The sequence below is a fragment of the Microcaecilia unicolor genome, chromosome 2 (genome assembly GCF_901765095.1).
Source record: "Microcaecilia unicolor chromosome 2, aMicUni1.1, whole genome shotgun sequence".
Taxonomy (NCBI): Eukaryota; Metazoa; Chordata; class Amphibia; order Gymnophiona; family Siphonopidae; genus Microcaecilia; species Microcaecilia unicolor.
Window position 1 is genome coordinate 551,181,913 of NC_044032.1, and position 1,087,827 is coordinate 552,269,739.

The 1,087,827-nt window shown below is 43.0% G+C and overlaps 4 protein-coding genes across 5 annotated transcripts; 3 read left to right on the top strand and 1 right to left on the bottom strand.

Annotated features, from left to right (window-relative positions):
* Positions 1–1,688: 1,688 nt before the first annotated feature.
* SLAIN2 (SLAIN motif family member 2) lies at positions 1,689–159,096 on the top strand. Of its 2 annotated transcripts, XM_030191361.1 has the most exons (9): positions 1,689–2,202; positions 46,989–47,137; positions 76,040–76,207; positions 78,812–78,973; positions 79,798–80,157; positions 89,264–89,401; positions 105,155–105,232; positions 150,632–150,923; positions 155,977–159,096. In XM_030191361.1, exons 1-9 carry the CDS (start codon positions 1,817–1,819, stop codon positions 156,041–156,043), a joined length of 1,800 nt encoding a protein of 599 aa, XP_030047221.1. In that variant the 5' UTR covers positions 1,689–1,816; the 3' UTR covers positions 156,044–159,096. The 2 variants fall into 2 exon arrangements, with proteins under 2 accessions (XP_030047221.1, XP_030047222.1); XM_030191362.1 differs by lacking the exon at positions 105,155–105,232.
* Positions 159,097–230,711: 71,615 nt separating this feature from the next.
* On the top strand, positions 230,712–262,493 carry SLC10A4 (solute carrier family 10 member 4). Its single transcript, XM_030192640.1, has 3 exons — positions 230,712–231,252; positions 232,316–232,526; positions 261,553–262,493. Exons 1-3 carry the CDS (start codon positions 230,747–230,749, stop codon positions 262,069–262,071), a joined length of 1,236 nt encoding a protein of 411 aa, XP_030048500.1. The 5' UTR covers positions 230,712–230,746; the 3' UTR covers positions 262,072–262,493.
* A 1,241-nt stretch (positions 262,494–263,734) lies between these two features.
* ZAR1 (zygote arrest 1) lies at positions 263,735–266,843 on the top strand. The gene is made up of 4 exons (XM_030191363.1): positions 263,735–264,909; positions 265,232–265,324; positions 265,412–265,486; positions 266,084–266,843. Exons 1-4 carry the CDS (start codon positions 264,166–264,168, stop codon positions 266,231–266,233), a joined length of 1,062 nt encoding a protein of 353 aa, XP_030047223.1. The 5' UTR covers positions 263,735–264,165; the 3' UTR covers positions 266,234–266,843.
* Positions 266,844–289,758: 22,915 nt separating this feature from the next.
* FRYL (FRY like transcription coactivator) lies at positions 289,759–945,224 on the bottom strand. The gene is given in 65 exon segments (XM_030191364.1): positions 289,759–291,294; positions 300,513–300,709; positions 302,205–302,315; positions 303,357–303,374; positions 317,540–317,608; positions 335,627–335,725; positions 342,646–342,795; positions 357,285–357,492; positions 362,573–362,826; positions 375,414–375,584; positions 383,349–383,549; positions 404,708–404,884; positions 405,092–405,166; positions 411,260–411,421; positions 434,700–434,897; positions 444,109–444,249; positions 455,536–455,706; positions 463,118–463,215; positions 465,104–465,711; positions 473,088–473,182; positions 492,422–492,609; positions 497,405–497,526; positions 501,103–501,304; positions 519,207–519,367; positions 519,369–519,390; positions 523,092–523,195; positions 532,569–532,719; positions 533,115–533,227; positions 553,933–554,017; positions 566,886–567,054; positions 574,295–574,435; positions 586,453–586,712; positions 596,212–596,380; positions 608,173–608,272; positions 612,357–612,408; positions 612,411–612,510; positions 613,424–613,534; positions 614,056–614,151; positions 614,153–614,215; positions 620,853–621,027; positions 634,517–634,608; positions 640,574–640,631; positions 644,752–644,876; positions 651,278–651,470; positions 651,866–652,134; positions 662,180–662,266; positions 662,361–662,546; positions 675,931–676,168; positions 676,589–676,696; positions 702,133–702,265; positions 723,527–723,698; positions 734,152–734,238; positions 741,909–742,017; positions 756,753–756,856; positions 780,676–780,777; positions 782,366–782,464; positions 801,530–801,622; positions 802,062–802,230; positions 815,455–815,535; positions 822,245–822,324; positions 834,445–834,541; positions 836,649–836,788; positions 859,719–859,772; positions 880,763–880,962; positions 944,933–945,224. Coding segments are annotated over 65 exon segments (9,324 nt in total). The 5' UTR covers positions 945,135–945,224; the 3' UTR covers positions 289,759–291,035.
* Positions 945,225–1,087,827: the final 142,603 nt, after the last annotated feature.

The window sequence follows — 1,087,827 nt, forward strand, 5'->3', positions numbered from 1 at the left end:
TTTTAAAGCATAGGTGAAGATGAAGCTGGTTGCAATTCTTGGTGAACAGACATAGGTCACTATCATAACAGACTACTGGCCATCCCACGGAAAATTTTACATCGGGGCAACTATCCACTAGATTGATAGAGTCTTTAGAGGAAGTCTAGTTGTCTGGCCTTGAGAGTGAAGGGTTCCCACACACAGCTGAAGTTCTTGCATCAGTTCTCAAAGATATTCAAACAAAGGGCCATTAGATAAAAATTTGTTAGAACAACAACCACTGATTCCAACTTTGTGAAAGTTTTCTTTGTAATGGGACAGCATGAGGATAATAATAAACATGAAGGTGCAAGAGATGAGTTAGACAGTACCACTTCTAATGCAGATGATAATGACAATAATGATGGTAATGTATTCTTTGCTATATGGAAGTCAAGTGTTTCAGAGATTTCCTTGATTAAAACCTGCAGTCCCCAGCTCAGTCAGAAGACATCAGTAATAGTGGAACCTGGCCTGATTTGAAGGAACATTTTATAAGACTGAACAATGAATCCACTTTCTGCTAATATAGCTCATGTACACTTTTGTAGCTGTGCTGCATTCGCAAGTGTACTCACATGAGTGACAGCCATTTTCAAAAATTTAGTTTTACTAAAAGCAAAGTGAATTGAATCGTAGAACAATAAAGTTGTTGGTGAAAAAAAACGTTCACAATAGTTGCATTAATTGTAGCTGTGGTACTTCTACTTCTACTCAAAAAGTATTATATTAGGCAATACATTTTTTAATGTGTTCTTCACTGTACTTTTACATGTGTTAAAATATACATTTATTTTTACTTTTACTTAAGTATTCTGACCAACACTGATAAGATGGTAGTGGTAAAAACAGACATGGTTTATGGAGGATAAGATATTTTATTGAATAAAATATAAAATCAAACCCAACATGGCCGTGTTTCGCCCAGCAAGGGCTGCTTCAGAGGCTAAAGCAGTACCTTATGGTGTGAACCTTTCACTTCATTATAGGCAATACAGGACTGCCCAACTCGGGGAGGGGGGGAAGCGGAGTGTCTCTTTCTGTCCCTGAAGCAGCCCATGTTGAGCAGAACACAACAGTAGGGCTTCATTTTATATTTCATTCTTCAATAAAATATCTTTTATCCTCCATTAACCATGTCTGCTTCTACGACCGTCCTGTTGGGACTAGCACACCATTCCTCTACCTGTTTAACTTAAATAAAAAGTATTGTTATGCCATTTCCTGAATTCAGTATACAATTATGATTTGCAATATCTTTCATAACTGTATGTCTACATTAACATGTTTCCTACAATATATAAAAAAAACTGTGTGTGTGTCTGGGGGGGGGATTTTAATTTTAATAGCTTAAAAGTCAACTACATTGACATTTTCAGATAAATATTATGCCATATGTTTTCAAATGCATAAACTATTGCTTCAACAGATGGCTTTCTGTCTGCTACCCTCATGTCCTCGCACCCCGTCATCTCATCATCGTGTGGCAGCTGTGCCAACAGCTTGTGTGTAGTCCAACTTCCCGAGGGCCCGGGGTTCTTGCCCAAATCAAAGATGGCCGCAAGCGCGCCTTGCCTGATCAGGTGATAATCATCATCACCACCCTCCTCCCTCTTTAGATCATCTCGAGGGCGTGGCCAACAGCCCTTGCGTGCTGGTATGACGTCATGGAGGGCGGGGCCGGCGCTGGGAGCCGTGGCCCCGGCTCTCTCCAGCTGCCGCTGTTCAGCTGCGGAGGTTGTAACGGGCTGGCGGAGCGGCACTGATCGGCAGCGGGGCTGCGGGCGGAGCCGTCATGGAGGACGTAAACTCGAACATTAGCGCCGACCAGGAGGTACGGAAGCTGCAAGAGCTCGTGCGGAAACTGGAGAAACAGAATGAGCAGCTGCGCAGCCGCTCCGGGGCTACCTCCGCCGCCGCTGCCGGATCGGGCCCGGCCAGCCCCAGGCCACCGCCCTCGGACACCTGCCAAGCGGCGGCGGCGGCGATAGTTGCTGGGGAGAGCCGGTGCCTGAGCTCCAGCACAAAGTTGCCGCCGTCGCCTCAGGGCGGTGAGGGGGACCCGGCGGGGCTCAGCCTCAGGCTGGCCGTGGACGGTGAGAGTTCGCTACTGGAGGACGTGGAACCCCTGAGATCCGACGAGCTGGAGCGGCTGACCGAAGGCGAGCAGGACGAGAGCTGGTAAGTGTGGAACCGGGTAGGGGAACGGGCTGGGTAGGCTGTCTGGGCTGGAAGGCAGTATGTGTGTGTGTGCATCTTTTTCTCCTCTCCCCTGTTAGGCGCTGCCTCTGCGACTGTCTGTGTATTTTATTCTCATTTTCTCAGGCTGTCTCCACGTGTCCATTTATCTGTTTTCGGATTATGAAGTGTGCAATTGGTAACTGTTCCGCCCTTCCTGGGCGAATACAATATTGTTGTTTAAAACGTGACTGTCAGGTTTCCGATTTGCGCGGTGTCTTCTTCAGAGAATGCCTTTCAAGCTGAAAACTTTAGTGGGCTGGGTTGAAGAAGGCTGGACAGTAGGCACTGAAATCCTCTTTTCGGTTGTTGATGTAGAAGGCGGAGTCGGTTAACAAGTGAATTTAAAGTACACCCATTAAGACAATACAACTTCACCTTGTTGATTGAAGGGGGTGAACTTAATCTTTCTAACTGCTGCTTTATTGGGAAGCTGATCTCCTGCTCTTCAAAATCCAGGCTGGCTGGGTAGATTAAGGTTTTTCTTTTTGAGTCGTGTTGCAGCCTGGCTAAGAGGAGTCCCAAAATAATGACGGAGTTATGCTGAAGTGCTGGTTGTAATGCTAGGGCCAATGTTCTATTGTAGGTATAAAAAATCGAGCTAGGGTTGAATCCTTCGTTTACATAAACAAGTGGTATTAATTTATAAGGTACACAAAGAACATAGAAAATTATTTTTTCTTGAGAGCTAGCTAAATAGGAAATACCCTAGAAAACTTAAATATTTAAAACAGAAATGTAATAGTAATGAATGTGTTCACTGACCACATATACTTTTTAATAGCTTATAGAGGAATATAGAAATAGTAAGTAAGATCAATTAAACCTGAGAGCATTAGATATATATACACACACACACAACTTTTTTTTACTATATATAATTACACAATGTGACACTGCATCTTAGGCAAAAGTACATAAGCATTTCTGTCTGTATTGGGACAGACAGAAGGTCCATCAAGCTCAGTATCCTGTTTTCAGTAGTGGACGATCCAGATCACAGGTACTTGGCAGGATCCCAAAAGAGTAAAATTAGATTTCCTGCTTATGGGCATAAGCAGTGGATTTTCCCCAAGTCCACGTTAATGGTTTATAGAATCTTCCAAGACACGTGACAAAACCTTTTTTTAAACCCTGCTATGCTAACCTTTTACCACATTTTTTGGCAATGAATTTGAGAAATTAAATATTGAGTAAATACTTTTTCCAGTTTGTTTTAAATGTACAACTTAGTAATTTCATTGTATGCCCCCTAGTTCTTTTACATTTGGAAAGAGTAAACAAGTGATTTTGCATTTACCAGTTCCATTCCACTCATTTTATAAATATATATTGTATCTCCCCTCAGTGGTCTCTTCTCCAAGAAAGAAGTGCCCTAACCTCTTTTGCTGTTCCTCATCCCATTTATTATAGTTGATCTTCTCTGTACATTTCTAATTAGCTATATCTTTTTTTTGAGGTTCATTGACCAGAATTACAGTATTTGAGGTGCAGTCACACCATGAAGTAAGGAATTGTCTGTTTTCCATTCCTTTCCTAATGATTACTAGCATTCAATTTACTTTCCTGGTGTTTGCTCCACACAAAGCAGAGGATTTTAGTGTATCTCCAGCAATAACACCTTGATCCTTTCCCTGGGTGGTGATTCCTAATGTGGAATCTTGCATCACACAGCTATAGTTTGCATTCCTCTTTCCTGTGTGCATCAGTTTTGCACTCACATCAAATGTCATCTGCCATTTGAATGCCCGATCTCCCAGTCTTGCAAGGTTCTCTTGCAATTTCTCACAATCCTCTTATGATTTAACAACGTTGAATACCTTAGTCATCAGCAAATTTGATCACCTCACTTGTTCCCATTTTCAGATCATTTTAAAATGTTAAAAAAGTTTCACCACAGACTACTGGGACCCCCCCCCCCCCCCCCCCCCACATACACACACTATTTTTCCTTCTCGATTGAGAAGATTGACAATTCTTTTAACCAGTTAACACAGTAGGATATTGCCTCATATCCTATTACTTTTTAATTTCCACAGAAGTATTTCATGAGATACTATCAGGTGAATTTTCGAAAGAGAAGGGCGCCCATCTTCCAACACAAATTGGGAGATTGGCGTCCTTCTCGCAAGGTCACACAAATCGACATAATCGAAAGCCAATTTTGGGTGCCCTCAACTGCTTTCCATCGCGGGGACGACCAAAGTTCATGGGGGCATGTCGGCAGTGTAGTGAAGGCGGGACTGGGGCATGCTTAGGAGATGGGTGTCCTCGGCTGATAATGAAAAAAAAGAAGGGTGTCCCTGACGAACACTTGGGTGACTTTACTTGGTCCATTTTTTTTCACGACCAAGCATCAAAAAAGTGCCCGAACTGACCAGATGACCACAGGAGGGAATTGGGGATGACCTCCCCTTACTCCCCCAGTGGTCACTAACCCCCTCCCACCCTCAAAATAAAATCTTTAAAAATACTGTTTTGCCAGCCTCAAATGCCATACTCAGGTACCTGGAGCAGTTGTAGTGGGTGCAGTGTACTTCATATAGGCGTACCCAGGCCCATCCCCCCCCCCCACCTGTTACACTTGTGGTGGTAAATGTGAGCCCTCCAAAACCCACCAGAAACCCACTGTACCCACATATAGGTGCCTCCCTTCATCCCTAAGGGCTATGGTAGTGGTGTACAGTTATGGGTATTTTTTTTTTTGGGGGGGGGGGCTCATCACCCAAGGGAAGGGAGCTATGCACCTGGGACCTTTTTCTGAAGTCCACTGCAGTGCCCCCTAGGGTGCCCGGTTGGTGTCTTGGCATGTCAGGGGGACCAGTGCACTACGAATGCTGGCTCCTCCCATGACCAGATGGCTTGGATTTGGTCGTTTTTGAGATGGGCGTCCTCGGTTTCCATTATTGCCGAAAACCGGGGACGACCATTTCAAAAACGACCTAAGGATGACCATTTCTAAGATTGACCTAAATTTCATGATTTGGGTGTCCCCGACCGTATTATCGAAACGAAAGATGGATGCCCATCTTGTTTCAATAATATGGGTTGCCCTGCCCCTTTACAGGGCCATCCTGCGAGGACGCCCTCATGAAAACTTGGGAGCGCCCGTTTGATTATGCACCTCTTTGTCAAATGCTTTCTGAATAGCCAGGTAAGCAATATCAACGTGCTTAGTCACACCTTCAAAGAAATGTATCAGACAAGCAAAGTTTCCCCGGCTAAATCCATGTTGTGTTTATTCCATTAATCCATGCCTATGTATATGTTCAGTAATTTTGTTCTTAATCTCTACCATTTTTCCTAGCACAGTTTATATTTTCCCAGGTCACTTTTTTTTTTAAAACTGGCATCACATTAGCCACCTTCCAATCATGAGTTTAAAGATAAGTTACAAATTACTAATAATAGAACTACAAAAATGAAATTGAAAATCTGTTAGAACTCTGGGATGTATACCATCAGGCTTATTTTCGAAAGAGAAGGGCACCCATCTTTCGACACAAATCGGGAGATAGGCGTCCTTCTCTCAGGGTCGCCCAAATTGGCATAATCGATAGCCGATTTTGGGCGTCCCCAACTGCTTTCCGTCACAGTGACGACCAAAGTTCCCGGAGGAATAGCGAAGGCGGGATGGGGGGCGTCCTCGAACGATAATGGAAAAAAGAAGGGCGTCCCTGACGAACACTTGGGTGACTTTACTTAGTTCATTTTTTCTTAGGACCAAGCCTCAAAAAGGTGTCCGAATTGATAACCACCTCCCACCCCGAAAAAAACAACTTTAAAAACTTTTTTTGCCAGCCTGAAATGTCATACTTGGGTCCATCGCAGCAGTATGCAGGTCCCTGGGAGGGGGGGGAGGGAGAGGTGGAAGTATGTGTGTGTCAGCAGAGGCATAGTGAAGGCGTGAATGTCTTGAACTGCCTCCTCCCCCACAGGGACGGCCAAATTTCAAGGGAGAGGAGTGGCCTAGTGGTTTAGAACACTGGTCTTGCAATCCAGAGGTGGCCGGTTCAAATCCCACTGCTGCTACTTGTGATCCAAAATCCAAATAAATAAAGGGTGTCGGAGGCATAGCAAAGGCATGGACGTCCTTCTCACAGAAACATCCAGGTATGGACGTCCTTCACCCATACTCTTTAAAAAAAAAAAAAAAAAAAGTCCCTGAGGAGCACTTGGATGTTTTCACCTGGACTTACATTTTTTAAGGTTGTAGACGGCTATTATACACGCAGCTTATCTGTGTGTATGAAGCCGTCTTTGGCATGCGCAGAGCAGCCATGCATAATGCTTGGCTGCTGTGCACTGGCTTCCCCTCCTTAGGAAGGAAATCATGTGCAAATGAGCAGCTCATTTGCATGCGATTTCCTTCATGCATGCCAGTTCCTTTCCGAATCGGTAAGGGAAGGGGTTTTTCCGTTCAGTTAGTCCACTGCAGTGCCCTCTAGGGTGTCCGGTTGGTGTCCTGGCGTGTCAGGGGGACCAGTGCACTATGAATGCTGGCTCCTCCCACGACCAAATGAGTTGAATTTGGTCATTTTTGAGATGGATGTTCTCGGTTTCCATTATCGCCGAAAACCAGGGACGACCATCTCAACATTAAGGTCGACCTGATGTTGAGATTTGGGCGTCCCCGACCATATTATCAAAACGAAAGATGGTCACCCATCTTGTTTCGATAATATGGGTTTCCCTGCCCCTGGCGGGGACATCCTGCGAGGACACCCTCAGGAAAACTTGGGCGCCCTGTTTGATTATGCCCCTCCACGTGATCTAAATTATTTGCTATTGTTTAGTTTGTTTGCCCTAATTATATCTTCCAAGTTTACAGAAATTAATCAACTCTGTTCCCAGACCAGTCCGTTGGGGGGCGTCAGTCAGACAGGATATCCGCAATGAATATTCATGAGTTAGGTTTGCATCTACTGCCATCATTGCATGCAAACCTAATGTGTGAATATTCATCATGGATATTCTGAAAATCTAGAACAGGTTTGGGAACCATTGTTACCAACCCATCAGCTTTTAAATATTTCGGGCAATTCCTACACATCTTCCACAGTGAAGACCAAAGTAAATAATTAATTTATTCTTTCTGCTATGGCCTTGTCTTACCTGAGTACCCTTTTTATCCTTTGTTCATCTAGTGTCCAATTGATTCTCTTACCAACTTCTTCAAATGTACTTTGATGTTTTTTTTGTCTTTGAGGCAAGCTTCTTTTAAATGTTTATTTGCCTTCTTTATTAGTGCTTTGCATTTAACTTACCATCCTTTATGCTGTTTCCTGTTATCTTCATTTGGATCCTTCCATTTTTTAAGAATGTTTTTTAGCTCTAATAGCTTCCTTCACCTTGCTTTTTAACCATGCTGGCTGCCATTTGCCTGTCTTCTTTTTTTAATACATGGAAGCACAAGAAGAGCACAGAGCAGTAGGATATTCAGCATACCACTGACGCATTGCGATTAAAAAAATTTTTTTTTACTACATTTTATTTTGTGTAAGATGGTCTGGGCCAGTCCACACATTAAGTAATACTAGGTGGTCAAGTAGATGGACATCTTTCTGGGAGCAGCATAGAGCAACTGTAGTCAAAGCAAATCAGTAGGTTCTGATATCTGCTCATATTTTAACCTGCATTTTTATATGATTTTTTTGTGTGGTGATCTTGATTGAGTTCAGTTATCAAAATTGTGTGTTTGTGGGGGGGGGGGGGGGTGCAGACTAGGGGTGTGAAAGCTAATGGGGGGTGGGAGCCTGCAAAGAGCTGGGAAAATGTGGGATGCAAATGCAATAAATAAAAAGGGTAAAGGTTCACCTAGGGTGCCCACTACCATTGCCATCAGCTTTGGGGAAGGTGGTGGAAGAAAGTGTTACGCTCACATTCCCTGTTTGTGAAAGTCTTCTGTAAAGTCCACTGTTGATGCATTAATTTTGAAAGCCTAACATCTGCAGAGGTTTACTTATTTTGTTGTTGTTACATTTGTACCCCGCGCTTTCCCACTCATGGCAGGCTCAATGCGACTTACATGGGGCAATGGAGGGTTAAGTGACTTGCCCAGAGTCACAAGGAGCTGCCTGTGCCTGAAGTGGGAATCAAACTCAGTTCCTCAGTTCCCCAGGACCAAAGTCCACCACCCTAACCACTAGGCCACTCCTCCACTCCACTTATCTTAACTTCCAACAGAGTAACAGGAATCTATTTGTGGTCATTTTAAAGGATGCTTAGTTTTGTTGTGGAATTAACAAAACTATTACATTCGCTGCTCTCTTAGGTTTTGGATTCCAAATTTGACAAATCTGAGTTTATTGTGCCTTTCATTCATTGTCATCATTATGGAACATGCCTTAATAGCCATTAGATTAGTAATGGAATTCAGTAGTAATTAATCTCCCATTTTCAGCAGTCGACAGGCTTGAGGGGGCGTGCAAATGAAATGGAATAGTTCAAGGTTTTAGCCAGTACTTTGCCAGTGAGAGAAGTCTTTTATGAAAAGTTCCCAACATAATTTGATGTACATAATTTGTTTAGTTTTTAGCTGGAAATTTATTAGTGGAACTTTTGTTTGACTGTAGAAGGCTCAGTTCTGTGGTGGTTAAAAAAGAACATGAACCTATATGGTGAAAATCAGTCACTGAGGCAGACTGCCTCTTTTTAGAGTTTATGTAGCAGTCAGCATCAACAAACAGCTTGTGATACTTTTTATTGGGCTAGTGCAGTGATGGTGAACCTTTTAGAGACCGAGTGCCCAAACAGCAACCCAAAATCGAATTATTTATCGCAAAGTGCCGGAACTCATGGGCGGGGTCACCACATATGACTCCACCCCTATGATAGCCACACCCCTTACACCAGCCATGGCGCATATAAACAGACATCATTGAAAATATTATACTAGTACAGGAGAAAAAATAACATGATTTTCTTCCATTATAAATCATATCTGTAAGCTGTTACAGCTCCAGTATACCCAGTGCAAAATAAGACAGCAGATGTAAATTCTCCAATTCGACATATTCCAAACACTAAAATGAAAATAAAATGATTTTTCCTACCTTTGTTGTCTGGTGATTTTGTTTTTCTATCCATATTGGTTCTAGTCGCTGATTCTGCTGCTCTCTCTCTGTTCTCTTAACTCCGTTTCCAGGGCTTCCTTTCCATTGATTTCTTTACTTTTCTCCTTTCTTCTTCATTTCTTGCCCTCCATCCATGTCCAGCAACCCTCCTCTCCCCTCCAGCCACAAATGTCCAGCAACCCTCCTCTCCCCTCCAGCCACAAATGTCCAGCCACCCTCCTCTCCCCCCTGCCCTCCCTCCCAGCACCTGGCAGCACCCAGCACCAGGCCTCCTCCCACCCAGCACCCGCCATCAGGCAGGCTTCCCTCTCACCCAGCACCCACCATCAGGCCTCCCTCCCACCCAGCACTCACCATCAGACCTCCCTTCCACCCAGCACCCACCATCAGGCAGGCTTCCCTCTCACCCAGCACCCACCATCAGGCTTCCCTCCGACCCAGCACCCACCATCAGGCAGGCAGGCCTCCCACCATCAGGCAGGCAGGCCTCCCAGCACCAGGAACCCCCCTCCTCCTAAAATTTAAAAAGCATACCTCCTTGGAGTCGGGGTTAAGGCGGCGTGCTTCGGTAGTGGCAGCGAAGCGCGTGAACTTCGCTTGAAGCGCCTTCGGCCTTCCCTGTCTCTCAAGCTCTCTGATGTAGAATGAATAGAAGTGAATCCTTTTTACTGTTTCAAAAAGTACAAAGACTAGGTGACACTCATTGAAATTACATGGAAATACTTTTAGAACAAATAGGAGGAAATATTTTTTCACTCAACAAATAGTTATTCTCCGAGGACAAGCAGGCTGCTTGTTCTCACTGATGGGTGACATCCTCGGCAGCCCCCTCCATCGGAAAGTTTACTAGCAAAGGCCTTTGCTAGTCCTCGCGCGCCCATGCGCACCCCGCATGCGCGGCCGTCTTCCCGCCCGAAACCGGCTCGAGCCGGCCAGTCTTCTTTCGTCCGCGCTCGGTACAGTCGTCTTACGCCGTTCGTGCCCCAGAGAGTCGACCTCGCGCGTCCTTTTCGACGTGTTTTTTCCTTGTTTTTCGTTGAAAAAGTTCGGGAAGCGCTCCGGAAGTGTTCCGGAAGACCCTTTCGGGTTTTCTGCCCTTCCCGTAATTTCCACAGCTTTTGCCCCGTAAGTTTTCTTTCGTTGTCGGGGTAGGCCTAGTTTGGCCTCGGTCGAGATTTTTCTCCCTTTAAATTTTGGTGCTTCAATTTTCGCCATTTCGGCCTTTGATTTCGCCGGCGTGATTTTTCCGCCCATGACATCGAAGCCTTCCAGCGGCTTCAAGAAGTGCACCCAGTGCGCCCGGGTAATCTCGCTCACTGATAGGCACTCTGCGTGTCTTCAGTGTCTAGGGGCCCAGCACCGCCCTCAGAACTGCAGTCTGTGTTCCCTGTTATAAAGGCGGACTCAGGTAGCGAGATTAGCCCAGTGGAACGTTTTGTTCTCGGGCTCTTCGTCGGCATCGGCACCGGAGGCATCGAGTGCATCGACGTCGTCAGCGTCCGGACCATCTTCCTTGGCTGCCGCTCCATCGACTGCATCGAGGCATAGGACCTCTGCATCGGCGCCGAGGCATCGGGCGACTGCATCGACGTCGGTGGTACCGAGACTTCGTCTGCTGATGTCGTCGGACGGAGGTGCATCGTCAGGAGTGCAGGTGAGGGCTGTCCATTCCCCTGCTGGTGGCGGTGAGCCTTCGGGTGGGTCTCCTCCTACCCTGAGGGCTCCTGCGGTACAGCCCCCCCGGGATCGACCCTCTTCGGTCTCGGCCCCGAGGAAGCGACGGATGGATTCTACGTCCTCCTCGTCGGTGCCGGGGAGCTCCGGTGACATGCTTCGGAAGAAGTCGAAGAAGCATCGACACCGGTCTCCTCCCCGTGTCGGCACCGAGAGCTCTGGGTCGCCGAGGGAGTCGGCACCCAGCAGGCATCGGCACCGAGAGGACCGCTCACCCTCTGTTCAGGAGGTGTCGATGCGCTCCACTCTGGACAGCCCGGAACAGCCTCCTCGCCCGGAACAGGTTCTGACGTCGACGCCTGCATCGACCTCTCAGCCTTTTTCTGCAGCCACTCTGAACGAGAGCCTCCGGGCCGTTCTCCCAGAGATTCTGGGAGAGCTGTTGCGCCCTACCCCTCCGGTACCGGCGGTGCTTGCGCCTCCGGTACCGTCGAGCGTGGCGCCGGCTGGTCCATCGCCCAGGTTGAGGTCCCCGACGTCGGTACCGCGTGCGGTGCCGACCGCGGCCACCTCCCTGGAAGGCTCCCCGACTACGTCGGCGGAGGGAGCTTCGCCGATGCGGGCGAGGGAGTCTACCTCTCGACGCCCCCATCGTGGACGTGGCTCCACGGAGTCGAGCCGGGCGAGGTTGCAGACACAGGTCCGTGAACTTGTGTCTGACACCGAGGGTGAGGCCTCGTGGGAGGACGAAGAAGACCCCAGATATTTCTCTGACGAGGAGTCTGGGGGTCTTCCTTCTGATCCCACTCCCTCTCCTGAAAGGCAGCTTTCTCCTCCTGAGAGTCTGTCTTTCGCTTCCTTTGTCCGGGAGATGTCTACGGCCATCCCCTTCCCGGTGGTTGTGGAGGACGAGCCCAGGGCTGAAATGTTTGAGCTCCTGGACTATCCTTCTCCACCTAAGGAAGCGTCCACTGTTCCCTTGCACCATGTCCTGAAAAAGACATTGCTTGCGAACTGGACCAAGCCATTAAGTAATCCCCACATTCCCAAGAAGATCGAGTCCCAGTACCGGATCCATGGGGACCCAGAGCTGATGCGCACTCAGTTGCCTCATGACTCTGGAGTTGTGGATTTGGCCCTAAAGAAGGCTAAGAGTTCTAGGGAGCATGCTTCGGCGCCCCCGGGCAAAGACCCTAGAACCTTAGACTCCTTTGGGAGGAAGGCCTACCATTCTTCTATGCTCGTGGCCAAGATCCAGTCCTACCAGCTCTACACGAGCATACACATGCGGAACAATGTGCGGCAGTTGGCGGGCTTGGTTGATGCTCTTCCCCCTGAGCAAGCCAAGCCTTTTCAGGAGGTGGTCAGGCAGCTGAAGGCGTGCAGAAAATTCCTGGCCAGAGGAGTTTATGACACTTTTGATGTTGCGTCCAGGGCCGCTGCTCAAGGTGTGGTGATGCGCAGGCTCTCATGGCTGCGTGCCGCCGACCTGGAGAATAGAATCCAGCAGCGGATTGCGGACTCGCCTTGCCGTGCGGACAACATTTTTGGGGAAAAAGTCGAGCAGGTGGTAGAGTCTCTCCACCAGCGGGAAACCGCATTCGACAAGTTCTCCCGCCGGCAGCCTTCAGCATCTACCTCTACAGGTAGAAGATTTTTCGGGGGAAGGAAGACTGGTCCCTATGCTTCTGGTAAGCGTAGGTACAATCCTCCTTCCCGACAGCCTGCGGCCCAGGCTAAGCCCCAGCGCGCTCGCTCTCGTCAGCAGCGTGCGCCTCAGCAAGGCCCCGCGGCTCCCCAGCAAAAGCAAGGGGCGAGCTTTTGACTGGCTCCAGCAGGGCATAGCCGACATCCAAGTGTCAGTGCCGGGCGACCTGCCGGTCGGGGGGAGGTTGATAGCTTTTCACCAAAGGTGGCCTCTCATAACCTCCGATCAGTGGGTTCTGCAAATAGTCCGGCAAGGATACACCCTCAATTTGGCCTCAAAACCTCCAAATTGTCCCCCGGGAGCTCAGTCTTACAGCTTCCAGCACAAGCAGGTACTTGCAGAGGAACTCTCCGCCCTTCTCAGCGCCAATGCGGTCGAGCCCGTGCCATCCGGGCAGGAAGGGCTGGGATTCTATTCCAGGTACTTCCTTGTGGAAAAGAAAACAGGGGGGATGCGTCCCATCCTAGACCTAAGGGCCCTGAACAAATATCTCGTAAAAGAAAAGTTCAGGATGCTTTCCCTGGGCACCCTCCTCCCCATGATTCAGCAAAACGATTGGCTATGCTCTCTGGACTTGAAGGATGCCTACACTCACATCCCGATACTGCCAGCTCACAGACAGTATCTGCGATTTCAGCTGGGCGCACACCACTTCCAGTACTGTGTGCTACCCTTTGGGCTCGCCTCTGCGCCCAGGGTGTTCACAAAGTGCTTGGCTGTAGTAGCAGCGGCACTTCGCAGGCTGGGGGTGCACGTGTTCCCATATCTCGACGATTGGCTGGTGAAGAACACATCCGAGGCAGGAGCCCTGCAGTCCATGCAGATGACTATTCGCCTCCTGGAGCTACTGGGGTTTGTGATAAATTATCCAAAGTCCCATCTTCTCCCAGTGCAGAGACTCGAATTCATAGGAGCTCTGCTGGATTCTCGGACGGCTCGCGCCTATCTCCTAGAGACGAGAGCCACCAACTTGTTGTCCCTCGTCTCGCGGGTGCGAGCGTCCCAGCAGATCACAGCTCGGCAGATGTTGAGATTGCTGGGCCACATGGCCTCCACAGTTCATGTGATGCCCATGGCCCGTCTTCACATGAGATCTGCTCAATGGACCCTAGCCTCCCAGTGGTATCAGGCCGCTGGGGGTCTAGAGGACGTGATCCACCTGTCCACGAGTTTTCTCAAATCCCTATATTGGTGGACGATTTGCTCCAATTTGACTCTGGGACGTCCCTTCCAAATTCCTCAGCCACAAAAGGTGCTGACCACGGATGCGTCCCTCCTGGGATGGGGAGCTCATGTCGATGGGCTTCACACCCAAGGAAGCTGGTCCCTCCAGGAACGCGATCTGCAGATCAATCTCCTGGAGTTACGAGCGATCTGGAACGCTCTGAAGGCTTTCAGAGATCGGCTGTCCCACCAAATTATCCAAATTCAGACAGACAACCAGGTTGCCATGTACTATGTCAACAAGCAGGGGGGCACCGGATCTCGCCCCCTGTGTCAGGAAGCCGTCAGCATGTGGCTCTGGGCTCGCCGTCACGGCATGGGGCTCCAAGCCACATATCTGGCAGGCGTAAACAACAGTCTGGCCGACAGGTTGAGCAGGATTATGCAACCTCACGAGTGGTCGCTCAATTCCCGTGTGGTACGACAGATCTTCCAGGTGTGGGGCACCCCCTTGGTAGATCTCTTCGCATCTCGAGTGAACCACAAAGTCCCTCAGTTCTGTTCTAGGCTTCAGGCCCACGGCAGACTGGCATCGGATGCCTTCCTCCTGGACTGGGGGGAGGGCCTGCTGTATGCTTATCCTCCCATACCTCTGGTGGGGAAGACTTTGTTGAAACTCAAGCAAGACCGAGGCACCATGATTCTGATTGCTCCCTTTTGGCCGCGTCAGATCTGGTTCCCTCTTCTTCTGGAGTTGTCCTCCGAAGAACCGTAGAGATTGGAGTGTTTTCCGACCCTCATCACACAGGACGAAGGGGCACTTCTGCATCCCAGCCTCCAGTCGCTGGCTCTTACGGCCTGGATGTTGAGGGCGTAGACTTTGCCTCTTTGGGTCTGTCCGAGGGTGTCTCCTGCATCTTGCTTGCTTCCAGGAAAGATTCCACTAAGAGAAGTTACTTCTTCCATTGGAGGAGGTTTGCCGTCTGGTGTGACAGCAAGGCCCTAGATCCTCGCTCTTGTCCTACACAGACCCTGCTTGAATACCTTCTGCACTTGTCTGAGTCTGGTCTCAAGACCAACTCTGTAAGGGTTCACCTTAGTGCAATCAGTGCTTACCATTACCATGTGGAAGGTAAGCCGATCTCAGGACAGCCTTTAGTTGTTCGCTTCATGAGAGGCTTGCTTTTGTCAAAGCCCCCTGTCAAGCCTCCTACAGTGTCATGGGATCTCAATGTCGTTCTCACCCAGCTGATGAAACCTCCTTTTGAGCCACTGAACTCCTGCCATCTGAAGTACTTGACCTGGAAGGTCATTTTCTTGGTGACAGTTACTTCAGCTCGTAGAGTCAGTGAGCTTCAGGCCCTGGTAGCCCAGGCCCCTTACACCAAATTTCATCATAACAGAGTAGTCCTCCGCACTCACCCTAAGTTCTTGCCAAAGGTTGTGTCGGAGTTCCATCTGAACCAGTCAATTGTCTTGCCAACATTCTTTCCCCGTCCTCATTCCTGCCCTGCTGAACGTCAGCTGCACACATTGGACTGCAAGAGAGCATTGGCCTTCTACCTGGAGCGGACACAGCCCCACAGACAGTCCGCCCAATTGTTTGTTTCTTTTGATCCCAATAGGAGGGGAGTGGCTGTAGGGAAACGCACCATATCCAATTGGCTAGCAGATTGCATTTCCTTCACTTACGCCCAGGCGGGGCTGGCTCTTGAGGGTCATGTCACGGCTCATAATGTTAGAGCCATGGCTGCGTCGGTAGCCCACTTGAAGTCAGCCTCCATTGAAGAAATTTGCAAAGCTGCGACGTGGTCATCTGTCCACACATTCACATCTCATTACTGCCTGCAGCAGGATACCCGACGCGACAGTCGGTTCGGGCAGTCAGTTCTTCAGAACCTGTTTGGGCTTTAGGATCCAACTCCACCCCCCTAGGGCCCTGTTTGTTCTGTTCCAGGCTGCACTCTCAGTTAGTTGGTAAATTTTTTAGGTCAATCTCAGTTATGTCCTCGCCGTTGCGAGGCCCAATTGACCATGGTTGTTGTTTTGAGTGAGCCTGGGGGCTAGGGATACCCCATCAGTGAGAACAAGCAGCCTGCTTGTCCTCGGAGAAAGCGAATGCTACATACCTGTAGAAGGTATTCTCCGAGGACAGCAGGCTGATTGTTCTCACAAACCCGCCCGCCTCCCCTTTGGAGTTGAGTCTTCCCTTGAAGTGTATTGTCTTGCTACATACTGGACTGGCCGGCTCGAGCCGGTTTCGGGCGGGAAGACGGCCGCGCATGCGCGGTGCACATGGGCGCGCGAGGACTAGCAAAGGCCTTTGCTAGTAAACTTTCCGATGGAGGGGGCTGCCGAGGACGTCACCCATCAGTGAGAACAATCAGCCTGCTGTCCTCGGAGAATACCTTCTACAGGTATGTAGCATTCGCTATCTCTGGAACTTGTTGCTGGAGGATATGGTAATAGTGGTTAGTATATCTGGGTTTAAAAAAGATTTGGTCAAGTTCCTGGAGGAAAAGTCCTTAGTCTGCTAGTGAGATAAACACGGGGAAGTCACTGTTTACCCTGGGAATGGTAGCATAGATTCTTGCTACTATTTGGGTTTCTGCCAGGTACTTGTGACCTGGATTGGTCACTGTTGGAAGCGGGATACTGGGCTAAATAGTCCATTGGTCTGACCCTGTATGGCTGCAATTTTCTTACGGTAAAACTACATAATGCCAAAAAAGGTAAATAAATACACCACATAGCTGAAGATTTTCATAATCTTGTTACACTTAAGAACATACAACAATTTTAATCGTTGCCATACTGGGATAGACCTAAGGTCCATCAAACCCAGTATCCTGTTTCCAGCGGTGACCAGCCAATCCAGGTCACAAATACTGGCAATTTTATGCTGCTTATCCTAGAAATAAGCAGTAGATTTTCCCAAGTCCATCTTAATGTCTTATGGACCTTTCTCTTAGGAAATCTGGCTACAAATTCCAGAGTTTAATTATATGTTGAGTGAAGAAATATTTTCTCCGATTTGTTTTAAATTTAATACTTAGTAGCTTCATTGCATGCCCATCTAGTCCTAGTATTTTTGGAAAGAGTAAACAAGCGATTCACGTCTACCCTTTCCACTCCACTCAGTTATCATGTCTCCCCTCAGCCGTCTCCTCCAAGCTGGAGAGCCCTAGCCACTTTAGCCTTTCCTTATAGGGAAGTCATCCCCATCCCCTTTATCATTTTCGTCACCCTTCTCTGTCATTTTATAGTTTGGGGTTTCTCTTTCCATCATGCATCACTTTGCACATGTTCACATTAGACGTCACCTGCCATCATTTTTTAGCCGATATGAAGTCCAACTCCGACTAAACTATTTGTTATAGTACAATAGGAGTTTGCTCGAGGCTTTTTCCTCCATATACACACATGTGCCATACTTAATTAGAACCCTGCTTTTATTTGATTTTTCAACTGATTCTTTTGCCAGCTTCTTGCTACTAATATACCTAAAAAATTTTTTACTATGTCTTTTTTTCAACGCAGTCTTTTTTTTCAAGCTGTCTTTGCCTTCCTTATCAGCACTGTGTTTGACTTGCTATTCCTTATGCTGTTTCCTATTATTTTCAGTTGAATCCTTCCATGTTCTGAAGTATTTTCTTTTAGCCTTAATAGCTTCCTTCACCTCACCTTTTAACTATATCAGATGTCATTTGCCTTTCTTCCTCCTTTTTTTTAATACATGGAATATATCCAGTCTAGGCTTCCAGGATGGTATTTTTGAACAGCATCCACACCTGATGTAAATTTTTGACCTTTGCAGCTGCTCCTCTAAGTTTTGTATTCTTATCATTTTATTATAGTCTCTTTTTCGAAAGTTAAATGCTAATGTATTGGATTTCCTGTGTGTACTTACTCCAGACCTTATATCAAATGTCTTAAGATGGTGACGGTGTAAGACTCACCCGAGAGAGTTCCAGGCCTCAAGAATAGTGGAAGTGGACAGCGTTGGCGAGGGACACTCTCGGACGCTCTCTGAACCACGAGATGGTCGGGAGCGGGCAGTGCATCGAATCGGCGATACTAGTGGTCCTTGCGGAGCCGGTGATCTGCATTGCGGCTGTTCTCGCTTCGGGAGAGATAATCGTGGCCTCTCCACGCGAGGGACAACACGAGCCAGCGGCCACATGCCTGGCTCTACTTCCCTGCATGTCAGCCACCAGAAACGAGACAGTTGGCTGGCCCTCCCCGCGCAGACTGCCACTAGGAGCCCGCCGCTGGTGATTGTGCTCCCAGAGTTCCCCCATTGTGAGCCACCCAGGAGTGAGGCAGTCGGCAGACTACGACGAGGAGCATACCGTTGGCGATTGCGCTCCTGGACTTCCCCCGCCGCCCGTCATGCCAAGTCTAGAGCAAAACGGCACAAGGACCACCAGCATTCAGGGGAGCTGTCCCGGGATCACAGGAGCCATGGTGGCCGAACACGCGGAGCGGCTGAGTTCAAGACAGTAGCAGCGAGATGTGTGAGAGCTTGCAAGGGCAGTACCGCGGTGGCAGCGAGCAAAGCTGTAGGCCAAACAAGAGCTTCGCGTGACCCAGCACACATCATCTGTGGTGACAGGGGGTGACAAGATGATGAGAAGATCAGGGATTGCTGCGCATGAGGTACAAAACATTACAGCCACCTCAGATCCTTAGATACCATCCTATAAACTAAACCCACATCACAGTCATCAAACGCATTCAACCATCAGCCCAAAACAAGCCAGCACCACAATGAACACCGCCAAACTGTTCCTTATAATCTACTCCCTATCTCTGATACACCATACACTAACCACCTCTCTTTTAGAGACCAACGTCATACCCACAATACTCAACCTCACTAGACTGTCCAGATACAACACACCTCACCAAACTAACAACAGCCAAAACAATGGTAGATCTCCAGTATGCGCACAAAAGCAGCACAAAGGAAAGAAAGGACACAACAAACCCACACGACAGGAGAATAGACCACTAACAAAAATCAAAATAAATTCGACCTTAAATGACCCTTACCAAACAATTCAAGTGGGATACATAAACGCCAGATCAGCAGTTAACAAAGCAATAACAGACTGGATCACATCAGAGAACTTGGACCTACTATTCATTAGTGAAACCTGGATCCATGATCAAAAGGACCCCATAATTCTAGAGCTGTGCCCCCCCAGGTTATAAAATCACTCACTGGACTAGAAAGGAAAAACGAGGCGGAGGCATAGCACTAATCCATAGATCCCACTTCGCCGTAGCAATCATTGCCAAGTCCATTACACCTCAACTTGAAATCGCCTCAGTCAGAATCCACCATACATCCTTGCTCGACCACCTTAACTGTGTCTTGTTCTACAGAAAATCAGATAACTGGCACGAATGCCAATCACATTTCATGGATTTCATATCAAACACCTTTGTGACTAACTCCAATCTAATTATATTAGGGGACATAAACTTACACCTCGAAGACCGAAACTCCAATAATGCATGAGAATGCAAAGAATTCCTCCAATTATGGGGCCTTAATTGGCCAAATATGCAAGCAACCCATGTCAGAGGGCACACACTCGACCTCATCACACACAAACTATCTTCAGACCAGAACCTAATACTATCAAATACAAAATGGTCAGATATACCATGGTCTGACCACCACAAATTAAACCTAACCCTACAATGGCGAAAAAAAGGATTTAACCAAAAACAAGAAAGCACAACCTATACCACGAGAGGCCAAGTAGACCAGGTAATTTTCTGGCAACAGATTTGCAAAAACGAATGGACTTCACAAACGGACTCGATACACTATCTACTAGATTGGGACAACAGATGCAAAAACACATTAGACGAAATAGCACCACTACAAACAAGAACCTCACGAAGGCACAACTTGATACCATGGTATAACGAAGAACTGAAAAAACTAAAAACACAAGTTAGGAGGCTTGAACGAGCATGGACGAATACACACACAACGCATGGAAACAAATGCAAAGAAATTAGAAGTATGCAATAAGGCAAACCAAAAGGTCTTACTACAAAATCAAAATAGGGCCAGACTACAAAGACACCCATAACCTTTACCAACTCGTAAACAACTTACTAGATACCACACCGGTTACTGCAACCAACACAGACACCCCATCTGCAGACAAACTGGCCAATTACTTTAACGAGAAAATTGTGAACCTACGCAATACGCTACCACAGAACACCAGTAATATTGAAAAATTCACTGACTGTCTAGACCCAACCCTGGATGAGTACCACAATGCGAACAAACCCACACTTCCTTGTCATCAAGCAGATGCAGCCATTACAGATGGGTTGTGTCCATCAACCAGCAGAGGGAGATAGAGAGCACACTTTTTTCAGTGCCTCATACCAGCTTGCTCCACTGCCTCTCTTCAGTATTCTCTATCTCCCCTAGCAGAGTGGCTGCAGCTTCTTCGAGCTCCATCTAAAATCTGCCTGGAGGTTGCTCCTGTGCTTTTGCCAGTTGTTAGCAGGGGTGTTGGAGGCTATAGCAGCTTCACTTTAAAGGCACATAGGTTCGCCCTTTCCCTGCCTTACCCATACCTCCGTGGATGTGGACACATTGCTTAGCTTTCCCTGTCCTTCCCCACCAAGAGTGGATGCAGGCACATAGGTTCGCCCTTTCCCTGCCTTTCCCACTCACCTGAGCCTCCGGAGTTCTATTTACCTCTGCTTTCCTCACGTCGTGCTTTGGCGCTTAGACGCTGGAACAGAGGTTTTTCCTTGCCTTTTTCTGTGGGACCAGAGCTGTGATTCTCGGTCCAGTGAGGTAAGAGTGTTTTCTGACTCCTCCGGGGTGGGCCCGCGATCGGGGCGATTTTGGCGCGAACTGCCATTTTGAATTTTACCGCCGTTTTCGGCTATGGCTGCGGAGACAGTAAAGCGCTGTTCCAAGTGTGGCAAGCGCAGATCAGCAGCGGGGCTCTGTAAATCGTGCTGTACAGACGTTAGAGCCGGCCCGAGCATGGCGAGCGACGATTCTTCACGCTCTGAGCTGGCAGCGGGCGCCATTTTGAATTTACCACATGGCGCGACCTCCGCTGAGACGGAGAGTCCTGAGCCCGGGGGGAGGCCTCGGAGTGAGGCTGATATGGGAGCTACTAGCCCCGGCAGAGATCCGGGTGCCCAGGGTGAGTTTTTCTCCCCTGATTTTGTCTTATTAATGCATAAAGCATACATGCTTAAAAGAGCTCTCCCACAAAGCCCAGCATGGGCCTCTTCTAATGCTCCCCCGGTGGATTCTAGCCTGGGTATGCCCTCTGAGGCGTTATTCCCTGATAATTGGCAGAATATGAAGCGCAGAAGGGCTCATTCCCCTTCAGAGAGTGCTGCACCTCCATTCCCCCCCTCCCCCCCCCCTTGTGGTCGGGCTGTGAGGATTCGGAGGACTCTGGCAGGCCTTCATGGTCTGAGGAGCCAGAGTCTGGTGCAGAAGTGACTCAGGATCTGGACGATCCCTCCGCGGTGAGGATTTTCCACCGTGATGAGCTGCCAGCGCTTATTTCTGATGCCCTGCAGGCTCTCTCTATTGAGGACCCTGCCAGTGGCACAGCCTCCTCTGTGAATCCTAGGATGGCTAGTACCAAAAAGCCTGCTCGAGCCTTTCCTTTGCATGACTCCATCCAAGAGCTTATTTCGGCTCAATGGGCTGACCCCGAGCGACCTTTGAAAGTTTCCAGGGCTATGGGGCAATTATACCCTCCGAGTGAGGAGCATATGGCTCGCTTTGCTATGCCTAAAGTGGATGCCCTAGTCACAGCTGTGAAGGAGGTGTTGCCCTGAAGGATATTCAAGACCGTAGACTGGAATCAGCACTTAAACGGTCATTTGAAATTGCAGGTCTCACTATTCGGGCGTCTGCATGCAGTTGTTATGCTGCTAGAGCCTGCTAGGCTTGGTTGCAACAGCAGAGGAACTCCTTTCGCTTGGACAAACGTTCCACAGCCGCTGGCTCAAGGCCTGGAGTTCAGGGGCGACCCTCTCAATGATGGTGTGCTGGCCCTCTCCTCGAGTCCTGTCATAGGAGGACGTCTTTCCCTCTTTGCCGAGGAGTGGGCCAACATTTCCTCAGATCAGTGGGTCTTGGACCTGATCAGAGACGGTTACAGAATAGAATTTGACGCCCCTGTAAGAGACGTGTTTGTGGAGTCCCGATGCGGTTCTGCCGCCAAACGGGCAGCGGTAGAGGAGACTTTACAAGGTCTGATTCAGATAGGGGCCGTGTCCCCGGTACCTCCCGCCGAACACGGCTGCAGCCGCTACTCCATCTACTTTGTGGTGCCGCGAAAAGGAGGGTCTTTTCGCCCTATTCTGGACTTAAAAGAATTAAACAAGTCCCTGAGAGTGCGGCATTTTCACATGGAACCCTGCGCTCCGTCATTGCGGCGGTACAGCCAGGAGAGTTTCTCATGTCTCTGGATCTGAAAGAAGCTTACTTGCACATTCCAATTTGGCTCCTGCACCAGAAGTTTCTGAGGTTTGCGGTGATGGGAAAGCATTTCCAGTTCCGGGCCTTGCCTTTTGGCCTCACCACAGCTCCCCTCACTTTTTCGAAGGTTATGGTGGTAGTAGCTGCCTTTCTAAGGCGAGAGGGTATTCAGGTTCACCCGTACCTGGACGACTGGCTCATTCGAGCAAACTCTGCTGCAGAGAGTCAGCATGTAACAGCCAGAGTGGTCTCAGTACTTCAATATCTGGGCTGGGTCGTCAATTTGGCCAAAAGTCACCTGACCCCCTCGCAGTCTGTAGAATATTTGGGGGCCAGGTTCGACACAGCCTCGGGGTATGTGTACCTACCCGAGCAAAGGCGGTGCAAGCTTCAGAATCAGGTCCGTCTGCTCCTGAGGATGCCCCGCCCGCGAGCTTGGGACATTGTCCAGCTGCTTGGATCAATGACGGCCACCATGGAACTGGTGCCCTGGGCGAGAGCGCACCTGAGACCTCTACAGTATGCTCTACTCCAAAGATGGTCTCCAGTATCTCAGGATTACCAATGTAGACTCTTGGCTCCCTGCGGCCAGACTCAGCATGGAGTGGTGGCTCTCAGACAGCATGCTGCGGCGAGGAATGCCGCTGGCGCTCCTCGATTGGTGCCTAGTGGTGACAGATGCCAGTGTGAAAGGCTGGGGCGCACATTGCAAGGGGAAGCATGCCCAGGGTCTATGGACACCCGAGGAGTCGGAGTGGTCCATCAACTGCCTAGAGTTGAAAGCGGTGTTTCAGGCGCTTCTGGCCTTTCAAGTGACCCTGGAAGGATTGGCTGTCAGAGTGATGTCGGACAACACGACAGCAGTGGCCTACATAAATCGACAAGGCGGCACTCAGTGCAGAGCTCTAGCCGCGCAGGCCGAACAAATTTGCCACTGGGCTGAGCTGCATCTACAGTTTCTGTCGGCAGCTCACATTGCAGGTCAGAGCAACGTGCAAGCCGATTATCTAAGCAGGCTTCAGATCGATCCAGCGGAGTGGGAACTTGCAGACGAAGTGTTCCTGCAGATATGTGCCAAGTGGGGCAAGCCCGTGATGGATCTAATGGCGACAAGCACCACTGCCAAAGTCCCGTGCTTCTTCAGCAGACGGAGAGATCCTCGCGCGGAGGGGTTGGATGACTTGGCTGAACCCTGGCCGCCGGGCCTAATGTATGTGTTCCCTCCGTGGTCCTTGATAGGGCGAGTGCTCCTGCGGATTCGGCTGCATCCAGGAGAAGTGGTTCGCGTCGCCCCGGATTGGGCTAGGAGGCCTTGGTATGCGGACCTCCGACAGATGCTCGTAGAGGATCCCCTTCAGTTACCTCTGGTTCCCAACCTGTTGTCACAGGGTCCGGTGACCATGGAGGACGCCGGCCGATTTGGTCTTATGGCCTGGCGATTAAGAGGGTGCAATTGAGAGGCAGAGGCTATTCCAATAAAGTAATTACCACTCTCCTGCAAGCCCGCAAGTGTTCCACTTCTGTGGCTTATGCCAGGATTTGGCGCCAGTTTGAAGTCTGGTGTGCTTCCAGAGAGATCACACCCCTGCGGGCTCCTGTCTCGCCGATTCTAGACTTTTTGCAGGATGGTGTACAAAAAGGCTTGGCGTATAATTCCCTGCGGGTGCAAGTGGCAGCGTTGGCCTCCCTGCGTGGCATGGTTGAAGGCGTGTCTTTAGCTGCTCATCTGGATGTGGCACGGTTTCTTAGAGGGCTGCTTCGGCTCCGTCCTCCCGTGCGTGTGCCTTGTCCAGCTTGGAACCTGGGGCTAGTGCTGAAGGCGCTTCAGGGTGCTCCCTTTGAACTGCTTCGGCGTGCTTCAGAGAAAGATTTGACACTGAAGGCCGTCTTGTTAGTGGCCATTACTTCGGCGAGACGGGTGTCACCAGGCACTGTCCTGAAGAGACCCTTTTCTGCAGTTTTCAGAGTCCGGGGTCATGGTTCGGACCGTGCCTTTCTTCATGCCTAAGGTGGTTTCAGCGTTTCACCTAAACCAACCTATTTTCTTGCCCTCCTTTGTCGAGGAGGAGTTTCCAGAATCTTTTGGGCAATTGCACCTGTTGGACGTGCGCAGGACTCTGCTGCAGTATCTGCGAGTTACTTACTCTTTCAGGACCTCTGATCATCTGTTTGTTTTGCTATCCGGTCCTCGCAGAGGCTTAAAGAATCTATCTTTTCAGCTTATTTGCTTGCCGGCCGGCCTCCGCCTGATGCCTTTAAGGCGCATTCCACTAGAGGAATTTCCTCTTCTTGGGCTGACACTGGAACACTCTCTCTTCAAGAGATTTGTAGTGCAGCAACATGGGCTTCTAAGCTCTCTTTTGCCCGACATTACAGGCTGGATGTGGCTGCCAGGAGGGATGTACATTTTGGAGCGCAAGTGCTGGCGCGTGGTGTGGCTTGTTCCCACCCTATCTAGGGATTGCTTTGATACATCCCATCTGTAATGGCTGCATCTGCTTGATGACAAGGAAGGGAAAATTAGGTTCTTACCGTGATAATTTTCTTTCCTTTAGTCATAGCAGATGCAGCCATGATCCCTCCCTGTCTGATGCTATCTGCTGTAAATCTATTTCAGGTTCTGTTCGTGTTTCCTGGAGATTCCGTCCTTGGGAGAAAGTCGGAAAACAGTCTTCAGGATTCTTGTTCTATTAAAGGAGGATGACTTAATTCCCTCCAGTTTCATGTTTTGGAGGATGAGTTTATTCCCTCTGGGAGGATGAGTTTATTCCCTCCAGTTATGTCTCAGTGGAGGATGAGTTTATGCCCTCCGGGAGGATGTTTCATTCCCTCCATTCTGAGTTAATGCCCTTTGTTGTAGGGCCATCGTTCGCTGTGAGGAAAGCTCATGTTATTCCCATTGTGGTTTGCCATACTGCTTTTGAAGCTTCAAATACTGAAGAGAGGCAGTGGAGCAAGCTGGTATGAGGCACTGAAAAAAGTGTGCTCTCTATCTCCCTCTGCTGGTTGATGGACACAACCCATCTGTAATGGCTGCATCTGCTATGACTAAAGGAAAGAAAATTATCACGGTAAGAACCTAATTTTCCCTTCTCCCCTACTAGTGGAGAAGGGGAGAGCAAATCCAAGGTGTATGAAACGATAATTCCTGTGTATCATAAATGTTTGAATTGTTTAGCATTTTTGAAGAGGAGTTGCTGAAATGCAAAAGGCCAGCTCCAAACTCCTCTTCAAAAATGCTAAACAATTCAAACATTTATGATACACAGGGATTTTGCACTTCAGCAAGTGGTACCACCACAAGTCAAGAGAAGGTTCAGTTTTAGATTTCAGCTTCTGCTTCTCAGGCTAGCTGTGGCTAGAGAAATTGTAGAGCTGAGTCCACAGCTTCTAGGGTGGCAGTGATAAATCTCAGCCATTTGTAAAATGGCAGCATCTAGTGTTCAGACTTGTTACACATGTATTGGATCACAGAAGGAGCTATAGTTTGTGACCCCTGCTTAAGCACTGTTAATTAGATGGTTGACCTAGACACACACTCTTGAGTTTTATAAATAAAGACAAAATCCATCTAGTTGTGAGTGAAGGCTTATGTCCTGATAGCCCATTAAAGACTGATTCTGAGTGAGCTGGAAGCCCAAAAGAACAGGAGAAAACTGGGTCAGTGCAGTGGCATGGACTTTCCGGGTGTTTTGTTTTTCCTTGTCTTTAGAATTTGAAGTCCGCTGGTTTTTGGAGATCATAATGAAAAGGCTCGTAGTCCTGTTATGTGTGGGCTGAAGGTCTGAGCTTCTTGGATACCCAGACAATGCTGCCTTTTTGTGGCCCTTGAGGACTGGGGCACTGCACCCACTGCCTCAGTCATTTCCATATCGTTCTCTTGCCAGTGTGTAAATTTATAGCAAGAAAGCTTTTCTATGACAAGTGAGGTAACTCATCAGTAAATAGCCTTAAAGTGCATATTGGCTTTTAGCATCCATTTTCCACTTGGTGCATTGCTGTTTCATCATTTTATTTAAATTGAGGAAATAGAGCAGTGACATGGAGGATATAAATTAGGACAAAGCAATCAATACAAATCTATGGACATAATCTTAATTTTAGAATGTGTTGTGTAGTTGGACCACCATTAAGCTTACAGAACTGGTCTTAGATTGGCAGTTATGTTTAAATAATGCCATTGCATTGTAATTAATGTCATTGAGTTCTGTACTTCAAAAGTGAAGTGGGGTTTAGGGGTGAGAGTTAATGTATGGGCAAACATACAGCTATGCAGTATGCACTGAATCTTATTGTTCTTGATTACTCAAGGAGTTTGTCACGAAAGACTTCAAGACCATATATTTTGAGTTTCTTTGAGTTGGTGATCTTAAAATAGATTTCATATCCATGTGTTGGTCAAGGTCTGTCATAGAGATTTGATCCCCATTTCTTATGAATTACTAGTAAAAAAGGCCTGTTTCTGTTTTAAAGGAAACGGGCGCTAGCAAGGTTTTCCTCGGAGTGTGTACGTTGGAGAGAGAGTGAATGTGCGAGTGTGTGTGTGAGAATGAGAGTATGTGCCAGGGTCCCCCCTCCCTCCCAGTTGCAGGGTTGTCACCCCCCGGGTCTGTCTCGCTGTTGCAGGGGGTTCCCCCCTTCCCCTTCCCCCCTCCCCAGTTGCAGGGTCCCTCCCTCCCTTCCTCCCAGTTGCAGGATCCCCCCTCCCTCCCTCCCTCTGAGTTGCAGGGTATGTTTGTCTCCCCCCTCCTTTTGTCCTCCAAGTTTTAAGGCACTGTCTAGCCAGTTGGAAGAGCTTTAGCCTTGTTTCAGATGGAACAACATTTTTAAAACGACAGTGTCAAGCAGCTGCACGTTTTTGTTTGTTTTTCAGTGTATAGCAATGACGGCTGCGTAGGGGAGTGGAAACAGAGATTAACCAATGGGCTTCATTGCTTACCGTAGACTTGCTTTGCTGACTTCCACTTCTGTCTGTTGAACTTGCTGCAGCATCTGATAGGTTTGCAACCTTTGTTTTAAGTGAACGGGGATGACGACTGCGCTGTAGTAGGAGCCGCTCCTCTTTGTCTCCTCCGTCTTGCGAGTCGCCAGTGGACCCCGACCCCCGTCCTGAGCCCTCACCTGCCTCCTGCAGATTTGACACTCGCCGCAGGCGCTCGCTCGCCGTGTCGCCGCCCTCCCTCTTCGTCCTCTCCGATTGAGGGCGGTTAGTGTGCAGGGGTGGTTCGGGAGGTTCGCAGGCAGTGTGAAGCAATTCCTAGGCAGGGGGAGGAGTAGGTACTCCTCCCCCTGCCTGGGTCGCTGTTTGCTACTGGCTGGGTCGCGGTTTCCCTAGGTCGCTGTTTTCTGCTGGGTGGGTGGCGGTTTGTTGCTGGGCGTCGGGCTGGACTCGGAGGCGCAGCCAATCAGTGGCATTTCTTTCATGACGTCAATTTTATCTACTCCACTCCATTAAGTAGACCCCACCTCTGGCCGGAAGCCACGGTTCCAGGCAGCCTCAGAACGTTGGAGGTGAGAATTATTATATAGGAAGTGTGCTTTCTTGTCTGAAGAGCTCCCTAGTATATGAAAAGCAACACACTAAAGTTACAGCTGTGGTTAGTTTCTAAATGGTTTTTGTTTGGGGCCCACGCCAGAGCTCTGACCAAATCGAAGAACATGTTGTGGAATACAATTGCTTTACATTCCAAGTTTTTGACATTTTTCCCTGCAGATGTAATGCTGCTTGTGTTGGAAAAACTGCAGCTCTTTCACTGCTCCTGCTAGAGCTGGAATGGGCTTAAAACTGCTTCTGCTGTTAAATTAATTGGTCTTGCCTTTTTGTTGGTACATGTTGAATGTCCTCTGGCTGTGTCAGATTTTTGCAAATAGGACAATGTGTTGCTTCTTCTACATAACATTCTTCTGTTCTAATGGCCCTGTAATAATGCATATAATTAAGATGTGGCCATACCATGCAAGTCTGGATAGAGGGGAACGAGAAAATATGCAGAGAAGGGCAAAAAAAATATGAAGGGCATATAACAATTCCCTTTATGAAGAAATAAGTTGAGGCTCTTGGACTGGAGAAAAGATGACTGAAAAGGAATATGATTAGAAATTTGTAAAATCTTAAGTGATGTGGAACTAGTTAATAAAGACGTTTAATGTGAGCAAGTGCAAGGTGATGCATGTGGGAAAAAAGAACCCGAATTATAGCTACGTCATGCAAGGTTCCATGTTAGGAGTTACGGACCAAGAAAGGGATCTGGGTGTCGTCGTCGATAATAAACTGAAACCTTCTGCTTAGTGTGCTGCTGCGGCTAGGAAAGCGAATAGAATGTTGGGTATTTTTAGGAAAGGTATGGAAAACAGGTGTGAGGATGTTATAATGCTGTTGTATTGCTCCATGGTGTGACCACACGAGTATTGTGTTCAATTCTGGTCGCTGCATCTCAAGAAAGATATAGTAGAATTGGAAAGGGTCAGCGAAGGGCGACTAAAATGATAGCGGGAATGGGACGACTTCCCTATGAAGAAAGACTAAGGAGGCTAGGGCTTTTCAGCTTGGAGAAGAGACGGCTGAGGGGAGACATGATAGAGGTATATAAAATAATGAGTGGAGTGGAACAGGTGGATGTGAAGCGTCTGTTCACGCTTTCCAAAAATACTAGTACTAGGGGGCATGCGATGAAACTACAGTGTAGTAAATTTAAAACAAATCGGAGAAAAATTTTCTTCACCCAACGCATAATTAAACTCTGGAATTCGTTGCCGGAGAACGTGGTGAAGCAGGTTAGCTTAGCAGAATTTAAAAAGGGGTTAGATGGTTTCCTAAAGAACCATAAACCACTACTAAATGGACTTGGGAAAACTCCACAATTCCAGGAATAACATGTACAGAATGTTTGTACGTTTGGGAAGCTTGCCAGGTGCCCTTGGCCTGGATTGGCCGCTGTCGTGGACAGGATGCTGGGCTCGATGGACCCTTGGTCTTTTACCAGTGTGGCATTACTTATGGACTTATGACATTTATTTATCCTTCTAAACATTGTGAAGAGCAGTGACAAACCTTAAATTAGCTTCATGGAATTTTTCCAGTCAATGCACCATTGGGATATGGAATTGTCAGAAAAGACTAGCAATTAAAAGGTTGGGCAACCTTTAGGTTAAAAAATTATCTAGCAAGGTAGAAGTGAGTGTCTCCAACTCTTACTTCAGGAGATAGCAAATACTGATAGTAAAGTTTGTTCTATAATGCTGGTTATTTCCAGATGACCCAGAGAGTCCATTGGATTGACCTAGTACCGTGTTTCCCCGAAAATAGGACATCCTCCGAAAATAAGACCTAGTAGAGGTCTTGCTGCAATTTGAAAATATAAGGCCTCCCCTGAAAATAAGACCTAGCAGGGGAGGCCTTATTTTTCGGGGAAACATCGGGGTCACCCCCCCACCCGAGATCGCCGGCTCCCCCCGCCCTCAGTCGCTCCCGGAACTAACCTCTTAAACGCTTCCTTTCACCTTCGCACTCGCCGCAAGCAGCAGGGCAGGCCACTCCTTCCTTCCGTGTCCCGCCCTCGCCTGACGTTACGTTACGTCAGGTGAGGGCGGGACACGGAAGGAAGGAGTGGCCTGCCCTGCTGCTTGCTGCGAGTGCGAAGGTGAATGGTAAAAGAAGCGTTTAAGAGGTTAGTTCCGGGAGCGATTGAGGGGGGGGGGGGGAGCCGGTGACCTCAGGTGGGAGGGCGACCCGATGTTTCCCCGAAAAATAAGGCCTCCCCTGAAAATAAGACCTAGCGGGTCTTGGGGAGCAAAAATTAATATAAGACAGTCTTATTTTCGGGGAAACATGGTATAACATTTCTTTTGCGTTTATTGTTGAAAATTTTCCCTCTACCACAAGAGCATAGCAGAGAGCTTGTGTTGGCTCTAGATTACTAAAACTGTGATAAGTGAGCAAACACTGTCACTCCTTCTGTAAGGCATGACTTATCAGCGAGACCTCCCCTTCTCAAGTGCTCTGTCAACAGCAGTTTAAGTTTTGTATAGTGAGGCTTCCTAAAGTACAGTCTCAAACCAGTGTGACTTGTATAACCCAGTACTCCTGAATCTCCCTACAGTGATCTCACCCAGTCATGTTTGTGTCCTTGATTCCCTGTGTGCTGTCAGGATTCTGTTTTTGTCCATGAGAGTATGCAGTGGTATCAAGTAATTCTTAACATTATAATGAGCTGTTTCATGAGTCAAAGCAAATCATTTTCTTCATATTTAGAGCCCCCCCCTCACCTTAGATGTGGTTAGCTTTTTAACATAAATGATTGAAAAAGCTGGTTAAGCTGTTACTGTCTAGAATTGTGACATTTTAAATCAGTTTTATAGACTTCCAAAAAGAAACTGGTTTAATAGTTTTTCCTGGTTCTGGGCTTGGCATGCATCATGATCTCACTACACCCGACAAGCTTGTTTCTGTGTAGTTGTCCCTACCTTGTAGAATGCCTCTTTTTATATATTCCTTCAGAAATTTTGTTTCAGCATTTTCACCTTCCTCTTGACTAAATTTGGGTTGGCTGCCTGTGCTTTGTGGCCATAGGCGCCAACTCTGTGAGTGCTCAACCACCCCAAATAATTTGGCAGTGGCACATGACGACGGCGACATGACCGCTCCCTCCCTGCACCGTCCGTTCCGACTCCCGACTCCTTGCCCTTCTGCACCGCTGTCTGTGCTGTCCGTCCGTCTGCCCGCTCGCTCCGCCTACTACCTGGCTCCTTCCTTCATTGCTCCGAACTGACTCTCTGTGTGCAGACACTGCCTTCGCCGTTGCCGTCTGAAGCTTTCCCTCTGGCTCTGCTCTGTTTCCGGTCCCGCATAGGCGGGATGATCAATCAATCATCATCATGCTGCAACAGAGAGGCAGAGCACAGAGGAGCTTCCGGTCCCGGAGCGGAGCCGCCGTCGCCGAAGAAGCCCGAACTTAGGCAGTGGTGGGGTGGGCCAGTGGCACCGCGCGTGACGGCGTGATCATGTCCTCGGTCCTCCTGTCCTGTCCCTCCCGAGTCCCGGGCCGGCTCCCGATCCAGTCCCTGATGCTCCCTGCCATGGCCCGCCCTGCACAGCTTCATTGTTCAACTTCCGGGCCCGTGTGCAGCAGTTTCCTGTCTCGCATAGCCGGGGATCATGGGATGCTGCAGGCAGCAGAGGGAGAGCTCGGGAACGCGAAGGCAGCGGCTGTGTGGTCAGTGGTGTGCTTACCGGCGGCCCGGATTGAAGGGCAGAGACTGAGAGCGAGCCAGAGAGGACGAGGTACAGGGAAAGGTGCCAGCCCAGTCCCAGATGACGTAGGTAAGGTTGTTTAGATGTGTACACATATAAATAAGCCCATACTACTAGTTAGTTTTGAAACAACTGTAAACAATTCTTTCATACTAGAAGAATCTTTTTCAATGGATTCATTAAAGAAAAGTTGCAATAAAATATATTAAAAAAAAAAAACAAAACAAAGGTGAATGTAGTAGTCTAAGACTGTTTTTGGTGGTGGCAAGTGGAGGGAGAAAGAGAATATTTGGTTGCATTCATTCAGCACCCCCAATCATTTTGAAAAGTTGGCTCCTATGTTTGTGGCAGTTCCCCTCTCTTCACTGTCTTTCTGCCCTGAAAAGCCAGTAACTCAAATTTTTATCAAAACTAAGCTAACTCACCAAATGTCTGTAGTTCTGTGTATTAATATGGAAGCCATTTGTTATTTGGATGTGTTTTCAAGCCTGTAGCAAAAGTTCAAAACACAGCTATCTCTTGATAAATAGAAGAAATGTTATAGGACAGTGATGGCGAACCTATGGCATGCATGCCATAGAGGGCATGCAGAGCCCTCTCTGTTGGCACGCGCGCCGTCGCTGGTCCGCCCACACTCCCTCCGAGCACCAGGCCGGCCTCCCTCCCTCCCTCCCACCAACTAAGCACCAGGCCGCCCGCCCTCCCTCCAACCAACCAAGGAAGCACCAGGCCGCCCGCCCGCACTCCCTCCCTCCCAGCACCAGGGCCCCCCCCCCCTCCGAAATTTAAAAGGTGTACCTCCGGGTTAAGGCGGCATCGGCAGCGAAAAGCGTGTTCGCATGTTCTTTGCTCGGTGCGCCTTCGGCCTTCCCTTCTGTCTCTCAAGCTCTGGTCCCGCCCTCATAGGCGGGACCAGAGCTTGAGAGACAGAAGGGAAGGCCGAAGGCGCGCCGAGCAAAGAACACGCTTGCCACTGCCGACTCCGCCTTAACCCAGAGGTACGCCTTTTAAATTTCGGAGGAGGGAGGGCCCTGGTGCTGGGAGGGAGCGCAGGCGGGCGGCCTGGTGCTTCCTTGGTTGGCTGGAGGGAGCGAGGGCGGGCAGCCTGGTGCTTGTTTGGTGGGAGGGAGGCAGGCCTGGTGCTGGATGGGAGGGAGGCCTGATGCTGGGTGCTGCTGGAGGCCTGATGCTGGGTGCTGCTGGGTGGGAGGGAGGGCAGCCTGATGCTGGGTGCTGGGTGGGATGCCTGATGCTGGGTGGGAAGGAGGGCTGCCTGGTGCTGGGAGGGAGGGCAGGGGGGAGAGGAGGGTGGCTGGAGGGGAGAGGAATGTGGCTGGAGGGGAGAGGAATGTGGCTGGACACTTGTGGCTGGAGGGGAGAGGAGGTTTGCTGGACATGGATGGAGGGCAAGAAATGAAGAAGAAAGGAGGAAAGTAAAGAAATAAATAGAATGGGAAGCCCTGGAAACGGAGTTAAGAGAACAGATAGAGAGCAGCAGAATCAGAGACTAGGACCAATATGGATAGAAAAACAAAATCACCAGACAACAAAGGTAGAAAAAATCATTTTATTTTCATTTTAGTGTTTGGAATATGTCCAATTTGAGAACTTACATCTGCTGTCTTATTTTGCAGTGGGTATACTGGAGCTGTAACAGCTTATAGAAATGATTTATAATGAAAAAAAAATCATGTTATTTTTTCTCCTGTACTAGTATAATATTTTCAATGATGTCTGTTTATATGCGCCATGGCTGGTGTAAGGGGTGTGGCTATCATAGGGGTGGAGTCATATGTGCTGACCCCGCCCATAATGAGTACCGGCACTTTGCGATAGATAATTAGATTTTAGGTTGCTGTTTGGGCACTCGGTCTCTGAAAGGTTTGCCATCACTGTTATAGGAGATATGTTAAACCTGAACAGAGTACTGTATTAGTTTTGGTCAAGAGTTACATCTTGGGAATTTATTCAGTTTTTGGGACTTTTCTCATTTACATTCTCAATAGTTACTTTGGCATCTGGTATCACCCTGCCTTCCTAACATATCTTATTTATAAAATACTTCATAAGTTTTTATATTTGACAATTTGATTATTTTATTGTATTATAACTTAGGTTATGTGCTGAGTATTTTCCCCTTTATTATTATTTTGTAACTTGCTCAGTTATCTAATCATGGGCGATAATTCAAAGATAACCATCCCTTCATCAATGGTACTGATCAACCTTGCACCCAGTGCTCAAGATGTGGTTGCTCCATGGAGTGATGTAATTACAATGTTTCTTATTTGATTTTCTATTTCTCTTCTAATAATTCCTAGCATTGTTTTTTGGGGGGGTTTTTTTGTTTGTTTTTTTTTCTTTTTGGCTTCCATTACGTCAACACACAGCACAAGATTGCAATGTATTGTGCATAATGTTGCCTAGATAGATCCTTTTCCTAGGTGGTGACTGCTAATGTGGAATTTAGTATCATCTGCCATTTGGATTAACGAGGTCCTCTCGCTAAATCACAAACTGATTGTGAGATTGCAACTTTGAATAATTTTGTCTCATCTACAAATGATGTAACTTCACTCATAGTAGGTATCTTAACTCATTACAATTGTCAGACCATTTATAAATGTTACAAAGAAAAGCACTGGTTCCAGTACAGATCCCTGTAGTAGTCACTATCTTCCATGGAGAAAATTGGCTATTTAAGTCTACTGTTTTTTTACTGTTTTTTTTTCTTTTAAACCATTTCTGAATTCACAACAGGATGCTGCCTACTATCCCATGGCTTTTTAATTTCCTAAGGAGTTGCTCATGAGGGGTTTTGTCAAGCACTTTTTGAAAATCCAGATACTATATATATCAACTGGCTCTTTATCCATGCTGCTTCACACCTTCAGGAAAAAAAGAAAAAAGTAGCAGATTGGTGAATCAAGATTTTGTGCCTAAATCTCTGTTGACTGTCCCTTTAAACCATGTCTCTTAGCTATTCGGTTATTTTATTCTTTGTAAATAGTTTCTACTATTTTGCCTTACTTTGTCAGGCTTACAGGTCTGTAGTTTCCAAGATCACTCTGGAATATTTAATGCCAGTTTTTTTTTTATGTTCAAGTACTGTTGAATTTAATGAGCTGCAGGTCTATAATTTCTAATACAGTCTTGCTTATCGGACCAGCTGACATATCTGACAAATCCCAGCTGATGTCGCGTAGCTTATTTTTCTGTTTCCTGAACCTGGGACCTGCTTTTACTTCTTTGCTTCTGCATTGCTTGACTCCTCTTTCCGTTTTTTGAACCCAGGACCCTACTTTACCACTGCTGTGAGCCAGGACCTTGCTTTTGCCGCCTTTGTTTCTACATTGTTTGAGGGACTACCATTGTTTTCCGTATTATTCGACAGCGGGTTGGTCCCGTTTAGGTCAGATAATCGAGACTTTACTGTATATCATTTGTGAGTTTGTTAAATTGTACAGCGCTGCGTAACCCTAGTAGCGCTCTAGAAATGTTAAGTAGTAGTAGTAGTTTCTTCAGTCTTCTGGGGTATATACCTTGCAGCCCAGGTGATTTGCTTCTCTTTGCCTTACATCTTACAGGTTCACTGAGATTTATTTTCTGCCATGGGTAGTTCTCCTTACATCTTCCTCAATGAAGGACAAAGCATAGAATTCATTTAGGGCTCCTTTTACAAAGCTGCACTACCGATTAGCAGTGTGCCAGATGCGAAGAAGCCCAATCTGTTCCCATGGGCTTCTGTGCCTTCAGTGCACTGCTAATGGTAGCGTAGCTTTGCAGCAGGAACCCTTAGTTTCTCCGCCATTGTCTTGTTCGCTGAGTGCCCTGTTTTACATTGTGATCTTCTGATAGCCAGACCATTTGACTCCCTCACAGGCTTCCTGCTTTGAATACACCTGAATGTTTATGACCAGCTTTTGCCTTATCAGTGTTTTACATCTAAATTCCAGTGTTTATGCTGTTTTCCCACTTTCTTTGGGAATTCTCTTATACAGGCAGTGAATTCTCCCAAATACTTGGGGATTATTTTTGATTCAATTCCATCTTTTAGGGACCGAATATTTTCAGTAATGCAGATCGGGTTTTTGGTACTTCGACGTCTTCGTACTATTCAGTATTTGTTTGATTTTACTACTACTACTTAACATTTCTAGAGCGCTACTAGGGTTACGCAGCGCTGTACAAATTAATAACTAAGGACGGTCCCTGCTCAGAAGAGCTTACAATCTAAAGGACGAAATGTCAAGTTGGGGTAGTCTAGATTTCCTGAGTAGAGGTGTTGTGATTAGGTGCCGAAAGCAACATTGAAGAGGTGAGCTTTGAGCAATGATTTGAAGATGGGTAGGGAGGGGGCCTGGCATATGTGCTCAGGGAGTTTGTTCCAAGCATGGGGTGAGGCGAGGCAGAAAGGGCAGAGCCTGGAGTTGGCGGTGATGGAGAAGGGTACTGAAAGGAGGGATTAAATATGTTACAAGAAATGATTTATTTGGGGGAAAGAGCTCTAGAGCACTCGCTACTGTTTATAATTTAAGAGCAGGCGCTGTATTTATAAGTTTTAGGATATTAATTTGTCCACCAATCACCAAAGGTGATAATTGCAATAAATTAAGTATATATAAAAGATACCATATACTCAGAACACAAAGAGACCGTATTTTTAGCTTCAAAAAGGTTGATTTAATATACAAATCATGTAAACCAAACGAGAGGTAGGTCTTACAGATCTTTACAGGTAATCTGTGCTTAAGTAAAGTAGCAAGTCTAGATCAAAAGTTAAGTTACTTACAAGTCCTTGTTACATAGTATGAACAGCATGAGGTAAGCACATGTTTGCAGAAGAGGTCCTCATAGCAGGCAGGTGGGCTACAGGTCCCAGGAAGAGAAGAATCTGTGTTGCAGTTGAAGGGAAGCATCTGCTTGTCTGGAACAGCTTCTATCTTTTATACTCTTGCAAGCTGCAGGAAGACATGCCATGTGTATCTCTTTCCTGGTTTGCACACGACCCTTGGGCATTTGCAAAGCATTGTGGTATCTTGGTCTCATGTCTTATGACATCACAAGACTTGCTGTCTGGATTTTACTGACAAATGGTTTATTGTAGTGCAGGGTTTTCTGCTTGAATTTATTCTGATAAGATTTGTCTGGGGCAGCCAGCAGGTGTCCTTTGTCTTTAGTAGCTGTATTTCACACCTTTCCCACCTGCTTGTCTCCTTGCCTCTACTGGTTTTGAAACATTACACTTGCGATTGCTCTCATTTTGTCATGATTAGATTATTGCAACATAGTTTATGCAGGGGTCCTCCAGTGTCAAATCAAGCGCTTACAACTTTACAAAACACGGCAACTAGATTTCTTTGTAATGCAAAACAAATATAATCATATTACCCCTGTTTTTATAAAACTGCTTTGGCTTCCGGTTCAGTTCCTTTGTCAATTTAAGATACTTACCCTTACCCATTGTTCTCTCTGTGAAGGTACTCCTTATCTGTCCAGTCTAATTTTATATACTATAAATCACTTTAAATCACTTTTATAGCGCTACCAGTCGTAAGCAGCGCTTTACAATTGAACATGAAGAAGAAAGACAGTCCCTGCTCAAGAGCTTACAATCTAAATCAGGACAAACAGGACCAAAAAGGATAAGGGAAGGACAGACAGAAGGATACATAAGGCTAAGATAAAAGTTACAAGTTGGGAGTCGAAAGCAGCATCAAACAGGTAGGCCTTTAGCCCGGATTTGAAGGCTGCGAGGGATGGAGCTAGACGTAATGGCTCAGGAAGCCTATTCCAGGCATAAGGTGTGGCGAGAGAGAAGGAGCGGAGTCTGGCGTTAGCGATGGAGTAGAAGGCTGCAATTAGGAAAGATTTGCCCAGTGAACGTAGTTTAAGGGAAGGAGTGTAGGGAGAGATGAGGGTGGAGAGGTAGTGAGGGGCTGCAGAGTGAATGCACTTGTAGGTCAACAAGAGGAGCTTGAATTGTATACGGAAACGGATAGGGAGCCAGTGAAGTGATTTCAGGAGAGGGGTGATATGGGCATAACGACTTTGGCGAAATATTAGTCGTGCGGCAGAGTTTTGAACAGATTGAAGAGGAGAGAGATGGCTGAGTGGAAGACCTGTGAGAAGCAAGTTGCAGTAGTCTAAGCGAGAGGTGACGAGAGTGTGGATGAGGGTTCTGATAGCGTGTTCAGAAAGGAAAGGGCGAATTCTGGCGAAGTTATAAAGGAAGAAACGACAGGTTTTAGCAATCTGTTGAATATGGGCAGAGAAGGAGAGGGAGGAGTCAAAGATGACCCCAAGGTTGCGAGCAGACGAGACAGGAAGAATGAGCGTGTTGTCGACAGAAATAGAGAATGGGGGAAGGGGAGAGGGTGGTTTAGGAGGGAAGATGAGTTCAGTTTTGGACATATTGAGTTTCAGGTGGCGGTAAAACATCCAGGTAGCAATGTCAGAGAGGCAGGCAGATACCTTGGACTGGATTTTGCCGAGATTACTGGTGTGGAGCGGTAGATTTGGGAGTCAACCGCGTAAAGGTGATACTGAAATCCGTGTGATGAGAGCAAAGCACCAAGGGAGGAAGTATAGATGGAGAAAAGGAGAGGTCCTAGAACGGTTATTCCTTATGTTGTATGCATGAACAATGTTTCTCTTCCTCCACCATTGCGGGCACATTTTAAAATCAATACGCCACTCGGCTTTTTTTCTTTATAGCTCTCCTGTGGTGAAATGCTTTACCTACAATTCTTTGTAAAGAGTTATCCCTGAATAAAATGTAAAACTTTTTTTTTATTTTTTTTTTTTTACCTTAGCTTTTAGCTCTCAGTCTGGGTGAGTAGCTTTTTGTGAGCCATTTGGTTTGATTTTATATGTTTTTAGTGGGATTGTTCTTGGTGCGAGTGTGTTCTTTTCTGTAATATTAATGGAGAAATGATTCTTTTTTTTTTTCTTTGTTGTACAAATATTGTACAGTGCCTTGACTTGTAGTTTCAGAAAAGACGGTACAGCATATTAAAACATACAACATTAAAATGTGGAAATACAAGCCCCTTGTCAACCTCAGGCTCAGCCCCAGAAACACCTCCCCTTAATCTTGCAAAAGTTAAATGCATGTTATATATACACTGCTGTGTAAGCACCTAGTTCTACCAAAAAAGGCTTTTAAGGCCATTCTTTAAACATAGTGCACTTGGCTCTATTGGAGAATTTGGAGGCAAGGGCTTAAACATGATTGTGGTGGGCATACTATATAGGAGTATGTTCTGTGTTGTGGGTTTGCAAAAGATACTGTGAAGGGGAGCAGCACTGAAGTCTGTTTTAGTAGATTCTTGGAGATATGTAGTACTGAGATGTACTGATATGCTGGGAGTGGAAAGAGGTGCCACAGTCTCAGTACAACATTTGCAGTAGTTACGTGTGTGTGTGTATATGTGTGTGTGTGTGTGTGTGTGTGTATATATATATATATATATATATATATATATATATATATATATATACAGTGGGGGAAATAAGTATTTGATCCCTTGCTGATTTTGTAAGTTTGCCCACTGACAAAGACATGAGCAGCCCATAATTGAAGGGTAGGTTATTGGTAACAGTGAGAGACAGCACATCACAAATTAAATCCGGAAAATCACATTGTGGAAAGTATATGAATTTATTTGCATTCTGCAGAGGGAAATAAGTATTTGATCCCCCACCAACCAGTAAGAGATCTGGCCCCTACAGACCAGGTAGATGCTCCAAATCAACTCGTTACCTGCATGACAGACAGCTGTCGGCAATGGTCACCTGTATGAAAGACACCTGTCCACAGACTCAGTGAATCAGTCAGACTCTAACCTCTACAAAATGGCCAAGAGCAAGGAGCTGTCTAAGGATGTCAGGGACAAGATCATACACCTGCACAAGGCTGGAATGGGCTACAAAACCATCAGTAAGACGCTGGGAGAGAAGGAGACAACTGTTGGTGCCATAGTAAGAAAATGGAAGAAGTACAAAATGACTGTCAATCGACAAAGATCTGGGGCTCCACGCAAAATCTCACCTCGTGGGTATCCTTGATCATGAGGAAGGTTAGAAATCAGCCTACAACTACAAGGGGGGAACTTGTCAATGATCTCAAGGCAGCTGGGACCACTGTCACCACGAAAACCATTGATAACACATTACGACATAACGGATTGCAATCCTGCAGTGCCCGCAAGGTCCCCCTGCTCCGGAAGGCACATGTGACGGCCCGTCTGAAGTTTGCCAGTGAACACCTGGATGATGCCGAGAGTGATTGGGAGAAGGTGCTGTGGTCAGATGAGACAAAAATTGAGCTCTTTGGCATGAACTCAACTCGCCGTGTTTGGAGGAAGAGAAATGCTGCCTATGACCCAAAGAACACCGTCCCCACTGTCAAGCATGGAGGTGGAAATGTTATGTTTTGGGGGTGTTTCTCTGCTAAGGGCACAGGACTACTTCACCGCATCAATGGGAGAATGGATGGGGCCATGTACCGTACAATTCTGAGTGACAACCTCCTTCCCTCCGCCAGGGCCTTAAAAATGGGTCGTGGCTGGGTCTTCCAGCACGACAATGACCCAAAACATACAGCCAAGGCAACAAAGGAGTGGCTCAGGAAGAAGCACATTAGGGTCATGGAGTGGCCTAGCCAGTCACCAGACCTTAATCCCATTGAAAACTTATGGAGGGAGCTGAAGCTGCGAGTTGCCAAGCGACAGCCCAGAACTCTTAATGATTTAGAGATGATCTGCAAAGAGGAGTGGACCAAAATTCCTCCTGACGTGTGCAAACCTCATCATCAACTACAGAAGACGTCTGACCGCTGTGCTTGCCAACAAGGGTTTTGCCACCAAGTATTAGGTCTTGTTTGCCAGAGGGATTAAATACTTATTTCCCTCTGCAGAATGCAAATAAATTCATATACTTTCCACAATGTGATTTTCCGGATTAATTTGTGATGTGCTATCTCTCACTGTTACCAATAACCTACCCTTCAATTATGGGCTGCTCATGTCTTTGTCAGTGGGCAAACTTACAAAATCAGCAAGGGATCAAATACTTATTTCCCCCACTGTATATATATATATATATATATATATATATATATATATATATATATATATATATATATATACTGAACAATGGTGCAGAATTGAGATATGGCCATTGGGGGGGGGGGGCATTGTATGATAGCTAAAATGAATGGCTACCATGGAGTACAGGAAAAGTACAGAAATAAATTTAGAACAAATGATGGACTGATAAAGAAATGGGTGTTTGCTTTTCAGAAGAAATGCTTCTAGTAGTGTGGAAGGGTATTTTCAAAAGAATGTCCAAGTCAAAATTGGAACATCCTACTCATAATGTCCAAAAAAAAGTCTCTCTGCCATTTTTGAACAGGAATAACGTTGGAGTTTTCTGTTGAAGAAATACATGAGAAGTATGTTCTTGCTCTGAAAATGTACAAAATAAACAGCCATTTTCCAAAGTGTAATATCCAAAATATGAACACCTATAAAGCAGGCACAAAAAAAGTCTGGCATCATTTGTACAAAGGCCATGCAGATGTCCCCCTGTAGATCAGAGGAGCAGCATAATTTACGGTCAGTGTAGTGGACTTCAAACAACGGGACCCAGGCACCAATCCCACCTTTAATTCCTATACGGTGTGAGCCCTCCAGGAAAAGATAAAAACCTACTGTACCAAAAGCTACTCTATTATAATAGCTATCATGCTCAGATGTCATAAATTCAGGTAGGTATTTCTATGTTCCAGGAGGGTTTTGCATATTTGTACAGATATAAGAGAGCTAGTGGGAGTTTCATTATCGTGCTTTGGCTGTGAGAGCTTTGGAGATTTATACGATTGTATAAGGTTGGTTATCCATAGATGCTCTAAAGAGTTGTATATTTCTACATCGAAGGGACTCCTGAGGCAGGCCTTTGTGGCTGAAACACAATTCATGTCGAGTCCATTGGATATATTCCTTGACTAAAAGTTTAGTTTTGAACTACTAGAGTCCATCATCTTTTGTGTTGCCTTCTCTGTGTCTGCTTGCTTGTCTAACTTGTGCGAGGGATTTTGTTCTGTTCCCATCAGTTACACCTGTGTGTCCCATTGTTCAAAGTCCACTGCACTGACCACTAGCCTACTCCTTATACTTGCTGTTCTGTCATAGAGCCTGGTAATTCCCTGTTGCTTTCACTTCTTAGAGGGGTGGGAGGGGGTGCGTAACCAATGGAAGATGAAGGGGTCATGTATTAATCCCACTAGTGGTCAGCTGCTCAGTCAGGGAATGGATGTGATTGAAACAGGTCTAGATCAAAACAACTTTCTTTGTTGCCTTAAATGTTTTCTTCCTGTTCCATTATCTCTGAAGGACGTCTCCTAATTTTGGTCCTGCCCAAAACACACCTCCAACATGTCCTCTTACTATTTGGGCGAACTGCAGTGCAAAACATCCAAATTCTGCCTTTCAGACATTTTCAGCAGATGGACGTGTTTTGGTGATTTTGAGATGTCTTCTTTAAAAATGAGCACCACAATGTGTATTGCGTTTTAGACCTACTGTGTGACATGCAGAATTTGGAAAGAAAAGGCTGAATTGTAGATACCTTACAGGTCTTTTTGAAGTCGGGGTCAAATATTTGCTCTAGGATAACTTTAGAATTTGTTTGTTCTGGGTGGAGCTAAGGGCACAAAATTAAGATGTGGGTGGTATAGGAGGCAATGTCTTAGATTTGTAATAGGTTTCCGGTTAGGAAATAGGTGGAGTGTACCAGGGATTTGTATTGGAACCAGTGTTTAACTTGTTTATTACTGATTCTCTTCTGATCTGATGAGAGTTTTGCCTCCTCAAGGCTAATCAAGAAATGTATTAGGTTAAGCCAGTTTAAAAAAAACAAACAAACCTTTGTTTTGTTATTTCTATGCATTTGAATGGATTAACCACACTACTTTATTAAGAATCTGGAAAAGGGAGCACTGAGTGTGAGATGAGCAAAATTGCAGATGACTCAGTTACTCAAAATAGATATGATTAAAGCCATTAGATATTCAAATGTATAGGTGTGGTTTACTACTCAAGCGGATTTTCTGGTCATACTAGATCACTGTGGTCTGAAACTTCACTTTTGCTCTGCATCTGGCTACTGTTTGGGCCTTACATGACAGCTTCACAGCATATGCTCATCATCCCATGTGTGCCAGAGACAGCTTTTTTATTTTTAATGAAAAGGTAATTATATAAAGCAATTTATGAATTTTCAAATATATAATGAAGCAAAGTACATGTAAACAGCAAGGGAACAAAGAAGAAGAAAAATTGAAAATAAAAGCAAACTGTTAACACAGTTCAAGTCCATCATCATGCATGAGGACCCAGTATTACAAGGTATAATCCAAAGAGAACTATTACCCCATAAGGGAAATTCAAAACCACATAGAAGCTGAGAGGAATAATTAGCCTCTAAATGCCCTCGGTAGTGGACACCACCATAGAAATTGTCCTTGTAGGCAAAAATGCAAAGTTTGGTGTGACGGCTCAGAAAAATACTTTTTCCTTAGTGTCAACCACACTGTTCTGAACAAATGGGTGTTCTCTCCTACGAGCAGATGGAGCTAAAGAAAAAAAAAAATCTCTTTCCAGGCACCTTGCTCAGATAAGGTCTGGTGCTGATGAAAATCTCAGTATTTTTCTCTACCTCTAGCAGATGGTAAGTCTCAAGCTGGTTCTCCAGTCCCTCGCCTAGCTTCCCACTCTTCTGGCTGTAGCCATACATCAAGGTCGAGTCTAATGGCTGCTTCCAGGTTCTCTGGTGCCAAATTGGACCTGGTCTCCCCATTGCGCTGCTTAGTGTCCAGTGGGTGAGGTGTTGGCTTGGACCTGTGGGTCCCCACAGGAATGGAGCAAGTCCGGTGTGTGCCCTGTGCGGTGTGCCCCTGCCCCACCCACTTTGCAAAGGAAGCCAATGGAAGAGGTGCAGTTTTCCCACCCCAGGTTCCCTTGTACCCTGTGTAGCTGCATCCCCCTCTCCTCCTTGCTCATATACTCTGGTTTTGTTTTTTGTTTTTTTTTTGGGGGGGGGTGTTCCATCAGGTTTCCTTGCAGCCTTCAGGCAGTTTTATTCTGTCTGCTTCAACTCCCTGCTTTATTTTTTTTTTTTTTTGGGGGGGGGGGGGGGGGGTAATGCTGTAGAAGACTTAAAAAAAAAAAAAGAAACAAACTTTATTTGGAGCACACCCAAGTGAGCAGAGTTCGCCTGAATGGACAGGCAAGCCTGCACGTGGCGGTTATGTGACAGGGCAAGCCTGCTGGCAAATGCTGCTGTTAACAGCTGGCTCTGTCTGCCCCTCCTGTAACAGACCATTTCCAACTTCAAAATATGAGGTGTCCGTTATGGCCGCAGAGGTCAGATGTTAGCTTTGGCTTTGGTCAGGTTCTGAGTTCCTTCCTTTTGGTCCTGAGCCCATTTCTTAGGGGCAGTGGGTTTTGTAACCCAATAATACAACACAAGGGTGGCTTTGCAAAAGGTATTTTATCTAGAAATAGATTTACAGCACTTAGGGCAGAAAGATAATACAGCAGTGCTTCTGTGTGTTTCAGGGTCTGCCTGATGTCTGATTCTGTGTATGTCTCTGTCGTTGAATGAGAGAGCTGCAGGTAGGAGGGGTGTGGGGCAAGGTTGCCAGGTGGAAAATTTTTTTCCCACCCAAACCAGCCTAAATCCAGCCCAAAACCCGCCCCCGCCATCATCGGACCCGCCTCCCCTGTCATCAGCCCCGCCTCCCCTGTCATCGGCCCCGCCCAGAACGTCACTAACCCCGCCCAAAATGTCACTAACCCCCCCCCCCCCCCGCGGCCGAAAAAACGCCAAAAAAACCGCCCAAAACACAAAAAAGAAGCCCAAAAAACCGCAACCCGCCGCGGGCAAAAATTTCCCATGGCGGGTTGCGGAAAACCGCCCAATTGGGCGGTAAAAACGCCCACCTGGCAACACTGGTGTGGGAGTGGCCTTTTTGTTCTTCTCTGAACTCTTTTCCCACATCCTGTCTTTCACTGGCATTCCCAGGGATCAGACAAGGAGAGTGGGGGGAGGGGTGAAGAGTGCTGCTTTCCCAGTGGTCTTTTAGCTGACATTCTGAATAGGCCCTGAAGCCTTAGTTAGGCTAACTTTGGGGGTATGACCTTGCACAGCATAAGGTAATGCTGACAGGAGGCACCAGGTTCATGTCCCAGGTTCCCTGCACAGAGGCATTGAAACCATGGTCCTGATGTTTTTACAAAGAACAGTGGCCATTTTGTCTCTGGGTTTTTTTCTCTCCTGCTGCAGTTTTGTAGCAGTAGTGTTCTCGGCCCTCAGAGCTCAGAGGGATGGGAGGGTGTTTCACTCCCACCCACCCATGTCTGTCAGCAGGGTTCCTCATGGGTCCCACAGATATTTTTCTGGCTTCAGTGCTTAGTCCAGATGGTTGACAAGCCCTGCAAGCAGAAACTGGTCCCTCAACCAGTGGTGGAGGCTCCAAGGCAGGGACCAAGTGTCGACATAGGGACTGAGCTGTCTTGAACATTTCTCTGGTAAGTGAATACTATTTTGCTTTGTGCTTTGGGAACTTAAAGATTGGGGTTTAAAGGAGGAATTGTAGGTTAGTGTTAGGCAAAATAAAAATATAAAAAGCTAATTTTATCAACTAATCTCCATAGTCTTTTCCACTTAGTTTTAAAAACTTTGTACCACAGTATTAACAGAATCTAACAGGCACTGCAGGATCTAGTTTAGTATTAAGGGGGAATAAAAAGAGAAAGAAAGGGAAAAGCAAGCAGGACCTAGTTTAGTATTAAGGGGGGGAATAAAAAGAGAGAGAGAAAAGCAAGCATCATTAACTAGTTGCCATAGTGTACAAACCCTTTTCCTATAGTATTAAACTGAAACTTTCTCTAGAAATAGGCATTTTTCCCATAGTTTTAAACTGAAACCTTTTCTAGAGGTAGAAACTAAACAGCCAAAAACTCTTGTTCTAAAAGGCAGTTATTTTCTGTTCCTTGGGGTCCACAAGACCCCATCCCTTCCAGCTTCATTAAGCGGTTTTCAGAAAATTTCACTCCTTTTCTTCTGTTAGTGTTCACGTCTAGCCTCTTGGATGGCCATGTGCTTGCGGCTTGGAAGGCTGCCACCATATGACCTAAACATAAGGAGCCCAACCAGTCAGTCAGTGACTGTGGTAATTATTGTCCCATTGCCATTCTCTCTCACACTGAAGATCTGAAATGTATTGTCCATGCTCAATTATTAGATTTCCTTGAAAACCCCCCATACCCTTCAGACCAGCTTTCATCCGCATTTCAGCACTGAAATAACCTTTTTAGGCGTTAGCATATATATCTGTTATTTAGATCACGCCAAATCTGTCATCGTCCTCTCTATTGACTTCTCTGCTGCTTTCAACCTGGTTTGGTTTCTATATCAACTCCACCAAATAGGCTTAAGGGACACTGTACTCATATGGTTGTTCTCCTTCTATCTTTTAGACTGCGGCTATACAGTCCACATAAATGGGTCTACCTCCATACCATTTCCCTTAGACTCTGGAGTCCCACATGGGTTGATTCTCTTACCCACCCTCTTCAACATTTTTCTGACTTAACAATTTTTGCCTATGCAGAAGACACACAAATAGGTCCTACCAAACCACGTTGGATTCAGTTCCTCCCTTCAACTTTTCAAGATAGGTATAAAAAGCTACTTGTTCATGTACGCTTACTCTTAGGCAGGACTCTAGGATGTAAGACTGGATCGCACAGCAACCCTTGTGTTCCCCCCTTCTCTTTTTACCATTGTAGTTCTTCCTTCCTTCCCTCATCTAGGTAGTCCTTGTCCGTCCCTTCCTTCTCTTCTTGCCCCCTGTATTAGACTGTAAGCTGCCCAGATGTTTGCTTGATGGGCTGGATAATAAATCTTTAAATAAACTTGAAACTTGAAAGATGACTTCAGAAGGTTAAATAGAGAAGTGGAGAAAAAGGAAGGTTGTATGAGGCAGGCAGGTGAAGAAGTTCTTTTCATATGTGGAAATTTCTGGGTTTTACTCATCTTCAGATTTAGTGTTCATTTGCTGGTAAAGTAGTGCAGAAATCAGACCACAGGTCCCGGTGCCTCTTTCTAGCATGTAGATGACATCAGTAGAAGGCAATGGGAAGACATCTACTTTAATGCCAACCAGCAAGAGACTTGTTCAGGTGTTTTGTATATGTGGGCAAACTTAGTGTGGTAGATATTGAGGATGGAAAAAACACTTATTCCTTAGTCATGTTACATTTTTGTTTTGTTTTGTTTTTTCTTCAGGTTATACTCATCGCCAAAGAAAAAGTTGACCTCATTGCAGAAATCAATTAGCCCTTTAGTTTGGTGCAGGCAGGTGCTGGATTATCCAAGTCCTGACATGGAATGTGCTAAAAAGTCTTTGATCCACAGACTTGAACAGACAATGTCAGGTGGGTGACAGTATATGTATTATCCTACTAACATCCACTTGTGAGTCAATATATCTTTGTATTGCCACCAGATTTTTTAAACAATCTCAAGGACTTTTGGCGTTTTTATTTGACGTACTCAATGATATCCTGCCAATTCCAGAGTAATTCCTTCCTTAGTTTCATGGCTGCACCAACCTTTAGGTTGTATCCTCTTGTACTAGCAGATGGAGGTAGAGAAACTGACTCTTCCTAGTGACATCACCAGTACGAGGGCTGGTGCTCTGTGAGAAAACTCCAGTATTTTTTTTTCTACCTCCAGCAAATGGCAGGTTTTGTGCACCTGGCCTCTGGCCTGCTCCCAGCCGTGTAGTAAAGGCCACACTGCTTTTATTGAGCCTAGTGGTCTTGGACGGGACCTGTTGGAGCTTGGCTCTGCAATTCCAAGTCATTGCCCAGGTGATGATTTGACGAGGCTTTTGGCTCAGTCCCCACAGGACACTGGCGTGTGTCCCCATCCCTCCCCATTCTGCATCTCTGCACCCTGTTGGTAACAAACCCCCCCCCCCCCCCGCCTGCCTTCAGGTTCAGGCAGCCTTAAAAAAATGGCTGGGATGCTTGGTTTAGATAATTGGGGAAGGGGGAGAGGAAGCAGGCTGCTTCTGTAACTAGCAAGGGTAATAAATAAATAAAAAGGGGAGGGACAAATGGGGTGAGACTCCTACACCTGAGAGGCAGGGGGGAAGAAAAATCATTGAGTTCCAGATAGTGGCCAGCTCTGGGTGGGTAGGTAGGTCTGTATAGGCATGCCAGCAGATTAGCACTGTGCTGCCTACATCTGCCGGCTCCCTCTGCCTGACTTGTGACACTGTTCCCTACTTTGGCAAAGGTTTGGGGGTGGAGCTCAGGAGGGTGGGGGAGAGAACTTCTGTTCACATCTGAGGCTGCCCCTCCTTCAATATCAGGACCTGTGGTCTTGATGCCTTTGGAGGGAACAGCAGCCATGTTAACTGCAGCAGGATCTCCCTCATCCCCTATTAGGACTTGGGGGTGTGGGGATTGGTGTTCTTCACCTGCCCCGGGGGGGGGGGGGGTGGATGTTCCTTTGGGGGTGCCAAACCCAGAATGGCTCCAGCAGGTGGTCCTGCTGGTCAAGCAGGCGCGGCTGATTTAGCTGGCCCCTATCCGCGAAGGGATCTCCTCCAGGCCCAGGCGGCCAAACGGTGCAGAAGTGATCGTATCCTGACAGGAAGTTCTTGAGGAGGTGGGGGAACTTTTGTACCCTCAGTTGCTCCCCCAACTCAGGTTTGAAGGTGGCGCACTCCCCAGTTATACAACTTTTTCAGCGGAAAGCACTTTCCCCAGAATCTGCCCTTTTCTCTTGTATGTTTTAAAAAAAATATTATTTTTATGAAATTCATTATAGCTGTGGTGGTTTGATGGGGCATGGGTGTGGTTTATGAAAACTCCTATATGCCTGTGCTAAAGCAGTGGAAGGTATCCACAGAACACCAGCCCTTATGATTTCACTTGGGAAGTGTCAGTTTGTCTACTTCTATCTGCTGATAGGAAGGGGTTACAATCCAGTAGTCGAGATGGTACAGCTGAACTAAAGAAAAAGAAATAACAGGTATGATTAAATTTCATCATCTTTTAGAGGATTACATCACACAAAATTAAAACCAAAACAGATATACACAAAGCATAAATACAGTTAGATGGTGTGAAAGGAGAATCTGTTTTGGATTTTTAACAGGTTTAAGTGAAGTTTTACTGTTGAGCCCAAATGAAAAAAAAGCTGTAAAAAATAGGGCTAGGGATTAGGAAACATCAAGTGCTCAAGGGCTACAAAGTTTGTTGAGTATTTTAGTTATCTATAACAAATATGCATGTGAAAGATTTGCATGCTACTGCCTTCATTGCCAGCAGATCTATTATCTGTGTCAGTGATTCCTGACTCCCTCTCGAGGGAGTAAGTAAATTCCCTTATCCTTTATTTGTCCTGTTTGTCTTGATTAGATTGTAAGCTCTGTCAAGCAGGGATTCTCTCTTAAATTTTCAGTGTACAGCTCTGTGTACATCTAGTATCGTTATAGACATTAGTAGTAGAAAAGCCAGCTGCTAGTGTTTGTGTATCCCACCATGTTAAAGAGAAGGGAAGAAAGAACCATGTTTATTGTAGAGATGTGTTCCACCATGAATCAAGTCTGAGCCACAGTTTTCCACAACCATGATTTAATTGTAGGTCGAGGCTGTTGAACTGCAATTGTGGACAGCCAGAAACCTTTTGATTTTCCGGATATCCCAAGAGCTGTTATCTTGCCTTGTACTGCTGTAAATAGAAAAGGTGGAATATAAACTTTTTTTGAATTGAGTTCATGGATGTGCATAAGGTTTACATGTACTGTACTCTCAATATCTGACTTAAATAAGACCAAAAGGTGGTCTGATAATGGAAAATGTTAGACAATACAGAAAAAGTGAATAAGAGGCATATTGAATGCAGGTTTCAAATCCTTTTTAAATTTTTTATTTATCAACAGTTTAAATTTTAATAAACCAAGTAAATAACTTGTACAGAAAATTGTAGCTATCCAAATATAATTAAAAAAAAAGAAAAGCAAACTTTTCGGGTTAAAAAAAAGTTACTCAAGTCCACATTATTGGATCTAAGACTACATAAAGTGGAACACTTTATAGGAAAAGAAAAAAAAAAAAAATATATATATATATAGGAAAAGTTACACCTGACATGCTACCGAATTCCAATATTCAAAATAAAGTGAAGTCACAAGGGTAAAATTAAACCCCTGAGACCCGTTTCCCTGCGAGAAAAACAGAGAGGTGGAAGGTTCAAAAAATACATACTTTGCAGATTGGTACCTAACTACACATTTATAAGGATAGTTTAAATAAAACGTTGCACCAATCTGAAGTTCACCTGGTTTAAGCAATAGAAACTGGTGATGTCGCTTCTGAGTATCTCTTGATACATCCGGAAAATTTGTGAATTCTGAAGCCTAAAGTCTTGTCTTTATTTTTAAAGAACATTTTCATCAACCAATATTTTATGTGGTGCAAGAACAACAGTACAAGCAAAGCTGAAGCTGTCACAGTTTCGGTGTCCGAAAACTCTAAGATAGTTGACCTCTGTATGTCTCAGCTATCTTGATTCAGATTTTGCTGACCCTCCACAGGTTTTAGTGGAAGGTAATAAACTTGGGAGAATCGAGGAATTCCCAAAACTACTTCAATATATCTTTGAAGCATTTCCCTAGGAGTACTAGAAAAAATTCTGGGAAAAATTAATAAGCACAAATTATTAACTTAACAGTGTTCTCAAATGCTTCAGCCTTCCTACGAAAGCCAATTACATCCTTTGTTATAGTAGCCTGTGTCATCTGGATGTTATCTTTCTCCTGTTGCTTATCAACCTGCTTTTTCAGTTTTATTACTTCAAACAGTCTCTATTCTTCCCTGTAAAGAATATAATCTTGCCCCAGTTTCTGAACCTGGGGGCACAAGGCCTTGCTCAGGTTTGCAATCAGAGCCCACAGATTGTCAAGTGTCACTTCAGATGGCATTTTCAAGTAAAAAAGGAGGACATTATGGAGAAAATACCTGCTCCTGAGCTGAAGAAACCACTTCTCACTCACTGCCAGCAGTACTCGGCTGTCCTGCAGGTAAAGATGATCTCACTAGTGCTACTTGGTAATCCGGAACAACCTGCATTCCCTGGTCTGGCGTTGGCTGGCTCAAAGCCTCCTGGTGCAGTGATTACACTACATTTCCTGAGAGTGGAATCAGAGATGCCAAAAACAGTGAACTGCTGCTCTGCATCTGCGGGGGAGAAGCTGTACAGTTGGGGCTCAGTGACATTCAACCTTAAGGGCGCCACAGGATCTCCACTAACCATGAGCATCTCGAGTAGGCGCTTTCCGACTAATATGGAATCCCAGGTCTCACCACAAAGGAATCCATAACGCCGGTAACCTGCAGGGGTGGTCGCAGTGAGGCTCCAGCTTCCAACTTGCCCCTGCACTTTGGCATTGCGAAGAAAGAACAGCGGGAGAAGGGAGAGACACAACACTTGGATGCATTTCGCAATCTTAGATCTGGCATTGCAGGTTTCAAATCTTAATGCCATTCAATAACTATATTGTACATGTGCTTGTACTGTAACAAATTTTAATAGATATAGTTCTTAAAGAATACCAGTGCCATATACAATAGCATATTCAAGTACAGTAGTTATTTGAACAAATCATTCTAGTTAAAACAAATAATGGAGCAAATACAAAATGATCAGTTATTTAAAATAAATAAATAAATAAATTTGAGATTAAAGTTTTTCCTGTTTACTTCTTTTCCTTGTAATGAGGTTGTGCCAGCATCTCAATAACAGTAGCAGTTTCTTCCTCTTGTTCCAGGTAAGCCAGTGCTTCCTCAAAGGCCTTGATCCAGTCACTATGACTACTTTTTCTCTGTTTTATCTATATACAGTCTCAGTGCAATTCTTTTTTTTTTTTTTTTTTTCATTGTTTTCACTTGTCCCAAATCACATACAAATCACTTCTGTCAGTCAGTTCTTCTTGCTCTTTATACCTCCATTCCTTTGTCATCTTCATTTAAGTTCTCACAGCCTTTAATTTCTTGTAACAAAGGCAGCAGATTATCTACTTGAACCGCTTCATATTCAGTCTGTTCTCCTTGTCTATTTAGATCTTCTGAAAGTAACTTTGTTCATGGTCTTTCTTAGGTTGTGTGTTTGTTTCATCCCATGATTGAGGGATCCAGTAAATTATTTTCTTCAGCATTTCCAACATTTCTGTTTCCATCATCCAGTGCATAAACAAGCATTGTTAGAAGCTGGAATCGCTCCTTAATATACACACAGATAAGTGTTTGTATTTTGAATATAAAAAATGTAAAAATAGAAAACTTCCACTGGATCCATTTGAGTCACTTAGTCACGTTAAAATAAATTGCACAGTTATGATTGCATTAACAAACAGAAGAAAAAAACACATAAAAATTGATTGGATGGTAGGGGTTGTCTATGATTAAAAGTGTCATTGAAATTAGGCATAAGAGTCACACAAAAGTGTGTTGCCTGAAATGACTGTATGAGACTTCCCTAAAACATATCCATGTTGTGATTAAGTGACTTAATCTCTACTATCAGAATTTTGTTGTGTTTATATATACACTAGCCGTTGAGCCCGTGAAAACGGGCTACTTTTGGAATGGGGGGGTTTCTGAGCCCCCCCCCCCTGGAGTCGCCGCCGCCGCCCCTCCACTCGGCTTGAGCAGCACTGTAAACTTACATCAGCACGCAGCAGCAGGCACATCAGCAAAGCTGCCGTCGGAGCGGGCTTCCTTCTGTGCCTGTGTCCCGCCCTTGTGTGACGTAACGTCAGCAAGGGCAGGACAAAGGCAGAGAAGGAAGCCCGACGGCAGCTTTGCTGATGTGCCTGCTGCTGTGTGGTGATGTAAGTTCACAGTGGTCGGGCCAGATGGAGGGGCGGCGGCGGCGACTCCGGGGGGGGGGGGGGGGGGGGGGAGCGGTTCCGACGTGCAGCATGCCAGTAGAGACTTCCCTCTCTGTCCCGCCCCCATCATCACGTATTGAAACGGGGGCGGGGCAGAGGGAAGTCTCTACTGGGCATTTGCGAGTGAGTACGGTCACTCGCCGTTCATATGTTTGATTACAAGTAGAGTGCCATCAAGATTTTGACAGTGTCCTGGAAATAAGCAGGGGATTTCCCAAGTCTGTCTTAATAGTGGCTTATGGACTTTTTTTTTAACCCTACTAATCTAACTGCTTTTACCTTATTCTCTTGCAATGAATTTCAGAGTTTAATTACACGTTAAGAAATATTTTTCCTTTTTTTTTTTTTTTTTTACTTTGGCTACTTATCTTTATTGCATGCTCCCTAGTCCTAGTATGTGTGCAGAGAGTAAATGAGTGATTCATGTCTATCCATTCATTCCACTCAGTATTTTATAGACCTCTATCATATCGTCTTCTCTAAGCTGAAGAGCCCTACCCTTTTTAGCCTTTCCTCATGAGAGTCCTTCCATCTCCTTAATCATTTTGATCGCCCTTCTCTGTGCCTTTTCCAGGTCCATTTTATATATATATATATATATATATATATATATAAAATTTTATTTTATCTTTTTGAGATGCAGCAATCAGAATTGCATGCAGTACTCAAGTGAGGCCTCACCATGTAATGATAGAGACATGACATTAAATGAATTTATTCTGTATTCCTTTCCTAATAATTTCTAACATTGTTTGCTTTTTTGGCTGTTAGCTGCTGCCATGCACTGAGCATAAGATTTTAATGTATTGTCCATGATGACCCCGGAATCCTGTTCCTTAGTGGTGATTCAGTGTGGAACCTAGTGTCATGTAGTACAACACTTTGCACTTGTCCACATTAAATTTCATTTGCCATTTGGATACAGCCTCCCAACATTGTCCTGCTGTTTCACAACTTTGAATAGTTTCATGTTATCTGCAGATTTGATCATTTTCATGGTTCCCATTTCCAGATCATTTATCAATGTTATAAAACACTGATGATCCCAGCACACTCCACTATTCACCTTTCTGCATTGAAAGAATTGTCCATTTAACCTTACTCTGTTTTCTAGCTTTTAGCCAGTTTCTAATCCACAACAGAACGCTGTCTCCTATCCCACTTTTTAATTTTCTAAGGGGTTGTTTGAGGAACTTTGTCCAAAACTTTCTGAAAATCTAGATGAGCTACATGAACTGGCTTCTATTCCATCCATGTCTATTTACACCTTTAAAAAAAATGCACCAGATTGGTGAGGCAAGACTTCTTTGGCTTGAATCCATGTTGCCAGTGTCCCATTAAAACATGTTTGTGTTGGGTAATTTTTGTTGTTTATAATAGTTTCCACCTTTTTTTTGTCCAGCACTGATGTCAGATTTTACCAGTCTGTAGTTTCCCAGATCACACCTAGAACCCATTTTAGACGTTACGTTGTCCACCTTCCGGTCTTCAGGTACTATGGATGATTTTAATGACCAATTAAATGTTACCCGTAGGAGACTTAGTTTCATTTTTTCAGCTCCTTCAGTACTTTGGGGTCACACCATCTGGTCCAGGAGATGGTGCTGCTCCTCAACTTGTCCATATGGCTTTTATTACATCTTCCAAGTTTACCGAGATTTGTTTCTTCTTCTATATCACCCTTAAAAACCATTTCTGGCACACAAGTGGCTCTTTAATCGTCCTCAGTAAAGAGCAAAGTAAAGAATTCATTTAGACTCTCTGCTATAGCCTTGTCCTCCCTGACTGCTCCTTTTATTCCATGATGATCTAACAGTCCAACTGACTCCCCCACAGGCTTTCTGTGTCTGATATACCGGAAAAAGTTTTGCTGTGAGTTTTTGCCTCTACAGCAAGCTTTTCAAATTCTTTTTGAGCCTTGCATCTAACTTGCTAATGCTTATGCTGCTTCCTGTTTTCTTCATTCAAGGCTTTTTCCAGTTTCTAAAAGATGTTGGCACTAATTGTCTCCTTCACCATACCTTTTAACCTTGCCAGTTGTCATTTGGCTTTCCTTCATCCTTTTTTGATATGTGTAATTCATATGGTCTGGGCTTCCAAGATCGTATTTTTAAACAGCGCCCATGCTGGATTTAAACTCTTAAGCTTTGCAGCTGCTCCTTTCAGCTATTTTTTTTTTTTAAACCATTTTCCTTATTTTATCATAGTTGCCCTTTTGAAAGTTAAATGCTGTTGCAGCAGATTTCTTTAGTGGCCTCAGTCCTGTTATCTCGAATGTGAGATAACTTACGTTTCTCAGCAAGTCTTGTATTCCACTAAGAACTAAATATAAAATAGCACCCCCTCTTGTGCCTGAATCAACTGCGCCAAGAAGCAGGCATTTCCTAACTTTACATTTATCCTGCCAATATTGGGGTAATTGAAATCAATTAATAATCCAAAGACTAAAATCAAGAAAATTGCCAAAAATCTGTTATGTATGTCCAAAAAAAGTCAAAATTCAAATGATGAGCAAACCTCGGAATCCCAACCCACAAATATTAATCACAGCACATGAGTCAGTTGGGGTAGAGCAATCATTGGGCTTCTGCGCTCATTAATGATCATGAAGTATCAAGTAAAAAAAAGATCAGTGCAGACTTGGCTTAGCCAAAGCCAAAAAACTCCATAAATGGATGCTCAGCACTTGATTATACAGTCAAAATAGTATCGTTGAAATTTTTTTTTTGTTTCATTTGTACCCCGCGCTTTCCCACTCGTGGCAGGCTCAATGTGGCTTAGGTACTTATTTGTACCTGGGGCAATGGAGGGTTAAGTGACTTGCCCAGAGTCACAAGGAATTGCCTGTGCCTGCAGTGGGAATCTAACCCAGTTCCCCAGGACCAAAGACCACCACTCTAACCACTGGGCCACTCCTCCACTTTGAGTAACTTGTTTAGAATGAGGCAGTGTAGTTTCCCTTAAGTTAAAATATGGGACAGCAAACAAGTTACGTAGATCAGTGTTTTTCAAGCCAATTTTGGAGTACCCCATTGGTAGTCTAGTTTTCAAGATGTCCACAATGAGTATGCACGAGAGAGTTGCATACAGTGCCTCTATGGTTAATGTACTGGGTATTGTAAGGCTTACATAGAAACATGACGGCAGATAAAGGCCATATGACCCATCCAGTCTGCCCATCCTCTGTAACCCCTAATTCTTTCTGTTCCTAAGCGATCCCACATGCTTATCCCATGCCTTTTTAAATTCTGGAACAGTCCTCGACTCCACCACCTCCACCGGGAGGCCATTCCACGCCTCCACCATAATACTTCCTTAGGTTACTCCTAAGCCCATTCCCTCTTATCTTTGTCGTATGCCTCCTCATTCCAGAGCTCTCCTTCATTTGAAAAAGCATCTCTTTCTGTACATAAATGCCCTTGAGATATTTAAACATTTCTATCATGTCTCCTCTCTCCCTCCTCTCTTCCAGCATATACATGTTGAGGTTCATAAGCCTGTCCCTATAATTTTTGCATTCAAGACTGCTTACTAATTTCGCAGCCGCCGTCTGGACAGATTCCATCCTGTTTATATCTTTCCGTAGGTGCGATCTCCAGAACTGCACGCAGTACTCCAAATGAGGCCTCACCAGAGACTTATACAATGGCACTATCACTTCCTTTTTTCTGGTCATGCCTCTCTTTATGCACCCAAGTATCCTTCTGGTTTTGGCTGACACTTTTTCTACCTGTTTGAAAGCTTTAAGCTCGTCAGACACAATCACCCCCAAGTCCCGCTCTTCCTTCGCACACTGAAGCACTACACCCCCTATACTATACCGTTCCCTCGAAGGTTTGCGACCCAAGTGCATGACCCTGCATTTTTTGGGATTAAACCTTAGTTGCCAAATATCTGTCCGTTCCTCTAGCTTCGCTAGGTCCTTCCTCATGTCATTCACACCATCCAGGGTGTTCACCCTGTTCCAGAGTTTAGTATCATCCGCAAAGAGACAAACCTTACCAGACAGCCCATCCGCAATATCGCTCACAAAGACGTTAAAAAGAGCTGGCCCTAGGCAGAGATCAACATGTTGGGGTAATACCTGCTATGATTTCATATACATGCAAAAATCATCACACAGCTGAAGTGCCCTATTCTTGTTTTTTTTTTTTTTTTTTTTCTTTTTACCTCATCTTGCCTTTTAGGAATGCATTGTAAACAGTATATTTCCTGAAAAAGGATACAGAGCTGGACCTTTAGTCTTGCACATTACGGCTGTGTGAGCTACTCCAAGGAGGATTAAGACCTGCAATACAAAGCAGCTCTATGCTTGGCAAGCCTAACTCAGTCGCGGTTGTCGATGTAATAAGGTGTTTTCCGTAGACAGCAGGATTGATAAAGCACACAGTCTCTCCCTCCCACCTCCCTGGGTTGTCTTACTATTTTATGCTTTGGTACTTACTGAGGACGACTCTGTGTGGAACGTAATAACATAAGAATAGTCATATTGGGTCAAATCAGTGGTCATCAAGTCCAGTATCCTGTTTCCAACAGTGGCCAATCCAGGTCACAGGTACCTGGCAGAAACCCAAATAGTAGTAACTAGTAAAAAAGGCCCGTTTCTGGAAGGAATGAAACGGGCGCTAGCAAGGTTTTCCTGGGAGTGTGTATGTTTGAGAGAGAGAGCCAGAGTGAATGTGCGGGTGTGTGACAGAGTGAGACTGTGTGTGTGGCAGGGCCCCCTCCCCTGTTCCTAATGCCCCTCACCCCGTTCCCTCCCCTCCTTTTCCTCCTCCTTCCCACACTTTGGGTTCCTTAAGGCTTTCAAAAGTCTGTGTACCCCCGTGGCCCTAATGGCCAGTATCCGGATACCCCAACGCTTTCCTCCTCACCCCTCTCCCAAGATGTAACACTTTCACGTCCTTCTTTTTTTTTTTTTTTTTTTAAAGTGTCCTATCTACCCTGTGTCCAAATGCCCGGCATTCAGATTGTGTTCCTCTCGTAAATTTTCATTTCTTTCATTCATTCAGAATTGCCCCCCTCCCCCCCCCCCCCCCCCCCCCCCCCGAACACTTTCGGTTCCTTCAGTCTTTTAAAACTCTCCTATGTACCCTGTGTGCTAATGGCCAGCATTGAGATTGTTTTCCTGTCCCAAATTTGCATGCCTTTCAGTCATTCACAACTCCCCCGCCCCCCTTCTCCAGTTTAACACTTTCGTTTCCTTCAGTCTTTTAAAACTCTCCTATCTACCCTGTGTCCTAATGGCCAGCATTCAGATTGTTTTCCTTTCCCAAATGTTCATGTCTTTCAGTCGTTCAGAAGTCCCCCCTCCCCCCATTTAACACTTTCGGTTCCTTCAGTCTTTTAAAACTCTCCTATCAACCCTGTGTCCTAATGGCCGGCACTCCGATTGTTTTGCTTTGCCAAACTGTCTGTCACTGACATCAGTGCGTGCCTGCCTAGCAGACCACTTCCGGCAGGCACAGTCCCAGGCACATCCTGTTGGAGGTGAGAATTATTATATAGGATATGCCATGCTACTCATCCCAGGAGCAAGCAGTGGTTTTTCCTATTTCTCTCAATAGCAGACTGTGGATTTTTCTTCCAGGAACTTGTACAAACCTTTTTTTAAATCCAGATATGTTAATCACTGTTAGCACATCCTCCTGACAACATGTTCCAGAACTTAACTATTCATTGAGTGAAAAAATATTTCCTCCTATTTGTTTTACAAGTATTTCCATGTAACTTCAAGTGTCTCCTAGTCTTTGTACTTTTTGAAAGAGTACAAGATCGATTCACTTTTGCCTGTTCTACAACGCTCAGGATTTTGTAGACCTACTCATGCTCAGAACTTTACACTAAAGTTCTGAGCTCTGGGAGACTAGTTCATCCTAGCACGTTTGGGTAATGGTATCCATGTGTGTGCCTTATTAATCCTGCTGTCTATGGAAAACATCCATTACAGGTGAACAACCTTGCTTTTTTTTTTCCTTCAGCATGTGCATTAGAATGCTATAAGCTGACTCAGTTATTATTCTTACCCATGGCTGATTACATTGATCCCATTGTATGAAAATTTTAAATGTGTATTCATTGTGGATATCATGAAAACTAAACTAGCAAGAGGGTACTCTAAAAGCAGTGATAGAGGCCTTTTTCTTATCCTAATTTAGTATGTTTCTAGCTAACTTTTGAAAGTTGCATTCCCCTTTTGTAAGGTCATTGCAAAATGAGCCAAGGATAATAAAGCCAGACTGTATATGTAAAATGAACTACCTCATAATTCCTGTGGGGCAAAATATTATTTCCATTGAAAAACTGTTTGAGAGCAGCCACTTGAATATTCTAGTTACTAGCATCATCCTTAAGAATAAGACAGTTTACTTTCTGAGGTGACTGAAGGATTACCAGCTCATTGTACCAGTGAAGTTTGTAATGAACCAGTTGTATCTACAGTCAGGATTAAAGCATATGCAAACTAAGCCATGTGCCTAGGGCCCAGATGGTTAGGAGAGATCTCTCTATAGATAGATAATTCAGCTGTGATAATTCAGCTTTTCCTAAGGCAGATATTTGTCCTGGTAAATCAGCTGCTGGAAGAAAGAGGGAGAGGTGGGAGAGGAGAGATGACACCAGAGGTCTTCCTGGTGTCTCCACCACATGTACATGGTCCTGAAGTAACTGCTATATGGCAGTGCCTGCTATATGGCAGTGCCGTAACGAGGGCAGCTGACACCCGGGGCGGGTCGCTGCTGTGCACTCTTTCCCCCCCCCCCCCCCCCCCCCCCCGGAGCGCATTCTTACATTGAATTAGAAAGCGAGGGGCGGGCGAGAGGGCCGATCCGCCCCCGAGTGCACGTCGCTGGGAGCTGCGTCGGCTCCGCTGGTTCCCTGCTCTCTCTGCCCCGGATCAGGAATTAACCTGTTCCGGGGCAGAGGGCAGGGAACCAGCGGCGCCGACACCCCCCCCAGCGGCATGCACCCGGGGCGGACCGCATCACCGTTCTCCCCCCCTTCCTACACCATTGCTATATGGCTGTTTGAGTGAGGTGAATGAAAAAGAGCATGTGCGAGCTTCACGCATGCTCAATTTCACTAAAACCGAGCATACACACCAGGGCGGGAAAGCAGAGCATACAGTGCAGCACAGAGTATTGCTACAGGAAGGTTTATGCTGGTTGGGCTGGGGGATCCCCGCCCAGGCGGGGATGGAGAGCAGCGGGGGGGGGGGGGGGGGATGTGCCCCTCCACTTTGGACTCAGGCCTCCCCCTGGAAATCGAGGTCCTCTTGTGTGGAGCCTTTGCAATGGAAGGAAAATGGTTCACTAAAGGAGAGACTTCTTATGATGCACAACCCAGAAGTTATTTGTTCTTGGGAGATGGATTGTCTTGTCACAAATGGTAATTTAATGTTATACTGCTGTTGTATGAAATCTGTTTTCTGTAATGCATATTTGTTATTCTGCCACCTGCTGGATGCAAAGAATAACATTGAACCTTTTTTCTGGTACCTGATTAGGTGGCTAGATCTTGGGTAGATTTTTCTCTTGTCAGTCAGATTGTCCATGTTTTATGAGCCAGGGCACTGAAAGCACTAAACTTTGCTTGACCTGACTTGCTATTTACCTATCAATTTAGCAATTATACTCTGTGGACCCATTAGAGCTCCTGATGGCTTGAGGATGCGGAGACTGGTCTTGATTCCATTTTATTATCCAGCAAGTTCAGTGGCATAGATTCCATCCAAGCAGCCTTTGCAGTGTAAGGGGGCTCAGCGACCCTACAGTCCAGTGGCATAGGCAGAGCAAAGTAAATACTAAATTTAAATAACTTGCTGCACTGCCTTTGTCTAGTAAAAGTACTCTCATCTAGCTGCCAGAGAACCTCCCACTGCCAAGTCTCACAATAACACCTGTGAAACTAAGCTTTGCCGACAAGCGATTATATACTTTTCTGCTTATGAGGACAAGAAGAAAGGTGATAACATTGAGAGGCAGTAACTGTCAAGGAATAGAGGATGCTGGGCGTAGTTTACCTAGTTCTGTTTGTATTTCAGCTTTTACTGTATTTTGACTCATGGTACTTATACTTGTCACGTGTCTCAAAAGCTGTTGATATAAAGGATAGAAAAACAGTTGCATCACTTCTGCTTTTGGTTTGATAGTCAGTTGTTGCATAATTAAAGCACACTGGATTTAGAGTGTACCGCTGGTGCACAGTTTTTATTTTGGGTCTGCACAGTTGCTGTGGAATTGTAATTCCAAACAGTCTGTACTGTCCTGCCCTATTGACTGACTACTAAAAGAGTAAACATAAGATGAATGACAGAAATATGTGCAGAAGCACAGTCTTTATTTGGATACTATATAGTGAACTAAATATATGCTTTGAGGACAATATAAATAAGCTTTTTATTCTTTTTGTGGACATTTTAAACTCATTCTGGTGCAGTATATAGCAGCTGTGTGATGTGCTAACAAGTACTGAATACCAGGGCTCTTGTCACCCCTAGACTTAAACTGTCACTAATCTTGAGTGTCTAAACTATGCAGGGAACTTCCAGGTACTAGGCACAGCCTCAAAGGCTATGGCAGGGCAGAATAAAGGAAACGGCTCACAAACTGCAAAGCCTAGACTTCGTTTTTTTCTTTCCTTGAGCTGGGCACAGAATGGCCATGAGAACTGCACATGCTTTGCAGAGTACGAGACTGCCAAGTCCATCAGTACATGTAGCCAGGCGTATTTATAAGGATTCTTCCTAATGTGTTATTTGTAACATCGTCATGTGAAGTAGTGCTGCTTAACTACATCTTGTAGTTATTGCTTGAATCTCCTGTCTTAGTTTTTGGGAATCCCTTTCGCTCTTGAAGTGTATGTTCCACTGTTCTCCCTGTCCATGTATACAAATGCATCATAGAAGGGCAGATGTTAAGGCTAATCTTGCCTTCACAGTTTTCTTTCTGGTGTAGCACCATAAACACTTTGCCTTCGTTTCATTGATTTTCTGATTTATTCTTGAACTCTGTTTTAGCCTTCACCACCCTACCTGTAAATTATTTCTGGGTTTTGAGTCTGCTCCTTCCGTGCTGAATGACTATTTATTTATTTATTTGTTACATTTGTAGCCCACATTTTCCCACCTATTTGTAGGCTCAGTGTGGCTTACATAGTACTGGAGAGGCGTTTGCAGACTCCGGTGTAAACAAATACAAAGTGATATTCCTTAGCATCCCTCCGGACCGGCCCAGGATTGGACTGAAGGGTTGTGCTCGTCTTCCAGCAGGTGGAGACTGAGAAAAAACTCTGACTCTAGAGAGCCAATAGGAGCCTTGGTCATGTGACCCTAGCCCCAGTATTTTCTCAGTCTCCCAGCAGGTAGGAAGTGAGCCCATTAGTCTCTCTTGGTGGTTTATAGATTTTTTCTAATTGGTATTTGTTTGGTTTTTATTCTGTGCCAGAGGAATTCTATAGAGGCTTGTTAGGCATTCTGCTTTTTCATATTTCAGCCTCAGGGGTGTTATACTCGGGTGTCCCGGGTCCCTCCCCCTTTCCTCCCCATCTCCCTAAAAAAAAAAAAAAAAAAAGTTAACCTTTCAGAGGGAAGGGCTACCCCTTTGGTAGAAAGGGGTCTTGCCTTTGGGAGAGGCAGCCAGTATTATTTAAAACCTAAGGGATAGAAAAAGCTCTGCTTTCCCCTTTGACATAACGAGCAAGCAGCTCCGTTTACTGCTCTGTGTGAGTGTTTTCTCTTTTCCTTGTCAGCTGTTTAAAAAAGAAATAAATACTGTCAGTACTTTATTATCGTTGCTCTGCCGCTTTGGGGTTATATATTTTCGTTTTTTTCGGTTTGTTGTCGGTCTTCAGAGCGGAGCCTTGAAAAAAAAAAAAAAGTGCGAACCGCTACGCGCATGCACGTGTGTCTCTGACATGGCTGAGAAGCGCAAACGATGTGCGGTTTGTCAGCGCCGGGGGGTTAATGCCTCCGGCGCCTGTAAATATTGCTCAGCGCTGGAGGGTGCGTCGAGCCTTGCCCTGCCTGCGGTCTCTGCATCTTCTTCGGTAGTTTTTTTCTGCGTCGCCGTCTCGGTCGGCTACAGTTGGTTCGGAGGTATCAGCAGCGCCCCCGGAGCCCACTACGTCGAATTTGGCGTGAACGGCAGCCATTTTGAATTTAAATCCGACGTCTCCTGCGGGTGATATTTCTGTTTCTCGTCATATTCCTAATTCAAGGGCTGCTGATATAGGAGCACTGGTGCAGTCTGGGACACCTCAGCCAGGGGGTTTTCCTCCTGAGTTTGTCCTCCAGATGTACCAGGCTTTTTTGATGCAGAAAGACGGCTTAGGGACAGGTGTATCAGGAGAAGCGGTCAGATCAGTGCCCCCTGTTAAGAGGTCTAGAGAATGTGATGTCCAACTAGATGTTTGGTTGGACCAGGATCACGCGATGCCCTTCCTACAAGAGGAAGAGAACCTGGCCGAGCAGTTTTGGGAAGATCCATCTTCTGTGGCTCCTGACACTGGGTCTTTTCCCTAAGGGGATGATCCCTCTGTAGCTAGAGTGTTTCATAAGGATGATTTGCAGGAGCTCATTTCTATGGTCTCATCCACTTTGCATTTTGAGGATGCTCCTCCAGTGTCAGAGGCCCATAAGATTGATGTGTTGATTAAAGGGTCCAGGTCTTCCGGTAAAACTTTCCCTATGCATCAGGACATTTGGGATGTGATTAAAGCGCAATGGGAAGTTCCAGATGCTGCTTTTCGTCCATCCAGATCTATGGTTGTCTTTATCCGGTTCCGGAGGCAGATAGAGCGCTTCTTAGATTTTCGGTGGTTGACGCGGTAGTTTCGGCGGTTACTAAGCGTAACATTGTTCCTGTGGACGGGGGAATGGCTCTTCGTGATGTTCAGGACAGGCGGTTGGATTCTCTGCTCAAGAATAGTTTTGATGTTTTTTCTTTGGCAGTACAGGCGACTATTTGTGGTTCTTTGGTGGCTAGAGCATGTTTTCGTTGGGCAGAGAGAGTCCTGGATAGGTCAACAGATGATCTTCAAACTAGCGATATAGAGGTGGCCAAGATTGAGACGGGTTCTGCCTTTCTAGCTGATGCTGTCTACGATCTTCTATGAGCATCTTCTAAGCCCTTGGCCTTGGGTGTCGTGGCTCGCGAATCTCTTTGGTTGAAAGGCTGGTCGGCGGATGCGGCTTTCAAGTCTAAGTAAATTTCCCTTCAAAGATTCTTTTTTGTTTGGATAAGCTGGTTCATTCCTTAGGAGATTCTAAAGTTCCTCATCTTCCAGAAGATAGGCCTCGTCTGTCCAGTTGGGGCACGTTGTTTGGTCGTGGTAGAATGAGAGGTTTCCATCTGCTTCAAGCTGTTCGGGGCATTCAGCCTCAGAGATCTCGTTTTTTCAACAGGACTCGGTCCTTTCAAGGCTCCCGCAGAGGGGAGCGGGTCTCTCTGCCGCATGTTTTCGATCCCAATCCTGTTTTTCCCAATGAAGGTGTGAGGGCCTCTCCTCTGGTCCCAGTAGGAGCTTGACTTTCTCAGTTCTATCAGAGGTGGGCCCAAATCATATCAGTGGGTATTGGAAGTTATTCGAGAAGGATATGCCTTAGAGTTCGCCAGGCCTCTTTCAGACGCCTTTCTGGAGTCTCCCTGCCGCTCTCGTCAAAAGGCGGGGGGCGGTTCGGGACACTCTACAGAGGCTTATAGATCTCCGAGCTATTTCTCCAGTCCTTCTTTCCGAACACAAGCAGGGCCGATATTCCATTTACTTTTGTGGTTCCCAAAAAGGAAGGGTCTTTTCGTCCAATTCTAGACCTCAAAGCTGTCAATCGTGCCCTCCGAGTCACAAGTTTTTGTATGGAGACCCTTCGGTCGGTCATAGTGGCAGTTCGCAAAGGGGAGTATTTAACAGCTTTAGATCTGACAGAGGCTTATTTACATATTCCTATTCGTCCGGCTCACCACAAGTTCTTGCGATTTGCAATTCTAGGAAGACATTACCAGTTTTGCGCTTTGCCTTTCGGCCTTGCGACAGCACCACGCACATTTACCAAAGTTATGGTCGTGGTGGCAGCGGCACTCAGGAAAGAGGGGATCCTCGTTCATCCATACCTAGACGACTGGTTGATCAGAGCAAAGTCTTATTGAGAGTTGTCACGTCACAGACCGCGTGGTGGCATTTTTGCAGTCCCTAGGTTGGGTGGTGAATGTAGCCGAGAATCGTCTGGTTCCTTCCCAGTCTCTGGAGTATTTGGGAGTCAACTTCGACACGGCGCGGGGGAGAATCTTGCTTCCGCAGGGCAGGATTCTAAAGCTCAGGTCTCAGATACAGAATTTGATGCATCAGAAGGTGCCGTCTGCTCGGGATTATCTTCAGGTTCTCGGCTCCATGGCAGCCACAATAGAGGTAGTTCCCTGGGCCAGGGCTCATATGAGGTCGCTTCAGTGGTCCCTTCTGTCCCTGTGGTCTGCTCAAACGGATTCCCTTCTGATGATGTTGCCTCTCCGCAACCGGGAACGCATCTCTCTATTTTGGTGGCTACGGATGAAGAATCTCACTGTAGGAATGCCTTTGGAGTCCCCTCGGTGGATACCATTAACGACAGATGCCAGTCTCCATGGCTGGGGAGCTCACTGCCTAGACAGGTGGGCCCAGGGTCTCTGGTCTCCGCTGGAAGCAGCTCAATCCATCAACTTCTTGGAGACCAGGGCGATTCGGTTAGCTCTGCAGCACTTCACTCATCTCCTGGAGGGCAAAGCGGTGCGAGTTCTCTCGGACAATGCCTCGGCAGTGGCCTACATCAACCGCCAGGGAGGCACGAGATGCCGTCTCTTGTGTCGAGAGGCGGAGAGTCTCATGGCGTGGGCGTAGACTCACCTCATGGCCATATCAGCTTCGCATGTAGCAGGGGTAGAAAACGTTCAGGCAGATTTCCTCAGTCGTCACACTCTCGATCCAGGCGAATGGGCTCTCAGTGATCGGGCGTTTCATTTGATAGTGCAGCGATGGGGTCCTCCAGTTCTAGATCTTTTCGCCTCCAGTCTCAACTCCAAAGTTCCTCGCTTCTTCAGTTGCCGGAGAGATGCAAGAGCAGCAGGGGTAGACACTGTCTTGCAGCAGTGGCCCTACGACCTTCTTTACGCATTTCCCCCATGGCCACTGATAGGTCGTTTCCTACAGAGGATCGAGGAGCACGGGGGGCGGTAATTTTGGTGGCTCCAGACTGGCCTCGGCGTCCTTGGTACGCAGATCTGCAACGTCTGACGGTGGCCTCTCCTCTTCGTCTACCGGTGCACATGGCCTTTTTGGTACAAGGGCCAGTTTCACGTCCAGACCCGGCTCGATTTTGTCTTATGGCTTGGCTCTTGAATGAGCCCGTTTAGCTAAGAGGGGTTTTTCAGCTTCCGTGATTTCCACCATGCTTCGGTCTCGTCGTCGTTCCACTTCTTTAAGTTATATTCGCACCTGGAGAATTTTTGAGGCTTGGTGCACGGAGGCTGGGATTGCTCCTTTTCGGGCTTCCGTAGTTCAGATGTTAGATTTTCTACAACGAGGTTTTGATAAAGGGCTGTCCCTTCCTTCACTTAAAGTGCAGACGGCAGCTCTTTCCTGTTTCAGAGGTCGGATTCGAGGTAAGTCTTTGGCTAGGCTTCCCGACGTCGCCCGTTTTTTGAAGGGAGTTATCCTTCTTCGTCCACCGGTCAGAGCGGTCTTTCCATCTTGGGACCTTAATCTGTTTCTTTTGACTCTAAACGAGGCCTCCTTTTGAACCATTACAAACATGTTCTCTGAAGGATTTGACGCTTAAGACAGTGTTTTTGGTGGCTATTGCATCAGCTAGGAGGGTCTCAGAGTTGCAAGCTTTTTCCTGCATATCTCCATTTCTAGAATTTTCTAAGGAGCGAGTGGTCTTTCGTCTGGTTCCTTCCTTTTTGCCTAAGGTACTCGTTTTCATTTGTCCCAGTCCGTTTTCCTTCCTGTTCTTGGATCAGCCTCAGGGACGCAGGAGCAGAGGCGGTTGCGTACTCTGGATGTTAAGAGAGTGCTTAAACAATATCTCGCAGTTACTGAGGACTTTGGTCGAACGGACCGTCTTTTCCTTCTTTTCGGGGGTCACCGTAAGGGCTTGCCAGCTTCTAAGCCCACATTGTCTAGGTGGATCAAAGAAATGATAGCGTCGGCCTACCTCTTGGCGGGCAAAACAGTCCCAGAGGTGGTTAAAGTGCATTTCACTAGAGGGCAAGCAGCGTCGTGGGCTGAGTGTTCCTTGGTGCCTCCAGCGGACATTTGTAAGGCGGCGACTTGGTCCTCTCTCCATTCTTTTTCTAAACATTACAGACTTGATGTTCTATGTCGACAGGAGGTGGTCTTTGCTTCGCGAGTACTCACAGCGAGTTTGCTGGGGTCCCTCCTGTAGGACTACTGCTTTGTTACGTCCCATCAGTCCAATCCTGGGCCGGTCTGGAGGGATGCTAAGGAAGGAGAAATTAGACCTTACCTGCTAATTTGCTTTCCATTAATCCCTCCGGACCGGCCCAGGTCCATCCCGTGTCTTATTTTCTGTCTACGTTCAGAGTTTCTGTATTCAATTGTTCCTTGGTTTGCAGAGCTGTTTTATGAGTTATCACAGAGATAGTTACATAGCCGCATTGAGCCTGCCATGAGTGGGAAAGTGCGGGGTACAAATGTAACAAAAAAAAAAAAAAAAGCTGTTTTGTTGTGGCTTATCAATTAATGTTATGTATCATTATGTAATCATATACTTCATTATTTACATACTTTGTCTATATATGGCATAAGTATACAGAAAGGCCATACCGCTGCTCTGGTGAGAGTTGCCGATGAACCGTTGTTTAAGCACGTTTCTCTGAGTGCTTCCTGGCTGCTGAAATTCCTCGGGGCACAGAAGGTCGCGAATTTTTTTTTCTACTTCTTTCTGCTTTGTTATTCAAATACTGAGGCTAGGGTCACATGACCAGGGCTCCTATTGGCTCTCTAGAGTTAGAGTTTTTTCTCAGTCTCCACCTGCTGGAAGGCAAACAGAACCCATCAGTCCAATCCTGGACCGATCCGGAGACATTAAAGGAAAGCAAATTAGCAGGTAAGGTCTAATTTCTTCTTGTAGTAAGATAAAGTTCATGTGGCACAGCCACATTAGGGAATCATACAACAGAAGAGTTGTGTTATGTCTATTACGTGCTTTAGTTTTGTTGTGTTGCAGAGATCAGGCATTTATATTGGATTGATAGGGTATGCCTTTTTAAACAGGTTAGTTTTTAGTTTTTTCCGGAAGTTTAGGTGGTCGTATTTATCATGGAGGTCTTCTTTTCTTAAGGGTAGGAGTGTTAAGTTGTCAACTGCCCAATCAAGCTGGCATTTTTCCTGTTTTGCTCCCACCCTACCAGTCTTAGATATACCTTTTGCATGTCTCCAACCTGTTTACTTGTACATGTGCCTTGGTAGTTAATTTTCATTAAATAGAGAACTCTGCTTACTCTGCATTATTATGAAGTGCTTACTGTTAAGACCCCTCTACTACCATGAGTGTGACTATTAGTTTTCAAATATCACACAAAAAATCTCTCTACTATGAAGGCAAAATTAGTACTTAAGAAGGACTACAGTTCTGTGAAGTGCATCAAGCTTTAAAAATAGGAAAGGGAAAAAGCTTCTGAAATCAACCCAATCTCCAACCCAACCAAAGAATTTTAACGCTTTCAAACTTCCTGCTATAGGATCACAGCAGGAAGTTTGAACGCATTAAAATTCTTTGGTTTACTCACACTACTGTATAGCGAAACTCTGGCCAAAGTCAGTGTGTTGGACCGATTACCTACACGTGGTTTCTTCCCTGCATTTGAAAGTTGAAGTTAAGTTTGAAAATTTCTTCACAATTTTTGGGATCTGTAGTTAGTTCTGTGAAGGTTTAGCATTCTTTGCACTATATAATGGAAGGGTATTTTATGCCAGTGATTATAAGGAACCCATGATTTCTTCTAACCTGTGCCATTAAAGACAATCATCTGGGTTGGAGGTTGGGTTGATTTCAGAGGCTTTTTCCCTTTCCTATTTTTAAAGCTTGATGCACTTCACAGAACTGTAGTCCTTCTTAAGTACTAATTTTGCCTTCATAGTAGAGATTTTTTGTGTGATATTATATACGATACTCTTTTCCTTGTTCAGATATATTACTATTAGATTTCAAGACATCTTTCAGGCTTATCCTGTTGCCTTATATACACTGCTTACATGCACATGTGCAGAGTTGCTGCTTTATTAGTGCAAAAACAAGTTTTTGGTAAATTACATGAATGAAGAGGACAGCTGAGATTTGTTGCAGCACAAACATTTAGCACGCAAATAGCATGCAAACAGTCTTTATACTGGCCCCAAGCAAGACTACCCCATTGAGTTTATACTGCAGCCTGTTGTTTATGTAGGGAAGAGAAATAGCAAGTTGGTCACTAGAGTAGTAGTAGTAGTTTTATGTAACTTTTTGCTAAACTCTCCAATTATAGTATGTGAGGAGAAAGTCACCATAGGGCTTCCAAGAATTTTTAAAAGGCCATTGTAGAGCCAGGGGGACAGCTGAAATTGTTTCCTTTTAAGTTTGTCTGCTGCCATGGTAAAAATAGTCAACTATCAAACATAGTAATGACTCATAAGTAAGAACAACTTGAAACCTTTCTTAATCAGATTAACATTCTTCATCCACATCAAGCCAGTTTTCATATTAATCATAGCACTGAAACGCTACTTGTCTCTCTGTATGACACCATTCAGGTGGCACTTGGTCAATGTTCTGCTGTAATTGTTTCGCTAGATTTATCGTCTGCTTTTGACCTGGTAGACCATTCATTCCTTGAGTGTCTCTGTACTGTTGGGATCTGTGGTTCTGTTCATTCCTGGTTCACTAGTTATCTTACAAACTGCACCTTCTAGCTCACTCATTCTGACCCACGCTCAGCTGTCCTCCCAGTTATGTCTGGTGTCGCCTCAAGGTTCAATTCTCTCCATCGCCGTGTTTAATATTTTTCTTGCCCCTTTGCTAACCATTATCCAGGAGCAAGGAGTCGGCCATTTTACTGTTCGGATGACATCCAAATCCTTTACCATACTACTAACCTTTCCTCTGCCCCTGTTGTCTTGAACTCCTGCCTTTCTTCTGTTTCTACATGGCTGAAAAATAATGGCCTCTCTCTTAACCTGACTAAATATGAATCCATTGCCTTCACTGGTCCCAATTGCCCCTTGCCCCAGTTCTGGATAACTCAGCTAATCTACAAAGATTGTTAGAATCCTGGGTGTCATATTTGATTCAAAACTTACCTTCAAGAAACAAATAGACAATGTGGTCAAGTCATCCTTTTTTGCTTTATATCGTATTTGTTCTGTTTGGCCTTTTCTCTCCCCTTAATCCATTCATTCCTTTATTTTGGTCTTTGTCATCACTTGTGTAGATTATTACAGCTCTTTATATGTTGGCCTTCTGTTATCCTCTTTAAAATGCTTACAATTAGTTCAATCCACGGCAGTGAAACTCATTCATTGTGTGCACCGTTTTGATCATGTGACCTCTCCATCTGGAGTACTGGCTCCCTGTCTTATATCGCATCTACTGTAAACTACTCATGCTTACTTTCAAGGGCTGTGCAACTAATGCTCCTGCTTAGTCCCCTACTCTCCTTCTAGACTTCTTCGATGATCTTCCAATAATCTTCTATGTATACCTTCTCCTTCCACCCTTCATCTCACACACTCATGTGACACAGCATTTAGCTACTTGGGCCCCAAATTGTGGAATGACCTCCCTTCATCTCTGAATCACTATGCCTCTTCCTTCATTCAAGGCCCTTTTGAAAACCTTTTTCTATATTCTACTTTCCTGCTGCCAGCTAGCTGGTTCTCCCACCTTCCTGGACTGGCCTTTCTGAAGGTGTGATCTTGCCCAAACCTTGATCTATATTTAAAATTGTTTCCATGTTTAAGTTTAATACGGATACCAGACACAGTGAGGAAGTAGAAATGTTTGATGGAACCAGTATTCCTCCAGCAGACACAGTATAATACTGATGACCTGACACAGCTGTGTTTTGTCACAAAGATTGACTGCATCAGGGGTCTGATTAAAAAATGAGCAGCTGATGATGTCATACAGTGTTGAAGTATGAACTGTACATCAATGAATAACCTTTCAGTGTGGAAATGACAATGAAAAGGTAAACTCCAAACGCAACTTCAGCAGTGACACAAAAGCGCTGTATGGGCCTGCTTTGGATGGTTTCCAGAAGAATGACAGAACTTGTCATTCTGACATGGAAACTGCACCTACAGCAATACAATAATGTTCTACATGGAGCTTGTTCAGAATTGTTTTTGGGGTTTTTTTTCAAATTGAATAGAGAAGAGAGCACAGTTTACGTTTCAGGCATGTTATGTGCAAGCAATAGCATGTTTTGTGTAGAATTCGTCTGTCTTTCTGTTTGTCCTTTGCATCCTAAGAGAAGGTGCTTAAAGCAAGACAGCAGAGTGACATGTAGAGCCCTCCACCAGGTGAAGCTGGTACTCTAACTTCCATGGCACATAAAAGAGAATACTACTGAACAAAATAATCTCTCTAGTATAGGTAGCGAAGTACTTTAACAAAACAATAGTCCTGTGAAGTTCAATAGAACCTTGATGAGAAAAAGGGAAAAAGCCTCTGAACCCAACCCAACCTCCATCCAAAATCAATGTTTTCAAAAACAAAGGTTGAGGAAAATATATGGTTTACTTCTCTTCATTGGTATAAACATAGTAGGTGACTGCAGAAAAAGACCTGTATGCCCAATAAGTCTGCCCAATAAGATAAACTCATATGTGCTGCTTTATATGTATACCTGACCTTGATTTGCATGTACCATTTTCAGAAAGTTGTTTTGATCTAGACCTGTTTCAATCACATCCAGGGTACAAAAAGGTTCCCTGACTGAGCAGCTGACCACTAGTGGGATTAATACATGACCCCTTCATCTTCCAGTGGTTACGGATCCCCTCCCACCACTCTAAGAAGTGAAAGCAACAGGGAATACCAGGCTCTATGACAGCTTCAGGTATTATGACCATTCCTAACAGAACAGCAAGTATAAGGAGTAGGCTAGTGGTCAGTGCAAACCTTAATTCTTTGGTTAAAAATAGCTAAACATCACAGAACTGACTGTTAATGGATCCACAAAAAAAAGTAAAAGAACTACTTAACTTAAACTTCAAATTACAGGTGAGCAAAAACGTGTGTGTGGTCGGTCAGTCACACCGACTATGGCCAGAGTTTCGCTGCTGGTAGATGTCTCAAGGCGTGCATGACCTTAAAAAAAAGTGTTAAACAAAATAATGAAGTGCAAAAACATGTGAAATGGCCGCGGCGTCTTTTCTTTATATCCTAAGATGTCATTTCCGGCAAACATCATGTGATGATCATTAGCATATTCCACATAATGGGCGTCACGTATTTTCAAAATTCAAGCTGGCCTTACAATAATGTGACTGTCAAGAATAGTATAACAGGATCAAAACAGAAAGTCCCATAATCAACTCTTGTTCATCCTGCTGAGTATTGAAATTAAAAGAAACTCCTCCATTCCAATCTCAGATTTAATCCTGAGGGTTCCTCCACTTTTAATAAAAAAAAAAAAAAAATCCAAAATTGCTCCCTCTGTAGTAATTTCTTGAGTCTGTTGGGAGAATCTACTGAAATGTGATCAACCGCTCAGACTTGCATCGAGGGAAAGGTATGCCCCATTTCCAAACAATGTTGCACAATCTGGGCTTCAATTCTGGATTTTTGTTTAAACAACTCTTCTGTTCAGAGATGCGTCTTCTTAAAGGTCGAGTAGTTTCCCCAACATAAATTTTGGGACAGGGACAGATAATCAAGTAAACCACATGATCAGATGAACAAGTAGTTTTCAAATTTAAAAAGAACTTTTTATGAGTCACGGGATGAATAAAATTCTCCGTTATTTCAAGAGTATTGTGACAAAGAAAACATTGTGAGAATTTCCTATCGCTCCCCTTCGGCCTCTTTAGATGTAGCTTTAGGAAATGTCAGATGGACTCATGTGGGAGCCTTAGCTAGTCAGGTTTTCAGGATATCCACAATAAATATGCATGAGATTTGCATATCAAGGAGACAGTGTGTGCAAATCAATCTCATGAATATTTATTATGGATATCCTGAAAACCAGACTGGCTGGAGTCCCCCCACCCCAAACAGATTTGGGAAGCTGTAAGGTATGTTCTGGGCAGGTAACTTTATTCTAGGGTGACATCTTGATTCCTGTTTAAAATGGTGTACTCAGTCTCTTGAAGACCATAAACAAATGAAATACATAAAAATCATCTTCTATACATAGCAAAGTATTCAAGAGCAAATAAAAGTAATGAAAAGAAATTAGATATCCTCTTATCTTTCTAATCAAAGACCACTAATACTGTTTTGATAGCCATATTCATCTGGCTCTCATCCCACCAAAGCCAACAAGGCTCTTTATCGGATGCTGTATGTATTATTAAATTACTCCAAAGTTGCCAATATCCATTTTTAGCATATAGAAAACTGAAATGGTTTCCATGTCCTTATAGTAATAATGAGGGTTGAAAGAAAAGTAATGCCTCCACCTCCATAATTGATGTGCAGAGAGCAAAATTAATGCACTACACATGTTCACTTGTTCTTTGAAATCTCTTCCTTCTCAGTTGGCATGTGTCTGAAGAGGCTGGTTTGCTATTGCTTGTGAAATAGAAACATGTAGTGAGTACTCAGTATGATTTAGGCAACATACTATGATTGATAGAATTTCTAAATATATAGTTCTCATAAAATTTTGCCTTTAGATAAATGTAAAAAAAAAATCCCAAGGGAAAGTTTGAAAAGTCATTTGGGAGGATTTGTTTTTGATCAATCAAGACCAAACTTACTAACCAAATGGGTCAGTAGATGTGGATTGTCTACAGTATTTCATATATGTTGGCTCAGTGTTTTTCTGCTATACATGTCTGATACTGGCCTGAATATTTGCTGCAGACTTGTCCAACACATTGCAGTGGTGGAATGGGTTGGAAAAACATAAGCTTGAAGCAGAATGGTGGGTTTTCTTCCAGTTCCGCAGCCGACCAGGGTAGAGATGGTGTGGATCAGGTCAAGCTTCTTTAACTCCATCTCCTATTGCTTTCTTGGTCTAGCCTTTTCTACTTCCATTGTTCCTGATATAGCTCCCAGATGATGCCTGTCACACCAAGCCATAAAAAAAAGGTTGGACATGATGGATGTACTCAGACAGGGAAAGCATGGAAACTGTAGGTAAGAGTAGGAGATAGCATCAGCGGAGGCAAACTAAATGCTGGCATCTCATTCCAGATGGAGGTTTGCAACAACAGGGCAAACTAAATGCTGGCATCTCATTCCAGATGGAGGTTTGCAACAACAGCATCAAATGGTCTGCCCCAACTGATAACAGTAGGATAGGTGGGAGGAAATCAACATGAGTGAAAGCCAAAATGTGAAAAAAGTTGTTGAAACAGCTGATGTGACTGAACTGTGTCACAGAGAATCCTTGTATTTCACATTCCATCAGCATCTCAGTGGGCTTCTCTGGATATGTGCCCAGAAGGCACAGAAGCATTGGCTGCTCTTCAGACAAGGGCTTGGAGATTGGTGCTGATCCTAACCCTGATTCTGGCTCACAGTGGAAGCAGCAGAAAGAAGGGAATTGGCAGCAGTTTCATCTCCTACCCTAGAATTGACACACACTTCTAAGGAAAGGCGATTAAAAATAAATACATTTAAAAAGGGGGGTGACGAAGTCGATTAGAAATGTTCCAGGAAAAATCTGGGTCAGGGTCAGTCCGTTCAGCATTGTCTAAGTGATTCTTTTGATGATGATAAAAACTTTTGTTTACAGAGGTTTTGCAGCTGTGGGTGGGAAGCCCTATCCAAATTGTTAATCTGGTTTCTTGTCTTGAGCCTCAGACAGCCTGGAAGATGGGAACAATAAGTATTACCAACTGGGACAGACCAAAGGTCCATCAAGCCCAGTATCCTGTTGCCAGCAGTGACCAACCAAGTCACAAGTACCTGGCAATATACCAAACAAGTAAAACAGATTTTATGCTGCTAACCCTAGAAAAAGCAGTGGATTTTCCCCCAAGTCCATCTTAATAATGGCTTATGGACTTTATTTTTAGGAACATTTTCAAGCCTTTTTAAACCCAACTAAGCTGCTTTTCCCCAGCAGCTACTGTTTGCTGGCCATGTGACTAGTATGTCAGCCTATATGATACCAACCTATTAAACACACCTATTCATTAAAAAAATATATATTTTGTTAAAACAAAAGGGAAAAGATATATCTTAGACAGGAACCAAGAAGAAAAGAAACAACATTTATTCCTTCTTAAACCAGAAAACGTAAGGGGTGCAGCTACAACAAAACAAGGTCCATTCAGAAAACTAACTCAAAAGCAAGGCCTTACTCGTTAATTTCCCCCTTTTCATTCAGCACGCCCATGCCCAACTAAACTTCTCCTTTTGTGATCATCTTCTTTAAATCCAAGAAGGTCTTCAACTGCTCAGGTTGGTAAAAGGTATTCTTTACACCTATTTGTTTTAAATGTTACCTTGATATAAAAATCACTTGTATTTTAAAGCAAATTGTAGTTAGTTAATTTAATGTTAACTTTGTAACAAAGTCATGTTCAGTTGAGTAAAAAAACACTATTCTGTGTCTCCAAATGCTTGTATCCTGATTCCCAATCTCAGCTCGCTTACACTCCCACACAGGGACATGGATTTTCCCAGCAAACCCTTGTCCTGTCCACTTCTACCCTCAGTAAAATGAACATGCAAGAGGTTTTATATATTCAGCTGCTTGGCACCCAAAAATGGAACAAAAGAACTTCTAGAAATGTGCATGGAAGTTTGTTGCTTTAAGAACAGAAATCCAGACCCAGGCCTTTCCCAAGATTGTCTGCAGAGATTTACTGCTTCTGTCTGCCCTTAACTGTTGTAACCACGCCTTCCCTCCCTGGGGATTGCCTTTATTCCTCATTGTCATCTCTCCACCCTGCTTTTAGTGCTCTGTGTATCTGGCATCAGTTTATGTAAAAGCATTCTGCTTGGTGTTCTTGCTTCATTTCTGTACTCAGTACATTTATACCTAATGAAGATGTGCATTGTTTTTCTATATGGTATTCATATATTTTATATAATCTGCCTTACACCTTTATCCTAGAAAGGTGAAATACCAAATGAATTTACAAAAACATTATGTAGAATTGTTTTGGTTTTGTAATTATCACATTGAAAGGAGTTGTGTCGGTTTTGTTTTTTTTCTTCTTTTAGCCAGCAAGAGGCAGAGCTTCTACAACAGTCCTTACAACGTGGCCAACTATTCAAGTTCATATAGTCCAAATGCTAGTGGCAGTCCTTACAGCAGTGGTTTCAACTCCCCCTCCTCCACACCAGCGAGAGCTGCAGGGCTGAAACAGCTCGTGCTTCCAGCTAACACAGGTAAGGCTGACTGAAGTAGCTGGGTTGCCCCTTTTTTATTTTTGGTTGGGGTGTTGCCTTAATTCCTAACCCTCTGGCTTTCATTCTCTAATTCTGAGCAAACCAGATTGGGAACTGAGAGGATCAGAAGCTGAGGGACTTTGGGCCTACCTTCACAGCAGCCAAGATCTGCGCTGGTTTATTTTCCTAACCCTCCACAATCAGTTGTTGTAATGACAATCAAGTCGCACATGTTCGGTGCGGTATTGAAAAGTACAATGTATTAAACATTCGTTAAAGTGGTGTAATCCCCGTTGGTCCCTAAAGCATGCGCAGAGCAGCCAAGCATTTTGCTGGCTGCTCTGCGCATGCCACAAACATCAAAACAACAACAACAAAAAAACACAAACACGTGGCTCCCCTCTTCCCCCTGCATTAAATAGAAAGCTAAAAACATAAATCAAAAAAGGATCGGAAGGGGGCAAAAACGCTTGTCAGGAGCGTCCTATATGGACGGCCTTGCCCCCCCCCCCCCCCCCGCTTCCCCCTGCACGAAAACTCCAAATTTTAGCAGCCCCGGCCCCCCTCCCTTCCTGTTCCTTTCTCTCTACTCTCCCACTGCTCCGCCTCCCGCCACCCTCCGCCCCGCCCCCGCCGCTCCCCTCTCCGCATTACCGGGCCTTCGCAGCACCTCTCACCTCTGTATGAAGGCGCTGCACGGGCAAGAAGACCATCTGATCGTTGCAGTCTTTAGGACGTCTCTCTCCTTTCCTGACCTGGGCCCGCCCCCGTCTGACGCTGTGTCAGATGGGGGCGGGCCCAGGTCAGGAAAGGAGAGAGACGTCCTGAAGACTGCAACGATCAGATGGTCTTCTTGCCTGTGCAGCGCCTTCATACAGAGGTGAGAGGCGCTGCGAAGGCCCGGTAATGCGGAGGGGTCCCGGTGGAGAGGGGGAGCGGCGGTGACAACCTCAGGGGGGCGGGGCATGGGGCGGAGGATGGCGGGAGGCGGAGCTGTGGGAGAGTAGAGAGAAAGGAACAGGAAGGGAGGGGGGCCGGGGCTGCTAAAATTTGGAGTTTTCTTGCGGGGGGAAGCGGGGAGCAGCGGGGGGGGGGGGGGGGGGCAAGGCCGTCCATACAGGACGCTCCTGACGAGCGCCTTTGTCCCCTTCCGATCCTATTTGGATTTTTGTTTTGCTTTTCTTAATGCAGGGGGAAGCCTAGGAAGTACTGCAGCCACCATGTTGTTCTTTATTGGTAGCGTTTTTATTTAATCTCACTTTTAAACATGCCAGCTTGGATTTGTATGTTGCAGGGGGAAGCGGGGAGTAGCGGCGTGTCTTACAGCTCAGGCCTTAACGACAGCTCTGACCTCACGTAAAATATATCGTGATAAATGATTCGGTGCAATCGTCGGTATGGTTAGTGCATCCTGAATCGTCCACATTACAATGGTAGTTACTCGTTTGTATTTTTTTTTTTGTTACATTTGTACCCCGCACTTTCCCACTCATGGCAGGCTCAATTCCGTTTTCGTTAGCTGCTTGCTTCGTCGGAAAAAGGCCTTTAATGCATGCTACAGTTTAAAATTTCCTCGTTAAAGGGTCGTTAAAGTTTTGTGCATCTGGGCCTTAGTATCCTTTTTCCAGCAGTGGTTCATCCAGGTCACAAGTACCTGGCAGGATTACAAAGATTAACAAGATTCCATTCTACTGACCCCAGGTTTAAGTAGTGGCTTTTCCCAGGTCTGCCTTAACAGTTTATGAATTATACCTCCAGGAATTTGTTCAAATCTTTTTTTGAACTTAGCTAAGCTAATTGTTTTTACTACATCCTCTGGCAATAAGTTAGAGCTTTATTATGCACTGACTGAAAAAATATGCTCTCCAGTTTTTTAAATGTAATTTCATGGAGCATTCCCTAGTCTTTGTACTTTTTGAAAAAGTAAACAACTGCTTAGTGTTTACCTGTTCCACTTCACTCAAGATTTCATAGACCTCATGGTCTTTGAGCCAGGCAATGACTGTACTGGACACTCTTGGGGGGGGGGGGGGGGGGGGGATGGACATTTTTCTCTTCCTGGTGATTTCTTGCTGCTGCTTTGGGCATCCAGCTCATTCAGAACTCAGGCTAGGATATGACATCTTGAGCCTTTGTTTGCAGTTACCTGGGAACTTTTTTCACCTCATTTTTCAGTTCGGTCATTACAGTGACAGTGCTTGGCCTTAATGTACACACCAGGGCTTATGCCACAACTGTAAATGTGGCCAATACATGTTGCCATTACATAATGATTGGCTTCTACCCCTATCACCCCAGGTGCTTTTTAAATATTGCCTCCAGATTAGTCAAACCTCGGCCACCCCAAGAGGTGGCTAACCTGAGCTGGGAAATGGACACGAGCCTCTCCATATATTGCACAAAAGCTACCTCCAGCCAGTTTATGGGCATTTCTGATTGTATATGAAATGTTAGATATTTTCTTCAATTTTGAACGAGTAAGTTGTGAGAGTCCTATAGATGATTCTTTTACTTGAGTTCAGGATAGTGATGTGTTTTTCCCCTTACATGCTGCATCTCTTTTGCCTCTTAGCAGTTTAATGGATGTTTACTTTTTTCAAACAGGATGTTTTAAAAGTTCAGCAGAAAGAAATGCACCTGTCAGTCCACAGTCTTCAGTAGACAGTGAGTTAAGCACATCAGAGATGGATGAAGACTCCATTAGCTCAGGATACAAGTTAAATGACGTTACAGATGTACAGATCCTAGCTCGCATGCAGGAAGAGAGTAAGTACCACTACGTTTCAGATATGCATGCTAATGTTCAGCAACTAGCTCTCAATTTTAAAGTCTTCTAGTGGGTATTAGTGAGAAAAATGGTGGGGAACAATGCAAAAGAGCCCCACTACATGAAGGACTCAAGAAAAAATTACCTGACCCCTGTATTTAAAAAAAAAAAAAAAAAAAAAAAAAAAAAAAACAGCTCTTGCAGACAGCAGTAGAGAGACCTTTGTAAAGTAGTGGAAAGCTTGCAGTTAGGCTTTGTGACATATAGCTTGTAAAATGAGCAAGCACTCAGTGAGTCGTGCGCTAAACATGTGAAATTATTGCATAACTTCACTGTTGTTTGTGTTATAATCTCTTTGCTTTCTATCTGTGAAAAATTATCTATGCATGTCAAACCCTTTGGCTCTGCCTGCTTTTATTGTATATAAGGCATAGGGTAAATATTGCCCCATTATCTTAATTGTAAGAGGATATTCTCCCAGCACGTTAATTAAAAAGAACCATCTCATAATCCAAATAATCCATTGAAAGTTGAAGAGAGAGGCATGTGGCAGAGAAGTGGAGCAGTATGCACAAAACTGAATTTAGTTTTAGGCACATGGGTGTCTTCCTAAAAAAGTGAAGTGTGTGGGTGTTTTTGCATGTAAGAAATGTACTTGGTAGTGACAGTTGCATCTGTTTAAATTATCACTAAAAGAATTTTTTAGGGTAGAGTGAGTTGTGTGTGTAAGTTTTTGGGAAACATGTTTTCAGTCTAGTAGATGGAAATGCAACATGGTTTAAGTTCCTTTAGCAATTTCTGGCTTTGCTTTTTTCTTCTCTAGGCCTCCGTCAGGAGTACGCAGCCACAACTTCTCGCCGCAGCTCTGGTTCCTCTTGTAACTCTTTGAGGCGGGGGACATTCAGTGATCAGGAACTTGATGCTCATAGCTTAGAGGATGAAGAAGACAGCCCTCATCATAGCATGCATCCAGTTGTGAACAGGTTCTCACCTTCACCACGCCAGTCGCCACGGCCCTCACCGAGGCATTCCCCTCGAAACTCTCCACGCTCCCGATCCCCTGCCCGGAGCCTAGAGTACAGTCGAGCCTCTCCCCAGCCTATGATCAGCCGCTTGCAGCAACCTCGCCTTTCACTTCAAAGCCATTCTTCTGAGCTCCAGGCAAACACTGTTAAAAATGAGGGTAAGAAGTTGGATGTGTGAATGTTCTGTGCCTACTGTCTCACATGTGGGAGCAGAATTTGGCATCGAACATGTATGCAATGTTTAACAGAGAAAAGCTCCATTTTGTTTATAATTAAGTTTTGTTGTGAATGAGCTGGCTACATAGACGAGCCATCTTATTTGAGCCTTTCAGCAGTACGTCAGTTTGTTTTTGTTTGGTCTATTGCTGAGCACGGGGACATGCCCTTTTTTAACGGTCTTGGCCTGGCTGCGTAGTCCTGTTTAGGTAATTAGGAGGATTTGTCCAGGATTTCTTGTTCAGGCTTTAACAGTAAGACCAGGTAACTGTTTCCACACCTGCATTGCATTCATGCTGGCCCACACACAAGGCAAAAGAGATGGCAGCAAGTATAGTGGAAATCACTCTTTATTAAAGGGGCCTGTTACAAAACCACGTTAGCATTTTTAGCTGGTGGTAAACGCTTAGACACTCATAGGAATATAATGGGCATCTCGGCATTTACCAGCAGCTGATTTTTACTGCAAGCTAAAAATGCTAGAGCGGCTTTGTGAAAGACCCCCTTAATCAGAACGTGAGTAGCAAGGAATCTAGCTCATGCCCTGGCGTGGTAACAATACCATATTTTGCGGCTGTTAATATTGCAAAATTCTTTTAAGTAGAGGTTTCAGATCCTTTATGGGTTTGAATCTGTGTGTAACATAACAAATCAGTTTAAAATGCAGTGTGCAGTACCATTTCAATTTTCTTCCTTCCCTCTCCTTCCCCTATTGCCACCCAGCCCATAAGAATTGTGGCATGTCAACAATCTTTATCAACTGAATCTTTATGCAGTTGTGTGAATAAGCTACCTTAAGTTCCTGAAGGCAGTGGACATGTCTGTCAGTGTAAATTATCCAGTTCTTAAAGCATTCACCATCTTGCTCTGCAGTCTAGATGCTAATGACATACAGTTTCCAACCCTTCAAAGATGTCTACTTTTAGGGATGCATGCTTTGAGTAGATAGCCTATCCATTTTCCATACTTTGGTGCCTTTGCATTCTCCAGTAAACTAAAATAGGAGGTGCCTTAGATAGGGCAAGCTCAAGGAGGAAAAATTCATAAAAAAAAATATTAGCTGCTGGATAGACTTGGGAGAGCCATTGCTCCTGTCTGGAAATGAAATCTGAAAAATAGATCAACTTCTGGGATATGCCAGGTTCTTATGACCTGGACTGGCAAGTGTTGGGAACTGGATGTTGGGTTCAATGGACCTTGGTCTGGCACAGCATGGCTTTTTCAGAGCTGCCAAGGTACCCATGTCAGGAGAGATACTTTTTGGCCAGTCCTGGTTTTAAACTCAAATCCTGAAGCAGTGTGTGATTTGTAGTCCCTGATTCTACTCATTGTAATCAGGGCTGCAAGTCCCATAATGCAGCAGGATGAGGTTGGCAGAAATCCAGGGCTGGCCTAAAACCTCCCTCCTGGAATTGGGTAACTTGGAAGCTCTGTTTTCTTATGTCCGTATACTCTAATTGGGTTGACAAGAATATATTTAAGTTAAGCAAGGTTTCATGACAAATACGCTGCACCCAAATTAAGATTATCTGCTATATTCATTAAGCACATTTTCTTTAATGGTAGCTTTTCCCCTAGATGTTGGGAAATTCAATAATTTTACAGTGCTTCTAGAGTTGACAGCACTATTATAGTGGTGATGAGTATTCAGATACAATCTGTCCTTTTACCAAAGAGCTTAATCTAACTGGATACCAGAGGCAGGGAGAGATGGTGATTTGCTGAAGGTCATAAGGAGTGTAAGTGGGGTTTGAACTTTGACGTTGCTGTGCAGAGATGCTCACATGCAGTGCAAATATGACCCATCCATTGCATTAAGTCTGAGGCAATTCTCCAAGTCATTACCTTTGCTTGATGATCTCAGTCTGGGTGAATATATATCCTATGCATATCTAAATTGAATGAATCACCACACAGCGCTGTCCATCAGATATATATTCTGTGCAGGCTGTTAGAGAAATATTTATTCAGTGACTATCCTTAAATCCCTCTCCCACTTCTGGGTAGTGGCAGAGAAAGTATCTTTGTCTAACAAGACACTTAAGCACATAAGAAATTCTACCCCTCGACACAGTGGTGTTTAATAAAATTTGATCATATTATCCTAAGTGGAATATATTATATATGCTCAACCAAGTCTACATAATGCATCTGCAGGAATCCATAAAATTTATATTTATTATCTAAAACAAAGTGTGCTTTAACACTGTCCAGTGCTTTACTAGGTTCCTTGTTGGGCTTGGCCAGTGCTGCTTAGCTTTTTCCTGCCGCTGAAATATTTTTGTCTGGTCTTTGCCCCAAATCTTTTATTCTGTCCTCTATTCAGGTATATTCAAATCCTTTAATATATTACGTATGATAAATAAATATGGCAGACACAGTCCAAGCTGATAAGATGATTCATCTGTGCATAACCTTTCCAATGCAATTCCTTTGCACACTGCTTCTGGTTGTGTTGTGTAAGCATTTCTTGCTTTCATGCCAGTCTGGGAACATTAGAAACTAGGCACTTCTGCCTTGCCACAAAGATTTTAGATTGCATTTAGGTTTTAGACAGTTTTTATAGCGAAAAAGGTGCTGGTACTCAAATGCCAGGCCACCCTTCAGGGGTGGGGTGATCACTGAGGGACCCACCCCATGATAGTCAGACCCTCTGCAACCAGTCACAGAATCTATGACAAGGCAGAATTGGTGTGTAGAGCCTGAGCTCTTTCATTAAAACTTGGGGACCATGGGTCAATTTTAGCAGACAGTAGAAAAGGTGCCGGTACTCAGTACCCCCAAGTACCCCCTCAAAAAAAGCCCTGTTTTTAGGTGCATTTTGTATTTCTTTTCCCCAGAGAGCTTGTAATCAAAAGGGCCTATTTACTAAGCTTTATTTGCCAGTTAATGTGCATTGTTGATGACGTGTCATTTGCCCTTACTTCATGGTTTTGATTTTTTACTGCACTTTGTTAAATAATTAGCTGTGAAACCTGTGAAGTATGTAAGTATGTCATTTACTATGTCAAGTAGGTCATTATTCTTCTTCACAAGCTGTTTTTAGATATTGAAGGTAGCATCTGCCCATTAACTTATAAGGCATTGTTCTCTGAGAACAAGCAGGCATATTCTCACGTGTGGGTGAAGTCATCCACAGAGCCCAGTGTGGACACTGCCAAGTAGCAGTCTGTCGTTTTCCACGGAGCAGAGAGGTTGCTTTTTTAAACTCTCCTCAGTGTATCAAACTTTTGCCTTTTTGGTGCCATTTCTTTTTTGGGATATTTTTTCTTCATGTTCTTTATCCACATGTTTGTTCACCCCTTCAAACAAATGTAATAGATTGGTGAGGCAAGATGTCCCTTCGCTAAATCCATGGCTTGGTCTCCTTAATCCATGCTTTTGACTATGCTCTGTAATTTTGTTCTTTATAATAGTCTCTACCATTTTGCCCGGCACAGAGTCAGGTTCACCGGTCTATAATTTCCCGGATCGCCTCTGAAAAATCGGTGTTACGTTGGCCACCCTCCAATCTTCCGGTACCACGCTCGATTTTACAGATGAATTACATATTACAAAAATAATTCTGCAAGGTCATTTTTCAATTATATCAGTACTCTGGGTTGAATATCATCTGGAATCAACTATTATATAAATATGCCCGATTGCAGATCGACTTACTATTAAACAAGACAAAGCAATAAGATCTGGTGTCAAAAAAAATGACTACTTGTAGCCAAATGGTGCAACACAGTGGCGGAAAAAGCCTCAAAAAGCTTCTGGGTCTTGAATTGACTCAAAGAAGCTATAACAGGTCAAAAGACCTCACTTTCATCACAGGCATAAAAAACCGCTACTGTAATTTTACTTATACTTAACTTATGATCATCTATGATTTATCTTATACTTTATATAAACACCACACTTATCTTTGCGGTGGGTGCTTGATGACAGAGGATAGCGTGAAAATACTGAATTCTTCTCTCTCCACAAGTGCGGGGCCGACGATGGCCAGCGTTTCGCAAGGCTGCTTCAGGGCCTCTAACGCACTGTCTACGGAAAGAAATATTAAACATTAAACACGCCAAAAACAAATCTAAAACACAGAGGATCATAGAAAAACCACACACTTACTGGGATGAGAGGGCAGCTCAAATGCTCCGCTTTCCTAGCAGTTTACTTGCTACTCAAAATGGCTGCTTTATAAAAAATTTGACGTCAGACGCTGTTAGAACAAAAGCGCCAATGGGAAAGCTCTAAAAGAAATGGCTCCACTCTACCCGATGGTTTAATCCTGTCGGGTGCAAAGAACGTAATTTAAATATCCATTTTTGCTCATTTTGCAAAAGGAGTTTCTGATAATCACCCCCTCTTCTAGTCTGATTAATGGATTGAAGTACCACACATCTAAGATCTTCAAAGGTATGTTGGTGGGTCTTACAGTGCATCGCTAGTGGAAGCCCGATCCGGTTAGTGCTGATAGAGCTTTTTTGGTGTTAACTGCTTGAAGTTGCTTTTTGGTACACTTGGATGTTACGCCTAGGGGTGCCTCTGTCTCCCCAGTTCTGGGAGTGGGGCTTTGAGTGCCCTTCTGAGTGTACCACTGGCAGATTAAAAAAAGAAAGAGCACTGAATAAAGTCAGTGAAGTGTGTGCAGGGACTTGAGAGAGCTGTACCTGGGAGAAGAGTCTTTCATTACCAGCCTGAGCTTCATGGTTTTTGTGAGGTGATCGTGCGCTGGCAGAATGTTGAAACTTGGAGGCAGGTGGAACACGGCAAGTGCTGTATCAGCTGTGGTTCTCACAAGGCCACAGGGGCAGCAGGCAGTTTATACTCTGTGTGCCCAAGAAGCTAGCAGCTCAGTTTCTACCTCTGTTAGAACCCTCAACAGTTGAGAGGTGAGCCTTCTCAGAGCATGCTGGCCTATAGTAACATACATAGTAGATGACTGCAGAAAATGACCTGCACGGTCCATCTAGTCTGCCCAACAAGATAAACTCATATGTGAGATAATTAGTGAGTCACTGTACAAACTGTGGTAATTAATATAATGTTTCCACAGAGAAACTCTCAAATGTCCCTCAATCATTGGGTGCAGGAGACCCAACCTTAGCAAGAAACTCCACCATTTTTTCTTTCTGCTGCCTGCCGGTTCTTAGTTTGAAGGGGCAGGAGCTGCAGGGGACAGGAAAGCAACAGGGTTTGCTCTCTCGCTGTAGATATGTGTTCCCCTGAGTCTGTTTTATTGTCACTCATTTTGTTTAAAAAGGTGTGCAGTGCAACCAGAATTTGGACATGCATGTGTCTGAAATCTCAGATACTTCCAAAAATTATAAAGCAGCTGTGGAAGAATAGTATGAGCTGTTAAATCTGCTCTCATGGGATGTTAAAGGACCCTGTGAATCTGCAAAGGGAGCTGGGTGATTAATTTTTAGCTGAGGAGACAGTATCCCCAGGGGAAGATGCCTCTAATGGTTAGGGTCTTTCACAAGGAAGAGTGAGTTACTGGCTATTAATCTGTAGGTGCTAGCAACTTTAAAGATTTCAGATGACAAACCAGCAGATCCTGCTAGCAGAGGAAATTGTCGACAGGAATTAGGAAGTCTTCCAGTGCCTTCCCTCTCCATAGTGTGGTCCAAGATATGATTTTGGTGGAATAGGAATCCCCAGATGCTAGTCTTAAGGTGGGCTGCTCGATGTCTAATACATATGTTGCCTGAGAAGTATGAGAGGTGGCATCTCCCTAAGGTGCCTTGGTGTCAGTTGTAACCAAAAAGATGACAATTCCAGTAGAAGGGAGCAATGCAGTAAAACTCTAGCCACTGCTAAAATACTCTGTATGATGATCCTGCAGATCCTTATTTTCTGTGGTAAAGCAACTGCCAGAAACTTCATAGAAGGATTCTTCAGGCAAATCCTCTTCTGTTGAGGGCCAAGCGTAGTCTGACCTGGTGGCTGTGCCCCATCAAATTGAGACCAAAATGGAATAGTAGTCTTCATAATTGACAGTAGTCACCGTGGATGCCAGCCTTACCAATTGGGAGGGGCACATTGTCAGGATCATCTTGCCCAAGGGCAGTGGACGCTGGAGAAGAGTTGGTCAATCCATTTGTCTGGCATTGCTTAGTTTACAATCTTCTGGGTGGCAGTGGTGTATGTAAGTTGTTAAGGAAAAATGAAGTCAGCATGTAGCAGATGAGATGGACATAGTGATGCTTTGGGGCAGAGAGTCACCTTTATTTATTTATTTATTTATTTATTTGTAACACTTATACCCCGCACTTTGCCACTCATTAGCAGATTCAATGCGGCTTACATAGTACAACAGTTAACAAATAATATAGGATGGAAACAGCTGTAATATAGTAAATAAAGAGGTGGTTGTTGGATGTGGATAGGTCAGATGGGTGAGGAGGATAATAGAGGTAGGGAATGGGAGGGTGGTGTGTATTATGATTAGCATGATATTTAGTATGAGAGAATGTATAGGGAGGGATAGGAAGAGGAATATGCTAGAAAGGATTAAGTAGGGAAGCATGTTCCAGATTCTGTCTTTATGGTCTGATCCGGGTAGTGCAGGTGGACTCATAGTTTAAGTCAAGTCATTAGTGTAGGCTTGCTTGAAGAGGTAAGTTTTTAGCAGCTTCCTGAAAGGTTGATGGTCATTGACTATACGAATGGATCTTGGTAAGTCATTCCGAAGTTGGATGTGTAATAGGTTTTGTACTTAAGTGCTTTGAGTATGGTAGCAAGTCTGGTACTGTATTGGCTTGTCAAGTCTCATACTATTTTGAAAATAAAGAGGAGGCAGGATGATTTATGTTATTCAGACATGGACACGGATGAATTTTTACATTTTTATAAACACCTGAACAGCGATGAAGGGGGTGGTTTGGCAGGAGTAGATGGATCAATATTTGCATTGTATTGCTCTGCCTTCTCTGTCAATGGAGGGTAGGGTTCCCTTGGATGACCTTAGATCTATTGTGGAAATGCAATAGGAAGTTAAGACTCCAGAATGGAAAGGCATTGGGGTTAGACTGCTTTTAGGCTCATATAGTGAGTATAGAGATTGTTTGTTTTTCACCAGAAATGCCTTGGATTTGTGGAAGTGCGACAGCATTGTGCACCCTGGAGATGTCAGATTGTGGATCTCATGGCCACCTTCCAGAATGCTGAACCCTTGAGAATTTTCAGTCAGAAAAGAAAGTGGCATTCAAAAGGGAATAGATGCACTTCTACAACTGTGGCCTGTCTGAGGTCTCATGTACACTTTTCTCTGTGACCCCTCTTGAGTAGTGTTGTTCAAAAAGATAGTCATCAAGGACTGGTGATTGACCAAAGAAACCCTGATACAGAGATTTTGTAAGACTTTTGGTGGCTCCTCATCTCCCCCTTTCAGAGGTCCAACTCCATACAGCTTGGCTATTGAAAAGATGGGACTATGCAAACAGGGGTTACTCCACTAATAAAATAGTGACTGTATTACATTCCAGAAAATCTTCCCACTTGGTTAGTGACTGGAAAATCTTTGAAGCTTGATGTGGAGTGACATGCAACTCCTTAAAGCTGCTGTTTCAGATGCTTAAGTTGCTTCAGGATGTTTTCATTAAGGGGTGAGCCTTTTCTTCCCTTAAGGTTCCGTTGACAGTGATGTTTATAGAAGTTTGGTTCAAAGTCGACTCTTGGACATACCTAGATGTGTTTTTTTTCAGGGGAGTGAAGTTTCCCTTTCCCACTTTCCTTTAGACCACTGGGATGTCTCATTGTGCCTCCTTAGGATTTTAATTTAGTTTTGTCAGCTTTAGTGCACACTCCTTTTGAGCCTATTTTAAGGACACTACTTTGAAGAGTCTCATGCTGAAAACAGTTTTACTAATTGCTATCTGCTTGGTGAGAAGGGTTTCTGAGTTGCAGGCAGTCTCCTGTCAAGATCCATTCCTAGTGTTCTTTAAGGAGAAGGTGGTATGTTGGGCCTATTCCATCCTTTCTAATGTAGTTTTGCCATTTCATCTGAATCGCACTCTGCTGGTATTTTCAGAACCTGATGAGGGAATATAGTCACAAATTGGATGTGGGACACATTCTCCATTGTTACTTGTCTGGGATGAAAAATTTTAGGAAATCAAACTTTTTTTTGTGTGTGTGTGCATGTTTGATGGTGTCAAGAAGAGTGAAGCAACCTAAAAGGCCATGGTGGCATGCTGGATTAAAGAAGTGATTGCCTCAGTGCACATCTTGGTAGGTAATTTAGTTCTCTCTGTTTTGAAAGCCCATTCTGCTTCAGGTCAGGTGTCATGGGCGGAGTATCAGTTGATACCACCTCAAGAGATTTGCAAGATGGTCACTTGGGCTTCATTGCATTCCTTTGTCAGACGCTACAGATTGATGTACAAGCCTGGCAACATGCAGTGTTTGGGTTCATTGTCATCTGCAGATATCATGTCCTGTCCTTGAGAAATTCTGCTTCGCTATATCACATGCCTCTGGAATGGTCTGGAAGGGCATCAAGGAAGGTGAAGTCCCTCCAGACCATTCCAGAACCATTCCTTCGCACTTTGAAGAAGATATTTGTTTAGCTTATCTCATCTCTGTAGTTTCCTCTTAGCTCTTTGTTAGAGCTCCTAAGAAGTTTCAGTATGTTGGTCCTTTGCTGTTCCTGAGAAATATATGAGAAGGTAGGTGTTTGAAGACCTAGCATTCCACTGCTTTAAGAACATACTGGCTGGGTCCAGGCAGCATGGGATGCTATATTCAGTAATGTCATAATTTACTAGCTCTCAGTCTCCACCTGCTGGCAGGAGAACATATACTTAAGTGTTTGGAATGGTTTGGAGAGACTCAAGGAACGGAAAGTAGGAGGTAAGACCTAGTTTAACCATATTGAAGGTTAGTGTCTTCCTAGTTGACATTATTTAAAATACGATTCAGTGGGAAAATATTTTCAACTAAAGTTGTGTCACTTAAAGGTATAAGCTACATTTCAAGTCAGCCACCTCAGTTATATTAAGAAAATTTTTAATTTTCCCCATTACATTTTGTGCTGTAACTTGTCATCTCTTCATGCAGAAAAGCTAAGGCGTAGTCTTCCAAACTTGTCCAGGACTTCTGGTATCCAAACTGCCGAGTCTGTGAAAAGTAGCAGAAGTTGTGACTCAGATTTAAAAGTGCCAAATGGAGGAGTGTCCCGACCTCAGATCTCAGCAAGTAAGTGCCCATACAGTGCTGTAGTACCCAGGAATTTCAACATGCAAGATGCTCATAGGTACTGAGGCTCCTGTATGCATTGTAACATAAAATGTGTAAATAAGTTGTGAACCACTTCCCTAGCAGTGTATGAACCACCCCACTCCCACCTCCATAATCTCATTTTCAGAGGTAGTAGGTAAGTATGAAGATTAACGCCAACCAACACAGCTTCCCTTCATTGTATTTTTGATTCTGTGAGTATTCTAGTATTCATTTAATGTGTAGAAATATTTTCTTCACATTGAATCTTGATGCTTGTTGGTTGAAACTGTGTGCTAGAGGGAATTTATTTGCTTTTTATTCCAAGCTTCACTCCTGTGGGCTTGGAGTTACATAGCTAAAAATGTAAATTATGTAGTAAAACTGACATAACTCAATTCATGCATCCTATAATATCTTACAGTTAGAACAGGCGTATATTATCTAAAGCCTAACTAAAATAAAATGCCAAGCTAAATCACCATGATTGGGCTTTCTTTTTGAACACTAAATAGCTTCTTGTTGCATTTCTAAAGAAAACAGCTCTTGAGAGGTGCAAAGAATAAACTATGTGGCATAGATGGGCAAATACTCTAAGTACTTTGGCTCAGAAGGATGCCAAACTTTAAAAATGAAAACCTTAAAACATATTCTAAATTCAGCCAGTAACAACACAAACTTCATTAGGATTGTCTTCCTGAACAAACACGTTATCTTATTCTGAATAAATTGCAGTCACCCCAACAGCTTTTTACAGAGGTCCCAATACAGACCATTAAAATTGTTAAGCCTGTTAATAGTTAGGCATGCATAAGATTAACAAAGCCCTTTTCATGTAAAAGGAATCAGATCAGCCATAGAAATCCCAAACTTGCAAAACATCGAATTGTTGCTCATATATGATGAGACTTTGATACATTAGTTTAGTATCACCCTCAAATTCCCAACTGTGCTTTAAGTTCAATCCCTTAATGCATGGAACACCTATGCCTTACACTTAAAGAGTGGCGAACACATAGCATTGTTGACTTTAGGTGTTATAGTCAATTTTTGATCATGGAGCCAATTTGCTATAGCCTCTCAAGCAGGCTTTCAGATCTGTTACAGCCAGGCACTGATACATCCCCATGGTAATATGAATCTGGATATCATCAAAGAAAATGACATCCCACACTAGACTTCTCGGTCATACCTAAATAGGACCAAGATACAGGTTAAAAAGGGAAAGGAACCCAGAGGTAAGCCATACTGCAATGTCAGCAGATCAGAGCAAACATCTTGCCAGTCCACTGATTATGGCCTGTCCTTCAAAAAGGAACCCATCCACTGAAATCCCAGCTGATGAAAGACCTTGCAGTACTAAATCATAATTAATAGTGTCTAAAGTAGCAGACAGCAAAAACCCATGAAAATCTATGCCCCTATCTGTCAACCAAATATCATTCATAAAGAACACAGGACCATCTTTGTGCCATGACACTTAGGGAAACTGGACTAGTAAGAACAAAGTGCTCTGGTTTTCTTAAAAAATCAGATTTTCGAATAGGCTAGTTTTTCAATAACTAAAGTGAAGGTTTGAAAATGGCTGATAACTTCTAAAGGCCTGAGTTGCTATCCCAGAAGTTAATTCCATTTTTACGTTAATGATGAGACTTGGATAAAAGGATATATTTTTTATTGCCAAAAGATCTGCCTAATCACTCTACAAAAGTTCAGATTTAGAATGATTCTCAGATACTAGAGAAATCCCTAACCATTTGGAATAATTTCTGTGTTGTATAGTTAATTAAAATTTACTATACCGCTAAAACTGAAATCAGAACAAAGCAGTTTACAAATCAAATATGCAGCATGAAAGGAACGCCATAAATTAATAGGAAAGTAACACAAGCACTACCGAGAGAAGTGAAATAGAAGAGCAACAAGGAAGAAAAGGCTAGAGCCTAGTCAGTCAGTGTCAGACAGTCCTAGAAGTCAGTCAGGAACCCCAATTTGTATGTCCTGTTATAGTAAGTTAACAACAAAATTCTGTTTAGCCTTTTTTGTTGTTACATTTGTACCCCGCGCTTTCCCACTCATGGCAGGCTCAATGCGGCTTACATGGGGCAATGGAGGGTTAAGTGACTTGCCCAGAGTCACAAGGAGCTGCCTGTGCCTGAAGTGGGAATTGAACTCAGTTCCCCAAGACCAAAGTCCACCACCCTAACCACTAGGCCACTCCTAAATAGCAAATGTTTCTTACATCTCAACCAATCTTCAGGAGCATTTGTTCCCATCTTTTCTGTAATTGACTCCTGTGCTGTTTGTAATCATCTCAATCCTTCATGATACCATGCTGTTCTGTGAGCAGAAACTCACCATTACTCAGTGGGACCCCAGAAGCTAAAGCCAACCTGAATCTTTCATTCCACTGGCTCACCTGCTCATCAGCTGCAAGTTTGGTCAAATAAAAAAGTTTACTTTTTTACAGTTTTACATCTGTCTCCAGTTTAGTTGTGGTGAACAGTTTAGTTTCCCTGTGGATAATAGGAATTTGATATGAGATTGTGTTCTGGCATGTGTAAGACAGTGTGATCAAACCATGCGAGTGGTATGATTTGTGTGCATTTCTGCTCATCAATATCCACTCCAGAATCAAAAACAAAATGTAAAATGCCCTCTTACATGTCGGGAGTTGAACCTTTTGCAAGATTTAACTTTTAGGTTTTATTTTAGATTTGCCACTCATTACCTCCCACTGTATTCCTGAATGACTATTTACAAACTTCCCCAAGAAACCTCTCAAACATATTACACAGGTTTCTGAAAAGTATTCTGCCTTAGCTAAAGAGCAAATGAAAGGGCCATATGACAAGTAAGAGCCCAAAACTTGCTCAGCAGCAAGCATGGCTAAGAAGTATTCAAATCCAAATCTATTAGACATACCAAATTGAAAGGGGAAAGACTGGTGAAATTAAAGCAGTGCTATACCACCCCTTTTAGCCTTTGATTGAAAAAAGAATTGTTGACTGGACAAATCTGAGACAAACTGTATCCTTTTCTACCACCCATGTTTCAGTTAAAAGATTACTCTTCAAGTACGTCTGGTACTAGTGAGGCTTTATTAACTATAGATCTACTATTAAGTAAGCCTATTACACAGGAGCTATAACACCATGAAAGATGGTGTTAGGTCATGGCGGCATCAATCACTCCTAGTCTTCTGGTCCAAGCACTTTGTGTATTGCCTCTGATGAAACATAGCCATGTCTTTTGCAGAGCAGTTAGGGAAATCAGAAGATCATTGAGAAGACCTGCAATAGAAATCTTTTTTCACAAGGTGATATCCATAACAAAAGAGAAATATACCAATGTGAAAAATCACAAATGTTCTGCTTTTAAAGGAATTGGTTGATTTAATAATTTTTGTTTGAACTTCATATTCTTGTTTTCTCAGCACTATTATATGTGGCTCTTCTATGTTGGTTTGTTCTGTGCTACTGGGTGCAACACTTCTATAATGAATTTCTGGGCATTGAGTCTATGGCTCTAGCTTTCACTAATTTTGCATTTGTTGGACTGCATGAGCTAACTTTGTGAAGTTGCTTTGGTTTCTTGCTGTGGGAATAACACACTTTTGCTGTACTACATGCCACAGTGTCTCCTGGTTGCAAACTAGCTGATTAGCTCCCTTGGTTTTGTTGCACAGCTAAGTAGAGGCTGATACAAGAAGCTTAAAGAGGCTAAGTTTTTCTAAAACCCAAGCTGGCAGACATGAGCAGAAGTTGGATCTGTATATCACTGACAGGTTAGGCTGAGAGCAAGCAGGCACTAGGACACTGAAGCAGGAGAAAACTGTCTACTTGCTGCTGGTTTCCAAAAGAGGTTTAACACAGGAGGCAGCGTGACCTTATCTGGCCCATTATCTGGGCTGAAGCCAGTGGGCGGAGCTTGATTGCACCATATTGGTTTGTGCAAAGCAATAGTAAACTTGTGAAGTGTATATTGTTTTGCATTTTCTATCTGTACAGCGCTGCGTAACCCTAGTAGCGCTCTAGAAATGTTAAGTAGTAGTAGTATTAGGAGGGGATTGGGGTGGGTTAGGGAGTTTTCGAGGGGTCTGTGAGATGCAGGCACTCGGAGAGCGGGGATGACTGACAAGCTGGACTTGATGTCTGAGCTGCTGTAGCCCGTGGCTATTGTTTTTATGTAGAATTTCTACATAAAACCAATAGCCTCAGGTTGCAGCAGCAGCTTGGATGCAAAGTCCATGTGCCTCCAGCCCAGCCCAGCTTGGTAACAGAAGCTCCCACCTCTATAACAGAGAAAATAACATGCAAATGACAACATGGATGCAGCACCTGATAGTTTTTTTGGACAAACCAAGGTGGTGGCTGCTAAAATCAAGATGGGGGCTGCTGAGGGAACATACTTCAGGTTTTTGTTTTTTTTTTTTACTTCATGTTGCCTCCTGTCATTAAATCTCTTTGCCAGTTCCCCATCACCTGACTTTGATTGGTCTTGGTCAGCAGAATGAGCCAATCAGCTGCTAGAGGTGGGGAGACATTTTCTCCAACTTTTGCAGAGACAAAGCAGGGAGGCCCAGGAGAAGCACACAATAGTGTTGTGTGAAACGAGGCAGTAAAAAGAGTAAGTGAAAGGGTGAGTGCACAGAGGAAAATGCAGGTGCAAGTCTGAGAGTTTCCTGAAGTAGGGAAAATGGAAGAAAATCTGTGCAGCCCATCCCTCCCACTGCTCTTCTGTTTCAGCCTTCCCAAGCAAGTCATGTTTCAGTCACCTAGGCATTTAAAGTGATGTTTGCCCAAGCAGAATTTCTCCTGTGGCAGATTTAATAGAAAAGAAATTAATGTTGAGAATTTCTGTTACTGAAAGCTATTTTGAATTGTAATTATGATGTGGAAACTTGTAAATAAACTTGCAAATTTCTATAGCAGAGTAAAGAAGTTTTTGTGGAATGCACTTTTAAAGAGACAGTGAAAAACACCAGGATATCTAATATAATAAAACGCACTGTGAACGTTCTGAAGACAACGTTCTGAAGTCACTCAAACACTCCCTGCCTGTAGGGTTCGTGGATTCATGGTGTGAAGCCAGCCAGCCGTCTCTGCCCCGCCCTCGCGTCAAACGTCATGACGTCGAGGGCGGAAAAAAAAAAAACAAACAGATCGCACCCACGCACGGTGTTTGAGTGACTTCAGAACGTTGTCTTCAGAACGTTCACGGTGCGTTTTATTATATTAGATTTACCTCCATGGTGGCGGTTGCGGAAGCGCAGCGTCAGGGAAGGAGGCGGCGCTCCCGATGTCTCTAGCCTTCCCTTCGCTGTGTTCCGCCTTCTTCTGACGTCAAGGATGACGTCAGAAGAAAGCGGAACACAGCGAAGGGAAGGCTAGACGTCGGGAGCGCCGCCTCCTTCCCTGACGCTGCACTGCCGGAACCGCCACGGTGGTAAATTTAAAAAGAAAAAAAAAAAAGGGATGTTGGGGGGAGAGAAGAGGGTGGGCAGTAAAGTTGAACAATGGGAGCGGGAGGGCAGGGGAGAAACGACAGCATGGATGCGAAGGGGGGGGCATGGATGCGAGGGGGGGGGGAGAAGAAGGCGGGCCAGGCTGGGACTTGGGAGAGAGAGGAGCATGGATGCGAGGGGGGGTCATGGAAGGGAGAGAGGGGAATTGCTGGAAAAGGATGAATGGAGGGGGCAGGGGACAGAGGAGCATGGATTGGGAGGGCAGGGCTCAGGGAGAGAGGGGAATTGCTGGAAAGGGATGAATGGAGGGGGCAGGGGACAGAGGAGCATGGATGGGCATGGATTGGGAGGGCAGGGCTCAGGGAGAGAGGGGAATTGCTGGATAGGGATGAATGGAGGGGACAGATGGGCATGGATGGATATGGATTGCAGGGCAGGGCTCAGGGAGAGAGGGGAATTGCAGGATAGGGATGAATGGAGGGGGCAGGTGACAGGAGCATGGATTGGGAGGGCAGGGCAGGGCTCAGGGAGAGAGGGGAATTGCTGGATAGGGATGAATGGAGGGGGCAGGTGACAGAGGAGTATGGATGGGCATGGATTGGGAGGGCAGGGCTCAGGGAGAGGGGAATTGCTGGAAAAGGATGAATGGAGGGGGCAGGGGACAGATGGGCATGGATTGGGAGGGCAGGGCTCACACTCTCTCTCTCATATACAATGTCTTTCTGACTCTCACTCTCACACACTCTGTCTCACACTGTATCACATTCACTCTCTATCTGCCACACAGTCACTCACACACTCGCTTGGTCTCATACACTCACTCTCACAGAGAATCTGTCTCACACACACACTCTCTCTCTCTCGCACACACACACACACACACTCTCTCTCTCGCACACACACTCTCTCACAAACACACTCACACTCACTCTCATACACACACACTCACACTTTCACTCTGACTCTCACACAGTCACTCTCACATACACTCTCCCAAAAATACACACTCCGAGGAAAACCTAGCTAGCGTCCGTTTCATTTGTGTCAGAAACGGGACTTTTTTACTAGTTTGACAAGAATTTCCAGTAATGCTTAAAGTGAAATGCTACTACTACTACTACTTATAATTTCTAAAGCGCTACTAGATGTAGGACAAAGTATTCTTGTTTCTTTACTCACTTAGAGAAATTACAAGGAGTCGTCTTAAAATCATACACTACTCAGTTCAGTTTTGTTCCATATAGTGATACACTGAGTCTCCTGTGAAGCTGTGGAAAGAAAAAACCTGAGGGGGGTGGCACTTCCACAGAACATGAGGGAGACCAGATGATACTTAATCTCAATATTTATTTGAACTACACCTAAAGACTCGAAACAGTACTGTATTTTGGCGCTAAGTCGCCTGTCTCATGAGTCTGAAGGTATGGTGTGTACTTGATATGTAAATCTCTGTTAGCTGGTATTCTGGCGATTAACAGTCACAAAAGCACCGCTGGATGTTTTTCATCGAGACTTGTCACTCGATTTGCTTTTGCAACTTTGAATCGATTTTTCACTCTCAAAAAGTGCAAACACCATGGGACAGTGAATGAAATTACATGGAAATACTTTTAAAACTTAGGAGGAAATATTGTTTTCACTCAAAGAATAGTTAAACTCTGAAACTTGTTGCTGGAGGATGTGGTAATGATGGTTAGAGTGTCTGGGTATAAAAAAGATTTGGAAAAGTTCAGGAGGAAAAGTCCATAGTCTGTTGTTGAGATGGACATGGGGGAAACCACTGCTTGGCCTGAGGTTAGTAGCATGGAATGTTGCTACTTACTGAGTTTCTGCCAAGTACTGAACTAGATGGACCATTAGGATGACCCAGTTTGGCTATTCTTATGTTCACCTTACAGAAACCGGCAGCACTTTTTTTGTGTGCTGATTCTAGTTAAACATAAGTGAAAGCTGTTCTATTTTGAATCGCTCTCATATGTATGCTGCAGCATTTTGCATTAAATTACTGTGATCTTCTCATTGCCTGTTTCTATTTGATCCTTGATAGAGAAAGGAGTGGGAAACGTTTTATTACCAAAGAGGGAGCTGATTACCTCACACACCATTACCTACCTACCCCCCCCCCCCCCTTTCTTTTGGCCAGAGGACGTGTCTTCTTCCTCATGGTAGAGAAGCGGCTAGGGGCAGAATGAGGAGGAAGAGAGAAATTGGAGAGAGGGAATGAAAATCTAAAGAAAGTGGAAAAGGAAAGAGCAAGAGAGAAGAGAGTAAAGAAAGCAAACAAAAACAGACAAAAAAATGGTAGGGGATTTTCTTTAGTGTCTAAAACTTTTTGTTGACAGCTAAGCTTTTTTCATCTGTGGTCATACAAGGAAAGGCGAAGCAACAAATTAGTTACTCAAAAGCAGATGAAAAGAGATGAAAGGGGTTGGTGCTACCAAACAGAGGGCAATTAAGAGCAGCAGCAGTATTCTGCTATTTCTGATGCCTCTATGTAGGCCAGAATTTGTATTTGGAGTGCGATAAGCTTTAAATCTTGATGAAATAGAAGATATTGTATAACTACAAGTATATTTGAGCCAGTTACAAGATTGCCAGAGTACTGATGCTTTCAAGTGGTAAATTTGGTACCATTTAATATAATGTATGCATGGTACATTTATAAATTTAAATAAAACCAAAAGTGTGAAAACGGAAAAGTCAGTATGGTTTTAAGAGGGGGTGATGTGATCACTCAAATAGTTTAAGGGCTTTCAGAAAGAAGCTAGAATAAAATGTCTGGAAAAGCTTAGGGAGGTGGACAAAGATGGTCATGATAGCAAAGGCACAGAGAAAGATAAAATAGCTAATGTGGTAAATTAATACTGAGGAATGTTAAGGTAGAACAGTATATTTGTACAGTATCCACTGAAGATGCTGATGAGTGATAGAATTGTCCGCCATAAAAATGGAAGTGGACTTGAATCTGTTTATAGCATGGAGTGAAAAAGTGAATAAGGCAGTGGGACAGATGAGAAGTCCTAGGATGAGGTATGGCAGCATCTTGCTTTTGTGCTAATGAAGCCCTCCCACTGCTGTGCCACTTCCTTTCTTCCTGTGTTCTGGAACCACAAGCCTTTTCGGGACTTGTGGGCTAGCTTTGGTAATCTCATACATCATTGCAAAATTTTGTAAACTTGTGTGCCTGAAGGTAGGAAAGAGCAGTGTTCCTAGCAAAAGATTGTTTATGTATCAGGCTATTTTACATCCCTCTTTAGAGATGGATGTGGTTCCAGAATGAGAGAAGCATATGTAGAGTCTCATATGAAATTTAAAAAATACATATGGAGAGGGCTGTTTGACATAGGCTAGTTAGCCTAAACTCAGATGGGAATTCTTATTAAATGAAAGAATGGTGAAACATGTTGAATTCACAAATTACGAGGTCCTAGGCATGGTTTCACCACAGAAAGATCACATCAAACAAATCCGATCCATTCTTTTTATTTGATGACCAGAGAAATAGATCTGAACAGTGCAGTCAGTGATTATTTGTATTTCAGTATTCTGTTTGAAAGTGTTTCTCACAGGAGGTTCATTAACAATCCAAGCATCCTAGGGCAAGGGTTTTCACAAAAATATTTTATGACCTCTGCAGCTACCAGCTCATGCTTGTAAATGTATTGACAGTTTGTGCTAACATACTTAAGCTTAATGTTTACCTTCATCTACAGTGGTCACAAAGGGGGGGAGGGGGAACTGTTGATGGTCACACCTCTGTGAAACACTGGCCTAGGAGATGATGGTTCCTATGGTGGTGGACAAATGGTCATTACAGTATGTGCCAAAGGAAAAAAAAAAAGTGGGTTACCTGAAGGATCCAGTCTGCATCTATTTCTGGCTAATATTTTCATTCCCTGTTTGTGGGGGGGGGGGGGGGGGGGGTGGAACTGACGAGCCAGCTCTGTATTCTCACTTTAATTGTTAGAAGTTTACTACCTACAAATGGAGATGACACCCTTATCAGGCGGCTTCTTTCCACTTCTCTAGACTTCCAGCCTGGTCCAAACCAGCCCATACAAAGGCTACAGAGTTCTGATTCTTCATAGCCACTATCTGTGGGGTTTTTTCTCCATCTTTTCACCCTCTGTGTAGCTCAGTTATCGTCACTGTAGTCCTCAGAGGCCACAGTCCATGGTCCCTTCCAAAACTCGGTATGAATTAAATGATTCTGAATTGCTGTTGTACTAGGACCATATCCCAATCCTTTGCTGACTTAAGGAACAAAAGCAAAGAATTGAATCCACATCTCCCACATTTCAGTGCTGTAAAATTTTTTGGGGAGAGAGGGGAGGGGTGGTTTTCTCCAAAGATGATCAGGACAGAGTATTCTCACAGATAGGTGATGTCACCAACAAAGCCCCAGGTTGGACGCTGCCATCGTACTGAAAATTCCTGAAGCCTTTGACAGGCCCATCTGCACATGGGCAGGTGCCTTCCCACCCGGTGTACTCGTGTGGGACCATCAGTTTGATCTTTTCCATAGAGCTTATCAGACACTTGCTTCACATCTGATGTGCGGTTCACTGATATTTTTTGCCTTCCTGTACTTGGCATGAGTAGCAGGACCCTTTATTTTTTTTTTTTATTGTATTCACTTTTTTTCCCCTTATTCATTTTGTAGATTATTGTGGCCTTTGTAAAAGTTCCTTTATTTTTCACAGCTCATCGCCTGCTTAGACCTGGCGCCTCCAGTCACATTTTTTAAAAAAGTGGGGGGGCGGGGGGGGGGGGAGGAATTTTTTCCCTTTTCTCTTACAATTGAGTCATTTAATTTCGCTTTGGCAGTTTTCCTGATGTCCCAGAAACCTTCCAGTGGTTTCAAAAAATCTTAGAAGAACATGTCTGTGACCAATAGTCACAGCTGGTGTCTTCTATGCTTCGATCCTTATCACCTGCCCTCTCAATGTAAACTCTGTGCTAAAATGCACCCAGAAGAGTAGAAGGGCCCAGCACAATAGATTTTTCAGCATGCAGAAGTCCAGTCTATTGACATTGGCATTAGGAGCTGTAATTCCCTAGAGATCTTCACCGCCCTCAACATCTAGCATCAGTAGTGCCAACTCAAGCCAAGATTATCAGACCTTATGCTGAGGACTCACAAGGATGCCACTTTGTCAGTGTTACCGGTACTTGAAGCATTGGCACAGAGAGAACCGCTCAGCGCGACGCCAAGGCTTTGAGGGTGCCAGTGCCAACTGTGATGCCATTCTGGCCCACCCTGGAGACCCATGCTCTGCCTGTTGCTCATTTGACACTGGTGCTCCCTTGAACATCGCTGCCGGCACTGACCGACTGTGGTGCTTCTTTCCAGCCCATCGAGAAAGAAGACAAACCCAGAGTCTGGGGAAGGATCTGCATCTTGGTATTCTCACCCAGAGCCTGGCCTGATATCCAGTAGACCGAGGCAGGTGCAGACTTGGACTTTTTCCAGCAGGAATGTTTTGCTGAGTCAACTGCTCCTGGGGATCTCAGGTGGAGCCAGAGGACCTCTAGGAGGAGAGACCCTTTAGCCTGCTTTTAGACTCCTTCCCACCACAGGACTGGAGGAAGTCTCCCCCAGAGGAGCTCTCCTTTTTGTAAGGGTTTTTTCTTTTTAAGGGAAATGGCGGAAGCTGTTCCATTAAGTTGGAGAGCGAGGATGAACCCAGGGCTGAGATGTTGGACATCCTTGATTATGACAGTGCCCACTTACATCTTCAAGAATGTGCAGATGAGGAATTGGGAGACCCCACTTTCTGGCCAACTTGTACCAAAGAAGGCAAACTCCAAAAGGCTCCCAGATTTGAGAAAGCACAGCTGCCGCACCATTCTATAGTGGCCGAATCCGCTCTCAAAAGAGCCAGAAGTTCAAACACCCATTACTTGGCTCCCCAGGCAAGAATGCTCACACTCTGGAGTCATTTGGGAGGAGAATTTTTCAAGGCTCAATGTTCATGTCCCACATCCAGTCTTAAAAGATTTATAAGAGCACCTACTTGAACTTGGTGAGCAGTGGGCTAAACTTTATGGATATTCTTCCCCAGGAGCAGGCCACACAGCTTTACCAGCTTGTAAATAAGCAGGATGAGTCAGAAGCATATTGCTTGGGCCACTTTTGATACCTTTGATATGGTGTCCAAACTTTCTGTCATAGATATCAGCATTCGCAGACCCTCGTGGCTGCATATCTCTGACCTGGAACCAGCAGTTCAGGAAGAGTAAGTGGAAGTCCTTGCCAAGGTGATGATCTTCTTGGGGATATTGTGGAAGAGGTAGCAGACCTCATCAAGAAGAGAACCAACACTACCTCAGCCCACTCCTGCGGCTTCCACGTCTCTGAGGTTTTCATGCACAGACCGAACAAGTGCCTAGTTCTCAGAGGTGTAAGTTCCTCCCATCCTTGGCAGCAGGCCCAGCCCCTGCGCTCTTGTCCTCAGCATTAGCGGACTCAGAAGCCTCAACCAGCTCCCCAGTCTGAGCAGGGGCAAGCTTTTAAATGGTTCCAGCAGAGCATAGCCAAAGTAAAAGTATCCATCTGGGGCAACCTGCTGGTAGGAGAGAAGTTAATTTTTTTCAAAGCAAGGTGGTCCGTTGTAACTTCAGACCAATAGGTTCTGCAAGTAGTCCGGGTGGGTTATACCCTCAGCATCAACTTCCTTAAAATTTCCCATTGAGACCAGTCAAATTTCAACACTCAGCATTGAGAAATGCTTGCAGAGGAGTTCTCACATTTTTAAAGGCCCATGCATGTGGTTGAACCCATCCCACCAGGGGAAGAAGGGAAGGGATTGTAATCCAAGTACTTACCCTTGCCTCAAAAAGGTGGGGAAGGATTCCTTCCCATCCTAGACCTTAGAGTTCTGAATATCTGGTCAAAGAGAAGTTCAGCATGATTATGCTGTGCACCCTTCTTCCCATGATCCAGGAAAACAATTGGCTATGCTTTCTGGACTTAAAGGATGCTTATACCTACATCCAGATACATCCCAGTCACAGGAAGTATCTTGGATTTCAGGTGAGAAAATGCCAATACCAGTATCGCATTCTGCTATTTGGCCTTGCATCCACTCCCAGAGTGTTTACAAAGTGTCTTGCAATATTTATTGCTACGCAGACAGGGAGTTTGTGTTTCCCTGTCTGGACAATTAACTGATCAAGAGCACATCAAAGGAAGGTGCTCAAGTATCGATGCAGAAAACCATTTGGGGGTTAGAGCTACTAAGATTCATTATCAACTACAAAAACTGCAAAGAAAGTCCCCACTTAACTCAGTTAAAACGTATTCAATTTTTTTAAAAAGGAGGAAAAAAAGGATCTCTGCAACATCGCATAGACATTGCACATCTGTGCTGCAATGGTTCCCAGTTTTAATCGTTGATCCTTAGAAAAAAAAATTCATTTACTAATGTTTACATATTTTTTTAAACATTTTATACAAGAAAAAGTTGACTTTCACTAAATAACTGTTCAAATTTAATGGAACAACTCCTTAACATCATCATGCAGCCTATAACATTCAAATCAGAAAGACAGGTTCTTAGGTTTCAGTCAAAAACCTGATCCAACGGGACCCATTTCACCAGAGAAACTGGCTTCATCAGGGTCATTCAACTCAGGATAGGGTTACCTTTGAAAGGTAATTTTAAAACATGCATTAGTCCAATAAAAAAGGTAACATCTTGTTTTCTCTTTTATTTTATTTCTGTTGATTACAACAACACAGTATCTGCAATGTAGAAAGAAATAAAAAATGTCAAAACATTCTAAAAGCTACATACGAATCAACAAAAACACTTCCTACACACTTTGAGTGTTCTGAGTATGGCTTAGCAGCAGGCTGCAATTTTGAAAATGGCATTATGAACTGCCTTTCTACAGGAAGTGACATTTTTTAAAAATCTCGTTCAGATTGTTGAATACATTTTTAAATACATAGCATTAAGAATGGTTTGATTTTTGGTGCTCGATGAGGAACTTACTGTTTGTGTTTGTGCACTATGGTGCCGACATTGATTCAAGCTGTCATTTTGAGCAATTCAGCTGTAGTTAGAAAAGAATGTAGTGAGCATCCACCAGCCTTCTAATAGTGCTGCTAACGTTTGCAGAGCTCTTTTCAAAAGAGATTGAATGGTTTTTGCTGGTAAGTTTGTGTTTTGATTTTTGAAGTTAGTTTATATGTGTTTATGTAGTAAGCTTGATGCTAAGTCGATTAAGCTATTAAAGCGCATGCGTTGTTATTTGTGTGTTGGAAAGCCATTTTCAAAATTGCAGCCTGCTGCTAAGCCATACTCAGAACACTCAAAGCATGTAAGAAGTGTTTTTGTTGATTTGTATGTAGCTTTTAGAATTTTTTATTGACTTTTTGCTATTTCTGTATAGCAGTAAGGAGTTTTTCCTTTAAATTTGAATAGTTACGTGAAAGTAAACTTTTTCTGGTATGAAAATGTTAAATATGTAAAAAAATAAGTAAATGAAGGGTTGTCTTTTTTTTCTTTTTAAAGCTCAGTGATTGAGACAGAGAATCATTGCAGCACAGACTTTTTAAGTTTGGAGTGCAATGTCTATGCAAGGGTGCTGAGATCCTTTTTTCCTCCTTTATTAAATGTATTAACGCTGAGTTAAGTGCAGATTTTCTCTGTTTTCCTGTTAAATTATCAACTGTCCTAAGTCCTATCTGCTCCCTGTTCAGCAATTGGAGTACATTAGAACCAGACATGGTGCAAGTTCGAGCCTACCTGCCTCAGGTACAGGCGGATGTTCTTTGCCATTTCCACTCTGATTCAGCGCAGCCAGCAGGTTACATCTTAGCAGATGTTGAGGCTGTTAGACCACATGGCCTACATGATGCATGTCACTCACATGGCTGATCTCCTTTTGTGGGGCATTCAGTGAACCCTTGCTTCCTATTGATGCCAGGCCACAGGGAACCTTATGGATGTCATCTCGGTCACACCAGAGTTGGTTCAGTTGCTTCTCTGGTGGACAGTTAGAACCAATTTGATTCTGGAACTTCCAATTCAAATTTCTCTACCCCAAACATCCTGACCACACATGTATCCAATCTGGGATGGGAAGTTCATGTAGACAGGTTTCACATGCTAGGCCCATTCTATTTTGTTTCAGGCTGCATTTTCACAACAGGCCTGTTTTTGTTTTTTTGTTAGTGTTCTAATTGGTCTTGCCATTGCAAGACCCTATTGACCATTATTTGTTTGCAGTGAGTCTGGTAGCTAAGAATTCCCATTTGTGAGACTACTCTGTTCTGCTTGTCATCGGAGAAAGCGAAGTTACCTGTAGCAGTTGTTCTCTGAGGACAGAAGTATTCTCACATACCCTTCCACCTCCCCTAGGATTTGCAGTTTTTTTTTACTGAGGGTCCCACGCATGTACAGTAGAGCTTGTCAAAGGCTTCAGGGATTTTCTGTACACCGGACAGTGTCTGACCTGGGGCTCTGTTAGTGATGTCAGCCATCTGTGAGAATTCTTGTCCTGCTGTCCTCTTGAGAACACCTACTACTGAGTAACTTTGCTTTATTGATAGTAGTAATCCTTCAGCTTACAAGTTTCTAAGTAGTTGGGTCTGTGAGAAACATTTTTTTGTTACTTTTACAGTTTAAGAAGCATGAGACCTTTTCACCTTATTTACTGAAGATTCTTTTTCAGTAGATAGAAACTGCAAAATGATCAAGTTTAGTTATGTCAGATTAGCATTTTCTCAGTTACATTGCTCTTGCCATTCGGCATGAAAATGTTGCTTACAAAAGTTTTTTTCTTCTAATGTCTCATCAACTTTGGAAAGAAATATTCGTTACCTTGCTCTATTATAGGGAAGACAGGAAGGTGATAAGTATGTCTGTCAGTGGATTTAGAAATAGCTGTAGCTGTGACTCTTGCTTAGCATGGTTTGCTGGTGTCGTGTTTCCACTTGCATGAGAGCCATGTTGTCTTTGGGTTTGGCCTGCAAGGAGCTTTTCACTCAAGGTTCATACATATTGTGTTAGAGAGACTCTCTTTTCCTTCACAGCACTAAGTACCACTTTTACCTCTACTATTTACAAGCTTTAATTTTCTTTCACTTTTTTTTTTTTGGAATCGTGGCTTATTTTTGAAAACACTCCTGTCGTCCTGGTTTATATCCCTTAACTTTACATTTCTGAAAGCATTTCCCGGTGAAATGTTTGAGGTTTTCAAAATAAACCATGTCTCTTTAGGCAAGTATATAACCCTGCCTTATGTTTCAACAGCTTCGAAAAGGCAGATAAATTTGCCTCGTTCTTCTCTGAAAAACAAACAGGTTCTTCAAGTGTCGGCCACTAAACAAGGTAATATATGAGCTGCTTACTAAGTTTCTGCAAAACATTTGTACAAGTTGTGGATACCAGCTGAGGATATTTCAATTGCGATATAAATAAATATGAGCTGTTAAATTGTCTGATCAGCATTGTTTTAAACCCTCCACTATAGAAGTAGTTTTTCCGAGGACAAGCAGGCCATATTCTCACATGAGTGTCATCATCCATGTCGCCCAGTGCGGAGCTTTTTTAAAGTGTATTTCTTTAAGAGCGCATGCTAGCACACCCACTATGCATTTGCAAGTGCCTTCCGGCCTGCTGTGAGAGCACGGAACCAGCAGTCTCTTCTCATCCGCCATGAGGAGAGAACACACTGTCTGCAGCTCCTCACAGCATCTGGTGCGTGAGTTTTTTCAAGCATTTTGGTGCCTTCCCTGTGGGATTTTTTTTCCCCCAGTTTTTGTTTTGTTTTGGTTAAGGAATTTTTTTCTCCCTCCCTTATTGTTAGTCCCCCCCCCCCCCCCCCCACTTTTAAGTTTTATTTTTTTTTAATGTTCTTTAGGCCCTCTTAAGCAGCTCCAGTAGGGATTTTTTTTCCTGTATTTTTTCTGGAACTTTGCCCCTTTTTAAGTCACCATCGAGTTGTTTGATTTGGCCACAGCTGTTTTTCCTTCCATGTCATGAAGGTTCCCATTCGCTTCAAGCGCTGTGCACAGTGCAATCAGACCATTTCTGGAACAGACACACATTTCTTTCTATTTTTTTTTTTTTTTTTTAACCTTCCAAAAATTTTTATTGAAATTTTGGTAATAAAAACAACGTACAAACAAGCCTAAGTATTACAATATCCTCTTCCACAACACCCCAACTGCCCCCCCCCCCCACAAAGTCCAAAAGTACACTGAGAACATAGGCATTTCACAAGGATTCTTCAGGGAATGCCCCACCTAATCAATACTAATTCCCCCCCCCCCCCCAAAAGCAAATAGCAACAAAAGAACTCATAGACCAGAAAGCATAGAAGACAAACAAGTCCACTCTTCTTGCTCTGCATTGAACTGACCACTCTAACTTGGGAGGCCCAAGATTGCAATGTAGGGCCAGCTGTTTGCTTCCAGTGAGCTGCAATTTCACACTTAGCCACTGCTAAACACTACTACTACTACTACTATTTAGCATTTCTATAGCGCTACAAGGCATACGCAGCGCTGTACAAACATAGAAGAAAGACAGTCCCTGCTCAAAGAGCTTACAATCTAATAGACAAAAAATAAATAAAGTAATCAAATCAATTAATGTGAACGGGAAGGAAGAGAGGAGGGTAGGTGGAGGCGAGTGGTTACAAGTGGTTACTAGTCAAAAGCAATGTTAAAGAGGTGGGCTTTCAGTCTAGATTTAAAGGTGGCCAAGGATGGGGCAAGACGTAGGGGCTCAGGAAGTTTATTCCAGGCGTAGGGTGCAGCGAGACAGAAGGCGCGAAGTCTGGAGTTGGCAGTAGTGGAGAAGGGAACAGATAAGAAGGATTTATCCATGGAGCGGAGTGCACGGGAAGGGGTGTAGGGAAGGACGAGTGTGGAGAGATACTGGGGAGCAGCAGAGTGAATACATTTATAGGTTAGTAGAAGAAGTTTGAACAGGATGCGAAAACGGATAGGGAGCCAGTGAAGGGTCTTGAGGAGAGGGGTAGTATGAGTAAAGCGACCCTGGCGGAAGATGAGACGGGCAGCAGAGTTTTGAACCGACTGGAGAGGGGAGAGGTGACTAAGTGGGAGGCCAGCAAGAAGCAGATTGCAGTAGTCTAAACGAGAGGTGACAAGGGTGTGGATGAGGGTTTTGGTAGAGTGCTCGGAAAGAAAGGGGCGGATTTTACGGATGTTGTAAAGAAAGTAACGACAGGTCTTGGCGGTTTGCTGGATATGAGCAGAGAAGGAGAGAGAAGAGTCAAAGATGACCCCAAGGTTTCGAGCTGAGGAGACAGGGAGAATGAGAGAGCCATCAACAGAAATAGAAAACGGAGGGAGCGGGGAGGTGGGTTTGGGGGGAAAATGAGAAGCTCGGTTTTGGTCATATTTAATTTCAGGTGGCGTTGAGACATCCAGACAGCAATGTCAGACAAGCACGCTGAAACTTTGGTTTGGATGCAAGGTGAGATATCAGGGGTAGAAAGGTAGATTTGGGAGTCATCAGCATAGAGATGGTAGGAAAAGCCATGGGATGAGATTAATGAACCAAGGGAAGAAGTGTAGATAGAAAAGAGGAGGGGACCAAGAACAGAACCCTGAGGTACGCCGACAGGCAGAGGGATAGAAGTAGAAGAGGATCCACCAGAGTGAACACTAAAGGTGCGGAGGGAGAGGTAGGAAGAGAACCAGGAAAGGACAGAGCCCTGGAATCCAAGTGAGGACAGGGTATCGAGAAGTATGCTGTGATCGACACTGTCAAAAGCAGCGGAAAGATCAAGAAGAATGAGGATGGGAATATTGACCTCTGGATTTAGCCAGTAATAGGTCATTGGAGACTTTAGTAAGCGCAGTTTCGGTTGAGTGGAGAGGGCGAAAACCAGATTGTAATGGGTCAAGAATAGCATGTGAGGAGAGAAAATCAAGGCAGCGGCGGTGAACAGCACGCTCAAGTAATTTGGAGAGAAAAGGAAGGAGGGTACTTATCCCTGGTTTACCACTGATGCCCCTTCTTATTTCCCAGCCCCAATAAACTAATGTTTAGGATCACAAGGAAAAGACCCCCCCCCCCCCAAACGATTGACAGAGCAGCCCCATTATACCTGTTCAAAAGGGTCTCAAAGATGTACAAGACCATCATATGTGAAAAGATGTATTCTTGGCAACGCCAACACAGGACCGTCGTAATGGAAGGAAACATCTGATTTAGGCGCGCCAGGGAATAATACCACCTCATAAGCATTCTCCATAAGTACATAAGTACATAAGTAATGCCATACTGGGAAAAGACCAAGGGTCCATCGAGCCCAGCATCCTGTCCACGACAGCGGCCAATCCAGGCCAAGGGCACCTGGCAAGCTTCCCAAACGTACAAACATTCTATACATGTTATTCCTGGAATTTTGGAGTTTTCCAAGTCCGTTTAGTAGCGGTTTATGGACTTGTCCTTTAGGAAACCGTCCAACCCCTTTTTAAACTCTGCTAAGCTAACCGCCTTCACCACTTTCTCCGGCAACGAATTCCAGAGTTTAATTACACGTTGGGTGAAGAAAAATTTTCTCCGATTTGTTTTAAATTTACTACACTGTAGTTTCATCGCATGCCCCCTAGTCCTAGTATTTTTGGAAAGCATGAACAGACGCTTCACATCCACCTGTTCCACTCCACTCATTATTTTATATACCTCTATCATGTCTCCCCTCAGCCGTCTCTTCTCCAAGCTGTATAGCCCTAGCCTCCTTAGTCTTTCTTCATAGGGAAGTCGTCCCATCCCCGCTATCATTTTAGTCGCCCTTCGCTGCACCTTTTCCAATTCTACTATATCTTTCTTGAGATGCGGCGACCAGAATTGAACACAATACTCAAGGTGCGGTCGCACCATGGAGCGATACAACGGCATTATAACATCCTCACACCTGTTTTCCATACCTTTCCTGATAATACCCAACATTCTATTCGCTTTCTTAGCCGCAGCAGCACACTGAGCAGAAGGTTTCAGTGTGTTATCGACGACGACACCCAGATCCCTTTCTTGGTCCGTAACTCCTAACGTGGAACCTTGCATGACGTAGCTATAATTCGGGTTCTTTTTTCCCACATGCATCACCTTGCACTTGCTCACATTAAACATCATCTGCCATTTAGCCGCCCAGTCTCCCAGTCTCGTAAGGTCCTCTTGTAATTTTTCACAATCCTGTCGCGATTTAACGACTTTGAATAACTTTGTGTCATCAGCAAATTTAATTACCTCGCTAGTTACTCCCATCTCTAAATCATTTATGAATATATTAAAAAGCAGCGGTCCTAGCACGGACTCCTGAGGAACCCCACTAACTACCCTTCTCCATTGTGAATACTGCCCATTTAACCCCACTCTCTGTTTCCTATCCTTCAACCAGTTTTTAATCCACAATAGGACATTTCCTCCTCTCCCATGACCCTCCAATTTCCTCTGTAGCCTTTCATGAGGTACCTTGTCAAACGCCTTTTGAAAATCCAGATACACAATATCAACCGACTCCCCTTTGTCCACATGTTTGTTCACTCCTTCAAAGAATTGAAGTAAATTGGTCAGGCAAGATTTCCCCACACAAAAGCCATGCTGACTTGGTCTCAGTAATCCATGTACTCGGATGTGCTCTGTAATTTTGTTTTTGATAATAGCCTCTACCATTTTCCCCGGCACCGACGTCAGACTCACCGGTCTATAATTTCCCAGATCTCCCCTGGAGCCTTTTTTAAAAATGGGCGTTACATTGGCCACCCTCCAATCTTCCGGTACCACGCTCGATTTTAAGGATAAGTTGCATATCACTAGCAGTAGCTCCGCAAGCTCGTTTTTCAGTTCTATCAGTACTCTAGGATGAATACCATCCGGTCCAGGAGATTTGCTACTCTTCAGTTTGCCGAACTGCCCCATTACGTCCTCCAGGTTTACCGTGAAGTCCATAATCAGTACACACAGAGAGAATTTCTTCACTTCATAAAAAACTCATTTCCACATACTGTCTGAAAGCTTCTCCCCCAAATCTTGTTCCCAGTCCAACATAAATTTATATTTTCGAAAAACCTTCCGAACCAGAAATCTATAAAGAATCGATATGGGCCTCTTTACTTTACAATTATCCTAAACCTAGGGCAGGGGTACGCAACTCCGGTCCTCGAGAGCCACAGGCAGGTCAGGTTTTCAGGATATCCACAGTGAATATGCAGGAGATAGATTTGCAAGCACACTGGTATGCAAATCTATCTCCTGCATATTCATTGTGGATATCCTGAAAACCTGACCTGCCTGCGGCTCTCGAGGACTGGAATTGCCTACCTCTGACCTAGGGGATACTCACAATGTAAACTAGAACTCACAATGGTAAACTAGAGCAAAAAGTAATATCAGTTTAAAAAATAAATACTCTAGATTCTTTCAAAGCAATTTTTTTTTTTTTACTACAAACCTCTTGAAATAATATCAAATTATAAATATACCATTCACTCATCCATTCATTCCAGTTATACCACGCCACCATGTGAACAAAAATATTTCCCCCCAAAATTAGTAATGTCAATAAAAAAAAATCCAATGAAAGATTAAAAAAAAAAAAACCCACAAAACTATTATTCCTCTTGTAAAAACAATGAAGAGTCCACATCAACCAAAATCCCTTTTCTATAAATCCACACAGATAATGTGCTAGAGTGCAGATGTTATAATTGCTGTATGCTTCCACTCTGAAAGTCCTAAATTGCTATATCAAGCAAAGCACTTCCATGTGTCCGCTTCCATCTTATATCAAACAAATCATTGTTCTTCACAACGCATGATTTATGTGTCCAGAACGCTTCATTATTATACTACTGTAATCTTCCGTTGCTCGCCAATGTGGGGCCGCATTTCACAAGCTGCTTCTTCAGAAGAAGCAATTATAACCCTTAAACATCAGAAAAATCTGCTTACCTCCATCATACCATGTAATATATACAGTACAAATCAAATACATTAAAATTATAAACCTATCAGTGGCTGCTTACAGGAAGGATTACATCCAAATCTGTCCCACAGAAACTGCAGGCTTCAAACAGTTAACCCTTAAACTACTTCCGGGTTTAAATAGACATCCCTGGACTAGTTTTGACAGTTACAACCAATTATCACTCATCAGTTACCACTCAGCCTCCATGTTTAATCCAGCAGAAAACACTGTTTCATTGAAATATTAACCTTTGTTCTTTAACCATTAAAATCTTTTATCTTACCGCCTCTTTGTAGAATAACTTGAAGAAGCACCACACTTCTTAAGTCATCCATTGTAGAACCCGCAGAGGCTCAATGAGATACCAAAGGAGTCTCCATTTTCTGATTTTTTTAATATTGCTGACATGTTCTTCCACTCTCAGCTTCAGTTTTATGTTAGTTTGACCTATATAATATAGGCAGCAATCATATAATGCAGTAAACAGCTTGGTGGCTATCACATGTTGTACTATATCTTAAATAAAATTTATTTTCTGTGCCTGGAATACTGTAGGTATATACATAGTAGTCAGTGAAAACTTACATTTCCACCAGGTTTATTACCTCCCACAGATTGTTCCATCCTAGGTGTTTTCAATAACTCTCCAGCATTAGATCTAAGCTTATAAGCTATTTTGGGATTTTCCTGGAGGATAGAATGTACTCCCAAAACATTTCAACGATTATGTATGTTACCATTCTGCTTTGCACAATCTGAATACGGGAGCACACACACAAAAGCTACTTGTGGCATTTTCTGTTGCGGTAAAAATAGCCGTGGACGATGAGCATATAAAGCTCTTTTATAATCCTAACTGGATACCTTCATTGAATAAAACACTCAGCTGTATGGATTGCTTGAACCTTAAACTCACTCAGTGAGGAACACAACCTTCGAAGTCTAAGGAACTGTCTGATGGGAATACCAGTTTTTAAAGTAATGTAGTAAGGTATTCCTGTCCATTGATTTCTTATATATAGTGGTATTGAGTATATTTGCAGGGAACCGTTTAATATTTATATCTAGAAACTCTTATTTCCAGGTCATCCATCCTCGTGGTAAATCTAATGTTAGGATCCACTTGATTAATATAAATTATAAATCCCTGCAAAATGTTTACCAGGCTATTCCAGATCATTATCATGTCATTGATAAATCTCTTCAACATTAAAATATATTGTGCACATCTAGAGTTGTATAAATGACTGTCTTCAAATTGTGTCATATATAAGCATGCTATAGATGGCACCATTGTTGCTCCCATGGCGACCCCTTTAATTTGAACAAAAACCTGCAGGAGAGAGACCTTGGGATGTTGGTGTCAGAGGATATGAAGGTGAAGAAACAATGTGACAAGGTAACGGCCTTGGCCAGAAGGATGCTAGGCTACATAAAGATGGGTGTAACCAGCAGAAGAAAGGAGGTGTTGATGCTCCTCTACAAGCCATTGGTGAGACCCCACTTGGAGTATTGTGTTCAGTTTTGGAGGCTGTATCTTGCTAAAGATGTAAAGAGACTGGAAGCGGTGCAAAGAAATGCTACAAAAATAGTATGGGATTTGCGTTGTAAACCGTACAAGGAGAGACTTGCTGACCTGAACATGTATACCTTGGAGGAAAGGAGAAACAGGGTTGACATGATGCAGACGCTCAAATATTTGAAAGGTATTAATCCGCAAACGAACCTTTTCCAGAGACGGGAAAGTGGTAGAAATAGAGAGGACATGAATTGAGGTTGAAGGGGGACAGACTCAGGAGTAATGTCGGGAAGTAATTTTTCACAGAAAGAGTGGTAGATACGTGGAATGCCTTCTCGCAGGAGGTGGTAGAGATGAAAACGGTAATGGAATTCAAACGTGTGGTATAAACACAAAGGAATCCTGTTTAGAAGGAATGGATCTACAGAATCTTAGCGGAGATTGGATGGCAGCGCCGGTAATTGGAGAGTAAAACCAGTGCTGGGCAGATTTCTACGGTCTGCGCCCTGATAGTTGCTGAATAGATATGGATGGGCAGGAGTGTAAATTTTAGCTAAAGGAACAGTGCTGGGCAGACTTCTACGTTCTGTGCCCTGAGAATGGCAAGGACAAATCAAACTCTGATATACGTATAAAGTATCACATATCATGTAAAATGAATTTATCTTGTTGGGCAGACTGGATGGACTGTTCAGGTCTTTATCTGCCATCATTTACTATGTTACTATGTAATTACAAAATAACTGTGACAAATAACATAGAATAACAACTGTTTTAATACTCAAATCTTTGCAGCCAGAATAGCTGCCAATTGAAAATAGTGGTATGCTATCTCCAGTGCTTGTATCTGGGGAATATTAGTGTAAAGCACAACCATATCAAGTTACTAAGATAATATCATTGTCAGAGTGTCAAGCTGTCCAACTGTTGGATAAAATGCATAGAGTCGCATACAAAAGGTTTTGCCTGAGATACAATTTACCCAGTGCTGCCCACAGATCCTCCCAGTTCTCCATGTCTTATAGATTGGCACGTAACCAGACCCTAGAAACAATAAAATGCTTAATCTGTAAATAAGGAAAAAGATACCTGGGTTGTAAGTGATTCAGATCCTGAAGTTCAGAAAAAGAACAAATCTCTCCCATATCCAGCAGCTAGTTAAAACAAATCAGGCCTACTTGCTCCCAGTGTCAAAAAGTCTACTCCCTTCCCACTCAAAACAGGGGTTCTTGCTGTATGGGTGCTAAAGAGGATACCCCCAGCCCTCTACCATAAAATCTCCTAAACCAAATGGTCAAAAGATGCTTCATATAAGGATTACTAATGTGCCGTCAACTGCCTACCATTGGAAAGCCAAAGTATCTGACTCAGAGGGAACAAGGAAAAGTGAGCTTGCTCTCAGGGTCCCTGTTTCATTAGGACTAATATCCCATTCAAGCAGTTGCCACAATTGGACCACCCAATAATAGTAGTATACCCCCCCCCCCCCCCCCAATTCCACTGACTTCCACAGGAGCTGTTCAGGTAATCTATGATGTCTACCCCCTCCCCAAATAAACCCCAAGATAGCATGCTGTAAGGAGCACAAGTCTGAAGCCAGGCCCTCCAAAGAAAGGGTCTGAAACAAAAACAGTAACCTAGGGAGAATATTCATTTTCACCACTACAATGTGCCCCCACCATGGTAGCCATAAACCCTTCTATTTGCCCAAATCCCTCTTTATCTGAATGATGATCATCCCATAGTTCTGTTTATATAATATAGCCAAATATTTGGGAATATGGACCCCTGGGTACTGGAGCCGCTCCCGAGCCCACCAGAAGAGAAAGGAGTGCCGGAGCCATGCCTCCATCTCCGCATCCATACCCACCCCCAACAATTCAGACTTACCTTAGTTAACTTTAAATACCAACATAGTCCCAAACTCCTGCAATTCCCTCAAGATGATAGGCAACGTTAAATGAGGGGCAGACACATAAGAGAACATCGTCTGTGAAAAGAGCAATTTTATGATGACCGAGCCCCATTTGATAACCTCAAATATCCTCATTAATCTTGATCCTTTGGGCCAAAGGCTGTTTGGAGAGAGCAAAGAGCAGAGGGGATAAGGGCCACCCCTGGAGTGTCCCTCGCTGAATAGGAAAATCCTCAGTATACTGCCCATTAATCTTCATTCTGTCCCAAGAGACCTCATACAGTTTATGTATCCAGGTGCAAAATGAAGCTTCTAACCCCCCCTTTCTGCAGTACTCTCCACAGAAAGTCCCAGTGAACTCGGTCAAACACTTTCTCTGCATCAATCCCCAACAAAGCTAAGGAGGATCAAGCACTTTATCCGCATCAATCCCCAGCAAAGCTAAGGGAGACCAAGCCCTTTCTCTGCATCCATCCCCAACAAAACTAAGGGAGATTGAGCCCACATAGCTCCCCACAGAACATTAAAGGTGTGTCTAATATTATCAGCCACTTGTCTCTTAGGGACAGAGCCTGATTGGTCAGTATATACCAGTTGTGGCAAGACCCGTGCCAGATGCTGGGCCAAGATCTTAGCTATCAACTTATCTATGTTGAGTAGAAAAATGGGGCAATAGGCTGCCGGGTCCCTCTCTGGTTTCAACAATACTGAGATCCCTGCCTCTGCCATGCTAGGGGGCAGAGAGTTGCCCTCCAGTAAATCATTGCCCACTCTACACAACAAGGGACACAAGACCTCCCCAAACAGCTTATAAAATTTAGTGAAAAAGCAGTCTAACCCCAGTGCCTTTCCATTCTGGAGTCTTAAATTCCTATTGCATTTTCACAGTAGATCTAAGGTCATCCAAGGGAACCCTACCCTCCACTGACAGAGAAGGCAGAGCAACACAATGCAAATATTGATCCATCTGCTCTGCCAAACCACCTCCTTCATCGCTGTTCAGGTGTTTATAAAAATGTAAAAATTCATCCGTGTCCATGTCTGAATAACATAAATCATCCTGCCTCCTCTTTATTTTCAAAATAGTATGAGACTTGACAAGCCAATACAGTACCAGACTTGCTACCATACTCAAAGCACTTAAGTACAAAACATATTACGCATCCAACTTCTTCATTATAGGCAGCCAACTTTGGAATGCCTTGCCAAGATCCATTTGTAGTCAATGACCATCAACCTTTCAGGAAGCTGCTAAAAACTTACCTCTTCAAGCAAGCCTACACTAATGACTTGACTTAAACTATGAGTCCATCTGCACTACCCGGATCAGACCATAAAGACAGAATCTGGAACATGCTTCCCTACTTAATCCTTTCTAGCACATTCCTCTTCCTATCACTCCCTATACATTCTCTCATACTAAACATCACGCTAATCATAATGCACACCACCCTCCCATTCCCTACCTCTATTATCCTCCTCACCCATCTTACCTATCCACATCCAACGACCACCTCTTTATTTACTATATTACAGCTGTTTCCATCCTATATTATTTGTTAACTGTTGTACTATGTAAGCCGCATTGAATCTGCTAATGAGTGGGAAAGTGCGGGGTATAAGCGTTACAAATAAATATAATTAACTTGCAATCTACTCAAAGCAGCCCAAACTGAAATTAATTTGTGCCACACCCGCTATGTGATCTGCAATTTACGCTGTCTTTCCAGCGAACACAATTGCTCTTGAAGTGAAAGAACCTCTGTCATAAGGCTGCTTTTTCTGTGCTATCACTCACTAGCCTGTTGTCATTCTCTTGGAGGAAACGCTGAATCACCTCTTCAGTATCATGCCTGACTACCTTATCCCCCAGTAAATTTTCATTGAGTCTCCAAAAACCCCCCATGACAACATCCTCTCTCAAGAGTTACTTCCAGCCAAATAGGTGTGTGATCAGTTATTTGAATAGGTTCAATATAAGCATCCCTAACTGAAATCCCAAAATACCTGTGGCACCAGATGTGATCAGTTCAAGCATACGTGTCTTTAGCATGGGAGTAAAAAGTAAAATTTTTCTGAGTGGGGTGGTACAATGCCAGCCATCCACTAGCTCTAGCTCCTTCATTAAAGCTGATAGAACCCTGTTATGAGAGGGCTTCTTTTTGGAGAGAAGGTGAAAGAAGTCACTAACCTCATCAAGAAACACATTGATACCAAGGATCTGATAAAAAGATATTCAAAAGATTGGTATGAAAGGGGAGGTGCTACTGTTGGAAGATTTCAGTTTGTCTGACGTGGATTGGAACGTCCCGTCTGCGGAATTGGAAAGAAGTAGGGACATTGTGGATGCCTGTCAAAGTGCCTTGCTCAGACAAATGGTAACCAAACCCACGAGGGAAGGGTCGATGCTGGATCTAGTGCTCACGAATGGAGGTAGTGTTTCCGATATCCAGGTGGGTGCCAACCTATGTAATAGTGATCATCACACCGTATGGTTTGATATAAAGAAGAAGGTGGAGTGCAGACACACAAAACTCAAAGTACTGGATTTCAGACGTACTGATTTTGATAAAATGGGGGAATACCTGATGAAGGAGCTGTTGGCGTGGGAAGGCATAGGAGAAGTGGAAAAACAGTGGTCCAAGCTAAAGGCTGCTATAAATATGGTGACTGATCTTTTTGTGAGGAAAGTAAACAAAAACAAGAGAAGCAGGAAGCCTATATGGTTCTTCAAACAAGTAGCTGAAAAAATAAGAGCAAACGAGGCTTTGTTCAAGAAATACAAAAGAACACAATGAGAGGATCATGGAAAAGATTATTTGATTAAACTCAAAGAAGCGAAGCAGGAAATACGACTAGCGAAAGCGCGAGCGGAAGAAAAAATGTGTAAAGATGTAGAGGTTGCAAGACCTATTTCAAATATATTGGAGAAAGGGGAAGAGATAGAAATGGAATTGCAAGTCTGAAAGATAATGAGAATGGCTATGTGGAGAGTGATGAAGATAAAGCGAACATGCTAAACAATTATTTCTCTTCGGTGTTCACGGAGGAAAATCCTGGAGAAAGATCGTGGTTGGCTGCCGAGGGAATGTCTGGGAATGGAGTGGATACTGTGCCGTTTACGGAGGAAAGAGTTTATAAACAGCTGGAGAATCTAAAGGTGAACAAAGCTATGGGGCCGGATGGGATACATCCCAGGATACTGAAGGAGCTCAGGGAGGTCCTGGTGGTACCTCTTAAAAATTTATTTAATAGATCTTTAGAGACGGGAGAGATTCTGCGAGATTGGAGACGAGCGGATGTGGTCCCTCTTCACAAAAGTGGAGACGGGGAAAGAAGTGGGAAGCTACAGACCTGTAAGTCTCACGTTGGTGGTAGGAAAAATAATGGAGTCACTGCTGAAAGAAAGGATGGAGGAGTAGCCTAGTGGTTAGTGCAGTGGACTTTGATCCTGGGGAACTGAGTTCAATTCCCACTGCAGCTCCTTGTGACTCTGGGCAAGTCACTAAACCCTTCATTGCCCCTGGTACAAAAATAAGTATCTGAATATGTATACCGCTTTGAATGTAGTTGCAAAAACCACAGAAAGGCGGTATATCAAGTCCCAATTCCCTTTCCCTTTCCCTTAACTTTCTAGAAGCCGACGGGTTACAGGACCCGGGGCAACATTGCTTTACCAAAGGAAAATCCTGCCAAATGAATCTTATTGACGACTTTGACTGGGTGACCAAAGAACTGGATGAGGGACACGTTCTAGATGTAATCTACTTGGTTGACCGACAGGTGGCAGAAGGTGGTGGTAAATGGAATCCGCTCGGAGGAAAGGAAGGTGAGCAGTGGAGTTCCTCAGGGGTCGGTGCTGGGGCCTATTCTGTTTACTATATTTGTGGGAGATATTGCTGAAGGGTTGGAAGGAAAGGTGTGCCTTTTTGCGGATGACACGAAAATAGCCAATAGAGTGGATACCCTGGAGGGACTAGAAACAATGAGAAGGGATCTCCGAACGTTAGAAGAATGGTTGAGGGTCTGGCAGTTAAAATTTAATCACAAAGTACTCCACTAAAAGATTTCAAACAAACATTAATACATTTATTATCACCCGTATATGCACATACATTATTCACAATAACCCTCGATTTCCATGTAACTCTCTTCCACATGCCATTCACGGTGTCACTCCCACAATCAAACCAATCTCATACATTGCTCACCACATACTGCAACCCACTCAAATTGCATTATAGTGCTTACATTTAAGTTCCAGCCCAACTGTACGCCCTTGGCTTTTGATGATGTTAAAAGTATATCCTTTAAGATGGCGGCTCGAGCTTGAGGCTCTGTGGAGGCTAACGCTGAGCTCTGTTCAATTATTACCCTTTTTCCAATATGCTGCATACAAAGCGAAAAGGTGCAGTGAAGGGTGTCTTACCGTCGGCCCAATCACTCCCTCTGGGCCAGTGAACGCTCCTACAGTTTGCCACGAGCACCCCTGTGGATACTGGCATGAGGAAACCCGCTGTTGGATCCGCCGAAGGAGCGGCGTTTCCACTAGGGTCGGAGACATCACTATCCCCGCCAGATCTTAATCCGCCGCTTTGCCCTGCAGCCCTTCGGATGAGCGATGAGGACTCGATGGGACCAGAAGTCGGTAACCAAAGGGCCTCAGACGGTAGAACTCTTCCCCAGGACGCAGATGGTTCAAACATAGAGCTTCAAGCTCCCCAAGCGGTGACTCTACACTCTATCTGGGCAGCAATTCAACAACTAACAACTACGGTCACAAAAACTTCTCGAGATACAGCATTGCTGGTGAATAAGCTTGATTCTTTAACATTAACCTTAGAAACTGTTAAGACTGAACAATTTGCTTAAAAAACTGAAATAACATCGCTAAAATCTGTCACGGATGCTTTGTTAAAAGACAAAATGAAAACTTCTTTAAAATTGGAACATTTAGAGAATTATAATAGAAGACTAAATTTGAGGTTACTGAATTTTCCTTTTCAAATTGGAGTTACTCCAGTGGATTTCCTTAAAAAATACTTAATGGAAGTTTTGGCTTACCCTCAATCAGCAATACCACCTATTAACAGAGTTTACTATTTGCCAGATAAAATCTCCAACGCGAATCCAAGTGATAATAATCAAGGTCCAGAAATAAACTTGAAAGACTTATCAGCATTTCTGGAAGAATCTATTTCAGAGATAACTTGTCGAAGGACTTTATTGATATCTTTTGTTTTCGAGCAAGATCTAAATGCATTATTAAGACTTTACTTCAAGAATGCTACTAAACTTTTTCATGGTCAAAAAATCTGGATTTTTCCAGACGTGATAAAAACTACTCAGGATCGTAGGAGAGCGTTTCTAGCTTACAGAGAAGAGGTTAAAACTATGGGCGCTACCTTTTTGCTGGCTTATCCCTGCAAATGCTGTATCAAGTATTTAGGGAATAAATATATATTTTTTGAACCAGACCAGCTAAAAAGCTATCCAAGTAAATGTGTAGAAGACATTAAGAAAATGGAAAATTGACGGGGGAATATGAGCCAGGCTATTTACTTTTTGTCTATCTTCTTTTATCTCCTTAATTGCTTTATCTCCTCTCCCTCCTTCTGATTGTTGTGGTCTAAGAAAGTAGACTATGTTTCATAGTTAATATCTGTTAGGTATATTGAAATACTTATTAGTTTGATTATGTTGAATTTTTTCATGGTAATGTTAACCTATGACAATCTTACTGCTATATTTCCATTTATAAGTCTATCTTGTAAAAATGAAAAATTCAATAAAAAAAAAAACAAAAGTATATCCTTTGTTCATTAAAGTCCATCAATTTCAAAGTGGCAAACGTGAGCCTCTTTTACTTCTCAGCCACGTTCTTGTAATCCTAAGTACAAAGTCAAAGTATCAGGTGTTTTTGAGCATTCAAACTCCAAATGCTTAGCATGAGTCTTGATGTGTATTCAGACCTCAGTTATACCATTCACGACTGAGTATCATGAATTATTTTCATGGCCCACTGCGTGGCTTCTAGAAGGCTTGCATGGAAAATCGTTAGTACGGTCATCTAAATGACTATTCTTCGATATCTCTTTAGTTCCTCAATGCGAGACCGCATTTCATGGTTTACTTCATCAGGAGGAACCACTCCCCATAACCTGTAACAATTCAATAATACATGTCCATGCAAAATCTATCAAAATTTTAACTTTGTATCAAAGTAATTATAAATGCTTAATGGCTGCTTACCATCTGGGGTACTCCATAGGCGGGAGATCCAAAGGACCGCCCTCAAACATTACACCATTCTTTCCTGTTCCAGGGATTAAATGCCCCATATGATTAGAAACAGTTGCCAAAAATTATAATCATTCTACTTCCAGATTTAAGCCCTTAAGGGCCACCGTATCCCACGTGAAAATGTAGCGCTGTTCTGTAGCCAACAGTTGCTCGCTGACGCCACCACCTCTAAAAGGTGTGACTGAACTAATGCTAAACATTTTAATCCTCAATTGCATGGTTTTGGGTGTACTTGGGATTACAAGAATATGGTCCGAGAAGTAAAAGAGGCTCACGTTTGCCACTTAGAAATTGATGGCTTTAATGAACAAAAAGGATATACTTTTACATCATCAAAAGCAAGGGCGTACAGTTGAGCTGGAACTTAAATGCAAGCATTGTAATGCAATTTGAGTGGGTTGCAGTATGTGGTGAGCAATGTATGAGATCGGTTTAATTGTGGGAGTGACGCTGTGAATGGCATGTGGAAGAGGGTTAAATGGAAACCGAGGGACCTTGGGGTGTTGGTGTCTGAGGATCTAAAGGTGAAGAAACAAGGCGATGGCCGTGGCCAGAAGGATGCTAGGTTGCGTAGAGAGGGGCATAACCTACAAAAGAAAAGAGGTGTTGATGCCCCTCTACAAGTCATTGGTGAGGCCCCACGGAGTATTGTGTTCAGCTTTGGAGGCTGTAACTTGCTAAAGATGTAAAAAGACTGAAAGCGGTGCAAAAAAAGCTACAAAAATGGTATGCTATTTGCGTTGCAAACCGTATGAGGAGAGACTTGCTGACCTGAACATGTATACCTTGGAGGAAAGGAGAAACAGGGGTGACATGATACAGATGTTAAACTATTTGAAAGGTATTAATCCGCAAATGAACCTTTTCCGGAGACGGGAAGGCGGTAGAAATAGAGAGGACATGAATTGAGGTTGAAGGGAACAGACTCAAGGAAGTATTTTTTTCATGGAGAGTGTGGTGGATATGTGGAATGCCCTTCCGCAGGAGGTGGTGGAGATGAAAACGGTAAAGGAATTCAATCATGCTTGGGATAAACACAAAGGAATCACATACCATGTAAAATGAGTTTATCTTGTTGGGCAGACTGATGGACCGTACAGGTCTTTATCTGCCATCATTACTATATTACTGTGTTACTGTGTACCGACTCAGGAAGTCTATTCCATGGCATATGGTTGCAGCAAGACAAAAGGAACGGAGTCTGTAGCAGTGGAGGAGAAGGATGCAGATAAGAGAAATTTACCCAGTGTTCCTGGGGAGGAGTAGAGAGGTACTGAGGAGCTGCAGAGTGAATGCACTTATAAGTCAATAAGAGGTGTTTGAACTATATGCAGAAATAGATAGGGAGCCAGTGAAGTGACTTGAGGAAAGGGCTAATATGAGCATAGCGACACTGGCGGAATATAAGTCGTGCAGCAGAATTTTGAACAGGTCGAAGAGTAGAGAGACGGCTAAGTGGGAGACCTGTGAGAAGCAAGTTGCAATAGTCTAAGCCAGAGGTGATAAGAGTGTAGATAAGGGTTCTGGTAGTGTGCTCAGAAAGGAAAGGGCGAATTTTGGTGTTATAGAGAAATAAACAACAGGTTTTAGCAGTCTGTTGAATATGTGCAGAGAAGGAGAGAGAGGAGTCGAAGATGACCGCAAGGTTACGAGCTGATGAGACAGGGAGGATGAGTGTGTTATCCACAGAAATAGAGAATGGAGGAAGAGGAGAGGTTGGTTTAGGGGGAAAGATAAGAAGCTCAGTCTTGGTCATGTTTAGTTTCAGATGGCGGTGAGACATCCAGGCAGCAATGTCAAACAGGCAGGCTGATACTTTGACCTGGATTCCTTCTAAGATTTCTGGTGTAGAGAGGTAGATCTGGGAGTCATCAGCGTAAAGGTGATACTGAAAACCATGGAATGAGATCAGAGTACCAAGGGAAGAAGTATAGATGGAGAAAAAAGAGGTCCCAGGACAGATCCCTGAGGTACATCAACTGACAGTGGGATAGAAGTGGAGGAGGATCCACCAGAGTATACAGTAAAAGTACGATGGGAGAGAGAAGAAAAAAAACCAGGAAAGAACAGAGCCCTGAAATCCAAGTGAGGACAGCGTATCAAGGAGTAGGCTGTCAAAAGCAGCAGATCGAGAAGGATAAAGATAGAATAGAGACCTTTGGATCTGGCCAAGAACAGATCATTGGAAACTTTAGCAAGCGCTGTTTCAGTTGAATGAAGAGGGTGAAAGCCAGATTGAAGTAGATCAAGAATAGCTTGAGATGAAAAAGTCAAGACAATGGCAGTGAACAGCACATTCAAGTATCTTGGATAGGAAAGGGAGGAGGTAGATAAGGTGATAGTTGGAAGGACAGATAGGGTCCAATGAAGGTTTTTTAAGGAGTGGTGTGACTGTGGCATGTTTGAAGGTATCAGGAACAGTCACAGTGGAAAGTACTATTGTAACTGTGTTGTTAAATGTTTATAAATAGAAAATGGAAATAAGGTAATCTTTTTCTTTGACTAATTTTGAATACATTTTGACTAACATTTGGAGACCAAAACCCTCTTCCTCAGGTCAGGACAGGATACTGTAATAGCAGTATACTGTACTTACCTGATGAAGGAGGGTTTAGGCCTCTGAAAACTAAATGTATTAGTCCAATAAAATGGTGGTTATCTTTTTTCTTATTTGTTTTATTTGTTTGTTAATTTGTAAAGTGATAATTGGTATTTGTTAGTTTTTTCATATTTACACATGCTGTCTTTATATTTTGCACAGTACTAGGGGACATACATCACTATCCCTGTTTCTGTGGTGTTGCATTGTATGCGGAGTTTGGCTTCTTGGGGATTCAGTTAATTTTTGTCTAAATATTTCTATTTTACTTTATAGTTTATTTAAAATTTGCTATACTGCTAATGCTAACTAACAGGTCTTAGCAGTTTACAATGATTAAAACCAGTTTGTGGATACTTATTCTATAGTGGATTAGGGTGTATGTATCTGTCTGTGAAAAAGACATGGTTTTCTGTTTTCATTGACCAGGATCGACGATTTGTACTATTCTGGTTGTTTTAGTTTTACAATAGGTGTATTGGTGTTCTATTGGTAATTGCAATGTTTGATTCTTCCTTTTCCTAGGTACACCTTGTCTGACTCCTAGAAGTTACTGCTTATGATATGGTAGAATTACTCTGTAGGTCCTGAGAGACATTTGTTGTGTTTTGTATTCTCAGTATGCGTAGTACTTTTTTTTTTTTTGGGGGGGGGGGGGGGGGGTTAAAAATGATCGTCTCTGGGTGTCAGATACCCTAGGTATGCTACTATGCACACTCGCATGTGAGCCTGCAGAGGAGTTGAAAGAATTTCATGAATCATGCTTGGCATGCTTTCCCCACTTGTTTGTTCAAAATATGTTCGTATTATTTACACAGAAATTGAATTTTATTTGTAATTCAGTTAGAGTGGATAATGTTTTCAAGCGTGTTGGCTTTCATCTACCTCCTGTATAACAGCAATGGTATGCAGAAGGAAGGATAGGAATTGCTAATGTTTTCTGAGCTCACAAATGCTATGAAGTAAACATCAGCCCTTGCAGTATAGTCCTACTCAGTCAAAACTGGAGAGGAAGCATTAAATAAATGGAAGATGTCATTAAAGAATTTTTTTTAAGCCAGATGCCAAGATTCCTTCTTTTCAAGTACCTCTTATCAGCCCAGGCAATTTTCCATTACAGCACTTAGTTGTGTTATCTTGCTGTCTTGACTATAGGAAATGTATGTAAAGCTTTGGCTTTTAGATATGGGGTGAAAATGAGAAATTTGAGGGAGCTATGTGCAATAACTTTCTGATGACAGCCCCACTTCCACCATTGGCCAGTACTACTGCTGGGTGCCATTGCCTCTGGCACTGTGCTTTGCAGCCCTAGTCCTTCCACTCCTTTTCATGCCTGTTTGGCCATTGTGCCTCTGGCTAGCCCCTGAAGCTGCTACTACTTTTTCCTCTTTGCTCCTTGTGCTGCTGGTGTTTGTTTCTGCCTCCTCTTCTGGCAGAAGATGCCAGACGCTGAATATTAAGTAACTAGACCCCTGGGCTTTTTTCAGCCCTACTAATTTGGATTTGGGTTTAGCCGTACCTTTTCAGTACTAGCTCAAGGCATATGTACGTTGTCCTTAGAGGTTTTACAGCCTAAGTTTGTACCTGAGGACACAAGGAGTGTCGGTGGGTTCCCTAGCTCTCAGCTGTAATCTAGGGGTTCTCAACCTAGTTCTTGGGACACATCTAGCCAGTCAGGTTTCAGGATATCCACAATGAATATGCATGAAATAGATTTGCATAGAATAGAGAGAGTGCATGCACATTTATCTCTTGCATGTTCATGGTGGATATCGTGAAAAACCTGACTCGCTAGATGTCTTGAAGCCTGGGTTGGGAACCCCTTCTCTGACTATTAGGTGGCTACTCTATTCTGTGATAGTTTAATAGATAATGGTTCAAGCTATTTTTTCTCCCTTATTTGTTATATAGTATAGCATTCTATTCCAAGTTACTGCAAAAAGAGGCCTATTAGCAACACACTATTAAATTATCACCTTTGGTGACCTTTCTGACCACCTTCCTGAGCAACCCCTTTTTTATGGTGAAATATCTATCTTCTCATATATGCAACAGAGCACATATCAATCCAAATGCTTCATGAACAAAAATGTATAGAAAGGTTAATGTGTAAACAAGGTAATGACAGAATTTCATAAGATCTCCCCCACAGGGTGGTAACACTTGGTAGTATTCACTGGGAGAGCGTAGGATAATCAAAAGGCAGACTGCACTCAGGTGATAAGTGTCTGCAAATATGGGGTCTGAGCAACCCCTTTTAACTGGGCTCAAGCCATCTCTGTTTAAGGGTGTAGCATTGGGATGGTCATGTCTTCTATAGCCTTGGCTTAGTCACTAATTGGTTTGAAGGGTAAGCCTCTACTGTGCTTTTCAGGGCTGACCTTGATTCAAACACCAGTTGGTATCTTGCTTTGACACAAACAGGAGGACCAGTTTGTTCACACAACATGGTCCTAGTGCTTTGTTTATTAAACTGTACATTGTTAGTGTGAGGAGTTATATCTGTCTCATAGTTCATACTTCCTCTGTTCTTCTAGTTCAGTTGGAAACATGGTCTTTATCTGCTGTTTTCCATATTGCTAGTCTGCCCATCTGTGCCGACAACTAAATTCTCTAATCCCTTCCTCGCCCTCTGAAATTTTCTATACTTGTTTCATTCTTTCTCAAATTGAGATGTCCTCATCTCCACCATCTCCAATGAGATGTGTTCACTGTATTCACCACCATTTCTGTGAGAAATATTTCCATTGGCCATTCCTGCTCCCTCTTGTTCAGTTGGAAGCATGGTCTTTATCTGCTGTCATTTTCCATATTGCTTATCTAGTCTGCCCATCTGCATTGACAAATTCTAGAATCCCTTCGCCCTCTCCCTCTGAAATCCTCTATACTTGTTCCATACTTCTTGAATTCAGGATGTCCTCATCTCCACCATCTCCAATGGGACGTTGTTCACTGTATTCACCATTTCTGTGAGAAATTCTTCCATTGACCACTCATGAGTGTGCCCCTTTTACTCATCCTACATCCCATCATCAGGGATTGCTTTTAATTGAGAGATGCACCTTCTGTGTATTTATACCATAGATGTATTGTAAATGTCTTTCATATCTCCAATCTCTTGTCTGTCTTCCAAAATATACATATTGGAGTTTCGAGTTTGTCCCCTTATGCTTTGTAATTACACTGCACAACAAGTGCTCTTTGAAATCGATACTATCAATAATACCACTATGGCACTTTAAATTTTTCAACACAGTCGTTTTAAAGAATATGATAATCCTGACTTCAGATTTCCGGTGTGTTTATTAATTATTTGCTTCATAAACTTCACCGCTCCGCTGTACCTTTGTTATAACAGCGGGAATCCTCATTAGTCAAGATTAATAGTTTTTACTTATTCACTTTTTTCTTCTTTTTCATCCCTTTTAATATCACTCAGTTTTACACTTATCTTATCTTCCAGGCTTTCTCTCTGGTTTTTTCTACAGTGTGCTTCTGTTTCGTAACTTCTTCTTCTGGAGCTAAACCTTTCTCATATCATTTATCTCATTTCTCTGTTCGACTTTTTCCGTCTCTCAGCTAGAAGTTACGAAACAGAAGCGCACTGTAGAGCAAACCAGAGAGAAAGCCTGGAAGATAGATAAGTGTAAAACTGAGTGATATTAAAAGGGATGAAAAGAAGAAAAAAGTGAATAAGTAAAACTATTAATCTTGACTAATGAGGATTCCTGCTGTTATAACAAAGGTACAGCGGAGGCGGTGAAGTTTTATGAAGCAAATAATTAATAAACACACTGGAAATCTAAGTCAGGATAAAGCCCCTTATGCTTTGACAAAGACCATGGACCATTTAGTAGTTTTTCCTGCTGGCCACTGTTCCCTCTCTGCTACAAACATTTTTCTAGCTTTTGCCGTTGCCTTTTCCACCTTAAGATCTATGGATACAATCGCCCCAAAATCTTGCTTTCATACAGAGTGGTACTTCTTCTATATTGTACCATTTACTCCATTGGGTTTTTGCAGTCTAAATACGTGATCCCTCTCATTTTTGGCTTGATCTTAGATGCCATACTCTAGACATCTCTAAAGCTTTGCTACATCCCTCCTCATTTTTGACTCCTGTTAAGGGTGTTTACTCTGTAGCATGTTTTGGTATTCTCTGCAAAGAGGCAAAGTATTCCGATAGCCCTTCTGCAATATTGCTTACAAAAATGTCAAGAATTGGATTTAGGATCAGTCCTCATAGCTGGTAATGTTCTAATCCTCAATGCAACTTCATTTACCACTACCCTTTGTCACCTCCCACTTAATCAGTATCTGACCCAGTCACTTTAGGGCCAGTAGCAAGGGTACTTGGTTTATTTATAAGTCACTTATGTGGAATCATGTCAGAGGCCTTGCTGAAATCTATATACACCACATATATCGCTCTTCCCAATCCAACTTTGGTCACCCAGTGAAAAAGAATTGATCAAGTTTGTCTGACAAGACCTACTCTTTTAAAACCATCCTGCCTTAATCCTGTAATTCAGATTTCAGAGACTGTATTGTCCTCTGTTTTATTTCCATTCATTTACTTACCACTAAGGTTAGACTAACTGGCCCATAGTTCCCAACCCCCTTACTTTCACTTTTGTGAAGAGGAACCACAGCTGTCCATCGCTGGTCCTCCAGGACCACTTCCAGCGCTAAAGCATTAAAAATGTCACAGTGCAATCTCCATAATAAGTTCCTTCAGTGCTGCTAGGTGTGTCTCATCCTGTCCCTCATGGACATAATGTGAAATTTTTCTGTCACCTCCATTCCTATTAGTTTTTTTTCTTCTGTCCTACTCCCTGCACGTCATCGGTGAACACAGTACAGAAATATTTAAGCAATTCTGTTTTGTGCTTATGAACCTCTACAGTGCTGGGATTTTGATGCCATGGAATTTCACTCAAAACTATCCAGCGTTTTTCCTTTATTTTCATAAACCTGCTCCTATTGTTCCTAGTTTAGTCAGTGGAGCAATGTTCTGAGTCTGGGAGCCATGCACCAGGGCTCCTAAAACTATGTCATGCACTCTGAACCTGACCTCCATGGAGCATATAATGCTCATGACTCCCCTTCCTTAGCATTTGCAGACAATCTGAGATACAGAAGAACTAATTGAGGGACTGACTTTTCATATAATAATCAACAGGATGGTCTAGTGTCTTTAAATTTGTATATATAGCTGATGGCAGCAGGAGAAGGCCACCAAGCAAGTGAATTGTAGGGGATGAGATAAAAGTGGTGGGAGGGGTCAAGATGCAATGGGAGGGTGTGTGAAAGAAGGAATCGGTATTGAGAATAAGGGTGAGAGTGTCTGTCCTCCTGATTTCTCCTATGATACCTTTCCCCTTTATGAGCAATTTACCAGCCGGCCTTAGTTGTATTCTACTTCTGATTCCCCTTATTCTCTCCTTATTTATTTTATATATTAGGATTTATTTACCACCTTTTTGAAGGAATTCACTCAAGGCGGTGTACAGTAAGAATAGATCAAACATGAGAAGGAGGCAATTAGAGCAGTAAAAATATTTGAACAACAATACAAAGTATGGCATGGTATACTACTTCTCTATTTTTCCTATAATTGGGTACCTTGGTTTACTATAATCTATAACAACCTATTCCCAAGGACTATCGTATCTGGTGAATCAGACCTCCAATGCTAAAGTGTATTTATATATCAAAATGACCTCAATACCTCCACCCCTGGTCTAACACCAATTGGTGAAACAGAACCTTTATATAAAGGATACCAGGGATTCTGTGGGGTTATTTCTTATCATAGGTCATAATTTTAATTAAAGTTAAAATACTCAGTTTATTACTTAATCAAAAAACTTATTTGTTTGCATTGGCTGACCTGAATCAGCACATACTCTTACATCTTGCATTAAAGTATCTTAATCACAATGTGTACACGGAGTCTCTTTATCTCTATACCTTCAGTTTTGTTATTCCTATCTATCCACCTTTTCCTTCTGTCTCATGAAAGGTTTACACTTAACTGAATTGTGTTTAATCTTCTCCAGCCAGCTGGTGCCTGTTCATGAGCCCTTGAAGTTTGTGGTAGTGCTTTCTCCGGTATGCAGATCCTTCGTCGCTCCGTTCTTATTTGTCTTACATTGTGTATTTCATCTTAATTTTCCAACTCTGTTGACAAGAACGTCTTGTTTCGCGATAATAATCGCTGCTTCAGGAACTTCTTTACTTGTATTTTTTACTTTCAATTCTGATGTTATCGTGCACAAAATGGCCGCGGTTTTTTTATATATGACGCCCATAGAGTCCTCCTCCAATCCCTTTGTTTCATTCATTTAAAGGGACCGCTAGTAGAATGCCTTCCATTCTACGTTCTTATTTAGTCCTCTGGGCATAGTTGTTTTAAACTGATGAATCAGCCGTTGTTCCCGCTGCCAAAGTTGTTGTTCAATATCCCCCCCTCTCTTACCCTTACTGATCACTTCCAACACAATAAATTGCATTTGCTCAAAAGAATGACCCTTCTCTGCACAGTGCTGTGCCATAGGTGCCATAGGAGAAAGCACTACCACAAACTTCAAGGGCTCATGAACAGGCACCAGCCGGCTGGAGAAGATTAAACACAATTCAGTTAAGTGTAACCTTTCATGAGACAGAAGGAAAAGGTGGATAGATAGGAATAACAAAAACTGAAGGTATAGAGATAAAGAGACTCCGTGTACACATTGTGATTAAGATACTTTAATGCAAGATGTAAGAGTATGTGCTGATTCAGGTCAGCCAATGCAAACAAATAAGTTTTTTGATTAAGTAATAAACTGAGTATTTTAAACTTTAATTAAAAATTATGACCTATGATAAGAAATAACCCCACAGAATCCCTGGTATCCTTTATATAAAGGTTCTGTTTCACCAATTGGTGTTAGACCAGGGGTGGAGGTATTGAGGTCATTTTGATATATAAATACACTTTAGCATTGGAGGTCTGATTCACCAGATACGATAGTCCTTGGGAATAGGTTGTTATAGATTATGGTATACTACTTGCAATGACAACACAACATGTACTAGAACATTATAATTGGTAGTGAAGGGTAAGGCAAAGTTGTAACATATAGATGAGTAAGAACGGAGCCAGATACTGAACTTATAATCCTAGATGCTGCTGCTCACGCTGCCTCTGCTTGTTATTGGACATAGAAGGGGAGGGAGGGGAGGGTTTGGGGGAGGAAGAGGGATAAGGAATGGGGAGGGTAGGGGAATAGTCTAGGGGGGGGGAATAAAAAGATAAAATACAAATATGATGGTGTGTCAACAGTAATTGTGGAAACAATTATGCAATGTGAAATGTAACAGCTGATTGTGTGAACTTTAATAAAAATGATTGAAACATAGATGAGTAAGAAAGTAGGAAGAATTAGAAAGTAAGATGATTGATTTGAAGAAAGTTGGACGTGAGGTCAGAGAGATGGTTAAATATTATCTCAGCTAGGGTAGAAGTGGATAAACATGTCCCGCTTCAGTATGCGCAGCCCGAGTCAATCCTTGTGTGTGAGTGAGACTAACAAGTTAGTTACTTCTTCCGTTTACTCCTTTTGGTTGAAATACTTTCTCTGAGTTCCACTCTTCTCTGCTAGGATCGCTCTTCTCTTCTCCCCAATCTTTTCTTTGTAATCTGTTCCCCTCCATCTTTCCTAGATCCAGTCACCAAGATCACTATTAACTAGGACAAGGACCAAATAAAGTAACTAGGCACACAAATGCCAGAAAGACCTATTAAACACAATAACACAGTAAAATGAAGGCAGACAAAGACCTGCATAGTTAATCCAGTCTACCCATCAAGGTGGCCAGTCCCTTGCTGATGCTAAATCCAATAAGTCTGAATAATGTATTATTCCAGCCAGTCACTAACACATTAAGAAACATGTTGAGGTTGTGTAAGCTTCTATTCACATAGAAAATCATGGAAATGTACTGTTAAAGGGGGATGGAAGTGACATAATTGAGCAAGATGGCCACTTGAACTGTCAGCTCTGCTTACTTTCAGCAGTAATCTATCCTCTCTGCTTTCCTGCACATATTGTGGCAGTTTTTCTTCAGCAACCATCTATAATACTCATGAACCAGTGGTGAGTCCAAAGTGTCAATCTGTTGACCTGACTGTTTTCATATAGTGGTATAGTGCAGGAATGGAAAGCCCACAACAGCATTGCAGCAAGTCACATTGGAGACATCTGCATCTACTGCAGCAGTGATGGGAGGCAAAGAAGACCACCTTGACTGACATGAAAGCCTGGATGCTGGAATTCAAATCAAATATGAAAGTAGTGTGTACTGAACTTAACACACTCAGAATGGATTTACAGGGTGAAATCTAGGAACCGGACCACCAACTGTAAGTTGCTGAGATCGGCCTAGATGAGTATGAGGAAGTGGTAGGTGGCCTGGAAAAGCACTATATGGACTTAAAGCAAACTACAGCAGTGTTCACAGTTAAGCTCGAAGACCTGGAAAATCATCAGGCTCTGCAACCTTAGGTTCCATGGCACACTGGATACAGTCGAATATACAAATTGTGAAGTAGTGGTCCAGAAGACTGCAAGTATACTTCTCTCGCTGGATGCAGAACCTGTCTCCTTGGACACCATAAAAAAAGTGCAAGCTTTCCGTGCATTGGGAAAATTCAGACCTAATGTACCAAAAGGAATTGTGGCTTGTTTTCACTATTACAAGATAAAAAGTAGTGGTTGCAAAGCCCGGAAAACCAGCACGCTGGAATGGGACTCTTATTATAAGATTGAAATTAACCAAGATTTATCAGCAGTCTTGAAACACAGATTATGCAGCAACTCTAGAAGGAGGGTATCTGATATAAGTAGTGTTTTTAGGCCCCTTGTACCCCTCCCAAATTAGCATGTACCAGCCATCAACAATTTGGGGGGGGGGGGGGAATAAAAGAAACTAGGGCTTACGTGCATATGAAAAAGTCAATTCTTTTTATTTACTTACCAAATACAGATACAATTATAATTTCTCATGAGAGATCAGTTCAGTTACATAAAGAGATATTCACTGTGACTGCTTCTCTGAAACACTGTTCTGATACGGCAACTTATATAGTTTGTTTCAGACAATGATTTACATGACTTTTTCTGCAAATTATCCTTCTCATAGCTTATTATCTGGTTCTCACCATCTGCTTTCCTTAACATGTTAAACCACATTCTTTCTGTTGTTTATACTAGTTTATTTCCCAAGCCTGCTTGGCCGTAAGGGTATCATAATCTATATATATAAAAGGTACCACTGAAGCCTCCAGCCGGAAGTGTGAAGCGCCAGAGATATCCGGTTTCCCCATGAGTGAAGGAAAACAGCACAGCACGAAATCCCACGAAACAGTGAAGGACTCAGAGGGGGGAGGGGAGAGAGATGCCCTCACTCTCTCTGTAACACAAACACAGAACAGCAGGAAACAACACTGAAGGACTGGACTCGGAGGAGAGAGGGCAGAGGGCAGGGACACACACACTCCCACATGCACACTCTGAAGAAAACCTTGCTAGCCCCCGTTTCATTTGCATCAGAAACGGGGTTTTTTTTTACTAGTAGACCATAAATTCCAGAGTCACACAGGCTCATCAATCTCTGGCCTTTTAACCCATTCCATAGTGCATGACTGTGCTCATAATTCTACATCACCCCCTTGAAGGCCTTGAAAGTAAGGGCTTCATTTATTTAGAATTTCAGCAGAACTTCAGTTATAATCCCATCCATTCTAGAAGGGAACCAGAAATTCTTTGTCAGGTATATATTAAGGTTCGGGAGGTTGTAGGTGTGAGTCACAATGTCAAAACAATATTTTTTTTTCTTTTGCAGGTATTGGGCTATGGGTAACAGGACAAGGTGGTTATAGTGATCTCTCTCTCTCTCTCTCTCTCTCTCTCTCTCTGTGTATGTATGTATGTATATATATATATATATATATATATATATATATATATATATATATATATATATATATATATAGCCCCTCTTTAACCTTCCCTGGCTGGGCCTTATGTTACTTAATGCCTTCCCATCTAAATAATCCTAGAGGAGGACAATGATGCAGGACAAAAGAAATCACAAACATTTTAAACATTATCTTCAACATTTTACATTTCTGCATTAATATGTAGTCTTTCATATAGAACATAGTCATGTACTATAGGTTCTTTCTTACTTAAAGCAGTTTCAATTAGGGTATTTATTACACAACAGCCAAGAAGTACAAATACAACAATAACAATTATCATTGTGGTTAAACTAGATACTATAAGAGTTTTCCATTTCCCAAAAATATTGTCCATCCACCTAGTCCAGGTGGTATCTACACCAGAATTTTCAGCAAGTTCATGTGGCATCTAACTGAGCAGCAATACCTTTAACTGTGTCTCGAGTATAATTAATGAAGCGCTGTTGATTATAATAAATGTAATTAATCCAATCAACATTTTTGTTAATAGTGGACCACCAAAACAAAGAGGATTCAAAACCTGCAGCAGTTTGGTTGCAGGCCTTGAATTCATCTGGCACCCCCCTTGGTACACCTATAGAGTCAATATAAATTCTATCATCAAAGGAACCAGGGATTTCTCACTTCTTTCTAGAAAGAACTGGATTATCAACTGATTGGGTTACTATGGTAAGTGGAATCACTAATTAGACTAGACCACATTTGCCTTGCCAGTTGGTGGGCAGTATTGAGTATAACGTTTTGGTTCCACAATACCACTATATGTCCACCCAAAGACGAGAAAAGTCAAGGTCAATGATAGAGATTAAGTTAGAGTTACATAGTGAAAGATTACCAACTAAGGATTTAGGATTTTTTTTTCTCGGGTTAGACAGATCCCAAAAATTGTCCCGGGGACTGGTTTTCTGAATAGCGGGGGTGTTTTCGCTCCCTTGGGTAAGTCAGGAAACAGTAGACTGAGGGAAAGGCAGTGTGGTTTGATAGTTTTACTGGAACCCTGAAGCAATTTTAACATGCACATGGTTCCATTATAATCATTTACAAAATTTAAGGCAAAAGGGACTGCCTGAGGCTCAGGGCGAGAAGCATAAACTCCGGATAGTATACCGAATCCAATCTAGCCACACATTAGCTTCACTGAAACCAGTCTCAAGAACAAACGTTTCCCTAAGGCTGATTACATTGAGGAGCTTAACGGGAATCTTTGCTTCTGAAATTTGAGGTAGTAAGGGATTAAGTGAACCAGTATTGGATATTTGAGGGGAAGTGACCATCACACGAAAGCGACCAACAGGATCCGTGTTGGTGGCTTCTATTCCAATACCGAAGGTGCGATTAATCCCTTCATATGCCCCTTTAAAGGTAATATGTACGGGGTTACATTTCCCCTCTTCACAATTTGTACAGTTTACTGGTTGTCGGACAAGGGTTATATTATGACGTAAGGGATTATTCCAAGCCAATTGGTGTTTTTCTGTAGGATAGTTGGGTCCAGTATACCACCATACATTAGCCCAATTAAAACAAGGGGATGCATGATGACTCATTTCAATATAAGTACACAAACATGATATTGACAATACCATCGTTGCCAGTCTAAAGATCCACAATTGGCTATGTTAGTCACATTACATTTGGATGTTTGTATCTCATTAGTTAAATTTAACTTTATTTATCGTCTTGACCGGATATCTTCCCAGAGCGTAGTACCTATCCACGTCTTTGGAATCTAAGTTATTATTGCCAAAAAAGTCCTGTAGATTGAAGACACGTGTGCTGATAGACGTAAAAGTAAGCATAATGGAACACTCGAATGTCTTTAAGGTGCATGCAAGAAGTGTGGTCCTGTAACTTCGCTGCTGTGGCTGACAGGGCCTCAATTCAGAAAGGTCCAACATAAACAGGATCCTTCCAAATTTTATGGGGATAGAGTTTCCTATAGACTAGGTCTCCTATTTTCAATGCTTTGGGGTCTTCTGTACCACTCCCCCCCCCCCCCCCCCCCCCCCCTCTGTCTGGCAGTTCCTGTGAAATGCAAGACAGAGATGTTATTACAGATTGTAGCTGTTCCCAGTACACAGAGTAAGGATCAGGCAAGTGATGGTTAGGATTACCAGCAGCAAGATGGATTCTGCATCCGGTACACAGTTGAAAATGAGTTAGCTTTAATGCAGCAGATGGAGTATTTATTTATTTTTTTACATTTGTACCCTGCGCTTTCCCACTCATGGCAGGCTCAATGCGGCTTACATGGGGCAATGGAGGGTTAAGTGACTTGCCCAGAGTCACAAGGAGCTGCCTGTGCCGGGAATCAAACTCAGTTCCTCAGTTCCCCAGGACCAAAGTCCACCACCCTAACCACTAGGCCACTCCTCCATTTGCCATCAATTGTTGAAGTTTTGTTTTTAATAATCCATTATACCTTTCAATTAGGCCATTGCTGGTAGGCTTGTAAATGCTCACCGTCCGGTGAATAATTTGTAATTTAGCTGTTAATGTATGAGTCAATTCATTAACAAAATGTGAGCCATTATCAGTTGTAATTTTACAAGGAATGCCAAATCTGGGAATGATATCATTGCACAACACCTGTGCCATCATCTGTCCAGTTCCTCGGATACAGGGAATTGCCTCAACCCATTTAGAAAAAGCATCAACACAAACCAATAAAAATCTTTTTCCTTTCACTGGGATTATCCTGTCTGTAAAATCACAGTACCAGTGCAATCCTGGACCTTGTACAGTGGGTAAGTGGCCTGGGGGAATCATGTTTCCATGCTTAAGGGGGTATTCAAAAAGCATTTATATCACTGTCGAACAATAGTATGACAAATTGACAGCATTTGTGGGGCCCAAACCTTGGAAGAAAGATTATCATACATAGTAGCAGCACTCAGATGTAAAGGGTAATGCAATGAATGTAATAATAAAGTTAAGTTGTGCTGCGCTACACAGATTTGGCCAGCAGGGTGCAACCACAAGCTTTGGGAATTCAGTGTACACCCCGCTTGCTTCCAGGATCTCAATTCAGCCTATAAAGCGTCATAAAGCACTGACCTGTCCAAATTTGGGATTTGGGAGTGTCAACAAACATAATCACTTCTTCAGTACTATCAACAACGTGACTGGGGACAGTTCCTTTAACTTCTTTAGGTAAATCATCTGCCATATGATTACCATTAATTTCAAAAGAGAACACAGTTTCCTGATGAGCTTTAATCCATTTAATGGCTGTACGTAACTTTTTCTTATGGCGCTCTTGTAACGCCTCAAACACTTTGTTCCACAAAGTAATGTGGCTCAAAGGGTGACCAGTAGAGGAAATCATACCCCTTTGATTCTATTTTTGAATATGTAAATGTAATGAGGAAAATACATAACTAGAATCTGTAACTATACATCTTCTTGCAGTGCTTTAAACTGCAAAACAAACAGTGCAGCAGCCAATTCAGCAGTTTGAGCGGTATAAGAATCCGGGAGTCGGTATTGTATGACTTCAATAGGTATTTCATCAGCAGTATAATGTACCGCAGCAAAACCTATGTTTCCATTTTGATGGGATCCATCTGTAAACCAGACTGGTCCCATTTGCAAATTTTCAAAATGAATGCTTAAAGTAGCAGGCAATGAAGGTAACTGGGCAGTGCACTGGTGAGGGAATAAATCATGCTTTTCAGTAACAGTAATCAGCAGAGCTCAGCGTTGTAATTCTGCTGAAGTGAGGGGCTGTATACGGTGTACAATACTTAGCAGTTCCACTTGATATTTATGTAATCGTGACGGGGTCATGTGACTGTTCAGAATGTATTTAACATAATGGGAACTATGAATAACTACTGGCAGATGAGGTATATAGCTATATAATTTCAAAACAGCAGTAGTGGCTGCTACAAGTCCTTTTTCCAAGGAAGCAAATCCTAATTCAACTGGGGTAAAAGTCCCAGATAAATATGCACAAGCTATATCATCATCATGCTGAGTTATTAAAGCAGCCCCTGTATTTTCATCATGAGTTATCCATAACTGTACTTCATGGGGCACATCAACTGTAGCGAGAGGGGAACTTTTCATTACATCTTTTACAAGGGTAATTAAATCTAATTTCTCAGCCTCAGTAAAATCAATTGGCGCTCGTTTAGAACTGTTTTCCTAGCAATTTCTGGTAAAATGGTTTAGTTCATTCTGAATAATTAGGTATCCACAGACAACAAAAATTTAACATACCTAACACAGCTCTAAATTCAGTAACATTAGAAGGCATATGTAATTTGCATGGGGTTCTCAGTGGCTGCTAATGGCACATATTAGAGCCACAGAAAACCCCCTCTGGAGCAGTTTTGTCACACAGCCAGCAAGATGTTCAGGCTGAGCTACAAGGCTGCTCAGTTTGACTTTCTCATTCTGCATCTATATACTGTTATAAGTTTCATTTCTTCTAAAACATGTGATTCCCCTTATTCTAACTTATTGTTCATAAAATATTTCCTGTTTTCTTCATTATACAAAAAAGGTTTCCTTTATTTTTACCATCCTCTCCTGTCCCAATACACTTTCACACTTTGTTCTCATTGGCCATTCCCTTATTCCAAACACGTGATCCCGTCATGCAGCAACAACAAACAAGTTGCATGTAACACCTGGCTGCTCTTTTCCCTAAACACATATTTGTGGAGGAGCATCTCCTTCTTTGGAGGGTCTTCAGTCTCACTCGCCATCAAGGTTATATCAATTTTATCTGCCATATATGGGTAGTATCATTTCACGTCCTCATGAGTTCCTCCTTGTCATGTGATTTACCAGAAGTGCATAACAAGATTTGCTGTTTACTGGAAAACAAACTTATACTCATGATCAGATCTGAGTGCTTGCAGACCAAGCAGAGGAAGGAATATACACTGTTTGCCCGCTATGCCTGCAATTTTGGATTTTGAGTTATGTTTTTCTTGTATTGTAGGTTGTTGGTGATTTTTTTTTGCTTGTTTTTATTGTGTATGTACTTTTAAATCTAAATATAGAAATGAAAAGCAGCAGATGGGCATGGACAGTTGGAAGTTGCATTGACCATCGAAAATGGTCACTATAGATGACTGTGTAGCAAAAATCTAATGTTTAATCTCTCATGTATTTTAGTATATTATGTGTTTGAGATAATACTAAATGTAATTGTCCATTATATTGTGACGTGAAGGGGACTGTTGCTCTACACCAATGCAGTTAAGAAATTGGTGAGTGTTGTTATGTGGTATTCTTATAAAGGGGAGGGACCACCCAAGGGTGGAGAAACAAGAACACCCCTACTGACCGTGACAGGATATTATTTGCAGTAAGCATTACAAAAAATGTTGCAGTGAATGATGGCAAGTGAGATAAAATACCACTTAGATGTCTGCAAACCATGTAAATGTGCAAAAAGAAACATCGGGCATATCATTCCATTGCTTTCTGCTGTCTAATTGTGTTAAGTGATGCCTGCAAATGTACTTTTTAAAAACATTTGGCCACTGCATTTTATTTTAATATTATGAATATTCTTGTTCACTCCCTCCTTATATTTGTGTTCTTTTGCAAAGGTTTTCTCTGCTTCATTTCACAGTACAATTACAACACAGTTATGTTTTGTTCCCCACTGCACACACAGTTTGTTAGTTTAACTTTTCCCGCATTGCTCTTCATATTTCAATTTTTACCGGACACACAGTACAATTTCAGTATCAGTTTATTCTTCCTTTATGTTTGCAACTGCACATTGCCTATTTGCTGTCTAATTATAACTCTTCTTCTGTTTATGCGTTGTGTTCACAATTCGCAATTCCTATTGTTACTACTTCTGTTTTTCCCTTTGCATATTTGTTCTCTATTTATTCTTCACAAATAATGGTTATTTCACTTTTTTTTTTTAAACTTGTTCACTCTTGGTTGCTGTTTTTTGTGGCACTATATGTTCCTTAGCATTCGTCATTCCCCTCTTCACTGTGAAGGTTTCCTAGCATCTGTTTTGTTATCCTTTTAGCATCATGTCATTTTATTATTTCACTGTGAAAGTTTCCTAACAGCTTTTCTTTAATGTGTCTCAACTGCTATATGTTGCTTAATACTTCAACGGTTACTTCTCATCAAACACTTGTTTTTTTTTTACATGTGTGCATTTGCAGCATGTTTCTCGTTTTTCTGCTGCCAGTTCTTCTTCATACTTATATGTTGGCTCTTTTCTATTGTTTTAACTTAGTTCATTAATGCAACAAAAGCACCAGGAGCCCTCAGTTCTTTATTAATAAATGTCAATTTTCTAATGTGGGTCCACATTGGAAAACTGACATTAATAAAGAACTGTGTCCCATTTCTGAGGGCTCCTGGTGCTTTTGTTGCATTTTGGACTTTATTTTGTACTTTGGACCCTCTCTGTACTGTTTCCTTAACTTAGTTCATTTTCATTAGCCTCAAGGCATTTGTTGAATACCATGTACTTTTAATTTCTTCTACGTGTACATATTACATTTAGCTCTGAAGAGTCTTGTTTCATTAGGCTGCACATCCACAGGTTAAGCCTTGTTGTACAAAAATTATTATTCAGACATTGTTAACCTTACATTTATCTCCTCGACAGAGGGACTCCCCTGTTTCCTAACTGCCTCAGGAGGACATAAACCATAGGAAGTTTTTCAAGCCTATGGTTTATGTCCTCCTGAGGCAGTTACGAAACAGGGGAGTCCCTCTGTCGAAGAGATTGCAATGTGACACAGTGAAACCTTAGACTTGGAACTTGGAAGTAAGCCCCGGCTGGATGCCCGAAGAATCTAGATGTGGCGACTACCATCCGGGTGGTGAAGTTATGCTAAGTCTATTTTGTTGGTCCTATGCACAGTCTTGCATTTTTTGATATTGTGGATTTTTCTTGCGATATATAGTCTCTTACTCATTACATTAAATACTTTGAAGATTTGATTGATCCTCCCTGTTTTTGGCTGCAAGGTTTTTTCTCTTGAAGAGTTGTTTTCCTTGCAGTTGGGTTCAGAGGGTTGCTCAAAGCCCACCGCTTCAGTGTCACCTTCGGCACCTAACCACTACACCTCAACTCAAGAAATCTAGACTGCCCCAACTTTACATTTCGTCCTTTAGATTGTAAGCTCCTTTGAGCAGGGACCGTCCTTCTTTGTTAATTTGTACAGCGCTGCGTAAGCCTAGTAGCGCTCTAGAAATGTTAAGTAGTAGTAATGGTTAGAACCCGTGATAGTAGCCGTTACTGAGGGTTTAGCCATTGTTTGGGGCACCCCAGGCAGTTGAGGTTCTTTTTGTTAACGATTTTGAATCTTCTATATGCACTGAGTAAGAGCCAATACAATAGCAAATTTTTGGATTGGTTATTTAATAGTTGCCCTTTTTATATAAGTAATTTGTGTGTGTATATATATATATGTTAGCATAGACTCCTGATGCAGGTAGAAACACGGCACGTGTCAAGTCTTAGTAGTACAATTGCTACAATAAACGCCTTGTTTTGGACTTAAGCCTCTTGTTTTTCATGGTTGGAAGGGTCATCATACACCCTACTCTTATGTGTTTTCCCATACTCTGGAAAGATCAGTGGTCAAAAAAAATATGCCCCATGTCACTTCCAGTCCTATTTGTGCTTGTCTTCTATGATCCTACTCCTAATCACAGGACAGACATATTTAAGCAATTCTGCTTCATCCTTATCAGATTCTGCATGTTTTTCTCTTGAGCCTCACAATGCCACACCTGCACTTCCTCCTATCACTAACATATATCTAAAATAAATGTCTTGTCTCCCTATTTTACCTTATTGGTTATTTTTTCTCCCATTTGTATCTTTGCTTTCCATATTACTTTACCAGATTCTCTTAGCTTTTCTAGATATTGTTGCTTATCTTCTTTCTGTGATCTAGTGTTTATAAAGGCTAACCTTTTTTCCTTCATTTTTTTAGCTATTACTTTTGAGAGCCAAACAAATGCTTTTAACTCTTATTTTCCTAACAAACAAAAATTGTTGCACTTAAAATAGCTCCTTTCTCTTTTCTTCCACTGCTGTTGTTCTTCCCTCAGATGTTCCTGTCCAGCTATCTCCTCCTTAAGGTACTTAAGAGCATAAGCATTGCCATACTGGTACAGATCAATGGTCCATCAAGCCAGTGGCGTACCTAGGGTAGTTGACACCCGGGGCCGGTCATTTTTTAACACCCCCCCCCCCCCCAAATCCAGTACTAGGCATGCCGAGAATACAAAACACTCAGGACCTATAGAGCAATTCTACCATACCATAAGCAGTCATTTCTACGAGTCACACAAGGAAAAGGAAAGCATCTTAAACACTACAGTGAGCACTAGAACATCAATTCACCTATTGTAAAACGAAACCAGACAGAATAGTACAGATCGTAGATCCTGCACAGTCAATGCCAACTGAAAGCCATGTCTTTTTCACAAACACAGATACACCCTAATCCACTATAGAATAAGTAATCATAAACTTTCTATTTAGACAAAAATTAAACTGAACCCCCAATGCCAGACTCTGCATACAATGCAACACCACAGAAACTGTCCCCAAGTACTGTGCAAAATATAAAGACAGCAGATGTAAATTTGAAAAAAAACTAACAAGTACCAATCACCACTTTACAAATTAACAAATAGAAATAAAACAAATATAGAAAGTAAAATAATACCATTTTATTGGACTAATACATTTAGCTTTCAGAGGCCAAAACCTCCGTCCTCGGGTCAGTACAGTATAGTGCTGTTACAGTATCCTATCCTGACCTGAGGAAGGGGGTTTTGTTCTCCGAAAGTTAGTCAAAATGTATTAAAATTAGTCCAATAAAAAGATTACCTTATTTACATGTTCTATTATAAACATTTAACACATCTACAATACTTTATCCTAAAGCAAAAAAAATAAAAAAATATATTTTATTTACAGTTTGTTGTCTCTGGTTTCTGCTTTCCTCATCTTCTTTTCACCGTCTTCCTTCCATCCAGCATCTGTCTTCACTCTCTCTCTCTCTCTCTCTCTCTCTCTCTGCCATCCAGTGTCTGCCCTCTCTGCCGTCCCTTCCATCCACTGCCTGCCCTTTCTCTCTGCCCCTTCAATCCACCATTTGCCCTCCCTCTCCCATCCATCCAGGGTCTGCCCTCCCTCTCGCTCCCCCTTCCATCTAGGATCTGCCCCCCCTCTCTCTCTCTGCCCCTTTTTTCAGCCCCCAGTTCCAGCCCCCTTCTCCCCTCTGAACACCCCCACCCCAGTCCCCTTCTCCCCTCCCCTGTCTGAGACCCCCACCCCAGTCCCCTTCTCTCCTCTGAACACCCCAACCCCAGTCCCCTTCTCCCCTCCCCTTCCCCCCTCTGAGATCCCCACTCCAGTCCCCTTCTCCCCTCCCCTGTTCCCCTCTGAACACCCCCACCCCAGTCCCCTTCTCCCCTCCCCCATCTGAGACCCCCACCCCAGTCCTCCCCACCCCAGTCCCCTTCTCCCCTCTGAGATCCCCACCCCAGTCCCCTTCTCCCTTCCCCTGTCTGAGACCCCCACCCCAGTCCCCTTCTCCCCTCTGAACACCCCCACCCGAGTCCGTTTCGCCCCTCTCCTTCCCCACCTCAGTCCCGTTAAAACCGGCGAAGCAGCGTTGCAGGCAGCGCCTCGTGCCCTGCTTGTAAAAAAAAAATCAAATCTTCTTCCTTCTCCTCGTCTTGACATCTTGACGTTGACTGGGGCCTTCTAATCAAATTGATTGGAAGGCCTGAGTCGACGTCAAGACGAGGAGGAGAAGGAAGGAGATTTGATTTTTTTTTTTTTTTTTACAAGCAGGGCACGAGGCGCTGCCTGCGACGCAGCTTCGCCGGTTTTTTTAATGTGCGGCGCCGCGGGAACGGCCACGGGAGGCGACGGGAGCGGAGCACCCCCCACCCACTGGCACCCGGGGCGGACCGCCCCCCCCCCCCCCCCTTGGTACGCCACTGCATCAAGCCCAATATCCTGTTGCCAACAGTGGCCAGTCCAGGTCACAAGTACATGGCTCGATCTCAGAACAGTAAAACAAATTTTATGGTGTTTCCCCTAGAAAGAAGCAGTAGATTTTCCCAAGTCCATCTTAATGGCTTATAGACTTTTATTTTAGGAAAGTATTCAAACCTTTTTTTAAACCCTGATAATCTAACTGCTGTTACCACAATCTCTGGCAACAAATTAGAGTTTAATTACTTGTTGAGTTAAGATATATTTTCTCCAGTTTGTTTTAATTCACTACTTAAGTCATTTTTTGCGTGCCCCCCTAGTCCTAGTATTTTTAGAAAGAGTAAACAAGTGATTCACATCTATCAGTTCCACTCCACTCAGTATTTTATATTCCTTTATCATATCTCCCCTCAACCGTTTCTTCTCCAAGCTGAAGCGCCCTAGCCGCTTTAGCGTTTCCTGATAGGGAAGCCATCCCATCCCCTTTATCATTTTTGTCGCCATTCTCTGTACCTTTTCTAATTCTGCTATATCTTTTTGGAGATGTGGTGACCCGAATTCCACACAGGATTCAAGATGCAGTCACACCGAAGTTGGGTTTGGAGCTCCCCGAGGTCTGCTGGTTTGGCTGGCAGAAGTCCACAAGCCTGCCAGCAGAAGCTTTTCCTGTGGCGATATTTGCCACCGCGCTGCTTGCCCTTCTTTCCCCCTCCCCCATATGTATGCATACCAGAGCAGGCAGCACCGGGGGGGGGGGGGCTTTAGGGGCCTCCCCCCCCCCCCAATTTGGGTTCGGGGCTCCCCAAGGTCTGCTGGTTTGGCTGGCATGGGTTCCCAAGCCCTGCTAGCAGAAGCTTTCCTGCAGTGATAATTGCCACCGCACTGCCTGCCCTGCTTTCCTCCTCCCCCCCGTATGCATGCATGCCAAGGCAGGCAGCTCAGTGGTGAATATTGCTGCAGGAAAGCTTCTGCTGGTAGGGCTTGGGGACCCCGCCAGCCCAATGTGTGTGGAGTTACGGCGGGGGTAGAAAGCGGTGGGGAGGTGGGCAAACTGCCCTGCCCCCTCCCAAATCAAGGTCTGGCTAAGCCTCTGCCATGGAGCAATACAAAGACATATTCTTATTTTTATTTTCCATTCCTTTCCTAATAAGTCCTAACATTCTGTTTACTTAACCACTCCTGCACACTGAGCAGAGGGTTTCAACATATTAACAGTGACACCTAGATCTTTATTCCTGGGCGGTGACTCCTAGTGGAACCTTGCATCACATAGCTATAGTTTGGGTTCCTCTTTCCCGCATGCATCACTTTGCACTTGCTCACATTAAATATCAACTGCCATTTGAATGCCCAATCTCCTAGTCTTGTAATTTTTCACATTCATCTTATGATTTAACAACTTTGAAACTTTGTATCATCAGCAAATTTAATTACCTTACTAGTTATTCCCGTTTCAAGATTATTTATAAATGTGTTAAAAAGCAGCAGTCCCAGCTCAGACCCCTGAGGAACCCCACTAGCTACTCTTCTTCATTGAGAACACTAACTATTTAACCTTACTCCCTGTTTTCTGGCTTTTAACCAGTTTTTTTTCTTGTCATCTATACCAGACCAGTCCAGACGAATGGGTTATGTCCATCTGCCAGTAGATGGAGACAGAGAAAAGTAGTGTTATGTCTGTGCTTTCCTTGCCCTCTGGTGGCCAGAACGGGTGGCTGCTATGGATCATCACCCGTTCCAGATTTTAGCTTAGTCCGGTCCGGATCTTCCAGGCTGCCAGGTTTGCTTGTGTTGTTTGAGCCTGCACAGCACCCGTAGCTGCCTGGTGATTGCAGCAGCTGAGTCTCAACTGCTTATGGGCTTATTAGCCATCTTGGAACATTTCTGCTTGCCTTTGCATCGTCTAAGGCCCTGGTATGTTGGGGTGCTGGTGCACTTCTGCTGAGTCCAGTTCTAGTTTGGTTTCCTGCCTTGATTCTTGTCTTTTCTTGCTAGTCTGTGGTTAGTTAGATTAGATTGTTTGTTTGTTTGTTTGCTTGTCTTGTCTTGTCTCTGAGTTGGAGTTCTGTGTTTAGTCCTTGTCTGTTTGTATTTTACTGGCTGCTCTGCAGCTTTTAGTTTTGTGTCTTGTTAGTATTTTGCTCCCTGTTTTAGTGGCTGTTTTCAGCTTTCCGTCCTGTCCTTTATTGTACCCATTTCTTGCCCTGCTGTCCCTGGATGTTCCTTTCCCCTTTGACCCTCAGTCCCCATGCTGCCTAACTGGGATCCTGTTCCTGCCCTGTCCTACGAGTCCTGCCAGCCACCTGAAGCCAAGGGCTCAACCCTTGGTGAAAAGTGGCCAGGTGCAGGTGAAGCCTAACTGTTCATTAAGCTCTGCCTTGTCTCCGGTGTGGGGGTGGTTTTGTCTGCCACTGCCGCTCCTCGGCAGTGGCCCAAGGGCTCACAAACCAGTTTCCAGCTTTGAAAACGTGACAAGTAGTTTCAAGTTATTCACCCCCTTAAAGATATCATGGAGCCTGGAAAACTAAGTATTTTCTCTGACACCAAGCATATGTTACATGGAACGTGCAGCTCCTTCTTGAACTTTCTCTGTCAGCTCCTGTCTCAATTTTTGCTGAGTGACAGTTGAGCATAGGGCATTGTTGGTGGTTTTGTGCTAGTTCTACTGGATGATGGAGTCTGAGCCTAGTTGATACCCAGTGGGGCCGGGTCCCTCGCCTCACAGTTAGGGTGACACCCGGTGGGGCTGGGTCCTTTCTTCCCTAGCTCCACAGCTTTAGGTGGACAGTTATGGACGGTGGATTAAGGATATGAGCACTGCTCTTATCTTTCTGGCTGTGAAATCTCTAGTGCTAGTATGTCTCTTGTTCTTGTCTTCTGGCTGAGGTAAGTGTGATGCATTTTTCTTTCCTATGGCTGCAAGCGGTATCCGCAGTATCCAAAGCACCTTTATGGAGCAGCTCGGTTCACTTGGAGCACCGCTCATGTTGTCCTTTTGCTCCAGCCATATTTCTTTTCAGTGATTTACTTCTTCCTGCCTCTTTGGAGTTCCTAGGCCACAACCATCACCCAGTTGCGCACTCCATGTTCCGGTGTGTTTTTCTGCCCTGGCTGTTCTGTGGGGCTCTGCCCTGTTTCCCAGATGAGTTCCAAAAAAAAACAAAAACCCATGACTTCGTACAGTGATCGTTTAGTTCCTTTATGTGGATGAGCTCCATTTTCCTTGTGCAGTAAGGGTTCCTTGGGGACCAGTTTCTTCCTTCAGGGAGGCAGTCCCATGATGTTGGTCAGACTACTCTGGGTTTCCTTTCATTCTTGGCTTGAGCAGCGAGTTGGCTTCTCCCGTAAGTGAGCTGACCATTCCCGCTAGCGCATTCTCTTTACAGTGTTATTTGGAGGGGTCTCCTCTTCTGCCAGCGCCCAAAGGAATGGTGGGGGGCTACAAGCTGCATTCCGGTGGAAATGACCATCTCTGAACCTCAGCTGACAGTTCTCTGTTGGGCTACATGGGAGATTTTCTCTTGGCATCCAGTCATAGCGTCTGTTCAGGTTGCATGGCCAGTAACATTTCTTCTCAGGTCTGCCTAGTTAACGGCCTCTCAAGCCGAATTTGTCTGGTTCTACTGGAAGAAGGGTAGCTGAAAAGAAGACCAGCGAGACCTGAAGTGGTCCACAACCTTGTGAACTGACCATCTGAAGAAAGTACCTGTTGGTTCAGCTCTACCGGCCAGAGAGACTGTAATCCTGCATGCTGCAGAGAGCCTGTGTTGTTTCCTAAGACGGGGACTCGCTGTGGAAAACAGCTGGAGTCTAAAAGGAAAAACCTGTGTCCACTTCATCTGAGAGACCACCTAGAGTCGGCTCGGTGAGGATTACAGAGATTTATTTCCTATAGTCGGGGATTAGCTAGTGGGTTCTTATCTCAGCAAAGGCGGGTTAGTCAGAACTTGTGATCAGGAAGATGTGCTGCTAACTGTATTACTTCATGACCTAGTCAGTATTACTAATCAGGATTGTGTAATAACCTAGTAACCAGTGATATCAGTGTTTTAGTTAGACAATACATTCTACAGTTGCTTATCAGCATAAGGGAGCTATAATTGTACAGCTGAGCTGTAGTGTAGGGTGTATTATTCTATTTTCTTACCTATATAATAAATTAATATATTTCACAGCAGTGACTTTACTTTTATTCCAGTTCTCTCTAACAGAAGAAAAGTTCTGGTGTAGGCCCAGAACAGCCAGGTTCCTTTATAATATATAACCCCTGGACAGAGCTAGGAAGTTGGTTTAGCCAGACTCCTGTAAATGGAACCTGAGAATTACTCATTGGGTAGCTTTGCCCAGCAGAGTTATTCATCCTATAAATGCTTACATAAGTGGGCTTCAGCCTTGCAGTTTAGGGTGTTGGCTTGTTGGACTGACTGTCCGCAACCTCTCAGCTTGTGTCATCTTGATCGGTGGCCATTTGGTGGCCACTGTCTTCCATAGCTTTGTGCTGTTCTTCGGTACATGCTTCCTCTTCCTGATTTTGATGGGTACATTTGGTTGGGCTGCCGTCTTCTAGGCACTGTGGGGCCAGTGGTTCTCATGGGCGTTTTTTATTGCGGTTTCCTGGGTCGGTATGAAGCTATATCAATGTCTAGCTGTGGCTGCCTCCTGGTTGTTTTTCTGTGGCCGCCTAGGCAGTGGTGTGCCAGCGAATTCCTAGTCTAGTACCGGCAATCGCTGAGGTTGCCTACACTCGGTTAAGGCAGTATTTTGGCATCCGCCCCAGATTGGAGTAGGGCTTCGAGTTCTGGACTGTTGGCCGGCAGGCTTTGGCTCTGTGATGTCCTTCTCGGCCAAATTCGGGCATTGGTCCTCTGGACTGCCTCCAGGTGTTCGCTATCCTATATTTTGGCCTTGTATTTTATTCCTTCATTTTTGGCCAGTGGGGTCCCCAGGTCTCTAGGGTTCAGCTCCATCCACGGCCTTGTGGGATTTGAACTGCTAGTTGTCTTTGTGGCAGCTTGCCTTTCCTCTGGCTTGCAGCCTATTTCGATTCTGCTTGGTGAGCTATGCCCAGTGCATCCGTTGCCTTGCAAGTGGGGCAATAAGGCCTGTTTTGCATGGGCAGTGTGACTTCATCTTGGAGTTTGGCTTGCAATTCCTTCCTGGGGAGGTGACACGTTTCTTGATCTCAAGCTTCACTTTATACAGCACAGATTTTCTTCACCTTTCATCTTCCTTGCTTCTTCTAAATCTCTATTTTATTATGGGTCATGGCTTCAGCTCTAGCTGAAAGCAGGGTTCCATTAGGTTCCTGAACTCCATTTTTGCCCCTGGCACACTCCTTTATCTGCTGTTGAACACTGTGGCATCTCCATGTGGCGCACAGTTCCATCTCTCCCGGGTCAGTGCTACCCCGTCGCTGCCAGTTGGGTGCTGCTCCATCTCTGTCTATGCAGCAGTGATCCCTTTATGAGTGTGAAGGAGGCTCTATCTCTGCATATGCACCAATACTCCTTAGTGAGTTGACTGAGATTCCGTCTTTGCGGGTGGAGCGCTGCTTCACTTCGGCACATCATGAGCAGCTCCGTCTCTGGCCATGGGGTGTAGCTCCATCTCCACCAGTGGGGTGTAGCTCCTACTCTAACTGTTCGGGGTAGTTCCATCTCAGGATGAAGCACGATGCTCCATCTTGGCACAAGGGGCGGGGCTCATTTTCCGGAGGTTGCACTTGTCCCCTCTGTGATGGTTGGGTTGGCTCCCATGTGGCTCGTAGAGCTCTACTTATAGCCCTTGCTGTGGTGCGCGGTAGTCTATTTTCACATGTTCCTCAGTCTCTTCTTGAGTCAGGAAACGAGGTTCCTTTTGGGTGGTGAGCGCAGCTTCCCCTCTGGCCCCAGCCATGTTTTGTACTGTGCAGCACCACTTAGATCCACAATGTCAACTTCTCTTTCAGCGTGTTTTCTTGTGGCCTTTCTTTTATTCTGCTGGGCACTTTCGATGTTCATACTTCTAGTGGTCAACTCTGCCTTAACTGGTTTCTTGATCTTGTTTTTCGCTTCAGGTAGGCCGTTGGAGCTACTATTGACCCTTGCAGCTTTCGGTGAAGAACCGTCACTTATTGATTAAACCCTCTTGACTTGTCGTAATATTGAGCCACAGCTTCCAGTGATCACTGGATGCCAGGTGATCAACCACAAGCACAAGGTCCAGTATGGACTTATCCAAAGTGGGTTCCATTAACAACTGCTGGAATGCCCCAGTCAACATCCAGCACATTGGAAACTACATAATAGTAGTGCTGCTTCCCCTTTCACAGCTATATTGTGAATATCTTCAGTTAAATTTCTGTCCTCTTCTGCCTGTGGAGGTCTGTATATCACCCCAGTGTAGATAGCTTTTCCATTCTATCTTTCCAGATTAACCAACAGTACCTCTTTCTTTTCCAGAAAGTCATGCAATTCTGTCACTTCAATAATATAATGCCACTTCTCCTTCCTTTCTTCCTAACCTGCCTGTCCTTCCTGAACAGATTATAATTATACTCTGGGTATAATTATATCCCAGTCATGTTTCTCTGTGAGCCATATCTCTGCCACTAATTCCAAGTCATCATCTTCCATCACAGTCTCTAGATCCAGAACATTGTTTCCTGTACTATGAGTATTAGTAAATATAGTTTTCCAAGTGTTTCCCCTTTTTTCCCTTCTCTGTAGAGGCGTTTAATGTTTTACTTACTTTGAGGGCTTTTAATTATCTGGGAGCTTTGTTCACCTATCCCTACTGATTCTAGTTTAAAGCCCTCTGCTGTGGAAGACACTTTGTCCCAGCTTTTGATAGGTGAATACCATCTCTGTTCAATAGCCCTTAAAATCATCCTGTGGTCCATGAAGTTAGAAGATCCACACATTCTTCTCTAGTATGTGAGCTTCTCTGCTTTGGCCTTTACCCTCAACAGGGAGGATTGACGAGAGTACAACCCTGTGTCCCTATCTGCTTCACTATCTCTCCCGGAGCTGTGCAGTCACACTTGATACATCCAGTGGGATACCTAGCAATATCATTTGTCCCAACATGGATGAGAAGCTTTGGATAATAGTAGGCTTGATGTTTTTACCAAAAATTGTGCAGAATTCCCCCAGCAGTAATAGAGTTATGGCATAAAAAGGTGGGGAAATAATTTTCACTACTGCAGTGCATACATCTCAGAATCAGTGCAGCAGAACAAATGGCAATCGGGTAAGTCTACAGCAGGAGATGGCAGCAGCAGCAGTAGTGCTTCTCCTGGATGTGTAAATGGAAAGTTTTCTGGGTTTTAGCCTGCTCATGCCCTGTGACTAGGCTATGTTCTAGCTCATCTGATTGACTGTTGAACGCTGAGACAGAGGCCCTTGAATATTGACATGGTGGTATTTTACTGCTCTTAAAGTAATTTCTATATTTCTTTTCTTTTTCTAGTACCTTCTCCAAGTAAATTCCGGTCTCCAGCAGCACCATCCCCCCTTGCACTTCGGCAGCCAGTGAAAGCTTTCAGTAATCATGGCTTAAGTTCTGCTGGTGGTCAGGAAGTAGCACAGGTGGCTCACAGCAATCCTTCACCAGGACTCCCAACAGCTCAGCCTGCAGGTGCAGCAAGTCCTGTCAACAAACCCACAGGGACAGGAATAAGGAGTGGCTTACCAAGACCTAGCGCCCCTTCTGTAGGGGGCGTACCAGTGCCTCGTAGTAAAATTGCACAACCTCCTCGCAGGTATGTTTAGAACTAATATCACTTTTTTTCTAACCAAAATGTAGTATTCTGTGGAAAACATACTTTTGAGGGGTATTGCGCAAACTATTCTCTTACCGACTTATTCTTTCATGGGGCTGTTCATTATATACTTATTTCAGCTGAAAAACGTGTCACTACTGGTTAGTGCAGTGGGTTGTGGACCTGGGGAACTGGGTTCAATTTCCACCAGGTTCAATTCCCTCTGCAAGCCATTTAATCCTTCATTGCCCCAGATACAACAGTAGTACAACATACTACTTAGATTGTGAGCCCACTAGGGACAGACCCAGTACTTGTAAAATGAAACTGTAAACCACTTAGGTTTAAGTGGTATATGAATACTTAAATGAAGTAGCCATTGCAGAATTTTATTGTGTCTTCAACTTTGTACAAAACCCTGTTAAATCCACAAGAAGTAGTCCTACAAGAAAAGAAATTAGACTTATTTCCTAATATATTCACTTTGCATGCACAATATTTTTGTATCTGCTGAATTTTAAAGATCAGGGCTCTGACCTTGGGCCTGCTCTTTTTAACATCTTCGTGTGAAAGGACTGTCTAGTAAGGTTTGTCTCTTTGCGAATGATACCAAACTTTGTAATAGGGTAGACACCCAGAGGATGTGAATAGCATGCATAGAGATCTAGCGAAGCTTGAAGAATAGTCCAGCAATTGGCAACTCAGATTTAGTGCTAAAAAACGTAGGGTCAAACTCTTAGGTTGCAAAACTCCAAGGGAAAGGTATCGTTTAGGGGTGAAGTACTTCTGTGTACAAAAGAAGAGTGAGACTTGGAGGTGATTGTTTCTGATGATCTCAGTGTGGCCATATAGAAAAGGTGATGGTCAAAGCCAGAAGGATGCTTGAGTGCATAGTGAGAGGGATGACCAGCAGGAAAATAAGAGGTGATAGTTCCCAAGTATAAGCCTCTGGTGAGGCCCCAGTTAGAATACTGTGTGTAATTCTGGACTTCACCTATGAAAAGATATAAATAGGATGGAGTTGGTCCAGTGGCTACAAAAGTGGTCGGTGGCCTCTTTCATAAAGCGTATGGGGACTGACAAGGCAGGAGAGAGGGGATATGATAGACATTTAAATACCTCTGTGGCATTAATGTACAGGAGGTGAGCCTCTTTCAAATGAAGAAAAACTCTGGAATGAGAAGGCGTAGGATGAAGTTAAAGAGGAAATAGGCTTAGGAGTAATCTAAGAAAATACTCTTTCATGGAAAGGGTGGTGGACGCGTGGAATCACCACCCGATGGAGGTAGTGGAGACGAGGACTGTGTCTGAATTTAAGAAAGCATGGGACAGACACGTGGGATCTCTTAGGAAAAGGAGGAGATAGTGGTTGCTGTGGATGGGCAGACTGGGTTGGCCATCTGGCTGTTATCTGCCATCATGTTTCTAGGTCAATTTAATTAATTTGTAATGATAGTTTTGTGTAGTAATACGGGTTTGAAGCCATAAAAATGGGGAGTCAACTAGCTGCGACTGGCTATTTAAGGTGAGTGGACATAAGGTTTTGTACAAACGAGTTGTCAAGTACTACTTTTGAGATGTGCAATAAACATGACATGGATATGAAATTTTTTACTTTCTTACACAGTGTAATGTAATACATTTCTAGAGCACACATCTTAGCACAACTATTGTATTATTAATCAGACCTTAATATTTAGGTGAAAAAAGCTGCTATGAAGACTACTGTCTAAAGTAGAGAGCTGCACGGGATTCCCGCAGGGACGGAGGCAGTTCCTGCGGGGTTCCCGCGGGGATGGAAGCAGTTCTGCGGGGTTCCCGCGGGGACGGAGGCAGTTCCTGCGGGGTTCCCACGGGGATGGAACCAGTTCTGTGGGCTTCCCGTGGAAGTGTAAGCTGCACCTGCACCAGCCTCTCATCTACCGAATACCAATTTATTTGAGTGCTGTCTCCTCCTCCTCTTCTTCCTTGCTTTAACAGCATAAATGTGGAAAGTCTTCCATTAAGGAGGTGGTAGAGTCACAAATGATGACGGAATTCAAAAAGGCGTGGGATGAACACAGAGGATCTCTAATTAGAAAATGGAAGTTATATAAAAGCTAACCTTAAATGGCTGCATGTGTGTGGATATGTCAAGTGACACTTAGATGGCGACTCTGGCTGTGATGAACTAGAGCTGATACCTGGCAGACTTGTATGTTCTGTGTCTCATACATGGCAATCTGGTGTAGGATGGGCTGGAAAGGGCTTAGACAGCAACTTCAGTGGCTGGAACATGAGGACAGTGCTGGACAGACTTTTACGGTCTGTGTCCCACAAATGAGAACATGAATAGGCTGGAGTGGGCTTTGATGGCAACTCCAGCAGTTGGAACATAAGGATGGGGCCAGATAGACTCCTGTGGTCTTTGTTCCAGAAACACGAAAGAAAGACCATAATCAAGTATATAATATCACACTCGTTGATTTAATGATGAATTGATCATGAGTGTGACTATTGGGCAGAGTGGATGGACCGTTCAGGTCTATTTGCTGTCACTTACTATGTTACTGTTAATCCTCTTTGCTCCCAGACTGGTGCACAGACCTCAGCTCTGACACAGGCACGAGAATCAGATGTCACCTGACCTACTGGCGCGTGCATGTGGCGGCCTCTCAGCACACACTGCCAGTGAATCAGAGACAAATCTTACATGTGCGCACCAGAGTGTTCCAAGTTCCAACTTCCATTCCTTCCTTGCCTACAGTGCTGTGGCTCAAATCCAGAAAGGGAGCTGACTGGAACTTTCTTTTATGTACTATTAAATTCTTACGGGGATGGGTGGGGATGGGTTAAATTCTTGCGGGGACGGGTTGGGATGGTTTTAATTTTTGCGGGGATGGGTGGGGACGGGTAAGATTCCAGCGGGGATGGGTGGGGAGGGGTAAGATTCCAGCAGAGACGGGCGGGGATGGGTAGGATTTCTGTCCCCGTGCAACTCTAGTCTAAAGCTTCTTATTAACTGTTATTCTGACATTGCCTTGGTATGTAACAAAGTTAACAAAAATTTAACTTAGGAATGATGACTTTCACAGAAATAAAATCTAAATATAAGCTGATTTTGTCAAAAATTTAATTTTTTAAACTTGTATCAGGTTTTTATGCAATGCCCTTCAAATATAAATACATTTTAAAAATGACGACAAAACATCTCAAGGAAATGAGAAAATAATTCCATGTGAGTAAGAACATAAGAATTGCCATACCGGGTTAGACCAATGTTCCATCTACTACTACTACTTATCACATCTAGCCCAGTATCCTGCTTGCAGTAGTGGCCAATCCGGTCACAAGTATCTGACAGAAACCCAATTAGCAACATTCCATGCTACCAATCCCAGGGCAAGCAGTGGCTTCCCCCATGTCCATCTGAATAACAGACTATGGACTTTTCTTTCAGGAACTTGTCCAAACCTTTTTTTTTTTTTTTTTTTTTTAAACCCAGATAAGCTAACTGCTCATCCTCCGTCAACGAGTTCCAGAGCTTAGCTATTATTTGAAAAAAATATTTTGTTTTAAAAGTATTTACATGTAATTTCATTGAGTGTTCCCTGCACTTTGTACTTTTTAAAAGAATGAAAAATGAATTCACTTTTACCCATTCTACTCCACTCAGGATTTTGTAGACCTCAATCATATCCCTCCTGAGCTGTATCTTTTCCAAGCGAAAGAAGCCTAACCTTTTTAGCCTTTGCTCATATGGGAGGAGTTCCATTCCTTTTTCATTTTGGTCATTGAAAAAACTGTGTTGGAGCAGCTTAGTGATTAAGTGAGTGAGCAGCAGTGGCTAGACCCTTTCCATTATGGATTTAGGAGCGTGCATGGCGTGGAGCCTTTTAGTGTCAATGATAGATGAGATGAGACACAGGATAGGTGATGGTCATTCCTACTGTTTCATCGTGTTGGATATCTCTTCAGCTTTCAATATGGTTGACATTGGGATTTTATTGGGAAGACTATATGAGATTGGATTGCGTGATAATGTGTATGAGTGGTTTGTATTATACCTGAGTGGATGTTTCTGTGCAGGGATCCATTCGTTCTGCGTTGCTTTATAACATCTATATAGCTGGGTATCACTTACAGATTTTATACTGACAACAATTTCATTCCTAAATACCATAGAAAAACTGGAATTTTCAAAATCTGAAATATTCATAGATTATGAGCCCTCAAACTGTATTTCCAAGAACACAGTGCGAGACTGGTTTAATTTTAATTGGTTTTTATTAAGGGTGGGCTATTTTAATGCGTTAATAGCGTTTTGATGCTGGCTGATTTATTTATTTATTTTTTAAACCACTGACCTGGGGCAATGAGAGAATCTGGGTGAAGACTGGGTGGGGATGCATGGAGAAACTTGGTGAAGTGGGGGCATGAGAGAATCTGGGCAAAGGCTGGTGAAGGGGGCATGAGGGAGAGAAATAGAAAGATGATTGCGTTCAATAGGAGAGAGCCAGTAGAAAAGAGTGGGGGAAATGCCCAGACTGCATGCTGTGATTAATCGCGCAATAAAAATATTTGGTTGGGTGATGAATCATGATTAAAAATCTTAATCATTGCCCACCCCTAGTTTTTAGGGTTCATGGATTCTTTTTTTTGTAGTATTGAAGAACCACATAAGTTTATTACACTTACTCATATGAACATCAGAAGGGTGCTCCGCCTTGTTGACTTAGGACAAGTTTTCTCTCTTCATAATAGTTTTTGTACTGACAGTCGCAACAAAAGTGAATGGTGTAACTGTTATTTCTGTAGCCTAAGAGATCACTGGAGGATTTAATCAGGAAACCTGGGGTTCAGTCAGTTATTTAAATCTCTTTTAGTGTTAATATGGGCTCAGCCCAGAAACCATAAAATATTTAGTTCTTCAAATAATAATAAGGAATTGCATTTATTAACTAATGTGCTACAATATATATTCTGCCGTACAGACCTGAAAAAGTGCATTTTTCTAGTATGTTAATCTTGTAGAATGAAAACTTAATACTAAAGCAAATGTTTTATATTTCAGATCATTGGTGGCTCCCAAAACATACGGCAACGTGAAAGACGAGAGTTGGAAAGATGGCTGCTACTGACCTGCAGACAGTAAACATGCCAGGCTTCCCTGCTTGATGGATGACACCCCCTCAGCAGGTGGAAGGAGAAGGCTGTGCAGACTCTTCAGACGATACTTTTGGGATTGGAAGAATCCCAGTACTCTGCTCTAGATTAGCACAAAGTGGCAGAGATGATAAAGCAGCACTTTAATGACATTCAACATCAGATATTTTGTACTCGTGTAGTCATTTTTCATATATTCATGGTCATTTTGGAGAAGGAAAGAGTTTCTGCTCGACTGAATTTCAGTCCAGTTGAACATTTATGCCCGAGTAGCAAATGTTTAAGTAAAATAAACTTAGTGAATGCCAAAGAAAAAAAAACACTTTTGAAAAACTATGACAAGCAGGCAAACTCAAACTGTCCAAATGCTGCATTTGATCAGTCATAGCTATTGAGCCATTTGTAAAATGGACATTTTCTCATTCAGCATTGATGTTTGGGTTACTGTAGGCAGTCCTATCTATTGCAGGTTATTTGGAATGGTGCTGTAACAAGGTACCCTTGGGGAGAAAGTCCATGCCGCCTGTTTTGGAGGTTCGAGACAACTTTACAGAATGGCACTGAATGGAATAAAGAGTTTGGAAGTAACTGAAAAGTGAAAATTCATATTGAGTCGATTGCATCCTTTGTTGCCATGACACATCAATTTTGTGTTCTGTTGATTGCCAAAAGGGCTTCTATTGGTTATCCAGTCTTTCTAAAGTTATTAGTTCCTGTCTTCAGGAGAGACAGCTTTTGGTAACATAGCCAAGTTCTTAACACACTGTTCTGTTCTTGGGGGCGGAAAACGGGAATGAGTAGTGGTGGGTGTGTTTTCTCTGTTTACTGTAGTACTTTTGCCTTGGAAGGAAGCAGTAAATCATTTATTTTTCCTCCTCTAGCAAAGGAGAAAACTATGCACGTGTTATATGAATAATATGGAGCAGATGTTTTTACATGTGATACCAAATGACATTCATTTAGGTATTATTTCATGGTTTGGTCAATAGGTTTCTGTATCCTGTTTATAATCAAGCCCATTTATTGTCATTTTAAATTGGATTATTTAAGTTGTACATATGAGTTTTATTTTTTCTGGAGCTAGTTTGCCCCTTTCAGTATTTCAACAGTGTAGTTTAGCTTATGTATTTTACAATGTTAAAAGAAGTGTGAAATGGGCCCCACAAAAAGCCTCAGACAGCTCCCAGAAAGTGGTATTATATATTTGCGTTTACTTTTAATTTTTCTTACCATCTTCTAATAGAAATAGTATTTCAAGGAAATGAAACCAGATTTGCTTTTGTCTTTTCTATTTTTTTCAGTCCTTTGGAGAATCTCTTGGTAAATGATCAATCCATGATATGATGAGAATAGGCCATCCCTATAAGGAAATGTCTGTTAGATTTTATTTCCATATAGCATTTGTGCATGGTGGTAAAATGCATACTAAAAATAGACCCTCTGTACAGCCAGAACACTAAATCTCAGCTGTAACTTAGTACAGAGTTTGCCCAATCTGACTTGTTGATTCCTATGCTATCCACAGTGAATGTGTGAAATATTTTTGTATGTATTGGCATTCTACTTGGGAGCACATGCAAATGTATTACCAGATTAGCTGGGTTGGCCTTGAGAGCTGGGTATGAACTTGTAGTGTCAGGTGCTTTGTATTAACAGAGTGGCTTCTAAATCCACTCTGAAAAAAACCTCAAAGGGCTTAGTTTCAGGTTTACAATAAATATCCATAAGAGATGTTTGATCTGTTAGATTCTTTTGCATATTTTGGTTACACTCCAGAAAGACTCATTAGGAGTTCTCAGGGACTGATTTTGGGAGCAAATGTGCTAACGCATTATTGAGAATGGAGTAAGTTGTGGTAATTAGACCTTGCAATTGTAGATGGAGTTTGTAGCCTCTGTTGTTTGTGGACAGCCTTGGCACACTGCTCAATAAAAAATAATGCAGAATTCATTGTTTGCATTCAAATGGCCAAACAGTAACAACCTTGGACTGCAGATCACACAATTCTTAGAGAACAGACTCCCCACGTGGGTTATATGAACATAGCTACATTTCATTACTTGTGTACATGTCCTTAGATTACTGTTGCTCTATAAAGAACAGTGCACCCTTCCAGTATTACACAGTGGCACATGCTAAATCCGTCTCTGGTAGTGTGCAGTATTTATGTTTTCCATCGGTTATCTCCTGCAGTCAGTGGGAAGTCTCAAACTGAATGAAACACTCAAATCTACTTAAAAATAAATACATTAAAAAAATACTGGCTATAGAAGTGTCCTCAGTGAAAGTGAAACAGGTATGTATCTGTAAAGACAAGCATCCATCCATATGTGTGTGTGTATATATATATACACAATATGTACATATATGTATATATGTGTGCATACACACATACTTGAAAGATTGAATTTGTTAAAATGTTTTGAAATTTCATGCACAATTATATTCAGCTTACTTGAAAAGGTTAACGTTTAAATGGTGACGAGAGGAACTGAAAATATTGTATTTGTTCTCTCTTAATCCCATTACATATCTTGAAGGCTATGCTATATCATGCTTAAGTTATTTGGCTGCATATGCCTCCTTTTCCTTGCTATTAAACTACCACAGGCATTACGTTATTGAAATATATTTTGGGGAAACAGTTGCCTGTTAACTTTATTAACTGGCTTTCATGTTTTCCAGCAGAAACCTTATACATTAGCAGTTTTCTGCATCAGGAAAAAAAAAACCTTCTACTTCTAAAGATTTTGTGACTGTTTGGAAATACTGAAAAGATAAACTAGTGCCTATGATTTACTTAACTTATGTTTGATAAAGTAGAAAAGGGGATTTTTTTGAATGTGGATTATTTTTATGCTGACGGCTCTAAAGAAAAAAATTGGTCATTTTATATGTAAGTAAAAGCAGAAATTTTAGAGATCTGCTTCCAAAGTTATTTAATTTTTTTCAGTGTGTGAATGTTTTTTATGTGTTAATAAAAGCGTATAGCTATTGTAAAAATACAGAAATATTCTTAACATTTTAATGATTTTCTGAGTCTTTCTTTTCTGTTAAGTATCTGTCTGAAATAGAGCTGATGTGAACTTATATCTCATGGGAAGTGTAAAACAATACTCCCGGCCCTTGGGGAAAGCATGTGAAAACAGTCACCCCACATATCCGGGAATAATTGTCATTACTTTTGCCCACCCTTCACCCATAACTGGTCTATCTGCAGCTACTGTCAAAAGGAGGATGATTCTAGTGACCTTGGAACACTAAAATTGATCTTCCCCTAGCACTCAAGCCTGCTTGAGGCACAACCCCCTGTCTGCTCCTTTTACCCCAGGTCCCATTGTATCAAAAAGGATTGCCCTTAGTTGTATCCTGAGCTATTTACTTGCCAAATGATGGATTCTTCTGACCAGTGTCCTTAGAAGAATGTCTTTTTTTAGTAAGGTTTAAATTGAGCGCCACATTCCATGTCCCTGCTAGTGACTTTCAATCTATAGGGGCTCCCAAATCAAGTAAGGCCATATGTAGCTTAATGATCCCCACCCACCCCTACCTCTCTGGATAGAAGAAGCACCTCCAAGTCTCTTTCTAACCGTATAACATAGCTATCAGTCTGGTGGTACACAAAAACAACCTGTCTTCCCCCCCCCCCCCCCCCCCCCAATATGGCTCTTCAGATCCCTGAAATGGGGATCATTGTCCCATCTTCAGCTGCAGGATTTGCAGAAGACCTTTTTCCTCCCATATTCTACATCTACTAATCAGCAATTTTGCTCCAGGAATGAAAATTTCCGTTCAAAGGTAACTCTGATTGCTGAGTAAAGCAACATGACATAGCTCTGCAAGTGTCATGGACTACTTGAAATGAGTCTAAATATATTCGTGCATGGGAGGAAGTGGCCATTTTAGGATTGCCTAGGCCTAGCAATAAGTAGACCCTTGAGTGAGAAAGGGGAGGCCAGCCTCCTTTCATATTCTGCCAAAGTTAGCTTCCATTTATGATCTTGTGACAACCTGCATCAAGTAACCTTGGTCAAAATCCAAACATCCATAAGCATAAGGAACAGCTGTTTTGGATAGTGGCTTTAGTAGTTTTGATAAATCTGTGAATTATTAGAAAATTGAGAAGAGACATGGAAAGTGTGTTGAATACATCATCTCAGCCCAGAGATTCTCAAGATCTGTTGTATTTGAATACTTGTTCCTTTCCTTATAATTAAGAAAACTTCAGAAAATGATGTGACCATATTAGAGCCAACTATGAGAAACTAGATACTAAGGTCCCCCTTTTCAAAACAAAAAAAGGTCATAAGGAAGCAGAGGGATGTTTTTCTTTCAAAAAAAAAAAAAGTCCAAGTTTATGATTTTCAACTCCCCGATTTTAGACGTTTTGCTCCACAATTTGTCCAGCTTTCAAGAGGGTGTGTGTTGGGCAGATCATGGGCAGCACCAAAGGATAGACATTTTTCTGCAATAATGTAATAACATGAAAACATCCAAGTCTAAAATTAAGATTTTTTTTTTTTTTTTGGGGGGGGGGGGGGGGGGGGCTAGACCTGTTTCAATCATGACTAAGTGATCAAAAGGTGCCCTAAATGACAACTGAAGGAATTAAGGCATACTCCCCTCCCAGCCCCCTAAGATGTGACAGTACATACCAGGCTTTATGACAGCTTCAGATATGATGGCCATTCCTGTTAAAGCAGCAAGCAGTTTCCAGGAGTATCCTAGTGGTTAGTGCAGTGGACCTTAGAGAATGGGACCCAGGCCCATATCCCAGTCTAACTGGTACACTTGTGGTGAAACGTGAGAACCCTCCAGAAAACACTATATACCTACTGTATCTACATATAGGTGACACCTGCAGGCATAAGGGCTATTGTAATGGTTTACAGTTGGATACAGTAGGTTTTGGGTGGGTTTTGGAGGGCTTGCCATACAATATAAGGGGGTGATGGTGAGAACCTGGGACCTTTTATGTGAAGTCCACTGCAGTGCCCCCTAGGATGCCCCACTGCTCTGCTGGGCCCTCCATACATCCCAAGGGCTTGTTTTTGTTATTTCTTTCCCTTGGACTTTATTTATTTATTTATTTTTAATGGCCCTAAAAGATAGTTGCACTGAGCACAAGAACTCTAGGAAATGGCCATTTTCAAAACAAAATGTCAAATGTTTTTCTGGTGTGAAAATTGGCTACGTTCGCTACTGGATTTTTAGGTGTTTTTCGTGAAATACCAAAATCAGATTTAGACATCATATTGAAAATGCCCCTCTAAATGTTTATAATAAAGAAGATTTGAGGGAAAAAGATGTCTCCAATGTGTGACCTTGAGTAATCCATAGATTGCACAGTCAGCAGAAATCCCTGAGTGAAAGTACATATACAAATCAACTTATGCATCCAGCTTTTCTTACTTAAGCGCACAACTATGGCACGCTGTGCCAAAGATAATAAAAACAACGAACGACCCTCTAAGTTCCGGAAAGAAATAAAAACAAACCTGTTCAAAAAGGCATACCCCACCGACCCAACATAAACTCCTAAGTTCCTATGACACTGCAAAACCAAAGACTGTAATGGACATACCTTAGCCCTCATCCCCCCTCCCTAACTTCCCCAATAGTATCTACCAAACATGGACCTTCTTTTACCACAATAACACCTGTATTTGTTCATACCACAACTGGCGAATGCCGTTGCGGTACCATGTAAGCCACATTGAGCCTGCAAATAGGTGGGAAAATGTAGGATACAAATGAAACAAATATTGAATGATTTCAGTACTCACTTTAATGTTGTCTCACAGTTTCATCAAGAAGTCTAATGGGCACCATCATGAGGATTATAAATTACTAAAATTTCCAGAACTGAGGCAAAACAGGCTTAAAAAAAAAAACAATCATAATTTTGTAAACCTAACCAAAGAGTTATTAAAATAATTCTAACAGTCCTTAAAATTAACAGCTGTATCTGCCCCAACTAGCCCTTAAAATAATCCCAATATTCTTTAACATTTATAGCCATATCTCCCCCTCCCTTAGTGGTCTTAGTTAAAAGATTATCAGGCTTATTTTCGAATGATAAGGGCGCCCATCTTTTGACACAAATCGGGAGACGGACGTCCTCTCAGGGTCGCCCAAATCAGCATAATTGAAAGCCAATTTTGGGCATCCCCAACTGCTTCCCATCGTGGGGATGACCAAAGTTCCCGGGGGGGGGGGGGTGTTGGAGGCATAGCAAAGGCGGGACTGGGGCATGCCTAACAGATGGGCGTCCTCAAGCGATAATGGAAAAAAAAGGGCGTCCCTGACGAGCCCTTGGGCGACTTTACTTGGTCCATTTTTTCTTATGACCAAGCCTCAAAAAGGTGCCCAAACTGACCAGATGACCACCGGATGGAATCGGGGATGACCTCCCCTGACTCCCCCAGTGGTGACTAACCCCCTTCCACTCTGAAAAAAAAACTTTAAAAACTTTTTTTGCCAGTCTGAAATGTCATACTCAGGTCCATCGCAGCAGTATGCAGGTCCCTGGGAGGGGAGGTATGTGTGTGTCAGCAGAGGCATAGTGAAGGCGTGGACGTCCTTTCAAACATTTTGAATGTCCTGAACTGCCCCCCCCCCCCCACACACACACACACACACATAGGGACAGCCAAATTTCAAGGGAGTGGAGGAGTGGCCTAATGGTTAGAGCATTGGTCTTGCAATCCAGAGGTGGCCGGTTCAAATCCCACTGCCGCTGCTTGTGATCCAAAATCCAAATAAATGGGGTGTCAGAGGCATAGCAGGCATGGACATCCTCACAGAAACATCCACATTTTGGACATCCTCAACTGCCATTGCAGGGACAGAGGCAAAGCGAAGGACGTCCTTCACCCATACTCTTAAAAAAAAAAAAAAAACGTCCCTGACGAGCACTTGGATGTTTTCACCTGGACGTGTGGTTTTTTTTTAAGGTTGTAGGTGGCAATTTATTTAAGGTTGTAGACGGCTATTGTACACGCAGCTTGTCTGCTTGTATGAAGCCGTCTTTGGCATGCGCGGAGCAGCCACGCGTAATGCTCTGCACTGGTTTCCCCTCCTTAGGAAGGAAATTGTGTGCAAATGAGGTAACAGCAGCTCATTTACATGCGATTTCCTTCATGCATGCCCTTTCCTTTCCGAATCGGTAAGGCTTTTTCCGTTCAGTTAGTGCATCAGTCCACTGCAGTGCCTCCTAGGGTGCCCGGTTGGTGTCCTGGCATGTCAGGGGGACCAGTGCACTACAAATGCTGGCTCCTCCCACGACCAAATGAGTTGGATTTGGTCGTTTTTGAGATGGGCGTCCTCGGTTTCCATTATCACCGAAAACCGGGGACAACCATCTCTAACGTCAACCTAAATGTTGAGATTTGGGCATCCCCGACCGTATTATCGAAACGAAAGATGGGCGCCCATCTTGTTTTGATAATACAGGTTTCCACGCCCCTTCGCGGAGATGTCCTGTGAGGACGCCCTCAGGAAACCCTGGGCACCCTGTTCGATTATGCCCCTCTTTATATCTTTGGACACAATTCCAATAATTTTGGACCAATTCCCATTTGGCAACCAGATTTTGGAAATGCATAAAAGGTTGAAATCATTATACATAATCAGACCTTTAGCACATAAGCACTGCCACGCTGGGAAAAGACCAAAGGTCCATTAAGCCCAGCACTCTGTCTCCAACAGCGGCCAATCCAGGCCCCAAGAACCTGGCAAAAAAAAAAACAAAATTTAATAACGATCAATGGACTTTTCCTTCAGGAATCTGTCCAGACCCCCTTTGAACTCAGCAAGGCCAGCTGCCGTCACTACCTTCTCCGGCAATGAGTTCTAGAGTCTAACTACGCGCTGAGTAAAGAAAAACTTTCTCCGATTTGTTTTAAACCTACCACATTCTAATTTCATCTTGTGTCCCCTGGTTCTATTATTGTTAGAAAGTGTAAACACGCTTCACATCTGTCCGCTCTACCCCACTCATTATTTTGTAAACCTCTATCATATCACCCCTCAACTGCCTTTTCTCCAGGCTAAAGAGTCCTAGCCGTTTTAACCTCTCCTCATAAGGTAGTCGTCCCATCCCTTTTATCATTTTTGTCGCCCTTCTCTGCACCTTCTCCAATTCCTTTATATCTTTTTTGAGATGAGGCCACCAGAACTGAACACAATACTCCAGGTGATAAGAATTGCCTTGAGGCAAATGAACATTCATTCACAAATGCACGGTTCAATTGCCCAATGTCTCAACTATTAATATCAGCCTTTCCTATAGCAATGCATACAACTGGTATGTGCTTCTATAGATGATTAATAAATTTTCCATTTCACTGAGCTAGGCAATTGAACCTGGTTTGTAGAAACATTAATGCAAATATAAATATTCATCGTTAATATGCTGAAGTGTGCTTGTTTGTGGTCCCTGAGAACTAGAGTGTTCACCTCCTAACATTATTCTTCACTTCCCTAATTGCAATAAACTTCAATATAAAGTAATTCCTAATGCAGGTTTCTCTTATCAATGCACTAAAAAATGGAACTCCCTTCCTAAACAACTATGACATACAAATGACTACTTGTATTTAGCAGTTTGCAAAATGTCTTTCTTAATGAGATCACCTCTCACTAAAGAAATCAATTGATTTACTGTAGTATTACTAAGATGCATTATTCCTATTGCTTAATATACTTCTATCACTGTGTTGTATTTTCTCCTTAATCTTGAATTCCTTGACTCCCTCCACCAACTAAGCTCACTGGCTGCAGAGGTGTTGTCCACTAGACTCAATGAAACTCGGTGGGGTTGAAGTTGGAGCCGGTAAAGGAACTGTGTTTTTTTACCATCAGGCTCTTCTTGGAGGCCCCAGCAGAATGTCTCTGGCATTGCCACTGCTGTCACTGTACATTGGGGCAGTGCAACAGGTACTTAATGACCATGGATCATATACTGTCTGTCATTGATGTTCTAGTTTCACGAAGGATATGTTGTGGGGTTTTTTGTTGTTGTTGTTTTTCTCTTTCTCTTGTGTGGTTTGATCCTCTGTATTTCATTACTCTTAATAAAAATATTTGAAATAAAAAAATGGATTGCAGGGGCTTCTCGGCCTCTGGCTGATCATGTGCAGAGCATAATCACCATTATGTACTTCTTTGTATCCTATTACTGGAACAATTTTCTCCTGTTGTATTATGTAATTTTCTTGTAACTTTGTTAGCCACATTGAGCCCACATAAGCTGGGAAAATGTGGGATACAAGTGGACCAAATAAATAAATAAATAAACTGCAGGAGTTTAAAAATCTCACAGCGTAGTTTGCCAAAGCTGCAGGGTTGTCGCCAGATCAGAAGGCAACGCTGGCTCTTTCCCTTTCCTTTTATTCCCAATATCAGTGAGAGAAAAAAGCTGCAAACTCTGGAGAAAAAAAACACCACACAGAATGGAAAAACCTGCGGGTGAATCTCATTCAGATGCAATCTTGGCTCCTCCCCAACCCCCTGGTACCTTTTAAGTCCTTTAGTTCTTTGCCAGCAGTGACTCATACCTGCTTCTCACTGGTCCTTAGACTTATCTCTGATGCAACTTCCTGGTTTCACATCCGTAAGTAAAAGCTGGGTCCTCCACAGACTTGACTGTCCAGTGGATCCAGCTTCTGCCTATTTTCTTCATCCATGTGCAGTTTTTCTCCTCTCTTCCTTTTCCCTCATCTCATCTCCTTCCTCACTCTTCCCTCCCCTCCATCCATGTCCAGCAACCCTCCTCTCCCCTGCCCTCCCCTCCATCCACCCATGTCCAGCAACCCTCCTCTCCCCTCCCATCCATCCACCCATGTCCAGCAACCCTTCTGTCCCCCTGCCCTCCCCTCCACCCATGTCCAGCAACCCTTCTCTCCCCCCTGCCATCCCCTCCATCCACCCATGTCCAGCAACCCTCCTTTCCCCCTGCCCTCTGCTCCATCCACCCATGTCCAGCAACCCTCCTTTTCCCCCTACCCTCCCCCATCCACCCATGTCCAGCAACCCTCCTCAACCCTCCTGCCCTCCCCTCCATCCACCCATGTCCAGCAAGTCTCCTCTCCCCTGCCCTCCCCTCCATCCACCCATGTTAGCCATCTCCTTCCAGCCTCCCCCCCCCCCAGCAGCTCATGTCAACCATCTCCCTTCTAGCCCCTCCCCTACTCAACGCCAGACATTTCTTGCCTTCTTCCAGCCCCCCCCTGATTCATAATCCCCCGCTCCCCAGGTCCTCCGTCATCTCCTGTCTGCCCTCAGCTCCCCAATAGCCCTCGTTTCCTTCCTGCCATCGCCCTGCCTTTAAATATTGTATTTTTCCTCGAGTCGCAGCACCGGCATTGAAAGCAGCAGGCTCGGCTTGAGCCTTCCCTCGCATGATTCCGCCCTCTTCTGATGTATTTCCTGTTTCCGCAAGGGCAGAACCATGCGAAGGAAGGCTGGAGCTGAGCCGAGCCTGCTGCTTTCAATGTCGGCGCCACGACTTGAGGAAAAATACAATATTTAAAGGCAGGGCGGCGGCAGGAAGGAAACGAGGGCTATCAGGGAGCTTAGGGCAGACAGGAGATGATGGATGATCTGCGGAGCGGGGGAGCCTGCAGCTCACAGGTGGGGGGAGGAGAGGCAAGCCGGCTCACGACAACCGGCTTGCAAGATGCCAATAAATTTAACAACCAGCTCTTGCGAGCTAGTGCAAGCCGGCTCCAGCACACCACTGGTTTTGTACAGTTTTGCTAACTGCTCATGCTTGCCTGAATCATTTTATGCACCTTCTGCCAAAATAAGTAGTGCTAAAGGACATCACTCATTAGTGAGAGGCTGTTAACAAGATTCGTTTTTCCAAGAAGTGATTTTTTATTTCACCTTTTTCATCTGTCTTCTTATTGGTGAGATTCTAACAGTAATTTTTTTTTTTTTACCCACAAGGCTTAAACCAAATCTCCGAGAGAAAATAAGCTCACACTTTCCCTTTGAATTGTTTGTACTTTGAGATGGGTAAAGGGTTTTTGCTATAGGAGAAATGATAGTATTGCACCATCCTATCATAATATAGTATAGAAAGAAAATCATGGAAAATGCTAAAATGGAGGAAGCAAGTTGCACAGTGAAAATCTTGTGTGTCACTCTTTCTACCTAATTAACCTCCTTTCCCTATGTAAGAACATGGGAGCCGTGCTATTATTTATTACACCAGCAGTTCATCTTCTCTTTGTCTTGCATGATACCTTATGTACAATCCAAACTATGGGCAAAACGTGAATGAATAGATGGAAAGCAGTAACGTTCTAGGTTGTATTCTAGATGTTGGTAAATATGTAGCCCTAAATACCTATTATATTTAGGATATTTTGCATATAGACAGTACTGAAACTGGAATAGGTGTATTTAATAATTGGCAAATAGAGGGGCCCTTTTACTAAGCCGCATAAACGTCTACACGCGCCAAAATGGAGTTACCGCATGGCTCTTGTGGTAATTTCATTTTTGGCACACGTCCGATACTTGCATCTGAAATAATTTTTATTTTTGGATGCGCGCCAAGTGGCATTTGATGCGCAAAGGTCATTACTGCCCGGTTACCACGTGAGCCTTTACTGCTAAGTCAATGGCTGGCAGTAAGATCACAGACGCAAAATGGACACGCGGCAATTTTGATTTTGCCGCACGTCTATTTTTGGCAAAAATTTTAAAAAGGTCTTTTTTACAAGCGTGCTGAAAAATGGATTGGCACATGCCCAAAACCTATGCCTACACTACAGCAATCCATTTTTCAACGCACCTTAGTAAAAAGACCCCAGAGTCTGTGCTTACTACATTGCCCCTGGTACAAAATAAGTACCTGAATATATGTAAACTGCTTTGAATGTAGTTGCAAAAACCTCAGAAAGGCGGTATATCAAGTCCTATTTCCCTTTCCCTTACATGCTTCCTTTTCTTTTTTTTTTTAATCTTTATTTATTATTTTAAATTATAATTAACAAGGATATCCTTGTAACAGAAATACAGGCAAATAATATTTTTTTATTACATTTGTACCCCGCACTTTCCCACTCATGGCAGGCTCAATGCGGCTTACATATTATATACAGGTACTTATTTGTACCTGGGGCAATGGAGGGTTGAGTGACTTGCCCAGAGTCACAAAGCTGCCTGTGCCTACAGTGGGAATCAAACCCAGTTCCCCAAGACCAAAGTCCACCACTCTAACCACTAGGCCACTCCTCCACTCTAATCACTCATCTTTCAACATTACATAAAGAAAAATTAAGAAGAAAAAGAAAAAGATTAGAGTTAAATCGTTCCTTAGGCAAAATATATATTCCCTTTCTTAGACCCCAAAAGGATTTGTTTCCTTTTCAATGACTATCCAGCAGAGGGTGCCAACAAACCAGGCTTCAGGCAGTTATTCTGTCTAATAAAACAAAACAAAAGAAAGGAAAATAAGGCGATACCTGTTTTATTGGACTAAGTTAGTATATTTTTGACAAGCTTTCGAAGGCAAAGCTGCCTTTTTCAGGTCAGATATGAGCAAGAAATGATATAAAAAATATGGCATATCAAATAAATTAAGCCATAAAAACCATATCTAGTGAAACATGAAAAGCATTCCAATGACGTCTCAAGGGAAAGGTGGGGGTGGGGAGGTGGGAGGGAAGGAGTAACGGGGAGAAACTGAGAGGTAGATGGGTAACCAGAAAGTGACAAGGCAATATAATATTATGGTTTGTAATGTGCACTGTGTGAGACACAAAGAAAAACACTAAGTATAATCAGCCTCTTACTCTCACACCAGCCTTATGTAACCTTTGGCAAACCTTTAGTCTCGTGTCCTTGCCTCCCTCCCCCCTTCCCTAAATTAACTTTCAGGCCCATGGCCCATTTCCCCACTCCCCCGGGAATTTTAATAATTAAATTCCACAGTCACGATGACCCCATTACAAGTTCTCCCAGAACAATCCTGTCAAAAACCATGTGCACATAGGGAAGTACAATTTTCTAAAGCCTTTTACCCACCCTAAATGTAACCATGGCTCAAAGAGCAAGTATGTCCATATTTTCCCTTTGAAACTTGATGCAAAGTCCACAGCAAAGGTACCCACACATTTTGCAGTGAAGTATAGTTTTAAAACTTGCTTCGCATACTTTTAAATATCAAACTTTGTTTCATAGAATATAAAGATACAAATGTTTTCATACACACACCAAATACATTTCAGAAATCATGTCACAGTGTCTGTATCGTCTGTGATTTTGGAGAGTAATCCGTAAAGGAAAAAAAAATCAGGAAACTGAGCATGTGGGGGCAGCAGTGGCAGCTCAGAGACACTATCGTCAACAGCCAAGCTTGATAGGAATTCTGGCTGATGGAGGAGGAGGTCTTCAGCTTGTAAGGCTTGAGGATTCCCACCAGCTAAGGTATTTATATTTTGAGTGGGGAGGGCACCAGTGGGATGGGGGGCGGAGTTGGAGAGAATATTTTGTGCCAACCCACTTTGGGCTGAAGCCCACCAAAAATTGGTGGTCTGGCTATGCTATGATAAAGAAATAACAACAAAAAAATGTATACATTCAAAGATATCGACACTACATTGACTAAAAGTGACATCTGCTATGGCTGGCTAAGCTGAACAAGGATGTTTCCTCTTACTACTTCCTATACAAAAACATGTTCAAATTTTTTAGTCACTTCTGTAACAGACACACAGATTCTCTCCATTACCATGCATATTGTCGAGTAACAGGAAAACCAGCATTCACATTCTACTTTCCCCGCTGACCATTGGCTAGTTGATCTCTCTGTCTCTCTCATTTCATGCACCCACTCAGTTTTTAAGCTCTTTAGGGAAGGGATGCAATATTCCTGAATTCTAAACTGCTGTAACCCACCTTGGTCATTGTTTAATAAGATGGGCTAAAAATCCCAAATTCTTATTAGCAAATATTTTCCTACTGGGGGAAAAAAAGCAATCTGATAATGACACATTTCCCCAAATTCAAAAACGACGCCCAAAGTTAGGTATGCAATTAATTGGGTGTGCAGTTATAGAATAAGGTCATTGGCACTAAATTGGTGATAAATACCAATAAACAGGGCCCCTGAGAGACACAGCTGGACCAGGACTGGACTGCTGCATGTGCCCCTCCCCCTCCAGCCGCCGCTCCACGCACCTTTCTGTCTCTGAGTCACTGCTACGCTGCTCCCTCGCTCTGTCCTCTCCTGTTTCAGTGCTCCTTTGTGCCGGGACTGGAGTTGGGACCAGGGGCGTATCTGACCTTCAGTGGTAGGGGGGGCCAGAGCCGAGGTGAGGGGGCATGTTTAAGCCCCCCCCCCGGCACCGCCACCGCCACCCAGCCGGTGCCGCCGCCATGATCATTGCCCACCCCCCCCCCGCCGACCCTCTCGACCCCCCCACCCGCTCGCCTGCCCGCTCGTTTGCCATCGCCGTCGCCTACCTGGGCTGGCGGGGACCCCATCCCCCGCCAGCCGAAGTCTTCTTCCTTCCTTTCAGGTTTCTGAGTCTGACGTCCTGGACGTACAACGTGCAAGACGTCAGACTCAGAAACCTGACAGGAAGGAAGAAGACTTCGGCTGGCGGGGGGATGAGGTCCCCGCCAGCCCAGGTAGGCGACGGTGAGTGAGCGAGCAGGCGAGCGGGCGGGAGGGTCGACGGTAGGGGGTCCAGGGCCAAATCTATGGGGGCCCTGGCCCCCGTGGCCCCATAGCAGCGACGCCCCTGGTTGGGACCCAGATTATTATTATTATTATTTGTAGCATTTGTATCCCACATTTTCCCACCAATTTGCAGGCTCAATGTGGCATTAATGTGCATTAACATGACATCGTGTTAATTGTAATCATCCAGGTCCTGGGTGGCACGCAGGAGCAGGAGAGGACAGACGTAGAAGCAGCAGGAAGAAGCTTGCTGGCGCCGGGCCAGGGGAATTTAGTCCCCCTGCCCTCCACCTCTTGTCGGCCCTGCCAATAATTGGCGTTAAGAAGCACTAATTGGCACTAATTTGGCATTGCACACATAGAACTTTCACTCCTATTCTAAAACTTCGTTCATGTGCAAAAGCAAAGGGGGTGTAAATGTGAGAGGGGCATTGGTGTTCCAACTATTTTTGCATGCCCGTTATAGAATAGTCAGATAGGACAAAAACTTGATGTGCGTGGCCCTTAAAACATGCCCAAAATTATTCCCTACCAACCAGTGGCGTAGCCAGACTGCCAATTTTGGGTGGGCCTGAACCCAAAGTGGGTGGGCACAAAATTTTCTCTCTACCCCCCCCCCCCCCCCCCCCAGCAAAATGTAGTCACACTCAGATGCATTTGTCACACAGGGTAAAGTGCTGCTTTTCAGTGCATCAGATTTCACACAATTTATTTAATAGCCTAATCCTTTTCAGTGAGCTTTCAGAGGCCAAAACCTCCTGCCTCAGGTCAGTATAATGCTGTTACGGTATCCTCTCCTGACCTAAGGAAGGAAGTATTGGTCTCTGAAACTTTATTAACACCATATTACTTTATCCTAAATTAAAAATAAAATTATTTTCTTTACCTTTGTTGTATGGCCATTTACTTTTTCTCATTGTGTTGCTCCCAGTCTCTAGATTCTGCTTTCCTTCGTTTTCGCTTAACTCTTCTGCCAGGGTTTCCTGGCCATTTGTCATTTTTCTCTCCTTTTTCTTTGCTTTCTTCAATATTTTTCTGCCTCTTTCTGTGTCCAGATTTAATTCATTCTTACTATCCATTCTTTAATTTCCTTCATCTACTTATGGCTTTTCATCTTTTTCTCACCCTTGTTCTCCCCATGCCCCTTCCTCTTATTCTCCAATCTTTCACTACTCCCCCTTTCCATGCAGCCTCTCCTCTTTCTCTCCCCATCCTTCCAGTGTCTCCCCTCTCTCTCCCCATCCTTCCAATAGTCTCCCCTCTTTCTTTCTGCATCCTTCCATCCAGTGTCACCTCTTTCTCCCTACCCTTCCATCCAGCGTCTTCCCTCTTTCTCTCCCCATCCTTCCATTTTCCCTCTTTCTCTGCCATCCTGCCATCTGTTTTCCCTCTTTCTCTCCCCATCCTTCCATTTTCCCTCTTTCTCTGCCATCCTGCCATCTGTTTTCCCTCTTTCTCTCGCCATCCTTCCATTTTCCCCCTTTCTCTGCCATCCTCCCATCTGTTTCCCTCTTTCTCTCCCCATCCTTCCATTTTCCCTCTTTCTCTGCCATCCCCCATCTGTTTTCCCTCTTTCTCTCCCCATCCTTCTGTTTTCCCTCTTTCTCTGCCATCCTCCCATCCGTTTTCCCTCTCTCTCGCCATCCTTCCATTTTCCCCCTTTCTCTGCCATCCTCCCATCTGTTTTCCCTCTTTCTCTCCCCATCCTGCCATCTGTTTTCCCTCTTTCTCTCCCCATCCTTCCGTTTCCCCTCTTTCTCTTCCATCCTCCCATCTGTTTCCCTCTTTCTCTCCCCATCCTTTCATTTTCCCTCTTTCTCCCCATCCTGCCATCTGTTTTCCCTCTTTCTCTCCCCATCCTTCTGTTTTCCCTCTTTCTCTGCCATCCTCCCATCTGTTTTCCCTCTTTCTTTCCCCACCCTTCCTTTTTCCCTCTTTCTCCCCATCCTGCCATCTGTTTTCCCTCTTTCTCTCCCCATCCTTCCATTTTCCCTCTTTCTCCCCATCCTGCCATCCATTTTCCCTCTCCCATTCAGGCCCACCAGCCCCAGCTCCCATTGCCGGCCACTGCTGCTTTTCCTGATGAGCAGCAGGGCCGGCGCTACAAAAAGAAGAAGCGCTCAGCTGACTGAGCTGAGCGCCAATGCGTCGCTAACCCGACGAGAAAAAATGTTTAAAAAAAACCCGGCACTGCAGGCAGCCTCGAAGCATTGGCTGCTGGCTCTGCAGGCTCCTTCCGTCTCTTACGTCACTGCCCCTGCTTCGCTACAGGGGCAGTGATGTAAGAGACGGGAGGAGCCTGCAGAGCCAGCAGCCAATGCTTCGAGGCTGCCTGCAGTGCCGCGTTTTTTTAAAAACATTTTTTTCTCGTCCTTAGCGACGCGTTGGCGCTCAGCTCAGTCAGCTGAGCGCTTCTTCTTTTTGTAGCGCCGGCCACTGCTGCTCATCAGGAAAAGCAGCAGTGGCCGGCAATGGGAGCTGGCGCTGGGCGGGCCTGGACTGAAATTGGGTGGGCCTGGGCCCACCCAGGCCCACCCGTAGCTACGCCCCTGCTACCAACAACAAGACCTCGAAGGGAGAAACAAAAATATACAAAATTTTTAAATACAGTCAGTCCCACAATGCAAAATATGTTATATCAGATGCCTAGGGAACTGTGTTACCATATGACACTTTATTTTAAAAGGGAGCAAAGAAGCAAGGAGAACTCAGTATAGGCTGTATCCACAGCTGAGCTTAATCTCAATGAGTTTAGCCGAAAAATCGGCTCACTTAAAAAGCTCTGTACATCATTAATACTCCTAATCTTTGTTTCCCTTATTTTTAATACTTTTTTATATCAAACACATATTTTATATTCTTTTTATCAAAGATTATGAAAAAGTTCACTAGGAATCTGTATAAACAAAATAACATAATATCCATTGACTGAAAAAAATGTTGTCAAAAGATATAAATATATGTCCATACACTGAGAAAATAACAACACCGGTATTTCCAAGAACAGAAAGGAGCGAACTTATGTTAGCTTTATGTTTTGTCACTGTTTCACTAACTATTCAAGACGTCCAACAGAAATCCCTGTTTCAAAAATCCTTCGTCAGGGACACACACCAGTGCTACATCGCTGACAAAGGATTTTTGAAACAGGAATTTCTGTTGGACGTCTTGAACAGTTAGTGAAACAGCGATGGAACATAAAGTTAAGATAAGTTTGCTCCCATCTGTTCTTGGAAATACCGGTGCTGTTATTTTTTCAACAACATTTTTTTCAGTCAACGGATATTGTGTTATTTTGTTTATTCAGATTTATGAAGTAAACTTTTTCATAATCTTTGATAAAAAAAATATAAAATATGTGTTCGATATAAAAAAGTAATAAAAATAAGGGAAACAAAGATTAGGAGTATCAATGATGTATAGAGCTTTTTAAGTGAGCTGACATTTTGGCTAAACTCACTGAGAGGTTTGGCTGGAGGTACAGCCTATACTGAATTCTCCTTTGTTCCCTATTAAAATAAAGTTTCATACGGTAACACAGATCCCTAGGCATCTGATATAACACATATTTTGCATTGTGGGATTTTCAAAATTATTCCTAGCATCATACACAACTCACCTATCTTTACTTTGCAAATCATATCATTTTGATAATATCGATCTTCAGATATAACACAGGTACTACAGAATCAACTTATCTTAAGCTGCTGAGTATGAATTGTCATTGATCGAAAATAATTTTTCAAGAATTTTGTGTTTGAATAACATTGCAGGAAAAAATAAAGCTACTTGGCTTCGAATTTCAAAAACAGTCAGAACTTCTGCCGACATGGCCAGGTTTCATTTTTTTCCTTCAGGGAAGAGGTTCAATTCAGTTCTTCTCACTCCATACTCCATCTTTCCTGATGCTTCGTATGGAGTGAGAAGAATCGAATTGTACCTCTTCCCTAAAGAAGAAAAATGAAACTTGGCCACGTCGGCAGAGGTTCTTACTGTTTTTTCAAATTTGAAGCTAAGTAGCTTAATTTTTTCCTGCAATGTTATTCAAACAAAAAATTCTTGAAAAATTATTTTGGATCAATGACAATTCACACTCGGCTGCTTAAGATAAGTTGGTTCTGCAGTTCCTGTGTTGTTATATCTGAAGATCCATATTATCGAAATGATATGTTTTCAAAGTACTTAAAATAGGTGAGTTTGTATGATGCTGCAAATAACTTTGGGTACTTTATAGAATAGTTGCATTTACATGCCCAATGAACACATTTAGGTGCCACCATTTATGCCAGCCCATAGACGTGGCATAAGTGGTCACGTCCAAAGTTTGGCATGTAACTGCGGACTTGCACTAGTATTCTATAACAGATTTGGTGCACAACCCTGACATGATAGAATATTAACGTAGCACCCAGTGTTTTGACACTTAAGATTTTAGTGACCTATATTGAATTTACCCCGTTGTGTTCATTATTATTGAGTGGACAAATTTGTGGTCCACAGAAGATTGCATCAAGTAAATTAAGTGTTTTTTTTTTACATTTTTATTATGCTACTTATGGACATATGGTCAATTATAAGTATTTTTTTACAGTAAAACAATGAATTTTTAATGCCAAATCATAGAGAAACAAATTGGACTGATGATTAGATTGAAGAAGCCATTGTGCTGAGGCAAGTTCTTGCTTCATATAATGATCCTTAAACAGTTTTCTAGTTTGGTTTAGAAAATTTGAGAGTGGGGTTTTGTGGTTAATGGTATAATACACAAAGAACACAGAAACCCCCAAATAATGAGCACAAATTATATGCAGACAAAAACTAAACTCTTGTTCACTCTATCCTCCCCTTCCCCTTTTGTGAGGATAGGGAAAGACCAGGATGCAAGGGCTTTGTTCGGGAGTAAAATGGATTTTACTTGTTCTGTCCTTTCCACTCCAGCCTCACCCCTTCCCCTCCTGTTCACTGCCTGCTGCCTGGGAGGGTTGTGTTCTGCTGTGTGACATTAAGGGCCCCGGTCAATAGAGGTATTTGAACGTGGGTGTTCATTGTGCTGCTGTGCTCTAGGCAATTTGTCTAATGGAAGAGCTGGCCCAGGCTCCTTGGAAGTGTGTCAGAATCTTTCACAAAATGGTTGGGAAAGGTCAGGCATTGTGATTAGTTAAACAAGATTACATAATCATAAATCAAAATCATTATCATTCGGTGTACAGTCCAGCAGCTAATGTAAGAACAGCCCTAACAGTATCTTTTTACTATACAATGCGCTTGAGCCTCACTGTGATTTCAACAGAGGGGGGGTCAATTTTTAAAGTCAACTGTGATGACATTTTTTTTAATGGCCGTAGCATTTAAAAAGATACATATATTTGACGCAGCTGTACGGAAAGGGGGTCACTGCCACAGTATATATCACAGTGATATTCAGCTGCTAGCTGGTCAGTTATGTGGTCTATTTTAGGACTGCCTTTTTGCATGCCTAAATTAAATCACTTACTCTGCCGCTCTCCATATACCTAGTCATTCCATCCTCATTCTGCTCTAACTTCACAACGGTGATATCTGGATAGTGCCTTAGTGGTTAAAGGGATTTTTTACTGGCGCCATCCTGATAGTGCCAATGAAAATCCGAGGAGAGCAAGCTTCCACCTCTAGCAGCAGCTGGTAAATATAATGTATAAATCCATATGATTGGAGCCCTTGGTAAATAAGTATTTTAAAATGATCAGCATAGGTGTGTGCCCTATCCTCAGTTTTTGAAGGCAAACATTAGCAGCTGTCAGCAGCAGTGGCTAGCTGTGACCCTGGAGAAGGTGGGGGAAGGGTGCTGTGTATCTGCAGAAGGACAGAGAAAAGGGAGTACAGGATAGGGAGCTGTGGTAGCCGTGTTAGTCCACTTTTAAAGGTCATCAATAGAAATAAAACTACTACTACTACTACTATTTATCATTTCTATAGCGCTACAAGGCATACGCAGCGCTGTACACCATACACAAAAAGACAGTCCCTGCTCAAAGAGCTTACAATCTACAAGACTGAGCGTCCAAATGGCAGATGACATCCAATGCGAGAGAGCGCAAAGCGATGCATGTGGGAAAGAGGAACCCAAAATAAAACATGGAAAAGAAAGATGATACTTTTTTTAATTGGACATAACTTAATACATTTTTTGATTAGCCTTCGAAGGGAGCCCTTCTTCGTCAGATCAGAAATAAGCAAATGTTGGTATAGGGATAGGATAGGGAGCAAATCTTTTACTGCATCTCTCTCTGGATTGCTTTACCACTGAGCTCCTGTGTCCCAGTACCAAACAAACAGATCTATAAATAAGTGACAGTAGAGAATCAGTAAATACCAGTAATATGCTTCTTTGTCTTTCTTACATACAACTTACAAACTGAGCTGCTACGCTGAAAGCGAGATGTGTGAACATATTCTCATAGACTTCAGATCACGTGCATGGGGTTCCTTCAGTACCTATTTCTCTGACAGCATGACCAGCTTGCACTGTCTTGCATCGGGGTAATTTTGATCAGGAAGTCCATGGGGGCTATATTTTACTTTCTCTCTCAGCTTCTTTTTTCCTCCTGTATTTTATATGTGTGTTTACATCAGCTGTTTCAACTTCTTTGGGTATATGCATAATCAGTGCATTTTTTCTAGCGAAAAAGGTGCCGGTACTCAAATGCCAGGCCACTCTTCAGGGATGGGGTGATCACTGAGGGACCCACCCCACAATAGCCAGGCCCCCTGCAACCAGTCACTGAATCTATGACAAGGCAGAATTGGTGTGTAGAGCCTGAGCTCTTTCATTAAAACTTGGGGTCCATGGGTCAATTTTAGTAGACAATGGAAAAGGTGCCGGTACTCAGTACCCCCTCAAAAAAAGCCCTGTGCATAATACAGTTATCTAAATTAGCCTCCGTCACAAAGATGTGAGAAATCCATCCATGGCCTATTTTTCATTATCTTTATACAGCGCTGGTATGTCTATGCATTTGCTTACTGTTTCTATGAGCATTGGTGCGCTAGCTGGACCCTTTGATTGATGGACTCAGAGGTGAACAGTACCTCTTGGTAGAAAATACATCTTCATGTTTCTGATGCTAAACAAGGTTGCCAATGGGCTTCAGATCTTCAGGACAAGTTGATGCAGTCCTGGTTTTACAGCATACACTGACTTGTCTTAGCAAATAGAATATAAGAATCAGAACTACAAGGTCCTCCATGCAGTGGGGTAAAAACCATATCTGAATCTGAACCCGAAATTCGGTTGGCCTCTAAAGAAGGTAGATCCAAATCTCAAACTCAGGAAGAAACCAAAAGAATAGTGTAATCTCTCTTTTCTTTTTTTTTTTCCTCTCCAGAATTCATTACAAGAGTCTCTTATTAAAGTTTAAGGCCTTGCGAATCAGCACCCCTTCCTATTTGTCCTCCCTTACGATACCGTATTCACCCTGAATATTGCGCTTGTTGAACGATCACCGTTTAGTGTTACCCGGCCCTATATTTGCCCAGTAAGAACAAACCAGTCATCGAGCTTTCTTTTTCTTGGCCCTGGCCACTTGGAGCAATGCCCTGCTATTCCTTTGACAAGAGCTGTCCTTCACTAAATTTAAATCTCTTCTCTAAACTTGGTTATTTTCACAGGCCTATGGAGTCCCATCTGATAACACCTGATTCTGGTGTCTGTGTCTAATTGTTTTGAAGAACAGTTTGACTGCTTTCCTCTATCATGTCAAATTAATGGAGTTCCTTTTCTCTTTTTATTTGTTTATATTTTTTAAATTGTAAACCAACTTGGTCTGTCCGCCAGTTATGTGTGGTATAGCAAAATAAAGGCCCTGTTTACTAAGGTGTGCTAATGTTTTTAGCGCGCGCTAGAGACACCCGTGTATTCCTATGCATATAATGACATTTGCAACAGGCAATTCAGTAGATGTGTATTCCTGTTGCTATACCCTTCATTTCCTGTCCTGGCCCCACTTCACATTTGCCTCTCTGACCTTATCCCTTTACTATTCCCTCTTCATGCCCTGAACTTCCCTCACTCTGCCTACCACTATTCCTTTCCATCCTTTTACCCCACCTTCTTTCTTACCATTCTGCCCCAGCCCTAATCCCATCCCTTTGGCCACCCTAACCTCTCCCATCTATACCCTCCGCTTTGTACCCCCTTTTGCCCCCATTCCAAGGCTGAATCCCACCCCATACACCTCTTTGTGCCCCGCTGCCTCCCTAAATTCTCCTCTATCTCCCCCTTATACCTGACCAGGCTAGAAAAAGGCATTGGAGTTAAAAGGTTCCTTCTCCTCCTACCACGATGACGATGGTGAGCCAACCTCTTTCTCTTCATTCAGTGACCTGTGGAGATGTTGCAGCTGTGGGGAGATAGGACAGACAGAAGACTATAAAGGAAATGTTGCTTCATCCTATGCCCCCTCATTCCAGAGCTTCCTTTCAATTGAAAGAGACTTGCCTCCTGTGCATTTATGCCACATAGGTATTTAAATGTTTGTATAACTCCCCTTTCCTGCCTTTTTTCCAAAGAACACATATTGAAATCTTTGTCCCCATATGCTTTATGATGAAGACCACTGACAATTTTAGTAGCCACCCTCTGGACTGACTCCATCCTCTTCATATCTTTTTGAAGGTGCAATCTCCATAATTCTGCACAATATTCTAAATGAGCCTTTCCCTATCTTTCGCTGTTGCCTTTTCTACCTGTTTGGCCACCTTAAGATCATCACATTCAATCACACCCAAGTCCCACTCTTATTTTGTGCATAAAAATTCTTCACCCCCAAAACTGTACTGTTCCTTTGGGATTTTGCAGCCCAAATGCATGACCATTTAAATCTAAGCTGCCAAGTTCCAGACCATTCCTCTAACTTCACTAAGTCCTTCCTCATGTTATCCACACCATCAGGGGTGTCTACCCTATTTCATATTTTGGTGTCATCTGCAAAGAGACAAATCTTACCAGACAGCCCTTCAGCAATATTGCTAACAAAAGTGTTAAAAAGAGCCAGCCCAAGAACAGAACCTTACAAAATGGACTTTTCCCGAAGGAGAAAGGAAACATCCTACTAACCCCCATACCCAAAGACGCAAAGAAAAGTGCTAGTGAACTAACCAACTACAGGCCAGTAGCATCCATTCCCTTAATAGCCAAACTAACGGAAGGGATGGTGACCAAACAACTCACAAACTACTTAAACAAATTCTCAATACTACACGACTCCCAGTCAGGATTTTGGTCTAACCATAGTACCGAAACAGTACTAGTTACTCTCATGAATAAGTTCAAACAAACGATTGCAACTGGCAAGAATATACTACTTCTGCAATTTGACATGTCTAGCGCCTTTGACATGGTTGATTATGGTATACTACTACATATCCTCGAGTACTTCGGAATTGGAGGCAACGTTCTCAATTGGTTCAAGGGGTCCTAACCACAGGATCATACCAAGTGACATCTAATTCAACTACATCAGCCACATGGATACCTGAATGCGGAGTTCTACAGGGATCCCCTCTCTCACCGACCTTATTCAACCTAATGATGATACCCTTGGCCAAACTACTATCAAACCAAAACCTCAACCCATACATATACGCAGACGACGTAATGTTCTACATCCCATCTAAACAAGATTTAAAGGAAATTCCAATGACATCAACCAAAGCCTACATATCATGCATTCATGGGCGGATGCATTTCAACTGAAACTCAATGCAGAAAAAACCCAATGCCTAATCCTCACCTCTCAACATAATACGAACAAATTTACCACCATTAACACACCAAAATTGAACCTTCCAATTTCGGATACCCTAAAAATACTTGAAGTTACCATCGATCGACACCTAACTCTTGAGAGTCACGCGAAAAACACAACCAAGAAGATGTTCCACTCAATGTGGAAACTGAAAAGAGTAAGACCTTTCTTCCCAAGGACCGTCTTCCGCAACTTGGTACAATCAATGGTATTCAGTCATCTAGACTACTGCAACGCACTATAAGCTGGCTGCAAAGAACAAATAATCAAGAAACTTCAGATAGCTCAGAACACTGCAGCTAGACTCATATTCGGAAAAACAAAATATGAAAGTGCGAAACCCCTACGAGAAAGCTACACTGGCTCACACTTAAAGAATGCATCATGTTCAAAATATGTACCCTAGTTCACAAAATCATTCACGGAGATGCCCCAGCCTACATGACAGACCTGATAGACTTACCACCCAGGAATGCTAAAAAATCATCCCGCACATTCCTCAATCTTCACTCCCCCAACTGTAAAGGTCTAAAATACAAACTAACGCATGCGTCAACCTTTTCCTACTTGAGCACACAATTCTGGAACGCACTGCCGCGCAGCCTGAAAATGATCTATGAATTAACTAACTTCCGCAAACTACTGAAGATCCATCTCTTCAACAAGGCATACCACAAAGATCAACAAATGTGAACTCCTACACATATAGCCAGAATTGTCTTATAATATTTGCTTGCTACACTACTATCATGTTTCATCATTATCATGTTACCCAATATCCTTATGTAATACTAAATGTATATTCTCTTATATATTTCCACCATTCATGATGTATAGTAAGCCACATTGAGCCTGCAAAGAGATGGGAAAATGTGGGATACAAATGCAATAAATAAATAATAAATAAATAAATAACTTTGTGGCACAACACTGGTAGCATCCTTTTCCTCAGAACAAACTCCATTTACCACTACCCTCAGTTGACTTCCATTCAACCAGTTCCTAACCCACCCAGTCGGTTATTGTAGGGCCCATACCGAAGGCACTCAGTGTATTTATTAGTCTTCTATGCAGAGCTATGTTAAAGGTTTTGCTAAAATCTAAATATACCACATCTAGCGCTCTCCCTCGATCCAACTCACTGGTCAGCCAGTCAAAGAAATTAATCAGATTTCTCTGACAAGACCTGCTTCTACTGAAACCATGTTGCCACAGGTCCTGTAATCCATCAGATTCCAAAAGCTTACTATTCTCTGTTTTAAAAGCATTTCCATTAATTTACTTACCACAGAAGTCAGACTTACCAGCCTGTAGTTCTCAACCTCTTCCTTAGGGACCACATCTCTTCTTCTCCAGTCCTCCAGGACCACTCTGGACTCTAGAGAAATGTTGAAAAGGTCAGCCAGTAGAGCCGCTAGATCTTTCCTATGTTCATTCAGTACCATCGGTTGTATGCCATCCGGCCCCATTACTTTGTCCACCTTTAGTTTAGCCAGCTCCTCACGAACACAATCCTCTGAAAATCGCTCAGGGACTACCACCCCTCCATTCATATTTGTGTTTGTCTTCTGCAGTCCTGCTCCCAGCACTTCAGCTGTGAACACCAAACCGAAATACAGTATTTGTTAATTCTACCTTTATCAGCTTCTACTTATTCATCCCCTTCACCTTTGAGTCTTACAATGCCACTTTTGTACTTCCTCCTATCACTAACATATCTAAAAAAAAATGTCTTGTCCCCAAATATACCTTGTTGGCTATTTTTTCTTCCATTTGCATCTTTGCTTTCCTGACTACTCTACCAGCTTCTTTTAGCTTTTCCAGATATTGCCGCCTGTCTTCCTCCTTCTGTGATCTCTTGTAGTTTATAAAGGTTAACCTCTTTTTCCTTACCTTTTCAGCTATTACTTTTGAGAACCAAAGTGGCCTTTTCTTTTTACTTGTATTTACTTTCCTTACAAAAAGGTTTGTTGCCCCTAAAATAGCTCTTTTCAGTTTTGCCCACTGCTTTTCTACTTCCCCAAGCTGTTACTATCCAAGTGCAAAGTGATGCATGTGGGTAAGAGGAACCCGAATTATAGCTACGTCTTGCAAGGTTCCGCGTTAGGAGTTACGGATCAAGAAAGGGATCTGGGTGTCGTCGTCGATGATACGCTGAAACCTTCTGCTCAGTGTGCTGCTGCGGCTAGGAAAGCGAATAGAATGTTGGGTGTTATTAGGAAGGGTATGGAGTCCAGGTGTGCGGATGTTATAATGCCGTTGTATCGCTCCATGGTGCGACCGCACCTGGAGTATTGTGTTCAGTACTGGTCTCCGTATCTCAAAAAAGATATAGTAGAATTGGAAAAGGTACAGCGAAGGGCGACGAAAATGATAGTGGGGATGGGACGACTTTCCTATGAAGAGAGGCTGAGAAGGCTAGGGCTTTTCAGCTTGGAGAAGAGACGGCTGAGGGGAGATATGATAGAAGTGTATAAAATAATGAGTGGAATGGATCGGGTGGATGTGAAGCGACTGTTCACGCTATCCAAAAATACTAGGACTAGAGGGCATGAGTTGAAGCTACAGTGTGGTAAATTTAAAACGAATCGGAGAAAATGTTTCTTCACCCAACGTGTAATTAGACTCTGGAATTCGTTGCCGGAGAACGTGGTATGGGCGGTTAGCTTGACGGAGTTTAAAAAGGGGTTAGATAGATTCCTAAAGGACAAGTCCATAGACCGCTATTAAATGGACTTGGAAAAATTCCGCATTTTTAGGTATAACTTGTCTGGAATGTTTTTACGTTTGGGGAGCGTGCCAGGTGCCCTTGACCTGGATTGGCCACTGTCGGTGACAGGATGCTGGGCTAGATGGACCTTTGGTCTTTCCCAGTATGGCACTACTTATGTACTTACGTAACTAGCAGCTCCTTTAGATATTCCCCCATCTTAACAAAATTAGTCATTTTTTAAAATTCTAAAACCTTCGGTTGTGAATAAACCTTCTCAGCACTTCTTAATTTTGAACCACACCATCCGATGATCACTAGATGCCAAATTATCACCCTCAGGTAGGTCAGAAACACTCTCCCTATTTGTGAACATCAGGCATAGTATGGCCCCATCTCATGTGGGTTCCATTACCAATTGTTGGAACAGCTCTTCCTATAGAGGATCCAAGATCGTTTTACTTCTATATGGGCTCACAATAGGGACTCCCCAATCTAAATTTGGCATGTTGAAATCACTTTTCCTTTCATTGCAATGTTGTGAATGTCTTTGATTAAGTCTCAGGCCACTTCTTCTGTTTGTGAAGGAAGCCTGTATATCACAACAGTGTAAATACATTGCCTATTTGCTCTTTCCAGCTTGACCCACAGTGCTTCTTCCTTACCCTATAGGTCCTGCAATTGTGTTGCTTTAATATTATTTTGAACCATGTCTTTGTGACTGCCACTAAATTCAAGTCAGCCTCTTCCTTCACAGCCTCTAGATCCAGAACCTTGTTCCCCATACTACAGGCATTGGTATACAAAGCTCTCCAGATATATGCTCTTTTTTTTTTTATTTCTGTAATGGTATTAAGTGTTTTACTTACCTGAAGGATTTTAATTACTTGGGGGGCTTTGTTCACCCTTCCCCAATTAATGTAGTTTAAAGCCCTCTTCAGTATTCATTCTAATAAAGTTCAAAATAAAGTGTGGGGGGGGGGGGGGGGGGAGCCCTCTTCAATCGGTTAGCCAGTCTGCTGCAGAAGATACTTCATCCGTTCCTTGACAGTATTTCTTCCCAGTAGCTCAAAAAACATCATCCCATGGTCTAGAAAATCAAAATGCTCTTGATGACACCACTGGTGTAGCTATGCATGTATCTCCAAGATGTGAGTGTCTCTGATTTGCCCTTTACCCTCCACAGGAAGGACCGATGAGAACACCACCTGCGCACCTCTCTGCTTCAAACTCTCTCCCAGAGCCATGAAGTCACTTTTGATACATTTGGAGGGATGCCTAGCAGTATTATTTGTACCAACATGGATGAGCAACATGGGATAATGGTCAGTAGGCTTCAGGAGTCTTGGCAGGCTTTCTGTAATGTCTCAAATCTTGGCATCAGGCAAACAGCACATCTTCCTGGACATCATGTCTGGTCGACAAATGGGTGCCTCTGTACTTCTCAGAAGGGAATCACCAGCTACCACAACTCTTTGCTTCCTAGTGATCACTGGTTCAGCAACTTTGAGATTTTTGTGTATCCTCTTGTTCCTGGGGTACTTTGATCTCTTCCACTTCCAAAGCCACATACTGGTGCTTCAGTTTGAGAGAAGCTGCAGTTGGGGGACTTAACTTTGCAGGGCAGTGGCATAGCCACAGGTGAGCACAGGACCACCCCACTTTGAATTCAGGCCCACTCAGCAGTGATGTGGCTGGCAGGGATCCCCAAACCCCAGAAGCTGAAGACTCCCAGCATCTTGCTCTTCCCCCCCATCCCCCATGATCAGGGAGTCTCTTAACTGCACTCTTTCAAGCACCTGCTACATTTTAATTCCTCTTCTTCACTGGCAGCAAGCAGGAACTCATACCTACTGCTTAAGCTAGCTCCAAGCCTTCTCTCCGATGCAACGTCCTGTTCGCGGGACCAGGAAGTTGCATGAGAGGGAAGGCTCGGGGCCAGCGTAAGTAACAGATGTGAACTATGGCGAAGAAGAGAAGGATTTAAAAGGCACCATGGACTTGAGGGAGTATAATTAAGAGACCCCTGATCGCCATAGGGAGAGATACCCGCTGTGGGGTGGGATTTTCATGCCCACCTCCTTTGGGCTAAGGCCTGGCCAAAATTGGGTGTCTAGTTAGGCCCTTGTTACAGGGTCTGGTGATATAAATAGTGGTCTTTGTCATAAGTGTGTGGGGACAGATTTACAGACCTCAATATGTATACTCTGGAAGAAAGGTGGGAGAGGGGAGCTAGGATAGAGATGTTTAACATATCTCTGTGGCATAAATGCACAGGAGGCAAGTCTCTTTTAGTTGAAATAAAGTTCTGGAATGAGGAGGCATAGAATAAAGATGAAAGGGGACAAACTCAGAAGTAACTGAAAAAAATACTTATTTACAGGGGTGTGGAACAACACCCACAGTGGAGGTGGTGGAGATGAAGTCTGTATCTTAATTCAAGAAAGTCTGGGTCGAGCATATCTGATCTCTTAGGGCGAGGAAGAGATAATAGATGGTACAGATATGGCCTTTATCTGCCATCATGTTTCTATTCTTATTGGACAATAATATATAAAAAGTCATAAAAATGAGTAATCTGATTCAAAAACATAGATTCCCCTTTTCAGTTTCTTTCTCTTCTCACTGTCTCTCTTTTATGCTGGTCTTATCTTCTACATTTTTCTGACATTATTAGAAACCAGGAGGCATCTTTCCTTAGTAAAAATTAAGCTTCTCAAACCTTACTCTTAAAAAGGCCTCACATATTTTTTAAATCCTATAAAAGCTTTAATTGCACTGACTATGCAAAATCCTAATAAGTGTAGAAATCTGGTCTCCACTTTGCATGGTATGATATTGCAACTAATTTCTGACATATCCTAGCCAAATAAAATTATTTCTCTCCTTCCTTCCATTGTTCCTTCTGGTATTAGCTTAGCCGGCTTCACGTCATGTGCTGTTTTGTATTCTTCATTTAGCGTAGCTTGGCTGGATGCATTTTTTTTTCAGGTGGTAAATTAAATCTTTCTTCAGACTGATTGTTATTACTCAGCACATATCCTGAATTCAAGGCCTTAAAAGATCGGGGAGTGTTTATTTTTCATGAGCTCTTAAGACACCCATACTGTGAGTGCTAACTTATTTGTGTTCTCATTTGAAATTAAATTTTTTTGACTCTGGCTTTATATTATGATTACTAAATTAAATGTAAAGAGGCCTATGGGCCCTTTTGCTTATAATAGGTCTGTACTCCTCTCAGTGCAGGACATGTTCTGCTTGTCATGGTAGATAGTGAGTAGATAGAACCAGTCGCTGTGGCATTCCCCTTTAGGAGTGGCTATAATAGCTGAGCTATTCCAGAAGAGAGATTTTAGGCCAATCCTTGTTTCTGACAAACCCAATCCTGTGCATTAATAGACCTGTGACACTGATTTTCAAAGGGTACAATCAGGGACTACAAATCCCACATTGCTTTGGGAAATACATTCAAAGCGAGAACAGGCCAGAAAATTGCCCTCCAGAAAATAGGCAGTTTGTCAGTTCTGATAATATAGTTCACAGAGTGTTGGTCAGAGGGTCTGGCACTGGGAGGATATGTTCAGTCTCCTACTGTCCACTCTTAAACTGAGAGGGACCCTGGAAAGGGAGGAAGCCTGCCTGCCTCTGAAAGGGTATAGAAGGGTGCCGCTGACCTGAAAATGTATACCTTGGAGGAAAGGAGAAACAGGAGTGACATGATACAGATGTTCAAATATTTGAAAGGCATTAATCCGCAAACAAACTTTTTCCGGAGACTGGAGGGAAAGCGGTAGAACTAGAGGACATGAATTGAGGTTGAAGGGGGGCAGACTCAGGAGTAATGTCAGGAAGTATTTTTTCACGGAGAGGGTAATAGATACGTGGAATTCCCTCTCTTGGGAGGTGGTGGAGATGAAAACAGTAATGGAATTCAAATGTGTGGAATAAACACAAAGGAATGGATCCATGGAATCTTAGTGGAGATTGGGTGGCAACACCAGTAATTAGGAAGCAAAACCAGTGCTGGGCAGTCCTCTACGGTCTATACCCTGATTGGGAAGGGAAGTTAGACTCAGAAATCCTTATTCTGTCTATTATTCTATACTTTGAAATTACAACAAAGATTGTTAACTATTTGCACCTCTCTTCTTCTTACTGAGAGGCTTATCCCTAGTATCAGGTATGTTCCCTCCATCTTAGAGGTGTATCTTTAGGGAGGGGTGGGGGACTACATAAATGTTTTGTTCAGGAATATAGGACCCTTGTTTAATTTGGCCCCATCTAAAGGATCGATTGGACCTCAGCACTGATACAAAAGACAAGATCTTGGGTATAAGGATCTCAATGAGGAGACGTAGGGAAACAGATCGTTTGGATTTGGTGTCCACATTACTAGAACCCATCATGAAATATGATACTACCTGGCACCTTCATTGGCAACCTCAGCAGATGTCCAAACTAATTTATCCTTTCAGCTAATCCTGGACAAAACTGGGATCATAACCTACAAAGAATCCCATCTTGGGGGTCATTCTTCTTAGACTTTCCCTCTAAAAAGGTTAAAGCATCTTACAGCAAGTCAGAATCTACATCATGGTACATACATGCCTAAGAGTAACTGAACAAGGCGCAATAAGATGGCATACATGAAAATGTAAGAATATTGAGTGGAGGAGCAGCCTAACGGTTAGTGCAGTGGGTTTTGATCCTGGCGACCTGGGTTCAATTCTCACTGCAGCTCCTTGTGACCTTGGGCAAATCACTTAAGCCTCCATTGTCCCAAGTACAAAAACAGATTGTGAGCCCTCTAGAGACAGAGAAAGTACCTGCTTATAATATGTTCAGCACTGTGTACATCTAGTAGCGCTATAAAAATGATTAGTAGTAATACAATATAGTATGGAGATGAAACGATAGGATAGGCCCTGGCATAGGTGCTAGATCTGTTGGTGGTTGAGCACCCCCAATATTGACCAAACTCCATGAAAGTGTCCAGGGAAAAATAATTTCCACTGGATTTAGCACCCCCAATCATTTTGAAAAGTTAGCTCCTATAACATAGTAGATGACGGCAGAAAAAGACCTGCACGGTCCATCCAGTCTGCCCAACAAGATAACTCATATTTGCTGCTTTTTGTGTATACCCTACTTTGATTTGTACCTGTGCTCTTCAGGGCACAGACCGTATAAGTCTGCCCAGCACTATCCCCGCCTCCCAACCACCTGCCCCTCCTCCCAACCACCGGCTCTGGCACAGACCGTATAAGTCTGCCCAACACTATCCTCACCTCCCAACCACCAGCCCTGCCTCCCAACCACCGGCTCTGGCACAGACCGTACAAGTCTGTCCAGCACTATCCCCGCCTCCCAACCACCAGCCCCGCTGCCCACCACCGGCTCTGGCACAGACCGTATAAGTCTGCCCAGCACTATCCCCACCTCCCAACCACCAGCCCCGCCTCCCGATCTTGACTAAGCTCCTGAAGATCCATTCCTTCAGCACAGGATTCCTTTATGCTTATCCCACGCATGTTTGAATTCCGTTACCGTTTTCATTACCACCACTACTCCAAGCATCCACTACTCTCTCCGTGAAAAAATACTTCCTGACATTTTTCTTGAGTCTGCCCCCCTTCAATCTCATTTCATGTCCTCTCGTTCTACCACATTCCCATCTCTGGAAAAGGTTCATTTGCGGATTAATACCTTTCAAATATTTGAACGTCTGTATCATATCACCCCTGTTTCTCCTTTCCTCCAGAGTATACATGTTTAGTTCAGCAAGTTTCTCCTCATACATCTTGTAACGCAAATCCCATACCATTCTCGTAGTTTTTCTTTGCACCGCTTCAATTCTTTTTACATCTTTAGCAAGATACGGCCTCCAAAACTGAACACAATACTCCAGGTGGGGCCTCACCAACGACTTATACAGGGGCATCAACACCCCCTTTCTTCTGCTGGTCACACCTCTCTCTATACAGCCTAACAACCTTCTAGCTACGGCCACCGCCGTGTCACACTGTTTCGTCGCCTTCAAATCCTCAGATACTATCACCCCAAGATCCCTCTCTCCGCCCGTACCTATCAGACTCTCCCCGCCTAACACATACGTCTCCCGTGGATTTCTATTCCCTAAGTGCATCACTTTGCATTTCTTCGCATTGAATTTTAATTGACAAACGTTAGACCATTCTTCTAGCTTCCTCAGATCCTTTTTCATGTTTTCCACTCCCTCCGGGGTGTCCACTCTGTTACAGATCTTAGTATCATCCGCAAATAGGCAAACTTTACCTTCTAACCCTTTAGTTTGGTTGTATTACCAGTTCTGTTTAATTTATGTCTTGCCCCTACTTGCAGTGGCATCTAAGCTTTAAGTGGATGATAAATCACTTAACCTTCCCTTGCTCCAGGTAGAAAACTTAGATTGTGAGTCCTCTAGGGACAGAGAAAGTACCTGCATAATATATGTAAACCACTTTGGTGTCCTTCAAAAAAGCAGTATATCAAATCCATGACCCTTGACCCTTAAAATATTAATACTAATAGTCTGATCTGGGGTCCATTGTATGACTATTGTAATTTGTTACAGGTACTTGGTTGAAAGGATCTTTCAACTAAACCTGCTAGTTATTTTTAATTTCTGTCACCCTCGTATTGTCATGATTTGATGTATCAATCATCTGTTATGCGCTTTTTAGATATTGTCAATAAAAGCTGTTGAACTTTAAGATAGGGGTGGCCCTTTCAAATTTTTTTTACACACACAAACATTCAAGCTGCCAGGTTTTGAATGAATTGCAGAGTCCAGTTGTGTGTATAATGGGGAGTGGATTGCAATCTACCTCAAGTTGCAGTAACCTAAGCACGAAATCATGTGGCCATAGTTAGGGCCATCAAAGAAGGGATAGAGATCTACTTGGTGTAGTTGAAAGAATACTGCCTTGGTTACAAAAAGGATCTGACCTTCCATAGTGAGCTTAGGGATAAAATCCAGTGGCGTAGCAAGGGCAGGGCGGTGGGAGCGGTCCGCCCTGGGTGTCAATGGGTGGGGGGGTGCTCTGCTGGCGAGTCCCTACCAGCTCCATTCACCCGGCAGCTGTGTGGTGCGGCACCTCGCGTCCGCGCTGCTGTAAGAGAAGAAAATCGCTTCATCGGCCCTTCCCTCACTCTCTGTCCCGCCCTCGAGGAAATAGGACATTACATCAGAGGGCGGGACACAGTGAGGGAAGGGCCGATTTTCTTGTTTTACAGCAGTGCAGATTCGCGTGAGGTGACGGGTGGACGGAGCTGGTAGACAGGTGGGGACTGGGTTGGGGGGGGTGCCGTGTCGCCTTGTCACGCCGGGGGGGGGGGGGGGTGCCGCCGTGTTGCCCTGCAGCTAGGGGGGGGGGTGCGCAGCAAAGATCCGCCCCGGGTGGCAGTGAACCACAGAACGCCACTGATAAAATCTCAAAAAGTCACAAATTTAGGCACCAGGATGATGCATGCTAAATGCAAATTCTATAATGGCAGTTGTGCACACAATTGTTATACAATACTAGCATAAGTCAGACCAATGGTCCATCTAGCTCAGTATCCTGTTTCCAACAGTTGCCAATCCAGGTCACAAGTACCTTGCAGAAACCCAAATAGTGGCAACATTCCATGCTACCAATGCTGGGGCAAGCAGTGGCTTCCCCACGTCTGTCTAAATAGCAGACTATGGACTTTTCCTCCAGGAACTTGTCCAAACCTTTTAAAGACCCAGATATGCTAACCACTGCTACTACATCCTCCAGCAACGATTTCCAGAGCTTAACTGTTCTTTGAGTGAAAAAATATTTCCTCCTATTTCTTTTAAAAGTATTTCCATGTAACTTCCTTGAGCGTCCCCTCGTCTTCGTACTTTTGGAAAGAGTAAAAAATAGATTCACTTCTATTCATTCTACACTATTCAGGATTTTGTAGACCTCAATCATATCTCCCCTCAGCTGTCTCTTTTCCAAGCTGAAGAGCCCTAACCTCTTTAGCTTTTCCTCATATGAGAGAAGTTCCAGCCCCTTTTAAATTTTGGTTGCTCTTTTTTGAACCTTTTCTAAATCCGCTATATCTTTTTTGAGGTATTTCAACCAGAACTGAATGCAATACTCAAGATGAGGTTGCACCAAGGAGCGATACAGAGGCATTATAGTATTTTCGGTCTTATTTTCCATCCCTTTCCTAATAATTCCTTCATCCTGTTTGCTTTTTCGGCCGCCGCCACACACTGGGCAGAAGTCTTCATTTATGTGCCCAATTTTGGCCTGGAGCACTTAAGCCAGCTCAATGGCTGGTGTAAATGCTCATGCCTAACTTTAGGCAGTTAGGTACAAAAATGATAGTATTCTATAACCTGCTTACATAATTGACTGACCTACACCCTCCTTGAAGTCACATGTGCCTGCTCTGGAATATGAGCACGTAACTTATTCAATAGCAACTAAAGGCAGTTACGGCATAACTGCTAATTGGTGCAAATCAGCACCAATTATAGCCAATAACTGGCTGTTAACTCCAATTACTGAATTAATTTACATGCACAACTGACCTCATTCCATAACTTGCGTGTGCAAATTTTCACATAAGTGTAAGGTACACTATCCAGCTTATTTTGAAGGAGATCGCCGGCCATCTTCCGACACAAATCGGGAGATGGTTGGCCATCTCATAAAAGCCGGCAAAATCGGTATAATGGAAAGCCGATTTTGGTCGGCTCCAACTGCATTCCATTGCAGAGCCGGCCAAAGTTTCTGGGGGCGTGTCGGAAGGGTAGTGAAGGAGGGACAGGGGCATGCTGGGGCGTGCTTAAGAGATGGGCGCCCTTGGCCGATAATGGAAAAAAGAAAGGCGTCCCTGGCAAGAATTTGGTCCACTTTATTTGGTCCCTTTTTTTTCAGGTCCAAGTCCCAAAAAAGTGCCCGAACTGACCAGGTAACCACCGGAGGGAATCGGGGATCACCTCCCCTGACTCCTCCAGTGGTCACTAACCCCCTCCCACCCTCAAAAAAACAACTTTAAAAACTTTTTTGCCAGCCTCTATGCCAGCCTCAAATGTCATACTCAGGTCCATCGCAGCAGTATACAGGTCCCTGGAGCAGTTTTAGTGGGTGCAGTGGACTTCAGGCAGGCGGACCCAGGTCCATCCCCCCCCCCCTCTACCTGTTACACTTGTGGTGGAAAATGGGTGCCCTTCAAAACCCACCCGAAACCCACTGTACCCACATGTAGGTGCCCCCCTTCACCCCTTAGGGCTATGGTAGTGGTGTATAGTTGTGGGGAGTGGGTTTTGGGGGGGCTCAGCACCCAAGGTAAGGGAGCTGCACCTGGGAGCAATTTTTGAAGTCCACTGCAGTGCCCCCTAGGGTGCCCGGTTGGTGTCCTGGCATGTGAGGGGGACCAGTGCACTACAAATGCTGGCCCCTCCCACGACCAAATGCCTTGGATTTGGCCAGGTTTGAGATCGCCGGCCTCGGTTTCTATTATGGGCGAAAACCGAGGCTGGCCATCTTGAGGCCGGCCATCTCTGACATTTGGGCGGCCCCAACCATATTATCGAAACGAAAGATGGCCGGCCATCTCGTTTCGAAAATACAGTCGGCCCCGCCCCTTCGCGGCACTGTCCTCGGAGATGGGCGCCCTTAGAGATGGGCGTCCCTGATCGAAAATGCCCCTCCATGAATTTGATTGCTGAAAGCCAGAAGTGTTTCTTTGAGGATTACCTTGGAGTTTAAGCAGTGGGCTTTCTTTGTAAATCATGTACTTCTTTCTTTTGTGGATTTAGCTTCAATTTATTTTGACGTTGCCAGCCAGAAATCTTCTCCAGGCATTCATTCAGATTGAAAATCAGTTTATCTAGAGGTCAAGACAGACAAGTAGCTGTTTATCAACTGCGTAGGAATAGTAAGTGATCCATATAGAACAGGGGTTCTCAACCTAGTCATCTGGACACACCAAGTCAGTCAAGTTTTCAAAATACTGACAATGACTGTGCATGAGATTGCATTCACTGTCTCCATTGAAGGCAAATCTAATTTATCTCATGCATATTCATTGTAGGTTTCATGAAAACTAGACTGGCCTGGTGTGTCCTGAGGACTGGGTTGAGAACCTCCGGTATAGAATAATATGGATAATAAAATAGATCCTTGAGAAATGGGGGTATGATGATGATGTGCCCAGAGAGGTGATCTGGGAGTAGTTTTAACCAGTCTAGCAATGAGCCTACAAACCCCAAGCCCCAGTAGATGAGTAATCAGGACTTGACAGTCCATGGTACTAAACACTACAAAGAGGTCAAGGATATCAACAGGGCTGCCCTCTATGCTCCATGCAGAATCAGAGTTCATCAATCAGATTTATTAGTACAGTATCAGTATTAAAATGAGTTCTAAACCCTGACTGGACTGAGCCCAAGAAATCAGATATAAGCACACAACTATGGAACGCATTACCAAAAGCTGTGAAAAAAACCTACAACCAACTAAACTTCAGGAAATCACTAAAAACCTACCTATTCAAACAGGCATACCCCACCGACCCAACATAGATACCTACACTCTGCAACACAGCAAAACCAAAATCGAAATGGACACTATATAACCTTTCTTCTCCTCGACCCCCATTGTACCTGACACACATATACCTTATTCGACCACAATATCACCTTGTATTTGTTTCTCTTCCAGACTTGGCGAATGCCTTATTCGACCACAATATCACCTTGTATTTGTTTCTCTTCCAGACTTGGCGAATGCCTTATTCGACCACAATATCACCTTGTATTTGTTTCTCTACTGGACTTGGCGAATGCCTTTACGGTACTATGTAAGCCACATTGAGCCTGCAAATAGGTGGGAAAATGTGGGATACAAATGCAACAAATAAAAATAAATAAATATCTGCATTAGTGCAGATCTTTCAGTGATCTTGCCTAGGACATGTATGTTGGAGACTAGTCAATAGCAGCTCATCTATTTATTCACAATATTTATATTCCGCACAAACCAAATGGGTCTAATTTTGGTTTCATTCAGCAAAATGATAAGAGACCTTCAGCTAACACAGTGCTTACCAAACTTTAATCTATTTGATCCCATTGTAACATTTAAAAAATTATGGGATCTTAGATAATGATGAAAACAAAATACCAAGCCTCCTCATCCCTCCTCCTCTCCCCAAAACCAGGAAGTCTTAAATGGTAGCAGCAGTCAGCACAGGACCCTGTGTTTCGGTGTAAGCTCGCAGACCCTAGTACTGTGAGCAGGACTAGTAGGCATAGATCACAGTAGATGTGAAGGTCGGGGTTGCCCTTTTCTCTGACTCCATCCACTGCTGATGTGAGCTCCATTTGGGGTCTCCTTCCACAGTGTAGGAACCACAGAGATAATGACACATTAACAGTGGGTAAGAGTAGATTTAGCCTATTTGACAATCAAAAGAGAGGCAGGGTTCCTTGTGGCATGTCGTAACTAAAAGGCTGGATAGAAAGGTATAAATGTCTGTCTTTAGCAGAGGGTAAAAGTAGTGCAACTCTATCTGCCTGGGAAGAATTTGCTAGCTTACCCCCTGAATGCAAAAGATACAAAGGAGATTCTACTACCACTACCCAGCCATAAAAAACATCATGCTCAATGCTGTGTGTGTGACCTTATACACGCTTATCATTGAGATTTTTCCTATGGCTACACACAAGGTGTGCCTAATGGTGACAACACATGTAGCATAGCAAGCCGAACACCCATAAAGAAAAAAAAAGAGCTCCATTATAAGCCTGAAATATCATTATAGAAAACATTTAAAGATTTGTGGTTGTTTCAAAGTAAATGGGTATTAAGAGGCACTGTAATGATGGAATGGCAGATTTGCAAAGTATCCTACCATGTCCTGACAAGCAAGTGATATATGATTAGATACGCAAACTGGTTTAATGCCCCACACCCCACTTCTGTGTCCAGAGCACACACATAGTTAACTCCTTGTGCCAGCCACGGAGATTTCTGAATTAATTCATTTCAACTGCAGTACAGTCTGTTACCAGAATTATACAAGCTTTAATTGATGTGAAAGCCCTCTTCAAATCTTTTAAAACCTTTTTATTAACAAGCAATTAACAAATAGAACAAGCAGCATAGTACACAGTGTTTCCTTTTACACACCATGCTGCAATATTATAAGATCAGTAACAGAGTCAATATCTTGTCTCTCTCTCTGGGATCTCAACTTTGCCCCAGTTCTCCCCTTCTTCCTCCTCTACAGAAGCAGCAGACAGCTGAAAATTAAGCACCAAGGTTACAATTCTGGTACCTGGGAAAGGCCACAAGTAACACTTCTCAAAGATTCATAATCAAAGATTCAAAGCCAGATTCCTGGCTCTACTGGCAGAGTCTCAATATGGTTCCCAAATATTTAAGAAAGACCCCCTAGTTTAGCCTATATGCGCCAGCAGATCTCTTCTCCAACACTGCTGCACCAAGGATGGAAAATCTCCCCTTCTCTAAAATGCATTTTGTGATGAGCAAAAGCACCTTCCTAACAAACAACTTCTCAAAACCCATCTTCAATTTTGAACAATCATCCAAAATAAAGTTGCTCCCTTTACAGGGGCTGGAACGTTATCAAGTTCAAAAACTGGACCACTGCAGCCTAAAACTATGGCTGAGGGAGAAATGATAGAGGTCTATAAAATAATGAGTTGAGTGGAACGGGTAGATGTGAATCGCTTGTTTACTCATTCCAAAAACACTAGGACTAGGGGGCACACAATGAAGCTACAACGTAGTACATTTAAATTTAAAATGAATCAGAGAAAATATTTCTTAATGTGTAATTAAACTCTGTAATTCATTGCCAGAGAATGTGGTAAAAGCAGTTAGCTTAGCGGGGTTTAAAAAAGGTTTGGATATCTTCCTAAAAGTCCATAAGCCATTATTAAGATGGACTTGGGGAAAATTCACTGCTTATTTCTAGAATAAGCAGCATAAAATATATTGTACTGTTTTGGGATCTTGCCAGGTGCTTGTAAACTGGATTGGCCACTGTTGGAAACAGGATGCTGGGCTTCATGGACCTTCCGTCTGTCCCAGTATGGCAACACTTATGTTCTTATAAGGACTTGTACCTAACTTTTAAACATGTATGAGGTATATACCTGGTTAGTCTAACGTGAAAATATATTAATGGTTAAAACATTATATAGAATACAAAACTGATGTAGCTTGAAGAAAGCTATTACATGTAGAACTCGAGTCCTGTAACTAAACTTTAATTATCCCGAGAATGCTAGATCCTGATAAACCACGCCCCTGTGACATAACACTACCTTCGCAAGACGGAGACTTTGCAACTCTTAAGGAGGACAAGATTGCTACGTAAATACGAGGGTCCGAGAGAATAACTTCCAACGCTGAATACAGCAACAATCTTCTTTTAAATACTACTGAAATGATACCATAATGAACACCACCAAACTGCTCCTTACAATCTACTCCTTATCCATGATCCACCTAACAATGACCACCCCACTCGCAGAAATCAACTATATACCCAGACAAATCAATAACCGAATACTGACCAGACACACCACATCACACCAAACCAACATAAACCAAAACAAAGGAAAAGATCCAACAAGCGTGCTACCTCAACAAAATTATAAGAAAGATCATAAAAAACCCACACAAACCAAGAAACGACAACTAACAAATGTCCACATAACACCGAACGTAGATGACCCATGCCAAAAAATTCAAATAGGCTACGTTAACGCCAGATCCGCAGTAAACAAAACAACAATAATAACAGACTGGATCACGTCAGAGAAACTTGACCTACTCTTCATCACTGAAACCTGGATCCACGACCAGAAGGACCCTATCATCTTAAACCTATGTCCTCCAGGATACAAAGTCACCTACTGGACCAGAAGAGAAAAAAGAGGAGGGGGCATAGCACTCATATACCGATCTCACCTCACAATTGAAACTACTGCGGATTCTATAACAACCCACCTCGAAATAGCCTCAATCAGAATCCACCATAAAACCCTGCTCGACCACCTAAATTGCATCCTATTCTACAGACCACCATGTAACTGGAGCAAAAGCCAGGCGGACTTCATGGACTTCGTTTCAAATACATGTATATCTAACTCCAATACACTTGTAATAGGAGACATTAACCTTCACCTTGAAGACCCTAACTCTACCAACGCACGAGATTGCAAGGACTTCCTTCACCTATTTGGCCTTACATGTCCAAACATGAAAACAACCCACGTGAAGGGCCACACACTCGACCTCATCTCATACAAATTGTCCACTGATCAGAACCTAACCATAACACAAACTAGTTGGACAGAAACACCATGGACTGACCATTACAAACTAAACCTAGCCCTAAAATGGTGAAAAAGGGGTTCTCCCCACACACGAGAACACACAACTTATACCATGAGAGGACAAATAGACCTGGATACTTTCTGGCAACAGATATACAACAATGATTGGACAGCACAAACGGAATCCATATATTACCTCTCAGAATGGGACAAAAGATGCAGACACATACTAGACGAAATAGCACACTTACAAATAAGAACTTTACGTAGACACAACTCGATACCGTCGTTCAATGAAGAACTAAAAAAACTAAAAACACAATCTAGGAAACTGGAACGCGCATGGAAAAAAAAAGACGAACACTCAACGCATGGAAACAACTACAAAGAAAATATAAATACGCAATAAAACAGACCAAAAGGTTGCACTACAAAACTAAAATTGGGCCGGACTACAAAAACACAAAGAAACTATACCATCTCGTGAACAAACTACTAAACACAACACTGGTTACCACAACCAACATTGACATCCCATCTGCAGACAACCTTGCTAAATATTTAAATGAAAAAAATCAGAAACCTACGCAAAACCCTACCTCAGAACAATATGGACATAGAAAACTTCATTAATGGTCTAGACCCAATCCCTGGTGAATACCCTGCTGACTGAATATGGTCATATTTCGCTCTACTCACCGCCGACACAGTTACCCAGGCGATTAAACAATACTCAAACAGCCACTGTCAACTGGACACCTGCCCCAGCTACCTAATACGATCTGCCCCCCAATGCTTCATAATAGATCTCACATCCCACTTAAACTTCATGTTACAACAAGGTATATACCCTCAAGAAAAAGGCAACATCCTGCTCACCCCAATACCAAAAGACACCAAGAAAAAAAACCAAATGATATTACCAACTACTGCCTAGTAGCTTCTATCCCATTAATAGTCAAACTCATGGAAGGACTGGTGACCAAACAACTCAATGACTACATAAACAAATTCACTATACTACATGAGTCATAATCAGGATTTCGACCCCTACACAGCACCGAAACAGTACTACTAACTCTCCTAACCAAATTCAAACAGGAAATAGCAATAGGCAAGAGCATTCTCCTCCTCCAATTTGACATGCCAAGTGCATTCGACATGGTCAACCATAACATACTGCTAAGACTCCTAGAATACTTTGGAATCCGTGGTGGCACTCTGAATTGGATTAAGGGCTTTCTAGCCACAAGAACTTATCAAGTGAAATAAAAATAAACATATCGTCACCGTGGAAACCAGGCTGCGGAGTACCGCAAGGTTCACCACTATCACCAATCCTCTTCAACCTCATGATGACCCCACTAGCCAAGACCCTATCTACCCAAGGCCTCAACCCATTTATCTACACTGATGACGTTACATTATACATCCCATACAAACATGATCTGGCGGCAATCACCAACGAAATCAAACTAAGCTTAAACATCATGAACTCATGGGCAAATGCATTCCAACTAAAACTCAATACAGAAAAAGCTCACTGTCTCAACATCTCATCCCAATACAATACATACAAACCCACAACATTAACACCCCAGGATACATCCTCCCTGTCTCAGACAGCCTGAAAATTCTCGGAGTAACAATCGACCATAACCTATCACTAGAGACCCAAGCGAAATCCACCATAAAGAAAATGTTTTTCTCAATGTGGAAACTCAAATGCGTAAAACCATTCTTTCCGAGGGAAATATTTCGTAACCTGGTTCAGTTCATGGTATTAAGCCATGCAGGTTACTATAATGGAATCTATGTGGGATGCAAGGATCAAATCATAAAGAAACTTCAGACCGCCCAAAATACAGCAGCCAGGCTTATATTTGGAAAAAACATGTTTTGACAGCGCCAAACCACTCAGAGAAAAACTGCGCTGTCTACCAATCAAAGAACGCATCACTTTCAAAATCTGCACGACTGTTCACAAAATTGTTTACAGTGAGGCACCGGGATATATGACAGACCTCATTGACCTTCCAACCAGAAACACCACAAAATCTGCATGATCATATCTAAACCTCCACTACCCAAGCAGCAAAGGACTCAAATACAAATCCACCTATGCAACCAGCTTTTCCTACCTAAGCGCACAACTATGGAACTCATTGACAAAAGCAGTAAAAACTACACTCGACCACTTAAATTTTCGGAACGCACTAAAGACAGACTTGTTCAGAAGAACATACTCCACTGACCCAACATAAAAATACCGGTCACTTGCGACACAATATAACCAAAGACCATAATGGACATTACCTGACTCTTCTTCCCCCTTTCCTTCTTTAAGTTCCTCCCAACTGTTTCCTACTATACATATACAGTGGTGGAAATAAGTATTTGATCCCTTGCTGATTTTGTAAGTTTGCCCACTGACAAAGACATGAGCAGCCCATAATTGAAGGGTAGGTTATTGGTAACAGTGAGAGATAGCACATCACAAATTAAATCCGGAAAATCACATTGTGGAAAGTATATGAATTTATTTGCATTCTGCAGAGGGAAATAAGTATTTAATCCCTCTGGCAAACAAGACCTAATACTTGGTGGCAAAACCCTTGTTGGCAAGCACAGCGGTCAGACGTCTTCTGTAGTTGATGATGAGGTTTGCACACATGTCAGGAGGAATTTTGGTCCACTCCTCTTTGCAGATCATCTCTAAATCATTAAGAGTTCTGGGCTGTCGCTTGGCAACTCGCAGCTTCAGCTCCCTCCATAAGTTTTCAATGGGATTAAGGTCTGGTGACTGGCTAGGCCACTCCATGACCCTAATGTGCTTCTTCCTGAGCCACTCCTTTGTTGCCTTGGCTGTATGTTTTGGGTCATTGTCGTGCTGGAAGACCCAGCCACGACCCATTTTTAAGGCCCTGGCGGAGGGAAGGAGGTTGTCACTCAGAATTGTACGGTACATGGCCCCATCCATTCTCCCATTGATGCGGTGAAGTAGTCCTGTGCCCTTAGCAGAGAAACACCCCCAAAACATAACATTTCCACCTCCATGCTTGACAGTGGGGACGGTGTTCTTTGGGTCATAGGCAGCATTTCTCTTCCTCCAAACACGGCGAGTTGAGTTCATGCCAAAGAGCTCAATTTTTGTCTCATCTGACCACAGCACCTTCTCCCAATCACTCTCGGCATCATCCAGGTGTTCACTGGCAAACTTCAGACGGGCCGTCACATGTGCCTTCCGGAGCAGGGGGACCTTGCGGGCACTGCAGGATTGCAATCCGTTATGTCGTAATGTGTTACCAATGGTTTTCGTGGTGACAGTGGTCCCAGCTGCCTTGAGATCATTGACAAGTTCCCCCCTTGTAGTTGTAGGCTGATTTCTAACTTTCCTCATGATCAAGGATACCCCACGAGGTGAGATTTTGCGTGGAGCCCCAGATCTTTGTCGATTGACAGTCATTTTGTACTTCTTCCATTTTCTTACTATGGCACCAACAGTTGTCTCCTTCTCGCCCAGCGTCTTACTGATGGTTTTGTAGCCCATTCCAGCCTTGTGCAGGTGTATGATCTTGTCCCTGACATCCTTAGACAGCTCCTTGCTCTTGGCCATTTTGTAGAGGTTAGAGTCTGACTGATTCACTGAGTCTGTGGACAGGTGTCTTTCATACAGGTGACCATTGCCGACAGCTGTCTGTCATGCAGGTAACGAGTTGATTTGGAGCATCTACCTGGTCTGTAGGGGCCAGATCTCTTACTGGTTGGTGGGGGATCAAATACTTATTTCCCTCTGCAGAATGCAAATAAATTCATATACTTTCCACAATGTGATTTTCCGGATTTAATTTGTGATGTGCTATCTCTCACTGTTACCAATAACCTACCCTTCAATTATGGGCTGCTCATGTCTTTGTCAGTGGGCAAACTTACAAAATCAGCAAGGGATCAAATACTTATTTCCACCACTGTACTTCATTATACCACAATATCACTTTGTATTCATTCATACTATGAATTTGTTGAAACCGTAACCGACTAACGCCGTTAACGGTTATATGTAAGCCACATTGAGCCTGCAAAAGGTGGGAAAATGTGGGATACAAATGTAACAAATAATAACAAATAATTATAACAAGATCTGTGCTATGAAGAGAGACCATGTGAATAGCCAGGCCTCAAAAAGAGATAACGAGTTTTCTAGGAATGTTTATCATTAATTGGTGAGAAAATAGTGTGCCTTTGATTCAAAAGTATAAAATATCAGTCCTGGACACTGTGTGGGCAGACATAGTATGGGAGACTTTAGCTTGTGTGTCTCTCAGATTGCATAACCCAATAAAGGCAAGAATTCAACTCTGACAAATTCAGAGAGATGGAATCCACATTTGATCACATTGCTCTGGTTTTCGCTTCTCTTCATTAGTTGCCAATCGATAACAGGATTCATTTTAAGATTCTGACTTTAGTTTTTAGGATTTAAAAAATAAGACCCTTCAATCTTGTCTATACTTTAAGTCTATAAGCCTGTTAGGGCTTTAAGATCTGCTGACACATTGCTTCTGGAAATTCCTAGTTTTCGTACTGTCAGTTTACTTGGCCTTAGGTCCTCTACATTTCACGTAATGGGTCTCACATTATGGAACTCATTGCCTGTTGACTTATAGAAAATTGATTTATATCTTTCCTTAAGGAAGCAGCTTAAAACTTATTTATTTCTGAAGATGTTTTCATAAGAGTTGAGTAAAGGTTGGGACTAGCTCGCAATTGTTATTTGTGACATGTGGAGTTTGTTTTGTATGATTTGTGAATTTCTTTTCTTTTGTATTTTTTATTACACGTTAACATACATAATCAAAATAACCAATACTTATCATTGTAATCTGCTAGAACTATGGACTAAGTGGAACATAAATATATTAAATAAATAAATAAATAGTAAACCAACTGCATATCATCCACATCATAATAAGTGCTAATTACAAAGGTCAATACTGCCAAGAAAATAGAATAAGTGCCAAAAGAGAACCCTAGGGTACCCCATACACCAATGCATGAAACTGAAAAACTAATAAATCCCAATGCACCACGAAACACTTCCCACACAAGTAAAAACAACCCCATTTCAGAGTTATAAATATCTTACATCCAGGTCATATAAACATAATAGAAAGAGCTGCCAACAGACACTACTTATGAAAATATTAAACAGATCTGGACCCAGAACTGAGACATAAAGCACATAGGGCGTCTTTTACTAAGGCACACTCACGTTTGTAGTGCGCACGATGGGTGTCTCTAATGTTTAGCGCGCCCACAATTTTAGCACGTGCTAAAAACGTGAGTGCGCCTTAGTAAAAGATGCCCTTAACTAGTAACTCCCTGGAGTGTCCTCCATTTATTACTATCTTACAAATCGCTCTCAGTTCCTAATTCAAGACCTACCCCTAGGCTGTCTAGTTTCTTTATGAGCCTTCTATAGTATATAGAAAAATGAAATGCCTTAATGAACTCATCATTAATCACATCTGGTGCTCTCCCCTGTTCAAATTCATTGATTATCCACTCTATTTAAAAAAAAAGTTCAAGAAAAATAGAAAATGATGGCAGATGAAAACCATATGGCCTATGCAGTCTGCCCATCTACACCAACTGTTAAGCTCTACGATGCTTTCCTGAATTCAAATACAGTCATTGGCTTCACATGTCTGCTGGGAGGCCATTCAGCACATCCACCACTCTCTCCATAAATGCATATCTCCTTAGATTACTCCAGAGTCTATCCCCTTTCACCTTCATCCTATGATCCTTCATTCTTTTCTGGCTCACCTCTGTGCATTATACATGGAAGTTTTTAAATATCTCTATCATATCTCCCCTTTCTCACTTTTCTTCCAAAGTATACATATTTAGATGTTTAAGTCTGCCCATAGGCTTTATGATGAAGAGCCATCTTCTGGATCAACTCCATCCTACAGTATTTATATCCTTTTAAAAAATGTTGAAGATAGATTAAGGAGCAATGACCATAATCTCAAAGAGAACTCCCATTTACCACTCCCTTTTGTTGCCTCCTATTCAACCAGTTTCTAACCCAATCAGTTACTTTAGGGCCATACAAATGATACTCAGTCTATTTATAAGTTACTTATGCAGAACTATGTAGTGAACTGAGTAATGTGTGTGGAAATTGCTTCTGGTGTATACCAGTCCCAGACCCTGGTCATGTACTAGGTAGCCACATAGGTGAACCAAAAAAAAAAAAGAAAACAGCTACATGTGTTTGCCATGTGGTTATCACAGTCAGCCTTCAAGATGTGTGTGCAAGCATTTGTCTGGACAACTTTCAAGCTCTTGCCTCCTCAGTCTCCAAGAAGACACTCCTGAATGGACCCCCACTGCCCTTCCCACCATACATATATATGCATCTGCCACTTATTTGTGGACCCAACCAGGCTGTTCAATGTGGTAATGGGCAAGCCAGAGGAAAGTGGGACTTCCAGGGTGAGGTTGATGGGAGGACTGGTTTCTGTCTGGCAACTGCGGCTTTGCTGAACACTTCAAGACTCATAACTCTCTCACCCATACACTTCCTGTACACTCCCCATAGGACAGCAGAGCAGTTAATGAGGTAACAAGGCAGCAAGGGCAGAAAAGGACGCTGGGGCCAAAGGGTAAGAGTAATGCAGTTGGTTTACTACCTTTCTATAGTACAACTAGAGCAGTTTACATATTATATACAGGCACTTCTCTGTCCCTGGAGGGTTCACAATCTAAGTTTTTGTACCTGAGGCAGAGGAGGTTTAAGTGACTTTCCCAGGGTCACAAGGAGCTGCAGTGGGAATTGAACCTGGTTCCGCTGGTTCTTAGCCTACTGCAGAGCCTTGGTGCTCAAGCACTCTGAAAGGTTCTTTTGGGCCCACTCATAGTGTGACAGGAAATGTGCATCAGATGGGGCAGGGCAGCTCTCTCTCTCTTCAGCATCTGTATTTCCCGTTCCCAACTTTCCCCTTCTTGTAGCACACTCAAGTAGTCACAACCAGCTGAACGTGAGTGACTTGCAACCAGTTTGACCCTCCCCAGGGACTCCTCCCAGGAAACCCTCTATCGTTCTGTCACTTAATGCAATTAGTTCAGTTGCAGACTGATTTATTAAAGCATGGTAACCTGTGCTAAGTCTCCATGGGTCATGTTAAATTCATTGAGCATTATTGCACACAGTAATTGCTGTGGGCATATTATATTTACAGAAATAGGGTCAAGTCATTAACCTATGTGCATTCATCTACATTAAAGCTACCATGAGGTGCATTATCTCCAGCACAGGTTACTGCACTTGAAGGAATCAGCCTGTTAATCTGCTTTTTCTGGGATTAGTTTGATTCTTTTAATTAGCCTGTTTGTGCTCTCAGTGGAATAAATCCCCTAAAAGCTTCTGGCTAATACCTCTACCACCCAGAACACTCTCACTGTATGTATGACTGGAAATTTAGAAGTGGTAACATTAAGCTGAGGCTTTGTGTATGTGGTAAGAAAAAGAGAGATAAGGGACAAAGGTGCTCATTAGCTTGAATGACAGAAAATGAAGGGCATTTCGATATGACATCTAAGCCGGACTTGGATGCTTCAGGCTAAACGTCCCAAATCTGAATAGGAAATACAGCCATTTTCAAAACAGCAAAACATCTTTCTTTTTTCTTTTGAATGGCCACATGCTAGATGGTTTTGTGCTTTGTGCGTTTATCTTTTTGGTCCATTTTCAAAACAAAAAAAAAGTTCAACTGCAAAATGCACAAAATCAAAGCATTGGGATGTAGGAAGAGCCAGCAATCTTAGTAGACTGGCAACTCAGACACCCCAGGAGAGTAATGGGGCAGCCTAGGGGGCACTGCTGTGAACATATAAATTCTTCCAGGTACATATTTCACCATTACCTCCTTATCTTCTGCTGAGACCTCCAAAACCCACTGCTCCCAACTGTACACCACTACAATAGCCTATATGCGTGTATGGGTCACCTATATGTGGGTACAGTAGGTTTTTGGTCAGTTCTGGAGGGCTCACACTTTCCACCACAAGTGTAACTAGTAGATTGAAATATGGGCCTGGGTCCCCTTCTTTCCACAGACCTGCTTGCTGCCCTAGTAGAATTGGCTATAGCATCTGAAGCTGTCATAGAGGCTGGTAAGTAAAAAAAAAAATGTTCACATCTTTGGGAGTGGGAGGGGATCATTGACCACTGGGGAAGTAAAGGGGGGAGTCATCCCTGATTCCTTCCTGTGATCATTTAGTCATTTTGGTCACCTTTTTGTGCCTTATTCATTCTAAAGACAAGTCTAGATCAAAACATTGAAGTTTTAGCCCTAGACACCCCCAACATGCCACTTTGTGATTTGCACAAACTGTAGACAAATTGCATAGATAAACGTCTGTAAAATAGGATTCAAAAATGATTTGGACGTTTTGAGAAGAAATATGTCCAAATTCTGCTTTGAAACTTTTTGGACATTTTTCTCTTTTGAAAATGAGCCCCAGTGTATTCTGTTTGGTAGTGTTACATATTGATTCATTCTTGTATCAGAAGAGCTTCTGGTTTGTTTGTTTTTTTGATCTTACAGCTCTGGGGATCCAAAGTCTTATGTTTTATGTTGTAGGTTTGAGTCACCAAGAGGTGGAAATTTAAACAAGATTGAAAAAGTGTACTCCATGGAGTGAACACAGGGTTGTATTACGACTTTTGTGGAACCTTGGCACTTTTGCCTTTGTGGGTCCCTCTCTCGGTGGCAATTAATATATACCTGAGCTTTTAATTTGAATTGTTTATGTATTTTATTTGTATGTGATATATTAGTATTCTATTTATTGAGTATATTTTAAAGGTTACAAGGCAAGGCTTGAAAATAAATAACTTCTACTTCACTATTATTCTTTCTGATTTAAAAAAATGAAAACATTTACGTAGGCCCTAAGCACTGTACCTATTGTGCCTAATGGATGTCTGCTCTGAACACAGTTTCCAAAGGCATATATTGCACACAATGCATATTTCTAAAATGTGTTTGTGTGTGTGAACGAGATAAGGGGAGGCTGTGTACATGTATGTGAGAGGAGATGGAAATATGTGTGTGGGTATGTGTAACAGAGACAACAGTTATATATACTTCTTTGTGCAATAGGAAAGTTCTTGTGTTAATGTGGGAAAATGGAGGCTGTTTGTGTCCTTTAAAATTGTATGTGTGTATTCAAGCAAGAGTATGGATGGTTTTGCATGTGTGTGCGCTGATGACAGAGATGTTTTCATTTTGTTTTTGCGTATGTGTGTTTGACAAGGACAGTGGAACACTTTCTGGTTGGAGGGGCCAAACAAACTAATCTCCTGCCCTGCCTCCAAGCTCTCTAATTGCTGTTACATTATTGGGCAAAATATTGGTAGGACCATGTCCCTAGTGGCCCATTCCATTCTGCTGCTAAATGTGTTTGGATGAAGGTTGTAGCTGAGTCACCCATCCAGGACCCAGCCAGGCTTGACCCTGCTTAGATGCCTCTTCCTTCACACGACTGTTGCCTTCACTCCACAGCAATCTGGCTCCTCTGAGCCTTGGCTCCAGGCCCTGTGAACTCCCAGGACTTCCTCCTCCCTCCCTCCCTCCATTCCTTTCACAGAGGCACATTCAAAGCCCAATGTTTATAAGTAAGAGCTTTTATTTTCTTGCTTCAAATCAACAAAAACACCCTTCACTCCAGGTTGTTTAGGCTAGCAGCCCAGAGCACAATTCAGGTTCAACACAGTCAAATTCAGGTTCAAAAACAGTCCATATAACTTCAAACTCAGGTTCAAAAATAGTCCATATAACTTCACTTCACTTTAGCTCAGATTACTTGGGAACAGTACATTATCAGAGGGAAAAACCAAATAGTTTGGTAGGTTGCAGCCCAGACCTTTTTAGTATGAAACAGGTACACAGTCTTTCTTGCACCTTCTTACAGCACGGTTACACAGCTTTATTCCCACCTGGTCCAGGCTGGGGTTTCAATTGTGCACAGCTCTCTTTCTCTCCCACAGGCTGCACCTGTTTCCTCTTTAGTAGAGATTTCCCCCAGTGCCTCAGCCTCTCTCCTCCGGTCTTCCACCAGTCTCTCCAAGGTACAGCTAGCCACCCTCTTACAGCAGCTCTTTGGGTTTGAGCCAGGGCTCCAATCTCCATCTGTTCCTCCCCTAGTCCTTCAGTAATCTCCATTTTATCCTCCTCTTCAACTTCCCCTGCCCCCAATCTCTCCAGCTGGCCCTCATCACCTTCCTCAGAGACCATTTCCCCAATCTTCTATCTCCTCCCCTAACTCTTGCACAGCCGGGTGGGGAAGAGAAGGATTCTGGGACTGGTAGTTCCTCCCCTTCTTCCTTAACCCAGCCAACCTCTCTGCCTCCGGTAGCCCAGCTTTCTGAATGTGGGTGTTGTGCACATGAAATCTGCCCCATTAGGATTCCCCGGCTCCCTGTACCCCCTTTCTTCGTGCCTTCCCGGATCCCCTTTCACCTGCACTCTCACAAGGTGAATGAGGATAGATTCAGGAGTAATCTAAGAAAATGTTTCTTTATAGAAAAGGTAGGGATGCATGGAACAGCCTCCCTGCAGAGGTAATGAAGATATGGACTTCATCTGAATTCAAGAAAACATGGAGCAAGCACAGTGCTGATTAGTTGGTAGAGATGGGCATACTGGATAAGCTGTATGGCCTTTGTCTGCCATCATTTTCCATGTTTGTGTGAACTAAACAATTTCTTGTTTGTGTCAGTGACATAACCATGGGTGGCAGCACACATGATCAGTATAGCTGATGAGGATCCTGAAGCTCATCTAGCTGAAGAGTCCTCTCTGGAGCCCGCCCCTTGAACCCAGCTGCTGATACTGAGGGGCCCATGCATGCTCAGTTCATGAGCAATCAGCAGCTGGAAGCATGCCACTGACTGCCCCAGGTTTGACACAGTTCTGTGAGGGCTCTGGAGAGGACTCTTGCTTCAGGATGCCTTCCAGCCAAGGATCATGAGACCCTGCAGGATCGATATCATGAGGCCACTTGCCCTTGAACTGAAGAATCAAAATGCAGCCCTGGAAGTGGAGAGGAGGAATCAGAGCTCAAAATCCCCAAAGTCAATGGCCACTAGGAAGTGAAAGGTAGTGGTAGTTGGCAATTCTCTTCTGATTGATACAGAGGCATCCATCAGCAGACTAGACATGATGTCCGGGGAGGTGTGCTGTCTGATAGGTGGCAAAATTCAAGATGTTACAGAGAGCTTGCTGAGATTCATCAAGCCTAATGACTATTATCTGTTGCTACTCATCCATGTTGACACAAATGATACAGTTAGGTACCCCTCCGAACATAGCAAAAGTGACTTCATGACTCTGAGAGAAAAAGTGAAGCAGATAAGAGCATAGGTGATGTTCTCATCAATCCTCCTTGTTGAGGGTAAAGACCAAGGCAGAGAAGCTCACATGTGTATGTGTAGATGGTGTCATTGAGAGCATTTTGGCTTCCTGGACCTTGGATGCTTTTCCAAGGGCCGATGAGCAGAGATGGTGTCCACCTATCAAAGAAGGGAATAAGTGTCTTCAGCAGCAGACTGAAGAGGGCTTTAAATTAGAATTGTTGGGGCTGGGAGATCAAAGCTCCCAGATAAGTATAAGCCTTCAAGTAAGTGAAGCGTTAAATACCTCTACATAAATGGGGAAAAGGGGTAACGTCAGGAAAGCAGTATATTTAGTAAGTGGCGGCAGAACACTAATGAACACTAATGAACTGAAGTATGCGAAATAAGTTTTTGGATCTTGAGGCTGTGATGGAAGAGGCTGATTTGGATTTAGTGGTGATCACAGAGACATGGTTCACAGAGAACTATGACTGGGATATAGTTTTCTGTGAACCATGCCACCATTTATGATTGGGATATAGTTATACCGAGGTATAATCAGTTCAGGAAAGACAAGGTTGAAAGAAAGGGAAGGGGATAATATTAAAGTCACACAATTGCAGAACCTACAGGGTAAGGAAGAGGCACTATTGGTCAATTTGGAAAGAAGGAATGGAAAATGTATTTATATTGGTGTGATATACAGGCTGGCTGTGGTCTGACCTCGGTACCTCTTCCCATATGTGGTTTGTGAATATGTGGTTGTTACTCATTGAGAATCTGTGGGCTAGTATGTATGATTGGTGTCCTTTTGTTTGTGATGAGACTCCTTGTGCTGTTGTGAAGTTCCATTAGTTTTTGAAGTTCATTAGTGTTCTGCCGCCACTTACTAAAAGGACTCCTTTATTTTTTTAACCAAATAACAAAAACCAAGAAAGTGACTGCATGTAAACAAAAACTAACAAACAATTATTCACATTATCTCAAGTAAGTCCAAAGTACTTTTCAAAATAGGCAAATACGCTAAAGAGGTTAAGGCTCTTCAGCTTGGAAAAAAAGACAGCTGAGAGGAGATATGATTGAGGTCTACAAAATCCTGAGTGATGTAGAACAAGTAGAAGTGAATTGATTTTTTACTCTTTCAAAAGGTACAAACACTAGAGGACACTCGATGAAGTTACATGGAAATGCTTTTAAAACAAATCGTAGGAAATATTTTTTCACACAATGAATAGTTAAGCTCTGGAACTATTTGCTGGAAGATGTGGTAACAGCGGTTAGCATATCTGGGTTTAAAAAAGGTTTGGACAAGTTCCTGGAGGAAAAGTCCATAGTCTGCTATTGAGACAGACATGGGGAAGCAACTGCTTGCCCTGGGATTTGTAGCATGGAATCTTGCAACTATTTGGGTTTCTGCCAGCTACTTGTGACCTGTGCATAGCCACTGTTGGAAACAGGATACTGAGCGAGATGGACTATTCTTATGTTCTTATGACTTCACAGAAACAGGTCCTGGTCTCCTACATGAAACATGTTTCTCAATAGCATCATCAGGGAGACCACTGGAATTCCACTGACTGCTTAAGTTGGTTGTCTCAAAAATTACATCATGTCAAGGTTCCAACAAAGTTCATACACTCAGTGAACATCATTAGCGGTTCACCTGGGTGTCTATAATGATCACTTGACATAACGTTCCTATGAGTGTTATAAGCTCAAGAACAATAAAAAGTGAAAAAAGAATATTAGGGAACCTGTGTTAAAAATCAGCATCACTATTTCATATTTATTTTTTTATTGATATTTGCAGAGCTGTTTACACTAACAAAAAAAAATGTAAAAAAAGGAAAGTGAAAAGAAATGTACACTAATCATAAATAGGAAGAAAAAGTCCAGGAGGTGGAAAGTATGCATTTCTGTTGTGCCTTGCAAGGCTTTGAGTGAAAGACCATTCTACTTTCCTTTGCTTTACGGCTGCACAATCCTGTGCATACTGATGCCACTTTACAGTATGTAATAATATTTTTAATAAAAAGAGATCTGTAAATCTCTATAATGCATAAGGGCAGTACTGAATCTTATCTGAAGCCCAATTTCCGTGCAAGCTAGAAGACTAAGATGAATCTGATATTTCTGTATCTGCAATCAAAGAACCCAAATTTACTGAATGATTGGGTGCACTAAACTCAATACATATTATTACTCCCTTCCCAACCAAGAAATGAAAAGTCTCACTTTTATGCTGTCAATAAATGCTTTCTTCTTACTTTTTTCTCCTTCTCTCCTAATGCCTCCTATTCTTAATTCTCCCCTTCCCTGTTCTACTACTACTACTATTTAGCATTTTTATAGCACTACAAAGCGTACACAGCGCTGCACAAACATTCTGTCACCATTCCCTGTTTCCTTGCTGTGCCTTCGAGCCAGGAGCCAACTGACTGTTGCTCTACTACAGGTTTACAGATGAGACAGAGCTGGGAATGCTTCAGCCTCTGCAGGAAACTCTCCCATTGTAATAGGCATCAGCTCTGTGGTGCCTGAGCATCCCAATATTTTAATCATATGCTTTATTAAATTTGGAGCCAAAATCTCTATGCTGCAGAGCAGCAAATGAAAGCAGGAAAGAAGTGTTTCTGAATCCCTGTTATTGTTCCTGCCGCCCCCCTGTAACCTATTGACTGGAATGTCTGACCAATGGGCCACAGGAGAAAGAGAAAGTTGTTTTGCAGCCTATTGGCTGATTGTGTCTGATTAATGGGCTTCAAAGAGAAGAGAGAGCTGCTGTAACTTAGCATAGAGACCCTTCCTGCCTGCATCTACCAATGGGGACAGGAAGAGTAGCAGATAGACACTAAGAAAAGGAAATGAGACTGGGTGACAGAACATTACTGGCATGACAATTTTATATGTGTTACTACCAATATTGTATAGTAACTAATTAAATGTAACTAGTTATATATATGTGATCTCCCCTATGATATGTATTATATATATGTTACAAGATCTCCCCTATATATGGTCTCCCCTATGATATGTGATATATATGTTACAAGATATTATATATATATATATATATATATATATATATCCTATATAATAAAACTCACCCTCAACGTTCTGAGGACACTGACGTCAGTGTCACTTCCTGCGGGCACTTCCTTCAGGTTCGAAGGGTTTGTGGTGGTGAAGCCACCGAAATCACTGTGTCTGGGCCCCGCCTTCGCGTCAAACGTGATGACGTCGAGGGCGAAGCAATGGCGTCAAAGATCGAGGGCGGAGCAATGGTGTCAGTAGATGAAGGTGGAGTGCGTTGACGAGGTGCGGAGCAATGGTGGTCAGTGGCTTCACAACGCTGAAGGGGTGGGTAGGGACGGGGGGTTCGGGAGGAAAACCTTGCTAGCACCCGTTTCATTTCCTCCAGAAACGGGCATGTTTTACTAGTATAAATATAAAAATCTCCCCTCCCTTCAAGCCTTCCTGTGGCTTCTGCAACCTGCAGAGCCAAGATTCAGTACCCCCAGGCCATAGACCACAAGAAGCCACTGAGCCTGTGAATGGGGCACCTCTGCCTACATTCACATGAAAGTGCCAGTGCCTGGAAGTGGAATTCTCCAATGAGTAAAACCTATCTCTGTGCTAGCAGGCATGGCTATAGCAGGACTAAGCCACAGATAAGAGCTGCAGCCCTCTCTTTTTTCTCCACCTCTTTGATAAAGAGCCGATTCCCCCTCCTTTTCTCCTAACATGCACTCAGTTTAAACTTTTGGCACATACTTAATATTGAGAGTAACAAAAAATGTACCCCAATCCTTCTGATATAAGTTTTACAAATGAATCTCGGTAAGAAGGTCAGTCTGTGCATAATAAACTGCTTGGTTATGAGTGAGGAGGCACGATACACCTTCATTTTACTCTGCTCATTTCTAGACGTTTGAAATATTTTTTTTCTGCTTACTCTATTTACTTTGGTTATGGACTGGCAACACTACCAGATTACAGATTTCTACTGAGGATGGGGGTGGGTGGTGGGGGCAACAGACACAGCACATGACCAGGCAGCTCACGTCTCAGGATCTATTTCTGACGGCGGAAGCTAAGACTGAATGTGGCAAGGACTGTTAGTACCACTTTCCATTTGGATAATCAATGTGCTGCTGTCAAGCTAGAGGTGAACGAGGGAGACAACATTATTTGTACTATTCTGTTTATTCTTAGGGTTATATACCATCTCATTTCCCCACCAAAGGACCTATAATAGTTTTCATTGCATATAATAAAAATCATCGTAAGTACACGAGTGTTACCATACTGGGACAGACCAAAGGTCCGTCAAGCCCAGTATCCTGTTTACAACAGTGGCCAATCCAGGTCACAAGTACCTGGCAAGATCTCAAAACAGTACAATACATTTTATGCTGCTTATCCCAGAAATAAGCAGTGGATTTTCCACAAGTCCATTTTAAGAATGGCTTATGGACTTTTCTTTTAGGAAGCTATCCAACCCTTTTTTAAACCCGGTGAGCTAACTGCTTTTACCACATTATCAATATAGCATAGTACAATTCCCCTTTCAATGTTGTCCAAAATATTTTGGGCTGATGTTCATCTTGAACAGGCAGACAGATTCCAGGCACATGAGAATTTGCTTCATCCTTTTGGCAGCCTTCGATGGGATACTGGCTTCACCATACTTTGGGGCTCATTTTCAAAGCACTTAGACTTACAAAGTTCCATAGTAACCTATGGGACTTTGTAAGTCTAAGTGCTTTGAAAATACACCTGTTTGTGCATCAGCTGTGGTACTGGAGAACTTTTTGACCTATTGCAGTAGCATTCATATATACACAGAGCACTTGACAATAGTATATATCTTCCAGCTGCTAGTACTATCATTTTTCCAGAGGTTCATTTTGATCACTAATGACTTTGTTTAATGTAATGTGCTCTGTAAAAGCCTGATCATTATCTGCATCAGTTGACCTACTCAGAGGCTCTGTGCAGACAGCACTTAAATTCATGATGTCCCTTGATCAATTGTCTGTGTCTTATGAGGGTCCTTCTCCTGATGCATGGCCAGTGCATGTTTGAGCTTTCCCAACATTAGGCAAGCTGCTTCCAGGGAGTGGTCATTTGTGCTGAATTGTTTTTAAAAGTTGGTTCCTATATGCCTGGCTACGCATCATTGTAGGGGTGTCCCAAGCCGGAATTGCCTCCGTGTGGCAGACCTCTTAGCACCCCACCCTACCCTCTGTGCTAACACTATGGGGGGGATGCACTAAAGTCATCATCAGAGCCGTTCCATACCGAATTCCATAGTGAATCAGTAGGGAACGGCTATGCATCAAGGAAAGGGAATGCAAATGAGCTATTCGTTGTAGCTCACTTGCATTCTCTATTTCATCGTAAAACTGTCAGCCAATCCGCCGGTCAAGCATGAGCAAAGCAGCAAAGCGTTATGCTGGCTGCTCTGCGCATGCCCAAAAAAATCCAAGTGCTCGTCTTTTTTTTTTTTTTTAACAAAACTGTTAGTGGGATTTGAACCCGCCACCTCTGGATTACAAGACTGGCCACAACTGTACTTACTTAGATGTCCCTCCCTTATGTCTAGGTCTCTGAGCTAAGTGAAGCATGGTCAAAAAGGATGTTTTTATTATTGCGTGGGTGGGGGGGGGGGGCACACAAAATGGACATTTTTTTTTAAGCAAAGCTTTATTTAAAAAAAATCAAACAGGCTCCGATGCTGCAGGCTTTTTTTTTGGACATTCAACCCCGCAATAATAAAAACATCCTTTTTGGCCGTGCTTCACTCAGCTCAGAGACCTGGAAGTCTCTGAGCCAATCACAGCACGTTTAGCTGAGCTAAACGCACTGTGATTGGCCGTGCTTCACTCTGCTGAGAGACCTGGAAGTCTCTGAGCCAATCACAGCTGAGTGAAGCACAGCCAAAAAGGACGTTTTTATTATTGCGGGGTTGAATGTCCAAAAAAAAAGCCTGCAGCATCGGAACCTATTTGATTTTTTTAAATAAAGCTTCACTTTAAAAAAAACATCCATTTTGTGCGCCCCCCCTCCCCCACGCAATAATAAAAATGTCCTTTTTGGCCGCGCTTCACTCAGCTCAGAGACCTGGAAGTAAGGGAGGGACATCTAAGTAAGTACAGTTGTGGCCGAGTGGTTAGAGCAGCAGTCTTGTAATCCAGAGATGGTGGGTTCAAATCCTAATAGTTTTGTTAAAAACAAAAAAAGGGAGGAGCACTTGGAATTTTTTTCCACTTTTTTAAGTTGTATGAAGTCTTTATTGAACATTTATCAATAAAGTGACGAGCACTTGGGCGGTTTTTCAGGTGTAGAACGGCCATAATGGCCTTCCATGACGAGCACTTGGCCGTTTTAGCCCCCCCTCCCCAATTTTTTTTTTTACATTTTAATAATTTTTCCAATCCCACGCTGCCACAACGAGAGATACAGACCTCTCATTAGATTTTCCACCATTTTCCAGCGTTAAGGCAATTGGAAAAGGTTAGTGCATCTCATTACAATAGGGTTTCTACACGATTTGCTCATCTGCATTCCGTTTTCGTTAGCTGCTACCGTCGTCGGAAAAAAGTGTTTAGTGCATGCCAGGGTAATCTACTTGTTCATTAAAGGCTCCTTAAAGGCTCGTTAAGTTTAGTGCATCTTGCCCTATGACCGAAGAGACAATGGACAGAGAGCATTTCTTGTGCCACTATTTCCCTTGCAATCTGTGCGACCACACCACCTGCACAGCCCTTGGGATGGCTCTGAATCATTGACAAGCACAATGGGACACAGAAGATTGTAGAGTGAAAGACTATTGCAAAGTCCTCTTTAGGGTCACAGGCTGCAAACTTGGCTGTCGAAAATACTAGGAATAGGGGGCATGCAATGAAGCTACAAAGTAGTACATTTAAAACGAATCATAGTAACATAGTAGATGACGGCAGAAAAAGACCTGCACGGTCCATCCAGTCTGCCCAACAAGATAAACTCACATGTGCCATTTTTTGTGTATACCTTACCTTGATTTGTACCTGTCTTTTTCAGGGCACAGACCGTATAAGTCTGCCCAGCAGGATTCCTTTATGTTTATCCCACTTCTCACTGGTCTTCCACTCAGCCAGCTCTCTCCTCTCCAGTCTGTCCAAAATTCTGCAGCACGGCTTATTTTCCACCAAAATCGTTATACCCACACTAGCCCACTCCTCAAGTCACTTCACTGGCTCCCTGTCTGCTTCCGTATACAGTTCAAACTTCTCATACTGGCCTTTAAATGCATCCATTCTGCAGCCCCCCATTACCTCTCCACTCTCATCTCTCCCTACATTCCTCCCCGTGACCTCCGCTCACTGGACAAATCTCTCGTCGTCCCCCTTCTCCTCCACTGCTAACTCCAGGCTTCGTTCCTTTTCTCTCGCGGCACCTTATGCCTGGAATAGACTTCCTGAGCCTGTACGTCTAGCTCCATCTCTACCTGTTTTCAAATCTATGCTGAAAACCCACCCCCTCACTGCCGCTTTTGACTCCTAGCCACTACTCATTCGCCCTCCCCCTTGTTCCTTCTCACCCAGTACTTCCCTCGCCCTATCGGAGAAAAGTTTTCTTTGCTCAACATGTAATTAAACTCTGGAATTCGTTGCCAGAGAATGTGGTAAAGGCGGTTAGCTTAGTGGAGTTTTAAAAAGGTTTGGACGGCTTCCTAAAAGAAAAGTCCATAGACCATTATTAAAAGGACTTGGGGAAAATCCACTATTTCTGGGATAAGCAGTCTAAAATGTTTTGTACTTTTGGGGGGATCTTGCCAGGTATTTGTGACCTGGATTGGCCACTGTTGGAAACAGGATACTGGGCTTGATGGACCTTTGGTCTGTCCCAGTATGGCAATACTTATGTACTTACTTATGTACTGGGCCTGTATCAGTTCCTCAAAGGATACAGACATTTTTGAATGAAAGTGCTTCAGAGGGTTGCACATGTGAAGCATGTCTACAAAGTCCAGATCCTGTTCTAGCAGAATGCCCCCTGTTACCTTGCCCTGGCAATCTGCATGCACATCACGGTAAAAGCAGAGTCTAGCTTCGATCTGTCTCCTGTGAAATATGAGGATGGCCCCTGACCTGTCCTCTTGTTTTTGTCGTAAGTACCTAGCTGGTATTGTGTCGGTTCAGATCTCTGTGCATTTCTGCTGATTGATTTATGTGTCTAAGTGAATCATTTGTACTACCCAATTTTTACCCATAGACGTTACTGACTAGTAAAATATCCCCTCACCCTTGCCCTTCTACTGCAGAAATAGCAGCCCAAACTGAAACTGTGATGTGTCTGCTGAGGGTGTGTGTTATGTCCACTTCAGTACAGGCTTCCAGTTTTTTGTCATCTTATGACAATGGACAACTGCTTAGTATATCTGGAGAATTGGTTTATTTAACTGCATTGCCTCCTTTTGAATGATTACTTATTTAAATGCACTGGTCCTCTGGGATTATTGCTTCTTTACAGAGATTAATTTGTAGACAGAAAGAAATTGGAACTGTGGAGCTAGAGAAGGGGCGGGAGCAACAGGAAAAAAGAGACTCAATTATGGACAGATGATTGAAAGCTCCACGCTGTTCCAAACAGCACTCTAAAAATAGCACTGGAACAGTGCGGGGCATTACCGCCCCTATGATCTGAAATAATAGCATTCAAATTTAAGCATAGGGTAAGAGTGCGGAAGGATTGTGTCTGAGCATGCGCTGTCAAAAGCCCAGACCTGTCAAACACAGGGGCTGGAGGTCCATGGAACCACCAGACCCCAACTATCCCCACCCCGAGTCAACCACCAGACCACCCCTACCCTATCTCTAGTCCCCCCGACCCCCCCTCTAGCACCTGTGTTTGCTTCTGATCATCGGCCCATTAGAGAGCAAAGTGACTATTCCTTGCTCTGCCACAGGCTCACTCCCTCCCCTACTCTTCGATATAGGCTGCCTGGGATGGAGGGGCTGAAGCAGAACACCTCTGCTGCTCTGGAGTCTGAAAAGAAGTGGTGAAACTGTGTTCTGGACTGTTCTCCCAAAAAATAAGCCTTACTTCTTTATAAGCATAGAAGAGTAACCTAAGATAATGATCTTGGAAGCCTTCAATCTGTTATGGCCCACATTCTAATGGCTTAGAAGTCCAACATTTCACTGTTAGCACCTCTGCTGGGAATTAAAAATCACTGTGACAATTTCAAAACAATACTCGACTGACACAATTCATTTGTTCAAGATATATTTTAATTGAGAAAATCCAGTGGGGATTCCTAAAAGTACCAGTGAGGGCATGTTCAGAATTCCCTGTCAGTGGATTGGTGAGTTAGGGCCACCTAGCAGTTAAGAGTTTCAGGCTCTTAACTGCTCCCATCAGAGCACTCTTACTCAGTAAATGGCCTCCCTGTTAATTACCCTTGCTTAATTTAATCATGTGTTTGAACTGTAGTGAACTGCAACTGAAAAAGACAAAAGAAGTCTACACCAAAGAAACAGATATAATTTGGGAGGGCAAAATCAGTCAAATAAAAATCTGGAAGAAAAGTACACATACCTGCTGTCTGCATACCCCATTTTTGAGAGGTGAATTAATGAACATCCTACAGACTGCCTTGGGATATGTGAGCCTGCTTCTAGTACTAAAATTAATATGAACTATCATTTGATGCCTTGAATGGATCACAATTTTTTTAAATGCAAAATACATTGAAATATGTTTCCTATTGCTATTATTTCAAATTTTACAGATATTTATTTCACATTCTAACAATTTTCCCCACAGAATAATTTTTCAAAGCACGGTGTTGCATGCAGAAGAGAGTGCTGCCTGATCACTGAGAAATCCAGATGCTGCCAGACCATGCCTATAATGCAAGCCAGAAGACCTAGAAAATCAGCACTGTAATGAAATACGCCTAGGAGTTAAAGTACGCCTAAATTTCCACGCAGTGTATAGAATACACGGATCGCCCATCCACGTGACTAAATTTAGTGGCTGGCAGTTACGTCAAGCAAAACTTGGTATAAATACTGAGGCCTAAATGAGGCATGGACCAAATGTATCCTATAACGCACATAGATTTTATAAATACACATGACCCACCCATTCTATGCCTATGACCCCACCCCCTTTTCAATTCCGACTTAGAATTTATGCTCATCACGTTATAGAAAATGCCAATTAGTGTCAATAATTGCTTAAGTGGCAATTATGAGCACTGATTGGCTTGTTAACTAATTAAGGCAGTCTTTTACTAAGGTGCACTAGCGTTTTTAGCGCATGCTAAAAATAGGCACGCGCTAAATGCTAGTGATGCCCATAGGAATACATTATCCACTTTAAATAGTATCGTTATTACACTTAATGGAGGGGGTTTCTCATACATAAATCCTTATCACTACCCAGCTCCAATTACTCCTTATCAATATCTTCTACATAATACTTAGAGGGTACTGAGTATTGGATCCATCAGATAACCATGTCGCCACCATTCAGGCTATATATATGAGCCAGGCATTTTGTTATGGTGGGCATTCATTCATCATTGATCCATATTTTTCAATATTTTAGTTTTCTACTTTCACCCAATAGCTAGAATTAAGTATTATGTAAAGGATATTGGTAAGGAGTAATTGGAGCTGGGTAGTGATAAGGATTTAATTACATAGGAATACATTGGCATTTTTACCATGTAGCACACGCCTATTTTTAGTGCATGCTAAAAACGCGTGCCTTGTTAAAAGAATCCATTAGTTGTGCACACAAATCCAGAATACAATTGAATTTCTGTGTGCAACTTAAAGTTGCACTATAAAGAACTCAGGGGTTAATGTGTTCAAGTTATTCCACAGCCAAAATAAGGTAGAACTGATCTCTCAATAAATCAGCGGAATTAGAAGAGGTTCAATGAAGAGCAACCAAAACGATAGAGGGGATGGAACTGCTCCCATATGAGGAAAGGTTAAAGAGGTCAGGGCTCTTCAGCTTGGAAAAGAGATGGATGAGTGCTGTGGAGCAGGTGGAGGTGAACTGATTTTTCACTCATTCGAAAAGTACAAAGACCAGAGGAAACGCAATGAAATTGCATGGAAATACTTTTAAAACAAATAGGAGGAAATATTTTTTCACTCAAACAATAGTTAAGCTCTGGAACTCGTTGCTGGAAGATGTGGTAATGGTGGTTAGCATATCTGGGTTTTAAAAAGATTTGGACAAGTTTCTGGAGGAATCATCCATAGTCCATTATTGAGATGGACATGGGGAAGCCACTGGTGGCCCTGGGATTGGTAGCATGGAGTGGTGTTACTATTTGGGTTTCTAGGTACTTGTGACCTGGATTGGCCACTGTTGGAAACAGGATACTGGGCTAGATGGATCATTGGCCTGACCCAGTATGGCTACTCTTATGTTCTTAAATAAACAACATGCAGAGAGAAAATTTCAGACAAAAACAAGGAATGAGAAGCATGTTGCCTGAGCCTCACTCTCTTCAAGACCTTATTAAAAATGTACTTTTTTTTTGCTTGTTTTCCCCTCTTCAACAATATGATTTTCCATACTAATCCATTGTTTTTCTGGCCTCTCAGCAGTTACTCCCCCTTGGATTCACTTGTCTCGTGTCTCTTTTCTTCACTCCCTCCCTTCCTATTCTTTCTCTATTATAGGCTATTCAGATTAAAAATCTTTCCTCTGCCCTTATAATGACCTGATTGTAACTTAGTATTCCTGTTGTCTCTCTCCCTCCTTACCCTGTAATTTATAATGACATTTTTGTAAACCACTTAGATGTATTGGCTATTTGTGGTATATTAAATAAATGTGAAATATGGAGCTGTATTGCCATAGAAAGCCCCATGTGCCAATATAAGCAATTTAAATAACATGAGAAACGTAAGGTAGCCAGTGAAATTGCATATATAAAGGGGTAACATGATCATGTTTATCAATGTTATCCAAAAATCTTATGACAACATTTTGTTACGTTTGTAAGAGCGTTAGAGTTAAATCAAGTAAGCCTAAATATACTATGGGGCTTTCAAAGCACTTAGACTTACAAAGTTCCATAGGTTACTGTGTTGCCATAATTGAAGCAAGACATCAGAAATGAGTGAAGCAAAGTATATAAATTGGGTATAGTCAGAATGTGCAGGGTTGGTCAAACCCAGTAAGCGGGGTAAGCACAGCAGGGGGGCGCCTGCCTTCAAGGGCGCTGCTGCGGCACTGCGCCACCATACCGCGCCGCTCTTGGGGATTTAACTCTTTTATTTACCTCAGTCCCAGCGGCCGCATCATTTCAAAGCCCTGCCCGTCTCTAGCCTTCCCTCCCTTCGTGAGTTCATTCCGCAGAGTCCCGCCTTCTGACGTCATTTCCTCGAGGGCAGAACTCTGAGGGAATGAACTCACAAAGGGAGGGAAGGCTAGAGAAGGGAAGGGCTTTGAAATGACCCGGCCGCTGGGATGGAGGTAAATTAAAAAAGACTTAAATCACACAGAGTGGCAAGAAGGAAAAGGGGGATGTTTGGGGGAGAAGAGGGCGGGCAGGTGGCCTTAAATGGGAGGGGGTGGGGGCGAAGGAGAAGCGCTGGACATGGATGGGAGTGGGAGGGGAAGGCAGGGGAGGGGACAGAGGAGAATCGCTTCTCCACCACCGCCAACTCCAGGCTCCGCTCATTCTGCCTCGCCTCACCCTATGCTTGGAACAACCTTCCTGAACCCTTACGCCAAGCCCCCTCCCTGCCCATCTTCAAGTCTTTGCTTAAAGCCCACCTCTTCAATGCTGCGTTCGGCACCTAACCCTTACCGTTCAGTGAATCCAGACTGCCCCAATTTGACTGCCCCTATCGGACCGACCGTTCACTTGTCTATTAGATTGTAAGCTCTTTGAGCAGGGACTGTCTCTCTTTGTTAAATTGTACAGCGCTGCGTAACCCTAGTAGCGCTCTAGAAATGTTAAGTAGTAGTAGTAGTAGTAGTAGTAGTAGAATTGCTGGGTATGGATGGAGGGGGCAGGGGAGAGAAGAGAATTGCTGGATATGCATGGAGGGCAGGGGAGAAAGGGTTGCTGGACATGGGTGGATAGAGGGGAGAGCAGGGGAGAGAGGAGGGTTGCTGGACATGGGTGGATGGAGGGCAGGGGAGAGAGGATGGTTGCTGGACATGGATGGAGGGGAGTGCAGGAAGAGAGGAGAATTGTTGGACATGGATGGAGAGGAGGGAAGGGAAGACAGGAAGGAGATGCACATGGATGAAGGGGAGAAATTCTGGACACACATGGAGGGGAGGGAAGACAGAGGAAGGAGATGCACATGGATGGAGGGGAAGGGAGAGAGAAGAAATGCTTGACATGGATGGAGGGGAGGGAACAGGGGTGTAGCCAGACAACAGACTTTGGGTAGGCCAAGGCAAGAAGTGGGTGGGCACCAAGTGTGCTCCCCCCCCCCCCCCCCAAGCACCACCCAAAAAATATCTTAGCTGGTAGAAAAATGCTTCTTTCCACCTTGGCAGTCTGCAGCAGCATGCGCAGGTGCCGGTATCGTGAAAAGTAGCGTTTTCATTACCATCAGGAGAAAGTCTTCAGCTGGCCGAGCTTGGGATCCCACCAGCTACCACTAAACGTGTGCTACTGTTCGGTGGGCCTGAGCCCTGCCTGTGGCTATGCCACTGGGAGGGAAGAGAGAGGAAGGAGATGAGATGAGATGAGGGAAAAGGGAGAAAACCTGCACATGGTTGGAGAAAATAGGCAGAAGCTGGATCCACTGCACAGTCAAGTCTGCAGAGGACCCAGCTTTTACTTAAGGATGTAAGGCAAGAAATGAAGAAGAAAGGAGGAAAGTAAAGAAATAAATGGAAAGGAAGCTCTGGAAACGGAGTTAAGAGGACAGATAGCAGCAGAATCAGGTACTGGGCCAGCCTGAACAAAAAAACAAAGTCACCAGACAACAAAGGTAGAAAAAATCATTTTATTTTCATTATAGTGTTTGGAATATGTCCACTTTGAGAATCAGGTGCTCAACATTAAAAGTTTATATTTATTTACTTATTTATGGCATTTTATCCCACATTAAACATGAATTAGATTGGAACCTGGGAGCACGGTGGGAGAAGAGAGAAAGGAGATGCTGGTGGGAGGGCGCAAACTGATAGTCTGCAGGGGGGCACCAGAGACCCCAGGACCGGCCCTGAGAATGTGTTTAACTGACCGTATTATTCTTAAAGCACAAAATACCCACATTGGATAGTTGAATGCCAAAACCTAGATGAGCGTCAATTAAGATACCCAGACATGATTGGGGATGCTAAATTCAATAGAAATAACTCTTCAATAGATGCATGACAGAGTTTGCTCACAGAACTGGCACCTTGACGTCAGAAGAAGGTGGGGCAGTGAGCAGCGAACAAGGGAAGGCTAGAGACATCGGGACTGGGAGCGCCGCCTCCTTCACTGATGCTGCGCTGCCGGAGGAAGGTAAATTTAAAAGAAAAAAAAAAGGAACGGGATCTTGGGGGGGAGAAGAGGGCGGGCAGTTCCTACATGGGAGCGGGAGGGCAGGGTAAGCACGCAGCGGCGGCGCCCCCCAGAGGATAGCGCCCCCCTGCGGCGCTTACCCCGCTTACCGCATCGGCACGGCCCTGCCTCTGGCAACTACCGGCAAAAATCCGTGAAGGACTATCATATCAATTTTGCACACTAACAGATCTACTAAAGTGCTGGATACAACCAGAATAGATAGTTATTTCAGTATCACCTAGCAGTACTATCTCTCAGATGAATGAATAAGTTGTAAACAAGACTCCTGATGAAGGCCTAGTGCCGAAACACGAGTCATGTCAAGTCTTGTTTGTTCAACCAATAAAGTACTGACAGCTACACCTTGATTTTCTAGTCATTGTGTGCTTGTCTTTTCTGCTTACCTTGTTTCTGCTGTGGTGTGCAGAGGATTGTTCTTCTATACTATGGGCGGAGAACAGGCATGAAAGCGTTAACCAGCTAGCACTTTAGGATTATCGTGTGCTACATGGCTAACACTGGGTTAATGCGGGAATATTCCACGTTAATTTTTTCAGGTCTCAGGGACTAATGAACAAATTAGAATGGGACTTGCAAAAATAAAAACAGAAAAAGTCTTATTTTACTGCTGCATTAAAAATAGGTAAAGAACAAGAGAAATTTCTAAGGGCGTTTTTACAAAGCCACACTAGTGATTCCTGCATGGCAAATGAGAGGGAAGCCCATTCACTTCCTATGGACTTCCTCTCATTTGCCATGTGGGAATCGCTAGTGTGGCTTTGTAAAGATGCCCTAAGGGGCCCTTCCCCAATCAGCATTACTGCCGGGGAAGCATGTGCACCCAGCAGTAATTCCAATTTTGGCGTGTGCCGAATCCCAGGGTAGAAAATAATTTTCTATTTTCTGCCATGGGGGCGGTCCCAGCAGTAACCAGCAGCAGGCCCATATTGGCATGCAGTGCATGGTAACCACGTGGTTCGCACGTAAACCCTTATTGCTAGGTCATTGAGTGGTGGTAAGGGCTCAGGCCATAAATAGCACATTCTAGTTTTAATAATAGCGCAGGCCCATTTTCCTGCCCATTAAGAAATAGCCTTTTTCCCAGTTGTGGTAAAAAATGGACCAGCGTGTGCCTAAAAGATGCGCCCACACTACCGCAGACCACTTTTTTCCGTGGCTTTGTAAAAGGACCCCTAAATTCACTAAGCCCATTTTATTTAAGGCATTTTATAGCACACTAGTAAAAAAGGACTGTTACTCAAAAAAATGAAACAGGCACTAGCAAAGCTATCTTGTAATGGCAATTATGTTTTTAAGGCTCGCATCGAAGCGATTTCTCCTCTCTCTCTCCTGCCCTCCCCTCCATTTCCAGCGATTCTTCCCTCCCATCCCCTCCGTGTCTTGCGATTCTGACCTCCCCTCCAAGTGCAGCGATTCTCCTATGCCCTGCTGTCCCCTCCATGTCCTGTGATTCTGGCCTCCCCTCCATTTCCAGCGATCCTCCTCTGCCCTGCCGTCCCCTCTGTGTCCTGCGATTCTGGCCTCCCCTCCATGTCCAGCGATTCTCCTCTGCCCTGCCCTCCCATCTGTGTCTCGCGATTTTACCCTCCCCAGCGATCTCCCTGCCCCCTCCCATCCGTATCCCGCGATTCTCCTCTCCTCCCATCTCATCCCTGCCTATCGATTCATCTTTGCCCTGCCCTCCCCTCACCTCGATGTCCCGCGATTCTATCCTCCCTTCATGTCCTGCACCATGCCCTCCCATCCGTGTCCTGCGATTCTGCCCTCCCCAGCGATTCTCCTCTGCCCTCCCATCCAGCGTTCCCTGCAGGCAGGTTGTGCTCGCGTCCCCTCCAGTGTTCCGTTGTCTTCACTTGCTTACGTTCATAACATCCTGATGTCAGTTTGCCTCCAGCGTTACCTTCCCTCTCACTGTCCCGCCCTCCTCTGACATCATTTCGTCTTTATGCGAAGGTGGGACAGTGAGAGGGAAGGGAACACTGGAGGCTTTCTGACATCAGGATGTTACGAATCCAGACAGCCAGCCAGCCAGCCAGGCATAGAACGTTGAGGTACAAAGTCTCTCGTTAAAATACGTTGTCCATTTGGTAATGCATTTTAGTAAACCTGCCTTACCAATCCAATATTAACACCCCAAATTCAAGCAGTTGCAACCCAGCTTATGAAAAGCAGGAAACACAAAAGGAACGCTGGTAATGAAAACTCTAGGACCTACTCTGGAGCACCAGTACACTTCCCATTAGCAGGTACAAACTGGAAAATGGAACAAGCTGGACTGTGCAGATCTCTACATTGAAACTATGCAAGCAAAGCACAGAGAGACACATACCAAACACAGACTAGAAATAGAAGTATCCAGATGAAAACTGAGCTGTGAACTCCACGAAACCAGCCTTTGTAATGCAACACTAGAGAAACAGAAACAGAAATGCATTTTCTCTTGCAAAATACAAATATATCAGAAAACCAAAGACTTCCCACAAAGCACTTAACAAGCAATAATGAGCAATAATTATCCCCGTCAACTTCTAAGCAGCTTGTAGATCCAAGGGAAAAACACAATTTGAAGTGCCTGTTTACAAATACTAGAAGCCTAAAAAGTAAGATGGGAGAGTTAGAGTATATAGCACTAAATGATGAGGTAGATATAATAGACATCTCAGAGACTTCGTGGAAAGAGGACAATCAATGGGACACTGTGTTAAAAGGGTACAAATTGTATCGCAATGATAGAACAGATCAAATTGGAGGGCGGCTTGTGCTATGTTAAAGAGGGAATTAAAATAAACATTCCACATGAAACACATAGCAGCGTGGAATCATTATAGATTTAAATTCCATGTATGAAGGGAAGGAGTATTCTTGTAGGGCTGTACTACCGTCCACCAGGAGAGAACGAACAGACAGATGAAGAAATGTTTACAGAGATTAGGAAAGCTGGCAAATTGGGCAACACTATAATAATGGGTGATTTCAATTACCTTGTATAATATCGGAATAAGTAGAATCCAAAATCCACAATAGTCCAAAAACAATTCTACAACCAACTTTGAGTGTTCAAGAGTAGATGGAAATCAAATGAAAAAATAGTGGAGAAAAAAAGACCTCAGTAAATACCGGATACACCTCTTTGTAAAGGACACGCCTTTTAAATAGAGAGGGAACCTCTTAATCATTAGTCTTTAAAAAAAAACTCCACTTCATTTACTTTCATATTCATAATACCATCTCACCCCTGTAAACACTCATTAAGGGCGGACACACTGCTTCATATCAAAAAGCCAAAAAATTAAGTATTACTTATCTTGGACAGTGACCATTTCCATCTGTGAAACTTCACGAATTTCTTTCTTTTACTTCTCTTTCTCTTTCTTTGTAATTCCCGACAGGGAAGCCCTGTTTCGCCACTATCTGGCTGCTTCAGGGGAAAATATACTTATTCAACACCTCCAAGAACAATTGACTCGCCAGCATACTGTCCTCTGGCCTCTACATAGAAATTGCGGTCGGCGTCTTTGTTGAATCTTACAGATTAAATACTCAGCATCTGACGTCATTCCGTTCCCATGACGTATATTCACAGGAATGCTTTCCATTCAATAGATCCATTTAAACCCCTCAGTATAACAGTTTGCAAAGTGAAAATATACCTCTGCTCCTTTCTTCTCAACAGACTCCTGATGTCTCCCCTTCTCTCCGTAACTTGAACCTGCTCTATTACCATACATTTCAGTTCTGAAAAATCATGCTGCTTATCCACGCAATGAGTCACCATAGGTTCATTCAATTTTTTTGACTGTATGCAATGCCTATGTTCAATCAGTCTAGTCTTCAACGCCCGTGAGGTCTGCCCAACATAGTTCAATCCACACGGGCAAGTAATGACGTAGATCACATTCATCGATGTACAATTAGTGATAGCACGACAAGCATGCACCTTTCCTGTATTCTGATCTACAAATTCTTTAGTTGTCATCATATTCACTCATACAGAGCATTTCCCACAGCTACTATGCATACCTTCATGAGTATGACTCATGCTTTGTCTATTCCAAATATCCGCAGGGCATAGGATATCACTCAGATTGCTATTCCTTTGATATGCAAATAAAATCCTCAGATTTTGCAAGCAAGGGTGAACCTGTAAAAGGGGTAAATGCTTTTTTATAATCTTAGACATGATTTTCGAATGCGAGTTAAATTTCGTTACAAATGTCAATATCTCTTCATCAGATTGAGACTCCACTTTCCGTTGTAGCAACCACTCTCTATGATTATGATATGTTCTTTTTTTTGCTGTAGATACTAACTTGTTAGGATAACCCCTATCCAACAATTTCATCTCCAACTTGTTTGCATGTTGATAAAACTAGTCTCTTGTGGAGCAGATTCGTCTATATCTAAGAAATTGAGCTGTTATACCGAGGGGTTTATATGGATCTATTGAATGGAAAGCGTTCCTGTGAATATACGTCATGGGAACGGAATGATGTCAGATGCTGAGTATTTAATCTGGAAGATTCAACAAAGACGCCGACCGCCATTTCAATGTAGAGGCCAGAGGACAGTATGCTGGCGAGTCAATTGTTCTTGGAGGTGTTGAATAAGTATATTTTCCCCTGAAGCAGCCAGACAGTGGCGAAACAGGGCTTTCCTGTCGGGAATTACAAAGAAAGAGAAAAAGAAGTAAAAGAAAGAAATTCGTGAAGTTTCACAGATGGAAATGGTCACAATCCAAGATAAGTAATACTTAATTTTTTGGCTTTTTGATATGAAGCAGTGTGTCCGCCCTTAATGAGTGTTTACAGGGGTGAGATGGTATTATGAATACGAAAGTAAATGAAGTGGAGTTTTTTTTAAAAGACTAATGATTAAGAGGTTCCCTCTCTATTTAAAAGGCGTGTCCTTTACAAAGAGGTGTATCCGGTATTTACCAAGGTCTTTTTTTTTCTCCACTATTTTTTCATTTGATTTCCATCTACTCTTGAATACTCAAAATTGATTGTAGAATTGTTTTTGGACTATTGTGATTTCAATTACCCCAATTTTGACTGGATAAATGTTATATCAGGGTCCCCTGGGAAACAGTGAGCTACTATCTAGGATAAACCCGAAAGGAAATCTACTGTAGCTGCATTTAATTTTTGAAAGAGAGACTATAATAAAATGAGGAAAATGGTTAAAAAGAAGCTAAAAGGATTGGGAGAAAGGTTAGGACACTAAAACAGCTGCAGTATAGCAGAGCAATTAGAGCCATGCTAGAAGCAACCAGCACACAGAAGCAGCTAGCTCAGGTAACACACACAGCTGCAGTATAGTAAAGCAATTAGACTCATGCTGGGAGCAGCCAGCCCACAGACACAGAGCCAGCTCTAGCAACATAGAAAGAAGAAACAGAAGCCAGCACAGAAGCTGACCACCAGAATAAGGTAAGTCAGGGAGAGGTCATGGCCACAATCGTAACACCCAGACCAGGTGCATTCCATGTATTTGCAAAGGTGGAAAGAACAGAAAACAATAGCCAGCATGTTTAAAAGGTGAAATGAAAAAGCCTGTTACAGCCAAAAGAATGCCCTTCAAAGAATGGAAAAAGGACCCAAATGAAGAAAATAAAAAGCAACATAAGCACTGACAAGTCAGATGCAAAGCATTAATAAAGAAGGCTAAAAGAGAATATGAAGAGAAATTTGCCACACAGGCTAAAACTCATAGTAACAACTTTTTCAGGTACATCAGAAGCAGAAAACCTGTTAGGGAATCAGTGGGACTGTTAGATCATGAAGGAGTAAAAGGGGCACTCAGGGAGGACAAGGGCATAGTGGAGAGACTGAATGAATTTTTTGCTTTGATCTTTACGAATGAAGATGTAAGAGATCTGCCTGTACTGGAAATGGTTTTCAAAGGTGATGATGTGGAGGAACTGACATAAAAATCGGTGAACCTGGAAGATGTACTAAGCTAAATCAACAAAATTAAAGAGTAGTAAATCACCTAGACCGGATGGCATACATCCAAGGGTACTCAAAGAACTCAAGCATGAAATTGGTGATCTGCTGTAAGTAATATGTAACATGTCATTAAAATCATCCATAGTACCTGAAGATTGGAAGGTGGCCAATTTTCAAAACGGGTTCTAGCAGTGATCCGGGAAATTACAGACCGGTAAGCCTCAGTGCTGAGCAAAATAGTGAAAACTATTATGAAGAATAAAATTATGGAGCACGTAGACAATTTTACTAAAAGGAGCATGCAGGACATGTGGGGAAGAGAGAGCAAGGCAGGCAACACGGCGACACTGGAGACTGGCACTGGACAAGGCTTCAGCTGGTGGGGCTTCGGGACCCCCACCAGCCAAGGTATTTGCTGCAGCAGTGGGCGGGGAGCGGTGGCAGATCAAATGTGCCCCACCACCACCATGGGCTTTGGCCCCCTCCCACTGTGAGGTCTGCCTACTCCCCTGGCTTGGTCACTGTTGGAAACAGGATACTGGGCTAGATGGACCATTGGTCTGACCCAGTATGGCTATTCTTATGTTCTTAATGAGCAGGAAAATCTCTGTATAATCCTGAGAGAAAGAGGAGAAAGCAACAAAATATGTCCTAGCCACTGCCAGGCAAAAGAAAAAGTGTGACCTGATCAAGGTCAAGGGGAGAATTATCCGTGTTATTGTCCTTTCTGTACAATGTCATTTTATTTTACTATATTGAAAATGATTTCTTTTCGGGGTTAGCTAGTTTTTTTTGTTTTGTTTTTTTTACCTTAACCATTTAAAGTATCACTTTAGACGTCACGTCAATCAATTTACCCCAGTCTGATCTTCGGTTACACTAGGTACCTCTTGAAAGGAGGCATCCACTCTATAAAATATTCTTGGGAAGTCAAAGGCTTCCTGCAAGGGATTAAAGGCTGTGCTTCAGTATCTCATTGGAGTTTGATGCAGTAGCAGAAGTTTTAGGTATACTGAGTCGGGGCTCTTCACTGAGAACGAGGGGGCAGGGAGCTTGGCTTCAGCTGGTCGGAGGGTTGGACCTGCTATGTGAGAAGCATTTCCATTGAGTAGCTGGTGTCTTATCGCCTCCGGTGCACGGTGCAGTCTCAGACTGGGGGAATGAGATAGAGAAGAAGCGATCAGACTGAAGAAACAGAAAAGAGAGAGATGGAGAACAGCAGTGTGACTGTGAGCGACTACAGCCCAAGCCTCCCCACCCTGTCCTCGGCTTCCGAACCTGTCACCAGCCTCTCAGATATGCCCAGCAGTGTCAGCGAGGAGCTCTGGAGCCCGCAAGGATCGGGACCCCCCAGCCCGAGCCCTTCGGGGCTGGGGGCCACTCTGCAGACTGCCACCGAGCTGCCCCCCTTCTGGGCTTCCCCTCTGAGCCACGGCATCAGTATCCTGGTGGGGGTGACCCTGTGCACCACTATGCTGGGCTTGGGCTGCACGGTAGAGCTGAGCCAGTTCGGCCAGTACTTGCGGAGACCCCTGGGGCTGCTGCTGGCTCTCATCTCCTCCTTCCTCATCATGCCCCTGGTGGCCTTCCTGCTGGCCCTCTGCTTCTCTCTCGATGAGGTGGCCGCTGTGGCCGTGCTGCTGTGCGGTTGCTGTCCCGGAGGGAACCTCTCCAACATCATGTCCGTGCTGGTCAATGGAGACATGAACCTCAGGTATTCGGTCATGCGGGGAGCGGGGATAACGCGTAATGCACAGCGCTTGCACGGGAGAGTTAGACGCAACAGATGTTAAGAAAGAAATGAGGTTCTGGAGCGACCCAGCCCCACTGAGGATTATTATTACATTCGAGGCTGTAATCGAACAGATCCTCTACAGGCGGTCGTTACTTTCTTTTAATGTTTATTTATCAAGAGCAAGCGTTGAGCATATTCAGAGCTAGAAGATGGAAATGTGTTTCTATTCAACTTTTTTTTTCCAATGGAGACTTGTAATTTGTCACAATACCTGGTCCTGGTGTTTTTTGATAGATAGATAGATAGATAAATAGCCCAAATGTTGACGTTAGCAACACTATATGAAATAATTTCTATTTAAAAAAAAAAAAAGCACAGTTTCAGCGTTGCTTTTATTTCGCTCTTTGTTAAATTGGCATTTACCATTTAGCTGGTTGTATTCGCCTTGGAATTAAATAAAAACAGGTCGTAGATATTTCAGTACCATATTTTGTATAAGTGGTCCTGATTTCAAGGATCTGAAAAAAATGTTTTTATACTCTAAAGGGAAAAAGACAGGTCTTAAGGTAGGGGAAACCCTCAAGTTGCTGAGAAAGGATGGGGAGGTGTACTCAGCCCTGTTTTCACTTTCTTTCTTTTTTATATCGGTCCAAAATCTGTAAAATTAAAACCGTTTATTGCGTTTAAAATCCTGTAAAAGATGCTCCCTGTCATATCAGACAATCGGGGTTAAATGTTCTCCGCTATTACATTAGGGATATTTTTCCTCATGGCTGAGAAACAGTAGTTTTAATTTAGCAAATAGCGATGGAGTTGTACAATTACACCACAGTCTCCAGGGTAGAGGTATTACAGGATAGCCGGTGACACTGTTGCAGTCCCACTCACAGCCTTTTTTCGAAAGTATTTTCCTTTATGTACTTAGCGTCAAACTTTAAAAAACTAGACTCCATAGCATTGCACCAGTTGTGGACAAGATGGGATGTCTGTTGGGCTCCGTGTAATTTGCACTATAAACAGATCTCTTTTTGCCTTCTTACAGTATCATCATGACCATATCCTCTACTTTGCTGGCTCTGGTGCTGATGCCCCTATGTCTATGGCTCTACAGCCGGGCCTGGATTAATACCCCTCTGGTACAGCTGCTGCCCCTGGGGACGGTGACCCTGGCTCTTTGCAGCACCCTCCTGCCCATCGGTCTGGGGGTCTTCATCCGCTACCGCTACAGCCGCGCTGCAGACCTGCTGCTAAAGGTAAGACTGCCCCCTGAGGACGTACCAGGTATTACACCCTGCCCTGCCCTGCCCTGCCCTGCTTCTCCTGTCCTCCTGTACATAGAACCAACCCCAGTCTCAGCCTTCAGACACTGCAGTCAGGCACAGAACCCAGTGTGTTTACCTTAACACAGTAATGTAATAGACTGGGCAGCAAATAACCAGTTGCGACATTCTGTATGCCCAGTTATTCCTGCCCACCCTGTAAGGACACATGCCATCTGTCAGCTTGAGTGAAACAGTTATATACAACCTGGTTTGATAATCCAGCAGTTCAGATGTTACTACTGCCCTAGAGAGCACCAAGAAATCTGTAATTCATAATGAAGGTGATAACCTCCCTTCCCCTCCCCAAAACAAATCGATTGTAAGTACTTTTGTACAAATCCTGCTAAAGACAGTATCTCCCTACCCAAGGTCTTACTGGGCATAAAGGGGGGGGGGGGGACATCAAACAATGGAGTATTAGTACAATCCCAAACCCACTTTTTAGGCTCCCAAATTTAGGAATTTAGTGAAATTGAGTTGAAATCACCAGGTTAGGAGCATAAATCCTTTGAATACTGTCCCCAGAAATTTTTGTACACCTTGAATCCTATTTAAAAATAAAAAGCCAAGGTCAAAATGTCAGATTGTGTGGACCTGGAAAAGTTACATTTAACATTTTGACTGAAAAATGTAAGAAATTGCCTCGAGCAAGTTATTGTTTTCCAGATCTAAAATTGCTAAATTTGTCCAGTAGTCGCCACCTTCTAATTCATACAGCTCCCAGATCGGTTCAGCATTCGGTGTTTGTGTTTCCTGAATTCTGAAGTGGTAGCTCTCACCCTTGTCTCTGCAGGGCTCCTACCCAATGTTCCCTCCAAGGCAGGGGTTCTCAACTAGTCCCTGGGACACACCTAGTCAATCAGGTTATCAGGGAATCCACAATGAATATGCAAGAGATAAATTTGCATACAGTACCTCCATTCTATGTAAATCTATTTCATGCATATTCATTGTGGGGATCCTGAAAACCTGACTGGCTAGGTATGTCCCCAAGGACTGGGTTGAGAATCCCTTCTCTAAGGTGTAGGCGTGTACATTGCAACTTTCCAATGGTTGCAAATCTGGCTGGTTAAACTGCTGAACCACTGAGTCTCCTTCCTTCAATGGCATAGCAGAAGAGTTTGGCTGAAGAAAAACAGATGGGATGTGTGTGCCATGGGAGAGGGAGGCTGGAGAAAGGTGGATGGGGTGTGTGCTTTGGAATTTTGGGGGAGAGAAAGGTGAAGTGGGTGGTTGTGCTTGGGAGGGAGGGAGATACCTTGAGGAAGGACAAAACAGGGATCTTGGGAGGGAGTTAGTGTGAGAGAATGGGGGCGGTGAATGTCGAGGGGTAGGGAGAGCTGCTAGATGGTGGAGAACAGGTGAATAAGAGGGCAGGGGAGAAAAGTGGAAAGTATTCACCTGGGAAAAGGGACAGAGAAAGCTGATGGAAAAGTATATGAAAGAGCTGAAAGATGTGAGAAAAGCTAGAGAGGAGCCAGGAGAGATGCCAGTGAGGGGAGGAGAAACAGAAAGATGAAAAGAATGAGGGAGAAAGGCAGAGTTTGGGGCTGGGAAGCAGAAACAGAAGTAAAAGGAGTGACTTATTCTTCCACTGTTCCTGCTGCAATGTAAGTATCTTCAGGACTACTGTAGCATTCTTCTGAAAACATTGGAGAAATACATACTGAGTACTTTGATGTTTTATGAAGACTTTTAAGCACAATGGAGAAGGGTAGTTAGTGGGGTTCCTCAGGGGTCCGTGCTAGGACCGCTGCTTTTTAATATATTTATAAATGATTTAGAGATGGGAGTAACTAGCGAGGTAATTAAATTTGCTGATGACACAAAGTTATTCAAAGTCGTTAAATCGCGACAGGATTGTGAAAAATTACAAGGACTGGGAGACTGGGCGGCTAAATGGCAGATGATGTTTAATGTGAGCAAGTGCAAGGAGATGCATGTGGGAAAAAAGAACCTGAATTATAGCTACATCATGCAAGGTTCCACGTTAGGAGTTACGGACCAAGAAAGGGATCTGGGTGTCGTTGTCAATAACACACTGAAACCTTCTGCTCAGTGTGCTGCTGCGGCTAAGAAAGCGAATAGAATGTTGGGTATTATCAGGAAAGGTATGGAAAACAGGTGTGAGGATGTTATAATGCCGTTGTATCGCTCCATGGTGCGACCGCACCTTGAGTATTGTGTTCAATTCTGGTCGCCGCATCTCAAGAAAGATATAGTAGAATTGGAAAAGGTGCAGCGAAGGGCAACTAAAATGATAGCGGGGATGGGACGACTTCCCTATGAAGAAAGACTAAGGAGGCTAGGGCTATACAGCTTGGAGAAGAGACGGCTGAGGGGAGACATGATAGAGGTATATAAAATAATGAGTGGAGTGGAACAGGTGGATGTGAAGCGTCTGTTCACGCTTTCCAAAAATACTAGGACTAGGGGGCATGCGATGAAACTACAGTGTAGTAAATTTAAAACAAATCGGAGAAAATTTTTCTTCACCCAACTCTGGAATTCGTTGCCGGAGAAAGTGGTGAAGGCGGTTAGCTTAGCAGAGTTTAAAAAGGGGTTGGACGGTTTCCTAAAGGACAAGTCCATAAACCGCTACTAAACGGACTTGGAAAACTCCAAAATTCCAGGAATAACATGTATAGAATGTTTGTACGTTTGGGAAGCTTGCCAGGTGCCCTTGGCCTGGATTGGCCGCTGTCGTGGACAGGATGCTGGGCTCGATGGACCCTTGGTCTTTTCCCAGTATGGCATTACTTATGTACTTATGCATCAAAATTCTCACTTTTCCTGACATGTTTTTTCCCCTCCCAAGCCCTTCTATTTTCCTTCTTTTTTTTTAAATTCTTTATTTATACTTTTAAATACAATATTCAAGGATTACCTTGTACAGAAATACAGGAAGAAATAAAATAATATTCAAACATTCACATATAATTCAAGGCATTATAATAAGGAAAAAAAAATATATATATATACTTAGAATGTTTAGTTGTTTTTTTTTTACTAACAATATAAATGAAAACCTTTCTTAGACCCCAATTTGAGTGAGGGGGGAAAAGAGTTAGAGAAGTATATACAAACTTATATTCAAGTTAAGGTAAAGGCTGCATTTTCTCCAAAAACAATTTCATTTCACTTGTTTCAATTCTACAAACGACTTAAGTTGTTCCGGTGAAAAGAAGGTGTATTTAGTTTGACCCAATTTAACTACACACTTACATGGGTATGCAAGAAAAAAGGAAGCACTGATATCTATTGTCTTTTGTTTTAAAGCAAGAAATAATTTCCTTTTTTGTTGAGTAGGCTTGGTGACATCTGGATATATCCACACTTTTGAACCATAGAATTGAGCTTTCAAATTTCTAAAATAAAGTCTTAGAATAGCATTGTAGCCCTGCTCAAAAACTATAGATACAATCAATGTAGCTCTGTTCATTATAATGTCCGAGGATTGTTCCAAAATATCAGAAATGTTTTGTAAATCAGGAGTGTCTTTCTCAGGGCCTTGTGCTCCTTCTCTTATTTTAGGAATATAATATATTTTGTTTAGTGGGGGTATTGTCTCAGCAGGAAAATTAAAAATTTCTATCAAGTATTTCTTAAAGGTATCTATCAGAGTTACCCCCGCAATTATAGGAAAATGCAAGAGACAGAGATTTAGGCGCCTGTTTAAATTCTCAATCTGTTCAATCTTACGTCTAATTTCCATAGAATCCTTAATATACACATTTTAAAGGCATTTAAAGTATCAACCTCTTCTTGTAAAGATTGCACTTTTGTTGTTGTCATTTTTAACAGAGTCTACTGTGTTTTTCAAATCTTCAAACTTAGTATTAAGATTAAGCACATCACCTCCAAGGTCTGCGTTACAGAAGCTATTTTCCTTCTTTTCACCTCTAATCACAGTTCATTTAATTCAGTATTACAATTGTTTCACTATAAAACAAAAACCAAACTACCCATATTGTGGCCCTTTTACTGCACCCCAGTGTGCATAAAACCAGTGAATCACATTAATCCCACATACCAGCTCGTTGCAGGTAAACAAGTTACTTAAGGAAAAACAGTTTCTGCTTTATATACAATCTGATAAAAGAGAGAAATTAGTTAGAATTAGCTGGAGATTCAGTGCTGCAGTTGCATGTTTCAACATAACAAACCTATGACACATTTCGAGAATGGAGGGAAAAAAACAATCCAGTGATTTAATAAACCATATCTGCTTCTGTGCAAATCCCATTAAAGACCAGGTTTCACTTTAAATTGTTTCTTACTGATGGGCAAGAAAACAGAGCATCTTAGAAAATAGAGCATGCATGCAGAGACCCCACCCACATCACCCTGCAGTGCTGAAGCTTGCTAAGCACAGTACTGGGGTCACTCTGAGAGGCTAGAGAGGGTGCCAAGTAGGCACTGGTTACTGTTAAAGAAACAGGAATTGGCAGTTCCGTTATTCAGATCCCAGGCTTCCTAGTCTCGCAGTTTAGCCAGTTATAAAAAATGAATGATGATGGACATGAGTAACACCATAGTATCTGCTTTAGAAGTCATCATGTAGAAACTGTATTTGACAACAGTATCTCTCTATCTGAGAGGTGTGAGCATGGGGGTCTCAACCCAGACCTTCTTGTACAGCACTGCTTCTCAATCCAGCCCTTGGGGCACACCCAGCCAGTCGAGTTTTCAGGATAGCCACAATGAATATGCATGAGAAAGATTTGTATGCACTGCCTCCTCAGTATGCCAATCTGGCTCATCTATATTCATTGTTGATATCCTGAAAAACCTGGCTGGGGGTGTCCTAAGAAACAGTACTGAAGAGGAATTGCCCTGCACTGTATGAATCCCAGTGATCATTTGTCTTAGAACAGGCTTATCCACATTCAGTCCTTGAGGGCTGCAAACGGGTCAGGTTTTCAGGATATCCCTAATGAATATGCATGAAAACATTTGCATGCAGATCTCTCACATACATATTCATTAGGGATATCCTGAAAACCTGGTCTGCCCATAATATGGCCCTTTTAACCATCTCTCTGACCTCATGTACACATTTCTTTAAATTAGTCACCTTATTTTCTAACTCCTCTTACTCTCTTACCTATCTATATGTTCCATCTTTGATTATACCCTTCACTGTCAATTAAAATGTTCTATTACGTATTATGTTGACATTGTAAGTAGTATACTATCAGGCTTATTTTCGAAAGAGAAGGACGCCCATCTTTCGACACAAATTGGAAGATGGGCGTCCTTCTTGCAGGGTCACCCAAATCAGCATAATTGAAAGCCGATTTTGGACTTCCTTAACTGCTTTCCGTCGCTGGGATGACCAAAGTTTCCCGGGGGTATGTCGGAGGTGTAGCGAAGGCGGGACTTGGGTGTGCCTAACACATGGGCGTCCTCGACCCATAATCGAAAAAAGAAGGGGTCCCTGATGAGCACTTGGATGACTTTACTTGGTCCTTTTTTTGTTACAACCAAGCATGAAAAGGTGCCCAAACTGACCAGATGACCACCTGAGGGAATCGGGGATGACCTCCCCTTACTCCCCCAGTGGTCACTAACCCCCTCCCACCCTCAAAAAAATTCTTTAAAAATATTTTTTGCCAGCCTCAAATGTCATACTCAGGTCCATCACAGCAGTATGCAGGTCCCTGGAGCAGTATTAGTGGGTACAGTGCACTTCAGACAGGCAGACCCAGGCCCATTCCCCCCACCTGTTACACTTGTGGTGGTAAATGTGAGCCTTCCAAAACCCACCAGAAACCCACTTAACCCACATTTAGGTGTCCCCCTTCACCCATAAGGGCTTTGGTAGTGGTGTACAGTTGTGGGTAGTGGTTTTTGGGGGGCTCAGCCCACACGGTACGGGAGCTATGCACCTGGGAGCAATTTCTGAAGTCCACTACCATGCCCCCTAGGGTGCCCAGTTGGTGTCCTGGCATGTGAGGGGGTCCAGTGCACTATGAATGCTGGCTCCTCCCACGACCAAATGAGTTGGATTTGGTTGTTTTTGAGATGGGCGTCCTCGGTTTCCATTATCGCCAAAAACCGGGGACAACCATCTCTAAGGTCAACCTAAATGTTGAGATTTGGGCGTCCCTGACCGTATTATCGAAACGAAAGATGGACGCCCATCTTGTTTTGATAATACGGGTTTCCCCGCCCCTTCACGGGGACGTCTTGCAAGGACATCCTCAGAAAAACTTGGGCGTCCCTTTCGATTATGCCCATCCACGTCATACTTTGTATTGTTATTTGAATATTTTTACTGCTGTAATTGTCTATTGCTCATGCTTGATTTAGTCCTATTGTATGCCACCTTGAGTGAATTTCTTCAGAAAGGCGGTAAATAAATCCTAATAAATAAATAAGTCTGCCTTAGAGACATAGGAGTACTAGGGGTGTCCCAAAACAACAGGATAAAGAAAAAATAATTATCAGGATTTTTTATATGTTATTAGTGCATACACTTCCAAAAGAGCCTGCATTCGTAAAGCAATATTGCTCCCTTAAGGAATTTTTTTTTTTACCATGAATGAGGGGGTTTCAACCCAGTCCTCGGGACATACCTAGCTAGGTCAGATACATGACATACATTCACAAAGAAAGGACGCAGTGCATGCAAATATCTCTCATGCATATTCATTGTTGATATCCTGAAAACCTGACTGGCTAAGTATGTCCCAAGGATTGGATCGAGAACGCCTTCCCTAAACAGAATGAACATTCCTATAAGTGACCCAGGAAGCAATACAAAATGAACACTTCTGAGCTGCCCATTCCTAAGGGTGTGCATCAGTGAAGCAAGTAAATGAAATAAGAGATCACCGATAAAATCTATTTTGGATCCAATTTCTCCTTCTTAGGTAGCCAACTCTGGAATGCCCTCCCAAGACCTATCAGATCAATCGGTGGCTATCTACCCTTCCGGAAATCACTAAAAACCCATCTGTTCAAGCAAGCCTATCCTAATAGCCCAAACTAATTCTATGAATCCTACTATCCATCACATATCCAGGAGACAACGACAATGACCTTGGCTATCTTTCTAACCAAAATTCCATTTGCTTATCCTGTACCCATCCCCCTCCTGCCTCTTCTAACCTTGTTTACACCTCTCCTACTCCTCACCCCTGTCCTTCTTTACCTATCATTTTTGTTATTCTGTTATATTTAACTTTTATTTTCTCATCAATATCCTGTAATCCCTATTACTATGTAAGCCGCATTGAACCTGCTTTGAGTGGGAAAGCATGGGGTACAAATGTAATAATAAATAAATAAATAAATATATGTTAAACACCAGAGGAAAAGCGGTGCACGCTTGCCAGAGTTCTCTCTTAAACTTTTCAAGCTACAGATGCTCATGTTTAAAGGAAGAGGACAAAAGAACCAGAACAACTCAACAGATAAAACTGTGCTGACAGTCTTATTGCACAGACTTGAAACAGGGGCAAATGGATTACCTTCCTGCAACTTCTGAAGAGATAAAAGTCTCTGGGAAGCCTTACCTTGGTGGTTAGAAAAGTAACAGAGGAAAGGAGTAGTGAAACTTCCACAATCCAATAGGCTGCAAAATCCAAGGCAAAATGCCTTCACCAAAGGCATAAGAAAATAAGAACAGTCATACTGGGTCAGACCAATGGTCCATCTAGCCCAGTATCCTGCTTCCAACAGTGGCCAATCCAAGTCACAAGTACCGGGCACAAACCCAATTAGTAGCACCATTCCATGCTACCAATCCTGGGGCAAGCAGTGGCTTCCCCCATGTCTATCTCAATAACAGACTATGGACTTTTCCTCCAAGAACTTGTCCAAACCTTTTTTTAAACCCAGATATGCTAACTGCCATTACCACACCCTCCAGCAACGAGTTCCAGATTATGCCAAATGAATCAAATTGATTTCTCTGACTGGGTAACAAAAGAACGGGATCAAGAGCATGCACTGGATGTGGCCTACCTAGATTTCAGCAAAATCTTTGGTACTGTTGCTCATAGGAGGCTCATGAATTAATTGAGCAGCTAGAGGAATGGGCCCAAGAGGGTAAACTGGATCAGAAATTGATTGACTGATAAGTGGCAGTGGGTGGTGGTAAATTGAACTCACTCAGAAGAAAGGTGAGTTGTGAAATGTCTTCAGGAACTCTCTTTGTGAGCAATATTGAAAAGGGTTAGAAGGAAAAGTTTGCCTTTTTGCAGATGACAGAGAGATTTGCAACAGAGCTGACAATCATGAAAATCATGAGAACTGATCTACAAAAATTAGAAGCTTAGACTAATGCTTGGCAGTTAAGCTTTAATATGAAGAAATATAGAATGATATATTTGGAGTGTAGAAATCCAAAGGAGCTGTATGTGATAGGAGGACAGAGGCTGATGTGCACAGAGCAGGAAAGAGGCTTTGGAGTGGTGAGGGGCATTTTCAATATGGCGTCTAAGTTGGACTTTGGACGTCTTGTGTTAAACAGCCCAAATCAAAAACATGACCATGTTCGAAAAACCGCAAAATATCTATCTCTTTGTTTCAAAAATATTGTTTATAACAAGGTTTTGTGCTCTGTGCATTTATCTTTTCAGGCCATTTTTGAAAAAAAAAAATAAAAAGTACAAGTGAAAAACATAGAAAATCAAGCCATTGGGATGTAGGAGGGACCCAGCATTTTTAGTAGACTGTTCCCCCAGATATCCCAGGAGAGCAATGCAGTGCCCTAGGTGGCACTGCTATGGACTTCATATAAATGCCCCCAAGTACACACCTCACCATTGCATCCTTATCTTGTCTGCTGAGCCGTTCAAAACCCACCACTCCCAACTGTACATCTCTACAATAGACCCTATGGGTGAAGGGGGCACCTATATGTGGATACAGTGGGTTTCTGTTGAATTTTGGAGGGCTCACAGTCTCCACCACGAGTGTAACAGGTAGGGGGAGGTATGGGCCTGGGTCCACCTGTCTACAGTGCATTGCACCCATCATTAGACTACTCCAGGGACCTGCATGCTTTATAAAATCTGAGGTTGTCATAGAGGCTGATAAGTACTATTTTTATTCACATTTTGGGGGGTAAGAGGGGATCAATGACCACTGGGGATTCCCTCCAGTGGTTATCTGGTCATTTAGGACACCTTTTTGTGCCTTATTCATTCTAAAAACAGGTGTAGACCAAAATGTTGAAGTTTCAGCCCTAGACTTTTTCGTTTTGTTCCATTATGGCTGTAAAACATTCAAGTGTTAGGAACGCCCTAAGACTACCCCAGAATTACCCCAGGCACACCCCCTTGCGATTTGGATGCACTGAAGACAAATTGCATTGATAAACATCTGCAAAACAGGTTTCAAAAATCCTGATTTGGACATTTTGAGAAGAAATTCCTCCAACTGCTGCTTTATGACACACTTTGGATGTTTTTCTCTTTCAAAAATGAGCCCCATAGTGTCTGAGGATCTCAAGGTGGCAAAACAATGTGATAAGGCGGTGACCAAGGCCAGAAAGATGCTCATCTTCAATAGAGAGGGGCATAACTTGTAAAAAAAAAAAAAAAAAAGAGAGAATGCCCCTGTCCAAGTCATTGGTGAGACCACACTTGGAGTACTGTGTTCAGATTTGTAGACTGTATCTTGCCAAAGACATAAAAAGACTCAAAGCTGTTTAGAGGCAAGTTACCAAAATGGTATGAAGACATAAGAGAAGATACTTCAGCACTTGCATATATTTACCCTTAAGGAGAGGAGGGATTGGGGAGATACTGGAGAGGTTATTGAACTAGAGGTCACGAAATGAAGCTGCGAAGAGGAAAACTTAAAAGCAACATCAGGAAATAACTTTTTCACAGAGGTGGTGCTGGATGTCTGGAATGCTTTTCCATGGGAAGTGGTGTGGTGAAAACCAGTGATGGAATTTCCTGTACAGCATGAAGATGTAATAAAAGTATTAAGTATTTCCACTCAAAGTAAAACTTAAATAACTTTCACACTTTAAAAAAGGCAAAAAGGAGGGCAAGGAGTGGTAGTTATAACCCTAAAAATCAAAGACAGGAAGTGACCTGCATGGAGGGGCAGATTCAACCCTAGCCACCTTTCTACGGAGATTGAATTGGCCATGCTGAGCTTCATCTGTCATCATTTACTATTACTTTGGTAATTGTATGGCAGGTCATATATAACTGGGCGCCACAACTTAGGCTTTCAGATGCAGTGCGTCAAGTGCAGGGTCGGTCTTAGGCAGGGGCAGTCCACAGGGCCTCACGCTCCTAGGGGCACCGCATCTCTGGCACACCTGTCCTCCCGTCTCGAAACACCTTCCTGCTTCGTGCATCCACATTTCAGTAGAGGGTATCAGGCAGCGATTTTCATATCCCGTCAGCTGCCGAGCTCAGAGCCTCCTCACTGTTGCGTTCCGCCCCCTTTTGATATCACTTCCTGCTTCCGAAAGGGCGGGATGCAGCAGCGAGGAGGCTCTGGGCTCAACAGCTGACGGGATATGAAAATTGCTGCTGCTGCTGCTGCTGTCTGCCACTCTCTACTGAAATGTGGTGGATGCATATCAAGGTATGGAGTGAGGTGGGGGTTTGGAGAGCTCTAAACCTCCTTTTAAACTGATACATTATAGTTTATGGTGGCGGGCGTGGGGGGGGGGAGCGGGTGCAGGCAGGGGAGTCCACTGAACTGGTCTGCACAGGGCCCCGCCTCTTTTCTATCTACACTTCTTCCCTTGGTTCATTAATCTCATCCCATGGCTTTTCCTACCATCTCTATGCTGATGACTCCCAAATCTACCTTTCTACCCCTGATCTCTCACCTTGCATCCAAACCAAAGTTTCAGCGTGCTTGTCTGACATTGCTGTCTGGATGTCTCAACGCCACCTGAAATTAAATATGACCAAAACCGAGCTTCTCATTTCCCCCCCCCCCCAAACCCACCTCCCCGCTCCCCCCGTTTTCTATTTCTGTTGATGGCTCTCTCATTCTCCCTGTCTCCTCAGCTCGAAACCTTGGGGTCATCTTTGACTCTTCTCTCTCCTTCTCTGCTCATATCCAGCAGATTGCCAAGACCTGTCGTTTCTTTCTTTACAACATCCGTAAAATCCGCCCCTTTCTTTCCGAGCACTCTACCAAAACCCTCATCCACACCCTTGTCACCTCTCGTTTAGACTACTGCAATCTGCTTCTTGCTGGCCTCCCACTTAGTCACCTCTCCCCTCTCCAGTCGGTTCAAAACTCTGCTGCCCGTCTCATCTTCCACCAGGGTCGCTTTACTCATACTACCCCTCTCCTCAAGACCCTTCACTGGCTCCCTATCCATTTTCGCATCCTGTTCAAACTTCTTCTACTAACCTATAAATGTACTCACTCTGCTGCTCCCCAGTATCTCTCCACACTCGTCCTTCCCTACACCCCTTCCCATGCACTCCGCTCCATGGATAAATCCTTCTTATCTGTTCCCTTCTCCACTACTGCCAACTCCAGACTTTGCGCCTTTTGTCTCGCTGCACCCTACGCCTGGAATAAACTTCCTGAGCCCCTACGTCTTGCCCCATCCTTGGCCACCTTTAAATCTAGACTGAAAGCCCACCTCTTTAACATTGCTTTTGACTCGTAACCACTTGTAACCACTCGCCTCCACCTACCCTCCTCTCTTCCTTCCCGTTCACATTAATTGATTTGATTTGCTTACTTTATTTATTTTTTGTCTATTAGATTGTAAGCTCTTTGAGCAGGGACTGTCTTTCTTCTATGTTTGTGCAGCGCTGCGTATGCTTTGTAGCGCTATAGAAATGCTAAATAGTAGTAGTAGTGCTAAGACTGGCCCTGGCCAAGTGCCGATACTATAACAACATCTGGATGCCAAGATTCCATTATAGAACTCTAGTTTAAGTTGGCGTCTACACCCCTACATTAGGCGCATCCACTAGCAGGCGTAAATACAGCACTTTAACGTGTCACTTACTCTTCTTACTGAATTAAAAGTGCATTCATTCTGCAGCTCCTCAATATCTCTCCACTCATCTCTCCCTACACCCCTCCCTGGAAAGTCTGTCCATTAAGTAAGTCACCCATATCTGAACCTTTCTCCACTGCCAACTCCAAACTCTTCCTTTCACTTGCAACACTGTATAACTGGAACAGACTTCCTGAGTTGGTACATTACACGCCATCTCTGCCCTTATTGAAATCCAGGCTAAAAGCTCTCCTTTCTGAGGCTGCTTTTAACACTTAACCCCCTTATTCATCTGTTCAGTACCCATGTTGTTTTAATCATTCCCATAATAACTGTAATTCCCTAATCCAGTGGTTCCCAAACCTGGTCCTGGAGATACCTCATCATCAGGTTTTCAGGATATCCACAATGAATATTCATGAGAGAGATTTTATTGCACTGGTTGCATGCAAATCTCTCTCATGCATATGCATTGTAGATATCCTGAAAACCTGACAGGATGGGGTGCCTCCAGGACCAGGTTTTGGAACTACTGCCCACTGCCCTAATCCCTTATTTGTCCCGATTGTCTTGGATAGATTGTAAGCTCTGGCAAGTAGGGACTGTCTCTTACATGTTTGTGTACTCTAGAAGCGGTTATAGAAATGAGTAGTGGTAGCGCAGCAGTATTTTGTAAGTTACATGCATAAATGTTGATCTTGCCCATGTTCCTCCCCTGTGAGGACTCCCTCACAGTCCATAAACAGCGCTGAAAAATTGGCATGGAGTGCTGTTTATAGGGTAAGGGTAATGGGACTTGATATACTGCCTTTTTGAGGCAGAGCTAGGATGCCGCCCCCCCCTTCCTAACTCCAGCCCAATTCGCGGCGTTTACCTCATCACGTTCCAAACCTGGCAGCAATTCCCATATGCTGCCCTGCTGCTGGCACCCACCTCTTCCCTTTACTGCAGCTGCCTGAGCCTCTGACAAATCAGGAAGTTGCATCTAGTCAGAACCGGTGACTTCAGAAACTGCATCTGTATTTTAAAAATTTACTCATTCCTTCTTTTTCCTTCCTTGTATATATCTTTTCTTGTAATTAAGTTCAAAAGTACTATGATGTTCAAAAGGATTAAAATATTATACCTACAGGCAGATGATCAAAAGCAAACGCCGGCGCTAGAGGCTGTTAGTGCCATACTAGCGTTGGCGTTTGCTACCTCACCACGATCAGAGCTCTCGAGCGCTCTTTGCACAAGTAGCATGCTAATGCATGCTAAACAGGGCTTAGCCCATCCATCGCCAATGATCAGCGGTCAGCGCGCCAAAATTTGGGTCGCTGGCCGCAGCAAACCCTACACCAGCTCCGGGTTTGCAGATCATTGGAGAGGAATGATGAGCACTGTCCAGCATGCAGTTGCATGCTGGCAGGCCCCAGTTCCCCCCAAAGCAACCTGCCAACAGGGGGCTGGAGGATGCACTGGGAGGGGCTGGGCGCCGCCATTTTGCGGTGGAGGAGGCAGGCTACCTCCCTCCTCCAACTAAGGTAGGGGGGCCGGGAGGGGGTTCTTTTTGCCACTGGACCACCAGGGATTCGGCAGACAATGCTGGAGGGGGGGAGTTGGGGTGGGCTGGAGTTCTGGTGGACCTCCAGCTCCCCCCCATCGCTCGCTGGGAGGGGGGGTTTGGCCAGCGGGCACTGGACCACCAGGGACCATTTTCTGGGGGTTTGGGGGAGCTGGAGACCACCGGATCTCCAGCCCTCCCTGAACCTGGGGGGGGATCGTCAGGGGGACCGGAAGTCCACCGGACCTCCAGCCCCTGTTGCTCGGGGCAGAGGTAGTCAGGGCCTGGTGGTCCCATGGACCTCCAGCCCCTGTGTTTGACAGGTTTGGACTTTTGACAGCCCACACTTCTACCCCATGATCAGAGATAATTGTGCTGCTTAAATTTGCATGCATTATCTCTGATCATAGGTCTAATAGCGCCCCGCGCTGTTCCAGCACTATTTTAGAGCGCTGTTTGGAACAGCACGTGGCTTTTGATCATCTGCCTACTAGTGTTTATTACTATCAGATTTAAAGGTCCATTATACTTAAGGGAGTAGCTGGAGATGTATGTAACATCAAAAAATGATGCTCTGCTAATCAGTGGCTGAGGCTGATGGTCACAGCATTTAGCTGTTGCGGGACCTAAACTAAGGAATTTTATTTCTTTATAAATTATGACAATTATGTAGTTATGGAACTCTTAAGAAACAGTTCAAAAGTTCGTTTTTCATGGATGTTTTTTTTTAATTGCAGAAGAAGGTTATTGGAGAGGGAATAATCTTGCTTTGAGCTTTATAGGTTGATGCAAATAATCAAATGATTTTAAAGTAAAGTAGACCAGTTGAGCTGGACTGCAGGTCTGTCCTTCAGCGATTTCACTGGAAGAGAGCTGGCTCTTTATATGGAACTGCAGTGATGACACAGGAAGGAACATGGCTCCTTATACCAAACTGCAATAATGTCACTGCAGGGCTGACTCATGCCTGCAGTAACATTTGAAGCCAAGTCCGTGTTATCAATCACAGTACTATATTCAAAATCTAAAGGACTGCTCTTAAAAAAAAAATAGATGCAGTTTCCAAAGTCACAGCCACCTCTATTGATTACCATGTTTACTTACAATAATATTCTTTCAAAATGAATCCTTTTTCTAGGTTCCTTGAGTCACGATAACATTGTTCACAGCTAGAAGTAAATTAGCACACAGGGCCTAAGGCAAAAAGACCACAGTAAAAATAAATAATAATAATAATAAATACAAAGGGCCCTTTTACTAAGCTGTGCTAAAAGGTGGCCTCCACTATGACTAGCACGTGGGTTTCCCAGTGCGCTGAGGTCACTTTTAGCGCCGCTGTAAAATGGTCGATATTTCATTTCCTCAAATAATGGCCATAAACTAATTTCCCAATTTGCACATGGCCATTAGTACATGAGCCTTTACCAAGGCCTATTTATCGCATTGGAAAGATAACTCTCAAGTCAATGTTGTCCTTTGGTGGAACTGGATTTTACTATACAAAAAATATGAGCAATCCTCAATAAACTCTATACCTGGACATAATATTGGTCGTCAGAAATGGAAAACTTTAGACCTTTTTCTCTCATCTACGGCGTAACTTTATAGAACTTTTCTGTTTGAACTCAGCTTTGTGTATTTTATTATATTGTACTATAGTACATATTGTTTTTTTTTCTTTTGTTTGATGTATCTTTAAAAATCTAATAAAAATATTAAAAAAAAAAAAGAAAGGGGTCAAGCGCTGACCATACGCTATTCGGTAGGCCCGTGGCAATATAGCTGACCAAACTGATTAGCGCTGGGCATGCCTACTTTCTGCCCCCAAACATGCCCTAGCACTAAAAAACTAAAAAGCAGTGTTTAGCATGTGGGAAGCATGTGCAGATGCCAACACTACCTTGGAATGCCTGAGTGCTCCTCGCGGTACTGTATTTTCACGCATGGTAAGCACGTGTTAGTGCTTACCGCTGCTTAGTAAAAGGACCCCAATATTTGTTAGCAGGTAAAATTGTTATTTCCGATGTAATAAACAGCATCTCATTTGTAAAGTGAAAAGGCTGTTTCCATTTAATGTTTACGGTTAGAAGTCTAATTTCTCTAACCATAGAATTAAGAAAACAAACGAGCACTTGTCCAATCCTGAATGAACTGGGTCACTAAGGGGTTTTTTTTTAGCACCTCAATGGGTGGCAGTAAGTGCCCCCCCCCCTTGCCTGGCCATGCGGTAAGCACAATCTTACTGCATGGCCATGGCTATTTTTAGCCTTTTTTACCCGCTGCAGTAAAAAGGGTTTCAGCACACAGCAAAAATGTCCCCTGTTGCTAACACAGGGCCCTTTTAACCGCAGCTTGTTAAAAGGACCCCTAAGGCCCCTTCCCTCCTCCCTTCACATATACACATTCTAGCACCCTCTGGTCCACTAACCTGCCCTCACAATATAGACACCTTACAGGCTCCTTGTGCACTAACCTGCCTGTAAAATGGCTTTTTTCTGCTACACTGGTCATTTTTAAAATGGCACCATATTTAAAAAGTTAACCCCCCCCCCCCCCCCATCTAGTATTCCTTCATTTATTGAATAAGTGGATTGAACAATGTTTACAAAATGTTTTTTTCCCACCTAAGTATGGGGGCATAATTCTCACACCAATAATGAAAAATTCTAAAAAAAAGGAATACAGGAGGTTAAGAATGACAGACCTGTTGGTTAAATTTCATTATTTGTAAAGTTATTAGAGGGGATTGTGGCAAAACAATTGGGGGCTCTTTTGCAAAGGCGCAGTAGGCCTACCATGGGCTTAAAGAGCATTTCTGTGGGACACACTGAGGCATCCCGTGGTAGTGTTCTGCTTAGCACATGCTAATCATTTCCCAGCATGGGAGGCATTTCTGAGGCAGAGAGTAGGCATGCCTGTGCTAATCAGTGTGGGCATATTACCGTGAGCTACCTAATTAGCAAAGGAGTAGTATGGGAGCTCTTACTGCCTCCTGAAGGCTCCTGGCAGTAATGGCCACAAATTAGTGCATGGCCATTACAACCCACCCCCCTTGAATACAGCCATTTTACTGCCGCACTAAAAGTGGCCACAGCATTTTCCTGCCTAATGGTAGGTTCAGTGTGGCTTACATGGAACAATGTGGCTTAGTGGTTAGAGCATCGGTCTTGCAATCCAGAGGTGGCCGGTTCAAATCCCACTGCTGCTCCTTGTGATCTTGGGCAAGTCACTTAACCCCAGGGGTGTAGCTACGTGGGGCAACGGGGGCATGGACCCACCACAGATTATGGCCTGGCCCCCTCTACATTTGACCCCCCCCCCCCCACCGCCTGCCCTGCCACATGTAGCCCCGTGCAGGACGCAAGGCATCAGAAAGAGATGATCACACCACGAAGGCACCGGAGTTGACCGGCGCTGAAGAAGACTCTTCAGCTGGCGGGGATTGGGGACCCCCGTCAGCAAACAAGGTACCTGATGCAGCTGCGGGGCAGGGGGCGGGCAGGGGTTTGCGGTTGCGGTGGTGGGGCAAAGTGGCGGGTGGTGGGGCAAAGTGGCGGGGGGGGGGGGGGGTCGGCGGCAGGGGGAAGCGGCTAAACAGTGCCCCCTCACCTCAGGCTCTGGCCCCCCTCCCGCCGAGGTCTGGCTACGCTGCTGCTTAACCTTCCATTGCCTCAGGTACAGACTTAGATTGAGAGCCCTCCTGGGATAGAGAAATATCCAGAGTACCTGAATGTAACTCACCTTGAGCTACAACTGAAAAAGGTGTGAGCAAAATCAAAATAAATAAATAAAATGGGGCAGTTACAAGGTATCGAGTGAAGAAAACAATTCAATAGAGACCACAAGGGTTTGTAGAGATCTCTTGCGGAGGTATTGAGCCAGTTTAAGACCTTAGGAGAAGCGGAAAAATTAGGTTCTTACTGTGATAATTTTCTTTCCTTTATTCATAGCAGATGCAGCCATTACAGATGGGTTGTGTCCATCAACCAGCAGAGGGAGATAGAGAGCACACTTTTTTCAGTGCCTCATACCAGCTTGCTCCACTGCCTCTCTTCAGTATTTGAAGCTTCCAAAGCAGTATGGCAAACCGCAATGAGAATAACATGAGCTTTCCTCACAGCGAACGATGGCCCTACAACAAAGGGCATTAACTCAGAATGGAGAGAATGAAACATCCTCCTGGAGGGCATAAACTCATCCTTCACTGAGACATAACTGGAGGGAATAAACTCATCCTCCAAAACATGAAACTGGAGGGAATTAAGTCATCCTCCTTTAATTGAACAAGAATCCTGAAGACTGCTTTCCGACTTTCTCCCAAGGACGGAATCTCCAGGAAACATGAACAGAACCTGAAATAGATTTACAGCAGATAGCAATCAGACAGGGAGGGATCATGGCTGCATCTGCTATGACTAAAGGAAAGAAAATTATCACGGTAAGAACCTAATTTTCCCTTCCTTGTCATCAAGCAGATGCAGCCATTATAGATGGGATGTATCAAAGCAATCCCTAGATAGGGTGGGAACAAGCCATACCACGCGCCAGCACTTGCGCTCCAAAATGTGCGTCCCTCCTGGCAGCCACATCCAGCCTGTAATGTCGGGCAAAAGAGCTTAGAAGCCCATGTTGCTGCACTACAAATCTCTTGAAGAGAGAGTGCTCCAGTTTCAGCCCAAAAAGAGGAAATTCCTCTAGTGGAATGCGCCTTAAAGGCATCAGGCGGAGGCCGGCCGGCAAGCAAATAAGCTGAAAAGATAGATTCTTTGAGCCAGCGGGCAATAGTGGCTTTAGACGCTGGAGACCCTCTGCGAGGACCTGATAGCAAAACAAACAGATGATCAGAGGTCCTGAAAGAGTTAGTAACTCGCAGATACTGCAGCAGAGTCCTGCGCACGTCCAACAGGTGCAATTGCCCAAAAGATTCTGGAAACTCTTCCTTGACAAAGGAGGGCAAGAAAATAGGTTGGTTTAGGTGAAACGCTGAAACCACCTTAGGCAAGAAGGAAGGCACGGTCCGAACTGTGACCCCGGACTCTGAAAATTGTAGAAAAGGGTCTCTATAGGACAGCGCCTGGAGCTCTGACACCCGTCTCGCCGAAGTAATGGCCACTAAAAAGATGGCCTTCAGTGTCAAATCTGTCTCTGAAGCATGCCGAAGCGGTTCAAAGGGCTTTCACCACTAGCCCCAGGTTCCAAGCTGGACAAGGTGCACGCACGGGAGGACGGAGCCGAAGCACCCCTCTAAGAAACCGTGTCACATCTGAATGAGCAGCTAAAGACACGCCTTCAACCTTGCCACGCAGGGAGGCCAAAGTTGCCACTTGCACCCGCAGGGAATTATAGGCCAAGCCTTTTTGTACACCATCCTGCAAAAAGTCCAGAATCGGCGAGACAGGAGCCGCAGGGGTGTGATCTCTTTGGAAGCACACCAGACTTCAAACTGGCGCCAAATCCTGGCATAAGCCACGGAAGTGGAACGCTTGCGGGCTTGCAGGAGAGTGGTAATTACTTTATTGGAATAGCCTTTGTCTCTCAATTGCGCCCTCTCAATCGCCAGGCCATAAGACCAAATTGGCCGGCATCCTCCATGGTCACTGGACCCTGTGACAACAGGTTGGGAACCAGAGGTAACTGAAGGGGATCCTCTACGAGCATCTGTCGGAGGTCCGCATACCAAGGCCTCCTGGGCCAATCCGGGGTGACGAGAACCACTTCTCCTGGATGCAGCCGAATCCGCAGGAGCACTCGCCCTATCAAGGGCCATGGAGGGAGCACATACAGTAGGCCCAGAGGCCAGGGTTGAGCCAAGGCATCCAACCCCGCCGAGCGAGGATCTCTCCGTCTGCTGAAAAAGCATGGGACTTTGGCATTGATGCTTGTCGCCATTAGATCCATCACGGGCTTGCCCCACTTGGCACATATCTGCAGGAATACTTCGTCTGCAGGTTCCCACTCCGCTGGATCGATTTTTTTTTTTTTGTTACATTTGTACCCCGCGCTTTCCCACTCATGGCAGGCTCAATGCGGCTTACATGGGGCAATGGAGGGTTAAGTGACTTGCCCAGAGTCACAAGGAGCTGCCTGTGCCGGGAATCGAACTCAGTTCCTCAGGACCAAAGTCCACCACCCTAACCAGCAGGCCACTCCACTCGATCTGATGCCTGCTTAGATAATCGGCTTGCACATTGCTCTGACCTGCAATGTGAGCTGCCGACAGAAACTGTAGATGCAGCTCGGCCCAGTGGCAAATTTGTTCGGCCTGCGCAGCTAGAACTCTGCACTGAGTGCCGCCTTGTCGATTTATGTAGGCCACTGCTGTCGTGTTGTCCAACATCACTCTGACAGCCAATCCTTCCAGGGTCACTTGAAAAGCCAGAAACACCTGAAACACCGCTTTCAACTCTAGGCGGTTGATGGACCACTCCGACTTCTCGGGTGTCCATAGACCCTGGGCATGCTTCCCCTTGCAATGTGCGCCCCAGCCTTACAGGCTGGCATCTGTCACCACTAGGCACCAATCGGGGAGCGCCAGCGGCATTCCTCGCCGCAGCATGCTGTCTGAGAGCCACCACTCCATACTGAGTCGGGCCGCAGGGAGCCAAGAGAGTCTGCATTGATAATCCTGAGATACTGGAGACCATCTTTGGAGTAGAGCATACTGTAGAGGTCTCAGGTGCGCTCTCGCCCAGGGCACCAGTTCCATGGTGGCCGTCATCGATCCAAGCAGCTGGACAATGTCCCAAGCTTGCGGGCGGGGCATTCTCAGGAGCAGACGGACCTGATTCTGAAGCTTGCACCGCCTTTGCTCGGGTAGGTACACATACCCCGAGGCTGTGTCGAACCTGGCCCCCAAATATTCTAGAGACTGCGAGGGGGTCAGTTGACTTTTGGCCAAATTGACGACCCAGCCCAGAGATTGAAGTACTGAGACCACTCTGGCTGTTACATGCTGACTCTCTGCAGCAGAGTTTGCTCGAATGAGCCAGTCGTCCAGGTACGGGTGAACCCGAATACCCTCTCGCCTTAGAAAGGCAGCTACTACCACCATAACCTTCGAAAAGTTGTGGGGAGCTGTGGCGAGGCCAAAAGGCAAGGCCCAGAACTGGAAATGCTTTCCCATCACCGCAAACCTCAGAAACTTCTGGTGCGGGGGCCAAATTGGTATGTGCAAGTAAGCTTCTTTCAGGTCCAGAGATGTGAGAAACTCTCCTGGCTGTACCGCCGCAATGACAGAGCACAGGGTTTCCATGTGAAAATGTCGCACTCTCAGGGACTTATTTAATTCTTTTAAGCCCAGAATAGGGCGAAAAGACCCTCCTTTTCGCGGCACCACAAAGTAGATGGAGTAGCAGCCACAGCCGTGTTCGGCGGGAGGTACTGGGGACACGGCCCCTATCTGAATCAGACCTTGCAAAGTCTCCTCTACCGCCGCCCGTTTGGCGACAGAACCGCATCGGGACTCCACAAACACGTCTCTTACAGGGACGTCGAATTCTATTCTGAAACCGTCTCTGATCAGGTCCAAGACACACTGATCTGAGGAAATGTTGGCCCACTCCTCAGCAAAGAGGGAAAGACGTCCTCCAATGACAGGACTCGAGGAGAGGGCAGGCGCACCATCATTGAGAGGGTCGCCCCTGAACTCCAGGCCTTGAGCCAGTGGCTGTGGAACGTTTGTCCGAGCGAAAGGAGTTCCTCTGCTGAAAACGGGCACGAGAAGTGAACCCAGCAGAATGCCCCGGGCGGTACCTTCGAGCTTCATGGAAGCGAGGTCTGTAAGAGGAGTGGACCGCCGCACCCTTAGAGGAAGGCCGAGGCCTATCTTCGGGCAAGCGCTGGGGTTTAGCCTCACCCAGGCCCTTCATAATTTTCTCCAACTCCTCACCAAACAGGAGAAGGCCTTGAAAGGGCAACTTCACTAACCTTTGCTCAGAGGCCATGTCCGCCGCCCAATGCCGTAGTCAAAGAAGACGGCGAGCCGCCACTGCTACTGCCATGTGTTTAGCCAAAGCTCTGACAATATCATCCAGATCCTGAGTCACTTCTGCACCAGACTCTGGCTCCTCAGACCATGAAGGCCTGCCAGAGTCCTCCGAATCCTCGCAGCCCGACCACGGGGGGGGGAGGGGGGGGAGAAATGGAGATGCAGCACTCTCTGAAGGGGAAAGAGCCCTTCTGCGCTTCATATTCTGCCAATTATCAGGGAATAACGCCTCAGAGGGCATACCCAGGCTAGAATCCACTGGGGGGGGGGGGGTATTAGAAGAGGCCCCTGCAGGGCTTTGTGGGAGAGCTCTTTTAAGCATGTATGCTTTATGTATTAATAAGACAAAATCAGGGGAGAAAAACTCACCCTGGGCACCCGGATCTCTACCAGGGCTAGTAGCTCTCATATCAGCCTCATTCCGAGGCCTCCCCCTGGGCTCAGGACTCTCCGTCTCAGCGGAGGTCGCACCATGTGGTAAATTCAAAATGGCGTCCGCTGCCAGCTCAGAGCGCGAAGAATCGTCGCTCGCCATGCTCGGGCCGGCTCTAACGTCTGTACAGCACGATTTACAGAGCCCCACTGCTGATCTGCGCTTGCCACACTTGGAACAGCGCTTTACTGTCTCCGCAGCCATTGCCAAAAACGGCGGTAAAATTCAAAATGGCGGTTCGCGCCAAATCGCCCCGATCGCGGGCCCACCCCGGAGGAGTTAGAAAACACTCTTACCTCACTGGACCGAGTATCACAGCTCCGGTCCCACAGAAAAAGGCAAGGAAAATCCTCTGTTCCTTTTTTTTTTTTTTTTTTTAACGCTGTGAGGAAAGCAGAGGTAAATAGAACTCCGGAGGCTCAGGTGAGTGGGAAAGGCAGGGAAAGGGCGAACCTATGTGCCTGCATCCACTCTTGGTGGGGAAGGACAGGGAAAGCTAAGCAATGTGTCCACATCCACGGAGGTATGGGTAAGGCAGGGAAAGGGCGAATCTATGTGCCTTTAAAGTGAAGCTGCTATAGCCTCCAACACCCCTGCTAACAACTGGCAAAAGCACAGGAGCAACCTCCAGGCAGATTTTAGATGGAGCTCGAAGAAGCTGCAGCCACTCTGCTAGGGGAGATAGAGAATACTGAAGAGAGGTAGTGGAGCAAGCTGGTATGAGGCACTGAAAAAAGTGTGCTCTCTATCTCCCTCTGCTGGTTGATGGACACAACCCATCTGTAATGGCTGCATCTGCTTGATGACAAGGAAAAAGTGGTTTAAATGCTTTATTGTTAGAGAGTAACAAAGGGTAGATTAAGGTCATAACATAGTCGAAACGGATTAAATCATTGGTCAGCCTGGATTGCTGTTCCAGAGGACAGTTGGATTGGGTTGTAAATTTTGGAATATGTGTTAAGTGTTTCGGTCCCGGTTGGTCGTTGTGAGCTTGTGCCGTTTTCTGTTCCAGCTGTCTAATTTATGGATTGGTCTGCTCGAAGGTTAGGTTGGTTCATTGGGGATGTGTTTTTTAAATAGATGGGCCTTTAGGTGTTTTTGGAAGGTTAGATAGTTGTCTTTCAGTTTTAGGTCTTTTGGAAGTTGCATTATTCTCAGTTGAGTTTTTGTAAAATATATAGTACAGAGACAAAAGTAGATACATTGATGGTGGAAGGTTCAATATTGGGAAAAGTCAAACAGTGGTATCACTATAGTTTGATTTACCTTGTGCGTTTGACTTGGTTGGCCATTGTCTTATGGTAATGATTGTAAGTTCACTTGCTATTGAAGGTAAGGTGTTGAGATTTTTATCTCAAAGGATGTACAGAGTGAAATTCTAGAATGAATTATCTTCTGCGTAGGTTCCTCAGTGTAGAGCTCTTCAAGGATCTCCTCTAACCCCAACAATAATATATTGATGAGTTTATTCAGACATGAATTATCTACAGCTGGTTATTGTACATTTATAAATGCAGATAACATAACTATTTTAATACCAGCTCTCAAAACAAATGATAAGAGATCAAGTAGAATTGCAGAATGTATAAATGTGTTGGACCGGTAGATAAGAGTATACCACCTAAAATTAAATAAAGAGAAACAAAGTTTCTTATATTGGGCCAACAAAATGAAATTTGGAATGATACTCTTCTTCATAAAAGTGACCCCAGTTTTAAATCTGAACCACATTTGAAAATATTGGGGGTTTATCTTATTGCTTTGTTGTCACCTGAAACTCACATTAGTTTTTTTGTACAGAAAGCTTTTTCCCTTTTATGAAAGTTACAAATGATTAGACCTCTATTAGATCAATCTATTTTTCAATTAGTGATGCAAGTCATCTATTGTCTCAACTTAATTACTGCAATGTTTTATATGTAGGATGTCAAAAAGCAATTTCTTAGATTGCAAACAATTCAAAATATAGCTGCATGCCTGATCTGTAGAGCAGATAGTTAACCTGTTACTGAAGTCTGGCTACTGATTTCAGCTAGGATACAGTTTAAAGTTTGTATAATTCCGTATAATATTTGCATTGGAAATGTATATTCTTATGTGATGGATATTATTTGTCTTCATATTAGGAGGTCAGGCCCACTGAGGGAGAGGCGAGGGGCAAGATTCTCCTGAGCCCAGCCTCCAAGGGGGGGCCCAGTGCTGGCAATAGAAAAGCTTTTTTTTCTAGTGATGCCAGCGTCTTTCCCTCCCTCCCTTCCAATCCCCCCCCCCCCCCCCCCCCCAGTCCTCTACTTGCCACAGCAGCAATCGAGAGAGAAGGGAGACTTCCGGTGGCAGGCAGAAGGCTGGACTGGTCTCCTGCTCCTGTGCTGGGTTATCACATTAATTCTGTTGTGCCGACCACCGGTCCTTCTTCCTGCTGCATCCCGCCTCCTGTGAAGTAACTTCCTGTTTCCACATAGACAGGAAGAAGGACCTATGGCCAGCAGAGCAGAATTAACATGATAACACAGGAACAGGAGACCAATGCAGCCTTCTGCCTGCCACCGGATGCCTTCCTTCACACCCAGGAAAACAGCAGGGGACCCGGCACAAAAGCAGGAGGCTGAACAGTAAGTTACTGCTTCACAACCAGGTGGTTCATTTGCATTCAAATTACGGGGGGCTGTGGGAGGTATGTGTGTGGGGGTCCCCTTAAGATTGTTTGTCCCAGGCCTGGCTGTGTCTCCCAGCAGCTCTGTAGGAGGTTGGGAATGACTTTACAAGATGAAAGCATCCTACGTTATCCCCAACCAACATAAGAAACTAGATTATGATAACATCATATCAAACTGCGCACATTTGGAAATCTATACCCAAAGAGGTTAGGGAGATTTCACTTTTTAGGAAATATCGGAAGGCATTCTTGTTTTGTGAACATTTATTAATGGATAAGTAATTTAATTGAATTTTTCTCAATTGATATGTAATTCCCAATATCTGATTGGTTACTTTTTTTTGTAATCCGCTTAGAACTATGTGGTAATAACAGAATATAAACCTGTTTTGTAATGTAATTAGGGATATCCACTAAATCTGGCCTGTTTGTACCTTTGGGATCGTTGAGGACTGGACTTGAACATACTTGGATTAGAAATGTCAAGGATCTGGGGTCTTATAGTGGCTGATTTTTTAAACTTTCATTTCAATTTTATAACTTCTGTGGAAGTTCAAATTTCATCTCATAAGAACGTAAGAGTAGCCATACTGGGTCACACCAATGGTCCATCTAGCCCAGTATCCTGTTTTCCAAACAGTGGCCAAGTCAGGTCACAAGTACCTGGCAGAAACCCAATTAACAGCAACATTCCATGTTACCAATCCCGGGGCAAGCAGTTGCTTCCCCCTGTCTGCTATAGACTTTTCCTCCAGGAATTTGTCCAAACCTTTTTTAAACCCAGATGTGCTAACTGCTGTTACCACATCCTCAGGCAAAGAGTTCCAGAGCTTAACTATTCGTTGAGTGAAAAAATATTTCCTCCTATTTGTTTTAAAAGTATTTCCATATAACTTCTTCAAGTGTCTCCTAGTCTTAGTACTTTTGGAACAAGTAAAAAATTGATTTACTTCTACTCATTCTACACCATTCAGGATTGTGTAGACCTCAATCATATCTCCCCTCATCCACTTCTTTTCCAAGCTAGAGCCCTAACCTCTTTAGCTTTTGCTTCAGCCCCACCTCTCTGCTTCCGAGTACTTTTCAAACATTTATCCCTAACCTTGTCTATCTCCTTCAGTCTCCCTTTCTTCACAGCTGTAAGTCGATACAGGTGATAGAGATTACTTAGCACAAACGTTTTTTTTATTCTTGGCAATGCAGTATACTTCCAAGTAGACACTATCTCAGTCTTCACCACCACTATGCAATTCTGAGCCGGTAGTGGGAGGCGGGGCTGGAGGTTGGGAGGCGGGGATAGTGCGGGGCAGACTTATACGGTCTGTGCCAGAGCCAGTGGTGGGAGGCGGGACTGGAGGTTGGGAGGCAGGGATAGTGCTGGGCAGACTTATACGGTCTGTGCCAGAGCCGGTGGTGGGAGGCGGGGATAGTGCTGGGCAGACTTATACGGTCTGTTCCCTGAAGAGCATAGGTACAAATCAAAGTAGGGTATACACAAAAAGTAGCACACATGAGTTGTCTTGTTGGGCAGACTGGATGGACCGTGCAGGTCTTTTTCTGCCGTCATCTACTATGTTACTATGTTACTTTAGCAATCCTGCTTTATTTTTGTCCATGGGTTGATATAAAGTTTCAGTGCCAAAATGGAAATGTATAAAGTGCTCTAATGTTTACACACTTGTTACATTGGAAATGGTTCCAAATACAAATAATGAGCATGGTTTTGTATACAAAGTGATGTACAATTAGCTTTATGCCTCATCAGTGCTAAAAACCTTCTTACACTGGGGGGGGGGGGGGGGGGTGATGCTCAAAGGTTCACAGTAGAGTCCTCACTCTACTGTGAACTTAACACACACACATAAAAAAAAAATAGCCACAGCATGCTCAGATTAATGAGCAAGCAAAGTACTGCCACATTAAAATTATGGCTGTAATCTGCAGCTTAGTACAGGATGTCAACTTTCCTGTCAGTCACTGAGTAGTGATTGGCTCAGGCACTGACAGGAAAGTTGACATTTAAAAAAATGCCAAGGCTCCCTCACAACCCCATCTCCTAATATTATCAAAAAAGGCCTGGTGGGCTACTAGACCTCTGGTTCCCTCCCAACCCTCCCCTAATGTTAAAACAGGGCCTGGTTCCAGTGGACCCCTGGTCCCCCTCCCAATGTTAAAAAAAAGGCCTGGTGGTTTAGTGAACCCCCAGCCCTCCCTAAGACCCAAAAAAACTTCCTGGTGGTCTAGTGGGATCCCAACCCAACCCAAAGCCCCTGGCATTCAGCCCCTGACCCCCGTACCTGGAAGGAGGCAGGAGCGTTACCAAATTGCTCCTACTTGGAGTGCAGTCATCTTCAAAATGTGGTGCTTTGCCCCACCCAGTGCTATGGGGTCTTTCTACCAAATAAGGGTAGAAAGGTCACCCTGCCCAGTGCATCCCAGGTTGCAACCATTTTGAAGATGACAGTGCCCAAAGGCAGGCGTGAGTGGGCATTGTTCCTGCCTCCTTCCAGGTATGGGGGCTGGAGTCTTGGGTTGGGTTGGGGTCCTGCTAGATCATCAGGGAGTTTTTTGGGGCCTTGGGGGGGGCTGGAGGTCCAATAGACCACAGGCCATTTTTTAACATTAGGGGAAAAGGGGGAGGGTTAGGTCGCATCAAATCATGTCAGGAGGAGGGCTGTATTTTGGGTCCAGGGCAGGATGGTTGGGTTGAAGGGAGAGATGGGATGCCACTAGACACCTCTCCTCTCAACCAACCCTTCTACACTGCCCTGGAGCTGGTGAAACAAGTTTCCTACACTAAACGCACATGGGAAACTTTTTGTTTTCTTTTGAACCTAGCGGCAGGGTAATTAACAACTGCATTTAAATACAGTCTGCAATAATGGTTTCAGTGCCCATGCTGAAACCATTTGTGCATGCCACCCTGTCTAACCTGCCTACAAACCTAGCATTAACAGCCTGGTAACGCTGGTGGTACTTTTGAGCATCGGCCCCTAGGGCACTCTTTACTAAGTAGCATTAGATGTTAATATAGCAGATAGTTCAGAGTAACAGAGTGGCTGCTATCTTTGCCATACTGTTAACAGGTAAGGTAGAAGGGGGTGTGGAATAGGTGAAAATTGGGTCAGAACTGTGCCTTTCAGTTAACACAGAGGTAGTTACCACATGTTACAGGAACTGCTATGGCAGCAGATAAAGTGCTGCAGTTACCACCACCTGAACAGGTGTAGCTGGGTGCAATGCAGTTACCCCTAGATTATATAAAGGGTGCCCAAATATCCGTGCCCTTAACTTGTGTGTGATCCCGAGATGCGTGTGCAGCCTAATTAATGAGCCAATTAAGACCAATAATTGGAAACTAACAATCATTGATGTTAATTGGCACCAATTAGGGGGTTGTGTACGCATCTGGCCAAGCACTATTCTATAAGTTTGGGTGCCCAAATCCCATAGCGCACAACCCAAAGGGGGGGCGTGGCCATGGGAGTGGCATGGCTGGGTCAGGGGTGTTCTCAAAAGACGTGTGCAGTGTTGAGATGTGCAAAGATTTACACCAGGTTTCAGTGGTGTAAATCCTCGCACCCAAATTTGGGTGCAGGAATCCCTGCTGTGCTCATTCCAAAGCGTCCTTTATAGAATAACGCTGAGTGCTGATTTTTCCCAGCACCTATTTTTAAGGGCCATTTACTTAATCTGGCCCTTAATGCATGGTAAACAAACTACCTCTATATTATCTGGATGATAAACTGCTAGGAATACCCTCAAGAGTTAACTGTGAGGTTTTTCTAGTTACTGTTCATTAATTTTGGCCCCAAGAGCGTGTTCTACAGCTGAAACTACCCCCTGCACTAAGCATAGCACATTCAATTACACAATCATCATGAGTAGGGAACTATACTTTACCAGGGACTTATAGTCCACTCACACCTCTAAAGGTTCGAAGCGAATTACAGAACAAAGAAACCAAGGACAATTACATTGGGATGTAAATTTACATAATAAAATGAGACATTGCTAAATCAGAATTGCCAAGTTACCCATTCCAGGAAGGAGACTTTTTGGCCAGTCCTGGACTTCTGACAATCTCATCTTGGTGTATTATGGGACCTGCAGCACTGATTTCAATGAATAGAATCATGGACTACAAATCCCACACTGCTCTGGGATGTTAGTTTAAAACCAGGAAGGGCCAAAAAGTCTCCCTCCTGGAAGGGGTACTTGACAGCTCTGCTACATAGTAGGAATGCATTAACAATGGACTAATACAATATTAGTCTACAAATTTACATATTTAACTGGTCGTGTAAGTAGATCAATTAGAACAATGGCTGTGTTCAAATGATTGCATAATGATTTTAATCTCCATTTTTCTCTTTCTTTAGATTTCCCTGTGGTCCTTATTAGCCAGCTTGGTGACTCTCTTCATTCTGACCAGTACAATGTTGGGACCCGAACTTCTGGCTACTATCCCTCCCTCTGTCTATATTGTGGCCCTTCTCATGCCCTTAGCAGGCTATGTTTTAGGATACGGCCTGGGGGCTTTGTTCCACCTTTCACCTAACAGTAAAAGGACAGTGTCACTGGAGACAGGATGCCAAAATGTGCAGCTGTGCACAGCTATTCTGAAACTCACCTTCCCTCCTGAAATGATAGGCAGTATGTACATGTTTCCGTTACTCTACGCCCTGTTCCAGTCCGCTGAGGCAGGGATCTATGCACTGGTTTATAAGACCTACAGGAAAGAGATCTTGCACAAGCAGGAACCTCTGGATGAAGAGGAAGAAACAGACATTTCTTACAAGAAGCTGAAAGAGGAAGACATACTGGATATCTCCTATGGGACAGTCACAGCAGATGAGCCTAGTTCAGTGAGGCTGGAGTCCCAACAAACTACCCTCTAGACTGGACAAATCTGCGGAACAAAACAGGACTTTTAAATCATGTTTGTAGCTTCATCTGCTTCCAGATCCATGTTCATTTCATTCACCTAAATTATCAATTTCACTTCTGTGTCCACAATAATGCACCTCCCAAATTTTCCCCATTGCAAGCTTTTGAGTTCACTCCAACATGAAACATTATGTAATGTGTACAGAAACTATTGGCATCAAATTAACTTTAAAATCACAGTAATCGTTATTTGCAAGACCAATTTGAATTTAAGGGAACATGTCAAGTGAAAGATTGCTTGAAGCCAGTCCACATTTGTAACCTTCCCCTAATACATCTTAGTGCTGTTCAGGTAGGGAATTCTAGTCCTGGAAAAATCTGGAGGTTTGGTTGGTTGGAATCCTTTCAAAGAACTAAAAAAAAAAAAAAAAGACTTGCAATACAGAAACTTTGGATACCCCCACGCCCCTTCTGATGTGGAGTTCCAAAGGGAAGATGCAGGACTATAGACACCCCAGTTCTCTGGATGTAAGTTCAACCTCCAGGGTCTCTCCTTCTAGAAACTGGGCCACTTCTTAGCACTGGTAGAGACTGGCAGGGCCAATCTCAAATCTCATGTAAAACACTAGAAATCAATGAAACTATTTCTGTAAGAAAGAACTCCCCTGTGATCTGTACTGATGAAGCGGACAAATTGAACTGGGTTTGTAAACTGTAGCTTCTATTTGTTGCAAATGAAATACAAATATATCATGTGTAGTGTGACTACAAAGGTCTGGGAAATGGCATTGGTATTTGGGTACTGATAGTTGATTAAAGTGGTTTGAAAGCAAACTTACTATAAATAATAATAATAACAATAACAACAGAGCTTATACTGTGCTCAAGCCTTGCAGTTCAGAGTGGCTAACAAATTTAAGAAGCTGGCTATCTCCAGGAAAATACAATAATCCTTAATATCAATCAATATACATACACTGAACAAAAATAATATTAGGAATGGAGGAGTGGCCTAGTGGTTAGGGTGGTGGACTTTGGTCCTGAGTTCAATTCCCACTTCAGGATGTCTATAGCTGTTCACCAAGTTATCAAATATAATTGTTTTTTTACAGGGCTTTAGCAAACAGCTCTCTCTCTCTCTCTTCTCCCAGGCTGAAACTGAAGCAACAGCCAGCATCTACTTGCAAAATTTAAAACTTTAAGCCAATCTGAGCCCACAACAGTCAAGTTTCAAATAAAAACTGGTTACATTACTACAGGCTCTTCCTATTAGCTGTGTCCCAACTAAAAACAGAGAAGTCAGTCCTCTGTAACAGCTTTAAGCATAAACATGGAGGAGTGGCCTAGTGGTTAGAGTGGTGGACTTTGGTCCTGGGGAACTGGGTTGAATTCCCACTGCAGGCACAGACAGCTCCTTGTGACTCTGGGCAAGTCACTTAAGAACCTGTATACAATATGTAAGCTGCATTGAGCCTGCCATGAGTGGGAAAGCACAGGGTACAAATGTAACAAAAAAAAAAACACCCCAAAACATATTAGGAAGTTACCCATTCCAGAAGGAAGATGCCTTTGGCTGGTCCTGGTGTTCAACTTACATTTCAAAGCAGTGTAGTAAATTTGTAGTAGGTCCCATAATGCACCAGGATGAGGTTGTCAGAAATCCAGGACTGGCCACAATGTCTCCCTCCCAGAATGGGTAACATGGGGCAGCTCTATAATTCAAATCTTCTTTAAAAGGGTAGCTGCAATTATTTAACTGATACCACCAGCAAGGTTTATGAGAAATCCAATCTAAAACCATTCTAATTAATTTACACGTAGGTAAGAAACACACAGTGAAAATCAATATCTATAGGGCTCTAGGTATCTCAATCGGAATTTTGAAACAACTTCTAGAACCTGAGTTTTAATGAGAGTTTCGCCTGCCTATATCCAGTGTGTTTCCCTTTACTTGGAATCCAGCTCAGGCCCTCCCTCGAGAGAGACCAAACTTTCCCGAAGTTAAGCTCATTGGCTAGTCACCGCCCCCTCGTTCACACCTCACTAATTAGACAAATAAAGGCGCTATTTAAGGAGCCTGCTGGGACTACTTTAGGCCAGGCGTGATGGCAACCCTCTCGGATGAGATGATGGAGAGTTACATGTATTCCTCCTACAATCCTTATGCCTACAGGTACCTAAATCCCAAAGGCAAAGGGGGGACCTGGAAGCAAAGGAGCTACTTTCCCACTTATGGAGATGATTATTTTGATAACTATCAAAGAGCCCAACTGAAAGCGATCCTGTCTCAGGTGAACCCCAACCTGACCCCACGTTTGAGAAAAGCCAACACCAAGGATGTGGGGGTGCAGGTGAACCCCCGGCAGGACGCATCCGTCCAGTGCTCGCTGGGACCCCGCACCCTGCTCAGGAGGAGGCGAGGGACCTTCAAGAGACCCGAAGAGCTGGAGCAGGAGATAGGGAGCCCGGTGGCTTCCCCCCTCAAAACCGTGCGATTCCCCCGCACCCTAGCAGTCTACTCCCCGCTAGCAGCCAGGAGCCTCACCACCTTCCCGGAGGAGGAAGAGGACGACGAGGAGGAGGAGGAGGAAGACGAAGAGGAGCTGGAGGAGACCAAAAAGAATCGAGGCTCCGAAAAGGAAAGTGTCCAGCCGGAAAAGCAGAGAAAGGAAGCAGAAACCAGGGTGGAGAAAAAGGAGCCTGAGCCTGAGGAGCAGAAGGTGGAACCGGAACGTAAAACCCAGGCCCAGGGATTGAAAGAGAGAGAAACGCCCCACTTTCCAGAGATGGGGGTAGAAAGAGAGAAACAGCAACCAGCAGCCACCCAAGACAGCCGCCCCAGGTTCCAGGTGAGGGCAAGGGCAGGACCTCCTTTGGGGGGAAAACAAATCGCCCCAGAGGCATAAAATAGGGACCGCGTTCTTGTTAATCTAGGCCGCTGTTAGATTAGAACTAGCCTATGTAGTGGCTAAGGTAGGACAATCTATGGGGTGGGGGCTTTGGCACAATCTCAGCAGTAGTAACGTAACTTTTTAAGCAAATTGTCTTGAAAGCCACTACTTGAAGTCATGGACTTTCCGGTGAATTTCTCCGATCTTGCATGTGTTAGGGAGGTTAGGCTGGTATTTTCTGTTGGGTTGTCTCCTAGTGAGCCTTCTTAACTTTTTGCAGTTCCTGGAACAGAAGTACGGCTATTACCACTGCAAGGACTGCAACCTCCGCTGGGAAAGCGCCTATGTCTGGTGTGTGCAGGGGACCAGCAAGGTAGGAACTGCGGGGGCCGATCTGCAAACATCCCCTTCCCTCGAATGAGACCCAGCTGTTAAAGGCCTGCTCTCTTATTTCTTGTAGGTCTACTTCAGGCAGTTTTGTAGGACTTGCCAAAAATCATATAACCCTTACCGAGTGGAGGATATCATTTGCCAGGTAAATCGCAATGGGAGGGGTGGTTGCCTCAGTCTTTCACAATTGGCTGAGACTTGAGCTCCCTTTTTAGAGATGGGTTTGAGGTGAATCTGCAAACAGGGAAGTGGAGGAGTGGCCTAGTGGTTAGGGTGGTGGACTTTGGTCCTGGGGAACTGAGGATCTGAGTTTAATTCCCACTTCAGGCACAGGCAGCTCCTTATGACTCTGGGCAAGTCACTTAACCCTCCATTGCCCCATGTAAGGTGCATTGATCCTGCCATGAGTGGGAAAGCGCGGGGTACAAATGTAACAAAAAAAAAAAGTGGGGGTAAAGATTAGGCTAGCCAAAGACAGGATCACTGGTGGTGAATTGAAGCAAAGTTTATTAGACTGACAATCTGATTTTTTTTTCTCAAATAAATTCACCACTTCAGTGGTCTTGTCTTTGGATAGCCTAGTCTTTACCCCCCCCCCCCCCCCCCCCACTTCCCTTTCTGTTTTGAGCTCTCCATGCATGTGGATTCTTTTGGAGGTGAATCTGCAGCATGCTTATGTGACTTTGGGAGGGGGGGGTGCCAGGTCTTAGTGGCTGAGCCTGCTCTCTGCTTCCCTCCCCAGAGTTGCAAGCAGACGAGGTGTGTGTGTCCTGTAAAGCTCCGCCACCGCCACGTGGACCCCAAGAGGCCCCACCGCCAGGATCTGTGTGGGAGATGCAAAGGCAAACGCCTCTCCTGCGACAGCACTTTCAGCTTCAAATACATCATTTAATCAATCCCGTGCTCTTCCTTAATTCTGATTTATTTTTTTTTCCTTTGTGTAAGGGCTCCTGCTGTATATAGTTTTCATAGTTTTGTTAAATATGAGAACCAGAAACTCGGGCGGCTTAATATTCATGAAATAAAGATGGTAGAAAAAAGCAAGCACTTCTCCTCGCTTGGTCATTATTAAAATTTCTTGGCAATATCTAGGTTTGCTTTGAGTACTACTAGTAAATACTGCTAGCTTGATTTGTGTCTTATGTAAGTTCTCCCCTGTCAATCTATCACATAGACTTTGACTGAACTCTAGGTCTAACCCGTGGATCTCTACCCTTCCCTTCATGTGGTCTCTTATGGTGAGTTATCTTGTAAATAAGGTTGTTTAAACTTGCCCTGCTCGTATTACCAGTTAATGTGTAGTAGAGAATACAGATTTCAATTCTCTCCAACTTTGAGTGATTTAAGGGCACATTCAAGCACTACCCTCACCCTTTCCCCGACTATCCTTAGAGCTAGACTGCAAGATGTAAAGTAGTGGGGAATATGTAGCTAAGGCAATTTAAGTAATGCTTTGGAAGAGCCCGCTTTGTGTTTACATAAGAGCAAAGGATAGGAATTGGCCTCCCCCCTCCCCCCCCCCCCCCCCCCCCCCCCAAAAGTCACTAACTGTTCCATATGTCTACTTCCTGGACTGGCCCTGAAAAACTGATCTTCAAAGCTCTGCCATAAAACACCTATTGAACCAGGAGTCAGTTCAGCTGTTGAAAATTATATACACTGTAGCTGCTACAGGAATTCCCAAAGTAGTTTAGTCACCAGTGACAAAACTGAAGCACAGGTGTACTGAGCACTCCAAAGTGAACTAGTGATAAATGAAACCAGGTCCACTTTAGCTCTGGCCAGATAAAGGCAATGGGCTGTGCTGCTTTTTATTTATTTTTAAGAGGCTAGTGGTAGCTCTGTTTACTCAGTGAAATGGGGCAATGACGACCAAGGTGTGGTTTTGTGCTTCCCTTCCTTCAAGCTTGCATGTTGCTAGAGCCTTATTCTAAGGGTCTAGTAGCTGAGGGGGGGGGGCAAGTTTGCTGATCAGGGCAATAGATTTTCACTGCACTACAATCAAGGTAGTTGTGGGAGTTATTCCATCCCCGTTCCAGCTGTTGTAGGGTTTTAAAGATGTTGCCACCGCTATCTTACTATTTGATTAGTCCTACAAAAAAGAAAAGACACTTTTTTTGGTTTGCTGTGCTTTCCTATTGACTGGCGTTCCTATTTGGTTATGAGATGTAGTTTTCAATTTAAACCGTTCTAATTTGTAATTGCAATAAAACAGTATATAAAAGGAATAAATGTGTGTAAAATCTTACATTTTGCAATATGAAAATATACCTTTTTTTTTAGGAAGGCACAAAAATCTATTGGTATCTAAGTGATACTTAAATTTAACAATTTATACATCCACTTCAATTAGATTCCCTAAACATAGCATCCTGTTTATTAATAAAGCCATAAAATCTAAACATGCTTCCACTGAGACCCACCAGGCAGCTTAATACATTTGAAAGTTGTTCAAGGCATTTTTATATTTTAGCAGCTCAGATCATTTTTTTAAATACTGAGCTAGTATTGGGGAGGGGCTGTTTAGTTGGTATTTTGTAGACTGCAGAACCTTCATGTTGGTGTACAAAATTATAGTGAGATACCACAAAGACAAACAAGAGTAGACATAACAGCTTTAACTGCATCCATGCTATGCACAAAGTTTGATTAACAAACTGATCATATCATAGGCCAGCTAGGTCCTTATGCAAAAGCCTTACCTTATCTAGGGTCCTCTAATGTATTCCACAAAGTGGGAGCCACACACCAACAAGTAGAGTATAGGACAGGAAATTTGAGACTTTTCAAAACCGTTACCTCAATATAAACCAGAAAGCAGGCTACTGGGGGGGGGGGGGGGGAAGAGAATTGGTTAAGTTCTGTACCTATAGCTACTTCAGAGAGCAGGGGACTGCACTTGTGTGAATGAATGCTCATTCTTCAGTTATAATTGTTGAAGATTATTGTGAATGATTTAGACTTTTTGTGTATCTAGGAAACATGACCCCTGGATGGGACTGGCCCATTTAGTTAGGATTCTGCCCACTAGGGTACAATACCCTTTTTCAATCACTAAATAACTAGTAGGTGAGGGTAACATAGTAGATGATGGCAGAAAAAGACCTGCACGGTCAATCCAGTCTGCCCAAGAAATGTGCCACTTTTTTGTGTATACCTTACCTTGATTTGTACCTGTCTTTTTCAGGGCACAGACCGTACAAGTCTGCCCAGCACTATCCCCGCCTCCCACTACCGGCTCTGTTATCCAAGCTCAGTGGTACGGGTGGTAGTTATTTTCAAAGCCTCCTGGGACTTGATAAAAAGGTTTTGGTTTTTTTTGGCAAGTCCACAGGATTGCAATTGTCTATTCTCAGTAAATTTTCACCTTCAATGCCAGCACTTTTAGTAACAATGACCAGGCAATGATTTTACCACTATAATTAAAGCAGACCCCTCCTTTTCCAAAATTTAAGCCACTTTAAATACTTAATCTTTGGATGTACTGTCTTTGTTTCCTGAGAAATGTGTGTTGTCCTCATTTCTCATTGAATAAACAATTGCTGTCCTAGTTATAGTGGTATCTTTATTTCTATGGACTTTATTTAAACTGCTTTGACCAACTCTGTTAAAATACTTGATATTCCACTACTATAAAAAACTAAATATGCAGGGCATAGGTAGGTCCAATTTATAACATACAGTTCCAAGTCCTTCCAGCCTCTTATCCCTAGGCAGGGTGAAATGGGAAGAGCATAGTCTCTACACATTAGTTGTGGCAGAGCTCTAGCAGCCACCCTGCTAGGAATTTTGTTAGCTCCTAGGGGAGCTCGAGTACAGGAATGAAGATCTGTTCCCAGCAGTGACTGTATCGAGTCTTGATCTTCTCTGTTTGGCAGCCTTTGCTTATTCCTACTGATCATGCTGACACCTGTATATTCATGTGGGATATTTTGGAAAACTGGACTTGTATTGAAGATGTGGGTATAGAGTAAAAAGGGTTCTAGCGCTGATCCTAGGGCAGGAGTGCTCAATGCTGGCTTTGGGAGACACCATTCAGGTTTTCAGGCTATCTACAATGAATATGTATCAGAGATTCCACCTAATGGAAGTAGTCTGTGCAATTTTCATGCATATTCATTGTGGCTAGCCTAAAAACCATAACTGGCTTGAGTGTCCCAAGGACCAATGTACTAAGGGAAACAGCTGATGGTTTCTTAGGGTTTGATATACCACCTCTCATTACAAAACAGTGAGGCAGTTTACAAAAGAATACAACTAAGAACTATAGAAAGGGGAAACAATAGGCTAAAGGTAGCAGAACAGTAGGGCAAAGAGAAACAGTGAACAAGCAATAACTCGTGACAATCCAGTACGTCAACTCTGGATCCTATTCGCAAGGTCAATTGGAAAATGTTTGTCTTAAATTCCGCTCTAAACTTGGCATAAGACAACTTGGTCTTCAGTGAAATGGAAGAGAATCCTTGAGTAGAGGAACTGTGTAGAAGTTGGCAGATTGACAAGTGGGTTCCAGAGCAGCAGGGGAGACAAATGGAACACATAGATGATCGTGGAGAGAACTGAGAGCTTTCCCAGGCTTATAAGGGATAACTAGCAATGACATGAATGGGGGCATGCCAGTGTGCAAAGCCTTTTGTGCTAAGGTAAGTTTAAAACTGAATGTGGTGGTAGACTGGTAACCAGTGCTGCTGCTTGATTAACAAAGGGGTAATATGCTCAAATTTAGAGGCAAGAGCTAAAATTCAAATGGCAGGTAGACTGGTAACCAGTGCTGCTGCTTGATTAACAAAGGGGTAATATGCTCAAATTTAGAGGCAAGAGCTAAAATTCAAATGGCAGTCTTCTGGACAGTGTGTAGTTACTTGATGGAGTACTGTGTTAATCCAGTGTAGATGGTATTGCAGTAGTCAGCCTGGATTAGATAAGAGCATATAGAAGCATTTTATTTGAGAGAGTCCAAAAAACATAGGACTGAGTGGAATTTGCAGAGGGCAAGAAAACGATCTGAGCAGGACAGATTTGAGGTTCAAAAGTGAGATGTTGGGTTAATAATTACCCCAAGGTATTTGAATGAAAGGAGTTAATAGGGCGAAATGCATGTAGCAACCCAAACAGCCACAGGTTTTGAGGAGAAGCTGATGTTCAGAGAACCACTTAGTAACAGCATCCAGGCCGAAATGAGCTGAGGTGACAGGGTGTAGTGAGTGAGGATGTTGTATGCAGAAAGGCTGAAGCTTTGGATGAGGGTGGCAAGTGGGATTAGAAAGATCTTGAATAAGAGTGGAGCGAGTACTGAGCCTTGTAGAACAGTACAGGATAAAGGAAGGAGAAAATATGGAGACTGATCATAGAGCAATGAATGGAACTAATCTGGTAAAATAAGGTGTGATCAATGAGAACAAATGCAGTGAAAAGGTAGAGAAATAAGGAGTGCTATTTTTTCCCGTCATCTAAGGCAGAATGTAATTCACTGAGAAGGGGTGGTTGTGCTGTGGCCAATATGAGAACTGGACTGTTGGGGTGCAGAATGTGGAAAGATTCAATGTGTTGTGAAAATTGATGAAATACGATTGTTGGCTGCAAGAGATACTGCAGATTGGTAAATTGAGGTATCGATGTGGTTCAGGCTGGGGTGTTGAAGGATAAAATTTAATTTAAAGCATGTTTCCAGGGGAGTGGGACAACTTTTGGAGACCAGATTGGCAATATCCAGCATTTCATTGTTAAGGTTGGTTGAGCATCAGTTTTGTCTTGCATCAGATCCTCAACACTGTGAAGCATTTTTCATGGCCATAAAATCAACTTTAGCAAAGATTGAACAACTTATTGGACAACAAGGATTCTCATGAGGAATGGTGATGCACTAGCTTATCTGTGCCTGCATAACTACCTTGATAATGGTCCTGCTGATAGGACTTGCACTAGAGATTGTTTTCCATCAGTGAGACAGATCATCTTATAGGATATTTAATATTCACTAAAATACCAAGCAGTCTCAAACTCATTGCCTTTTCAGAGTTTACTCTATTTAGAAAGATGCTAAAAACCTTTTCATAAATACATATTTCATGGATTATATTGAGTTACATTTATAATTCTTGGAATGTTGGCTTATCCACTCCATTGAACTTGTGCAATCTGTATAGAACTGTTAAGGTAGTTGTGTAACATAACATAGTATTGGACGGGTTGTAGACCAAGACAAGAAGCAGGATTTCTTACTACAATTGATTCATAAGAGCATACTGGTTCAGACCAATGGGCCATCTAGCCCTAGAGGCTGTTTCCAACAGCAGCCAATCCAAGTAACTGGCAGAATCCCAACAGTAGCAAGATTCTATGCTACTGAGGAGCAAGAGCATCTTTGGAATGAGTAGGTGAGTGATGTACACCACTGAGATGAGAGAATGAAGTTGAAAGGAGGTCCTAAGTTAAACCTCCTTTATGCACACTTTGTGGAGGAGTGGCCTAGTGGTTAGGGTGGTGGACTTTGGTCCTGAGGAACTGAGTTTGATTCCCACTTCAGGCACAGGCAGCTCCCTGTGACTCTGGGCAAGTCACTTAACCCTCCATCCTCTAGTCCCCAAAGAACCATGAAACTAAAGGGAATTTCACAGGTAAAATGTGCAACATAAAACTCTCATCACCAGTTGCTTATACCTAAGTCTAGCCTGGCCTCATGTTTAAAGGTGGTGATTGTTAGGACACACAATGTTGTCTCTGATGCCGTTTACAAGGTATTGTAAAAAAGAGATTTGTCCTTTTGGACATGTGTAAAATAAGGATCAGCAAACAAGCATAAGTGGTATATTTAGTTAAAAAGGTATGTTTGACATGCTTTTGAATGAAGGGAGAAAGTCGTCAAGCAATTGTAAACTTGTGCCCTTGCCAAAAGTATACTACTAAACTGAGTGATGTGGAGGGAGGGGAGAGAAACACAAAACCTTGTGCTATAACCGATGCCACTTTCAAAAATTACTAATGTCGGCTGCCAAATGAAGTTTCTGCCTAGTGCACTGGGGTTCCTGTAATCCAGCATATCTTCCCTTCCCAGTCTACCTTAGGCATTTTTCTTTTGAGTGCATGTCAGTGTGGCAGCAATTCCAATAAGCTGTGTTGACCTCTGAACTTTCCTTCTGTCCATGTCCAACCCAGGTGGAAATTAGAATTTTTTTTTTTTTTTTGGTGGGGGGGGGGGGGGGGAGAATGCAGCAGTGGGAAAGATCAGGTTGGTACACAAAGCTTATTGGAATTGCTGCTGCACGGGCATACTCTCTAAAGCAAAATGCCTTGAGGGAGATGTTAAATGGGGTGAAAAAGGAAATGCTTTTAAGGTACACAAGGAAGAGGGGCTGAGGGAGGAAACTGCCAAACCAGGCATGGGAGAGGGGACTGAAGGAAGAATTGATGGCTTGGAAAGAAGAATGAACTGCGTGAGATTGGAGCCTGAGGGGGAGGGAGGGAAAATGAGAGATGTTGGACCTGGAGTTATGTGGGCAGGAAGAGAAGGAGAAATTGCTGGATCATGGAGGGGAAGGGGAAAAACAGAAAAGATGGGGCAGGAAGATGCTGGGGGGGGGAGGGAGGAGGAGAGGGAGGGAAATAAGCCAGGGAGATGTTGGGTTGCAAGGATAGAGGGTGGGAGAGATCAAGGGGCAGGGGTGACAGGGAGATGAGGGTAGCAATGTGTTTTGTTTTTTGTTTTTTTTAAATTTAAAAATCTTATCCCACCCATGGAATAACAGGCTGGGGCAGGCATGAGATGGGGAAATGGGAGTGCTAGGGCATGAGTGAAGGAGATGGGGAAATTTATACATGCCTGAAAAGTAAAAAGGGTGAAGGTGAAATTTTGAGTGGCTAGACAGGCAGAAAAGAAAAAAATGGGAAAGATCAATATGTCTGAGTAGTGAGGGACAGCACGGAGGAGAAAAGACAAAAGAACAGCAACCACTACAAGGAGAATTAGCAGAAGACAAACATGGTGAAAATAAAATACCCAGCCAACAAAGATAGAGGTGTTTGATTTTGAATTAACAGGACTGTTAGCAGTGGGATGTGTGCTTTGCAGATATCTGCATTTCTATTTCTCATGTATTACAATACTCCAGGGTCAAGTGGCTGGGGTTCCCAGTTCAATTTTGATCTTCATATTTCTAAGTTTTGATCCCTTATTCTGTTGGTGAAGGTATGTGTTCTCTCTGGGAAGAAGTCATGGAAAAGTTTTTTTGTGTGATAGTAATGGTGGAGGGAATCAGCACCCCCCTTTAATTTCTGCCCTGGGCCCAAAATGTCACACCTGCCTTGTGTCCCAAAGCCATTCAGGGCACCCTGTTTCTTTGCAAATGGTATGAAGTACATCATAGTCTTCGGCAGTTTTCTTGTCACCCCTACCCCCCCCCCCAAGTCAGGTCATGGTTTGTGACGTAATCTTAAAATTGGGAAGTCTTATCTGTTCCTCAGCCTCGCCAAACCAGCGCTTCTCAAGCTGATCCTTGTGTCCAATCAGTCAGGTTTTCAGCATATCCACATGGGATTGTACATCTAATGTCCTTCCATTCTAATAGAGCAAAAGGATCATAGTCTCTCAACCTGCTGCTTGGAAACATTCCTTCCCCTCATCTTCTATTCACAAATTAGTGGCCATCATAAAGGATGGTTCCTTCTTTTCTGCTCTTCCTCTTCATATTCTGACTTCCCCCATCAATTTCCTCAAGGACCCCAAATAAGGCTTCAGGCATTCTTGATCTATCCTCACCCACTACATCCCCTCCCCCCCCCACCAGGTCTTCCATAGTGATAGTTTAAACACTTTTCAGTACCACAGCTCTATAACAACCTCTGAATATTAGCAACCTTATCTCTTTCCCCCTAACAGCAGCTGGCTAATCCTTTCTCTACTCTCAACCCAGAGAATCCTCTCTGCCACTGCTTTAAATAGCATACTGGTATATGAACCAGAAGCTACCTACACAATAAATGGTGTCCTTTTGCTAAGTAGCGGCAAGAACTAATGTGTGCTTACTGTGAAAGGAAAATGCACTACTGTGGGGCACACAGGTGTGCAGGAGTCCTATGGTAGTGTTGGCATCTGCACATGCTTCCCCCACCCCCCCCCCCATGCTCAAAACTACTTTATATGTTTTAGGGCTGGGGTGGAGTCGAATAGACATGCTCAACACTAATTGGTTAGCATAGCTACATTTCCATGCACTTACCTATTAGCCTATGGCTAGTGCCAGGTGTTGGTAAGGGCTCAAGTGCTAGCTGGGAAATTAGTCCTTGGCCATTAATTGAGGAAATGAGTTTGGCCATTTTTACAGCTGCACTAAGTGGCTTCAGCGCATGGGGAAACCTACATGCTAGTCATAGCACAAGTCACCTTTTAGTGCAGCTTAGTAAGTGTATCCCTATGCTTGGGAAGTACCAGAAGCTTGTAAGCAGCTACTCTACCCCACTGGCTTAGAAAAACAGATTTGAACCCTTCATTGCTGCATTAATATTTCCAATCAATGGAGAGTAATTAAGCTGAAACAACCTCTCAATGTTGAGAGCTGCACCCCTAAATACCAGAATGCTCCCAAAACCCCCTGCCAGTCCAGTTGCTGAAAACCCAGGCTTAGAGCTTCTGTCTTCCCCTGATTTAATTTATACCTCATATGTGGGATATTCCCAGGGGTGTGCTGGTAAATTTTTAACAGGCTCTTTCTCTGGACGTAGCCAGCTCTGCAGTTGGAAGGGCCAGGGGTGGCCGGGGTGGAATGGGGGAGCAACACTTGCCCTTCGTGCGGGCATGCTAGTCATACCTTTGCTGGCAGCCAATAAATGGACTGCCACCACTTCCAACGTCTTGCTCTGAGCAGCATGCTGGAACTTCTCACATGCTCGAAGTCCCAGCCTGCTGCCCAGAGCTGGAAACAAGGAGCGGGGAAGCAGCAGTAGTCTATTTACGTGGCTGGCAGGGCTCAGCATCCCCACCAGCAAAGTAAAAGTGAATTCAGCAGGGGGCCCAAGCCCACATTTTGGGAGCCAGTTGTTAAAGTAGGGCCCTCCATGACTACCTTAACAACCGGCTCCCAAAATTCTTAAACTTAACTGGCTCGTGAGAGCCTGCTCCAGCACACCACTGGATATTCCTGTAAGTCCTGAAGTAGGAATGGCGCTGATTCTGCATAACTACCAAGTGTTATCTGCCTAAAGCGTAATCTTATGTTTTGTTGTCCCTATTGCCACTGGTTCTATATTCTCATTGAGTTGGATATGGACAGCTAAGAGCTCAATCACAAGTACAGATAGCATAGGAGAGGACACCCCTATCTAGAGCCACGAAAGAGCTGAAACTCTTCAGAATAAACCCCATTAACCACTATTTGTGAGCATGGATGGAACTACAGTGCACTTAATCCAAAATTTTTCCCTACTCTATCTAACCAGGTATGCAGAAAGCCCCACCAAATCCTGTCAAACACCTTTTCCATGTCAAATGTCCCCACACGAAGTAGGCTCCTGTTTCTCCTGCACCCAATAGAATCTGGGGAGCACATTTTTCAGATGGCTTGCCAGAACTTTAGCTACCTACCTTTGCATCAGAATTCAGTAAGGCTATAGGCCTGTAGCTCTCACATGTATCAGCAGGTTTCCTGTCTTTGAAGAACCACCACGTTGGCCATGTACATTGTCTCTGGGAGACCTTTCTCAGTGAGAGTGTGACCAACCACCCTTAGATCATCCACTAGCTCCTGACTATAGGGAAACCATTATCCCCCCTAGCTAACTGTTTAATAGCCTGCTCTACCTTAATGGCATTAACTGGAGTATTTGACTCAACCTGTCTCTCGTACCTTTGAAAAACCTGCTTTATATACCATCCCATCTGTTCACTAGGCCCACTTCCCTCTGAGGAGTATAGACCCTTAGAAAACTTCAGAAACTCCTGTCATCTACTTACTCTGTCCCCACTGCGAGCTCTTTGACCACTCTACCAGCCCTCTTCAATTTTCATGCCAAATCCCCATGTTCCAGGAAGTGACTTTGTCAAAGTTTTTCTAAGGGTCACATCTAGTAACTAAAGGGTCCTTTTACAATGGCGTGCTGAAAAATGGCTTGTGGTAGTGTAGGCACGGGTTTTGGGCATGCACTGATCCATTTTTTTTTCTTTAGCGTGCCTGTATAAAAAGGCCTGCTTTTTTTTTTTTTTTGCCAAAAATGGACGTGCAGCAAAATCAAAATAGCCGTGTCCATTTTCTGTCTGGGACCTTACCGCCAGCCATTGACCTAGTGGTAAAGAATCTGGCCGGTAATGACCTATGCGTGTCCATTATGTGCGCCAGAAAAGAAACATTTTTCAGATGCTCATAGTGGACGTGTGCAAACATTGAAATTACCGCAAGGGCAACGTGGTAACCGGGCAGTAACTCCAATTTGGCATGCATAGGCACTTATGCGGCTTAGTAAAAGGGCCCCTAAGAGTTTTGTCCTCCCTAAGCATATGCTCACTTTGCCTCTTCTCCAGAAACTCATAGTGTGTCCAATGATTCTTCTCTTTCTTTCTTCAATTGAGCACCCAGCTGAGTTAGAACCCCTCTCGTATAGGCTTTGCTACATCCCACTCTAAGAACTCCCTCCACCCCTTACACAACTATCTATTACTCTCTTCCTTTTGCAACAGTCCAGTGTTAAGCCTCCACTGAACAGGACCCTCCCCTGCTTTTTTGTATACTTCTAAATTTTGTAGTTCCTCTCACCCTCAGCTCTTGTAGTTTAATTATAACACATCACTTTGCCATTCCCTCTAACTGTAGTATAATAAAACTAATAAACCATACTGAGCTCTGTAACTGAGTTGTGGTATCACATCCTTCCCCTTCAACAATTCCTTCCTCTAACAGTTTCTAGAAAAATCACTTAAAAGGGCACTGATTTCAGGATTTGGAATAATTAAGTAAACCTTAAACACACACATCCATACCACAATTTTTTTTCCTCATTGTAAATATAGCCTAAATCCATATTTACTTGAAAATAATTTGTTCTATTTTTAAATTAATATTCAAATATTTCCCTTCATTTTAGACTCATCTTTTATATTAACAATAGCAATTGCAGTATGTAGAATTTCCTATATGCAAACTAAGCACTTTGAAAGATGGACAGATTTGGGGGTACAGGGGAGACAGACCCTCCAGGTGGCCGCAGGGTTAGCCCCTCCCCCCAACCCCAGGTGTGGTCTGTCTAGGTGTTGTGTGAGAAGGCCATATGCAAAATGAGTCTGAAAAAAAAATTGTGGTTTGGAGATGTGGGCACTGTTTCTAGTGCCAGGTTAGGGTAGAGTCTTATTTTAAAGCCATTTTACTTTACTGCAGGCTGCTGACTGGAGGCCTGCAGCATGTGTTCATCCTCCTCATAATGCTAACTCTATTAATGGCACAAGGCAGAGCAGCAGACCCCCAGGCACACCCAAAGCTCCCTGTTGGTCCTCTATACCTCAAAAGCTGGAGTCACTGGGAAACCACTCCAGGCAGAATCCTTGTCAGACCAGTCTCCAACCTCTACACCATCACTATGCAGCCAACATGGCCCCTTCTTGGACCCTTACACACACACACTGCCTGCCTGCCCCCCCCCCCCCCCCCACACCCACACTGCATGGGTCATGTACATATACCCCTACTGCATCCCAGTATACAAAAACCATTACTCCCGTACCTTTAGACATCTCAACAGCAGACACCCACCTCACCTGACCTACATAGCAAACCTATGGGGACTTTATTCAAAGGTAATACAGTGAGAACTGCACTATGTGCATGAATACCCATTCTTCATTTGATTCAAAAACAGGACTACTACATCCAGTTGACAAATTCTCTTAGTTCAAACCCTCAACGTCTTTGCCACATTGAACTCTCCTCAAAGTGCCTTCACCTACAACTCCTTCACTTTCTCCCCAGACTCTAGCTGAGTACTTTCATGATAAGGTTAACAAGATTAAACTTGAATTCTCAACCAAGTCACCTCCACCTCTCCTTCCCTCAGTTCATTCTCTCAACCCTCCTTCAACCTTCCTCCTTTTTCTGAAATCACTCAAGAGGAAACTGCACATTTTCTTTCCTCCTCAAAACTAACTGTGGAGGAGTAGCCTAGTGGTTAGTACAGTGGACTTTGATCCTGGGGAACTGGGTAAGTCACTTAACCCTCCATTGCCCCAGGTACAAATAAGTACCTGTGTAGAATATGTAAACCACTTTGAATGTAGTTGCAAAAACCACAGAAAGGAGGTATATCAAGTCCCATTCTTCTGATCCTATTCCCACCCATCTACTTACCACTCTCTCTCCTATTGTAAAACCTTTTATCTGTCATATTCTGTCTTTCATTTTCCATTGCGACTGTTCCTGATGTCTTCCAATATGCCATAGTCGCATCGCTCCTTAAAAAAAACCTTAATTGGACCTCTACCTGTCCTTCCAACTATCGCCTCATCTCCCTCCTCCTTTTCCTATCCAAGATACTTGAACGTGCTGTTTACCACTGTTCTTTTGACTTTTTTCTCAAGCTATTCTTGATCCATTTTAAATCTGGCTTTTGCCTTCTTCATTCAACTGAAACAGTGCCTACTAAACTCTCCAATGACCTGTTCCTAGCCAGATCCAAGGTCTTTAGCTGCTGCTTTTGACACTGTTGATCACTGTCTACACTTTGATATGCTGTCCTCACTTGGATTTCAGGGCTCTGTTCTTTCCTGGTTTTCTTCTTATCTCTTCCATCCTACTTTTATTGTATATTCTGGTGGATCCTCCTCCACTTCTATCCCACTATCAGTTGGTGTACCTCAGGGATTTGTCCTAGGACCTACTTCTTTTCTCCATCTACATTGCTTCCCTTGGTACTCTGATCTTATCCCGTGGTTTTCAGTATCACATTTATGCTGATGCTCAGATCTATCTCTCCAAACCAGAAATTTCAGAAGGAATCCAGGTCAAAGTATCAGTCTGCCTGTCTGATATTGCTTCCTGGATGCCTTACCGCCACCTGAAATTAAACATGACCAAGACTGAGCTTATCTTCCCCCCCCCCCCCCCCCCCCCCCCCCCCCCAAAACCAACCTCTCCTCTTCCCCCATTCTCTGTCGCTGTGAATAACACTCTCATCAGCTTGTAACCTTGGGGTCCTCTTTGACACCTCTCCTTCTCTGCATATATTCAACAGCCTGCTAAAACCTGTTTCTTTCTCTATAGTATCACCAAAATTTGTCATTTCCCCCCTCTATCACCTCTCGCTTAGACTATTGCAACTTGGTTCTCACAGGTCTCCCACAAAGCCATCTCTCTCCCCTTCAATCTGTTCAAAATTCTACTGCACCACTTAAATTCCACTGGTGTCGCTATGCTCATATTAGCCCTCTCCGCATTCACGCTGCAGCTCTTCAGTACCTCTCCCTGTGAACGCCATTCACTGGGTATATTTCTTTCTGCACCCTTCTCCATGGCTAACTCTAGACTCCATTCCTTTTATCTTGCTGCACCATATGCCTGGAATAGACTGCCTGAGCTGGCACAACAAGCTCCATCTCTGGCAGTCTTCAAATCTAGGCTAAAAGCCCACCTTGTTGATGCTGCTTTTAACTTCTAACCTTTACTCGTTTAGTACTCATGTGTTATTCTCACCTTGGTAATTCTCTTATCCCTTATTCATCCTGTTTGTCCTAATTAGATTGTAAGCTCTGTTTAGCAGAGAGTGTCTCTTGTCTACTGTTCAGTGCTGTGTATGTCTAGTTGTGCTATAGAAATTAGTAGTATTTAGACTTGTATCTATGCAACCTGGCTACTTGAGGGGACTGGCCCAATAGTGTTAGGGTTTTTTGATCAAGAACTAGTTAATGAGGGGAAGGGTGGCAGTCATCTTCAAAGAGTTTTTTTTTTCTTTTTGGGCAAGCCCACAAGATTGTAATTGCCCATTCTCTCAATTTCTACTTTAATTCTAACAATTTAGAATGGACAGGGAGCATTCAAAAGGTACATGCCTACTCCCACTATCCACCCACACTCCCACTTCCTCACTAGAGGTCTGAAAGGGACATGCCACTGGCCTCTACTACATTGAGAAATATGGTGTTAAAAGGGGCCCATCTTAATTTTTCTGCCTAGAGTCTTATGAGCGCATGAGTGGTACAGCGGCAGGGTTCCTTAAAAACATTTCCTCACTGGTGTTGAAGCTAAACCATCTTATGGCAGGTACCACTAATTGCTGAGCCCAAGGGCTGGGGCTCAGGCAGGGAGGTGGTTAAATGCTTTGGGGCTGAAGAGATCAGAAAGGCCCTGAGCAAAGAGGGCTCCAGGAGAGAGACCCCCCCCAAGTGCACAGGTCTCCTGGAGGGAGGTTTCAAGTGAAGGAATCCTCCCAAAGTTTGGCTGGGCTGCTGTACCTCTGGAGGAGTACCAGGGAAGCAAGGAGTGGCTCTAGCTCAGGTTTGCAACCTGGCTTAAGAAGTAGACACACGAATTGCATGAGAAGAAACAGAAAACTGCAAGGGTAGAAAGGTGCCTTTAGTTGTGAAGGCTGAGGTCCTGAATGTCTCAGATGCTGCCAGGCCTGGATTTATGTGTGAATAACTCTCTCCTTCCCTTCTCTATTCTCCTCATCCCTATGATGTCCAATATGTCTCTCATGTCGTCTTTCCCTCCTGTCCCATGCAGTATTCAGCATTTTACCTCTCTGCCTCTGGGGTGGTAGGCAATGTTTATAGAAGATGCAACATGATTGGTGCTATGCCATGAGCTCCTACCCCCTGAATTTGTTTTAGAGGGGGTGGCAACCAGGAGACCTTTGAGCACACAAATGCTCAAGGCCCTAAACAACAATGGGAATGGATGTTGTTGGTTTGAACTGATTGGCAGAAGAGTATCAGCTGATAGGATTTCAAAGAGGTATGAAAAACGCTGTCACCATTTTTGAGACAAATAAAATTACTCTGACTGCTAGAGTTATTTTGTTAGCAGGACATTGAAGGTAGCATTGCTGTGGCAGAAGTTTATGAATGTGAGGTGAAATATAATGGCAGGTGGAGTTGGAAACAAGTTGGGTGGAGTCGGGGTTGGTAAAAATGTACCAACTTCAAAATAAAAACTTTTATCATTTTATACTTATTTTTTTGTCCTATTAAAGCCTCCTATCAATTCATTTTTTGCAGGGCCATTAATCAATAGGCATTCACCAACCTAATGTGACAAACTCTCTGGTTGACAGCTGGTATTTAAGACCAACATGTACTTCAGTCATTTGCTGCTTCAGCTTGTAACTGAAAGGAAGGGAAGGAGACATATCTGGAAAATTTTGTTTGACAATTACAAAAAAATAAAATAAAAACTCAATGTCAAAGAAGCTTTCCATGAAGTCATCTATGTTTGAGCATTTCAGCATAGCTCAAGATGGATAATATTTTGAGTGTCAGTGTATGATGTAGGACCCAGATCCTGTGATGCCAAGATCAGCACATATTCAGATAAAAATGCTCCTATAAGAGCATCCAATCTCAAAAGACATAGCGCTTTCATCCAGAACTATTCAAAGCTGTGAGAAAGCTGACAGCAAAAGCAAAGATCCAATGCCCAGTACTTCCAGACAGGCAAAGGACTAGAAAAGTTCACAGATATCAGTTACAGGATATTTTGTCAGTGACAAAGTTACTGTAACAATGACAGTTGTACATTCATGAAACATATTGTACAACTTGTCATAAAAGATAGTGTACCTCTATCATTATTTTCACGACCAGATTTTATTTGTCTGAATGAAGAAATGGCCCGCAAACTTGATGTTTCTCTGGAAAGAGACCATGTTAGAAAAATGGTGTGTAAAGAAGCCCTTAACCATAGTAATAGTAAATGACGGCAGATAAAGACCTGAATGGTCCATCCAGTCTGCCCAAAAAGATAAAACTAATTTTACATGGTATGTGATACTTTATTCCCGAGTTTGATTTGTCCCTGATTTTCTCAGGGCACAGACCATAAAAGTCTGCCCAGCACAGTTCCTATACTGAAAGTTCTGAAGCTAATGTTGAAGGCCCTTAAAATTTACATTCCAGCCCATCCATATCTATTCAGCCACAATCAGGGCACAGACCATAGAAGTCCGCCCAGCACTGGCTTTACTCTCCAACCACTGGTGTTGCCACCCAATCTCCACTAAGATTCCGTAGATCCATTCCTTCTAAAACTTAAAAAGGGGTGCTTTGTATTTCTTAAAATGGATGCCTACACATGCCACAGACTGAACTACTTTGCTATCAATGTCTGATTTATCTGTGACAAGAATGAAATAGTTACCAAGACACTGGCAGTAAAAGACAGAGAAGCTCATCACACCAGTGAGGTTCTTTTTAAAGTTCATGATCTTACAGAACCTTTTCCACTAAGAACTGGAGAAAAAGTTCTACGTATTGCAACTTAACAATGCTTCAAACATGCAAAGTACAATTAAACTAATGAATGTAGACAATGAAAGTAAACAAACAGCTAGAGGAACACTTTGGCAAAATAGGAATGTTTGAAATTCCTGCAACTGAGGAACAAGCTGAAGTGGCTATAGAACAAAAAATCTTGTTGTAGCTGCCTCAGAACTCTCCACACTTACCACATGTGCTGTGTTGTGCACACTACAACTGGCAATAAGAGGCAGTCTGGAAGAAGGACATGCTGCTGCTCTGATTGACAAGGTGAGGAAAGTAGTTATTGGTGCCAGAACTCCTAAACCTGATTCCATTTTGAAGAGATGGAAAAGGGGCAATTATTGATCAAGCCACATGCTGCGGCAGTACCTACTTAATGATTCAGCGCTTGTTTGATTTGAAACTCTTTCTTGTGGACATGGCCAACCCTCAAGTGATGCTAAGTGAAGTCAGTGGACACAGATGACAGAACTGGAAGAGTTGCTTCATCACCCATTTACAGTGACTAAAAATGTACAATCTGAGGATTTAACTCTATGTATATTCTTGAGGGAGTGGAATAACCTGATGTTTCATCAGTTCCAAAAAGGAGGGTTAATGCAGATGGCATTTCTGCTGCAATGATACAAAGAAAAGCACAATTATAAGAAAATATGATTCTTTTGGCCGCTATTTATGTAGACTCAGTGCGCCAGGTTCTTCTGGATGATGAACAGCAGACTAAAGGGAAAGGTGCTCTGTGTGAGGTAGCAATTAGGTTCAATGATTTGCAGGAATGTCAGGAGGAAGAAGTTGAGGCTGAAGGCATTGCAGCACTATCATCAACTGAGGATGATTTTGATAAATATCTGGATCAGAAAGAACATGCAAAGCTTCTCTGCATAGAAGAGGATTCCTCCAAACATACAGAACAAATTGAGTACATTTCAACTTAATTTCTCACTTGCACTAAAAGTTGAGAAATGTGATCATACTCCAAAAAGCCATTCCTTTATATCATACTGACCCAAGTTAGTGTTGAGAGGTTGTTCTATGCTCTGAGATTTGAGGGCATCCATGAAGGAGAATCTGACTGAAGTGTTGAGGACAAATTCTTCAAAGATTTATTTTAAAAATTCTCCTGTGTGCTATTGGATTCCTCAGTTTGTCAGCTTGAGCTGGATATATTACATTAATGTAAAAGTTTTGATATTTATCATAAAGATACAGGTTATGTTGGGGCTCATTTTCAAAAGAGAAAAATGTCCAAAAAGTGTCAAAGCCCCATTTGAACATTTTTCTTAAAATGTCAAGTGGTATTTTTGAAACCTATTTTGCAGACATTTATCTATGCAATTCATCTGCAGTGCATCCAAATCACAAGGGGGTGTGTTGAGGGCATTTCAAAGGTGGGATTAGGGCATGCCATAATGGAACAAAACCAAAACATCCAGGACTGAAACTAAGACGATTTTGGTCTAGACCTGTTTTTAGAACGAATAAGACATACAAAGGTACCCTAAATGACCAGATGACTACTGGAGGGAATCAGGGGTGACCCCCCCAATGGTCACTGACCCCCTTCCACCCCCCCCAAAATGTGAACAAACATATGACATGACAGCCTCAGATGTTAAAGTCAGGTCTATTAGAGCAGCATGCAGGTCCCTGGAGTAGTGTGTAGTGGTCGGTACAGTGCACTAGGGACCTGAGTCTCCTACTCCATATCTCACTCTGTCACGCTTGTGGTGAAAACTGTGACCCTCCCCTCCCAAAGTTCTACTGTACCCACATATAGGTGCTTCTTTCACCCATAAGGGCTATTGTAGTGGTGTATAGTGGGAGACAGTGTGTTTTGGAGGGCTCAGGGATTAAAAGAGAGGAAAGGTGAGATGGGCACCTGGGAGCATTTTTATGAAGTGCCCTCTAGTGTGTCCCATTGCTCTCCTAGGATGTCTGGGGGCCCAGTGTACTAAAAATGCTGCCTCCTCCTACATCACAATGGCATGAATCTCTGCATTTTGCACTTATTTTTTTGAAAATGGACTAAAAAACAAAATGTCCAAAGCACAAAACCTTGTTCGAAACAGTATTAAAAAACAAAAAGGCTTTTTTTTTTTTTTGAAAATTACCTTCTTTCCTATTCGGATTTTGGACATTTTGTGCAAAACGTCCAAAGTCAGATATAGACGTGATATATCAAAAATGCCCCTCTTTGTAACTTATAAATTGATTTTTTCCCCTTGAATATCAGCTTTTCTGTATATGTTCATTTTTGCTTATTATTTTGAATTACAAATAAAAAAATATTAAATGTGTAAGTGTATTGCATATTTTTATTTGACAGCATTTTTTTGTTCAAGTTCGTTGTTCAAACTCCAAATATATGTTATGGTGTATTAGTCCTCATTTTGTACATAAAGAAATATCTTATGTTTCTGTAATGAATCAAATTTCTCTTAGATTTACCATACATAGCAGGAGTTGGAGTCAAAGGTTTGGTGTGTTGATTCCACAGCCCTGGTCAGGTCGGGAGGTTGCCTGAATATGACACTTTAAAGCAACCCTTCTTATCCTTTTTTATTTTGGGGCACACTTCCAAAACCGCCTTATCCTCGAGGCACACAAAAGAAAATTTCACAAAGTTGTCATATTTGCAAGACATTAACCACTGGTTACATGACAGTGAAGTTTCAGAAAATGTATGCCCATTATAAACCATAAAGCTGTATTTCTCCGTTGATCACCCTACCCCTCACCTATCCACACCCATCCTGTTAGAATATCAATGATATGCTTTGATGTCCCCATGCATACCTACTACCCACCCCGTCAGACTGTCATAGTAATGCTTGAATGTTTTCACTTATATACACCGTCAGCTAGCACATTTGCTTATTTCCGATCTGACGAAGAAGGGCAACCTTCGAAAGCTAATCAAGAAATGTATTAAGTTATGTCCAATAAAAAAGGTATCATCTTATTTTCTTTTCCATGTTTTATTTTGTTTGATTTCTATTGATAAAGAAAATGTATGTAAACTAAAATTTATGGTATTAAAAAGTCTAAAGCATAAACTAGGCAAGACAGATATTTAGAACAGTATTGGGACCATGGCAGGATTTAATCCTGTCCCTTCAGATGATCAGCAAATAGAAGAAAAACAGATCACCTTTTCCAACATGGAGTTGTACATTTAAAATAATGTATAAATTATTTCAAATATATGAATTAAATTAAGGGCCCTGTTTACTAAGCCACGATAGAGGCGTGTTAGCATTTTTAGCGCACGCTAACCATGTAGATGCCTATAATATTCCTTAGTAAACAGGGCCCTAATGTAAACCTCATTACGTGCAGCCTATAAAAGTAAAGTATACCACACCTTTCTCTCAAATATGCCATCAAAAATCTCAGGGGCATTAAAATGATCCACTGAACACTTCTCAGCAGCAATGTTCAAACTTAAAGGGAAGAACTTAATTCTATACCAGGACCAGGGAATACTGGAGATGATCTCAGTCTCTCAAACTTATTGCCAACGTTTGTCTTAATATCTGCATAGTACCAAAGAGACCTTCCTCTTGAAATTCAGATGTATGGTGCCTGTAATAAAGACACCTTATCAAGATATGTGGGAAGTTAATAATACCAGAGACGCCTAATACACGTCTTCCAGCATCTTGCAGAACTTCATCTCCCTTTCACACACTCATTTCCTCAAATCCTGTCCTGCCCCATATCTCTCTCCCCAGCAGTCCTAACTCCTAGCTCTAAAATCAGCTATGTCCCTTTCCACGTAGACAATATCTTGGTTGGCCACTTATCTCTTGCCCTCCAGGCACCCACTCGTCCATACAGGACTGAGGAAAAATAAAATAAATAGCTGATAGTAGAATAATTAGTACAACAGGAATAAGTAGAAGCAAATATTGATATATTTGGAGGATTAGGAAAGGGCATCGTTGGATGTGTCCCAACCCTGTCTTCTTTCTACTTTTTGATTTTGGCTACTGTTTTGCCAGGAGATGATCTGGAAATCTCATTCGAACTTTCTGTGATTTTGATAAGAAATATTTACAGAATAAAATAAGTTATTTTATTAGTTAATATAAGAACTGTAGAATAATATATGTAGATTAGAGGTTAGGCCAGAAACAGCACAACGGCAACGAAAGTCTACAGACCCAACCCCTCTGCTCAAAATAAGAAAGTAAGGTCTTGCCAAACCCCAAGCCTTACAGAGCCCGAGGCTCAGCCTAGGTGGGGAGCACAATGGTCCAAGGCTCAGCCTGGATGAGGTGCACAAGAGGTCAAGTCCTAACCGGCCCCTAAGAAGATGTGATCTATAAAGATAGCAGACTAACTCATGCTAGGGCAAGCTAAAAAAGAAAAAAACAACAACCCAGGATCAATCATGTGCAGTATCAGGTGAACAGGCATTTTTTTTACAGTATATAATGGGGGAGAAACTTGAACTCATTAGAAGTAGGTTTGATCTGTCAGACTGCTTCTCCTTTATGGATCCACATCCAAATTAATTCTGGTACCTTGAATATTGTTTGAATTATACTTAATTTGTTCATTGCTATGACTAATAAATTTGAATTTCACAACTAAATGTACTTTCTGTTCCTGGTACATTCTGATCTTCTGACAAAACCTGAGCTCCATGCGCCCTTTCATAGGCATAGAATCCTGTGTGCCAAGCTTGTTTTTAGGTACCAGGTGACCTGGCATCTGGGATTTGTTAACCTTTGCCTTATGCTCTTGTGATGTACAATCTGGCATACATCAGTTCTAGTGAGACACTTTTGCCTGTTTTGAGGAAATAGGTGCTTGATCTTTGGCTCTATGCTTAAAAGAGCCACACAAATTTCCTCATTCAGACTCTTTAGACATGACCTCTTGTTCTTAAGAAGTGCCAGTGTTGAGAAGTTCACTGCACAAATGTATATTTTTGAAAACTGTAGTAGCACATCAATGGCACTAGCACCCTAAATACATCCAGTGGTACTTCACTGAACCTGAGGGTGAAAGCGCCTCTGCAGATAAAGTGAAAGGATTATGAACCCAGTCATACTGTTCCATGTTGGTCAACTTGAAGTAGTGCTTCAATTTGATAAGAAGCATGCTCAGATGTTCAGCTACCACATTTCCTGCATTTTCATTATTGATCCATGTGAACATTTGATTTGAACCCATTTATCTTGTCCATACAAGCAGGTACATTCTCAGGGAATCCTTGCATTCTCCTATTCAATTCATTAAGATGCTCAAAGATGTCAGCCATGTGTGCTAGTTTTTCTAACCAATGATCTAGCACCCTGCAACTCACACAGGCTTCTCCCCACATCCCAACACAGTCACCATTGCTTTTCCTCACTGGCACCCCCCCCCCCACCTTACACACACCTTTTTTACTCCCCCTGCACCCCACAAAGGCATTTTTATTAACTCCTCTAACTCCAAAAGAGGCATCATTCAGGCAGAACTATTTTAGTGAAAACTTCCTACCTCCTTCCCAATAATCATTACTTTGTTTCTATTAGGCCCCTGCAGTTGCAACACTTAATCCCCCTCCCCCATAGGCACTTTTTAAGCACCTTCCTGTTCCACAGTGCACAGGGAGCATTTGTATCTGTTGGTTGCTGAAGGAAGAGCTAGGGTCTTCATTGGGTATGAATAGAAGCAAGTGGGGGCATCTCTCTCTCTCCCCCTCCAAGTAGGCCACTCTCTCCCCCCCCAATCCAATCTCTGCCTCTCTCTCTCTTTTCCCTCTGCTCCCCTCCCCCCCCCCCCCCAGTCCAGCATCTGTCTCCTCTCTTTTCCTTCCCCTTTGCTCCAGGTCTCTCTCTTTTCCCTCAGCCTCCTCCACCTCACCCCAGCAGCTCTCTTCCTCTTTGATCCAGGCTCTCTTCCCCCCCCCCCCCCCCCCAAGCGCCCAGGTCTGGCATCCCCCCATGCGGGTCCAACTTCTGCCTACTTCCACTCCCCCCTTCCTTCCAAATGTGGGTGGATCGCAGCAGAGGCAGCACAGAAGGCTACTTTATTTGGTGGAGCCTTTCCTCTGCTGTGTCACACATCTGTGATGCAACTTCCTGTGGGTGGGAAGCAGCATAGAAAAGGCCCCATGGACAGAATGCAGCCTTTAGCACTACCTCTGCCATGACCCACCAGCGTTTGGAGGACGGGGGTGGAGGGGGAATGAAGGTGGAGGTAGGCAGATGCCGGACCTGTGTGGGTACATGGGGGGGGGGGGGGGAGGGAGCTACAATTTAAGGTGTTCCCTATAATTGGGTAGTCCTGGGCATTTTGCCAGGCTCGCTCAATGGTAGCTAAACCCCTGTTATGGAGAGTTGCAGAATAAGTTAGTGAACTGAAGGATCTGTCAAACATTCCCCTATAGGTTGTGATACAACAGTTAATTCCAGAGTTTTAATGTATAGACTCCTAGAGTATTCTACAGTAGAACAAAAGTTAGAGAGTTGTATCTTTTCTCCCTGCAGTGTATTGCAAAGAAAGCACACAGACAAGAAGCAACAGAATTAAGATTTACAAAAGGTTTGGGGGCTTTCGTCTTTATATTTGGAGGGTTAGGAAGGGGTGTCAAGTTGGATGTGTCCCAACCCTGTCTTCTTTCCACTTTTTGATTTTGGCTATTGTTTTGCCAGGAAATGATCTGGAAATCTTATTCGAGCTTTCTGTGATTTTGATAAGGAAGGAGTTTTATACGAATTAATCCCTTTAGTGTAGTGTTTATATTATAGATATCCTGAAAACCTGACTGGCTAAGTGTGCGCCAAGGACTGGGTTGAGAACCATTGAGTTAAGAGATTTGTGACTCACAATAGTGCAATAGCATGCAGAATTAAGTTCCCCCCTAAAAATGGAAAATCTAAGAATTTGAGATTATAAAGTTAATCTGTAGACCAAATATAATCTCACAGTTGCAAAAACTATATAAAAACACAGGACACTCCCTTCAAGAATCTAGGAAGTACATTCATTTATTTCTTTTACCAAATGTTATTGGTATCAAAAGAAATCTTTTCATTTTGTACTACAGGATTTATCTTTTGTTATCCTTTACAATGAACTAAACAATATTGCCAGTTATTTGCTTGGTACTTTCGTTCAGTTGTCTTTTCAACTTATTCAAGCTTTGCAAACTATACAAAGTGCAGATAATATATTCTACTACCAGTATCTGCAACTGTTTCATTAGCTTTGTACATCTAAACTCCTATAATAGTGCACTGCACAAATGTACAAGAAAAATAATGGTTTTACACTATACAGTTTGCAGAATATTTACAGAATAAAATAAGTTATCTTTTTCTAATGAGAACTGCTGACAGGCAGCATATATTTAAAGTCTCTGCAGGCAGCTACTTTGGTTAGTTCTTATGAATATGTGTAACATAAGCACTGATCAGAGAACTGAGCAGCATTCCAATAAACTTTACAGATATATTATTTCTTTTAGAAATGCTGGGACATCCCAGTTTAAAATAATATTAAATTTCCTAACATTTGCACGCTGTGAGGTGTTAGACCTAATAAAATAAAATTTCTCCAAAAATAATCTTGCAGTGCTCTTTTAGACAGGCTCTAGGACTATATACAGACTTCTCACATACCTTAAAAATGCAGTGTTCATATGTCCATTCATTCCAACACACAAACAAAATAATTCCTCATTATAAACAAGGCAAAAACAAAACACTGAGGAAATTGATGGGTTCTGCAATGTCTTCATAAGCCATCTTCTGCCATAAACTGACTGCATATTCTCATAGTGCTGAAGGGTAGATACTGCAGTGCTGGTTAGCCAGTAAGCCTTGCAGATCTTCAGCCAAGAAACCAGCCTTATTTTAGCATCATGCCACCTTGCATGTAATGGCCTCAGTGATATTTTGAGGGTAATATTGCAACCCCTCAGTTTCATTTTATAGAATATACATTGCTATGCATACTTTTAGCCCTTTTGAGTCCATGTAGTTTTTAGTAATGATAAAAAAAAAAGAAATCTTGCTGCCTACACAATTGTGCGCAGTAACAACAGTCATCAGAGTAGTCTGTTATATTAGTTTGAGGATCTCCCTTCTGTGATGATGTCCTTTGTCTCTTTCAGTAGAACAATTCATTGGCCATCAGTTGTTAATGATGCTACAAAAATAAGTCACATGCAGGTATTTATGAAAGGTGCTTGGTAATATGCTTAAAGTAAGCTGTTCAGCCTTGATGTTCAAACAGCAGCCACTTGTCAAAATCCAGTGCTCACCATATTTCCTATGGATGGAGCTTTTGCTAGAAACTGGTAGGACTGCACAATGCGCAGTGACTCTCGAATCTCTAGATTAAGTTCCATCAGTTTTGAAGCAGCTTCTGACATATCTTGATTGGAGCCCACAACCGCAAAACTGCCAGTCTGGCCTAGTGTCTGATGACGGAAATATATATGCAACAAGGTCTGGATAGGATCATCATCTACATTGCCAAATATGTCACTGGGCCAAATAGACCTGTAAACAAAACAGTTAATTTACCTGTTAATTAAACAATGCAATCTGTAAACAACCAAACTGTATGCAGCTAAATAAGTTTAGCTATACTGGCAGCTTTTGAAATTACAAAGGAGCTTTTGCTTTAAATCTCTTTGACTATGTGGACTTGCAATTAAGAACATATAAAATGCCAAGCAAAGGTTTTAAATGTGCTATGTAACTGCATGGAGTGTCCCCCAGTCTGTAATTTTTTCTAAAGACTAAACAATCGATTTGAGATTACTCATTCCATTCTGGCTTTTATAAACCTCTTTCATGTCTCCCCTCAGCTCTCTCTTCTCCATGTTGAAAAATCATAACACCTTCAAGATGCAGTCTCACCATGGAATAAGACAGAGGTTATTATGACATTCTTTATTTTATTCTCTATTCCTTTCTTAATAATTCCTAATATTTTGCTTTTCTTGGCCACTAACACACACTGAGCAGAAAATTTCAATATATTATCCACATCAGTGGTGACTCCTAATGTGCAACCTAGCATTATGTAGCTATATTTTGGGTTATTGTTCCCAATGTGTATGACCTTGAACTTGTCTACATTAAATTTCATCTGCCATTTGGATGCCCAATCTTCCAGCTTCATTAGGTCCTCATGTCTTTTCTCACAATCTACATGCGATTTAACAACTTAGAATAATTTTGTGTCACCTGCAGATTTGATCACCTCACTCATTGTTTCTATTCCAGATCATTTATAAATATGTTAAAAAGCACTGGTACCCACAGAGATCCTTGCAGCACTCCACTATTCACCTTCTTCCATTTATAGAGCTGGCTTTTTAACCCTACTCTCCATATCTTCTAACCAGTTTCCAATCCACAATAGAACATTGCCTCCTAACCCGTGGCTTTTTAATTTTCTCAGGAGTCTCATGAGGGATTCCGTCAAAAGCTTTCTGAAATTCTAGGTACACTACATCAGCTGGCTCATCTATCCACATGTTTATTCATGCCTTCAAAAAAAATGTAGCAAATTGGTGAGGCAAGATGTCCCTTGACTGAATCCATGTTGACTCTGTCCTATTAAACCACGTCTGTCTAGGTGTTCAGTAAAGCGAAGATACTTACCTGTAGCAGGTATTTTCTGAGGACAACAGGTCTTATATTTTCACAACTGGGTAACGCAATCTTGTGTTGTCCAGTCCAGAGCTTTTAACAAGCTTTAAAAGAGCTTTTGTGGAGTGCAAAGCACACTCCACTGTGCATGCGCGAGTGCCTTCCCGCCCGCCACGATAGCGCAATTACCGCAGTTAAATACTACAGCATAAAAATAAAAAAACAGGAGAGAACTCCAAGTGGGAGGGATTGTGAGAATATAAGGCCTGCTGTTCTCGGAGACTACCTGCTACAGGTAAGTATCTTTGCTTTCTCTGAGGACAAGCAGGCCTTAATTCTCACAATTGGGGCATCCCTAGCATCCAGGCTCGCCAAAAACAACAAGCATTGGTCAACTGGGCCTTGCAACAGCGAGGACAGTACTCAGATTGACCTGAAACTATATACAAACTGAGTGAGAGTGCAGCCTAGAGCAGAATAAAATGGGCCTAGGGGGGTGGAGTTAGATTCTAGACCCCAGATTTTGCAAAACTGTATGCCCGATCCAACTTTTGCATCAGACATCCTGCTCAAGGCAGTAATGAGATGTGAATGTGTGGACTGAAGACCACGTTGCAGCCTTGCAAATTTCTTAAATGGAGGTTGACCGCAAGTGGGCTACCGACTCAACCATGGCTCTGACATTGTGAGCCTTGACATGATCAAGCCTGGGCATAAGTGAAAGAAATGCAATCTGCCAGCCAGCCAATTAGAGATTGTGTATTTCCCCAATGGTGACCTTTGGCAAGAACTTAGGGTGAGTGTGGAGGACTACTCTGTTGTGATGAAATTTAGTATAGGGAGCATGGGCTACCAAGGCTTGAAGCTCACTGACTCTACGAGCTGAAGTAACAGCCACCAAGAAAATGACTTCCAGGTCAAGTACTTCAGATGGCAGGAATTCAGTGGCTCAAAAGGAGGCTTCATCAGCTGGGTGAAAACGTTGAGATCCCATGACATTGTTGGAGGTTTGACAGGGGGCTTTGACAAAAGTAAACCTCTCATGAAGCGAACAACTAAAGGCTGTGCAGAGATAGGCTGATTTTCTACACGTTGATGGTAAGCGCTGATTGCACTAAGATGAACCCTTATGCAGTTGGTTTTGAGACCAGACTCTGATAAGTGTAGAAGGTATTCAAGCAGGGTCTGTGTAGGACAAGAGTGAGGATCTAGGGCCTTGAAATCACACCAGACGGCAAACCTCCTCCATTTGAAAGAATAACACCGCCTCGTGGAATCTTTCCTGGAAGCAAGCAAAACCTGGGAGACACCCTCGGAGAGACCCAAGGAAGAGAATTCTACGCTCTCAACATCCAGGCCGTGAGAGCCAGAGACTGGAGGTTGGGATGCAGAAGCGCCCCCTCGTCCTGAGTTATGAGGGTCGGAAAACACTCCAATCTCCACGGTTCTTCGGAGGATAATTCCAGAAGAAGAGGGAACCAAACCTGATGCGGCCAGAAGGGAGCAATCAGAATCATGGTTCCTCGGTCTTGCTTGAGTTTCAGCAGAGCCTTCCCCACCAGAGGTATGGGCGGATACGCATACAGAAGGCCCGTCCCCCAATGCAGGAGAAAGGCATCCGACGCTCGCCTGTTGTGGGCCTGAAGTCTGGAACAGAACTGAGGGACCTTGTGATTGAGCTGAGTGGCAAAAAGATCCACCAAGGGGATCCACACTTGGAAGATCTTGCGCACCACACGCGAGTTGAGCGACCACTCGTGAGGTTGCATAATCCTGCTCAATCTGTCGGCCAGACTGTTGTTTATGCCTGCCAGATATGTGGCCTGGAGAAACATGCTGTGACAGCGAGCCCAAAGCCATATCTGGATGGCTTCCTGACACAGGAGGCGAGATCCAGTGCCCCCCTGCTTGTTGACGTAGTACATGGCAACCTGGTTGTCTGACCAAATTTGAATAATTTGGTTGGAAAGCCGATCTCTGAAAGCCTTTAGAGCGTTCCAGATCGCTTGCAACTCCAGGAGATTGATCTGAAGACCTGATTCCTGGAGGGACCAAACTCCCTGGGTGTGAAGCCCATCCACATGCGCTTCCCACCCCAGGAGAGATGCATCCGTAGTTAGCAATTTTTTTGGCTGAGGAATTTGAAAGGGACGTCCCAAGGTCAAATTGGATTGAATGGTCCACCATCGAAGAGAGTTGCGAAACCCGGTGGACAATTGGTTCACATCCTTTAGATTCCCGGCAGCTTGGTACTACTGGGAAGCTAGGGTCCACTGAGCTGATCTCATATGAAGGCGGGCCATGGGAGTCACGTGAACTGTGGAGGCCATGTGACCAAACAGTCTCAACATCTGCCAAGCTGTGATCTGCTGAGACGCTCTGACCATGGAAACAAGAGACAGAAGGTTGTCCGCTCTTGTGTCCGGAAGAAAGGCATGTGCCATCGTTGAGTCCAGCAGAGCCCCTATGAATTCTAGTTTTTGAACTGGAAGGAGATGGGACTTTGGATAATTTAAAACAAACCCTAGTAGCTCCAGAAGCTGAATAGTCATCTGCATGGACTGTAGAGCTCCTGCCTCTGAGGTGCTCTTCACCAGCCAATCGTCGGGATAAGGGAACACATGCACTCCCAGTCTGCGTAGCGACGCTGCAACCACCGCCAGGCACTTTGTAAAGACCCGAGGTGCCGAGGCCAGACCAAAAGGCAGCACACAATACTGGAAGTGCTGCGTTCTGAGACGGAACCAAAGATACTTCCTGTGGGCTGGAAGTATCGGGATGTGAGTGTACGCATCCTTTAAGTCCAGTGAGCATAGCCAATCGTCTTTCTGAATCATGGGAAGAAGGGTGCCCAGGGAAAGCATCCTGAACTTTTCTCGGACCAGGAATTTGTTCAGGGCCCTTAGATCTAGGATGGGACGCATCCCCCCTGTTTTCTTTTGCATAAGGAAGTACCTGGAATAGAATCCCAGCCCTTCTTGCCTGGGTGGAACAGGCTCGACCGCATTGGCGCTGAGAAGGGCGGAGAGTTCCTCTGCAAGTACCTGCCTGTGCTGGAAGCTGAAGGACTGAGCTCCCGGTGGGCAATTTGGAGGTGTAGAAATCAAACTGAGGGAGTCTCGTCCAAGATGGCGATTGTGAAGGTCGCATGAACGCCAGCTCCTGCTGCCCGATGCGAAATTTCTAGCGGAGAACTTACCTATTTTACAATGGGTAAGAGAAAGGGGAAGCTTGGAACACCCTGCTCCACGGGTCAGGCGAATACCCTAGCCGCTCGTCAAATGACGCTAGAGCAATCGGGTCTGGTAGTTCAGAGGACTCAAGCCGGCGCTTCGAGCGGTCCAACGGAGATCTTGGACCTTAGCACAGAGGGAGTGTCATTGAGCCCCCCTCTGAGGATAACCCCCTTGAGACCCGGAGGAATTCTGTTGGCTACGGCGAACCAGCCGACGGTGGTATCCGGAAGTGTTACCCCTGCGGCTGGCGGTGGAGACCCCGTAGCTACTTCATCTCCGATTGGAACATCACAGCAGGCAGGCTTGACGCCGAAGGCCTCTCAGCCTGTATGGAATCGGGACGAATCCTCTGTGGAAAATCGGGAGATAGTGAAACCAGCGGTTATCACCATGGACTCCATTTGGGAGGCAATTCAAGGACTGAACGCCACGCTACTCCAGGTAGCAGGTTCTTTAGAGAAATTGTCACAGGCTCAGACTGATATATCCGGAAAGGTAACCGAGCAAACATATAGGGTGGACTCCATTGAAACTGAGGTAAACTCTAACAAGAACTTTATTCAAGCTTTAATGAAGGATAATAACGTTCAAAGGAAAAAAATTGAATATATGGAGAATCAGCAGAGGAGAAATAACCTCCGGTTTTTGAATTTCCCCAAGTCCCCATTAATTCCCGCCAAAGAGATGTTAAAAAAATATTTTACTGAAATTCTGGGGATTCCCTCAGAAGCTTTTCCTCCATTAACTCGAGTTCTTTACATCTCTGGGGCAGGTAAGGGGATAATTTCCTCTCCTCAACTAAACTTAACTCAGTTCCTTGAAAATTCAATGGAGGTTATCACAGAGAGGACGACACTCCTGGTAGCTTTTGCTCTGGAACTGGACCGTAACAATATCTTTAGGTTGGTTTTCCGCCATATTTCCACACCCTTTTTGGGTTCGAAAATCCAAGTATTTCCTGATCTCTCTCGAGAGACACAAAGAAAAAGGAGAGATTTTTTATTATTAAAAACAAGGGTCATACAATTAGGTGGGACCTTTAATCTTAAATTTCCATGTAAATGTTGTATTTCCTTACAATCAACTAATTATATTTTTTTCGAACCTGAAAAACTTAAAACATACATTGCTAGCAAAGAGTAATTTGGCGTTAACTTGAATTGTAATTATCGGCTGCCCTGACTTGTGTTCTTGCCCTTTCCTGTTAAATTTTCTTATATATTTTGAATTTAAATGTATACCTATATCTTGGATCAACAATATGTGGTCTAATATAATATATCTTTTTTCCTTTTTTCTTTATTTCTTTCCTTTTTGGATATATGTCTATGAAAATTAGACTTTTGTAATGCCATTTATGTTTATGATGTAAATGTAATGGAAAATCAATAAATAGAATATTAAAAAAAAAAAAAAAAAAAAGAAATCAAACTGAGGGTGTATCCTAACCGGACTATTTGGAGAATCCACTGGTCGGAGGTTATGAGAGGCCACCTGGAGGTTATGAGAGGCCACCTTTGGGGAAAAAATTTTAACCTCCCTCCGACTGGCAAGTCATCCGACACAGGTACGTTTATGGCGGCTATGCTCAGCTGGAGCCAGTCAAAAGCCCGTCCCTTGCTTTTGCTGGGGAGCTGCAGGGGCCTGCCTGGGCGCATGCTGTTGACGCGAACGAGCGAGCTGGGGCTGAGCCTGAGAAGGCTGTCGGGAAGGTGGAGTGTACCTACGCTTATTGTAAGAATAGGGAACACTCCTCCTTCCCCGGAAAAAACGTCTACCAGTTGAGGTAGATACTGAAGGCGCCCGGTGGGAGAGATTATCGCCAAAAATGTTATTCCCCCGGCAAGGAACATCCGCAAGCTGCTGCTGGGTCCTACTGTCCAGGTCTGAGGCACGCAGCCATGAGAGTCTGCGCATCACTATACCTTGAGCAGCGGACCTGGATGCAATATCAAAAGTGTCATAAGCACCCCTGGACAGGAATTTACGACATGCTTTCAGCTGCCTGACCACCTCCTGAAAAGGCCTGACTTGCTCCACAGGGAGCTTATCCACCAGGTCCGCCAGTTGCTTCACATTGTTCCACATATGGATGCTCGTGTAGAGCTGGTACGACTGGATCTTAGACACGAGCATAGAGGACTGGTAGGCCTTCTTCCCAAAAGAATCAAGAGTTCTAAATTCCCGCCCCGGGGGCGCCAAGGCAAAATCCCTAGAACTCTTGGCTCTCTTGAGAGCGGAATCCACAACCATAGAGTCGTGAGGTAACTGGGTCCTCATCAATTCAGGTTCTTCGTGGACCCGATACTGGGACTCAACCTTCTTAGGGATGGTGGGATTAGTTAAGGGTTTCATCCAGTTCCTAAGCAATGTCTCCTTCAGGATATTATGCAAAGGAGCAGTGGACGACTCCTTAGGTGGCGAAGGATAGTTGAGGAGCTCGAGCATCTCAGTCCTAGGCTCATCCTCAGTAACCACCGGGAAGAGAATGCCCACAGACATTTCCTGGACAAAGGAGGCAAAAGAAAGGCTCTCCGGTGGAGAAAGCTTTCTTTCAGGTGAGGGAATGAGGTCAGAAGACCACACGACTCCTCGGATGAGAAATACCTGGGATCCTCTTCCTCCCCCCACGAGTCCTCCTGCTCCGTATCGGACAAAAGCTCTCGAACAGCAGTCCGTAACCGGGCCCGCCTCAACTGCGAGGAGCTATGTCCCCGATGGTGTCGTCGAGAGGCTGACTCCCTCAGCGGCGACAATGAACCTCCCTCCAACGACGTCAACGGGAAATCGACCTGGGTGGCAGCCGATGCCGCAAGCGGTACTGGTGCTGGAGACCTCACCACAGGCAATGCGCCAATTGGCGCTTCTGTCAACGGCACCGAGGGCGCAAGCACCCCCAGTGCTGATACAGACGGGCGCATCAGCCCTTCCAGGAGACCTGGAAGAATGGCTCGGAGGTGCTTGTCCAGAGTCTCCATCGGGAAAGGCAGGGGAGCCGGTAAAGGAAACGGAGGCAGAACCTGCAAAGGACGAGGAAGTGGCACCAGGCTGTTCATCGACCGACGTATCGACACCTCCTGAATAGAGGGGGAAGCAGTCCTCCAGGCGTCGATGCTTCTCGGGTGTTGAGTCCCTCGACGCCCCGGAGCTCCCGGTACCGTGTCGAGAAGGAGACCGATGCCAATGGCACGGAATGGCATCGGTACAAACGAGGAGGACGTGGAATCCAAACGCCTCCTCGGGTCGGGTCTGAAGATGGTCGGTCCCGATGGGCCTGCGAAGCAGGAGCCTTCGAGACAGGTGGAGACCCACTCGACAGCTCACTACTCCCAGCGTGCAGTGGGCTGCGGACAGCCATTACCTGCACTCCCGAGGTTGATGCTTGCTCCGGTGCCGACATCGACACCGCTAAACTCGGTACCTTTGTTGACGTCGAAGTACCGGGCAAAGCTCCAAACAGACGGTCCCGCTGAGCTTGTCTCGCCGCTTGTGTCCGCTTCTTGAAACTGAGACACAATTTGCAGGTGGCTGGGCGATGCTCGGGCCCAAGGCACTGAATGCACCACACGTGTGGATCAGAACCCGAGATTGCCCAGCTGCACCGACCGCACTTCTTGAAGCTGCTGGGAATCCTCGATGTCATGAATGGAAAAATAGTGGCGGCGAAGTCAAAGTCGGCGATGGTGCCAAAAAGAAGGCACAAAAAGGGAAAAACCCAAATGGGCGGCCTAAGACGGCCGCAATGGTGGCGAAACGAAACTTAGCCAGCCTAAACTAAAAGTCTAAGGAAAAAACTTGTTCTTTTTTTTTTTTAAACAACAGCTCAATGGAGCCAAAAGAAGAAGAAAGAAAAGGAGAAAACACGCGAAAATCGCGAAGAAAAAACCGAAGACTTCTCAGGACACGCTGAGAGGGACCAAAACACAGTCTCTCTCAACCGCGGACAAAAAGAAACTGATGTCCCCGCGCGATGGGCGGGAAGATAGCTCTAGCAAACTTTTGTTGCTAGGAAGATTTCCGGACCTCAGGGCTGCCGTGGGCGTCACCCATCAGTGAGAACAAGCAGCCTGCTTGTCCTTGGAGAAAGACCTGTATGGTCCATTCAGTCTGTCTAAGAAGATAAACTCAGCATAAGGTATGATGTGATATTACATATATGTACTTGATCTTGATTTGTACTTGCCTTGTTCTCCAGCTTCTTAAGTTGTCACTGAAGCCCCATTCCAGCCCGTGTCAACTTTTCCCTCCACCTCTCTGGTTTAGCTTTTCCCATGGAGGGAATGACTGATTACAGTTAAATTTAACAGTGGGGGACCTGCCAAATAAATCTGCAGGTAACACAGCTCTGAATTATCTTCATTTTATTATTGTATTGGAATTGCATACTAATTGTCTCTTGTGTATTTTTTAAAATAATAATTCAGAGACCTAACTGTTCCCTGTTAGAGAATACAGGAGCAAAGAGCTGTCCACAAGTAAATTAGCTACTGTGTCCAGTATGGACCCAGGGTGAAAAAATCTTGCTGCTGGATTTTGAATCAGCTTAGGCCTCTACCCAGCAACAGCAATCACACTTCCCCTCTCCCACCCCTCCACTCTGCAATGGGTGACTGTTGATGAATCAGGCATTTTGGGTCCAAGTGCATCCCAGGTTATGACCTTCCCTAGGAACTGAATGGCTATAATTTATTTTGCTGAAATATGAGTTAATGTAACATGCAATTTTTCAAACAATGTACAACATCGCCCTTTTCATTCACAAGGACATCTGGTGGAAAAAAGCAAAAGAAATTGGAATAAAGTCTACCCTAAAATTAAAAGAAGCCATTAACTGATCCTCCAAGTACAGAATTAAAAGCCTGATCATTTAAACAACTGTACCTGAAAGCCTTGACCTGTACTATTGCAGACAGAAACTCTTTGCTTCTCAAGGTTTCAATGAGGCAATGGATGGCAGTCTCTGTATTCACTTGATAGGCCTCTGGAATTTCTATTTCTTCAGTATAATTGTCTGAAGTCAGTTTTGCTTCTTTTAGGCAGGCCTCTAGTTGGGCAAGTTCTTCTGACATGTTTATAACCTATTGTGAGATAATTATATATTTTGATGCTCAGTTTTACCAACTACATTCTCTGCATAAAAATTCAAAAGGTAAGAAAAATACTATTAGTACAAATATAAATATATTGCAAGTATCAGAGCCATAATTTAAACCATACTCCCTTATGGATATAGTATTTACTAGCAATTGTGTAGAAAAGATCAAAAATGTGAAGCATACAGATAGTAATATTTCCTCCAGCATATGCTATTATAAAGGGTTTCTTATGGTAATATTTAAAAAACAAGTAAGGCAATATTACTTATACAATGATATGACAACGTATTTACCCTCTTCCTGATCTCCCCTATTATTGCATATATGTCACAATGAATGATTTCTGATCTTTAAACAAAATGTAATATTAGACAAAGGGTACCTGAGTAACACATAACATAATTATTAAATAATTACTTCATTTAATTAAGGAAGAAAAGCTATCCAATAGCCACATCACTTATGTGAAAAATAACTGCTCCCTAAACTTAATACCTGGCAGTATCATCTTTAGCAGCAATATCAGTCTTGCTGTTGAAGAATCTTGGCCCATTCTTCTTTGCAGAACTGCTGTAATTCTGACACAGTCATAGGATTTTGTGCATGAACTACTCATTTCAAATAGTGCCACAGCACCTGTATAGCATTCAAGTTAGGATTATCTTTTTGTATAAAGCACAGCTACGTTTATATTGCACTTTGCCAAAACTCAATCAGAATTTTAAAGAGAAGGTTTCAGAAATTTTTGTCTACTATATAGTTTGAAAAGATGTATTTTTCTTGGCAAGTTTTTGCTGTTTTGGTCATTCACCTCTGTTTTAGGTAGGGCACTGATAATACCTTTTTCTCTTCCTTTGAGCACCTATATCTTACATAGGAGACAGTTAAGGCCCTTGCTGGTCAGGAAGATGGTTTCCTCCAAGCTTTTATCCTCAGTTTTTCTCCTTGGTTAGGCAGTGGTTGCTGAAGTACTGGAATCCATTTACCAACCTTCCCAGGGATCAAGTGCATGTCTTCCTTTTTGTGTCTAACCTCTGCTACTTCTTAACTCAAATGTACTTGAACCTCAGACTGTACTAACTTGGTACTTTTTGATAATGCAGTAGATTTAAAATGGCACTGTTTCATGGCAGAGCAATTCATTCCTATCACTAACAGGATGGAGAATATTTTATATCACAGTATTTCTCATCTTTGAAGACTTCTTAAAAAAAAAGGCAACAATTGTACAATCATCCATTTTGAAGATCTCTACCTTGTTTATATCAATTTTTGCACTAAAACAATTAATATCTCTTACACTTTCTCTTCCTGTGCATGACATTCATGTCTCCTCCCCTTCTGTGTTCTGAGTGACATTACCTGAAGCATATCATAATTCTCTACACTGAAATTATTTTTGTCAAATAAGTTATGAAAAAGCTTATTGGAAAACAAAGCCTTGGCAGACCAACTAAGAATAACTAGTTTGGTTTACCTCGGCTTCTTTTTTAATTGTGTCTACTTGGCTGATAAGTTTGCAGTAGGCCTGGAACAGAAGCAGCAGTTGGAAATGCAGCTTGTACAGCCTCCGGCACAACTCCAACTCCTAGAAAGGAAAAGCAACAAAAAGCTGAAAATTTAGGGCATGTGATCCAGGGCACATAAAACAAATAGCAAATCAAAGCCAGTTTTTCCAAGATGGAATTTGCAATATTAGAAATGGTTATTCATTAACTGCAGAGAAAGAAATATGATTTAAAAATCTATTATTGTGAGAAGCTGATGAGAGGCAAATGAAAGCAACATCCTAGGATGATTTTGTAATAATAATTAAAATAGCATAGACCTGGAAGACAAAAGACTTTAAATTTTAAGAGAGGCAATAAAACTTCCAGGAGTAAAGTTTCAGAAGACATTTTACAAGCATTATAAACTAAGAAAGAAGCAGACACAATGTTTTTCTTGTTTTTGATGTTGCTACCAATATCAACAACAGATGATAGGGTAGGAAAAGAAAATGTAGTTCATAAAATCTGTAAGTCTATTGCTGGTTCTATAAAATATCTCTTGTTCTTTGGCTTAATAATTGTGCAATACAGAATGTGCAAATTAATTAATATTTGATCTAGAGGGAAGAACTGTGTTCTCCGATACAGCCATATACAAATTTATCAAATGTAAATTGTATAACAATCTTATTTAATGAAGCTGCAATATTAATATATATGTTTCTCTTTTTAATCTTAATTTATGCCACTGATCTCGGTTGCCAGTACACCGTATCTGTGTTCCACAGGAATCACTAGCATATGGAGGCACCACAGTCTGAGATTTTAAGAATGGCCTGTAATGGTCATATGTAATGTACCATATGACAACTATCAAATAGGATGCAAAGCTTATATTGCCTTCAATGCAGACATGGTATCATAAATTTAGTAATTTCTGAATTATATATGAACTACAAGACCTTGTTATCTAAATAGGACCAACAGTTTAGGGTTTAGAAACAGAGAAAACTAAAGCAACAGCAACTTTATGCTAGTCTATTATAAAACATTGCTAAATCACAATGGACAAGACAGATGTAGGTCAGTTTTTGGCCTGATATTGTTAAGCATTCTGTAAATCAAGAACCATCACTTACTGCTAGAACTTCCATTTGCTAAGCAAGAAGATGAGCAGGTCACAAAAATACAAAGGAAGAAAAAGATCAAGGATTAGTGTAGATAATCATTTTAACCAAAGTCACAGATGCCCCTGGTAGACGGCAGAACATTGCTTTTACATTTCAACTTCAAAGTCTAAACATAAAAATCCTGTTCATAAAAGTGGCATCATTTTTTTTTGTTTAGTTTATAGTATCAAAACAAGATAACTACACATATTTGGCATGAAATGCCATTTACAGGTTCGACAGTAAAGGGTACACAGCAGTTTTAAGCTGGAATTAGGGCTGCTGCAAGAGAATAATCTGAACCAGGTAAACTTTCATGCTTACATACCCCTCCCCATGAATATTTTGGTAATTCAACTCAAGAATTCCTAACACCAACCCTAAATGTATAACGGGATATTATACTTTTAAATAATAGAGGGCAAATTCCAAATGCTAAGATAAATAGGCTATTGGAAAACTGCTCATCCTTCTTGCGGTAAAATTGTACACCGATATTTCTTAGTTTGTGTGGCTGTCTGTACCTACTGTTTTGCTTTGCTTTCAGTGGCTCTTTTCTGTCCTAGACAACTACCTAATCTACTTCACAGTTATACTGGACCTGGATGTAATCTCACCTGCACATTTTCAGACAAGCAGAATTTTATAAACAGTACTAGAGAATAGTGCTATCCATCTATGAAGTAATGATGCCCAAAAAGGATGGCACTTATTGCTACTTACTGTCTTTGTTGGAAGAGATGTATACTTTTAACCAACAAGGTACTTCAATCTTGGAGGCTGTTTGCTAATGACAAACTACATAATCCAAACTACATAGTCTAATGTTTTAAAATGAAAAGACACTAACTTCTCCTCCCCCCACAAAAAAATTAAAACTATAGTCTGGAACTGTCAAACTGAACATTAAATTTACTTATAAAGTCCAAATAACCACTACTGTTTGTCAGCTAATCAGAATACAAGTTTCCAAGCTCATTCTTCTAGGCTATGTCCATTATGTTTAATTTATAATTCAATTGATAAAATGCAGGGCTGAAGATGCCTTCTGAAGTATGTTTTGCAAGTAAATGTCTTTGCACAATTCAGATCTAATTTTGAAGTATCATTATTTCCTCCTATATATACATCTAGGCATGAATCAAAAAAAGAAAAGAAAAACCAATAGTTACAACAAGTGTCAAAAGCATCATCCATCATGAAGAGCCAAAATCCCAAAGAATAAACACAATTCATTTATGTCTTCCATGTTTGACCATCTGTCTGGCTGTCTGAGAGCAAATTAATTCTCCAAAGACTTAATGGAAAAGGCCTGAGTTTGGCATGGGGAAAAGCAACATTGAATCTGAAAGCTGACCTAGGAGTTACAGAGAAAAAGTCTCCAAGAATGTCCAATGCATTCCAGTGGAACAGGTAGTTGCAACAGCTACAGAATTTGTTGTCAGTGACATCTAATGTCACTCTTTGTTTACTTTTTTTTTTAACCCAATGAAGGGGTTGGAAAGAATTCTGTGTTCCACACTCTGCATGTTTTCTCCACTTGCTTGTTTTTTCACACTTTTGGCATACCATAAAGCTTAAAGGGATATTCCTAAGATGGATGGGAGTACCATCACCTACCTTCATGCTAGTAACAGAGGAATGCACTGCACAACATGACGACAATGGACGATATGCTGTCGATAGGCTCTCTGGGCATAAACAGGTGTTTTTAATGTTATGGGAACTCTATATTCAGACACTATCCTTTAGGGCTTGAAGTAATGTGTGGAACATCCCATGATAAAAGGAAGGAGTTGGGGAGGAGAAGGTATAATGGAGGATCAGACAGGTGACTAGGACAGAATAGGGGGAAGCTTTTTACCATGGGTTGGGGGCTAGGACATGGAAGGGAATACTGTACATTCACCTGATGTTGCTAAATTGGGGTAGTGGTAGAAAGGAAGCAGAATATTTGTAACCATCTCTGGGAAAAGGTGACTAAAGTAGCAGATCCAAAATGCTGAGAATGGCTGATTCTTGATGTCATGGGTCCACAAATAGTCTGCAAAAGTTACATGTTTGAACTTATGTAACTTTTTATTCTTTCACATAAAAGGATGGGGTTTGGACTGTTGCATTACAAATTGTTTGCTCTAACAGAATTCATTAAAATTTTATTTTTTGTTTCTGGTAACTTTAGTCACCTTTTCCCAGGGTGGATTTCAAAGTGAAGGGGGGAGGGCAAAAAACCAAAATGAAGGTTTTGGTTGGAATTGTAATGTGTTAAGGGAATATGATGACCATGTACAGTGTGTTAACTTGTAATGCTTATACAATAATAAAAACAAAGTCTTAAATAACCTGGCTTTTTGATATATATTCAAATAACTCATCCAAAATATAGTTCATTAGAAACTATTTGCCACATAAATATTTTACAACGTTAATATTTGTTTAAAGTAAAACAAATGAAATTTGCTTTAAAATGCAAGGTTTGGAAATGTTAGTCTTTTAATTGGCTAATGTACTACACATGGAGCTGTAAGAATAGGACAAATTTCATCATAGTTATGGTGACAAATAATCTGCAGTCATCTTTTCAATATTTTATTCAACACACTTCAAAGTACAGTCCCTAACAGCAAAAGGGTCTATTCAGAAACTGCCTCTTCCCAATCACTTCTGAATGTTGAATAAATTATACTTGCTTGGTTTATCCTGTTGGGGGGTGTTCTGCAGTATCTTTCCATAGTTATGACACCAAAAATTTTTTTACCGTGCAGTAAGTTCACTTACCACCTCCTATCTGCAACAGTGACTGAGCAAGAGCTGAAGTGTGCAGTCCATGACCGTTTGCTGCCCAATAACAGACTATGCCAGTGACCTTCAATACCAAGGCCCGGGGGCAAATGGCGGCCCCCGGAGACCTCCAAGGTGGCCTCCATTGTCTTTCTGAGTTTTTTTCCTTAATACTCTGCCTCTCTAGGTAGGCTCAGGTCAGAAAGAAGATAGTGGATGGGGGAAAAGTCGCATGCCTGAAGGACAAGGCATTTTTCAATAAACAAAAGAGAATGCATTTGGAAATGCTCACAGCCTCAAGGATACCCCCTCCCCCCAATGAAGTTTGAAGGTGGTCTGGTGGGGATGGATGTCATTCACACACACTGGTCAGGAATGTTGTGGACCTGCATGGGAAAACATGTGGTGGCTCTCCTTCAACTCATTAGAATTCAAAATGACCCCAGCTTAAAAATGAATGAAGACCACTGGGCTATGCAGTTAGCATGTGCTGTCATGCCAGCACTATAACAGTTACTGCAGCCATGCACTAAGAGTTATTGTGCACTAATTAAGTTTAACTGCTTAGTATACTTTAGTAAAAAGGCTCTTAAGTTTCTATGATCACTAAATCCACATCACCTATGCAGGCAGGGCCATTTAGTAACAATTATGATTGTGGTTTTAACGATATAAAAATTATTCACTGAGAATTACTAATAAATCACTATTAATTTCACTCAGATTGTTTTCAGATGGTAATAATTTGTTATTATTATTTTTTTTTTATCTTGGTTCGTTTTGAATCAGGACCAATTCAGTGGTCTGGACTCTCCAACCCTTTTTTGAAACTATATGTACATATATATGCAGTCATTAAAAAAAAAAAGGAGGCTAAAAGAGACGACTGCCCATATAAACCTTTTGAAAAAGCAACCAATACCATAACATGTTGCTTTTCCATCAAACATATAAACTAAAAAAATTACACCATTGTAAAGGACATATCTTCTGCTACTATAAAAAAAATAATTCAATTTGTCATCCACATTAATGAGTGAAATTGGCCTATAATTTTGGACTAAGAGTGGGTCTTTGCCAAGCTTGAGTAAAACTATTAAAGTGGCTTCAGTAAAGGTTCTCCATACATCGCTTGTCTGTATGAGATAGTTAAAGAATGATCTGATTTAGGAGCTAATATAGGTTTAAAGGCATTGTAAAACTCAACTGTAAGGCCATCAGTCAGTCCATCCCAAACTAATTAGTCATGAGCAAATGGGTTTCATGCATGGAAGACATTCATAGGAAAATACCGGATTATTTGCTAACATTTTATTACATGCACAACAAACTCAGGTTCCCATGGTAGCTATCGGATTGGACAGTGAAAAAGCATTTGATCGCATAGAATGGCCCTATTTGTTTAAAGTATTAAACTGGTATGAGTTTGACTCACAAATCATTAAAATCGTGAAGATTTTATATACACTACCCTCTACTAAAATACAAATAAACAATATCACCTCAGAATCCTTTAACCCAACTAGATATAGCAGACAAGGATGCCCCCTATTCTCACTCCTTTTTAATTTAGCATTACAGCCTCTACTTCATGCCATCCATATCTCACCTTCATCAGTTACAGCTAAACTATCAGCTCATGCTGATGATATTTTGCTATATGCCACTCCTTCTTCAGTTCCTGCTATTTTAAACATTACTAATCAATAGTCTACATTTTTAGGTTATAAGCCTGATGCTCATTCTGAAATTATTAAATATGGTTTCCAATGGACACCCTCCTCTATAAAATATTTGGGTATACAGTTTGTCCCTACAATGGCAGATACACTATGTTTAAACTCAGAGATGCTAATAAAAATAATTAATGATTTAACTAACAAATGGTCTCTTTTAAGGTTGTCATGGTTGGGTCATTTGGACACAATAAAAATGATGATTGCTCCTAAAATTAATTCCATGTTAAGTATGATCCCGGTTTTCTTCAAGCCCTGTACTTACAGACTCATTGTAAAAACCTTATCCACCTCCCTGTGGGCTAACAAAACTCCACACATAGCCTTGAAAAGATTGAAAGCACAAAGTTCACATGGGGTATAAATTTCCCCAGCTTTCTGGATTATCGTACAGCATTTATTCTGACGGCCAGCAACTTGGATCACCTCTTCGGATCAATCTGCTGCTCTTCTATGGTGGCAATTTGAGGCCTCAAGATGAGTATTCCTTTATCCTTACTACCCTTCGCCAAAGTGGAAAAAAAATCAAACTAATTGAATCCTTTAGTCCACACAACACATCTTCTCAGATATAGACCAACATGTTACACTTCCTTGGTCACATACTAATCATATACCTATTTGGAACAACCAAATATTTAACAGTGTGGCGCAAGTCTGGTATATTATCTATCGATCAGCTGACAGAAGATTCCAGTTAGACCCCTTTCTCTACATTGAGTACAAGATATCTCCACATCATTATCATCACTGGATACAACTTAAACATCGTATTTCCACCAAGTTAACTATCTCAATATTATCATCTGATAAGCCAGGTGTGTGAGCACTGTGCCATTCTTCTCAAGCTAAAGGTAAGCCTGCTTCCGGCTTGGTATAAACAGCTGCAAGAATGGAAATATACTTCAATCCATAATACAGAAGACACATATCACTAATGTTGAAACGCATACCAGGAAATTTAGATGGAAAGCGTTGACCACAAATGCTCGCAGTCTAAGCAATAAAGTTCATGACCTTCAGGCCCTGATGTTGGAGGCAGACTTGGATGTTGCTGCAATCACAGAGACGTGGCTAAATGGTTCCCATGAACGGGATGCAAACATACCAGGCTATAATGAAGGATAGAGAGGGTCGTAAAGGTGGCGGAGTAGCTCTGTATGTGAGGAATGATATCACTGCAACTGAAATGACAGGGACCTGGGGAAAGGAAGAAGCGATATGGATCACCTTAAAAAGAGATGATAGAACCTCTGTTCACGTGGGTGTTGTCTACAGACCTCCGACACAATTGGAGGAATTAGATAAAGACCTGATCGCAGATATTCAAAAGTTGGGAAGCAAGAGAGAGGTGCTGTTGCTGGGAGATTTCAATCTGCCGGATGTAGATTGGAAGGTTCTGTCTGCGGAATTGGAAAGAAGTAGAGGGATCGTGGATGCTTTCCAAAGTGTTTTGCTCAGATAAATGGTGATGGAACCCACGAGGGAGGGAGCGACACTGGATCTGGTGCTCACAAATGGGGATAGCGTGTCAAATATCCAAGTGGGTGCCCACCTGGGCAGCAGTGACCATCAAACGGTTTGGTTTGATATAACAGCTAAAGTGGAGAGCAGCCACTCAAAACTCAAAGTCCTGGATTTCAAGCATGCAGACTTTAGTAAAATGGGGGAATACCTGAGGAAGGAGATGATGGGCTTGGAGGAAATACAAGAAGTGGAAGGACAGTGGTCCAGGCTAAAAGAAGCTATAAATAGGGCCACGAACCTTTATGTAAGGAAAGTAAATAAAAGCAAGAGAAAAAGGAAACCGATATGGTTCTCCAAGCAAGTGGTTGAGAAAATAAAGGCTAAAGAGTTGACGTTCCAGAAATACAGAAAAACTCAAGAAAAGGAACACATGGAGGAATACCGGATGAAAATGAAAGAAGCCACGAGAGAGATACGATTGGCAAAAGCGCGAGCGGAAGAACAAATGGATAGAAATGTAAGGAGGGGTGACAAAACTTTCTTCAGGTATATTAGTGAAAGGAAAATGACTAAAAAGGGAATTGTGAGACTAAAAGATACTGCGAACCGCTATGTGGAAAATGATGAAGAAAAAGCAAATTTGCTAAATAGATACTTTTGTTCTGTTTTCACAGAGGAAAATCCTGGAGAAGGACCGCGATGGACTGGAAATAATACAATTGAGAATGAAGTGGATAGAGCACCGTTCACAGAAGAAAGTGTGTATCAACAACTTGAAAAGCTAAAGGTGGACAAAGCCATGGGACCGGACGGGATCCACCCCAGGATATTGAGGGAGCTCAGAGAGGTTTTGGCGGGTCCTCTTAAAGATTTGTTTAATATATCCTTGCAGACGGTTTATTTTGGATGCGAAATTGGAGAAAAGAGCTGGGCCCCAAACATATGCTGAAACACTTGTGCAGCAAGCTTCAACTGTGGTTAAAAGAAAAAGGAAATCTATGCCTTTTGCAGTGCCATTGATTTGGAGAGAGTCAAAAGACCATATCAGCAGTTTTTACTTCTGCATAGTGCCTCCAACTGGAAAAGGTTTGTCAAAGAAGAAAAAGTGGACTGTGCAATATTCAAGCATTCCACCAGCTATACGCCCAGTACTCCATGGAGAAGAGCTGCCAGTTTGTAATGTACCAGGATCATTCTTGAATTTGATGAGGAACAGGATGAAACCTCTGGTCCTGAACCATCAAAGTCACATGATCCAGATTTCCTTCCATACTCTTCATTTGAGCCATACTTTATAACACAAATGAATGACCTTGCCAGGCACTACCTAAGAGTAAGGCAGAACTATTTGGCTCTAGACTACATCAGTGGAATCTCCTGGCAGCTGATGTTAGGGTTTCTGTGTTCCATGACCATAAAAAGGATCTTATCCCGCTCTTCTTTATGGAAAGTTGATCTTGTAGCCTGCAACAACATTGATGGTCTAATAGCAGCCTTCAAAATTGTTCATGATCCAGATGAATGGAGAATGTTCATGGATTCAAAGACCAGTCTTAAAGCTGTCTCATGGCCTAATGACAAAGTTTTTGCCATCAATTCCATTTGGTCATGCACTTCATATGAAGGAAACCTATGACAACATGAAACAACTTTTGAGGTGCATAAACTATGACCAGCATTGGTGGCAGCTTTGTGGCGTCTTGAAGGTTGTTGCTTTCTTGCTTGGTCTGCAGACTGAATATACAAAGTACTGCTGTTTTCTCTGTGAATGGGATAGTCATGTAAGAAATTTCCACTATATCAGGAGACACTGGCTGCCAAGACAATCAATGGAGCCTGGGAGGAAAACTGTTCAACATCCATCTCTTGTTGAATCAAGGAAGCAGAGGCGTAGCGTGAGCCTGGAAAAATGGAGCAATTAAGGACCCATGCAGCTGTGGGGAAGGGGGAGAGAAGAAGAGAGATATGTAGGACCCAGGCCTGGGGGGCTAGGTGGAAGGAGAGATGCTGAACTGGTAGGTGGGGAGACAGAGGGGGAGAGATGCTAGACTTAGGGGGTGAACACAAGGAAAAAAAAGAGATCTGGATCAAAGAGGAGGGAGAAGAGAGGGGCCAGCTGTTGGACTTCGGGGGTGGAGAGAAGAGATAGAGACTGGACCAGGGAAGAGATTCTGGACCAAAAGAGGGAGGAATAAAGCGATGCCAGACAAGGGAGGGTGAGCAGAAGGAAAAGACATGGGGAGGAACAAGGACACAGAAAAGATGCTGTCCATTGAGGGAACAAGGGGACAGGAACAGGGACACAGAGGAGCAATACTGGACACAAGGGAGGGATAGGAACATAGAGGTGGATACCGGACAAAGTAAGATAGGTACACAGAGATACTGGACATGAGGAGATGGGAGGACAGGGACACAGAGGAGAAACACTGGACAGGACAGATAGCGACACAAGAAGTGTCAAAAGGACAGGAGACCCTGGAGAAGGTTAAGAAAAGATTGATAAAAGCAGAAAGACACTAGGACCAAAGGAATTATCAGATCAGAAATGGAGAAAAAAGTAATTTTTTCCTAAATATATTATTTCTATTATGTCAGCTTTGGGAAATATGCATCCTCCCTCCCTCGGTGCCTACTACCTTGAAGTGATAGTGTAATAGGGGAGTCCATCTCAATTTTTCCACCCAGGGCTCTGGAGTCCTAGCTATGCCAATGCAAGGAAGATTTTTTTTTTAACCATCCTTACACATCAAGCTGAGTTTAATGAAGAACTTTATCAAGGCCATGGACAAGACAAAAGCAGCTTTCAACTACCTCCATGGAAAATGTGCTATCCTTTCCATGCACAGGGCCCAAGAGACAGGCAGAGCTCCAGAGTCTCAATGTGTAGATGAGGCGATGGTGCAGGGAGGAGGGTTTTAGATTTGTAAGGAACTGGGCAACATTCAGGGAAGGGGGAACCTATTCCAGAAGGATGGGCTCCAACTTAACCAGGATGGGACCAGGTTGCTGGCATCTGCATTTAAAAAGGAGACAGAGCAGCTTTTAAACTAGAATCTGGGGGAAGGCCGACAGTCATTTAAAAACACATGGTATCTTTCAAAGATATCACCAAAACAGGTTAGATAGGGTATCCTGATAGCGAGGTTGCAAAAGAGACCATAGTAGATCAGGTATCCTTAAATAAAAATCAGACAAAAGATTGCAAATTAACACTGTTAACTAATGAGCAACACATAAATAGGAACAACAAATACAGTTTGAAATGTCTATATGCGAATGCCAGAAGCCTAAGAAAGATGGGAGAGTTAGACCTGCTGGAAGGAGGATAACCAGTGGGACACTGTCATACCAGGGTACAAATTATATCATAGTGATAGGAAGGATCGAATTGGTGGAGTGGTAACTTTGTACGTTAAGGAGGGCCTTGAATCAAATAGATTGAAAATTCTGCACAAAACAAAACACATCTTGGAATCCCTATGGATTGAAATTCCATGTGTCAAGGGGAAAAGGGTAGTGATAGGAGTTTACTATCGTCCACCTGGCCAGGATGAACAGATGGATGTAGAAATGTTATCAGAAATTAGGGAGGCTAACAAACTGGGCAACACAATAATAATGGGTGATGATTTCAATTACCCCGATATTGAGTGGGTAAATTAACATCGGAGCATGTTAGGGATGTAAAAGTCCTTGACAAAAAGGCAAAGAGGGACTTTGAAAAAACGACTGCGTTGGAGGCAAAAACCCATACTAAATTTTTTTTAGGTATATTAAAAGCAAGAAGACAGCAAAAAAATCAGTTGGCCTGCTAGATGACCAAGGGGTAAAATGGGTACTCAGGGAAGACAAAGCCATAGCAGAGAGATTAAATGAATTCTTTGCTTCGGTCTTCACCGAGGAAGATTTGGGAGAGATACCGGTGCCAGAAATGGTATTCAAAGCTGATGAGTCAGAGAAACTGAATGAAATCTCTATATACCTGGAAGATGTAATGACGCAATTTGACAAATTAAAGAGTTGCAAATTGCCTGGACCGATTGTATTCATACCAGAGTACTGATAGACTTGAAAAATGACCTTGCAGAACTACTGTTAGTAAAATGTAATTTATCTTTAAAATCAAGCATGGTACTAGAAGATTGGAGGGTGGCCAATGTAACGCAGATTTTTAAAAAAGGATGCAGAAATGATATATTATAGAAAAGCTGTTGTCTGGATAAATGCAAGTTTTTATTTTCAAGAATTTTATCCAACATAGGAAATTTTCTTCCACTGAATATTATATACCTTATGAATAAATGCCTTTTACAAATTTCAAACATCCTATGGAGGCAGTATGTTTCTGGTATGAACTCATTTTAGAAAAAAAATGTTCTTAACAGGTTTTTGGAACCCAACTCTTCATTTTGTCTTACATATTTTACTGATGGCGTTCTGGAATGTGTTTTTATCACTTAAGTGGATATGTGGTTTGTAGTGTATGCTCTAATTTTCTATAGTTCAACACTGTAGACTGCTGAGTGTAAAGATAATCTGGATCAACAATATATAAAGCATGTAAAATAAAGAAAGAAAAACTTATAAGGGTATATATAAATATATTCATAAGAACATAGTAGATAACAGCCTGTATGGCCCATCTAGTCTGCATAACAAGATAACTCATAGCAAGATGCAATACTACACATATATATATATATATATATACTTGATTTGTCGTTGCCATTTTCAGGGTACAGACTGTAGAGGACTGCCTGGCACTGACCTGCTCCCAACTACTGAAGCTGCCATTAAAGCCCCAATCCAGCCCATCCATATCTGTCCAGCCATGATCAGGGTACACACCATAGAAGCCTGTCCAGCAGTTGTCATCTAAGCACTGCTAAGTTTGTTTGTTCCCCTTCTCCATACGGGACTCTATTTTAAATTCTGTTACCGCTTTCACTTCCACCACCTCCTGTGGGAGCGCAATCCAGGTATCTACCACCCTCTCTGTGAAAAGGTACTTCCTGACCATTATTTCTAAGTCAGCCCTCCTGCATCTTCAATTCTTGTCTTCTAGTTTAACCGTCTTCTCGTCTCTAGAAAGGTTTTTTTTTTGTATATTAATACCTTTCAAATATTTGAATGTCTGTATCATATCATACCATCTCTCCTTTCCTCCAGGGTATACATATGTTCATGTAATCAAGTCTCTTCTCATACGTCTTGTGGCTCAAACCCCATACCACTTTTATTGTTTCTCTGAACTTTGTCTTTTTATGTCGTTAGTGAGATACGGCCCCAAAACTGAACACAATTCTCCAAGTGGGGCCTCACCAATGACTTGTACAGGGGCATCAACACCTCCTTTCGTCTGTTGGTTATACCTCTCTATATAGCCTAGCATCCTTCTGACTGTAGACACCGCCTTGTCACACTGTTTCGTCATCTTGAGATCCTCAGACACCATCACTCCAAGATCCCTTGGAGGTTTATTATTTTACATACATAGCCCTTTAACACATACAATATCCTATTATATATTACTGTCAGATTATTTGTACACTATATATTAGATGTTGTAATACCTTCTTTTGAAATTGTTTTAATTGTACTACATTTGTCTTTTTACCCATATATAATTATACCTATATCTATTTATATGTATACACACACACACACACCTACAGTGGGGGAAATAAGTATTTGATCCCTTGCTGATTTTGTAAGTTTGCCCACTGACAAAGACATGAGCAGCCCATAATTGAAGGGTAGGTTATTGGTAACAGTGAGAGATAGCACATCACAAATTAAATCCGGAAAATCACATTGTGGAAAGTATATGAATTTATTTGCATTCTGCAGAGGGAAATAAGTATTTGATCCCCCACCAACCAGTAAGAGATCTGGCCCCTACAGACCAGGTAGATGCTCCAAATCAACTCGTTACCTGCATGACAGACAGCTGTCGGCAATGGTCACCTGTATGAAAGACACCTGTCCACAGACTCAGTGAATCAGTCAGACTCTAACCTCTACAAAATGGCCAAGAGCAAGGAGCTGTCTAAGGATGTCAGGGACAAGATCATACACCTGCACAAGGCTGGAATGGGCTACAAAACCATCAGTAAGACGCTGGGCGAGAAGGAGACAACTGTTGGTGCCATAGTAAGAAAATGGAAGAAGTACAAAATGACTGTCAATCGACAAAGATCTGGGGCTCCACGCAAAATCTCACCTCGTGGGGTATCCTTGATCATGAGGAAAGTTAGAAATCAGCCTACAACTACAAGGGGGGAACTTGTCAATGATCTCAAGGCAGCTGGGACCACTGTCACCACGAAAACCATTGGTAACACATTACGACATAACGGATTGCAATCCTGCAGTGCCCGCAAGGTCCCCCTGCTCCGGAAGGCACATGTGACGGCCCGTCTGAAGTTTGCCAGTGAACACCTGGATGATGCCGAGAGTGATTGGGAGAAGGTGCTGTGGTCAGATGAGACAAAAATTGAGCTCTTTGGCATGAACTCAACTCGCCGTGTTTGGAGGAAGAGAAATGCTGCCTATGACCCAAAGAACACCGTCCCCACTGTCAAGCATGGAGGTGGAAATGTTATGTTTTGGGGGTGTTTCTCTGCTAAGGGCACAGGACTACTTCACCGCATCAATGGGAGAATGGATGGGGCCATGTACCGTACAATTCTGAGTGACAACCTCCTTCCCTCCGCCAGGGCCTTAAAAATGGGTCGTGGCTGGGTCTTCCAGCACGACAATGACCCAAAACATACAGCCAAGGCAACAAAGGAGTGGCTCAGGAAGAAGCACATTAGGGTCATGGAGTGGCCTAGCCAGTCACCAGACCTTAATCCCATTGAAAACTTATGGAGGGAGCTGAAGCTGCGAGTTGCCAAGCGACAGCCCAGAACTCTTAATGATTTAGAGATGATCTGCAAAGAGGAGTGGACCAAAATTCCTCCTGACATGTGTGCAAACCTCATCATCAACTACAGAAGACGTCTGACCGCTGTGCTTGCCAACAAGGGTTTTGCCACCAAGTATTAGGTCTTGTTTGCCAGAGGGATTAAATACTTATTTCCCTCTGCAGAATGCAAATAAATTCATATACTTTCCACAATGTGATTTTCCGGATTTAATTTGTGATGTGCTATCTCTCACTGTTACCAATAACCTACCCTTCAATTATGGGCTGCTCATGTCTTTGTCAGTGGGCAAACTTACAAAATCAGCAAGGGATCAAATACTTATTTCCCCCACTGTATCTATATATATATATTACTATATTAAGTTTATACTCCTGGCATTAGGGCAGACTGCTATTTTAGCAAGCAAAATGAAGTTGAAAATTTCACTGCCCTTTTCCAATGATTAACAGTACTAAAGCAGCAATGACTAGCATGCAAGCAGAGTCTATCCTGCTCAAAATTTCAGATTGAACAAAGCCTTCAGATGTTTGATAAAACTCTCACTCATGCTGTTTGCTTTAAATTATTATTCTAAATACGTCATACTGCTAATCTTTGTGAGCTCTTGCCAGATAGAGCAAACTTTACAGCCAGACACTATTGACAACAGATAGAGTGAATGCTCATATCTCTTCTCTTTCAGAAATATCCATATTATAGGTACACTGCTTGGGTTTCCAGATAATATCTTTCCTGCTTATCTACTGATTATTATTACGCTCTGTAACAGACACAGGGAGTGGAGTGTAATAAAAAAGACTCTTTTCTTATAGCCTGTAAGTTCATGAAAAAGTCTGAAACAGAAGTTCTGATAATTAAAATGAAAGCCTGAACTCCCCTCTAAGAAAATAAAAGATTATATTTAAATATTTGGGCATTGTATGAACTTTTTGAAACATACTATTAAAAATGACCTTTTGCAAAACCTAGATGGGGTATAGAACCCTGCATTTTTCTGACTGGATGGAACTCTAAAACACTGAAATTATAACATGGTGTGACAAATGACATTCTTGACAGGAAAGGCCTAAGACTTGTATGCAGCTAAGACTGAAATAGCAATGGTGACAGAAATCTGTAGAGAGAACATTTGCAGAGAATGCATAGTATATGCTTAATAGCAAACTTTCTCTTGTATAAGAAAAATGGACCAATGAATAGTAGAAAAAAATATCCATTTCAGGAGGACACCCACCTGTGCATCTGTGTTAGGTCTTTGAATACCATCACCAGCCCCAAATGTTCTTTTGCAGTTGTCTAACCACTAGAAAAAGAAACATTGACAAGTGAATAGAACTGACCATTAAAGTTTTCTCATATAAAATAGTGTGACAAATATGTTAGCTCACTTAGGGGCCCTTTTACAAAGGCATGGTAGGGCTACCGCATGAGTACCATGCGCCAAATTGGCCCTACCGCTGGAGTAGAACAAGGATCCCAGCGGTAGTTCCGAAGTTGATGCGTGCAGTTTCCTGTGGTAGAATAATTTTCTATTTTCTGCTGTGAGGGTGTTCCACGCCAAAACTATCACAGGCCAACTTTTACAGCGATTTAGTAAAAGGACCCCTTAGTAACTATACAGTGCCTTTCTGTCGTAAAACCAAAATGGTTTACATATTAAATACAGGTACTTTCTCTGTCCTTAGTGGGCTCAGAATCTATGTTTTTGCACCTGGGGTAATGGAAGGTTAAGTGACTTGCCCAAGGTCACAAGGAGCTGCAGTGGGAATCAAAACCAATTTTCTGGGTTCTCAGAACCATGCGCTCTAATCATTAGGCTGCTACTCCACTCCAATGAAGAAATAAGTTTTGTCTAGATTACATTATTGTAATAGTCTTTACCAAAGTCAGTGGCGTAGCAAGGGCGGGGCGGTGGGGGCGGTCCGCCTCAGGTGCATGCTGCTGGAGGGTGCAGAGAGCAGCCGCGCGCCTGTTGCCTCCGCTGGTTCCCTGCTCCCTCTGCCCTGAAACAGGTTACTTCCTGTTCCGGGGCAGAGGGAGCAGGGAGCCAGTGGAGCTGACAGGCGCGCGGCTGCTGTCTGCACCCTCCAGCAGCCAAGAATGCACCCGGAGGGGGGTATCATTGTGCCAAGGGGGGGGGGGGGGGGAGCTTGATGCACCGGGGAGGGGGGGTCATTGCGCCAGGGGGGGGGGGGGGGGGGGGGCGTCGTGCTGCACCCATGGGGATGGATGCCGTGCACCCGGGGGGGGGGGGGGGGGGGGTGCGCAGCGGCGATCCGCCCCGGGTGGCAGCCGACCTAGGATTGCCACTGACCAAAGTTTATCTCAATCTTGTTGTAAAGCATTACAGGTTGTACAATTATTATTATTAGCATTTGTATAGCGCTACCAGACGCACGCAGCGCTGAACACCTGATACAAAGAGACAGTCCCTGCTCAAAATACTCTGCTGTATGGCTGATTGTGGGATTGCAATGTACTGAGCACGTTACATCTTCTTTGAAGTCTTTATATTGGCTACCTGTGAGCTTCAGGATAACGTTTAAAATACTGATGATTATTTTTAAGATTTGACCAGTGGTGTGTTCCTGAATATTTGAAGAATACTCTGAAGTTATATGAACCAATTCGCTCCTTGAGATTGACGGGAACTTGGCTATTGGTGCAGCCTTTTTTTTAGTGAAGGTTTCATATGTTAATACTTGTAATGGAAGTATTCAGATGTTAACATCTGTTACTGAATTTAAGAGAAAGTTGAAAAAACTTTTCTTTATTCAAGCCTTTTGTGGAGTAAGAAAGCTTGGAACCGGTTCTACAATGCTGCCATATTAAATTCTGAAAAAAGGATTTGTTAGATTGATTTGTTTTTCATTTTAGATTTTATATATGAATTGTAATGTGTTTGCTGTTTGCCATGTTTTATATATTTTATTGTGTGGTTTTTGTTCCTTGTCTAGTTAATAGACAGGTTATAAATGATATAATATAAATAAAAATAAATAAAACAAGCTGTAGTTGGTAACTTTTAACTCAATTAACTTAGGGCCCAATTGTGCGCCAATCTGGAACTACCACTGGGCTACTGCAGGAGCCCGGCAGTAGTTCCCACCCCCAGCGCATGCCACTTCTGGCGCTAAAAAAATATCTTAACCCAGTTAGAACAAAGATTTATTTTCCAATGGGACACGGTTCAGCCCAGAGGACTAAATAAAGAAATAGACTGGTTAATATAATGAGGGACACAGGCTTGGTCTAATCAACCTCACCTTTTTTTTAGCTGGGTGGCTGATAAATAGACTGATCAGGGAGTATGCGCCAGTATTCTGGTTGCAAGGAGGAGCTTGAAGTGGTTTTGTCTCTGAAATGACCGCAATTCAAATTTAGAAAAGTTTTGTTTGAAAGGTAATCATGGTAGCATTTGACTTGAGTATCTGTATGAAGGTGAAACAGAGGCCAACAGTGTGATACTATATTGTTTTATTCAGTAGGTTCTCCTGAAGAGGTAGCAATGTTGAAACATGGCCCCATGTTGGGAACAATGAGAATTTTCATTTTGCTTTTTAAAACAGTAATAGAGCACAGAAACACAGGTCACCAGCAGCAGCAGCAGCACAAAATAAAGCACTGAACTGGACTTAAAACGCCAAACAAGCCAAGTGACTAAGCTTTCCTATATTATGAATTTATGGTAGACAGTTTGCCAACTTATTGTCTATCCAGTCAACAAGGCAGGTTAGGAAGGTTCGGTGCTATCATGGGATAGGGGTGTTGTACTAAATGCTGATACCATGACAAATGGTAAATTGGCACTTCAACACACACTGAGCACTGCATATTCAAAAACAAAAAATGTTTGCTTTAGCCCTCATAGGCAGAATAAGTTAAGAGTGGACTTTACTGGTATATCAGTTTAGAAATCTATAATGCCAGACTGCATCATTAGAACCCTAAAAGTATTACATTAAATTTTAACTGCCAGACTCTAGACCATTCTTCTAACGTTTGGAGATCCTTTCTCATTGTTTCTACTCTCTCCAGGGTATACACTCCATTGGTTATTTTCGTGTCATCCACAAAAAGGCAAACCTTTCCTTCCAACCATTCAGCAATATCGCCCACAAATATATTTAACAGAATAGGCCCCAGCACCGACCCCTGAGGAATTCTACTGCTCACCTTCTTTTCCTCTGAGCGGATTCCATTTACCACCACCCTCTGCCACCTGTCGGTCAACCAGTTTCCAATCCAGTTCACCACTTTTGGTCCTAAGTTCAACCCTTTCAGCTTATTCCCGCGTCTTCTGTGGGGGACCGTATGAAAGGTTCTGCTGAAATCCAAGTAGATTACATTGAACGCATGTCCTTCACCCAGTTCTTTGGTCACGCAGTCAAAGAAGTCAATAAGATTTGTTTGGCAGGATTTTCCTTTGGTAAAGCCATGTTTCCTTGGGTCCTGTAATCTGTTGGCTTCTAGAAAGTTAACTATCCTTTCTTTCACCAGCTACTCCATTATTTTTCTTACCACTGACGTGACGAAACCTCTCTCATCTCTAAAGATCTATTAAATAAATCTTTCAGAGGTCTCGCCAGGACCTCTCTGACCTCCTTCAGTATCGTGGGATGTATCCCATCTGGCCCAATACCTTTGTCTACCTTCAGATTCTCAAACTGTTTTTAAACTCTTTCTTCCGTAAATGGTGCAGTATCCACTCCATTCCCAGATGTTCCTTTGGGACCGTGGTCCTTCTCCAGGATTTTCCTCCGTGAACACCAAAGAGAAATAATTACTGATGAAGAGAATATGGCTGCAGCAATGCATAACTTGTGACATCTACATTGGGACTTTTTATTTACATAAAATTGCTGCTCTCGCTGTGCACGCACATCCTTCTTGGCATTTTACACAAGACTCCGTGTTCAGCAGAGCCTTCTGTAAAATACCAAGGGAACTGAGCATATCCTGACCTAGATATCTCAATACCCCTTCTCCACAAGTTATCTAAAAGGGGGCCTTTTAAGTCTGGTTGGGCACTTAAACCCAAATCTTGTTTTGTAGGTTTATCCCATCCCTAGTCAAGTAAATTGACTCAGCACTCCACAATTCCCCCATCTAATCTCACCATCTCCGGCACTACGATCCCCATTTCTGAAAACCTGAAAATCCTCGGAGTGACACTAGACAGCCACCTCTCCCTCGACAATCACGCCACATCCACCACAAAGAAAATGTTCACAATGATGTGGATATTGAAACGCATAAAACCATATCTACCCCAGAAAACATTCCAGAATTTAGTGCAATCCACGGTACTTACCCATGCTGATTACTGCAACAGTATTTTCTTAGGCTGCAAAGCCTATATCCTAAAAAAACTTGAGACCGCCCAAAATACAGCAGCAAGACTCATCTTTGGCAGATCACGTTTTGAGAGTGCAACTTCTCTCCATGCTATACTGCACTGGCTCCCAATCAAAGAATGTATCAATTTCAAAGCCCAGACTTTAATCCACAAGATAATACACGGAGAATCTCCGAACTATATGATAAATCTGGTCGACCTTCCAGCAAGAAACATGTCTGTATCTTCACGGAAGTACCTCAACCTGCACTACCCCAGCTGTAAAGGTCTCAAGTACAAAACTTATTTTGGATCCAATTTCTCCTTCCTGGGCAGCCGTCTATGGAACGCTCTCCCTAGACCTATCCGAGCAATCCATGACCACCTACCATTCAGAAAAGCACTAAAAACCCATCTATTCAAACAAACCTACCCAAAAGACCCAGATTAATCTCATGAACCCATCTACCTTACATATACTGAAGAGAAAACGACACCCAGAATCTATCTCCCACCTTACCCTCCTCTATCATCTATTACTATTACTATGTAAGCCACATTGAGCCTGCTTTTAATGGGAAAGTGCAGGATACAAATGTATTAAATAAATAAATTAAATGTGTTTAAGCGGAGAGAAAAGGACAGTAACTTAGTCCCCCAGCTTTATATCTCTCGCTTCAGTTGGATGGCCTAATACAGCTAGGGTTTCTTTGCTTACAGAAGGCTGAAGAAGTCTCCGACAGTGAACAGTTTAGCAATTTGCCATAAACTGCCATTCTTCTGTTAACAAATGTCTTCTGCCATTTGAGTGAATTTAATTTATATAATTTATGTTCTGTACCTTACCATCTTCAGACAGAACAGGGTGGATTATAGTTTCATCATTTAAACATGACTACAAAATAAAAATGATCTAAATCAGACAAAATCACCCAAGTATATGGGACAAGCAACATATACTTTCTATAATGAATGCGATGATACACAGTCTACTCAGATAAAGTATTTCCTTTTTTATTGCAATTTTTGATATATATATATATGAATATCAAAACTCTAGAAATACAGAATGAGACCAATAAATACAAATATCATCATGTCAAAACATTCTAGCCCACATCAAGAAACGAGTGAAAATAAAAGAAAGAAAAAAGAATAAGGAGGAAAACTATATTACACAAACTGGAGGTGTTTCATATTACAGGACCCCAAAATTCAAAGTCATGAGAATCAGTCATTCTTATGTCCATTCAAGAATTTCTCTAACTGAACTGGAATAACAGATACGAAGTACCTCGAGAGATCAGCACACATTTACAGGGAAATAAAAAGGTGGTACCTAATGCCAGTACTCAGGAATTGAACAAAAGATATCCTATGTGCTTGAATGGAATGAGCAACATCAGGGAAAACTAGAATTTTGGCACCATAAAGGAAAAGAATCCTTTTTTAGAAAATAGGCGCTCGAAAAAGAAAACTTGTCCTTTTTACAGGAAATAGCGAAGAGGTGGGTTGCTCTAGAGGCAATATTATACTGAGAGTCCTCAGTCAACTTAGGGCACTTAACCCCATGAGATTGAATTTTAATAGAAATATAACAACTTGCTGAAGTTATTAGTTCACCAGAAGAAATATGCAAGATTTCTTTAAAGCACTTTCTTATTAATATTTCAGGAAAAAAATATGCAAATGGGGAATCTAAAAACCATAAGTACCGAACCCTGAGGGCATTTCCACCATTTACAATTACCGTATTTTTCGGACTATAAGACGCACCGGACCATAAGACGCACCTAGGTTTTAGAGGAGGGAAATAGGAAATTTTTTTTTTCCTTTTTCCCTCCTCTAAAACCTAGGTGCTCCGGTGCGTCTTGTCCGAGTTCGGGATTGCCCTCCCCCCGGCCCTATCACCACTTCTCCCCTACTCACGTCACGCGATCTTCCCTGGTGGTCTAGTGACGTCGGGGCAGGAAAGAGCCTCCTCTTTCCTGCCCAGCGCGCTGCTCTCCGTCCTCCTATATGCTGCCTGACAGTCTCGGCGAGATTCAAAATGGCTGAGAATTGAAGTCTCGGCGGTCATTTTGAATCTCGCCGAGACCGTCAGGCTGCATACAGGAGGACGGAGAGCAGCGCGCTCGGCAGGAAAGAGGGGGCTCTTTCCTGCCCCGACGTCACTAGACCACCAGGGAAGATCGCGTGACGTGAGTAGGGGAGAAGTGGTGACTGGGCCGGGGGGAGGGAGGGAGGGAAATCGCTACCTTCGGGGGGAAAAAAGTGCGTCTTATAGTACGAAAAATACGGTATATAAAAGGCCCGTTTCTGACTGAAATGAAACGGGTGCTAGCAAGGTTTTTCTCTGAGTGTGTATGTTTGAGAGAGAGTGTGTGAGATTGACTGTGTAAGAGAGAGTGAATGTGCAAGTGTGTGTGTGTGTGACAGAGAGTGAGACTGGGTGCGAGTGTGTCCATGAGAGAGAGAGTGTGTGTGTGAGAATTAGAGTGTGTGCCGGGGCCCCTCCCTCCTCCAGGGTCCCCCCTCCATCCCTCCCTCCGTCCCGCCGAGTTCCAGGGTCATCCCTTCCTCCCTCAGAGTTCCAGGGTCCCTTCCAGTTTCAGGGTGCCCCCCCACCCTCCGAGTTTCAGGGTCCCCTCCCTCCCAGTTCCATAGTCCCCCTCCCTCCCTCCCAGTTCCAGGGTCCCCCTACCAGTTCAAGGGTCCCTCCCCTCCCTCCCAGTTCCATGGTCCTGTCCACTCCCTTCCTCCCTCCCTTCGAGGTGCTTGGGGGGGGGGGGGGGGGTTGCTATTTGCTGTCAACCTAAGGAGACACTGCTTCTGGCATCCACCAGCTAAGTCCTGTCCTGACCCAGAGGCAGCTGGAGCTCCCTCATACTCTTTCAGTGGTACACATTGACAGGCAACGGCAGGGCTGACGCAGCCATGGGCACTTACCTGGATAAACTTTGTATTGTTGACAAATGATCTGAAAATACAGAGTTTAAAATTGCTGTTTCTACCACGTAGAATAATTTTTAAAGCTGTTTTAGTGATATTTAATTTAGATTTCATGATATTCATATGTACAGATGGGAAGCTTTCAAATACATTAAAAAGGTGTGCAGTAAGAATCCAAAAACAAAAACCTTTTGTCCTTTACCTGTTAAGGCGCAGTTTATCCAGTAGAAACAGCTTTAGACATGTTTCAGATGGAAGAAGGGGAAAAAAAACAACAATGTGGATCAGCAGCACCTAGGTGTGCTTGGTTTTGAGTGTATGGGAATGACGGCTGTGTTGGTGAGTGGAAACAGAGATTAACCAATGGGCTTCCTTGCTTACAGTGTAGCTGATTGGGTCACTTCCACTCGTGTGTAGTAATTGTCCTGCAGCATGGCTGGAGTCGGGGAGGAGAGGGAGGGCGGCGGAACGGTGAGCGAGCGTTTGCGGGAAGGTGGGTGAGGGGGACTGTGGGCTGGGGGACGGGGTCCAGCAGCGATTTTGCTTGGTTTTGAGTATATGGGAATGACGGCTGAGTTGGGGGAGTGGAAACAGAGATTAACCAATGGGCTTCGTTGCTTACGGTGTAGTTGTTGTCATTATGACCCGCCCTCGACGTCATCACGTTTGACACGTGGGCGGGGCAGACACTCATGGAGGAAAAGCGATCTCAGCCACTTCACTTTTAGAACGTTGGGAAAGTGAGGCTTCATTAGAACGTTGGAGGTGCATTTTATATAGAGAGATTAATAGCAAGGGAATCCTTAATAGCGGATGTAGAAGCAGACTGCAAGAAAAAAACGGATACGCCTTTCTCCACCTCAGCAATATTAGAGTCCAAATTTGAAAACTTAGAAACAGTTTTTTGAGTAAATGAACAAATGACTAAATGAGTGACTGCCCAATAATGCGGCCCTTCAAATGAGTAATAGCATTTCATACGTCTCTTAAGAAAATATCCTGTTTCCCAGTATCCACTAGCAAGTCCAGCCTCAAGTGACAAAATATAAAATGCCTTAGGTAAAGAGGCCAAATGGAGAGAGATAGGGGTTGCAGAAGACCCTGATGAATCAACCTCCAATGGGGATGAAGCTAGCACATGACCACTACTTAGAGAATCAGAGGAAACCAATATCGGAGTGGGTACGTTCAGTAGAGCTGAGAGAAGCTTTTGCCTGAGGCACCAATACAGTTTGGATCCAGAAGAAGTCACATCAGATGTAATATGTCTATCCACTGGACCCTTAATCAGAGAAGCTGATAAGGTACCTTTTGCTTTAATCTTCTGTTGTTCCCATAGATCACAACTACAGAAGACAGCAGCATTTCAATATAATTCTTATGATGCTCCAGCAGTGCTCCAGGGGTACTCTAAGGGGCAAGGCGTGCCCCTTTGGGCACACCCCTTCAAGCACATGCCTATGGCTGTATGCTGCTGCTGCCCAGGTGGAAATAAAAGGATCATTGAAGGACCCCAGATAATGTTTCAGGGGATAACTGTGCCACTACATGTCAGGGTATTTGTTGGACAATTTAAGAAGATAAGCTCATTGCCACAGCACCACCAGTCTTACTCCTCTCCTGTTGAGCTACAATGTGCAGGTAGATATAAAAGGACTGCCAGAGGCTCCCCAATGACATCGGGGGGGGGGGGGGGGGGGGGGGGGGGGGGGGGGGGGGGGGGGGGGAGGGTAACTATGCCACTGTCTATTAGGGTATCAGCTGGACAGCTCAGGAAGTTCAACTTAGCTCACAGCTACAGTACCACTGCTCTCACGTCTCTCACCATATTAATGTATTATTTTTAAAAACAAATAGACTGACAGAATCCTAGGTAACTCTGACCTGGGCCCTATTGCAGCAGCCCTTCCCCCCTCTACTGGGCAGCTTGGAGGGGCAGGTTTGTCCTGGATGAAAACATGTCTTTGGGCTTCACTGGGAAAAAATGGCTGATATGTGGGGAGAGAAATGAGGTGGAAAAGAGGATAGAGGAATGGACGATAAAGAAATGCATAAAAAAAGATTATAAAAGGAAGAAAACTCTCCCAAACACCTATAAAATAAATACATACATTTACTATATCCTTAAAATTTTGTCTGCCACCTAAGATCTGAAATAATTTTCCAGTCCTGAAAAATAAATATTGATACTATTAATTTTTATGGGCAAATTTAACAATGGCACCTCATAAACCACCAAGGTTCAGTGCTAAATTAGCATGTTTAACATTAGAGTTCTGTCAATTCACACTGATATAAGGCAAAAAGTGTTTCTATAGCAAATCTCCAAAGGGTGCATCAGTAACATTTTACTTAAACCCTTATGAGATACATGAATGGAAAAAGATGACTGTGATTTCCCATCTGGCCAATTCAATAAAAGCCACACACTTTGTGAATTAACTAGGTCATATTGTGCACCATAGGCAATAAGCAGAATTTTCTAAACACTCCAGTGTCACACGCAATTAGTGACATGGACGCCAAGATTCATTTTAAATATATCTTTACTTTGTACTTGACATCATCCATCGATTAGATAACATTTGTCCATAGCAAATAGTATTAGAAAGAAGAGAAAAAACTACATTTTCATACTATTTTTAGATCATTCTTAATTAAACAAAAGAAACAAAAGTTGGGTGGACTGTCTGTAGGGCCTACTCCGCTCCAAGTAAGCCCAATGCACGCTTGCAGTCCAAGGTGTGCAGTGTGCTTTCACCAGGATGGGCATGAGGTCAGGGGAAGAATGTTGGCAAGACAATCAACTGGTTCAGGTGAAACTCTGACACAACCTTAGGGAGGAGGGGTCCAAGGACAGATCCCTGAGGAACCCCAACAGAGAGTGGGATGGGGGTGGAGGAAGATCCATGAGAATGTACTCTGAAGGTACTAATTGCTACAGTGTCTGTCACCTGGGCAGGCAGGCAGTACTGTTCCACCGTAGTCTCAGGGCTCACTCATCCTGAAATGTGACAGCCTGGGAAGGTGCAGATATTGAAAGCTGCTGAGGGAGGATGCGAGAAAGGGGCAGATGCTGGGGCAGTAAGAGGGGAGAGGACAGTTACTGTGGAAAGGTAAGAAGCAAGGGTATATGCAAGGGAAGTGAAGATGGAGGGGAATAGAGATAGATGTGGTAAGGAAGACGAAAAGCAGGGTCAATGAATAGTGGAGAAAGAAGTAGGTGGTCAGGTGCTAGGGAAGGGGAAAAGGGGGCAAGAGGATAGATACTGTGAACATGGGGATGCAGAAGAGCAGGAACTGTGACAGATGGAGAATCTAAGATTGGGTGGGAGGCCAGAAAACAATGAAAGACTCTAAGGTTGGCTGGGTATTGGGAGCAGGGGTGATGGAATATCTTAGTGATTAGAAGGGCCAAGCAAACCAATGTCCAACCCTGCCCCCAAGCTCTCTAGTTGCTGATGTTGATTTGCAGGGGGGGGGGGTGCAGAAGGAAATAGAACTCTGTTACTAGGACAGCATACAATTCATACAAAGTTAAAGCAGATAGTAAAGCTAACACTGAAACAATTAAAACACAGCAACTAGGTGTGTATCCATGCATTGTTGGGCAACCTGTTGAGTCTGTCATTTTTACAATTAAAACGTCTGCTCTACTAAAAATAAAAAACAGCTTAGCATGGATTAAAATATAAAGTAGCTAGCAATTTCTAGCAAAATATAAAACATTCATAAGCAAGTCACTATTACAAAGTTAAAATATTAAAAACAAATTACTGGAAAACAAAAGCCTTCAGTGATTTCCTAAATTTTAGATAACTTGGCTCAGATTTAATACATGACGGATTTGCACGCCAGCATTTTACAGCTTGATAAGCAATTGCAGCAGAATGGAGTTTCTTAAAATTCATATTTCATTAATGGATATTGAAAACTCAAGCTACCTATTGAATGCAATGATTTATAAGGAGATGAAAATATCAACGAGGTCAAGAATGCAAGTACTTGACCTTGAAAAATCCTAAAGACTAGAGTACGCAACTTAAAATAACATCAGGCCTCCACTGGGAGTCAGTGAAGAGCGATCAATAACGGAGTGTTAAGGTCAAATTTACATTTCCCCTAAATTAACTTGGATGCAGTAGTTTGTATCAGTTGCAATTGTTTAATTTCAATACTAGTGCAACATAAATAAAAATGATTACATTAATCTAACTGCGAAAGTACGGTTGTTTGAATAACTACAGTAAGATGCTGATTATCTAGACTAGGAAAGGGATCTAGATGTCATCGTTGATGATACATTGAAACCCTATGCTCAGTGTGCGGCAGTGGCTAAGAAAAATAGAATGTTAGGCATTGTTAGGAAAGGAATGGAAAACACAGTGGCATTCCTATGGGGGCTGGCACCCGGGGCGGATCGCCGATTCGCCCCGCCCCCCGGGTGCAGCGCCCCTCCCCCCGATGCAGCGCGGACCCCCCCGGCGAAAGGACACCCCCGCAAAGGACCCCCCCCGCCTGTAACCTGTTCTGGGGCAGAGAAGAAGCATGGAACAACGGAGGGCAGGCGCACGCGGCACCCCCCTGGCGGCGTGCACCCGGGGCGAACCCCCCCCCCCCCCCTAGGAACGCCACTGGGAAAACAAAAATGAAGATGTTATAATGCCTTTGAATTGCTCCATGGTGCAATTGCACCTTGAATTTTGTGTGCAATTCTGGTCACTGCATCTCAAAAAAGATATAGTGGAATTAGAAAAGGTACAGAGAAGGGCAATGAACATGATAAAGAGGATGGGACAACTTCCCTATGAGGAAAGGCTAAAGTGACTAGAGCTCTTCAGCTTGAAGAAAAGACGGCGGAGGGGAGATATGATAGAGGGCTATAAAATGAGTGGAGTGGAATGGGTAGATGTGAATCACTTGTTTACTTTTTCCAAAAATACTAGGACTAGGGGCATGCAATTAAACAGTACATTTAAAACGAATTGGAGAAAGTATTACTTTACTCAACATGTAATTAAACTCTGGAATTCATTGCCAGAGAATGAAGTAAAAGCAGTTAGCTTAGTGGGGTTTAAAAAAGGTTTGGCTAGCTTCCTAAAAGAAAAGTCCATAAGCCATTATTAAAATGGACTTGGGAAAATCCACCGCTTATTTCTAGGATCAGCAGCATAAAATGTATTTTACTGTTTTAGGATCTTGCCAGGTACTTGTGACCTGGATTGGCCACTGTTGGAAACAGGATACCGGGCTTGATAGACCTTCGGTTTGTCCCAGTACGGCAACACTTATGTACACACTAGTAAAAAAGGCCCGTTTCCGAAACCAATGAAACGGGCGCTAGCATGTGGTTTTTTTTGTGTGTGTGTGTATGTGTCACAGAGTTATTTTTTTGTGTGTGTGTGTGTGTGTGTGTGTGTGAGTGTGTGGTGTGTGTGCAGGTTATTGATGTGTGTCTTTTTTTGTTTTGTTTTTTGCTTGGGGGTTGGGGGATGTGCTGTGCTGGCAAAGTGGGTTGGATTGGTGTGTGGCTTTGAGGGTGTGTTTCTGTTGTATTGTGTGTGTGTGGTTTTGTCTGTCAAGGAGGTTTGTGGAGGGGTGTCTTTCTGTTGGTGAAATGTAAATGTGGTTGTAGGGGGGGTCAGCCTTTGTTGAGTTTTTTTTTTTTTTTGTGTTGTGCTGAGGCAGCAGTGTTGTTTTAGATGGGCTGAAGGTTGAGGAGCACGTTCTTTGTCTGTCGGTATTTTTTGGCCGTTTCAGGGCTGCTGTAGGGGAATGCTGGAAGAGAAATGTGCTGTTGGAAGCAGCGCCATCTTTTTCCATTGGGCTGGGGTTCTGGGCATCCTGGAGGTGGGTGACGGCTTGCCTGAGGACGGGGATAGTTGTTTTAAGTTGGCGGAAGGGAGAAGAGCACGGTCTCGGGCCGTCGGGGGGTGATCCGGTATGTTTGGTCCATTTCAGGCCGGCTGCAGGGGAATGCTGGAACATTTATGCGCTGCAGGAATCAGCGTCGTCTTTTTCCGGGTGCTCGGGGAATCCCCGAGGTGGGAGACAGCTTGCCTGAGGCTGGGGATGGTTGGGTACGTCCTTGGCCGCTTCGGCAAAAGGGGAAGAGGAAGGGGGTGGGGAGTTACCTGCAGCCGCCTGAGAAACCATGTATTCTTTGTTTGTTTTGTATTATTAGTTTGCATTTCTGTTGAAGAAAGAGTGGATGCCTTTCGAATGATGGAGGTGGTGCGTCGGTGTGCGGTTGCTTCGTTAGTTTGGCAGCCAGTCTCCAGCGATTCCTAGGCAGGGAAGGAGTAGGGAAACACGCTCCGCGTGTTTCCCTACTCCTCCCCCTTCCTTGGTCGCTGTTTGCTGCTGGCTGGGTCACGGGTAATCCTTCCAGCTGGGCCGCAGCTTGTCCAGTTCGCCCACGTCCCAGATGGTGACGGACACGTTGTTTTCCGGCTCCTCTGACTCCATGTCAAGCGATCCCAAATTTAGTCTGTGCTATAGGCCCTCTGGCACTCTTCAGTACTGGCATTAGGCATTTAAAAATTCCCCCCCCCTTGTCTATTTTTGCACATACCCACAAGCAGGAATATTCTTCTCTCGTTCCAGCGGTGGTTCTGTGCTCTCCGTGCTGCACAGATAATGAGCCATTCTGCTGGGGAATGCTCCTCCCTTATTGTCACGTAGTTTCCTCTGATTGGTCCGTCTTACGTTGCCTGGCAACGGTGTTGTGATGGTCCTTTGTGTTTCAGAATGTTGAGGGTGTATTTTCTGATTGGTCCTTCATGCGAGGGCGGGGCAGAGAGACATGGTCAGTGTTCTGGCTTCACCACCATGAATCCATGAACCCTACAGTGAGTGACTGAGTGACTTCAGAATGTTGAGGGTGAGTTTTATTATAGTAGATATAGGAATTTTCAGGCTATTGACTCTTGCACTCTCTCCACCAGTGTTTCATCCCTCTTCTCAACCACTATGCTATCCAAGTCTGTCAATGAGGATGTCTCTTCCTATAAAACTATTCTCTCCTCTGCTCTGGATATCCTTGCTCCTCCCATTCTCCATTCTGTAAGGCGTAAACTCCAGCCTTGGCTAACCTCTAGAATCCACTATCTACGTTCCTGTGCCCAATCTGCTGAACGCTTTGGCTGAAATCCTGTGCCAATGCTGACTTTTATGACTTCATACATTTAAAACTCTTGCTGACCTCCTTTCAGTCTGCTCTTTCACTTGCTAAACAAGACTACTACATCCACTTGACAAACTCTATTGGCTCATACCCTCGACATCTCTTGTCACTCTGAACTCTCACCTCAAAGTGCCTCCACCTCCAACCCCTCCTTCACTTCCTCCCCAGACATTACGGCTGAGTATTTTCCTAAGGTTCACAAGATTAACTTTGAGTTCTCAATGAAGTCACCTCCACCTCTCCTTCCCCCAGTCCATTCTGTCAACCCTCCTTATTTATTTATTTATTTATTTGGATTTACTAACTGCCTTTGTGAAGAGATTCACAGAAGTTAAGGTTATAAATCAAACTTACAATTTTGTTAACAGAACAATACTAAAATACACAAGTATAAACATAAATATAATACATACAGCAAACTGAAACCTAATAATAGGACTACCATGAAACAGGAAAAAAATATACACCCTTGACCCTTGCCTCCTTTTCTGAAATCAATGAAGAGGAAACTACATTTTCTTTCCTCCTCCAAACTGACTACCTGTTCCTCTGATCCTATTTACCAACAATCCACTCAGCAATCTCTCTCCTACTGTCATCCCTTCAATCTATCATATCTTCAATCTTTCACTTTCTACTGCAACTGTTCTTCATGCCTTCAAACATGCAGTAGTTACACCACTCCTCAAAAAACCTTTATTGAACCCTACCTGCTCTTCCAACTATTGCCCCATCTCCATCCTCCCATTCCTATCCAAGATACTTGAATGTGCTTATTTACTGCTGTTGTCTTGACTTTCTTTAATCTCAAGCTATTCTTGATCCACTTCAATCTGGATTTGCCCTCTACATTCAACTGAAACAGCCCTTACTGAAGTCTTCAATGACCTGTTCCTGGTCAGATCTAAAGGTCTCTATTCTATCCTCAACCTTCAAAATCTATCTGCTGCTTTTGACTCTGTTGATCACTACCTACTCCTTGACACGCTGTCCTCACTTGGATTTCAGGGCTCTGTTTTTTCTTGGTTTTCTTATCATCTCTCCAATGGTACTTTTAAGTGGATGCTCCGGTGGATCCTCCTCCACTTCTATCCCACTATCAGTTGGTGTACCTCAGGAATCTGTCTTTGGACCTCTTCTTTTCTCCATCTATACTTCTTCCCCTGGTGCTATGATCTCATCTCACAATTTTCAGTATCACCTTTATGCTGATGACTCCCAGATATCTCTCTCTCTCTACACTAGAAATTTCAGCAGGAATTCAGGCCCAAGTCCCAGCCTGCCTGTCTGACATTGCTGCCTGGATGTCTCAACGCCATATGAAACTAAACATGGCCAAGACTGAGCTTCTTATCTTTCCCCCTAAACCCACCTCTCCTCTTCCCCCATTATCTCTCTCCATGGATAACACTCTCATCCTCCCTGTCTCATCAACTCGTAATCTTGGGGTCATCTTTGACACCTCTCTCTCTGCATATATCCAACAGACTGCTAAAACCTGTTTTTTCTTTCTCTATATCACCACCAAATTTGTCCCTTCCTTTCTGAGCACACTACCAAAACCCTTATCACCTCTCACTTAGATTATAACAACTTGCTTCTCACAGGTCTCCCCACTAAGCCATCTCTCTCCCCTTCAATTTGTTCAAAACTCTGCTGCACAACTTAATATTCTGCCAGTGTCCCTGCTCATATTAGCCCTCTCCCAAGTCACTTAATTGGCTCCCTATCTGTTTCCACATACAATTCAAACTCCTCTTATTGACTTACAAGTGTATTCACTCTGCAGCTCCTCAGTACCTCTCCATCTCTCCCTACACTCCTCCCTGGGAATGCCGTTCATCAGGTAAATCTCTCTTATCTGTATCCTTCTCCTCCACTGCAAATTCTGTTCCTTTTATCTAGTTGCACCAAATGCCTGAAATAGACTTCCTGAATCAGTACATCAAGCTCCAGCTCTGGCCATCTTCAAATCTAGACTAAAACCCCACCTTTTTGAGACTGCTTTTAACTCCTATTCACTTGTTCAGTACCCTAGTCTGTTCTATAATCCCCACCTTAAGTAATTCCCTTATCCCTTATTTGTCCTATTTGTCTGTCTTGATTAGATTGAAAGCTCTGTCGAAAAGGGACTGTCTCTTGCATGTTCAGTGTACAGTACTGCACATGTTTAGCAGCGCTATAGAAATGATAAGTAGTAGTAGTAGTTACAGAATTTGTACTTAGCGTCCAGTATTTTGGTGCCTAAATTTTGGCACACTTTGGGGCTCATTTTCAGAAGAGAAAAAAGTCCAAAAAGCGACATAAATCTGCATTTGGACGTTTTTCTCACAAATATGTCCAAATTGGTATTTTTGAAAACAATTTTAGACGTTTTTCTCTGAAGTCCGTCAGAAGTGCATTGAAATTACAAGGGGGCATGTTAAGGGTGGGATCTGAGCATTCCTAACATTTGAATGTCTTTCTGCCATAATTGTACAAAACAAAAACATTCAAGTCTATAAAAGTTGGACGTTTTGGTCTAGACCTGTTTTATTAATAAGCCTCAAAACCTTTTCCTAAATGACCAGATAACCACTGAAGGGAATCAGGGATGACCTCCCCTTACTGCCTCAGTGGTCACTAATACCCTCCCCACCCCACAAAAATGTGATTACAAATAGTACTTACCAGCCTCTATGCTATCCTCAGATGTTACACTCAGGTCCATTAGAACAGCCTGCAGGTCCCTGGAGTAGTCTAGTGGTGGGTGCAGTGCACTGCAGACAGGTGGACCCAGGCCCATACCTCCCCCTAACTGTTACTCTTGTGGTGGAAACTGTGAGCCCTCCAAAATTCACCAGAAATCCACTGTACCCACATATAAGTACCCCCTTCACCCATAAGGGTTATTGTAGTGGTGTACAGTTGGGGGTAGTGGGGTTTGGGGGGGGGGGGGGCTCAGCAGACAAAATAAGGGAGAACAGTGAGATATGTATGTGGAAGCATTTATTTTAAGTCCACTGCAGCGCCTCCTAGGGTGCCCCATTGCTCTCCTGCGATGTCTGTGTGGCTAGTCTACTAAGAATACTGGCTCCTCCTATATCCCAATGGTTTGATTTTATATATTTTTCACTTAGACTCTTTTTTTTTTTTTTTTTTTTGGAAAATGGACCAAAAGACAAATGCACACAGCACAAAAACATCTAGCAAATAGCTATTTTTGAAAAAGAAAAAAAAAAAAACCTAGATGTTTTTCTGCTTTGAAAATGGCTACATTCCCCATCTGGATGCTTTTAGCAAAAGACTTAGACATCATATCGAAAATGCCCCTCTTTATAGAATTGCCTCCTATATAATTTTACATTAAAATCTATGTTCTGGGGCTGGAAATAGATGTTGGATTTCCATTTCCACTTCAACAGCTGGTTTGTTGTCTTCTTACTGTCTGTGGCTGGACTCACTGGAGCAGCAAGAGTAGCTCTGGAGTTAGGGCGCAGATTTTGTGCATCCACAGACAGGGAGGCAGAACATGGTAGCAGCACTGGAAGCTCAGAAAAGTGCTCATTTGTGCAAGGGAAAAAGCTCTGGGACCTAAATGTGTGGAATACTTTTAGTCCAAAAAACAAAAGCAGTTTCTTTCTGGAGTGGGGCCATTCTTGTCACATGAGCACTAGCATCTGTGTACCTCATAATACAAAAAGGTGGTTCAGGGTGCTACAACCCCTTGAGCAGGCCTTGACAAAAATAGATAATGCTCCCCCCCCCCCTCTCCAGTTCTCTGAAAGTAAATATGGCTTGAAAGACAACCATGCATTCGTTATATGGGAATTCATGATGTATTGTGCAAGGAAACCCACACTCACCTGCTCAGCTGCCTCTCGTTTGCTGTTATAAGTATCCAAATGTTCTTGCAGTTCTAGCACACTAAACTTCAGTGTTTCAAGTAAACCACATGATACCAACTGGAAGACAAACAAAAACAATTACTATCTTAAACACTGTATGATTTGTGGAGATTGCTAGATCATTTTAGGTAATTATAAAACCTGTTTTATTTAAACATGCAAAGCACAAGAAAATTAAATAACACTATAATATATCTTCCTGAGGTAGCATGGTTATAGTATTTACATACAGGATATATATATCAAATCACCAATGTTAGAAGGAAAAATAACACATCCTAAATTCTATCATTTCATTAATAGCTTTCCACTGTAAAACTGTTACACCACTGATATCATATCCTATTAACCACATAGCTATTTATTCATATTTACAATAATGCGGCAGTTATGCAACTTTTTGAGGCAAACTTTAATAGTACAATTTAATTTTTTTTAACTTTAAATTTTTATTGCATTTTCCTTATGTTTACATTTGTAACCATCAAACCATTAAATATACAACAATTTGTTTTGTGTCCATCTCTTAACTTTGTCTCAACATACAGACTTTCCAACTGCCTGATATTACAAAACAGTAACACAACCCATTTATTCCCAACTGTTTCCTTTAAATGATTCCCTCCAGCCATGTTACCCCCTGTGTTTTCTCCATATTAGTTATTCTCTTACCTACCACAGGTGATAGGATCTACATTGCCCTCCATACCCTCCCCCTCCCCCCCCCCCCCCCCCCCCCCCCCGCTTAATATATACCCTTAATCCCCTGATACTACCCTCCCCCTTCCCTGGAATGCATCTCAGAGCCCTTTAGAATCTCTCAATCATTTGCTGAAGTCTTCTCCATCCCCTTTTGCGCTTAAGTTCACCCTCTCTCTTATACACCGTTAAATGCTCCATTTGCCACAAAAGTCTCACTTTAACCTTCCAATCCCCTATATCTGGAGGGTCTACTGATTTCCAGCAGACGCAATAAGACACTTAGCCGCTGCCAGTCCCCAGCGCATCAGTTTGCTCTCCTCCCACTCATTATACATTCCCAATAAACACTCCTGTGGACCACACACCAGAGACACTCCCATGGTTCGGGCCAGCACTTTCATCACTGCTTGCCAAAATGACACCACCCCCCGGGCATGTCCACCACACATGGAGAAATGTGCCTTTCTGTGTTTTGCATCTCCAACACCCATCCGATGTCCTTGGATACATCTTTTTCAACCTCTCTGGTGTATAGTACCACCTAGTGAGTACTTTATACACATTCTCCTGTATTAATACACAAACAGAGGCTTTCTGTACTTCCCCACATATATTTTCCCATTCCCGCTCTGTAAATTGGCATTGCAAATCCCTTTCCCATACTCCCTGGAATGAGTATGCCTTATCATCATCCCCTTGAAAGAACTGATATAACATTGATATAGATTTTGGAACTGAGTTCGATTCCCAGCACAGGCAGCTCCTTGTGACTCTGGGCAAGTCACTTAACCCTCCATTGCTTGCCGCATTGAGCCTGCCATGAGTGGGAAAGCGCGGGGTACAAATGTAAGAAAAAAAAAATAAAAAATAAATGTCCACAAGTTTTCAAAACTTTCCCTCTCCCGGGGGTATCCTCCCCTCCATCCCTGCTTGCCTATAAAATGTTTTAATTGTATGTATGCCCAGGATCCCGTACTGGGCACACACCTCCTCAAAGTTCCACATCCCACTCCCATGCAACACATCCCAAAATCTCTCCACTCCCTTCTTTTCCTATCTTACAAATGTAGCATTTTCTCTGCCCGCCCGAAACCTAGGTTCCCATCGGAGGGAGGCCATTGATGATACTCCTTCTATCAGCCCCCATCGTTTCCTCATATCACCCCATAATTCCAATAAATGCTGAAGGTATGGACTGTATTCCCCTCTTGGCCCTTTCCCTATATGCTCTGAAGTCCACAACAAGGATCTCAAACTCCTTTATGGCCAGTATGATTGCTCCAATAGTACAATTTTATTAGCTTCTTATTTGCTTATTTCATTTTCATAGATAACATGAAAATAAATTAAAAATAAATATTTACACAAGGTCCGTGGAGTAGTCTAGTGGTGGGTGCAGTGCGCTGCAGACAGGTGGACCTCGGGCAGGCTATGGAGGTAAAATTCCTTGACAAAATCAAGGACTGCTTTATGGAGAAGCTAGAACAGGAACCAATAACAGGAGGAAGAATTCTAGACCTAGTCCTTAGTGGAGCGCATGATGTAGTGCAGGAGGTAATGGTACAGGGGCCGCTTGATAACAGTGATCATAATATGATCAGATTTAATATCGGCTTTGGTTTAAGTATACACAGGAAATCCAATACATTAGTTTTTAACTTTTAAAAAGGAGACTATGATAAAATGAGAAGAATAGTGAAAAAAAATCTTAGAGGAGCAGCAGTGAAGGTCAAAAATTTATAGCAGGTGTGAACGATGTTCAAAAATACTATCCTGGAAGCCCAGGCCAAGGATATTCCGTGTATTAAAAAAGGAGGAAGGAAGATCAAACAACACCTAGAATAGTTAAAAAGTGAGTTGAAGGAAGTTATTAGAGCTAAAAGAAAATCCTTCAGAAAATGGAAGAAGGATCCAACTGAAAATAATAAGAAACAGCATAAGGAATGGCAAGTCAAATGCAAAGCACTGATAAGGAAGGCAAAGAGGAACTTTGAAAAAAAGATTGCATTGGAAGCAAAAACATATAGCAACATTTTTTTAAGGTATATTAAAAGCAAGAAGCCGGCAAAAGAATCAGCTGGACCGCAAGATGACCGAGGGGTAAAAGGGGCACTCAGGGAAAAGAAAGCCATAGTGGAGAGATTAAATGAATGCTTTGGTCTTCACTGAGGAAGATTTGGGAGAGATACTGGTGCCAGAAATGGTATTCAAAGCTGACGAGTCAGAGAAACTGAATGAAATCTCTAGAAACCTGGAGGATGTAATGGCGCAATCTGACAAATTGAAGAGTAGCAAATTGCCTGGACCATATGATATCATCCCAGAGTACTGATATAACTGAAAAATGAAATTGTGGAACTATTGTTAGTAATATGTAATTTATCTTTAAAATAAAGCATGGTACCAGAAGACTGGAGAGTGGCCAATGTAATGCCAATTTTTAAAAAAGTTCAAGAGATGATCCGGGAAATAATAGATCGGTGAGCTTGACATCAGTGCTAGGCAAAATGGTAGAGACTATTATAAAGAACAAAATTACTGAACATATTCAAAAGCATGGATTAATGAGACAAAGCCAACATGGATTTAGTGAAGGGAAATCTTGCCTCACCAATTCTATTACATTTCTTTGAAGGGGTGAACAAACATGTGGATAAAGGTGAGCCAGTTGATATTGTGTATCTGGATTTTCAGAAGGCGTTTGACAAAGTACCTCATGAAAGACTCCAGAGGAAACTGGAGAGTCCTGGAATAGGAGGGTAGTGTTCTACTGTAGATTAAAAACTGGTTAAAAGACAGAAAACAGAGAGTGGGCTAAATGGTCAGTATTCTCAATGGAGAAGGATAGACAGTGGGGTTCCCCAGGGGTCTGTGCTGGGACTGCTGATTTTTAACATATTTATAAATGATCTAGAGATAGGAGTAACTAGTGAGGTAATTACATTTGCTGATGACAAAAGTTATTCAAAGTTGTTAAATCACAAGAGGACCTTATGAGACTGGGAAACTAGGCATACTTCAAACTGCTTAAACTTTTCAGTTGTTTTAACTGAAACTCCTGAGAACATTGTGATCAGCAGTATATGAAATCTTTTAAATAAATAAAATTTGCTACAGAGGACAGAAGTATAAATATATAAACACTAGTAAAAGAGGCCCGTTTCAGAGCAAATGAAACGGGCGCTAGCAAGGTTTTCGTCGCCATCACCCCCCCTCCCTCCCTGGCCAACCCCTTCGATGTTCTGCCCCTAACGTCATGACATTTGACGCGAGGGCGGGGCCCGGAGCGATTTCCCACCCCCCCGCCTCTGTGCCTCCTTCCCTGCCAACCCCTTCGTTGTTCTGCCATTGCTCCGCCCTCGAGAGCGGGGCACGGAGCGATTTTGGTGGCTTCACCACCACAAACCTTCGAACCTTTTTGAAGGAAGTCAGGGCTTGGCTTCACTGACGTCAGTGTCCTCAGAACGTTGAGGGTGAGTTTTATTATAGTAGATAGGCGGTCGGTGGCTCAACTGTTTGGGGAGGCTAAAGGGGGCGGGGTTGGGTGGGGCCAGGGGCGGGGCTTACATCTATAATTGTCTGACAACACAGAAAAAAAATAAGTAAAAATAAGTCACAATTAATACCTTTTATTAAATTTAGATATTAAATATGTATCATATATCAAAGAATAAAGTGGTTGCTCAAAGCATATACTAACCACAATTGCTCAACTGCAAAACACTATGCACAAATTTGTGCAAAAACACACTCATAAACCTTACTGTACCATAACACTGGGCAGACCCTAATAAACCAATATACCACCCATATGGAAAATGCAGACCGTCAACAATATGAAACAAGGGATCATAATATCACAATTCTCATGTAGAGCCACAAAACACCCTTTTAGGGTGGAAAGTGTTCACAATGAGCTCCTTTTATAAACGACTATATGTAGATCCTTCAAGAGGTAGTGTGTCATGATTTAGGCTCTAAAACCCTTTCTGATGATTTGGTGTCACCTCAGTAAGGCCAATACACAATTTCTCCACTGCAAAACACTATACACAAACTTGTGCAAAAACACACTCATAACCTTACCAAACCATAACAGTACTAATTCCAAGGACAGGACGAGCCACAACCTTATGCGTGGAAAGGCAGCACTGTAATTACACCGGGCTCTAAAACACCAGTGCACAACCTAGTGAAACAAAAAAAAAACCCAAAAAGGGCTGAAAATACTACACGCTAGCAGAATACTGCACCTTGATCACACATGAAAAACACATGACACAACAGATATGAAGGCAAAATACTGAACTGGAAAGTTACCTCAAGAACTCAGACTCAGCATGCAGCAATACTAGAAAAATTGAAACTTACATGCAAAACATCACAAATGCATATTTCCAAAAGCTGACATGTTCCAGTTAATAAATTCTGAATAAAATACTTTTTTCTACCTTTGTTGTCTGATCATTTTGTTTTTCTATTCGCTTTGGTCCCAGTGTCTTCTGTTTTATGCAGTGTCTTCTTTCCATTTGATATTTTTTCTCTCACCATGTCCACCATCCTCCTGTGTCCTTATGCGTCCTGTCTACCATCTGTAGCCCTGTCCCTATCCTTTCTCCACTTTAAACATCTGCCCTCAAAGTGTTTCAATCCAGCCCTTAAATTCAGCCATTTTCCCTCCATCCATATCCAGCATTTCTCCTCACTCTCTTCTGTCCCTGGATCCACAATCTCCCTCTTTTTCTCTTTCCCCTCTAGTGTATATCTATCCCTCCCTCTCATCCATCCCCATGTACAACCTCTCTTTCCTCCTTCTTCTCTCCCACTGCCCATATCACTCTCAGTATCTCCTTTCCTTGCACCCTGGGCCCAACATCTATCTCTTTCTTCCTCTTCCTTCTCCTTATAGCATCCCTCTCTCTGTCTCCCTCCCTCCCACATCCATGTTCAACATTTCCCCTTTTCTCTTGCTGTGCATCTGTCCCTCCGTCCTCCTTCACATCCAGCATTTCTCCCTCTCTCTCCCCATGCATCTCCCCCAACATTTCCCACCTCCCTCTCTCACCTCTACCAGCCAGCATGCTGCCTCGGTCCCTGACTCCCTAAAGCATTCTTATCTTCACCTGTACCCGTCGCTGTCAGCGCTGCCTCACGGCCTGCCATTCATTCTCACAGGCAGCTCCGTTCCCGCTCCCCTTTGCCGCGTCCTCCGGCTCTCTCTGATGCACTTCCTATTTAACAGGAAGTGCATCAGAGAGAGCTGGAGGAGTGGATGCGGCAAAGGGGAACGGGAATGGAGCTGCCTGTGAAAATGAATGGCAGGCAGTGAGGCAGCGCTGACGGCGACGGGTGAAGATAAGAATGCTTTAGGGAGTCGGGGACCGAGGCAGGCAAATTGCGAGGGGATGTTGGGTGGGCCCTGGCGGGGGGTTGGTGTAACGCGCGGGGGGGGGGGGGGGGGGCAAGGAGAGCTGCCGGTCGGGGATTCCTCGACGGGGAGAGCAGGAAGGACGGTGGGAGAGCTCCCTGGCTGCTGCGGAAGCCCTGCGTTTGTGAGGGCAGCAGCCAGGGGAACGTCAAGATTGGGCTGGGGAGGCTTAGCCTCCCCAAGCCTCTTATATGGGGCGCCTATGTATATAAAGCCTTAAAAGCAAAGTAAGTCTATTGAAGGATTCTGTAAAGTAAATGGCCTTCAGAGAAAAAGATCAACTGACCCATCTAATCTGCCCAGTTATTGCTAGCCACACTGTTAAAGATCTAACCCAACTATTAAGCATAAAATGTTAATGCTTTTAAGATTTCTGTTTTTGTTATCTTTCTAATTTGTACTCCACTATCATGTGTAGATCTGCAAAAAGATCCATGACTTAGTTCAGACTGAGCAGTCTTCTCTTCCTATTTTTAACCATAAAGCTTTGTAACTATTTAAGTACCTCTAATATTAGTACAGACCCAAAACACTTGGCTTCCTACATGCCCTGCACAGCCTGGTAGACAGATCTAGCTACTTGAGTTCTAGTCATAAGAGAATGACTAATCCTGACGACTCACTTCCTTTACATTTCACTAAGTGGAAATTTTGAACTGGTAGCATTGTGATTCAGAGAGCCACTCCTGAGCAGCAGATGTATGCTCTACTGGAATATATTCCTTTCATTTGTACCAAAAGAAAACTTCTTTTTATAAACATTCAGTAAGAAACAAGGATCATTATTGATAATTAACAAATTATTTCATTGCTGTTTGGCACTTCAGTAGTCCTTAGCGAGTCTTACCGTTTCAGCATCCACAAAGACTGTTGGGCATTCTGAGCACATCATCATCACATCCAAAGAGCTTTTGAACTTTGTTCCAATACGCTGCAAACTCTCTCCCAAAAAATTGACAGAATCATTTGTTAGAGCGCCAAATTTTCTTTGAATGCTCTGTAAGAAACAAAATACACTTTTGTTAATACTATTCAATTGAATTACTTTAAAAGCAGGTCAGCATTCTAAAGCACTTATGAGATTGGCAGTAGTGCTGGCTACATAAGTGTTTTTTGTTTTTTTAATTCCTAGAAACTTTTAGACACAAATTATTATGTTGGTAATTCTATAACAGGGCGCCCCACTTTAGCCACTTCAATGCAGTGTGGGGAGTGCCTATTCTTTAATAGCATCTGGGCATGATGATTCCAATATAGAATACTAATGTAAGCCTGCATTGGTGTGCCTACATCTAGGTGTGACCACTTATGTCAGGTCAACGGCAGGTGTAAATGGGTGCAAGCCTGAAAGCACTATTTAATGCACCTAACTTATAGCATCTATAAGTTATGTGCATAGTCTGGAGACACATCTATGCTTTCATGCTCCACCCATATGTATGCCCTCTTGCAGTTAAGCGCTATAACACTTTATGCTCCTTTATAGAGTAGTGCATGACCAATATTGTCCATTCAAAAAGGGGAAAAGAATTTGGGTGTTCTGGGGGTTATGCCACTTAGTTGTCTATCTTATATGTCTAAGTGGCAATATTTGATAAATCAATAAACAGTCCAACTTAATTTCAATAGTGGGGGTCATTCAAAAATATATCATATATCACCCAACACTAAAAACAAAATTAACACATCATACCATACAAGTGTCTTCTGGACCTCAGTCGCAACTTTTTTTGACACAGACCACTCAATCCGCGGTTTGCCTGCTTCCTCATCGGTCACTTTTTATTGATTACCATTTATAACTCCTTCATTGTAATATCAAACTCATTAAAAAAATTTCTCTATCTTAAATTTTATATATAAGCTCAACACCACTTATCCTGATTTTCTGATGGACCCACTGCCAACATGGGCCATGTTTCGCCTTTGGCTGTGTCAGGCTATGTTCCTCAACTTGTAGTCTGGGCTGTTCTGCAATGCATCATGATTAACAGGATATTTCATTTCTGTTTTGCAATTCAGCAGTTCTTAGCGAGTCTTACCATTTCAGCATCAACAAAATCTGCTGGGCATTCCGAGCACAACATCATCACCTACAAAGAGCTGTTGAATTTTGTTTCAATACGCTGCAAAAACTCTCCCAGAAAACTGGCAGAATCATTTGTTGGAGCACCAAACTTTCTTTGAACGCTCTAAAACAAGCAAAATACACTTTTGTGTATTACAGAACAGCCCAAATGAGAAGTTGAGGACCATATCCTGATGCAGCCAAAGGCGAAACTTGGCCCATGTTGGCAGCGAGTCCATCAGAAAATTAGGATAAATGGCTTTGAGCTTATATATAAAATTTAAGACAGAAATTTCTTTTTTAATGAGTTTGATATTACAGTGAAGGAGTTATAAACGGTAATCAATATACAGTGACCAATGAGGAAGCAGACATTGGACTGAGTGGAAAAGACTGGTCATATCACATCAAACTTATATGTAGTTTGACTCTTGCAGCCATATGTTTATTTATCTGGAAATTCTGTGCATCTCTTTTCATTTTATTAATTTGATTGTAAATTGTTTTGTTTCATTATTGATTGCAAAATTGTTTATTGTTATTAATACTTGACTGTAAACTGCTTTGCCAAACCAAATTAAAGGTAGTAGAGCAAACGATTGAACCAAACAGCTTCAAAACATGGATCAAGCCGTTCAGCCTTTTAGATTTGAAGCATATAAAATAACACAAAAATTACTGTAAAGAAGATGGTTTGGGATATTTTAGGGGTGGATTTCTATATGGAATAAAAGATTATACTGAACTGATGACCTGCATCCGTCTAGTTCAGTTCCTAGCTGGATGGCAGAGGCAAATGGAACCTGATTTCACATGCTTCCCCCCCCCCCCCCCCCAACTAAAAAAAAAAAAAAGAAGTTAGTAGAGAAGAATATAAAAGCTCAAAATCTAGCTAAAGTAATAGGGAGGGCAAAGGGAGCATAATCATCTTTTGGCAAACCAGCAATCTGGCTTTCAAAAGAGCATAGTACAGAGAGAGTGCTGTTCTCTTTAATGGATGATCTGCATAGCAGTGTATATATCAGGTATGACTATGCAGTACCTCTTGAATCTGGCAGGAGTATATCACATAGTAGATCTCGAGTTGCTGTTTGACAGACACTGGCCTTGTGGCTCAATAGTTTTCATCTGTTCTAATAGGGCTGTTGTCACAGACGGTCTAATGGAGTTCTGTGGTATTCTGATCCTGGCCATTGGTGTTAGGATCTATGCTTTCAATCCCTTTATTTAATCTGTAGTTCCTGCCCGTAACAAAGACTTTAGACTAAACAGATGTCAAATTCCTGCTTTATGTGGATGCCACTCAAATATGTTGCTGTTAGGAAAGAATCAGGGTGTGGCAGTGGCCAAACTGAATTAATGTTTGACAGAAGTTGACTGCCGGTTAGAGGTAAACAAATTTAAAATGAATCTATCAAGAGAACCCATCGCCTTACAAAATTACCTCACCAGCCCACCCAGTTATTAAAATCCACCATCTATACTATCCTGCCCAAAACCTTCCTTCTCTCTTCCCTTTCTTAATCTCTGTATATTACTAATTGTATCTGATATCCTGGAATGACTATGTCATAACAAAACTCTGTAAGCCACATTTAGCCTGCAAATAGGTGGGAAAATGTGGGATACAAATGCAATAAATAAACCACTGTCTGATGGTCCATTAAAACATATTAGTTGGTAGTGTGAGAGCTTATTGGGGATTATTTGAATAATAGAGCAGTATCAGTGAACTGTAGGTCTGCAGCCATACTGCCTTGGCATTTTCCAAGGTTAAGTTTAATTTTACTAATTTAACCATTGGATTACGTCGTGAAGAAAATTGTTGAGGAAGGTCAGGCAGTGGTGTACCAATGGCGGGGCGGTGGGGGCGGCTCTTTCTGGGTGCACGCTGCAAAGGGATGCAGGGAGCAGCTGCGCAGCTGTTGGCTCTGTCAATTCCCTGCTCCCTCTGAAGTTACTTCCTGTTCTGGGGCAGGGAACCGGCGGAGCCGATAGCTGCTTGACTGATCCCTGCACCCCCAGGAGGTGATGCGCAAGGGGGGGGGGGTGCACAGTGGCGTTCCACCCAGGGTGGCAGCCGACAAAGGAACACCACTGAGGTTATGTCAGGATTTTTTGGGGTCTATAGAGTAGTTGGATGTTGTCAGCCTAATACACTGCGATGCAAAATGTTTACATTAATGAAGCAAGGGGAACATTTTTTGGGATAAGACCATTGCATCAATGACTTCTGAAATTAAAATGATCAGACATGCCAGAGCTGACAAGGGCTGGTGGAAGACTATTAGGTGTCCTAGACAACCCTACAGCTTTGCATTTTCCCCTCCCGTACATACACACCCAATTAAATGTAAAAAATAAAAAATCAGTACTGTGCATTAATATTAATACTATGTATTTATACTAACAGATTAATTTTACAAGTTAAATGAGAATATATTTAAATTCATAGTACACAAATAAAAAGAAATAATCTTTTCAGACAGAAATACTGACAACATGAATAACTACTGCAAATACACACTTGGAACCGAGGGAGGGGGTATGGCATGCCTTTGTTCATTGACTTCATTGATGAAAGCTGCACCATGGCAGCTGGAGCCATGGGAGGGGGGCAGCATAGTAAGGGAAAGACAGTAAGAGCAAAAGTTCTTTTCTTTGCCTAGGAGATGAAAAGACACACTGCAGGGAATATTCTATTCTGCAAGTTTATCAGTCAAGGAGCAAATGGGTGGGCAGCATCACTTGGAGGGAAACTTCTAGTATAAACACACAGCCCAGTTTGAATTTCTTCGTCTTTGACTCCTGCTGTCTGGCCTTTGTATCACTTATTAAGGGAAAAAAAGGTTTCTGGCTAGCCCAGCCATTGTACCTGGGAAGACAGGAGTGGATAGCAATGACAAAGTTGCTAAGAGTTTTGCAGTAGTCATCAGATTTAAGCTGAAATGGGGAACCAGCATACTGCTACATCCTGCAGGGAAGGATAAAGGAGGAAGTTACACAATATCCAATCGTAGGAATCTGGAGGGGACAAGAAACAATCCCTAGGAGCCATAAAGATAAAGAACCTACAGAGGAGCTCCCATCTGGGGAAACACTACCACTCAGAGACAGAACCTCTTTAAAAGGATTGCCTAGGGGTCTCTAAAGAGTGGAGAGCCCTGCAGCCACTGAGAAAGAGACTGGTGCAGATTTTCAAAGAGCTATGGTAGTAGCAGTGGCTCATTACACTTAAATGAACTGGTTAGAGTGGCAGTGCATCTTTTTATGCAACGCTGTAAGGTTGCCTAGGGCACCTAACAGTCTTCCATCAGACCTGGTCATCTCTGACCCAAATTGAATGCAGGATTCTAGAGCACATTTTATCATAGGAGCCAACTCTGTGGGTGCCGAGCACCCCAATATTGAGCAAGATTTTTCAATATGTCCAAGAAAGGTTAATTTGTATTCTGTTTGGCATCCCCACCCTGTATGAGAACAGGCTCTATTGCACTGGTTTGTAGAGAAGGACTTCTTGTTGAAGGAAGTGGGGATGGGTTTGTGATAGCTGTGACTTTGTCAGGGGTCTTTCAAGTGGAATTGAGAAAAATATGAAGTGATATCCAGATCTGGCAGCAATTAGCACCCAAGAGTCTGCTATTTTATTTACTTATAATTTTCATAGCAAAATATGATCAAGGCAGATTCCAACCAAACATTCATAGAATAACATTAAATCTCACACAATACAGCACAGGACAAACAACAACAACACCACCACCTCCCCAATCAGCAGTAATTTTCTGCTATTCTTTAAAAACAAACAAAACCCCAAAACAACCCACCCAGAATGTGTACTGAAAAGACAAATGGAAAGTGCTTGGCGATTGGAGTTAGGAGGAGGAACATAGCTTGGTCAGATCATTTTTTGATTAATTTTCAGTGCTCAATAGGTGTCTCATCAGTGTTAGTACACTCTAATCCTTCTTTGTACCACTAATTGTTTTTCTTTATGTTGCTTGGCATCTTTTTTGACTACTTTTCATTAGTTCTTGGATGAAAAGATTTCCTCTTTTAGTACTTCTCTGCTTGATGACCTAGCCCTTTGGAGCGTAATTCACCCTTGTTGTGGAGAAAACAAACCATGGTTCTCTGGATCACAGTGCGGACAAACATGGAAGTCTGTCCCTATTCTTATGTGCTGTAAACTGCTGCAAACTGAACATAAATTGCTGCTGAGAATGACTAATATACTGAGATTTAGCCTGTGTGTTCATACTTCTGAAAACTATCCTTGTCATTTATTTCAGATTGTACATCAGTTCTGTGCTCCTGTTGGTCATTCTTCCTATTAACCAGCTTTTACTGCAGAGCAATATGCAAGTTACCTGATGTCAAGGTGAATACTTCTTCAGAATCAGTTTCTCATATTCCCTAGAACTTCTCTCCTTTGTCATTATTTCCTCTGCATGATTACTCTGGTCCTATGCCTTTGTGCAACATGAGTAGTTCTTTTTCTAAGTTCACTCTGCTTACTTTGATTAGCCTTCAGATATTGCTCAAGTTGGTGAAACGTTCAGGATCTCATGATGGAGCTCCTGCCTGGTTACTTAAGGCTTGGAGGAGTAGCCTAATGGTTAGTGCAGCTGGCTGTGAACCTGGAGAACTGGGTTCAATTCCCACTGCAGCTCCTTGTGGCCCTGGGCAAGTCACTTAACTCTCCATTTCTCCAGGTACAAAAACAGATTGTGAGCCCAGTAGGGACAGAGAAAAGTGCCTGGATAGAATATGTAAACCACTTTGGTTGTACCACAGAAAGCAATTTTTCTGGACTTTGTTAACTCTAGTTTGCAATTGGGAAAAGCTCCCCCTCAGTGGAAAAGATCTATGATCCAGCCCCAATTGAAGAAACTGGGACTTGAGAGATGTCTCTACTCCCTCTAGTTTTTGCCCCACTGCCCAACTACCATTTCTGGCAAAGTTAGCTGAAAATGCAATATTTCAGCAGATAATACACTTCTGGTATAATAACAAAAGCCTCTATCCTTACCAGTCTGGGTTCTTTGTCGGGCATAGTAATAAAAATGCACTGCTGGGAATGCTTAATGATATTTGCTGTCATTTAGACACTGGAAAGATGTGCTGATTTTACAGCTAGATTTGAGCCAAACATTTGATATAGATTATTCATTAATGCTAGATCACCTGCAGGAGGTTGGTTTAAAGGGAGTCACATTAGACTGGTTTTGGTTGTATTTTTTGGATTACACATGTCAACTACAATATAATACGTTATCTCTTCTTCAGCTTTTGACAAAAGGTGTACAAAAAGGTTCTATTCTTAGCCATACTTTATTTAATATATTTATCATTCCACTTGCAGCTCCTCTTACGTCTATGCACATGATATTCAACCTTTGAACGTCCATGATATTTGGAACTGCTAATTTTAGTCAACACCTTCTGCTAACTTAGATAAAATCACCTTGTGGCTAATTCAATATAAACTTCTCCTCAACTCTGCTAAATTACAGGCACTATGGATTTCTTCAAATTCTACTATGTCTCCATTCAACCATTTCTCTGTTCTAGATCAGTCCAATTCAAGGATATGATTCTGTCTTAGGTGTTTTGATCGTTCAGTTATATTTAACCCTCAAGTTTCTCAAGTGATCCAAAAGACCTTTTTTGCTATAAGTGAGATCTCTGAGACCCTGCCTAGATTCCAGAGCACTGAACACTTTGTTACACTTGGGTTTTGATAATGCTCTGCATTCAGGTCTTCCTATGTATGCTATCAAACATTTACAAGTTCTACAAAACATAGCAGTCAAGTTGATATATAAGGGAAGATTAGATCATATCACTCCATTCTAACCATTGGCTTCCCATCACTAGTAGAACATAAAGAAGAAGTAAGGAGTTTGAACAGGTAAGTATACCCTGGAAAATGAGTGAAAAGTCAGCATCAAAAGTTTACATTTAATCCTCTTGAAACTGGCAGCCAATGCTGCTCCTGTTAGAGACGTGTAACATGATTAGTAAGTTTGGCTTTAAATAGAATTTTGATTGCTGTATTTTGCAGGAGTTGGAATCAGTGCATATGAATAAAAGGGACACCCGTCAGCAGACAATTACAATAATGTCTATTAATAAATGCATGAATTACAGTTTTTAGGGCTAAAGTGGGGTGATCTGAGAGAACTAATCTTCCTTAAGGACAAAAATGTTTTCTACATGAGGGATAAGACTTGAGGTACAAGGGACAGCTCAAAATCCAATTAAGGCCCCAAGTAAGAGAACTGTAGCTCAATAGGCATAAACTTGCCAGAAATACATGATTTGAATAAAGATCTTATTTATAGTGAACTAAATAGCCTCTGACTTTAGCTGATTCAATTTCAATTTATGACCTATTAATCAGCGAGCTATGATGGATCTGAATATCATCTGTGTAAAAATACACACACTTATACCCAGACTTTGAATGAGTGATGTCAGTGGTGCTAGAAAAATGTTGAATACAGTTGGTGCCAGACTAGATTCTTGTGGCACCCACCCAATAAGAGGAACGGAGCTGCAAAAGTATTATCTATCTGGACTCTAAATGCACGGCCAGTAAAGAATGACTGAAACCATGTTGGTGCTGTATTGGTGACCCCAATCTCCTTTAATCGTGAGAAAAGAAGAATATAATTAACTAGATCAAAAGCTGTGCTCAGATTTAGATGCATCAGGATAGGTAAGGATCCCATTGTGTACTGCCAACAGGGCAAACGTAGTACTATGTTTGGCTCTAAAACCTGATTGTCTAGGATGAAGCATATTATTGGAGTCCTAGAATTAAAGAAGCTGTCGAGCCACAACTTTCTCTGTGAGTTTGACAACAAAATGGAAGATTAGATATGGCTGAAAAAGACTTACAATTGAGCTAAATGTAGTAAAGAGGAAGCATAAGCCAACATTGTAAGTAGTATACTATGCCATACTTTGTATTGTTATTTGAATATTTTTTACTATTGTAATTGCCTATTGCTCATGTTTGATCTATTCTTACGGTACACCGCCTTGAGTGAATTCCTTCAAAAAGGCGGTAAATAAATCCTAATAAATAATAAACAAACAAACAAATGAGGTGGGCATCACATTAGCATAGAACATGGAGGCAACCGTTTTTGCAAGCCCTACACCTGTACAATAGTGTGAAAACTTGTATAAGGCACTGTCCTGTCACATCAGGAATCCCTCTTTAGACAGTAATGGGATATGAATGCGCACATACAAGTACATGTCTTGCAGATCTCTTTCCTGAAGAATGACTTCAAGTAGGCCACTGACATTTCCAAAGGTCAGACGATATGACTCTTGACCTGCCCTTTGACGATCAAGCCTAAATGAGCACAAGGTAAAGATTTCATTTTGGATTTGGATGTTTAGATCACACCTATTTCAGTAGGTATTTTCTTGTACCTGGACAGTTTACAGTCTAAGTTGGTACCTGAGATAATGGAGATTAAGTGACTTGCTCAAGACCACGAAGAGCAGCAGTGGAATTTAAAACCTGGCTTCCCTGGCTCTCTACCTGCTGATCTAAGCATTAGCTTACTCCTCCATTTATTTTCTGCCTTTTCACTCCAAGATGTGTACAAGGCAAATTACAGATTTAACAGAAGAAGTAATGCTACTACATAGGTTGCTGGTGAGACTTCACCTAAAACACTGTGCCCAGTTCTGGAGGCCGTATTTTCAAAAAAATAGAGAAAGTTGAGGAAGTCCAAATAAAGCTACCAATATGGTGCATATTCATTGTGGATATCCTGAAAACCTGACTTGCTGGCAGGTCCTCTCTAGAACAAGAGTCATGGTTTGAGGAACATCAGGAAATATTTATTCATGGAAAGAGTGGTGGACAGATGGAATGGCTTCCTGGGGGAAACAAAAACAGTGGCAAGATTGATGAAGCATGGGATAAGCACAGATAATTCCTAGTTCTGAAGAAGTGAAGACAAAAACAAAGATCAACTTGGATCTAAGACACTGCAGACAGAATGTAGCTAGGCAGACCAGATGAAACTTATCTTCTGATAAATTCTATGTTGCACTAACTCATATTTTAGGGTATAAGCTTTCGGAACTACCAAAGTCCCTTCCTCAGGCTATGTACTGTAAAAGTTAAACTTGTGCTCCTTGAAAGGCTAATTTTCCTAGCAGTAGCAGCACTGTTGGAAATTAGAACTAAAGTGTCACGGAAAGGTACTGCTCTCTTAAAAAAAAAAAAAAAAAGACGGTTTGAGAACTTAAACCTGAATGGTAGAGAGCCAAAAGGGGAGTGTGAAGCCCATCTACATGAGCTCCTCACCCCAGGAGGGATGCATCCGTTGTCAGCACTTTTTGTGACTGAGGAATTTGGAATGGACACCCCAAGGTCATGATTGGATCGAATCGCCCACCAATGCAGAGAAGGGGAGAAAATCAGCTTTCACAGAGTAACAGTACTGCTCTCTCAAACTCCCAGGCAGAGCTGCCAAAGTCAACTGGTATATAGTATGTGCATGAAGCAAACTAAAGGCTGTCCAGAGATAGGCTTACCCTCTACATGGCAATGATAAGCAATAATTGCACTAAGGTGAACTTTTACGGAGTTGGTCTTGAGGCCAGCCTCTGATAAGTGTAGAAGGTATTCAAGCAGGGTCTGTGTAGGACAAGAAAGAGGATCTAGGGCCTTGCTGTCACACCAGACAGCAAACCTCCTCCATTTGAAAGAGTAACACCTCTTCGTGGAATCTTTTCTGGAAGCAAGACTCGGGAGACACCCTCTGAAAGACCTAAGGAGGCAAATTCTAAGCTCTCAACATCCAGGCCATGAGAGCCAGAGACTGGAGGTTGGGATGTAGAAGCGACCCTTTGTTCTGGGTGATGAGGGTTGGAAAACATTCCAATCTTCACGGTTCCTCAGAGGACAACTCCAGAAGAAGAGGGAACCAAATCTGACGTGGCCAGAAGGGAGCAATCAGAATCATGGTTCCGTAGTCTTGTTTGAGTTTCAGCAAAGTCTTCCCTAATAGAGGTATGGGAGGATACGCATACAGGAGGCCTGTTCCCCAATGCAGAAGAAAGGCATCTGACGCTAGTCTGTTGTGGGCCTGAAGCCTGGAACAGAACTGAGGGACCTTGTGATTGGATTGAGTGGAAAAAGATCCACCGAGGGGGTGCCCCACGCTCGGAAGATCTTGCGGGCTACGCCCATGTTCAACGACCACTCGTGAGGTTGTATTATCCTGCTCAACCTGTTGGCCAGACTGTTGTTTACGCCTGCCAGGTTTGTGGCTTGGAGCAACATGCCATGACAATGTGCCCAAAGCCACATCTGGACAGCTTCCTGACACAGACGGCGAGATCCGGTGCCCCCCTGCTTGTTGGTATAATACATGGCAACCTGATTGGTTGTCTGAATCAATATGATTTGGTTGGACAGCAGGTCTCTGAAAGCCTTTAGAGCGTTCCAGATCGCTCGCAATTCCAGGAGATTGATCTGAAGACCTTTTTCCTGAAAGGACCAGGCTCCTTGAGTGTGAAGCCCATCTACATGAGCTCCCCACCCCAGGAGGGATGCATCCGTTGTCAGCACTTTTTGTGACTGAAGAATTTGGAATGGACGCCCCAAGGTCAGATTGGATCGAATCGCCCACCACTGCAGAGAATTCTGGAAGTCGGTGGACAGTTGGATTACATCCTCTAGACTCCCTGCAGCTTGATATCACTGGGAAGCTAGGGTCCATTGAGCCGATCTCATGTGTAGACGTGCCATTGGAGTCACATGAACTGTAGAGGCCATGTACCCCAGAAGTCTCAACATCTGCCGAGCCGTGCTCTGTTCAGACGCTCGAACTATGGACACCAGGGACAGGAGGTTCTCTGCCCCTGTCTAGGGAAGATAAGCTCGAACAGGGCTCCAATGAATTCCAACTTTTGCACTGGAGTGAAATGGGACTTGGGGTAATTGATTACGAACCCCAGTAGTTCTAGCACCTGAATAGTCATTCGCATGGACTGCTGAGCGCCTGCCTTCGAGGTGCTCTTCACCAGCCAATTGTCGAGATAAGGGAACACATGCACTCCCAGTCTGCGTAGTGATGCTGCGACTACCACCAGGCACTTTGTGAATACTCTGGGCGCAGACGCCAGACCAATGATCTTTCGACACACCTTCTTCTGCCTGACCACCTGGCGAAAAAGCTCGACCAGTTCCGTAGGGAGTGCATCATCCAAGCCCGACAGTTGCCGTATTGAGTCCCGCAAGTGCACGCTCGTGAAGAGCTGTTAAGACTGGATCTTGGCGGTGAGCATAGCGGCCTGGTATGTCTTCCTCCCAAAAGAGTCAAGAGTTCTTGCCTCTCTGCCTGGGGGCGCCGAAGCATAGTCTCTAGTACTTCTGGCTCTCTTGAGGGCAGAGTCCACCACCATGGAATTGTGGGGTAACTGAGACCTCATCAACCCAGGTTCACCGTGGATCCGATACTGGAATTCAATTTTTTTCAGGACCATGGGGCCAGACAGAAGGGCTGACCAGTTTTGCATCAGGACTTCCTTCAGTACCTTATGGAAAGGAACTGTCACAGCCTCTTTAGGTGGAGAAGAATAATCCAGGACCTCGAGCATCTCAGTTCTGGGCTCATCCTCAACTTCCACAGGGAAGGGAATAGCTGTAGCCATTTCCCGGACAAAAGAGGAAAAGGACAGACTCTCTGGTGGAGATAGTCTCTTTTCTGGCGGAGGGGAAGGATCAGAGGGAATCCCAAAGGACTCATCAGAAGAGAAGTACCTGGGATCCTCTTCTGACTCCCACAAACGCTCTTGCTCAGTATCGGATAGAACCTGAGTTAAGGTGCTTCGACGCCGAGAAACAATGTCCTCTATGGCGATGTCGAGAGGCCGATGCCCGGTCCGACTGCAGCGAACCTCCCTCCACCGATGTCAAAGGAGAGTCGATCTGGGTGGCAGCCAATGTGGATGCCGCAAGCGGCATCACGGTCAGGGACCTCACCGCAGGTGAAGGCCCAGACACCGCTGCAGCAGCAGGGACAGAAGGCGCAAGCACCCCCGACACCGAAGCTGACTGTCATAGCAGCCCTTCCAGAATTTCTGGAAACAAGGCCTGGATGCAGTCGTCGAGAGCCACCATCGAAGTAGACTGCGGGGTTGATGGGACAGGCGGTGTCAGAATCCGTGGAGGCTCGGGAGCAGGTACCAGGCTACTGGGAGACCGACGCATCTGCACCTCCTGTATCAAGGGGGAGCGATCTTCTTGGTGCTGACGCTTCTCGGGTGCAGACTCTCTCGATGCCCTGGAGCTCCTGGTACTGTGTGTCGAAGGAGAACGATGACGGTGTTTCTTCGCCTTTGCTCGACGCCCGTCATCGAGACTCCTCAGTACCGATGAGGAAGACGTGGAATCCTCGCATCTCCTCGGGGCCAGGTCCGACGACGGCCGTTCCCAGTGGGCCTGCATAACAGGAGGCCTCGAGGCAGGTGGAGACCCACTCGACGCCTCACTGCTCCCAGCGTGAGTTGGTCTCTCAGCAGCCATTACCTTTCTTCCTGACATCGATGCTCCTGTCGATGTCGATGCCAACGACCTCGGTACCGATGTCGAAGGACCGGACTGAGCCCCCCCAAATTTTTCTCTTTGGGCTTCTCAAGACGCTTGGGTCTGTTTCTTCATACAAAGACACAGACTACAAGTGGCTGGGCTATGGTTGGGCTCAAGGCACTGGATACACCAGGCATGGGTATTGGTACCTGAGATAGTCCAGTTGCACCGTGTACAACGCTTGAAGCCACTGGGTGTCTTCGATGACATGGAAGGAAAAAGGGCTTCGGCGAAATCAAATGACGTGATTGTGCCTTTGAAAAGAAAAAGGGACACAAGAGAAAGAAAAAAACTTGACTGCGTCGAAAAACAAAGAAAATTTATAAAAAGCGGCTAAATTCAAGAAAAATATGGGAAGGTTTTTTTTTTTTTTTTTTTAAAGAGAATGACGAAAAAAAGAAAACTAAAATGAACTAGCCATCAAAGACTCTGTTTCCTGGGCCAAAAACGAAGAGAAGAGTTGAAACACTGTCTCTCCGCCGATGACAAGAAAAAACTGAGGAAGCATGCTCACCCAATGGGCAGGAAGTCATCTGTGCATGCGCAGTGCATGCAATTCACGCGCTAGAAGACTTTAGCAAAACTCTGTTTTTATTTTGCTGGCAAAATGCCGGTTCCTGGGCCGACGTGGACGTCGACCCCACATGCGAGAACAAGCAGTCTGCTTGTCTTCAGAGAATGCATTACACAACGGTCTGACTACAAAGGGCCTGCACCAGCTTCAACTGATTCAAAATGCTGCAGCAAGACTCGTAGAAGTTTGCAAGTGATGTGACCACATCACACCATTCTTACAAAAACTTCATTGGCTACCATTACAATACAGGGCTAAATTTAAAACTCTTTGCCTGATCTTCAAGGCCCTTAAAGGAAATGGCCCTGAGTATCTGAAGAATAGGATGATCCTCTACACACTGCCAAGGACACTAAGGTCCTCTCAAGGACTATCACTAACTACACCCTCTCCAAAAGACATTACATGATGTGATACCTGCAAGTAAGCCTTCTCCGGAGTAGCCCCCATACTCTGGAATGCACTGTCTGAAAGGCTCCACTTAACACAAGACTATCTCTACTTCAGAAAGCTTGGCTCCTCAACCAGGCCTTTAATGGAAGAAGTAACTAACATGTTAATCTCATTCACACACATGTGACTCGGGCTGCACATATGCAGTAGGTCATGTTTATCCACTCCTACCCTAGCTGATATAAAATGTAACCATCTTTTTAAACTCATACGCATGTCTCCTTAAATTAGTCACCTTATTATCTAACTCTTCTTATTCTCTTACCTATCGATATGTTCCATCTTTGTTTATACCCTCCACTGTCAATTAAATGTTCTATTATGTATCGTGTTGACATTGTAAGTAGTATACTATACCATATTTTGTATTGTTATTTGCATACTTTTACTGCTGTAACTGTCTATTGCTCATGTTTGATTTATTCTTACTGTACACTGCCTTGAGTGAATTCCTTAAAAAAGGCGGTAAATAAATCCTAATAAATAAATAAATAAAAGGAGCTGCAGTGGGAATGAAACCCAGGAAGCTGGGATCAAAGCCTGCTGCACTCACCATTAGGCCACTTCTCCACTCCAAGATTTTAAAGACTTGTGTTGGCTTGGGTTAATGGGAAGACTAAATAATCCTTATCTGCCAATTTACACTATGTTAACTATTTACAATTCCTAAGTTTGAAAGTACAGTGTATATCACAAGAAAGATTCAAACACAGCAGCGCAAAGATTGTTAAAAAAATATTGCACCAATACTGCACTGACCTGAAACAACCTAGAGAACACATGAAATGTATAGGCTGCACAAGATCCATCAGTTTCACAAAGCATCTGGTTGACATGGCAGCGCCAGGCTTCTTCTTCGTCATCATATGTTGCTGGTTGGAAAGCTGCCAATATGGCCGAAAGAAAAGGCGATGGTGGTGGTGAAGCCTGGACTTCTAGAAAACCATCCTGGTCTCCCTCATCCTGACTAGAAATAAAATAAATAATGGTATGTAAATGAAATGAAAACAGCAGATTCATTTTCATTAATATAAATTTTAGTAGAAGGCTCAATTAAAATTAGAAGCATGCTATTTTAAAATTAATAAAAAGTTGCAACTTAAAAAATAATTAGAAAATAGGGTTTTTTTTAAATTAACAAAACAAATATGTGAGCCAAGTACTATAAATTTAGAAGTATTTAGGTTAGCTGTTATAGTAAAAATGCAAGTTATACTTACAACTTAAAATATCCAAAAAGCCTTAAAAAACAAGCAGAATAAATATACTTTATATAATTACTCCTTAGAAATGGGAAAGACATTTTTATGAACATTCAGAACAGACCAGAAAAAGGTACTGTAATGAAGTAAGCCACCTCTCTGCTGGTTGATACCAGCAACTGTAATTCACCAGCTTCTGTATGCACAACATACTCCAGCTTGTCTTGAGAACAATCCAAGAGCTTTTGCTGCAGTACACTATTTTTTTAAATTATCTTACGTAATATCTAAAAGTGGAATGGAGATAGACTGGAATGCATCCACTTTCATAACAATCAGTTTAACTGGCTTTTGCTTAAATAATGTCCTATGGAAGTACCTTCCACCATATATCAATGTGTTTGACAATGTGGTTACTTAGAAAAGAAATTAATCAATGCTCATACTTGGAGCCAGAAATTTAATATAGAGGACCTTCTGTTTCATTAAGAGGGGTAATGCATTTTGTCACACACAATGTTCTTCATATTTTCAGGATTAAATAGTATACTTAGTATATTCCATTAGTATAATGAGAAACAGAGAAACATTTTTTCTGTTTAGTATTTTATTTCCTATATAATTTCTTCCTGGTACCCGTCCTGATATTGACATGACTACAAAATGTGCATAGGCTATATGCAAACAATTCTTTTAAGCACAGGAATACAATTATAGTACAATTGCCCAGAAAATAAGAACTTCAAATACACTTTAACAAACAGCTTTTCTACGGAAGATGAGACTGACTTAACATCTAAAGGAAAGAAGTACTTAGTAGGGGAGGCCAGATGGTACTTCTACAATTTGATATTTCAGCAGCCTTTGATACTGTTGATCACTACATTTTGATGCTTAAGTTGGCTGAATTAGGAATCATTAAACAGGCATATGGGATTCCTTAGGAAAGGAAGAGTTAGTTGTTACTGAGGATGGGCAGACTGGATGGGCCTTTTGGCCCTTATCTGATGTCATGTTTCTATCTTTCCCATGGTCACCCACTTGTGGTGTTCCTCAAGCCTCCCCTATTTTGTTCCACGTAACATCTATATGAGTTCCTTCACTTTGAGAGAAGGAGAATTTCTATATTCTTATGCAGATGATATCTTTACCTTGTTAACTATTTCTTCAGATTTAAAATGTTCACTGTATCTCCAAAAAGATATAGTGGAATTAGAAAAGGTTCAAAGAAGAGTGCCTAAAATGATAAAGGGGATGGAACTCCTCTCGTACAAGGAAAGGCTAAAGAGGTTAGGGCTCTTCATCTTGGAAAAGAGATGGATGAGGGGAGATATGATTGAGGTCTACAGAATCCCGAGTGGTGTAGAACGAGTAGAAGTAAATCATTTTCTGGCAAAGGTCCAATTAAACAACTTGATAGGTAATAAATGAAAGAGCTACTGACATTGGTGAATGGCTGACAACCATTATTTCAGTCTTGGTCATATTCAGTAGCAACCTATTCCTCTTCATCCAGATATTCACACCATCAAAAATGAGCAAAGTCTAACAATAGCCACATCCACAGAGGTTAAATGGAAAAAAGAAGTTACTATCAGCATACAATTCATAATTAACATCCAACTCCTGAAAAATCTCACATAAAGGTGCCAAATAAAGGTTTTACAATAAGGAGTCCTTTTACAAAGGTGTTCTGAAAAATGTCTTGCGGTAGTGTAGGTGCGGGTTTTGGGTGCGTGCCGATCCATTTTGCAGCGCACCTGTAAAAAAAGGGCTTTTTTATTTTTGCTGAAACGCTATAACACATCTTGTGTTAGACCATTTTTGCTGCATTAGGTGTGCATCAGCACCTAACGCAGTTAGTAAAAGGACCCCTATGTTTATCTGAAAGCTCTTGGTGGACATACATAAGCAAAAAAATAAAATTTAGCCCGCTCAAAAAACAGTTTTTTAAAATATTTTAAAAATAAACTATTATAAGAATATTGTTTTAAATGATGTTCTAAAACTCTCTTTTTTATTGTATGGTTTATTCACTCTGTGAGAGTTATCTCTACAGTTGTCTTCGATGCTGCTTGGTTTTTAAAAGTGTTGCTTATATATTACATTTATAGCAACACGTGCTCTTTACTAGTTTAGTGTTACTTTATTCTCAGTTTGACAGTATTATAAACATATAGTGAGTATGCTTAATTTGTTGACATGAGAATGGTGGTTAGCTTTAACTGTTTGCCATCCTTTTTAATGTTGCTAAATTAATTTTTTTGAAAAGATATGGATGGACTTGAGTGTAAATTTTAAGTGGCTTTGACGTTAGCTTCTGACCTTTAGTACAAGAACAGTGCTGAGCAGACTTCTACAGTCTGTACCTTGAGAATGGCAAGGACAAATCAAACTTGGGTATACATATAAAGTATGCATACCATGTAAAATGAGTTTATCTTGTTGGGCAGACTGGATGGACCGTACAGGTCTTTATCTGCCATCATTTACTATGTTACTATGTATTTTTTAAAGGCAATTAACCATGGTAATAGTGATAAATAGTGGAGAACTGTGCCATCCTGCACATAGAAGAATATGGTAACTATCAAAGAGGCCCTTTTACTAAAGCTTAGCATGCACTAATGGACATTAGCAAGTACTAGGTGCCACATGACCCTTAGGTATAAAATAGGATATCCAGCATTTATTACACACTAATGTCCATTAGTGTGTTTAAAGCTTACTATCTATTCAAGACAGACAAACAGGAGAAAAGATTAGGGAGTTATTTATTGAGAGAATGATTAAAACAGACATGGGTACTGAACTGGTGGATAGGGATTAAGAGTTAAAAGCAGCCTCAAAAAGATGGGCTTTTAGCCAGTGACGTACCAGAGTGGTTTATGTATATAAAGGATGATAAAAGAACTTCCTTCAGTTTTTCTGGGGTCAAGGGAGAAACCGAACAAGGTAATCATTCAATGAACACTTGAAGAGTTTTTGAGATTTAGATATCATGTGAATACTAATACTGCATGCATTACTCATCAGTACAGGATAATAGCTAAAGACTTGAAACTGTGGAAATTGCTGACTTAACTTTTGTCTCTCACTTTCAACTTTTTCTACTGTGTTGCTGAGCTGATCGTACTAGTAAACTTCTCTGGGTTGAACAAATATTTGAACTGTGGATGATTTTTGAGTGTAGTACAAAGAAGTGGGTGATCTCATAAGCCTAAGACTTTCCTGTGTTATTGCTGATCCCATCCCAATAATCTATTTTCTAGACTGAAGTAAAAGGTCCTCAAGTGACTATGAATATGTGCCTAACAAGATCTGAAAAAGTTGCTGTTAGAAATACTTAGATAAATGTTTATAAAATTGTAATAGTAATTGTCACGGCACCCAAATAAACTATACAATGTTATGATTCTGTTAGAATTCTGCTAGTCAGACAGAGAAATGCTTGGAACCACTCCTGATTGGTCCGTCAGGGGCTGAGCTGATATCAGTCTGATCTACTTAAGCTCATCTCTCCCGTCAACCCCTGCTTTGGCGTTTTCTCCAATTCTGCTGAAGCCTTACCTATTAGCTCTGTGCTTGTGTGGAGTTGTTACTCCTTTCCCGGCTTGCAGTTTTCTATTGCTCTCTGTCTGCCGGCTGCTGCTTGCGTGTGTCTAATTACCTCTCTCACTACACCTGGGTTTCCCTTTTGCTCTGGTTTTGTGTGGTGAGTTCCTCCTCGTTCTGTTCCAGTTCGTTTGTTTTGCTTCCCCTTTCCTTCAGAGTTCCCTTTGTGCTGTGTTTGTTTTCTGCTTGGCAGGTCCTGCCCTTTGTTTCTCTCAGTGGAGGTTGTTTGTTTGTTTTTCATTGTACTCCCGATTAACCTCTTGTCTGCAGTGTTTTGCTGTCTGTGTGCTGAGCGTGGTTTAACCCTTTGTCTGCAGAGCTTTTCTGCTTCTGGCAGTTATCTGTTTACTGCAGTCTTCCCTTTGTGACTGTTTCAGTCCTTTCTTTGCTGTACTACCTCCTGTATTACAGAGCACTGTTCCTTTCTGTGCTGGTGTGTGTTAGGCTCCAAACTCTGTTTTGCGGACTTTTCCCTTCCCTGTTTGCTGAGGGTCTCTGCCTTCAGTATCTTATTTCAGTTCCTCACTTTCTTTGTGTGTGGTGGGCTACAGCTTGACGTGTTTCTGTGTATGCTTCCCTTTCTCCTTGATTACCTGCACCGAGGGTGTTGCTGGTGCTCCGGTCCCCGTGGGGGACCCCTCGTTTAGTCTCTTTCTCCCCTCCCTAAGTATGAGTCAGTTCCAGTTAGGCCGTGAGGCCCGCGTGCTTGAATTCTGAGTGAATCAGTTCCAGATAGGCCGTGAGGTCCGTCTGATTGCTTTATCTTCCCTTTTCTGAGGTACAAGTTGGTTGCTGCGTGTGTGAGTACAGGGCTTGGTAGCTGGGGTAGTGTGTAGTGCCTGCTCGGCCCACCCTCGGCCTACCCCTATACTAGGCCTCGGCCGGGGCCCAAGGGCTCACAACCAGACTAACATACAATAGCAGTTATAACTAGTTGATAAAACATACAATTAACACAGAAAGTTAACTGATGTCAGAAATAGGAAAATATGATTGAACCTTATAAAAACAAAGGGCAGCATAATGTGAAGAACAAAGCAAATGAAATCCATCTCTTGGGAAGAAAAGTTGCATAGTTTAACAAATGGAAGAAGTGCTAAAAGAGAGGCTTCCTTCTAGATATGGGCCAAGAGAGGAGATTACCCAGTGCAACATTCAGATGAGGAAGGTGGAAAACAATGGAGAAAAAGGAAAACAAATGATTTATAAGCATTGAAAGGTTGTTCTCACCTGGACATCCCAGAGAAATCTGCCTCTTCTTCTTCACACCTTTCATCCAACTCTTTCAAAGCTAGAGTGACATCTTCCTCACACACAGACTCTGCTGAACTTCCTGGAGCTGCAGGGTCTGCTAGTTCAGGAGGCTCTTCCAGTTCTAGGGCTTCCTTACAAACCAAATATTCATGCCGTTCTTGTGTAATATATGACCCAGTATCTTCACTAGCAGCACTAAATTGTTCCTCCTTTATAGTCTCACTGCCATCCTGCAAAGTAAATAATATTTCTGACCTATACTTTCTCTCTGTCAGCTAACATAGTAAAATGCAAACTGTTAGTAATGGCTATACATTCTTTAAAACATCTTTCACCATATAATGTTTCAGTGATGTTAGAATTCTATCAAACAGAAAAAATCCTGCTAGAATAAAATTCATGTTACAACCCCACCACCTTTAAAATATCAGGTCAATTATTAACATCTCTATTTAAGAGAACATACTAACATATATTTTGAACAATTGGTATCTACATATACCTATTTCTTTATTATGGGCTTTTATAATGGACTGAAATTTGGGATTCCACTGCCCAAGGAAGCTTAATGTCTAAGTTGGATCTTAGGCAATGAAGGCTGAAGTGACTTGCCCAAGATCACAAGGAGCATCAGTGGGAGAGGTGGGATTTGAATTCTGGCTTCCCTGGGTTTTAGCCCACTGTTCTAATCACAAGGCTACGCTTTCATTCTACTGATTTGGTCTGCCACTGCTATAAATACACTGGCTGCCTATTCATCCCAGAGGAGGAGTAGCCTAGAGGTTAGTGCAGTGGACTTTGATCTTGGGGAACTGGGTTTGATTCCCACTGCAGCTCCTTGTGACTCTGGGCAAGTTATTTGTAACCCTTTCACACAAATCAAGCCAGAAAAAGGTCCTACTGGGATACTACTGAGACTTTATTTAGCTGGTTGGATATCTGTAGAACTTTATCCTCCTGTGATCTGACTGGCTGCTTTTGCTAGGACATTCTTCACACTCCACTGATGAACCTGGCACTATTAGGTGTGTTATATTGGCAGCAAATATGTGATTAGAAGTGTTTAAGCATAGTCAGCTTGGGTATCCTGTGTGATTGTGTTGGTGTGGTATTTGCACACTACAACTAGCCTTGTTTCTTCATTTTCTGCCCCTTTTCTGCCTCTGAGATAATACCCCTCAGTGTGTGGTGGTGGCTATAAAAGCCAACACGATGCTAGGAATTATTAGGAAAGGGATGCAAAATAAGACCAAGAATATTACAATGCCTCTGTATTGCTCCATGGTGCGGCCTCACCTTGAGTATTGCGTTCAATTCTGGTCGCCGTATCTCAAAAAAGATATAGCGGAATTAGAAAAGGTCCAAAGAAAAGCGACCAAAATGATAAAGAGGATGGAACTCCTCCTGTATGAGGAAAGGCTAAAGAGGTTAGGGCTCTTCGGCTTGGAAAATAGAAGGCTGGGCTGAGAGGGGATATAATTGAGGTCTATAAAATCCTGAGTAGTGTAGAATGGGTAAAAGTGAATCGAGTTTTCATTCTTTCAAAAAGTACAAAGACTAGGGGACACTCAATGAAATTACATGGAAATACTTTTAAAACAAATAGGAGGAAATATTATTTCAAACAAAGAATAGTTAGGCTCTGGAACTTGCTGCCAGAGGATGTGGTAATGGCAGTTAATGCATCTAGGTTTAAAAAGGGTTTGGACAAGTTCCTGGAGGCAAAGTCTATAGTCCGCTATTGAGATAGACATGGGGGAAGCCACTACTTGCCCTGGGATTGGTAGCATGGAATATTGCAGCTATTTGGGTTTCTGCCAGGTACCTGTGACCTGGATTGGCCACTGGGCTACATGAACCACTGGACTGACCCAGTATGGCTATTCTTATGTTCTTATATTAATGTATATTTATTTATGTCTATAAATTATCCCTGCAGGACCATTAGATATATACTACCTAGAACTATCACTCTAGTTAAACAGGGAACATGTGCATAAAAAATGACCTATGATTGATTATACAATACTTTATGTTAATGGTTTTATTTTATTTCTTTTTTCATAATTATTTATTTTGCTTAGATCATTGCTATTGCTGTTATGGATAAGAGATAATGGTTATTAGGGATGTGCATTCATTTGTGTGCATTTAGGGGCCATTTTAGAAAACCACAATAAGCATTAAAATGCGTTTAATGTGGGGAAAATGGATTACTGCAAAATGTGTTAAAGCTTTTTGTGGTAGCTTGCCTGTCACCACATGCTAAAAACATGCGTTAGCTATTTTTTTTTTTTTTTTTGCTGGGAGCACATCACGGATGGAGAATCTGTGAGGAAGAATTAACTAGCTAGTACACTTGCATCAGCACATGTGCTAACTGGTTAACGTAGAGTTAATGTGAAAAACTTAGCGTCTCCTAAATACGAGGTAGTAAGTGCTTCCGAACATTAGCACTCAACCTGAAATTTTTTTTTGAAAAATACCTAAAATACTGCTGTAATTTGTGTGTTGGAAAGTCTGGTGTTAAAATGTGCTAAGTCCATGTTCTAATGTGGCTTACTGAAAGGGCTCCTTAGTTCATTATGTGTACACTAAATAAATTTAATGTATAACAACCTATGAATGGTCATGTGTTGATTAGTTCACCTTAACAACTGTTTAAATTAAAATTAATGTGTGAAATGAACAGAAAAAGCCCAAATAAACTGAAAATGAACTATTTTTTTTCCAGTGTACACCCCTTTTATGTTGTAACCTGCTTGGAGCACATTTCTGGATGTGCAGAATATTACTACTACTACTATTAAACATTTCTATAGCGCTACTAGACTTACACAGCGCTGTACAAATTAACATGAAAAGCCAGTCCCTGCTCAACAGAGCTTACAATCTAAATTGGACAGACGAACAGACAGCTAGGGGTGGGGAAATTGCAGTGGTAGGGGTGATAAGTGAGGGTGTTGAGTAAGAGAGTCATGGTTAGGAGTCGAAAGCAGTAGCAAAGAGGTGGGCTTTAAGCCTAGACTTGAAGACAGCCAGAGACTGAGCCTGACGTACTGGCTCAGGGAGTCTATTCCAGGCATAGGGAGCAGCGAGATAGAAGGAACGGAGCCGGGAGTTAGAAGTGGGGGAGAAGGGGGACGACAGGAGACATTTACCCAGCGAACGGAGTTCACGGGGAGGAGTGTAGGGAGAGATGAGAGCGGAAAGGTACTGAGGAGCTGCGGAGTGGATGCACTTGTAGGTCAAAAGGAGAAGTTTGAACCGTATGCGGAAGCGGATAGGGAGCCAGTGAAGCGACTTGAGGAGAGGGCTAACGTGAGTATAGCGACTCTGGCGGAATATAAGACACGCAGCAGAGTTTTGGACAGATTAAAGAGGAGATAGATGGCTGAGTGGGAAACCAGCAAGAAGCAAATTGCAGTAGTCTAGGCGAGAGGTGATAAGGGTGTGGGGTAAGGGTTTTGGTAGCGTCCTCAGAGAGGAGAGGGTGAGGACAAGTGAAGGGGACCTGGATTGGGATTGACATCACCAGTGGATAGGAGGAGGAGGAGTAAGGGAGTACGGAAGAGGGTAGGGGAGGCTGGGTGACGAAGGCGACGAAGTCGGGATGTGGTTAAAAAGAAAGGGGAAGGGTCAATGGCCAGAAGGAAATGTTGGAGGTTGAGAGCTAGGAAGAAGGACGGGGATAGGAGAGATGGTGAGGTGGAGAGGGATGGGGGAGGGTAAAGTGTTACAGCAGCGTGGAGTGTTTTCAGGCTAAGAAGTAGGTTGGGAAGGGACAGCATTAGGAAGAGAGTGTGCACTGGAGTCATGTTCAGAGAGCAGTGGAAGAGATGAGGTTGATGAACAAGAATGTTGGAGCACAGGAACAGGTGTTATGAAGAGGTGAAATTGTGGGATAGAGATGGAGTGAAGAGTAGAAGCTGGGATATAATGGGAAAATGAATGGATTGCTTTAGAATGTAATAGGGTGGATTTAGAAGTGATAATTAGTGCTTGTTAGGGTGGCTATATTGGAAGTGTCAATCAAGGGGTGGGTGGGTAGAGGGGCAGGGTGGGGGGGGGGGGTTAAACTCAAACAGGAGGAGAGTGGATCTATCTCCAAGAGTCTGGATGCTCACTGATTTATTTGCTCTAAGGGTGTCTGTTTATCTCCAGCAGAGCTAGCTGCCACACCCACAAAGTTTAAACTCAGAGTGGGGGGAAGGGTGAAACAGCAGTTGTTAGCAGGTGGTGAGAGAGCACTCCAGTGCCAGATATGCCACTTCAATCTGAGAGCAAAAGAGAATCAGCTCTAAACTCAAACAGGAGGAGAGTGGATCTATCTCCAAGAGTCTGGATTCTCACACACATATATATAAATATATAAATGCATTTACATAAAGATTTGATTTTGTCAGCTCATTTTGCAGAACTGAGGTCTTTAAACATTAGACAAAATATTCTGTATTTCTGTGACTATTCTGAAATTAGATCATTGATCCTGAATTGTTTACATAAGTACTGCCATACTGGGACAAACTGCAGGTCCAGAGAGCCCAGTATCCTGGCAAGATTCCAAAAGAGTAAAACAGATGTTTGTGGCTTATCCCAGGAATAAGCAGTGGATTTTCCCAAGTCAACACTAATAGTTTCTGGACTATTCTTTCAGGAACTTGTCCAAACATTCTTTAAACCCTGCTACACTAACCGCTTTTATCACATTCTCTAGCAACAAATTCCAGAGTATAATTACATGTTGGGCGAAGACATGTTTTCTCCAATTTGTTCTACATGCAATACTTAGTAGCTTCACTGAGTGCCCCCTTGTACTTCTGGAAAGAGTGAACAAGAGATTTCCATCTAGCTGTTTCAGTTCACTCATGATTTTATGGACCTCTATTGTTTCTCCCTCAGCTGTCGCTTCTCTAAGCTGAAAAGCCCGGCCTCTTCAGCCTTTCATCACATGGGAGCAGTGGCGTAGCCAGACGGCCAATTTTGGGTGGGCCTGAGCCCAAAGTGGGTGGGCACACAATTTTCTCTCTGTCCCTGCCCCCTTCCTCCCCGCACTCTCCACATCTCCCCCGGCACCTCCCAATTCAAAATATACTTTAGCTCATAAAGATCCCTAAGCTCTGCCAGCTGAAAACTTCCTCCGAAGACAGCCAGAAATCCCTTTTACCAAGCTTGACAGGCAGCAGTAGCAACAATGCCTTGAGTCACTGATGCTGGCACCCCATGCATGCTTAGTTATCGGTGGCTCAAGGATGTTGCCGCCATCTGCCAAGCTTAGTAGAAGGGAGTTTTGGCTGCTTTTAGAGGAGGTCCTCAACTGATGTAGGTTAGGGATCCCCACCAGCTACATTACTACTACTTAACATTTCTAGAGCGCTACTAGGGTTATGCAGCGCTGTACAAATTAGCAAAGAAGGACGGTCCCTGCTCAAAGGAGCTTACAATCTAAAGGACGAAATGTCAAGTTGGGGCAGTCTAGGTTTCCTGAGTAGAGGTGTAGTGGTTAGGTGCCGAAGGCGACACTGAAGAGGTGGGCTTTGAGCAGTGATTTGAAGATGGGCAGGGAGGGGGCCTGGCGTATAGGCTCAGGGAGTTTGTTCCACGCATGGGGTGAGGCAAGGCAGAAAGGGCGGAAAGGGTCAGGACTAGTATTAGATATGCTAGGGCCCAGACTCTCACCAAATACAGAACAAGGGATCACACATTAGAAATAAAAATATGTAGACAAAAATTGAACTCGGAACCTCGGCATGTTACAGAGGAGAAATAAAATCAGAAACTAAGATTTGTAACACAGTGGACACTCCGGAGGGAGTGGAAAACATGAAAAAGGTTCTGAAAAGCTAGAAGAATGGTCAAAGGTTTGGCAATTAAAATTCAATGCGAAGAAATGCAAAGTGATGCACTTAGGGAGTAGAAATCCAAGAGAGGCTTATGTGTTAGGCGGTGAGAGTCTGCTAGGTACAGATGGGGAGAGGGATCTTGGGGTGATAGTATCTGAGGATCTGAAGGCAATGAAACAGTGTGACAAGGCGGTGGCTGTAGCTAGAAGGTTACTAGGCTGTATAGAGAGAGGTGTGACCAGCAGAAGAAAGGAGGTGTTGATGCCCCTGTACAAGTCGTTGGTGAGGCCCCACCTGGAGTATTGTGTTCAGTTTTGGAGGCCGTATCTTGCTAAGGATATAAAAAGAATTGAAGCGGTGCAAAGAAAAGCTATGAGAATGGTATGGGATTTGCGTTACAAGACGTATGAGGAGAGACTTGCTGACCTGAACATGTATACCCTGGAGGAAAGGAGAAACAAGGGTGATATGATACAGACGTTCAAATATTTGAAAGGTATTAATCCGCAAACAAACTTTTTCCGGAGATGGGAAGGCGGTAGAACGAGAGGGCATGAAATGAGATTGAAGGGGGCAGACTCAAGAAGAATGTCAGGAAGTATTTTTTCACGGAGAGGGTGGTGGATGCTTGGAATGCCCTCCCCCGGGAGGTGGTGGAGATGAAAACGGTAACGGAATTCAAACATGCGTGGGATAAACATAAAGGAATCCTGTGCAGAAGGAAGGGATCCTCAGGAGCTTAGCCTAGAATGGGTGGCAGAGCTGGTGGTTGGGAGGCAGGGCTAGTGCTGGGCAGACTTATACGGTCTGTGCCGGGGCTGGTGGTTGGGCAGCAGGGATAGTGCTGGGCAGACTTATACGGTCTGTGCCAGAGCCGGTGGTGGGAGGCAGGGATAGTGCTGGGCAGACTTATACGATCTGTGCCAGAGCTGGTGGTGGGAGGCGGGACTGGTAGTTGGGAGGCAGGGATAGTGCTGGGCAGACTTATATGGTTTGTGCCAGAGCTGGTGGTGGGAGGCGGGGTTGGTGGTTGGGAGGCGGGGATAGGGCTGGCCAGCCTTATATGGTCTGTGCCCTGAAGAGGACAGTACAAATAAAAAAGTAGCACATACGAATTTATCTTCTTGGGCAGACTGGATGGACCGTGCAGGTCTTTTTCTGCCGTCATCTACTATGTTACTATGTTTTTTCTAACACAATAAAATGATATCTGCTATGCACATTTCTCAAGCTAACAAATTTCAGTTAATAAATTCAAAATAAAATGTCTTTTCTACCTTTGTTGTCTGGTCATTTTATTTTTCCATTATGTTGGTTCAAGTTTCTCTTTTTCACTTTCCTGTCTTTCTGTTAATTCTCCTTCAAGCAGCTGCTATTCATTTGTCTTTTCTCCACTCTCATTCCATTCCCTCACTACACTGACATATTGATGTTTGTTTCATTTTAGCTCTTTCCTATCTTTTTTTTTTTCTTCCCTGTTCTCTGTCTGTCCACTCAAATTTCATCTTCTAATCCTTTTCCTTTTTACTTTTCTGATACCTATCTGATTTCCATCTCCTTCTTTCACCCGCTAGCTCTCGTATTCCCCATCTCACTCCTTCTCCAGCCTTCCATCTTCAATCTACTCCCCGTAATCACTATCATCCTCTCGTTCATTTCCTTACCACTCCCTTGGCCTTCCACATGGTTCCACCATCCCAGTGTCTGCCTCCTTCCAACCCTTCTAGCCCAGCATCTGCTCCCTCTTTCTCCTCTCCCCACCCTCTATCCCCTCCTAGCATCTTCCTGTCCTTTCTCTCTTTCCTCTTGCCCCTTCCCCCAGGGGCCAGCACTTCTCCCCCTCTTCCCTCCCAACCACATTCCAGCATTTCTCCCTCACTGTCTTCTACCCCTGGATCCTACATCTCCTTCCTTCTTCCCCCTCCTCCGCCCTCATGTTCAACATTGTTCTCTCTTTTCCTCTTCTCTCTCACCCTTGCATCCCAAGTCTAACATCTGTTTCCCCCCCTTGCAGCCTCTCTTCCACCACCATGTAACATTTCTCCTTCATCCCTCTCTCCCCTGTGCAGTACCTTTTCCTCCCCTCCCAGGTCCAACATTTCTCCTTCTTTTGTCATTCACCCCTCCTTCCCTCCCCACCCTACCCTACATCCAGCAATTATCCCTCTCTCTCCCCCCATATCCCAATAATGATCCCCTTTCTTCTACTCTCCCATGCATGCCTCCCTCTCCTACACCCCCCTGCATCTCTCCCTCCCCTCCCTAACAATTTCCCTCACTCCTACACCCCCCTGAGTAGCATCTATTTTCTTTCCCTCCCCTCCCCTCCAATCCCATGCCCAAGCAGCCTAACAATTTTATCTTCTCTCCAACCCCCCCTCCATGCAGCATCAGGAGCATCACAGCACCGCAGCACATTTCAAAGGGTTGCTGGCAGCATGTAAGAGAGAATTGCTGCACTGCTGCTGACTGACCCAGAAGCCTTCCCTCTGCTGCGCATTCCTCCCAGGAAATTACATCATAGTTGGGGGGAAGACATGGCAGAGGGAAGGATTTCAGGTCAGATTCAGCCAGCAGCAGTGATTCTTACACGCTGCCAGCAACCCTTTGAACCGGCGCAGCAGAAGAGAGAAGGCAGCTTCGGTCCCTGCATTTTTTTCTTTGATCGTCGCCGGCAGCGCTGCAATTCACACAGGCAGCTTCGCTCCCCTCTGCCGCGTCCATCCAGCCCACTCTGATGCACTTCCTGTTTACATAGGGTCAGATGGACGCGGCAAAGGGGGGCGGAGCTGCCTGTGTGAATGGCAGCGCTGCTGGCGACGATCGAAGAAAAAAATGCAGCGCTGGCGGGGAGGACAACGAATTTCTGCGAGCGAGTGAGCGACGTGAGCGGGTGGGCCTGGAGGGAAAGTGGGTGGGCCTGAGCCCATCCAGGCCCACCCGTGGCTACGCCCCTGCACGGGAGTTGTCTCATCCCCTTTATCATTTTGGCTGCCCTTCTCTGTTCCTTTTCTAAATCTGCTATATCTTTTTTCAGATGTGATGACCAGAATTGCACACAATATTTGAAGTGCAGTTGCACCATGGAGCAATAGAAAGGCATTATAATTCAGATACAATAGAAACATACAAAATGAAGAAAGACCACGTGGCCTATTCAGTCTGTCCATTCATACCATCTACTATCTCTTCCTCTCCCTTAGAGATTCGGTGTACTTGTCCCAAGCATTCTTGAATTTAGATACAATAGAAACAGAGAATGAAGGCAGAAAAAGACCATAGTACATAAAATATTCTGTTTTATTCTCCTCCCCTCTCCTAATAATTCTTAAAATTCTATTTGCTTTCTTAGTTGCAGCTGCACACCGAGCAGAGGATTTTAGTATATCACCAATGATGACACCTGATCAGGGGTGACCCACACGCAGCCTGCAAGACCATGGGAAGTATGCACAGAAAATGTCAGAGTTTTAACAATTTTAAATCCTGTATTTTACAAATATATTCATAATAGCCACTCTAGCAGTTTGTTTCCGTCATTTTAGTTAATTTTTTTGCTTATTTATCACAGGTGGTTTATGGAGATCTGTTCATTTCCAGTTCCGAAATTAATTAATGTTGCAGCCCTCTAGGGATAGTACGGACATTCATGTGGCCCTCTATGTAAAAAAAGGTTGCCCACCTCTGACCTAGATTCTTTTTCTTAGTGGTGACTCTTGATGTGAAACCTTGCATCATGTAGCTTAGTTTGGATTGCTCTTCCCTAGGGAAATCACTTTGCACTGTCTAAATATAATTTTGCTGCCTAAAGTAAGAATCATATTGACAGTAAAGCTCACCAGTAATTTATTGAAACTGCGTAACATGGGCAGTAACAGTGTATGCTTACCCTCACTATTCTACTTGATTCGACTCAGTTTTTGGAGAAGTAATCTCAAATGGGTGAAAAGTGGTTCAGTTGCACATGTCACTTCAACATTGAGACTATCAACAATCAGGCAAGTGTATGATTATTTTGAGGGATGTGGACATTGACCCTCTATAGACTGTACTGTGAATACCACTACCTAGGGCCCTGTTTACTAAGCCGCGCTAATGTAACGGTAGACACCCCCATATATTCCTATGAGAGTCACTGGCATTAGTGTGCATTAAAAATGATTGCACACCTTAGTAAACAGGGCCCCTAGTTTTGAGATGCTACAGTGGCTTTCTCTTTGGACCAACATCTGCTTATTATTGATCTGGACTAGACATAACCAGAAACCTAAAGGTGAAAAGACATATTGCCAATCCAAATCCATGGCACTATCAAATCTTCTTATAGTTTTTTTTCTCTTTGTAAAATTTATCAGTTCTGAAAAAAACACAGTGGAAGCCTTAACAGTTCCACCCTGAGGTTATCTTTAAGAGAGTTCATTAAATAATTTTGAACTGCTTATGGGACTCTTTTTAAACTCAATTTCCTATTCCAACAACAAACCACATTATGCAAGGATTACAACTGCAGGGTCTTGCTCCATCAAGAGTATATCACTGCAGCAGAATGATACAGAGAACAAACACTTGGGAGGGAAGCTGCCTTGAAGCAGATCAACCACACCTCCAAAATGGCCAATATTACTGCTGATAATCAGGAGAAAAGACAGACATTAATGCCATTATAATTTTGTTTTTAAATACAGGAAAACACTTTTTTTCATACCTAATTGAAGCCACCTGTCCCTCCAACTACCGCCCCATCTCCCTCCTACCCTTCCTCTCCAAAAAACTTGAGCGTGCCGTTCACAGCCGCTGCCTTGATTTTCTCTCCTCTCATGCTATCCTCGATCCACTTCAATCCGGTTTTCGCCCTCTACACTCGACAGAAACAGCACTCTCTAAAGTCTGTAATGACCTGTTCCTTGCCAAATCCAGAGGCCACTACCCCATCCTCATCCTCCTCGATCTATCCGCCGCTTTTGACACTGTCAATCATGATTTACTTCTTGCCACACTGTCCTCATTTGGATTCCAGGGCTCTGTCTTCTCCTGGTTCTCCTCCTATCTCTCCCACCGCACCTTCAGAGTTCACTCTCATGGATCCTCCTCCACCCCCATCCTGTTATCTCCCCAGGGATCTGTCCTTGGACCCCTTCTCTTCTCAATCTACACCTCTTCCCTGGGCTCCCTGATCTCATCTCATGGTTTCCAGTATCATCTCTATGCTGATGACACCCAGCTGTATCTCTCCACACCAGACATCACCGCGGAGACCCAGGCAAAGGTATTAGCCTGCTTATCTGACATTGCTGCCTGGATGTCCAACCACCACCTGAAACTGAACATGTCCAAGACCGAGCTCATCGTCTTTCCACCAAAACCAACTTCTCCTCTTCCTCCACTTTCTATCTCAGTTGATAACACCCTCATCCTCCCCGTCTCATCTGCCCGCAACCTCGGAGTCATCTTTGACTCCTCCCTCTCCTTCTCTGCGCATATCCAGCAGATAGCCAAGACCTGTCGCTTCTTCCTCTTTAACATCAGCCAAATTCGCCCTTTCCTCTCTGAACACAGCACCCGAACTCTCGTCCACGCTCTCATTACCTCTCGCCTTGACTACTGCAACTTACTCCTCACCGGCCTCCCACTTAGCCACCTATCCCCCCTTCAATCTGTTCAGAACTCTGCTGCACGTCTTATATTCCGCCAGAACCGATATACTCATATCACCCCTCTCCTCAGGTCACTTCACTGGCTTCCAATCAGATACCACATTCAGTTCAAGCTTCTCCTTCTTAACTACAAATGCACTCAATCTGCTGCCCCTCACTACCTCTCTACCTTCATCTCCCCTTACGTTCCCGCCTGAAACCTCCGTTCATAGGACAAATCCCTCCTCTCATTACCCTTCTCCACCACCGCCAACTCCAGGCTCTGCTCATTCTGCCTCGCCTCACCCTATGCTTGGAACAACCTTCCCGAGCCCTTACGCCAAGCCCCCTCCCTGCCCATCTTCAAGTCTTTGCTTAAAGCCCACCTCTTCAATGCTGCGTTCGGCACCTAACTCTTTCAGGAAATCTAGACTGCCCCAATTTGATTGCCCCTATCAGACTGACTTGTTCACGTGTCCTTTAGATTGTAAGCTCTTTGAGCAGGGACTGTCCTTCTATGTTAAATTGTACAGCGCTGCGTAACCCTAGTAGCACTTTAGAAATGTTAAGTAGTAGTAGTAGTAGTATTTTAGGTCTGTAAAAGAGTACCATTTCAGTAGAGCTAAACTTAGACAAATATTTAAGGGCTAATCGCGATAAGATAGCAAAATGTAATATGTTTCCAAACCTCATAGTAGATAAGAATCTGATATAATTGCCATTTAAACTGTGATAGGCCCACTAGTATACATTTTAAAATAACTATGTGATAGCAATTAAAACGGTCTTAAATTAACCAAAAATGCTAGAATACTTACAGATTTCTGGTCAGCCATTAGTTGCAATCTGGATCCATACAAGGCTTTTCAAAAATACTATACAAAACTAGAGCTCTTAATCCCTTTTAATATTTTAAGGGGTGGTCAGAATGAATCAATTGCTAACACAGCTGGCCTGAGGTGTTAATCCCAAATTATAGCCCCAATTATATGAACCCAAATAAAAGGCAAAAAAAAAATGAAGCATTAAAAAAAAATAAACTGCTATAGAATCAGTCTCTCCATATCCCCAAAACCATGTTGCATATTTTAACCTGTTTAACACCACAAATATAGTCATTAAAAGCACGTTTAAGAATATTTGTAACCTGTGGGAATTAAATTTAAGGTCATTATAGATTTGTGATTCCATTAAGAAGCCCAATCAGGTTAGAAATACTGAACACAAATCAGATAATTAGCAAGACAGACAAAATAACTATTGTTTGAAAGAGATGCAAAAGCAATAACAGTGCTAGAAAGAACCCAAATCAGCCATGCAGCAGCCTAAATTTCTCCCCACCTCAGGCAGCTGATCATTAGCACTATCTGGAAGGGGTACTTCTAGACTTGGGGTTTCATCACTGGTTGGTAACACCTCTTCTGTTGTCACACTGCTAGTAGAATCTTGACACTGAAGAAAAGAATTGACATCTTCTGATAATGCTTCGTCTATGGCAGGCTCATTGTGTAGCTTGGAAAAGGAAAAAGAGGACAATAATGACAACACTGCAAACAAATCTTAAAACAATTTAACGACAAAAGCTAACAACTGTCATGCTCCTGATTTATTCTCAGCTTGCCAATAATGCACCTGTAATTGCCTGACAGGGCCAAAATATACCCTAGAAAATGGTTAGGGAGTTACAAACAAAGAAATTGGAAGCTACTACCAGAAAAGCTTTTTCCTCAAATACAGCAACAAACAATTGGAGATGCACAACACACACTGACATTTTAACTAAACTGTAAAAAAACAAACAAACATACTTTTCTCTATGAGTTGAGATGCAAAATGTATAACTAATTAATCAGAGTCAACTGAAAACTTGATAAAATCCATAAAGCTCTTTACAGGGTGAGGGGAAAAAAAATAACCCCCTAGAGTTTTTTGCAGTTTTCTCAGCAACTACTTGGAATTTCAATATAAAAGTTTACAGCTTTATATGTTGATACTTCCTGGGTTTATATGCCGACCACCCAGCGATTTTTGCACGTTCAAAAATATTTGCACTGTAAGACGATCATTATTTGAATGAAAAAAGGGGGATACTAGCTTACTGTTTATGATGTCACAGTAATATAGACTTTTGTCTGGGGAACAATGTTGGAGGCTTATCACATGCTCCACCCAAAGCTGCAACAACTCAAGGAAGCAATGCCACAGGGACTGATCGACACAGCTGTTAAGAACTTTCCAAAACGACTGAAGGCCTATGTTAAAGCTGGGGGTGGGCACTTTGAGCATTCACAGTGACTGCAAAATTCTGACACATTCCCCCTTGTTTACTAAGCCGCACTAATGGTTGCCATGCGCTAATGCTGACACAGCCCATTCACTTTAAATGGGCTATGTCGGCACTGCCGTGCAGCTTAGTAAACGGGGGGGGGGGGGGGGGGGGGGATTCTTAATTGTATTGTTTGGATGACATTTTACTGCATTTTAGCATAAACATTTTTAACACTATTTGGATATTTCTAATACTATTTGGAATGGCACCTGAATATATGCTAAACGTGATTAATCTTTCCCCAAGAAATGCAAGCCCAGAAACCAGAGGCTACTCACTTCTTCATCTACCCAACTGCAGAAACATAAACTACAAGACCATCTACACTGCAGGATTCAGCTACCTAGGTTCCAAGTGGAGGAACTCATTACCAAAAACCACAAGCAGCATCACAAACTCTCTTCAGTTCAGAAAAGAACTGAAAACCTACCTTTTCAAAAATTTTATAAATAACTACGAAAGATAATGATACCCTCTCCTCGTCTTAACTGTAAAACACCATTGTAATCTCACCAAAATGTAAATTGTAAGCCACTTTGAACCGAAACCTATTTTTGCATAACAGTGAGATACAAGAAAGCAAAAATAAACAAACTAATACGCAAACATTTATAGGCAGTAATGCTAAACTGTCAGTAATATCAACATATCTTAATATAATTAAATGTTGTTTAATAGTAACTATGATGACTAAATAAGTATGTAAAATTTCTTGTTGAAATTTAAAGCAGTTGCTGAGAAAACTGCAAAAATCTCTAAGGGGTTACAAGTAAATTAATCTGATTCTTAGGGGCCCTTTTACGAAAGGTAAAAATTTGCAGTTATCATATGTTAGTCACTAAAATTAATGTGCAGGAACTGCAAAGCCTCTTTGTTAACCATTGGCATGCCCAGCATCTTCCCACACAGTCGTGTTATTGAAATGTAGTGGGTGTACTCTATGGACAGCAGGAGTCAAATCCTCACACATGACAGATGTCATCTGAGGGAGCCAACAGGGAGAAGCTTCCCCAGCGTAGATTACTCTAGCACAAAGGTTTTCAACCCAGTCCTTGGGGCACACCTAGCCAGTTGGGGTTCTCAGGATATTCCCATAGATACAGTGAGCTGGTGGCACTATCCAGATAGCTTATCCAGATAAGCCAGTTTTTTTTGCTGTCCTATGTTATCCAGGTAGTATGGATAGCTGCGCTGAATGTTCCCACTAACTGGATAACCTCCAGCTCGGGCCAACTGTCAACCACAGACCACCTCAGCACTATCCAGAAAGTGCTGAGGCAGTCAGAGGAAATATTAAGCAGCACTATTTGGTTAGTGCCAAGTAAGAGCTGCCTCTTCCCAGATAAGTGCCTCTGAATATCAACCCCTTTGAGAAAAAGACAATTCCTAAGGGAAAGGGGTAGGTATCTAAGGACTTGTATCCTGCTATCCATGAAGAACACTCACTACAGTGAAGTAGTTTGGTTTTCTCTGCGAACAAGCAGAATAGAAACCCTCACAGATGGGATTCCCTAGTTATAGAAATACGATGCAACATGCAAATACCAAAGATATTTCTGGTGTCAACAATCTTTTTTTCAAAGGCCCTAAGACCTTTCTTCCCAAGGACCGTCTTCCGTAACCTGGTACAATCAATGCTACTCAGCCATCTAGACTATTGCAACACACTCTATGCTGGCTGCAAAGAGCAAATAATCAAGAAACGTCAGACAGCCAAGAACACTGCAGCTAGACTCATATTTGGTAAAACAAAATATGAAAGTGCTAAACCCCTACGAGAAAAGCTACACTGGCTCCCACTTAAAGAACGCATCACATTCAAAATATGTACCCTAGTTCACAAAATCATTCATGGAGATGCCCCAGCTTACATGTCAGACCTGACAGACTTACCACCCAGGAATGCTAAAAAATCATCCCGCACGTTCCTCAATCTTCACTTCCCCAACTGTAAAGGTCTAAAATACAAACTACCGCATGCGTCAACCTTCTCCTACTTGAGCACACAATTCTGGAACGCGCTGCCGCACAACTTAAAAATGATCTATGAACTAACTTCCGCAAACTACTGAAGACCCATCTCTTTAACAAGGCATACCACAAAGATCAACAAATGTGAACTCCTACACATATATCCAGTATTGCCTTACGATATTTGCTTGTTAAACCACTATCATGCTTTATCATTATCATGCTACCCAAGATTCTTATGTAATACTAAATGTTTATTTTCTTATATATTTCCACTATTCATGATGTATCGTAAGCACATTGAGCCTGCAAAGAGGTGGGAAAATGTGGGATACAAATGCAATAAAATAAATAAACAAAAATAAAAATGAAGATAATGGGCCTACAGGGGAAGAAGCTGGAGGACTGACTGACAAAAACTATTGTCGTGTAAGGAGTTACCATCCAAACAAGCCCTATGATTCTCCTCCATAGGGGTACACTTCGAGAGGGCTATAACGCAGCCACAGCTCAGATATTTATGAGCCTTCACATGAACTTCAAGTGTCAAGCTTTCCTGGGCATACACGAAGGAGATGACGTCTGCTAGCCAATTAGAGTGTGTTTGGCAATCGCAATTCCAGGTTTACTCAAATCAAAAGAAAAAAATGCCTGGTGGATTTTCTTAGGGCTTTAGTCTGTTTCAATTAAAAGGCTAAGGCTATTTTGTAATCTAGTGTGTGCAAGGCAGTATCGCCTTTGTGGGCATGTGGCTGAGGGGACAATGACAACAGGATGACCAACTAAAGTAGAAATCCAACACCACTTTAGGGAGAAAATTTGGATGGGTGTAGACAACCACCATGTTGTTAAAAACAAACCCCAATAACTTTGTATATGGTCAATCAGTCACTAGAGCTTGGAGCTCACTAACTTTGTGCACCAAAATTACTATCAAACAAATAACTGTGCAGGTCAGGTACTTCATATCACAGGAATCTAGTGGCTCAAATGGAGTTTTATTGGTTGGGTTAGATAAGCTCTACATAAAGCAAACAACTAGAGGATGCACACGGATAGTTTTACCTTCCACATGGTGGTGATATGCACCAATTGCACTAAGGGTAAGCCCTAATAGAGTAGGCTTTAAGACAGCTATAGAAGGTATTCAGGCAGTTTTTATGTCAAACAGAAAAAAGGGTTTAGGGCAGTGATTCCCAAACCTGTGCTGGGGCTCCCTACCCAGTCAGGTTTTCAAGATATCCACAATGAGATTCATGAGAGAGATCTGCATGCAGTGGAGGCAGTGCATGCAAATATCTCTTATTAATTTTCATTGTGGGAAACACTGGTTTAGGGCCCTTCCACCACATCAGGTACTAAACCTCTTCCATTTAAAGCCAGATTTAAAGTTTGCCCCCATATGCTTTGTCAATCAATAATCACTAACAAAAATCCCAAGGGAGAGACAAAAATGGAAACTATAGTAATAATAAGTCAATCCCTAAATAAGACAGTGAATGTCTAAGGGTTAAAAGAGAATGCTCACAGAGAACTTCCTGAGAAAATCTCTTGCTATTAATAAATTTGTTTGAAGGTTAGAGGAGGATTCAGCATAGGCTGTACATACAGCCGAGCAATATTTCAGTGAGTCACACCGCAAAAAAGCGGCTCACCTGAACAGCTCTACACATTATAGAATGCCATCCGATTTAAACTCTCTGTGCAGTTTTTACACAGTGAATGCCAAACCCCTAATGGTGAAAGATCAATTACCAATTAATAAGTTCTCCCTACACATACTGTGTCCCCAGAATTCATCTTGAGGAAAACTGATTTAAACAATTTTCTTTTTTGAAAAACTTGAGCAAAGTCTTGACTTGTCTGCAAAACCTTCTTCGGCTTGAAAGATAAACACCGGAATAAAGAACCCAACAGGAGCCAACTTATCTGAACTGCAAATGAGTTGCTTATTCGCTATAAGGTTCAACACGTCCTACAGAAATGTCTGTTTCAAAGCTCTTCTTCAGGGACACCAGTGTATGTTTATGCAAATCCTCCATTTTGGATTCTTGTGACAAAAATCTTTAATTTAGTAGTTATCCCATGGACTGACTTCATCCTATTCATATATATTTTTTGAAGGTGCGGCCTCCAGAATTGCACACAGTATTCCAAATAAGGTCTCACCAGAAACTTATACTGAGGCAATATCACTTTCTTTTTCCTGCTGGCCATTCCACTCCATAAGTAACCCAAGTATCCTTCAGGCTTTTGCTGTCGCCGTTTCTATCTCTTTGGCCACCTTAAGATCATTTAGGTGCAATCACCCTCAGGTCCAGTTCTTCTTTTGTGCACAGAAATACTTCACCCTCTATATTGTACTGTTCTCTTGGGTTTCTTTAGTCTAAATGCATAACCGTAGAAGCCAGAATGACCTGCAACACACTGGTCAAACAGATTCAGAGTAGCTAAAGTTACCTGTTCAATATTCAAAGTTGTGAGGGCAAGAGACCTAATGTTCAGATGTAATGGTGTTTCCTCAGCTTGAATGATTAGCGTCGAGGAGTAACCCACTTTGATGGCACTTCTTATGGAAAGTTCCAGATGAGTTATCTTACCAATAGGAGACTATGAGAATTGTGGCTCCCTGATATGGTCCGAGTTTCAATCCCGCTAATTGAGGGATTGGAAGATATGCATACAGAAGGCCCTTTACCAATTTAAAGAGGAAGCCACATGAGTCTAGCCTGCCGTGCAACCCTACCTGAGAGCAGAACAGAGGTATCTTTCTGAGAAAAGACCAATGGATCTATCACAGGTGTCTCCACTCAAGAAAGATCATGAGTCACACTTGACTCCAGAGACCACCTGTGTGTCCTTTGTTTGCCAGGACTTTGTCCTTTCCTGCTAAGCAGATGGCTTTTAGAGACATTCTGTGAGAGATGTCTCAGTTCCACAGTCAGACAGTTTCCTAAAACAGCAGCAATGATCTTGCTCCTCTCTGCTTGTTGATGTAATGCAAGACAACTTTGGTGTCTGTTTGGATAAATTATTTTGTTGGCAAACCGACCTCTGAAAGTCTTTAGAATGTCTCATACTGCCTTTAACTTCAGGAAATTTATCTAATGGAGTTTCTCTTGGAGATACCAAAGACCTTAAGTGTGAAACCAATCTATATGGATTCCTCAGCCTAGGTTTGGATTCATCTTTGAGTAGGATAATTTGCACTGGGATGATCTGGAAGAGAATTCCTTTGCCAGAATGGCATGATTTTCCACAAGAACAGAGAAGACTGTAGACCTGGTGATACAGACTTATGGAAGCCACAACTTTGAGTGGCTTGACCACTGATTGCTCAAGATCCACCAGGCCTATCTCATTCTGAGGCTACTGCAACTCTGCAAGTTTTGAAAAAGATGAGCAGTCCTCTGTATGGGGTTACCTTGATTCTCTGAATGCCATGCTCTGATGGGGTACACAAAGCTGATGCTTTCTTATCTCTGGTTAACACTTGACATTGTGAGTTTTTTGCATTGAAGAAAAAGATGAATCCTTCTTTGGGTGAGAATCAGTTGATGTCTGGTCTTTGTGGATTCTATCAACGGGGCTGTACTCCTGATGCCAATTTAAATAATATTCTTAACTGAATTTTGGCACCAAGATGTCATTATAAAATTAGCACTCAGCATCCAGGTACCTAAACTGTGGCACTCAGTTATAGAATTACCATCTATGTGCACTGCAGATAACATGGATGCACTGAATGCTACCTACTGAGGTGGCGTTAAGTGAATTTCACTCTCTGCTCTGGTAACATGTGCATAAATTATAGAATTTAACAATTCCGTGTATCTGCCAACATCTAGATGCAGGCATTTACACCAGCTGTAAGGCTGATATAGCCTTAATGTACTAGCATTTTCAGCCATCTGCACTTATATTCTATAAAGAAAAGTAGGCACTGACTTTTCTTTCTAGAATAGGCTTGAAATATGTGCCAGAACCAGTGACTGAAGTGAATGCCCTATTATAGAATTAATTTCCATATGCTTAACACACTTTAGTAAAAGGCTCCTGTGAGGGAGTCTATAGGATGCTGCCACTATCCCTAATGGATACTCCCTCAGTGTCAGAGCCACCTTAAAACCCATAGTCCTGCCCAAGGAGGAAGTGACATAGGAGGGGTGGAGCCAGGAGGGCATGGTCCAGGAAGTATAAAAGCCCAGGGCACAGCGAGGTTAAAGAGGCCCAGAGAGAAGCAGCGATGCCCAATTGTTTTTGCCTCCATCACCTACGTGTGAACTGCTACAGTCTGACTAGGCCAAGTTCAACTTGGAACCTTGCACTTTGGGGATTTTGATCCAAATAACTGCTAGAGATTACATTGGTAACTCTGGGGAATCAGACTAGAGACAAGTGCACTCCTGTGCTGACAGACAGTAACGTACGCCATGGCCTATACTTCTTCCCTTGGTGCTCTGATCTTATCCCATGGTTTTCAGTATCACCTTTATGCTAATGACTCCCAGATCTACCTCTCCATACCAGAACACTATGTTACTCATATTCTTGTGTTATTATTAATTGTATCTCTACTCAGCCATGGCAATAGCCAGGGCGGAATATTGTAAGCCACATTGAGCCTGCAAATAGGTGGGAAAATGTGGGATACAAATGCAACAAATAAATAAATAAATGGAACAGGATCCCTATATGTATAATGAACTGTATTTTCCTTTATTTGCACCTGTTGTATGGCTCCAGTTTGTCCTGGCTCCAAGCCAACCATCACTCACATTACCACAACTCCCTTAGTTCAATTGTATGCATATACATTTCATGAATATGGATTGTCAACAACAAAGTTTAAACCTGTTTGCTATTAAGATCCAGGGATAGCAACCTTGTTTTAATCACATTAATTACTAATGAATAATGTGTAATTTATCACACAGGCACAGCAATCATACAAAATTCGGTTTCCAGTGACTTACTATGTGCGACTGAGACAGTATTTGACTGGCTGTCAGTGCTTCCTCTTCTGAAGATTCATCTGTATCGTCTGGATTGGTTAAATTTAGACTGGGTGTGCTACCAGAATATGGATATTCTTGGAGAGATGGGGTGTCTCCTTTGTCAATACTGTCCAATGAGCGCCTGCGTACTCCCCAGTTAAAATTGTCCATACTTTCACCCTGAAAAGTAAAACAATATTACTTAATACAATATAGAACCTGTACAAATATGGGGACAATTTTGTGTAGCCTGCATTGTTGCAAAGTATGCAGGTATATTACCCGTACATACTTTGTAGCTAATTTTCAAAATGAAAAATGAAGTTTTTCTTTGCAATGACCTACCATAAATTATGCAGGCCACAAAGGCCCCTAAACTTTGCATCTGCTTGGATGGACAGTCAAATAGCTTTCTTACTTTTGAAAAGGCCATCCCTGACCTGAATGTGCATAAAGGGAATTCCTTTTAATACTGTGGCAAAAGAATACAGTGAACCCAATTTATATTTTTTAGCTGTTTTGAGGGCAGCAATTTTCAGAGAGTTCAATTATCTGACTAAATTGCTATTTGTCTATGCAGTGTATTTGAAAACTATCCTCAATCAAAGCTTTTTCCAGGAGATACTCAATAGTACTACTGAGGCAGTGGACAAAGAAATTATATATATAAGAAGTGATATTAACTGTTAAAATCTGGGGTTTAAAAGTGGTGTTTGAATTCCTATTTCAAAATCAGCTTTTTACTTTGCAACTGAAGTGAAGGTATGCCAGATGTTTCATATTATTTCAATGTCTAGCTGCCGAGCTAAGGTTAGGAAAGGTCAGTGAGAAATGCAACTCTGTCCCTTGTGAATTGCCAATGCTAGCTGGCACAGCTGTAAACTATTATGAATGAACAAAGCCAGACATGCTGAAGTTTAAAAGGCTGAAATACTATTTCAGAAGTTCTTGATATGTAGATTTTGTTATAAGGAAATAGTTAGATTCTAAATAATTCTAGATATTCCTGATGTTTAGACATGTCTTATAAGAATGCTTACTTTAGAAAATGTTGTATTCTGTGTAAATTAATAATTCTGTGTAGAATGTCTTTCTAAATTCTGTATTACTCTTTGTCTGCTGTGAAGAGCCCAACATGTGTTTTGAGTTTTCTGTGGTCTTAGCTAGTTCTGTGTATGGAGCTGAGAGGTGAAAAAGGTCAGAACTAGTCAGCTCTCTTCTCCTTGATTAATTATAGGTAAAATGCAGGAATGGTCTTGGAAGTAATAACCTGATATGTATGCTATTAATTAAGATTGGCTTTTGACCTCTTTAATGAATGCCAGAGTTTAGTTAGCAGTTAGTACTAGGAATATGAGAAATCAATCATAATAACATGTAAGAGACTGGAGCCCAAATGTCTGGCTTGAGGGGCCCCAGGTCACAGGTCAGTTTAGGATGTCTGGAACCTATGTAACTGATATTTCAAAAGTAATGATTGGTTGAGGCAAGGTAGCCAATCAGTTTCTTAACCAATTGGGAGTAAAGGGGGCTAGGCTAGGAGGAGGGCTTAGGACCCTATTTAAGTGGGAGCAGAAGCAGTTTACGTCAGAAGGAGCTCAGAAGAAAGAGAAGGACAGAAGGAGCTCAGAAGAAAGAGAAGGACAGAAGGAACAGACAGAAGAAGGAGAAGACAGCATAAGAAGAGAAGCAGCTGAGACAAAGACACAGAGAGCTGAGAGAAAGACACAAAGAGCTGAGAGAAAGAGAAGAGAGCTAGAACTGATGTCTTGCTTTGTTTGCTGGCAAATAAAGAAGATTTCTCTCTCATACTGGTGTGTGCTGTCTGACTCCTGAAGTATCACAAATTCCTATCTCAATTCCTGCAACAATTCTTGGTGGCAGCAGTGGGATCCTGAATCCTGCATTAATCCCAGCACCTAACTGACTGGAGAACATTCGCCGGGTATGTATTTTGTATTCTGTATTGTAATCCTAGCTAGGAAGTTGTAAACCAGCCCCTCAAGAAGGAGGGAAGGAGAATCTGATCAATTCTCAGCGAAGGCCCTAGTACCTTCTAGTCGCGGGGACTAGAAGCGAAAACGCTTGAGCTTATCTGTATCTGAGAAATCTGAAATTGTTGGGTGGGATTTTCTGTATGGAATGTGTGATGAGTGAATGATTAAATGAGTGCGGACTTCTTATAGCTGCATTTCCAATTAACGCGAGTTCAATTGGTCAGCAACGGAAGGAAGCGATTGCTGTCTGTCTACCTAGTGTCTCGAGAGTGCGGACCCCTTACTGCACTTTCAAAAATTCCCCCCCTTTTTGTGTGTTGTAACTGTAAGCATTATGGGTGGGACATCATCTAGACAAATTGTTACCCCCCTAGATTGTATGCTTAGAAATTTTAAAAAAGGTTTTTTAATTAATGACTATGGACAGACTTTAAGCTCAAGTACTTTAAGAACCTTGTGTGAAGTTGAGTGGCCATCTATGGGAGTGGGGTGGCCCCCTAGTGGCAGCTTAGATATTGAAGTAATCCGGAAGGTATACAGCATAGTTGTAGGAGAACCAGAATATTCTGAACAACTCCCTTATATAGATTCCTGGGACAGCCTTGTGACTGACCCTCCCTCGTGGTTGAAAACTTATATGGGATCCCCAGTAAAATTCATGTTAGGTCGTGTTCAAAGAAAGATTAGAAAATCTAAACTAGAAGAGGGAAAGAGCCCCAGGAAGCTTACCACCCAATCGGTGGCTTCCGCCCCTACCCTGTCTGAGAAACCCATACTCTCTGATGACCCCTCAGACCTTGAGCCACCACCTTATGGCCCATTGTTGGGGTTCCGTGCCACCCCCAGAGATCCACGCCGCCCAGCCCAAGCCTCTCCAGCACAGGCTTCTCCGGATAGTTCTTCCCCTCCTGTGCCAAACCTGCCACACCCTAGGTTGGACTTTTCACCTGGCCTCTACCCTTCTGTGCCACATCCTCCCCTGTTAACCTCTGTAGACCCACTTTGGGCTCCACTCCCTGACTCCTCAACTCCTGACAGCCCAGCCTCTCCCTCTAGTACCCCTACCCACTCATTAGGGGCCCGGCATCCCTTTCAATGGACTGACTCACCTGTGACCACCTCTCAGTCTATGAGTACCCCTCCCCATCCCTCAGGATTTCAACCTACCTCCACTGAATGGGTTAGACCCGCTGCAATTACCTTTGAGCATGATAGGAGGGTAGCTCCTAGCTCTACCTCAGGTTCCATTCCCACCTCCTCGAGAGTTCTGCCACTTCGTCAGGTAACTACCACTCGACCGGATCCTAATAATCAGGGTCAGGTTATACAGGCACAGGCCTATCAGTATGTACCCTTCACAACCACTGATCTCCTGAATTGGAAGACGCATTACCCCTCTTATACTGAAAAGCCTCAGGCAGTGGTGGACCTAGTGACTAGCATTATGGCCACCCATAACCCAACCTGGACTGATTGTCAACAACTTCTCCTGACCCTCTTCACAACTGAGGAGAGGCGGAAGATTTTGCAAAATGCTGAGGCCATCACGCGAGAGCGTGTTCCCGACGGGACACAGGATCCAGAGGGATGGGTTAGAGCTCGGTTTCCTCGCGCAGCTCCAGCTTGGGATCCAAATGATGGGCAGCACTATGAACTGTTGTCTGGCTATTGCCGGGACTTACTGGAAGGTATGAGGAAAGGCATAAAGAGGCCCATTAATCTGGCAAAGGTCTCTGAAATTCTCCAAGGGGCAACTGAATCCCCTGGGGCCTTTCTAGAGCGACTAATTGAAGCCTACAGAACATACACCCCATTTGACCCTGAAGCCCAAGAAAACCAGAGAATGGTGAATAGCGCATTGGTGGCCCAGAGTATGCCAGATATCCGGAAGAAGTTGCAGCGTCAGGAGGGATTCGCAGGGATGAATACCACCCAGCTAATTGAGATCGCAACCAAGGTTTTCATTAATAGAGATCAGGAGGTGCGCCGAGAGGCTGACCGGAAGATGCAGAAGAAGGCCGACCTTTTAGCGGCAGCCATTACTAATTCCACCCTTAACCGAGGTCGACCTCTAGCTAATGGGAAGCCAAAGTGGGACCCCGGACCACCAGCCAGGCCCCGAGATTCCTTCAATCAATCCCGGCCAAGGGGGGAGAATCCCAGACCAAGATTGGAGAGGGACCAGTGTGCCTATTGTAAGGAAAGAGGGCACTGGAAAGATGAATGCCCCCAGAGGCGCCAGGGACTGAGAAGGGGACCAGGAGATCGAGGAAGCCGAGGCCGAGTTCGAGAGGGAAGATATGAGCCTCCTGAATCTGACATCATCGGGATAGCCGAGATGGCAGAATGGGACGAATAGGACAGACCGGGTTCCTACAAACTGGGCTCCCAGGAACCTATGGTCAAGTTAACTATAGGGAGCCGCTCAATTCCATTCATGATTGATACAGGAGCTGAACATTCTGTTGTGACGGAGCGATTAGCGCCTGTGTCTGGAAAAACTGTCCGAGTGGTGGGAGCCACGGGGGTGCAGAACCGGAGGCCCTTTCTGACAACCCGTAGATGCCAATTAGGCTCACACATAGTCACTCATGAATTCTTGTATATGCCAGACTGTCCAATCCCTTTGTTAGGTCGAGACCTGCTGTCCAAGCTTAGGGCCCAAATTTCCTTTGACTCTGATGGCCAGACTTCAGTCTCCTTTCGGCCCCCGACATCCAGCCCTAAGGGTATATTGAGTTTCTGTTGCCCTCTTGAAGAAGAATGGCGGCTGCATCAGTCGCATGGCCAAGTTGACCTACCCCTGGCAGACAGCTTTCAGGTCAGTGGGGTATGGGCAGAAGATAATCCCCCAGGGTTGGCCCGAAATATTCCTCCTGTACATGTAGACTTACTTCCAAGTGCCCGGCCAATCCATCTTCGCCAATACCCAATTCCCAGAAAGGCTCTGGAAGGGATTCAAGCACATTTGAATCGTCTGTTATCCCATGGAATTATTCGTCCTTGCCAGTCTCCATGGAATACGCCACTATTGCCAGTTCAGAAGCCAGGGACTGAGGACTACCGGCCAGTCCAAGACTTACGAGTGGTCAACAAATCCACTATTTCATTACATCCTGTAGTGCCTAATCCATATGTCCTGCTAGGATTGATACCTTCTGGAGCTACCCATTTCACGACACTAGACCTAAAAGATGCCTTCTTTTGTATTCGGGTGGCCCCCGCCAGTCAATTGCTTTTTGCCTTTCAATGGGAAAACCCAGTAACAGGAAGGAAGCTTCAGTATACATGGACCCGCCTGCCACAGGGGTTCAAGAATTCCCCCACTATTTTTGGGACAGCCCTAGGGCAAGACCTTAAGACTTTTAAATCTGAGCCTTCCAGGCGAGTTTTACTCCAGTATGTAGATGACCTCCTGATTGCAGCAGTGACCCAGGAAGAGTGTTTTGAGGCTACCAGAGAATTGCTGGAGCTACTCTTGGATGCAGGCTATAAGGTCTCACGCTCAAAGGCCCAACTTTGTCAGTCAGAAGTGAAGTATCTGGGCTTTTGCATTTCCCAGGGAAGTCGGAGACTGGATGCTAGTAGGAAGCAAGCGGTAGCTGCAATCCCCCAACCCAAGTCCAGAAGAGAAGTTAGGGAATTTCTGGGAGCAGCCGGATTCTGCAGAATTTGGATTCCAAATTTTGCATTGATGGCGAAACCCCTTTACCAAGCCACAAAGGGGGGTGAAAAGGAACCATTTGAATGGGGACCTACTGCTCAACAATCCTTCATTGCCATAAAGAAAGCCCTACTCCAAGCCCCTGCGTTAGGCCTTCCTGATGTGGAGAAACCTTTCTCATTGTATGTCCACGAGCGACAGGGGGTTGCTCTGGGTGTGCTGACCCAGATGATGGGATCCTGGCAGAGGCCTGTTGCATACCTGTCTAAACAGCTGGATGGAGTGGCTAAAGGATGGCCAGCCTGCATGAGGGCCATTGCAGCAACAGCCTTACTGGTCCAGGAAGCTGATAAGTTGACCTTGGGGCAAGAACTGGTTGTTAAAGTCCCCCATGCAGTTCTCACCCTCATGGAGTATAAGGGCAACCACTGGTTTACAAATAACCGCATGGTTAAGTACCAAGCTAGCTTGTGTGAGAATCCACGGATACACCTGGAAACAGTGGCTACATTCAATCCCGCCACTCTTTTGCCAGCATCTGAGGGACCACCGGATCATGACTGTATCCAAACCATGGATGAAGTGTACTCCAGTCGACCAGATCTTAAAGATGTTCCATGGAGGGACCCAGATGTAATTTATTTCACAGATGGAAGCAGTTATGTGGAGAACTCCAAGCGATTGGCAGGCTATGCTGTGGTGACAGAGGACAAGGTGATAGAAGCAAGAGCCCTGCCCCAAGGAACTTCAGCCCAGAAAGCAGAACTTGTGGCCCTCATACGAGCTCTGGAGCTAGCAGCAGGACTGGTGACTAACATTTATACTGATTCCAAGTATGCCTTCACAACTCTACATGCTCATGGAGCTTTGTATAAGGAAAAGGGACTCATAAATGCTGCAGGCCAACCTGTTAAGTATGGACCCGAAATACTTCAGCTGCTAGAGGCTGTGTGGGCCCCTAAGAAGGTAGCTGTCATTCATTGCAGGGGACACCAAAGGATAGATACTCCAGTGGCCCGAGGGAATCGCCATGCTGATCGGGTGGCCAAGGAAGCTGCTCGAGGACCCCCAGCAAGTACTGTGACCCCCCTGTTCCAAATCCGATTGCAAGAATGGACACCTATGTATACCCAAATGGAAGAGAAATGGGCTCAAGAAGAAGGTGCAGTAAGGAGACCTGATGGCTGGTTACATCTCCCTGATACCAGAGTTCTGGTGCCACGCCACCTAGCTTGGCCTGTAGTGTCTCAAGCTCATGACCTATCACACTTAGGGAAAACAGCACTAGCCCGCCTACTCAATCGAGTAGTGGTGCTGGAAGGATTGGATAGTCTGGTTGCCACTGCCTCTGCCCGATGTACTCTCTGTGCCCAGAATAATGCCCGTCAGGGACCCCGTATTCCACCAGGAGTTCAGTCTAGAGGTCTAACACCCTTTGAGTCCCTAGTTATAGACTTCACAGAAATGCCCAGGAGTGGTAGGTTCCGATACCTCTTAGTCATGGTCTGTACCTTTTCTGGGTGGGTGGAAGCATATCCTACAGTCACTGAGAAAGCCACAGAAGTAGCTCGAGCTCTCCTTAGGGATGTCATCCCCAGGTATGGACTGCCCCTTGCCATAGGTTCAGATAATGGTCCCGCCTTTGTTGAAGCTACACTTCAGGCCCTGTCCCGCGCATTGCGCATTACCTGGAAATTGCATTGTGCCTATCGTCCCCAGAGTTCAGGGCAGGTTGAGCGAGCAAACAGAACCTTGAAAAATAGCCTAGCAAAGATTTGTCAGGAAACCCAATTGAAATGGCCACAGGCATTGCCACTAGCCCTCTTCCGCCTCCGATGCACCCCAACTAAAGGAACAGCCCTCTCTCCCTTTGAAATTGTGTATGGGAAGCCCCCAGCCATTTTACAGGGAATCAAGGGAGACATAGGGATTTTAGGGTCTGCCCAGGTGCAGGAACAGGTAGCCCTCTTGGGTAAGATAATTTCTGAGCTTCAGTCTTATGTGAGAGAAATAAACCCTGTCCCCTTCCAGGCTCAGGTACATTCCTTCCTGCCAGGGGATAGAGTTTGGGTGAAAGACTGGAAGCTCCAGCCTCTGGGGCCCCGATGGAAAGGACCTTTTACTGTTTTGCTTTCTACCCCTGCAGCTGTGAAGGTCGCAGGGATAACTCCATGGGTCCATTGGTCTCGAATTAAGTCTGCTGACCAGACTGAGCCCAGCACGGATCAGACGGAGCCTAAACAGTGGAGAGCAGAAAGTGATCCAGCGGAGCCATTGAAGTTGCGCTTGACCCGAACCAAAGAATCTACTAGCTGAAAAGAAGGGTCAACTGCATACTGCAGGAGCGGCTGAACTTCGGCTTCATACTGAGACTCTTTCTGTCCAGATTCTGGCTTTCTTGGAATTTGAAAGCTTGATCCTTATCAGTTGAGGGTCTATCCCAACTGGTATAAGAACTCAAAGACTGAGAACATTATATGAGAGTAATCTGTGATTAGCACAGACTGTTGAAATATTATTGCTTAATTAGTTTGCTGTATTTGTTTTAGATTAAGAAGAAAGAAAATGTTAGTAGTTTGGATGCTTTTGTTGTTTTCTACTCCTTGCCTCCTTGTTCCTAATATCCCAACTCGCTCCAACCTTTGGTTACACTCAGTCCAGGAACTAATTAGCCAGGCAAAGATTACTTCCCCTTGTATTGTGTGTTCCCGATTTTCTCCTTATACTACAGATGTCCCAGCTGTTCCTGTTCCTGTGCAACTCCCAGCTCTTATACCTCCCTACTTTTCGAGTTCAGGTCCTTGGAGCCAGGATTATACTTGGTGGTCCTTTTATAATGCTACTTCCCCCTCTGAATCTTCTCTAAGGCCAGTTTTTACGTCTCCCTATCCAGCCTCTGGAGTGTTTTGTTTAACAAGAAGCATCTCAACTGTTCTTCCCATTCCCTGTAACTATACTAATGTTCTTCCAGAAAAAGGAGAATCTGTGTGGGTAGTTTCTCCAGGTACTCCTATGTGCCCTGCTACCATACCTGTAGATTATGACCCAGGTGATTATCTGGCTCCTAAGCGTACCACTGAGAAGACTATAGTGTCCAAGCTTATTTTCTACTTTCATAAGTCCCCGGGGTATGAAGAGTTACTAACAAATGAGCAGCCTGTCACAATTGGGGATTGGCGCCTATGGTGTGCAAAGTCTCCATTTCGTCTTCGTTCCCCCTGGGATAGGGGCTCGCATTATGGGCACCCTAAGTACCCTGTCCAGCCTGAGCCAACATTTATTGGGAACTTTCCTCACCCTCTCCTTGGTCATTACTGGCTCTGTGATAATGTCCTCCACATGATTCTTCCCCCTACATATGATTTTTGTGTATTGGTAACCTTGAATTATTTTCCTAAAGTTATTCCTCTTAAGCCGCTATCCCCGCACCGCTCTAAGCGAGAGGCTTTGTCCTTACCTTCCTCCGTTGCCATAGAGGATGAGGCGATTGAATTAGCCCTCCAGTATATTAATTCTACTTATCCTCTGACTAAAAAGAGACTTGTAGCCCTTTCTGCCACGGCCTGGATTCCAATTGGAGGCCCGGTAGCGGGTATTACTGAATTAGGTATGGCTACCCGGAGACTTCAATCCCTACTCCATGTTTTAGTTCATGAGCTGAACGTGGTAGTCAATGCATTGCAGGATCAAATTAATGAATTAAGTATAGTTTCTAGATATAACCGTATGGGCCTTGACTATCTCTTTGCAGCCCAGGGTGGTCTCTGCACAGTGTTAAATTCTTCAGAGTGCTGTACTATTGTCATAAATAGGACGCATGTAGTTAGGCATGCCATGGATAAAGTCCTACAGTTGGCTAGCCTTAATGTGGAGGATTACCGAGGAGGATTAGACCTTACCTCCTGGTGGTGGTCATTGACCTCCTGGATACGTCCCTTGTTTATTTCCCTAATAGTCTTAGTTTTAGCAGGGTTTTTGTTTTGTTTCTTGGCCTCATGTGCTTCGGCAGTATGCCGTCGGACCTTAACAAGTAGGGTAATGGTAATTCACAAGTCTATTCCTAGTTAGGATCACTATAGTCTCCAGAGTTTGAGATGTGAGACTTATCTCTGCATAAGCTGATTTTAGTCTCAAAGGGGGGAATGAGGCAGTGGACAAAGAAATTATATATATAAGAAGTGATATTAACTGTTAAAATCTGGGGTTTAAAAGTGGTGTTTGAATTCCTATTTCAAAATCAGCTTTTTACTTTGCAACTGAAGTGAAGGTATGCCAGATGTTTCATATTATTTCAATGTCTAGCTGCCGAGCTAAGGTTAGGAAAGGTCAGTGAGAAATGCAACTCTGTCCCTTGTGAATTGCCAATGCTAGCTGGCACAGCTGTAAACTATTATGAATGAACAAAGCCAGACATGCTGAAGTTTAAAAGGCTGAAATACTATTTCAGAAGTTCTTGATATGTAGATTTTGTTATAAGGAAATAGTTAGATTCTAAATAATTCTAGATATTCCTGATGTTTAGACATGTCTTATAAGAATGCTTACTTTAGAAAATGTTGTATTCTGTGTAAATTAATAATTCTGTGTAGAATGTCTTTCTAAATTCTGTATTACTCTTTGTCTGCTGTGAAGAGCCCAACATGTGTTTTGAGTTTTCTGTGGTCTTAGCTAGTTCTGTGTATGGAGCTGAGAGGTGAAAAAGGTCAGAACTAGTCAGCTCTCTTCTCCTTGATTAATTATAGGTAAAATGCAGGAATGGTCTTGGAAGTAATAACCTGATATGTATGCTATTAATTAAGATTGGCTTTTGACCTCTTTAATGAATGCCAGAGTTTAGTTAGCAGTTAGTACTAGGAATATGAGAAATCAATCATAATAACATGTAAGAGACTGGAGCCCAAATGTCTGGCTTGAGGGGCCCCAGGTCACAGGTCAGTTTAGGATGTCTGGAACCTATGTAACTGATATTTCAAAAGTAATGATTGGTTGAGGCAAGGTAGCCAATCAGTTTCTTAACCAATTGGGAGTAAAGGGGGCTAGGCTAGGAGGAGGGCTTAGGACCCTATTTAAGTGGGAGCAGAAGCAGTTTACGTCAGAAGGAGCTCAGAAGAAAGAGAAGGACAGAAGGAGCTCAGAAGAAAGAGAAGGACAGAAGGAACAGACAGAAGAAGGAGAAGACAGCATAAGAAGAGAAGCAGCTGAGACAAAGACACAGAGAGCTGAGAGAAAGACACAAAGAGCTGAGAGAAAGAGAAGAGAGCTAGAACTGATGTCTTGCTTTGTTTGCTGGCAAATAAAGAAGATTTCTCTCTCATACTGGTGTGTGCTGTCTGACTCCTGAAGTATCACAAATTCCTATCTCAATTCCTGCAACACTACCAGGACATTTTCCATTGCCTGAAAAAAATAACTTGTAGTTCTCAAGTATTAATGAAAGAGCCAGGCTCTGCACACCCCAAATGTACACACAGGAAGTAACCCCCACAGAAGAAGCAGTATCTTCAGCCAATCCCTGCAGGCCCATGAGAGAATGTGGAGACTCATATAGTAGCCACTACGCGATAGCTTAGCCCCTGCAAAATCTGAAACACAAGGGCTATCAAAGCTGAACTGTCCAGACAAATGTAGGAAAGAAAATGTTTTAGTTTAGTGATTTGAATATGCCAGCTTTGGTAATCTGAATGTACAGGATCTAGGATGTCTTTATATTTAATTAATTTGTGCTTGTTAGGGTGGCTATATTGGAAGTGTCAATCAAGGGGTGGGTGGGTAGAGGGGCAGGGTGGGTCTAAACTCAAACAGGAGGAGAGTGGATCTATCTCCAAGAGTCCGGATTCTCACTGATTTATTTGCTCTAAGGGTGTCTGTTTTTATCTCCAGCAGAGCTAGCTGCCACACCCACAAAGTTTAAACAGAGTGGGGGGAAGGGAGAAACAGCAGTTGTTAGCAGGTGGTGGGAGAGCACTCCAGTGCCATATATGCCACTTAAATCTGAGAGCAAAAGAGAATCAGCTCTAAACTCAAACAGGAGGAGAGTGGATCTATCTCCAAGAGTCTGGATTCTCACTGATTTATTTGCTCTAAGGGTGTCTGTTTTTATCTCCAGCAGAGCTAGCTGCCACACCCACAAAGTTTAAACACAGAGTGGGGGGGAAGGGAGAAACAGCAGTTAGCAGGTGGTGAGAGAGCATTATAGTCTTTATATTTTGCACAGTACAGGAGGAAATGCATTTCTGATTCTGCTTCCCAGGTGCTGTACTGCAGACAGAATCCATTTACTTGGAGTTTCCAGATCTGTATATTTCTATTTCTAATACATGATATTTATTCTGTAGTTAGTAAAATTCTATCTAGATTTTATATATGTGACCAAATTAAGGTTTTGTTTTGTTTTGAGCATGTAGCTTTTGTGTAAACATTCAATTTTCCCAACAAGCGGTGTTTTAAGGACTGGTGTAGTATTTGCAGTACTGCCTTTCCATGGGAACTGTGGCCACTGCAGGGGGTGTGCCCTTTTGGGGGCAGAACCCTCATTGGTCACCCTATCCTTTACGAATGACACTGGATTGTGAGTCCTGGCACCTTTTTTGTAGGAAAAAAAAAAAGCATTGCCCTCCACGTATTTATGCAAAAACTATAAAAACAGTAACATTTTGAGGATTCAGGTTTCTCACATAACATTTTTAGTTTTAGCACACAGCTAAAAACATTTTCATTAAAGGACTGCAATATATTGCAAATCACTTTCATCAGCTTTTAAATGAACTTCAGCAAGTTTAGTTACATCACTGTTTCTACTTCAAGGCCAGTTTATAAGACATCTGTTGCAGTACACACATCAGACTACAAACTGCAAACAAACACACCACATATGAGTACAGATAAAACAAGTCACTGCACCAGGCTGCAACTTACCTGCAGCTCCTGGTTAGCAAAAAGGAAAACACAGATAATTAGAAAGAACGAGGACAAACACTTAAGTCATGCTACAGCCAGGGAAAACATTTGATTAGTTCTGATAATGAACTATAAAATACAGTTTCATATTAGGAATGTACTATGGTCAACTGGGCAATGATTTACACATTATTTGTTCTACAAAATTGGGTATGTTATAAGACAAACTCAAAACAACATTTCTTATTGGTGAAGATGTGCCCAACAATAACTGAAACTATCAATGGAACTTTACACAGACACCATACTTAACAATGGAATTTCAAACTGATCCTCTCATGGGCAATTGCAATATATCAAGAGTTTTCATAAATATAACAAAGCAAAATGGTAGATGTCAGCACCAACTGGCCCACCTAATCTACTTTGCTGTCTCTGCTTACCATTGTGCTAGTTAAAGATATATCCCTAATTGTCAGCTATACAAAAGCTTAACTGCCTGCAGGGGATTTCTTTTTATGCAAGTCAGTTTTGTTATTTCTTTTTTTTAGCTTTTTATCATTCTGAGTAAATACACGTATAAATTTCTATACCTAAACCAACACCCAGGGCCCTCAATTCTTTTAAGCAGCCTGTCCCCACACCTGTTCTTACCAAAATGACCACTGCATGTGGACCCCATGTAAGCCCACTAGGGACAGAGAAAATATCTGTATATAATAAGTAAAACCGCTTTGGTTGTATCACAGAAAGGCAGTATATCAGATTGCATGACATCTCTCCCCACCCCCACCACCATAAATTTGATCACAATTTTGGTTTCCACTGTCTCTGCTAGCAAGCCATCAAAGATTTCTACTACTGAAGAAGTACTTCTTCCAAGACCCTCTCTCTTCAGCTTTACATTACAACTTCTTGCCCATGAATTTCTTTTACCATGGAAAATTATACCATCTATTCTAGTACTTCATTGAAGGCTGCTAAATATTAGAATGTTTCTATCATATCCCTCCTTTATCTTGTTCACATTTGACAAGACAGATACATTGTTAGATTGCAGAACCTGATTAATTTTATCTACAGAGTAACAGCTTAACTTTATTCAGGCCTTTAAAATAAAACGTATAGCTATTTTGTTTTAGCCCAGCAGTTTCTTCCTGCTTTCTCAGGTTTATTAATTGGAATTAGCCTCTATCAAACTATATTGCCATGACGCTTCATTTATAACTATCTATGTTCCTTTCCCTCACTCTCTCCCATTTGCCTAACCATCAGAGTAGAAATCACTGGCCACAGACCAGGTTCTCCCTAGAGACCAGCAGGTGTTTTTTCTCAGCTGTATGTCTTTACTGGGTGAGATATGGATGACTAGGACCAGGGGCGTATCTGGAATCCGGCGGTAGGGGGGGCCACAGCCAGAGAGGGGGGGCACATTTTTGCCTCCCTCCCCCCCCCGCCGCCGCCGCCGCCTCTCTCCACCCCCTCCCCGCCGTCAACCCTCCCCCGCTGCTTACTTTTGCTGGCGCCGAGGTCCGACCCGCAATCTCCGTTTTTCGTCTTCCTCCGTGGCCATGCTTCCAGGAAGTAACGCTGCAGTGCTGATTCGTTGAATCCAGTTCGACGTCTGACGTCAGACGCCGAACTGGATTCAACGAATCAGCACTGCAGCGTTACTTCCTGGAAGCATGGCCACGGAGGAAGACGAAAAACGGAGATTGCGGGTCGGACCTCGGCGCCAGCAAAAGTAAGCAGCGGGGGAGGGTTGACGGCGGGGAGGGGGGCCAGGGCGAAATCTGCGGGGGCCCAGGCCCCTGTGGCCCCACGCAGATACGCCCCTGACTAGGACTGTGCCCCTCCCTCTGCCCTGGGTCTACAAATGCTTCCTGGGCAATATTTCCTGCTCTGTTTGGCCTCAGAAGTGTAAGCCTCACTTCAGGAATCAAAATCTGTACCTGAAATAATGCACTCAACTGGTACTGACAGACATAAAAGAGAGGTACCACTGCTACAGGGAAAACAACACATAACAAAGAGAAGTGGCCCCACCAGCCAACAGATTAGCAATTCATAGGCAATGAATACACAAAACAATGATCAGCCTCAGTCAAATACCCATCATGTTTTGGAAGATGCCTGCATCAAGAATTAATTGATATTGGGTACACTTGTTGCACAAGTGGAAGCTGGCTGGTGTGTGTTTTTGAATCAGTTTTTTTTTAATCATTTTTATTTTAACCATTTTAATGTCTCAGTTTTATTCTTTACTTTTTAATGTATCATTCTGTTATTGCCATTTTGTTTCCTATATTCCTTTGATTTGATGAATTTCCTTAGGTTCAGGGTCTCTGAGGAGATGAAATTAGATTCCACTTATATTGTGGGAAGGCCTTTTTCCATTTCTTTCAGTATGGTTTTTGGTCTCCTCTCTTCTAAGATATTATTTATTCAGTTACCGACTGATTTTGGAACGTCGATGCCAAAAACAGGCCTCCTCTCTTCTAAAATCGTGTATTCAGTTACTGAATAAATAATATCTTAGAAGAAAGGAGACCAAAGAAGTTTTCGTTTAAGTAAAATTTCAACAATGTATGTTCATACACTAGGATCATCCAAGGTTGCTCAAGACCCCTGAGGCAGGCCTTAGGGCCGAAACACGGCCGTGTTGGGTCATTTTTTATACAATAAAGTGTTTTTGGTATCCTCATTTGGTTTTTCCTCACTTTTTTTTTTTTGTTTCACATCAGATGCAAATGCAACAAATAAAACAAATAAAATAATAAATAAATCTTAAATGGAGGAAAGCATAGGAAAAGGAACAGAGCGTATCAAAATCCAGAAAACTGCAAATAGCTCTCAGTCTGCAGAAAAAGAAAAAACCTAATTTGATAACCTGTGATATCTGGAGGCCAAAACACAATGAGGAATCCAGAAGAACACTGGGATACTGGAAGGATGAAACAGGAGAAATAGGCCTGTCAAACAAAAGTATGCATTTGATATATTTGTAATCTACCCTAGATGTAGCATATGTCAAAGCATGTTGGGTATTTGATTGATGGTTGTATGTTATGTATTAGTGAGTTTGTTCAATAAAAGTTTTTGTGATTTATTTTTTCCATTTATTCCATTATCTATTTACTTCTTATTGGTTGGTTGGTGGGTCTGATGCTCTGTAGTTGGTAAGGAACTGAGCCATTTGCCCATTTTCTATATTTATGCATAAGTTAAGCACTATAGTGCAACTTGCTTTTGCCATTCCATTTTTTCAGAACTATCAATTTTACTCACTGTATCTGAGCTCCAGTCTGAACACCACGCAGAGGTCTGGATTTCATGCCATTCATAATGAAAATGGCTACCATTTCATACCAGAACCTGGTTAATTTCCACAATTTGGCTACCCTGAACAAGGAACCTATGTTCAGCATTTAAGGACTAGAATTCATCATCCCTCTATTGCATCAATCTGATATTTTTCTATTCCCACTCTATGTACAGTGCTTGGTGGCTTTATGCTGAAGTATTGGACATTTGGTCTTCTTAGAGGATTTATAGTCAATATGTACTTAGTAATCATGCTCAATGTGGTAAAATTAACAGTGGTAAATGAGTTTCTGCTGCTCTATAATGTTCTCAGCTAATTCTTACATGGCAGTATCACAGCATTTTCTTTATTATCATTATTTTGGAAAGGTTTGAGAAGTGGGTCTCACAACCATGCTCAGGATAGAACAGACATATATGTTCCAGAGCTTCTTGGAAATGCTGAAAAGGTTTCACCATGATCATGGGTGTTCTTACACAGATACCCTGTTGCTCTCTTCAGGTCTGATAACAGAGCTTTGGCTTGAGAGGATTAACAAAAAAATTTAAAAAGGAGTGAGAAAGTTTATTTCACTGAAGAACTGCTATACTGCTGTCTTTAGAGAAAACCTGATACAAGTAACTTTGCTTCTCTGAAGACAAGCAGCAAACTGTAATCATACAAATACACTTCCTTAACTGAGGGCTATCCTCAACAAGAGGAAAAAACATGAACAAAACCATCAATTTTCAGCAGAGCACGTTCTTATTGGGTGAAAAACTTTGCTTTAGGATTTATATTCTTTTAAACTATCATATAAGAAAATTAAATATTTCTTGAAGTGTATTTCTCTAGTTTGACCAGCAGGTGGTGCATGATGTAACCAGGTATTTTTGAAACTTGTTCTGGGCTCTGATAGGCCCAGGAGCTCATTTCATTTGGATTTTACTGGTTTTTATCCCAGTTTCAGCCCGGGAGAAGAGAGAGAGAAAGCTCTTTGCTGAAGCCCTGTAAAACGGGTGAACAGCTATATGTCCTGATCTTCCCAGGTACTTTTTACAAAGTAAACAAATGTTTAGTTAGTGTTATAACTGATTCATATTTCAGTTACCTGTTATTGTTTGCTGATTGCCACATTTTTTGTTCATTGTTCAATTTTTAAGATAAACAATTTTCAGTTTATTGCCTCTTTGTCTGGACTGATAAAGAATCCTGGTGGTTAGTGTGTTGGGTCTGTGAGTGCTTTCTGGAAACTGTGGGACCACTGGGAGTGTGGCTTGTTATTGTTTGCCAATTCCACATTTTTGTCCACTGTTCCAAGTTCTGAGAATAAACACAATAGTTTATTCATTCTGCCTGTCTGGACTGATAAAGGATCTTGGTGGTTTGTGTGTTGGGTCTGTGAATGCTTTCTTGGAACCCTGGAACCACTTGGAATGTGGCCCCGGTAACCAAGAAATCACTGGGGATAATTTGAGAGCGAGAGACTCGTCTGGAGGCGGTTATGACCCAGTTTGTGGGAGGAGGGTGCTAGTGTAGAGCACAGGCGGCAGGTGCAGGCAGATCTGAGCTTTGCTAGGGATAGATCCTCTAAGTGGCCATGGGGTAGCCCCAGGTGGGTTGCTAGGTATTTCGTGACAGTGCCCTAGCAAATTGGATGATTGCAATTTACTTTATGTTGGTTGCTGAAGGATGTAATGTAGGAGACTGTAGACACTGCAGAATACTGCAGCTAGATTGATCTGCCAGGCAAAGAAATGGGAAAGAGCAACTCCGTCGTTGAGACAACTGCATTGGCTCCCTATAGAAGCATGAACGATAATTCAATATTATTCATGGTTCTGTGCCTTTGCCATACATTGGCCATGTATGTTCCCAATATATAACTAGAGCTGGATTATCTTATTTTGATCCACATCAAACCCTATAGGTATTGTAAATGCAGAATTTAAATGGAGTTGTAATTTAATGTAATATAATCCCCTTTCAGCCATCTCTTTTGCAAGATGAAGATATCTAACCTGTATAGCTTTCTTCATAAGAGAAGTATTCTATACCTGTTATTTTTGTTGTCTTTCTCTGAATCTTTTCCAGTTCCACTATATATGTTTTTGAGATGGGGTGACCAGAGCTCCATACAGTATTCAAGATGCAGTTGCACCATGGACCTATACAGAGGTATAATTATACTCTAAGCTTTTTTCTCTATCCCTTGTTAAATAATCCTTAATGTTCTATTTGATTTCTTTTGGCAGCTGTAACACAACTGGGTTGAAAATGTCAATATATTATCTATTATGATTCAAGATCATTTTATTGGGATGACTCCTAACACAGAAACCAGAATTCAGCACCTATAGTTGGGATTATTTTTTTTTTAATCTATGCGTATCACTTGAATTTCACTGCCTTTTAGATGCCCAGTCTCCGAGTCTCACAAGATCTTTCTGCAGTTCTTCAAAATCCCCTTCAATTTTGCACCTTCAATGACACCTGTATCTTACATTTGGCCACCTAAGTTCAATGTGGCTTACAATTACTGTCTTCGTCACATTGAAGGTATGAATGACTCAACACAAGCCATGCTTTGGCCATAAGTCCTGCCTCAGGAGTCAATACAAATACCTCACTTCAAATAGATGTGGCAAAAATCACAGAAAATGCACCAAAGTATACAAAGTCGCTCGTAAAAATTCTTCTCATGAAAGCTCTGAACAACAGCGATAAATCTCAATCTTGTTTCTGTGATTGAGATTGAGTGCTGTTGTTCATAGCTTTCATGAGAAGAATTTTTACGAGTGACTTTGTATACTTTGGTATATTCCCTGGATTCTATAAATGGCAGTTTTGAGTTGTATGCATAAATTTGGGCGCATACCCAGTGTAAGTGAATAATGAATCAATCAGCACCGATCATTGGGCAAAAACAAGTAATTATCAGCACTAATTGGCAATAATTAGGGTCAGGGTATTCCTGCAATTTATACACGTTGTTATATAGAATTAGGGGGATCTGTACCTAATTTACATGCTGGGATTTAAACCAGGTTTTCAATGGTGTAAATGGTCGTGCCTAAATGTAACTGCAGTTCCTGGCACTAAGTGCTATTATATAAATATGCCTAATTTTAAGCATGGTTTACAGAACCGCACTATGTGCTATTTTTTTTTGGCACTGATTTTTTAGGTGCCATTTAAATAATCTAGTCCATTATGTTTTGTAGGCCTGCTTATTCCTTACCAATCTGTGTAGAATCTTAGATCCTGCACCTTCAAAAATATGATTTGAAGTTTTATACTGCACTTGCTTTAGTGTTATAGCGCCATCACTTTGAAATTTAATGCTTTTTTTATATTAGGAATGTTTTCTTATACAGGCAATTCAATAAGGATGTTAAGACCTGGTCTTTTGCTCAAGTCTTTGGCTAATTTATATGCCTTTGTGATGCATTCCCAAGTGAAGACAGTAGGCTTCCAGTTGTGGGCAGACAAAGACATATGGTAATCTCCCTTCGTGTCCATCAGAATAACCTTATCATTTTTAGCTTTCATGACATACTGTATCCCATGTGTAGTCCACAGATGTAGTGAGATGAATGTCGGTTACTGTTCATTACTCATTTAAAAAGGCAACCAAACACATTTTTCAAATATATAAAATGCATATAAACGGCAAGTGACCGACTCACCTGCAAATGCGCAGTACAGACTTCCCTCTCTGTCCTGCCCTCGCGTCAAGACGTCATGACGTCAGAGGGCGGAACAGAGAGGGAAACGGAGTCAGAGTCACTGTCGGACACTGCCGCCTGGAAACGAACATCGCGCGAAACAACCTCCCTCCTCCTCCCCCCCATCCCCGCCGCCGCTCCCGCCCTCCTCCGTCCGTATCGGGCCCCCTGCACTGACCAGACAGCGCCTCTCACCTCCGTGTGGAAGCGCTGCAGGCAGTAGCAGAGCGATCTGCTGCTGCCTGCAGCGCTTTCACACGGCGGTGAGAGGTGCTGTCAGGTCAGTGCAGGGGGCCCGGCACGGAGGGGGGAGGGAGCAGAGGCAAGGAGGGTAGCTGGAAATCTCGCCCGTTTTAACGGGCTTAACGGCTAGTATATATATATATATTTTTTTTTTTTATTTGTACCCCGCACTTTCCCACTCATGGCAGGCTCAATGCAGCTTATATATATATATATATATATATATATATATATATATATATATATATATACATACACATACATACATACACACACACACACATTCATTCAGTTGCATATATTTTAACTCTCCAATCTAATTTTCTAAATTTCTGGCCTTTGCATACACACAATCAATAGTTTGTTTATAAAATTTGTATTCACAATCTATCAGTAGTTAGAACACTTTAGCCTTTACTACAAGCTCTCTATTAGGATATTCTAACTTCAGTATTTTGTCAGTATCTTTAGAAATTACTGTACTCTGAACTACACACTCTTGACTTTCTATCAGCTTTCTCTCAAGTTCAAATTTAAAACCTACTCTCTTTCCTTTTGGAATAATTTCCCCCTTCCTAAAATGTTCCCTAATTCCTAACAAATCAAAAGCTCTCTTCCCTGCATCATTCTATCTACACCAGTGGGGGCAATTTCATGAAGAATTTTTCACACGTAAAGCTTGGTTTACATATAAAAAACAGCTCTTATAGAATTGCACAGACTTGTACACATGTAGGGGTCGATATTCAACCCGGGCTTCAGCACTGAATGTTTTGTGGAGCCAGCTAACACATAGCTGATTAAGTTTGGTATTCAGCTCTTAACCAGATAAGGGTTACCACATAAAGATAGCACAGTGCCAACTCCACCCCCGGAATACACCCCAAATAGCCGATTTGCAGTTCAGCACTAACTGGTTAAGTGCTGCTAAAATTTAGTGGTTAGCACCAAACAGGTGATTAACCAGCCAGGAGCCATTTTTTCTGGTTAAGTCGCTTTGAATATTGACCCAGTAAAAAGTAAACACACAGAAAGACAGTGCATACTTTTCCCATTATCTGCATGTAGACATTCCCACGGTGTAGCAGGAACAGAGTTGTGATGTATGCACATACTTTAGAAAATATGAATGTACTTGCATACATTTACATCTAACCTGGAGCACATACAATTTGTGCCCTAGTAGGGAATATTTTAGAATGCTATTTTCTAATGGGCACGTGGATTCCCAGGCTACATTTATAAAAAATAATTAAAAAAAAAGGCATAACATTAGCTAATTTTTGAGAATGATTGTAAGTGCTTGTTAGCTATCCTCTAAACAAATATATTTGCTGTTCTAGTGTTTCACAGAAGCAGAAAATTATAAAATGCATGCACGAAAACGAACAGACAAACAATTTTAAGGAAGCAACAGAAGATTTCAACAATAATGAAGCATTTATCTTTACATTTTAAACAAACAAAAAAGAGAAAAATTTTAGATACAAAGCATGGGGACTTACCTCAGCATCTTCCAACTCAACATCTAAAAAGTCAAAGTCCTTGAAAACTCCAAATTGCTGTTCACTGCCATTATCTTCCACAATCACTTCCTCTTCTTGAATAACCTCCTCTGTTGTAGAAATAAGGCTTGTCTGTTGGTCTCCAACTTCCAAGTCCTCATTAGAAGAGAATATCACCTGCAGAAGGAACATCAAAACCACCGACACACTTGAACACTGTTGAGTTAAGCATGTAAAGGAGTCATGGCTCACTAGGCATAGATGCTTGAGAACAATTTAATTATTATAATCAGCACTGCAATTACGATGAGTAGCTAATTAGAATTCATTTATGAATGCCACCTGAGTATTCAATGACTTTTAAAATGGAGTACAGACACTTACTGATGGATTTTTAGGCAGACCAGATTCCGGGCCACACAGCGAGAGTACATTCATTAGCTTCTCTCTTGTCCTTCTCTGAAATACAATAAATCATTCTGACTCATATCATGTACCACCACAGAAAAACTTTTAGAGAGAAAGATATTCAAATGCACAGCTAGTTTTATGGAACACATGGCTACTTTTACAAAATGCTGATACAATTACTTCATTTACTACCATTAGTAGAAAAAAAATCAAGGCAAAATTTTACAACACAGATTTGAATACTGCAAAAAAAAAAAAAAAATACTATCAACTGGGTATTGTTTAAACATGATATTTTACTATTTTTATCCAATGTTACAAACATTACTTCAGTTGTTGTTAGTATAGAGCTTGAAGAAGATTAGTAATCTTCAAATTGTGTGTGAAAATCTGATGCACTGGATGCCAAAGGAGGTTTAAAGAAATATGGCAGAGTGATGTTCTCCTAAAATGTCCCTGTTGATTCTCAAAGTATTTAGGCCTAATAATACTAAGGGCCCTGTTTACTAAGGCACAGTAGCGTTTTTAACATGCCTACAATTAGCGCATGCATTAACCACGTAGGCACCTATAGGGATATTGTAGGCACGTACACAGTTAACACACCTACATGGTTAACGCGTGTTAAAGTCGCTAACGCGCCTATAATGTGGCTTAGTAAACAGGGCCCTAAGTGATTTAATGAAACTAAGGGGGAAGATATCAAGGTGTGGTAAAATACATGCTTCTACCACACAGCGAATGATACATACCTGTAGCAGGTGTTCTCCGAGGACAGCAGGCTGATTGTTCTCACGACTGGGTTGATGTCCACGGCAGCCCCCAGCAACCGGAAGAAAACTTCACGGGCGGTCCCGCACGCAAGGCACGCCCACCGCGCATGCGCAGCCGTCTTCCCGCCTGTGCGCGACTGTTCCCGCTCAGTTGAATGACAAGCAAAGGAATGAGTAAAACACAACTCCAAAGGGGAGGTGGGAGGGTTGGTGAGAACAATCAGCCTGCTGTCCTCGGAGAACACCTGCTACAGGTATGTATCATTCGCTTTCTCCGAGGACAAGCAGGCTCCTTGTTCTCACGACTGGGGTATCCCTAGCTCTCAGGCTCACTCAAAACAAGAACCCAGGTCAATTGAACCTCGCAACGGCGAGGGCATAACAGAAATTGACCTACGAAGAACAACTAACTGAGAGTGCAGCCTGAACAGAATAAATCGGGTCCTGGAGGGTGGAGTTGGATTCAAACCCCAAACAGATTCTGCAGCACTGACTGCCCGAACCGACTGTCGCGTCGGGTATCCTGCTGGAGGCAGTAATGTGATGTGAATGTGTGGACAGATGACCACGTCGCAGCCTTGCAAATCTCTTCAATAGTGGCTGACTTCAAGTGGGCCACTGACGCTGCCATGGCTCTAACACTATGAGCCGTGACATGACCCTCAAGAGCCAGCCCAGCCTGGGCGTAAGTGAAGGAAGGAAATGCAATCTGCTAGCCAATTGGAAATGGTGCGTTTCCAGACAGCGACCCCCTTCCTATTGGGGTCGAAAGAAATAAACAATTGGGCGGACTATCTGTGGGGCTGTGTCCGCTCCAGATAGAAGGCCAACGCTCGCTTGCAGTCCAATGTGTGCAACTGACGTTCAGCAGGGCGGGTATGCGGTCTGGAAAAGAATGTTGGCAAGACAATTGACTGGTTAAGATGGAACTCCGACACCACCTTTGGCAAGAACTTAGGGTAAGTGCGGAGTGCTACTCTGTTATGATGAAATTTAGTATAAGGAGCATGAGCTACCAGGGCTTGAAGCTCACTGACTCTACGAGCTGAAGTAACTGCCACCAAGAAAATGACCTTCCAGGTCAAGTACTTCAGATGGCAAGAATTCACTGGCTCAAAAGAAGGCTTCATCAGCTGGGTGAGGACGACGTTGAGATCCCATGACACTGCAGGAGGCTTGACAGGGGGCCTTGACAAAAGCAAGCCTCTCATGAATCGAACAACTAAAGGCTCTCCAGAGATGGCTTTACCCTCTACACGATAATGGTAAGCACTAATCGCACTAAGGTGATTCCTTACTGAGCTGGTCTTGAGACCAGACTCTGATAAGTGCAGAAGGTATTCAAGCAGGTTCTGTGCAGGACAAGAACGAGGTTCTATGGCCCTGCTCTCACACCAAACGACAAACCTCCTCCACTTGAAAAAGTAACTCTTTTTAGTGGAATCCTTTCTAGAGGCAAGCAAGACACGGGAGACACCCTCAGACAGACCCAACGAAGCAAAATCTACGCCCTCAACATCCAGGCCGTGAGAGCCAGAGACTGAAGGTTGGGGTGCAGAAGCGCTCCGTTGTTCTGCGAAATGAGAGTTGGAAAACACTCCAATCTCCACGGTTCTTCGGAGGACAACTCCAGAAGTAGAGGGAACCAGATCTGACGGGGCCAAAAAGGCGCTATCAGAATCATGGTGTCGTGGTCTTGCTTGAGCTTCAGTAAGGCCCGCTGTCGGGAAAGGCAGAGGGGCCGGTGTGGGTGCCGGTGCCGGAAGCTGCTCGGGTCCAGGAGATGGTACCGAGATACCCGCGGACCGGCGCAGCGACACCTATTTGACCGAGGGGGAACGCTCCTCCCGGCACTGCAGCTTTCTGGGCGTCGAGTCGTCCCTCAAAGTACCGGAGCTGGCAGTCCCGTGCGCCGTGGGCGACCGATGGCGTTGCTTCTTGCTTTCTTTCGATGCCCGTCATCGGCGCTCGGCGGAAGAGACGAGGAGGAGGTGGAGCCCCCCCGGCCTCGAGGTATCGGATCTGACAGGGTTCGGTCCCGATGGCCCTGGGCAGAGGGAGTGGCCGGGGCAGACTGCCCGCGCGGCCACTCACCCCCGCCGTCACCGGCAGGCCGGCGGGCCAAAGCTACCTATACTCCTGGGGTTGGTGCCAGAGTCGGCGCCGACTTCGTCGACATCGGTACTGGTACCGAAGACCTGGCTGTCGACACCGATGCTGTAGAGGTCGACGTCGAAGGGCCGGCGCAAGTTCCAAAAAGACGGTCCCGCAGAACTTGCCTCGCCAACTGTGTCCGCTTCCTTAAGCCAAGACACAAGGTGCACATCTTGGAATTATGCTCCAGGCCGAGGCACTGGAGACACCAAGCATATCGGTCTGCGAGATCTGCCGGCCGCACCGACCACACTTTTTGAATCCGCTCGGGACCTTCGAGGACATCAACGGAAAAATCGCGTTGGCGAAGTCAAAATCGTCGATGGTGGCGGTGAAAAGCACACCCGAAAAGAAGAAACGACCGCGCGGCCACAAGGCCGCGACGCGCCCTCGCGGCTAAAAACGACAAGGAAAACTCTTCTTTTTTTGGGGGGGGGGGGGAAAAAAATAACACACGAACGCATACTTTGAAAAGAGAAAAACCGCGGTTAGGCCACAATCCGGTTTCCGGGGCTGACTAAGAGAGAGACGGGAACACATCTCTCTCCAACACGGAATAGAAAAAAACTGAGCGGGAACGGTCGCGCATAGGCTGGAAGACGGCCGCGCATGCGTGGTGGGCGTGCCCTGCGTGCAGGACCGCCCGCAAAATTTTCTTCCGGTTGCTGGGGGCTGCCGTGGACGTCAACCCAGTCGTGAGAACAAGCAGCCTACTTGTCCTCGGAGAACTTGACTTATCACAGGAGTCAGCAACCTGAGGTATCTCATACTGCCAATTCAAATGGTAAATTAAATAAATTTGCTTGTGAACCACCTTGCCAATTTGCTTCATTTTATTGAATGCGTGAATAAATTTGTGGATAAAGGTGAGCCAGTTGATGTAGTGTATCTAGATTTTCAGAAAGCTTTTGATAAAGTTCCTGGGATAGGAGGCAAGGTTCTGGTGTGGATCAGGAATTGGTTATTGGACAGAAAATAGAGGGTAGGGTTCAATGATCATTTCTCTCAATGGAGGAGGGTGAACAGTGGAGTGCCACAGGGATCTGTATTGGGACAGGTGCTATTTAACGTATTTATAAATGATATGGAAATCGGAACGACGAGTGAGGTGATTGAATCAGATGACACAAAACTATTCAAGGTTGTTATAACATGTGCGGACTGTGAAATATTGCAGGAAGACCTTAGGAAATTGGAAGACTGGGCATATAAATAGCAGATGAAATTTAATGTGGACAAATGTAAGGTGATGCACATTGGAAAGAATAATACGAGTTAGAGAATGACGCGGGCACAAACTTTGTCCTTGTTCCTGTGAACTCTGTCCCCATCCCTGTGAACTCTGTCCCCGTCCACAGAAACCTCAAACAGTTTTTATTACAGTATAAAAATGAACAAACAATATTCTGAACTGTTTAGGCAGTGTCTTAAACGGTGCAAGTAAAGCATTTTTTATTTTTATTTTTTTACATTTATTCTATCCCACATTACACTACAGTATAAGCCTTTGTTTACCTCAGATTCTGTGACATGCTTTACAGTAATTTCCTGAAAAGGGGGGTTTATATTTTTCTGTAGATGAGTGTTGAAACAGGTCCACCCTGGAGATTTGAACTAGACAATTTGATGGTATCTGAAAGAAAACAAGCCAATATCTGTGGCTCCCAATTTTCAATGCCCATCTATCTTTCACTGTGCATTGCCACAATTTGATCAAGAGTTGTATTCTGCCTTCCAATGGAAGAGCTGCTGTAGAACGAGTGACTAAGCCAGTGTAGGTCATGACCCCAAATGGGGCCAAGACTACATCTACACAGGGAAAACCACCACCATGTGGCCAATAAACATACAAACACACATAGAACAATCCCATGCCTTCCTAGGATAGGCCAGTTTAAAGTTGATCATCATCACTTTAGCTCCTCTAACAATCACCACCTAGCTTGAATTGTCCATTATCTTCTCAGGCTTTCTCGCTTTCAGTGCAAATGATTATCATTAGACCAGGTCTCTGTGTCCGCAATTCAGGTCTTCTTTACCTCCCCTCTGATGCTGATTACTGATTCTAGTGCCCCTCTCCTCTGTGAACTAGAGTTACTCAACAAACAGAGGAAGAAATGGTAAACTTTCTGACCATACCAAGAAGTGACTGCATTGACCATGCCTTTGGTGCAGAGTATATGGAGGGATCTGATGAGACGCTGTGTGCCATGGCTTCAGGCACTGAAGAAAGCTGCAAGATTTTCTCCCACACTGGTATCTCCTTCACCTCAGCATCAAGAATCTCTGCCAAAGCCTGTGATGTAGGAAGATTCAGTCGTCTTTTCATGGAAATGTCTTCTCTATGATCTCTAAGATTCAGTCCTATGAGTGGACTCTATTCATTCCATCTGCGGGTGTGGAACAGTCCTGTGGCCACCTGGAGCTACTTCTAGCACTTCTGTGTTTTGATTTAAGTAGTGAGAGGGACCTCCAATGAAGATGAATGCAGATCTTCCATCTTGATGGCCCTGAAATGTTGAGCTCTAGGTGACATTCAAGTATAATGTAAGCAATTCAGGACACCGTGGTCATATCCCAGGTACTTACAAGCAAGTGATGTTTGTGTCCATGTAGCTTCCAATCACAAACACAGCTTTTGAAAGACACTGATTATTTCTATCAGACAAGTTTTATTCAACTTTTTCACCAAGAGGGAAAAACCCAACTTCTTCCTTTTTTTAAGGAGGCACCAAGGGAACTTGAAGGGAGAGGGAGAAACATTTATAAAACAAGAAAAAAAAAACCCCAAAGCTAAAAATGAGAAGAAAAACACCGCAAAAGTAGAATTATGCCTATGCTCTAGCTCAGACAAGAACAGACGGAGTACATTTGTGAAGCAGTGCAGAAGTTTTTTCTGAAATCTGAGCGCTAGTCTGTGCCACTTGTGTGGCTGATTCATTCTGCTTGTTGATACAGAAATGATGGCTAGCCACCATTCATATTCCATCTTCTTACTCTGACTCCTTAAAAAGAAGCATAGATATACTAATTCTTATTTTCATTCTCCCATTCCTAAAATAGGCTATCAATTTTTCCATCTATTTTTATAAAATTACCTATTCCTCTTTTTCATGTGCTTACACCCTCTTTCAGTTCTGCAGTGCCATTTTTGTTTGTCTTGTTAAATTTTTAAGATCATGCCTGACTTCTAATTTCTACTGTTTTCACTTACTTGAGACAGTTGTGGTCTTTTCCAGCTGACAGGCACAAGTGCATTGGAATTAGAACCTGATGAAGTAGAAGATGTACTCCGAGTGACTGCAATGACTTTAGCTTTCCCATTTCTACCAGCTGCACTATGCTGATCGCCATACTTTTGCCCAATTATTGGTGTCTGCCAAAGAGAAATTACAGCTTCTAATCAAAATACAGTATTAATTTAGCTATACAGGCCTATAATCTCAAAAAACAATTGCATGGAAAGTGATGGATATACAGCAGAATAGGAAAGCATGCTACTATAGAGGACTATCTCGGTAAGCCACATAAAAAGACAGCTTGCCTTCACTGATACCTTAAGAAGGCATAGATTGCATGATAAGTGATCTAAGAAAGCTTGAGAAAATACTACATGCCTGGCAGCTAAGTTTAAGTGCAAGTAAGTGTAGAGTCATGCATGTGAAATGCAGAAATCTAATGAAGCAGTATATGACAAGATGGGATAGCAATGTCCACCAAGCAGGAAAAACACCTCGAGATGATCACAATAAAAGCTATCAAGATATCAAAACTACATAAAATTGTGGCCAGAGTACACAGAAAGCTAGAATGGAAAAGAAGATGCAGTAGAAAAAAAGGAGGAACTGATTCCTCTGTACAAGACATTCATGAGATTTCATCTGAAGTATTCTGTCCAATTCTGGAGCTTGTTACCTCCAAAAAGACAGAGTGGAGGTGGTCCAGAGAGAGGCTACTAAAATGACAAACAGTCTTACGAGGTAGCAGAAGAGAGGTTCAAGGGTATACAAACAAAGGCAGTAAAAAAAGTACATAAGGGTCTTCAAGACTGGGACAACCAAAATGCCTTTAATAAATCGACCCAACACAGGCTGTGTTTTGGTGTATGTACACCTGCATCAGGGATCAATCAAAATCAAGGTACTTGAGAACAAAGCCAAAGAAGAAATCTCTTTCCAAACAAAAATAGAAAATGCATGAGCATGTTGCTAATTGATGTTACTTGGACACACGTCAGTTCAACAGAAGGGCAAACCATCTTTACAGAACCAATCACATCTAGAAATGCCATATTTTGCAGCAACTAACATCAATTAGCAACACGCTCAGGCACTTTTTATTTTTGTTTGGAAAGAGATTTTCTTCTTTGCTTTGTTCTCAAGTGCCTTGATTTCGACCGACCCCTGCTGCAGGCGTACATACTCCGAAGCACTGCCCATGTCGGGTCAATTTATTAAAGGCATTTTGATTGTTTTACTCTTGAAGGACCTTGTGTGCTTCTTTTTTGCTAAAAAAAAAAAGTCTTATGAGACAAAGACCTAAATATGTATAAAATAGAGGAAAGGAGATAAATGGGGATACAACAGACGTGAATATAGTCAGACATATAAATCATATACAAGATTCATACCCATTTTTTAGTGAAAAGGAATATATAGATCAATTAGACGTTATATGATTATGAGTAGATTAAGGTATATCACTACAAAATTTTCATGGTATTAGCAACTGTATAAAATAAACTCCTTGTGAAAGTGGTAGCGGTCAGGATCATAACAGAATTGAAGAAGACATGGGACAAGAACAGAATGACCTTATTTGCAAAAATGTGAAGGGAAAATGATCAATCAAAAATAGTCTATGACACTAAAAAATGAAATAAATTAGGCAGACTAATGTCTCTCTTATCTACCTTCACATTCACAACAGAAGTTTGAGTTATATATACTCAATATGGAATAAAGCCCTAAGAAAATAAAGTTACTTACTTGTGACAAGTGTTCTTCAAGACAGAGGTACATGATCCTGTGGTTTTGTTCAGCACCAAATGGATTCTTCCATAACTTGAAGGAAAGGGAAAAAGCCCTTTACTAAATGCAACAATTCCTGCCCCTTCTTCCAAAGTTGATAATACAGTCGGTGATGGCACAATTGGAGAATGATCTTCACCTGCACTTTCCACTGGATCAACATCAGTATGGGTTTTTGATGCTGTCACGGAGTTGAATGGTTAATGGGTTGTTTATTTGATAGATTAATAGAGGGAATGGAAATAAAGGATTGTGGATCTGTACTTATTTTTTGATATTTCTTCTGCCTTCAATTCAGTCAACTGTTCTGTAGTTCTCTGTTGGTTTCAATCATATCTAACTGGTCAGGAGCAACAAATATGGGTAGGAGTCTCTACTTCATCATGGTATAAATTGAACAAGGTGTCCTGCAAGACTGCACTTTTGGCTGTTTCTATTTAACCTTTATTTACAGTCATTATGTGCCATTCTCCAATTGTATGTGGTTTATTACCATCTTTATGCAGGTGCTGTATGAGTCTTTTTCAATCCAGGAAGATATCCAGTTAGCTGTGATGGTGAACTGTTTTATGGGTGTGGCCAACTAGTTGAAGATGCATGGTCTTGCTATTAATTATACTATAACTGAGGTTTTCTTTGATACATGTGACTCTCATTTTATAGCAACTCCAACATTGCAAACTGGGCATATTTGTTTATCTGTGAAACAGGAGGCTTGCTATTTGGGCATTCTCCTTGATTTACAACTGTTTTTATGAGGGCATATTAATAAGGCTGTAAGAGAGATTACGACTATTAGTCATAGCTTGATTTTCATACAATATTTCAGGTACTGTTACTGCTTTGTTGGAACTACTGTAATGTTATATATCAAGGTCTGTCTACTCCTACATTGAAGCCACTACAAACACAAAAACAGCTTGTTGTTTATTTTTGTAGCAACCTAAGTATTCCCATGTAACCCACTGTTAGTACAACTTTTGAAAAAGTTCCTCATAAGGGACTCTTGAGAAAATTAAAGAGCCAAGGGATAGGAGGTAAGGATCTGGTGTACATTAGGAATTGGTTATTGGACAGAAAACAGAAGGAAGGGTTAAATAGTCAGTTTTCTCAATGAAGGAGAGTGGAGTGCCACAGGGATCTGTACTGGGACGGTACTATTTAATATATTTATAAATGATATGGAAATCAGAATGACGAATGAGGTGATCAAATCTGCAGATGATACAAAACTATTCAAGGTTGTTAAAATACGTGTGGACTGTGAAATATTGCAGGAAGACCTTAGGAAATTGGAAGACTGGGTGTCTAAATGGCAGATGAAATTTAATGTGGACAAATGCAAGGTGATGCACGTTGAAAAGAATAATCCGAATCACAGTTATCTGATGCTAGGGTCCACCTTGGGGGTCAGCACTCAAGAAACAGATCTGGGTGTCGTTGTAGATAATACGCTGAAATCTTCTGCTCAGTGTGTGGCGGCGGCCAAAAAAGCAAACAGGATGCTAAGAATTATTAGGAAAGGGATGGTGAACAACACAGAAACTACTATAATGCCTTTGTATTACTCCATGATGCATTCGCACCTTGAGTGTTGCGTTCAGTTCTGGTCGTCGTATCTCAAAAAAGATATAGTGGAATTAGAAAAGGTTCAAAGAAGAGCGACCAAAATGATAAAGAGGATGGAACCCCTCTCGTATCAGGAAAGGCTAAAGAGGTTAGGACTCTTCAGCTTGGAAAAGAGATGCATGAAGGGAGATATGATTGAGGTCTACAAAATCCTGAGTGGGGTAGAACAAGTAGAAGTAAATCAATTTTTTTACTCGTTCCAAAAGTACAAAGACTAGGGGATACTCAAGGAAATTACACGGAAATACTTTTAAAACAAATAGGAGGAAATATTTTTTTACTCAACAAATATTAAGCTCTGGAACTCTTTGCCGGAGGATGTGGTAACAGTGGTTAGCATATCTGGGTTTAAAAAAAGGTTTGGACAAATTCATGGAGAAAAAGTCCATAGTCTGCTATTGAGACAGGCATGGGAAGCAACTGCTTGCCCTGGGATTTGTAGTATGGAGTGTTGCCACGATTTGGGTTCCTGCCAGGTACTTGTGACTTGGCTTGGCCACTGTCTGGAAACAGGATACTGGGCTAGATGGACCACTGGTCTTACCCAGTATGGCTACTCTTATGGTCACCTACTGAGAGCCGTTTTAAGATTTAAGATGTTGATGTTTACGTTTAAAATAACTTATAACTTATCTACCTCATCCTCATCATTCTTGGTTCATGTTCCTACTTCTACTAAACGGATGAGTCAGTGTTCTCAAAACACCTATGCGCTTCCCTCTTTGACTTCAGATAGGATGCAATTTACCTTAGTTTAATTTTAGTTCTCTATTTTGTTTTAGTCTGCTTTACTATTCTGTCCTATTTTAAATGCCGGGGTTCCTTTCCTTCAATTTAATTAGTATGTAAAATGCTTTGTGTGTTCATGTGTTTAGGCAGCATATCAAGCAACTTTTCAGCAATAAACAATATAGATTCATGCCTTTTTTTTTTCTCCCTTCATTCTGGAATGCCTTGCTTCCTACCCTTCGTGCCATTATTTCCACATCCTACAAAAAAAAAAACAAAAACAGCACCTTATTTCAGGTTTACATTAAATCTTATACTGAGGGAAGGACTCTGTGGACATTTCTTCACATTAATGACTGTTATAGGTTAGAACCTCTACTTCCTCTGAAGCCCACAGATGAGGGTTGGGGGTATGATGAGGGGGATATCATCAGGAAGGAGGACTGGCCCCTTTCAGATGTGGCCTGGGAGCATCATAAGCAGTGTTATTAATACTGCCCAGGTGCTGGGGCCGATTCTGTTCAATATATTTGTGAGTGACATTGCCGAAGGGTTAGAAGGTAAAGTTTGCCTATTTGCGGATGATACTAAGATTTGCAACAGAGTGGACGCCCGGGAGGGAGTGGAAAGCATGAAAAGGGATCTGAGGAAGCTAGAAGAATGGTCTGAGGTTTGGCAATTAAGATTCAATGCGAAGAAATGCAAAGTGATGCATTTAGGGAGTAGAAACCCACGAGAGACGTATGTGTTAGGCTGGGAGAGTCTGATAGGTACTGAGGGGGAGAGAGATCTTGGGGTGATAGTATCCGAGGATCTGAAGGCGACGAAACAGTGTGACAAGGCGGTGGCCGTAGCGAGAAGGTTGCTAGGCTGTATAGAGAGAGGTGTGATCAGCAGAAGAAAGGAAGTGTTGATGCCCCTGTACAAGTCGTTGGTGAGGCCCCACCTGGAGTATTGTGTTCAGTTTTGGAGGCCGTATCTTGCGAAGGATGTTAAAAAAATGGAAGTGGTGCAAAGAAAAGCTACGAGAATGGTATGGGATTTGCGTTCCAAGACGTATGACCAAAGACTTGCTGACCTGAACATGTATACCCTGGAGGAAAGGAGGAACAGGGGTGATATGATACAGACGTTCAAATACTTGAAAGGTATTAATCCGCAAAAAAATCTTTTCCGGAGATGGGAAGGCGGTAGAACGAGAGGACATGAAATGAGATTGAAGGGGGGCAGACTCAAAAAAGATGTCAGGAAGTATTTTTTCACGGAGAGGGTGGTGGATGCTTGGAATGCCCTCCCGCGGGAGGTGGTGGAGATGAAAACGGTAACGGAATTCAAACATGCGTGGGATATGCATAAAGGAATCCTGTGCAGCAGGAATGGATCCTCAGAAGCTTAGCTGAAATTGGGTGGCGGAGCAGGTGGGGGAAGAGGGGTTGGTGGTTGGGAGGCTAGGATAGGGGAGGGCAGACTTATACGATCTGTACCAGAGCCGGTGATGGGAGACGGGACTGGTGGTTGGGAGGCGGGCAATACTGCTGGGCAGACTTATACGGTCTGTGCCCTGAAAAAGACAGGTACAAATTCAAGATAGGAGTTTATCTTGGGCAGACTAGATGGACCATGCAGGTCTTTTTCTGCCGTCATCTACTATGTTACTATGTTACATCGGCTTAGTGGACCGATGTTCCTGGACAGTATGAAAAACACTGCTTAAGAGGCTGATAGCAAACAGTATTAATCATATACTATGGGAGTAACTAACCTGCAGTACAGAGAAACTACAGGTAAGCACTTTCACTGTATATAAAAGATATGGTAAAGCTCAACTTTCACTATACCTTAAAATCTACCCTTCCCCCCAAGTGTTATATCTAGAGGCAGATATAAGTACAGACCTCAGTCTAGTGTCACTCGGCATTTATGCTCTGTTGGAGGGCATGGGGTACAATCTTATGGCATTTCTAGCCAACTGAGCAAACATGCGGAGAACTGCATAAAATACAGCGGGAACAAATCAAGGTCATAAACCATGCACTAAATGCAGATTTTGCCCGATGATGATGGAGACGAAAACCTTTAGTAATCCCATAGATAGAAGAGAATATCACTTATGATTCGACACTAACTGTGAATCTACACATGTAGTGTATATTATGGTGTGCCCTTGCTCTAAGTTATATGTGGGAAAGACCACACGTTCTCTGAAAAACAGACTCAGTGACCATAAACATAATCTAAAGTATTCTAGATTAGAAGCACCAGTGGTCACACACAGTTTGGAAAAAGCACATAAATTTGAAGATTTTAAGTGTGTGGTGATTGATCATATCCCTAAATCAGTTAGAGGATGAGACAGAAATAGATGTCTAATACAAAAAGAACAGCGATGGATCTATAGACTGAAGTCCTTAACACCTGTGGGTCTAAACAACCGAGTTGAATGGAAAGCTTTCCTATTGTCGCGGCTCTGATGTCACTCCGGTATTGGTGAGCTCTCGAGTCTTCCCGAGCCCCACTAGGGCCAGGAAATCACCGAGCACCCCGAATCTTCACCCGCGGCGACCGCCGTTCACCGAGGGTTGAGCCCTCAGCTGCGGGCGGCCAGCAGGACTGCTGGAACCGCGGGGTGACGGCTGGCCTGGCTGGATGTGGGTACAGAGTCCTTGGTGAGCGTGGCTTAGCCGGGCGGCTAGCTGGCACGAGGAACAAACACAGTCATCACTGGAAATAGCTAGCAGGACGGCTAATTGACACGAGGAACAAACACAGTCTTTACTGGAAATAGCTAGCAGGACGGCTAGCTGGCACGAGGAACAAACACAGTCTTTACTGGAAATAGCTAGCAGGATGGCTAGCTGGCACGAGGAACAAACACAGTCTTTACTGGAAATAGCTAGCAGGACGGCTAGCTGGCACGAGGAACAAACACAGTCTTTACTGGAAATAGCTAGCAGGACGGCTAGCTGGCACGAGGAACAAACACAGGCTTGGAATGTGGCTTCAAACAACAAAACGGAAGCACTGGACCCCTTCCGTGTTCCCGTTTAAATCCCCCGCTCGTCCTGGCTGGGGAACCGCTGGAACCAATCCTCTTCGCCCAGGCCGGCAACGGGGGCCCGGATTGGTCCTCCCGTCCGATGGGCGGAGTTCCTACGCGGATGCGCCAATCCGGCGCAAGTGGGCGGAGCCTCCTCGCTGGTCCCGCTGTAGCGAGGAGGACGACGACGCCGGCGCCGCCATCTTGGCCGGTGGATCTCCTTCTCCGAGGCCGGCGCTTGCTCTTCTGGATCGCCGGCCTCGGAGCAGCCTGCAGTCGCGGCGATCCCCGTGGCAGCCTTCCCCCGCTGCCCCGCATCCCACGGGCGCCCCAGCCTCTCGCTCCGGCCCGCGGACCGCCAGGTAAGGGCCCGGAACGGGACAGTATCTTCCCCGGATGACCCCTTCTCCCGGGGCCCGGGTTTGGACGGATGTCGGGCGTGGAAGGCTTTGACCAATTCTGGGGCATGAACATTAGCCACGGGTTCCCAGGAATTGTCTTCGGGGCCAAAAGATTTCCATGATAACAAATAATGCAGTCTTCCCCGCCGCCACTTTGAGTCGAGAATTTCTCCTACCTCGTACTCCGGGTCCGGGGCCACCTGGAGATCTTCTTCTTGGGCCGGGGGCGGGTGCCACCCGGACCCCCGGAACCGCTTCAATAACGAGATATGGAAGGCGTTATGCACTCGTAGGGTGCCGGGTAACCGCAACCGATACGTTACTGGCCCAATTCGTTCTTGGATTGCATATGGTCCCGCATATCGAGGTCCCAATCTTCGGGAAGAACCTCGGAATCTCAGATGTTTCGTGCTTAACCATACCTTCTGTCCTGGTTGGAGCACGGGAGCGGGCCGCCGATGGCGGTCAGCAAAGATCTTGTCCTTGGTCGCGGTCTTCTGTAATTGTTCCCTAGCCATCTTCCAGACCTTTTGTAGGTCGGCCACGACTTGGTCCCCCGCCGGGGTTATGGCGGTAGCCGGGAACGGCCCTGGAAGCCGAGGATGTCGTCCATATACCAGGAAGAACGGGGACTGCCCTGAGGACGAGTGGTCACTTTGGTTATAGGCGAACTCGGCCCAGGGAAGCAGAGAAACCCAGTTATCTTGTCGTTGGTTGACAAAAGCTCGTAAGAATCCTTTCAAGGTTTGATTAATCCTCTCCACCATGCCGTTGGTTTGAGGATGGTAAGCGGATGAAAAATGGTTCTCCACCCCCAAGGCCGTGCACAAAGTTCTCCAGAAGCGGGAGGTAAATTGGGGTCCTCGGTCACTGATGATCCGCGTGGGTAGTCCATGTAGTCGAAAAATGTGGTGAATGAAGGCTTGAGCTAGAGAGGCGGCCGACGGGAGGTTCGCGAATGGAACAAAGTGAGCCATTTTAGAGAACCGATCTATCACAACCCAGATCACGGTATGACCCTGGGAGCGAGGTAAGTCAGTGATAAAGTCCATGGATATCTCCGACCAGGGACTGGTCGGCACGGGCAGTGGCTGTAGGTCTCCCACGGGGGGTCCTCCTACTGGCTTGGTTCGGGCACATACCGGGCACGAGGTAACAAACTGGAGGATGTCTCGTCTCATCTGTGGCCATCGATAATGTCGTGTGATGAATCGGAGTGTCTTTTGGTACCCGAAGTGCCCGGCCCATCTAGACGAGTGCCCCCATTGCAGAACCTCTTTCCGATCGGCGGCCGCCACGAATTTCTGGATCGGTGCAACCTCCCCTGTGGCCGCACTGAGACAAGCGGGGTCTAACATCGGATGAGTCTCCTTAGTCTCTTCTGGTACCTCGAAGGCCCGGGAGAGCGCATCTGCCGGGGTATTCTGGGAGGCCGCCCGGAACACTAATTGAAAATGAAACCTGGCAAAGAATAATGACCACCGAGCCTGTCGGGGATTCAACCGCTGAGCCTCTTGGAGGTATAGGAGGTTCTTATGATCAGTGATGACCGTGAACCGGTGTTCCGCTCCTTCCAGCAAGTGTCTCCACTCCTGCAGTGCTAGTTTCAAAGCCAAGAGTTCTCTATCCCCTACCGTATAATTCCGCTCGGCTGGGGAGAATTTACGTGAAAAGAAGGAGCACGGTTGGCGCCGGCCTTCGGGGTTGATTTGAGAAATGACCGCCCCGGCCCCTAGGGCGGACGCGTCCACCTCTACAATGAAAGGTTTCTCAGGGTCGGGGGTCAACAGAATGGACGCGGACTCAAAAGCCTCTTTTACCCGATGAAAAGCCGCTTGCGCCTCTGGCGGCCAATCCCTGACCCTCGCGTTCTTGTGGGTGAGCGCCGTCAACGGGGTTGTCAACCGGGAGTACTGGGGAATAAATTGGCGATAGTAATTGGCGAAGCCCAGGAATCGTTGTAAGGCCTTCAGGCCCTTCGGTTGAGGCCACTCTCGAATGGCTTGGAGCTTGTCTGGCTCCATCTGTAACCCCCCTGGAAGCAGGATATGCCCTAAAAAGGGTAAGGATCGCTGATGGAAAGCGCACTTACTCAGCTTAGCAAATAGATGGGCTTGACGTAGGCGGTGCAGCACTGCACGAACATGGCCCGGATGCTCCAGGGGGTCCTTAGAGTAAACTAGGATGTCGTCCAGATATACAATCACCGTGGAGTTTAGCAAATCCTCTAGTACACAATTGATAAGGCGTTGAAACACCGCAGGGGCATTGCAGAGACCGAACGGCATCACCCGATATTCAAAATGTCCCTCGTGGGTGTTGAAAGCCGTTTTCCATTCGTCCCCGGACCGGATTCGTACTAGATTGTAGGCCCCCCGCAAATCTAACTTCGTGAAGATCTGAGCTCCTTGCAGTCTGTCCAAGAGCTCGGGAATGAGCGGCAGCGGGAACCGATCCTTCACGGTGATGGCATTTAATCCCCGATAGTCAATGCAAGGTCTCAGCGACCCATCCTTCTTGGTAACGAAAAAGAACCCTGCCCCGGCTGGGGATGTAGACGGCTGAATGAACCCTTTCCGTAGGTTCTCATGGATGTATTCTCGCATTGCCTTGAACTCTCCTCGGGACAGTTTGTACAGTCGGCCCCGTGGGGGTACCGTATCCGTCTTCAAATTGATAGCACAGTCAAAAGACCTATGCGGCGGTAGTACCTCCGCCTCCTTGGGATTAAACACATCTGCAAAGTCTCTATAATCCATAGGCAAGGAGCCCAGTTCACCCGGTCCCTCCTCGGGCAACGTATTTAAGGCCGGACAGCTGCCAGCCCGACCCTTACAACATGTCTCTTGACAGGAATTACCCCACGCTTGAATTCTTCCCCCGACCCAGTCGATAACCGGGTTGTGGTATCGTAACCATGGCAGTCCCAGAACCACAGGGTGGATGGTCCGGGATAATACTAAGAATTCGGCTTCCTCCCGATGGTTCTCCCCCACTTGCAGTCCCAACATTGGAGTAATCTCAGTGACCGACTGGGGAAGGGTAGTTCCTTGGATGGAGGTTATCCGCAGCATCGGCCTCCGGGGGAGCGTGGGCCAGCCCATTTGCTGCAGCAGTTCGAGCCCAATAAAATTGCCCCCTGACCCCGAGTCCACCAGGGCTCGGGTCTGAACCGTGGCCTCCTGCCACCGTAAGGTCACCGGTAGGATGATCAGGGTGTATGGTAGGGGAGCGGAGTGCCCCAAGAACCCTCCCCTCAGGGTGCCTTGGGGAGCGCATTTCCCGGCCGGATGGAACAAGTCCGGAGGAAATGCCCAGCCTTCCCACAATAGAAGCACAGTCCGTTTGACTGTCGTTGCTGTCTTTCGGCGGGAGTCAACCGTTGCCGGCCCATCACCATCGGCTCCTCCCCGGGCTCCGTAGTGTCCCGGTTCCCCTGGCGAGAGGACGGCCCTTTGCTCGTCCGGGAGGTCCCTCGTGCCCACTTCTGCCGCTCCGCCCGGGCTCTGGCTCGCTCCTGGAATCGGGTGTCCACCCGTATACAGAGTGATATGAGGGCATCCAATTGTCCGGGAATCTCCCGTCCCGCCAATTCATCCTTGATTCGTTCTTGTAATCCCTCCATAAAAATGGCCATCAAGGACTCCGGATTCCAACGCAGCTCCGTGGCTAAGGTACGGAACCGGATGGCATAATCGGCCACCGTACCTTCTCCCTGATGAATCCGGAGCAGTTCTGATGCCACGGAGGAAGGTCTTCCCGGAAGGTCGAACACCATCCGGAACCGGCGCTGAAATTCGTTATAATCATCCAAAATGGGGTCATGTTGTTCGTTCAGGGGGGCCACCCAGTCCTGGGCTTTTCCTTCACAAAGGCCCATAATGTAGCCCACCTTACTTTGGTCCGAAGCAAAGGCCTCCGGTTGCATCCGGAAGGCCAGGTTACACTGGTTGAGGAACCCCCGACAACCTCCCGGGGTCCCATCGTATCGTGCTGGTTCAGGGAACCGAGGTCCCACGCGGAACCCTCCCATACGGGGAGCCGCTGCGACCCCTTGGACCGCAGCGGCCTGGTTCTGTACCTGAAGCGTGGAAAGCTGAGAACATACATTCTGGAGCGCCCCAGACAGGGCATTGAGCTGTTCCTGTTGCTGCTGGAGAACCTTGGCCAGGTCCCGTAGATCAGGTTGCGTCGGCGAGCTCATGGCTTCCGTTTTCTGTCGCGGCTCTGATGTCACTCCGGTATTGGTGAGCTCTCGAGTCTTCCCGAGCCCCACTAGGGCCAGGAAATCACCGAGCACCCCGAATCTTCACCCGCGGCGACTGCCGTTCACCGAGGGTTGAGCCCTCAGCTGCGGGCGGCCAGCAGGACTGCTGGAACCGCGGGGTGACGGCTGGCCTGGCTGGATGTGGGTACAGAGTCCTTGGTGAGCGTGGCTTAGCCGGGCGGCTAGCTGAGCACGGGGAACGGACACAGTCTTTATTGGCAATAGCCAGCAGGATGGCTAGCTGGCACGAGGAACAAACACAGTCATCACTGGAAATAGCTAGCAGGACGGCTAGTTGACACGAGGAACAAACACAGTCTTTACTGGAAATAGCTAGCAGGACGGCTAGCTGGCACGAGGAACAAACACAGTCTTTACTGGAAATAGCTAGCAGGACGGCTAGCTGGCACGAGGAACAAACACAGTCTTTACTGGAAATAGCTAGCAGGACGGCTAGCTGGCACGAGGAACAAACACAGGCTTGGAATGTGGCTTCAAACAACAAAACGGAAGCACTGGACCCCTTCCGTGTTCCTGTTTAAATCCCCCGCTCGTCCTGGCTGGGGAACCGCTGGAACCAATCCTCTTCGCCCAGGCCGGCAGCGGGGGCCCGGATTGGTCCTCCCGTCCGATGGGCGGAGTTCCTACGCGGATGCGCCAATCCGGCGCAAGTGGGCGGAGCCTCCTCGCTGGTCCCGCTGTAGCGAGGAGGACGACGACGCCGGCGCCGCCATCTTGGCCGGCGGATCTCCTTCTCCGAGGCCGGCGCTTGCTCTTCTGGATCGCCGGCCTCGGAGCAGCCTGCAGTCGCGGCGATCCCCGTGGCAGCCTTCCCCCGCTGCCCCGCATCCCACGGGCGCCCCAGCCTCTCGCTCCGGCCCGCGGACCGCCAGGTAAGGGCCCGGAACGGGACACCTATAGATTGTTGTTTCAATTGTTCCGTTAAATGGCCCTGCTTGTCCATTTTAGTAGAGGAGGTCCCTTTAACATTAAGTGTTCCTTGATTGGCTAAGGAAAGCTAGAGAGATCTTTAAATTCCTACCGCCATTTTGAAAAGTTTTTCTAACAGGAAAACATACGGTACTTGAAGGTAGGCATTACAAAAGCATGATTCATTGTTCCCAGAATTTTCTACTCTCGCATGAAACTATGTATTTATTTCTACAGTTTGCTGTGAGAAGACATGGGGTCCAGCTCCTTATGAAGCATTGAGCGAAACAGGAGCTCACTGTTGGGAGTGGGCATACCCAGTAGTCTTAGCACAGATCACAGCTAAGTACTAGTTTCTTAAAACTTTACAAAATGGCATAAAGTTTGTTTAAGATTCTAACATAGTTACTAGAATTTGAGGTTTTTCTGACTGATGATGATACTCACTAGCGTATTTACCTTATGAACGTTGGTTCAAAGTATACGCGGAGCAAGACGGTCGGCTGTACTAACGAGATTAATATCAGCTGGAACCAAGTGTCTGAAGTCTTTTCCTCTTAATCTACAATAGCATTTAGCAGAGAGTTTCACTTGCCTATGGTGGATTTTAGATATTTTACTAACAGTGGCAAGCACCAGGTACATTGTTAAGTATAAAATACAGTGGGCCATAAAATAATCATGGGATAGCAAATGGGAAGGAAATAAGTCTTAAGAATGTTTTAATTATCATTTACATTGTCTATTGCCTATTGTAATCTCTTTGGTACTACTGTTATTTCATTTATGGTTTTTTTTTTATTTTTTACACAATTTATGATGTACTTTGAAATTGGACGACTCAAAATTGTTGTGCTCATTGCCCCAGGTACAAAATAAGTACCTGTATAAAATATATAAACCACTTTGAGTGTAACCACAGAAATGCGCTATTATTAAATCTCATCCTCTTTCCCTTTCCTCTGCAGAAAGCTAGATGGGGTAAGAATTTTAAATTACATTAAATAAAGTTAAAAACTAAACTATAATAATTCCATAACCCTGAAGTTCTAGCTGAACAGTTTTAAGTGGAGGTACTTTGAGGCCTGAGAAGGGCCAGCTGAAGGATTAGCAGTATAAAAACAACATAAATGATCAAAGCCATGGTTTATAACATCAGGTAAACAACATTACTTTTTTTTTTTTTTTTTAATTTTAAACCAGACGTTTATTAATGAATCCAGTAAACATACATTGTGGAAAACAATATGACAGAACATTATCAAACATTTTAGATTCATCTGCAGTAAAGGTCCTACAAAAGCAGGAACCCCTGTTATCAACCAAATATAGTCCGGTCATTTTTAAACATTAGAAGTACATTGAAAATAAGTATTAAGTAAAGCATAAACTAAACAACTTAAACCCACTCCCCCCGCCCCCACAAGGTTCATATACATTTAAATCAATATATGCCCCGACATATCCAGAGACTATTCTTTAGACACAAAAGGGGTCCATATCTTCGTCCACTTTGGCATTGTTTTTTTCTCCTGTGCCAATAGTCGTTCCTGTTCCGCTATATACTCCATCAGATATATCCATTTCGCTATTAAAGGGGTATGACACTGCTTCCAGGATCTGGCAATGATCACACGACCTGCACAAAAACAAGCCCGCGCCAATGCCTTCCCTTCTGCAGGTATCCCTGGAATAGGTCGATTAAACAAAAATATTGCCGGGTCCCAAGGAATACTAGATCTAACCCACATTTGGAGCCTGTTCTGGATCGCTTTCCAGAACGCCTTAACCTTCTTGCATGTCCACCAAATATGGCCTAAGGTGCCCAATTGACCACAATTTCTCCAACACAAAGGTTGGACCTTTGGGAACATTCGGTTCAGTCGTACTGGTGTTAGATACCAGCGGTACAATACTTTAACACTGTTTTCTTGAATGTTAACTGCAGGAGAGACACAAGCCGAAGCACGCTCCATACGCTCCCATTCCCCTTCTTCATATGAGGTACCTAATTCTTTTTCCCAACTTATGCGGTGCCTACTTGTTGTCGGTAGTGAATCTCTCAGATGTTTATATAACAAGGATATCAGGCCCTTAGAACCCAGATCTCTTACACACATTTCCTCTAAAAATGTCACTTCTCTAAACAATTTATCCCTGACCCCCCGGGTGCCAAGAAAGTGGATAAGTTGACAATAAGCATAATTATCCTTAGAAGGCAAGTGATATGTTTCTGCCAATTCTCCAAAAGCTATGAAGCTTCCTTTTTCCACCAATTGTCCCCATAAGTCTAAACCTAGTCGCTTCCACCTCGTAAAAGCAGAAGGGGTACACCCTTGAACAAATGCCATATTATATGCTATGGGAGACAACCTAGAGTTATGAAAATCCTTTACTCGTTCCAACTTATCCCAGCACATTAATGTAAACTGAATGATAGGGCACAAATTTGGACCCAGGCGTCTATGCCTGGGCGGCAGCCATAGCAGATGGCCCAATTTCAGCAGACTATGGATCATATACTGTTCCAGTTGTACCCACAATTTATGTATCGGCTCCTGAAACCACTCTACTGCTGCCTTAGCTTGGGCTGCTCTATGATATAGTATCAAGTTAGGGACTCCCAACCCACCTCTAGTTTTACGAGCCTTGTACAGCACGGAGGAATGAATTCGGGGGTGACCTCCATGCCAAATAAATTTCTGTATCTGGTTTTGCATTGACTGGAGCACTTGTTCTGCTAGTGGCAATGGTATAGCTTGAAAAAGGTAGAGCAGTCTAGGCAAAACATTCATTTTCACAGTGGCAATCCTGCCAAACCATGATAAGCTTAAGGAATCCCACCTAGTTAAATCGTTTTGAATCGTTTTCAACAAAGGAGTATAATTGGCATTATTTATTTCTTCAGGGGCACTGGTAATGAAAACTCCCAAGTATCTTATACCCTTAGTCGTCCATTTCAGTGGATAGAGATGTCGACAGGTGCAATAATCCATTTCTGTCATACCCAGGGCTACTGCTTCGGTCTTAGTCATATTAATTTTAAAACCTGAGACCTGACCATATCTCTCCATCTCCTGGAACACTTTCGGTAATGATTCCAGAGGTGACGACAAAGTCAATAGGACATCGTCAGCAAAGAGAGCAATTTTAGATTCCCATCCTCCTGCCTTCACCCCCCGAATCCCAGGATCAGTCCTAATACTGTGGGCCAGTGGCTCCATCACAAGAGCAAACAATAAGGGTGAGAGTGGGCATCCCTGACGAGTACCCCTTTGTAGCTCAAAGAAAGGAGATACCTGACCGTTGACCCTGACACATGCTTTTGGGTTTGTATATAATTCCCTAATCCAATTACTAAAATAGGGTCCAAAACCATATCGCTCCAATATGCCATGTAAGAAGGCCCAGTGAACCCTATCAAATGCCTTTTCTGCATCAACACTGAGCAAACAATAGGGTATTTTACGTTGTTTTGCTATGTACATGATATCTAATGTACGCCTGATATTGTCAGAAGCCTGTCTGTTAGGGACAAACCCCACCTGGTCGGGGTGAACCAAAGCTGGCAAAACAGAGTTCATTCTGGTAGCCAACACTTTGGCCAGGATACGGACATCTACATTCAATATCGATATAGGACGATATGAGGCACAGTCTAGAGCATCTTTTTGGGGTTTAGGTATGACTGCAATCCATGCATCTTTCATTGTATGCGGAAGATCTCCACCAGAGCGTACATGGTTAAAAACCTCTGTCAGAAGAGGCGCCAGCTGGGGCGCAAAGGTCCTGTAAAATTCGCTAGTGTATCCATCCAGTCCAGGTGACTTGCCATTTTTCAGTGTTTTAATTGCTACTAAAACCTCCTGCACCACAACCGGAGCCTCCAACTTTGCCTTTTGCTCTGGGACTAGAGATGGTAGATCCAACGCATCAAGGTATGAATGGACAGCCTCATCTTTTATTGATGGGTCCCGGGAGTATAGTTCTGCATAAAAATTACAAAATCTGTCCCTGATCTCTTGGGATGTTTTAAGAATATCTCCCCCTTTCCCTTTAACTCGAAAAACATTACGTTCAGTTTGTAATTTACGCAATTTTATTGCCAATTGTCTACTAATCTTATTGCGCTCCACATATCCACCCAGCCGTAACTTCTCATTAAGAAATACCAGGTCTCTGGACAATAGTGCCTCCAAATGCAGGCGCGCTGTTTGCAATGACTTATAAACTCTAGTAGACCCCGTTCGTTTATGCTTAAGTTCCAGATCTTTGATCTGTCCCCTCCAGTAAAGCATATCAGCTTCTTTTTTTCTTTTAAGTTTCCCTGCCACTTTCATGAAGTGGCCTCGGGTCACCGCTTTAAGGGCGTCCCATACCACTGATAAGGATGGTCCCGAGTTCATATTAAAATGTAGGTATTCCTTAAGTACAGCAACATATTCTTTACAAATAGTTTCCTGACCCAACATGGTATTATTAAACATCCAACAAGAGCCACGGTTCACATTTCCTAAGCATGCTACTGATACCACACATGGTGCATGATCTGATATCGTAATATTTCCAATGTAAGCAGTATTATTCTGGCCTCCCAAGGATTTATCCAGAAAGAGATAGTCAATTCTGGAGTAAGTAGCATGTACTGAGGAATAAAAAGAATAGTCTCTGTCCAAAGGGTGAAGATCTCGCCAGGTATCATATAGGCCCAAATCTTGTAGAAAGTTGTTCAAGTGTTTAGCATTAATCTTATCACTCTTCGACACAGGACCCGACTTATCTACAGCCGGATTCAGGGTTGCATTAAAGTCTCCACCCAGGATAAGTTGTCCCTCCACAAAAGATTGAGTTTGTCTTTTAAGCAAACTGTAGAAGGTGGATTGTCCCGTATTAGGGCCATACACACAGCCCCAAGTTACTGTTTGATTTTCAAGAATCCCTCGGACTAGGACAAATCTGCCCTGGGAATCTCTTTTCACATGCTGAATCTGTACAGGAAGGTCTTTCCGAAAGAGAAGTGCAACACCTCTTTGCTTTTTATTGGAAATGTCAGATGCAAAAAAAATCTTAGGGTATAAGGCATGGTGAAATAGATGTTCATGAGCACGTTTTAGGTGGGTCTCTTGCAACATTATCACCTGCGGCTGTAGGCGGATTAACTCCTGCCAGATCGTTTGTCTCTTTCTTGGTGCGTTAAGACCTTTCACATTAAGCGTGATTATCTTTAAGTTAAGTCCCATCCTGCCAAATACCTGACATTAATCTGATATATTGAACCCTGTAGGAAAACAGTTTAACCCTCCCTGTTCCTCCCCAACACCCCTCAACACAACAAAACTTCCCCTGAGTGAGCACGGCAGGGGGAAAGAACCCCCTGGCATTCTCACACTTCACAGGCAAGGCCAGCATACCCCTCCCCCACACTGCCCAGAACCAGAAGCCCCACCGGAACCCTGGCTATGACTCATCGAGCACCCTATGTTCGAACTACATCTTACATGTGTCATATTCAAAAAGAAGACTCCTCCTTCTCTTCATAAAAAGAGAATGGTAAGAGAAAATAGAGGAAAAAAAGAACAGGTGTTACCAGTTCATGTTGGTAAATGGGTCTCTGTCAGTTTTTGTTTCTTAGCCTTGTTGAAGACCTGTTGCCACTGACGTATTTTCTCTCTGTTGTTCGCCGTTACTGCAGAAGTCACGGATTCTGGGCCCATAAGGCCAGCTTGTTGCAATACCAGTTTCGCACTGGCAGCCGTGCAAATTCTATGCTGTTTACCCTCCACTTCGAAACAAATTGCAAATGGGAATGCCCAACGATATTTAATATGGTGTTGATTCAAAACATCCAGTATAGGTTTCATGCTCCTTCTCTGCTGCAATGTAAAAGCAGAAAGATCCTGGTATACTCCAATCGAGGCCTCGTTGAATTTAAGATCAGCTTTCTGCCTAGCCAAGGTAAGCAGTTGTTCTTTATCAGTGTATTTCCAGAAGCGTACCACTATGTCTCTTGGCTTATTGTTCAGAGGCTTTCCCAGGGCACGATGGGCTCTCTCGATTTCAGGCACCTCATTACCAGGGGCAGCTGTTAGAATCTGCGTGCATAGCTCCTGTACTATACGAGTCACGTCCTCCTGATTACCCGCTTCCGGTACCCCTCGAAATCTCAAGTTAGTACGGCGAGCTCTGTTTTCGATATCATCCATTTTGTACTGCATGTCCTCTATTTGATTAGTAAGTTCATCCTCTCTCTGACGTATCTGAAGTACGTTTTCCACCTGTTCCTCGACCCTCATTTCAAGATCGTCAATACGGGACCCAACTTCTTTGATCTCCCCTCTTAGATTATCAATACGTTCCACGATATCTGTTTTCATAAGCGCCAAATCTTTGCGGAGATCACGAAACAGCCGTGTGAAGTGCGGACCTCTGCTGGTATTTGCATCCTCATCTGATCTCACTGACTCGGAGTCAGACGGCTCCTCGTTCTGAGAGGAAACATGGCGTCCGTCCATCTTGGAGACTCGCACGCTGCTCCGCGCTCCACTTTTAAGCGCTACAGCTTTTGATTTTTGGGACATCTCGCCTCAAGATATAACTCCAGTCTCCTCCGATATAGGAACAGGCAAAAATAGCGATGGTTGTGTGCTCAAATTAGCTTAAATCATAGGGTTATTCCGGAGCTCCGATTCTAGACCGCCATCTAAGGATGGTGACGTCACCGGAAGTCACAACATTACTTTTTTAAATTATTGAACAAATATTGTGAACACACAGTCATGTATTATGGAGTGCTGAAGCCCACAGGAACAACATACAAGGTACTAACCACCATCAACCTAGAGAGAAACCTGAGGGTGATCATATGCAAGTACTTCAAAATTACTAAATAAAGAATAAATGGAATGCCAGCATGCACCAGTAGAGGCTGTGCTCAGGAAGTAATCTCTTCCTTCAAATCATTGGTGATAATTTCTCTAGAATGCTATGTTCAGTTCCAGAACTCACATTTTAAGAAAGACAGTAAAAGCAGCTTTAAGCAGGGCAAGTCCTATCAGTTGGGGAACTAGATATTTGCAAGGGCAGCAGTGCAGTGCCAGCACAGCCAGAAGTAAAGTAAAAGAACAGCAGAAGGCTTTTGAGCATCCACACAATAAAGGCTTGCTGCATCCTACCCCTCTCTAACAGGAAATTTGTGTTCGAGGGGTGGGACACAGCAAGCTATACATGCACATAGTGCTCAAAGGTCTATCACTGCACCACTATTGCATGAAGGATCAGCTCAGTTGATTCAAGTACAGGTTACACCGCGGCTATGGTGGCAGGGGGAATGGAGGGTTCAGGCACCTAGGGGGGGGGGGGGGGAGGTGGTGGAAGAGAAGGGAAGGAAAGATGTTGGAGACCTAGGAGCTAGGGAAGGGAAAAGAAGATGCCACAGACCTAGGGAAGGGGAAATGCTGAGCCTCCGGGGTAAGGGGAGTTTGGCAGGTAAAATGAGATGCTGGACCCCTGGTGGAAGGAGGGGGTATGGAAGGGGAAGGGAAATACTGGACCCCTGGGGTCTAGGGAATAGGAGATGCTGGATGCATCAGAGGAATAGAACCTAGGGTGATTTAAGACCTTGAGCCATCTCAGGAGGAAAGTACGTCCTTCAGACATCCATGGGAGGAGGAGGAGGAAGTAGGGCCTTGAGCCACCCAGGTTGGGGGAGGGGGTTGTCACAGCTGAAGATTCACCTAGGGCATCAGACATCCTTGGACTGGTCCTTAGTGTAGCAGATGAAGACTCACCTGGCCATCAGATGCCTTTGGAGTGACCCTTAGAGCAGTTTGTACTCATAAGCCCTCTGAGTTAAGATCTGAAGTTCTAGCACACAGAGGCATACATACTGTGGACAATGGGACTATCAGATTCAAATTCCTCAAAAATTATAGATCATACAAAAGAAACAAACATTATTCAGTTGACAAGAAGTGATAGAACTCATAATATAAAACTGAAAGAGAAAAACAATATTTCTTCCCAAAAAGATTACAGGTGTATGGAATAGAACTAAAAATTGAATGGCTTAAAAAAAATAGAACAGCCATAGATGATCTTTAGTACTGGAGAAGTGAAAATAAAACTAAAGACCATGCAGAATCTGATACTGCATTAGGAAGGGAAAAGGGGCAGAGTATAAATGACATTATCTGCTGTTATTTTCTGTGTTTCTAAAGGCTACCACACTCCTCTACTTAAGATTCTCAAAGAAACAGTGATGGACAAATAAATTGGAATCATTACCTAAACTCTACTATTAAACTAATAAACTATGGGTAGCATGAGGTCTGCATCCCTATCAGGCATATTTTCGAAAGAGAAGGGCGCCCATCTTTCGAAACAAATCAGGAGATGGGCGTCCTTCTCCCAGGGTAGTCCAAATTGGCATAACCGAAAGCCGATTTTGGGTGTCCTCAACTGCTTTCTGTTGCAGGGACAACCAAAGTTCACGGGGGTGTGTCGGAAGCATAGCAAAGGCGGGACTGGGGCGTGCCTAACACATGGGCGTCCTCGACCGATAATGGAAAAAAGAAGGGCGTCCCTGATGAGCACTTGGGCGACTTTACTTGGTCCATTTTTTCTTGAGACCAAGCCTCAAAAAGCTGCCCGAACTGACCAGATGACCACCAGAGGGAATCGGGGATGACCTCCCCTTACTCCCCCAGTGGTCACTAACCTCCTTCCACCCTAAAAAAATAAAGCTTTTTAAATATTTTTTGCCAGCCTCAAATGTCATACCCAGCTCCCTGACAGCAGTATGCAGGTCCCTGGAGCAGTTTTAGTGGGTGCAGTGCACTTCAGGCAGGCGGACCCAGCCCCCCCCCCCCCACCTGTTACACTTGTGGTGGTAAATGTGAGCCCTTCAAAACCCACCAGAAATCCACTGTATCCACATGTAGGTGTCCCCCATCACCCATAAGGACTATGGTAGTGTTGTACAGTTGTAGGTTTTGGGGGGGGGGGGGGTTCGGGGGCTCAGCACCCAAGGTAAGGAACCTATGCACCTGGAAGCAATTTCTGAAGTCCACTGCAGTGCTCCCTAGGGTGCTCTGTTGGTGTCCTGGCATGTCTGGACCAGTGCACTACGAATGCTGGCTCCTCCCATGACCAAATGGCTTGGATTTGGTCATTTCTGAGATGGGCGTCCTCGGTTTCCATTATCGCCGAAAATCGGGGACAACCATCTCTAAGGTTGACCTAAATTTCGCGATTTGGGCGTCCGCAACCGTATTATCGAAACAAAAGATGGACGCCCATCTTGTTTCGATAATACGGGTTTCCCCGCCCCTTCGCTGGGACGTCCTGCAAGGATGTCCTCAGGAAAACTTGGGCGCCCCTTTCGATTATGCCCCTCCACGTGACCCCGAATGTTTTGCAGCTAGTGACTCATGCATTTGTCGTCTTACATTTGAATTACTGTACAGTCTTGCTGATTTAACCCAGTAAACTTGTTAAAAAGCTCCACATAGTACAGACCACAGCAGCAAAGGGTGATCTTGGTTAAATCAAGCAGAGAGATGGCTGCTCCCATGTTGTATACTTTACACTTGTTTCCTTTGGAGGCCAGGGGCATGTTCAAAGTGCTGGTACTAACGTCACAGGTTCTGCAGGAAGGGTGGCCACCATACCTAGCAAATAAGTTGCAAAGCTATAGTCTAATTCTCCAGTTGAGATCAGCCAAGGATTGTTTGTTAGTGATTCCTACTGTTAAAGAACTACAGGGGGTACACCTTGGAGGATATATATGTTCGCAGTTACACCTAGGGAGGCAAGACTGGAATAGAACCAAGACACCTTTTGTAAATTAATAAAAACCCTTTTGTAAATTAATAAAAACCTGGCTCTTCCCTATGTTGTGACATATGTGGAATTGTGAACAGGTCAGGTTAGGAATTTTTTATATGGCTTTGGGTAGTTGGTTAAAGAAGGTGGTTTAATATGGTTTGTGATTTTATGATATATAAATGTTTGGAACCTGCACTGAATGGACTGACTTCCTTAAATGTAGTATATAAGTGTTCTGAATAAATAAACGGGAGATTTTCCCACAGGAAAAGTTTATTGGCTCAAGACAGAGGACTGCAATAAGATAATCACTGAAAACTGGGTTATAAATGGCAACCATAAGCACATTGACCATTTTGAAACCCTCATGCCTATGTTTTCCAGGTATATCCCATAAACTTTAAACCAGCACAATATTCAAGGTAAGAGATCTCCATGGTGCTGGCCAGCCATAAGACTTCTAAAGGGAAATTTTGTAGGGAGGTTCTCTTTAAAAGTCTCTGCCATATGCCTGTGGGTTAAGCTCATGACATGATCCCAGTGCAGCTGAAAAATATCCTCGAAAAGCAAACTGAACAATGTGTTTGGAGGATTTATTTAAATTATTTTTACAAACTGATGGCATTGGCTATTACAAACATAAAAAATGTGCCTATTTAAAAAGTGTAACTCTATAAAATAAACTCATTTGAAAGGAAAAGGAAGGAGACCAAGATATAACATAAAAAGGTAAAGCAAAAGAGATGAAAAACAGCATATTTAAAGATACCAATTATATTACTTTAAGACTAACATAAAATAATTACCTCTGATATGTCAAAATGAAAATCTAAGGTTTTTCCAGGTAGCTCCTTGGAAGCACAGTTAAAGATTTTTGTGAATGGAATTTCAGGAGAACTTAAATCTCCTCCATATGACTTTGGTACATCATTTGGTACAACAAGACTTGCTGATCGAGATACCACGAGTTTCAGAATGTTCAGGGCTTCCTTCCAGTATGGATTCTAATGGGAAACAACATTAAAATGAAGTATGACATTTTCGGAACCCCAAAGTGCCACTTCTTAATTCACTGATTTTTCAACTAATAATTTCTCGAACTAATGATCAACTTACATATTTATTTCAAATAAATATCACGTTGTCCTAGGTCACACATCCAAAATAATCAGCACATTTTTACAAATCTTAGTTGGCTGTTCATAGTAACTACATTTTGTTTTTCATGTTTATCTCATATCTACAGCCAGGTCTTTGGTGAATAAATAACACATACTACAAAATGTTTCAATCAGTAAGAGTTAATAAACACTGAAAATACCATGCAAAGCACTTCTGAAGGGACAAATTATGATCACACTCAAATCATGAAGTTTTCCCTTGAACTTATAGTCTAGGAGCTCTAAGACACTACCCTCTCAAAAGGAGCTACTTGGCCTCTTGGCCACATGTCAGTATGATCCACTACCCCAATTAGCCCAAAATAGGCCATTCCAGACTGACTAGGATATCTTTCCCCATTTCAGAGCCTGCATTCCTCCTGAGCTCCTAGCGCTCTGCATTGATTCGTGTGTTCCTGTTGCCTTGTTTCCATGATCTTACTTATATTCTTACTTCCTTGGACTGACTACTCTAAGGTATAGTGGGGATACCGTGTAGGGGCAAAATGATTGTCAGGCCATGGCCTGATCCAGTTCCATGGCCCAGGGTTTGTAGTACACCTATGCCAGAATTGAGCATCTGGAATCCCATTCATAGTGGCTGCCAATGTTCCAGCCAGGAATCTGCGACACCCTGATAACAATTTTTTTGAGCTAAGTACCTGACCTGGACATTGCTATCTTCATCTAAAGAATACTTATAATCTAAAAAATGTAACATTGAGCTAATAATAGAGCACAATATCCAAATACTAGCTGCTACCCAATGAAACATTCTCAGGAGACTCCATAGCCACATGGCTGCAAGTGTAGGTGGGAGCTTGTCTTTACCACCTGGCTTAGTACTTGTTAGCTGGGCAGCTTATGGTTATATTGGGATGCTTCTTGGCAGGTTGCACATGCTTATCCTGATGGTCATAGACAAAGCTCACTTGTCACTGTATCATATACAAATTGTAATTATTTTAGTAGTATATTATGACCATAAAATCACTTATGAAGATTCTTATTGTTTCAAAAATTTATATACTGAATGATCTGACATTCTCAGCGGTTTACAACAAAAACATACATAATAATAATAATGAAATACATTAAAGAACAATCATTATCTCAGTGATTAGGGTGAGAAAACAGACTCACATGCCATAAACTCAATTTTAAAAAAAGCATACTGGAAAAGGTAAGTTTTCAGGGCCTTTAAAATTTTTTCCAGATTTTTAGTTCTCTCAATGTGAAGGATAACTTGCTCCATAATTGAGGTCCTGCCCCATAAAAAATCATGGATCTACAATCTTCCATGTTTGTGTGTCAGTGCACATGTGTTTTATATGCATGTCCATGCTTGCATCTATATGCATAAATGCTTTACGTGTGTGTGTCAGTGCATGAGTGGTTGTTATTGTGTATTTATATCTGTTGGTTTTCTGGGTGTCTGTGATTGAGACAGGATAGTTTCAAAGGTGCTACTGTGAATTTTGTCTCTATGCCGAAGCTGTGGGAACTGCTTTTCCCATGGGGGGGGGGGGGGGGAGGGTAGCTTCATTTCTTTTCCATCTCCCATCACAGGCAGAAACTTCATTTCTATACTACAGGGCTCTCCACTGGTCTGAGTGGTGTGCGGCAATTACAGGGGGTAAGTTTTGGGGAGTATGGGCAGTTTGTGAGATAGTGGAGTAGCTGAGGGGTAGATTTTGAGAGGTGGGGCAGTTTAAAGAGTAGTTTTTAGAGGGTGGGTAGTTGTGGGGGATGGGCATTTTGTGAGGTAGTGTGGCAATTGCAAGGGGTAGTTCTTAAAGGGGCACTTACAGGTGATTTTTTTTTGGAGTGGAAGTTCTGAGGATATTTTTTGAGGGTGGAGCAGTTTGCAGGGTTGTGGAACTGAGGGGACAGGTTTTGGGAGTGGAGCAGCTTGTGAGATGGTGTGCAACCACAGGGGATAGATTTTTTTTTTTTTTTTTTTGGGGGGTGGTTGAGGGTGGTGGAGCAGTTGCAGAGGTAGTTTTTGGGAGTGGAGGCAGTTGCAGAGGTAGTTTTTGGGAGTGGAGGCAGTTTGCTAGTGGTTGGGCAGTTGTGGGGCAATTTGTGGGATAGTGGAACAGTTACAGAGGGTACTTTTTGATTGTGGGACAGTTTGGGTGGGGAGCTGGGTAAGCACAAAACAGGGACAGGTAGATTAAAAGGAGGAACATAAGAACATAAGAGTAGCCATACTGAATCAGACCAATGGTCCGTCTAGCCCAGTATCCTCTTTTCCAAACACTGGCCAAGCCAGGTCGCAAGTACCTGGCAGAAACCCAAATCGTGGCAACACTCCATACTATGAATCATAGGGCAAGCAGTTGCTTCCCATGTCTGTCTCAATAGCAGACTATGGACCTTTCTCCAAGAATTTGTCTAAACCTTTTTTAAACCTATATATGCTAACCACTGTTACCACATCCTCCGGCAGAGTTCCAGAGCTTAACTATTCGCTGAGTGAAAAAACATTTCCTCCTATTTGTTTTACAAGTATTTTCATGTAACTTCCTCGAGTGTCCCCTAGTCTTTGTACTTTTGGAACAAGTAAAAAAATGATTTACTTCTACTCGTTCTACACTACTCAGGATTTAGTAGATCTCAATCACACCTCCCCTCATCTGTCTCTTTCCAAGCTGAAGAGCCCTAACCTCTTTAGCCTTTCCTGATACGAGAGGAGTTCCATCCCCTTTATCATTTTGGTCGCTCTTCTTTGAACCTTTTCTAATTCCACTATATCTTTTTTGAGATACGGCAACCAGAACTGAACACAATAATCAAGGTGCAGACGCAGCATGGAGTGGGTGGGCACAAAATTTTCTCTGCCCCACCCTCCCCCCAACTCAAAATATAAATATATTAGCTAATGAGGATCCCCAAGCACTGTCAGCTGAAGACTTTCTCGGAAGGTGACCAGAACTCCCTTTTACGTAGCTTGACAGGCACCCCCACCCATGCTTAGTTGTCGGTGGCTCAAGGATGCTGTTTCCGACTGCAGAGCTTAGTAGAATGTGGCAGGTCACCCAGAAAAGACCTGGCCAATCTTAGCAAGAAACTATGATCCTGTTTGCATGGGGTGGACTAGCCAAATAATATGCTAATTGTATGTTAGTTGACATTAGGTTACCTTTAAGGCTCAGGTACATAGGTTAGACTTTTTTGTTAGGGTATTCTGGGGGCCATATCTCAGAAAAGATAGAAGCTGTCTAGAGAAAGTCAAGAAATATAATGTGGGTCTGCACAAAACACATGAGACTAAAAGACCTAAACATCTATACCCTAGATGAGATAAGAGACTGGGGACATGATATAGATATACAAATATATATTAATACACTAAAAGCAAATCACTTTCAATGGAAAATAAAGCTGTAGAACAAGCTCAAGGGAGACAGGCTTATGAACAATGCCACGAAATTCTTTTTTCACAGATAGGGTAGCAGATGCTTGAAATGGTCTCCTGGACAAAATGGTGAAGACAAAGAAATGATAACTAAATTTTAAAAAAGCAACTCTGGGTAACCTGTTTGTAGTGGTGGGCACAACCCCATCAGCACTGTGCTTTCAAGACAGCACTAAGATAACCTGTAAGGAGTAGCAGTTACAAATCTAAAATACCACTGACACAGCATTGGGCTTTCTGGAAGTCTGAACAGCAGCTGTAATCCTGAAAAGCAGTGGTATAATTGGATTGTACCTCTAAGAAAGCTGGGAAAATGGGTAAACCCAAAACTTTAATACATAAGAGGAGGTTAAATCTTAATACGCTTGAGTGTTGACTCAAATGCTGATCTTGACAGTAGCAAAACTGAAGATGGGAAGACCGGATGTGGCCAATCAAGAGGGGTGGTTGAGACCCTTATACAAGCACATTTTTGGCATGCTGTAAAGGATATGTAGTGATGGGTAAGGGGATGAAAAGTTGGTTAAAAAATGTGAGAATTTCAGTTGGGCTACATGTAAGAATGCATGTGCAACAACATAAATGTATGAGCAAACTAGGCAGACAGGATTAGCCATTTTGGCCTTTATTTGCTGCCATTCACTATATTACTATCCTACAGTCATATGCATAGAGCTGGCTCTAAATGCTGCCACTCCATAATGACACTGATTCTCCTTCTCCTCCTGCAGTATCCTCTGCCTGTGGCAACATGGGAAGCAGAAAACCTGGGGCAGGAACTGAACCACATGCCCCTTCATATGGCAGTGTGCAGCACTTTGGGTCACTACATAGTCGCCTGTTAACACCTGTTAACCGCTTAACACCTCAGTCACTACATAGTCACCTGCTACACCTCAGTCACTACTTATGGCCCCTGTCCATGTTCTCTTCCTTGCCTTGTCCCTTCCTAATCTTCTTCCCCCCCCCCACTGTCTACCACTTCCGCCCTGCCCGCCACGGCAATACCCTATTCACCCTCATCCCCCACCACCTCACCATCCCTCTTGTCCCCCTCCTCCTTCCTAGCTCTTAACCTTCAACACTTCCTTCCTGCCATTAACCCATCCCCATTCCTCCTAAGTTCACCCCGTCTTCGTCGCCTTCGCCGCCCAACCTCCCCCACCCTCCTCCGCATTCTCTTGCTCCTCCTCCTGCTGTCCGCGGGAGACATTAACCCTAATCCAGGTCCCCCTCACCTGTCCCCGTCCTATCCACGCGAACGATTCCGGGATGTCTCCAATCTCGTCTCTATTCCCCTCCTCCCTCCCCTTCTCATGCGCCTTGTGGAATGCCCACTCAGTCTGCAACAAACTGCCCTTCACCCACGATCTCTTCATCTCTTGCTCCCTTCAACTGCTCGCCCTAACCGAAACCTGGATCTCCCCGGAAGACTCGGCCTCAGTCGCGGCCCTCTGCCATGGAGGTTATCTCTTCTCCTACACTCCCCGCCCAGTTGGCCGTGGTGGAGGCGTTGGGTTACTACTCTCGCCCTCCTGTAGTTTCCAACCCCTCCCCCTACCACAGTCTCACTGCTTCTCATCCTTTGAAGCCCACTCCATCCGGCTATTCTACCCGCTGCCACTCAGAGTCGCAGTCATCTACCGCCCCCCTGATAAATCCTTCTCTTCCTTCCTCATCGACTTTGATGCTTGGCTTTCCGTCTTTCTTGAACCCTCATCTCCGTCCCTCATTCTCAGAGACTTTAACATACACGCTGATGACCCATCCGACCCTAACGCTTCTAAGTTCCTCACCCTAACATCCTCCTTCAACCTCCAGCTGTGCTCCACCACCCCTACTCACCGTGACGGCCATTGTCTTGACCTCGTCCTCTCCTCCTCCGGCTCACCCTCCAATTTCCACGCTTCTGCTCTCCCTCTCTCCGATCATCACCTGATCACATTTACACTTCTTCACCCCCCCTGCCCCGTCCAACTTTAACCACCACCTCCAGGAATCTCCAGGCTATTGACCCCCCCCCCCACTTTATCCTCTAGTATATCTAATCTCCTCCCCTCCATCATGTCCTCCGAGACTGTAGACAAAGCGGTCTCCGCTTACAATGCCGCTCTCTCCTCTGCTTTGGACACCCTCGCTCCATCCACCTCCCGTCCCACAAAGCGTACTAATCCCCAGCCTTGGCTGACCCCTTGCATCCGTTACCTTCGCTCCTGCACCCGATCCGCTGAACGCCTCTGGAGGAAATCTCGTACCCATTCAGACTTCCATCACTACAAATTCATGCTATCCTCCTTCCATTCCTCCCTATTCCTTGCAAAACAGGACTATTACAAACATGCGTGGGATATGCATAAAGGAATCCTGTGCATAAGGAATGGATCCTCAGAAGCTTAGCTGAAATTGGGTGGCGGAGCAGGTGGGGGGAAGAGGGGTTGGTGGTTGGGAGGCTAGGATAGGGGAGGGCAGACTTATACGGTCTGTACCAGAGCCGATGATGGGAGGCGGGACTGGTGGTTGGGAGGCGGGAAATACTGCTGGGCAGACTTATACGGTCTGTGCCCTGAAAAGGACAGGTACAAATTCAAGGTAAAGTATACACATATGAGTTTGTCTTGGGCAGACTGGATGGACCATGCAGGTCTTTTTCTGCCGTCATCTACTATAATTGACCAATTCTCTTAGCTCCAACCCTCGTCGTCTCTTCACCACCCTTAACTCCCTCCTCAAAGTGCCCCCCGCTCCCACTCCCTCTTCACTCTCTCCTCAATCACTGGCTGACTACTTCCGCGACAAGGTGCAAAAGATCAACCTTGAGTTCACTAGCAAGCCACCACCTCCTCTTCAGCCTGTAGCCCTATCCAACAACCAACCAACCATGGCCTCTTTCTCCTCCTTTCCTGAGATCACCGAGGATGAAACCTCCCGCCTTCTTTCCTCCTCGAAATGCACCACCTGTTCCTCCGATCCCATCCCCACCAACCTACTTAACACCATCTCCCATACTGTCACCCCCTCCATCTGTCGCCTCCTTAACCTTTCTCTCTCCACTGCAACTGTCCCTGACACCTTCAAGCACGCCGTAGTCACACCTCTCCTAAAAAAACCATCACTTGACCCTACCTGCCCCTCCAACTACCGCCCCATCTCTCTCCTACCCTTCCTCTCCAAAATACTTGAGCGCGCCGTTCATAGTCGCTGCCTTGATTTTCTCTCCTCTCATGCCATCCTCGATCCACTTCAATCCGGTTTTCGCCCTCTACACTCGACAGAAACAGCACTCTCTAAAGTCTGCAACGACCTGCTCCTCGCCAAACCCAGAAGCCACTATTCCATCCTCATCCTCCTCGATCTATCCGCTGCGTTTGACACTGTCAATCATGATTTACTTCTTGCCACACTGTCCTCTTTTGGGTTCCAAGGCTCTGTCCTCTCCTGGTTCTCCTCTTATCTCTCCCACCGCACCTTCAGGGTACACTCTCATGGATCTTCCTCCACTCCCATCCCACTATCTGTTGGAGTTCCCCAGGGATCTGTCCTTGGACCCCTTCTCTTCTCTATCTACACCTCTTCCCTAGGCTCACTGATCTCATCTCATAGTTTTCAGTATCATCTTTATGCTGATGACACCCAGCTATATCTCTCCACACCAGACATCACCGCGGAGACCCAGGCCAAGGTATCGGCCTGCTTATCCGACATTGCTGCCTGGATGTCCAACCGCCACCTGAAGCTGAACATGTCCAAAACCGAGCTCCTCGTCTTTCCACCTAAACCCACTTCTCCTCTTCCTCCACTTTCTATCTCAGTTGATAACACCCTCATCCTCCCCGTCCCATCTGCCCGCAACCTCAGAGTCATTTTCGACTCCTCCCTCTCCTTCTCTGCGCATATCCAACAGACTGCCAAGACCTGTCGCTTCTACCTCTTCAACATCAGCAAAATTCACCCTTTCCTCTCTGAGCACACCACACGAACTCTCGTCCACGCTCTCATTACCTCTTGCTTTGACTACTGCAACTTACTCCTCACCGGCCTCCCACTTAGCCATCTATCCCCCCTTCAATCCGTTCAGAACGCTGCCGCACGTCTTATATTCCGCCAGAACCGATATACTCATATCACCCCTCTCCTCAAGTCACTCCACTGGCTTCCGATCAGATACCGCATACAATTCAAGCTTCTCCTCCTTACCTACAAATGCACCCGGTCTGCGGCTCCTCACTACCTCTCTACCCTCATCTCCCCCTATGTTCCCGCCTGTAAACTCCGCTCACAGGACAAATCCCTCCTTTCAGTACCCTTCTCCACCACTGCCAACTCCAGGTTCCGCTCATTCTGCCTTGCCTCACCCTATGCCTGTAACAATCTTCCTCAACCCCTACGCCAAGTCCCCTCCCTACCCATCTTCAAATCTCTGCTTAAAACTCACCTCTTCAATGCTGCTTTCGGCACCTAACCTTTCGAGAAATATAGTATGCCCTATCAGATTGACTCTACACTTGTCTTTTAGATTGTACACCTGTCTTTTAGATTGTAAGCTCCTTGAGCAGGGACTGTCCTTCCATGTTAAATTGTACAGCACTGAGTAACCCTAGTAGCGCTTTAGAAATGTTAAGTAGTAGTAGTTTTCCTGAGTACATTTATCACCATTTAAAAAAAATGTTTTGATAAATATAAAAAAACATTTTGGTTGATATATATTTTGTGAAAGATTCATTAGGCATGTAAAATAACAAAAAATACTTTTTTTTTTCTATATAACCTGAGTCTTAGGTTAATTTAGTGTGCAGCACAGTCACCAAGGCACCCAAGTTATAGTTTTAACTGCATAGAGAACCCAAAAGTGATTACTTTGGAATTCATCATATTGTACTATTTTTTTATTCACATTAAAAAAACAGCAATTAAATTGTAAAATCTGTTGCTGATGATGAGACCAAGGCAACTAATATAGCAGGACTCAAAAGAGTTCCTGGAGGAGAAGACCTTCATTTGCTAGCCAAAAAATCTCAAAAGTCATCATTTATCCTTGAAAATGAGCTATAAGAAATAGATTTACTTTTTGGGGATCTGCTGGGTATATGTGACCCAGACAGCCTACTGTTCAAAACAGGATTGACCTTGGTCTGACACAGCATTCTTTTATTACATTATTTTATTCAACAATACTTTGAAATGATCATACATCTGAAACAATTATATCAGAAAGTATTTCCTAAAGGGTACAGTAACAATAAATGAAATTGTGTATATAACAAGACACCTAGAATAGAAGGCAAACAGGTGCCTATTTCAAGCTTATTCTAAAAAGAAAAGTAGGTGCCTACTTTTCTTAACAGAATACTAGTGCAAATAGCCAAAAATGTTCTTATGTTTAAGGCCCTATTGAACGTGCATAAATCATAGTATACTTTACATGTGTATTTATGCAGACTGCCCATGATCCACCCAAATAGCACCCATGGTGTTCACTTTTTCCTCTAGTCGGTATTCTCTAAGAAGCCATTTGAATGCATGAATCACCATTTACCTGTGCTCCTGTCACCTAGAACTAGATGGCTCCTTATAGAATTACCTTCACAATGCTATTAAAAATGCTTTCTTGGAAATATATCCTGTGGATGCACTCACCTGCACATATTTTCCAATCACTTTTATGATCTCTAGATTAAATTGCTTCACTGGTGCTGTCGACAGGTCAATATGACTTAGAAGACTGTAGATGATCTGTAGCAGAGACTGCTGCATGCCAGACAACCCTTTCTCTAATAGCTGAAAAACATTAAATTGTTAATTGAACAGGAAAAAAAATAACATAATGAAAAGTTTACACAAACTAATAAAATGATTTTTATGTGAAAGAAACCAATTGATAAACGATTCTCATGTAAAAGAAAACTAACACAGAAAGGATGCAGTTTATGCTAGATGATGATTATGTTTCTTTCAGTATCAAATGTTGAACAGTCATGCTCTCAAAGATAACCACCACAATAAATGTACTAGAAATTATGAGTGGGTTTTTTTTTTGGTAACAGCTAAATTTAGAATAAAAATTTGCAACTAAAAGGGATGCAAATACTTCAATTTAGTTGAATTAAAAATTGGTTGGGTTGAAATGATCCTGGAAATATATAGCTTCTGAAGAAAAAGTCCTGTATCTTAGAGTTTGGCAACCTATGCCTTTCAATCCCCCATTGAGCCTATGAGGGAGTCTGAAGCAATATTTGGGAGGGTCAAACTAACTGCTCACTGGTTTCCGGCAAAATAGCCACAAATGGGTATATTAATGCCGCATTCTAACTAGGAGGATTCTTCAAGAACTTTTCTAGGAAGCTACTTCATATGTACCTGACCTACCACTCAGTTGAATTGTTTATCATCACTGCAAGCAATAAGCAACATATGGTTGTCTTAAAATATAAAAAGAAAAGACAACGAATGACATAAACACTGTCAAAACCCAGGAAACAAAAACATGATTATTTTCTCTTCAGCTTGTAGAAAAGACGGGAGATTTGATAGAGGTCTATAAAATAATGAGTGGAGTAGAACAGGTAGACATGAATCGTTTGTTTACTCTTTCCAAAAATACTAGGACTAGGGAGAATGTGATGAAGCTACAAAGTAGTAAATTTAATACGAATCGGAGAAAATATTTCTTCACTCAACATGTAATTAAACTCTGGAATTCGTTCCCAGAGAATGTGGTAAAGGCAGTTAGCTTAGCGGGGTTTTAAAAAGGTCTGGACGGCAAAGTCCATACCATTATTACATTGACTTGGGGAAAATCCACTGCTATTTCTGGGATAAGCAGCATAACATGTATTGAACTTTTTCGGGATCTTGCCAGGTATTTCTGATCTGGATTGGTCACTGTTGGAAACAGGATGCTGGGCTAAATGGACCTTTGGTCTGTCCCAGTATGGCAATACTTGTGTACTTATGTAGAGGGCAACTTCTTTTCTTTCTTCTCATTATTTTTTATAACAATAGTAAAAAAAATGACAATGACAAAAATAATGTTCAAATAGAAATGGATTCTATGGTGGGCAGGAGTTGAGCCTTATAGGATGAATAGGCAGTCGTATTCTAGAATCCTGGTGGAAGACTGCACCTAGACAGTGAGGACCTAGTTTCACATATCAGATTTGTAGATCTCTGGCAAATACCATGGCTATGGACTTGAAAACATGTCTTCATATATTCTTACAAGGTTAAAAATGCCAAGATAAAGAACTGATGGACACAATCTTCTACCCATAAGAAACAGTTCTCCCAAGTTTCAGCCTAAGGTGGTAAACGTGTTTTTTTTTTTAACATTGGCAGCTGTAGGGATTTTCAATACCCAGATATTCAGTGCCAGTATCCAGATATAGTCTGGTGCTGAATATCTGAGTATAAATCGGCGAGCGTTATTTATCCAGGCACTAGTATATTCAGATCCAGATACATATTCGGATAAAGCCTCTTTCGTCTCCTAACTTCATCTGGGCAGTTATCTGTTTAGTGGACTGAATATTGCCACTAGCCAGGTAAACGCCAACTTTGCCTAGGCTCCACCTCTGGTCTGCTTTGGCATTACCTGGATAGTCACAAATCTAGATCTAAATAGAGGGAATTACCTGGTTACAGGAGTACCCCAATCCAAATAAACTAATACAAAATGTACTCCTCAATTGATATTAAATCTTTGAACTCCTTTATTGGTATTAATCCATTAGTTACCACTTCATCCAACAAGCACACACGCAACTCACATTCGTATGTCTTACACACCACAAAAACAACTTATTGCATTAATTTTCACAAATCAACGTTTGTACTAAAGTCTGTAATGTCCAACCAGCTTGTGACACGTTATCACAAATAATCCTCTTCAGGCTGTATAGCCGCCTCCAATCTTCACAAAACAGCTGTTTTCATTCCAGACTTGTTCCATTAAAAGTCACAATAACTCTTCCGTCGAGCAGTTAAATCATTAAGTATAATCAATACTGAATTTCATACATCACCCATCATGGAGTTATTGCAACTGTCCATGTGGGTCTGCTGTGGGACACAGGAAAGGCTTACGTGTGTAGCCACAAACCAACGTCCAAATCCGTCAAGTCTTTGTCCACCTGAATTCCTTTAGTTCCTCTATAGTCTGGAGAGTATGGCTGCAGCTGCCTGGGAGTCTAAGGTGGGATTGTCTGAGGATCGTATTGCTCAGCTGTTAGGGGGTGCTCGATTGTTCTCCGATGAACAGCAGACACTAATTTGTGACTGGGATGAGGTGTACAGAGCTCACAAGACACTGGTTCGGGCAGATTTACACTCTGCTGCCTTAATCGAGTATTGTCATGCTCAACGGGTCCATAGGGACTACGTATAAATAAAGAACCACATTTTTTAGGCAATGAGCAATATCTTACCAAATGGAATGCTGTTATTACTCAGTGCTCTTTAGACCTTATGCTATTAACAATAGATGCGTTGCAGGATGAAATTGAGACGTATAAAACAGATTTGCAAGTTAAACTGGATAGCATTAAGCAAGTATTGGATAAGACTACATATGAAAAACAACTGAGTGATCATAATCTCAAAATTGAACAATACCGATCTGAACAGAGGGGCTTAAAGATTGCCAAGTACAAAAGAGACGAGTATGATTATACTAGGGGGTATTTCTATAGCTGGATGGATAAGCGTAATAGAGGGAGAAGGATACGAGGGGGAGGAAGACAAGTTAATTTTAAGCTATCTTCCAGCGAGTCATCGGGGGAAGATGAGGGTAAAAAAGGTAAAATGAACAAACAGGCTATTGTAACATCTCAGCAGGTTCAGGAAGCTGATAATATTCTTCCTAGTTCTTTTTTACGCCTCCCTGAACAAGTATCAAAAACGATAGCAGGATCCAAACTAGAAACAGGCAAATCTATAGGCAAACTCAAGAAATCAACAAAGTAGGTATTGTAATCAACATATCTAAAAAAAGTTTATCTAGGGATCAACAACAGCTGTTAAATAAAGGTTTGTCATTTGTTCCGTCAACAACATATGATGAGTTTGCCAGTCGCCAGGCATTCAGATTTTTCAGAGAGCTGAGATTGCGCTTATTTTTTGGGAACTCCGCTATGGGTTCTGACACGGAACAAAAGTTACCCTGCACTGGGTATAGGTCCAGATGGGTCCCCCCAGGTCCGATAGATCCCACTATTATGGCTTTCCAAAAATTAGTGTTGAAAGAACTAGCTATGATAGAGCAGTCTCCCAATAGACATATTAGCAATATAACCAGGCAGCAACGGGAGTGTAGTTATAGCCTGGCTAATGATAAAAACTTGACCATTTTGAGGGCGGATAAAGGCGGGTCCATGGTGGTTATGAACACTACAAAGTATGTAGAAGAGGGTTTAAGACAGCTTCAGCAACCTCAATATTATGATCAGATGGATCATGATCCTACTGCTGAATTGCAACAGGTTATCAGATGGTATGTGGATACAGCAGTTTTGGATGGTATATTGACAGTTGCGGAACAGCAGTGTCTTTGCCATCCCGACCCAAAGACCCCCTTATATTTACTTTGCTCCAAAAGTCCATAGAGGCCCCACCGGGCAGTCCGATCGTATCTACTCGGGATTCAGTGTTAGAGCCCCTCTCTAAATATTTGGACAAATTTTTGAGCTCCTTTGTCAGTCGGGCTGTATCATATGTGCGAGATTCTATATATTTTATACAGCAGTTGGAGCATATTGACATTCAAGATATTTATAATAACAATTTTGTCATGGTGGGCCTGGATGTCATGGCTCTGTACACTAATCTGCCCCAGGACAAGTTAATTCAGCTTGCATGCACATATTTGGCAGAAACTTCTAAGTCAGGAGAAAAAATTGAGATATTGCGTCAACCTTTCACCTGGGTAGTCGGATCAAATTATTTTGAATTCCAGAGCAAATATTACATACAAAGGCAAGGGGTGGCGATGGGAGCTACTGTAGTCCCATCCCTCGCTTGCCTGTATATGACACAGTTTGAAGAAAATTTTGTATATACTTCTCCACAGTACAACAGTGTTGTGCTGTGGAGGAGATATATTGATGACGTCATATTGTTTTGGAAAGGTTCAGAAGATGCATTAACTGCATTTATATCTAGCCTCAATATGGCTGATCCTCATGTCACTTTTACCTGGCGTATCAATAAGATTGTGATGGAATTTTTAGACATCAAGATAGTAAAGACCATTAATGATGGGTTACACACTACTTTATTTAGAAAGAATACCAACAGGAACACCCTACTTCATTATACTAGTTATCATCATGTAGCATTAATAAGGGGTGTTCCTGTCGGGCAGTTTCTTAGATTACGGCAGGTGTGTTCATCTATTGAGGACTTTAAAATTAAAGCAAAAGACATGATGACTCGGTTTATTGATAGGGGCTACCCTATTGGGGTGATAAGAAAGGCATACAAGCGAGCTCTTTATACAAATAGAACGTGGCTCCTTTGTCCACAAAAAAGAGAAACACGAAAAACTTTAGCTTGTGTGCTTCCATTTTCTCAGCATGCACCAAAAGTTGGCCAAGTGATACATAAATATTGGCATGTGTTAGCTGTTCATGAGGAACTTTGTGAGCACCCCAAAATAGCTTATCAGCGTAAAGCCAATTTGGGTGAATTATTAAAACGCCCTAGCAGGGACAATAGAGAGGGTGGTCAGCATGCCCATGTGGGAAATGTGTCTATTGCTCTTATTCGCTCACTACTAAATGGATATTTTTTTCTGAGAAGTAATACAACGTGCAATAGTGAAGGCACGGTTATTGTATCATGTGCCCTTGCATGTTGTATTATATAGGACACACTAAGAGGAAGTTGAAACAACGTTTAGCGGAGCATATTAGTAATCTCAGACTGCATAAAACAAACACCCCCTTGGTGGCACACTGGCAGGCATATAACCATAAGATTCAAGACTTAAAATGTATTGTGCTAGTGCAAATAGTCCCCAAGAGAGGTGGTGATGTTAGTAATCAGCTCCTCAATATAGAGCAAGGATACATTTTCTCCTGGGGTACGGTGGCCCCTGAGGGTCTAAATAGGGAAGTTGAGTGGGTTTGAGTTTTCTGCATTGTCTTTTTCCAGAAACGCGGGGCAGTATTTAAACCCCGCGCAGGAGTTGGCAGATGAGCAATTAGTGGGCGGATCCTTGGATACTCCCATTGAGGGGGAGCCCAGATGGTAAGCAGCCGATATAAGATTTATATTAGAATTTATAATGCGGTTATACAAATGTATGGTGGCTGGTTAAATTGTGATTGTTAAAGAGATATGTGTTACAACATGATTATAGATGGTGAACAATAGTTCCTCCTGATGAAGAACAACTCAAAATGTGGTCTCGCATAGAGGAACTAAAGGAATTCAGGTGGACAAAGACTTGACGGATTTGGATGTTGGTTTGTGGCTACACACACAAGCCTTTCCTGTGTCCCACAGCAGACCCACATGGACAGTTGCAATAACTCCGTGATGGGTGATGTATGAGATTCAGTATTGATTATACTTAATGATTTAACTGCTCGATGGAAGAGTTATTGTGACTTTTAATGGAATGAAAACAGCTGTTTTGTGAAGATTGGAGGCGGCTATACAGCCTGAAGAGGATTATTTGTGATAACGTGTCACAAGCTGGTTGGACATTATAGACTTTAGTACAAACGTTGATTTGTGAAAATTAATGCGGTAAGTTGTTTTTGTGGTGTGTGGTGTGTAAGACATACGAATGTGAGTTGCGTGTGTGCTTGTTGGATGGAGTGGTAACTAATGGATTAATACCAATAAAGGAGTTCAAAGATTTAATATTAATTGAGGAGTACATTTTGTATTAGATTACCTGGATAGTCCCAAGGTGGTCTTCCGAGATTTTCAGGGGTATTATCCAGTGTTGCCCATGGTAGGGCCCAGCGAACCCCAATTTACTGCATGAGGGAAGCTGGGTTAGCGGACCCTGTTGATGGTCAGTCTTACTTTATGGTGGTGGTACTTTATGGTGGTGGCCAAGAGAAACGTGGAGCTGAAAGCAGTCTTACTGGGTCTAGGTACTGTTATCCAGTTGCGTTTTAAGTTATGTTATCTATAAAAAATAAAATCCCCCCTCAGACGTTCTGAAGCTCACTCCATCTGTCCTGAACTCCTGTCCTCCTGGTAGGCTAGGCTATTCGGACTACTAACCCTCTGTCTCAACCACGCCCATCTGGGCCATAGGCCATGCCCCATCTGCACATAAAAAGCACCCTCAACATTCTAAAGCACACTCTAGGCTTCAACAGTTCGTATGTTCGAAGCTCTGTAACCATTTTTAAGCACACTACATCTCTGCCCCGCCCTGACCTATCAGAGAAGGGAGGAGTGTCACAGCTGCACCGCTCTGACCTATCAAAGCGAACTGAAACAGGAAAAGGGAGGAGCGTCACACCGAATGACGGACCTATCAGAGGGAAGTCAAATAGAAGAAGGGAGGAGCGTCAGAGGCCAAGGGGACGGCCGTATCTACGTCTCATAGGTTTCCTTGCTTTCTTTTCAGTGTATTGCAGCTGCAGCCACTTAGGTAAGTCTAGCAAGCCTGTCAGCTACTGAATACAGAAAGCAAAAGATAGCATGTGGGAACTTACTCCATTTTGTTCTCTGGAATGCAGTGATTATTATACAAATGGTCTTGCTTTCATTATTTTGGTAGGGGCTGCCTTCATGACTGTCCACAGTCCCCTCAGTCCTGACACCTGACAGGGGGGACAGGGAAGGACACTCACTGTCTCACATATGCACTCGCACACACTCTCTGTCACACACACACACTTGCACATTCTCACTCTCACACAGTCACTCTCACAGACACTCTCTCAAACACACACTCCGCTCAAAACCTTGCTAAGCGCCCGTTTCATTTCAGCCAGAAACGGCCTTTTTTACTAGTGGGTTAATAAAAGCAACAGCCAACGTTTATACCACCTATACTACCCTGTGTTGCTGTAAGTTACTGTTGCATGCAATACCTTTCCCTTGAATATTAATAAATGATGCACTGGTAGAGATGAGGGGCCTCAGGTACTTAAGTTAGGATTGAAGGGTTTTTTTTTTTATCAGCTAAGGAAAACAATGATGTAGTCTTATGATACAATGGGAACCATCAGAGAACACTTCTAGTGAAGCATACCCTGTATGAACATGACAATTCAAGACTGGATACATTCAGATTCTCTTCTGTGTAAGCACTAATTACACTACAGGGAATCTTATTTGAATTGATTTTCACACCAGACAAGAGATGCAGCAAGACAAATTAATCTAGTGATCTCACACTAGATAGCAAATTCCCTGCATCAGAAACTATAAGACCATTTGACAGACTCTTCTTTAGAAGTCTCAGACAAACTGAGATCACCCATTATTACACACTCAGCTGAGGGCTTGAGTGTGGATGACAGGAGGGTGTAAACAACTAGATTCTGAAAAATTAAGCTTTGGGAATGTTTAATTTCTTATTGGATATCTCCTGCAGGAGAGGAAACATCTATTTTCTCTGGCTTTTGCCATTTGATATTAATGTAACAATTTCTGCACATGTGATCTGATTTTGTGTTTTATTGTAATTCTTTGATCTCAATTTTGCTGGAGAGGTGGAATATAACATTTTTAAATAAAACAAAAACAAACCAACCATATTTACTTTGACCATAAATCCTGGGTTTCTTCTAAATTTTGCAAAACTTCTGTTAACCAGACAAACTGTAGGATGCATATACAGGAATACTGTCTCCCTTCTGCCCTCCTACACCAAAGGAGGGATGTGCTGTTGGCCTACATCAAGATCTCCTCCTGAAGCATAAGACTGGTAACGTCATGTTGACACATTGCAAACACATCCACTTTGGGCAGGTCACACTCAAGGATCCATCTGTTTGCCATGTCCTGGAGCCACAGACCACTTATGGGGGGAGAGGGGGGATGCAGCCAGTAACAACTTGGCCTGTCTACCAGGGCACTGCACTTTCCTGCCAGTGAAGTGGCTTTTAGGATAAGACCATGAAATATTGCCAATGTCCATATTCTTTAGAACTTTCCTGCACAGGAAGTGGAATCCTTTTCTTTCTTGTTTAAGTAAAACAAGGCTATCAGGTTGTCTAAACTAGCACAATATTTTTAGCCACCAGATTTCTAAAAATGAGAGTTCTTACCTACTAGGCTTATATAAAACCTCTTTTCTTGGTAATGGTGGACCTGTACCAATGGGAGGGCAGTCACACATTGAAGATTACTTACTTCATTCCCAGATGCCCAGACTGTCGGAAGAGCTCATCTCTCAGCTTAATGAGCCCTTGACAGTGAGGAAGGTCCAGGGAGCAATCAGAGCACTAAAAATTCTATTCTGCCTCGGGCGGGTTTACAGGAGAGTTCTATAAGTTGCTGAAATCACTGCTCGTTGGGCCCCTGGTAGATTACTTTGATACTGTAGTGGTGGACGGCTGCTTTCCTCCTCATATGAACTCAGCTCTCATTACTTTAATACCTAAACCGGGGCGGGATACTATCTCCCGGAGACCTATCACCTATCATGGCTGATAGATTGGCAGTGGGCCACCCATCCCTTGATGCGGATAATCAGGTTAGGTCCGTGAGGGGGCCGTCATTTGGTGATTAATGTGTGGAAGTTGCTGCATGCCATTTTATATAGCTCCTAGCTCTGGACCCTCATTAGTGACGAGCCTAGATACGGAGCGCACTTTTGACCAGGTGCACTGGCCCATCCTATTTTTTACTTTACAGCACATGGAGATACAGGGTTGACTTTTTCGGACCATACAAACTCTCTATACACAACCCCGAGCCTCAATTGTGGTTAATGTTGTTGGCAGTTCTCCCTTCGCAGTAGGTCATGGCACACGGCAGGGCTGCCCTCTTTCTCCTTTACTTTTTTTATTTTCCTTAGAATCTTTGTTATGCATGCTGTCAGGGGCGAGTGAGGTATTGGGTGTGTATCTGAAATGGGGCTCCGTCAAGTTGCTGGCCTATGCCAATGACCACTTTAACGGAGCCCCATGGTCGTTGTCTGTGATGCTCTAGCTTGTAAAGCAATATGGACAGCTGGCTAGTTTTACCTTTTAACTTACGTAAGTCACAGGTACTTATGTTCTCACTGGCAGTGCGAGAGGACTGGGATGGAGAATTCCCCCTCGGATGGGTAGAAGGCCCCCTTAAATATCTAGGCATGTATATACCGGCAGACCTGTATAACTGTAATGTTCGTCTGCTTCTGCAGGATATGGTTCAACTTTTACAGCTCTGGCATGCCTACCTATTGTCTCTCCTGGGCCAGATAAGTTTATTTAATATGATGCTGGCTCCTTGCTGGCTCTATGCTTTTCAAATGCTTCCTTTATATTTGAAGACTCATGATGAGCGAGCATTGAATAAAGCTTTGCAAAACTATCTTTGGCGAGGGTGGAGCGCTAGATTGCCAATCTCTGTCCTTGAGAAACTGAGGGTGCATGGAGGCCTCGGCTTATTGAACATTTGTTACTTAACAGTAGCTTGCACCATGTGACATATTAATGACTGGTTCTGTGGATCCTGTTTTTTCTCTGCTACTCCATTAGAGTTGGACTCTTTTGGCTCTGAACATTTTAGCTGGCTACTATAAACGATGCCCAAACACACTCTACCAATCATACAAGAAAATCCTTTTCTTCATGTTGCACAAATTGTGTGGCGGTGGCTTTGCAGAAGGAGGCACCACTTCTTGGTGGTGATGACACCGTATCTGTCCATTCACCATAATGCAGACTTTCTCCTGGATCACATTGGTCCATTGCGGGCTGTTAGGGTCTAAGATATCTGTATCAACTGCTGACAGATGATGGTAAAATATAACCCTTTGGGGAGTTGCAGACCACTTATTTGCTCCTGCCCACTGATTATTTTGCTTACATTCAGCTACATTATGTCCGGTGCCTGGGCTGGGAAAATCTTAGTGAAGATGTTTAGGACACGTTGAATGAGGTGTTGAAACTTGATTCTCAGTCACTAGTACCTTTGAAATATCACCATAGATTCTCGAAAGACACTACAGAAGACCTGGATTATGCAGGCTTGCCTCCTGTTGGTCGGCGGACTTACGAGACTGACATCAAGGAACAGCATATTTGAGATAGTATTCTGGGTATACAGCAGTGGGTGTGGACTGTGGTACTTTGGGAGTTACAATACGAATTTATGCTCCGATTATACATCACACCTGCCCAAGCTCACAGGGCGGGGCTTTGCTCCTGGAAAGTCTGTGCCAAATGCGCAATGTTCACTGTGACTTTGAGTCATATGTTCTGGCACTGTCCAGTGATCACAGAATTTTGGTCGCAGGTGCTTCACCATGTTACGCATCAATGGTCCCGAAAGGTGCTGGTTTCTCCGAGATTGTTTATTGATGTTTTTAAGATAGCAGTCCCAGTGCCCCCGGGCTTGTGCAATGGACAATGCTCATGGAGAAAAAGTAAATTTTGCTTTGCTGGATGGATTCCACCATCCCCCATGCTAGCGATTTGGTGGACGCAGATGATCAGGCTACTGGCAATGGAGAGACTGCACATCACGGAGATCACTTCACCCAAGGGAGAGAGGTTTCAGCAGACATGGGAGCAATTTTGGGTGACTTTTCAGCCAGCCGCAAAGAGCAGAATACTCATTCAGTGAGCTCAGGTCTTTATTGCCTCTTTGTGGACACTGGAAAATGGAGGGGGTGGGGGGGGGGGTGGGGGATAGGGATCCATGCTTGAAAGAATGGGTTGTTTCACAATCAGATTGTTATTCTTTTTTTACTTTTAACATGATATTGTGGTTCTCAGTGGCATCCACTTATTGTATTACATGGACTGTTCTTGTTTAATAATAATAAAAAAGGATTTACACATAAATTGTTTGCCTTATAACAGTATACCTTGAGGAAGGATACATACTTATAGTTATTTTACTCAGCCAGATAACAAATACTTTCACAAAACTCTTTACCTCTGCTAGGTAGGTTACAAGATTAAATGTGATATCGGAGAAGGAGTCATGCAGGTATCTACACACTACATTGATCCAGTTGGAACAGTCTCGGGAATAGCTGTGAGTACTGTACAAGCTCATCATATGAGCCAAATTGGCTAGAGTTGCAGACTTCACCTCCGAACAAACCTGAAAAAAAGAGAACATTTTAAATTACATGTATTTCAGGAAACAAATTCCCTGCACATTATTGAGGTCATAAAAGTATAAGAAAATAATTGTTTAAACAAATGTTTACTAAATTTCAGGATAGCAGAGAAACACCAATCATATAATCAGAGATAATACAGTGTAGACCCTTGAAAAATGAAAACTATACACTTTATGCCACACATAACAGCATGAAAAGGTTTATATATCAAAAACAATGGAACAGTAAAACTGCATGAAAATGTGTATTACTTTCAAGCTCATTTTCAAAGCACTTAGCCTCCCAAAGTTCCATAGAAACCTATGGAACTTAGTCTCCCAAAGTGCTTTGAAAATATGCCTCTATGTGGTTTTATCTACCTGTATTCTGCAGCATGCGTCGTATGGACTTTTACTTTCTCCTCTTTTCTAGACAGTTCTTTTATTCCAGTTCTTACAAAATCTGTTTTACTTTGTCTTTCATTCCTACAGGCAGTGGGATTTTAGTTTCAGATGCTGAAATTTTATTTTTAAATTTATTTTTATACAAATTTCAGATGTGTAGCACTTTCTGATTATGTAGTGTTCGCAATATACATTTGACTATACATTTGGACATCAAGAAGAGGTACCAGAGAAGACAGGAAAGCAGTAGTAACATCTGTTCTATACTAGGGATGTGCACAGGCAAAAAATTTGGCAGTTTTCTTCTTTTTTCACATTTGTTTCCTGATTTTTAGGTTTTTCTTTGGTTATTTTCACACATATGTTTTACTAGGGAATTTTTAACATATGCTAAATTGATTTAACAAGCACTAAATAATAAATTAAGGCATGCTAAGTACACTAGTGAATGCACACACCTACTCTACACTATAAAAAAGAATATGTGGACCAAAATGTGAAGTGCTGATCGTGTGAGTCTTTTTGCAACCAATATTGTCAAATTATTTATAGAAATTCTGAGCAAGTGTTCGAAGTTTAGCTTAATTTTGGAAAATAGTTTACCCAGTATCCATTGGTTTAGACTATTAGGCAGTATAACTGAAAACTAACAGACCAGCAGCTAAAAGAGAGGGCATAACAGTTAAGCTAGAATAGCTAGGAAGACAACACTTTTAGTAGAGATGTAATGAACTAAAGGATGGAGGCTGCTCACAGGAAAGCATATGAAGTTTATAAGTATGCTTTGCTATCTTTGTTGCATTGTATTTCTATATCTAGAGCCTTCATAAAATAGACTCAGTGTTTATCATGGTCTTCACTCCTCAATTTTCTATAACCCTAGCAATGACATTCCAAACAGACACCACATACAGCTCATTAGCACTTCACCCAAAGCTATTGCTTCCAGTGTTGTGGCTATAAAGGGCTAACCACTGAAAAGGATGGTCTACTGATGCCTCTTTCAAGAGTCCCCTCAAAAGCCATAAGTAGTCCAGTTTATTTGATTTCTATTTGGATAAACCTGTCTCCAATTATCATAAAGGAAAACGTTTCTGACTCTAACAAACAGCTTGCGAAAGAGCCACACAATTTTTTTCTCTGGGTGGAAAATTTAAGGGGCAGTAAATTCTTGCTCTTCTAGAATGGCCCATCTCAGTAGCGGTGGGTACTTTGTTGGAGACAACCCCCAAAAGGAGGCTCCTATGGTCGAACCAGCCCCAGAAGAAAAAACTGACTCCATAGAGAGACCACATTGGTGGTAGTGAGACTCCTGTACATCTGTCTAAAATGGAGTCAGGCTACATTGGACCAGAAGATTCTGGGAATCCAAAGAATGAGTATCTGATTGAATTCTCCTATTAAACAGTCTTTTTGCTGAATTCCAGGGGTTCTTAGTTCATCAAAGTTCCATAGAACTCTCCTCATAAGCTCCTAACTGTGTAGCCATAGTCCTCGTTTCTCTTCCATTGAAATATGAAAGACAAGACATTGAGATATTCAGGTGTCTCCCCCCCCCCCCCCAAAAAAAATTGTCAAATCAGGAGATTGTTGTTGTTTTCTGGCCCTGCTGGATGTCTACATGTCCATGCAATAGTTTACCATAAATATATAGTATTTGCAATAAATGAACCACTGGAACACAGTGTCGATTTTTGGATTGTTTTGATAACCCTCATTCTGCTGAAAAGGCAGGTGCCTTTTGTCTTTCCATTCCAGAATGGTGCTGCCATTTAAGTTATCTCAATCCTGAGCTGCCTTTAAATATTGAAAATATGCCACATTATGAACCAGAAGGTAACCAACAGGCCTTTTATGTGCATCCTGAACCTCATGACCTCAGTGACAGAGACTGGAGGTTGGGATGTAGAAGCGACCCCTCGCTCTGAGTGATGAGGGTTGGAAAACAATCCAGTCTCCACAGTTCTTCAGAGGACAACTCCAGAAGAAGAGGGAACCAAATCGGACGCGGCCAGAGGGGTGCAATCAGGATCATAGTTCCGCAGTCTTGCTTGAGTTTCAGCAAAGTCTTCCCTACTAGAGGTATGGGAGGATACGCATATAGAAGGCCTGTCCCCCAATGTAGGAGAAAGGCATCTGACACTAGTCTGTCGTGGGCCTGAAGCCTGGAACAGAACTGAGGGACCTTGTGATTGATCTGAATGGCAAAAAGATCCACCGAGGGGGTGCCCCTTGCTCGGAAGATCTTGTGGACTATGCCCATTGTTCAGTGACCACTCGTGAGGTTGCATTATCCTGCTCAACCTGTTGGCCAGACTGTTGTTTACGCCTGCCAGATAAGTGGCTTGGAGAAACATGCCGTGACGGCCAGCCCAAAGCCACATCTGGATGGCTTCCTGACACAGAGGGCAAGATCTGGTGCCCCCCTGCTTGTTGGTGTAAAACATGGGAACCTGATTGTCTGTCTGAATTAAGATTACTCGGTTGGACAGCTGATCTCTGAAAGACTTTAGAGCGTTCCATATCGCTCTTAATTCCAGGAGGTTGATCTGCAGACCTTTTTCCTGAAAGGACCAGGCTCCCTGAGTGTGGAGCCCATCCACATGAGCTCCCCACCCCAGGAGAGATGCATCCGTCGTCAGCACTTTTCGTGGCTGAGGAACTTGGAATGGTCGCCCCTACTCTGTAAAGGATCTCTCTCTCTCTCCATGTGAATCTGCTAGAAGTAGGATCAATAGTTCTGGTCTTGCTGTACTTACTAGAAAAGATATTAAAAATCATGTGAAAATCAAATATTTCAATTACCATCTATTTCTTCAACAAAGTGCACTATGAGTGTCCACATGCTACAGCAAAGTGTTACCTTTGGCAGAAGTCAACCTGGACTGGCAACTCATTTTGTTGTGGTATATGTGAACTAACTGAGTCAGTGGTGTAGCCAGACAGCCAATTTTGCATGGGCCTTAGCCCAAATTGGGCAGGCATAACTTTTTTTCTGTCCTTGCCCTACTTCCACTCTTCACCTCTCCCTTGGTACCTCACAACTCAAAATATAAATACTTTAGCTAATGAGGATCCCCAAGCTCTGCCAGTGGAAGACATCCTCTGAAGGTGGTCAGAACTCCATTTTATAAAGATTGGCGGGCAGCAGCAAGTTTTCAAGTTTATTAAAGGACTTTCTATCCCACCCATCAAACACATCTTAGTAATAGTGAAATCATATAGACAGGCATAGAATGGACAACAGGATAGATACAATAAGAACCAGGGTGGAAATATAATAGTTAATAGAAAAGCAGGAGAAGAGAAGGGGCATGGGTAAAACAGGAGGAGGGAGGGGGAAGACTGACTTTCCATGCAAACTCTTCTAGCCATGGCCCAAATGCTTCTAAAAAAGAGGTAAGTCTTAAGTCCATTTTGAATTGAGCGATTTATGGTGACATTTTCATGCGTTCAGGCAGGGAGTTCCACATACAGGGGCCTGTACTGAGAAAAGGAAACGGAATGCCGAGTCTTGAGGAACATCATGAAGAGACGGGACAACTAAAAGGTCCCACCAAGATGAGCACAGCAGGCAAGGAGGGTGATATTGCTCCAAAAGATCAAAGAGAAAAGAAGGTTCTTGAGTAGTACAAACTTTGAATAGAGTAATATGATAAAAGTTTTTATGTCCCGTTATAAGTTTAATAGCAGTGTGTTGGATGAGTTGTAAACAGTGTAGTCGATGTTGCAGAAGACCCGAGTAAAGTGAATTACAGTAATCCAGCTGGGAAACATTAAAGGAATGGATGAGTATGTTAATGGCTATAGGAAATAAAAAGGATTTGATCGACCGAATACGCCTTAGATGGAAAAAAAGAGTGGCACAAGACTGAAGAAATTTGTGGAACAAAAGTGAAAGCAATATCAAGGGTGATTCCAAGGGCCTTAATGGTATCAACCAGAGTAATGGCGGATGTATTCAACAGAATAGGGATTTGTCAGCACCTGTGGTTTAGTGAAAATAAGAACTGCTAGTGATTTTTCAGGGTTGGTTAGTAAATGATGTTGTGTAAGCTATAAGGAGACTAATTTACGGGTCAGATCTGCTAGCTGGGCCGGATCCAATGGATTAATAGGAGTAAGGACCTGAATGTCATCAGCATAAATGAATGATTCAAGACATAATGAGTCTAGAAAACAAAGAAGTGGGGCCAAGAAGATGTTAAATAATAAAGGACTAAGGATACTGCTTTGCAGTACCCCTGAGGGTAAGAAGTAGTAATCCGAAGTAGAGTGAGAGAAGGAGATAGTATACTGATGATCTGTAAAGTATGGGAGAATCCAGGAGAGGGCTGCTCCTGTCAATCCTATTTGTGAAAGGCAATGGAGTAGTGAATGGTCTCTACGGTATCAAATGCTGCCTTAAGATCAAAAGAGATAAGTATGACAGCTCTAGAACTGGCTTGATGAGATCTGATAAATGTAATAAGATCTAAGAGAGTAGTTTCAGTATTATGATGTGTCCAAAAGCCCATTTGGTGTGGGTGAAGAATATTAGAATTGGTCACCAAGTCCAATAATTGACTGTGAACCAGATTCTGTTAACATAGAAGTAAAAGAGAGGTGTGCAATGGGCCAATAATTATCACACTAATTTGTAGGTTTGGAAGGATCTTTCAATTTCAGGCAGACTACAGCCATTTTCCAAGTAAGGGGGACATAACCATCAGTAAGAGATGATGTAATCATAGAAAGCAAGAAAGGAATTAAGGTGCTTGCATAGGATTTTATTAGTCTTGAGTGAATAGGGTCCAATATAGCTGTGGTTGGGTTCAGAGTCCGAAGAATCTGTGTTAAATCAGAAGCAGTTGTAGGGACAAAAGTGGTAAAGGACCCAGAAAATGTGCTGTGAGTTTGCAATGGCTCGAGAGGAGGCAAGATGGAATGCGAGATTGAATCCACTGTAAGCTCGTCACTTTATCTTTGAAGTATGAAGCAAACGCTTGTGCCGAAGGGGCAAATAACCCAAGAGCATTTCTTGGTAAAGCAGAAGTCAGAGTAGAAAGCACATGGTAAAGAGCTGCTGTATTAGGTGCTAAGTGTATTTGCTCAGAAGGGAAGGGAAGGGAAGGGAAATGGGACTTGATATACCGCCTTTCTGAGATTTTTGCAACTACATTCAAAGCAGTTTACATATTGAAAATTCAGGTACTTATTTTGTACCAGGGGCAATGGAGGGTTAAGTGACTTGCCAAAGTCACAAGGAGCTGCAGTGGGAATCGAACTCAGTTCCCCAGGATCAAAGTCCACTGCACTAACCACTAGGCTACTCCGCTTGGCAGATGTCAATGCTGTCTTATAGGCCATTGCCATAGTTGACTATGAGGCATAATTTCAAAGCACTTAGCCTTCGAAAGTTATCAGGGAATGACTGGACCAAGCAAGGGGAACAATTAAGGGGAACATTTATAAATAATCGGAAGGACCAGTGAGGTGATTAAATTTGCAGATGACACAAAACTATTCAAGGTTGTTAACACACGTGCGAACTGTGAAATATTGCAGGAAGACCTTAAGAAATTGGAAGACTGGGCATCCAAATGGCAGACAAAATTTAATGTGGGCTAATGCAAGGTGATGCACACTGGGAAGAATAATCTGAATCATAGATATCTGATGCTAGGGTCCACCTTGAGAATCAGCGTTCAAGAAAAAGATCGGAGTGTCGTTGTAGATAATATGCTGCAATCTTCTGCTCAGTGTGTAGCGGCGGCCAAAAAAGCAAACAGGATGCTAGGAATTATTGGAAAGGGATGGTGAATAAGATCAAAAATACTATAATGCCTCTGTATCGCTCCACGGTGCAACTGCAACTTGAGTATTGCGTTCAGAATTAGAAAAGGTTCAAAGAAGAGCAACCAAAATTATAAAGAGGATAGAACTCCTCTCGTATGAGGAAAGGCTAAAGAGGTTAGGACTCTTCAGCTTGGAAAATAGACGGATGAGGGGAGATATGATTGAGGTCTACAAAATCCCAAGTGGTGTAGAATGAGTAGAAGTAAATCAATTTTTTACTCATTTCAAAAGTACAAAGACTACGGGACACTCAAGGAAGTTACATGGAAATGCTTTTAAAACAAATAGGAGAAAATATTTTTTCACTCAAGAAATAATTAAGCTATGGAATTCTTTGCTGAAGGATTTGTTAACAGTGGTTAGCATACCTGGGTTTAAAGAAGGTTTGGACAAGTTCCTGGAGGAAAAGTCCATAGTCTGCTAGTGAGACAGATGTGGAGGCATCTGCTTGCCCTGGGATTTGTTGCATGGAATGTTGCCATGATTTGGGTTTCTGCCAGGTACTTTTAACCTGACTTGGCCACTGTTGGAAACAGGATACTGGGCTAGATGGACAATTGGTCTGACCCAGCATAGTTATTCTTATGTTCTTATAAGTACTTCCTGACATTATTCCTGAATCTGCCTCCTTTCAAACTCAATTCATGTCCTCTAGCTCTACCACCTTTCCGTCTCTGGAAAATGTTTATTTGTGGATTAATACCTTTCAAACATTTGAATGTTTGTATCACATCACCCCTGTTTCTCCTTTCCTCCAGGGTACACTTTTTTATTTTTTTCAAGATTTTGTATACAACTGTATATTGGAGTTTTTTTTCCCTGTGAACTGCAAACCTGACAAATAATACATGAATGTTTTATCAAAAAACATCCTTACCAGTAAGTTAGAGAGGACTTTTTGGGTCATAGCAACTAGGACCTCAGTTCTATGAAGTTCTGAGGTATGTGAAAAATTATACATAGGACTACATTTTATTAAAAAAAAAAAAAAGCTGGCTCTCTCTAGATGGGCATAAAGTTTTGCAAGATCAGAAAATAAATGCAAAGAACTGAATAACCAAAACTATTTGCCAGTTTACATATTTTAGAAATTTTGCTGAATTGAGGTCTAGGATGTTACCATAAACAATATGATGTTAATAGTCTTTCGCTTATACTATTTACATACCTTTACTATTCTGTCAGCAGTTTCTTTACAGAATTGTGTTGGGTTATCAAAATGCTGGATTAGGTGAGGCAATAAACATAGAACGTTAAGTGGAAATCCTGAAATAAAATTAAATAGTAAAGTTAAAGTTCAATATACATCTATGATACACCATGGCTCTGATTACATTTGACTAACAGATACTTCAGCAGTTTACTATTTACTAAAACAATAATGTTGTATCAAGAATGTCAAACAAGAAATTGACGAGAGACTTAACGTATCATATCACTGTATGCACTTTTAATCTTTATTTTACTCCACATTCTCATGTCTCCTCTTCTCTGATACTCAGATCCAACTCTAGAAAGGGAACAAAACAGGAATCTGTTCCAAGCTTACTCCTACAATCACCATATCAGCCCGAATTACATTGATTCGTCTGTGTGGTTGCCATGTTGTTATCAACTCAAAAGGATAAGATACGTGCAATGTTTTAAGGATGCACATTTTGGATAGAAATGTCTTCACTTCTCTGTGAGATCAGTGGCGTAGTCACAGGGTTGGGGGAGGGCCCTTTGGGCCCACCACGTTTGGCTCAGGCCTCCTCTGCTTTCATGGCTTGAGGGTATGCCAAACCCATCCATCCGAAGACATTTCCTGTCTTAGAAACGCCTGTGCTAAACGAGCAGCAGTTAACTTAGCATGTGCGTTTCAGCCACTAATGCCAGTTCTCCCCATGCATGCTCAATTAATACAGTTTACTTTCACCTGGTACCAACAGTGAAACCCAATTTTCCCATTTATGGTACTCCTAATTAGGGGGGAGATGCTCAAAGCAAACCGGACATGCAATGTTTCATTTAGACCGGTTTAGCCAGTTTATTGCACACATTATTGTACACCTAATGCACAAAGAGTCTCAGCTTTTACCATTTGCGGAAGAAGTGAACAAAACGCTATGGAAATCTAAGAAAATGAGCTCATTGTTAATGAGCATTGTTTTAAAATGAGCATTGTTTTAAAATGAGCATTCCATGTGATACACAGATGTTTCTGAGCAATGAACACAAAGGAGTGCCTACCTGTAATGTTCAAACTTTTCTGGCAGGTCTGAGCTGTCGTTGCATGAGGGAAACTTTTTAGTGGAACAGTCTGCTAGCATTTTTTAATAGCATCTGCATACACATATGTGGGAAATGTGCCATGAGTGGGAAAAAAGTAATCTGCGTGTATTTAGATGGGTTTGTTTTGCCTGTCAGAAAACAGAGTGCTTGCATTTTTTAATAGTATCTGCTCGTGTGTGGGAAATGTGTTCTATCCATATATTGTCTTTGGGAAAATTTAATGTGCATGTATTATAGGTGTGTATGTTCCACATGTAGCAGTGTCTTAGAACAATAAATAACAAATGAATCCTCATGAATGCGTATGATGTCTGTCTATGGTGGCACACAAAAAGGTTTGCTTTACGGCAGGAGACTACGGCAAAGGCTGTCAAAATCATTTTCACTTGCTATAAAACTTTGCCACAATAGAGGCACACTCTTTACAAGCCTATGACACAATTATTATCTATCTGCTTTTTCTTCTTGGGCACTAGCAGAACATTGGTGCTTACTGCGAGATCGTTCTGCACATGTGTTAGGCAATGTCTCTACCAAGTTGTATGTACACTTTCCGCTTATCATTGACATGTGATTTCCTTTAAGCATCGATTGCCGTTCCACGTTCAGTAAGTTCAGCGGTGGCTATTTACGTATGCAGATGTTAACAGCAACTTTTGAGCATCTCCCCCTAGGACTGTTGCAAAATTATTTAAAAACTAAGCCCAAATCAAGACTTTGGGAAGATAGTGTCCAACCTTTCTCTGCAATATTAATGACTGCAGCAGTTTTGAATAATTCTTTGCTGAAACATTTTAATTTCTTTCAAGATAATGTCCTTGAAAACTGATGTCTTATCATTCATCAAATCATCCCATTCAGAAAAACATTATTATGCTACCTGCTAATTGAGAAGGATCCACCAAACTATGTTTGGAAACAGTGATGAGTTTGCTGAGAAGATGAATAGTCATTTCCTGTGTAGAAATGGAAGTAAATCCCTTTAGGAAAAGCTGCTGAAGACCTGGAAAATTATTCCACTTCAATTTACTTTGCATTTTTTCAATCTTCTCACGGCTCTCTGATTTATCCAGAGGTAAGTGAGTGAGTAATTTGTTGAGTAGCCTGAGAGCTAGGAGGTATTCATATTCATAATCTGATTCTAACAAGGAAGTTGCTATCCAAAAAATAGTAGCCATCAGGTTTGTAGGATCAGTAGCAGGCTGCACATCAGACATTCCTCCCTCTCTCAGGGAGGAAAGGCTTCTAGTCCTTGCTAGGCCACCACCATGATTTATTCTTCCATCCAGGATATCCAGTGTGTTACTTCGTCGTCTGTCACCTCTTCGGTCACCAATTAAACTAAGTCTCAAAGAATTGCTTCTTGCATTACCGCAATGTCCCAGATAATTACCACTGCTTATGGGACTTGTGCTTAGGTTCAGTTGTCCAGTGCTTTTCCAGTTAGCTGAATTTTTATTGCCAATTACAGGATCATAGTATTCTGCTCTGAAATAAAAAAACAAAAAAAAAAAGATAGTAAATAAACATTATATTGTAATACTTTAAAAAATGAGAAGTATTCAATCTAATATAATAAAACGCACCGTGAACGTTCTGAAGACAACGTTCTGAAGTCACTCAAACACTTTCTGAAGGGTTCGTGGATTCGTGGTGTGAAGCCACCCAGCCGTCTCTGTCCCGCCCTCGCGTCAAATGTCATGACGTCGAGGGCGGGGAAAAAAAACAGATCGCAAGGGCAGAAAAAAAAACAAACAAACTGATCGCACCCACGCACGGTGCGTTTTAGTATATTAGATTTACCTCCGTGGTGGCGGTTCTGGCATGGATGCGAGGGGGGGTCATGGAAGGAAGAGAGGGGAATTGCTGGAAAGGGATGAATGGAGGGGGCAGGGGACAGAGGAGCATGGATGGGCATGGATTGGGAGGGCAGGGCTCAGGGAGAGAGGGGAATTGCTGGATAGGGATGAATGGAGGGGACAGATGGGCATGGATGGATATGGATTGCAGGGCAGGGCTCAGGGAGAGGGGAATTGCTGGATAGGGATGAAAGGGGACAGATGGGCATGGATGGATATGGATTGCAGGGCAAGGCCCAGGGAGAGAGGGGAATTGCTGGATAGGGATGAATGGATGGGGCAGGTGACAGAGGAGCATGGATGGGCATGGATTAGGAGGGCAGGGCTCAGGGAGAGAGGGGAATTGCTGGATAGGGATGAATGGAGGGGACAGATGGGCATGGATGGATATGGATTGCAGGGCAGGGCTCAGGGAGAGAGGGGAATTGCTGAATAGGGATGAATGGAGGGGGCAGGTGACAGAGGAGCATGGATGGGCATGGATTGGGAAGGCAGGGCTCAGGGAGAGAGGGGAATTGCTGGAAAGGGATGAATGGAGGGGGCAGGGGACAGAGGAGCATGGATGGGCATGGATTGGGAGGGCAGGGCTCAGGGAGAGAGGGGAATTGCTGGATAGGGATGAATGGAGGAGAGAGATGGGCATGGATGGATATGGATTGCAGGGCAGGCCTCAGGGAGAGAGGGGAATTGCTGAATAGGGATGAATGGAGGGGGCAGGTGACAGAGGAGCATGGATGGGCATGGATTGGGAGGGCAGGGCTCAGGGAGAGAGGGGAATTGCTGGATAGGGATGAATGGAGGGGACAAATGGGCATGGATGAATATGGATTGCAGGGCAGGGCTCAGGGAGAGAGGGGAATTGCTGGATAGGGATGAATGGAGGGGCAGGTGACAGAGGAGCATGGATGGGCATGGATTGGGAGGGCAGGGCTCAAGGAGAGAGGGGAATTGCTGGATAGGGATGAATGGAGGGGACAAATGGGCATGGATGAATATGGATTGCAGGGCAGGGCTCAGGGAGAGAGGGGAATTGCTGGATAGGGATGAATGGAGGGGGCAGGTGACAGAGGAGCATGGATGGGCATGGATTGGGAGGGCAGGGCTCAGGAAGAGAGGGGAATTGCTGGAAAAGGATGAATGGAGGGGGCAGGGGACAGATGGGCATGGATTGGGAGGGCAGGGCTCACACTCTCTCTCTCATATACAATGTCTTTCTGACTCTCACTCTCACACACTCTGTCTCACACTGTATCACATTCACTCTCTATGTGCCACACAGTCACTCACACACTCGCTTGGTCTCATACACTCACTCTCACAGAGAATCTGTGTCTCACACACACTCTCTCTCTCGCACACACACACACACTCTCTCTCACACACTGTGTCTCACATACACACTTGCACACACTCTCATTCTCACACACACACTCTCTCACAAACACACTCACACCCAGACTCACTCTCTCTCTCTCTCATACACACACACTCACACTTTCACTCTGTCTCTCACACAGTCACTCTCACATACACTCTCCCAAACATACACACTCCGAGGAAAACCTTGCTAGCGCCCGTTTCATTTGTGTCAGAAACGGGCCTTTTTTACTAGTCTCATAATAATTCCAACATTTATTCTAACGCACACCTTTTCATTGTTAGCTGAGAGGCAAGTTATATTCAGGTACTATAGCTACTTCCCTGTCTTCAGGGGGCTTATAGTCTAAGTTGTATCTGAGATAATGGAGGGTTAAATTACTTTCCCAGGGTCACAGGGGCCTTGGGTATTAGTTGGATTTGAACCATGGCTTCCCTTGTTCTTAGCCTGTTGCTTTAACCATTAAGCTACTCTTCCACTCATGTTTAGGAACTACCAGCTGATAACTCATAGTAGGGGAAAGTGGAAAGTACTTTAGAATATAAGAAATGTCATTACTGGACAAACCAATGGTGCATCAAGTCCAGTATTCTGTTTCTGCAAATAGCCAATCTAAGCATCATGGAAGATACTGGTCGAGAGCTCAATTCAATGTTGTTCACTTCCACCAGTAAGAGACTGAATTCCTCAAACACTACAGGCTAACAGCGGTCAATACATTTGCCTTCCAGAAACTTGTCTGAATCTTTAACTGAACCTAGCTATCTTATTGGCCTTAACCACATCTTCCAACAATCAATTCCACAACTTAACTATACAGTGACTGAAAAACACTCTCTTTAATGTCTTTTATTATTTATTTATTGCATTTGTATCCCACATTTTCCCACCTTTTTGCGAGAGACAGAGACAGGCCCGGGGCAGGGCCACTGCCACCACCACCCTGTCCCTCCTCACATGGGCAGCCACCACCCTCTTACTTCCTGCATCTTACCTTCTCCTCCCTCAGTCTGTCACTCTCACTGTTGCTGTGTGCTGGGACCCACATTTTTGTGTTAACACAATCACCCAAGTCCCAACACACAGGAACAGGAGAGAAACGGATCTCGGTGCAAGACCCCCCTGGGAGGCCAGGCCCGGGGAATCTTGCCTCCCTGCCCCCTCCCCTTGGCGGCCCTGCTAATAGATAATCCTATTAAGTGTTCTTTAGTCTTGCTATCACCTGAAAGGGTAACTTAACCCTCCATTGCCCCAGGTACAAATAAGTACCCGTATATGTAAGCCGCATTGAGCCTGCCATGAGTGGGAAAGTGCGGGGTACAAATGTAACTAAAAAAAAAAAACTACTCTCAATTTACTTGTTCCACATAGAAGTTTATGAAATCATAGGCTATCTACTTGCAACATTTTATTTAAAATTGTAGATGAGATAACTTCAGAACAGAAGCAGTGTATAGATAATAGAAAATCTTTCCTGTGATATACAGAGTAACCTCAGATCCTAAACAAGTCAGGAAGGTGGCGTGAAATAATTTTGTAAACCTCAATGCTATGAGAAGATAAAATGTGCCAACAGACCTTATTTGAAAATACAGAAACAGCTTAAGGAATGCAAAGAAACAATATTTATCTGCTAAACTGACCAGTGCCCAAAAATGAAAACTAACTATTTAAAAATAACAAATGTTTATAAGAAAAACACATCTACCAGTATAAGAATACTCCATTCACTACTATTCATGTTGCAGTATTTTCAAAGGGAACAGCTATTCAATCTAGACATGGCCATCTCATTATATGAGAGCTTTAAAATTTATAACAATGCACACATCAGCTTGTTGTACTGCTTGCAAAAAGCAGTAAATATATCCAGATACTCTACATAAATATGTATTTTATTAAATACTTAGGGCTCTCTTTACAAAGCTGCACTAGCGTTTTTAGCGCGTGCACAAAATTAGCACATGCTAACTGTATAGGCACCCATAGGAATATTGTGGGTGCTTACACAGTTAGCGTGCACTAAAAGCACTAACGCGCCTCTAGTGCAGCTTATTAAACAGGGCCCTTATTATTTAATGTTCCATAAAAGCACTTTCCTCCACATTAATCAGACTTTACATGCAGATAAAGCTTTATAAAATTACCACTTTGATCTTTTTGCCTTTTTTTTTTTTTTTTTTTAACTTGGGAAGACCATTTCATCTGAACTTCAAAAAAGCTGTTCTTAAATAATCTCCACTGCTCCTTTTAGGTTATTTCCAGCAAATTTCCTCAATTTATCATTCTCTCTCTTTAAGTGCTACTACACATTTTATTTTGTTTGGGGCAGCAGCAGTAAAAATACACAGTAAATATATTTTCCTATCAAATGGAAACCTGTGGAGTGAGGAGGATTTTACTCCTTCTGCATCTGCAATCACTGCTAAGTGCTTTGCTAGCATGTGCCTTTGGCTCCTTTGAGTCCATGGAGACCATCTGCAACACTGCTAACATTTCTACATGTTAGGCAGAGAACACAGACCGTGTGCCTATCAAAGAGATACACTTTGTCAGAGGCTGGGCCTTTCCAGAAGACTTTTTTCTCCACCGACATAGAGTTGGCAACTAAACACATTTTTTAAACAAATAATCTTGAAGAAAAACACTGCCACCTACAGAAATTATTAAGGAACTAGTAAAAAAAAGGCCAGTTTCTGTTTCAAAGGAAACAGGCGCTAGCAAGGTTTTCCTCGGAGTGTGTATGTTTCAGAGACTGTATGTGAGACAGGGGCGTATCTGAACTTCAACGGTAGGGGGGGCCAGAGCCAAGGAGAGGGGGCACATTTTAGACCCCCCCCCCCCCGCTGAAGACGAAGACGACGACGCCACCACTGCCCCCCCGCCCGACTACTTTAAACCCACCCTCTCGCGGAAGACAGCTCCAACTACTTTGAACCCCCCTCCTCCCGCCGTCGCGCCTCACCTCCCTTTGCTGGCGGGGGCTGGCCCGCCAGCCGAAGTCTCCGTCCTTCCTTCCGTCATGCCTCACTTCCCTTTGCTGGCGGGGGACCCCAGCCCCCGCCAGCTGAAGTCTCCGTCCTTCCTTCGTTTGGGTTTGGTGGTTTCTGACGTCCTGCACGCTGCACGTTGTACGTGCGTGCGTGCAGGACGTCAGAAACCACCAATCTCAAACAAAGGAAGGAAGGAAGGAAGGAAGGACGGAGACTTCGGCTGGCGGGGGTTGGGGTCCCCCGCCAGCAAAGGGAGGTGAGGTGCAACAGCGGAGTGACGGCAGGAGGAGGGGGGTTGAGAGTGTCATTGGTAAGGGGGTCCAGGGGCAAATCTGCGGGGGCCAGGCCCCTGTGGCCCCATAGCAGATACGCCCCTGGTGTGAGAGTGAATGTGCGAGTGTGTGTGTGTGACAGAGAGAGAGAGTGGGTGCGAGTGTGTGTGTGAGAATTAGAGTATGTGCCAGGGTCCCCCCTCCCTCCCAGTTCCAGGTTGGCTGCACCCTCCGGTCTGTCTCCCAGTTGCGGGGTCCCCCCCTCCGTCCCAGTTGCAGGGGGGTCTCCCTCCCTTTTTCGCAGTTGCAGGGTTCTCCCTCCGTCCCTCAATTTAAAAATTTGGGCAGTCGGTGCTGCAGAATCTGTTCAGGGTTTAGAATCCAACTGCAGCCCCCTAGACACTTTTTTTTTTTTTTTTTGTTCTGTTCCAGGCCTACACCCCTTCCCGTGCACTCCGCTCCATGGATAAATCCTTCTTATCTGTTCCCTTCTCCACTACTGCCAACTCCAGACTTCGCGCCTTCTGTCTCGCTGCACCCTACGCCTGGAATAAACTTCCTGAGCCCCTACGTCTTGCCCCATCCTTGGCCACCTTTAAATCTAGACTGAAAGCCCACCTCTTTAACATTGCTTTTGACTCGTAACCACTCGCCTCCACCTACCCTCCTCTCTTCCTTCCCGTCCACATTAATTGATTTGATTTGCTTACTTTATTTATTTTTTGTCTATTAGATTGTAAGCTCTTTGAGCAGGGACTGTCTTTCTTCTATGTTTGTGCAGCGCTGCGTATGCCTTGTAGCGCTATAGAAATGCTAAATAGTAGTATAGTAGTAGTAAAAAGGACAGTGTGAAGCAGCTGCTCCTAGTTTTGCTTGTTTTTTTAGTGTATACGAATGAGGGCTGCAGTGGAGTGGAAACAGAGATTAACCAATGTGCTTTCTTGCTTACCTCTCCTCCCTCCCTTTTTCCCAGTTGCAGGGTCCCCCCCCTCACCCCCCATCCATCCCCCCCTCCCTCCCTCAATGTAAAAACGACAGTGTGAAGCAGCAGCTCCTACTTTTGGTTGTTTTGTGGTGTATAGGAATGATGGCTGCGTAGGGGAGTGGAAACAGAGATCAACCAATGTCCTTCCTTGCTTACCTCACCGGTCGCTGTCTCGCTGCCCTGCCTTTTCGTCGTCTCTGACGGTCGGACCCAGTGCTCTTTCCCTCCCCCCTGTATTTGGATTCGCCAGTCGCCGCATCCGTTCGCTCGACGTCTTGCCGCCCTCCCTCTTCGTCCTCTCCGGCAGTGCGAATGTTGGAGAGGGAGGGCGGCAGCATTTTTTTGAGGGCAGAATGTTGAACTGGGTGGGAGGGGAGTGAGGGGGAACATCACAGAGTGTGGGAGGGGTGTAAGGTCCCTCCGTGGGTCTGCCCTCAACGTCATGACATTGTAGGTGAGGGCGGGGCAGACAGTCATGGTTCCACTGCGATCTACACCATGACGGATGTTGGACTTGAAAAATGTTGTCTCATTAGAACGTTGGGGTTGTGAATTATGTCCGGAAGGGGCGTGGCAGAGGGTGTGTCTACTGAGTGAGGGTGAGTGGTCCTGACATACTACCCTAGGAACAGTACATTCAGTGCTTCACTGAACGTTGGAGGTGAGAATTATTTATATAGATTAGTACATTCCCAATGACAAAAAGAATTATACCAATATGCTAGGCTGCTGCTCCAAAATGGGGAAAACCTCCCATGGAACTGTCCTTAGTCAGTTGGGAGACTACTGAATGAATTAGAGAGCCCTACACACTATGATCTGTCTAACCCAGCCACTTTTTCACCTGTAGAGTCATCATTACCCAAATGAAGACGAATTGGGAAATGGTGATAGGGTTATAAGTGGCTTGTTGAGTCTCAAGGCAGGAAGGGTTCCCCCTTCCCTAAGAAGAGCACTTTTCTTTTGTTTAACTGTCTGGATCTTGGATTATGTGTTGTTGTGGGGCCAAAAATGAAAAGTGAGACAGTACAAGCCTGAGCTCAGTAGTGCATATAATAGCGAGAGGAAAGACTTGTGAGGAAATTCTGAAATACTAGGAGGAATAAGATGAAAATCAAGACAGAATGCCCACTGAAGAGGAGTTTGATCCTATCAAGGTGGGGGAAACAATCAGAAACAGATAAATGTATGCTTCAAGGTTTAAAAAATGTATTGGTACCAGAATAAAAAAACATCTCTCTAATATTCTATCTCTGAAAGTGTTTTCTTATGAGAACAGAAGAGCTCTAAGTCTTTCTTTTGCTCTGGGTGGGAAACACAATATAACAGCACAAGATGAATAATTCACATGTATATAAGATAAAGATTATAACTTACTGAGAAAGTGATGAAAGAAAATCATAGTGCTTCAAGGTTTCTGCCAATGTATCAATAGCTGACTCCAAAGTAAGAAGGAGCTCTATGACAAAACCCTACAAGAAGCAAAGAAAGTTATACTGCATAAACTGAATACTATCAACAAAATCTAATCTGTTAAATTCATAATGAAATCATATTAACATTTGCAAATTCTGGTCACAGTAAATGCTATTTATAAAGTTAGTTTACATTTAAAGGAAGACCAATGCATGATAATATTCTATATTTATTAAAAAGGAAAAATAATAATTAGGTATTAGAGAGGAGGGGATTATTGTGACTGTTTTACTGTATCCTGCACTGTATACATTTGTTGAAAGTAGCTAGTTACAAGTCTTTGAACTCAATTAAATAAATTCATATCACACATCCAAGGTTAGAAAGTACAACTGAAAAAAATATTTACACAAAGACCCATTTGCATAGAACATTGAGGTAGGAATTGGAATGTCCAGTCAAAATGTTCAGAATTCCCCCAGTATTTTAAAATAGGCACTGCTAAATGTGAAGTAGTTTTGTAACATAAATATAAGGACTCCAGCAACTACATCTTTATTTGCTGGCATATACAGTGAGAGCATTGATTTCAAGAACCTACACATGCAGAAAGAGTACCTTCATTTGGCAGCATCTATGTATAAGTGCCAGTGATAATACATGGAAGTGCCAGTGATAATACATGGAGTTGCCAGCAACTATATGTATAACTGCAGCCAGGGCCGGTCTTAGCAAGTGCGGGGCCCTATGCAGACCAATTTGATGAGGCCCCACCCTAGCTCCAGGGCCGGCCGCTGCTCCCTCTGAGCCGCTCCCTCCCAGCTCCAAGGCCCCCTCCCCCCTAGGGCCCCCAGCTCCAAGGCCCCCTCCCTGCTCCAAGGTCCCCCTCCCAGCTCCCAAGGCCCCCTCCTCGCTCCCAAGGCCCACCTCCCACCTCCAAAGGCCCCCCTCCCTCCCACCCAGCTCCCTCCCTCCTCCCTCTGAATTTTAAAAGTTACCTCGTCGACGTCGGGATGGGTTACAGCGCCGGCAGGTAGCAGCAGCAGTCAGTGAAAAGCGTGCGAGCTGCTCGGCACTTCCTTTCCCTCGCTCAGCTCTGGTCTCGCCCTCATTTCCTGTTTCCACGAGGGCGGGACCAGAGCTGAGCGAGGGAAAGGAAGCGCCGAGCAGCTTGCACGCTTTTCACTGACTGTTGCTGCTGCTACCTGCCGGCGCTGTAACCCGTCCCGATGGCAACGCGAGGTAACTTTTAAAATCCAAAGGGAGGGGGGACTGGAGCTCGGGCGGTCGGGGCGGGGTGACTTAGGCGCGCCGCGCAGGGCCCCCTTGAGCGCGAGGCCCTATGCGGTCGTCTCGCCCTAAGACCGGCCCTGACTGCAGCCAATTATGAAGCAAAGTTCTAAAAGGTACATTTTTATATTTTACAGCTTATACAAAGTATTGGAAGCCAAGCACAACTGCCACTTCCATCACTCATTTCGAGCCCTTTTATGTTTGTGAGCTGCATAGAAAAGAAAGGAAAGGGCAAAGGGAATGGGACTTGATATACCGCCTTTCTGTGATTTTTGTAATTACATTCAAAGAGGTTTACATAGTATATATAGATACTTATTTGTACCTGGGGCAATGGAGGGTTAAGTAACTTGCCCAGAGTCAAAAGGAGCTACAGTGGGAATCGAACCTAGCTCCCCAGGATCAAAGTCTGCTACACTAACCACTAGGCTACTCCTCCACTCAGCCTAGTCCAGGCCATATTGTGGTATATCAAGTGCAAATAAAAAAATGTCAAAGCTCATAATGTTAGAGGCATGGTCATGTAAGTAGCCCACTTGATGTCAGCCTCCATTGAGGAGGCTTGCAAAGCTGTGACGTGGTCTTCAGTCCATACATCCACATCTCACTACTACCTTCAACAGAATATCAATGTGACACCCAGCTCATCAGACCCTAGAGCAGTGATGGCGAACCTTTCAGAGACCGAGTGCCCAAACAGCAACCCAAAATCTAATTACTCATCGCGAAGTGCCGGTACTCATTATGGGCGGGGTCACCACATATGACTCCATCCCATGATAGCCACACCCCCTTACACCAGCCTTGGCGCATATAAACAAACATCATTGAAAATATTATACTAGTACAGGAGAAAAAAATAACATGATTTTCTTTCATTATAAATCATTTCGGTAAGTTATTACAGCTCCAGTATACCCAGTGCAAAATAAGACAGCAGATGTAAATTCTCAAATTGGACATATTCCAAACACTAAAATGAAAATAAAATGATTTTTTTCTACCTTTGTTGTCTGGTGATTTTCTTTTTCTATCCATATTGGTCCTAGTCGCTGATTCTGCTGCTATCTGTTCTCTTAACTCTGTTTCCAGGGCTTCCTTTCCATTTATTTCTTTACTTTCCTCCTTTCTTCTTCATTTCTTGCCCTCCATCCATGTCCAGCAACCCTCCTCTCCCCTCCAGCCACAAATGTCCAGCCACCCTCCTCTCCCCTCCAGCCACCCATGTCCAGCCACCCTCCTCTCCCCCCTGCCCTCCCAGCGGCAGGCCTCCTTCCCACCCAGCACCAGGCCACCCAGCATCAAGCCTCCCTCCCTCCCACCCAGCACCAGGCCATGCACCCACCCAGCACTCCCACCCAAGCACCCAGGCCTCCCACCCAAGCACCCAGGCCTCCCTCCCTCCCACCCAGCACTCCCACCCAAGCCTCACTCCCTCCCACCCAGCACCAGGCCACCCACCCAGCACCAGGCCTGCCTCCCTCTCACCCAAGCACCAGGCCATGCACTCACCCAGCACTCCCACCCAAGCACCAGGCCACCCAAGCCTCCCTCCCTCCCACCCAAGCACCAGGCCTCCCACCCACCCAAGCAGCAGCAAGCAAGCAGGCAGGCCTCCCTCCCACCCACCCACCAGGCAGGCCACCCACCCTCCCACCCAAGCACCAGGCCTCGCTCCCACCCTCCCACCCAGCGTGCACCAGGGCACCCTCCCACCCACCCACCCGGCGTCAAGCATTCCTCCCTCCCGGCACCAGCCCACCATCCCTCCCTTCCTCCGAACCCCAAGAAATTTAAAAGTCTTCCCTTGTCCGAGTAGGCGGCATCAGCAGTAGCAGCGAAAAGCGTGCTGCTGGTTTGGCGGCTTGGCGCGTCTTCAGTCTTCTGTCTCTCAAGCTCTCTGGTCCCGCCCTAACAGGAAATGAGGGCGGGACCAGAGAGCTTGAGAGACGGAAGGCTGAAGACGCAACGAACCAGCCGAACGCTTTTTGCTGCTACTGCTGATGCCGCCTACTCGAACAAGGGAAGACTTTTAAATTTCTTCGGGTTCGGAGGGAGGGATGGAGGCTGGGCGGGCTGGTGCTGGGTGGGAGTGGGAGGGAGGAATGCTTGACGCCGGGTGGGTGGGAGGGCTAAGTTTCGGGTGAGGCGACCGGCGGCGCGCGTGCCCTCTCTGGCACGCGTGCCATAGGTTCGCCATCACTGCCCTAGAGTCAGCCTAGCTTGGGCATAAGTGAAGGAGAAGCAATCTGCTAGCCAATTAGAAATAGTTGTTTGCCGATGGCTACCCCCATCCTGTTTGGGTCAAAAGAAACAAAAATCTGACTGGACCGTCTATGGGCTTTAGTCCGCTCCAGGTAGAAGACTAAGACTTGCTTGCAGTCTAAGGTATGCAGTACACTTTCGCCAGGATGGGCATGCGGTCTTGGGAAGAAAGCTAGCAGAACAATTGACTGGTTAAGATGGAACTCTGACACTACCTTAGGAAGGAACTTCAACTGTGTATGAAGAACTATTCTGTTTGATGAAACTTCGTATAAGGTGGATCAGCTACAAGGACCTGAAGCCCATTGACTCTGAGCTGAAGTGATCGTCACCAAAAACACAACTTTCCAGGTAAAATACTTCAGGTGATAGGAATCAAACAGCTCAAAAGGAGCTCACATCAGCTGGGTTAGAACAATATTGAGATCCCATGACTCATGAGGAGGTTTGACCTCTCATGAATCTAACAACTAAAGGCTGCATAGAGATGGGCTTACCCCATACCCAAACATGTACTCCTACAGAGTTGGTTTCAAACCAGGCTCAGAGAGGTGCAGGATGTATTCAAGCAGTTTTTGTATAGGGCAAGAGAGAGGATCCAGGGCCTACCCTCACAAAAGATGGCAAACCTTCTCCATTTAAAAGAACAGCATCTCATATTGGAATCTTTCCTGGAAGCAAACAAGATTTCGAGACATCCTCAGGCAGATTCAAGGACTGAAATTCTACGCTCTCAACATTCAGGCCATGAGGGCCAGGGGCTGAAGGCTAGGATGTCAAAAGCATCCCTTGCTCTGCATTATGAGGGTTGGAAAACGCTCCAATCTCCAAAGCTCCTCAGAGGACAACTCCAGTAGAAGAGGGAACCAGATCTGTCTTGGCCAGAATGGGGAGCAATTGGTCCCTCTTTAGAACTGAAGAGTTTTTAAGTCTGATTAGTCATGTCTTATGTATTGTACATGATTTATTGCATGTGTTTTTTTGGAAACCACTTAGGTTCTTAGGTGATATACACATTTTTTTTTAAATCAATAAATCCCCAATTGTGTCTGAGTTTTAGCAAAGTCTTCCCTATAAGAGGTATCAAAGGATATGCATGCAGATGACCTTCCCTCCAATAAAGAAGAACAAAATCTGATGCTAGTCTCTTATGTGATCTGAGTCTGAAGTAGAACTAAGGGATCTTGACGAGACGAGTGGCGAAAAGATCCACTGAGAGGGTGCCCTACTTTTGGAAGATCCTGCAGCCTACGCCCATATTGAGAGACCATTCGTGAGGTTGCATTTCTTGCTTGTAGTACTATTCCATGAAGGAGGGCCCAATGTCACATCTGTATGGCCTCCTGACACAAGGGGTAAGATCCCATAACCCCTCCGTAATGCATACTAAGAAGCAAAGCACTTCTTAATCTTTGTATTTCTACAGACAAGCTGGACCATCTCAGATCAGAGCCTGGCTATGCTATTTCTAAGCCTCAGTCTTTTAAGCTAACCCGCTAATATCCTGCTCACCATGTTCCCATGCTCACCTTATCTAATCTAATCTTCAACTCCTGCAGCTCATATGCTTTAAGTTCTTCCCACAATCTATCACAGTGGATCCACAGCCTCTCAGATTCCTGTGGAGTCTTATGCGTGCTCTCCAGCTGTCCAATCAAAGCTTGCAAGTGTTCTTCGTCCTTAAGTCTCTCTTTTCTTTTGCTTGCTTCCACAGCTATCAAATGCCCCTGAATAATGACTTTCAAACATTCCCAGATGGTCCCTGGAGAGCGCTCCATAAGTACATAAATATTGCCATACTGGGAAATACCAAAGATCCATCCAGCCCAGCATCCTGTTTCCAACAGCAGCCAATCCAGGTCACAAATACCCGGCAAAATCCCCAAAATGTACAAAACATTTTATACTGTTTATCCCAGAAATAGTGGATTTTCCCTAAGTCCATTTAATAACGGTCTATGGACTTTTCCTTTAGGAAGATGTCCAAACCATTTTTAAACTCCGCTAAGCTAACCACCTTTACCACATTCTCTGGCAACAAATTCCAGAGTTTAATTACACGTTGAGTGAAGAAACATTTTCTCAGATTCGTTTTAAATTTACTACATTGTAGGTTCATCGCATGCCCTCTAAACCTAGTATTTTTGGAAAGCGTGAACAGATGCTTCACATCTACCCGTTCAACTCCACTCACTATTTTATAGACCTCTATCATATCTCCCCTCAGCCGCCTTTTCTCCAAGCTGAAGAGACTAGCCGCTTTAGCCTTTCCTCATAGGGAAGTCGTCCCACCCCTTTATAAATTTTGTCGCCCTTCACTGCACCTTTTCTAATTCCACTATATCTTTTTTGACATGCGGCGACAAGAATTGAACACAATATTCGAGGTGCGGTCACTCCATGGAGCAATACAAAGGCATTATAACATCCTCATTTTTGTTTTCCATTCCTTTCCTAATAATACCTAACATTCTATTTGCTTTCTTAGCCGCAGCAGCACACTAAGCAGAAGGTTTCAACGTATCATGAACGATGACACCTAGATCCCTTTCTTGGTCCATGACTCCTAACATGGAACCTTGCATGACGTAGCTATAATTCGGGTTCCTCTTTCCCACATGCATTACTTTGCACTTGCTCACATTAAACGTCATCTGCCATTTAGACGCCCAGTCTCCCAGTCTCGTAAGGTCCTCTTGTAATTTTTCACAATCCTCCCGCGATTTAACGACTTTGAATAACTTTGTGTCATCAGAAAATTTAATTACCTCACTAGTTACTCCCATCTCTAGGTCATTTATAAATATGTTAAAAAGCAGCGGTCCCAGCACAGACCCCTGGGGAACCCACTAACTACCCTTCTCCACTGAGAATACTGACCATTTAACCCTACTCTCTGTTTTCTATCTTTTAACCAGTTTTTAATCCACAATAGAACACTACCTCCTATCCCATGACTCTCCAATTTCCTCTGGAGTCTTTCATGAGGTACTTTGTCAAATGCCTTCTGAAAATCCAGATACACAGTATCAACTGGCTCACCTTTATCCACATGTTTGTTCACCCCTTCAAAGAAATGCAGTAGATTGGTGAGGCAAGATTTCCCTTCACTAAATCCATGTTGACTTTGTCTCATTAATCCATGCTTTTGAATATGCTCTGTAATTTTATTTTAATAATAGTCTCTACCATTTTGCCCGGCACCAACGTCAGACTTACTGGTCTATAACTTCCCGGATCTCCTCTGGAACCTTTTATAAAAATCGGCGTTACATTGGCCACCCTCCAATCTTCCGGTACCATGCTCGATTTTAAGGATAAATTACATATTTCTAACAATAGCTTCGCAAGCTCATTTTTCAGTTCTATCAGTACTCTGGGATGAACACTATCTGGTCCAGGAGATTTGCTACTCTTCAGTTTGTAGAACTGCCCCATTACATCCTCCATGTTTACAAAGAATTCATTTTGCTCTAGGTATTTCTGATTCATTTAATTTGGGATTAAAACACTATCATCCAGGGGCATAGCCACGGGCGGGCCTGGACTGGCCCAGCCACTTTCCCTCCAGGCCCACCCACCCAACATCCCTCGCATGTCGCTGAAGGCCATCTGGGAGCGTTCAGCTTTGCCTGCCGGCCCTGCCCTGAAATTCTTGTCCTCCCCGCCGACGCTGCCTCGGTCCCTGCAGCATTCTTTTCTTCGCCCATCGCCGGCAGCACTGCCATTCACTCAGGCAGCTCTGCTCCCCTCTGCCGCGTCCATCTGGCCTCGGCAAAGGGGAGCGGAGCTGCCTGTGTGAATGAATGGCAGCACTGCCGGTGATGGATGAAGAAGAGAATGCTGCAGGGACCGAGGGTAGCATGCAAGTTTACAGCCCCGCGCACATTTTTCATTCTGTTTTTGCAGCCGTGGTGGGACACAGGGGTGGTGGAGAGGCAGGGAAGGGCAGGGCAGAGCATGGAAGCTCGCAACGATTCCTCAAGGCTGCCACAGCAGTGGCCAGGAGAAGCTAGTGGTGTCCTTGCCCCTGCCCTGTGAGGGGGATAGAGAGAGAGTGAGTGAGAGGCCGGGAATGGGCTGGAGAGAGTGAGCAAGAGGCGAGGCCGGGGAGAAGAAATCCTGGATGGCTGTAGCAAGGAAGGGGGAGTGAGAGAGCAGATTCTAGATGGAAAGGAGAGACACTGGAGGGAAGGGGGAAAGGAGAGACTCTAAATGGAAGTAGACAGAGAGAGGGGAGGCAATGGCATGGAGATAGAGGGGAAGATGCTGGAGGAAAGGGGAGACACTGGATGGAAGGGGATGAACAAGAGTGATGGGAGATGCTGTAAAAAGGGAGAGAGGACAAGATGCTGGATGGAAGGGGGAGGGGAGACACTGGAAGGAAAAGGGAACACAATAGAAGGGGAAGGTGCTGGAGGGAAGGGGAGATACTGGATGGAAGGGGATAAGTGAGGGAGATGGGAGATGCTACAAAGGGGAGAGGGGAGAGATACTGGATGGAAAAAGTGGCAGGGAAGAGAAGAATTTCAGGCATGCAAGCAACGCTGAACGCTCCCGGACGGTCATACCGGGAGCCGCGGGAGAAAAGGCAGCGACAGCAAGGGATGTTGGGTTGGGGCAGGATCAGGAAGGCAGAACTAAGTGCTGGACTTGGGGTAGGACGGAGGCTGGAGGGAAGGGACAGTGCTGCCGGACGTAGGAGGAAGGGGATTGGAGGGAAGGGAGAGAGCTTCTGGATGTGGGAGGAAAAGGAGGAGGGGATCTGGATGGAAGGGACAGAGCTGCTAGACATGGGAGGGAGAGGGGGAAGGAGCTGGAGAGCTGCTGGACAAGGAAGAGGAAGAAGGGACTGGAGGGAAGGGAGAGAGCTGCTTGACATGGGAGGAAGAGGAGGAGGGGACTAGATGGAAGGGAGAGATCTGCTGGAGGAAGAGGAGGAGGGGATCTGGATGGAAGGGAGAGAGTTGCTGGATGTGGGAGGAGGGGGGGGGGAGAACTGGAGGGAAGGGAGAGAACTGCTGATACAGCACAGGGTTGGAGGGAAGGGAAGGGAAACAGAGATACCAGACCAAGGAGATGAAGGAAAAGGGAACAAATACTAAACCTACAGCCTGAGGGAAGGCGGGAGGGCGGGCAGGGTGGGTGGATGGACAGTCAGGGAATCAAGCAACCAAACCAGATGCTGGAAAGGGGAGGGAGTGAGAGGGAGAGAAGCTGGATGGGGTAGGGTCAGAGAGGGTAGAGATATATTGGCACTGGGGACGAACAGAGGGGAGAAGCTGGATAGAGAAATATAGGGACACAGAGAAAGGGAGATACTAAACATGGAGGAAGATAGAAGTACAGAGATAGAAGAAGATAGACAGTGGACATGGAGAGAGAGAGTAGAAATATCAAATGGACATGAGACCTTGATGAGTGAGTTAAGAGAAGACAGCAAGATGTAGAAACCAGAGCCTGGGACCAACATGACTTGAAAAATAAAATGAGCAGACAACAAAGGGTAGAAAAAATAATTTTATTTTTCTATTTTGTGACTAGAATAAGTCAGATTTGAAATGTACATCCTGCTAGATATGGCTGGGGCTCAAGGCAGAAATTTGGGAGGAGACACAAAAGCTTACTAACAGGCTGGCCTGGGGTTCTCCCTGGCTAGGGGGCCAAACGCAGTTGCCCTAGTTGTACCTCCCCTAACACTGTCTCTTGCATGTGCTGTCATTATATTTTGCACAGTATAGGAGAAAATGCATCTCTTTGTATTTCTATGTGCTGTGCTAAATGCAAGGTCTGGCCTTTTGGGATTTTGATTTAACTTGTCTATGGTTTGTGGTCACTTATTCTGTACTTGGCATTTGTGTTCTGTGTGTGTGACCAAAGTATTCTGTTAGCATCAATTTTCTATGTATTATTCTATAGTATTTTGGCTGGTTCAGTTTTCTTGATGTATTGAAATTTTAGGGCCCCACAGTAATATTTAGGGCATATTTGGGGGAAGCATATGTGTGTTGGAGGACAGTGGTTCAGTGGAGGATGAAGAGTGCACCCTCTTATATTTCCCCTAGCTCTCAATGTGGCCTGCAGCCACTGAGGCCAGCACTGCTACTCCCATTGAAGTTATTGGGAGTGGGGTAGGTGTGTGGTAGGAGTAGGGGCATGGGCAGGGCATATCAGGTGGCAGGTGTTTCTCTAGTGCCCATTCATCCAACCTGTTGGCCCACCAAAAAATTGCCTTCTGGCTACACCACTGCATTGAACAACTAATGCTTAGCACCCAGCCCTTTAGGCCCTATCCCCCAATCAAACTAGACAAGGGTATGGTCAAAGCACAAAACAAATTCTGTCTCTACATACTCCCAGGATCCACCGACTCTGGCAAATTGTTTTTTGTCAGTCATCTTTTGTCTCTCCTATAAAAGTTTTCACTTTGATGCTCATTACCTTATTTCTTTCTTGCCAAACATTGGCGTTCCTTTCTGCTATGATTTTAACTATTTCATTTTAAATTGTGAACCGCTCTGTTCTCTCTTGAGGAGGAGCAGTATATCAAGTCAATAAACCATAACCTTTCTAAGGATTATTCATCAACTAATAAGAGGTCTATCCAAGAACAGGACTTCTGAACATGAGAGTAATAGGAACAGTTGAAGACACAGTTTGAAGCTGCACCATGGAGCCACCACCCAGCTAAGGCAGTCTTCCCCAGAAACCCCTACTGGTACAGTATAGCCAAACTCTTCCAATGCTGGCTCATACACAATAAATAGGCAGTCTAAACTAAATTTACTACTTTGTAGTTTCATCGCATACTCCCTAGTAGTAGTATTTTTGGAAAGCGTAAACAGATGCTTCACGTCTACCCGTTTAACTCCACTCATTATTTTATAGACCTCTATCATATCTCCCCTCAGCCGTCTCTTCTCCAAGGTGAAGAGCCCTAGCCGCTTTAATCTTTCCTCATAGGGAAGTCATCCCATCCCCTTTATCATTTTCGTCGCCCTTCTCTGCACCTTTTCTAATTCTATTATATAATTTTTGAGATGCAGTGACCAGAATTGAACACAATATTCGAGGTGCTGTTGCACCATGGCGCGATACAAAGCCATTATAACGTACTCAGTAGTTTTCCATTCCTTTCCTAACAATACCTAACATTCTATTTGCTTTCTTAGTCACAGCAGCACACTAAGCAAAAGGTTTCAACATATCATCAACGACGACACCTAGATCCCTTTCTTGGTCCATGACTCCTAATGTGGAACCTTGCATGACGTAGCTATAATTTGGGTTCCTCTTTTCCACATGTATCACTTTGCACTTGCTCACATTAAATGTCATCTGCCATTTAGACGCCTAGTCTCCCAGTCTCGTAAGGTCCTCTTGTAAGTTTTCACAATCCTCCCGTGATTTAACAACTTTGAATAACTTTGTGTCATCAGCAAATTTAATTACCTCACTAGTTACTCCCATCTCTAGGTCATTTATAAATATGTTAAAAAGCAGCGGTCCCAGAACAGACCCCTGGGGAACCCACTAACTACCCTTTCTCCATTGAGAATACTGACCATTTAACCCTACTCTCTGTTTTCTATCTTTTAACCAGTTTTTAATCCACAATAAGACACTGCCTCCTATCCCATGACTCTCCAATTTCCTCTAGAGTCTTTCATGAGGTACTTTGTCAAACACCTTCTGAAAATTCAGATACACAATATCAACCGGCTCACCTTTATCCACATGTTTGTTCACCCCTTCAAAGAAATGTAATAGATTGGAGAGGCAAGATTTCCTTTCACTAAATCCGTGTTTTTGAATATGCTCTGTAATTTTGTTCTTTATAATAGTCTCTACAATTTTGCCTGGCACCGACATCAGACTCACCAGTCTATAATTTCCCGGATCTCCTCTGGAACATTTTAAAAAATTCGGCGTCACATTGGCCACCCTCCAATCTTCCGATAGCACACTCTATTTTAAGGATAAATTACATATTACTAACAATAGCTCCGCAAGTTCATTTTTCAGTTCTATCAGTACTCTGGGATGAATACCATCCAGTCCAGGAGATTTGCTACTCTTCAGTTTGTAGAACTACCCCATTACATCTTCCAGGTTTACAGAGAATTCATTAAGTTTCTCCGACATGTCAGCTTCGAATACCATTTCTGGCACCGGTATCCCACCCAAATCTTCCTTGGTGAAGACCGAAGCAAAGAATTCATTTAATCTCTCCGCTACGGCTTTGTCTTCCCTGATCGCCCCTTTTACTACTCAGTATTCTAGCGGTCCAACTGATTCTTTTGCCGGCTTCCTGCTTTTAATATACCTATAAAAATTTTACTATGTGTTTTTGCCTCCAATGCAATCTTTTTTCGAAGTCCCTCTTAGCCTTCCTTATTATCGCATTGCATTTGACTTGACATTCCTTATGCTGTTTCTTATTATTTTCAGTCAGTTCCACCTTCCATTTTCTGAAGGATTTTCTTTTAGCTCTAATAGCTTCCTTCACCTCACTTTAACCATGCCAGCTGTCGTCTGGTCTTCCGTCCTTCTTTTTTAATATGTGGAATATATTTGGCCTGGGCTTCCAGGATGGTGTTTTTGAACAGCAACCACATCTGATGTATATTCTTGACCCTTGTAGCTGCTCCTATAAGGTTTTTTTCACCATTCTTCTCATTTTATCATAGTCTCCTTTTTAAAAGTTAAATGCTAACATATTTGATTTCCTGTGTACACTTACTTCAAAGCTAATATCAATTCTAATCATATTATGATCAATGTTATCAAACGGCCCCAGCACCATTACCTTCCCACACCAGATCATGCGCTCCACTAAGGACTAGGTCTAGAATTTTTCCTTCTCTCGTCGGCTCCTGAACCAGCTGCTCCATAAAGCAGTCCTTGATTTCGTCAAGGAATATTACCTCCGTAGCCCGCCTGATGTTACATTTACCCAGTCAATATCGGGGTAATTGAAATCACACATTATTATTGTGTTCCCAGTTTGTGTCCCTATTTCTTTAATATTTCTACATCCGTCTGTACATCCTGGCCAGGCAGATAGTAGTACACTCCTATCACTATCCTTTTCCCCTTTACACTTGGAATTTCAATCCATAGGGATTCCAAGATGTGTTTTGTTTCCTGCAGAATTTTCAATCTATTTGATTCAAGGCCCTCTTTAACATACAATGCTACCCCTCCACCACTACGATATAATTTGTATCCCGGTATGACAGTGTCCCACTGGTTATCCTCCTTCCTCCAGGTCTCAGAGATGCCTATTATGTCTAATTTTTCATTTAGTGCAATATATTCTAACTCTTCCATCTTATTTCTTAGGCTTCTGGCATTCACATATAGACATTTCAAATGTTTGTTGTTCCTATTTACATCATGCTCAGTACTTGACAGTATTAATTTGCAATCTTTTGTCTGATTTTTACTTTTATTTAAGGACACCCGATCTACTATGGTCTCTTTTGCAACCTCACTATCGGGATACCCTATCATCCCTGTTTTGGTGCTATCTTTGAAAGATACCTTATCCTGAACCATGCGCTTTTGAGCGACTGTCGGCCTTCCCTCAGTTTCTAGTTTAAAAGCTGCACTATCTTCTTTTTAAATGCCGATGCCAGCAGCCTGGTCCCACCCTGGTTAAGGTGGGGCCCAACCTTTCAGAATAGGTTCCCCCTTCCCCAGAATGCTGCCCAGTTCCTAACAAATCTAAAACTCTCCTCCCTGAACCATCATCTCATCCACTCATTCAGACTCTGGAGCTCTGCTTGTCTCTTGGGCCCTGCGCGTGGAATGGGTAGCACTTCAGATAATGCTACCTTAGAGGTTCTGGATTTGAGCTTTCTACCTAAGAGCCTAAATTTGGCTTCCAGAACTTCTCTCCTACATTTTCCTATGTCATCGGTACCCACATACACTAAGACAGCTGGCTCCTCCCCAGTACTATCTAAAATCCTATCTAGATGACACGTGGGGTCCGCCACCTTCACACCAGGCAGGCAAGTCACCAGGCGATCCTCACGTCCACCAGCCATCTATTTGCCTAATGATTGAATCACCAACTACAACAGCTGTCTTAACCCTTCCCTCCTGGGCAGCACATGGAGACATATCCTCGGTGCGAGAGGATAGTACCATCCCCTGGTGGGCAGGTCCTGGCTACAGGAGTACTTCCTACTTCACCAGGGTGATGCTCTCCTTCAAGCACACGGGCTACCTGACTGGAGGTGAGACTTCTCTACAACATCCCTGTAGGTCTCCTCTTGCAAAAGTGACATCTGTACTGATATATTGACATTTAAGACACAAGCTAAAAATCTAATGTCAGACCTATCAGATAGGGGCTATTCGAAATCGGTCCTTAGAAAGGCTTACCGGAGGGCGAAATACAACAACAGAAATTTATTGTTATCTAGCACTATGAAACGTCAAGCAGAAGACAACGTGTTTACCATGGTGACGCAATACAACGAACACAGTCTTCACCTGGCACATTTAGTAAAGAATAGATGGGAGATCATGAAATCCACTTCTGCATTTGAGCATTTCAATTTACGTATTGCTTTTGCTAGGAACAATAATATCAAGATCGTTAGCCCTGCTGATGTGAGACCTTTAAACACAAGTAAACCTCAAAGTGTTCTTGGGCATTTCAAATGCGGTCTTTGTCAGATTTGTGCCATCACAATACAGACCAAACAGTTTGCGAATCCTAAAACTAATAAATCTTACAAGCTGTCTCATTTTACCAATTGTTTATCTGATCACGTTGTATATTCTTTAAGTTGTCCTTGTAGAAAAACTTACATAGGCATGACAACGAGGCCATTGAAGACCAGGATTTTGGAACATAGATCTAACATCCGGAGATCAACAATTAAGGAACCATTAGTGGAACATTGCATTGCATACAAACATAGATATGAAGACTTGCGGTGTTTTGCCATTGATCAGATTGAAATTTCACATAGAGGTGGGAATCGTAAATTAAGATTATTAAGAAGGGAGGCCAAGTGGATCTTTGAACTTGACACGGTAGAACCCAATGGGCTCAATAATTCTATTGATTGGTATAATTTTTACTAATTCTCATCAGCTGCCCATTTTCGTCGTGATTGCAGTATTTAGATCAGCTGTTTGCACGTCGACACCGAGGCACCATTTTGAATGACGAGTGGTTCCAACTTCTCACTCCAATCCATATTGTAGCAAAGGAGGATCGTCAGTCGGTCCTTCGACGTTTTACTTCCTGTAGTTTCAGCTTGTTTGAATGCAAGTGTTCCATCAGGAATCGCTCGCCAGTAGAGACTGTTTTCGTCAGCATTGAAAATGTCACGAGGTGCAAACTCATTCAAGATGGTAGGAAGAACTGAAACAACCCAATTTTCAGCACCAAAGTCATCAGTGTCTTGTTTTTCACCATGCTGTTTCTTGAATTTTATGTTATTCCTCTCCTTCCATCTTTCCAACCATCCAACAGTGGCTTGAATTCAGTTATTCCAAAACTTTCAGCTAGCCGATTAGCTTTCTCCATAAGTGGTGGACCACTGACAGGAAACTGTCTGCTCCTGACTCGAGAAAACCACAGAAGAAGAGCATCTTCTACATCCTCAACTTTTCCTGCCCGTTTTCGTTTCCGTTGTGGATTTGTATTGTTTTGCCAGTCTTCTAGAGGCTGATCTTTCTGCTTCAAGATACGTGAAATTTGACTGGGATTGACACCATATTCTTTAGCAATAGATGCTTGACTTTGTTTGTTTTCTAATTTTTTAAGAACTTCTATTTGTTCAGCCAGTGTTAAAAGTTTTACAGCTGTGCGACGACTCCAGTGTACACTCTTAACAACATTCTTTTGCTTATTCTGCCTGTGGCAGTTATTATTATTTATTGCATTTGTATCCCACATTATCCCACCTATTTGCAGGCTCAATGTGGCTTACAGAGTTATGTAAGACATGTTCATTCCAGGGTGTCAGTTACAAATAGTATCTGTACCCTTACAATTAGTAATGTTCAGAGAAAAGTAAGGGAAAAGAGAGTGAAAGGTGATAAACAGGATAATATAAAAAGTGTCCTTTTAATAACTGGGTGGGTTGGTGAAGTAATTTTGTGAAGTTATGGGTTCTCTTTGTAGGCCTTGTTGAAGAGGTGTGTCTTCAGAGCTTTGCGAAAGTTGGTTATTTCGTCAATGGATTTCAGGGTTGTAGGTAATGTATTCCACAACTGCGTGCTTATGTAGGAGACGGTGGTAGCGTGTGTCAGCTTGTATTTTAGTCCTTTACAGCTGGGGAAGCGTAGATTGCGAAATCTGTGGGATGATCTAATGGCGTTTCTGGGAGGCAGGTCGACAAGGTTTAGCATGTAGATTGGGGCGTCTGCGTGGATGATTTTGTGTACAATCGTGCAGATCTTGAACGCAATGCGTTCCTTGAGTGGGAGCCAATGCAGTTTCTCTCTTAGGGGTTTTGTACTTTCGTATTTAGTTTTTCCAAATATGAGTCTGGCTGCGGTATTCTGGGCTGTTTGGAGTTTTTTGATAGTCTGTTCTTTGCAGCCAGCGTACAGTGTGTTGCAGTAGTCCAGATGGCTTATTACCATTGACTGTACTAAGGTTTTGAATGGATTTCGGCTGAAACGGGACTCCACCAAATTTAAAGGAAACCAACGAGATTTCAAATTTACCACCCCTTTGTCACGTGCCAATCAGCTTCCATATTCCATGCATGCACTTATGTGGAGTCTTTCCTGCAGATGAGCGGTCTTAAACCATGCATATAAGTGAATCTTGCACTTATCAGTGGTGTGCTAAACCGAAGTTTGTCCCCATAGAAATTGATGGCGCCAAAAACGGGACCGAAGTACGGCATGCAGTTAAACAGAGCATGCGCTTATCCGATGTGCACTTAAATGGAGTGCACTGTGTGTGTATATACAGTGGGGGAAATAAGTATTTGATCCCTTGCTGATTTTGTAAGTTTGCCCACTGACAAAGACATGAGCAGCCCATAATTGAAGGGTAGGTTATTGGTAACAGTGAGAGATAGCACATCACAAATTAAATCCGGAAAATCACATTGTGGAAAGTATATGAATTTATTTGCATTCTGCAGAGGGAAATAAGTATTTGATCCCCCACCAACCAGTAAGAGATCTGGCCCCTACAGACCAGGTAGATGCTCCAAATCAACTCGTTACCTGCATGACAGACAGCTGTCGGCAATGGTCACCTGTATGAAAGACACCTGTCCACAGACTCAGTGAATCAGTCAGACTCTAACCTCTACAAAATGGCCAAGAGCAAGGAGCTGTCTAAGGATGTCAGGGACAAGATCATACACCTGCACAAGGCTGGAATGGGCTACAAAACCATCAGTAAGACGCTGGGCGAGAAGGAGACAACTGTTGGTGCCATAGTAAGAAAATGGAAGAAGTACAAAATGACTGTCAATCGACAAAGATCTGGGGCTCCACGCAAAATCTCACCTCGTGGGGTATCCTTGATCATGAGGAAGGTTAGAAATCAGCCTACAACTACAAGGGGGGAACTTGTCAATGATCTCAAGGCAGCTGGGACCACTGTCACCACGAAAACCATTGGTAACACATTACGACATAACGGATTGCAATCCTGCAGTGCCCGCAAGGTCCCCCTGCTCCGGAAGGCACATGTGACGGCCCGTCTGAAGTTTGCCAGTGAACACCTGGATGATGCCGAGAGTGATTGGGAGAAGGTGCTGTGGTCAGATGAGACAAAAATTGAGCTCTTTGGCATGAACTCAACTCGCCGTGTTTGGAGGAAGAGAAATGCTGCCTATGACCCAAAGAACACCGTCCCCACTGTCAAGCATGGAGGCGGAAATGTTATGTTTTGGGGGTGTTTCTCTGCTAAGGGCACAGGACTACTTCACCGCATCAATGGGAGAATGGATGGGGCCATGTACCGTACAATTCTGAGTGACAACCTCCTTCCCTCCGCCAGGGCCTTAAAAATGGGTCGTGGCTGGGTCTTCCAGCACGACAATGACCCAAAACATACAGCCAAGGCAACAAAGGAGTGGCTCAGGAAGAAGCACATTAGGGTCATGGAGTGGCCTAGCCAGTCACCAGACCTTAATCCCATTGAAAACTTATGGAGGGAGCTGAAGCTGCGAGTTGCCAAGCGACAGCCCAGAACTCTTAATGATTTAGAGATGATCTGCAAAGAGGAGTGGACCAAAATTCCTCCTGATATGTGTGCAAACCTCATCATCAACTACAGAAGACGTCTGACCGCTGTGCTTGCCAACAAGGGTTTTGCCACCAAGTATTAGGTCTTGTTTGCCAGAGGGATCAAATACTTATTTCCCTCTGCAGAATGCAAATAAATTCATATACTTTCCACAATGTGATTTTCCGGATTTAATTTGTGATGTGCTATCTCTCACTGTTACCAATAACCTACCCTTCAATTATGGGCTGCTCATGTCTTTGTCAGTGGGCAAACTTACAAAATCAGCAAGGGATCAAATACTTATTTCCCCCACTGTATATATATATATATATATATATATATATACACACACACGTGTGTGTGTGTGTGTATAGTTATATATTTTAATTCTCTGTCTCCTTGATGGTGAAGTGAGACTGAGGACCCTCCAAAGAAGGAGATGTTCCTCCACAAATATGTGTTTAGAGAAAAAGAAGGAGCCAGGTGTTTCATGCAACTTCTTTGATGCTTCTGGGATTACGTGTATGGGGTAAGGGAATTTTCCAATGAGCACATAGTGTGCATGTGATTGGAGCAGGAGAGGTTGTTAAGAAAACAGAAACAGGAAATTACCTTTTATGTATTATGAGAAATAATATCAGAGGAGTATGGTCTTCTTTGTATATAGAAGGAAACAGGAAATTCTCTTATATATTCAATAAGTTAGAATAAGAGTGAAACTTGAAACAGTATATAAGTGCAAAATAAGAAAGGCAATCTGAGATCTGAGCAGCCTTATTGCTCAGCCTTAGCTTCTTGTTTGGCTGCGTGACAACACTGCTCCAGAGGGAACAATTCAATACCAATAAAGATTTTATTTGGTTGCGCCTTATCTGAGTCTAATTGTCTCTCTTATTCCAGCCAAGGAGTTTACCTCCAAGGGCTGAAGTGCTTCCCCTCCTAAGGGGCAGTGGAGGGTAAAACAGCGGTGACTTCTAATATGGAAGTTTGCATCATGTAGCTATCGGGAGTAGTGGGGTTGGAATGGGGGGGGGGGGGGGGGGGGGAGAGAGAGAGTGCAGAGAGATACCCACTGCTCTCAACCAACCCTTCTATGCTTTCTCTGATCTCCTAAAAAAAGCTTCTAGCATTGTGAGCAAGTGAAGACCTATTTTATTTTCCTCTGTATTGCTGTGGAGTTGATAATGACTGCATTTTCATTCTTTTTAATTCAGTGTGTGATCACGTTTACTGAATGAGTTAACACCTATGCTCAATCCCTTTTTGCACTTCTCAGCCATAAACTTTCATGTAAACTAGTGGTAACCCCGCCCTTTGGCTCACAATAGCTTTCTTTATAGGCCTCATAGTTAGCTGCAAAATCTTTTGAACATCGGAACATTGAGTATCTCTAGAAACCCAGAGGAATTTATAACTGTAACACTTGCAGTGGGTGAAGCAGCAAGCCAAGATGCTTCAAATACTGTAGAAGCAAGACTGGTTATCCTACTTAAATACATATTCTTACCTGAGCTTCTTCACCAGGATCTCCAACAGTTTCCACAAGTCTGGAGAGAACATCAGAAAGTGTTTCTGCAGAGAGAGGCTGTTTTAACGCCCTAAAAATCTGGAAAGATCTCCCAGCATAATGGCGTGATGAACAAGAAAGTGCAGTTTGCAAAGCTATTTCACTAAGATGTTGCTCCAGCTGAAATCCTGTTGAGAAAACAAATAAAGATACTATGCGTATATTACATTCAACAGATAAATACAATTTCAAATGGAGAATTTGTGCAAAACTATCATGCTATTATTTTATTTCACTCAGTTTTATATACTTTTTCTTTTACAATAGTTTTTTTTAAATAAACTGGTATATTTCTTTTAACCTAGTTTCTTCTACAGTAATATCTCAAAGATCAACCTGGTGTTTGAAATTGCTTTCAAAAGGTTTTTTTTTTTAAATGAAATTAAAGAAACAATGTTATAACAAGGAATAATGTTGAGATGCTAGTACCAACCAATTATATTTATTTCCTGGATCTTTTTTGTCCTCTGTCAGCACCACCCCCAACCATCCCTCTTCCATCCCATCCTCCCTCATGTTCTCTTTATTCTCCCTTATTCTTCTGGCATTTTCACCAAGGTTTTGGTCTTTAAATTTCTGCCCCCTTGCACAATACAATTTACTTTCCGGTTAAATAATCTTTCTTTCAGATTGGATCACCCTGTCAGCTATTTCACAAATCGCTCTCTACCATGTCTCACCTGAAGGTGCTTCACAGTCTACCCAGGACTGTAATATGGTTTTCCTAGTTGACAAGGTGCCAGCAGTACAAATGTTCTTTTATGGTCTATGTTGCCCTTCTTTTTGCAGTGCCTCTCCAAACTCCAGCAATAGAATTCTATATATTCACTCAAACTGCTGTTGCATGGTGTGCTCTATAGCTTCCAAAGTTTTCATTCATAAGGAATTCTGGCTTAGGCATTCAAGGAAAGCATGAATGAATGCACCAGCAGTTCTCATCCTCCCATAACCCCACTTGCTTAATAATATAAGCTCTGTGTAGAATCTTGTGTTGAATTTCTTGCAAAGCTACACTGGGGGTAAGTGTAGAAAGGTCCTCAAATGGCTGCTTGAGTTATTTTTCTTTTAATTTACTTTCATGAAACTTCCAAAGAAACAAACAAACATGACATTTGTACAGGAAAAAAAATATAGAAGAAACATGGCCATTGTCTGGCTTTTAACTATTTATGTATTTATGCTTTTATGTGTGGTGAACAAATTATATTATTGATCTGCTGTTTTGCTGCCCATCTTGGATCTTGCAAATCATCTGCCCATTTTTCCCTCAGGGGAAAAAACATATATACTGCAATGTAAGCCGAGAACAGAGATCAAGATGTAGAAATAAGAGGAGATAAAAGGAGAATCAAATTCATCTCTATAAGGTAAAACTGAAGGAAAACAATGTTAAATGATCAATGTACCTTAAGTGAGACACAATCTAAACACAGCCCAAGGAACTGGTGAAACTCTAGCATCTAGAAAATTCTAGAAGTGTAACAGTTCTTGATATTTCCCAGTTTACAGGGAAACTGCAAGACAAATGTTGCAGCTACAGCCAACACTTACAGACGTTTAGCTAAAAAAACTTTCTGTCTGGTCTGTGTGGATCTAGATAGGTCAGGAAAAACCATAAAATTTACTATGCTTCTAGTGAAAATACAATCAAAGGATCCAATTTCTATCTAGTTTTATTTTAAAAGTCACTATCAATGTTGCTTTAGAAGAAATTATGGACTGAGAGCATTCCAAAAATCCTGTCAAGTCCAGGCTAATTGTTTCAGCTTTTCTTTCACCTTCTATATTGTTAACAGCCCCTGTGGTCACATAGAAAGCCCTTGATTAGTAACTGGGTTGTTGGGTTTTTATATATTATTTCAATCCAAGCCAAAAACTGCCTTCAATTCCAAACTAATGTATGATCCAAAAGAGATGTTCCCATATAACTTTATCAAAGGTCTTTTCAGCACCCATAAGAACATAAACTTTGAAATACTGGGACAGACCAAAGGCAGTGGCGTAGCCACAGATGGGCCTGGGTGGGCCGGGCCCCATCCAATTAGGCTCAGGCCCACCCAACAGCAGCACATATTTAGTGCTAGCTAGTGGGGATCCCAAGCTTCGCCAGCTGAAGACCTCCCCCTGATGGTGCTGAAAACACTGCTTTCCACTTCAGCAGTCTAAGCTTCCTAAGCTGCTGATACTGGCCTCATTGCATTGGGGGGGGGGGGGGGGAGGAGAACACTTGGTGCCCACTCACTTCTTGACTAGGCCCACCCAAAATCTGCTGTCTGGCTACGCCCCTGAATGAAGGTCCATCAAGCCCAGTAACCTGTTTCCAATGGTGGCCAATCCAGGTCACAAGTACCGTGGACGATCCCAAAACAGTGAAACAGATTTTATGATGCTTATCCTAGAAATAAGCTTTTCCGAAGTCCACCTTAATAATGACTTATGGAAATTATCCAAATCTTTTTTAAACCCTGCTAACTGCTTTTACCACATTCTCTCAAAATGGGCAACATACAATTTAACTATATTGGAGGCTATAGTGGCCCACTCTACCACTACTTTACTTGTTTGTAAAAAGTTCCATTGAAACAAAAATAGTTCTCTGTGAGAGCTAGAGTGGCAAGTTCCACAATATATTCTGTAGGGATATGCAGATGAGCATCTCTGTTCTTTAGAGTACCTCTGAAATCAATGGCTGCTTATAAAAACATAAGAATAGCCATACTGGGTCAGGTCCAAAGGTCCATCTAGCCTAGTATCCTGTTTCCAACTGTGGTCAATCCAGGACACAAGTACCTGGCAGAAACCCAAATAGTTGTGGTTGTGTTTTTCTGTGACAGCAATGTTTTGTATTGATTTCTTTGTTTTCAGTTTAGCAACAGTTCAAGATCACCAGAAACAGGTTGTTTAATCAAAACGCTGCATTTAATATGATCATCAGCACTGGGTGTCACAGCTTCATAACCAGCCCTAAGCCTGCTCACGCAGTATAAGTAGTCTTTATATTTCCCACATGTTATATGCACTTGGATATAAGTTTAAAATAAAGATTAAACAACATTAGAGGTTTGGGCCACTGGAGGCAAATGATTGATAATATGCAGTAGGCACAAGGGTTTGAAATAGCTTTGTGTTATAGGTGACCTAATAGCCTTGTTACTGTTCTTTTTCCTCTTTTTTAGTGGTGAGTCACAGGAGTTTCCTATTCCCTTTGGTATACAACAATTTTTTGTGGAGCAAGATAGTGTGTTTGATTTTTGCTTTCCCCTTGTTCTGTTTATCAGAAACCCAAACAGTAGCTAAATGGGAAAAGAACATGTGACTGTAAATGTTCGATGCATAAGACCACCCTTTCCTCCTATAAGTCCCCAGAAATGATTACATATCGATCATCATAGCTGCATGAACAAGACCATTTTGTATCTGATATTCAAAAGGACTTACACATTTGCTAGTGGCTGGTAAATGTATAAGACTATATTGGCCACCGATTTCTGAAGCTATTATATGGGTAGTGCCAGCGAAAATTGCTCTGACCACATTGGTACCAACTGTATATAACTGGGCAGGGTTAGGTCAGGGTGTCAGCAGTCATGAAGTGAACTGCTTAGCAATACAAACAGCAGATGAGTAATGCTACTATACATATAGCTACCAGTAGTCAGCTCATTACACAAAAATTCAGAGCTGCTGAATATATATGTGGTGGTGCTCAATATATGTATTTTGCTTTTTATTATTTATTTTATTTATACATTCTTGTATCCCACTATTATCCAAAAACAAATTTTGGTTCAAAGTGGCTTACAATTTGCATTTTGGTGCAGTTTACGATAGTGTTGTGCAATGTGGAGAGGGCATCTATAGTGCGTGTGGTTATGGTTAGGAGTAGAGGAGTAGCCTAGTAGTTAGTGCAGTGGACTTTGATCCTGAGGAACTGAGTTCGATTCCCACTGCAGCTCCTTGTGACTCTGGGCAAGTCACTTAACCCTCCATTGCTCCTGGTACAAATAAGTACCTGAATATACTATGTAAACCACTTTGAATGTAGTTGCAAAAACCTCAGAAAGGCGATATATCAAGTCCCATTTCCATTCATACAGTTTTAGAAGAGATAGATTTGAAAAGGAAAAGGCAGTGGTAGCTTTTGTGTTCAGTTGTAGAATTTTGGTGATGTTTATTCATATTTTGAAGAGGTAGATTTGAAAGGAAGGCAAAAGATGTCTTTGTGATTAGCTGTAGAATTTTTTGAAGAAGTATGTGCAGCTGGTATTTAAAAAAAATAAGCTGACTACCACATCTGAATACTAACCCAATTGTCATTAACCAACTGTACCCAGAAGATATAATTGTATTTAGATGTGACGATCAGGGACAAAGAAGGTGGTGATAGTGGTGGGGAAGGGGGTTATAATGATTGTTGAGGAAGATTTTCAATCTAAAGAGGTTTCTCATTGACTTGTAAATGGTATAGTTTCTTAATTAAGATCACAATTTTATTTTGAATGGCAATATTGTTGATTTCTTGGGCTCCAAGTAGGAATATAGATAATTGTTGAGTTAGCTTTGGACTTTTCTGATTTTATTTTTCACCTCACTGCTGCAGATTAAAATTTAAGATGTTTTTGGATAGAAAGAAAACTGATAACCTAGATGGTGGCCCTGAATGTATGTGACTTATTTAAACATCAACCACAGTGTTTAAATATTGGGCTATATGGATGCAAGTGAACTGCAGTCATTCTCCTTTTACAAACACTATCTGTGTCTATTTTACAAACTAAAATGTCCTTTAAACTGTTGGAATAACTGGCCATATTTGGAATAGCTGAAAATGTTTTAAATTAACATAACATTAAATGTACTTATTCAGATTCAGCTATTACAGAGCCTCTATATATGCAATACATGCTTAATACTTGAATGTACCTGATCTTGACAGCTTAAATACTGACACAACATGCTTTAAGAAAGCAGTTAGCTGGTCTGCACTCTTAATGCTGGGATTCTTGGCAGAAACATCTTCATGGCTCCAAAGAGGCCCTCGTTTCCTAGAGATAACAAATGATATTTGTGTTAAAAATCCTCTCACAATGTTTCAAATAAAAACAAAATTCTCATCTCAAATGATATAAATGAGATAAGTAACTCTTTGCATTTCCCACTGCATTTATCAAGGAGGTTTAATAAACAGGAGTGGAAATGAGCCATTGTAAGCAAGGAAGCCAATCAGGACAATCTGAGTTTCCCTTCCCCGTGCAGCCGTTATCCCCAGTTACTCAAAACAAAGCAAGCAAACCTATGAGCTGCTGCATTCACATTGTCGTTTTTTAATGTTGGTCCATTTGTAACAAGTTTAAGGCTGTTTGAATTGGATAGGCAGTTCCTTAAAAGGTGGAGGACAATAGGTTTTTGTTTTTGTTTTTTTTTACTTATTGGACAGCTTTTTAATTTATTTGAAAACTTCCCATATGTAGATATAAATATCATGAAATAACAACTGAATATCACTAAAACAGCTTAAAATGTATTATAGCTGGCAGAAACAGCAATTTTAAACTTTGTATTTTGTGATCATTTTTCTACACTAAAAACTAAATAAATACACTGTATACAATACAGATGGCCAAATTTCAGTGAGGATATCCTGCTTTCTGATGGGTTCATCTTAAATGTTGTTGTAATCTGCCTTGGGAAGCCTGGTGTTATAAAGATGGAATATATTGAAATTAAATGGAAGTAGAATTAAACTCTCCTTTCATTGGGGCACATGTAATCACATCTTCATCTGTTTTGTAGAACTTTACCTTTTAGATACACAAATGGATTATTTTGTTGTTTGAGCATGTTTCAGGGACAAGTAGTTTATAAGTTAAAATAATAAAAATATTTTCTAACAGATCTCTCATTTGTGGAAACATAACTAAATGGGCTATAAGCCCTAATGCAGCCCATTGGTTTTCTTATATTTTGCTGTTGTGATGGCTCATACTGTGCCAAAACTGGGAATACAGTGAGACAGAATAATAGAATTCAGTAACATCTAAAACATTTTTTATGTTTTAATCATCTTTATTAAAAGCAAAACATGTTGGTTGATAAGCTTCATACAGAACAAGAAAAAAAAAAAAACAGTAAACCATCCAACATGGCACAATAAAAACTTTTACTTTTACCCCAAGAACCCTTCCCCTCCCATACTCCCCTCCCTCCCTGTTTCCACCCGCCAAAATAACACAAGAGATGTACAGATCAGGAGGACTCAAGGCATTTCATAACAAGTAAAGTCATAAACAACACAGTTTATACCAAATTGTTTAACCACACTTTGGTTTTGCTTTCAGGTTTAATAAGCAATACCATGTGCATGTAAGGTCTAGATAAACAAATGTAAACAATCTATGTTTAAAGCATATGCCCTAAATATGTAATACTTTGTAGCAATAATTAAACAGTGATGGAATATTCACATAGCAAGCAGCCAACAGATTTATTTTCCACTGAAAATAATCAACTCTGTATAAACTTGGCGACTAATACTGTGCTGCTTACTATTTTGTATTTTGGCGGTGTATTGTTTGCCTGCATAATAAAATCGCACTTGCAAATATTTTTCCAATACGGCTTTAATTAACAAAAGCTACCATAAGAGGCAGACACAGTCGTATAATTAATATTATAATTTTATTTGTATTTGGGTAATGACTGAGAAAAATGCTATTAAAAATTATATTACAAAGCATGAAGTTGACTTGGTTAACTTCTGCTGTATATCAACCAGTAGTAAATAATAGTAATAAACAATATTAAGTGCATTTTTATAATATACCACTGCATTCTTCAAAACAGAAGGAGCAAGTTTCCACAAACCATCTAGGCACAGGTAAAAAAAAAAAAAAAGCTTTCAAATGCTCCCAGGTTTCAACCTAATACATGTTAAATGTGGGATATGAATGTCATAAATAAATAAATAAATAAATAGACAAACTCTGAATGTTAAGCACCTGACATAACATGATGTCTGTTTTAGTGGCTCATTACCAGGAGAAAAAAAAATCTCTGCACAAATATAACACTGCTAGGGTGTCCCTGTAACCAGCCCCTCCAACTGATCACTGATTAAGATTTATAACAAATTACAACTCTACCTATGAAAAGTTATCCCATTTTTAGGCTTCCTCTGTATACATCCATATGCTGCACAAGTTCGCATGTTTGAAAATGTGAGATTAAATAAAAATGCTACCAACAATAAAGAACGACAACGTAGATGCAGCAGCTCATAGGTTTGCTTGCTTTGTTTTGAGTATACGGGGATGACAGCTGCGCGGGTAAGGGAAAACTCAGACTGACCTAATTTATTTGTTACATTTGAATCCCACATTTCCCCACCTATTTGTAGGCTCAATGTGGCTTACATAGTTCCGGAGAAGCACTTGTGGTTAAATAGTTAGATAAAGCTAATGTGGCGCAACCACATTAGGGGATCGTGCAACGCAAGATTTGATTCCTGACCATACCGTGCTTTAGTTATGTTGTGTTGCAGAGATTGGGCATTTAGGTTGGATCAATGGGGTATGCCTTTTTAATTAGGTGAGTTTTTAGGGAAGTTTAGGTGGTCTTTAGTGTTTTTCAAGGCTTTTGATAACGCGTTCCACAGTTGTGTGCAAATGTAGGAAAAACTGGACGAGTATGTTGATTTATATTTGAGTCCTTTACATCTTGGGAAGTGAAGATTTAGGTATGTTCTTGCTGATTCGGATGTGTTTCTCGTTGGTGAGTCGATCAAGTCAATCATGTATTCCGGACCTAGACCATGGATTATTTTATGAAGCAGTGAGCAGATTTTGAAAGCAATTCGTTCTTTGATTGATAGCCAGTGTAGTTTTTTGTGAAGGGGTTTCGCACTATCAAATCACGTTTTTCCGAAGATAAGCCTAGCTGCTGTGTTCTGAGCAGTCTGCAGTTTCTTTAAGATTTGTTCTTTGCATCCCGCATATATTCCATTGCAGTAGTCCATGTAGCTTAGTACCATTGATTGTATCATGTTGCGAAATATTCCCCTCGGGAAGAATTGTTTCACACGTTTGAGTTTCCACATTATGATGAAATCTAGTATTAAATGGCTAATTCACTAAGGTTTGGAGAGCCTGTTTTGTCTTCAGAGAAGAGAGTTACATGCAGCTTAGCTACTTCAACAGAGCTGTAAGAAATGATGAGATATTCAGCATGTGAAAAATATTCACTTCTAGTCATAGTCAGCATAGGTGGACTGTATGTCCTGCTATACAAAAAGATCAAATGGGATTGGGGCAGGGGAGAAAGTGAAAAATGAGGCTGAAATAGAAGAAAAATGCAAGCAACTCAGGTTTAACATTTTAGAAGTATTACCACAATAATTGTGAAGTTTAAGAGAATAATTTTAGAAAGCTAATTAAACTGATATTTTGTTATTTACCAATGTAAATCAGTTGCCTGAGGACAGAAATGCTAGTTTTGCATTTTCAAAACCGTATGGATGAGAAAAAGTATCAGAAAGGTAATGCAAGTGCAGGTCTCTACAAGTACTATTTCCTTATGCAATTTTCAAAGTACTCATGTTTTGAAAATTGTATCCATAATGTTACCTTGAAGTAATGAATTCCATAAGCGTTTTCACTTTTTCATCCTGCTCCACTGAAAGATCCATCTCACTGAGGATGCTAGTGTGGAGATGAGAAATGGCAGCGCTGGTGTTCCCTAAGCTGATACTAGAAGAGGTAGAACTTGAGCTAAGCCCTGAGTCAGTCATTGGGGAGGGCTGGTAATCGGGTACAAATTCATTAACACCTGCCAAAAGAAAAAGGTAGAATTGGATTTAAGTATCCAAAATATTTCTCATCTGATAAAACTTCATTCAATTTTCCAAACAAATCTGTTTAATTTGAAGCATTGCTTTGCAAACTTACATTCAATATTTCCTAGCAGAGAGAACTGAAGGCATTACACCAATCTGCTTACTTTAAAATTCAAGTATGAGAGTCCTTGATATAATAAATGTATTACATTAAACCAGAGAGATCAATGCATTTCATTAAGGCAAAAATACTAGTCAGATACTCAGGCAGCTAATTTGCTAAAATGTGCCACACATGTTATTGGCCATACATTTAATATGCTATTCACTAAAGGCCTAATATTCTTTAAAGAACAATTTTGAAGACTTTTGTCAGGTAAATATCCTTCTGAAATTAGAATAAAAATCCATGTGGCCATATGAAATAAAAGCAATGTCCTTGTGGGTATGTTTAAAATTGGAGGAGAAAAGAATGTGAGTACTTTCAAGGTTCACATGTACACATGCTATTATGCCCATTCTCGCTGCCCCTCCCCCCACACTCTCTTTATTATTGTTATATGTTGTATATTGCATTCCATTATTTTATTTTTTGGGATGTTATTTATCTGTCTGCTGCACTCTGCCTTTAGCATAGTGGAAAGGTAAATGTTAAAGTTGATAAGTAAATAGACTCACAAATTGATGTATAAAATACAGAAGTACTTTTTAATATGTATTGTTTACATTTGCTAATTTTCAAAGAGAAACAATAGGGACACCTTCCTTTGGAAGTATGTTAATGTGTAACAATAAAGCATATTAAAAAAGCACATTCCTATGTGTTTTAATATGTCTTTACATTTATAGCTTTATTAATTCAGGTTTTTCTATAAGCCTAGCGACCATTAGATTAACATAATTTTATATACTAAACAACTCATTTGAAACCTTTACCCAAAATTCTGCATTAATCTTGCATTAATATGAGCTCATTAATATTAACACTGCTTTAATATGCAATAAACAGTAATGCAGACATTTAGGTGGCAATTCTAACTGGGTGTCTCCATTTATGGGCTCTGATGCAGCACAGGAACTGCCTATTTTATAATGGCATTGGGGTACTGAAATATTATTATAGAATATTAGCATATGTTGGCATCGGCACGTCTACATATCTGTGTGGTCATTTACATCAGGTCTATGGTGGGCATGAGTGACCCCAAGTACAGCAAGCAATGTTTGCAACTTACAGTATTCTGTAAGTTGTGTAAGTGGGAGTCATGCCCATAGTGGGAGACACTATGGGCCTGATTTTCGAAAGAGATTGCCGGCCATCTTCCGACACAAATCGGGAGATGGCCGGTGATCTCCTGAAGTTGGCCAAATTGGTATAATTGAAAGCCGATTTTGGCCGGCTTCAACTGTGTTCTGTCGCGGGGCCGGCGAAAGTTCAAGGGGGCATGTTGGCATGGTAGCAAAGGTGGGACGGGGGCGGGACGAGGCATGCGTTGAGATGGCCGGCTTCGCCCGATAATGGAAAAAAAAAAAAGCCGGCCTTCATGAGAATTTGGTCCGCTTTATTTGGACCCTTTTTTTTCAGGTCCAAGTCCCAAAAAAGTGCCCAAACTGATCAGATGACCACCGAAGGGAATCGGGGATCACCTCCCCTGACTCCCCCAGGGTCACTAACCCCCTCCCACCCTCAAAAAAATAACTTCCAAACCTTTTTTTGCCAGCCTTTATGCCAGCCTTAAATGTCATACTCAGGTCCATCACAGCAGTATACAGGTCCCTGGAGCAATTTTAGTGGGTGCAGTAGACTTCAGGCAGGCGGACCCAGGCCCCCCTACCTTTTAACTTGAGGTGGTAAATGGTAGCCCTCCAACCCCCCCCCCCCCAAAACCCACTGTACCCACATGTAGGTGCCCCCCTTAGGGCTATGGTAGTGGTATATAGTTGTGCAGAGTGAGTTTTGGGGGGCTCAGCACCCAAGGTAAGGGAGCTATGCACCTGGGAGCTATTTTTATTTATTGTTTTACTTTTTAGAAGTGCCCCCTAGGGTGCTCGGTTGGTGTCCTGGCATGTGAGGGGGACCAGTGCACAACCAAATGCCACAAACCAAATGCCTTGGATTTGGTAGGGTTTGAAATTGCTGGCTTTGGTTTCTATTATGGGCAAAAGCCAAGGGCAACCATCTCAAACTCGGCCATCTCTGACATTTGGGCGGCCCCAACCTTGTTATCGGAAAAAAAGATGGCCGGCCATTTTTTTCGAAAATACGGTTGGCTCTGCCCCTTCACGGCGCCATACTCGGAGATGGCAAACGCCGTTCGATTATCCCCCTCTATGTGAGAGACAACTAGGACACTCTGGTAACCAAAGTTTAAAAGTCTTTACCACTCATACATGGGACATCAACTGGTCTCACATCTGCTCAAGAAAGGCAGGAGGACAGGAAAGAACTTCCAAGAAGAGGTTGATGGGTTCATGCAATGGATGAATAGTTATCTTTTCTGCAGTCATAAGAATGGGATTATCTAGCTAAAGATGGTCAACAAAATAAGGGGAAATAAGGCAACAGAGATTGCAACCCCAACATTGTTAAATATACTATTTTGATTGGAGTCCTTGTCCAGAATATAATTTGATGTCCTTATTTCCATTAGATTTATATCCGCATATGTTTTTCTGAGACCAGAAGCCCCAGGTATGAAAATCCCCTAAACAGGGTTCCCAACTCGGGCTGCATTCTATAGATAAGTATCATAACTCATGCAAGGGCACAATGACTTACTGTCCCAACAAAGGTTTTATCCTTGCATATACTAATAAGCAAGATAGACTGACTAAACCTAGTGTTACACTGGAAATCTGTCTGCAAACAGTAATAGGATATTAATGTGTGGACAGGAGTCTACATTGTAGCCTTGCATATCTCTTCCACATAGAACAACCTCAGGTGAGCCATCAACACCATTATAGCTCTGACATTATGAGCCTTAACAAGCCCTTCCAAAATCAAACCTGCCTGGGTATGGACAACATGCAATCTTCATCCCTTCCGACCCTCCACTTATACCTCATATGATCATTATACAACCTTGTATTTGTTATCAACTGACTGGGCAAATGCCTTTGACGGTACTATGTAAGCCACATTGAGCCTGCAAATAGGTGGGAAAATGTGGGGTACAAATGCAACAAATAAATAAATAAATTCAAAAAAGTGCATGGCATGTTCTTCTTTGAGGATAAGTGACCTAGGGAAAACTATTAGGAGGATGACTGACTGATTAATGTAGAAATCCAATACCACCTCAGGTGGGAATTAAGGATATGTGAACAGAACCACTCTATTATCATAAAAAAGTGTAGGGAGGGTAAGTTACTAGACCACGGTCTTATTCATTCTGTATGCTGAGGAGATCTTGACTAAAAATATGTACCTCCAGATCAGGTACTTCTGCATATATTAGAACCTGAAAGAGACCATTTATCAACAAAGTTAGAACCAGTTTAGATCCCAAGACACAGTGGGAGAGGCTTGATGAGAAGCTTCAGTACAAGGAAGCCATGAAAAAATACCAAAACCTGAGGCTACAAAGAGTTGATGGCATTTATTACCACAATGTAGACTGTAGTCAGATGAACAATGAGTTGTTTTATTAAACCTGACTGTTGAAAGATGTAGACTGTATTCAAGTAGTTTTTGTGTAGGAGAGGAAAATGGACCTAAAAAGCCTTTTGTCACGGTCTCAGGGTCTTAGCAAACTGTCACAGACTCAAAGACAATGTGAGCTCTTTGGCTGCTGTAGACGAACGGCAGCAGCAGGCAAACCCTCCAACCAGGACTGGACTGAACAAGCAGGACTGGAGCAGACTAGAAGAGCAATAAGCACACAGGCAGAAACACACCACAGGTGAACAGGGCACACAGGCTGTACTAAGACACAAACCAAGACTGGACTGAACAAAGAGTACTGCAGCAGACTAGAAGCACATAGAATAAGCACACAGACAGAAACAGACCAGACAGAAGTGAACCAGAGCACACAGACACTACTAAGAAACAGCACTTGACTAGGCAGGGAACACAGGGACAGAACCCAAGTAAAGCCAGAAGAGAAAACACTCAAACAGGCCGCAAGGCTGAACTGGAACCTGTGCACACAGAGCCCTCTCATACAGGCCACAAGGCCGAACTGGAACCCAAGCAGAACGGCAGAAGAGACTAGGCAGGAGTCTAGGCAAGGCAGACTAGGCAGAGCTCTAGGCAAGGCAGACCTCAAGGCTGTGCCACAATGTCACACAAACAAACGACAGATCAAACAGGAAATAACTAAGATAGAAGTGCTAACACTAGCACACAAACAGAAGAACAAAAGCAGAAGTGCTAACCCTAGAATACTAACAAACAGAAGAACTAAAGCAGAAGTGCTAACCCTAGCACACTAACTAGGAAACAGGGCAGAAGCGCTACACCAGCACATGGACAAACCTGGGGACCTTTGGCTTTGCAAAAGCCCTAAATGAATGTCCTCACCTTCCTTATGAGGGCCTTCACTGATGATGTCACGACTACAGGAAAAAGACTTGAAACACACTGAGTGAGGCTTGGAATACACAGGAAATGGTAGCAGAGGCAACAATGCAAAGAAAAGAACAAACTGGAACCACCTCTGAAGCTGACCACCAGAAGACAAGGGGGGGTAAATGGGGGAGAACAGATGTCTGAGGTGTGGAAAGAGGCAGGAAAAGAAGCTGTGTGTGTGTGTGTGTGTTGGGGGCTTTAAGGTGAGGCAAATGTAGCACACGCACTTTATCTAGTTCCAGCAGAGTTGCAGCACCACTTTGCAATCTTGTTTTTTTTTTTTTATTTAAATTGACATTTATGTTATGCAGATTACAATCTAAAATCATCCATAATACACATGGTTCACAGGTCAGCAAATATCCAAGCAGTTCACAATAATAAGCAAAATGGAGGAAAAGAATAGAAAGAAATCATGAAATATACGGAGGCTTAGGTTATAATCCAAACATTAAAACTATCACTAATAGAAAATAGACCAAATAATAATATTGAAATAATAAAATAATAAACAATAATAATAAAATAATAATAATATAATAATAAAATATAAATATATTATATTATATGTATTATAATAATAAAATATTATAATATAATATAATAATAAAACAATAAAATAAAAATAAAATAAAAAATAAATACAATAATAATTGAAATAATAAAATAATATCTGCATAAAATCCAAAAAAGAATCTAAGACACAAGGGGTGGGGGGGGGGGGGGGGGGGTGAAACAGGACTAATGATAACAGGTAGAATGCCAATGAACCTACCATGAAATACTGATGATCATTCTGAAGAACAGGCTAAGGTTGAGTAGTAGGTTTTCAGTGTCATTTTACAGAGGTCAAGAGGTATCAGAGCAGATGTAGAATGCTTTAGAATTTTATATGAAACAGGTACGGAATGGTCAAGCTAGAAACTCCTTCCCAAAGGAAGTTATAGCCGATAAATTATGCTGAGAGGAATGAAAGGAACATGTAGGAACATAAGTTATAAAAAGGTATTAAAAAGAAAACTAAGGCAAGCCAGAATAAAATGCTTGATGTGACCAAATTTTTAAATGGAATTTGATATGCAACAGAAAGCCAGTGCTCTTGAATAAGTAATGGGGTAACCCTAACAAACCATTTTGCTCCCAGGAACTGTTTGACTGAGATACTCTGGATAATTTGGATCCTCCTAAGTTGTTGATGATGATACAAGGAATTGTAGTTGGAGCCCTTTAAGACAACAGCTGTTCTCTGAATGTTGGTAGATAAATGTGGGAGGAGTCACAGCAAATGAATAATACTGCTTCTGTTGTAGATGAGTTTAGTTTCATACCGATTGTGGCCAGCCAATCCGCAGTAGTATTACTACTACTACTATTAAGCATTTCTATAGCGCTACAAGGCTATAGATGTTTAGATGTAAGACCAGAAAGAAATTCAGGGGACTATGAATCTACTATAAGCAGTGGTATATCTTTGGCATAGATCAAGGGTTTTTAACCAGTGGTGCATGTTCCCAAAGGGGTGCAGGAAGAAGTAAAACGGGGTGTGGAAAAGGGCCTTGGAATCTGAAACAATGTACTGAAACTTTTCAGACAGTGTAAACACAGTTATTAGGACAGTTTCAAAAGGAATTTGTCCAGAACTGAAACTAAATGAATGTGATATGTGTTGTGCTGTTGAAAAGGAACCACAGTTTCACGCATTGGTCAAGGGTAAACAGCAGCAAAGCTTTTAATAAAGGTGATGAAGCTTAAGTTGTTTTTTCTTTAACTTCTCCAGATTGACAATCATGTCTTCAAGACAAAGGCTGTGACACGATTGAATTGTTGTTGCAGTGCTTAAGAATGAAATGTTTCCAAGTATGTATTGCTTATGAATGGTCATTTTATTCAACAACATTATGTACAATTTATATAACACTGTAGCTTTAAGTGTGACTTCTTTGTAAGTATAACTGTGTACTACCGTAATTTAAGCAATCTGTTAGCAGGTAGTACTGCCAGTGGCTAGCACGTGGTGACATATGTAGCTGTCAATAGTCACTAGTGGTCCTCACTAATCTGATGTATCTAAAACTTAAGTATAAAAGGATGACATACGGCTAATGGGCAGTGAGACAACTTCACTCTCAAGAAACCTTGCAAAACCTGACCAATGCTTATAGTTCATTCAAATTTCAAGTTTATTCAGTTTTGATATACTGCCCTTGAGTGCACTATCTGAGCGGTTCACAATAAAATATAATCAGAAGAAATGAAAAGAACTACAAATAATAGTAGTACTTAAGAGTATATAAGTATTGCCATACCGAGAAAGACCAAAGGTCCATCAAGCCCAGCATCCTGTTTCCAACAGTGGCCAATCCAGGTCACAAATACCTGGCAACATCCCAAAAAAGTACAAAACTTTTTATACTGCTTATCCCAGAAATAGTGGATTTTCCCTAAGTCCATTTAATAATGGTCTATGGACTTTTCCTTTAGGAAACCGTCCAAACCTTTTTTAAACTCTGCTGAGCTAACCGCCTTTACCACATTCTCTGGCAACGAATTCCAGAGTTTAATTACATTTTGAGTGAAGAAATATTTTCTCCGATTAGTTTTAAATTTACTACATTGTAGCTTCATCGCATACCCCCCAATCCTAGTATTTTTGGAAAGAGTAAACAGACACTTCACATCTACCCGTTCAACTCCACTCATTATTTTATAGACCCCTATCACATCTCCCCTCAGCCGCCTTTTTTTTCCAAGCTGAAGATCCCTAGCCACTTTAGTCTTTCCTCATAGGGAAGTCGTCCCATCCCCTTTATCATTTTCGTCGCCCTTCTCTGCACCTTTTCTAATTCCACTATATCTTTTTTGAGATGCGGCGACCAGAATTGAACACAATATTCGAGGTGCGGTCGCACCATGGAGCGATACAAAGGCATTATAACATCCTCACTTTTGTTTTCCATTCCTTTCCTAATAATACCTAACATTCTATTTGCTTTCTTAGCCACAACAGCACACTGAGCAGAAGGTTTCAACGTATCATCAACGACGACACCTAGATCCCTTTCTTGGTCCGTGACTCCTAACGTGGAGCCTTGCATGACGTAGCTATAATTAGGGTTCCTCTTTCCCACATGCATCACATAAAACGTCATCTGCCATTTAGATGCCCAGCATCCTAGTCTCGAAAGGTCCTCTTGTAATTTTTCACAATCCTCCCGCAATTTAATGACTTTGAATAACTTTGTGTCATCAGCAAATTTAATTACCTCACTAGTTACTCCCATCTTTAGGTCATCCTATATAATAATTCTCACCACCAACGTTCTAATGTCTTGCTTGTGTCCGTGGCTCCTTCGGTGTTGATGAGCTAGGCTCCGTAGCCAGGCTGACATCACTCACAGCTGATCCCCCCCCCCCCCTCACACACACTGCCACGTGCAAATCTGGCATCAAACAACACAGCAAAAAAAAAAAAAAAAACCAGCCTCGCGCAGCTAACCGAAAAGGCTCGAGGCTGCCGCCCTCCCAAAATACTACTGACGCGGACCACAACCTTCCTCCACAGATACCGGCGTCAGCAAAAAAAAAAAAAAAAAGAAACAGCTCCACACTGCCTGACACAAAACACTCCCTCCACAGTTACCGGCATGCAGGACACCGTGCTCAATTACGGAGTACCGGTAAGGAGGGAGGTGACGCTCACTAACTTTAATGCATGTTCCCTGACTTTCAAAACCTCTCTTCACCCACCCCCGAGACACTGCCCGCCCCTGTTGAAAACCCTCTCTGTCTCACTCACACACGTCTGTCATACACGCACACACACTTCCTTGCGATATCTCCACCCATGCCGCTACCCTCTCCCCCTCCGAGTCTGGCCCCGCCAATCCCCCTCTGTGCATGTCGACCCACCCCCCTTCAAAATTGCCACTCCCACCCCTACCCTTCTGTCTCACACACACAATGTCAGCCACAGACGCGCACAAACTTCCTGGCGATGCCTCCACCCATGCCGCTACCCTCCCCCCCTCCGAGTCTGGCCCCCGCCAATCCCCTCCAAAATCACCACTCCCACCCCTCTGTCTCACACACACACGTCAGCCACAGGCGCGCACAAACTTCCTGGCGATGCCTCCATCCATGCTGCTACCCTCCCCACCCTTGACTGGCCCCGCCGATCCCCCTCTGTGCACGTCGCCCCCTGCCTCGAAAATCACCTACCCCGCATCCCACCCTCTCTCTGTCTCACAGACACATTCTCTGACACACACACACACTCTGTTGGTATCTCACACACACAGTGAATCACTCTCTCTCACACAGCCTCGCTGTGTCTCACTGACTGACACACACAATCAATCGACATTCTGTCTTTCTCTCTCCCACACACACACACACACTCTCTCTCTCTCTCTCACACACACACACACACACACACATTGCTACGGTGTTTTAACACACACACTCCATCTCTCACACTCCCCCCTTTGAGTCTGGCCCCGCCGATCCTCCTCTGTGCACGTCGTCCCCCCTCGAAAATCACCTACCCCGCACCCCACCCTCTCCCTGTCTCACAGACACATTCTCTAACACACACACACACACTCTGTCAGTATCTCACACACACAATGATTTACTCTCAGGCCCTCTTAGAGGTCCAGGTCACTTCCAACTTTTGAGGCTTCTAGCAATAAGAAAAATAAAATGATCACACATGAAAAATAAATAAGCACCAATAATTAATTCTATACAGTGTGCTAAAAGTTAGATGAGAACTCAGCACATACTTTCTGTGCTGCAACAGCAGTCATGTGCCAAAATGAAGCATCAAGGGCACTTATGTGTATAACTGCACTTAGGCACCGGAAAAGTCGAAATGCCCATAACCCTCCTATGACACTCCAATGTGATCACCTCCCTTTTAGTTACACACTCTAGCTCTATGCAAACTGCAAGGGGGGTATTCATATGTGAGGGGCATGGGTGTTCCAACTATTCTGGTGTATGCTTTATTAAATACTTTCAATTGTGCTGCAGGTGCCACATTTAGAGGCAACATTTATACTTACCATAAAGCAGGTGTTAAGTGTGATGCCTAAATTTAGGCAAGTCACTGCCCACTTATCTTAGTATTCTGTAATGGCTTTGCTGTGCAAAGTGGATGATTGGCCTAGCACTCAGATTTAAAGCACCTAATGTAGAGCCCTGTATAGAACTGCATCCCAGAGTATAAATTTGAGACCTAGACCAAATGGTCCTCCTACCACCTCCCTTTTATTTGGATTGTATCCAATCTTTCTTTTCAGTATTGTTTGGAGTTCATCTCAAATCTGTAGATTGAACTGGTGGAAGGGTATAAATAGAGGATATTAGAAGACATTCAAGTATAGATCTGAGATCTTTCCCCTCAAACTCAGCCTACTATCAAATGCTCTGACTGAAGTCAAACTTGCAACACACATTGCAGCTCAAATTACCTCGTATCTCTCTTATCTAGCAAGCTTAGAATACTTCTTTACAAAATCTTTGCTCCGGTTCTAAGTTGTCATCCAGCAAGACTTAATAGTCAACAATGTTTGTGCTTTGTGGCTTTGGCGACTGTAACCATTGTCTCACATTGGCTCTTAATCCTGCAGTAGCAAAGGCTCAGGTCTCAAACACAGTACAACTCCTTGGCAACATGCCATGCTATCATGACTGATCTGGTGTGGCCTCCCCTCCCCAATACAAATGTGCTTCTGCTCTTCACTAATTAAATGGTTTGGTCCCTGAAGTTGGAGATAATTCTGCTGGCTGACTGGATCTTGTACCAAGTTAAGTACAGTATAGAAAGGAGACAGAGCATAGTTAAACAAAACACAAAATAAACATTGCTGTTTACATAGATACTTAAAATAATCATTATCTATTCAGATCACTAACTCAAAGGGCCCCTTTTACTTAAGTGTTTTGTGAATTGGGGGATGTTGTTAATGTACATCCATGATAACAATTAATGCAGTGGAATGCACTAAATTTGGATTTTATTGTGTTATGTTGATTTGTAATCCGCCTAGTTGTAGGCAGAATAGAAAGTTGTAAATAAATTGTGCCACAACTAACAAATGTACAAAATGGTGGGAACTGTGCATTACACTCAACCTATAGTACAATACCACATGTTAACTGCAGCAGATAATGCAGAACAATAAAGTGCACCTGATTATCTGTAATGCAGTTAACATGCAGTAAGTGTATTGCCTATGCGTTAACTGTATGGAAACTATGCTTTGCTCCTACAGTGGATGTAGAGATTTGCAATTAATAACAGGTCTATTTTGGCCATTAATACACACTAACTGCCAAATTTTAATACACTAGTAAAAGGGCCCCAAATATAGCATAAAACATAATCAATGAAGATTCCTGACGTAAAAAAAGACCTTGCTCCTTAATCCTCTCAGTCAACGATAAATGCTGAGGCAGACAAGCATACATTCTGCAGATTAATACATGGCTGCATAAATGATGCTTTAGTTTTTTGGACTACAGGATGATTTTTCCAAGGCTACTGAGCACAGATGGCATCCATCAACCAAAGAAGACTGGCTAACCTACTGGGGAAGGAAGGTAATTGCAACACTAAACAATTGTATAGAAATGGAAAAATGGATAACTGTGAAAGTTATGTATCCTAATGCCCACAGTATTGGTAATAAAGTCTTGGATCTAGAAACAATCAGAAAGAGGGTAACTTGTCTCTAGTGATGGTCACAGAGATATAGATGCTGAGTACCATGAATGGGATAGTTATACTGGGCTGTAGTCTATGCAGGAAAGACAAGGTAGGAAGAAAGCGTGGCATTTATGTTAACGTAACAGATCTACATGGTTTACAAGGTAAGGCGGAAGCACTATGGGTTAATCTGGAAAGAGGAAATGTAATATCTACAGAATCTATATCTGTGTGATATACAGACCTCCCTTACAGGCAGAAGAAATAGAGCATTCAAAGAGCTTTCACAAAATTGCTATGATAGGGGACATGCTCTTACCAGGTGACTTCAATTTGCAGGTTGTTGAGTGGGACATCCTGGTTGCAGTGTCATCTAGATTTAGGTAGATCCTGAATTATCTGCAGGAAGAACTGTTCTGGTAACTAGTAGTAGAACCCACAAAAGAGGGGGTAATATTAGGTTCTAGGTCAGTTCCCACCCACCAATTCCCATATGAACAATTCCCACTGAACCAATTCCTACCACCAGGGAGGATAATTCCCACCCATAACCCAAAAAATACAAAACACGCAAGGCAAGTAATCTCTCTCCCTTTTCTCTTCCAGATTGGGGAGGGGGCCAGTACCCCCTCACCCCCCCCCAAAAACATTATCTTTTACACATCCCTTTTCCCTTCTAGACATGCAGTTCATGTGTGTGTGGGGGGCAATCCCCCCCCCCCCCAAACTACGGTTCAACCTAATTCATGTTTAATCCGGGATCTAAATGTCATAAATAAGTAAATACATAAATTGATAAATACAAACTGCAGTTCATGAACACCTCCAAACTAGGTTTCAAACTAATTCAGCTCCTCAAAATGACACACTGATTACGATTTATAATAAATTACTACTATACCTATGAAAAGTTATTTTGTTATTATACGTCATCTGTGTACATCCGTATGCTGCTCTAACCTCCTTGTTCCAGATACCGTAAAAAAAAAAAAAAAAAAAGCACCACCAGGACTTATGGGACCCGATACAAGAAAGAAGCTATGGTTGGTTTAAAAAAAAAAAAAAAGGCTAGGGAAGGTGAGAAATGAGGGGGGGGGGGGGGGAAGTCCTTGGTGGGAATTGTCCTGGGGAAATTATCCTAGGTGGGAATTTTCTCAGGGGGAATTGGTGGGTGGGAACTCGCCTGATACCGTGATATTGAATGGGATTTATGAATAGGAAGAGTGTTTTTGATGTTACCGTGGGTGATCATCTGGGATCCAGTGATCACTGATGGTGAGGTTCAGTAATAGAAGGCAGGTGGTTCATTCAAAGGGCAAAAATCCTAAAGTTCAGGAAAACAAAATCACTTTTTAAGCTGGGGAGTAGCTCAAGGCATGTATTTGGATGTGAAAAATCTAGTGGAAGTAGAACAAAAGTGGACAAAACTAAAATGAGGTAATATACGAGCAAGAATCAGTTTTTAGGAAAGTAAATAAGGGTAAAGGTTAAAAAACAGTTATGGTTATCCAAAGAAACAGCTGAAAAGGGTTCTAGGTCAGTTCCCACCTGAAAAATTACCAATTAGGTCAATTCCCACCACTCCATGTAGGACAATTCTCACCCTTTACAATTAGAATGGAACAAGATCTGGCATCTATCTCCTTCGCTTTCCCCTTCTAGGCATGCAGTTTTTTTTTTTTTTTGGGGGGGGGGGCATTACACCCCATGTCACTTCCCCTCCCAGACATAACCTTCTACATACCACATCAAGCAAAAAAAAAATCCAAGTAAGAGAATAAAAAGCCCCGACACAATCCGACATACAAAAAAAAATTAAAAAAAATATTACAACCCAATTCCAAACACATTCACTAACTTATAGCATTTTCCAATAACAAAATACCACATTTAGAAAAAAAACAAACCAAGTACCACCCACTCCTGCCCAATTACACTAAATAACTTATTCCACTCCCCAACATAGCCCCAGTCGCAATGCTGCGTGTTTATAGACCACCTGAGATTTGCAGACTTGTAACATGATCTTCAGTCCCGATATTCATATTGCATTACTGGGGTCTAAAATAAAATTACCCCCAACCACCATGGTGCACATTATTTTCTGTTCTAGGCTGGACCCCCCCTCCAAAACCCTAGAAAATTACCCTTGCCAACCCATTTCACCTACATAACAAACTTTTTTGCCCACTCCTGCTTGATTCCACAACTTTTCAACTCCCCCATAACACACCAAGTCGCACCTGAATTTACACAAACCTTCCAGTTTCACCACTGCCTGATCCTGCCTGTCAGTGTCTGATAAGAGCTCTACTTCCACCTCAATGCCACGTCACACACAACGCAATGCCAGTATTTATGGGAGTTCAGATGTAAAAAAAAAAAAAAAAAGACCTGATACAACATGCAAAAAGAAAAAAAGAAAATACATTAAAAAAGCTACAGAGGATGAGAGATGACTGGGGGTGGGGGAGTCCTAGGAGGGAATTGGACAGGCAGAAATAGTCCTGGGGGAATTGTTCCAGGGGGAATTGGTGGGTGGGAACTCACCAGATACTCTGAAAATGTAAGGAAAAAGGTTCTGTGGAACTCAGACAGCAAAAAGACAAACAGGCAACATCTGTGGTTTCACAACTGGATTACTATAACTCATTGTACGCTGGTATCACTAAGCATCAACTATGTCACTTTCAGAAGCTTCAAAACACTACCACCCAGTTCCACTGTTGTGCGAAAAAGAATGATCATGTCACTCCGCTGCTTTGCTCTCAAGACTGGTTTACCAGTGCATTTTTGTCTTCAGTTTAAGATATTATGCCTTGCTTTCAAGGTCTACCATCTGGGTATTCCCTCATATTGATCAGTTCTGGTTATTTCATGTACTCCCACTCATTCACTGTGCTCTCTCGACAGTTATCACTCAGTGCTCCCAGCAGCAAAAAAGCAAAAGGAATTCAGCGTTTTTCTTTCTGGCTCCAAAATTTGGGAATGCCTTACCTTGCTTATATTAGATCTGAATTATCTTTTATAAAATTTAAAGTTCATTTGAAAATTTTTTATTTTTGAATCAGCTACGGGTCGGCATTTACATGTCTTAAGTTCTGTTGTTTCCTTCCTTGCCTGTTTTACCCAATTCTCTCCCCTTTCCCTTCCATTCCCATCTATTTAGGCATGCATTCTTATGTGTTTGATTGTTAAACTTTTCTAGTAATTTTATGGCATTCCATTCTTAACTTTGTTTTACTACATATTTTAAGATAAAGCGGTGTATCAAGTACATGAAAAACTATAAACAATCTAGAAAAGCTAAGAAAAAGGGAAGGTACTGGATAGCAAAGTTGTAAATGGAAGAAAAAAAAACCAGCTAGAACAATTAACATAGGGAAAAGCCTTTTAAAAGATATGTTAACGTATAAAGAATTGCAAAACTGGCACCAGCGAACTCAAAGGTGAAGGGAAAGTATTTTAGAACCTGATAAGAAAAACAGAATTGCTTAACAAATATTTCTGTTTGGTGTTCACCGAAGAACAGCTGGAAGTAGTACCACAGGAAAAAGGACACAGAAGGAATAGAAATAAAGTTGATCACAAATGATTTTCAGGAGATTGTTCATCAGGAGCTAACACCATGAGAAGACAAGGCAAGACAGGCTATATCTTAGGTTATCATGGAACTTGGGAAAGTTCTGGCAGTTTCAATGTTTGACCATATCAAGGCTTCCTTAGAGTCAGGAAATTTGGAGGATTTGAAATGGGAAGCTATGATTCTTTTTCACAAAAGCAGAAGTAAAGAGGAATCTAGAAACTGTATATAAAAATTATATAAGTTATTTAAATTATATAAAGGACATTCAAATCACTCTGATATTCAGACATTTTTGAGTTGGTTACTGAGGCAGGTAGATTGTATGAAGATCTGTATTCAGACAGCTGAACCCAGGCTCCTACCTTCCCCTACCTGTTACACTTGTGGAGGAAACTATGAACCCTCCAAAACTCACCAGAAACCCATTGTACCCATATATAGGTGCCCCCTTCACCCGTAAGGGCTATGATAGTGGTGTACAGTTGGAGGTGGTGGGTTTTGGGAGGCTCAGCACACAAGGTAAGGGAGCGATGGTCAGATGTGTACCTGGAGCAGTTTATGAAGTCTACTGCAGTGCCCCCTAGGGTGTCCGATTGCTGTCCTGGGATTTCAGGGGGACCAGTCTACAAAAATGCTGACTCCTCCTATGTCCCAATGGCTTGATTTTGGACATTTTACACTTGGACGTTTTTTTTTCTTCCAAAAACTTCTTTCCTGTTCAGAATTTGGATGTTTTTGTAAAACATCCAAATTCTGATTTAGACATTCTATCAAAAACGCCCCTCTGTATACCCCAAATAGAGGCATTAATGATTATTGAAGATGTACTCAAGAAAAGAATGACAGCTCATAGGGTTCCAACTATTTCATATTGGCAATTGCTACATTAGCTCTTACTCAGAATTATTTTTGTTTTCAGGACAAATTTTATCAACAAATCAAGGGTAAGGCTATGGGCTCTTCAATGGCCCCAGATATAGCAAATTTGTACGTTTCCAATTTTGAACAAGTATTCTTTGGAGATCATTCATTTAGTTCCAAAGTTAGATTTACAAGCGTTATATATTGCTGCTATTTGTTTTTTCTGGAGGGGAGAAATGTATAGATTGTTTGAATTTTATGATTGGTTAAACACGTGTGACCCTAATTTACATTTTAAAATGCAGTATCAAGCAAATTAAATTTCATATTTTGACATCAATATTGAAAAAAACGAAGTATATGTTTTGGTACTACATTTTACAAGAAATCTATAGAAAAAAAATATATATATTAGTTTTCACAAACGAAGTTTAAAAAATCTACCATGCTCTCAGTTTTTCAGATTGCGGCCCAGATTTAGAATTTGATTCACAGGCCTTGTGTACAGCCTATCAATTTGCACAAAGAGGATATCCCAGCAAATGTATTTCTAATGATTTAGAAAAGGCGAGGCTACAATGCTATGATTCTTCTTCATAAAAGTGGAAGTAATGAGGAAGTTAGAAACTACAGACCACTTACTGTACCTCAGTGGTGAGCAAATTAATGGAATTACTCCTAAAACAGAAGATATCACAGGATTTGAGGTAGCATTTTTTTCCCCAGAGGTAGGTCTTTGTCAGTTGAATTTGATCAATTAATTTGGGTGACCAAAGATCTGGAAAAGGTAAGAGTCCTGGATGTGATGTTCAGCAAAGCCTTCAATATGATTCTGTATACATAACGAATAAACAAACTGAGTACCCTTGGTATAGATCTTAAAAGTGACTCACTGAGCTAGAACTTATTGATTGGTACGTCATAAATTTTATTAGCAAAAGGAGGTCACTCCAAGAAATGGGGTGCTATAAGGATCATCAGTTCTTGGTCTTTTTTTTCACAATATTTTTCTAAGTGATATTGGCAGAGGGGCTGTAAGGAAAGGCTTGCCTTTTTGAGGATTATACCAAAAAACAGCTTGAAATGTATGGAAATGATAAGAAATGGTCTACCAAAGCACAAGGAAAGGTCTAGGATATGTAGGTAAGTTTGGATGTAAAGTAATGCATTTGGGCTGAATAACACCCAAGGAAACAGAAGAGTATAGGAGGCAGTTCTATGCAAATAAGAAGACTGGGATCTGAAGGTGATTATTTCATATGATCTTAAGTTGGCTGGACAAGTAGATAAGGCAATAGAAAAGGCCAGAATGCTTGTATGTATAAAAAGAAGAATAGCTAACAGGAAAAATGAAGTGATAGTGCCTCCATATAAGTCTCTGGTGACACCTCATTTGAAATACTGTGTGCAATTTTGAAGCACACTCCTTCAAAAGGATAAAAAAAACAAAATAAAGTCTGTTTAGAGGGTGGCTATTAACATGGTCAACAGTCCTCATCATAAAGCATAGGGGAAAAGATGTAAAGATCTAAACAAGTATATCTTGTAGGCCAGGCAGGACAGTGGAAATGTGATAGAGATTTAAACAAGTCCAAGATATATATTCACAGGAATCAGGTTCCTATCTATAGCAAAGAGACTCTGAACTGAAGGAGCATAGGATTAGAGTAAAAAGGGGTAAAATAAGAAGTAATCTAAGAAAACATTTTTTTTTTACAGCCATGAACAGCCTCCTAGTTGAGGTGGTGAAGACAAGGTCAGTGTCTGAATTTAAGAAAGCATGGGGCATGTACTAAAGGATCTTTAGGGAGAAGGTGGGATAGTAAAGACTGGGTAAGTCATATGGTATATTTTGCTGTCATGTTCGCTGTTTCTACAGTCAAGTTATAGTACTCTACAAGTTGTATCTGACTTCTAGAAACAAGTTCAACATTTTTCAAAAAATCTGAAATGTTCAAAGCATATAATTATGAACAGAAACACTGTTATCACTGCATTTTCTAGAAAACTAAAATCAGTTTAGTTTCATTTTGAAAATATGGATATCCAAAGTGACACAGCTAGTGGCAAATACAATGGTTCCTTGGACCAAGATATTTTTGGCTATGAAGAATTTTGATTGCTCTCTATATATATGAATAACAATTTCCCTGCATTTACCTGTAAAAGTGTATTCAAAATGTGCAATTTGTTTGACAGTAAGCACCCTAGGTTCATTACAATCTCGGTTTCTGAGGAGGATTGAAGCTACAGCCTGGACATTACTGCTGGAGACCATCACAATCAGCAAATGTAAAAGCAGGCGTTTACAATGTTCATACTTCTGGATGGTAATGATCAAAACCTAAAATTGAAAACAGAAAATTATTCCAAGCAAGAACAGTTAACTGCAAACAGAAAATTCTACCAACTTGCATTGTTAGGCTTAGGGAAAGTAAAAAGATAAGTTAGAAAATGAAAATCTGGAAGACTAGTCTGCATATTTTCAAGGGAAACATGAGTAATATAAAACATGAATAAAATATTGTTGGTATACTAAGTTGCATCAATAAAGACTAATTACAGCATAAGAGGCCATGCATTCTCAAGCCAAGATACACAAATAAAACTCTAAATGCTATAACCATTTGCATTTATACATATGTTATAGTGTGTCCGAGTGGTCTAAGGTGCTGAATTCAGGTTCTAGTCTCTTTGGAGGCATGGGTTCAAATCCCATCACTGCCAAGCTTTCCCTTGTGCTAGACGGAGGAGTAGCCTAATAGTGCAGCAGGTTTTGATCCTGGCAACATAGCTTTGATTCTTATTGCAGTTCTTTGAGACATTGGGCAAGTCACTAAGAGCCCTGTTTACAAAGGTGTGGTAGTGTTTTTAGCACACACTAAAAATGAGTGCTCGCTAACCATGTGGACGCCCATAGGAATATTATGAGCAATTATACGGTTAGTGCACCTTTGTATACAGGGCCCTTAACTCTCCATTGCAGCAGGTACAAAATAATGTAGATTGTGAGCCTTCTAGGGACAGAAAAGTACCTGCATATAACGTATACAGCGCTGTGTATATCTAGTAGTATTATAGATATGATTAGTAGTAGTAGTTATAATCAGACAGCATTCTGAAGGGCTTTACCACCACCAAAATGCAATTACTTCATTAAGGAATCAAAGTTTTCTAGAACTAGTACATGTAACAGGATTTTAACTTATGGAACCAGAGTTAAAGGAGCAAGTACAAAGAGGTGACTACTATACCTGGATGTGCACGACTTCAATAGTTTTTGGGCTGTAAAACTGTCTTAGCCTTCTATATGAAGTGGACTAAAGCCCTTAAAGAATCTATCCAGCCTTTTGTTTCTTTTGACCTCCAACAAACCTGGGACAGTTTGACACATGCTGTTATGCTGTGTGAGAAACACTATCAAATTTATATAGGTACCAGACACTCCTCTCATTTTACAGAAACATTTGATTTTTATTCCTGATCACTGTATATATATCGGACTGATATCATTAACACTTGTGATGGCCTCCAGAGGCAGGCCTTTTTGCCGAAACACAGTTGTGTCGAGTTTCGGGTTATGATAGTATGATTACTAATAAAACTGATGTGACTTTTACATTTTGGACTAATCTTTCTGTTGGACCTCACTCCTTTTTGTTGCTGTATTTACCCGAGGCTCCTGCTTCTCCTTGATTTTTTTTTTTTGGTTCAACACACACCACACTGTTCAATTAGCAAGTAAATTGCATCTCATTCAGTTACACCAATGCATATGCACACTAACAAGAAATAGTGCTCACTCTTCAGAAATAGTGTGTACTATGAACAACACAGGAAAGAAACACTAAATTTTTATTTTCTTTTTCCTGTTTTGGCCTAAAATTCCACCAAATGATAAGGGAAATGTCACTGACATTTTTTTTTTTTTTTTAATGGATAATATTCAGTACAGCCAAGCTTCCTAACCAAATATAGAAAACGTTAGTAAAAAGACCCCCCACCATGTCCATATCACGGACAGGAGCACAAACCACGCCCACTCTCTCTCCCCAGCCCCTCTCCTACCAACCCATCCTCCTGCCCCTCTTCCAAAGAACTGTCAATTAAGTCAAAAGCACATGCTCATGTGGGGGAGAATGGACAGCATGCACGTAGCCCTCAGATAAAACTGTTAATGCATTTTCACTAAGTATCTCAACCATTCAATCTATATAGTTACAAAAATTGGATAAATGGTATAAACAACATGGAAATAAAAACATATTCTATTATCACAGATTAATAGGCCTCTGGTGGCCCCTCAGCAAAAACCATGGGGGTAGCAAGACCCGTGTAACAAGACAGGGCAAAGGTAAAGTACAGGCATCCTCTGAGAAAGCTTCAGGTGTCCTGTGAGATGGAAGCTGTGTCCCCAATTCTTGCCAGGCTAGCCATCTCTTGCCACGGGTGAATCTCTGCCATTTAGGGTGAGCTGAGAGGGATCCCAAACCTCCCAACTGTGCTTCTCTTCCTGAGGCGGATTCTGGAGGTACTGCTGTAAGATCCTGGAACAATTGTCGTGCCTCCTATAATGTTTTAAGCACATGAAGTTTTCTTTCCATGTAAAACACAAGAGCAAATGGGTGCTGCCAGTGGTACTTGAGATCTTTTTCCCACAGATATTTGGTGAGAGACTTTAATTCATTTTTGCAACGTAAAGTCAGAACTGCCAACTCTTGGTACACCATTATAGGGGGTTTCTCAGATAATTGGAGCTCTGAAAAGCAGGCTATAAAGTCCCAGGGAAGATTTGCACTTGTGTGGTTAGCAATTCAGTTTTCTGTACCAAGTTTGATCTGATCAGGTAGGTCAGCCCGAGCCTCATCTGAAAGGAGCATGTTGGATATTTGCTGTACAGTCAGTTCACAGTTGATATACCCTGCAGTTTCACAAATGCCTCATATCCAGAGATTTACAGCGGCTCCTATTCTCCAGGTTCTCGACCTTATCCATTAAATATAGCTATCCATCTGGTAACTAGTCAAGAAAGATTCCATCATTATTATGGCTTTATGGCGTTCCCCAGCCTCGTTTTGGTATCTTTCATTCTATGGCCTAGCTCTGTAATCCTTCCTGAAGATCCGAAGCTACAGTACAGAGTTCCTCTCGGACTCCTTTGATGTTAGTTTTAATTTCATGAAGGAGCTCATGAAATTCAGAGAAGTGCTCCAGTGAGGTCTCCACCCCTGGCTGTTGCTCGGAGTTTGTTTGCAGTCGGAGGGGTGGAAGTGAGGGAGCCATTCGCCGAGGCCTTCTTTGTCACCACCAATGCTGAGGTGATCGGGTGAAGTCAATAAGCAAAATCCTTAAGATAAAATGTCACAGATGCAATATGCTAATAGAAAACTCTTTGTCAGCTGCGCTTTTCCGAATCGCTGTTGAACACTCTAGGGGTTGCAAAAGAATCACTACTGAACACACTAGGGGTTACAAGATTACAGGGATATCTAGTTATTCTGCAGCAGGGAATGTGGAGCTAAGAGCTCAGCTGTCCATCTTGGGTCATATCATCCTACCCCCTCATGTCACTGGCATTTCTCATGTTGTTTCAAATGAATTCACAAACCTAGCTGAAATGTCCTGATAAAGCCAATGTCAATAAAAAATTTACAGTTCTTGGTGAACTGGAGGTTTTCTGGACAAATATGTGTTCTTTGCATAGAGGTATAAACGAAAGTGCTTTTTTTAGGGACTGTTGCCCCTTAGTTGACTGAGGCTGAGACTATGAGGCTGCTGCTTCACACCTGTTATGGCTAAGCTCTGGCTGAAACAATTATCATAGCTTTTGATAATGATTTTAAAGTAAATCAAGAAGGGAAAATACAGGAAAGCTGAGCATAACAGATCTAAGACATTTAAGTGCGCCACAGAATTTTCTGTCAGTGCTTGTTGTGTGAAATATATTATAATTAGATATTGAATGTGGCATTTGTTTAATGGTGAGATGACTAAGGACTGAATGATTTAAAAAAAAAAAAAAAAGTATAATAAAATCTTAATTACCTATGAATATTGCATGAAGCAACAGATGCAGGTAGCTTCCCCATTCCACTTTCACACTATGGTCAATTATTAAGTCGGTCAGAAGGATTACAGCTATGTTACACCTGAAAACAAAGATTATAGTGTCAAAGTACAATTGCTGATTACATTTCAAAAGATTCCGTTTTCACATAGCATGCTTTCTGAAATATTCCAGTCATCCTTAGCCCTTTCTACCAACTAATGAAAAAGCATTCTTGAAAACTTCCCTACTCATCCTATAACATTTGGTTACATATTAATTTTTAACTCCACTGTGCATACTCATAGGCACTGTTCCCTCAGCTGAGCGTGAGTCTTCCAACTACATTGCTGCCAGTGGAGGGTGGTGTTTCAATTTTGTGTTTTCAATTGCTAGGAACAGGCAGGTCCCCCTAGAGCCCCGTAGAGATTGCCTGTTCCTCACTATTGAAAATATGATAGTGAAACAGCACCCCCTACTGGAAGGTCTGTAGGTATGGAGTATGCCTGGCTCAGCTTAGAGCAGGGGTTCTCAACCCAGTCCTCAGGACTTACTAGGCCAGTCTGGTTTTCATGATATCCACAATAAATGTGTGAGAGATAAATTTAAATGCAATGCCTCCATTGTAGGCAAATTTATCTCATGCATATTCATTGTGGATGTCATGAAAATCTTACTGGCTGAGGTGTCCCGAGGACTGGGTTTGGAATCCCTGGCTTACAGGGAACAGAGGTCACAGGTACACATTCTTCTAACAACTGGGGAATCACAGGAAGAGTATTATCATGGTTGTTGCCTGATAGAAGTTTGTTTATATGCTATAAATCTGTAATTTTATCAATGTTTTTATGTAAACAGCTTGGTTCAATCATTCAGTTTCAATGTATAGCAGTATATAAAAATTTTAATTATATTAAAGATAAATATCAAACAGAAGGGTAATTTTTTTTCTAAAACTCTACTTTATTAAATGTTGTTATGCAAATCAACATCCAAAAAATAAAACACTAAGGAGCCCTTTACAAAGGTGTGGTATAGCTACTGAACAGGTAGTGAGCACCAAATCGGCAGTACTGCCGGGGTGTCACAAGAGCAAAGAGGCAGTCCTGAAGTTGGCGCATGCAGTTTCTTGCGGTTGAAGATAATTTTCTATTTTCTACCGCGGGGTGTTCTTGGCGGTAATCGGCAGCACAGCCACATTGCCGCATGCTGCCCGATTACCGTGGGGTTAGTGTGTGAGCCCATACTGCCATCTAAATAAGAGGCGGTAAGGACTCACACGGTAAATGGCCAGGCACTAATTTTGGACTTAGCACCTGGCCATTATTGCTGAAAACAGAAAATTGGCTTTTTGGCAGGTGCGCTAAGAGGTGGCCTGAGTGCAGGGAAAATATAGTTACATAGTAACATAGTAGATGACAGCAGAAAAAGACCTGCACGGTCCATCCAGTCCGCCCAACAAGATAAACCCATATGTGCTACTTTTCGTGTACACCCACCCTGATCTGTACTTGTCCCTTCCAGGGCACAGACCGTATAAGTCTACCCAGCACTATCCCTGCCTCCCAACCACCAGCCCCGCGTCCCACCACTGGCTGTGGCACAGACCGTACAAGTCTGCCCAGCACTACCCCGCCTCCCAACCACCAGTCCCGCCTCCCACCACTGGCTCTGGCACAGACCATACAAGTCTGCCCAGCACTATCCCCGCCTCCCAACCACCAGTCCTGCCTCCCACCACCGGCTCCGGCACCCACTAAAAGTAGCGCAGGCCTCTTTTTAGTGCACCTTTGTAAAAGAGCCCCTTAGTCAGATTGTGCAAAATGTGAACAATTCCAAAAACCGTTTCCTCCGCCCCAGCCCAAATGATAAGAAACTTTAACGCTGTTCCATACAAATCACAGGTGTAGAATCTTAGGTAACAGCAGGGCAATTTTATATCAGAGCGCTCTTGGTTTAAGAAAGCAAGTAGGTGCCTACTTAGGTGCTATTTTACAAAGTACACAGGCACCTATGTGTCTTTATGAAACACTTGCATAAGTAGCAGAAATCGCATCTACCTTCAGAAGCAGACACTTAACACTTGCTAAGAAGTGTAAAATTGCTAAATCTAGATTATTCACATATGTGTGTAGGTTAGATTGTAAGCTCTTTGAGCAGGGACTGTCTTCTTCTATGTTTGTGCAGCGTGCGTATGCTTTGTAGCGCTATAGAAATGCTAAATAGTAGTAGTAGTAGTAGGTTAGTGTATTTTATGTTCAAATAATTTTATTGAGAAAGCAATGGAACACTTATAAACAACATATCAGTATTTTGTTATACAGGAACAGCATCCTCATCTGAAACATTCCAACTCTTCCCTTTCCCCTCTCCCCATCCCCTCACCAATCTCCACGACAGTCTGTACCCTTATGACCTTGGGGATAAACAAGGAACTTGCCGACCTATCTCCCATCTTCGTGCCTCCCCCTCCCCCGGTCCCTTATATCCCAAGATATACCTCAATATTCCAGACATGCGTAGTCCTGAAAACCCCGTCCCACCAGAAAAATGTTATAAGGTATTAATGAGCACATCATGACCTTTGGAATGCAGAGATTGAAGGTATGGCTCTCACAACTGGGGAATCCTTGAGGGTCTCTGGCCTCCCAGGTCAACAAGAGGTGTAGATGGTTCGTCCAATGCCAAAACTTCGGAGGCTCAGCAGATATCCAGTATTGCAATATGCATTTATGCACTACTAAGCTTATAAGTCTTCAGCAACAGACTAGAGTACTAAAGAGGCTTTAAACTAAAATTGCTGGGGATGGTTAAAAAGGCCACAAAACCATAAATAACCCCAGGGAAGGTAGGACATCAAATGCCCCTATAGAAAGGGAAAAAAAGTAACATCTGGAGAGCCTTGTATACCAATGCCCGCAGTATGGGAAACAAACTTCTATAGCTAGAGTTTACAATGATAGAAGCAGACTTGGATTTAGTGGTGGTCACGGAGGCGTGGTTCACAGAGAACCATGACTGGGATATTGCTACACCTGGCTATAACCTATTCAGGAAGGACAGAATAAGAAAAAAGGGTGGAGTGGCACTATATGCTAAGAATGATATTACAGTGACGGAACTTCAGGACATTTGGGGTGCGGGAAGAACACAGTGGGTTAAACTGGAAAGAGGAAAGGAAAATGTATTTATATCGGAGTATATTGGTCACCTTCACAATCGGAGGAAATGGACAGAGAGTTAATTGAAGACATCCACAGATAGCTAGGAAAGGGGAAGTACTACTGATAGGTGATTTAATATGCCAGATGTCGATTAGGGCGTCCCTGCTGCGGGGTCATCTAGAGGCAAAGAAATCCTGGATTCCCTACAGGAAGAATTGTTTCAGAAGTGGTTAACGGAACTGACGCGGGATGAAGCTATTTTGGACCTGGTGCTTGCGAATGGAGAGTATTTCTGATGTCAAGGTGGGAGACCACTTGGCATCTAGTGATCACTGAATGATGTGGTTCAATATTAAGAGAGGACAGGGCTCAATCGAGATTGAAGATCATGGAAGGAGCTATATTAAAGGCAACTAACCTTTATGTTAGAAAATTACATAAAGTAAGAGGAAAAGAAGGCTGCTCTGGTTCTTGAATGTAGTAGCTGAAAAGATAAGGGAAAGGAGGTTAGCCTTCACACTTATAAAATGACTCAGAAAGAAGAAGACAGGGTCTTCCACACAGCCCGCATTCGTCCCAGTAATAAACTGTGTTAGTCTCGAGGAATATAAACGGACGGATGATGTAGTAATGAATACAAATTATAAGGTGTGTAAGAATGTTCTCTCAAATTCTAGAGGGGAAGCAATCCCTAAATGTTTTAGCAAACAAGTATGGTTTTACAGCTTTACACAAGTTAGTTCCAATCCCCTTGTCGCTACCCCCCACCATGAATGAAAATCTCATTTTGGCTTTTTATGGGCCCAACAGAATTTCAATATTAATTGATCAAGCCCTTTCAAATCTTTCAGTAAGAGGCGTAAAGGCAAAGTCTGTAAAAGATAAACCATTGTGGGAATATTACCATTTCCACAAGGCTGATTCTGCCCAATAACGCCAATGGTAGGTCTCTCCACCTCTCCAATTGCCTTTTGGTAGATCCATGAAACGTCCATAGCGAGTTAGATTCCCTTCTGCCCAACATAGAAGGAAATCTGTACCCCTCTCACTGTACCTGTCTGGATGAAAGCAGCCTCAGATTTATCAAGATTCAGGCGAAAATCTGCATAGTCTCCGTATTCCCTGAATGTTTCCAACAGCACCTCAAGGAGTCCCTGGGTCGCGTAATGTGTACTAACAGATCATTGGCAAACAGCGCCACCTTAAAGCAATGTGGTCCAACCCCCACTCCATGTATCGCTGGATTGGACATAATATCTCAAAGCAAAGGATCCTTCGTCAAAATGAACAGGAGTGGGGAAAGGGGACAAACCTGTCTTGTCCCTCAAAAATTGAAAAAGATGATGATTTTATCCCACTAACCATCAACAGGGCATGTGGGCTACAGTATAGAGTTCTGATTACCGCAAGGAATCAACTAGCGAGCCCATATCAGTCTAGCACCAAATAAAGAAATTCCCAGTGAACGCAAATGCCTTTTCAGCATCAAAACTTATTAAAAGAGATTTCACCTCCATCCGCCTTCTCAGTTCCAATGTTGCCACAATTTTCCTTAAATTCTTAGCGACGGGCTGACCACGGACAAAGCCCACTTGAGACTCATGAATAAGAGCCGGCGGTACTCTAGCTAATCGATTCACCATTATTTTTGCAAGCAATTTCACCTCATAATTTAATAAAGACATTGGCCGATATGATTCAGATAGAACGGGATCGTGCCCCAGTTTGGGAGGCACTATAATTTGCTCTAAAGGGATTCCGAGAAGAAACTGGTTAAACACTTTGGTAATAGGCAACACTATCTCTTCCCCTAACAGCTTAAAACTCAGCTCGAAGACCATTTGCGCCAGGGGCCTTCAAGAGGGGGCTACATTAAATAGCCCAGTGAATCTCATCCTCCTGTATTTCTTCATTTAAGAACTCCCTGTCAGATTGTGTCAGCTCAGGTAAATCCAAATTATCCAAATATAGGTTGCTCCATAACCCTGTCTCCTCCGGGCCGCATAAAGCTGTTGGCAGTAGGCCCGAAACCTGTCACATTTACTCTCGTCACTTGTGACTAGGCCTCCTTTCCCATCATTCAAAGTTAAAATCTTATGACGACCCCCTCTTTGTGAAACCAAATAGGCTAACAACTTTCTGGTTTGTTTTCATGGCAATACAGCATATATCTATAATAAAGTTGTGATTTAGATGCCCGTCAGTAAATCAGTTCATTAAGCGCCATCTGTATTTGCAGTACCTGTGTTTATGTTCCTCATCATGTGAAATCCCGAAACATTGGCACGCCTGCCTCAAGATGGCACCTAGACGCAGTATCTCTCTATCTTGTGCCCTCCGGGTATGATGGCAATGACTAATAATCTCACCACATAACACCGCTTTTGCAGCTTCCCAATAAACGACAGGATAGTTTTGTCATTAACATTGTGAATTTTGTACTCCTTCCAACGTTTAAGCAATCTATCCCAGAAAACTATATCGTTATAAAGTTCCAAAGGAAACATCCATTTCCAACCCTCTGGGCCTTCTCCCTGGAACAGACCAATCCATCCACACCCAAGCGTGGTCTGAGTGACATAGGGGCCTATCTCCACTCTTGTTACAGTGCCAAATAACCACCTCGAGACCAGTAGGTAGGGACTGTGTGGAATGAGCCCTTGACATATGTGTGTAATCCTGCCCTGTAGGAAAAAGCCTACAAACATCAAGGTCTAAAACATATTGGGTAGGCCCTGACCTTGGGAAACCTGCAAGAAGGACTTATCCATCTTGGGATCCCATACCATATTAAAACCCCCCCCCCCCCCCCCCCCACCCCCCCCCCACCCCCCCCCCCCCACCACCCCCCCCCCCCCCCCCCCCCCCCCCCCCCCCCCCCCCCCCCACCCCCCCCCCCCCCCCCCCCCCCCCCCCCCCCCCCACAACAAGCAGAAGAAAGTCACTTTTTGATAGAACTTGCGATCAAACTGATTAGGGGTATACACATTACCTATCAATTCACTATGACCTACTACCACCTTACCCGCTACAATTCTGCCCATTGGATCTTGAAAAAGAGTACTAGCATGCATTGCTACACCTTTCTGATTAAAATAGCCACTTCCTTTTCCCCAATGCCGCTGCTATACAATCCCCCATCCACCACGTACGGAGTTTGTCAAGATCTTGGGGTGAGAGATGTGTTTCCTGGAGAAGGGCTATATCAATTTTATGACATTGTAAATGCTGTAGAATATTTGATCATTAACAGGTGAGTTTATCCCCCCCCACATTCCACGTTACAATTTTTACAGTAGCGCTCCCACGGTAGGACCATCACATTCAACATCTCTCTTATGGAACCCTAGGGGTTGCTGCCCGGCCTCCCTCCCGTGTGTGACAAAGAAACCCTTTCCCAACCTCGACACGCTTATAGAGTGAAGAGTCTACCCATGTCTGTCTGTGAGAGAACACTGATGCATCCACGCCCACCCACTCCCACCCAGCTCTCCTCCTCTCTCTCTCCCCCTTCCCCTCAAACTTCTCCATGGCGCCCCCCCCCAAAATCCCACTGACAGAACTATCACATCTAACACCCCTCCCTTACACTCCCCTATTGCAAGATTCCAACAAAATTACATCTCCCCCGTAAACCTCCAGTACAACCGTATTACTTATGCACCAACTTGGTGTAAAGTATCTCCTATACATAGAAAAACAGTTCACATAGTGTTACTGGTACAAGGTTCAACATTAAAAAAAAAACCAAAAAATACAAACAGGAATTCTTGATCGTCGCTGCGTCAAATCGAGACCCAAGCATCCAGCCGTGTCCCCGACTCTGAGTACCAGTAATGTGTCATTTCCAGCTGCTGTCAGTTCCAACTCAGTCCAATGTCTTCTAGCTACCAGATCCCTCCTTAAGTTGGATCTTCACTTGTTCAGAAACTCTGATTCCATGAGATCCATGAGACTCAGTCCTTTACCAAATCACCTTGTAATCCAAGGTATGACATCTAATTGAAAGGTTAAAGGGAACTGCCAGCCAGCATTCTCCCGTTCACCATCTCAGATGGATCATCTCCTCCTTCAATACAAGCCAGAAACTCCTGGGCCTCAGTCACTTTGTGATAAACATGACTCATACCATTGTAGGTCACTCGTAGGGTAGCCGGATACATAAGAGCAAAGAGGATTATAGCTGCAAACAGGCGGGAGCAGATTGGGGCAAAGGACTTCCACTGTGCCGCCACTTTGACCGAGTAATCTTGAAAACATAGAATAATATTTTCATATGTCAAGCTTTCCACGATCTCACTGCTTGCATGATGGCGTTTCTGTGAGCAAAATTGGTACCTTTAGAATAACCACTCTCAGTCTGGTACAGGTAGGCTGCATAGGGCCCATTCTATGCGCCCTCTCAGGGGCCTATAGCAGTCTGTGAGTTGCAGCTCATGTTTGAGCCACAATTCAAGGAACGCAATCAATTCCTTATCTGCTATCGATTCAGACAAGCCCAACCAGCCACAAATTATTTCGTCTGGTCCTATTCTCTAGATCTTCCACTCTCTCTTCCAACTTTACCACCTGTTGTTGTAATTGTGACTGGAGGTCCTCTGTTGTTGCCACCCTATCTTCCAATGCACCACTTCGTGCCTGAAAGCCGGAGTAGCCTTTTGAGAGCTCTTCCAGTTATGCCTGCACCCACTCCAACCTAGATGCAATTGGGCTCAACCACCTTTCCAACATCTCCTCCAATGCTGATGTCATCTCCACCATTACCTGTCTACCCAGGCCGATGATACTCAGTGGGTTGGTGGGCTAGCCGGCGCTGCCATCTTGTCTTCCCCTGCTCTACTGCAAAGTCGTTCTTTAGCAGCAAATTCCCTGTCATGGCACCTTTCAAGACCACAAATTGTTCCAGGGTGGACTGCTTCAGCTCACACTAACACTACCCTAGTTGGGGGGGACAATTCTGCCAGAAACTCGGGGGGGGGGGGGGGGGTTCAGGAGGGAAGCTGGAGAAGCACTCTTCAGCAGTCTCCTGCGGCCATGGCGTCACGTGATCCCCTAGATTAGTGTATTTTATAATCTATGTGTGTTATTTGTGAACTCTGATTCTGCGCATGCCTACCACCAAAGTACAGGGTGAGGCAAAAAAAAGTAACCCCCTAAAGTTTTTTGCAGTTTTCTCAGCAACCTCTTTCAGCAAGTAATTTTAGTACTCATTTAGTCACCATACTTACATATTAATATTAAATAACATTAATTATCTTAAGTTATGTTGATGTTACTTACATTTTAGTTACTACCTAGTGATTTTTGTGTATTAAAAATGTTCGCGCTAAAACACAGTAAAACATCATTCAAATAATATAATTAACAATGTGTCAGAATTTTGCTGTCACTTTGAATGCTGAAAGTGTCCCCTCCTGTTTTAGCACAGGCCTTCAGTCGCTTTAGAAAGTTCTTAACAGCCTTGTCGATCATTCCCTGTGGCAGGTTGTCCCAGATCATCTGCAGTGTGGTGAGTTCGGCGATTGTTTGCAGGTTTGGTGGCGCTTGTGATAGGCCTCCAACATTACTCTCCAAACATGGTATAAATTATTCAAATCCAAATTATTGTTTCAAAAGTTGATGTCACTGTGACATCATTAACAGTAAGCTGGTGCCCTGTTATTTTTCTCCAAATAATGGTAGTTTTACAGTGTAAACAGATGCACGAAAATCGTGTGGTCATGCTAAAAAGTCTGTAACTTTGCTATATTTAAAAATAATCTCATTCCACTCAGTACATAATCATAGATTGTAACACAAATAGAGCTGTAAAATTTCACACTGAAATTCCAAGTGGCTGCTGAAAAACACCCAGCAAAAATAATGTAGGGGGTAACTTTTTTTTACTATCATGTCATGGCACATACTTTTATGATGGCCAGTGTTTTAAAAAGACTATTTAAGTGTGAATGTGGCCACTTACTCACAAAAATGACTTTATAAAATTACCTCCCCAAAAAGTAATGGCTAAGACAAAACAGTAACAAGTAATTAATCATGACTGCTCTAATAGGTTTGATATTATATATTCTTTCTTTAAAGATCACAACTGAAGTTTCCCTACTTCTGTCTGTTCAAAAGCCCCTGAGCCTGAAGGTTTTTATCTTTTCCAAAACATCATCAATACAGGCTAGTTAAATATTCTATGGCACTACAAAGCATCATAAAATATTGTTTACAATCAATTTTGCAATTCAACAAGAACTGAAATAAATCTCCTTTATGCTAGCAAAGACTTGACTTTATTTTCTTATTTCAGGTGTTAAGTTTTACCTCTGAAGGGACATTCCCGGTGTTGTTGTTTCAGGTAAGTAATCCACCAATGGTGACCAACAGCCTCCACTAGGCGGAAAAGGAAGTGGTTCGCCTCGATTATGCTCCATGACTTTTAATCGCCAGTTAGCATACAATACCACCGAATCACCTATCAACCATAATCACAGTCATTAAATCACATGAAAAAATATTGTTTCATGTCATTCCACAAATTGCATGTCATTCCAGTTATGGAACACTATGAGGCATATTTTCAAAGCATTTTGGGAGGCTAAGTTCCATAGGTTTCTATGGAACTTTGGGAGGCTAAGTGCTTTGAAAATGAGCCTCTATATGTTGGCAAAAAAAAAAAAAAAAAGAAAGAAAACAAATCTGCAAATGAGTATGATTTAATCTCTACTCCCCAAATACTAATGCTTTCTGTCCCTTGTTTCTTTTTGAGTTATAGTCATTTAGAAAATTGAACCATAAAGGCAATTAATAAATTCCAATAAATAAACCATAATTTAAATAACAAAATCAGTAGAACTGTAGATTTGTTACTTTTCTCCTCTTCATACGATCCTCCAGAACTGCTACTGTAGCGAGATTCTAGCCTGTGGTGTTGGCGGTTTAGATTACTGTTCAGCCCACTATAGATGTCTAGATGTACACAGCTGTAAGAAAGAAAAAGTAATTAATAGTAGGTGCTGAACTTTCCAGTCTATATGACAACACGCAATCTAAATGAACAACAGGAAAATGGTGTTAGTTAAAACAGTGATGGAGTTTAAGAGGCTATAAGACATGCAAAGAGGATTCCTAGCTGTTAACAGCAGGGCTGTGGAGTTGGTACAGCAAACCTTCGACTCTGACTCTATTTTCTATTCCCCAGCTCCATCTTGGACTCTGACTGATATTAGGCTTGATAAATATAACTTATTTATCAGTACTTTAAATCCAGGACAAGGATATCTATATCTCTATATCTATCTACATATCATTAATTTACCATATATATATGTTTTTTTTTTTTTTTTGAAGCTGGAGTTGGTTTTTTACAGACTCCAACCCCACAGCCCTGGTTAACAGGTTCAGACTCATCCAACTCAGTGGGTTGGAGCAGCCAAAACACAGGTAAGGTGGAAAAAACTCAAAACCAATGATCAAAAATCAAAAACTGATAGAAGGTAATTTTATAATAGGTCATTTAGACTGGAAGACATAGCAGGCGTCTATTTGAAGCCTACTTTTATAAAGGTACACAGGCACCTAAGTGTCATTATAAAAAAACCTATTCAAAATTGCTGCTACAATAAGGCCAAATACATTTACACCAGCTTGGGAACATGTGTAAATGTATAAGTTGAAGCATGTGCGTAGGTGTGTATTTTAAAGCCTATGCAGGTACTTTGCGATGTCACCTGCATTCTGCCCAAACTCCTCCCCAAACATGTTTATATGAGAATGGTGTACAAACATTTGATAACCTGTCATAGTATTTGCACACATAGAGGCATATTTTCAAAGCACTTAGACTTACAAAGCTGCTAGTAACCTATAGAACTTTGTAAGTCTAAGTGCTTTGAAAATGAGCTTCATTGTGTAATTTTACAAGATGCCCTTTACATGGGTATAAATGCATATGCACACGCAAACATGTTTATAAGAACACAAGCACTGTTGTACTGGGCCAGACCTAAGGTCAATCAAGCCCAGTATCTTGTTTCCAACAGTGGCCAATCCAGGTTCAAGCACATGGCAAGATCCCCTTTCTTCTCTGAGCACACCACCCGGACTCTCATCCACTCTCTCATTACCTCTTGCCTTGACTACTGCAACCTATTCCTCACTGGCCTCCCCACTTAACCATCTATCCCCCCTTCAAATCCGTTCAGAACTCTGCTGCACGTCTTATATTCCGCCTGAAACCGATATACTCATATCACCCCTCTCCTCAGGTCACTTCACTGGCTTCCGATCAGATACCGCATACAGTTCAAGCTTCTCCTTCTTACCTACAAATGCACTCAGTCTGCAGCCCCCATTACCTCTCTACCCTCATCTCCCCTTACGTTCCGCCCGAAACCTCTGCTCACAGGACAAATCCCTCCTCTCAGTACCCTTCTCCCCACCGCCAATTCCAGGCGCCGCCCATTCTGCCTCGCCTCACCCTATGCTTGGAATAAATTTCCTGAGCCCTTACGTCAAGCCCCTCCCTACCCATCTTCAAATCCTTGCTCAGGATCCCACCTCTTCAATGTTGCTTTCAGCACCTAACCTTTATACCTTTCAGGAATCTAGACTGCCCCAGTTTGACGACCCCCTACTCGTCTGACTGTACATTTGTCCCTTTAGATTGTAAGCTCTTTGAGCAGGGACTGTCCTTCTATGTTAAATTGTACAGCGCTGCGTAACCCTAGTAGTGCTTTAGAAAATGTTAAATAGTAGTAGTAGTAGTAGTAATGCTGCTCATCCTAGAAATAAGCGGTGGATTTTATTCATTTTAAAATTTTCTATTCTGCTTAATCCATAGTTCTTAGCGTTTCACATGAGTTCATACATAATATTAAACACGTACCAAACTTACAATAAAATTATGCTACAGATAAATAAGATCAGTCCATCCAAGCTGAAAGCTTGCATAAACAATGTTTTGAGGCTCTCTTTTAAACTCATTAAAATCTGAATGTTCCTGATTCTAAGAGGAAGCTTGTTCCCAAGTCCATCTTAATAATGTGCTTATGGACTTCTCTTTTAGGAAATTGTCAAAACTATTTTTAAACCATGCTAAGTTAACTACTTTTTACCACATTTTCTAGAAATGAATTTCCAGAGTTTAATTACAGGTTGAGTGAAGCAATATTTTCTCCCATTTGTTTTAAATTTACTACTTGGTAGCTTCACTGCGTGCCTCCTAATCCTTAGATTTTTAGAAACGGGAAACAAGCGGATTCATGTCTACCTATTCCAGCCCACTCAGTATTTTATGGACCCCCCATCATCTCTCTCCTTAACCATCTCTTCTCCAAACTGAGGAGCCCGAAGATTTTTTAGCCTTTTCTCATAAAGAAGTTGTCCCATTCCCATTATCATTTCATTGCCCTTCTCTGTACCTTTTCTAATTCCATTATCTCTTTTTGAGATGCAATGACCAGAACTGTACACAATATTTGAGGAGCAGTCATACCATGGAGTGATACAAAGGCATTATAATATCTCAGTTTTGGTCTCCATTCCTTTCCTAATAATTCTTAGCATTCTATTTACTTTCTTAGCTGCTGCCTCTATACTGAATGAAGGGTTTCAACAAATCAGCACATTTTGCTATATTGTACCCCTGTTTTCTTGTGTATGTTACTCCTTTCATTTGTTAGCTTGAAAGAAAAATAGAACATAGAGTAACAAACGAGTCTAAACTGCAATCTTGTTATACTTACTGCAAGGATTTTGTATGCATATATATTAAAATGACTTGGATCTTACTTTATGTTTGAATAATTTTACTGAACAAAAATAGAAAGTACATCTTCAGCAAAAAACAAAGAACAGAGATTCTTTCATTTTTAATAGACATACAATCCAACCTCCTCCCCCCCCCCCCCAATCTATCAATTTTAGGGTGCACTTATGAAGGTGAAGTAAAAGACGTCATTACTGACAATAATGCAATGATATTACCCAAGTTCCAAGTTAACAAAAGTCCTATAAGAACATCAACTGCCCCTCATTTCCTTATCTCCCTCCCCGAATCTCAAGGTACCGAACCCCCCCCCCCCCCCACCTCCGCTGTCATAAGAACTCATAGAGTCCCAGGAATAGTCATCGAGGGTCTTGGCTCTTATGACCCCTCCCAGGCATTCACAGAGGACTAGTGCCAAACCCTCTCCCTACCGGTGCTTCCTTAAGGATGGGGCTTGCTGGGTGGTTGAAAGTAAATAGGTCGCCAACCTATAAATTATTAACGAGGAAACTCAGGCTCCATGGGTGGAGAATTCTTAGATAAGGATCCCAAATCAATAAAAATCATTGTTTACGCTCAAAGGACCCCTTTGTATCTCTAGCTTTCCAGGACACCAACATATGCAATTGATTCCTCCAATGCCAGTAATCCGGAGGTTCAGGCAAGGTCCAATATTGTACAATGTATTTACGCACTAGCAAGCTATCTTATGTGTCAATAGGGCATTGCCCTTTCTTAGCCCTCAAACAGCTCCTGGTACATATAAGTAAGAAGGTTCCACTGTAACCAATACCCCCTCCCCCAATAATCCCATAAATCTCCGAATGCGGCCCCAAAAGAACTGGACCATGGGACATGACCAGAACGAGTGGTAGAGGGAGCTATGAGGATATCAGCATTTAGGAGTAAAGGGAACCCTGTATCCTGCCCATGTTGAACAATTGTGATTTGGTCATGTAGGCCCTGTGTAAAACTTAATATAGCACTCCCTTAAACGTGCATCAGATGTAAGAGCTGGAATACTCTGTATTGTATGTGAAATATCCCAACCAGTCAACAAGGTTCCTAAATCTCGTTCCAATCTGTGTCTCAGGTCAGTGCAGTCCCTTTGGGGGTTCCCATTTGGTGAAAGCTGCTGAAAAAATTCCCCGAACTCAGTCCCAACCATCTACTATCCAAATGAGGCTATATAGTGCTTAATCTAAAAACATGCAAACCTAATATCCCAAGTGGGACCTACTCAAGCCTGGAGCTCCTTAAAGGGAGCATTATGCCCTCATCGATCGCAGGTGCTCCAAGAGAGATATACCCTTACGTTCCCATAAAGCAAAAATGGTGTTTTCCATTCCAGGTTCAAAGGACACATTACCTCTTATTGAAATTTGGTCTGTAATATGCGGGTCCTCCCCCCCCCCCCCCCCAAAACCCCTGATGAGCACATTCCACATGGTTCTCAGTGGCCAAAATAAAATGCTGTGCCTAATGGCTGGAGGAAGTTGGGCCTGTTTACTGTGTAATAAAGAGTAAAAGTTAAAAGAAGCATAAATGCAGATTCTAAGTCTAAAGGCTGTCACGACTGTGGCCGTGACCCCTCTTTGACTCACCTTATTTCCATTGGTCAGCTTCTGAGCTGGCTCCTGTCTGTTCTTTCACCTTGCATTGTTGTTTCTTCCTGTGTGTTCAAGCCTCACTTTGGTGTTCAGGGTGTTTCCTTCCTCTGTCCTGTAGGATTTCCACTTCCTGCATGTTTCAAGCCTCACTTTGGTGTTCAGTGTATTTCCTGCCTCTGTCCTGTTTATAAGGAAGTGGTGCACTTTCATTTGGGGTGGCTTTGCAATGCCAAAGGTCTCCAGGTTAGTCTGTGTGCAGTGAAGCACTTCTGCCTTGTTCATAGTCTGTGTGCCTGTGAGAACTTCTGTCTTGATTTCTTGTTGCTTTGTTTATTGTCTGTGTGCCTGTGGACACTCTTGTCTTGATTTCTGTTGCGTTGTTCATAGCCTGTGTGCCGTGGGCACTTCTGTCTTGATTCCTTGTTTACGGGTTGCCTGTATGCACTTCTGCTTCTGTTTTTCTCAGTCTGTTTGTGTGCTAGGTTCAGTCTTCAGCCATAGTTCTGTTGTTTGTCTGTGTGGGTCAGCTTTGTATCCTGCTTGTGTCTAACCTGTTCGTCTTCAGCTCCAGTTCCCTTCCTGCTTGTGTCCTGCTCTTTGTCTTCAGCTCCAGTTCCCTTCCTGCTTGTTGGTGCCCTGTCTGGCTCAGCTCCAGTTCCCAACCTGCTTGTGTTTGCCCTGTTGCTTTCAGATTCGTTCCTGCCAAGCTTGTGTTTGAGTATCCTGAATTCTGCTCGAGTATCCTGAATCCTGTTCCAGTATCCTGTTCAAGCCAAGCTTGTTTGAGTATCCTGAATTCTGCTTGAGTATCCTGAATCCTGTTCTAGCCAAGGTTGTTTGAGTATCCTGAATCCTGCTTGAGTATCCTGTTCCAGCCAAGCTTGAGTATCCTGAATCCTGTTCCAATATCCTGTACCCTGTTCCAGCCAAGCTTGTTTGAAAATCCTGAATCCTGCTTGAGAATCCTGAATCCTGTTACCCTCAGAAACCAAGGCTTCCACCAAGGTCTGACCAGCAGGACTCTAATATCTATATAAGGTTTTTGTGTCCGCGGTCTAATCTCTTTCATTGGGTAAAACTTTCCCACTCGCTATCTACTGAAACTCTTCTTATTCAAACATCAGTTTCAAAACATAACTGAGTTTACAAACATTCCCAAGCTACAGCTTAGCATAGATTAACTTAGGTTTCATTTAGCTGGCTTGACAACCCCAAATGCCAACTGCTGATTATCATTCCATTCAACGGGGCCCAAATCGTTTCACTCACTTCTGGGCTTCTTCAGGAACCACCCAGTTTAAACATAGTTACAGGGGTATTGATTTCGCTAACTAGACTTCTCTAGGAACTTATGAATCTCAATACAACCTCTTTAGTTTTTTATTTTTTTTTGGGGGGGGGGGGGGGATTTTAATTTTGTGTGGGATCCGACAGTAGATAAATCCCTTCTCACAGTTTCTACATACCTTCACTCCAGTGGAGGTTAACCTAATATGTGCCATCAGTTAGATCTAAATCTAATAGATGTATGACGGGTGCTCCACTCTCAAGAGAAGGACTACACTCGTCTGTCTCGAACACACTCCACACAGGCTCAGACAGATTATTTGCTGATTTCCAAACAGCTATTTAGGTCTGTGGTTACAATGACTATAGGGCTATATGTTATTTCCGACCATGCTTGGGTATTGATGGAATGGAGTCCGAGAAGAAGAGCCCCGCGGGGTGGTCACTGGGTTTTCCCCCTGGAACTCTATAAAGATCCAGTCTTTAAAGACAGATTTCTTAACTGTTGGAGGGACTATGGAACCCATAGTGCGAGTCATGAAGCTGATCCGGTAATCTGCTGGGAAGCTGTGAAAGTTGTTCTACGGGGGGGGGGGGGGGGGGGGGGGGGGGAATTATCAGCTACACCCATCAAGTTAGGAAGGCTACAGACCGGGATATCCTGAGACTAAGCCGCCAACTCTGTGTGTCCTGCCAACACTTCAGTCACTTGCATAATGCCATGCATAAACAAAAAGTTTTGGACCTCAGGGCTATCACCTTATGAAATAAGATGGCCACCCCTCTTTCTTCCCGTGCTGCTGCCGCTACATATTCTACAACCCACCACACTTTAAGTTTAGCAAGTTCATGGGCAGATATATGAGTTTCTTGAATGAGAGCAACATCTATCTTGTGCCATTGTGTTGTAAGATTTTGTATGCTTAATGGGTGAATTAATTCCCTCCCCCACGTTCCAAGTTACTACTTTCACTGTAATAAATCATTATAGAGATCTGAATCATTAAGAAAGCCAGTGCATTTTTCTCGGGTGGGCCGTCTCAGCCTGCAGCCCACCCAAGATATCATGTTCCAAGGACAGAATGCTCCTATCAGCAGCTCACCAGCAGCACCCACCTGACAGAGGTAGTAATAACACATATCTTCCCCAGGACCGGTAGGACCCTCCCTCCACTGCCTCCAACCCAAAAATCCCTTTACCATCTTTCACCAAACTCCCAAAAAAGGAGCTATCACCTATTGATGCCCACCCTACTACACACAAACCAATTTGTAATAAACAGAACCTCTGGTGCCTCCTTATGATATCACATGTAATCAGAGATGGGTATGATCATACCTGTAGCAGTGTTCTCCGAGGACAGCAGGCTGATTGTTCTCCCGACTCTGGGGTTGACGTCCGCGGCAGCCCCCACCAACCGAAGAAGCTTCGCGGGACGGTCCGGTCACGCAGGGCACGCCCACCGCGCATGCGCGGGCGTCTTCCCGCCCGTGCGCGACCGCTCCCGCCAGTTGAATGACTAGCAAAAAGAAGAAAACGCACTCCAAAGGGGAGGAGGGAGGTAGGTGAGAACAATCAGCCTGCTGTCCTCGGAGAACAACTGCTACAGGTATGTATCATACCCTTTCTCCGAGGAACAAGCAGGCTGCTTGTTCTCACGACTGGGGTATCCCTAGCTCTCAGCTCACTCAAACAAGAACCCAGGTCAATGGAACCTCGCAACGGCGAGGGTATACAGAAATTGACCTACGAAGAACAACTAACTGAGAGTGCAGCCTGACCAGAATAAATTCGGGTCCTGGAGGGTGGAGTTGGATTTACACCCCAAACAGATTCTGCAGCACCGACTGCCCGAACCGACTGTCGCGTCGGGTATCCTGCTGGAGGCAGTAATGGATGTGAATGTGTGGACAGATGACCACGTCGCAGCCTTGCAGATCTCTTCAATAGTGGCTGACTTCAAGTGGGCCACCGACGCTGCCATGGCTCTGACACTATGAGCCGTGACATGACCCTCAGAGTCAGCCCAGCCCGGGCGTAAGTGAAGGAAATGCAATCTGCTACCAATTGGAGATGTTGCGTTTCCCGACAGCGACCCCTAGCCTGTTAGGGTCGAAAGAAATAACAATTGGGCGGACTGTCTGTTGGGCTGTGTCCGCTCCAAGTAGAAGGCCAATGCTCTCTTGCAGTCCAATGTGTGCAACTGACGTTCAGGCAGGGCGGGTATGCGGCCTGGGGAAGAATGTTGGCAAGACAATTGACTGGTTAAGATGGAACTCCGACACCACCTTCGGCAGGGAACGTTGGGTGGGTGCGGAGCACTACTCTGTTGTGATGAAATTTGGTATATGGAGCATGAGCTACTAGGGCTTGAAGCTCACTGACCCTACGAGCTGAAGTAACTGCCACCAAGAAAATGACCTTCCAGGTCAAGTACTTCAGATGGCAGGTATTCAGTGGGCTCAAAAGGAGGTTTCATCAGGCTGGGTGAGGACGGACGTTGAGATCCCATGACACAGTAGGAGGCTTGATAGGGGGCTTGACAAAAGCAAGCCTCTCATGAATCGAACGACTAAAGGCTCTCCAGAGATGGCTTTACCTTCCACACGATAATGGTAGCACTAATCGCACTAGGTGATTCCTTACTGAGTTGGCTTGAGGCCAGGACTCCTGATAGTGCAGAAGGTATTCAAGCAGGTTTGTGCAGGGACAAGAACGAGGTTCTAGGGCCTTGCTCTCACACCACACGACAAACCTCCTCCACTTGAAAAAGTAACTCTTTTAGTGGAATCCTTCCTAGAGGCAAGCAAGACCCGGGAGACACCCTCAGACAGACCCAACGCAGTGAAGTCTACGCCCTCAACATCCAGGCCGTGAGAGCCAGGGACTTGAAGGTTGGGGTGCAGGCAACGCTCCGTCGTTCTGCGAGATGAGAGGTCGGAAAACACTCCAATCTCCACGGTTCCTCGGAGGACAACTCCAGAGAAGAGGGAACAGATCTGACGGGGCCAAAAGGGCGCTATCAGAATCATGGTGCCGCGGTCTTGCTTGAGCTTCAGTAAGGTCTTCCCCACCAAAGGTAGGGGAGGATAAGCCTACAGGAGGCCGGTCCCCCCAATGGAGGAGAAAGGCGTCCGACGCTAGCCTGCCGTGGTGCCTGAAGTCTGGAACAGAACAGAGGGCAGCTTGTGGTTGGTCTGAGAGGCGAAAAGGTCCACCGAGGGTGTGCCCCACTCTCGGAAGATCTTGCGTACCACTCTGGCATGGAGCGACCACTCGTGCGGTTGCATGACTCTGCTCCGTCTGTCGGCCAGACTGTTGTTTACCGCCTGCCAGGTACGTGGCTTGGAGGAGCATGCCGAACCGACACGCCCAACGCCACAATCCCGACGGCCTCCTGACACAGGGGGGCGAGAATCCGGTGCCCCCTGCTTGTTGACGTAATAACATTGCAACCTGATTGTCTGTCGGAATTTGGATAATTTGGCAGGACAGCCGATCTCTGAAAGCCTTCAGTGCGTTCCAGATCGCTCGGAGCTCCAGGAGGTTGATCTGCAGATCCTTTTCCTGGAGGGACCACATACCCTGGGTGTGAAGCCATCGACATGGGCTCCCCACCCCAGGCGAGATGCATCCGTTGTCAGCACTTTCGTGGGCTGCGGAATTTGGAATGGACGTCCCAGGGTCAAATTGGTCCGTATGGTCCACCAGAGCAGTGAAGTGCGGCAACTGGTGGAGAGGCGGATGACATCCTCTAGATTTCCAGTGGCTTGGAACCACTGGGGAAGCTAGGGTCCATTGAGCAGATCTCATGTGAAGACGAGCTATGGGAGTCACATGAACTGTGGAGGCCATATGACCCAGAAGTCTCAACATCTGCCGAGCTGTGACCTCTGAGACGCTCTGGTCTGCGAAGCCAGGGCCAGGAGATTGGTGGCCCTCGCTTCGGGAAGGTAGGCCTGAGCCGTCTGTGTATTCAGCAGCGCTCCTATGAATTCCAGAGACTGGGATGGCTGGAGATGGGACTTTGGGTAATTTATCACAAACCCCAGCAGCTCCAGAAGTTGAATAGTGCACGCATGGACCGGAGGGCTCCTGCCCTCCGAGGTGTTCTTGACCAGCCAATCGTCAAGATATGGGAACACGTGCACTCCCAGCTTGCGTAGGTAGGCCGCTACCACCACGAGGCACTTGGTAAACACTCGTGGGGCAGAGGCGAGCCCAAAGGGCAGCACACAATACTGAAAGTGCCGTGCGCCCGGCGGAATCTGAGATACTGTCTGTGAGCTGGCAGTATCGGTTATGTGAGTATATGCGTCCTTTAAAATCCAGGGAACATAGCAATCGTTTTTTCTGAATCATTGGCAGCAGGGGTGCCCAAGGAAAGCATCCTGAACTTTTCTTTGACCAGGAATTTGTTCAGGCATCTCAGGTCTAGGATGGGACGCATCCCCCCTGTTTTCTTTTCCACAGGAAGTACCTGGAATAGAATCCCTGCCCTCCTGCCCGGGTGGTACGGGCTCGACCGCATTGGCGCTGAGCAGGGCGGAGAGTTCCTCTGCAAGTACCTGCTTGTGATGGGAGCTGAAAGACTGAGCTCCCGGAGGACAATTTGGAGGCAGGGAGGCCAAATTCATGGGCGTATCCGCACCGCACTATTTGGAGAACCCACTGGTCGGAGGTTATGAGAGGCCACCTTTGGTGAAAAAATTTTAACCTCCCTCCGACCAGGCAGATCGTCCGGTAACGGACACTTGTAGGGCGGCTATGTTCCCGTGGATCCAGTCAAAAGCCCGTCCCCGGCTTTTGCTGTGGAGGCGCAGGGGGCTGCTTAGGCGCACGCTGTTGACGGGAACGAGCGCGCTGGGGGCTGTCCCTGTGCCTGACGAGGCCTTCGGGCCGGCTGGTTGTACCTACGCTTCGCAAAAGAATAGGTGCAGCCTGCCGGGCCGGGAAAACGCCCGCCCCGTGGGGGCGGGTGCTGAAGGCGCCCGGTTGGGAGAGCTTGTCGAGAGCGGTTTCCCCGCTGATGCAGTTGGTCAACCATCTGCTCGACCTTCTCACCAAAAATGTTATCCCCCCGGCAAGGGACGTCAGCCGTCTCTGCTGGGGTGCGGTTGTCCAGGTCAGAGGCACGCAGCCATGAGAGCCTGCGCATCACTATACCTTGGGCCGCAGCACGAGATGCACGTCACAGGTGTCAAAAATCCCCCTGGACAGGAACTTTCTGCACGCCTTCAGCTGCCTGACCACCTCCTGATATGGCCTGGACTGCTCCGGCGGGAGCTTATCGACCAGGGTCCGCCAGCTGTTGCACATTGGTCCGCATGTGGATGCTCATATAGAGCAGGTAGGATTGGATGCGGGTCACGAGCATGGAGGATTGGTAGGCCTTCCTCCAAAACGAGTCCAGAGTGCGAGACTCCCGCCCCGGGGGCGCCGAGGCGGTATCCCTCGAACTCCGTGCCCTCTTGAGAGCAGAATCCACGACCGCTGAGTCATGGGGCAACTGGGGCCGCATGAGCTCTGGGTCAGAGTGGATCCTGTACTGGGACTCTGCTTTCTTGGGATGGTGGGGTTAGTAATGTCGCACCCAGTTCCGAAGCAGCGTCTCCTCAGGACATTGTGCAGCGGTACCGGTGGAGGACTCTCTAGGTGGTGATGGATAGTCGAGGACCTCGAGCATCTCGGCCCTCGGCTCTTCCACAGAGACCACGGGTAAGGGAATGCTAATAGACATATCCCGCACAAGGAGGCAAAGGAGAGACTCTCAGGAGGGGAGAGCTTCCTCTCCGGTGATGGCGTGGGGTCCGAGGGAAGGCCCGTAGACTCCTCTGAGGAGAAATATCCTCGGGGCCTCCTCTTCCCCCCACGAGTCCTCATCCTCGGTAACGGACATTAGCTCATGTAGCTGAGTCCGGTACCGGGCCCGGCTCGACGTGAGGCACCGAGGTCTCGGTGTCGTCGAGCGTGGACTCTCCCGCGCCGGCGGGGACGGAGCTCCTCCCATCGACGTCGACGGGGACTCCACCTGCGTGGCGGTCGAGACCGGCACCGCAAGCGGCGGCGGTGTCGACAGCCCCGGCGCCGGGCTAGAGCTCGCCGGCGCCACAGTCATCGGCGTCGGGGGCGCAAGCACCCCCGATGCCGGCAGAGCCTGGCGCATCAGCCCTTCCAGGATCCCCGGAAGGATGGCTCTGAGGCACTCGTCCAGGCCCGCTGCCGGGAAAGGCGGTGGGGCCGGTAAGGGGTGTCGGTGCCAGAAGCTGCTGGGGGCCAGGAGACGGCACCGAGGTGCCGGAACCCCGACGCGTCGGTACCCTATCCACCACCGACGGAGATCTCTCCTCTCTGCGATGACGCTTCGGCGTCGACTCCTCCTCAGGGTGCACCGAGGGCTCCCGGGTGACGGCGCTTCTTGTCCTTTTTCCGGTGCACGTCACCGGCGCCGGAGGGCATGGAGGAGGAGGAGGTCGATCCCCCTCGGTCTCGAGGTACCGGGTCCGACAGGGTTCGGTCCCGTGGCTCACGAGCTGAGGGAGTGACCGGGGCCGACTGCCCACGCGGCCTCTCAACCCCACTCTCACCGGCGGACCGGCGGGCCGACGGGACCTGTTCTCCTGGGGTCGCTGCCATCGGTGCCGATGTCTCGGGCATCGATACCGGTACCGAAGAACCGGCCTTCGATACCGATGCCGTCGAGGTCGACGTCGAGGGGCCGGCGCAAGTTCCAAAAAGACGGTCCCGTAGAACTTGCCTCGCAACCTGAGTCCGTTTCCGGAGACCGAGACACAAAGCGCACGACTTGAGATTGTGCTCCGGCCCGAGGCACTGGAGGCACCAAGCGTGGGTGTCGGTCTGCGAGATCGGCCGGCCGCAGCGACCACACTTTTTAAATCCACTCGGGACCTTCGAGGACATCGACGGAAAAATCGCGTCGGCGAAGTCAAAGTCGGCAATGGTGGCTAAAATCACACCACGAAAAAACTAACCGACCGAGCGGCCACTAGGCCGCAACGTGGCGTCCCCGCTAGAAGCGAGGGAAAAGGGGAGCGCGTGCTCCACACGCGCGAAATCTTTTTTTTTTTTTTTTTTTACAAGACAAAAGAAAGAAAAGAAAAGAGGAAACTGAACGGGAATCCAAAAGCGACGATCCGCGTAAACGCGGTCGAAAATCCGGCGGCTGAACAGAGAGAGAGGCAATTGCACAACTCTCTCAGTCGCGGAAAAAAAGTAACTGGCGGGAGCGGTCGCGCACGGGCGGGAAGACGGCCGCGCATGCGCGGTGGGCGTGCCCTGCGTGCCGACCGTCCCGCGAAGCTTCTTCCGGTTGGTGGGGGCTGCCGCGGACGTCAACCCAGTCGTGAGAACAAGCAGCCTGCTTGTCCTCGGAGAATAAAGAGCAATCCCCCTAATAAGTCTTCTACATTCACCCCAAATTTAAGATAGAGTTCTCTATGATAGTCCCCAAGTGTGCACAGTCAGGGCCCATAAAGCACAGAGATAAGACATTGTAAACTTCCATGTCCATGGGCATTGTATATATAAAAAAAAAAAAAACTACCCCATACCATGACTGTATTGTGAGAAGCAATGTTCCTATAGACTCAATTAGCATGGGGGTTGGGGTCATGCAAGATCTGCAGTATATGTTTTATCCATGATAGACCCCTTAATAAAGAAAAGAAAAGAAACAAAAGAAAAGGCAATACAGCAGTGGAGCATCTACTAACAGTTTCAGATACTTCTCCAGTTGAACCTCTTTCAAAGTAGATGTTATCACCTCTGCCAGGGTCATCAGCCACGAAAAAAAAACAAAACAAAAAAACACATCACCCATTCCGTATCCATGTTATAATTAGAAATGGACATGTACACTCCATGAACAGTGCAGGTGGAACCACGTCAGGATCATTGCTTTACGGTTATATCCATACTAGTCCACTGAATGAAGAAAAAGGATAGATCCATGATTATAGACTAGCAATTGCACAGACTGCTCTAGTTGGACTGAGTTCAAAATGAAAGTTGTCTCCATGCACCATCTGTCATCTTAACAGACTGACAATATTCTAAGTAAGCACACCCTGATGCTCTGCTGCTAGTGTATCCGGTTTGGGCTACAAAGTCATTGTGTGTTCCACGCTGGTCATTGACATTGTTTTGGTGAGAAAAATGGCTGGTTAGTGCGTCCCGAGAGGTGTTAGCTATTAAATCAAGCCCACTTGATACCCTGAGGTCTAATGGTACCCTGAAGTATGAGCGTGTTCAGCAGTGTGTGCTGTTCTTCATGCATTCCCTCGGCCTCTTGCTGAGCTAGAGCACTGAAAAAGGCAATGTGAAACTGTCTTCTTAAACAATCTGGCCCTTCACAATAAATCAAATAGTACAGATGCAGTACAGAAAAGTAGTAATATCTCCACCTTAATATCAAGAGTCATAGTAGGAAGAAACATAGCTTAGCACTGTCTCCAATTAGTTAAACTTAATGTTAATCAGTCAGACGTGACTCAAGTCAATCGTTAGGAATAGGAAGAGTCTTTTTCCCCTGCTTCTATACATTTGATTAGTCCTTGCGCCTCTGCTACAGTATCATAAATATGTGTAGCGCCACTGTAAGTGACCCGGAGCTTAGTTGGGTACAAGAGTGCAAAACGTATTTCAAGCTGAAACAGCTTGGAACATACAAGACTGAAAGTTCTCTGTTGGGCCGCTAGATGCATGGAATAGTCTCGGAAACAGAGTATGCGCTTTTTTTCATATGTCAGTTATTTGCTCGTATGGCGTGCAGTATTGCAGTTTTATGAGCAAATTTCAAAATTTTTAGTTATCACCACCTGTGGCCTGGTAGTAGCAGCTTGGCAGGTTCCCAGCCTATGAGCTCTTTCCACTCTCAATGGCCCATAACATTTCGGAAGGTCTAGCTCTTTTGCAAACCATAATTCTAGAAAGCCAACTAATTTGTTGTCTCATACAGATTCTGGAATCCCCAGCAATTGCAGATTGTTCCTCCTAGCCCTTGTTTACAAGTTCTCTACTTTGTCTACCAAGGCCTTTACTTGTTTGGCTAGGTTTTCCTGGGAGTCCTCCACCAAAGTGACATGGTCTTCCACATCGCTTCTTTGAGCTTAGTAAGAGAAAAATTCGCAACTCATTTCAGATAGTTGTGTTTGAAATGTCCCTAATTTCACATTGATGGGGCTAAGGCGCTTATCAGCAAGGCTTCCAATGCGGTGGTCATTTCTGCAGTTATTTCTGCAATCCAAGCTGATGAAGCTGTATGGTCCGTGGGGCTCGAGGGTGCCACCATTTTGTCATTGGTAGCTTTCCCTCGTTCTCTGACACTACAAAGAGCCTTTGTTGCCATTCCGCTGTCTGTGTTCCACTCTGCATTCTCAGATAGCTTGTGGCAAGTGTCCTATGTGAGACAATATGATTTGCAGTAGGAGAGGCAATATTTAAAGGAGGTTTTGTGGCAGGACGGCCGGAGAAGTGCTCCTCAGTGTCTTCTCACAGACATGGCATCACATGACTCTCCTTGGATCTAACTTTAAAACAATACACAATTCAAATAATTATTAATAGGCTTTGCCATAGGCTCTATCACTTTCTTCTCTTTAACACGTTTAAGGTATTGATGCAATTTTCTTTTTTTCTTGAAAATTTTAAAAAATCCAGTGGTTATAGCATTAAACTAAAAGCCTGAAGTCAGAACACATGCAAGTAATTAATTCTGCAGAACCCACTCTGATCATCTTAGTAGGTCACACAGGTAGTACACCTGCTGAAAACTGAATGCCTTGATTTAAACGCCTTACGTAACACTTATTGGGTGGCCCTCCTCTGGATCAGAATAAGCTCTTTTGGGAAGGGACACTTTATATATACAAGTTTTCCTGTAGTAGTGTTACAGAGATAAGTAGTAACAATAGTAGTGGTACAGTGAAAGAGGTACATAAGAAATAATTATCTCCCTGTGCCTAATTTTAAAGCTTTAGTTAATTAACATGACTTTTCTACCTTATCCCTTTGAATGTTTCCATGTAACTTGGTTGTATACTGCTAAACACTACAAAATTTGAGTATGTTCCAAACGCAATCATCTAAAATTTGAGAACTCTACATCTGGGGCCAGCACTGCCATATGGAAAGTACTCAGCTTAATTCTGAGAAGGATCTTATGCTCTGTAGTCAGTCTGAATGCCGCAGAGACAGCATTTACAGTCACAAAGGGGATCATTGCTTAACAGAAAGACCTGGTTTTCAGATTCCACATGGAACCTTGGAGTGTGATGTCCAAAAAGGACTATTACTGCAATGAATCAGAGTAGGTAATGTTGGGAAAGGAGGTGTAAAAAATTTGAAAAATCTCTAAGTAGTTGGCCAGATTTCAGCCTGGGTTCTGAGCTGGAAATACAAACAAGAGGAAAACTGTCTGGTAAACAAAACAAAAAAAGAACCCCCCCCCCCCCCCCCACAATCCCTCATAATTTATCATCCATATAAATTCATTTACTACAGCTTTGCTAGCAGCCTTTTGGACAAAGAGTTGCAATGGAGTGATACTACTTATAATAATACTAGTAAAAAAGCCCCGTTTCTGATGCAAATGAAACGGGGGCTAGCAAGGTTTTCTTCAGAGTGTGCATGTGGGAGTGTGTGTCCCTGCCCTCTCCCCCTCCCCCCTCCGAGTCCAGTCCTTCAGTGTTAAGTTTCCTGCTGTTCTATGTTTTTGTTACAGAGAGAGTGAGGGCATCTCTCTCCCCTCCCCCCTCTGAGTCCTTCACTGTGTGAGATTTCGTGCTGTGCTGTTTTCCTTCACTCATGGGGAAACCGGATATCTCTGGCGCTTCACACTTCCGGCTGGAGGCTTCATAGAACGTTGGTCTTGCCTTTTATATATATAGAATGTACCCTTATACTTGACTTATACAGCACTGTATGACAATGATACAGCAAAGCTGCATACCTGTAACCATGGTTACCCTTAGACCCTAGAATAGATCACACACAAGGTAAAATTATGTATCATACCTGATAATTTTCTTTCCATTAATCATGCTGATCAATCCATAGACTGGTGGGTTGTGTCCATCTACCAGCAGGTGGAGATAGAGAGCAATCCTTTTGCCTCCCTATATGTGGTCATGTGCTGCCGGAAACTCCTCAGTATGTTCTCTATCTCAGCAGGTGGTGGTCACACACAGCAGCAGCTCTGGCTAGGTCTCCAGGCCTAATTCATAGGTTTTGTTGAGTACCTGGGGTTGAGGGCTCTTCTTGAGCAAGTGCAAACCTGGTGGTGCCAGGTCCCTCCTTTTCTCCCCCCTCCCGCTGGCTCCGTTAAAAAAAAAAAAAAAAAAATTTTGGACGTCCTTTAAGGCGTTTATTTCAACGTTTATATCAGCATTTATTGCAGCTGCTCACTGGAACACCAGTTCGTTACAGCGAGGAGCAGGTAATTTTTACCTTTTGTAGCGGACAGGGGATTCCCCGATCGGTCTCCACGTGGCTTATGGCGTCGGAGGGAGAGGGCGCGAAGAATCGCTCCCCGGACCGCGTGTGCGCGTCTAGCAGGGATGCGGGGGTTTCAAAGCCTGAATCGCCCTTTTTGGGCGTCAGTTTGAAGTCCGGTCAATGTCCCGGTTCTTCCTCCGGTGCGGCGTTTTTTCCCGCTATAAGCGCCCATCCCCCGCTGCTCGCCCCCTCCATTTTGGATGGCCATTCTGCTCAGACGGCTTCTTCTTGGGCCGCCCTCGAGGTGGGAGACGTTAATGCTATGGTCGCCCTTGATTTGGGCGATGGCAAGAAAGTGGCCAAAGTTAAGCACCGTTCTTCCCCCGCGGCTCCTTCTCGGAGTTTCGCGCCGGACGCCATTTTGAATGCGCATGTTTCTCCCCCGCTCTTGCGAGCGCCGGTTGAGGGTGCGTCTAGGGCCGTGGCCCAGGCTGCAGAAGTGCACAGTCTGGGGGGTTTCTCCCCTGAGTTCATTTTGCTGCTGCATCGGGCTTTTCTTATGCAAAACGCTGCCCCTGCTCCCCTGTCTGATAAAGGGGTTGAGGCCTCCGGAAGCAAACGCCCTTGGGTGGATTTCCAGGCCCTAGAGGACTCTGTCTCCTCTGATGTAGATGAGGGCAGCGTATCTGAGTTCTCCCAACAGTCCTTTGGGGATTCCTTGGAGGAAACGGATTTCCGCTCGGATGGAGCGGATGACCCCTCTGCAGCGCGGATTTTTCACTCAGAGGATTTGCCCAACCTGTTAGTGCAGGCCATGAGCATTTTGTAGATTTCCTCTCCGGAGGACGTCTCTCCCTCAGCCTCTGCCATTATGCTGGGGATGAAGCGCCCGCCTAGAACCTTCCACGTGCATGAAGCCATGCACACCTTGATTTCGGCTCAATGGGATTTCCCAGAAGCGAGCCTTAAAGTGGCTAGGGCTATGTCCCGCCTCTATCCTCTGCCGGAAGGTGAACGGGAGGCCTTTCTTTGGCCTACCGTGGATTCCTTAATCACTGCGGTGACTAAGAAAAAGGCGTTGCCGGTGGAAGGTGGCACGGCCCTAAAGGACGCCCAAGACAGAAGATTGGAGGCGGCTTTAAAGTTGTCCTTCGAGGCAGCTGCTTTAAGTTTGCAGGCCTCAGTTTGCGGCTCCTATGTGGCCAGGGCGTGCCTGACGATTGTGCAGCGGGCTTCCCCCTCGGATCCTTCCTTGAGGGCTGATTTGCCAGCCCTGGATTCGGGCTTGGCCTACTTGGCAGACTTGCTGTATGATGTCTTGAGAGCCTCGGCTAAAGGTATGGCTCAGACAGTCTCTGCTCGGCGCTGGCTTTGGCTGAAGCATTGGTCGGCTGACCACGCCTCTAAGTCTCACCTGGCTAAGTTGCCTTTTAAAGGCAAGCTGCTCTTTGGGGTCGAGCTGGACAAGATTGTGACCTATCTCGGCACGTTCAAGGGCAAGAGGTTACCGGAGGTCAGGGCTCGGGCCAGTGGTGCCCGCCCCAGTTCCTCCAAAGGACGGTTTCAGGAAGCCCGTCGGTATCGCCCGGGCAAGTCGGGCTCCTCTGCCCCCTCTTCCTTCAAGAGGAACTTCTCCCCCAAGCAGCATTCCTTTCACAGAGACCGCCGTCCCGGAGGTGCGTCCTCCGGTCCTCCCCCAGGGTCTCGTACCCAATGACAGGGCCCTGGTCCATGGCCCAGAGCAGATTGGAGGACGCCTATCCTCGTTTCTGGGCGAGTGGACCAGGGTAACTTCAGACGCTTGGGTGCTGGAAGTCATCAGAGACGGCTACAAGCTAGAGTTCTGCCGACCCTTAAGAGACGGGTTTGTGCACTCTCCCTGCAAGTCTCGGGTCAAAGATATGGAAAAGTGGGTGATGCTATTTGATGTGCCTGCACACAGCCACTTCTTCTATCTAATGCAGTCTAGTGTGGAGCTTAGGTGACAATCTGCTGAAAGGTAAGCAACTGCAAGTATGCATACCTGATTTATCTTGCCTATGGACAACCTTTAATAAAAGTAACTAACTTCGCTTCTCTGTTGACAAACAGAATGAATAAATTACACAAATTGTGAATTCCACAGTAGAATGTTGACATATTTTTCAATCTGGTTAAGAATATTGCTAGAGGCAGTTGACTGTTACTGGGAAAGATCTTGTAGAACTGATTGTTCAACTATACTGCCTCTTCAAAACTTATTGTATAAAAGCTGTAAAGGTGAGAATAACTGATCATGTCATAGCACTACATATTGCTTCAACCTAAAGTATCAAGATGGTAATGAGGTGTAAAGGTGTGAATGATTAGCCACATTGCAGTATATATTTCTTCAAGCTAACATGAAAAGAGATGGGCAACTATCACCATCATAGTTGACTTAATGTGTTTTCCTATTAGGCTGCAGCAGTATTATAAGTTATGCTACTCAGTTTGATAGTTATTTTAGCTACCAGGGTCCATAATTTGTTAGAATCAAAGGAAATGAAAAGTCAAATGGACTACCGATGTGACCATGTTTCTTTCATATAGTAAGCCAGAAATACTTTTATAGTCCAGAAAAGTGCAGTGCCTGTTCATCTGTATTTGCACAAGGCATTGGAAGAAAGTGAGAAACCTTATTGATTAAGTGAAAAGTGGATAGCATTTTTGATAAGACCTTACGATAAGTCTGAAATACTACCCCACTGTAGAAGAATTACAGGTGTGAAGGATGACAGACAAAAACCTGAAACTCACTCTCTTGGCTGAAGTTTCTGCTATTAAGAAAATCCAGATCTGGTATTTTAACTATACCCATTCAAAAGGTCCAAAGTAGAGCTGTACCGAATAGCATATTTTGCTATTTGGCTTAATATGAATAATGAAAAATATTATTTGGCTGAATACGAATAATGTGAATTGAGCTTGAACATAACAAATAATAAAAGCAGCAGCATGAAATCAGAGAGCAAGTATATTTCAGTAGGATTTAGCAGAGTAAAGCCCTGGATTACTCGTATTCAAATTGCAATCACTATTCAGCCAAATACGAATAATGATTTTGAGTCACTATTCGGAGCTCAATCTAACATGAATATTAGGTACGGCCCTAGTCCAAAGTGTTGTTTCATAAATGGAGACAGAACTCCCCTAAGATCTCATGAATAGTGACCTCTTGACTGGCAGTTTCGTAATCAAAACTCACTCCAACAGTAACACAAAGTGAGATAGTGTTTCCATTAATTTGTGGATAGTAAGCAGCTACTGTACTCAGATGCCCCTCAACAGAGTACCTACACCAGGCAATGAAAGGCAGAATAAATATCGAACCAGACTCCATTAAGAATATAAATTTTCAGCACTGCTGGATATCATCCATCCCACCTGTCAACAGAAAAGTATTCAGGTATAAAGTCTTTGCCCCAAAGAGATTAAAATCTAAGTTACATTTATGAGAAAAATTCTTCCCAGTTTTGTAATACAATATACAAATTGGTATATATTTTAAAAAATCTAAAATGTGTACAGAACTATTAAATGACTTACTTATCTTCATTACTGTCCTTCATACGTTTACTATCAGAATTACCATCTGTGGGTGCTATCATTGTATTGCTACTAGAAGAAGTACCTGTAAATTTAAAAAAATATATTCAGTAAAAACAGACAAATCCTGTCAAAAAATGTAAAGTTCTACTTTAGTGAAATAAAAAAAAAATTATTTTCCATTACAGCAATATCATTTCCCTGTGACTCAGAAATGGATTTTCCACATTAGTATATGGTGAAATAATATATGTGTTATAAGAACATAAGAGTAGCCATACTGGGCCAAACCAATGGACCATCTAACCCTGTATCCTGTTTCCAACAGTTGCCAAGAAAGGTCACAAGTACCTGGCAGACACCCAAACCATGACAACATTCCATGTTACAAATCCCAGGGCAAGCAGTTGCTTTCCCATGTCTGTCTCAATAACAGACTATGGACTGTTCCTCAAGGAACTTGTCCAAACCTTTTTTTAAACCCAGATACACTAATCACTACATCCTGCGGCAAAGAGTTCCAGAGCTTAACTATTTGTTCAGTGAAAAAATATTTCCTCCTATAAAGTATTTCCATGTAACTTCTTTGACTGTTCTCTGTACTTTTGGAATGAGTAAAAAAAAATTGATTTACTTCTACTCTTTCTATATCATTCAGGATTTTGTAGACATCAATCATATCTCCCCTCATCTGTCTCTTTTCCAAGATGAAGAGCCCTAATTTAGCCCTAACACAAATATATAACAAACCTGAATTTGTAAGTTGTCATGCCTTTTATTGGCCCCGAATAGGAATTACTCAATAATGATAATGTACACGACTTTGAGAACTCCAAGTGTCTATGCAGATGTCATAAGAAGTGGGAATAAAACTCTTTTTCAACAGACAATCATTAGCTAGTTTTGCTTCTCACAAGTGAGAAGCAGAGCATAAACCATGCCCCTATTTGACTGACTGTACATTTGTCCTTTAGATTGTAAGCTCCTTTGAGCAGGGACTGTCCTTCTATGTTAAATTGTACAGCGCTGCGTAACCCTAGTAGCGCTTTAGAAATGTCAAGTAGTAGTAGTAGTATCTAATAAATAATTGGCATGGGACATTATTATTATCCTCCTTTGTTCGCAAATAACACATAATGGCGCTCATTTTCGAAGTAGATGGAATTTTTTTGGCCATTTTGAGACATCCATCTGCTGAAAACGTCCAAATTGTGATTTCGAAAAGGCAGAATTTGCTTGTTTTACACTGTAGTTCGTACAATTAGCAAGGGGGCGTGCAGGATGTATGTTCAGGGTGGGACTAGGGAGGGCTCAAAATGAGGACTTCTGTCAGTGATAATGGAATGGGAAAAATCGTCCAAGGCAAAAACAAAGTGAAGTCATAAAGGAAATCTACTGTAATAGCATTTAATTTTCAAAAGGGTAACTATGATAAAATGAGGAAAATGGTTAAAAAGAGGCTAAAAGGATCAATTGCAAAGGTTAGGACTTTAAATCAAGCATGGATGTTGTTTAAAAATACCATATTGGAAGAACAGACCACATGTATTCCATGTATTTAGAAAGGTGGAAAGAAGAGCAAACAATAGCCAGCATGGTTAAAACGTGAAGTGAACTAGGTTATAAGAAACAAGATGGCAAGCGATCCGCAAAATCCAACGTGGAGACAAACAAAGCAGATCAATCAGTGATATGGTTCAAAACTTTATTTTCAGAGATTCGCCCGACACAGACTGTGTTTCGCCCACAAGGGCTGCGTCAGGGGCTCTACAAAAGCAAATAAAATCAAATTCAATTAAAAACATATATATTTGTATAATACTATATCATAAAGCGTTAATAATGAAAAAGAAACCATATCAGATATATAAAATCAATCAAACACTTGGAAGGAGAAATCAAATATCGTCGAGGAAATAAACATAAATACTTGCATAAACCTATGTTTACAAACATACAAATTTAAATAACACAAATAAGACATAACCATAAATTCTCTGTTATGCATATGATAATAATCTGAAATAGAGATAACTGATTTAGATAGCATAAAAACAATAGTCCAAACAATAATTAGCATAATGAAATATCATTTATACTTACATATATAAAGAATCAGACTCACAACAATTATAACAAAATACCTCATACAATTTTATCACTCAATAAAACTCACAAAAAAAAAATATATATATATGGCGATATATATTTATAATACATTTAAAATGTCAATTATAATTATATATATACAAAAAAGGTAAAATAAAATATTAAAAGGACCAAAATAAATCATATGATTCAACAAGACAACGGCCACACAGAAAAGATTCTATGGCAGTACTTATTTAAAATGTCATTTGTTATCAGTTATCTCTTTCAGAAAGGAATGGCATATATGTTGGATGAATACCTTAATATGAGAAGTCTATTACTATAATGTTACTTGAAAACATACATAATCAAAATAATAAAAACACAGATAACTCACAATAGTCCAAGCAGGACATGAGATTGAAACGTAAAAAACCAGCAGGGTGCTTTCCTCAGTCAAGATGAGGACACTGCAAACAAATTGCGAAAAGTGAGAGAAAAAAAAAAAACTTTCCATATGCTACTTGGAGACTTAAATTTTTATATATTAAAAGTTAAATCTTCGGGGTCACGTGATGCAGTGAGCGGCAGAGGACGTGTCTCACTCTAGCTGCTCAGAGCCTCGCTCGAAAAACAATCTTTTCGGCTGTTTTCACCCTTGGGAATAACTCCAATTGCACAAAACATCTTCCTTAGCACATGGACAAATATATCACGAGATCCTTGATGGCTCAAGCGGCGAAAAGTGGAAAGAAAAAGGAGGACAAAGTAAGGGCTAGCGAATCCAATATGGCGACGGTTTTGCCGGCACCTTCTCCTCCCCGCCCGAATACGGAGGCGCTCATCCCGGAACTCACGGAAGCGGTTGTGCGGGCCTTAGCTCCTCAATTTGACCAACTATCAGCGCAAATAGCGGGCATAACGGCGGTGACTTCAGAGCTTTCACGACGCACGGGTGAGTTGGAGGCCCGAGTGGCTGAGGTGGAGGAGGGGCAACAAGAACACGCTGGTGAGCTGGAGCGATTGTCCCACCTGGTACAGGACTATGCAGAAAAAATGGAAGACTTGGAGAATCGCTCCAGGCGGGACAACCTTCGTTTTGTGGGCTTTGCAGAATCTTTGTCAGATGCTAACTTAAAGTCCACACTCGAAACCTGGCTGCAGGCGACCTTTCCTGAAGCGGGAGAGGGGAGGCCGATCCGACTCGAGCGGGTCCACCGAGTGGGCCCTAGACCAGTGAGGGAGCCGCGCCCTAGGGTTGTCATCGCAAAATTTCATGACTACTCACAAAAGGCAGCTATCTTACGAACATACAAAGGTTGCAGAGATACCATTAAATATGATGGCGCCCTCATTCGTATTTTCCAGGATTACTCGGCGGCTCTGGCGGCGCAGCGACGGGCGTTCTCGACAATCTGTACCCGCCTGATGGATAAAAAGTACAGATTTATGTTACAATATCCAGCTACTCTAAAAATAATGGAGAATGGTGTCTGGAAAGCTTTCACCAAACCAGAAGCAGCCGCAGAGTGGCTGAATAAGCAAGCTATGAGACCAGTGGACTGACTAAACATTTCTACTGTGGGCTCGTGATGATATGTTGATGCATGCATAAAAACCTGTTGGATTACGCCAGTCGAGAATGACAAGTTTTTTGGTTGGAACTTTGTTGAGCAGTTGGAACATTGGTTTGAACATCTGGGCTTTTTCTGGAGAATTGGCACAATATGTGAGACTGGATGCATTCAGATGATGGCGAGACAAAGCCAAGATTAGAACACTAATAGGTGTAAACCAGAGACACTTGGCCCCCTCGGGCGCACTGTGTGCCTACCGGGTTATCCCGGAGGCATGGGGGCCCGGGGAGGAGGGGTCTGCCGCCCAGATGGCCGAGTGACTGGAGAGGGTGGAAGAAGGTTCGAAAACTGTTTCAAGTTAATTCTGTTTTGACTGAGAGCGAGGCTTTACTGGCACCCATTGACCCTACACCGGACGCAGCTTGTATTAGGTTGCGACTGGTGAGGTAGGCCTAGGTTCGGTTAAATGGGTAATAGTGTAGGGAAGAGGGTTGGGCAAGGCTTGGGGGGAGGAGGAGAAGTGGGAGGGAAGGGAGGGGGTGGGGTAGGATCTGTAGTGTGGGGGGGGGAGGGAGAAGGGGAAAGACACAAAATTGGACACTATCTAGATTGGATTGTGGAGTTCAGTCGGACGGAGCTGGTGCAGTCTACACTGCGAGGGTCTTGGAGAGTGCAAAACTTAGGTGAGCTCTGTTGCCGTGCCGGGGTAGGTAAGAAGGTGAGACTACTGAGATACGTTCATATGCCACTTCTGTTACAAATACAGGGCTGCTGGGTGAGGGCTGGGCACCCGGGAGCCTTAAGAGTACAAAAATTATCTATTTTATGTAAATGGGTTGACTTGGATTATGGCTAAACCACCACCCCCCCGGTTGATATCATGGAACGTATCTGGTATCTCCTCCCCAATAAAACGTACAAAAATCTTGACAGTGTTGCAGCGCAACCACGCTGGGATAGCATGCCTTCAAGAAACCAAATTAACGGACGCAGAGCATCAAAAGCTTAAACAGCGTTGGGTGGGTGAATGTCATTTTGCCTCCTCTGGAAGTAAAAGAGGAGGAGTAGCAATTCTAATACACAAACACCTGCAATGCACCTCAAAGTTAATTTGCAAAGATAGGGATAGCAGATACATACTCTTACAATTAAACTTAATGGGGCAGGAAGTTTTTCTGCTCAATGTCTATGGCCCTAATGTATACGACCATTCTTTCTTCCAGCATCTAGTTCGGTTAGGAATCCAATATGGGCATAACCCATGGATAGTGGCAGGGGACTTTAATCAAGTCATGGATGGGTTAAAAGACCGGTCGGGCCCGATAGCAAGCTCAGCGTTTGGGACAGGTAAAGGGTTGGGATATTTGTGTACGGCCCTAGACCTCATAGACCCTTGGCGGCTAACGATTACAGGAGGACCTTGCGAGACTGGGAGAATGGGCGTGCAAGTGGCAGATGAAGTTCAATGTTGACAAGTGCAAAGTGATGCATGTGGGTAAGAGGAACCCGAATTATAGCTACGTCTTGCAAGGTTCCGCGTTAGGAGTTACGGATCAAGAAAGGGATCTGGGTGTCGTCGTCGATGATACGCTGAAACCTTCTGCTCAGTGTGCTGCTGCGGCTAGGAAAGCGAATAGAATGTTGGGTGTTATTAGGAAGGGTATGGAGTCCAGGTGTGCGGATGTTATAATGCCGTTGTATCGCTCCATGGTGCGACCGCACCTGGAGTATTGTGTTCAGTACTGGTCTCCGTATCTCAAAAAAGATATAGTAGAATTGGAAAAGGTACAGCGAAGGGCGACGAAAATGATAGTGGGGATGGGACGACTTTCCTATGAAGAGAGGCTGAGAAGGCTAGGGCTTTTCAGCTTGGAGAAGAGACGGCTGAGGGGAGATATGATAGAAGTGTATAAAATAATGAGTGGAATGGATCGGGTGGATGTGAAGCGACTGTTCACGCTATCCAAAAATACTAGGACTAGAGGGCATGAGTTGAAGCTACAGTGTGGTAAATTTAAAACGAATCGGAGAAAATTTTTCTTCACCCAACGTGTAATTAGACTCTGGAATTCGTTGCCGGAGAACGTGGTACGGGCGGTTAGCTTGACGGAGTTTAAAAAGGGGTTAGATAGATTCCTAAAGGACAAGTCCATAGACCGCTATTAAATGGACTTGGAAAAATTCCGCATTTTTAGGTATAACTTGTCTGGAATGTTTTTACGTTTGGGGAGCGTGCCAGGTGCCCTTGACCTGGATTGGCCACTGTCGGTGACAGGATGCTGGGCTAGATGGACCTTTGGTCTTTCCCAGTATGGCACTACTTATGTACTTATGTACTTATCAAGAGCACATGGCTCATGGTCGAGAATAGACTATATATTGATATCCTCAGCTCTGTTCTCCCAAGTGCCACGTGCAGAAATCGGAGTGATGGAGGTTTCAGATCATGCAATGATTTGGATCGAACTGGAGGTGGGAGCATCTAGGTTGCGCCAGCATGTTTGGAGGTACCCCAGTTACCTGGCAGATGATACGGCTTTTCAGGATTACCTGAAGCAGAGATGGTCCCACTTCTTAGACACAAACGGTGGTCATGTACGGGAAGCTAGGTTGTTCTGGGAGACTTCCAAAGCGGTGATTCGCGGGGATATAATTGCCTATATGTGTGCCCGTTCGAAGCGATTGGCAAGAGGAGTGAGACATTTAGAAAACACATATCAGGCTGCGAAACGGGCACACATAGCCCACCCCTCGAAAGAGACCAAGGAGGTTATGCTGGCCTCTTTGGCAGCCCTCAACACGATGATCCATGAGAAAACAAAGGAACAACTCTTTCGTAGATCTTACTCCTTTCACAAACACGGTAATAAATCCGGGAAACTGTTAGCTCGCCTTAATAAAACCTGGGGAGGAAATAGGTTTATCCCAACACTACGGGACACAGAGGGCAAACAAACGAATAACTCAGAGGAGGTAGTACGAATGTTGGAACAATATTATGCAAACCTATATACTACCCCAGAACCACATTCAGGCCCACCCATTGAAGATTACTTAGCAGACTCTGGAATGCCACGTCTGAACCCCGAGGTATTAGAGCAATTAAATATGCCAATACGGGCCAAGGAATTACAAAAAGTAGTAAAATCGCTTAAACGAGGGTCGGCCCCAGGCCCGGATGGGTTTGGGGCGGAATATTATCAGCTGCTATTCTCACAAGTGTGTGGCCCACTTCTAGACTTTTTCGATGAATCCATTAGGTGTGGAGGATTCAGGCGAGAATCTAATGAAGCCTTGATAACCTTAATTCCAAAAGAAGGCAAATCCCCAGAAAATCCGGGATCATATAGACCTATATCACTCATAAATGTGGATTTAAAGATTTTAGCGAAGGTTCTCTCTGAGCGTCTGTCCCCTTTAATACCAGGCTTAGTGGGAGAGGGCCAGGTGGGGTTTGTGCGGGGTAGACATTCATGCCATAATGTTAGGAAAGCATGTTTAGCTATTGCACAGAGCCTTACCATGAACGAACCATTGTTGCTGGTCAGCCTGGATGCCGAAAAGGCTTTTGATAAGGTGCGCTGGGATTATCTTTTTCTCGTTCTCAAACACATTGGCCTCCGAGGGTGGGTACTCAATGCTATAACAACGCTATACGCTAATCCAAAAGCTTCCTTATTGGTTAATGGTATACGATCAGGCTCCTTTCCTATATCATGTGGCACCAGGCAGGGCTGCCCGCTTTCACCAATCTTATTTTTGTTATACCTTGAACCCTTGTTGCGCACCATTCAAAGAGATCCAGATATAAAGGGGAGCAGATTACACACACAGGAACTCAAGACTCTAGCTTTTGCAGATGACTTACTGGTAACATTGACAAGGCCCCAATCCTCTCTACCCCATTTATTTGGCACGCTTGAAGAGTTCGGCTGCTATTCGGGCCTATCTCTGAATAGGGGCAAATCAATGGCACTTCCAGTCCAGATCCGTACGGCTTGGGAGGGTGTTTTTCCGTTATCCTGGGCAGAGGGTAAACTGAAGTACCTTGGCATATGGCTAACTGCCGACTTGAAATCTTTATATAACCTAAACATAGAACCTCTTAAACTGAAAATTAGACAGGCGCTGCAGACGTGGACGGCCTTGCCCCTCTCCCTGCTGGGGAGGATAGCCCTATACAACATGATTCTAGTCCCAAAGTGGGTCTATGTGTTGCAGGTGCTACCCTTGTTCCTGAAGCACAAAGAGGACTTGTTGACAAGGGCGGTTACCAAATATCTTTGGAAGGGGAAAAAACCAAGATTACCAGTATCTAAATTATATCTCGCTAGAGTTAAAAGGGGGGTTGGGACTTCTAAGCCTAAAGCTCTTGTCTGTGGCCAGTAATATGCGACACCTTTCAGATTGGTTTCGTGACACGAGTTATTTTTCATGCACAAAAATGGAGACCAAAGTGTTTTTCCCTCATCATTTTAGTTCATGGCTGCATGCTACACCAGGGGCAGTAAACACGCCTCGGTACTTCACATCAGTGGTGTCTCCTTTAAGACAGACTTGGTGCTGGCTAGGCTGTAAATACGGCTTCCTTGCGACTTGCACTCCGTTACTACCGATACGAGGCAACAGTCACTTCCCCCCGGGGAACACAGCCCGGATCTTTTCAGATTGGGAAGCACATGGTATCAGATACATTCACCAATTATACTCAGAAGAGGGCACCTTAAAAACTATGGAGGATCTAGATAGAGAATTTGGTACACTTAGAAGAGATTTCTTTGCCTCCTTTCAATTACGACATTATTTGAGATCCCTTCCGCCCGAGCATTTGAGCCCCCAGATATGGGATCGACTGCTGTCTCTTTTAGCTTTGGATGCTCAGGGGGCTGTCCCCTTAAAATACTATCATTCAGAAATCCGGGAACAACTGGGTGAGAATGATTATGAGCAATTGGCTTCACAATGGAATAAAGACCTGCCAGTGAATATTCAGTCTGAGTACTTGAAGGCATGCTTTCTGGACATCTCCAGAATCTCGGAGAGTGTGGCGCTGCAAGAAACGGCGTATAAATTCCTGTCTCGAATGTTTTTTTCCCCACATAGAGCGTGGAGAGCTCATATGGGACAGGAAGACAGATGTCGGAAGTGTGGCCGCTCCCCAGTGGGTCTTGGCCATATGTTTTGGACCTGCCCCAGAATTGCCCGATTTTGGGCACAGGTGTGTCAACATGTGTCAGAGTTATGGAAGATTACCTGGCGGCAAAAGCCACAACTGCTATTCCATAAATTCCACTTGGCTCACATAACACCTAAAGGGTTACGCCCGTTTCTTAAAAGAACGGTACTACTGGGTAAGAAGGTCATTTTAAACTTATGGATCACACCAGACTCGCCAACTTTGTCCCAATGGCGAGCGAGAATGATCTTTCTATGTTCTTTAGAGCGTAGAGCAGTGGGCGACCTGGCCTCACCCAGAGGGGAACTATTTTGCTTGACATGGGCCCCTTTTTGGGACTCATTAACGGAGGTGGCTAGAAGTAGAATTTTGAATTCTTAAAGGCTGGGCAGATGGGCTTGCCCCGGTGCGGTGACAGAGAAAGGGAGGTGACATGGTTCTGTGAGAAGATGAAGGAGATAATGTTAAAAACAACGATGGTGTTTACCTGTGTATCTTCGGGACCCTTGTTACTATGAGTTATAATCCGGGGCGAACCCTGGATGACAGTTGTATCTGCTTGACCTAAAAGTACAGTCATGTTTTGTAGATTAGAGATGACCTTAATGTTGTGTAACCCCGTAAGATGAAGGACTGAACAGTAACTATCTGACTCCATATCCATAAGTGATTTTTGGGGATGGGAGGGGGGGGGGGGGGGGGGGAGGGGGGAGGATGGGGGGGAAGGGGGGGATTCAAAATGAAAAGGAAAACTGTCTAGACTACTAGAGGCTATCGGCTGTATGTTACATGGTTAATGTTCTTCAGTTGTATTTTCTGGCATAGCCCTGTATATTGTATTATTATTTCTTTAATAAACAGATTTAAACATAAAAGTTAAATCTTCCTTTAATAATTATAATAAATCACCATAGCTGTTATCTTATTTAATAAATAAACAGAGTGCTAGCATAACACAAACAGGCTATATACATAAAGCTCTCAATCTCTACACTTGCCTTAAGGAACCATTACTTGCTACAAAGAACTAACTATCAACAGTCCACTATAGAAAGCAAAGTGAAACTGAACTGAAAACATGGGATAAATCCAGAGCTGGCAAGTGTGCACAAACACCTACTCTGCTTGATTGCTCAGCTATAAACCACTCAGGGAGTAGCGTCTTTTAAACAAAAGTCAAGAAATCACCAAAGATGTAAAGGAACTAAAACCAATATGTAACATACCTCCAAAAATAATGCAGAAAATATTTATATGTATATAAAGATATAATAAATAACATTGCAATTTCCTGAACCCTTAATTCCCTCCTCCAACCCCCTCGACAAAGCCTACAATTTAATAACAGTTTATGGACTTTTCTTCCAGGAGCGTATCCAAACAATTTTTAAACCCAGTTATGTTATCATCACTATATCCTCCAGCAAAAGCTTTCACAACTTAATGGTGGCATTAAGTGAAAAAAATATTGTTTCCAATTTGTTTTAAATGAGCTGCTTAGTAATATCATGTATACCCTGGAGGAAAGGAGAAACAGGGGTGATATGATACAGACGTTCAATTATTTGAAAGGTGTTAATTCGCAAACAAACCTTTTCCAGAGATGGGAAGGTGGTAGAACTAGAGGGCATGAATTGAAGTAGAAAGGGGGCAGACACAGGAATAATGTCAGGAAGTATTTTTTCACTGACAAGGTGGTAGATGCCAGGAATGCACTCCTGCGGAAGGTGGTGGAGATGAAAATGGTAATGGAATTCAAAAATGGGTGGGACAAACACAAAGGAATCCTGTTTAGAAGGATCAGATCTAGAGAAGATCAGAGGAGATTAGGTAGGAAAGCCAGTGCTGGGCTGACTTCTACGGTCTGTGCCCTGATGGAGGCTGACTTAGATTTGGATAGGTTGGAATGGAGCTTTTCAGGGGCTTTGATAACAACTTCAGAAACTTTACAACAAGGCCAGTGCCAGGCAGACTTCTACAGTCTATGCCCTAAAAATGGCAAGGATAAATCAAGAAGACGTGTCCAGAATGATCTGCCAAGGGCGGAGAACTTGAACTTCCCACGGAAAACACAAGTTATGGGAAAAAGTGGGATGTTTGAACACAGAAACCAAAGACTGGAGAAATAAATTCTTCTAACAGTAAACATTTATTAGGTAAAAAGACGACACAAATGCTGTGTTTCGGCCGCTAGGCCTGCATCAGGAGTCTCAATGAACGAACAGCATCTGATGCGCAGATGTTGAAGAAAAAGAACTGGTGAAGTATGATGCCAATGAAGACTGGATGGACTGCACATGCCGACATCTACTATGTTACTATGGAATGTACCCTAGTCTCTGTATTACTTGAAGAATAAAGAGCTGATTCAACGTTTACCTGTTTCACTCGAATAATAATTTTATAGACTTCTATCATCTTCCTTCACCCACTTCTTTACCAAGCTGAAGAGCCCTAACTTAGGGGCCCTTTTACTAAGGTGCAGTATGCTCTACGCGAGTGCAGAATGCGCCCTAAATGAGACTACCGCCAGGCCAGTGCACCCTCTTGGCATGAATTTCAGATTTGGCGCACGCCCATAACGTATGGATGCATTATTTATTTCCTCCTCCTACGTGCGGTAATCTGCACTTGGCTCGCACAGACCAGTCACCGCATGTGTAGTGCATGAGTCTTTACCACTAGATCAATAAGTGGTGTTAAGGGCTCAAGCCAGTTTTGGGCATGCTGGATTCATTTTTACTGCAAGCCCTTTTTCCATCCCATTAAAAAGCAAGCCATTTTTTGTAGATGCGGTAAAAACTGGCCCGGAATGCGCCCAATACACGCGCCTATACTACTGCAGGCCACTTTTTACCCTGGCTTAGTAAAAGGGTCCCTTATTTAGCCTTTCATCAAAGCCATTCCTTTCACTGTATCATTTACGTTGGCCTTCTCTGTACCTTTTCAGGTTTTGCTATTTCTTTTTGTTTTTGAGATGTAGTAACAAGAACCACACATAATATTAAGGTGTGGTTGCACCATTGAGGGACACAGGGGTATTATGACATTCTTCTTATCTTTACTAATAATTCTTAATATTCTTTCATTATTAATTACATCTTGAATTGATAATGAATGTGACTGTTGGGCAGACTGGATTCTTCTCCTGGGTGGTGACTTCAAAGATGGAACCTAGCATCATGTACCTACAACTGGATTATTTTTCTCTATGTGCATCACTTTGCATGTGTCCATGTGAAATTTTGCCATTTGGATACTCAATCTTCCAGGTTACTCCTGCAATTGTTCACAATCTGCTTGTAATTTGAGAACACTGAATAATTTTGTTTTGTCTGCAAATGTGATCATCTCACTTGTTCCCTTTTTAATATTCATAAATATTTTATGGATCCCCATAGAAATGCCACAGTTTCCCTTTTCCATTGGGAAAACTGACAATTTTTTGTACTACCTGTGCCCTATCCACAGTAGGACACTGCACCCTATCCCATAACACAGGACTCTCATGAGACTCTGTCAAATGATTCCTAAAACCAGATATATTACCATCAGTCAGCTCACTGTTATCTAGATCCTAACTTGTAGACAAAAGAAGCAGAACTTTGAAGCTGGAAGAAGCTCTGGCCAGGTACTAGACAACTGCCTATGGTGGCAGAACTCCAGTCCACTTGCTCTGCTACATTTTAATTTCTCAATTTGCCCTATTGCATTTCATGGTTCACTGTGATTTATTTCAGTTCCTCCAAATCATCACCATTAAAATACTATTTCTAGGATTTGAATCTTCCCAACATGCTTTCTTTACCACACAGTTGTAAAGGTCTGACTTCCTCACTGGCTTTTTGGACAGGCAAGACTTTCCTTGAAAAATATGAAATGTAATTTTAACAATGGCTAATTGCTAGGCATCTATAAAAATATGTTTTGTCTTCTCTGAGTGCCTTCTTTACCACTCAATGCCAAAGGTCTGACTTCCTTACAGGCTTCTTGGTGAGGGAAGACTTTTCTTGAATAAAATATGAAATGTGATTTTCACAAGTTTATTTATAGCTTATTGCTATGCATCTGTAAAAATATAGTAATGGCAGAATAACTTGAGCTCTTACCTGAGGTGACAGTAGGGATTTTGTAACTGGAAGTGATGCGATAGTATGGTGGATTGTCCATGTGAGTGACCCCAGAGCTGACTGGATCTGTAAGCTGTAGCTCATTAATCAATTCTTCTAATAACTGCATTGTTTTATCTCTTCCTAAGTAGACAATAACCTTCTTTATCTGCCATTACAAAATAAACACAATCATCAAAGGCAATAAGTAGAGCAAAACTATTAATTTACTAGACAGAGTTTTGAATATGGTCAGCATCAAAAAATGCAACTACATCCACCAGAGAGAGTGAGAAAATGACAGGTCACACACAAGAATAAGAGAACATAAGTGCTGATACTGGGACAGACTGTATCCTGTTTACAACAATGGCCAATCCAGGTCACAAGTACCTGGCAAGATCCCAGAACAGTAAAACAGATTTTATGCTGATTATCCTAGAAATAAGAAGCAAGTTCCAAAATCCATCTTATTAAATAATGGCTTACAGACTTTTCTTTCAGGGAACTATCCAAACCTTTTCTAAACCCTAATAAGCTAACTGCTTTTACCACATTCTCTGGCAACAAATTCAGAATGTAACTATAAGTTGAGTGGAGAAATATTTTCTCCAATTTGCTTTAAATTTATTACTTAGTAGTTTCATCGCATGCCCCCTAGTTCTGGTATTTTTGGAAAGCATAAACAAGCGATTCACGTCTACCCATTCTACTTCACTCAGTATTTTAAATGCCTCTATCATATCTCACCTCAGCTGTCTCTTCTCCAAGCTGAAGAGCCCTAGCCGCTTTAACCTTTCCTCACAGGTAAGTCGTTCCATCCCCTTTTTATTTTTGTTGAATGGGCACTGTGGTCTGAGCATGAGGGTTGTTTGTTCAGGTTCAGAAAAGATCAGGTCAAGCCTTGCGCTTGGTAAGCGGACTGTGGACAGAAGTGGGTTTGGAACTCTGTGACCATATGTCAAAGATCTCTAGAAGGAGTCTGCTAGTGGGTCTTGGTTCCTCACTGTTACTGGGTTTCCTGGGTAAGTTGTAGATTACTGGAATTTGTTTAGTGCCAGCATCTTTGTGTAAGTTGACCATCATGATGCCCAAGAGGGCTAAGCAGAGGCCACCTCATTGTGAGATAAAGAGGGATAAAATGATTAGGAAAAGTCACGCAGGAGCATGATTGGCAGACTCGTGATTTTGTTTTTGTGTGTATGCAAGTATGTGCGCTTGTGTGAGTACAGGTAGTGTTCAGTTTCATCTTTTATTTGGAATCGACTTCCTGTATCTCTCTTGCCTCAGTTCTGGATTGTCTTGGTCTCGTGTTCCTCCTGAACAAACCCTCTTAAACCTACTCTCCCCCTATCAAATCTTGCAGCCTCCTAAGCTACTATCATAACTCTGGAGAAAATGACTCATCTATGGGAAGGTCAGTTCCACCCATTATAGTGCTATCTATCCCCTATAACTCAAAAGTAACAGTATTCAAATATTTGACTGTCTTATAGCTTTTTCTCTATATATGGGGGTTTATATATAAGAGAGAGAGAGAGAGAGAGCTATGAGACAGTCAAGTATTTGCATACTATTACTTTTGAGGTATATATATATATATATATATATATATATATATATATATATATATATATATAAAAGGCACCACCAACGTTCTAAATGAAGCCTCCAGCCGGAAGTGTGAAGGGGAGAGATATCTGGTTTCCCCATGAGTGTCTGCCCCGCCCTTGCTCTCTCTGTAACACAGTGAAGGAAAACACAGCAAAGCAGGAAATCAAATCGATCTCTCTGTAACAGTGAAGGACTCAGAGGGGGGAGGGGAGAGAGGGCAGAAGCCCTCACTATCTCTGTAGCACAAACAGTGAAGGAAAACAGCACAGCACAAAATCGCTCTCTCTGTAACAGTGAAGAACTCAGAGGGGGGAGGGGAGTGAGACGCCCTCACTCTCTCTGTAACACAAACACAGGACAGCAGGAAACTTAACGCTGAAGGACTCGACTCGGAGGGGGGGAAGGGGAAGGGGGAGGAGACAGACAGCACAGGGGAAGGGAGAGAGGGCAGAGGGCAGGGACACACACACTCCCACATGCATACTCTGAAGAAAACCTTGCTAGCCCCCGTTTCATTTGCATCAGAAACGGGGCTTTTTTACTAGTATATATATATATATATATATATATATATATATATATACACACACTAGTAAAAAAGGCCCAATTTTCACACAAATGAAACGGGCGCTAGCAAGGTTATCATGTAATGGTGATTATGTTTTTAAGGGAACCGTTAGGAGAAATGTTCTGTCATGATAAGTAATAATTGGGAAGGGTGTATAATAAGTAATATGTTCCAGGGGTATGAGATACGGATTGTTTTATCTATGTTTATTTTTGTTTTAATCTTTCTTTTTTTGTGATTTTTATTTATAGTATTTTTTAAAAGATAAAGAGTACGCAGACTCCATCCATGTCCAGCATTTCTCCTCTCTTCTCTCCCCTCCATCCATGTGCTTCTCCTTCCTGACTTCCCTCCCCTCTATCCATCCAAGTCCAGCAACTCTCCATTCTCCCCTGCCCTCTCTTCCATCCACCCATATCCAGCAAATTTCCTCTCTCCCCTGCCTCCTCCATTCATCCATGTTCAACAATTCTCCTCTCTACCCTGCCCTCCCCTCCATCCATGTCCATGAACTCTCCCATTCACCACTGCCCTCTCCTCCATCCACCCATATCCAGCAAATTTCCTCTCTCCCCTGTCCCCACTCATCCATCCATGTCCAGCAATTCTCCTCTCTCCCCTGCTCTCCTCTCCATCCATCTACCCATATCCAGCAAATTTCCTCTCTCCCCTGTCCCCACTCATCCATCCATGTCCAGCAATACTCCTCTCTCCCCTGCCCTGCCCTCCCCTCCATCCATCCATCCATGTCCAGCAATTCTCCTCTCTCCCCTGCCCTCCCCTCCTGTCCTGTACAGAGATGTCTTCTCTCTCCCTGCCCTCTCATCCATGGCCAGCGATTTTGCCTGCCCTCCCTCAGCTCCCTGACAGTCTTCCTCTCCGTCCCTCCCCCCCCATACGCGTTTAACACTGTTACTTTCAGGCACAGCGATGGCAGTGAAGAGGACAACACAGCTTCTCCCTTCCCTCACAGTGTCCCGCCCTCGCGGAAACAGGAAATGCATCATCACAGAAGGTGGGACACTGTGTGAGGGAAGGGAGAAGCTGGAAGCGAGCCCTCTGTGTTGTCCTCTTCACTGCCATCGTTGCAACTGAAAATAAAAGGGTTAAACACACACAAGGGGGGGAGGAACGGAGAGGAGGGCTTTCGATCGGGGAGCTGAGGGCGGGAAAGAACGGAGAGACCGTCCGAGAGCTGCCTGGCTGCAGCACTGCTGCGCCAGGCAGCCCTGCGTTTGGGGGGGGGAGGGGGGGAAGCAGCCAGGGGAAGGTCACGGTTGGGCCTCCCCAAGCCTCTTATACGGGGCGCCTATGACTGTCCTCCCATCCCATCCATGTCCATCAATTCTCCTCTGCCCTGCCCTCCCCTTCCTCCCTCCTTCCCCTCGATGTCCCGCGATTCTCTCTTCCTGACATCATCTCGCCTCTAGCGTTCCCTTCCTCCTCATTGTTCCGCTCTCTGACGTCATTACGTTTTTGACGCAAGGGCAGGGCAATGAGTGGGAATGGATGTTACGAACCCAGGCATCCAGACACAGAATGTTGGAGGTGCAAATTATTATATAGGATATATATATCCCATACCTCGAAAGTAATAGTATGCAAATATTTGACTGTCTCATAGCTAAAGCTGAAACAGAATCAAGACAACTGTATAAATACTTTAAAAGGAGAAAGAAAAAAATATCAAATTGATATCACCACCCACATCACAACCTGTGGAATCTAATGTTCCTTCAGTATGTTATTACTACTACTACTACTTAACATTTCTAGAGCGCTACTAGGGTTACGCAGCGCTGTACAATTTAACAAAGAGAGACAGTCCCTGCTCAAAGAGCTTACAATCTAATAGACAAGTGAACGGTCGGTCCGATAGGGGCAGTCAAATTGGGCAGTCTGGATTCACTGAACGGTAAGGGTTAGGTGCCGAACGCAGCATTGAAGAGGTGGGCTTTAAGCAAAGACTTGAAGAAGGGCAGGGAGGGGGCTTGGCGTAAGGGCTCAGGAAGGTTGTTCCAAGCATAGGGTGAGGCGAGGCAGAATGAGCGGAGCCTGGAGTTGGCGGTGGTGGAGCAGGGTACTGAGAGGAGGGATTTATCCTGTGAACGGAGGTTACGGGCGGGAACGTAAGGGGAGATGAGGGTAGAAAGATAGTGAGGGGCAGCAGACTGAGTGCATTTGTAGGTAAGAAGGAGAAGCTTGAATTGAATGCGGTATCTGATCGGAAGCCAGTGACGTGACCTGAGGAGAGGGGTGATATGAATATATCGGTTCTGGCGGAATATGAGACGTGCAGCAGAGTTCTGAACAGATTGAAGGGGGGATAGATGGCTAAGTGGGAGGCCGGTGAGGAGTAAGTTTCAGTAGTCCAGGCGAGAGGTAATGAGAGCGTGGACGAGAGTTCGGGTGGTGTGTTCAGAGAGGAAAGGGCAAATTTTGCTGATGTTAAAGAGGAAGAAGCGATAGGTCTTGGCTATCTGCTGAATATGCGCAGAGAAGGAGAGAGAGGAGTCAAAGATGACTCCGAGGTTGCGGGCAGATGAGACGGGGAGGATGAGGGTGTTATCAACTGAGATAAAAAGTGGAGGAAGAGGAGAAGTGGGTTTTGGTGGAAAGACGATAAGCTCGGTCTTGGACATATTCAGTTTCAGGTGGCGGTTGGACATCCAGGCAGCAATGTCGGATAAGCAGGCCGATACCTTTGCCTGGGTCTCCGCGGTGATGTCTGGTGTGGAGAGATACAGTTGGGTGTCATCAGCATAGAGATGATACTGGAAACCATGAGATGAGATCAGGGAGCCCAGGGAAGAGGTGTAGATTGAGAAGAGAAGGGGTCCAAGGACAGATCCCTGGGGAACACCAATAGATAAGGGGATGGGGGTGGAGGTGGAGGAAGATCCATGAGAGTGAACTTTGAAGGTGCGGTGGGAGAGATAGGAGGAGAACCAGGAGAAGACAGAGCCCTGGAAACCAAATGAGGACAGTGTGGCAAGAAGTAAGTCATGATTGACAGTGTCAAAAGCGGCGGATAGATCGAGGAGGATGAGGATGGAGTAGTGGCCTCTGGATTTGGCAAGGAACAGGTCATTACAGACTTTAGAGAGTGATGTTTCTGTCGAGTGAAGAGGGCGAAAACTGGATTGAAGCGGATCGAGGATGGCATGAGAGGGGAGAAAATCAAGGCAGCGGCTGTGGACTGCGTGCTCAAGTATCTTGGAGAGGAAGGGTAGGAGGGAGATGGGGTGGTAGTCGGAGGGACAGGTAGGGTCTAGTGATGGTTTTTTGAGGAGTGGCGTGACTATGGCATGCTTGAAGGTGTCGGGGACAGTTGCAGTGGAGAGAGAGAGGTTGAGGATATGACAGATGGAGGGGGTGATAGCAGGAGAGATGGTGTTAAGTAAGTTGGTGGGGAAGGGATCAGTGGAACAAGTGGTGCATTTTGAGGAGGAAAGAAGGCGGGTGGTTTCCTCCTCGGAGATATCAGGAAAGGAGGAGAAGGAGGTCTGGGTTGGTTGGTTGAGGGAGAGGGTTGAAGGGTGAAGAGGAGGAGGTGGCTTGGTAGTGAACTCAAGGTTGATCTTTTGCACCTTGCCGCGGAAGTAGTCAGCCAGTGATTGAGGAGAGAGCGAGGGGGGGGGTGGAAGCGGAGGGCGTTTTGAGGAGGGAGTTAAGGGTGGCGAAGAGACGACGAGGGTTAGAGCTGAGAGAATTAGTCAATTGGGTGTAATAGTCCTGTTTGGCAAGGAATAGTGAGGACTGGAAGGAGGATAGCATGAATTTGTAGTGAAGGAAATCTGAATGGGTGCGAGATTTCCTCCAGAGGCGTTCAGCAGATCGGGCGCAGGAGCGAAGGTAACGGATGCAAGGGGTCAGCCAGGGCTGGGGATTAGTACGCCTTGTGGGATGGGAGGTGGATGGTGCAAGGGTGTCCAGAGCAGAGGAGAGAGTGGCATTGTAAGCGGAGACAGCCTCGTTGACAGACTCGGAGGACATGATGGAGGGGAGGAGATTAGAAATACTAGATGATAAGGTGGGAGGGTCAATAGCCTGGAGATTCCTGGAAGTAGTGGTTAATGTTGGGCGGGGCTGAGGGAGAGGGTGAAGAAGTGTGAAGGTGATCAGGTGATGATCAGAGAGAGGAAGAGCTGAGACGTGGAAATTGGAGGGTGAGCCGGAAGAGGAGAGGACGAGGTCAAGGCAATGGCCATCACGGTGAGTAGGGGTGGTGGAACACAGCTGGAGGTTGAAGGAGGATGTTAGAGTGAGGAACTGAGAAGCGTGAGAGTTGGACGGGTCATCAATGGGTATGTTAAAGTCTCCGAGAATGAGGGACGGAGATGAGGGTTCAAGAAAAACAGAAAGCCAGGCATCGAAGTCGGTGAGGAAGGAAGAGAGGGATTTATCAGGGGGGCGGTAAATGACTGCCACTCTGAGTGGCAACGGGTAGAATAGACGGATGGAGTGGACTTCAAAGGATGAGAAGCAGTGAGACTGTGGTAGGAGGAGGGGTTGGAAACTACAGGAGGGCGAGAGTAGTAACCCGACACCTCCTCCGCGGCCAACTAGGCGGGGAGTGTGGGAGAAGAGATAGCCTCCATGGCATAGAACCGCAACTGAGGCAGAGTCATCAGGGGAGAGCCAGGTTTCAGTTAGGGCAAGCAGGTGAAGGGAATGAGAAATGAAGAGATCGTGGGTGAAGGGAAGTTTGTTGCAGACCGAGTGGGCATTCCACAGTGCACATGAGAAGGGGAGGGAAGAGGGGGGGAGGAGGGGAATAGATATGAGATTGGAGACATCCCGGAAACGTTTGCATGGATAGGACAAGGACAGGTGTGGGGGACCTGGATTGGGATTGATGTCTCCTGCGGATAGCAGGAGGAGGAGCAAGAGAGTGCGGAGGAGGGTGGGGGAGGTAGGGTGGGGGAGGTAGTAGCTCTCCTATGTGTCTTTGTAAAATAGCATCCAAGTAGGTGCATACTTGCCCAAAAGTACCCTTTTAAGGTATACACTTTTTCAGTATTTACTGAACATGTATGTTGTAGATTTATGTGTGACCTGAATGATGCAATGGATATTTAGGCACAACAATGCACAGAGCAACTGAGTTATACTATACTCAGTATGGCTTGTTTGTATTTATCATGTATCGGAAACATACTGTATATAGAAATCATTATAAGAACTAAGAATTTAAGTAAATAAAAAGTAAATATCAAATACTCACATAAGGCAGGAGGCTGGGTTCACTATTTACTCCACAAATGCTGATTAAAAAGTGTAAAATTATTTTCAAATTCTTTGGCCAGCTGTCTGCAAGTGTAGTCCAGACATTCTCAATTTCGGACCATGCCAGCTCATCCCCATACTAGAAAATATAACAATACAAGAGTACTAATTTTCAAATACATACAAATGCCAATAACTTTATCAAGCCAGCTTCACTCCGAATTATAAAGGTATGAATTATAACAGACTAAAGGCCTCTTTTAACAAGCTGCACAGCAATGCCAACAGAGCCCATTCAAAGTGGATAGGCTTTGTTGGTATTACCACACCTGCATCTGCTAGCACAGCTTGATAAAAAGAGGCCCTAAGAGATATTGTATCATTGCCATTGCAATTTGTAATACATAAATCATGTATTCATTCCTTTAGGAAATTTCAAAAGGGACAAACTATGGCCCAGTTGTCAATACCTATTAAAGAAACATACAGCATTATGAAATCTCGGTAATAAACTTGTCTTTCTGCAAAATTAAAAATATATGGCATTATAAACTAACCTAGACTCTATAAACCTTTTGTACACATTTCTTAAAAAAAAAAAAAAAAAAAAAAGGCTTTGCTATGTTAAAACAAAAACATAAGGCTTTGCTATGTTAAAGGGAAATGTTCTTTTCTACAAACAGTATGCAATGCTGTTTCTTGTGATCACATACATGTATTTTTCTCGAATTTAGTAAAGTTATTAGTCCTCTGACATAGTAGTTCTGCTCTTGTTCTACTCAGCATGTTAGTTTATGTACTCTGAGGGCAACTTTCATACTTGTAATGAAGCTTGAGGGTACTTTTTACTTTAGACTCTGCATCAGTTTTCAAAGGGAAATAAATACTCTTCACTGAGAATTGATTCAAGAAAAGAACATGCACAGATTTTCATCTTATTGTGGGGGTACTTATTCCACAAAAACTTACATACATTGTAAGTGTACTAGTCTGATCCAACCCCCACCCCTGGAAGCACCCTCCCCAAATAAACATGTATATGTTGGGCAATCAAAAAAAAACAAAAAACTGGAAAATCAAAACTGATATTCTGCCTTAAATTTGTATCATATGGTCAATGTACCTATTTAATCTATAATATGACACTAACCTTAAAATCAAATATTAATGGAGACCTCAGGACTAGAGTTTCTGTCATGCAAAAAATGTATTGACTTGTGCTAATTTCAATCATCGGTGCATATGTAGTACTGATGAGAAATTTAAATTATCTTCAGACAGATTGAGTCAGAAGCTTAAAGATCAGGGATATACTTCAAAGTGTTGACCATACAAAATGACTTTTTTAAGGCAGATCATCAGTTTTGATTTTCTTGTGTTTAAGTTCTGCCAAATTCGGTTAGCTTAGCGGAGTTTAAAAAAGGTTTGGATGGCTTCCTAAAGGAAAAGTCCATAGACCGTTATTAAATGGACTTGGAGAAAATCCACTATTTCTGGGATAAGCAGTATAAAATGTTTTGAACATTTTTGGGATCTTGCTGGGTATTTGTGACCTGGATTGGCCACTGTTGGAAACAGGATGCTGGGCTCGATGGACCTTTGGTCTTTCCCAGTATGGCAATACTTATATGTACTTATGTACTCTTATCGTTGGGGGCAATTTTCAACCCCCCCATTTCTGGGCATAATATCTTGTTTTATTTGTAGAAATGCCTTTTTAAATTGAGTTGCCTAAGTCCAGCAACTAATTTTCACAAAACCTATTTTACAATGGAGATACAAGATAGCTGCTTGAGAGAAGCCACGCTAATGTGAGCTCTGCACTTTCCTTCTCAGTCTCAGCAGGCGACACCTTACTGGCAAGTTTCCATCGCTGAAGCTATCACTGGAGTGAAGATGCTGTGCTGTCTGAAACAGCAATCATGGGGGATGCCGACATTACCTTGAGCTCAGACCAGCAGCAAGCACCTCTTCCCCCAGTGTTGGAGCCCTCGGCCGCACAAGGACTGCAGCAGATGACATTGCAAGTCAGCGTTCTCTCTCTAGACTAGAGCCCGAGGTCCAAAGTTGTTCCTGGGTCATCTACACAGGAAGGAGTTTGATCTGGTTCGGTGAGATCAGAGCTTATCGAATGCTGTTCTGGTGCAGCAAGGATTGTCACATGCGTTATTACAAGAATCTATTTTGGAGGCATTGAAAGCCCTGGTCCTGCTGGTAAGACCGGACACTGTTACTGCGGACTTGGAGCCGTTTACTAAGCCGCTCTGTAGGCTTACAAACTTTTTAGAACGTGCTACAAATTAGCGCGTGATAACGCTAGAGACGTCCATAGGAATATAATGGGGGTGTCTATCGTTAGCGCGTGTGCTAAAAAGTTAGCATGCCTACAGCACAGCTTAGTAAACCGGACCCTTGGTTTGGGAAGGGCTAGCTTCATGCGGCAGTTTCCTCATTAACTAAAGCTGTGGCACTTTAGTACTGTTGTGATTAAGAATAAGAATACAATATCTATGTTACAGTCTTCAGTTCAAAAAGTAGATTAACAGCACTCCGAGTCAATGAAACTATGTTCTGCCTTGGTGAAAGGTAGGGTATGATACATACCTGTAGCAGTTGTTCTCCGAGGACAGCAGGCTGATTGTTCTCACGACTGGGTTGACGTCCGCGGCAGCCCCCACCAACCGGAAGAAGCTTCGCGGGACGGTCGGCACGCAGGGCACGCCCACCGCGCATGCGCGGCCGTCTTCCCGCCCGTGCGCGACCGCTCCCGCCAGTTGAATGACTAGCAAAAATGAAGAAAACGCAACTCCAAAGGGGAGGAGGGAGGGTAGGTGAGAACAATCAGCCTGCTGTCCTCGGAGAACAACTGCTACAGGTATGTATCATACCCTTTCTCCGAGGACAAGCAGGCTGCTTGTTCTCACGACTGGGGTATCCCTAGCTCTCAGGCTCACTCAAAACAAGAACCCAGGTCAATGGAACCTCGCAACGGCGAGGGTATAACAGAAATTGACCTACGAAGAACAACTAACTGAGAGTGCAGCCTGACCAGAATAAATTCGGGTCCTGGAGGGTGGAGTTGGATTTACACCCCAAACAGATTCTGCAGCACCGACTGCCCGAACCGACTGTTGCGTCGGGTATCCTGCTGGAGGCAGTAATGAGATGTGAATGTGTGGACAGATGACCACGTCGCAGCCTTGCAGATCTCTTCAATAGTGGCTGACTTCAAGTGGGCCACCGACGCTGCCATGGCTCTGACACTATGAGCCGTGACATGACCCTCAAGAGTCAGCCCAGCCTGGGCGTAAGTGAAGGAAATGCAATCTGCTAACCAATTGGAGATGGTGCGTTTCCCGACAGCGACCCCTAGCCTGTTAGGGTCGAAAGAAATAAACAATTGGGCGGACTGTCTGTTGGGCTGTGTCCGCTCCAAGTAGAAGGCCAATGCTCTCTTGCAGTCCAATGTGTGCAACTGACGTTCAGCAGGGCGGGTATGCGGCCTGGGGAAGAATGTTGGCAAGACAATTGACTGGTTAAGATGGAACTCCGACACCACCTTCGGCAGGAACTTTGGGTGGGTGCGGAGCACTACTCTGTTGTGATGAAATTTGGTATATGGAGCATGAGCTACTAGGGCTTGAAGCTCACTGACCCTACGAGCTGAAGTAACTGCCACCAAGAAAATGACCTTCCAGGTCAAGTACTTCAGATGGCAGGTATTCAGTGGCTCAAAAGGAGGTTTCATCAGCTGGGTGAGGACGACGTTGAGATCCCATGACACAGTAGGAGGCTTGATAGGGGGCTTTGACAAAAGCAAGCCTCTCATGAATCGAACGACTAAAGGCTCTCCAGAGATGGCTTTACCTTCCACACGATAATGGTAAGCACTAATCGCACTAAGGTGATTCCTTACTGAGTTGGTCTTGAGGCCAGACTCTGATAAGTGCAGAAGGTATTCAAGCAGGTTCTGTGCAGGGCAAGAACGAGGTTCTAGGGCCTTGCTCTCACACCACACGACAAACCTCCTCCACTTGAAAAAGTAACTCTTTTTAGTGGAATCCTTCCTAGAGGCAAGCAAGACCCGGGAGACACCCTCAGACAGACCCAACGCAGTGAAGTCTACGCCCTCAACATTCAGGCCGTGAGAGCCAGGGACTGAAGGTTGGGGTGCAGCAACGCTCCGTCGTTCTGCGAGATGAGAGTCGGAAAACACTCCAATCTCCACGGTTCCTCGGAGGACAACTCCAGAAGAAGAGGGAACCAGATCTGACGGGGCCAAAAGGGCGCTATCAGAATCATGGTGCCGCGGTCTTGCTTGAGCTTCAGTAAGGTCTTCCCCACCAAAGGTAGGGGAGGATAAGCATACAGGAGGCCGGTTCCCCAATGGAGGAGAAAGGCGTCCGACGCTAGCCTGCCGTGTGCCTGAAGTCTGGAACAGAACAGAGGCAGCTTGTGGTTGGTCTGAGAGGCGAAAAGGTCCACCGAGGGGGTGCCCCACTCTCGGAAGATCTTGCGTACCACTCTGGCATGGAGCGACCACTCGTGCGGTTGCATGACTCTGCTCAGTCTGTCGGCCAGACTGTTGTTTACGCCTGCCAGGTACGTGGCTTGGAGGAGCATGCCGAACCGACACGCCCAACGCCACATCCCGACGGCCTCCTGACACAGGGGGCGAGATCCGGTGCCCCCCTGCTTGTTGACGTAATACATTGCAACCTGATTGTCTGTCCGAATTTGGATAATTTGGCAGGACAGCCGATCTCTGAAAGCCTTCAGTGCGTTCCAGATCGCTCGGAGCTCCAGGAGGTTGATCTGCAGATCCTTTTCCTGGAGGGACCACATACCCTGGGTGTGAAGCCCATCGACATGGGCTCCCCACCCCAGGCGAGATGCATCCGTTGTCAGCACTTTCGTGGGCTGCGGAATTTGGAATGGACGTCCCAGGGTCAAATTGGTCCGTATGGTCCACCAGAGCAGTGAAGTGCGGCAACTGGTGGAGAGGCGGATGACATCCTCTAGATTTCCAGTGGCTTGGAACCACTGGGAAGCTAGGGTCCATTGAGCAGATCTCATGTGAAGACGAGCCATGGGAGTCACATGAACTGTGGAGGCCATATGACCCAGAAGTCTCAACATCTGCCGAGCTGTGACCTGCTGAGACGCTCTGGTCTGCGAAGCCAGGGCCAGGAGATTGGTGGCCCTCGCTTCGGGAAGGTAGGCCTGAGCCGTCTGGGTATTCAGCAGCGCTCCTATGAATTCCAGAGACTGGGATGGCTGGAGATGGGACTTTGGGTAATTTATCACAAACCCCAGCAGCTCCAGAAGTTGAATAGTGCACTGCATGGACCGGAGGGCTCCTGCCTCCGAGGTGTTCTTGACCAGCCAATCGTCGAGATATGGGAACACGTGCACTCCCAGCTTGCGTAGGTAGGCCGCTACCACCACGAGGCACTTGGTAAACACTCGTGGGGCAGAGGCGAGCCCAAAGGGCAGCACACAATACTGAAAGTGCCGTGCGCCCAGGCGGAATCTGAGATACTGTCTGCCAAATTCAGGGCGTATCCGCACCGCACTATTTGGAGAACCCACTGGTCGGAGGTTATGAGAGGCCACCTTTGGTGAAAAAATTTTAACCTCCCTCCGACCGGCAGATCGTCCGGTACGGACACTTGTAGGGCGGCTATGTTCCCGTGGATCCAGTCAAAAGCCCGTCCCCGGCTTTTGCTGTGGAGGCGCAGGGGGCTGCTTAGGCGCACGCTGTTGACGGGAACGAGCGCGCTGGGGCTGTCCCTGTGCCTGACGAGGCCTTCGGGCCGGCTGGTTGTACCTACGCTTCGCAAAAGAATAGGGTGCAGCCTGCCGGGCCCGGGAAAAACGCCCGCCCGTGGGGGCGGGTGCTGAAGGCGCCCGGTGGGAGAGCTTGTCGAGAGCGGTTTCCCGCTGATGCAGTTGGTCAACCATCTGCTCGACCTTCTCACCAAAAATGTTATCCCCCCGGCAAGGGACGTCAGCCAGTCTCTGCTGGGTGCGGTTGTCCAGGTCAGAGGCACGCAGCCATGAGAGCCTGCGCATCACTATACCTTGGGCCGCAGCACGAGATGCCACGTCACAGGTGTCAAAAATCCCCCTGGACAGGAACTTTCTGCACGCCTTCAGCTGCCTGACCACCTTCTGATATGGCCTGGACTGCTCCGGCGGGAGCTTATCGACCAGGTCCGCCAGCTGTTGCACATTGGTCCGCATGTGGATGCTCATATAGAGCAGGTAGGATTGGATGCGGGTCACGAGCATGGAGGATTGGTAGGCCTTCCTCCAAAACGAGTCCAGAGTGCGAGACTCCCGCCCCGGGGGCGCCGAGGCGGTATCCCTCGAACTCCGTGCCCTCTTGAGAGCAGAATCCACGACCGCTGAGTCATGGGGCAACTGGGGCCGCATGAGCTCTGGGTCAGAGTGGATCCTGTACTGGGACTCTGCTTTCTTGGGAATGGTGGGGTTAGTTAATGGTCGCACCCAGTTCCGAAGCAGCGTCTCCTTCAGGACATTGTGCAGCGGTACCGTGGAGGACTCTCTAGGTGGTGATGGATAGTCGAGGACCTCGAGCATCTCGGCCCTCGGCTCTTCCACAGAGACCACGGGGAAGGGAATGCTAATAGACATATCCCGCACAAAGGAGGCAAAGGAGAGACTCTCAGGAGGGGAGAGCTTCCTCTCCGGTGATGGCGTGGGGTCCGAGGGAAGGCCCGTAGACTCCTCTGAGGAGAAATATCTCGGGTCCTCCTCTTCCCCCCACGAGTCCTCATCCTCGGTATCGGACATTAGCTCATGTAGCTGAGTCCGGTACCGGGCCCGGCTCGACGTCGAGGCACCGAGGTCTCGGTGTCGTCGAGCGGTGGACTCCCGCGCCGGCGGGGACGGAGCTCCCTCCATCGACGTCGACGGGGACTCCACCTGCGTGGCGGTCGAGACCGGCACCGCAAGCGGCGGCGGTGTCGACAGCCCCGGCGCCGGGCTAGAGCTCGCCGGCGCCACAGTCATCGGCGTCGGGGGCGCAAGCACCCCCGACGCCGGCAGAGCCTGGCGCATCAGCCCTTCCAGGATCCCCGGAAGGATGGCTCTGAGGCACTCGTCCAGGCCCGCTGCCGGGAAAGGCGGTGGGGCCGGTAAGGGTGTCGGTGCCAGAAGCTGCTGGGGGCCAGGAGACGGCACCGAGGTGCCGGAACCCCGACGCGTCGGTACCTCCACCACCGACGGAGATCTCTCCTCTCTGCGATGACGCTTCGGTGTCGACTCCTCCTCAGGGTGCACCGAGGGCTCCCGGTGACGGCGCTTCTTGTCCTTTTTCCGGTGCACGTCACCGGCGCCGGAGGGCATGGAGGAGGAGGAGGTCGATCCCCCTCGGTCTCGAGGTACCGGGTCCGACAGGGTTCGGTCCCGTGGCTCACGAGCTGAGGGAGTGACCGGGGCCGACTGCCCACGCGGCCTCTCAACCCCACTCTCACCGGCGGACCGGCGGGCCGACGGGACCTGTTCTCCTGGGGTCGCTGCCATCGGAGCCGATGTCTCGGGCATCGATACCGGTACCGTCGAGGTCGACGTCGAGGGGCCGGCGCAAGTTCCAAAAAGACGGTCCCGTAGAACTTGCCTCGCAACCTGAGTCCGTTTCCGGAGACCGAGACACAAAGCGCACGACTTGAGATTGTGCTCCGGCCCGAGGCACTGGAGGCACCAAGCGTGGGTGTCGGTCTGCGAGATCGGCCGGCCGCAGCGACCACACTTTTTAAATCCACTCGGGACCTTCGAGGACATCGACGGAAAAATCGCGTCGGCGAAGTCAAAGTCGGCAATGGTGGCTAAAATCACACCACGAAAAAACTAACCGACCGAGCGGCCACTAGGCCGCAACGTGGCGTCCCCGCTAGAAGCGAGGGAAAAGGGGAGCGCGTGCTCCACACGCGCGAAATCTTTTTTTTTTTTTTTTTTTACAAGACAAAAGAAAGAAAAGAGGAAACCGAACAGGAATCCAAAAGCGACGATCCGCGTAAACGCGGTCGAAAATCCGGCGGCTGAACAGAGAGAGAGGCAATTGCACAACTCTCTCAGTCGCGGAAAAAAAGTAACTGGCGGGAGCGGTCGCGCACGGGCGGGAAGACGGCCGCGCATGCGCAGTGGGCGTGCCCTGCGTGCCGACCGTCCCGCGAAGCTTCTTCCGGTTGGTGGGGGCTGCCGCGGACGTCAACCCAGTCGTGAGAACAAGCAGCCTGCTTGTCCTCGGAGAAAAGACAATTACAAACAGATGAGTAGAAAACTTGGAGAACGTGACAAGGTTCTTGAATCTGCGTTTTATAAATTTTCTGAAACATACTATTTTTTCATACACTCAGCTCCTACAGTGTTAATTGGAAGAACAGGGAAATAGTTGGAAGAGGGAAATACGGCTAGCAAGAGCTCAAGCGGAAGATAAAATGGCTAAAGATGTAAAGAGAGGTGACAAGACTTTTTTCAGATATATATTGTAGAAAGTTGAAGAGATAGGAATGGAACTGCGACACTGAAAGATAATGAGAATGGCTATGTGGAGAGTGATGAAGATAAAGCGAACGTGCTAAATAATTATTTCTCTTTGGTGTTCATGGAGGAAAATCCTGGAGAAGGACCGCGGTTGGCTGCTGAGGGAACGTCTGGGAATGGAGTGGATACTGCGCCGTTTACGGAAGAAAGAGTTTATAAACAGCTGGAGAATCTGAAGGTGAAGAAAGCTATGGGGCCAGATGGGATACATCCCAGGATACTGAAGGAGCTCAGACAGGTCCTGGCAGGACCTCTTAAAAATTTATTTAATAGATCTTTAGAGACAGGAGAGGTTCCGCGAGATTGGAGACGAGCGGATGTGGTCCCTCTTCACAAAAGTGGAGACAGGGAAGAAGTGGGAAACTACAGACCGGTAAGTCTCACGTCGGTGGTAGGAAAAATAATGGAGTCACTGCTGAAAGAAAGGATAGTTAACTTTCTAGAAACCGACGGGTTACAGGACCCGAGGCAACATGGCTTTACCAAAGGAAAATCCTGCCAAACGAATCTTAGTGACTTTTTTCACTGGGTGACCAAAGAACTGGATGAGGAACGTGTACTAGATGTAATCTACTTGGACTTCAGCAAAGCCTTTGATACGGTCCCCCACAGAAGACTCGTGAATAAGCTGAAAGGGTTGAACTTAGGACCAAAAGTGGTGAACTGGATAAGAAACTGGTTGACCAACATGTGGCAGAGGGTGGTGGTAAGTGGAATCCACTCAGAGGAAAGGAAGTTGAGCAGTGGAGTTCCTCAGGGGTCAGTGCTGGGGCCTATTCTGTTTAATAAATTTGTGGGAGATATTGCTGAAGTGTTGGAAGGAAAGGTGTGCCTTTTTGCGGATGACACGAAAATAGCCAATAGAGTGGATACCCTGGAGGGAATAGAAACGATGAGAAGGGATCTCTGAACGTTAGAAGAATGGTCGAAGGTCTGGTAGTTAAAATTTAATAACAAAACTACTTATTAGGGGATACACCTCAACTCCCAGAGCCAAACTTAGAATCTATTTCAAAAAGACTCCAGTACTGTTTTTAATCAAAGAAACTTTAATTACTTTAATTATGTTAAAACATACCACTCATACCATCTTACCACCCTTCTTGCCCTGTGCTGCACTAAACAATGTTTACATTAATAAACAACATTCACATTTTGTTGTATTTACGTTGTTTCCACATTTCAATTCACAGTTACAAGAGCACTACTCAGTCTTTATAATGCAGCGATTCACGCCCCGCTTTCCACTTGGCCTCTGCACTATGGCTGGTTGTATTTGTCCCAGATGTATCACTCTCAAATCATATGTGAATCCTCCGTTTACCATTCCCAGATCAAAAATCACACTTGTGCAGCATTGTACAGGTACTAAGAAGTCGGTGAATGACTCCTTAATTAACCCTTGGTGTCTCCAGTATATGTCGGTTAAAATTTAATGTCAAGTAGTGTAGAGTGATGCACTTGGGGTGCGGAAACCCAAAAGAGAGATACCGGATAGAAGGGGAGAGATTAGTAAGCTCGACTAAGGAGAGAGACCTTGGGGTGTTGGTGCTGGAGGATCTGAAGGTGAAGAAACATTGCAACAAGGTGACGGCCGTGGCCAGAAGGATGCTAGGCTGGGCAGAGAGAGGCATAACCAGCAGAAGAAAGGAGGTGTTGATGCCCCTCTACAAGTTGTTGGTGAGACCCCACTTGGAGTATTGTGTTCAGTTTTGGAGGCCGTATCTTGCTAAAGATGTAAAAAGACTGGAAGCGGTGCAAAGAAAAGCTACGAAAATGGTATGGGATTTGCGTTCCAAACCGTACGAGAGACTTGCTGACCTGAACATGTATACCTTGGAGCAAAGGAGAAACAGGGGTGATATGATACAGACATTCAAATATTTGAAAGGTATTAATCCGCAAACGAACCTTCTAAGGAGACGGGAAGGCGGTAGAACTAGAGGACATGAATTGAAGTTGAAGGGGGGCAGACTCAGGACTAATGTCAGGAAGTATTTTTTCATGGAGAGGGTGGCGGATATGTGGAATGCCCTCCCGCGGGAGGTGGTGGAGATGAAAACGGTAATGGAATTCAAACATGCGTGGGATAAACACAAAGGAATCCTGTTTAGAAGGAATGGTTCCGTGGAATTTTAGCGGAGATTGGGTGGCAATGCCAGTACTATGTTTTACTATGATACCTAAGGAAGCTTTCCAACTATTTCGAAGTCTTATTATATTTCCTCTATGCTTAAAGTTTACACAGTTCAGGAAAATCCAGAGTTGGAGATTTCTCAAGACACTTTGGATTTGACAGCATTTCTAGAAAAGTCTGATTCACAGTTTCTTTTGGTTACTTTTATTTTTCCACAGGATAGAGATAATGTATTAAAGCTTTATTTTCACCACAGGCAAAAATTGTTCATGGGACAAAAAGTTTGGACTTTTTCCTGATTTAATAAAGTGTATACAAAAAAGGCGAAAGAAATTTCTATCAATGAGGCAACAGGTGATTTCACTTGAGGCACAGTTTGTGTTGTGTCTTCCCTGTAAATATTTTGTGACACTTTCCTCTACTAAATATATGGGGGGGGGGGGGGGGGGGTTGACCCTGACCAATCGAAAACCTTTTTGGATGCAAAGAAGTTGGAAAATGGAAAATCCTGAATCTGGAAGTGCAACTGTTTAATTAGCTTGCATAAATGTATTTTTCTCTCATATTTACTATTTTTATTGTATTTCCTATGTAACCCTAGCTTCAAGGGTTTTACTTTCTTGGATTCTTCTATTAGGTGGACTGTTTTTGCACTGTTACTTTCTTCTACTTGTTTGTAGTCTTTTCATTTTTTTTCTAAAAGTGAATTTCTTTAAAGCAGGAGTTTCCTGATTTACTTTATTTGTATTGAAAAATTTCATGAATTAAAAAAAACACTTTTTTTAATTAACACTCATAAAACAAGAAAAAAATTTGAATTTGTCAAATTAAATTCAGAATTTCAAAGTTTTTCAGGGAAAGAAGAGAATCAATTTCAGCAAAAGTATTGAGTTGTGAATTTCTATTTATATATCCTTTTCTCCTGCTGCAGTTAATGTAATAATGTAACAATTCCTTAAAAAAAAATTAGGGACATGAATTTAAATAGAAAAATAACCCCAAAACAAATTATACCATATCTGCTAGTATGATGGGGTTAATGTTTAATTGATTATTAAAATCATGATAAAAGCTCTGTTCAGGAATTATTACTGTTGATAAAATAATAAGAAGTAAGCCGCATTGAGCCTGCCATGAGTGGGAAAGCGCGGGGTACAAATGTAACAAAAAAAAAAAACTACTACTACTATTTAGCATTTCTATAGCGCTACAACATAGAAGTAGCAGTTAAAACAATTATGTGCATATAAAGTGCCGACAAACAACTCAATCATTAAGCACTGTGATTCATTGTTTCAAAATCTCTTCACTGTTAGCACACACATAGAAAAATGTGACACCAACATTGATTATCTTTCTGCTAGGGAAGGTCCTTGAAAGATTGCTTTTTATTTTGTTGAGTTCATTGGTTAGCAGAAACAAGAACAAGACTGGTCTTCTGCACTTACCTTTGCAGTCATGAACATCAGATTGTTCAGAACCATAGCAGTGGCTTCAGGTGATCCCCAGCCTTCACCTTTCAACCAGCGTCTACTGTTCACCATCAGCTCCCTATCTTTCAAGGAATCTTCTTCCTCTTCTTCATTCCTTCTTACTGTTAGCAAAGGTTTCAAATCTACTAACTCAATGTTATTCATCCATGGTAGCAAATAGTGCAGCATCACTTGTCTACCAGCAGGATGTGCTGTTTGAATTCTCTGGCTCACCTCTGATTAAAAAGAAAAACAAGACTATGAGCCAAACTAGCAATTTCACTTAAGGGGTACTATACAATTCATCAACAAACTAAATATTTTTCAAACATGTGGAAAAATATTCTATTCAAGAAATCTCTCTGCTGGGCTTAAATAGAGTTTATAGTGCTGGCAGATAAGACCAATTTGGCCCATCAAGTCTGTCCAGTTGGGATTCTTCTGCTTTGAACAGAAAGCATATAAATTCATATATAAAATCCAACATCAACTTCCTATCCATCCTCTTTTACATGACCTCTCAACCACTACTGCCTCTAAGCTGAGTGGGAGTCCTCCGCGAACAGTGCTGCCAAGGGGAGTACTGTTTCACTATCACATTTTGAATAGTGAAGTACAGGTAAGCTCTGCAGGACTCCAGATAACCTGCCTGTCCCTAATGGCTGAAAACACAATATTGAAGCACCACCTCCTGCTGGCAGCAATGCAGTTGGAGTATTCCCTCTCAGCTTACAGGAAACAGTGCTCTCAACTCTTTCCCCACAGCACTATCCATATCTATCCCAAATATGCCCAAACTCTGCTAAAAATGCTGTCTCCCATTCTGCTGTTAAGTTATTTCAGGCCATATCTTCAATTTTAATTCTTACAACACTTAACCCAATGCCTTTCCATGTCTTACTAAGTTTTGTAATAACCCTCAGACACCAAAATTAGCAAGCAACTCTATGCTTAGGAAGTCACAACAGCATGTGCAATCTCCATGTTTTTCACTGGAGGATCTGCAAGAACTTGTAGCCAGTCACAGACTACCTATTTATCAAGTGATAACATAACATTAAGACAAATAAGAGGGTAGTAATTGAAGGAAATCAAATTACATTTTCAGTACTGTTACTTTTCAGTGTCGACTTGCCCCTTGGAAACTTAGGGGCCCTTTTAACAAAGCAGTGGTAAGCCCAACATGGGCTTACCGCACGCCAATTTGGAGTTACTGCCAGCAATAGTTCCAGCCCCAGCGCATGCCATTTCCCACACTGAGGAAAATAGGGCTTGACTTTTTTGTGTGGTGCTTACCCAGCGGTAATTGGACAACACTGTGCACTACCCGGTTACCACCAGGTTAGAGCCAGAGCCCTTACTGCCACCCTCAATGGGTGATGGTAAGTGCTCCCTCCTGCATGGCCACGTGGTAAGAGCAATCTTATCGCATGGCCATGTATTTTTGCAGCCTTTTTACCTGCTGCGGTAAAAAGGGCTTCAGTGTACAGCAAAATGGCTGCTGTCGCTAGAACAGGGCCCTTTTTTACCGCACCTTGGTAAAAAGGCCTCTTAGGCAGGAAGGCACAGCCCAAGGGGGGGTGGAGGGAGAGAATAAACCTTCTGAACATGGGAAAGTTACAATGGCTTTGGGGGGAGTTGAGGGAAGACTCCCACGTCCTGCCAAAGCTGGCTGAAGGTAGCCCCCCCCCCCTTCCCTGCCAGCTGTAGCTGAGGGAAACCACCAAACCTGGCCAGCTACAACTGTGTGATTAATTAGGAGGGGCTTGAGTACTATAGCCTGCAAAATGGGATAGGCCTTTATAAACATGGAGCAAAACTTGCTAGTGAAGTGGCAGAGACTGCTAGCACCCATTTTTGTGTCTGTCAGTCAGGCCTGTAAGAGAACAGGCATATGTGGTGGTTACATTGAAAGATTATTTATGTTAAACTGACTTGCCTGACTGTGAGAAAAGAGACAGGCTGGTGTTATTTAGTGAACCTAACTGCATGAATAAAAGCATAATAAAGACTTTTCCTCTGGTTTAAGAGGTAGATGCACTAAAGCTAAATGAGCCTTTAATGACTCTCCAACGAGGAAAATTTGATCCGTTGCATGCATCAAAGGGCTTTTACCGAGGAAGCCAGCAGCTAACGAAAACGGAATGGAGATGAGCAATTAGTGTGAAAACCCCATTGAAACGACATGCACTAACCTTTTCCGATTGCCTTTACGCAGGAAAAAGGCAGGAAAACTAACGAGAGGTCTGGACCACTCGTTAGGACAGCTCTGTGCCAGGAAAAATCATTAAGAGAAAAAATAAACAAACTTTGAGCCAATCCCAGCGCATTAGCAGAGCTAAAAGCGCTGTGATTGGTCCAAAGGACGTCAGAAAACACATAAAAAAATAAAAATAGGATCGGGAGGGGGCAAGGGCGCTCATCAGGAGCGTCCTGTACGGACGGCCTTGCCCCCCCCCCCCCCCGCTGCTCCCCACTTTCCGCCGCTCCCCCCTCCCCGAAAAAGCAAAATTCGAGCAGCCCCTGCCCCCTTCCCTCCCTCACTACTCTCACCTCAGCTCCGCCTCCCGACATCCTCCGTCCTGTGCCCCACCCCCTTTTGGGGTCGTCGCCGCCATTCCCCTCCTCCATCGGGCCCCCCTCCCTCTTACCGGGCCCGTGCAGCGCCTCTCTCCTCTGTCCGAAGGCGCTGCACGGGCAAGAAGAAAGCCTGATGCCTGCCTTTGCCCAGCTTCGATGGCGCGTCTTTCTCCTGCTGGGCCCGCCCCTGTCTGACGTCAGTAACCAACGTAGGTTACTGACGTCAGACAGGGGCGGGCCCAGCAGGAGAAAGACGCGCCATCGAAGCTGGGCGAAGGCAGGCATCAGGCTTTCTTCTTGCCCGTGCAGCGCCTTCGGACAGAGGAGAGAGGCGCTGCACGGGCCCGGTAAGAGGGAGGGGGGCCCGATGGAGGAGGGGAATGGCGGCGACGACCCCAAAAGGGGGCGGGGCACAGGACGGAGGATGTCGGGAGGCGGAACTGAGGTGAGAGAGTAGTGAGGAAGGGAGGGGGGCAGGGGCTGCTCGAATTTTGCTTTTTCAGGGTGGGGGGAGCGGCGGAAAGTGGGGAGCAGGGCTGCTTGAATTTTGCTTTTTTGGGGTGGGGGGAGCGGCGGAAAGTGGGGAGCAGCGGGGGGGGGGGGCAAGGCCGTCCGTACAGGACGCTCCTGATGAGCGCCCTTGCCCCCTCCCGACCCTTTTTTTTTATTTTTGTTTTGATTTGGGAGCCATGTGCTTGTGATTTGACTGTGTTTTGACTGTTTGTGGCATGCGCAGAGCAGCTAACATAACGCTTGGCTGCTCTGCGCATGATTTGGGGGCCGATTAACGATGTGTATTGTGATTCTTTGATACATTGTACGTTTCAATACCGATCTCAGCATGTGTGACTTTTTTTTTTGGTGCATTTTTCGTTATTTTAAAATCGTTAGGGACTTTAACGATTTAGATTTTTTTACGTTTGGTTGCTGCATCTGCCTCTAAGTGTCTGCTGCCTAGTTTATGCCCACAGCTGAACCCAAGCTACAATCCCCTGTTGTTCAGACAGGAATCTTAATTGAAAGAAACCTTATTGCTGTTTATCAATATTTGATCTCTGTACCCGAATGTAACTCACCTTGAGCTACTACTGAAAAAGTGTGTTAAATCCACTATGCCAGCTATTCCTTAACAAGAACTATAATGGGTTATACACAGAAAACAAAATAAAAACAAAAATCCTATCCCCACAAACAAAACTGAAAAATATAAACTGATTTATATTAAACACACATCGTTCTTTAAAATAAAGGTTTATAACTTTGTGAAAGAAAACAAAATATGCTGTATATCTGTTATTACTTCTGAACATATTACAGTACAATTCTAGCTGCTGAATGAAAACCAAGTAGATGAGTTGAAATCATAGCCTATAGAAGTCAAACTTTCACCCAACTAATCAGCTATTTATCTTTATCTGACCAATCACCTGATGCAGCACATAACAAAGTGTAAAATTCTTTACAGATCTTAGTATGCTCTGAAGGAAGGTGTTTAAACCCACCAAACACATCCTTTGTTCCATCATCACCTTGCCTCCCTTCTTTGAATAAGACTCACACATATTTCTATGCTAATAAAACTTTGTCACCCGTCCTGAAACACCTCAATCTGTTCAGTCTGTAACACTGTTAACTTATCCCACACTAACACCAGCTGTTTTTAAGTGTGGTTGCTCCAATTTCATTAATGCTTAAATTCTAGCTCTTCAATAACTCTCATAAGTTGCTTTTGCTTCTATTCCCTTAATTGTTTTATGCCATGGCCAGGCAATAATTTTGTCTGTAAGACTATGTTGAGGGTTTCCCATTGCAATGAAGAACAACAATCAGGAGGAGGAAATTCAGAGAACTCCTCCAGGCCTTTAGTGAAAAGGGAGAAAAACTCCTGATCCATCAGTAGGGACAAATCAAACTGCCAACTACCCCACCTCAGGAGAACTAAGTATCAGAGAAACCAGATGATGGTCAGGCAACTGACTCGCCTTTATCTCACAACAATCCAACTTCATCTGGAAACTGATGGAGGCAACCCCCCCTGCATTAGGTCCAAGACCTCTTCAACCTCAGATCCAAACATGAATTTTCAGTCACTTCCCACAATAAGAGACGCAGTATCGTATTGAGTCTAGACAGATCTTTAAAAAATTAATGTGATCCACTGTTGTTCCCACACACATTACCCAGGGTGAGTATCCTACCATAGAGTTTTACTTCCAGTATTACAATCGACACCTCTATCCAAGGAGGAGCAGTCTACATTGCGTGGACACAATTTATGATCAGAATACTTACGCCCCAACTGCCTGTATTGAAGGAGACACAGAATTTCCTATCTACTAACACTACAACAAACTTGAGGTGTTCCCATGGTCCTACTTTGCCACAGAAACAAGATATGAGCCCCTTTAATTGCAATAGAAATCCCCCTCATATTTAGGGATATGATTTTAACCACTTCAGCAGCTACAGATACCAAACCAGCTAGAGAATCTTGTTACTAAACATCTAAGTAGCAGACAGACTCCTAAAATAACTGATTCTTATCCATAGGTCTTTGGTCATAATGCCTTTTTTCTGTCCCCATCTCTGTACATTTTTCTTCCTATTTTTTAAAATAAACCTAACAAAGTTGTACTACATTATTTGAGGGGATTATGGGTGAGGCAGGGATAAATGAGGAGTTAACACTGTTCAAAAGTTAAAACATGAGTCATTGAATTGGGTTTACCTGAATGTTTATTGAATGTTCAATAAAAAGATTTAACAGGTAAATAAACCTAACAAAATCCAATCCTCATCCATCCACAAACCCATCATCCCCTTATTCAAATTCACCCAAATACCCCAAATACTCACAACACTTCTCCCTCCACCCCTATTCAATCCCTCCCGTTAATTCAATACAGACCAAAAATGCAAGTAGGTCATCCTCCATCCACATCATGGCTTCTGATCCACCCCACCCCACCTCATCACATCCCTCCCTTCCAATACCCCAAGTGGGAAAAATAACTATCCTCTCCCCATCTTAAAATCCCAAACCACTAAATAAACTCAAGATGAAAAAAATAAAAAATAGGCCGGAGGATAACTGTCAGTCAGTTAAATGCAGATAATTCTTCCCACCCCCTGAGCACCATAAAGACACTTCTAGCTAGCAACTGTTCAAGAAGTGACTAAGAGACAAGACTCCTCTGCAGTGATGTTATTATGTTCAATTACTTCCTTGCACCAGTTTCTTAAATTGTTAAGTTCTTTAGGGCTGGGCCATATTGCACCTGAATACTGTGAGGAGTCCAGGTTAATAGGTGAGGAAGTTGCCGGGGCAAAGAGCAGGAAGGAAAGACTTCCCTCTGAAAACTTAAACTACAAGTCCCAGGTTCCTCGGGGTAGATGGCCCACTCCTTCTCAGAGATACAAGCATCTTATTTCCTCTGAGAGGGAGGAAGACTACAGTTCCCAAGAGCCTCTGCATAGAACTCCAGATCCTATTAGGGAGGAGAGTAAGAACTACAAGTCCCAGGCTCCAGGTGAGGAGGGTGGGGACTGGTTTAGAGAGGATAATCAGGAGGATTTGGATCAGCTGGGTGACATACAAGGAGAAGAGCTGATGGACTGGCAGCCAGAGGCAGGAGAGGAGGAATTGTCCCAAGGAGTATAAGCAGCTGGGATTGAACCCATGGATATCTCTGCACTGGCCCAGGTACAGGGAAAAAGGTTAAAATGATTTATAACCACCCTATTTTCTAGCCTGGGTGGGAAGTGGAGGAGTGCTTGATAGCAGGAACTCTGGACGTCTGAACAGGGGAGTCCGGGTGAAGCTCACTACAGAAGCAGGTGCCTGAAGCGGGTATTTGTGCTGTGCAGCTCAACCCTGACCCGAGTGGGTGGAATCCAGGTGTTAAAGGCTGGTAGAGGGAGGGGTTCCCTTCAACCTCTGTGGGTGTGAGAGGTGAAGGAAAGAGGTTGAGCTTGTACCAGTGATGTGCAATATTAAAAGAACTTTATCTCCGGAAGCACTGTATTCTGGGGGGAATCAGTGAGCTTTGGGGCCTGTGGGTGAGGAGGTTTACTTTAATTAATAAAAAACTGAAAAGCAAGTTAAACACAGGGGACTGGGGGAAGAGGGGGTTGCTTGCGGGGTGCTGCCCTAGGCAGTGCCTAGAGAGAGGCAGTGTTTTTTTGGCTCCAGGTCCTGGGAGTATGCATGGAGCTATAAAGGAGAAGCTGTATTTTGAAAACCTGTTTTAAGGAAACTTGAATTGCAGCACCTATAAACTGAGTTGGGAAATGGACCATATTTTGGAACTATTAAAGAAAATCTCACCAAGCCAGCCAGGAGTGTTACATTTATTGCGGAGTCGTACAGGACAAGTCAGGAGGCCACCTTGGTCCGGGAGAGAGGCGTGGAGACAATACCTAACAACAACATAGTGCTTTATGTCCAGTACTACTACAAACATGATAAGTATTATTATTTTTTGTTTCTTGTGTCCACCACCCTCTGTCCAATGGCCCACGGGACCAACAGTGTTCTCCATACATCCAAGGGAAAGGAAAATGGGACTTTATAGGAGTGTTATCTGTACTTTCCAGTCCAATCTCAAGGAGTTCGGCATCCAGCAGCCCACATAAAGTAGTCCACTTCAAAAACAAAAAGCCTGCATGTCCACAAGCACTTTCCAGTTGGGCTCCATCTCTCCCTCAACATGGGAATAAACTGTAACCTATGTGTTCTGTCCCACTGATGCCATGGCCCCATACACCATGGTACCACACTAGGGCTGGAATTCAAATTCACAAAACTGCACATTTCCTCCACTGAGTTGAAGATAAGGTATCTGGCCACACTGATTTCCTTAAGCCATGTTGGATAGAGCACTGCATATTTCCAGCCCACGCTCTGCAGGAGACACTTCAACTTCCACATCAACAGAATCCTCCGGAACAAGACTCATCCAGTGGGCCTACTTCATGTCACTCGCAGCTTTTTGTGTCCACCATTTTAGAAATTGATTTCTTCATGGCAGCTTTAGACATGTTGTGGATAAGTTAGAGACACAAAATTTTCCAAGCAGTATGAATTGAAATGGGAGCCTTATTCCTGCAACTTCTTCTAGACTGCAGCATCACTGTAAGTCAGGATGTATTACAGTAGTGATTGGAAACACAGATACCTGTGTGTACATAAGAACATAAGAGTGGCCATACTGGGTCAGATCAATGGTACATCTAGCCCAGTATCCGGTTTTGAAAACACTGGCCACGCCAGGTCACAAGTACATTGCACAAACCCAAATCATGGCAACACTCCATACTACAAATCCCAGGACAAGCAGTTGCTTCCCATGTCTTCCTCAATAGCAGACTATGGACTTTCCCTCCAGGAAACTGTCCAAACCTTTTTTAAACCCAGATACGCTAACCGCTGTTACCACATCCTCCATAACCTTTTTTAAACCCAGATACGCTAACCACTCTTACCACATCCTGCAGCAAAGAGTTGCACAGCTTAACTATTCGTTCAGTGAACAAATATTTTCTCCTATTTGTTTTCAAAGTATTTCCATGTAACTTCCTCGAGTGTCCCCTAGTCTTTGTACTTTTGGAACGAGTAAAAAATCAATTCACTTCTACTAGCTCTACACCACTCAGGATTTTGCAGACCTCAATCATATCTCCCCTCATCTGTCTCTTTTCCAAGCTGAAGAACCATAACCTCTTTAGCCTTTCCTCATATGAGTTCGATCCACTTTATCACCTTGGTCTGGTCATTCTTTGAACCTTTTCTAATTCCGCTATATCTTTTTTGAGATATGGCGATCAGAACTGAATGCAATACTCAAGGTACGGACGCACCATGGAGCGATACAAAGGCGTTATAGTGTTTCTGGTCTTATTCATCATCCCTTTCCTAATAATTCCTAGCATCCTATTTGATTTTTTGGTCGCCGCCGCACACTGAGCAGAAGATTTCAGCGTATTATCTACAATGACATCCAGATGTTTTTCTTGAGCGCTGACTTCCAAGGTGGACCCTAGCATCAGGTAACTATGCATTTGTCCACATCAAATTTCATTCAACATTTGGATGCCCAGTCTTCCAATTTCTTAAGGTCTTCCTGCAGTATTTCACAGTCCGCACTTATTTTAACAACTTTGAATAGTTTTGTATCATCTGCAAACTTGATCACCTCACTCATTGTTCCGATTCCAATATTATTTATAAATATGTTAAATAGTACTGGTCCCAGTACAGATCCCTGCAACACTCCACTGTTCACCCTTCTCCATTGAGAGAAATGACCATGTAACCTACCCTCTGTTTTCTGTCCAATAACCAATTCCTAAGCCACACCAGAACTTTGCCTCCTATCCCATGACTCTTTAATTTTCTCAGTTGTCTTTATAAAATACACATATATAAATATATATTCTCTCCTTGTGCTTGCAACCTAGGCTACTTTTTATAAAATTGCTCCCATAGTTTGCATTTTCAAAAGTACCAGCATATTTTTACTTAGAGAAAGTATCTGCATAAATGAATAAGTACAAATATATGTGGGTACTTTCCCTCAGACAATTTTCAAGATGAAAGTATGTGTTCTTACCTTGAAAATATGGTAAGTCTATAAAGTGAACTTCACTGCAGAAAGTTATAAAATTAATGGCTAGCATTAGTGACCACTGTGTCATCTGTCTTTTATCCCTTCCTGTGATCAAGCATGTTTCTGCTATGGTCAGCACCAGATGTACATTTTATGTACCCCTAGGCATATGATCTTCTATGCCTTCTTTCACTAACAGTGGGAGGGAGGGGAAGATGATCAAACTGATGGGAAGAGGTGCTCTGTGCAGTACAGATGCCCTTAGGCACATGCCCCTTCTATTAATAATAGGAAATCTAGCCCTGTCTGTGGTTCACTCAGGTCCAGCTGGAATCAATGACCAGCAGACTAAGTTTAAATCATTAGGAGGGCCCATGTTTCAACTTTCTAAAGTTTATCAGCTTAAACATGGAAAGTTTAATAAAAAAAAACAAAAAGCATGAATTAGCCAATGCCAGTGTTTCTAGTGAATAAGAACTGGTCCTAAATGAGTCAATTTCAAATATCTCTCTCAAGAACAGACATACTCAAAGGTATCTGCTTATACCTGAAAAAATAGCAAGTGTTAGCTCAGGGTATGTTCTTGCCAATTCTTCTGAAAGTTGATAATATGAAACCGAATACAAGTGTGGCAAAGGAGATGGTTGACTTAGGATCAGATCATTTCTCTGGACCTCCAATTTGTGAGCATAGCGAAACATCTTGGGTTCCAGTATCTATATAACAAGGCAATTAAAGATTATTTTTCAAACATTAGCTATCATATTGCATTACATTAAATTGAAAAATGTCTACAAGATAAACTTTTCAAAAATAGTTTGAATACCTGTTCTCAGCATCCTTACCAGACCAGCCCAATGGCACTGTGCCCATTGACCAGCAGATGGAGACAAAGAAATCAAATAGTTCCAAGTGATTCACCCTAGGCTATACAGCAAGCATTGAGTTGAAGCTGAAAACTTGTGCACAAAATATTTTCATGCGCACACAGGCCAGCAAAAATTAGAGAGGGCATTGCTGTGCAGGCACAGTTATTCAGTAATTTTCTGTCTCCAGCAGCTGGTGACAGTTCACTTTGCAGGTCCTGGTAAGGTTCTGGAACCACTTCTACCTGGTCCAGTTCAGCTATAATTATATTTTACGTATTGAAGTGCTGTAAGAAAGAAAGTTGCCTCAGAAATACTTGGACAGGACCCCTTTCCTTGTCCCCAGCAAAGATTCTTGGGGTCTAGGTTCCTTTTCACCATTTGTCTGAGGCAGGCTCCTGGACCAGTTTAATGCTGGATCCAGGGATCACTTCTCTGGAAAGCCTTGGAGCCACATGGAAAAACTCACAGTTATCCGAGTCCCTTCCCTCTCTCCTCCCCATCCTGTAGCTGCCTTCTCACTCTGTAACTACACTATTTACCTTCAGTAAAACAGCAAATATATTTCTTATTTGTTTCTATTTTATGCTATGTTGCTCTGTACTTAGAGAAGTCTTGTTTTCTATCAGATCTCCTTTATGGGGACCTTAGAGAACTGTTCAATTTCCTGGTTTCTTATGTGGTGCACTGCTCTCCATAATAGCTACCTTTCTTATAGCTAAGTGGTCTCACACTGTTTTTTTTAAGGTCCAACTCAGGCACTTCGCTACTCCTATTCTATCTATGGAGAAAGCTATGCTTTAAACTCCTTTTAAGAGCACAGTAAGTTGCAGTTCAATAGTGAGCTTCTAGAGCTGAACTGAATTTTCTTCAAGTTTGAGCACTTCATTAGTGAAGTGCAGTGGAAGAACCATTTTAACTATTTTCCACTAGACTAAAAATTTAGTCTTGGGAGCTGTGTTCCCTTTTTTTTTTTTCTCCTCAGGGATGGCTTGTGAAGGAGTTTGTTTTTTTGTTTTTGTTTTGGCAATTGGATAAAAAAAAAAAGGCAACACTCTAAGCTTACTTTCTTTTCCCTCCTGAGACTGGATTTGGTTTGGCTGTTTGAAGATTGCTTGCTTCTGTGTTTAAACTCCCATTTTTATTTTTCATTCCCTTCACCCAGAGTGGGGAGAGTTTCTTCTCAGATGATGTCCCAGATTGTCCAGATGTGTGATTTACCATTGATGGTTTTGAAGACTGCAATGAATGAACCTCACTGCTCTGTACAAATTAGTGTTTCCTATTTCTTGCTGTGTGGGATTTTTATCTATCTTACAATTCTTAGATGTAACCATTTTTTCAAGATTTTATATAGTTCATCTTATTTTTGGTACTTTCATTATATCATTTGTCTTCCTGGCTTACAGCACGCACAGGTATCCCTTTCTAGGAACAAGTTTCAAATCTTTCATTGAATAGTAAAGGAATTAAAAAAGTAAATAAATAAAAGGACCCTCCATATTTGTTTTCTTTTTCTAATAGCAGAGTCCACCAAGAAAAGTTCAATATCTATATATGGAGTTCTGTAATTACCTTCTCTCTCTACTGCTGCATTGCAGTTACTGGTGGATACTTATGAAAGGCAAATTTCCTCCCATTTTGTCTTTTCTCTACTATATATAGTGGTGAACCCTTGCTTTAGGGCAGATTTTTAAATTGTGTAGTTTGTATTCCAAACTTAGATTTTGTTTAAAAAACAAACACATGCCTAAGGCATGTTGCTAGGCAATAGTCTTCATGCTCCTGTTACCAGCTGATAATTGATTTCACAGGTTAAAGCTCACATTATCTGTATCCATAACGCAAACAGTTTGAAGCAGGACACTAAGGAGCCCTTTCACTAAAGCTTAGTGCACACTAACAAAATTTGCATGTACTAAATTCTAAGAAGCCCATAGGTATAAAATGAACTTCTTAGCATTTAGTGTGCACTAATTCTACTAGCGCATGCTAACCTTTTGTAAAAGGGCTCCTAAATGTTTATCCTTTTTTTGCTACATTTATCTTTGAACTTCCTATTGCTTTTCCTCAGAAAGTATATTCAGTCTTTGAGATCAGCCATTACCTAAAGTAATTTTCTCTATTATTCTACTCTGCAGCTGTAGAGGGAAATATGTAAATTCTGACATCTGTGGAATAATAGAAAAACATGTTTTGCTTGGTTTCTCTGCAATGAACTTATTACCTTTTGATCTTGAAATACTGAGGTTCATTGAAGGAACTATGCAGATGTCTAATATGCATTATGATAGGAATGCTTCCTTCTGCCATTGCACAGAAGTATAGGAGACAGTGGTCACACCACATCTGTGCTAATAGCATCCTACTTGCTTCAGTATGCTTGCCTGATTCCACCTGGACTAAGCATCTTCTTAATGCTATTCCTGCTATAGTAATTTTCTCCTGGTGTAGGACAGATTGGGATTGGGACCAGCATTTATGTACAGAATTTTATAGCTTCTTGTGCCCCAAATTCAGAGGCTATTTTTAGGTAACACTTATGTAGCCACATAAACTAGTAATTTTACTAGTTGGCTATCAACTACTTTTTGACCTTATCAGTTAAAGCCTAGTATATACTAATGTCCAAATTATAGGAAACAAGATTTTAGATCATGAGGCTGTGATGGAACCCGAACTATAGCTACATCATGCAGGGTTCCACATTAGGAGTCAGCGACCAGGAAAGGGATCTAGGCGTCATCGTTGATGATACATGAGAACACTCTGCTCAGTGTGCGGTGGTGGCTAAGAAAGCAAATAGAATGTTAGGTATAATTAGGAAAGGAACGGTAAAAAAAAAAAAACGATGACATTATAATACCTTTATATCGCTCCGTGGTGCGACCACGCCTCGAATATTGTGTGAAATTCTGGTCACTGCATCTCAAAAACAGAGAGTGACGAAAATGATAAATGGGATGGGACAACCTCCCTATGAGCTAAAGTGGCTAGGGCTCTTCAGTTTGGAGAAAAGATGGCTGAGGGGAGATATGATAGAGGTTTATAAAATAATGAGTGGAGTGGAATGGGTAGACGTGAATCACTTGTTTACTCTTTCCAAAAATACTAGGACTAGGGGGGCATGCAATGAAGCTACAAAGTACTAAATTTAAAATGAACCTGAGAAAATATTTCTTCACGCAACGTGTAAGTAAACTCTGGAATTCATTACCAGAGAATGTAGTAAAATTGGTTAGCTTAGCAGGGTTTAAAAAAAGGTTTGCATAGCTACCTAAAAGCAAAGTTCATAGGTCATGATGGAAACAGGATGCTGGGCTTGATGGACCTTCAGTAGGTCCGTCTTAGTATGGCAATACTTATGTACTTAAGGGTAGAAAGAAAGGAAGGGGGGATGATTTTGAGGCTCATTTTCAAAGCACACAGACTTATAAAGTTACATGAGCACCACTTTATGTTAAATATAATATTAAAGCAACACAACCGCAGGTCCTACAGGGTAAAAAGGAGGCACTGTGGGTCGATCTGGAAAGAAGAAGTGGACTGAGGTTTAGTTGAAGACATTCAAAATATAGCTGTGAAAGGGAAAGCACCACTAATAGAAAATTTTAATATGCCAGATGTTGACTGGGGTATCCTTATTGCATGGTCTTTTAGAAGTAGGGAGATCCTTTATTTATTAGGATTTAATTTACCGCCTTTTTGAAGGAATTCACTCAAGGCGGTATACAGTAAGAATAAATTAAACATGAGCAATGGACAATTACAGCAGTAAAAAATATTCAAAAACAATACAAAGTATGGCATGGTATACTATTTACAATGTCAACTTAATACGTAATAGAACATTATAATTGATAGTGAAGGGTAAAGCAACATATAAATAGGTAAGAAAGTAGGAAGCGTTAGAAAGTAAGGTGATCCTTGGTTTTCTACGGGAGAACTATTCCAGCAGTTGGTAATGGAACACACGCGGGATGGGACCATATTGGATTTAGTGTTTACTAATGGGGAGAGTGTTTCTGATGTTATAGTAGGTGACCACCTGGCATCCTGTGATCACCAAATGGTGTAGTTTAATATTAAGATAGGTGGAGAGGATCCAAGATGACATTTTGAACAGATGCCCTGGAAGAAGTTCCATTCCTCATCTGGTTTGCTTACCTTGTTCAGCATTCCCTGTTCTATTCAGATGGGGAAAAGAAGGGGGAAAGTTTGGCAACAACCTCCAGTGCTGGCCTCGACCCCGCTGTTAAGGCGAGGATTTCTGAGCTTCAACCGGTTTAAGGGCAGCAGCAGTACAGATGGGGAAGTTTCCTTGAGCCCCGCACCCACATCAGCTCCACCAGAACCCAGAAGTTCAATCAGTGCAGGTTGGGTTGGTGAAGGCTCTGGGGCAATTGTGGAATCTGGGCTTCCCGTGTAGGACCCTCCAGCACTGGACCCCCCCCCTGAATGTCATCAATTGAGTTGGAAAGAGTTTGGAGCACAGAGTCATCTGATAGTGAGTACCCCTTTGTCCTTGGGGGGAAGGAGCTTCTTTGGACATGATGATTGTGCTTGCAAGGCCAAATATAGTCACTTTGGACTTTCTCTGGGAAGCTATCCATACTTTGACCTCCTCTTTGGCAAGAGTGATGAGAAGATTTTCATCTGAATTTATTAATATTAATGGTTCACTTTCTGCCCAGCTTCAAATGGCAAATTAGCAAGGTTCTCAAACATCTACTCTGGATTCGAGCAAATGGAGATCCAAGATGGCGCTGTGAACGGATGCACCTGCGTTGGCTCCTGAGGTTGCTCTTCTGATCAGCTTCTTTGCTGCCGCTGTAGCCTCGTCTTTTCCAATGGGGAAACGGAGGGGAAAGGTTAAGGAACATCCCTCGGTTCCTGAAACATCTTCAGCATGGAGGCAGACGACTCTGCAATTTCCGAAGCAACAACTGGGTCCCCGGGGAACTTCGACCCCTACTGCAACTCTCTATGCGTTGGCGTCGATTGAGAGTGCTAACGGGGCTTCCCTGAGCCCCGTGGAGCGTATTGCTCCGCCTCAGCCTGGGAGGGAGTTGCTAGCAGCCCGAGCAGCGACGGAAACCGAAGGGGTTCAACCTAACCTGTTCAAGGGAAGGTCTGCAGTGACTGAGAACGGACCTCAACCACAAGAATTACTAATTCAAACTGCTCTTCAGGTATTACCTCAGGATATTGTTTCTAGATTGTCTCGTGCTGAGGCTCAACCTCAATCCCTCCCTGTTGCTAGTGGTGTGGTTAGACCAGCAATTGTGACATTAGAGTCATTATGGGACATGGTTTATAACATTCAAACCTCTATGCAAACTACATTAAAAGAAAATACTGATGATATAAGAATCCTTTCTGAAGCTGCGCTACTCCAAGCGCAAGTGACTGCACAGCAATCTTTGAAACTGGAAAATGTGAATACTAAATTGCAAGAAATGGGAACTTTAGAAACTGTATTGGTTAAGAATAATAATTTTCTGCATAAATGAATGGAGTATCTGGAGAATCAGGCTAGGAGACTTAACCTTAGGTTTCTTAACTTTCCCAAATCTCCTTTAATTCCACCTGTGGAAATGGTAAAAAAGTATATGGTAGACATTCTTGGAATGGATAAGGATTCGCTACCCCCCCATAACTTGGGCTTATTACATCTGGAACCCGAAGGGGGTTGATGGAAACCCCCCAGTAGTGGGGGACGGAATGAATCTGACTTCATTCCTGGAGAATTCACTGGAAATTATTACTCAGAGATCAACTATGCTAGTCACTTTTGTGCTGGAGCCTGATCGCAATGCTGTTTTAAGACTTTCCCTAAGACATTCAGAAAACTTGTTTTTGGGCTCAAAGGTCCGTATTTTTCCAGATCTCTCAAAGCCTACACAAGTTAGGCGCAGGGCTTTTTTGGAGCAGTGCCCTAGAGCGTTGACATTGGGAATAAACTTTGTATTACGATTTCCTTGTACATGTAATTTACTGCTTGAGGGTAAACATTTTCAGTTTGTAGACCTAAAACAGTTAAAAGAATTTCTTGATGCTAGAGTAGATATGAATGTTATATGCCCTCCCTAATTAGCAGGCTAGGGTCGGTAACCCGAGGTAGCAACCGTTATATTATTTTCTTTAAATGTCTTATGCTATTTAGGTTTCTGTATTCTTAGAATCTAATTTCTCTTTAATTGTGGACCAATAGGCTTTAAAGATTTTTTTCTTTATTTTATTATGGATTTCCTGAGTGTAATGCCGATTGCATATTCATATTGTGTAGTGAAATGTTGAAATATATTAATAAAAAATATATATATCTACTCTGAATTCCAGGGTCTCAGAGCTACAAGACGTGTGCAACGTACTGGTCAAGAATAAGATCTTTATGGCCAGGAAGATGGAATATTTGGAAAATTAGACCAGGAGGAATACCTTGAGGTTTCTCAATTTTCCAAAGCCCTCTAATTCCAGCCATTAATATGGTGAAGAAATATTTGAGAGAGATTTTGTTAATGCAGCCTGAATCATTGCCACCAATTGTGAAAGCTCAATATTTGACTTTATCAAGGCCTAGGAATGAAGGAGAGACTATAAAAGGAACAACTGTTTCTAATCTTAACTGAGTTCCTGGAATCATCATAAGAAGTAATCACCTAGAGAACTACCCTGCTTGTAACACTTGCTTTGGAACCGGACAGAAATGTGGTTCAGAAATTGTTTTTTTTTTTTTTTTTTTGGCATATAGATCAATTGTTCTCTATCATTTAGTGTACGCCTATTTTTAGCGTGCGCTAGAAACGTGAGCACGTCTTAGTAAAAGACTCCCTAAGTGCTTTGAAAATAAGCCCCATAGATTACTTTTTTTTAATTGATCCTAAACATTCAACCAATAACTTTGATTCCATTTCCTCCATCTCCCTCTCCTCCCTTGCCTTCCCTCCCCTGGCACTAACTCCTCCCTTCCCTCCATCCAGGATTACCATTTTTTTCCTCAATTACTACTACTACTATTTAGCATTTCTATAGCGCTACAAGGCATACGCAGCGCTGGACAAACATAGAAGAAAGACAGTCCCTGCTCAAAGAGCTTACAATCTATTAGACAAAAAATAAAGTAATCAAATCAATTAATGTGTACCGGAAGGAGGATGGGCACCATCTTCCTTCTTTGATTCTTCTATCCCCTAATTCTAGCACCTTACCCCCCCCCCCCCCCCCCCCCGGTAACCATCTTTCTTTCTCTCTTCCTTTTTTTTTTTTTTTTCTTCTGGCAACTCTTCTTACTTCTCTGGCACCTCTCTCCCTAGCACCCCATTACTCTGCATCTCTAGCTCTTCTTTTTCTCCTGCCATGGTACTCTCCTCTCATAAATACATAAGTATTGCCATACTGGGAAAAACCAAAGGTCCAGCATCCTGTTTCCAACAGTGGCCAATCCAGGTCACAAATAACTGGCAAGATCCCAAAAAAGTACAAAATATTTTATACTGCTTATCCCAGAAATAGTGGATTTTCCCCGTCCAATTTAATAATGGTCTATGGACTTTTCCTTTAGGAAGCTCTCCAAACCTTTTTTTAATCTGCGCTAAGCTAACCGCCTTTACCACATTCTACGGCAACGAATTCCAGAGTTTAATTACACGTTGAGTGAAGAAAAAATTTCTCCTATTCGTTTTAAATTTACTACATTGTAGCTTCATGGCATGCTGCCTAGTCCTAGTATTTTTGGAAAGCGTAAACAGATGCTTCACATCTAGCCGTTCAACTTCACTCATTATTTTATAGACCTCTATCATACCTCCCCTCAGTCACCTTTTCTCCAAGCTGAAGAGCCCTAGCCGCTTTAGCCTTTCCTCATAGGGAAGTCGTCCCATCCCCTTTATCATTTTCGTCGCCCTTCTCTGCACCTTTTCTAATTCCACTATATCGTTTTTGAGATGCGGCGACAAGAATTGAACACAATATTCGAGGTGCGGTTGCACCTTGGAGCGATACAAAGGCATTATAACATCCTCACTTTTGTTTCCATTCCTTTCCTAATAATACCTAACATTCTATTTGCTTTCTTAGCCACAGCAGCACACTGAGCACAAGGTTTCAAAGTATCAGCGACGACACCATCCTAGATCTCCTTCTTGGTCTGTGACTCCTAACGTGGAACCTTGCATTATGTAGCTATAATTCGGGTTTCTCTTGCCCACATGCATCACTTTGCTCTTGCTTACATTAAACGCCATCTGCCATTTAGATGCCCAGACTCGTAAGGTCCTCATGTAATTTTTCACAATCCTCCCGCGATTTAACGACTTTGAATAACTTTGTGTCATCAGCAAATTTAATTACCTCACTAGTTACTCCCATCTCTAGGTCATTTATAAATATGTTAAAAGGCAGCGGTCCCAGCACAGAGCCCTGGGGATCCCCACTAACTACCCTTCTCCATTGAGAATACTGACCATTTAACCCTACTCTCTGTTTTCTATCTTTTAACCAGTTTTTAATCCACACTAGAACACTACCTCCTATGCCATGACTCTCCAATTTCCTCTGGAGTATTTCATGAGGTACTCTGTCAAACGCCTTCTGAAAATCCAGATACACAATATCAACTGGCTCACCTTTATCCACATGTTTGTTCACCCCTTCAAAGAAATGTAGTGGATTGGTGAGGCAAGATTTCCCTTCACTAAATCCATGTTGACTTTGTTTCATTAATCCATGCTTTTGAATATGCTCTGTAATTTTGTTCTTAATAATAGTCTCTACCATTTTGGCCGGAACCGACGTCAGACTTATCGGTCTATAATTTCCCGGATCAGAAAGCTCAGGGCAGGGGTAAAGGGGCATAAAGTGGTTGAAAAAATATAAAAACAATACAAAATACAATAAATGGGTAATAGAGCATAAAAGAGAAATCACAGTTAAAATCAGAGATAATCCAAAGCATAAAAAACAAAGAAAAGAAAAGGAAGACTAACACAATGGTCAGAGGTGTCAGAAGGAGGGAAAACCAGAGAGAAAAGATGAGATTTCAGGGTTGTTTAAAAGCAGAAAGAGAGGATTGGTTACATACAGTAAGTGGGAGGTTGTTCCAGAATTTGGGGTCAAGATAGCTAAAGGCTGGGAAATGACTAATTGTCAGGCGAATCTATGTGGGAGAAGAGGTCAGAAGGTTGTGATCCATGGAACGGAGGAAAAGTAGAGGTGTGTAGGGAATGAGAAGGTTGTGGAGATAGGAAGGGACAGAGGAGAGCCTGGATTTATACACTAGAGTGTATACATTTTAAATTGTATAGAAGCAGATAAGGAAAGTCAGTGTTCAGAACGGAGAAGTGTGACAAGGTCAAATCTATTTGCATAACGAAGGAGCTTGATGGCTGTGGATCAGACCAGTTGTTGGTGCTTGACAGAATGTAAAAGAAGGCCAGTGTAAAGGGAATTACAATAGTCTAGGATCAGAGGACGAAGTAAGGTGGCTGGGAGCAAAGGATGAATACAGCACACATGATAGACAGCAAAGAAAGAGGATTGGAGAACAGCAGTAATTTGGGGTTTAAAAGACAGAGCAGCGTCAAAGATGACACCAAGAATTTTGATTGAGTCTAAAGGGAGAAAAAGACCACTCAGTGAAGGGGGGGGGGGGGGGGGGGGGGACACACATGTACTTCACGAGAATATGGGAAAAGAATAGATTCACACTTTGTTTCATTCAAAAAGAGAAGATCTGCATTAAATCAGGAAGACACTTGCGATAGACAAATCAAGAAGACACTTGCGGTAGACAGGTGTTTAGCTGAGTAATAAGTGGAGCCAGATACTTTGCAGATTACTTGAAAGTCGTCTGCATAGCAGAAATGAGTGCAACCATAATCTTGAATAATTGTGAGCAATGGTGAAAGAAAAATATTAAAGAGGGCAAGGGAGAGAACAGAACCTTTGGGTACACCTGAGGAGAGAGGAGCTGGAGCTGTACTAGTACTATCAAGCACAATTGGCAGATATCATTGGAGAGAACCATGTAAGAACAGTACCAGATATCCCTATCAAGACAAGGCGACGGAGAAGTGTGTCATCAACCAAATCAAAAGCAGATGACAGATATAGTGAAACTATGATAACAGAGCAGCACTGGTCATATGAAGTGCGAATGAAGTCATGTAGTGCTATTAACAAGGACTCTGTAGTGTGATGGCCTATATTGAAAAAAAATTGCTATATTTATATTTACATAGAAACACTAGTTGGATAATAAAATTCAGATGAAAGAGTGATTTATATTTAATATATGTTTTTGTGTGGGTACTATTCACTGATAAGTCGCACAACTAGAGATCACATCAGTGGTGTGCTGAAGCCAGCTCGCACCAGCCATTTGTTAATTTTTAAAGAATTTTGGGAGCCGGTTGTTAAAGTAGCTGAAGTGGCAATAGTCCATTTATTCAGCTGGTGGGGCTCGGCATCCCTGCCAGCAAAGGTATACCTAGCATGCCCGCATTGGGGGAGGGAGAAGAGAGAGGAATGTGTTGCCCCCTTAGTCCACCTCAGGGTCCCCCCCTCCACCCCACAAATTGCAGGCTGGCTATGCTTGGAGAGAGTCTGTTGTTAAAAGTTTCCCAGCACACCACTGGATAAAGTTTGGGCCTGAAGCATGACATGCACATCCAATGTATATCTGTATCAGATACCAACTTGCCACACCATCTGTAGTTCTTGAAGCTCCTGAAGGCTTCCATTGTTGGGATACAGTATGAAGTCCACCTAAAGGTTAGGAAAGGGGATGGAATCTGATATATCATCTTTCTGTAGTTATAATCAAAGCGGCTACTTATTTAGTAACTGGAGCAATGGAGAAACACTCTCTGGGGGCCCGTGGAAAACACAGACCACAGTTGGCCCAACACAATGCTGCAGATATGGTAACCACTGCACATGCACAGTTTATTGTTCTCAAAAGTTCTAAACTTTGAGAGTTTCTTATCTCAAGTTCATTTGTACTAAGATTATATAACCCACTTAAATATGGTGATTTTTTTTCCGAAGAAACATCAATCCCTGTTTTTGTCTTTCTAACAGAGCCTACATAAGTCAGTCTTATATCTGCACCTGGGGAAACCTTTGCAGAACGTATTTGGCTGTATTTTAGGACTTAAGAATAGCCACACTGGGTCAGACCAATGGTCCATCTAGCCCAGTATCCTGCGTCCAACAGTGGCCAATCCAGGTCACAAGTACCTGGCAGAAACCCAATCTGAGTTTGATAATAGGATTTATGCCAACCTGGTGCTGTAGTCTCACAGGAAAGAGAGCTGAACTTGTCACAACTATTGTGCTCTCCTATACTAATATTAGAAGTGGACATATATACAAATAGGACATGCTGATCAGCAGAGGAACAAATTTCTGAACGTTAACATTCAGATGTTCGGTAAGGTTCTCATAGTTATTAGTGACCACATACCAAAAATACTATAGATCCCAGGGAGCAAATATTAAGGAGCTAGATATCAAATTATTCTATCAATGTTGAAAATTCAAGTCAAATTACAACACTTAAAAAGAGTTCTTATGTAATGCAATACCACATTTACTACTGCGTATGAAATATACCTGTCAATCAGTATTGCTTTACAAACCTGCAACAGTTGCATAGCAACTTCATAAATGTCCCTGGAGGAATCAGCTGCTTTAAACAGGATCAGATTAAGGAGGGTCACTGTGTCACACTGGTAATCCCTAGAGAGAGATTTTATCATTTTAATGAACTATTCTCATATGTAGCTACTTTATAAACATGAAATAAGTGAATACAAGTCAACTGACAGAACTTATTAGAGTACATTAGAATGCTGAATAAGAACAGAAATACATGCTACGTTTAAGATTACCTGTATCTTCCCAAAGGTTAAATCGCAGGTCTTTAAACTCTACTGGGAATAAGACAGTAGCCACATGGGACAACAGCGAAAGCCATGATCCTGCAATTTTCCATTTGCACTGGCACCACAACTTGTGAGTCAGCATGTCCTGTATATGACCTTAAGATGCAGTAAATCAACATCAAAGAAGTGCTGACCAGCTGAACATGCTCACAGGTCTGGCACAAATGGGAAGGAGCACAGGCATGGCCTCCAATGCAGGAAGGTGGGAAAAGGAGAGTAAGGTCCAGGAAGAATGAAGAGGATGAGGGAAATCTGAGTGCTCCGCCTATGTTTGCTGTGTCTGTCGAACCTCTGCAACAATGGCCAGCGCTGAAGCCCAATTTTAATTCTTGGTCTACAGCAAGCTGTAAAAGAGGCTTCTATGCTCTTAGGATTCCTATGTGGCTTTAGCAGCAGCAGGAGCCAGAATTGTTTTCCTGTCACTGCTTACACCACTCAAGCCTCTCCATTTTAAAAACCTGCAGAAATCATTGAACAGCAGTGTAGCCATCCAAACCCAAAGTTGCCTCTGCTTATTCCCTCTAACTTTGTCCCAGGATGGAAATAATAATAATTTTAAAAAAAAAAGGTAAATAACACATTATTGACATCTCCCCACCAAACCATACCAGTCCAGGCCAACGCTGGCAATACACACAGGGACTAGGGGGTCACTTAGGGGTTAATATTGAAAAGTATTTCTGCACCTAAAACAATTCTTAATGCACAGAGATGGCCTTTTTAAAAGAATGCTTCGGATTTATGAGCTTGAACTTATGCATAAACACCTTGTCTACAACATTAGTTTATCTAATCTGGGCAGGTGTGTTCCTGGAGGTGGTGTTTTGGCAGGGTTTGGACTTATGCAATGAACTTTACAAAATACTGAGACATGAACACACAAACAGGAAACGTATGCATACAAAAGAACGGGTATAAATGTGTGCATGTATTTTCATGGCATAATCTTCAAAGGAACAGTAATATGAATAACATGTATGTATACATGCTGCACAAGTTAGGTAGCCTGTTTGAAAATTATCCTTTAAAGGGGCACCACCCTTACATATGGGTAAAAGCAAATACCAAGGGAAGGGGAGGAGGCAGATGCAGGGAAGGAGATATGGAGGCTGTTACATGCAGTCTCTTTTTGATTCCTGGGATAAAAATCAACCCTGGGTTGATCTACTTCTGTACCAGAGGATTAAGGCTCTTTAAAGGCTAAGGACAGGATAAGGATAATCCACTTTCACTTCAAAAAGTAAGCCTCTTTGCTACTCTACATTCTATTTCATGGTATATGAATGGTTGGCCTCTTCTGCTCTAGTAGACAATGAATTAAGAATATATGAATAAAATTATTTTTTATAATGAATCAAATTATCTTTAAATATTTTTGACTGTATTACCACACATATAATATTTTTTAACATGATAAAGTCAATATTCAAATCATTCAAAATCCCCAAACAAAAATATTCAAATCATTCAAAATCCCCAAACAAAAATCGTAAGTCCTGTAATTAAACACTATTCTCTAAAAATATTAGAGAGCGGGAAAGACCATCATAAATATTATCCAAGCCACTCTACAGCCATGAATTCAGCTGTTAATGAAGTCTAGATTAGATTATTAATCATAGGTAACAAATGTTCAATGCTCAATTCAAACCATATATATGAACTTTGCAATAATTATTACCAAATACCATACATGTACTTATTAGCAAGGCAGCTACAAAACATGTGCTAAGAAAGAATTACATTCATATTAAGAAGCATTTTGCAGCTTTAAAAAAATATCCTGATGTATTTTTGAAGTTGATATTCAGCCACACAATGTATAATTTGTTTCAAGTTATACATTTATTTAGCCGTGATATCTGATTAGGCAATGCTGCCCAATATGTACATATAACTCAGGATGCCCAAATTAGATGTTTCAAGTTATATTTGTTATTTCCACAGTCGATTTAGACAGGCTGCTGGATGTTGCTGCGTAGATGAATAAATTGTAGGGCCCTTTTACAAAGGCGCACCAAAAAGTGGCCTGTAGTAGTATGGGCATGTGTTTTGGTCGCATGCTAGATCATTTTCTCCACCGTGTCTGGAAACAAAAGAGGGGGTGGTGATGGGCCGGAAAATGGAAGTGCGGTAAAATTTAAATCAGTTTGCGTCAATTTATGGCCTGAGCCCTTAATGCCTTAATGACTTAGAGGTAAGGGCTCATGCATTTCCTACACGGTAACCATCCAGAGTGCACCAACTGCCTGCCGATTACCACCGGGAATGCCCCCACAGTAGAAAATTTTTTCTGCCGCAGGTTTTCGGTGCACATCAAACTCGGACCTACAGCCAACGCATGTGCTAGCCGGGCGGTAACACTGATTTCACACGTGCTGCACATGCATAGGCCCGTACGCAACTTTGTTAAAGGGCCCCTGTATGTCTAAAGGGAGTAATATTAAAGCTGTGTTAGAGCACAAATCCACATTATTTGCTCCTTAACACATATTAAAAGGCTCTAATTCTGGTTTTGGTGCCCTAACGCAACATAATTAGGTTACCCTGGAGTACATGAGATGTAAAACAACCAAATGTTTGTAAAGCAGCTCATTACTATGTGAATACTATAATGCAGCTTGTAGGAAACACCAGGTGCCCACTGCAAGCCATATTATAGCCTGTAAAATAGAGGGCGACAAACTCAATCAGAAGTCAAAAACTACTGCTCAGTTTTGGCCAAAATGGCCCTACCCTTGAACAGTAGCAGCCTCCACTCATTCCCCCTCCCTGAACAGTGACAGCCTCCATTCCATCTCACTCTCCATCTCCTCCCCACCTCCTGAACAGAGGTAGCCCTGAGCCTAACTTAAAGGGTCTGGGGCTCCGACCCATGCCAGCTCAAATATCAAAATAACTGCTGCAAACTCAGAAGCAGTCTCGTAAGACTGCCCGCTCAATGTTTGTGGCAACCATTTTGATGGCAGAGATCACTTGAGCAGGAATGATTAGGGAAGTATCTGCCACGATGTGCCACTAGACCACCAAGACTTAAGGAACATCTGGGGGGGGGGGCTAAGGGGGGGCGCTCAGGAAGGAAGAGGAAGGGAGTTCACCTGATTATGTTTGGTGTGAGAAAGGGAGGGAGTGGGTGGAGCGTGCTGCTGTTCAGGGGTGGGGGGGGGGGGGGGTGAGGGGGAAGCTATGGGGACACAGTGCTAAGTTTCAGTCATTAATGCACTGGTATTTTCATCCAAAACCAAAGCATGGCCAAATACTGATTTTGGGCTAGTTTTGATGCAGAAACCAAAATTCAGTCAGCCTCTACTGTAAAATAGTTTACCAGGAGAGAGCATCAGGCCACCATTTTGTTCCTGGGCCACATCTTAAAAGGGGCCAACATGCTTACAAAGTAATTGTAGCCAGAGCGCCCTCCCCCCCCTCAAAACCACAAACCCTTTTTTGCGGCATCCCCCAAATCAATGCCCCACCCAACAGTACCTCCCAGTGGTGGGGGGGGGGGGGGGGGGAGGGGGAACTTTATAACTAAGTGCCACCCCTAGGATTTCTCAAACCCCATTCCTTTTCAGGATTCATATATACAAAATTATCCATTCAACTGACCTTAATTAAAAAAAAATGATTGTGGTCAGTGCAAATGCTGCCTGCAAAAATACTTTTGAATACCAGGCTACTTGCCTACATTTTTGATGTACTTGTGTTTTATAAAGTGTTGTGGGTTGAACTGTGCCCTGCAGTGAAGAAATAGAGCATAACATGTTCCAGTAAAACAACTGTTTTGTTTTGCTTTTTTTTACTGTAAACTATCAGAATAATTAGTTCTGTTCATATTTCAGATCTTAGGTCATTATTTGAATCAAGAACTTGTCTAGTACCTGTTATGAAACACACTAGCTATTGCTTTAAAGCATCCTGTTGCTACTCTCTGGATCCTGTGTAACACCGATCCACAGCCCAATACATCAAGTTACTCTGGTCAGGATCAGCTCCAGTAACAGCATCACTGCCCTCACAGCCTAACTGATGAACCTATATTAGAAATGATAGAAAAAGCATCAGCAAAACTAATTTACATTATTTAATCCAATAAAGGAATCCTGAAAAAAAATGTTTCGCATTTACAGTTGACAAGTGAGGTTTCCATGAAATATTAGATAAAAAAAAATCCATACCAGCTTTAAAAAAACAAACCTTGGAGATCTTCAAGAATCATTTTTAGAAAACATTTTGATACAATTCAGCTAGACGTAGACATTACATTAATCCCACATATACCTAAAAAGTTCAATACAAAAAGAAGCCAGAATACGACTTATTCAATACAAATTATGAAATAAAAACATTTTCAAAACTGGAAAATGAAAATTTAAACCAAATCTATCAACCAGATATTACAATCATATCACACATGTATTGAGGGACCCACCTCACAACTATCAGGAGCCAAAGGAGTCTCATAAACAATGGAGTGACTCACAAACTTCTATGCTCAGCAATGTGTTTTAAACCAGTGGAGCTGGTATCAACTGAAATGGTGTCAATTCAAATATATAGGACGGACTCATAGCACAGAGAAGACAAAACAGTGAGATGACTAGAGATGGTTAACAAGTACACAGTACAAACTGAATAGTGTCCACTCCAATGAAGCATAGACTATGCCAACAATTACTATGTTAGATGAGCTTACACAGAGTGAAGGTGACAAAGTTTATCACTACAGCTTGAAAGAAAACAATATAACCCCTAGAGAGAATGATAGGCACTAGATAGTTGTATTAACAACTAGTTTCAAACCTTTAGAACTCCCTGCATAGGAGATTTTTTTTTTTGAGGCAGCCTGTGACTAGATTACATGCCCCAAAAACATGAATCCACATAGAAATTAATTATTGGGTCCAAGGTTGTTATCAAACATGCTCATCTTATCTATGCTAATTACCTTTTTGTCCTGTGAATCCAGAATATTATCTAGCCATTTGTACAAATAACCATCTGATGAAAGTCCTACATTATCAGCAACTGGACCACAGCATAATACCGCTGACATTGCCTGAAAATAAAACAGTGAAACTGATCAACTATCTGAATTATACAATTCAATATGCTGCATATATTTTTCTAATTAAGAACACCAGAGTTACCCTACTGGCAGTGTCTATTGGATATATTCTACAAGGGATGTGTATTTGTTAGCATGTCTTAAAATGTAGTGCTCATGAAATCAATATAACACATTAACCTACAAATTAATTATTATGAGTATGCACTGATTACAATACATTAAAAAGCATCATTAACAGAATATATGAAAATGGGGAGGAGGAGGAGGAGCCTGAACATACTGAAAATGAACTGAAAATTGTTGCCCCACGCATATCCCTATCGTCTAAAGTATTTATCTACTAAGTGTAAAGAGTACTCCAAATGGTATCTCTTACAGCTGCCAATAAGAGAATAGAACTACTCAGCTTTACCAACTCTTGTCCAAACAGTACAAGATGATATTTGTTATACCATAGGAATCACCTATCTCCTTGCTAATTCATAAGAATATATGTCTCCAGAAATTACCTTTAATGCACAATATTGATGTCGATTTATCTGCATGTTCCGATCACTGTATCTGTCCAAAGGAGGTGAACATGATGCTGAAGGACCAGCCCAGTGGACTAAACAACATGAAGAGACTGTGCCGTAGGCTTTGCTGGGGGAAGATGCTTCTTCTCTGGTTGTACTGCAAAATGATGAACAATTTCTGTTTAGCCTACCCTCTGAAGAGAAATGTAACATTTGAGAATTTTGGGTTTCATTAACCGTAGAACCTTAGTGAAACTGGAATTACATTGATTGATTTGCAGGATGGGCTCAAGGAATTGTGCCTTGAGTCAATTTTTGCTTCAGTACCCCCACCTCAACATCAGCTCCATTCTAACTAGCCAGCCGATCCACGTAACCCTAATTCACCTCAAGGATTCTGGGAAGTGAGGGGGGAAAATGGTAGAATCGATCCTTACTATTGCCTTACTTCTTCACAAAAGCCCTTACATGGTACCTTGAGCCCACCCTAATGGTAGTACAGTGAGACTATTGCTAGGAGTCAAGAGCACCATTTTTAAGAAAGCTTTAGATTAGATCATAATTATACCTACTTGGAAAACTAAACAAGTCGGATTACTATACACCCCTACATAGAATCTCCATGCCAACGGAATATCTGGTCTCGGTTATAAATGTACAACATAGGTTAACCCTCAGAGTACAGAAATAGAAATATATATACGCACAAATTAAACCAAACCCAACCCTGAAGTTAACACTGCATGCAGTACAACACCAGACACATAGGAGATGCAAATCTCCCTGTACTGTAGCAATATAAAGGAGCAGATGTAAATTCCAAACATCAACATATTCAAATCACTAAATTAAAAATAAATTTTTCCTGTGTTGTCTGTCCATTTCATTTTTCAAAACATGTTGGTCTCAATCTTAGGTTTCTGCTTTCCTTTGCCTTCTTTTTCCACAGTCTCCAGTCCATCTGATACTTTTCTCTCCTCTCCTGTCTCCTTCATTTTCTCTCTTACATCAATCTCAGACATTGAACTTACATCTCAAGCTTGTCTTCATTTCATTTTCTCATTTAACTTCCTCTTTCTATCCACAAAGATTTCACTCATCCTCATTACCACCCACTTCTCAATCTCCCTCTTTTTACAGCATTTACTTACAGCTTTTCATCTCTTTCCACCCTAGCCACCCATTACAAGCTCTCTCCCCTTCCCCAGCCTTTCAGTAACTTCCCTATCCCACGTCCAGCATTTATCCCCTTCATCTAGTGTCTTCCCTCTCTTACTCTCTCTCTCTCCCTCTCTCTAGCGTTCCTCCCTCCCCATCCCCTTGTGCCCAGCATCCCTATCATTCTTTCTCTATCCCTTTCCTATTTCCAGCATCTTCTCTCTACATAAGTACGTAAGTATTGCCATACTGGGAAAGACCAAAGGTCCATCAAGCCCAGCATCCTGTTTCCAACAGTGGCCAATTCAGGTCACAAATACCTGGAAACATCCCAAAAAAGTACAAAACATTTTATGCTGCTTATCCCAGAAATAGTGGATTTTCCCAAGTCAATTAATAATGGTCTATGGACATTTCCTTTAGGAAGCCCACCAAACCTTTTTTAAACTCCACTAAGCTAACCGCCTTTACCACATTCTACAACAAATTCCAGAGTTTAATTACACGTTGAGTGAAGAAAACATTTCTCTGATTCATTTTAAATTTACTACATTGTAACTTCATCGCAATGCCCCCTAATCCTAGTATTTTTGGAAAGCGTAAACAGACGTTTCACATCTACCCTTCAACTCCACTCATTATTTTATAGACCTCTATCATTTCTCCCCTTAGCCGTCTTTTCTTCAAGCTGAAGAGCCCTAGTCGCTTTAGCCTTTCCTCATAGGGAAGTCGTCCCATCCCCTTTATCATTTTCGTCGCCCTTCTCTGCACCTTTTCTAATTCCACTATATCGTTTTTGAGATGCGGCGACAAGAATTGAACACAATATTCGAGGTGCGGTCGCACCATGGAGCGATACAAAGGCATTATAACAGAATGACAGAATAAGTAAAAACATCTGACAGCAAAACTAGGTAACACATGGTCACTTTTCTGTTTACGATAACCCTCCCACTACCCTCCCATCTCGCAACCCCATTTTCCATTCAAGTTTGTCGAGTATTCAGAATCACCCCTTCCTTATCCTAACCTTTACCTTATCAGACAACTAAAATGGCTGGCATCTGGACTCTCATGACCCCAGGTCATCTTGGGAAGGATAACATCCAATAGTTCAATTCCACCCTCCCCTACCCAAGCTAAGAACCCCAAAATAGTCCCTTATATAACAGTACCCACTCAGGAAACACTCTGAAACCTATTCAGTACAGCGCTTCTAGCTTTATGGGAGACAGTATACAAATTACAGTTCCAGATAGATATGAAAGTCCGTTGGGGAACTCCTAGCAGCCCTTGTTTCCCATAACATAGAAACATGATGGCAGATAAAGGCCATATGGCCCATCCAGTCTGCCCATCCTCTGTAACCCCCAATTCTACCTGTTCCTAAGCAATCCCACATGCTTAACATGAGAACATGCAATCTGTTTCTCCAGTACCAAAAGGAGGGAAGCTCCTCTTGCATCCAATGCTTTAATTTGCACTTCTTCCCCAATGCATAAGCTTTACTAAGAAATAAATGTGAATTTTTATATGAAATCCCATATGCCTCCCATTTATTCAGCAAGACTCCCTTCCAAGAAAATACTACAACTTGACCAAAAAGAATCCCTAAACACTGATGAAGCAACCTCCAAAACGCTTGGATGCAACTACATCGCCAAAAAGCATAAAAAAAAAGTATGTCCCCCGCTGACATTGGAACATTGACCAACAGGCACCCAACCTGCTCTAGCAGCCTGATATTGGGATATATATGCCCCGTGAAGTACTCTGTATTGACTCTCCTGTAGTTCTGCATTCCTAACCTGCTTTGGAATAGCTTTAATCAAGGTTAAAAAGTCCACCCCTTTCAGTTTATGCCCAGTGTATCTACTCCAAGCTTCCTGAAGAGGACCATACTCCCAGGGATAAAGAAGAGAAACCAAAGCTCTAGTAAACCTGACACTGAAACCTGAACTAAACACATTCCTTTTAAAAAATCTTGCATTTCCTGGTCTCGCAATCTAAGCTTGAATAATAGTAAAGCCAATGTCGATAAGCAAAATAATCCTTATGAGTCAGGGAAAGCCTCTGCTGTAAATCCTGAAAGGAATAGAAAACACCTTCTTCATTGAGAAAATGTTCGATCAAAACAATACCCATATCTGACCACCTCTTAAACAGACCAGACTCTAGCGCTGGTGGAAAATCATCATTACCCCTACATGGCATTAAGTCACTAACATTTGGGTTCTGATTCTAACACTTTAAAAGAACCCACCGAATGCCTCTCAGTGGCTGCAGCAAGACACTCCTGTGACAAAAGTGAGGCCAATTTTTGGTCAGGGTATGCAGAAAAAAATTCAGATGCCAAAGGGTAAACAGTTCCCTTTCCCACCGTGTAGAGTAAACTGATCAATACCAAACAACCATTGCTAAGGTGCCGCAGAAGGCAAGCCTGATTATAACGCCTAGGCAAGGTAAACCTAAACCTCCCTGCGGCCAGGAATCATAAAGGTATTCTAATCACATTTTCGATTTCCATCTCTCCCCACCTACAAAAATTTCCTACACAGCTTTAATTTAACAATTGTAGATCTTTCCGTAAGATGTGTAGTGGTAAAACTGGAGAACATAGAGCCAATGAGGAAAAATAATCATTTTAAAGAGATTTATCCTGCCCATCAAAGATAAAGGTAAATGACTCCATCTCTCAAAGTGAAGCTTTGTGTCGTAACAGACTGTCAACATTCAGAAGATACAGTCTCGAAGTCTCCATAGTCAACAACACCCCCAGATAGCGAAAAGATTCACCGGATAGTGTCTTTGACAGGTCGCTCCCCGATCCCCCTCATGTTGCAATGTCTCTGATTTGTCGAGATTTAACTTAAACCTGAAAAATATCCCCAAATTCAGTCATGCATTCTAACAATGCCCTTATTGATACTTGGGGATTGGTCACATGAACCAGCAAATCATTAGCAAATGCAGTTATTTTAAAAGTATCTGAACCCAATTGAAAGCCTTTTATTATTAACATTTGTATAGCGCTACCAGACGCACGCAGCGCTGAACACCTGACATAGAGAGACAGTCCCTGCTCAATAGAGCTTACTTTTATGTTGGGGTTCTTCTGAATATCATGAAGGAGGGGGTCCAGAGTAAGAACAAACAAAAGTAGTGAGAGCGGGCAACCCTGCTGGGTACCTTCAGAAAATGGAAGAAGGAACCGACTGAAAATAATAAGGTTGCGTTGGAGGCAAACACATAATAAAAATTTTTTTAGGTATATTAAAAGCAGGAAGCCAGCAAAAGAATCAGTTGGACCGCTAGATGACCGAGGGGTAAAAGGGGCAATCATTGAAGACAAAGCCATAGCAGAGAGATTAAATGAATTATTTGTGGAGAGATACCAGTGCCAGAAATGGAAAGCTGAAGAGTCAGAGAAACTAAATGAAATCTCTATAAACCTGGAGGATGAAATGGGGCAATTAGACAAACTGAAGAATAGCAAATCTCCTGGACCGGATGGTATCCATCCCAGAGTACTGATAGAACTGAAAAATGAAATTGCAGAACTATTGTTAGTATTATGTAATTTATCTTTAAAATCGAGTGTGGTACCAGAAGATTGAAGGGTGGCCAATGTAACGCCGATTTTTAAAAAAGGTTCCAGAGGAGATCCGGGAAATTATAGACCGGTGAGTCTGATGTCGATGCTGGGGAAAATGGTAGAGACTATTATAAAGAACAAAATTACAGAGCATATTCAAAAGCATGGATTAATGAGACAAAACCAACATGGATTTAGTGAAGGGAAATTTTGCCTCACCAATCTATTACATTTCTTTGAAGGGGTGAACAAACATGTAGATAAAGGTGAGCCAGTTGATATTGTGTATCTGGATTTTCAAAAGGCATTTGACAAAATACCTCATGAAAGACTCCAGAGGAAATTAAATTTGCTGACGACACAAAGTTATTCAAAGTTGTTAAATCGCAAGATGATTGTGAAAAAATACAAGAGGACCTTACGAGACTGGGCGTCTAAATGGCAGATGACGTTTAATGTGAGCAAGTGCAAAGTGATGCATGTGAGGAAGAGGAATCCGAATTATAGCTACATAATGCAAGGTTCCACATTAGGAGTCATCAATCAAGAAAGGGATCTAGCTGTTGTCATTAATGATACGTTGAAACCTTCCGCACAGTGTGCTGCGGCGGCTAAAACAGCAAATAGAATGTCAGGTATTATAAGGAAATAAATGGAAAACTAAAATGAGGATGTTATTATGCCCATGTATCGCTCCAAGGTGCGACAGCACCTCGAATATTGTACTCAGTTCTGGTCACTGCATCTCAAAAAAGATACAGTGGAATTAGAAAAGGTACAGAGAAGAGTGACGAAAATGATAAAGGGGATGGGACAACTTCCTATGACGAAAGGCTAAAGCGGCTAGGGCTCTTCAGCTTGGAGAAAAGACAGCTGAGGAGAGATGATAGAGGTCTATAAAATAATGAGTGGAGTGCAAAGGGTAGACGTGAAGCATTTGCATACTCTTGCCAAAAATACTAGAGCTAGGGGGCATTCAATGAAGCTACAAAGTAATAAATTTAAAATGAATAGGAGAAACTTTTTCTTCACTCAATATGTAATTAAGCTCTGGAATTCGTTGCCGGAGAATGTAGTAAAATCAGTTAGCTTAGTGGGGTTTAAAAAAAGTTTGGATGGCTTCCTAAAGGAAAAGTCCATAGACCATTATTAAAATGGGGAAAATCCACTGCTTATTTCTGGGATAAGCATCATAAAATGTATTGTACTTTTTTGAGATCTTGCCAGGTACTTGTGAACTGATTTGGCAACTGTTGTAAACAGGATGCTGGGCTTGATGGACCTTCGGTCAGTCCCAGTATGGCAATACTTATGTACTTAATATGGTCTGCTTGTCCTCGGAGAATACTAGACACATACCTTCTTTTTCACAGCACCTTCCCTATGGAATCACTTAACATCATTTCAGCTTAAATCATCTCATATTAAATTTAATCATCCTTGAAAACCTGTCTCTTGCTCTCTCTCTCTCAGGGTTTCAGGTTATCTGTCCTGTGAGGATCAGAATGCATGGAGCAGTTCTACATTTATTTTTTTGCTTCCTTCTGTTCCATTCCTTGTCTATCTTTTCTCTTCATTTAGTACTTTCCTGTCTAATGAATTTGGTGTTCCTTATTAGTTTTTCTGTAAACTGCCTTGTTTTGTTTCCAAGAAAGGCAATATATCAAGCACAAAAAACAAACACTTCCCTCTCCAAATCCAACATCTTCCTTCCATCTCCTTATGTTCTCTTTGTCTCCAACATTTCCCTGAACCCCCATTGATCCAGCATCTGCACCATGTACCTTTGATTCTCCCTCCAATGTTCACATGTTCAATATCTACCTCTCTCCCCCCCTCACTTCCTAATGTTCAGCATCTCTCCTCTGTCTATATACTCTGTCCAACATCTTCCCTCCATCTCCCTGCATTGTCATGCCCTATTGATATAATGAAAATCATATGAAGACCTGCATCTCATAAAAATGAACCCAAAGCACATCAACAGCATCAGAAAGGGTATTTCTAATGTAAAGGAAATTCAAAGCTCATTAAGAATACCTGGAACATTCTGGATGATATTCGCCACTAAGGCACTAAAATGGCATCGGATATCCTTCAGGGTGTCAGAGTCCTTTTCATTTTCTGCTTCCAGCAGTTGTCTAGTTAAGTCCACATACTCCAACAAAGTATTATTGAGAGAACGTGTTTCTGTATCAAGGCCACCACTTGCACTATAAACAGAAGATAAAAACAGTTACAGATAACTCAGTTACAGCAAATCTTCAGTTCTAATACGTAAGTTACTGGAAGTATTATAACCTTGCACCAAAGAAAAATGTTTGTAATCCTATGATTCTTACAGCTGCATAAAAAATGCTCTGGTTAAAAATGGGAAAAGTTGTTATTCAGCTTCACAAAAACAAATGTTCAAATACACTAGTAATACAACAAATCACTATGGAACTGCTATTATTGCTGATATTTCTTTGTTATTTGCTAAAAACACAAGTTTATATATACTGCATCTTTCACAATTCAGCTATAGTTATGAAGCTACAGTTCTTGCTTCAAAACATCTTCTAGACAGATGTTCTATGCATCTAGCACACTTATTGTGAAGGAAGAAAAAAGTTACTTACTGTGAAGAAAGCAAAGTTGCTTACCTGAACAGCAGAAAAATGAGCCACACAATGGTGACATCACATGACAAAGTCAGTGAGCCCAGAGCCCTGCTCCAGCTGAAAAAACTAGAACTTAAAGTCGGTGGGCCAAAATCTTCAAATTTAGTATGGCACTTTGATAAACTTTGTTGCCAATAATGTTCAGAGTTCTACTGTCTTTATCTAGTGGAGTATTTGCATTAGATCTTGAGGTTTTCAATTGCTTCAGCGTTGCTTCTGAAACTATTAACTTGTGTGGTAGCTGAGGTAAATCATGACCTGGTGCTGGGAGGACTTTATATTTCAACTGAAGGCAACTGGCATATAGGTGACCTGACAGAGAAGTTTTCCATCTGAGCAAATGACTGGACTGAAAATTCTTTCTGCTGCTTGGAGTATGAGTGGATGAAAGTGAGAGGAGTTTTGAGATCTTTTGTTAAGAATCAGGATAAGAATAGTCTTCTGACTGCTCTTCCAATGGTGTATCTTCGTGCTGACAAAGAACTCAGCTTCAGATTCCAGGTCTTCCAAGGCCTTCCACATCTCCCAAGATGGGGGTCTCAGTTCACTCCTCAGATTTCATCATAGGAGGACGCCTTTCCAGATTCTACGAGGAGTGGGCCAAAATTACCTCAGACCAATGAGTCTTCGAAAAAATAAAAGCAGGACTACAAACTGGAGTTCTCCCATTCCATCACAGATTTTTTTTCTTGGAATCTTCGCCAAATATAAGTCAAAACATCTTGCAAATGCTTCCTCATTAGGCACAGTAGAGCTTGTCCCCAGATGCAAGTGGGGACTATTCCATTTACTTTGTAGTTCCAAAAAAGGGAGTTCCTTCCACCCAGTTTTGGACCATGAAAAGAGTCAGTGTGTTAAAGGTTCAACATTTCAGAATGGAAACATTACGGTCTGTAATGGCTTCAAACTAGCAAGGGGAGTTTCTAACCTTGTTAAATCTCAAGGAAGCATATTTTCATATTGTCACTTGGCCTTGCCACAGAAGACTTCTGCAATTTGCAATCCTCAGAGAACCTTATCAACTTATGGCCATGCCATTAGGTCTTTTCACAGCACCAATGACATTTTCTAAAGTCATGGTAATACAATTATAATCACAGTTTATTAAATTTGCTATACCACATACTCTTAAATAAGAACAAAGCAGTGTACAATATAAAATAAAATCCAAATTAAAACAGAAAGGACACCATTAAAAAAATAGAAAAGTGCACACAAACAAGAACAGAGAAACCATTCAACCCCTAATCACTCAGGGACCATCCAGAGACCACTCAGCCAACCCCACCCAGCAACAGCTCAAAAGTAGTAGTAAAAAAAGAAAAAAAAAGCACTTTCAGCAATTTCTTAAACAGAGTCCAACCGTAATGCCTCGGGAAGAGAGTTCCATAAAACCACATAGAAAAATGCCCCAACTCAAGTAACTGCCTTATGGGCTCTATTCAAAGCTGGAATTAGAAGCTGATTACTCATAGCAAAGGGAAGTGCTCTTCCTGGAATATAAGGCATCACTAACCATACCAAAGAAGGCGGAGTTCTATTTTAAAAAAAGCCATATGACTATGAGTCAAAAGATAGCAACTTATACATACAACCAGTGTTAGTGGATAAGAGGAGGCATGGCAGCATTCCTTTGCAAGGATGAAATTCACACCTCTTCCTATCAAAAAAATCTGCAACATTCATCCAAGGTAGTTGCTCTTCTTCAATCCTTAGGATGGTCACCAATTTCACAAAGAGTCAGTTGTTTACAACACAAATATTGGAGTACTTGAGAATGATATTTAGATATAGGCTTAGGTAAGACATTGCTTCTCATTCCCATTCAGTAACAGAATAATACCCAAGTCAGAAATCTACCTTCCCTTTCATGTCCCAGGATCTGGGACTATGCTCAGGTTTTGGGCACAATGGCCTCTATTTTGGATGTTCTTCCATGGTCCAGATTCCACATGAGACCACTTCAATGGCCCCTTCTCAGCTGTTGGTCTCCGACATCTGAGGATTACAATCTTCATCTCTCTTGGAACCTCCAAGCCAAACTCAGCCTCAACTGGTGGATTCATCCTTCAAAGCTTTAGCACAGCTTTCCTCTGACAATTCAGGATTGGTTTGTAGTCACAACAGATGCCAGCTTATCGAGCTAGGGAGTTCATGGTCTCCTTTAGTCAGTCCAAGGCCGATGGTCTCCTATCAAAGTCTCTTGGTCCATCAACTGTCTAGAGTTCAAAGCCATTCAAAAAGCCTCACTTTCTTTTACTCATCACCTTCAAGAGAAGCTGGTGAGGATTCTCTCAGAAAACACCACAGCGGTTTCTTATGTCAACAGGCAGAGGAAAACCAAGAGTGTTCAACAAGCCAGGGAAGCATAGATTCTGTTCCACTGGGCTGAGGCTCACATTCCTCTAATTTCAGCAGCTCTTATTGCAGAAACTCTGAATACTCAAGTGGATATTCTCAGCAGAGATCCTCTGGATCTGGAGTGGCAGTTATTGACAAAAGCATTCTATCTGATCACATCATATGGAGAGTCCCAAAGAGAGATCTAATAGCATTGAAGAAGAATGCTTAAGTCTACAGATTCTTCAGCCGTTGGAAAGGCTCCAATGTGTAGGGTCTGCATGCTCTTCTACAATAGTAGCCGGGAACAGACCTTCCATATGCTTTTTCTCCATGGCCAGTGATAAGCAGAATTCTTCTTTGCACTGCTTGTCATCCAGGGAAAATGATCCTTGTCATCCAGGGAAAATGATCCTTGTAGGTCTGGATTGGCCAATACGTCCTTGGTATGTGGATCTGATGCAGTTGAACATTGCTCCTCCACTTCCGATCATAAGCAGCAACCCAGGTCCCCTGGATGGGGATGCAAACATTGTTTGGTGCTAGTCCAATCTTTGTAACAGACTATCTTCGCAGAGTGAGAAGTCCCAGATTTGGTCCTCAGAGGTTTCAAATTGATGAATAAACTGCAGCCCCTTCCCTAGGTGGATCTGGACCAGCCTTCCTGAGTCCCCAAAATGGATGACCATTAATGACAGTGGTGACCAATAAAACTGCAATTCCAGTTGAAGGAGATTCTGCCCTTGGGGATGCTTATGATATAAAAGCAGAACTGCTCCTTATAGAGGCCTTTAGTTCTGCAGCCCTAGGAGGTTATGTAGCTTGGGCAGCTACATGCTGGATTCAGCAGCTACCAAAGCTGCCATTAGAGGACTGGAGAAGAGTGGATGTGATTCCTCTCCACAAAAGTTTTAGTAAGAAAGAGGCTGGGAACTACAGGTTGGTAAGTATGACTTATGTGGTAAGTAAATTCATGGAAATGCCTTTAAAACGGAGAACAGTGAAGTTTCTGGAATACAATGGATTGCAAGACCAGAGGCTACATGTTTCACTAGAGGTGGGCTTTGTTTGGGTGACTAGAGAGTTGGATCAAGGGAGAGCAGTAGATGTAGTGTATTTAGATTTTAGCAAAGCCTTTGTCATGGTTCCACATAGAAGACAAATAAATAAACTGATTAACCTCTGCATGAGCCGTAAAATGACTGACTTGGTTAAGAACTAGTTGAGTGGAAGGCCTCTAGAATCCGCTACCTACGTTCTTGTGCCCGATCTGCCGAACGCCTTTGGCTGAAATCCCATGCCCATTCTGAATTCATACATTTCAAATTCTTGCTGACCTCCTTCCAGTCTGCTCTTTCACTTGCCAAACAGGACTACTACATCCAGTTGACAATCTATCCTGGCTCAAACCCTTGACGTCTCTTTGACACACTGAACTCTCTCCTCAAAGTGCTTTTACTTCCACCTCCCCCTTCACTTTCTTCCCAGCCTCTGGCTGAGTACTTTCATGATAAGATTCGCAAGAATAACCTTGAATTTTCAACCAAGTCACCTCTACCTCTCCTTCCCCCAGTCCATTCTCGCAACCCTCCTTAAACTCATGCCTCCTTTTCTTCCTCTCCTGAAATCACTGAAGAGGAAACTGCACATTTTCTTTCCTCCTCCAAATCGACTAACTGTTCCTCTGATCCTATTCCCACCCATCTACTTAGCACTATCTCTCCTACTATCATTCGTTCTATCTGTCACATCCTCAATCGTTCACTTTCCACTGCGACTGTTCCTGATGCCTTCAAACATGTCATAGTTACACCACTCCTTAGAAAAACTTCATTGGACTCAACCTGTCCTTCCAACTATCACCCCATCTCCCTCCTCCCTTTCCTATCCAAGATACTGGAACATTCTGTTCACCGCTGTTGTTTTGACTTTCTTTCATCTCAAGCTATTCTTGATCCACTTCAATATGGCTTTTGCCCTCTACATTAAACTGAAACAGCCCTTGCTGAAGTCTCCAATGACCTTTTCCTGGCCAGATCCAAAGGTCTCTATTCTATCCTCATCCTTCTCGATTTATCAACTGCTTTTGACACTGTGATCACTGCCTACTCCTTGATACACTGTCCTCACTTGGATTTCAGGGCTCTGTTTTTTCCTGGCTTTCTTCTCATCTCTCCCATTGCACTTTTAGTTTATACTCAGGCGGATCCTCCCCTTTTATCCCACTATCAGTTGGTGTAACTCAGGGATCTGTCTTGGGACCTCTTCTTTTTTTCCCCATCTATACTTCTTCCCTTGATGCTCTGATCTCCTCCCATGGTTTTCAGTATCACTTTTACGCTGATGACTCCCAGATCTACCTCTCCACATCAGAAATTTCAGCAGGAATCCAGATCCAAGTATCAGCCTGCCTCTCTAACATTGCTGCCTGGATGTCTCACTGCCATCTGAAACTAAACATGACCAAGACTGAACTTCTTGTCTTTCCCCCTAAACCCACCTCTCCTCTTCTCCCATTCTCTGTCTCTGTGGATAACACTCTCATCCTCCTTGTCTCATCAGCTCGTAATCTTAGGGATAACATTGACTCCTCTCTCTCTCTTTCTCTGAACATATCCAACAGACTGCTAAAACCTGTCATCTCTTTCTCTATATCACCAAAATCCACTACCAAAACCCTCAGCCACACTCTTATCACCTCTCGCAAAGACTATTGAAACTTGTTTCTCACAGGTCTCCCACTAAGCCATCTCTCTCCCTTTCAATCTATTCAAAATTCTACTGCACAAATTATATTCCACCAGTGTCGCTATGCTCATATTAACCCTCTCCTCAAGTCACTTCACTGGCTCCCTATCCATTTCCGCCTACAGATCAAACTCCTCTTATTGACTTACAAGTGAATTCACACTGCAGCTCCTCAGTACATCTCCACTCTTATCTCTCCCTACACTCCTCCCTGGGAACTCAGTTCATTGGGTATATCTCACTTATCTGTACCCTTCTCCTCCACTGCCAACTCCAGACTCCCTTCTTTTTATCTTGCAGCACCATATGCCTGGAATAGACTTCCTGAGCCAGTATGTCAAGCTCTATCTCTGGCCGTCTGCAAATCTAGGCTAAAAGCCCACCTTTTTGATGTTGCTTTTAACTCCTGTTATTCACTTGTACAGTACCCATGTATGTTTATCATTCCCCCCCTTAGTAATTCCCTTATCCATTATTTGTCCTATTTGTCTGTCCTGATTAAATTATAAGCTCTTTGAAGCAGGGGCTGTCTCTTCATGTTCAAGTGTACAGCACTGCTTACATCTAGTAGTACTATATAGATGGTAAGTAGCAGTAGTAGGAAGGTAACAGAGAGTAGTGGTAAACGGAGCTCACTCTGAGGCAAAGGATGTTACCAGCAGTGTACTGCAAGAGTGGGTTCCTCGGCTGGTTCTTCTTAACATTTTTCTAAGTGATATTGCTGAAGGGCTCTCCAGTAAGGTTTGCCTGTTTGTGGATGACACCACCATCTGCAGTAGGGTAGACGTCCCTGATGGTATGGGTAACATGAGGAAGAATCTAGCAAAGCTTGAAGAATGGTCCAGAATTTGTCAGCTAAGACTTAATGCTAAAAATGCAGGGTCATACAGGGTCTGCAAAACCCCGAGGGACTAGTACTGTTTAGGGGGTGAAGAACTTGAATATATAGGATGATCTTAAGGTGGTTCAGCATGTAGAAAAGGTGACAATGAAAGCTACAAGGATGCCTGGATGCAAACAAAGAGAAATGGCCTGTAGGAAAAAAGGAGGTGATGATACCCCTCTAGCAATACCTCATTTACCCCCCCCCCCCCCCCCCCCCCCGTTTACAAAGCTATGTGGCAAAGCAGACACAGTCCATTCAAAGTGAATGGGCTGTGTCAGCATTACCGAACCGGCAGCCACTAGAGTGGCTTTCTAAACAGGAGGGTTAGAATATTGTGTACAATTCTGGAGACAACATCTTTAACAAGATATAAACAGGATGGAGTCGGACCAGAGGATGGCTACTAAAATAGTCAGTGTTCTTCTTCATAAAGCGTATGGGCACAGACTTAAATATCTCAATATGCATATTTTGGAAAACAGTGGGAGGGGGAGATATGAGAGAGACATTTAAATACCTCCAAGGCAAAAATGCACATGAGGCAAGTCTCTTACAATTAGAAGGCAGCACTGGAAAGAGGGGGGCATAAGATAAGGTGAAAGAGGACAGAAGTAACCTGAGGAAATATTTCTTCAAGGAAAGGGTGGTGAATTTGGAACGGCATCCCAGTGGAGATGGTGGAGAAAAAAACTGTATCTGAATTCAAGAAAGCTTGTGGGATAGTAGATGACATGGATGGGTGGACTGGATAAGCCATATGGTCTTTATATGCCTTCATTTTTCACTGTTTTATATTTCTTTTAAAGCTATAGCAGCTTTCTTGGCTGATGTCATCTGATTTGATTCACATTTGCTCTAGGTCTGTGGCTTTGGTGGTAGTGACCCATCACTGGTTATAGTAGTGGAACCGATCAGCTGAGTCTGTCTGAGACTCATTGTGAAACTAAGTTACTCACCTATAGCAGGCGTTCTCTGATGACAGCAGGACATATGTTCTCACATTTGGGGTGACATCATCTACTGAGACCTGATAGAGATGCTGTTGAGTTACTTTATGGTATGGAAGCTTTTGACAGGCCTACCAAGCATGCGTGTGTTCCTTCCCACCTTCCCAACTAGAGCAAGACCCACAGTTGTAAAAAAAAAAAAAAAACATAGAAAATTCAACTCCTTGGGGAGGTGGGAGGGTGCGTACATATGTCCTGCTATACTTAGAGAACACCTGCTAAGTAACTTCAATTTCTCAGAGGACAAGCAAGACAGTATGTCCTCACATCAGAGAACCCCTAGCTACAAGGCTCACAGTGGTCAATAGGGACTTGCAACAGCACGGCAAACTAGAACCAATAACGCACAACAGAATCTTTTGGTTGTTAGAAAGTGCAGCCTGAAACAGAAAAGAATGGGAATAACATGGTGGAGTTGGATTCTAGACTCTAAACAAGTTCTGCAGAACTGTCTGATAAACCCGGCTGTTGTGTTGAGAATTTTGCGCAAGACAGTAGGTAAACATGAATATGTGGACTGACGACTATGTCGTAGCTCTGCATATCTTCTCAATGAAGGCTGACTTTAAGTGGGCTGACTTCAAGTGGGCAACCGACGCCACCGTGGCTCTGATATTGTAAAGCTGTGACATGACTCTCCAGAGTCAGCCCAGCCAGGGCATAAGTGAAGGCGATGCAGTCTGCTAGCCAACTGTATAAGGTGTGTTTACCGATGGCTCTGCCCATCCTGTTACGGTCAAAAGAAACAAAAAGCTTGGTGGACTGTCTATGTCAGAAGGACAATTAAAGAACATTTTTCCAAAACTCAGTCCAATTTTTTGTCAGTTTTGAGCTATACAGTTAATTTCATTTATCAAGGCAAGATTAATTTAGTGTAACTTATTCCCGTCCCAAAACTCATGGATTTAGTGAATCCTTAGGAAGAAACTTAGGATGTGTATGGAGAACTACCCTGTTATGATGAAACTTTGTTTAAGGTGGATCCACTACTAGGACCTGAAGCTCACTACCCCTGACAGCTGAAGTGACCACTACCAAAAATGAGACCTTCCAGGTCAGGTACTTCAGATGGCAAGATTCAAGTGGCCCAAAAGGAGATTTAATCAGCTGGATGAGGATGACCTTGAGATCCCGTAATACAGATAGGGGGATTGGTCAAAAGCAAACCTTGCATAAACTGAACTCGAGTCTTTACAGAGATAGATTTACCCTAATTGCACCAAGGTGCACCCTTACAGAGTTGTTTTTTAAACCAGACTCAGAGAGGTGCTGAAGGTACTCAAGCAGTTTTTGTGTAGGTCAAGAGAAAGGATCTAGGGCCTTGCTAAATGTCAAACCTCCTAGTAGTTGTCACATCTGTAGTCGTGACCACCCTCAGACTTACCTTGTGTTCCTGGGGGTCAGCTTCCTAGCTGGCTCCTGTTTCTTCTGTCTGTCCTTTCTGAGCTAGCTCTGGCTTCCTCTGCTGGCTGCATCCAGCAGCATGACACTAATTGCTTCACTATACTGCACCTGTGGGTGTTGCCTGGGTTAGCTCTCTCTCTGTGTGTGCTGGCTGCTTCCACCATAACTCTAATTGCTTCACTACACTACACCTGGGGGTGGGAAGCCTCTCTGTGTTTCACTGTGCTTTCTGCCTGCTCCTTGGTTTGTGCCTGAACAGCCTCCGTAGTTACTTAGAGATTGCTGCAACTGCGCCTCAGGTGTTGAAGGGCTTTATTAAGCACTTAGAGACTGCAGCCTTTGCCCTTGCATCGTCTAAGGTCCCTGGTATTTTAGAATGCTCTGTGCACTGCTACCTTGTCCAGTTCAGTGTGAGTTTCTAGCTTGTTACTAGTAGCTTGGGCATAGCTTTTCTTTTTGGCTTGTGTACAGCTTTACTAGTTCTCCGGTGTGGTGTGTGAGTTCCTAGCGTGTGACTAGTTAGCTTGGGCATAGCTTTGTTTGTTATTTTGTGTACAGCCTTACTAGTTTTCTTGTGTTTAGCTATCTGGTTTTCTCGTGTGTGTTTTCCTTTGCTTCTGGAGCTTCAGCCCTAGTCCTGTCCGCTGTCAGTACTCCTTGCTACTGGAGCTCCAGCCATAGTCTTGCTACTTGACCTGACCATTGCCTGAATCTGACTACTCTCTGCCTGCTGTCTGACCTGACTACTGCCTGTACCCAGATATTCTCTGCTTGCTGCTTGACCTGACCATTGCCTCAATCTGACTACTCTCTGCCTGCTGCCTGACCCAACTACTGCCTGATACTTGCTGCCTGCTGCCTGACCCCCGATACTTGCTGCCTGACCCGACTACTGCCTGAACCCAGATATTCTCTGCCTGTGGCCAGACCTGACTATTGCCGGAACCCGGACATTCCTGCCTGTCTGCCTCGCTTTCGCCTAGGTGCCTGGGGGCACTTCTGTATCCTGATTCCTGTTGTTCCTGCTTGCTAGTTCCAGTTCCGGTTTTCCTGTAAGCCCTGCCGACTGCCCAAACCTGAGGGCTCAACCCTTGGGGAACGGTGGTTAAGCGTAGGTGAAGCCTAGGTCCAGTGTGTTCCTGTCCAGCGGGTTCTGGTCCCGTGTGTTCTAGTCCAGTGGGCTCCACTCCAGTGTGTACCAGTCCAGTGGGTTCAAGTCCAGTGCGCACCCGTCTGCTCCATTCCAGTCCTGTGTATTCCAGTGCAGAACTCCAGTCCAGGGTTCCAGTCCAGCCTTGCCTTGTCTCTGCTTTGGAGGTGACCTTGCCTGCCACTCCACGGTAGTGGTCCAAGGGCTCACAACCCAGTGCTTCTGGGGAAGAAGCCTGACAGAATGCCAAGGCCCTTGAGAATGCGACAGTAGTATCTTTCCTGGAAGCTAGTGGGACCTTGGAGAAGCCCTCAAGTAGCTGGAGGGATGCATATTCTACACTCATAACATCCAAGACATGAGGGCCAGGGATTTGAGGTTGGGATGCACTCATTCTCTCGGATAAGGGTCAGAAAACACTCCAACCTCCAAGGCTCTTCATAGGACATCTCTAGTACAAGGGGAAACCTATCCACCTTGGCCAGTAAGGTGTGGTGAGGATCATGGTGCCCCAGTCCTGTCTGAGTTTTAGCAGAGTCTTCCCAGCCAAAAGGATTGGAGGATACACATACAGAAGATCCTCTCCTTGATTTAGAAGAAAGGCATCTGCCGCTAGTTTGCCATGTGACCTGAGTCTGGAGCAGTACTGAGGAACTTTGTTGTTAAAATGAGTGGCAAAGTGATCCACTGAGGGTGTATCCCATGCTCACATGTTACGCGGAATACCCATGTGAAGGGACCACGCCTGCGGTTGCATCACCCCACTAAGTCTGTCCACAAGACTGTTGTCTTTGCCTACCAGATATAAGGCTCCGAGTACCATGCCATGACTAGAGGCCCACTGCCACATCCCAACTGCTTCCTCATACAAAGGGTAGGATCCCATACCCCCCCCCCCCCCCCCACTTGTTGATTTAGTACATTGCAACCTGAATGAATACTTGGGTTCAACAGCCTTTAGCGTGTTCCAGATTGCTTACAGCTCCAGTTGACTGATATGAAGCTGGGTCTCCTAAGTGGACCAGTGATCCTGGGTGTGAATCACATTTACATGAGCACCCCACCCCAGGTTGAATGCATCTGTAATTAAAATCTTCTGGGGAGGAGGAATTTGGAATAAAAGTCCCAGAATCAAAATTGCTCTGATTGTCCACCAGAGAAGCAATTCTGCCAAATCTGGGGTGACTGAACTTGACATCCTTCAGATTCCATGTGGCCTGACACCACTGGGAAGCCAGAGTCCATTCAGCATCTCGCAAATGAAGGAGTGCTATGGGTGCAATATGCACCTTGGAGGCCTAACAACCTCAACATACACCAAGCAGTGACATGCTGGCTCCTCTGAATCTGATGGGTGATGCAAATGAGCATGCCAGCCCTTACCTCAGATAGGTAGGCTTGAGTTTGCACCATTGTCTAGCAGGGCTCCTATGTATTCCAATTACTGAACTGGGAGCAGATGAGACTTTGGGTAATTGATAATGAATCCAAGTAGCTCCAACATGAGAATAGTGTTCTGCATTGATCCTTGTGCTATTTATCATTCAATCGTCCATGTAAGGAAACATGTGCACTCTCAGTCTGTGTGGCGATACAAAATGTCTCGCTGTAGTCGCAGTAAATACATGAGACCAAATGGCAAAATGTGATACTGGTAGCCGTGCCTCCCTACTCACAATGTGAGATACCTTCTGTGACTGGGACCTATCTGGATATGGGTGTCCAGAGAGCATAGCTAATTGTTCGCCTGACTCACGGAAAGAAGGGTGCCCAGGGAATCATCCTGAACTTTTTTTGACCAGATATTTGTTCAGGATCCTGAGATCTAGGATGTGACAAAACTACCCCATCATTTTGAGCATGAGTACACACTTAGAATAAAAACCCTTCCCTTCTTTCCCTGGTGGAATAGATTTGACTGCATTGGCCTTTACAAGGGAGGAGAATTCCTCTGTGAGCACTTCCTGATGCTGAGATCTGACTTTTGAGGCTATTGGTGGGCAATGTGGATGAGGTTAAAAGCAACTGTTGGACTATCTGCAGGACCTGCCAGTCTGAAGTTACAAGGGGACACCTTTTTTGAAAAAAATGTAGCTGTCCTCCAACCAGGAGGTCATCTGGAACAGGCACTTGTATTTTGGCAATGCTTTGCTGGAGCCAGCCAAAAACTCATCTCCTGCTCAGACTGAGGAGCTGGTTGGGATTTCTGGGCCCGATGCTGACTAGGACAGGAACATGAGGCCTGGACCTGATAGGGATGCAATTCGAAGGAATCAACCTATGCCTTTGAGAGTAGTAGGAACTTTTCTGATTTCCATCTGCAAACCACTGTGAACTGGAGGCTGCAAAAAAGTGAGCTGAGACAGGGACTTTATGGTGTCCGACCTTTTGTTGTCTCCTCAGCAAGGGACATCCACATTCTTTTCTTGAGCCACTGGTTCTAGGTCATGAGAGTCTGCATATGCCAATATCTAAAGCAGAAAGTCTGGACACCATGTCATAAGCATCAAAAATTCCTATGGGTGTCTCTAGCATTAGGCCATGCTATAAACGCTAGTGCACCATAGTAAACAGGGCCCTAGATATTTGGCAGGTGAATTAGAATGCTGGTGTACTTTACTTTTTTTTCTTTATTATTGAACTTTTAAGTTTTATATATGTTGAATGTTTGAAAATTTGTGAAATGCATGAATTCATTGGATGTATGGTTACTTGTATTAGTTTGAATATGAGAATTGTTTACGTGAAAGCATGATCTACCTAGGTTCTTGGCAGAATATAAATATGGAAATTAATTAAGAAAAATATCCCATAACTGCTCCCAAAATTTCTTTTATAGGAATATTGTTGGAGCAGGGGCGTAGCCAGATGATCAATTTTGGGTGGGCCTGAGCTCAAGGTGGGTGGGCATGGAATTCTCCCCCCCCCCCCCCCCCCCACACACATACACACACAGTCCCCCCCTCTGGTTTGCTCCTCTCTCCACCCCTCCCTGCCCACAAACCCCAAATATTAAATCCTTGAGCTGACAGAGATCCCCAAACGCTGCCAGCTGAAGATTTCCTCCTCCAACTTGAGCAGCCAGCACTCTTCCATATGGCAGCTGGCAGCACTTGCTTCAAACTGATGTGCCGGCAGACCGTGCGTGCTCAGTGCTTTTCCATGTGCAAAAACTGAGCATGTGCAGAAGGGGCTGGTCTCAGCACCAGCTCAAGGCAAGTGCTGCTGGCAGACATTTGGAAGAGCTATGGCTGCCCAAGGAGAGAACATCATCAGCTGGCAAGGTTTGGGGATCCCCACCAGCCACAGCAAATGTATAACAATTTTGGGTGGGCCTGAGTCCAAAGTGGATGGGCCCCGACCCACCCAGGCCCACCTGTGGCTACGCCACTGTGTTGGAGTCTGAAATCTAGTCCAAATTAAATGAACATGAAAGACAGAATGGCTTATTTGTATACAATGGAAAATAAGATCTATGCCTTTTGATTAAGCTAATATAAATACCTGTGACTAATGACACCAGCATCTGCCAGCAGTTCAAATATTCGTACCAGCTGTACTCGTAAAATATCTCGACGCCTGCGTCGCTTCATATTCTGTTCAGTAAAGAAAGATAGTTAAGAGCATTATAATACTTTGTACATTCTGTAAATTTACAGAACATGTACGTGTTTTTGATTTTTAAAAAATTATATATATACACACACACATCCATCCACACAGGCAATTTTTTTAAAACTTTACCCCAGAAGTTGAAGAACATGAAAATGGAACTTAACAGGAGGGAAGGTGTGTGTGTGTGTGTGGGGAGGGGGGAAGTTGGGGCTGTGTGTTACATGTGTTACTGTCAAATTTTGCACGGTTTCATGATTGGTTAAAAATAAAGCTTACAAATATGCACTTCGAACTTTCTCTATGCAAAACTCAGAAGATGAAAAAACAAGATCGGCAAGATAGATTGTATGTCCAAGAAAACAGCAAGGCAAACCATTTGCAAGATCCAATATGGTTAGCAAGAAAAAGTTTTTGAAAAAGCAGATTTGAAGGCTTTATTCACTACTTTGGCTCCCAGGTTTTTAAAATCTTTATTTGAAATTTTATAGTATTAACAAGTTATAAACCCCCAAACCAGGTGTTTTCATGTTTAAAACACCAGTCCATAAGCCTCGGAACATACCAAGGGGTTCACTTTCAAAGCACTTAGACTTACAAAGTTCCATAGGTTACTATGTATAGGTTACTATCCAGCTTATTTTCAAAGGAGAAGGGCGGCCATCTTCCGACACAAATCGGGAGATGGGCAGCCTTCTCCTAAGGGCGCCCAAATTGGCATAATCGAAAGTCAATTTTGGGCGGCTTAACTGCTTTCCGTCACAGGGATGGCCAAAGTTCAAGGGGGTGTGTCGACAGTGTACTGAAGACGGGACGGGGGCGTGGTTAAGAGATGGCCATCCTCGGCCGATAATGGAAAAAAGAATGCCGGCCCTGTCGAGCATTTGGCCGACTTTACTTGGTTCCTTTTTGTTCACGACCAAGCCTCAAATGTCATACCCATACCCACAAAGGAAGGGTCGAAACTGGATCTAGTGCTCACAAATGGAAGAAGTGTTTCCAACATCTGGGTGGGTGCCCACCTAGGCAATAGTGATCATCACACAATATGATTTGATATAAGAGCAAAACTCAAAGTACTGGATTTCAGACATGCTGATTTTGGTAAAATGGGGGAAAACGTGAAGAAATAGCTGACAGCATGGGTAGGCAAAGGAGAAGTGGAAGTGCAGTAGTCCAAGCTGAAAGCTGCTATAAATATGGCAACAGATCTTTCACAAGAAAAGTTCTCCAAACAAGTGACCAAAAAATTAAGGGCAAGAAATACAGAAGAACACAACAAGATCATGGAAAAGACAACCGAATTAAACTCAAAGAAGCAATGAGGGAAATATGGCTAGGGAACGCACATGCAGAAGAAAAAATAGCTAAAAATGTAAAGAGAAATCACAAGACCTTAATCAAATATATTGGGGAAAGGAAAAAAGCTAGGAATAGAACTGTAAGACTAAAAGATGCTGAGAATGGCTATGAGGGGAGTGATGAGGATAAAGCGCAATGTGCTAAACAAATACTTCTCTTCAGTGTTTACGAAAGAAAATTCTGGAGAAGGACCGTAGTTGGCTGCCGAGGGTACATCCGGGAATGGAGTGGATATTGAACTAGTCACAGAAGAAAGTGTTTATAAACAGCTTGAAAATCTGAAAGTGGAGGAAGCTACAGGGTCAGATGGGATACATCCCAGGATATTGAGGGAGCTCAGAGAAGTACTAATAGGACCTTTTAAGAATTTATTTAACAGATCTTTAGAGACAGAAGAGTTCTACGAGATTGGAGATGAGCTAATGTGGTCTCTCTTCACAAAAGCGGGGACAGGAAAGAAGTGGGAAACTACAGGCAAATAAGCCTCACATTGGTGGTAGGAATAATAATGGAGTCATGCTGAAGGACAAAAGATAACTAACTTTCTAGAAGACAATGGGTTGCAGGATCCGAGGCAACATGGTTTTACCGAAGGAAAATTCTGCCAAACGAATCTAATTGATTTCTTTGACTGGGTGAACAAAAAACTGGATAAAGGACATGCGCTAGATGTAATCTACTTGGATTTCAGCGAAGCCTCTGGTATGGACCCTCACAGAAGACTCATGAATAAACTGAGAGGGCTGAACTTGGGATCCAAAGTGGTGAACTGGACTGGAAACTGGTTGAGTAGTGGAATGCCTCACGGGCCAATATTAGAGCTGATTCTGTTTCAGATATTTGTGAGAGACATTGCTGAAGGATTAGAAGGAAAAGTTTGCCTTCTTGCGGAAGACATGAAGATAGCCAACAGACAGAGATGGGTTTCGTTACTTTTTAAAAATACTTAAGTAAAAAGTAAAAGTACTGGCTTCAAAAGTATTGAAATAAAAGTAGAAAGTCTTATCCTCCCAAAAAATACTCAAGAAAAGTAATAAAGTACAGCTCTTAAAACTATATATTTATTTTTACTACAAAGTAAAAAGCATTCTGAATCTAGTATGTTTACAAGCAAATTTCCAGGGGGGTCACACAAGGTCCTTTCTTGAAAAAGAAAACAACACCCCGAGCACTGCAGTGGGTAAGTACATTAATACACCTATTGGAAAATAAAACAAGCTGGATTAGTACAAATCAGTCCTGTACAGACACTTGATGCTAACAGAATACCCGGTCTTTTTCACATGTGGACAGAGGTAGCCCCTCATAAACTATAGAATAAGTAATCACAAAATAAAAATAGAAATATGTAGACAAAAAGTACACTGAACATCCGAGAAGTCATACTCTGCACACAGTGCAAAACCAAAGAAACAAAAACAGTTACACATCCCTTTGTACCGTGCAAAATATAAAAAGAGCAGATAAAAATTTCAAAAACTTACACATTCCAATTGCTACATTAAAAATTAACAAATAAAACAAAAACTGAAAATAAGTGGTACACTTTTATTGGACTAACTTATTACATTTTTTGACAGTAAAAACCTCAGGACAAGCATACTATTACAGCAGTATACTGTTCCAACCTGAAGAAATAGGTTTTGGTCTCCGAAAGTTAGTCAAAAAATGTATATAGTCCAATATAAAGTTCTCAACTTAATGTTTTTCTTTTATTTATATTTATTATCTTTTAAAGTGGACTAACATGGTTATCAGATTACTTTATCCTAAATTAAAAATAAAATTCTTTTCTCTACCTTTGCTGTCTGGCCATTTAATTTTTCTAATTTTGTTGATCCCAATCTCTGGTTATTGGTTTGCTGTCTTTTGTTAACTCTCTTTCCAAGGGTCCCCTGTCCATGTGTCATTTTTTTCTCTTCTGTCTTCTTCACCTCTTCCACTATAACCAACTCAAACACTGATCTGTTCCAGCTTTGTAGGTGCTGTGGGTGCTTGAGTACTCCCAATATTGAGCAAACCCTTTGTGACCAGGGAGGGGTAATTTCTATTGGGTTTAGCATCCCCAATCATTTACAAAAGTTGACTCTTTTGTCCCCACCTATCCAGTCGCCCAATTTCTCTCTCTCCACTGCAGCCCGGCAGAACAGTCTCACTCACTTCCTCCTATGCACCTCCACTGGAACCAGTGGCAAAGCTATGGGGGCCTTGGGGGTCTGGGCACCCCCCCCCCACACACACAAATTGGCTCTGGGATCCTCAGTTTGGCTGGCGGGGGTCCCTGACCCCAAACCCAGCCAGCTGAAGCGTTTATCTGTCCCGCTCTGGTCTTGCACTTGCCTCCTCTCCTGTTTCCAGTCACGCCGTGCATGCTCTTGTTTTAATGAAACTGAGCATGCTCGTACATGCTCAGTTTCTTTAAATGAGCGTGCAGTGTATGGCGTGCTGAAAACAGGAGAGAAAGCAAGTGTGAGACCAGCGCAGCACATTTAAACGCTTCAGCTGGCGGGGGTTGGGGACCCCCACCAGCAAAGGTACCTTGTGGCTGCGGCAGAGGGGGGGGAGGTTCGGAAGTGATGACGGTGGTTGGAAGCGGCAGTGGAGGAAGCAGCAGCAGGGGAGTCGGAAATGGCAGGGGAGGGGGCGGCAGCTGGGGGAGGTGGGCTAAAATGTGCCCCCCCTCTTGCCGAGGTCTGGCTATGCCGCTGGCTGGGACCGTGCTAATAAACTACTATGGGAGATGGGTGGGACCCAGCTCTTTGCAACGTCGTTAATGCTTCCTGTACTAGTCCCCAAAGTGTACATCAGAGGAGGTAGGCCTAGCACAGGAAACAGTAGTGGCCATGCACTCTCCCATGGTAGTTTATTAGTGCGAGCTCGGAAGTTTGGGCCCAATCAGCTGCAAGTCATGTCTGACATCACATGAAATTCTGTAGAGGAAGAAACAGAAATGGAAAATACTTTTTTTTTTTTTTTTAACTATTTTCTAAATCTGTACTTTGTTACTAAGTACAAAAGTACAGCTTAAATGTAACTCGTTACAAGTAAAAAGGACTGCAAAAAAAAAAAAAAAAAAGGTAACTCGTTACAAGAAAAGTACTGCCAATTGTACTTAAGTACTATAAAAAGTACAAGTACTTTGTTACTACCTATCTCTGCCAATAAAGTGGCTACCCCGGAGGGAGTAGAAACCATGAGAAGGGATCTCCAAAAATGAGAAGAATGGTCAAAGGTCTGGCAGTTAAAATTTAATCTCAAAATAAATTTTAGGGTTCTAATTATTCTATCTGGTATCACTTAGTAACTACTCCAACTTTATACCAGTTACACATGTTCTAATAGGTTTTATAGAAAAGTTTTAAAATTTTTATAGTGTTCAGTGTACTTGAAGCAGGGCCGGTCTTAGGGTGAGGTGACCAATGCGACAGCATAGGGCCTCGCGCTCAAGGGGGCCCCGCGCGGCGCGCCTGAACTCGCCCCGCCCGCCCAAGCTCCAGTTCCCCCTCCCTCTGAATTTTAAAAGTTTACCTCATCGACGTTGGGTTACAGCAGCTGGCAGGTAGCAGCAACAGTGAAAAGCGTGCTAGCTGCTCGGCGCTTCAGGAGCCTTCCTTTCCCTCTCTCAACTCTGGTCCCACCCTCACTTGTCCTTTAGATTGTAAGCTCTTTGAGCAGGGCCTGTCCTTTTATGTTAAATTGTACAGCGCTGCGTAACCCTAGCAGCGCTATAGAAATGTTAAGTAGTAGTAGTAGTGCACTATGAATGCTGGCTCCTCCCATGACCAAATGGCTTGGATTTGGTCGTTTCCGAGATGGGCGTCCTCAGTTTCCATTATTGCCGAAAATCGGGAACGACCAACTCTAAGGACGACCATCTCTAAGGTCGACCTAAATGTTGAGATTTGGGCATCCCCAACCGTATTATCAAAACAAAAGATGGACGCCCATCTTGTTTCGATAATACGGGTTTCCCCACCCTTTCGCGGGGACATCCTGTAAGGACGTCCTCAGGAAAACTTGGGTGCCCCGTTCGATTATGCCCCTCCAACGTGACTCAAATCGTGAATTCAGTGCTCAATAATCAAAGCCGCTCTTGTTCCCAACGCGAAGCCACATTTCACCAAAATGGTGTCTTCAGGAGAACAACCTTTTTAATACTCCATATATAAAAGTACTTTTCGGTCATCCTGGGGCTGGGAGGAGTTTTGGAGAGTGATTTACCCCCGGGATGACTGAAAAGTACTTTCATATAACTATATGGGAATACTTGGCCACCTGTCATCAGAGAACAAAAGGTTGCTGGCATACTTATATGGTGATGCAAAAAAAAAAGCAATTAAAGCCAAAAAGACATTGCAAGGCCAACAGGAATTTCCGGATAGTCCCAGAAAAGCTTTTCTAGAAGACTCTGAAACATTTTCAGTTATCAGCACAAGTGTGAACTATCATCCTGCTTATCCTCAGAGGTTTCTATACTTTTAAAAATTAAAAACAGCAAAACATGAAAAAATATCAAATGCAATAACCCAGGTATTAGAGGAATAATTTTACATTAATAATAAAAATTAATTCAGTTAGGTTAATTACCTCTGGTCTTCTTTCAAGTGCTTCTTTAATAATAGGGTGCAATTCTTCTATTAGTTCCCTGAATATAAAATAAATTATACATTGATATGCATAATACCAGTGTTCCAAAATATCTCACAATGTAATACTGCATCTAATAAACCTTCTTTAAAAAGCATTGGTCCTTGTTATAATAAAAATATGTAACGTCTAAGTTGCACAAAGACACAAAAAACAAGTGCCTGGGATATATAAGAATTTGATTAACAAATGTGCACCATCTGATGTTGGTAAATAGAGTGTGGTACAATTTAACCAATTCCAATGGCCTAGGCATTCAGTTATACATTGCAATTTCAATTTTTCTACCTCCTCTACCTCCTGTTCAGAGACATTTCAATTGTGTGAATTTGCAAAAGTTAACACCAGGTGTAAACAAGTGATGTTAAATACTGTGCTTTTGTTTTTGTGGTTTTTTTTTTTTTTTTGCTAAGTGCTTGCTATAACAGTACTAAGCTGCAGAAAAGCACATTACTTAGCAATTCCTATGTACTTTGATTTGAAAGCAGATACAAAGATTGCATCCTAGCGTATCAGCAGGTAGAAAAATGCCTTCTTGTTTAGTTCACTGCTTTCAGCATGCATGCTAACATTTATTAATTAGGTCCTATACTGAAATTGTATGGCTATGTAGGGGATGGAGTGCAATTAACAGTTGCCCCCTTCACTGATAAGGAACTTAAGAAACTCAAAGCATGACAGTTTGAGAGTTTTTGCGGATTTGGAACTCCCAATCTTCCAGCTTCATAAGGTCTTCCTTCAATTCTTCACAATCCACATGCATTTTGACAACTTTGAATAGTTTCATGTCATCTGCAAATGTTATAAATATGTTAAGTAGCACTGGTCTCAGTACAGATCCATGTAGCACTCCACTATTCACCCTCCTCCACTGAGAAAAATGGCCATTTAATCCTACCCTCTGTTTTCTGTCCAATAACCAATTTCTAATCCACAAGAGAACATTGCTTCCTATGCCATAACTCTTTACTTTTCTTAGGAATCTCTCATATCAAAAGGTTTCTGAAAATTTAGATACACTATAGCAACCGGCTCACCTTTATCCACAGGTTTATTCACACCTTCAAAGAAATGAAGCAAATTGGTGAGGCAAGACCTCCCATGGCTGAATCCATGCTGACTCTATCCCATTAAACCATGCATGTCTACGTGTTCTGTAATTTTGTCCTTTATAATAGTTTCCACTATTTTCCCCGGCACTGAAGTCTGGCTTACCAGTCTGTAATTACTCAGATCACCCCTGGAACCCTTACTGTAAGTGCTTATTTAGAGGTGTTGGACCAGGATATCTAAAACATGCTGTCTTACCAAGAGCTTTCAGGTAAATGTTGCTATTCTAGCTACACAACTTTGAAAAAGGGAATATACCTGCTCTCTGAATTCCTGTTTATAATCTGTTTGAAGTCAATTTTATTGGTTAAACTAGTAAAAAAGGCCCGTTTCTGACACAAATGAAACGGGCGCTAGCAAGGTTTTCCTCAGCTCCCCTGTGTCAGCAATCGTTGTCTAGGGTTGGTCCCGGGTCCAGTTCACAGAGGCAGTGGGTTCTCAAAGAAGGCACAATCCACAAGGGTTTGGATATATATAGTATATTGTTTGCATATAGGTATAGGTTCATAGCACTTAGTACAGGTAAAAGGGTACAAGGCTGTCTCTGGGTGTGTGTTTAGAGTAAGAGAAAGAAAGGATAGGGTGTTTGTTCAGAGGAAGAGAGAAGCCTTGGGGCTGTGCTGCAAGAGGTATATAGGTGTGCAGAGAGAAAGGAAGAGAGAAAAACTGCCAGCCACCAGAGCCCTGTGTTCTGGTGGCTAAAGATGGAGGTGTGCAGAGAAAGAAAAAGAAGAAACAAAGGCCTGTGCTCTGCTGCCGAGAGACAGAGCAAGAAGTGTCCCCGGGCAGAGAGCAGTGCCCTGGACAGAGAGAGAGCCCTGAGCATGTGCTCTGCTTTTATACCTCAAGAACAGAAAAATATCAAAACTTATCTTCCTTCCCAGCCAAACTCCGTTTGCTTTCTTTGAAGCCAGGAGAGGTGAGCAATTTCACAGGTTCTCCTGCTTGAAGTCTGTAGTGATGAAGCCTCTATGTCTGGCCTCCTTTGTTCTCAAAGAGAGCTCTGCTCCCAGATGGAACAAAAGGTATGTTAATCAAGAGTAATTAAACACAGGGCTAGCAGGTAGCTCAACATCATTTGTTCCATTTTGCCATCCTCTGATTCCTGAAGGGGAGGGGGAAGTTCTCAGAGGTCAGAAGCTGGTTTAATATTATGTCAAGCTGGTTTCATATTAATATAAGTATGTCCAGCAATAATTTTGACCTCCCACAATCCTGACATCTCCACCCCTTTTTTTCTTTTTTTTTTTTCATGGAGGCAAGATGGAAGCAAACCTGGGTACCTGATCTGTCACTGTAGTGACAGACTATTCCTGTTCTCATACCTCCAGTTATATTGATCCTGCTCATTCATGTCTCCACAGTAGTGAGATGTTTAAATCCCAATATGAGTCCAAGCCTCGTGTCTTAGGTTGGGCAGTCCTTAATATGCCACCTTACCCGTCTTAGAGCAGAATGGACAGTGCATAAGGGATGCAGGCATTTTGGGAGGTTAAGGCCTACAGGTACCAGGATGCCCAGTATAAAAAGCTCAAATTAACCTGCCAGACTAGAGTGGCTCCAAAGTAGATGACATGACTGTGAAAAAAAAAATTACCATGCCAGATTAAAAATGTAAAACGATTGCTGACACCCTGCAGCCACCCATGTCCAGCGACCCTCCTCTCCCCCTGCAGCCACCCATGTCCAGCGACCCTCCTATCCCCCAGCGCCCACTGCAGCCACCCATGTCCAGCGAACCTCCTCTCTCCCCTGCCCCCCCCTCCTGCTACCCATGTCCAGCGACCCTCCCTCTCTCCCCTGCCCCCCTTCAGCCACCCATGGCCAGCGACCCCCTGCACCCCTGCAGCCACTCATGTCCAGTGACCCTCCTTTCTCCCCTGCCCCCTCTCCAGCCACCCATGTCCAGTGACCCTCCTCTCTCCCCTGCCCCCCCTCCAGCCATCCATGTCCAGCGACCCTCCTCTGGACATGGATCAGCTGTGAGGCATGTGTGTCCCCCCCCCCCCCCCCCCGGGTTCTGAAGTTGACATCATAATGGCAACGGTGATGTCAGCCTGATCTACGGAGCCTAGTCAGAATGTTGGAGGTGAGAATTATTACATAGGAAGAGTATTTCTATGCTCATATTCCAGGTGGAATATTGTCTATACAGGTTAAAATATCTGCTTGTTATACTGAAAAGAGCTCTCTACAGTTTCAAGATGGTTTCATTTTGCTTAAACTGCAGAAGAGATTTCAAATCCTTCTCACTGTTAAAAATAAAAGGCTTCCTAGAATTACAAACTGTTCTGCTGCTAATTCATTTTTGTATAGTAGGGACTGATGTGTCATCACAAAGTAGGCAAAAACAGGCATCTTCCTACCCTATTAATCTAGGTGGTCTGTTATAAAATTATTCTCTATCTGTTTAGTTGTAAGGGAACAGAAATAAAGCTTACCCAGCTAAAGATCAAAATGAATTGAAATTTCAAGTCAAGCATAATGGTTAGTGCAGTGGGCTAAGAACCTGATAAGCTGGGTTCAATTCCCACTACATCACCTTGTATCACTAGGCAAGTCATCTAACCTTCCACTAAAACAGGTACAAAAACTTAGGGCACCTTTTTACAATGCCGCACTACTGATTAGCAGCACGCTGAATGCAAAGAAGCCCATTCAATTCTCATGGGTTTCTTTATATTCAGATCATGCTAATTGGTAATGCCGCTATGTAAAAGGAGCCCTTAGATACATGTAATAAATGTAAACCGCTTTGGTTCTACCACAGAAAGGCGGTATATCAAATCCATAACCATGACGTTTAAATATATCTTTGGACTTACTTTTACTAAATATTAACATGACAAAAATATAAATAAAATATTTCAAACTATATAACATGGGAAATTAGCTTCTTTTTATTATGGATAAGGTCATATGCTTTTCCATACATACTCTTCAGCACACTTTTATGCACATTTGACCAATATATTTTATACATAGATCAAGCAAAGTGCAATCATTACCTAAAAGCTCCAGGGTTGGTCCTGCCAAGCCCCAAAACGAGGGATTCTGTAATTTCCATGCTCTCAGAGCGCATCATTGGAACTATGTGCTTAAATAAGGATGAAGGGGATGGAATGCCAATAATCTGGAAACAGAGAAAACAGAGTTTTATAACGTTATACAGAAAGACAACTCAAATATTGGTGCTTGCACTTTCTCTGCCAACTGGCTTCATTCTGAGGTTGGAACTAAGTGGGTCCCACTAGGTAGTCATCAATCCTTCCACTGTGACCATGGCTCTCTCTAAGGTGAATGGTCATGGATTACTTCCCTCTCAGCCTCCATTTGGACACCTCAAGACTTGGAGTAATAAGCTAGCACTGTTGGCATCCAGTCAGCAGACATGCTGCCAAATTGTGCATTAGCTGAAAAGTTTTAAGAGAGGATACTAGTAGTTCTAAATTAATTCTACAGCAGTAACCGCTCACTGACATAACCAGCACCTATAATACAAATTTTAAATTGCCTGATGGCAGAAATGGTTGAAATCTACACAAGAGCCATAATTTGAAAAAGAAGCTCTGACAACAGAACGAACATGGGGCTTCATGGACAGGGAAAAGTCAAGAAGAACTCATAGATTACAAATTGTTGATAAGGGGACAACTTACTTGTCAATCAGAATAGAAGGTTTTATTTTGAACAATCAAGATCTCAGTCTTACTAAGATTCAATACTAGTTTACTTGCACACATCTAGCTCTATATAAGTCCCAGGGTTGCCTCAAGAGTAGTGCTGATAGGCAAATAAAAACAAAACACACAAAACTGTACATCACCACATTATAAACTACAAATGTGTAACAGGCTCTGATAGAAGCTTACAAATAATCTGCAGGTAAATATTAAATAAAACAGCAGACAATTCAGAATTTTGGGATACACCAGTATTCATAGGAAACAATTATGAATATTCCCACACACCCCGAACAATGGAACACTTTCACTTAAACAATCTGACCCAGGCCAGGATAACTAACCACATAAGCAAATTTAGTCTGATTAAGGGTTTGGCATACACTGAGAGCACATAGAAAAAGCTTAATGGGTAACATCTAACACCTGCAGAACAGTAGCAGTGAAATCCACATTGAAAATAATCTAAGACTTATTTTCATTAAAAATGGCAGAGATGAACTGGGCTGATAGCTACACAGCTCTGAGATGTATAAAGAGAGTCTTTTTAACACTTGATAGACACTTGCAAGTTTAAGTTAAGGGGTCTAATATTCTTCAGAAACATAACTATGCAAAACAAAACTGACCAGTTCAAATAAGGATTCCATAACAAATTTCATGACTCAAGTTGGACATGTGTCAAAGATAAAAAATGACCTGACCGGATTAATCAATTTCATGATAGCATCATATCCTACTGGGGAAAAATCTTTTAATTTGTTGTCACCCATAGAATATAAAATGATAATTTTACTAACAGTCATGGTTCCAAACTCTGCCCATATACTGTTAACTTCTGTGGTCTAAAATTTCACAAAGGTCTGACAAGATAATACTTCAGGTGGCAATGTATAGTGATGTTTGAAAACCATACAAGCAAGTGCAAAGTGATGCATGTGGGAAAGAGGAACCCAAATTATAGCTACGTCATGCAAGCTTCCACGTTAGGAGTCATGGACCAAGAAAGGGATCTAGGTGTCGTCATTGATGATACGTTGAAACCTTCTGCTCAATGTGCTCCTGCAGCTAAGAAAGCAAATAGAATGTTAGGAAAGGAATGGAAAACAAAAATGAGGATGTTATAATGCCTTTGTATCGCTCCATGGTGCGACCGCACCTCGAATATTGTGTTCAATTCTGGTTGCTGCATCTCAAAAAAGATATAGTGGAATTAGAAAAGGTGCAGAGAAGGGCAACGAAAATGATAAAAGGAGATGGGACGACTTCCCTATTAGGAAAGGCTAAAGCGGCTAGGGCTCTTCAGCTTGGAGAAAAGGCGGCTGAGAGGAGATATGATAGAGGTCTATAAAATAATGAGTGGAGTTCAACGGGTAGATGTGAAGCATCTGTTTATGCTTTCCAAAAATACTAAGACTAGGGGGCATGCGATGAAGTTACAATGTAGTAAATTTCAAATGAATAGGGAGAAAATTTTTCTTCAATCAACGTGTAATTAAACTCTGGAGTTCATTGCCCTCCCCCTCCCTCTCTCTGAGTTTCAGGGTTCCCTCTCTCCGAGTTTCAGGGTCCCCCCTCCCTCCCTCCATCCCAGTTAAGGATCCCCCCCTCCCTCCCAGTTCCAGGGTCGTCGTCCCTTCCTCCGAATTTTAGAAATCATCTTCACTTACCAAGTCGGGGTTACAGCAGCCGTCAGCAGCGGTAAAAGGTGTGTAGGCTCGGCCCTTCTCTCTCTCTCAGCTCTAGTCCCACCCTTGCGGAAACAGGAAATGAGGGCGGGACCACAGCTGAGAGAGAGAGAAGGGCCGAGCCTGCACGCCTTTTACCGCTGCTGCCGTCCGCCGTAAACCCGACTTGGTAAGTGAAGATGACTTTTAAAATTCGGAGGGAGGGGGCCTGGACCTGGAAGGGAGGGAGGGAGGGAGGAAGAGAGGGATGACGACACCCTCATGCGTGTGACGTCGCGTTCGTTTGCCTGGCAACTCTGCAGCGTTCCCTTCCAGTGATTGGTCACTGCTGCTTGTGACGAACCAGGAAGCACGCAAATGTCAGGACAGGAGATGGATATAGCAGGCAGCATGAACCCTTCACTGCCATGGAGTCAGCTTCAGAACGTTGGAGGTGCTTTTTATTATAGTAGATATTTTTATTATTTTGTGATGGCACTAAAGTTTTGTGGGCATATGTTTGTAATTGTTAAAATTTTAAGTTACAAAAAAAATTGGAGTGGCCTAGTGGTTATGGTGCTGGACTTTGGTCCTGGGGAACTGAGTTCGATTCCCACTTCAGGCACAGGCAGCTCCTTGTGACTCTGGGCAAGTCACTTAACCCTCCATTGCCCCATGTAAGCCACATTGAGCCTGTCATGAGTGGGAAAGCGCGGGTACAAATGTAACAAAAAAAAAAAAAAATTGGCAAGTATTTGAAACCAAGATATCACTTGTTCAGAAGGTTTGTAGTTTACATGTAGTGTTGGATTCACAACTGATTGCTGAGGCACAAGCTGAGGTGTTGCTAAAGAAACTAGTAAAGGATAAGAATGGCATAGCAACTTAGATGTTTGGGAACCCAGGATTTTCACATACCGTGTTTCCCCGAAAATAAGACACTGTCTTATATTAATTTTTGCCCCCCAAAATGCGCTAGGTCTTATTTTCAGGGGCTGTCTTATTTTTCGGGGAAACATCAGAGTTGGATCGGGGTTGGCCCACCCGCCCTCCATCGCTCCCAGAACTAACCTTAAACGCCTCCTTTCACCTTCGCAGCAAGCAGCAGCCACTCCTTCCTTCCGTGTCCCGCCCTCGCCTGACGTAACGTCCACGAGGGCGGGCATGGAAGGAAGGAGAGGTCTGCCTTGCTGCTGCTTGCTGCGAAGGTGAAAGGAGGCGTTTAAGGTTAGTTCCGGGAGCGACGGAGGGCGGGTGGAGGGGGGGCCCAGTGACCTCAGGTGAGGGGGGGGGGCGGCTTTGTCTGGCTCTCGGCGGCCCTGCTTTCAAACAAAAATTTGCTAGGTCTTACTTTCGGGGGAGACCTTATATCTACCAATTCAGGAAACCCTCTACTAGGTCTTATTTTGGGGGGATGTCTTACTTTCGGGGAAATAGGGTAGTGATCCAGATGACTGTATTAAGTCACCTACATTTCTACACTACTATAATACAATTTACCTTCAGCTTCCAAAGAATTCCAAAGTTGTTGGGCAGGCTCTGGCATTTTCAAAATTTAGCAGCCAATATGATTATACATAGTCTGGACTAAAGTAACTCCTCTACTATACTTTCTATATTAGTTTATTTTAGGAGCTCAGGCTAAACTTAAGATTTTGTGTTTAGCTTTTAAGGCCATTCACAGTATTGGTTCATCTTAACTGAAAAGTTAATTAAGTACTCTTCAGTAAAATTCACTCTCTCATTCTCTCTCATTGTGCTTTGGCTTTATCTGTTGCTCAGGAATTCTCTCAGGTAAGATTTTAGATAAATATTTTTCAGATGACCACTTTTATTTCTGATGTAAACTAAAAACTTAGGGACCTGTTTACTGAAGTGTGTTGAGTAGTTAATACATGAATTAGCGTCCACTGTTACTGCAAGAGTGTGGTAACTTACCACAGTGACATGACAGTATGTATTAATTTGCACATTAACTGAATGTGGAAACTGGATAGGTTATGGGTGGAAAACGGGCATCTCAAGCAGTTAGCGTACAATACTTACTGTGTACTATCTCACTTGTGCTGTCAGTACTACTGCATTTTACACCTCACAAAAGGAGGCATTAAGTGCATCTGTGCTGTATGCAAATAATCGTAACACATGGTAAAGAATATTTCTGTGATGTCCCAGCATCTGACTGCCCCTCACTGAACCCCATCCCTCCCTGGTGTACCTTACAGGCGTCCCCGGCACCTGCAGTGATTCAATTATTGCTGCCTGCACCAACTCTGCAGGCTTCCATTGGCCGGATCCCACCAGAGAGGAAATGATGAAAGCAAGGGCGGGACCCGGCTGATGAAAGCATGCAGGGCCAGCGTAGGCAGCAATAACTGAATCACTGCAGGTACTGGGGATGCCTTTAACGTATATCAGGGAGGGATGGGGTTCAGCAACAGGTGGTATGATGCCAGGACGCTGTGGAAGAGATGTTGATATGGGATACTGCCACCACTGCTACACGGCAATGCCGACACAGCTCATTCAAAATGAATGGGCTGTGTCAGCATTAGCACATGGCAGCCATTAGCGAAGCTTACCAAACAGGGGTTTTTATTCTATTGACTCCATATTATCATTAATTGGGATTGAGAATTGAATAGAGTGCTAATTTTAAATAACCAGTGGACACATTATATGAATGGGCCAAAAGGCTTTTTTTTTTTTAAATCAAGCTAGCTATGGAAATGAGGGGGACCCATTCTCAGTACAAACATTTTCACTTTTCACCTGATTTGAGGCGGAGCTTTCAAAATTAAAATCCTATGTGGGACTTTCCCTTTCCTGACCTAATCCAGTCTTTTCTTGCCTCTTGTTTTGTGATGTGTAAACATATTTTTACCCTAGTAGCGCTCTAGAAATGTTAAATAGTAGTAGTAGTACCCACAGAGTGAGATGACAATTTGCAGTGGAGCTCTACTGTGGGAAGCTATATAACTCATGGGAAAAGTTTTGAAAATTATTCTCCCCAGATCTTTTTGGAACAGAGTCACTGATGAGATACAGTATTACTACTACTACTACTTATCACTTCTATAGCGCTACAAGGCATATGCAGCACTGTACACCATAAACAAAAGACAGTCCCTGCTCAAAGAGCTTACAATCTAAGTAAGACAGGTAAACAGAACAATTAAGAGGTAAGGGAAATAAAGAGGTGGGGTAGTAGTGGTTAGGAGTCAAAAGCAGTGTCAAAGAGGTGGGTTTTTATCCTGGACTTGAAAATGGCCAAAGGCAGGGCTAGACGTACAGGCTCTGGTAGTTGATTCCAGGCGTGAGGTGCAGCGAGATAAAAGGAACAGAGTCTGGAATTAACAGTAGAGGAGAAGTTTTAACTGGACATTAAAAAAAAGTCCTAAATAGGAAACACATTTCCAGGCCATAATTATAAATATGGAAAGATATTACTAATCTTAGCATGTTATAGAAACATAAATGTCCTTTTCCACCCTCTAGTCAGAATTATTAATATTTCAAGTTTATTTTATTACAGCTTGCTTATTGATCTTTTTAGTTGTCTTCATTTGTTTGTTGCAATTTTTTGAGCACTTTATTATATTGTATTGCGACAATAGCACGTATATTTATAAAAAAGAGACAGCCCTAAGAAAGATGTGCTATGCCACCAGGCAAAAAATAATGATATTGCCTTAAAAGTGGTGGTGGTTTCTGAGGGCTCTCTTTCAATGAAATAAAATGATTAGCAGAGGGTGGACATTTAATTGCTTTATATATCAACAGTATGAAAGGATATGTTCACTGATATGATGCTATTAGTCTGCAGAATTAGCACTAAATCTTTGGCTAAGTAATTTTGGGCAGTCATTTATACCAAGGATTTGTGGGGAACAGTTGTGTGTATTATTTTCATTTGTTTGGGAACATCCAAGGTCTGCCAGCCTTCTCTAAAATAGGAAACATATGAACCCATCTGTAACAGGAGGGAAAAACATCCCATATAATTATTTTACTAATTGGACCATGACTAAAAAAATCAGTAATGTTTCTTTGAAATCAGCTTACTAGGAGAATCCACAAATATCAATACTATACACCAGCAGTTCAAACTTAATTCCTAAAAGCTACAAAGTGTACAATGAAGATTTCTGTATTAGAGAAAGAAGCTTTTTGGAACTACTTACTTTTGAATCAATGCTATATCCACTGTCAGGTGTAGACGCCAGCGTCTCAGGAGGGGAACATCGTATAGAACCTGCAGATGTTGCTGATGTAGAAGTTGCTGCACTGCAGCAAAGAATTAAGTAGTTTCTCCAGAGTCCGATGTATGAATCGCTGCCTGTAACAGCAGTTACTTTCTTAGCATTGATGGGGCTGCTAGACAGGAAAACAAGTATTCTTATGATTAAATTATGCAATGAAATGATTATGACTATTTTATGCAGCTAATAATCATTATGTATGAAATGAACTACCACCAAAATCATTATTAAATTGTGTAGACCTCTAGAATTTAAGATATAAACACAATCAAGCATTCAATAAGAACTTCAGCAGCAACACAAAACAGAATAGATACATCAGTACAGTACAATCAGCCCTATCCAAATTCAAAAATTCCCTCCACAACGAGGTAAGATTAAAGGGTAGAAACAAGTTGTGGTGGCATATGTTTCAGCTCAGATTAAAAAATCAGTGGAGAACAGGATTATAACAAAGAAAAGCAAGAACAGTAGCTAATTTATAGAATTTAAGGAAAAATAAGCACTAACTTTATGTCAATCTGTGGTGACAACAGTTGAAGTCGTGTATATGAGAACATCCAGGCATAGCTCACAGATGTAGGGCAGTGCTTTGGAAGATTTTCTTGTTTTAGAAAACTGGAGAGGCTTATTATCCATGGATCCTGACCCTGAGTAACATGAGCAAATATCCATATATGTGATGGGCTGATCACATCAAATTGGTGGCTAGTGGGTGAAGAGCTCCATTCAGCTAATGCTTGCAAATCTACTGCACTTGGACTGTATAGCATGGCTGTCTGTTTAAATAAAAGAACACATTAGCACCACAGTGGTATATAGTACCACATATGCAGGATTGTTATTTTCCAAATGCTGTACATATATGGATAAAAATACATATTTTATAGCTTCAAACAATTAAGGTTTCCTGTTAATGCTCACTTTTTCCTTCATTTTGGATGGCTACATCTGTTTTGCTACTAGAATATACGGAACAAAAAAGACAAAATCTACACAGAAATGGTCGAAGCATAAACAAAAGTGGAGAACAGACGCAGCATCCAAATCATTAAGTATGTGATCAAATGTTTAAAATGATACTTTATTAAAATGACAAAAGACACAACATGGGCTGTGTTTTGACTTAATGGCCTGCATCAGGGGGTCCAGAATATATCTAAAAAGTCCAATAAATATAAATTAGAATGTAAATATTGTAACAATGGGAAAAGCTAATACTTAAAATGGATACATTTACATATCCTACCAAAAACAGATACTGAGAGACAAACATCGATTGTGTATCAAATATCTATCAAAAAAAGCATAAATCTGCACGGTCGCTTTTGGATAAGGGCTGCTATCCTGATTCTATTTTTGAAATAAGTCTTACCCCCATAGTTAAATCCTATAGGGTAGATTTGAACATAGTTAATTACAGACTAGTAGTTGGCATTCCTTGGCTAGCTAAACTGTTGGACTTTGTAGTTTATCAACAACAAATGCGGAGTGAGGAGAATAAATAGCAGTGTTACAATAAATCATAGAATCAAATTGATATAAATGCAAAAGAAATGATGAAAAGTTCATCTGAGAAATATATGAACCATAAATTAATTGAGATATATATATATATATATATATATATATATATATATATATATACAGTGGGGGAAATAAGTATTTGATCCCTTGCTGATTTTGTAAGTTTGCCCACTGACAAAGACATGAGCAGCCCATAATTGAAGGGTAGGTTATTGGTAACAGTGAGAGATAGCACATCACAAATTAAATCCGGAAAATCACATTGTGGAAAGTATATGAATTTATTTGCATTCTGCAGAGGGAAATAAGTATTTGATCCCCCACCAACCAGTAAGAGATCTGGCCCCTACAGACCAGGTAGATGCTCCAAATCAACTCGTTACCTGCATGACAGACAGCTGTCGGCAATGGTCACCTGTATGAAAGACACCTGTCCACAGACTCAGTGAATCAGTCAGACTCTAACCTCTACAAAATGGCCAAGAGCAAGGAGCTGTCTAAGGATGTCAGGGACAAGATCATACACCTGCACAAGGCTGGAATGGGCTACAAAACCATCAGTAAGACGCTGGGCGAGAAGGAGACAACTGTTGGTGCCATAGTAAGAAAATGGAAGAAGTACAAAATGACTGTCAATCGACAAAGATCTGGGGCTCCACGCAAAATCTCACCTCGTGGGGTATCCTTGATCATGAGGAAGGTTAGAAATCAGCCTACAACTACAAGGGGGGAACTTGTCAATGATCTCAAGGCAGCTGGGACCACTGTCACCACGAAAACCATTGGTAACACATTACGACATAACGGATTGCAATCCTGCAGTGCCCGCAAGGTCCCCCTGCTCCGGAAGGCACATGTGACGGCCCGTCTGAAGTTTGCCAGTGAACACCTGGATGATGCCGAGAGTGATTGGGAGAAGGTGCTGTGGTCAGATGAGACAAAAATTGAGCTCTTTAGCATGAACTCAACTCGCCGTGTTTGGAGGAAGAGAAATGCTGCCTATGACCCAAAGAACACCGTCCCCACTGTCAAGCATGGAGGTGGAAATGTTATGTTTTGGGGGTGTTTCTCTGCTAAGGGCACAGGACTACTTCACCGCATCAATGGGAGAATGGATGGGGCCATGTACCGTACAATTCTGAGTGACAACCTCCTTCCCTCCGCCAGGGCCTTAAAAATGGGTCGTGGCTGGGTCTTCCAGCACGACAATGACCCAAAACATACAGCCAAGGCAACAAAGGAGTGGCTCAGGAAGAAGCACATTAGGGTCATGGAGTGGCCTAGCCAGTCACCAGACCTTAATCCCATTGAAAACTTATGGAGGGAGCTGAAGCTGCGAGTTGCCAAGCGACAGCCCAGAACTCTTAATGATTTAGAGATGATCTGCAAAGAGGAGTGGACCAAAATTCCTCCTGACATGTGTGCAAACCTCATCATCAACTACAGAAGACGTCTGACCGCTGTGCTTGCCAACAAGGGTTTTGCCACCAAGTATTAGGTCTTGTTTGCCAGAGGGATTAAATACTTATTTCCCTCTGCAGAATGCAAATAAATTCATATACTTTCCACAATGTGATTTTCCGGATTTAATTTGTGATGTGCTATCTCTCACTGTTACCAATAACCTACCCTTCAATTATGGGCTGCTCATGTCTTTGTCAGTGGGCAAACTTACAAAATCAGCAAGGGATCAAATACTTATTTCCCCCACTGTATATATATATATATATATATATATATATATATATATATATATTATATTATATTATATAAAAACTTAAATTTTTCAAATATATGAAATAAAGGAAAAGGGAATGGGACTTGATATACCACCTTTCTGTGGTTTTTGCAACTACATTCAAAGCAGTTTACATAGTATTTACAGGTACTTATTTGTACCTGGGGCAATGGAGGGTTAAGTGACTTGCCCAAGGAGATGCAGTGGGAATCGAACTCAGTTCCCCAGGATCAAAGTCCACTGCACTAACCACTAGGCTACCCCTCCACAAAGGAAAAAGGGGGGGGGGAGGGAGGGGGAAAGGAAGGGTGAAAGGGGAAAGGGGGAGGGGAGAAGGAACGAAAGGAGGGGGAGTAAGGAAGGAAAAAGGGAAAGAAAACTAAGCAGAGGGAATGGGGAAGGGAAACAAAGGGTATGGAACAGAAAGGACAGAAAAAAAGGGGGAGAAACAGGACAAAAGGGAGGAGGGAAGAGAGGGTAGAAGAGAGATGGGAAAAGAGAAGAAAGGGAAGGGCAGGAAAAAAGGAAAGAGTAAGACAAAGGGTACAAGGGGCAGGGAAGAAAAGAGGAAGAAAGGGAGGGGAGGTGGGACAAAATGGGGAAAAACAGGGGGGAAGAAGGGAAAAGTGGAAAAAAGGGAAGGAAAAAGAGGAAAGGGGGAAAAGAAAAAGATGAAGAAGAAGGAAAGGGGAAGTGAAAAAGAGAGGAAAACGATTGAAAAACTAAGGGAAGAAAAGAAAAGAGAAGAAAGAGAAAAAGAAGGAAAGAAAAAAAGTTGAGTACAATAGGGAAGGGGAAAAACAAAATGAGTGAGGACTTGAACAGAACCCCAAATTTGTGGCAATCTTAAACTGAAAAAATATGTATGACAGGAAAATCTTTACTCCTCCTTGACGGAATAAATTTATAAAAATGGTCTAAGATCCAATTCTTGGTTTAAGCCAAAGGGTGTGACAGTATGGAGTTCAAAAATGAATCTCTGCTCTTCTCAACATTATCACATCTATGTCATGTGGACTGAATCTGTTTTAACGACAAATAACTGAAGGTAATCAATGGTGTCTCCAAATTCATTCCAGTGTAGAATCATAGGTGCAGATATGCTATGCTATGCTCAATTATTCTAGTTTTAATCATCCTTTTTGTTTTCCCAATATAGAGCAAGTTGCAAGGACAAATAGCAAATATAACCTGAATTGAATTACAATCTATAGAATGATTCAATCTAATAATTTTATTGAATTACAATCTATGGAATGATTCAATCTAATAATTTTATTGTTAGCTGGATGTGAGAAATGAGTAAGAGTGAGTGCTTACAAAACGAGCAGGATCCACACTTTGAATGTCCAGTATATTGTCTTCCGTGGCTCTATCCAGTACAGCGGATGGAACTAGCCTTTCTTTTAAATTTTTATTTCAGGAATACAAAATGATTGGGTTTTATTATCCTTAAAGGGAAGGGAAAGGGAAATGGGACTTGATAAACCGCCTTTCTGAGGTTTTTGCAACTACATTCAAAGCGGTTTACATATATTCAGGTACTTATTTTGTACCAGGGGCAATGGAGGGTTAAGTGACTTGCCCAGAGTCACAAGGAGCTGCAGTCATAGGAGCCGACTCTATGGGTGCTTGTGCACCCCCAATATTGAGAAAATTCCTTGCATGTGCCCAAGGAAGGGTTATTTCCACTGAGCTTAGCACCCCCAATAATTTTGAAAAGTTGGCTCCTATGGCTGCAGTGGGAATCAAACTCAGTTCCCCAGGATCAAAGTCCACTGCACTAACCACTAGGCTACTCCTCCATGGATCGCCATGGATCTAGGCTAGTCCTCTTGGATCTCTAAAATGTGCCAGTGTTTTCTAATAATGTGTTGTATATTGATGGCATGATGCGAGAACTTCAAAGTGCTGGGTTACTTTTTGTAGGTTTGGCTTTCAGCAAAGATTCACAGCTCTGGGCCTTTGCCTTATTAGGCCCTGTGTTATGCACTGTATTGGACAATCTCTCTGCTGAAACCATATGGCCACTGTGATACCTTGTGTATTAATGTCCTATGGATCAGAACAAAGTCTCCGCAATCTTAAAAACTGACAGTATTAAGGGAAGTTGCTTTTTAAGCTTCTGTTGTAGCTTCTTGTAGAAAGAGGTAACTAAGGGGTCATTTTACTAAGGAGTGCTGAAAAATGGCCTGAGCTGGTCTAGACGCGTATATTGGACGCTCCCAGGTCCATTTTTCAGCGCACCTGCATAAAAGGCCTTTTTTTTTGCTGTAAATGGACGTGCAGTAAAATAAAAATTGGCGCACATCCATTTTGGGCCCGAGATCTTACCGCCACACACTAACTTAGTGGTAAGGTCTCACGTGTTAACCGGGCAGTAATTGTCAGTGAGCATACACTGCCGATTACTGGCCAGTTAGCGCCGCGAGCTGGAAGTTTTCTGGCGCGCGTAGAAAATGAAATTACCGCCCAGGCCATGCAGTAGCCGGATGGTAGTTCCAAATTGGCGCATGTTGGGCATGCGTAGATGCCTTTGCGGCTTAGTAAAAGGGCCCCTAAGTCATAACGTGTCTTTTTAATCAGTATTTCTAAATAGGGAATCTCAAATGCAATTCAGCTCATTTTAAATTTTAGATTAGGGTTTCTTGTGTTTAACCAAGTATGAAACTAGAAACGTATCTACACTGCCCTTCCAGAGAATAAAGATATCATCATCTACAGTCTTATTTCAGTGCTGAATGGATGCTACTCAAGATAAATTTGCTCAAATTTGGAAACTTATAAGTATGCAATTATGCGTATTTTCAAAGCACTTTTGACTTACAAAGTTCCATAGTAACCTATGCAATTTTGTAAGTCTATGTGCTTTGAAAATGAGCACCAATGTCTAGTGCCATTGAGGCCCCCACTGCCATTCCCTTTATTTGTTGAAAAAAAATATTTTTGAAAGCAAAACTAATTCTGAGTTAATGCTATAGTGGCTATTGTCAAAATGAAATAATTACTACTACTACTACTTAGCATTTCTATAGCGCTGCCAGGGTTACGCAGCGCTGTACAAGTTTAGACATGGGGAAGGACAGTCCCTGCTCAAGAGAGCTTACAATCTAACGGTAACACGCTATGTAGCCAGTGTAGGTATCAGGAAAGGGGAAGGTGGTTAGGCGCCAAAAGCAAGGGAGAAGAGATGGGCCTTGAGTAAGGACTTGAAAATGGGCAGGGAGGGCGCACGGCGTATGGGTTCAGGAAGTCTGTTCCAGGCATAAGGTGATGCGAGGCAGAAGGGGCGGAGTCTGGAGTTAGCGGTGGTGGAGAAGGGTACAGATAGGAGTGATTTTTCCTGAGAGCGGAGGTTACGGGTGGGAACATACGGGGAGAGGAGGGTAGAGAGGTAGTAGGGGGCTGCAGATTGAGTGCACTTGAAGGTCAATAGGAGAAGCTTGAACTGTATATGGTAGCGGATCGGGAGCCAGTGAAGCGACTTGAGGAGAGGGGTGATATGAGAGTATCAGTTCACGCGGTAGATAAGACGTGCGGCGGAATTTTGGACAGATTGAAGGGGGGATAGGTGGCTAAGCGGGAGGCCAGCGAGGAGAAGGTTGCAATAGTCAAGACGAGAGGTAACGAGCGAGTGGACGAGGGTTCGGGTGGTCTGTTCAGAGAGGAATGGGCGAATTTTGCTAATATTATAGAGGAAGAAGCGACAGGTCTTAGCTGTCTGCTGGATATGGGCAGAGAAGGAGAGGGAGGAGTCGAAAATGACTCCGAGATTGCGGGCTGAAGAGACGGGGAGGATGAGGGCGTTGTCAACAGAGACGGAAAGTGGGGGAAGAGGAGAAGAGGGTTTGGGTGGAAAGACAAGGAGTTCAGTCTTTGCCATGTTCAGTTTCAGATGCCGGTTGGACATCCAGGCAGCGATGTCTGAAAGGCAGGCCGAAACTTTGGTCTGGGTTTCGACTGTGATGTCGGGAGTGGAGAGGTAAAGCTGGGTGTCATCAGCATAGAGATGGTATTGGAATCCATGTGATGAGATCAACGAGCCCAGGGAAGAGGTGTATATCGAGAAAAGAAGCGGTCCAAGGACAGATCCTTGAGGGACCCCGACAGAGAGAGGGACGGGGGTGGAAGAAGAGCCGTTAGTAAATACTCTGAAGGTGCGTTGGGAAAGATACGAGGAGAACCAGGAGAGGACGGAGCCCTGGAATCCAAATGAGGACAGTGTGTCAAGAAGTAAATTACGATTGACGGTGTCAAAGGTGGCAGATAGGTCGAGGAGGATGAGGATGGAATAGTGACCTTTGGATTTGGCAAGGAACAGGTCATTGCAGACTTTAGAGAGTGCTGTTTCTGTTGAGTGTAGTGGGCGAAAGCCGGATTGAAGCGGGTCGAGGACGGCCTGAGAGGAGAGGAAGTCAAGGCAGCGGCTGTGGACAGCACGTTCAAGTAATTTGGAGAGGAAGGGTAGAAGAGAGATGGGGCGGTAGTTGGAGGGACAGGTGGGGTCAAGTGACGGTTTTTTGAGAAGAGGTGTGACTACAGCGTGCTTGAAGGTGTCAGGGACAGTAGCAGTGGAGAGAGAGAGGTTGAGGATGTGACAGATTGAGGGGTTAACTGTAGGAGAGATGTTGGTAAGCAGATTGGTGGGAATGGGATCAGAGGAACAGGTGGTGCACTTAGAGGAAGAAAGAAGGCGAGCAGTTTCCTCTTCGGTGATCTCAGGGAAGGAGGAGAAGGAGGCCAGGTTAGGTTGGTTGAGGGAGTGGGTTAAGAAGCCACAGGGAGGAGAAGGCTTGGAAATGAATTCAAGGTTTATTTTCTGTACTTTATCGCGGAAGTAGTCAGCTAGTGTTTGAGGAAAGAGTGAGGGGGGGTGGGAGCGGAGGGTACTTTAAGTAGAGAGTTGAGGGTGGCGAAGAGGCGACGAGGGTTGGAGCCAAGAGAATTGGTTAATTGAGAATAATAATCTTGTTTGGCAAGGAATAGGGAGGACTGGAAGGAGGATAGCATGAATTTGTAATGGGTGAAGTCTGGCAGGGTGCGAGATTTCCTCCAGAGTCGTTCAGCAGATCGGGTGCAGGAGCGAAGGTAACGGATGCAAGGGGTTAACCAGGGCTGAGGATTAATGCGCTTAATGGGGCGAGAGACAGATGGTGCTAGGGTATCCAGAATTAGGAATTCTAAGATGTATACTACTTTGTCTGTCTTTTCTGTTACTATCTATGCTTCAATCTGCGATATATTGATATATAATGAATCAATTATCAAAACATTCTCCAAATCTCCTTCAAATTCATCCAACAAATTTATCATGTGAGAAGAATCCCTCATATAAGATTTAATTTGTACAACAAAAGGTCTCAAAAAAAGGTCAACAAATTTAGAACGAGATTACAAAATGAACCCATTACCTGATATTATTGATCTACCTGGCAGATTGGTCAGAGATTTGTGCACTTTTGGTAAAACGTAAATTAGAGTTTATTAAAAGACTTTCTATACCACCTTTTCTGGACAGGTCAAAGTGGTGTACAGACTAATTATGGGGAAAAGAAAGGAACCAAGAATAGTGTACTGAAATGTGGTCAAAAGTATATTCTGGAGATAGGAACTAATCATCAACAAATACAAATAAATGCTCTCTACTACTCATTTTACTATCTTTTTAAAGGACCATCCGAATAAAATTGATGTTTTCAATCTTCACCATACCGGTGTGATAATTGAACATCCAAAGTTCCTCATCAATTCAAATTTAACATATTTTTTATTATCATTCAACTGTTATTTTTCTATTCTTTTTTTCACTATTTTCTTTAAAATATCTCTATGTCATTACAAAATATGTTTCAAAAGGTATTCACTTATCTCTAAAGTACATATAGATCAAAAATAGATTCAACTTCTTCACAGTGAGTCAGTCCAACATAGCGCCATGTTTCGCCTCCAAGCTGTATCAGGAAAAACAACTTCATTTAGCTTTCTTTGGCACATACATCTTGAAGTCCTTTCGACGTATTGTGACAAGGCTACATCCCAGATGTATAAAATGAAGCAGCAAAACTCTAAACTACATCTCCCAGAATGCATTTCTAGTCCCAGCAGGGGGAGCCCGGGGATAGGCAAGCTGGCCATATACCGACTCTGACCACAAGAGGGAGGGAGAATGAAGGAGCCCAGTTCCCTGGACCCGCAATCAGTATATCATGCAGCCCACCTGTAATAGAGGGGGTGTGGTGAGAAGCAGGAGGAGGACTGGATGGAAGAGGGGGATTAATCAGGCTGAGAAAGAAGAAACCAGAATGAAAAGGGAGCCTGAAAGCCCTGAGGAGTGCAGTACCTGAAGGTTTGAACATCTACCTTGGATGGAAGTTATTTTGATTTAAACCCTGCTTGAATAGAGAAGCCTGTTTTTCTTGGGTGAGAACTGTTTGCTTTGGGGAAACCTTGACTGTTGGGAGGTGGCTGGAAGAATTACCCAACCGGGTTCCCCCAAGCTTAAACCTGATTAGTTTGGAGAGACTGTGGAAATTGGAAAGGCTTCTTTAGGAAGGGGAAGCCAAATGCCTAATGTGTGCCACTTGATTGGGTGTGCCTGGTGCCTGGGAGAGAAGGTCTTAAGGCATGAGGGCCAGGAGGAGCCTCTCAAAAGCAGGAAGGTCCTAAATGCCCTGATGTTATAAGGCTGTTGGGCTTGATAACGGGCTAAGTAGGGGGAGCCGTGTCCTAAAAGACTGAGCACACATTAACTGAAGTGTTTGTTATGAACTTGGAAAATAAAAAAATATTTTACAGTCTCAACTGCTGGAATTTTGTGGGGTTCTGGCTATTCGGGAGGGAGGAGGCTGCCTTCCCCCACATACTGGCACAGCGGGCTCATTTACAGTATATGTATTCGTGCTTGTTCAATAAACTTGTCTTTGTATACATTCGCCTGTTTGTTTTACATCATACAGATCACTTAACACAGAGACCAGAAAAGTTCCATTTTAATTTTATCAGACCACAACTCTTTTTCTTACATTATGGAGTCTCCTATAACTGCTTCTTCCAAAATGCTATGTGGCACATTATGTAGCTTTCCTTCAGCAATGGGTTTTCTTCTTGCCATATAAAGACCGTGCTTGTGGAGTAAACTTGAAATTGTTTTAACAGTCAACATTTTCCCCTGTCTAAGTCACAGACCTCTATAATTCACTTAAAGTAACCTTAGGCTTCACAGTGACCTTCTTCAATGGCTTCCTTAATCCATAGTTACTATCTTTGAAGGGGTATGATCTCACAGAAATGGGCTCTATTTAACATATTATAAGCCTTGTAAAGGCAATTTTTAGACATGGAGAAAAATTTTATCTACTATTGAAAAATGTATAAGTCGTATACAATTAAGACTTCTTGGTTACTTATTTTTAATTACTTTTTGAGTATTTCTACAATGTATTCTTAAACATTTTGAACTGTATTTTTTTAAACTGCAGAATGTGAAAAATGTGCAAGAGTGTGAAGGCTTTCGCAAGACATATTACAATACAGAATACAGAATTTATAAACCTTAATACCTGATCTGCCCTTGTAAGGTGTATGAAGCTCTCAAAAATAGAAGGACTTAGTCTGTCCATTACATCTATGGCCAATTCTTCATCACCCTAAAAAGATCAAACATAGTTATCAGAATCTCACATAATCATAAAGACATATGGGAAGAAAGAAATTAAAATTTAAAACCAAATATTTTCTTACCTTTGACATTTCTAAGACTGTAAATAAGGCCCGCACTTCTCTAAGAACATTGACAGCTAATCTCCTCGTTGTAAGCCGACTATTACAAAGAACAACTAGAGCAAATCCTTCTACCACATGGAATACACTGGAGCACTGATTTCTCTCTAGTGGAAGGGTATGGGTGACTCCATTACCAGCATTTTTCTGAAGAAGAAAAAAAAAATGATAAATTACAGATATTTATATTAACACACAGAAGACCCAGATTTGAGAGTTATAATAAATTTCTGAAGACTTCTGTAGAGAAAATCAGTGATGAAATAGTGAGACTTGTTTTCACCTGGAAAGGGTTCTTAGAAAAAGCTATGGACTTCATCTTTTTTCCAAGAATACCCACTGCAGTTGCCAACCATGTACAGATCCCTCCAAATTGATTACATTAGTTATGTTATCATTCTTGGTCCTTATATTTTACTGCTTTTTATTATGTGTTATGTAAATCATTCTACAGACCTATCTTCCTTATTTCTTACAATAAGAAATTTTAAATTTAAAAACCTATTACTCTGTTCATAATTATACCTTTTGCAATGTAATATAAGCCACATTGAGCCTGCAAATGGGTGGGAAAATGTGGGGTACAAATAAATATGAGACTGAGTTGGGAGTTACCTAAAGGTTAGTGCAGCGAGCTTTGATCCTAGCAACCTGGATTCAATTACCACTGCAGCTCCTTGTGGCCTTGGGCATGTCACTTAACCCTCCATTGCCCCAGGTACAAAAAAAACTTAGATTGTGAGCCCTCTAGGGACACAAAGTACCTGTATATATAATGTGTACAGAGCTGCATACGTCTAGTAGTGCTACAGAAATGATAAGTAGTAGTGGATGGTTCTGCTATTTATTTTCATGAGATATGTTGGGTGGGTGGTACTGCTATCAATTTGTGCCTTTTGACAGGTTTTATGTTGTATTTATTTTATAGGTGTATTTTTTATTGATTGTATGGGTCATATGTTATTTTCTAATTTGCTTTGGATTCTAACAGTGTGTCTTCAAATTTTAATAAATATACACATAATGGAAGCTACTATCACAAAAAATGCCTGATATGCTGTTAAAGGCATAAGGCATCCCAGCATCACTCTTTCACTCAGGACTTCTTTTACAAAGCCATGCTAGCAATTCCCATGCGGCAAATAAGAGGAAGCCCATAGGAATTGAATGGGCTTCCTCTTATTTGCCACACCGTGAATCAGTAGCACGGCTTTGTAAAACAGGCCCTCAACCCCTAGCCCAGAGGTTTTCAATCCAGTCCTCGGGACACACCCAACCAGTCAGGGTGTTCAGGATGTCCCCACTGAGTTCAATGGGGATATCCTGAACACCCCAACTGACTGGGTGTGCCCTGAGGACTGGATAGGAAACCTCTGGGCTAGCCTCTAACACAAAAGGGACAAGCAGCACAGAGAGAACAAGCTACAACTTTGAGTGGTAGAGGTAAGAACATAAGAATAGCCATACTGGGGCAGACTGATGGTCTATCTAGCCAAGTATCCTGCTTCCAGCAGTGGCCAATACAGATCACAAGTACCTGGCAGAATCCCAAATAGGAGCAAGATTCCATGCTACCAATCACAGGGACAGCAGTGACTTTGTCCATTTCTTTTTTTTATATAAATTTTTACTGATGATTAAATACAAGAAGTCATTTTCCAGCCATTGAACCCTATAACATACGCTTAAACATTTGACATTCAACACCCTCATCATAGATTTTACATTTTTATAACCTCCCCTACCCTACCTTGCTCCCTATCTTCCATGGCTTTCACAACCCCTCCTCAAATCTCATTACTAAGGATTTCGTTCAAGTGTGTCCATTCATCTGCTGCCAGGTTAAGCCTCCCCATGCGGCGGTCTGTCAATTTTTCCATTGATGATATCAATCTGAGTTTCATTATCCAGTTATGTATGGTTGGACCCTCTTTCTGTTTCCAATTCAAAGCTATGGATGTTTTCGCCGCTGCAAGTCCAATCCATTTAATTCTACATTGCCATCTCTTCCCTTTTCTATTACCCATCCCAATAAGCACCATTTAGGTTCACAGGGGAACATTACGCCCAATGCCTTGGTTAGTATGTTTGTCACTTCCCCCCAGAACCTCTGCAGTACCGCACATTCCCACCATATATAGTAGTACATGCCTGTGTCCTTCTCACATCTTCAGCACTGGTCAGAAGCATCCGGATACATAGCTTTCAGCCTGTCCGGAGTATAGTACCATCTACTCAAAATCTTATAAGCATTTTCTTTTATTAGCACACATACCGATGCCTTTTAAACTTCCATACACACTCTCTTCCATTCAGAAATGCTAATTTCCGTTCCTAAATCTCGTTCCCATGCCAGCATATATGGTAGCTTCATTAATTCCTGACCCCTAAAATGCCCATATAATCTGGTGATCCCCTTCCCCCCACAGTCTATCTCCTCCCACAGATTCTCAAATTTTTCCCCTTCCAGTGGATTGTCCTTTGCCCAATTTTCTTTGTTTATATAATGCTTAATCTGATGATAAGCAAAGCGGTCCATCTCAGGGAGATCATATTCTGTCTGTCGCTCTTAAATTCTTAATAGCCCTCTCTCCCATTAATTCTCGAAAGCGAATTAACCCTTTCTGAGCCCACGTCTTGAAAACCTTATTCTCTCCCCCTGCTGGGAACCCAGGTTGTTGGGTGATCCAGGCATATGCTGATCCCTTCTGGAAGTTCCTTAATTTTCTTTTTAGGCTTCCACAGAGTTCCAACAGGTGTGAGACAAAGGGATTTAGTGATGGAGGCCCACATTAGCCCATCCAAGTTTCCCTCTTGTACAAAAATCTGCTCTACTGTCACTGGGGATAGGTCCACCTTGCTCCATACCCCAATCTGTTTTAGTTGCACTGCCCAATAGTACCAAAGCACGTTAGGCATGCCCCTTCCCCCTTGCTCTACCGCCCTCCACATAATCTTTTGAGATAGTCTCGCCTGGCGACCCTCCCACATGAACCCCCCTAATTCTGACTGTATTTTAAGTATCTCTCCTTTAGGCACCTGTATTTGCAGGGTCTGAAATAGAAACAGCAACCTGGGCAAGATATTCATTTTGACAGCAGCAATCCTCCCCCACCATGATAACCATCCTTTCTGCCATCTACGAATATCTCCTCTTATTGCTTTGAATAATGGCACATAATTCAGTAAATATAAATTCTCTAACTCTAAAGAAATCCAAATCCCCAAATAATGAAATTTTGTTGCTGCTATCTTAAAAGCAAATCTTTCCCCCATCTGCCGCCTCTCCATCTCTGATATCGTAACCCCCATTAATTCTGATTTGTCCACGTTTATTTTAAACCCTGATAATTCCCCAAACCCACCAAGTTCCGTGATAATTACGGGTATTGTCATTAGGGGGGACGCAATGTAAAACAAAATGTCGTCGGCAAATAATGCTACTTTGTGCTCTCTTCCTCCCATCTTAACCCCTTTAATTTCTTCTAGAGCTCGAATTCTCTGTGCTAATGGTTCAATTGAAATGGCAAAAAGTAATGGCGAAAGTGGGCATCCCTGTCTTGTCCCCCCTTTGAATGTTCAGTTGTGTTGACCAGCCCCCATTCACCTTAATCCTTGCCACCGGCGAACTATACAGCCCTTTCACCCATCCTACAAACACTCTCCCAAACCTCATTTCCGCCATGACCTCCCACAAATAATCCCACTCCACCCTGTCGAAAGCCTTTGGGCTCCCCAGAGAATATTCAGTATACGCCAGATGTTGTCTGCCACTTGTCTGTGCTCTATGAAACCTGATTGGTCTTCATGTATTAGATGGGGCAAGATCTTCTTCAACCTATTGGCCATAACCTTTGCTAGGATTTTTACATCTGTATTCAGAATGAATATTGGTCGATAACATCCACAGACCATTGAATCGCTCCCTGGTTTTAACAACACCGTGATCCCTGCCTCATACATGCTCGAGGGCAAATTCCTCTCTATAAAACAGGCATTCCCAATCCTTACCAACAATGGACCCAACTCTTGGCTAAAAATTGTATAATATTTAACAGTGAACCCATCAAGCCCTGGCACTTTTCCACCTTTTATTCCCTTAATAACTTCTATAATTTCCTGCATTGTAATTGAAGCCTCCAGCTCCCCCTTTGTTGTTCCGTGACCCTACGCAGGCCCAGTTCTTACAAATAACCCTGTATCTCTTCCTTCAAAGCCTTAGTCCCCTTAGTGTATAATCCCGCATAATAATGCACAAATTGTTCTTTAACCTCTGCATCCTCATAAAGCATTTTAACCCCCTCGCCCTTGATTTTAGTAATGGTGTTCTTTATACGTCTCTGACGTAAACTCCTTGCTAACATACTTCCCGCCCTATTACTAAATTAAAAAAACTTTTGTTGTAATAGATTCCAATGATATTCCATCCTTTCCATCTGTATCTTCTGCAGTTCAGTTCCCCACTTCAACACTGTAGCATAATTATCGGGATCCCCCTCCCGCTGATGCGTTGCCTCGAATCGGGCTAGGTTCTGATGTACTTCTAACTCACGTGCTACCCACTCTCTTTTCCTCTGGGCCCCCCTGCTAATAAGATGACCCCTTACAACAGCCTTCAAGGCGTCCCAGAGGATCCCTTCCGAAATTTCTCCCTTATCATTAAAGTCTAAATATTCCTTTATTATTGCCCTCACCCCCTGACATTCCTGCTCTCCCTCTAGAAGTGATTCATTAAGACGCCAAACAGTTCTTTTTTCCCTTTTTCCCATTCCTCTCAACATTATCCAAATGGGGGCATGGTCTGAAGCATGTATGCTTTCGATCTCAGAACCGTGTATTTCTCCCCAGAGGACGCGACTACACCAAATGGCATCTATCCTCCTGTAGGTCTGTTGTGCATGTGAGTAATGTGTGTAAGTTTTCTGTCCAGGATGCTGTAGTCTCCACACATCTATCAAATCGAGTTCCTTCGTCATCCTAAGAAGTTGCCCCTTAGTCCGTGTGCCCCCATCCAAGCGTCCCTTAGAATGGTCAATCCCCTCCACTGGGAAATTAAAGTCCCCTCCCATAATCACCCTCCGTCCCGCAAAGGCCGCTAATTCCTCCCTTAAAGAATCAAAGTATCCCCCCTGTCCTACATTAGGGGCATATACATTCACAAATGTGATGGGTATGTTTTGAATCGTCCCTTTCAGTGCTATGCACCTCCCTGCACCATCTTTATATACTGCTTCTTTTACGAATTGCAGTCCGTCTCTGACATAAATAATTAATCCTCCCGTTTTGTTTCCCTTCAGATCTGCCATAGAAAATCCCTCCCCCAGGCCTTTATTCTGTATTAAAGATACATCTTTTTGTCTAATATGCGTCTCTTGCAGCATTACTACATCCCATTGCATCCTTCTCAGTTCCCGAAAAATAAAACTTCTTTGCCCGGGCTGTTTAAGCCATTGACATTCCATGAGCCCACCCGGATCCTCCCCCCCACTCCCTCCCATCCCCCCCCCACCCCCATCAACTGGCCCACATTCCTTCCAGCCCGTTTTTTCTCTGAGGAAGTTTGTCTTCGCCAGAGGCCCCTCTTTGTACTTACATATCCCCTACTTAACTGTTTCCTCTCTAGTTCCTCATCCTCCCGCCTCTTGCAAACCCCACAACCTTATAACAACAACTCAAAACCATTCTCATAGCAACTCTTGAACCTTCTTGAACCTCTCAGTTCTGTTATATCCACCCTTGAGATTCCAGTCCCAAAGTTCTATCAGGTCACTTTGTCTGGCTGTGGAGACCTCCTCTTGGCTCTGTCCACTTTCGCCCAGCTAGGGTCTTGCCTGCTGTTACCCTCCTGTCTGTGTCGTGGTGAAGCTCTGGGATCAGCAGGCAAATTTGTACATCCTATCTCTGCCAGAATTTTCCAGGCACCTTCCGGGAATGGGAGACCAGAGGAACAAGTTTAGCTAAAAAGCTACTCTTCAACAACTTTTTATGAATTTCATGCCAAACCCTAAGTAAAAGTTGTAAAGGGGGGAGGGGTAAATTCAAATAATGAAAGCCACTAATTTCCCAGTCCCCCAATTAAATTAGACCAATGAGAATCTTCCAACATATGCCTTTCAATGGACATCCATGCTTTCAGAAATCGATTGTATCAATCAAAAATACCTCACAACTGAGCTGCAAAAAAAGTATTTCTTAAAAGAGGGAATCCCTAACCGCCCCAATACAAATCTAGCATACATAACTCGCCTGGAAACCCGGGGTAGGCGACTCTTCCAAATGCAACACAACAATCTCTTTTGAAGCAATTTAAGCTAGGTGTCTGATATGGGGAGTGTTAGCGTTTGAAAAAGATATAGCAGCTTAGGAATAATCACCATTTTACTAATGGCTATCCTTCCCAACCAGGAGTGGTGCAACCTATGCCAACAATCAAGTTTAGAAAAAAGGTTCGGAAGGAGCTTACCATAATTAAATTTATACAAATAAACCAACTTAGCAGAAATCTGCATTCCCAAATACAGGATATGCCCCTTAGCTCAACCAAAAGGCACTGTCTGCTTTAACTGAAAGACCTGCAGTTAAAGTAATATGAAGCAACTCAGACCTTGAGGCATTCATTTTGAAGCCTGACAGTTTCCCATAATAATCAAGTTCAGACAAGGCAACAGGAAGAGAGGTTAGAGGATCCCCATCAGTCTGCAAAATATTGTCAGCAAAGAGGGATATCTTAAACTCTTCACACCGCACTAGAACACCCTCAATTACCATGTTCACATGAATCTTAGCTGCCAATGGCTTGAACACCAATGCAAAAAGCAGTAGGGATAGGCGACACCCCTGCTTAGTGCCTCTCCAGAGATGGAATTTATTTATGGATTGCTTATATCCCACATTTTCCCACTCATGCAGGTGCAATGTGGCTTACAGAAAGTTAAGTAAAAACTACAAAGTTGAAAGCTTAGGAAAGTATACAAGAAGCAAATAGGGGGAGGAGAATCTAACACTGTGAACTAGGCAGGATAAGGGACAAGGGGGGTGCATCAATCAGCGGCGGAAAGTGGGGAGTAGGTCTTAGCAAAGAAGTAGGACTTTAACCCTCATTTACCAAATATACACAGTTACCAAATATACACAGTAGGATCAGAATATAAAGCAGAGATCCACAAAAAACTGGGAAAGACCTACTAAGATTAGCCATTTGAAAAGTGTGCGGATTGCGGGGGCGGGGTTGGCAACCAGCTCAAATCAGTAGATCTGTGAGATATTCCAAGAATATTATGAAAATTATATACCAGTCCTCAGGATTCAGAGTTGGATGGCTCTACGTATTTGGATAGTTTGAATTTACCTTATTTATTTATTTAGATTTTGCTCGCACCATTTTCAGTAGTAGCTCAAGGTGAGTTACGTTCAGGTACTCTGGATATTTCTCTGTCCCAGGAGGGCTCACAATCTAAGTTTGTACCTGAGGCAATGGAGGGTTAAGTGACTTGCCCAAGATACATAGTAGATGACGGCAGAAAAAGACCGGCACGGTCCATCCAGTATGCCCAACAAGATAAACTCATATGTGCTACTTTTTGTGTATACCTTACCTTGATTTGTATCTGCCATTTTCAGGGCACAGACCATAGAAGTCTGCCCAGCATTAGCCCCGCCTCCCACCACCGGCTCTGCCACCCAATCTCGGCTAATAAGGTGCATACTGTCATAATCCAAAACAACTACATCAAAAAACTTCTCCTAATCTAAAAATCTTACAGAATACTGAGCTAATCACGAGCTTGAGGGCTCATTAATACCTTCTAGAAAGCAGAGGCTTCAAAGGCCTATTAGGATCTGTTAAGTACTTCTAAGTAAGTGACCCAGATAGGCCATTGTAAGAGATGCTGGATGGACCACTGACTTGATCTAGCATGGCACTTCTTACTATCTTGTTATAAGTCCAGAAAATCCAAAATTTCATGATGCCCCTATAATAGCTAGGAAGGTGAAATGGGAGATAACACAGAGCCCCTTTGTAAGGTTCTAGACCTTAAGGTTTATAATCAGGTGTGCCTGTTACATTTATACAATTGGCTGATTGAAAGCTTGGTTTATACTTGATTTGATTATGGGTGAGCATTGCTAGCTGCCTGGAATCTGCATAGAGTTATCTTTCTTTCACCGTAAAAGTCATATTCTGTGCAAGATGTGGAAGGCTTTGTTGAAGTTCTGGGGCCACAATCCTGAGGACTCAGATCAAATTCCTCTTTTGGGAAATACGGCATTCTTACCGGGGAGGGAGAATAAGGTTTTTCTTCCTTGGGAGGAGATGGGATAACTTTGGTGGCACAGCTTTAAGATGGGGACGGTTGTTAATCTTTCTCAACTCTTCAAGATCACATTACTGTCGGTTGGGAGGATAGATTTGTGTATTGTCGTCAAACATTACATCTTTGGACCCCACTAGTATAAGTGGCTTGGGGCTTAAATTAAGTGGCCTTTATTCTGTTTTTTTTCTGATGAACCCTATTCACCATATCTGAAGCTCATGCGGTGTTACAAAGTTTAGATTGTAATAGGAATTACTCAGAACTGAAGGAGACATGCAAGCTTACTTTCGAAAGAGAAGGGCGCCCATCTTTCAATACAAATCGGGAGATGGGTGTCCTCTCAAGGTCACCCAAATCGGCATAATCGAAAGCCGATTTTGGGCGTCTTCAACTGCTTCCCGTCGCAGGGATGACCAAAGTTCCCGGGGGCGTGTCGGAGGCGTAGCGAAGGCAGGACTGGGGCGTGCCTAACAGATGGGCGTGCTCAAGCGATAATGGAAAAAAGAAGGGTGTCCCTGACGAGCACTTGGCCGACTTTACTTGGTCCATTTTTTCTTACGACCAAGCCTCAAAAAGGTGCGCGAACTGACCAGATGACCACCAGAGGGAATCGGGGATGACCTCCCCTGACTCCCCCAGTGTTGACTAACCCCCTTCCCACCCTGGAAAAAAAAAAAACTTAAAAAAAACTTTTTTTGCCAGCCTGAAATGTCATACTCAAGTTCATCGCAGCAGTATGCAGGTACCTGGGAGGGAGGTATGTATGTATCAGCGGAGGCATAGCAAAGGTGTGGACATCCTTCTTTCAAACATTTTGGACGTCCTGAACTGCCCCACACACAGGGATGGCTAAATTTCAAGAGAGTGGAGTGGAGGAGTGGCCTAGTGGTTAGAGCACTAGTCTTGCAATCCACAGGTGGCCAGTTCAAATCCCACTACTGCTACTTGTGATGCAAAATCCAAATAAATAAAGGGGGTGTCGGAAGCATAGCAGGTATGGATGTCCTTCTCACAGAAACATCTACATTTTGGACGTCCTCAACTGCCGTTGCAGGGACAGAGGCATAGCGAAGGACGTCCTCAACTGCTGTTGCAGGGACGGAGGCATAGCAAAGAACGTCCTTCACCCATACTCTAAAAAAAAAAAAAAAAAAGACGTCCCTGACAAGCACTTGGATATTTTCACCTGGACATGTATTTTTCTAAGGTTGTAGATGGCAATTTATTTAAGGTTGTAGACTGCTATTATACACGCAGCTTGTCTGCATGTATGAAACCGTCTTTGGCATGCGCAGAGCAGCCACGCATAATGCTTGGCTGTTCTGCACTGGCTTCCCCTCCTTAGGAAGGAAATCATGTGCAAATGAGTTAACAGTGAGCAACTCATTTGCATGTGATTTCCTTCATGCATGTCCAATCCTTTCCGAATCGCTAAGGGATCTGTAAGGGAAGGGCTTTTTCCGTTCAGATAGTGCATCAGTTAGTCCACTGCAGTGCCTCCTAGGGTGCCCGGTTGGTGTCCTGGCATGTCAGGAGGACCAGTGCACTACGAATGCTGGCTCCTCCCATGACCAAATGAGTTGGATTTGGTCATTTCTGAGATGGGTGTCCTCGGTTTCCATTATCGCCGAAAACCGGGGACAACCATCTCTAAGGTCGACCTAAATGTTGAGATTTGGGCGTCCCCGACCGTATTATCGAAACGAAAGATGGACGCCCATCTTGTTTTGATAATACGGGTTTCCCCGCCCCTTCGCGGGGATGTCCTGCGAGGACACCCCTCAGGAAAACTTGGGCGCCCCCTCATGGGGGTCAGGATACTGGGACATCCATGGCTGCTTGGGATGTGGCAGGTAGTATAAGGGGACTCCACAGTTTGATTTCGGGAGTGGGTTACAGAGAATGTCAATACAGATTAGTACATAGAGCTTATTTCACAAAATCACAAATGCATAAAGCTGGGAAACTGTCTACTGCCCTCCCCTCTGTGTTAAGTGTAACTGAGGGCATAATAATTTCTTTCACTGTTTTTGGGAGTGCCCCTTAGTTCAGACATTTTGGATAAAACTGGGAGCATTTTTTAAATCTATTATAGGATAACCCCTTAGATAGCATCCCAATGTTTATTTATTAGATAGGGTAAATATACTAGATATCCAAGGTAGGAGAAATACTCTTCATGTGAAAAGCGCTCCTTGTTGGATGTAAATGTATTTTACAATATTGGGTTTCCCAGTATCCTCCCCAATATTGGGAATGGAGGAATAATAGTATGTTTAGGCAAATTATTTCTGTTATGGAACAGGCAGGGTTGGGAGTGGGGGGGGGGGGGGGGGGTGGTACCTTAGTAAAATAGTGATCAGTACCTGGTTTGAATTGCACACGTATGTTTTTTATAGATACTGTGTTGGATTCAATTTCTATGTGATTTCTAATCGTAATGGGGGGTTTTCCCCATTGATCACTAATAAAAATTGTTTAAACTAAAAAGGTATATTGCGACACTCTAGAATGCTGTCCTCTCCAAACATCAACCAAGCCCAAAGTTTGTAGCAGTTCCCTGAGCGCTGCCCGATCAGCTGCATGATAAAAAGAACCATCCAATGAAGGAAGGAGGGTCATACTGAAATCACCCCTGATCAGCCAAATCCTAGGAGGAAGTTTCAGCAAATTGCATAACAGCAGCTCATAAAACTCTTTCTGATACTGATTTGAGGCATATATAATATTGTAGTGACATCCTTGTATCGCTGCATGTATAGAAACAAAATGCCCCGAAGAATCAGCTACTTTATCCAGAACGTCAACATGCATATTCTTACGTATTAAAATACTCCCACCATTAATTTCCCTGTTTGGATGCGAAGCCATAGCGCAACTAGAAAAATATGGTGCTTTTAGTAACTTCTTTGCCCGCCTCTTGAAATGGGTTTCTTGCACTAAAAAAAACAGAGGAAGTATTTTAGCTTCTTTAAGAAGACATGGAGGCATATTTTCAAAGCAGTTAGGCTTAAAGTTACATAGTAATCTATGGAACTTTGTAAGTCTATGTGCTTTGAAAATGAGCACCATCGTCTCTTGTATGGAGAGTTTAAGCTATGGATATTTAAAGAAACTATTTTAATTTTAGCCATTGCCTTTTTAATATCAGTTCAGACAAACTGTACCTCCGATTTCAGATCCATAAGCAGCGCAAGTAAATGCCCATTAACTTGGGTGGGCATTTCCACACTTGGGCCACTGCTGGATCCATCTGCTAAGCCTTCTATAGCACCTGCCTTAGCTGGTGCTGCCATCTTTAGCTCTTTACAGGGGTAGGGTGCCTTCTATGATCCTCAGATAGATTTGCTGCCTCACAAAAGCTTTTTCTGGAGACTCTGCCAAAGAATGACTTATGCTGTGCTGTCAAAAGGTCAACAGCACAGCATAAGTCGTTCTTCGACAAGTCTCCAGAAGAAGCCATTGTGAAACAAGTCCCCATCAGAGCCTTGGCCTACTTTAGGAGAAAGTTTAGGAGTTATACAGTGTATCGTCTGAAAATGTCTGAAGATTGGTTTCTTCACAGGTTTTGAATCTGTGGTACCGTCAAACCTACATACGGTGAAGCCACTTTGCTGTGTGCCCTAAGTGCTATTTTTCATTATTACATTTTTTGATATTTCATTTGTTTAGTAGACGTAATAAATGAGAATTAAAGTTTTGATATTTACCAAGTCTATCAAACAATGTTTGGAGGTTTTTCTAGACCGATGATTATGTTTTGACCGATCACATTGTGAAGTGGCTACATTTAATTTGAGCCCCGGTCTTTATGAGGTCTTTTCCTCCTTATTTTTGAAAAAAGTTATTTAGATTCCTGAATTTCCTATACATTTACCATTTTTTGTTTTCAGATGTGCTCCTATTTTCTACATGGTAGTTTGATCCTTCTTCTTTGTTGTTTCTTTTTATACCATATACAGGTTTTGTCCGGGTCTTTTCACTTAGAAATTCACTGAAGCACACAAGCTGGTCAGGGGAGACTGAACTTTTACACACAACTATATATACTGATAGATATTCATTTCATCATATTGTAAATTCTGAATAGTATATTTTTTCTAACTGAAGTTTTCATGTTTATTCAAAAAAATGTAAATACATAGCATGAAAAGAATAGAATGCAAAGAGGAATGTACATAACTCATTACATAAATGACTGATGCAGTACCTGCCAAATAAACTGACAGCAACTTCAAAAGAAGAGGATAAATGAACCATTAAATGTATCTCAACAACCCAAACAGAAATAGTGGAAAAGAGGTTATGCACCTACCTGTATCTTCAATATAAGACTACTTACAAATTGCCCTAAACCAGTCACACAAAAGGAATATCAGAAGTATTTCAGCAGGACTCAATTAAGGGCTATTCGGTCTCTTATGAACCATCCCATTTCAGACCACAGCTCCAAGTCTCATCATCTTCAATCATTTATTCCTCTCATGGAATGGGTTTTTACGCTCACAGTTCTTAAATAAACACAATACTTTAAATGCGGTGATAAAAAAAAAAAAAAAAAAAAAGAGATAATTGAGTCCTGATGAATTACTTTTGATATTCCTCGTGTGGCTGGTTTAGGGAAATTTGTAAATTGTCATACATTGAAGATACGGGTGGGTGCATAACGCCAATTCTATTATTTCTTTTGGGTTGTTAAAATAAACTGACAGTACAGGCATTTTACAAAATAAAATAGCATACTTCCTAGGAAAGTGAATCAAAGAACTATCATCAAACATATAAATGGCAAGTGACCGACTCACCTGCAAATGCGCAGTAGAGACTTCCCTCTCTGTCCCGCCCTCGTGTCAAGACGTGATGACGTCAGAGGGCGGAACAGAGAGGGAAACTGAGTCGGAGTCACTGTCGGACGCTGCCGCTGGAGCATGGAAACGAACATTGCGCACACCAACCTCCACCCTCCCCCCCGCCCCACTCCGTATCAGGCCCCCTGCACTGACCTGACAGCGCCTCTCACCTCCGTGTGGAAGAGCTGCTGCTGCTGCCTGCAGCGCTTCCACACGCAGGTGAGAGGCGCTGTCAGGTCAGTGCAGGGGCCTGGCATGGAGGGGGGAGGGAGCGGCGGCGAGGAGGGTAGCTGGAAATCTTGCCCGTTTTAATGGGCTTAACGGCTAGTTTTTTAATAAACAAATATTGTATGCATGCCACAATACCTGAAATTCTGCATTTTTATTATGTATTTGAGCAGCTTGTTTCCACTGATTTATTAGCTGCACTAACATCTTTACAGCATTATCCAGAAGAGTTGGATGGACATCAGTGACTTCACGCACAATAAAGTAAACAAATCCTGAAAGCACATCCTCCCTCCAGTCAGGAAAATCAAGCATTAATGCCTGTAGCGTATTGAAAGCCAGGGCACGCAGTTCTTCATCCATGTGTATTGTGAGCCTGTTGAAGACAAAAAAGGTCTGGTAGAAAATAGCGTACACCACTACAGCTTTTAAGTCGCTTTTAAGTATAGATCAATGCCAATACCTGCACAACTTCCTAGGTGTAAAGTAGGCAATTGTTTTGCATAGAAAGGCTATAATTTCTCATTTCTTGTCTGAAGATATGGCTTGTTTCTCACCTGGTATACACTAGGGAATGTGCTACTGAACAAAAACCGGTATTATGTCTAGATCTTCCGCCAACTGTTATGCTAATAAGGTGCAAAAATATATCTGAACAAAAATTATATTCATTGGCTAAAACATCTGAAATGTATTTTTCCCCATAAATTATCTTTTCATATGTGTAACTCCAAGTCTTGCAAATAATACATGCACCTTGCCATGGGCAGACAGTAAAATTAATCCATTTTCTTACCTTGCTAACAATTCAATGAGATCTGTCCTGCTCATACCATCTGGAATCAGTCTTGGAATAGCAGCAACGCAAGTTCTGAACAGGTCAATCTTGGGCTTTCTCTCTCCTCTGCAACATCATTTTAAAGACCACATCACATATCTCATATTTAGACTTCAGATTTTATTTTGCCCTTATATGATAAGAGCACTAAAGATTGCAAGAACAACTTTGGTTTTATAGATTTAATATTAATACATGGACTTCAAAGACTAGTAGGGATTAGGCTATTTCTCTGATCTTATTCTAAGTAAATCTCCTTTATACAAGTTATTGTTTTATAATACTTGCATCCACATTGTAAATGTCTATGAAGTCTTTCAGGAGTGCTGATAAGGCACACATCGTTATGCATGTCTGTTGGTTACAATTTTTTACAATGCTAGTTGTATAATGGTAAAAAGTAGCTAGTGTGACTTACATGTTAATGCTTGATGGTAAATTAGAAAATGTAGTTAAGACATCTGATTAAATTATTAAATTACAATTCAATATGAACTTGAGCGTGCACTTCATAAATGGAAGTCAAGGGAGAATGTGGTATTTCGCAAAAAGGCAAAACAGGTTCATCTACAAGGGCATGAATACTTCAAACATGATGTCAATTAAATTGGACACACAATGTGGCATTGCATCACATCAAGAATTTTGAGAAGCCATATTCCTTAATTAGACAAAAGAATAGCTATACTGGGTGAGACCAATGATCCATCTAGCCAAGTATCCAGTTTCCAACAGTGTCCAATCCAGGTCACAAGTACCTGGCAGAAACCCAAATAGTAGCAACACTCAATGCTACCCAAACCCAGGGTAAGCAGTGGCTCCCCCAAGTCTATCTCAATAGCACACTATGGACTTTCCTCCAGGAACTTATCCAAAACTTGTTAAAACCTAGATACACTGACCGCTGTTTCCAATCCATCAGCAATGAGTTCCAGAGCTTATATAGCATAAATCCTTTGAGTGTAAACATACTTCCTCCTATTTAGTTTAAAAGTATTTCCATACTAGTAAAAGAGGCCCGTTTCTGAGCAAATGAAACGGGCGCTAGCAAGGTTTTCGTCGGCAACACCCCCGCCCTGCCAACCCCTTCGTTGTTGTGGCATTGCTCTGCCTTCAACGTCATGACGTTTGACGCGAGGGCAGGGTCCGTAGCGATTTCCCACCCCCCCCCCCCCCCCGCCTCCCTGCCAACCCCTTCGTTGTTCTGCCATTGATCCACCCTCGAGGGCGGGGCCCGTAGCGATTTTGGTGGCTTCACCACCACGAACCTTCGAACCTTTTTGAGGGAAGTCAGGGCTTGGTTTCACTGACGTCACTGTCTTCAGAACATTGAGGGTGAGTTTTATATATATATAGATAATTTCATTGAGTATCCCTTAGTCTTTGTATTTTCTTAAAGAGTGAAAAATTGATTCACTTTTACCACTCAGAATTTTGTAGACCTCAATCATATCTTCTCTCAGTCATCTCTTTTCCAAGCTAAAGAGCCCAAAATTCTTTAGTTCTTTCTCATATAAGAGGAGTTCCATCCCATTTAACATTTTGGTTGCTCATCAATGAACCCCCTTCTAATTCTGCTATATCTTTTTTGAGATACGTAAACCATAATTGAACACAATTCTCAAGGTGAGGTCACACAATGGTGTGATACAGATGCATAATAATATCTTTGGTCTTATTTACCTTCCCTTTCCTAATAATTCCTAGCAACTCTTTTCCTTTTTTGGCCACCGTCATATACTGGGCAGAAGATTTCAGCATATTGTCGACAGTGATGCCTACCTTTTTCTTGAGTACTGACTCCCAAAGAGGGGCATAATCGAACGCCTATCTCCATGGGTGTCTATGTCTGAAAACGGGTACGTGAAGAGGCGGGACAGACCGTATTTTCAAAAACATGGACGTTTTTCAGCTGGGCGTTTGTTTTTTTTTTTAGAGATAATGGAAACTAAAAACGCCCAGCTCAAAAATGTCCTAATCCAATCGTGGGAGGGGCCACGAGTCGTAGTACACTCGCCCCCCGACATGCCAGGACACCAACTGAGCACCCTAGAGGTCAGTGCGGTGGACTTCAGACAACGCTCCCACATGCATAGCTCCCTTACCACGGGTGCTGAGCCCCCAACCCCCTCCCTCAAAACCCACTACCCACAAATGTACAACACTACCATAGCTCTTAGGGGTGAAGGGGGCACCTACATGTGGGTACAGTGGGTTTTGCAGGCCTCCCATTTACCAGCACAAGTGTTACAGGTGGGGGGGGGGGGGGGGATGGGTCCACCTGGCTGAAGTGCACTGCGGTACCCACTAAAAGTGCTCCAGGGACCTGCATACACGCAGGCCTATAGGACTGGTTGCTGCTATATAACATTGGCACACCAGTTGACACCTGAAGACTAATCTCTCCAAAAACGTCCTTTATTGGAATAAGCACGCTTACTCACAGTTAACTGCAGATCAGAGGTTGTGCCCCACTGGCAACGAGTCTCCCTGGTACTGAGATTAGCAGTAGGTCAGAGCTGGCAGAATGCTGTACAATGCCCTCTTTCAGCCACATTCAAGGGAAGAACTAAGTTCTGTAACGTGGCTAACACGTGAAAGGGATCTAAAACTGGCTTACAAAAATGGCCACTACCTCATGGACTACCGGAAACAAAACAGGGCACACTCTGACCCAGTAAGCAGGGGGAAAAGCACCATGGGAGAAAAGACTACCAACTACCAACATTGTGAGCATTTGCCACAAGTTACGGTAGTGGAATCACGGAGCCCAATACCCTACACCCACCACAATGCATTGCTGATGTGACTCTGCAGTGCGCATAACAGAAAAGATGTCACACTCACCTGAGAGCCACATCAGAACCAGGGAAAGGCTGTCACAGGATAGAACACATTCTGCTGTCATGGAGGTGGGTACAGCATTTGAGGCTGGCATAGAGGCTGGAAAAAAAGTTTGTAAAGTGGGGTTTTTTTGGTGGGAGGGGGTTAGTGACCACTGGGGGAGTCCGGGGAGGTCATCCTCGATTCCCTCCAGTGGTCATCTGGGCAGTTGGGGCACTTTTTTGGGACTTGTTCGTGAAAAAAAAGGGTCCAAAAAAAGTGACCCAAAATCGCGGTAAAAACGCTTTTTTTTTTTTTTTTTCGATTATCAGCTAAAGACGCCCATCTTTCCTCGGCCGATAACCACGCCCCAGTTCCGCCTTCACCACGCCTCCAACACGCCCCCATCAACTTTACCCATTTCCGCGACGGATTGCAGTTGGAAACGCCCAAAATCGGCTTTCAATTATACCGATATGGGCGCCCACAGGAGAAAGACGCCCATCTCCTGATTTGGGTCGCAATATAGGTGTTTTTCTCTTTCGATTATAAGCTGGAAAGTAGACCATAGCATCAGGTAACTATGATTTGAATTATTCTTCACAATGTGCATCATTTTGCATTCAACCACATGAAATTTCATCTTACATTGGATGCACAGTCTTCCAATTTCCTAAGGTCTTCCTTCAATTTTTCACAGTCCGCATACGTTTTAACAACTTTATATAGTTTTGTAGCATCTACAAATGTAATCACCTCACATGAGTTTCTGATTTCCAGATTATTTATACATATGTTAAATAGCATCAGTTTCAATATAGGTTCCTGCGGCACTCCACTACTCACCCTCCTCCACTGAGAAATATGGCCATTTAACACTACCCTCCATTTTCCTCCCAATAACGAACTCTTAATCCACAACAGAACACTGCCTCCAATCCCATGACTCTTCAATTTTCTCAGGAATCTCTCTTTCATTCTGAAAATCTAGACACACTACATCAAACCGGCTCACCTTTATCAACGTGTTTATTCATGCCTTCAAAGAAATGAAGCAAATTGGTTAGGCAAGACTTCCCTTGGCTGAATCCATGCGAACTTTGTCCCATTAAACCATATTTATTTATGTGTTCTGTAATGTTGTTCTTTATAATAGTTTCCAATATTTTTTCCGGCACTTAAGTCAGGCTTACCGGTCTGTAATGTATGCCACATGGTCTCGGGTTCAAGTGTTTGTAGCTCACCTGGGCTCAGGATTGCTGACCTAGGTCTGTCAGATCCCCAATGAACCAAAGAAAAATGATTGCTGTGACATATGTACCAGCTACCTTGCCTACAGATGACCCATCCCTAAACTCTGTGTCAGCAGTTGGGTCCGCAGCTTTGAGCTGCGCTGTACTTGCAGGGCATGCACAAGCAGGGGGTGTGGGAGCAAGGATATTGACAAACAGACAATACATGCTGTAGAACACGTGACATATGGGGCCCACCACAAGTAGAGGAACAAAGTTTAAGAAAGTAGATGTGGGGGCTAGATATTGCAGCAAGTTCCCAATTAAGATGCATAAAAGGGGGCGTTCACAGAATGTCGGGTGGGGGGTTAGGTTTGAGATCTGCACAGAGGTGCTGTTCCCAGCTGACAAAACAGTGGATTTTAAGCCTGTAAACTGTATTAATTATTTCTTGAAGTGTGTAGTTTGGCCAGCAAGTGGTGCATGTTTATGGTTAAAGCTGTTACAGAGAAACGACTCTTCTTTCTTTAGTTAGCAGACAGAGAAGATAACCTGCAGTGATGTGGCCATTAACTTTTAAAACTTATTTTTCTGGGCTCTGATTGGCCCAGGAGCTCAATTTCAGTCAGGGTGTACAGGCTTTTTCTCCAGTCTTAGCTAGGGAGAAGAAAAAGAGAGAAAGATCTCTTTGCTGAGGCCCTGTGAACAGTTATATTTTAATAACCTGTGAGCAGTTATATGTCCTGATCTCCCCAGGTACTATTTAAATAGTAAACAAATGTTTAGTGTTATAATTGATCCATAATTCAGTTACCTATTATTGTTTTGCTCATTGCACCTTTTCTGTTCATTGTTCTAATTTTTCATGACAATAAACATTTTTAGTTTATTGCCTCTGCTTGTCTGGACTAAGAATCCTGGTGGTCTGTGTGTTGGGTCTGTGAGTGCTTTCCAAGAATTGTGGTATCACTGGGAGTGTGGCCTCAGTAACCAAGAAATCACTGGGGATAATTTGAGAGTGGGAGACTTGCCCAGAGGCGGTTGGGACCCATGTCGGTGGGAGAAAGGTATTAGTGTACAGCACAAGTGGCAGGTGCAAGTGGACCTGAGCTGTGCTGGAGTTAGACCCTCTAAGTGGCTGTGGGGTAGCCCCAGACAAGTGGCTAGGAGTTTTCTGACACCAGCCTTCTCCAGTTAGCCATTGAATGATGCACTCTGAGTGAATGTCAGTTTATCTGCCTTATATGCCCAGGCATTTCTGACTGCATATCTCTGTAACTGTATTATCGTTTCTACAGCTGTCTCCTCTATTTTGAACTAAGAAAGAATTTCTACATGTAATTTTGAATAAGTGTGTGACGAGTAAGATTACAGAATAAAAGATAATTGCTGGATAAGTGAGTCTTTAGTCTCTGAAGGGATAACGTTATTGTGAAAGAGGAGGGAAACGAGTGCTACAGGGATTGGGTATATGAGGTAGGGTGGGGTATCCTTGGGAGGAAGGCTTGGGACCCCCATCCTGATTTCTGACTCGTACAATAATTTCCCGGATCATCCTTTGAACCCTTTTAAAAAATAGTTGTTACATTAGCCACCCTCCAATCTTCAGGTACTACGAACGATTTTAACAACATGTTAGAGATCACTAACAGCAGATCAGCAATTTCATGTTTGAGTTTTCAGTACCCTAGGGTGCACGGAATCTAATCCAGGTGATTTGCTACTCTTTAATTTGTCTATTTAGCACAGTACATCTTCCACATTTACCAAGATTTCTTTCAATTCTTCCCCACTGCCACCCTTTAAAACCATTTCTGGTACAGGTAGATCTCTTACATCTTCTTCTGTAAAGACTGAAGCAAAGAATTCATTCATTCTCTTTACTATGGCCTTGACCTCTCTGAGTGCCCTTTTTGTTCCTTCATGATCTAACGGTTCCACAGATTCCCTCACAGGCTTTCTTCTTCTAATATACCTGAAAATGTAATTGTGAGTTTTTGCTTCTGCGGCAGGTTTCTCTTCATAGTCTCTTTCAGCCTTCTTTATCAATGATTTCCAACTTGACAGTGCTTATGTTGCTTCTTATTTTCTTCAGTCTGATTCTTTTTCCACTCTTTGAAGGATTTTCTTTTAGCTCTAACAGTCTCTTTCAATTCACCTTTTAACTACACTGGCTGTTGTTTAATCTTCTTTCCACCTTTGTAATTAAATGGAAGACATATGTCCATATTCAAGATAAGTGCCTTTATTTGAACTTGAATGTTCTCTGAGCACTTAGTCCTTTAAAAAATAAAAAAATGTTAACTGGTTGTGACATTTAAATGCTTTTCACATGATAATTTGTACAGTGTGGGGACATGGAATGTGGCAATTATTTGCTTGCTAAATTAAGTATTTTGACATACTATTTTTGTAGAGTTTTTTGACCAATGATTATTGTGAGATACCCTTTCTAGAGGCTGTTACCTGTGGGACTAATCTCATTTTTTTTTTTTACTGAGGCATTTTTTCTCCACATTTTTTCTTATTGTAGAACTACTTTATGACCTCTTCAGTACATATTTAAAGGTAGAACTGTTTGGACATGTTGTGATTTGATTTCTACCTGTTTCTGTTATGGTGCAGTTTATATCCATGGGGGAAGCCACTCCTTGCCCCAGGACTGGTAGCATGGAATGTTGCTACTATTTGGGTTTCTACCACTGTTGGAAGAAGGATACTGGGCTAGATGGACCATTGTTCTGACTCAGATGTGGAAAGAACACCTGAATCCCATGAGGAAAAACACAGCAGGGAAGGAGCAGGAGACTGATCCAGGCACTTGAAGCACAGAACAAGGCACACTCAATATGAAATTGAAAATTTTATTAGTAATTCTTAATGATTCTTAAGGATGGCTCCTTCTTCTCTGCTTAATTTAAATCACCCATTATTATACTGTTTCCCAATTTTCCAATTTCCTAATTTCTGTAAACATTTCTTCATCTGTCTGTCCGTTCTATCCTGGTGGGCAGTAATACACCACTACCAGTATACTTTTTCCCTTCACACATGGAATTTCTAACCATAAGACCTCCACGCTACTATTTCATGTAGAATATTTATTTTGTTTGACTCAGTCCTCTCTAACATATAGAGCACTCCCTCTCCAGTTTGATCCACTCTATCACTGTGATATAATTTGTACCCTATTAATATAGTGTCAATTTATTGCCCTCCTTCCACCAGATCTCTGAGATTTCTATTATTCTACCTCTGCATTTAGTGCTATATACTCCAGCTCTGCCATTTTATTTTTTAGGCTTCTAGCATTTGTATACAGACACTTCAAATTGTGTTTTTTCCCTGCATCTACAAGCTACTTAGAAATTGATGGGGATAATTTGTATCCCTTACTCTGCTCTCCTTTTAACAATCCTGGCTTTCTTTCACCATTGTTGAAACCTCTCTATTGGGTCCTGTTTCAAAACTATCCTACAGGGATGCTCCACACCAAACCATGCACTCCTGGGTGATTGTCAGTAACCCCCGCAGCCTGGTTCCATCCCAGTGAAGGTGAAGCCCATCCTCTTGGAATAGGTAAGTAACTTAGCTTTTTCTGAGGACAGGCAGGCATCATATTCTCGGATGTGGAACTCAATAGCAGCCATGCTCACAATATAATAATGAACCTGGCAACTATGTAGAATGTGAGCCTGGCTGAAAAAAAGGGCTGGAGGAAGGAATTCACATTTAAGTAGTAAAAAGATTCTACAGGACTGCTTGTCCAAACCAGATATCCCACCTAGAATGCTGTAGGGAGCAGTGAAGGTGTGGATAGACCATGTAGCTACCTTGCAAATGTCTTCAATAGAGGCAGAGTGGAAATGGGCTACTTAAGCTGCCGTGGCTTTTACATTGTGAGCAGTAACATGGCCATGAAGGGTTAGCCCAGCCTCAGCATACATGTAGGAGATATAGTCGGCCAGCCAAAAAGAGACAGTATGTTTGGTGACAGGAATCCCTAATCTATTAGGGCCGAAGGATACAAAAAGCTGGGAGGACTTCCAATGAGGTTTTGTACACTCCAGATAATAAGCTAGAGTGACCTTGCAGTCTAAGGTATGCAGTGCTGCTTTTCCAGGATGAGAGTGTGGGTTAGCGAAGGAAACAGGAAGAACAATGGACTGATTGAGGAAGAACTCTGACACCACATTAGGAAGGAATTTTGGGTGGGTTTCGAGAACAACCATGTCATGGCAGAACCTGATGTAAGGAGGGTTCACCACCAGGGCTTGAAGCTTGCTTACTCTTCTAATAGAAGTAAGTGTTATTAAGAACAATACCTTTTATTTACCGCCTTTTTGAAGGAATTCACTCAAGGTGGTGTACAGCAAGAATAAGTCAAACATAAGCAATAGACAATTACAGCAGTAAAAATATTCAGGTGAGGTATTTCAGGAATAGAGTGGTTCAAATGGACGTTTCATAAGAGCTGTGAGGATGACATTGAGATCCTATGCCACCCGAGGTGGTTTGATAGGAGGTTTGGTATAAAATAAACCTTTCATGAATCTCACTATCAAGGGATGAACAGAAACTGGTTTATTATCAACTTTGAAGTGAAATGCACTACTGGCACTCAAGTGTACTCTGACTGAGTTAGTTTTGAGGCCAGAATCCAAAAGATAGAGGAGCCACTCCATAAGGGTAGGCAGAGAGCACCTAGCAGGATTGGCTGTTTTGGCCGAACACCAGAGGGAAACTCTTTTCCACTTAAAATGTGCAGAAGGTTTCCTAGATGCTAAAAATATCCTAGAGACTCCTTCAGATGGTTTAAGGAATGTAAATTTATATTGTCAGGAACCAAGCCATCAGGGCTAGAGAGCAAGGGGCTGGATGGAGGAGGGACACCTTCATTTTGTGTTATTAGGGTTGGAAAATGATTTAACTTCAATGGTTCCTTGGACGATAACTCTAGGAGAAGAGAGAACCAGATCTGACGTAGCCAGTAGGGAAGCAATTAGAATCATAGTCCTTTGGTCACAACGTACTTTGAGAAAAGTTTTCCCTATGAGTGGTAGTGGGGGAAAGGCACATAGAAGGTCTGTTCCCCAGTGGAGCAAAAGGTATCTGGGGCTGTATGGTTGGAAGCATAGATACTAGAACAAAAGTGGGGAAGATTCTTGTTCTGAGGAGAAGTGAAAAGGTCTACTGCTGGGATATCCCACTGCTGGAATATTCAACAAACTACAGAGATTCTGAGAGACATTTCGTGAGGCTGAAGGACTCCGCTCAATTTGTCTGCTACAGCATTCTGTTTGCCAGCTAGGTAAACAGTTATTATAGAGATGTTTTGAGAAGTTGACCAAGTCAATATCTGGATTGCTTGCCAACAGAGGTGGTAAGAACCTGTTCCTCCTTGTTTGTTCAGGTAATACACTGCACCTGGTTCTCTGTGTGAACAAGTATTATCTGGTTGAGAATACATTCATGGAAACTTTTGCAGGCATTACAGATTGCTCGCAATTCCAGGAGATTGTTGTTTCTCTTGTAAGGACTAAGAACCCTGGGTGTGGAGGCCATCAAGCATCTGTGGAGACCAAGAACCGTGTTTGTGGACACCAATCTATCATGGAGGCATCCATGGTGAGGACCTTATGTTATGGAAGGAGCTGAAATGCAAGACCCTAGGTGAGACTTTGGGATACCATCCACCACTGCAAATAGTGGTGTAGCTGTAGAATGACTCAAATATTGGCCAAGAGCAATCCTGTGGCCTGGGACCACTGAGGAGAGTGTCCACTGAGGAATTTGGAAGTAGAGTTGAGGCAATGGTGTTACGTGGACTATTGATGCCATGTGACGAAGTAGGTGGAGCATGGAAACAAGCAGATAAATTGGCGGATTTGGACACCTAAGCAGAGAGATGAAGTTTACTGTTTGCTCTCAGTTAAGGTATGAAGAGTCAGCCCTGAGTAGTACAAATGAGAGCTTCAATGAACTCTAAGGTATGAAGAGATTGAAGATGTAATTTGGGGTAATTTATCACAAACCTGTGGAGTTCTAGAAGCTGTATGGCAGACATATTGGAGGTCTGTGCTGACTTCTAGGAGGCTGCCTTGATTAACCAGTCATCGAAGTAGGGGGAAGACGTGGATGCCCCACTTGTGAAGTGTTGCAGCTACTACTATCAGGCACTTTGTGAAGACTAGAGAAGCTGAGGCCATGCCGAATGGTAAGACCTTGTATTGATAATTCAGAGTCCCACAGCAGAAGAGGAGGAACTTTCTGTGCACAGGGAGAATAGGTATGTGCATGTATGCCTTCTTGAGTAGAGAGGAAATCCAGTCTTTGGGTTACATCATGCAAAGAAGTGATCCCAGGAAAACCATGCAAAATTTTTCTTTGCGTAGAAACTTGTTTAAGTCTCACAGGTCAAGAATTGGTTGTATTCTCCCATCTTTTATGAAAGTATCTGGAGTAGAACCCTTGACGCCAGTGGAGGAACTGTGTTGTATGGTATGCAGTACCCAGTGGTCGGAGGTAATGAGAGGCCACCTCTGTTGAAAGAAGTTGAGACTTCCTCTTACCGGTAGGGGGCCTGGCCCAGACAAATGAATGGTGGCAATGCTTACTAGGAAGGAGTCAAAAACAGGGCTGTTGCTTAGACTGAGAAGGGGTCTGAGATTTAAGACTCTGCTGCTGCCTCGGACATGAGCATTGGGGAATAGTTCTTTGAGGTGGAGGAGTGGAAGTGTAACAACGCTTAGATATACAGTAATTTGGAGCACTGAAATCCTCTTGCAAAAATTCTAGAAGAAGTTTGTGGCCTGGATAGTTTTTTTTAGTATCTATATGTTTTTTAATAAGGTCAGCCACTTCCTTGAGTTTGTCATCAAACAAGTTATCTCCACGACAAGGGACATCTGCTAGACACTCCTGGACAGCAGATTCGAGGTCGAAGACTATGAGCCAGGAAAGATGCCGCATTGTTACTCCTAAGGCAGAAAATGCATGAAGAGACATCAAAGGCTTGCCTTGCCAGATATTTACAACAATCTAGAAATTTGCAGTAAAGCTTATTTATTTATTTGTTACATTTGTATCCCACATTTTCCTACCTTTTTGCAGGCTCAATGTGGCTTACATATATCCGTTAATGGCGTTAACCGATTCTGGTCTGAACAAATACAAGGTATAATGAATACAAGGTGACGTTTTGGTAGAATGAGGTACATGTATAGTAGGTATAATTGGGGGGGAACTTAGAAAGGGAGAGAAAGAGTCAAGTAATGTCCATTACAGTCTATGGTTATGTTCTGTTGCAGGTATCCAGGTCTTTTTATGTTGGGTCAGTGGGGTAGGCTCTTCTGAACAGGTCTGTCTTTAGTGCTTTCCGGAAATTTAGGTGGTCGAGCGTAGTTTTTACTGCTTTTGGCAGTGCGTTCCATAGTTGTGCGCTTAAGTAGGAAAAGCTGGATGCATAAGTGGATTTGTATTTGAGTCCTTTGCTGATTGGGTAGTTGAGGTTTAGGTATGATCGTGCAGATTTTGTGGTGTTTCTGGTTGATTTGTATCTGCCATTTTCAGGGCACAGACCGTAGAAGTCTGCCCAGCATTAGCCCCGCCTCCCACCACCGGCTCTGCCACCCAATCTCGGCTAATAAGGTGCATACTGTCATGATCCAAAACAACCACATCAAAAACGTGTCCTAACCTAAAAATCTTACAGAATACTGAGCTAATCACGAGGCTGAGGGCTCATTAATACCTTCTAGATAGCAGAGGCTTCAAAGGCCTATTAGGATCTGTTAAGTACTTCTAAGTAAGTGACCCAGATAGGCCATTGTAAGAGATGCTGGATGGACCATTGACTTGATCTAGCACGGCACTTCTTACGTTCTTATGAATACAGGGTCATTTTGATGAGTGGTACTTCGCTTTATAATCTCATCTCAAAGTACACAAAGATATTACCACAACTGCCAGATCTCCATTTTATGACAAGGTCATTCACAGCTTCTCTGTTTTTCGCTCTTTGTAAATTCTCTTGTTCTTTTGCATTTCAGTGAGACATCAATGTTCTTTTCACAATATCATCCCTGAAAAATGTCAGCACTCTTTTTTCTGCTATTCTTGCTGAGAATAATAAAATAAATCTCAGAAATTTTAATTAACTAATGATTTTTAAAAAGCAAATAATAGAGAGAAGACCCTGAATTCATGGAGTTATTCAATCAACCTAAGGTTCTATTCAGCAAGAATAAAGTTGATAATCCAATATGCCATTAGTTAGAATTGAGGCCTGAAATGTTCTTGTCATTTTGTTCTTCTCCCTGATCTCTCACTGCTGTGTATGGGAACAAGCTCTGACCACTTAACATCTATGCCAGTCACTGAGATGGTTTTGAAATCTCACAAGTAGCAGCTGTGACATCCCTACTACTTTGGTGTGCATTCACAGTGATTTGTCGTTTTGTTCTCCTCCCAGATCTCTCGCTGTAGGGCATGGGAGCAAGACATTAGACACCAAGGGGGTTTTCCTGCGGTGCCTTAGGCGCAAACCAAAAGGCACATGCTTTTGCGCAGCAACTGGCACAAGACTGGCGTGTTTTGATGCAATTTTTTTTCTTTTTCACTGAGAGTGGTATGCCAGTTTGATTTTGAGACTCTTATTTTCCAAGTTCTTTTTCAAGATTTTTGGGCGGTATTTTTTGTCTATAATCTTTTACTAGTGGGAGGGTAGGAATGGATTTCTAGGCCATTGAATGTGGAGGGTTGGTTTTATCCGGACCTCCGGTTTGGTGGATTGATATGTGTCACTGCCTTTGGTAGACTTTAGACAGATTTTTAATTGGCTGTTCTGAACATTTACAACATAGTATACCAGTGTTGTTTCAGAGAAATGGGTATAGGAGAGGGAAATCTAGAAGACAAAAACTAAAGAATCCGTTTAGACAAGAGTTTTGTTATCATGTAATCAACAGCCTATGGAATCTAATATGTCTTGCCAAACTATCCCATGTTTGTATTTAAATGCGAGATAAGTGAATAATAAGGTGGATATAATTAGGGACCTTATTGAAACCCAACAACCAGGTCTTGCTTTTAATACAGAAACTTGATTATCTTCTTCAGATGTTCCGACCTTGAAGTTGATGTGACCTGATGCGGATAATATTATTCAGCTACCCAGATATAGTAAAAAGAGGGGGTGGGGGGTTATTATTTTTAAGTATTTTTAAAAATTAACTTCAAGAGTTTGTGAATATTGTGGGCTTCATGGTATGTGAAATTTCTGATGAGTTCTTAGAGGGTAAATGTTGTGTTTTGTTTTACTGTCCTCTAACGAAATGGTTGGATGTAAAAGATGAGTTTTATGATCTACTATTGAAGAGCTCTTTAGGCTATGATTATATGCTTTTACTTGGGGATATTAATCTACTCAGAGGATAATTCAGATCATAAGGTGAAATATCTTCTTCAAATCTATTTTACTCTGTTGGCCTAGATTTCTTAGAATCTATTTAACTCTGTTGGCCTAGATTTTATCTGTCTCATGGGAAGGGTCATCACTTAAACCTGTTTACTTTTTTATCACCCTTCTCACACTGTTGGAAGATTAATGATGTTGAAGGAAAAAAACTGATCTGGTCTGGTCATTTCTTACTACAATTCACAATTGGAAAGAGAGTAGTAAACATAAATTAACTACTTCTACTTCAGGGATCTCAACAGGGAAAACAGCTCAAGATGCTTTCTGGTCTAGCATAGAATTGAAAATTCAATCTTGAGACTATAAAGAGGTAGTATTTGTTGATAATAATTGCCCCTGAAGAAAGGAAACAGGTTACAGTTCAAAGGAATAATCCTTGGATTGATGCAGAATTGAATATTTAGAAACAAATGTCGCAAATTAGAGCAAAGTTGGCAGAAAAATAGAAAAGGGGAATAACGTTGTGTGGAGAAAGGCTGTCAATCTGTACAGAAGTCTGATTAGACCTAAGAGGAAAACCTATTACTCTCATTTAGTAGGTAATTAATTAATCAGAAGAAACTATATCAATTAGTTAATTATAATATAAAACCAACTTTAACATCGCAGACAGATAGTCAATTATCCCCTTCTGCGCAATTGTCGGCTGATTGCCTTAAGGAAAAAAATAAGCAAATTACAGACAGAAATAGCTTTATCTAAAAAAAAAAAACTAGGAAAGTCATTAGAAGCTCTTCAGTCCCCTACTAGCTCCATTCCTGGCAACTGATCTTGGTTTTATTTTAAGCCTATTTGGCGAAACATGGACCATGTTGGGAACAACGAGAAGTGCACATTTTCATAGGATTTACTGCAAGTCACGGTTATAGGGGATGTTTTTGAAATTTAAAAGTATTACACTAACCTGGATTGGACCTGAACAGCATTAATTGTCTTTTGAAGACACCAATGTGGACGCCCGGAAGAACACTGCCCTCTCTATTCCACTCAAGATAAGTAGCTTTCTATCTGTTTAAACTCTGATAATCTGAAAGTTGAGAAAGACAATAAGGTAGTGGAGGTAGGGTGTGCTATGATGATGGAATGGTGATGTTATACATTTCAAGACTCCGGTCTATGTAATACACCAAAAAACTGAGCACAATTATATAATTTATATAGATATTCATTTTTTATTTTTCATACATATTTTTCTTATATGTTTTATCTTGGCACATATGGTTTCTATATAAAGCTAATAGTTAAAATTTAATGCCAAGAAGTGTGGAGTGATGCACTTGGGGTGCAGAAACCCAAAAGAGAGACACCGGATAGGAGGGGAGAGATTAGTAAGCTCGACTCAGGAGAGAGACCTTGGGGTGTTGGTATTGGAGGATCTGAAGGTGAAGAAACAATGTGACAAGGCGACGGGCGTAGCCAGAAGGATGCTAGGCTTCACAGAGAAGGGTATAACCAGCAGAAGAAAGGAAGTGTTGATACTCCTCTACAAGTCGTTGGTGAGGCCCCACTTGGAGTATTGTGTTCAGTTTTGGAGGCTGTATCTTGCTAAAGATGTAAAAAGACTGGAAGCAGTGAAAAAAAGAGCTACAAAAATGGTAAGGGATTTGCGTTGCAAACGTACGAGGAGAGACTTGCTGACCTGAACATGTATACCTTGGAGCAAAGGAGAAACAGGGGCGACATGATACAGATGTTCAAATATTTGAAAGGTGTTAATCTGCAAAACAAACCTTTTTCAGAGAAGGGAAGGCAGTAGGAACTAGAGACCATGAATTGAGGTTGAAAGGGGGGGCAGACTCAGGACTAATGTCAGGAAGTATTTTTTCATGGAGAGGGTGGTGGATATGTGGAATGCCCTCCCGTGGGAGGTGGTGGAGATGAAAATGGTAATGGAATTCAAACATGCTTGGGATAAACACAAAGGAATCCTGTTTAGAAGGAATAGATCCACGGAATCTTAGGTGGTGACTCTGGTAATTGGGAAGCAAAACCGGTGCTGGGCAGACTTCTACGGTCTATGCCCTGATCGTGACTGAATAGATACGGATGGGCTGGAGTGTAAATTTTAAGGGGTTTCGACATTAGCTTCAGAACTTAGCACAACAGTAGTGCTGGGCAGACTTCTATGGTCTGTGCCCCGAGAATGGCAAGGACAAATCAAACTCAGGTATAAAATATCACTTACCATATAAAATGAGTTTATCTTGTTGGGCAGAATGGCTGGACCATACAGGTCTTTATCTGCCGTCATTTACTATGTTACTATAATGTTCTAGCTTCTCTGCCTGGAGGAGCAGAAGTATGAGATCTCGTATTGTGAATACATTTTAAAGCATAAGTACATAAGTAATGCCACCCTGGGAAAAGACCAAGGGTCCATCGAGCCCAGCATCCTGTCCACGACAGCAGCCAATCCAGGCCAAGGGCACCTGGCGAGCTTCCCAAGCAGATTCCACAACTAAGGAATGGTGAGCTGTGTTTTTTCAAAATCAGTTCATTTCTGTCTCCTGTATATTCTGTCAATTCTCTTTGGAGTCTTCCAGTTTTGAACAGAGTATTCTTCATAATTGCATGAAGTGGAATTATGCATAATTGCATGAAAAATGAGCTTGTGGAGCTATTGTTAGAAATATGTAATTTATCCTTAAAATCGAGCGTGGTACCGGAAGATTGGAGGGTGGCCAATGTAACGCAGATTTTTAAAAAAGGTTTCAGAGGAGATCTGGGAAATTATAGACCGGTGAGTCTGACGTCGGTGTCGGGCAAAATGGTAGAGACTATTATTAAAAACAAAATTACAGAGCATATTCAAAAGTATGGATTAATGAGACAAAGTCAGCATGGATTTATTTAGTGAAGGGAAATCTTGCCTCACCAATCTACTACATTTCTTTGAAGGGGTGAACAAACATGTGGATAAAGGGGAGCCAGTTGATATTGTGTATCTGGATTTTCAGAAGGAGTTTGACAAAGTACCTCATGAAAGACTCCAGAGGAAATTGGAGAGTCATGGGATAGGAGGCAGTGTTCTATTGTGGATTAAAAACTGGTTAAAAGATAGAAAACAGAGAGTAGGGTTAAATGGTCAGTATTCCCAATGGAGAAGGGTAGTTAGTGGGGTTCCCCAGGGGTCTGTGCTGGGGCCGCTGCTTTTAACATATTTATAAATGACCTAGAGATGGGAGCAACTAGTGAGGTAATTAAATTTGCTGATGACACAAAGTTATTCAAAGTCGTTAAATCGCGGGAGGATTGTGAAAAATTACAAGCGGACCTTACGAGACTGGGAGACTGGGCGTCTAAATGGCAGATGACGTTTAACATAGTAACATAGTAGATGACGGTAGAAAAAGACCTGCACGGTCCATCTAGTCTGCCCACGATAAACTCGTATGTGTATACCTTACCTTGATTTGTACCTGTCTTTTTCAGGGCACAGACCATATAAGTCTGTCCAGCAGTATTTCCCGCCTCCCAACCACCAGTCCCGCTTCCCATCACCGGCTCTGGCACAGACCCCGTATAAGTCTGCCCTCCCCTATCCTAGCCTCTCAACCACCAACCCCTCTTCCCCCCGTCATCCAATTTCAGCTAAGCTTCTGTGGATCCATTCCTTCTGCACAGGATTCCTTTATGCCTATCCCACGCATGTTTGAATTCCGTTACCGTTTTCATGTCCACCACCTCCCGCGGGAGGGCATTCCAAGCGTTTACCACCCTCTCCGTGAAGAAATACTTCCTGACATCTTTCCTGAGTCTGCCCCCCTTCAATCTCATTTCATGTCATCTCGTTCTACCGCCTTCCCATCTCCGGAAAAGATTCGTTTGCAGATTAATACCTTTCAAATATCTGAACGTCTGTATCATATCACCCCTGTTCCTCCTTTCCTCCAGAGTATACATGTTCAGGTCAGCAAGTCTCTCTTCATACGTCTTGGAACGCAACTCCCATACCATCCTCGTGGCTTTTCTTTGTACCGCTTCCATTTTTTTAACATCCTTTGCAAGGTATGGCCTCCAAAACTGAACACAATACTCCAGGTGGGGCCTCACCAACGTCTTATACAGGGGCATTAAAACCTCCTTTCTTCTGCTGGTCACACCTCTCTCTATACAGCCTAGCAACCTTCTCGCTACGGCCACCGCCTTGTCGCACTGTTTCATCGCCTTCAGGTCCTCAGATACTATCACCCCAAGATCCCTCTCCCCGTCCGTGTCTATCAGGCTCTCCCCACCTAACACATACGCCTCCCTTGGATTTCTACTCCCTAAGTGCATCACTTTGCATTTCTTCGCATTGAATTTTAATTGCCAAATGTTAGACCATTCTTCCAGCTTCTTCAGATCTTTTTTCATGTTTTCCACTCCCTCCGGGGTGTCCACTCCGTTGCAAATCTTGGTGTCATCCGCAAAAAGGCAAACTTTACCTTGTAACCCTTCGGCAATGTCACTCACAAATATACTGAACAGAATGGGCCCCAGCACCGATCCCTGAGGCACTCCACTACTCACCTTGCCCTCCTCTGAGCGAACTCCATTTACCACCACCCTCTGGCATCTGCCCGTCAACCAGTTCCTAATCCAGTTCACCACTTCGGGTCCTATCTTCAGCTCGTCTAGTTTATTCAAGAGCCTCCTGTGGGGAACCGTGTCAAAAGCCTTGCTGAAATCTAAGTAGATGACGTCTATAGCACGTCCTCGATTTAATTCTCCTGTCACCCAGTCAAAGAATTCAATGAGATTCGTTTGGCATGATTTCCCTTTGGTGAAACCATGTTGTCTCGGATCTTGCAACTTATTGGCTTCCAGGAAATTCACTATCCTTTCCTTCAGCATAGCTTCCATTACTTTTCCAATAACCGAAGTAAGGCTTACCGGCCTGTAGTTTCCAGCTTCTTCCCTATCACCACTTTTGTGAAGAGGGACCACCTCCGCCGTTCTCCAATCCCTCGGAACCTCTCCCGTCTCCAAGTATTTATTAAACAAATCTTTAAGAGGACCTGCCAGAATCTCTCTGAGCTCCCTCAGTATTCTGGGGTGGATCCCATCCGGCCCCATGGCTTTGTCCACCTTTAGCTTTCCAAGTTGTTCATATACACTCTCTTCCGTGAACGGTGCTCTATCCACTTCATTCTCAGGTGTACTTTTGCCAGTCCCTCTTGGTCCTTCCCCAGGATTTTCTTCAGTGAAAACAGAACAAAAGTATCTATTTAGCAAATTGGCTTTTTCTTCATCATTTTCTACATAGCATTTTGCTGTATCTTTTAGTCTCACAATCCCCTTTTTAGTCTTTCTCCTTTCACTAATATACCTGAAGAAGTTTTTGTCTCCCCTCCGTACATTTCTAGCCATTTGTTCTTCTGCTTGCGCCTTCGCCAGACATACCTCTCTCTTGGCTTCTTTCAGTTTCATCCGGTATTCCTCCCCGTGTTCCTCTACTTGACATTTTTTGTATTTCTGGAATGCTAACTCTTTAGCCTTTATTTTCTCAGCCAATTGCTTTGAAAACCATATCGGTTTCCTTTTTTTCTTGCTTTTATTTACTCTCCTTACATAAAGGTCTGTGGCCCTGTTTATTACTTCTTTCAGCTTAGACCACTGTCCTTCCACATGTTGTGCGTTCTCGCAGCCCATCAGCTCCTTCCTCAGGTATTCCCCCATTTTGTTACAGTCAGTTCGCTTGAAGTCCAGGACTTTGAGTTTAGAGTGGCCGCTAACCACATGAGCCGTTATATCAAAACAAACCGTTTGATGGTCACTGCTTCCCAGGTGCGCAGCCACTTGGACATTTGACACACTATCTCCATTCGTGAGCACCAGATCCAGCTTCACTCCCTCCCTTGTGGGTTCCGTCACCATTTGTCTGAGCAGAGCACTTTGGAAAGCATCCACAATCTCTCTACTTCTTTCCGATTTCGCAGAAGGCACCTTCCAATCTACATCTGGCAGATTAAAATCTCCCAACAACAGCACCTCTCTTTTCTTCCACAACTTTTGAATATCAGCGATCAGATCTTTATCCAGTTCCTCCAATTGTGTCGGGGGTCTGTAGACAACACCCACGTGGACCAAGGTTCTATCCTCTCTTGTTAAGGTGATCCATATCGCTTCTTCCTTTCCCCACTTCCCTGTCATTTCAGTTGCTGCGATATCATTTCTCACATACAGAGCTACTCCTCCACCTTTACGTCCCTCTCTATCCTTCCTAAAAAGATTATAGCCTGGTATGTTTACATCCCATTCATGGGAACCATTGAGCCATGTCTCTGTGACTGCAACTACAGTGGTGGAAATAAGTATTTGATCCCTTGCTGATTTTGTAAGTTTGCCCACTGACAAAGACATGAGCAGCCCATAATTGAAGGGTAGGTTATTGGTAACAGTGAGAGATAGCACATCACAAATTAAATCCGGAAAATCACATTGTGGAAAGTATATGAATTTATTTGCATTCTGCAGAGGGAAATAAGTATTTGATCCCCCACCAACCAGTAAGAGATCTGGCCCCTACAGACCAGGTAGATGCTCCAAATCAACTCGTTACCTGCATGACAGACAGCTGTCGGCAATGGTCACCTGTATGAAAGACACCTGTCCACAGACTCAGTGAATCAGTCAGACTCTAACCTCTACAAAATGGCCAAGAGCAAGGAGCTGTCTAAGGATGTCAGGGACAAGATCATACACCTGCACAAGGCTGGAATGGGCTACAAAACCATCAGTACGACGCTGGGCGAGAAGGAGACAACTGTTGGTGCCATAGTAAGAAAATGGAAGAAGTACAAAATGACTGTCAATCGACAAAGATCTGGGGCTCCACGCAAAATCTCACCTCGTGGGGTATCCTTGATCATGAGGAAGGTTAGAAATCAGCCTACAACTACAAGGGGGGAACTTGTCAATGATCTCAAGGCAGCTGGGACCACTGTCACCACGAAAACCATTGGTAACACATTACGACATAACGGATTGCAATCCTGCAGTGCCCGCAAGGTCCCCCTGCTCCGGAAGGCACATGTGACGGCCCGTCTGAAGTTTGCCAGTGAACACCTGGATGATGCCGAGAGTGATTGGGAGAAGGTGCTGTGGTCAGATGAGACAAAAATTGAGCTCTTTGGCATGAACTCAACTCGCCGTGTTTGGAGGAAGAGAAATGCTGCCTATGACCCAAAGAACACCGTCCCCACTGTCAAGCATGGAGGTGGAAATGTTATGTTTTGGGGGTGTTTCTCTGCTAAGGGCACAGGACTACTTCACCGCATCAATGGGAGAATGGATGGGGCCATGTACCGTACAATTCTGAGTGACAACCTCCTTCCCTCCGCCAGGGCCTTAAAAATGGGTCGTGGCTGGGTCTTCCAGCACGACAATGACCCAAAACATACAGCCAAGGCAACAAAGGAGTGGCTCAGGAAGAAGCACATTAGGGTCATGGAGTGGCCTAGCCAGTCACCACACCTTAATCCCATTGAAAACTTATGGAGGGAGCTGAAGCTGCGAGTTGCCAAGCGACAGCCCAGAACTCTTAATGATTTAGAGATGATCTGCAAAGAGGAGTGGACCAAAATTCCTCCTGACATGTGTGCAAACCTCATCATCAACTACAGAAGACGTCTGACCGCTGTGCTTGCCAACAAGGGTTTTGCCACCAAGTATTAGGTCTTGTTTGCCAGAGGGATTAAATACTTATTTCCCTCTGCAGAATGCAAATAAATTCATATACTTTCCACAATGTGATTTTCCGGATTTAATTTGTGATGTGCTATCTCTCACTGTTACCAATAACCTACCCTTCAATTATGGGCTGCTCATGTCTTTGTCAGTGGGCAAACTTACAAAATCAGCAAGGGATCAAATACTTATTTCCACCACTGTATGTCCAAGTCAGTCTCCAACATCAGGGCTTGAAGGTCATGAATGTGACCATAATGTGAGCAAGTGCAAAGTAATGCATGTGGGAAAGAGGAACCTAAATTATAGCTACGTCATGCAAGGTTCCACGTTAGGAGTCACGGACCAAGAAAGGGATCTAGGTGTTGATGATACGTTTAAACCTTCTGCTCAGTGTGCTGCTGTGGCTAAGAAAGCAAACATAATGTTAGGTGTTATTAGGAAAGGAGTGGAAAACAAAAATGAGGATATTATAATGCCTTTGTATCGCTCCATGGTGCGACCGCACCTCGAATATTGTGTTCAATTCTGGTCGCCACATCTCAAAAAAGATATACTGGAATTAGAAAAGGTGAAGGGCGACAAAAATGATAAAGGAGATGGGACGACTTCCCTATGAGGAAAGGCTAAAGCGGCTAGGGCTCTTCAGCTTAGAGAAAAGGCGGCTGAGGGGAGATATGATAAGAGGTCTACAAAATAATGAGTGGAGTTGAACGGGTAGATGTGAAGCGTTTGTTCACGCTTTCCAAAAATACTAGGACCAGAGGGCATGCGATGAAGCTACAATGTAGTAAATTTAAAAGAATCGAAGAAAATTTTTCTTCACTCAACGTGTAATTAAACTCTGGAATTCGTTGCCAGAGAATGTGGTAAAGGCGGTTAGCTTAGCGGAGTTTTAAAAAGGTTTAGACGGCTTCCTAAAGGAAAAGTCCAGTCCATAGACCGTTATTAAATGGACTTGGGGAAAATCCACTACTTCTGGGATAAGCAGTATAAAATGTTTTGTACATTTTGGGGATCTTGCCGGGTATTTGTGACCTGGATTGGCCACTGTTGAAAACAGGATGCTGGGCTCGATGGACCTTTGGTCTTTCCCAGTATGGCAATACTTATGTACTTATGATTCCTTTTCTAAGAAGGGATTCATAATCTAGAACTTCAGTGAGTTCTGAACAAGGTTCCTCCTCTGTTTTCAATTTGAAAGATATGGCTCGGGCCAACTCACAGACAAAGTCAGGGAAGGATATACTTTCTAGAGGAAACTAATGTCTCTCGGGTGGTAGAGAAGGATCAGATGGAATGTCATAGGAATCCTCAGCTGATAGGTCATGTGGGTCCTGGTCTGTGTCCCAGGAGGGGTCCAAGTCTGACTCTTCAAAGTACGTGGAAGAGTGTGTCGACTAGAGCATCAACTCTGCATCGAAATGCATTCAGGCAGATATTCTCAGAGGCTGGCTTCTGCTGATGTCGACAAACCATTGTGCAGGTCCTCTCCCATGACTGTCTCTCTGATATATCTATGGGCTGGGCTAAGGCTAGTCAAGCACCCTGTAAGCCTGAATAGACCACGTAAGCAATAGCCCTGAGAGCTCCTCTTTGAGCATCTCCCAGATTTCCTCTTGTACAGTAGGCTTTGCAACCAGCTGAGAAAGCATTGTGTACGCAGCCCAAGTTATTGCCTGTGCAAGCATATGAGATATTGAAGAACTTGAAAGCCTCTTGTTGAGTAATAAGTTGGAGGGAAGGACAGTGGTCACTGTGTCATGGACACTTCCTGTGCATCGAAAAGATCAATGCAGGGGAGGTGTTGGCAGAGTACCTGGAGGGAGAACAATGGTGATGCTTTTAAAGTTTTTTACGCTGCAGGTCCTTCAATGCACGCAGCAGCGATGAAGAAGACGTAGAGTCCTTCTATGGTTGCAGTACTGAGTCCAATGTCAGAGATTGTCAATGCTACATCAGGTGTATCTGATGTCGATTTGACGCAGGTTATGCATTGAGTGCCGAATTCTCCTACTATGTTCAATGTCAATGCCGATGCAGAACCAAAAAGTTTTTCATGCTAGAATCTACAGGTTTTAAGTGTCCTTGCTTGCATTTGCAGGCAGAGGCCACACTGTATGTTCTGGTGCTCTGGACCCAAGCACTGAACACACCAGTTATGGTCCTATTGCACTGAGTACACTTCTTAATGCACTCGGCACCCTTGTTGACATTGAGGGAAAAACGGCTGATGCAAGGTCAAAAGGCTCAATGGCCCAGGGAGCTTGAGTACTTCTGTACCAGAAAATGGTCGATGCTTCCCAGTCAAAAAAATGGGCTCAGAGACACGAGCTGCCGAAAAAGATAAAATGAAAAATAATGAAATATAATAAAGAAAAAGAAAAATGAGAAAAAAAAAAAAAATCGCAAAAAAGGGAAGGAACCAAAATGAAAAGTTTGAAGCGCTGAGGAACGATTAGAAGTCCAACTTCTCTGATCCACGTCCCACACATGAGTGTCAGGCGGGAAGGAACCCATGCATGCAAAGTTTTAAAGTGAAGGTGCACTATGGCAGTGTCTGCACCAGGCTCCGTGGATGACATCACCCATTTGTGAAAATATCATGCCTGCTTGTCCACAGAGAAATGATGATTCCTTGGTAAACAAATGAAATGGCAAAAACTTGGAAAAGATTTTGCTATTTCAAACCTCGATATACAAACAATGGATAATCTCTCAAAATTAACACGCTTTGAGCATGCGTAGGAACCTAAGAACCTTAGTAAAAAGGCCCCTCAATGTTCTTGCATCAGTTTTCGAATATATTCAAACGGAGTTTGCCATCTGATGAAAAATTGTTAGAACGACAGATGATTCCAACTTTGTGAAAAGCCTTCTCTGGAACTGGACAGCATTACGATGATAACAAAGATGAAGATGCCAATGATGAGTTATATAGCACTACTTTTAATGCAGATGATAATGACAATGATGATGCTAAATTATTCTTTGCTATATGGAAGTCAAGAGTTTCAAACAGAAATTCCCTTGATCAACACTGCAGATCCTATCAGAAAACTTCAACAATTTTTCAGCCTGGTCTGATTTGAAGGAACTTTTTAGTCAGACTGAACACTCCAATTCCTGCTAGTGCAGTTGATGAAAACCTTTTCAGCTATGAAGGATTAATGACTCACAAATGCAATCATATCAGTGACAGTTATTTTCAATTTTTAGTTTTACTAAAAGCAAAGTGGATTCAATTATAGAGTAGAAATATTATTGGGATAAAAACATTAACAATAGCATTCATTGTAGCTGCGGTACTTTTACTTTTTATTCAAAAAATATTATATTAAGCAATAACTGTTTTACTCTCACTTAAGTACTTTGACCTAATACTTTGAACACTGGCCTTCTGTTAATTCTGTAGGCTATGACAGAAGAAGGGCAACCTTCAAAAGCTAATCAAGAAATGTATTAAGTTATGTCCAATAAAAAAGGTATCATCTTATTTTCTTTTCCATGTTTTATTTTGTTTGATTTCTATTGACTACCTCTGGCAGAAAGTTCATGTTTAGAACTACGGGGAAAAGGGTTTTACAATATGGAAACTTGTTAATAAAGTTAGATTTTTTTTTAAGCTCAACAGAGCTTGATTAGATTGTAAGCTCTGTTGAGCAGGGATTGTACATATTCAGTGTACAGCGCTGAGTACATCTAGTAGCACTGAATGATTAGTAGTAGTAAGTTCAAACTGCCTTAATCAATAAACCTATAATTTCTCTTTTATCCCCAATCTTTAAATCAACAAGCACAAAGCAAAATAATGTTCACTTTGAAAGTTAACACAGTAATCAGATTGCCCTAGTGACCTTTGCAGCTATTCTACCTTCCTCATAGTACCTTAATTAACATCTGATTCAGGTCAGTAGCAATGCTGCCTCTCCTCCAGGCAAAGAACAGAAAATAACTCTATCTTAAAGACAAAAAATGTGAGCCCTGGTCTGCTACTATCTGTTTTAATGCCTTAGAGAACTGGAAATGAAGACCAAGGCTCTAACTTTTACATTTCAAACAATTCTGTGAAATGCTAGATCAAGTGAGCTCCTATGTGTATATGTAGACAGAGCTAACACATTTTCAGTTTTAAGATTAGTTCTGAGCTAATTATTTTGATGAACGTACATAAACAAAGAAAAAAGCTGTCACTATTCTCTTATAGAAAAACAAAAAAAAAACAGGTTTTACTGTGCAGTATTTTGTTAAACCAGTATACAAATGTATTAAATGAGTAGAAATTATATATTACATACGTGATCATGTCCTCAGGCTCCTTGTTAGACATCTGTACACTAGTCATACACATAGGTCTCCCGACTTCTTTATCTAGATGCCGAAGGATGCTGTCTAATGCTTTCCGCACTTGAGGATAGTAGATTGACATTCCTTCAGAAACAAAGAAAATGGAGTTAGTACTGTTGCACCATGTGGGCAATCCACTTAACCTTCCACTGCCTCAGGTGCTAACTTAGAATGTAAGACCACTGCAGAAAGTAAATTCTCTATGGTACTAAAATGTAATGTTGAATCTTTATGGAGAGAAATTACATGTATGACAGGGAAAATTATAGCATTGAGGAATATTAATGTCTACCTGGGCAGAATAAAGAGAGACAGTGAAATGCTAACAGAAGTTAAAAAGGCTAATACCACCATAATAATGGGATAGTTTAATTACAAAAACCAAATACTGTTAAAATATGCTATTGGAAACGAGTAGGAAATACCTCATCCCACAAAATGTGCATATAAAAAAAAGAAAGAAAAAACTGTAATTGGAGAAAAAGACCTCAGTCAAAAGAAGACCTCTCCACCAGGTCACAAAGATTCATGGAGGCTACTATCTACCATCGGTCAAAAAATCTCCATTGCTTAAACAAAATTAACAACTTCAAAAATTCTTATTCACTGAAATTACAAGTGTGCAAAACTATACGTATCACAAAATTGTCTTATAATGTGAACTTATCTGTCTAGACTTTCGTAATCCATTGTAGTCAGCTGCCTCACCTCCCCCCCTTTTCGCTAGTTCAAGCTTCATCAGGGGAACTGGAATGATTCAGTGTGTACATTTTGTGGGTTGTGGTATTTATTAATTGTTTCTAACACCATTTTTAAACAGCTAGTGTTGGGTGTATACTGTTCTCTCTCTTTTCGGATTTGGTTTGTACACACATTAATTACCCCAATATTGAATGGGCAGATGTCCCAGTGGAGACTCCAAAGAAGCTGAAGGAGAGCGGATATTTATTTTTTTTATTTTTGCTACATTTGTACCCCGCGCTTTCCCACTCATGGCAGGCTCAATGCGGCTTACATGGGGCAATGGAGGGTTAAGTGACTTGCCCAGAGTCACAAGGAGCTGCCTGTGCCTGAAGTGGGAATTGAACTCAGTTCCTCAGTTCCCCAGGAGCAAACTCCACCACCCTAACCACTAGGCCACTCCTCCACTATTCTCAAGTGGAGCCATGACACTGCTGACAATCCAGTAACATCACATTCCTAACAGTTTATTTCTCTCTAACCCCCCCCCCCCCCACACACACACACACACACACTTGTGCCACCACTCTGTCTCAAACTTCTCACTTTCCCACTCTCTCTCTTCATCAACCCACCTACCCAACATGTCCATCTCCTATCTCTTACCCTCCCCTCCCCATGAGTCTTCCCGAGACAATTACAGAGCTCCTGCCAAGACTGCCAACTGTAAGCATAATTTTTAGCACAGTAGGTCAGAAGGCAGCAGCATGTGTCTGTCCCCTGGCTACACCACACCAGAAGCATATTCCTCCCTGTACCCCACCCCCCCTTTCAGAAAAGTTGCAGCTCAGACAGGAAGGCAGGGCTCAGTTGCAACTATGTAGAACTCTGAATCAGAAGACTCTGGGGATGTAAGAAACCATGACCGTAGTACCTAACCCAAAAACTATTTCTTTATGCAAACAAGCAGTAAAGTGGAGACTGTCAATGGAGGCATGGGACCAGCAGCTTATCTAGAACTGTACTACAACACTACCTGACACAGTTTGGCATGGCCTCAGTTCAAAATTCTGGCCAGTACTGAAAACTGTAGGACTCTGCATAGGGGACTCCACAGCAATTTTACTGCTGGAAGGCACTCAGCAGAAGTAAAACTCTAGTATCACGGTAGGCACACATCTGCCACACCATGTTACTTGCCTGGGCAGTATGTCAGTACGCTGCTCCTGGAAGCAGGAAGGAGGGAAGGAACAGGTTTTAAGTGGCAGAAGCTGCCATGGCACAAACAAAATCTAAAACCAGCTCTCAACCCTACAGCTACACGCTTTGGGGTTTCCTTCTACTGCAGACAAAAAAAACCCCCCCAAGACTATGATACAGGCCATACTATGGGTTCACAGGGGCCACCACTAGCTCACTGGCCTTGTGCTGAAGATCACTGTTTTAGATGCAAATCAGTTGGGTCCATGAGCAGGAAATATATATTTAGTTCTTACTTAGCCTCTTGAATCAGGTTCTGCATGAAACAGTGGGAGGGGAAGACTGGCCTGCTTGGTAACAGTGACCATAACACAATAAAATTTGCCATAATCACTGGAGGGCCACTAAAGAAGACTACTGCTGTACCATTTAATTTTAGAAAGGGAGACTATGAGAAAATCAGAAAAAAATTAAAAGGGGCAACTGCAAAAGTTAAAAGTTTATACGAATGTGGACGCAATTTAAAACTACTATCTTCAAAGCAATGACAAGATGCATTCTATGCATTAGAAAATTTTTTAAAAAACCAAGTAAATATAAGCATTGTTAAAAGCTGAAGTGACAAATGCTATTCAACTAAAAGAACACATTTTTTTAAAACGCACCAGAAAAAAATCCAAGTGTTAAAAACAGCAAAAGCATTAGGCAAGGTAGGTGTAAATTACTAAGGCAGCAAAGAAAAAGAATTTGAAGAGAGGCTTGCCACAGAGGCAAAAAATAACAAAAACTTTTTCAAGTACATTAGAAACAGGAAATCTGTGAGGAAGCTGGTTAGATTATTAAATGACAAAGGGGTAAAGGGGGCATTCAGGAGAGATAAGCCCACACAGAGGAAAAATTATTACAATTTTTTTTTGTGTCAGACAGTGCTGAGGAGAATATGAAGAAGGTTCCAATACATGAAACAATCTAATGAATTGAAGGAACTGAAGCAGATCATAGTGAATGTGGAAGAGCAAACTGGCAAGCTATAGAGTGCCTAATCACCTAGACCAGACGGTATACACCCCAGGGTTCTGAAGGAAAAGCAAAGTTACTTACCAGTAAGCAGGAATTCTCCAAGGACAGCAGGACAGTTATTCTAACAAGTGGGTGTCATCCTCCACACTGCCTGGTGCGGAAACACTGCCCAGTGTACTGTATCTTTAAGAGACTGAGGGAGTGCTCCCACTGCATATGCGTAGGTGCCTTTCCCCCCAAGCATGCATGGGACCAATTAGTATAATAACATAGCTACATGAGATAACTCCAAGGGGAGGTGGGAGGGTATGTGAAAATAAATGGCCTGCTGTCCTTGTAGAATACCTGCTAGCGGCAAGTAACTTCGCTCTCTCCAAGGACAAGCAGGCCAGCTAATTCTCACATGTGGGAATCCTTAGCTACCAGGCTCATAGAAATCAACATTTTATTTGCTGCATTTGTATCCCACATTTTTCCACACATTTGCAGGCTCAATGTGGCTTGCATTATGCCGCAATGGCGATAACCATTAACGGAATGATAAGTATAGAGAAGAGTTACAATTAAGGTATATAAGAATATCAAGCAACTTAGATGTTAAAGATAAAATATCAAGTGAATTAGAATAAATAATTCCTAACAGGTATATAAGAACAAGGACAATGTAAAACGTTCAATAATGTCAATGTAATTAAAGTAACCAGAATAAAGGAATCAATGTTGGTTTGTTCTGGTGCATTTTTGATGTCAAGTCTTTTATGAAGGATTCTTGTTATAAGTCTCTTTGAATAGGTTTGTCTTTAGTAACTTCCGGAAGGTTAGTAGATCGTGCGGTGTCTTTACGGCATTCGGTAGTGTGTTCCACAGCTGCGTGCAGAGGTAGGAAAAACTAGACGCATATATTGATCTGTATTTAAGTCCTCTGCAATTGGGGTAATGAAGGTTTAAGAAAGTTCGAGATGAACTTTTTGTATTTCTTGCTGGTAGATCTAGGAGGTCTGACATATATGATGGGGCCTCTCCATGTATGACTATGAACCAGGGTACAGATCTTGAATGTAATTCGATCTTTTAGTGGGAGCCAGTGTAATTTTTCTCTGAGGGGTTTGGCGCTTTCATATTTCATTTTTCCAAATACGAGTCTAGCTGCTGTGTTTTGGGCTGTCTGGAGTCTCTTAATAGTTTGTGCTTTGCATCCGGCATAGATGGAATTACAATAGTCCAGATGGCTTAATACCAGTGATTGCACCAAAATGCGAAATACCTCTCTTGGGAAGAAAGGTTTCATTCTTTTAAGTTTCCACATTGCATGGAACATCTTCTTTGTTACATTTTTCACGTAGTTATCTCGGGTAAGGTTTCGGTCAATTGTAACTCCCAGGAGTTTCAGTGTGTCCGCAACAGGAAGATTGTGGTTTAGTGTTTTTATATTGGTATAATTGGTTTTATTATACTGTGATGAGAGGATAAGGCATTGTGTCTTTTCTGCATTGAGTTTTAGCTGGAATACATCCGCCCAGGAGTTAATTATTTGGAAGCGTTGGTTGATTTTATCTGTGATTTCTGATAAGTCGTTTTTAAACGGAATATATATCGTAACATCATCAGCATAGATATATGGGTTTAGGGATTGGTTGGAAAGTGACTTGGCTAATGGTAGCATCATTAAGTTAAATAGAATCGGTGAAAGCAGCAATCCCTGAGGCAGTCCACATTCAGGTCTCCATGGTGATGATATAATCGACTTTGATATCATTTGGTATGTTCTTGCTGTTAGGAAGCTTCGAAGCCAATTCAGTACATTTCCTCCAATTCCGAAGTATTCTAGAATGTTCAGTAAAATATCATGGCTAACCATGTCAAACGCGCTGGATGTGTCGAATTGTAAGAGGAGAACATTATTGCCAGCTGCAATTATTTGTTTGAATTTGGTTAGGAGTGTTATAAGTACTGTTTCGGTACTATGATTAGCTCGGAATCCAGATTGGGATGAATGTAGGACTGAGAAATTGTTCAAATAGTCGGTAAGTTGTTTAGTAACTAGACTTTCCATTAACTTAACTACAAGGGGGATGGCTACAACTGGACGATAACTGGTTATATATCATTTAATTTTTTCTTTAGGTCTTTGGGAATTGGTGTAAGTAGTATATTGCCTTTATCCAGAGGAAATAATCCATGTTGAAGCATGTAATTTAAGTAGGAGGTGAGATCTGTTATGAAACGTTGAGGAGCTGATTTTATTAAGTAACTGGGGCATGTGTCTAATTTGCAATGGGACTTGGTGAATTTGTTGATCACTTGAGTGACCGTTTCCTCTTTCAGTAAGTCAAAATTTATCCATATTCGGTCTGCTGGATATTCATCAGTAGTTGGGTCCAAACTGTTAATGAATTCTTCATATTCAGTAGAGTTAATAGGTAATGTATATTGTAATTTAATAATTTTCTCATTGAAGTAAATGGCTAGATCATTTGCTGATGTGGCATCAGTATTAGTTGAGGTAACCGGTGAGGTGTCAAGAAGATTATGTAGAAGTTGGAATATCTTATGTATGTCCTTGTAATCAGGTCCGATTTTGGATTTGTAATATGACCTTTTAGTTTGTCTGATTGTATATTCATATTTTCTTAGCATTTTTTTCCATGCATTAAATGTTTGCTCATCTTTCATTTTAATCCATGCTCATTCAAGTCTCCTTACTTGAGTTTTTAGTTTTTTCAGTTCGTCATTAAACCAAGGTAGTGAGTTATGTCTTCGCGAGGTTCTTGTTTGTAATGGTGCTATTGTATCAAGTATATTCTTGCATCTATTGTCCCAATTTAAGAGGTATTGATTAGAATCTAATTGAACTGTCCATTCGTCCATATAGAACTGTTGCCAGAATAGTGCCGGATCAATTTGACCTCTTGTAGTGTAAATTTTAAGTTCTTGTCTCTGGACAAGGTTTTTTATCCACCATTGCATGGATATGTTTAGTATGAAGTGGTGTGACCATGGTATCTCTGACCATTTTATATCTGTTATTATAAAGGTTTGATCTGTGGAGAATTTGTGTGTGATGAGGTCAAGCATGTGACCTTTAACATGAGTTGCCTGAGTATTAGTCCAATTAAATTCCCATAATTGGAGAAAGTCCTTGCATTCTCGTGTATTTTTTGCATTGTGGTCTTCTAGGTGCAAATATATGTCCCCTAGTATAAGAAGATTAGAATTAGATACACAAGCATTCGAAATGAAGTCCATGAGTTGTGGTTGGCATTCTTGCCAGTTTCCCGGTGGTCTATAAAACAAAATGATGTTTAGATGGTCAAGCAACTTAGAGTGGTTGATCCTAAGTGAAGCAATTTCAAGTTGCGGTGTTATGGATTCAGCTGTAGTTGTTACTGTAAAATAAGATTTGTAAATTAGTGCAATGCCTCCTCCTCTCTTTCCATTTCTTGACCAGTGAATAATATTGTAGCCTTTGTTAGCAGCAAACCTCTCAAGAAGAGAAATAGAGGCTGTTCAGAGATGGGCTTAATATCTACACAGTGATGGTAAGCACTAATTGGACTGAGGTGAACTCTTACAGAGTTGGTCTTAAGAGCAGACTCAGAGAGGTGCAGAAAGTATTCAAGCAGGATCCGTGTAAAACAAAAAATAGGATCAAGGGCTGTGCCCTCACATCCAGTGCTTTTTTTGTGCCGGTACGCAATGGTACGACGTACCGGCACCTTTTTATGGATACAGGGGAGGGAAGAGAGGAGAAATCCTGGACATGGATGGAGGGGAGAAGAGAAGAGAAATGCTGGACATGGATGGAGGGGAGGAAAGAAAAAAGAAGATGCACATGGATGGAGATGAGGGAAAGAGAAGAAAGGAGAAAAACTGCACATGGATGGAGAAAATAGGCAAAAGCTGGATCCACGTTATACCTCCTCCAGTCAATTCCATGGAGGAGGACCCAGCTTTTACTTATGGATGTATGGCAAGAAATGAAGGAGAAAGGAAGAAAGTAAAGAAATAAATGGAAAGGAAGCTCTGGACACGGAGTTAAGGGAACAGATAGAGAGCAGCAGAATCAGAGACTGGGATGGATAGAAAAACAAGGTCACCAAATAACAAAAGGTAGAAAAAAATCATTTTATTTTCATTTTAGTGTTTGAAATATGTCCAATTTGAGAATTTACATCTGCAGTCTTATTTTGCACTGGCTATACTGGAGCTGTAACAGCTTACAGAAATTATTTCTGATGAAAAAAATCATATTATTTTTTTTCCTACACTAGTATAATATTTTCAATGATGTCTGTTTATATGCGCCATAGCTGGTATAAAAAGTGTGGCTAATGTGGGCGTGGCTATCATAGGGGTGGAGCCATATGTGGTTACCCCGCCAATAATGAGTACCAGCACCTTTTTTTCTACAAAAAAAGCACTGCTCGCACCAGACAGCAAACCTCCATCATTTGAAAGAACAATCTTTCCTGGAAGCCAATAAAACTTAGAGACCCTCTCTGGGAAATGCAAGGAAGCAAATTCTAAGCTCTCAACATCCAGGCTATAAAGGCTAGAGACTGAAGGTTGAGATAAGTACAATAAGTACATAAGTACTGCCACACTGGGACAGACCAAAGGTCCATCAAGCCCAGCATCCTGTTTCCAACAGTGGCCAATCCAGATCACAAATACCTGGCTAGATCCCAAAAAGCTCAACACATTTTATGCTGCTTATCCCAGAAATAAGCAGTTGATTTTACCCAAGTCAATTTAATAATGGTCTATGGACTTTTTCTTTAGGAAACCATACATACCCTTTTTTAACCCCGCTAAGCTAACCGCCTTTACCACATTCTCTGGCAACAAATTCCAGAGTTTAATTACACGTTGAGTGAAGAAACATTTTCTCCAATTTGTATTAAATTTACTACTTTGTAGCTTCATCTCATGCCCCCTATTCCTAGTATTTTTGGAAAGAGTAAACAAACAATTCACATCTACCTGTTCCTCTCCACTCATTATTTTATAGACCTCTATCATATCTCCCCTCAGCCATCTTTTCTCCAAACTGAGGAGCCCTAGATGCTTCAGCCTTTCCTCATAGGGAAGTCATCCCATCCCCTTTATCATTTTTGTCACCCTTCACTGTACCTTTTCTAATTCCACTATATCTTTTTTGAGATGCAGTGACCAGAATTGAACACAATATTCGAGGTGCGGTCGCACCATGGACAGATACAAAGGCATTAAAACATCCTCACTTTTGTTTTCCATTCCTTTCCTAATAATACCTACATTCTATTTGTTTTCTTAGCCACCGCAGCACACTGAGCAGAGCATTTCAACGTATCATCAACAACGATGCCGAGATCCCTTTCTTGGTCGATGACTCCTAACGTGGAACCTTGCATGACATAGCTATAGTTCAGGTTCCTCTTTCCCACATGCTTCACTTTGCACTTGCTCACATTCATCTGCCATTTAGGCACCCAGTCTCCCAAGGTCCTCTTGTAATTTTTCACAATCCTATTGTGATTTAACAACTTTTAATAACTTTGTGTCATCAGCAAATTTAATTACCTCACTAGTTACTCCCAACTTTAGATCATTTACAAATATGTTAAAAAGCAGTGGTCCCAGCACAGACCCCTGAGGAACCCCACTATCTACCCTTCTCCATTAAGAATACTGACCATTTAACCTTTCTCCCTGTTTTCTATCCTTTAATCAGTTTTTAATGCACAATAGGACACTACCTTCAATCCCATGACTCTCCAATTTCTTCTGAAGTCTTTCATGAGGTACTTTGTCAAATGTCTTTTGAAAATTCAGATACACAATATCAACCGGCTCGCCTTTATCCACGTTTGCTCATCCCTTTAAAGAAATGTAATAGATTGGTGAGATCCCTCATTCTGCATTATGAGGATCTGAAACACTCCAATCTCTAAGTTTCATCAGAGGATAACTCCAGAAGAAGAGGGACCAGATCTGTTTGGGCTAATATTGGGTGATTAGGATCATGGTTCCCCAGTCTTAGGGTTACCATATGGCTCCAGAAAAAGGAGGACGGATTGAGCCAGTCGGGCTTTACTTCCATTGAAAGCAATGGAAGTAAAACCCGGCTGGCTCAATTACTTCCATTGAAAGCAATGGAAGTAAAACCCGGCTGGCTCAATCCGTCCTCCTTTTTCTGGAGCCATGAGGTAACCCTACCCAGTCTTGCCAAATGAGAGAAATGGTAGGATATGCATACAGAAGACCATTTCCCCAATGGAGGAGGAAGGCATCTGACACTAGTATGTTGTGTGATCTGCACCTGGAGCAAAACTGAGGAACTTTGTGGATGTAAGGAGTGTCAAAGAAATCCAACGAAGGGGTGCCCCACTATCACAAAATCTTGTAGGCAACTTGTTGAGTGACTACTCCTGTGGTTGAATAACACTGCTCAGTCTGTCGGACAAGCAGTTACACTTTTCCACCAGATATGTGGCACTGAGAATTATCCTGTTATGGATAGCCCTTTGAAACATCCGGAGAACCTCCTGACAGAGGGTATGATCCCCTACCCCCCTGCTTGTTGGTGAAATACATCACAACCTGATTGTTTGGATCAGCACAATTTGGTTTGACAGCCAATCTCTGAAAGCCTCTACAGCATCCCAGATTGCCCGAACCTCCAGAAGGTTGATGTGAAGATCTCTCTCCTGAGCTTATCAAGCAGCCTGAGTGTGAAGCCCATTTAAATGAGCCCCCCCCCCCCCCCCCGGGAGGGATGCCTTCCTCATCGGCACCTTCTGGGGCTGAGCAATTTGGAATGGAAGTCCCATGGTCATACTGGATCGAATTCTCCACAAAAAGGAGTGACTGAACTAACTCTAGAGTCACGTGTATGACATCCGCTGGGTTCTCCGAGGCTTGAAACCACTGGAAAGCTTCGGTCCACTGGGCAGTTTTTCATGTGAAGACATGTCAAGGGAGTGACATGCACAGTGGAGGCCACATGATCTAGTAACCTCAACTCCTGCCAAACCATGACCTGCTGGCTGGCATGAAACTGAGTGGCCAGAATAATTACAGTGTCCGCTCACGCCTCAAATGAAAATTCTTCAGTTGGGAGCAGATGAGACTTAGTGTTGTTTAAAACAAACCTTAGTAGATCTAGCACCTCAATAGTTTTTGCATAGATTCCTGGGCACCTTCCATTGATGTATTTTTCACCAGCCAATCATCCAAGTATGGAAACACATGGACACCTAAGTCTGCGTAGCAATGCTGCGACTACTGCTAGACATTTCGTGAAAACCCTGGAAGCTGACGCAAGGCCAAATAGCAAGATATGGTTCTGAAAGTGATGTGTTCTCACCTAAAACCTGAGATACCTCCTATGGCCTGGAAGTATCAGGATATACATGCAGGCTTCCTTCAAGTCCTGAGAGCATAGACAATCTTGTTCCTGAATCATTGGGGGAAGGGTGCTCAGGGAAACTAGCCTGAACTTTTCTTTGACTAGGAATTTGTTCAGGGCCTTCAGGGCCCACATGAGACACATCCCCCCTGTTTTCTTTCGCAAAAGAAAGTACCTGGAGTAGAATCCCCTCCTTCTTCCCCTTGTGGAACAGGCATGACTGCATGGGCCTTTAGAGGGGCGGAGAGTTACTCTGCGAGTACTTACCTGTGAAGAAATAATATGAAAGATGCTCTCAGAGGGGCAATTTGATGGTCTGGTTCATCAATGTAGGCATAAAAAATATGGACTATTTGAAGAACCCATCAGTTGGAGGTTACAAGAGGCCACCTTTCTTGGAAAAAACTCAGCCTCCCTCCTACCAGTAGCTCATCTGGTACATTTACTTGGATCACGGTTATGCTCTGCTGAAGCCAGTCAAAAACTCACCCCTTGTTTTGACTTAGGGGGCCAGCTGGGACTTTTACGCACGCTGTTGATGATAACGAGCTTGATGGGGCTGAACTTGCTGAGTGGGGCAAGAAGGAGTGTACCTGTGCTTTTCAGAATAGTAGGGATCTGTCTTCAACTTGCCCAAAAACCTCATAGAAGAAAAGAGTGCAGAAGGCACTCACCGGAAGAGAGTTTCAATGGTATCAGTGTGTATCTTTATGAGGTCTACAACCTCTTCCACTTTTCTCTCCAGAAGGTTATCTCCATAGCAAGTGGCATCCACCAACCCCTGCTGGACCATCAGGTCCAAGTTAGAGAGAGACACAGCCATGACAGTCTGCACATCACTATAAGTTCTGCAGATCTGGATGCAACAAAGGTATCATATGCGTCCTGGCCAGGAATCTGCGACAAGCATTCTGCTGTTTGGCCAACAGGTGAAGTGATTTGGCCTGCACCAGAGGGAGAGTATCAGTCAAATCATATTGTGCACTAGGGTCCACAAGTAATGGTTCATGTAGAGCTGGAATGACTGGATACAAGATATGAGCATTGAGTCCTGATACATCTTATGCCCAAATGAGTCCAAGTTTCCCTGCCTAGGGATACCGAAGCAAAGTATCCAGAACTTCTGGTCTGTTTGAGAATAGATTCCACCACCAGAGAACAATGAAACAACTGTGGCTTATAACATAGTAACACAGTAAATGATGGCAGATAAAGACCTGTACGGTTCATCCAATCTGCCCAACAAGATAAACTAATTTTACATGGTATGTGATACTTTATATGTATACCCAAGTTTGATTTCTCCTTGCCATTCTTAGGGCACAGACTGTAGAAGTCTGCCCAGCACTGTTCTTGTACTAAAAGTTCTGAAGCTAACGTTGAAGCCCCTTAAAATTTACACTCCAGCCCATCCATATCTATTCAGTTACAATCAGGGCATAGACCATAGAAGTCTGCCCAGCATCGGTTTTGCTTCCCAATTACTGGTGTTGCCACCCAATCTCCGCTAAGATTCCGTAGGTCCATTCCTTCTAAACAGGATTCCTTTGTGTTTATCCCACGTATATTTGAATTCCATTACCGTTTTCATCTCCACCACCTCCCACGGGAGGGCATTCCACATATCTACCACCCTTTCCATGAAAAAATACTTCCTGACATTATTCCCGAGTATGCCCCCCTTCAACCTCAATTCATGTCCTCTAGTTCTACTGCCTTCCCGTCTCCGGAAGAGGTTTGTTTGCGGATTAGCACCTTTCAAATATTTGAATGTCTGTATCATGTCACCCTTGTTTCTCTTTTCCTCCAAAGTATACATGTTCAAGTTGGCAAGTCTCTTCTCATACGGTTTGCAATGCAAATCCCTTACCATTTTTGCAGCTTTTCTTTGCACTGCTTCCAGTCTTTTTACATCATTAGCAAGATACGGCCTCCAAAACTGAACACAATACTCCAAATGTGGACCCACCAACGACTTGTAGAGGAGCATCAACACCTCCTTTCTTCTGCTGGTTATACCCCTCTCTATGTAGCCTAGCATCCTTCTGGTCACGGCCGTCGCCTTGTCACATTGTTTCTTCACCTTCATATCCTCTGACACCAATACCCCAAGGTCTCTCTTCTGAGTTGAGCTTACTAATCTCTCCCCTCCTATTCAGTATCTCTCTTTTGCGTTTCTGCACCCCAAGTGCATCACTCTAAACTTCTTGGAATTAAATTTTAACTGCGAGACCCTCAACCATTCTTCTAACTTTTGGAGATCCCTTCTCATTGTTCCTACTCCCTCCAGGGTATCCACTCTATTGGCTATCTTTGTGTCAGCCGCAAAAAGGGAAAAAACCTTTCCTTCCAATGCTTCAGCAATAACTCTCACAAAAATATTGAACTTCACTGCTCACCTTCCTTTCCTCCAAGCGGATTCCATTTACCACCACCCTCTGCCACCTGTCGGTCAACCAGTTTCCTATCCAGTTCACCACTTTTGGTCCTAAATTCAGCCATTTCAGCTTATTCACGAATCTTCTGTGGGGGACCGTATCAAAAGGCTTTGCGGAAAATCAAATCCAGGTGAATCAGAATTATGGTGTCAATCTTTTAGGGGAGGACGGGGCAGACTGAGGGGACTCTCAAATCTTAACATCACATAAGATCTTGTGAAGTGGAAGTCACAGCCTCTTTAGGTGGAGAGTCATAGTCCAGGACCTTGAACATCTCAGCTGTGAGCTAGTCCACCATCTCCAATCTAATTAGGATGGCAGCCACCATCTCTTTCACAAAAGCAAGGAAGGAGAGACTCTCTGGTGGAGATTTTCACCTCTCCTCTGATGGGGAGTGGTCTGATGGAATGCCATAGGATTCCTCCTCCGAGGATCATCACTAGTTGTCCATGGGAGCTCCATATCAGAATCAGCAAAAAAGACCTCATGGTAGGGCTGAGACTGTGCCTGCCTCAAATATGAGGAACCATGTCCTTGTCTGGAATGGCGCCGAGATGCAGGCACAGTGCAAAGAATACAGTTAGAAATTTGGCCCCAAACACCAGACACACCAGAAATAGGTGTCAGCCACAGAGATGGTCTGATTGCCAGAGCAAAGCGCTTAAATGGAAACCTTCGATAACATAGAAGGAAAAACAGCTGTGGCTAAATCAAATGACACTATGGTGATGTAAAAAGGGGCTAATCACCAAAGAAGTAAGGGAAAGCATCCGGCCAATGCTCAGGCCTAAGAGAGCCCTGAGAGCCCCCCCCCCCCCCAAAAAAAAAGAAACAAAATAGGAGGCAAAAAACACATAGTAAAAATTGTTTTAGGTATATTAAACACAAGAAGCCAGCAAAAGAATTGGCTGGACCACTAGATGACCGAGGGGTAAAAGGGGCAATCAGGCAAGACAAAGCCATAGCCATAGCGGAGAGATTAAATTAATTATTTGCTTCAATCTTTACCGAGGAAATTTGGGAGAGAAACTGGTACCAGAAATGGTATTCAAAGCTGACATCAGAGAAACTAAATGAAATCTCTATAAACCTGGAGAATGTAATGGCTCTCGTGGACCAAATAGTATTCATCCCAGAATGCTGATAAAATTGAAAAATGAACCTGCAGAATTATTATTAGTAATATGTAATTTATCTTTAAAATCAAGCATAGTACCGGAAAACTGGAGGGTGGCCAAAGTAATGACGATTTTTAAAAAGGGTTCCAGGAGTGATCCGGGAAATTACAGACTGGAAAGCCTGACATCAGTGCCAGGTAAAATAGTGGGAAACTTTTATAAAGAATAAAATTACGGAACACATAAATAAACATGGTTTAATAGGATACAGTCAGCATGGGTTCAGCTAAAGGAAGTCTCGCCTTACCAATCTACTTCATTTCTTTGAAGGTGTGAATAAACATGTCTATAAAGGTGAGCCAGTTGATATGCGGTATTTAGGTTTTTAGAAAGCTTTCAGTAAAGTTCCTCATCAGAGACTCATGAGAAAATTAAAAAGTCATGGGATAGGAGGCAATGTTCTGTTGTGGATTAGGAATTCATTTCATGGACAGAAAAGAGAGGGTAGGGTTAAATGGCTAATTCGCTCGGTGGAGGAAAGAAATGTTAAGTAGTAGTAGTAGTAGGAGTGTGAATAGTGAAGTACCACAGGGATCTGTACTGGGACAAGTGCTATTTAACGTATTTATAAATGATATGGAAATCAGAACCATAAGTGGTATAATTAATTTGCAGATGACACATAACTATTCAAGGTCGTTAAAACACATGCGGACTGTGGAAAATTGAAAGAAGACCTTAGGCAACTGGAAGACTGGGCATCCAAATGGCAGATGAAATTTAATGTGGACAAATGCAAAGTGATGCACATTGGAAAAATCAATCCAAATCATAGCTACCTGATGCTAGGGTCCACCTTGGGGATTAGCACCCAAGGAAAAGATTTAGGCATTATTGTAGATAGAATGATGAAATCTTCTGTCCAATGTGTAGCGACGGCCAAAAAAACAAACAGGATGCTAGGAATTATTAGGAAAGGGATTGTAAATAAGAGCGAGAATACAATAATTGTGTTCAATTCTGGTCGCTGCATGTCAAAAAAGATATAATGGAATTAGAAAAGGTACAAAGGAGAGCGACCAAAATGATAAAGCAGATGGGACGACTTCCCTATGAGGAAAGGCTGAAGCGTCTAGGGCTCTTCAGCTTGCAGAAAAAACGGCTGAGGGGAGATATGATAGAGGTCTATAAAATAATGAGTGGAGTGGAATGGGTAGACGTGAATCATTTGTTTACTCTTTCCAAAAATACTAGGACTAGGGGGCATGCGATGAAACTACAAAGTAGTAAATTTAATACGAATTGGAGAAAATGTTTCTTCACTCAACGTGCAATTAAACTCTGGAGTTCGTTGCCAGAGAATGTGGTAAAGGTGGAAAAGTCCATACATCATTATTAAATTGACTTGGGGAAAATTCACTGCTATTTTTGGGATAAGCAGCATAAAATGTATTGAACTTTTCGGGATCTTGCCAGTTATTTGTGACCTGGATTGGCCACTGTTGGAAACAGGATGCTGGGCTTGATGGACCTTTGGTCTTTCCCAGTATGGCAATACTTATACTATTGCTCACTACTGTCAGAATATTGGAATCAAGTCTGGAAAACAACATCACCTATTTTAGACATGTCTGAACCTCTCTCTTATAGCATCTTATTACTTGGTGAGCATGGGTCTAACTACTACTTTTAATCCACATGCTGCCAAACTATTGAATATATTAATGCAAATAGCTGTAAAGATGATATGTCATTGTTGGAAAGAATTTACTAAATTGTCATATAACATGTGGTGGCATAACATCTGTTAAACTGATAAATATAAACATACTGCCAAAAAAAATAAATCACTACACTCATATAAGACTGTTTGGTATCTTATTCAAACCTTAACTTCTCATTCTTAGCAGTGCGAACTCATACAACCACCTCTTAATTTTGATCTACAGCTATCAGTGAATACTTAGTCATTCCTTACATGTAGAACACTAACCAGCTTATTTTTGAAAGAGATCGCCAGCCATCTTCCAACACAAATCAGGAGATGGCCGGCGATCTCCTGAAGCCGGCCAAATCGGTATAATCGAAAGCCGATTTTGGCCGGCTTCAACTGCTTTCCGTCGCGGAGGTGGCCAAACTTCAAGGGGGCGTGTCAGTAATGTAGCAAAGGCAGGACGGGGGCGGAATGAGGGCGTGCTTTGAGATGGCCGGCTTCGCCAGATAATGGAAAAAAGAAGGGCATCCCTGGTGAGAATTTGGTCCGCTTTATTCGGTCCCTTTTTTTCAGGTCTAAGTCCCAAAAAAGTGCCTGAACTGATCAGATGACCACCAGAGGGAATGGGGGATCACCTCCCCTGACTCCTCCAGTGGTCACTAATCCCCTCCCACACTCAAAAAAACAACTTTAAAACCTTTTTTTGCCAACCTCTATGCCAGCCTCAAATGTCATACTCAGGTCCATCGCAGCAGTATACAGGTCCCTGGAGCAGTTTTAGTGGGTGCAGTGGACTTCAGGCAGGTGGACCCAGGCCCATCCCCCCCCCCTACCTGTTACAATTGTGGTGGTAAACGGGAGCCCTCCAAACCCCGCCCCCAAACCCACTGTACCCACATATAGGTGCCCCCTTCACCCATAAGGGCTATGGTAATGGTGTAGAGTTGTGGGGAGTGGGTTTGGGGGGGATTTGGGGGGCTCAGCACCCAAGGTAAGGGAGCTATGCACCTGGGAGTTTTTTTTTTTTTTTTAATTTTTAGAAGTGCCCCCTAGGGTGCCCGGTTGGTGTTCAGGCATGTGAGGGGGACCAGTGCACTACGAATGCTGGCCCCTCCCATGACCAAATGCCTTGGATTTGGCCGGGTTTGAGATCACCAGCCTCGGTTTCCATTATGGGCAAAAACCGAGGCCGGCCATCTCAAACCCCGCCATCTCTGACATTTGGGCTGCCCCAACCGTATTATCCAAAAAAAAAAAAAAAAGATGACCAGCCATCTTTTTTGAAAATACGGTTGGCCCCGCCCCCTTAGAGATGGGCGTCCCCTTTCAAAAATGCCCCTCCACTTGTTCTAATATTGTTACCATATTTAATTTCTCAATGTTTATCTGAGTACTATGTTAATTGGTCCTTTATGTATGGCATGATTTGTTGTTTATGTATTGTTCAACATAAACGACCAATACTTTGAACTAAAAACAAAAATTGCAAAAATAAACAACAACTTCTACAGACTCAGAGTACATCCAAAGCTTAATTTTTATTTTCACATTTCCATCCTCCACAATTCTAGACAGCAGATAGGATCCAAAGCAGTCCTAAACAAGTAAAATCAGAAACAACACAGTTTATACCTAATTGTTCAACCACCCTTAGGAGTCACCTTTGGGTTTAAAAAGCAAAACCATGTGCACATGGACTGAATAAACAAATTAAAACAAAGTCTAAAGCAAATGCCCTTAATATGTAATACTGGTGGTAGCAAGCGGTGGAATATTCACATAATTAGTAAACAGTCTGAGCCAACAGATTTATTTTCCACTGAGCATAATTAACTTATGAATTGGACAATATTGCCACATTTTACACTGACTCTCTGATGCAGGCAGTGCACAGGAAAATATGTTGTTAAATGCTCCCAGGTCTCAACTTTCAACCTGAGTTTTTTTTTTAAAATTACAAATAGTAATGTAAGTGATTGTTTAGCACCTGAATTCATAACACGACGTCTGTGTTTTTTGGTAGCCCTTTACTAGGTGAAAACATTTCTGCAGGGAGTCTCTATAACCGGCGCCTCCAAATGAACTATTACTACTCTAACTGATGAAACCAATAATACTTTCTCCTCTGTGTACATTCGTATGCTGCACAAGTCAGCATGCTGAGGGGGCAGGGCTCGGGGGGGGGGGGGGGGGGGGGGGGGACCTTACCATGGTCTTCACAATGTCCAAGACGTGTACAGCATGTTCCTCTGGTTCTGAACTCACAATCCTCACGCTGAGCCCTCCTGCCTGGGCAAGTCCCTTGGCCGATTCTCGACTCCGTCCCCTCAGTCCTCTCTCCTCCACTGCCCAGCCCACTACTCTCTCTTAGCATACTCTGCTACTGTATGAGTCAACGACACCAGCCACACACTACCACTACCAAGGACTGTGTGTGTGTATGCCTGCATGTGCAGGCAAGGAGCAGCAGAGCAGAACGAGAGGCGGTGGCCAGATTACGTGCAAACAGGGAGGAGGAGTCCGGATTATGTTTCCCTGTCCCAGCAGTAAAAGGTAGGTGTGTGTTTTACTGTGGGTACAGGGATTACTACCGTTCCCGCAGGGCAGGAGAATAATTGCAGTTTGAGCCTGCAATAAAACATGGAAACTTTTCGCCATACCCGTGGCTACCCGTTCCTGTGTCACTCTCTACCAATGAGCATTAAGACAAAACACTTTATAAGATCTCTGTCTTTTGAGCAATCCATCAGGATAATTTCCAAGGAAACGACTTATAGGATACCACCTATAGTGAAAATACCATTTTTAAAAATGTCATTATATTATTCTTATATTCCACAACATTCTCTACAGTTCTGTGCAGACCACAAAGCACTAACAACCAGAACATTTAGCTGGGAATATACATCAGTTTACGTAACATGTTAAACTGCAAGTTAACCCATAGTCTGCTTAAATAACACCGCATTAAGTTGCTTGCAAAACAACAACTAATTAGATGTCTAGCAGTTACCGGGAGAGAATTCCATAAGGAAGCAGCCTGATAAGGAATCAAGGTGAAAGCTGTCTAAAATATTTAACCAGCATAACCAACAGAAACTGTAAAGAAACTTGTCCCCTTAACAACTGTCTTCCCAATAAAAGAGATAAAACCACCACTATGTCCAATGTAAAATGTTTTGAAATGACATGATCTTTAAAGATATAAAATTAATTGAAAAAGGATAAGGTAGAGCAAGAGGAGAAAACCGGTTTGTTATCTGGGACAGATGAAAAAAGTGGAGCAAACTTTGGAACATCAAGGTACTATAAAAAATACTAAGGCAGCAATTACATCAAAATGTTTAATCGTGATTAATCATGCGATTAGAGGCGGGCATAGCCAGAAGTCCAGAGGGGGGGGGGCACAGGGATGGACTGGAGGGCATGCATTTCCTCCCTCCCCCCCCCACATTAGATATCACACCTTTGCTGGTGCAGATGCCAAAGCCCCATCAGTCAAAGAAATCCACTGCCAAGGTGGCTCCCTTCCTCGTGTTGCCTCAGCAGTGAGGAACTCAGTGGGGTACCTCTAGCCGCTAATGTCAGTACTCCCTGAACATGCTTAGTTCATGCACGAACTGAGTATGCTTGGGGAGTGCAAGTGTTGGTGACAACCTACTGACTTCCTTCCTCTTGAGACAATACGAGGAGGAAGGGGGTGACTCAGGCAGCAGATCAGACATAGAAAATGTACTGCATTGTTGGAGGGGGCCTGAGCCCCTGCCATCATCCATTCTCTCTCTCTCTCATGTGCCCCCCCCCCCCCCCCCCCCCCCCGGTGCCTTCACACCCATTCTCTCTCTCATATTTGCCTCTCCCCTCCTGCGGTTCTCTCTCAATGCCCTCCCCTACCTTCCCTGGCTGCTGCTGCAGGGTGAAGACTATCTGAAAAAAATGGTAAACCAGGAAGAGGGAAGAGAGAGCCACTGCCGGTCTGGGAGGGAAGGGAGAGATGCCAGACTGACTGTGCACGTATGCTTGTGAGCAGGCAAGAGAGAGAGAGCAGCTAATTATCAATCACAATAACAAATTTTAATCTTGATTAAAAATTAATGTGTCGATCATGGCATTAAGTGTGATTAACATGGAGCTCTAATTAATACATATGTGCAGGATAGACTGTCTTCACATCAGAGATTGGAACTGATAGAGAATAAATTAAAATATTTGAATTTGAGATTTGTGAACTTTCCCAAGGTACCTTTTGAACTACCTAGAGACACCTTAAAGCAGTATTTTATAGCTATTTTGAAGATTCTGCCTGCATTACACCCTCCTGTTGCAAAATGTTATTTTTTTTTTGCCAATTAAATCACAGCAATGAAAGATCTGACATTTCCAATGAAAGTCTTTATGTGTCAGTCATCCTAGAAAGATCAGAGGATGAAGAGACAAATAGGTTTACATTATTAGTAGCCTTTGTATTCAAGCAAGATAAAGAGAGAATATGTATATATATTGTCATTATCATACTGCTTTAGTTCTTGGTCAGAAATTGTGGATTATTTCCTGATTTGTGTAAAGTGACAAGATGGAAGAAAGCAATTTCTTTCTGATGCCCAGGAAACATGTAATGTTGGGATGCAGGTGTTTATTAGGTTTTATTTTAAATCTATTGTGACTTGTGAAGCTCATAAGTTGAACCTTTTCCGGAGATGGGAAGGCGGTAGAACGAGAGGGCATGAAATGAGATTGAAGGGGGGCAGACTCAAGAAGAATGTCAGGAAGTATTTTTTCACGGAGAGGGTGGTGGATGCTTGGAATGCCCTCCCGCGGGAGGTGGTGGAGATGAAAACGGTAACGGAATTCAAACATGCATGGGATAAACATAAAGGAATCCTGTGCAGAAGGAAGGGATCCTCAGGAGCTTAGCCTAGAATGGGTGGCAGAGCTGGTGGTTGGGAGGCGGGGCTAGTGCTGGGCAGACATATACGGTCTGTGCTGGGGCTGGTTGTTGGGAGGCGAGACTAGTGCTGGGCAGACTTATACGGTCTGTGCCGGGGCTGGTGGTTGGGCGGCGGGGATAGTGCTGGGCAGACTTATACGGTCTGTGCCAGAGCCGGTGGTGGGAGGCGGGGTTGGTGGTTGGGAGGCGGGGATAGGGCTGGCCAGACTTATACGGTCTGTGCACTGAAGAGGACAGTACAAATAAAAAAGTAGCACATATGAATTTATCTTCTTGGGCAGACTGGATGGACCGTGCAGGTCTTTTTCTGCCATCATCTACTATGTTACTATGTTACTATGTCTTTTTTTTTTTTTTTTTGAATCTGCACAATTTCAAATAAGAAAAGATCTAGTCTTGCTGGTAGAGGGCTGAGGGTATCACAGAGAGCCACCAATGAGGTCTTGCAGATAAGAGTCATTTGTATCTTAGATTTTTAATGTAAAGGAGAGAGTTAGGCCTTTACTTTATAAATTTAATTTCTCCTCATTGCATCTCCTCATGATTTCAGTTCTGTAATGGTATGCTGAGTTAATTATGTTTGGGTTGATTTTCTCATTGTTAATATTGCTTGGATACCTATTGCTATTCAAATTGTTTGATTTGATATAATGTTGAAAAAATTCAATTAAAAAAAATAATTAGAAGGACCTGAGACAGAGCCAGAACAGCAACTTTCAGTTGTTCATCTTGATTATATTCCCCTAGTAAAAGTATCTATTACTCAGGATAGCTGGGGAATCATTTCTGTTCCAGCTCTAATTCAGAAGCATTAAATATAAATAAATACAACTAACCAATAACTTTTGCTTCTTCGTCTGTAAGAGTTTTATTGAGAAAAATTTTCTTTACACGCAGTGTGTTTCCTGAGGGAAGAATAACTCCAGTAGTAGGCATTGGTGGTTCTCCATCTTTCTGTTGTAAACTGTCTGCTATTACAAGGAAGACTCTGAGACCTATATTCATTCTCTATAAGAGAAAAAAAATATGAGTATTAAAAACACACTAGGGAAAACTGCAAAATTACAAGCAATAAAAAAGAAACATTACAGCTTTATAGTTTCCTTCATCATACTTCAGCAAGTGCACTTTTAATCTCACTGTTGCATTAAGAATACTGCCCAAAGTGCTGGTATTATCAATTAAAATTTGCAAAACTGGGTATTTAGATAATTAAATGACTAAAGAATTTGTGATTAAAAAATAAAAACCTGAGATTCATATGAAAGGGATATGCCTTAACATGACAGCTGTGCACAAGAGATCCCTTTTTTCCCATATGCTCCCAAGTAGCAACACAAAATTTGCACTCAATTTGCTCTTGAAGACTGGTGGTACTTGGGTTTAAAATCCAGTTCACTGGTGCCAGCACACTTCTGCACAAACCTTCCCCAAACAGACCCAAAATCTGATTTAATAGTTTATACTGTCTTCAAACCAGCTGATTTCCTCAGTTGATCTTGCCTTACATTTTTTTTTAAGGTCAAGTTCCTTTATTTCTTGATATATTTTATTTATTTATTTATTTATTGCATTTGTATTGTATACAGAAACATGTCTAAGTGGTTTACAATAAACAAAATCCAATGAACAGAGAGAAAACGCAATTATAATTGTGTAAGAGAAAGAGGAGAATAAACAAGACAATAATATTTCTTATGCGCTGCAGACAAACATACCACGTCTCAAGTCCTCAAAATGGTTAACCAAATTAAATCATTCTGAATGATTTGTCAAAGAGATGTATTGTGGGCCATTCTAAATTTAGGATAGGATAGGTGGCTGGTGGATGTGAGGATCGCCTGGTGACTTGCCTGCCTGGTGAGAAGGTGGCAAATCTCACGTATCACCCAGATAGGATTTTAGATAGTATTGGGGAGGAGCCAGCTGCCTTGGTACATGTGGGTACCAATGACATAGAAAAATGTGGGAGACAGGTTCTGGAAGCCAAATTTAGGCTTTTAGATAGAAAGCTCAAATCCAGAACTTCTAGGGTAGCATTTTCTGATATGCTACCTGTTCCACGCACAAAGCACAAGAGACAGGCAGAGCTCCGGAGTCTCAATGTGTGGATGAGACGATGGTGCAGGGAGAAGGGTTTTAAATTGGTTAGGAACTGAGCAACATTCTGTGGAAGGGGGAGCTTATTCCGAAAGGATGGGCTCCACCTTAACCAGGGTGGGACCAGGCTGCTGGGATCGGCTTTTAAAAAGGACATAGTGCAGCTTTTAAACTAGAAACTGGGGGAAGGCCGACAGTCACTCAAAAGCGAATGGTTCAGACTAAGGTATCTTTCAAAGATATCACCAAAACAGGGAAGATAGGGTACCCTGAGAGTGAGATTGCAAGAGAGACCATAGTAGATCAGGTGTCCTTAAATAAAAATCAGAAAAAAACGATTGCAATTAATAATGTCAAGTACTGAGCATGAGGATATAAATACGAACAAACAACATAGTTTGAAATGTCTATATGCGAGTGCCAGAAGCCTAAGAAATAAGGTGGGAGAGTTAGAATATATTGCCCTAAATGAAAAATCAGATATAATAGGCATCTCTGAGACCTGGTGGAAGGAGGATAACCAGTGGGACACTATCATATCAGGGTACAAATTATATCATAGTGATAGGGTGGATCGAATTGGAGGAGGGTTAGAACTGTATGTTAAGGAGGGACATAAATCAAAGAGACTGAAAATTCTGCAGGAAACAAAACACATCTTGGAATCCCTATGGACTGAAATATCATGTGTAAAGGGGAAAAGGATGGTGATAGGAGTGTACTACTGTCCACCTGGACAACACAATAATAATGGGTGATTTCAATTACCCTGATAATACCCAAAGGGATAGTAGAATAATAATCAAAAATTCACTCTAAATAATTCTACTATAGTATACACGAGTATTGGAGGTGTACTACTGCCAACACATATGAAAAAAGTGGAGAAAAAAGACTTCAGAAATTCTAACGAGTGCTCTTCATGTGGAAAACCACCTTTCAAATTTCTAGCACTCTAGTTCTTCAATCACCAGTCTTCACAAAAAAACTCCACTCTTCTAATTCATATAATGCATGCCTACACACCTTTTCACAATACTCGATGTTGAAGGCTCAAATCATAGTGAACAAACGGTGAAAATAATTTCAACTTAACTGAAATATTCTGTCGTCGCATATAATGTTCCAAAAGCCCAACAGGAGACCCTGTTTCGCCAATCCTAGGCTGTTTCAAGGGCCAAAGTTCTCATAAAGACAGTTCATTCTTGTTTTCCAATTTCACCGCATTCAACTGCCTCTTATCGGCGTCCTGAAAACAACTCCTACTTCCTTCCTCTTTATATGTACGTCATTTCTTCCAACTCATTGAATCATCTTCAACAACTTTATTGACAAAGATTTGTTTCACAAAAAAGCTTTCCATTCAATTGCTATGTTTAATCCCTTGGGTATGACAGTCTGCAGTGTATATATCCATCGTTGTTCCCGCTGTCTCAACTTTTTCTTAATATCTCCTTTACGTTCCGAAACTTGTATTTGTTCTAGAACCACACATTGCATCTGATCAAAGTCATGTTGTTTCAAGAGACTATGAGAAACCAGAGGTTCATATGTCTTTTTTGCTTGTATGCAATGTCTATGTTCAATTAGTCGCGTTTTTAACATTCGGGAAGTTTGGCCCACGTAATATAAATCACAAGGGCATTTTAATAAATAAATTACATTTTTCGATTGACAATCCGTTGCACTCTTTAAATAATATGACTTGCCTGTACGTGTATCCATGAATTTATCCGTTGTATACATAATATGGCACACTGAACATTGACCGCATGCCTTATGTAATCCTGTTCTCATATTCATGTTATTCCCACGGTTCCATGTATCAGCTACACATAATAAATCCTTTAAGTTATTCTGTCTTTGATAGGCAAACAAGATTCTTAAATCACGGAACCAAGGATAAATCTGTAACATAGGCAAGTGCTTTTTAATAATCTTCATCATTCTGTGGGAACCGTGGGAATAACATGAATATGAGAACAGGATTACATAAGGCATGCGGTCAATGTTCAGTGTGCCATATTATGTATACAACGGATAAATTCATGGATACACGTACAGGCAAGTCATATTATTTAAAGAGTGCAACGGATTGTCAATCGAAAAATGTAATTTATTTATTAAAATGCCCTTGTGATTTATATTACGTGGGCCAAACTTCCCGAATGTTAAAAACGCGACTAATTGAACATAGACATTGCATACAAGCAAAAAAGACATATGAACCTCTGGTTTCTCATAGTCTCTTGAAACAACATGACTTTGATCAGATGCAATGTGTGGTTCTAGAACAAATACAAGTTTCGGAACGTAAAGGAGATATTAAGAAAAAGTTGAGACAGCGGGAACAACGATGGATATATACACTGCAGACTGTCATACCCAAGGGATTAAACATAGCAATTGAATGGAAAGCTTTTTTGTGAAACAAATCTTTGTCAATAAAGTTGTTGAAGATGATTCAATGAGTTGGAAGAAATGACGTACATATAAAGAGGAAGGAAGTAGGAGTTGTTTTCAGGACGCCGATAAGAGGCAGTTGAATGCGGTGAAATTGGAAAACAAGAATGAACTGTCTTTATGAGAACTTTGGCCCTTGAAACAGCCTAGGATTGGCGAAACAGGGTCTCCTGTTGGGCTTTTGGAACATTATATGCGACGACAGAATATTTCAGTTAAGTTGAGATTATTTTCACCGTTTGTTCACTATGATTTGAGCCTTCAACATCGAGTATTGTGAAAAGGTGTGTAGGCATGCATTATATGAATTAGAAGAGTGGAGTTTTTTTGTGAAGACTGGTGATTGAAGAACTAGAGTGCTAGAAATTTGAAAGGTGGTTTTCCACATGAAGAGCACTCGTTAGAATTTCTGAAGTCTTTTTTCTCCACTTTTTTCATATGTGTTGGCAGTAGTACACCTCCAATACTCGTGTATACTATAGTAGAATTATTTAGAGTGAATTTTTGATTTCAATTACCCCAATATTGACTGGGTAAATGTAACATCAGGGCATGCTAAGGAGGTAAAATTCTTTAACAAAATCAAGGACTGCTTTATGGAGCAGCTGGTACAGGAGCCGACGAGAGAAGGAAAAATTCTAGACCTAGTCCTTAGTGGAGCGCATGATCTGGAGTGGGAGGTAATGGTGCTGGGGCCGCTTGATAACAGTGATCATAATATGATCAGATTTGATATTAGCTTTGAAGTAAGTATAAGCAGGAAATCCAATACGTGTGCGTTTAACTTTCAAAAAGGAGACTGATAAAAATGAGAAGAACTGTGAAAAAAAAATTAGAGGAGCAACTTTGAAGGTCAAAAATTTACATCAGTAGTGGATGCTGTTCAAAAATACCATCCTGGAAGCCCAGGCCAAATATATTTCGGGTATTAAAAAAGAAGGGAGAAAGACCAAACGACAGCCAGCATGGTTAAAAAGTGAGGTGAAGGAAGTTAATAGAGCTAAAAGAACATTCTTCAGAAAATGGAAGAAGGACTGAAAATAATAAGAAACAGAAAAAGGAATGTCAAGTCAAATGCAAAGTGCTGATAAGGAAGGCAAAGAGGGACTTTGAAAAAAGGATTGTGTTGCAGGTAAAAACACATAGTAAAAAATTTTTTTGGTACATTAAAAGCAGGAAGCCGGCAAAAGAATCGGTTGGACCGCTAGATGACTGAGGGGTAAAAGGGGCAATCGGGGAACAAAAAGCCATAGCAGAGAGATTAAATGAATTCTTAGCTTCAGTCTTCACCGAGGAAGATGTAGGAGAGATACCAGTGCCAGAAATGGCATTCAAAGCTGACGAGTCAGAAAAACTGAATGAAATCTCTATAGACCTAGAGGATGTACTGCAGCAATTTGACAAATTGAAGAGTAGCAAATCTCCTGGACCAGATGGTATTCATTCCAGAGTACTGATAGAACTGAAAAATGAACTTGCGGAAATATTGTTAGTAATATGCAATTTATCCTTAAAATCGAGCATGGTACTGGAAGACTGGAGGGTGGCCATTGTAACGCCAATTTTTAAAAAAGGTTCCAGAGGTGATCCGGGAAATTATAGACCGGTGAGCCTGACGTTGGTACTGGGTAAAATGGTAGAGACTATTAAAAAGACCAAAATTACAGAGCATATTCAAAAGCATGGATTAATGAGACAAAGCCAACATGGATTTAGTGAAGGGAAATCTTGCCTCACCAATCTATTACATTTCTTTGAAGGGGTAAACAAACATGTGGATATAGGTGAGCCAGTTGATATTGTGTATCTGGATTTTCAAAAGGCGTTTGACAAAGTAACTCATAAAAGACTCCAGAGGAAAATGGAGAGTCATCGGATAGGAGGTAGTGTCCTACTGTGCATCAGGGGCGTAGCCATGAGTGGGCCTGGATGGGCCTGGGCCCACCCACTTTGGGCTTAGGCCCGCCCAGCAATGGTGCACCTCAAAAAAGTCCAAACCGCGACTTTTTCTTTGCTGCTCAGCTGCCGCTCACTTCAGTTTTCCCTCCTCCCAGCCACCCGACCGAACGCCGCAGGATTTGTTCCCTCCCTGCTCCCTCCCCTGTCAGGCTGTTATCACCAGCAGAACCGCGCTGCGCCATGGCCGTCCACACGCAGCGCTGCTAGGAATGCTTCCTCTGCGTTGGCCCCGCAGCACGCCAGAAAATGTGAAGCCGGCCGAAGAAGGAACGAAGCAGTCACGTAGCGGAGCTGCAGACGTGCAGAGCTAGACTGCAGCGCCGCCCGAAGGAGGTGGAAGGGGATGGAGGGGAAAGAAGGCCTGCAGCACGCCGTTGGGTGACTGGGAGGTGGGAGAGAGCAAACTGCAGCAGGTGGCTGGTGGAGGAGGGGGGAGAGAGCGGGGAAAAATGTGCAGCATGTCAGCGCTCTGCGGGTGGCTGGTGGGGGGGGGGGAGAGGGGAAAAATGTGCAACATGTCAGCGGGTGGCCAGCGAGGGGTTGGGGAGCAGGGAAAATGCAGCATGTCAGCGTGTGGCTGGGGGGAGGGGAAGGGAGAGAAAAAAACCTACAGCATGCTGGCAGGTGGCTTGAGGGGGTCAAGGAGAAAGGGAGAGACAGGAGCACTGTTGGGATGAGGGAGTGAGACAGGGTAGTGCTAGGTGGGGTGGAGGAATAATTGCTTGATGTGGGGGGAGGGATGGAGAGATGCTGCAAGGGGAAAGAGAGGGAGAATTGTTGGATATGGATGGGATGGGATGGGATGGGGAGAGGGAGGGAAAGTCTGCATAGGAGTGGTAAAGGACCAGAGAGGGAAAAAAAAGTGTTTGACATGGAAGTGGAAGAAAAGGAGGGAAAGCTGAAAGGGAAAATGTTGGAACATGGCATTTGGAGAGATGCTGTGGGGTGGGGGGGGGGGGGGAGAGTGAGATGTTAGACCAGGGGCTCAAGGCAGGGAGAGGGAGAAAAGTTGGACATGAAGGTGGAGGAGAGGAAAGGAAAGGAGAGATGCACAAGCGGGGGAGGGGAGAGAGGTATGATGGCTCCAGGGAGAGAAGATGGACAATGGATGGTAGGGAAGAGAGAGGGGAAAATGCTGAACAATGGGGGAGGAGAGAGATGGGACAGGAAGATGCTGGTGGTGGGAGGTAAAATGGATAGGGAGATATCAGGCTACGAGGGTGAGGATGGGAGAAAGAGGGAACAGATGCTGGGCTGGAAGGGTGGAGGGAGGGAGACTGGGAATGGTGGAAAGTATGGGGGAGAGGCCCAGGGAGTGGAGATGGCAAGAAAATAAATGAGAGAACAGTGATTACAGGGGTAGAAATATGGTAATGGTGCATAGATTGAAGTTGGAAAGGAATGATAGGTTGGGAAAGAGAGATGGGGAATGGGAGAGCTAGTGGGTGAAAGGAAATGGAAATGTGATAGATATCTGAAAAGTAAAAAGAAGGAAAAGATTTAGAAAGAGGATGAAATTTCAGTGTACAGAGGCAGAAAAGAAAAAAGAAAGAAAGGAAAGAGCTAAAATGGAAAGATCAATATTTCAGAGGCAGGTGTAGTAAGGAAATGAAATGACAGGAGAAAAAAGACAAATGGACAGCCGCTTGAAGAATTAGCAGAAAACAGACAGGAAAGAGAAATTAGAAACAACATGATGGAAAATAAAATGTCCAGACAATAAAGGTAGAAAAATCATTTTATTTTTAATGTTTTAATTGGAATATGTTAGCTTTGGGAAATGTGCATAGTGGATGTCTTTTTATCGTGTTAAGTAGAAAAGGAAATGCACTTTTGTTTTTTCTCCAGTGTTGCAGTGCATGCTGAGGTTCCCAGTTCAATTTTGTCTATATATTTTTATTTCTAATTTGTGATCCCTTGTTCTGTAATTTGTGAGGGTCTGTCAGTGTGACTGTAACAGCAGATGAACAGATTGGAGAGGAGAGGGAATTGGGGGAGGGGCTTCTTTTCTGCCCTGGTCACCAGCATGGTTAACAGCAGCCCTGACCCTTGCTGTAGCTAGTGGGGATCCCCAAGCCCTACCAGCTGGGGATCCCCTCCGAAGCTGGCCAGAGCTGCCCCCACCAAGCCCGGCAGATGGGGGCAGCATCCTGGAGCCACTGACAACTAAGCGTGTATGGGGTGCTGGCATCAGTGGCTCGAGGAGTTGCTGCTGCCTGCCGGGCTTGGCGGAGAGGAGCCCCAACCATCTCTAGTGGAGGTCCCCAGCTGACAGAGATTGGGGATCCCCATCAGCTAAAGTATTTATATTTTGAGTTGGGAAGTGTGGGGGGAGAGAGATAATTTTGTGCCCACCCACTTTGTGCTCAGGCCCACCCAAAATTGGTTGTCTGGCTATGCCACTGCTGTGCATTAAAAACTGGTTAAAAGATAGAAAACAGAGAGTAGGGTTAAATGGTCAGTATTTTCAATGGAGAAGGGTAGATAGTGTGGTTCCCCAGGGGTCTGTGATGGGACCGCTGCTTTTTAACATTTTTATAAATGACCTAGAGGTGGGAGTAACTAGTGAGGCAATTAAATTTGCTGACAACACAAAGTTATTCAAAGTTGTTAAATCGCAAGAGGATTCTGAAAAATTACAAGTGGACCTTACGAGACTGGCAGACTGGACGTCTAAATGGCAGATGACATTTAATGTGAGAAAGTGCAAAGTGACGCATGTTGAAAAGAGGAACCTGAATTATAGGTACGTAACGAAAGGTTCCATGTTAGGAGTCACAGACTAAGAAAGGGATCTAGGTATCGTTGTTGATGATACGTGGAAACCTTCTGCTCAGTGTGCTGCAGAGGCTAAGAAACCAAATAGAATGCAGGTATTATAAAGAAAGAAATGGAAAACAACGAGGATGTTATAATACCTTTGTATCGCTCCATGGTGCGACCGCAACTCGAATATTGTTTTCAATTCTGGTCACCGCATCTCAAAAAAGATAAATAGTGGAATTGGAAAAGGTGCAGAGAAAAGCGACAAAATTGATAAAGGGGATGGGACAACTTCCCTATGAGGAAAGGCTAAAGCGACTAGGGCTCTTCAGCTTGGAGAAAAGACAGCTGAAGGGAGATATGATAGAGGTCTATAAAATAATGAGTGGCGTGGAAAGGGTAGACGTGAAGCATCTGTATACTCTCTCCAAAAATATTAGGACTAGGGGGAATTTGATAAAGCTACAAAGTAGTAAATTTAAAAAGAATCGGAGAAAATATTTCTTCACTCAATGTGTAATTAAACTCTGGAATTCATTGCCAGAGAATGTGGTAAAGGAGGTTAACTTAGCGGGGTTTAAAAAAAGATTTGGACAGCTTCCTAAAGGAAAAGTCCATAGACCATTATTAAAATGGACTTGGGGAAATTCCACTGATTATTTCTGGGACAAGCAGCATAAAATATTTTGTACTTTTTTGGGGTTCTTGCCAGGTATTTGATGATATCACAGTGCAATTTTTTAAATCCTTTCCCACATTATGGAATAATCTGCCCCTCTATTTTAGTATGGAACCTACATAAGTACATAAGTATTGCCATACTGGAACAGACCAAAGGTCCATCAAGCCCAGCATCCTGTTTCCAACAGTGGCCAATCCAGGTCACAATGTATTTGATGGAAAGATGGAACATGCAACAGATTTTGCTGACCTGATCTTAGGGTTCTGATGGGCATGTATGGAATAGTTTAGTAAGACAGCGTGGAAAGCCAGTATGGCCAATGTGAAGGAGCATTTTCAATATGACACGTAAATCTAATTTTGGAAGTTTTGCTAAAAACATCCAAAAATCAAGTGGTGAACATGGCCATTTTCGAATCAGAATATGTTCTTTCCTTTGTTTTGAAATGACCATTTCATAGATGTTTTATGTTTGGTGTGTTTTACTTTTGTAATTTTGGGATGCGCTGGGTGGGGCTTAACAGGATGCACTAGCAGGGCCAGGTGACACCATTTTCGAAGCAGCGCCGATGGAAAAGGAGGGAGGCCACCTCCCTCCTCCAACAAAGGTAGGGGGTGGGGAAGGGCCGCTAAGACCACCAGGGGTGGGGAGGGGACTGACTCGCAGCCCACTGGGCCACCAGGGCTCCATTCATGGGGGATGCCAGGGAGGTATGGGGGGCTGCAGACCCACTAGATCTCCAGCCTCCGTGTCGCTTGGGGAGGGGGGGGGGGTTGGCAGGGTTCCTGCTCCTGTGGGGGGGGGGGGGGGGCGCGGGCTGCTACACTGGGAGGAATGGGGGGCTAGCTAATGCTCACCATTCCTCCCCAATGGTCTGCAAACCCTAACGCCAGCTCCAAGCTGGCAAAGGGTTTGCCATGGCCAGCAGGCCAATGTTTGGCGCGCTGGTTGCTGATCATTGGGGAATAGGTTTAGCATGCATTTGCATGCTTCTTGCGCTAAGAGCCCTGTTTTACAAGCTAGTTGCATTCAGAGACCACGAGCGCGTTGTTTCACATGCTCGGGGGCTCTGATCATGGGGCGGTAGTAAACGCAGGTGCCAGTATGGCGCTAACAGCCTCTGGCGCCTGCATTTGCTTTTGATCATTGGCCCATCTACCTCCTCATTATATGGATACTGTCTGGCTGATTTTTGGCCTGACATTATCTATATAGCGTTTGAAAATAAACTGATTTTATATATTCATTGGCTGCCACCAAATATAAAAGTCAATTAGAAATGTGATCTTTATATTTTATCCAGAAAGCCCATATCTAGATTATATCAGTCATCATCCCTGATGGGGAATTATTGGTGATTAATGTTTGTGATTGAAAAGGAAGTTAAGCACCAATTGATACAATGGTTAAAGATGATTATGGCTTCACACACTGTTCAAAACACATTACATATAAGGCCCACTATACATTCTGAACCTCTTGAAAGTACTTTACCTCTGGATTAATGGTAAAGGTTTTAGGAGATTTTCCAACACTCAGAAGATCAAATATTATTTCTTTCATTGCAAAATCCAAACGTTCCTGTAAACACAGTGAATATGCATTAATAGAAATTCTTCAGACTCTAAGAAACTGTATACCACCACATCAAGAAACAACAATCCTTTGATATAATAGTTTATGCAACACTACAGTGATAGTTTTCTTACAACAGAAAGCTAGAATTCTAACATGCAAACACCTAGAAAGCAATCTTATGAAAATTATATTTGCTGCAACAGTCTTAAATCTCTTCATTCCTATGTCATGCAGCAGTTATCTTCATATCCAGGGTTATTTAATGAGTATCTAATCTTAACAGCATTACCAGAAAGAATGCACAGGCTAGTGGTCTCCAAAGATTGCTTTTTCTTGGGACCCAGTGGAAGGGGCACAATCACAACACATTGCTCACCCACTCCCTCGGCACCTACTACCAACACTCACCTCTAGCCTCCTCTCCCACAAGCATCAGAAATATTGTTGAGAAGACAGCTGCTGTTACTAGCTTGGAAATTTTTAAATAAAAAAAAGATTCCATAAGCAGAAGTGGAAGACCAGCAGCAAGATAACCGATTCAACCAGATTGGCTGTGAATATGCCAATGAGTAGATTTCAGAGACAAACAGAAAATGGAGCACACTAAGAAAAAGCCCATTCATATGGGGATAGATTTTCAGCCAGTGGTGGTGAGTTATTTTTTTTTTTAGCCACCAGCCGCACTCTCTCTAGATATTCAATGCCTGGTCATGTATGGGAGCTGGCACTGAATATCTGTGTTTATGCTGCCGGCTATCTCTTATACGGTTAAGTGCAATATTCAACACAACCATCTAAGCGACACTGCAAAAACATAGGACTGACTTTTACCTGGTATGATCTGGCTGCTTAACTTAGGCACTTAAATGCTGAATATCAGCACTTAACCATGTGTCAACTTTGCCCTGGACCACCCACAAAACAACCAGCTTTCAGTTTAGCGGTCTGTGGTTAAGTGCAGGTGAATACCAGAGAATACCACTGCACAAGCGATTTAAGTGGCCTGAAGCCTCTCCTGGCTGCTTAAATCACTTTGAATATCAACACCATGGTTGCCAGAAATCTTGGAACAGAACTAGTTTTGCGTTTACCACAAACTGTATATTCTTATTATGACTTTGTATTATTTATATTGTTGCTATGTATGCCGCACTGAGCCTGCCACATGTGGGAAAGCGCGGGGTACAAATGTAATAAATAAATAAATAAATTTACAAAGGCACATTCCCTTGGAACAGAACTTACAAAGTCACATTCTATTGGAAAAGCCCTGTGTTGTGAAATTTAATCAGCTACAGACTGAATACCTTAGAGGAATAATTCGTAGCACATGTAAAAGATCTGGATGATCTCCACAATGAACATGCATATGTATTGCCATACATTGCATAGTAAGCAGATAGAGGGAGGGCAGAATAATGCTCATACTGAAAATCAGACCTTACAAGTTTGTGGATCGGGTATGGAAACACTGCACTAGTATTCAAATATCTCAAAAAATGATTCACACTTGTATATTATTTATATATTTTAAGTACACAAACTCTACTACAGCCAGGTACATCCCAAACCACTCTGCAGTCTTCAAAGTTCATTTTCAGGCTATCCTAAATAAATATTAAAGATAAACTTGCAAATATTTGGTATAAGAAGTATGAGAATATGCATGTTTTGGCTACCCTGAAATCAGACCACTTGACATCCTCAAGAATCAGCGTTGTGCATCCATGCTTTAGAATGATGATTAATGACAAGGAGCATTGGCAAGACAGACTCGGAAGTAACAGAGATCTTTACAGAGAAGCTAATAGATACATAAATATCAATCCAATAAAGACAATGAGAAAAATTCTAGCTGAATTCAAGAAAGGACTGAACTACCACAAAGGATCCTGATGGAGAAGAAGGAGTAAAGCCAGACATCAAATTCAATCTGCATTGCTACAAAATGGGAAAAAGGACAGACTAGTCTGTCATCATAGTCTAAGATTTATATAACTAATGACTGAAAATTGAGTTTATTAGATATTTATTTAATATCAAAACAATACACAAGTATCCACTTGTTTTAAGAAAATTGGAAAGTAACAAAAATAATACAACACATTTGATATTTAGAAAAACTTAAACAAAATATTAGATTTTACAGGGTATATGCATCTAATAAAATGACCCCTCCCCCCACCAGAGGGCAATTTTAAAAGCCATTTGTAGAGATAAACCTTTGCAAAATGTAATTATAAATTTTTCCCCACATTTTATGCAGGGGAAACTGGTCCACATTTTTTTGAAGAGGTTACCTGCTTCAGAGATAACGGTGCTCATTTTTAAAGACTTACAAAGTTACATAGAGGTGAATTTTCAAAGCAACTTTGTAAGTCTATGTGCTTTGAAAATGAGTCTTCACATGTGCTATTTATTATGGATTTTGATGTTTTAAAACAGATGACTGGCTACAGTTTCCAAGATACTTAACGTTTTACATTTTATAAATGCATACTGTTTAGATAGTATAGTTTAAATTTATAAAAATGTAGGTTTTTTTTCATCTGTGTATATTTGCTTTACATGATATCTCACCTACCCTCTTTATGTAAAACTTTAAAAATCAGCAAAAGGGTTCTATAAATAAAATTTATTATGAAAGTAAAGACAAATTGTTACGTATTTATACATGTACATTATAATTTAGTCCTTATTCAGTGTCTATATGTCACTTCTTGGCTTGTATTCATGAAATGGAGCATCTCTTTGTCAATGTCTAGCTACAGTCTGCAAGTACTGATAGACTTCAACTGCCCTGATAGCACCTCTCCATTCCTGCAATATCCTGCTGAAATTTTACCGTGCTCATCCATCACTGCTCCACAGTTGGGTGGGAAAAAAAAAGTCTAGACGAAAGCGTAAACAATGAATCTTTAGTGACATGCTGCATCCAAAGCTTTTGTATGCCTTCACAAGTTTTTCTATCAACTACTTGTAGTTGTCTGCCTTACATAAGAACAGCCATACTGGGTCAGACCAATGGTTCATCCAGCCCAGTATACTGCTTCTAGCAGAAACACAATTAATAGCAACATTCCACGCTACCAATCCCAGGGCGAGCAGTGGCTTCCCCAATGTCCATCTCAATAGCAGGCTATGGACTTTTCCTCCAAGAACTTGTCCAAACCTTTTTTTAAACCCAGATACACTAACCATCGTTACCACATCCTCCAGCAACGAGTTCCAGAGCTTAACTATTCTTTGATTTACTGTAACTTGGGGGGGCACTAGGCATACAGATGTGAGTAGTGCTTGATAAACTACTAAATAATGCCTTAAGAGTGTACTTGATGATGGATTTCTGAGTAAGCAGTCTGCCCAACAGTTGTCCTGCATCAGGAGGCATTGTATGAAAATCTCTCTCATGCATCTTCATTGTAGATATCCCCAAAACCCTACTGGCTGGGTGTGCCCAGCACTGCTCTACCAGAACTGGAGACCCCACTATTCCTGAGCATTTTTATTTTTCAAACAGGCCAGACTCTTTGAAAATTAACACAAAACCCTGCAAAAAGGCCTTGGGATGTGTTGTCCGCATTGTTGCGGCCTACCTTTGAGCCTCTGCAGTTGGTTGCATTGAAAGAGCTTTCCCTCAAGGTGGTCTTTCTGGTCGCCCTTACAACAGTAAGGAGAGTCTCAGAGCTTTAGGCCCTTTCATTTAGGAAGCCTTTTCAACTTTTTTTCTAGGAGCGTGTTGTACTGCGCCGAGTTCCATCCTTCTTGCCGAAGGTGGTCTCTCTAATTCATATCAACCAAACCATTTCACTTCTGGTGCTTTAAATGCAGGATGCTGGAGATGATCTCTACCGACTGGATGTGAGGCGGGCACTTCGCTGTTTGCATAGGACAGCAGGGTTTAGGTTCTTGGACCATCTCTTTGCTCTTTTTGCAGGTAGATGCCTCAAAGATGACACTCTCTAGATGGATTCAGGAAGCGATATCTTCTACTTGTTTGTTCGGGTATTGCAGTGTTCCTCGGGGTCTTTGTGTGCATTTCACACTGGCACAGGTGACCTCGTGGGTGGCGTACATGTTGATCCCAGTCGCAGACATTTGTAGGCAGCTACCTGGTTGTCCCTATATGCTTTCATCAAGCACTACCGTTTGGATGTCCAGGTGCAGAGAGAGACTGCCTTTGGAGCAGGGGTTAGCTGTGTAGACCTCAGCTGTCTCTTTTTTCCAAGCTGAAGAGCCTTAACCTTTTTAGTGTTTCCTCATTTGAGTTCCATCCCCTTTATCATTTTGGTTGCTTTTCTTTGAACCTTTTCTAATTCCGTGATATCTTTTTTGAGATGCACTGACTAGAATTGAACACAGTACTCAAGTTGAGGTCATGGCCAGCGCAATCCAGTAACCGAGGCAGGGTAGTGCTGGCCTTTGGAGGTCACCACTGTACCTACATATAGGTGATATCTGCAGGCTTAAGGGCTATTGTAGTGGTCCACAGTTGGGTACAGAACATTTTTTGCTATTCCTGGAGAGCTCACCATACAATATAAGGGAGTTATGGTGAGATGAGTACCTGGGACCTTGTATGTGATGTCCACTGCAGTGCCCCCTAGCCTATCCCACTGTTTTTCTGGGATGTCTGTGTGGCCAGTCTACTAAGAATCCTGACCCCCAGACATCCCAATGGCTTATTTTTGTGCGTTTTTCCCTAGGACTTTTTTTTTTATGGTACCAAAACAGACACACAGAGCACAAAAACATCTAGAAAACAGTGATTTTCGAAACAAAAAGATAGATTTTTCTGATTCAAAAATCTCTCTGTTCACCACTCGACTTAGACATCATATTGAAAAGGCCCTTAGTGGTCTACTTGGATTTCAGCTTTTGATACAGTTCTTCATAAAAGGCTCATTAATAAATTGAGTGGGTTGAAGTTAGGCCTCCAAGAGGTGAACTGGAGTAGAAACTGGTTCACTGATCGATGACAGCCGTAAAGGAATTCAATCAGAGGAAAGAAAGCTGAGTAGTGGAGTGCCTCAACAATTGTTACTGGAGTTGATTCTATTCAATATATTTGTGAGCAGCACTGCCAAAGGGTTAGAAGGAAAAGATTGTTTTTTAGTGGGTGAAATGAAGATGTGAAACAGGAGGGAGTGGGCAACAGGAGAAGTGATCTACAAAAATTAGAATGGTCTAATGTTTGGGAAGTTACAAATTTTATGCCCACAAAATACAAACATCAGTTTAGCTTAATCACAACTTGATATAACACTTTGGCCAATTGAGATCACAACCATGCACAATATAATAAAATCCAGAGTGATGCACTTGGGAGTGTAGAAATCCAAAGTTGCTACATGTGACAGAGGATGAGAGGCAGATACGCATAAACCAGGAGAAGGACCTTGAGTTTCTGAAGTTTCTGAAGATCTCAAGGTGGCAAAACAATGTGGCAAGGTGGTGAGCAAAAGCAGAAGAATTTATTTATTTATTGCATTTGTATCCCACATTTTCCCACCTCTTTGCAGGCTCAATGTGGCTTACAATGCTAGGCTGCATACAAAGAAAGGACATCTTAAATGTCCTTGTGCAGGTCATTGGTGAGGCCCCACATGTTCAGTTTTAAGGATTTAAAAATACTTGAACTGGCTCAGAGAAAGGTGACAAAAACAGCATGGGGTTTGCCCTGAAATATGTATGAGAAGAGACTTGACTACCTGAATATGCATACCCTAGAAGAAAGGAGGTGCAAGGGAAATATGATACAGATGTTTAAATACTTGATAGGTTTTAATATACAAAGGAATTTTTTTTCAGATATGAGGAAGCGGTAGAGAGCTAGAGGACAGGAATTGAGATTGTAGGATGGTAGACTTAAGTGTACCATCAGGAAATACATTTTTACGGAGAGGTGACAGGTGCTTGGCATACCCTCCCAGTGGAGATGGTGATGACAAAAACAGTGACAAAATTCCAAAATGCATGAGAAACACAGAGAATCTCTACATAGAAAGAGGATAGAATCAAAGCAAAACTTAAATTACCCTCACAATTTAAACAGGGCATAGAGGACTGTAGACTGCAGATGTGGCAGGTACAACTCTGGCCATCTTGTTGGAGAGAGTGGATGGACCATACAGTTATCTGCCATCATTTACCATGCTACTTCAATCGCTTACAGAGACCAATAAAGAGATGATTTATCATCCTTTTGACTGCCTGACACTCAAGTTTTTGAATTTATTTTTAGTGAATTTTGTTTTACCTCTGGTTTAACATGCTTTTTGATCCATGGATCAGTTTTGGAGGTCTAGCAGATGATAACACAACCTGTCATCTAGGATTTCTGGAAACATCTGTGCATATAATGGCTGCATCTCTTTAATCCCTGACTGAAGTAGAGCCTGGCCATCACTGTTTCATTAGGAGGCTGTGTAACAACAGTGGCAGCCTGTCAGTGGAAACTGATAACAAGTGAAGAAATCAGCAAAATATCAGAAGGGTGAAGATGGACATCACAGACTATAGGGTAGAATAAGTGCAGCTTAGAGGTAAGAGTGGAATGCGAAACCAGTGATAAGAGAGCATTTCTGAGGGAAGAAATTGAAGAGTTTTATAGAAAGGGGGGTAGAGTGTAGAAGAAATTAACTGTAGTTTCAGTAGAAACTAGGAAGGGGGGGAGTCAGCAGATGTGAACTTTGCACGTATAAAGTTAGAAGTGAAAGGATTAAAGGTGAGTTGAAGAAAGACAAGGTGAGAACTTTAGCAGAACTGGTCAACACCATGCTGTAGCTTTTGCTTTAGTTCCCCTCGCAGGAGGAAAGAGACCCAATTGCTTGTTACAGAACATATTTTTTGTGAAACTGCAATATAACTGGCTTTATTTGATTGCTATCTAAAATAAAAGTTTTTTAACAAAAGACATTTTTTACAAATTGGTTTAGAGTGTATCTCTTCCTGTGATAATACAACATGTAAGATCAAAAGTGTATGTAAAAGGTTGAAACTGGAGAGAAGGACCCCCCAAAGGTTTAGCCCATGCAGCCTTCCACTGATTATCCTTCCCAGGAAATTGGGGAGGGAACTAAGCAGATTTTGTTCTTTTTCTCATAATTGACATGGAGGCATATTTTCAAAATGAGCTCCATAGTAACATAGTAAATTATGGCAGATAAAGACCTATATGGTCCACCCAGTCTGCCCAACAAGGCAGCCAGTTGTACCTACTGATCCATGCAGGTTACACTCCTCAATGCCTTGTTTTTTTGCTTTGATTTCATCCTTTTTCTATATAGGGATCCTCTGTGTTTATCCCACGTCTCTGAACTCTATCACTGTTTTTATCCCCACCAAATCAATCGGGAGGGTATTTCAGGCATCTACCACTTTCACAAGTGTTTTTCAAGGATATCCAATGACAAATTATTTAACTCCACACCCTGACTAGCAATTTATCTTTCCTTGCTTGTTTACATGACCCATCTGGCTCACCAAACCCAGCTGTTATCAGACAAAAACTGTTTTTAGTTTAATGTCTTCAAATATCTGGTCCTATATGGTGAAGAAATTAACAGATTAAAAGCCATAATAAATATGCTTAACCATCTCAGAATATTTTGCTCCAGGTTTCTACTAAATAAAATATTTATACATAGAAACATGTTCTTGAAGGAGCTTACCTGAGCAATGAACTGAATAATTTTCACAAATATATTCAGAGGTGTATCTCTAGGAACCACACTGCGTGAGCCTTTGGGGAAAAGTGCTGATACAATACTCATGAGTCGGCTAAAGAAAAAAGGATTCAGTCATTGTAAACAAAATAGTGCAACAAAATATAATAAATGCTTAACTATAAAATGCCTCTGGTAGGACTTTATAAATTTTTCACCAATATATTACTAATTCATTGCAAAAATGGCTTAGTATTTCCTGCAAATAAACCTGAAGAAATAGGTGCAATGTGCTTCAAAATATTTAAAATAGATTGTAGCAATTCTCAATGTAGGTTTTAAAACTCATTGAATAAGGTAACAAATTAATGGCTATTGCATTAGACCAGTAGCCTTGACTGACACAGTACAATTTCACCCAGAAAAGGAAAGCAGCCCTATTTCTTCTAGAGGCAAAATGTTACAAGGCATTTGTCAGTATTTCTCCTCAGTGGAATGTATATTTGTTATCCTATCAATTATGTATAGAGACAAAATAAAATGAACATACATACCCGTAGCAGGTATTCTCCGAGGACAGCAAGCTGATTGTTCTCACGACTGGGGTGACGTCCATAGCAGCCCCAATGATCGGAAATCTTCCTAGCAACAAAAGTTTGCTAGAGCCTTCGAGTCCGCACGGGTGCGCTCACCGCACATGCGCAGCCATCAGCTTCCCGCCTGTCGCACGAGAGTCCTGATAGTTCGATAACGAAGCAAAGAAGGAAAAGACAACTCCAAAAGGGGGGCGGGTGGGTATGTGAGAACAATCAGCCTGTTGTCCTCGGAGAATACCTGCTACAGGTATGTATCTTCATTTTCTCTGAGGACAAGCAGGCTACTTGTTCTCACGACTGGGATATCCCTTGCCCCTAGGCTCACTAAAACAACAAAGAAAGGTCAACTGGGCCTCGCAACGGCAAGGACATGACAAGGATTGACCTACGAAGAAAATCTAACTGAGAGTGCAGCCTGGAACAGAACAAAAATGGGCCTAGGGGGGTGGAGTTGGATTCTAAACCCCGAACAGATTCTGCAGCACCGACTGCCCAAACCGACTGCCGCGTCGGGTATCCTGCTGAAGGCAGTAGTGAGATGTGAATGTGTGGACTGAAGACCACGTCGCAGCCTTGCAAATCTCTTCTATAGTGGCTGATTTCAAGTGGGCCATTGACGCTACCATGGCTCGAACACTATGAGCCATGACATGACCCTCAAGAGTCAGCCCAGCTTGGGCGTAAGTGAAGGAAATGCAATCTGCTAGCCAATTTGAAATGGTGCGTTACCCGACAGCAACTCCCCTTCTGTTGGGGTCGAAAGAAACAAACATTTGGGTGGACTGTCTAAAGGGGCTTGTCCGCTCCACATAGAAGGCCAATGCTCTCTTGAAGTCCAATGTATGCAACTGACGTTCAGCAGGGCGGGTATGAGAACGAGGAAAAAATGTTGGCAAGACAATTGACTGGTTCAGATGGAACTCCGACACCACCTTCAGCAGGAACTTAGGGTGAGTGAGGAGGACTACTCTGTTATGATGAAATTTAGTATAGGAAGCATGGGCTACCAAGGCTTGAAGCTCACAGACACTACGAGCTGAAGTAACAGCCACCAAGAAAATGACCTTCCAGGTCAAATACTTTAGATGGCAGGAATTCAGTGGCTCAAAAGGAGGCTTCATCAGCTGGGTGAGAACGACGTTGAGATCCCATGACACTGGTGGAGGTTTTACAGGGGGCTTTGACAAAAGCAAACCTCTCATAAAGCGAACAACTAAAGGCTGTCCAGAGATAGGCTTACCCTCTACACGTTGATGATAAGCACTAATTGCACTAAGGTGAACTCTTACGGAGTTGGTGTTGAGAGCAGACTCTGATAAATGTAGAAGGTATTCAAGCAGGGTCTGTGTAAAACAAGAGCGAGGATCTAGAGCCTTCCTGTCACACCAGACGGCAAGCCTCCTCCATTTGAAAGAATAACTCTTTTTAGTAGAATCTTTCCTGGAAGCCAGCAAGACTCAGGAGACACCCTCAGAAAGACCCAAGGAAGCGAACTCTACGCCCTCAACATCCAGGCCGTGAGAGCCAGAAACTGGAGGTTGGGATGCAGAAGCGCCCCCTCGTTCTGAGGGTTGGAAAACAGTCCAATCTCCATGGTTCTTCGGAGGACAACTCCAGAAGAAGAGGGAACCAGATCTGACGCGGCCAAAAAAAAGCTATCAGAATCATGGTTTCGCAGTCTTGCTTGAGTTTCAACAAAGTCTTCCCCACCAGAGGTATGGGAGGATACACATACAGAAGATCCTTCCCCCAAATGAAGGAGAAAAGCATCCGACGCTATTCCGTTGTGGGCCTGAAGTCTGGAACAGAACTGAGGGACCTTGTGATTGGTCTGAGTGGCAAAAAGATCCACCGAGTCAGTGCGCCACGCTCAGAAGATCTTGCGTACCACGCCCGAATTGAGCGACCACTCGTGAGGTTGCATTATCATGCTCAACCTGTCGGCCAGACTGTTTACGCCTGCCAGATACGTGGCTTGGAGACGCATGCCGTGAGCGTGAACCCATAGCCACATCTGGATGGCTTCCCGACACAGGGGGCGAGATCCGGTGCCCCCCTGCTCGTTGACGTAGTATATGGCAACCTGACTGTCTGCCTGAATTTGAATAATTTGATCGGATAGCCGATCTCTGAAAGCCTTTAGAGTGTTCCAGATTGCTCGCAACTCCAGGAGATTGACCTGAAGACCTGATTCCTCGAGGGACCAAGCTCCTTGAGTGTGAAGTTCATCTATATGGGCTCCCCACCCCAGGAGAGATGCATCCGTTGTCAGCACTTTTTGTGGCTGAGGAATTTGAAAGGGACGTCCCAAGGTCAAATTTGGGTTGAATTGTCCACCATTAAAGGGAATTGTGAAAATCGGTGGATAGCTGCATTGCATCCTCTAGATCCCCTGCAGCCTGAAACCACTGGGAAGCTAGGGTCCATTGAGCTGATCGCATGTGAAGACAGGCCTTGGGAGTCACATGGACTGTGGAGGCCATATGGCCTAGCAGTCTCAACATCTGCCGAGCTGTGATCTGCTGAGACGCTCTGGCCAAGGAAACAAGAGACAGAAGGTTGTCCGCCCTCGCCTCTGGAAGATAGGCATGAGCCATCAATCCAGCAGAGCTCCTATGAATTCTAGTTTCTGAACTGGAAGAAGATGGGACTTTGGGTAATTTATGACAAACCCCAGTAGCTCCAGGAGTCGAAAAGTCATCTGCATGGACTGTAGAGCTCCTGCCTCTGAAATGTTCTTCACCAGCCAATCGTCGAGATAAGGGAACACATGCACTTCCAGTCTGCGTAGCGACGCTGCAACTACCGCCAGGCATTTGGTAAACAACCTGGGCGCAGACGCGAGACCAAAGGGCAGCACACAATACTGAAAGTGCTGCGTTCCAAGACGGAATCGAAGATACTGCCTGTGAGCTGGCAGTATCGGGATGTGTGTATAAGCATCCTTTAAGTCCAGAGAGCATAGCCAGTCGTTTTTCTGAATCATGGGAAGAAGGGTGTCCAGGGAAACCATCCTGAACTTCTCTTGGACCAGGTATTTGTTCAGACCTCTTTGGTCTAGGATGGGATGCATCCCCCCTGTTTTCTTTTGCACAAGGAAGTACCTGGAATAGAATCTCAGCCCTTCTTGCCCGGGTGGAACGGGCTCGACCGCATTGGCGCTGAAAAGGGCGGAGAGTTCCTCTGCAAGTACCTGCCTGTGCTGGAAGCTGAAGGACTGAGCTCCCGGTGGGCAATTTGGAGGTTTGGAGATCAAATTGAGGGAGTATCCTAGCTGGACTATTTGGAGAACCCACCGATCGGAGGTTAAGAAAGGCCACCTTTGGTGAAAAAATGTTAACCTCCCTCTGACCGGCAGATCGTCCGGCATAGACACTTTTATAGCGGCTATGCTCAGCTGGAGCCAGTCAAAAGCCCGTCCCTTGCTTTTGCTGGGGAGCTGCAGGGGCCTGCCTAGGCGCATGCTGTTGACGTGAACGAGCGCGCTGGGACTGAGCCTGAGAAGGTTGTCGGGAAGGTGGATTGTACCTACACTTATAGTAAGCATAGGGAGCAGTCCTTCCCCGGAAAAAAACGTCTACCCGATGAGGTAGATGCTGAAGGCGCCCGGTGGGAAAGTTTGTCGATGGCGTTCTCATGCTGGTGGAGCTGCTCTACCACCTGCTCGACTTTATCGCCAAAAATATTATCCCCCCAGCAAAGGACATCCGCAAGCCACTGCTGGACACTATTATCCAGGCCAGAGGCACGCAGCCATGAGAGTCTATGCATCACTATACCTTGAGCAGCGGATCTGGATGCAACATCAAAAGAGTCATAAGCACCCCTGGACAGGAATTTATGACACGCCTTCAGCTGCCTGACCACCTCCTGAAAAGGCCTGGCCTGCTCCGAAGGGAGCTTATCGACCAAGTCCGCCAGTTGCTTCACATTGTTCTGCAAGTGGATGCTCATGTAGAGCTGGTAGGACTGAATTTTGGACACGAGCATAGAGGACTGGTAGGCCTTCCTCCCAAAAGAGTCCAGAGTTCTAGATTCTCATCCTGGGGGCGCCAAGGCAAAATCTCTAGAACTTTTGGCTCTCTTGAGAGCAGAATCCACAACCATAGAGTCGTGAGGTAACTGTGCCTTCATCAACTCAGGCTCTCCGTTGATTCGATACTGGGACTCAACCTTCTTGATGATGGTGGGATTAGAGAGTGGTTTCGTCCAGTTCTTCAGCAATGTCTGCTTAAGGACATTATGCAGAGGAACAGTGGATGACTCCTTATGTGGTGAAGGATAGTCAAGGATCTCGAACATCTCGGCCCTGGGCTCATCCTCAGATACCACAGGGAAGGGAATAGCCACAGATATTTCCCGCACAAAGGAGGAGAAAGAAAGACTCTCCGGGGGAGAAAGCTTCCTTTCAGGTGAAGGAGTGGGATCAGAAGGAAGACCACAAGACTCCTCAGAAGAGAAATATCTGGGATTCTCCTCTTCTCCCCACTAGGCATCCTCCTCTGAGTCGGACAAGAGTTCGTGAACTGCAGTCCGAAATCCGGCCCGTCTCAACTCCGAGGAACCACGTCCTCGATGACGACGTCGAGAAGTCGACTCCCATGCCGGCGGCGATGAAGCTCCCTCCAGCGATGTCGATGGGGAGTCAACCTGGGTGGCAGCCGAGGTCGATGCCGCAAGCGGCACTGGCATCGGGGACCTCACCACAGGAGAAGAGCCAGCTGCCGCTTCCATCAACGGTACCGAGGGCGCAAGCACCCCCGGTACCGAAACAGACTGACGCAGCAGCCCCTCCAGGAGACCTGGGAGAATGGCTCGCAGGTGCTCATCCAGAGCGCCTGCCGGGAAAGGCTGTGGGGCCAGTGCAGGAGCCAGAGGTAGAACCTGTGCAGAGCAGGGAGGCGGTACCAGACTGTCCGAAGACCGACGCACCGACACCTCTTGGATGGAGGGTGAGCAGTCCTCCCGGCGTCGACGCTTCCCGGGTGCCGAATCCCTCGATGCCCCGGAGCTCCCGGTACCGTGTGTTGAAGGAGACTGTAGCTGATGCTTCTTAGCCTTCGCACGATACACGGCATCGACACTCCTCGGTACCGACAAGGAGGACGTGGAATCCACATGCCTCCTCGGAGTGGGGTCCGAAAGTGGTCAGTCCCAATGGGCCTGCACAGCAGGAGCCTTTGAGACAGGCGGAGACCCACTCGGTGGCTCATTGCTCCCAGCGTGTGGTGGTCTCCGGACAGCTATTACCTGCTCTCACGATGTCGATGCCATCTCCGGTGCCAAAGTCGACGCCGCTGACCTCGGTACTGCTGTCGACATCGAAGTGCCGGGCAAAGCTCCAAACAGACGTTCCCACTGAGCTTTTCTCAATGCCTGTGTCCGCTTTTTAAGGCTAAGACACAACTTACACGCGTCTGGGCGATGGTCGGGCCCAAGGCATTGGATACACCACGAATGGGGATCGGTACCTGAGACTGCCCGGCTGCACCAACCGCACTTCTAGAAGCCGCTGGGAATCCTCGATGTCATGGACGGAAAAACAGCGGTGGCGAAGTCAAACAGCGGTGGCGAAGTTCTCGATGGTGCCAACAAAAAAGGGCACAAAAGGGAGAAACGCGGACGCACGGCCCAAAAGGGGCCACGACGGCAACGAAACGAAACTCAACAGGGACCAACACTAAAAACCTTAAGGGAACTTCTTTTTTTTTTTTTTAATATAAAGAGCTCAACAGAGCACAATAAAAAAAAACGAAGAAAAAAAAACAGTGAAAACTCACGAAAAAAAACGAAGGCTCTTTCACAGGGGCAAAGAGAGAGACGGAAAAACAACCACTCCCTACCGCGGAAAGAGAAAAACCTAACGGGACTCTCGCGCAACGGGCGGGAAGCTGATGGGTGCGCGCGCTCAAAGGCTGTAGCAAACTTTTGTTGCTAGGAAGATTTCAAATCATCGGGGCTGCCGTGGACGTCACCCGAGTCGTGAGAACAAGCAGCCTGCTTGTCCTCGGAGAAACATTAAAACACATGTAACAGTTCACTAAATCAAAGGCAGACAAATTTATTTAAAAATAAATGCCATACAATTGTAAAACTACTTAGGGACCCTTCTACTAAAGTTTAGTGTGCAATAACAGAATTAGCGCACACTAAATGCTGAATGCCCTATTTTAAACCTATGGGTACTTTGCTCTCTCTAATGTCTGTTAGTTCAAGCTAACTTTAGTAAAAGGACCACTTAGATCATAAAGGGCCCTATTTACCAAGGTTCACTAGCGTTTTTAGTGCGTGCTAACCGTGTAGACACCCATAAGAATACTATGAGCATGTACAAGGTTAGCATGTGCTAAAAACACTAGCGCACCTTTGTAAAAAGTGCCCAAAATGACTTATGATTTGACTTTATATACTATATTTCCTTTGAAGGTAACAAAGCAGTTTACAAACAAATAATTTCAGAAAAGAAAATCATTCAAATAAAAAGAAAATAAAAAGGGAATAAAATATAGGGTTAATTAATTAATAAACTACATATAAATATACCTAAGTTACTCACATGTATAAGTGTTCTTGGAGGACAGAAGAACACATTCTCACATATGGGTGATGTCATCCAACGGAGCCCTGGCACGGATGCTACCCATGAGTGCAAAGGACCACAGTATAGTTAAAAAGATGAAGGAATATAATTCCTTGTGGAGACGGGAGGGGATGTGAGAATATATGTCCTGCTGTACTAAATCAAACTGGTACAGCTAGCCTAGTGTCGTAATTAGGTAAAACTTTACATGAACCAGTTAACCTAGTATTTATATACATTGCTGTTGTAAGGGTTCAGCCTGGAAAAGAATAAAAATGGGCCTATGAGGGTGGAGTTGGATTCTAGACTCCAAAAAAATTCTGCAAAACTGTCAGACCAAACCGACCGTCACACAGGGAATCCTGCTCAAGGCAGTAGTGAGATGTGAATGTCTAGACAGAAGACTATGTTACAACCTTGCAAATCTTTTCAATAGAGGCTGATTTCAAGTGGGCTACCAAAGCAGCCATGGCATTCACATTGTGAGCCATGACATAACCTTATAGAGACAACCCAGCCTGGGCATAAAGGAAGGAGAAGCAATCTGCTTGCCAACTGGATAAAGTGTGTTTAACAATGACTGCCCCCATCTTGTGTGGATCAAAAAAAAAAAAAGCTGGGTGGACTATCTATGAACTTTAATCCACTCCAGATAGAAAGCTAAGGCTCAGGCTCATCTACAGTCCAAGGTGTGCAGTGGGCTTGAAGTCTTTGGAACTATGTTGGCAGAACAATTGACTGATTAACGTGAAATTCCAATACCACCCTTGCAAGGAACTTAGGATGCATGTGGAGAACCACTTTATTATGATGGGACCTTGTGTAAGACGAATAAGCTACTAGGGCCTGAAGCTCACTGACCCTATGCACTGAAGTGACTGCCACCAGAAACAGAATCTTTCAGGTCAAGAACTTCAGGTGGCAGGTGTCTAGCGGCTCAAAAGGAGCTTTCATCAGCTGGGTGAGGATGATGTTAAGGTTCCATGATACCATGGATGGTTTGACAGAGGGCTTAGTCAAAAGCAAACCTCTCATTCATCAAAAACCTAGAGGCTGTGCAGAGTTGGGTTTATCCTCTAAATGGTGATGGCAAATGCCAATTGCACTGGGATGAACCCTTACAGAGTTGGTAATGAGACCAGACTCAGATAGCTGTAGAAGATATTCAAGAAGTTTTTATGTAGGGTAGAAAAAGGATCTAGGGCCCTGCTCGCACACCAGACGGGCAAACCTCTTGCAGTTAAAATTATACAACTCCTTAGTGAAATGTCGTCTGGAAGCATGCAGGATCCTGGAGATACCCTCATGCAATTGAAGGGATGCTACCTCTACGCTCTCAGCATTCAAGCTGTGAGGGCTAGGGATTGGAGATTGAGATGTAAGAGAGATCCCTCATTCTGAGCGATGAGGGTCAAAAAGCAATCCACAGATCTTCAGAGGCTAACTCCTGAAGTAGAGAGAACCGTATCTGTCTCAGCCAGTAGGGTGCAATGAGGACCACTGTTCCCTTGTACTGCTGGAGCTCCAGCAAAGTGTTCTCCACAAAAGGAATCTGAGGATATGCATACAGAAGACCCTTCTCCCAATGCAGCAGGAAGGCATCCGATACTAGTCTGATCTGTGATCTCAGCCTGGAGCAGAACTGAGGGACTGTTGTTGAGATGAGTGATGACGAGATCCACCAAGGGGGTGCCCCACTCTCAGAAGATCTGTTATGCTACACCTATGTTCAATGGCCACTTGTGTGGTTGCATTACCCTGCTCAGTCTTGTCCACCAGGCTTGTTGTCTTCGTACACCAGATATGTGGGCCCTGAGTAACATACCTTGAGTGGAAATCCAATGCCATATCCCTATAGCCTCCTGAAACAAGAGGCATGAACCTGTGCTGCCCTACTTGTTGACATAATACATTGCAACCTGATTGTTTAAATAAGAATAATTTGGTTCAACAACTGATCTCTGAAAGCAGCATTTAGAGCATTCCAAAAGATTCATAGCTCAAGAAGATTCATCTATAAGTCTCCTGAGTGGACCACAGACCCTGAGTGTGAAGTCTGTCTATATGAGCTCCCCAGTCCACGTTGAATTCACCTGTCATTAACATCTTGTATAGGGAAGGAATTTGGAATGGAAGTCCCATGGTCAGACTGGAAAGAAATGTCCACCATAACAGCAACTCTCGCATGGCAGGAGTGACAGATACAACATACATTAGGTTCTCTGAAGCCCGATACCACTGGGAAGCTTAGAGTCCATTGAGACTCTCTCAAATGGAGATATGCCATGGGTGTCACATATATTGTGGAGGCTATTTGATACCCACATGACATGCCAGATATGTAGGGCAATGGTCACTAATGCCTCAGCCCTGGATTCTGGAAGAAAGGCCCAGACTTGAACAGTGTCTAGCAGGGCTCCTATGAACTCCAATTGTTGAGTGGGAAGCAGATGGAAATTTGGGTAGTTTATGACGAACCCTAGCAGCTCTAACATCTGAATAGTTCTCTGCATGGAATCCTGAACTGCTTCTTTGTATGTATTCTTGACCAGCCAAGAAACACAGACACCCTCAATATGCATAAATACACTGACTACCACAAGATATTTAGTAAAGACTCTAGGAGCAAATGAAAGGTCAAAGGGCAGAACATGATATAGGTAATGGTGCTTCCCTACTTGAAATACTTCCTGTGACTGGAACCTATCCGTATGTGAGTGTAAGCATCCTTTAAGTCCACAGAGCATTGTTAATATTTTTCTTTAATCATGGGAATTAGGGTGCCCAGTATAACCATCCTGAACTTTTCTTTGGCTAAATATTTGTTCAGGGTCCTTAGGTCTAGGATGGGATGAAATTACCTCATCTTTTTGGGAACAGAATCTCTTCCCTTCTTCCCCTGGTGATATGGATTTAACTATGCGAGCCTGATGAAGGGAGGAGAGTTCCTCTGCAAGCACAGCCTGGTCCTGGGATCTTAAATGTGACACTCTTGATGGGCAGATTATGCCAAGAACTCAGTGGTTGTAGGTTACAAGGGACCATTTTGCTTGAAAAAAAAATTCAGCCTCCCCCTCCCACTAGTAGGCCATTTGGGATGGTTACTTTTACTTTGGCTATGCTTTCTTGGAGCCAGTCAAAAGCTTGCCCTTTGCTTTGACTGGGGAGCTGGCTGGGTCTTTTGGGGCTGCTGCTGCTGAGGGCGGAATCAGGATCTCTGGGTCTGCTGGGAAGGGCAGACCTGAGGAGTATACCTGAGAAGTTGTAGGATCTCCATTGGGCTCCACCTAAAAACCTCAGAGAAGTGGAGGCTGCAGAAGGAATGTGCCGAGAGAGGGACTTCATGGTATCAGTTCTTTTCTTGATGAGGTCAGTGACCGCTTCCACTTTGTCCCCAAGAAGGTTGTCTCCTTGGCAAGAACAGATATCAGTTTCTCCTGAACCACCAATTTAAGGCCTGAAACAAGTAGCCAGGAGAACTTTGCACATGCCAATACCTAATACAGAGATGCCACATCAAAAGCATCATAGGTTGCCCTGATCCAGTGCTTTCAACACTCCTTCTGTTTGGCCACTAATGCACAGAGTTCTGCAGCCTTATCTGGCAGTAGAGTGTCCGCAAACTCAGTTACACTGCACACCAGGTTCTGCATATAGACGCTCATGTAGGGCTGAAAGGACAGAATGTGAAACACAAGCATTGAGCCCTGATAAACCTTTCTCCTAGAAGATTGTAAGATTCAAGCATCTCACCTTAGGGGCACCAAGGAGTGGGTTCTAGAACTCAGCTCTTTTGAGAGCAGAGTCGACCACTACAGAATGGTGTGACAATTGCTGCTTTTCGAATCCGGGAGCCTTTTAGACCCTATAGAGTCCACCTTCCTAGGTAATTGCTGCACAAAGAGACGGGTCTCCCAAGGGCATAGCCAGCTCTACAATTTTGGGGGCACTCAGGGGTGGACTGGGAGGGCAATGCATTGCTCCCTCCTCCTCCCGAACATACCAAGCATACCTTTGCTGGCAAGGATGCCAAGGCCCCGCCAGCCAAATAGAGTGCCACCGATTCCCTCCTCCTTGCACTGTTTCCTTAAGGCAGAAGTAGGTACGTGCCTTCAGCCGTTGATGCCGGGACTTCTTGTGCATGCATGAGAAGTCCCAGTATTGGGGGCTGAAGGAATAGCAAATTCTGCCTTAAGGAAGCGGCATGAAGAGAAGGGGAGTGGCAGCATTGTATTTATTTGGCTGGCGGGGCTTCGGCATCCCTGTCAGCAAAGGTAAAAGGATGCTGTAGCCCTGAAGGGGGCCCAGGTTCAAAGTGAGGGTGCCCATGCCCCAAGGCCCCTCCCCCATGGCTACACCATCAGGGTCTCCTAATTTATCATCTGTGCAACATGAAGGATTCTGTGCATGGGTCCTTTCATTGCCTCCTTAAGGGGCTCCTCAAAGTCAAGGAAATACAATATCTTAGCCCTGGGCTTGTCCTCAACCTCTAAATCAAATGGAATAGCCTTAGCCATGTTCTTCAAAAATCAGTTCCTGTGTAGGGGACTCTTGCCATCCTAAGGTGGGGAGGGGTCTGATGGAAGTTGAAGGTAGTCCTCCGACGAGATCTCCTTTCACTCAATTTCAGACACCCATGAGCACTCTGAGTCAGCCTCAGTGAAATATTCTTTGTCAGTAGGCTGAGTATGTGTCTGCTTCAGTCTGCTGAACTCACCTCCAGATTCTGGAAAAGAGTGCCAAGGGACTGGTCCTTTCCTGTACACCAGAGAAGCTTCATCACTTACTGGGCTGGAGGGGAGCATCACCTCTTCCGATGTTGATGCCAGAACTTATCAAGGTACCAGCACAGACATGTTGGCGATGGACATAGTGTGTGCTTCCAGGATCGGCTACGAAAAGAGCTATGGTCAACACTAATGTACTGTAGGCCTCAGCATCGCACCCAGCCAAGATCCACTCCAGCTCCTCCTGCAACAGGGATGAGAACTACTTCATGGTTACAGGCATGGGTAAAGGTGAGGCTGATGTGGGTACAGTAGGAACCTACAAAATGTGGGAGCCAACTCAGAAGACAGGTCCCAGAATAGAGGAGACTGGCACATCAGTACCAACTCCAAGGGCAAGGAGTGGTCCTCTTGGCGCCAGCGCTTCTTGGGTAACAACGGTGCCCCAGAGCTCCTGGAACGATGCTTCAAGCAGGATAAATAACAATGCACCTTCACCTTCTCTCAATACCCATGAGGAACCCTCGATGCTGAGGAGGACAATGTTGAATTCTGACTCATGCTCAGTGTCGGGTCCAATGCAGGTTGGTCTGATGGGGCTCTTACCAACGCCCAACGTGGGGAAGACCTCCTCAATGTCAGTGCGCCCCAATGTCCAATGCAGCTCGACCATCCGATACTGAAGTCAATGCACCAGACTTAGAAATGCCAAAATGTTTCTCATGCTGGACCTCTCTAGGAGTTTTAAAGGACATTAGAGCAAACATAGCCGAAGTGAAATCAAACTTTTTTTTAAAAAGAAACATTCCTGATTGGGTGCTCAGGCCTAAGAGGGCCGAGAGAGTCACACAAAAAAAATAAAATAACATAAACATGACAAAAAAAATACTAGAAAGAAAAAAATGAATAAAGGTGCCGTGCACTGGTAAGAAGACACCAAAAGATGTGGGAAAAGAAGCACAGAGGAGAGCCGGTAAACACAACTGTTCTGCTATGCAGAAAAACAAAGACTGCTGGTCCCATGCACTCATGTTGGGTGAGAAGACACCCATGCATGCATGGTGCCATGCTACCAAAAGCTTTAAAGGTAACTGAACAAAGAAAAACCACAGGACAAACGGAGCAAACCAAAAAGCGGGAGGAAGCACCCTGAACAGACAATAAGATGAACACACTAGTTTATTACTGCAATGTGTGAGACACTACACTGCACCATATTTTGGCAGGGAAGTGTTTGCCTCAGGAGTCTTGTGTTGAAGTTTCTTGTAGAAAAAACAACATTTGCAGCTGAGGAGAGCCAGACACAGCACTGAGCACATTCACTTAATATTTCTCAACCCAGAACCATCTATCCTTTTTGAGGAGTGCAAATTTTATTAAAGCACGTTCTTTTTAAACACCCCTTTACATTTGTCTGCTCAGCAGCAAAGGTTGTTTGTTCCATAAGAAACTTGAACACAAGACTCCTGAGTGCCATGTCAAGTCTCACGTACTGCAGTAATAAACTAGTGTGTTCATCCTGTTTGTCTGTTTCGCCTGCTTCCTGCTCCCACTTTTTGGTTTGCCAACAGCTTTAAGAAATTCTTAAACACTGGGTAGTGTCCATGCCAGGGCTCTGTTTTTATAAATATATTTATGTCTGGCTTTGATTTAATGAACCATTACATGTATTTTTTGTTTAAATCATATTTATTGACAGGTCATTTACATAACAACAAAATCAAGGCATCAACAATTACAAAACATGTCAAATTTCCAACTATGTAATCCCTTCCATCCCATGTACATTCATAATGCATTAGGTACAATTATGATCATCAGTAGAATTAAGAAGCAGTATGCATTTAAAATAATCAACCATTAAACGCACAATTTGACTAAGAACAGTATTATTATACTATAATCTCTATCTGTGTTTCTCCAAAAGGTGAGATAGTATCATGCAAGCTACTAAAAATGTAATATAGTGCTGCGGGCTCTTGGTATCAATGTCCTTCAAAAGGGCTCCCATATGGCTTCGAACTTTCTGCCAGTGACTAGGGCCTTCACTTCCAGATGATCCATCTTTAACTGAACAAGCATCAAAGATCTTCAATGATAATAATACGGAACAGCCCCATCCAACCAAAAAGTGAGTATAGTTTTTATAGCCAATCATATCAACTTTCACAGAAATGGTCGGAAGCTGCAAGGACCAGATGGCATCCTGAGATACACTCCAAAAAGCAATAAGGGGTCTCAAGGAGCTGGATGTTGCCAAATAGAACTCACAAACTGTAAGATTTTAGTCCAAAAATGCACCATCCGTGGGCAGTGCCAAAACATATGCCCCAAATTTGCAGCACAAGCATGGCATTTAGGGCACAGTCCGTGTGCTGCAATGCCCGTTCTCCAAGCTCTATGAGGTGGGATATACGTGCGAAGCACAAATCTGTAGAGAGTTTCCTGTTCCATGTATTTTAATGTTTGTTAATTTTATCCTTATTTGTATTTTGTTTTCATATTTACACATCTATAAGTCATACCCCTGTCCATATCGGGTGTTTTATCTCTTTTAAGCAATAAAGATTGTGAACTTTTATCATTTCCTGCTGATAGGATCTGCTTTCCTGGCTAATAATTACGCACTATGTATGTGTGTGTGAGTACAAGTGGGTGTAGTTTGAAGGTGGGTTTTTACATGGACAGAGTGTGGGCAGCAGGTAACCTTGCATATGCACCTTGTAAAATACGTACTATAAGTTATGCGTGAACATTTACACCAACTCTGTGGCTAGCCTAAGTGCTCACACCTAACCATATATGCACATAAATACCCAGTTATATGTTAGGCTCCACATAGAACTGCCCTCCACATATCTATATTCCAAATAAATCCCTGCACTACTATTTTGCAGTAATTAAAACCATTTTAATGCTACAGTTGACATGTAATCATGGAACTCACCTTTGTGTTACAGTGTTGCTTTCACATTTAATTCTTATAACATAAACCCATAATAATCTATACAAAGATTCCAGTGCAACGCGAGACATTTTGGGATCTTTATTCTACAAGAAATCAGAAACACATCAAGTAAGAAAGACTTTTAGCAATCAGACAATTTCATTTCATAAAATGAATATATCTCAGTTAATCCATTAAAGCTGGCAATTTCTGACAACAAACTCTAACTGCTGGACTGGATCATTACTAAAGTTAGCCCTTTTGCTGTGCTTAAGTCATGCAGAGGATAATCTTATAAAGGCATTTTTTAATATATAACAGTATACACATGTCAAACATGCTGTGGTCACACCTCTCCTTAAGAAGCCTTCACTCGACCCTACTTGTCCCTCTAATTACCGACCCATCTCCCTCCTTCCTTTTCTCTCCAAATTCCTTGAGCGTGCTGTTCACCGCTGCTGCCTTGATTTTCTCTCCTCACATGCTATTCTTGACCCACTACAATCTGGTTTTCGCCCTCTCCACTCAACCGAAACTGCGCTTACTAAAGTCTCCAATGACCTATTACTGGCTAAATCCAAAGGTCAATATTCCATCCTCATTCTTCTTGATCTTTCCGCTGCTTTTGACACTGTCGATCACAGCATACTTCTCGATACCCTGTCCTCACTTGGATTCCAGGGCTCTGTCCTTTCCTGGTTCTCTTCCTACCTCTCCCTCCGTACCTTTAGTGTTCACTCTGGTGGATCCTCTTCTACTTCTATCCCTCTGCCTGTCGGCGTACCTCAGGGTTCTGTTCTTGGTCCCCTCCTCTATTCTATCTACACTTCTTCCCTTGGTACATTAATCTCATCCCATGGCTTTTCCTACCATCTCTATGCTGATGACTCCCAAATCTACCTTTCTACCCCTGATATCTCACCTTGCATCCAAACCAAAGTTTCAGCGTGCTTGTCTGACATTGCTGTCTGGATGTCTCAACGCCACCTGAAATTAAATATGACCAAAATCGAGCTTCTCATTTTCCCCCCCAAACCCACCTCCCCGCTCCCCCCGTTTTCTATTTCTGTTGATGGCTCTCTCATTCTCCCTGTCTCCTCAGCTCGAAACCTTGGGGTCATCTTTGACTCTTCTCTCTCCTTCTCTGCTCATATCCAGCAGATTGCCAAGACCTGTCGTTTCTTTCTTTACAACATCTGTAAAATCCGCCCCTTTCTTTCCGAGCACTCTACCAAAACCCTCATCCACACCCTTGTCACCTCTCGTCTAGACTACTGCAATCTGCTTCTTGCTGGCCTCCCACTTAGTCACCTCTCCCCTCTCCAGTCGGTTCAAAACTCTGCTGCCCGTCTCGTCTTCCGCCAGGGTCGCTTTACTCATACTACCCCTCTCCTCAAGACCCTTCACTGGCTCCCTATCCGTTTTCGCATCCTGTTCAAACTTCTTCTACTAACCTATAAATGTACTCACTCTGCTACTCCCCAGTATCTCTCCACACTCGTCCTTCCCTACACCCCTTCCCGTGCGCTCCGCTCCATGGATAAATCCTTCTTATCTGTTCCCTTCTCCACTACTGCCAACTCCAGACTTCGCGCCTTCTGTCTCGCTGCACCCTACGCCTGGAATAAACTTCCTGAGCCCCTACGTCTTGCCCCATCCTTGGCCACCTTTAAATCTAGACTGAAAGCCCACCTCTTTAACATTGCTTTTGACTCGTAACCACTTGTAACCACTCGCCTCCACCTACCCTCCTACCTTCCCGTTCACATTAATTGATTTGATTACTTTATTTATTTTTTTGTCTATTAGATTGTAAGCTCTCTGAGCAGGGACTGTCTTTCTTCTATGTTTGTGCAGCGCTGCGTACGCCTTGTAGCGCTATAGAAATGCTAAATAGTAGTAATAGTAGTAGTTGTAAATGTCACATATAAAATTTTCCAAAACTATAGAGCTGTTAAAGTGCTGAATCTAAATACAGTATAACAAAGCAAAGCACTCTCTATCTTCCGCTAGAGAGACATTATTATTAGTAGGAGGAAAAAGCCTCAAGCGATAGTAGCCTTCTCCATCGTTATATTTAAACTTATTGAGTCGCTACAAACTCATCACAGGCTAAAAAAACCTCCTAAGTTTTAATTTTGTATGCACTTAACGTGCTAGAATCTTTTAACTTAAAGCTGTATCGTCACTGTATCACTACCACGGCCCGACTCTGGCCGAGTTTCGACTCCTGCTGCAGATATCGAGCTGTAAAGTCCACGGTGCCCTGAAGCAGGAGTCGAAACTCGGCCAGAGTCGGGCCATGGTATTGATACAGTGACGATACAGCTTTAAGTTAAGTTTGTAGCGACTCCATAAGTTTACATATAAAATTTTCCCACATTAAAAGTATATATATATATTTTTTTTTTTTTTTTTTTTTTAACCCTAGTCAGCTGGAAGAATTTCTAATAAAGAATGAATTACCATCTGGGGAATAACTGGGGGACCCTTATAGAATATGATAGCCAGTTCTTCTGTTAGAAGATTTAAATGTAGTCACTTTCTGATTTCTTGATTTATTTACTGGAAAATTTAGAATTTTTTCCCATTAATGTGGTATTTGATTATTCTTGTAAATTCTGAAATAATGCATGAAAACAACATGCATACTTATATGACCTAGATAGTGACTTTGCCTGCACTCCACCCAAAACCGATTTATGCCCATATAATTTATAAAATGCACACAAACATTTACACCTCTTCTAAGGCTTCATTTTCCTCATGATTTAAGAGCCTATCACTGGGGTTTACTAAGCCGCTAGTGTGGATGGCTGTGCACTAATACAGACAAAACCCATTCACTTTAAATGGGCTGTCTCGGAAATGCCACACAACTTAGTAAACAGATCCCTATGTATCTTTACAAATCAGGCTAAAAATAGGCACCTTCTTGCCCTCTTAACTAAGTGAGCTGTTATAAAATTATTCTCACAAGAGATCATATGTGACAAGTACCAGTGAACTTTCACATAAAGTACTTGATGAATAAACACCAACACTTTGTACTGAATCCAATGTTCAATAGGAGGCAATGCAACTACTTCAATAATGGCTGAACATGCACAAACTTAGACCCACCAAAAATCAATCTGGCTGCTGCATTCTGAATAACTTGTAGGGCTTTAATTTTAGATGCCTGAATTCCCAAAGATAATGCATTACAATAATCTACTTTAACTAGAACCATATTCTGTACTATCAGTCAAAAATCAACAGCAGACAATATAGGTTTCAACCTACTCAACACCCACTCTGAAAAAAAAATGTAATCACTACATTCACCTGCTCATGTATACTAAGCCTTGCATCTAATGTTACACCTAATAATTTGAAACTCTGTTTCACAGGAAACAAAACATCTCCCACAGAAACCATCTCTGGCCAATCCGGATGATCTTACCAAATTCAAAGCTAACTTATGTTCCCTCATCCAATCATCCACTTTTAGGGCACTTAAAACGTTTCAGCAAATCCACCCGCCAATTAGACATAGGGAAAAAAAACTGTACATCATAAAACAGTAACTTACAGACGAGACCCTAAAGATGTAACATAAATATTAAAAAGCAGTGCTGATAGTACAGATCCTTGCAGCACACCACTTTACTGGTGTTGGAATGTAATTGTATTTTACATGCATTGCCTGTCACCTATTATTTCTCTGTGATTACTCTGTGACCTCTGATGTGAATTACTTAGAGAGGTCACACTGCTATGCAACTTCCTGTTGGGGGTTAGATGCAGCAGATGCAGCACATGGAGCACATGGAGCTCATGTTCTCTCCTAACCTGAGAGGATCTATGGTGGTGTGAGCATCCATTACCATCTAAGCACATGGAAGGAGCTGATAATACAAATGTATAGTAATATGTATATATAAGCCTGTCTGATTATAATCTAACTACAAACTGTGAGTAAACAGATGTTTTGTTACTTCAACTTTAAAGTGACTCAGCAGTGAATTATTCTGGGGTGAATGAGAGAGAGATGAAGAAAGAAATTAACATTTCTAAAGCTGAAGCTGTGTGTACTAAAATCTGCTAATTATTTACTACAAATAATCCAACAAAAGGGTTATGGGCCCAGGGCCAGGAATTGAAAAAGAAGAGAAATATTACCAGGCAGAAAAAAAAGGCCACATTTTTCTCTTAAGTTTTAAAGGAAAGATTCAGTCTGTCTCTCTCTCCCCCCACACAGCAGACAGAAGGCTAAGAAAATGGCTGAGGGAAGAAATTCACCATTGTTCTATTCTCTCAAGGTGCCAAAATTAACTGAGTTTAATTATCAGCAGTGGGAACTAAGATTCATATGTCTCCTTCGAGCAAAAAGATTAAATATATGCTTAGACCAAGACAGAACAGCTGAAAATATGGCTGAATGGGACAATGCAAACTATTATGTGAAGTGCATGCTTTTGGAAGCTCTCTCAGAGAAACAAGCCATATTAGTGGAGGGAAAAGATACACCAAAGGACATTTTATGTAAGCTGAGAACTATGTATGCAACTACATATGCAAAGCAGCAACCAATTTGGCTGGCAGAGTTGAATGAAACCAAATTAAGGGATAAAAGTAAATGTAATGATCACATTATGCATCTTATGTCTTCATTTCAAAAGTTAGAACTTTCTGGAATTCCCATGTGTGATGCATTGAAAGAGCATTTCTTTTTACCTCACTATCAAAGAAGTTTGATGTTTTTAGGTCTGTAAATGAGGCCATTGAAGGGCAATCTTTTGAACAGGCAACATCAAAACTAAGGCAGGAATGCATAATAAATGATTCTGAGGAGATGTGTTCTCAAAGTCAGTCAGAGAGAAATGAAACAAATTTCTTGGCAAAGAACAGAGGAAGGCGGAGCTATGGGAAAACTCCACCCAAGGGCAAGCTGATTTGCTACTCATGTGGAAAGGAGGGACATGTATCTAAATGGTGTAAGGAAACACAAAACACTCCCTCTAGCTCACCTAAGCCAATGGAACTAAAGAATTTTCAAACCAGGAAATGTATGAAGGACAAAGATAAACACAAGGGCTTTCTAATGGCAGAAAAATCTTTGACTATGGTAAATAATAATTCAAATGAAAGTACTTGGATTTTGGATTCAGGGAGCACATGCCATTTAACCAATTGTAAGGATTTCTTTCAGGAAATGTGTCCAGAGGAAGGTATTCTTAAAACTGCAAACGCAGGGACTGCTAAGATCCAAGCAAAAGGTATTGGATTCTTAAAATGCAAAGTGTCTAATGAAGTTAAAGAAATTCCTGTAAGTGATGTCTTGTATATTCCCCAAGCAGTTTGCAACATGCTTAGTGTATCTACATTAGATAAGAAGGGATTTGTGATTCATTTTGAAAACAGTAAGTGCACAATCTCTAAAAATGATGAAGTGTATGCTGAAGCTTTTATGCATAATGATGTTTATAAACTGAGCATTTCAGGTGAAGCCTCACATATGGCGCAAGTAAGGAAGAATGATGGTAAATGTAGTCTGGAAATCTGGCACCGCCGCCTGGGACATCGTGATTCTAAGGTGATCCAGGATCTTTACAGTAAGCAACTGGCCACCGGCATTCAGATAAGTGCAGATGCTGGTAAAATGGAGAAATGCATAGACTGTGTTACTCAAAAAGGTGTGAGACCCTCATTTCCTGCATACACAGGAAATAGGAGTAATAAAGTGCTGGACTTAATACACAGTGACTTATGTGGACCGTTTAATATCCCATCATTGGGAAATAACAGATTTGTGCTAATATTCTTGGATGATTTCTCTAGATATTGTGTGGCCTATTTGCTGAAAGAAAAAAGTCAAGTCACAGACATGCTGAAGAAATACGTAGCCATGGTGAGCAATAAATTTGAAAGAAAACCAAAGGTTCTTCAGACCGACAATGGTGGTGAGTTCACTTCACAAAGCATGCGCACATTTCTAGAACAAGAAGGCATTCAGCATATCACAACAGTAGCTTATACACCAGAGCAAAATTCTGTTGCAGAGAGAAAATTTAGGTCACTTGTGGAAATGACCAGATGTATGCTGTCAGATAGCAATCTCCCTAAAAGACTATGGGGGGAAGCCATTCTCACAGCAGTGTACCTACAAAACAGAATGCCAACTAAAGGCGCTGAGCGCACACCACATGAGACATGGCATGGTAGGAAGCCAAACCTGTCACACATAAGAACATTTGGAAGTACAGCATATGCTCATATACCAAAGCAAAGGAGGCATAAGCTGGATTCCACAACAGAAAGGGGCATTTTAGTTGGCTATGCTCCAGGACACAAAGGATATAGAATTTTGAATCTGAAAACTGGCATTGTTGGCATAAGACATGTTACATATTTTGATGAAAACAAAAGGGTTGATAAAGGCTGGATTATCCCAGATGAGCCTTATCATCCAGAATATGAAACTAGAACCATAATAGACATGCCAGTGTATATAAATGCCATACCAAGGCAGATGTCTGAAAGCAACTCATCTGTATCTAACGAGGAACAGGCAGAGGAAGCAGACACAGAAAGGATCATTGAAGAAGACAGTACAGTTGGAGAAGGGGAATCAATTGGAGAAGGACTCTCAGATTTAGAGGATGCAGAAAGGTCAGACCAACCTGTTGTCAGACGCTCATCCAGGGAAAACAAAGGTGTTCCACCCCCAAGACTGTCTTACCTAACAAAGTCAGCAGAAGCTCAAGAGCCCTTAACATGGGATGAGATTGAGAAAATGCCAGCAGAAGAAGCTGCTGAATGGCATAAAGCTGCACAAGAAGAAATTGATGCATTGGATAAAAATAATACTTGGATTCTTACAAAATTACCTCCTGGCAAGAAAGCTATAGGATGCAAATGGGTATTCAAGTTAAAAAGGAATGCACAAGGAAAAGTGGAAAGGTATAAAGCCAGATTAGTGGCAAAGGGATATCTTCAAAAATATGGAGAAGATTTTGATGAAGTGTTTGCACCTGTAGTGAAACACACGACAATCAGAACACTTCTGAGCATTGCAGTCTCAAAAGGCATGCAAGTCAAACACATTGATGTGAAAACAGCGTTTCTTCACGGAGATATAACTGAAGACTTGTACATGGAACAACCAACAGGTTTCATAAATACAAAACAAAGACAGCTAGTGTGTAAATTAAACAAAGGTCTTTATGGATTAAAGCAAAGTGCAGAATGTTGGAATGAAAAATTGCATGAAATATTGACAAATTTAGGATTTAAGCAAGGTGAAGCAGATAAATGCTTGTACACTAGGTGCACAAATGGACAATATGCATACATTTTTGCTTTTGTTGATGATCTGCTCATTGCAAGCAAAAGTGAGCAAGAGTACAAGGACATTGTAAAGTGTTTAAACCTCAATGTTGAGATAAAAGAACTTGGTAATGTGTCATACTATCTTGGTATAGAAATTGAGAAACAAAATGATGGTTCTTATCTTCTAAGCCAGAAGCAGAAAATAAATGAGCTTATTGAAAGTTTAGGTATGCAAGATGCCCAAGTTGTAAGCACTCCCATGATCACTGATTTTCTGAAGGATGAAACAGTAAGAGAACCTTTACCAGATAACATCCAATATAGATCAGCCATAGGTAAGCTTTTATATCTAGCTACCACATACAGGGCTGATATAGCAAATGCAGTAGGAATTTTGAGCAGAAGGGTCAGCTCACCTACCAAATCAGATTGGACTGCAGTTAAAAGGATGGTAAGGTATTTAAAGGGTACCATTGATTGTAAATTAAAGATTTCAGCCAATAGTAATCCAAAACTAATATGTTACTGTGATTCAGATTGGGCAGGGGATCATTCTGATTATAAATCCACAAGTGGATATGTGTTTATGTATGGAAATGTACAAATTTCATGGGCCAGTCATAAACAAAGTATTGTGAGTTTGTCTTCTACAGAAGCTGAATATGTGGCCGTATCGGAAGCGTGCAGAGAACTGATGTGGATTGAAAAACTTTTGCTGGATTTCGGAATAGCTGAAAAGAGACCAATCCAGTTAATGGAAGATAATCAGAGCTGCATCCGACTGTCACAGAATGACAAGGTTCAGTCACGCACCAAGCACATCGCAACGAAATACCACAACGTGCGAGAGTTGGCGAAAGAAGGGGTCATCAGTCTACACTATTGTCACACCAGTGAGATGACAGCTGACATCATGACCAAACCGTTACCCAGAGAACATTTTGTGAATCTGCGTATAAAGCTTGGACTTTGTATGAATAAATAATTGCATGACAGTTATGCATGAGAAGGGGTTTGTTGGAATGTAATTGTATTTTACATGCATTGCCTGTCACCTATTATTTCTCTGTGATTACTCTGTGACCTCTGATGTGAATTACTTAGAGAGGTCACACTGCTATGCAACTTCCTGTTGGGGGTTAGATGCAGCAGATGCAGCACATGGAGCACATGGAGCTCATGTTCTCTCCTAACCTGAGAGGATCTATGGTGGTGTGAGCATCCATTACCATCTAAGCACATGGAAGGAGCTGATAATACAAATGTATAGTAATATGTATATATAAGCCTGTCTGATTATAATCTAACTACAAACTGTGAGTAAACAGATGTTTTGTTACTTCAACTTTAAAGTGACTCAGCAGTGAATTATTCTGGGGTGAATGAGAGAGAGATGAAGAAAGAAATTAACATTTCTAAAGCTGAAGCTGTGTGTACTAAAATCTGCTAATTATTTACTACAAATAATCCAACAACTGGAACATCAAAAATAGAACCTCCACTCCTCAACTGAATAGTACGTTCACTAAAATAGAATAAAAATCCAACTATACACATCTCCTTGTATCCCAATATGCCTCAATTCAGATAGCAATACATCCACATTCACCGTATCAAACACAAATTAAAGGATACCAAACAAAACATATAATTTTGGTCAAGTCCACATTCGTCAGTAGAGGAAATCATCAAAGATTCAACATTATGTAAAGATCTGAGACCATATTTGCTCAAAACAATTTATGAATTGATTCAAACACATCTTTTCTATCACCTTTGCCAAAACAGGCAATGTAAAAATTGGTTCCGAAGGACTTTATGATCTACATTTTCCTTGCTTCAACAGGCTACAGTAAAGCCATTGTTAAAGAATCTAGGCATAACCCTGGACTCCAAAGATTTATTCATAATAAGTTTAAAAGGCAACACCAATTTGCCACAGATCAATTGACGAGCAAAGATCAAGCAATGACTGGGTCGGACACAAGGCCTGCAAAATACCCTTAATCTCCACCTCCTCTGATAACCAAAAATCAGCCCATCCAACCTGTCTCTCAACCACATTGTCATTCACAACTACTGAATCAACAATCTTTGTTATTCTAACCTCTCCATTTTTTTCCATTAAAAATCTTGCAAAATCTCTCAAGTCCATTCTTCCAATACAGCCTTTATCATTATAACCAACAGATGGACCATTCAAAATAATTCCCTTGGCCTATTCAATGCATCCCTAATCCGTATTTCAAAATAACTATAATGTTTATTGTCACAAACAGCCACATATGCTGATTAATAAATTTGAAACTTGATAAATTGAAGTTAAGACTTTCTATCCCACTCAACAGAACAAACCATCTGAGCGGTGTAAAATCTAAGAAAAGAGAGGAAACAGACATACATTACTAACATGAAACAAAAGGAACTAGGATAGAACTACAATATAAACAGGAAAGAGGGGAGAGAAGGTAAGGGAATTTGTCATCAGGTAAGAATGACTTTATCTGGAAAAAAACCCCCAAAGAATAAGCATCTTGAAAGAGGAAAGTCTTGAACTCTGCTTTAAAGAGGGGTAGAGAAGTGATTTGTCTGAACTGAGATGGCAAGGAATTCCATAACCTTGGGCCTTCAAATGAAAACACAGTATCCAGCTTATTTTTGAAAGAGAAAGACGCCCATATTTCGACACAAATCGGGAGATGGGCGTCTTTCTCCCGTGGGCGTCCAAAACGGTATAATCGAAAGCCGATTTTGGGCATCTTCAACTGCAATCTGTTGCGGAAACGGCCAAAGTTGACGGGGGCGTGTCAGAGGCGTGGTGAAGGCAGGACTGGGGAGTGTTTACCGGCTGAGGAGAGATAAGCGTCCGCGGCCGATAATCGAAAAAAGAAAGGCGTTTTTAGCGCAAATTTGGGTCACTTTTTCTGGAACCTTTTTTTTTCACAAAGTCCCAAAAAAGTGCCCTAAATGACCAGATGACCACCGGAGGGAATCGGGGATGACCACCCCTGACTCCCCCAGTGGTCACTAACCCCCTCCCACCCCAAAAAAACAACTTTAAAAACTTTTTTTTTTCCAGCCTGTATGCCAGCCTCAAATGTCATACCCAGCTCCATCACAGCAATATGCAGGTCCCTGGAGCAGTTGTTAGTGAGTGCAGTGCACTTCAGGCAGGTGGACCCAGGCCCATCCCCCGCTACCTGTTACACTTGTGGTGGTAAATGGGAGCACTCCAAACCGCCCCCAAAACCCACTTTACCCACATCTAGGTGCCCCCCTTCAGCCATAAGTACTATGGTAATGGTGTAGAGTTGTGAGGAGTGGGTTTTGGGGGGGGGATTTGGGGGGCTCAGCACCCAAGGGAAGGGAGCTATGGACTTCAGAGGTAGTTTGCTTTGTTTTTTTTAATTGTTACAAGTGCCCCCTAGGGTGCCCGGTTGGTATCCTGGCATGTCAGGGGGACCAGTGCACTACGAATCCGGGCCCCTCCCACAACCCAATGCCTTGGATTTGATCGTTTTTGAGCTGGGCGCCTTTGGTTTCCATTATCGCTGAAAAACAAAACCGCCCAGCTCAAATCCGCACAAATCCAATGCATTTGGCTGGCATAAACCGTATTATCAGAAAAAAGATGGACATCCATTTTTTCCAAAAATACGGTTTGTCCTGCCCCTTCATGTACCCATTCTCGGACATAGACGCCCATGGAGATGGGCATTCGCGTTCGATTATGCCCCTCCACGTCTACTATATTCATGAAAAAGTTTTCTATGTCCAAGAAAACACAAGGGCAAATGGTCTGCAAGCTCCAAGATGGAAAACAAACGAAGCAGATCGCAAAAATAAAACAGTAATTTATTATTAAAACCTGAAGTTATATATACATAAATAGCCCGACACAGGCCGTGTTTCGCCCGACAGGGCTGCTTCAGAGGCTATACAACAATCCTTTACTCACAAGTTTAATTGATAATATTGGATATGTGCTGAGATTAACTGAAATTTCATACATAGGAGATCACTTTAGAAAAACAGCTCTATCAGAGATGCCAAAAGAGTATTGACACAACGTCAAACGATCAGTCTCTTATCTCTGAAATCAGCGAAATCAGCAGTATAGAGTATGAGCTAGAAGGAACCCTTGACAATGTCAGCTCATTGATCCTCAGGGAGGCCCCTCCTTATCCAGTTCTAAGAGAGGCCCTGCCCCCCCCCCCCCCCCCCCCCCAAAAAAAAAAAAAAAAGATAACTCATTTTGTTCTGGACATTCTAACCACAAACCACTAGAACATCCAAATTATGTCATTCTGGAAAATCTGTCAAATGCAGACCCCAGGGTGGATGGATGAAGCTAACCAGAAGTCCATGTTTCAGCACAAGTAGTTTAGTGACGTGATGGGTTCAAGGATTACATCAACTAGATAGTCCACAAACAGTTTCTTGTACTGCAGGCTCTAAGGAAAGTCCAAGCAAAGTTCATGTAGCATATTCAGGCACATCTGCAGTTGTAATTCTCATTTCAAAGTGGCAAATGCCTCTGTTCTCCGTTACCAGGGTAGATGTCTACCTCCCAAACAGGTGCAACAAAGTTGAATACCATATCTGCATCGCCTCTTCTACCATACAATCATCCTTAACATCCAAATCCATCAAGCTTTCAAATCCTGTGCATCAAACATAGTATGCACAAATATCTTACTCAAATGTGATTGTCCCAGTGGCCCAGCCTCCTCAAACTTTAGAAGAAATGATACAATAGCATGGACTGCCTACCCCACTGGCACCACCACTGGTGACTGACAGAGTTGATCTCTCAGCCACTCTGTCACAAAAATTAAATCCACTTTATGAGTTGCTGTTCCTACCATTTGCTCAAGCTGTACATGCTGAATGCCTGGAACAAAACATGATCTCTATTCTTAAAAATAGGAGACAGGATCAAATGGAACATTAAAATCACCCAACCACATAGCTTATCCGAATCAAATGATAAACCTAACATATCCAATAAAAAAGAACAATCAGACACCAGTGTCCCTGGTGGACAGTAAACCACACACAACATAATTTCGGCATTAGCCACAACCAATACTTATGCAACAAAGCAAGCCTCAATCCACACAAATTGAAAATGTAAGCTCCCCCCCCCCCCCAAAAAAAAAAAAGATAACTACCCCTCCCTTATAACTTCTACATACCCATTCCCATTTACATCCAAACAACACTGATGCACCAACACACCTGATTTTAACAACCAAGACTCGGTGACACACAAATCATCATCTACACTCAACAAATCATAGATCACAGAAGTTTTATTGCTAACTGATCTAGAATTTATCATGCCAACCTTTAGTAATCAATATTTCAATATACAATCCCATCTACCCTAACTGCCTTAAAGGCCCCAGTGAACCCAAGAAACCAACACTTGGAACTGGAAAGTGCAGATAACTTTCCATATCTCCCCCTCCCCATAATTACTCCAATATGTGGCATCCTACAATCAAACACCCTTAAAAACAAGGACCCCCTCCCCAAAAAAACGAAAAAGGAAAATAAACACCCCCCCAATAAAATTCCCCCAAATCTCCCCAAAGTCTGCCCTAAGGAGCTCCTTAGTCACACTCCTTTGTTGGTGTGACAAAAGAGGTGCTCACTCTCTGATGCTAGCCTGTACCTTTCCACCTATGCCTCCGTGATACTACCCAGGGGGCAGGGCCAACAATAGCCCTTGTATAGGCTCTGCAGAATGTTACTCGCATGGAGGGGGTCCCCACAAGCTAGTCCAGGAGAATTCAAATAGCACACAAGGAAGATGATGACAGCAGCAGAAGTAGCATATATGCATATATAAGGCGTTTTGCCTTCATCTGCATACTTTGCATCTGATTGCTATATACCACAAGGTAACCAAAATAATGTTGCATTAGGACACTGCAATTTGCATTAGAGCCCACGTGTTAAGGGATAAAGAACGTGGGTTAGTGCCCTAATGCAGCTTGAAAACTGACCTCTTACAATCTTTTAAAGGCTACCTTTTAATATTTTTACTAAACTATGGGCTAGATTTACTTATGCGCATGCTAAGGATGTTACTGCATATTAATAAATATGCCCCATTACACAAAATGAGACATTCAGAAAATGATGCAAATGTAAATTGTACAGCGCTGCGTAACCCTAGTAGCGCTTTAGAAATGCTAGTTAGTAGTAGTAGTAGTAGTGATGCAAATGTGTGAATGCAGTAGTGCAATTTAATAAATCCAGTTCTATGTTAACATATTTTATGATAAATTGGGAGACTTATAGAATGGCATTACAAAAAAAATTTCCTTTAAAAATTAAGCACTTGAATCTACTTTAAAATATGCATCTTGTAATTATAAATATGAATGTATCCTATACATTTATTCTTAAAATATAATTATATGTTTATTTTTCTTTTCATGTTTAAAACCTTTGTTATTTTATTTTTATATTAAAACAAGGGAAACAAATCAGCAGATATCAATATCTTTTTATGGAGGAACTGTGAAGCTTTTTTCGGATTACTTATTCTTTTTCATACAGTCCTTCAAAAATACTGTGGTTTGAAAAGCTCTTTATAGTCTACCAAAAAGCAACCTGGTGCCACCCAGTAATATTTCTTCAAAATTCTATTTGCAACTATCTTTAAAAGTTATTACTAGAAAGAAACAAACTTGCCAGTAATTTAAAAGGGCTGTAAAATAGTTAAAGCTAGATAAAATCATTTTGTCATGAATTGCTTCTATAAAATCATACATTAAAAACAAGCAAATACATTATCAAAAGTCAATGACGAAAAATGGATCTACTGCACCACTATAAGATAACTGCAGAAAAAGCATGCCAAACATATCATCAGCAAAGGTACAATAAGTTTCATTATGTGATAATAGTAATAAATAGAAATAAACCAAAATAAAACATGGAAAAGAAAATAAGATGATACCTTTTTTATTGGACATAACACTACATTTCTTGATTAGCTTTCGAAGATTGCCCTTCTTCATCAGATCGGAAATAAGCAAATGTTGGTAGATGACAGTATATATAAGTGATAATATATTCAAGTGTGGAGGAGATATAAAGATAACATCATCGGCTTAATTTTCTGACAAAAAGTGATACATTCAATTAATTTAAGGAGATGTTGCCTCAAGAAGCCCCCGGCTCAATTATATTACGAGCTCATGAGGGCTGGACCGCTTCATCATTGGCAACACCCCCAAATTCATAGAGCAGCCTATCCCAAACGTATGTTCTAATACTCTTTTTTTCTTTTTGTATAAATTTTTTCTTTTTTCTAACATATGATGGGCAATCGTAAAGTTAAACGTAACAGCTACTTAGCTAAAGCATTTCAGTGGCACTCTAACAGGATGGGGGTAGATAGGTGAGAGACAGGGAGAAATGCATGGAGACAAGAGGGTGACAAAGCAGTACATTTCTATGGTTTATAATGGGCTAGAAAACCCCTTATAGTGACATACAACCCAGAGCTGGAAAAATTAAGAAAAATCATAAAAGATCTGCAGCCTCTACTCCAGGAGGATGAATTACTGAAAGAGATATTTCCATCCCCACCAGTGCTGGCCTTCCAACAGCCACCCAACTTAAAACACAAGCTAATTAGAAGCAAGCGCCCAACACAGACTCAAAAAGAAGAGAATGGCACACATCCTTGCAAATATATCCAGCTGCAAAGTATGCCAAAACATTTCACAGGACCCCACAGTCATTCACACAGGAAAAATATTCAACATAAAGGAATCCTTTACATGCTCATCTTCCAGCATTTGTTTATTTCCGATCTGACGAAGGGCAACCTTCAAAAGCTAATCAAGAAATGTATTAAGTTATGTCCAATAAAAAAGGTATCTTATTTTCTTTTCCATGTTTTATTTTGTTTTATTTCTATTGATTACCTTTAAAAGTGGACTAACACGGCTACCATACCTCTCTACTCATTATGTGATAATGAAATTGATAGAGGGTTTTCCTATCACAGAAATCATTTTGTAAACATTAAGCCTCTGAACTAGTTATATGTGGTCCGAAGAACAACAATGGATTGAAGAGGTTAAATTAAAATATACTTTTATTAAATTAAATTTTAATAAAAGTATATTTTAATTTAACTTCTTAAATCCACTGTTGTTCTTCGAACTACATTCTGTGGATTACAACTGCCTCTCTTTCGTAAACACTATGTTATATGTGGTTGCATAACAAATATATTGCCTCCATTAACTTGATAAGGCAGCAGTTACACCAGTTTTTACTTCTAAGTAGTTCTAGTAAAACTTACAACAAATAAAGATAAGATCTTTTTTTTCTCATTCTCACTGCAGAGGAGATGTCAATAATTAAACAATTTGACAGTGTCACCAACTTATGCTCATAAAACTGGAAAACTGCTACATGAATTGGGGTAAGCTGCTCTGCTAATCCTTATCAGAACACTATCCAGCTCTTAAGCTAATGGATAAGAATAAAAAAGCAGCACGCGGAGCAGATAGAAACACAGAAACATGACGGAAGATAAAGGCCATATGACCTATCCAGTCTGCCCATCCTCTGTAACCCCTAATTCTTCCTGTTCCTAAGCAACCCCACATGCTTATCCCATGCCTTTTTAAATTCAGGAACAGTCCTCAACTCCACCACCTCCACCGGGAGGCTGTTCCACGCCTCCACCACCCATTCTGTGAAATAATACTTCCTTAGGTTACTCCTAAGCCTATTCCCTCTTAACTTTGTCATATGCCCCCTCATTCCAGAGCTCTCCTTCATTTGAAAAAGGCTCTCTTCCTGTACATAAATGCCCTTGAGATATTTAAACGTTTCTATAATGTCTCCTCTCTCCCTCCTCTCTTCCAGCGTATACATGCTGAGGTTCATAAGCCATACTGAAACGCTGCCTGCAGCCTGCACCAGGCCTTCCCTCTGACCCATCCAAAACAAGAAGTTGCATCAGAAGGGGGCAGGGTGGGTCAGAAGGAAGACCCAGTACAGGCTACAGACAGCTTTTCAGTACAGCTGCTGCAGAGCTGAAGATTTACTGTAATCTGAAAAATTTAATGGGTGGGGAGAGGAGAGATCCACTGGCGGTCCGGGGGTGGGGGAATTGAGAGAGAACCTTGGGGGGGGGGGGAATCTCGGGTGCCGGGAGGGAGGGAGGGAAAGGAGAGAGAACTTTGGTTGGTTGGGGGGGAAGAGGGAAAGAGAACCTTGGTTGGTTGGGGATGGAGGGAAAGAGAACCTTGGTTGGTTGGGGGGAGGGGAGGGAGAGAGACCTTCGGGTGGCTGTGGAGAGAAAACCTTGAGTGGCCGGGGGGAGGGGAGGGAAAGAGAATAGCGGGTGGCTGGGGAGGAGGAATACAGAACTGCAGGTGGCCGGGGGGAAGGGAGAGAGGGAGAGAGAACCTCGGGTGGCCTGAGGGTGAGTGAGAAAGAGAACCTCGGATGGCCAAGGGGATGTAGAGAGAATCGCGGGTAGGGCTAAAAGGAAACAGAGATGCTGGACTGTGCACAGGGGAAGGAGGGAATAGAGAGAGAGAGATGCCAAATGGAGGGAGGGGGAGGGAGAATTGTTGGGCTCAGAGAGAGGGAGAGAGGGAGAGAGATATAACTGACCTGGGGTGGAGTGGGTAGAAGGAAGGAAGAAAAACAGAGATGTTGGACTCGGGGGGGGGGGGGGGGGGGGGGGAGGGGGAAATAGGGAGAGATACCGAATAGGAGAGAAAGATGGAAGGAGGGAAGTAGAGAGAGAAGAGACTCGAGGGAGAGATGATGAGTTCAGAGAAGGAGGGGAGGAGAGAGAATGGACCTGGGTGGAGAAAAGGAAGAAAAAGAGAGAGGTGTTAGATTCGGGTGGGGGGGGGGGGGGGGGTTGGGAAAGAGAGAAGAGAGAGAGTTAATGAGCCTGGGTTAGAGTGGAGGAAGGGAGAGAGAGAGAGAGAGTTGGACCTGGAGGCGGGTAAAAGGAAGATGCTGGGCCTTTAATCAGTGGCATAGCTACAGGAGGGGGCCTTGGAGATATATGCATTTCATATGTATCTGCTCATAAATATCAAATGCACATGCACACACACAGAAAACTTTACTCAGTGAAAAAGCTTTGGTTTGTCTGAAACAAACATAAAGATGTTTCTCATGAAAAGTGGGTAGGCCAGGTACTATACTTTTTGAAACTCAACATTGGTTTTACAAAAGCAGACATATATTAAGCAAAGTTGCTTATCTGTAATAGGTATTTCTTCAGGACAGCAGGATATCTGTACTTTTTGAAGCAAAATGGGTGATGTTATCCAATGAAGCCCAAACATGGGAAATATAAAAGTTCTCAGAACTTACAAGTGGCATACTGCATGTTGTCAGACTTCCTGTCTCAGCGTTCTCACACAAAGGGCCACCTCATCTCCATATAAAGCTATTAGGACAGCGGGGCATTGGTTATCATAAAAACACACTCAGCTACCTTAGGAATTGGCTTCTTCTAAGAGAATACTTCCTACTGGTAAGCAAATTTGCTTTCTCCAAAGACAAGCCAGACGGTCTCTTTAGAAGGGGGAATTCCTAGCTACAGGCTGCCTTTAATAAAAAATTAGAAAATAGAAAAAATAAATGCTAACAGGCAACAAACATGTTTTTGTTGGCAACTGGTCCATGTGTGTGTTTATCCTGATATGATTTACGTTGTAAGTTTTTAGTTTGCAAAAATTGTATTAGATTTTTATGACTGTTTATTATATATTGGATCTGGAGTTTTATAAATTTAGGTTAAATATCTAAATAAATGAAATGAGAAGGCCTTTCTGCCTACTTTTCTTCAGTGAATGCAACCTGCAAAAAAATGGGACCAAGAGGGGACAGGTTCTAAGCCTCAAAGAGATTCTGCAGGACAGACTGACCAAACTTGCTGCATTAGGAATCCTATCCAAACAGCAATGGGCTGTGAATGTGTGGATAGAAGTCCACATCACAGCCTTGATGATCTATACCAGGGAGGATGATCATAGGCAAGTCTTCGACACCACTATGGCTCTGATATTATGAGCCTTGACACATTTCTCCAACAGCCAAGCCTGCCTGACAAGGATAAAATGCCATCTGCTATCCACTTAGAGACTGCATGCTTGGCTATGAAAAGTCCCAGGTGTATTGGGAACAAAAGAAACAAAGGTTGGGCGGCCTTTTTTAAAAGCTTTAGTCTGCTACAAATAGAAAACTAAGGCTCTTTTGCCATCCAAGCTATGCAAGGCACATTCCACCTTCACAAACATGTGGCCTGGTAAAAGTATTGGAAGGACAATCAACTGATTACGGAAAAAGTCTAATACCACCTTAGGCAAGGAACTGAACCACCCAACTGTTGCAAAATTTGTATAAGACCAAAAAGACACCAAGACTTAGAGTTCACCAACTCCAAAGTGACACCATCAAAATAAGATCATCTTCAAGGCCAGGTACAGTTCACTAAAGATGTGCATTCATTTGAAATGACATGAAAAAGAACAAAACAAGTCATAGTGTGCACACTTTCATGAAGAGTGTGTGCACACTTCACAACACAGGAAAAACTTCTAAATTTCATTTCAGGCTCAAAGTACTATGAAACACAAGAAATGTTATTGACATTTCCCAACAACATTTCATTTTTTTTTTAGCCCCAAATTTCTGTTTTTTCTTCCTGTATCATGAAGGGTACAAGCTACTTATGACACTGCCCACAAAACAAAAACAAAATAATAATAATGTAAAAAAAAAAAAAAAAGCCTATGAAAACTAAAGCGACGAAAATCTTTGGCCTACACCATCCCTACAGTTCACAAGACTCTAGCAGCTCAAAGGAAACCTTCATTAGCTGCATTAGAACTATGTTGAGGGCCAAAGATACCAAAGGAAGCTTGAAGAAAAGCTTCAGCTAAAACAAGCCCCATATAAAACAGTTTGCACAATTTAAGATCAGCATTTATATCCCGGCTAAACCCTCAAGTTCCAACCAGATTGCATCCAAGATTAACCATAAGCATAATACAATAACCAAGGCTGTCAAATACATGAATTAAAAAAATCATCATAAAAACAGCAATCATTAATAGGATAAGTATTTTTTAAACAGCCATGTCTTCAATGCTTTCCTAAAAGATATATATTGTGCAACGCCCCTGATAAAAGATGGAAGTCCATTTAAGAGTTCTGGGGCCTTCATACACAAAGTCTTGTTTTTCGTATTAAGCAGCCTGCATGACTCAGCAGATGGTAAGGCTAACAAAAGCTCCAAGAGATTGACCAGGCTGATAAATCGATATCATAGGATTCAGATAACCTGAGTTCAATCCATATATTATCTTAAAAATAAACATCAATGCTTTGAATTCCATTCTCACTCACAACGGCAACCAATATAATTCAGACAAAAATGGGGTCACATGGTTGAACTTTCACCCCCCCCCCCCCCCAAAAAAAAAAATCAATTTGGCAGCTACATCTTGAAAGGACTGTACTCTGAGCAACTGTTTAGCCAGGAGGCCCATCCAAGCAAACATTGCAGCAATCCAATGATGAGATCACTGCCTGAATAATAATTCAAAAATGTTGGCAATCCAAAAAATATTTTAATCTACATAACAATTTCAGTATAAAGTAAGTCTTTTGAACCAAATTTGCAATACAAGTCTCCATAGTTAAACCTGCATCCACCCAAAACCCCAGTAACTATATCACATTTCTTACATTAACGTCAGTATCAAACAGTCCCACTATCCCCACTGACAAATCAATATTGTTAGTTTTTACCCACAGGACACTTGTCTTATAAGGATTGATTTTCAGAGAATGACTGGACATTCAAACAAATATCTCCATGAAGGCAACATTCATCAAAACTTTCACAGTTGGTAAGTCAGAAATAGGAAAAAATCAAAACTATATCATTTGCATAAGAAAAATAAACAATTTCCCTTCTCCCCAATAATCTAATTCAATCATGTACAGTTTAAAAAGAGTGCCAATTATACTAAGCCAAATCAAGAGTAGGATTTCAAATTTGACTCTGATAGATGTAGAAGATATTCAAGCAGCTTTTTTTTTTTTTTAGTAGAACAGGACATATAATCCAGGCTTTCTGTCATACTACACAGCAAACTGATTCCACCTGAGATCAGTCGATAGTCTATATGTAAAGGTGAAATATCAAATAAAACTAAACTTGAAACCCCAACTTGAAACATAACACCTTCTAGTGCAGTTTCTCCTAAAAATCTGGCAGATTCAATAAATTGAAATATTATGGGGTTGTTAATCTAAGTGGGTTAATCAGTTAAGAAAGCTTTTATCTGGTTAACTCATGCTGGCTGGGCCCCAAGGGAATATTAAATGTCACTTACCCAGATAAATCCCAATGAATATCCCAACTAACTGCTAAAGCCAAAACCAGGTATTGTGTGGGTGATCCGGGGATCACAAAATCCCCTAGGTGTTATGTTTGAAAGGTGACCACTACGGATGTGAAAAGCAATTCTATAAATACTCATCTGCATTTATATGCCTCTACTGTACATAAATACAGGGAAAATAGCATTTATAAGCACTTTAAGTGTTGTTGTTTAAAGGGCACGTGTATGTGCTATCGTGCATAACTCCTCAAGGAGGGCACATGTGTGCAAGCAGCATGAGTGGGACGCTTCTCTCCCACTTACACGTGTAACTTACAGAATATTTTAAGCTGCACATGCCTTTACCACAGTTAGTGTGGGAATACAGAATGGGTTGTATTTTGTACCCCTGGACATTTTATCAGGGTGGATTAGGATTTCTTGTGGTAGTATAAGTCAGCTGTTGTTGAAAGGATGGTGGTGGGAGGGTTATTATAGTTGCCAGTTGCTATTACTGTTTTCTACTTGTGATTTATAAACAACAGTTGCAAAGCATATTGTCTCTTTTTATACTTTAATTAAAAGATAAATACAAAATCATAAGTGTTCGATGCTTCTGCAGATGAGGACAGATTCCGCGGGGATGGGGTGGGAACAGAGACAGGGCCTGTAGGGACAGGATGGAGACAGAACCCACAGGGACAGGGCGGGGACAGAGACAAACTTTGTCTTCATGTCATCCTCTAGGAACACTGAAACCTAGATGGACCAATTACTTGCTGATCCATAATGAGCTCCACTTAGAAAAAAAGAACTGAAGTGGCCCTGCACAACAATGATGATGCAGGAAATATTGAACAAGTATAGTGGGTTTCTCTAGAAAGTTCACAGCTTTGTTTACATTTAACTAGCCCAGGCTCCATCAGATAACATTCCCTCCTTGTGATGACTGTATATCCTGCTTGTACTCAAAGAAAAGTTAAATGGAAGCATAGCACTGCACTATAGTTTAAGCAACTTTTTGCTTTTTCTAACGTCTAAGAACATTAACTCACCTGCAGTGTTTCTATTTGTTTTCTGATACTGTTGTTAGATGGCATCTAAATAAAGCAATGTGAGACAGCAAAACATAACAAACATGAGAATGGGAAGCACATGCAGGTTAGATGATAAATAGCACAAAACAACAGACAGCAGATAACTAAAGGCTCAATTCAGCAGTTCAGTACAGGTTGATAACAGATGCTTCTAGAGCAATCATATCTTAGATTCATAGGGGAAAAACTATTAACAGAGTCAGCAGACAACCCCACTACTCAGTAAACACTTTAACTGCTGACTAACTCTAGATCTCAAAGTTGGCAAAGGGTGCAAGTAATATTAAGCAACACACATTTGCCTTGGTTACAAGGTCATTGTAATTATTTAATAAAGTGATAACAGCTAAACTAAAAAAAAATGCAGGGAATAACGGTACTTTGCAAAAAAGATTATATCACATTAGAATTGTTTTTCTCAGTCAGTTCATTCGGAATGAAAGCTTCTTCTAAAGCTCTCCTAGATGATCTCTTTCTCTAGTATATAAAGAAGCTGGTCCTTAGTAAACAAAAATAAATCATATGGGAGTTCCTTGATATTATGAAAAATATTTCCATTTGGCATGAAGATAAATTCAAAGATGATATGATTATCATCCTGCAGCTCTTTAGTCAAACAGCTTCTCAAAAAGACAAGAAAAAAAAATCTAATGAAAACGAGTATGGCATTTACAAATAAGAACAGAAAAAACAAGAGAGGATGATCTCATGAAATAACATTAGAACTTTTTTCCTGGATGATTACTGGCCTGGGATAAACTATCTTTTGCAGTAATAAACTTTTTGGTGACCCACCACAGATTTTCTAAATTTCCATTGCTGCAATGGGCACTTATTCCAAATCACAGTAAAAGCTCTGGCAAAATTTCCTACTGAATAATAGTTCACCCCTTTGTATATGGAAATCAGTACAGAATTTCTGCTGTATAGAGCCCTAAGGAAAGTATGCTTAATGTTAAATAGTCAACATAACTTTTTAAAATGTAAAACATACACTTCATGATAGCAAAAATAAAATTGCACTTAATAAAAGCTGCGATAGCAAAATTAAAACAGAAAAATAGCAAAACTAATGCAAATGAAGAGAAGTCACTGAAGATGGAATATGTTAGATAAAAACATAATAAAAAGAAACAGAGAAGCATGAAAGATGCCACCATGAAGGCAAAGCTGACATTTCAAAACACAAGTGTGTTTTTGTAATGTTTTAAATAGAATTAAAACAGAAAGAAGGTAATATTAGAAGGCATTCAAGTCACTTACATGTAAACAGCAGCATTTACAACGAGGCTGGACAGATATTTTATTTGCAGTATACTAAAGTTGAAATTTGAAATGTAAAATGGACTTTGGGTTCACATAATTAAGTGAGGGGCCAACTGAGTTTTCCTCTCTGGTATGTTAATAACATGTCCAATGTCTATAAATACCCCCCCCCCCCCCCCCCCCCCATTTCCTGATTGGCTACATTTGGACATGTAGTTTTGCAAAATATAGCACTTAAAACATGTAAGTGCGGACATCTACATCACCTTTAAGTAGCAAAATTGGCACTTTCACATGCAAATCCCTAAATGATGCTGTTCTTCTTTTTAAACATGTTTCTTACTGAAATGGCTGTTGCTGCTGGATATGCCAAGACTTATACGTGCTTATATTCCTATGCCTCCTAATAAATATTATACAACAGGCTCCATTGTTCAGTCAGGCCTTTCGTAAAATATCTGTATGTCCTATTTCCCGATAAGAGGCCCTATGAAATATTGGACCCAAAAGTATGCTAAGTTAGAACAAATCATGCAGGACATGAGTAAAGATCCATGGAGAGTCATTACTCAGTGAAGGACTTTCCTTAAAAGACAATAAAACCTGAAACACAAAACATTATGGAATCATTAGCACTTTCCTAAGACTACACTAAAATAGAATTTAATAAAATTAAGTGCATGACACGAAGAAAGACTAGCAAACTCAGACTGTAGGCAAGGAAGTACTTAAACATAACCAATTATATTCGGTTTAAAAAGAATACAATTTCAACTGAACAGTAAGATAGCTAAGGACTGTTATCCATCAAACAGCATTCCAAATAAGACTTTTTCTTACCTTCAAATGTGATAAACAGTTCTGTAGGAAAATATGCCAGTTATTTAAAAAAAACTGTTTTTGACTGACACACAACAGGCAAGTGATCAGTGGATAGAGTGCCTAGGGAAAGGGAAAAAGGTGTGGAGAGGGGGTTTATTACAAATTTTCTGCATTAACAGTTTATCATTAAGCAATAACCCAAGTTAGATAAAGCAGAGCTTTCACTATAGAAAGGCAAAACTAGAGTTAACGTCTTAATATATACCCTTAAAAATATAATCATCCTTAAGCTGACTATTAACTGGTCAATATTCAAGCAGCAGCAGCAATGGTTTTTTAAGTGCTTGCTGCAGCTGGCTACATTAGACCTGAATATTCACTGCCAGGCCATGTCCAGGCACCAGAACTGAATATCCAGGTATGACCAGATATATGCTGGCCACCAGCACTTATGTGGGCCCTGGCTGAATATATGCTAGGACCCAGATAAGACGCTTATTCAGGTCCCAGCTGAACAGCAGCCGGGACCTGCATAACTGATATGTGAGGTCCTCCAACTTTCCCCCTCCCCCAACTAACAGAAATCCTCCTGGTGCTCCTCCCAACCAACAGAGACTCTGAATCCCTGGCCTTACCCGAGGCCATTCCTGGTGGTATAGTAGGATGAGGGAGGAGCAGTGGCCCTCTGTTCCCACCCTGTCTCACTCAAATACAAAATGACATTACCGCCAGGGGATAGTGGGCATCACAGAACTACTACAAGGGTCAATTTTCTATAATATGGGAGATCTTGGGGGGAGGGGGAGCACGAGGGCAGAGTTCTTAGTTGAATGGTGGGAGCTTTGATGGTTTGTGTTAGGTAGGAAGACCACATCAAGAGGGTTCTCTGTTGGATGGGGGAATTGGCTCGAAGGGGGAGGATCAGCTTGGTTCCTGACAGCAGAACCCTGAAGGTATGAGGGTGGCAGCCGATATTCAGTGCTGGCACCCTCACAGCTAAGCCGCCAAACATAGGACACCATTGTGTATGGTCTTTTCTGGCCACTTAGCTTATGCAGGCTACAGCACTGAATATGGACCACATCTGTAAGTGCCAGGTCCTCACCAACTCTGCCCCACCCCTCCCTTTCACTGCCCGCTTTTGCAATGGAAGGTTAGAACCGATATTTAGTGGCGCTGATCAGTTAAGTGCCACTAAACATTGATGTCAAAGAGATCAACGCGATTTAAGTGGCAGGAGCATCTACTGCATGCTTAAACCCAGCTGAATATCGACCCCACTGTTTAGAGACATATGCATATTTTTTATGCTAAAGAGGAATTCTATCTTTAAAACTTTGACCGTCTTAGTAGTATCAATGGTACTTTTAGATAGGGTAGTTTAATCAAGTTTCATCCGATAATAACCAATTTTAAGTGTTATTAAAGTTAAGAAGATTACACATCCCTCCTTTAGCACTTTAATGCACTGTCAGGTCTCAAAACAATTACTAATACAGTACACAGAATTTTGCTGAGTATTTAAATATAGTGCAGAGAATTTTTAATTTGTTTGAGAACTCCTCCAGGAGTATAAACCCAACAATAAAATTCTTGATATTTTAGACTTGAATTTCAAAAATTTGGTTTACCCAAATTACTTCTCTAGCCTCCATTATCAAACAGTTCAACTTTATAAAAATTTAAGTCATAATGTTTCTGTAAGTACCAGTGAATGCTTCTTTCTTGAGCTCAGCTCAACTGTGGTATGATAAAGCATCTCTACAAAATTTTTCAGACATGGCACATTAACTTCATTTTTAACGGCCTAGATAAAAATAAAGAAGAAATTGTAAGTACAGAAAATATTTAAAAATATATAGCTTAGAGGCAATATAAAGAGGAAAATCAACACCCAAAATGGCCTTCAAATGTATAGGTACAAATTGGATGCATGAATAAAGCAAAGTACTTACCTGTAGCTGGTGTTCTCAGAGGACAACAGGTCAATTTTCTCACATCTGGGTGACATCATCCACGAAGCCCAGTGCAGACGCTGACTAATAAGTGAAGTAGAAAATTCTAGCATCGTCCCACTGCGCATGCACTGGTGCCTTCCCACCCGACAAGCAAGAGCGGGACATTGAGTCAAATGAAAAGCAAAAAGGAGATAGCCTATAACTAAATACAACTCCTAGGGGAGGTGGGAGGATATGTGAGAATAAGCAGCCCACTGTCCTCTGAGAACACCAGCTACAGGTTAGTATCTTTGCTTTCTCACAGAATAAGCAGGCCGCCTTATTCTCACATCTAGGAATCCCTAGCTATCAGGCTCACCAAAAATAAGAAAGCTAGGATAACTGAGTCTTGAAACATCAAGATTAAAATTTCAATCAACCTGAAACTGCATACATCCTAGGTGTGTAGGTGCAGAATTGAACAGAATAAAACTGGGCCTAGGAGGGTAGAGTAGGATTCTAGACACCAAACAAATTCTGCAGAACTGCCTGTCCAAACTGATTGTCGTGTCGGGTATCCTGATCCGGAGAGTAGTGGGATATGAATGTGTGGACCAAAGACCACGTTGCAGCCTTGCAAATCCTTCATTTATTTACTAGTAAAAAAAGGCCCGTTTCTTGCTGAAATGAAACGGGCGCTAGCAAGGTTTTTGGCGGAGGGTGTATGCTTGAGAGAGTGTCTGTGACAGTGACTGTGTGCGTGAGAGAGAGTTAATGTGCAAGTGTGTGAGTGTGAGACAGTGAGAGTGGGTGCAAGTATGTCTGTCAGAAAGTGTGTGTTTATGTGAGAATGAGTGTGTGCGAGTGTGTGTGTGAGACAGTGAGTGTCCTTCGCTCTCCCCCTCTCAGGTTTGAGGATCCCCTACGCTGTGGCCTGAGGACCCCTCTTCCCACCCCCTGTCTGTGGTGTGAGGACCCCCGCTCTCTGTGCTCTGAGGACCCCCCTCTCTCTGTGGTTTGAGGACCCCCGACCCGACCCCCCTCTGTGGTCTTAGGGTCCCCCCTCCCCTGCCCCCCCCTGCATAGTTTACCTTCGATAGTCGATGTGGGTTGCCTGTACCAATGAATCTTTGTATTTAGCAGCAGTGGCAGGCTGGCTTCAGAGTAGGCTATAGTAGTGAAGTCAGGGGGTTAAAATAGGTTTTGTTGCAGGTTTTCGGTGTGGGCACGCGATTTGCAAGCCCCTTCCCCCCCCCCCCCGGCGATATCACCCGACCCACTCCCCCCCCTCCGGCGCATAACGAAGCCCCTCCCCCCCCCCCCCCCCGCCCACATGAACCCCCTCGGCACCTGCAAATGCTAACTCTGTGGCTGCTGCTGCTTCTCCTGTTCAGCAGCAGCAGCCAGAACATAAAGAAACATTTTTTTAAAAGTTGTTAAAAGTAAAACGCACCTCTGCAGCTGCTGCTCCTCTCCCCTCTGATGTCGCAGCGCTCCTCCGGGGTCTTCTCCAGGGGCAGCGATGTAAAGGGAGAGGAGGAGCGGCTGCAGAGACATCAGATGTCTGTTCTCTTTTTTTTTTTTTGTTAGTGTGGGAGAGCAGGTCGGCGGTATTCGGGTCAGATGGGCGGCAGGTTCGGGAGGGCGGCGGTATTGTCCTAAACTGGGCGGTAGTTTCGGGAGGGCGGCAGTGTCAGGGCAGCGGTTTTCTGCTCAGCTGGGCGGCAGGGGCGGTTAGGTTACGCGGAGGGGGGCAGAGTGTGGGAGAGGCGTGAGGTGTAATAGGATAATAAAACTCACCCTCAACGTTTGCTCCGCCCTCGATGTCATGACGTTTGACGCAAGGGCGGGGCCTGGTGGCTTCACCACCACGAACCTTCGAACCTGAAGGAACTGTTGTCAGTGGCTTGGCTTCACTGACGTCAGTGTCCTCAGAACGTTGAGGGTGAGTTTTATTATAGTAGATTTGTAGCATTTGTATCCCACATTTTCCCACTATTTGCAGGCTCAATGTGGCTTACATTTTCCGTAATGGTGATCACCAATTTCGGAAGAGAAATACATGTTTAAGGTGAAGGAGACAGAGAGGATTAAGTATACAGTTAAAGAAGGTATATTTTCATGATTAAGATATTGGATTCACTTCAATCGTGATAGATTAACTAAAAAACTATCAGGAATATTAAACTTCAATCTTGTTAATTAGTATAGACAATCGGGAGTACAGGCTAATGGAGGAGTGGCCTAGTGGTTAGGGTGGTGGACTCTGGTCCTGGGGAACTGAGTTCGATTCTGTTGAATAAAAGCATAAAAAAATGGAAGTGGAAGGCTCCATTATCAGAACAAGCTGTGTTAACACTAAAACCTCCTGAGGCATGAGAAAAGAATGTGACGGACATTAAACATCAGCCAAAGGCACGGCTCCAGAAAGTCTGTGGGAAAGAAGGGAGCAATAAGGGGAAACAGATGCAGCAGCATGTTCTGCACATGATTAACAGCTTTGTGGTATTCAGAGACTTGCACAGGAATGTTGTATAAGAATTAGTCAGATGCCAGGGAAAAATGCTATATAAGACCAATGGGAAATCTGTATATTAAGCATTCTGACTGCTTTGTCTGTACAGATATGCTTCCTGAATACCCCATTGATGGTATACAGTAAAATTGTAAACTAAAAAGTGAATAAACTTTTTATATTGAATATGAAATTCGTCTAGCCTTTTCTTCAAAGTGGCGACCGCGGCAGGACATATGCCGCGCATGGAAAGAAAGGGCGAGACGAATGACAAATTAAGTGTTTGTTGTTAATGAAAGTTTTACAGGATTTTGAGAGCAAGCGTTGTTTAAGCCTGATTTCTGTGCACCACTGGCGTGGGAGTGATCAACCTACTGACGTGGACATACAGGTGACGACTCCTGGGCTTGCTTAAAAAGAAATAAGAAGACGCGTGAGTAATAGTGCACACTGACTTTTCTTTTTGTATATTTGTTTCCCTTTGTAGTTCTCTTTTTTGTATATATTTTTTGCTTAAGCACCCTAGTATATTTTTGTAGGTTGTGGTTATATAGGAGAAATTGTAATAGTCAAAATAAAATGGAAGGGAAAGGGGCAGATAAGAAAAAAAAGCCCCCTGTATATACTTTGTATTTAGATTTAGATAGTTCAAAAAAATGCACCCCTTTGCAGCATGTCATAGAATTATTTCCGTTAGATAAAAAACAGATTGAAAAAACACATGAGAAATGGGTCAAATATGATGCAAAAGATTCTTTTTTGAGCTGGTCTCAGTATGGATCGTTTGATCGTCCAAAATTATTATCTCTCCTGAGATACATACAAGAAAATAAAAAGAAGCAGAAAAGTTTAGAGAAGCATCTTACAATTTGGAATTTATTTTCTGTAGCAGCAGATCTTTTTCATGCTGATGTAGATAGGATACAACAAGAGGCAGAAATGTATAAAAGAAATAATCCCCTGTCGTATGAATCTAGCAGGGACACGTTGTGCCCCCTAAGGGCGACTGATAAAATGAAGGAATCAAAGCCAAAGCGCCCTGTGCCAAGCGCTGGGTATTCGGCTCTTGATGACCCCCCAGTGATTCAGAAAGTGAAAAGGGAGGGGATAATGAGGACAGTGATGTGGGGACTAGGGAACAGAAAAAGGAGGAAAAATGGGTGAGACAGAAAGAAAAAGGATTTAAAGGATTTCAGGAGTCAATTGCCTGACACGGTGTCATTGTTTGTCTATGTAGATGATATTCTACTGTCTGCTGAGACTGAAGCAGAATGCCTAGAATGGACTAGAAAATTATTTTTGTTATTAGAATTAGGATATAAATGTAATAAGGAGAAATGTGTTGTAGCTCAGGCTACTGTCACCTTTTTAGGACAAAATGTTTCAGCAGAACATAAGGTCATTATACCGGAAGTTATATCTATTTTAAATGAGACCCCGGTACCGCAAACAGTTACCCAGTTACGTGCTGTTTTGGGAATGTTAAATTACTGTAGACAATGGATACCAAATTATACACAAAAAGTAATGAGACTTTATAAACATTTGAAACTGCCCGCAGCCACACCAAAGAATACTCTGATTGTGTTGGAAGAGCAGGATAAGATAGTACTGGCTAAGATTGTGAGGGATTTGTTATCCCCAGGACCCTTAGCAGTAATAGATATCCAATCACCTGTGCATCTATGGGTAAAAGACATGGGAAACAGTTGGGCAGCCATGATTAATCAAAATAATGAAGTAAATACACCAGTAGCTTTTTTGTCAGGCTCTTTTAATCATGTGGAAAAGGGAATGAAAGAAATACCAAAGTTATTGACTGCTATTGTGGCTGCGGTAGGCAAATGGAGGGCACAAATGCCTTTTGTTCCTATTATAATACATACCAACCACACGATTAAAACGCTGTTGAGCCCTAGCCAGACGGCATTGACAGCCACTAGATTTGGAAAATATCAAGCAGTACTTTTAGGACAAGATATAAGAATAATACTATTAACTAAAGAACAGAGAAATAAGATAGATCTGCTTTTTCCTGTCAATCAAGAGGTTGAGATCGATACTATAGAAATCCCTACATTTCACTGTCTTACTTTTGAACCCTTGTCTGATGGGTTGATATGGTTTACAGATGGAGCTTGTGAAAGGACTGTTGCAGGCTTTGCCTGCGTGCAGGTGGATGAGAATCTAACAAAGATAACACAAGTACAATATAAAACCCCTCCTGATCATACTGCACAGCATGCTGAACTATTGGCCGTTATTACGGCCTTACAACAAACTGATATGACTCAAAATGTCACCATATATACTGATAGTGGTTACGTTGCAAGTTCACTACAGTATCATATATTAAAATGGCAGCGTAGGGGGATGATAACCAGTGCAGGTAAAAATCTACAACATTACACATATTGGAATTTGCTGTTTGAAATTTTGGCGAGAAGGGAACGTGAAGGTAGAAAAACGGCAGTTGTGTGGACCCCGGCCCACACTGAAAGGCCAACCTTTGAGGCACAAGGTAATGCAATGGCTGATGCAGCAGCAACGGAGGTGGTTAAGCAAAGTGAAAAGATTTTGTATAATACTAGACAGACACAGGAAGGGCCACTTACGAATGTAGATAAGATTGAAATGTGGCAGCCGGAGGGACAGGAAAGTGAAAAATGGTTGAAGAAAGGATGTATGAAATTGGGAAGTGAATGGTTTAATGAGGAAGAAGGATTACCTTGCATGCCAATGAGCCAAGTGATTAAGGTATTGACTGAATGGCATGCAACCATGCATTGGAACAAGGATACTATGAAACAACAATTTGAGCAAAGATTTTGGATAACTTGATTCAACAGGTCGTGCAGAATTGCATGGTATGTAATATTAACATACCTAAAAGAGGTCCTAAAATATCGCCTGGGACACTTCCAATACCAGAAGGCCCAGCAAAAGAATGGTACATTGATTTCACTGATATGATTGTTCCAGTGCAGGGAAAAAGATATTTGTTAGTTTGGGTGGATGCTTTCTCAAGGTGGATAGAAGCATTTCCATGTAAAAGGGAGACAGCACATGAGGTGGTACAATGCCTGATAACTCACATTATGCCAAGACATGGGTGTCCGTCTAGAATAATTTCTGATAACGGGACACATTTCAATAACAGTATTTTGAAAGAAATGGAAACGATTATGGGTTTAACACACAGGAAAGTATCAGTGTATCGCCCCACCTCCAATGGTTTGGTGGAGCGTTACAATGGAATTTTAAAAACAAAGTTGAGAGTCTTACTAAAATCTCTCAATAAAGAAATGGTGGGAAAATTATATACATAGCTTGATCTATTGCCATTAGCATTAATGACAATAAGGGCCCAACCTAATGGGCGTACAAAATTGTCCCCATTCCAGATACAGACGGGGCGTCAATTTTTTCCCATGCAAACTGTAAATGTGGAAAACACTATGCAGTATTGGCAAAAACTACAACCAATGCTAAATTTGACCAGTGACATGATTCGTACCAATGTGTCACATCAGGTAGGGAATAATGATGTTTGTGCTTTTAAAGTAGGTGATTTAGTACTACGAAAGAACTTTACACATAAAACGTGGAAGGATCCTGTGTATGTAGGGCCTTTTGCTATCATGGCCCTTACTCAGACCACTACCCGTCTGGAAGGTCACACTTCTTGGATACATTTATCGGACATTCGACGAATCAATAATACTGAAGTGGACAAGGAATAGACAGACAACATGTCCCTGAACATATTGATATTGAGTTGTTGTTGCTTTTTAGTTTTTCCAATAGGATGGACAATGAATACGTATGAGAACAGGCTGGCAGCAAAAATGTTGAATTTGACTGACTGTATTATATGCGCACACAGAATGACATCATCCTTGTCCTTGCCAGCTATGATGTTTGGGACTACAATGATAAAGTTGGGTGGGTACCATGTCTGTTATCCCAATAATACCTGTGTAAGGGATGATGGAAACCTTCATTGGACAAATGAGACTATTTATAAGCAAGCCTTGCTTATGGACAAGTACCCACAGACATCATGTTGGTGTCTGATTAATAGTATGACAACTGGAAACATCCCCGATAAAGTGCAATTACACGCACAATGTTGTAACAGGTAATTGGTCTATAGGAGGAAGTACAGTGATTATAAATGTCACAGCCACCAAAGAAAAGTGTGGCAATAAAACAAGCTGTAATAAGACTTTAACTCAATGGTATGTAACAACTGATTCAATGAATGTTATGCTTTTAATTTGTGTAATTTTTAATGCCACATCAGCTAATGAAAAGTAAGAATGAATGACAGTGTATTCCCCTTTGATGAAGCTCACTGTCCATATTCGAATCTCACCTCCTTGGACCAACTAAGGTTGGGAGATTATCTGTGGTGTGATTATAAATTATATACCTCAAGAGATATAAATTTTGTACTCTAGTACAATTGAATCTGTTTAATGCTGTGTACCATGTGTATTAGCATGTTTTCAAAAGATGTGCCTTTAAAATGACAATGATAACTGAAATCAAGAATGAACAGAACTTTAATATGTCAGCCAAAAATATTGAAAAACGTATGTTAAAAATGATAGAAAGACAAACCTTGTAGAAACTGAATGCCACAAACAAGGGGGAGGAGATTTAGAAGGGAGGTAAGGAAACAGACCGGAGCTGAAACAGATGTGTGAGTCCTGGAACACCAGGCCTCAAGGGAGGATTTGTTGAATAAAAAGCATAAAAAAATGGAAGTGGAAGGCTCCATTATCAGAACAAGCTGTGTTAACACTAAAACCTCCTGAGGCATGAGAAAAGAATGTGACGGACATTAAACATCAGCCAAAGGCACGGCTCCAGAAAGTCTGTGGGAAAGAAGGGAGCAATAAGGGGAAACAGATGCAGCAGCATGTTCTGCACATGATTAACAGCTTTGTGGTATTCAGAGACTTGCACAGGAATGTTGTATAAGAATTAGTCAGATGCCAGGGAAAAATGCTATATAAGACCAACGGGAAATCTGTATATTAAGCATTCTGACAGCTTTGTCTGTACAGATATGCTTCCTGAATACCCCATTGATGGTATACAGTAAAATTGTAAACTAAAAAGTGAATAAACTTTTTATATTGAATATGAAATTCGTCTAGCCTTTTCTTCAATTCCCACTTCAGGCACAGGCAGCTCCTTGTGACTCTGGGCAAGTCACTTAACCCTCCATTGCCCCAAGTATAAATAAGTACTTGTATACAATATGTAAGCCGCATTGAGCCTGCCATGAGTAGGAAAGCGCGGGGTACAAATGTAACAAAAAAAATGTTTAAGTGAAGAATTGATATAAAATTTTACTTTTTTTTTTTTTTTTTACTTTTCAACATTTTTTTATTGATGGCATTTCGGCAGAATACAACCAAGAATAGGTATCCACCAACAATCAAAAGACTTATCTTTCTTGAAAATACATTTACAATCCGTCATCAACTTTTAAACTTTTAACACTTTTTATCCCCCCCCCATGTAGTTAATTAACTGGTGTTTAGGATGGGTTATTATAGTATGCTTTACTGAATAGGTTAGTTTTCAATAATTTGCGGAAATTATTTATGTCGTGTGTTGTTTTTATTGGTTTAGGTAATTCGTTCCATATTTGCATACCTATATAGGAGAAACTGGATGCATATGTTAATTTATACTTCACTCCTTTGCAGCTGGGGTAGTGAAGGTTCAAGAACGTGCGTGATAATTTAGTAGAATTCCTGTTTGGTAGGTCTATAAGGTCTAACATATAACCCAGGACTTCATCGTGTATGATCTTATGAACCAGAGTGCAGACCTTGAACATAATGCGCTCTCTTAGTGGAAGCCAGTGTAGCTTTTCTCTTAAGGGTCTGGCATTTTCATATTTCGTTTTGCCAAATATAAGTCTGGCTGTCGTGTTTTGTGCAGTTTGGAGTTCCTTAATAATTTGTTCTTTGCAGCCGGCACAAATTGCATTGCAGTAATCTAGTTGGCTTAATACAATTGACTGTATCAAACTGCAGAATATTTCCCTAGGGAAGAAAAGCCTTATTCTCTATGAAGGCTGATCTCAAGAGGGCTACCAACGGAGCCATGGCTCTGACATTGTGAGCCATGACATGTCCCTCAAGAGTCAGCCAATGTGAAAGTGTGCATTTGCAACGGCCACCCCCAATCTGTTGGGGTAAAAAACAAAAGGCTGGGTGGACTGTCTATGGGCTTGCGTCCGTGTCAGATAGAAGGATAAGGCTCGCTTGCAGTCTAAAGTATACAGTACACTTTCACCAGGATGGGCATGAGGCATTAGGAAAAATATTAGTAGAACAACTAACTGGTTAAGATGGAAGTCCAACACTACATTACGACGGAACTTAGGGTGCATACGGAGAACTACTCTGTTGTGATGAAATTTAGTATATGGTGGATGAGCTGGCCTGGAGCTCGCTGACTCTGCGAACTGAAGTGACGGCCATCAGAAACACAACTTTCCAGGTCAACAACTTCAGAAGACAGGTATTCAGAGGCTCAAAAGGAGCATTCATCAGCTGGGTGACGACTATGTTGAGATCCCATGAGACAGCGGGAGGTTTGGCAGGAGACTTTGTTAGCAACAAACCTCTCGTGAAGCAAACAACTAAAGGCTGTACAGAGGTGGACTAGCCTCCCACATAGTGATAAGCACCTTACAGAGTTGGTTTTCAAGCCAGACTCAGAGAGGTGCAGGAGGTACTTGAGCAGTTTTTGTGTAGTGCAAGAAAAGGGATCTAAGGCCTTGCCCTCACACCAGACAGTAAACCTTCTCCACTTAAAAGAGTAACATCTCTTACTGGAATTTTTCCTGGAAGTCAGTAAGATATGGGAAACACCCTCAGGCAAATTACACATCCAAGCCCTGAGGCCAGAGACTGAAGGATGGAATGAAGAAGGGAATCCTCATTCAGATAAGAGTTGGAAAACTGTCCAATCTCCACAGATCTTCGGAGGACAACTCCAGAAGAGGAGGGAACCAGATCTGCCGCGGCCAGTAAGGAGCGACCTGAATCATGGTTCCCTGGTCTTGCCTGAGTTTCAGTAAAGTTCTCTCTATGAGAGGCATGGGAGGATACACATACAAGAGTCCTTGTACAGAGTTTCCAGGTGCTTTTTGGCTAGGATCAGGCGACCCTCAGGGGGAGGAATGCTGGCTTCGGCCTAACCCCTGGTAAGCCTTTCCTCAGCTGAGAGGTGCCCACCTCTACCACCGGCTGCCTTTCAGGTGCTGTGGAGGACTTGCAGCTCATCTGCATATCCTTACAGCCTTCTCCGGGGTGACACCCAGGTCCACCCCGATCCACTCAGGGCCTCTGCTCTAGGTGCCGCGCGCAAGTACCTTAATCGTTTATGGCCCCTATTCACATTCTCTTCCTAGCTCTGTCCCTTCCTAATCTTTTCCCTCACCCCCTACCTCTCTCCGCTACAGGAATTCACTTCCCATCCATTGACTTCATCACCTCACCTTCTCTCCTACCCTCTTCCTCCCTCTTGGCTTTTAATCTCCGTCTCTTTCTTCCCTCCATTTTGCCTTCCCCATTCCACCTAAATACCTCTCGCCTTCGACGCCTTCGTGGCCACACCTCTCCTACTCTCCTCCGCTCTCTTTTACTCCTTCTCTTACTCTCAGCTGGTGACATCAATCCCAATCCTGGCCCTCCTCACCAACTATTATCCAAACTCTACAGATCTCACTGTGACCTCTCTAACCTCATCTCTATTCCTCTACTCCCCTCCTCTTCTCTGCCCTTCTCTTGCGCCCTATGGAATGCCCGCTCTATCTGTAACAAACTCCCCTATATCCAGGACCTCTTTATCTCGCGTCACCTCCATCTGCTCGCCATAACAGAAACCTGGCTCTGCCCTGATGACTCTGCTTCAGTCGCAGCCCTGTGCCATGGCGGTTATATATTTTCACATACTCCTCGCCCTGCTGGCCGTGGGGGCGGTGTTGGACTACTTCTCTCTCCCTCCTCCAGATTTCAACCCCTTCTTCCACCTCAATCTCACTGTTTTTCCTCCTTTGAAGTCCACTCTATCCGCCTTTTCTCTCCTCTGCCTCTTCGAATAGCGGTCATTTATCGTCCCCCTGATAAGTCCCTTTCATCCTCTCAGTGACTTTGACGCCTGGCTTGCCTTTTTTCATGATCCTTCCTCCCCCTCTCTCATCCTTGGTGACTTTAATATTCCTGCTAATGATCCTTCCAACTCTTATATTTCCAAGTTACTCGCTTTAACGTCGTCCTTTAATCTCCAACTATGCTCCACCTCCCCCACTCATCAAAATGGTCACTGTCTTGATCTCATCTTCTCCTCCAACTGTTCACCTTCTAGTTTCCTTGCCTCTGATCATCCCTCCTCTGATCACCATCTTATAACTTTCACACTTAAATCTCCTCCCTCCCAGTCCCGTTCTATCCTATCTAATTTATCTAGGAATCTTCACGATATTGACCCTTCATCTCTATCCTCCCATGTTTCAAACCTCCTCTCTACTGTGGCACCATCCACGTCTGTCAACGAGGCTGTTTCTTCTTACAACAATACTCTATCCTCTGCCTTAGACACTCTTGCACCTTTGATGACCCGCCCTGTAAGGCGTACAAAACCCCAACCTTGGCTGACTTCTAATATCCGCTACCTACGTTCCTGTACCCGCTCCGCCGAACGCCTCTGGCGGAAATCTCGGGCCCTTGCTGATTTCTTACACTTTAAGTTCATGCTGACCTCCTTCCAATCTGCTCTTTTACGTGCCAAACAGGATTATTATATCCAACTGACCAACTCTCTTGGCTCTAATCCTCGACTTCTCTTCACCACATTGAACTCTCTCCTCAAGGTGCCCCCTCCCCCAACTCCCCCTTCATTATCTCCTCAGACCCTTGCTGAATTCTTTCACAACAAGGTTCAAAAGATAAACCTTGCTTTCTCTACCTCACCACCTCTCCCTCCACTAGTCCGTTCCCCTCTCTCTCCTTCCCCTCATTCCCTTTCCTCCTTTCCTGAAGTTACTATTGAGGAAACTACACTTCTCCTTTCTTCCTCAAAATGTACCACCTGTTCCTCTGATCCCATTCCCACCCACCTTCTTAATGCCATCTCTCCTACTCTTATTCCTTTTATCTGTCACATTCTCAACCTCTCACTTTCCACTGCGACTGTCCCTGCTGCCTTTAAACATGCTGTGGTCACACCTCTCCTTAAGAAGCCTTCACTTGACCCTACTTGTCCCTCTAATTACCGACCCATCTCCCTCCTTCCTTTTCTCTCCAAATTACTTGAGCGTGCTGTTCACCGCCGCTGTCTTGATTTTCTCTCCTCACATGCTATTCTTGACCCATTACAATCTGGTTTTCGCCCTCTCCACTCAACCGAAACTGCGCTTACTAAAGTCTCCAATGACCTATTACTGGCTAAATCCAAAGGTCAATATTCCATCCTCATTCTTCTTGATCTTTCCGCTGCTTTTGACACTGTCGATCACAGCATACTTCTCGATACCCTGTCCTCACTTGGATTCCAGGGCTCTGTCCTTTCCTGGTTCTCTTCCTACCTCTCCCTCCGCACCTTTAGTGTTCACTCTGGTGGATCCTCTTCTACTTCTATCCCTCTGCCTGTCGGCGTACCTCAGGGTTCTGTTCTTGATCCCCTCCTCTATTCTATCTACACTTCTTCCCTTGGTTCATTAATCTCATCCCATGGCTTTTCCTACCATCTCTATGCTGATGACTCCCAAATCTACCTTTCTACCCCTGATATCTCACCTTGCATCCAAACCAAAGTTTCAGCGTGCTTGTCTGACATTGCTGTCTGGATGTCTCAACGCCACCTGAAATTAAATATGACCAAAATCGAGCTTCTCATTTTCCCCCCCAAACCCACCTCCCCGCTCCCCCCGTTTTCTATTTCTGTTGATGGCTCTCTCATTCTCCCTGTCTCCTCAGCTCGAAACCTTGGGGTCATCTTTGACTCTTCTCTCTCCTTCTCTGCTCATATCCAGCAGATTGCCAAGACCTGTCGTTTCTTTCTTTACAACATCCGTAAAATCCGCCCCTTTCTTTCCGAGCACTCTACCAAAACCCTCATTCACACCCTTGTCACCTCTCGTCTAGACTACTGCAATCTGCTTCTTGCTGGCCTCCCACTTAGTCACCTCTCCCCTCTCCAGTCGGTTCAAAACTCTGCTGCCCGTCTCATCTTCCGCCAGGGTCGCTTTACTCATACTACCCCTCTCCTCAAGACCCTTCACTGGCTCCCTATCCGTTTTCGCATCCTGTTCAAACTTCTTCTACTAACCTATAAATGTACTCACTCTGCTGCTCCCCAGTATCTCTCCACACACTCGTCCTTCCCTGCACCCCTTCCCATGCACTCCGCTCCATGGATAAATCCTTCTTATCTGTTCCCTTCTCCACTACTGCCAACTCCAGACTTCGCGCCTTCTGTCTCGCTGCACCCTACGCCTGGAATAAACTTCCTGAGCCCCTACGTCTTGCCCCATCCTTGGCCACCTTTAAATCTAGACTGAAAGCCCACCTCTTTAACATTGCTTCTGACTCGTAACCACTTGTAACCACTCGCCTCCACCTACCCTCCTCTCTTCCTTCCTGTTCACATTAATTGATTTGATTTGCTTACTTTATTTATTTTTTGTCTATTAGATTGTAAGCTCTTTGAGCAGGGACGGTCTTTCTTCTATGTTTGTGCAGCGCTGCGTATGCCTTGTAGCGCTATAGAAATGCTAAATAGTAGTAGTAGTAGTCCCCAATGCAGGAGAAAAGCATCTGACGCTAGTCTGCCATGTGACCTAAGCCTCGAGCACAACTGAGGGACTTTCTTGTTCAGATGAGTGGCAAAACGATCCTCCGAGGGGGTGCTCCACTCTCAGAAGATCTTCCGAGATATGCCCATGTTGAGAGACCACTCGTGAGGTTCAAGGTTCTATACTTTCTCCTCTTCTTTTTAATCTCTTTCTGAGTCCCGACTGCTGCTCTCATCCAATCCTTTGGAATCTCTTCCTACCTTTATGATGACGACATTATCTCTTCCTGTCTCAATCCTTTACAGCTCAGTCTTGATTCAGTTGCTAGCTGGCCAAGAGATCATCAATTAGTGCTCAATCTTTAAAACTCCACTACCTTGCTTTCCTTTGCATTGATGGAGTTCCTTTCCTGTTTTCTATGTTAGCCTATACACAGCTCTGTTCTGACTGTCAGCTAGAGCGGTACATAAAGTTCTGCAAAGAGACCCCACTGTCACATGCTGACCGCCTCCTTACACAAGGGATAGAAAACCGTACACCCCCCACCCCGTTTGTTGACGTAGAACATCACAACCTGGTTGTCTTTTTGGAATAGAACATTTGGTTTTGGAGTCAACCTCTGAAAGCCTTTAGAGCATTGCAAATGGCCCAGAGTTTGAGGAGATCGATGTGGAAATGAACATCCTGAGCAGACCACTGGCCTTCAGCATGAAGCCCATCTACATGAGCTCCCCAACCCAGGTTGGATGCACCGTTGTCAACACCTTCCAACATGGTGGAATATGGAATGGAAGTCCTAGGGTCAAATTGGAATGGATTGTCCACAAAAGAAGGGCATGAGCCAGCTCCAGGGGAATGCGGCCAATCAATCTCAACATTTGCCAAGCTGAAACCTGCTGGCTGATGCAGACCTGCAAGGCAAGTGTTACTAAGGTATCTACCCTCACTTGAGGAAGGAACGCCCGAGAATGAGTTGTATCAAGCAGACCTCCTATGTATTCCAATCAACGAACTGGATGTAGGTGGGACTTGGGGTAGCTGATGACAGACCCCAGTAGCTCCAGCACAGTTAGGCACATGGACTCCATGGCTCTTTCCTGAGATGTGCTCTTGACCAGCCAATCGTCTAGGTAGGAAAAAACATACACCCCCAGTCTGTGTAGATACGCTGCAACTACCACCAGACACTTGGTAAAAACTCTGAGGGAGACACCAGGCCAAATGACAGATCGCAATACTGGAAGTGGTGTTTCCCCACACAAAGTCTGAAATACTTCCTGTGACCTTGAAATATCGAAATATGGGTATAGGCATCCTTTAAATCCAGAGAGCATAGCCAATAATTTTCCTGAATATGAGGAAGAAGGGTGCCCAAGGAAATCATCCTGAACTTTTCCTTGATCAGAAGTTTGTTCAGGGCCCTTAGGTCTAGGATGGGCCAGAATCCTCCTGTTTTTTTGATCAGAAGGAAATACATGGGATAGAATCCCTTCCCTTCTTCCCCTGGTGGCACAGGTTCGACCACTTGGGCCTGTAGAAGGGCAGAAATTTACTCTACAAGTACTTGCTTGTGATGAGAGCTGATGAAAAGACTCTGCCAGTGGGCAATCTGGAGGTCTCTGATGCCAATTCAGTGCATATCTGAGACAGAGTATTTGAGGATTCCACCAGTCAGAGGTTACAAGGGGTCATTTGTGGTGGTAAGGTGAGCCTCTCTCTGACCGGTAAGCCATCCAGGATGGATACTCTGAGTGGGTATGCTCTTTTGGAGCCACTCAAAATCCCGTGCGCTGATTTGACCGGGGAGTGGGTAGGACTTCTGAGGGTGGGGCTGGCAAGCTGGGCCTGAGTTGCCTGAGCACAGCGAGCAGGAGGCGGAAGCCTACACCTTTGAGAGTAGTAGCACTGGTGCCTGGCTCCATTAGAAAATCTTCATGTTGAAGAAGATGCAGATGTAGGATGCCAAGACAGTATGGATGGTGTCTGTATGTTTCTTAATGAGGTCAGGGACCTCTTCCACTTTTCTCCCCAAATTCTCCCCCTGGCACAGTATATCCGCCAATTCTCTTGAACCTCTGGTTCGATGTCATAGTCATGCAGCCATGAAAGTCAGCACATCCCTACACCCATGCCAGAGAGTCTGGATACAACATCAAAGGCTTCCCTGGCCAGATAATGCCTACACTCCATCTGCTTCTGGCTAGTTGGTGAAGCTCTGCGGCATGTTTTGAAGGGAGAGAATCCACCAGACTCAGTGTACTGTTTATGAAAGATTTCAAGTAAAGTCTTGTGAAGAGCCAAGGGATGAGACCAAGAACTCTTGGCCCATTTGAGGGAAGATTCAACCACCATGGAGTGGTGAGGCAGTTATGCTCGCACATAAATCTAGGAGCCTTTTGGATATGATACTGCAAATTCACCTTCTTGGGTGCGACCTGCACTGTGAGGAGAGACTCCCAGTTCTTCAGCAGTATGTCCTTAAGGATAGAGTTCAATGACACAATGACTCCTTCCTTAGGCGAACATTCATAGCCCAGGACACACACCATTTCCACCCAAGGCTCCTTCTCTGTCTCCAACTTAAATGGGATGGCCGCAGCCATCTCCTTCAGAAAACCAGTGAAAGGGTGCCTCTGCTGGAGATTTTCATCCCTCTTGAAAAGGAGAGGGATCAGATGTTATACCATGACTCCTCCTCTGAGAAATAATGTGGATCCTCATCTGACCCCCAAGAGTGGTCCCAAACTCTTCTGCATACTCAGAAGCAGCTGAATTAGTCTGTACCAATCTTGGCCTGGTGGAGTGAGGTCTACGCCCCGAGGAACAGCCCTACTCTCAGACTACAAGAAATGTTTCCTCCCCAAATTTTGAGAGTGGTACTGCATTCCCAGATGTCTACACTCTGTGATGGCACCAATGGAGCCTCAGAGGGGGCCTGAAGCTGTTCCACTGGAGGCACAAGTGCCCCGATGCTTGAACAGGAGGCCTCTGCAGTAACTGTGCCAAATCCTCTCAATGCTCCAGAACCGCTCAGCAATGGTGGGGATCAGCAAAGGCATGGCAGCCGGGGAAGAGGCAGTCCGAGAAGAGGTTAGTGCCAAACTGTTGGCAGGGACTGGGCCACTTGATGACTTGTGCGCTGGCACCTCTTCGAAGGAGGGACAGTGCTCCTCCAGTGCTTCTTGAGCATTGGGGAATCTGATATCCTGGTGCTCACGGCACTGTGCGTCAAGAAAGACTAGTGTTTATGCTTCTTGGGTTTCCCCTAATGTATAGAGTCCCCCAGTGCCGACAAGGGTGACATTGAACCCATGCGCATCCTCGGTGTCGGGTCCGAGGTTGACCAGTCCTAAGGCATACTACCAGCACCCCGTGTTGAGACAGGTGGAGACCCACTCAATGCAAAGTCGATGGTCTGGCCTTCGAGAACCCAAACAGTTGGCTCTCTTTGAGCCAGTCGCAACTGCTGAGTTTTCACCTGCATTTTTAAACACAGATCACAATCAGAGGGGACATGATCTGGTCCAAGGCCCCAGTTGTGCAGGTCATTGGCAGAAATCATGCATATCCACTTGGCGCAAATTTTGAAGCCACTGGGCATCTTTGAAAAAAGAATCTCAGCCAAATTAAACTCCTCAATCTTGAACTCTCAAAAACAGATACATTCAAACTGAGGTAGCCAGGCAGCACACCTCAAAATAAAGGGGAAAAAAGGCCAAAAAATAAAAATTGCATGGGCTTGGAAAAATTAAAAAATGAGAAATATATAAGTAAAATAATAAAGAAACCTACACTGGAAGGCAAAGTGGAGGAGTGGTCTAGTGGTTAGGGTGGTGGACTCTGGTCCTAGGGAACTGAGGAACTGAGTTTGATTCCCACTTCAGGCACAGCTCCTTGTGACTCTGGGCAAGTCACTTAACCCTCCATTGCCCCAGGTACAAATAAGTACCTGTATATGTAAGCCGCATTGAGCTTGCCATGAGTGGGAAAGCGCGGGGTACAAATGTAACTACTACAACAACAAAAACAAACACAGAAGGAGCGTCCTCTCAGCTCAGCGGAAAAAACAGCTAGAATTCTATATTTCACTCACTAGTCAGTGTCCACATTGGGCTCTGTTGGATGACATCACTCAGATGTGAGAATAAGAAAGCCTGCTTGTCCTTGGAGAAAAATATTTTGCATATACTTTTTTTTTGTGCTTAAGTTTCTTTATAAGTTTCAAAAAAGGCAACTACAACCAAACCGAAAACAAAATGATAGGAACCAAGCTGTATACACAAAGCTAATAAATTTCCAATACAATTGAAAACACATTGAGCCAAAGGTCGTGAACTTTGCTCATATTAAAACTTCAAACATATAAACGGCAAGTGTCCAACTCACCTGCAAATGCGCAATAGAGTCGGGACGCTGAGCGTGTAGAAGTCCAAGCCCCGCCTCCACCAGCAGTACAGCCCAATAGGGAGGAGGGCTTGGACATGGGCGTGGAAATCGGAGGAGGAGGAGGGAGGAGGGAGCAGGGAGGGAGGGAGGGAAGGCGGGGGCGAGAGCAGGGTTGGTGGAAGGAGGAGAGAGGCCATAGGAAAACAAAAAACTAGCCCGTTGTTACAAGCTTAACGGCTAGTACTGTTATGCTTCTCAGCTGGCAGTAGGCTCATGTGTACAGGTTATAGTTCACCATGTATTCATATCTAGTATGGTATTACATCTGCTCTAATGAAACTATTTCATATGCGAGTTCTTCTTCGATTCAATGCAGAGCATATGCAAGACCAAGAAAATGTGGCAGAAAGATACATACATAGTTCCCATTGTACTGGGAACCACAGGCTTGTTCTTTTTAGAATGTTCAGCGTACCTGGAGAGTTGCCTCTATGTTATGTCTTAGGAAGTCCAGAAGGAAGCTCTCTTTGATACAATGCAAATACTAAGGTGAATGTTATAAGCAAATTTGAGAGACTAAGATCATACTCCAAAATATGTACAAAACCAACCCATTTGGAGACAACACCCTCAACAGTGTAACACCTGACAGAGGGTTCCAATATTTTATTTACAAGACCAACACCAATTACTACCCACATTCAAAATTTTAGCAATATAGATTGTGATACACTACTGAGACCTTTATGAGCTACAAAATATTATGACTGAATTAAAAATGCAGATAGAGATATATAAATGACGGAATGTAACAGATAACACTATCATATCTGTGTTCTGTAGGGGAAATATACCTGGGGTAATATGAAACAGAATAACATGAAATTAATCTTTCTTAAGTAAAAGAAGCCAGATAGGTTTATCAACTGGGCCAAGCTCACTAAGCCATAGAGGCATATTTTCAAAGCACTTTGGGAGGCTAAGTTCCATAGGTTTCTATGGAACTTTGGGAGGCTAAGTGCTTTGAAAATAAGCCTCATAGACTACCTGGCCACAGAGGATTTGTGACTGTATTCATATGTATATAAGAAAACAGATCATTCTTTTGATTTCAATTTCTATTTCTTTTTTTTTTCCATAAACTGGAAAAACAACTTGAACTCAAGATATACTTATAATATTTTCAGACATGATAGGTATACTTACAGCAGCCACAGGGATGAGAATTTCAACAAACAGACCAGCAAGTGCATGTTTTATATCTTTATCTTTCACCTCCAAAAAGTATTGTGCACATTCCTTTAAAAACAAGCAACATGAAATGATGATTGGGTTAGACTTAATTCCCTCTAATACATTAGTAGTTTTATAATGAGCAGTTTATAAATGAAAATGAAATTTGTAGGTTTTAAGTCTTCCCTAGGATATCATAATTTTTACATGGTATTCACACTAGTTGTATTAGATAGGTGATAAACATCTGTAACACTTTAATTAAGGTCTCTTTTGGGCACAACGGGAATTTAAAATCAAATGAGTTATACTGAAAGTGATGTCCAATTCCAAATTATGTAATTACTCTGAATTATTGTGATATTTTAACTGTACCCAGGTATCAACTGTCAAATGCTCAACACCACACATTTTAAACCAACATGTGTTTAATATTTGTAAAGGCAAAACCATGTTTGAAAAGCATTCTTTCAATGTTTTTACATATCTAGTGCTATAGTTATACCTGCATAAATTGAAATGATGCTTCAAAGTCTTCAACGGGATACATTTTCACACGGAAGAACTTCATTCCCATAATCAAACTGATAATGCTCTGTACTACATGAGGACTTTGTTCTTTTTGTCGCAGTTCCTTTAATTCGGTCACAAACTTCTTTCTAACCGCTTGAAACCTAAATTTTACATACAGATGTCATTTATTTCAGGTATCCAGCTACATATCCAGTAAAGTTTCAGGAAACTAGATGAATATTCAAATTAATGGTAAAGAATAATGCTTTAAGAAGATAGCTTGCAAACCTAGGGCTCATTATTAAGGTAAAGAAAATCCTTAGCAGCACATTTTGACAACCCCATTATAAAGAACTGATACCCATATTGCCCTTTGGACATACATGACACATCAAGCAAATAAAGACATGCATCTTGCATTATCAGTGCTCTGCTATAGAACAAAGGGGAGGGGAGACTGATGTCATAATCTAGTTATACACAAATGAGCTGGATAGGCATCAAATTCATCTAGTACTGCAGGAGTATAAAATTAGGAGAGGATACTGGGCAGCAGACAAAGATAGTGTTTTCCGAAGTACTACCTGTGTACGGGAAGGAAAAAGCAGGCAATTCTGAGCAAGAAAATTTAAGTCATGGCAGAAGAACTAGTGTAAACAAGTGGGTCTGGGAAGCGCAAAGGCAAAATCTGGAAGTGTACAAAGACCGCACTGCACAAATGGCTTGTGGCTGTCAGAAAAGTGTTAAAACAAAATGAAACGTTTGGCAAATAGAATGAATAAATTAGGCTGTTACCCCACACCTCCTTGTGCATAGTTGGGTCCTAGGTATATATATCCATATGTCATTACAAAGAGAACCAACCCAGTAACCATGGTCCTTCAGCTTCATGAGAACCTCAAAATTCCCTTCTCATTTCATGTGTCTTTATTAAAACCAGCTACTCTAGACCCTGTCAGTAGAAACTGTGTTTTTTTATTTATTGATTAGGATTTATTAACCGCCTTTATGAAGAGATTCACCCAAGGCAGTGTACTGCACGTACAGTTTAACGTAAAACTTACAATTCTGTTAGTAGAATAACAATAGTAAAATAACCAAGAATACAATAAATGAGGTAAATTTGAAAACAGTAAATTCTGACTTTGGTCAAGAGTGAACCTGAATTTGAGATGGAAGATATACTGAATTCCAGGTAAGTTAGTTTTCAAACAGGACATACAGTGACATTTGGCTATTTGCCCACCACTGAAATTACACTCCTACTTCGCATGTGTAGACATTGATATTGGGTACCTATACATCTAGATTATACAGGGAAGGAGTGACCCACCTAGGTAGTAGTAATCATAAAATGGTTTGGTTTGACACAACAGCTACAGCTGAGGGCAGTTACACAAAACTCAATGTCCTGGATTTCAAACATAATGATTTTAACAAAATGGAGGCACACCTGAAGAAAGAGCGGCTAGGATGGGAAGACACAAAAGTGGAAAGACAGTGGTCCAGGCTGAAAGGAGCTATTAAAATGGTTACCTACATTTACGTAAGGAAAGTAAATTAAAGCAAGAAGAAAAGGAAACCAATATGGTTCTCCAAACAAGTGGCTGAGAAAATAAAGGCAAAAGAAGTGGTGTTCATAAAATACAGGAAAACTCAAGATGAGGAACACAGAAAAGTATACCGGGAGAAACTGAAAGAAGCCAAGAGGGAGATACATCTAGCGAAAGCAGAAGCAGAACAGCAAATGGCTAGTAATGCAAGGAAAGGAGACAAAACTTTTTCAGTTATATTAGAGAAAGAAGGAAGGCTAGAAATAGAATTATGAGACTGAAAAAATGCTGTGGACGGCTATGTGGAGAGTGATGAAAAAACCCCAAACGTGCTAAACAAGAACATTCTTCTGGGTTCATGGAAGAAAATCCTGGAGAAGGTCCACGATTGGCTGGTAAAGGTACATATAAGAATGGAGTGGATATCACACTGTTCACAAAAGAAAGTGTTTATGAACAACTTGAAAAAGTGAAGGTGGACAAAGCCATGGGACCAGATGGGATCTATCCCAGGATATTAAGGGAGCTTAGAGAGATTCTGGCTTGATTACTTTTGCGTAGATAAAAAGATGTTGGGGGTTTAGAAAGATATGGTTATACACCCAATATGCATTTCGGACAACGCGCCGGTGACAGGCATTGTAGTTCCATACAAAACCTCACAAAGGGGAAGAGTTTGGAGAACTAACGTAGGGCTGTTGCTTAGACCTGGCACCCACAGATTACTCCAGAAGAAATGGAGAGAATTTGTTAGTTTCAATGATACTGGAGACATCCTAATGAGGATGGTGTGGGACACGAGAAAAGCGATGATGAGGGAGGGTCCTCATCCAGGAAGAAGCTAGTTGGATGAGAATTAATGCCCAAAAGAGACAGCAGATAGTAGAAGCTTTAGCAAGCTTGCAGAAAGTTCATGAACATTATCCCTCCAAAACGATTAGAGAGAAATTATAAAATTGAAGAACAAATTGGCTGAACTAGACATAGAGCACATTGAAGTTTTGATGCAAGAAACAAACAGGGACTTCTTGGAAGAAGGAATACGATGGGAAGGTATTAGCAGGGAAGTTAAAGAAACATCAAAGTGCGAAGTGGGTTAGTAAGATAGTCTCTGCTACAGGGGATATGAAGCTGGCTCATGAGAGAGCTCAACAATTTAAAGTTTTCTATCAGAAGCATTATTCTTCTGAGATCACTAGGACAGCAGATGATATTCAGAAATATCCCCAAGGCTTGGACTTTTCAAGGGTTACAAAGCAGGACTGAGTTTGAGTGCCCCCATTGCCCTGGGAGCAGAGTCATTTCAAAACTACCAGGGGGGAAGTCCACAGGAGAAGATGTATTTCCTTCAGAATATGATAAAAGTTATGACTTAAGAGGTTGCCCTCCCTTTTGGCAAGGGTTTTTGGGGAGGTAGAGAAGGGGTTTTGCTTCCCAGATCCATGCACAAAGCGCACTTAGTGGTACTTCCCAAGCTGGGAAAGGACCCTAGTCAGTGTAATAGTTATAGACCCATAGCTCCATTGAATACATTTATGAAAAGTTTTGCCAAGGATCTGGCTAGCAGGACCTCATCTTACTGAAACTTCTCCACTGTGATCAAGCCAGGTTTGTCTGGGGATGCCAACTGGGTGATGATGTTAGAAGAGCACTGGATTTAATTGGTCTTATTGAACACGATGTGTGTAGCCACTGATGCTGAAAAAGAATTTGTCAGGGTGGAGTGGTCCTACCTGTTTGCAGTAATAGAACTTATGGGCTTGGGGGAGACATATGGGACATAGGTGAGATCATTGTACGCGGACCCTAAAAGTGATATTTTAGTGAATGGCATTAAATCACAAGAATTTACTTTTCAGAGGCACAAGACAGGTATGCTCTATGTCCCCTTTGCTTTTTGTCATTGCAATTGTGCACTTTGCTGCTTATATAAGGCAGGTCTCTGGCATTGGCATTTAAAAAGGAGATAGAGCAATTTTTAAACTAGAAACTGGGGGAAGGTCAACAATCGCTCAAAAGCGCATGGTTCAGGATAAGGTATCTTTCAAAGATATCACCAAAACAGGGAAGATAGGGTATCCCAATAGTAAGGTTGCAAAAGAGACCATAGTAGATCAGGTGTCCTTAAATAAAAATCAAACAAAAGATTGCAAATTAGTACTGGCAAGTACAGAGCATGAAGTAAATATGAACAACAAACATAGTTTGAAATGTCTATATGCGAATGCCAGGAGCCTAAGAAATAAGATGGGAGAGTTAGAATATATTGCACTAAATGAAAAATTAGATATAATAGGCATCTCTGAGACCTGGTGGAAGCAGGATAACAAGTGGGACACTGTCTTAACGGGGTACAAATTATATCGCAGTAATAAGGTGGATCGAATTGGTGGAGGGGTAGCATTGTATGTTAAGGAGAGCCCTGAAAAATACATTGAAAATTCTGTAGGAAACAAAGCACATCTTGGAATCCCTTTGGATTGAAATCCCATGTGTAAAGGGGAAAAGGATAGTGATAGGAGTGTACCTCCGTCCACCTGGCCAGGATGAACAGACGGATGTAGAAATGTTAAAGAAAATTAGGGAAGCAAACAAACTGGGCAACGCAATAATACTGGGTGATTTCAATTACCCCAATATTGACTGGGTAAATGTAACATCAGGGAATGCTAGGGAGGTAAAATTCCTTGACGAAATCAAGGACTGCTTTACGGAGCAGCTGGTACAGGAGCCGACGAGAGAAGGAAAAATTCTAGACCTACTCCTTAGTGGATCGCATGATCTGGTGTGGGAGGTAATGGTGCTGGGGCCACTTGATAACAGTGATCATAATATGATCAAATTTGATATTAGCTTTGAAGTAAGTAGACACAGGATATCCAATACCTAAGAGTTTAACTTTAAAAAATGAGACTATGATAAATTAGAAGAAGAGTGAAAAAAAAAAAAACTTAGCGGAGCAGCTTTGAGGGTCAAAAATCTACATCAGACATGGAAGCTGTTCAAAAACGCCATCCTCGAAGCCCAGGCCAAATATATTCCACATATTAAAAAAGAAGGAAGGAAGACCAAATGACAGCTAACATGGTTAAAAAGTGAGGTGAAGAAAGCTATTAGAGCTAAAAGAAAATCCTTCAGAAAATGGAAGAAGAAACCGACTGAAAATAATAAGGAACAGCATAAGGAATGTCAAGTCAAATGCAAAGCACTGATAAGGAAGGCAAAGAGAGACTTTGAAAAAAAGATTGCAATGGAGGCAAAAACACATAGTAAAATTTTTTTAGGTGTATTAAAAGCAGGAAGCCGGCAAAAGAATCTGTTAGACCGCTAGATGACCGAGGGATAAAAGGGAAGACAAAGCCGTAGCGGAGAGCTTAAATTAATTCTTTGCTTTGGTCTTAACCGAGGAAAATTTAGGAGAGATACCAGTGCCAGAAATGGTATTCAAAGCTGACCAGTAAGAAAAATTGAATGAAATCCCTATAGACCTAGAGGATGTAATGGGGCAATTTGACAAACTGAAGAGTAGCAAATCTCCTGGACCGGATGGTATTCATCCCGGAGTACTGATAGAACTGAAAAATGAACATGCAGAAACTATTGTTAGTAACATGTAATTTATTCTTACAATCGAGCGTGGAACCAGAAGATTGGAGGGTGGCCAATGTAACCACAATATTTTTAAAAGATTCCAGGGGAGATCCAGCAAATTATAGACCGATGAGTCTTACGTCGGTGCCGGGCAAAATGGTAGAGACTATTATAAAGAACAAAATTACAGAGCATATGCAAAAACATGGATTAATGAGACAAAGCCAACATGGATTTAGTGAAGGGAAATCTTGCCTCACAAATCTATTACATTTCTTTGAAGGGGTGAACAAACATGCGGATAAAGGTGAGCCGGTTGATTCTGTATATCTGGTTTTTCTGAAGGCGTTTGACAAAGTACCTCATGAAAGACTCCAGAAGAAATTGGAGAGTCATGGGATAGGAGGCACTGTCCTATTGTGGATTAAAAACTGGTTAAAAGATAGAAAACAGATAGTAGGGTTAAATGGTCAGTATTCTCAATGGAGAAGGGTAGTTAGTGGGGTTCCCCAGGGCTCTGTGCTGGGACCGCTGCTTTTTAACATATTTATAAATGACCTAGAGATGGGAGTGAGGTCATTAAATTTGCTGATGACACAAAGTTATTCAAAGTCGTTAAATTGCAGGAGGATTGTGAAAAATTGCAAGAGGACCTTACGAGACTGGGAGACTTGGCGTCTAAATGGCAGATGACATTTAATGTGAGCAAGTGCAAAGTGATACATGTGGGAAAGAGGAACCCGAATTATAGCTACGTCATGCAAGGTTCCATGTCAGGAGTCACTGACTAAGAAAGGGATCTAGGTGTCGTTGTTGATGATACACTGAAACCTTCTGCTCAGTGTGCTGCGGCAGCTAAGAAAGCAAATAGAATGTTAGGTATTATTAGGAAAGGAATGGAAAACAAAAATGAGGATGTTATAATGCATTGTATCACTCCATGGTGCGACCGCACCTCGAATAGTGTGTTCAATTCTGGTCGCCGCATCTCAAAAAAGATATAGTGGAATTAGAAAAGGTGCAGAGAAGGGCGACGAAAATGATAAAGGGGATGGGACGACTTCCCTATCAGGAAAGGCTAAAGCGGCTAGGGCTCTTCAGCTTGGAGAAAAGGCGGCTGTGGGGAGATATGATAGAGGTCTATAAAATAATGAGTGGAGTTCAATGGGTAGATGTGAAGCGTCTGTTTACGCTTTCCAAAAATACTAGGGGGCATGCAATGAAGCTACAATGTAGTAAATTTAAAACGAATCAGAGAAAAGTTTTCTTCACTCAATGTGTAATTAGACTCTGGAATTCATTGCCAGAGAATGTGGTAAAGGCAGTTTTCTTAGCGGAGTTTAAAAAAGGTTTTGATGGCTTCCTAAAGAAAAAGTCCATAGACCATTATTAAATGGACTTGGGGGAAATGCACTATTTCTGGGATAAGCAGTATAGAATGTTTTGTACTTTTTGGGGATCTTGCCAGGTATTTGTGACCTGGATTGGCCACTGTTGGAAACAGGATACTGGGCTTGATGGACCTTTGGTCTTTCCCAGTATGGCAATACTTATGTACTTATGTACCTAGGCACTGAGGTAGTAGAACCACGACAACTCTAACCCTTGTACCACAAGTCTCAGATCAAAATTTGATAGCATCGGTTTAAGCCTATGGAGCAAAAGCAACTGAGAAAAAAACAAGCCTGAAACTGAATAATAAGGCTGAAAGAGTCAACTCTTATTTATTTATTTAGGATTGTGCTCACACTTTTTTCAGTAGTTGCTCAAGGTGAGTTACATTCAGGTACATTGGATATTTCTCTGTCCCAGGAGGGCTCACAATCTAAGTTTGTACCTGAGGCAATGGAGGGTTAAGAGACTTGCCCAAGATCACAAGGAGCAGCAGCGGGATTTGAACCGGCCACCTCTGGATTGCAAGACTGGTGCTCTAACCACTAGGCCACTCCTCCACTTGTGGTACACCCCTCTCAACCGGTACCTCTCTTGAGATCCATGGACCAACTCTCACTACCATAGATCTTCCATACAAAAAAAAGACTAAAAACAATTCAACACTCATCCACCTAAACCCGACTGTTGTAATTTGTCAATCAACAACTCCAAATCAACAGAATCAAAAGCACCAGAAATGTCCAGGGAGACCACAAAAAACACATTCCATCATACATCCTCCATCCTCCTCCTAGTACAATCTACAGTGGATATTAAAAGGCTTTCCACACTATGAGACCACCTAAAACCAAACTGGTATGAAGCGAACACATCACATTTCTCAATAAATTCCTCCAACTGAGTCAGAACCACTTTTCCAAAATCTTCCCAACAAAAGGTATAACAGAAATTGGACGATAACTATTCAACACCTTTACATCTAAACCTGCCTTCTTCAACACCGGATTTATCGTAGCTTGTTCACAAGATTTGGGGAAAATAACCCATCCTTCAAAAACATTCACTATCCAACAAATAATAGGATCAATTTCCTTGGAAAAAATCCTCAAAATTCCTGTAGAACATGGATCAGCCACTGCTCTCATCGGAGTTACAGAATGTATGATCGCCTCAATCTCATGGTCCATCACTGGAACAAACTCAGTCCATCTATCAGCAAGTAATAGTGAAGTACCCAATTGCATACCACTATCATGATCTCTCTTATGATCTACCTTATTCAGTTTGTTATATAAAAATCCTACAAACTCCTGGTCATCAACACAGTAAGGGTTTGATCTTCCCATCAAAAATTAAACTGTATGAAACAGCTCCTTAGCTCTATACTTAATTCACTCATCCGCACAATGCCGCAAATATTTCACCCTCCTAAGATTATAGCCCTCAAAATTATCACTATCCTTTGATTCCTCCATTTCCTCTCACCCTGTCTCAACTCACGGCATACTTGCATAACCGGAGCTGTCTTCCATAGACAAGGTTTGTAAGCAGTCCTAACCATAATTCTCTGCTTGGGATCAACAACATCCAGCACCTGAGTTAAACTAACCGTCCAGACCGTGATCACCTGATCAAGAGAAAAATTATAATCTAAAGTTAATCTGGGAGCCCACTCACTCCACAGCTCTTGAACATCAAACTGTGTCCTAATCACCATTAACCTTTTCAGAGCTACATCATCCACAATATCTTTCCAAAACTGCAACTGAAAAGAAATTAAAAAGTGATCTGACCAAACAAGCCATGCAACTTCCAAATCTCCAAATAGACCACGCCTCACACAATCTCCCAAGAAAACCGAATCCAGCACGTGCCCCGTCACATGCATCACACAGGTGACAATCTGCTCCAATGCAAGAGAATACAGCAACTGGAATAAAACATGATCCCTATTAATAAAAATAAAATCATCTGGTGCCAAAGGCAAATTAAAATAACCTTCTACACAATTCATACTGGTGCAGGTCCCTCTACAAAGCTAAGTAAACTATTTTTAGTTCTGAATTAGATTAAGAAGAAAAATTGATGAAATTGCAAAAATATTCATTTTATTAATTTTAATATTCTAAATCCCACATTACCCCAATAGATCAGGCTCAATGTGACTAACAACTTATTGTAATTAACAGCACAAAAAGTGATGCAGGATGATCCCAGTGTATTTTTTGTACAAAAATATGTACCAGTACTCATTATGGATAATCTTAGGGTTGGGGTCACTATGGCTCTGCCCCTATGGTAGCCACACCCACAGTAACCACATCCCCTTTTACCAGCCATGGCGTATATAAACAGGCATCACTGAAAATATTACACCATTAGAGAAGATTTTTTTTCCATTATAAATAATTTCTGTAAGCTGTTACAACTCCAGTATAGCCCAAATAACACAAACCAAGTATACAGACCAGGAATTAGGAGAACAGTCTTGCCAAATCTGAAACACAATATGTTATCAAAATCTCAGAACCTAACAAACAGATTCTTATTCAGACACTTGGCCTTGCAGTCAAACATGCAGAAGAGATAGCCCCGCTTCAAATTCTTCAAAAATTAACCTGAAATCCTAAGAAGCTATTTAGTAAATAGGCGTCTTACTGAGTGGAGCATCTTTAATTTATAAAAGCCACGTTGGACAACATAAGTGGTGCCATACTGGGACAGACCAAAGATCCATCAAGCCCAGCATCCTGTATCCAACAGTGGCCAATCCAGGTCACAAGTACCTGGCAAAATCCCAAAATAGTACAATATATTTTATTTATCCCAGAAATAAGTAGTGGATTTTCCCAAATCCATCTTAATAATGGCTTATGGACATTTCTTTTAGGAAGATAGTCAAACCTTTTTTAAACCTCACTAAGCTAACCGCTCTTTCCAAATTCTCTGGCAACGAATTCCAGAGTTTAATTACATGTTGAGTGAAGAAATATTTTCTCCAATTTGTTTAAAATGTACTACTAAGCAGCTTCATTACGTGCCCCTAGTCCTAGTATTTTTGGAAACAGTAAACAAGCGATTCACATCTACCCGCTTCACCCCACTCATTATTTTATAGACCTCTATCATATCTCCCCTCAGCCGCCTTTTCTCCAAGCTATAGAGCCCTACCTGCTTTAGCCTTTCCTAATAGGGAAGTTGTCCCATCCCCTTTATCATTTTTGTCACCCTTCTCTGTACCTTTTGTAATTCCACTATATCTTTTTTTGAGATGCAGTGACCAGAATTGCACACAGTATTCGAGGTGCGGTTGCAACATAGAACATTAAAAGGGTATTATAACACTTGTTTTCAATTCCTTTCCTAATAATACCTACCATTTTATTTGCTTTCTTTGCCACCGCTACACACTGAGCGAAGGGTTTCAACATGTCATCAATAATGACAACTACATCCCTTTCCTGGTCGGTGACTCCTAGCGTGGAACCCTGCATCACATAGGTATAGTTCCTCTTTCTCACAAGCATCACTTTGCACTTGCTCACATTAAATGTCATCTGTCACTTGGATGACCAGTCTCCCAGTCTCATAAGGTCCTCTTGTAATTTTTACCAATCCTCTTTTGAATTAACCTTGAATAACTTTGTGTTGTCAGCAAATTTAATTTCTTAACTAGCTATTCCCATATCTAGATCATTTATAAATAAGTTAAAAAGCAGCGGTCATCGCACAGACCCTCGGGGAACCACATTATCTATCCTTCTCCATTGAGAATACTGATCATTTAATGCTACCCTATGTTTTCATCTTTTAGTTTTAATCAGTTTTTAATCCACAACAGAACACTACCTCCTATCCCATGACTTTCCAATTTCCTCTGGAGTCTTTTCTGAGGTACTTTGTCAAATGCCTTTTGAAAATCCAGATACAGAATTTCAAACGGCTCAACTTTCTCAACATGTTTGTTCACCCCTTCAAAGAAATATAGTAGATTGGTTTTGTCTCATTAATCTATGTCAGCTAAACAGCTGTGATTGGCTGACAGAAACTTGGAGGGACTTAATGGAAAGGGAAGGATGTCTAAGCAACTGAATAATGTGGTGCACTGGCTAGAGCACTGAGCTTGTAATCAGAAGGTTGCTGGTTCAAATCCCCCTTTTACTATCGTGGTAATTTAGACGTCCCTGACTGCACTTGCTTGTTTTTTTTTTTTTTCTTCCGATTTTTCCTCTGTGCATGGGTCCCGCGCAGCACCAACTAAACTAAAACTACTTCGGGGACCTGCATACTGCTGTCATGGAGCTGGGAATGACATTTGAGGCTGGCTTACAAGTTGGAAAAAAAAGTGTTTAACGTTCTTTTTTTTTGGTGGGAGGGGGTTAGTGACCACTGGGGGAGTCAAGGGAGGTCATCCCCGGTTCCCTCTGGTGGTCATCTGGTCATTTAGGGCACTTTTTTGGGACCTGTTCGTGAAAAAAACGGGTCCAACAAAAGTGACCTAAATTCTCTCTAAAAACGCCTTTCTTTTTTCCATTATCGGCCGAGCACGCACATCTCTGCTCAGCTGATCACCACGCCTCCGACACGTCCCCATCAACTTTATTCGTTCCCGCAACGGAGTGCAGTTGGAAACGCCCAACATCGGCTTTCGATTATACCGATTTTGGCACCCGCGTGAGAAAGACGTCTATGTCCCGATTTAGGTCGGAATATAGGCGTTTTTCTCTTTCGATTATAAGCAGGAATGAGTGAATTAGAGCGGACAGATGTGAAGCGTTTGTTTACACTTTCAAACAACAACAAAATCAGGGGACACAAGATGAAGCTAGAATATGGTAGATTTAAAACAAATAGGAGAAAGTTTTTCTTTACACAGCGTGTAGTTAGACTCTGGAACTCGTTGCCAGAGAATGTAGTGACAACAGCTGGCCTTACGGAATTTAAAGGGGGTTTGGACAGATTCCTGAGGGAAAAGTCCATTGAACATTATTAAATTTTTGTGTGTGTGGGGGGGGGGGGTTGCCGGGTTCTTGAAGCCTGGATTAGCCGCTGTCGGAGACAGGATGCTAGGCTTCATGGACCCTTGGTCTTTTCCCAGTATGGTGGTGCTTATGTACTTATGTGTATGGTGATAAGAGACGGAAGAAAGGACTAGATACCAGGGAGGGAAGATGTGCTACAGGGAACGAGCTGGGGCTCATAGAGGAGCAATCAGCAAAAGGAAGAATACAAGAGCTGAAGAGGGGGCTGAGCACACAAGGTTGCAAACGAGGGTCTGGGGACCAAGTCAAAGACATAGAGAAGACAGAAAGCTGTGGAGGGAGAAAGGAGGGAATGGGTTGACTGGGGAGGAATCAGAAAGATGGAAAGTTAGTAGTTAGATAGGTAAGAGGTTGAAAAACAGACTGAGAACTGGAGGGTGGAGAGAGGAAATCAAAGGAGAACTGAAATTTAGCTATGAATGGATAGAGGAGCACAGAGCAGAAATGGAAAAAAAGAGAAAGGGAAAGACCAATGTCAGAGACAGATGTAAGGAAATAAGAGAAAAAACAAGGAAGAAATAAAAAGGATTTAGGAGACCAAAAAAGGAAAGGGACTAGGATCACTCCAATTAAAATATAATCTTTTTTTTACCCGTCATGTGTGGCCAATTTATTTTTCTAAGGAAAAAAATGCATTTTTATTTCTCTTTCTCTGGTGTACTGCTCACAGATACTGTGGCTTCTCAGCATTTTGGTTTCTAATATTTGGTCGTTTATTCTGTATATTAATGTCAGGGTGTGACTGGTTGTTATAAAACAGATTACCTTCCTATCAATTATTGGAGTTTCTTTTTAATTGTAAATCATGACTGCTGATCAGACCTATAAAACTATTTACTGATGGTTGGTCTGTGTGCATGTGACCACTGAGCGATTCTGCTGGCATGTAGTTTCTATATGGGGATATACAGCAGTCCAACTTGTTCAGCTTTTCCAATAGGAGGTATACTAGCATCTTTATCTGCAGTGCTGCTTTATCAAAGCTACAGTTCTTGTTATTTCCATCTTGAGAGTCACTGCTGTTATGGAAGGTTTGCTACATGGGTTCCAAGTAGCTAATTAGCAAGATTTTGTGTTACTTCATAAAGCATGCAGCAGTGGAAGAATTTGATGCTGCTGTTATACTGAGGTAATACCAGAATCTGAATTTGTATGACAAACTGTAAGGAGAATAGGTTGCAAAAATTATTGATATTGATAGTAAATTTAGTGTGAATTTGTCTGTCACTAAACCTTGCATCAAAAAACTGTGTGCAGCATGTAAGTCCCAGATTTCCCACTGATGAATTAAGTGAAGATTAAAAATGTAATAACTTTTCAATAAGTTTATTTTTTTTGTAAAGTGTTAAGAATAGTTTATATTTTCCTTGCATAACTGAACTACAGTAAAATGATATTTGGTCTTCTTTTATGTTCAGTCAGAATTTATGTTTAAATCTGTTTATTAATTTAACACACAGAATAAACAGCTTTCATCATCTTTCATTCATTAATAATACATCAATAACAGAACTAATGCAACAGGCATCTGTCGGTGTTCCTTCCGACGTCAAATTATTTTTGATTTTCTCCCCATGCCATCCCCCCCCCTCCCTCCCTTAATAAACATTTATCCATTCTGTAGTACAACATGGAGTATAACACTATTACACTGACTTATCGTTCAGTCAGAATTTAATGGTAAGTGTATCACACACGAACATGATTTGTCAGGTGTGTAACAGAAGAAAGACTAAAAATCACTGTATGATGCTTAACGATAAATACTATTAGATTTACAAAAGATTTAAAAACATGAGCTTACTTTGATTGTGCAAGAACCCCTATAACCTCCGCATATAAGTCTGCAATAATGTGCACATTCCCAGTGTTGGTTCCTGAATACCTAGAGAACAAATGCAAAAGAACAAACATGGATGTGTCTCATGCTGTACAAGAGAATATGTTTATTTACCTTTACCACTCATGATTGGTTTGCTTGCTTTGAATGTACAAATTACACAGCATACTTTAGTACAGAAGTCACCCAAATTGCCCTACAGTTCCATTGCTATTTTGTAAGTTCTCTGATTAAACGTTTGCATTGTATCATAAGTAGATATTTTTTCTTTATACATTAAACATATCTAATCACAGCATTCTACTGCAATTAAACATTTAAAATTTGCGCTCTGGTGCATAAAATTCTCTATGGTGAAGCCGGCGTGGCTAAACAGTAAGATAAAGGAAGTCATTAGAGCCAAAAAACAATCCTTCAGAAAGTGGAGAAGAGAACCAACTGAAAGTAACAGGATAGATCATAAGGAATGCCAAGCCAAATGCAAAGCGGAGATAAGGAGGGCAAAAAAGGACTTTGAGAAGAAATTAGCGTTGGAAGCAAAAATACATAGTAAAAATTTTTTTAGATACATTAAAAGCAGGAAATCGGCCAAAGAGTCGGTTGGGCCGCTGGACGAAAATGGTGTTAAAGGGGCGATCAGGGAGGACAAAGCCGTAGCGGAGAAATTAAATGAATTCTTTGCTTCGGTCTTCACCGAGGAGGATTTGGGGGGGGACACCGGTGCCGGAAAGAATATTTGAAGCGGGGGAGTCGGAGAAACTAAACGAATTCTCTGTAACCTTGGAGGATGTAATGGGTCAGTTCAGCAAGCTGAAGAGTAGTAAATCACCGGGACCTGATGGTATTCATCCCAGAGTATTAATAGAACTAAAAAATGAACTTGCGGAGCTACTGTTAGAAATATGCAATCTGTCCCTAAAATCGAGTGTAGTACCGGAAGACTGGAGGGTAGCCAATGTTACTCCGATTTTTAAGAAGGGTTCCAGAGGAGATCCGGGAAATTATAGACCGGTGAGTCTGACGTCGGTGCCGGGCAAGATGGTGGAGGCTATTATTAAGAATAAAATTGCAGAGCATATACAAAAACATGGACTGATGAGACAAAGTCAGCACGGATTTAGTGAAGGGAAGTCTTGCCTCACCAATCTAATGCATTTTTTTGAGGGGGTAAGCAAACATGTGGACAATGGGGAGCCGGTTGATATTGTATATCTGGATTTTCAGAAGGCGTTTGACAAAGTGCCGCACGAAAGACTCCTGAAGAAATTGCAGAGTCATGGAATCGGAGGTAGGGTATTATTATGGATTAAGAACTGGTTGAAAGATAGGAAGCAGAGAGTAGGATTGCGTGGCCAGTATTCTCAGTGGAGGAGGGTAGTTAGTGGGGTCCCGCAGGGGTCTGTGCTGGGTCCGTTGCTTTTTAATGTATTTATAAATGACCTAGAGATGGGAATAACTAGTGAGGTAATTAAATTCGCCGATGACACAAAATTATTCAGGGTCGTCAAGTCGCAGGAGGAATGTGAACGATTACAGGAGGACCTTGCGAGACTGGGAGATTGGGCGTGCAAGTGGCAGATGAAGTTCAATGTTGACAAGTGCAAAGTGATGCATGTGGGTAAGAGGAACCCGAATTATAGCTACGTCTTGCAAGGTTCCGCGTTAGGAGTTACGGATCAAGAAAGGGATCTGGGTGTCGTCGTCGATGATACGCTGAAACCTTCTGCTCAGTGTGCTGCTGCGGCTAGGAAAGCGAATAGAATGTTGGGTGTTATTAGAAAGGGTATGGAGTCCAGGTGTGCGGATGTTATAATGCCGTTGTATCGCTCCATGGTGCGACCGCACCTGGAGTATTGTGTTCAGTACTGGTCTCCGTATCTCAAAAAAGATATAGTAGAATTGGAAAAGGTACAGCGAAGGGCGACGAAAATGATAGTGGGGATGGGACGACTTTCCTATGAAGAGAGGCTGAGAAGGCTAGGGCTTTTTAGCTTGGAGAAGAGACGGCTGAGGGGAGATATGATAGAAGTGTATAAAATAATGAGTGGAATGGATCGGGTGGATGTGAAGCGACTGTTCACGCTATCCAAAAATACTAGGACTAGAGGGCATGAGTTGAAGCTACAGTGTGGTAAATTTAAAACGAATCGGAGAAAATTTTTCTTCACCCAACGTGTAATTAGACTCTGGAATTCGTTGCCGGAGAACGTGGTACGGGCAGTTAGCTTGACGGAGTTTAAAAAGGGGTTAGATAGATTCCTAAAGGACAAGTCCATAGACCGCTATTAAATGGACTTGGAAAAATTCCGCATTTTTAGGTATAACTTGTCTGGAATGTTTTTACGTTTGGGGAGCGTGCCAGGTGCCCTTGACCTGGATTGGCCACTGTCGGTGACAGGATGCTGGGCTAGATGGACCTTTGGTCTTTCCCAGTATGGCACTACTTATGTACTTATGTACTTATGGACTCCCTTGTCAGCTTACCACCTCGAAACTCTCACAGATCAGCTCGCTTGTACTTAAATCTGCATTACCCAATCTACAGAGGCCTCAAGTATAAAACCACCTACGCCTCCACCTTTTCCTATATTAGCGCACAACTGTGGAATGGTCTACCTAAATTTGTGAAAATTACCCCTGATCATCCGACCTTCAAAAAATACCTTAAGACCTTCTTATTCGGAAAAGCTTACGCTCCTGACCCGCCCTGCACTGCTGCCTATTGAATTCAATTTCTCTTTCCACATTTCCCCACCTCTGCTATTACTCTCTAGCCTCTTTCACTACAATGCCGTTGACTGTTTGTTGTAGAATTGATGTATGACTTTTGTAAATTTCTGTAAGCCACATTGGGCCTGCCCTTGGGTGGGAAAATGTGGGATATAAATGCTATAAATAAATAAATAAATTAGAAAACATTACTTCCCATTGAAAATATAGTTTTAGTTAAAGTAGCAGCAGTACTAGGCTAGGTTTAACAAAGGAAAGTTACTGTAGCCGGTGTTTTCTGAAAACAGCAGGATGAACATTCTCACTACTTATTTATTTATTTAACAAAATGTACATGAAGTTATCCATTTCTAAAGTGTCTCGTTTTTTGTTTTTTTTTTTTAACTTTTGAATGAGAAGTAACCAAGGACAGAAATGGCTGACAGTATCCTGTTACATGATCATTTCCGAAAAAGATAAATTTGAAGTGCTGTAGCACAGTTGAAAAAGTATACAATTGAATACAATCCTCAGTTAAAAGTGAAGATGGATGAAATACTGGAAGAATAATGGACTAGTTGAAATAAAAAGGAAATACCACGCTAGGAAAAAGATTAGGGCGTGCACATAATAATACTGTATCTTCACAGATTTAAAGATAAGGAACGTTTTAGACTAAAGCTTGAATTTCACCAATGAATCTAGCTTACGTAATACTTAATAGGGAAAAGGAATTTCAAATATATAAACTTAAAATCCATTAATTACATAGATACAAATTAAAAGATTGTAAGCACACAGAACAGCAAATTCAAATCCAAAACCATTGGAGGAGGGTGAATCTGAAGATAAAAAAGACATTGTAGAGCCATTTCACTATGAAATGTATAATTAGGGAAGAATCATTTACATCATCATGAAAACAGATTAACAATAAGGCATACTAGCAACGTCAAAAAAGAAAATTTACTATTTGAGAAAGACAGTTAATAGTCAAGAATTTAAGAATCCCACTATTTGTATGATGAATGACCAGATGCATATCACTTAGAAAAACTGTGCCCTATATACACGTATAATCTTCTTGTGGAATCTGTGCTAGACAAAAGAAGCTCTAGAAAACCTGGCAAAAAGTCACATTATTGAATAGTAAGGAAGTATAAGCCAGGCAACTAGATTCAAAGACTTGAGGTTTTCAAGTATAGAAGCTGATCGTAATTTAATGTGATGAAAAACCCACTCGCATGTAAGGAAGAAATGGATAAAGGACTACCTTGAATACAACTGGAAACCAAAATGCCTGGGCGAATACAGCATGATTAGAGTTAAATGAGCTGACTCTCTGTGCATTTTGGAATGTCCTTGAAATGACAGGCATTGGAAGATACAGGAGGTCTTGGCTCCAAGATATTTGGAAAGAATCAATTTATGCTTTGTACCTACTTGGCTATCACTCCTGAGATTGGAGTTTTCTATTCAACAAGTCGACTACAGCGTTGAGGTTCTCTCGTAAGTAAAAGGCCATGATGTTGGCACTGAGATGAATAATCGTGCAACTGTGAACTACATTTCTGCACAAGAGTGTAATTCCCCATGCCTACTGACATATTAGATGGCCACTTTATTGTCCATTTGCACAAGAGTTATTTGAATGAAGAACTCGTCACGGAACAAGTAGATGCTGTGGTGGTGATCCTCTGCCGATCAGGTGCCATGAGTCATATGTTGAATGAAAATGAACTCATCAACTCTGTTTGGAAGCATGTGCTATCAGTACAATAGAGAGGTTCAAGGTACCCTTGACTATAAAGTTGTCGTGGACCATCTAGCAATGTAGAGAACACTTGATATGTAAAAGAATCTTGGTTGAAAGTGGCTGGTTGCACTATGACCACCAATTCTTGAGATGCCACTGTAATGGCCCCACTTTAAGTTATGCTAGAGGTAGAACATGTATATCAGCAGTACATGAGCCAATATCCTGAAATAGGTCTGACTCTTGTGATATAAAGTGGATGAATATGTTCCACCAGGGAAATAATGTTGTGCACAGTGTGAGTGATAACTTTGGTAAAGCCAACGGAGTGATGTGATTTTCTGTAAACTCTAGCTGTACTGGCTAGAAAAGTGGCTTGCAGTGTTTATCTGCAATGCTTGAAGGGCATTGTGCAATGTTTCGTCTACAGTTAATCATTTGTCAAAAAATGGGAAAAATCTAATTATTCAGATGAAGATAGGCCATGCTGTAACCGCAATTTTGTGAACACAGGGTGCTGAAGGCAGACCAAATTAAGTATTCAATACGGATAATGATTGCTGCGAATGAGAAAACTAAGAAAAACTGTTTGGATGATGGATGAATTAATACATGAAGATATACATCCAGTAAATCAAAAGACATGAATCAAACATTGAGATACAAAAAAAAAAAAAGGGGGGGGGGGGGGGGGGGGGGGAATGGTAGTTAGGCTGGTCATCCGAAAGTTTGCCTACTTGATATATCAGTTAAAATTTTGGAGAGTCAGAACAGTACAGTAAACCCCCCCTGTTTTCTGTGGTATTAATATATATCTGGAGTAAAACTCTGTGTTCTTTTGAGTGGGATTCATGTCTTCGAATGCTCTTGCTATCAGAAGCCTGAAAAACTTCAATTTGTAGTAGATGTTAATAGTCTACTAAGGTTGTGCAAGAACATGGCAGCTGTATTTAAAATAGTTCAAGGTCAAATTGCAGTGAATTACAAATGCAGTACTTAATAGTAAACAGGTGGAAATCAAACCCAGTTCCCCTGGGACCTAGGCCACAGCCCTAACCAATAGCCATTGAGGCCACTTTGATGACTGCCATCCAAGCTTTGTGGAAATACTGAAGAAGCTTTCCTATTGGAAGATGTGGAAGACAAACTATGTCAACAGTTATTGTTCAGATTCACCTATTGAGTTACTGTCTGCTTCTGAGGTATCAATGTCTAACAAATTTGTGATGACATGATTGTCTTTGGCAGTGTAAAAGAAGAACTTTGGGAGTAAAAATTATATTTCCCAGATATTTTATCTCTGAAAGAATAGTACTGGTAATCGTTATAAACCTTGACTTCTTCCAGAGTATCCAAAGGCGTACATTCCTTCTTCATACCCTATATGAGTTGCCAGCAGCTCATATACATGCATCATCTACACTGAAGCCACCATACAAGATCAACGTCTGATGAAAAAGGAACTGCAGCTCCTCGAACCTCTGTATAATAACTGTCATTTGCTGTATAAATAATCTTCACAATTGTCTATAACCAACTGGAAAGATCATCAATAAACATCTAGTAATCCTGCTACCAACTGATTCAAATCATCCTTAGTGGTAAACATATATAGGACATAATGCGAATTATGAACCACTGTACAAATAGATAAGATCTAAGTCTGATATATTCTTTGGTTATCAAGATACAAACAGTCTTGGACATGATACTTAGAATCTAAATTCAGTTAGAAAGTCTGACCGAGAAAAATGTCAATCATGTCTCCCTATGGTGCTCTTGAAGGATAGCATCAATTTGAAGAGACATAGGTTCTTTGTGAAATTTGAAGTACTGCTGATCATTCATGTGTGGCTGAGAGGCTATTGGAATAGAAAGAATCACAGTCATCATTGCTAAAAATGTAGTTCTTTTTGAGAACTTATTATAAGATCTAAGTTCAGGATCCTGAAAGTCAAATTTGATACTGCGCATGACCTTTTTCTATACAGAACCTCATAATATCTGTCTGACTGCTGTGACTACTGCAGAATTGAAAAGGATGAAACTTGCCCCTAAAAGTCCTGCTGAGAGGTAGGGGGATCATACACCGAGGATGCTGTTGATATTACTGCTGCTATTGACTGAATAAAGTAGACATTTAAGGATACTAGTAGACAGAAACAATGGCTGTGCAGAATATCTAAAAAAAAAAACACTGTGAAGCAAAGACAAATTTGAAATAATTTCAGAGTTCAATTTTAACTAATACTATTAAAAAAAATTACATGAAAGCTGTGTATAACTTACCCTTCCTTATGTTTAAAGTGCTTAAAAGCCAGGTTTAGAACTTCATGTACTATGGGATCTGGCACAGGATGAACAGGAATCTAGAACAAAGATGCATATTTTGGTAAAAAGATTAATAGTATGATCACTGCACTCGGTATACTGGACAAACAAATGCCCAGCTTAAGTACAGATATACCATTAAACTGAAGTTATTTTCAGTCTTACATTCAGGACTGTCATAAGCTAACAAAGCAATTACCTATAAAATATTTCTCCGATTACAGCATTCCTTAACCAATTAGAAAGCAATTTTAGAAGGGTTAAGCGTCATTTATGCACATAAAAAACTGATTTGCATAGATGTTGGAAAATATTTATATGCAGCAATTTTATTTATTGCATTTGTGTCCCACATTTTCCCACTCTTTGGTAGGTTCAATGTGGCTTACATATTACAACAGAGGCAGGTTACAGAATGTCAAATAGTTGTTGAAGATTACTTATTGCTAAAGATCAGTAGTAGTGTATTTTGCATTTTCCAAGCATTTGGAGGAATAGGTAGTATCTGTCAGAGTTAAGTATACATTGTTGTCCATTTTTGAGGTTGTTTTTCCCATATACAAGTCTAGCTGCTGTGTTTTGAGCTGCTGTAGTTTTCTAATGATTTGGACTTTGCAACCCTCGTATATTCCATTGCAGTAATCTACGTGGGCTAACACCATTGTTTGGATCATGTTGCAGAATATGTTCCTAGGAAAGTAAGGTTTTATGCATTTGAGTTTCCACATTGTGTGGAACATTTTCTTAGTCATAATCTTAGCTTGGTTTTCGAGTGTTAGGCTGTGGTCTATGGTTACACCTACACCTAGGATTTTCAGGGTGTCTGAGATTGGAGAGAAGTTCCTAAGGCATTAATGGCCGTAAGGCATTCGGTCTTGTATTGGGAACAGAAAATGAGGCATTGAGTTTTTTCTCTGTTAAGTTTTAACTTGAATGCCGCAGCCCAAGATTCCATGATGGTCATGCTGTTTATTATTTCCTTGGTGATTTCTGTGGGATTATATTTGAATGGAAAGTAGATTGTGATGTTGTCTGCGTAAAGAAATGGGTTAAGGTCTTCATAAAAAATGTACCATTTATAAATGTATGGTGTGGCATGCAGAGATTTAAATGGGTTAAGGTCTTCATAAAAAATGTACCATTTATAAATGTATGGTGTGGCATGCAGAGATTTAAATGGACTTCTTATGGGTGAATCTTCAAAGTACAAGTATACTTCATATTTTGCAGCAGCAAAACATGTGTAGTTTAAAAAAAAAAAATTCTGTAAGCATTTACACCTGCTCTGAATCACGTATAACTCCAGACTGCTTGTTTGGATCAGGGGTTTGGAGATATGATAAAGGGAGAAATTGTACTTATATTTCTGGTGTTCAAACTGATTGAAGTTTTGCAAGTTTGCTAGAGGTCTGGCTCATAGAACAGAAAAGTTGTTTTTGGGGCGTGGCCACCCCACAGACGCAGACTGGGTTTGAGACTACCGCTAGAGGTGGCTTACTGCTGTTTACCAAAACTGCCGTGGTTTTCCCATTCTATGTCTTGGGCTCTGTGAAGAACATAAATACTAACAAAGGTGTTCATGAACCACAGAGGTTTACCCTATGACTCGTGCCCTGTGAAGAAACAGGCCCAGGAATTCCTGTTCTTGTAAATAAATTCTTATTTTTGCATTCTACCTCTTTGTCCACTGTATTATTTCCTCCGGCCACGCACAACCTTTATTCAGTGTTTCACATCCCCCTAAGCCATCTCTTCTCCAAGCTGAAAAGTCATAACCTCTTTAGCTTTCGCTATATATGTCAGGCATTCCATCCCCTTAATCATTTTGGTCACCATTCTTGAGCTTTTCATTGTTCTGCTATACCTTTCTTGAGATGCGGTGACCAGAACTGTACACAATGCTCTAGAAATGGTTGCACTATGGAACAATACAAAAAGGCATCATAATATTCTTTGAAATTATTAGGTAAGGAATAGAAAACAAAACAAACATTATGTTTGCTTTTTCTGGCCATCACCACACAATAAGCAGAAGATTTCAACATACTGTCCACAATGACACCTAGATCTTTTCCTGGCGTGTGGAACCTACCATCTTGTATCTATAATGTGAGTTATCCTTCCCAATATGCATCACTTTGTACTTATCCACAAAAAATTTCATCTACCATCTGGATGGCTTACAGTTTCTCACAGTTCACCTGTAATTTCACAACTTTAAATTATTTTGTATCATCTGCTAATTTGATTACTGTTCCCATGTCCAGAACATTTACAATATATTAAGTAGCACCAGTCCCAGTACAAATCTCTGTGGCAATTTACTATTCACTCTCTTCTATTGAGAGAACAAGCAATTTAATCCTACTTTCTGTTTTCTATATTCAAGTTGATCCTCAATCCACAACAGAACATTGCCTCTTATCCCATGACTTTTTAATTTCCTCAGGAGTCTCTCATGAGAGACATTCTCAAAAGCTCACTGAAAATCTGGATACACTTCATCAACTGGCTCAACTTTATCCACATGTTTATTCGTGCCTTCAAAAGAAAAAAGTAGCAAATTGGTGAGGAAAGACTTCTGTTTGCTAAATTCATATTCACTGTTTGTTTGTGTGTTCAGTAATTTTGTTCTTTACAATAGTTTCTACTAGTAAAAAAGCCCCGTTTCTGATGCAAATGAAACGGGGGCTAGCAATGTTTTCTTCTGTGTGCATGTGGGAGTGTGTGTGTCCCTGCCCTCTGGCCTCTCTCCCCTCCCCCCTCTGAGTCCTTCACTGTTACAGAGCCAGCGATTTGATTTCGTGCTCTGCTGTTTTCCTTCACTGACTGTGTTACAGAGAGGGCGGGGCAGACACTCATAGGGAAACTGGATATCTCGCCCCCTTCACACTTCCGGCTGGAGGCTTCATAGAACGTTGGTGTTGCTTTTTATATAGAGAGATTATATTGCCCAGTACTGATGCAAGGTTTACCAGTCTCTAGTTTCCAAGGTTACCCCTGGAATGCTTTTCAAAATCTGGCATTACATTGGTCAATTTTCAATCTTCAGGTTCTAATAATAGAACACAATTTCATATTAGAGTTCAATACTCTGGGGTGTATATCATCTAGTTCAGGTAATTTACTGCTCTTTAGCTTGTCGGTTATTACATATTTCAAGTTCTCTGAGATTTGTTTCAGTTCTTCTGTATCATCACCTTTAGATACCATTTCTGACGTGGGTAGCCCTTTTACATCCTGCTCAATAAATACTGAAGCAAAGAATTCATTTAGTCTCTCTGCTATGGCTTTATTCTCCCGCTGTGTACCTTTCACTTCATGATCTCTTTTAGCTTTCCTTACCAAAGCTTCGCATATAACTTGCCAGTGCCTACACCATTTACTGCTTTCTTCATTCAAATCCTTTTCCCATATTTTGAAAAAAGTTAATTTGCATCTAATAGCCTCCTTCACCTCACCTTTTAACCATGACATCTATAGTTTGGCCTTCCTTCCACTTTAATACATGGAATACATCTGATGTGGATGTCCAAGTTGGTATTTTTAAACAGTGAAAATTAACACAAAAAAGGGAATAAAGCAAACAAGTTATTACTCCAACTATAAACATTGTTTGCTAATAACTCATGTAAGAAAGACTACAGGGGCTAGAAAAATTAAAAAATCAAGCAAAGCTTCAGAACTCACAGAATGCAAGCCAGTCCATCCCAATGCATCATAAATCTTCACACCATCCTCAAAGGAACTTGACCAAATGTGATGATGCTTGGTTCCACCTCTTGAAGCAGCGGTCTGGCGAAACAAGAGACCTTAGTATATAGAAGCAGCTGATGTTTATTTTCCTTGGAGCAATCTGGACTGTGTCGTCACATTTGATCAAGTCCTTTTGAGGACAGTGTGAAGATTTATGACGCATTGGGATGGACTGGCTTGTATTCTACGAGTTTTGAGGCTTTGCTCAATTTAATTTTTTTTTATTTTTGTAGCCCCTTTAGTCTTGTCTCTTACAAGAGTTATTAGCAAAAAATGTTTTATAGTTGGAGTAATAACTTGTTTGCTTTATCACCTTTTTTGTATTAATTTTAACTGTTTAAAAATACCATCTTGGATATCCACAACAGATGTATTCCCTCTATGAAAGTGGAAGGAAGGACATTGGGGGTCCTTTTATAAAAGCACGCTGAAAAATGGCTTACAGTAGAGTAGGCACGGATTTTGAGCATGCGCACAATCATTTTTCAGTGCACCTCAAAAAGGCCTCTTTTTTTTCCCGAAAATGTACATGCAGCAAACTTAAAATTGCCATTTTGGGTCTCAGACATTACCGCCAGTCACAGACCTAGCGGTAAAGAATTTGGGCGATAATGACCTACGTGTATCAGATGCCACTTGGCGCGCGTCCACTATGCACGCCAGAAAACAAAAAATATTTTTCAGATGCGCGTATCAGACATGCCGAAAATGAAATTAATGCAAGACCTATGCAGTAATCGGGTGGTAAGTCCATTTTGGCGTGCATGGGGCGCTTGTAGGAGCTTACGCGGCTTAGTAAAAGGGCCCCTAAGTGTAGTGAATTACTACTTCTTTTCTGGGCTTTCCATTTATGCACATCAGCAAGTTTGAAATATTTGGGAACCGATTGAAAAGATCTTAAGATTATTTAGATTTTTGTACTTATGTTTGATACAGACTGCTTGTAATTTGATGATATGTCCAGTTTTTTGGAAAGCATTCTTTTTTTCTGCAGGGGTTTTTTTTTTTTTTTTTTGAGTATGCTCTCTTTTTTTCTGGCTTTAGTATAAAATAAAAGCAATTATAAAAATTTTAGGACTGTACAGTTTGCTTTGTCCTCCTTGTTTTAGGGTGGACTGGATTGCTTTCTGTGAGTTTTGAGGCTTTGCGCATGATTAATTTTTTTGATTTTTGTAGACCCTGTAATCTGTCTCTGACGAGTTAATAGCAAACAAATTTTTATAATTACAGTGGGGGAAATAAGTATTTGATCCCTTGCTGATTTTGTAAGTTTGCCCACTGACAAAGACATGAGCAGCCCATAATTGAAGGGTAGGTTATTGGTAACAGTGAGAGATAGCACATCACAAATTAAATCCGGAAAATCACATTGTGGAAAGTATATGAATTTATTTGCATTCTGCAGAGGGAAATAAGTATTTGATCCCCCACCAACCAGTAAGAGATCTGGCCCCTACAGACCAGGTAGATGCTCCAAATCAACTCGTTACCTGCATGACAGACAGCTGTCGGCAATGGTCACCTGTATGAAAGACACCTGTCCACAGACTCAGTGAATCAGTCAGACTCTAACCTCTACAAAATGGCCAAGAGCAAGGAGCTGTCTAAGGATGTCAGGGACAAGATCATACACCTGCACAAGGCTGGAATGGGCTACAAAACCATCAGTAAGACGCTGGGCGAGAAGGAGACAACTGTTGGTGCCATAGTAAGAAAATGGAAGAAGTACAAAATGACTGTCAATCGACAAAGATCTGGGGCTCCACGCAAAATCTCACCTCGTGGGGTATCCTTGATCATGAGGAAGGTTAGAAATCAGCCTACAACTACAAGGGGGGAACTTGTCAATGATCTCAAGGCAGCTGGGACCACTGTCACCACGAAAACCATTGGTAACACATTACGACATAACGGATTGCAATCCTGCAGTGCCCGCAAGGTCCCCCTGCTCCGGAAGGCACATGTGACGGCCCGTCTGAAGTTTGCCAGTGAACACCTGGATGATGCCGAGAGTGATTGGGAGAAGGTGCTGTGGTCAGATGAGACAAAAATTGAGCTCTTTGGCATGAACTCAACTCGCCGTGTTTGGAGGAAGAGAAATGCTGCCTATGACCCAAAGAACACCGTCCCCACTGTCAAGCATGGAGGTGGAAATGTTATGTTTTGGGGGTGTTTCTCTGCTAAGGGCACAGGACTACTTCACCGCATCAATGGGAGAATGGATGGGGCCATGTACCGTACAATTCTGAGTGACAACCTCCTTCCCTCCGCCAGGGCCTTAAAAATGGGTCGTGGCTAGGTCTTCCAGCACGACAATGACCCAAAACATACAGCCAAGGCAACAAAGGAGTGGCTCAGGAAGAAGCACATTAGGGTCATGGAGTGGCCTAGCCAGTCACCAGACCTTAATCCCATTGAAAACTTATGGAGGGAGCTGAAGATGCGAGTTGCCAAGCGACAGCCCAGAACTCTTAATGATTTAGAGATGATCTGCAAAGAGGAGTGGACCAAAATTCCTCCTGACATGTGTGCAAACCTCATCATCAACTACAGAAGACGTCTGACCGCTGTGCTTGCCAACAAGGGTTTTGCCACCAAGTATTAGGTCTTGTTTGCCAGAGGGATTAAATACTTATTTCCCTCTGCAGAATGCAAATAAATTCATATACTTTCCACAATGTGATTTTCCGGATTTAATTTGTGATGTGCTATCTCTCACTGTTACCAATAACCTACCCTTCAATTATGGGCTGCTCATGTCTTTGTCAGTGGGCAAACTTACAAAATCAGCAAGGGATCAAATACTTATTTCCCCCACTGTAGATTTTTAAACAGTGTCTATGCCCGATTTAAATTCATAACCATTGCAGTTGTACCTTTTTAACTTTTTTTGTAATGATTTTTCTCATTTTATCATAGCTGCCCTTTTGAACATTAAATTCTGGGGGTCTTTTTACTAAGCTGTGGGGAAAAAGGGCCCTGCGATAGCAGAGGGAGCCGTTTTTCCTGCATGCCAGGGCCCTTTTTACTACAGCAGGTAAAAAGCCCCCAGACACACGTGACCATGCGGCGGGGAGCCATTACCGCCACCCACTGAGGTAGCGATAAGGGCTTCTGCACTAACCTGGCGGTAACCGGGCAGTAAGCAACGATGCCCGATTACCACTGGGTTACCCCCACACAAGCCATTTCCTAGGGTTTTCTTTTTCCCCAGAAGTGGCATGCGCTCAGGACAGCACTACCGCCAGTGGACACGATGAGCCAGTAGTAGTCCTGGAAGAGCGAGCGGTAAGCCTGCGTAGCTTTCTAGTGTGAGATTTCGGACAATTGTAACTCCGAGAATTTTCAGGCTGTCCGAGACAGGAAGGGAGTAGTCTGGGGTGTTTATAGTGGTGGGTTTCTTCGTGTTACATTGTGAAGAGAGGATAAGACATTGTGTTTTTTCTGCATTGAGCTTTAGTTGGAATGTATCCACCCATGAGTTCATTATTTCTGTAACACCAATTGTCTATTCTCTTCTCATTTCCATTATCCATGATGTATTGTAAGCCACATTGCGCCTGCAAAGAGGTGGGAAAATGTGGGATATAAATGCAATAAATAAATTATTTGGAGGCTGTGTTTGATTTAATTTGTGATTTCAGTTAGATCATGTTTGAATGGGATGTAGATCGTGACATCGTCTGCGAAGATGTGAGGATTAAGACCTTGGTTGAATAGCGATTTGGCCAGTGGTGTCATCATCAGGTTGAAAAGGGTTGGTGAGAGCGGCGATCCCTGGGGAACTCCACATTCAGGTTTCCATGGTGATGATGTAAACTTCTATTATTTTAGTGTTGCCATATTTATCTTCCCTAATTTCTGTTATCATTTCAGATCTGATCGAAGCAAGTTTTTCCATCTTGGAACGTTGGGCTGAGGTATTTCGGTTTAAGTTAAACAAAGACAAAACTCAGTGTCTTGTGCTCTCGTCCGTCCATGCCAGATTTTCCTCAAGCTCCCTTGTCATTAAAGACCAGACCCTCCCCATTTCACAGAGCCTTAGACTTCTGGGTGTTGAGCTGGGCCCTCACCTGCACCTGGATCTGCAAGTGCGAGCGGTCACCAAGCGGATGTTCTATGCAATGTGGAGGCTGCGGCGTGTTAGGTTTTGTCTCACCAGAGAGCTCTTCCGCACACTCGTCCACTGGCTGGTTCTGTCTCACCTGGACTACTGCCCAGAATACTGCTCCGAGACTCATCATACCACAATGACTAAAACATATGAAATCCCCACATATATCTAGCAAGCATTGTTAAAAACGCCTCATATTATATCTTTATCATATTTTCCATTACCATGCAACCCAAATTACTTCTGTAACACTAATGTCAACTCTCCTCTCATTTTCCACTATCCACTATATATTGTAAGCCACATTGAGCCTGCAAAGAGGTGGGATAATGTGGGATACAAATGCAATAAATAAATAAATAAATAAATAAATAAAATCTTGGGCGAATCGCGCATGGTTCCTGCGCAGCCCCTACGTTTCCAACTACACTGGCTACCTGTGAGAGAACGAATCGCATTCAAGATCTGCACATTGACACACAAAATAATTTACGGATTAGTTCCGGAATACATGATTCCTCTTATAGATCTCCCACCTAGAAATGCCATCACTACAGCCCGTACCTTTTTACAACTACATCACCCACCTTGCAGGGGTGTTAAATACAAGCTTCTATTTGCCTCTACTTTCCACTACTCCAGCCCGAAGACTTGGAATGCTCTTCCCCTGTTCCTGAAAACGCAAGCTGACCACCATCTTTTCAAGAAGCTGCTGAAAACGTATCTTTTTGAAAAAGTGTATCCCATTAGTAACTCTGCTGTTTAGCCTTCCTTATTGCTGCAAGCGTATTATCCTTTTCTACTGTAAACTTCATGTGTTGTGTCTTTTAACTTTTGCAATTCATGGAAGCCACATTGTGCCTGCATTTGTGGGAAATTTGGGGTAGAAATGAACCATAAATAAATTAATTAAATAATTAAATAAATTTCATCATCTGTCTATTAGTTCTGGCCAGGAGGATGGTAGTATGGCCCTACTACTACTCTCTTTCCCTTCACACAAGGAATTCCTAGTCATACGAATTTTATATTGCCATCTGTTTCCTGCTGAATTTTTATTATGTTTGACTGAATGCCCTCTTCAACATATAGCACCATCCCTCTTCCAATTTGATCCATCTTATCACTGCAATATAAATTGTACCATGGTATCACTATGTCCCATTCTTTTACCAGACATTTGATGTATGACTATTGATTGGCCCCCAAAATCTATTGTAGATTAAAAGTTGTCAATTAATATGCCTGCGTATACTTTTCAAATATTGTACTTGTTAAATTTTTTTGATAAATTAATAAAATTAAAAAAAAAAAAGAAAATTTCCATCACACATTTTTTAAATAGAAATAAGGAGCAAAGGAATGGAAAACAAAAATAAGGATGTTATAATGCTTTTGTATCGCTCCATGGAGCGACCGCACCGCGAATATTCTGTTCAATTCTGGCCACCACATCTCAAAAAAGATGTGGAGGGGCATAATCGAACGGAAACGCCTATCTCCATGGGCGTTTATCTCCGAGAACGGGTCCGTGAAGGGGCGGGCCGAACCGTATTTTCGAAAAAAATGGACGCTTTTGAGCTGGGCGTTTGTTTTTTTTTTTTTGCGATAATGGAAACTAAAAACGCCCAGCTCAAAAACGTCCTAATCCGAGCCATTTGGTCGTGGGAGGGGCCAGGATTGGTAGTACACTGGCCCCCCTGATATGCCAGGACACCAACTGGGCACCCTAGGGTCAGTGCAGTGGACTTCAGAAAAAGCTCCCACGTGCATAGCTCCCTTACCACGGGTGCTGAGCTCCCAATCCCCCTCCCCCAAAAACCACTACCCACAAATGTACAACACTACTATAGCTCTTAGTGGTGAAGGTGGCACCTACATGTGGGTACAGTGGGTTTTGGAGGCCTCCCATTTACCAGCACAAGTGTTACAGGTGGGGGGGGGGTGGGCCTGGGGCCACCTGGCTGAAGTGCACTGTGGTACCCACTAAAAGTACTCCAAGGACCTGCATACACGCAGGCCTCTAGGACTGGTTGCTGCTATATAACATTGGCACACCAGTTGACACCTGAAGACTAATCTCTACGAAAACATCCTTTATTGGAATAACCGCGTTTACTCACAGTTAACTGCAGATCAGAGGTTGTGCCCCACTGGCAACGAGTCTCCCTGGTACTGAGATTAGCAGTAGGTCAGAGCTGGCAGAATGCTGTACAATGCCTTCTTTCAGCCACATTCAAGGGAAGAACTAAGTTGTCTAACACGGCTAACACAGGAAAGGGAACTAAAACTGGCTTACAAAAATGGCCACTACCGCATGGACAACAACAGGAAACACAACAGGGCACACTCTGACCCAGTAAGCAGGGGGAAAAGCACCATGGAAGAAGAGCCTACCAACTACCAACATCGTGAGACTGTAACACAAGCTAATGAAATCACGAAGCCCAATACCCTACACCCACCACAATGCAATGCTGATGTGACCCTGTAGTGCACCCGAGAGCCACATCTGACCCAGGGAAAGGCTGTGACAGGATCGAACTCATTCTGCTGTCATGGAGGTGGGTACGGCATTTGAGGCCGGCATACAGGCTGGAAAAAAAGTTTTTAAAGCGGGGTTTTTTTTGGTGGGTGGGGGTTAGTAACCACTGGGGGAGTCCGAGGAGGTCATCCCCGATTCCCTCCAGTGGTCATCTGGGCAGTTGGAGCACTTTTTTGGGACTTGTTCGTGAAAAAAAAGGGTCCAAAAAAAGTGACCCAAAATCGCGGTAAAAACGCCTTTTTTTTTTTTTTTTTTTCGATTATCAGCTAAAGACGCCCATCTCTCCTCGGCTGATAACCACGCCCCAGTTCCGCCTCCACCATGCCTCCGACACGCCCCTGTCAACTTTATTCCTTTCCGCGACAGAGTGCAGTTGGAAACGCCCAAAATTGGCTTTCGATTATACCGATTTGGGCGCCTTTGCGAGACAAACGTCTATCTCCCGATTTAGGTCGCACTATAGGCGTTTTTCTCTTTCAAAAATAAGCTGAATAGTGGAATTACAAAAGGTACAGAGAAGAGCGACAAAAATGATAAAGGGGATGGGACTACTTCCCTATGAGGAAAGGCTGAAGCATTTAGGGCGCTTCAGCTTGGAGAAAAGACGGCTGAAGGGAGATATGATAGAGGTCTATAAAATGAGTGGGAGTGGAATGGGTAGACGTGAATTGTTTGTTTACTCTTTCCAAAAATACTAGGACTAGGGGGCATGCGATGAAGCTACAAAGTAGTAAATTTAATACGAATCCGAAAACATTTTTCTTCACTCAACATGTGATTAAACTCTGGAATTCGTTGCCAGAGAATGTGGTAAAGGCAGTTAGCTTAGTTGGGTTTAAAAAAGGTCTGGACGGCTTCCTGAAGGAAAAGTCCACAGACCATTACTAGATTGACTTGGGGAAAATCCACTGCTATTTCTGTGATAAGCTGCATAAAATGTATTGAACTTTTTTGGGATCTTGCCAGGTATTTGTGACCTGGATTGGCCACTGTTGGAAACAGGATGGGGGGCTTGATGGACCTTTGGTCTGTCCCAGTGTGACAATACTTATGTACTCATTTACTATGTTACTTATGAGCAGGTGAAAGGCATCCAGGATCAGGAGGGACAACCTACTCATTCTACACCTTCCCCTTAAAACACCACACATTCTCTCCCCACATCCCCCTCGATACCTCATTCATCCTCCCCTTCCTCCCCCCCATCCACTCACCTGATCCTCCTTGACCCCATTTCCTTTTCTCTCATCTCTCACTTGTTTGTATTCATACCCTCCCAAAATAAATTTCTAAACCACCCTTCCTGGAGTACAAATCTACTGTTTTGACCCACATCCACTACCTAAGTCTCCCTTTTCCCTCTATCACTTATTTGCACTCTTGCTCACCATTCCCGTCCACCCCCCCCCCCCCCCCCACTCTTTTTCTTTCCCTATCCTCAAACTCATTCCTCCTCCCATCACAGCTTGGCAGCAGAGGGAGATGGCAGCTACTGGAGGTCCTCCTCTGCTTCCTGGGGAAGCAGTCCACAGTCTCCTGTAAAGATTCTGCAGGGATTATGAATTCCATGGGAAGGGTTGGATTTTGTGGCCACAGAATCACAGGAGACCATAAACCCAACTTATAACATTACTTGCACTCTGCTTATGTCACTTTGAATGTAGTACGTACAGTCATGAACTAATAAATATTTAGACATGTCAGGTAATTAAAACGTACAAAGCTTATGGAATAAGAGCTTACCTGTTTCAGAACTTCTACTAAAACTAAACAAAAAATGAAATCTACAGCTAAATCCCTCCTTTCGAGTAGATAATCTCTCTCGCGCTGCTGCTCATCCCTAGGAAGAACCAAAATTTGGAATGAGAAACACTTCAGAATAAAAGCACTGAATTGACATTCTTTCTTTTGCAAATAAGTATTAAGTGTACAATATACAAGTATAAAACCTTACATACTGAAAGTTCATTTCTTTCAAGTAAAATAAGTAGTAGAAATGAACTGAATCCTCTTCACCCTATTCAGTATTTCAAATTAATACACAGTTGTGAGCATTGTACGTGGTAACCACAATTCAGTTAACTTAAATTGGCCTATCTAAGGCTCTTAGGAAGTTTTACAGTTTTGACACCTGGTCTCACCTTTAAGGCAGGGGTTCTCAGCCCAGTCCTCAGGACACACCCAGCCATCAGGTTTTCAAGATATCCATAATGAATATGCATGAGATAGATCTGCATATAATGGAGGCAGTGCGTGCAAATTTATCTCCTGTATACTCATTATGGATATCCTGAAAAACTGACTGGCTAGGAGTGTTTTAAAGACAGGTTTGAGAACCCCTGCTTTAAGGTGATGTCACTGTAGCTAGCCAGAGCTTGGAGACACCAAGTCTATCATTTACATACTAGAGGACAATTGTTCTGATTCTGAACAACAAAGACCCTACAAACAGGCAGAATCCTGAAGCCTCAGTCTTCAAAGGAAAATCACACCCACGGCCTAAAAAGTTGATTCTTCATATCTAAGGACACTATCAGGCTCATTTTCGAAAGAGATGGATGTCCAAAAAGTGACATAAATCGGCTCTTTGACGTCCTTCTCACGGGGAAGTCCAAATCGGTATAATCGAAACCGCATTTTGGACGTCTTTGTCACAAGTCCGTCGCAAGGACGTCCAAATCTCAAGGGGGCGTATCGGAAGGGTTTTCGAGGCAGGACTTGGGTGTTCCTAACACTTGGACATCTTTAAGCCATAATGGAAGCAAAGACGTCCAGGACTAAAACTTGGATGTTTTCACCCAGATCTGTTTTTATTACGAATAAGTCACAAAAAGGTGCCCAAAATGACCAGATGACCACTGGAAGGAATCAGGGATGACCTCCCATTACTCCCCCAGTGGTCACTTCCCTCCTCCCACCCTCAAAAAACATCATTAAAAATATTACTTGCCAGCTTCAGATGTCATACTAAGGTCCATGACAGCAGGTGCAGGTCCCTGGAGTAGTTTAGTAGTAGGTGAATGCACTACACAGGTGGACCCAGGCCCATACCCCCTTCCCCTACCTGTTACTTCTGTGGAGGAAACAACGAGCCCTCCAAAACCCACCAGAAACCCTCTGTACCCACAAATAGGTGCCCCCCTTCACCTGTAAAGGCTATGGTATTGGTGTACAGTTGGGGGTAGTGGGTTTTTTTTTTTGGGGGGGGGGAGCTCAACACACAAGGAGCTGTGTACCTGGGAGCATTTTATGAAGTCCACTGCAGTGCCCCTAGGGTGCCCTATTGCTGTCCTAGGATGTCAGGTAGACCAGTCTACTAAAAATGCTGGCTCCTCCCACGTCCAAATGGCTTGAATTTGGACGTTTTAGACTTGGACGTTTTTGTTTTTGAAATGGCTGAAAATCAAAGACATCCAAATCCAAGGATGTCCATGGTATTTTCGAAGACAAAGATGGACGTCCATCTTTTTTCAAAAATGACCTTTTCCCTGCCTCTGAATATGGACGTTTTACAAAGAGTCCAAATTTCAACTTAGACGGTTTTTGTTTTGTTTTTTTTTAAATGCCCCTCTATATAGAACTAATGCTAGGAATGAGGTAGATTTTGAAAACATCTGCAATTATTTCATGTATAAAACCACTGCTACACTGAGACAGATGTTGTACTCAGACACACTCCCATACATGCACATGTATATGTATGTACACACACAAACACACACATGTACATACATGCACAGAAACACCTTCCTTCACTCAGGTTCATTTTTTTTCCTGAATCTTATAACCCATGATAGCTACCTTCTAAGATAATTTGCTAAGTGCTGTATATCAGAAAGAGATAAATTAGAAGAAACTCAGTAACCATATGTAAAGTCATACATTTACTTTTGAAAGAAAAATATAATTTAACATAAAATAAAAAGATAAAACAGTTTAGTTCTTACCCCTTTGACTTTGTGCTAGAACGAGGTCTATACTCATATGATTCATCTTCAGTTCCATTTTGGCGCTTGTACCAGTCAAATAAGGTACGCAGTAAGGAGGGAAGACAGTGTTCTGCTACTGAACTCATAGAGCTTATCAACTGCAAAGACAAAACATTTTGTTTCTAAGGACTACTTGAAATCTGTTAGGTTTGTGTTGCAATAAGTGATGCAGCAGCGGCAATGAATATTAGAAAATTAAACACTGAGGACCCTGTTTACTAAGGTGCGCTAGCACTTTTAGCGTGTGCTAAAAATTGGGGCGTGATAACTGTGTACACGCCCACAGGAATATTATGGGTGTCTACACAGTTAGCGTGCGCTAAAATGCTAATGCACCTGTAGCACGGCTTAGTAAGCAGGGCCCTAAAGGTATTTAAAATAGTTTGCTGTTTGTGTCACTCTCAGGCTCATTTTCAAAAGAGAAGGACGCCCATCTTTCGACACAAATCGGAAGATGGGCGTCCTAATCACAAAGTTGCCCAAATAAGTATAATCGAAAGCCGATTTTGGGCATCCCCAACTGCTTTCCGTTGCAGGGATGACCAAAGTTCACAGGGGCGTGTCGGAAGCATAGCGAAGGCAGGACTTGTGTGTGCTTAACACATGGCCGTCCTCGACCCATAATGGAATAAAAAAGGGCGTCCCTGACGAACACTAGGACGACTTTACCTGGTCCTGTTTATTTTACAACCAAGGCACAAAAAGGTGCCCGAACTGACCAGATGACCACCAGAAAGAATCAGGGATGACCTCCCCTTACTCCCCCAGTGGTCACTAACCCCCTTCCCACCCACAAAAAAAAAAATCTTTAAAAATATTTTTTGCCAGCCTCAAATGTCACACTCAGGTCCATGACTGCAGCATGCAGGTCCCTGGAACAGTTTTAGTGGGTGCAGTGCACTTCAGGCAGGCGGACCCAGGCCCATCCCCCCCTATCTGTTACACTTGTGGTGGTAAATGTGAGCCCTCCAAAACCCACTAGAAACCCACTGTACCCATATCTAGGTGCCCCCCCTTCACCTGTAAGAGCAATGATAGTGTTGTACATTTATGGATAGTGGGTTTTGGGGGTATTTGGGTGGCTCAGCACACAAGGTAAGGGAGCTATGTACCTGGGAGCAATTTCTGAAGTCCACAGCAGTACCCCCTAGGGTGCCTGGTTGGTATCCTGGCATGTCATGGGGACCAGTGCACTACGAATGCTGGCTCCTCCCACGACCAAAGGGCTTGCATTTGGTTGTTTCTGAGATGGTTGTCCTTGGTTTCCATTAGCGCCAAAAATCAGAAACGACTAAGTCTACGGACGACCATCTCTAAGGTCAACCTAAATTTCAGGATTTCGGCGTCCCCGACCGTATTATCGAAATGAAAGATGGACGCCCATCTTGTTTCGATAATACGGGATCCCCCCCCCCCCCCCCCAAATCGGGACATTTTGCAAGGACGTCCTCAGAAAAACTTGGACGTCCCTTTCAATTATGTCCCTCCCTGTTTTGAGAAATGTAACTGGCACCTAAGGAAGGTGCTCAGTTGCAAATCTTTCAGTGCACCAGTCAACCAAAGCAACTTAAAAAATTATAATGTACCACTAAGAAATCAAAGCAACTCGCAAAAGAAGGAAAAAGAAAATAAGCTGATTCTATGAAGATAAAATGATTTTCATAGTCAGATGGACAGTAGCCAAATTGAGCCTACAAATAGGTGGAAAAATGTGGTTTAACAAATAAATAAATAAAGATGGTGGGTGTTTTTAATGTGTACTTTTCATTGCTTTTTATTCCTTTTTTCTTCTTTTGTAAGTTGCTTTGGTTTATTAGTGTTCTAAAATTTGACTGTATATAGTCCATTTTGTTTATATGTCCTCAGTTGCATTATTGTTTAAAGGTGTGGTCCTTGTCCTATAAATATTGCTAATGTACCCCTGATACAGGCATTATATGTGCTGAAACACATCGGGTGTATTGTTTAAGATCTGAACCACTGAACAATTTAATCTACATCATAATACAAAGGTTGCTCTTTGAATAAAAGTTTCTTTTATCCATGGCCACTGGTTGATACTGTGCTGCAAAGAGATTTGCACATAATGGAGGCAGTGAATGCAAATCAATTTCACGCATATTCATTGTGGATATCCTGAAAACCTGACTAGCCAAGACTGAACTTGGGAAACACTGCCCTAAGCTAACTGCTTTTACCACATTCTCTGGTAACAAATCCCCAAGTTAAATTACACGTTGGTGTTACATTGGTCACCCTCTAATCTTCCAGTACCATGCTTAATTTTTAAGATAAATTACTATTACTAACAATAGCTCTGAAAGTTCATTTTTCAGACATCAAAAATAGATAACTGAATGCAGGGTGCCTCAGGGTTCGCCACTGTCCCCTATTCAATATTACTATGAGTTCTTTGAGTAAGTTATCTCTGGTTCCAGGGGGCCTACCTATTGTCAATGCAGATGACATCTTTATTTGGCTTCCAAATTCCAACACTGGAAGATGTTGGACATTCTTACCAGGCTGTTGGTACGTGTATTTCTCATGTAAGATCATGGGCAACTGCAAACATGTTGAAATTAAATGCTGATAAAAAGATCTTGTGGTTCAGCAATATTTTGGATAGTGTCCCTGAGTCAATTCCTGTTGTTCAGTCATCATTATCTCTTTTGGGACATGATACATCTATATCTGTGGTTTCAACTCAATTACTCCCTGTGGTAAAATCGTCTAGAGTTTTGGGAATTATTTTTGATACCACTCTGTCTTTTGTACCGCAAATTAATAATGTATTAAAAAGAATATTTTACAAATGAATTAGAGACTTGAGTATATGTGTCGTTAAATAATTTCTGGTTTTTAAAAGAGAGAGAATTTAATCAGATGTATTATTTCTAACTAAAACCTGGACAATAAGTATGTTCTCAATGAAATTAATTGGCTATATGCCGTATTTGGTCTTGAGGAAGCCAACCAGATGATCAATGTGGAATAATGTATTAGATGAGTAATATCTGGGGATAATCAGGTTAATACCATGTTTTCTTTTTTCTGTTTACTGTTTAATTGATCTCCTTTGTCTTACCTCAATCTCCCTATTTTTCTTCACTTTGTGGTCTAAGAAAGAGAAAGATTGTATATCTAATTGGGATTGTTTTCTTCTTATATTGTATTAATGTGCAATCATCTCTGTATTACTGTTTGCAAGTGACCCTTGTAAAATGAAAAATTATAAATAAATGATTAAAAAAAAAGAATTAAGGATAACAGTCTTCTTGTGTTAAATATGTTACTTCTAAACGTAACCATGAGTGTTCTTATTCATATCAGGTTACTCACTACTGGAATTTATTATCATTAGTTTTTTATGGTTCATTTCATAAAAATTTGGAAACATTTCTATTCCATGAATATCTAGGTTTTTATTATGACTGTGCTTTTGTTTGTATGTATGATTATGCAATTGTATACCTGAGAAATTTTACAGTACATTGCTTTGGACCCAGTAGAGGAATTTAGCGGTATACCAAGTGTAAGATTAGATATAGTAGCCGCACAGTTACAAGAACATCTAAATCATTTCCAATGGTCAGATCTGCAACAGTCTAGATCTCATATACTATTTAGTATGTAAACAGTAGTGGCTTCACTTTTATCAAAGTTAAGAGCTTTCACAGAAATAGGGATTCAAGTCCTAGTGATGCAATCACAAGATCTCGAGCTATAGATTTGGTGAAATAGGTGTATTTGATATGGTGGTGCTCTGATTTGATGAGTTTTTAAGAATAGAACCCTTTGGGTAATGTAGGGATATCTCCTATATCTCATCTTTTGTAGGCCTGAAGCCTAACTAGGTCATAAACCATCTTTTCTGAGCAATACTATCATGGATGTTTAAGTCTTCCTGCAAGCACTGTGCTAGCTGACATCATCTAAGCTGTACACCTGCACTGGCTCTCTGGTCTATCCTGTGTGAAGTTGTGGAGGAGAGAGTTTCACAGAGATACTGGAATGAGGTAATCCTTGTTAGCCACCTCGTTAGCAAGCCATCTTGTACCAGCCCTGATAAGGAGGACCATTTGCCTAGAATACAGGCAAAATATAAAAGCTTTACCATTAAACTATATTTGTATTAGGAACCTCTTAATTCTGATTGTACTTCTGTTTACGTTATGCTTTATATTTTGTCTTTGTAAATAAAACCTTTCTATTCAGTTCCATGTAATCCTTCTAATTTATCAATGGATAATAAGAGGGAAAACTATGGACTGGAGTTCCCCATTTTTAATTGAACTTCATGGACTTTTGATAAAAGCCATTACTGAATTTACAATATGATGATCTTTAAATGGGTTAACTCTAGAATATCTTTCTAGTCTTATCACCTTGTATACGCCATTAAAATATGTGATTAACTTAAGAAATTAAGACCGTCCCTGCCAACTAAGAGAATCTGAACCAAGGTGACTATACAGAAAAGATGTTTGAGACATTGGCCCATGCTCCAGAACCTTAGAATGCCCTGCTGAGACTTTTGAGATTAAATGATTACCTAACCTTTCGCCACCAATTAGAAACCTGATTATTTCACACATAATTTTCATGTGACAACTATTACGGGTAACAACTTTTGTTGACTAATGTATTAAATGTGATATTTCTGTCAAGCTTGTTGTTATAAGGAAAGTATGGCTATTAATGTCAGTTATAGGAATATGATTTTTTTTTTTTTTACACAATTGTATTAGGCCAATATGTAACTAAGGCTATATCTTCTCTGGTTGTAGTAATAGTTAAAGAGACTATAAATGCCTACATATCATTATTATTATTGACCTCAAAGTGTATTAAAAATGGAAGAGAAAACTGAAAATTACAGACAATTTAAAAACAAACTTTCTGATACTTAAGAGAACAAAGTCTTGGAGAAAATAAAGTTATTTGCTGTAGCAGATATTCTCCATGGACAGTAGGCTACAAGACCTCAAAACTTAGTGAAGTCATCCAATGGAACTGGTGCAGGAAAATGTTTCTACCACGTCGCTCCATTTCTAAATGCTTTTCTGACAATCACTGCACAGGTGCTGCACTTCCTAACTCAAGCTAGCGCATTTAACTACCTCAGTTTCAGCTTACAGAATACAGCTCCTAGGGGAAGTAGGTAGATCTGCAAGGTCTTCTATTTCCCGCTATCTAGGGAAAACATCTGCTATAGGTAGCTCACTTGGTTTTCTCCAAAGACAACAAATCCTCACATCTGGAACTCCCTAGCAAAGGAAAGCTATAAGATACAAAGTGGAAAAAAATAAAAGAGCTTCACAAAAGGTAAACAAAATTTTTAATGGCAACCGGCTTTTTCAGTTTTGTGGGGTTTATTTATCAATCTTTTTGTTTTACATAAAGGCAACTTGGAAATGAAAAGAATGAAACCTAGGAGGACTTACTTATGCATTGGGAATGCCTTTCTAAACACTAATGATATAGATCAAATTCCTTGTAGCTTTGCAAACTTCCTCCACAGAGGCCAGCCAGCCTCAAGTGGGCTACCAAAGCTGGAGATGACGTCAACATTATCAGCATTATCAATCTAGACATGACTGTGTAAAGTCAGACTTGGGCATATGGAAAGGAAATACGTCCTTAACTAGATAGAGTATGCTTGGTGACGTCTGTACCAGGTTTACTGGGATGAGAAACAAAAATATTGATAATATTTTTTAAAGGCTCTCACGTGCCCCAAGTAGGTGGCTAAGGTTCACTGACAATCCATACTGTGAGGAAAAATGTTGACAGGACAACCGATTGGTTAAAGAAGAAATCTGACATCACCTTATGAAGGAAGTTTGAATGAGCAGACAGAGCTACCCTACCACTGAAAAACTGTTACAGGGTGAATCAGACAACTAAGACCTGGCACTCACCAGCTCTGCATACTGGCGTGACCATCACTAAAAACAAGACTTTCCAGGTCTAGTACTTTAGCTCAACAACTGGGTTAGAACAGTGATCGGGTCTCAAGATACAACACAGGTCATCAAGGAAGACTTCAACAGAGGTAAGCTCCCTCCCTCCACTCTTGATTCTCTTCTCACATCCTGCCTCCCTCCAATCTGAAACCTCTTTCATGCCCTCTCTCCACACTTCCTTTTCTCGTTCCTTCCTCTCTGGTGGCCTCCCTACCTCCAATCTGATCCCCTTCACACTTCCTTCCCACCATCCATAGGTTTTCAAACCCTTCACCTTCTGGCTGCTCTTCTAGCCACTCAGAACAGCAAGCCACAAATCCCCACTAGTTAGTCAACCGACTTAATTATACATCTGCTGCTGTGGAGCCAGTCTCACTTGGATGAGCTGTGAAATCTCATGGATTGTTGCAAGATTGGCACCACAGCAACAGACAATGATATTCAATTAAACATGTCTCATGCTACTGACTGTATGTTCATATTTATTATTATTTTGCAATACCACTGCTCACAGTCAAACACCACAAGCCATTTCCCAACATCTCATTTCTACCACTGCACCAAAAGCAAATCCAAAAAGTAGGTCAAGGTCATTTTAAACATTTTATGGGAAAATAGGAAATAGTATTGCATTGGGTTAGATTGGGCAAGGGCTTGGGTTATACTGGGACTGATTCAAAATAAACAAAGTGAAACTCTATTTGATGGGGTACTTGCAGTCTCATAGCAACATCAAAACAGATTTTAATTATGGGTCCTGTTATACAGGGTCCAGCACAAGGCTCCTTTTGCCTATAGGTAAAAGGGACTCTGCTCTGGAACAAGGGGTCATATGATGAGGGGAAAAGGGAACAGACTCAGAACATAAGAAAAGCCAGGCTACTTCAGACCAGTGTCCATTGAGCCCACCATCCTATCTCTGACAGTGACCAGCTCAGCCTTTAGTATGTTTCCAGGTCCAGTTCTCCCTGGTCTACCAGGCTAATAATTTTTTATTGACTTTTCCTCCAGGAACTTGCCTAATCCTCTTGCCCGGATGCACTCACTGATGGCTGACACTGGGAAAAGCTGGGGTGCCGGCTGAGGCGCAAGTTGAAGAACCACTTGTGTTGATGTGGGATCGGAATCTCAGCTGCTTGGAGACGGACGCAGCGGCACCTCTTGTATGGATGGGGAGCGATCCTCCCAGCAATGACGCTTCTCGGGTGCCAAATCCTTCAATGCCCCGGAACTCCTGGCACCATGCATCAAGGGTGACCAATGATGATACTTCTTAGCCTTCACCCAAAGCGTGTCACCAAGGCTCCTCAGTGCCAACAAGGATGACATCGAATCCTCACGTCACCTTGGAGTCGGGTCAGACGATGGGCAGTTCTGGGGAGCCTGCTCAGCAGGAGGCCTTGAGACATGTGGAGACCCATTTGATGCTTCACTGCTCCCAGTGTCTAAGGGTCTAGAAGACGCCATGCTTACCGACGCTCCCGATGCAGGGGCAATGTTCATCGATGCCAATAACTCCAACCTCAATGCCAATGCAGACGTTGAGGAACCGGACTTGGCTCCAAAAATCTTCTCTCGTTGAGCCTCTCAGGAAAACAGGGTCCTCTTCCTCATGCGAAGACAGAGAACATACTGAGTAGGGCTATGGTCGGGCCCAAGCCAATGCAAACACCAAGAATGGGTGCCTTTTCCAGAAAAAGTCTGATTGCACCGGGTACAGAGCTTCAAGCCACTGGGAATCTTCGTGGACATGGACGGGAAAACTGCGCCGGCTAAATCAAATGATTCAATGGTGCCTGAAAAAGGGGCAAGACACTCAGAAAACAAAGAAAGAGACCCGGTCAATGTCAGGGCCTAAAAACATCCTGACGACAAAAATAAAATAAGAAATCTTAAAAACCGGGCAAAACGATTTTAAAGAAATTGAAGGAACAGTAAAAAATGGCCCTATAAGAGGAGCCTGAAAGAAAACACAGCCGGAAGGCACAAAATAACTCTCAGACCAGACGAGTGAGGAGAGGACCAATAAAACAGCACCTTCTCCTCCTCATGCGGAAAAAAAGAGAACTGAAAAGACCACGTTTGCGCAGCCGGCAGGAAGGTACTCACGAATGCATGGTGAAGCGCCTGCGCTCCACAAAGCTCTCTTTTTAGCTTTGTCAAAATGCCAGATCAGGTGACGTGGATCAGCTTCATCCACTTGTGAGAACATAGAAGCCTGCTTGTCCTTGGAGAAATAATGCCCGGATCCCAAGGGACCAGAAATCCAGTAAGCAGTTTAATCCAAAAGCGGACACTTTTCCAAAAGGTCTGAGCCTTAGGACATGTCCACCAAATATGAAACATGGTTCCAACATCTGAACAGCCTTGCCAACATTGAGGAGAAACAGTAAGGTACCATTGGTACATCTTGTCTGGTGTAAATACCAACGGTATACCATTTCAACATGATTTTTCTGAATATGAGATGACACCACCAGCTTAGGCAACAAAGCCTCAATAGACCACTCAACATCAGCACAGTTCACACTGAAGTCCCTACCCCACTGAACCCTATGGGCAGAGCAGCTTCAACCAGCCATCTATACAAAGCAGTTATCAAATATTTAGCATTGTGAAAGTCCTCACATATATCCTCAAGATCTGTCGCCTCTCTAGTCAGCCTACACAAAATATCCCTCTGAGAGAGCAAGTGAGTTAGTTGTATATAGGCAAATCTATGGGAGAGAGGGAAGTAGTATGTCCATGCTAAAGGCATCAAATGTCAATAATTTGGAGACCTCGCAGAGGTCACCCCAGACTGAAAGCCCCTGACTATCCCAAAACTTAAATACTGTTGAAGTAAGCCCCAGGAGAAACAAAGAATTTTTATCGTATGGGGGTAAATCTTGAAAGTTGAAAGTCAGATTTCTTACTCTTACAACCCCCAGTTGCAAAGTATGCAAAGTGATGGCACTAACAGAAGATCATGAGTTCCTACAATGCCTAGGAAGCCAAAGAAAATGCCTCAAAGGGAGAGTCCCACCTAATGCTTGTTCAAGAGTCACCCACATCATGTTCATCCCCATCTCCCATGGAACAGCATTCCAAGCATCTACCACCCTCTTCATGAAAAACTATCTCCTGATGTTGCCTTTCAGTTTTACACCTTCCATTACATGGGATGACGATGGAATAAAAGTAAGGAGTATTTCCACTCAAACTAAAATATAATTGAATTCACACAAGAAAAGAGAGAGAGCATAGAAGGGGGTAAGCTCCACACAGCAGCAAGTACCACCCAGGCCACCTTTCTAGCCAGACTGGATGGACCATGCTGATCTTCATCTGCCATCACTTACTAAGTTACTATATTTTCCAATGAGGGATCAAAGGGATAGGTAATCTATTGTTTTTTTTTGTTTTTTTTAATTCACCAGTCTCTAACTTCATTCCGAAGAACATAAGTTTACTACTACTAATCATCATTTCTATAGAACTACTACATGTACTTGAACATGAAGAGACAGTACCTGCTCGACAGAGCTTACAATCTAGTTTAGGTACTATGGGCCCTCTGCAGGTATTTACATTCTATGAATAGCATTGCAGGCAAAGTTTACCACAAACTGTGAGGAGTGGCCTAGTGGTTAGGGTGGTGGACTTTGGTCCTGGGGAACTGAGGAACTGAGTTCGATTCCCGGCACAGGCAGATCCTTGTGACTCTGGGCAAGTCACTTAACCCTCCATTGCCTGCCGCATTGAGCCTGCCATGAGTGGGAAAGTGCGGGGTACAAATGTAACAAAAAAATAAAATAAAATAAAATAAATAATAATAATGAGCTGCTTCACTTTTAAGATACTTTGGGGACTTTTTTTGTATTAAGCTACATGAATGATAAATAATTCACATTATTGTCATTGATACAGGTTACAGTAATAATGCAGTTGAGTAAATAGAACCCTTAGACTATAAGTTCTCTGGGGCATGGATACTGTGACTGATCTAATGAGGAGAAATAACCAAAAATAGAAAAAAGGCAGCATTCCCAATCATAAACAGTCTACTATATCTACTACCTCTTATGTACCACTATTTGGCCAGACACCATGAAACAAGAAGTATCTTTACTCTGTAGGAATTCTTTTGAATTAGATGGCTCATTAATAGCACACTTCCTAGAATATTTCTAGAAGAAACCAATCCCCAATGCAATGGCCTGGAGATGCATGAATAAAAATTCCCTCTTAACAACCTGAATTGTAGGAGAGACATCAAAAAACAGATAAATCCTATGACAATGTAACATGGTCATCGCAAACTTAAAAAAAAAACAAAACCCAAAAAAACATTTTACGACCATATCACTATCAGAGACACCTCCACCCCCCTCCAAAAACAAATCCCACCACCAGTGAAGAACAGCTGGTAGACTATTACAGTTATTTCCAACCCAGTCCTCGGGGCACACCTAGCCCCATCAGGTTTTCAGGATATCCACAATGAATATTCATGGGAGATTTGAATGCAACTGAGGCACAGCATGCAAATCTATCTCAATTATCATTTATTGTGGATATCCTGAAAACCCAATGGGATTAGACTGTACCAGTAACACCAAGAGACCGAAGACAACAAAGAAGAAGTGAATGATCAACTAAATCGAATGCTGAGGAAAGATCGAGGGAGACTATAATGACAAGAGTTACGCTGGTCTAGGGCAACACAAATTCAGTACTGTGTTCACTATGAAAACTGGCTTGAAAGGGATGTAAGACACTGGAGTGTTCCAAGAAGAATTCTAGCTAAGGACGAGTTTATCCAGGAGTTTGCCAAACAATGGGAGATTGGAGATGGGGTGAAAATTAGCAGACATAGACGGATCTAGATGAGGCTTCTTGAGAAGCAAGATGACAAGTGAATGCTTCCAAGGGGGAAGAACACTACCTTCAGAGAAGCAAGTCTGTAGAAGTGGGAGAAGCAAAGGGAGAAGGGGTTTTGCCAAGCGCTTGACCAAATGTGTTGGCCAAGGATCTAGAGCTGATGAAGAATGGTTCAAAGACTGTAGGACTTTGAGCATGACAGTGGCAGAAATGCGGTTGAAAGTGGACCAAGAGGAGACTGTGCAGGAGGAAGAGAGTAAGCCAGAGGGGGGAGAAAGGGAAGGACTGGAGGGCAAGGGAAGAAGGGACGAACAGAGGAGGGAGATCTTAGCAGACCAAGCATCAGAAAGGGTAAATAAAGGGAGAAGAGCGGGATTATTGACAGGCGAAGAGACCTCAGCAGGTGACAGCTGATAAAAGAGGCAGAAAAGAGTGTGAGGATTAGTACCAAGGCTAATGCAGTGAGCAAAGCACTTATGCTTAGCTTGTCTGAGAGCGCTGCAGTATTCACGTAGGTGTGTTTGAAAGTGTGCAAGCTGCGAGAGTGAGCAAGACTTGCAACAGTGGTGTTCAGCCTGACGAAGTTGCGAGCTGAGGAGTCAAAGAGAGTGATTGAATCAAGAAGGACTGGAGTGAGTAAACTGCAGACAAGTGCAGAGAGGTGCATTGGTATTAATCAGGTCACAGAATAGAGTTGAAAGAGCAAGCCCAGGAGGATGGAGAATCTGGAGGTGGGGGAGAAAGGATAACAAGAGAATCGGCAAAATTATTGATAGCAGCCTCTGAAAGAGGGCAAGAAGCACGACAAAGATGGGGATGTGGAGTGGAAAGGAAGAGCAAAAGTGAGCAGAAAATGGTCAGACCATGGGTAAGGGAGATAAAGAGAGGTGAGGACAAAACAGTGAGTGAGACAACGTAAACACCAGGTCAAGAAGGTTCCTAGCAGAGTGGGTGGAACCAGTGATGTGTTGGGTGAAACCTAGATTAGTTGCTAGAGAAAAGGAGGAGTCTGAGGCTGCGGAGGGAGGGAAACTTTAGTCACCAAGGAGAAGTAATGGGGAAAACAGAGTGACACATTTGGCAGTGAATGCTGAAAGTTCATCTAGTGAGACGGACTGGGAAGGGGAGAAAAGCGCAATGTAAAAGTGTTGAGGAGGGAAGTGCACCGCAGAATGAGGCCATTGGAAATAGAAAGAGGTTTAAAGGGGCACTGAGAGATAGTGAGGGTGGAATAGAAAACACAAGAAACGCCTCTGCCACGACAAACGGGACAAGGAGTATTAAGCGAGAGAAATCCATGGGGGCAGGCTTCACGTACCATGGTAGTGTTCCCAGGATGGAGCTACATTTCTGTGATGCAAAGAATGTCAAAAGAATGATGAACGATGATGTCCGAGGCTAGGGGACCCTTGTAGCGGAAGGAGCAGGCATTGATCAGATCAAGACAGAGAGGGTGGGAGGGATCAAGAGGAGGGGAGGGCACAAGAGGGGTTGTCAGGCGAAGAGGAATAAGATGACAGGATAGAGGCGGGGGCCATAAAGCAGAGTTAAACAGGGATGAAGGAGAACCAGAATGGGGCAGGAAGTCATTGCACAGTCAACAGGGAATGAGAGAACCAACAGAGAAGACCAGACAACTGGGAGAGAAATAAGAAGCAGGCATAAAGAAAATAAAAGCACCCTGAGAGCACAAGAAGAATGACCTGCTCCTTGGTCACAACTCCATTAGCGCAAGCACCTGAAAGCTTGCTTGAAGAAATAGGCAGGACACAGTGATGTCACATTCGGTGGGTCAGGACAGGAGAGAGAGCTCAGCGGGAGAGGAGGAAGCAGAGAGTCGGGTAGGAAACCTTCAGGGGGTCAGTACAGAAGAGGGAGCTTAGTGGGAGCAGAAGCAGTCAGGTGGGAAACCTTCAGCGGATCAGGACAGAAGAGGGAACTCAGCGGGAGCAGGAGCAGCAGAGAGTCGGGTAGGAAATCTTCAGTGGCTCAGGACAGGAGAGAGAGCTCAGAGGGAGCAGCAGCAGAGAGTTGGGTAGGAAACCTGGAGAAGAGAGACAAAACAGTGTCACACACACTAACCACAGCATCAGCAATAACCGAACAGAAACACAGAAAATGATAGCAGATAAAGGCCATATGGCCTATCCAAGCAGCCTAGCCATACCAACTACTAAGCTCTATAATCCCTTCCTCGCCCTCAGAGATCCTCTGTAACTTGCCCCATGCTTTCTTGAATTCAGATAGTCTTCATCTCCATCACCTCTGCTGGGAGACCATTCCATGATCTATCACCTTTTCCTTAAATAAATATTTCCTTTCACTATTCCAGAAAACTAGGAGAGGAAAAATATGACAAGACACTTAAATACCTCTGTGGCATAAATGCACAGAAAATTGGGCCTCTTTCAACTGAAAGGAAACTCTGATAGAGTCTTTCTAGAAAGGTTGGTCAATGAATGGAATGGACTGATCCCTAGTAAAGGAAAGTACAGCAACTTATTTCAAATATAACAAACTAGCCGTTAAGCCCGTTAAAACGGGCAAGATTTCCAGCTACCCTCCTCGCCGCCGCTCCCTCCCCCCTCTGCGCCAGGCCCCCTGCACTGACCTAACAGCGCCTCTCACCTTCGTGTGAAAGCGCTGCAGGCAGCAGCAGAGCGCTTCCACACGGAGGTGAGAGGCGCTGTCAGGTCAGTGCAGGGGGCCCGATACGGAGGAGGGCGGGAGTGGAGGCGGGGATGGGAAGGGAGGGTGGAGGTTGGTGCGCGCGATATTCGTTTCCCGGCAGCAGTGTCTGACAGTGACTCCGACTCCGTTTCCCTCTCTGTTCCGCCCTCTGACATCATCACGTCTTGACGCGAGGGCGGGACAGAGAGGGAAGTCTCTACTGCGCATTTGCAGGTGTGTCGGTCACTTGCCGTTTATATGTTTGATAACAGGATCCAAGGTAGGATATTTTTAATAGAGAGATCACAACAAATCTAATCACTTTCTAAAATCTGGTGACTAAGAATATCAGGAAAGAGCACTGGGTGTGGTGAACTTAGATTTCAGTAAGACCTATGAGACTATTCTATACAAACAGGCTGAGCAACTTAGGAGTAGCTCTTAAAATAATAAACTGGGTTAGAAGCTGGATGAGCGATAGGCAACAGTAAAGGGAGTTCACTCCAAGGCACAGGGAGCTGCCGGTGAAATGGTTTAAGGATCAGTTCTGTGCCCACTTCTTTCTATTAAGTGATATTTTGGTAAGAGTTGTAAGGTTTGTCTGTTTGCACATAACAGTGAAGTGTATCACAGTGAGCACACCAAAAGGGGAAATGGAGCAATTTATTAAAGCTTCAGGACAAGTGTCTAGTAACTAAGTTAATGTAGAGTCATACATTTAATCTAGAGTACAGAAACTCAAGGGAGAAGTATGTAGTTAAAGGGGGGACACTTTTAGATAGATAGATAGATAGATAGATAGATAGATAGATAGATAGATAGATAGATAGATAGACAGACAGACCTTTGAGAGATATCTGATGAGCTTAAGGTGTCAAGCAATGTGACAAGCAGAGATGTACGGTCATTTGAAACCATAACAAAGAAAAACAGGAGAAACCCCCTATTGTAATCCAAAGCAGAAAAGGAAGGAATAGGGTATGACCAAATGATTTCCAGCAGACAGGTGGATAAAACGCAAAACTTTCAGCAAGTACCATATGAAGGAGCCAACACGGGACCAGATTTTGGTAGATGAAACCACCTGCCTCAGGGGTCACAATCACTGTAGGACGCAGAGGCAAAAACCCCAAAACAATAGTGATGGTACAACAACAGAGAGTGGTGCTACAAACCAGGATATCACAAGAACACATCCAACTCATCCATTCTCACTGGTTTTGTTTGTGTGTGGGTTTTTTTTTAAAATCATCAATTTAATCCAAGATCAAAGAAGGCATAGAGAGTCTATCTTCTTTGATCTTGAATTAAAATTAAAAAAAAAAAATAAAAACCCACACACATACAAAACCAGTGAGAATGGAGGAGTTGGATGTGTTCTTGTGATATCCTGGTTTGTAGCACCACTCTCTGTTGTTGTACCATCACTATTGTTTTGGGGTGTTTACCTCTGTGTTCTACAGTGATTGTGAACCTGAAGCAGGCAGTTTCATTTGCTGAAACACTGTTCCATGTCGGGTTCTTCATACGATGCATGCTCAAGCAAGTATTGCATTTTATCCACCTGTCTGCTGGAAGTCACCTTGTCGTCCCCTACTCCTTCCTTCTGTGCAGTTATCTGAAACTACATGGGAAATATCAGTGACATTTTCCATGTAAATTTATATCAATGTCAAATAAAAACAATGGGGAAAACGTTTTTTGTATTTTTTCATCATCATTAATAGGGCACACTCCTTCTCAAAGACCATGCATGCTTAAAGGCATTGCTCCTGTAATGAAAAAAATGTCACCCCACCCCCCCAAAAAAAAAAAATGAACATTCCCATACACAGCAGAACACAAACATTTTTAGGCTGCACACCCCTTGTGACAAGTCACTGCCAGGAGCCAGAAAAAATGCAAGAGTGTATAGGGAGAGGTGTAATCAACAGAAGAAATATGGTGATAAAGCCTCTGTACATAATGGTGGTGAGACTTATTTTAGAGTACCATTTCCAACTGCAGCATTCACATCTCCAAAAGTATCTAGGACAACTGATGCAGCCTATGGAGAGCTATGAAAATGTTGCACTATCTGCATCACAGCCCTGTGAAGTCACACTTTTTAAGGATCTAAACATGTAAAAGATATAGGAGGTTTGTGATAACATACCACAAATACAGTCAAATACTGAAAAGATACAATCATCTCAGCCAACAATTGAGGCATTTGGAGTTATTCCCATTAGGGAGGTAAACACTTTTGAGCTCCCCAATGTGGGAAGCAGAGCATAGCTTCGTTTAGCCCCAAAGCACAGGCTGCACTGCCATGACCTGTGAAGCTCTTTCACCGAGGGTATGACTGAACCAGAGCTACGAATTTAGTTGAAGCTGAGGATGGATGTCGAGTGTGCTTCCTCAGATACTGGATGCGCCAAGCCCTTTTGCTGGATGTTCTGCTGTGATATTGCATGGAAGGAGATGCCTCCAGTACATGCTTTGATGTCATCCTAAACCATGTCCAATGTGATGACTGCAGGTCTCAACACTAAAGATTTGGCTGTCTCCTTACCTTTATTTGTGGACAATGTTAACCAGAAGGTTGAAAATTTGTCAGATATGATTATTAGCAGCAATCTTTGCTACCAATAAAATTATTTCAGTTGAGGCATGCCCGAGTGCATTGCAGTTACTATCAGAGACTTGGATTCATGATAAAGGAGCACAAGCTGGAAAAATGGTATATATGAGAAATCAAATCAAAGAATAATCTAAGATTCCTCAACTTTCCAAAGTCTCCACTCTTGTCATCAGTTTTTACAACAGATAATATGCCTCCTTGAGTGCAAAAACATGTGACCGGGACCATATCTAGCACTACAAAAGCAGATGGCTCTGAGAATAAAGTGTTTGGTGGAGGATTGAATTTAATCAGCTTTTTAGAGAATTTGCTAGCGGTTGCTGCAGAAATAAAAATGTTAAGAATGTTTTGAACTTGAAACTGATCATAATGTAGTTCTTAAAATTTATTTCAATCAATGAATAATTTTTGGGTTCAAAGATTCAGATTTTTTCTAACTTCTTGTAAGATACATAAAAGACATAAGGACTTTTTGGCTCATCAGTCAAGGGTCTTGGCTTTGGGTGTGAATTCTGTTTTGAAGTTTCCATGTAGATGTTTTGCTATATTTTAAGGTAAACAATATTGTTCTTTCGTCCCTAATAACCAATACAAACATCCTTTTTCTTGACAATAGAAATTGTATCAGTGATTGTTAATCCCAATGTACCCACTTCATCTTGGCTTGTGCTTATACTTCTGTCCCATCTGGTAAATAAGTTATTGTTTAATATTACCTTTGAATATGGTTTCCTGATTCTTTGCCACTTTTTGGGAGGAATTTGCTTGATATAATGAATATATTGCTATTTCCTGTTTGGTGTATTTCTAATTCTACCTGCACATTTATTTAATGGGATGGATGACTGAATTATAAATTCTAATACAAATAAAATAAAAATACTAAAAAAAAACTTACATGCTGCAAGTTACCATTTCAGCTCAATGCAGATCACAAAAGAATCAGCTAATCATTATTAGGAAGCACATAATACAACACAGTTAATCTCCTATTACATTCAAATACATGCAAGCTTCTTAAAAAGACGAGTCTTCAATTGTCTATGGAAAGTAATATATTCAAATTGAGAGCGTATAAGAATAGCCGTATTAGGTTAGATCAATGGTCCATCTAGCCGAGTCTCATGCTTCCAAAGGTGGCCAATCCAGGTCACAAGTACCTAGCAGAATCACAGAGTAGCAAGATTCCATGCTACCAATCCCAGGAATAAGTAGTGGCTTTTCCTATATCTATCTTAATAGCAGATTATGGGCATTTCCTCCAGAAACTTGTCCAAACCTTTTTTTTAAACCCAGATATGCTAACAGCTGTTACAACATCTTCCAACAACAAGTTCCAGAGCTTAACTATTCACTGAGTGAAAAAATATTTTATCCTATTTGTTTTAAAAATATTACCACATTACTTCATGGAGTGTTCCCTAGTCTTTGTACTTTTTAAAATAATTCACATTTACCCATTCTATTCCACTCAGGATTTTGTAGACCTCTATCATATCTCCTGCCTAAGGCGTCTCTTTTCCAAACTGAAGGGCCCTAATCTATTAAGTCTTTCCTCATATGAGAGGAGTTCTATCCCCTTAATTTGGCTGACCTTCTTTCAATGTTTTCTAATTCTGCTATATCAGTGAGCTGGTTCAACCGTGAAATCACCAACCCCAAAAATATCGCGGCATGCTGTAAGAAATATGCTTTTAAAATTTGCCACTTTAAAAGTAATCTGCAGCTCATTAAAAAATGTCACCCTTCCTGTTGATGCCTGAGAAGTGACTGGCAAAGCATCAACAAGAAGGGTGACATTTAAAACCAAAAAACACATTTACCTGATGTCTAATTTATTTATTTATTTCTTTGTTTGTTGCATTTGTATCCCACATTTTCCCACTTATTTGCAGGCTCAATGTGGCTTACAATGTTCCGTTATGGCATTCGCCATTCCAGAGTAAAATATATAGTTAGTGTTACATAAAGAATAGTATGACATAGTAGAAATTTAGCAGACAGGCAAATAAAGCGCTAGTCAGAGTGTAAGGTATCGTGGTGATGTGTTACATTTGTACTTGTTAATCGTTGTGGTATGCCTTGTTGAAGAGATAGGTCTTCAGAGATTTATGAAAGTTGATTAGGTCAAAAATTGTTTTTAAGTTACGTGGTAATGCATTCCACAACTGCGTGCCCATGTAGGAGAAGCTGGACGCATGTGTTAGTCTGTATTTTAGTCCTTTGCAGTTGGGGAAGTGTAGATTAAGGAATGTGCTGGCTGATCTTTTAGCATTCCTGGGTGGCAAGTCAACAAGGTCTAACATGTAGGCCGGGGCATCTCCGTGAATGATTTTATGAACTAGAGTGCAGATCTTGAACGCGATACGTTCTTTAAGTGGGAGCCACTGTAGTTTTTCTCTTAGGGGTTTAGCACTTTCGTATTTTGTTTTTCCAAATATAAGTCTGGCTGCAGTGTTCTGGGCTGTTTGAAGTTTCTTGATGATTTGCTCTTTGCAGCCGGCATAGAGTGCATTGCAGTAGTCTAGGTGACTCAGAACCATTGACTGTACCAGGTTGCGAAAAATGGCCCTTGGGAAGAAAGGTTTTACTCTTTTAAGTTTCCACATTGAATGGAACATCTTCTTAGTTGTATTCTTCACATGTCACTGCCCTCCTCTCCAAAAGCATTAGTGTCTAGTGGCACCCAACTTGACCTGATTTGATTTTCAAAAAATTCTCTGGCATACGTTGCCCCCACTCCCTCCTTCCTCCCCCCCTCCTAGGCCCCCCAGACTACCGTACTTGAAAGAGGGAGGAGGAATGGTGGTGCCAAGACAGGAGCAAGTGGGTATTACCCTTGCCTCTTTCAGGTATGGGGTATGGGGAGGGCACTAGATGCCAGGGAGGTTTGTCTGTTTGTTTGTTTGTTTGTTTGTTTGTTTTAAGTCAAGTCATGTCATGTCAATTTCTTTTTTTAAGTTGGAAGGGGGGAGGTGTCATGTCGAGGAGAAGGAAAGGGTGAGGGAGTTTATTTTAGTTTGTGGGGGTGCAGGAGATCAGATCGGAAGGGAAGAAGATGGGGTTGATGTAGACTGCAGGGGCACTCTATGCCACCTGGACCTGGGGGTAGGTTTCTGGAATTCTGCTCCTATGGTAGACATCAGTGCACAGGCTCTTTATCATACATTTTAACATGCTGTGCGCAGATGTCTACTGAAGAAGTAAACCAGTGCAGAAACATTTCTTTTATATATAGCAGCCATTAACAAGTAGGTAAACTGCTCGTTAACTACACACTGCAGCCCACCATAGATTTCTGCATTAGATCAAGGTGTACAGGAGGAGGGACAAAGGTAGCACTAGCTCCGCCATCTGCTGACACCTCAAATAAACAAAGTAAACTTTGTTCTCCTCCTCCTCTTCGCAGCTAGTCAAGTGAAAGGCTCACAATAAGAGAAAGCTAATAGAGTTGGAAAGGTTAGATCTGGTTAGAGAGGGAATGGTGAAAAAATTGAGGACATCATTCAATTGTGGCTGGGGTGAAGAACAGATGAGAAGAGAAACTCCATACACATGCTCAGTCCTGAAACCCACCTCTCTGCTTCAGCTTGAGTCAGTTTCCCCAAAATTCTTCAGGGTTTCTAAATCCTGCAGCAAGTGACAGACTATGCAAGAGGGGCGTACCCACGGGCGGGCGTGGACAGGCCTGGGCCCAGCCACTTTCCCTCCAGGCCCACCCATCCATGATCCCACATCCCCACCGTTCCGGAGCGCTGAAATTTGAAGCAGCGCTGCGCTCCGCGTGCCTCGCTCGACGACGCCGGTCATAGTCATGCCGCTGCGCGTCAGATGCGCTTCACCAAGCCACCACTTCAGTTCAGCCGGCACAAGAAGAAAAACAAGCGCGGGCCCGCGCCGCTGCAGGCATGCGCTGTCGGCTCTGCCTGTCCTCTGCTCCCGGAACGAGAAATTGACGTCAGCGGGGGCAGAAGATGGGAGAGCTGACAGTGCATGACTGAAGGCTGCTGCGGGCGGCCCCGCACTTGTTTTTCTTCTTGTCTTGACGCTGCTGCTGCTGCAGAGGGCCAGAGTGAGAGAGGAAAAGTGGCTGGTAGGGGAAGGGTGTCCGAGAGAGCAGAGGGGAGAGAAAAAAAGAAGAGGACGCTGGAGAGTACAGAAAGAGCAGGGGGGATCAAGAGAGAGAGATGGGGAGAGAACATGGAAAAGAGCAGGGGAGAGAAAGAGGGGAGAGCCAGAGAGAGATGGGGAGAGAAGGGACATGGAAAAGAGCAGGGGAGAGCCAGACAGAGATAGGGAGAGAAAGAGGGGACATGGAAAAGAGCAGGGGAGAGACAGGCTGCTGGGGAGAAGGAAGGGGAACAAGAGGGATACCCTGACTGATCAGATGGAGAGACAAAGAGGAGAAATGCTGGATGAAAGGAGGGTGAAAGAGGAAAATGCTAGAAGGAGGGGCAGAAAGAGGGAAGATGCTAGATGGAAGAGGGGTACAGAGAGAGAGACAGATGAGTAGAAAGATGGGGGAGAGAAGAAGAGGACATGGAAAATGGCAGGAGAAAGAGAGAGAAGCTGCTGTAGAGAAACTGGGGGAGACCTTAGCTGGTCAAATGGAGAAATGCTGGATGAAAGGAGAGAGAAAGAGGGAAATGCTGGAAGAAGGGAGCAGAAAGAGGGAAGACGCTGGATGGAAGGGTTGGAAGAGAAAGAGGAAAGCCACTGGTAGGATGGTGGGGAGAGAGAGGACATGCTGAATGGAAAAGGGTAGAGAGATAACTGTCTAGAAGGAAGGGGAGATAGATGGAGACAATGGATGGAAGGATTGGGAGAGGGTAATAGGTGGAAGGATGGAGAGAGAATGAGGGATGACACTGGATGGAAGGGTAGGAGAGAAAGAGGGAAAATGCTGGATAGAAGGTTAGGGAGAGAAAGAGGAGACGCTGGATTCAGAGAGAGGGAGAGACACTGAAAGGATGGGGAGAGAAAGGGGGAGAGGATAGAGTTAATGAAAGACTGCAGAATAAGAGGAAGGGGCATGGGGAGAACAAAAGTGAGGAAAAAATGAAAAGGGATAGGTAGATGAAGTAAAAAGAGAGAAATTAAAGAATGGATAGTAAGATCGGATGAAAGTTCCGGAGTGCGGAGCTGCCTAGAATGAATGGCGGCTCCCGCTCAACTGCCTGTCCAGGACTCCAGTCCAGCCCACCACCACCACCACCAAGTGCACGTAAAACGTTTTACAGGAGGGTTGTGGAGCGGAGGTGAGGAGCACGAGCCTGGCCCTGGAAGGTTCTTCTTCATGATTCGACATTATTTTGAGGCGAGCCCAGCAGCAATAGGAGCCGGTAATAAAAATTTAAATACTTTTTTTTCATCATAATTTTTAACATTGTGTGACGTGTGCTGTGTAATTTTTATTAAATTGAGCTAGCTGGGGCCTACTGCCTGCCTGGGGCTGGTGGTCACTATTAAAATTTATTGTTGGGGAATTTCTATGTTGGGATGGGCTCCTCATTGACCTAGGTAATATGGGTGGGTACTATATATATATATATATATATATATATATATATATATATATATATACACACACACACACACATATATATATATATATATATACACTATATATACTATATATATAAATAGTGCCCACCCATCTTAGCTCTGGGCCCAGCCAAAATATCAGGTCTGGCTACGCCACTGCTATGCAAGCTGAATTTTAGAATCATGAGAGAAAAAAGGAACTGTAAGCTATACAGCAGCATTTTTCAACCGGTGTGCCAAAGCTGCTCCCCAGGTGTGCCACAGTCGAGAACTGCAGGGAAACGGGGTTTGCTGCAAAGTCCGCGGGAATCCCCTCCAGGTCTGTGGGGATCCCGTGGGAGTGTTTAAGCCTCTCAGTGACCAACTACTTACACAGGGTCCTACAGATGTTCAAGTACCACCTCCTCCTCCCTTCAATAATTCAGCAAAGCTGTACTTGTTCTCTGCCTGGGCTGATGCAGTAAGGCTCACAATGATACATGCATGGGGCCAGCAGAATCAGAGGTCACCTGATCTACTGGTGCATGTGTGTGGTGACCTCCAAATGCAGCCGGCCCATGTGTGTGTGCCTTGCTGCATCAGCCCAGACAGAAAGCAAGTGTGGGTGCACTGAATTATTTAAGTGAGGACTTGCTGCACAATGCTAGTTAACCGTGATTTGCCACCAAAGAAGTACGTTTGCTGCCATATAATTCTTAAGAAAAGAATGTATTTCAAAATTTTATGGACCACCTTGAACCCAATAATTGAAGCTGTTTACAGTAATTAGTCCCTAACATCAACCCCCTCACGTCTTCAACCCTTCAAAAAACCTCCAAAACTTCCACCCTCACCATCTCCCCCCAATCTCAACACAAGACCAACAAAAGCCTCTCACTTAAGCAGCTCATTTTTGGATAATAGCCTTACTGTGTTTGGACACTGTGTGAGTGATTACAATGCACAGTGATCAGATAGGAGGTGAGCTGGATCCTGGATCCTGTAAGAAACAAAGAGGAGCAAGGCCCCTTAAACTACCAGCAGTGGTGGTGGAGACCAAAATTTAGTAATAGAGATTAAAGATGAAGTAAAATGCTTAGGGTAAAGGGGCAGTAAGGAAATGGATTTGGTGTTGAGTATGAAAAATTACTTGCATATTTAATTAGTAAACTTGAAATATGATCTTAATTGATATTCATCGTTAAATGATAAAATATGTCCTTAAAAACCTGATGGGGTGCCACAAGATGAAAAAGGTTGAAAATCACTGCTACAGAGCATACTCAAAACTCTGATTTGTGGTGCAGAATTAAGTACAGAAAAGGAATTTTTTTTCCCCATAAAAAGAGCCAAGTATCTCAAATCATAAGAATCTTTTCCTACCTGGTCAAACTGAGGATCTTCACCTCTTTGAAGTGACCTGGACAAAAGCTTTTCCTAGAAATAAATGACAAACATTAGATGGTATAATCATGGGATAAGTGACTTACATTGAAATGAATACAAGATACTTCTGTTCTGTCAAATCCAAATGTTATGTCTGATGACAGTGAAAGTTTAACACTTTGTAAATTGATGAAAAGTCTAATAAAAATAAGAGGTTAAAAAGAAATTTGTTTCCAGTAAATATAAAGATACGAGCTAAAAAGTTGAAGTTCATTAAGAACATAAGAATCTAAGTGTTGCCATACTGGGAGAGACCAAATGTCCATCAAGCCCAGTATCCTGTTTCCAACAGTGGCCAATCCAGGTCACAAGATCCCAGAACAGTAAAACAGATTTTATGCTGCTTATCCTAGAAATAAGCAATAGATTTTCCCAAGTCCATCTTGATGTTTCAACAGTTTTTATTGATGCAAAGTCAAAGTAAACATATCCAACAATATGGGTACACAGAGAAGCAAATACCAAAGTGTACACAATAAAGCCAGAATAATAAAGACAGTCATCAAACTTATAACAATTTTATCTACCCACTCCCACTCATAATCCACCCCATACCCTTTTAGCTGAAACAATGTTTAGTGAACAAATGAAAAATGAAAAGACATTGTAACAACCATAGATGAATTAGTTCAATTGTACAACAAATCTTTCCTCCCGCTTCCACTACAAGCAAAGAAATGCAGAGAAGTAGCAGAGCCTGGAGCACCTGTATCCTTATAGCACTCCAGAAAATCAGTAATCAAGACAAATTCCCATAATCCCAACCCCAACCCTAAAAAAGCAAAAAAATGCTTTGTTCAACCAGTGAGCGCACGGCATGCACCATACAAGGACCCCACTCAAGAGACAAAAATATGACAGAAAAACAAAGAAAGCAGAAAAGAACGTTAAAATTAATTTAGAATTAAATTCAGATCTATGAGACAGAGATTGAAGATACACATCCCAAGTGGCTGGAAACAGCTTTTTAAGTTTTGCATGCTTTTCTGTTCAAGCAGCATCGAAGCATGAAAGCAATTCCTCCAGAGCCAAAAAGATGGGGCTTCATCATGAATCATTTAGGATAAGTGTCTACCAACTTTGCACAATGCAGTTTTTGTCCATTCTTCTTAGCAGAATAGCTCAAGCTCTCCATTTAGCTGGGTATCATCTGTGGACTTACTTCATACAGTCTTTCTATTAGATTAAATTCTGGGCTTTGATAGGGCCACAAGGACATTTACTTTCTTCTTGCTGAGACCTTTTATTGTTGCTTTTGCCTTGTGCTTAGGATCACTGAGCCAATCCCATGTCTATGGCAGACTGGAAGAGGCTTTTCTTCAGGATCTGCCTGTACTTTGCATCATCCATATTTCCTTTAGTCTTTACAGCCTCCTTGTCCTTGCTGCTGAAATCATCCCCACAACATAATGCTGCCGCCACCATGCTTTAAAGTAAGTATGGTGTTAGCAGAATGATGTGCTGTGTTTTATGCTACATGTAGAATTACAGAGACAGAGTTCCAGACTCTCAGTGCACAAATGAGATAATGTTATAGGGAAAGAGGGCTTTACATTTGTTAGGATCTGGACAACATTTAGGAAAGAGGAAGCCTACTTCAAAAGGATGGGTTCTACCTTAAACATGGTAGACCCCAGCTGCTGGCATGCAATAATAAAAGAGGGATAAGGCACTTTTAAACAGGAACAAAGGCAAAAGCAGACCGTTCATAAGTAGTGCATGATTCAGCGTGAGCTATTTTTCAAGGACACTAACAAAACAAGAGAGTTAGAGAATCCTTAGAGGTTGAAATAAGGCAAAAGTCACACAGGTTTCTGTAAGTAAAGGACAAACACAGCTGACTATTCCAAATTATCCCTGTCAACTTCTAGGCAGGTTGTAAATATAAACAACAAACTTTGACATGTCTGTATATGAAGTCTAAAAATAAAAAATAAGATGGAATAATTGGAATATATCATTAAATGAAGAGGTAGATATAACAGGCATATCAAAAACTTTGGGGAAGAAAGAAAACTAATAGCATGCCAATACCATGGTACAATTTATACTGCAATGATACAGTGGATCAAATTGGTGGAAGGATGGAGCTATATATTAAGAAAGGAATTAAGTCAAACAGGATAAAACTTACGCAGGTAACCAAATCCACTGTGTAATCATTATGGATGGAAGTTCATAGTAGTTTACCTCCTCCACTATTCTCTTTCCTTTCAGTGGAGGAGGTAAACTACTATGACCTGACCAGAATGAACAGACAGATCAAGAAATGCTAACAGAAATTAGGGAAACTAATAAATTTGGCAATAATAATGGATGGTTTCAATCATTCCAATGTTGATAGAATAAATGGCATGGTAGGGAGATAAAGATTCTAAATTAAATAAATAGAGCAGCTGGTTCAAGAATCGACAAGAGCAGGAGTCATTTTAGACCTAATCATTAATACAATGCAGAACTTGGTGCAAAAGGGAAGACTGTTGGGGCCATTTGGCAACACTGTTTATAATACAATCAAATCTGACTTAGTAACTAGAAAAAAAGACACTAGGGACTGTGGCTCTGACTCCTACTGATATTAGACTTTGAAATATTTGTCCTGGATCTAAAGTACTGGCAAATATAACTCTAGATACAGGACAAAGATAGATATATCAGGAAAGCGAAGCGACAAATGGAGGAAAAGATAGCTAATACGGTAAAATTGGGGGACAAGACCTTTTTCAGATATGTAAGTGACAAGAGGAAGTGCCATAATAGCATTGTGAGGCTAAAAGCTGAGGGAGAGAAATATGTGGAGGATGATGATAAGGATAAAGCTGAACTACTTAACGATTATTTTAGCTCTGTATTCACGAATGAAAGACAGGGGGTAGGGCTGCAGAAAACAAAGGCTAAAGGGAATGGATGTATGGTAGACCAAGCCCCGTTTACGGAGGACTGCGTTCGTGAGGTGCTTGCCAAACTGAAAGTGGACAGAGCGATGGGGCCTGATGGGATATACCCGAGGGTGCTTAAGATACTCGGAGAAGTTCTGTTGGCTCCGCTGACGGACCTCTTCAATGCTTCCTTAGAAACTGGAGTGGTCCCGGTGGACTGGAGAAGGGCGGATGTGGTTCCTTTGCACAAGAGTGGAAGTAAGGAGGAGGTTAAGAATTACAGATCTGTCAGTCTGACCTCGGTGGTGAGTAAGCTAATGGAAATGCTTCTAAAGAGGAGGATTGTGAGATTTCTTGAACTACACGGAATGCGGGACCCGAGGCAGCATGGCTTCACTAGTGGCAGGTCGTGTCAGTTGAATCTGACTGTCTTCTTCGACTGGGTGACCAAACAGTTGGATATGGGAGAGGCGCTTGATGTGGTAATACTTGGATTTCAGCAAAGCCTTTGACACAGTTCCACACAGGCGACTGATAAATAAATAGAGTGCCCTCTGTATGGGACCTAGAGTAACTGATTGGGTTAAAAATTGGTTGAATGGTAGGAGACAGGAGGTAGTGGTAAATGGAGCTTGCTCTGAAGAAAAGGATGTTGTCAGTGGAGTACTGCAGGGATCGGTCCTAGGCCCGGCTCTTTTTAATGTCTTTGTAAGCGATATTGCAGAAGGGCTGTCTGGTAAGGTTTGCCTCTTTGCGGATGATACTAAACTCTGCAACAGGATGGACACCCTGGACGGTGTGAATGGCATGAGGAAGGACCTAGCGAAGCTACAGGAATGGACCAATATAGGGTATGATACATACCTGTAGCAGTTGTTCTCCGAGGACAGCAGGCTGATTGTTCTCACGACTGGGTTGACGTCCGCGGCAGCCCCCACCAACCGGAAAAAGCTTCGCGGGACGGTCGGCACGCAGGGCACGCCCACCGCGCATGCGCGGCCGTCTTCCCGCCCGTGCGCGACCGCTCCCGCCAGTTGAATGACAAGCAATAAAGTATGAAACACAACTCCAAAGGGGAGGAGGGAGGGAAGGTGAGAACAATCAGCCTGCTGTCCTCGGAGAACAACTGCTACAGGTATGTATCATACCCTTTCTCCGAGGACAAGCAGGCTGCTTGTTCTCACGACTGGGGTATCCCTAGCTCTCAGGCTCACTCAAAACAATAACCCAGGTCAATTGAACCTCGCAACGGCGAGGGTACAACAGAAATTGACCTACGAAGAACAACTAACTGAGAGTGCAGCCTGACCAGAATAAATTCGGGTCCTGGAGGGTGGAGTTGGATTTACACCCCAAACAGATTCTGCAGCACCGACTGCCCGAACCGACTGTCGCGTCGGGTATCCTGCTGGAGGCAGTAATGAGATGTGAATGTGTGGACAGATGACCACGTCGCAGCCTTGCAGATCTCTTCAATAGTGGCTGACTTCAAGTGGGCCACCGACGCTGCCATGGCTCTGACACTATGAGCCGTGACATGACCCTCAAGAGTCAGCCCAGCCTGGGCGTAAGTGAAGGAAATGCAATCTGCTAGCCAATTAGAGATGGTGCGTTTCCCGACAGCGACCCCTAGCCTGTTAGGGTCGAAAGAAATAAACAATTGGGCGGACTGTCTGTGGGGCTGTGTCCGCTCCAAGTAGAAGGCCAATGCTCTCTTGCAGTCCAATGTGTGCAACTGACGTTCAGCAGGGCGGGTATGCGGCCTGGGGAAGAATGTTGGCAAGACAATTGACTGGTTAAGATGGAACTCCGACACCACCTTCGGCAGGAACTTTGGGTGAGTGCGGAGCACTACTCTGTTGTGATGAAATTTGGTATATGGAGCATGAGCTACTAGGGCTTGAAGCTCACTGACCCTACGAGCGGAAGTAACTGCCACCAGGAAAAAGACCTTCCAGGTCAAGTACTTCAGATGGCAGGTATTCAGTGGCTCAAAAGGAGGTTTCATCAGCTGGGTGAGGACGACGTTGAGATCCCATGACACAGTAGGAGGCTTGATAGGGGGCTTTGACAAAAGCAAGCCTCTCATGAATCGAACGACTAAAGGCTCTCCAGAGATGGCTTTACCTTCCACACGATAATGGTAAGCACTAATCGCACTAAGGTGATTCCTTACTGAGTTGGTCTTGAGGCCAGACTCTGATAAGTGCAGAAGGTATTCAAGCAGGTTCTGTGCAGGGCAAGAACGAGGTTCTAGGGCCATGCTCTCACACCACCCGACAAACCTCCTCCACTTGAAAAAGTAACTCTTTTTAGTGGAATCCTTCCTAGAGGCAAGCAAGACCCGGGAGACACCCTCAGACAGACCCAACGCAGTGAAGTCTACGCCCTCAACATCCAGGCCGTGAGAGCCAGAGACTGAAGGTTGGGGTGCAGCAACGCTCCGTCGTTCTGCGAAATGAGAGTCGGAAAACACTCCAATCTCCATGGTTCTTCGGAGGACAACTCCAGAAGAAGAGGGAACCAGATCTGACGGGGCCAAAAGGGCGCTATCAGAATCATGGTGCCGCGGTCTTGCTTGAGCTTCAGTAAGGTCTTCCCCACCAAAGGTATGGGAGGATAAGCATACAGGAGGCCGGTCCCCCAATGGAGGAGAAAGGCATCCGACGCTAGCCTGCCGTGTGCCTGAAGTCTGGAACAGAACAGAGGCAGCTTGTGGTTGGTCTGAGAGGCGAAAAGGTCCACCGAGGGGGTGCCCCACGCTCGGAAGATCTTGCGTACCACTCTGGCATGGAGCGACCACTCGTGCGGTTGCATGACTCTGCTCAGTCTGTCGGCCAGACTGTTGTTTACGCCTGCCAGGTATGTGGCTTGGAGGAGCATGCCGAACCGACACGCCCAACGCCACATCCCGACGGCCTCCTGGCACAGGGGGCGAGATCCGGTGCCCCCCTGCTTGTTGACGTAATACATTGCAACCTGATTGTCTGTCCGAATTTGGATAATTTGACAGGACAGCCGATCTCTGAAAGCCTTCAGTGCGTTCCAGATCGCTCGGAGCTCCAGGAGGTTGATCTGCAGATCCTTTTCCTGGAGGGACCACAGACCCTGAGTGTGGAGCCCATCGACATGGGCTCCCCACCCCAGGCGAGATGCATCCGTCGTCAGCACTTTCGTGGGCTGCGGAACTTGGAATGGACGTCCCAGGGTCAAATTGGTCCGGATGGTCCACCAGAGCAGTGAAGTGCGACAACTGGTGGAGAGGCGGATGACATCTTCTAGATTCCCGGTGGCTTGGAACCACTGGGAAGCTAGGGTCCATTGAGCAGATCTCATGTGAAGACGAGCCATGGGAGTCACATGAACTGTGGAGGCCATATGACCCAGAAGTCTCAACATCTGCCGAGCTGTGATCTGCTGAGACGCTCTGGTCTGCGAAGCCAGGGCCAAGAGATTGGTGGCCCTCGCTTCGGGAAGGTAGGCCTGAGCCGTCTGGGAATTCAGCAGCGCTCCTATGAATTCCAGAGACTGAGTTGGCTGGAGATGGGACTTTGGGTAATTTATCACAAACCCCAGCAGCTCCAGAAGTTGAATAGTGCACTGCATGGACCGGAGGGCTCCTGCCTCCGAGGTGTTCTTGACCAGCCAATCGTCGAGATATGGGAACACGTGCACTCCCAGCTTGCGTAGGTAGGCCGCTACCACCACGAGGCACTTTGTAAACACTCGTGGGGCAGAGGCGAGCCCAAAGGGCAGCACACAATACTGAAAGTGCCGTGCGCCCAGGCGGAATCTGAGATACTGTCTGTGAGCTGGCAGTATCGGGATGTGAGTGTATGCGTCCTTTAAATCCATGGAACATAGCCAATCGTTTTTCTGAATCATTGGCAGAAGGGTGCCCAAGGAAAGCATCCTGAACTTTTCTTTGACCAGGAATTTGTTCAGGCCTCTCAGGTCTAGGATGGGACGCATCCCCCCTGTTTTCTTTTCCACAAGGAAGTACCTGGAATAGAATCCCTGCCCTTCCTGCCCGGGTGGTACGGGCTCGACCGCATTGGCGCTGAGAAGGGCGGAGAGTTCCTCTGCAAGTACCTGCTTGTGATGGGAGCTGAAAGACTGAGCTCCTGGAGGACAATTTGGAGGCAGGGAGGCCAAATTCAGGGCGTATCCGCACCGCACTATTTGGAGAACCCACTGGTCGGAGGTTATGAGAGGCCACCTTTGGTGAAAAAATTTTAACCTCCCTCCGACCGGCAGATCGTCCGGTACGGACACTTGTAGGGCGGCTATGTTCCCGTGGATCCAGTCAAAAGCCCGTCCCCGGCTTTTGCTGTGGAGGCGCAGGGGGCTGCTTAGGCGCACGCTGTTGACGAGAACGAGCGCGCTGGGGCTGTCCCTGTGCCTGACGAGGCCTTCGGGCCGGCTGGTTGTACCTACGCTTTGCAAAAGAATAGGGTGCAGCCTGCCGTGCCCGGGAAAAACGCCCACCCGTGGGGGCGGGTGCTGAAGGCGCCCGGTGGGAGAGCTTGTCGAGAGCGGTTTCCCGCTGATGCAGTTGGTCCACCATCTGCTCGACCTTCTCACCGAAAATGTTATCCCCCCGGCAAGGGACGTCGGCCAGTCTCTGCTGGGTGCGGTTGTCCAGGTCAGAGGCACGCAGCCATGAGAGCCTGCGCATCACTATACCTTGGGCCGCAGCACGAGATGCCACGTCACAGGTGTCAAAAATCCCCCTGGACAGGAACTTTCTGCACGCCTTCAGCTGCCTGACCACCTCCTGATAAGGCCTGGACTGCTCCGGCGGGAGCTTATCGACCAGGTCCGCCAGCTGTTGCACATTGGTCCGCATGTGGATGCTCATATAGAGCAGGTACGATTGGATGCGGGTCACGAGCATGGAGGACTGGTAGGCCTTCCTCCCAAATGAGTCCAGAGTGCGAGACTCCCGCCCCGGGGGCGCCGAGGCGGTATCCCTCGAACTCCGTGCCCTCTTGAGAGCAGAATCCACGACCGCTGAGTCATGGGGCAACTGGGGCCGCATGAGCTCTGGGTCAGAGTGGATCCTGTACTGGGACTCTGCTTTCTTGGGAATGGTGGGATTAGTTAATGGTCGCACCCAGTTCCGGAGCAGCGTCTCCTTCAGGACATTGTGCAGCGGTACCGTGGAGGACTCTCTAGGTGGTGATGGATAGTCGAGGACCTCGAGCATCTCGGCCCTCGGCTCTTCCACAGAGACCACGGGAAAGGGAATGCTTATAGACATATCCCGCACAAAGGAGGCAAAGGAGAGACTCTCAGGAGGTGAGAGCTTCCTCTCCGGTGACGGCGTGGGGTCCGAGGGAAGGCCCGTAGACTCCTCTGAGGAGAAATATCTCGGGTCCTCCTCTTCCCCCCACGAGTCCTCATCCTCGGTATCGGACATTAGCTCATGTAGCTGAGTCCGGTACCGGGCCCGGCTCGACGTCGAGGCACCGAGGCCTCGGTGTCGTCGAGCGGTGGACTCCCGCGCCGGCGGGGACGGAGCTCCCTCCATCGACGTCGACGGGGACTCCACCTGCGTGGCTGTCGAGACCGGCACCGCAAGCGGCGGCGGTGTCGACTGCCCCGGCGCCGGGCTAGAGCTCGCCGGCGCCACAGTCATCGGCGCCGAGGGCGCAAGCACCCCCGGCGCCGGCACAGCCTGGCGCATCAGCCCTTCCAGGAGCCCCGGAAGGATGGCTCTGAGGCACTCGTCCAGGCCCGCTGCCGAGAAAGGCGGTGGGGCCGGCAAGGGTGTCGGTGCCAGAAGCTGCTGGGGGCCAGGAGACGGCACCGAGGTGCCGGAACCCCGACGCGTCGGTACCTCCACCACCGACGGAGATCTCTCCTCTCTGTGATGACGCTTCGGCGTCGACACCTCCTCAGGCACCGAGGGCTCCCGGTGACGGCGCTTCTTGTCCTTCTTCCGGTGCACGTCACCGGTGCCGGAGGGCATGGAGGAGGAGGAGGTCGATCCCCCTCGGTCTCGAGGTACCGGGTCCGACAGGGTTCGGTCCCGTGGCTCACGAGTTGAGGGAGTGACCGGGGCCGACTGCCCACGCGGTCTCTCTACCCCACTCTCGCCGGCGGACCGGCGGGCCGACGGGACCTGTTCTCCTGGGGTCGCTGCCATCGGTGCCGATGTCTCGGGCATCGATACCGGTACCGAAGAACCGGCCTTCGATACCGATGCCGTCGAGGTCGACGTCGAGGGGCCGGCGCAAGTTCCAAAAAGACGGTCCCGCAGAACTTGCCTCGCAACCTGAGTCCGTTTCCGGAGACCGAGACACAAAGCACACGACTTGAGATTGTGCTCCGGCCCGAGGCACTGGAGGCACCAAGCGTGGGTGTCGGTCTGCGAGATCGGCCGGCCGCAGCGACCACACTTTTTAAATCCACTCGGGACCTTCGAGGACATCGACGGAAAAATCGCGTCGGCGAAGTCAAAGTCGGCAATGGTGGCTAAAATCACACCACGAAAATTGAAACCGACCGAGCGGCCACTAGGCCGCAACGAGGCGTCCCCGCTAGAAAGCGAGGGAAAAAGGAGGAGCGCGTGCTCCACACGCGCAAAATTCTTTTTTTTTTTTTTTTTTTTTTTTTTTGGATAACAAACGAAACTGAAAGAAGAAGAGGCCAAAAGGGCCAAGAGCGACGACCCGCGTAAACGCGGTCGAAAATTCCGGCGGCTGAAACGAGAGAGTTGCAAAAACACGACTCTCTCAGTCGCGGGAAAAAAGTAACTGGCGGGAGCGGTCGCGCACGGGCGGGAAGACGGCCGCGCATGCGCGGTGGGCGTGCCCTGCGTGCCGACCGTCCCGCGAAGCTTTTTCCGGTTGGTGGGGGCTGCCGCGGACGTCAACCCAGTCGTGAGAACAAGCAGCCTGCTTGTCCTCGGAGAATGGCAACTAAAGTTTAATTCCAAAAAATACAGGGTCATGCACTTGGGTCGCAAAAATCAGAGGGAACGGTACAGTATAGGGGGTTAAGTGCTTCAGTGTGCAAAGGAAGAGCAGGACTTGGGGGTGATTGTGTCTGATGACCTTAAAGCTTTCAAACAGGTAGAAAAAGCGACAGCCAAAGCCAGAAGGATGCTCGGGTACATAAAGAGAGGCATGACCAGCAGGAAAAAGGAGGTGATAGTGCCGTTGTATAAGTCTCTGGTGAGGTCCCATTTGGAGTACTGCGCGCAGTTCTGGAGACCCCACCTACAGAAAGATATAAACAGGATGGAGTCGGTCCAGAGGGCGGCTACAAAACTAGTAAGCGGTCTTGAATGCAAAAATTATAGGAACAGGCTTATGAACCTCAACATGTATACGCTGGGAGAGAGGAGACATGACAGAAACGTTTAAATATCTCAAGGGCATTTACGTACAGGAAGAGAGCCTTTTCCAAATGAAGGAGAGCTCTGGAATGAGGGGGCATATGACAAAGTTAAGAGGGAATAGGCTTAGGAGTAACCTAAGGAAGTATTATTTCACAGAAAGGGTGGTGGAGGCCTGGAATGGCCTCCCGGTGGAGGAATCGAGGACTGCTCCAAAATTTTAGTTTCAACAGTTTTTATTAATGAAGCCCAAAAATGGTGTTTACATAGTGTAAATGTCTCTACAATCAATCAACACACACCAAGTACGGAAATTGTACAATATTACTCATCTCCATTAATCTTTTAACTTTATCCTCCCCCCCCCCCCCTTTGTACTATTAACTAACATTTAATCAACAAGATCTATTAACAGCAATTTCCCAACAACCCTTTCCCCCCCCTCTTTCCTTTCTACCAATTGACACCATATGTTGAAATGTTTGACCCCCCAAATATAATCACTTTTAGGCGTCAGCCTTACATACACAAAGCCTTGAATTGAGATCAAACCATGATGTGTGAATCTACTCCCCCCCGCAGGAGAGCCAGGGGGCCCGGGGGACGACCATACCACACTGGGGAAAGGTTAATACAACTCCAAATAAACTTCCCTCCCCCTACTACCCCCCCTCCTAAACCCTCCCTCCCCCCCGCCTTGGTCTGCTCTATTGTTCTTCCCAATTCCTAAAGGGTGGTAGGAAAAGGATTCTATTCCCATTTAGTTTCCATTAATTGCCGATGGAAGTTTGGTCAATGCTCCAAGTTTATTAATAATATGACTCCTCGCCCTGTGGGACAAGGTGTTAATATATCCTTCCCAAGTAAAGAAAAAATTGCTTTGTGTCTGAAGGTTAAGCAGAGAGTCCTGAAGCTCCATCATAAGTAAGTCATGTAAGCGATTCCTCCATTGCCAAAAAGAGGGGTTCAGTTCTTGTGTCCAGTTAACAAGTATGCACTTCATGCCCACCAAAAAAGCCTTATGGGCCATTACATTTTGATATCTCGTACCCCCCTCCACTGGCTCATGGCAACCCAACAGAATACTCATAGGCTGTTGATTAACCGTTTTCCCTCCTATCCTTTCTAAGTATTTAACTATCCTGGTCCAGAAAGCTGTTATAGCTGAGCACTTCCAAAAAGCATGGTAAAAGTTATTATCCGGAGCACCACAGCGTCTACATTGGGCCGATTCTATATGTCCCATCTGATACAGTCGAGACTGAGAGGTATATGCCCTGTATATCACTCTGACCTGGCATTCTCGAAGGTTTGCATTTTGCGTCCATTTCAGGACTCCTCTCCAGCCCTTCAACAAATCTCCCGGGGTGATCCCTCTTTGTATGTCTGCTGTCCACTTTGCTGCCACTTGTGTGAGATCTCCCTGTGGCCTAGCCAGTAACAGCCTTTTATGTAGTAGGGATATCGAGACAGGCTCCTCCGATATCATCTCAAATAAATCCCCCATCTTAGTGGTCAGATCAACCCCCAGTGCAGCTCGGGGGAGTGAAGCTATATAATGTCTAAGCTGTTCGTATGCAAAACATACCCCCCAATCTGCTACGTCTAGGTTTAATTCGGCCATTGTTTTAAGGTTACCACTGGGCTCCAACCAATAGTGTAGAAGTACATTGTCCCCTTCTCCCCAGGATCTCACTATAGGATTTTCATCCCCTGGGCGGAACTCCTCATTCCCTAGGAGGGGTAATAATCTGCTACATCTAGGATCGAAGGACCACAGCCTAGCCAGATCCTTCCATATGGCCTTTAAGGGCCACACCAACACACTAGTCCGCAGCCTTGTAGGCAGGTCTTTCAATGCCCCATGTGAGACATACATCAGGTTTAAGGGGCTACACCTTGCTTTTTCTATCTCCAATGGGGTATAATCCTCCCTCTGCAGATACCAGTCCCCCAAGTGGCGCAATAAACATGCTACATTATAGCGTTTAATGTCCGGCATTCCCATCCCCCCGTTCCTCCAAGGCCTCACCAATTGTGAAAATCGTATCTGGGGTCTTTTCCCAGCCCACAAAAATTTTGAAAGCAGTTTTTGTAAAGATCTCACTTCCTGGTGTTTGAGGTACAATGGGATTGTCTGTAAAAAGTATAGCCACTTAGGGAATAGCACCATATTAAACAAAGAGATGCGGCCCACCAACGATATCGGAAGTCCTGCCCATCTTTCCAGTGTTCTCTTGGTGTCTTCTAGCAAGTATTCTACATTAGCTCTATATAGCAGCTTGGGATCCTTGGTGAGCTGGATTCCTAGATATTTAAACGCATCCCTCACTCTTTTGAGTGGACAACATAAACTTTCCCACTGCTCCTCTCTCATATGAAGTGTCATAACCTCAGATTTGTCTAGATTAAGACGAAAACCAGAGTAATCCCCAAATTCAGCAAAAATGTCCAAGAGGGACGGTAAGGACCTCTGGGGGTCCTGTATTATAGTTAAGAGGTCATCAGCAAAAGCCGAGATTTTAAAGGAAGTTTGCTGTATCTGTACCCCTCTCACCTCCTTCATATTCTGGATTTCTCTTATAAGAGGGTCAAGCACCAACACAAAAAGAAGGGGCGAGAGGGGACATCCCTGTCGGGTACCCCTGGCAATCCTGAATGTTTCCGAAGCCTGCCCATTTACCCATACCTCCGCAACCGGTCCTTGATACAGCGTTTCTATGGCATGTAGGAAAAACCCTTCCATCCCAAATGCCCTCAGGGAAGCAAACATGAAGTCCCAATTAACCCGATCAAATGCCTTTTCGGCATCAAAACTAATTATTAAGGCCGGGGTTGATGATTCTTGTAGGCTTTCCAACGCTCCTAAAATCTGCCTCATATTGCGAGCTACTGATCTTTCTCGTACAAAGCCCACCTGAGACTCTTCCACTATCTCCGGCAGGATCCGTGCCAGTCTGTTTGCCAGAATCTTTGCCAGTAATTTTGTTTCAAAAGGAAGCAAAGAGATAGGCCTATATGAACTGGCTAAAAGTGGGTCGCGGCCTGGTTTTAACAAGACTATGATTTGTGCCTTCCTTAAAGACTCTGGTAGACCCCCCATCTCTATACATTTATTGAAAACCTCTGTCAGGCAAGGTACAATATCCGAGCTAAGGAGCTTATAAAACTCAGAGGAGAGTCCATCCACTCCTGGAGACTTATGCAATGGGCTGGCACGTATACCCCAGCTCACCTCGTCCTCTGTTATTAATCTATTAAGGCTACTTTGTTGTAGCTCTGTGATCTGGGGAAGTGATTGTCCTGCTAAATAACACTCGGCTTGGAGCCCCTGATCCTCTGGAGGGGAATATAAAGCCTCGTAAAACTGCCGGAATACTTCATTCACTCCCTCCAGAGTATGCTGAGTACCCCCCTTTGTATCCCTGATTTGTGACACATACCTGGAGCCACCCACTTGCTGTAACAGTCGTGTCTTCAATTTCCCTTGCTTATTTGCATGTTTGTATAACTGATAACGATAGTAAAAATTTGATTTTTTAGCTTTGGCATGAATTAACTGGTTCAAAGATGTCTGAGCTTCTAATAGTCTTGATTTATTTAAGGGTGTTGGGTTAGTTCCAAATCTCTGGCGTGCCTGCCCCACTACCTTCCCCATCCTGACTATCTCTGCCTCTCTGGATCTTTTCTTATAGGAATGATATGAAATTATGGCTCCTCTCAGCACGGCCTTGGCCGCTTCCCAAAATAGTATCGGATCTAAATGATAACTATTCTCATTAAACTCTGAGTATTCTTTCCACTGGGATTGTATATAGGGGGCAAATTGTGGGTCGTAGAACAGTTCTGTGGGGAAATGCCACCTAGGCCTCTGGGTTCTGTCCCCACCACCCCCAATTGTGATCCACACGAAAGCGTGGTCTGAGACCTGTGTCGGCCCTATCTCTGCCTGTTGTAACCAAGGAATCCTATTTGCTGAAACCAGGATATAGTCAATTCGGGATAGTGTGTCATGTGCCCTAGATAAGTGGGTATAGTCCCTCTCTCCCGGATGGTACAGGCGCCATACATCAACTAGATCTAATATAGAGCACAGCCGTGGGACTCCCTTTGTCAAGTTCACTGGCCCTACTCTAGAGGCTCCAGTACTATCCAGTAATGGGTCAGAGACTGAGTTAAAATCTCCCCCCATAATTATAGGTATCTGATCAAAGGAGTGCACATGTCTCACCAGGGTCTGATAAAACCTCCTGTCGTATTGGTTTGGTGCATATACATTAATTAGTAAGAAAGGGTGATTATTTACATGGGCTTCTAAGAAAACATATCTTCCTAGCGGATCCGTAATTACTCGTTTTTTAGTAATATGGAGCCCTTTGCGGAATAAGATAATAACTCCCGCCTTTCTACTTGGTGACGGGCTTTCCACGTAGTCTCCCACCCACCATTTACACAACTTCTTATGTTCTATTGCTGTTAGGTGTGTCTCCTGTAACATTGCTATATGTGCCTTTTGTCTGTTTAAAGTCTGTAAAATCTTACTTCTTTTGATTGGGGAGGAAATACCCCCCACATTCCAAGATATTAGCTTAACCATATCCTATCCTAAGTGGCTCACATATGTTATTAAACCTATAGTAAAGAGAAAGGTGTCCCAGCCTACACCTCCCTCTGTTTCTTTGTATACTCTCGACACTTCCTAATTGTCTTTTCCTACCCCATTTACATACCATGTTCAAACAGACCTGCTCCCCACCCCCTCCCCTATTCCCCCCCCTCCCCTCCCCTCCCCCCCGTGAATTCCCTCCCATCCCCTCCAAACTTTAAACCCTTGAGTTCCAACAGGGAACTCATCACGTATAGTGTCCTATCCCCCTCTATTTCAATTAACCATCTGCTCCATGGGGAAGACCCCGTCATGTAGAATTTATGCCTGTCTCCATTTATTGAGACCGGGTGTTTACCTTGTACCCCCCTGTCCAATTATTCCCTTGAGACAAAAGTTTAGGTATGAAGATATAGTCTCTAATCATACTTAGCAGTCTTCTAGTCCATGTCTCAAAGTCTCTCTCAACTCACATGTCCCGTCAAAGACTTTCTTCTATGAGACGCCATCTTTTCAACATCAGGTTGCAGGGTCCTGTGCAATACTTTTAAGGAATTCTTTAGCTGCAGCCACCTCTTCAAAGAGTTTCTCTCCTCCCTCGTACTGCACCTTCAGTTTGGCAGGATAAATCAGTGCAAACCTGATTTTTTTTCTCATACAAAGCCGCACACACGGGCGCAAACTCCTTTCGCGCCGCTGCTACACGTGCTGAATAATCCTGGAAGCAAAGGATCCGTTGGCCTTCACAACGAAGCTCTCCTCCTGCCCTTACAGCCTGTAATATCGCCTGTTTGTGGCCATAGTGAAGAATCTTCATTATCACCGCCCGCGGCCTCACCGCGCCTTGGCGCTTCGGCCCCAGCCGATGTGCTCTCTCGATGCGCAGCGGGCCCGGCAGATTATTCAATTTTAATGTGCTCTGAAGCCAAGTTTCTATGAAGCTTCCCAGCTCTGAGTCCTTTATATGTTCCGGAAGCCCAATTAGTCGCAAGTTATTACGACGAGATCTGTTCTCTAAGTCGTCTAGTTTGTTTTCTAGCTCTGCTATTTTCTTTTGTAGGGCCTCCACAGGTTGTTCGGATGTCACTGCTCGGTCTTCCAGGTCACTGATCCGCTGTTGCATGTGGTCCAGATCGAGGTGGAACCCGTCAAGCCGTTCATGGGCGGATTCTGCGCGGTCAAACAACGCTTGCAGTTTTTTATCAAGTGCCGCCTCTACCGCAGCTGTCACCTCCGCGGTAATTTCTGCCGTCCATACTGAGCAAACGCTCGAATTCGGCGATTGCTGTCCGGGCGCCATCTTGGATTCCACGATCTTGCCTCTCTCTTTATCTTTTCTAAGCGTTTTCGCCGCCATTCTTCTTCTCAAGGCTAGCAAGCAAAAGCCACCCGGTCTCCAAGTTGTTAGGCTGGCAATATAAAAGTTCATTTTTCCCCTTTGAGGCTGTTAATGGCGTAAGATGATGGGGGAATCGCAGGAGCTCAGTTCCAATGCGACTTCACTCCTGCATCACACCACGTGACCACCTGCTCCAAAATTTTAAAAGGCACGGGATAAGCAAGTGGGATCGCTTAGGAACAGGTAGAATTGGAGGTTTCAGAGGATGAGCAGAATGAATGGGTCATATGGCCTTTATTTGCCATCGTGTTTCTATGTTTCTATATAGATGGGAATGGGATTTGATATACTGCCTTTCTGAGGTTTTTGCAACTACATTCAAAGCGGTTTACATATATTCAGGTACTTATTTTGTACCAGGGGCAATGGAGGGTTAAGTGAGTTGCCCAGAGTCACAAGGAGATGCAGTGGGAATCGAACTCAGTTCACCAAGTTCAGAGTCCACTGCACTAACCACTAGGCTACTCCTCCACTCAATAGATAGACAGATATAGATAGATAAGATACAGATATAGATATATACAAGTATAAAATTGTACAACATTATATTATGTGGTAAATTTAAGTTTTTATTTTAAAGCTGGAATCGGAGTCACTACATTTTTGAAGACTCCAACTCTACCCAAAATTGCTTCAGACTCCAACTTCATGGCTCTAACTTCACAGCCCTGTTGAAAAGCAATGCATCAGGTGATCTAGTAAAAGGGGACACTAAGGAAGGACGTGTCATGAAACGCCTAGCCACCTAGAGGGTGTTGAATAGCTTGTTGAATAGCAAGTAACTTTTTGTGCTGCAGCAACTGTGTGGGTCTCCTTCATCGTACTGGAGCCACCCACAAAAGCCACCAGCTTAGGTGCAAGAACTGGAATGCTCTTTAGTGCAGGCTTGGAATTATCTGAGCAATCCATTTAGCACTCATGTCTAAAGTCTTTAGGTTTTTGGGGAACAGTGGAGGTTGCCGACAGTCTCTGAGGTTGCAGGGATATTGGCTTTGGGCCCTGGCTGCCCTTAGATACTGACTGCTTGGAATATGGATTGCTTCTCTTTGCCAACCAGGGACGGTTAGCCATAAAGTGTCACGGTCTCAGGCTCTCGGACACTGGAATAACGTGAGCCCTTGGGCTACTGTCGAGGAGCGACAGCAGCAGACAAAATCCCCCAACCAGGACTGGACAAACGAGCAAGGATGGAGCTGGAATCTGGAACGGACTTGGCTTGGCTGGACTGGAACCAAATGCTGGAATAGACTTGGCTGGTCTGGAACCAAATGCTGGAATAGACTTGGCATGGCTGGAACCAAATGCTGGAATGGACTTGGTTTAGCTGTCCTGGACCCAAATGCTGGAATGGACTTGACTGGAATAACAGGACTGGAGCAACTGGACTTCACCTGCACTAACCACCGTTCCCCAGAGGTTGAGCCCCTAGGTGCAGGCGGCCTGCAGGACTTACAGGACGGAGCTGGTAGTCAAGAAATGCTGGACCAGACTGACTGGAACAACAGGATTCTCACACCGGACACTGGATACTAAACAAGCTTGACTAGAACAGGATTCAGGATTCTCACACAGGGTATAGGTTACTGGAACAAGCTTGACTAAAACAGGGTGAAGGATTCACAGACAGGCTAGACAGAAACAGGGCCAGGGTATACATACAAGCTTGGCAGAAGCAGGGATCAGGACATACAGAAAGGATGAGGACTGAAGCTAGAGACAAGCAGGGTCAGAACCAGTGGTGTAGCCAGACCTGACATTTTGGCTGGGCCCAGAGATAATATGGGTGGGCAATATATATATATATATATATATATATATATATATATATATATATATATATATAATTATGATTTTAAAAAAAGCATATACAATTGTATTACCTGCTGGGCTGGCACTGGCAGGAACTCGATTCTCAAATGATCTCACTCGGACTCGAACCTTTCCATTTTCCACAGGGCAGGGCCAGGCTGAGGCTCTAGTTCAATACTCAACCCGGCCTGCGTGCACCTGCAGCTATTTTTTTTTTAGCCTGCCCTCAGATGCGAGCGGAGCACACCGCCGCGCACAGCAGCCACGTCATAAAGTACTACTGCGTAGGATCATATGGATGGAGGGAACTACTGCGCGGCCGCGACGGGACCTGCTGCTGCAACGAGTGCATTTTCCTGCACCCCCCCTCCCCGAGCCGACGGTAGGCGGGATGAGTCTGCTGGAGAGATCAACTGAGCCGGCCCTGAGCGTATGGCCATGACTGCACAACGTGGTACGTTGCTGCAGTGTGTGCGCTTGCCACGTGGGTGGGCAGGCGGGCCTGAGCCGAAATCGGGCTGAAGCCTGCCCTGGAGAGATCAGCTCAGCTGAGCTAGAGCGAGCGGGTGCCGTTTCTGCCGTGGTCGCTACGCCGCTGCACAGTATGTGCGCACGCTTCGGTGGGCGGGCCTGAGCTGAAATTGGGTGGGCCTGGGCCCACCCAGGCCCACCCGTAGCTACGCTCCTGGTCAGAACCAAAGCTGAAGACTTGCAAGACAGAGACAAGTAGGAAGGGAACTGAAGCTAGGGATAAGCAAGCAGGATACAAAGCAACAAACTCAGACAAAGAATAAGCAATGGCAGAAGGCCGACAAGCAGCCACAGAAGGATAAAAGCAGAAGAGCTAAAGAGCTAAACTGCATACAGACCGAAGAACAAGAACAAGGCAAGGCAAACAGGCAAGAAACAAAGCAAGGCTAGTTGGTGTGCTACTAACAGCACACCAACTAACCTTGAGACCTTTGGCATTGCAAAGGCACAGCTGAAAGGGCCAGGTGCATAATAAAGGCAATTACAAGTGAAATCACAGGTAAGGGTGCTGCTTAGTTCCAAACAACCCAAGCAAGTTTGGCAAGCAGGAAGATCTGAACCAGACCGGAATGACTTCTGAAACATGCTTGGGAAACAGCAAGAAAACAGTCTATAGCAGCCACCGGTTCTGGCCACCAGAGGGCGAGGTGAGCACTGACATGGAAAACAGTCACAATCGTGACATAAAGATGTCGGCCAACTCAGCCAATTTCTCTGGAGTATGGGGCTGGTGATCTTCAAAATGTTCCCTCACCTCTGGACAACAACGTTACAGAAACTGCTCCAGGACCATCAGGTTTTGGAAGTCCCTCAAGGTTTTTACCTCAGCTCCACTGAGCCACCGCTGATACTGGTATCTTTGCAAAAGGGGGCAGATGATACAATGAGGTGGTAATTCAGCTAAGTCCAGATCTTTAGTTCGTAGACCTTGGGGGTAATGGCATAATGGTTCAACAAAGCTTTGTGAACCTCCTCAAACTGGGAGCACGTCTCTATGGACAGTCCTTGGAATGCCTCAAGTGGTCTACAAGTTAGCTTTCCTTCCAGATAGCGCACCCAGTCTTTCTGAGGAATCTCACTGAGGCAGCAAATTTTATCTGCCCTCACCACACAGTGATAGTCAATTAATTATTGCAGTTGATGACTCCTGATCTCATGGAATGGGGCTCCTTAATAAACTGGTCGTCTGCTGTGCCTCCCCCTGAGCCATTTAAATATAAGCTTTCATTTTTATTTATTTATTTTACTTGGAAGGCTCATATTTAAGAACAGAAAACAGGCACCAATGTGTGCTTTCACTTTCAGATTTGCCTGGACTCGTGCACACTTCTTTCTCAGTACCAGCACTTACAGGCTTGCACAGGCTATCTTCTGCTTCAAAAAGAAATCAAAACTGGCAGATTTTAAACTAGAAATCAAAAGAAATCTTTTTTTCAAGCCTTTCACTGCCAGCATTATTATTCCAGCAGTAAAACCAAGGTTTGTTTGTATCAGGGCTTTTTTTGAGGGGGTACTTGGGGGTACTGAGTACCGGCACCTTTTCCACTGTCTGCTAAACTTGACCCATGGTTCTTGTATTTTAATGAAAGAGCTCAGGTTCTACATACAAATTCTGCCTTGTCATAGATTCTATGACTGGTTGCAGGGGTCCTGGCTATTGTGGGATGAGTCCCTCAATGATCACTCCACCCCTGAAGGGTGACCTGGCATTTGAGTACCGGCACCTTTTTTGCTAGACAAAATGCACTGGTTTGTATGCTGTTCTCTGAGCATTGAGAAGGCATAGTTTCAGACATCTGCTTTACAATTAATACAGAATGTTGCAGTCTACTTGATTTTTAATTTTAAGTATGACTATGCGATTGGCATTGGCTGCCAGTGGAATACTGTATACCATACAAAACCTTGTTATTGGTTCATAAAGTTATACGATCTGGTTCACCTTATTTTTTCTCCTTACACCTGTAACCATATGTCCCTGCTCGAGCTCTGCATTCAGCTCATCAGCACCTATTAATTGTTCCCTCCTTTCAGCACATTTCACCAAATATTTGGAACTCTATGTTTAGAATTGTAAGGCCTACTCTGTGGAACACCCTCCCCTCTGCCTCTACGAGAAGCCTTCACCTTCACTGTTTAAACTGTCACTGAAAACATATTTGTTACAGAGAGAATTTGATATATGAAGCTGCCTTTTCTGCCAGTATGCTGGGCAGTGATTGACCACTGGGGCATGGGAGAAGCAGTGGCAGAGGTCTTTGAAACTTATTTTTCTCTATCAGATTTTGTATTTCTTTTCCTATTTGTGCGATTTTATTTTATTTGTACACCACTTTGATGGTCTTTCCTAAGTGGTTAATGAAATACACAGAACTCTGAACTATGAAAACATAGTAGAAATATATTGCTCACCAAGGGTTCAGCCATTACAACTTCAATTTTCTTTTCGGCATGAGCTGCAAACTCCACAAAGAGACTTTTGATGACATATTCACCAGGTTTGATGTCAGGGTCAATGGTAATGTTCGACATGATAACTCTTCTCTTCTCACAGACTGAACTGCTGATAGGAGAAACTTGATGCTTATTTATACTGGTAGCTGGTACAGATGCTATAGAGAGGAAACAAAAAAGTATAAAAACCACTTTCGTTCATAAACTTTTAGAATTGCAACAAAATTTGGAATTATCTAAAATGTCATTCAATACAGTAAAGAGAACTTACACTAAAACTGATGTCTCACTGATATCAATCAATAATGAATAGGTCTAAATTTTTGATCTTAGCACAAAGAGTTTTACCACCCCAGCCATATTACACATCCTTCCCCACCTAATATACACAATACAAGCAAACTTCTAATTTCATAAAACTATAAAATCTCAGTTATCACCGTAAAATAATAAGTACATGAAGCATAGAACTCTAAAGTGAGGTATGTGACAGAGGAGTCCCTGAACTGTATAGACTGAACTGTAATAACCCTTGTGGGACATGCAAATGCCAGGACAATAATGGAATTTCTTGTGCACAGATGACAGCACCTTTATTGGTGTACCATCAACATAATTAGCTAATTTACCCTTTTAAGAATATGCTTAACTTCAGCATTCCTCAGGCTTTCCCTGTATACAGACCAGTAACGGCAGGGGCCCAGAGAAGGGAAACCACTAGACATTTATGCTGCCTATGTCAGAAAGGCATACAGGACTGACTGTAGCCCCAGAGGACTTATCCATGCACAATCTCCAAGGACAAGGTGGGAAATGGAGAAAGAAGAGATGTCTAGTGAGGAGGGTTCCAGACAGGGAAGACAGAGAAAAGATATGCTTGACAAGGAACAGGAAATTGTGGGGGGGGGGGCTGAGGGACAGAAAAGATGGCGCCTGATGGCAAAGGAACACCTCAAACACACTTGTACAGATTTGCACTACCAACAGACCCCCAACTGCAACCTACCCCACTACTCAAGTATTTTGCTCACTGTCACTCAGCCATAGGCACAGAGACCCTTAGTACAAACCTGAAATAACTCCCCACCCACTCAAACACACCACACTCAGTCATTCACTACTGCAAATATATACTCACTCTTGCACACATCCAAATACAGTCCTATACATCTTTCCCATGCACTCACTGTTTCTCTCTCACATACACACTTGCCCATGTAGACACCAAGTATACACTTGTTACTATCCCATATCTCATCCACACCTACTGCCAAAACTATTCATGTGTATACTTGAATCCTACATAAACATGCCTTTCTCATGTTTTAACTTGCACTTGCCAAACTGTTACTCTTAGTTTCATCAATGAAGGATTTGTAATTAATTTACAGTTTACACATTTTCTTTAAACAAAAGTATTTTTGCAGTTTCGATAGTTTTAACTTTTATCAATGCATAATTCTCAAATCTTTGGCATATAATTCACTAGGTATTAGTTTTTGTTTATGCAGATTAATTTATGTCCCAATAACCAAAATTCTTCCAGCTTTTCCTTTTAAGAGGGACAGTGAGAACTTTAAATTATTACCTACTAATTTAGCTTTGAGAATTAACATCTATCTTATCCTTTGTTCTCTTCTAACTAGTACATTGATTTGAATTGCAGAGAACTGCATTTAAAATGATTGTAATTAATTGGACACATTTTAATACAAATTAATTACATTTTAATCACGGTCTCTAACTAACCAACCCCAAAGCATGTACCCTCCTCTTGATGCCTCCCCCACCCCCAAGGGTTTCCTCCTCCCCTCAGCCTATATATGAAGGATGTCCTGGTGGTGTATGGTAGGGTGGGAAGCAGCTAACCCCAATTGTTCCTGCCCTTGCCAATTCCAGTTCAAAATGGCATCTGCGATCTTTAGTAGTAGTCTCAAAAGACTATCAGTAGAGATTGTGACTGCCATTTTGACCCTGGAGCTGGCCCGGGCAACAATGACTGGGGATCACTGCCTGCCCTACCCTAGACCACCAGGGCATCCTTCAGGTAAGCCCATGGGAGCCTATGGGGACGGGTATTTGGAAGTGGAGGTTCTTCAGGGTGGAGCTCTTAGAATAGGAACAGATGTGCTTTGGGGAGTGGGGGAGATAGAGGAGGGTTTCAGGTACGGATGCTCTTTGCAGCCCATAGCAATCAGCATTAAAAAATCCGGACTGGCATGGGCTGCATGCATTAATTACCGTGAATATTTATGTGTTAATCACATGCATTATGTGATGATCAATAATACTAATATCTAGATATAAATATTCCATATATGTGACCTGCTGAGCAAAAAGCTACCAAAAGTGGGGTATATGACTTCTTTATATCACAAGATAGAGGGATATCAACTGCATAAAACTTGAAAGGACATTTCTGTGGGTAAATGACATTATTTTATTCTGTGCTTGGTAACTTAACGATTGGGTTTAAATGAGAAATAATAGGATATTGAAAAACACAGAACTTAAAAAAAAAAAAAAAAAACCAAACTTTATTAGCTAGTCTCCAAACCCTTTTCCCCACAGTTTTAAAATTTAAATTTTCTGCCACAGCATTAACATAAGTCTCTAAAAGGCACAGTAGGGTCTAGTTCAATCTTGGGAGACAAGCAAGCATTATTAACTAGTTTCCACAGTGTACAACCCTTTACTCCATAGTTTTAAAACTACATTTTCTGCATAGCATTAACAGATAGTCTCTAGAAGGAACAGTAGGACCTAGTGCAGTCCTAATTGCCATATACCCTCCCAACTCCCACCCACTCCTAGCTCAACTCTTCATTATTCTAATTAGGACAAGAGGGGAGTTTTCAGTAGAGTTTTACTTGTTTAATTTCTTTCTGAGAAGCAAACACCAAATAAATTACACTGAGACAGCATGGGCATAATTATACATATATAAGAAATTATATTAAGTGTTAATTCTGTTTAAAGGTGGTCAAATACTATTTCAACTTTTCACCTTGCAAGTAAAGTGAAGGAATGCCAGCTGGATTTAATTACTTAGAAAGTCTAGCTTTGGCTAAGTTAAAGGTTAGAAAGGTCAGAGAGAGAAACTTTCTTTGACCTCTTGTGAGTGATGGATTGTTAATGCTAGCACATCTGTATACTATTATGAACGAGGCAAGCAGGCAGTTTGTTTTAAGATTAGGCTGAAATACTGTTTAGAAGAAAATAGTTAGATTTTAGAAGTTCTTGATATTTAGAATATGTCTTATAAGGAATACTGATTTTGCTTATTTTAGAATATGTGTATTCTGTGTAGTTAATATGTAGAATACCTTTTTAAATCTAATGTCTGTCCAACTCTTTGTCTGACTTTCTAAGTAAGATTGTAGTTGAAAAGGTCAGCATATGGTTTGAGTTAGCTGCAGTCCTGGCTAGGTGAAAGAGAAGTCAACTCTCTTCTCCTTGATTAATTATAGGTAAATGTAGGACTGGGCTTTCTGAAAGAAATAAACTATAGCTGTATGCTATTAAGTAAGACTGGCCCTTGACCCCTTAATGAATGCCAGAGTCCAGTTAGCAGTTTGAGCTATGACTGGGATTATAGCAAAATGCAAGACTGGCCCCTTCGCCCCTCAATGAACCTAAGTTAATCATAATAAAATGTAAGAGACTGGTGCCATATTGTCTGGTTTGAGGGGCCCCAGGTCATAGGTCAGTTTAGGACATCTCAAACCTATGTAACTGATATTTTGGAAATATATGTATAGAGATGATTGGTTCAGACAAGGTAATTAATTTATTCTTTACCATCTGGAGAGTAAGGGGGGCTAGGAGGGGGATAGAACGGTATATAAGTGGGAGCAGAAGCAGCTTACGTCAGAAGTAACAGACAGAAGAAAGAGAGCTGAAGGAAGACAGACAGCAGAAGAAGAGAAGAAGCTGAGACAGAAGCCATAACATCCAGAGAGCTGAGAAAGGGAAGAAGAGAGCTAGAACTGATGTCCTACTTTGTTTTCTGGCAAATAAAGAAGATTTCTCCCTCATTCTGGTGTGTGCTGTTTGACTCCTGAAGTACCACAGATTCTGCTAACAATAGGGGTAATTCATGCATCAATTCCTGCAACAACACCAATTTAAGGCTCTTTATATTCATCTGATATCCCTAGTACTTTAAGAAGTTTTAATTTAACAACTCTATAATACTAAGATGCAGACAGAAGTCCAGCAGCGAGAGGGGTGCTATCTAGTCTTTTGCACTGAGCATCACATGCATGATTATCTCCCACTTGGTGAGAGGTCACATATGTGTACTCGATGCAAAGAGCTCCAAGCTCCCAGAGAAGGAGTCCATCCTCTTGAGGACAGAGTAGAAGACTTAGAAGAGCTGAGGGAGACAGAGAGGTACATAGAGGAGGCCTACAGGGACGTAGTAGAGAAGTCCCACCTCCAATCTGGCAGCCCCTGTGCTGCCTTTGAGGAAGGAGGTCTTCTAAAAGGAAACATCACCCTGGTGTAGCTAGAAGTAATCCTGTAGCCAGGACCAGCACACCAGGGGATGAAATATCCTCTCGCACCAAAGATGTGCTTCCAGGAGCTACAGCCCAGAAGGGAAGGGTTAGGACAGCTCTTGTAGTTGGTGATTCGATTATTAGACATGTAGATAGCTGGGTGGCTGGTGGATGTGAGGACTGCCTAGTCATTTGCCTGCCTGGTGCGAAGATGGCAGACCTCATATGTCACCTAGAGAGACTATTAGATAGTGCTGGAGAGGAGCCTGCGGTCTTGGTACATCTGGGTCAATGGAGTGAAACTGTATAAGAAGAATATTCCCTTGACAAAGCTGTTAATGCGAAACAGGCTCCTGTCGGGATCATGAGTATACCTGGGATTAAATGCAGATAAGTGACACAGATTCGTTTTCAATTCTGTTGAATGAACATACAGCCGCAGGCAATTGGTTTCAAGGCAAACCACTGAGAGAGATGTGCCTGACACCGTGAAGAATGCGGCAGCATAATGTTTGAAGATATTTGTTTTCTGCAATCGATAGAAGTTTAAGCACGAGTGCTGTAGTTCAGATAATGTAATTGATCAGACAGTGCATACAAAAATGATCAGTAGAGAAAAATAAAAAAATAATAAAAAAGTGATGAATAGAAACACTAAAGACTAAGGGCATAGCACTGGACATATTTTGAATGACGATTTTTGCACTACGGGAGGCTGGGGGCAGTCAATGATTATAAATTGTCACGAAGCATAGGCTCACCTTTTTGGTGATAAAAATTGCCTAAGTGACCGTATGAGACGTCCCCTTCACAAATTAACAGCACTGAGTATCACATGTTCCACCTATCCTAGAAATAAGCAGCGTATTTTCCCCAAGTCATTTTACTAATGGCTTATGGACATAGGAAGCTATCCAAACCTTTCATTTAAACTTTGTTTTGCTAATTTTTTTTGCAGAGTTTAAAACTATATGCTGCTTAAGACTGTGTGGTTATTTCAGTTCATTTAATCAACTAGTCATTGTGACCGTAGTTGATTTTGCAGCCATTAACATCAGAGATTCTGGCTCCGGAACTGGAGAATTGGTAAATTCTGAAGGCTGTTTCCCTTTTTATTTGATGACTTATATGGAACACTTGATGTGCAATGATGGTTCCCAATCCAGTAATCACTTTGTTACAACATAGGTGATCGCAAGAGTGAGATAAGTATATCACATTTCACAATATTACACTTTTTAAAAAATTTTCTATTTTAGCGTGTATTTTTTGTTTGTAATTAATATTTGACATGTTGCTTTATTATTTAGTTTTCTGGTGAATTGTATAGCACTTTGGGGTCTGTTTACTAAGCCACGCTGGCGATTGTCCCGGTGCTAATGCCGGCAGAAACTATTCACTTTCAATGGGCTGTCAGCATTTGAGCCAGGACAGCTGCTAACGCGGTTTAGTAAACAGGAGCGTTTGTGTTTTCATTAGCCCTAAATTTGTAGTTTAGAATATGAAATGATTATACCCCTGATATATGCTTTAAAGGCATCCCATAAAGCTACCCAATTAGTTTCATGCAATTTGTTAAATGAGAAAAAAAGGGGGCATAGTCTGAGAGACTAATCCCACCAATGTCTGACTGCTGAACTCTGTCCACTATAGAGCTTCTAATAAGGAAGAAGTCAATACGTAAGTATGTATTGTGGGGGTGTAAGTAAAAAGTGTGGTCTAATCTATGATTCGTTCTCCAGATGTCATTTAGGGATAATTGTGACATGATGTCATGAAGAGTGGTGCCAAGACTGCTTTCCACAATGGAAAGGAGGATTTTCTATCCACTGTGGGGTTAAGAATCAAACTAAAGTCTCCTCCTAGTATAGACGGGGAGTGTCCTTCTTGTGCTATTAGATCTGCAATCAATAGGAAAAAATATGGACAATAAATTTTCAGGTGTAAATGTTAATTAGAGTTATGAGTGAATTATGAATCTTATTGTTTACCTTAACCTACCTGCCAGCCATATCCACAGCCTGGGAAATGATGGCTGTGTCAGGCTTTTTCTTAAGTACATAAGTATTGCAATACTGGGAAAGACCAAAGGTCCATCAAGCCCAGCATACTGTTTCCAACAGTGGCCAATCCAGGACAAAATATACCTGGCAAGATTCCAAAAAAGTACAAAACATTTTATGCTGCTTATCCCAGAAATAGTGGCTTTTCCCCAAGTCCATTCAATAACGGTCTATGGACTTTTCCTTTAGGAAGCCGTCCAAACCTTTTTTAAACTCTGCTAAGCTAACCGCCTTTACCACATTCTCTGTCAATGAATTCCAGAGTTTAATTTCACATTGAGTGGAAAAACATTTTCTCCGATTCGTTTTAAATTTACTACATTGTAGCTTCATTGCATGCACCCTAGTCCTAGTATTTTTGGAAAGCGTAAACAGACACTTCACACCTACCCATTCAACTCCACTCATTATTTTATAGACCTCTATCATATCTCCCCTAAGCCGCCTTTTCTCCAAGCTGAAGAGCCTTAACGACTTTAGCCTTTCGTTGCCCTTCTCTGCACCTTTTCTAATTCCACTATATCTTTTTTGAGATGCGGCAACCAGAACTGAACACAGTATTCGAGGTGCAGTCGCACCATGGAGCAATACAAAGGCATTATAACATTATCATTTTTGTTTTCCATTCCTTTCCTAATAATACCTAACATTCTATTTGCTTTCTTAGCCACAGCAGCACACTGAGCAGAAGGTTTCAATGTATCATCAATGACGACACCTAGATCCCGTGACTCCTAACGTGGAACCTTGCATGATGTAGCTATAATTCGGGTTCCTCTTTCCCACATGCATCACTATGTACTTGCTCACATTAAACGTCATCTGCCATTTAGACGCCCAATCTCCCCGTCTCGTAAGGGCCTCTTGTAATTTTTCACAATCCTCCTGCGATTTAACAACTTTGACTAACTTTGTGTCATCAGCAAATTTAATTACCTCACTAGTTACTCCCATCTCTAGGTCATTTATAAATATGTTAAAAAGCAGCGGTCCCAGCACAGAGCCCTGGGGAACCCCACTAACTACCCTTCTCCATTGAGAATACTGACCATTTAACCCTACTCTCTGTTTTCTATCTTTTAACCAGTTTTTAATCCACAATAGAACACTACCTCCTATCCCATGGCTCTCCAATTTCCTCTGGAGTCTTTCGTGAGGTGCTTTGTCAAACACCTTCTGAAAATCCAGATACACAATATCAACCGACTCACCTTTATCCACATGTTTGTTCACCCCCTCAAAGAAATGTAGTAGATTGGTGAGGCAAGATTTCCTTTCACTAAATCCATGTTGGCTTTGTCTCATTAATCCATGCTTTTGAATATGCTCTGTAATTTTGTTCTTAATAGTATCTACCATTTTGCCCGGCACCGACGTCAGACTCACCGGTCTATAATTTCCCAGATCTTCTCTGGAACCTTTTTTAAAAATCAACGTTACATTGGTCACCCTCCAATCTTCCGGTACCACACTCTTGATTTTAAGGATAAATTACATATTTCTAACAATAGCTCTGCAAGCTTATTTTTCAGTTCTATCAGTACTCTGGAATGAATACCATCTGGTCCAGAGATTTGCTTACTCTTCAGTTTGTACAACTGCCCCATTACATCCTCCAGGTTTACAGAGAATTCAAGATTCTCCAACTCGTCAGCTTCGAATACCATTTCCGGCACCGGTATCCCGCCCAAATCTTCCTCGGTGAAGACCGAAGAAAAGAATTCATTTAATCTCTCCACTACAACTTTGTCTTCCCTGATCGCCCCTTTTACTTCTCGGTCATCTAGCGGTCCAAACAGTAGCGTAGCTAGGTGGGGCGCAGGGGGAGCGGTCGCTCCCCTAAACAGATATTTTGGAAAAAATGGCACCTATGCGCCACATGAAAAATCTTTCTCTCCCCCTCTCCTGTGCGAGTCTTGCATCTGTTGTTCTCCTGTCTCTTCTCCTGCCCGCTCTCTCTCCCGTCCGCAGCGCGTGGTCATTCTTACTGCCCTGAAGTCTTCTCCCTCCGGCACTGGCGATTGACACAGACAGCTGTTTGCCAGCGTCAGGACCTCTCCTCAGGCGCATTCCACCTCTGCAGAAAGCAGGAAGTTGCTTAGAGTGGGCGGGACGCGCCTGAGAGGTCCCAACGCTGGCAAACAGCTGACTGTGAATTGCCGGTGCAGCAGGAGGGAAAAGGCTTCAGAGAAGTAAAAATAACCATGCAGATGGGAGAGAGCGGGCTGAAGAGAGGGAGCTGGGACTGGGGTGTGGAGAAGGGAGAAAAAGCTGACCAAGGAGTCGGGTCGGTGGTTAGGGGGTGGAGAAGGGAGAAAAATCTTAATAGACAGGAGTGGAAGTGAGCCATCTAGTCCACTGTAAGCATGGAAGCCAGTTTGGTTGATTTGTTTCCACTCCCAATCCATAATGCAGTCCATTGGTTTTCTTATATTTTGTTCTTGTGATGATTTATACTGTGTTAAAACTAAAAACTCTTTATTTGGTTGATAATAAAAGGAATACTATCCACCCTAAAATGTTGTTTTGTGGCTGTACATGAGGAATTGTGGTATTGAATAAATAAGTGTATGTTTGTGTCCCTAGTCAAGAAATCCAGTTAATTGTTTAACATTAGTGGAACATAGCCACAGAGGCATGGTAAGGTGGCATTTTTAATATGGTAATACTAGGTCCCAGCTAAGGCATAGGTTATTTCGAGTTAGTCTTCACTGGACCAAACTTGCTTCCCTTGTGCCATCACTATCTAGCAGGATACACAGAGGCTCATTTTCAAAGCACTTAGCCTCCCAAAGTTCCATAGAAACCTATGGAACTTAGCCTCCCAAAGTGCTTTGAAAATATGCCTCAGAGTGTCTTAAAAGGTGGAGGATAAAGGATTTTGTTGTTGTTGTAGTAATCTGCCATGGGAAGATAGAATATATTGAAATTAAATGAAAGTAGAATTAAGCTCTCCTTTCATTGGGGCACATGAAATCACATTTTCATCTGTTTTGTAGTTTACCTTTTAGGTACACAAATGGGTTATTCTGTTTCAACCTAATTCATGTTTAATGTAGGGTATAAATGTAATAAATAAATAGAGAGAAACTCTGAATGTTGAGCATCTGATTCTCATAACATGATGTCTGTTTTAGTGGCCTTGACCAGGAGAAAAAAATTCTCTGCACAAATATAACACATGCTAGAGTGTCCCTATAACCAGCCCTTCCAAATGAAACACTGGGGAGCGCTGAAAGAGACAGGGAAAAAGGTTAACATGGGGAGAGAGAAAGATATAGTAAATGCTGGACAGGGATAGAGAAGGACACAGAGTCAATACTGGACAGGGAGAGGGTAGGGGCATTGAAACACAAAGAGGCAGTGCTGGAGAAAGAAGAAATGGGGACATAGGGGCACTACTGAAAAGGGGGGGGGGGGAATAGATGCTCTACTGAAAAGGGGGGGATAGGGACACAGGGGCACTACTGGAAAGGGGGGGGAAGGAGATAGGGATACAGGGCACTACTGGAAAGGGGAGGAGATAGGGACACAGAGAAGGTACTACTGGAAAGGAGGAGGAGGTAGGGTCACAGAGTAGAAAACAGTAGAAAAAGGTATTTTATTTTCAATTTGATATTAGCAATATGACAGTATTTGAAAATGCACATCTCCGATACCTTCAAATTATTAACCCTTCAGGGGTCTGAGTGCATTTTCTTAAGTAATTTTGGATGTACTGCAGCACAGATTTTGATGGGTAGAATCAGGGACTGCAAATCCCACATGAATTTGGGATGTGAGTTCACACTAGGACTGGTTGAAAAATCTCCCTTCTGTAACTGGATCACTTGGCAGCTCTATACACAGCTATTTGATAGTGGGGACATAAAACGAAAGATCAGTGCCAAACAGATGTAGAGAAGGAAAAGAAAAAGACAAGAGGTGTGAGAAGAAATGGAAAGGCCAACCTGGAAAAGAATTTGTAAGGTTGACTCATGGAGCATGGAAAAAAAGACTGGGACCAGCCAAATTTCCAGACAACAAAGGTAAAAAAAAAAATATTTTTATTTAATACTTTGTAAGTACTGAGATGTACCTGCTTTGTAAAATGTAGATTTGTTTTGTATTATTATTTTGCAAAGTACAGGAGAAAATGCATTTGTTTTGTTTTTATCAGTATTGCACTATTTATAGAGTCTGGCTTCCTTGGGCAGAGAGGAGGGGGTTCTCTATTTCAATTTTTGTTGTTGGTGGTGGTGGTTTCTTTTGTTTTGTTTTGTTTTTTTGTGGCTCCCTATTCTGTATTAGATTGGAATATTGTCACAATTTGGGCTAGATGGACCATTGGTCTGACCCAGTATGACTACTCATGTTATACAGATGAGGGTCTGTCCATGTTCTGCATGTGTGCCTGAGGTGAAGGATTCTGCTAGCACATAGCATCTGTGTAGGAATGTGTAACATTGCAGTTTCCCCAATAGTAGGTTAATTGGTGCTGTAGAGCCCAGTGTAATATATATAGCACTGTCTGTTCATAGGTGGGTTAGGGCTGTTATAGTGTGGTAAGTTTTGTGTTCTAGGGCAGTGTTTCCCAAGTTGGTCCTGGAGTACCCAGTACCCCCTTGCCAGTCAGGTTTTCAGGCTAGCCACAATAAATATGCATGGCATTGATTTGTATATACTGCCTCCATTACATGCAAATCTTTTTCATGCAGATTCATTGTGGATAGCCTAAAAACCTGAATGGCGGGGGGTAAGGACCACCTAGGGAAACACTTCTCTAGGTCCCACTGTAATATTTATAGCACTGTCTTTTTGTAGGTGGATTAGGGCTGTTATGATGTGGTAAGTTTTCAGTAAAGGTTTTGGGTGTCATTTTGCAGGGGTTTGTGCTATTTCACAAAATGTCTAGCCCTATTTGAAAGTAGGCACTGGGGCAAGGGCCGCCTTTGGTGGCCCTTGTCACCTAAAGTAAAAATGCTCAGGACTAGTGTTCTTCACATCCTGTAGAATCACCACACAAATGCAAATCTGATTTAAACAAGGTGTCTAGCAGTGGAAGGAATGTGTGTGCTATTCCTGAGGTGATGGTCACGATTTGAATATTTTTACTTTGTAGTTAAGAAGACAGGTTGCCTGCTCTGGCCAGTCTAGGGATCTCTTCTGTGCCCTGCCTCTTGATGTAACTTACTGTTTCCTTGTAGGTAGGACACAACAGAGACAGCCTGTATTAATCAGTGCCCGCTACAGCCCCTGAGCAACAACACAGACACTGCTGTGTAGCTGACACCAACCGGCGCCTATTTTATAAAAGTCTGCTCCCCCTGAGATCAAAAGCTGGCTATGCCTCTGGGTCCAACCAATTCTTTTGCCGGCTTCCTGCTTTTAATATAGCTAAAAATATTTTTACTATGTGTTTTTGCCTCCAACGCAATCTTTTTTTCAAGTCCCTCTTAGCCTTCCTTATCAGCGCTTTACATTTGACTTGACATTCCTTATGCTGTTTCTTATTATTTTCAGTCGGTTCCTTCTTCCATTTTCTGAAGGATTTTCTTTTAGCTCTAATAGCTTCCTTCACCTCACTTTTTAACCATGCCAGCTGTCGTTTGGTCTTCCGTCCTCCTTTTTTAATACGCGGAATATATTTGGCCTGGACTTCCAGGATGGTGTTTTTGAACAGCATCCATGCCTGATGTAAATTTTTGACCCTCGCAGTCGCTACTCTAAGTTTTTTTTCCACCGTTCTTCTCATTTTATCATAGTCTCCTTTTTTAAAGTTAAACGCTAACATATTTGATTTCCTATGTATACTTACTTCAAAGCTAATATCAAATCCGATCATATTATGATCACTGTTATCAAGCAGCCCCAGCACCATTACCTCCCGCACCAGATCAAGCGCTCCTCTAAGGACTAGGTCTAGAATTTTTCCTTCTCTCGTCGGCTCCTCCCTAGCGTGCCCCGATGTTACATTTACCCAGTTAATATCGGGGTAATTGAAATCACCCATTATTATTGTGTTGCCCAGTTTGTTTGCGTCCCTAACTTCCTTTAACATTTCTGCATCTGTCTGTTCATCCTGGCCAGGCAGACGGTAGTACATTCCTATCACTATCCTTTTCCCCTTTACACATGGAATTTCAATCCACAGTGATTCCAAGAAGTGTTTTGTTTCCTGCAGAATTTTCAGTCTATTTGATTCAACGCTCTTGTTAATATTCAATGCTACAACTCCACCAATTCGATCCACCCTATCACTACGATATAATTTGTACCCCGGTATGACAGTGTCCCACTGGTTATCCTCTTTCCACCAGGTCTCAGAGATGCCTATAATATCTAATTTTTGATTTAGTGCAATACATTCTAACTCTCCCATCTTATTTCTTAGGCTCCTGGCATTCGCACATAGACATTTCAAACTATGTTTGTTGCTCCTATTTACATTATGCTTAGTACTTGACAGTATTAATTTGCAATCTTTTGTTTGATTTTTATTTTTAAGTACACCTGATCTACTACAGTCTCTTTTGCAACCTCACTATCAGGATACCCTATCTTCCCTGTTTTGGTGATATCTTTGAAAGATACCTTATCCCGAACAGTGCGCTCTTGAGCGACTGTCGGCCTTCCCCCCGAAAGGATAGCCATTCTAGACATCCTCGATGGCGGTGCCTAGAAATCGACACCCGCCTGGACTCCGGTGAAGCTTCCTCCACTGATGTCGAAGGGGAGTCGACCTGGGTGGTAGGCGGCACCAAGGTCAGGGACCTCACCACAGGCGAAGGCCAGATGCTGCTGCAGCAGACGGTATGGAAGGCGCAAGCACCCCCAACATCAAAGCAGACTGGCGTAGCAACCCTTCCAGAAGCTCCCTGATGCACTCGTCGAGAGCCACTGTCGGATAAGGCTGCGTGGTCGGTAAATGAGCCGGTGGCAGAATCTGTCGATGCTCGGGAGCAGGTACCAGGGCTGCTAGACCGACGTATCGGCACCTCCTGAATAGAGGGAGAGAGATCCTCTTGGCGCCGACGCTTCTCGGGTGCCGAATCCCTTGACGCCCCAGAGCTCCCGGCACCATGTGTCGAAGGAGAACGATGACAGTGCTTCTTCGCCTTCACTCGACGCCCGTCATCAAGACTCCTGGGTACTGATGAGGAAGATGTGGAATCCTTACATCTCCTCGGGGCCACGTCCAACGAGGTCAGTCCCAGGGGGCCTGCATAATAGGAGGCCTTGAGACAGGTGGAGACCCACTCGATACCTCACTGCTCCCAGCACGAGTTGGTTGTTCCGCAGCCATTACCTTCGCTCCTGACGTCGATGAGTCCCTCGATGTCGATGGACCGAGCCCCAAAAAGCTTCTCTCGTTGGGCTTCTCGAGATGCTTGTGTCCCCATCCCCCTTTATATATCATCATCCCTATGTGTCCCTATCCCCCACCCACCTGTCTAGCATCTCTCCCGCTTTCTTATGCCTTACTCCCCGGGAATTCAGGAAAAGTCCCTCTCTTTCCTGCCCCTGACCCCACATCTCATGGGTCCACTACAATTCTCTTCCTCCTTCCCTCAAAGAAATCAAACAATCTTCATTTCTTTCTCTCTTTCTTCTACTCCCCTTTCCCTGCAGGTCCTGCATACTCTAGCTCTCCCCCTCTTTCATAGTATGGCAGGTCTCACTCCCTTCCCTCCTCCTCCCCCTTCCCATGGTCTGACATCTCTCTTCTTCCCTCTCCCCACCCCACTGGCAGTCTGACATCTCTCTTCCTCCCTTCCCTCCACCGTTTGGTATCTCTATCCTTCCCTCACCGCCCAACAAGCAATAATGTGGTGGCTTTCTCCCTTCCCCCCTCCCAATCCACCCTCCAAACCCAGAATATTCCCCAATCTCTCATCCCCCATTGCTCTGTGCCCCGCACGCCCTAAAACTCCCCTTCCACCCTATCCAGCACATTCCACCAACCTCTCCTCCAGTCCCACCTTCTTTTCCTCCATATCCAGAATGTCACCCTGATCTCCCTATCCCACCTTCCTCATTGCCCAGTGTGTCCCTTTATCTCGCTTCCCACCTTCCTCCATGTCCAGCATGTCCCCCGATCTCCCCTTGTACCCTCCTCATGCCCAGCGTGTCCCTCCGATTTCCTCTTCTCATCTTCCTAGCAGTTGCTTGCTGAGCTGCAACGTATTGTAGCAGTGATTCTCAGCCACTGGTGCCCGCACCAGCAGCAGCGGCTGGGGATTGGTGCTGCCTGACCAAACGCCAAAGTCGCCTCCTCTCAATGCGTGAGAGGAGGGGGTTTTGGCGTGTGAGCTGGAGTTGGAGGCCCAATGCAGGTGTCACATGCAAAATGCGGGTGACTTGGTATGTCTGAGCAGCTAAAATTGAAAATTGACTCCAGTTCCCTCAGCTGTCAGGCCACTGCACTAATCATTACCCTACTCCTCCACTCCAAAAGGATAAGGATTTGATATACAATGAAACCCAATATAACCCCAATATATTGCATTAAATGTGGGGTTGCGTTATAGTGGAGTCAATAGAACATGAACACAATTGCACAAAAAATTGATCTGTTGCAAAAGATTTGCTAAAAGCCAAGATAGCAGTCACACAATAGAGCTCACTCAAACTTGTTTTCACACTGGCACTGGGAGCAGCATTCAGCCGCGTAGACAGAGGTCACCCAAAGTCATTTTCACACCAGCCTACCCCAGCATAATGACATTGGTTGTTTTTCATGCAGGCACGGGGAGGCGGAGTGTTTTTCATGCAGGCACAGGGGATGGGCCACCCTGGTGTAACTAGGTACTGCCAACAGAGGAGCTTTATGTAAAACTAGTACAAAAGGCCAGTTTCTGACACAAATGAAACAGGCGCTAGCAAGGTTTTCCTCGGAGTGTGTATGAGAGTGACTCTGTGAGAGAGAGAGTGAATGTGCGAGTGTGTGTGTGTGTGACAGAGAGTGAGTGTCAGTCTCAGGCTCGAAACAAACAGTCACTAGAACGTGAGCCCTTGGACCACTGCCGAGGAGCGGCAGCGGCAGGCAAGACCCCCAGCTGGGACTGGGCAAACAAGCAAGGCTGGAGCTGAAATCTGGAATGGACTTGGCCAGAAGGACAGGACTGGAACTGCGGTTATAGGCAGACAATGCTGGAACCACAGGACTGGGATAACAGGAGGCAAACAAGACTGGAGCAGCTCCAGGATTCACTCGTGCCAATCGCCGTTCCCCAGAGGTTGAGCCCCTGGGTGCGGGCGGCCTGCAGGACTTACAAAAAGGAGCTGGAGTGGATCAGGATTCACAGACAGACTAGGCAGGCAGGGTGTACATACAAGCTTGGCAGAGGCAGGGTTCAGGATATATACACAAGCTAAGCAGAAGCAGGGTTCAGGATGTACACACTAGCTAGGCAGAAGCAGGGTTCAGAATATACATACGAGCTAGGCAGGAGCTGTAGACAGGCAAGGCTGGAACAACCGAACTGGAACCACAGGACTGGAACTACAGCAGTAGGCAGGGAATAAGCAGGTCAGAGCAACCGGTCTTCACCTGCGCTTGGCCACCATTCCCCAGGGGTTGAGCCCCCAGGTGCAGGCGGCCGGACAGGACCTAATGGACCTAGCTTGCAGACAGACTAGACCAACAGGATTCTCACACCGGACACAGGATTCTAAACAAGCTTGACTAACACAGGGTTTGGGACTACAGAGGATTCGGGATTCTCAGACAGGGAATAGGATACAGAACAAGCTAGACAGAAACAGGGTTAGGGTTCAAAACAGGAGTGCCCACAGGCACCCCGACAAGGACAAGGCATGTAGGTAAGACACTAGACAAGGCAGAAGTGCTCCTACAGCAAAACGAGACAGAAGTGCTAACAGCACCAGAAGGGTAAAGCGGGGAAGCCAAAAGGGTAAAGCAGGGAAGCTTAAACCAGCAAGGCAGAAGTGCTTTAAACAGCACAGCAATACAGAAGTGCTCCTATAGCACAGCGAGACAGAAGTGCTAACACCAGACACTAACCTGGACCTTTGGCGGTTGCAAAGGCCCTGAATGGAAGAACACCACTTCCTTATCAAGGCCAAGACTGATGATGTCACCACTACAGGACACAGGCATAAAGCATACTGAATCACAGAGAGGCTTAACACACACAGGTGCAGTATAGTGAAGTAATTAGAGCCATGCTGGAAGCAGCCAGCACACAGAGACAGAAGCAGAGCTAACTCAGGAAGAACAGACAGCAGCCAGCTCAGCTTGCTTAACACACACAGGTGCAGTATAGTGAAGTAATTAGAGCCATGCTGGAAGCAGCCAGCACACAGAGACAGAGGCAGAGCTAACTCAGGAAGAACAGACAGCAGCCAGCTCAGAAGCTGACCGCCGGAAATAAGATGAGTCTGAGAGGGGTCACGACCACAATCGTGACAGTGAGACTGGGTACGAGTGTGTCTGTGAGAGAGAGAGAGTGAGAATGAGAGTGTGTGCCAGGGGTCCCCCTCCCTCCGAGTTCCAGGGTCGTCCCCCCTCCCTCCGAGTTTCAGGGTCGTCCCCTCCCTCCGAGTGTTCTTCCCGCTGCGCTACGGGCGCCTGATGAGCCGGCGGCGGGTGCGGCTCCTGATCGCCGCTGCCTGGCTACTGCCGCCCGCCCTGCTCTTTCCCATCGCCATCCCTGGCAGTGCTGTGATCCGCGTCTACTTCTCACGGGCCTTGCTGCTCTGTAACCCGGACTACACCAGCAACGTGCCCTACTCGCTGCTGCTGATGGAGCTCATCTTCTTCCCCTGCTCGGCCATCGTCACCGTGACCAATGGGCGGCTTTTTTCGCAGGTTCTGATGTGGACATCATAATGGGTACGGTGACGTCAGCCTGTGCTACGGAGCCTAGCATACCAACTCCGAAGAAGTCACGCACACAGGCAGCAAGACCAATAGAACGTTGGAGGTGAAAATTATTATATAGGAAAAGGGGGAGCTAATACATGATTGTCTTATATGTGGATTCATGTTATTGCAGATATTTTCTATGCAGGTTCAGGTAGGTGGAACATTAAAGTACGATAAATAAAACAAATCTGTGAACTCCCAGTCCTCATACATAATGCACATTTTTTTTATTGTCCAATCCAAAATGAATATTCTATTTCACTGAAAACCAGAAACCTATCCTCATCAGAGGATCTTTATTTTTATGTGCAATAACAATTAACAGCCCTGTCAGTGGTGAACATAAATTTCCAACTGCCACATCTGTGAACCGCCATCATTTGGTTAACAGGACACTACACTACAACTGTCAAAAAAAAAAAAAACCCAAAACAAACTTTCTCCTCAGATAAGATAGGGTTAAAAAATTACATTACTGAAGAATGAGATATTCAACTAAAACTGTATCATCATATACAATAGTAATGAACAACAAAATACTATATTCACATACCCTTGGACACACTGCACATTATTCATATTAAACAATGCCCTTTTTGTTTATTCTGTTTTCACGATCCAACATTGTGTATTATGAACAAAGTCTGTGAGCAAGTGTTCGTGTCGTGCTGCAGCAAATATCACTACAACAGCATTGTTCTCTTTCCTAGGGGCATGCCAAATTGTTCAAGTGATTTCAGGGAACAAGTACACCACCACATAGGATAATCAGATGTGTAGTAAACATCAACTTTCAAAGTCAATGGCAAGAGAAGACATTTTACATTAACCTTTACTAATTTCAAAGTTTATAGCATTTAAGTAGAAACTAACTAAATCATTTAACAAGCATTATTACCAAACAGATAAAATGTTCCAGTGAGCTCACAGTGGACAGATAACAAGAATATTTAGCAAAGTTAAAAAAAAAAAAAAGAAGTAAAGTAATGCTTCTGTTCTTGGCTGACCTCAGATTGTAGATATGTTTGGGAAGGGGGGGGGGGTTGTTTTTATTTTTTTACATTTACAAGGACTTCTAGAATTGCATATTAACTGCCATATAGTTATTTTTATTTATTTCTGATTTCTATATACCACCATTCTAGTTAATGACAGCATATAAAACATTTTAAAAATAAGTTTTAAATACTGACATGTTGCTTTATTCTGTTTATTTTATCATCAATTCACTAACCACTTAACATTTTCTAGGCCCCTTGCAAGGAGAGATAAGCTATATTCTTAGATTGAACTTAACCAGACAGACTGGATGGGCCAACTAGCCCTTATCACTGGACATCTATCTACTATGCTGCTTGTTATTAACATGTACTACACACTCCATCTGTAATGTCAATAATAGGGGAGCATCTGTTTTTCTTCAAAAACTAGTGTACATCATCTTCAATTGGTTAAATGAGACATCAATATCAGCAGAAAAACAAATTCTACTTACAATGTACTTCCTGAGAAAGCTACACATAATTCTTTATTTAAAAAAAAAATTATATCTTTATTTTTTATATTTATAATCTTTATTAAACACAACAGTTAAATTGTACAACAAATATCATATACAGTACAAAAAGCATAAATGAAGAAGAGAAACAAATACCCCAAGCTTTGGTAGTTAATTTTTCCTTCCAGTTGTCACCCTTCCCATCTCCCTTCCTCCCTTATATGAACAATCCCACTCAGAATACCCATACAGTATAATCCAAAATCCAGATCAACCATGTGGTGTGTTCATGGCAATCATGAACCTAGCTACATAACCAAATCACTTCCCAAATTATCCATTCCCCCCCCTCACCCTTGATCACAAGGTCAACAAATAATTGCTCACACGATGTGATAACCTGTCCCACACCAGTGACCAAACTTGTTAGAAATTCCACCAAGCCCTTTGGGATCCCCTATATACATCCAGTCTTTCCATTTTCATAAGATAAAACAATGCATTACCCCAAGCAGTCAGTCACAGAAGGTGCACAGTCCTGACGCCAACAAATTAATATACATTTCCAAGCCAGAAAAAAGGTTTTATGTAAAAGCAAATTTCAGCCCTGTTCGCAAACCTAGAGAAACAAAGTTTGAAAACAACATATTTGCTCACAACAGAAAATTCACCAAAAGTTTTTATAAGAGAACAGGACTAAAATATATGTATTGAAGTGGCTGGCAAAAACTTACATTTCAGACACTCTGCTGTATCTGTGAGCCAAGCCAGATATGCCTGATGTGGAGAAATATAGTCATAATAAGAATTTATGTTGTTGCTCCTGTAGACCTGGCAATCAGGTAAGCCTTTTTATATGCTTCACAAACAATCGCAGAACTTCACCTGTAATTTGCTCTTCCTCCCGCAAGCCCACATTCCAAACACTTGCCAAAGTTTAGGAGCTAAACTTCTCAAGTTGATTGATAAAAGGTCAAACTGTTTCTCTAGTTAAATGTAAAGTTTCAGCAAGCAAATCTACCACATCTCCATTCAGAATAACCGTATCCAGTGTGGTAAGATAATGTTTAACTTGCAAATATGCAAAGTAGTCAGACTGCAAAATCCATCCCTCCTCTTTGAGTAGGTCAAAAGATTTCATAGTCACATCCTCCATCACCAAGTCACGTACAAATTTCAAGTCATGCGCAGCAGACCAGTGTTTTAAATACAACTTCATATCATCTGATCCAAGTATCTATTACCCTACAGAGGGAGCAGAATTGCTGACCAAGGAAGAAGTTTCGATTGTTTACAGAGCCAACACCAACCATACTTCACAGATTTCAAATTGGGGTGAGCGTTAACTATCAATACTCGAGTAGGGCGTTAAATATCAAGATAATACAGCAAATGTGTCAGTGTTACAAGATATTGCTCTAATTTAAGTGGAGTAAAATATGTTGTATCATCATACTGATAGCCCTCCACCGCCATGGCCTCAGATTTATCTAAATTAAGGGTTAAACCAGAGACCATCCCATGACATTGCACTCAATGCAGTAACTGGAGCAAGGATTACTTAGGATAAGTGAACACAAACAATGTATCAGCAACTGAAGCAAGGATTACTTAGGATAAGTGAACACAAACAATGTATCAGCAAATGGCATACACTACTTCTTCCCCACCTATTTTGCAAGCCCTTTACCTCAGGGTCAGCTCTCAATGCTATCAATAGGGGCTCTAATACTAAAACAAGCAGTAACTGCGACAGGGAACAACCCTGCCAAGTACCTCGTTCCAAGGAAAAATATTCAGAGCCCACCACTGGCCAAGAAATTTTTATCATATTCAAGAAAGGACCTCCCAGCCCATACTTTTCTAATAAAAGAAACAGGTAATCCCAATGGACACAATCAAATGCCTTTTGAGCATCTAGACTGACCACTAGTGCTGGGATGTAGCACAATGATCTAAAGCAGCTATGAACCTACAAAACTTCTATACTGCCTTTCTAGATTGAACAAACCTCACCTGATCGGCATGAATGAGGTCAGGCAGTAGGCCACCAATGCAGTTGCTAAAATCTTTGCCATGAGCTTGATCTCAAAATTAAGCAAATAGGCCTGTATGAGTATGACAGTGGATTCCGGCCTGGTTTAGGAAGGACTACTATAATAGAACAGTTTGCATGAAGTGGAAATGCCGCAGACTCACAAACTTGCTCATAATAGGCCTCTAAAGGCAAGGAAATCTGATTGTACAAAATTTTGTAAAATTCTACACTCAAACCATCTGGACCTGGAGTTTTTGCCAAGGATGCTTGCTTTAAAGCAAACAATCTCTTGCGCTGAAATCGGCTCATGTAAGGCCTCACGACCCTGCTGCCAGACATGAGGCAAGACCAATAATGACACATACGATTGACCCTCCCCAGGCCCACCGACTGACTCAGGCTGAACAGTTCAAAATACTGAAACAACAACGAGGTTAACTGAGCTTTAGTTGTAATGGCTTTACCCTGATGAGTAACACCTGCACAAAAGCCGTACTGGGCTGCAGTACCCAATGGCCCTTCATCTCTGGGGCTCCCAGGGCCATGGAAGCACCTCCAAAGTTCCAGAGAGGCACTATTTATTTATTTATTTATTGCATTTGTATCCCACATTTTCCCACCTCTTTGCAGGCTCAATTTGGCTTACAATACATCATGAGTGGTGAAAATATATTAGAAAATAGACATTTAGTGTTTCAGAAGGATCTTGGGTAACATAATGAAAAAGACAGACATGATAGTAGTATAACAACAGTAAAATGACCAAACATAAGCACAGTGAGGTAAGCTGAAAATTATGTTTTAAACCATTCATTCTTGTAAGAGAGCAGAGAGGTATAAATGTGAAATACAATGTTAACTTAAATGTTATCCTCTTTTAGTAAGTTGTGAACCACTTTGAGCATAACATTGAGAAGTGTGGTATACTTACTGAAGAAAAAGATGTGTCAAACTCAAATCAGAGGCAAAGCTGGCTTCCTCTGGCCCAAACAGACATTTCCTCCTCCTCACCAGGGAACCTAAACCTGCATTTCTCTTTCCTTCCTGGGCACAAAGGACCCAAGCCTTCACCCAGTCCCTCAAAACAGAACCACTATCCCTCACCAGGGCCTCCTTGATGAGAAGGCCTATGCTTTAGAGCAATTCCTTAGGCAGGATCCCCTGGGGACCTCTGCACTTGCTCCTGCAGCACTAGTGGGGAGCTGAGGGGAAATGGCTGCTGTTCTTGCCAAGCCTATTAGGACGGTTACAGGTAGGCCCATTACCCCACAATTTGGCATCTCTCACCACCCAGGGTGGTTTCAGCTGAAGGAAACGGCCCATCACAAGTAGGTAAAGGGAACCAGCAGCTTAACATAGCTGCCAGTTCCTGCAGGAAGCGCAGCATCCGTTGGTCTGCCAGGACCAGTGCGCTCCTGTCTGAAGCCTGCTCAATTGTGGCCAGGCACTCCCTGGACCCCTGCAGTCTTCCTGGGCTCTCTGAATGGCTTTCTTTAAAGGCCAAAATCAGGCAAGATGGCTATTTTTTTTTTTACTTTATTTCCTGAACAGGGAAATTAAATATAGCTAGGAAGCCCAGCTCCTCCTAACTTCTTTTTTTTTTTTCTGGCGATCTAGATTACCCAGTGCCACACAGCACCCGAGGGGAGGAAGGAAGAGAAGAAGAAGGAAAAGGAAAGCAGGGTGATCTTGGGGACGGACAGCAGGATCCATACTTCCACTGGCATGGCCCCCGAGGGGACCAAGCTCAACTACAAGCCTGTTTTTTTTTTGCTCTGTCAGTTCTGCGGAGGAGAAATAGGAGTAGGTTTCCCCACGCTGGGGAGGCTGAGTGTGTGAAAAAGGAGCAGGAAAGACCAGGCTAGAAGAAGTGGTTTGGAGGAGTATCCACTCCCAGTTAGACCTCCACTGGTATTAAGCACAGCCACAGGTCTGGGATGGGACATGATTCAATTGAACTGGATATGACGGTCACAACTGAACTGCAAATATCAAATATGATGAATAAACGTTCACCTGTTTGGCTTCATTCTCAGTTGGAACAGTAAAGTGTTCTTTTAAAGTTCAACTGCTGTGACTGACTGGTTTATTTTTGAGAGCTGGATCCCAAGACAACAGGTTGGAATACCCTCCAGCATGCCAGAGACTTCTCCAGCCCTGGCCTGCGCCTTAAAAAAAAGATGATATCTGTCTACAAATAATGGGCACTGTGATGGGCACCAGGACAGCACCCCAATATGCCAACCTCTTATGGCTGAGCTGGAAGAGACATTTCTGAATATATACCAGACCAAACCCCTAAAATACTACCGGTACATCAATGACATTTTTATGATTTGGACTGAGGGGGAAGAAACTCTGAAACAATTTTACAATTTCTTCAATACATACCATCCTACAGTCAGATTCAAAATTGACTACTCCCAAGAAAAAGTCAATTTTTTGGACACCACAGTCTCAATCAGCGATGGCTATACACAAACATCCATATTCAAGAAACCCACAGACAAATGCAGCTACCTCCACAACTCCAGCTTCCACCCTTCACATACAAAAAGATCCATTATTTACAGCCAAGCCACAAGATACCACCGTATCTGCTCTGATCCAGGGGACAGAGACAGACACCTTGAAATCCTGACTGCATCCTTCGAACAGAAAGGCTACAACCCCAAAATAATCTCCAAGAATATTGCCTCCTCCCTCAAAACACCCAGGGAAAATCTGCTACAGTACAAAGAAAAAAAAGCCACAGACAGAATCCCCCTTATAGTGACATACAACACAGAGCTGGAAAAATTAAGAAAAATCATAAAAGATCTACAGCCACTCCAGGAGGATGAATTACTGAGAGAGATATTCCCATCCCCACCAGTGCTGGCCTTCCGACAGCCACCCAACTTAAAACACAAGCTAATTAGAAGTAAGCTCCCAACACAGACTCAAAAAGAAGAAAATGGCACACATCCTTGCAATATATCCAGCTGCAAACTATGCCAAAACATTTCACAGGACCTCACGGTCATTCACAAAGGAAAAATACTCAACATTAAGGAATCTTTCCACGTGCTCATCTTCCAATGTGGTATATATCATTCAGTGTAAAAAATGCAACAAAGACTGCTACATTGAAGAAACAAGTCAGATGCTAAGAAGAGATTTAATTTACATATACACCATATGAAAAATGCTAGTACCAATCAGGATGTCACCTCTGTGGGGCAGCACTTTACAAAACCAGAACACTGTACCAGTGATTTCATGTAAGAATCCCGAAAGGGAACTTTAAAACAATACAGGAACGCAAGACCTTTGAAGTCAGAATGATTAAATATTTTGACACCCACCAGACAGGACTTAAAGATCTGGGTTTTCTAGCCCATTATAAACCATAAAACTGTACTGCTTTGTCCCTCATTAACCCAACTCTTCTTGTCTCTCACCTATCCACCCCCATCCTATTAGACTGTCACTGAAATGCTTTGATCTTTGTGTCATGGACTGAGATGAGTACAAGTATTTATTAGACTTTTTTTTTTTTTTTTTGCTGGATTGGACTTCCTTCGTTTGATATTATTCCTCACTTTTTTAAAACGTTTTAATTACTCATTCACTACTTTTAATTTAAACTTCATATGGATCAAATCTATTTACATTTAAACATTCTAGCCTGTGTCTTATTTTGAGTTGTATTAGCTGGTTCAGTCAATATTTAGCACTGTAAAATGCTTTTATAGTTGTATTAAAAAGACTTGGTTGTATCTGTAACATCATCAATAATATGTCTTTGCATAAGATAATTCATATTACAATATCTTTTCCCAAAATAGTGTATAATTTCCACAGAGGGTAAAAGATTAGTTTAATGTTATTAAATGGTGAATAGGGAAACCAAATATGGATATCTAAGTTCACATGTAACCACCTTACTAAATTCAGCTTCTAGAACTTTCTTATTCCTCGGCTTCAGGTTTGCTATTCCCTCTATACTCCTTTCTAATGCTTACCATAGAATAATGCACTCTGTACTGATATTTGGAACACCATCTCACCTCTGCCTTCAGGATATGATAACAGCAAGTTTTGTATTAATATGGTGAGAACTGTTTTGATGTTGTACCTTGTATCATGCACCCATTGAAATATCTGTGTTTTTGTTTCTCATTCTTACTCATGTTGTGTCTTGAATTGTAAATGTATTCCGTGTCAGCACAATTGTTAAAAACAAAAATGAACCTAGTTCCATGAGTTTATATAAAAGATAAACGTAATTTGTAGCATTGGAGACATTGTGATTAAAGAAAATGGTGATATCCATGTTTTGTTCATGTGACACAATATCTTGCACATGGAATAATGGAATGCTTTTTAAATATGTAACTGTTGCTTTTTATAGTGGCCATGACTGTAGTTTGAGATGATAGGATTTCAAATTAATAACCCATTTTCTTGTCTTAAAGTAGCGGTAGAAGGTGGCTTCAACAGATAATGTTACTTAGTAAACATAGTAGATGACGGCAGAAAAAGACCTGCACGGTCCATCCAGTCTGCCCAAGAAGATAAATTCATATGTGCTACTTTTTTATTTGTACTGTCCTCTTCAGTGCACAGACCGTATAAGTCTGGCCAGCCCTATCCCCGCCTCCCAACCACCAACCCCGCCTCCCTCCACCAGCTCTGGCACAGACCGTATAAGTCTGCCCAGCACTATCCTCGCCTCCCAACTACCAGTCCCGCCTCCCACCACCAGCTCTGGCACAGACCCTATAAGTCTGCCCAGCACTATCCCCGCCTCCCAACTACCAGTCCCGCCTCCCACCACCAGCTCTGGCACAGACTGTATAAGTCTGCCCAGCACTATCCCCGCATGTTCTTGATCCATCTTGTCCTATCATCTTGGGCTGACCACTTTCCTTGCTGTCCCATGATGACTATAATTTCCAGTGCTACAGATTTCACACAACACAACTCATGACCATAATGTTTAATGTGTAGTTGGCAATTCTGAAGCAAACCAAAAAGCAGAAGTGGCCAAAAACAGTGACAACTACAGATCCAAATACAAAGTCTGTTATTTGGTGCCTCAACACGACCATGTTTTGGTTCTATGTATGTGTCAGGGGTTATTGTCTATATGTGGAACGGATTTTTGTACCGCACCCAGGTTGTATAGAGGATGTCTTGGTGCTTAGAGAGATGACGCACACAGATGAATGCGGCATTTCTCTAAGCATTGAGACATGTTACATGTTCTCTGTACCCTGAGTGTGGTGCAGAAATTTGTTTTGTATACAGACATCACTTGATGCAGGCAGTTTTTTGGTTTGCCTTATTGTGTCCTGCGGAGTTTGCTCCTCCTTTGTTTTGTTGTAGTTGGCCTTTTTGCCATTGTTCAAAATTTTACCATGAAAACCATATTTACCATGAAAACCATATTTTCACATCCAATGAATAAAAGATGTAACTGAATTCCTGGTTAGTGATGTCACCAAGAAACTAGCGTGACCCATTGTAGAACCTTGGGTTGACATCCTTCTTCTACTTTGAAATTTTACTATGTCACTACTATTAAATTAATTAGTATTAAGCAAAATACAGACTGTAGGTAGATAATATTCACGCGGTCAAAGGAGGATGGTGAGGAGCCACTTTTTTCATGCTTGGCAGAACTTCCAAACTTCTGACTCTAGCCCAAGGAAATAAGATACAGGAACAATAGAACCAGTGGAACCCCTATTTTCTTTATACTGTTTTCCTTTCTTCCCTATCCACCCCACCCCCAAATGCTTCTTTTCTTATTTCATAATCAGTTTAAGCTGGATGCCCCAGATTTCTTAGGTTATATTTGATTTAGCCTCACTCAGGTATAATATCTAGGTATCACTCTGCCACCATGAATGGAAAGCACAAGGTCCTCTTTCCAAGACAAGTAGTTACTTTTATAATATTTTCAGACTAGGATTTAAGGGGTTAAAAACGCTGTTTATAGTTTTACTTTTGTAAGATTTGTATTGCCTTTGTAATTTTTTTAATTTATAGATTTTACAACTCTTTTTCCTACTCTTTATTAGATCCTGAAATTTATGCATTTCTGTAAATAACTGATAATAAACCAATTAAAGTCCAGAAACCAACATTTGCTTATTTACGATCTGATGAAGGGCAACCTTCGAAAGCTAATCAAGAAATGTATTAAGTTATGTCCAATAAAAAAGGTATCATCTTATTTTCTTTTCCATATTTTATTTTGTTTTATTTCTATTGATTACCTTTAAAAGTGGACTAACACAGCTACCACACCTCTCACATCCTACGGGAAAGAGTTCCAGAGATTAACTATTCATTGCCTGAAAAAATATTTCCTCCTGTTTTAAAAGTATTTCAACGTAACTTTCTCAAGTGTCCCCTAGTCTTTGTACTTTTGAAAAGGCTAAAAAAAATCAATTTACTTCTACTCGTTCTACACCACTCAGGATATTGTACTCCTCAATCATATCTCCCCTCATCCATCTCTTTTCCAAGCTGAAGAGCCCTCACCTCTTTAGCCTTTCCTCATATGAGAGCAGAGAGGTGTGGTAGCCGTGTTAGTCCACTCTTAAAGGTTATCAATAGAAATCAAACAAAATAAAACGTGGAAAAGAAAATAAGATGATACCTTTTTTATTGGACATAACTTAATACATTTCTTGATTAGCTTTCGAAGGTTGCCCTTCTTCGTCAGATCGGAAATAAGCAAATGTGTTAGTTGATGTAGATAATGATGAAGAAAAGGCAAATTTGCTAAATAGATATTTTTGCTCTGTTTTTACTGAAGAAAATCCGGGAGAAGGACCACGATGGACTGGCAAAAGTTCATTTGAGAATGGAGTGGATATAGCACCGTTCACGGAAGAGAGTGTGTGTATCAACAACTAGAAAAACTAAAGGTGGACAAAGCCATGGGACCGGATGGGATCCACTCCAGGATATTGAGGGAGCTCAGAGAGGTTCTGGTGGGTCCTCTTAAAGATTTGTTTAATAAATGCTTAGAAATGGGAAAGGTTCCGAGGGATTGGAGAACGGCGGAGGTGGTCCCTCTTCACAAAAGTGGTGATAGGGAAGAAGCTGGAAACTACAGGCTGGTAAGCCTCACTTCGATTATTGGAAAAGTAATAGAAGTGATGCTGAAGGATAGTGAATTTCCTGGAAGAAAATGAGTTGCAAGATCCGAGACAACATGGTTTTACCAAAGGGAAATCGTGCCAAACGAATCTCATTGAATTCTTTGATTGGGTGACCGGAGAACTGAACCGTGGACGTGCTGTAGACGTAATCTACTTAGATTTCAGCAAGGCTTTTGACACGGTTCCTCACAGGAGGCTCTTAAATAAACTAGATGGGCTGAAGATAGGACCCAAAGTGGTGAACTGGATTAGGAACTGGTTGACAGACAGGCGCCAGAGGGTGGTGGTGAATGGAGTTCACTCGGAGGAGGGAAAGGTGAGTAGTGGAGTGCCTCAGGGATCGGTGCTGGGGCCGATTCTGTTCAATATATTTATGAGTGACATTGCCGAAGGGTTAGAAGGTAAAGTTTGCCTATTTGCGGATGATACTAAGATTTGTAACACAGTGGACACCCCTGAGGGAGTGGAAAACATGAAAAAGGATCTGAAAAAGCTAGAAGAATGGTCTAAGGTTTGGCAATTAAAATTCAATGCAAAGAAATGCAAAGTGATGCACTTAGGGAGTAGAAATCCAAGAGAGGCGTATGTGTTAGGCGGTGAGAGTCTGCTAGGTACGGATGGGGAGAGGGATCTTGGGGTGATAGTATCTGAGGATCTGAAGGCGATGAAACAGTGTGACAAGGCGGTGGCTGTAGCTAGAAGGTTACTAGGCTGTATAGAGAGAGGTGTGACCAGCAGAAGAAAAGAGGTGTTGATGCCCCTGTACAAGTCGTTGGTGAGGCCCCACCTGGAGTATTGTGTTCAGTTTTGAAGGCTGTATCTTGCTAAGGATGTAAAAAGAATTGAAGCGGTGCAAAGAAAAGCTACGAGGATGGTATGGGATTTGCGTTACAAGATGTATGAGGAGAGACTTGCGGACCTGAACATGTATACCCTGGAGGAAAGGAGAAACAGGGGTGATATGATACAGAAATTCAAATATTTGAAAGGTATTAATCCGCAAACAAACCTTTTCCGGAGATGGGAAGGCGGTAGAACGAGAGGGCATGAAATGAGATTGAAGGGGGGCAGACTCAAGAAGAATGTCAGGAAGTATTTTTTCACGGAGAGGGTGGTGGATGCTTGGAATGCCCTCCCGCGGAAGGTGGTGATGAAAACGGAATTCAAACATGCGTGGGATAGACATGAAGGAATCCTGTGCAGAAGGAGGGGATCCTCAGGAGCTTAGCCTAGAATGGGTGGCAGAGCTGGTGGTTGGGAGGCGGGCTAGTGCTGGGCAGATTTATACGGTCTGTGCCGGGGCTGGTGGTTGGGAGGCAGGACTAGTGCTGGGCAGACTTATACGGTCTGTGCCAGGGCTGGTGGTCGGGCGGCGGGGATAGTGCTGGGCAGACTTGTGCGGTCTGTACCAGAGCTGGTGGTGGGAGGCGGGACTGGTAGTTGGGAGGCAGGGATAGTGCTGGGCAGACTTATACGGTCTGTGCCAGAGCTGGCGGTGGGAGGCGGGACTGGTAGTTGGGAGGCGGGGGGGGGGGGGAACATGCCTCACAGCTGATCCATGTCCAGAGGAGGGTCGCTGGACATGGGTGGCTGGAGGGGGGGCAGGGGAGAGAGGAGGGTCACTGGACATGGGTGGCTGGAGGGGGGCAGGGGAGAGAGGAGGGTCGCTGGACATGGGTGGCTGGAGGGGGGGCAGGGGAGAGAGGGGGGGCGCGGGACATGGGTGGCAGCAGGGGGGGGCAGGGAAGACAGGAGGGTCGCTGGGCATGGGTGGCTGGAGGGGGGCAGGGGAGAGAGGAGGGGCGCTGGACATGGGTGGCTGGAGGGGGGCAGGGGAGAGAGGAGGGTCGCTGGACATGGGTGGCTGGAGGGGGGACAGGGGAGAGAGGAGGGTCGCTGGACATGGGTGGCTGGAGGGGGGACAGGGGAGAGAGGAGGGTCGCTGGACATGGGTGGCTGCAGGGGGGGCAGGGGAGAGAGGAGGGTCACTGGGCATGGGTGGCTGCAGTGGGCACAGGGGGAGAGGAGGGTCGCTGGACATGGGTGGCTGCAGGGGGAGAGGAGGGTCGCTGGACATGGGTGGCTGCAGGGGAGCAGAAGAAAACCTTGCTAACGCCCGTTTCATTTGTGTCAGAAACGGGCCTTTTTTACTAGTTCTGTAATATGACTCATCGAGCAAGGGGAGTCATCTTAGGATTAACAGATTATTACTGCATACTCAGCACTCCTTGGTGCTCCAAGGAGCTCCTAATGGAAAGGCAAGAGGAAGGTCGTCCAAAAACGTGGTAACATCAACCCCTATGGACAAATGTGCTTAGGAGAGACAAATACTGTATCCCCAGTGTTAGTGCATTGGTGAAGGGAGCTTCTTTTAGCTCTGCCAAAAGAATTCCACCTCAACTATCGCTGCATATTCACACCTCATTAAATGAATGTAGATCCCAGAAAGTGTCTACTTCTCTTGTTAATGTATGCTTACCCAAGGAAGTCTTGTTTTCTACTGAAATAAACACTGAAACTGTTAACACAGGATATTACTCTTAAAGATATTTGGATAGTAGTTTCACATACAGATTTACTTAAAAACAGGGATACTTACCTGTAAGCAGGTATTCTCTGGGAACAGCAGGCCATTCATTCTCACATGTGGGTGATGTCATCCACATCGTTGCGGGCAGAATGCTTGAACAGTGTAATACAGCATTAAATCCACTTGAAAGCAACCCTCCAAGTATGGGCGGGTGCCTTTCAACCCGCCACAAGACTGCAAGACAGCAGTACAATAGTATATTCTATCAGGATAGAAGACAACTCCAAGGGAAGGTGGAACGGTATGTGACAATGAATGGCCTGCTATCCTCAGAGAATACCTGCTAGAGGTACGTATCCCTGCTTTTTCTGAGGACAAGCAGGCCATATTTTCAAATGTGGGAATCCCTAGCTACCAGGCTCACTGAAAACAGGACAAAAGGACATTGCAATGGCAAGGTCAAAAAACGAATTAAACTGAAACTATCCAGTCTTTTGCACGGCGTATCAAATGCATGATTATCTCCAAGATGGTGAGAGGTTACATGTGTGTGCAAAATGCAAAGCACTCCTATCTCTCAGAGAACAGGTCCATCTCTTGAAACTAGAGCAGCAGAATTGGAGGAACTGAGAGAAACAAAAAGATACATAGAGAAGATCTACAGGAACAATATAGAGAAGTCCCACCTCAAGTGGAGATCTCCTAAAAAGAGAGCAGCACCCGGTAAAGTAGGAAGTACTCCTGTAACTACGACCTGCCCACCAGAGGATGCAGTACCGCAGTACCCTCTCGCACCAAGGATATGTCTCCAAGAATGTCTGCCTTGGCAGGAAGGGTTAAGACAGCTGTTGTAGTTGGTGATTCAATCATTAGGCACGTAGATAGCTGGGTGGCTGGTGGATGTGAGGATCAACTGATAACTTGCCTGCCTGGTGCAAAGGTGGCGGACCTCAGATAGGATCTTAGATAGTGCTGGGGAGGAGCCGGATGTCTTGTACATGTAGGTACCAATGACGTAGGACAATTTGGGAGGGAGGGTCTGGAAGCCTAACTTGAACTCTTAGGTAGAAAGCTGAAGTCTAGATCCTCCAAGGTAGCATTTTCAGAAATGCTCCCTTTTCTACGCATAGGACCCAAGAGGCAGGCAGAACTCTGAAATCTCAATGTGTGGTTGAGACGATGGTGCTGGGAAGCAAGATTTAGATTTGTTAGGAAATGGGTAACATTCTGGGAAAGGGAGAGACTGTTCCGAAAGGATGAACTCCACCTTAACTGGAACTGAACCAAGCTGCTGGCATTAACTTTTAAAAAGGTGATAGAGCAGCTTTTAAAATAGAATAGGCGGGGGGGGGGGGGGGGGGACCGAAAGTTGCCTATAAGCGCATACTTCAGTGTGGAGTATCCATGAAGGATACTATTGAAACAGGACATTTAGGGAATCCCAGTTGAGAGATTTTTTTTTTTGTTACATTTGTACCCCGCGCTTTCCCACTCATGGCAGGCTCAATGCGGCTTACATATTGTATACAGCAGGATAAAGGATGCACATTATCCCTGTCAGCTTCTAAGCTGCTTGTAGATACAAAGAAAAAACACAATTTGAAGTGCTTGAATACAAATGCTAGAAGTCTAAAAAATGAGATGGGAGAGTCAGAGTATATAGCACTAAATGATGAGGTAGAAATAATAGGCATCTCAGAGACTTGGTGGAAAGAGGGCAATCAATGCGACACTGTGTTAACAGGGTACAAATTGTATTGCAGCGATAGAGAGGCTCAAATTGGAGGGGAGGTTGTGCTATATGTTAAAGAGGGAATTCAGTCAAATAAAATAAACATTCCAGAGGAAACAGATAGCAGTGTGGAATCATTATAGATAGAAATTCCATGTGTGAACAGGAGTATTCTTGCAAGGCTGTACTACCATCCACCAGGACAGAACAGACAGACAGATGAAGAAATGTTTACAGAAATTAATGGGCACCAGTATATTAATGGGTGACTTCAATTACTTCAGAACTGACTGGATAAATGTTACATCTGGGAGCGCCAGGGAGATAAAATTTCAAAATGTAATAAACAATTGCTTCTTGGAGCAACTAGTCCAGAAACCGACAAGAGGGGGAAGCCATTTTAGATCTAGTCATTGGTGGCATGCAGAGCATAGTACGGTGTTGGGTTGCCTAGGAAACAATGATCATAACAGGATCAACTCTGAGCTACTATCTGGAATGAACCCACAAAGGAATTCTACTGTAGCTGCATTTAATTTTCGAAAGGGAGACCATAATAAAATGAGGAAAATGGTCATAAAGAAGGTAAAAGGATCAGCTGCAAAGCATAGAACACTAAATCAGACATGAACATTGTTCAAAAATACCATCTTGGAAGCCAAGGTGGAAAGAAGAGAAAACGACAGCCAAATCATTACCGGGTAAAACAGTAGAAACTATTATAAAGAATAAAATTAAGGAACACATATCTAAACATGGTTTAATAGGACAGAGGCAGCATGGGTTCAATCAAGGGAAGTCTTGCCTCACCAATTTGCTTAATTTCTTTGAAGGTGTGAATAAACGTGGATAAAGGTGAGCAGGTTGATGTAGTGTATTCTAGAATTTCAGAAAGCTTTTGACAATGTTCCCCATGACAGACTCCTGAGAAAATTAACATGTCATGGGATAGGAGGCAATGTTCTGGTGTGGATTAGGAATTAGTTATTGGACAGAAAACAGAGGGTAGGGTTAAATGGTCATTTCTCTCAATGGAGGAGGATGAACAGTGGAGTGCCGCAGGGATCAGTACTGGGATAGGTGTTATTTAACAAATTTATAAATGATATGGAATTCAGATTGACAAGTGAGCTGATTAAATATGCAGATGATACAAAACTAAAACACATGCAGACTGTGAAAAATTGCAGGAAGACCTTAGGGAATTGGAAGACTGGGCATCCAAATGGCAGAAAAAATTTAATGTGGAAAAAATCCAAAGTGATGCACACTGGAAAGAATAATATGAATCACAGTTACCTGATGCTAGGGCTCGGAGGTCAGTACCCAAGAAAAAAATATAAGTGTCATTGTAGATAACCTGATGAAATCTTCTGGTCATTGTGCAGAGGCAGTCAATAAAAGCAAACGGGATGCTAGGAATTATTAGAAAAGGGATGGCAAATAAGTCCGAAAATATTATAATGCCTCTGTATCACACCATGGTGCGACCTCACCTTGAGTATTGCATTCAGTTCTGATCGCTGTATCTCAAAAAAGATAGTGGAATTAGAAAAGGTTCAAGGAAGAAAAACCAAAGTGATAAAGGGGATGGAACTCCTCTCATATGAGAAAAGGCTAAGGAGGTTAGGGCTCTTCAGCTTGGAGAAGAGACAGGTTAGGGGAGATATGACTGAGGTCTACAAAATCCTGAGTGATGAAGAACAAGAAGAAGTGAATCAATTTTTTTTTTTACTTGTTCCAAAAGTACAAAGACTAGGGAACACTCAATTAAGTTACATGGAAGTACTTTTAAAACAAATATGAAGAATATTTTTTCACTCAATGAATAGTTAAGCCTCTGGAACTCATTGCTGGAGGACGTAGTAATAGCAGTTAGATATCTGGGTTTAAAAAGGTTTGGCCAAATTCCTGTAGGAAGTCCATAGTCCTGCTATTGAGACAGACATGGGGAAGCTACTGCACACCCTGGGATTGGTACCAGACGCAGCCAGGGAGCCGCGAAGCAGCACATCTTCTCTTCACAGCGGGTAGAAGACTGCTGGTCCTGCACTCTCATGGCATCCGTTGTCACCAACATCCATTGCGGGAAAGAGAGGGGCATCCCCCGCCTGAGGTGGACCTCGGAAAGCCACCAATCCAAGCTGGCCCTGGCCGACGAAGTCCAAGGCAACCGGCACTAATACTCCAGAGACGTCGGAGACCAACCACTGAGCAAGTCTTGATGCAGCGGTCTCATGTGAGCTCTCGCCCAGGGAATCACGTCCAACATAGCTGCCATGAGCCCCAGAACCTGTACGTAATCCCACGCCCGAGGCCGAGGAATCCCCAACAATCTCCGGATCTGCGATTGTAACTTTCGACGCCTGCCGTCGGGAAGAAAAACGCACCCCAGGTCGGTGTTGAAATAAAACTCCCAAATAATCGAGAGACTGCAAGGGAGCTAGATGACTTCAGGAAATTGACAACCCAACCCAGGGATTGTAAAACCTCTATCACCCGAGACGTGGCCGCCCGACTCTCTACCTCCGGAGTCCGCTCTGATCAGCCAATCGTCCAGATAAAGATGAACTCTGATCCCCTCTTTCCACAAAAACACCACCGTCACCACCATCACCTTGGAAAAGGTGTGAGGTGCCGTGGCCAGCCCAAATGGCAAGGCGCGGAACTGGAAATGTTGCCCCAAGATCGCAAACCACAGAAATCTCTGGTGAAGATGCCAAATTGGAATATGCAGATACACCTCCTTGAAATCTAACGAGGTGAGAAACTCCCCAGGCTGCACTGCTGCTCTCACCGACCGCAGAGTCTCCATGCGAAAGTGCCGCACCTTTCACCTTCTGTAAATTGAGCACCAGCTGAAAGGACCCCCCCTTTTCGGGGTACCACGAAATAAATCGAATAGCGACCTTTCCGAAACTCGGACTGAGGCACAGGAACCACTGTTCCTAACTCTACCAGAGTGCAACATTTCTGCCACTGCTTTCCGCTTTCTGACCGTAGCGGGACTCCAAAAAGGCGTCCTTGACGGGTGCCCGCAATTCCAATTTGTAACAGTGCTTTATCAGATCGAGGACCCAAAGGTCTGACATGATCCTGGCCCACTCCCCCAGAAACAGGGTCAACCGACCTCCAATGCAAGGAATGGAACAATGGACCGGAACCCCGTCATTGGGAAGCCCAGTTACTACTACTATTTATCATTTCTAAAGTGCTACTAGACATACGCAGCACTGTACACTTGAACATGAAGAGACAGTCCCTGCTCGACAGAGCTTACAATCTAATTAGGACAGACAAAGAGGACAAACAAGAGATAATGGAATATTAAAGTGAGGATGATAATATAAGGGTTCTGAACAAGTGAATAAGGGTTAGGAGGTAAAGCTGCATCAAAAATGTGGGCTTTTAGCTTAGATTTGAAGACGGCCAGAGATGGAGCTTGACATACCGGCTCAGGAAGTCTATTCCAGGCATATGGTGCAGCAAGATAAAAGGAACGGAGTCTGGAGTTAGCAGTGGAGGAGAAGGGTGCAGATAAGAGAGATTTACCCAGTGAACGGAGTTCCCAGGGAGGAATGTAGGGAGAGATGAGAGTGGAAAGGTACTGAGGAGCTGCAGAGTGAATGCACTTATAGGTCAACAAGAGGAGTTTGAACTGTATGCGGAAACGGTTGGGAAGCCAGTTATGTGACTTGAGGAGAGGGCTAATATGAGCATAACGACACTGGCAAAATATTAGTCGTGCAGCAGAATTTTGAACAGATTGAAGAGGAGAGAGATGGCTAAGTGGGAGACCTGTGAGAAGCAAGTTGCAATAATCTAAGTGAAAGGTGATAAGAGTGTGGATGAGGGTTCTGGTAGTGTGCTCAGAAAGGAAAAGGCAAATTTTGCTGATATTACAGAGAAAGAAACGACAGGTTTTAGCTGCTGATATTACAGAGAAAGAAACGACAGGTTTTAGCAGTCTGCTGAATATGTGTAGAGAAGGAGAGGGAGAAGTCGAAGATGACCCCAAGGTTACGAGCTGATGAGACAGGACGGATGAGAGTGTTATCCACAGAAATAGAGGATGGGGGAGGGGAAGGGGGAGGAGGAGAGGTTGGTTTAGGGGAAAAGATAAGAAGCTCAGTCTTGGTCATGTTTACTTTCAGATGACGCTGAGACATCCAGGCAGCAATGTCAGACAGGCAGGCTGATACTTTGGCCTGGATTTTGGCTGAGATTTCTGGTGTGGAGAGGTAAATCTGGGAGTCATCAGCGTAAAGATTTATTTATTTATTTATTTTATTGCATTTGTATCCCACATTTTCCCACCTATTTGTGGGCTCAGTGTGGCTTACAATATATTGTGAATTATGGACATACAATATGTACAGTTCGATTATGGGTTAGCATTGTGAGGAGTTATGTGAAAACAGAATCGAGTCAAGACATCGTTTGGTGTAGAAACATTGGAATGGTACAATGGGGGAAAAAATAGGCGATAGAATAATGGCAAGGAACCTTAGTATAACTATTTTATATATGGGAGTGTTAATAGTGGTGTGAGTACGGGTAGGAGGGTACAAGAAAGTGTATTGATGCAATTCTGTTGGTGTGTATAGGCTTCATGTGTTTTGATCCTTGCCGTAAATTTTCTCAAAGAGATAGGTCTTCAGTCGTTTGCGGAAGTCGGTTAATTCGTAGATCGTTTTCAGGTTGCGTGGTATTGTATTCCAGAGTTGCGTGCTCATATAGGAGAAAGTTGATGCATGCAGTGCCTTGTATTTTACGCCTTTGCAGTTAGGGAAGTGGAGATTCAGGAAAGTTCGGGATGATCTTTTTGCGTTTCTGGGTGGCAGGTCTATTAAATCAGACATGTATGCAGGGGCTACACCATGAATGATTTTGTGGACTAAGGTGCAAACTTTAAAGGTGATGCGTTCCTTGAGTGGGAGCCAGTGCAGTTTCTCACGTAAGTGTTTTGGCACTTTCGTATTTGGTTTTTCCGAAGATGAGTCTGGCTGCTGTATTCTGGGTTTTTTGAAGTTTCTTCAGTATTTGTTCTTTACAGCCTGCATATAGTGAATTACAGTAGTCCAAGTGACTGAGTACGAGTGATTGTACTAGGCTGCGGAAGACGGATCTCGGAAAGAATGGTCTTATTCTTTTCAGTTTCCACATGGAGTAGAACATCTTTTTTATTGTGTTGTTTGCATGAGTCTCAGGTGGCGGTCGATAGTGACTCCAAGGATTCTTAAAGTTTCGGAGATTGGCAGTTGTAGTTTAGATGTGTTAATAGCGGTAAATTTATTTGTGTTGTATTGGGAAGTAAGTATGAGGCATTGAGTTTTTTCTGCATTCAGTTTCAATTGGAATGCGTCTGCCCAAGTATTCATGATGTGTAGACTTTGGTTGATTTCGTTGGAGATTTCGCTAATATCTTGTTTGAAAGGAATGTAAATCGTTACATCGTCTGCATATATGTGAGGGTGAAGGTTGTGATTTGATTTGATAGAAGATGGATTCTGAAAACCATGGAATGAGGATCAGAGTACCAAGGGAAGAAGTATAGGATGTGAGAAAGAAGAGGTCCCAGGACAGATCCCTGATGTACACCAACTGACAGTGGGATAGAAGTAGAGGAGGATCCACTAGAGTATATACTAAAGGTACGCTGGGAGAGATAAGAAGAAAACCAGGAAAGAACAGAGCCATGAAATCCAAGTGAGGACAGCGTATCAAGGAGTAGGCTGTGATCAACAGTGTCAAAAGCACCAGATAGATCAAGAAGGATGAGTATAGAATAGAGACCTTTGGATCTGGCCAGGAACAGATCATTGGAGACTTTAGCAAGCGCTGTTTCAGTTGAATGAAGGGAGCGAAAGCCAGATTGAAGTGGATCAAGAATAGCTTGAGATAAAAGAAAGTCAAGGCAACGGCGGTGAACAGCATGCTCAAGTATCTTGGATAGGAAAGGGAGGAGGGAGATGGGGCGATAGTTGGAAGAACAGGTAGGGTCCAATGAAGGTTTTTTAAGGAGTGGTGTGACTACAGCATGTTTGAAGGCATCAGGAACAGTCAAAGTGGACAGTGAAAGATTGAGGATATGACATAAAAGGGATGACAGTAGGAGAGATAGTGTTAAGTAGATGGGTGGGAATAGGATTAGAGGAACAGGTAGTTAAGTTTCGAGGAGGAAATAAGATAGTGATTTCAGAAAAGGAAGAAAAGGAGGCAGGGGTTGGAGGGTTGAGAGAATGGACTAAGGGAAGGAGAGGTGGAGGTGACCTGGTTGAGAATTCAAGTTTAGCGCCTCTGTCACTGAGTAGAACTAGCGGCCTTTTTGTCCGAACGAAAGGAACGCTGCTGAAATCTGGACCGTTGAAAAGGAGCAGAGGCCTGACCAGGGCGATAACACCGCGCCTCCCGAAATCTCGGTCTCGTCGAAGTTCAAGGCCCGGATTTCGGTCTGTCCTCCGGCAGACGCTGAGACCTGGAGTCTCCCAAATCTTTAACAATCTTTTCCAAGTCCTCACCAAACAGCAGCCTACCCGTAAAGGGCAACTTCGTGAGCCGCTGCTTTGAAGCCATATCCGCCGCCCAGTGGTGCAGCCAAAGCAGCCAGCGAGCAGCGACCGCCACAGACATCTGCTTAGCCAAGGCCCTAACCAAATCATGAAGAGCATCAGCCAAATACACCAGCCCTGACTCCATAAGAGGAGCAACCTCTGCCAATGGAGCCGAAACCTCCAACTCCTGTTGTACGGCCTGCTGAAACCAGGACAGACAGGCTTGAGCTGCATACGAGCTACAAATTGAGGCCTGCGAATCAAGGCTGACACCTCAAAAATCACGCTTTAAAGAGGCCTCCAAACGACGATCCTGCATGTCCTTGAGGGCAACTCCCCCCTCAACTGGCAGAGTGGTCTTCTTGGTGACCGCCGTCACCATGGAATCTACCTTAGGAAAAGGGAAGAGACTCAAATGCGACTCCCCCACCGGATAAAGGCGAGCCATAGTGCGAGCTACCTTTAGGTTCCGCTCAGGCTCCGACCACTGATCCGAAATGAGCTCCTGAATAGCTTCATGGACGGGAAAAGCTCGAGTCGGCTTCCTAGTGCTAGCCATCTTAACATTCATGGCCGCCGCAGCCACTGCTTCAGAATCTTGAATATTCATCGCCTGTAAGGACTCTGCAATGAGCGAAGGCAATTCGTCTCTATGAAAGATTCGCACCCCCTTGGTGTCATCCTGTTCCTCCTGAACAAGTTCACCTTCCTCAAGATCTCCTAGTCCTGAGCTCTGCGACCCTCGAGTGGACCCTCCGACCCCTTCAATCAGTGAAGGCTGCGGCCCCAGCAAAGCCACCGAGCCCGTCTCAGACCCAGACCACAGCCGCCTGTGCTTCAGCAATGGCGGGGTCTCAGAAATGGATGGCAATGCTCCAACTCACAATCCCGACCCCACTTGGCTTGATGGGAGCGAAGACTGCAGGGGGAACGCCAAAGCACCCGGAGAGGTCTTTTTTAGTAAAAATGCCTGGTGCAAAAGTAAAATAAAATGGGGGGGGGGGGGGGAACAGTTCTTGTGTCTGAGTTGCCACATTCTCCAATGCTACCATCACCCGAGATGCCCGTGGCAACTAGCTGCCCGCTGCTAGCCTCTTCACTAGCCCCGTGCACTCCTCTGCCTCCGGGACTGCGCAGGCCGCGGAGGTGCGGGAAATCCCCTCTGATATCGCCGCTGCCCCCCGAATCCTCCATGCAGCCAGAGCTGCAGAGTCCCGCTACGCTGCACCTTTTTCCACAGCGCAAACAGCACTTGACAGTCTCAGCTGCCATGACCGGCAGCGCTAACGGCTAGGGCGAACGCGGGGACCGGCAGAAAAAAGAGCAGCACTATCCTAGCAAAGAGGGCGGCAAGCCCATCCCAGAGAAGCTGCAACGGCATTCCCAATCCTCCAGCACCCGGTCCAACAGAGCTTCGGGTATGGGAAGTGCTGCCTGAGTGCCGTCTTATTTTTTTTTTTCACTGAAAACCAACATCAGACAGACACAGGAGCCACAGCACAAGCACACAACTGGGAACAGGGGGATCAGGGTAAGGCAGGTGACCCGAGCACAAGTATGCCTTTAAAATAGGCACCACCAGCCACACACCCCAGATCAACTGGCACCCCAGGAGCCCCCTCAAAACAGGAATCCAAGGAGCTTGAGCAAGCTCCATCCACCACCTGCTGTGAGATAGAGTTATACTAAAGGGAGAAGGATCAGTACACAGACGGTCACTGCATGTTTTTTTTAGTGTTCTCTATCTCCACCTCCTGGTAGACGGATACAACCCACCAGTTCCTGGATTCATCTGCTGCTCAAGTTAAGGAATTTTCAATTTCCTAATTCTGAATTGATATCTTTGCATAATTTTTATTATATTGTTATTATTTGCCTATTAAGAAAGCAGCTGTTCCGGAACATGAGGGTGACCTGGTATCATTGGTTCCTTCGATGACTGCAGATTTACCTACATTTCTCAAAGATTTAACATATAAAAGTCCGGGTCACCCACTTGATTGTATTTTCTAATGAGGTTGACAAGATTACAGTGTTAAAGTCTTACTTTAAGAATATGACTAAGTTGTTCTGTGGGAATATGGTACAGAGTTTCTCAGATTTATTATGGCCTACCCAGCTATTACAGAAGGACTTCTTGGCATTGAAGGCATATTTATTAGCCAAGTGACATTTTTTTTCTAAAATTTCCCCTGTAAATATGTTTAATTACATTTTCAGGGGAATCAATTATGAGTGTTTACAACTGGAAAAGTTTTTGACAAAGCACTAATATACTATCATTAGTTAGCTGATGTACATTTGTGTATGAGTTCAGTATGTAAAAGACTTAAATGGGAAGTGTATTCTTGATTCTTTATATTTTCTTAAGTGATTCTCTCTCACCCCCTTATGTGGGCTTGATTATTGATTATATATTTGTTTCTTAATTTTTCTCTTCAAATTTCTGGGAGTGTCAAGTCACAGAGCAGAAAACCAGAATGGGGCATTCACAGGGTGAGGCCCATGGGTAGAGAGAGGTATTTCCTACTACTACTACTATTTAGCATTTCTATAGCGCTACAAGGCGTATGCAGCGCTGCACAAACACAGAAGAAAGACAGTCCTTGCTCAAAGAGCTTACAATTTCCAACAATTATGCGTTCAGGTTATAGAATACCGTCATTTACGCACTAAAAATATTGCGTAAACAGACATGCCTAAATGTTGGTGCGTAGATGCAGACTTCTGCTAATATTTATAATAGAATCTCTGCACCCAGATGTCATTACAGAATTCATAAAAACATAAGCATTGCCATACTGGGACCAGACCAAAGGTCCATCAAGCACAGTATCCTGTTTCCAACAGTGACCAATCCAGGTCAGAAGTACCTGGCAAGATCCCAGGACAGTAAAACATATTTTATGCTGCTTATCCTAGAAATAAGCAATGGATTTTTCCAAGTCCATCTTAATAGCAGCTTATGGAATTTTCTTTTAAGAAACTATCCAAACCTTTTCTTAACCCTGCTAACTGCTTTTACCTCATTCTCTGGTAACGAATTCAAGAGTTTAATTACATATTGAGTGAAGAAATATTTTCTCTAGTTTGTTTTAAATTTACTACTTAGTAGCTTCACTGCGTGCCCCCTAGTCCTAGTATTTTTGAAAGAGTAAACAAGTGATTCACAGTCACTCAGTGCCCTTTATAGAAGTGCCCCCATTATGCCTAGACCCCATTTTTAAAAACATTTTCCCTGAAACTACTCAATTGTTTCTGTTTAATTTCCACTTTTCCTATATCAGTGTGATGGAGGCACACAATTCTGATAAGGGCCAGTTCAGTAATATGATTTATTTATAAAGAGAATGATGGGAACGGCTAAATAGGAGAGTCTCAAATCATTACACTTATTTTGCCTCTGAAATTGGATTTAGTTTTATTACTCTACTTTCCAAATCCAAGTTCTGGGAGTGTTACATGATTCAGGTAGTTGAGTTATTTCTCAGCCTAAAGTGGTTTACAATCTAGTTGTGCCTGAGGCAATGGAGGGTGAAGTGAATTGTCCAAGGTCACAAAGAGTGTCAGTGGGAGAAGCAGAATTTAAACCTTGGCTTGCCAAGGTCATAACTAGGGCTGCACATTTAACGCATTAACAATGGGATTAACCCATTAAATGTTTAACATGCATTTTTTAATGCATGTTAACGACAGGTCTGGCTCTCTCATCCACTGCTCTCTTTGCGAGCTTACCTGGGCTGGAGAGACCTGCTGCTGAGTCCTGGTCCAGGTCAGTCCTGCTGCTCTGCTCCCAAGTGGTGTGGAGAAAGTGGAGCCACACCCATGATCTGAAAGTAACAACGTTGGTATGAGTCTGCAGCACTTCATGGAGAGGCTCTAAGCAGCAGAACTGGGGCCAACAAGATGTGGACCGCAATTTCTCTTTCCTTATTCCTGCTCCTCTTGGCCCTCTGACTTTGCCTTCAGCGCTGAAGGCATGCTGCGTCTTTCAGCCACCCAACGCATCTCTGTGGCGTCCCACCGGGAAACGGGAAGCTCTATCCGAGGAGTCAGGATGCTAGGCTTCGGGCGGCTGAAAGAAGCAGCATGAGTGCTGAAGGCAAAGTCAGAGGGCCAAGAGGAGCAGGTATAAGGAAAGAGAATACAGAAAGCGGACCATGGGGGAGGGGGTGAGAGTTCCAGAGCAAAAGATTTGGGAGAAAGAGAATGGGAGAAGGTGGGAGGGTTCAGCTGCACAGGAAGATTGCTGGGAGAAAGAGTGCAGCAAGAAAGAGAGGTGATTAAGGGGGACAGATACTACAAATAGGTGATGGAAAAAACAAGAGAGATGGTGATCATGGAGTGGAGAGGGGAAGGGAAGGGAAGAGAGAATGGAGGAGATGGTGCCCAAGAATGGAGGAGAATAGACGGAAACTAGATAGATTTGTAAAGGAGGAAAACAGATGAAAGTTGAATGTTAAAGATGGATATCGGGGGCAGGATGAGAAAGAGGAGAAAATCAGAAACAGTGAATGGACATAGGCCCTGGAAGCAGAGTTCAGAGCAAAGGGAAGCAGAATCAGAGACAGAGAACGAGATAATTGGAAAAATAAAAATCCCAGACAATATTGGTAAGATAAATGATGGTGTGGATAACATGAGGAAGGACTTAGCAAAGCTAGAGGAATGGTCTAGAATTTGGCAGCTTAGATTTAATGCTAAAGAAATGCAGCGACTTGCATTTGGGCTGCAAAAACCTGAAGAAATGGTACAGTTTACGAGGTGAAGATTTTTGTGCGTGAAAGAGGAGTGGGACTTGGGTATGATCATAATTGATGATCTTAATGTGGCCAAACAGGTAGAAAAGTTGATGGTGAAAGCTAGACAGATGCTTGAGTGCATAAGGAGAGGAATGGCCTGTAAGAAAAAGGAGGTGATGATGACCCTGTATAAGAGTCTGATGAGACCTCATTTAGAATATTGTGTACAATTCTGGAGATCGAACCTTCAAAAAGATATAAACAGGATGGAGTCAGTCCAGAGGGTGGCTACTAAAGTGGCCTGTGGTCTTCATCATAAAGTGTATGGGGACAGACTTACAAGATCTCAATACGTATACTTTGGAAGAAAAGCGGGAGACAGGAGATATGATAGAGACATTTAAAAACCTACATGGCATTAATGAACAGGAGGCAAGTCTCTTTCAATTGAAAGGAAGCTCTGGAATGAGGGGGCATAGGATGAAGGTGAAAGCAGACAGACTCAGAAGTAACCTGAGGAAATACTTCTTCACGGAAAGGGTGGTGAATTCATGGAACAGACTCCCAGTGGGGGTAGTGGAGACGAAAATTCTCCAATTTCAAAAAATCTTGGGACAAGTACATAGGATCTCTAAGGGATAAGAAGAGATAGTAGATGGCATGGATGGGCAGACTAGATTTTAAAAAAATGAAGAAAGATAGTTATTTATTTATTTATTTATTGCATTTGTATCCCACATTTTCCCACCTCTTTGCAGGCTCAATGTGGCTTACAATAAAGACCATATGGCCTATGTTTTAAATATTCCATTAAGAGCAAGCTAAATACTATGGGCCAGTGTTCTTACATTAATTTTTAAGTTTAAGTAATAAAAAAAATGAATGCTTCTAACTCAGTGTACAGAAGTAATAATTTCTTTAAAAAAAAAAAAAAGGTTGGCACAAAGAAAGCATCCTGCATCTAGGCCATACGTCACCTTATTTTTGTTATTGAAAGAAAAGCTCAACTACAACCAAATGCAAGCTAGCACTGCAGTACAGAAACATTCTGCCAACTAAGCAAGCCCATAAAAAACCTGAATGATTCCAATTTTGAAATGAAATAAAACCATGCACCATTAATACTGTGCAGCTATGGATGAGTAAACACAGATCTCACTGTAATCAATTCTAAAGAAGTGAGATACCCCACAAAATAGATGTGGCACATATATACCTGAACAATAATATGCATTACTTTTGCAACTTAAACACAGGGTTTGACCTATACTAAACAAATCTAGAAAATTATTGTTTCAAACTTCACAGGTTTCAAATTGTCTATTTATGGATTAACAAGTAATACAACTCCTGGAGAAAAGCACTGTTCTTGTCATGCTGTAGTATTAAACACTATACTGTATTTGTGTAAACAAATGACTACTTTTTATATTGTGCCCACTGATTCAGCAACCAACAATTTCCTATAAAACAACAGCAGGATAGCCGATCTCTCACATAGCCAGTTGGTGAGAATCTGATTAGTAAGCATTAAAAGTCTGTTTAAGAACATATGCTAAGCACATTAAACCAGCTCTCACTATTTCTACTGTACTGTAATTATAATCTATATTAAAGCAACATCACTTATTAACATACTTTAATCAATACAAACCTGTACAAAAAAAGTCAAATCAATTATTGCATTAAATTCTGGATTTGTAGGGCCACAAATCCCTCAAAAGAGCAAACTGTAATACACAACACCTAGCATGCTGCAAACTACATCTACCATGGCTATTCTGATAGTTTATACAAGTTAAACATAGGGAAGAAGATCTTTCCACGATTTATTCAGTTTGCATGGATAACTGACTAATTCAAAAGAACATTTGCGCAGGCAGCAGCACATAATTGCACTAGTGTCATAGCTGCAGACACCATATACATTTTTACCACTTCTATTATCAAGAAAAGGTTGAAAAGAGCAAGACAAAAATATAAAATTATTATTCAGGTGACATAAAAGGAAGGTACATGAAATCAAATGGAAACTTGTGAGTGCAATTTTGTACAAGCTGATGAATGTTAAACTATAACTTAATTCAAAAACACTTTTCTTCTACAGAATTATGAACTGTTTCCCAAATTCAATAGAAAATATTTGTACAGATGCATGTGCAGGTATACTTACAGCTGGAGCTCCAAGACTTTAGCAAGGACTTTATGCTAATTTCAAAAAACAGTGAATCCTGTAGGCTCAGCATTATGCTTCTAGCACTCAAAACAGAAGAAGCAGCAGCTGCAGCAGCAAGCCAATAGGTTTTGCAGATCTGGTGTGTTAAACTGTTGTACCTTCTTTTCCTCACAAGTGGCAGAGTTTTGGCCTCCAGTGTCGCTGCGTCATTTCCAAGCAGTCTCTATGTGACGCACAACTATAGTAAAAACTCCTGAATGCAGATGAGCTCTCTTGTATAAAGGGAAAAAATGCCTACTAGTATTTATTATAAGTCAGGCCTGAAGGACACGTTCACCTTTCCTTATGCTGAGCAGTTTCAGTTCCACAGATAAGAGGTAAGAAAGAAAATTAAAAGTTCATCTTTGACAGGCAGGCAAGACTGCCTTTGGTTAGTTAGTATGTTGTTAGTAAACATGGATGGGTGGAGCAGCTGAAAGTACAGGCTTCAATTTACTCCAGTATAATTAATTTAAGTTACATAAAACAGATTAGCAAAAGGCATGAAATCCCATGTCTTGTTCACCTTGAACAACTAACATTGTAGTCTGTTCCGCTCCTAGCTTGGGAAAAAAAAAAAACAATCTTCTTTCCTGCTTGCTTTCAGAACAGTGCATTCCTTCCACAGCTCCACACACCCAGTCAATAGGCAGTGACTTTGCAGCATGCCTGTGACGATGCAGAAAACATACACTGGAGATAATGCTGGCTAATGGAATGGGAGGATGATGTAAGGAATCCTACCACTCAGTCTGTTTCAGCCCTCTAAAGAGCTCAGCTCAATGCAAAGTTGCTTACATCCTGCCGCATAGAACCTCCATGCCATCTTATTTACTAACTGCAGCACCTAAAGAAAAGGCAGCACCTTTGTTATTAACTGGATTACCTTAATCTAAGCATATTTATGCAGCCCTATATTATTTAGATTTGCAAAATACTGACAAGGAAAGCTCCAAGAATAAATTAAGATTAAAGGTGTACTCCGCAATTTCCAAAACAGTGTGTGCAAGTAAGTGTGTGTGTGTATGCATTGGACAAAGAGAGAGTTAGTGTAGGGAGGCGCAGGTACTATTTTGTTTGTGTATGTAAGAGTCAGGCTGTAGCTCGGCCTCTGCCTCCTTCCTTCAGGCTTCCTGTCACCTCAGACTCCCCTTTTTTGCATAACTTGATAGGGTAGGTAGCGGTAGCAGCGGTAGCAACAGCAGCAGCAGCAGTGAATAAACAGACCACTTAGCAGGTGTCACCACCCATCATTCTCCGTAACTGCAGTCACAAAATGACAAGAAATGCACCAATTTCCATTGGTGCCTTCAACTTATAAACTTAATTTTGCTGACAAACGACAATTCCTTGCAAAAGTTGAAAACGGAGATATACAGAAATGGCTGCTAAAGTAACAAGTCTATAGGTGGCCTGTGGCTTTCAACTCTAGAGACCAAAGAAAGAGGGTGGAAGGAGAACTTTCTCCTCACCTCTGGTTTCAGGTCCTGTGAGGATGGGCAAGACCTAATCCAAGACCTTACATTCAGTAGACAGTCACTCACCAATTAACATCTCTAGGCCTTTCTTCCAAGCTAGTAGCCCCTCCTTCAAAATTTCAAATCCAGAAATCTATAGGGTAAAAATGGGCTTAACTGGGTGAATCAAAAATGTAACTCAGTTCATTTGAATTAACATTTACAAATGTACAAAAAAAAGGGGGTGGGAAAACACAGAAAGTTGAGAAGACTAGTAAATAGACAGCTCCTCCCCCTAGAAAGCACTCATTCCCTCTGGATTAGAACTATTCTTCAGGTCACTTGGCTTTCTGAAGATTCACTTCAGAATTACTACTACTACTACTACTATTCTCCCATACTTCTCTTCACTCTTCTCCAGTACTCACCTGCAAAAGACTATTTTTCACCAGATGCTCTCCGTGTCAATGGATTATTATTGGAACAATTCCCAAGTAATTTTCTATTTTGGTTGAGCACCAATTCCTTTAAAGAAAAAGTCCTCTCCTACTCTAGTCACAAAACCCACTTTACCCTGTACATCCCCCCATCCTGCCCCAGGCACGCTACCTCTAATCATAGGCTACAAAGCCTTTTGACTGCATCTTATCCTTTCCCTCAGTAAATCTCGTGGTCATAGGCTCAAATGCAGGTATCTTCTCAACTTTTTTGTATGGCAAAAGAAAGCAAAAAAATCCATTAGAACCATCACTTTTCCTTAATACAGAGACTAGAACAATGCTCAGGAAACAACCTCTCTAGAGCTTCGTATTCCTCCTTGAAATTGGTAGAAAAAGGAGGCAAAGATAATTATTTATTTTAAACAACCTTTTCGCCCAGACCATCTACAAATCTAGGCAGCATACAAAACACATACACAATAAAATTATCAACAAAACACAATACAAAGAAAAAAATGACAACATAAAAACATCATCAATCTATATCAGGCCAAATCAGAAAAATGTATCAGTATTATATTTTATTTTTCATTTAACATACTTAATCACTCCTCTATCTATTGTGAATTTCTCTTTACTTTACCCCTAAGGCCAGTTTGGTATATTAAGATTCCACTCTGCAGAAGACCTAAGACACCTATATACACAGCTTTCAGCCTGCTTCTAAAAACACTATTTATTAACTAATGACCTTACCAGCTCCTTCCATGACAGTGCCCAGTGGAGACAGCCACCTAGAAAAATCACTCCTTCTATTACAACTGAAAAAGGCAAGTAGTGTTTCCACACAACAAACTGAAATAGGTCCTATGCAGGTTAAAATCCAAGTCCCAGAACTGGAAATACAGTTCTGGGACTAACTTTGCTAAGATGGGGGAATTTCTCAAGAAACAGTTAGTAGGATGACAACAGCTGAAGGAAGTAGAAGAGCAGTGGACAAGACTGAAAGGAGTTATTTTAAAGGCAACTAAACTTTATGTTAATAAATTGCACAAAGGAAAGAGGAAAAGAAGGCCGCCCTGGTTCTCGAACATAGTAGCCAAAAAGGTAAGGGAAAGAAGGTTAGTCTTCATACGTTATAAGACAACTCAAAGAAGAAGACAGGTGAGAATACCTGAATAAGCTAAGAGAAGCTGGTAAAGCTGTCAGGAAAGCAAAGAGAGAATGGAAGAAAAGATAGCTAATACAGTAAAATTGGGGGATAATATGTTTTTCAGATATGTAAGTGGCAGGAGGAAGTGTCATAACAGCATTGTGAAGCTCAAAGCTGAGGGAGAGGAGTATGTGGAAGCTGATAAGGATAAAGCTGAACTGCTTAACAACTATTTCTGTTTTGTATTCACAGATGAAAGGCCGAGAGTAGGACCACAGAAAACAAATGCAAATGGGGATGATGTACGGTAGACCAAGACCCGTTCTCAGAGGGCTATGTTCTTGTGTTGCTAAAATAAAAGTAAACAAAGTGATGGGGCATGATGGAATACATCAGAGGGTGGTCAAGGAACTTGGAGACGTTCTGGCAACTCCACTGACTGACTACTTCAATGCTTCCTTAGCATCGGAGTGGTCCTGGAGGACTGGAGAAGGGCAGATGTGGTCCTTTTGCACAAGAGTGGAAGTAAAGAGGAGGTTGGGAATTACAGACCTGTCAGTATGACCTCAGTGTGAGTACACTAATGGAAACACTTCTAAAGCAGAGGATTGTGAGGTTTCTCAAATTGAATGGAATGCAGGACCCAAGGCAGCATGGCTTCACTACAGGCAGTAATACAAAACCTCACACTGATCAAAAGGCTGCTTACAGAATATTGGTATACTCAAAAAAATCATAAAGCAGTCAAACTGTGTCTGCGCTTGAACAGGGGAAAAGTCTCAAATACTGCTGCCTCCTGTTTGATTCTCGGGATGGCATACAGAAAAAGTCATCATCGACTGAAAAACCCCCTGAATTGACAATAATTCTTCTGTTACAATTTTATTCTATTTTTTTGTTGTTTTCTAGATTCTTTGCTACTCATTTTTGCTTATATGTGATAAATTACAAAAGTTTCTGGGTTAAACATTTCACTTGAACCTGTCACTTATCTTGTCTGATTACAATGCTCTCCAGCTTGCGCGTTAATTCCAACGGTCCCGTTTCGCTGTCTTCATCAGGGAACCACGCTGCAAGTTCTTGATAATCAATATTAGTCACTGGAGAACTTGTCTGCACACTGACATCGGCAATACAGAACAGTGTATCTTTTTTTTTTTTTTTAAGTTCATTAAACAATCATGACTTGTTCTTGCTCCCAAAACTGTACAGCTCAAGTTTACACATCACTATGCCTTTTCCTTCACAGCCTCCTGCCATTGGAATTCTTTACCTTTATCTCTGCACTTTGAACTTTTATTCAAAAAGTTTAACATAGCCTTAAAAACTTGGCTTTTTAAGGAGGCTTTTCAATTCGACTCAATGTAGAATTTGCCTGTGCCTGAAATATTTCCCCATTCCAATTTTTACTTTAAATGTTATCTAAACTTATCCTCCCCCCCCCCCCCCACACGTTGCCTACCCTTGCTCTTATTTCTTGTTTGTTGGTTGCCTATTTTACTCTATCAAGAAATTGTAGTTCTTTTTCTTTTTATTTGTATTTTAATTTGTAAACTGCCCTGTTCTGCTAGTCAGCTTGGGAGGTATAGAAAGTTTTAATAAATATAAACATAATAATAAATCAAATAACAGCCTTGATTTGAAAATTGTAAATATCTGAGATAAGGAGAAATTAGGTCCTACCTGCTAATTTGCTTTCCTTTAGTCCCTCTGGACCGGCCCAGAATGACTGTAGGGTTGTGCACGCCTACCAGCAGGTGGAAACTCAGAAGACTGATTTTAAGCCAGCCAATAAACAGTCCTGCTCAGCCCCCTGGAAACCTCAGTATTCACATATCAAAGCAATGGGAAAGATAGAAACCAGACATTTGTGCACCAATCAGTTCACACAGCCACTTACAAAGAGACCCTGCTGGTCACTGTTGAAAAGTTTGACTATCCCAAACTAAGTCAGCAACATCAGTAAGGTACTTATGTGTAACCACTTAGTAACAGATGAGTAATTGGTCTCTCTGCGAAAATATGTGTGTGTGTGTGTGTTTTGTACATTTCATTTAATCTGATGGTTTAAATCAAAGAGCTCCCCCACAGAGACAAGAGGAAAACCAACTAATATAACCAGAAACCACCAACCAGAACCGCCTAGCGGCCAAACCAAACAAATCGGATGCCAAACAGGGAGGGATCTGGGCTGGCCCAAGGGGACTAAAGGAAAGCAAATTATCAGGTAGGACCTAATTTCTCCTTCCTTAGCGTAACTTCCAGCCTGGCCCAGAATTACTTAGGGAAGTACCAGAGCAGTAAATCACAAGAGGGACCAAAACAGAACCACTGCCAGAACCCCCTGAATGAAAACCGAGGCTCGACCACCTGGACATTATTCAATAATACCAATCAAAGATGCCTAGGATACCCAAGCATTACAATACCCAAGCCTAGAGTAACTCTCACTAGAGACACCAAAACTCTGAGACGAGAACGAACCAAGGAACCTTTCAAGTCAACAAACAAAGGTCCCCTGAGATACCTTCAAGCCTCGTCCCTCTCCCCCCTATCATGCAGATGCAGCTACCACGTAGTCCGCACTGCCAACTCACTCAAGAAATGAAGTTTCTGGAAACCCCAGAAAACGCCTAGAGCAACAAGGACCACAAACTGGAAATCTGAAAGGACAACCAGACTTTCTGAAGCAAGAAAGAAATCAGTGCACCTTACCTCCGCATGGGCCCCTCACACAGACAGGAGGAGAACCCTGAGAGAGAGACCCTAACCCCTAACTGGGACCCCCAACTCGCCGAGGAAAAGGCCTGAAAGTCAAAACAAAATACCATGGGCTTGGAAGGTCCACTAGAGAAAAAGGAATAAAGTAAACTCCTCTCAGTAGATGTAAGAGATGAACCCATGCAGAAATCTCACAAATTCAAAAAGATTCGCCAACAGCCACCCAAGCGGATAGGACTCCATGCCATCAGCAGGCAACTGATCCTGCTGCTCTGACAAGATGAAAATAGAAACACAGCTGCCTCATTGACCAAGCACCACTGCAAAACTTGTATTGTCACAGATGAAACACTGCAACCCAGGAACCTGAACCACCTTCCCAGCTGAGTCAAGAGAAGGTCCCCCAAGACAACAGACTGGCATTAGAGAGCTCGTCGACCACAAACTGGGCTGCAGAAGTACCCACTGGAACTGTAACACCGAGCAGGCAAAATCAGAAGCACTTTAGTCTAAGGAAGACAACTGAGTTGACCATTCCGAAAGGAAAGACTACAAGTGGGCTAGGTGGAAACCCATCAGTCCTGACAATCCCCATGTAGCGAAAGACATGTTGGAAGAAAAGTAGCCAAGTTCCCAAAGAGAAAAGTAATTCCTCAACTCCCAACTCTTGGTAAAAGAAAAAAATACAGGAAGTCAACCGGACTCCAGAGACAAAGAAAATAAGAAACATACAAATCCAACATGAAGAAACCTGTAGATGTCTCAAACATCTTATGCTGGGAAGGTTCCAAATAATTCGGAAGCCACTAGGAACTTTGCAGCAAAAAACGTGACTGACTGAGGGAGTGAGAGATTGAACGGTTTCTTCTGCTGCGCCATTCCCGGGCAGTAGGTTCTCCCCTAGGCAAGCTTAAACTGATTAGGGGAAAGCAGAGAAATGCTGCAGATAGCCTTGCCTCACAAGTCAGAGCCATGAAAGACGCAATAACCGTCATAGGGGATTTCGAGGACTCACAATATCACGCTGAAAGAAACCCTGTCAAGCCTTTGTATAATTTAGACTTAGAGAATCTTGAAGAGAAAGAACAAAAAGGCAGCTAGTTGTTCTAAATGTTGAAAGAAGTAAGGTCACAAAAGAGAACGGAGATCCTGAAAAGATGATAAATAGGCGAGGAAAGAAAGTGATTGAATATCCAATAGGTCACTATGCGCAAGCAGTTATAGATATGAATCCCCTGCAAACGTCGAGGAATGACAAGCTGTCTCTCATGCCTGAAATGGAAGAAAAAACCTTAAAGACATCATGACTCTCCATCTGGACCTGATGTACATACCTTTGTAATGCATACAACTAAACACCTATCCACTGTTAACGTGCTGCATTTTTCTGTAGTAAAAAGGCCAAACATAAGAGTATTGAAAACGTATTCCTATCTTTAGAGGCTGATAAGCCATTTACATTAGATCTGAGAAAAGAAATCCCTGTGAGATCAGGAAACCAACAGACAATTATCCTGTGGCAAGATACCTTGAGGATTGGAAGAAAGCCACCGAAACCCCTTCTATTGACCTTACAGGGTTATTTGGAGCTAAAAATTGCCTTAACCAAGTAAGCATACCATATAAATTCCTTCACAGCCTAGGCACCCTGTTATCAAATAACCCTTTTCTTTTCCTACCCCAATACAGAGTCCAGCTGCATCCAGGTGGAAATAGCAAAGGAAAAGTTGTCCCTTCCTCATTTCTATGGTTCAGAACTTCGACTTAACCTTTAGAAAAGGATGGTGACCAGCTTCCAATTAGATTCTGATTGTAACAGAAAGCGATGAACCACTAGAATTTTTTTTTTCTTCAGAAGTATGACTAAAGGAAAGAGGGAAACGCAGGGTTTTAATGGCAGAAGACACCAAAATTTCAGTAAGCATTTGGGTGTTTTGGGGTCTTTTTTTCTCGTGTTTTATTTTTCAACTGTGACCATATATATTTTTGTGCTATTGCTGGACTCTTCATTATACTGTTAGTTGTCTGAGGATATTTAGAGTTTCAGTTTGTTTTCTCTTGATTGTTCTTACATCAGTTTCAGAGAACATGTGCTTGCAGTAAAGGGAAAGGGGACAGGGCAAGGAGAAGCTGCAGACAGGAAGGTGTGCTCAGATTTCTTCTTACTGGTTGGACCACTTGGTTTACATCTCTAAGGCTTAAAACACCAGCGCACTGGTACTGAAACTCTGATGAGTAAGAAATAAGGCTCAAAGAGTATAAGAGTGAGAAAGGTTTCAAATGAGTGTGACCCACTCCTAATGAATGAGACTTGGCATCTCTCAGTGTGTGTGTGTTAGGGGCCCTTTCACTAAGCTGCATTAAGCGCTATGTGCTTAAGACTGGAAAAAAGGCCTAACACAGAACATGCTAAAGCATTCTAATTTAGTTTGGCAATTTGCGTGTACTCAGCATGCAGTATTTTGAGGGGGGAGGGGCGTGTCAGGGCAGAGAATAGGTAGGGAAAAGCTACTCAGCTAACACACTGATATTAGCATGCACTGACTGAATAATGCGGAAACACAGGAGCCCTTAGCACCTCCTAAATAGGAGGAAGTGCTCCCATGTTTTTTTTTTTAATGGTCACATGCTAATTCTAACATTAGCGAATGGCCAGATAGCAAACAAATAGGAAAATGCTTATTTTATAGGCCACAATAAAAATGGCTTACAGCAAAGGAAAATCTAGCATTAGGACACGCTAAGCCTATTTGTTTGCACAGCTTAGGAAGAGGGGCCCCCCAGTTAGTTATTTACATAAGAAAATTATTGGAAACCAACAGAAAAACAATGAAAACTGTGTTCAAAAAACAAGAGAAAACTCTTCAAGGAACATATATATAATGGGAGATTCCATTCAGCAAAGCAAAAAAACAAAACAAATGAGAGAACTACCGCACAGAGAAAGTAACATGCATTCTAAGTTCCAAGTTTTGGAAAAGTTGTTCTGCTCCCGTGCCATCAGATCATGTCTCTCACTTGTGTGTTGATTCAATCCTACTTGATAAAGTAAAATACCTAGATCTCTCCCTATTGTTCCCTCAGGGAACTCGGGTCTATAAGGGAAGAATCCCTGAAAATATCTAGATATTTTAATTACAGACCGATCTAACAAAATATATTTATCTTACATGTTATTATTCTAAATCCCATATTCTTTACTCCAAAGTAACTGCTCAGAAACAAGTATTTCCAAAAAGTTCTCATTTATAATCATACATACCTCATACGTTTGTAGTTGCAAAAGTTAACTCATTATCAATCTTATTTATCTATCAATCTACGTGCCAGATTTTTTTTTTTACTTAGCCTATGCCCTTTCAGTAGTAGTTCAAAGCAGATTAAAATATTTTAGATATTTTTCTTTCCCCAGAGGGCTCACCATCTAAGTTTATACCTCAGTCGATAGAGGATGAAGTGACTTGCCCAAGGTCACAAAAAGCATCAATGGGATTTGAATCCAGGCTTCCCTGGTTCACAGCCCACTGCTCTATCCACCTTCATTCCATAGTGTATTACTATAAGAAATAAAATAGATTCTTCTCCAAGTCCACCCACTATGGTTTCCTTCCTTTTCATACTTACTTTAGCAAATAGAGCCCCATAATATTTCAGACTAGTAAAAGAGGCCCGTTTCCAACAGAAAGGAAATGGGTGCTAGCTAGGTTCCAGGGCCCCCTCCCTCTCCTCCGAGTTCCATGCTCCTCTACCTGCCTCCCTCCCTCCGAGTTCCATGCCCCTCCCCCCCTTCTTTAAAACTTTTACCTCCTGGTCCTCCGGCAACAGTGAAGTCCAGCAGGCACGGAACGGCGCTTCAGACTGCCTTCGCTTTGCTTCTGTTTCAGCTGTGCCTCTGGTCCTGCCCTTCCGCAAACAGGAAATGAGGGTGGGACCAGAGGCACAGCTGAAACAGAAGCAAAAGCAAAGGCAGTGTGAAGCGCCATGCCGTGCCTGCTGGACTTCACTGTTGCCGGTGGAACAGGAGGTAAAAGTTTTAAAGAACAGCCGGCAGTTAGGAAGTGGAGGGGCAGCCGCAAACGTCCTGCTTGCACTAGGAGGTCACAGAGAGAGAGGGAGGGAGGCTCGGGGTGGTGGAACTCGGAGGAGGGGGGCGTGGAACTCGGATGGGAGTGGAAGGAGGGAGGGAGGGAGGTAGGGGGGACATGGAACTCGAGGCGCTGGAACTCGGAGGAGAGGGGGGCCGTGGAACTCGGACGCGAGTGGACAGAGGGAGGGAGGGAGGGGGAAATGGAACTCAGAGGGGCGATTCTGTACTCACCTCCGGTTGCTGGTGCTAGGTTCCCTTCCCTCTCACTTCCCATTGGTCCGCCCTGTGATGTCATCCCCAGGGCGGGCCAATGGGAACTGTGTTACGAACCCAGGCATCCAGACAGAGGTGCAAATTATTATATAGGATAAGGCAATCTAAGCACTCATCTTCTCTACTTACCTGTTAAAACTGATTCTTTTTAAGTCATGATGTCTCCTGTCCAAGGCAAACTTAACAGAAACACTCTCAGCTTACGTAAAATATTTCTAACATATCAAAGTGATCTTACATAATTCAACTGCACATGGGAAAAAACAGGTTTTGGGTTTATTTTATATAGATGGCAGGATTAATCAGGCACACAAATGTACAATGTCATTTCATAGTGCCAGAACAGAACAGCTTTCCAAAGCTCAGGGCTAAGCTTAGGCCCTCAGTTTCTTCCATAGCTCAAAAAGGAAAGCAACTCCCAGATAGGTGGGAAGAAATGTGTTCCTGATTTGCTTACTTTATTTATTTTTTGTCTATTAGATTGTAAGCTCTTTGAGCAGGGATTGTCTTTCTTCTATGTTTGTGCAGCGCTGCGTACGCCTTGTAGCACTATAGAAATGCTAAATAGTAGTAGTAGTAGTATCTATGGAACACTGGTGTTACTGCATAAAGGTCTAAATCGTTTACTTGTAAGTTTTGCATAAGAAAGCTGCTGATTAAGCAGTAAACTAATTACATCAGTGTTAAAAAGAGTATACTATCAGAAAAAAAGCAGCATACACCGCTGCAGTAATTTGACAGACTAATGCATTGGGCATAAGGTGTATCTCTTCCTACACTAACAAGAGAGGCGTTAAAAAAAAAAAAAAGGCAACCCCCTCCACCAAATACCACCACTACTAACACTATTAAACATTGGAAGGCAAGGGTGATGGCCTCTCATCATCCAAAATGGCAGCGCTGGAGACAGGAATGAGTGAGCATCATTTCTGCTTTCCAACATTTAGAGATGGGGGGGCTGGGGGTTTCAGGGATGGGGACCCCCCACTTATTAACAAGAATTGTTTTTTTTTTTTGTGGAGAAGGGGGAGAACAAAGTGTTATCGAGAATTAAGGCTAAAGCCAAGCAGACTTCTACAGTCTGTGTCCCAATTATGGCTAGATAGATCTGGTTGGACTAGAGCAGGCTTCAACAGCAACACCAGTAGCTGAAAATTAAGCAAGTGCTAGGCAGACTTCTATGGTCTATACCTCGAAAAGGTCAAGGACAGCTCAAGATCAAGTATGCATATATGCATGTGTGATCATATCATATACTAGGAGTTTATCTTGTTTGGCAGACTGGATGGACCATCATCTACTAATTTTATGCACATTGAGGAGTACTTTGCTCTTTAAAAGCTTCTTAACAAATTTTTGACAATCATACACATTTGTATTTTAGCCAAAACCTGATGTAGGCAAAATGTTCAAAAACAAATCAGACATGAACAAAACTACATGGAGAAAAACCCTAAGTACAAACACAACATAAAAAGAGCTAAAGCAGAATACTACAAAACATATGTGCGCCCAGAAGAGATAAACATCAAAAATATATATGAACCAATGAACAAGGTATTAAACACACAAACTCTGCTAACATCAAATGAAATGCCACCAACAGCAGACAAGCTCACACAATACTTTGAGAAAAACATAACAAAAATAAGATCAAACCTTGCCGCTACACAAACACACCTCTTAGATTTCCTACACGAATGTGAAACCAACAGCAATCATATCAAAGCAGACATAATCTGATCACCCTTCAAGACACATACAACCAACTTGGTTAAAAATACAATTGACAAAATAAGCATTCATCAACTGCTTACTAGACAGCTGCCCAAACTATATGATGAAAAACCCACCAGACTAGTTCACTAAATGCTTAACAGAACACATAGAATACATGCTCTCGAAAGGTCATTTCTTTGATGGACAGTCTCCAATGGCTTGGTTTTGCACAAATCATGACTGCAATGAACCTCACTCCTAAACAGTACCTCCTGGAGATCATAAGATGATGCAATATAGGCAACTTATCAAAATGTACTTGAAAATGAAATATAATCGAGCCTGTGGCACCCAATACGATGTGGAATATTTCTGTATCTTTATGACACACATTGATGGTCTGACTGCACTGCTTGGTATTTGAATAGTTTCTCTATTGTTTCTTTTTATTTAGGGATCCAATGAGTTTCATCTCATGCTTTCTTGAACTCAGTTACTTTTTAACTCCATCATCTCCCTTGGGAAGTCATGCTGTGCACTACCCTTTCTGTGAATACTTTGGTACTGTTCTACAGTAAAATAATCATGAAGTATGATCCAATATCAATTCTTAAGTTCTTATGACCACTGATTTAAAAATGGGCTAGATCAGACTAGAGGTTCCAAAGAAATAAGCTCCCCCCCCCCCCCCCCCCCCCAAAAAAAAAAAAAAAACAGGCCAATGCATTTTAAAGAGAGAAGTAGTTCCAGCTTCTATAGCATACAAACATTGATACATTGAAATAAAACTGCATTTCTCTCTGTCATTACCATTTTGTAAACTGTTCTGGTGCTGATACATAGTTTTAGTTTAGCTGAAAACTTATTATACTACCCTACATCGTAAAAGGAGAAACATAGTGGTTTACATTCTTATAGGGTAGTATATAAAATGTCAGAAAGAGCTAAAATAATCAGTCCTTTCAAATTCTTTCCCCTCTTCTCTACTCTCCCAACAAATACACAGAGTCAACAAATTCCATGAGGCATGCTCTATCAGGGGTTCTCAATCCAGTCCTTGGGACACACCAAGCCGGTCTAACTTTCAAGATATCCACAATGAATACACATGAAATAAATTTACATGAACCGCCTCCACTATATGCAAATCTATCTCACGTATATTAATTGTCAGTATCCTGAAAATCTGACTGGCTTGGTGTGTTCCAAGGACGGGGGTGAGAACCTCTGCTCTACATGCTTTCCCCACTTATTTACACTGAATCTTTCACTCTTCAACTGTCTTAGATCACTTCTTAACTGCTCATAACCTGTCAATGTTTAGCTTGAATCATCTTTGCTTGGTTGTCGTTATAAAATAAAAATGTACAAATCACCCTGATTTATTTTGTTTACTTAAATATTCAGCATACCTTATATACTGCTATGGCCTTGAAAAGGCATAAAGGGGTAAAGGGGGCACAAAACAGTTCACAAAATATAAAAACAATATAAAATACAATAAATGGTTAACAAAGCATAAAAGAGAAATCACAGTTAAAATCAAAGATAAACCAAAGCTTAAAAAAAGAAAAAGAAAAAGACCACCACCACAATGGCCAGATGTGTCAGGAGGAAGGAGGGAAAACCAGAGAGATAATATGGTTTTTCAGGGCTTGTTTGAAGGCAGGAAGAGAGGATTGGTTGCGTACGTTAAGTAGGAGATTGTTCAACAATTTGGGGCCAAGATAGCTAAAGGCTGTGTCACAGGTAGTTGTCAGGTGAATCTGTGCAAGAGAAGGGGAAAGGTCAGAAGACTGTGATCCATGGAGTGGAGAAAGCATAGAGGTGTGTAGGGAATGAGAAGGCTATAGAGATAGGAAAAGGCAGATAACAGCTTGGATTTATTTATTTCTGTATTTGTATCCACATTTTCCAATCAGGTTGTTGTGGTTCAATGTGCCTTACAGTTTAATACTGTCTGGCATGTACCATTTTCGTTAGGAGTTAGCGCGTGTCATAGATTCAATTCCAGTTAGTGCTCGGGTTTTGTGGTATGTGGTATTGTTGATTAGTCAGTCTGTGCGGGATTTTCGAAGAAAGATTGTCTGAAGAAGTGGGCTTTCAGGTGTTTTCAGAAAGTTATTTAATTGGTTGTGCATTTTAGGACTTTCAGTATTGTGTTCCAAATTTGGGGACAAATATATGTGAAGCTGGTTGAGTATGCAGATTTGTATTTTAGTCCTTGGACTCTGTGGAAATATAAGGTGAGGTAGATTCTTGCACCTTTGATTGTGTTGCTCATAGGTCGCTCTATTAGGTTTGTCATGTATTCTGGTGCAAAATCAAAGATAATCCTGTGAACCAGTGTGTAAATCTTGAAGGTTCTACGTGCTTTGATGGGTAGCCAGTGGAGTTTGAGCAGCAGGGGTCTTATGCTTTCAAATCGGTTTATTCTATACTAGACTTTGAGCCCGTAAAAACAGGCTATTATAGGAAGGGGGGGTTGAAAGGCCCGCCCCCACCACCGAGTTCGCCGCTGCCCCTCCCCCTCCGAGTTCACGCCCCCCCCCCACCGAGCCGTCACCACCCACCTTCCACCCGGCCGGGCCCTCGCTCCGCTATTGAAACAGCGAGGGTCCGGGAACGCAGCACTAAGCTCTGCTGAGCTGCCGACGTCGGCCTTCGTTCTTCTTCTCTGCCTGTCCCGCCCTCGTGTGACATAACGTCGTCGAGGGCGGGACAGAGGCAGAGAAGAAGAAGGAAGGGCGATGTCGGCAGCTCAGCAGAGCTCAGTGCTGCGTTCCCGGACCCTCGCTGTTTCAATAGTGGAGCGAGGGCCCGACTGGGTAGAAGGTGGGTGGCGGCGGCGACTCGGGTGGGGGAAGCGTTAGACGGCGGTGTCCCTCCCTCAGCAATGCACAGTACAGACCCTCTGTGTTCCGCCCCCCGTCATCACGTATTGACGTGGGGGCGGGGCAGAGAAGGTCTCTACTGCGCATTTGCGAGTGAGTACGGTCACTCGCCGTTTATATGTTTGATTAGACGGACCGCTGTATTTTGTGCTGTTTGCAGCTTCTTTAGTAGTTGTTCCCTGCATGGGTGAGGACCATGGATTGGACTACTGTGCAGAATACGTCTCTCGAGAATTAGTTTTTTTTATGCGTTTCAGTTTCCACATGGTTTAGAACATTTTCTTCATTGTTTTTAAGATTTGCTTGTCGAAGGATAAATTGCAGTCAATGGAAACTCCTAAGATTTTTAGAAATAGAGAGGGGTGTGCCCATGGCATTGATATTTGGGTAGCGTTTGATATTGTGTGATGATGTAAGAATCAAGCAGTGTGTTTTTTCTTTGTTCAGATTCAGCTTGAACAACCATGCCCAGGATTCCATTATATTTATGCCGTCTGCTATTCTAGATGCAATTTCAGTCAGGTCTGTTTGGAAGGGAATTTAGATAGATAAGTCATCAGCATATATGAGGGGGATGAAGCCTTGACTGGTTAGTGTTCGGGCTCAAGTGAGGATATTAAATTGTATACGGGCAGATAAGGGAAGACAGTGCTCATAACAGAGAAGAGGTATGACATTATCAAATCTACGTGCATTATGAAGGAGCTTGACATGTGTGGACTGGACCAGTTGTAGACACTTGAGGGAGTGTAAAGGAAGGCCAGCATAAAGGGAATTACAGTAGTCTAGATGCGAGATGACTAGTGCCAGAATCAGAGGGCAGAGTGAGGTGGCTAGGAGCAAAGGATAAATAGAGTGCACACGACAGAAAGCAAAGAAAGAGGATTGGAGACCAGCATTCATTTGGGGTATAATCCATTAGTGCCCAACGTTCCCATATGGCTTATTATGGGAACATTGGGCACTAATGGGTTAAGAGAGAGAGAGCTGAGTTAAAGATGGCACTGAGAATTTTGATAGAGTCTTTAAAGGGAAAGAAAGACCACTTAGTAATGTTGTGGGGCACATGTACTTCACAAGAATACAGGAAAAGAATAGATTCACACTTTGTTTCATTCAAAAATAGATTTACTTTAAGCCAAGAAGACACTTGTGATAGACAGGTGTTTACCTGAATAATTTAACTGAAGTTAAATACTTTAAAGATGACTTGAATGTTGTCTGCGTAATAGAAAGGGGTGCAACCATGATCTTGAATAATTGTGAGCAATGGTGAAAGAACAGAACCTTGGGGTAAACATTGAGGAGAGAGGAAGTGGGGATGAGGTCCAGACACTACTGAAACTAATAACGCATGTTATAAAATACCAAGGGGAAAACTGACAGAAGACTCAGTTCATCAACTCCTCACAGGTACAAACTGTGAGAATATAAACCTAAGGGTCCAAATTAATGATCAAATGACAACTCTCCTAACATGAAAATACGAAACTGGATTTGTGTCTAATATATCCAAAATATTTACAGTTTTATTTGTTATTTCAGGTCATATCTATGCAACTTAAATCATCTCTCAATTAAAAAAAAAAATAAAATAAAATAAATCTCCTTTTTACTAAATATTAATTCATCATTTTTATCCATTCACATACAAATACAGGAAATGAAATATACATACATTTTACTTCTGAATTTAAATTTGTATTAGGGAATTGTGTTCATAAAAGACTTAGGTTTCACCCTCCTCCTTTAGCAATAGACATAATTCTGTCCACTGAAGAGTCAGGTGGTACGACATTAACCCCCCTCTTTATACACGTTATGTATTTCAGCGAGAAGGCCAAGAAGAAACATTCTTAAATCATAGCTCAGAACCTGCCTTAGCCAGAGGCCAAGAAACATCTCACACTACTTCCTTGTAATTATTAGGTGCTGTATTAGAAACACGCAAAACACTAAAATCCTCCATTTATCCACAAATTAGGTAGAAAATGGGGTGTCAAGCGGAATTCCCCATGTGCCTCAGAGAGAAAGCAAGAAAGAGACAGAGTTATTGAATTCTCATGCTGTGTATTATTTGATCTTATTGTTGAGACTGCCAGCAAAACTACCAAACTGTGCTGACAGTTTTAGTGCGTGATCACTTAAACACTTACAGTTGAACTAAGACAGGCAACTCAACAGTTTACAGACTGTAATGAGCTTTCACAACTACAAAACTAAGGTAGATTTTAAAAAAAACAACCAAAATATTAGATTTTTAAAATTGTTTTGACTTCATATCTACCTCAATTTTGTAGTTTGTGCAGTACTTTTTGCCTCTTTTTTTGTGTTCTGGACAAAAATAATTTTTAAATCTCATGCCAAGATTAGCACGTAACCTTGGCACAGACCAGAATATTTTTTCTTACTAATGGCTGAAATTTATTTTTAAAAAATCATTGCTCTGTGTGATATATTCATCAAAGAACATGCTTCGGACTTTTTAATCTGGACTTCAGTTAAAGCAAACATATCCCTCCCATAATTTAGTCTGTGTACATGTGATTGATGACACAGTAAAAGCTTTACATTAAAAAAAAAAAACACTTAAGATGACAAATGGTAAGACAGAAAAGGACACCCCCTCCCCCAGAACTACTAATATGCTTTTCCAAGTCGAACAGAGGCCGACTGCAATAATTATGCACAGTATAAAAAACCTATTATGATCCTCCACCTCTCCACATACTTTACGTGACAAGATTCTACAAAAAATGTAAACAATATTAAAATGTAAAAAGCTCAGTTACTTAAGGTCATCTTCCACAATAAAACACTGATCAAAGATTTAAAAAAAAGTATGATATGTCAAAACTGTTTAAATGTATTTATTGCATTTGTATCCCACATTTTCCCATCTATTTGCAGGCTCAATGTGGCTTACAGAGTTTTGTTATGACATAGTCATTCCAGGATAATTCAAAACCAATTTAAGCAAGACATGTAAAAAAAAATCTCAAATAAAATTTCACACTATAGTTTAAAATAAACCTACTCTATATAGATATTCAAATGTGGACCATAATCTATATCCCAATCTTGACACTGAACAAAACACTTTTTCATATAACAAGGACAATTCTAAACAGAGAACACTATAGGTTTTTCAGCAATATAGCATCATAATATTTCATGCCACTATACTTCATAGTTAAGCACAGATCATCCACAAATATAAATATTTAAGTCCGAACACAACCTACATTTCAAAATCTATTTGGATTCAAAACTAGACTAAGACTTCATTCTAAAATGCGGTTTGCTCCAGAAGATTAATATAAGATTTACACACCAACCAGAAAATTTCTGATCTGCAAACCAGAGGGTATTATGACTTCTTCCTCCCCTCCACAATAATCCATGTAACATACTAACATTGCAAATGGGTGGGAAGAATAACAATCCTACTCAGTTATTCCACATCGCTCACATTACCTAGAGGTCGACACTTGTGCTTGCTGCAATTTGTCTGCATGAAATCAGCCTTATGCTCTTCATCTATGGTTTGCCCTACTGAAAACAGGCTGATTCGTCTCATCTTCAGTAGCCTTGGGGCACTTTCACGGGCCATGCTTCCAACATCCAATACCACATCACCAGAAATGGCAGCAGGAACCACCTTCTTAAGAAAATCCATCCTGGTATTCTTTCTACATTCTGAATATTGACCAAATGAACAGTTTTTGAAGCTGCCACACACACACACCCAGGTGCCTGAGCAAACTTCCTTGAAGAGACATTAAGGTGAACTCTGCATGTTGCTTTGCATAGTGATGTCATGCTGAACCTGGGTGGTGCCAGAAAACAGAAGGGCAACAGCCAGCTGTTACGAAGCAGATTCTAAATGTATTTACTGTACAAACTGATAAGACCAACTGTCAGCAGCCCATGAAATTACAGTATGTACTGCACGTAGGCAATATTCCTAACTACCATTAACATATAAAGTGTAGTACATCTAACACTCCCAGGAACTTAAATCATAAAATCCATGGATGTTTATAACGTAGAATAAAAGGCAAGCTATTTAATTCTCATAAAATTAAGCCCATTTCACTGGAAGTACATACAGACAGGGAGGAGTAATCTGCATTCAAAGATAACACTTATCACTAGAAAAGTTCTTCAAAACATTACATGCACGCTAACTAGCATCTATGCTAGACTGATTAGAAACTAACAACTTTCATGTATATGCCCATTTAAAATTTTTAAATAAAAAAAATTCCTAATTTTTTTAAAGGATCTCCACTTAACATGAAGAAAAGTTTCTAAGGCAAATTTTACCTCTATGAATTATTGTAATTCTTCAATGCAAATTACACCCCATAATCTACTAAGTATGAGGGGCCTTAAAAACTGACCTCTTAAATTTTCTTAGTTTAAATCACCTGTTGGGTCAAGCATGGCTACCTTTGTTTTCAAAATAAAACGGGAAGGGGAGAAGATAATAACATTGTCAAGTTGTTTTAAATACCCATTCTACTGAACCACTGTAAAACAGTATTTCAAAGCAATTATTCTAACTAGATTCCTGAAAACATTATTTTTCCTATGGGAAATGATACTATTTTCTTTTAATTTATTCCAAAATCTTATATATTTTGACATTTTATATTAATTCTCTTTTCTTTTTCCTTGAAGTATAAAGGCATGGTCACAAAACCAACTATAAAAATCTCTTTTTAAGCCACCCTTCTGTGACTGTCAATCATAAATAAACAACGACTGTGATGACGACTGTGACCACGTTGCAGACAAAATATAAAACCCACTCTTCCAAGATGCAGGCACTGTGGCGAATTGCTGACCACCCTGTTTATGATGCCAATGTTTAATCAAGAAAGAATGTAACCTGCATAGAGTGGCATATACGGCTCTAGCCACAATGATGGGCAGACTGGATGGACCTTGAAAATCTTTATCTGCCGCCATTTACAATGTTAGCGTGTTACACGGATTATTGTGGAGGAGAGGAAGAAGTCATCAAAATGGGTGAGAAGGACAACAACTCTACTCAGTTATTCCACATCGCTCAGCACCACTCTTAAAAAGCAACAATAATATAATTTCAAAAATAGATTATCTATAGTCCACAAATGTATGACAAGAAGAATATCATTTATAGACCATAGATAAACTAATATAATTGTAAAAATAGTTAATGGAAGAGAAGGAAGTGACATCACGGGCCTGAATGGCTGCCTGAGTCTGTAGCTCCGACGCATCCCTGCCTTCTTTCAGCAATATCGGCAACCATCCACCCCTGAATTGGAAAATTTTTTCATCGGGGCAAGGCTTTTGAGTGAGGGCTTTACTGGTCGTATGGAAGCCATGTCAACAGCTCGGAAGGAAAGAGAGCCAACCGATAAGGCAAGCGCCACGTGTTGTCGTCGGCTCACACCTCGCACTCGGACTCTAACTCCGCTATGTCCCTTACTAAGGCAGGTAAAGCCTCTGCTAAATGGGCTCTTTCAAAAGACCTAACCAAATGCATAACAGAGATTCGGGAGGAGATCAAATCTTCCAAAGAGGAAATTCTAGAGCGCATGGATGTCCTGAGCGTTGATCTGCGAGAGTTGGGCGGGTGCGTGCAGGACTTTGGAGGCGCGTGAGGATGAGCATGATGCGCAGCTGAGCGGGGCTGATTTACGATTATCTAAGCTTTTTGAGTATTATGAAGACCTGCAATACAAAGTCGATGACTTAGAAAACCGAGGCCGCAGGAACAACCTCCGTTTTTGTGGGGTCCCTGAGGTGGGGGACAAAGATGTTGCTACGATCGTTAAGATGCTCTGTGGAAAGTTGCTCGGGACGGAGGACATAGCTATTGAAAGGGCGCACAGAGCCCTAGGAAAGAGAGTAGATAACCAACCTCGGGACATTGTTGTCTGTTTTACCGCCTTTTCCACTAAAGAACAAGTGCTGCAGCGGGCCCGCCAGGTTCCACACATTGACTATAATGAGGCTCAAATTAAGGTATACCAGGATTTATCCCAGCTTACGCTGTCCCAATGACGTGCAATGAAACCTGCGCTGGACATTTTAATAAAAAATAAGATTCCTTACCACTGGGCTTTTCCTTTTGCTCTCTGCTTTACAGTGGGGGGGGGGGGGGGGGGAGAATTGCACCGGATTCGATTCCTTTCTGAGGTTTGGAAGATCCTGTACGGCAAGGGTTTGACACCTACTGAGACTCCACCCACAGACCTAGCCACCACAACTCGGGCTAAACTCCAAAAGTGAAAGCGTATTCCCAGCAAATCCTAGACTGCCCCAACAGACACCTGAATGGATTGCTTGGTCTGTTTGCAGTCATATCCAAGATGCTCTGTGGGACTTTGCTGTTATGGTTATAATTAAGGTTATATATGATGTGCTCATGATGTGTACATCAGTTGGTTAGTCATGGATAAAGGGTTGTATGAGGGGGTTTGGTGTTTTTTTTTCTCTCTATGTGTGTTTGTTAGAATTGGTTAGTATTCAGGTGGTTAGGGTGTTTGTGTGGAGGTGGGGATGCATGGGGAGTGGCGACTTGGGTAGTGTTTCGCGTCTGGTGGGGTTCTTTCTCCTGCTTTCCTAGTTAGGGGACATTGTCTGTCCCTGCCTAGTGGTGGGTGATGTGTTTGGGGTTGCTCTGGAGGGGGAGGGGGGGTTAAGCAGTCCTCATCGAGGTCGAGTGCCTTATTGTTACCTCTGTCTCAGGATGACATGGGCTGCCACTATCTCGCTTAGCTATTTTTCCGTACTCTTGTTTGTGAGGTGTTGTGCGGAAGAGGGCGGGGGGGTGTTTTTTTTTTCCTCTTCTCTCCCTTTCCTTCCAACATTTTCGAGGCTACTTGGTTTCCAAGTTGTATCAAAGTTAACAAGCTTGTGTGTTGAATTCTAAATGAGTGTGGATCTAAAGTATGTCAAGGGTCAACTCTCCTCAAAAGTGTCAAAAGTTATTTAAGGAATTGCTTGTCCATAAACCTCAAGTTGCATTTCTACAGGAGACTCATTTAAAGAGGGAACATGAAAAATATTTGTCTCATCATCACTACCCATATGTCTATTGTGCTTCTGCTGCTGACGCATCAAGAAAACAGGGGGGTTGCAATCTTGCTTCATTCCTCCTTGCAGGTTCAGGTGTTGAAAACCAAGCGTGACCCTGCTGGTAGATTGCAGATTTTTGCTTCTGCACGTATTATTGAATAATTTAGCTTTTACCCTGGTCGCTGTTTATGCGCCCAACGAATCTCAGGGGGAATTTTTTGTCAGGCTTGGCAGGGTGGTCCAATCTGATCCCTGTGGTAAATTGGTGTTAGGAAGCGACTTTAATGCATCTTTTGACCCAGCCTTGGATAGGTCTGGTGCAGTGTCGGGACTGGATGTTAAAAATTCTAAAGCGGTGGTTGGTCTGGCTCGATCTTTAGCTGTATGCAATGCATGGCGTCTACATCATCCAAAGGAAAGGGATTATTCTTTCTATTCCCATGCTCATGACTCATTCTCCCGTATTGATCATTTGTTATTTAAAATCTCGTTGATTCAGGGGGGGTTGTCTCTCAGGTATTGGCCCCATTACCATTTTGGACGATGCTCCGACCTGGGTCCAGCTTTCATCCTTTTGTGAGGAAAATAAGGACAGTAGGTGGACTTTGAATACCTCTTTGCTGAAGAAGGATAAGATCCTAGCTAACTATAGAACACTCGAGGGAATATCTTGATACTAATTTCAATTTGGGTCCTTCTCTGGGGATTGTTTGGGATGCTTTAAAGGCTGTAATGAGGGGTTCTTTTTAAAACAGGCTAGCACTCGGGCTAGGCGAAAGGAAATTGCTGACTGCATTTCACAATTGCCTCACTTGGAGGACCTCCATAAGTCCTCTCATTCGATCTCTACTCTGAGGCACATCAAGGCTCTCCGGTTAAAATTAGACAATATTTACTCGGACCAACTGCAATTTATCTGGAGTCAACAACAGCAACTTCAGTAATTTAATCATAATAAGCCAGAATGTTTATTGGCCCTTAAATTGAGGCAACAAAGATTTGATCATACTATTCTTCGCATTAGAAGATGGTAAGAATACAGTGCTGACTAGGTCTTCTCTGATTCATCAGCATTTCCAGTCTTTTTACCAGTCCCTATACTCGGCTGACTCTACGATTCACCCGGATGCTATTGAGGCCTTTTTATCATCTCAAGATCTTCCTTCCTTGACAGAAGAGCAGCGGTGCCTGTTGGATAGTCTCATCAAAGTGGATGAGGTTGTGAAAGTCATTAAGGACCTGCCCACTGGGAAGGCACCGGGTCTGAATGGCTAACCGAACAACTTTTATAGGACTTTTAGGGGGGAGCTTGCCCTTCTGTTGGTAGAGATTCTTAATGGGGTTCGGGATGCTCTATGATGGAAGCCTGGATAGCAATGATTCCGAAGCCAGGCAAGGATAAGATGGACTGTGCCTCCTATTGCCCTATTTCCATTCTTAATTCTGATGTTAAAATGATAGCTAAGGTCCTAGCGAATCAACTAGCGAAAGTCCTTCCTGATCTAATCCATCCTGATCAAGAAGGGTTCGTTCCCCAAAGACAAGCTAAAGATAACGTTCGCCGTATGGTTAACTTACTGCATGTAGCTAACAAGTTAAAAACCCCTTGTGTCTTTTAGATGCCGAAAAGGCATTTGACCGGGTTCAATGGCCTTTTATGATTAGTGTTATGGAGCAATTGGGATTTGGGTCGGGCTTTAGGGGTTGGACCCAAGCTCTTTAGAACTCTCCTAGCACGTGTGTGTGAATTAATGGTGGTAATTCTCCTACTTTTCCTTTGTTTAGGGGGACCCACCAAGGATGCCCTCTCTCACCAATGTTATTTGCCTTAGTTATGGAACTCCTGGCTATTGCAATTCGTTCTACTCCTAATGTCTCGGGCATTAAGGTAGGTGATCAGGAATATAAGTTGGCAATGTTTGCTGATGATATCTTGCTTACCTTAACCAAACCGTTACTTTCCTTGCCTAACTTAACTAAGCTTTTAGCAGATTATTCCTCTGTTTCAGGGTTCAAGCTCAACATGACTAAAATGGAAGCTATGGCTATTGGTATTTATGGTCTGATTTTACAATCTAAACAACAAGCCTTTTCTTTTCGTTGGGTGACCCGAAGTATCAAGTACTTGGGAATTCATCTCACCAAGAATTTTTCTGATCTATTTTCAGCTAATTACCTCCCCTCTTGCGGGAGCTATACAAAGATCTGGAGGGTTGGGGTTCCATTGAATTATCTTGGTTTGGATGGATTGCTACTCTGAAAATGAATGTGTTGCCGCGTTTGATGTACCTCTTCCAGGTTCTCCCTCTTTGTCTCGTTCCTTTCTCTCAAGACTGCCTTCTTCGCTTTATTTGGGCCAATAAACATCCACGTCTCTCTAAAATGTTGCTATATCAGGATCAGAAAAAAGGTGGTCTGGGGGTTCCGAATGTGTATTGGTATTATAAAGCTGCTCAGGCCCGGGCTGAGAATGAATGATTTCATGCTAGTCCTCAGAAGCGGTGGATAGGGTTGGAGCAGGACTCTGCAGGATCTTGTCCTTTGCGTTTTACAATGTGGCTTCCTGAGAGATATCGTGTATTAGGTAAGGATGTTTGTCCTTCAGTTTCGACAACTTTTTACTATTGGGATACTCTATTTGCCAAGCCTGAGCTGGTCCTCTCTAAACTTACACCAGTAACAAATAACCCACTTTTTCCACCTGGTTTGGACCAAGGGCCTTTTTCGAATTGGTTCTCTGCTGGTCTAGAAACCTAGGGTCAATTATTTGATGAAGAGGCCTTCATTCCACTCAACACATTGGTTGAAACATATGCAATTTCTTCTAAGGATATTTTTGCATACACCCAAGTGAAACATTTTTTTTCTGCTGTTGAAATAAAGGCTAAGGTTACGCGAAAGGACTCCTTTTTGGAAGATTTGTGTGAGGACTCTAAGGGGCCAAGGGGTCTTATCACTTGCTTGTATACTTACCAACATAGACGGGTGCAGTCTCCCGTTGAGCATCGGCTGCGTTGGCATCGGGAATTGGGCTTGACATTGGGTGATGATTGGAATTTTATGGAGTATGCTTTGTCGAGGATTTCTATTTCTGTTCCTTTTAAAGAAAATGCTGTAAAAGTTTTATATAGGTGGTATCTGACTCCAGCGCATCTTCATCACATGTTTCCGAAGGTATCCCCTTTGTGCTGGAGGGAGTGTGGGCAGAAAGGTACCATGGGTCATCTCTGGTGGTCATGTGTTAAGGTTCAGGCTTTCTGGAAAGCTGTTCAACAGACTCCAAAGCTGGCTCTCTAAGCCTATAAAGTGTTCACCTGAATTTTTTCTTTTTCCTCAAAAACCTCCTGGCCTTACTACATCCCAGTCCTTATTGGTTTGCTATGCTATGTCGGCGGCCAGGATCACTCTGGCCGCTCACTGGAAGTCTCCTCATGTTCCTTCTTTGGTAAAATGGTTAAACAAGCTGTGGTATATTTGTGAAATGGAGAGGCTCTAGGCCATTAGTCACAAAACACTGTCCAAGTGGGAAGCTATTTGGGAACCCTTTGAGGCATATTTTCAAAGCACTTTGGGAGGCTAAGTTCCATATGTTTCTATGGAACTTTGGGAGGCTAAGTGCTTTGAAAATAAGCCTCTTTGTGTCACACTGTTCGTGTTGAGAGTTTGTTGTGGTTGGAAGGTGGGGGGGGGGAAGAGGGGGTGGGATATAGGGATTTTTTTTTTTTGCTTTCTTTAGGGGGGGGGGAGGTAATTTGTAAACTCTTGTTAAAAAACTTAAGGAGTATAAGGTAAGCAGTTACCTTAGCCTTGAGAGATTTTTTCACTGTTTATCAGTCTTTAGTGTACTTTGGATTTTGTATTGTCTTACATCTGCGTCGTATTTGCTGATGTTGTTGGTTGTGACTTATCCGCCTTTGTTATATCTCTCAAATTTCAATAAACACTTCTACAAATTAAAAAAAAATAGTTAAGGGAAGAAATTAGTAAGTTACAATAAAATATGGCATTTTACCTCAGCTCATTTTACTGTGCAAGTAAAAGCTACATTGTGAACTCGAGTGGTTCTCTCATGGTTCAAGCTGCAAAATAAAGGTAAAATGTCATGGTTGCCATTCTGAACTAGGGAGGAGCAACTGAGCATTGCTCCTGTCCCGTGACACCTACACCACTACCAATTCCTTCGGGGTACAACTGAAGGTCCTACAATGGAGAAGGAATGAGGCTTAGACCAGTGTTTACCAAATCCAGTCCTGTAATTATCTGTAAGTAACCCTTGCCAATCAGGTTTTCAGGATATCCACAATGAATATGCATAAAAGAGATTTGCTTATAATAAAGGCACCGTATGCAAATCAAGTTCATGCATATTCATTATGGATATCCTGAAAACCTGACTAGCAAGGGGTACTCCAGGACCAGACTCACTGGCTTAGACCCTTCCAAACTAATGCATCTTAGGTGGAGGGTCTCTGAGGGGAGAGCTTGTTGAGTGTGGGGAGGGGAATCCCGAGTCCACACCTCTTTTTGAGGTTGCCAGCCCTTTTAAGCATTAAGCTGAGTATTAGAAGTCTGGTGTTCCTGGGCAGGAAAATTACCGTATTTTTCGGACTATAAGACGCACTGGACCATAAGACACACCTAGGTTTTAGAGGAGGGAAATAGGGAAAAAGAAATTCGGACTATAAGACGCACCTTTTTCCTCCTCTAAAACCTAGGTGCTCCGGTGCATCTTGTCCGAATCCCTCCCTCCAAGTTCGGGGAATCCCTCCCTCCCGCCCTGCCGAGTTCCGAGATCCCCTGCCCTCCCTCCCTCTGAGGTCTAAAAGTAATTTTACCTAGTCGGGGCTCTAGCGAAAAGCATGCAGGCTCAGCACATCACTCTCCCCTTCTGTCTCTCTCAGCTCTCTGGTCCCGCCCTCTGAGGTCTAAAAGTAATTTTACCTAGTCGGGCCTGCAGTGAAAAGCATGCAGGCTCAGGATGTCACTCTTCCCTTCTGTCTCTCTCAGCTCTGGTCCCGCCTTCATTTCCTGTTTGAGGGCGGGACCAGAGAGCTGAGAGAGACAGAAGGGAAGAGTGATGTGCTGAGCTTGCATGCTTTTCGCTGCAGCCCCGACTAGGTAAAATTACTTTTAGACCTCAGAGGGAGGGCAGGGGAAGGGCGGGCGGGCGATCCCGGAACTCGGCAGGAGGGAGGGCGGGCGATCCCGAACTTGGCAGGAGGGAGGGCGGGCGATCCTGAACTCAGCAGGTGGGAGAGCGGCCTGCTAAATTTCTCTACCTTCAGATTATAAGACGCACCCCCCATTTTCCTCCCAAATTTTGGGGGGAAAAAAGTGCGTCTTATAGTTCGAAAAATACGGTAATGCCAGCTTTGAGCTGGTGTTATTTTTCATTATATAAAGCAGTTTGTAAAGTTCAACGCAAGCTGCATTATTCAATTTACATAATAAGGAGGTATTCTGCATGCTTTTCACCTAATTATTATGTAGCACATGGTATCTTCAATATGCATTATAAGGTAAACTAACACAGTTTTACAGTTTAACGCAATTTTTTTTTTTTTAAATCATGTGTTATTCTCTCAATATGCATTAATTAACTACCCCGACTGGTGGTGAGCAATGAAATAAGTAGGATTATTTTCGTTCTCATCTTTTTAACTCCCCCTCTCCTCCATAGTACTTATGATATTTTCAGTGCTGTTTTAGATAGGTTGTGGATGTGTAAAGCTGGACATGTAGTGAAAATATGCACAAAAGGGGACATATTTTACAAGACCAGGGCTGCACATGTATATAAGTAAAATAAAAATATCTCTAACCCCTGGGAAAACGTTGATAAACTAGAAAACTATATAGGAGATACATGCACATATTTGAAAAACAATGCCAGAGTATGTGTGCAAATGCTTCCTGGTCATAAAGAGTGGGGAAACATGTTGAAAGCAGGTCCAAATAGGGAAACACATGCATGGCCAGCCCATGCATGTGCACCACCCAGCAGCTACAAGGCCCCCTGGCTGTAGAAGATACCAGAGTAGTGTCCACATAGAAAAACATGTGCTGGGTCCGGTGGTGGCCATACATGTGCAACACTAGCCATACAGTGTCTTCCATCCAGCTTCTGGTAACGGAGATAAATGTGGAGATCTGTCATCTAAGTGCCATGCTGAACGGCACTTACACAGCTTTTCCCAGCACTGCCTAGGCCAGCCATAAGGTGCTGTGCAGAGCCATCTGAACATGGCTCGAGCGTCACAACATATACTATCATCCACTATTGGGACCTGCCACATCTATATGCATTACCCTGGAGCATGTGCAATTTCTCTGAGAAGGAAAGCATCCTTCTGGCACTCCTGGTGATGCAGAATGACAAGTGGCTCTTCAGGGAGAGGAGGCACACGGTCCCACAAGCACCAGCAGGAAGGAATTGGGAGTCAATCCAGAAGACCGTAGCTAGGTAGGGACCTACAGCACTGCCCCCAACCAACCACACCTATGTGATACTCTGCCAAGCCATATAACCAACTCTAGCAACATGCTGAAAGCATCTCAGTCACAGAACAGTGACAGAGTGGCCAGTACATATTCACAATGCACAGGAGCACAGTGATACCCATGGGCACAAATGATGTCACATACTCCTGGTGATGGATCCCACCAGGACCATCTCTGGCCAGTATGCCCCCAATGTACAGGCCACCTTGCCGCACTCCCATTATTTCCCCTTCTGTTGAATCTGCCATACCCTCTGTCTTCAGCTGAATTTGCAAACAGAGAGAACAAGAGTTAGGCTCATGATCAGGTCCAAGGCACCCAATGTACCAGTTGTGTGGGTCCATCATGGAAATCACCCGATTACACTGGGCGCACCTTTTGAAGCCACTGGGACATTGAGAAAAGGATCACAACCAAATTAAACTCTTCAATTTTGAACCAGAAAAAGGGGAAATGTTCAAATCGAGATCAAGGCTCCGGCCTAAAAAAGGGCCTAGCAGTAAACAAAAAATAAAGGAAACTTTGAGCTGAAAAATTAAAAGAAATTAAAAGAGTAACTGAAAGAAAAAGTTATCCAAGAGAGCCTCACAACCCGCACAGGAAGGCGCAAGAGAAAGTACAAACTTAAGAACACAAAAATGTATCTTCCCTGTTCCACCACAAAATGAAGGGACACGCCCTCATGCATTAGGCAGGAAGGCACCAGCGTACGTGTGGTGAGATGCTGCTAGAAAGTTCTGGGTTAATATCACTAGTCAGCATCCACACTGGGTTCTGTCAGATGATGTCACTCAGCTGTGAGAATACAAAGGCCTGCTTGTCCTCAGAAAAATGTTGGTATCCTGAAACAACCTGAAATGTCAAGATTTTCCTGTGTCATAAATAGTGCGTACTCTCTAGAAAGAATATACACTCTTTGTGAAGAGCACTCCTCACAAAGAGTATGCGCTCTTCACAGTGCCCCAAAACCAAAAAAAGAAAAAGTCAACAAAATGAGAAATCCTATACATGACATGGGAAACTCAACAAAATGTGGCCTAGTGGTTAGTGCAGTGGACTCTGATCCTGGGGAACTGAGTTCAATTCCCACTGCAGCTCCTTGTGACTCTAGGCAAGTCACTTAACCCTCCATTGCCCCTGGGTACAAAATAAGTACCTGAATATATGTAAACCGCTTTGAATGTAGTTGCAAAAACCTCGGAAAGGCAGTATATCAAGTCCCATTTCCCTTCCCTACTTAACACAATTTATATCAAACTTAAGGTATGCATGTTCATCTCTAAGGCTTTACCATAATATTTCTATTGCTTATTTCTAAAAAGCATCCATAACAAAAATGTCTACTGCTTAATTACATGGTTTCAATTAATACAAGTCTGCCTTACAGTATAAGGAGGAGGAGGGGAATTTGCAGTTTAATCAACAGTTGTACCAGAATAACTCCATTTCTAGAAATACAGTGTGCCATGCACAGTTATCACAAAACATTGTTTCAAGAAAAAGCACATTAAATATCAGCACTATTGCGCAAATAATGAGATCTGATAAGAGGCTGATCTCTAGAGTTTGGATGTCATCATAATTCTAGCAGCAGCCTGTTTTATTTTCCTTGTTTATTATTTTTATCCATGCATTATACTTATACAGAAGCACAGATAATGAAGGCCGATAAAGACCATATGGCCTATGGAGGAGTGGCCTAGTGGTTAGGGTGGTGGACTTTGGTCCTGGGGAACTGAGGAACTGAGTTCGATTCCCGGCACAGGCAGCTCCTTGTGACTCTGGGCAAGTCACTTAACCCTCCATTGCCCGCCGCATTGAGCCTGCCATGAGTGGGAAAGCGCGGGGTACAAATGTAACATAAATAAAATAAATAAATCCAATCTGCCCATCTACACTAAACATGAAGCTCTAAAATCCCTACCTCTTCCTCCGAGAGCCTCTGTACCCGTTCCATGCTTTCCCAAATTCACATTCCATCTTCATTTCCACCACCTCCATTGGGAGGCTGTTTCATGAATCCACAACCGGTTCCACAAAGAAGTACTGCCTTTGATTACTTCTCTGTTTGCTCCTTCTGACTCTCACCCTATGTCCCCTCATTCCAGAGCTTCCTTTCAATTGACAGACACCTTCTCTTTCTTACCTTTCTTCTCAAATATAAAAACTCTCATTAGGGCCTCTCTCTGCTCCTCTTCCTACTGGTAACCCCTTCCCAGCCGCTTTAGGACATCGGTTACCCATTAGAAATACTCTCTCTCCCAACAGATCCCTAGGTTTCTCTATCCCATCAGAGGCCAACTTCATCCTTTCCCATTGCTCACACAGACTCCATACCTTCTGAAAACCTTATATATGGGTTCCAGTCAATATTCAGCCAGGACCAACATAAGCTCTGGTGGCTTCCACAGCAAGAATTAGCTATGGATATTCAGTGCCAGTACCCAGCTATAGCCTGGTACTGAATATCCAGGCCTAATTCTGCTCATGGTGGTCAGCATATCTCAGTTCTGCTGCTCCTCCCTCTTACTTCAGCTTTTCTGCTGACATGCAATGTAGTTTGTAGTTTATATTTATTTGGCGTACCATAAATCAAGTGAAATTTAAGCAGTATACAAGGAAATTAAAAAAAAAGAAATACTATATAAACACATAAGTACAAAGAGAAAAAGAAAAGGTAAAATTCAAAAGAAGAAAAAAAGTAAAATCCAAGGACACAAAACAAGCACATGAGAAATATAAAACACAACCATTTTAACACAAAAGAGGGAACATATGAGGGGTAGGGGTACACACAGACTATATGTCATGAAACCATAAGCTGCAACACAGGAACTTTAATGGTAGACTTCATTAATGGTGCATGGCAGCACATGCAAAGTCAAAAATGTATACAGAGGGGCAGACAAGACAAGCAGGTAGCTGTAGGAGTATTTGCTGTGATCTCGCCTACCCTGTGTGCATATGAGAGCACCTTTACAGACAAAATGGACGCTGCAACCTTTCACCTATATGTCTGGCTACCAACTGTGCAGAAGGCAGCATTCCAGCGTGTAATAGATTTACTGAAGCCTGCACCACCTCCAAGGTCACTCTGTATCTGGAGAAAATGCATGTCCTTGGGAGAGAGGGAGAGAGAGTACGAGATAAGACGGACAAAGGAGGCTTCATACAGATGTTGGGAGTACATGATGGGATTATTTCTGATTGGCTCCCTGAAAACTGATGGATCTGAGAAGCGGGAACAGAAAGAAACTAGTTCCGGAGAGTTGCTGAAGAACTAAGAAGAAGAACAGAAGCAAAGAAGAAGATAACACTTGCATTTCTGCAAGCACCTGATTTTCCTAAGAGACTTACTGATAATACCTGGCAAAGCTTCTCCCCAGGTTACAGCTGTCTACAGGATCTATACTGAGTCTGTATCATATGTGGCTGATCAAGACAAGTGCATCACCTGAGCTTGTGGGACCTCACTGAGACCTTCGGCTGAGGCATTGGAAGGAATCTGATCTGGAAACCGGGACGGTGAGATCATAGTTTACTTCCTTCAGGCTGGGTTAGATAATTAGTCTGTGCTCGGACCCATCAGATGTGTGACGTCAGGATTTATGATCTCTAGTTGCTGTTAGCCTAGTATAAGATTTGTGTGGTAATCATTAGGATCTTGGTATTGTGTTTATCTGTCATTACAGATTTTAGCCATAGGATAATCATAGTTATTCTCTATATTTTTGGGTATCATTGTGTGTGCAATCAGGAATTGCTGATGCTATAAGCTGATAAGAGTTTTCTATATTTTTGTATATAACGCTGTATAAATAAACTAATATATTCCATTGGTCTGTCCGTTATTTTCCATGCAGCTAATGTTGGGCAGAGGCCACGCCCCCTAGACATAAGCGAGTACATAGGTAGGAAATTGGCCTCTTACAAAAACATATATATAATCCCCTACAAATTGGGGGCTCGTCCGGGATGGTAGTGCAGGACCAGCAGAATTTAAAACTTTTTCTGAGTGTTTTCAGAAAGCTGGTTTGACTTTCTGTTTCTCTCTGCACGAACTGCAGTTCCACCCTAGCTAAAACGACAGACTTTTGTTTATACAGCTGTGTTTTATTGCTGTAATTGGTTGACAGATTTATTACTCTGAGCTCCAAAAGAAAAAACGGTTTCTCTAACTCTGTAAGGAAGGAACAGGGTATGTTTAGTCTTTAACATGGCGACCGGCACTGTTGGCACATTGCCTGAAATTCTTCTGAGTGAACAGGAGAGGGGCGTGCTTAAGATATTACTGCCGCTCTCTCATAGTAAGGCGAAACCAGCTCCTCCTACAATAGAGTCTGTACGTGCTTTATTTGGTAGCAGGTCACCGAATAGCTCAGAAGCATATGCTACGGTTTTAAATACAATTATAAAAGAGAAACAGCATTTGTCACAATGGATGCTTTGTGAACTGGGCGTGTCTCTTTTGGCAGTCAAGGACTCTTTGATGAATGAGATAAGACAGATATCTGTACCTCTAACAGATCGCATAGCAGAGTTGCAGTTAGATTTGTCCCAGACTAGAAAAACTGTCCAGGAGCGAGACAGTGAGTTAGCTGCATTACGAGTTGATTTAGACACTGCCAGATCTGCTTTAGCAGGGACCAATGTAAGCCCCGCCCCACCTGACTCCTCTGAAGAGATTTGTACGGAGTGCCAGACACTGTACGATAAGTGTAAAACTTTGCAGTGTGACCTAACTGATTGTGAAGCACTTAATTCCACATTAAAGCAAGAAATTGCCCAGTACCTCGAGTCTTTTGATTCGTTGCAGGAGAAATTTTCTCGTTTGACTGATGCATTACACAACCAGATTAGGGAAACAGATAAGTTGCGGACATTAAATCGGGAGCTAAAACAGGTCTCAGAAGGTGTTCAGAGTGAGTTGCGCAGGGAGCTAGTGGCCACTCAAGAACAATCTATGTCTGTGTTTCAAGATTGGCACGCAGCCAAGCTAGAGTTGGCGGTGTTAAAAGAAAAGCAGGACACAGTCTCACTACAATTAGAATGTACAGTGAAGGACAGAGATTCATTGTCTAAAGCATTAGATGAGTGCACTGTAAAGATTTCCACAATGCAGCAAGAGCTTACGCAAATGGCTCAGGAAGAAGTACCGTATACCTTAGAGTTCCCCGACAGTTTTGCTGTGGGTCACCCAAGCCCAGCTCCCGAAATGAACCGTTACGTGAGCCGGGAGGGACCCGAGTTAAACACACCCACTGGGGGCATGGCTCCGGCTCTTTCCCGCCCCTCTGTACAATTCAGCCCCATAGTGGCGGGTGACCGAAGCAGCAGACCCGAGACAGTGCCACACCCATTGGGGGCACGGGCCCAGGGACTGCCTGCTGAAATCATCAGCTCACTTGGTCAGGTGCCTAGCTCAGGGCCTCAGCCTTCGGCAGATACACCCAGTTTTAGCAACGCACCTGCCCCGAGGTTCTCTACACCTGGTAGTGATCAGCGGCATGTCAAGCCGGAACCCAAGAAAGGAATGTCTATGGAGAGGCAGGCATATGTTATAAAGATGCTACGCACCGTAATAGCGCCTTTTAAAGAGTCTGCCTTGGTATCCATAGAAACCCATCTTAAAGCAGTGCATGAACTCCTGCAAACCATGCACGTCTCTTCTGAGGATGACATCAGAGCCCTCCTCAAATGGACCTTTAGTACCGAGTGCCATGAAGTTCTAGATTTGATCATGTCCGATAACCCTGATTTACGGTCAGTGGAGCAAGCCTTAGCGAAGCGCTACGGTCTCTTTGCCAACTCTCTGGAAGCTAAGCGTGCAGCGTATACTATTAGTTGTAAGCCGGAGGAGAGTCCGCGGGAGTGGGCCCATCGCTTGAAGCGTGCATTTTACCAGGGGGGGGTCCCGCCTGATTCTAAAGATCTTGAATTTGGTGATTTCAGGGAACTTTTTATACAGGGTCTGCCTGATCCGATAAAGATTCCCTTGGCAGGAAAAAACGCAGAACCCTATTCCAGCCTTCTAAAGCAGGCTGAAGGAATTTTTGAAATCTGCCGCGCCAAGCCAAACGCCGAGACTCCTAAACCGACATCCAAGAGTCGCAACAGGGTGATACCACCCGCTGTTTGTGCGGTCACTTCCACGCTTTCTCTGGAAAACAAAGCGCCGAGACCAACTACGCCGCCGGGCTTTCAGGCCCTGCCGCGGGATGCAGCGCCCCCTATTGCACAGGAGGGACAGCAACACCCTAAAAAGAAGCGGTTTAATCAAAAGAAGTGGAATGCAGAGAAGATCCGCGCTATGCAAGCTCAGCTGGACCAATTGATGGCAAGATGTTCAATCGCGGAGTCTAGCAATGTACCTAAGACACCTCCATCTCATAAAAAGGTCAAATTCCAGAAGCAGAAGGACCAGTCTTCTAGACCGCCGACCCCTCCGGGGCTTAGTGTTAAATCTGTTGAGGTGGAACAGCCATCCTCTTCGGAGGAAGAACAAGCATGACTAGACGTGGCCACAAATCCTGTTACCGCAAGCGTCCCCACTGTCCACGTGGATGCGTTGTCGCCCATCAGTGAGGAGTCCCCCGTGAACCATGCTGCGTCTCAGCCCTCGAACCCGGAAGGGCCTCTTTCAAAAGACTCATCCCAGGAAGTCAGGTATTTTCTAGGTAAGCTTATATCTAAAGGTTACAGATATACCGTGGAGTTGTTAATTCAACAAGTACTTTCCTGTGAAGGTCTCCTGGATACAGCCTCAGAGGTGACTTTGGTCACCCAGGGCCTGTTTCAGAAACTAGAGGCATCTCTAGGGGGGGGTCAGGATGTGCTGCATGTCACACCGTGCGACTTGTCACTGGTGGCCTATGGCAATCAAAGTATTGGAACTGTGGGACAGGTTTGGCTATCTTTACAGCTTGGACAGATGACCGTCAGGCACCCAGCCATCATCACTACCAGTGAGGGTGAAGAATTTCTGATTGGAAATGACCTTTTGAAGAGATTTCGGCCTGTTTTGGATTATGACGAGGAAACGATCTGGTCTAAAGTCACTCGACCCCTTAAATATGTGCGAGGGAGATACTGGCGTACAGTCAGTGATGCCAACTCTGTGGAGCTACAGGACACTCCCCTGCGGACTGATCTCCGGTGTTCCGCGGATCCGCCCATGCGGGAGCCTCCTTTGACAGATGCACCAAAAGGGGGTCAGAAGCATGAAGAGCTGGTGCAACAAGCGGACCAACTAGAGATTGTTTCACAGGACTCAGCCAAGACGGATGACTTAACAGATACTGTGTCTCCCGTATCACTTGAAATCTCATCTCCTATCTCTGCTCCTGATTTTGCTCATCCTTGCAAGGTGACTGTCATCACCCAGAAAGGCGATGAATTCACCATACCAGTTCAAGTGGCTAACACCCAATTGCTTCAAGCTACTTTACTGTTCACTAGTGATCTCTCCTACATCAGTGACTCTTTGTACAGCCAAATTCGTAAGTCTGTACAACTTCCCTTCAGCAGATGTTCCTCTACTTCGGTACAGGTACCGGGACAAGGCTCCAAGCCGCTTGACGGAATATGTGGCCTTCCCTTGACTGTGGGAAAGAAGACATTCACTCACCACTTCTCTATTGTCCGGGGCTTGAGGGAACCCTTATGTTTGGGGTCAGATTGCCTTGTACGACTGGGAGTTTATGTGGACCTGGTGAATCTTGTCCTGTGGAGTAGAATGCAGAACAACCCAGTGGAACTTGAACCTACGGCCGTTTGCTTGAAGTCTGGCCAGACCATTCCCCAGGTCTGTGAGGTAGTCTGTGACAAGGATGTAACCATTCCAGGAAGAGTTCAGGATTTTTCCCTCAAGCTTCGCCTCGCCCAAGGACAACGTCTGCTGGATGATGTAGTGTTCTTTAACCCACATGCCCACTTTCGAGACCTTGGACTGGCAATTGGTGTTCTGCCATGTTTGGAGATCACCGGTACCACCTTATACCTGTTGGTCACCAATCCACAGTCTGCTGAAGTTGAGCTATCTGCAGATTCTTTTGGCTTTCTGGTTGGCCAGTCCTTCCATGATGTCGAGGTAAGTTTGCCTATCCTTGGCAGGCTGCCTTCTTCTTGGGACACCTGCCAGGGGGGGGAGACTGACAGTTGGTTTACCTCTCCCAGGGGCCTCATATCTCTCGAGTTTGTTTGGCCCTATGATGCGACGTGTGCTCAGGTACAGGTGGAAGATGACTTCTTGTTTCTGTCCAGGGAAATGTCTGGACCTCAGAAGCCTAGAAGGGTGAATTCTGTGGAAACCTCAACCTTGCAGGAGGACATTGAAGAACAGGTGGAAATTTCATCCAACCAACCTTTCTCAGAGTTTGATGCTATGGTGAAAGAGCAAGTGGAACAGGCTGATGCTTGTACTACTCACACAGTAAAGAGTAAGTTGCACATAGCTTACCGACCTCAATCTTCGGGACAAGTGGAAAGAGCTAATCGCACCATCGTGACCATTCTGAAGAAGTATGTGTCATCCTCAGGTAAGAATTGGGACATTGTCCTACCATTGGTCCTTATGGCGATTCGTTCCACACCCCACCGTTCCACCGGAGTGTCTCCTTTTGAGATGATGACAGGTAGGGAAATGACATTACCAATTCATTTGTTGTACAGGACTAATGATGTGAACTTGTCCAGTGCTACCTCCACTCATGAATATGTCACCCATTTGCGTAAGCATTTGCAAAGTGCCTTTGCCTTTGCTCAGAAAAACTTGGAAAGTAGCGCTAGAGGTAGAAAAGCCTATTATGATCAAGGGACTACCTCTAAAGAATACCAAATTGGCGACAAGGTATTCTACTTCAATTTTGCCAGAAACAAGGTTAAAGAAAGGAAGTTTCTGCCTAGTTGGCGTGGTCCATTCCCAATAGTGGAAAAAGCTTCACCTGTGGCTTACCAAATTTGCCTCAAGAAAAATACTAAGGGTGAAGACACCCTTAAATGGGTCCACATCAATCAGTTGAGACCACGTCATCCCAGTCATTTGATTCCAGACGTATGTGTTGATGAAACGAACTGTACTAACACCCCAACAGCATAGTCTGTTTTCTTTGTACCTTGCAGATGCAGAAAAGAACCCTGATGATCGTGTTCTTGATCTCCGTGCTGCTGGGATCGTGGTCCAAGATGATCGAACCTGGTCCCATGTCTGGAGTTGTCCTGCAAGATACCCCTGGCTTCCTGATTACCCAGTCCCAGATTGTTCCACAGAAAGTAGTTGTGTCCCTTGACCCAATGCATGTACTACTGAAACATTTCAATATGAGTAACTTATCTCTGCCTGCTGTTACCCATGCCTGGTTTCACAATTATATGCAAAATGCCCGTGCACAAGTGAAGAACATTTTGCATCAACTGGACAAAGTCATGGTACAACCTATGCAACCTTATAATTCCAGGTCCAGATCTAAGCGTTTTCTGGGTCTTGCCGGTGGTTTGATTTTTTCGGCCATTGGTTCACTTTTTGGTATTTCCATGTCTGTTGCCAACGTAGTTTCTGTCCAAAAGCTGCAGGCCAATATACATGCCATCCAAGCAGACTTGAAAGCCATTGAGACCAAGTTGGTAGTCCAACAGAGCCAACTTGTTGCCCAGGGTAAAACTATTGCTGATACGGTCACTCTTGTGAATTTACATACACATAAAATTAGTGCTAACACAGCTGATTTGTTGACCATTAAAGGTACCATGAATGAAGACCGTGTGTTTATACAACCTGTTAAGGACCTTATACAGGATTTATTTAGGGAAGTAGATACTAATGTTAGTAAGCTAATGCAGGGACAGATACCTACGTACCTAATACCATCTGAGGTTGTTAAAGATGCCTTTGCCAAAGTTACCCGTTTGTCTATTGAACCTGTTCAAATTCAAATTGCATTTCATTTAGGTACTGCCCTTCCCCTTTATTTGGATATGGAGCGTATGGAAATTGCCTTCATCCTTAATTTGCCATTTATTATGCCTGAGAATGTATACCAGCTTAAACAAGTTGTAAATGTAGGTACCTGGCATGAGAATTTGTACCTTAATGTTGATACACCTAAGTATGTTGCTTACCAACAGGATGCTCCGCAACATTATTTGGTCCCTAACTTAGACCTTTGCCACAAAACTAAAGATGTTAATTGGCTATGCCCTGGTAAACCTTTCCTGAAAGACACAACAGAAGCTCTTTGTGGATTGTCCACAGAGAATGTCCAAGAGAAGTGTAAGGTTACCGTGTCAAAATATGACGATTTTTTCTGATACCACTGTAGCTGTACTGGATACGGTATGGTTAGTTAGCACACCTAGTACTGAACTTACTGTCACCTTTCAGAAACATGATGTAATCAACCGTTACACTCTTCCTTGCAATGTTTGTGTGATCGCTGTACCCAAGTATGCTGTTGCCCATGTAGGAGGAGTTTCCCTGTTTTATCTTGACACAGACCCAGTTGTTTCTGAATTGGAAGTGCTTGATGTATTTCGTGGACATCCTATTGACTTTGCTATGGACCTTATACCATTTTTACAGTCCAAAGACTCTCACACTGTTGAATTATCTGTTGACCATGAGACTCTCGAGGTTGCAGATTACAAACGTCGTTCATCTGATGTCACCCAGTTCCACATGTCCACTCATGTTGTCATCCCACTTTTGACCATCTCGTGGGTCATCATGCTCCTGTGTGCTGTCGTGTTTTGGAGAGACCTTCGTCATTTACGCTATCGCGTAAACACTTTGTCACCTACGGCAATGAGATTGCAAGACTTTATGTAGTTACCTCTAACCAGAGTTTTGCCAACAATTTATTCCGTTTTCACTTTTCTGTACTAATATGCTTTGCTTTGCATGATGTGATTTTCATGATCTATGTGATTATGGTTCATGATTTGTTTGATTAATTTCATGTGTTAAGACTTTTTAACTAACTGCACATGCGGGTTCTATTATTCAGTATTTTGCTGTATTAGCATTTTTAATTTCCTTGTGAACATTATTTTGCTTAATTGAACTGTTTGAAGAGTGTTAGTTTGCATTAGTTGAGATTTACTTTGAAACTTTTTGTAGTTTTGACCATGAAGTTTGTACCTGAATCCTGACTGAACTGTCTGGCTTATTTTTGTAGTTAGGTTGGAGAAGGCCTTTACTCCTTTGTAGTAATTTCCATCTCCAAGGGGGGGAATCTGTAGGAGTATTTGCTGTGATCTCGCCTACCCTGTGTGCATATGAGAGCACCTTTACAGACAAAATGGACGCTGCAACCTTTCACCTATATGTCTGGCTACCAACTGTGCAGAAGGCAGCATTCCAGCGTGTAATAGATTTACTGAAGCCTGCACCACCTCCAAGGTCACTCTGTATCTGGAGAAAATGCATGTCCTTGGGAGAGAGGGAGAGAGAGTACGAGATAAGACGGACAAAGGAGGCTTCATACAGATGTTGGGAGTACATGATGGGATTATTTCTGATTGGCTCCCTGAAAACTGATGGATCTGAGAAGCGGGAACAGAAAGAAACTAGTTCCGGAGAGTTGCTGAAGAACTAAGAAGAAGAACAGAAGCAAAGAAGAAGATAACACTTGCATTTCTGCAAGCACCTGATTTTCCTAAGAGACTTACTGATAATACCTGGCAAAGCTTCTCCCCAGGTTACAGCTGTCTACAGGATCTATACTGAGTCTGTATCATATGTGGCTGATCAAGACAAGTGCATCACCTGAGCTTGTGGGACCTCGCTGAGACCTTCGGCTGAGGCATTGGAAGGAATCTGATCTGGAAACCGGGACGGTGAGATCATAGTTTACTTCCTTCAGGCTGGGTTAGATAATTAGTCTGTGCTCGGACCCATCAGATGTGTGACGTCAGGATTTATGATCTCTAGTTGCTGTTAGCCTAGTATAAGATTTGTGTGGTAATCATTAGGATCTTGGTATTGTGTTTATCTGTCATTACAGATTTTAGCCATAGGATAATCATAGTTATTCTCTATATTTTTGGGTATCATTGTGTGTGCAATCAGGAATTGCTGATGCTATAAGCTGATAAGAGTTTTCTATATTTTTGTATATAACGCTGTATAAATAAACTAATATATTCCATTGGTCTGTCCGTTATTTTCCATGCAGCTAATGTTGGGCAGAGGCCACGCCCCCTAGACATAAGCGAGTACATAGGTAGGAAATTGGCCTCTTACAAAAACATATATATAATCCCCTACATAGCACCTTCAGAACAAGAATTTATTTAAGCATGAGCTTTTGAGGACCCAAAGTCACCTTCATCAGATGCATGAAATGAAGTTCTGAAGATGAGTAAATACACATGATGATGCTTTGGGAGGAGGGCTGTTTACAGAATGCAGGGAAAGCACTGAAAAGTACAGAGCAGGTGTGGAAAGGGAGCAATGACAGCAGCATAGTTCAGTCAGCTGACAACTGTGATGACTGAGAGAAAAAGAAAAGGATGACAGAGAAAAAGAAAAGATGATTTCAAAATACTTAAGTTCACTCATACCTATAGTAAACCATGAATCCATTGCCCCTATTCAAGCCTATGATGATGGTGTTGAAGCGTTTTGATGAGTTCCAATTAGCAGTTTCACGCTGGAGTGCCCCTTTGAATGAGTACGGCAACCCTGGAAGGCTGAAATGTTTTTCTGGTTTTTGAATGTAGATACAGCAAAGGGACACTGCTGGCAGAAGATGGCATATATTATATTAGAGGAAGAGCAGATGAATGAGCCTCAAATGTTATAGCCAATTTTGCTGGATCCTGTGATGGTGTCGCCTGTGTGAATATGGGGACGGAGCTGGCATCTGAGCTTCTGGCAGGGTTTAATTCCTTAGCAGATGTCACTGTAAAAGTGGTTAGCTTAGCAGGGTTTAAAAAAAGGTTTGCATAACTTCCTAAAAGAAAAGTCCATATGCCATTATTAACATGGCCTTGGGGAAAATCCACTGCTTATTTCTAAGATATGTATCATAAAATGTATTCTACTATTTTGGGATCTTGCCAGGTACTTGTGACCTAGGTTGGCCACTGATTGGAAACAGGATACTGGGCTTGATGGCCCTTCGGTCTGTCCCAGCGTGACAAACGCTTATGTTCTTATTGAACCATCAGAGGAACAGATGGGTCACAGTAGTCTCTAGTAGACTAAGATCTGTGACACAGAAACACTCAGCCTCCCAAGCTTTGCCCCTGTCAAATTGCTTTGCAGTGTTGTATCATTATGATGGTGAAAAAAGAAGTACTGTGGAGGAACCAGAGGCAATGAAACTAGCACAATCCAAGAAACATCCCCAAATAATGACAGAATGGTGAAAAGCAGAAACTTCTTACTGCTCGGAGACTCCATTATGAGAGGCATTAAATTAGGAGCACAGTTCAGGGGTTCCAACCTAGTGAAATGTCTTTCGGTATCTTCAGCTACAAGATGTACAGACCAAATACTGAAAGTGATCCGAAAAGAGAGCAATGTAATTCAAACATGAGTGGGATAAGCACAAAGGAACCCTGTTTAGAAGGAATGGTTCCGTGGAATCTTAGCCGAGATTGGATGGTGACACCAGTAATTGGGAAACAAAATGGGAGCTAGGCAGACTTCCACGGTCTACGCCCTGATTGTGACTGGATAGGGATGGGCTTGAGTGTAAATTTTAAGGGGCTTCGATGTTAGCTTCTTGTACTAATAACAGTGCTGGGCAGACTTCTATGGTCTGTGCCCTCAGAAGGGCAAGGACAAATCAAACTCAGGTATACATATAAAATATCACATACCATGTAAATGAGTTTATCTTGTTGGGCAGACTGGATGGACCATCCAGGTCTTTACCTGCCATCATTTACTATGTTACTATGTTATTGTTGTGCAGCTTATAGTTATTTCCAAGTATCCATTTGAGGCTAGGTACTTCAGAATAGGTCTGACACCTAAAGCCTTGAGTGAGTGGCATCATTCTCCAGGATGGATTGTAGATCCTAGATAATACATTTTCATGGTGTCAGCTGGAAACTCTAGGTAACAACCATGGGCATGCTATTTTCTTTCTTGGAATGGACTTGTAGTATACTGTTCCTGGATATCTATTGATCAGCTTTTTCACTTCATTTGGTGAGTAATGTAACCTCAAAACGCCTGTTGTAGTTTCTCCACAGGGTTAAGAACAAATTCAGTTGTACCATGGGTTTTTTGCCACAGTGGTAACACAGTAACATAGTAGAGACAGCAGATAAAAACCTGCATGGTCCACCCAATCTGCCCAACAAGATAAACTCATAGCACATTATAGCATATGCATACTTGATCTGCCTTGCCATTTTCAGGGCACAGACTGCAGAAGTTTGCCTGGCACTAGCCTTACTTCCCAACTACTGGATTTGCTGCCTAAGCATGGCTAAATTTTGTTTTGATTCTATTCCCTTTCCATATAGGAATCCTTTGCAGTGGAAGCTGGAAGGGTAGTCAGTAGATTTCCAGTATAATGTGATTCTTATGTGTATCTCATAACTGCACAGGATCTACAACCAAACCCTGAACTGAACTACATTTATTCTGACCCCTCTGCTCCTACCTAAAATCATTACAAATTTATCTTCAAAGATCTACAACCCATCTTGGAAAATGATGCCATTCTCTCACCAGCCTCAGATGGCAGTCCTATCATGATACACCAAAAGCAAGGCTGATACTACCACTAGATGAACCAGTCATCCAGCTAGAGTGGCAACATTTGGAGGGCAGCAATGTGGTATTTGAGTGGTATCTCTTCTGCCCCCTCCCCCTTTCCATTGCCATCACCACCACTGCTGCTTTACTACCTCTTCATCACCACTTCAAAAGTATTTAGTATCCAGCTCAGGGACTTTCAGTAAAGGCCCACACAAACACTGCCACACCCCACCTTCCCCCAAAAAGGAAATACATCAGGGGAAGGTAGGCCTTTACAGCTAAATCCTGTGCCAGAGCCGAGTACCTTTGGAACAGCAGGGAAGAGTTGGCAGTGGTGGTGCCATGGGGAAAGGAAAAAATGGGGGGGGGGGGGGGGGAGAGGAATTGTTGTATATGGGGCCATGGTAGGGAAGGGGAGTAGTCTTAGTGGTGGGTGCAGTGTACTGCAGACAGGTGGACCCAGGCTCCAACCTCCCTCTACCTATTACACTTGTGGACAAAACTAAAAACCCTCTAAAACTCACCAGAAACCCACTGTACCCATATATCAGTGCCTCCTTCACCCATAAGGGCTATGGTAGGGTGTACAGTTGGGGGAAGTGGGTTTTGGGGGTGTTTTGAGGGGGCTCAGCAGACAAGGTAAGGGAGCAATGGTCAGATGTGTACCTGGGAGCATTTTATGAAGTCCACTGCAATGCCCCCTAGGGTGCCCTACTGCTTTCCTGGGATGTCAGGGGGACCAGTCTACTAAAAATGCTGGCTCCTCCTACATCCCAATGGTTTGATTTTGTGCATTTTGCACTTGGACAGGGGGGGGGGTCCCGAAAATGGACCAAAAACCAAAACGTCCAAATCACAAAACCTTGTTCAAAACGGTATTTTCAAGAAAAAAAAAAGATAGACGTTTTTCTTTTTTGAAAATGGCCTTGTTTCCTATTCAGATTTTGGATTTTTTTTTTTTTTTTTGCAAAAATTCCAAAGTTGGACTTACACATCATATCAAAAAATACCCCTCCATGTGGGACAAACTGCTAGAAGATTAAAAACTAGATTGGTAGAACATTGTCATTGTCTCTGTGTTTGTAAGCTCCTGTAGCCTTTGGTATCCCATTATATTGAGAAACATCATAGTTTTGATGCTTTTAAATGCCTTGTATTAGAATAATCCAGAAACATTAATAATATCCCAAAAAATGATAACATAAACCACTAGTTCTCTTCTTAGGACCTCAGCCATGCCACTCAAACCTTAAACATCTCAAAACTCAAAGTTTGAGCCACTCACTTCATCACTGGTCATTCAATTGGCATAACTGTTGCATTCTCTATTAGTACTCTAAGTTAAACTCTTTTATAAATACTTTAAGGATTTTCACATGGTTAAAAAAAACATAAATTTATCTTTGAAATATTCAGATTGGCTGGGGGAAGTTACTCCTGCAAGCACAAGCAATACCCATTATATTAGTGCCATAACATATCAAACTATCATTCTCAATAAATAATTCATAACCCTCAAATTCTTTACCTGTAACAACTTCAAACTTCCAAGACCCCAGATCTCTCCTGGATCAAGATGGCGGTTGCATATCGTAACCCTAAATAGGTCCACTGACTTTTTCCCACCAACAACTAACTTCCTAGACTAATGACACCAATTCAATCTTGGAGTTCACCCCCCCCCCCCCCCCCCCCCCCGAGGATTGACAGTGTTTAATGTATAAATCCACCACTGTGCTTTCATATTTAAAGCTCTCTCCAAGTTACCACTCTCTCACCCTACAGCAACAATAATCCTTTACCTAATGTCTGCAGTTTGGCATTGTTACAGGTAAAAAATTTATGAGGGTTGTGAATTATTTATCGAGAATGATGGCTTGATATATTATGGCACTACTATAAACAGGTATTGTTTGTGCTTGAAAGAAGTAACTTTCCCCGGTCGATCTGGACATTTTAAAGTTAAGATTATGGGGTTTCTTTACCCTGTGAAAATCCTTAATGATATTTATAAGGGAGTTTAACTTAGAATACTTAGACAGAATGCAACAATTACGTCAACTGAAAGACCAATAACAAAGCGAGTGCATCATCAAGTTTTGAGCTATCTGCTCTCTATAATGGGTGCCAAACACTTTAATGCTTACTAAGCACGATATATCTCTTATCATTTTGAACCATTGGTCTCTTCAAAAATTCAAACTATTATTTTACAAAAAAAATTCTAAAATATTTCTCCTCCCGCTGCAATGTAAAACCTCCAAACTTAACCCCCACTGTCCAGAGTCACAAGTAGTGATTGTTGGTAGTCACAGATTAAAAAAATAATAATAATAATAATAATTCTAGCTTGTATGAATTTCCTTAATTCAATCTTGATACTTATTTTGAAACCAGAGTTCAAAGTCTGTGATCCAGTTATCAACTGTTCTTGTCTTCAAGGCTGTTATTCTTATATTTATGCTTTATAAAAATACCACTTTTCCTGGCACTCTACATAAATCCTGTTACACTGTTCTGTCCATCATGTTTAGATCCAAATTTTTCTCACAGCTATGCTCTTGTGCTGTAAACACTCCAATCAAATCAACTACTATTCATCCGCCCAGCCTGGTTAACTGTAATACCCAAACCGAATGCGAGCTTTGAGTTATGAGACATATGAGCTCTGAGTGGCACGGCTGAGGTTCTAAGAAGAGAACTAGTGGTTTATGTTAATATTTCTTGCGATATTATCAATGTTTACAGTTTGATTTCTGAGATTCCTGAGAATTAAATATTGAGATGAATATAGAGAGACTGAAGAATTGTATCAGAACAATTGCATGGGTCAGAACGTTGAGGCAATACCCATCATCGATTAAGACAAGAACAAAAGCAGATTTTTGCTTTTCAATCTGTCAAGCCTACTGGGATAATGTTGCTATGGCCTTTTTTGAGAGTTTAAACAGGCATTTTGAATTTGGAAAGGAACTTAATAAAATATAACAAAACAAACAAACAAACAAAAACAGATCACTACATTGTGTCCATCAACTGCCTAGGTCACTGTCTAACCTGTACCAACAAGTGCTGCTTCAGTAGTTTCTTAAACAACCCTGAATTCTTCTGTATCCTTCCAGGCAACTTATTCCATTCTGTCAGTCCAGAAGTGCATAAAGGAGGTTCTCTTCCTCAAACTAGAAGAAAAGCATCTGACACTAGTATGTCATGTGACCCGAGTCTGGAACAGTACTAAGGAACTTTATACTTGATCTGAGTAGCAAAAAGTTCCAATTCGGGAGTGCCCCACTCTCAGATGATCATGAAGGCAATAACTGTACTAAGAGATCATGCATGCGGTTGCATCACTTTACTCAGTCTGTTCGCTAGACTGTTGTTCTTGCCCATCAGGTATGTGGCCCTGAACACCATCCCATGGTGGGAGACCCATTGCTGCATCCTGACGGCTTCCTGACACAAAGGGTAGGAGCATATACCCTCCTGCTTGTTGAAACAGTATATAGCAACCTGATGTCTGTTTGGATTAGAAACATTTGACTCAATAACCAATCTCTGAAAGCCTTTACAATGTTCCAAATTGCCCTCAACTCCAAGAAATTGATGTGAAGCTGAATCTCCTGAGCGGCCCAGCAGCCCTGGGTGTGAAGCCCATCTACATGAGCACTCTATCCCAGGTTAGATGCATCTGTGGTCAGAATACTGGAAGAGAAATTTGGAATGGACATCCTAGAGTCAAATTGCTTTAAATTGTCCACCAGAGCAGCGACTGAGCTAGCTCGGGGATGACCGACATGACATCCACTAGGTTATTCAGCAGCCAATCTTCCAGGTAGGGAAACACATGAATTCCCAGTCGCATAGCAACACTGCAACTACTGCAAGGCATTTTGTGAAAACTCTGGACACAGAAGTGAGGCAAAATGGTAGGAAGCGATACTGGTAATGGTGTTTCCCTACCTGAAATACCTCCTGTGATTGGGACACATCCAAATGTGGATGTAAGCATCCTTTAAGTCCAGCCAGCATAGCCAATCATTTTCCTGAATAATGGGAAATAGGGTACCCAAGGAAATCATCCCAAACTTTTCTTTGACCAGATATTTGTTCAGGGCCCTTAGGTCTAGGATGGGACAAAATCCCCCCACCTTTTTAAGCAAGAGGAAGTACTTGGAATAAACTTCTTTCCCTTTCTCTCCAGGTGGAATGGTATCAACTGCTCGGGACTTTAGAAGGGAAGAGAGTTCCTCTGTAAGCACTTCCTCGTGCTGAGAACTGAATTTTTTTCACTCTCGGTGGGCAATATAAAGGAGGTTGATGCCAACTGAGTGTGTAAACCTCCTCAAATATTTGTAGAACCCACCAGTCTGAGGCTACAAGAGGCCAACTTTCTTGAAAAAAAAATTAAGCCTCCCTTCTACCGGTAAGCCATCCAGCACAGGCACTTATGTTGGCTATGCTCTACTGAAACCAGTCAAAAGTTCATCCTCTGCATACACTGAGGAGGTGGTTGGGACATTTGGGGTCTCTGCTGCCTAGGATGGAGCACAGAGGCTGAGCCTGTTGCTAAGGATAGGACAAAGGAGTGAACCTATGCCTTTGAGAGTAAAAGGCACCCTTTCTGCTCCCTCCCAAAAACCTCCAAGAAACTGAAACCACAGAAGGAGTGGGCCAAAAGAGGGACTTGATGGTATCAGTTCTCTTCTTTTATGAAGTCTGCGACCTCCTCCAACGTCCCCAAAAAGACCGTCTCCTCAACAACAGACATTTGCCAGCTTTTCCCGAACTGCTGGTTCCAGGTCCAAGACACAGATTGATTTTTTTTACTCCGATGCTGCTCAGCCCAAGTGGGCACCATTGGCACCTGACATCAATGCTGGGGGAGGCCTCCTTGATGTTGATGTGTCTCCAATGTCTGATGCAGCTCCAGAAGCCATGGGGATGAATGCTTTCGATGGCAATGGACCAGACTTCTACATGCCAAAAAGTCTCACACAGAGCCTCTCAACTTTTCTGAGTTCTCTTCTGCATTTGGGCACAAAGAGAACAATAAGAGGCCTTATGGTAAGAGCCCACATAAGTTATGTGAGTCAGTCACAGACAGTGCTAGAACAGTCTGTGCACTGCTTGAACCAACTGGAAGTTTTCTGGGACATGACAGGGAAAATAGCTGTTGCAAAATCAAACAGCACAATTGTAAAAAATAGGGGTTTTGTTTGTTTCAAAAAAAAAAAAAAACCCCCAGCCAGGAGCTTAGGTCTAAGGGAACCACGAGCTGCAGAAAAACAAGAAAACCGTAAAAGACCTTAAAAAAGAAAAGAAAGAAATCTAAAGAAGTACAAGAAATAAACGAAAATAGCAAAAACTGTCTCTGATGAGAGAACAGCGTGACATCTGTACCACTTTGTGGATGAAGAGAAATTGCAGATTCCGCGCAAGTCGGGCGAGCAGGAAGGCACATATGCATGCACAGTGGGGCCTGACAAAGGCTTCTGGAATCATCAGTACGTTTAGCAGTGTCCATACAGGGTTCTGCAGATAGTTTCTCACATATGGGTGTCTCATGTCCTTGCTGAAGCCCAGGATTTTGAGGATAGGGTGGAAAGGAAACAAGAACATGGGAGTGCAAAAAGACTTCTGAATGGGTTGACACAGAATTTACCTTGGCAAAAACAGCATTGGCTACCAATATTCATGAAAATCAATATTCATGAAAATCATGTTAAAATAATATAGTCTGTTATCTGACCCCAGAGAGGCTTAACTGCTGGTTTCCTCAGACTATGTTAGCCTGCTGCAGATTATGTGGTGATAAAAGTAGGTTGAGGCACATCTGGTGGCTATGACCCAAAGCAAAGGCATATTGGATGAGCATACAATTCCAACTTAAGATACAAACTGGGCTTCAGGTACCTTGAATCCAGGTACCTTTCTACTCAATAGGCTTATCCCAGGCCTGACAAGTGCAAACTTTGTTGATTTTAACACTGTTTACCCTGGTGGCTACATGGAAGAAGGTGGAAGAAAGGGAAAGGGGATGTGACTTAATATACAGCTTTTCTGTGGTTACAATCAAAGAGGTTTACATATTATATACAGGTACTTATTTTATACGTGGAGCAATGGAGGGTTAAGTGACTTGCCCAGAGTAACAAGGAGCTGCAGTGGGAATCAAATTACTGCAGTAACCACTAGCTACTCCTCCACCCATCTGCAAATGGTTAGCTAAAACATGTCTTATATCTATATATAAGATGGAAAAGTTAACTGCCTTATGACATAAAGCTATGGGTAAATGGAGAAGAAATTGGAGGGATTTTTAGGGAAGCCTGAAGATTTCCCAATGTCAACCCTCTCAGAAAAACTTTGCTGTATATTTAAATTTGGAACTTTGTGTTTTAGTAATGGTATGATTTTGTAAATTGAGAAGGCATGATGGGTGACAACAACTTTAATACCACCCCACTCCTTTTTTCTTTTTTTGGGGGTAGGGGCAGAAGATCTTCTCTCTCCTGGCTTTGATTGGCCGAGGAGTGTATAAGTTACTTTGGCTAACTTGCGTGTTTGTTTCTGATTCTTGACCAATCTTTTCAAAATTTGTAGCAATGATCTTATTTAGTCTTTGCTGCAAATACCGAGTTTTTTTAAACTTACTTATTTTAAACATTTGTGTTCCGAGTGTATTACCATTTCTTGCTACTTTATTAAACAGGAACTTAAATAAAATGACCTTGTTTAAATTATTAGAAAAGAAATTCATGCTAGATCAGAATAACACAGTTACCCTTTTGAAAGAGGGAAAGGCAACCATATTGGCAGCAAGCCCTCTTGCCTTTTTCTTTTATAACTTAGCATACCTAGCAATTACTTTACATGGGATTATCCAAAGATTTATCATGCTTTCAGTGTTAAGAAAAATAAGCAGAATTACATGCGCAACATGCTATCCTTATTTTTACTCCTCTAACGTCAAACTGTTAAGGGCTCAAAGGACTGTTTGCATTTTCACCTAAAAACAAACCCCTCAAAAGCTATTCTATGAAAAAGCAGCTCTACTCTGTACAATATAAATTTTCTGTATTGCAATATAAAAATTCAGCAAACTATTCTGCAATGGAATAACAGGGTGACAACATTAATTACTGTGCAACTTATTCTTTTCAGCTGGTGCCATCTAGTGAGAAAAGCATACTACCCTGGAAATCTCAAATTTTAACTTTAGGGAGGAGAGTACAGAAAGCAGGGAAACCAATGTTTAAAAGAGAAATGCAAAGTTGAAAGAAAAGTAGAAATAGGGGCAGGAAAATGAGGTAGAGGGCAAAGGACACAAGACAATGAGAATTTGGATAGATACCACATAAAAGATATGCCATAAGATCAATGCCCTCAATATAATATAAGTAGATGTCCAACTCCTCCACCTTACTTCTTTCACCACAGATAGTAAGGAGGCCATTTAAAAAGTCTTGCCAAGCAATTCTACATGTTGATTGCATATAGATGCAAATACTGATTTTAGAATGTGGTGCCAGCTCCACCCTCTGTCTTGCATGTGAAAAGCTGGACCAATTTGACCTGCAAAAAGAAGATCCTCAACCACAGCAAGTCCCGTCAATCTTAAAGAGTCAGTTTTCTCCTAAATGAGTGATTAAACAGGCAAAATTTATATACTTCTTTTATCACTTGCAGGCCTCATAACTGGAATTTACTGGAGACCAAAAGTTTATGTAGAATTATCATCTCCCATCCATATCATGTTCATTTAGAATAAGAGCTGGAGTGCTGGCTATTTGCTCTGGATTCACTCAAAAACCTGTCTCTGATAGCGTGGACTAGCAACCTAGTGGTTTATTTTATTTTTATTTCTCATTTCTAGCCCACCTATTTACTTAAGCAGATTACAATAGAGCACACAATTTTAAAGCAACGTTTAATATCACAAATGGACAGCACGCTCCATATCCTACAACTTAAATTTCTGTATCTCCATCTTACAGAAAGGCAGTTTATCAAGTCCCATCCTCTTTCCATTAAAGTGTGACTGCCTGAGGAAACATATGTTTAATAGGGCTGCATGTTAATCATGGTTAATGCCACAATTAACAAATTAGCCACAATTTAAAAAAAATTAATTGTAGCTAATAAACTTAATTGTTCCACCGCTGTCAGTGGCATAATCAGCATCTATCTCTGCACTTCCCTCCTTTGCCCGCTTAAACAGCGATGGCAGCACAGTATATGCTGCATTCTGCCTCCTCTAGAGGCTCTCTCTTTGACTTCTACTGCCTTTAAGGGAATAGGAAATTGAGTCGTGGGGAGCAGAAGAGGTCAGAGGGAGCCTTCAGAGCTGGCAGCATATTGCGCTGCCACTGACGTCTAAGCAGCTTTGAAGGTACGGGGGGGAGCAAAATGTAGCCCTATTTTTAACTGCTTTTTGAAAAAAAAAAATTCTGTGATCAAAGCGTAACTTTTCTGGTAACTTATTCCATAGTATAGGAACTGCAACTGAACATAGTAACATAGTAGATGACGGCAGAAAAAGACCTGCACGGTCCATCCAGTCTGCCCAACAAGACAAACATATGTGTAAACCTTACCTTGATTTGTACCTGCCTTATTCAGGGCACAGACCGTACAAGTCTGCGCAGCAGTACTTCCTGCCTCTCAACCACCAGTCCAGCCTCCCATCACTGGCTCTGGCACAGACCGTATAAGTCTGCCCTCCACTATCCTCGCCTCGCAACCACCAACCCCTCTTCCCCTCACCTACTCCACCACCCAATTTCGGCTAAGCTTCTGAGGATCCATTCCTTCTGCACAGGATTCCTTTATGCATATCCCACGCATGTTTGAATTCCGTTACCGTTTTCATCTCCACCACCTCCCGCGGGAGGGCATTCCAAGCATCCACCACTCTCTCTCTGTGAAAAAATACTTCCTGACTTCTTTCCTGAGGCTGACATCTTTCCTGTTACTTTACTAGAATATATTAAAAATCACATGATACCAAGAGGCTTACAAATGTCTAAGGAACTGAAGATTCTTATATCTGACAAAGGTTACTTGAGAAATGGAATGTGATTCTAAATAAACACAGTCTGGGGATTTGATGTTACTTATAGTTAGATAACTTCAACGGTTGAACAGGAACTTAAAGGGATGACTAATGAAAACAGACTCAACTGAAATAAAGTTTCATCACAGAGGAATGTGATAAGAAGTATGATGAACTGCTATAAACTATGGTGTCCTTTAGGTTTGTTTGTTTTTTTTTTAATTTCAGTTGAAAATTAAGAAATTTAAAATAGATTATCATGATTACCAGCAACAGATGATTTATCCATAGATGTTGAAATATAGGAGAGAACAGAAGAAAGAAAAGTATTTGAAGTTTCATCCACAGAGAACTGCAACTGAAAATACTGTTTCCTTATGTAACAAGCCATGTCGGCTGTTGTGTAAGTCTCTATGACCCTTCTAGCTGGAGAGTGAAGCTAGGTAGAAAACATCAATTCCTGTTGTTGCTGTAAGTTATAATAAAGCAAATGCTCAGACTATCTGACCTGGGAGTGCCTAAATACATTACACCATAGGAACCACAGAGTGTGTTTTCACTAAAAAAAGACATGAAAAGTTGTCGCGCCCCATCAGATCTCAACTGTCCCAGACGTGAAAATTTGCCAAGGTCTGTAACATCTACAATGCGATAAGCCAATCAATGCTTTATGAATTTTAAAAAATAGTTTATACTGGATCCTATAATACACAGGAAGCCAATGTAATGATATCAATACAGGGGGTAATACTAATACCCATCTATGACAACCACTAGGAGATGTAACTTTATTGCTGCTGCTGCTTCGGAGGAGAGAGTTTAAAACCAGTAGGTGAAGCATTCCGTCACCACCACTGGGGCACTTCTCTGCCGGTTTCCGTCCTTGTACCAAAGCGGTTTGGTTTGATATTTAGAATTTAGCTATATTTATGGCATCTTATGGCATCTTATGGCATCTTTTGGCATCTTCAGATTAAGACTGTTCCATTGCTAATTTATGCAATTTTTTTGATATTTGTACACTGTCTCAAGACCCCTGACACAGGCAGTTTCTGCCAAAACATGGAACTTCTCGAATCTGTCCAATAAACTTGAGTTGATGCCTCTTATCTTTTGAAGGCTCCTTGTGCTTTTGTTCCCTACTCCACTAATTATTGTTAGCCTTTCTTTCAACTACAGTGGGGGAAATAAGTATTTGATCCCTTGCTGATTTTGTAAGTTTGCCCACTGACAAAGACATGAGCAGCCCATAATTGAAGGGTAGGTTATTGGTAACAGTGAGAGATAGCACATCACAAATTAAATCCGGAAAATCACATTGTGGAAAGTATATGAATTTATTTGCATTCTGCAGAGGGAAATAAGTATTTGATCCCTCTGGCAAACAAGACCTAATACTTGGTGGCAAAACCCTTGTTGGCAAGCACAGCGGTCAGACGTCTTCTGTAGTTGATGATGAGGTTTGCACACATGTCAGGAGGAATTTTGGTCCACTCCTCTTTGCAGATCATCTCTAAATCATTAAGAGTTCTGGGCTGTCGCTTGGCAACTCGCAGCTTCAGCTCCCTCCATAAGTTTTCAATGGGATTAAGGTCTGGTGACTGGCTAGGCCACTCCATGACCCTAATGTGCTTCTTCCTGAGCCACTCCTTTGTTGCCTTGGCTGTATGTTTTGGGTCATTGTCGTGCTGGAAGACCCAGCCACGACCCATTTTTAAGGCCCTGGCGGAGGGAAGGAGGTTGTCACTCAGAATTGTACGGTACATGGCCCCATCCATTCTCCCATTGATGCGGTGAAGTAGTCCTGTGCCCTTAGCAGAGAAACACCCCCAAAACATAACATTTCCACCTCCATGCTTGACAGTGGGGACGGTGTTCTTTGGGTCATAGGCAGCATTTCTCTTCCTCCAAACACGGCGAGTTGAGTTCATGCCAAAGAGCTCAATTTTTGTCTCATCTGACCACAGCACCTTCTCCCAATCACTCTCGGCATCATCCAGGTGTTCACTGGCAAACTTCAGACGGGCCGTCACATGTGCCTTCCGGAGCAGGGGGACCTTGCGGGCACTGCAGGATTGCAATCCGTTATGTCGTAATGTGTTACCAATGGTTTTCGTGGTGACAGTGGTCCCAGCTGCCTTGAGATCATTGACAAGTTCCCCCCTTGTAGTTGTAGGCTGATTTCTAACCTTCCTCATGATCAAGGATACCCCACGAGGTGAGATTTTGCGTGGAGCCCCAGATCTTTGTCGATTGACAGTCATTTTGTACTTCTTCCATTTTCTTACTATGGCACCAACAGTTGTCTCCTTCTCGCCCAGCGTCTTACTGATGGTTTTGTAGCCCATTCCAGCCTTGTGCAGGTGTATGATCTTGTCCCTGACATCCTTAGACAGCTCCTTGCTCTTGGCCATTTTGTAGAGGTTAGAGTCTGACTGATTCACTGAGTCTGTGGACAGGTGTCTTTCATACAGGTGACCATTGCCGACAGCTGTCTGTCATGCAGGTAACGAGTTGATTTGGAGCATCTACCTGGTCTGTAGGGGCCAGATCTCTTACTGGTTGGTGGGGGATCAAATACTTATTTCCCTCTGCAGAATGCAAATAAATTCATATACTTTCCACAATGTGATTTTCCGGATTTAATTTGTGATGTGCTATCTCTCACTGTTACCAATAACCTACCCTTCAATTATGGGCTGCTCATGTCTTTGTCAGTGGGCAAACTTACAAAATCAGCAAGGGATCAAATACTTATTTCCCCCACTGTATAGGTATATGGTTTAAAGCTACCTTTTCCCATCTTTCTTTTCTTTCTTTTCCGTAGCTGTCCATTATTGGAACAATCTTCCTTATGAATTAAGTTAGATGAAAAGTTATATTTTATTTAGAAAAGCTTTCAAAACATATTTGTTTGCTAAGTCTAGGGGTTATGAATTTCATTTTTATTATGAACTTGAGAGTTGGAATGTGATAAGTCCCCGTTAACATAACATAACCAACCTATTCCAACCACCAACCTCACTGCTTCATTATGTATACTTTGCAACATTTTACACTGTGCTTGTGTAAGTTAAAACAGGAGACTGAGAACCTGGGAACCTAGGGTTCAAATCCTCCTCACACGCTTTGTGACTTTGACCAAGTCACTTCACTCTCTATTACCTCAAGTACTAACTGAAAATGTAAGCACACAGGAGATAGGCAAACATTTATTATATCTGAATGTAACTCACCTTGAACTATCAATGAAAACACATGAGCTAAATCCAAATTAACAATAAAATTTTGACTGTGTAGAATTGTGGTCATTAGAGCACTGATGTCAACTAGGGTTAACTGACCCTGGAAGCATTTTTTAAAGCAAAGAAAAACAGCCACCTTGCATCCTAACTCCAATACCAACCTGAAATATCTGGCAGTGGAGAGGATCTTAAGGCAGTGTGATATAAGAAACCAATGGGCTCATTTTCAAAAGAGAAGGGCGCCCATCTTTCGACACAAATTGGGAGATGGGCATCCTTCTCCCAGGGTCGCCCAAATCGGTATAATCGAAAGCCAATTTTGGGTGCCATCAACTGCTTTCTGTCGCATGGACGACCAAAGTTCACGGGGGCGTGTCGGAAGCATAGCGAAGGCGGGACTGGGGTGTGCTTATAATGCCGATAATGGAAAAAAGAAGGGCATCCTTGACGAACATTTGGCCGACTTTACTTGGTCCTTTTTTTTTTTTTTTTTTTTAACGACCAAACCACAAAAATGTGCCCTAAATGACCAGATGACCGGGGATGACCTACCCCTACTCCCCCAGTGATCACTAACCCCCTCTCACCCTAAAAAAAATTTTTTTTATATTTTTCCAGCCTCTATGCCAGCTTCAAATATCATACCCAGCTCCATCACAGCAGTATGCAGGTCCCTGGAGCAGTTTTAGTGGGAACTGCAGTGCACTTCAGGCAGGCGGACCCAGGCCCATCCCCCCCCCCCCCCACCTGTTAAACTTGTGGTGGTAAATGTGAGCCCTCCAAAACCCACTCTACCCACATCTAGGTGCCCCCTTCATCCCTAAGGGTTATGGTAGTGGTGTACAGTTGTGGGTAGTGGGTTTTGGGGGGGCTCAGCACACAAGGTAAGGGAGCTATGCACCTGGGAGCTATTTCTGAAGTCCACTGCAGTGCCCCCTAGGGTGCCCGGTTGGTGTCCTAGCATGTGAGGGGGACCAGTGCACTACGAATGCTGGCTCCTCCCACGACCAAATGGCTTGGATTTGGTCGTTTCTGAGATGGGCATTCTCGGTTTCTATTATCGCCGAAAATCGGGGACGACCATCTCTAAGGTCAACCTAAATGTTGAGATTTGGGCGTCTCCCGACCATATTATCAAAACGAAAGATGGCCGCCCATCTTGTTTCGATAATACTGGTTTCCCCGCCCCTTCGCGGGGACGTCCTGCGAGGACGCCCTCAGGAAAACTTGGGCGCCCCGTTCGATTATGCCCCTCCACGTGTACAAGATGTTTTTTACCATCAGTAAATAATGAATGGAATTAATGCTGATTCTCATAAGGGAGGTAGTCTTAATTTCTGTGTGTTTTCCTATGTATATAAACAACACCATTTAAGTCCACCACAATGCTATTTGTCCTGTAACATAAATTGATCCAAGGTCTGTCACACATACCCAGGTTTGAAAGTCAACTCTGAACAGTTTTAAGAAGTCTTGTCTTTGGTTGAAACAGCAAAATCTCCCCACCACACTCAGAAGTGAAGGCAGAGGGGAGGACTGTTATTACCAATTCACCCCAGATAAGATCTTAGAAGTAAGAAGAGATTTTCATTTAACTAATACATTCTAATATTTGTAATCTGCCATATGCCTCAATGGATCGCTGCTTTTTAACGCTATTTATAAATTATCTAGAGATGGGAATAACTAGTGAGGTAATTAAATATGCCGATGAAACAAAGTTATTCAAAGTTGTTAAATCACAAGAGGCTAATTGCAAGAGACCTTACGAGACTGGGAGAGTGGGAATCCAAATGGCAAATGACTTTTAATGTGAGCAAGTGCAAAGTGATGTATGTGAGAAAGAGGAACCCAAACCACAGGTATGTGATGCAAGGTTCCACATTAGGAGTTACTGCCCAGGAAAGGGATCTAGGTGTTATAGCTGATGATACGTTGAAACCCTCTGTTCAGTGTGCAATGGCTAAGAAAGCAAATAGAATGTTAGGTATTATTAGGAAAGGAATGGAAAACAAAAATGAGTTATAATGTCTTTGTATCACTCCATACTGCACCGCGAATACTGTATGCAGTTCTGGTCACCACATCTAAAAAAAGATATAGCAGAATTAGAAAAAGTACAGAGAAGGGTGACGAAAATGATAAAGGGGATGGGTTGACTTCCCTATGAGGAAAGACTAAAGCAGCTAGGACTCTTCAGCTTAGAGAAGAGGCGGCTGAGGGGCGAAATGATAGAGGTTTATAAAATAATGAGTGGAGTGGAACAGGTAGATTTGAATCACTTGTTTACTCTTTCCAAAAATACCAGGACTCGGGGGCAAGCAAAGAAGCCTCTAAGTAGTAAATTTAAAATGCACTGGAGAAAATATTTCTTCACTCAATGAGTAATTAAACTCTGTAATTTGTTGCCAGAGAATATGGTAAAAGCAGTTAGCTTAGCAGGGTTTAAAAAAAGGATTGGCTGATTTCCTAAAAGAAAAGTCCTTAAGCCATTATTAAGATGGACTTGGAAAAATCCACTGCATATTCTGGGACAAGCAGCGTAAAATCTGTTTTGCTGTTCTGTGATCTTGCCAGGTACTTGTGACCTAGATTAGCCACAATTGGAAACAGGATACCAGATTTTTTGGACCTTCAGTCTGTCCCAGTATGGTAATGCTTATGTCTTTATAGTCATATATTCAGGAGCCTGACCATATAATATTCAGAAAACCAATGTACATAATTTAAAATTTGACCTGGCAAGGAGAGGTGGGGGACAGAGAAAGATGCTCAATGACAGGGAAGAGAGAGAGAATGATGCTCAGTGACAGGGGGGGACAGAGTGAGATGCTCAACTTGACAGGACCAAATAAAAATCATGGACTGTTGCTAAATTGTGGCTACTATAAAAATTGCAGCACTTTTTAGATGCAAGGGCATTTCAGACAGTTTTATAATACTTTATCCTTACAGGACTAAATTAGTGCAAAACAGTTTATCTTGATCTGCCCGCTAATGCGCTCAACACACTATAAATAATTCAGAATGCTGTAGCTCGCATAGTTATAGGATGTGTTTTGAGAAAGCATGTTAGGCAATACTTTGAGTATCTACACTGGTTGCTCATTGCACAGCAAATTTCTTTTAAATTAGAAACTTTGATATATAGATCATGAACAGCAGATGATCCAAAAACAATGGTGGAACTTATTGATGCTTTACAAACCCCTGATGAATAAAGCTCTGCAGACACAAGGTAGCTTGGAATTCTATTTTTAATATAGGTAAGCTTTGTAAAATCTGATCTAGTATTTTAGGTGTCTAGCCCAATTTTTAAACAGTTTACTGGAAGACCTATAAATGGAAGAAAACTACTTACATATTTCAGAAAAGACTATAGAGCTTTCTATTTGACCAGGCCTTTGGTAGTTCTTATGATTTGTCAGGTTATACTAGAGAACAATAATTTATGGCAAGAAAGATCAAATGTTTTAATATTTCTAGAGGAATGATGAAAAGTGGTTTGTTACATGTCAGTTTTTAAGTTTGTATGTCTTCCTTTGAGTTTATAGAATTGACTGCATGTAAGAAAGAAAAAGGAAATGAAAATCATGGCACTGATCAAGTATGCTTTTCAAGAATTTCTGGAAATGTCTGAACATGCACAGTAGTTCTCATGTTTCCAATGTGCTTCAGTTCATTTCTTCTGACAGTCTAATAGATAGGCTTTTTTTTTAACCTTTGCAGTGACCCCATAAACACACAAGGATGTATTTTGAATATTTTTGTAAAACTGACATGATAAGAAAACTGTGAAGATATATCAATAAACGTTTTAGTAAAAAAAAAAAAAAAAAGATATTACTATAATGTAAAAAGGTTTCATTTGTAACCACAAAAACATCTAACACAGATAGTTGATGGGCATCTTGTAATAACAATTTAAATTATGAATCCAACCATTCATGGAAACTTAATTTATCCATAGTTACTGTTTGCAAAAGGAATGTATCATCTCTATGATGCCACCAAAAGTGTAAATAAGCTATAAAAGAAAATTCTGAACCCAGTCTCATTTAAAAACACTTTTACATTATTTTAGGTCACATCTGTATCATTTAGAAAAATAAAGCATTATTTCTTACTCAAGTGCTTTCCATAGACAGCAGGACTAATCAGGCACACAAATACATGATACACTTGGGGTGCATAAATCCATGAAGAGATGTACTAGATAGGAGGTGAGAGATTGGTAAACTCAGCTCAGGAAAGCGACCTGGGGGTGATGGTGTCCAAGGATCTCAAGGTAACGAAACAATGTGACAAGGCGGTGGCTGCGGCCAGAAAGATGCTAGGCAGGATAGAGAGGGGTATAACCTGCAGAAGAAAGGAGGTGTTACAAGTCATTAGTGAGACTCCACTTGGAGTATTGTGTCTAGATTTGGAGGCCGTATCTTACTAAGGATGTAAAAAGACTTGAAGGGGTTCATAGAAAAGTGAGAAAAATGGTATGGGGTTTACATAGCAAGATGTACAAGGAAAGACTTGAGGACCTGAACATGTATACCCTGGAGTAACGGAGAAACCAAGGTGATATGATAAAGACGTGCAAATATTTGAAAGGCATAAATTTGCATACAAACATTTTCCAGGGACAGGAAGGTGGTAAAACCAGAGGACATGAATTGAGGATGAAAGGGGGCCAACTCAGAAATAATGTCAGGAAGAATTTCTTCACCGAGAGAGTGGTAGGTACCTGGAATGCCCTCCCACTGGAAGTGGTGGAGATGAAAACGGCAGCAGGATTCAAAAATGCATGGGATAAACACAAAGGAATCCTGATCAGAAGGAATGGATCCAAAGAAGTTTAGCAGAGGTTAAGTAGAAACACCGCTAGTTGGGAAGCAAAGCCAAGACTTCTAAGGTGTCTGCCCTTTTTGTGGCTGAATAGATTTGGCTGGGCTGGAGTGGAGCTTTTTCAAGGACTTCGACAACTTCAGAAATTTAGAACAAGGACAGTGTCATGCAGACTTCTATGGTCTATGCCATGAAAATGGCTGGGCAACTTCAAGGGCCTCACTTGTCTCCTGCCTCAAGGAAACTCACTCAGATAAGACTTTTGTGCTGGCTTTCTTCCAGGAAATTTTGGTTATCTTTTTTTGTCTGTCCTTGTCTTTGCACTTAAATCTTTCCTAAAAAGAGAAAACAAGGGTTTTAAACTGCTCTGCAAATATTGTGATTTTGACTGTGTGTGACCTGATTGTTTTCAAACTGCTTTATTGATATCTGCAAATCTGGAAAACTAGATTTCGGATTTCAAAACTGCCAGATAGTATTAAAACTCTCTTTCCTTGACTGTAATTGTACTGAACTCTTTCCCATCCCCCATCCTCATCCCACCTGACTTTCTGCAGACAATCTAAAACGATTAGGAGGGGCTAGTTTCTGTTCAGAGCTGGGCAACTTCAAGGGCCTCACTTGTCTCCTGCCTCAAGGAAACTCACTCAGATAAGACTTTTGTGCTGGCTTTCTTCCAGGAAATTCCTACTCTAAAACTGTGCTTTTGGACATTTCTGGTGCATTTTGTAACCTTGTCTTCCCCTTATCCTAACCAGCTGTGTAGATAAGTGGCTTAATACAATTCTAGAGATAGGTTTTACAACAAACACAATCCACATGTTTTAAATTTTAACCCCCCCCCCCACCCTGCCCCTCATCCCACCCATCCCAACACTTCCACTTCCTAAATAGCTTTCCTACAGACACTACTTATCACAAATTAACTCCACCCAAATACAAATCTCTCTGCCTGTGTGGCTTAAGAGTAAAGTAAATCTTGCATACTCTTAACCCCATCATAGCATACCTATTCATACCAAATACATCAGCATGACTCTTATTCTTTGTAAAAATTGTGGTGCTTTAGTTTCAAGGCCAATCATCTGGACACTAAAAGATTGTCCTATATGTCATCAGTTCGCTAGTTTAAAAAAGGAGCTTAGTAAACTAAAGGAGGAATTAGATACACTTAAAGCAGCTTCAAAGACTCCACAAAATCATACTGCTCAGAATCAAACCAAATTCACACCACTGCCTCAAAGGATAAAACCACCTAAAAATAGATGGTTCACAGTAGGCTCAGGCAGAGTTCGTTATGTGACACACAAGCATCCGCCCTCACAAGTGATGCCCCTACAGAATTCTTTTGCACCATTACAGCACTGTGATATGCCTGAAAATAGAACGGATGCAGAAGAAAAAGGAATGAAGGTGGAACACAAAGATAGGAAGGTACCCAAAGGGTTAAGACACCCCCAAATCACTAAAACACATACCAGGAAATGTAGATGGAATGCAATGACCGCAAATGCTCACAGTCTAAGCAATAAAGTTCATGACCTTCAAGCCCTGATGGTGGAGGCAGACTTAGACATTGTTGCAATCACGGAGACATGGCTCAATGGTTCCCATGAATGAGATGCAAACATACCAGGCTATAATCTATTTAGGAAGGATAGAGAGGGTCGTAAAGGTGGAGGAGTAGCTCTGTATGTGAGAAATATCATCACGGCGACTGAAATGACAGGGACCTGGGGAAAAGAAGAAGCGATATGGATCACCTTAAAAAGAGATGATAGAACCTCAGTCCATGTGGGTGTTGTCTACAGACCCCCGACACAACTGGAAGAACTAGATAGGGATCTGATCGCGGATATTCAAAAGTTAGGAAAGAAGAGGGAGGTGCTGTTGCTGGGAGATTTCAATCTGCCAGATGTAGATTGGAAGGTTCCGTCGGCGAAATCGGAGAGAAGTAGACAGATCATGGATGCTTTCCAAAGTGTTTTGCTCAGACAAATGGTGACGGAACCCACGAGGGAGGGAGCGACGCTGGATCTGGTGCTCACAAATGGGGATAGCGTGTCAAATGTCCGAGTGGGTGCCCACCTGGGCGGCAGTGACCATCAAACGGTTTGGTTTGATATGACTGCTGTAGTGGAGGGCAGCCACTCAAAACTCAAAGTCCTGGATTTCAAGCGTGCTGACTTTACTAAAATGGGGGAATACCTGAGGAAGGAGCTGATGGGCTGGGAGGAAGTACAAGAAGTGGAAGGACAGTGGTCCAGGCTGAAAGAAGCTATAAATAGGGCTACAAACCTTTATGTAAGGAAAGTAAATAAAAGCAAGAGAAAAAGGAAACCGATATGGTTCTCCAAGCAAGTGGCTGAGAAAATAAAGGCTAAAGAGTTGGCGTTCCAGAAATACACAAAAACTCAAGAACAGGAACACGGGAAGGAATACCGGAGGAAACTGAAAGAAGCCAAGAGAGAGATACGTCTGGCAAAAGCACAAGCGGAAGAACAAATGGCTAGAAATGTAAGGAGGGGTGACAAAAGTTTCTTCAGGTATATTAGTGAAAGGAGAATGACTAAAAAGGGAATTGAGAGACTAAAAGATACTGCGAACCGCTATGTAGATAGTGATGAAGGAAAAGCAAATTTGCTAAATAGATACTTTTGTTCTGTTTTCACAGAAGAAAATCCTGGAGCAGGACCGCGATGGACTGGAAAAAGTACAAATGATAGTGGAGTGGATACAGCATCATTTACAGAAGAGAGTGTGTATGAACAACTTGTAAAGCTAAAGGTGGACAAAGCCATGGGACCGGACGGGATCCACCCCAGGATATTAAGGGAGCTCAGAGAGGTCCTGGCGGGTCCTCTTAAAGATTTGTTTAATAAATCCTTGGAGACAGGAGATGTTACGAGGGATTGGAGAACGGCGGAGGTGGTCCCTCTTCACAAAAGTGGTGATAGGGAAGTAGCTGGAAACTACAGGCCGGTAAGCCTCACTTCGGTTATTGGAAAAGTAATGGAAGCGATGCTGAAGGAAAGGATAGTGAATTTCCTGGAAGCCAATAAGTTGCAAGATCCGAGACAACATGGTTTTACCAAAAGGAAATCGTGCCAAACGAATCTCATTGAATTCTTTGATTGGGTGACAGGAGAATTGAATCAGGGACGAGCTATGGACGTAATCTACTTAGATTTCAGCAAAGCTTTTGACACGGTTCCCCACAGGAGGCTTTTAAATAAACTGGATGGGCTGAAGATAGGACCTAAAGTGGTGAACTGGATTAGGAACTGGTTGACGGACAGATGCCAGAGGGTGGTGGTGAATGGAGTTAGCTCGGAGGGAAAAGTGAGTAGTGGAGTGCCTCAAGGATTGGTGCTGGGGCCGATTCTGTTCAATATATTTGTGAGTGACCTTGCCGAAGGGTTAGAAGGTAAAGTTTGCCTATTTGCGGATGATACTAAAATCTGTAACAGAGTGGACACCCCGGAGGGAGTGGAAAACATGAAAAAGGATTTGAAGAAGCTAGAACAATGGTCTAAGGTCTGGCAATTAAAATTCAATGCGAAGAAATGCAAAGTGATACACTTAGGGAATAGAAATCCTCGGGAGACGTATGTGTTAGGTGGCGAGAGTCTGATAGGTTCAGACGGGGAGAGGGACCTTGGGGTGATAGTATCTGAGGATTTGAAGGTGACGAAACAGTGTGACAAGGCGGTGGCTGTATCTAGAAGGTTGTTGGGCTGTATAGAGAGAGGTGTGACCAGCAGAAGAAAGGGGGTGTTGATGCCTCTGTATAAGTCGTTGGTGAGGCCCCATCTAGAGTATTGTGTTCAGTTTTGGAGGCCGTATCTTGCTAAGGATGTAAAAAGAATTGAAGCAGTGCAAAGAAAAGCTACGAGAATGGTAAGGGATTTGCGTTACAAGACGTATGAGGAGAGACTTGCTGACCTGAACATGTATACCCTGGAGGAAAGGAGAAACAGGGGTGATATGATACAGACGTTCAAATATTTGAAAGGTATTAATCCGCAAACGAACCTTTTCCGGAGATACGAAGGCGGTAGAACGAGAGGACATGAAATGAGATTGAAGGGGGGCAGACTCAAGAAAAATGTCAGGAGGTATTTCTTCACGGAGAGAGTGGTGGATGCTTGGAATGCCCTCCCGCAGGAGGTGGTGGAGAGGAAAACGGTAACGGAATTCAAACATGCGTGGGATAAACATAAAGGAATCCTGTTCAGAAGGAAAGGATCCTCAGGAGCTTAACCGAGATTGGATAGCAGAGCCGGTAGTGGGAGGCGGGGATAGTGCGGGGCAGACTTATACGGTCTGTGCCAGAGCCAGTGGTGGGAGGCGGGACTGGAGGTTGGGAGGCAGGGATAGCGCTGGGCAGACTTATACGGTCTGTGCCAGAGCCGGTGGTGGGAGGCGGGGATAGTGCTGGGCAGACTTATACGGTCTATGCCAGAGCCGGTGGTTGGGAGGCGGGGCTAATGCTGGGCAGACTTATACGGTCTGTGCCCTGAAGAGCACAGGTACAAATCGAAGTAGGGTATACACAAAAGTAGCACACATGAGTTGTCTTGTTGGGCAGACTGGATGGACCGTGCAGGTCTTTTTCTGCCGTCATCTACTATGTTACTATGTTACTATGTAAGATCAGGTATACGTATGAAGTATCACATCATAAATTCATTACATAAGGTATCTTGTTGAGAAGACTGGATCAACCATACAGGTCTTTATCTGCTATCAACTACTATGTGTGTACCTCCACCCCATTCCTATGGCACATACACACCCCTCATCAAACTTTTTCCAGCCCCCCCCCCCCCCCCCCCCAATACTCCCATCCACCTTTTTTACAAGCCCCCCCTTCCCGCACATATATACATCATCAACTTTTTTTTCAGCACTTCCCAACTCCACCTACATTCTTTCCAAACATCCCCCCACATACACACTCCCTACCTCCCTCCCTGCACTCTCACCGCTCAAGAACAGCAAGAACAGGATCTGCACAGCCACACATCGGGCTGCTTCCTGCTCCTCTGCTGTCTTAGGCCTGGCTGTTCCTTTGACTGTACGGGCCTCTGAACCGCCACACGGCTTAAAAGAACCACCAGGGAACAAGGCAGCAGAACAGGAAGCAGCCTGATCTGCAGCTGTGCAGCTCCTCCTCTTCCCATGCTACAGCAGTAAAGGTGCTGGGAGTGAGAGAGAGAGAGAGAGAGAGCCAAAAAGTGAATATTTGTGCCACAAAAATCAGACTGCACAGAATTCAGCACGAGAAAGGCAGAATTCTGTGCAGTCTGCGGTGGAAGGGAACTCTGTGCAAATTGTGCAGTGACAGAATTCCTCAAGGAGTAGAACATGCATGCACATCCCATGTGCAGTCAGTTCCATAGCTCAGGAATTAATGCAGCTCTCCAAGAGAAGGGAAAGACTGTGTGCCTGAACAATGCTGTTATCTATGGAAAATACCTATAAACAATTTTTTTAATGTTTTTTTCTGTCAACAAGCAGGACTGAGAAAGCACTTGGAATAGAAGTCCTGATTCCATCTCTGAACAGGAAAAGATTTCACTGCATATGACTGGAAAAGGAGTGTGACTTCTTAAGGCGGGTGGGGTATGGACTTGAGGACTCTGAAATTAAGTCAGTGGTTGATCTAATAACAGAGATTGAAACCTCAGGTGCTAGCCCACTTTAATGACACTGAGAACCCAAGGATCTACTGTGATATTTCCCCACTATGAAAGAAAGAACTGTACGCAAACATGAACAACAGGATGTATACTGTGGAGGAACAATGGCTGACAAGGGTACATGCATAGTCATCCATCTGTATGACACATGGTGAGGCTAAGTCTCCCCTGCCACAATTACAACTTTCCTTTCTCTCCTTCCGGTCATTGCCACTGGGCCCGCTGCCTTTCCAAGTCTGCAGCAGCAGTAAAAAACAAATAGAACAATGTGCGGAACCATTTCTCTACAAGTGCTGCTTATAGCTCTGCAGGTCTTGATCCCTCAGACATAAACCTCAGGCATCAGGGGAGTGAAACTGGTAGAGCTAGAAGCAAGGCACACAGGGAATTGGTCCCACACATCGTCCTGTGTTTTTATCCCAGCCACCTCTATAACCGCTGACCCATGATGGCAGCAAGAGGGTGAACAGGAGGTGAGAGAGAAAGACACTGATGCTGAATGGCAGGGGAAGAGGGAGGGATAGATGAACTGCAGGAGAGGAGGGGAGAGAGAGCGCGAGCGAGAGAGCATGATGCTGAATGGCAAGGAGGAGAGAGAGCAATGATCAATGGCAGGGAGGAGAGAGAGAAAGAGAGCGATGCTCTCTAAATGGCAGGGAGGAGAGAGAGAAAGCGATACTCTCTAAATGGCAGGGAGGAAAGAGAGAGAGAGAGCGATACTCTCTAAATGGCAGGGAGGAAAGAGAGAGAGAGAGCGATACTCTCTAAATGGCAGGGAGGAAAGAGAGAGAGAGAGCGATACTCTCTAAATGGCAGGGAGGAAAGAGAGAGAGAGAGCGATGCTCTCTAAATGGCAGGGAGGAAAGAGAGAGAGAGAGCGATGCTCTCTAAATGGCAGGGAGGAAAGAGAGAGAGAGAGCGATGCTCTCTAAATGGCAGGGAGGAAAGAGAGAGAGAGAGCGATGCTCTCTAAATGGCAGGGAGGAAAGAGAGAGAGAGAGCGATGCTCTCTAAATGGCAGGGAGGAAAGAGAGAGAGAGAGCGATGCTCAATGGCAGAGAGGAAAGAGAGAGAGGGAGCGATGCTCAATGGCAGGGAGGAAAGAGAGAGAGGGAGCGATGCTCAATAGCAGGGAGGAAAGAGAGAGAGGGAGCGATGCTCAATAGCAGGGAGGAAATAGAGAGAGGGAGCGATGCTTAATGGCAGGGAGGAAAGAGAGAGACAGAGCGATGCTCAATGGCAGGGAGGAAAGAGCGATGCTCAATGGCAGGGAGGAAAGAGCGATGCTCAATGGCAGGGAGGAAAGAGCGATGCTCAATGGCAGGGAGGAAAGAGAGAACGAGCAATGCTTTCTAAATGGCAGGGAGGAGAAAGAGAGAGCAATGCTCAATGGCAAGAGGGAGAGAGAGAAAAGAGACCGGTGCTGAATGGTGAGGGAGTGGGGGGAGAGAGAGACCGGTGCTGAATGGTGAGGGAGTGGGGGAGAGAGAGACCGGTGCTGAATGGTGGGGGAGTGGGGGAGAGAGAGACCGGTGCTGAATGGTGGGGGAGTGGGGGAGAGAGAGACCGGTGCTGAATGGTGGGGGAGTGGGGGAGAGAGAGACCGGTGCTGAATGGTGGGGGAGTGGGGGAGAGAGAGACCGATGCTGAATGGTGGGGGAGGGGGGAGGGAGAGAGACCGATGCTGAATGGTGGAGAAGGGGGGAGGGGGAGAGAGACCAATGCTGAATGGTGGAGATGGGGGGGGGAGAGAGACCGATGCTGAATGGTAGAGAGGGGGGGGGGAGAGAGACCAATGCTGAATGGTGGGGGGGGGGAGAGAGACCGATGCTGAATGGTGGGGGGGAGGGGGGAGAGACAGATGCTGAATGGTGGGGGGGAGAGAGACCGATGCTGAATGGTGGGGGGGAGAGAGACCGATGCTGAATGGTGGGGGGGAGAGAGAGACCAATGCTGAATGGTGGGAGGCGAGAGAGACCGATGCTGAATGGTGGGAGGCGAGAGAGACCGATGCTGAATGGCAAGGGGGGGAGAGAGCGAGATCAATGCTGAATGGCAAGGGGGGGGGCGAGACCAATGCTGAATGGCAGGGGGAGAGAGAGAGACCAATGCTGAATAGCAGGGGGGAGAGAGAGTAAGAGACCAATGCTGAATAGCAGGGAAGAAGAGAGAGAGAGCGAGGAAGACCGATGATGAATGGAAGGGTGGAGAGAGAGAGAAATACCGATACTAAGAGAGAGAAAAAGAAAGAGAGAGAGAGAGAGAGAGACACCAATGCTGAATGGCAGGGGGAAGAAGGAGAGAGAAACTAATGCTGAATGGCAGGAGAAAGAGAGAGACAGACAGACATACAAATGCTGAATGGCAGAAAGAGACAGAGAGAGAGAGAGAAAGATATCCTGCATTTCTTAGCATTAAATTTTAGTTGCCAATTATTGGACCATTCTTCAAGCTTTGCTAGATCCTTCTTCACTCTATCCACACCCTCCGGGGTGTCCACCCTATTACAGAGTTTGTTATCATCCGCAAAGACACAAACCTTACCAGACAGTCATAAGTACATAAGTTTTGCCACAGTGGGACAGACCAAAGGTCCATCAAGCCCAGCATCCTGTTTCCAACAGTGGCCAATCCAGGTCACAAATACCTGGCAAGATCCCAAAAAAGTTCAATACATTTTATGCTGCTTACCCCAGAAATAAGCAGTGGATTTTCCACAAGTCAATTTAATAATGGTGTATGGACTTTTCCTTTAGGAAGCCATCCACACCTTTTTTTTAAACTCCGCTAAGCTAACCGACTTTACCACATTCTCTGGCAATGAATTCCAGAGTTTAATTACACACTGAGTGAAGAAACATTTTCTCAGAGTCGCATTAAATTTACTACTTTGTAGCTTCATCACATGCCCCCTAGTCCTAGTATTTTTGGAAAAAGTAAACAAATGATTCACGTCTACCCGTTCCACTCCACTCATTATTTTATAGGCCTCTATCATATCTCCCCTCAGCTGTCTTTTCTCCAAGCTGAAGAGCCTTAGACACTTCAGCCTTTCCTCATACGGAAGTCATCCCATCCCCTTTATCATTTTCATCACCCTTCTCTGCACCTTTTCTAATTCCACTATATCTTTTTTGAGATGTGGCAACCAGAATTGAACACAATATTCGAGGTGTGGTCGCACCATGGACCGATACAAAAGCATAACATCCTCAATTTTGTTTTACATTCCTTTCCTAATACCTAACATTCTATTTGCTTTCTTAGCCACCACAGCACACTGTGCAGAGGGTTTCAACGTACCATCAACAACGACGCCGAGATCCCTTTCCTAGTTGGTGACTCCTAACGTGGAACCTTGCATTACAGAGCTATAGTTCGGGTTCCTCTTTCCCACATGCATCACTTTGCACTTGGTCACATTAAACGTCATTTGCCATTTAGACACCCAGTCTCCCAGTCTTGTAAGGTCCTCTTGTAATTTTTCTCTCACGATTTAACAACTTTGAATAACTTTGTGTTGTCAGCAAATTTAATTACCTCACTAGTTACTCCCATCTCTAGATCATTTATAAATATGCTAAAAAGCAGCGGTCCCAGCACAGACCCCCTCCACAATATCACTCACAAAGATGTTAAAAAGAGCTGGCCCGAGGACCGAACCCTGCAGTACACCACTGATAACAGCCCTTTCCTCAGAGCAAGCTCCATTTACCACTATCTTTTGTATCCTTCCATTTAACCAGTTTTTAACCCAGTCAGTCACTTTAGGTCCCATACCAAGTGCACTCAGTTTACATCAGTCATGTGTGCTGGATTGTGTCAAAGGCCTGGTTAAAATCCAAATACACCACATCTAGCACCCTTCCCACGTCCAACTGTTTGGTCACCCAGTCAAAGAAGTCAATCAGATTTGTCTGACATGACCTGCCTTGGGTTCTGCAGTCCATTAGATTCGAGAAGCCTCATGGTCCTCCGTTTTAGAAGAGTTTCCATTAGTTTACTCACCACTGAGGTCAGACTGACAGGTCTGTAAATTTCCAACCTCGTCCTTATTTCTGCTTTTGTGCAGAGGGACCACATCCGCCCTTCTCCAGTCCTCCAGGACCACTTCAGACTATAAGGAATCATTGAATAGGTCCGACAGTGGTGCCGCCAGAACATCTCCGAGTTCTCCCTCAGAAGAACCCCATCAGGCCTCATAGATCTATTTTTAGTTTAGCCAGCATCTCCCAAAACAGAGACTTCTCAAAATTGGTTCTAGTCTACCATACATCCATCCCTATTAGCATTTGTTTTCTGCGGTCCTACCCCCAGCCTTTCATCCGTGAATACAGAACAGAAATATTAAGTCGTTCAACTTTATCCTTATCAGTTTCTACATATTTCTCCCCCTCAGCTTTGAGTTTCACAATGCTATTATGGCACCTCCTTTCATAAGATGGTCAACTTGAGAGGCAGGGAGCAGCAAGGGGAAGATGGTCAACCTGGGACAGACACAAAAATGAAATACTCAAAGAAAGAAAATTATATTTTATTTGAATTTTTGACTTGGAATACATCAATACTGAGAAATGTGCATCTCTGAAGTCTGTTTTTTAGTTCAGTACCTTAGGAAATTAATTTCCGTTTCTTTTAGTCTAATGCTGTACTATACCCACAATCTTGTTTATTGAGGTTTCAAGTTTATTTTTTGTCTGCATATTTCAATTTCTAATTTATCATCATCCCTTCTTCTGAATTTGTGGGTGTCTGTCTGTGTTTATGTTTTGCATGTGTGATCAATGTGAATGGTTCTGCTACTGTGCAATTTCAATGTTGTAATGTGTAGAGGTCCGGCTTCTTCCATTTTTTCAGTAGAAGATGTACTGGTATTCTAGTTCCTGATGTAGTATTTGTAGTGCTGCCTTTTCATAAGTTGGGTTGGTGCTGTTTTGAGCCATGGCAGTGTGATAGTATTCTGTGTTAAACAACTTATGTTTCAACAATTTTTTATTGATGAGGTCACATGGTATACAATTCCATCTCAGTCAATATAAATCGTATAACAGCAAAGTCTAGTACATATTACTAAACCTGAAATGTCCATCATCAATGTTTTCCAAACTTTTCTCCCCTATCCCTTCCTTCTTGTCTACTCCTATATCTATAATGTGTACATGTATAATTACTGTGCAGTTGCATAACTATTAACAATAAACTTTTATATGAAACTCCAATATTTATAACTTGTGTTTTACTCAGTGTATTATCCCAACAATATTTACTGGTGGGTCCTGTTAATGTGCTCCTTCAAAGGATTGTTCTCCTATCTAATAATACACATGTCCCTCTATTATGCATTGAACATTACCCTTCCCACTCCTATACCCCCTCCCCCCCCAACCTCCCTCCCCCTCTACTCGCTTAAAATGTTCTCTAAACATCATGGTTAATTACCTCTACCTCTGCACATGCTATTCCTACCAGAGTGTAAAATATTGGTCTTGCTTCTTTTGGCACTGTGCTCCTCTTATAATAGGGGCAGATTATTGAGCACTGCGCTTCTCGCTTTAAGTGAGATACTGTGTAAATATCTGTTTGTGTTAAACAACTTAAAGAGTATACTTCAAGATATGATCTAATAAAAATGTATATTCCTTAATTTTTATGGAGGAAGAAAGCCAGGGAGGCCCTACCCCACCCCACATCCCAGTGTACAATAGAATACTGCTCACAAAGAAAAACTGTCGCGCACATCAACTCAGTCCATAGAAGGTATATTGCTGCACTGTATGCAAATCTCTTTCATACATATTCATTGGGATATCCTGAAAACCTAACTGGTTAGGTGCATCCAGAGGACTGGGTTTAGTGCCACTGCTTCTGGAACGAGAAGCCACTGGATGAAAGTGAAAGAAAATAGATTCAGAAAGGGTGGTAGATGTGTAGAACACCTTCCCAATGGAGATGGTGGAGACAAAGGAGAGTATCTGAATTCAAGAAATTGTGGAACAAGCAAAGCAGATCTCTAAGGGAGAATAAGAAGGGATTTTAAAACTGAGAACTTTGTGTAGATGGGCACGCTGGATGAGCTAAACGGTATTTATCTGCCATTATTTCTATGTTACACACCAGCACTTAATTGATGCTATCACATCCATTTCACTCCAAAGCCATAGTTCCAAAGATTAACAAATATTTGTTGGGCAGAATGGATGGACCGTGCAGGTCTTATCTGTCGTCATTTACTTTACTATGTTACCCATCCCAACATCCATCTCTACATCAAGAAGTACCTGAGGGGTCCAATTAGCTCTCCTTCGCTTCTCTATCCAGACTATCATTTTCAAGAAGCTTAATCACATAGCAGTCTGACCTGATGACTGGACAGTTGTAATCTCTCATTCCTCCCAAGGTTCCTGCTCCTTGTGGGCTTCAAATATAAGATATATTGTATAGCATGCCACATGCATTGGTGCAATAGCCAACAGACAAAAGCTCAGCTCTGATAATATCTGAATAAAATCAGACAAAGCTCCTTACAAGACATCATTATCAACCTGAATTTTAAATTCTCCTTACCCAACTCCAAATAAAGCTGCTCTGTGCTGATTTTATCAGAAAGATTTTTTTAAGTTATAACTACTGTCACTCAATCAGCATTCACAATCTTGAGTTGTTATGCTATTGCATCAACATTATTCTTCTACAGCAGTTAATTTAGTGTCCTGAAATCCAGAAAACATCAGCAGTGCTTTCTGAAAGTTTCAGAATTTGTTCAAATAGAGATTTTGATAAGGTGATTATTCGGTCAACATACAGAAAAACAATTACAAATATTTAAAGATTTATACTGTACTTACTGGATCCCCACAGAAAATTATCTCATTTGCCACTTTATACTTGGCAAATATAGCTTGGTGTTATCAGTCTGGAACTGGAATGCTGTTTTGAACCTCAAGCTATTAATCATCAGAAACTTAGTGAAGCGCTTCAGCTAAAAAGAAATAAAAACGTGTCACAGTAAGAAATTAGAATTCATTACCTTAAACAAATTACTGAATCCAATACAGCTAGAGAATAAGACTTGTGTCTAACAGAATTTAAGTTCCAACACCGCCTATGGATATATAACAAACTCAAGTAGAATGCTTTCTTATTTTAGAGCAGGGAAGAAGGAATTAAAAAAAAAACCACCAAAAAAGTGTTTGCGTGCGTGGTGGGGGGGTGGCATTTACTAATCATATGTCACAAAATCAGTCCACAGACCAGAGTTCATATTCTTCCAGGTTGATCCCTATCCAGCTTATTTTCGAAGAAGATCACCAGCCATCTTCCAACACAAATCAGGAGATGGCTGGCGATCTCCTAAAGCCGGCCAAATCGGTATAATCGAAAGCCGATTTTGGCCGGCGCCAACTGCTTTCCGTCGCGGAGCCGGCCAAACTTCAAGGGGGCGTTTCGGTAGGGTAGCGAAGGTAGGATGGAGGCGGAACGGGGGCGTGCTTTGAGATGGCCAGCTTCGCCCAATAATGGAAAAAAGAAGGGCGTCCCAGGCGAGAATTTGGTCCACTTTATTTGGTCCCTTTTTTTCAGGTCAAAGTCCCAAAAAAGTGCCCAAACTGACCAGATGACCACCAGAAGGAATCAGGGATTACCTCCCCTGACTCCCCCAGTGGTCACTAACCCCCTCCCACCCTCAAAAAAACAACTTTAAAACCTTTTTTTGCCAGCCTCAAATGTCATACTGAGGTCCATCGCAGCAGTATACAGGTCCCTGGAGCAGTTTTAGTGGCTGCAGTGGACTTCAGGCAGGCAGAGACAGGCCCATCCCCCCCTACCTGTTACACTTGTGGTGGTAAATGGGAGCCCTCCAACCCCCCCAAAACCCACTGTACCCACATGTAGGTGCCCCCCTTCACCCATAAGGGCTATGGTAAAGGTGTAGAGTTGTGGGGAGTGGGTTTTGGGGGGGGATTTGGGGGGCTCAGCACCCAAGGTAAGGGAGCTATGCACCTGGGAGCTATTTTAATTTTTTTTTTTTTTTTTTTTAGAAGTGCCCCCTAGGGTGCCTGGTTGATGTCCTGGCATGTCAGGGGGACAAGTGCACTACAAATGCTGGCTCCTCCCACCACCAAATGCCTTGGATTTGGCCGGGTTTGAGATGGCCAGCCTCGGTTTCCATTATCGGCGAAAACTGAGGCCGGCCATCTCAAACCCAGCCATCTCTGACATTTGGCCAGCCCCAACCGTATTATCGAAATGAAAGATGGCCAGCCATCTCGTTCGAAAATACGGTCGGCTCCGCCCCTTCGCAGCGCCATCCTCGGAGATGGGTGCCCTTAGAGATGGGCGTCCCCGGTCGAAAATGCCCCTCCACGTCAGCTAACAAGATACACCTGAGCAGTGGCCAAATAGTAGACGTATGAAGAGACAGAAGAAATGCAGAATGCTGAAATCTGTTAGCAATTTGCTCCCATCACCATAAAACATGTTTATGTTTTAGTTTGTAAAGCCTTTAACAAAAAAAAAAAAAAAAAACTTGCCATGGTTTCACTATACAGACTAGGCAGAAAACTGAACTTCAACCACTTGAATGTATACAGGAAGAAAACCAAGAGACTATATAAAGCAGGAAAGAAGGAAAATTATAATTATGCAAGGATTTGATAATGCTTTTTCATTTTGACCCTCATGAAAATGGCCTCATCGTTACCTGAACAGGGCTATGCCCCACCTCACTCCACCCCAAATCAAGTCAGGAGTTAACTGGCATTTTTTTTTTTTTTTTTTTTAAGAATGGTATCATGCCTCCTTATGGCTGCAAAAGTAGATTGATTTCACTATTTCTTAAGTTCCTTTTTCAAATGACTTAAAATGCTTTAAAGACCTTCACAAGAGCACTGTGCACATCATCTTGGATAAATCTCTTTATAAGGTAGTTAAGTAGAGGAGTGTGGTAGCCGTGTTAGTCCACTCTTAAGGTTATCAATAGAAATCAAACAAAATAAAACATGGAAAAGAAAATAAGATGATACCTTTTTTATTGGACATAACTTAATACATTTCTTGATTAGCTTTTGAAGGTTGCCCTTCTTCGTCAGATCGGAAATAAGCAAATGTGCTAGCTGACAGTGTATATAAGTGATAACATTCAAGCATTACTATGACAGTCTGACAGGGTGGGAGGATGGGGGTGGGTAGGAAGTATGCATGGGGACATCAAAGCATATCATTGATATTCTAACAGGGTGGGTGTGGATAGGTGAGGGGAGGGTGATCAACAGAGACATACAGCTTTATGGTTTATAATGGGCTAGGAACCCCAGATCCTTGTTAAGTCCTTTCTGTTGGGTGTTAAAATATTCAATCATTCTGACTTCAAAGGTCTTACGTTCTTGTATGGTTTTAAAGTTACCTTTGAGGATTCTCACTGTGAAGTCACTGGTGCAGTGTCCTGGTCCTGTAAAATGTTGCCCAACAGGCGTGGGAACCCTGCTGGCACCAGTATTGTTTATATGATGTCTATGTAAATTGAATCTTGTCTTAAGCATCTGGCCTGTTTCTCCAATATAGCATCCTTCATTACATTTTTTACACTGAATGATATATACCACATTGGAAGATGAGCAAGTGAAAGATCCCTTTATGTTGAATATCTTTCCTTTGTGGATGACTTTGGGGTCCTGTGAAATATTTTGGCATAGTTTGCAACTGGATAAATTACAGGGAAGTGTGCCCTTCTGTTCCTTTTCAGTCTGTGAAGGAAGTTTACTTCTGATTAGCTTGTGTTTTAAATTGGGTTCCCATCCCCACCAGTACTGGCCTTCCGACAGCCACCCAATTTAAAACACAAGCTAATCAGAAGTAAACTTCCTTCACAGACTGAAAAGGAACAGAAGGGCACACTTCCCTGTAATTTATCCAGTTGCAAACTATGCCAAAATATTTCACAGGACTCCAAAGTCATCCACAAAGGAAAGATATTCAACATAAAGGGATCTTTCACTTGCTCATCTTCCAATGTGGTATATATCATTCAGTGTAAAAAATGTAATGAAGGATGCTATATTGGAGAAACAGGCCAGATGCTTAAGACAAGATTCAATTTACATAGACATCATATAAACAATACTGGTGCCAGCAGGGTTCCCACGCCTGTTGGGCAACATTTTACAGGACCAGGACACTGCACCAGTGACTTCACAGTGAGAATCCTCAAAGGTAACTTTAAAACCATACAAGAACGTAAGACCTTTGAAGTCAGAATGATTGAATATTTTAACACCCAACAGAAAGGACTTAACAAGGATCTGGGGTTCCTAGCCCATTATAAACCATAAAGCTGTATGTCTCTGTTGATCACCCTCCCCTCACCTATCCACACCCACCCTGTTAGAATATCAATGATATGCTTTGATGTCCCCATGCATACTTCCTACCCACCCCCATCCTCCCACCCTGTCAGACTGTCATAGTAATGCTTGAATGTTATCACTTATATACACTGTCAGCTAGCACATTTGCTTATTTCCGATCTGACGAAGAAGGGCAACCTTCGAAAGCTAATCAAGAAATGTATTAAGTTATGTCCAATAAAAAAGGTATCATCTTATTTTCTTTTCCATGTTTTATTTTGTTTGATTTCTATTGATAAGGTAGTTAATAAATCTAATAAATAAGAACTTAACAAGAAGACACATCTGAATATTTTTTTTACAGCAATGGAAATAATCTATTGGTCCCATTTGTAGTTCATGCCATTTTGTGGTGCAACAATATTCTTGAAATGGAACAAAAACTGACCAGGCAAAACCCAGATCACAACCACAAGGCATTATATTTATTTTTAAAAAGCAACATCCCATTGGGAAAATTTTCACACTATGGGTTCTCAAGGGATGAGCTGAGCTGCTCCCATTGTCTTCCTGCTTTTATCATTATTTTTGACTTTCAATCAGCAATTTTTACCAGAAAATGGCAAATGAAGCCAGAAAGCATTCTCAGCAAAGCCCAAGTGCCCAGAAAAAGGAAATCAGTGACAGAAAAGGCAGCCCCTGCAGAGAAGCCTGTTTCAGAAGGGAGTGGGGGAGAGGGTAGCAAAAAATAGACAGTGGCCCCAGTCTCTCAGTATGTTAGAAACCATACTTACTGTGATGGGAGGTTAGTCACTAAGATATCAGCAAGTCTGGACTCAAAATAGTAAACTGTGGTTGAGTGACACAGCTTGCCTCTGAGGAACAGGACAACAGTAAGTAATATGGAGACGCAAGTTAGTGATCCCTGAGAAGTCCATGACTACCAATTCCCAGGAACCAGAGGCGCTAGCTGAACAGCACAATGACCAAGAGTGAAGATCACTACAACAATCTCAAAATTGAGGGAATTTAAAACAAAGCGTTTAAGACAAATTGGAGGAAATATTTTTTCACTCAATGCATAGTTAAGCTTGGGAACTCACTGCTGGAGGAAGTGGAAGAAGCAATTAGATTAGCTGGATTCAAAAAAGGTTTGGACAAATTCCTAGAGGGTAAGTCCAGAAACAATTATTAAAAGGAACCTGGGGGGAAACACTGCTTATCCCTGGGAGCAAGCAGCATGGATTATTGATACTTTCTCGGATCCTGCGAGGTACTCATGGCATTTCTGGGATCCAGCTAGGTACTCATGACCTGGATTGGCCAGAGTTGAAAACGGCATACTAAACTAGATGGACCTATGGCCTGATCCAGAATGGCAATTCACATGTTATGTTGGATTGGCTGGGATTCTCTCTTCTCTTCTGCCAAAGACATAAGAATAGCCATACTGGCTCAGACCAATGGTCCATCTAGCCCAGTATCCTGCTTCCAACAGTGGCTAATCCAGGTCACAAGTACCTGGCAGAAACCCAAATAGTAACAACATTCCATGATAACAATCCTGGGGCAAGCAGTGGCTTCCCCATGTCCATCTCAATAACAGACTATGGACTTTTCCTCCAGAACTTGTCCAAACCTTTTTTAAACCCAGATATGTTAAAATGCCATTACCACATCCTCCGACAATGAGTTCCAGAGCTCAATTATTCTTGGAGTAAAAAAAAAATCAATCAAGAACACAAAGCGCTAGCATTGGCCCCTGAGAGGCACTGCGCCATGATCCTGCATTGCCACAATTTTAGCAAGAAGAGAAATACACTCAGTGTGCCTAAAAAAAAGGGAGACACCTTTTCTTCAGCAAAACTCATATCTGCTGTATATTTTCAGACATTTCTTCTCCATATCTCCAAAGTAAGTGTCAGAGCTTTCCAGAGGTGAAACAAGAACTGAAGAAGCAAGGATTTACCTATGAATATGTACCTGGCCCATCTGAAGGTTGGGTGTCACATGTATGATTATCTTCCAGTTGGTGAGAGGTCATGTGTGTGTGTGCTTAAAACAAAGAGCTCGTAGCTCTCAGAGAACAAGTCTGTTCTCTTGAGACTAGAGTAGCAGACTTGGAGGCGCTGAGGGAGACACAGGTACATAGAGGCGGCCTACAGGGACGTTGTACAGAAGTCCCACCTCTAATCTGGCAGCCCCTGTGCTGACTTGGAGGAGGGAGATCTCCTAAAAGGAGAGCATCACCCTGATGAAGCTGGAAGTAATCCTGTAGACAGGACCAGCACACCAGAAGATGCAATATCCTCTCACACCGAGGATGTGTCTCCAGGAGTTACTGCCCAAGAGGGAAAGGTTAGGACGGTTGTTGTATTTGCGGAGTGGGCGCTTTCAAAAGAGCTGGAGAGATGGTTTGTGGAGGAATCTGCAATGCCCGACAGCATGGGGGGGTGTATTTGTGGTTTAGTATGACACTGATATTGTACGACTGGATCTTGAAGTTAGGAATGAGACCATCTATCTGCAGAGAAGTATGATTTGGCACCATTTCATGGTGTACTTGATGTACACAATTCAGAGTATATTTTGTACACTTCAAAATGACGTATTATGCAGGAGTTTGGGATGCTATCAAAGGTTTATAGTCAATCCATGCATAAACTAAGACTTTTGATTTTCTCAATGCTGACCATAATGGTTTTAGTCAGAATTAACTGGTCCTTGGTTCCATATGCTCCCTTCTTATTGATCAACTGTTCTATTGCAATGTTATTGGAGTCAATATGATCATCTATTCTATCAGCATCTATAGACTGCAGGTAGACTAGTTATGAGTCTGTAATTTCTGGGAACGTTGCTTGGATTTCTCTTTAGGAGAAGTGTTCTGCCTGTTATTAGCCATTGTGGTGTAAAGTGTGGCTGTCATGGTCATTCCACCTGGACCAGGGCTCTTAACTTGTTTTCCACTTCTTTTGTCTTTACTTCAGGCCATTCCATAACTTTGATGTTTTCCTTTTCAAAATTCTCCTACATACAGGGTGGCCATTTTACTTCTCAGCTGTACTCTATAAAGCCTTCATGAAAGTTTCTCAAAAATAATTCTGTTGTTTCACCTTTAGCAGGTGGTATGTTCATTGTGAGCCCATATAATAAATGTAAACTGCTTTGATTGTACCACAGAAAGGCAGTATATCAAATCCATGACCCTTTACCTTTACTTTTATGAATTTAAAATCTTTCTCCATTAATGCAGCATGTTTTAATTTGATGCTTTGGAAAAAGAGTGATCAAAATGATAAGGGGAATGGAACTCCTCTCATATGAGGAAAGGCTAAAGAGGTTAGGGCTCTTCAGCGTGGAAAACAAATGGCTGAGGGGAGATAAAGCTGAGGTCTACTAAATCCTGAGTGGTGTAGAACGAGAAGTGAATCAATTTTTTACTCTTTCAAAAAGTACAAAGACTAGGGGACACTCATTAAGTTACATGTAAATACTTTTAAAACAAATAGGAGGAAATATTATTTCACTCAACAAATAGTTAAGATCTGGAACTCTTTGCCAGAGGATGTAGTAACAGCAGTTTGCATATCTGGATTTTTTAAAAAGTTTGGACAAGTTCCTGGAGGAAAACTTCCATAGTCAGCTATTGAGACAGACATGGGGAAGCCACTGCCAGGTACTTGTGAGCTGGATTGGCTACTGTTGGAAACAGGATACTGGGCTAGATGGACCACTGTTCTGACCCAATATGGCTATTCTTATGTTCTTAAATTATTGACTCAAGAATGACAACATTAGAAATATGGAACCATAATAACTTTGTTTAAGTTGTGTTTAATTTTAATTTTAAAAAAAAGGTTTGGACAAGTTCCTGGAGGAAAAGTCCATAGTCTGTTATTGAGAAGGACATGGGGGAAGCACTGCTTGCCCCAGGATCAGTAGAATGGAATGGTGCTACTAACTGGGTTTCTGCCAGGTACTTGTGAGTTGGATTGACTACTGTTGGAAGCAGGATACTGGGCTAGATGGACCACTGGTCTGACCCAGTATGATTATTCTTATGTTCTACTATCTCAATCTTTAGTGATCTTGATCCTTTTAAATATCCATCTATCAAGGATACCTCTGCTTGCAATTTTATTTTTCCTTCAAAGAGGTTTTTTTTCCACCTAAAGGAGGGTTTATCTTCGCTTCTTCCACTGCTCCTACATCCTCACTGGTAGAACTCTCCTGGTAATACTTTTTCCTGCACAGTATTGTATTTGATTACTTTCTGTGATACTCTTTATTCTAGATGTTAAAATCAACTTGGGTAATCATTCCCTCTCCTGGAACCCAACATATTCATCTGTTTTTAAATATGCTAAGAACTCAATGACAGCTTGTCTTTCACTTATCCCATTCTCTTCAGTTCTGGATCTCTTTTATCACTACCACATCCATCCTTTTAGTACCTCATTCTGAGCCTCCTATCTTATCAACCTTTGTCCTGCATACGTCTAGTAATGCTATAGAAATAAGTTGTAGTAGTCCTAAAGCTCTTCCCTGGATCTCTTCTTTCTCTCTCTGCATCAGCTTTTCTCCTCTCTCTCTCTCTACTTCTTTTCTACAGAAGTCTTCACTTGTATTGTATTTCTTTAATCTGTGAAATTAGTGATGTTAAATTTGTATCGGTTTCAAGTTCGTTTCAAATTTAATAGGACTTTCTATCCCGCCTACAATCTAAAATGGAGGAATGGGATAGTAGTGCAGTGTGACAGGCAGGACTATGTGGGATAAAGGTAGAAATACAATAATGATAAGATTGGGAGCGGACAACACAAAAGGAAACTATAACTGGTGACTACATGGTCAACAAAAAAAAAAAAAAAAAAAAGAGAGAAAGGTATGGTTAATATGGATAGTAAACACCTTTGAAAAAAGTGACTGTGGTCTGATAAAGGATGGTATGTATTACTGTGAGTGATAAGCATCTCTAAATAGGAAAGTTATAAAACTGGTCAAGGGAGTATATTACCTCTTCCTTTTAACCTTTTTTTTTATAAACTTCTGTGGTTTACTTCCTGCTGCACTGAGTCCATGAAGAAGTCTACCATGGTGTTTGCACTATTGCTACCACCATCTCTAGCCTCAGTACATAAGCTACAGGTGGGCATCTTTTTATCCTGTGACATGTGGCCAGTATGTATTCTTCCTTTTCTTTCCAATTATGCTTCATTTGTAGTGTCCCCTTGTTGAAATTCAGTATAGATGTTATACAACAGGATCACAACATAAAGGTACTCAGCAAAACGTCTGTTATGGAAAGCAGTCAAACCTGTCAGGTAGACCTCCAACAAAGAGAACAGAAGATCTTTACGTTTCAAGCTCTCTCTAGCCTGCAGTTGCCAGGCATCACTGTGGTTCTGCCCAGCTACACACTGACCACTATCCCTAACACTAAAAAGTGGAGAACTCTCCAACTCCAGCGAAAGGCTCGGGACTGCCACTTGACATCCTGAGATGCCCCCTGGGAAATCTGCCTCTTATTGCGGGCTCCCTTGCCCAACACACTCAACCTGGGGACCCTACTATACCCATGGAAGGCTCCGGACCAAGAGGTGGCCCCGTCAGGCACAACCAATTCCACACATCTGCTACCGGGCACCATGAAAAGGGGTGCCATGTGGTAGCCTCAAGGGCCCAAGGGACCGGGTCAAAGGTGCCTTGAACACAACCCCGGTTGCTGCCCAGGCTCATAGAGCACATTGGATCTAGGCCTTCTTTGCTCAATGTTGAAACCTGATCAGTCCCTTGCGTTTCAGGATACCTTCACCAAGGGTCTATAATATGGTACTAGATTGCCCCTGGTAAGGACCATCACTAACCAAGCATTTCCAGCACCCTATGTGCAACTACTCTGAGCAACACATGGGCCAGTTTGAATTCACTCCACTGCTTTGCTTACACATATAGCTGTCACTCATGAGCATTTTCTCTAAGTAGGACCTTGGCACAGAGGCCACACCACAGGGTGGAGCCCTACAATGAAAATGCCCTGAAGATTAGGACAAACGAAGTCCCCATGCCACCATTTCAACGGTATAAGAACCTAACCCTGGAAGATTACCCATGAGGTCAGATTTGATTTGATATTTACTTGATATACCACTTAGCACAGAGTATTAATGTGGTTTACATTTAAAAGAAAAAAAAGCAGTATACAAGCATAAAATACATGGTATACAAAGCATTAAATATAGATACCCTTCTCCCATGCAGACACAATTATCAACCTCACATTACCCATGTAAAAGACTCAGTATAGGAAAAGAATCGCTCTTAAATCTCAGGGTGGGCCACTTTAGTCCACCTTTAGTCCTCAGAATTATCAACAGAAGGGGTAGCATTTCTGGCTCCAACCCACTGTTTCAACAGCCTCCATCTGGAGCAGCCCCTTTAGGGTGTCCTCTATCACTACCCCTTTACTACACTCAATGAACAGGGGAATACCATAAGACATCAGAACAGGGACCTGCTCTTTTGAAAACTAACCTGAGACAAGGATTTCCACAGCCTACTGGTCCAAAAACTGTGGACTACTTCAAGGCAAGACCACACACCTGGTTACCTTAGTAGACTATACATACATCGGACCCCAAAGGATGTTGTGGAAGAGGGCCCCACAGGCTGCTCAATATCTGGTACCATGAAAGTTGCCCAAGAAATAGAGCCTACCATATAGGCACAGCAATATGCCAACACTATCCATACTACGTCATGCAACTAAAATAGAAATGGGCAGCCTTCAAGCTATCACCTGACTATCAGAGAGGAAAGAAATACCACCTACCTACAAAAGCATAGATGTTGGAACAAACAAAGAAAGATCACCCCTTTAGCATGCTTGCTTCAGCCAGACACTTAGAAAACACATAAGGGTAAAAGGTCATGGATTTGATATAACGTGTTTTTGTAGTACAACCAAAGCAATTTACATTGTTTTTTTAATTTTATGCAGGTACTTCCTCTGTCCATAGTGGGTTCACAATCTAATGGGCTGATGATCAGAAGCAAAAGCGGGTGCTACCGCCCCATGATCATGACATGACATGACATGATCAGAACCCCCGAGTGTGTAAAACAATGCACTTGCAGGCTTTGACCGCAATTAGCATACAAATGCATGCTAAACAGGGATCTTACCGCAAGTAGCATGCAAATGCATGTAAAACTTAATCCTCCCCAATGATCATCGGGCAGCACCAAACATTGGTGTGCTGTCTGCAGCAAACCGTACGCCAGCTCAGAGCTGGCGTTAGGGTTTGCAGACCATTGGGGAGGAATGGCGAGCCCTGTCCAGCATCCAGCCCCCCTCAAGTCCCCCCCCCCCCCAAAAAAAAAAAAACTGGTGGCCCAATGGGCCGCAAACCAAGCCCCCTCACCTGGAAGTCTAGCAACCCTCTTCCCTGCCCCCCCCCCGTACATTTGTTGCATGGAGTAGTACACTCTCTTCTTTTCTGGCGCCGCCATGAAAATGGCAGCACCCAGCCTTGCCCAGTGTATTCTAGAATGTGAAGGGCGGGGCTTCATACCATATAAGCCCCGCCCAGTGCATCCCAGGATGTACTGGGCAGGGTTGGTCATCGCCAATTTCAAGGCGGTGCTGGAAGAGGAGGGAGACACTCCCTCCTCCAACAAAGGTGGGGGGAGGGGAAGAAGGCCACTAGACCAACAGGTTGGAGGGGCTTGGTTGGCGGCCCACTGGGCCACCAGCGTTCTTTTGGGGGGATGCGAGGGGGGGGGTTAGGGGGCTAGAGATCCACCGGATCTCCAGCCCCCATGAACTTGTGTTGGGGGGGGGGGTCGGGAGGGCTCGAGTTCCAGTAGACCTCCAGCCCCCATGTCGCTGGCTTGGGATAGGGGTTCAGTGGGGGCAGTAGGCCACCAGGGCCTTGCTGTTTGGGGTGTGGTGGTCCCACAGACCTCCAGTCCCTGTGTTTGACAGGTCTGGGCTTTTGACAGCCTAGACCTGTCAAATAAGTGCGGGAGTTGCAATCAGGCACAATCTTTCCGCATTTTACGCTATGATCAGAGATAACAGCGTGCATACATTTGCATGCTATTATCTCTGACCATAGAGGCAGTAAAGACCCACGCTCTTCCAGTGCTATTTTTAGAGCACTGTTTGGAACAGCACGGAGCTTTCGATTGGGGGGGGGGGGGCGGTAACAAAGATAGGCTTCATATAAAACTTCTAGAGGGGTACCAGCTTGTAATCTCTTTGGGGTAGGGTCTTAATGCTTCAGAAAACGAGCCAGCAGCCATAACCTATACGATGAGCATGGTCTCCTTACAAACAGAGAAGCTCAGAGACCCAAGGCACAGCACTATCCCAGTCAATAGCTCAGGACAGGCATTGTCAAGATACAGCATTTAAGTAAAGACCTACCTGGCATCTGAGAGACCTAACTTTGGACAGCAATCATCTAGCTACTGGGGTTCTCGTCTTGCTCCTAGCCCCCTTTTTTTTTTCCTTGCACAGCTCCTAGTATAGCCCTTATGCCTAAAAGGCTACCAATTCACTCAGGCCCTATCCAAAATACAGAATGCTTCTATGCCGCCTAAACGAGCATTTTTTTTTATGTCCTACCATAAGTTGCTCAGAAAGCCTGCCATCCCCCCACCAAACCACCCCAGGTTTCCCTCCCAAGGAGTGCCTCAATAGCTCTCTCTGGGCCAAGCTCACAGAGACCAGAGCTCTCCCCCTCCCTCCTGTAGAAGCAGCACCTTCTGTTCCAAGAGAGATAAATGCAGACTGCTAACTTAACTGACAAAATGGCACACAGTTCCTGCCAGCACACAAACCATAACACTGGGGGAAGTTGTGGCCCAGTCAAGCCAGCAGATGATCCACAGCAGCTAAAATGCTGTTCCTGTGAAGATTTACAGTTCAGCAAGCGAAACCAGCTGGAAAGCTTTTACACCAGCTCCCACATGTGCCTAACTGAAAGGGTGTACAATTGAACTGTCCCATCAACCTGTCAGATTGTCCTTTGTGTGTCCCTAAAATCCCTGGGGCTTTCCAAACTCTCTGGTTCTGCTCCGTGGCTGCCAGAGATCCCCAGTTTCCTTCCCTCAACCCACTGCCGCCCCCTCCCTTTTTTTTTTAAACACACAAACTTTCTTCTACCCAAAATTATAACAAACCAACTAGGATTGGAGTAGGGTGAGAAGGGGGAAGAAGGGGGAAGAAAAGGGGAAGTAAGGTAGCCCCACGAAGTCCCAAGAGACCCTTCCCAAGAGAACCAAGACACCCCAGACTCAAGAACAGGCCTTGACTGATCCTCCGCTCCTCCCCAAACAAGGGAAACATCCATGAACTGATCCATGAATACTAGGCGGGAGGAGGAGGAGCAACCCAGTACTCACCCCTGCTAACAGTGTTACCATGGGACCACCACCAGAGAAGATGTCACCAAGCCAAGGCCCACAGGCGAGACGAGGCTGTAAGAGACGACCACCTCCTGCTCCATCAAGGTAAAGGACCTTAAACCTTTTCCTGAGCGCTTCCCTCAACCACAGGACCAAAGACCATAGGGAATCTGGTCCGACAAAAAAAAAAACATCCTGCTGCAGCAAACCATCTGTACCAATCTGCTAAAGGCAGAAAAATACAGCCAGGTTCCAGGGATCCACTACCCCTTTATAACACTGATGTCACTGAAAGCTCAGTGTTCTCTGCCTCCACCTGCTTGTTGGGGAGCATACTGGGCTGGCCCTGCAAGTTGGATAAGGAAATCTGAATTGCCATCATGTCACTTCAGGCATTCATCACTCTAAGAAAAAGTATATTCTCATGTTTCCTTTCTAGTTTGAACTTCTTTTTTTATCATTTCTTTTTCAAATTCACTTATTTATTGTTTCTATCATGTCCACATATCCCCTTTTTTTCATCATAAAAGCACAAGTACATTTTGCCTGTCTTTGGCCTCTTTTTGTAGCCCTTAAGATGTTCTTGAGAAAGTATGGCTCCTAGAAATGAATACAGTACTCAAGGTAAGGCCTCACTAATAATCTATATGGACGAAGTGCCTTTTTCTTGCTGGTAATACTTCTGGGAAAGCAACCAAGCATATCATTTGCTTTCACTGTTACGTTTCTGATGATCAATCCTACACTTTCCTAGCTTAACCTTTTCCATTTCTTGTCCTTCTCACTGTTATGTGGTTAATGGATTTTTGTATTCCAATTATGATTTTATACTGTTTAAAACATTAGAGTTGATTTTCCAAACCATTAACCATTTTTTCAAGTTCCCTTTCATTTTTTACACCCCTTCTGGTACCTCTATGACAGATTTTAGAATCAACTGCTCCTAATAAAAGATAACTGGAAAGAAACAATCCCAAGTACTGAGCTTTGAATACCTTACCCGCAGCTTTGCCTTCAGCAAAAAGACTATTTACACCACTTTCTGTATCCTGTTGTTCAACCAAAATGTTCAATTTCAACAAGAAAACAAAAGTTCTAAAAAAGGCAATTGATCTTACCACTTGGAAGCAGTTTAGGGCAACCTCCTACATAAAGCGTATTGTATACTTGAGATGGATCCATTAAGCCACACTCCCCAGAGTCCAAATTTGTGCTGAATATACCAACTGGTGCACAGAATATGGCAAAGAGCCAGGCACTTGAACTGAAGTTGCTCACTGTTAACTTGTCTTCTGATCAAACTTCGTGAAAAGTAATCAACTAAAAGAAAATAAATTTTGCATTTAATTAATGAAAAAAGTACAATACAAGCAGGAAGAGCAAGAAGGAGACTGAATGATTAAAGTAACATTTTATAGTTATTTCATGCTGACTGAAAATGTACAACTGGTATTTCTAATATATGTTTTTGAAAAATAAGGAAATACCTTTCTCAAGGAAAGGAAATATTAAGAAAATGCTCATTTTATTAATACCATATATATGTAGGTGAGCTCACAATGTATCCCCTCATAGAGAGTCCATATAGACTATGGGTGAATTCAGTGTTTTTTGGACATGTTCTATTGGGAGGTGTAATAAAAAGTGGTGTTCAAGTGGGCCCCAGAGCTTTGTTAAACTCATGTTCTCTCTCATCTACTATTCTAAGAAGGTGGTTGGAAGCCAAGGTCAAGAGGCCCAGGCAGGGCCGTGCCTAGGGTCTCTGGTGCCCCCCTGCAGACTATCGGTTGGCGCCCCCCCCCCCCAGCAGAGCAGGAACAGAAGGGAGCAGGCAAGTAAGCCAGACCTCAGGAAAAAATAGCACTGTATGTATCCCTCATTAATAAGTCTCTGATTCTAAAGTTTAGCAAGTTCATTAAAGTAAAATGTATTTTCACATATCACATCCTATCCAAGGAGAATGTTTTATATATGTCACCCGTCTGTGGTAAAACTTCACACAGTATCAAAATACCTCTAATATGTAGTCGTGCCAGCCGAGGAAACTAACTGTGCTCAGCTCACAAGATACAGAGTGAACATAAAATAAAACTTCATCCTTAAAAGATAATATCGGATGAATGCATGAAGGTGAATATGAATTCCTGTGAATGGAATCAATTTGATTTACAATAAATCCAGATACTACTCCCTCATATATATAACAAAAAATTATTTAAGTGGAATGGAATTATTTGACTGTACTGGTAAACAGAAAGAAATACTCTATTGCATTCTAATCTCCTTTGCACCAAAGGATATAATTCAGATCAAACATTTATCTCTGATCAACTATCTCAGATCAAATATTTATTTCAGATCAAATATTAAGGTTTCCTTGCTTACAGTCACTTAAATCTACCTAGCCTTTATATAGCTTATAGGATTTAAACACTCTTAAACTGAAATTCACCCTTTTCTATTCTTCATAAACTTCAAGTAATCCTGAAATATTCAGATCCTTTTCTTACTAGAGAAACTTCAATCGCCACCAATCTCTTTTCACTTATATTTTCTCATTTACCACAATCAGGCACTCTTTTATAACTTCAGTCAACAAACACAGGAAGTCACAGCTGGATGTCTCTCTTGGCAAAGGACAGCTCTCACTCTGTTCACTTCCCCGGGCAGATTTCTTAACAGAAGCTGATCATCCAATCAGAGAGCTCTATTTGAATGCAGATTAACATACAGACACTCATGGGAATGTTTAGTGAAAAACACCGGACTAATTTGCATATGATTTAAACAAATCTGAGCATATGACAACCAAGTACAGACTCCCAGCACCTGAATTCTGCAATTAGATTTAAGGCAAATACTTTTAAAACTTATTTTTAGCACTTTTAAAATTTCAGGTTCTCTTTAATTTGAATGCTGTTTCAAGCTCTGAAACTCACCCTGACTGAGGAGCTAGCCGCAAACCGAAGCATAAATACCAATCTGGTTGTATTCTCACATAACTTGAAGAGCGTGCCTGCCTCAATTAATACTGCTCCTTTGCATGAAAAGGGGAGGGCAGCGGAGATAGGAGAATCACAAGTTCAGTTGAAAGATTTTGCAAGTGAGCAGACGGACAGCAGGGCAGTGGCGCCCCTCGAAGGCAAGCGCCCCCCTGCCCCCTGCGGCGCTTACCTCGCTTACCGCATCAGCACGGCCCTGGGCCCAGGCCTTTAGGAATAAAGGGTAAAGGATCATGGATTTGAAATATCACATTTTTGTGGTACAGCCAAAGTGGTTTATAGTTATTATATGCAGATACTTTCTGTCCCTAGAGGGCTTGCAATCGTTTAGGATCCTTCTTGGTCTCTTAAGATTTACAAAGGACAAGAGAGTAAAATGGGTTGTTTCCAGAAAAAGGGCGCATCAACTAGTGCAGAATGGACATCACAAGTCTAGAGGCTTTTAACCACGCTAGCCTCCTGGCAGTGATGGTCAGGCAAACATTTGTGAGGCAGTGTTAAATCCATCAAATGCAGAGTATGCGAGATCTTCGGAGTCATATTACCCACTTCCAATCAGTCAGCTCAATATTTTGAGATAAAGATTAAATGACTCTAAAAATCCCTACAATTACATAGATAATTTTTACTCTAATTCAATATCAAAAGAGGGTTGCTTAGTAAACTGTGATTGGAATAAGTTTCATAAGGTAACCTTGGATGAGTTACATACTATATGTTCAAAGTTTGCAAAATCTCACTGCTATTTGGATAGTTGTCCAACATATATGATGAAATACATACCTACACTGTTTAAGAAAATTTTGCTTTATTGGATTGAGGCACATTTTGATACTGGTAGATTTCCTGAAAATTTTTTCTAAGATTATTCTTACACCCATTGTAAAAAAAATGTTGCCAGCTTCAAAGGAAGACACTGCTAATTATAGGCTAGTGGCGTCTATTCCCTACTTTGTAAAGATAATGGAGGCCTTGGTAACAAAACATCTGACATCTCACTTGGATAACTTTAATTTGTTGCATACATCACAATTAAGCTTTTGTGTTGATTACAGCACTGAGACCCTCTTAATCTCATTATTAAATCATATGAGGAAATATCTATGTAAAGGTCAAGATGTCCTCATTATGCAACTGAATTTATCTAGTGCTTTTGATCTGGTGGATCACGGGATACTATTGGAAATTCTTGATAAATATGGTGTAGCAGGTAGAGTCTTGTCATGGTTCAAAGGATTCTTGACCATCAGTCTTATTGTGTAAGATTTCAGGGAGAAATACCTGAAAGTTGGTCGCCACCCTTAGGAGTGCCTCAGGATTCACCACTGTCGCTAGTCCTGTTCTGTGTTCTCATATCCTCCTTAGGCCATACTCTGGAGAAAGGGTTGTACAAGCTTCATTTATGCTGATGACATTACTTTAATCTTCCCTGTTACTACAACATTTCAGACTGATACTGTCTCTCATTGTTTTCTTACCATTGTTAATTGGATGTCATCTCACCATTTGAAATTGAATAAGGAAAAAACTACATTTTTATTAGTAGAGGCACAAAAGAGCAAAGAATTAAGATCAAATTTGTTGATTGATAGGAGCCATTTTGTGCTTGATAAACCCATAAAAACTTTGGGTGTTATATTCGATAATAAATTATCTGCGAGACACCAAGTAAATTCCATACAGTGACGTACCAAGGGTGGGACAGTGGGGGCGGTCCGCCCCAGGTGTCAGCAGGTAGGGGGGTGCTCCGTTGGTGCACCAGTCCCCACCTGCCCACCAGCTCCATCGACAAGACGACCCTGTTCTCCTGCCACCCGGCACCTGACCCAGCCTTTTAAAAACATCTGTGAAGGTGGCAGCGCAGCGCCTCGCGTCTGTCTGCTCTGCGTGTAAAGGAAGCAAATCGCCTCGTCGGCCGGCCTTCCCTCACTGTGTCCCGCCCTCACAGAAATAGGAAGTTACATCAGAGGGTGGGACACAGTGAGGGAAGGCCGGCCGACGAGGCGATTTGCTTCCTTTACACGCAGAGCAGACAGACACGAGGCACTGCGTTGCCACCTTCACAGATTTTTTATAAAAGGCTGGATCAGGTGCCGGGTAGCAGGAGAAGAGGGCCGTCTGGAGACAAAGCTGGTAGGCAGGTGGAGAATGGGTCGGGGAGGGGGGCTCAGATGGGAGAAGGGGCTTGGAACTGGGGTCTGAGAAGGGGGCAGGAGGGAGAATGGGGACATGCCTGGGGCAGGTGGGAGAATGGGTCTGGGGCTGAAAAGGGGGGCCCTAATGCAAGGCATGTGGATAAAGGGGACAGGGAGAAGTGGCTGGGGCTGAAGCTCGGCACAGGTGGGAGAAAAGGGCTGGGGCTGAAACTGGGGACTGATGGGATAGTGGGGCTGAAACTAGGGGCAGGTAGGATAATGGGGCTGGAACTTGGGGCCGAAAAGAGGGGGCAGAGAGAGAGGGAGCAGACGGTGGATGGAAGGGGCAGAGAGAGAGGGAGCAGACGGTGGATGGAAGGGGCAGAGAGAGAGGGAGCAGACGGTGGATGGAAGGGGCAGAGAGAGAGGGAGCAGATGGTGGATGGAAGGGAGAGAGACAGGGGGCAGATATGGATGGAAGGAAGAGATAGGGCAGGCAGTGGATGGATGGAAGGGAGAGATAGGGCAGGCAGTGGATGGAAGGGGCAGGGAGAGAGGGCAGACATTGAATGGAGGGGACAGCAGAGAGACAGCGAAGACAGATGCTGGATGGAAGGAAGACAGTGAAAAGAAGATGAGGAAAGCAGAAACCAAAGACAACAAACTGTAAATAAAATATATATTTTTATTTTTTTGCTTTAGGATAAAGTAGTATTGTAGATGTGTTAATAAATGTTTATAAATAGAACATGTAAATAAGGTAATCTTTTTATTGGACTAATTTTAATACATTTTGACTAACTTTCAGAGACCAAAACCCCCTTCCTCAGGTCAGGATAGGATACTGTAACAGCACTATACTGTATTGACCTGAGGAAGGAGGTTTTGGCCTCTGAAAGCTAAATGTATTAGTCCAATAAAATGGTATTATTTTATTTTCTATATTTGTTTTATTTCTATTTGTTAATTTGTAAAGTGGTGATTGGTATTTGTTAGTTTTTTCAAAATTACATTTTATTTATTTATTTACTTCTGTTTCTGTGGTGTTGCATTGTATGCAGAAAGTTTATGATTACTTATTCTACAGTGGATTAGGGTGTATCTGTGTTTGTGAAAAAGACATGGCTTTCAGTTGGCACTGACTGTGCAGGATCAACTATCTGTACTATTCTGTCTGGTTTCATTTTACAATAGGTGAATTGATGTTCTAGTGCTCACTGTAGTGTTTAAGATGCTTTCCTTTTCCTTGTGTGACTAGTAGAAATTACTGCTTATGGTATGCTAGAATTGCTCTATAGGTCCTGAGTGTTTTATATTCTCGGTATGCCTAGTACTGGATTTTGGAGGGGGGTGTTAAAGAGTGACCGGCCCCGGGTGTCAACTACCCTAGGTACGCCACTGATTCCATAGTAAGGAGTGCATTCTATACGATGAGAAAATTAAGAGCAATCTGTAAATACCTAACAGTAGATTTGTTTCAATTAATGGTGAAGGCCCTGATTCTTAGTAAACTTGACTATTGTAATATAATGTACTTGAGTGTACCAAAACATCTAATAAGAAAAATTCAAACAGTTCAAAATGTAGCTTTATGCCTAATATTCTCTTTACATAAAACAGACAAAATTACTCCTTATTTTATTAAGGTTCACTGGTTGACTGTTGAGGTGAGGATATTTTTTAAACTGGGCCATTTGTTATGGAAAATTACCTTTGGACAAGTTATATGATCAATCTTGTATATTATACATTAATGAACCATCTATATAATTTCCGGAACATATCATTATTTGATCCCCCGAGTCCTAAAGGCATCACCTCAAAGAAGCTTTTAAGCTTTCTTTCTGTTTGCTTTTCAAGCTGCAAAATTCTGGAAGTTTTTACTAAACAATCTTAGAAATACTACCAATTATACAATACTACTGTTTCAGATATAAGTGACAAAGAAATATTTTGATTCATAGCTGCCTTCTGTCTTTCTTTGCTATTAGTATGTTATATTGTTTTAAGATTAAACTATTTTTTTGCATTTATATTATGTAACTTCTTAGACTATTGTGCTCTAGAATCTTACTGTAATCCGCAGTGAACTATATTCATGGGAAACAGCAGGCTATAAATGAACTGTAACTGTAAATAAGGTGAATCCCACACTTCTCAGCTTCAGAGGGAACAGTTTAACTCAGATTGAGTCTGCGAAGGAAAGTTCTTAGATTCAGCTTTAATTTTTTAAAATGTGCATTGACCATATAGAGCTGGCTATTCTTGCAGAGAGCATTAAGCCATGGAAGACTTTATCCCCCAAACTAACTAGGATAGATGATATCAACCCAATCTTTGGGAGACATCAAGTTTTCAGGATATACACAATGAATATATTTGACCACACTATCTTATGCATATACATTGTGGGTATTCTGAAACCTGGCTGGGTGTGTCCAAAGGACTGGGTTGACAGCCACTAGTCTAGGATATTTGGGTCCTTTGCTGAAATGGCATCAGAGTGCATATCCTAGCCCTTTTCGTGATTGATTCCACCATCAATAAACTGTAAGGTCCAATTCTTCAGACACAGACTGCACAGATACTGAAGTTTGTCAAATCCAAGTTTGCTGCTCTTGAAGCTGTCTGTGAACAGCTAGCATATCTTTGGAAGCATCAAACTTCACAAATACAAAGACTTAGTTCAGTTTATTATCCTTGATATGCCACCTGCATTTCTGTATCAAGATGGTTCACAATTGTAAAAATACCAAAGATAGAGGAGACACACTGGATTCATAAATATGAGAACAATTTTTAAAAATTGAAGGGAAGCAAAGGGGCTATATTGCGGGCCAGGCTACCACCAACTTTGTGGAATCTACTAATAACTCTACTCTATTATTAATATTATTATTATTAACATTTGTATAGCGGTACCAGACGTACGCAGCGCTGAAAACCTGAGACAGAGAGACAGTCCCTGCTCAATAGAGCTTACAATCTAAAGTAATACAGACAGACAAGACAATAAGGGCAAGTACTGGGTGAGAAGGAACAAGGGGAGGCAAATGAGACACTATGCAGGCGGGTTAAATTCTTGGAGGTGTTTATTTTGATTATTTTCCCCTGATGCAGCCATATTGTGGCAAAACAGGGCTTCTCTGTCGGGAGTTAACGGGAATAGAAGGAAGGTGCAGAATGAAAATTAAGAAGTCGCATTGATTCATGGAAGAAGGCCACGTCTGTCCACCGTCCAAGATAAGTAGTGGAGTTTTTGTTACATTGCATTTAGCAACAGTGTCTGCCCCTATGAGTGTTTGAAACGGTGTGTTGGCACACTTAAGATGAAAGTAAGTCAAGCGGAGTTTTTTTGAAGACTAATGATTAAAGAGGTCTCTCTACTTAAAAGGCGTGTCCTTTAAAAAGAGGAAGGACTGGTTCCTACTGAGGTCTTTTTTTCTCCACTATCTTTCAACAAAGTCCACATTCACCCCTGAATACTCGTGGTTTACTATTGTAGAATTTTTTTTAATATTGTGATTTCAATTACCCCAATATTCACTGGGTAAACGTAACATAAGAGCATGCTAGGGAGGTAAAATTCCTTGATGAAATCAAGAACTGCTTTATGGAGCAGCTAGTACAGGAGCCGACGAGAAGAAAAATTCTACACCTAGTCCTTAGTGGAGTGCATGGTTTGGTGCGGGATGTAATGGTGCTGCGGCCGCTTGATAGCAGTGATCATAATATGATCAGATTCAATTTTAGCTTTGGATTAAGTATAAACAGGAAATCCAATATGTTAGCGTTTAACTTTAAAAAAAGAGATTATGATAAAATGAGAAGAACGGTGGGAAAAAAAGAGGAGCGGCTTCAAGGGTCAAAAATTTACTTCAGGTGTGGATACTGTTCAAAAACACCACCCTGAAAGCACAGGCCAAATATATTCCGCGTACTAAAATAGGAGAAAGGAAGGCCAAACAACAGCCGGCATGATTAAAAAGTGAGGTGAAGGAAGCTATTAGAGCTTAAAGAAAATCTTTCAGAAAAGGGAAGAAGAAACCAACTGAAAATAATAAGAATGTCAAGTCAAATGCAAAGCGCTGATAAGGAAGGCAAAGAGGGGCTTTGAAAAAAAAGATTGAGTTGGAGGCAAAAAAAAACATAGTAAAAATATTTTTAGATATATTAAAAGCAGGAAGCTGGCAAATAAATCGGTCGGACCGCTAGATGACCGAGGGGTAAAAATAGCCATCAGGGAAGATAAAGCCGTAGCGGAGAGATTAAATTAATTCTTTGCTACGGTCTACGCTGAGGAAGATTTGGGAGAGATACCGGTGCCAGAAATGGTATTCGAAGCTGACGTGTTAGAGAAACTGAATGAAATCTCTATAGACCTAGAGAATGTTTCTACAGTCTATGCCCTGATCGTGACTGAATAGATAGGGATGGGCTGGAGTGTAAATTTTAAGGAGCTTCGATGTTACCTTCAGAACTTAGTACAAGACCAGTACTAGGCAGACTTCTATGGTCTGTGCCCTGAGAAAGGCAAGGACAAATCTAACTCCGGTATACATATAAAGTATTACATACCATGTAAAATGAGCTTATCTGGATGCACCGTTCAGGTCTTTATCTGCCATCAACTATGTTACTATGTAATGAGGCAATCTGACAAATTGAAGAGTAAAAATCTCCTGGACCGGATGGTATTCATCCCAGAGTACTGATAGAACTGAAAAATGAACTTGCAGAACTATTGTTAGTAATATGTAATTTATTCTTAAAAATCAAGCGTGGTATGGAAGATTGGAGGGTGTGTATACTAAGAACTTTACACTAATTCTGAGATAAGATAAGAACATATGAAAGTCCAACCCCTAAAACAGTACCGTGAAATTAATGCTAAAGGCAGTGGCTGCCATTTTGCATAGCTGGCATAGGCAGGAGCAATTTGGTTTCCCTCCTAGATCACCAGGGACTCCAAGGTTGAGCTGGGGGAAGGGGAGGTTCAGGAAGGAGTACACTCATGTCCATAAACACCTGATATTCAACCTGCTATCCAATTAGCTAACCAGGTAGCAAGCTGAATATCACACCTACTGTGCCAGGCTCCAATCTGGACATATTCAGCGCCTGCATATTCAGTGCTAGCATTTGCACATTTGCCAGCACTTAATACTGGGGCCAAATTAGCCTACACTGGTCAGCATTTAAATAACTGCTGACACAGGCAAGAAAAAGAAAAGGTAACCAAAAAGGACTTTTATTTAAAGCTTTTGAAGAAGATTATGGCAAAGTTCTGCTCTGCATTCTTTATGTGGGCCACCCAGGATCCAAGATATATCAAACTTGCATATAAAATTTTCTTTTCTCCAAACCCTTAACTGTCCTGAAACATCGTAGATGTACCAAGTTTACTATGGCGAGTTTTAACTCATTCCCAAGACTAAATATAACTACAATTCAAACAGTTTTTGTGTTACCTACAAAAAACTGACATAACAGGTTGATTTTTCATTTTCTGAAACATTCCATACTTCTTGTAACTTGCTGAAGCTGAAGACTGATCATACCACTAGCTCAGTGTCTTGAGGTCGAAGCACTCCGCAGACCTGGGCCACATACAGTACTTTCTCTCCACCTTCAATCTTTCCACTCACTCGATCAAAGAATTCACCATTCGAGCTTGGGAGTGGGTCAAAAAGCTGGAATAGAGATCTGGAGCAATGGGGTGCGCAGTTAAGGCTTCATAAAAGTACTCTGCCAGTCCAGGAAAACAAGCATCCTCATTTTCACTCCTAAGAACCACTCTATACTCCAAGGATTTGATTTTCATGCCAAACTCAACTTTACTGAACTTTATGCAACCAGCAGGCAAAACAGGTTATAACTCCATCTGTCAAATGTCTCCTGTCCATTCGAGATTGTATATTACAACCCCAACTACCTTCCAACTTGATTCACATGGTAAACACCAAAGTATTTACATATGTATAGCTCCACCTGTTCACCCATCCCTTTGGGCTAGTAATAATCCAAGACTGCTCCTTATATATCTGATCACAATCCTTATCTCCTTCAGGCATAGACCCTTTAGGCTGTCATCCTTCTTACAGATGCACCCTGAAAATGAATAGGCTTCCCCTACTCTGGGCCTTGCTCCCAAGATGGGTTCTCCTTACCCACTCAGAGCACCACACTCCTCCTCAGCTGTTACTGTTAGGGCAACAGCTGCTCCTTTATTCGGCCTTGGTTTATTCTGCCTGTCCAGGACCTCTCTGTCCTCCAAGGGTCCCGCCAGGAATACAGGCAACCAAAGACCCTGTGTTCACCGCTGCAATCCCTTTTATCTACTCTAACTCCTCCTCAACTATCAATCATTGCTCAGAAGCACTTTTCTCCTGCACATTATCCGAAAACCTACCCCCTACAACTGGATTATCGCATCTCATATACCTCAAAATCCTCCCCCAGTGACTCTGGAGAGTTCCACATACTAAACCTCAGTAATTCACATCATAATCTCACTAAATCATTACAAATACTTCAATACATAGAAGACATACAAATTTTTCCCTACAGACAGATAAAGCAATTATACAGGATGAACATCTCAAGTATCAACACATAACAGTATTCTGCAGTTGCCCATTTTCTCAGCATTCACACAGAACTTCTTTTGATCACAGCTTGAAAAGAAAACCAGAGCTTTACTTAAAGTTTAATCAGTGATTTGCTGTATCAAGAAGTTACTATTTCCTCTTACTAGAAAACAATAGGAAAACAGTTAGCCTCGGGAAACACACTCCCTGTTAAACATTTATATTTCTTTTATACACAATTGGTTCTACTTCCCAATTGTCATAGTTTACCAGAAACACATGATAAAATCTATTAAAGTATGTACTATGAAGTTAGGCAATCCATTTTCACTAAAAAAAAAAAAATTAGTCAGTTAAAAAAGCTCTGGGGAAAAAAAAACACTGCATTTTACAAGTGATAAAAAAAGAATCATTAGGAGCCATGTAGAAACAATTCAGGAATCAAGTAATATTTTAAAAAAGTAGTTACCTCCCGCTAAACACAGCTGGAAAGGGACTGTCATATTTTCCAGAATTCTTGTGAATACAGACACAAAAAACTGCTCATATCCCAAAAATCCAGAACACATCTGGTTTTGCCAGAGTTAATGTGAATTAGAAAATTAGGAGCTGACACACTAAAGTGTGCCGAGGCTTTGCACAAGGTCAGCGCTGCTTGAGTGGACAAATTTGTGGGTGAATGATGCAGAACAAGGTTTTACACTAAAGCTGAACCTACTCCAAGCCTTGGATGAGCAATCAGCACATAGTATATTTAAATCCATTCAAAACAGGTTAATTAAAAATGACATGCAAATGCAGAAAAGTGCACTGAAGAGTTAAAGCTGAAAACAATAATAAGGCTTACACCCAGGGCTGTGGAATCAGTACACCAAACCGTCAATTCTTTTTTTTTTTTTTTACTGTACTACTCTACCTCCATTAGGCTTTAAATTTGTTCTGGATCTAAAATACTGGTAAATATAAGAACAAAGAAATATATGTAAAAGTATAACCTGATACATTTACAATATATTATAATGTTATAAGCTTTTCTTTTGAAGCTGGAATTGGAGTTGGTACTAGTACATTTTTACCAACTCCAACTCCACCCAAATCCAAAGTCCTGCTTACACCAAGCCAAAAGCGGCATAAAGAATCAAGTATAACACTTCACTTCAGATGACCTAGGTTCTTGGGTCTAGTAGACCTGAACCCCTACCCTGCTCCTGACACCAGCTTTGGTAGTCTAGTGCCCCACCCGTAACCTCCTTCTCCTGACACACAATTCCCAGTAGTCTAGTGGTGGACCCTCCCTTCCCTGGACCTAACCCCCCCCCCCCCCCCACACCACCAACACATAAAACCTTAGTGGCCTAGTGTAATCCCCAAGACACAAACCCTCCTCCTCCCCCCCCCCCCCCACAATCAACAAAACAGCAATTTTCCAAAATAAGCTATGCCATTTAAATCCTTTACCAAATATATGAAGGACAAACAGGATGATACAGAAAACAGCAATGAAATATATGCATTCTGACTATCCAAGAATCACAAACAGAGGATGTTTTTCAACTAGTTCTGGACTTTTACAATCAGTATGTATCAGAAAGTAAGGGGAAAGTTATTTGCTTGGACAGAGAACACAGAGCATTTCGTCCAGAAGGAGCTAAAAACTCTAGACCCCAAACAAGTGTGGTGTGTTTCTATTAACATAGTAACATAGTAGATGATGGCAGAGAAAGACCTGTACGGTCCATCCAGTCTGCCCAACAAGATAAACTCATATGTGCTACTTTATGTGTATACCTGACCTTGATTTGTATCTGCCATTTTCAGGGCACAGACCATAGAAGTCTGCCCAGCACTAGCCCCGCCTCCTACTTCTAAGCATGGACATATCTACAGTAAAGAAGTCCTCAACCTGGATGCCACCAGGTCCCATACACCCACTCATTCAAGCATTCTCTACGTGTGTAGAAAAAGATGTTCTGCAGCTTGAGAAGAAGAAAAAGTTACGTTACTACAATACAACCAGAAAACAACAAGAAGCTATTCATAATCTTAGCTGTAATAAAGAAATAGTGATCAAACCAGCAGACAAGGGAGGAGGGATCGTAGTGATTATGTATGTGAGGTCCTTAGACAACTTTCAGATCTCGAATTTTATATTCCATTGGATAAGGACCCCACTTCAGATTTACAGACGGACATTCAAGAACTTATAGATATATCTTCACGCATGGGTTTTCTTACCAAGAAGGAGAAATAACTTTTACAAGTAAAACATCCAGTTATCCCTACCATATACATCTTGCCCAAGATCCACAAATCCTTAGATAACCCACCTGGTAGACCCATTATGTCTGGTAATGGATCTATTCTTGAGCCACTTTCAATTTTTGTTGATTTTTTTATACGACCATTTGTCCCTCAAATTCCTTCTTATGTACGTGATACCACAGATATGATAAACATATTACAGGAATATGATGGATCGTTAACAGATACTATAATCGGGACATTAGACACAGAATCATTGTACACCAATATTCCTCAGATCGAAGCCCTCAAGATCATAGAAACCACTCTCCAGAAAAGAACTACACACAAAAGAATTCCAAAACACCTCATTCTTACTTGTGCAACCCTTGCACTCACAAAGAATTATTTCTTATTTCAAGATATCGTTTATTAGCAAATCAAGGGCACCGCCGCGGGGGTCTACCATGGCCCCAGATCTGGCCAACTTATATGTAGGGAATTTTGAACAAGAGCATTTGACATCTAGTATCTTCTCAGACAACATCAAGATATATAGAAGATATATCGACGATATATTCATTCTGTGGCATGGTGACAGTAAGCTCTATATAGAAACCCTTCAGGTCTGCATGAGGGATGGAGCGGCACCCACTACCAGGCCCCCATGACTGCTGAAATAATTTTTCTTCAATAGCAAGCAGTAGCAGTACCCCACAGGAGTTTTCTTTCCAAGACCAACAGAAGACTGGTTGGAAAAGGTTACTATGGAAGGTTGAAAACATAGAATAAGAGGTGCTATAATGCAACATTTAGTTTTAAGTTAATGGTCTACATTACACTCTTAAGTGGTAGTGCCCACAGTTCAAGGCTGATGGACTGCAGGGCCCAATTTACATACAAGCTACAGTTTAGAACCTCACATTACAAGGGGCCTCATGCTTCATTACCGCGGAACACTATTAAACCTCAAATGTACTTCCTAATTAATAGAGGGGGCCTCTTAAATGTTGCAGCTTAGAAGGCCATAATACGTGCATAAATCCAACCCTGTTGTAGCATGTAATAGAATAACCAATTTAATTGGGATACACTTACTGTACTAATACTGATTTTGCTTTTCTTATATCAATAATTTTGAAGCAGTATAAAAATATTTACCATTTAAGGCTCAATTCACTGAGGCTTTTCTCCAGTTCTGTCTGTGAGAAAGAAACTCAATGAACTAAGGACTTAGTGGTAAACTATTAGATACAGTTGTGGTAGCATGGTCCTATGTGATTTCTGTGTCAACTAAGCATTAAAAATGTTGCATTTGTCAAAAAATGCTATCTCTCTATATAAAAGGCAACACCAACGTTCTATGAAGCCTCCAGCCGGAAGTGTGAAGGGGGCGAGATATCCGGTTTCCCTATGAGTGTCTGCCCCGCCCTCTCTGTAACACAAACAGTCAGTGAAGGAAAACAGCAGAGCACGAAATCAAATCGCTGGCTCTGTAACAGTGAAGGACTCAGAGGGGGGAGGGGAGAGAGGCCAGAGAGCAGGGACACACACATTCCCACATGCACACAGAAGAAAACCTTGCTAGCCCCCAGCCCCCCCCCCCCCCCCGTTTCATTTGCATCAGAAACAGGGCTTTTTTACTGAAGGACTCAGAGGGGGGAGGGGAGAGAGGGCAGGGACACACACACTCCCACATGCACACAGAAGAAAACATTGCTAGCCCCCGTTTCATTTGCATCAGAAACGGGGCTTTTTTACTAGTTTAGAAATGAAATAACCAATTTGATATAGGCCACAAATCAAATATTTGTTTTATTATAAACATTTAATCAGGTTAAACAATGCTTGAACTTACTTCTACATGTCATGTGAGTTCAGAAATCAAAGGTAAACTTCTGCTGCTGAGTAGTTATCACATGAATCCCAGTTCATATTTCTGTATCAAAGAGAAACCAAATCATAGGTTTTATAAAATTTATTAATTTTTTTTTTTTTTAAGAAACAGAAAAGCGGCAAAATACTGTAAAACTGAGCAAGTCAGAGAATGTCAATCTTTGGCCATAACCTGTCAATTTTGGTAGAATTATCAGAAAAAGGTGGAAAAGTGCTAGCCTTAGTCACTTAAAGTTTGAGGTATCATGTATTTACATTTAGTTTACATCAGTGTTTCCCCAAGTCCAGTCCTGGAGTACCCCTTGCCAGTTAGGTTTTCTGGATATCCACAACGAATATGCATGAACTTGATTTGCATACACTGTCCATTATATTCAAATCTCTTTCATGCATATTCACTGTGGATATCCTGAAAACCTGACTGGCAAGGGGTACTCCAGGACCAGACTCGGAAAACAATGGTTTACACCATCTTTTTTTGGTGGCTCAAAGTAAGTTGCATTCATGTATAGTAGTCCCAATTCCCAGCCAGCTTACAAAGGGGGCCTTTTACAAAGCCACGCTAGTGTTTTTAGCGTACAATAAATGCCGAGATGCCCATAGGAATATAACGGCTGTCTCAGCATTTACTGCCAGCTGATTTTTACCTTGAGCTAAAAACACTAACAAGGCTTTGTAAAAGACCCCCTAACTCTGTACCTGAAACTATATTGGATGAACTGACTTGACCATGGTCAAAGAATGACTGCAAGAGAAACAGGACCTGAACTCTGGCTTCCCAACTTCACAGCGTACAGCTCCAACCACTAGGTTATTTCAGTATATGAAGTCAGCTTTAAAAAAAAAAAAAAGGCAAGGCTATTTAAAAAAATAAAATAAATAAAACTTTCTATTGCTTCCACATGTTCAATTTAACTGTTAGAAAGATGGAAGTTACATGAAACTGTTTGTCAAGGCAGGATTGGGAAGACAACAAATCTAATAGAAATCTACAAAACAGAATCCATAGATCATTGCAATTGACCTGTTGAAGAGTTTAGCTGACAGTGCAGTAGTTGTGCACAAATCCACAGTACAGCATTACTTATAAAACTACCTTCACAGTAGAGTTCACAGAATAAAATCTTTTCTAGGGACTCATCACAAGATGTCATCTAAAGTAAGTACTCTTGTATTAGCTAATTCTTCAAAAGAAATTGTATATAAATGAATAGAAGATTTGGAAGGGATGGAATTGATATAAGCAAGGAGGAATAGTCTGAATATTAATACAAGGGACAGGGTAAGCGGAATGTAAAGTGAAACAAAAATTAAGCTATGGAACACATATTCCTACAGTCCAGGAGAATAATAGTTGTGGATGAATGAATGGATAGATTACATAGCCTATAATTCCTAAAAGCCCTACACAATATATAGACTATCCCCTAGATTCTATATATGTTACCCAAATTTGGGCACACTGCTGAGATGTGCACACAAATTAATTGGCTAACAAGCTCTTAACCATCAATAATTGGGTGCCAAAAACAGATTAATTGGCACTCATTAAAATCTACACATACATCTGGCAGTGAACTATTCTATAAGGCAGGGCACCTAACTCTTATTGCGTATATTTCAAAAGGGGACGTGGCCATGGGCTTGTCGGGGGCATTCCGAAAAGTTGCGCACATTGTTATATCCTAACTTGGGTGACAGCCTAACTTAGCCACCAACATTTACACCAGTTTTGATGCAAGTTTAGTGCAGAAATCGGCATTAAGTGTGATTCTATAAAGGACATGTGCCCTTTATGGAATTGCGCTTAGTGCTGATTTTTTCCAGTGCCATTTATAGAAATCCCTCCTGCGATACTAACATGAAAATTCATAAGCCTGTCCAAAAGCTATGAAGAGGGAAGATGTACAATGAAGAACTAGCTAACACAGGGGTAGGCAACTCCGCTCCTCGAGAGCCGCAGGCAGGTCAGGTTTTCAGGATATCCACAATGAATATGCAGGAGATAGATTTGCAAGCACTGCCTCCATGATATGCAAATCTATCTCCTGCATATTCATTGTGGATATCCTGAAAACCTGACCTGCCTGCGGCTCTCGAAGACCAGAGTTGCCTACCCCTGAGCTAACATATTTACTAACCAGAGGATCCTGCATGTTCAGACAGGTTCCCTTCAGTATCTTCAAGGCAAGAGCAGTTCTCCTGATGCTGTTTCATTTGGGCTTTTTTTTTGTTGCATTGTTTGCACTACTTTGTATTTTTTTAAATTTCTTACATACTGCCTGCAAGCCTGAAAGCTATCTAAATGGTGTACACGCGGGTACAGTAGGTATTTTTCTATCCTGGAAAGCTTACACTCTGAGTTTATACCCGAGGCAATGCAGGATTGAGTGACTTGCCCAATATTACAAGGGGCTGCAGTGGGATTTGAACCAGGCTTTGCTGGTTCTCAGCCCATTGCTCTAACCATTAGGCTATGCCTCCACAGATCTGCATACGATATTGACCCTTCATCTCTATCCTCCCATGTTTCAAACCTCCTCTCTACTGTGGCACCATCCACGTCTGTCAACGAGGCTGTTTCTTCTTACAACAATACTCTATCCTCTGCCTTAGACACTCTTGCACCTTTGATGACCCGCCCTGTAAGGCGTACAAAACCCCAACCTTGGCTGACTTCTAATATCCGCTACCTACGTTCCTGTACCCGCTCCGCCGAACGCCTCTGGCGGAAATCTCGGGCCCTTGCTGATTTCTTACACTTTAAGTTCATGCTGACCTCCTTCCAATCTGCTCTTTTACGTGCCAAACAGGATTATTATATCCAACTGACCAACTCTCTTGGCTCTAATCTTCGACTTCTCTTCACCACATTGAACTCTCTCCTCAAGGTGCCCCCTCCCCCAACTCCCCCTTCATTATCTCCTCAGACCCTTGCTGAATTCTTTCACAACAAGGTTCAAAAGATAAACCTTGCTTTCTCTACCTCACCAGCTCTCCCTCCACTAGTCCGTTCCCCTCTCTCTCCTTCCCCTCATTCCCTTTCCTCCTTTCCTGAAGTTACTATTGAGGAAACTACACTTCTCCTTTCTTCCTCAAAATGTACCACCTGTTCCTCTGATCCCATTCCCACCCACCTTCTTAATGCCATCTCTCCTACTCTTATTCCTTTTATCTGTCACATTCTCAACCTCTCACTTTCCACTGCGACTGTCCCTGCTGCCTTTAAACATGCTGTGGTCACACCTCTCCTTAAGAAGCCTTCACTTGACCCTACTTGTCCCTCTAATTACCGACCCATCTCCCTCCTTCCTTTTCTCTCCAAATTACTTGAGCGTGCTGTTCACTGCCGCTGCCTTGATTTTCTCTCCTCACATGCTATTCTTGACCCATTACAATCTGGTTTTCGCCCTCTCCACTCAACCGAAACTGCGCTCACTAAAGTCTCCAATGACCTATTATTGGCTAAATCCAGAGGTCAATATTCCATCCTCATTCTTCTTGATCTTTCCGCAGCTTTTGATACTGTCGATCACAGCATACTTCTCGATACCCTGTCCTCACTTGGATTCCAGGGCTCTGTCCTTTCCTGGTTCTCTTCCTACCTCTCCCTCCGCACCTTTAGTGTTCACTCTGGTGGATCCTCTTCTACTTCTATCCCTCTGCCTGTCGGCGTACCTCAGGGTTCTGTTCTTGGTCCCCTCCTCTTTTCTATCTACACTTCTTCCCTTGGTTCATTAATCTCATCCCATGGCTTTTCCTACCATCTCTATGCTGATGACTCCCAAATCTACCTTTCTACCCCTGATATCTCACCTTGCATCCAAACCAAAGTTTCAGCGTGCTTGTCTGACATTGCTGCCTGGATGTCTCAACGCCACCTGAAATTAAATATGACCAAAACCGAGCTTCTCATTTTCCCCCCCAAACCCACCTCCCCGCTCCCCCCGTTTTCTATTTCTGTTGATGGCTCTCTCATTCTCCCTGTCTCCTCAGCTCGAAACCTTGGGGTCATCTTTGACTCTTCTCTCTCCTTCTCTGCTCATATCCAGCAGACCGCCAAGACCTGTCGTTTCTTTCTTTACAACATCCGTAAAATCCGCCCCTTTCTTTCCGAGCACTCTACCAAAACCCTCATCCACACCCTTGTCACCTCTCGTTTAGACTACTGCAATCTGCTTCTTGCTGGCCTCCCACTTAGTCACCTCTCCCCTCTCCAGTCGGTTCAAAACTCTGCTGCCCGTCTCATCTTCCGCCAGGGTCGCTTTACTCATACTACCCCTCTCCTCAAGTCGCTTCACTGGCTCCCTATCCGTTTTCGCATCCTGTTCAAACTTCTTCTACTAACCTATAAATGTATTCACTCTGCTGCTCCCCAGTATCTCTCCACACTCGTCCTTCCCTACACCCCTTCCCGTGCACTCCGCTCCATGGATAAATCCTTCTTATCTGTTCCCTTCTCCACTACTGCCAACTCCAGACTTCGCGCCTTCTGTCTCGCTGCACCCTACGCCTGGAATAAACTTCCTGAGCCCCTACGTCTTGCCCCATCCTTGGCCACCTTTAAATCTAGACTGAAAGCCCACCTCTTTAACATTGCTTTTGACTCGTAACCACTTGTAACCACTCGCCTCCACTTACCCTCCTCTCTTCCTTCCCGTTCACATTAATTGATTTGATTACTTTATTTATTTATTTTTTGTCTATTAGATTGTAAGCTCTTTGAGCAGGGACTGTCTTTCTTCTATGTTTGTGCAGCGCTGCGTATGCCTTGTAGCGCTATAGAAATGCTAAATAGTAGTAGTAGTAGTTCAGAACTTCAGTGTAAAGTTCTAAGAATGTGCAGCTCTTCTCGTGTGCCACAGTCCCCTCAGTTTGCAATAAATGTCAGTCTTATCCGCATATACTGAGCTTCACTCAAATATTACAAAATGGGCCTTTATTTCTTTTTACAGCTTTCCCTCTACAGTAGATCTAAGAAATCAAAGGAGAATACATTGAGATTCAAAACATTCCTGACCACTGATTTAAATCTAAAGTTAAGGGGGTCACGTGATGCTCTAGGAAGAGAAAGATGTGTTCCCGCGTCCTCCTAGGCCCCGACGACAATAATTATAATTAAGCACTGAAAAAAGAAACAAAAGAACGCGGAGAAGCGCAAAGGCAGAGGATAAACATATGGAAAGATATTTAAACTCGCCACAACCAGCTATGACGAGCAGGTCCGTGAAAAAAGAAAGAGAAAAACTGAAAGCGGCAAGCAGCGTGGAAGAGAGCCAGAAAGCAGACAGTAGCGGCTCGTTCACAGAGGAGCAATTAAGACAATTAACAGCAGCTGTGAGTGTTGCGTTGGACCAGAAATTAGAAAAATTATACGCACAAGTGTCTGGCTTGGAATCGCGGACGGCAGATGCAGAGCAAAGGCTGGGGGAGCTCGAGCGTCGAGTATCGGAGGCAGAGGACGTGGCGGGGCCTGGGGCGCAGAAAGCGGACAAAATGGCCGCTGCATTGACAACCTTACAGGCCAAAGTTGACGACCTAGAAAATAGGTCGCGGCGAGGAAATCTGAGAATTGTGGGGCTCCCCGAAACAGTGTCAGATAACATGCTATCGTCAGCTCTGGAAAAATGGTTGACAGAGGAATTTGCACTCTCAGATCATTCGGGGAAACTGTGCTTAGAGAGAGCGCACCGAATTGGCAAAAAACAGGAAGGGAAACAGACCCCAAGAACAGTGATCATTAAAATACATAATTATGTACATAAGGATGAAATTTTACGGGGCTCCCGACTTAAACGGAATGAGCTGAGATATGATGGGCACCAATTACGAATTTTCCAGGACTATTCTATGGCCCTACAAGAAAAACGCCGGCGGTTCACGCCACTCTGTCAGCAGCTGCACGAGGCACAGGTGCCGTTCATGCTGATTTACCCTGCAATATTGAAATTAAAGGTTGAAGGACGATGGAAGCAATTCACAGACATTGCAGATGCGCAAAAGCAAGTACAGGCACTGGTGGTATCGAGAAAGAGTCCGGAGCAGACAGAGGAGAAGTAACATAAGCGGACGACAGCTTTTAAAAAGGTATAATTTAAAGGTTATCCAATGAGGCCTTGCTTAGATATTTCACACAAGCGGAATCAGTGCTTGATTAATTTAACATATCAGGAAAGGGGCTGATTGGGAGGACGCGGGAAACCCCAACATCCCACAATACAAATGGGATACAGGGTATTGAGAAAGGGGGGAAGAAAGGGACACTTCAAGGGTATAGGGAAAGAGGGGGGGAAGGGGAAAGACAAGAGCAAAAAGACCACGAGTCACATAGGGAGTGGTTGGACACACAGACTACCCAACGCCACAGTAGACGGGGAACAACATGGGAATCCTAGGGGGAGGCTGGGCTCCCTGGGTTTAAAGATGGAAAATAAGATGATTCATTCAATGATATCAAGAAGCAATGGCCAAGCAGACTGATGGGATTACACGCATAATATCATGGAATGTATGTGGGATAACTTCCCCGATTAAGAGGACAAAGATCTTAAGTGCGCTTAAACGGCACAAAGTGGGAATAGCATGTATCCAGGAAACTAGATTATCAACAATAGAACTTAAGAAATTACAACGAAATTGGGTGGGAGAGGTTTTCGGTTCCCCAGCAGTAGGAAGGCGAGGAGGGGTAGCAATATTAGTACACAAATCAGTAATGGCAAAAGCCAAATTCCTCTTCGCAGATGAAGAGGGACGGTATGTGGGAATTAAATTGAACCTACAAGGGCAGGAATACATGCTACTAGCGGTGTATGCCCCGCAGATGGGCGGGAGAGCATTCTTTGCAGACCTGTTTGCGAAGTGCCAGAGCCGGGGACCAGAGCCAATAATTGTAGCAGGGGATATGAACCAGGTTCTAGATCCAGATCTGGATAAAACGGGACATATACAGAATAAAGACCGGGGGCCGGGAATACTTGAGACCTTTTGCGAGGGCCTGAGGTTGGTAGACCCCTGGCGATTAACACACGAGGGAGAGCGAGACTACACGCATACCTCGAGATCACATGGAACACAATCCAGAATCGATTATATTTTGGTGACATCTGAAATATTCTCAAGAATTAGAGGAGCGGAGGTAGGCCCGGAAGAGATTTCAGACCATGCCATGATTTGGGTAGACATTGAACCACAACCATACTACCGAGGGCTGGGGGGTTGGCGATTTCCCTCGTATTTGCAAACTTCTTCAGAGTTTGTAGAATTCTTGAAAGGCAAGTGGGAGGAATTTGCGCAGCATAATAAAGAACATGTCAGCACACCAGGCCTTTTTTGGTACACCGCTAAGGCGGTGCTCCGCGGAGAAGTGATAGCCTACGTTTCTAGGAGAAATAGGAAAATAGCGCAAAAAATAATAGATCTAGAACGTAGGGTTAAAATAGCCAAGAGAAGATACACTGAAACACCTAATAGAACGCTATTTGACTCTTTGATCTCCATTCGTGTGGAGCTTAATTCATTACTACAAGATAGGTATAATAAGGCCACGCTCACGCGCAAGTATAATCTACAAAGGTTCGGGGATAGACCGGGAGGAATGCTGGCGCGTTTGATAAAAGGCTCTCGTAGGCCACATATGATTGCACAGATAAAAACCCCAACAGGTAACCTAACAACAGACCCAGAGCAGATAGCAGAGACCTTTCATAAACATTTCTCCCAGCTTTATGCTGGACAGAGGAAAAGAACGGAACAACAAGATATGATTAGGACATATTTAGAAAAGTCAAGGCTGCCACAGCTAACAGAAGGTCAGAAAGACACCCTAGACTCCCCACTGGGAGCAAAAGAGGTGCTGAGGGCTATACAGGCATTGAAACTTCATTCCGCCCCAGGTCCAGATGGATTCTCGAGTGAGTTCTATAAGTTGCTCCGGGCACAGGTGGTGGGGCCCCTAATGAACTTATATGAGGAGGTGGTGGAGGCAGAGCAGTTCCCAATGCACGCAAATGAAGCATTAATAAGTTTAATTCCAAAACCTGGGCGAGACATGGTAGATCCTGCTGCTTATAGACCCATATCGCTCATAAACGTTGACATAAAGATTCTCTCGAGGATCATGGCCGAACGTCTAGCACAGGTGATACCCTCAATAATCAGGGAGGAACAAGTCGGGTTCGTAAGGGGAAGGCACTCTGTCATCAATGTCAGGAAACTGATTGCAGCAATGACGGTAGCGTCAGAAGGAGCTTCTAAGGGATTAGTAATTAGCCTAGACGCGGAACGCGCTTTCGACAGAGTTGCATGGCCTTTCATGTATGAGACTTTGAGATGGATTGGAGTGGGGGGCTGGCTTATTGGGGCAGTAAGAGCACTATATGCGGACCCGAGAGCCAGACTGCGGGTAAATGGAGTTCGAACGAATGAAATAATGATAGGCAGAGGGACAAGACAGGGCTGTCCACTATCTCCACTGCTCTTTATATTAGTGCTAGAGCCACTATTGTGCTGCATCAGAAACAACCCAGGTATTAAAGGCATGTTAGTGGGCGAGACAGTGCTTAAACTCCTGGCATATGCAGATGACCTTTTGTTAATGATAGATGACCCTCACACATCAGCGCAGAACCTACTCCAGGAGATTGAATATTATGGCAGTTTATCTGGGTTCAAATTAAATTTGGATAAATCCTTGGCTCTGGCCCTCACAGAGGGAGTTCAAGCTGAGTGGGTGGGTCCCTTTCCATTTCAATGGGCTACAGACCGGCTGAAATATCTGGGAGTGGAGGTGCCGATACAGCTATCGACACTCTATAAGATAAATGTGAGACCTTTGTTAACAGAAACGAGACGATTATTAGGAATGTGGGAGTCCTGCCCCCTCACATTGACGGGACGTATAGCTTTGTTTAACATGATGATAGTGCCCAAATGGCTGTACAAATTCCAAGTGTTACCCTTACATCTACAGGGGAGAGAGGAGAAAGAGCTAAGCAGGATGCTGAGGAAATTTCTGTGGTGTAATAAACGGCCCAGACTGCCGTTGGAGGTATTATATAAACCCAAAGAGCATGGAGGAATGGGGTTGCTCAACGTAAGATATCTCACCATTTCTTGCACAATGAGACATGTTAGGGACTGGTTAACAGGCAACCAACACTTTACAAACACATTACTAGAGGCCTCATTGGAACCTAAAATGCACCTGAGCTGTTTGCTACATACATCTGGGAAGAACCCCGAGGCGAGGTCCCCGATGAATTGGTTTGTGCGCTCAGCAAGAGCAATGTGGCGGTGGTTGTGCAAGCGACATAGTTTCTCTGCAGCGGCGACGCCTTTTGTTTCTTTGAAAGGGAATCCTGATTTCCCGGCAGGGACATTGGAGCGGACCTTTGTGCACTGGAGGGAGAAAGGGATTCATTATTTATATCAAGTGCTAAATGCAGAGGGACAAGTCAAGAACCTGGAGGAACTAATAAGAGACTATGGCATTTCGTCTAAAGACTTTTACGCACACGCACAAGTGCGGCATTATGCCCGATCACTGGGAACACTTAACTTAAGTGAGGATGTGCAGGATATACTCACAACAGCCTTGACGTTGGGGGCCCAAAACGTGGTTCCCTTGCGTTTCCACCATAGAAATTTGCTGGACACCACCGAGGACATTGACTATGTCAAACTAGCAGAGAACTGGTCGAGAGATCTAGAAATTGTAATAACCGTGGACATGATTCAGAACTTTCTGTTGAGTAACTTACGCAGGTCTACCTTCATACGACAGTGGGAGCAGCAATACAAGTTCATTATGCGACTATATATAGCACCAAACAGAGCATTGAAAGCGGGTTTCGGTACAGGTGAATGCCCAAAATGTGGAGAAACACAGGCGACCTTGGGTCACATGTTTTGGTGGTGTCCGGAGATTCATCAGTTCTGGACACAGATACTTGCGGAATCCGGACGGTACTGGAGACGGAAAGTAACCGTCAGTGTGCTGGTGCTGTTCGACATTTTTAGTATGGAACAACCGGTGCCGTCGGGACTTACGGGGTTCCTACAACGAGTGACCCGGATGGGGAAAAAAGCAATCCTTTTAAAATGGAGAGAGGAGCAAGCCCCGACCAGAGACATGTGGAAGTCTAAAATGTCAGAACTGTTACATCTGGAACTCTGTGGCATTGTTCCATTAATAAATCAAGAGAAAGACCCAGGAACTTTTAGGAAGATCTGGGGGAGATACTGGAACACAATGCATCCAACAACCAGGCGTCAAATCCTTTACAAGCTTAAAGGCTGGAAGCAAAACAAAGGTCTGCCTGCCACGGATTAAGGCTGGAGCAGCCCGTGTCAATCCAGTTTTTTCCTCATTGTAAAAGGACTGGGGGAAAGAGAAAGTGAGAGGAGAGACAGTTTGGATAAGTAAGGGGAAGTAGCATATTAAAGTATCACGGGTACAAGTTAGATAATAATAGCCGTATTATAACAGCTAAATTTAATGATGTTGTACTATAACAAGCTCCTTTTCTTAAGGTATTAGGCTCTTGGATGGGATGGGAGGGAGGGAGGGAGGAGAAAGGGTGGGGGGCGGGAGGGAGGGGGCATAGATAAAATAAAGATGGAAGAAATGTTGAGTTCTCTAACACCATATGAAACAAATGTTTAATAAGAGAAATGTTGAGAATGCTGTTTATTCAATGTTATGGTTGGTATTTCATCAATAAAAATTATTGAAACTAAATCTAAAGTTAAATTCATCTTCCCAATGATCTTCTATTTAATCATATGCATTTTAAAATTATAGCATTTCACCTGCATCCATATAGCAGAAATGTTTAAGAGCCCTGTTTACTAAGGCACGCTAGCATTTTTAGCACGTGCTAACCATGTAGACGCCCATAGGAATATTATGGGCATCTACACTGTTAGCACACACTAATGCTTAGCACGTGCTAAAAATGCTAATGCATTTCTAACGCAACTTAGTAAACAGGGCCCTATGTTTTCCTTTATTCTGTACACATTATTTTTGAAAGTAGGCAGTAAAGGCATTTGTTGAATGAGGTTCGTTCAAATCAGACAGCAAGAATATGCTTCGAAGCATTTGAGTCCTTCAGAGCAAAAACAAGGTCCACTTTTTGCATTATTTCAGCTATGCACCAATTCATAACCTCTATGGTTTATAGACTTTTTTTTTTTTTTTTAACTGAAATGTATACCTCACAACGGCCAGTATTTCCCACTGTAACAAGCAGACTGGACCCTCTTTTGTTCTCAGGGGCTCATTTCAGCCACTTTAACTTAAATGTTAAATTTACTGGAAATATTTTAACCAGCAATTTTCATTATCTTGCCGTAAAACCCTTAGATACATGCAAAGAATTCTTTCCTAAAAATATTGACAGTAAACATTAACCATGTAATTGTAAACATTAACTATGCAATTGTGAAGCACTGTAAGCTGACGCTATTCACAAAATACAGAGAATACATGCACAATAAACGTCAACATATATAATCAAGAAGCACTGCATTCTTTCTAAATAAAGCAACTGAAGACAGAAATAAGAAGAAGTTTTAATTAAAAACAAATAGATCAGACTATCCAAAGACAATGTCATTTTCTTAACATAATGAACGTCCAGGATAGGGTTCCACGTAATGTTTTCTCAATTTTGCTCAGCAGTCTCCAACAAGAATGCCAAAAAACATGTCTTTGTACTCAATCCAAATAGCTTTTGTCAGTATAGAATTCTAACATGCTGGGATAGAAGTAAATACACCAAGCATAATAATCCTCTGGAAACAAACCTTTCCTCTGAAGATTAAGGGCTTCTTTTACTAAACTGTGCTAGCAATTCCCGGTGTGGCAAATGAAAGGAAGCCCACAGGAACTGAATGGGCGTCCTCTCATTTGCCGCATGGGAATCACTAGTGCAGTTTAGTAAAAGAAGCCCTAAAGAATTTGATAGGGCTATACAACATCTATTCAGACAATCTATTAATAGAGCAATTAAAAATGATCTAAAATGTTAAGTGTATTTATGAAACAGCCATATTTAAATATGTTCTTAGTCTACAGGCACAATTGTTGCAAGCACAGAAATCTTTCCTTCTTCACAAAGAAAGGCTGAAAAAAGAAAAATCAGGTGTTAATATGATATTAATTACATTTTCAGACAATAAAGTAATTAAGAGTGGGCTTATTTAATGCAATAATTCTTAAGCTAGTCCTGTTCACTCCATAGCCAGCTTGGTTTCAGTATACCCATGATGAACATGTGTATACTGTATTTCCAATGTAAATCTCAGCAATGGGAAAATTAGGTTCTTACTGTGATAATTTTCCTTCCTTTAGTCATAGCAGATGCAGCCATTACAGATGGGTTGTGTCCATCAACCAGCAGAGGGAGATAGAGAGCACACTTTTTTCAGTGCCTCATACCAGCTTGATCCACTGCCTCTCTTCAGTATTTGAAGCTTCCAAAGCAGTATGGCAAACCACAATGGGAATAACATGAGCTTTCCTCACAGCGAACGATGGCCCTACAGCAAAGGGCATTAACTCAGAATGGAGGGAATTAAACATCCTCCCGGAGGGCATAAACTCATCCTCCACTGAGACATAAATGGAGGGAATAAACTCATCCTCCCGGAGGGAATAAACATCCTCCAAAACATGAAACTGGAGGGAATTAAGTCATCCTCCTTTAATTGAACAAGAATCCTGAAGACTGTTTTCCGACTTTCTCCCAAGGATGGAATCTCCAGGAAACATGAACAGAACCTGAAATAGATTTACAGCAGATAGCAATCAGACAGGGAGGGATCATGGCTGCATCTGCTATGACTAAAAGAAAGAAAATTATCACGGTAAGAACCTAATTTTCCCTTCCGTGTCATCAAGCAGATGCAGCCATTACAGATGGGATGTATCAAAACAATCCCTAGATAGGGTGGGAACAAGCCACACCACACGCCAGCACTTGCGCTCCAAAATGTGCGTCCCTCCTGGCAGCCACATCCAGCCTGTAATGTCGGGCAAAAGAGAGCTTAGAAGCCCATGTTGCTGCACTACAAATCTCTTGAAGAGAGAGTGCTCCAGTTTCAGCCCAAGAAGAGGAAATTCCTCTAGTGGAATGCGCCTTAAAGGCATCAGGCGGAGGCCGGCCGGCAAGCAAATAAGCTGAAAAGATAGATTCTTTAAGCCAGCGGGCAATAGTGGCTTTAGACACTGGAGACCCTCTGCGAGGACCTGATAGCAAAACAAACAGATGATCAGAGGTCCTGAAAGAGTTAGTAACTCGCAGAAACTGCAGCAGAGTCCTGCACACGTCCAACAGGTGCAATTGCCCAAAAGATTCTGGAAACTCCTCCTTGACAAAGGAGGGCAAGAAAATAGGTTGGTTTAGGTGAAACGCTGAAACCACCTTAGGCAAGAAGGAAGGCACGTCCGAACCATGACCCCGGACTCTGAACATTGCAGAAAAGGGTCTCTACAGGACAGCGCCTGGAGCTCTGACACCCGTCTCGCCGAAGTAATGGCCACTAAAAAGATGGCCTTCAGTGTCAAATCTGTCTCTGAAGCTCGCCGAAACGGTTCAAAGGGAGCACCCTGAAGGGCCTTCAGCACTAGCCCCAGGTTCCAAGCTGGACAAGGTGCACGCACAGGAGGACGGAGCCGAAGCACCCCTCTAAGAAACCGTGCCACATCTGGATGAGCAGCTAAAGACACGCCTTCAACCTTGCCACGCAGGGAGGCCAACGCTGCCACTTGCACCCGCAGGGAATTATAGGCCAAGCCTTTTTGTACACCATCCTGCAAAAAGTCCAGAATCGGCGAGACAGGAGCCCGCATGGGTGTGATCTCTTTGGAAGCACACCAGACTTCAAACTGGCGCCAAATCCTGGCATAAGCCACGGAAGTGGAACGCTTGCGGGCTTGCGGGAGAATGGTAATTACTTCATTGGAATAGCCTTTGTCTCTCAATTGCGCCCTCTCAATCGCCAGGCCATAAGACCAAATCGGCCGGCGTCCTCCATGGTCACGGACCCTGTGACAACAGGTTGGGAACCAGAGGTAACTGAAGGGGATCCTCTACGAGCATCTGTCGGAGGTCCACATACCAAGGCCTCCTGGGCCAATCCGGGGCGACGAGAACCACTTCTCCTGGATGCAGCCGAATCCGCACGAGCACTCGCCCTATCAAGGGCCACGGAGGGAGCACATACAGTAGGCCCAGAGGCCAGGGTTGAGCCAAGGCAACCAACCCCGCCGAGCGAGGATCTCTCCGTCTGCTGAAAAAGCACGGGACTTTGGCATTGGTGCTTGCCGCCATTAGACCCATCACGGGCTTGCCCCACTTGGCACATATCTGCAGGAATACTTCGTCTGCAAGTTCCCACTCCGCTGGATCGATCTGATGCCTGCTTAAATAATAGGCTTGCACGTTGCTCTGACCTGCAATGTGAGCTGCCTACAGAAACTGTAGATGCAGCTCGGCCCAGTGGCAAATTTGTTCAGCCTGCGCGGCTAGAGCTCTGCACGGAGTGCCACCGTGTCGATTTATGTAGGCCACTGCTGTCGTGTTGTCCGACATCACTCTGACTGCCAATCCTTCCAGGGTCACTTGAAAAGCCAGAAACGCCTGAAACACCGCTTTCAACTCTAGGCGGTTGATGGACCACTCCGACTCCTCGGGTGTCCATAGACCCTGGGCATGCTTCCCCTTGCAATGTGCGCCCCAGCCTTTCAGGCTGGCATCTGTCACCACTAGGCACCAATCAGGGAGCGCCAGCTGCATTCCTCGCCGCAGCATGCTGTCTGAGAGCCACCACTCCATGCTGAGTTGGGCCGCAGGGAGCCAAGAAAGTCTGCATTGATAATCCTGAGAAACTGGAGACCATCTTTGGAGTAGAGCATACTGTAGAGGACTCAGGTGCGCTCTCGCCCAGGGCACCAGTTCCATGGTGGCCGTCATCGATCCAAGCAGCTGGACAATGTCCCAAGCTCGCGGGCGGGGCATCCTCAGGAGCAGACGGACCCGATTCTGAAGCTTGCACTGCCTTTGCTCGGGTAGGTACACATACCCCGAGGCTGTGTCGAACCTGGCCCCCAAATATTCTAGAGACTGCGAGGGGGTCAGGTGACTTTTGGCCAAATTGACAACCCAGCCCAGAGATTGAAGTACTGAGACCACTCTGGCTGTTACATGCTGACTCTCTGCAGCAGAGTTTGCTCGAATGAGCCAGTCGTCCAGGTACGGGTGAACCCGAATACCCTCTCGCCTTAGAAAGGCAGCTACTACCACCATAACCTTCGAAAAGGTGCGGGGAGCTATGGCGAGGCCAAAAGGCAAGGCCCAGAACTGGAAATGCTTTCCCATCACCGCAAACCTCAGAAACTTCTTGTGCGGGGGCCAAATTGGTATGTGCAAGTAAGCTTCTTTCAGGTCCAGAGACGTGAGAAACTCTCCTGGCTGTACCGCCGCAATGACGGAGCGCAGGGTTTCCATGTGAAAATGCCACACTCTCAGGGACTTGTTTAATTCTTTTAAGTCCAGAATAGGGCGAAAAGACCCTCCTTTTCGCGGCACCACAAAGTAGATGGAGTAGCGGCCGCAGCCGTGTTCGGCGGGAGGTACCGGGGACACGGCCACTATCTGAATCAGACCTTGCAAAGTCTCCTCTACCGCCGCCCGTTTGGCGGCAGAACTGCATCGGGACTCCACAAATACATCTCTTACAGGGGTGTAGAATTCTATTCTGAAACCGTCTCTGATCAGGTCCAAGACCCACTGATCTGAGGAAATGTTGGCCCACTCCTCGGCAAAGAGGGAAAGACGTCCTCCGATGACAGGACTCGAGGAGAGGGCCGGCGCACCATCATTGAGAGGGTCGCCCCTGAACTCCAGGCCTTGAGCCAGTGGCTGTGGAACGTTTGTCCAAGCGAAAGGAGTTCCTCTGCTGAAAACGGGCAAGCGAAGTGAACCCAGCAGAATGCCCCGGGCGGTACCTTTGAGCTTCACGGAAGCGAGGTCTGTAAGAGGAGTGGACCGCCGCACCCTTAGAGGAAGGCCGAGGCCTATCTTCGGGCAAGCGCTGGGGTTTAGCCTCACCCAGGCCCTTCACAATTTTCTCCAACTCCTCACCAAACAGGAGAAGGCCTTGAAAGGGCAACTTCACCAACCTTTGCTTAGAGGCCATGTCCGCCGCCCAATGCCGTAGCCAAAGAAGACGGCGAGCCGTCACTGCTACTGCCATGTGTTTAGCCGAAGCTCTGACAATATCATAAAGGGCGTCAGCAAGAAAGGACAAGGCTGACTCCATCCGCAGAGCCACATCTGAAAAGGGCTCCGCTCCATCACCGAACTGTTCCACTGCCTGTTGCAACCAAGCCAGGCAGGCTCTAGCAGCATAACAACTGCATGCAGACGCCCGAATAGTGAGACCTGCAATTTCAAATGACCGTTTAAGTGCTGATTCCAGTCTACGGTCTTGAATATCCTTCAGGGCAACACCTCCTTCAACAGGGAGGGTAGTTCTCTTTGTCACAGCTGTGACTAGGGCATCCACTTTAGGCATAGCAAAGCGAGCCATATGCTCCTCACTCAGAGGGTATAATTGCCCCACAACCCTGGAAACTTTCAAAGGTCCCTCGGGGTCAGCCCACTGAGCGGAAATAAGCTCTTGGATGGAGTCATGCAAAGGAAAGGCTCGAGCAGGCTTTTTGGTACTAGCCATCCTAGGATTCACAGAGGAGGCTGTGCCACTGGCAGGGTCCTCAATAGAGAAAGCCTGCAGGGCATCAGAAATAAGCGCTGGCAGCTCATCACGGTGGAAAATCCTCACCGCGGAGGGATCGTCCAGATCCTGAGTCACTTCTGCACCAGACTTAGGCTCCTCAGACCATGAAGGCCTGCCAGAGTCCTCCGAATCCTCGCAGCCCGACCACGGGGGGGGGGGAAAATGGAGGTGCCGCACTCTCTGAAGGGGAAAGAGCCCTTCTGCGCTTCATATTCTGCCAATTATCAGGGAATAACGCCTCAGAGGGCATACCCAGGCTAGAATCCACCGGGGGGGCATTAGAAGAGGCCCCTGCAGGACTTTGTGGAGAGCTCTTTTAAGCATGTATGCTTTATGCATTAATAAGACAAAATCAGGGGAGAAAAACTCACCCTGGGCACCCGGATCTCTGCCAGGGCTAGTAGCTCTCATATCAGCCTCACCCCGAGGCCTCCCCCCGGGCTCAGGATTCTCCGTCTCAGCGGAGGTCACGCCTTGTGGTAAATTCAAAATGGTGTCCGCTGCCAGCTCAGAGCGCGAAGAATCGTCGCTCGCCATGCTCGGGCCAGCTCTAACGTCTGTACAGCACGATTTACAGAGCCCCGCTGCTGATCTGCGCTTGCCACACTTGGAACAGCGCTTTACTGTCTCCACAGCCATCGCCGAAAACGGCGGTAAAATTCAAAATGGTGGTTTGCGCCAAATCGCCCCGATCGCAGGCCCACCCCAGAGGAGTCAGAAAACACTCACCTCACTGGACAGAGTATCACAGCTCCGGTCCCACAGAAAAAGGCAAGGAAAAAACCTCTGTTCCAGCGTCTAAGCGCCTTTTTTTTTTTTTTTTTTAACGCTGTGAGGAAAGCAGAGGTAAATAGAACTCCGGAGGCTCAGGTGAATGGGAAAGGCAGGGAAAGGGCGAACCTATGTGCCTGCATCCACTCTTGGTGGGGAAGGACAGGGAAAGCTAAGCAATGTGTCCACATCCACGGAGGTATGGGTAAGGCAGGGAAAGGGCGAACCTATGTGCCTTTAAAGTGAAGCTGCTATAGCCTCCAACACCCCTGCTAACAACTGGCAAAAGCACAGGAGCAACCTCCAGGTAGATTTTAGATGGAGTTCGAAGAAGCTGCAGCCACTCTGCTAGGGGAGATACAGAATACTGAAGAGAGGCAGTGGAGCAAGCTGGTATGAGGCACTGAAAAAAGTGTGCTCTCTATCTCCCTCTGCTGGTTGATGGACACAACCCATCTGTAATGGCTGCATCTGCTTGATGACAAGGAAATATGACTTTTTGAATATCTTGAAAACCAGGCTGGCTATGGTGTCAATAGTTAAAAATCAACACATGAAGAGTCCAGTGTAAGTGCTTAATCAAATAGTCAACATGATGTATTTAAAATTTTCAATCTTTCCTTTATTTTCAAATATTCTCTTCTTTTTGTATATAATAAAAAGTTGTTGAGCACTTGACTATGGCTCGACGGTGGCCAAACCCGTTTCATTTTACATGCTTCATCAGAAGCAGTGCATCAACTTTCATATGATGTCAAACAAGATGGTATCACATATGCTTGTGATCACGTACAAAAAGAATACACATCAATTACATCCGTGAAAAATCACACATTGACTGGTGTTCAATCCTTACTTACAGAATCATTAGTTTAACTTAGTTATTAACCACTTCCATGAATTTAAGAGTGGACAAAAAGTATTGGTTCAATATATTTACAAGACAATTTTTGTTGTGTTGGTTGTAATGCTATTTGGTGGCACAGTTGTTGTTTTCTGTGTGCCCAGTGTTTTGCTAGAAATTAAATGGGCAGCGTCACAATTCTCATGTATTTACAATTATGTATTGTAGTACTCTGTTAGGAGACAGTAAGTCTGACAGTTACATGAAGTGAGTATGTGTGTGTCTGAGAGTGATGCATGGGAAGGAGTATGTGTGAGAGAGAGATGATGTGTGGGTAGGGGGCATGTGTGGCGGATCTGTGAGCCGGCATCACTGTGTGTGTTTCACAGAGATAGTTTGTGTGTGTGTGTGTGAAAGTGAGAGAGAGTTGTGTTGACTTGGAGGTTTGGGGTGAGTGTCTGTGTTTGTGTGATTTTGTGTCTGTGTCTCAGAATGGTTGGGGGGGAGGGGGGTGGTGAACTGAGAGGGTGTGACGGGGAGAGAGTGATTGTCCATGTCTCTATGTTGCGCATCTGTGTTTGTGTGTGAGATTTTTCTTTGGGGGGGGGGGGCAGTGTTTGTGAGACAAAGATCATGTGTGTCAAAAAGACATTTTGTGTGTGGAAGTGTTAGAGGGTGGGGCAAAGTTGGAGTGTGGGGGGAGTATCAGCGTGTGTGTGTGTGTTGTGTTGTGTTTATAGTGTGTGTGTTTGTAACTTTTGGTGGGGGGTGGAATGTCTGGTGAACTTGAAGGGGTTTGGGGGGGGGCATAGGTTGGGGAGAGGGCGTTTTTGGCAATACGTGAGCCTGCATCACTGTGTGTGTGACATAGAGAGAGAGAGAGAGTGTGTGTGTGTGAAAGTGAGAGAGGGTGGGCCTGACTGCTAGTAGCGCTCTAGAAATGTTAAATAGTAGTAGTAGGTTGTGTGCTAGTGTCTATGTTTTTCTGTTATTGTGTGTGTGTTTCTCACAAAGGGGGGGGAGGTGATCTTAGAGTGTGTGGCAGGGGGCTTGGAGGGGGGGTAGGCCATGTTGTTGTTTGCTTGTATTACTGTGTTGCGGTTTATTTTTTGTTTTGTTTTTGATGGGGGGGGTTGGGGGATGTCTCGTACTGGCAAAGTGGGATGAAGTGTATGGCTTTGAGGGTGTTTATTGTTTCTTGGATGATAGATATAGATATATATATAGAGAGAGAGAGAGATGGGAGTGTGCATCTATCCATGTTCCGCATGAGTGTATGTGTTTGTGAGTGTTTTTTTTTTTTTGGGGGGGGGGGGGGGTTGTGTGCCTGTGTGTGTTAGTGAAAGGTCATGTGTGTGTGAGTGTGTCTGTGTGTGTAACAGAGAGAGTTCGTGTGTATGTGTAAGTAAGAGAGGGTGGGGTGTACTGGGAGGTTGGTGGCGAGTGTCTGTGGTTTTGTGATGTTGTGCGTGTGTCTCACAATGAAAGGGGGGTCGGGCAGGGAGTGGATAACTGAGAGGATTTGTGTTTTAAGGGGGGGGGTGTGGGGGGTTTTGGGGATGTCCCGTGCTGGCAAAGTGGGAGGATGTGGGGGATAGCTTTGAGGGTGGTTATTGTTGCAGTAGTGAAAGAGAGAGGGAGTGATTGTGCATGTCTCCTTGTTCCATGTGGGAGTGTGCATGTCTCCTTGTTCCATGTGGGAGTGTTTTTTTCTGGTGTTTTGGGGGGGGGGGGGTTGTGTGTGTGTGTAAGTGAGAGAGGGTGGGGTGGACTTGGAGCGTGGGGGCGAGTGTCTCTGTTTTTGTGATATTGTGTTTGTCTCACAATGAAAAAGGGGGGGGGGTTGTTGAACTGAGAGGGTTTTGGTGTAAGAGGGGGAGGAGGGGGGTTGTGGGGATGCCTCATGCTGGCAAAGTTGGAGGAAGTGGTGGGAGGCTTTGAGGATGCTTTTTGTTGCAGGGGTGAGAGAGAGAGAGAGAGAGAGAGAGCATCTCTGCATGTTCCGCATCAGTGTATGTGTGTGTTTATTTGCGTGGTTTTGGGGTGGAGGGGTGCGGTGGTTGTGTGTCTGTGTGTGAGAGTGAAAGATCATGTGTGTCACAGTGCTAGTTTGTATGTGAGAATGTGTCTGTGTGTGTCTCACAGTGAAATTTAGTGTGTGGGTGTGTGTAGGTGAGAGAGAGTTGGGCGCTCTGGGTGTTTGGTGGCAGATGTGTGGTTTTGTGATATTGTGTGTGTGCCTCACAATGACAGGGGGGGTGCAGTGTGGGGGTGAATTTATAGGTTCTGGCAGGGGGCTTAGAAGGTGGTCAGCGGTTTTTTTGGAGTGGGGGAGTGGGTTTTGCCTGTAGTGTTGTGCTTTAGTTTGTTTGTTTTTTTAATTGCTCTTGTTTTGTTTGTAGGGGGGGTGGTTGCAACTCCTGTTTTCTCCTCTTTTCCTCTCCTTCCCTTAGTCCATTCTCTTAACCCTCCAACCCCTGCCTCCTTTTCTTCCTTTTCCGAAATCACTGAAGAGGAAACTACACATCTTATTTCCTCCTCAAAACCAACTACCTGTTACTCTGATCCTATTCCCACCCATCTACTTAACACTCTCTCTCCTACTGTCATCCCTTTTATCTGTCATATCCTCATCTTTCACTGTCCACTGCGATTGTTCCTGATGCCTTCAAACATGCCGTAGTCACACCACTCCTTAAAAAACCTTCATTGGATCCTACCTGTCCTTCCAACTATCGCCCCATCTCCCTCCTCCCTTTCCTATCCAAGATACTTGAACGTGCTGTTCACCGCCGTTGCCTTGACTTTCTTTCATCTCAAGCTATTCTAAATCCACTTCAATCTGGCTTTCGCCCCCTTCATTCAACTGAAACAGCGCTTGCTAAAGTCTCCAATGATCTGTTCCTGGCCAGATCCAACGGTCTCTATTCTATACTCATCCTTCTCGATCTATCTGCTACTTTTTACACTGTTGATCACAGCCTACTCCTTGATATGTTGTCCTCACTTGGATTTCAGGGCTCTGTTCTTTCCTGATTTTCTTCTTATCTCTCCCAGCGTACCTTTAGCGTATACTCTAGTGGATCCTCCTCTACTTCTACCCACTGTCAGTTGGTGTACCTCAGGGATCTGTCCTGGGACCTCTTCTTTTCTCCATCTATTCTTCTTCCCTTGGTACTCTGATCTCATCCCATGGTTTTCAGTATCATCTTTACGCTGATGACTCCCAGATCTACCTCTCCACACCAGGAATCTCAGCAGGAATCCAGGGCAAAGTATCAGCCTGCCTGTCTGACATTGCTGCCTGGATGTCTCAGCGTCATCTGAAACTAAACATGACCAAGACTGAGCTTCTCATCTTTCCCCCTAAACCAACCTCTCCTCCTCCCCCATTCTCAATTTCTGTGGATAACACTCTCATCCTTCCTGTCTCATCAGCTCGTAACCTTGGGGTCATCTTCGACTCCTCCCTCTCCTTCTCTGCACATATTCAGCAGACTGCTAAAGCCTGTCGTTTCTTTCTCTATAATATCAGCAAAATTCGCCCTTTCCTTTCTGAGCACACTACCAGAACCCTCATCCACACTCTTATCACCTCTCACTTAGACTACTGCAACTTGCTTCTCACAGGTCTCTCACTTAGCCATCTCTCTCCTCTTTAATCTGTTCAAAATTCTGCTGCACGACTAATATTCCACCAGTGTCGTTATGCTCATATTAGCCCTCTCCTCAAGTTACTTCACTGGCTTCCTATCCGTTTCCATATACAGTTCAAACTCCTCTTATTGATCTATAAGTGTATTCACTCTGCAGCTCCTCAGTACCTCTCCACTCTCATCTCTCCCTACATTCCTCCCCGGGAACTCCGTTCACTGGGTAAATCTCTTATCTGCACCCTTCTCCTCCACTGCTAACTCCAGACTCCGTTCCTTTTATCTTGCTGCACCATATGCCTGGAATAGACTTCCTGAGCTGGTATGTCAAGCTCCATCTCTGGCTGTCTTCAAATCTAAGCTAAAAGCCCACCTTTTTGATGCTGCTTTTAACTCCTCCTAACCCTTATTTTATCATCCTCATTTTAATATTCCCTTATTTCTTGTTTGTTCTGTCTGTTTTAATTAGATTGTAAGCTCTGTCGAGCAGGGACTGTCTCTTCATGTTCAAGTGTACAGCGCTGCGTACGTCTAGTAGCGCTTTAGAAATGATTAGTAGTAGTAGTAGTAGTAATAGTAGTACTTCCCCTCCATGGACATCAGCTCTCCCCTGCCCTCCATTTTCACCATTTCTCCCTTCCACTCCGTGATCACAGTCTCCCTTGTTGTTTTCATCCCCTATTTCCAGCATCTGTCCCTCTCAAACATCTCTCTCTGCCCTCCTTCTACCAGCAATTTTTCCTGCTCTCCTGAATCCCTACCCCCTCCTTGGTTCCCTGTCTCTCTCTCTGTTCACTCCTGAACCCTCAGTCTTCCCCCCACCACGTTCTCTCTGTTCGTATACCTGCTCCTCTCAACCCTCCGACTTCGTTTTTTTAGTGCAGCAAGCATGCTTCTCCTTTCAGTTGCCCAAAACCAGATCCCGCCTTTTTCAGCTTCTTCTCAACCGTTTTTTTGTTTTTTGGAGTGCTGTTCATGTATGGTTGTGTCTTCACGTCCGGTTTTTTGGAGCGCAGTTTGTTTGTTCATCGATGGAAGAAGTTCGCATGGGTTTGGCAGGTTTGGTTTGTTTTTTAGTCCGTTGTTGTTGGCTGGCGCTACAGCGCTGCTATTTTGTGATTGGGCACTTTTGCTGCTGACGCACCCAGAAGGGAGACATAATCATTTCAGGAGATGGATACAGAAGCACGAATGCCTCAAGGCTTATGTCCATGCAGTCAGCTTCAGAACGTTGGAGGTGCTTTTTATTATATAGGATATGTTCCTATTCCAATAGGCTATATAAACGTAAGGTCTGTAGTCAATAAATCAGCGATAATTAGAGACTGGATCAAAACAGAACAATCAAGTCTATTGTTTATAACAGAAACATGGCTAAAACTTTAAAACAACCCAGTACTGCTCGGCCTATGCTCACCAGGTTTTAAAATAATACACATCAACAGGACCAAAAAGAAGAAGGTGGGGTTGCCTTAATATTCAAATCCTTCTTTACAGTACAGCCTGTAACCGAACACATCATCTGAAACTGAAATTTTGGCATGCAAAATCAGACACAACATTAACTGATCAACTACATTGAATACTTTTTTACCAAACCCCAGGAAGCTGGTATAATGCCCAAAATGACTTCATGGACTTTGTATCAAACACCTGTAACAATTTCTCAAACGTCCTCCTATTAGGAGACATCAATCTACACCTAGAAAAACATCTTGACACCAATACCAGGTTTTTAATCAATCTTCCAGAACCAATGGAACCTCAAAACAAAACCAATCACTGCATCCTAAGCAAAAGGTCATCAACTAGACATACTAGTGTATAGGTTATTGGCCAATAATAACCACATACTAGCAAATCATAACTGGAAGAAGTGCCATGGTCAGATCATGGCAACTCACCTTCACACTTCAATGGAACAATAATGGGAAGAACAGGGAATCGAGGACACCTCACACTGTCCTAACTAAAGGAAAAGTAGTTAACCATAGTTTCTGGTCAACAGCACTAAACAGCCAAACAAAAATAACTCTCATTAACATTTATTTCTTGAGAGAATGGGATGAAGTAGAAACACACTGAACGAACAGCACCACTCAAAATGAAAACAAAGAGAAAAAAAAAATCAACCACGTCCCTAGTATAACAACGAACTACTAGAGATGAAAAAACTCTGAGGAAACTTGAAAGAAAATGGTGCAAAAACAAATCAGATATGAATAAAACCATATGGAGGAAAGTAAGCAAATACAGACACAACATAAAAAGAGCAATAGTGGAATACTACAGCACACATGGGCGCCCAGAAGAGATAAACACAAAAAAAAATATATGAACTTATAAATAATGTATTAAACACACAAGCTCTGCTACCATCGAACAAAACACCACCAACAGCAGACGAGCTTGCATAATATTTTGAGAAAAAAAATAACAAAAATAAGATAAAATCTAGCTGCAACACAAACAACCCTCATAGATTTCCTACACGAATGTAAAACCAACAACGATCATACCGCAACTATTAAAATCTGGTCATCCTTTAAGATGCCTACAACCAGCTCAGTTAAAGCACTACTGACAAAAATACGCAGATGCCAATTGCCTATTAGATAGCTGCCCTAACTACATGATGAAAAACCCACCAGAATGTTTCATCGAACATTTAACCGAACATATAGAATACATGTTCTCGAACAGTACTTTTCCTTATAAGGGTGACATCATACTCACCCCAAACCCTAAAAATGCCACCAGTAAGATCAACAAACTCACAAATTATAGATCCTTTGTATCAATACCATTAATGATCAAAATGATAGAGAGACTAATAGCACAACAACTAATGGAATAATTAACGCATTTCTCTATCCTTCACAGCTCTCAATCAGGCAACAGATCACTCTATAACACTGAGACAGTCATTTATTTATTTATTGCATTTGTATCCCACATTTTCCCACCTCTTTGCAAGCTCAATGTGGCTTACAATACATCATGAATAGTGGAAATATACTAGAAAATAGCCATTTAGTTTTACAGAAGGCTCTTGGGCAACATGATAATGATGAAACATGACAGTAGTATAACAGCAGATATTGTAAGACAGTTCTGAATATATGTGGAGGAGTTGTGTATGTTCACATTGGTTGATCTTTGTGGTATGCCTTGTTAAAGAGATGGGTCTTCAGCAGTTTGCGGAAGTTCATTAGTTCGGCAATCATTTTTAAGTTGCGCGGTAATGCGTTCCATAACTGTGTGCTCAAGTAGGTAAAGTTTGACGCGTGCATTAGTTTGTATTTTAGACCTTTGCAGTTAGGAAGTGCAGATCAAGGAATGTGCGGGATGATCTTTAGGCATTCCTGGGTGGTAGGTCTATCAGGTCTGACATGTAGGCTGGTGCATCTCCGTGAATGATTTTGTGGACTAGGGAGCATATTTTGAACGTGATGCGTTCTTTAAGTGGGAGCCAATGTAGTTTTTCATATTTTGTTTTACTGAATATGAGTCTGGCTGCAGTGTTCTGGGCTGTTTGAAGTTTCTTGATTATTTGCTCTTTACAGCCGGCGTAGAGCGCGTTGCAGTAGTCTAGGTGACTGAGCACCATTGATTGTACCAGATTACGGAAAACAGTCCTTGGGAAGAAAGGTCTTACTCTTTTTAATTTCCACATTGAGTGGAACATCTTCTTGGTTGTGTTTTTCGCGTGGCTCTCAAGTGTTAGGTGTCGATCGATGGTAACTCCAAGAATTTTTAGGGTGCCCGAAATTGGAAGGTTCAGATTTGGTGTGTTGATGGCAGTGAATTTATTCTTGTTATGTTGAGAGGAGAGTATTAGGCATTGGGTTTTTTCTGCATTAAGTTTCAGCCGAAATGCATCCGCCCATGAATGCATGATCTGCAGACTTTGGTTGATGTCATTGATAATTTCCTTTAGATCTTGTTTAAATGGGATGTAGATCATTACGTCATCTGCGTATATGTATGGGTTGAGGTTTTGGTTTGATAATAGTTTGGCTAAGGGTAGAATAATTAGGTTGAATAGAGTCGGCGAGAGGGACTCCGCATTCAGGTATCCACGTGGCTGAAGTAATCGAGTTAGATGTCACTTGGTATGATCGTGTGGTTAGGAATCCCTTGAACCAATTGAGAACATTACCTCCAATTCCAAAGTACTCAAGGATATGAAGTAGTATTCCGTGGTCAACCATGTCGAAAGTGCTTGACATGTCAAATTGTAGAAGTAGTATGTTCTTTCCAGTTGCAATCGTTTGTTTGAATTTGGTCATGAGAGTAACTAGTACTGTTTCAGTACTGTGGTTAGACCGAAATCCTGACTGGGAGTCGTGGAGTATTGAGTATTTATTTAAGTAGTTTGTGAGTTGTTTGGTCACTAACCCTTCCGTTAGTTTGGTTATTAGGGGAATGGATGCTACTGGCCTGTAGTTGGTTAGTTCACTGGCACTTTTCTTTGCGTCTTTAGGTATGGGGTGAGTAGAATATTTCCTTTCTCCTTGGGGAAGAGTCCATTTTGTAACATGTAATTCAACTGTTTCGTAATATCTGTTATAAATTGTTAAGGAGCAGATGTCATAAGGTTGTTTGGGCATATGTCTAGTTTGCAATGAGATTTGGCAAATTTATTTTGAGCGTTTGGGAGATGATATCCTCTGACAGTGTCTTGAAGTTGGCCCAGGTTCTGTCTGCTGGGTAAATGCCAGGGACTGGGTCTAGACAGTCAAGGAGTTCATCATATTCGATGGTACTGACAGGTATCTTACGTCGCAGTTGTACGATTTTCTCGTGAAGTATCTCGCAAGATTGTCTGCTCCCGGTGCGTCTTTGCTGTTGGTTGTGACTGGTGTAGTATCTAGTAGTTTATTCACGAGTTGGAAAAGTTTGTGTGTGTCCTTGTAGTTTGGTCCAATTACAGTTTTGTAATATAATCTTTTAGTCTGTCTTATGCTATATTTGTATTTTCTTTGGAGTTGTTTCCAGGCGTTAAGTGTGGGGTCGTCTTTCTTTTTATTCCATGCGCATTCTTTTTTTTTTTTTTTTTTTAACTTATTTTATTGAATTTTAACAAACATAAATCACAATAATGCTTGATAATACACAAATCAGAAACTTTTACATTTACATTAGGATTCAAGGAAAAATTTTAACTTAAATATCGACCACTAGTTAAAGAAATTTGGTCCAAGATGGAAGATTATATACTATAATCTAAAAGAAAATGTATAGGAAATAAACAATAAATGATGCACCTATCCCGGGTAATTCCTCCTAGCTCGAATAACAGTGAACGTATGGGACTATACCTTTACATTTACTTCTTCCCTGCTGACTAGAAATTCCTCCAGCTGATTGGGGTCAAAGAATTGAAATTGTTTTGACTGTAACATTATTCTGCATATACAAGGAAATTTCAATAGGAAACTAGCTCCTATTGCCACAGTTCTTGTACGCAAAGCCAAAAAGGCCTTGCGTCTCCTTTGGGTTTCTCTCGATAAGTCCGGGTAAATTCTTATTTTAGACCCCAAAAAACTTGATTCTAAATGCCTCAATGAGAGTCTTAATACTGCATCCCTATGTAATTCCAAAGCGAATGAAACCAATAAGGTTGCCCTCTTTGTTACAACCTCCAAAGATGATTCCAAGAAGGCAGTCAGATTCATCTCTCTGCCATCCTGAGGTGTTACTCCTGTTACACGAGGTGTATCCGTTTGTAGATAAAAAGCTCGGGTTATAGGTGGCAAAGAGGAGTCTGTCATACCCAAGATTTCAACAAAATATTTCTTCACCATTTGTACCGGTGGAATCAAAGGGGAACTAGGAAAATTTATAAATCTTAAATTTAATCTTCGAGACTGATTTTCAAGATGTTCCAGCTTTCTAGAAGTAAAGTTCTTGTCTTTAAGAAATGTCTGACCCACCAGTTCCAGTTTAGAAGTTCTTTCAGCGAGAGCTTTTACTTCCATGTTTTGAGAATCAGTCTTTTCTATTAAGGTTAATGCAGTTTCAGATAAAGTCTTTATAACTGTTGCATTCTTAACTATTAAAGATTGCAGGGAAGTTTGTGTTGTAAAAGTCAAGTCCCAAAGTGAGTCTAAAGTCACTAAGGCTGGTTTTTTCAAATTCCCCATTTCAAACTCAGGAAGGGGTGCTTTAGCCGCCTGTTCCAAAATACTCACTGTCTGTGGTAGCAGCACAGGAGACGATGACCCTTTCGGATTTTCCAGACTGGCAGCAACCAGATCTAAACTTGTCTCAGAAAGGCTCCCTCCCTGGTCTCTCCGAGGTCCATTCCGGGCTGGAGTACAAGGGCTCTGACCGAGACTTTGACTTCCTGGTTGCGGGGGAGCCTCACGTTCAGCAGGGCTCAAGGAAACCCCGTTTACACTGTCGGAGAGCGCCGAAGCGCCAACATCCTCGGGCGGGGAAATATTCCTCCCGGGACCCTTCGCGACTCCATAATCCTCTATTTTCATCTGACGAAGCTGGTTTGCCCCGTCATGGAGAGAGGGATTCTCCCGGACTTTGCCTCGCCGTTTTCCCATACTGTGGGAAAGGTAAGGAACCTGCTTTGCCAAGTTAATAAGAAGAAAAGGAGGCGCGTCTGGTGGCGCGTCTCAGACCGCGGCCATCTTGGACCAGGCTCAGTCTTCTCCATGCGCATTCTAACCTAACTTGTGTTTTGAGTTTTTTTCAGCTCTTCATTGAACCATGGTCTTGAATTCTATGTGAGGTTCTGGTTTGGATTGGAGCAATGTTGTCTAATATGGATCTGCATATGTCGTCCCATTCTAAGAGGAATTGGATTGTATCTGCTTTTATTGTCCATTCGTTATAGTAGATCTGTTGCCAGAATATTACCGGGTCTATTTTTCCTCTCGTGGTATAGGTTTTTCGTTCTTGTTTATTCGGTGAGTCTTTCGTTCGCCATTGGAGGGAGATGTTTGCTTTATAGTTGTCGGACCATTTTGTGTCTGTTAGTATAAGGTTTGTGTCGGGATCAAATTTGTGTGTAACAATGTCTAGTATTTGTCCTTTGATGTGAGTTGGCTGCGTGTTTGTCCTATGAAGATCCCATAGTTTTTTTGTTTTTTTTTTTATTTTTATTACATTTGTACCCCGCGCTTTCCCACTCATGGCAGGCTCAATGCGGCTTACATGGGGCAATGGAGGGTTAAGTGACTTGCCCAAAGTCACAAGGAGCTGCCTGTGCCTGAAGTGGGATTCGAACTCAGTTCCACAGTTCCCCAGGACCAAAGTCCACCACCCTAACCACTAGGCCACTCCTAGTTGTAGGAATTCTTCGCATTCTTGGGTGCTTGTTGAGTTAAGATCTTCAAGGTGTAGGTTGATATCTCCTATTATGATAAGATTTGAGGTGGAGACACAGGTGTTCAAGATAAAGTCCATGAAGTGTGTTTGGGAGTCTTGCTAGTTGCCTAGTGGTCTGTAGAGCAAGACGGCATTAAGGTGTTCCTGCAAGTTAGGGTGATTAATTCTTACCGAGGCGATTTCAAGTTGTGGTAGAATGGATTCAGCTATGGCTGTGATGGTGAACTCGGATTTGTATATTATGGCTATTCCTCCTCCTCTTTTTCCGTTTCTTGTCCAGTGGGTAATTTTGTATCCTGGTGGACATAGATCTAAGATTATGGGGTCTTTGAGGTCATGAATCCAGATTTCAGTGATGAATAGGAGGTCAAGATTATCTGTGGTGATCCAATCTGTTATAATCTCTGTTTTATTTACTACTGATCTGGTGTTTACGTATCCCATTTGGATTGGTCAGTAAGGTTCAGTTTGGGACATAGTAGTGTTAATTTTTATTATTTGCCTGTTTTCTTGGTATCTGGTTCTGTTGTGTCCTTTCTTCCCTTTCTGTTGGTTATTTCTGAATGTATTTGTTTTTCCTTTTAGTTGGTTGTTATTCTTTTGGACTGGTGAGCTGTAATTGGGTTGTCCGTAGGGTTTATGTGCTGTGGGTAGATTGTTGTTTATATTGGGAGTAGTCCATGCGTAGTAGATTAGGGGGAGGAAGTAGATTGTCATGAGCAATTTGTTGATATTCATGTTGACTGTATTTGGTAATGGTTGGTAATGCCTGGTGGTGTTAGTGAATAAAAGTTTGTGTGAACATCAAGCAGTATCAACATTAAGCATGTATAAGCATATATAAGCATACATTAGCAGTTTTGTGTGAGCATTACGCAGTATCAATGTTAAGCATATATGAGCATATATTGAGCAATTTTGTGTGAACATCAAGCAGTATCAGCATTTAACATATATTAAGCAGTTTTGTGTGAACATCAAGCGGTATCAACATTAAGCAGTGTCAACTTCGAGCAGTATGGGCAATTAAGCACTAAGTAAATGTAGTATCAAGCAGTATCAAATGAGTATAAATCATTGTATTGTTGTGTGAAAAGAGTTTTTCAAGGAGATTCTATACTTGCAGGTGTATACTTGCAGTTTGTTTTATTCATCCTCGTCGGTGTATGTGATCACGGCGGTTCGCGTGTTTGGGCGGTGGTGGTTCGGTGTTAAAGTCGGGTCAAAGTCGGAGGGCGTGTAAAAGCGGTCCTTTTTCACTCTTGATTGCTTCGGTCCCAGCTTTTTCACTGTCGGTTGCGCCTCGTGGCAGCCGCAATCTCGTGGCTTTTAGGGTCTAGGGTGGCTAGGCCACGACTACTCCTTCACTCCTTGCAACCAGCTTGCCTTCCACGCTTTCAGGCTTCCCTGGTCTCCGATCGCTTTGCTCGCTGTATAGCAGGAGAAGTCAGGCCCACGGTGGGAGCATGTGAGTGAGTAAGAGGCTCAGCTCTTACCCAAGGTGTATCCACGATGGGATGCAGGTCCGCGGTGGGAGCGGGTGAGTGCGTAAGAGGTTCAGCTCCTACCCAAGGTGCATCCACACCGGTACTCTTGTCCACGTCGCTCCGCGCCACCAGCAGCAGAGGGGTTACGTCTGGGCTTCTGGGAGCACTCCGCAAGATCCGGTCCAGGATCCGAACAGAGGTGTTCGACTCCCTCGTACGCACACATCTCAGTCCGGTCAGCGGTCAGATGCCTCGCGTGAGTTCCACCCCGCTTCGAATCCGGGTGAGGGTCGTTCGGCCCTTATCTGTGCCGCCGCCGCTCGACTAGCGTGTCCAGGCAACGAGGGCTCTCCGGCCGGCCGAGTCTTACCAGTCTCACCAGTCGCCATGCAGCATCCCGGGTCCCTTCCGGGCCGTTCTCTGCTTGGGTGGTACTCGTCGATGGCGGCGTTCACGGCAGGTTGCTCACGTGCCTCGCGTCCACCAGTCTCCGATATTCCACTGGTTGTCATGGACCCTGGGCCCAGATGTGTGCTGTGTGTTCGCCCTCCAGGCTCTCCGGGGGTCCCGTGTGACGTCCCGGGTCGTTTGCAGCACCGTTCCAGTCCGCTCGCTGTTCCTCTCGACGGCTAGGCTGGATGTTTGCCGCCTGTGGTCTCTGATGTGAGGTTCTCCGGTGATGTCCGGAGGAGCTCCTCTCAGTGCGATCTGTCGGTCATCTTAGTATGATAAAAAGTTCAAACGAATAATAAGCCAAGGCCAGTCAATATTGCTACTACAATTTGATATGTCAATCGACATTGACCTAGTAGATCACACAACACTACACAACACTAATGATCCTGCTCAACAACATAGGAATCACTAGAGCAGTAGCAACCTGGTTCAACGGCTTTCTAAGAAATAGATCCTACGTTGTCAAGATGTCTAATCAGTTTTCAAATTCCTGGATCTCTGAATGTGGGGTGCCTCAGGGTTCCCCGATATCAGTTATGATGGCCCCACTCGGTAAGAAACTGGAAAAATGGGATTTAACCCATTTATATACGCTGATGATGTTACTACCTATATACCCTTGAACAACAGCACCACAGAACTATTGGATAAGTTTAAAAAAAAGGACTGGATCTTATGGAAAATTGGGACATAATTCTTAAACTAAACAAGATAAAACCAAACTCCTGGTTTTATCCAGTTCACACAACCCTACAACTCACCAAAACCTCACAAAAGATCAACAAAATATATCTTATCAAAACGCAGCTTAAAATACTGGGAATCATCACTGAAAAACGCCTGTCTCATGAAAACCAGGTGTCTGCAGTTATATCAAAAAGCTTTCAAACACTATGGAAACAGACAAATGAGAGACTATTTTCCCAGAAAATCATTTCATCTTATAGTACAGATGCTGATATTGTCACAACTACTAGGAATCTTTTCAACCACTAACAATTGAGGATGTAAGATCACTGCTATTGAAATGCTACTGAGCTAACTGGTCCCTGAATTAATGTCCTAAATATCTACTCAGTCCATCCCTATTGAAGCAGTAAACTGGATACTCAATGGTCTCAATGAATTGTTAAATAACTGGCTTCCTTCCTCCTGATATGGGCAACATTGTTCTCGCTCCACTGCTGAAGGGATTGGGGCTGGATGCAACTTCATCTGCAAACTACCGTCCAGTGGCAAGCATACCCCTTTTTACTAAAGTACTAGAATCCTACGTTAGTAAACAACTCTCTTCATATCTGGAAAATTTTTCTATTTTACACTGGTCACAATTTGGCTTCACATTTTCACATAGTACAGAAACATTGATGTTAGTTCTAACTAGATATATCAAATACCACCTATGCAACGGATACCAAGTAATTTTTCTCCAAATCGATATATCGGCAGTGTTCAATGTGGTAGATCATTACTACTACTACTATTTAGCATTTCTATAGCGCTACAAGGCGTACGCAGCGCTGCACAAACATAGAAGAAAGACAGTCCCTGCTCAAAGAGCTTACAATCTAATAGACAGATGAAAGGGTTGGCGAGTCCTTTGATTAGGGCTGGCGAAGGAGCGTCGACGCTCTTGGACCTGGAAAAAACAACTCCATCGCTCCCGAATTATTCAACCACCATGTCCAAAAGAGTGGAGGAGTGAGTTAGAGGCATATGCTGAAACGGAGAATGTTTACAGCTCAACCCAAATCGGCAGAACCACTCCTAAACACCTAAGAGAAATCAACTTGGAGTTTTTGGCTCCCGTGGAGGTTACGTTGAATACCATCTGGAAGGCGCTTCGGGACCTAACTGTGGCAGTAAATAATTTTGTTTCAGATATAATTTTATTAGACAGTTACATGGACAATTTAACTGAGCCCTTTGAGAGTGAAAAATTGATATAACAAATGATTCTACACGTGCAAGAAGTGGTTATGATCTTGAAAATGATAATAGACCAGAAACTTTTAATAATAAAATGAACATTATTATAGATGATGATTAATATCGAGATTATTGTTTTTCCCAGAGTTCCGGGTATGACTCCTAAAGTTTTCCTCAGAAATATTTCCTCAATTATTACTTTAATAGGAGTGAAGCCTGTGAAAACTGGGATTACTTTAATCAGTGGGATTTGAATTAGAGTCTAAGTATATGTATTGTTAAATAACTTCTGGGTTTTTAAAAGAGAAAGAATGTAATCAGATCTATTATTCCTAACTAATATTGGACAATAAGTATGTTTTCAATGAAATGATTTGACTAAACACCATATTGGCCTTGAAGAAGCCAACCAGATGATCAATGTGGAATAATGAATTAGACAAGTAATATCTGGGGATCAAGTTAATACCACGTTTTCTTTCTGTTTACTGTTTAATTTATCTCCTTGTCTTGTTTCACTCTCCCTATTTAGTGGTCTAAGGAAGAGAATAGAATTACCTGACTGAAATAATTCCTATATATTATTTTCTCTGTATTTCTGGCAAGTTGTTTTATCGCTTGTAAAAATTTAGTTATAAATAAATAAAAAAAATAAAGAGATGGAAAACTTCCAGGAAAAGAGAGAAAAGTGGAGTGACAGAAGATGAGTCGACACTCCTGAGACTTCTAGCTGATGGTAGAATGATTGGAAATGATAGCCACAAAGAAAATTAGGAGGTGATCTGACCATGGAATCAGTAGGTGAGAGAAAGATCAAATGTAAGTTTGGTGAGAACAAAGTCTAATATATGGCCAGTGCAATGTGTGCAGAAGTGGACATGTTGCAGAGTCAGGTCAAAGAGAAACTGAAGAAATCTGTCATGAGATCTGATAGGTTGATCAAAATTAATGTTAAAGTCTCAAAGGACTAAAGGGCCCTTTTACTAAACAGCATAAGCGTCTATACACACCAAACGCACACCAAAATGGAGTTACTGCGCAACTAACCCATTTCTTGCGGTAATTTCATTTTTGGCGCGCGTTCAATACACACGTCTGAAAAATATTTTTTATTTTCGGGCGCACGTAATGGACGTGCACCAAGTGGCATTTGACATAAGTAGGTCATTACCACCCGGTTACCGCATGAGTTTTTACTGCTAGGTGAACGGCTGGTGGTAAGGTCTCAGACCCAAAATGGATGTGCAGCAATTTTCATTTTGCCATGCATTCATTTTTGGTTTAAAAAAAAGGCTTTTTACAGGTGCGCTAAAAAAATGGATCGTTGTGCGCCCAAAACCTGTGCCTATACTACCGCAAGCCATTTTTCAGCGCGCCTTTGTAAAAGTACCCGTAAGAGATTAGTAAAACACACTGAGACTTCAGATAGAGTTAAAGAGGAAATCCCAGAGAAAGAGATCAGAAGGCAGCAAGTGATAATGTAGAAGTATGTGGCTCTAGGTAAGTTCCCAACTAGACAGTTCCCACCAGACAGCTCCCCCCCCCCCCCCCCACTCCAATTCCCATCTGGACAATTCCCACGAGACCTAATCCAACAAAAAACAAACAAAAAGTGTAACACACACTGCTACACAAAACAAAATCAACACCATACCATGCAGGACAATTCCCACCCAAAACCAAAAAAATTGTCTGAACAACTGTCAAACAAACGTGTAAAAATAAATAATCACAAACACACCACTCCACAATGTAAAAAATGTCTACTAATCAACTGTCCCAAACAACTGTAAAACAAACATATGCAAATAAAATAAATCAGAAACAAACTTAGAACTGAAGTATACAAAAATGCAAGATATTAACTAGTAGAAACCAGACTATCAACTAGTAGAAACCAGACGGATCTATAGGCTATTAAGGATCAAACCTCGACCCTGTGGGTGTAGGGTTTGCAAGTAAGGTTCCCAAATTAGAAAAAATTGCTTCCTACGCTTAGGCGATCCTTTTTTGCATCTCTAGCCTCCCATGTCACCAATAAGTCTAGCTGGTTTCTCCACTGCCAAAAATTCAGAGCCTCAGGGGATATCCAATATTGTAGAATACATTTACACACCACCAAGCACATCTCACGGAATAGCATAGTATTACCAGTATGCCGACCTGGGTACGGCCCACAACTTATCTAATAAAAACTGTTCCATTGTACCAGACAGTCCTCCACCCAACACAGATAAAATATATCTTAATTTTTTCCCAAAAACTCCACGTTAGGGCAAATCCAAAACAAATGATAAATAGAATTGGCATCTTGACTGCACTTAGGACAGAGGGAATTCTGTGTTCCATCCATGTGATATAATTGTAATTGAGCAAATTAAGCCCTATGTAATACCCTAAAATAGCATTCCCTTAGTCCAGCGATAGGCGTTAGGGCTTGAGTACTTTTCAGAGTTTTCAAAATATCCCAATCTGGAAAGGGGGTTCTCCCATGTCCCTCTCCCATTAAATCTAGAACTTTAATGCAAGGTTCAATGAGGAGTAAAAGCTTAATTTGTTCTTCTCTAGTCAGAGTTAATGAGGATTTCATGCCTATTTCTTCTCTCTACTGCAAGCATACAGGAACCACAACTTTTCTTCTGGCTTCATTGACAAGGATAGATTTAAACATACACATTCACACAAAGACAAAGCTGAGAGGGAGGTGTGCAGAAACAAAATATTTTCTTGGTATTGCAACTCAAGAGTGCTGATGCAAAGATGTATGTGCATGCATAAATTGTATGTACTGGAATGCTGTTCTATACATGATTATTTGTTGCACACACTAGCATTCCAGGATATTTGTGTATGTATGCACATGCAACTTTGGGTGCCAGTACAATATTTTGGTGCATAAAATATAACCGCCGTTAGCTTAAACCCATGTGCCCGTGCATCCAGCGTGCTCTCCCATTTCAGCTCATACTATTTGTTTACTTAATTGGGTTTAATTTTTTTAATGTGTACATTAGGAAACCCTGCACTGAGCTTTAGCACAGAACTTTAATATGGCTTTCTGTATTGATCCCTTCAGTGTCAAAAACTTTCAGAAAGTAAGTGCTGAACTGCCCTCAGAGTTCTGCTGTTCACTAACAGCTGTATTCACTGTGGTAATTACTTCTGTTCACTACAAGCAGCTGCATTCTAGGTCAGTTAAGACTAGCACTCTTTTAAAACTACAATTATCATTTTTAGTCATTTGAGATTTCTGAATATACCATGACTGCACAGTTAGCCTGTTGCTGCTAAACAGTGTGTAAGCAATCACATCTGTGTTAATATCAATCATACCATTTAAATAACAAAAGCCACCCTAAGCGGTTACAATCAAAAATCAGAAAATAAAAGTGTGACAGAGCAGCTATGATATATTCATATAAATAAATGTATTCACGTAAATAAATAACCTATTCTTGGGTAAATTGTAATTATTGGAACTAGCCACCTTTATGATGAGGCTCACCCAACTCACCCAAGACAGTATACAGCAGATACAGAGAAACACAATTATCCAGTTTGGGAACTAGTGGATACCTTTCTCTAGTCTCCCCCCACTCTGTCTACTCCAAACTAGCAGCACTCAAAAAAGGAAGACATACAATGGCAGATGAAATTTAAAGTAGACAATTTTAAAGTGATACACATGGGGAAGAATCCGAATCACAGTAATCGGATTCTAGGGTCCACTTTAAGAGTCAGCACTCAAGAAAAAGACCTACAGTGGGGGAAATAAGTATTTGATCCCTTGCTGATTTTGTAAGTTTGCCCACTGACAAAGACATGAGCAGCCCATAATTGAAGGGTAGGTTATTGGTAACAGTGAGAGATAGCACATCACAAATTAAATCCGGAAAATCACATTGTGGAAAGTATATGAATTTATTTGCATTCTGCAGAGGGAAATAAGTATTTGATCCCCCACCAACCAGTAAGAGATCTGGCCCCTACAGACCAGGTAGATGCTCCAAATCAACTCGTTACCTGCATGACAGACAGCTGTCGGCAATGGTCACCTGTATGAAAGACACCTGTCCACAGACTCAGTGAATCAGTCAGACTCTAACCTCTACAAAATGGCCAAGAGCAAGGAGCTGTCTAAGGATGTCAGGGACAAGATCATACACCTGCACAAGGCTGGAATGGGCTACAAAACCATCAGTAAGACGCTGGGCGAGAAGGAGACAACTGTTGGTGCCATAGTAAGAAAATGGAAGAAGTACAAAATGACTGTCAATCGACAAAGATCTGGGGCTCCACGCAAAATCTCACCTCGTGGGGTATCCTTGATCATGAGGAAGGTTAGAAATCAGCCTACAACTACAAGGGGGGAACTTGTCAATGATCTCAAGGCAGCTGGGACCACTGTCACCACGAAAACCATTGGTAACACATTACGACATAACGGATTGCAATCCTGCAGTGCCCGCAAGGTCCCCCTGCTCCGGAAGGCACATGTGACGGCCCGTCTGAAGTTTGCCAGTGAACACCTGGATGATGCCGAGAGTGATTGGGAGAAGGTGCTGTGGTCAGATGAGACAAAAATTGAGCTCTTTGGCATGAACTCAACTCGCCGTGTTTGGAGGAAGAGAAATGCTGCCTATGACCCAAAGAACACCATCCCCACTGTCAAGCATGGAGGTGGAAATGTTATGTTTTGGGGGTGTTTCTCTGCTAAGGGCACAGGACTACTTCACCGCATCAATGGGAGAATGGATGGGGCCATGTACCGTACAATTCTGAGTGACAACCTCCTTCCCTCCGCCAGGGCCTTAAAAATGGGTCGTGGCTGGGTCTTCCAGCACGACAATGACCCAAAACATACAGCCAAGGCAACAAAGGAGTGGCTCAGGAAGAAGCACATTAGGGTCATGGAGTGGCCTAGCCAGTCACCAGACCTTAATCCCATTGAAAACTTATGGAGGGAGCTGAAGCTGCGAGTTGCCAAGCGACAGCCCAGAACTCTTAATGATTTAGAGATGATCTGCAAAGAGGAGTGGACCAAAATTCCTCCTGACATGTGTGCAAACCTCATCATCAACTACAGAAGACGTCTGACCGCTGTGCTTGCCAACAAGGGTTTTGCCACCAAGTATTAGGTCTTGTTTGCCAGAGGGATTAAATACTTATTTCCCTCTGCAGAATGCAAATAAATTCATATACTTTCCACAATGTGATTTTCCGGATTTAATTTGTGATGTGCTATCTCTCACTGTTACCAATAACCTACCCTTCAATTATGGGCTGCTCATGTCTTTGTCAGTGGGCAAACTTACAAAATCAGCAAGGGATCAAATACTTATTTCCCCCACTGTAGGTGTCACTGTAGACAATACACTTTTGGGCAGCCACTGCACACCAGAAAATCTCAGTGTATTGTCTACAGTGAGATTTTCTGGTGTGCAGTGGCTGCCCAAAAGGCAAACAGGATTCTAGGAATTATTAGGAGAGGGATGCAAAATAAGACCAAAAATATAAAGCCTCTGTATCGCTCCATGGTGCAACCTCAGCTTGAGTATCACATTCAATTCTGGTCACATTATCTGAAAGAAAAGTGACCGAACAATAGAGAGGATGGAACTGCTCCCATATGAGAAAAAGCTAAAGAGGTTTGGGCTCTTTGGCTAGTAACAGAAACAGCTGAGAGGGGATATGACTGAGAGCTACAAAATCTTGAGTGATGTGGAGCGGGTGGAGGTGAATCAATTTTTCACTCATTCAAAAAGACCAGGGGACACCCAAACTGCAAGGAAATACTTTTAGAACAAATAGGAGGAATTTTTTTTTTTCACTCAAAGAATAGTTAAGATCTGGAATTCGTTGCCAGAGGATGTGGTAACAGCAGTTAGCGTATCTTGGTTTAAAAAAAGATTTGGGCAAGTTCCTGGTGGAAAAGTCCATAGTCTTGTTACTGAGATGGACATGGGGGAAGCCACTGTTTGCCCTGAAACTGGCAGCATGGAATGGTGCCACTAACTGAGTTTCTACTAAGTACTTGTGACCTGGATTGGCCACTGCTAGAAGCAGGATACTGAGCTAGATGGACCATTGGTCTTACCCAGAATGGCTATTCTTATGTTCTCACATTAGATTTTTTTTCTATGGAAAAACAATTTATTTACTACTGTCTCGCTAAAACATATCTTCTCTCTCTCTTTAGTGTGGCAGATGCTTTTATTTTTAATACAATAACCAGAGGATCTTCCTGTACGATGGTGCTGTATGTCTGAAATATCTAGATATAGCTACCACAAAATCTAGTAAAGTATTTATTTCTTGCTGTCGTTTTCCAGATAAACACTTGCAGTTTAGTAGTATTATTTACTTTGTTACCAACAACAACAAGGTGAGCTAGAATGTTGATACTTTAGTAATATAGCGTACAAATACAATACAGTCTGATGCCTTACAAGGCACGGACATTTTTGCAACTACAACAGCTAATACTGTAGTCTTGCTCGCAGTTAATCCTTATGGGAGTTATCATCAGATCAACGAAACTCTCTCTAAAGTTGTCTTCTGCCTGAATTTCTAATGCATGTTGTCAACAGACTTGCCTTACTACTGAAATGTACTGAAGTTCTGCAAAAAGATGCAATAGAAAACATAAATAAGTTTACCCTGTCATATCTGAGCGATGGGACATTTTCACAATCTATTGTACAGTCATGTTGAGGAGACAATTTTTAAAAAGCGTTCTTTATTCTTTAGGTGTAGGATAATAAGCATAAAGTCTTTATGCTTATTATCCTACACCAATCTATCTAGTGTTGAAGAAAACACCCTTCCAGCAGCAAGCGGATATTGTCTCCTAAGCTACGAATCAGTACGTAGTAAGGAATCAACAGGGGCTGCAAACTGGAATGCTGAACGAATGATGAAGCCTAGGAAATAGTAGGTATCCGTTAATGCCATCTTCTTTATATAATACGTATATCGAATAAAATAATAAAAATATAAAGTAAAAGGCCTAGAAACAGCAGCGCAGCACCCTTAGCTCATCTAAGAAAAATGCCCCCCCCCCCCCCCCCCATCAAACTATAAAACTTGACACAAAGGACCTCAAAATCAAAACCTCAGTCATATCCCCGTGGACGTCAGAAGGGGGGAAGCCGCCCTGACCCTGGATAACTTCTCTGCCGCTCTCCACTATGGTGTCCCTAAAAAGCTGACCAGGAGATGTCACAACGAAGAGATACCTTTATTCCAGCGCTGAGCTTGCGAGACTGAGACTGCCAGATCGGCGTCAGCATACAGCAGCGTTCCCAAGTGACCCGTTTTTCCACTAAATTAGGATCTTTTTCTGTTTTCCTTTTTTTTTTCACCCCAGCTCCCGCGACTACCAGAGAACAAGATTGTACAAGAGCTTAGGGCTGCACTCTTTTTCCGCGCGTGCACATCAACACGAGACGTCACTGCCTGCAAACCGACAGCTGCTTCCGTTTCCGTGTGGGTTGCCAGGTGGGAGGGGGAAAAAAAGCCCAACCCGACTCAAGAAAAGCCTAAAACAAGCCCAAGCTTCCCAACGGGCAATCTGAGGAGCGGTAAGGGGATACACCCGTGCAAGCGCGCTACGCTAGCTCTGTACTTCGCCGTGGTCCACGTACTCGCTCTCGTCTCTTCCGGTCGGCGTTATTCCAGTGCTCGCTCTCGTCTAGCTGCTGCATTGGCTGGGCCTGCCGAAGAAGGTTTGATTCAGAACAGGAGACGGCATGACGTCAAAATGTTGAAGTCACTTAGGTTAATATGTTTCCTCGTCCCCGCGCAGCCGTAGTTCTAATCTGCGTACACTCAAAACAAAGCAAACAAACCTATTAGCTGTTGCATCCAGTTGTCGTTCTTTATTGTTGGTAGCATTTTTTTATATTTTCAAACATGCCAGCTTATGCAGCATACGGATGTACACAGAGGAAGTATAATAATGGAATAACTTTTTATAGGTACAGTAGTAATTTGTTATAAATCTTAATCAGTGTGTCATTTTGGAGGGGACACCCTAGCATGTGTTACATACGTGCAGAGATTTATTTTTTCTCCTCTAAAGGGTCACTAAAACAGACATCATATTATGAGAATCAGATGCTCAACATTCAGAGTTTCTGTCTATTTATTTATTTGTTTGTTTATGGCAGTTTTATCCCACATTAAACACGAATTAGGTTGAAACCTGGAATTATTTAAAATCTTTTCTTTTTCTGTGCCTAGATCAAAAGAGAAAGATGGTTTGTGGGAACATGCTCCTTTGTGGAATGCAGAGGTATATTATAAAAATGCACTTAATATTGTTTATTACTACTATTTAAAAGAAAGATATTAAATAATGAGGGCAGAGCTACCTTTATGCAGAAGGCCAGTGTCAGTCTAGACATGCAAACATTGTCCAGTCCTGTGATATATATTTATTTATTTTTCAAGTCAGTTTTCAACAGTATTTTCTGAGTTATTACCCAAATGCAAACACAATTATAATGTTAATTAATGTTTTGGATGTTACTGAATTCTATTATTCTGGCTCACTGTATTTCCAGTTTTGGCACAGCACAGTATAAGTCATCGCAAGGACAAAATATAAAAAAAACAGTGGACTGCATTAGGGGTTTCTAGCCTATTTAGTTAAACAAATTAGAGATCTACATGAAAGAAAATATTTTCATTATTTTAATTTATGAAAACCACTTGTCTCTGAAACATTCTCAAAACAGAATAATCCATTTGTACAAAAGAGATGAGTTGAAAGTGTGATTCCATGTGCCCCAGTGAAAGGAGAGTTTAATTTTACTTCCAATCTTTATAACACCAGGGTTCCCAAGGCTGATTACAACAGTTAGGATGAGCCCATCAGTAAACAGGATATCCTCACTGAACTTTTGCCATGTGTTACTGTATTGTATAGAAAAGTGTAGAAGAATGAGCATAAATGTATTTATTTATTAGGATTTATTTACTGCCTTTTTGAAGGACTTCACTCAAGGCGGTGTACAGTAAGAATAGATCAAACATGAGCAATAGTAAAAATATTCAAACAACAATACAAAGTATGGCATAGAGGGGCATAATCGAACGCGAACGCCCATCTCCATGGGCGTCTATCTCCGAGAATGGGTACGTGAAGGGGCGGGACAGACCGTATTTTCAAAAAAGACGGGTGTCCATCTTTTTTTTTTTAAACCTCCGCTCACAGGACAAATCCCTCCTCTCTGTCCCCTTCTCCACCATCGCCAACTCCAGGCTCCGCCCTTTCTGCCTTGCCTCTCCCTATGCTCGGAATAAACTTCCTCAGCCCATACGCCAAGCCCCCTCCCTGCCCATCTTCAAATCCTTGCTCAAAGCCCATCTCTTCAATGTCACCTTCAGCACCTAACCATTTCAACTCTACCCAGGAATCTAGACTGCCCCAATTTGTCGGTCCGCACATACTGTCCATTAGATTGTAAGCTGACTTCACATGTTGTCCATTAGATTGTAAGCTCCTTTGAGCAGGGACTGTCCTTCTTTGTTAACTGTACAGTGCTGCGTAACCCTAGTAGCGCTTTAGAAATGTTAAATAGTAGTAGTAGTAATATGGTTTGTGCTGGGCAAATGCTCCGGATTTGTGCGGATTTGAGCTGGGCGGTATCGTTTTTCAGTGATAATGGAAACCAAAGGCGCCCAGCTCAAAAACGACCAAATCCAAGGCATTGGGTTGTGGGAAGGGCCAAGATTCGAAGTGCACTGGTCCCCCCTGACATGCCAGGACACCAACCGGGCACCCTAGGGGGCACTTGTAACAATTAAAAAAACAAAGCAAACTACCTCTGACGTCCATAGCTCCCTTCCCTTGGGTGCTGAGCCCCCCAAATCCCCCCCAAAACCCACTGCCCACAACTCTACACCATTACCATAGCACTTATGGCTGAAGGGGGGCACCTAGATGTGGGTACAGTGGGTTTGGGGGGCAGTTTGGAGGGCTCCCATTTACCACCACAAGTGTAACAGGTAGGGGGGGGGGGAATGGGCCTGGGTCCACCTGCCTGAAGTCCACTGCACCCACTAACAACTGCTCCAGGGACCTGCATCCTGCTGTGATGGAGCTGGGTATGAAATTTGAGGCTGGCATACAGGCTGGGGAAAAAAGTTTTTAAAGTTGTTTTTTTTTTTTTTTTGGGTGGGAGGGGGTTAGTGACCACTGGGGGAGTCAGGGGTGGTCATCCCCGATTCCCTCCGGTGGTCATCTGGTCATTTAGGGCACTTTTTTGGGACCCTCGGCCGATAAACACGCCCCAGCCCTGCCTTCACCACGCCTCCGACACGCCCCCGTTACCTTTGGCCGTTTCCGCAACAGACTGCAGTTGAAGACGCCCAAAATCGGCTTTTGATTATACCGATTTGGACGCCCATGGGAGAAAAACGCCCATCTCCCGATTTAGGTCTAAATATGAGCGTCTTTCTCTTTCGAAAATAAGCTGGATAGTATACTACTAACAATGTCAACACAATATGTAATAGAACATTATAATTGATAGTGAAGGGTGAAGCAAAGATGGAACATATAGGTAGGTAAGAGAGTAAGAAGAGTTAAAAAGTAGGTGACTGATTTAGATGAAGTTGCACATGAGGTCAGAGAGATGGTTAAATATTATCTCAGCTAGGGTAGGAGTGGATAAACATGTCGCTGCAGTATCTGCAATACAGCCTTTATTAGTGTTAACTGTCAAATAAGTAAAACAAAAAAAATCTTTTGTCCTTCACCTTTTAAGACACTGCCTGTCCAACTGGAACAGCTTTTGACTTTTTACAGATGGACCACGCATAGGCAGGCCATTATTTTCTAATAACCTTTTTACTATTGCTTTCAATAGTGTTTGCTATTGTTTTGGGTGTAGTTGTGACTCCACCTAATGCCAGAAAACTACGCATACTGGCGTGAACCCATATAATGGGCTAGATAGCCCCATACCGTCTCCTGTTCTCAATCTACTACCCCTCTCCTCAAGACCCTTCACTGGCTCCCTATCCGTTTTCGCATCCTGTTCAAACTTCTTCTACTAACCTATAAATGTACTCACTCTGCTGCTCCCCAGTATCTCTCCACACTCGTCCTTCCCTACACCCCTTCCCGTGCACTCCGCTCCATGGATAAATCCTTCTTATCTGTTCCCTTCTCCACTACTGCCAACTCCAGACTTCGCGCCTTCTGTCTCGCTGCACCCTACGCCTGGAATAAACTTCCTGAGCCCCTACGTCTTGCCCCATCCTTGGCCACCTTTAAATCTAGACTGAAAGCCCACCTCTTTAACATTGCTTTTGACTCGTAACCACTTGTAACCACTCGCCTCCACCTACCCTCCTCTCTTCCTTCCCGTTCACATTAATTGATTTGCTTACTTTATTTATTTTTTTGTCTATTAGATTGTAAGCTCTTTGAGCAGGGACTGTCTTTCTTCTATGTTTGTGCAGCGCTGCGTATGCCTTGTAGCACTATAGAAATGCTAAATAGTAGTAGTAGTAGTAGGAATAATCTAACGTTCTTGGGCCTGCCTATATGTGAAAGCAGCAGCACAAGCAGGTTAGCATCAGGGTTGCCAGGTGGAAAATATTTTTCCAGCCTAAAGGAGCCCAAAACCCGCCCAAACTCAAACCCTGCCCCTGACACCCCCGCCCCCGCGTCATCACCCCGCCCCCGCCGTCATCAACCCCGCCCCCGCCGTCATCGGCCCCGCCTTCCCTGTCACTAACCCCGCCTCCCACGTCACTAACCCCGCCTCCCACATCACTAACCCCGCCTCCCACGTCACTAACCCCGCCCAAAAACGTCACTAACCCCGCCCACCGCGGCCGAAAAAGCCACCTAAAAAAACCGCCCGAAGCACAAAAACCAGCCCAAAAAACCGCAACCCGCCGCGGGCAAAAATTTCCCGCGGCGGGTCGCGGAAAACCGCCCAATTGGGCGGTAAAACCGCCCACCTGGCAACACTGGTTAGCATCAGTGTGACATCAACTATTGTAATCTCTCCCATTGGACATCCAGAATGAGGCTTGAAACTCATTTCAAGCCTCATTCTGGATGTCCAGTAGTATTGTTTCTCTTATGCCTGCCCAGAATGGTGATAATGACAACACATAACTCACCTACAGGCTTGAAATGCAGCTGGAACCAGAAAAAACATCCTTGTTTGAATACTGCCGAAAAACCAGCAACCACTGGAAAATTGCCTGCTACCAACTTGGTGGGAAAATAGCTAGCTTGGCAACTACTCTAACGCATGCACCTTGGCTGATGACCAAGGAGGTGGAAGAAAACAGGAAATGTGATATCAAAAAGTTGAAGCCAATTAGGTTAATCTATATTTCCCCTTCCCTGCACAGCCGTCATCTAGTACACTAAATACAAAGCAAGCAAACCTATGAGCTGCTGCATCCTCTTGTCATTCTTTATTGTTGGTAGCATTTTTATTTAATCTCACTTATGTTTTCAAACATGCTAGCTTGTGCAGCATACAGATGTACACAGAGGAAGTATTGGTTTCATCGATTAGAGTACTAATTTGTTCTACATTTTAAATTCATTGTGTCATTTGGAAGGACTGGTTATAGGGACTCCCTGTATTCGTGCAGAGATGTTTTCACCTAGTAAAGGGCCACCAAAACAGAAATCATGTTATGAGAATCAGGTACTTAACAATCAGACTTACTATTTATAAGTACAATTTAAAAAAAAAACATTAATTAGGTTGAAACTGGGAGCATTTAACATATTTTTCCTGTGCCTACATCAAAAGAAAAAGATGGCATGTGGGAACTTGCTCCTTTTTGTTTTATGGAATGCAGTAGTGTATTATAAAAATGTACTTGCTTTTTTCTTTTTTATTACTACTATTTCACATATATGTATTGAATAATGAGGTAGGGGTTTCCTTCATACAGAAGTTCTGTCCAGAGGCAGTTTAAATGTGCCAACATTGTCCAGTTCAGCACACTATTAGCCACCAAGTTCATACAAAGTTAATTATGTTCAATAGAAAATAAATCTGTTGGCTCAGGCAGCTTGCTGTGTGAATATTGGTGCCAAAGGGGCACCAGGACACTCCACATCGGAGACAAATGTCTTTATCAAATATCTGCCTTATGTTCATCATATGCAGTAAGTCTACTTCCAGACATTATCTCATACTAGTCTCAAAATGTTCTTCCAGTTATTCACAGTTAATTGGGCTATGTATTACTATTCTATGTCACATTTTAACTGGTTCTCCCTCTATCACTTTAGAAACCTACTTTAATATCCCAGTTATTATTTCTAACAGGTTTAAAGTTAAAGCAGGGAACCACAAAACACAAAATGACAAATTCAATTATTGTAATCAACTAAATCATACACATATCAATCAAAAAAAACACCTAACTCAAAGCCACCCTACTCAAAAACAAAACATAACCCTTTCTGTACAAGAAAACATCTCATAAATGTTATATGCAACACTCATAAATTACTCTCATTTACACCAGTCCCAATTTGGTATGTTAATGCCAGATCTACAATAAACAAAACACAGATAATCAGAGAATGGCTACAAGAAGAACAATTAGACATCCTATTGATTACTGAAACCTGGTTACATGCGCAAGACAATCCACTATTAAATTACTTATATCCCCCAAATTACAAAATTCTTCACCAAGCTAGAAAAGTATAAAAAAGAAGGAGGCATTGCCATAATATATAAATTCTTTTTCAAAATAGAACTAATATCTCATATTAACTCCCCTACTGTTGAAACAATTGGTGAAGATATGATTCCATGTGCTCCAATGAAAGGAGAGTTTAATTTTACTTCCATTTCATTACAATATATTCATCTTATAACACCAGAGTTTCCAAGGCAGGTTACAACAGTTGTGGGCTCATCTTCAGGAAACAGGATATCCTCACTTAGGGGTATGTTTACTAAGGTGCGTTAGTGTTTTTAACACACCTATAATGTTAAGGCGCGTTAAAAAATAATGTGCCAATACATTCCTATAGGCACGTTAGTGTTTGATGTGCGTTAAAAACGCTAATGTGCCTATAGCGTGCCTTTGTAAACACAGTTGTTAAATTTGGCCATGTATTACTGTATTCTATAGAACAGTGTAGAAAAATTAGCACAAAATACTTTTATTACTGCTGTTTGTACCAGCTACAACAATATTTTAAGCTGTTTTAGTGATATTTAATTTTATTTCATGATATATAGCTACATATATGGGAAGCTTTCAAATAAATAAGCTGTCCAATAAGTAAAATTAATAAATAAATGTATCTTCCACCTTTTAAGGCACTGCCTATCCAACTGGAACAGCTGTAGACTTTTTACAGATGGACCACGCATAAGCAGTCCCGTATTTCTAATAATCTTTTGCTATTGTTTTGGGTGAGCTAAAATGGCAGGAAGATCTGCCTACTGGCTTCAGCCCACATAATGGGCAACATCAAGGAGGTTTAATGACAAGAGATAGCATGATGTCAAAAAGTTGAAGCCATCCCCTTGTGCAGCCGCCATATTGGCCAAAACAAAACAATCCCTATCGCTATTTAAAACAAAACTTGTGAGGTTAGATTTTGCATTCTGTGTTGGGAGAGATGGGTTGGGGAGTTTGAGGGGGTCTGTGAAGGGGGGGAGTGTTATATTAAAAATGTATTTGTCAATGCTCCAGAGCTGGCATTGTTATTTGCAGTGGAGTATTGTAGATTTCAGAGCTGCGCTATCTGCTGGATTCTATATATTGCGCCTAGCATTCTATGCCTAAATCTAAGCGCATTCCATAACAATATGCATAAGGTAATTGACTTAACAAACCAATCAGTGTTGTTAACAGCATTTAACAAGCAATAATGATCACTAATTAGCAATAATTAGAATTTACACACATAACTAGGTATGCGTATGTAGTAATGAACTGTGCCTAAATTCTAAAGCATGCAATTAAATGGGTGTGGCTATGGGCGGGGAAATGGGCATTTTGTGGGCATTCCCAAATTTAGGCACATTGTTATAGAATATATCCCAGTCCGTGTAAATCTATGCACAGAGATGCTGGATGGAGGGGGAAGGGAGGACAGATGCTGGATGAGAAGGAGAGAGGGGACAGATGTCAGATGGAAAGAGGGAGAGGAGGGACAGACACTGGATGAGGGAGAGAGAAGGGACATATGCCAGATGGAAATGGGGAGAGGAGGGACAGACACTGGATGAAGGAGGGAGAGGGGATAGAAGCTGGATAGAAGGGGGGGAGAGGATGCAGATGTTGGATGGAACTGGGGAGAGAGAGGGGCCAGATGCTGGATGGAGGAGGGAGAAAAAGAGGAGTGATTCTGGATGGCAGTGAGGAGAGAGAAGGGTCATATGCTGGATGGAAAGGGAAAGAGAGGAGGCAGATGCCGGATGGAAAGGGAGGAGGAGAGGGGCAAATGCTGAAAGGAAATGGGAAAGAGAGAGAGGGAGCAGATGCTGGATGGAAAGGGGGGAGAGAGGGATAGACGCTGGCGAGATTTAAGAAGAGATAGAGGAAAGAAGAAACAAGAGACTGGGATCAACACAATTAGAAAAAAGTAAACTGCCTGACAACAAAGGTTGGAAAAGAGGTTTTGGCCTCTGAAAGCTAACTGGAAAATATATTTGATCCAATAAATTGGTATCATCATATTTTCCATTTTTTTGTTTTATGTGTATTTGTTAACCTATAGTATAGTGATTTAAATATGTCAGTTTTTGAAATTTGCATCTGCGGATGGGGGAGTAGCAGCAGCATAGCAGGTAGGAAAGAACTGGAATGGTAGGGGCGTCGGCTGTGGCAGTAGGGGGGCGTCGAGCAGTGGCCAGGCGGGGGGGCCCAGACCACACTCAGCCCGCCCCTGCTCATAGTTCATCAGAGAATCCATGCAGGTGTAAAACCATTTACATGTTCTGAGTGTGGTAAAAGCTTCAGAAAGAAGGCATTGCTTGCAGTGCACCAGAGTATCCACACAGGAGTGAAACCATATATATGTGCAGTGTAGTAGAAGCTTCCGCTGAAAGGGAAACCTCACAGTGCACCAGAAAATGCACACAGGAGTGAAACTAGTTACATGTATAGAGTGTAATAAAAGAGTTTGTTGGAAGATAAACCTCACAATGCACCAGAGAATACACACAGGAGTTAAATCATTTTCATGTTGAGTGTGGTAAAAGCTTTGGTTGGAAAGAAAGCCTCACACGACATCAGAGAATCCACACAGGGATTAAACCATTTACATGCACTGAGGAGGTAAAAGCTTCAGTTGCATTGGGACAGGTAATTAGGGAACGTACACTCTTGCTATGAAGTATGGAAAAATAGCACTCTGGTATTTAGATATATGTAATGAGACCTCCTTTTTATCTATAGATCTCAATTCAAAGCCCAAATCTACAGATAAACAATAGACACAAGGCTCAGATGTTATAAGAAAGCTTGGCATCAGGTAGAATAATGGAAAAGTGACATCCCAGGAAAGCAATAGGGCACCCTAGGGGGCACTGCAGTGGACTGTAAAATGCTCCTAGGTACAAATCTCACCATTGCTCCCTTACCTTATCTGCTAAGCCCCCCTAGAACCCACTACCCCCACTGTACACCACTACCATAGCTCTTACGGGTGAAGGGGGCACCTATATGTGGGTACAGTGGCTTTCTGGTGAGTTTTGGAGAGTTCACAGTTTCCTCCACAAGTGTAACAGGTAGGAGGAGGTAGGAGCCTGGGTCCACCTGTCTGCAGTGCACCGAAACCACCACTAGACTACTCCAGGAACCTGCATGCTATTCTGATCGACCTGAGTATAACATCTGAGGGTGGCACAGAGGTTTGCAATTAATGTTTTTCATAACATTTTTTTGGGGAGGGGGGGAGGGGGTTAGTGGCCACTGGGGGAATAAGGGGAGGTCATTCCTGATTCCCTCCAGTGGTCATCTGGTTATTTAGGGCACCTTTTTGTGCCTTATTCGTTATAAAAACAGGTCTAGCTCAAAATGTCTAAGTTTTAGTCCTAGGCGGTTTTGTTTTGTTCCATTATGACTGGAACAATGTCTAAGTCTTAAGAATGCCCAAGTTCTGCCCTGAACACGCCCCTGGCACTCCCCCTTGAGATTTGGATGCACTTCTGGCAGACTTCAGAGAAAAACATCTAAAAATAGGTTTTCAAAATGCTGATTTGGATGTTTTTGTGAGAAAAACGTCCAAATGCAGACTTATGCCACTTTTTGGACGTTTTTCTTTTTTGAAAATGAACCCATTAGAAAATTTGAGGGAATTAACTATTCCAGTACATTGCTTTGGACAGATTTTTCTTTGCCAAGTATGGAAGATTTTAAGTCATTATATAACAAGTTTTCCAAATCATGTTGTCAACTGGATATTTGTCCACAATTTATATTGTCAACCGCTCCTTCAGTGTTTAAGGTATGGCTTTATACAGTAATAAAAGACTACTTAAAAGAGGGCTTATATCCTAAATTCATGGGAGATATACTCAAACCTATTCTTAAAAATCCATCTTTGGACCCCATGTTACCAAGTAGTTTTAGATCCATTGCTCATATTCCAGTGTTTCCAAAAATAATGGAAAGCCTGGTAGCAAAGAAGTTAGAAAATTATTTACACCAACCTAATGTGCTTTTACCTACAGAATCTGGATTTAGATGAGGTTTCAGCACAGAAACATTGCTAAATTCATTATTGGCACAAGCTAGAGCTCTGCTATCCCAAGGCTCTCAAGTTATTCTATTGCAATTTGATTTGGCATCTGCATTTGATTTAGTGAATCATGATGTTTTATTGGATGTTTTGGGTAGACCTGGGAATTACAGGAAATGTGATTCAGTGGTTTAAGGGTTTATTAGAAAATAGAATTGATAGGGTTAAAAAAAAAACAAATGATGTCACAATCATAGAGGTCTATAGAGGGGGTTCCACAAGGTTCTCCCTGTCCCCCGTTTTGTTTAATGTTTTGATGACAATGTTGGGTACATTTTTTGTATTTTTCAAGAAAATAAAATCTATTTCTATGCAGATGACATATCAATTCTCTTTCCATGAAAAAAAGCAATTGAAGATAGTACTAATGAAATTTCTAACTATTTGAATACTATGGAAATATGGCCCTTAAGTTATAAGCTTAAATTGAATATAGCTAAGACCAAACTTTTATGCTTAACTCCCCCAACTAAGGTTCTATTAAAGCTTGAATATTCAAGGTTTAAACTTTTCTCTGGAAACTTCATTAAGGATATTGGGAATTTATTTAGATTCCAATTTGACTATAGAATATCAGATTTCACAACTGGTTAAGAAAGTGTTTTTTTAGGTTGAGACAGCTCCAACGTATTAAATGTCTGATGAATACATCAGACTTTCAGGTAGTAGTCCAGGCGTTGGTGCTCTCTCAACTAGATTATTGTAATGCACTTTACATTGGGTATTCTCATTTATCTTTGAGATGTTTACAGATTTTGCAGAATGCAGCTGCAAAACTGATTTGTGGACGACATAAGTTTGATCATGTCATTCCTTCATTGTGATCTTTGCATTGGCTTCCTATTGAGGCACGATGCAAATTTAAGTTCTGTATCTTTATCCACAAACTGTTTATGGCTTTATTCCAGACTATTTAATTGAACTATTTACGTTAGGAACACCAACCTGCTCATTAAGATCAAAGGATCATTGTTTATTACAATTTCCATCTGTAAAAATATGAGGTATAAATCTTATCATGGTTCCATTCTGTTCAGTACAGTATTCTCTTCCTTTGGAATTAAGAGTGATGCCCTTTTAGATTTCATAAATTGTTGAAAGCTCATTTATTTTCTATATATTTGATCTAGTTTTTGACCAATTTATTGGTATGGTTTGGTTAATAAGATATTTGTATGATTGTTGTACTTTTCCCAATGATGGCCTAGTTTTTTACTTACATTGTAATCTGCATTGATCCTTTGTGTGAAGATAGCGGAATATAAATTTTTATTGTATTGTACTGTATTAATTAACGAAAGCTGTTGAAGAAAGGGCTCTGATGGAAACCTAACCTAAGAACATGTGACAATTACCAAATTGTGGACTGTGGCTATTATTGTATGAATGGGTTACCCTAACTACCATCAGAGGCAGACATGGTCATATAATTAACATTATAATTGTGTTCGCATTTGGGTAATAACTAAGAAAATGCTGTTATCAAATCATATTACGAAGCGCACGTCATTCAGCTCCAACTGTTGTACTGCTGCTTTCCCTTAGCAATCATTATTCCAGGAACTCATATATACACAAACACACAGCCGGGAGACGAAGATTACCCCTTCCCCCCCCCCCCCAAAAAAAAAACATGGTTTTTACAACCAAACAACTTGAAGAAGAAATAAAATCACAGAACTGGGCAATGTTGGCACATTGAGACTGACTGGACTTCTGCATAAAGGTAGCTCTGCCCTCATTATTCAATATCTCTCTTTTAAATAGTAGTAATAAATAATATTAAGTTCATTTGTTATAATACACCACTGCATTCCACAAAACAAAAGGACAAAGTTCATGTAAACCATCTTTTTTTTTTGATCCAGACACAGAAAAAAAAAAGATTTAAAAAACTCCCAGATTTCAACCTAATTTATGTATAATGTGGGATATGATTCTCTAACATGTCTGTTTTAATGGCCCCTTACCAGGAAAATTCTCTGCATGAATATAACACATGCTAGGATGTCCCCATAACCAGCCCCTTCAAATGATAATGATTAAGATTTATAACAAATTATTACTCTATGAAAAGTTATTCCGTTATTACACTTCCTCTGTGTACATCCATATGCTGCACAAGCTGGCAGGTTTGAAAATATAAGTGAGATTAAATAAGAATGCTACCAACAATAAAGAACGACAACGTGAATGTAGCAGCTCATAAATTTGTTTGCTTTGTTTTGAGTGTTTGGGGATGACGGTTGAGTGGAGGAAGGAAAACAGAGATGAACCTAATTGATTTCAACTTTTTGACATCATGCCATCTCCTGTTCTCATTCTAATCACTTTGGCCAAGGAGGTTGAAGAAAACAGGAGATGGGGGTGTTCCTATCTAGTCCATTATATGGGCTGAAGCCAGTAGGCAAAGTTGCCAGAAGTAGGTGAAGAATTAGTTCACCCAAAACAATAGCAAATACTATTGAAAACAATAGAAAAAGATTATCTATATAAATAATTCTCACCTGGAACATTCTGAAGCTCACTCTGTGGGAGGGAAACACTGAAGGCTAGGCTCTCAGCTCACTCTCACTCATGCAGCACACACTGTCACTCATAGACCCACCCTCAGCCACGCCCCTTCCGGACATAATTCGCAACCCCAACGTTCTAAATTAAGCCTCCAAACTGCTCCAAACCGGAAGTGTGAGGCGTTGAGATATCCGTTTTGCTCATGGCTCAAAACAGGAAGTGTGAGGTGTCCTGTGCCCCGCCCTCGCGTCAGAACGTGATGATGATGAGGGCGGAGCACAGTCCAGGAACCGACATCTCCCCCTGCCCCTCGGCGAGTCGCTGGCCATGGTTCGGACGGGACCCACATCGCGCACCAGTCCAGGAAACGCTGCCCAGGAAATATGGTTCGGGTGGGACCCGCATCGCGCACCTCGGTCCATGAAACGCTGCCCCTTGGATGTCTCGCTGCCCATGGTTCACACGGGACCCGCATCACGGAGCGCCCAGGTGCCTGCAGGGGGTTGCGGAAAAGCTGTGTCGCTGGCGATGCGTCGGCATGGATGTGGAGCCTGCACACGACGGGGCACACGAGGATCGCTGCACACCAAAACCGGGGGTTGGGGGACAGCTCGGTCGCTGACGATGGGTCGGGATGGGTGGGGAGGCTGCACACGCCGGGAGACACGACCATCGTTGCACACCACAACCTTGCTAGCGCCCATTTCATCTCTCCCAGAAACGGGCCTTTTTTACTAGTTAAAAATAAATGCATGATGCATCTGTAAAAAGTCTAAAGCTGTTCCAGTTGGATAGGCAGTGCCTTAAAAGGTGGAGGACAAAATATATATTTTGTTTACTTATTGGACAGCTTTTTAATTTATTTGAAAGCTTCCCATATCTAGATATAAATGTAATGAAATAAAAACTGAATATCACTAAAACTGCTTAAAATATAATTATAGCTGGTAGAAACAGCAGTTTGTATTTTGTGCTCATTTTTCTACACTGTTTTATACAATACAGATGGTGACATTTCAGTGAGGATATCCTGTTTCTTGATGGGTTCATCTTAACTGTTGTAATTTGCCTTGGGAAACGTGGTGTTATAAAGATGGTGGAATATATTGAAATTAAATGGAAGTAAAATTAAACTCTCCTTTCATTGGCGCACATGAATCACATCTGCATCTGTTTTGTAGAAGTTTACATTTTAGATACACAAATGGATTATTCAGTTTTGAGCATATTTCAGGGACAAGTGGTTTTATAAGTCAATATAAAAATAAATATTTGGTTTCATACTGATCTCTCATTTGTTTAAACATAACTAAATGGGCTAGAAGCCCTTAATGAAGTCCATTGATTGTCTTATATTTTGTACTTGTGCTGACTTATACTGTACCAAAACTGAGGACGCTTTTCTAAATGGTCGATAATAAAAAGAGCTCATTGTGAATACTATTAACCCTAAAAGTTAGATTTGTGGCTGCACATGAGGAATTGTGATATTGAATAAATAAGTGTATGTTTGTATCCCTAGTCATACATCCAAAGGTTATATAATCCTTTCAAGATAGCCAGTTAATTGTTTAACTTATTAGTGGAAGATAACCACAGAGGCACTGTGTGGTTGCGTTTTCAATGTGGTAATTGTAGGGCCCAGCTAAGGAACAGATTATTTTGAGTTAATCTTCACTGGACCAAACTTGCTTTCACTGTGCCATCACCATCCAGTTGGATAGGTAGTGTCTTAAAAAGTGGAGAATAAAGGATTGTTTTTTTTACATTTAAATCCCACATTATCTCAAGCAAACTAGGGTTCAATGTGGCTTACATTTGAAAATACAGTGAGACAGAATAATAGAATTCAGTTATATCATGGGAGCAAATTGATGGATGTGTCTGAAACATTTAACAAAGAAGAAATTACCATATATATCCAGCGTTACATTTAAAAGTCTGTCCCTTAATGATGCCACATGTTCAGAAATCATAACCATAAGTATAGACAGTTATTCAAATATATCATATACACATATCAGAACAGGAAGCCATACACACATTGCAAAAGTAAACAAAACTTAATTTTTATTTTCTAATTTCCATCTTCCAAAATTCCAGACAGATGTACAGATCAGCAGGACCCAAAGCAGTCCAAAACAAGTAACCCCCCACCCCCCCCCCCAAAAAAAAAAAAACCCCCAAACAAACAACAACATAGTTTATACCTAATTGTTCAACCACCCTGAGGATTCACCTTTGGGCTTAAAAAGCAAAACTGTCCCTGAGATTCTTGGACTATCAATTGCTGCTACTGTTCAAATTGTGAACTGTTATTATTTACCTGGTAAGAGAACAGTTTCTGACTCCCAACAGGGGGCTGACCAATTGATTACAACAGAAGTGGATCTTACTGCTTTCTTAGAAGATTCCCAAGACACAATAAAATCTAGGTCCACCCTGTTGGTGTCTTTTGGCCAAGAGAAAGATATATAATTGGTCTTGAAAACTTAAAAAGATTTTCTATATTGTGGGGCTAAGGTTAATGTTTTTCCAGATGTGGCTAGAACCACTCAACTTTGATATAAGGCCTTTTTGTCTTTAAAGCCTAGGGTGTTGGCAATAGGCACTTCTTTCTTTCTGGAGTGCCCCTGCAAATGTCTTCTTATGTTCAAAGGAATTGAATACATATTCTTGGACTCACTACAACTTGAACAGTTTATTAAGGGACATGAAAGTAGTATAGTGGGTTAATGGGGTTATATATAGTATATGTGCTGTATATAATAGTAAGTGTATACTGACTTGATTGCCTTAATTTAGTTTTGTTTGTTTGTTTTTTTGAGGTGACTATCTTCTCTAAACGTGAGCTAGTTGGTTTTCTTAGGGAAGATTTATCCCTTTATGTAATTTCCTTTTTTTCTTTGTAATTCCAATGCACATGTTCTTATGATGGATATGTAATAGATATAAAAAATAAAAAAATAAAGCAAAACTATGTGCATGTAAGGACTGGATAAACAAATTAAAACAAAGTTTATAGCAAATGCCCTTAATATGTAATACTTGGCATCAATAATGAAACAAGTGATAGAATATTCACATAGCAAGCTGCCTGAGCAAACAGATGTATTTTCCATTGAACATAATTAACTTTGTATCAACTTGGAAGCCAATGTTGTGGTGATCTGGACAATATTGGCATATTTAGACTGCCTCTGGACAGAACTTCTGCATGAAAGAAGCCCCTACCTCATTATTCAATACATATCTGTGAAATAGTAATATTAAAAAAAAAAAAAGCATGTTTATTTTTATAATATACCACTGCATTCCACAAAACAAAAAGGATCAAGTTCCCACATGCCATCTTTTTCTTTTGATGTAGGCACAGGAAAAACAATGTGAAATGCTCCAAGTTTCAACCAAATTGATGTTTTTTTAAAATTGTAAATAGTAAGTCTGATTGTTAAGTACCTGAGTCTCATAACATGATGTCTGTTTTGGTGGCCCTTTACTAGCTGAAAACATCTCTGCACGAATACAGGGAGTGACTATTGCCAGTCCCTCCAAATGATTTTAAAATGTAGAACAAGTTAGTACTCTAACCGATGAAACCAATACTTCCTCTGTATACATCCGTATTTATTTTATTGCATTTGTATCCCACCTATTTGCAGGCTCAAAGTGGCTTACATAGTATTAACATGGTTTTTCCAGTGTATCAAGTACTGTTAGTATTGTGTAGAGATTAATTAAGGGACGAAAGAGAAGGAAGGGATTTATTAGGGTATTTATAGAAGGTGGCTTTCGTAACTGAATGGTTGGTGAAGTGGGTTACTACTACTACTATTTAGCATTTCTATAGCGCTACAAGGCATACGCAGCGCTGTACAAACATAGAAGAAAGACAGTCCCTGCTCAAAGAGCTTACAATCTAATAGACAAAAAATAAATAAAGCAAATCAAATCAAATCAATTAATGTGAACGGGAAGGAAGAGAGGAGGGTAGGTGGAGGCGAGTGGTTACAAGTGGTTACGAGTCAAAAGCAATGTTAAAGAGGTGGGTTTTCAGTCTAGATTTAAAGGTGGCCAAGGATGGGGCAAGACGTAGGGGCTCAGGAAGTTTATTCCAGGCGTAGGGTGCAGCGAGACAGAAGGCGCGAAGTCTGGAGTTGGCAGTAGTGGAGAAGGGAACAGATAAGAAGGATTTATCCATGGAGCGGAGTGCACGGGAAGGGGTGTAGGGAAGGACGAGTGTGGAGAGATACTGGGGAGCAGCAGAGTGAATACATTTATAGGTTAGTAGAAGAAGTTTGAACAGGATGCGAAAACGGATAGGGAGCCAGTGAAGGGTCTTGAGGAGAGGGGTAGTATGAGTAAAGCGACCCTGACGGAAGATGAGACGGGCAGCAGAGTTTTGAACCGACTGGAGAGGGGAGAGGTGACTAAGTGGGAGGCCAGCAAGAAGCAGATTGCAGTAGTCTAAACGAGAGGTGACAAGGGTGTGGATGAGGGTTTTGGTAGAGTGCTCGGAAAGAAAGGGGCGGATTTTACGGATGTTGTAAAGAAAGAAACGACAGGTCTTGGCGGTCTGCTGGATATGAGCAGAGAAGGAGAGAGAAGAGTCAAAGATGACCCCAAGGTTTCGAGCTGAGGAGACAGGGAGAATGAGAGAGCCATCAACAGAAATAGAAAACGGGGGGAGCGGGGAGGTGGGTTTGGGGGGAAAATGAGAAGCTCGGTTTTGGTCATATTTAATTTCAGGTGGCGTTGAGACATCCAGGCAGCAATGTCAGACAAGCACGCTGAAACTTTGGTTTGGATGCAAGGTGAGATGTCAGGGGTAGAAAGGTAGATTTGGGAGTCATCAGCATAGAGGTGGTAGGAAAAGCCATGGGATGAGATTAATGAACCAAGGGAAGAAGTGTAGATAGAAAAGAGGAGGGGACCAAGAACAGAACCCTGAGGTACGCCGACAGGCAGAGGGATAGAAGTAGAAGAGGATCCACCAGAGTGAACACTAAAGGTGCGGAGGGAGAGGTAGGAAGAGAACCAGGAAAGGACAGAGCCCTGGAATCCAAGTGAGGACAGGGTATCGAGAAGTATGCTGTGATCGACAGTGTCAAAAGCAGCGGAAAGATCAAGAAGAATGAGGATGGAATATTGACCTCTGGATTTAGCCAGTAATAGGTCATTGGAGACTTTAGTAAGCGCAGTTTCGGTTGAGTGGAGAGGGCGAAAACCAGATTGTAATGGGTGAAGAATAGCATTTGAGGAGAGAAAATCAAGGCAGCGGCGGTGAACAGCACGCTCAAGTAATTTGGAGAGAAAAGGAAGGAGGGAGATGGGTCGGTAATTAGAGGGACAAGTAGGGTCAAGTGAAGGCTTCTTAAGGAGAGGTGTGACCACAGCATGTTTAAAGGCAGCAGGGACAGTCGCAGTGGAAAGTGAGAGGTTGAGAATGTGACAGATAAAAGGAATAAGAGTAGGAGAGATGGCATTAAGAAGGTGGGTGGGAATGGGATCAGAGGAACAGGTGGTACATTTTGAGGAAGAAAGGAGAAGTGTAGTTTCCTCAATAGTAACTTCAGGAAAGGAGGAAAGGGAATGAGGGGAAGGAGAGAGAGGGGAACGGACTAGTGGAGGGAGAGCTGGTGAGGTAGAGAAAGCAAGGTTTATCTTTTGAACCTTGTTGTGAAAGAATTCAGCAAGGGTCTGAGGAGATAATGAAGGGGGAGTTGGGGGAGGGGGCACCTTGAGGAGAGAGTTCAATGTGGTGAAGAGAAGTCGAGGATTAGAGCCAAGAGAGTTGGTCAGTTGGATATAATAATCCTGTTTGGCACGTAAAAGAGCAGATTGGAAGGAGGTCAGCATGAACTTAAAGTGTAAGAAATCAGCAAGGGGCCGAGATTTCCGCCAGAGGCGTTCGGCGGAGCGGGTACAGGAACGTAGGTAGCGGATATTAGAAGTCAGCCAGGGTTGGGGTTTTGTACGCCTTACAGGGCGGGTCATCAAAGGTGCAAGAGTGTCTAAGGCAGAGGATAGAGTATTGTT

Coding starts and splice junctions, on each gene's coding strand:
- SLAIN2 (XM_030191361.1), top strand. CDS start 1,817: ATGGAGGACGTAAACTCGAACATTAGCGCCGACCAGGAGGTACGGAAG. Junction 78,974..79,797: donor AGCTCGCATGCAGGAAGAGA/GTAAGTACCACT, acceptor TTTCTTCTCTAG/GCCTCCGTCAGGAGTACGCA. Junction 105,233..150,631: donor AGTGTCGGCCACTAAACAAG/GTAATATATGAG, acceptor TTCTTTTTCTAG/TACCTTCTCCAAGTAAATTC.
- SLC10A4 (XM_030192640.1), top strand. CDS start 230,747: ATGGAGAACAGCAGTGTGACTGTGAGCGACTACAGCCCAAGCCTCCCC. Junction 231,253..232,315: donor AATGGAGACATGAACCTCAG/GTATTCGGTCAT, acceptor GCCTTCTTACAG/TATCATCATGACCATATCCT. Junction 232,527..261,552: donor CTGCAGACCTGCTGCTAAAG/GTAAGACTGCCC, acceptor CTCTTTCTTTAG/ATTTCCCTGTGGTCCTTATT.
- ZAR1 (XM_030191363.1), top strand. CDS start 264,166: ATGGCAACCCTCTCGGATGAGATGATGGAGAGTTACATGTATTCCTCC. Junction 264,910..265,231: donor ACAGCCGCCCCAGGTTCCAG/GTGAGGGCAAGG, acceptor AACTTTTTGCAG/TTCCTGGAACAGAAGTACGG. Junction 265,487..266,083: donor TGGAGGATATCATTTGCCAG/GTAAATCGCAAT, acceptor TTCCCTCCCCAG/AGTTGCAAGCAGACGAGGTG.